An 897,886-nucleotide genomic window follows, 5' to 3' on the forward strand; every position below is an offset into this window, starting at 1 on the left:
TATATTTAATTGTATTCCATTAGCCATTTTTCCCTTGTCAGATGAAGCTAAAAGTGGTTCTGGGAAGAGAAGATTATAGTGACTTCAGTTTTTTTAAAAGCTTAGTAAATTTGGTGATTTATTAACATGCTATCTTACTATTAGTGTACTAGTATTTTCAGACTCAATGAAAAATGGTTTCACAACTTATTTTATGATAACAGATGCTAGCATTTCAATGCCAATCTTTCTCACACAGTGTTGGATCACATAATAGATGTGTAATAACTAGAAATGACTCTGGGTAGAGGAATTTAAGAAAAACCAAAAATGCTCGTGAATACTTGAAGAAGACGATGAACAAATATACACAACTTCTGTGCCCTGCTACTCCCTTTTGAATTTAAGTTCAGTTTGGCGATTTTTGTTTTTGACCCAGATTGAATGGAGCTGGTCTAATGAGTAGAAGAAAACGGATTCAGTCATCTCGGTAAGTCAGGGAGATATATGTAGACTCCTTGTACTGGGTGTATATTCTAGTTAATTTCTAAAAGGAAAGTGTTTCGAAAATAAATTTGGTTAAAAGCATATGTAGTTATATACTTAAAATATTTGTCCTAGAAAGGTCTTTTACTATCATCATGTAAAATTTACCAGGTTTCAAGGAGATGCACAGATAAACTAGAAGCAATAGTGTAAAGTTTAAAGAATCTAACTCAGGTTTTCAATGCTGTATCTCCTTTCCTCCTTCTTATCTCCTACCATCTGGTCCTCGGGCAGTAACCCGGCAGTGTAAACCTCCGTTGACACCATAAACTACAAACTACCTGCTGCTGAGGCATTGAGGCTCCAGTGTCCTGGAATCCACAGGCACCGAATTTATAATCTCTATTCCTAAAATCTGAGGCAAATAGTAGCTCTTCTCACAAAGCCACATCAGTCTGGGAAAAGAAAACCAAATCATCTTGGTGTCTGATGTCCAAAGTCAGTGGGATTCATAGGATACTATTTTCAGCAGGTTAGGATTTAGGGCATTTCCCTAGAGTAGGGATGGGGTGGTGGGCGTTTCCAGCAAGTTCCCAGGTGATGCTACCGCTGCTGCTGCCCAGAAGACCTCACTTTGAAAACCACCAGTCCATCAGTAAACTCCGTTCTTCCCGTCATCCCTACCCACATGGCCGTTTGTTTCCAGGCATGATGAAATTACGCAGAATGCCAGGGCTTCACGTCTGCAGGGACAGACTCTTAACATGGTGGCACAGCACCTAAAATAACTTCCCATATTTATTTTGATAATATTACAGTATCATTCCTCAAATGTCACTAATTTTTCTCTATGAAGATTAACTTTTGAAATTAGAGGTGACAGACTGAACAGACTTATAATTATAAATTTATTCTTATTAATGATGCTATTTCACTCTTGTTTTCTCTCTGCCCCTCACTCCTAATTCTGCCTCTTTGTAAAATGTCTCAGTGGGAATAATGGAGCAGCTTTTCCATTCTCATGGACTTCCCCTTGCTCCAAAGACATCTGAATAAAGAAGAACAACGTGAATGGTAATTCTGGCCTAGTTATATCTCATATGCTTGGCCAAGAATTCACACACCACAATATTGGAATATTCTCTATAGGGCACTGTCTGACTAATACAAATTTCCATTTGTTTCCATTCTGTGCATCTAAAACATGAGCTCAGATTCCTAATTTTTATATTAATTCAAGAGCATATGTAAAAACAGTTTTGAAAGTTAATGATATTATGTAATTGTTCTGGTCAAGACTCTTGGTTGCAAGGAGAGCAACCAACTCAAGCTAACTCAGATAGAGCCATTTGTATACATCTGGAGTTTCAGGAGAAGTGGGTCTCTGATTCAGGGGAATGTCAAGGAAGCATAGTTGGGCCCTAATTAACTAACAGCTGGGAAATGGTATGTAGAGCGGCCAGGGACTCTCTCCACCCTCTTTCTCCCAGCCCCCAACCTGACTTCTCTCATAAATGATGCATTTTCCCTCAATTTCTCTAACTCCACTAACTTGATCCCCTCCCCCCGTCCCACCCCATTCCAGCCAAACACACACTCTACACGGCCTTTCATCTTGACTCCCCACACCTTAACTGTTCCAGTTTCTCAAGGTCCAACCCATAACTTTACAGGAGAAAAAATGGCCCCAGTAATTTCAGCTCCCCCCGCCCCCAGTCTGGATTTTTCTTCCTCAGCAGTGGGGGCTAGTCACCCATAAGAAGCCTGTTAGCCTAGGCCTACTCTTTCACAGGAAAAGTGGGAGCAAGACCAATGAAGGAGGAGAAAGGAAGCAGGATCGTGTAGAGAGATAAGTAAAACCTGACACAAGGCTACCAACAGCCTCGGTCAGCTCATGGCAACCGTCCAGAGTTGATCCAAGCTGGGGCAAGATCCAGGAACAATATGCCCCTTCATTGACAGTCACTGGATACGGGCTACCCCTGAAAAGAGGCGTAACCTTGGGTGAGTCACTTTACTTCAGCTGAAGCAACCCTCAAAGAGGGCTGACAGCCGAGGACTGTCTTCCAGCAGCTCTCCCAGCAGCTGGAGACTGTCCTTCATCCCTGAAAGACATCTGGGCAGTACATCACACCATACACTGCAGCCTACCCTTGCACCGTATGAATCCACTTCTTTCTCTAGGTTCTGGGAGCAACTCCTCCAGGATTCTGGTAGACTTCTCTTCCTGGCGGAAGCTTAGGAGAAGACTAGTGAGAAGAGCCAGATCCTCCTGGATATGGAGCTGGTCTTAGTGCCACAACTGATGCTCATTTTCTCCCTCCTCTACCACCCAGTATAGATTCCTCTCACCCGCAGCCAACACATCCTCTGGTCACCATTATTTACCTGATGGTGTAACTCAGAGCCTCCCTGGAATCTCATCACTATGACCTTCTCTTATTGGGGTTGCTGTACTTGTCTATTTACAGTCAATGTAGGGCAAAGGAGCACCACGACGTATCCAAGTGAATCACGTTGGGGCAAGATGTATTCCTCCATGTTCCCACGTGTTCCAGCAGCCCTACACCCTCCTGATCAGGATCAGTGATCTCTGCCAAAAAGGAAATTCATCTTCTTGCCTGCTGTTCTTTGGCACAAGAAGCCTGAAGTACCTAGACAGCAGCTGTAGCTTGTGGTTCAAGGGGGGTTTTGCTGTGTCCCCTGATGAAAGTGATGCCTCTTTGAGAAAAACAATCTCTAAACTCACAGGAATGGGAAGTGCAAATTTCCTAAGTGGGTCGATGGGAGTTATGGCTAGTGGGATCACTCCTGTTTCCTCCACACCTGGTTCCTGAACTATATGTTCTACCTATTGGAGACCCAGCACCATTGAAAAGTCTTTGATTTAAGGTATTTTGCATCCTAGAGGATGGAGTCTTATCCTGGCAAAGTATTATTTTTGAGTTAGCTATTCAGCTGGGATTTCAACCGTCTGCTCCTTTATTCTATCAAGCTGGCAACTACTGGATGATGCAGTATGCATTACACAGTGAATTCTATGGTCATTGACACCCACCTGTACCTCCTGTTCAGGTGTCTGTGTGTCTGTTGGCCTGATGTATAGGGATCCCTGCTTAGGGACTGAACACTCTGAAAGCCCCATGAGAGTGGTGTTGGCTGAAGCCCTCTAGGCAAGAAGAGCAAACCACCCATACCTGGGATATGTGTCCTTCCTGCAAAATTGAATTACTGCTCCTTCCAGGATAGAAGGGCTCAAGTGTAGTCAGCATGCCTCCAAGTAGATGCTGGTCTTCCCAAGGGATGGTGCTGTATTTGTGGCTCATTCTTTGTCTCTGCCACTGGTATTGTGGACATGAATTGTCAGCTCAATTAGCCTTCTTAAGTGCTGTTGCGCTCATGTAGAACTCCATCTCTGCAATCATGGCTACTCATTTCATGCATGTATGTCAGCACTGGAGTAAATGAAGAGAGAATTTGGCTGATTTTAACACTCTATTTTGTTGTTCAGTGCCTCTTCCATGGTGGGTATTAATATGCAATAGAAAGATCTTCACACTTTGTCTTCATGCTACTTGCCCACCTATGTGCCTCTCCCCCAGATCTCCATGTCCCCAATCTTCTAATCTTTCTTCCTCTAGACCAGCCAACCAAGACATTCACTACTGCCCATGTGTTTTATGTTTCATCCTTGAGCCACAAAGTAAAAGACCAGATGCACTGCCTGAAGCTCTACCCATTGGGAGGGCTTTTTATCACCACCTTTTTTCAAGAATATGTCTGAATGGTACTATAGTGCAACCACTGTTCATTTTCAGCTACTCTTATTAACAATGCTTAGAATTTTTCCTCTTCCATCAGCTGTTATAAAGGATGACCCATGTTACCACAGATGCAGACTGAAAGGGAGCCACTAGGACAATAGTGGTAGAGAAAGGGGGTATCTGCCCTACATGCTGGTTCAGATTGCTTGTGCCCCTATTTCTGTTTATGATCCCAGATGAATATCTTCCATCCTGTGAATGGTTAGTTGATGTACCTGACCTTACCATATAGTGGGTCTGATAAAATCCAGCTCATATGGACAGTTCTGCCCAAATGAGCACTTGGTGTCCCATGGTCAGGTGTTCTGTCTCTCCTAAGGCCAGTAATATGCCAGGAGCTATCTTTTAAAAGATGTATAATTCTCTGCTTCAAATGGCATAGTCTTTCTCCAATACCCTGTGGACCTGTGTTGTGTTTTTTCCCAGTAAGGACTTACCATAAATTCCACATGATACGTTTTTCCACCACAACTATTTATTACACCACTATATGACCTGATAGATCACATACCTCAAGTGGCAAGGCACTCGCACTGCAGCCGGGACTTGCTGAAAGACTTCCTTGCCCTGGGCCTAACTCAAAGCTGGCAGCCTTTTGTGTCACCCAATACATAGATCAGAGTATTATTCCCAAGTGTGGAATATGCTGTGTCTAAAACTTAAAAAGGCTACCAAACACTGGATTTTCTTCTTTATGGTAGAAGTTGCAAAATAAATAATCTGTCCTTTACTTTGGAGGAGGTGCACTGATGTGGAGGATGTGAAGAGTCCCTGAATGTTTAGTCCCCATTCTCTACAGCACATGTGCCCTTACCACATTCTCCAACATACTAGCCATTTCTTGCTTATCCATGCTGTTTTACATGATATTATCAATATAGCAGACCAGTGTAATGTTCTATAGGATGTTCATCTAGTCCATATTATGACAGCTGAAGAGAGAGTTGACATAACACTGGAAAAAATGGTAAATACTACTGTCCAAAGTGAATACAAACTGTTTCTCTTTTTGAAAAGAGATAGAAAATAATGTTAAGGAAGAATTCCTAAGGAATACTGATGGCTAAGGGTCATTTTCTGTTAGCCCTTCCATCATCTGGGAATAAGTACTCTAGTCCTAGAGAAGGATTCTGGGCAGGACCACAAGATATGCGTACTACACAAAAATCAATATTCTAAGAATTAGTATTATTAAAACTAATTTTTAATAAAATAATGTGACTATAGGACACTTTACTATTCGTGAAGTATTTTGAAAAATTACATTTTTCTTTACAACAACTCTGTGAGGTTAACAGTTTGGGTATTATTATCTTTAATTTACACATTTTTAAAACCCTGAGGCTCAGAGAATTTAAATTAATTCCTTATGTTAGAAAAACTATCACTCACCTGATGTTTGACGTTTCCACAAATATCAAACATTTGATATTAGTATAATTATCAAATGATTAAAAAAACCCACACAACCTGACTTCAGATTAAGAGGCTTTCCACTCTCCCACTGAGGATTTCTGTATGATAAATAAGACCAAAGATTCAATAATAAGAGTATAACATCAAGTTTCCCCTCTAGAATATGTGAGTGAATTTTTAAAAACTTTTCATTACAGCTCTGCTCTTTTACACTAAGAAATAATTATAAGGATTGACACTCAAGAAACAGGTCAATCAGTGAATTTAAAAAAAGGATTATTTTTTAAAGTAAGAGTGCTTGACAATTCTCGTGGGCTGGAGGGAGGCACCTCTTCAGACTCTGAAATAAAATAAATATCTTCTCTGAAAGTTAAAAAAAAGTCAATGCTTAAAGGATTAGAAAAGAATTAAGCAAATTTCATCTGTGAAAGAAAGACATACCTAGATCCACAAATTTCAACTATAATCAGAATGAAAATACAGTTAAATCTAAAGAACTATAGTAAGCCATATTAAAGGGGCTTAGTTATCCATGGAGGGAAAGAACGAGTAGCTCCAGTGGCAATACTGGCATTATCAAGTCAACCCTATCCCTATTAGAGTGTGTGCAGCCCAAGAACTGACGGCCCAGGCCCAGTGGGAGGCAGATTCAAAAGATGAAGATGGATGTATAAGGCCATCTTCGCTTGAACTCACCAAACATCTTTATGAAAATAAACCCTATGCTGACGTTGGCAATGATGGTGTTAAAAACCAAGTGTTAGTAAAATTCCACTACTATAATTCTACTGTCAGGGCTCCTTGTGCCCATCTTCCCCATCACCCCCCCCCCCAAAAAAAAAGGTCATCAAGCCTTCATGCCTTTCTTGCATGGCAGCCAGAACATTTGGTGGAAACTCCCCAGCCACTGAAATGTTTACTCTCCTAATTTTTCACTCAGTTTGTTTTCTTGGCACCTACAGAAGAGGAGCAATAACTATCATAAGACCCATATGGCAGGAGAAGGCCATTGGCTTTGCACAGACTGATAGATGTGCTTATTCCAGAAAGCTGCAATTTCCAGGAGGAATGACAAACCAAAATCCATATGTTTTCTCTTCTGAGGCAGCCAGGATTTCTTCAGCAGTGCCCAACCATCACAAAAACCCTATAGTAGGAAGATCACGTGCTCGCCATGGGACTGGACTTAGGAAGAGTAAGTTCACAGAAAAGTCTCTCCCTCAGAAGGTTCTCCTTTCATTGCAGCCCTGCCAGTGATGCTCCTAAGTAGAATCATAACTGTACAACATCCTAACTGCACAGTTCCTCCTCGAACTCAGCCTCCAGTCACAGATCATGCTCTATAATCAGCCAGGTGCTGGCAAGGAGTACTCTCTCTACAAGCTACTTCAGTGTCATGTGGTGATAGACATCCTGGTGGCTATAATGTTCTTTACTGCTTTGTAGATGTAGGTTAAAGAGTGTCAGGGGCTGTGCTCCAGAATTAGCAGCTCCATCTAACGATGATTGAACACCATCTACATTCCTTGGTTTCCTCAGCTACAAGTGAACACAAGTCTCCCAAGGAATCCTCAGGCTACTCCAACTTTCTTCACCAAAAGTGAAGCAAAGTGATACCATAAAATAAGCCAGTCGAGGAAAAAAAGGAAATATCTATTACTCCCTTTTTTCTGCATTAGATGGCTTTGCATATATTAGTGTATGATAATTATATGTTTAATACTGTCTCTCCCCACAAGGCTGTGAGTTCCTTGAGGAGCTGTGGAAATAAACAATTCCAACCAAATGAAAAAAAGCAAAGGTTATATCCATTCAGAGCTCGCTATAGCAAGGGAGTCAGCAACCATCACTTGTATTTGGTAGAAACTCAAATGCAGGCAAGGGAAGAGAGAAAGCTTTATAATGCCAAAAATGGAAGGGTTCAGGTAGGCTCTGATTGGAACTTGTTGGCATGAGGAAGCAGAGGTGGGCAAAACAGAAGCGGTGCATCTTATGTGATGACTTTGGAGAACATGTTTGTTCTTTCTGGTTGGTCCTGATTTGGAAACAGAGGTAAAAAATAGGGAAGCTGGCACTCATAGGCTAAATCCTGACCATTCTTGGCTGATTGTTACAGACCGTGGGTCAGAATTCTTTTGTCATATATAGTCTGATCATTGTCCGTTTGTATATCAGTCTCTCAGTATCCCCATTTTATCACTGACTCTCTTGCAGAAAGTTGACCAATTCAGGAAAGGTAGATATCAAGATCTTTACCTTCACTGCCTGAGGATTCTTCAGCTGTCTCCATGGTCAATAGTATTACAAAATCTTTTTGACCTTTTTGTTGTTATATCATCATGAAAATCATATGAGTAGGTTGTACAGAGCATTTAAGACTCTGGATAAATTACAACAAACCAGCATCACAACCACTATGACAAAAACAAGAATAATGAATAGTCCCTGTAAGATGATTCAGAATCAGGAACCCTAGTTGCCTAACCAAGGTCAGGAGAATAAATCCTATACGCTATGAAGATCAGCCTTAGAGAGCCAAGATTTTTCCTTAAGGCTTTTTCCTTAAGCCTGTTCTACCTTCCTTGTACCCATTTCATTGATCCAAGTATAGCAAGAAATATTAGCAGTGTCACAGATGCCACCAGAACTAGCCAACAAGAAACAGCAATAGAAGCGTGCATCACTCCTCATGCCAACTGATCTGATTCCCATTTAAGGCAGAGGTGGTATTGTTAATAACATCTGACTATTTGTCTATTTGTCTGGTTTCCACTACTGTGAATACTGCTCTGTTTGCATAAACAATGAGTCAGTAATTCTTCCAGGTAGAGTATTTGAATAATTATGAGTACCCTCATTTAGGAACTCACATCTGATTTATGGAATTGTAAGTAATATAAGATTTTATTATTTATAGATTTGTAATAATAATATATCTTCTCTCCAGCCTTGGTGACTTAGAGAATTAAGCTCTCTATGTACAGAAAATTCTCAGAATACCTTTCCTGAGGTGAATGAGATGTTAATGTGACACAAACAGGACCAGTGTGTCAGCCACAAAGGAACTAGTATCCTATAGGGGCACGTGGAGATCCAGGGAAAAAGGAGTCATTTATGACATAAAGTTGGAACCAAGCCATTACATTATCTGGTTACATATTTGGATCTCTATTATTCTTTTCCAAATAATAAGTGTTTGGTCATTGCCCTTCAGAGGTTGTTGAATTAAAATTTAGAATTATCTAGGATCTGATCAAGAGATTATAATAATTGGTCCTTTTCCTGGAAAAGAAGGACATTAGCAAAGTCACAGGTTGATTTTTTTTAAGGTGATCTGTTCATGTAGATGTAAGTGGAAATATCACCAGCTGTAATTCCCTATGGTCTCATTTGATGAGACCAGAATTGCCCAGAGGTTTTTATGACAGAGATCTGGAAATAGCTGGCATTTCTAGCAATCAGTGAGATTGAGGGGAGTGGATAGCATTTAGGATAATCTAAGAATGGCATTAGAGTATACAGTGACTAACAACTATTATTATGAAGGAATAAAAAAAGAAAAAGAGCTGCAGGTAGTCAAAAATCAGTGTTCTTTAGAAACTGAGAAAAAGAGTGAATATACACAAGCAAATCAAAAACAAAGCAATAATTAGGCAGGTGTTTTGGTCCAATGTCTTGGGGGAATCTATACATTATCTGAGGTCATCTGTTTGTTTTAAAGTTCTTGAGCTAGTGCCTACTTCTGAAAATAGAGCCGTTCTAAAGGATTTCTGAGAATCCTCAGTTTGAGGTCCCCTATTCGAGTAGTCTTCCAATTATGTGGAATTTTGAATTGCCTCTTTAGTTGTGAAATGTGAGTGCAAAGATTGACCCCCTCGAGGTTCACTGCTGTGTTTGTTGTTAACACTACCAGATACGGTTACTTCCAGGGAGGTTCAAGGGCAGTTTTTCTTTGATATCTCTTCCAATATATGAAACCTCCAGGTTGAATATCATACAGAGGTTCTTTGGGAAGATGTTGTAGGAAGTTGGCTTTCATCTGTTGGTGATAGGGAATGGGTATAGTACCTGAGCCCCTTGCAATATTTTGTCCTATCTGCATGCAGTAGGGAAGAGTTGAGTATTGAAGATGAAATCACTAAATGCATGAGACTTCCAGTTACCAATGTGTCCCTCAGGGAGTGGACCGTATGACCATAAGAACTAATGAGAATACTTTGGCAAAGGGAGCTCAAGGGTTTCTGAAGGTTCTCCTAATTTTAATTTAAGGAAGCCTTTTGTTCTTTTAACCTTTCCAGAAGATTATATGTGGTAAGGACAGTAAAGGTTTTGAGAAAAGGGTAACACTTTACAGAGTTCTTTTTTTTTTTTTTCCCATATAGTGTGTGTTTTGGCCACTGACATAAAAGTTGATATGCTACAGGTTGGAAACATAAATTCAAGCAGATTTTCAGCAACTGTAGGGGCTATAATTTTTCAGCAAGGAAATGCTCCAACCTGTTCTGAAAATAGATGTGCAATAACTAAAACATAGTCAAATCCCATGGAGGTGGAAGCAGGATAAAGTGTATTTGAGAGTGTTCAAAAAGCCCTTGAGGCTTTGGTTTCTGGCCATGTCCTACCTTTATAATTTTTCCAGCATTATGCCATTAACATGTGGCATATGACCCCAAAATAACCTCAGCTGTGTTTTTTAAATTTCCCCACCAATGTTGATTTAAGATAGTAACCAATTTGTCTGTACAATAACAAACAGTTTCAGGCCAATGAATAGTTTCAGCATCTGAGGGAAGCGTGCAACCAGATTTTTCCCATTCTTCCCTTTACAAACCAGGGGCCAAATGTTGGTAATTTATAATGGCCTCTTTGAATCCCTCCAGGACTTATCCTTTCAGGGATTAGATAGGATAATAACCTGCTTGTTTGACATACTGATCTGCTAGAGCATTTCCTTTAGTTTCCATACTATGTCTTTTTGCATAAGTCTCAACTTTTATAGTAGTCACCTCTCTAGGAAAGTAGGAGTGTGTCTAAAAGTTCCTTAACTTGCTTTTCATTTCTAATGGGGGTTCTAGCAGAAGTGAGAGTCTCCTTTTGTTTCCAAGGCACACCAAAGCCATTACTATGCCAAAAGCATATCTGCTATATGTATATATGTTTACTCTCTGGTCTTTGGTAAATTGACAAGGTCTAGTAAGTGCAGTAAGTTCTCCATTTAGGCTTATTTTACATATGGTAGAGGACTATATCTACCTATGGAAGAGGACTATATTCTAAAGGGGAGCTTAAATTAGTGATATCATATCCTGTTTGATAATCTTCAGCCTCTGTTTTGAGGTATGATCCATCAATAAATAATCAGGTCAGAGTTCTCAATGGGAGTCTCCAGTAAACCTGGGCAGAGTACAGAGAGTTTCCTAACAGAGGTATGACAATCATGAGGCTCCCCTTCCAGCAAGAATGGGAGAGTGGTAGGATTCAGGGTAGTGCAATGGAGAATAATAATGTGAGAGGGAAAGTGAAAGAATTTCATAAAAATTAACTGGCTGGCTGAAAAGTGTTGTGTGTTCTCCACCAGCAGTAATATCTATACTGCATGAGAAGCCATGAGGTCAAGCAGGGAACCCAGATCTAGTTCAACAGAAGCACCCACAAGTTTTACAGCAACAGCTGTCACATTAGGAGTAAGGTTACAGTATGCAAATAGTTTTTGGTGGTTCCCATGAAATTGAGTTACAATGGCAAAATCTTGTCCAGATTGCACAAATAGACAGAAGGGTTTTTTGCAGTTAGTGGTGTCGAAGTAAGGTTGCTGAAGAGCCCTCTTCAGGTTATGGAAGGCCTGTTAATGTTTGGGCTCTCTGAAGAGAGAGTTTCGTACCGTAGACTCAGTCAACTCCTAAGAGGGCATCGTAATTTCGGTAAAATTTGGCACCCATTGACTATTATATCCAGTTAAACTTAGAGATTCTCTTAATAGTTATTTTCTGAAGTGTCTAGGATAAGTTTAGATTGTTTTTAGTCTATCCAGAGAGAGTGCTTTTCCCTCATTTATATAGGTCATACCCTAAATAATGAACCATATTTTAGCAAAAGTTGTCTTTTGAAACTGTATGTCCCTTTTCTGCTAAAGCTGAGAGAATGTAAACTGAATACTTTTTTATGAGTTTCCTTGTTCTCTGAATAAAGTAGGAGATCATCCACATATTTTTCACAATTGAATCACAAGGGAAATTTAATCTTTAAGTATTGATGTGAGGAAAAAACCCTGTGGTGTGATTGTCCAGGTGTATTGTTGTCTTATTCAGGTAACGGCAAAAAGATATTGCCTATTCTGTTCTAAAGCCACACTGAAAAAGACAGAGCAACGATCCAATAGAGTAAAGCAAGTGGCTACAGGCAGAGTTAATGACAGGATGGTATTTACATTAGGTACTATCCGGAACCAAAGGATAACAATTTTGCTGATGGCCCTAAGGTCTGAACAAATTGATATCTTCATCTGTCTAGTCTCTTTACTGGCAGGACAGAAGTGTTACAAAGGCTATTGCGTTGTATAAGACCTTTGTATACAAAGCTTTTAACTATAGGTTTGAACCCTTCTTTTGCTTCTGGCTTCAAGAGATATTGGGGAAGTTTGGATAATAGTTTGGTAGGATCCACCTGAATTTTGCTAGGTTTCTGCTTCTATTATTTTTCCTATGTCAGCTGATATTTTAGCTCATAGTGTCAGGTATGATGTAAAGAACTTTATCTGGGCCACGTATCAAATATAATGGAGAAGACAAAGGACTATCCAAAGAAGAAACAACTTGATTACAAATAAGGGTATCCTCAGGAAACAGTCCTTCTGGTGTGTATTTCATATTACAGTCTTGTTTGCAGAGTAAATCCTTCCCTATTAAGTTTGCAGGGGTGGTATCATAGAACAGGAAGGAATGTTTTCAGTTAAGGGCCCAAGGGTCACAGTTAAGGGCTGGGAGACAGGGAACATCTGTGATTATTTGAAATACCTACCATCTGAGTGGTATGTTTACTCTCAGGAAGAGGTTGAGCAAATATGGCAAAGCCTAATGTAGAAAGAGGATTGTCTATGTCTACCAGTAATTGATGAGGTTGACCATCTATATTTGTATTTAATTCACCCTGAATATTTAAACTTAAGGAAAATATTGAGCTCTTTTTCCTTCCCTGAAGCATCCCTCATTCATCCGAACTAAAGAATTTTTCTTTGCCTTGGTTTTTCTTTGGTTAGATGGGACTGCCTTTTTTTCCAGTGTCATTTCTATTTATCAATATCTACAAGTGTCCTTGTCAATAGGTGGTTAGTTGGGAAGTGTGCCACCTAACTATTTGATCTATAGGACCTTAAGGCTATTTGGAGTTTCATCTTGGTTTTGGTTCTAAAGCCCTTTCAGAATGTTCTGTCAGGTGTAATTCAGGTAAAGGAACCATTTACCATTCCAATTTCATCTTTGAATTAGATCTCCAATTTCATGTTTAACTCCATTGTCAAAATGAGAGGAAAGGACTGCCCCTTCTTTAGCTCCCAAATATTTTTGGAAGGATTTTCTAATCTTCCTAAAAACCTCTTATTATTTTATTACTTTTCTGTTTGCATGATTAAACTATGGTTCAACCAAATTTTAAAATGTTTTAATTTTTTTAAATTTTAAATTGTGGTTAAGAAACACATAACATAAAACTTAATCTCCTTATCATTTTTAAGTGTTCAGTTTAGTAGTGTTAACTACATTCACATGATTATGCAACAGATCTTCAACTGATTTTTATTGGAAATGTTTTGGGTATGACTTTTAGGAGACTGCTCTGTTGCAGGGAGGTACATTTTTTGACTCTCAGGTTTATTGTGGAAGGAAGGATCCTTATAGTTGCCTTTCTGGATCAGTCCAATCACCTTTTGCAATTCAGAATTTAGCATCTGAGGTTTCAACCAACATGTGTACAACTTAATATAGATCAGGTAACCATGGGTCTAATTAACCCCAAGGAATTTTAAATTCTTCTATGAATATTTGCTGGTCTTTCTGGGTTTAGGGAAATCCTAGTTATAGCTCTTGATTTAATTTGGTTCCAAAGTTTAAATTCTACAGTTGCTTACACACTTGACTCATGGTAGGGATGGATTTTAGAGGAAATTGGAGTTTGGATTCTTAAAACAATTAGGTGATCTGGACAAGACAAAGAAAGGGAGGAGTCAAAAGAGGTATAAAAGGAGAGATCAGAAGGGAAAAAAGAAGAGGAATATTTGGTTAGTGGGGGCAACTGGAGGTCAAGGATGGGGAGGATTTACCTGGGAAATGACTCTTATGTTTTGTTATATGAGTTTGTCAAGTTGCTCGTTAGCATTGGCAAAAAAATCTTCTAGTAAAGAAATCATTGATGAGAATTTTATTTGGAGGCCTCTGCTACCAATAAGAATGCTGCCCATTGGGCCTGAAAAATATTATTCTCTTTCTTTCTAAGGTGTCTCTCAAATGAACAATTGGAGATTGGAGACAAGATGGCAGAGTAGCAGGACCTTGAACTCACCTCCTCTCATGAGAACACCAAAATCACAACTAACTGCCAAACCACCATCTACAAAGAAGACTGGAACCTAACAAAAAATATATTCCACATCCAAAGACATAAAGAAGAAACCCAGCGAGAAAGCAGGAGGGGCACACTTGTGACATAGTAAAATCCCAGACGCCCTGGTGGGTGACCCACAAACTGAAGAATAATTATATCTCAGAAGTTCTCCCACAGGAGTGAGAGTTCTGAGCCCCATGTCAGGTTCCCCAGCCTGAAGGTCTGGAGGAGGAGCCCCCAGAGCATTTGGCTTTGAAGACCAGTGGAGCTTGATTGCAGGAGCTCCACAGGACTGGGGGAAACAGAGACTCCACTCTTAGAGGGTACATACAAGGTCTCGTGTGCACCAGGACCCAGGGCAAAAGCAGTGACTTCATAGGATCTTGGGCCAGACTTACCTGCTGGTCTTGGAGGGTCTTCTGGGGAGGGAGGAGGTGGGGGTGTGTGGCTGTGGCTCTCTCTGGGTCATAAAAGTTGGTGGCATAAATATCAAGTGAACAATTTTGTTCAAGTCAAATGTTCCCCAGAGTGGCCACTGAAAGCCAAATCATCTTCAGTGACTATGCCATTAGAAAAATAGGTACAAGACTTGAGAGCATCTAAAAGCAGCAGAAATTTTTCCAACAAAAAGAGATGATTTAGTCTTAGACAACCCCATAGCAATGGTCGCTAAAAAGTGATGATTGTGCACCTCATGCCTTGGGCCTCAACTAATACTTATCTGCCTCCAACCACAGACCGGACAGTCTGCACCCCCAACAGGCAGAAAACTCTCAGAACTTTCAAAGCCAAGCTCTCAAATCAGAAATTAAAGATGGAAGGAGAACCTTATCTAGTTTTGTTGCTGACACACAACAACATTTTTCCAAACGGACACTAGCTTGATGAGAAACCATAAACTCAAAGGTCGGTGAAGCTGGCTTTTGAACAACAGGCTTATTATACCCTGTAAAGCTCTATGACTATGATCTGTTTGGTGAGTCTCCTTTTGATTTCAACACTTTTAGACGCACAACAAAAAATGGAAGCACAAAACAGAACAAAAGAGGATGAAAAGGAAAGGCTTGATTCCACCAAGGATGCCAAACAAATGGGCACCAATAACAAAACCCTGGTACCAAACTGAGAATAAATAGCCAAGTTATACAAAAAGAGCCCAGTTTAGGCCTAGTGCTGACTTACCACTGGGGCAGGGATTCAACAGGCCTCAGGCAGCAAAACACAGGGGCGTCCATTGAGTATCACACATCTAAGTGACAGGCTGTGCAGAGTGGATCTCAGTGAAACCTCCAGGAAAACTGTGGAAATAAACAAAGACCATCCAAATGAGAACAAACAGGCCTACTTACTCAGAGCTTTCTATAGCAAGGGAGTCAGTCACCATCACTTGCGCTTGACAGAAACTCAAAGGCAGGCAAGGGAGTGGAAAATTTTACAGTGCAAAAAAGGAAGATTCCAAGTCTGCTGTGACTGGAGGTTTGCTGACACGGGGAGCTAACTGGAAGCAAGATATCTTTTTTTTTTTTTTTTTTTTTTTTTTTTTTTGCCGTATGCGGGCCTCTCACTGTTGTGGGCTCTCCCATTGCGGAGCACAGGCTCCGGACGCGCAGGCTCAGCGGCCATGGCTCATGGGACCAGCTGCTCCGCGGCATGTGGGATCCTCCCAGACCGGGGCACGAACCCATGTCCCCTCCATCGTCAGGCGGACTCTCAGCCACTGCACCACCAGGGAAGCCCAAGATATCTTATGTGATTTGTTTAGGGAGCATATTTGGCTTTCTCTCATTGGTCCTGAGTTGGAAGCAGGGACAAAAAAATAGAGAAGCTGGCACTCATAGACCAAGTCCTGACTGTTCCTGCCTGATTGCTGCAGAAGTGTTGGTTTGACTTTCCAGGCTGGTTGCTGCAGAGATTATGGGTCAGAGTTCCACTGTTATATATAGTCAATCCATTGCCCATTTGCATATTTAGTGTCTCAAGGAAAACCCTATGACTTGTTTAAATTTTTCTCAATGGGTTCTAGCCCCAACCCTGGTAAAGAACAGAAGCTCAATAAATATTTGAGAAGAAGAAAGAGAATAAGAGAGAGAAATAAAAGGCCCAAACAGCAGTGAACCCTAATTAAGTATGATAAGCTAAAGGAAGTGTCCATGCGATGAAGCCATTCGAGAGGTCATAGGAGGCATGCCTTCAGGTGGCATTGCTTAGCTGTGACCCACAGGAACAGCAGTACATAACCTTTCAACATGTATGCAACAGTCCAAAAAGATGTCACTTAATCAGAGAAAAGCTATAGGACACCATGCGAAAATGAAGAGTCACAATGACTGGTAAAAAATATTACCCTCCCAGGCAAAAGGGATGGTCTTTGAGGTAATGTCTTGTGGGACTACCTATTCAAGTGTCTTTTCAATCACTTGCTTCTGAGGAGTGAGCACTGTCAGAAACTTCTGAAATTTGGTAATAAATAAGAAGTGGCTGTTTACTTCCAGATGAAACTTTATATTGCTCTCATAGGTACCTGAGCTAGACAGGACATTACAGGACATTAGTCCAATGCCGCTGCTTTGCACATACACCTGCATATGTGTACACTGCCCAGGCCCCCCACCCTCTCATACACACAAGAGACAGAGAGAATTTAAATAGATTCCAACATCACCTGGAGAAAAATAGTCATGGGCTCTTTAAAAAGGAAGTAAATCAGTGCCAAAGGTGTTTGTGAGAGGCCAAGTTAAGAAGCTGGAAGTAAACCAGGGGAAGTTAGCAAAAAATAAATTGTATGTTAATTTGAAATTAGCATTTACACTGGTTCCAGGCTTCAAAGGGCAAGGATCTGAGGAAGTATTCAGAGGAGGAAAATTATTCATCCTAATTGAAAAAGGACAGTCTTGAGGGATTTACACTAGGGAGGCAGGCTCTTGGGATTATTGTAATCTGTCCCCTGTTTTTAGCTGAGCTGTGTGGAACAAAAAGCCAGCTCCCCTGGGCAAAAAACTGAAAAGCTGGGTAGCCCTTCAAAACAAGTGATGGGCAGCCGGGGGAAGATGGCGGAAGAGTAAGACGCGGAGATCACCTTCCTCCCCACAGATATATCAGAAATTCATCTACACGTGAAACAACTCCTACAGAACACCTACTGAACGCTGACAGAAGACCTCAGACCTCCCAAAAGGCAAGAAACTCCCCACATACCTGGGTAGGGCAAAAGAAACAAGAATAAACAGAGACAAAAGAATAGGGACGGGACCTCCACCAGTGGGAGGGAGCCGTGAAGGAGGAATGGTTTCCACACACTAGGAGCCCCTCCGCGGGCAGAGACTGCGGGTGCCGGAGGGGGAAAGCTTCGGAGCCGCGGAGGAGAGCGCAGCAACAGGGGTGCGGAGGGCAAAGCGGAGAGATTCCCGCACAGAAGATCGGTGCCGACCGGCACTCACCAGCCCGAGAGGCTTGTCTGCTCGGCCGCCGGGGCGGGCGGGGCTGGGAGCTGAGGCTCGGGTTTCGGGTTTCAGTCAGAGCGCAGGGAGAGGACTGGGGCTGGAGGCGGGAAGAGAGCCTGAAGGGGTTAGTGCACCACGGCTAGCCGGGAGGGAGTCCGGGAAAAAGTCTGGAGCTGCCGAAGAGGCAAGCGACTTTTTCTTCCCTCTTTGTTTCCTGGTGCGCGAGGAGAGGGGATTAAGAGCACTGCTTAAAGGAGCTCCAGAGACGGGCGTGGGGCGCGGCTAAAGGCGCGGACCCCAGAGACGGGCGTGGGACGCTAAGGCTGCTGCTGCTGCCGCCAAGAGGCCTCTGTGCGAGCGCAGGTCACTGTCCACGCCCCCCCCCCTCCGGGGAGCCTGTGCAGCCCACCACTGCCGGGGTCCCGGGACCCAAGGACAGCTCCCCCGGGAGAGCGCACGGCGCGCCTCGGGCTGGTGCAACGTCACGCCGGCCTCTGCCGCCGTAGGCTCGCCCCGCACTCCGTACCCCTCCCTCGCCCCGGCCTGAGTGAGCCAGAGCCCCGAAGCAGCTGCTCCTTTAACCCCATCCTGTCTGAGCAAAGAAGAGACGCCCTCCAGCGACCTACAGGCAGAGGTGGGGCCAAATCCAAAGCTGAGACCCGGGAGCTGTGAGAACAAAGAAGAGAAAGGGAAATCTCTCCCAGCAGCCTCAGGAGCAGCGGATTAAAGCTCCACAATCAACTTGATGTACCCTGCATCTGTGGAATACATGAATAGACAACGAATCATCCCAAATTGAGGAGGTGGACTTTGAGAACACGATTTAAGATTTTTTCCCCTTTTCCTCTTTTTACAACGAATTATCCCAAATTGAGGAGGTGGACTTTGAGAGCAAGATTTACGATTTTTTTCCCCTTGTTCTCTTTTTGTGAATGTGTATGTGTATGCTTCTGTGTGAGATTTTCTCTGTATAGCTTTGCTTCCACCATTTGTCCCAGGGTTCTATCCGTCTGTTTTTTTGTTTGTTTTGTTTTGTTTTTAATTTTTTTAATAATTACTTTTTTATCTTAATAAAGCTATTATATTTTATCATACTTTATTCTATTTTACTTTATCTTCTCTCTTTCTCTTTTTCCTACCTTCCCTCCTTCCTCCCTCCCTCCCCTCTCCGTCCTTTTCTTTCTTTCTTTCTTTCTTTCTTTCTTTCTTTCTTTCTTTCTTTCTTCTACTAAATCTTTCTTTCTACTTTATCTCCCTTTTATTCTGAGCTGGGTGGATGAAAGGCTCTTGGTGCTGCAGCCAGGAGTCACTGCTGTGCCGCTGAGGTGGGAGAGCCAACTTCAGGACACTGGTCCACAAGAGACCTCCCAGCTCCACATAATATCAAATGGCGAAAATCTCCCAGAGATCTACATCTCAACACCAGCACCCAGCTTCACTCAACGACCAGCAAGCTACACCTTATGCCAAGCAACTAGCAAGACAGGAACACAACACCACCCATTAGCAGAGAGGCTGCCTAAAAACATAATAAGGCCACAGACATCCGAAAACACACCACCAGACGTGGACCTGTCCACCAGAAAGACAAGATCCAGCCTCATCCACCAGAACACAGGCACTAGTCCCCTCCACCAGGAAGCCTACACAACCCACTGAAACAACCTTAGCCACTGGGGACAGACACCAAAAACAACGGGAACTACGAACCTGCAGCCTGCAAAAAGGAGACGCCAAACACAGTAAGATAAGCAAAATGAGAAGACAGAAAAACACACAGCAGGTGAAGGAGCAAGATAAAAACCCACCAGACCTAACAAATGAAGAGGAAATAGGCAGTCCACCTGAAAAAGAATTCAGAATAATGATAGTAAAGATGATCCAAAATCTTGTAAATAGAATAGACAAAATGCAAGAAACAGTTAACAAGGACATATAAGAACTAAAGATGAATCAAGCAATGATTAAAAACACAATAAATGAAATGAAAAATACTCTAGATGGGATCAATAGCAGAATAACTGAGGCAGAAGAATGGATAAGTGACGTGGAAGATAAAATAGTGGAAATAACTTCTGCAGAGCAAAATAAAGAAAAAAGAATGAAAAGAACTGAGGACAGTCTCAGAGACCTCTGGGACAACATTAAATGCACCAACATTCGAATTACAGGGGTTCCAGAAGAAGAAGAGAAAAAGAAAGGGACTGAGAAAATATTTGAAGAGATTATAGATGAAAATTTCCTTAATATGGGAAAGGAAATAGTTAGTCCAGTCCAGGAGGCACAGAGAGTCCCATACAGAATAAATCCAAGGAGAAATACACCAAGATACATATTAATCAAACTGTCAAAAATTAAAACACAAAGAAAACATATTAAAAGCAGCAAGGGAAAAACAACAAATAACACACAAGGGAATCCCCATCAGGTTAACAGCTGATCTCTCAGCAGAAACTCTGCAAGCCAAAAGGGAGTGGCAGGACATATTTAAAGTGATGAAGGAGAAAAACCTGCAACCAAGATTACTCTACCCAGCAAGGATCTCATTCAGATTTGATGGAGAAATTAAAACGTTTACAGACAAGCAAAAGCTGAAAGAGTTCAGCACCACCAAACCAGCTTTACAACAAATGCTAAAGGAATTTCTCTAGGCAAGAAACACAATAGAAGGAAAATACCTACAATAACGAACCCAAAACAATTAAGGAAATGGTAATAGGAACATACATATCGATAATTACCTTAAATGTAAATGGACTAAATGCTCCCACCAAAAGACACAGAGTGGCTGAATGGATACAAGACCCAAAAAGAAGACCCATATATATGCTGTCTACAAGAGACCCACTTCAGACCTAGAGACACATACAGATTGAAAGTAAGGGGATGGAAAAAGATATTTCATGCAAATGGAAATCAAAAGAAAGCTGGAGTAGCAATTCTTATATCAGACAAAATAGACTTTAAAATAAAGACTATTAGAAGAGACAAAGAACGACACTACATAATGATAAAGGGATTGATCCAAGAAGAAGACATAACAATTGTAAATATTTACGCACCCAACATAGGAGCACCTCAATACATAAGGCAAATACTAACAGCCATAAAAGGGGAAATCGACAGTAACACACTCATAGTAGGGGACTTCAACACCCCACTTCCACCAATGGACAGATCATACAAAATGAAAATAAATAAGGAAACACAAGCTTTAAATGATACATTAAACAAGAGGGACTTAATTGAAATTTATAGGACATTCCATCCAAAAACAACAGAATACACATTTTTCTCAAGTGCTCATGGAACATTCTCCAGGATAGATCATATCTTGGGTCACAAATCAAGCCTTGGTAAATTGAAGAAAATGGAAATTGTATCAAGTATCTTTTCCGACCATAATGCTATGAGACTAGACATCAATTAGAGGAAAAGATCTGTAAAAAATACAAACACATGGAGGTTAAACAATACACTACTTAATAACGAAATGATCACTGAAGAAATCAAAGAGGAAATAAAAAAATACCTAGAAACAAATGACAATGGAGACACGACGACCCAAAACCTATGGGATGCAGCAAAAGCAGTTCTAAGAGAGAAGTTTATAGCAATACAATCCCACCTTAAGAAACAGGAAACATCTCGAGTAAACAACCTGAGCCTGCACCTAAAGCAATTAGAGAAAGAAGAACAAAAATCCCCCAAAGTTAGCAGAAGTAAAGAAATCATGAAGATCAATAAAACTAAAAGCTGGTTCTTTCAGAAGATAAACAAAATTAATAAACCATTAGCCAGACTCATCAAGAAAAAAAGGGAGAAGACTCAAATCAATAGAATTAGAAATGAAAAAGAAGAAGTAACAACTGACACTGCAGAAATACAAAAGATCATGAGAGATTACTACAAGCAACTCTATGCCAATAAATTGGACAACCTGGAAGAAATAGACACATTCTTAGAAATGCACAACCTGCCAAGACTGAATCAGGAAGAAATAGAAAATATGAATAGACCAATCACAAGCACTGAAATTGAAACTGTGATTAAAAGTCTTCCAACAAACAAAAGCCCAGGACCAGATGGCTTCACAGGTGAATTCTATCAAACATTTAGAGAGGGCTTCCTTGGTGGCGCGGTGGTTGGGAGTCCGCCTGCCGATGCAGGGGACGCAGGTTCGTACCCTGGTCCTGGAGAGTCCCGCATGCTGCAGAGCGGCTGGGCACGTGGGCCATGGCCGCTAGGCCTGCGCGTCCGGAGCCTGTGCTCCGCAGCAGGAGAGGCCGCAGCGGTGAGAGGCCTGCATACTGCAAAAAAAAAAAAAAAAAAAAAAAAAAAATTTAGAGAAAAGCTAACACCTATCCTTCTCAAACTCTTCCAAAATATAGCAGAGGGAGGAACACTCCCAACATTCACTCCCATAGAATGTTCACTCATTCTACAAGGCCACCATCACCTTGATACCAAAACCAGGCAAGGATGTCACAAAGAAAGAAAACTACAGGCCAATATCACTGATGAACATAGATGCAAAAATTCTCAACAAAATACTAGCAAACAGAATCCAGCAGCACTTTAAAAGGATCATACACCATGATCAAGTGGGGTTTATTCCAGGAATGCAAGGATTCTTCAATATACGCAAATCAATCAACGTGATACACCATATTAACAAATTGAAGGAGAAAAACCATATGATCATCTCAATAGATGCAGAGAAAGCTTTCGACAAAATTCAACACCCATTTATGATAAAAACCCTGCAGAAAGTAGGCATAGAGCGAACTTTCCTCAACATAATAAAGGCCATATATGACAAACCCACAGCCAACATCGTCCTCAGTGGTGAAAAATTGAAACCATTTCCAAGAAGATCAGGAACAAAACAAGGCTGCCCACTCTCATCCTCTTATTCAACATAGTTTTGGAAGTTTTAGCCATAGCAATCAGAGAAGAAAAGGAATCCAAATTGGAAAAGAAGAAGTAAAGCTGTCACTGTTTGCAGATGACATGACACTATACATAGAGAATCCTAAAGATTCTACCAGAAAACTACTAGAGCTAATCAATGAATTTGGTAAAGTAGCAGGATACAAAATTAATACACAGAAATCTCTGGCATTCCTGTACACTAATGATGAAAAATCTGAAAGTGAAATCAAGAAAACACTCCCATTTACCATTGCAATGAAAAGAATAAAATATCTAGGAATAAACCTACCTAAGGAGACAAAAGACCTGTATGCAGAAAATTATAAGACACTGATGAAAGAAATTAAAGATGATACAAATAGATGGAGAGATATACCATGTTCCTGGATTGGAAGAATCAATATTGTGAAAATGACTCTACTACCCAAAGCAATCTACAGATTCAATGCAATCCCTATCAAACTACCACTGGCATTTTTCACAGAACTAGAACAAAAAATTTCAAAATTTGTTTGGAAAACTAAAGACCCCGAATAGCCAAAGCAATCTTGAGAACGAAAAACGGAGCTGGAGGAATCAGGCTCCCTGACTTCAGACTATACTACAAAGCTACAGTAATCAAGACAGTGTGGTACTGGCACAAAAACAGAAAGATAGATCAATGGAACAGTACAGAAAGCCCAGAGATAAACCCACGCACATATGGTCAACTTATCTTTGATAAAGGAGGCAGGAATGTACAGTGGAGAAAGGACAGCCTCTTCAATAAGTGGTGCTGGGAAAACTGGACAGGGACATGTAAAAGTATGAGATTAGATCACTCCCTAACACCATACACAAAAATAAGCTCAAAATCGATTAAAGACCTAAATGTAAGGCCAGAAACTATCAAACTCTTAGAGGAAAACATAGGCAGAACACTCTATGACATAAATCACAGCAAGATCCTTTTGGACCCACCCCCTAGAGAAATGGAAATAAAAACAAAGATAAACAAATGGGACCTAATGAAACTTCAAAGCTTTTGCACAGCAAAGGAAACCATAAACAAGACCAAAAGACAACCCTCAGAATGGGAGAAAATATTTGCCAATGAAGCAACTGACAAAGGATTAATCTCCAAAATTTATAAGCAGCTCATGCAGCTCAATAGCAAAAAAACAAACAACCCAATCCAAAAATGGGCAGAAGACCTAAACAGACATTTCTCCAAAGAAGATATACAGACTGTCAACAAACACATGAAAGAATGCTCAACATCATTAATCATTAATCATTAGAGAAATGCAAATCAAAACTACAATGAGATATCATCTCACACCAGTCAGAATGGCCATCATCAAAAAATCTAGAAACAATAAATGCTGGAGAGAGTGTGGAGAAAAGGGAACACTCTTGCACTGCTGGTGGGAATGTGAATTTGTACAGCCTCTATGGAGAACAGTATGGAAGTTCCTTAAAAAACTATAAATAGAACTACCGTATGACCCAGCAATCCCACTACTAGGCATATACCCTGAGAAAACCGTAATTCAAAAAGAGACATGTACCAAAATGTTCATTGCAGCTCTCTTCACAATAGCCCGGAGATGGAAACAACCTAAGTGTCCATCATCGGATGAATGGATAAAGAAGATGTGGCACATATATACAATGGAATATTACTCAGCCATAAAAAGAAACGAAATTGAGCTATTTGTAATGAGGTGGATAGACCTAGAGTCTGTCATACAGAGTGAAGTAAGTCAGAAAGAGAAAGACAAATACCGTATGCCAACACATATATATGGAATTTAAGAAAAAAAATGTCATGAAGAACCTAGGGGTAAAACAGGAATAAAGACACAGACCTACTTGAGAATGGACTTGAGGATATGGGGAGGGGGAAGTGTAAGCTGTGACAAAGCGAGAGAGAGGCATGGACATATGTACACTACCAAATGTAAAATAGATAGCTAGTGGGAAGCAGCCGCATAGCACAGGGAGATCAGCTAGGTGCTTTGTGACCACCTGGAAGGGTGGGATAGGGAGGGTGGGACGGAGGGAGACGCAAGAGGGAAGGGATTTGGGAACAGATGTATATGTATGACTGATTCACTTTGTTATAAAGCAGAAACTAATAAAAAAAAAGTGATGGTCAAGGGCATCAAGAGATATTAGGTTTTAAGTCAGAGCTAAAAGAAAAACAAGGAAATTTTAATAGCTTGAATAGCCAAGAGCTATCTTAAGGTGTTGGAGCTATAGAGATAACTATAAAAGTCTAAAATGATATGGGAAGGAGAAGAGGAAAAATAATTTTCCCTATCCTCTTCTAAATCCTTGGCTGAGACCCGTGTAATAATAGAGATTAGCAAGAGAAAAACAAGCAAGTTTATTCATATGTATATCTAATGTATGCATGGGAGATACCCAAGGAAAACTTAGTAACTCAAAAGTGAAGGCTTAAAACTCCAGCTGATACATAGCATCTTCAACAAAGAACAATAAATTCATGGAGAAATGATAAGAGAAAAGAAAGCAGTTTTTGACTTCCAAGGATGGCAAACTGTGGGAAGGTAGATCTATGGGAGAAAACTAGGAGTAGATAAAGGCTAGTTAGTAAAGTTTGTTATGTAGATTCCTCTGGCGCCTTCTACAAGCTGATAAGGTCTAAAGTTGTTTTGGGGGATTAACTTTTGTCCTTCCTGGTAGAGAGGAGAAGAGGGACACATTTACGTGCTACAAAATTTATTTAGGCAAATAGGGGGAGGGCAGGGAGCTTTCCTTGTATTTGCTTCTTCTCAGTTGCCTCAGCTCAAAACAATTCTTATGCTAAAGTGGCATATTTGAGGTGGCATATTCTACTACCCTTCTGGGGTGAAGGATTCTTTATTCCTTATACTGGGTTAAATAGTGACCCCCCAAATTCATGTCTACCCAGGACCTTTGAATGTGACCTTATTTGAAAATAGATTCTTCTCAGATATATTCAAGTTAAGATGAAGTCATACTGAATAAGGGTGGGTCTTAATCCAATGACTGGTATCCTACTAAGAAGGAATCTGACACAGGCATAGGGGAGTAGGACAGAGGCAGAGACTCTAGTCATACAAGCAAAGGAATAACAAGGATTGCCAGCAAGCACCAGAAGCTAGGAACTCTCTGAGACAGTATGGCCCCCACCAACAACTTGATTTTGGACATCTAGCCTCCGGAACTATGAGAAAATAATTTTCTGTTGTTTTAAGCCACCCAGTCTGTAGTAACTTGTTACAGCAGCCCTAGAAAACTAACATAGGCCAGAGGAAAAAATTGGATGAAAAGTCCAAAAATGGATGTTACATAAATTCAATACATATTTATTATGCATTAACTATGCCCCAAATTGGGGCTGTAGAGAATACAAAGATACTTATGAACAGATCCTGCATTGGAGGAGCTTAGCATCGAAACTGCCACTGACTTTCACAGAAGAAAAAAAAAAAGATTTTCTTTTCCTTTCAGTGACGCTGTCAGGTTAGCAACATAGTGGAAGACTGATATAAGAGAATCAAAGTTGTGAGTACTCGGCAGGTGGGCCATATTGTGAAATGGCTTGCAAACCACTACAAAGAAAAAAATATATAACTTCAGGACAAAAAAGTACAATGCAAATCAACTGTTTTCTTAAGCAGCTCTGTAGAGAAAAGTAAACTTTCTGAACTACTTTTTCTCCCCCTTCCCCCAGGATTCCTTTCTTTTCCATAATAAAGAAGCCAACATGAAGCAGCAGGAAGCAAAGTGTTGGTGGGGAGGTAATTACTAATAGCAACCTCAGTGCTGACACTTGCTGGAAAAAAACCTTTGGCATTTTTACCTATAACAAACCTGTCATCAGTGAAGGCACTTAAGAAACGTGCCTTGCTAGTCTTCTGAACACTAGAAAAATAATTACGGTAATGTAAGGCATTTAACAAACATTTCATGAGTGAAAAAGGAGTGATTCTTCTTTTGCCCAATTCCTTCCCAAATTATTAGTTCATAGGGATGGAAATTGACTTCTCTTTTCCCCCAAATGATCAAATTAGAACAATTCTATCTAGTTTTAATCCCTGAAATTAAAAAAAAATTAACTTATAAAGCCTGGAACTGACTATTCCTGGGTTCTTCATGTGACCCTCCACGTCTTCTTATGTAGATCTCTTTCCAACATCACGTGGGTTTGGGATACATCAAAGAAAAATTGCACTGCATGGAGTTAAACAGGTAAGGGGGACTTTATTCAAGACCATCTCAGTAGAGGTCAAGACTACTGCAATAGGGGATGGAGACTGAACGTAACTCTGAATACCACCAATGGCATCTGGGTATTTGTAGCCAATGGGCAAGGTGAGGGAGTAGATAGTTATTAAGAGGAACTTGGTTTGGTATCAAGGATAGAGGGACTCCTGCTAAACTGGCTTGGCAGGATTCCTGCTGAACTAGACTGGCAGGCCAAAGGTAAGACCTAATAGAGAAGAGGGCTCAGAGCAACCTGACTAATGTTCAGTCAAAGAGCGAGAGTCCTTGTCAGATGATACACCCAAGTAGCCTTTGCACTAACAGAGGTGTGTTAGTCCAAGGTCCAAGAAACGGACCAGATTTACCCACATGTTTGATTGTCTTTGTTTTATTTTCTTTTGGTTTATTGGCCAACTATTCAAATAATTTAGAAATCACCCAAGTAATTTTTACTAATTGGTATTTGTGAATTTATAGAATGGCGACAATTCAAATAACTCGTATGCTTATATCAATAAAAACAAAACTATTAAAAATTGCTTTCATGGTAAGTTTGCTTTGTTTCTTATTGTTCAATGGTTGTGACACATAAAGGATAAAAGGAAGACAAAGAGTAGACATGAATCAGGAACAGGGTCTCACCAGATGCACAGCTACCTCCTGAGGGTCTCCCAATTCCTCCCATTAGGAGAGCTTCAGACCCATTGGCTGACTTACTCAAAGTCAAATGGAGAAGTCAGGATTTTAAGCCAGATCTGTATGACTCCAAGATAAGATTCTTTCCATTATACCAGCAGTTCCCAAACACCAGGTCTTGGACCTGGACCAGCTCAAAATTAAGTTATAAGCTGTCAGAGCAAAATGAAAAATACAAAGACAATGTAGTGAGCTTTTTTTTTTAAAACAAAATGAATTCAATTTAAAGCACTATTCTTTTTCTGAGATTATGGCCCACTTCTGGTGTTTAACATGTTCTTTCTCTTATGAAATGATAGTGGTTATGATGGTAATTATTTGCTTTTGTTTTTCAGTGTCCTTTGTTTTGTTTTTGTTTTTCAATGTCCTTACCAGACAAAATTTAAAACTTGGCCAAGCTATAAATAACACCTGAATGTTTTTGATATTTTGGTCACTCATGGAATTCCAGAACCCAAAAATCAAGACTGCCAAAAGGTAAGTGCCCATGAAACACAGAGGAAATAGGCAGCTTGGCATGTTCATTCAGTGACTTCCTCACCTCCATGTTCACTTCAACCTCTGAAATTTAGAGAAAAGTCACTCTGATTAAAAGAAAAGTTAACATCTCTAATTGTATTAGAGAACAAGGACAGACACCAAGGCACAGCTAGAGAGGATGAGAATCAAGATGATTCTAAGGAGTAGAAGAAAATCAGCCACTGGAGGGTCTAATGGCAGGAGGAGAAAACAAAGGATATTGCTCAGACTGAGAAGAAATATGTACACTATTGATTCTGCAGAGAGGACAAACAGAATCATCCTCTGTGGAATCCATCTTGTTTTTTTACCTCTCCAGGGTTTTACCCACTGGAGGGATGCTTGCTTTCACCAAAGAGGTTGATTTTCCTTAGTGAAGAGGCAGGAGAAGTACAGGCAGATCAGCATTCCTGTATGTGCAGGAAGGTTTCTCATTTTCAAAGGTTACTATTTTTAAGTGACCACTTTTAAAGATGACCAGACATCTCTGACATAATAGGAGGTGTTCTATTTTTCACTTCTGTCCACTTGCTTACTTGAAGTAATAGGAAAAAGAAGAAGAAGAAGAAGAAGAAGAAAAAGGTCTTGTTTCCTACCTAACCAAAAGAGACAGTGTGTCATGTTTAAGAGGCTTACAGTCAAGAAAACCAGGTGTGTAATGGCCCACGTTCAGTGGGTAATTCAGGATGGCTCTCTGAACTCGTGGTGCCTCTGTTTCCTTGCTAATAAAATGTGACTAATAATATTCCCCACTCAATAGAGTTGCTGTGAGAATTGAAAAATGTATGTTCAACACTACATGTACCTCCAGGTATATACAATAATGTTAGCTAATATTATGTGGACTATATTTACGGTAAGTAGGATAGCTGAGCATGTCCCAACTCAGAATAAATAATAAGCATATATTACTAAAGAGAGCCTATTGACTAAACTTGAAGTAAAAAATTAAAAATTATTGTTCACTACACCAGCAACACACCGAGGGCCGAACAAGCACATCTAGCTGTTGTTCTGACTCTCCCACTGATTGGCAGCTACAGAGGACTAGGAAGGATGCCCACCCCACAGCCATTCCTCCTCATTCCAGAGACTCGACCTTTAACACAGTCCCCTAGGTTTCCGCATTGGAATGGGCAGGGTTAGCTGTCTGCCTCAAGAACTCTTAAGGATGTTGGTCCACTCTAGCCAGTAAAAAGCACTGTCCTAAAGTCAATAACTCTGTCCTTAGATTGACTCAGACTCTGAGAGAGGCAATACCATGACAGGGCTAGGGCACAGGTATTATTCCTGAGACTGGTTAGCTACTTCAATCCTTGTCCTAAGTTTTGGTTGGACTCTTTTGAGGGAATCCATTTTCCAAAGCTCTTTCAAATTCTGGATAGCTCTTCCAAGTTTATTTCTAAGTATCAGTGTCCTTTCTTATTACTTCTGGATTATCTCATACACAACCTTTATTTTTTTAAGAAGTCATCAGAGTTCATTTTAAGCCAAGATTTCTTTTTCGTATTAATTTTTTTCTCTCATTGTAAAGTTGATAATCTTTGTGCTAAGAGATTTATGAAACAAAGTTGGATTACTCCTGGAGGCCATCTAAAGCCAGATTCCTGAAGTCAGGGGTCGCTAAACTACGACCAGCTGGCCAAATGTGCCCGCAGCCTGATTTTGTAAATACACTTTTATCTGAACACGGTCACACCCATTCATTTACATATTCTCTATTGTTGCTTTCACGCTACAAGGGCAGAGTTAAATAACTGGGACAGAGATTGTACAGCCTGCAAAGCTGAAAATATTTACCATCTGGCCCTTAACAGAAAGATTTACTGTTTCCCTGCCTTATGAAGTCAGAATGCTATAAGAAAAGCTGGTCAACTCTGAGAAAAGTTAGTTGGCTACCATCCTGATAATTAAGTAGCCACTTTTGTCCAAAATTTTCCAAGATTGCAACATGTCATAAGGAGATCTGACACTTGAAAACATTTTCTATTTTGATGGTTCAAAATGGGACCAAAATTACCATCTTCCAATGGGAATTACCCAGGTTCTTCTATATGAAGCATCCTCTCCCAGAAACTACTTCAGGTTAATTAGAGTTGAATAACTAAAAAGCCACACTGGGGGTAATTTTGGTGGGAAAATAAGAGGATGTGACAGTCATAAGTCTAGATTACAATTAGTGACTGGGAAAAAAACCCTCCAAATTTGAAAATCTTTGGAAGAAAATTTAAAGAACAGTTTAGTTAAAAATTAGTAAAGTTCCTGTCTCTTTTCTCCTCACAAGAAGCCAACTGTACATCACAGGGGCACCAACACCAATATTTCTGAGCCAAATCTGAAAACAAATAACAAGCACTGGGTATTAATTTGCATTAATAAAAGAAGCATATTCTTGATGGGTTGCTCCTTTTGCTGAATATGAGACAAAGTTTGGGAACATGAGGTGGAAGGCCAGAGGAGCTACTTCTGGCTCCTTATGCAAAGACATGCTTTTAAGCTTTAAAATAAGTAAGATATCCTTCAATTAAAGAACAAGAGACAATCATATTCTATTAAAAATGAAGCTTTCTAATACAATTTTTATTTGTTGATTTGGCCACATGTTCCATGCATTTCTCCTTTTTTGTGTGTGGGTTGTGTACAGCTGGGTCACATACATTCTGGATGATGTCTAGTTTCAATGACTTTCCTTAATTCAGTCACCAGTGAAATCTGCCACCCATTTAAAATTGTCACATCCCTTGTGGAAAGCAATTTGGAAAAACATTTTAAGAGACACAGAATGTTCACAGCCTTTGACTTAGTTATCCCACTGCTGGGAATTTATCTTTAACTAAACAATTATTTATAATGGCACACACATAAAAAAACCTTTACATCCAAAAATAAGAGAATAATTGAATTAAGATACATCAACTAGAAGAACTGTTAGTTACACAGCCATTAAAATAATTATGGAAATCTTGTAACAATACAGAAAGTATTTATGGAATAATGTTAAGGGAGAAAAGTAGAATGTAAAATTGTATCTGCATTATGATTACAATATGAAAAATGATGTCTGCCTAAGAACTAGGACTGGAAGGAACACAAAAACGATTTTTTGATGAACTGAAATATAGGATTACTTAGGGTGGTGGTATGGAGTCTATATTTCTTTAATAAATGTTTATTTTTATGATGCTGTTTATAAGCTTAAAAACAGAGAAGAGAAGAACATCTCACTTTTCCCCCTTCTCTTTAATATTTAAAATAATTTAAGAACTATATCAGTCATGGTCCAGTTACGAAGAAAAGAAACCATTCCAACTAGATTAAGCCGGATGGCGTTTATTCCCGGATCAAGGCAATGGCTGAGGAAACAGACTCTAGGTTGAGTTTCCAGAAATAATTCTCAAGACTCTAACTGGGCACCCCAAAGAGCTGCTTCTCCTGCCATGACCAGGAAGCAGCTTGCAAAACTAGAAAGCTCTGCTTACATCTGTTAGCTCCCAGAGAACACTGCCTCTGTATGATCTGCACCAAGGCGATAGAGTTTCACGCTTTCTTCTCTTACTGTGTAACCCAGTTCTGAATTTAAGTTTTGGACAAGTACAACAGATCGACAATACTTAAATCACATGCAAAATGCTTTACAGCTTCCACGGTACAGGGAGGCACTAAAAGGAGGCTGACTAGGTGGTAAACAAGCCAGTTTCTAGTATCTGCCCAAAGAATTGCCAGATAAAATACAAGGCACCCAGTTAAATTAGAACTTCAGATAAACAACAAATAATTCTCAGAATTTCCCAAATATTGCACGGGACAGACTGACACTAAAAAAGTATTCATTGCTTACCTGAAATTCAGACTTCTTTGAGCATCCTGCATTTTTATTTTTTAAATATTGCAATCCTACTGTCATGGAAACCAATAGAAATTGAAATCATTCCCAATTCATACAAAGCTTTGGTGATATTTATTCTCAGATACGGATTCTTGCAATAGAGTAGCCACAAATTTCTAATGGAAGCATTTTCTTTTTTTAAACTAATAAATATTCTCTCGATTCTTTATAATTTCTCCAAAGTAGGGAGCAAAGAGGTGTTTACATGCTGGTTAGACTCTCATAACCAATCAGAAGGTATCAGTGCTGGATGGCCCCCCTAGAGAGAATGTATTCCTTAGAGGTAATTTTTTCTCTACTGCTTTCTTTTAACAGACAAGAAGTTAAGTTAGAACAGAGTCAGAGTTAGCGCCCAGGACTCCCAGACTTGACTCTTTCAGTCAGGTGCCTCTGAAAAGAATAAATGCCTTTATCAGTTGTGATATAATCAAACATAAGTGTCTAAGACAAAAACATAGAGTCCTGATTAACCTCTCATAATTACTGAATGCCAGGGAAAGCATGAGTTTCCACTCAAGAACTGTGGTAGGAAAATCTCTGGACCAGGAGGGCCTGGATTTTAGCCCTGAATATATTACCACCCTGCTTGGTAAGCTTGAGAATGTGATAATTCTTCTGAGTCACAGTTACCTCATCCTTGAAATGAGGTCATTAATACTTTTCCTGTTTCCTTTACACACAGTCATAAGGATCAGGTATGTTCACATTTGTAAAATTTTATGAAATGTAAGAATTTCCATATAAGAAACTTTACAGTCTCATGATTGAAAATTACTAAAGTTTAAAATATTTAATATTCCAAAGATTATCCATCTGTGGATGGGCTTGTTATATGCAATACTTTCAATTCTTGCTTACTTTACCCTTGAGTAAAGTAGATTTAAGTAGTGACAGAAGTCCCAAAGTAGAAATGGTCTAAACAAGATAAACAATTATTTCTTGCTGAAGTAAATGAACTCTGAAGGTAAATGGGACTTAATTATTCTTAGGGACTCTGGTTTCTTCTATTTTGTTCTTCTGTCATTCTCATCATACAGATTCCACCTAATTGCCCAAGATGCTGATCAACTCCAGCCATCACATTTGCATTACAGCCATTAGAAGGGGAAAAGTTTTGAAGAAGGCATACACACACCTTCCTTTTGTGTTGAACATGCTTCCTTGAGTGTAAACACCATTTTCACTTATATTCTGTTGCCATAATTTCATCAAGTGGTCACACCTAATTATAGCAAGCTGTAATTTCAGACAGCCACATGCTCATCTATAAATCAAGACCTCTATAGCTAAGTCAGACAATATTCTTTGCCACCGCAGGTAAAAACCAAATATCTTTCCACATGAATTAGAGAGTCTTAGTTTGGGCTGCTATAACAAAGTACCATAGACTGGGTGGTAACAAAAATTTATTTCTCACAGTTCTGGAGGCCAAAGTCCAAGATCAGGGTGCATCATGGTCTGGTTCTGGTAAGAGTCCTCTTTCAGGTTGCAGACTGCCTTCTTCGTGTTGTATTCTTCCATAATGGAAAGAAACTGAAAGAGTTCTCTGGGGTCCCTTTTATAAGGGCACTAATCCCATTCACGAGGGCTCCACCCTTATGACCTAATTACTTCCCAAAGGCCCCACCTCCTAATGGCATTGCATTGGGAGTTAGGATTTCAACAAATGAATTTGGGTGTTTGGGGTGGGGGGGGGGGCAGATAATGACATTCAGTTCATTGCAGAGAGGAATTCAATTACAGATTAGAATCTTTTTTTTAATGCAGACATAGAGTGGAAAAGCCAAACAATAGTTGCTTTAATCATATAATTAAATTACTGTCTAAATAGATTATAAGCTCCATGTAACAACAGTAAGGTGTCTGACACATATCTGATCATTTATAAATATTTGAAGAAAAAACAGCTGTTAGAGACAAAGAGGAAGGAATCACAAATTTTATCTCTGCAGAATCAAGGCTGCCAAATATGAAATTATTAAATTATTGAGAAAGTGAAACAGAAAAACAACTTGCAAAACTGTCTTCTAACTCACAAAACAGGTAAACTATAACAAACTGTGACATGCAAGCAAATTATTGAAGATCAAATTTCTCACTTCATTCAGACCCATATGTTCCAAGACAAAACTACTTAACTTTGCCTGAATTCATAAAATCTCTAACTGGAAAACTCACCAGTTTACAAATTCTGACCAGTTCCTGAGAAGCCCAGCCATACGATCAACTCCAGCCTGCAAGTACATTTCCCTGACTCCCTCTTTTTCAAAACACTCTATAGTTACCTTGGTATGTATCAATAATAATATTAATGAATTTAACTTTGATACAGGTTGTATTTCTAATGTTCTTTGCTCAGTAGTGATAGACCACGTTTTATTAAATGTCACACTTATTGTTAATGTCTCACAGATTTTTCTTGAGCAGTAGACATGTCAGTGTATTAATATGGATAGATAACCAGTGTGAGAACTAAAGAAATTTTTTCTACACAAATTGTATGTTATTTAAATTCTCCCTGGTAAAAGAGAGAAGAAATGAGCTGAGACATGGGATCTGTTCAAATAGACAAGGTCAGGTACAGGGAAGAAATATTTTGGAATCACTAAATGAGTCAACAAATATCAGTACAGAAGTGAGATAATATATCAAATATCAACCAACAAATATCAGTACAGAAGTGAGATATATCTTTTTGAAAAGTATTGTACTCCAATGAATTTGGTCTTTTCTGCAAGCCTTAAAGTCTCATAACTTTAACACCAGGTTTACACTCAGAATAAATATATGAGCACAAAATTTTATTTTGTTTCTTATAATATATGACTTGGGGCATATATTATCTGAGTTTTAATTATCTTGTTTGTAAAGTAGAGATATTATATTACATTTAACTTAGGATATTCAACCAAATGGCCCTCTTTTACATAATTAAAAACACTATAAAATTATATGTTATATCTGCATACTTCATTATATATAATCATACTGCAGACACTATATACTGGTGATATTCTCTTTACTATGTATCATTGTATACACAAAATCATGTTTATTACACTTTATGAGCAATTCAAACAATTTTTCTCATATAGTTTTGACTATATACAGTATTTGCCTGATGTGCTGATTCTAAAAATGAATCATCAAGTAACTTTTTATTCCACTGCAATACCTACAACACAGATGGGTTGATATGAACACATCAAAAGAAAAAAATGGTAAAACTGTCAGCATGCAGTCAGTTTTCCATTTTGTTGGCCAAATCTGAATTTTTATTCCTGAAGCCTAAAACAAGCATATTTAAATGATATAAATGGTAATAAAGTAATCTCTATAGCAAAGAAAATGACTATGTTAATGAGAGTCACATAACTACACTGAAGGCCACCAGAAGGTGGCAGTCTTATTTCTTTAAGGAATAGGATGACTCTGAGACAAACGGTTGGGATATGAGATGACAGATAGCGTGGAAGATGAAATCGTTCAGGTCACTGCTGGCTACTGCCTGTCGGCGTAATTCCTTCCCCAGGTAAGGCCAATGAACTCTTTCTGCAGGAAGTGCCAGAAACTAAAAAGCCTGACTTTTAATGCTATGGATTACACCACGAACGATTACATAAGGAGAGAAAGAGTTCACAAGTCATGGGAAACTTTTTCACCACTGTTTTTTTCTCATCTTTCTTGGCATGTTCCTCTTTCATGCTGTGTCAGCACACGTGAATGCTGAGATAAAACCTAGGGTATTCCTCTGATGTTTTCTCTAGACTCACTGATGGAAAGAGAAAACAGATTTACTGTGGTCAGGAAGAGACACTGAGGCCGATTATCTAGTCATATCCACATCCTTCAAAGAAGGTATCCGAACCTGAAATACATCTAAATCCAAAATATATATATATATTGATTAACCTCCTTCTCAGCCTCAAGGAATTAGGCATTAAGGCAGCAGATTGGGCCTTCATGCTGTGTGTCTTCAAAAACCCTCTCACTGATTTTTGTGACTTTCAGATGCACCACCATGAGCAATAGGCTGAGCACAAAGAAATCAAAAATTCTAAATTGAAGTTCTATAATAGTTACCCTGCTCTTTTATTTCCTGCCTTTTTGATAAGCTGCTTCTCCCCAACCTATGCATATAGAACAGAAACAATTTGGTTTGCCCTTGAAGAATACCTCCCCCACCAAAAAAGAACACTGGCCTTATTCACATTTTCCCTATATGGATTCATGTAATGCCATTTTTTCAGCTCCGTTTTGAAGGCTTGGAGAATGGTGAAAGCTCACATTAATAAGCATAACCATTTAATTTCCAAAATTAATGAGTAGAACTCAACAGATTGAGTGCATTGTATTGGAATATCTGATTTCTTAGGAATTGCTCTGAAACTCAGAGAGGGTATGATGACCAAATGGTGTTAGACTAATGATCTTTTCATATTACGATATGAAAAGAAATAAACAAATATTGTAGCATGCATAGCAATATTGTTTCAATTTGCTGATGACAAAACACATTTCATCTCAATTAACAAGTAGACTTTGTTATGAAGTGCTAGCCAGATTGCTAATAATTAAAGACTTAATGTGTCTTCTGTCATTATAATAGGACAGTGATGAGAGGCTGTAAAAAGTGTTTGAATTCTGTTTGCTCTATTTATTTGGGGAAAGGGAAAAAATCCCTATCTTCATAAAGATGAATTAAGAAATAATGCATATGATTATTCTGGGTCTTTGGGAAAAGTTAAGATATCATCTCTCAGTGCTTGCCAATGATGATACCCCAGTATAGAAATGGTCCTCAGAGGATCCCAGGCCAGTTCAGGTACCCTTCTGCAAACAAGTAACTCCCTGGCCCTTGTTCCAAGTTCCTGTCTCCCCCATATCTTTATAATAGACTCACTTTTTAAAAAATTAATAATTGAGAGCTTAATATACGTATGCTTTCCCATACTTGTTATACTCTCGGGTAACTGGCCTAAATGACCAGTTTTAATGTTTGTTTTGATTTGGGCAATCTAATTGTTTTAGCATCTTGTGTTGAGATTACGTTAGTCACTCATTTCTTTCTTTTCCTGCAATTTAGGCATGTGGGCATGGTTCCATGCATTCAAATTATCACCAGCATCAATTTTTTAAACCCAAATCAGTTTAAGATGTCTGTTTCCAATATATTTTATGCTGAAGCCAATTGGTAATGACCCTCAGTATTTATTGAGGACCTTTTTCCCCCTAAGATTTTTAAATGATGAGCTTTTGCCCTACAGCAATATTTGCCACTTCAAAGTCCATGTCGTGGTGTGGCTTCTTCATATCTTCTGAATCGGCTTTTATTCACCATTATCACTGTAACAAAGAAAATGGATCGACCTACACATGTTGCCTACCATGCCAAGTGCTGTACACAAAAAGTCAAAGGAAGTGCTCTTTGGCCCTTCAGGGCTTTCTTCTCTGATCAAAAAAATGAAGAGATCAGCAAACGTTACGGATACTTTTTTACCAGAGTTAGACAGCCATTGTATTTAACCTTCTTTCACATATACATACTGCATTTCCCATTTAATCCCAAACACACAGAAAATTTGCCCATGTGTGACTCTAATTGACAAGTATGGCAAGACTGGGTTTTCTATACTCATGCTGGTATTTAATACAATTGGGTAAAGAAATGATTCAGATCATAAAATTGAAAACTATGATAATCACAGTTCAATTCATATGGAGTTTCATTTAAAGGGTCAAAAGTATATTCCTATGTTCTAGTTTATTTATTTTTTTCAATCTCCTAGAATTGCAGAAAAGAAAATGTAATTGATTTTGATTTGTGTTTCTCTCACTGGCCTCGTGTGGTGTAATTTAGTTTAGTTGTCTTGCGAAGGTCATTCATTCACAACAGAGATTCGATCAATATTTATTGAGCACTTACTTCATGCCAGGGACTGTGCTACATGCTGGGGATAGAACACTAAACAGAACAGACAGTCCCTACTCCTGAGGAGCTTTCAGATACTTTTATAGCCAACTAGAAATAAACTCTAGATATTCAATTCCTTAATTTTCTGATCATTTCTTTATCCAGTAAGATACGATTACCCAATAGATTTAATTATTGAATATCTGATATTTCCTCAACTCTCAGTAGGGTGTCTTGGCAGAAATTTTTCAGGTATCATTAATTCAGTAGCAAAAATGCTATGAACTATGATCATGTTCTGAAAGTAGAATTCTTAATCTTAGTTACAGAACTTTGTGATTTTTTATTGTATCTTAACAAATAAAAATGAGAAATTTTTAATTTTCTTACAGGAAAATTAAGAAACTACCTTTGGCTCAAAAACATTTTTTTTAACGTGGAGATGTCTTTTAAGAAATATCTTGCACATTATAGTCAGTTAGCGAATGGCTTTTTGAATGAATGTAAGATCTTTGACAACAGAGACTTTGCCACCTTCCTTTACTTATCTGTTTCCAGCACATAAAACTGAGTGTCTACTATGTGCTGGAAATAAAGAAGTGAATTTATTTATATTTAATGAATGAATATGGCCTCATTGATATGAAAAGACGAATTCTTACTATTTAACTGGAAAAGGAAAAAAAAATCACATGAAATTCCTCAGTGAAGAAAATTGTTGTGATAGCTTTAGTCTACTAAATTTTATTATAAATACTGATTTATTTGGATTTATTTCAACCAGTTAATTTGAGCTCTCCATTCTGTTTTTAGGTTCCAAGCATTTTTCCCGCTTTTGTTGTTGCTGAGAAATCTGTTGTCAGTATAAGAGTAGCTTCATTGTAAGTAACCTGTTTTTTCTTTCTGGCAGCTTTTAAGGTCTTTGGTGTTCTACAGTTTCATTACAATGTGTTTACGTGAGGATTTCTTTTTTTAAAAAATGTATCCTGCTTAGCACTATCTTTATTTTGTAGATTCATATCCCTCCTCAATTCTGGAAAATTCTCACTCATTATCTCATTGAATATTGCTTCTCACTTTTTCTATTTTCTCTATCTGGATGCAAGTTAAATGTATGTGAGAGCTTCTCATTCTCTTCTCCGTCTTTTAATCTCCCTCTCAGTTTATCTTTTTATCTCTTTTTGCTGTTTCCTGATGAATTTCACTATGCCTAGCTTTTAGTTCACAAATTCTTTCTTCACTGTGTCTAATCTACTCTTCAGCCTATTAAATGATTCATTACAACAGTTGTATTTTTCATTATCAGAAATTGTATTTTGGTTCTTTTCTAAACCTGCCTGCTTTATTCTAACAGCCTATTAATTTATCACATTTTTATTTCATCTCTTTTTTTATAACAATTTGCAGTACACCTTTAAAGAAAATAATATGAATCTCGATTTCCCATTATTTTAAGTTCTTGGGGGTCCCAAATTTGCTTTGTGTTACTTCCAATGACAGTTGCTCTTATCCTGTGCAGAGAGCATGGCCCTACAGAAAGGATTCATACATTAGTTTAGTGTGCCCTGGGGACTATGCTAATATGCATTATCACTGCAAATGTTCAAGAGGTAAACGTTATCTTTTCAAAACTAAATGAAATGTGGCCAGACCTAGGTTACGAATTCTCAGTGGTGACATTTTTTTTTTCCTTCTATCCACCACCAAGGCCAACACAGACACTTTTTCTCAAAGTCTACCTCTGCTGACACATATATACTTTTTCTTAACCCATTCTTTCACCAACTGTTAGGATACTGGTTTTATATGAAGTTAAAGTTAATTGATTTCCCATCTTTCAGAGCACAAGCTGTCTCCCACTCCAAGGGGCAATTAAAACCTGGTCACTAAATCCAGCAAGTGCCCCTAAGACAGCTCATCTCCTTGATTTTCACCTTCCTCTCATGAGGGTTTTCTCTTTCTATCTTTAACACTCAGCCATGCAATCAAAATGTCTTGTTAAATTTTGCCTAGCAAAGTTTTGGGGGCAGTGAAATACCTGGTGGGTCATACTGCTAGAAAGAAAAGTTTTACAAGCTATTTTTAACTCTCCTTTGTTATTTTACTTTTGGTCCCGACACACATTAATTGAAAGCGACCATTTTCATCTGCGTCAAAGGTAAAGAAAAGATGATAGGTAAACTTTTCCCAGGTGCTGGGACATCCATACTACTGCCAGAAAAGATGTCAACTTCCAGACTCCCCTCCTAATGGCACTGCCTGTATTGCAGGGTATGAAGGAAGCGAAGACTCTACGCACGTATAGATTAACAGTGCTGATCAATCCATGCGAATGTTACTGAATCTTTATTTCTTCTCTTGTTAACATTTCTGTCTTCCGTTCTGGTATCCCCTTGACTTGCAATCCTCTTTGAATCGAGGACTTTTTTCTTGAGAAAAAGAATCAGATCTCATCCAATCTGAGTAGCATAGAAACACACATTACAGGACCATCCATACCCACAGACTAGGAGGAGAGACTCCTAAGTCATTCAAAGAGAGATAATACATTCCTGTTTTCAAGCACCTATTTTTCCTCCAACCAATTTCCAGTTAAAGAGCATGTTTTTGTTGTTTAAAAGGAAGCTATGTGCTTTAAAGATAGGAATAGCAGTGAAAAGTAGAAAAAAACAGTCCTTAAAAACAGCTTCCTCAGTGGAAGGCATTGAGGAAGTCATTCAGTGATCCTGACAAGCTAAATCAGTGGCCTAATTATTTTTGCAGAGGAAAGGTGACTCAGAAAGAATAGGAAGAATGCTTACAGGAATCTGCATATTTATCTTCTTCTTAAAGATACTCTTTTCAACTCCTACTCTCACATATATGGACAAAGGAAAGGGTGAAAAAAGAATTTAAAAGCTCACATGATGTGCAGGCTGATTAAAAGTGAAAGCCAGATCTGCTGACAATTGACAAAAAATCAGGTAGTCATTTATTTAATTGGACCCCAAGTGACAAGAAGGTGAGATGATTACCAAAGGGATGAATCCTTTGTTCCAGCCTCACAGTTTAAGTCATTTCAAATGGAAAGGGAACTCCTTCAATTTCTCTAGGACACCAGCCTGAAGAGGTTTTTCAATATTAATGCAGGTAATCAGGATCAAGAATACTATTTGCCTCTCTCACAGAAAGAAAAGATTATGAGCCACTGAAACGGATGGGCTAGGAATGCTGCAGGTATTACCTCAGCTGCATGTCAGTGAGATAAGGGAAGTCTGTGCAGTTTGGTTCTTACAGTTTTGTTCAGTGGCATAAAAATATGGTTCAAAAGAGAAACCCCCAACTTCCTCCCTATCTTCAGTGATCTACAGAAGAATTTAATTTCCACTTTACAATTGCTAGAGTTCTGACCCAGGAGCATTAAGGTTCTGATACAGAAAAACTGGATACTGGAAGCAAGAATACAAATACATTTTCATCCTCTTTGTACTAGATTTATGAGAGAGAAAAGAATTAAAACTTACTGAGTACCCAAGATGCACCCAAGATGTGCCAAGTAATGTGCAACACACATTATATATTTTATTACATTCTCACAATAACCCTACCATAAGAAGAAAATATCTCAGTACTTCATAGGGCTAAAAATACTTTGAAAACACTATTATTCATGTCTCCAATACTTTGGGGTTCAATTTAAAGGTAAAAAATAGAGCCAACTCCAACTCAGAGTGATGCAATGGTCTCTGTTTAAAGCTCAAGTACTGGTCACTCTGAACAAAAACAGCTGCCCTCAAGAGAATGTTGAACATCTACAAGGCAGACTGCATCCCTAGCAATTCTTAACAGCTAAGGGCCACCTTCAGAAAAGGGGAAGCAGTGACCCATACTGTAATCCTCTCATGACAGATGACATGGCAGCATCCCACCATGCTAGATGTATTCATTTCCACAATATAGGTTTGGAATACATCTGGATAGGTTAGATCAGAATGGAAGCAAAAAAGATTTGGAAGAGTGTTGCTACTGTCAAATTAAATTTTAGTTACAAGTAACACATGAATACAGGCCACTCTAGAAAGCTGGGTGAAGACGTTATCATCAGTCTTTGGGAGATAAGAGTGGCATTGCACAGGCTGAATGGAAGTGGCTGGAGCCGGGAAGCCTCCCTTCCATTCACCAGCTCTTCTGTTCCAAATGAACATAGCTCTGAGAAGATATGGGTCCCACAAGGTTAACCCAGGAGACCCATGTCACCAGGAGAGGGGAAATTACCAGATGGTGGCCACACTGAGGCAAAGGCAGGAAGGACCTCTTTTTCCTCTTCTTTATAAGTTGCCTATTGGACCACATGCAGAAGGAGAGGGTCAGATGACCCTCACCAGAGGTCTGTATCTCTATCACTGCAGAGGGTCTTATGTTTAGACCTATAAAGTGAGATCATCCAGTGGACAGGGACATAAACTCTGAGTATGAATTGTCTAGATGATGGGAGAACATCTTTACCTCTTGATCTTAAAATATCTCTTGCTAGGCAGTGTACTAATATAGGATTCCTGTAGGGCAGGGATAAGACCAGTAAGCTACTTTCAAGAAAAAAAAATAGCAAGTGTGGTGTAAGGATTTTCGAGGAGATAAAATTCTCAACAGGCTGAATTGTAAAGAACACAGAACAACAGCCTTAGGGGTACAGCATTGGCAACAGCTCAACAAGGATCAGGGTAGGAAGTTGATGGATCATTTCTCTATTCCCTCCCAGGGTGCAGAAGTCTTTGCTGTGACTAGGAAGTAGCTTTACATAAAAGTCTATCAGTCCCAAAAGGATGGAGGCACAACCTATCTAGTCAATTCATGTCCCCGTGTCTTCCTGAAGCCATCTTTGAATCAGACCCAGCCATGTTCACTGCTAAACTAGATTGCAAAGCTCTGGGATCTGTCACCTAATAGGTCCCAACTCCTAACAGAGTAAGCAAGCATTTCTCAAACTATACCCCATGGAGCTACAGATATAGTTATTGATATATAGATATAGATATACTGAGAATTCCAAGGGACTCAGGTTATGTTTATTTAAGTCAATGATTGCCAAACTTATTCAATCATAGGACTCTTTAAAAAATAACAAATAAATCTCTTGGGACTTCATTGATCATATTTAATAGACAGTGGTCAAGTGGTAAGAGTATCATTTATCTTCTCTAGGACAACTGGAAATTCAACCTTACCTCATTATCTTATGAGTTTTGCTCATCCATTTTTCATTGAAAATTTATTCAGAGCAAATTCTATGTCCACATAATAATAGTTGCTGCCTAATACATAGGGAAATAAAACAGACCTGGGTTCTGTCATTTGGGAATAAAAAACAGGCAATAAAAAATATCAAATGATTAGTAATAGTATCTAGTGCTATGATGAAAATAATCAGGACATAAAGAAATATGGTCAGAAAAGGACTGGAATAGGCCAAATCCTTAAAGAATGAGATGGAGCCAACCATGAGAAAGCTAGGAGCAAAGGTATATAGCAAAACAACTAAAACCAGATGAGCCTGAGTGAGATGCTATTTTTATTTTCCATACTGAAATAATAAAATCATATTTCTGTATATTGCAAAGAACTTCCATCAATGAAAGAAATTTCCAAATTCTAGAAACTGTCTTCTTGTTATTCTATAATTCTGGAAGTAAAAGTTGGGATATTACCTTTAAGTTTCTTACATTATCTTGTGTTTCTTTTCAAATTAGTCATCAAATTTATTTCTCGTTCCATATCCACCTACTTTGATGGATTCTATGTTAAAGAGAGTAAAGATCATGTCTGTCTTATCACTTGCTATATCATAGATGTTCAAATATCATTTGTTAGGTTGCTAAAACAATTTATTTTTATGAATAAGTATCTTGGTCCTCAGGAGTCCGGGAAAAACACTACAGCATCTGCTACAAATATCGTCCTTTTGGTCGATGTAATCTTCATATCCAGGGTATTTGTTTTACATCGTTTTTAACTATGAACCATTTATATGTCATTGATTTGGGACACATAGGTTAAATAGATACAAACACAATTTTCAAATTATTCAATATCTAACAATATTCTTTAAAACTGAAGTAATAAAGCCCATGGGTATATTCCTTTCTTCAATTAGAAAAATATTTAAAGTGATTAATGTGCCTCAACGATCTTCAGTGTAGGATTATAGTGGCATATGTGTTATGAGCTGTGTTTTCTATAAAAATATATAATTTTTCAAAGAATGACCAATGACTGAATAAACATCACTTACATTTCAGAGTGAAAGGATGGATGACATAAAAATATCATAAGTCTGGCTGATTTAAAAATTACTATTTCAAGGGAAACAAAGACAAAAAAGAACAATAGAGGAGGAAATTTAATAATGATAGAAAACTTTAAGCTAGGAAAGCTCCAACTAGACTCTTTGTACAATGGATCCCTGTTAGAATAAGTGCTCTGAGCCACGGTCAAACTATGCAGTACCATTGTTGAACAAAACATTTTTAAAGACACATTTGCTTGATCTACAGTTCATAGAGAGTAGTCCTCTCAGATCCTCTGGATAAAAGAAACCTGAGAAAGTCTTTTTGATTCCCTTAAAGAGAGTGCCATCTCCCCAGAATGGTGTTCTTTAACACAACTGTAGCCTCCAAATCTTCAACAGCCTCCTGGGTGAGACAGCTTTGGGAAAACCAGGCCAACAAGCAATGCATTTAAGGATGGTTCCAACTGGACTCTTAACAGGAGAGGCTGAGGACGTTTGGTGCATTTGGTGTTTTTGTCATTGGTGCCTTCTTTTCAGATTTCCACAAAATTCACTGTAACTCACAAGGTAGGAAAGCAAACAGGGATTTGGGGCCATGAATAAAGTATATGCAAATGGCTACACCTAAGCATGAGCAGATGATAGGATGCGACAGAGACATGGTCAAGGGCGAGGGAAACAACAGTGTTCATGTTGCCTTAAAAACTAAGCTAAGAAATTCACAGCCAATTATTGTGACATTATTTCTCAGCCAAGTAACCAAGTGAATAATAAGACAATGAATGAACACTTAGGGGCAAAGATTTCTAATAATTAATAAGCCAATCTGCCATATTAGAATTAAACTGTATCAACTGATTAAAAATACTGTCATTTTGTAAAATCAAACAAAAGTAAAGCAAATAGATTTGGGATTTTCAAAATTGCCATAAAATAAACAGAAATAATTCTGACGAATATCCTAGGTATGGAGCTTACTTTTTTGACGATGTGTGTGTGCGCCTGCATGTGAATGTATGTATGTGTACATGAACATACATATGTGCGTGTGTGTACATACATATATACAAACTATATATATATGTGTGTTTTATGTGTATGTGTATATATATAGATATAGATATAGATATTTTTTACAATCTCTCAGTTGCTATCGTGGTATTCCATGTGGCCAAATGAACATATGATCTGTATACACTTTTGCCACCACTTTATCCCTTAATCTTATGAGATGCACAGTGTTAGTTAGAATTCAGAGGTGGAATTTCAAATGCATTTATGTCCTGGGAACACAGAAATGCCTGAGTACTTGCTTAACAGTAATGTGTTCTCCCTACATACCTCTTTAGAGGGGTATATATAAGAAAATGAATCTGACTCACAGTATGACTCATCCATTCCAGCAGTTAAGTTTAAAACTCCCAGTAGTTGAATAATATCCCCACAGCAAGGCTGCCTGTTTAAAACACTGTGTTGAGCACAAAGCTCAGGCTTGAGGACCAAGTGTGATCTTTTACTCTCTCCAAGTGTGACTCTTAAAGTTACCAAGTTCATTTATTTCTAGAAAGAGAGAGAATGGCCAGCCTACCCAAGGTGAACCTGGCCCTGAATAGTCCTCTAACCTCTTGAAGAGAGGAAGTGGGAGGTACAGGCCCTGGAGAGAACCAGAAAACCTTCATGTATTTTTTTAACACATAATCACTCTGATTGCTAGTTAAAAGGTGGTTTAGAATGCTAGCCTTTGGCATACCTAATGCTTTTCTCCATTAGGAAAGACAGTAAAATGCATGTGCTTACACAGAAAAAGAACCGAAAAGATTTACGAATAAAATATTAAAAGTGGTTCTCTCTTGGGGGTGAGAGAACCACTCTCACCACTAAGTATTATATTTACATTTTATATTTTTTGTGCTCTTCTGTATTTTTCCCAGTGGAACTACATCATTTCTATAATCAGGAAAAATATTTTTAATTATGCTTTTTCCTATTAGCTTTGACTTTTAGTTTATGGTCATGTTAGAATGATATTCTATGTATCTTATGAAAGGCATTATGGCTTTTTAATTGCAGGTTTTATTTTTGATGGGGCAGGGAAACAAAGACATGAATCCTTTAGTTCCATTTTGTTTTTGTTTTTTAAAGTCTTTACTGAATTTGTTACAATATTGCTTCTGTTTTTTTATGTTTTGGTTTTTTGGCTGCAAGGCATGTGGGATCTTAGCTGCCCGCCCAGGGATCGAACCCACACCCCCTGCATCGGAAGGCAAAGTCTTAACCACTGGACCACCAGGGAAGTCCCTAATTCCATATTGTTAATATAAATCTTTCATAGGTGCAGGAGTTCTGATTTTTCAGTATTGTCAGCAGTCTCTGGTTACATTAACCAAAATAGTCTATTTAAAAAAAAATTTCTTGGAAAGAAGGAAAAGTATTCAAAATTCATTATTTCATTTATTCCATTATTGAATTCATTTATTGACTGCTACACATTGGGTTTATAGAAATGAACAAAATATAGCTCCCGACCTCAAAGAATTCACAATCTAGTGGGAGAGGCTAATAAATTGACAATCATAAACAATTATATACATATACATATGCAACTGAAGCAGGTTCATCTTGCCCAACACACAGCAAGCCAAAAAGCTGAGACATCGAGGTTTGTAGCAAAGAGAAGTTTTCTTCGCAATATAGCCAAGCAAGAAGACAGGAGAACAAATCTCAAATCCACCTTCCTGAAGGCAAAGGGCTCAGAATATTTATGTGATGAATAAAGAAGCAGGGCGGTCTGAGGTGTGGGAGGTGTGGGGAGCCTGGGGAAAAATTAGTGGAAAAAGGTGTGCAGGCATAACTAAACTACAGGTCTCTGCACATTGGAAAAGTCACAGAGTGGACCCTTGCACAAGGCCCAGTTGAAGGGTAGGTGGCCCCATCCAGTCTTAACCAGCTCAGCTGGAACTAGATGCAGCTGACTCCAGGTTTCTGGAAAACGACTCAGGCAAACATCTTATTGCTTAGACTGCATGCCACTTGGAGGACATGCAAATCCTAAGACAACCCTGGTTAGTAAGGCAGGTGAAATGGATTTGACTAATTACCCATGGTTTCATATACAATACACCTATATACATATATAGATGTATATGTATGTGTGTATGTATGTACACACACACACTATACACACACACACACACAAATATAAAGAACTCTAAGAGTTAACTTGGCATTCTAGAAGGAAGTAGAGGGAAAGATCTGTGCAGCAAAAATAACAGTATTTGCAAAGCTATCAATCTATGAAATACTTTGGGACATTCAGGAAATTTCCACAAATTCAGAATGGTTGAAACAAGGAGCATATGTGAAAATGATGGAAGATGAGCCTGGAATTAGATCACAAAGATTTTATAAATCCATTTTGAAGAAATTTGATTAAACTCTTTGGCAATGGAAGGCCATTAAACACTTTTAAATTTAGAAATCTCTATATCACTTTAAATTCAATGAACCCAAACTCAATACATATAGTTTCCCTCCAAGACTAGCTCTCATCTGGTATTCCACTTTCCAGTGAAAGTCACCATCATCTGTGCTGTTTCATAAGCCAGAGAAATATGCAGCATCCTTCATACTAAACCTCTTCATCCTCATTTTCATCCTGTCACCAAACCACTACTAAAATGTCTCTCTAATCCATCAATTTATCTCCTCATCCACTGTTGCCACCCTAATCAAAGTTACCACTATCTCTCATCTGGACTATGGTGGTAAAGAACTATCCAGTCTCCCCAGTTGATTTTCCTGCAATCTGATACTCACATCAAAGCCAGATCTGTTCAAAATGCAAATCTAATCTCATCTTTATCACGTTTAAAACCTTCATAATACTCTTATGATGAAAAGGGCCTATAAGAACCTGCATGGTTAAGCTCTTGCTACCTTTCCCAACTCATCTCACCTCACTCTCTCTGACCTCCAGCCATTCCAGCTTCCCTCAGTTCTTCAAACAGAGCATGTTCCCCCTCCCCCAACTCCTGCTGCAAGCGCTGTTTCCTTGTTCTAGATTAACCTCCTTTTCCTCCTCTCTGCTTCACATGTCTCTCCCCCATCTCAGGATGTAACTCACTTTCCTGACATCCCTGTGTAGGTCATATGTTCTTTAGTGTGATTACTTCATTATATGTCTTTCCCATTGAACTTTTCAGTCAGTACTGTATTTCTGGCATCTAATATAGGGTCTGACAAATAGTCGATGCTCAACAAATCTTTTTTAACAAACGAATGGATAACATTAACAATTTGTGATTTTAAAGTTTATTCTGATAGCAATACAAAAAAAGTTGCATGAATAAGATTAAAGGTAAGGATAGGGTTAAGAAATAAGTTTCATAATCAGACTGGAGATGGTAGTTGTTTGAGCCACACACGGCAGTGAGAATGGAGAGGAGAGGGCAAATCTGAGCCCTATCAAGAAGTTAGAATCATCCTATGTGGCTAAGATTTCACTTTGAAACCAGGAAATACCTGTAAGCTTACAGGAATTGCTAGATGGCTGTCATAGAAATATTTAGATGCTTCTAGGTCTTTGGATCAGGAATATTTCCTCAAAGCAGAAAGCATGATTCACTATTAATGAATAAATTTCTTTTAACAATGACAAGAATTATCCTAAAGTAAATTTAAGTTGGTGGTATTTTGGGAGGGATGCAGTGGGGAAAGAAGAGAGATTTCAGAGCATGTGTATTTCAAAGGGTTTCTCATGTGATATTGATATAACCCACCCCTACTTCCACTTCTATTTATTGGCCTCTGATAAGCAATTTGGCTTGAATCCATTGGGGGTCAGAGATGACTATTACCAGAATGCTACCTGTAGCTTCACGAACATGTCAACTCTGAGGAACTAGTGTTTTTTTAATATGGTAAAGAGCTTATTTTAAATGAATAGAATAATATCCTGTTTAATTTATGTTTCAGATATCTCAGGCAAGACTAAGCCACCATAGTGTAGTCTTAGGCCACAATGAATTCCTAAGAAAACCTGGGACTATAGTCATCTATTTCAAAGGACTTAGAACAAATCTAAAGACCTGACTATGACAGCTCCATGTTCTTGCTCTCAACTACTAAAACACAAAATTCAGTCAAGTAAATTTGAAGATAGGATTGGCTTCGTTCAGTGATTCATGAATCAGGCAGCATCCCATTTAGCAACTAGAAGCGTGTTCCCAGGGGATGTATTGATACAAATGGGAAGTTTTTTAGGAAGAAGAATGGAGCAAGGGAGCAATTAGCAAAAGAAAAAAAGGATTATTTTTAGGCCCAGACATCTTTTCGGGTTGGGGGGGTGGGAATGGCAAGGGTTATATCATGCAGATTACCTCTTCTTCCTCTGGAGGAGCGGGGAATGGAGAGGATCCACATGACATTACTTTACTTGTGCTTACCAGAGAATTCCAGACTAGTTGATTAATATTACATTTCTGGTGAAGGTCGAAACTGCAGTCAGGTCAGTTTTTACACCTAGCTTCGGTATTATGAGTTTTAGCACAAGTGACGTCATTTTGAGCCTGTGGTTTTTTTCCCTGAACACAACCAACCACAAGCATCGATTCAGCTCCTATACATACATCTCTAGGAGTTTTCAGTGTGCTTTGTAACCCATGAATGTGCCTATTACGAACCATTAGCAGAAATTTCTCTTTCAGTTAGAGTGCTTCTCTGTGAATGGGCTCATCTTCTTAAACATGGAAAAAGATTAAGAGCCATTCAAAGAGATCTGCAAGATGTCTAGTAGGGATGCAAATGTGCAGGATATGGACAAAACGAGTAGCTCCACTTGTGAAACATTTGGATTACGGGAATTTAACTTAGAAAGCACTGCTACTTTCCACTTGAGAAAAGGTTTTTAATTTTCATTTCTTCATATCCTGACTCCATTTCCTCTCTTATTCCCAGATGTGGTTACGCATTTAGTTCTCGGCATTCTAATTTCCTTGTTCTACACTGTGTATCTCAGAGCTCTCAATTCACAATTCACTTTCTTAGCCTCACTCTCAACTCTTTCCTTTTGACTTCAAATTTACATCTGCTTCTCAGAGATTTAGTCCAACATCTCCAAAAGCACACTGGACATTTTCAACTCAAACTTAAGATGTCATGTATACACCAAGCACAACATTTTTCACCTACTCCCATCCAGAGAAACATTTTCTATCAGTGGTAGTAAACTTGGTGTCAGCCTTCACTTAACCCTTTCTATGTTGCCTCATTCAGATGGGTAATCAAGTGCTACTGACTTTCCCACCGCAGCCTACTACTTCTCAAACCTACCCTATCCACCAGCATTCCCTTAACCTTGCTCACCAATCCCTTTCTCTGCTGACACCCTGGTCATGGATTTCTTGCTCCCTAACCTTCATCAGTCTCTCAGAAATGTTTATCAATATCCCACCTCCCTCACTCTCAACAGACGTCCAGGCTGTCTATCACAAGCTCCTTAAGTTTCTCTATTCTCCATCTCCAAATCTGTTTCTCTACCTAAGCGAAAAATAAGTATTTTACATTTTCACTAGTGTATCCACTTCCTTGTGTCCTGAACCCTGTTTTTGCTCACTTTTCCCAGCATTTAATTCTATCATTTATCCTCTGTAGTTCCTTCATTTTCATTCATTCAATATCCATTGGTATTTTTTCCTTCATTTACAAATTTGCCTAGATTTTAAATTTCCTAAAAAAAAAAAAAAAACTATTATACCCCTTCTAGCTACTGTTCTAGTTCTGTGTTTCATTTCTGAAAAAAGTTCTACAATCAAATTATCTCTGTATACTTTAACCTCAATTTTTTCTTCATCTAAATAACCATTTGTCAATACGTGATCAGCCATTACATTACTAATGAAAACACACCTTCAAAATCATTAATAACCTCCTAATCACCAAATTCAATAAACTTTTTCAGTCTCCCTTTTCCCTGACTACCCTGTATTATGTACCATTTTACTATTTTTTCCCTCTTTTACCTGGTTTCCATGACATCACTGTCACTGCTAAGCAGATCTTTCCCTTTGACTAATCTTTCTAATCCTTTATTGGTTCCCTAAAGTCTGTCTCCATAGCTACTTAAGTTTTTCTCCATGACCTTTTATTTTCCTTCATCTTCTCCACATTCTCGCTTGTTTTTTTTTTGGTTTTTTTCGGTTTTTTTTTTGTTTTTTTCGTATTGCTTCTACTTCAGGACTCATTTCTATGGAAGCAGATCCCAAGTTTTGTGTACCCAGTCCCAACCCTCTTCCCATACTACAGCCAATGATTTGTTATCACCACATTTTCCCAAATTCTACATGCCTAAACCCAAATTTACTATCTTCATCAAATGTCTCCATGTTTGTACTGGACCCAGGATGTTTCCAGTTCCTCATTTACTAAGTGTATTTATTCAACAAACATTTACTAAGCTCATACTCTGTCATTTGAAGATCCAAACAAAAAACCAGAAACCACTCAAAATGTTCTATACAGAGAGAACTTAATACAGAAGATTTGTTACACAAGTGATGGAAGCCAAACAGGGGATGATGAAGTAACACATAGATTAGCAAAAGCTAATCTTGACTAGAATAATAAGGAGAGGAGGTTTTGGTAGAAGGTTCAAGATTTAAGATCACCCAGAAGCTGCAACCATGGCAAAAGCTACAGCAACAACAACAAAAAAGATGCAGCTGTTGCCAGAGACGCTGCTCAAGCAGGAAGAGAGTGAGAAATACCCTGGATTCTCACTTCTTCTTGTCCTCCAGTGTCCACTAGTGCCTCTTTCTGGACAAACCAATCCAGAAGCCAGTGGTCATTATAACCTAGAAAATGCAATCCACAGAAGTTACCCCTCTCCCCACAACTCCAGTGGAGGTTACACAGAGCAGAGTCAAAGAAGAGTGAAGAATGGATCTGAGAGCAAAACAAGCCAAAGATGGATCACGTTGAATCTATTCTTGCCTTTCTACCATATTTAATTCTCATACAGCACCAGCAAGCTTCCACCTAATATGGTGCAACTCTTCTTTACGGAAAGTTGTTCTCATACTCTCCTCACAGAAAGGAGACATAAAGATCCATCCGTCATTATTTTTATCTCAATAATTCATGAACTTCGGGTGATATGCAGTCATTCACATCTATTTTGGATGTGGCTTCTTAATGGTCTAGTGACTTGTGAACTAAATTGTGAAGTTTAGCACCACCAAACTCCCTTTACAAAAAGAGTATAAAAAGGAAAAGGGAAAGGGGAGAGAGAATATCCATAGCTCCTGCAGTCCCCATTTCAGTAACTGGTGCCAAGACCATAGCTGATTTTTTTAAATAGCAGTTTTATTGAGATATAATTCACATACTATACAATTCACCCATTGGAAATGTATAATTAAATGGCTTTTAATACAGTCGCAGATAACATGCAACTGTCAGCACAATCAGTTTTAGAACATTTGCACCCTCCCCCCAAAAGAAACCCTATATTCATTAACAATCACTCCCTATCTCCTCCCACCCCTTGTTGAAGATCCCCCCATTTCTTTGAAGATCAGTTTAAAATCCAGTCACCCCAGCTTTCAGGCCCTACTCCAGACTCTGAAATTGGAAACATTTACTGTCTGGCCTATTCACTTGGATTCCCCATAGCGCTAATCATCTTTTTTATGTATATGCTCTGTTTCCCCAATTAGATTATAAGTCTCTTAAGAACAAGACTCTTGTCTTACTTGAAGAGATGGAAAACATATTTAGAAATGTAGATGCCTCACTGAATTTAATCCTCTTTTATTTGTTTTTTGATTAACTCATATTACTGAGAACTTTTCCCCTAAGAGAGATTTTCTTCCTTAATCATTTCCCCCAAGAAAATAATTCAAAACTGATGGAATAGATTTAACCAGCAAATTTAAGGAGTGTGTTAAAACATGAAAATGGAACAGTTAAGAAAAACATATCAGAAATTATTTGTGATTCTCATCTATTGCCAATATGCATTTAAGATGTGCTGGAAACGCTGATGTTTCTTTTGTTCCAGCATTACAACAGTGTCCCTTCACTGCGGTATATAACAAAGTGTGATACTAACACAAGGCGGGGAATAAAACAGTTTCATTTCCTCTAATATATTTTGAATTTACATCTTAAATATGGTGTTAGATGTAGTACACTTTTAATCAATTCTTTCAAATGTATAAATATTTATATGTGGTTTTAAATATGTAAAGACATCTTTCAGTCTGTTTCCTGAAATGAAACACTTGAATAATTAACACTTTTTTTAAATTTCTTTTTTTTTTAAATAAATATCTGGGTATTGGATAAGTAAACTTTCCTTTCTATACTTATCTTTTCCTTTCTCTTCCTCCCCTTCCTTCATTCTTTTCTTTTCTTTTTCTTTTTTTTTTTTTTGCCACACCACAAGGCATATGGGATCTTAGTTCCCCAACCTGGGATCAAACCCACACCCCATGCACTGGAAGCACAGAGGCTTAACCACTGGACCACCAGGGAAGTCCCTTCTCTCATCTGTTCTTACTTCCCTCTCACTCCTTTCATTCCCCTTAGGAAGACATTAGGACAACTTATATTTGTTAGGAACAATCTTGAAAAGCTAAGAGAATTAAATTAACTGTGGAAGAAGAAAGTTCATATAAAATTAGTATCAGGTTCTCCTCATCTCTACATCTTATGGTTATCATGAAAATAATAAAAGGTCATATATCCAGCTTTATATGAAGCTCTGAAATAAATCCTTACCTTGAACAGTATTTTGAAATATATAACAACTTCCAAATTAGGCAACATCAGGTAACGTTTCTATGGTAGTTACTTTGTGGCTAGAATTGTATAAATGTTGGGGATGTTTCACAGTCTGGTAGAGAAAGAAACATAAATGAAATAATTGCAACACAGTGATAAAAGTGTGGTCTAAAGTACCATGGGAGCACTGAGCACTGTCATTCATTTCACTAGTATTTCTGAATGCCATGTTTGTGCCAGGTACTATTCTAGATGCTGGGAATACAAAGTTATTTTCCCTCAAGCAAATCATGGTTAATACAAAATTACCCTACAGTGTAATAATCAATTGCCAAGTTAAAGCTGAATACAGAATGTCGTGGAAACCAGAGGATGGAACTAGAACAGAGGAGGAGATTTCGGGAATGTCACAAAAACTCTGGAAAAGAGTTCACTGCAGAGTGGAATCTTAAACGATGAGTAGGAGTAGAACGTACTTGATCTCATAAGAAAAAGGGTGTGTGGAAATAGGAAGGATAAGAAAAGACCATACCATGCAGAAAAGACCATACCATGCAGAAAAGATCTTTATAGAGAAGTAAACAATGTGCTGCCTTAAAGGACCAAAAATTGGCATCTCTGAATTTCAATGGGCTCCTGAAGAGATAAGACTGCAAGTAAGACTGAGAAGCAAGGAAGAATCAGGTCATGAAAACCTTCTGTGCCGTGCTTAAGGACCATAGATTTTATCTTGAAGACAACAGGGAGGCACTGAAGAATTAAAAGAGGAATAATATGATCAGCTCTATTTTTTAGAAGAATCAGTCTACGTCTACAGTGACAGGCTGTATTGGTGGATTGAGGGTTGTGGGAAAGGTAAGGGAGATAGAGGGAGACCCACAAAGAGTCTTTCTTGCCGCTCCCCAGGTGAGAAATGTTAAGTGCCTGAATTAAGGCAGTGACAATGGGTATTGAGAAGAAAGTAAGAAGGCTAGAGCGAATTTAGAAACAATTGTGCTTGTTTCTAATTGTGTAAAAAGGGTACAAAAGAGGGAAAACTTAAGGATAATTAGATGCCTGGCTTGTGCAACATGTACGGAATTGGGCAGAGGAATAATTGGGGTGGGAGGGAGAGAAATGACTTAAATTTTTATTTTATATTTTTATATCTTTATTGGAGTATAATAGCTTTACAATGTTGATAGTTTCTGTTGTACCACAAAGTGAATCAGCTATAAGTATACACATATCCCCATATCCCCTCCCTCTTGAGCCTCACTCCCACCCTTCCCATCCCACTCCTCTAGGTCATCACAAAGCACCGAGCTGATCTCCCTGTGCTATGCAGCAGCTTCCCACTAGCCATCCATTTTATATTTGGTAGTGTATATATGAGAAATGACTTAAATTTTGCACATACTATGCTTAACATTTAGAAAGGGGTTGGTGCTGGATATGTGTGTGATAAGGTATGGATGAGACCACTAAGACAAGCAGAGAGGATCTATAGAGTAAGGAAAGAGGAGACTTGAACCAAAACAAGAGGCCAAGATTCCTGCAGAGGAAGAAAGAACTGATAAAGGGCAGATAAGCAGTTAGATAGAAAACTAGAGAGGATGTTAGAACCACATGAGTAGTCTCAAGAAAGGGTAAGTGAACATGGCAAATTCCACAAGGGGATATGTATTTATTCCTTTTTACTTTTCTGTTTTCTACATTTTTTCTACCTCCAGCTTATATGTTAATATATAAAAACTCTCATATATAACCACCAGCACTCCATCTTTATCCTATCCTGCAAATTATTTTATTAGAAAATAATCTATTTTTAAAGCCATGTGGGATGACAAAACTTGTGCTTTAGAAGGTCAGTCTGAGAGCAGTTTGGAGGCTCTAATAATAGTCCCAGAGATGATAGAGAGAAGGGAATGGATTCAGTAAATATCATGCTTATTGAATTGATAGAATTTTATATTTAAATTAGAGGTAAAGAGTGAAGGAAATGAAAGAGCCACAGATATTTAGAGATATCAGGCTTGAGTATCTGGAGAAGTGAGATCTGAAAAACAACGTAGGCATTGGGCTGGGGAGGGGAAAGGCAGACGACAGTGAAAGGCAATCCAGTCTGTTCTCCTAAGTGTATTCTATTTGCTTTTCACCCCAGACATAGTCTGGTAGTAATGGGTGCTACTCATCAAATATTGCTGGCTCTCCACCTCCATGGCATATGGTAGAAATGTGCTTCTTTCCAGTACTTATGGATGAGTGCACCTCGTGATAAGATTTACCCAATCAGTTGCGAGCAAAAGGAACCAGAGCACTTTCTTGCTTATGTGAGACTCTCCAGAGCTCCTTTCCTTCTCTCACTACAACTGTCCACGTTTGAGCTGGCAACTATTCAGGCAGCCTGAGTACTTGAATAATAACAATGAGCTTCTAACCCACAATAGACACATATCATGAATGAGAACTAAAATTTGTTGCTTAAAGCCACTAAGTCTTGGGGATACCTCAGCATAACCTAGCCTATCCTGACAGACACATACTCCCTGGGTGATTTCATAAACTCCCATATCTTCAGCTGTCACTGTGCACTGATGAAATCAGGTCCACAACTTTAGCTTTCAGTCTTGAAATCCAGACCCTTATTTCTAGCTGCCTGTAGGATGTGACAAGCATTTCAAATTGACCATTCTAAAACCGAACTCATTAATAGTGACTATTTTTTTCCAAGCACTTACTCTATCCCAAGTGCTTGTCATACCTTTTACATAAATTGTACCATTTCATTCATATAATAAATCCAAGGGCAACATACCATTATATCCCAGCTTTAGACTGTAAATCCTAAGAAGAACAGGAAGTGGTAAAGGAGATGAAGTACATGCTCTTAGAGCAGTAGAAGAACCAAGAGAGTCAAAAGAAAAGGGAGGGCTTCCCTGGTGGCGCAGTGGTTGAGAGTCCGCCTGCCGATGCAGGGGACGCGGGTTCATGCCCCGGTCCGGGAAGATCCCACATGCCGCGGAGCGGCTGGGCCCGTGAGCCATGGCCGCTGAGCCTGCGCGTCCGGAGCCTGTGCTCCGCAACGGGAGAGGCCACAACAGTGAGAGGCCCGCGTACCACAAAAAGAAAAAAAAAAAAAAAAAAAAAAAAGAAAAGGGAGTGATAACTAATGAGAAATATCACAGATAAGTCAAAGGATGTAGAAATAAAGTGATTCCAATGCTTTGCAATTAGGAACTTACTGGTAACTTTCAAAGGAACACTGAGGTAAGGAGTAAAGGAGATATGAGGCGGCGGAGAGAGTGAATACAGAAAACTCAAGAATTTTGATGATATCTAAGGGAACAGAGTAGATAAGGTATCAGCTGGAAAAGGTTGGAAGGTTTAATTTGGGGATTGTTTATAAAGAGATGCAGGCATATTTATAGGCTAAGATGAGAATTTAAACATATAGGAGAGAGAATGAGAGAATAGTTGATGATGCAAACTTCAGGAAGAACTAGACAGAAATGGTACCATGAGCACAGATGAAGGATTTAGAGTTAGGCAGGAAGAGGAATTTCTATTCTTCTGAAGTTAAGTAAGAAAGGGTACAGGCAGCTTTGAGGGGAGGAGTCAGGGTTTAAAACAGTTCATGCTGATGGTCTCCAGAATCCTTGTTAATGTGGCAAGGCCAGCTGCTCAGAGATCCAGGAGGAACGAGCAGAGGGTTCACTTAAAATATTTATTTGAACTTAGAAAAATAATGAGGTTAAAAATAAAACATTAAAGATGTTTTGGAAAACATCTTTAAAAAAATGGAAAAACACTTTTTTAGAAAATAGTGAACCCCATAATGAGTGAAGAGTGAGTGCTGATTCTTTGTCATAACCACCTTCTATTTAATCATTCATGAAGCTATGTATCGCAGGATGATTGGAGCTTACAAGTAATCTTGAACTTCACTCTTGCCAATAGTTTTAATTTCCTCTAGGAATAAGCTTTTTGTTAGAGCTTACTGATTTGTCCCTGATGTGTGATTTACATGGTTTCTCAAAGTGGGAAGAAGACCAGTCAGGTAGAAAGATCATTGAACAGAGACTTAGCAGATCTCACCCCCAAGCCTAGTTCTACCACCAGCTAGTCATTGTCTCCTGAAAACTGACTCACTTCTCCATCCACAAGACCATTCCAGTTCTAACTACTTACTTCTACTCTACCACCTCACCTACCCATCTCCATGTATAGCAAAAGGGCTCTTGACCTTTTAAAAAATATGACTCAAGAGAGCAAAGCATTTCTGGATAAATTCCAAACTGCAACATCGGTCTTTGCTAATCAAGAACTTCTCCTAACTGTAAATATGCCCTCAATGGTCCAAAGAGGTCATGGACCCAGCGACTTTCTGGCACATGTGCTGGCATAGCACAGAAGACAAAGAGTTTCCCAATAAAGTGTAAGAAAGTGTGTATGATCCTGTCAGAATGGCTATCATCAAAAAGAACACAAATAACAAATATGGAGAAAAGGGAACCCTCAAACACTGTTAGTGTAAATGTAAACTGGTGCAGCCATTGTGGACAACAGTATGGAGGTTTCTCAAAAAACTAAAAACAGAGCTACCATATGACCCAGCAATTCCACTCCTGGGTATATATCTGAAAAAAACCAAAAACATTAATTCAAAAAGATACATGCACCCCAATGTTCTTAGCAGAATTATTTACAGATGCCAAGATGTGGAAGCAACCTAAGTGTCCATAAACAGATGAATGGATAAAGAAGATGTGGTTTATATATACAATGGAATACTACTCAGCCATAAAAAAGAATGAAATTTTGCCATTTTCAGCAACATGGATAGACCTGGAGGGCATTATGCTAAGTGAAATAAGTCAGACAGAGAAAGGCAAATACTGTATGATATCATTTATATGTGGAATCTAAAAAATACAACAAACTAGTGAATATAGTAAAGAAGTCTCATAGATATAGAGAACAAACTAGTAGTTACCAGTGGGGAGAGAGAAGGGTAGAGGGGCAATAGAGGGGTAGGGGATTAGGAGGTATAAACTATTAGGTATAAAATAAGCTACAAGGATATATTGTACAACATGGGGAATATAGCCAATATTTTTAATAACTAAATGGAATATGACCTTTATAATAGCTATGAAATTGTGAATCACTATGTTATACACCTGTAACTTATATAAAATTGTACAGCAACTATACTTCAATAAAAAAAAGAAAGTGTGTGTGTATGTGGCTGTGAGTAGTATGTGTTTGTGCATGTGTGTATATGTGATATATACATTAGTATGATACAAAATGCTATAATAAATAAATCCTATTATGTAGTAGTTTAATGTAAAAGTCATTTCTTCTCTCTCATGTAACAACCCAATGCAGGTGTGGCTGGTTGGTGAATGTTTTTCCCTTGTGGAGTAGGTGGTCCAGAGACCCTCAGACCTAACATCCTGTGGCTCTATCATACCCTAAGTTCTCAGAGTTCATTGCATCCCGGAAGAAAGGGAAAGAGAGGGTAGAGCAGGCATTTCTTAAATGAGGAATGATACACATCACTTCCTTGCTGAAGTACTGATCATACGGCCTCACCTTGAAGGAAGTGAGGCTGGTAACGGTGGCTCTTAGCAAGGCACCATTTCCCAACAATAATATGCAAGGTGAAGCATAAATATTGATGAACAGTGAGCCATCTCTGCAGAGCCAGTCCCTCTACTACACCCTTCTTCCCACACATAAAACACACTCACTGCCTCCCCAAAGAAGTCAACCCAAAGTCCCATCCAGTCACTGTATCTGGGACAACGTCCAAATCCCTTTATGATGTATGGTGTTCTCCATCAGGGACAGGTGTGTCTCCTTGTGGGTCGTGACCCACAGTCCAATTAAGGTTTCCTTTGTGTAAAGGGGAGAATGGTGATACTTGGCAGCCATGGTCCACAGCAATAAGGAATCTTTCCAGGAAGAAATAATAAAGACCCTCCGCCTTCGCAAGGGAAGAAGTTACATGCTTTGACTCTGTTTCTGCTTTTTCTGAGAAACTCCCTTGTCCATAGCTCTCCAAAGCCCCTGGTTCTGTTCCCTGGGAGTTTCTTTTTGTCTATTGTCCTCCATGGTCACCTTTGAACTGGGCACTGGGAAGTGTTCCCTCCTTGGAGGCTATGGCTTCTTCAGCGCATGTCCTGATGGTAGCTTCAGGCTGATTTATAAGCACAGGACTTTTTAGTCCAGGCTTGTGATGACTTTGACATTTCAATTGTTTTAGGCTTCTGATACAATTGTTTCTATTCAGCTCCATGTGCCAAGAGCCTGTGACATTATTACTCAACATTGCTTAATTTTATGGTTTTCTCGCTCCCAAGTCTTTCATCGTAATGGTAGTTTCTTTGAGGCCACCTAAAAAATAGACTTGGGTGAGAAAGAAACATCCTTAAGTTCTTTGTTGCAAGAGGAAGGTTTCTGTTTAACTACAAAAATCCTAATATGTCTTTGTTCAAACTTCTATTCATTCTTATTACTTAGTGTTTCGAGTCCAAAACCATTAGATTTTCCAATCCTGAAAGTTCCAAATTTTGAGAAACTTCCCTATTATTTCTGCTCAAAGTCTCCAATTCTTGCCTATGCTCACCTTCTAGCTTTTGATGGCTGTGGCATTCCTTGGCTTGTGGTCACAGCACTCCAGTCTCGGTCTCTCGAGTCACATTGCTTCCTCCTCTTCTGTGTGTGTGTGTGTGTGTATGTGTAAGAGTTCTTGTAGCCTCCCCTCAGCATTTCTTTCACTTTCATCATGACAAACATTAGACAACAAAACCCTACCCAATCCAGATTTGGTCACAACTGAAACTCACAACTTAATAAAAGGAGGAGCATATTCAGGGCTTCCAGTTATGAGGCTCTCAATCCCAGAATCCTTATTAATTAAGCACAGTTTCCTATTTTCTTATGCTGCAGACGAGATCTTTCTACCCCTCCATGCCTCGATGTCTCCTTGAGGGCTTGGGAATTTATCAGATAAAATTGGTCAGCCTGGCCTCCTACTAAGAACTCAGAGTGAGAGGTGTTATGGGCAGAACTCTGAGCCGTGTCCTTGAGTGAAAGAGTCAATGTCATCTCAACCCTACAGTTGCCTTATTAAAGAGGTCAAAAAAGTGAAGGAGTGGGTTGGGGCTCTGAGAGGAGGAGGAATGAAGAGAACACCTGCTTCGTGCTCTGTTGTCTCTGGTAAAACAAACAAAAGCCCAAGATTTTCATATACATGAGGTTGCCTTTGTTGCAATATCTTGTCAAATAAATTGAGTCTTTAATGTGCAGTATGTTTCCCGCCCCCTCCCAAACTTTCACTATCAAGAAGATGCAGTATCAAAGGACTGCACACACTCAATTTCACGAACCAATAAGCACAGCTTTTGCATTAATTGTCATTTCGGCTCCTTGGAAAAGAATGACAAGAGTTATCAGGAAGATGTTCATTATTGCCAGGCTTTATCTGATGGTAATGGAAATCTGGCCAGTCACAAATTGAAGATTCCCAAATGAGGACCAGCTCTCAATTGAGAGAATGGGACTGGCTGCTCCCAGATAGTTCCTTGCACATTTTATTAGCAAGAACAGCTACAGGTAAGATTTCTCCTTCATGCAGCTTTCCCTCCTTTGGCTTCCTGGCTCAACAGAAGGCCAGTATTTCTGGTTCTGACCCCAATACCTAGTTCAGATATCTTGTGGTCATGACCATATTCTGTGACCTGTGCCCTGGGCCATCACTGGAAGATCCAGGCAAGGGCTCAGTCTTGCCCAGACTGAATCAGTCATTAGGCTGTCCTCTATGCCTAATAGTGAGGCCTGGGGACTGACATTTACTGGAGCTGAGGGGATGGCAAGAGTTGAAGACAGAAAGGACATTAATTTCTGCTTCTGAGACTCCAGAACTGCACTAAGATCTTCTCTTCCAAACTCCAGGATGTTCAACTTTTTCTTTAATTTCTTGAGCTTCCCTAATATCTCTCCAATGAATTTCTCTTTTTCTTCAAGCTAGAAAGGATTGGTTTCTGATTCTTGCAACTTAAAGGAATCAAATTAATATTTCCTTTGGGGTGTAGCTTAGAAACCACGAAGCTCATTATATTTTCAGCATATTGCTGAAAATGACTTCTAAATCCTCCTGGAGAAGGGCCTCAACATTTTCAGTATATATATTACCTTCCTTACTCTCTCCTCATTTCCCCTGAATCTTAAAAACAAATTTCAGGAGACTTGAAAATTTATCACTCTTCCTAGAGACTTGACCTGTTCCATATCAGAGTGCAGTTGGAGTCGGGGATACCCAGCAGAAGACAGAATATTAACTGGAGTACAGGTTTAGAGAGAATCCTGTGTTCTGGATGCTTACCCAGAAACTTCTCCTGACACTCGCACCCCACCCCCACGTACCGCCCCAGGCAGTTTCACAACAAATTCCCCTTGAACCACAGACAGTGGATTTCCAGCAAAAGCCACAAGCATGGCACCACAGTGACTTCTATGCCATCCAGTGAGCCACAGTCATGCCCTCTCCAATGAGGTCTGGATCTTAGTTCTGGAAGGGTCCTTTTCCTGGGGCTCTAACAGCCCTCAGGAGAGTGGCTGATCCTTATCTTTACTATTCTTGTACTCTAAGGTTTACTTCTTTCCTATTAATCAATCTCTCATTATATCCATCTTCTGTTATAGTTTACCATTTTTATACTAAACTTCTCTTTTAATAATCTCTGTGTAGTTTTTGTCTCCTAGTTGGAAACTGACTGGCTGATATAGTTAATATCATATATTAATATGATGGTTAATATTATGTGTCAACTTGACTGAGCCGTAAGGTTCCCAGATATCTGGTTAAACATTATTTCTGAGTGTGTCCGTGAGGGTGTTTCCAAAAGAGATTAGCTTTTACATTGTTAAACTGATTAAAGCAGATGGCACTCCCCAGTGTCGGCAGGCACCACCAAATCTGTTGAGGGCTTGAACAAATCAAAAATGCAAAGGAAGTTTGAATTCACTCTATATCTACCCTTGGCACTCCTGTCTCAGACTTTCAGACTCAAGCTGGAATCTACATCATTCGCTGGTTCTCAGGCCTTCAAACTACACCATCGGATTCCTGGGACTCCAGCTTGTAGATGGCAGACCATGGGACTTATCAGCCTGAATAATCATGTGAGCCAATTCCTCATAATAAATTTTATTACATCTAGATATAGACATAAACCTCTATCTATCTCAAATAGATATAGATACATAATAAATATCATAATAAAAATAAATATATCTGTTGCTTTTGTATCTCGGGAGAACATTGACTAATATACCCCATTTTAGAGATGAAGAACTGAGGCTCAAATAAGGTAAATAAGACACCTATGGTCACACAACTAATAAGTGGAAGAGACAGAATTAGAATACCAATTCTGTCTGACTATCAAGGCTGTCCTCCATGACCTGAAAATTCCCACAGCCCACATAATTCTGTACACATTCAGTAATTTAATGGAGCAATTGCAGATAATGACTTTAGGCTTAATGTCTTCGAAACCAGTGCTCCTCAGGGTTGTTTATGGACCTATGCCAGTTTACAAACTGTTTGCTACCAATGTGCAAAGAGATAAGTACAAAAATCGAGTCTAAGCATGTAGAACATTTCATACTGCTACAACATCCAAGTCCATTTGTATTGTATTTTACAAAAGTATTAGGTCCACAACAAGGTAATAATTTTAAAAACTAGCTAAGTCCTTTCCCGTAGATAGTTTTCTAAATCTTGGGCTCAATATTAAGTCTAAATGTGCTTTTGTAGCTGCTCTTTGAATCATATGTTGAAAACCTCTTATCAGGGTGGGGATACAAGATGATTATAGCTGGTGTAACCGTCACAGAATATAGATGTGTAATAAAGCACATATGAGATTAATCATCTTTGCATAGTGTTTAAAAGTAGACAGAGCTACAGAGGACTTATAGAACTTTTTTTGGACTTCACAATGTTTATCCATATTTGTATAAGCTCTAATGTATTCCCTGACTTCTCTATCAATAATCAGTTAAGGAAATTTCAAGTAAACAGTCTAGATAAAACATTAAGTAGATATATTAAGCCATATTAAATTATTTTGAGTCAAGGTGTGATATAAATATATAAATATATTCAAATATAATAATTTGAATATTATGTATGTCCCTAATTCTCAATATATTTCTTCTTAAACTTAGATTTTAATATATTAACTGGTCATCATATATTTACTGAGTGACAGCTTATATGCACGGACTGAGCTAGTCTTTGTAGTGACACAGAAGTGATAGGAGATAGCCTTGTGTAGTTTCTAATCTGACCCAAACTCAGAGAGTAAAATGGAAAAGCAGCAATGGAAGTTAGCAGTTAACAAAGGATTAAGTTCTGTGGAATAAATGACAAATACTCCAGAAGGTCAGAAAACACAGGAATCAGTAAGTGCTGAGATGATGAGGCCATGGAAAAGGAGGCTTTGAGTTGGTCCCTGACCATATGCTGTGGATAAAATGACCTGGCATGATTTGAGAAATAGCAAAAGCAGCACAAAAATACCCAGATGTAGAAATACTGTAAACCCATATAATGTTTCAGAAATTACCATAGGGCAGCTCATGCAGAGTGCAATTTAGAAGATGAATACTAGAGTCCAGTTGATCACCACCCATAGCACAGAAATCTTACCTTTCCTTTAGATTCTAATGGATATCACCATGGAAAGGAGAATGAGGGTTCTAGGTTTTCTTCTGCAGAAAATATAAAAGGCTTATGGCTTTGGTCTGGTAACTTTTTCTCTGGCTGACTCTCCTTGACTACTAAATAGAGGCATGATTTTAAGGGGGCAGGAAAAGATTTTTTTGGAGAGGGTTGGGATAAATTCACTTATAATTCTGCCTCTCTAACAAACATGTTGCATTTAACAGAATTCCCTGGCTGAAGGAATGAACTACCCCTATAATGACAACTTCCCCTTAAATTTCTTCTTAAACATGCTTAAAAGAAAAAAAAATATTTAAACACATTACACATACTCCTGTTGTCTTAATTAAAAGGCATTAAATATAATGTTACTTTGAGCGGGGACAGAATCAAAGAGCACGAAGACTATGCCCCTATACTCAGTGGAATGGATTGGAATTTTTTATGTTTAAAAAAACTTTTTCATGTTTAGATTTAGAATATTTGTCATTCTTGCTGTCAGCCTCTATTTTTTTTCTTAAATTATAATTAGTGCCTTTGCTTTTGCAACTGCAAGTTCTCTACCCTTTGTTATTTACTCCTTTTCCACTGAAACAACCTAATAAAACAAGTAACCAAACACATTAGAATTGTGCCCAGAATAAGGGCAAATAGGTTTTGAATGAAAATTTGAATTACTCCTCAAGAAGTTTAGGTCTTTGACATACATTACTTGACTTTTTATTTGGAAAAACATACTAACACTCTCTCAGAGATTATAAAAAAGTTTATTTTTTATCACAGAAAATTGAAAACATCAAAATAGAAAGTTTAAATGGTCATAATGCCACTTCCTGGAGACAATTTCATTTCTAGATCCCAAAGAAGCTGAGCTGGACTTCCGGGGTCGTATCATCATCCAGAGTCTGTCTGTTACTGCTCACCCGAGATAGGTCTTAAAAAGACTCTGATTCCCAGGAAATGTGACTCTTCATTCCTGCCATCTATAATTTGATGTCTTCAAAAACATTCTACCCCACTCATCAGTCTCCCAACCCCACAGAGTCCAAGTTTATAAAAACAATCATAAAGTAGAAAGGTACACCCTTTCAATCTGCTGTTCCCATACTGATTTGCTGTCCTTCAAATGCTGGCACTTTTCAAAACTACAAAATCATCCTCATTTTAGATAAATGTATCATATTCTATAAAAAGAAATGTTGTTACTTTCGATCTTAAGAAATCAGTTGGATTTTAGCCACTCTTTGATCAGTGGTTCCTAAAGAAATAAAACCATTAAGAAAAAAAATTGTCCAGCCTTGGTTAAAATTAAGAGAAAATGTAGCACCCAACTGTATCTAATAAGCCTTAGGAGAAAGCATCCTGCTGACATAAGTCTATTATAGTTGTGTGCTGGAAAGATAAAGTACAAAAGGTAAAAAAAATAGTAACATTCCTTGAAAATAGGATCATAGTGAACAAAGGGCACTGATAAAAGATGATCCTGGTGAATAAAAGGTCTCTCAATTTATACCCTTACAGGTCCTGTCTCATTATCTCTACTGAGTGCCAGAAGAGTGCTCCTAAGATATTTAACTGTTAACCATTAAGTTTCTGCTTAAACTCTCAGTAATATAACCTTCAACCACAAAGCATATAAATATCACAAAGCTCATAAAAAATTTTGATTTATGAAATAAAATTCATTCCCATAATTTACAGAAGAGCACTCCAAGCATTGTTCTTTTTTTTTTTTTTTTGCGGTACGCTGACCTCTCACCGTTGTGACCTCTCCCGCTGCGGAGCACAGGCTCCGGACGCGCAGGCCCAGCGGCCATGGCTCACGGGCCCAGCCGCTCCGCGGCATGTGGGATCTTCCCGGACCGGGGCACGAACCCGCGTCCCCTGCATTGGCAGGCGGACTCTCAACCACTGCGCCACCAGGGAAGCCCATCAAGCGTTGTTCTTGATAACCCTTTTTATTTGAATATCGCTCCCTACCTTCTGCTAATCAGATACATCTTTGCATCTAATTTTCTCTGCAGATTCTAATCTAAGTGCACAACCAGAAGGCCGTTTTCTTCCACATTCCTTAAAACTAGTCTGCAGAGTTTCACTGGTCTGCATATTCATTAAGCAAATAACTATCAAACACCTATTTTGTGCCAGGTAAACATAGTCAGCTCTTTTCCCCAACACTAAATTTATTTAAATTTATAGACTATCTATCCTGATATTATGTTCTTCCTCCTGTTTAGGGATTGAAATATGGTGATACAAAATGAAATTGCCTCTTTTTAACATCCTTACTTGGCAAAATAAAATGCTAACAACCCAGTGCCACTCTCCAAATTTGTATTTGCAATATTATTGCTCCATGAAATCCAAAACAGCTACAACAACTGATCTTGCTACTTCCCATCACCCCCGGACTATGTCTATTTATTGCTATATTTTCAGCATCCAAACCTGTGACTTCCAATTTATGTTTATTGAATACATGATTCCTGGATGGAAGGATGGATGTATCCATTTCTTTGAGCCAGACAAATTACTGATTAAAAAGACCCAAAGTTGGACTAAACCAGGGAACCAAGATGTGCCAGATGTGTCTAAATGGACAACCATCCATTAACAATAATAATAATAGTTATCATCATTAACTGCTTAGCATATGCTGTACTGCTCTAAGTACTTTGTGTATGCTAACTCATTTAGACTCCAAAATGAATCTAAAGAAAATAGTTTTATAACCCCATTTCACAGAGAAGAAAAATTGAATTCACGGAGAAGATAAGAAATATGTTTAAGTGGAGGAGTCCCAGATTCCACTCTTAATGGCTACACTATGCTGCCTCCCCTTAACAAGAAAACAGTAAGAAAATAAAACAGAAAAGAGTACGGAAAATTCACCAGCGACCTCCCATCCAGTCCTCATTAAGCTCACTCTCATGTGGCATGAGCTGCAAATTCTAACTTATGGCAATGCTACTCTATATTAATCATAACATCAAGCAGCATTTTTATTTATTTGCAAATGTTATGAGTCATAACATCAAGCAACACTTATTTCCAAATTTTCTGCTGCATTTTTTTAGATGCATCCCTCAGAATCTATTCTATCCTTCACAGGGCCTAGCACTATGTCATGTTCATAGTAGGCACTCAAAAATACTTTTTGGATTTGACTAAATTATTTTGGAGTTGCTAAGATTCGAATCTCACAGGTGCATTCTGCAAACCCACACAACTGAAGGAGTAAGATTAAAGCACAGAGAAGCAGAGGGACAATTCCTGACATAATGGAACAACTTGAGGGATTAAAACAAACATGTATAGGAATCACCTGAGGCTCTGAAAACCTGATTAATTATTTCAGGCAAACCAGGAAAATACACCAACCCCGACAAAGCTTTGAGCAAAAGCTTCATTATGCGGTACTTGGTACATTGAAAGTACACCATTAAGAGTACTTCTTAACCAACGGCTGCTCAATGTTACATAAATTATTGTCATGACAACTATTCCTTCAACAATAAAACTATGAAAACCACAATTTCCCTGAAAGATTAACAAAGTCTTATCATTTGCTATTCACAATGAGTTTAATGTTTACCCCTCAGCAGTCATCACAGACAAGGCAACTGTGTAGCAGTGCAGATGCTCCCCAACTTAGAAACTAGGTGCTCCAAAAGAACATGGGAAGTGGGCTGTTTGAACTCCAGGAGGCTTTGTCCCCTAGAGGCAAACACATAGATGTGGGCTGGAGTTCTACACGTGTCCACAAACACCTAAATTACTCATGATTTGGTTAAAGTGCACAATATTGGGAGAGGGGGAGAAAATATCATGTCTATATTCATAAGTAAACAACAGGAAAGGTAATAGGACTGAGGAAAGAAACTCAGCCTGAAAAAGAACCCGTGGACAGTGTCAAGGGCTTCAAGGCTGAACACACTGCTTTGTTACTTCACTCTGTTAATGAACTTCATTTCCAGCCCTCTCTGCTCCTGTCTCACAGACTTTTCTCTCTTCCTCAATCTTTCCAGGCTCCTCTGAGCCCAGGATCTCTGACCTGCTGCTGCTTCCGTCTCTGAAGCTCTTCTCCTCCACCCACCTTCCCCACATCACCTGGCTACCCCTTACTCACCTTCAGGTCTCAGACTAAGGGGCCACCCAGCCGAGATCTGGCCCTTCTAAGAACACAGCATAGCATCCTGGGCTGAGAATTTATGCATTTAATCTCTATCATAATTATTAGAATTAGGACAGTTACTTGTTCTGAGTATTTCTTTAACCCTGTCTCCCCAACTAGAGACAAGCTCCATGATATCAGGGACACTGCCTGTCCTTGTCACCTCTATGCCCACATTACATAGCACAGGCCATGCTCAATAAATATTATTTGTTGTGTTCATGTATTTTTAAAGCAATCCTCACTTTTCTTGATAAAAACATAATATTCACATGATTCTTACACCATGATACAGTTTGAGGATTTTGTCTTAGAAATGCAACGCAGGAAGAGAAAATGAATCTTCCTTAGAGGGCTGAAAAGAAGGAAGATTAGATTCTTTTTTAAAGTGGAATAAGCATTGGAGAAAACAGTCAAAAGAAATCAGCTAATATATCCTCTGAATGCTCTCATTTCAGAGGGAGGAAGCAATTGGTAGGGAAGAAATCATTGCATTATACAGTTTCTAGAACTGACCAGAAGAAGTTATCATGCAGATAGCCTAAGGCTGTCTGAATCAGGGAGAGGGTTTACAGGGTAGAATGAAGGCAAGACACATCTGGCAATTCATGTGTTTAGTACAAACACAAATTAAAGGTTTGTAGGTCAGGAAATGGCTTTTCAGGGAAGTATTCTTTTGACTTGGCAAATATAGTTTAGCTTAGCTTATCTATTTTTTAAAATATCTTTACTGGAGTATAATTGCTTTACATTGTTGTGTTAGTTTCTGCTGTATAACACAGTGAATCAGCTATACATATACATATATCCCCTCCCTCTGTGTCTCCCTCCCACCCTCCCTATCCCACCCTGCTAGGTGGTCACAAAGCACGGAGGTGATCTCCCTGTGCTATGCGGCTGCTTCCCACTAGCTAGCTATTTTACATTTGGTAGTGTATATATGTCCATGCCACTCTCTCACTTTGTCCCAGCTTACCCTTCCCACTCCCCGTGTCCTCAAGTCCATTCTCTAGTAGGTCTGTGTCTTTATTCCTATCCCGCCCCTAGGTTCATCAGAACCTTTTTTTTTTTTTTAGATTCCATATATATGTGTTAGCATACGGTATTGGTTTTTCTCTTTCTGACCTACTTCAGTCTGTATGACAGACTCTAGGTCCATCCACCTCAATACAAATAACTCAATTTCATTTCTTTTTATGGATGAGTACTATTCCATTGTATATATGTGCCACATCTTCTTAATCCATTCATCTGTCGATGGACACCTAGGTTGCTTCCATGTCCTGGCTATTGTAAATAGTGCTGCAATGAACATTGTGATACATGACTCCTTTTGAATTATGGTTTTCTCAGGGTATATGCCCAGTAGTGGGATTGCTGGGTCATATGGTAATTCTATTTTCAGTTTTTTAAGGCACCTCCATACTGTTCTCCATAGTGGCTGTATCAATCTACATTCCCACCAACAGTGCAAGAAGGTTCCCTTTTCTCCACACCCTCTCCAGCCTTTATTGTTTGTAGATTTTTTGATGATGGCCATTCTGACCAGTGTGAGGTGATACCTCATTGAGGTTTTGATTTGCATTTCTCTAATGATTAGTGATGTTGAGCATCCTTTCATGTGATTGTTGGCGATCTGTAAATCTTCTTTGGAGAAACATCTATTTAGATCTTCTGCAATTCTTGGATTGGGTTGTTTGTTTTTTTGATATTGAGCTTTAGCTTATTTTTTAACTTTTCTTCATTCATTTAATATTTTTTTTTCCCAAGCACCTGCTATATTACCAAATCCTGAGTTAGGTCTCAAAGGTACACGATTTCCTTTGCCAGAAGGAAAGGGAAAATGTGAACCGGGTCAAGAAAGCTGCCACTGGGCAGAGGTGACTTTTTTTTTTTTTTTTTTAATTTTTTGCCTTATAACAAATTTAATCAGTTATACATATACATATGTTTCCATATCCCCTCCCTTTTGCATCTCCCTCCCACCCTCCCTATCCCACCCCTCCAGGCGGTCACAAAGCACCAAGCTGATCTCCCTGTGCTATGCGGCTGCTTCCCACTAGCTATCTACCTTACGTTTGGTAGTGTATATATGTCCATGCCGCTCTTTCACTTTGTCACAGCTTGCCCTTCCCCCTCCCCATATCCTCAAGTCAATTCTCTAGTAGGTCTGTGTCTTTATTCCTGTCTTACCCCTATGTTCTTCATGACATTTTTTTTTCTTAAATTCCATATATATGTGTTAGCATACAGTATTTGTCTTTCTCTTTCTGACTTACTTCACTCTGTATGACAGACTCTAGGTCTATCCACCTCATTACAAATAGCTCAATTTCATTTCTTTTTATGGCTGAGTAATATTCCATTGTATATATGTGCCACATCTTCTTTATCCATTCATCCGATGATGGACACTTAGGTTGTTTCCAGCTCCGGGCTATTGTAAATAGGGCTGCTATGAACATTTTGGTACATGTCTCTTTTTGAATTATGGTTTTCTCGGGGTATATGCCCAGTAGTGGGATTGCTGGGTCATATGGTAGTTCTATTTATAGTTTTTTAAGGAACCTCCATACCGTTCTCCATAGCGGCTGTACCAATTCACATTCCCACCAGCAGTGCAAGAGTGTTCCCTTTTTTCCACACCCTCTCCAGCATTTATTGTGTCTAGATTTTTTGATGATGGCCATTCTGACTGGTGTGAGATGATATCTCATTGTAGTTTTGATTTGCATTTCTCTAATGAGTAAAGATGTTGAGCATCCTTTCATGTGTTTGTTGGCAGTCTGTATATCTTCTGTGGAGAAATGTCTATTTAGGTCTTCTGTCCATTTTTGGATTGGGTTGTTTGTTTTTTTGTTATTGAGCTGCATGAGCTGCTTATAAATTTTGGAGATTAATCCTTTGTCAGTTGCTTCATTTGCAAATATTTTCTCCCATTCTGAGGGTTGTCTTTTGGTCTTGTTTATGGTTTCCTTTGCTGTGCAAAAGCTTTGAAGTTTCATTAGGTCCCATGTGTTTATTTTTGTCTTTATTTCCATTTCTCTAGGAGGTGGGTCAAAAAGGATCTTGCTGTGATTTATGTCATAGAGTGTTCTGCCTATGTTTTCCTCTAAGAGTTTGATAGTGTCTGGCCTTACATTTAGGTCTTTAATCCATTTTGAGCTTATTTTTGTGTATGGTGTTAGGGAGTGATCTAATCTCATACTTTTACATGTCCCTATCCAGTTTTCCCAGCACCACTTATTGAAGAGACTGTCCTTTCTCCACTGTACATTCCTGCCTCCTTTATCAAAGATAAGGTGACCATATGTCCGTGGGTTTAACTCTGGGCTTTCTATCCTGTTCCATTGATCTATCTTTCTGTTTTTGTGCCAGTACCATACTGTCTTGATTACTGTAGCTTTGTAGTATAGTCTGAAGTCAGGGAGCCTGATTCCTCCAGCTCCATTTTTCGTTCTCAAGATTGCTTTGGCTATTCGGGGTCTTTTGTGTTTCCATACAAATTGTGAAATTTTTTGTTCTAGTTCTGTGAAAAATGCCAGTGGTAGTTTGATAGGGATTGCATTGAATCTGTAGATTGCTTTGGGTAGTAGAGTCATTTTCACAATGTTGATTCTTCCAATCCAAGAACATGGTACATCTCTCCATCTATTTGTATCATCTTTAATTTCTTTCATCAGTGTCTTATAATTTTCTGCATACAGGTCTTTTGTCTCCTTAGGTAGGTTTATTCCTAGATATTTTATTCTTTTTGTTGCAATGGTAAATGGGAGTGTTTCCTTGATTTCACTTTCAGATTTTTCATCATTAGTATATAGGAATGCCAGAGATTTCTGTGCATTAATTTTGTATCCTGCAACTTGACCAAATTCATTGATTAACTCTAGTAGTTTTCTGGTAGCATCTTTAGGATTCTCTATGTATAGTATCATGTCATCTGCAAACAGTGACAGCTTTACTTCTTCTTTTCCGATTTGGATTCCTTTTATTTCCTTTTCTTCTCTGATTGCTGTGGCTAAAACTTCCAAAACTATGTTGAATAAGAGTGGTGAGAGTGGGCAACCTTGTCTTGTTCCTGATCTTAGTGGAAATGGTTTCAGTTTTTCACCATTGAGGACGATGCTGGCTGTGGGTTTGTCATATATGGCCTTTATTATGTTGAGGAAAGTTCCCTCTATGCCTACTTTCTGCAGGGTTTTTATCATAAATGGGTGTTGAATTTTGTCGAAAGCTTTCTCTGCATCGATTGAGATGATCATATGGTTTTTCTCCTTCAATTTGTTAATATGGTGTATCACGTTGATTGATTTGCATATATTGAAGAATCCTTGCATTCCTGGGATAAACCCCACTTGATCATGGTGTATGATCCTTTTAATGTGCTGTTGGATTCTGTTTGCTAGTATTTTGTTGAGGATTTTTGCATCTATGTTCATCAGTGATATTGGCCTGTAGTTTTCTTTCTTTGTGACATCCTTGCCTGGTTTTGGTATCAAGGTGATGGTGGCCTCGTAGAATGAGTTTGGGAGTGTTCCTCCCTCTGCTATATTTTGGAAGAGTTTGAGAAGGATAGGTGTTAGCTCTTCTCTAAATGCTTGATAGAATTCGCCTGTGAAGCCATCTGGTCCTGGGCTTTTGTTTGTTGGAAGATTTTTTATCACAGTCTCAATTTCAGTGCTTGTGATTGGTCTATTCATATTTTCTATTTCTTCCTGATTCAGTCTTGGCAGGTTGTGCATTTCTAAGAATTTGTCCATTTCTTCCAGGTTGTCCATTTTATTGGCATAGAGTTGCTTATAGTAATCTCTCATGATCTTTTGTATTTCTGCAGTGTCAGTTGTTACTTCTCCTTTTTCATTTCTAATTCTATTGATTTGAGTCTTCTCCCTTTTTTTCTTGATGAGTCTGGCTAATGGTTTATCAATTTTGTTGATCTTCTCAAAGAACCAGCTTTTAGTTTTGTTGATCTTTGCTATCGTTTCCTTCATTTCTTTTTCATTTATTTCTGATCTGATTTTTATGATTTCTTTCCTTCTGCTAACTTTGGGATGTTTTTGTTCTTCTTTCTCTAATTGCTTTAGGTGCAAGGTTAGGTTGTTTATTCGAGATGTTTCCTGTTTCTTAAGGTGGGATTGTATTGCTATAAACTTCCCTCTTAGAACTGCTTTTGCTGCATCCCATAGGTTTTGGGTCGTCGTGTCTCCATTGTCATTTGTTTCTAGGTATTTTTTAATTTCCTCTTTGATTTCTTCAGTGATCACTTCGTTATTAAGTAGTGTATTGTTTAGCCTCCATGTGTTTGTATTTTTTACAGATCTTTTCCTGTAATTGATATCTAGTCTCATAGTATTGTGGTCAGAAAAGATACTTGATACAATTTCAATTTTCTTAAATTTACCAAGGCTTCATTTGTGACCCAAGATATGATCTATCCTGGAGAATGTTCCATGAGCACTTGAGAAAAATGTGTATTCTGTTGTTTTTGGATGGAATGTCCTATAAATATCAATTAAGTCCATCTTGTTTAATGTATCATTTAAAGCTTGTGTTTCCTTATTTATTTTCATTTTGGATGATCTGTCCATTGGTGAAAGTGGGGTGTTAAAGTCCCCTACTATGAGTGTGTTACTGTCTATTTCTCCTTTTATGGCTGTTAGTATTTGCCTTATGTATTGAGGTGCTCCTATGTTGGGTGCATAAATATTTACAATTGTTATATCTTCTTCTTGGATCGATCCCTTGATCATTATGTAGTGTCCTTCTTTATCTCTTCTAGTAGTCTTTATTTTAAAGTCTATTTTGTCTGATATGAGAATTGCTACTCCAGCTTTCTTTTGGTTTCCATTTGCATGGAATATCTTTTTCCATCCCCTTACTTTCAGTCTGTATGTGTCTCTAGGTCTGAAGTGGGTCTCTTGTAGACAGCATATATATGGGTCTTGTGTTTGTATCCATTCAGCCAATCTGTGTCTTTTGGTGGGAGCATTTAGTCCATTTACATTTAAGGTAATTATCGATATGTATGTTCCTGTTCCCATTTTCTTAATTGTTTTGGGTTCGTTATTGTAGGTCTTTTACTTCTGTTGTGTTTCTTGCCTAGAGAAGTTCCTTTAGCATTTGTTGTAAAGCTGGTTTGGTGGTGCTGAACTCTCTCAGCTTTTGCTTGTCTGTAAACGTTTTAATTTCTCCATCAAATCTGAATGAGATCCTTGCTGGGTAGAGTAATCTTGGTTGCAGGTTTTTCTCCTTCATCACTTTAATTATGTCCTGCCACTCCCTTCTGGCTTGTAGAGTTTCTGCTGAGAGATCAGCTGTTATCCTGATGGGGATTCCCTTGTGTGTTATTTGTTGTTTTTGCCTTGCTGCTTTTAATATGATTTCTTTGTGTTTAATTTTTGACAGTTTGATTAATATGTGTCTTGGTGTATTTCTCCTTGGATTTATTCTGTATGGGACTCTCTGTGCCTCCTGGACTTGATTAACTATTTCCTTTCCCATATTAGGGAAGTTTTCAACTATAATCTCTTCAAATATTTTCTCAGTCCCTTTCTTTTTCTCTTCTTCTTCTGGAACCCCTATAATTCGAATGTTGGTGCGTTTAATGTTGTCCCAGAGGTCTCTGAGACTGTCCTCTGTTCGTTTCATTCTTTTTTCTTTATTTTGCTCTGCAGCAGTTATTTCCACTATTTTATCTTCCACCTCACTTATCCGTTCTTCTGCCTCAGTTATTCTGCTATTGATCCCATCTAGAGTATTTTTTATTTCATGTATTGTGTTTTTAATCGATGCTTGATTCATCTTTAGTTCTTCTAGGTCCTTGTTAACTGTTTCTTGCATTTTGTCTATTCTATTTCCAAGATTTTGGATCTGGGAAATAGAATCTTGGATCATCTTTACCATCATTATTCTGAATTCTTTTTCAGGTAGACTGCCTATTACCTCTTCATTTGTTAGATCTGGTGGGTTTTTATCTTGCTCCTTCTCCTGCTGTGTGTTTTTCTGTCTTCCCATTTTGCTTATGTTACTGTGTTTGGGGTCTCCTTTTTGCAGGCTGCAGGTTCGTAGTTCCTGTTGTTTTTGGTGTCTGTCCCCAGTGGCTAAGGTTGGTTTAGTGGGTTGTGTAGGCTTCCTGGTGGAGGGGACTAGTGCCTGTGTTCTGGTGGATGAGGCTGGATCTTGTCTTTCTGGTGGGCAGGTCCACGTCTGGTGGTGTGTTTTGGGGTGTCTGCAGACTTTTTATGAGTTTAGGCCACCTCTCTGCTAATGGGTGGCGTTGTGTTCCTGTCTTGCTAGTTGTTTGGCTTAGGGTGTCCAGCACTGTAGCTTGTTGGTCGTTGAGTGAAGCTGGGTGCTGGTGTTGAGATGGAGATCTCTGGAAGATTTTTGCCGTTTGATATTATGTGGAGCTGGGAGGTCTCTTGTGGACCAGTGTCCTGAAGTTGGCTCTCCCACCTCAGAGGCACAGCACTGACTCCGGGCTCCTCAATTTGGGATGATGTGTTGTCTATTCATGTATTCCACAGATGCAGGGTACATCAAGTTGATTGTGGAGCTTTAATCCGCTGCTTCTGAGGCTGCTGGGAGAGGTTTCCCTTTCTCTTCTTTGTTCTCACAGCTCCTGGGTCTCAGCTTTGGATTTGGCCCCGCCTCTGCGTGTAGGTCGCCGGAGGGCGTCTGTTCTTCGCTCAGGCAGGACAGGGTTAAAGGAGCAGCCTCTTCGGGGACTCTGGCTCACTCAGGCCGGGCGGGAGGGAGGGGCACGGAGTGCGGGGCGAGCCTGCAGCGGCAAAGTTCGGCGTGACGTTGCACCAGCCCGAGGCGCGCCGTGCGTTCTCCCAGGGAAGCCGCCCCTGGATCCCGGGACCCCGGCAGTGGCGGGCTGCACAGGCTCCCGGAAGGGCGCTGTGGGCAGTGACCTGCGCTCGCACACAGGCTTCTTGGCGGCGGCAGCAGCAGCCCCAGCGTCCCACGCCCGTCTCTGGGCTCCGCGCTTTCAGTCGCGACTCGCGCCCGTCTGTGGAGCCCTTTTAAGCAGCGCTCTTAATCCCCTCTCCTCGCGCACCAGGAAACCAAGAGGGAAGAAAAAGTCTCTTGCCTCTTCGGCAGCTCCAGAGTTTTCCCGGACTCCCTGCCGGCTAGCTGTGGCACATTAGCCCCCTTCAGGCTGAGTTCTCGCCGCCAGCCCCAGTCCTCTCCCTGCGCTCTGACCGAAGCCCGAGCCTCAGCTTCCAGCGCTGCGCGCCCCGGCGGGCGAGCAGACAAGCCTCTCGGGCTGGTGAGTGCCGCTCGGCACTGATCCTCTGTGTGGGGATCTCTCCGCTTTGCCCTACCCAGGTATGTGGGGAGTTCCTTGCCTTTTGGGAGGTCTGGGGTCTTCTGCCAGCGTTCAGTAGGTGTTCTGTAGGAGTTGTTCCACGTGTAGCTGTATTTCTGGTGTATCCGTGGGGAGGAAGGTGATCGGCAGAGGTGACTTTTAAGCTGAGGCTGAGTGAAAGGAGTTTGCCTCTCCAACAGAGAAGGAAAGGTGTTCCTGGATGAGGGAGAGAAGAGCGCGTGCAAGGCACGGAGAGAGCCTTTGGCATGTTTGAGAAAGGAGCAGTGATTCTCTGTGGCTGGAATAGAGAATGCATATTGTGGGGAAGCAATGAGCTTAGACAAGAAGGGCTAGATCTCGAGGAGTCTTGTAAGTCATGAGCTTAAAATTCCCTCACGACTAATGATATTCAAAATCCTCCTAAACACAGACACATTCTCTGAGAAAATCTTATACCAAAGTCCAGCCTATAAAGTAGAAAAGAACATAGCTGTCCTGGGCTGCTGAGCGGCCACCTGACCCCTCACCTCCAACCTCCACACACAGCCTAAGGTCCCTCCTTGAAGACCCCAGACTTTTGAACACTCCTGCTGTGGACAGTGCAGAGTTGTTTGGGCAGGGCAGGTGCTCAATAAATAAATCAGCTAGAGTCACATGATCAAATGAGGCTTTCACTTGTCACTCTAATTTTTGCTTTTGAGATTACTCTGACTGCAGTGGGGAATGAACAGGAGATGAGAGGCTGGCACAGCAAGGGGAAGGCATGTCAATTAGCAATCCAAGTGTGGCAGGATGCGAGATGGTGGTAGAGTCTTGTTTCAACCTCACAATATTTTCCCCACCCTCCCTGACATTACCCCTCTCTGTGGGGCTCTAGGGTTGCAAGGGAGAAATATGTGATTGCTCCTACAGCAGAAGCTGCCTTCTGACTTCCTCAGCTAAAGTGTAAACCACAGCTGGTTCCAGGAAGAAGAGAGGTCTGAAGAGGCAGAAAGAAGAGACCTTCCCAAACTGGAAGGAAGCCTAAGATGAGTACAGACCAAAGGTTTCATGGGTCTGAAGCTTAAACAATTGGAGAGATCTTCTAAAAAAAATGAAGTTATGAACACAAACTTAGATTTTAAAATAAATTAAGGAGAAATCACACAAATTACAGATTTTAAAGGCATTAAAAACAGAAAACATCACAAATCCATTAATATAATATTTTTATTGATGAACTGCCCTACACACCCATTTGATACTGCTTTTGCTTACACTTTCCAGCTGCATACTCTTCAATGATTTCTTCATATAACAATTGTGTATTTTCTACAGAAAATGTAGATAATTCAGCATTTCTTCTAGCATGGTCAGTTGCATTTTGCTATATTATTATCTTTGGTTATTTATTTAAAATTTAGAAAATTTTCTTTCTGTTTACTCTTTTTGGTAATATCATGTAAATTTTGAGAATTGTTGTCAAATTCAGGAAACCTGTATCAAGTCTCTTTTATGCGTGAGCTGGAAGACTTCAGGTCATTTCAAGTTTTCTTTTGCTGTGACAAATCTTACTCTTTTGATTGATGACACCCAGTGACCAGTTTGTCACATTGTTGTCTTCACTGTAGTACTGCATTATGCATTTATAATATGATCAATGAAGTCACTATTTTATGTCAAAACAGCAAGAAATTTAGATTGTTTTCCAGTGTGTTCGTATGAGTCATTCCTCTTCATTAACTGGATTATTAAGCAATCCAAAGGCATGTTCATTATCTCTGTGTATCACTTCCTCTCACACAGAGAAAAGTTTTGGCTGGCAAAAGAATTAAAAGTTATTCATAGGGTTTCAGTGTGAAGAGTAGCATACATAATAGCCAACCAATAACATTTGGTGAAGAAATGACAATAAAGAAGTAATATTTGGCATCTGTTTTACTTACCTAACACTTCATTTTTACATATTTTCCCATTATTTGATTCTGAGAAAATGATTTGGTATAACTGAGTCACGTTTACTTTTTCATTTTGACTCTTTTCAATGTGCTCATACAAAACTGAATCAAATATAGTGATTTGTTCAATAATTCTCATGATTTCAGTAATTATCATTATTTAAAGAACACCACTTTTCATTGTACCCTCTGAAGGGCAAATCCCATTCACTTAAAAATTTAATAGGCATAAGTACTCTTTTAAATGCTTAAAAATAATACTAAACATTGTCAAAAAAAGGGTTCTCTCTTCTCGGTTCTTTAAGGTGTTCATCTACTACACTTGTATTTGACTGACGTGTAATTCAAGTACCTTCTTGTCTGTGGAGTCCTCCTGACTTTCAGGAAGTTAAGTCTAACTTATTGGAAACACTTTATAAATTATACAATATATTCAATGTCTTACCTTGGACTCACTAGCTGGAATCTTATAACAGTTGGAATATTGTTCTTTTTGTTGTTGTTCGTAATATCTACTTGAAAAATATTTCTAATGTCTGTTGTATGTTCTGCTTAATTCTCTGTAAATATTACCGGCATCATGATTTTGGAAAACAACAACAAAAACAACAGCTTTCTTTTATTAAACAGTGCTATCAGGACAAACATGATACATATCAAAGTCAATGAATTTTCCCAATAAAGGTGTTATTGAAAACCCTGCATGCTCTGGTGGTCATACAAATTTTTAGTTTCAGTTGCAATAAGAGAGTTCTTGGCATGCCAAATTCTGTCTTTTTGTGTCAAATTGTCTTTTGCCAAAACAGACCGTTACATTTTTTGGCTTCCAGTAGAATACTCTCTTCCCATAGTACCTGAATTTATGTGTAATTAATAATTCTGGGTAACAATGTATTTAATTTATCTGAAGTTAAGGCATATAAAAAATTCAAATTTATCTTTAGTCTGCTTCCACACTGTAGGGACCTACATAGTTGTATAATATTTCTCTAATATAAAATATATTAACATATCAATGAATATGTGTAGGAGCTCTGTCACTGGACCACTTGTTTCCTGAGGATGTTTGGCTATGTTGGTGGTAATTTTGCATGCCAATGCATCTGCAACCCCCAGATGACTTCAGGGCAACATGCCTCAAATACACTAAGATGTGAGCTAATGTGTTGGGATGAAAAAAAACGTGATTTCACACATAGAAATACTTCACATTTAAAGTACTGCTATAGATTTATGTTCTACAAATACAGAAATTTTGACAATGTTTTTTATGATTTTCATTTTAAAAAGAAAATGAATGTCACATTTATAATGGTATATAATGTATCAACAAGTATATTTCCTTATGCAGAATTCTAACTAAACATTAGTAGGAATTGCTTCAACACTAGCAGCTGATGACTGGAAGAATTTCCCATAAAATAGCTGCTGGCTCCAAACTTTTCAAACCTCGTTTTTTCTCCACTGCCCACATATTTCCAGTGCCTTAGGATATATTTATATCCCAACCAACCTGTGGTCCTGCACCATTGTTTCACGAAGCTGAATGAGTCCTGGGAGGATTCCTGGAAGCCAGTCCTATACTACACCTACCGCTAGCAATAACATAATCACACACAGAAGGCCCTAAACATGATCTAAACAAATTAAACATTTCCTCCACTCAACTTCCATATAGTGTGATTTCCAAAATGCCAGTAAACACCAAAGCCACCTAACATGAGATGGAATCAGAGTGCAGATAGTAGTCCTCACTGATCATGGTTAAAATACATGATCATATGAATACACTGCCAGGGTCCTTCTGATAACCTCAGAAGGGCCCCTTGAAAGTGAGGCTCCTTGAAGCAAGTTTTCATTAGCTTTATAGTAAATCCACCTCCTGTCACAGGAATAGAACATCAGGGTCAGAAAGCAAAGGGAGCATGCCCTGCCCAATGAGCACCTCCAAGGAGAAGGACTAAGAAGTGTCCCTGACGAGGCTGCATTATTGGCATCAAAACATTCCCTTGCCAAAATGAGACGTGGAAGCCACACAGTCACTGACTTTTAAGGACCTCAGAAGCTTGAAGAGCTGCATTCTTACAAAAAAACTAGAGGGGACACTTTGAAGTTCGGTTTTTTGCTGTTGTTATTCTTGTCATTTCTATTGCCACTGTTGCTGTTTTCTAATAAACTGGAAACTCCCTAGTCCCCAGTAATGATCAGCTTCTCACCAGTCTAACAGGACATGGCCTCAGAATATACTTTATTTGACAATAAAGAAATATAACACATCTTGCATGCCCAAGTTGAGATTATGGTTGCAAATCCATGCCCATTCTTGTCTCATTATTTCATGTGAGATACTTATTATTTCTACCATCTCAGTAATCAGAGAGGTTAAAACAAATGTATATCATTATAGTAGAGGTATGACACTAGCTGAGGAAAGTATTAAGGCATTATTTTCATTGACAATAATTTCAAAGGACAGTTTGTGACACCCTAAAGATATTTATTCACATTCTCATTTTCCGAAGCAGTGTAAAAAGCGACTGCCTTTCAATTCCGTAGTTATATGTTTTCTTAATTGTTTAGGACAAAAATTAAGGTAAAAATATTTCACTGAAAAAAAACAAACAGTCTTCTGCCTTGCACTTGGGCTTTTCCACAATCCCCTGCTGCATGGTAATGAGAGACCTTAATGTGGTCTTGCACCTCCATGAAAATTTCTGGATAGAATCGCCATGTATACAAAGCTTCGCTGGTTTCCGACCAACATTCAGAAAACAGTGAGCACTGCATTCATGGCTTCTGCAAAGAATACTGTGAACTACTGTTACAGAAACTGATGCCTGACAGATAATCAGTTCCCTGAAAATGACCTCATTTAGTTGAGTTCCTAGCACTGAATAAAATGAGATTATGCTTTTGCCGGCCAATCTGAAATGTGAAATATGTTGAGTTATTCCAGTGTGTGACATGCAAAATCCTTTCAATCTGTGACTGGTATGATACTGTGAATGTGTAAGATGGGGTGAGAACTCAGAGAAGGGAAAAGGGGGCGACATACACACCGCCACTCCAACTTCTTGGAGGGAAAATAAATTGCAAGTGTCAGAATCAAAATAAACTGGGCATAGAATAGGACGTCAGAGATGTTTATTTTGAAACATAAGTCTCAGTTCTATTCTGCCACAGGGTACAAATGTGTTGTTTTTCATTCAAATTAAAAGGAACTGAGCACCACTTCTGTGCCAAGTGCTATCCTGGGCACTGGGGGTACAGCAATGGGCAAGAAAGACACAGCCCTCGCTCTCCTACCACAAAAAGCCAACTCAGGGCTTGTCTGAGCAGGACAAGCTCTTGACGTGGTGTGTGTTCTTCTCCTAGTCATAAAGAAATCCATAGGGAGACTGAAACGGCAATCATCAGAAACAAACATCCACCTGAAATTATTTAGAACAAAATAGAGCAAACAGCTCTATGGATTTTTTAACACTGAAACCCATACTTCAAATAAATAAATAAATTCGGCTTCTGAGGTCTTGAGACATTTCTTCAGGAGTTCGCATTACAAGGTAAGGTCCCTGTGTCCATGTACTCCTCTCCCACACGCTTCAGAAGCCCCACTAACATGCGGCAGACCAGGATACCTTTAAACATCCCGTTCATTAAAACTCCAGATTCTGGGTCCATGCTCTTCATTGTCACTCACTTTCCCATGAGGCTTCGCTACAGATGGAGAATTCACTCCTCACACAGACCTGAATGTGGCGGGCAGCACAATCAAATGAAATTTCTCATCCCAAATTAATAAGTTACCATTTTATTTCTTAAATGTGGACATCACTCCCTCACTCAACAAATTTTACTGAGTTCCTACAATGTACCAGGTGATGCCGTAGATGTTGAAGCAGTAAGAGTGAACAAAGCAGACGAATTTTAAGTCCTCTAGCAGCCTACATTTTGAGCATCAAAATAGCAGTTTCTCTACCCTTCAAGGCATTATGGGACTCAGACAATGGTATGAAAAAATCCACACTGGAACAATGAATTGTCCTATTTCATCAATTCTAAGATGCACATTTTTTCACCTGTTAACACCTCTGAAACCAAAGTGCATCCTACAGTGAGCAGATTCTCACAGTCACTGCCATTATAGTGACATAGTGTGTGAGGGAATAAAAAGATCCCTTGATTATTCTGATAAGATCAAGAAAGCACCAGTACACAAACAATAACTAATAATAATAGCAGGCAAACCTCAAATTTCACTGACTAAAGATAATAAAAGATTACTTCTCTCTCAGTCCAATGCTAGCATCCCATTTTGGATAGCTCTCCTCCAAGCACTAATTTAGAAACCAGATTCACAGTGAACGCTCTCCAGTCCAGGACTCTCAGTGTTTCCCTGTGGGTCTTTACCATCTGGCCGGGCAGAAGGGAAAGAGTATGGAAGTCCACATGTGGGAGATCATGTGTGGGCCAGGAAGCAGCCTGTGTCACATCTGCCAGTATTCCATTGGGCAGAACCCAATCACATGGACATGCTAACCTGCCTTCTCACTGAGTCGCCTGGGCCCTGACAGAAAGTACAGCAACTGCGCCCAAGAGCAAAAATCAGGCTCAGCCATGGGAATCTACAGATCCTGGATCTTGCTAACCCCAGGGCAGAAGTATGAAAAATAAGAAGCTCATCAAATATGTTTCACTTGCTTAGTATACTGGGTTTTTTAAAGCTCTTTCATGTTTTCACTCTCACTCCTCAAAATAAATTTTTGGGATTGGTATTTTTAGGCAAATGAGGGATGAAGACACAAAATGGTTACTTATTTGCCTGATTCTACATGGTATAAATAGAGTGAACATATCATTTATCTTTTAAACCAGGACACTTTGGAGAAGGAAAGGGAGCACTCTTAATAACTGCACCGGAGAACAGATATAAATTGGGACAATCCTGGGCAAACTGAGATGTATTGTCCTCTACTTACCAGGGGCAGAGTAAGGGCTTGAGCATAGAGCTCCAGACCCTGAGTCTGCTGTTCTTTCCTCTACACTCTATCTGGTCTTGCAGTCTAATTGAATCTAGGAAATTCTTATGGAAAACAGTACTTAGTCCATTCTAGGGAACTATGTTATAATTGAGCCTTTAATGATTGCAAATAATATGTTTGCAAAATTTAAACCAAGCCCAAAAGATGCAGTAAAAGTCACAGGTGTTTAATCCATACAAATTAAACAAACTGGGCTTTAATTGGTTTTACAGTAAAAACCAAGGGGAATATAGATTTAATGGATTCTGTTTTATGCATGATGAAACAAATTGGACACAAGATTCCATGCTGTGGCCAGTGATTCATGTGAACAAAGGGAATCTGCCACCAAGTGTATGTGTGTGTGGTGGAGAGATTTTCCCCTGGACTTGTGAGTAGAGTGATCATATAATTTATCATCCAAATCACAACACTTTTAAGAGTGAAATGGGATTCTAATAATAATTATGTCAGGGGAACAGACATAAATTTGGGCTGGCCAGGGCAAACTGGGATACATGGTCATCCCTTAAAAGAGGAGGGGGCTTTCTCCTCTCAGGATTTCCTCCCTCATTCAGCCTGGACAGGCTCTAAACAGGGTTGCAGGGGAGACAATAAAAGTCATTGCTACTTCACTGGTCCACCTTTCTTTTTAGAAAAAAAAAATTGTAGTTAATGAGGGTTTCCACAGAAAATGCAATATTTTCTTTTCCTTAATTAACATACTGACCAGAAACCTCTCTGATTTCTGTAATTATAGGAAGAACTCTAGATGGTAAGGCAATCACAATTCCTGAAAATGCTTTTGATTGCAGATAATGCAAATGTTTATTTACTGTTTAATGTTTGTTTACTTGTACTAATAATAGGTCTGCACTAAATTGTAACAATGTTGCATAAAAATAACTATTTCATCCAATAACAGTGCCTGAATGATTCTTAGGAAATAAGCTACCAAATATTGAGGGAAATGACCAATTGTTGGATTGAACAAGTAGGCCTATTTAACCCAAAAATTAATCCAAACAACTTACTTGCATATAACAATGCCCAGATCAGTACCTACTTTCTTTGTCTTTTAGTTCTTAAAAAAGTAATATTTCACCCAGAAGCCATTCAATAAAATATCAACAGGAAACTGTATGTAAAAAAGACAATTAATTTTGATATTGATACAACTGCAGAAACTGGGCATTCTTTCCACATTTTTTTTCAATGTGCAGTTCACTTGGAAGTCTGGAAATAGAAACCCGCCATCCTCAGAACAATTTTCAGTCATAGCTTGCCTGGGTCTGATCATGCCAGGAACCAGAGCAAGGGTCCTTTGGGTCTTACCAATCGTACTCCTAGCGGCCTCTGGGAAGAAAACAGAGATGTGAGCCATTTGACCCTGTATTTGATTTGGGCCAGGGTACGATCATCACCTGTGCTTCACGCTGCCACTGGACACACAGATGCTACTCTGAATTCTTGCAACCATTATGCACCCAAAACACTCATGGACTCAAGTGTAAATAGAATAAGATATAGAAACAGCCCCCGAACACTATGTACCCAAAACACTCAAAGATTCTAATGCACATAGAATAGGATATGCATTGCAGTGAAAACAGATGTCTAGCATCATTATTATAGGGATTACAATATTAATAGGGCCCATCCTTATTCCTCAGTTGTGCTGATGTTTCTTCTATCAACTTTAACTTTAAATGTTAGGTCACTGCTGGTTTCTTAGAAGCTAATGAAAGGACGTGCACTCATGGAACCTCCACTTCTCCAGGAGCCAACGACCTAGGGAACTCTTCCTTCTGAATGCACACAGCAACGATGTGATAGTGATTTTTGCCTGTGCCAGATGCACGCTAAAGTTTATGTTTATGTTTGTGGAGATGCTTCTTTGGTATGTGTTCCAGTTACCTTTGCAGCGAAACAGACGATCATTAATTTAGTAACATAAAACAATGACCATTTTATTATGCTTACAGATTCTGTAGGTCAAGATTTAGGAAAAGGCTCAGTTGGGACTGTTTTTCTCTGCCCAACAATGTCTGGGGACTCAATCTGAAAGACCTGCATGGCTGAGGGGAGGCATAGCTGGGGCAAGAGGATGCTTCCAAGGTGGATTCTTCACTCACATATTTGGTGCCTGGGCTGAGCTGACTTAAAGACTGGTTCAACTAGAACTGTTGAACAGAGCATCTACAAGTCGTTCTCCATATGGTTTGAGTTTCTGGTAGCATGGAGACTGGGTTCTGAGTGGAATTTCCTAGAAAGAGAGAGTTCTAATCCCAGGTAGAAACTGCACCAGCCTCAGATATCACCAGCAAACCTGTAACTGTTGTGATAAATGCACCCAAATTTACATGGAAAGGACCCAGACTCCACCTCAGAATTTAGAGACCATGTTTTAAAACTGCGATGTATGATACAGCAAGTGTGTCTCTTTTTCCTTCATTATTATGAGACTTGCATTTGGGGCTAGCCAGTCAAACCACCACAGTAACAGCTACAAATTAAGCTTTATTTTTAAATATTAAGCAAGCTAAGAGATGACTCGTGTCGTAGAAGAAGTATCGTTGCCAGTGGTTTTGCCACTTTGAAGATTGTAAGTAGAGCTGAGTATACACAGAGTCGAGAAAATACTGAATCCAAATCACCAACTCAGGACAATGACGGGACAGACCCATGCAAGACCTGCCATGGGCCACTGTTAGACAAATGTTTTGCCCACTTTCTCCTGTCTACTCCACTAATAGCAGAAATTCAGTCGCAGCCCAGCCCACTGAGACATGACTCCATAACCAAAGATGGATACCACCACTGCTTCTTAATTAACCCCTATCCCTATCTTCAGTCTGACAGTCTCAGCACTCATTTGCCTCTGTTCTTAGACTAGTTTTGGGGTAAAAATAATGTTCTATGATGACAAATAGTTAAGTGGTAACAGGAGCTTAAAATGAGGGAACTATCATTACAGTCTTCATTCTTAGTGTCTAGGATGCTGGAATTTGATAATCCTTTGGTTATTCATAGTACTTTGTTATTACTGGTGGTGGTGATGGTGGTATTTGACCGGGGTTTTAATGGTGACCGAAATAACTGGGTTGGTCCCCTTTTTCATTCTGGTCATAGAAAAGTATTCCAGAGAACAGAGAACAGCACTCTTCCTCTCCTCCTCCTTGCTTTTCTATCCCATCTAACAAGTAAAACACAACCCTGTTCTTCTTGGACCCAATCCATGGGAAACTGATGGAGAAATTCAAAGGACTGTGTACGTTCATGATTCAAAGGTTTGTGTTTTCTGTGAGTTCCAGCTCTGCCCTTTACTATCTGTATTACCTTATGCAACTATCTCAACCAGTTTCCCTGTCTGAAGAAACGATGAGAAAAGTAATATGTACTTTATATGGTTGTGGTGAGGTTATGCATGTAAAGCACTTAGCATATCATAAATGTGCAGTAACCCAGGCAGGGTAACTGTTCTTAGCTACTATGTCTCTAGTCCCAGCTGGAGCTGATGATTCTGTTCCCTCCTCCAGGCTGCATGATCACAACTTTGAAACTTCATTTCTCTCCAAAACTTTATCATTTCCATGCTTACTCTCAACTAATTACTTCTGAATGTACAGAGGAAATCTTCCTCCTGGGGGGACCCAGACATTCCCAAGGGCCCAGACTGCCCTAGGGTTTAGAGTCCTGGGTGGGAGATGCAAATTCCTACCATCTCCATTTTTCTCTGCCCCGCCTTCCCCACACATACATGTACATAACACGGAGTATGGCAAAGAGACACAGAAGTTGGCCTGGCCCTCGTCAAGAGCTGCCATTCCCCTGCCAAGCTTCCCCTTGAAAAGGGCCAGCTTATGCCAAAGATGCTTTCTCAGTGATTCAAACTGCCAGGAATGTGGGAACCAGATCAGAACTTACTCTGTTGATAGTTTCCTACACAAACCACAAAATGTCTGAGTCCACACTTACCAGGGACAATGGACGGGCTGCATTCCAGCTCTAATTTCCCATCATTATAATGTTTTAATACTTCTGAGCTGTGGCCAGGGGTGTTTTGGAGCCTACTTATGCCGGCTCACAAGCGCTGATTAATAACTTTTCAGGAATTTTGTGAGCAGTTGTCATACATAGGCATTATTTAAAATTACTTTATGTAAGCCTACATATTAAAGGAGTCATATTAAAAATAAAAACAAATACTCAAAATGCACCACATCCTAATTATTAAACTACATTTTTCTGTTATCTATGCCTTTGAGGTTATTTATGCCTATTCTATCTGTATGTTAGAAAGAATTTATGATGATGTGCTAGTGCGTATCACTTGTAGCTTTAAATTGATCATGGTGGCTACCAATCAGAGTTTGATTTTTTTTTTGGTGTTGTTGATTGTCTTGACATGAGAAGTAATGGAGAAAATGTTAATAATGCAGATTAAACTCATAAGTGTCTGTAGCCATTACAATGTGAGTAGCACAAAAAATTGAGGACTATTGTCCCAGTATATGGAGCAAAGAAGTTGCTCAATCACTGACACACTAATGAAGTTCTGATAAACAACTTCATTGGTTCACTTTTATTTCAGTCTTACTTATTAATATAAATAAAAATATCAACCAACATTCATATCAGAACTGTACTCATTCATCAATTACAACCTTAGGTTGGCTATATACAAATAGAGTTCAGCAGAAATCAACTACAGCATTCCGAATTGGCTATATGGCATTAACAATAAAGAGTATTTTATGTTTTATTATTATTTGTCAATTGTGTGCTACACATCCTTTATATCAGTAAAAATTTATAATGTACTTATGTACATATACGTGTACACATATTTTTTTTCCAAAAGATAGTTGTTAAACATTTACTAGCACACTACTGGCGCTGTGACTGTTTCTATTAATTCCTTATAGGAGGGTCAGACAGAGCTCAGAGAATTCGAATCTGTTTTCACATGCCACACGTACGGGTTTCCAGGATTCTCACAGCATTGATCTTTATTTCTTCAAATATTCATGATGGCCTCTTTGCCTTATTCACAGCATGAGGAACTTGCAAGATGAATGATGCTTTCACATGAGTATGTTTATTATAATTTTATGCCAATAGATTATACAAATATGTAGGCTAATATTGAAAATTTAACTTTCTTTCATAGATTTATTGCATCTGTGATCGTATTTTTCCTAAGAAGTTTGCTTGCATAACAGTAATAGAAACTTGCATTTCTCCGCTTTGTATTTCTCATGATAACAAGCTCATCATGTATGATTTCACTAAGTCACTTAACTGGGAGTACAGATTACATTTCACCATAGTTGTTTGAGTTACAGAGTGTTAGATTTTTACCTACTAACCACACAACTTAATAGGAACACCCTATTTAATGACACTCCAGGGGAATCTGAAAAGGGTATGTCTCTCTCTAAGCTTTTTTTTGCAAATAGGTCCGTTGTTCCCAAATGGAAATGAGCAAAATGTTTGATGGTTTTTAAATAGTTGGTTATAAATAAGCCTCTTGATTTTCATTTTGAATGTCAAGTTATCATAAAATTCTTTAGGAAAAGGAGTTCAGTTTGAAAACATTTAAACCTAGGTTCTAATTTAAATTAAAGTGAAAGATTTGTCTGATGCTCTGGAAACCCACAAGTGAAAGGCAAAGTAAGAGGAGGCCAGCACTTCACAGACATCTGTACACCCCAAATTGAAATGTTTGGTGAAATATGGGAATACGGGGAATACAGTTAAGAGTGTTGAATGGATTTCTAGAGCCCAGTCATTTTCTCTCTGTGACATATATCCCAAAATCAAAATCGGGGTACTGCCTTTGCTATATAACTAGTCCAAGAGACTCCACACTCTCAGCAATCCTTATTTAAATGTTTTATTTGGTCCAATCTAAATTTTAGGTGCTACATATATTTTATACTTAATATTTTGGCTTTACCCATATGAGATATGAAAAGAAAGAAGACACAAATTAGCTTTCACTTACACTTTTCTTCCTATATTTGGAGATCACCAATCTAATCTCTTCTGGAGAGGAAAATCATCTAATTCTTGGCAATTGCATGGGATAAGCCTAGTATTCTCAGAGCGTGCACTTCATGACGTTTCCATTGGTTTTACAGAGGTCCTAAGGTTTCGTTGCTTGGGGGCTTAACTGAGCACACGTGTCAATACATTTTGTCTCTATAGGCTAGAGCTATGGACCATCTGAGAACCAGCCCCCAGACAGCAAATACCAAAATTCTTTTATAACTGCAAGAAACTGAATATCCATCCCCAGAAAATTATTCAACTCATCACAGTAAAATTTTCTCTATGCCCATGTGTGTTACCTACACTCGGGCACATGGCCAGGCCAAAGTTTAGCTAGATTAAGAGACCACTGCACATGATCCAAGGTAACACATGAAATAAATAGTTCTCCTGAATTCTTATTCAAAGGAAGATAATGAACTTTATAGTTCCCAAGAAGGCGTAATAGTGCATAAAGTACGATTCCAGCAAGGACCAAGGCGGTGAGCCAAGATCTGAATTGCTCCAAGCTATACTTCCAGTCTCAGAGCGCATTTGTATTTGAAAAACTGCCTAACCGAAAAGAGTTCATGAACATCTTGAGCAAATGCTAGGAAAGCTTGTAGTGGGTTTTCAAATCTTTATTATACAACAATCCCTTCCCACCCAAGTCATTTAGAATCCGTTTTGTTCATTTTAGCTTAATGTGCTAAAGGGAGTCTGGCCCCAGGGGCTTCTCATCAGAAGGGACATAAATAGATGTCGAGTTTTGCCAAACATTTATTGATAGAACATATAACGGATCTATTGAACAAGTCGGGCACAGTAGAGTGTGAAGATAAAGAAAGAAATCTTTATTCTTTCTCATGTATACCTTTTCTTTTCTTCTCTGGGCAATTTCTTAGACCTCATAGCTTCTCCAGTGCCTTTCATATAATAATAAACGGTACCATCTTTAGGTATAAAAAAGCCTAGCCCTGTCTAATATCAAGTTTCACTCTCTCAACTGATTTAAAGTTTTTCTGACTCCTCTGACCTGAGCCTAACTCAGGCTCAAAACCCAAAGAAAGGCAGGAGCAGGCTCTGCCTGGTCCCTGTTTCTTCATCTTCCTCGTTCACTCTTCCTCCCTCTCACTGCTCTGCACTTGATTTGGGGAAGTGCAGTGGCGGAGGGCCTTCAGAAGGGGAAAGGGTAAAAAGGCTCCTGACTGTAGAGTGGCAATCTGTCACCTCAGTCCTCTCTTCTAATGTTGCTTCGTTCTTTCACAGGACAGCTCTGAAGAACCTCTCTCCCCCTTCCCCACAGAGATTACCCCCCCATAAACAGCCCCTTTTCTGGCCTATGAAATCTCTGGCTGGACACTGAGAAGCACCCCTCAGTCTTGCTCACAGTGCTGCTGTCCCTGCTGGGTTCTTTCTGGTGACAGGCAGCCCTTCGGAGTGGGACCCTTTTCAAGATGAAAAGCCTGGCCCTTGCTTCCTGCTTGTTCTGGCTCTCTGCAAAATACTCAGCACCTTTCCCTGCCAAACCTGGAAGTGTAGGTGGCCCTTCCTCTCTGTGTTGCCATCAGGGCAATGTCAGCCAGCTTCTTGCCTTTGGACCTTCCAGGTGAGGACCAGATGCAGTCTCTGAAGCTCCAAAGCCTAGGGGGCACAGGTCAAGTTCTCCAAGAACTTTCTGTCCATCTTTGCTCCCATCCAGGGTCGTCCCTCAATGACACAGGACCACAAATTTCCTTAATGTTCATGTCATGAGAACGGCATAGAAATGGCAGCCTCCTTCCTGACAGACATCCCTGCCAACTTTGAGAGGTTTCCTTGAGGTCCTCAGGTTCTCCTCGATATACTGGGAAGTAATCCTCTCCTCTCCCCAGCAGAAAGAGAAGGCCCCTGCACAGTCATCCATTTATTTACCTCAAGGAAACCCTCATCTTCTGGGAATGATAGAGCATCCTTTTCAGAATGTGGGGAACTTGCCACCAACTGTTCTTAGCTCTGAGGCCTCAGCTATGAGTGAAACAGCAAGAATCTTACTGAACATCCTGTTACACACATATGCTCTATTCCGGACCCATTCTATAAAGGTCTCTGTGGGCTTATCTGCCTTCCCTTGTCCATCCCATCCAGGTATCTACTCAGGGTCTGCATTCTTGCAATGCTGCTCACCTTGCTCTACAATTACTTGGACGGAAACTAATACCTCTGAATGCCAGTCTCTCGTGGCTACTGGAAAGACCACGGGTCATACCCAGCCTGCGGCACACCCACCAATCTTTAAAAAGGAGCCCATTACCCTTAGTGTGAAAACATGGCTTCTTTCCTTGAAAATCTGGAAATATGTCCCAGGGGTGCTTAGGCTGCTAGCAGAGGTGAGAAAACAAATTCCCAGCACATAAAATGGTTGTTAAGACAAATATAATCAGCATTTACCACAGGAAAGTCCACTTTCTGTGGGTGTATATTAAATACAGGAGAGAGATATCGAGAGAGAGCACAATTTGTTGGGGGACTGCGGTGTGGCAGACTGTGTGATGGTGAAATGAGAGGGAGGGAGGTAAAGTGATGAAGAGTTTGTTTCGGTTCGGTTTGGTTTTTGGGGTTGTTTGTTTTTGAAACTCAGTGGTCTTTAGGATTGATCAGAAAAGCTGAGTGAGGAAGGGAGAGGCACATCTCCTCAGACGAGGCACTGCTTAGAAAATAATGAGCCAGAATTTTTTCTGCCACGATTGGTACTCCTCAAAAGTAAAGAGGAAAATAGGGGTTTCCCTGGTGGTCCAGCGGTTAAGACTCCACACCTCCACTTCAGGGGGCGTGGGTTGCATCCCTGGTTGGGGAACTAAGATCCCACATGCCGTATGGTGCAGCCAAAAAAATAAAGAGAAAAATGTTTTCTAGACCTTTCCATTTTGGTAAACACATTAACTTTCATATAATTTTATTTAAAAAAAATAATCTCAATGGCAGAGCAGAACTATTTGGTAGAGAAGTCACCCAGCATGAATATTACTGGCAAGGGTCCAGCTTCTGGGATGATGTTATTTCAACATTCTCAATAATATCATACTTAGAATTTTAACAGAGATTTTGTTGAATTCCTACTATGTGCAAGGCATAGTGTTGGTAGAAGAGATAATCATATAGAATATATATGCTATGAGCATTCACTCTGGGGGAGCTATAAAGAAGTAATTACATAAAGAAAACTTACCCTTTACCTTAGTATCTTCAGAAATTTCCACTTTTCCAATTTAAGAGACAAAACTTTACCTCTTGATCATTCTAAATCAAGAGTTTTGAATATATTTAACACTTTTTTTTTAAGAGGGCACTGGTAAGGAAATGTAGAAAATGAGATCAACAAATAGATTCAATAATTTACCACCAGAAGTTTCCTCAGAGCTGCCAGTAAATCTCTTACAGAGTACATAATTAATATTTATGAGTGAAACACTGTAGGGCCTACATCTGCCATTGCTTGGTAATTCACTTAATTTCTCTAAGGTTCCATTTTCTTAGCACTGTGGTAGAATCAACTGACCCCATTCCCTTGGGCAAGAGGGACTGGGTTTGGTGTGGAAGAAGAAAAAATTTGAAACTTTAGAAAATTAATCAGAGGCAGGTCATCTTTCTTGGATGGCAAAACGAAACAGGTTTGTACCTGGAAGAAGCTCTGGTAACTTGATCCAAGTCCAGGAAAGAGTCAAAGGCCCTCACAATAATGCCAGAGTTTATTGTTCTCAAGAGGCAGGGTGACTATTTTTTCTGCCTCAGATATTTGACTGTATTATCACAGAGAAAGTAAGTTGGACTGTGATAATATGTGCCAGCATCCCAGGTAAACTTGTGAGGAAATTTACGTGGTTCATCTCTGGTGAGGAGACTGAAGTGATCTGAAGTTCCTATCTCCATCAGCACTGGCAGGACCACGGCCCACAGTCTCGCCTCTGAATAATTCATGACTGTGCAGACAAGAGCCTCTTGAATTAATAATTGGGCTAAGGTTTAGGAAGGTAGAAAGGGTGGTGGAGAGTAACGGAGATTCTCAAGGAAAGGTGTAGGAGATTGCAGAAAAGACTGACGGGGGAGGCAACAGAGATGAAAGAGATCAGGAAAGAGAGAGTTTTGCATGGTTCACCCTTCTTTTAAAGGCAAAGTCCTTAGACAGAGATACATTCTCCTCTGAAATCTGAGCCATTAGAAATCTTCAACCTCCATGAGAGCTGGGTGTGTGATGGGTTGGAGAAGACTGGCAGGATGGTGGCAAGAAGGAGGGTGATGCCCAGGGGGAAATGACCACTTGCCCCCTCATTTGCAAAGGCTTGATCACAGATGGAACTGAGGAGGAACTCCTCCATCCCCACCCCATCCCACCCACATCCTGGCGTTTTCTAAGGAGGGCCACCAGTGACCTACAGAGTGGAGAGTCCCACAGAACTGCAGCAGCAGAGAAGGTACGACTGGCCCACGTGGCTACCTGCCACAGTTTAGTAAGGAGCAGTCTTCAAGACCAGAATAATAAATCTTTGGAGGTACACTGTGAGTATCAAATGAGACCATTTAAGTGAAAATGCCTGTCACTCTTAAAGTGCTACACAAAGATATTATTTTCAATTATGTACTCGTCATACAATCACATACATCTTGCTACAAAGTTACTGGTTTGACCTTCTATCTCTAATTCCAAAGGAATCTTTTTTAATGCCTACATATTATGATTCTGAGTTGAAAGCCACCTGGATTAGGTATATACTCTTTTTCTTTTCTTTCTTTTTTTTTAGGTATATATTCTTTATTAACCAGTTGGCTTGTTCCCAAGATAAACTAGGACAGACATCTGAAGCCCAGAGCATAAATAGGAAGGAACTGTGTTCATTTACTGAGCTGTTTTGGAGCATCTACTTTGTCCCAGACAGCGTGAGACGTACCAGAGACAAAAAAATAAATGAACAATTTGTACTCTCAGGAGACCTCAGTCTGGGGGAGGAGACATAACCATTCAGCTGAGCTTAGGACAGGCTGTGTTAGGACAGAGGATTCCTTTTCTTAGGAGCAGGTCAGAGAGAAACACTGTGTGCCAAGGAGCTGGCCTGCTTGTGTGGACAGCAGGGTCAGCATAACACCCATGCCTATGAAAAGGGAATTAGAATTGGTTGCCTAGTGATTGAGACTGGCAGGTCTGCTGTTGCCAAGAACTAGATTACATAATTAGGAACTCTGGGTTCAAGAAACAGAAACCTTGCCTAGAATATGGTGTGTGGGGAGTGAGCAGCAAAATATTAATAAACATGAGAATAAAGAAAACAAATCTCAACCATGCAGAGTGGTACTGTATGGTCGATTAGAGTGTGGGCTTTAAATCAGGCCACCGACACTTGAATTCCAAGTTCTGTTCCTACTCACTGTGTGACGTTGGGCAAGCTATTTAACCTTTCTAGCCTCGCTCTTCTCATTTTTAAAATGGGGTTAACGAAAGTACCTACTTCAAAGAATTGTTTTGTGGATTAAAGAGAAAATCCTTGAAAAACTTTTTAAACAGTTTGGGCAAAAAGTGGGAGCTCAGTAAATGTTATCATTCATCAGTGTTATGTTTCTCTGCTTCAGGGAAAGCTAAATGGTAAGAATTCTTGCGAAGGAAAATCCATCTCAGTCAGGCAGGCCTCATGAAGTTTGGAATATTATGAACTGGTAAGTCACGGAGAATCTGAGTAGTGCTAAAGACAAAGTTATTTTGTTTCCCCTGCCCAACCTAACCCCACCTCAGCTATGGATCTATTTGTTTTCACCCGTCTTCACCACTAATATGACTCAACTTTCCTCCCTGAACCTGCATCTATTGCTTCTTTCCTTGACTTTATTTCTCCTGCCTTACCAGCTTCTGCTTGTTTATGACGTCCCCATGCTGCTTTCTCTCTGTGTGACACTTCTGCCCCCAATACCCACTCCCAGTTCTCTCTGTATTTTACGTTCAGATTTCCTAAGAGAGGGTCAAATTAGTCACTAATATCCCTGTCAGGCAAGACAGTCCAATCAGCCACTTAGTAGGTGTCTGGCAAGTCAAGTGGGCTTGCGTGAGTTGGGCATATGCTCCTGGTGCATTCAGTAGTGGCCAGGATGAGGGCACTGGGTAGAGCAGGGTATGTTCACCTGAGTATAAGGATACACTTAGGTCTGCTTCCCACTGGAGGGCTTACGCCAGAACCTCCCAGAAGTGGGCACTGGCTCCCTTAAGGAATGTGAGGCTGAACTCCAGTTCACCAGTACCTCCAACCACCGTCTGTCCGGAAAAGGTAACCAAACACTTTTTTAAGTGCACAGAACACAAAATAAAACACCAGTATCTTCTGAATTTCAAACACAATAATTAACATGGTTGAAGTCATTCTTAGCCATCGTATCTCCTGTATTATAGAACTTGTGTTCTCTTTTATCCAAGAATCCAAAACGCTGTTAAATTTTTGTCTAAATTTTAGTCTCCAAAGGGTGTAATTTTCCTTCTCTGTAAAATGAGATGATTGCACAATATTGATCTAGACAATGATGCTCTGACATTCTATAATCTATGACTCTCTGTAGCATGTCCTGCACTGCAGCCTGCATCTAACATCTGTGGGGTCCAGAGCGAGAGTACAAATGGAGTTCCACATACATAACACAGCGTAATATCATAGCACAAAAGTTCTATAAATAAAGGGAAAAAAACCTCTAAAGGATGGCTCCCCGAGCAAGGGCCACTCTTACCTATGTCTCAGAGGGGTACTACACTGCCCATAACTCCCTGGCCCACACTTACCAAATTAAGGCAAATAAGCTACCAGGTAACTGTTTTGTCCCTAATTCATTTTTCTGACCTTGAAATTCTATGCAACTAACCTAATAAAGGGATAAATAGAAACATTTTAGGGAATAATGGGTTTATTTGGTAAACTTCTGTTTGCATTCTACTGTGTTCAAAGCTGCCAGAAAGAAACTTCCTTTGTCTCTACAGTGATAAGGACTCTTCCCAATTCAATTCCCCTGAAGTGTGACCTTCTAGATTTCATGAGGAATCCTGATTTTATAAATTTCTGAATTACAAATTTCACAAATTCAGAACAATGAGACAAAAAGAGGTGACATGGTTTGACCACAGTAGTTTGGAAGTGGCCACACAGGATTCAAGCCAACTCTGGCCAACTCCAAAGTCCAGATCCATAACTATTCTCAATTCTCATGAGATGAAATATGTTCAAACGACCCCTGGCCACATTTCACCTTACTGGCATAAGTCAAATCATCTGAAAAAATTTTGATTTTGCAAAGTAATATGTTTTATGCACAACTGAATTCCTGTGTCATGCATGAATGCAAAATGAAAAGAAGTATGTCTTTAAATTCAAATCAGTGGAGACCGCCCAAGGACAATAAATCTATTTATTATAGAGCAAAGTGAAAATTAGTAGAGCCAAGAGAGTAAATAAAGTCTGTTCTCTCTCAGCACAACCTTAAAATCCAGCTGAGTCCAACCAAACATACATACACCCATAGACACACACACACTCACACACACACACACACACACACACACAGAGGCAGAGTACTTTTATCCCTCATGGTGCAGGCTGTTATTGAATTTCTATTCTCTGCACTAAATAATGGAAGTTCTACTTTCTAAAAAAATATGGAAGAAAAAGAAACTGCCTGTTAAAAGAGAAAAATTTGCATTCACTAATACCACCCCTGAATAAAGAAAAACAAATTTTTTTCCTAATTGCCAGAATTACTGTAATTTTGAAATTCTAGAGACGTCCTGAAATGGCAAGCTTGCTTTGCTTTCTGGGTGAGGTTACAGATGAGCCCTGTCTTTGCCTGGCTATAAGCCCACTCAACTCAGCAAGCCTTCTGCAAGGTCTCCTTGCCAGTGAGCTTGGTTCCCCCTACAGGAAATGCTTGTCCTCTCCTTTGACGACAGTAATTCAAACCCTTAATTTGTGGACTTATGAGAGACGTTTGTTCAAATGTATTTGATAAATATTTATTGTGTGCCTACCTTGTGATCAGCGCTATTCTGGCTCTGAGAATAAAGCAATGAACAAAACAGACAAAAACCTTACCCTCATGGAGCTTACATTCTAGTGATGGGACACAGAGAATAATAAAATAAGATAGATAAGTGGTAGATGGTGAGAAGTGCTATGAAGAGACTAAAGCAGGGAAGGGGGAAGCAAGTATACAAAGTGGCAGGTTACACTTCTATGCAGGGTACCAGGGAAGACCTCACTGAGAAGATCATACTTGTGTAAAGACCTGTGTGAAATTAGTAAGAAAATGAGACCTGTGTGTATTTGTGGAAAGAGTATTATGGGCAGAGAGATCAGCAAGTGCAAATGTCCTCGGGTGACTGTGTGTATTAGTTTGCTAGGATGGCCATAATAAACTACCACACGCTGGTGGCTTAAACAACAGAAACTCATTTTATTACAGTTCTAGAGGCTATAAGTCCAAAATCAAGATGTCAGCAGGCTTGGTTTCTTCTGAAGCCTCTCTCTTTGGTTTACAAACGGCTGCCCTCATGCTGCTTCTTTACACGGTTGTCCCTCTGTGTCCTCATGCCCCTGGTATCCCTCTGTATCCTAGTCTCTTTTTATAAGGACACCAGTCCGATTGGATGGGGGCACCCTAATCCATTTTAACTATTTAACTTAATCAGCTTTTTAAAGGCCCTGTCTCCAAATATAGTCACATTCTGAGGCAGGGGTGCCCAACTCTCAGGCCACAGACTGGTACTGGTCCGTGACCTGATAGGGACTGGGCTGCACAGCAGAAGGTGACAGGTGGGTGGGTGAGTGAGCGAAGCTTCATCTGTATTTACAGCTGCTCCCCATCACTTGCATTACCACCTGAGCCCTCCTCCTGTCAGATCATGGGCGGCATTAGATTCTCAAACGAGCGCAAACCCTACTATGAACTGCACACGTGAGGGATTTAGGTTGCGCGCTCCTTATGAGAATCTAATGCCTGATAATCTGAAGTGGAGCTGAGGAGGTGATGCTAGCACTGGGGAGCAGCTGCAAATATAGATTATCATCAGCAGAGAGGTTTGGCTGCACAAAGACCATAACAAATCAATTGCTTGCAGACTCCTGTCAAAACCCTATCAGTAAGTGGCAAGTGACAATTAAGCTGCACCTGGTGGCAGACTTTATAGTGGCAAGTGAGTTGATATACTTCAATTGTACAGCTGCATCTGGTGGCAGGTTTTAAGTTAGAATCTGACACTTATTTTAGTCTGCACATGGCCCACCCATTATTTTATTTACCACTTCTGTCTGCGCCTCTTCCCTGCACTGTGCACTTGCCTCAGTCACAGTTTTGGTAAGCCCACAAGCTAACTCTAGCCAAAATGAGTAAAAAACAAATGTCGCTGGAGAGCTTCTTTGAAAAGGGGGAAAGACCCACTGATGAGACAGCAGAAGACTCTAAGACTGCCAACAAAAAAAATACTGTAAATGTAAATTGATACAATCATTATGGAGAACAGTATGGGGAGGTTCCTTAAAAAACTAAAAATAGAACTACCATATGACACAGCAAACCACTACTGGGCATATACCCTGAGAAAACCATAATTCAAAAAAGACAAATGCACCCCAATGCTCATTGCAGCACTATTTACAATAGCCAAGACATGGAACCAACCTAAATGTCCATCAACAGATGAATGGATAAAGAAGATGTAGCATATATATAAAATGGAATATTACTCAGCCATAAAAAGAAACGAAACTGAGTTATTTGTAGTGAGGTGGATGGACCTAGAGTCTGTCATACAGAATGAAGTAAGTCAGAAAGAGAAAAACAAATACCGTATGCTAACACACATATATGGAATCTAAAAAAAAAGGGAAAAAATGGTACTGATGAACCTAGTGGCAGGGCAGGAATAAAGACATAGACATAGAGAATGGACTTGAGGACATGGGGGTTGGTGGAAGGGGAAGCTGGGGTGAAGTGAGAGTAACATTGACATGTATACACTACCAAATGTAAAATAATTAGCTAGTGGGAAGCAGCCGCATAGCACAGGGAGATCAGGTCAGTGCTTTGCGATGACCTAGAGGGGTGGGAGAGGGAGGGTGGGAGGGAGGCTCAAGAGGAAGGGGATATGGGGATATATGTATGCATATGTCTGATTCACTTTGTTATACAACAGACACTAACACAATACTGTGAAGCAATTACACTCCCATAAAGATCTATTTAAAAAATACCAAGAGTGCTACTTAAATTACAGGTTCATTGCAACAGGGGATTCACATTCTCTAAACCCACTTTGTATAATATGTGGTGACCGGCTATCCAATGAAGCCATGAAAGCTTCAAAACTGCTTTGCCACATGGAGACAAAGCACCCTGCATTAAAAGACAGGCCTTTGGAGATTTCCAAGAGAAAAAAACATGAACACGAAGAACAGAAGCAATTATTGAAGGCCACCACTTCATCAAATGGGTCTGTACCGAGAGCATCATTCTTAGTGGATAACCGCATGGCTAAAGCTAAGAAGCCCTTTACTGTTGGTGAAGAATTGATCCTGCCTGCTACTAAAGACATCTGTCATGAACTTTTAGGAGAGGCTACAGTTCAAAAGGTGGCATATGTTCCTCTTTTGGCTAGCACCATAACTAGACAAATTGATGAAATAGCAGAGGAGGCACAACCGTTAGAATGGATTAATTGCATGGTACGCAATCCAGGTTGACAAGTCCGCCAATGTTGACAACAAGGCAACAGTGTTCGTTTTTGTGCAATATATTTTTCAGGAGAATGTGCATGAGGAAGTGTTATGTAGACTTTTGTTGCCAACCAACACCACAGCTGCAGAACTATTCAAGTCTTTGAATGATTACATATCAGGAAAACTGAATTGGTCATTTTGTGTCGGTATATGCACGGACAGAGTGGCTGCCGTGACTGGACAGTTTTCTGGTTTCACTACTCGGGTCAAAGAGGTCGTTTCTGAACGTGAGTCTACGTGCTGTGTCATCCATAGAGAAATGTTGGCTACCCAAAAAATGTCACCTGAACTTAACAACGTTTTGCAGGATGTGATTAAAATTATCAACCACATTAAAGTACATGCCTTTAACTCACATCTGTTCCTGCCGATCTGTGAGGAACTGGACGCAGAGCACACACATCTTCTCTTATACACAGAAGTGAGATGGCCGTCTAAAGGTAGATCAATGGCCAGTTTTTGAGTTACGAGAGCTGCCCCAGAGATTTCTTTTAGAACAGTCACCACTGGCAGCACGTTTTAGTGAAACAGAATGGGTCGCAAAACTTGCTTACTTGTGTGACATATTCAGCCTGCTCAACGAACTCAAACTGTCACTTCAGGGGAGAATGACAATTGTGTTCAAGTCAGCAGATAAAATGGTTGCATTCAAAGCCAAACTGGAATTGGGGGGGAGGGGGGGTGACGAGTGAACACTGGGATTTTTGAGCTGTTTCAAACATTAGCAGAGATTTTGAAAGAGACTGAGCCAGGGCCTTCTTTCTCCCAGCTGGTGCATGATCACCTATCTCAGCTTTCAAAAGAGTTTGAGCATTACTTCCCAACCATAAAAGACCCCCAGGGCTTCCCTGGTGGCGCAGTGGTTGAGAGTCCGCCTGCCGATGCAGGGGACGCGGGTTCGTGCCCCGGTCCAGGACGACCCCACATGCCGCGGAGCAGCTGGGCCCGTGAGCCATGGCTGCTGAGCCTGTGCGTCCGGAGCCTGTGCTCCGCAACGGGAGAGGCCACAACAGTGAGAGGCCCGCATACCGCAAAAAAAAAAAAAGATCCCCAAACTGGGAAGGAAAGGATCCGTGACCCATTTGTGAATAAGCCAGGTGAATCGACTTTGTCTGTGCTAGAAGAGATCAACTGCTTGAGAGCACAAATGACGGTGGCCTTAAAAGTATGTTTGAGACAACTTCAGATCTCCATAAATTCTGGATTAAAAAGACAAGGCAGAATATCCTGAGATTGCCACAAAAGCACTGAAAAACCTGCTTCTATTTCCAACATCCTATCTTTGTGAAGCAGGGTTTTCTGCAGTGACAGCAACCAAAACGAGATTATGGAGTAGACTGGACATAAGCAACACACTTTTGGTGTCACTGTCTCCCGTCACCCCCAGATGGGACCATCTGGTTTCAGGAAAACAAGCTTAGGGCTCCCCCTGATTCTGCATTATGGTGAGTTGTATAATTATTTCATTATATATTACAATGTAATAATAATAGAAATAAAGTGCACAATAAATGTAATGTGCTTGAATCATCCTGAAACCATCCCCCCCACCAGTCCATGGAAAAATTGTCTTCCATGAAACCAGTCCCTGGTGCCAAAAATGTTGGGGATCACTGTTCTGAAGTACTGCAGGTTAGGGCTGCAACATAAGAATTTGAAGAGGTGGAAGACACAATTCAGTCCGACTTGTCTCACTCTTTCTGTTTCTTTCTCTCTTTTTTCCTCCTTACATCTCTTCTTTCAAATCTTTTTTTTTCATTTTCTCACTCCTATAAATTCTCTCTACTTCTTTGAAAATTATACTCTCTATACGCTAGGTCTTTTAACATGCCTACTCACTACTTTTAAGGTCAAGGTTTTCCAGTTTCCTGGAGAATACCAGGTTCTTTGAATGCTTGAACTCTAGTCATCTCTTCCCAATTTATATGTTGTTTCTGTCCAACATTTTAGTTTCATCTTGTTTTATAACCCCAATTAGAAGTTATTAACATTGTTTTTTGAAGTCAGAGTTTGTTAGATTCACCTTATATTTACTACTTTCATGTATAGAGTAGACCTCCCATCTGGGATTATTTGGTTTCTACCTAAAGTACATCCTTTAGAAATTCCCTCAGTGAAAGTCTACTGTAATTAACACTTTCAATTTTCAACTTGACTGAAAACATCTGTATTACTCCCTTGTTATTGAAAGGTAGTTTCTTTGAATGTAGAATGCTAAGTTTACAGGGTTTGTTTTTTTTATTCTCAGCATATTGAAGATAATATTCCTCTGCATTTTAACTTTTTTGTTGCTGTTGAGATATTAACCTTCTGTCTAACTGTTTTCATATGAGGTGATTGATCTTTTCTCTCTCCATGTATTTAAGAACTAGAGTATCATTGATACTCTCCACTATGATGTGTCTTTTTATTTGCCCCACTGGTAATTATGGATTTGAGGTTTGAGGTCTTTTAACAGTTCTTAAAAGTCTCAGTCATCATCTCTTCAAATATTTCTTCTTCTTTATTCCTATTTATTCCTCTCTATTATCTCCTTCTGGGATTAGGTACATAATAGAAATTCTCCCTGTATGTTCCAAATTCATTAACTGCTTTTGTTTTCTCTCTGGTTTGACATATGGAAATTTTCTTCAAAACCACATTCTATTTTCTTGATTCTATCTTTAGCTGTTTCTAAACTTCTAATTAACTCATCAACTCTCTAAGTTCAGTTATAATGTTTTTAATTTGTAGAAATTTGTTGTTTGACAAATCTTTTTAGTCATTTTTATACTTTCTTGATATTTGCTGATATTTTAAGAGTATATTTTAAATCTTAAATAATGTTAAATATATTTATTTTATATTTTCAGTCTGATAATTGCAATACCTGAAATTTTTATGTTTGTTCTACTGACTGTTGGTTGTCCTTGTTCTCACTGATGGTGAATTGCTTCTTTGTATATTTTGTGATTTTTTTAAAAGTTTATTTACTTATTTATTTTTGTCTAAGGGTCAAATCTAAGACTACTTTAAATAAAATTTTTGGTTTGAGGTTTTCAAACACATCTATGGGCAGACTTGTGATTATGAACTCTCAGGAGGGGTTTATATTTTTTTCTTCACCCTGAATCAAGATTTAGGCAGGCATTTTCCCTTGCTGTTTTATGCTGGAATATACTCAAAATCTAATTATTTTTATGTGATGTGTGATTATTACCATAGGAAAACCATAAATTTGGAGTGTGAGAGATCTGATGTGAATTACCTATTAATTAGGTATGCTATGACTAGCAACCTAACATCTATGAATGTGGATAATAACATTTACCTCACAAGTCTACTTTAAAGACTGAATGAAGTATGTGTGTGTGTAATATCAGGCATAGAGTAGACCCACATGTTAGCTTCCTTATTTAGGGAATGCTCATGTTTCACACATGTCATTATTTTTGCAAATGTCACCTGCAAACAAATCTTCCTTTGCCAGTTGGGAAATAGGAAAAATAATCTCAGTCCCTCTTCTCTTTTTCAATCTTTATTCATGCAACTTCCCATCTGCTGACAATGCTCTAGTTACAAGCTACAATAGAACAGTTTTATCTTCCTAGAAGTACAATTCCTACATCAGGGTAGGTAGCCAATAAAAGTAAAGTATTACTAAAATAAAAGTTATTCTTCCATAGGGAGCTGTTCGGGATGAGAGAATAACACACACACACACACACACACACTTATTTCAACTTGGCTCTCAAACTCTGTAAAAACTCTTGATTCCTAGGCATCAAAAAATCAGGTGAATTTAGTTTGGGGGTTTTTGTCTCCTAAGTTTAGACCAAACAAACTTCATCTCTGTGGAATACTGTAGGAGACAGGGTTAAAGATTTAGAAATTATTACATCTCTTAAATTTATGACAAGTATTCCAACAAATAGAACTCCTCAAATTGGATAACTTACTCAGTTGGAATTTTTTTGGCATTTAACTTTAGAGGGAAGATACAAGAGAAAATTAACTCATACTAGTAATTAAGGGTCCAAAAAATGAAATTTTCAGATAATGTTCTTGGGTTTGTAAAAATTTATTCCAGTCTTTCACAGTTTCTGTATTTGTGACTATAATTCTAGGAAATAAGAACTAATATTCATGTCATAAAGGCATGGGAAAATCCCCCAATGTTTAAGGGAAATAGGATTAGTGTTTACACAGTATTAAATTTACTAAATATGTAGAATGTACATTCATATTAGAAAGAGCTCACCTAATGTTGATACATTAACAAACACTAATATGTATATATTTATAAGCATATAATATATCATAATCTGTATCATGTCTCTTCATTCAAACTCAAGTCTAAGAAGACCTATTCTTAAATATTGTACAGGTCCTGAATTCTAAGATGGTAAGAGAGTTCTCTCCCTCTTGATTAAAAGGAAACTTGAATCTCTGAGCAGTGAGATAGCAGAACATCTCTGAGACCTTCTCTTTCTGGAGTTGGAACAGTTCTGTCTTTATTGAATTTAGTAACAGATGCTCTTCTACTCAGAATTCTAAAAGGCTAGGCAACCATAGCACTAGGTATGAACCTAAACGAATTAACCTTGCCACAAGCATCCTTCAATTATCAGGAGTACTAGGCCCAAACCTTCTTTGAGAAAGTGGTACCTCTTAGACATTTGCCTTTCATACTGTATTGTGGACACAGAACAGCCCTGCTTTGGGAATATTCTGATGCTCTGCCCTTTGTAGTGTCACTGAGCAATATATCAGACCACATCCAAGATCATTCAGAGGAAGAAAAGTGAAATCATAAAGAAGTCTGCCAACTGCAATAACCTGATGGATAAGGCAAGAGGGAAAAACCTTTCAACTTACCCTGAAATGGTGACTGGTTTACTCTCTACAGCATGAGGACTGAACTCCTTGCAATATTATTTCCACTAGAATTCTGCTGTTGCCTTTTTACATCAAGAAAAAAAAGTTCCCTTTGTTAAGCTTAAAATATTTGTCTTAAAAGAATTTTCCAGCAATGCAGGTTCATTATACAAGAATCCCAGCGTGAGGCTAAAATGATTAAGGTCATAGTTATAAATTATTCAATCTTCAGAAAGTAATTCTTGACCACTTACTTTGTGCCAGACCCTGCACAAGGAATTGAATACAGCAGTGTCTGGGGTGGAAACAGATCCTAATGTCATGGAGTCTGCAGTCTAATAAAGAGGGAGATAGCTGAATAATTACAACTAAAATGATGGTTATAAAAAATGTATAAGGTACAATAATAACAAAATCTCAGGCACCCTATCTTTGGAGATATCAGGCAAGATGTTTACTCCCAAAGTGACATTTAAGCTGAAATCTGAAGAAGGAGTGGAAACTGGTCACATGAGTATGCAGGGAGAGGTGTTTCAGGGAGAGAAATTCCAGAAAGAGGGATGACTAGCTTGTGCAATTCAAAGACCATTGAGAAGGTCACTGTGCCTGGAGCACTATGAGCAAAGTGTGGTGGCAGAAAATGACCAGTGAACACAAGTCAGACTCTTTATGACCTTGGAGGCTCTTAAAATGTTGATTGTTACTTTAGGGGCACTGTGAAGCTTTGAAGGTTTTAAGCAGGAGAATTAAATGACCAGATTTTAATATTTTAAAAGAGTGCTCTGTGTTCAGTCTGAGGTTTGTCCTCAATGTGTAGAAAGAATACACAAGTCTCTTCTCTGGGCAGAAAATGTAGGACAAATGCCAGCCTACAAGGATAGACTGGGCAAATGTGCTTATTGCAGGGCGACCCACCCTCACTGTTAGGAACAACATCCAAACATGTTCTTCTATGACCGCACACAGACTCATAGCCTGCCACACCTCAGTTTCTCACAAGAACAGAAATATTACTTGCCCTTCATTGACACTGACCAGTACTATGGTATAATAATATTCTCCTTGGAGCTTTTTTTTAAATTTTATTTATTTATTTATTTATGGCTGTGTTGGGTCTTCATTTCTATGCGAGGGCTTTCTCTAGTTGTGGCAAGCGGGGGCCACTCTTCATTGCAGTGTGCGGGGCCTCTCACTATCACGGCCTCTCTTGTTGCAGAGCACAGGCTCCAGACGCGCAGGCTCAGTAATTGTGGCTCACGGGCCCAGTTGCTCCGCGGCATGTGGGATCTTCCCAGACCAGGGCTCGAACCCGTGTCCCCTGCATTGGCAGGCAGACTCTCAACCACTGCGCCACCAGGGAAGCCCATCCTTGGAGCTTTTAATGGCCTGTTCTGTAACTCAGGTCATAGCCCAACTTGCAGATAACTTTCTGTCAAAAATCAGACACCAATATATCATCAAAGAGACTGTATTCCTCTGCCTCAATATTTGTGCCTGGAAATCAGTTGATCTTTGGTTGATATCCCAATATAGGGTTGTTGATTTCTTCCAACTTCAGAGGTTGGTGTTTGATTCTAGCATTAATTACGAAGTGTATTTGGGAAGATCATGTTGGGCTATTTAGTACACTGCCTAAGGAAGGACAAGATATTCTTTTCCTTCCTTTGACCACCAGCATCCTCTCTCACCCTTTCTTCTGGATTCAGTAGTTTAGGAAACGGTCTCAGGTTATTCCAGGTTTGGTAACTATCCCCATGCTCAATCACAATCATCAGTCTCAAATGTGTGGCTCTCAATCTACACTGGCCACATTTGAGCATCTTGGATTCCATCTACAACCAACCAGCACATCTTCCAAAACACCTGAGAACAAAGGGCTGTGCTGTGTCTTCAGAAGCATAAATGTCCTAAAAGAGTTGTTCACCAAGCATGAGTTCTATGTGTCTCTTGGATCCTGAGATCAGGATGATGAGACAGAGGTTGGCTGAGCTCTGAGTTCAAGGAGTCTACCTCTGTATTATCAAGGCCCAGCAGGAGACCAAGTCTAAAGTCTTTTCTTGCTCCAGGATTCAGCTAGCCTCCTACTTAATACATTTTTATGTTATCAGATAAGAGAGAACTTTGAGTGGTTGGGTTTTGAGACAGCAGAGCTTCCAGACTGATCTTCATCAGAGTTTCACATGTCTGAACAGTGAGAAGGCCAATGCATGTGAAGAGGAGTGAACAGAGAGAAGAATAGTAGGATTTGAAGAGAAATTTAGTGAGCAGCCAGATTATCCAGACCTTGGAAGCCATTATAAGGACTTCAGCTATTACTGAAAATAAGGAGTCATTGCAGGCACTTGAGCAAAGGAGTGACATGACCAGGATTATGTTAAAATCTGCCACTTGTGGAGGATAGACTGAAAGGGGCAAAGGAAAGAGGTAAAAAACAATTAGAAACAATTGAAATAATCATGGTGAGAATGGATGGTGACATAGCTCAGAGAAATGGTTGTGAAGGTAATGAGAAATGTCTGATTACTTTTCAGTAATTCTGTGTCTGTCAATCCAGTGTAGCTATTACCTCATGTTAACAAATAATAAAATAAAATAAAACAAAATAAGATAAAATAGAATAACAAAAAATTTTCTGATAGCCCTAGGCCATGATGATGTACAAATTCTGGATAACATAGTCAAAGGCTCACTTCAGAGGGTATCTAAGATTCCAAACTCAATAGCATGATCACCTGACAGATCCTTTGACCCTCTCAGTTAGGGAAGTAAGAGTTTGGGGAGATTGGGTTTGACCTCAAAGGGCAACAGAGAAAGAGAGAGACGGATATACAAACAGACAGGCAGACACAAAGACTGTGGAAGTTGTGAGACTTCAGTGCAGGTATGTATATGGCCATTTGCCTCCCACAATTTGATTGTCTTTTGGGGTCACCAGAGCTCTCTTGCTCCACAGTGATGTTATTGCTCTACATGTAAGTCAGAGACAGGGCAAAGGATAGAGACACAATGTAGGTACCATTAATTTGGACCTAGACATCCTCCACATGGCGTCTGGAATCCTGGGAGAAAATGTAAGATTAGGAAAACCCAGTACCTTATTCTACTCCCTAGAAGAGTGCATTCTCTGGCTCCCTAGAAGAGCCAAGCACATTGTTTTTCAATTCTTTCCCCTTAGTATGACAAAGGCCTCTGCTCTCTGTGGAGTCAATTTTCTGTATGCTTCATTTTCCTGGAAAACCTAATGCTTTAATCATTCCCAGTTTCAAAAAGTCTCTTCTAAAAGTCAAAAGGGTATTTTTCTCGTCTAGCTCAGACACAGAGTTTACACACTGCAGCTCTGACAAGATGGGAGGACTTTCTCCCATGTGCTGGGTCACCGAACACCCTCCCTGGTGGACTTAATCTAATCCAGTCCACCGAGGCCCCTAAACTGGCCAATTGGTTGTCATCACTAATTAAAGAGAACATTTTAAAGTCATTTCATGAATGATTCACAGACATATCTCAGTGTCCTTTGTATTTGCGATGGCATTCACAGAAGAGAATGTACTTGAAAAATGTCCCACAGCTCCCAGGAGCTATTTCAATCAATATTTGCTTTTTTTGCTTGTCCTTGGCCCTATCAGGTCACCTTATCCTTGAATTCTGGAAGATTTTTGCTCCCATTTCCCACAAATTACTTCTAAGTTAATCTTCTCTTCACCAGTTTTTCCCTAAATCCCATGATTTCTGTTCTATTATTTTTATGCTCCTGAATCTTATGGCACATCATTCTAAACCATTTACCTGAGATAACCATGTCATAATTTGCCCTCATTAATGTCTTTTACAAAATGATCTCCAAAAATATTTTTAAATTCCCATCACCAACTCTAATGGCAATGAACCAAGCCCATGAGAAGTTATTAAGCAACTGAAGAGACATTCCTGAAAACCATTACCAACTGGGGTCCCACAAATTTTTCACAGCCATAATTCAGAAGGCAAAACATTTGGCATCATTTGGCATCAAGGTTAACATTTTATTACTGCACTTTCTCCTAAGGATTGTCTCAAGATTCCAGCCCGCTCATTTTAAAGGCTGGAAGACAGTAGCTGTTAGAAAGAAGCTTACATTGCCTGCTTAGCATGCCTCCCAATAGGCAGCTCTACAATGTGAAGAAGAGTGCCATCAGCTCCTTTTGTGATATTTCCTCTTGACTCACCCCTGCTTGGGCTGACAGAGGGATCACTGCCTTTTTCACTGACCTGGTTTTCCCTGCTGCTGCAAAGAAATAGCACAGGATTTTGGTACCCCAACTGTACCTCAAATAAAGGGAAATATGTGCTTCAAGAATTAAGTTTTTCTGGTTTGCCTCTTGATGTTTGGGGTAGATGCCAAGGCCCAGTACAGAACAGTCCATGCAAGGGAAGCTCAAATACTTTGCTAAGCAGCTGTACCTTATCAGCATCATGTGTGTTGTGGTTATAGAATGTGTGTCTTGACGGTTTTGAAAGCATGGTGGGATAAGCAAGAAAGGAATGAACACATGGAAAGGACTTTACCTTTAGAAGGCTGTTTTATTAATGTGCATTAAATACAGAAACCGTCTTGAATTGTCTGTTCTTAAACAGAATATCTGACATTCCTACTTTAGGTTATACTTATGACAAATCTACAAAGTCAGTAAGATAGAACAGAATAATAATAAATGGCTTTTTCCCCACGTCAGCCAGGGATTTTCTGTCCCAGAATTAGATCTTTAGAATTCTAGAGCTTTGGGCTATGGCTTTATCAACGATACCAATGAGATTTCCAGGTTCTAAAGAAGGAGCAGGTAGAAAATAGCCTACTAATAGTTTGTGAAAAATAGGCACCAGATAAAAGGCATGGGTTACAGGAGGACAGCCACTAGAGAAAGAGGCAATGGAGGCAAACAAGTGAGGATGGGAAGAATGTAATTAAGGAAGGCAATTTCTTCTTCCATCACTGAGCCAAGAAGACACATCAAGTTTATTTTAAAAAAAAATCAATGGATCCTTGTCCACAAGTTACACATCTTTTGGCCTTGCTCACCATTCTGACCAATCCCCTTTTCCTGCACTCTACTTCATGTGGAACTGAAGTCTGGAAACTATGTCTTTATGCTGTGGCACCACTGGTCTATGGATTACAGTGCACATGTGTCCAGTTAAAGAACGAATCTTTAGGGCAAGAATCAATCATGTCTCTTTATACTCCCTCTAAATGCATTCTACTGCTGAGAAACTTAAGGGGGTTTAGTAATTGGTCCAAGATCACACAGCTGCTAGGCAGAAGGGTGAGATGTAAGACCAGCTCTAGATGGTTGCAAGTCTCAAATGCAGCACCATGTCTCATGTAAAAGGTGATCAGCCAGTACCCTCTGATGGACTGCATGGTTAGAGAGTAAATAAAGTTAAAAAAAGAAAAAAAGAATTTGGGGGGACCTCCCTGGTAGTGCAGTGGATACAAATCCGCCTGCCAATTCAGGGAACACGGGTTTGATCCCTGGTCTGCCCAGATCCCATATGCCATGGAGCAACTAAGCCCATGAGCCACAACTACTGAGCCTGTGCTCTAGAGCCCATGAGCCACAACTACTGAAGCCCACGTGCCTAGAGCCCGTCCTCCCCAACAAGAGAAGCCACCGCAATGAGAAGTCCGCACACAGCAATGAAGAGTAGCCCCCGCTCACCACAACTAGAGAAAGCCCGCGCACAGCAACAAAGACACAATGCAGCCAAAAGAATTAAAATTAAATTTTAAAATAAAGAATTTAAATCTAAAACACTACCAATTTGAGAAGAATATTTCCATAACATCCAATTTCATTTTCTAGTTTTCTTAAAAGGACATAGGAAGGGGTCCAGGACGTGATATAAGAGGAGCATTTCTTTCTAATTCATCAAAAACTTAGAAATCTCCTTTAGTAAGTCATTGAACCTCACATGCTTTTGTTTCTCTGAAAAAATGAAGATACAATACTAAACATTAGTTTATGTTTCCCAATTAGTTTAGAACCTTAGATGATTACACTGTACCAAACATGAGAATAGTAACTAGAATTTTAGGGCATGTATTCCAAAATTCTTGATTATTTATTTTAAAAATAGACAAATAAATACGAAAAAAAACCATGGGTGTAACCCCTCCCACTTGACCTGACTGCCTTGGGATTCACTGAAGGGTCTCAGCATAAAGATCCAGAGAAAGAGCTAACAGCCCACCTACAGCCTGCTTCTCCCTCAGTTTCCTCAAGAGATGACATTAGGGCTTATTTAAGTGTGAGCTGACAATCCTGACCCCCACACAAAATCTGAGAGACTAAGGCTGGTAAAAGGAAGAAGTGTGCTCTCTAGACACTGGGCAATTTATTATCATTAAGTCAATTATACTGAAGAAACACTGATTGATTGCCAACTATGTTCCAGGCACTCTGCTCTGTGTTCTGTATACAATAATGAAAACGATGAGGTTCTGTCCTCAAGAACATTTCAGAAAACCTAACTGAATCCCAAGATGACACAATGGTGTTTTTATAGAATAGAGTGAGGGCAGAAATAAGGGAGGAATCAATGCTACTAGAGAAAAAGAGAGTTCTGAGACTTGAAAGGTGAGTAGCAAGTAGGAAAAAGGCATAGAGCAGTGGGGAGAGCATGCACAAAAGGACACTGGCATGAAACACACACACAGTAGATGTGAGTAAGAACAAAATAATTTAGGGAAGATAAAAAGAGCTGGGTAGTGCTGGAGAGGAAGGGAACATGGTAGTGTCTGGGAAGGAGGCAGAGGTTATATCATAAGAGACCTATACACCTGATAAGAAATTTAGGTTTTAACTTGAAAGCTATGGAGAATAAAGAGAGTTAAGCAGGAAAGTGTATTTTAAAACACTTAGTCTGGTGGAGCTGTAGAAGTAAAGAGAGTATAGGAATAATCCATGAGAGTTTTGAGGACCTAGACTGAGACTTTAATAGAAGAGGTTGAAAAGTATAGGCTAGATATCACGGTGGCAAAATTTACATGATTTGAAAATCAATTCAATGTTTGTAGATAGGGATTTCCCTGGTGGTCCAGTGGTGAAGACTCTGCACTTCCAATGCAGGGATGCAGGGGACGCAGGTTTGATCCCTGGTCGGGGTACTGAATCCCATGTGGCATGGCCAAAATGTGTGTGTGTGTGTGTGTGTGTGTGTGTGTGTGTGTGTGTGTGTGTGTGTGTAGATAGAAGTAAATTAAATAGGTGAGAATTTAACTCAGATGTCTGGTTTGGATAGCAAAATGATAGGTGATGCCACTCACCATAGTAGGCAAGATATGTGTAATGGGATAAGGTTAATAAAATGAGTGTTCCATACGTTAAGTTTATGGTATCTGGGGAAGGGAAATCTGAGCGAAGTTGTCCAAGGTCTTGAACAGACAGAGATTCGAACCAGGGATCCAGATTATCATGGGTACACAGTTAAAACTTTGAGATCAGATGTCATCATTTAGGGACAAAAGTATAAAGTAAAACAATAAGAATCTGAGGACAGAACTCTCAGAAATAGAGAAGGAAAGGGCAGAGGGAATGAAGCATCAGGGAGGAAGGAAGATAACCACGGGAGAGTGAGGTCCTAGAAGTCAAGGAAGGAGAGGGGTCTGCAGGAGGAGGGGGTCATCAACAGTATCAAATCTCACAGGGCAGATGAGAAAATAGCATTATATTTGTCAGACAGAAGATATAAATACCCATTTCTAAGAGCATAGTGAATGGGTTCTGAAAAAGTGAAGATAGAAAATAGAGACTACTTTTCAGTATGCCTGGTTGTAAAGGGTGCCCTGATATAGGGCTCTAAGAGAAGGAATACAAGGGGCTGACAGCGGGGTTAATTTCTAAGTGAGAATAACTTTAGCATGTTTCCAAGGTGTTGAGAAGCTAGTGAAGAGGATAAGTTTAAAAATACAGAAGAGGGGTAAATATAGAAGAGATGAGAGAGGATGAATGAGCTTAAGATCAGCTGTAAATAGAAGCTTCTTTCCCTAAGGCTGGAGGGTAAGAAGTGAAGATGTGAGTGAGCATGAAGTTTATCCCACTTCAACTTCAATTATCTTTGGGATGCAGACAGCAGCTTTACCAGCTAGAAGGGAAAAGGGCAAGTGCAGAAAAAGGGGCTTCAACAGAGTAGTCAAAATCTGTGATAAACATGTGGTGACTGGGAGAGGAAACTGACCAGAGGCAGACAAAAGTCTTGATGAGTAGTGTAAATGGTCCATCTGAGGCTGGAGACTATTAAATGATCCTGGTACCAAGAACTCAAATGTGTGATTTTCTCTAAAGGTTAGAATGATTACAAGATTTGTATGATGGAAAAACAGGGGTAATCATTAAACACACGGGGAAGAATTTGGTTAAAGCAACAAATTGTGGGGTCTGTTCAGAATTGATAAGAATGCTAAATCATAAGAATGAACAGGGAGGAAAAAACTGAAAGGGCTGAGGGACTAGAAATCTCAGTGCTGGTAAAGAACAGGCAAGTGGGGACTTCCCTGGTGGTACAGTGGTTAAGAATCCGCCTGCCAATGTAGGGGACACGGGTTTGAGCCCTGGTCCAGGAAGATCCCACATGCCGCGGAGCAACTAAGTCCATGCACCACAACTACTGAGCCCACGTGCCACAACTATTGAAGCCCGTGCATCTAGAGCCTGTGCTCTGCAACAAGAGAAGCCACCACAATGAGAAGCCCGCGCACTGCCACAAAGAGTAGCCCCTGCTCTTCACAACTAGAGAAAGCCCGCGTGCAGCAACAAAGACCCAAAGCAGCCAAAAATAAATAAAGAAAGAAATTTATATTTTAAAAAAAGAACAAGCAAGTGTACTAGATATTTAACATGCAGGAAGGATGGGATGAATTCATAAAGGAATGTTACTTTTGGCCTCCACTTCTCCTTTAAACCTGTCAGGTAGGGGCATGGGGTAGAATGTCCTCTGCTCCTAGAAAAGCAGGCTCTCAACTCTTCTGGCCTCTCTTAGGTAGTGAAAAGTTCTACAGATCCTTTAATTCACAAACATTCCAGTAATCAAAAATGTCCATTTCAATATCAATCCACAATTCAATTCTCATTGAAAGATGAGGCTTATCCCCTTCCTCACCTTGAATTAGGGTTAGTTATAGGTGAGCTGTCCACCACTTGGGAAGGTAAGTTTGTGGTTGGCTTCTTCTCTCTTTCTCCCCACTGACTAAGCTATTTCAACTCTTGGCAGAATGAAAGCAGAGCCAGGATGAGGGAGAATAAGGGGGACTGGAAGGATCTTATTTGACTATGTCTGTTTAAAGAAAGCTTCATGCTCTCTGAATCCAGCAAGTATTTAAAGCTTATTCTTCTCCCAAGTCACGTTTGTGCCTTCTTCACAGATGTCCCTCCTGGGCCCCCCGACAGCAATTATCATCATGGACATAATCCTCTCCTTCAGCCAACTACTTCTGATTCCCTCTGAATTTCTGTCCTGGCTTTTTACTGCTTGACGCCTCACCTGGCAAGGCAACATCTTTATAGAAGAAGAGAGGGAGAAATAAATAAATAAATACACACACACACACACACACACACACACACACACAATCTTATACATACTCACATATTTATTTCATTTCTTCCTGTGAATTTAAATTACTGTCTGATGTTACTTCATTTCAACCTGAAGGAGTTCCTTTAGTATTTCTAGCAGGACAGGTCTGCCAGCAACAAATTCCCCCAGTTTTTGCTTATCTGGGAATATCTTTATTTCATCTTCACTTTTGAAAGAGAAGGTCACTGTATATAAGACTCTTGATGAACAGTTATTTCTTTTTTTGTGTGCTTTCTACAAATGTAATTTTTTCTTAATTTATTAGTTTTTTAATACACAAAATCAGTTGGAATGGTAAATTTTCACAAACTATGTACAATTAATTATAATCATCAATAATTAAAATAACACAAGTTCACAGACATATACATGGACACTCACACTTGTTCTAGATTGGATTCCTCAATACATAGGGTTCTCCTGAACCCAAACTTTTCTTGCCAAATTCCAGGTTGAGAGTTCACCTTTTCCAATTTCACATTTTCTCAATTCTTCTTGGAATCCTGTGGGTATTAGTTTCCCCTTAGACCAGGATTGTGGGGTCTTTAAAAACTAGAAACCCTAAGAGATTTGTTACTGCTGAAGCACCAGCAGATTTTGTGGTGTGACGTGATGGACACAGAAGAAACCCAGGAGGGTTCTTGGTAATGTAGATAGACTGGAAACGTTTTTTTAAAAAGATGAGAAATAAGAGACCTGTTTCTTCTCATCTTCCTCCCTGAGTGGACAGCAAGAGCCAGGAATAAGTGCATTTGAGGCTTTTTTTAAATTAATTTTTATTGGAGTATAGTTGATTTACAATGTTGTGTTAGTTTCAGGTATACAGCAAAGTGAATCAGTTATACATATATGTATATCCACTCTTTTTTAGATTCTATTCCCACATAGGTCATTACAGGGTATTGAGTAGAGTTCTCTGTGCTATACAGTAGGTTCTTATTAGTTATATATTTTATATATAGTAGTATATATGTCAATCCCAATCTCCAATTTATCCCTCTTAGCCACCCCTCCTTTCTCCCTTGGTAACCATAAGTTTTTGTTTTCTACACCTGTGACTCTATTTCTGTTTTGTAAATAGGTTCATTTGTACCATTTCCTTAAGATAATGGAGAGTTATTTCTTTCTTTCAACATTTTGAGTATATCATTCCACTGCCTTCTGGACTCCATTGTTTTGGGTGAGAAGTCAACCATTCATTGTATTGACATTCCCCTATTGTAAATGAGTCACTTTTTTCTTGCTGCTTTCAATATTTTCTCCTTGTTTTTGGATTTCATCAGTTTCACTATGATGGCCTAGAAGGGAGTCTTTTGTTTATATCATAATTGGTGTCTATTGAGCTTCTTGGATTTGTAAATTAATGTTTTCATCAAATTTGGGAATTTTTCAGCCATTATTTTCTTAAGCATTTTTTCTGCCCTTTTTCCTCTTTCCTCTCCTTCTGGGAGTTCCATTACATGTATATTGCTACACTGATGTTATCCCATAGGACTCTGAGACTCTGCTTATTTTTCTTCTATCTTTTTTCTCTATGTTCTTAAGACTTCTGTAACTTCAAGTTCACTGATTATTTCTTTTGCCATCTCAAATCTTTTGAGCCCATCTATAGATTTTCTCATTACAATTTTTAATTTTTTTTTTAATTCAAGAGGGACATGCAGGAAGGATGGGATGAATTCATAAAGGAATGTTACTTTTGGCCTCCAGTTCTCCTTTAAACTTGTCAGGTAGGGGCATGGGGTAGAATGTCCTTTTTTTAATTCAAGAATTTTTAATTCAAGAATTTTATTTGGTTCTTTCTTAGAGTCTATTCTCTCTTAAGTTTCCCTATTTGTTGAGTCATTGTCAAAATATTTTTCTTTACTTTTTTGAACACATTTATAATAGCTACTTTAAGTCTTAGTCTACTAAAGCCTACACTTGAACCTACTCAGAGTCAGTTTCTATTAATTGGTTTCTCCCTTGAGTATAGTGTCATACTTTCCTATTTCTGTGCATGTCTCATAATTTTTAGTTGAAAAACTGACATTTTATATAACTTATTATAGCAACTATGAATTCTGTTTTATTTTTCTGAGAGTTGCTTTCATTTGCCTGGACATAAACTTCAATGTTTATCTGCCCACAATGTGCTCTGAACAGAACAGATGTCTCTGTTCAGTTTTCTTATTCTTATTATTATATTATAGTCTGTCTTTTTAGGGGTCATCCTTGTGGCTACATAGCTTTGTGGTCAGCCAATAATTTGTGTTGAGACCTTCTGCCTATTGATCTGTATAAGGACCAGGAAGTACATTCCAAGTTGCAGCAAATTCTCAAGTCTCCCTTGACTTATAATTTATGCTGCAAAAAAAAAAAAAACTGGGATAAATGTAGTTTCCCAGTAGGCCAAGGGTTATGGAGAGCTTATCTACTCAGGTCTTTTAGAGTTCTCTCTTTGCCAGGACCACCTCCTCATTAAATTTCTTGCTAGTCCACTGCTCACCCTAACCAGGACCACAAACTTGGGCAAGCAAAGCTACAAGTTTTCCCCATTTATTTCCTACCAAGTTCTTCACTTTTAGTTGACAGGGTTATAGATTTTTGCCTCCTTGCCCAAATTGATTCTGCCCACTCTGGCAATAATGCTACTAAATTTTGCAGCCAGCTCTAAGCTGGTAAAACTATACTTCTTTCCAGTTGTGCTGGGGTGGGAGAGAGGCTGAGAGCAGTCCAAGCAAAAAGGCGTTAGACTCCTGCTGTTCTTACCCAAAGCACTCTAGTTTTTTAAAGAATATTTGCTTCTCAAATTGTGGTCTACACGATATGGACTCTGTGGTCCAGAGTCCTGAAATATTTTTTCTTTTTAAAATTTTGCCAGTTTGTCAGAAGATTCACCAACTTCTTCATACTACCCTAATGGAAGTCCCTCTAGGCTGGTCTCTTAAAATTACGTCAAGCTGACATTACCTGTTTGGTTATGACATTTATGTCAGTTTATGCGCTGTGATAAATATTCATTTATCCAAACAACACTAGACTTCATTCAAGTAAATTAGCTGGGCTCATCAAACAGTTTCCTCTTAAATTCCAAATCCAAGCCTCTGGTGTGTTCAACAATCCCAATCTGGACTGACACTGAAAAGCCTGCCTTAAACTAGACCTTCCAAAACTCATCAATATCCCACCTTTTCCCTCCCTATCCAAGGCACATCTAAGACTGTCATGGCAGTGCTCTTCCTTTCAGCACTGAAATCACAGTAGTAACTGACTCATCTTTGCTTTATCAGCAGGTTATTTTGATGATTTGGGAGAGGAGCTGGCACTTGACTCTGCCCACCTTCCTTCTACTTATCCTGTTTAATTTGTATTCATATCATTTATTACTAACAGGTACATATACAATCATTTATTTGTTGCTCATTTATTACCTTTTTCCTGGAATAGAACATAAGATCCATAATGGCAGGGATATTTTTTGCCTTATCCTTGGCAAAATTCCTGGAAACTAGGACACTTCCTGGCACATAGTAGGTTCTCAGTAAAACTGTTAATAAATGAGTGAGCTCTGTAGGTTGGCAGAGTCAGGATTAAGAAGACAAGGCAGATATAGAAGCCTCTTCATATTCAGAGAGATGAACTGCATTTCTGGGCCCCTGGAAAGATTATAGAGGCTACAGACTCTCCCTTTGATCCCTTTGATCCTGCACAGCACTGAATCACCAGGGCACAGGTTCCACAAGGCTGGTCTCCTGGGGATTCTGTCCATTCTAGTATCCCTGCCTCACCTGAGAAAATACAATCATCACCATTGTTCTGCTCTGCTTTCCTCTTATCTTTATTCTAACTCTTTCCTTCCATCCAAGGAAAGAGGGACATGACAAAATAGAACATCTAGAAATATTTCTGGCACCCTTTCTCCTGAAGTTTGAGCCCTATATAAAACCTGGCCAGAGTGAGGCTGTGTAAGAAACATATTTACATATTGGGAGAAGCGTATATACGAGGACTGCTAGATAAAATTCAGGATGCCAACTTAATTTTGAATTTCAGGTAAACAATGAATCACATTTTAGCATATCAAAACCAATATTGCATGGGATATACTTACACAAAAAATTAATTTGTTGGACTTCCCTGGTGGCACAGTGGTTAAGAATCCGCCTGCCAATGCAGGGCACATGGGTTCAAGCCCTGGTCCGGGAAGATCCCACATGCCACGGAGCAACTAAGCCTGTGTGCCACAACTACTGAGCCTGCGTGCCCAGAGCCTGTGCTCCACAACGAGAGAAGCCACCGCAATGAGAAGCCTGTACACCACAACGAAGAGTAGCCCCTGCTTGCCGCAACTAGAGAAAGCCCACATGCAGCAACGAAGACCCAATGCAGCCAAAAATAAATAAATTTATTTTTAAAAAAAATTAATTTGTTGTTTATCCGAAATTCAAATTTAACTGGTTGTCCTATGTTTTTGTTTGCTAACTCTGGCAACCCTAATCTATTCACTTATAAATGGACACAGGTAATAAATATAAGCAGACAATTGAAAGCATGTCCCCATATGCTAAGGATGATTGGGGCTTTTGTCAATTATTTTGTAAAATATAAATCCCTATGAAACAGTGATTTCCCATTAAAATACCATGAAAGTATAGCACTAAGGAACACATGCCAAGCCAATTAAGGCATGGTCATCTCTAACCCTTTAGCTTTTCTTGATGTTCATACAGGAATAAATTAAGACACATAAATAAATGCTATGGAGAAATAAAGACCACCCAAATGAGAAAAAGGAAAGCCTATATTCAGAGTTTCTATAGCACAGGAGTCAGCCACCATCACTTACATTTTGGCAGAGACTCAAATGCAGGCAGCGGAGTGGGAAAGCTTTATAGTGGAAGGAAGGGAAGGCTTCGGGTATGTCCTAATTGTAGGCTGTTGGCACAAAAAAGCTGTAGGAGGCTAACCAGAAGCTGGGCATCCTATGTGATTAGCTAGGAATATATATTTGGCTTTCTCCAGTTGGTCCTAAGTTGGAAACAGGGTCAAAGATTAGTGAAGTTGTCAGTTATTAATCAAGTCCTGGCCATTTGAGGCTGAATGTTAGGGGTGACTGTTTGGCTTCCTAGTTGTTACCAGACGTAGTAGTCTGGCTTCCTACAAATCTGAGGTATAGTAGGCTGGCCTCCTGGGTTGGTTTCCTGGGCAGCTTACTGCAGGTTGTGGGTTAAGAGTTGTATTTTTTTGTGTGTGGTATGGCCACTGTCTGTTTGTATATTCAGTCTCTCAGTATGAGGCTGCACTATCCAATATGGTAGCCACTAGCCACATGTGGCTATTTAAATTTAAATTAATTAAAACATAAAATTTTAAATTCAGTTGCTCAGTCACATTAGCTACATTTCAAGCTTTCCATAGCATATGTGGCTGATGGACTACCAAATTGGACTGTGCAGATATAGAACATTTCTGTCACTGCAGAAAGTTTAACAGAATAGATGACAAAACACTTTTATAACTTTGTTCATTAGACTTCCAAACCCCTCTAGGAAAATGCAAGCACCATTATCATCCTACTGGAAAATTTCCACCTTCTCCCTTCTCCCTCTGAGTCTCATTTATTCTGGTTTTCCACAACTTCACATTCTCCATTCTGTTTCTTAATTACCAGACTGTGCCTCTGCCCTCTTTTATGCTTTCCCAGTTTGCTGGGTTGATGCTTTCCTTTATTCACAAATCATTTTGAAAAGTTACTCTAGTGAGTACTTACTGAATTACCTCACTAACTCTACTTTTCTAGAAATTTACCTCCTTCTTCACTGGCCACAAGGTTATTCCAGAAGCTGCCACGTTCCTACAGCATGTCACCCCACACCCACATCCTCTGGTCTCATTGATTGGGTACCTGATACAGCTGGGCAGTCAGTCTCTTCCCTGGGAATTGGAAAGCAATTCCTTAGCCAGAGCGAGCAAGAGATCTGTTTTCTACTAGGTTACCAGTCTGCAATAAGTAACTGTTACTTGGGAGCAGGTGGTACCAGCCACTTTCTACCAGGCCATGCAGCTAATAAGAAAACAGTGAGAGAGAGGGTAATGAAACAGATGTACACAGAGAGAGAGGCAGAAAGGAGAGATGGAGAGAGGGCTTTCTGGGTTCCCTGCAGCATGGCAATCTATTGTTCCTAAGGTTCGGCTGCTTCATTGCCCTCAAACTCAATGACATAGTCCATTATCCCTCCAACAAGTTTTCTTTTTTGCTTAGAGTAGTCTGGATTGATTTTCTGTTATTTGCAAGCAAAGAGTCCTAATCAATATAAACTGTAATCAAGGGAATTTGGAACTTGCCTATTTAGACCCTTTTTCCTTCTCAAAGCATCACACATGATCATCAAGCCCTCCTTTACTGCAAGCTGGTACAGGATGTGTATGGCTAATCTCTTGAGAAGAAATAAAGGAACACAGTCCCTAAAATGCAAAGTAGGATAGGTTTATTTTTAGAATAAAGTAGCTCAATTAGTAATGCTTACTTTACAAGTCCTGTCAGTAAAAAAAATGGAAAAGGGAAGGAAGAGATGGGCATTTTCTATAATTTTATTTAAATCATTAAAATTCCATAATCATTTTTTGAAAATAGAAAGAAAGTAAATTCTTACCTTTTATTAATTTATTGTTTATTTATTCAATAAATATTTATTGAATATCTTTTATGTAGTGGGTACTATGAATGACACTGAGATTCCTAAAGTATAATTTTCAAAAAGCTAAAGTTCTTACTTTGTATAATTATAAAATGAATGCATGTCAAAGATTTTACTCAACTCATTAATGAAGGAACTGTTGGAAGGCAATCCTTCCTCTATTACTCTGTATTCCTACACAGGGTGTGCCTCTGGAGCACTGAAACTGACTCGCTAGGATGATAGGCAATGTCTCCTTCCCCCCCAGGACCATCTGCTCTTCACATTTAAGGGTATTCCACATGAAGCTGCTTGCCTCCTTCATGGCAGAGGCATCTGCTCCCGTTCAATGATTAATAATATCATTCCTATCTCTCCCGGAACCAAATGTGTACTTTCCAGGGTAGAGATCTTCCCCTCCTTCCAGAGAGGACTTGTTCACATTCTGAGTAAAAAATAATCTCTCTTTCCCTAGAAGGGGGAGGGGCGGGTGTTCCAGCTCCCATGTCAGTTCTGAGATTCATAATTTGGGGGTTTCTCTCCCGTGGTACAACCTCCTATATGCACAGGTGTAACCATCTGTCTCTCATCACATCACCTAGTAAGGTGTTGGGCTTGAGGAACCAGTGCTACACTGTTATTGCCGTGAATAATAAAGGTGTAACATCCTATTCAGAGTCTGGTGTTTCTGCAAGCAAAGGAACATCTCAGATACTTCACAGTTTCTGACTTAATAGGAAGTAGTAAAATGTTAAAAATGGTTCAAAGAAGAATTTGAAGAATGAATATAAATATATATTCATTAGGTATATTATTATTCATTATATGTATACAATAAGAATCAAGAATGCTGAAATTAATTGACTAATAACAGATGTAAAACTGGTTAATATCCTATATGGCAATAAAATGTAATGTCTGAGGTATTATCATTTCAATAAGGCATAAGCTATCAGACAAATTCTTTGCATTCCTATAGATGAGAATCATTTGCATAACTATCAATCATCTGTAACTTGTACGTACAGAGTTCTAAAATAACTTAGTCAATAGAAAAATGAAGATGTAGACCCGTAGAGAGTCAGATAATCTTTGGAGTTTCCATCTAGACAACAAAAGGACATCCAGCAACCTCTTTGCCCATGTTCAAGTCTTAGACAATTTTCCCAATAGTTTAAAAGAGCAAAAACAGAAATGGTCCTCACTTTCTGAAGCTTAGTCTTGTGAAAGATTGACATTAATCAACTAATGAAAAAATAGTTGAATAACTGCAAATTGATGAATAAATTAAAGATATACAGTGACATGAGAACATATCATGGGTAACCTGATATGGTTGAGGGTCAGAAAACGGCCCTTAGTAAAAAATACTGTCATGGACCAAGGTTTTATATAAAACAATTACTTTTTAATTGTGGTTAGATTCAGGTGGCACAAATCAAATGTACTGAGGATATAAGATGAAGAATAATTCTCTCTCCCACTCCTAACCCCCAATCACCCTGTTTCTCTCTGGAAAGAACTAGTGTCAACAGTTTCTGGTGCATTCTTCCATTCTACTCTAAACATATACATATATATATATAAATGTATGCAAGTATATTTACATACATTTTTACACTAAAAACTATATACCAGATGTTCTGTCTTGCTTTTTTTAATTTAACAATTAAGTTATTTTATATCAGTACATATAGAGTGCCTTATTCTTTTTAACAACTGTAAAACTGTCCATTGAAAGGCTGTACCATCATTTATTTAACCAATTGGATAAGTTTTTAGTTGAAGAAAAATATTTATGAGTATGATCATTTTAACTAGAATGTATGCAGTGTAACTCATTTCATATGTAAGTTTCATTTTTTGCCAGGTTTTAATTGCCCATCAAGTTTGTGAAAAGACTACTGTGTTCCTTTGAATAAATATCATCCCCAGTCTTGGCTCTGTTAATTGCTAGGTGCAAGATTTTGGGCAAATTGCTTAAATTCATTTACTCAGAAAATGTGAATTAAAAACGCCTGCACAAAATCTGGTTTGAAGGGTTGAGGTAATAATATGCACCAGTGGTTCTGAAATTTGACTCTTGCAGTCCTAGGAGGCAGAAATCTTCCTACTCTGAGACACACCTTCCCTCCCACGTCCTCCACCACACACGCGTTAACCAGAGCCTCTCAGCCGTTTAATCTGGTTATTTATTTTAAGCTTCTAAGTAATATTTGAAGACAGAAGGGAAAAAATTTTTGAATTTGAAAAGAACCCTGGAAAATTATTAAATATAAAACAATGCATAAATATAAGGTATTATTGTTATTATCTTTTCAGGATTGAAAAGGAATCATAAAGGAAATGGGCAATGCAATTAGGACACCAGCAAATCCACAGGTGCCGCAGGGATAGGGCAAGTGGTGCAGCAAAACCAGCTCTCCTGCAGTATCCCTCCCTGAGATTAAGTCAGCCTGTCAAAGGCAATCTTCCGAAAATGATAATTTACGGAAGAAAGCAGGAGTGGGAAACTCAATGCTGGCTTGATTACTTGAGAACAAGAGCTTGAGAGCAGAAGGCTCCAAATGGATAAGTACGCAATTCACAACCAAAGTGTTGAGGGCCTACAGAATCCTGAATGGATGTATTTTCAGTAGCTTGGGGGCCTGATGTTATTTTGAAGTACCACCCTACTCAGCCTTTTCCTGAGAAAAGCGCATTTCATCACAAATATAAACAGAGTGCCCTTGGCTTAAAGCTTCTGTAGTCTCTTTTGAGTGGTATAAATTATCTTATTTTTAAGATACAATATTATTATGTGCTATAAATATTATAATATCAACCTTCCATATATGTTTCCACCACACACACACACACACACACACACCATTTTCAATCTTTAGTGTCAGGTGACCAAGGACGTTAAAAAATTATATAAAAACATATACATGGCAAGTCTTTCTCTTCCAAGTGGCAGCCATTCAACACAGAGAGATGTACTGTGCCCTCTCCTTCATGGCAAACACACATGGCATTAGGCACCGAAGATACAGAGGTGAATAAGACACAGTCAGACCTGAAGGGAGCTCAGTGTTTGGCAGAGTAACCCAGCAGATGACTAGGAAGGGCATTCCAATCAGAAGGATCATCTGGTGAGAATTATTAGAATTAACAGGACTAAACTGCTTCAAAAGCAAGAGTCTAGAACATAGACTAATAGCTAACTAAGTAATTGAAAACATTACAGTGTTTGACTCCACTCTCTTCTGGTTCCACTTTCCTCTTATGGTGAAGTTCATCTTTTTAAATGCTCAGCCTAGCCAATACTTTAGCTCATGAAAAGGACTTACATATTTTTTATAGTTTTAAAACCAGTGTTACTTTTCCTAATACATTTTTCATTTATTAATGGTGTAGTGAAACGTTATTAAATTTTGTATAACATTGAGCTCTCTTTTAGCCTAAAGAGTTTGCCCATTTAGCCTCTCCATCTGTTTAAGAGATGATAATATTCTCAAGCAATGACAGTTCTACCTTTTTCTTTCTGATCTTTATATCTTTCATTTCTTTTTCTTATTAGAAGGACCAGGACCTACACTTTGATGGTAATCAATAGTAGGAAGAGCAGGCATCCTGTTTTATTCATGAATTTAACGGGAATACATTCTAACAGCTGATCATGAAACATCATGTTTACTTCTGATATTTTATATCCTGAGTTAAGAAAAGTCCCTTCTGCTCTTAGTTTGCTAAGAGTTTTTATTGCTAACAGATTTATCATTAGTTGATGCTGAATTTTATCAAATGATTTTTTTCTGCATATGGTTCTTCTTTATTAATCTCCAAGTAATGTGGAGCTTTATATTGGTAGATATTCTAATTCTGAACTATCATTTCATCCTGCAATAGAGCAACTTGGTTATTATGGTTATTTGTAATATGCTGTTAGATTCAAGTTCCTGGCCTACGATTTTATTTTCTTGTACTGTCTTTTTCCAGTTTTTATATCAAGGTAATAAAAATGAGTCAGATAGCTTTAGTTCTTTTTATATTTTCAGATATATTTTTTATAAGATATTGCTTAACTACTCTTAGAAAATTTGCAAAAATTTGCCTATAAACTTGGCCTCGTGTATTTTTTGATTGAATAGGTAAGAAAATAATTTTTATTAGAATTTTATTTCTCTAACGGTTATTAGTTTATGCAAGTTTTTTGTTTCTTTTAAGTCAAGTGTGCTAATTTATCATTTTCCTTAAAAGATGTCCAGTCATTTCATCTGTTTTCAATTTTTTTCATAAATATTCTTTCTCTTGACTATAATAAATCTGATGCTTTCTTAATGTTTTGCTCTCAAGCTCTTAGCAGATATTAAACTTTGACAACTAACCTGTCCAGTTTTCTCCTTGCCTAGGCCCAATATTAATCAGTCTGTGTTTACTGCCCCCCCCCAGGTGGTATGACACACTGGCTCCTTCCAAGACTACCAGTGAATGTTGCATAACCCAACTGTTGTCCCGTGACTTGTGACTATAAAACAGAGCTTCTTTAAGGAGATTGTTAGCGTCCCAACTACTTAAAGAAGTAATGCAGCTTCAGCCCAAAGAAAAAATTATTTCTCCCTACTTCAACATTTTGCATTTGCAATGGCTTATTCATTCTTACAAAGCAGGTCAAAGTCACACACTTTACAAATGACAGAAAGATATGCAGCTAGATTATGCCATATATGCCTTATTTTGAATTTTAGTTCGAATTTTATGAAGAACAGGGAGCTCTTAACTACTTTTCAGGAGCTATTTGGGGTCACAAGAAGAGCACTCCTTTGTTATGACACAGTTAAAAGAATTGTGACCCTGAAGAAAATGTAATCAACAAGGAGACAGTGTAAAAGTTCTAAATGGACCCAGAGAGATGTATTTCATTTATTTTTTTTAATTGGGGTATAGTTGTTTTACAATGTTGTGTTAGTTTCTACTGTACAGCGAACAGTAGAGATGCATTTCATTTAGAATGTTTAGTTAATGGAAGCATTCGACCAAGAACAAACAATAAATGTTTGTTGTCTAGATGTTTTCAGGCTACAATTTCTTTTTTCTTCTTGGAAACAAAAAACAAAACACAAAACTCCACCTGCTTCCTTGAACTGCATGTCAGCTGACTTCAAAATCCTTCATTACTCCCATTTGCTTCAAATATGGTCCCTTAATCATTCTCCCTTACTCACCAATGGCTTTAGCAACTGCTTTGCTAACTGTCCACGATATGCCCTGACATAATTTATTGTGATTTCAACATCCACTTTTGACATTTCTCAGGTTCTTGATGTTTTTAGCTCCAATTATTCTTAAGCTCTCAACCCCACCTGAGCCATGCAATTGATGGCCATACCTGTCAAGATGAAAGACTGCACTGAACTATTGAAACAGGAGGGAAGGGGGCAGGACACAACTTTTTAAAGAATGACATAGCCTGAGGACATGACATAAACTGAGTAGAACCAAATGGGTCCAAGATGGCAGACAAGTCAACTTCCACTAGACCTTGAGCTTCAGTATACACTCACTGTAACACATCAGCAAGCTAAATGACACACCCACAGGTGCCATGACAGTTCCAAGACAGACCATAAGGATCAAAAAGTGGGTGGTGGGCTTCCCTGGTGGCACAGTGGTTGAGGGTCCGCCTGCCGATGCAGGGGACACGGGTTCGTGCCCCTATCCCGGAGGATCCCACATGCCGCGCAGCGGCTGGGCCCGTGAGCCATGGCCGCGGAGCCTGTGTGTCCGGAGCCTGTGCTCCGTGACGGGAGAGGCCACAGCAGTGAGAGGCCCGCGTGCAGCAAAAAAAAAAAAAAAAAAAGTGGGTGGTGGCCCAATTCCTGGAAACCCCCACCCCTTCCCAAAATACCTAGAATACTCCTCCCACTCATTAGCCTACGAAATTACCCACCCCTATAAAAACTGACAACCCCATACCCTGGTGCATTTCTTACCTTCTGAGATGGCCCACATGCTGTCTGTGGAGTGTGTTTCTCCTAAGGCCATTCTTGCCTTCTGAGGCAGCCCACAATCTGTCTGTGGAGTATGTTTTTCTCAAAATAAATCCACTTCTTACCTATCACTTTGTCTCTCACTGAATTCTTTCTGCGATGAGACATCAAGAACCTGAGCTTCATTAAGTCCTGAAACCAGGTATGTGATCTCAGTTGGAAGACTGTGAGTTTTGGCTGGGTTCGAGTCCCGGCTGCATGGGTTCAAGTCCCAATCTGGGTTTAGGCTGGGTTCCAGTCCCGGCACGTGGGCTCAAGTCCAAATCTGAGGTGCATGGTTTCACTATCATTTTTTAACTTCCCTCTTTCTGATTCTCAGGTTTTGTGTTCCAGTGTACTCTTAAAAACTCCATTCCAGTAATATACTGACCCTTGCTGAGACCTCCAATAATACTACGTTTTCAGTAAATAATATGACATTAATGTCCTCACTTCTCCTTGTAGCTGTTTAGGATTCAATGTAGAGCAAACACTTTTAACGTCCTTTCCCCTCCCTCCCTCCTCTGAACTCCCTCAGCAACGCCCAACTCTGGTAGTTCTCTTTACTCCTCACCTGCACCAAATCAGCTGAATGAGCCTGGCGAAAACCACACAGCTGTGCTGAATGGACTCACCTTAATTAGGTGAGTTAATTTAATTTAAATTTAAAATATTTTTAAGTTTAATTTAATTAATCAAATTTTATTTTACCACAATTTATAAGTGGACAATTAATCCGGCAAAACAGTGCTACTATATATCCTTAGTAAACTTTATCTCCCCCACTTTAAAATAATTAGAAAGACCCTGTGGGGCCTTCCCAGGTACACATCCTTTCCATGTCCCCCATTTCTTGTTCATAGGAAACAGGCTTCATTTAGCCTCCTTGACCTTCCCTGAGGTCCTAAGGACAGATTCACACAGCTGCTTATCAGGGAGGGGAGGGAATGCAGAAACTAAGGAGGAGCCGTCAAGAAACAATAGTGCAGCAGTGGGGCAGGGTCCTGGTTCCTCCTCAAGGAGTATACAGAGCCATACTTTTGAGTTCTGTAGAAATTAAGGCCCCACCCAGCTGGAGGATGGTAACTTCAGACTGAGCACAAGATTCCTGGAACACTACCCTGTTACCTCACCACCAACCAGTCAGAAGAAAGTCTGCACAGAGTGGAAGATAATGAAGACTCTGCCCCCCTCTCCAAATGATTCTCCCTTTGAAGCATTTCATGGTCAAGCAGAATCTTTGCTGTTGGTTTTTGGACACAAGTCTGACTTCTCCCCAGGTTGCTGGCCTTCCGGCCTCTATTTTGAGAGAATTACCCCTCCTCTAGCTAACACTATCCCTCCACTTAGCATATACACTCACACTTTCTCAGGGATGTCACTTGTCAATTTACTTTTGTCCTTTATTATTAATATTCAGTATATTCTTCTCCACTGTATTATTCCAATTGACATATAAACACGCTTTAATATCACCCAATTTAAAAAAAAAAAGAAAACCTCCATGACTTCAGGTCCCCCTCCAGCTACTATTTATCTCTCTGCTCCCCTTCATGGCAAAATTCTCAAAAGGGTTTCTGACCTCACTGTTTCCAACTCCTCCTTTTCACTCTTCCATCTACTCTAGCAAAGGCTTCTATCTTCATCACTCTCCTCAAGCAGCCCTTCTTAAAGTCAGCAATGACTTACCTCTTGCCAAAGCCAAGGCAAGGTCTGCACTTTGTTCCCACTGAAGTGTCATCCATCAAAACATAAATTTCTGTTTTGCATATTATTCTGTTCTGTGGCCACTTGGGGCTTGACATAGCAACAATGCTTCATCAATATTTACATTTGAAAAATGAAATAGAAATTAGGGAATGAATTTAATGTCCTTTATTAAGAATCGCATACAGAATATTATAAAATTTCTTGAGTGTGATAAAAGTTATGTTACTGAACTGAGGTTTGGCTGCTCACCATTCAAAAGCCAATACTTGAGAGACAAGTGTTGGTTGGAAAGGAAAGTTTATTCAGGAGGCCAGCAATCTGGGGAAAAGGTGGACTTGTGTTCAAAACACAACTGCAAAGATTCTGCTTGATCAAGAAAGTTTTTAAAGGGTGAATCATTTGGAGATGGGGGCAGAGTCTTCTCATCTTCCACTGTGTGCAGACCTTCTTCTGATTGGTTGGTGGTGAGGTAACAGGGTGGTGTTCCAGGAGTCCTGTGCTAAGCCTGAAGTTACCATCCTCCACTTGGGTGGGGGCCTTAGTTCCAGCAGAAGAACTCAAAAGTATTGTTTGGTATATTCCTTGAGGAGGAATCAGGACCCTGCTCCACTGCTGCACTGTTGTTTCTTGACTGCTCTTTCTTAGTTTCTGTATTTTTCTCTCATAAGCAGCTGTTTGAATCTGCCCTTAGGAACTCAGGGAAGGTCAAGGAGGCTGAATGAAGCCTATTTCCTGTAAACAAGACACATGGGACATGGAAAAGACTTGTACCTGGGAGGGCCCCATAGGCTCCTGTTCTGTTTCAGTTATATCAGAGAATATTCCTCTTTTTAGGAGATACATGCTAAAGAATTTAGAAATTACTTTCAAATAGCTCATTAAAACACACCCTGTGTGTGTGTGTCTGTATATGTAGGGGAGAGAAAAAAATATTTTGCCTCTTCTATGAAATAATAGAAAATAAATATATATGGGTCTCTACCCCAGTTCCTGGCACAAAGGTCCTAAACCCCTTGGAATTTTCGAAGTGATAAGAGCACCAGGAGCATCTTTTGCCTAAAATTTGGTCTTTGACTCTGGTTCCTGACACAAGCTCCTTAAATCCCTTGGAATTTCCTGGGTAACAAAGTGTCTTTTGTTCTAATGAGGTGACTCCTGGTGGGCTCCTTGATAAAGGCTGGTCACCAGAAAGACCAAGCCATGATTAGAAGCTTGAAACTTTCAGCCCCACCCCACTCTCCTATTCTCCAGAGAAAAGAGAAGAGCTAGAAAAGGAGTTAATGGCTGATCACACCCATGTGATGAAGCCTCCATAAGAATCTCAAATACAGGGTTCAGAGAGCTTCTGATAGGGATAGAATAGGATAGTTATACAGGTAGTTGTAGCAGTCCCAGTAGGGGATTATAGATAGAGATGGAAACACAGGGAACTATGGGAGACCACTTCAAGTTAATGATCACTCAAGAAACATTGTGGAATGAAGCAGGCTTGCTTAACTATAAAGCATGAGATACTCCCCAGGTCATTAAGTGAAAGAAAAATGTTACCACCGTTCTGCTGATTTGAATAAGCGCTATGACAGTCCTACTTTGACCTCATACGGTCAGACACTCTCCTGCCAGATATGGAGGAGGAGCTAGTGACGTAAGCCTGACGTCTACTCGAAGAATGAGGTCTTTTCCCTCTCCCCCACTTTCCTTTGATTATAAAAATGTAGCCCACTTAATCCTCAGGGCAGAGCCCCCTTGCCTGCCTGCTTGCATCTCTCACAAGGGTCCTATGTTAATAAATCTACTTCTTGCCTATCACTTTGCCTCTCGCTGAATTCCTTCTGCACTGAGACACAAAGAACCTGAGCCTCAGTAAGTGCAGACACCAGGTGAGTGATTCTAATTAAAAGACCATGGGTTCAAGTTGCAATCTGGGTTTAGGTCGGGTTCGAGTCCCGGCACATATGGGTTTAAGTCCCAATCAGAGGTGAGTGGTTTCACTTGCAGGTTGCTGAACATGGGAGATGCTGGGAGAGTGGGGCACCCACAGAGAACGCAGGAGTTCCATGCCCCTTCCCACATACCTTGCCTATGCATCTCTTCCATCTGGATGTTCATCTGTATTCTCTATCATATCCTTTCATTTTTATTATTATATAAGTTTCAGGTGTACAGCATTATAGTCCAACATCTGTATATATCACATCCTTTTATAATAAATTGGTTCACTGTAAGTAAACTGTTTTCCTGAGTTCTGTGAGCCACTCTAGCAAATTAATTGTATCCGAGAAAGGGTGTTGTGGAACCTCCTATTCATAACCTATTGGTCAGAAGCACAGGTAACAACCTGGACTAACAATTGGCAACTGAAGTGGGGGATTGGAGGCAGTCTTGTGGGACTGAGCCCTTAACCTCTGAGATCAGAATTGAGTTAAACTGTAGGACACACAGCTAGTGTTGCAGAATTACTTGCTGTTGGAAAAAAACCCTACACATCTAGTGTCAGAAGTGTTGTGACTCCTGTGAGTGTGAGAGTAAAAGAGAAACACATAGGAGAAGTGTAGGTTTTCTTTAAAGTAAGTTTTCTTTAAACCTACCCATCTTGTGTTCTCTGGCTAGGGCCTTGTGAATTAAACTAACAAACTAAAGATTAACAAGAGAAAAACAAACAGAAGTTTATTAACACGTGCATCATCAATGCACATAGGAGCCCTCAGCAATGGGTAGCTCAAAGGGGTGGTTAGAACTTGGGCTTACATAGCATCTTAACAAAAGAACAATAAATTTTTAGAAAAGTGACAAGACAAAGGAAAAGGACTCTGAGCTTCTAGCAGTGGCAAATTGTGGGAAGGCAAATATATGAGGAAACTAACAATAGATAAGGGCTATGTGATACTGTGATTTATAATAAGAAATAGATATTTGGTCTTTGTCCCCCTTTCTGGAAAAGAGTGCCCAAAACCCTTGGAATTTCCTTAGCAATAAGAGCAACGGGAGCATTTTTTGTTATATTGTTTGGTTTCTTGCCCTCAGTTCCTGAAATCACTTCAGAGCCATAAAGGTAAAATGGGTGTCTTGTTATTCATTACAAGTCCCTTCCAAACACAACTCAGTTTATATTAATGAGGTGACTTTTGGAAATTCCCTAAAGATGGAGGTGGGGTTTGGGAAGTGGGGGTGGGGGAGACGGGGGAATACTGGTTGCCAGGGGAGCCAACCATGTGACTAGAGGGTTGGGACTTTTAGTTTCCCCTCCCAATTCCAGGGAGGGGAAGGGGCTGGAGGTTGAATCAATCAGCAATGGCCAATGATTTAATCAATTCCAGCTATGTAATGGAGCCTCCATAAAAACCCAAAAGAAAAGGTTCAGAAAGCTTTCAGGTTGGTGAACACATGGAGATTGGGGGAGAATGGCATGCTTGAAGATGGCATGGAAGACCTATGCCCTTTCCCCATATCTTGCCCTATGCATTTCTTGCATCTGACTGCTCCTGAGTTACATTCTTTTATAATAAGCCAAAGATGTAGTAAGTAAAATGCTTCTCTAAGTTTTGTGAACAGCTCTAACAAATTAATGGAACCCAAAGTGAAGGTGATTGGAATCTTGAATCTATAGCCAGTTGGTCAGAAGTACAGGTGATAACCTGGGCTTGCAAATGGTGTCTGAAGTTGGGGGAGGAGGGGGAGGGCAGCCTTGCAGGGTTGAATCCTTAACCTGTGGGATCTGATGCCATCTCCAGGTAGACAGTGTTAGAATTGATTTAAATTGTAGGACACCCAGCTAGTGTCTACAGCATTGCTTTGTGGTGTTGGGAAAACCCAGCTCCCCACATGCTGGAATTGGGTACCCAGAACCCTTAGGCTAGTTTAAGAAAGGTTTGTTGTGTAGATTCCTCTGGTGCTCTCTCTGGACTAATCAGAGTCTAGAATTATCTCCAGTGATTAACTTCTCTCCTTCCTAATAGAGAGAGGAGAGGGAACCACCTTTAAAATTTTATGTCTTGCTTGTAGACAAATAGGGATAAGGGCAGAAAGCTTTTCTTGAATCTGCTTATTCTCAAATACCTTCAGCTCAAAATAATCCTATGCCAAAGTAGCGTATTTTGGGATGACATACTCTGCTACCCATCACTCGTGCATGTATGTGTCTGTGTGTGCACACAAAGGGAAATGTATAGACATTAAATATGGCAAAAAGTTAACAAATGTGGTTGGAAGATATATGGTTGCTCACTGAACTATTTCTTTTTACTACAAGGTTTAAAATTTTTCATAATAAAAAGTTGGGGGAATATATCATGATCGGTTTAGATTCATCCCAGAAATAAAAATAGAGTTTAACTTCAGAAAAACTGTCAATATGAGTCTCAAAATCCAGAGATTAATGGAGGAAAAAAAATAATGATTTTACCACATGCAGGAAGAGCATGTAATAAATTCAAATCCATTTATGAGTAAAATCAAAAAACTCTTAAGAAATTGGTGTTAGAAGAGAACTTTCTTCATTTGATTAAAGATCTCTACCTGAAATCTATAGCCAGTATCATTCTGAATATTGAAATTACCAAGACTGAAGGTCCTGGCAAATTAAACAAGGAGGAAGAAATACATATTCTTTAAAGGAAGAAATAAAATGGTCATTTGATGCAGAATACGACTATCTACATAGAAAACCCAATAGACATATCAGTTTCTGGCAATGCAGTGTGCTACCAATAACTAGAAACATTCTCTTCTTTTAAAAATAGCACTAGAAATTCTTGAAAATATAATAAACATATCTCAAGAACTATAAATTCCTAAGGGTCAAAACAAAGAGGAGAATTAAAGACAAGCAATAGCAGAAGTTGATGCTGTAGCTGTATGGAGTGGAGGTACATTTCCTGACTATCAAGCAGCTTGGGATCTAACAGACAGGGAAAAGATTTGAGGCCTTGAGCTCATATGAGGGAAAAGGTTAGAACTAACAACCTTCTCTTAATGAGCTATAACCTCCATAAAAGGGAGAATTAGAAAAACATCATTGATCACCCCAGGGAGATGACAGGTCTTTTGTCTTCCTAAGGCTAGCATCTAGGTGAAAAAATAATTTTCCCCAGGGAGCTCAGGTCTGTGTTCACACAAGTATGGTGTTTGAATTTACACTATCTATGTCATCTGAGAACCACGAGGGTGAGAAACCAACATAAAAATTGTCCCAAGATGGTGGTAGTCCTTACATAAAGAAATGCATATATGGTCCGGAAGAAGATACCTTCTTCAAAATACACAGGGTTCTACAAATCATGCCCTGCCAAACAGGAGCTTACCCACAGGAAAAGAATTCTTCATAAGCAGAAGCCAGCAGGCACAACTAAAATCAAACTTAATGCCCTAAAAACTTGAGATAATAGAATTATCAAATATAGGTTCAAAAGTAAAATGATTAAATACTTATAGGAGGAATTTATATTGATTTATAAAATTAAAATCTCAGTTGACAAATTAACAGTAATTAGGCACCAATAAAGAGATCTTTAATAAAATGGAAGATTGAGCTCAAGAAATTAACCCAAATTCATCAAAAGAATTAAGTAGTTAGAAAAGAAAGAGAAGTAATGAGACAGAAAAGATAGAGCAAGAAGATGCAACATACATCTTTTTCATTTAAACATTGTTTTGAAAAGGAAGATTAGAGTGATTGGGAAGAGCTGAGAATTTTCCAGAATTGATAAAAAGATATGAGTCACCAGAATATAGATCTTTGGATTCATCAATCCAAGGCAAGATAAGTAAAAAGAAATCCACAACTAGCATAATGAATATGTGGAATACCAAAAACCTTAAAAGAAAACAGAAGGAAAATACTGTGTTTTAACACAGAATTAGAGTAACTACAGATATATCAATGTCAACAATTGAAAGCAGAAAAGAATTGAATAATATCTTCAGATCCAGCAAAAAATGAAGGTGAACAAAAAATCATTCAGATAGACATAATCCAAATGAGTTTACTATTAACACTCCAGAAAAAAAATAGAAAGCAAACCTAGGAGCAAGTCTTGAGACACACAAAAGAATTATGAGCAAAATCTCAGGCAAATGCAGACCAATCTACATAAAGATTAACTACATAAACTAATAGTATTAATTATTTTGGCAATGATGAATTTTAATGGTAGAATTAAAATTGTGAAAAATGACATGTAAGACAGAAAAGAAAATTATCAGAATTAAAAAGCTCTATCACTTATAATTCACAGGAGAGTTAAGAATATTAACTTTAGACTCTAAGTAAATATACACATAAAATTTTTGAAGGAAACATCAAAAATAACTTCTAGTAAACCAATTTCTGAAGCACATTTTTTAAATGTTTTTAGCCTAAGAGTGTAATGATGGTTCAACATTAGAAAAAATTATTTTTATAGCTCTCCACCTTAGCAGATTTAAGGCAAATAATGTCATTTCAATAGATGCAAAAAAATATTCACTAGCCGCTCATTAATTTTTTAAAAACAGAACAAATTATACCTTTCAGTAAATTTAGGAGTTCCTCAAGCACCTAAAAGGGTATCTACCAAAAACCTGCATAAACATAATTAATGGTGAGATGACATAAGAATTCTTATTAAAGTCAAGAAAAAAATAAATCATTTCTGCTATTATTGTTTCATTCAACATCGGCCTAAAAATTCTAATCAGCTCAGGAAGGCAACTTTTTTAAAAAAGCAAATATAGAGTAAAAAGGACACAAAAGTATCATTATTTATAGATAATGTAAATAAATCTCAAGATAAGGATAATTAAAATAAAGAAAACACAAACAATGAAAGAAAAAGTTAATGAAATAAACACATCAAAATTTAAAACTTTCATACAGTAAAAATGTAAAAGGAAGGCAGGCAGGAAGGGAGGAAGGGGAAGGGGGAGGGAGGGAGGAAGGAAGGAAGAGAGAGAAAGAACGTTAAAAGGCAAGTGGGAGAAGCTTCTTCAAACATATACATCAAATAATTAAGACTCAGAATACATAAATCCTACAACCACTCTACCAATCTAATTTTTAAAATGAGTAACAACTGTGATCAAATTACAATAGAATAATTTCAAACGATCATAAAAGAAATGATGCTGAATTTCATTAGTAATCAAAGGAATTCAAATGAAAACAAGATCCATTTCAGAGTCACCAGAATACAAAATTTCAACAGTCTGACACTTCCAAAGGTGGGAAAGACATGGAGATAAAGGAAACATTTGGAAAGCAACTTACTAGTATGTAATAAAATAAAAAATGAACATAACCTGTGATGAGCAATTCTACTTCTGGTATATAATCGGGAGAAACTTTTATGAATGTGCACAAGGATAACTGCAAGGGTGTATAGTATAGAATGGCTTGTACAAGCCAAAATTTGAAAACACACAAGTGAGAATGGTGTTGGAACTCCATACAACGGAGAACTATAGAGATGTTAATTAGAATGCAATAGACATGACATATTCTCACAGATAAATCTCAGAATACTATGTGGAGTAATAAAATCAACATATGGGTCAACACATACCATATTATGGCATTTATCCAAATTAAAATAAATGTTCACAAGTATATTATATTTGGAAATATATAATAGTAGCAATTGGTTCTGTAGTATATGAGGGGAAAGGGGACAATGGAGCAGGGGCCATTTAAAAAGACCTTAGCTTGGGCTTCCCTGGTGGCGCAGTGGTTGAGAGTCTGCCTGCTAGTGCAGGGGACATGGGTTCGAGCCCTGGTCTGGGAGGATCCCACATGCCGCGGAGCAACTAGGCCCGTGAGCCACAACTACTGAGCCTGCGCGTCTGGAGCCTGTGCTCCGCAATAGGAAAGGCCGCGATAGAGGCTCGCGCACCGCGATGAAGAGTGGCCCCCACTTGCCACAACTAGAGAAAGCCCTCGCACAGAAATGAAGACTCAACACAGCAAAAATAAATAAATTAATTAATTAAAAAACTCCTACCCCCAACATCTTCTAAAAAAACCCAACTTCTTTCTCTTTAAAAAAAAAAAAAAAAAAAGACCTTAGCTGTATCTGTAATGCTTTTTTGCCTTTTTTTTTTTTAAAAAAAAGGAAACAAATATAATTAAATGCTAACCACTGTTAATTCAGGATGGTAGGAATATGGGTATTTGCTGTATTCCTTTTACTGTTCTAAATTTTTAAATTTCTCAGATTCATTTAAATATATATATATAAAGCAAGGATGGAGCATCCTCAATACACTCATCAGAATCTCCCACTGTGAAGCTGATAATGTATCTTTGTGAAAAATCTAGGAAATGATGTATTTTGAACATTCATTCACTTACTTAAATATACATTACATATGCCTACTATTTGCCAGACATACTGCCAGACTCTACACGAGAGGCAGAGGTAACTAATACCATGGCCTTGCCTAAAGGAGCTTAAATATGGTAGGAAGATGAAAGTAGCACACAGATAACAATCATTTTACAATTGTATTTTTAAATGCCTGATAATGGCAAAATTAGATAAGCAAAAGAAATGACAAAGAAACCATTATTACTTGTGTGTTTATTGTTAGAAGTATTAATGTATATAATTTTAAAATTTGGTTCATTGTCTCTGGTCAAAATATAACTTGTTAGTCCCAGAAAATCGGTGATGAATTATGAAAATGAAGCACTGTTGCCATTAAGAGACTGCTAGTAATAACTCAGTGTGCCTTTTTTTATAGGAAGGAAAACAAGTGCATCTTTTTATTTTCAGGCATTTTTGTAAGATAACTGGAGACAAACCATTGACAAATTCCAGGAGCTTATAATACTGTCAATTGGAAAATTAAGAAGAAAAATGCATTTTTTGAATAGGGGCTCCAAATCTCATACTGCAAGTGATTTTCAGACAGACCTAAATTGTTTTCTGTACCTGGAAAGATTTCTTTCAATCCTAGACTATTGAAAATATTTTCCAACTACACCTTACTATTCTCACATCATATTTCAAGTAATAGGCAAAGGGAAATAATAAGATTTTATTACCCTTAGGATAGCTACACAAATGTAGGCTTGTAGAGAGGTTTATTTAATTTTTATATTAACAAAAGACATGTATTTTGGATGTTAAATATAATTTTAGTGAATGTGATTATTGACCCGAGTATTTTAAAATTTGAGTGTAGCCATGTGAATAATACATATACCATCCAAGCTGAAGCTGCAATCTCCACTGTTCTACAATGATGAATCTCTGCTATTCCTGTAAGTCATTTTGTCATATTTCATATTGTCGTAAGTCATACTGTCATTGCTAAGGAGAGATAACACTAGCATGGAGGCCTTAGAGAAGTATTTGGGATCTGAACAAGATGAGCCTCAGAAGGCATAAAGGAAACTACTCTAAGCCTTGGTGTGAGAATCCTATCAGAGCCTTTAGTAATAGAATCAAGTAGAGGTATCTGTCAGGTAAGAAACTGTTGCTGAGAGAAGAGTGAAGGCCATTCCTCCACAAAATGCAAAGTAGGAAATAAACAAGAGACCATGGCTTTGCTCCTTTTCCAGAATTTGACGGTATCAATACAATGTAGAGGAACAAACAAGGTTTCCTAGTTTATCTGATAGAAGTTTTAATCCTAGCTCTGTCTGTCACATAGCCTGGGACCTTGAAAGTACTTTATCTCACTGGGCACAGTTCCTGCCTTAGTCAAATGATGATTAGACTCTCTCCCTTTTAGAATGGTTACAAGGATTAGAAATATTACATATAAAGTACTATCACATACTAGTCATACAATATATGGTAGTTGTGATAACTAATTTTTGTTGATACGGTCTTTCCAGTCCCTTTGAAATTGTAAACTCCTCTTTCATTTTGCACTCTATGTGCTAAATCAAATTACATATGGTGCTCCTTAGACAAACAGATACATGAAATATGAGTAGGAGAAATACAATGATGGCTATTGAGGGTTTCCTGTTGGCAATGGTGGTGTCTCTTAGAATACTTGGGGCCAGCACTTGCTCCCTGCAGGCAGGTGGTAAGGAGGTCAATGTGTTGTCAAGAGGACTAACCTACAAGTGAGAGAAGTTCATCCTATCCTACATTTTCAAGACTTAGACCCTCAGACTGGTAATTGGATCTTTGCATTTATTCAGTGCAGTTGTTTAGTCCAAACACCATCTACTTCCTGTTTGAAATCTCCAGAGTCATGAAGACAGATCTTCTGATTTATCAATCAATTTCAGAGTCAAGTAACCATTTGGAGACATCTATATTAAGGTAATCAGTTAAAAGTTGAAGCCTAACTATCACTCAGGCACTAAATGAAAAAAAAGAAACAAGGGACTTCTGCTTCTGGACATGATGCTATAACAAATACCCAAAGTTCTGACCATGTTAAACAACTTAAAAACTGGACAAAATATATGAAATAATTACCTCCAAGCACTAGACGGTAGGCCGTACCAGACTGTGATCCCTGAGAAAAGGAATCAAACAAGGTGAGCGTTTACTTGCTCAGGATTTCTGCTTGGAAAGCACTTTCTGAAGCATAGGCAGAGAAAACGGAGAATAATGCAGTAACTTGCTGTTTGAGAAGATTAAATGCTGTTGAAAATATCAGTGACTTGGAAACAACAATAGAGACTGTGCAAACTAAAGCACAGAGAGAAAAAAGACAAAATAATTTTAAAAGACAGCTTCTTAGTGACTTCTGAGACAATGTCTTAGTCTGATATATTGTAATTGAGGTCCCAGAGGAAGGAAATGGCTACAGAAAAACATATGAATAAATGATGGACAAAGCTTTCCATTTGTAATGGAAATTATAAATTCACATTCAAGAAAATTAACAAACCTCAAGCAGAAGAAAGAAAAACTACATCAAGGCACATCATAATAAAACTGCTAAAAGCCACTGATAAAGAAAAATTTAAAACAACCAGAGAAAAAGGAATTAGTAAAGACTTCATGTCAGAAAAATGAAGCTAGAAAATAATATATAAACTTTTCAATTTCTGAAGGAAAACACTGCCAATCTAGAATACTATATTCAACAAAAATATCCTTCAAAAGTGAAGGTGAATTATGAGGGATTTATCTCAGAAATGCAAGAGTGGTTCAGTATAAAAAATCAATGTAATACATTACACATTAATAAAATGAAGGGGGATAAAACCACATGATCATCTCAAGTGATGCACAAAAAACATTGACACATGATAAAAGCACTAAACAAACTGAGAATAAAAGGGAACCTCCTCAACTTGATAAAAGACATCTGGGAAAAACCCATAGGTGACATCACAACCAATGATGAAAAACTGAAAGCTTTCTTCCTAATATCAGGAATAAGACAAGCATGCCCACTTTCACCACTTATGTTCAACATTTTACTAGAAGTTTTATAAAACTACAGAACATTTTTGAAAGAAACTAAGGAATACCTAGGTAAATGGAAAGACGTCTGGATTGAAATACTTAATACTGTTAAGATGACAATACTCCCCAAAGCTATCTATAGATTTAATCAATGCAATCCCTATCAAAATGCCAGTGGCTTTTTTTAGCCATTTTAAGTGCAAATCAAAAATACAATGAGATACCACTTCATACCCACTAGAATGGCTATAATTTTTTTTAAAAAAGGAAACAGGTAGCAAGGCTGTGGAAAAATTAGAACCCTCCTGCATTCCTAGTGGGAATATAAAATTGTGCAACCACTATGGAAAACAGTTTGGTGGTTCCTCAAAAGATTAAACATAGTATTAGCATACGATCCAGCAATTCACTCATAGGTATATATTCAAAAGAATTGAAAATAGGGACTCAGTCAAATACTTGGACATGAATGTTCATAGCAGCACTATTTACAGTAGCCAAAAGGTGGAAACAACCCAAGTTTCCATCAATGGATGCATGAATAAATAAATTCTGATATATCCATACAATACAATAGTATTCAGCTATAAAAAAGAATGATGTACTGATGTTTGCCACAACATGATTAGCCTCAAAAATGTCATGCTAAGTGGAAGAAGTCAAATACAGAAGGTCACATATTATATGATTCCATTTATATGAAGTATTCAGAATAGGTAAGTCTGTGGACACAGACTAGTGGTTGCTAGGGGCTAGGACAATAGGGAATGAGGAGTTACTGCTTAATGGGTACAGAGTCTCCTCTGGGGGAGATGAAAATGTTTTGGAACCAGATAGAGGAGATGGTTGGATAACACTGTGACTATACTAAATGCTACTGAACTGTATACTTTTAAATGGTTAATTTTATGTTATGTGAGGTTTACCTCAATAAAGACAAATAAATTAAACTGATTTTCTCCAATTGCAAAAAAGGTGAGAATTTTATCAAACAAAAGCTGAGAGAATTTACATCATTATAAAAACTCTCAGTAACTAGTAATGGAAAACCTGCTCAACCTGATGAAGAGTGTGTGTTTGTGTGTGTGTGTGTGTGTGTGTGTGTCAAAAAACCCTACAACTAGTGTCATACTTAAGAGAAAAAGCTTAAACCCTTTGCACTTAAAATCAGAAATGAAGTAAGGCTTCTACTCTCCCCACTTTTAATTCAACATAGTTCTGAAGGGTCTACTAAGTGGAATAAGATAAAAACAATAAGTATATAAAAGAAATAAAAAGCATACGGATTGGAAAAAGAAACTTTTATTTGCAGATATGTAATCATGTATGTAGAAAATCCTAAAGAAACCACAAGTTACAAAAACTAGTAAGTGAATTGAGGAAGGTCCTAGGATATAGGATAAATCCATTATATTTATAAGTACTAACAAACTACAAAAAATTAATTATATTTCTAAATACTAACAAAAAACAACTGGGAAATGAAACTTTTTAAATATCAAAGTTTACTTCAGAAAAGTATCAATAACATGAAATAGTTGTGAATAAATTTAACCAACTATGTGAAGGTCCTGTACAATAAAATATCAGAACACTGCTGAGAAAAAAATAATGAAAAATGTAGAGAGATATACCATGCTTATGAATTGGAAGACTCAATATTAAGATATCGATTCTCCCCAAATTAATCTTCAGTATATCACAACCTCATTCAAAACCCCAGCAACCTTTTTGTAGAAATTGAAAAAATGTATTCTAAAGTTTTATAGAAATGCAAAAGGATTAAGCAAAATAATTCTAAAATGTAAGAACAAAGTTATAGAATTTACCCTACTTGGTTTTTAAGACATTGTAATACAAAAGTCAGCAAGACAATATTGGTGTAAGAATAGAAATATAAATCAAAGTGATAGAATAAAGTCCAGAAATAGGCACACATACACAGTCAATCGATTTTTTTAAAATGCCAACTAAGAAAGGTCTTTACAACAAATGGTGTTTGTACAACAGGACAACCATATTTTAAAAAGTAAAAAAAGAACTGCACCCCTTATCTTACACCACATACAAAACTAGGTTGAAGTGTTAACCTAAACATAAAAGCTAAATTATAATATTGCTAAAAGAAAGGCTAAAACTTTTAGAAAAAAATACAGGAACCTCAGGTTCCTACTCTTGGGTTAGGCAAAAATTTCTTAGATAGAACACAAAAAACACAAGCATAAAGGAAAAATTGGTAAACTGGACTTCCTCAAAATTTAAAACTTCTGCTGTTTGAAAGATAACATTAAGAAAAAGAAAAGGTAGGGTACACTCTAGGAGAAAAGATTTGCAATACATACATCTGACCAAGGACTTATATGCAGAATTTATAAAGAAATTTTACAATGTAATTATAAGCCAACCTAATAAAAATGGGCAAAATATTTTAGCAGACTAATGATGTTATTAAACACATGACTAATAAGCACATAAATGACTAATAACATGAAAATGTACTCAAATGACTTAAAAATAATTAATAAGCACATGAAAAGATGCTCAACATCATTAGTCATCAGGAAAAATAAGATTTAAAACTAGAGATAACACTGGAAACTCACAACCACTAAAATTAAAAAGACTGACAATACAAAGTGTTGGTAAGGATATGGAACAACTGGAACTCTCATTCACTGCTGATGGGGATGTAATATGGTGCAATCACTTTGGAAAATAGTTTGCAGTTTCTTACAAAGTTAACTTACTCTTAACATACAACCTAGTAATTCCACTCCTCAGTATTAACCCAAGAAAAAAGAAAACAGAGACTTGTATATAACATATTTATTCCATTCATTAAAAAGAGATTGTTTTCTGCACTGCTTTCTGTAGTACCAATTATAATAAGTCTGAGTGTGTGCATAAAGTATATAATATACAAATAAAAATTTAAATAAATAAAATATTGAAAAAAAAATCTTTATTCAAAATTGCCCCAAACTGAAAACAACCCAAATATTTATTAACATATAAATGGGTAAGAAGATGGTGGTAATATATACATATACAATGTACTATTACTCCATAATAAAAAGCAATGAACTTTTGTTACGTATAATATCATGGATGAATCACAAATTTAAAACAAAAATGCTGAGTGAAAGAAACAAGGCACAAGAGTACATGCTGTTAAGGGATGTGGGAACAGATGTATATGTATGACTGATTCACTTTGTTATAAAGCAGAAACTAATAAAAAAAAAGTTAAAATGCAAAAAAAAAAAGAGTACATGCTGTTTAATTCTACTTACATGAAGTTCTAAAACAGGCAAAACTATAATTACAGAGAGCAGATTCGTTTCTTGAGGCTAGTGCTGGGTATGGAGATTAATTACAAAGGCCAAGAAGAAATCTGGAAGATAACAGAAGGACTCCCTAATTTTACTTTCATGAAGGTTACACAGGTCTACACATTTGTCTAAACTCATTAAACTCTTCCCTTAAAATTGCGTATTTTACCTTATGTAAAGTATGCTTCCACAAAGTTGTTTTTAGAAAATAACAAAAACAAAGGACATACATATTTAACACTATTTATGGAGTTAGGGTCCCCAAGAATGAGTGAGTACTTAACAAAACTGTAGGGGATTTTTTTTTTCCATCCAGTTTTTGCCATTTCAGAAAATCCAGGGCACACTTCTTCCTGACAGACAATCAGGAGCAAGAGGGAGGGAGGCATTCCTTGTCATAAAACCTGACATCACCTGACTCCCAATTACCTCATCGATTAGGAGGAACTTTCAGGAAACCCCCAAGAGCGGAGATCAAAATCAAATCCAAGAGAAACTTCTAATTCATCATGAAAGAAAACCTCAAAATCGATTTAGCTGTGCACAAAACAAGGTGCACAGGGCCCTACAGCTTTTAATAATCAGACATACTCAGAGTATCTTTTTTGAACACTACAAATCAAAGGCGAGGGCTGTGGCATTTCAGAAAGAAAACCTCTGAATCACCTGAGGAAATAAGAGACTCTTACAACAAGCTTTGACTTTTACCAAGCCTCAGAAACCTCAATGACTGAACCCCAAGGGGCTTAAAGGACACCACTGGGTCAACAGAATCCTAACTACATCAGGATAAAAAAAGAATTCCTCCTTTACACTTTTTCTTCAAGGAGGTGAGGAATTTTTGTCACCAGAAAAATTAGAAATTATTTGGTCACCAACTGACAAATTATTTGATTTAATAGACTTAGGGTGATGTGCCTACTTATTTAGAGTATGTTTTTTAAGGTCTGATGAAAGTCTTGAGGATTCTAAGCAGAGATGCTAGTCATTTCAATTGGTTCCACTCACTGACTGAGGTCTGCATGGGGTAAAAAAGGGCAGGGCTGGACTTGAGTCAGAGGTCAGAATGATGGCTCTGTTGCATGCTGGAGGATGACCTTGAGGGAGGCACGTGACCTCTTGTATTTCATTTTTCTCATTTGCAAAGCAAGTCTTATTGGACCAGGGTCTGTAGAAAAGGAACTAGAACCTGCAGGCCTCAGAATGCACAGCATATAGGAGGGTTGGGTGTGTGGAACCTGAGGTCATGGATGACAGTTAGGGCTGCAGTACCAGAGGGGTGAAGTGAGGGGTGAAGTAAGGGGTGTAGCTCAGAAACAAAGTCCATTGCCAGGAAATTTCCAAAGACAATCCTGTGAGTAATCTATAGATGGGTGTGGCTGGCTTAAAGGATCTGACCAGGTAGACAATCAATACGACTATTCAAGATCATGGTGAGGACTCAACAAGAGCATAAGTGCCTACCACAGTGGCTGGCACAAAAGAGCACTCAGAAAAAATCCTTAGGTGTTTGTTATGGGTTGAACTGTGTCCTTCCACCCTCACTCCCCGAATTCATACGTTGAAGCCCTAACCCTCGTACCTCAGAATATGACTGCTTTTGGCGATTAGGCCTTTAAAGGGGTATTTAAGTTAAAATGAGACCATTAGGGTGGGCCCTAATCTAATCTGAGTGTGTCCTGAAAAGAAAAGAGAATTTGAACACACAGAAACACCAAGGATTTGCATACACAAAGGAAAGGCCACATAAGGACACCAGGAGAAGGCAGCTGTACACAAGCCAAGGAGAGAGGCTTCAGAAGAACCAAACCTGCTGAAACCTTGATCTTGGACTTCTCAGCCTCTAGAACTATGAGAAAGTTAATTTCTTTGTTCAAGCCATCCAGTTTGTGGTATTTTGTTATGAGAGCTCTAGCAAACTAATGCAGTATTCAATATGAATTGAGTCAAAAAAGATGAGCTACAGGGGCTTCCCTGGTGGCGCAGTGGTTGAGAGTCTGCCTGCCGATGCAGGGGACACGGGTTCGTGCCCCGGTCTGGGAAGATCCCACATGCCGTGGAGCGTCTGGGCCCGTGAGCCATGGCCGCTGAGCCTGCGCGTCCGGAGCCTGTGCTCCACAACGGGAGAGGCCACAGCAGTGAGAGGCCCGCGTACCGCAAAAAAAAAAAAAAAAAAAAAAAAGATGAGCTACATGTTCAAATAATGGGGAATATGTATTTGCAAGAAATGTGAGGCACCAAAAAAGCCACCTTCTCATTGGCATTGTGGGTTCTGTAACAACCAAAAAAAAAGAATGTTTGCTGATATTCCTATCAATAATATGCTAAATGACACATAAAATATCATTCTTTAGAGTGTTTACAATAATACTTTAAAGTTTGCCTTCTAGGGAGTAGTCTAAGGCACAGAAGAAGGGAGGATGAACTCCAAATATGTCTTCATGAAAAACTCATGATGTTCTAGAACTCTCTAGGAGTCAGGGTGCGAGCACATCCCTAGCCAAACCCCTACGTCCCCCCACTGTGCCCCCACTGCTCTGTGCAGGTTTGTGTAGTAGCCCAAAGATACATGCTAGATGGCTTTAGGGGGTAATCTGAAGGTCCTTTTCAGCTTAATCAACGGAACAATGAATACAGGTTGTTCTGCCTGACAAATCAAGAAAAAAGAAGGTGGTATCAGAAGAACACAAACCAACAAATGTCCTGCTTTTATTTAGAAGAAAAAGGTGAATTTTGGAATTCAAAAGTGGGTAGATTTCATGTTGGCAGCATCCTAAACAGCATTCTTTCTGCTTTGAATGCCAGGCTTTTAAAAGGGAACAGGCAAAGAAAATGGGACAATTAGGCAGAGAAAGACCCCGCTGAGAAAAGTGAAGATAACCAGCTGGCAGCCTCCTTGCTCCAAGGTTGCAACTCCATCAGGTTTCTCTCCAGGGAGGGTGGGGAGTGGAGAGGACGTCGCAGATTGTCCCAGTGCAATGGCAGTCCTGGGTCGCTTGAGACAGCTCTCTTGGGGGAGACATGTCTGCTTCTTGTGCTCCTGCTCTGACCATGCCTCGGCTCTCTAATCATGCGCATCAATAGCACAGGCGGAACAACAAAGGCATCTGGCATTTTCCAAACCGAGTGGAGCCAGTGAAAAAGCCACCTATCCATCATCCGTCCAGCCTGCGGGATAACTAATTTCTGTGAACCTGAGGGATGTTCCTTCAGAGTAGCGCAGGTGACAGAAGAATACAAATGACCTGTTTACAGATGTCAGTGCCAAGTAGAGCAGCCGGCTCCGCGGACAGCAAGAAACGTTGGCGGATTTTAATATCTTGCTGTCTAGCCATGGGAGTGTGTACATTGACTCACAGACTCACCCACGACCTTGGAGGGGTATCTTCTTTGTTTCTCAGTCTTTAAACAAAATAAACTTTAGTCTAGCTATGTAGAATAGCATTTATCTATCATTTATTTTTTCATTCTTCCCTTCAATAAATGTTTGTGGAGAGGCAACCGTGCCAAGCACTGGGCTAGGTGCAAAGGAGTCAATCATGAATAATTCCAGCTACTCCCCCTACTCTCCCCGCTGAGATGGCTAAGAAACAAGCCAACATACTTGATGACCATAGGGTCTTAGAGATACAGTAGGAACATCTTCCCTTGTCTAGGAGGAGAGTGGGTCAGGTTTAATGGATGAGACATTCTAGAAAGGGAGAAATTGTATAATCAAGAATACTACAAAAGTCACATTGTCTGGGAGGAATAATACATTTCCTTTCATTCTCTTTTCAGTGGGGCAATCCTCAGATTCAAAAACATCCTGTCATTTGTTGTACCTTGTAACAGGCACTGTATTTCCCTTATTGGTAAACCAACGCATCTTTCTTCTCACCTCATCCACCAGAATAGTCCCCGGGCAAGGAGGAGCCCAAGGATGGGGGATCAGGCTGATATAGGGGGAGGCTCATCATTTCTAGCCCTACAGGACAGCACGGGGACAGTGGTGAAACAGAAGAATGTCCCTGCTCCAGGCTCTGTCCAAGAGAGCAGAAGTTGGTACAGATAAACTGAGGGGGAATGACGTGAGCCACAGGCTTTTGCATTGGTTCACATTTGGATTCTGGAACAGACCATTTTGGAGCTGCCCTCACTTCATGGACAGGTAGCAGATATTCTCCTCCACCCCAGCTTTACCAAAGTATAATTGACAAATAAAATTGTATATATTTAAAGTGTAATACATGGTGATTTGATATATGTATCTTTTATGAAATGATTGCTACAAGCTGGTTAATTAACACATCTATTACCTCACATAGTTATCTCTGTTGGGGAGTGAGAATGCTTAAGATCTACTCTCTTAGAAAATTTGAAGTATACAATATTATTAAATATAGTCACCATGCTGTATTAGATCCCCAGAACTTATTGCTGTCCTCAAGTGGCCTATGAAAATAGCTCAGCTGGGTATCAATGGGCCTGCCACAGGCAGGGAGCAAGGTAGACAAACAGAGGATATGTCAGAGGCTCAGAGGGGTCCACATTCCCAGCAGGAGCTGAGGTGAAACCAGTTAAAGCAAGGGCCCTGACCCAACCATGGAAGATGGAGCCATGAATTACAACAGCCTCCAACTTCAAACTACAAATGGCAGCAGAGACTGTGGGCAAAAAATAGTGCTATAGAGACCAGAGGAGCCAGAAATAAAGAGCCTTTCACTCTGCTGGTGGGAAGTTACAGGGAGCCTCTTACCCAGATGCCATCCTGGGAAAGAGGAGGGAAGGGAGGAGATCTGAAAGACCAAGCATTCAACCCAAAGGGACTGCTTAAATTACTGAATCAGCCAAAGGATGGTCACCAACATGTTTAGGGTTGGCAGAATTTCAAGATTTTCCCTTCCTTCTTTACTTTTATATTCTGTTTGGATTTTCTACAATGGGCTTGAATTATTTATCTAATCAGAAAAATGTGCTGTGTTTATCATCCTAAAATTACTGGGCTGGACTAATCAATTCTCTCCCCTCACACATACACACAGCTTATCTCTCCTGCTTTCTCAAAATGATCAGTAACACAGGGAGAATAAAAGTTACATTTTCCTTGAAGTCTCAATTTAGGGTCAATAACTTTGCCACCACTGTCTGCATCCCAGAGCCACACCTGGAACTCCAGATCCTGTGCTGTTTCTTTGTTGAGTCACCACACCCTTTGTCCCTCAGAGACAAACTAAAGAGGTGGAGCAAATTAAACAAAGAGGGTCCAATTTAACGGTCTCTCCATAGACGCAATGGCAGCAGTAAGTCAACCCCCTAAATTGAGTGAAATGATCAGGAGAAAGGAACAAAGTTTAAATAGATCAAAGAGAGTTCTCAAAGTACAAGTAACAAAAGAAGAAATGGAAGAAAAAGATGAAATTTTTCCCCTGGGGAGGCAGGCTGGAGTGGGGGGATTAGCCCCTGAAAGCTAATCTTCATTCTTCAGGCAAATTTCTGAATTATATTTTTGAATTATTTGATGTCTATATCTTCCTATACTATAGAAAACACTATTGTCATCCCTTGTATACCTTCATTTAATTGTGTATTACCTTCCAAAGCAACATTTCCACTGGACTGATTCTTGCACACTAAGACATCCAGCGAGGTGGTGTAGCACCGTGTCTTTGAGCTTCAGTTCTGGAGTGACACAAATTTGGATTCAGCATTTTGCCAGTCAATCTCCTCTTCAGTTGTGGTGACAGAAACTCAGACTATCTTAAACCTAAATAGGGAATTGTCTGGCTTCTTTATTTGGGAAGTCCAAGCTTCAGAAATGGCTTACTGGCTTCAGAAATGGCTGGATCTGAGGATTCAAACAATGTCTCCGTTTATTTTCCCTTTCCCTGCTTTCTTCTGTGGACTTTGTTTAAACCAAGACTCTCTCTCCATGCAGCAAAGACGACCCTCCAAACCTCTGCACCAGGCAGTCGTGGTCCATACCTGTGGCCTCTTTGTCCCAGCATCGGAAACACTACAGAGGTCTCTATGTAGCCTCAGCTGGCAGAGGAGTTGGGTGCTCCGTCATTCGTTAGGCTTTTCACAATCACATGGGGTGGGGAAAGGGGAGCTTAACCAAAGAAAGCATTCAGAAGCAGAGCAAATATTAACAACCCATCCAATTGGATAAGATTTGACATACATGTCTCTATTTATATTTATATACACACACACACACACACACATACATATAGTGAAACTATCACTACAATCAAGATAATGAACATATCCTTTCTCTCTAAAGAAGTTTCCTGGTGTCCCTTTGTAACCTCCTGTCTCACCTCTTCCCACTTGACTACATCCCTCTCCCCAGGCAAGAAATAATCAGACTTCTGTCACTATAGATTAGTTCCCAATTTCTAAATTTTAAATAAATTGAATTATACAGTATGCCTTCTCTTCTGTCTGGCTTCTTTCATTCAGCATAATTATTTTGAAATTCATCCATACCATGGTGTACATGAATGGTTCATTCCTTTTTATAACTAGTGGTATTCCACTGTAAGGATATCCTATGATTTGTTTATCCATTCCCTTTTGATAGAAATTTTGTTTTTGTTTTTTTTAGTTTGGGGCTGTAGTGGATTAAATTGTGTCTCCCCAAAGGTATGCTCAGGTACTAAGCCCCAGTACATGTGAATGTGACCTTGTTTGGAAATAGGGTCTTTGCAGATGTAATCAAGCCAAGGATTTTGGAATGTCATCTTCCTGAATTTAGAGTGGATCCTAAATCCAATGACTGGTGTCATAAGAGAAAAGATATTTGAGATATACAGAAATACAGGGAAGAAGGTCATGTAAAGATAGAAGTAGAGAACGGAGTTATGCAGCTACAAGTCAAGGAATGTCAGGAGTCACCAGAAGCTGGAAGAGGCAAGAAAGGATTCTCCTCTAGAGCCTTTAGAGGAAGTGTAGCTCTGCTGACACCTTGATTTCAGACTTCTGGCCTCCAGGATTGTGAGAGAATGCATTTCTGTTGTTTTTAGCCACCAAGTTTCTTGTAATTTGTTGCGGCAGCCCTAGGAAACTAATATGGGGCTATTACAAAGAAAGCTGCTAAAATTCTTGTACAATTTTTCATCATTACATGTTTTCATTTCTCTTGGATAAATACCTAGGAGTTGAATGCTAGGCGATATGGTAAGTATATGTTTAACATTCTAAGAAACTACCAAGCTGTTTTCCAAAGTGGGTATATCATTCTACATTCTCCTCAATAGCATATAAGAGTTTCAGTTGCTCCATATCCCTAAAGATACTTGGTATGGTTAGTCTTTTTAATTTTAGTCATTTGAATAGGTTCATAATGTTATCTCATTGTGGTTTTGATTTGCATTGCCCTAATAATTAATGATATTTAGTGTCTTCTCATGGACTTTTATCCATGCCACACTTTTTTTGATGAAGTGCTGTTTCAAATCTTCTGCCCATTTTTATTGGACGTTTTTATGTTCTTAGGGTTCTTTATATATCTATGCACAAGTCCTTTACCAGATAGGTGACTTACAAATATTGTGTTCCACTTTGTGGCTACTCTTTTTATCCTCCACAGTGTGTTTATATGAGCAGTAGATCCTAAATTTGATAAAGTTTAAATTCCCAATATTTTATTTTATGGATTGTGTTATTGGTGTCATGTCTAAAAGAAATTTCCCTAACTCAATGTTGCAAATATTCCTTTCTTGCCTACTTTCTTCTAGAAGTTTTCTAGTTTATGGTTTTAGATTCAGAACTATAACTCATTACGTGCTAATTTTTTAATACAGTTCAGGGTTCATTTGTTTTGCATATGTATATCCAATTTTCCCCACACCAGGTGTTGCAAACCTATCCTTTCACCAGTGAATTTTAAATTGACCACATATGTAGGAGTCTATTTCTAGATTCTATACAGTTTCATTGATCTATTGGTCTATCATTATGTAATATCACATTGTCTTGATTATTATACATTTTAATAAGATTTGGAGTCAAGAAGAAGCTCTCTTTCTTTTTCAAAGTGAATTTTACAATAGAATCAGCTTGTCAATTTCTATAGAAAAATTTTGCTGATATTTTGATTGAGATTGCATTGAACCTATAGATTAATTTAAGGAGGATGGCCACCTAAATTATTTGCATCTTTTGATTCATAAACATGGTATATCTCCCAATTTGTTTAGATCTTCTTTAATTTCTCTCAGTGATGTCTTGTAGTTTCCCATGCACAGATCTTACACAACCTTAGTCAATTTTGATCCCTAAGCATTTTATATTTGTTATGCAATGTTGAATGGTATTTTTTAATTTTAATTTCCAATTTTTTGTTATTTAGTGATAGAAATACAATTGATTTCTGTAACTTGATCTTAGATTGTACAACCTTGCTAAACTCACTATTTCTAGTAGCTTTTTTGTAGATTTCATATTTTCCTTATAGAATATCATGCCATCTGTGAATAAAGACAGTTCTCATGTGGTGGTTTAACTGGGAAAGAATTTGCTTTCAAGCACACTCGGGCTGTTGGAAGAACTCATTTAGAGGTCACTTTCAGCTGCAAGAGATCACTTCTAATTCTTTACTTCTTGGGCTTCCTCAACATAGTTTCTCACTTCACCAGTCCCAAAATGAGAACACCTATAATGAGTCTTCTTGGAAAAGACGCTTACATAATGTAACATAACCACAAGAGTGACATCCTGCAACCTCTGTTAAAGTCAAGTAGTTAGAAACAAGTCACAGGTCCTGCCACACTCAGGGGGAGAAGATTACATAAAAATGTAAACACTAGAAAGTGGGGATCATTGAGGATCATTTAGGGTCTGTCTACCACAGGTTGTGACATGGGGCAATAGTTTCCTGGCTTCTAAGTGTTTTGTGCTTAGGCATAGGAGCAGGTGTGTGTGTGTCTGTGTGTATTTGTTCCTTTCTTTCTTAAGTATAGGGAGAATGATCAGGCCCTCTGGGCTACAGTCATTTCCATTTACAATGTTCACCTCCCTGCTTTGTCAGTCAACATATGCAATGGTCAGTTTTGTGGGTCAACTTGGCTAGGCTAAGCAAACTCATTCTAGGAGGCCACCATCAACCTGATACCACAACCAGATAAAGATGTCACAAAGAAAACTACAGGCCAATATCACTGATGAACATAGATGCAAAAATACTAGCAAACAGAATCCAACAGCACATTAACAGGATCATACACCATGATCAAGTGGGGTTTATCCCAGGGATACAAAGATTCTTCAATATACGCAAATCAATCAATGTGATAAACCATATTAACAAATTGAAGGAGAAAAACCATATGATGATCTCAATAGATGCAAAAAAAGCTTTTGACAAAATTCAACATCCATTTATGATAAAAGCCCTCCAGAAAGTAGGCATAGAGGGAACTTACCTCAACATAATAAAGGCCATTTATGACAAACCCACGGCCAACCTCGTCCTCAATGGTGAAAAACTGAAACCATTTCCTCTAAGATCAGGAACAAAACAAGGTTGTCCACTCTCACCACTATTATTCAACATAATTTTGGAAGTTTTAGCCACAGCAGTCAGAGCAGAAAAAGAAATAAAAGGAATCCAAATCAGAAAAGAAGAAGTAAAGAGTCACTGTTTGCAGATGACATGATACTATACATAGAGAATACTAAAAATGCTACGAAAAACTTCTAGAGCTAATCAATGAATTTGGTAAAGTAGCAGGATACAAAATTAATGCACAGAAATCTCATGCATTTTTATATACTAATGATGAAAAATCTGAACAAGAAATTAAGAAAACACTCTCACTTACCACTGCAACAAAAAGAATAAAATACCTAGGGATAAAAATACCTAAGGAGACAAAAGACCTATATGCAGAAAACTATAAGACACTGCTGAAAGAAATTAAAGATGATACAAACAGTTGGAGAGATATACCATATCTTGGACTGGAAGAATCAACATTGTGAAAATGACTCTACTACCCAAAGCAATCTACAGGTTCAATGCAATCCCTATCAAACTACCAATGGCATTTTTCACAGACTAGAACAAAAAATTTTACAATTTGTATGGAAATGCAAAAGACCCCGAATAGCCAAAGCAATCTTGAGAAAGAAAAACAGAGCTGGAGGAATCAGGCTCCCTGACTTCAGACTATACTACAAAGCTACAGTAATTAAGAAAATATGGTACTGGCACAAAAACAGAAATATAGATCAGTGGAATAGGATAGCAATCCCAGAGATAAACCCATGCACATATGGTCACCTTATCTTTGACAAAGGAGACAAGAATATACAATGGAAAAAAGACAGCCTCTTCAATAAGTGGTGTTGGGAAAACTGGACAGCTACATGTAAAAGAATGAAATTAGAACACTTCCTAACACCATACATAAAAATAAACTCAAAATGGATTAAAGACCTAAATGTAAGGCCAGACACTATAAAATTCTTAGAGGAAAACATAGGCAGAACACTCTATGACATAAATCACAGCAAGATCCTTTTTGACCCCCCCTGCTAGAAAAATGGGAATAAAAACAAAAATAAACAAATAGGACCTAATGAAACTTAAAAGCTTTTGAGTAAACCATAAACAAGACGAAAAGACAACCCTCAGAATGGGAGAAAGTATTTGCAAATGAAGCAATTTACCAAGAATTAATCTCCAAAATTTACAAGCAGCTCATGCAGCTCAATATCAAAAAAACAAACAACCCAATCCAAAACTGGGCAGAAGACCTACATAGATATTTCTCCAAAGAAGATATACAGGGCTTCCCTGGTGGTGCAGTGGTTGAGAGTCCGCCTGCCGGTGCAGGGGACACGGGTTTGAGCTCTGGTCTGGGAGGATCCCACATGCCGCAGAGTGGCTGGGCCCGTGAGCCATGGCCGCTGAGCCTGCGTGTCCGGAGCCTGTGCTCCGCAATGGGAGAGGCCACAACAGTGGGAGGCCCGCATACCACAAAAAAAAAAAAAAAAAAAAAAGAAGATATACAGATTGCCAACAAACATATGAAAGGATGCTCAACATCATTAATCATTAGAGAAATGCAAATCAGAGCTACAATGAGGTATCACCTCACACCAGTCAGAATGGCTATCATCAAAAAATCTACAAACAGTATGGGGCTTCCCTGGTGGTACAGTGGTTGAGAATCTGCCTGCCAATGCAGGGGACATGGGTTCGATCCCTGGTCCGGGAAGATCCCACATGCCATGGAGCAACTAAGCCCGTGAGCCACAACTACTGAGCCCACATGCCGCAACTATTGAAGCCCATGTGCCTAAAGCCTGTGCTCCACAATGAGAAGCCACCGTAATGAGAAGCCCACACATTGCAACGAAGAGTAGCCCCCGCTTGCCGCAACTAGGGAAAGCCCGCATGCAGCAGCAAAGACCCAACACAGCCAAAAATAAATAAATACCTACATTTATTTTTAAAAAAAAGAAAAAATCTACAAACAATAAATGCTGGAGAGGGTGTGGAGAAAAGGGAACCCTCTTGCACTGTTGGTGGGAATGTAAATTGATACAGCCACTATAGAGTACAGTATGGAGAGTCCTTAAAAAACTACAAATAGAACTACCATACAGCCCAGCAATCCCACTACTGGGTATATACCCTGAGAAAACCATAATCCAAAAAGAGTTGCAGCTCTATTTACAATACCCAGGACATGGAAGCAACCTGAGTATCCATCAACAGATGAATGGATAAAGAAGATGTGGCGCATATATACAGTGGAATATTACTCATCCATAAAAAGAAACAAAATTGAGTTATTTGTATTGAGGTGGATGGACCTAGAGTCTGTCATACAGAGTGAAGTAAGTCAGAAACAGAAAAACAAATACCATATGCTAACACATATATATGGAATCTTAGGAAAAAAATGGATCTGAAGAACCTAGGGGCGGGACAGGAATAAAGATGCAGATGTAGAGAATGGACTTGAGGACACGGGGAGGGGGAAGGGTAAGCTGGAAATAAGTGAGAGAGTGGCATGGACATATATACACTACCAAATGTAAAACAGATAGCTAGTGGGAAGCAGTCGCATAGCACAGATTAGCTCCATGCTTTGTGACCTAGAGGGGTGGGATAGGGAGGGTGGTAGGGAGATGCAAGAGGGAAGGGATATGGGGATATATATCAGCTATATATGTATAGCTGATTCACTTTGTTATAAAGCAGAAACTAACCCAACATTGTAAAGCAATTATACTCCAATAAAGATGTTAAAAAAAATAGATGTTAATAAACAAATAAATAAATAAAAATAACAGCAAACTTCCAGGTAGTTGTAAGGATTGAAAAAAAAAAAAAAGATTATGACATTCGACTTCTATTTGGACCATAACATCCTTTTCTCTTTTGGTATTACCACATTTAAGAAAATTTAAATACAGACCTGCTCTTGGAGTTTAAAAGAGAAAGGTATGATGACTACACTGAATATGGCAATATTCCTGCTGTGGCTCAAGATCTGTGGTGATGGAACCAAAGATAGACCCCTGGCCTAAGGGCAACCTGGTTGTAGGCTAGGCATGCCCAGGACAGCTGTCAAGAGCAAAGGGTTCTACCGGGCAGGCCACACAAACTGTCTCTGAATGGAATCTGGATAGGGAAATAAGAAAGATAGCCAGTGGGTGGGCACTGAAAGGAACAGAAATAAAATATAAGAAGACAAGCAGAGACCAAAATAAGCAGCATAGTCACAGGTGTTAGCTGGATTATGGAGTGGCTGTGAATCTTCAAGCGCAGCTATTCTGTGTTCCTTGGATAGTTCACTCTCTCTTCATGCCACTGATCTCATCATAGCTCCATTGCTGGAGGTGGCTGTAATATCCTTATCAGCACAGAGCTTACACCAATACACCCGTTCTATTACCATTCATTGCTGTGCTTGACTCCCAGTCTGATGAAAACTTAGAAGTAGAGTGCTGTGCAGTGGATATTGTTAGTCTATACTTGACATCTATTCCCACTTGAAGCCTTCTTTATTTATAGAAAACCAAAATTTGAAAGGGAATTGTCCAGGGAGGCTCCTGAGGAGTTTTCTGGTTTCCTAAGAAAAAGCTAAAGGAAAATACACTCTTCTTTTCTTCTGGTTGCTGGCATGTCTGAGAATGAAGTTGACACTGAGGGAAGTAAAGAGAGAGGGTGGACAGACTGGGTCCCTGGCGACATACCTAAGCCATTAAATCAGTGTGAAGCCAACTCTCCTCCTGGACTTGCCAATACTCAAGATAAGAAAGTCTTTTATGTTTAAAACCCTTTTGAGTTGGGTTCCTATTACCATACAAAACCTGTAGCTGGAGTTTGGCATTTCTCCTTTTCAGTTGAAGATTTCTTAAAAATAAGATGATGGGAAAATTGGGATGGCGGTGGGGAGGGCAACACTGGAGTTTTCCTATGATAGGGGAAAATTCCAAACAGGGACCCTGGCATCCTACCTCAGGGCCTGGCACTTTATCCCCACTGTGCCAAGGAACAAAATTCAGCTTTCTGGTCCATATCTTGTCCTTTGGCCTGAGGCTCCAGGGCAAGCACCAGAGTTGGAGGCCTAATGCACAGGGAACCCTCAGGGAGGACCAATGTACACCCACATCCCTCCTGGTACCTGGCCATCTACCTAGATCTCCAATCCTGAGACTTACGGTAGGGACCATGTTAAATTCAAATGACATGAGAGCCCAGAGAAAGGGAACATTTCAAGGTCTCTTTGTCATTTACACTTTAGTTTGAATGATTTTGAGATGTTTTCTTTAAATTGAGTTTTCATATGGGAGAGAGGAAACCAAAAAGGAGAAGGGGAAGGAAACAAAGTTTCTGATAAAGGGGATGTATTAGTCTACTAGGGCTGCCATAACCAAATACCCAGATTGAGTGGCTTAAACATCTTAAATTTAATTTCTCACAGTTCTAGAGGCAAGAAGTCCAAGATCAAGATGTCAGGAGGTTTGGTTCCTTGTGAGGCTTCTCTCCTGGGCTTGCAGATAGCTGCCTTTTTCCTGTGTCTGCACATGGCCGTTCCTCTGTGCATGTGCTCCTCCTGTCTCTTTATGTATCCAAATTTCCTCTTCCTCCAAGGACTCCAATCACATTAGATCAGGGGCCACTCTAGGGACCTCATTTTAATTTACTTGCTACTTTAAAGGTCCAGTCTCCAAATACAGTCACATTCTGACACTGTGGAAGTTAGAGCTTCAACATATGAATGGGGGACAAGGGGTGGGAACCAGACATAATTCAGCCCATAACAGGGAAAGAAGGGATTTGTGGCACCAGTGAAAAAAAAGTCCTTCCTGGGCACGAAGAGACCACTGGGTCCCTGCAACATTTAGGAAATCCAAGCCCATCTGGTAGGTGAGAGCCCAGGAGAGCTGGCCTGAGGACCTTCAGTGGTGGCCCTGCCCAAGCCAAGCTCAAAGGGCTGAGCTCTTCTCACAGTCTGTGCTGTTTCCTGCGTGCTCAGTCTCCCTAATCCTTCCAAAGTGGAATCAGCCTCTTGGTTCAGAACCACACAAGTTACTATAAATTCATGATTTTTAATGACAGCCACAGACAGGCTTCCTGGATTTCCACACATGTTTAAAATGCATGGGCTTATTCCCTGACTGGCCAGAAGGTTGAACTCCATTAAAAATATCAGAGTCTGAGGACTCCCACATGGTCAAAGTCAACCAGGTTTTATCTCCACATGCTGGGCAGTGCTGCTTCCCTGAATATTTATCAAAGCAGATGAGCCACATTCAACCACATGTCTCATTTGAAAGTCACTGTCTTTTGTGTCAGCTAATAAGCGGGATTTCTAACCAAGGATTCCTCCAGCACAACAAGCTAACCTTGAACTCCATGAGTTTTAGGAAAGCATGTGGTGTTTCTTGTTGGCCAACCAGAGTAAACATTTCCAAGACCTGTCACCATCTATCACACTGAGACTCCAGGTGCTGTTTCACGGAAAACGGATAATTAGTCCTATATGAAAACAGTGTAGGAGGAGAGCTGTGTTTCTAGTGATTATTTTCCAATTTCTGACCACTTAATGTTGTTTCATCCATATTATATTTGCTATGCCGTATTTTTCCTCTTGTGTTTCCAAGACAGTGTGCATTTCCTAGCATGACTGGGCTTGGGACACCCAGGAATTCTCTGCCTGTCAGTCTCAGGTGGTAGAGAAGAGCAGACGCCCTCAAGAGCAGCAGGGAGCAGGGCTCAAGGGCAGGCAGCCATTGGTGGGCTTCCTCCAGTCTCTGTCTTCCTCTTCTCCGACTGCCTCAGCCAGTCCTTCGGCAGGTCCCTCTGACACTATGCCTGTGAGCCACACACACAGCCCCCTGCCAATTCCCCCCAGCCGGTCCCCCACTGCCACAACCCCGGCTTCTTTACCATCATGAGATGTTTGAGAGCCTGGTGACAAATTTACCATGAAACTCGGCTTTCAAAATGACCCACAGCTTCATTAGAAAGGAACCCGTTTTCAGAATGTTTCTTTCTGGCTAGCTCCACATTAACGCCTCCAGAGGTTTCTACATATGTTCCCATTGCAGGCACTGGCAGAGAAGATAAAGCCTGAATGTATCGATTTGCCTCCAGGGAAGCATTCTGTCTCCCTCAGCCCCTCCATCTTTCCATGAGTGGACGATGGGATAAGGATGTTCCAGGTGATGGCCCTAGACGGGAAGAAAGAACATCCTCATCCCCATAATGTAAATCCTAATTTCCAATTAAGCAAATTCAGTAAAGAGTGGAGGTGAGAATGTAGCAAAACAAGGAGACTCCCTGGGTACCTCTTGTCCACTGAATCTGAATCGTAACACTTCTATGGCAATGAACCTGAATTGCTTGACATTCAGTTCTGTCACAACTAGCCTTGGGTTTCTGCCTCCAAGGGAATGTGTTCATTAGTTATGAGAAATGTGAAACAGGGGAGGGGAAGTGACATTCTTATTCAACCCCATGTTTTGCTCCATCAAGTTTTCACTTTTTTTTCCCCACATCTGATTTTTATGGAAAACTGATAAGAGCTATAATTACTACTAGAAAGAAATAGGTCAGAACCATTCTTTTGCTGGCAGAGAGGGCCTCGGAAGCGAAGGAGAGGCACCTGAACAGAGACACTGTTTGCCACTCTGTCTTCCTTTTATGGATTAAAACCTGGTCAGTACCATTCACCAAGAGAAGGCATAAAAAACGAAATTGACCCCTTACCTGTCAGGAGGCAGAGATAGAGAGTCTATCCTTGTTGGTGGCTCAATGCAAAACTGTCAGTCCAACACCCTCTCAATCCTTTCTAATTCTATTTTCCCAAAATCTAAAATGATGCAACCATTTTAAATGTATGCCATATTATATAGAGGAAGAAGCTGAGCTCAAGCCTCAGAAAATTGCTGCTAGCAAAGAAATGAAGGGAAGGTAGAACTATCCAGGAAAATGATGTATCATCTCAGACTCCAGCCAGTCAGCTCCCCATGTGTCTGAAAATGCTGCATGATTACATGCTCACCACAACCGTGGGGCAGAGGGAAGAATTCATCTGCTTGCCACTGAGGAACAGTTAGAACTTCAAGAGTGTATCTGGGGCTTCCCTGGTGATGCAGTGGTTGAGAGTCCGCCTGCCGATGCAGGGGACACAGGTTCGTGCCCCGGTCCGGGAACATCCCACATGCTGCGGAGCGGCTGGGCCCGTGAGCCATGGCCGCTGGGCCTGCGCGTCTGGAGCCTGTGCTCCACAATGGGAGAGGCCACAGCAGTGAGAGGCCCACGTAACGCAAAAAAAAAAAAAAAGAGTGTATCTGACCTGCCGAATGATGCTCACCCCAGCCTAGCTCAACAGCTGCCTCTTGCAACTTAGGCTTCCTGTGCACCATTTTCAGTCTCTCTGTGACTCTTACCTTCCCTTTCTGCAGCCTGATGTGGCTCTTGTTCCTCATTTCGCATCTTCCTGGCAAAGCCAGCTCAGTGGAAGTCTGAGTCTGAGGGTGCTGCAGTTGAGATATTTTGGTAGACACATTCCTCCAAACTCCATCCAGGCGTTCAAAAGATTCATGGCAACTTGGCTTTCTCCTTCTATTTATGTGGTTTCAATGTCCATCAGGGTTGTGTAGGTCAGTCTGACTCAAATACTCAATTTTAAGGCCTGTAGGAACCTAGAACCTCCACATGATGTCTCCTGATCCTTGACGGTTAGCTTGCTCAGTGTGCCTTCTCTCTCCAGCCTGTGTCCATCTGAGCTGCCTCAGTCACTGCCAAGGCACAGCTTCACCTTTCACCTGAGTCCATAACAGATACAGCCACATCATGTACGGATATATTAACTTGACTGGAGATGGGAGGAATCTTAGAGGATAGTCCTATCACATGGCAGGCAGCCTTCGGCAGAACCTCTCTCTCACTGACCCCAGTGGTGTTCTTCTTCTGTCTCCTCCCTCAACAGCCCTCTTCCAGAATGATAGACACGTTTTCTCCCTTTGTCTTCTGAGAACAGTTGTATTCCTTCCAGGAGACCTGAGATGTCACTGGCTACCCCCAAGCTCTGCCAAGGTATTTCCCAAACACGAAAATAGTTCTCGGGCTTCCCTGGTGGTGCAGTGGTTGAGGGTCCGCCTGCCGATGCAGGGGATACAGGTTCGTGCCCCGGTCCGGGAGGATCCCGCATGCTGCAGAGCAGCTGGGCCCGTGAGCCATGGCCGCTGAGCCTGTGCGTCTGGAGCCTGTGCTCCGCAACACGAGAGGCCACAGCAATGAGAGGCCCGCATACCACAAAAAACAAAACAAAACAAAACAAAAATAGTTCTCTTTTTAAGGGGAATTCTCATGCCAGATGTTTATCTAATAACATTGGCTCTTTTTTATCAGTTATATTGGTCACCCCAGAAATGACTGAGTCCACGAATGCTAAAGGGGGGACTGAACAAAGAGGCATCAAAAAAGGAAAAAATAAATTAATTTAACTACCTGCTACCCAGCCAAACTTTTCTGAGATCTTAGGATTTCCTGTTCTAGGTGTTAGAGAGCAACAAGTGGATTGTCCAGAAATTCATGTTACTCTGTTGCGACACACCCTAGGAGGAACAATCGTAGCATCACTGGGTCTTACGAGTGATCCTCTCTAATGGATGCGTTACCAAGAGGTTGCTGCAGTCACCTAGGGCAGCCCTGATTTTGTGATTCTTCTTCAAAAGCACCACGTAGCACATATTAAAGAAAATGCAGATTAACTCCAAATTGAATTATGTTATCAGCCCAGGGTGTCAGAAACATTCCAGCATTGGAATCCACCTTTAAAGTCGCTTTCTCTGCATCCAAATCATACACGGCAGAGGAATGCCTGCGTATTAGTCTACTCAGGCTGCCATAACAAAATACCACAGACTGGGTGGCTTAAATGATAGAAATTTATTTTCTCACAGTTCTAGAGGCCAGAAGTCCAAGATCAAGGTTCTGTCAGGGTTGGTTTCTGGTGAGCCCTCTCTTCCCAGCTTCTCTCTCTATCCTTACCTGGCCTCTTCTCTGTGCATGTGTGGGGAAAGAGAGTTCTCTAGTGTCTCTTACTCTTCTTAGGAGGACAGGAGCCCTAGCGGATTGAAGCCCCACCCTTATGACCTCATTTAACTTTATTATCTCCTTATAGGCCCTATCTCCAAATATAGTCACATTGGAAGTTAGGGCTTCAACATAGGAATTTGGAGAGAACACACTTCAGTCCATAACAGCTTGGAATCAGATTTCTCCTACATGAGGCAACTTCAAAAAGTGGCCTTATCAAAACAGCCACAACTTTTCATAGCACAGATGATTTCTGAGATAAGACCATACATGTGAGCTTTATAGCTTAAAAATGTCTTTAGAATCATTATCTTATTAGGTTCCTAAAACCCTGAGAAAGAGGCAAGTCAGGTAGCCTCATCCTCACTTCGAGATGAAGGAACAGGCTCGCAGAGGAGAGCTGGCCTTGGAAATGTCTTTGGCTGGGGAGGGGCAGAGTTGGGACTGGAGTCTGCAGTCTCTGCCTTAGTGGTAGGGGGAGTAGAAAGGGGGGTGGATAATGGTGATAAAAGGGAATAATCAGAGAGATAAAAACAGGAGAGGGATCTGGCACCAAGCAGGGCAATAGTGTGACTTGAACTAGAGGCTATGATTAGTTCAGCCCTCTGCACCTGTCAAACAAAAGAAAGAAGTGGCTCAATGCCCAGAATGTCTCTGATGTAAGGGAGATGGAGATAGCACTAGAAACACCCGACCTGGCTTATCTAAGCTATCATCTTGTAATCCACATGAAGGAAAACTTGGAGTTCTACTAAAAAAGTTGTCATTCCCAAACCTTACTTCATGACATTCTTGCCTCACTGGAGTTTTAACCTGACTGATGTTGAATTATCTGTGGCACTCCTGCTCTTTCAAGTGGCTGGTTTTTGAGGTAAGAACACAGCTTTGGAGTGGGGCATATCTGGGTTCAAAGCCCAGGCCTTCCTGTTACCTGTTGAGGAAGCCGCCTTGCTGAACAGCTTCTCTCATCTGTAAGATGGGACCAAATTACCCATCTTCACAGTGCTATGAGGACTGGAGCAATGTCCGTGATCCCTGAAGAAAACACCTAGTTCTTGTTAATCACAGAGAAAATGGTGACCTCAAACTGAGAAATGGTCTATCCTGCACTGCTCAGTGGTGTCTTACTAGTTTTAAAATGGATAAATAGGAAAGTTTCCTGTTCAAAGGATCACAAAGTGTTCCTTGTTGGAAACAGAAAAACTCCTTCCTTCCTATATGTAAAGCAAAATCACTTTCTCAGCAAAAAAAAAAAAAAAAATCACTTTCTCAGTGTTAGAAATCATCATTTGTTCCTCCTGTTTTCCATGAGGACCAAATTGGGATGATTACAGACAAATGAGCATTGTAATTTTATGTGGAGGGTTTTTTTTTTTTTTTTTTTTTGGTTTGTTGTTGTTTTTTTTTTCCTGGGGTCAATTAGAGAATTAGATCCCCTTTGCCTTTGAATTTTGAGTGTGTGTGTTTGTGTGTGTGTGTGTGTGTGTGTGTGAGAGAGAGAGAGAGAGAGAGAGAAAGACAGACTATTACTAGTAGAATGGATATAGGTTAACTCTACTAAAGAGAAGATCTAGGTCCCCAAAGTGAAGTTTCAAAGATGCTTCCCTGTTAACTGCAAAATAAGCAGATACAGAACTTTGTTAAATTCATACTCTTCTTGGGTATCATTAGATGAACTGAAAGAGAACACACTAAGATTACAGATGCAGTCTCTCTTGCTGTGAGTTTAGCTCCTTCTCCCTTGTCTTGGCACTTCGCCCTGGCAGACCAACACCCTCTGAAACGGAGATCCCATCTTAAGGAAAAGTTATGTGTCTCGGTTGCTACTCTATGCTTCATGTTATATTTCTCGTTCCCTTTTACAGTTACACTTCTTAAATGAGTTAATACAGATCATTTCCGATGATCCCCTTATTCAGTTAGTCATAATTGGATGACCCCCCTGTGATCTGCATATACATTCAGTACCCTACTAAAAATGTACTCTTAAAGTTTCTAATGATCTCCCAATCAATTGTCACATCTTTTCTTGATCTGTAAGTTCTTTAAATGTATTGGATATCTACTCTTTCATATCTATACTTTCTCCTTCAAAAAATTTGTGTACCCACGTATTTCTCAGCTACAAATCCCTAGTCTTAACCTTGTTGCTTTTGCTTCAGTTTGAAATATTCAACTGCACCGTTTTAATATCTTTGGTTCTCTTGTTGATTTAGTGAGTTACATGGAATTTTTGAAATGTGTTCATTTCGTATGAGAGTCATGATTTTAACTTTTTAATAAAATTAAAACAATTGTTTTCTAACTCTATGGGCCCTCAGAGAGCTCTAAAAACATCTATAAACTATAACTGTTAATATTACTATATTTGATATAATTTGTTAATATAACTCTCACAGCCTCAGTTGACTTTACTAAAGAAGTTCCAAGGTAATATTTGGGGCCCCAAACGTTCAGAAGAAACGTGGTCATCTGTGTTTCAGTGCGATTTGACTCTGTCCTACAGTAGGGGCTGTCAAACTTGAACCTGTATCAGAATCATTATTAGGGCTTGTTGAAACAAGATTTCCAGGCCCAATCCCAGAGCTTTGAGTCACTAGGTCTGAAGTGGGGCCCAAGGATTTGTGTTCTAACAAGTTCCCAGGGACAGTGATGCTGATGGTCCAGGGACAACACCTGGAGAACCACTATCTGAAAGTAAGCCTAAATTTATTGATTACATTGCTTAGAAAGATCATCTAATATTGGTCTAAAGATTCCACTTAATCAGTAATAGCTCTTTTCTTTCCCATAAATTTGACAACCATTTTCTCATTTAATTAAAGTTTACTGGGACTTCTCCTAAATATCCCACCTCCTTCACTAAAATTTTTTATATCCAAAAGTAAGTCAAACATATTTGTGCATTTTGTTTTTAGTTTGATTTGGTAAAATAAGACTACCCTTCTTACTCCTCACCCCACGTCTCACCCCTGGCAAAATAAATTACCTATTTTGTTTCTTTCCCTTAACATGAGGCTTTCTTGGACTCAAAATATAAAAATCACAGCGTAATTTTCAATAAATGTTTGTATGATGTGTAAGATAAAGATAGAATGAAGATGTTTACTTAAACCCGATGAACTGTATGCTCACTGGTTGATTTTAATATTGATATGGCTAAGTTTGCAGTCCATTTTTATCAATAATATGACAATTGCATATGCAATTGGGGTACTGACATTTTGTGTATATGCAATATTCTGAGAAGTATGAAAATATATCTACATAATCTATGCCTGCACAGCTGTTTCTGTTAATGTTATTTTACTGTTAGGCCGTCTTCACTAACATAACTTTAGCATTTCACTGTCTTTATCAACATGCTTTTGCTATTCCAAGAATCTCTTGCCCAGGAAGATAAAAGTTGCAAATAACTTCATTGTTTATTCCAGGAACTTCCCAAACACCATTTAAATGAATATCAAACTGTTCAAATCTTCAATAAATAGCATCAAACATCTGTTTACTCCTCACAGCTCTTTAAAACCCTTGCCTTAAAATCCTTTCCTTGTTGGGTCTACAAATCCTTAACTATTATATCATGATATTGATACTTATCCAATCCTAATCAAACACCTGTATTAAAAGATCTACCTTAAACCTGACTCCAAACGCTTATATATATCCCCATCCAAGACTCTATTAAGCAGTGCTCTCTTTCACCATAGTAAAAATAAATTCAGCTTTGTCTTATCAATAGGTTATTTTAGTGTTTGTTTGTTTGTTTTTTCCAGGGAGCCAGTGTTTGACAGTCTTGGAGTTCCTACCAACATCCATTCTAGATCTCCTTACTGTAGTAGCCCAAGACCCTTGACTAGGGCACTGCTACTATGAGTCCCCTTGACCTCCTGCCAGGGAAACTTGTTAGAAATGCACATTCTTAACCCTGCCCCACCCCCAAAACTACTCAATCAAAAAACTCTGGTGGTGAGCTTCCAAAATGCTGAGATTAACTTCTAGGAAAAAGGAACCCATTTTAGGAATTCTTTATTGTCTGCTCATATTTGAAATATATATATATATTCTTGGTGCAAACTGCAACTACTTGTTATTACAACTACTTGTTTCTATCTGTCCTTGCCATTTTGGTTGTACATCTATAAGAGGAAAGTTCATAGAAAAAGGAGGAACATAACGGTATTTGTCTTTCTCTTTCTGACTTCACTCTGTATGAGAGACTCTAGGTCCATCCACCTCATTACAAATAGCTCAATTTTGTGTCTTTTTATAGCTGAGAAATATTCCATTGTATATATGTGCCACATCTTCTTTATCCATTTCAGAAAAAAAAATGTCATGAAGAACCTAGGGGTAAGACAGGAATAAAGACACAGACCTACTAGAGAATGGACTTGAGGATATGGGGAGGGGGAAGGGTAAGCTAGGACAAAGCAAGAGAGTAGCATGGACATATATACACTACCAAACGTAAGGTAGACAGCTAGTGGGAAGCAGCCGCATAGCACAGGGAGATCAGCTCGGTGCTTTGTGACCACCTAGAGGGGTGGGATAGAGAGGGTGAGAGGGAGGGAGATGCAAGAGGGAAGAGATATGGGAACATATGTATAACTGATTTACTTTCTTATAAAGCAGAAACTAACACACCATTGTAAAGCAATTATACTCCAATCAAGATTTTAAAAAAAAAGGAGGAAAAGAGGTCCCAATAACTCCCTTCATCAAACTGGCCCTAAGAAACTGAGAAGTTCAGTGGTTTCTTACCAGAACTCATCCTTTGAACAAACTGTCCTGGTCCCTTACCAAATGTAGGAGGACTTTCCTCAGTCTTCATTTGTTTTGCCCATGGGAGTCCAGTTTGGGAAAGATTTCTCCAAGCTCTTCCATCCTCTGTGATTAATCAGAGATGGCCTGGCCATTAGGCTGTGGGGCTAGAGTCATGAGGTTCACAAACCACCCTCTCTGACTAACCATTCCCAGACTCCTATGGGTTTATCTCCATCCATATATATACCTGCGTTCCCTCTGGGTCAGTTATCTCATTCTCATATTTTTACCACTACAACTGCAAATCATGAGCTTAGCTTTCTAAATGACATAATTTGCCAAGGATAATTTAGAATTACAGTAATCACTCCAGGGACGCTTTCTGATATAATCGAAAGCATTCATTTGAGAGTCACCTTCAAACCAAAAAGGGAACAAAATTTCAAATATCCAATTTTTGCAAATTTTGATTAGCATAAGGAAGTGCTTAAAAGAAATTCAGATCCAAAGTTGTTTCCTTAAAAAAATTCTCCACCAAAGAAAAAGAAAATGTGAAAAACACAAAACTATCTCCCTTTTTGATTCCCTCAAATTACAAAATGAATCTACTAGTCTTTATCCTATGATTCTTTTCTACCATACTACACACCTTCACTTCTCTCTACTCTTCCTCGCTCTCTGGCACTCTCTCCTTCCTGCCTAGCTGGACAGAAACCCCCAAAGATCAATTAACTCTTTAAACTGCCCTCAGAACAGGAAAAACCTCTTGTGGTTGGTTTTAAGCTAAGGTCTCACTATGAGTTGAAAGCCACTGTCAAATAGTTTCCAAAGTCTATATAAGATAGAAAGAAATTTGCAGAGAAATGTAGGATAACTTTAGAAACCAATAATCCAGGACTTCCCGATATACAACAATTAATTAAGGCATTATGGAAACTCAGGTGCAGAAAATTAAGAGAACAAGGCAGAATGGGAAGATCACAAGGGTAACTGAATAGAGTTCCAATTAAAAAGGGATCTAGAGAGGTTTAGAAGAGCTTGAAGTATTGAGCACAGTCTTTTGGTGGCTATCCCCACAGACTTTCCTATGAAAATAGACTGGACTATGATATAGTCTTGTAGCAAAGCACAGATAAGTTCATTTGATATTTCAAGGACAGGCTCTCTACTATTTAAGCAGAATTTAGGAGTAGATCCTGAGGCAGATGTGACCCCAGCTTTCTTCTCACCTCTTATCAATAGTCTTAAGCTACAAAGAGGGAATTTAATATGAAAGCAAAAACTAGAATGGGAAATAGCCTTTTACCAGGCCTCAAATACCTTGCTGAATATTTTGAAAAAGGCTTGAAACAGAAACAGAGTAAGCCTCAGGATACATTTATTCCTTTACAGAAAACAAAACAAAACAAAAAACCCAGCTAGATACTTCTGCCTCAGTCATTCTATATGGGAAAAGGCCATCTTCTGATGAAGTCATGAGTAGTTACTGTAAACAAAAATGCATTGGAAAAACAATTATCTTGTGTTAGCCAAGAAACTACAGGAACAAAATGAAGTGAAAAGTCAGTAAAGGTGCTCCAAGGGGGAACTGAGCACCCAATTTCCTGTTTTACTTTTAAACTTACAAGTAGAAATTTCTCTAAATATTAAAGGGAAAACTTGCAAAATTTTTATTGATACAGGTAATGCAATATCCACCTGAAATTCTACCACTGTTATACAACCTCACTTCTGGAATGCACTTTTAGAATATATTAAAACGGAGCACAGAACTATTAGAATACTCAGTGGTGGGCGTCTCTAACAATCCTGGCACGCCTTATGTCCCAGCCATAACCATCACCCTCGGATCTTTAACCGAGTAACATGTTTTCCTCCTTAATGATCACACACCTGGTAACTCATATGCAGTGGTTTACTGTGCAAATTGAATTGCCAAACTAAATATGCTAATAGTTCCTTTCTTCCCTGAGAGCCTTCTATTCATCACAATGGCAGAGCTAATTTGGACAGTGACTTACCAATGTCAGTATACCTAAACCAAGCTCACATTGCAAATCTCAGAGGCGCCAGACTTCTCGTGGGCAACATATTCTAATAAGCTTACCGGGGCTGGGCCCATCAAGGTTAAGACGGCCCCACCTAAGCATCAACTCAAATTTTCACAACAGCCTCTTAGAGTTAAAGACGGACTACAAACAACAGCCAAAATAGAGAAAGGACTCATCATACCTTGCAGCAGCCCGGTTAACACTCGTATCGTCCCTGTTAACAATCCACCGGAAACGATACGGGTCCCGCCTAGGCTAGTTCCGCCTAGATCGGCTCCGCCCAAGTGCGGGTTCCGCCTAGCCAAGGCTCTGCCTAGCCCTGGTCAAAAATATTTGGAAAAAAAAAAAAAGTCCATAAAGCTCCAAAATCTGAAACTTGAATTTATCACGTACTGGCAACTATTTATACAGCATTTACATTGCCTAAGTATTGTCATAATCTAAAGATGATTTAAAGTAACAGGAATATAGTATTTGCAAGCACTATACCATTTTGTGTAAGACACTTGAGCATCCCTGGATTTTGGTATCCACGGGGTCCCGCAGGATTACTCAGTGACAACTGTACGTACTTGTCCAGGACACGAGGATAGCTATTCCCTGCTTCCCTGTAGTACCAAGGCCAAATATTATTTTCTTTTTGGTGGCTCCTGAAGCTAAAATTCTACAGTAGTAAATCCGTGTTCTGCTTCTTTTAGTGGTCCTTTAGGTCAAAATAATCAATATTTGTTTACGTTCTCCTGGAAAAATCAACAATATACTTGGACTACTATGGCCAAAAGTGTTATTGAAGTACCCTTCTATTCTTCATAAATTTTCAACCACAACCTCAAGGATCTAAACTTCCTTGTGATTCTATTCTTATCTAGTATGTGGATGACCTTTTGTTGTGTTCTTAAGATGGGGCATACACCGTGAGAAAACCATAATTCAAAAAGAGACATGTACCATAATGTTCATTGCAGCACTATGTACAATAACCAGGACATGGAAGCAACCTAAGTGTCCATCGACAGATGAGTGGATAAAGAAGAGGTGGCACATATATACAATGGAATATTACTCAGCCATAAAAAGAAACAAAATTGAGTTATTTGCAGTGAGGTGGATGGACCTAGAGTCTCTCATACAGAGTGAAGTAAGTCAGAAAGAGAAAAACAAATACGATATGCTAACGCATATATATGGAATCTATAAAAAGAAAATGGTACTGATGAACCTAGTGGCAGGGCAGGAATAAAGACGTAGACATAGAGAAGGGACTTGAGGACACGGAGGGGGAGGGGGAAGCTGGGGAGAAGTGAGAGTAGCATCGACATATATACACTGCCAAATGTAAAATAGCTAGCTAGTGGGAAGAAGCAGCATAGCACAGGGAGATCAGCTTGGTGCTTTGCAAAGACCTAGAGGGGTGGGATAGGGAGGGTGGGAGGGAGGTTCAAGAGGGAGGAGATATGGGGCCATATGTATGCATATGGCTGATTCACTTTGTCATACAACAGAGAAACTAACAGAGTATTATGATGCAATTATATACCAATAAAGATCTATTAAAAAAAAAAGATGGGGTGAGCTCTAAGATTGATTCCATCTATCTACTTACTGTTTTAGCTCAGAGAGGGCACGAGGTCTTCAAGAAGTTACAATTTTGTCAAAGTAACAAACTAGGTTTCATGTAGATAACAAACATAGAACATGACTTATCCCAAGGAGGTAAATTTATTTCCCTTATCAGATTTGGCTTTTCAAAACTTTATCAGGCTATTAGTTGAGAGACATATAAGAGAATTCCTGGATCTGACTAGCACTGCAGTTCCTACTTTTTCGCAGTCTCCATGTCACTGTACGACTGTGCTCTACAGCAGGTTCCCACTAGCTATCTCTTTTACACGTGGTAGTGTAGTGTATGTCAATCTCAATCTCCCAATTCACCCCCACCTCCCCTCCCCCCACAGTGTCCACACATCCATTCTCTACATCTGCATCTCTATTCCTGCCCTGCAAATAGGTTCATCTGTACCATTTTTCTAGATTCCACATATATGTGTTAATATACAATATTTATTTTTCTCTTTATGACTTACTTCACTCTGTATGACAGACTCTAGGTCCATCCATGTCTCTACAAATGACCCAATTTCGTTCCTTTTTATGGCAGAATAATATTCTATTATATATATGTACCACAACTTCTTTATCCATTCCTCTGTTGATGGACACTTAGGTTGCTTCCATGTCTTGGCTATTGTAAATAGTGCTGCAATGCACATTGGGGTGCATGTGTCTTTTTGAATTATGGTTTTCTCTGGGTTACCTTGTTTTTTAGGGTCTCATTTAAACTTGATGGTCCCTCATGTTGCACATTCTTTGTTACTTATTGAAAATAAAAAGTACCTCTCTGCAAGTAGACTTCCCTTCTAGGAAATCCTATATTTTTCTCTCTCACATATTTCTGTGCATCACTGTAATGCTTTGAATCCTGCTACTCTTCTTCCATCATCTTTAAGAAGGAGGCACTTATGACTGTCTAACCTTTGCAAACTATCTAGGCCCTTCAATAGATAGGCTAGAAACTAGTTTAGAAAATCAAGACTTAGTTTTGATCGTTGATACTACATATCTTAACACTGAAACAGGAAAATATCAGGTGGTTCAAAATAGAGCTGCCATGTAATATGGTCCTCTAAAAGGAACAGGGGCTATTTTAGAAAAAGGGTGTTGCAATTACATCTCTCTAGACCTCTCTAGTATCTAAAATATTACTGAGATCCAGTATGCAAACAAAGAAATTATGAATTTGAAGACTTTTGCTAATAACCCCATAGCTAACTCTGCAGGCTCTTCAGATGGGTGATTGTATTTATTCTCTTGGTTTAGTTTGGGTACTTGTGGCTCCTGAGAAGTGGAATGCAAACTCTGATTTGTCTGCGTTGCAGTGTTCAGATCTGTGATCCCCAGAGTTCTGCATACTGTGTGTAGCTGCTGTCACATGTAATGATCCAACAAATGTCTCCAACAAAAAGAACAGGAAAGCCTGACACTCATGGCAGTTGAAAAACCACCCCAGAAACATGATACTTGATTGTAATAAATTGACGTGAAGTTGTGGCTTGATCGTGCTTCCAGATATTAATGGTCTCTCCTTCAGCTCAGGCTGAAGAAGCTGAGAACAGAGAGCATATACACTCACTCAACTTTGTCTACAATGTAATGAATTGAAAATTCTATTGTCCTCACTAACATAGCTTTGGTATTCCTCTGTCTTCATCATCGTTACTTTATTATAACTTCATTGTTCCAGAAACTTCCTGAAAAACCCATGTATATGCACATCATACTGTTCAGTTCTTTCTTCAACAGATCGTATCAGACAACTCCCATTCACATTCACAGCACTCATTTCCAAAAATTGCTATCTACAACTCCTTGGTTTGTTATCAATAGTATGTGGGAAATGAATTTAATAATCAGTACATGTCTCAAAACACTGAAGAAATAGATTAGAGAATAATTCAAACAGATTGTGACAATCTAGAACGTTGTTTTGCTATTTAAAAAAATATGAATAGGGCTTCCCTGGTGGCACAGTGGTTGGGAGTCTGCCTGACGATGCAGGGGACGCGGGTTCATGCCCCGGTCCGGGAAGATCCCACATGCCGCAGAGTGGCTGGGCCTGTGAGCCATGGCCGCTGGGCCTGCACGTCTGGAGCCTGTACTCTGCAATGGGAGAGGCCACAACAGTGGGAGGCCCACATACCGCAAAAAAAAAAAAAAAAAAAAAAAAAAAATAGATCTGGAGGAAAATATGATGGAGTTTTTACCTGCGTGCAAAAGAGCCAGATTGCAAAAGAAAGGGGCTTTTGGAAGAGAGAAAATATATGGTATTTATAGCTCCATTTAACATGGTAATCATATTGTTTTGTTTGTTTGTTTGCTTTGTTTTTGGTCATGTGGTATGTGGGATCTTAGTACCCCAACCAGGGATTGAACCAGTGCCCCCTGCAATGGAAACATGGAGTCTTAACCACTGGACCACCAGGGAAGTCCCAGCAATCATATTATGATTGGATAATGTTTGGGTCAGTTTTAGCAGACACCAGGAATTCCTATTATTAATTAAGCAAAGAAGTAAAAAAAAATTGGGATCTCAGGAACAATTTTTGGATATCCCAGCCATTCCTAGATCCTGTGGTTTTTGTAATACATGCCTGGTTTAGTAATGCCTGCTATGCATGGCTTGTTTAGGAAGACATGGATTTTAGAAATAGAAATTACTTTCCTCTGGAAATAAAAATGTTTCCTGAACGGAGAACAGAGGGCAAACTGTCTTGACTCTTACCCATGCTTTAGCGTATCTCTTTAATTATAGAAATATATTGGTTGTCACACAAGATTACTTCCTGTTTTAAAATCCTGAATTAATACTTATAATTGTTTTACTTTTCACTTGTCACTTTTCTAGACTTCATGGGCTCACCACCTATATATATTTGCAAGATTAAAACCAATGACTAATTCAGCACCTCAAGTGTACATTACAGAATGTTTACAGGTAAGTGGCAAAAGAGTTCTGTTGCTGAATGCTTTAGAAATGCAGAGTGATACACAGTTAGGTAGGTTTCTTTACTTCAGGATTTCTCAAAGCTTTTATTATGTTCATGTGCATTGCGAATCTCCAAAGGGCCTTAGAGCATGCACTGTTTCTCAAAATTATTTAGTCAAGGAACCCTTTTAGTGGCGAAATCCTGCTACATCCATTGCATTTTTATTGATCATCATGATGTCTTCTTTGGATTCTGACATCACAAACAAGCACATTGAAACATCACAGTGAAATTATTGGGATATGGTTCTATAGGTGGTGGTTAATTCTCACATTTTTTTCTTGAGCTGTATCCCTATATTTGGATATACATCCTGTGGGGATCTAGAGTGCACTACAAGTTCTTTTTCTAAATAAATTTATTTATTTATTTGTTTATTTATTTATTTTTGGCTACATTGGGTCTTCGTTACTGTGCTTGGGCTTTTCTCTAGTTGTGGCGAGCGGCGGCTACTCTTCGTTGCGGTACGCAGGCTTATTGCTGTGGCTTCTCTTGTTGCAGAGCATGGGCTCCAGGTGGACGGGCTTCAGTACTTGAGGCACGTGGGCTCAGTAGTTGTGGCTTGCGGACTCTAGAGCGCAGGCTCAGTACTTGTGGCGCACGGACTTAGTTGCTCTGCAGCATGTGGGATCTTCCCGGACCAGAGCTCGAACCCGTGTCTCCTGCATTGGCAGGCAGATTCTTAACCACTGTGCTACCAGGGAAGCCCTACAAGTTCTTATAAGGACCTGCTAATCTTCCTTCCAGATCCCATTACTATTATCATACCCTCTTGCTTATCATTGGGCTGAACCATTAGATTAGGCAGGTAGGGATTTGTTCCCTAACTAACTCTGTTTTCTGCAACTTGAACAATACCTTGCCTGCCACTTGGATATTTTGTTTCTAATTCAGTTATAGCCACTAAATTTCAAGTCAAGGCAGAATTTTGATCTGTGGTTAACATCCTCCAGTTAATCACAAGAGTCCTCTTTACTTTTAAAATTTTATTATTTCATTAATGACATTTTGGGGATATAGCATCCAGCATGCGTTTTGTTTTGTACTAAGCAGCCTCTTATATTGGATATCATTACCAATATCAACCTGCATGGTCGGGGTGGGAGTGGGGAGAGAACAGGATACACGAGGACGATTTGGGGAAGGGTTGAGCTTTTGAAACTGCCCTCACAGACATCCCAAGCAGCATAAATAGTTGTCCTCAGTTTGCTAAGGGGTAAACATGGCTCATGAGATTCATGGAGTGTAATGAACAAGACTATTCTAGATTTTGATAGGCTCACTGGGGTCAGATTTATGCCAGAATGGCTCAATTCTTTCTAACAGTTTTATAATGTCATTTTATTTTACTTTATCTAAATTAAAAGAAAAAAATTGATTTGAAGTAAAAAGTTAAAAATCAGTATTTTAATACTTTCAAAAAATGTTTCTTAAGAAAGTATAATCAGGAACTAATTGTAATTACATTCCATGGCAGCCTGGGACCTCTTCTCATTTAATTACAAATTCAACATTTGTGGTTTCTGGACTGACAACAGAGCAAGGTGTGGGCAAATTGTCAATTAACTTTTCCTAATTACTCACGTACAAAATTCAAAACAGTACCAAAAAAATAAGCTATCTGTAAAAGAATAGCTGAACCCAAGCATACACTGAAAATATTCCCAAATTATGAAAACTACGTCACCAATTGGAATGCCTTCAAAATGCAAGATTAGTGCCAAGTTGGTAAGTTTAAACAAAGTGCAAATAAGTTGCGTGTTTCTAGACAAATGCTTGCCAGGGTATGATATCACACGTATCTACTTATTTGGTCAATGTGAAGAACCTCCTGTGTATTGTGTATTCTTCCAGCTAACAATTTAAACAAAACTTCTGAGCAGTTTATAATAATATCCCTTTTATTCTCTCACCTATGCTTTTTTCTTTCTTTATTCTTTGTTTTTATTTTTTCTAATTTTTATTGTTTTATTTTAATAACTGTTTTATTTTTTCTAATTTTTTCTAATTTTAGTACCAGTCCTTTTCTATCAGGAGGTCTTCTGCTTTTCCTAGGATTTGGGGCAAAGACATGGTAAGTTTTCCTACTTGTGTTTCCTTCTGAAATTGGATTGATAGCTTGGGGAGGAGGGGCTGATCTTCTTGATCTTTGTTTTAAAAGAAGGCCTCATAAAAAGGCTGCTTCCTTCCCACTCCATTGAGGCAGTGGACATCATGCCCAAGGAAATGGACATGTTAGTATTCTGGCCCATGTCCTCTGCTTTCCTCCCTCTAAGTTTATAAGGTGAAACCTGATGGCTCCTCCCCTTAGCTACACCCTTTGTCCGTGACTCCGCAGTTTGTCTCACAAAAGAGGTGGAATCTACTCCCCATACCTAGCCTTATAGCTTGCTTTGACCAACAGAATTCAGTAGAAGTGATGATGCACTAGTTCTCAGCAGAGCCCATCTGCAGTCCCACAAGTCTGTCATTGCACAAAAACACACCCAGTTAGTTAGGTTGCTAGTGGATGAAAGAACCCCGCCTAGGTGCCACAGTCATCTGAGTCTAGCCATCCCAACAGCCGGTCAACTCGACACGTGAGCAAGTCCAGCTGGGATCAGAAGAGTCCTGCCCAGATCAGCTGAACCTCACATCCCATGAGCTAAATAAATGATTATGAGGTTTTATGGCTGCTGTGTCACATTATAGTGGCAATAAATAACTAATACCACAGGTAGTGAATGTAATACGATTGTGATTGGCTCCTGGCCTCCATCGAAGTCTCACTCTTGTCACTTAATTAACCTCACAAAAACACAAGCTGGTATCGTGTCAATGAACTGTGGGGAGCCTGCTTACAGTGTTAGGTGGTGTGGTATTAGTGGTTTCAACAAATTCTCAACGAGTGAATTAAGAAAGGCCCTTGAAAAAGTTGGTCTACTGAAACAGTTGAATGGTGGTGGTCCAGAGGGGTGGGGAATATCCAAAAGCAAACTACATTCTTTAAATATATATAGGGCTTCCCTGGTGGCGCAGTGGTTGGGAGTCCGCCTGCCAATGCAGGGGTCACGGGCTCGCGCCCCGGTCCGGGAGGATACCACATGCCATGGAGCGGCTGGGCCCGTGAGCCATGGCCACTGGGCCTGCGTGTCCGGAGCCTGTGCTCTGCAGCGGGAGAGGCCACACAGTGAGAGGTCCGCGTATCTCAAAAAAAAAAAAAAAAAAAAAAATATATATATATATATATACACATTCTCAATGATAGAAGTAACAAGCTGAAGGCTTAGGCTTCGTATAAAAACAAAACTTTTTCATTTGTTCTCAGCTCCATTTTCAACTACCTACTCAACAGGTTGCTGGAAACCAACAATTGGTTCTTTAGGAATGCTTAATGTGGATATTACTTTGAGGTAGACAGGATGTTTTAAATGTATGTTTATTGAAATGGATCGATTTTCTTTTTTTTTTTTAATTTTATTTATTTACTTTGGCTGCATTGGGCCTTCGTTGCTGTGCGGGGGTCCTTCTCAAGTTGAGGCCAGCGGGGTTACTCTTCGTTGCAGTGCATGGGCTTCTCATTGCGGTGGCTTCTTTTGCTGTGCAGCACGGGCTAGGCCCGCAGGCTTCAGTAGTCGTGGCGCACAAGCTCAGTAGTTGTGGCTCACGGGCTCTAGAGCACAGGTTCAATAGTTGCGGCGCACAGGTTTAGTTGCTCCGCGGCATGTGGGATCTTCCCGGACCAGGGCTCGAACCCAGGTCCCCTGCATTGGCAGGTGATTCTTAACCACTGCACCATCAGGGAAGCCTGATCGATTTTCTTTAACAAATTATATGTTTGGGGTTTTTTCTGTTCCACAGATAGCTTTTACTTTTAGAATCAAGTAACATGATTCTCAATGCTATTTCCCCTGGGGTAGCTTCCGAAATGTACTAAATCTCCTACCAGAGTGGTAAAATCCAGTGCATATACAAAACGTGCATTATTTAAGAGCATGAGGTTAAAAGTGGGTTTGGAAGGGTAACCAATAAATACCAATAGCACCTAAGCTATTAAAACAAAAGCTCAGACAGTCCTCGCGGAGAGTCGCCGCGGTTTCCTGCTTCAACAGTGCAGGGATGGAAGCAGCGCTCACCCGCCGCTCCGGCCGCCCCAAGGTCCCCACCGCCTCTCCTCGGCCTCCCACCATGACAACCGCGTCCCCCTCGCAGGTGCGCCAGCACTACCACCAGGGCTCGGAGGCTGCCATCAGCCGCCAGATCGACCTGGAGCTCTACGCCTCCTGCGTCCACCTGTCCGTGTCATACTATTTGGACCGCGATGATGTGGCTTTGAAGAACTTTGCCAAATACTTTCTTCACTAATCTCATGAGGAGAGGGAACATGCTGAGAAATTGACGAAGCTGCAGAACCAACGGCGTGGCCGAATCTTCCTTCAGGATATCAAGAAGCCAGACCGTGATGACTGGGAGAATGGGCTGAATGCAATGGAATGTGAGCTACACTTGGAAAAAAGTGTGAATCCGTCACTACTGGAACTGCACAAACTGGCCACTGACAAAAATGACACCTATTTGTGTAACTTCATTGGGACTCATTACCTGCATGAGCAGGTGAAATCCACTAAAGAATTGGGTGGCCACGTAACCAACTTGTACAAGATGGGGGCCCCCGAATCTGGCATGGCAGAGTATCTCTTTGACAAGCACACCCTGGGAAATAGTGATAATGAGAGCTAAGCCTTAGGCTGGCTTCCTGTAGCCACTGGGATGACTTCCCTGCATCAAGGCAGTGCACGCGTGTTTGGGTTACCTTTACCTTTTCTATAAGTTGTACCAAAACATCTACAAAGTTCTTTCCTTAGTACCATACCTTCAAATAAAGTAATTTGGTACCCCCCCAAAAAAATGAAAAACAAAAGCTCAATAGGTTTCATGTACATGTTTTTAACATCCAACATTATTTACTCCCTATCAATAAGCCTTCTATCTGTAAAGGAAATTGAGAATTATATATATAAGAGAGAAGAGAGGAACACAGAGAAAGAGAGAGTGAGACAGTGAGAGTAAGAGAGAATGTATTTTAGTGTGTATGAGAGAAACTGCAGGAACACATGTAGATTTATCAGGATATAGGGTCTCTTTATATTTTATTTACATAAATGTACATTTGAAGTTCAGAGTCTACCAGTGAACACCGCTGAAGAATATCAAAGTCATCTTGTGTTAAAATTACTTTTATTCAGGATGAAAAATACATATATAACCAGATTAGATGATAGCCTATGATTAGTTCTTTACCACATATTTCAAAAGAACTACATACTTATTTCCCCTTGTTGTTACTGCAATATATTTCTTATATTTATTATCCCTTAGAAGGTTACAATGTAGTGTTTTATGTAGCTTTTCCTTAATAGCAGATAGAGAACGTGTTGCACACAATTACAGGCAGAAAAAAATTAATACGTAACTTTTCAAAGTAAGGACAAGGAAGACACCAAATCTACAACTTGTAGTTCAGAGTTCAGGGAATTTTTTTTTCTTTAAATAGGTACTTTTACTGGGTATGACATGGTCTGATAAAAAGCTTTAGATTTTTCAGACTGCAGTAGCATAAAGCTATTTCCAACACGATGGATGAAGACGGATCTGAGGTAGAAAGGTGGTCATGGCTTTCCTCTTATATAAAACAATTTTCTTCTTCTCAAAATATCTCTGCTGCAAATAGACACCCTTGCCCCCCAACCCACCCAACCTATTCTAAAAGAGTAGGAATTTCTAACTTTAAGCCTCCTTCTGGCCAAATCCCAGTTAAAGAGAACTCAAGGTTAAAATGTCCTGATGTTTTAAAAGCATATATGCTTGAATCAACACACATTATTTTCACTTTTTTTGGTTTCTCTACATTTGGTAAATCACATAACATGTTTAAACTGAATCAAATACATGTTAAATCAGAAGCCGAACCAAATACCCAACTGAATGCACTCAAAGGTATAAGCCAGGGTGCCAGCATGTAAGCATTAATTTCATTCTTCTATAGAAGCAGTGATGTAGGCTTTTGATGAACATTGTTCCCAAGTGTATTGATCAAATGAAGGGTAATAAAATGGCTGTTCATTCACTCAAAAGGTAAAATGAGACATTCATTAAATTTGTGTCTGCTTTCAGAAGGAAAATAACTGGGGGCTTCAAGAGTCATAGAGGGTTTGAGTATACATAAACAACTGTAAAACTTTCTTCAAAGGGAACCAAAGACAGCCATGTGTTTTGGTATCACAATTAGGTAAATGTCTGCTGTGTTACTGAATGATGAAAATCAAGACCTGGGAACTAGGAAAAGTTGGACCAAGTTTTGTTTCTGCGTCAAAATGAAAATATGCTTAAATGGGCAACCTTTGGTAAAATGATCTTTGAGATTATTATAATCCTGTCATATAGATTGGAACATGAAATAAATAAAGAAATCAAGACCTACTGATACAGAGCAGGGAAATAAAATGCAGGAAAAAAAAATCCCAATAGAAATGCCAGTTAGGCCCACAGGATTTTTATTGTGGTTATCCAAGTGACTGCTAAAGAAATAAGTGTATGATGTCAAATCAAGTTAAACCGTATACACAGAGATGTAGTCTAATCCATAAACATAAAATATTTGATTGAAATATATGAGCTTATTAATTTGGCCATATCATGGAAACAAATAAAGAAAATCTATTTGGTCATGTGGCTGATGAATTATAAATAACCAAAACATAATGGTAAAAGAGTCAAAGAAACAAATGAAGTTATTGTACAAGGTTAATATGAAGGAATGTAAAAATGTAAAATTGTCTTCTAATTCTTACGCAATTTTTATGGTTATTAAAAAGAAGGTGTCATATTAGAAAGCTCGCACCCACTTTCCCAATACTGTATACAGTATACAAATCAGTGACAAGTGTATTACCACTTCCAAATACCACTCTGTTCATTAATTTACAGTTGCATAGAAAGGGAAGAAGAAAACAATAATATATGATTATTATAAAAACAAAATATCCTTTTCTCTTTGGATAGTCAGTGTTTTACTCCTTCAGTAGAACACACAGCGCTCAACAGCATGATTCAAAGAGTCATGGAGCTTCTGATTAAATGGAACTTGAAATTGGCATTTGCTGAAAAGGGCAATACTGTAAGTTAAGAAATGTTGGTTGGCTAGATGAATACGTCACATTGCCTGTGGGAAGGGAAAATAGCACTGTCAGAACAACATTTACAGAAAACATTACAGGTAGCAGAGATCTGTCAACTCTTAAAAAAAAATTAAAGTGCTTTTTTTCAGAACTAGACAAGCCCTATTTTGCTTTGTTCAATGGGGACTCTACTCCCATGTGACTTTTGTTCCTGGGATGAGGTCCTTTGCTCTCATCCTGAAGTTACTTAGTCTGCTTTTTATCCACTCAGCTGATATAGGGGAAGTCTGGAAGACTTTTATTTTGCCCAGGCTGGAAACCAAGTTAAAATTGATAAGACTGGTCTTTTTTTTTTTTTGCAGGAAGGTACCAATGTTTAGTGAATTAGGCTGGTGTAAGCACCCTGTCTCTCCCTGAGGGTCTGTGGGAAGTCTCCTGCAGAGGCGGTACCCTTGACCATTCCAACTGGTCTCAGTCCCCAGCTGGGGTCCAGACAACAAGAACTCAAGACAGGAATTACAGTCCAAGGGTGTGCAGTGGTTCCAGTTAAAGGCTCAGGGCCAATGTACATAGGCAAGGGAGGATAGAAATCCAGACCACACTCAGGGTAGTGGCATCAACCTTTCGAAGAGAAGGTCAGACAGTTCGGTCCGTCATCACTAAAACCCATGTCCTCAAATTCTTCTCTGAATGCATCTTTCACTTGCATGCTCTAATGGATATCTGGATCTCCCCTGAAGACACAGCTTCAACACAGGACTGCTTTTCATCCCTCACACTCCTCAGATATTGGATAGGTCCATACTGTTTTTCATAGCACTTTCTCCCTCTCCTTCCTAAAAAATACCCAGCTTTGACTCTCTTGTCATCAGACTATACCACCCACTATGCAGTCATCTTCTGGCCCCTTGGTTCATGTCCCCTTACCTCTTGAAGAAAAAATGGCTCACTGTCACTCACTATTTTTAAATGTTCATGATTTCAGTGCTCACATAGACAATGCTTCCAAACTTCTGGCCTCTTAGTTCCTTGAGCTACTCTCCTCTGAGAATCCATCCTCACCCTTCTCAGCCACTCAAAGTTGCAAATCTAGACCATCACCAATACCTGCATCCCCCCCAACATTTCAATTTCAATCATCCCACTTTCTGACAACCCACCTGTACCTTTCCAGCTGACTTCCACTAGGACCCCAACTTCACCCATCCTTTGGTGCTACAACCCATTGATATTTGGTCTCCCACACCTAATGCATCCTCACTTCTTTTCCTACCAAACTCAGGTGCTTGTTCAATCATTATCATCAACCCTTTGCCTCTTCCCTTGAACTGCTGTACTCTCTTGGCCAAACCACAGCTTCAACTTTGGTTAAATGCAATACTTGGCCTACTCTGGTACTGTGCTCATGAACTTGAAGGTTGCTGAAGGGCCAAGCATAGCCCTGCAGAGAAGCCTCAGGTTAAATTTATGAGCGAGAAATTGGTGGCCATTAATGCTGCCTGGTAGTCAGTCTCTTTCTCTATCCATGTGCTCTCCTGAGCTCCAAGCAGCTACTACACATCCTCCAGTCTCTCCTCACACCTCCGATGCTTCCTCCCCGTCCACACTCTCTGCCGAAGCCCCTGCTTCTGACTCACTAAGACAACAGAAGCAGTCAGAGGGCTTTTACTCTCTGGGGTGAGGTTCCTCCTTCTCATGAGCTCTCACACCGCATCCAGTAATCTGCTTCATATGCCTTTGCTGTCCCTCCAGTTACTGAAGATGAACCACCTGTGCTTCTCCTTAAGCTCTCAGCCCCTCTTGCCATTAAGGCGGTGGTAACACAATCAGAGGGTTCACTGTTTCAAAAAGATTCACAAACAAGTTCATGAGAGAAAGTGTCCTCCAAAGATTTACTGTGGTCTTGGGACACATTGTTTCTAAGAGCACCTGATAAAGAACATACTGAAAGGCACATGCCTATAGCTGCCAACAGTTCTCAGCAGAATTTTAAATGAAAAATCAAAACCTTTTCCCCTCAAAGGAACAAAACCACCTTTGTGCACCGCTCCAGTCATTGCTTTTAAGTCCATGTTCTGTGATAGCTGCCTTAAGTAGACACCTGGGAGAACAGTGGCAGTCAAATCTATCCAGGGTAACTTTATATAGTACATAGGAGGCCTTTAAAAAGCTGTTTGAATACAAAAGGTCAAGCACTTGGCATTTTGGGCATTTGGAAGGACTGGTTTGGGAGGGGTCCCCCTCCCTGGACTGACAAACTGTTGTATTCAATCAATTAACATGTCAAGCAAGTTTACTTATTTACATGGGGAATAAAGTAGCACTAAAATCGGTGGTAGCTAATCACTTACTCTAGGTTATAATCTATAACACCTAAACCAATCAACCCATTAACTCTTACCTGTGGCCTGCTGGGGAGATTTGCTGAAAGAGAAAACAAAAGTAATCAACTGAAGGTGGTACTGTGGTTCCCCCTTTCAGGCATGCAAAAGCGTGGACTGTACCATTCCCAGCTGTTAAGTGGATGTTAATAAGAGAAGAAGAACAGGTTTGGGGATTTTTTTTTTTTTTTTTTTTTTGCTCAGATGCTTTAAAAGGGCTAGTTTCCCTAGTTAGCTTCTCATATCTCATGTGCTGTAAGATACAAAAATTCCACCCAAATATGCAAAAGATATGCCAGCTCTCTCAAATAAGTACACACTAAAGCATTCAGTGAGTAATTAGTTTTGCAAAAAAATCTTAAAATTTCCTGCTGAAATCACGCCATATATTTAGTTTATGTATTAGAACAGAGCAAATTCTGTACATTCTACTGAATAGTACAGATTCTGACCAAGAGGTCATTGGGGAAATGAAGGAGCCTGAATCTTTAGTTTCTGCCACCCTTACCCCAAAGGCTAGGAAGATGGTGGCGATGTGTCTGCATCAAGGAAAGGTCTGGCCTAGTCCTCAGCACTCAGAAGTCTTCTAGGAACTTGGGCTAATTGTACCTTCCATGGGCTCAGTTAAGAGCATGAGAGAACTTAGAATATGGTGTCTAATTTGCCTTTGCATCTGAGCAGTTCAATTCCTTCTTGGTTACAGAGGCCATGGGACAGTGTAGCTGATCCAGTGGGACCTGGGAGGGCAGGCACTAGCAAGTCTCTTCTTTAACACCCCTGCTTTTTCATCTCTCCCTTTTACTGTGCCATCTCAAAATTATTGGACTTATACCCAACCCTGGGGACAGACGGAGCTCCACCCCCAGTGATGGTAACATCTTTTCTGGGTCAAATAAGAATTGTCCCTAATCAAACAGCATGTTACTCCTTTCATCTCTCATTTTTCTTTGCTGAGGGAAAAAAAAGACATCTGTGACCACACAGTGGGTGTTTTGTGAGAAAGAAAGCAAGAACGGCCACTTTCTTATGATGCCTGGAGGGAAAGTGTGAGCCCCAGCAATACTGGGGGGAATGATCAGGTTAAAAAAGCCTAGTCCTACCAGGTATGTCAATTATATCAGGAGAAAAAGAGTGGATCTCCTTACACATATGAGAACTACACCATCCTGAGGGAAAGCTTAGTTGCATTAGCATGAAGTACTCCATAGGCAGAGTTATGCTTCTCTTCTAAGTAACAAATACCCAAATCCAAACAGAAATCAAATCCATTTTGCTCCAAATCAACATTTTAACCCTATAGTCTTGTAAGTCATACTGAACAAATCATACAAGTATATTTTTAAAAGAAATCAGGAAAACATTGCACTGTAGTAGGTCTTGAGATTTTGATGAATGTCAGTCAAGCTCAATAAATATAGGCAGAAGGAGACCTTCAAGATGGCGGAGGAGTAAGACGTGGAGATCACCTTCCTACACACAAATACATCAAAAATACATCTACATGTGAACAACTCCTAGAGGACACCCACTGAATGCTGGCAGAAGACCTCAGACTTCCCAAAAGGCAAGAAACTCCCCACGTACCTGGGTAGAGCAAAAGAGAAGAGAAAAAACAAACACAAAAGAATAGGGACAGGACCTACACCTCCGAGAGGGAGCTGTGAAGGAGGAAAAGTTTCCACACACTAGGAAGCCCGTTCACTGGCAGAGAACGGGGTGGGCTGGGGGGAAGCTTTGGAGCCACAGAGGAGAGTGCAGGAACAGGGGTGCAGAGGGCAAAGAGGAGAGATTCCCGCACAGAGGATCAGTGCCAACCAGCACTCACCAGCCCGAGAGGCTTGTCTGCTCAACCGCCCGGGCAGGCAGGGGCTGGGAGCTGAGGCTCGGGCTTTGGAGGTTGGATCCCCCGGAGAGGACTGGGGCTGGCTGCGTGAACACAGCCTGAAGGGGCTAGGGCGCCACAGCTAGCCGGGAGGGAGTCTAGGGAAAAGTCTGGAGCTGCTGAAGAGGCAAGAGACCTTCGTTTCGGGGTGTGCGAGGAGAGGGGATTCCTCTCCAGTGTGCCCACCGAAGGCAGAGCACCGCCTAAGTGAGCTCCCGAGACGGGTGCAAGCCACGGCTATCAGCTCGGAACCCAGAGACGGGCATGAACGGCTAATGCTGCTGCCGCTGCCACCAAGAATCCTGTGTGCAAGCACAGGTCACTATCCACACCTCCCCTCCCGGGAGCCTGTGCAGCCCGCCACTGCCAGGGTCCCGTGATCCAAGGACAACTTCCCCGGGAGAACGCCTCAGGGTGCTGCAACGTCACACTGGCCTCTGCTGCTGCAGGCTCGCCCTGCATTCCAATTATGACTATCGTATCCCTCCCTCACCCCCAGCCTGAGTATGGAAGAGAGCCCTAATCAGCTGCTGCTTTAACCCCCTCCTGTCTGGGCAGGTAACAGACTCCTGAGGGTGGTCTACACACAGAGGCGGGGCCAAAACCAAAGCTGAACCCTAGGAGCTGTGGGAACAAGAAAAGAAAGGAAAATTTCTCTGTGCAGTCTCAGGAGCAGCAGATTAAATCCTCACAGTCAACTGGATGTACCCTGCATATGTGGAATACCTGAAGAGACAACAAATGTTCCCAAAATTGAGGCGGTGGACTTTGGAAGCAACTGTAGACTTGGGGTTGGTTTTCTGTGTCTGATTTGATGTTTATTTTAGTTTAGTATTTACTGCTTCTTATCATTGGTGGATTTGATTATTGGTTTGGTTGCTCTCTTCCTTTTATATATATATATATATTTTCCTTTTTCTCTTTTTGTTAGTGTGTATGTCTATGCTTCTTTGTGTGATTTTCTCTGTATAGGTTTGCTTTTACCATTTGTCCTGGGGTTCTGTCTATCGGTTTTTTTGTTTTTGTTTTTGCTTTTCTCTCTTCCTTTTCTTCTGAGCCGTGTGGCTGACAAGGTCTTGGTGCTCCGGCTGGGTGTCAGGCCTGAGCCTCTGAGATGGGAGGGCCGAGGCCAGGACATTGGACTACCAGAAACCTCCAAGCCCCACGTAATATCAATTGGTGAGAGCTCTCCCAGAGATCTTCCTCTCAACACTAAGATCCAGCTCCACCCAACGGCCAGCATGCTCCAGTGTAGCATGCCCCATGCCAAATAACTAGCAAGACAGGAACACAACCCCACCCATTAGCAGAGAGGCTGCCTAAAGTCACACTAAGTTCACAGACACTCCAAAACACACCATCAGACACGGCCCTGCCCACCAGAAGGACAAGATACAGGCCCACCTACCAGAATACAGGCACCAGTCCCTGCCACCAGGAGGCCTACACAAGCCACTGAAACAACTGCACCCACTGGCGGCAGATACAAAAAATAACGGGAAATACGAACCTGCAGGCTGCAAAAAGGAGACCCCAAACACAGTAAGTTAAACAAAATGAGAAGACAGAGAAATATGCAGCAGATGAAGGAGCAAGGTAAAAGCCCAAATAAATGAAGAGGAAATAGGCAGTCTACCTGAAAAAGAATCCAGAGTACTGACAGTAAATATGTTTCAAAGTCTTGGAAATAGAATGGAGAAAATACAAGAAATGTTTAACAAGGACCTAGAAGAACTAAAGAGCAAACAATGATGAACAACACAATAAATGAAATTAAAAATACTCTAGAAGGAATCAATAGCAGAATAACTGAGGCAGAAGAACAGATAAGTGACCTGGAATATAAAATAGTGGAAATGACTACCACAGAGCAGAATAAAGAAAAAAGAATGAAAAGAATTGAAGACAGTCTCAGAGACCTCTGGGACAGTATTAAATGCATCAACATTCGAATTACAGGGGTCCCAGAAGAGGAAGAGAGAAAGAAGAGTCTGAGAAAATATGTGAAGAGATTATAGTTGAAAACTTCCCTAACATGGTGAAGGAAATAGTTAATCAAGTCCAGGAAGCACAGAGAGTCCCATACAGGATAAATCCAAGTAGAAACATTCCAAGACACATATTAATCAAACTATGAAAAATTCAATACAAAGAAAAAATATTAAAGGAAGCAAGGGGAAAACAACAAATAACATACAAAGGAATACCCATAAGGTTAACAGCTGATCTTTCAGCAGAAACTCTGCAAGCCAGAAGGGAGTGGCAGGACATATTTAAAGTGATGAAAAGGAAAAACCTACAACCAAAATTACTCTACCCAGCAAGGATCTCATCTAGGTTTGACAGAGAAATTAAAACCTTCACAGACAAGCAAAAGGTAAGAGAATTCAGCATCACCAAACCAGCTTTACAACAAATGCTAAAGGAACTTCTCTAGGCAGGAAACACAAGAGAAGGAAAAGACCTACAATAACAAACCCAAAACAATTAAGAAAATGGTAACGGGAACATACATATTGATAATTACCTTAAATGTAAATGGATTAAATGCTCCAACCAAAAGACACAGACTGGCTGAAGGGATACAAAGACAAGACCCATACCTATGCTGTCTACAAGAGACCTACATCAGACCTAGGGACATATACAGACACAAAGTGAGGGGATGGAAAAAGATATTCCATGCAAATGGAAATCAAAAGAAAGCTGGAGTAGCAATACTCCTATCAGAAAAAATAGACTTTAAAATAAAGACTATTACAAGAGACAAAGAAGGACACCACATAATGATCAAGGGATCAATCCAAGAAGAAAATATAACAATTGTAAATATTTATGCACCCAACATAGGAGCACCTTAATATATAAGACAAATGCTAACAGCCATAAAAGGGGAAATCAACAGTAACACAATCTTAGTAGGGGGCTTTAACACCCCACTTTCACCAATGCACAGGTCATCCAAAAAGAAAATAAATAAGGAAACACAAGCTTTAAAAGACACATTAGACCAGATAGACTTAATTGATATTTATAGAACATTCCATCCAAAAATAACAGAATACACTTTCTTCTCAAGTGCTCATGGAACATTCTCCAGGATAGATCATATCTTGGGTCACAAATCAAGCCTCGGTAAATTTAAGAAAATTGAAATTATATCAAGTACCTTTTCCAACCACAACGCTATGAGACTAGATGTCAATTACAGGGGAAAAAATGTAAAAAATACAAACACATGGAGGCTAAATAATATGCTACTAAATGACCAAGAGATCACTGAAGAAATCAAAGAGGAAATCAAAAAATACCTAGAAACAAATGACAGTGAAAACACGACGACCCAAAACCTATGGGATACAGCAAAAACAGTTCTAAGAGGGAAGTTTACTGCCATACAATCCTACCTCAAGAAACAAGAAACATCTCAAATAAACAACCTAACCTTGCACCTAAAGCAATTAGAGAAAGAAGAACAAAGGAACCCCCAAGGTTAGCAGAACCATAAAGATCAGATCTGAAATAAATGAAACTGAAAGAGAACTTAAGGAAGCAATCTCACTTACCATAGCAAGAAAAAGAATAAAATACCTAGGAGTAAAGCTTCCTAAGGAGACAAAAGACCTGTATGCAGAAGACTATGAGACACTGTTGAAAGAAATTAAAGATGACACAAACAGATGGAGAGATATACCACGTCCTTGGATTGGAAGAATCAACGTTGTGAAAATGACTATACTACCCAAAGCAATCTACAGATTCAATGCAATCCCTATCAAATTACCAAAGGCATTTTTTACAGAACTAGAATGAAAAATTTTACAATTTGTATGGAAACACAAAAGACCCTGAATAGCCAAAGCAGTCTTGAGAAAGAAAAACGGAGTTGGAAGAATCAGGCTCCTGGACTTCAGACTATAATACAAAGCTACAGTAATCAAGAAAATACGGTACTGGCACAAAAACAGAAATATAGATCAATGGAACAGGATAGAAAGCCCAGAGATAAACCCATGCACATATGGTCACCTATCTTTGACAAAGGAGGCAAGAATATACAATGGAGAAAATACAGCCTCTTCAATAAATTTTGCTGGGAAACTGGACAGCTACATGTAAAAGAATGAAATTAGAACATTTCTTAACACCATACACAAAAATAAACTCAAAATGCATCAAAGACCTAAATGTAAGACCAGACACTATAAAACTCTTAGAGGAAAACATAGACAGAACACTCTATGACATAAATCACAGCAAGATCCTTTTTGACCCACCTCCCAGAGGAATGGAAAAAAACCCAAAAATAAACAAATGGGACCTAATGAAGTTTAAGAGCTTTTGCACAGCAAAGGAAACCATAAACAAGACAAAAAGACAACCCTCAGAATGGGAGAAAATATTTGCAAATGAGCAAACTGACAAAGCATTCATCTCCAAAACATACAAACAGCTCATGCAACTCAATATCAAAAAAACAAACAACCCAATCCAAAAATGGGAAGAAGACCTAAATAGACATTTCTCCAAAGAAGACATACAGGTGGCCAAGAGGCACATGAAAAGTTGCTCAACATCACCAATTGTTAGAGAAATGCAAATCAAAACTACAGTGAGGTATCACCTCACACCAGTTAGAATGGGCATCATCAGAAAATCTACAAACAACATATCCTGGAAAGGGTGTGGAGAAAAGGGAACCCTCCTGCACTGTTGGTGGGAATGTAAATTGATACAGCCACTGTGGAGAACAGTATGGAGGTGCCTTAAAAAACTAAAACTAGAGCTACCACATGACCCAGCAATCCCACTACTGGGTATATACTGTGAGAAAACGATAATTCAAAGAGTCATGTACCACCATGTTCATTGAAGCACTATTTACAATAGCCAGGACATGGAAGTAACCTAAGTGTCCATCGACAGTTGAATGGATAAAGAAGACGTGGCACATATATATAATGTAATATTACTCAGCCATAAAAAGAAACAAAATTGAGTTATTTGTGGTGAGGTGGATGGACCTAGAGTCTGTCATACAGATTGAAGTAAGTCAGAAAGAGAAAAACAAATATTGTATATTAATGCATATATGTGGAATCTAAAAAAAATAAATAAATGGTTCTGAAGAACCTAGGTGCAAGACAGGAATAAAGACGCAGACGTAGAGAATGGACTTGAGGACACAGGGTGGGAGAAGGGTAAGCTGGGATGAAGTGAGAGAGTGATATGGACATATATACACTACCAAATGTAAAACAGATAGCTAGTGGGAAGCAGCCACATAGCACAGGGAGATCAGCTCGGTGCTCTGTGACCACCTAGAGGGGTTGGATAGGGAGGGTGGGAGGGAGGCACAAGAGGGAGGGTATATGGGGATATATGTATACGTATAGCTGATTCACTGTTATACAGCAGAAACTAACACAACATGGTAAAGCAATTATACTCCAATAAAGAGGTTATAAATAAATAAATAAATATAGGCAATTCACAGTGAAAATATGCTTGTAGATAAAAAAATTGAAAAAGCATTTATTGGTCTATTAGTAAAAAATAATATTCAGCTTACTACTAGTATCATATATATTTGGATGATACAAATGAAAAAACCAACAAAAGATTTTACACTAAGAAAATTAGTTACAGCAGTCAGTGGAAATTTTACTATGTTGGTTTATAGGCAACACATTTAAATTCCCTTCATTAACTTCTTGCCAGGAAGGGGTGGAAATACTTGCCTCTCTGCTCTGAAATTCAATGTAAATAATGAAAAGAAAATTTTAAAAGGCCATAATTCAAGGATGCTATCAGGACCAAGTGGGATATTAATCCAAGACAGAGGAATTCTAAAGTGTTACGTGCAACAATATACAGACACAGTACGAAAAAAAAAAGTCATGTTTAAGTAGGCAATTCATGCAATTAGGATTTAAGAATACAATTTCTTTTTAATTCCTAGACTTCCAGGAGTGGAAATTCACTTGTGACCATGCTAATTTTTAATTCACAAAGGATCAAAAGTCAAGGTTAACATGCAGATCTCAATTCATTGTATGCTGGTGACAAGCAATTTTAAAGTTCTTGTTAGTTACGGGGGCTCAAGGGATTGGTTTGCCATTAGGAGGATGCCAATCTGATTTGCTTTCAAAAAATCCTCCAAAGGTGGTCAGTAAGTTTCGGGAATGCGAAGGCTTATTAAAATATTTGCTAGCTTGAGCAACTTAAAAGGGGCAACAAAGCTAAGGAATCCTACAGAATCTTCTAAGTACTATCTGGGGGAAACTTAAACAACTAAACTTTCCTTCCCAGTGGGAATATGTAATCATTCATTCATTCATTCAATTCAGAAATGTATTGAGCACCAAATCTATGGCAGGTGCTTATTTCTATTCTGCATCCATTTTCTTAAAGGGTTTAATAACTTTAGGCAGAACTTTAAAAATATATATCAATTTTACAAATAAATCAGTTACACCTTTATTTTTCTGGAAAGCTGTCCCTATCTTGGAGATTTTTATATTATCAAAGCAAAGTATAATATATAAATACCAAGAAGAGCAATCTAAACCCAAATTAATAGCAGAACCTCGGAAACAAAAAATAATAAGATCTAAATTTAAAAGGATTTCTAAAATAATACTATCATCATTTCCTATGTGGGATGTATTTGAGCTCTTCAAAATAACATATGACTAGTAATACTCACCCACAGAAAACTATAAATATTACAAATATTTGTGAATGTGTAAACTTTGACTGTAAGAACACAGGGTCACATACTGTTAAGGAATCTTGGGTTTCTGCAACTCACCCTCACAATAGAGAATTGCACAGGTGAGAAGGCACCAATGCAAAGTGGGAGTTTAACCTGTCATGTGGATCCCACTGAAGATATATACTGTTCTCAGGAACCAATAATAGCTATTAATGGCTAATAAGATACCAACCAATGGGAATTTTACACTTGCCTTTAAGGGAAGCCAGAAAATGAAATGAATGCACCCCTCCCTTAAGATTTATTTTTGCCCTATACTTATGTTATTATTTATTTTTAATTATATTCTCTTGTAAAATATGACATAGATTAGCTTTATACAATATCTCCATATAAGAATATACTGTGAAAAAGATTTAAAAGTAACTGCTTTAAAAAAATTAAACTTTTAAAATGGACCATGAATTCTTGTATAAAAATTTTAATATGGAAATTATACATTTTATATCCACTAGAAAGCATATATTTAAATATATTTCCCATGCTAGCTCTCACTGCCAATTGACTTTTAACTTGAAAATATCCATTATGATAGCTGAATAAAAACTTCTAAACAGGTTTGACTTACAGAATTTGTTCTTAACTAATTATTAATGTATTTGGATTTAAGCTAAACTAAAAAGTAATTTAATTTTGAAACTCTGGCTTATAAAGACTATGATGAGGTTTCATGTAGCCATTAAGTAAAATATAATGTGGAACCAAAATCTCTATTAAATTTAACCTTGAATTATAATTAAAACAAAGATTTAATCTGTTCATCTATCATGGCTGTTATAGAGCCTAGTAAATAAGTAACAATCTGATAGCATATGGGCTTCACCTGACCCTCTGAAGCTTCTGTGATACTCTACAGGGCCAAAAACCTCTGTGTGTGTGTGTGTGTGTGTGTATGCACATGCTTTTTGGGTGGGTGAGCACGAAGATTGATATATGGTACATATGATTCTGCAAACTTTGAGAAATGAAATTACAAATAATAACCTGGGAAACTATATGCTCCCCAATATAAATATATTTATGGACTTATGGAAACTGCCATATGTCCTTTGGGCAATTACTTCTGAAAATTCAGAGAAGATTATATTTCAAATAGCTGTTTCCACTTCCCACTAAGGTTGGCATTTTGTAAACTGTAGAGTGGTATAAATTGAAGCATACTTTTTAAACGAAGTCAACATATCATGTTTACCTACACTCCTGATAATGTCTTTTCCCTCATTTAAAATATTTTCCAAGAAGATGGAAAAGGGTGTGATGAGAAGCTGTTTTATATATATATATATATATATATATATATATATATATATATACACTACATATACAGGATATATTATATATAACAGTATATGTATATACTAAAATCTTAGTCTAATAGCTGACTAGATTTAATCACCCCCAAAATTATAAATGTATTTATAAATAATCATAGTTATTTAAAAGATTATTTAAAATATAATTGTAGCACTATATACTATGTATATACAGTAAACTGTTTGAAACAGCAGAAATGTTTTCTTTGAGGACTCAGCAGAAACTGCAAGGTAGCAAGGTACTGAAAACAAAATGTTTGGGAAAAAAAATCAATAAATAGAAATCATTATATAATTTCCTCTGGGACTTGAACTGTTTTTATTTGGTTGTTTTCTGGCTCTTAGTTTTCATATGGAAAATTGACAGGGTCATAATCTGTGATGCCTTAAATAGTTTGGCCTTTATACAGTGACTATTTTATTCCATGAGAAAAGAACTCCAAAACCAAAAAAAAAAAAATAAACCCAAACCAAAACAAAAAAAAAAAGGAGGGAAAAAAAAGGAAAATTTTAAAATAATCCCTTTCTACACCTGAATTTGATGACATCAGAAGACAAGGTCTGAAGAGAGGGAATTACATTAGAAAAAGCCATTTCCAGACCTTGTTTGGTATGTCAGTAAAAGCTCTCTTTCGAAGTAATACATGTTTCTTACTATAGCCTGCATTGAAGAGGATAATTTCTCCTTAAAGACAGGCTTGTTTTATTTGCCTCATGTTATCACTCAGAAGGCAGACCAAAGAATCCCAAAGAGCAGGTTCTCACTGGCCCTGCACCCAGTGATGTGATGGTATATAGGCTGGGCTTCATTTGCTTTGCCGACATAAGGAATGTTTGATTTATCTTCAAATAATTTGCAGTCTTGTTTCTAATATTGGTTTTTGTTATCTTACCAAAGAAGACAAAGGGCCCCACTCAGGAAAAAGAAATGGAAGGAAAAAGTGTAGCAGTCATGTTATGATCTTTCATACTCACGGCAGCAAGATGGAAATGTACTGTTGATCTGCTCCATAACCTCTGTGAGGTCTGTGCTGGTGTCATGAGGGGGGGCCAGCAGGTCCTCTGCCGCTGTGACAGCAGATAGAAAGAACAAGAGACACTCTGAAATTAATGTCTGGCCTTCCACCAAAACGCAACTTCAGGGAGAAAATACTAGTACTGGCCTCTAAACATCAAGGTGAAAACAGTTCTCCTTATAAAGGATAATTTTAGGGGAAAATTCCAAAACCATTTTTGTATTTTTTTGTGGTAACAGAGTTTTACATAATTCAAATTTATTAGATGTTTCTAAAGGAAGAATCCACATGTCAGGGGAAAATTCACGAGTGAAAAATAATAGTCATATTATTGCAATTTATTAGTCAGAATTCCACTATTGTGCATTACAAGTATTTTTTCATATGAGAAAGATATTCCATTAATTTCTTTTTCCTTCCTTCTTTTTGGAGACGTCAGCATAGGCTAGCTTATACTGCCACAAAATTAGAGGTAGTTTTTTTTTTTTTGGCCATGCTGCGGGGCATGTGGGATCTTAGTTTCCCGACCAGGAATCGAACCCATGCCCGCTGCAGTGGAAGTGCAGAGTCCTAACCAGTGGACCACCAGGGAACTCCCACTAGAGGTATTTTATAATATATTTTTTACTTTGATGTTTTTTAGTCTATAATTGATAGCAAAATAGTCCTCTTATTTAAAAATTAAAATAATATTAATATTTTAGGTTTTCTACAGATTAATGCAGCAAAAGATAAACAAATTAATTTGCTTAAAGTATGTGGTCCTCAGTAGAATCTTAGAACTTAATTTCATCAATAACAAAATGTCATTCCAGAATGCCTGGTTGACAGGGCCCTTCCTAGCAGTAGTGACAGGTCCCCATTGTGACCAATGAGAGGCTGGGTGGGACTTCAGCCTCAAATGGGGGTGGGAGGGGCGGAAATGTCTGTAGGAGCTAGGATGGAGAAAGCAGAACACTGAGTCTCCAGCCCTGGGCAAAGAAAACTATGTTTGGTGTAATATTCTTTAGTATTTTATTCTGAATGTGTACAAGTATGAAATTTTAGAGACAGGAAATTTACTGAAACAAAGAATTGTTCCTAAGGCAAAGAAAAAAATAAATTGTGCTCATCCCAAAAGGAAAGAGCTCTTTTTCATCTTTCATCAAAATTCAGTCCACTACTACACCTTATATAAACAAGTGCATTATAGTTTATTATTCTAAAATGTTTGCTTTTTTGGTATAGTTAAAATGGCTTTGTACTCAGCTGAGACCACAGAGAATACAAATTCCTTTATGCCCTAAGGCACCCATGTGTAAGAATGTTATTTAAAATGAAAAGCCAACAAATGGCTAAGCCCAGAGTAGACCAGGGGAGGGAGTAGCCAAGTCTTGGGGACGCGGACCTGCTTGATGGAACTGTGGGCCGGGGTCTGGATCCAGCGAGTAGTTCAGTGCGGATTGCTGAGGTGAAGCCCAGGGGGAGACGCCATTGATTTGGGAATCCGATTCAGGCTGGAATCACATTCAGAGGTTAGAACAGAGGAAAGATTCAAATAACGATTAAAGAAAACATTTCCGTTTCTAACTTCCCCTCCCCAACTACAGATAATTAAATCACATAACATTCTTCACCCTCAGTCATTTTCAAATACATTTTAGCATCAGTTGGTGGGCTCACCAGTATTCACCTGAGGACCAAGTGGTCCTTTCCTTTTGATTTGGGCACCTTGAAGAACTTACTTGGTTGTATGGCAAGCTTTACCTATCAATATCAGTGTCATTCCTCAATTGTTCCATTATTTTTATGTCAACCAAGTGAATTTGGAAACATGTTTCATTCATCTTTTAAAAAATTAACACTGTTTCTCATATAGTAAATTTATCTAATTTCAAAATTAGCTCCTTTTTTATTCAAATCAATATTTAACAGCAATACTGGAGAGTGGTGAAGAGCACGATTCTGGATTTAGCTGTTCGGATACAAACTCAGTCACTCGGAGCTGAGTAATTTGGAGGAAATTTTTTTCTCTTTTTTTTTTTTTTTTTTTTTGTGGATGCACTACACTGTGGCATGTGGGATATTTGTTCCCCAACTAGGGATAGAACCCACACCCCAGGCAGTGGAAGCATGGAGTCTTAACCACTGGACCACCAGGGAAGTCCCTCTGAGGAAATTTTATGATCATCTGCTTTTTATTTATAAAACTGAATTTTTTATTTATAAACTAGTGGTAAGAGTGCCTGTGTCAGAGGGTTTTGTGAAGGAGGTGATCAATTAGTATTTCTAAAGCAATTAGAACAGAATCTGACACCTAATAAATACTTCACAAAGGCAGAAAGTTTGAAATGGACAAGTACATGGTCAAATTAGAAAAGTGTGATCCACTGTAAAGGGAATGCAGAAGTTACAATGGTTTTTTCTTTTAAATATATTTTTAATAAATTATTTATTTATGGCTGCATTGGGTCTTCATTGTTGGGTCTTCATTGCTGCACACGGGCTTTCTCTAGTTGTGGTGAGTGGGGGCTACTCTTCATTGCGGTGCGTGGGCTTCTCATTGCAGTGGCTTCTCTTGTTTCAGAGCTCGGGCTCTAGGCATGTGGGCTTCAGTACTTGTGGCACACGGGCTCAGTAGTTGTGGCTTGCAGGCTCTAGAGCACAGGCTCAGTAGTTGTGGCACACAGGCTTAGCTGCTCCGTGGCATGTGGGATCTTCCTGGATCAGGGCTCAAACCCACGTCCCCTGCATTGGCAGGCAGATTCTCAACCACTGAGCCACCAGGGAAGTCCCAGTTACAAGGTTTTTGATGCTGATTTTTCCATTACATCTATATTAGCTGAAGTCTGGTAGTTTTGCTAGTTTTTACTATCAGAGTTGAATTTTCCATCAACTTCTGGCATTCATGCTAAGTCATTAAGAAGGGATAAGAGTTCCACAGTCTGGAATACACAGAGCCATTTAGATATCCGATTTCTCGAAAAGCATTACTGTGCAATTCTGAAGGCTCACGAGCCATTAGGCAGCTCTGTCTAACAGGAGGAAGCTAGTAGGGGGAGGTGAGGGTGAGCAGAAGAGCCTTCGGCTCTCTTAAGAGCATCAACAGACTACAGCAAACAAAGCTTTCAAGCACAGCTTCCTTCTACAACAATTCTACCTATGCAGTAAATCCTTAATACTCACACTTCATATTCTAAATAAGAGAGTTCCAGAGAAGAGTCATCCCTTAACCAGGTACCATTCAGAAACATCAAATTCACATTACTAACAATGTAGCTTTTCCAATGTATACGAGTGGCACCAAGATAAGCTTCAAACATTCAAAGTACTTAGAGAAAACCAGCCAGGTCTTGGGGAAGGTCTAATGATGCACAGTTCCAAAGTAAACCTTCCCCCAAGCAGTCTCACAAAAAGGCTGAAACAGTGACAGACATTCAGAAAGTATAAGGGGTATTCTGTGGCCCACTGTGCAGGTAATGCAAAAATTACACTGTTTTGAATGATTCCGACATGTTAAAAGATACTGATAGCAACGGCAAAAAGATGGTTTTCTAAAATTTGAGAAAATCACTGGAGAGAGAGTTGTTTCTGCCTTTGACTCAATAAATCATTCCTGGAGAAAGTCATTCCTATTCACTGTGTAGGGGCCCCATACTGCATAGGCCAGAGAAAAAGGCAAAAGATGACATGAATTCTCATGTCAGGGATTCTTCAAGAGAGAAAAGTTCCAGGTCCATTTGCTGGGATTCTATACAATAGACACCTGCTGCAAAGACATCTTCACTACCAGTTCTGTGACATGACACCTATTCTTTAACTGCTAGATGTAATCAGGTACTTGATTCTCTATAGTGTGTTGTGTCTTTATAGGTGATACTACCTTATATATCATACTATTTTGTTATGGTCTCTAACAAGATCGAAGGTAAAAAGGCAGAAGCTGTATCTGATGCTTCTTTTATATCCCAAAGAACAGTGTTTTTCAAAACTGCAGGCTATTATCCATTGATGAGTTATAAAACCAGCACTAAGAAAGAAAGACAGAAGAAAAATAAGAGGTAGGGAGGGAGGGAGGAAGGAAGGAAGGGAAGAAGGAAAGAAGGAAGGAAAAAAATAGAAAGTAAGAGGCAGCATTTTTTAATAACAGCAATTAGCATTTTGTATTCATCATACATGTATGCATTCATCATAATGCAAATTGTATTTTTTATTGTCAAGAAAGTCTGCAAACAACTGCCATAAAACATGCTATGGTAGGAAATAATAGCTATGTTAGGAAATAATAACTGCAAATTAATAAACATCTGTTACTTAATTTCTTGAAAATAGCTCATTGGAAGGAGGTTTTACCATGAAGAGTTCACGTCACTTCCTTTCCCTTAATGCCCACAGATGTTTCCCAAATGTAATTTATGTAGATATATGTTATAGGATCTTTTGCCTTAAACTATTCAGAGCTGAGATAGATTTCAGTGTTAAAGAAGAATGCGCAATTCCATCTTAAGCTGGGAAAACACATTTTTTGGTGCCAGTGAGCATTTAATGCTTATGTTTGAAGAGGGATTTCTAACACAGTCTAAATCCACTATGGAGAGGAGAAACCGGAAGTGAACCTCTCTACCAACTCTGGGACTGAGTCCCATGGGACACGGGACTGGGGCAGATGGGGTGGGGACAGGTGACATCAAGTTCTGCATACGCTACCTGCTCTAGCAGCTGCCGAAGTCGGTGGAGCTGAGATTCCAGCTGCTTGTTGTGATCTTCCAAAATTTGCATCCTAGCCTCCAACCGACCTTTATGCTGCCTGAGGAGTTTTGCTTCTGCTATAAGTTCTGAATCCTCCGATGTGTGATGAGGAGATACAACAGAGTCTGGAGGGGAGCCAACAGGGAGGCCCCTTCTCAAGTGTTGGTCTTTCAGCTGCTCGTATTCCACTTGCAGATTTCTAGTGTAGAGAAGGGAAAACTGGAATTAGTATTGTATACCTCACCTTCTCACCAAAATTTTCCATGAGCTCCAAATGTAGCCCGTGCTACTAACTTCCTCATAGGTAAAAACACGTACAACAATGATATAAGCAAGCATGAATAAAAGTGTGCTTTTAAATAAACAAGTGCTCTAACAGACACCATCCCTGAACCCTGAAATGCAGCTGTAATCTGCAGCCAGCTGCCCAGCGTGAATGTCCTCTTAAAACTTTGCCTCCACTGTACTTCCTGGACAATAGTCCTGAAAAAAGAATGGGTAAGGCTCATGTTGAAGTGAATATGAAAGAATTCCCCATCAGAAGTTTCCCCAGGGTGACACATCTTCTCCTCCCAGGTCTAGCACACCTTTGTTCTTCCTCAAGGTCAGCAATGATCCGCTCCAGTTCTCCGCGTTCTTCCCTCTCTACCGACTTCAGGATCTGAGCGGGACTCTGGGGCTGGCTCACAGGGGACTCCCCTCCGAGCGTCTGGCAGTACTGCTGGATGAGGGCATGCTCGTCCTCCCTATGGAGACAAAGGAGACACACAAAAAGGCTCACATCGGGACATGGATGTCTGGAGGTAAAGGAAGTAGAAACAATGATGGTCAGGATGGCTACTGAGCCATGACTGCCTTAGAGCTCAGTGTCCCAATGACCTCACTTTAAAACTCTGGGAAGATATTTTACCTAATAGTGTATGCATACTATACACACATACCAACATTTCATGCTTTGTCTTGGTCTAACATGTATATCTCACAAACCTTAGAAGAGATATTTTACTCAGCAGAGGATAAAAAGTACAACACTTAAATAGTTAATATGAAAGACTGTACAGGTAAAATCAATAACTGAATGCCAAAAGAGTAGGTTAAAAGACTGCTAATTAAAAATAAACTGTTATAGGGCTTCCCTGGTGGCGCAGTGGTTGAAAGTCCGCCTGCCGATGCAGGGGACATGGGTTTGTGTCCCGGTCCGGGAAGATCCCACATGCCGTGGAGCGGCTGGGCCCGTGAGCCATGGCCGCTGAGCCTGTGCGTCCAGAGCCTGTGCTCCACAATGGGAGAGGCCACAACAGTGAGAGGCCCGCATACCACAAAATTAAAAAAAAATAAAAAAATAAATAAATAAACTGCTATAGACTGTTTCCCCTCCCCGAAATTATGTTGAAACCTAATCCCCAGTGTAAAGGTGTGTGGAGGTAGAGTCTTTGGGAGGTGATTAGGTCATGAGAGTGGAGCCTCTAAGATTAGGATTAGTGCCCTTATGAAAGAGGCCCCAGAGAGCTCCCTTCCTGCTTCTGCCATGTGAGGGAACTACAAAATGACAGCTATGAACCAGGAAGGGGTCCTCATCAGGTACTAAATCCGCTGGCTCCTTGATCTTGGACTTCCCCGTCTCCAGAACTATGAGAAAAAAGTGTTAGTCATTTATAAGCCACCTAGTTTGTAGTCTTTTGCTACAGCAGTTCCAATCAACTAGTTGATTTCACTGTCTTTAGCATGTGGTTAAAAGCAATTTTATAATGCTTTGTAACCCAAAGCATGGGAGAAGCAAATCCTTATATTCTTTCATTTAAATAACTTAGCATAAATTGTAATTGTAGATATTTATAAAATAGCTACAGATATCTTACTTGATATTATCAGCATGTCACTTCTAGGATCAATCATTCTGCATTAAACAAGGAACTCCATTTAACTGACTTGGGTTCTCCCACTTTTCTAACTACTTGTCTAATGAACTAGACATATTAATAATGTGGTCAAATCTAATGATTGACAGAAACAGAAGTATAACAAAGTAGACAAAGTTGATATGTTTATGTGAAGGAAACGTTTATCAGCAAAACTGGAATCCCTTCCCTTCTTTTACCAGAGATCCAGTCAGATCTCCTTGTAAATGTGCAAATGACAGACTTCCTGGCTAATACTAGCAGGAGAGTCCTGCTATAGAATACCTTTGGCAGACTGTACCTGATCTGTTTTGATGGCTTTTGGTAAACAAATCCTGGAATCTATGGATTTATAGGATAGGGCTTCAGAAAAATATCTTGTAAGTTATGTAGCTATCAGAGTATAAAATGGAGCTATTCCATGACTGAACCAGCTCCCTACTGTGTAAGTGATGTGACTGCAAATATCCCTTAAAGACCTCATCTTTTACCCTGCGGTCAGAGCACATCCTAACGCAGCCAGAAGTAACCTGGTGAGTGGCACGGGCAGTCCTGGACCTTTTGCTTATGAGTAATGCTTGATACTAGGTGAGATCTTTGATTCTGTGAGTCAAATTTGAAAATCCAACCCTGTGTTATCACACTTTACTCTGATAAAGAGGGGACATGAAATTGCATCTGAGAGGTAGTGAGTTCTTAGAAAAGGTATCTCCTGAGCACTGAGATCAGAGCGATATAAAGAAGGAACTGAAAATAATGACTGTTAGGCCTGCAAAACAGCCAAAGCACAGGTTCAAATGAGCCACTTGCTGATTTACTTTGCTTCCTTTATCAGTAAACCTCCCTAATCTCACCACCTTTCTACTATCAAATGAATAAAAAAGGAGTGGGACTCTGTCAACACAGTTAGAAACTGGAAATAAGAAACATAGATGGGAAGGACTAAAATAAGCTATGGCATCATCTTTTGATTACCTGTCCTGCGAAAACACCATATCACTGTGAAATAAATAAGGGAGCCTCTCAGAAGAATCTCATGCTTGCTTCTAAATTTAGAAGGGTGAGGATAAGAGGAGAGTATGGGTTCTGCACCAATGCAGAGCAGCAGTGTTTGAAAGCAGAATCCAGGGACTTCCCTGGTGGTACAGTGGTTAAGCCTCTGCACTTGCACTGCAGGGGGCATGGGTTTGATCCCTGGTCAGGGAACTAAGATCCCACAAGCTATGCAGTGCGGTCAAAAAAATAAATTAAAAAAGAAAGAAAGAAAGCAGAACCCAAAGCTCCTAGGATGCCCATGTAGCAAAATCAAACAAACCTGGCAAGGAGGTATGTGTGTGTGTGTTTGGAGGTGGGGGAGGGTATTTTCCTGAGAGGGAGTAAATGGGTAATTTATTATTATACCCTAAACATAACTGTATCACGAAGGAGCAGAAAAGGCTGTGAGGCTAATGTATCAACACCACAGGGATACCAATTACCTGCTAAGGATGACAAGACTCTAAGTCAGTGATGCCTGGAGGCACTTCACTCAATTTAAGTGAAGAGAGAGGCCATAATAAGAGAGGATTAAAAAGTATAGGTCTAATAAATGGACAGGACAAATGGACAAAGCATAAAAATACAGTGCATATAAACTAAATAATAAAATGAAAAAATAAAGTAATAAAAAAGTAAGAGTAGAGGAGAACATTTGTAAATATTTCTCAGGCGAAAAAGAGGAGTATAGAAACTAAAAAGACTGAGTATGGAAAAAAGAAATAATAACAAAAGAAAAATGGTCATATATATCCCAGTGAAAATGTTATCTATTCAGGATAAAGCATCTCAAGAAATCAGCCAGAAATCAAAACAAAACAGGAAATCATTTGTTTGTAAAGAAAGAAAAATGTTTAGCCTCCAACTCTCATAATATCCAATGTCCAAAGTTAACGGACAAGGTCTAGAGTCCTAACCTAGCCATTCATATGACCAACCAGGTCAAGTAAATGTACAGCAAAGGGCTTTGTCCGCAGTTTCCTTCCTTTAAAGATTTTTTTTCTGTTCCAGGCTTCAGAGTTGCAAACAGCAATGCCTGTGCCAATCAGGCCAGCCCCCCAATTTGATACTTCCACATACAACAGTGTCGCTCAAGGGCAGATGGCAGATGGAGTGAGACATCCTGATGGCAACGGTCTAAGGAGATGTCCTTGAGTTCCAGCTACTCAGATTCCCCAGGACTATGCTGAGTCCTGTCTCTTTTTGAGACACGGTTGCTCAATTCCTCCTTGAAAGAAATTTAGTATCCTTAAAATTAATGCCTTTAAATTGTCCACAGTCAGACTTTCAGGAGAAAAGGGAATATTGAGAATTGAGTTTATGTGGGAGTAAAAAGCCACGAGATTGATTCAGGTCTAGGCTGGGGAGGTAGCAGCCCATGATGCATGGAGGTACCATGACTAATTAACCAGCTTCACAGAAGATGAACATTGATAGGAGCCAGGGAGCTGGTTTCATAGACCAGTTTGAAGGACAGAGAAAGGCTCAAACTGCAGATACAAATGGTGAAAGGGCCTTGGGTAACTTAGAGAGAATTACAAGTTCAAGTCTCAAAATTCCCATCTCAAAGGCATAGGGCTTTCTTTTATTGCCTATGGCTGAGATCACCCAAAACCAAATTTGGGAGATTGGGCCCAGCAGATGTTGAATTACAAATTTATTATTGTAATACTTATTCATCTTGTCAAGTCAATAGTACTGATTAAAATGAAAATATTTTAAAGGCAAATATTATACATTTAAGGGAGAAAAAAATGACCATTCTATGTCAAACCACTGGATTTTAGGTCCAGAGTAGGGTTTCGAGGGTTGAGTCCTTGTCAGCGTTCTCACTTGATGGAACCCCTGCATGTTCCCAGGAAAAGAACCCCAGAATACTCAGTAGTTCAAACCGTGAAAGAGCAAAGAAATTCCAGATTGGCTTTATCAAAGTAAGATTTATTAACATATTCATTAAGAAAATATTAATGTACCAGTAACTGGAAAACAATTTCTCCTTAGTGATTTATACATTCTTACACTATTAATTTAATCTCCCATAGAAGGGAGAATTTGGTTCCTTGCCTTTTGCAGCACCTCGAGGCCACCACATTCCTCCATTTTCAAAGCCAGCAGTGTAGCACCTGTAAAATCTCTGTATCTTACCTCTGCTTCTACCGTTACCTCCCCTTCCATAACTGACTCTCCTCCCTCTTTCAAAGACCCTTGCAACTACACTGGACCCACCTAGATAATCCAAGGATAATCTTCCCATCTCAAGATCCTTAATTTAATCACTTGTGCAAAGTCCCTTTTGCCATATAAAGGGACACATTCATAGGTTTCAGGGATTAGGATGTTGACTTCTTTGGGGGCCCATTATTTTGTCTACTTCAAATGCCCTCACCATGTTCCTACCCTGTGGGAACACGTATCCATCTCCCCTCTAGCCTGTAAGATTCCCGAAGACAGGTCGACCTTTATGTATACAGTATTGGACACATGGCAGTGGTGTGCTGCTAAATGTTCACCAGCAGGTTCTCTACAAGGTAAGTACATAAAAAGGCCCCGATTTGTAGCATTTTTTTTTTTTTTTTTTTTTTTTTGCGGTATGCGGGCCTCTCACTGTTGTGGCCTCTCCCGTTGCGGAGCACAGGCTCCGGATGCGCAGGCCCAGCGGCCATGGCTCACGGGCCCAGCCGCTCCGCGGCATATGGGATCCTCCCAGACCGGGGCACGAACCCGTATCCCCTGCATCGGCAGGCGGACTCTCAACCACTGCGCCACCAGGGAGGCCCAGCATTTTTAATTCTATGGTTTAAATACCTTCCTCACGGCCAATTTAAGCTAATGACTTCACAGAATGTAGAGCTGAGAAAAGATACACAGTTGCAGCACACCACCTGACACCCCAAGAGCATAGATAATAGTAAAGTGAAGTAAAATAATTAGGATGTGATGAGTTTTGAGTATTACTTTTGTTTTTATTTTAACCTAATCTATTGAACTGCAAGTGTATACAAATGAACTTGAATAACGGCTCTGTTTAACAAGAAGCTTACAAACTTCTTGAAAATTTAACAACCAGCTCTCACAATTGCCTCCAGCACGCTACTGCAAGGTAGGGTTACAATAAATATTTGCTGGATGGAAGAATGAGTTAAGATATCTGCTGATAGTATATTAAAATGTATTCAGCTGTTAGTCATCTGATTATTGTCTTTTCTCAGGCATTGGTGCTAAATTTAAAAATAAATAGTGCTTATTCTAATTTGAAAATAGGAGAAACTAAATTTGAACATTGCCTTTACTCTGTTCACAAGATGCAAAAAACACATTTTAAAGAATTTAAGTTTGGTTTTAATTATTTTGGTTTTAATGATTATTTTTTAATTTTGTTTAATTCTTTAGCTATTTGTCAAATGTGGTGGAAGTCATGTGGATTTAGGATATTCAAGATACTTAACTACTTTATAAGAAATACATACTAGGAGGTTAAATATGAAACAAGCATTATGAATATGCTATTATCTTGCTTTGGGAATTGTTCCAAACTCACAGTACATTAATAATAAGGTAAATCACTACTGTATTATTATATAGTATTAACTTGCTAATCTTTGAAATTTAAAATTGAACAATCTCCTGAGAGCTTTTATTTATAAGCTTAATGATAGTAAAACAATTTTTTAAAAATATTGACCAGGGCCTCCCTGGTGGCGCAGTGGTTGAGAGTCCACCTGCCGATGCAGGGGACATGGGTTTGTGCCCCGGTCCAGGAAGATCCCACATGCCGCGGAGCGGCTGGGCCCGTGAGCCATGGCCTCTGAGCCTGAGCGTCCAGAGCCTGTGCTCTGCAACGGGAGAGGCCACAACAGTGAGAGGCCCGCGTATCGCCAAAAAAAAAAAAAAATATATATATATATATATTGACCAGAAGACATTCCATGTTAGAGTGCCCTAAGGTATTTCAACTTGGCTCTCTCCATGATCTTTTTTAGTATAAAACACCTAAGAACCATGTTCTACAACTTTCCTGGCTACCTTACATCTTCCCACCAGATCCAGACCACAATGAATCTGTGTGAGTCAAGTAAGCTTGACACTATTGAAATCTTTTAGACATCATTCAGAATTTAAAATGTTAATTCCAAGGTGGTGGAGGGTGGGAAAAGTTCTAAAAGCAAGATGGCACACAACAGTGGGATAATCAGAGATAAAATATCTGTCTAGAAAGGTTTTTAAAAAGTATTCTAAGTTAAGGAGGCTTTTCCTAGTTGCTAATAAAATCAGATATTGGCAGAGTAGTTAACACTTTTCAATGAAGGGTGGGGAAGAGATGTCCAAGCCTGTGTGGGTTATAATTATTAAATGGCAGAGATTATGGAGAAAATGTGAGCACACAGAAGGAAGAGAATTTTACAGAATATAGCACATATTCTGTAGAATTACATTTGTTAAATTAACAAAAAAATCAGACAAATGGAATGAATATCTATACCTGTATTTATAAATAAAACAATCTGATTTTCATGAGGCAGATGAGTGGCCAAATGTAGGATTTTTTTCAGTAACTTATATGAAACTAACTAAATAAACATATCCAATTTATACTATCATGGCTTGAAAGCATAAAATCTATGTAGACATTTTTATAATCACACTTATCAATTTTGATTGGGATCAAAATTCAGGGCTGCAATCAATGAAGATTATATCCGACAGCCATAATACAAGAATTAGCTTTCCCAGGCAGCACTAATTTCATGATTTACTTACACACTTCCTGTGGTAGAGCTGCTATCAGTGAGGAAAGACCCATTAGTCCTTTCCATCTGGGCCAGTCTGAAAAATAAAAATAAGGAGGTTAGAGAATGTGGTCATATAGGGTATAGGATGTCGACTGGTACATCCTCAGTGCTCCTTAAACTGTCCTAATTCTCACAAAATACAGAACGGCCCAAATCCCCCAGCAAGACTTTGAAATTAAAACAACCTCTAATGTTGAGCTCTATTTCTATCACCACTGCCTTAAGGCCTGGAGACCTTTATTTTATTTATATCATGTTACTTAGTCTCCTAATAGACCTAGTCTCAGAATTGACCTAACAGACCCTTAAGTCAGTCTTCATTCTCACACAAATCTGATTATGTTCCTCTCGTGTTTAAAGACTCTCCACGACTCCCCTTTACCAAAGGACAGAATCCTACTCCTTAGCAAGTGGGCCCCCCATTATTGGACTTCAGCTTCTGTTCCTTCATTCCTTCTCATCCTTTCCCCTTTCTCTACCTGCAATCCTTTAAATAAACCATGTTCTTTCCTAGCTCAATGCTTTTGAGTATGTTTTTCCAATGGTCCAAGCCTGACTTTCTCCCAAAATTTCTACTTGGCCTAGACTCAGTTCAAATGTTACTGTGTCATGGTGCTTGAACTAACCTCTTAAGGCATAGGTAGTAACTAGCACTGCCGATGCTTAGTGTATATTTTTTTCCTGAAAGTTTGTACATACCATCAAGACCAGCCTCTACTCTATATTGTTTGGGGACTCTAAAATAAACCCCTATAATAAAGCTTTAGCATACATTTAATTACATATTTTAATTCATATGTGCACCCTCTCCTGAGAACACTTTCAATCCCTACTTTCATTCACTGAAAACTGGGTTACATTATCTAAACCTTGCTTGTACAGTGTTTGGATTCTCATGAGCTCAGTAACCACCTCCCATGGAGATTTAGTCCATAGAATGTATAGCAGGTGTTTGGTAAAGTGCAAATTACAACATGGAGAAATGAAAGCCCAGCTTTCAAATACAATGGAATCACGACTTCTGCAAAACTACCTCCCTTAAATCAAGGCATGTTAATAATATAAGATTAATACAGAAAGAGATACATTCTGGGTGGCAGTGCAGTGAAGTGCTCCTATCAAAGTTTCTTACCGTGTAGCATACTGTTCTATTCTTGAATGGGTATCATCATGAAACAGCTGAGGAGACTGTGAAGGGCTATAAGAGAGAAAGCAAACAAACAGTTTTACACACAAACGTTGATAGATGTTACTTTAGGAATGTTACCTTAGTTAAATAATGAATTTGACATGCAAACACACCACTAGGATTGTTACCCAGGAGGCAGAACTATTATTTTAGAACAAGAGTTTAGTAACCACCCCATGCTAATAAAGCTGATCAGAACATCAGTCTCGTGCATATGGAGCTGTGAATACTCACTCATAGTGCTCTGGCCACATACTGATGAGTGTGATAGGACTGCAAAGAGGGCAGAGGGAGACAAAAGTCATAGAACAAACACTTTAGAGCAATTTAAGACAAAAGCAGTGGGGCGTAGGGGTGGGGGACATTCTCAATTGTCTTCTACTCCCAAGTTTGGTTGCCCTGAGGTCCACCGTGACAAAATCAAAACTAACAGAAATGACTGTTTATTCTAGAAAAGATACTGTGTATTCAAGTGCCTGCAGGGGCCTTTTCACAAATATCACAGGATATTTGTTATAGATAGCAAACACATCTTTAAATAATCTTATTGAAAAAAGAAACAGAACGCTCTAAAATACCTCAAAATTATGGAATAATTTAAACAATAATGTTCCATAACATACCGAAGGGAGATGCAATCATATTTTTGTTTTTCCTGGAGAAGAAACTTGATCAGAATGGTAAAGTTAAATACCAAAGACTACATTGTATACTGACGGCAGAGTTGCGATAAGATGAGAATGTTCTGAATCTTTGCTCAATTTTAAAGGTAAAAATCCAAATCCAGGTGTACACAAAGTATCTCAACCTCACAGATTCACTGAAAAAAGATACAACCTAGATGCGACGCTTTCCTCTACACCCGGCCAAAATTCTCAATTATCCATAAAACTGAATGCAACTTTTCTAGATCATGAGACACTCACTCTCTTCAAACAAAATTTTATCCAGAAGTTCTATCTAAGAAACTGACAAAAGGAACATTGCTTGAATCAGGGCTTGAGACTGGAACTTGATTATTCAGTATCCCTCCTAAACCTGGGGGTACACTCCAACCTCCCAGCACTGCCTAGACATCCTGAAGTCTCCATGTATCCTTTGAAAACAAATGATCCTAATTAAAAGCTAGTTCACACCCTAACCTTTTTTACTGGAGGGGAAGGAAGAGGAGGGAATACTGATGAATGTGGAAATTTAAAATTCTAAAGAAAATTAGTTTTCTAATTAAGTAAAGTCTCCTGCAAAAGCTAATGCTGATTGAAACAAAGAGGAAGGAAAGTTTAAATTATTCTAGATCTACTTGATTTTCCTATTTCTATTACAGATACATACTCAAGAAAAAGTTAATCATCTCATTATCTCCTACTGGGAAGCAAAAGTTGATGTCTGCATAGCAAAGGTTAAAAGAAGATGGAAGGTCATCTTATTGGGATGGAAAACTGAGACTCTTTGGACCTACTTTCAAAAACAGGCATTTATCCAGTCTGTGTTTGTTAGAGCATCTATACTGTAAATAGGCTTAATTACCCATGTATAAAATAGATACAACAACAATGAAACAAAACAGTATTATTTAATAGTCTTTTTACATCACTTTTCATTAACTCTGAAATATGTACGGTAAGTGTCAGGTAAATGATTTGCTATACACTTTCTAAAAAATAGGAACTGCTTGAGAGACCATTTCTAAAATTCAAGTGTACCACAACATTCACTGTGAGCTTTAAATGTAAGAAACATATGTATTTTTTGATGTTAATTGAACTCAGAAAAGCTTTGTGAAACTGCTTAACTGGTTCTTGTAAGGTTAATTCAGTTAGCACAACAGTGATTCACTGAACTAAGATAAGAATGGCAGAAGCAAAAACCTGAATTGAAGTTTCTCAAGAGAGTTTTTTATATATTGTGAAAATTTCTAAGAAAAGAAATAAAGGTTAAAAACCCCCCAAAAGTTTAGGCTTTATTTACTTCAAAGTATCTCGATTTGCAGAAAAAAAATATTAAGTGATAAGCTTTTTCATTTAATTCTAGAAGAGGAAAACTGGACAATATTCTCCCTGCATTGTTAGAATCTATGATTAAAGGGGGTTAACAGTAAGACCAATCTATGTGTTAGCCCAGACTTCATAATGCGGCCTATCCCTGCTTTCCAGAGTGGTGTCTGAACAGAGTTTGGTTAATCACACACTAATATGGAAGGAATCTGACTCTACTAAATATACGTAATGTTATATGAAATATAACCCAGACTTTCTTTGAAGAACTTCATGACTCCTTTGGTGCCTTAAATTCTCAGCAGACCGTTCCTCATGCTTCCAATCTTTTTGCCTTCTGAAGTCCATTTCTCCCCAAGCAGAGTAAGTGTAGTCCCAGTGTGCTCTAACATACAAATCTACAATGGCTCCCCACGGCTCTCAAGTAACCTACAAACACCGTGGCATGGCTTACAAGGTCCTTCATTATCTGGTTCTTGCTTTTCTCTCCATTTTCATTACTTGTCACGATTTCCAGCTTCCCATCCCAGTTTCTGAAACAATCTTGTCTTCAGGCTTTTGAAAATGTTTGCCTTGGCTTGAAACTCTCCCTCTCCTCCCCAGGCACCAAACACTGAGTGTTTGGCCCTATTACTCTTTCAGTTCTCCAGGTTAGCTGTCACTTCCTGCCAGTGCAATGCCCCCACAACCATAATTCTACTTACTATGAGTTGGTTCTTGCTACAGTAAGAACTTAAAGAAACATGAAACTCATCTACTCACCTTAACCAATACCAGGGAGAGGTGTCTATTTTACTCCTTTTAATCTTCAGGGAAACCTTTTTGGCCAGTAAATCTCACTCAGTTCTCAAATTTCTTTGTCACTCTTTGAGCCTGTTTCTCAGGTTTATTTTCAACGGTAACTCTTTCATCAAGCTCTACTCATTTATTTTGATTTATTTTTTGAAAAAAAAATCTTGCATAGTTATAAAATTAATCGAATTAGCCTAATCATGGATTTGTTTACCTTCTTTCACTAATTTTCCCATAAATCCCCTCCACACATGCACATATAATTACTGGATAGGGAATAAGACCTTACATTTTGCAGAGATGAAAGAGAAAGAAGCAAAAGAAAATTCTAGTCAGCTTCATATATAACTTCAACGCATTTACCACTTTGCTGGTTTTTCTCCAATGTTCTCTTCCCGCAAATAGGAGAATAAATGAAATCAAATTTTTTACTACCCACTCATGTAAATTGTTACACCAGAAGATTAAGTGGCCCTGTACTGGAAAGGGCTCAGTAGAAAAATGAACTATACCGACCCCAAGAATGCATCCTAGGAGTGAAAAAAGAAGAAAACCTGCCCAATGTATCCAGTAACTCATAAATCTTTTCCAAAAACGATCTTGTGACATCTGACTTAATCTTACACTCCTTTTCTTTCTCTTATTTTCCTCTCACTGACAATGCTGGTAAATTTATGTTAGCTAAATGAAGCATCTTCAGAGTTACAGCCAAAAATCATAGCGCAAAATTATTTGGCACACTTTTCTGTTCTTTTTTACTTTCACTGAGTCACCCAGAATAGAATGATTGATGTCAGTGATTACTTTGACAGTGAAAGGCAAATTATCAAAATTGCTTAAAAGGAGTTTAAAAGATCTATCTATCTGTATGATTCATATAAAGGATGCAGATATCTGGGACATAAATGGTCCCAAATGGTTTATCCAAAGAGTGAAAGGCACATCACTATTTCAAACCTATCAAAGTATCCTATAAATAAAAGCACTGTGTGATAATTCTATGCTTCAGGCAGCTACTCCAAAGGTTATTTAGATCTGATACCAAGATAAGTAAAATTTTGTCTTTATTAGAAGGTGTTCAGCATAGTTAAGCTATATATTGGATACTAAAACAAATAAGAATGTATTATCATATACTTTTGAAAAAAAAGAAAAAAAATCTACCCACAAAACAAAGGACCAAAAATATACCTTTCCTTATGGATTTTAAGTATTTGAGTAGTGTCCTTTAAATTGAAATCGTTTCAATAAGCTTTCTTCTAAAATGTACTGTGGAAAAAATGACTGGGAGGCATATATCTTAATTGTACAAAATTTGAAATCAAGCAAAGTTATCAAAAAGTTTGAATTTCTTGGTATGCTTTAAATGAGTATGTGGTATTTTTATCTACATATACAGCTTATTTATATTTCTTTCTGCTGCATACCCATAATGTTACCTATGGAGGGATAAAAATACCTACTATGCTTTGGCTGTGGTCTTTCTTCTACTTCTTAGCAGTTCAACAAATTAAAAAAAAAAAAAAACTGCACATAAATGTAGCAAAGTCCCTGGTCTATAGGGTTTTATATGGGAAAAAAAAGTTGGACTAAATTGTCTGTCCCTCTATTTTGACATCTTTAAAACATGGACTGTCATAATACACTGGACGATTACTATTCTCTGATTATCTCTCATATACACAATAAAATGAATTATGAGTTTTGAAGGTTAAATGTCAACACATTTTTATATGTCTTATTACAATTTTCTCTACTATATAATGAAGGAAACTCCACACTTCACACTTCGGAGCTTCTCTTCTGTAGTTATTTGAGAGGGCATATTTCTGTAACTAGAACTTCACTATTCTTTACGACTAGGCACTCTGCTGATGATTAGCAATAAAAGTTAATTTCCCCCAATATTCAAGCACAAGAAAATTGCCTTGGCAGGCATATTTATGCTGATATTTTAAAAAAGTGATTCAAAGATTTAAAATCATATTTATTTTGATCTTGATGTATAACTGTTTAGTAATTTAAAATTTGCTCTTGCATTTCTTCTGGCTCACTTTAAAATTTCTTTTTCTTTTCATTTCAGGCTATAAATTGCTATTCTCTGCTTTATAATCCCAAAGTAATTTTGTTACTTGAAGTTTTGTTTCACTTATGTTTGTAAACTCAAATTATATACTTTTAAGAAATTTTGTCTATTTCATGTTTAGGAACACAGGCAAAATTAAACCTGGAAGTTTTGCTGTGCCATCAAAAGCAAACAGTCAAAATTCATGTTGTGAAGACTGATTCCAAGTTTATTTTACCTCTTTTAAAATGAAACATTTTACCAAAACACAGATTCTTTTTTGGTATCACATTTCTCTTTTGTCACTAACATAAAAGTAGCAGATATAAGAGCATATACAAATACAAGTTTTAATAGTAAAATTAAACTTACGTCTCTAAGTTGTCACCTTCAAGAACTGTCTGGACAGGCAGGTAGCCAAGCCGAGGATGTTTGGCAAAGTATTTCTTCGATCTGAACTTATTCTTCAGCACCTTTGTGAAGTCCCGTACATCTTCCCCAGATGTTGTCTATGAGATTGAAAAAATTACACTTTTCTCATTAAAATGGAAGGAGACAACTATCTACAATCAAATTAGAGTTGATGTAAACTGATGCAATTACATGACCACAGTTTCAGTCGCTTTATGTATTTTTGGAATAGCGCACAAGGTCAAAACACATGGCAATCAGGACTCATCATTAAATATATCCAGCAATTAGTTTACAATTTTAAATTTTCTGTTGAGCATAAACCATAAGTAGATAATTTCCCCAATATGTTAAAAATTGGGCCTAAAAGTAAAATGAGTTTTGGCAATGTTATTGGTTGATTCCTTTCACTAAAAAAGCTGCAATATGTTATTAAACATTTGGTGATGCCGAAGTATTCTGGATATTATATGGTTTTAAATAAGGTGAATAAATCAGGCTGAGCTGAGCTATATATACAGCCTGTACAAGTCAACATAAATTGTAATCTGGAAAAAGAGAAATACACAAGAGAGAAAGAACAGGGCCATACTGGTTCTCTATATTGCAAGAAATACTGTCAGATTCTTTGTTCTTTTCCAACCATACAAACATATAATTATTTGACACAGACTAAATTACTAATGGCGACATAAAATGTGACTTTTTAAAGAAGCATTTCAAGATGATTAGTTACTAATCATTTAGGGTGAGGTGGGCTGGAATCTACCCTAACTCCCAAGCCCTCATCCACTCAATGAACTGTTCTCTGAGCCCCAGTTTTCTACTCTGTATCATCAATTCTAGTTTTTTTTTGGAATATGTTAAACAGACATCAACTTTAGTCCTTTTGAAAGTGTATTTAAAATATTGATGTGTGCAGAACTGAACTGAAACCTTGGTCATCTGACTCCTAGTTGGCTATCCCTTCTACAACTAGACAGACCTCATGCCAACCTCTTTACAAAGCGAAACCAGAGGACTTTTCTATAATAACAAACTGAGTACTAAATATATTGACTTACCGGCCACCTGCTTCCCTCCAGGCCTTGCCCCCTCCCCAGTCTGTCTTTTCCCTCATGACAAGCATGCCCAAGACTCATACAAACTTGTTTTGCAAACAGAAGTTTAACAAAACGTAATTATTTTTTAAAACAACTGAATTGAGTCAACCCTTATGTGGTTTTGTTACTTTCTATTTGCTCCCATTTCACCTAAATATGTCTTCTTCTAGTAAACAGTTAAGGAAACTTTTGATTCTCTAAGTTTGCAGAGCAGAGAGAAAACATAAATCAGCCCAAGCTATTCATACATCAATTTTTACTTTATTTAAAAGGATATGTATAGCAAGCAAAGCCCACATTATCAGTAGGCCTTGCTACCAGACCCACAATATCAAATCTTTTTCCTGAATAACAAAGAAAAAACTATATAATACCTGCAGTTATATAGATACAGACCCTCCCAAATATAAAGTGTAGAAAATGAGCTATTAATGGGGAAAAAAAAAATCCAAGGCACTCTGTAGAGAAAAAAGGGTTGCTATAAGATGATGGTTTGGGGGTATTAAAATCTAACCAGGCAGAACAGGAGAGAGAAGCAGAACACAGTTGGGAGTAAAGAAGGAAATATTTAGAGACACAATGCCTGGTACAGAGAATAAAGTCAAAAGGATATATCACTACTATAAAGGACATTTGGACTTTTAGCAATGGGTATCACAACCACAGATCATTAAGTTTATACATATGTTTATCCTGAATGTTTTGGTAGAGAGAAAAAAAAGGAAGAAGCTTTCCATGATAGAAATACAAAAAGAAGGCCCCATGCAATAAGCGTTTATGACCCAATTTATTTCTATGTCTGCTCTTAACACACTATTAATACACAAGGAGATAAAGAAGTAATGGCCTCCAGCTTTTACTTGGTCCATTTCCATCTGGCAATAAGAAGGTTTTTATTGCTCGGGCCAGTGATTTTCAAGCCATATCCAGGTCTTTAACTCAGGCAGCCCTGAGTGGGGTGGCTGGGAGAAAAGGCCAGGTGGGCAAGGCACTGGGCCACTTCCCCAGTCTGCCTCAGCCAGGACAGTGTAAAATACAGTGCCCTTTAGTATATTCATGGCGTTGTGCAACCATCACCACAATCTAATTCTAGAACATCATCATCACCTCAAAAAGAAAGAAAGCCTGTACCGATTAGCAATCATTCCCACCCCTCTCCCCAACCCCATCTCCTCCCCTCAGCCTCTGGCAACCACTAATCTACTTTCTGTTTCTGTGGATTTGTCTATTCTGGACATTTCTTATAAATGGAATCATATAACATGTGGTCTTTTGTGACTGGCTTCTTCTACTTAGTATAATGTTCTTCTAGCTTATCTCTATTTTGGTTTCATTGTGAACTCTTGCTTGGGAAAAAAATGACACATCATTAAAAGTACAAGTCCAATTCCGCATCACACATTCTTTAACTAAATACATTCAGGACATCAAAGAACAAAGCAAAACCAACCAACCAACAGAAAACCCTTCTCTCTCCCACAAAAAACAAACAAAAAACACCTACCTGCCTCCCAAAAAGTTATAGCAGGGGTTTCAGATAATGCTCAAATTTGATACTTAGAAAAAATGAGTGCATTCTCATATACAGTGCTAATGAGGAAAAAAAACTACCACCAGCAGTTGTAATTTAAGGGCACTAAATTCACTAACGCTATAAACTTTATGCAATATTAAAAGGAAAAGTGAAAAGTAATTCATCCCACAGGAATGTGATTCTTTAGCTGGGATAGAGCCAAGAAAGTGAATTATGCCTATTTTCTCACCAAAAAAGGTTAAAATAGGGTATTCCCTGGCAGTCCAGTGGTGAGGACACTACACTTCCAATATTGGAGGTGCAGGTTCAATACCTGGTCAGGGAACTAAGATACTGCATGCCACGTGGCGTGGCCAAAAAAAAAAAGGCTTAAATATATTTGTACATATTTGATCTAATTTCCTATCTAATAACAGTACTTAATATTTCTCTGTTTGAAGGTGCTAGAGCAACAGTTTGGTAAAAAACTAAACAGAGGACCACCCACCTAGCATAATGAATATCATCAAACTCAACTCTGTCTCCATGCTAGTATGCAGACAGAGTTATTCTTGTTCTTTTTAAAGCAAACAACTATTGATATTATGATATGAAGATGAAATCGAAAGGATCATTCATTACTACAGAAATTATCCAGCATTAAGTTATCCATGCATTTCTCGAAAGACTAGGTTTTCACTTATTGCTGTAAGAAAAGAAATAAAATGAACAAAAGACTTTGTAGATCTCATTAGATGTAACGAGGGTAATATATTAGCACAGAAGTCTCACCTTATAAATAGCTTTCCTTCAATCTTTTTTTTTTTTACTATCAAGGGCAGTGAGAGCATCATCACTATTTTGACCCAAAAGGAAACTGACACTAAGGCTTTCAGGGATTCAGATTGACAAGGTCAGTAAGGTAAGAGCTGCTCTTGCAAACCCGGGTCTTTTCATCATACCAGAGCTATATCACCTCTCCATGAAAAACGGAGCAGTCTTAAGTCTTGTAAGAAAAAGAAGCCATAGCCATTGACTAAACTATTATTATAGTCTGAATTTTGCCTTTATTTTAAATAAAGTACTACTAAGATACCCTGTGGCTGATTTTTACAAAATTTATATTGAAATGTCATTTTATAACTTTTAACTTGCATATATAAGAAATGTTCAGTGCAAGCACAATTAGAAAAAAAATACACATGGAAGAGAAAAATTAAAATTGCCAGCTCTTCTGTCACCCAGAGATAACCACTCTTAAAATGGTTGTAATTGGACTGTTTTATATTTTAATCCTTTTTATTGCAAAATAAAACACAGATGTATAAAACTATATACAACAGGCACCTGGTTTAATAAAATAAATTATATGGTGAATACCATCCAGTCAGGAAATTGAACTTTGTTGGACATTTCAGAAGCCTCATTCCAGTCATAACCCCTTCCCCCCTCTCTAAAACCAGCATCCTCATTTTTATAATAATAATTTCCTTGTGTTTTAAAAATAGTTTCATCACTCCAATGTCTGTCTCTAGATACTATAGTTTAGTCTAGCTCATTTTTAAAAATCTGATATATTTTAAGTCACTTTTAATCTACCAGATTTCTTCTTCATACTTGCCATTTCATTACAATTTATCTATTGGAAACTCAGGCAATTCAACCTGTAAAGTTTTCAAGAGTAGGATTTTGCTGGTTGCATATTTTTGGTGCAGTTTAGCATTTTCCTTTGGATATCCTGCAAATTGGCAGCTGGATCTAGAGAATGCATGAGACTCAATGAGACTCAGGTTTGTTCTTTTGGCAAGATTATTGGTGGTGTTTGGTAGGATTATAGGAGACACATGATGTGTGGTCATCTCTCTTACATAATCCTAGTAGCTTTCATGCTAAATGCCTATATCCATCCAATGAGGGCTTTAAAATGGTGATATTCTAATTCTACCATTCATTTTTAGTTGAAAAAAAAATTTAAGGACATCCCCCTCCATTTAGTCACTCAATAGTACAGTTCATTCAGGAAAGCCAGGATTACATGTTTGATTTTTCTCTTTTATTGACCAATTTTCCCTGTAATGAATTGGTTTCCTACCGTCTTCCAAAGAAGGCCAATTTTAAATTATTTTAAAATATCATTATGAATTCATAGATTAACATATTTGATGAGTTTTGATCTACTGCAATTACTGTTGACCCTTGAACACCATGGGTTTGAATGACGTGGGTCCACTCATACACAGATTTTTTTCACTAAATATGTACTACAGCACCACACAAACTGTGGATGTGGAGGGCCCACTGTAAAGGTTACATGGATTTTCCACTCTCCAGGGGGTTGCTCCTCCTAACCCCCGAGTTGTTCAAGGGTCAACTATATTATCATTATTGAAGCTCAAACTGTCCCATCTTTGGCCAGTAGGAGCCTCTTCCTTGTTGTCCCATTTAGTTTAAGTTCTACTGGTAACAATATAGTTAATGCTCTCCATCAGTCCGTAGGATGTTATATCTCTAGTTACTTTGGTTGTCTAAGCCTGGTCTCTAAAAAATTCCCCAAGAAGTGCTCATAGGACCAATATTACCTGAGCTCGTACATGTTGATGATGCTTTTCCTGTGTCCTTTGCTAGTTACTAGAAAGTTGGTTTTGCTGGATATGAAATCTTTAGTTCATATATTTTTCCCTTGAGTTTCTTAAGTATGTTCCTCCATTTTCTTTTGGTATAAAGTATTGCAGTTGAAAAGTCTGATGGTTATTTAATTTTCTTTCCTTTTTAAGTCATTTTTTCCTTTTGTTTAAATGACCAAAGGATTTTTTTTAAGTCCATTAATTTTACCAGAATATGCCATAGTGTTGATCATTCTGAGTTAGTGTTCTCAGGCATAATATACTCTTTCAGTATACAGATTCACTTTTTCTTGTTCTTCTGGGTTTTTTTTTTTTTTTTTTTTTTTTGAGGGAGGAAAGATTTTCTTCAAAAAAAATTTTTGGGAAGTAGAGTTGATTAATTTTCCTTCTTTTTAAATTTTATTTTATTTTATTTTATTGTTTTATTTTTTACCTTTGACCCCCCCCCCCCCCCACCATGAGGCATGCAGGATCTTAGTTCCCCAACCAGAGATCAAACCCATGCCCCCTGCAGTGGAAGCATGGAGTCTTAGCCACTGGACCTCCAGGGAAGTCCCTTTAATTTTTATTTTTAGTGTTTGTTCTACCTTATCTTGGGTTTCTTCTTCAGGGACTCATATTATCCATACTTCCAGTCCTTTTTTTTTTCTTGGCCTGTCTTCAGTATTTGTCATTTTCTCTTGAATCTCTTATATTGCTTTCTTCACTTCTTTTTAAGTTTTAAGGTTTGCCTCTTATTCACCTTCTATTTCTTTTATGGTATTTATCTGCTCTGTTTATTAAGACTAAAATTAATTAGTCTTAATTTCTGAAATTATTTTTCTTTTATTTCTAACTCTTTCCTATGTTCTGTCACCCCAAAATATGCCAAAGGGGTGTATTGATTAGTTTAAATTAAAGTTAATTGAGAAACAGCCAGGGCAAGAACAGTCTGACCCTATGCTTTGTCCCCCTGAAAGCAGGAAATAATCTCCCATGTAAAAGGTACCCTCCCTGCACCAGGACACAGAGAAACATCCTTATGGCTAGAAATAGGGAATTCAAGGCTGAGAAAGCTGTGGGAACCATCTGCTTAGATTCTTCAGTAATTGTTAGCCAAGCCTAAGTTTCTTTGTCTTGTCGGTTCTTCACAAAGTTATTGGTTTGTTTTTTTTTTTTGCCTAAAAGGTACAAAACTGCCTGCTCTGGTCACTTCTTTGAGTCTCTCATATGCACAAAATTAAAACTTTGATTTTCTCTTGTTAGTCTGTCTCACGTCAATTTAATTATTACACCAGTCAGAAGAACCTAGACGGGTAGAGGTAAATTTTTTCCTCCCCAACAGTATGTTGCAAGTTTTGTGACTGGTGGTGGTTTGTTACCACCTAGATTTATTTGGGGGATATCCCATTACCTAGTTTTGTTGTAAGTGTTATCCAGAGGTTTGGTTTTGCTGTCTAGATCTCTGTCCCTTTTTATGTAACTACTTTACAAATGGGAAGAACATGGCAAAGGCAAAAGAGATTGAAAATTCTGAAGCCACTGCTACCACCATCTCCCCCAAATCCTTCTGGACTCATTTTTAACAAGCACATAAGAACTCTCATATCTAAATGAGGACTGTCCTTCAAATTGTCATTTTTGGAAATCTAATGAAGGTGACTCACAGTGAAAACCATTTAAAAACTGAACCTACACAGACAAGTGGGTATGTGAACACTTTAAAATATACTTTCCTCTGTTATGCTGCTATTAAGAAGCAGTGAGATAATAACGAAAACTTATTTGGATAATGCTAAGTAGTTAGTTCTTGACTTGCTCCCCACCAACTAGTACAAATCAATTATTTAAAAAGTGTTGCTGAATTATAAAATGTAGCCTGGGGTAAGTCTGTCCATGTAACTCTCTACCCAAATCCCAAAAAATCCTGTGTAAGCTGGTATGAGATGATTTTTCACTCTTGAGTTCTATTTTGCCAACCAAAGTTGGGGGCATTTTGAATTTTCCTCTGTTTTACTCCTTGACTGGGAACAAATATAGACTTCATATAGAGCAAAATTTAGAGTTAGAGAACTACAAATTAAAAAAAACATATTCATTTTAAATCTCCTCAAAATTTCTTTGGTCAATTCATGACTTGGGATGGCACTATTACCTAATTTCTTAACAAATACTCCCAACATTAGACTTTTAACTTAACTACAAATATGCATAAGTTATAGACAGAGGAAAACAAGGAAGAACAAGGAGGAAAACCAAGATTACATAAGAAACAACACAGTCTTTGGCACATGAGTAGAATAATTATTATTATTTGGATCATGCACAAATATAAAAATCATTGTTGAACAATACCCTCATTAGCAGGAATTACATCTTACATATAGAAGTCAATAGTCCCAAACGATACATGTATACTTCTAAAGAGAACATTTCATTATCATAGGGCTTATCTTAAAGACATTCCAATAGTTTTTTAAAAATAGCAAAACAACCTCTCAGTTTTGCTTTAAGTTTCCTAGATTTCAACAAGTTGAAATTCAGACACACTGAATTCTATAGGTAGGATGAAATTAGTAAGATAAGCTCAGAGTCTTTCCAGTTCTAATGGAAAAATATGAAACTAAAATATTAGCATTAACAGAATCATCAAAGGGTCAAGAATAAGTAATGAGTCAACTAAAGTAAAATGGATTTTGCTCAAATGTCACCTTAAAAGCTAACAACAGGGCTTCCCTGGTGGCACAGTGGTTAAGAATCCACCTGCCAATGCCAGGGACACGGGTTCGAGCCCTGGTCCGGGAAGATCCCACATGCCACAGAGCAACTAAGCCCATGCGCCACAACCACTCAGCCTGCACTCTAGAGCCCGTGAGCCATAACTATGAAGCCTGTGTGCCACAACTACTAAAGCCCGCGTGCCTAGAGCCCGTGCTCCACAACAAGAGAAGCCACTGTAATGAAAAGCCTGTGCACCACAACGAAGAGTAGCCCCCACTTGCCGCAACCAGAGAAAAAAGACCCTGCGCAGCATCGAAGAACCAATACAGCCAAAAATAATAAAATTAAATTTAAAAAGTAAAAAAAAAAAAGCTAACAACAATGTAAATGCACTCAACTTACTGGGAAAATAATGTAAGTGGGCAAGAACCGAAAACCCACCTTAGGATGCTGAGATCAGAGAAAGAGCAATGAGGCTGTGCTTTCAGCATATTGGCAAACATCCCAAGTCTCATCTGAAGAAGTAAGAAACAAACTACAATAACTCAATGGAGAGCTTTCCAAAGAATGATCAGCATTTTCTATATGTGATGTTTATAGTCTTATTAATACATTGATGCTGGCAGGGGTGGAGAGGGTTGGGCAAAACAACTATTTCTAGTTTTTTCCTTTGTTCTTTTTGTTTTTGTTTGTTTCTTGCCAACCATATACAGTTGTAAAGAAAAGATGTTATTTCACTTTTAACTTTAAAAAGAAAACTTTTTCTATTTTTTAGTAGAAAACTGATTTTTCTACATTTTCTAAAAATACTGAAAATATGAAATCTTGGGGTTTTTCTATTTTATTTCTTTTTTTATACAGCAGGTTCTTATTCGTTATCTATTTTATACATATTAGTGTATATATACCAATCCCAATCTCCCAATTCATCCTACCACCCTCCTCCCCCAGCTTTCCCCCGTTGGTGCCATACATTTGTTCTCTACAAATGTGTCTCTATTTCTGCCTTACAAACCGATTCATCTGTACCATTTTTCTAAATTCCACATACATGCTTTAATGTATGATATTGTTTTTCTCTTTCTGGCTTACTTCACTCTGTATGACAGTCTCTAGGTCCATCCACATCTCTGCAAATGACCCAATTTCGTTCCTTTTTATGGCTGAGTAATATTCCATTGTGTGTGTACATATATATATATATATATATATATATATATATATATATATATGTACACACACTCCACATCTTCTTTATCCATTTGTCTTTCAATGGGCATTTAGGTTGCTTCCATGATCTGGCTATTGTAAATAGTGTTCAATGAACATTGGGGTACATGTGTCTTTGAAATATGGTTTTCTCAGGGTATACGCCCAATAGTGGGATTGCTGGGTCATGCGGTAATTCTATTTTTAGTTTTTTAAGGAACCTCCATACTGTTCTCCATAGTGGCTGTATCAATTTACATTCCCACCAACAGTGCAAGAGGTTCCCTTTTCTCCACACCCTCTCCAGGATTTGTTGCTTGTAGATTTTCTGATGATGCTCATTCTAACCTGTGTGAGGTGATACCTCATTGTAGTTTTGATTTGCATTCCTCTAATAATTAGTGATGTTGAGCAGGTTTTCAGGTGCCTCTTGGCCATCTGTAAGTCTTCTTTGCAGAAATGTCTGTTTAGGTCTTCTGCCCATTTTTTGATTGGGTTGTTTGTTTTTTAAATATTGAGCTGCATGAGTTGTTTATATATTTTGGAGATTAATCCTTTGTCCATTGATTCATTTGCAAATATTTTCTCCCATTCTGAGGGCTGTCTTTTCATCTTGTTTATAGTTTCCTCTGCTGTGCAAAAGCTTTTAAGTTTCATTAGGTCCCATTTGTTTATTTTTGTTTTTATTTCCATTACTCTAGGAGGTGGCTCAGAAAAGATCTTGCTGTGATTTATGTCACAGAGTGTTCTTCCTATGTTTTCCTCTAAGAGTTTTATAGTGTCTGGCCTTACATTTAGGTCTTTAATGCATTTTGAGTTTACTTTTGTGTATGGTGTTAGGGAGTGTTCTAATTTCATTCTTTTACATGTAGCTGCCCAGTTTTCCCAGCACCACTTATTGAAGAGAGTGTCTATTCTCCATATATCCTTTCCTCCTTTGTCATAGATTAGTTGACCATAGGTGTGTGGGTTTATCTCTGGGCTTTCTATCCTGTTCCGTTGATCTATATTTCTGTGTTTGTGCCAGTACCATATTGTCTTGATTATTGTAGCTTTGTAGTATAGTCTGAAATCAGGGAGTTTGATTCTTCCAGCTCCATTTTTTCCCCTCAAGATTGTTTTGGCTATTTGGGGTCTTTTGTTTCTCTGTACAAATTTTAAGATTTTTTGTTCTAGTTCTGTAAAAAATGCCTTTGGTAATTTGATAGGGATTGAATTGAATCTGTAGATTGCTTTGGGTAGTATAGCCATTTTCACAATATTGATTGTTCCAATCCAAGAGCATGGTATATCTCCCCATCTGTTTGTGTCGTCTTTGATTTCTTTCATCCATGTCTTATAGTTTTCTGGTCTTTTACCTCCTTAGGTAGGTTTATTCCTAGGTATTTTATTTTTTTTGTTGCAATGGTGAATGGGATTGTTTCCTTAATTTCTCCTTCTGATATTTCGTTGTTAGTGTAGAGGAATGCAAGAGATTTCTGTGCATTAATTCTGTATCCTGCAACTTTACCAAATTCACTGATTAGCTCTAGTAGTTTTCTGGTGGCATTTTTAGGATTATCTATGTATAGTATCATGTCATCCACAGTGAGTTTTACTTCTTCTTTTCCAATCTGTATTCCTTTTATCTCTTTTCCTTCTCTTATTGCCGTGGTTAGGACTTCCAAAACTATGTTGAATAATAGTGGTGAGAATGGACACCCCTGTTTTGTTCCTGATCTTAGAAGAAATGCTTTCAGTTTTTCACCACTGAGAATGTTGTTTGCTGTGGTTGGTCATATATGGCCTTTATTATGTTGAGGTAGGTTCCCTCTATGGCCACTTTCTGGAGAGTTTTTATCATAAGTCAGTGTTGAATTTTGTCAAAAGCTTTTTCTGCATCTGTTGAGATGATCATATGGTTTTTATTCTTTAATTTGTTAATATGGTGTATCACATTGATTGACTTGTATATATTGAAGAATCCTTGCATCCCTGGGATAAATCCCACTTGATCATGGTGTATGACCCTTTTAATGTGTTGTTGGATTGTGTTTGTTAGTATTTTCTTGAGTATTTTTGCATCTATATTCATCAGTGATATTGGTCTGTAATTTTCCTTTTTTGTAGTATCTTTGGTTTTGTATCAGGGTGATTGTGGCCTCGTAGAATGAGTTTGGGAGTGTTCCTTCCTCTGCAATTTTTTGGAAGAGTTTGAGAAGGACGGGTGTTAGCTCTTCTCTAAATGTTTGATAGAATTCAACCGTGAAGCCATCTGGTCCTTGACTTTTGTTTGTTGGAAGATAGTTAATCAGTTTCAATTTCATTACTTGTGATTGGTCTGTTCATATTTTCTATTTCTTCCTGGTTCAGTCTTGGAAGGTTATACCTTTCTAAGAATTCATCCATTTCTTCCAGGTTGTCCATTTTTTTGGCATAGAGTTGATTGTAGTAGTCTCTTATGATGCTTTGTATTTCTGCGGTATCCAGTGTAACTTCTTTTTCATTTCTAATTTTAGTTTTATTGCTCTTTGCTATTGTTTTCTTTGTTTCTGTTTCATTTATTTCTGCTCTAATCTTTATGATTTCTTTCCTTCTACTATGGGTTTTGTTTTTTCTTCTTTCTCTAGTTCCTTTAGGTGTTAGGTTAGATTGTTTATTTTAGATTTTTCTTGTTTCTTGAGGGAGGATTGTATTGCTATAAACCTCCCTCCTAAAACTGCTTTTGCTGCATCCCATAGGTTTTGGATTATCGTGTTTCTGTTGTCATTTGTCTGTAGGTGTTTTCTGATTTCCTTTTTGATTTCTTCAGTGATCTCTTGGTTATTTAGTAACGTATTGTTTAGCCTCCATGTGTTTATGTTTTTTACTTTTTTTTTCCTTGTAATTGATTTCTAATCTCATAGTGTTGTGGTCAGAAAAGATGCTTGATATGATTTCAATTTTCTTAAATTTACTGAGGCTTGACTTGTGACCCAAGATGTGATCTATCCTGGAGAGTGTTCCATGTGCACTTGAGAAGAAAGTGTAATCTCCTGTTTTTGGATGGAATGTTCTATAAATATCAATTAAATCTCTCTGGTCTATTGTGTCATTTAAAGCTTGTGTTTCCTTATTAATTTTCTGTCTGGATGATCTGTCCATTGGTGTAAGTGAGGTGTTAAATTCTCCCACTATTACTGTGTTACTGTTGATTTTCTCTTTTATAGCTGTTAGCAGTTGCGTTATGTATTGAGGTGCTCCTATGTTGGATGCATATATGTTTATAATTGTTATATCTTCTTCTTGGATTGACCCCTTGATCATTATGTAGTGTCCTTCCTTGTCTCTTGTAACATTCTTCATTTTAAAGTCTATTTTTTCTGATATGCGTATCGTTACTCCAGCTTTCTTTTGATTTCCATTTGCATGGAATATCTTTTTCCATCCCCTCACTTTCAGTCTGTATGTGTCCCTAGGTCTGAAGTGGGTCTCTTGTAGAAAGCATATATATGGGTCTTGATTTTGTATCCATGCAGCAAGCCTGTGTCTTTTGGATGGAGCATTTAATCCATTCACATTTAAGGTAGTTATTGATATGTATGTTCCTATGACCGTTTTCTTAATTGTTTTGGGTTTGTTTTTGTAGGTCCTTTTCTTCTTTTGTGTTTCCCACTTAGAGAAGTTCCTTTAGCATTTGTTGTAGGGCTGGTTTGGTGGTGCTGAATTCTCTTAGCTTTTGCTTGTCTGTAAAGCTTTTGGTTTCTCCATCGAATCTGAATGAGATCCTTGCCAGGTAGAGTAATCTTGGTTGTAGGTTCTTCCCTTTCATCACTTTAGGTATATCATGCCACTTCCTTCTTGCTTGTAGAGCTTTTGCTGAGAAATCAGCTGTTAACCTTATGGGAGTTCCCTTGTAAGATATTTGTTGTTTTTCCCTTGTTGTTTTTAATAATTTTTCTTTGTCTTTAATTTTTGTCAATTTGATTACTATGTGTCTTGACGTGTTTCTCCTTGGGTTTATCCTGTATGGGACTCTCTGTGTTTCCTGGACTTGGGTGGCTATTTCCTTTCCCATGTTAGGGAAGTTTCTGACTATAATCTTTTCAAATATTTTCTTGGGTCCTTTCTCTCTCTCTTCTCTTTCTGGGACCCCTATAATGCGAATGTTGATGCATTTCATGTCCCAGAAGTTGAAATTTTGTTTTATATCCCTATATATTAACCAATATTGACAGGAACATACTTGAACCTGTTACTTTAAAAGTAACATGTACTTGTTAAAAACCACAAAAATGTAATACAATCTGTTTTAAGTGTTGTTAACTTTTAATAAGCTGTTTCCGGTCCTCCTCTCTTCTCACCAAAATCTCAACAAAACTCTCAGAACAAACTAGTCCTGTCCAAACTCAGTTCATAAGCAGAGAATTTTGCAATGATTCCATCCCTAACAATTTGAATGCTGGGAGTAGCTGATGTTGCTGACCCTTATAGCAATAAAATTTTACAAATATCTCATCCCTTCTACCTGAGTTAACATGACTCTCAAACCATCTTCTTATGTGGGCTAATGCTTCAGTTCCTGATAGCTATATTTACCAGTGGGTAAGTACTCTCTCTATTGACTTTCCCCACTTCCCCACTTTTCTTACGTGGATTGGGCCACTGCCCCACAGCAGATGCATACAGCCTCTAATTACTTTTCTTTCCTGTTAGCTGTTAGCATGACTCTGTGTTCTACTTATGAACACATTCCCCTACATATTGTTCATAACTGTAATTTCATATTGCAGTTATGAACGAGATGAGGACTGTTGCTCCCATGATAACACCATCTCCCCTACAATCCTCTCCATCATGGGCTGTAAAATCAAAGGCCAAGAATAAAGGAGGTTTACACTATTTCCCCCTTAGCCTCAGCTTTAATATCTACTAAAATCGATATGCCTATCCATTCCCCTTTGACAGCACTTGGCCAGACACCACTATCATCTGTCACTTCTAAAGATAAACTGATGATCTTCTAAACACCATCTCATCTCCAAAACCTCCTATGTCCTACTTCTATCACATACTGGGGTCTGCCCACACGTCAAGCTTCATCATAACTCAAAACATCTTTCAATCCTAAATCTTTAACTTGGAAAAACCTTTCACTAACTCAAACCTTCTGACTCTTACTCCTAATTCTTGCCCCCACCATCTTGATCTCTAGCCCCTCAACCCCCTTTGGTTTCTTCAACATGAGGATAGCCCAAATCAATCCCAGTATCATTAACATCTTTGAATCGTGCAGCCCGTGGCCTTCAATCTTACCTACCATCTTTTAATTTCAAAGCCGTTGAGCAATGATGGAGTCACGGACTGCAAATCCTTGCCAACCAACCTCAGCTGCACTCTTGTGGCAATGGAGCAGTCAATTTACTCACCTCTTGGTGACTCATGCTTGCCCCCAGTAGCATTTCCAAGTGGTTCCCCTTTTCATTCATATTTAACCCTATCCAGCTCTCTCTCACTGTCAGCAATTGCATGAACTCTTATAAGTCATATGTGAAATTCATCACCCTCGCTCTCTAATTTAAAGAGCTATCTACTTTATGCCCTACCATATAAAAATGCTTCGAATTTTAATTAAATTTGGTTATTTACAACAGAGAATATAGACTTTAAAAAAATCCAATTATGGTAATTTTCACTGTGAAATTAAATGATCATAAACTCTTATTCCAATAAAAAGAAACTTAAAATTTGAATATCTTTAATATAAAATGTAATTATTTTTAGAATAAATGTTAATCCCAGAATTCAAACATACAGTGCACAGGTAACAAGAAAAAATTTTGAATATTATCTTGCTCCATAAGCTTACTTATTCTTCAAAAAATATATATAGTGCTGTTGAATCTGTCCACATAAAGACCTCTTTTTCTCTTTCATTATATTTTTTCTGTATCTCTAGTCCCCAGCAAAATGCCTGGTATATAACAGGTACTCAACAAATATAATATTCCAGCAAGCATACAGAAAATTCCCCAAATGGAGTTAAACCACTAAATCCATGCCACTAACTTTGAACAAATCCTTACCTTCTCTAAGATTTTATCTTTTTTTAAAAAAAATAAGGATGAGTTAATTTCTTAGACTCTTTCCAGCTTTAATATTCTATAAATAGTATTTATAATGTCAGATATGAACACATTTAGCTTTTATGTACCAGAATTAACTAAGCATAGTAAGAAAAGTATGAGTCATCCTTGTCCCAAGGAATTAAAAAAAAAGTTGAGGAGGCAAAAACACCAACACAGAAAACAATACAAGATAACACAGAATCAAATACTAACTGGTAAAGTAGGGGCTACTGTTAGAGGCCACAGAATGATGTGTTTTGGTGAGGGGAAGCTGGAAGAATTTGGGAAGATTTCACACACAAAGTAAGAGTCAAGCAGTTTTTGTGAAAAAGTGGGATTTGAACGAATGGAGAAATAATGGTAGCAAGCACTAAATACAGTCTATGTCGGGCTTCCCTGGTGGCACAGTGGTTGAGAGTCTGCCTGCCGATGCAGAGGACACAGGTTCGTGCCCCGGTCCGGGAAGATCCCACATGCCGCGGAGCGGCTGGGCCCGTGAGCCATGGCCGCTGAGCCTGCGTGTCCAGAGCCTGTGCTCCGCAATGGGAGAGGCCACAACAGTGAGAGGCCCGCGTAGCGCAAAAAAAAAAAAAAAAAAAAAGGGTTTGCTACCAAGAATGCTACGTTTAATATTAAAATACAGATATAAATAAAATTTAATAAATTATTTTTTCTGAAAAAAGTATAATTGTTTTGTGCTAATAAATTCAACATAATGTATTTGCTTAAAAGAAAACAAAGCAACAAAAAATATATGGTTAAGTTATCTTGAAAGGGATTTTTTTTCCAAGTAAAGTTAAGTCTAAATAAACTGAATACTTTTAGACACTAGCTAATTCAAAAGCAATACGTTAAAGCAAAACCAAATAAACGAACACTGGCTCGGTACTCACAGGTATACAATATTCCACCATTGGGTAATGTAATTTGTGACCTTTTGCTGTTCGACCCGAAAAAAAGCAACTCTGGCAGACATCATAGTTAAAATGCTTTAGGCTTCTATACCTAGAGAGAAGAAAGGAAAATTCATTGGCTTGAAAGCCTATTATATAGTCCAAAACACTCACTTGTGGTAAGGAATTTCATTCATCCAAATCACCATGAAAATAAAAGTTATATTGGCTACAAATGTGGAATTTGCTTATTTAGTATTTTAGCTCCAAATTAGAAGAATGAGAATCTTAAATTTCACAAAGGAAATTAAGGAAACCATCTCCCAACTGAGAAAAAAAGCAAATTTTTGTAGTTGAAGTCTCTAAAACATGTTTTCATCTGTTTCAACATAATGAGAAGACAAATATCCATGTCAGAAGATTTTCTGTAATGTTTGAACGTGAATACAAAACAAAAGAAGAAAAAAGAGTCATGTTTATTAGCTTGACACATCAAAATTTAAAATATCACTTATACCATCAATAAAAAATGAGTTTCAAAATTCCCTGACAAAGGCTTCTTGTGTGAAAGTCGGGTTAATGTAGTTCATGCCAAACTTGGCCGAAGTAACATGAAGTCATTTGATTACTTCTCAGTTAGTATTTAAATGCTAAACTCCTGCTTACCATGTTTGACCCCAAAGTCTTAGAAAATCACCAAATTCCATCAGGGTCATATATGTATAATGAGTCATGCAATTATTATTCATGAACACTTCTGTAACCTATGTAAATAGAAACTCAGAAAGATCTCTGGTTCTGGAGCAAAACACTATAAATAACAATAATAAAATAAGCTTCACGTATTGGCTCTTTGAGGGAATGCCATTTTCAGTTGGACTGAATGTGCTAAAAGCATCCCATTTCTTCAGGAGGCAAACCCCCAAATGGGAATAAGTGGGAAGGAATGATGGACATACACTGAAACTATACAAACAGAACAGAAAATAGCCTCCTACCACCACTGGTAGTAAATCAGCCTACCTGAATCCAACAATTGGACATTCTTTACAGATGTTGCATTTGGCCTGATGTTTTGCAGTCTCAGCTGCTGCCACTCGATGTAGAACCGGCAGCCAAACCATGGACTGTGGTTCCAGACGCATCCAGTCTACAAACTCTTTCACACTTATCTCTGGCTTGTTGTTATTCTGGTGAAGAAACAAAAATGTTAAAAGTGAAGAAAATGTCTTCATTTAAATTGCAACAGGTGTTCCTGCTTCAAAATCTTCTGAAAATCTGTATAAAAGTAAAAAGAGAGTTTATACAACTCTTTCTAGGTCAGTTAAATCACTAAATATTTAAGGTTCTTCAAGGAAAAAAAATTCTAAAATTTAAAAAGAGAAAAAGAAGAAATTGTCATTATGAAGAAGAAAAAAATCGCAATACCTTAGTAGACTTAGATTTTAAAAAAAGAATCAAAACCCACACAGTTCTAGGTACTCTTCACATAGATATTTTAAAACTATAAAACTCATTCATCTAAAACAGTAAACATCTGAGAAAGTAAAGACTCACTGATAACTTCCTAAACTTGAAGGCCATTATAAACGCCAATAAAAACTGTTATCTCATTGTCCTGCTCCAGCCCTGTTACATCATACCAGGAGCACATTACGATGAATATACTTTGCAGGATTTCCAAATGTATCAATGATAAATTGTATGAAATGTCTTGGTTTCTCTTTAAATCTTAATACTAAGTAATTTTCACTTGTGCAAAGTTAAATTCGTACCAATGTCCTACTCCTGCTGTTGTCAAGGTCATTCTATGAACCAGAACATATAAGAATCATATTTAGAACTTTCACTTGGTAATTTTTGTATCTCTAAAACAAGAAAAAGGGCCATTATAAAATGTAATAAACCATAACATCAATTCTTCTTAAAGAGATGGTGTGAGCATTTTTCTCCTCAGCAATGATAAATCACTAGACATGCCTTGGCAAAATATCTGTAGGCTTGTATTTTATGCATACTTATAACATTGGTAGAAGCATTTCTAAAATGCTTCTCTATACAGTAAGCATCCAAAAAGAAACTAACGTGCTTTTCCAGTTTAATATCAGTAACTGAGATCAGTATAAAACTTGTGTACATCATTCTCCTTTTGTACATATGTTCTCAAAGAAAAGAGTGCAATTTCAATAACATCTTTAATTTACATTACATTTAGAAAAATCTTGCCTACAAGGAGGTCAGGTCATTTTTATTCATTTATTTAGCAAACATCTATTAAGCAGCTATGATGTTCAAGGCACTGTACATAGGGATACAATAGTAAAAGGAAAGAAACAGTCCTTGTTCATGGAGCTTAGGTTTATATAAAAGAAAAAAACCACTAAACAAGTAAGTATATAATTCTGTATGTTTTGATTATCAATTTTAATGAGCATGATAAGAAGGCAGAGGAGATTCAGGTGAATAGAGTAGGGACACATAACCTCATCTGAAGGAGTCAGAGAAGGATTTTCAGCAGATGTGAGATTTAAGGGAAGATCTAAAGAATGAATAAGGATTAGCAATGTCAAGGGAGTTTGTGGGTGGAGGGTAAGGAAGAACATTCTAAACAGAGGGCACATGTCCAAAGGCACTAGGGCCGGAATGAAGGAACTAAAACAGCACGGCTGGAAAGCTCAAGGGGACCAGTGGTATAAGATGAGGCTGGGGCAAAAGCAGGGCCAAATCACAGCAATCTAATGGCACATGTTAAAGATTTGAGCTTTTAACCCTTGAGGAACAGTAAGTCTCCTTGAGGGGGTTGCTGTTCCTTGAATCAAATGTGCTTTAAGAAATAAAATAAACTTACTGGGATGGTACCAGCATCTTCCACCACCTGGTTCCAGCCCAAGTCCCCTGTTCCATTTCTCAGAATATCCTCAATACCATTCCCCACACATTCTATACACCAGTGATCCTTCAGGAACATTTACCTGTTGGAAGCAGCTGCGAACACTGGGTTCAATATTACTGCCCCCAAAAGCTGCTACTTCCCCCAGTTGCCGAGGGATCTGGATGGCATCATGAAGTAACAGGCCAAGCTGTCTCTGGTCACACATTTCTGTGGGTCCAGCCACTTCCTTAAAGAGATCTACAAGGAGGAGAGGCAAGAGGTTAACCTCCATCTGCCTGTTCTGGAATTTTAAGTAAAATATACCTTTGGTTATGTGGAATGAACGACATAGATTAAAAAAAAAACTTATGGCGACATGAATTACATTAGTTGTCGCCTGAATTCTGGTAAGCTTAACATTCTGCATATTTGTAATCAGGAACTGGTTAACTACATGTTTCCTAAAACGATCTACTGCAGTGTGTAAATACATATAAACAGACCAATAAATACAAATTTCCTTTTTAAATGGTCCAGTGTATGCATGCGGGTTCGTTCAGTGGTCTCTATAAGGTTTCCCTTCCGATTGAAAAAGACAGACAGCTAAAAAGAAGCTTTCTTTATGACTTGTTAAAGGAATGAATGTATCTTAAGTAGCAAATTTTAAGATTTGTTTATCAACTTTTTGTATTCACTCCTAAATTCAATATTCATTGAACATATATATTTTAATTTCTTTTAAAGATTTCTATACTCAAATCTATTTTGCATAAGAAACATTAAACAGTATAAGGAGGTGTCTTTTATTTTTAGCGGTTATTTTTTTAGGCCCAATCAGTCTCTCATTCCTTATTAGCGATAAAAATGATTTTTTACATCATTTCATGTAATAAATACATTAATTCAAATGTAAAGGACTTAATGAAAACTCATGCATACTTTCACACAGTTCTAAGGCTTTTCTATTCATTAAAAAAAAAGATGTTTTAAAAAGTTTTTGATTCAGTAAAATAAAAACTCTTTTCCTCCTTCTAGAATTGGCTTATCTTCTTTTCATCACTTACAGTATTTTGAAGATGAAAATTATTACCATATTTCCAGCAACAAAGCTAATATATTCAAATAAGTTACTTTCGGAGTAGGGAGAAATTTCATGTAAAAACAATCCACTTCATTATAGAAACTAATACTTTTTGGAAAGAAATTTCTAAGTTCTAAAAATTCAAAATCACACAAATTCTAAATGGTTTTCATGTGAAGTTTTCAAAGAAAAAAAGAATGGGGAGTAAATATTTATTGGATCCTAAAAACCATTTTCAAACAATACCTGATAAATGAATATCAGATCAAAAGGTATCATTCCCTTTTTTAAAGGAAATAAGGCTAGATCTAACACTGTCAACAGTAAATTTTCAAACAACTAAACAAAGCTCAGTGATACTGACACAGTAATTATAATGAAATATGACTTTAATTATAAGCATACATAGGGAAAGCAAATTCAATAAAAAATACATTTAATTTTTGTTATCATTTGTTCTCTTAGGTGGTTAGAGTTCTACTTGCTTCTTTTCATTTGTCGAAAATAAGACTATCATAGCCAGAAAGTATTTATCCAGGATTCTTATTATGATTCTCATTGTAAACCCGTTCCTGAGAAGAGGCCTCCTAAGTCAATACAAAGTTGATGCATATGAATAATAATAATCTGTAGAGAGAAGTGTACATATTCAGCAACATCAATCATGCCCAGCTTTCCTCTTTTGAGGAAGATAGCTATACTACTATGCCACTATTTAGGTAAAACTACACACAAAACATAAGAGAAAAGACTCCTTAACATTCTGACATATTTCTGAATTCTTATGAAAGTTCACATGTTGATGTTACAGTTGATACGAAAAGGAGTATCAGGATGTGGGGATGGATCAGAGGAATGTTCCAATCTAAAACCCAAGTTCCAATAAGTAATCACAGAAGAGATGCAAAAAGCCATTCAAAAGGATCTCTGTAAATGTGTTGCTGATGAGGCAAGGAAGCCACTGAGTTACAAGCAGGAAGGCCAGAGTGTTGTTAGAACCTAATCAAGGGCCATTCTCAAAAAGGCACGAAGAGAAAAGAAGGTGTCACCGGGGTAAAGACACTGAGGTAAGCCATTGCAAAATCAGCGTTCAGTTGGATACCAACTGACCCAGAATAGCACCTCTGCCATTGAGTTTGGAGTGCAAAGTGTCTTGAATATTAACTCCAACAAAGAAAGTAATAATGAGGAAGTGTTCTGATACCACTAGGGAAAATCAAAACTGGAATCAGAGTTGCTAAGGACCTCCAAGTAAAAAACAAAACAAAACCCCAGAATATTTCCAGAGTCTCAGTACTCTGAGGAAAGATTTAAAGATTTCAACCCAAAGATTTCTTATTTAATTAAGTTCTAAATGGCATACTTCATGGATTAAATTAAATATCAGAAATTTTCATTGCAGGGCTTCTGCTTCCCCTGCTATAATCTGAAAATTCAATGTGGAATTATACAAGATTTGTTTCCCGACATTTGTAGAAAGAGTGTCCACTGTAGTACGAGTGTATGAGTACATGTACGCTGAAATACCTCTTCATTTGAAAAATTATATGCTTCAGAAATACGTGTGAAGGTATGTGTGTTGATAAAAGACATTTTTTATATATTGCATAGAATTTGGTTTTTGCTCTAGAACTTTAGCCATCATGTTGTAACTCTTTTGGCCTCAGATTACTCCAATAATCAGCTTGAAAAATACAGGGAGGAGGCATCGTTGATCTAGAAAAACAGATCACCCTTGCATTTTAATAAGATTCATGATAAACTTTGAGGTTGGATTTGCACTCTTTTCAGAGTAAGTTGAGCACCGTAACATAATTGCTACTTTCAGAGAACCCTAAATTCTTTTAGGAACACATGAAAACCCCAAATCACAGTTGATTTTTTTTAAAGTCCTTTTCTAATTTGATACACTGACGTTTTCATTAACATTTTTCTTTCCCACTCATTATAGAAATAACTTTTTTAGCTTTGAAAATTATATCTTTTGACAATTATAATGCTGAAGACAATTTAAATTCTAGATAAAGTGCCACCAAACAGAAGCCTGTGCAAAGCTTTTTTCTGCATGGCTTACTAGGTTCTGACTCCATCAAGGCACCTTGCCTCCTGATCCTACAATCAGCTTTTCATTTCATTTTCACTGACATTCTTGTCAAACTATCTAAAAAAAAACAAGCCACCATGATCTAGCCCTGGAATTCAAAAACAAATTGCTTCACAGCCATCCCAGAAAATAAAAGTATTTTAAAATGTATGTATGTTCACAGAAGATGAAGAACCTAAAATTTATAGGATCTGGGATCAAATATTTTCCTGTTTTTGGTATCTCTCTATTCATGAAATATCCCTCTCCCTCTCCCTCGAAGGTATGGATATATCTGTACAGAATCATATGAGGCTATGCATGGCAGGATCAATTTACTCACATTTTATAGATAAAATTAAATTTAAAAAATTTACAGTAATTAAGTGTTCGGAGACATAGCAGCAATTGCTACCATTTATTCAACAACTGCTATTTCTAGGTACTTTTCACATATGATCTCTAGTTGCTTTCAAAGCAAGAATTACTAGCATCATTCTTTGTTGAAGAAAATTCACTAAATTTCAGCTCCCTGGAATGTGAAATGGAAATCTTATTACTACCTCTTAGCTGTCGGTATTCAGTGGAATCATGTAACCTGCCCAGAGTCATCCAGCAGCCACTAAATTGTAGAGCTGAGATTTGAAGGCAGGTCTCCCTGGCTCTCGAACCTGTCCCTTTCCAAATGTCAAGATGCCCTGCATTAACTGACAGCTAAAAGGTCACCACTGATTTATTTGGTGAATAAGAACAAATATAACGAAATTTAAAAAATATATCACTTTACTTTCTTCTACTATAAAATATAATTATTTGTCTCACTGTGACTATAACAGTTCTAGTCCATGCTGATTTTCTTAAGCATTGGAAGTATAGGGAAATAGAAAAGGTTTGGGCTTTAGAGTCAGAAATATCTGCGATCTAATTCTAGCCCCAAGATTCACTGTCTCTACAGCCTTGACTAGATTTCTAACCCCTCCCAAGAATTATTTTTTTCAGCTGGAAAATGGAAATCACAATGCCTACATTATGGGGCATTTATGAATTAAATGAGATACAATCTGCAGTCAGTTCTTACTCCATCAATGCACCTCACATCTTGATCCTATAATCAGCTTTCCATTTCACACAAATTCACATCACTTTGCACTGACACCCTTTGTCTAGCCTCGTACATGTATGATCAGGGTTAAAAAAAAAAGAGCTATTATTACTAGCAAATCATATAAAGTAAGTCTCTAATAAGTTGTTATTATCATTATTATTACTAAAAACATTATTGGTATAAGAAAGGTCTTACATACATCTGTATTTTTCTTCTAAGAGACCTTTGGAGAGAGAGATCAATCCAATCTTCAGGCTCTGCACTCTTATTTTTCCAGTCCGACCCCTGAAATTATAAGAATCTCAGTGTGTTAGATGCATTTAAAACTGTATACAGTATGCTAATTATTTCTGAATATCTATTTCCTTGAGGCTAAATGGAAAAAAAACTGCATCTTAAAAATGCAACTTTCTTTTCACTTTTATTAATTAATGTTAAACCCATACCATAAGTTTATGACGTATTTTAATAGTATATTTGACTTAGTCTGCAAGAATATACAGCCTGAAGTCACTTTACATACAACATATGAACTAGGAAGAATAAAAGAAAGTAAAATTAAAATGCTAACTATAAAGCTAAAAATATTTCATTTTTATAAACACTATGAATTAAAATCTGTTAATAATTATAAATGCAAGATTCAAAATAATAGCTAGAGATATATATAATATGCATGTGATAATACAGCAAGAAAGGTATAATGATATATCTAAAAACAGATGTAAGAAAACTGAGTGGAAAATTAACTATATGTTGAGGGCTATAACTTGTTGAATACTTAAAAACTTCTCGTCTTCATTGATTTTGATCTCTGTCAATGCAGTTTCTTTAAATTACTACTGCAATTATAATAGTCAATGATCTTAAACACACAGGTGTGCAATCTTTATTTGGGGAAGTATCAAATTATAATTAAATACAAAATGTATTAATTAATTAACACTAGAAAATAGCTTCATATTATGCCAATGAGAGACCATTTCAATTTCACTTATAATTTGACTGGAAGATTAATTTTATCTGTAAAAGCATAGAGTTATATTTACTCTGTCTTTTATCAAAGAATAAATGAGTTGTTTACCAAATGTCACACTGTACTAGATCCTGGAGCTGGGGAAAGGGAAATGCAGAAGCTACAAAAGTTAATCCATGATCCTTGCTATGAAATAACACATAGTCCAGAAAAAAATCAAGATATAGAGATTTCTATCTTTATTATTTCATATAAACAGGATCACAGTTTTCAGTTTCAGTTTTTACTGTTAATTTTCTTATGATATGTTTTCAATACGCAAGTACAACACATTCAAAAGCTATAACTAAATGTTTACATAATTACATGAATACTTAAAATTTAGTAATTCATGCTATTTAAAAACATAAATATTTGTACCATGTAACTTTAATTTTAAGCATCCTTATTGTCAAACTGTATTTAAGTCTGGCTTGTTGATATTTTTACTATTACTACTAACTGATATCTTTCATTCTCAAGTTATAAATACTCAAGTTTCTGTAAACATACAATGACATATAAAGTATGAAATAAATAAAAAAGGAAAACATGCTTAGGGATTGGTAAAATGTATTTTCAAAATAGTCCCTCAGGGCTTCCCTGGTGGTGCAGTGGTTGAGAGTCCGCCTGCCGATGCAGGGGACACGGGTTCATGCCCCGGTCCAGGAAGATCCCACATGCCGTGGAGTGGCTGGGCCCGTGAGCCGTGGCCGCTGAGCCTGCGCGTCCGGAGCCTGTGCTCCGCAACGGGAGAAGCCACAACAGTGAGAGGCCCGCGAACCGCAAAAAAAAAAAAAAAAAAAAAGTCCCTCAATAGCCTAGTGTTTACAATCTATACTAAATCATACGCAACATATTGAACCCTTGCTATGTATGTGTACAACATTCAGAATTGACCTATAAAATAACTAATACTTAAATTTTAAAATAAATATAGTCATTATAAGCAGAAACCTAAGGTTTATATACTCATTTCAGTTTCCCACAATTATAGAAATACTAGTTCCAAATTAACCTTAAACTGAGCCATGTTATGAAGTGTGTTTGTATTTCATATTTTTTAGGTGTTTCCTAATTATCACACGAAAATAGACTATGTCTGTTTTCTTCCCTCCAAAAATCAGGAAATTTTATTCTCTGTACACAGTCAGACAATAGACTTGAAGAAAATAACAAAAGGCTGTGCAAATAGACTAGTACATGACTGTGGCTAAGGACAAAGTAATCCCTTAAGGGAAAAAAAGATCAAACTGGTACGTATTGGAGGCTGATCTCCAGTCTTTGGTGACAACACCAGAAGGGAACATCATCAGGAAGACTACTGAAAATGTCAACCATCCATTCATGGCACCATCAACGATTATGAAGGTTTACTGTGATCCCAGCATTGTTCTATGTTCCATAGGACCAAGAGAAAAGTGTAAGACATGATTCCTACCCATGACTAGCTGGAGAGGTGAGACAAGGAAACAACTAGAGAATCATAAGGAAATATTAGACCAATCTTATGCATGGAAATAAATGAGATAATTGTGGCTGACTAGTCATTAATGATTGGTGGTTAGTCTGAGTAGTTATTAGTCTCACAACATTTGATAGAGAAGATAAGTCTAAAATCAGACACTGAAGGCATGACACAGCTGGACTGTCCTGACTAGGAGAAAGTAGATTATCATAGGAAAAGCCTGGACAAGGGGACAGAGAAAGGGGATGTGAGCACCAGAGGCAGGATTCATCAGGTACAGTGAGAACTTGCATCAAGAGTAAATGGTTGATAAAGTTGTCCAGGTTATATGGAGCCAGAGGATAGAGGGCTTTGATGTTAAATAAGATATCAGAATTTGAAAGGTAACAGGGAGTCATTTATTGTGAGTGACATAACACAATATTTAAGTATTTGATTCCCTGATAGTTTTCATAAGTAACTCCTGAAATTAATTCAACCAGAAAGATATGTACCCTATAAATAAAATTATATCCACCTTGAAATAGTGGGAAAAATGACTTAACACTGCATCAAATGAGGTTAATATTCTCTGCAGGGACAAAAATATTTAAACCAAGAAATCCAGACTACTGCTTTAAATCTTGATTTAAACAAATTTAATTTCCACTAAATTTAGAAGGGAGATTGTGGAATTAAGACTTTTTAGCCCAGGAAGATGAAGACTGAGAGAGGTTGTGAACTCATAAATGGAATCAGTTTTATCTTTATAGTTTATAAAGTCCTTTCTATATATATATTAGTTCATTTGCCCTTCACAATCACTTATGTATGTGAAGCAGAGCAGATATTTTTATCTCAATTTTTCAGATGAGAAATTGAGATGCCAAAAGTTAAGCGGCTGTCAAGTTTTAAAGCAACCAGAACCAAAAATGTGGATTCTTTTCCTCTACAACAGAAGAAAATAGACTCTTTTTTCAGACAATTCAGAATATTAGGAGTTGGGTACATGTTAAAAGCTGAAAGAAACAGTAAACAATATAATTTATAAAGTACTATCTTTCTTAGATATGGCAGTATGGTAGGAATAATCAAGTGATTATCAAAAAAGCTGAATATAGTTCCATATCTACTACTAATATGCAGTAGGTGGCTATGGATAAACTGTCTTATCTCACTGGGTCAGTTTCTCAATCAGTAAAATGAGGAGGGCAGAATGGAAGATCATCAAAGTCCTTCTGCTTCTAGAATTCTAGGATCTCCTGTGTGTGCATCACTCATTATTTCAAGAGCTGGTTGAATATATTTCAAGGGCTGAAAATACCAGGTCTGGCTGCAGCCAAAGCAGTGCAATAAAAAATATATGGTTAATAGATGAATGTCAGATTGACTGAATGAATGGACGGGTTAGATCATGTTACCATTTCCAAGGTTCAGAGACTTCTTAGGGGTCCATAACGTCCTGGTGCATTGGATGGAGTAGATCATAATTCCATCAGATTCTCAAAGGAAACTAATGACTTGAAAACAGTTAATAACTCTTGTTTGGATAAAGGAATAAGTCATAGTTGCTAGAGAAATTTAGGTAATCAACTCTGGCCATCTGAGACTACCATCATATGAGTAACTGTACTTTTTCCTTAGGTTAATTCATGATATTCCTCTCCAAGGTGGAAAACTCGACTGAATGGACACTGTTCTAACCTAGCATGGTTTTTGCTATATTTCTTTGGCATGGAAGGGAGATAAATCCTAAAAGCTTTTTGTCCTTTGAAAAGGAAAATTTCAAGATACTGTCTTTCTAAATAAGAAACATTATCTCTGTGTTGCATTTCTCATTTGTTCACATTTGACAGTAGAAAGTGAAAATATGCCAACATTTAACTCCCTAGAGTATGAATTACGATGTTTCACATACTGCTTCCTTCCCAACTAAGTGGCACTATTCCCTTTGGGCTGTCCAGTGAAAACAGCATATATATGTGTTATGGGCTGAGTTACATCCACCTAAAATTCCTGTGTTGAAGTCCTAACTCCCAGTACCTCAGGATGCAACTATATATGGAGAAAGTCTTTATAAATAGGTAATTAAGTTGAAATGAAGTCATGAGAGTGGGGACTAATCCAATATGACTGTTGTTCTTACAGAACATTAGGACACAGACACACACAGAAGAAAGACCATGTGGGAACACAGGGAGAAGACAGCCATCTATAAGCCAAGGAGAGAGGCCTCAGAAGAAACCAACCCTGCTGACATCTTGACTTTGGACTTCCAGTCTCCAGGACTATGAGAAATAAATTTCTGTTGTTTAAGCTAACTAGTCTGTGATACTTTGTTAAGGCAGCCCAAGTAGAGTGTTAGAGCCACAGATGATGCTGAAGCAGGGTGATTTAACATCTTCTCCAGTTCTTCCCTAAAACATGTCTCAAAATACACACCTCTGGCTCTACCATACTCCATAGAGCTTAATGAAGTCCTTAACTAAGTATCCCATGACTTCCCATTCTTCCTGGGACATAAAATTAAGTTATAGGCTTTGTAGTTAAAACACCTAATTGACCAGTCATTTTAGTGAATTTACTATAGAAAATGTCTCTTAGAGGTTTAAAAAATTGAAGATCAACTTAACAGTGAATTAATGTTAACAGTCATATTTTACCCTAGGAGTATAAAAATTTGCATTAAAATGAAATGTACTGAAAGATATCACACAGGGAGATAGTAAAGCCCACATTCATCATGGTAACAGAGATCCATGCTATCTGTTCTTCAGTGAGTTTATTAAGAGCTTCAAGCACACAATGGCTGTTTGATTATTTTAAAAAAAGACATTGTTATGATATTTGTCAGTATTGAAAGATAAAAGATTTTTCTAATCAAAAGAATAAATGAAATTTTAATTAATTGAAAGCTCTTGAAAGCTCTTGTATCTATCATTTGCTTCTTATACAGAATCAATCAGCTGCTAAACCATGCGTGCATTTATGAACTATCATCTATCTTCTTTCTCTCTAAATCAAATAAAAAACTGATAAGCACAAATTTTCATACAGCTACTTAACAGAAAATAAAATTTAGAGTCTGAGAGAAAAACAACAGTTCTAGTTTTCTTATTTCATCTTTGCATACTTTAACCCCCTACCAGAAGAATGAATAATTCTCAATGTTTCAGAAATTTCAGCCCACAGCAGGTCTTTCTAGAATTGATTATTTTACAAATGCATTGTCACATTTAAAAAAGCCAAATTAATGGCAAATGAGTTATGCTGAAAGCTGGGAGTGCTCTTTATGTAACAGTGAACATCTAATTAAATTACAGATATTGGAGTGTCCTATAGTATAAATTATTTAAAACACCATATATACACATAACCACCACTGCAATAAAAAAAGCTAATACCAAAAGAGAAATTAAATCCTTTTAACTGCCAAATTGCTCTTAAGTTGTCATACAAGAAATGCAGAGTGGATTATTATGAGCCAACAAATTTTAAAATTCATAACAATAACTACAAAATTTTGTCTTTTGAAAAAAGAAATACTATAAAACATTATGTAGGAAGGAAATCGGACTTCTTCCCATTAGGTTTCCCCTAGCACAGTGACTAAAAATGCTACAAATTTGACAGCCTTTATAAATTGAAGCAAAATCTTAAAAATCATAGATAGACATTCTTTTTTGTTCTATTGTTGGTTAAGAGCTCAATTTTTGGAAAGTCATTTCTTTTCAACAATTAACATAAATATTTCCACTGGGAAAAGGACTCTGAAAGAAAATATCTTCTTAAAAATTCACTTTAAAAATGTAGACATTTTGTACTATCAACATATTTCACCCACTGACTGTATTTTAATGGGAAAAAATGCACTTACGTATCATATACATTGAGTAGCCAGTTGAGACACATATCCACACAGAGAGGAACGTTGACCAGATTTTTATGCATTTGTTCAAGGCCATCATAAATTGTTGTCAGACAGTTGATGACATCTGGAACACTAAGAAGCTGATCGTTTTGGTTCAGCTTGTGCTGTTTGAAAACTTCATTTGTTGTATTCAACTCTAAGAGATCCACTAATTAGGTGAGAAAAAGGAATATGCACAGTCATTACATTATAGAACAACGCTGAAACAAAACCACTGCCAGTCTTGAGTTTTTAGCTTGATTCTTCAATTTAAGAATCTATCCTTTTTCTCTAATTTCAATTTTTAAAGAAATAAATAGCATTTCCATTCTTACATCTCTAAACTCTTTTATCCACATCGCTTATGTTTATGCTTTTGAATCTAAACTCTGCCACTTTTCAATATGACCTCACTTTTCACTCTTTGGAATGTAAATTTTTCCACCTTTACTTTTCTGGCTTTCCTCTCTTCAGCTTCTTTGTACTTCTGAATGTAGGAAAGCATAAATCTCTAAGTCTAATCCCAATGGTAGAACAGCTAAAATATGACATTGCTCTTTCTCCTCACTTTTGAGAATAGCCAGTTCACCTCTCATTCATCCTTTATATCACTGTGTAACTGATCATTCTTAAACAGTTTCTCCACATGCACATCATGAGATACAAAGTTCACTGAAGTTATTCCATTAATAAAACAGGTTTGAAGAAAAATAATAGTTCTCCACTGCCTACTGAATCAAGCCTGATCTGTAAGGCCCTCAAAATCTGGCTCTAACCTGGGTTGCTTCCCATGATCCTTTGGCACATAGGCAACTTGTAGCTAGGTAGGATTAGAGGAGGTTCACAGTACAGGTCCACCCATCCACGGCTCTTCATGTATTTGTTCCCATTCCTTGCCCTTCATGGACAGAACCTCTACAGTGGGCATGGCTGGTGCTAGACTATGCAGGGTGGGCACATAAGGATAAAGTGGAGCCCTGCTCTCAAAGATGGCCAGTCTGAGAAGGAGGATAAGCATACTGATAACTTCACTAAAAGGGGTGGAAATGCCCTAAAAGAAGAAGACATAAGTTTCCACGAGAGCTATTACCGCTAGGGGAGTGGAAGCAGCCGAGAAAAAGCTCCCTGGAAAGGTGGGATTTGAAATGGACCTTAAAAAGTAGCTAAGATAGGGCTTCCCTGGTGGCGCAGTGGTTGAGAGTCCGCCTGCCGATGCAGGGGACACGGGTTCGTGCCCCGGTCCGGGAGGATACTGCATGCCACGGAATGGCTGGGCCCGTGAGCCATGGCCGCTGAGCCTGCGCATCCAGAGCCTGTGCTCCACAACGGGAGAGGCCACAGCAGTGAGAGGCCCGCGTACCACAAAAAAAAAAAAAAAAAAAAAAGCTAAAATACAAGAGATCCATATAAAGCAAGGAAAGAATCCCAGGAAGAGAGAACTGCTTGAAAAAAGACAAGAATTCAAGGAAGTCTGGGCAGCTCTGGGAACCGATGATGGCAGTGTGGATGGTGTATGGTCACACGTGGGTGGCACATAGTTACCGTGAGGTAGACGCACCGAGCTCAGGGGGCAGGCCATGTTGGCCTAGGGGGCGCCCTCCAAGGTCAGGAGGAAGAGTTTAGACAAAGAGAAGAACATTACATAATCTTTCCTTTCAATCAACTTTGAGTCATTCATTAGCTAATTGAAAACAGGAAAACATATTAGATTATCAAATTGCCATGTATTTATACATTTACTGAGTGTGGAGATGACTCTTCTAAATCTAAACATGTAGGTTTGGAAAATTACAGAACCACATGAACTTAAGGTCTGCTCATGGAAATTACTGCTTTATAAAATTCTTCCCCATCTACATACTTAACTTTTTAACGTTAAAAAAATAAACTTGGGAAAACTTTTTTTAATATATAAACAACTACTTTCTCTTTGCATGATACACAACTGTTCCCTCAAAAGCATGACACATTTTGACAGTTAAGTAAAATGAACAAATAGCTTCCTTTGTATTTTAACCATTGAATAACCACTAATTTTGATTTTTTTTTTAAAATAAATTTATTTATTTATTTTTGGCTGCATTGGGTCTTTGTTGTGTGTGGGCTTTCTCTAGTTGCAGTGTGCGGGCTTCTCATTGCAGTGGCTTCTCTTGTTGAGGAGCACAGGCTCTAGTCGTGTGCACTTCAGTAGTTGTGGCACACAGGCTCAGTAGTTGTGGTGCACGGGCTTAGTTGCTCTGTGGCATGTGGGATCTTCCCGGACCAGGACTTGAACCTTTGTCCCTTGCATTGGCAGGCAGATTCTTAACCACTGAGCAACCAGGGAAGCCCTAACTTTGAATTTTTTAAAGACATTTATGAAATGTGTCTACTCTAGCTGCTTAAATACCATAGAATGATTTTTTCCCCAAATTATCTACAATGGAAAAGAACTGCTTTAAAATTATGCAGATTAAAATTATTTTTAAAACAACTCAACAGAGAGGCCACTTTTTTTTAAAAGAGAGAAACACACAAATATAGAACACACAAGTCTGGACAAAAGATCAGTCCATTTCCTCTAGATGTCAAATACATCACTGGTAAAATTTCAGCTAATTACAAAAGTAACCTGTGTAAGCTCCACATGAGTTCGAGATGGTGTCAGAAAAAAAAAAAAAAGAACCATCTGGAATTTTCATTGTCATTTTTACCTCATTTCTTGGCACTGTACACTATTTTCAATTATAAACTTCCAGAGGGCAGGAGTAAAATTCAAATTCATTCTTCACAGTACTTGACAAAGAGAGTGCTTAATAAATGACAGTGGCCACAGAACTGTAATTCCTCACAGATATAAAGAAACATATTCAAATACTACCAAAATGCTCTAAGTTTTCTGAATTTCAACACTAATTATGCCAGCAACACAGCACTGCTATTACATCCCTACATGGCCTAAAGGTGAAAAAAAGACCAAATTCCAAAAAGACCACTTCCTGAATCAGGTTGTCCTTGTATTTCTTCTGGAAAAGCCTCCTTTGTGATACACTCTGTAGCTGTGACAGTAATTTGCCACATCCCACAGACTATCATGTCTTCAATTTTTAGTGATTTACTCTGACACTTTGCCTTCATGCTTAAGCCAGGAATACATCTCCCTGAAGTGTGTCACATTTAGGTACCTTTAAAGACTGACTACATTTAAGTCACAGAAAATTATGATTTTCTCTTTTCAGAGGGAGACAAATGACAGCTCAGTCATGCAGCAAATGAAACAAATAGCAGAATCACTTTCTACCAACTTTCAGGCTTTTCTTTAAGCCCACAATGAGGCAAAGGGGGTTGAATGGAATTGGATCATCATTCTCCTGTTCTGCAAAAACACACACTGTTTAGCATCCGACCTGGGGCTTCTATGACTCTCCTCCTCTCTGTTTGACTGTCCTTTCTTAGCACCCCCCGGACAGCTCAGAAATGTCAGTGGCACTCAAGGTCTCATGTCTGCACTTTCCCTCTACAAGCCTGATGCTCTCATTCACTTTCATTGCTACAGTTATTACTTCTCTCTGGATGACTCCAGGTTCTGTTTTCTCATCCTGATCTCCTGCTTGAATACCTGATCCACATTCCCACTGCTTTGTTCCCAACCAGAGCTATATTATCGTCTTCCAGGAATCTCCACCTTAATATGTCCAAATAAAGGTCTTGCTTTTTTGTTATGCAGAAATCCAGTAATGCTGTTACTACACAGACCATGAGTCTGCAAATCCCAAGATATCCTACCACTCTCCTTCTTGCACACTCTGCAATCTATTAAGTACCAAATCCTCCCAATTATTAGCTCTCCTCCCTCCTTACAAATCCATGCCCTCCCACCTTAAGAAACAGGAAACATTTCGAGTAAACAACCCGACCCTGCACCTAAAGCAATTAGAGAAAGAAGAACAAAAAACCCCCAAAGTTAGCAGAAGGAAAGAAATCATAAAGATCAGATCAGAAATAAATGAAAAAGAAATGAAGGAAACGATAGCAAAGATCAACCAAACTAAAAGCTGGTTCTTTGAGAAGATAAACAAAATTGACAAACCATTAGCCAGACTCATCAAGAAAAGAAGGGAGAAGACTCAAATCAATAGAAGTAGAAATGAAAAAGGAGAAGTAACAACTGACACTGCAGAAATACAAAAGATCATGAGAGATTACTATAAGCAACTCTATGCCAATAAAATGGACAACCTGGAAGAAATGGATAAATTCTTAGAAATGCACAACCTGCCAAGACTGAATCAGGAAGAAATAGAAAATATGAATAGACCAATCACAAGCACTGAAATTGAAACTGTGATTAAAAATCTTCATTCAAACAAAAGCCCAGGACCAGATGGCTTCACAGGCGAATTCTATCAAACATTTAGAGAAGAGCTAACACCCATCCTTCTCAAACTCTTCCAAACAATATCAGAGGAAGGAACACTCCCAAACTCATTCTACAAGGCCACCATCACCTTGATACCAAAACCAGGCAAGGATGTCACAAAGAAAGAAAACTACAGGCCAATATCACTGATGAACATAGATGCAAAAATCCTCAACAAAATACTAGCAAACAGAATCCAACAGCACATTAAAAGGATCATACACCATGATCAAGTGGGGTTTATTCCAGGAATGCAAGGATTCTTCAATATACACAAATCAATCAATGTGATACACCATATTAACAAGTTGAAGGAGAAAAACCATATGATCATCTCAATAGATGCAGAGAAAGCTTTCGACAAAATTCAACACCCATTTATGATAAAAACCCTGCAGAAAGTAGGCATAGAGGGAACTTTCCTCAACATAATAAAGGCCATATATGACAAACCCACAGCCAACATTGTCCTCAATGGTGAAAAACTGAAACCATTTCCACTAAGATCAGGAACAAGACAAGGCTGCCCACTCTCACCACTCTTATTCAACATAGTTTTGGAAGTTTTAGCCACAGCAATCAGAGAAGAAAAGGAAATAAAAGGAATCCAAATTGGAAAAGAAGAAGTAAAGCTGTCACTGTTTGCAGATGACATGATACTATACATAGAGAATCCTAAAGATGCTACCGAAAAACTACTAGAGCTAATCAAGGAATTTGGTAAAGTAGCAGGATACAAAATTAATGTACAGAAATCTCTGGCATTCCTGTACACTAATGATGAAAAATCTGAAAATGAAATCAAGAAAACACTCCCATTTACCATTGCAACAAAAAGAATAAAATATCTAGGAATAAACCTACCTAAGGAGACAAAAGACCTGTATGCAGAAAATTATAAGACACTGATGAAAGAAATTAAAGATGATACAAATAGATGGAGAGATATACCATGTTCCTGGATTGGAAGAATCAATATTGTGAAAATGACTCTACTACCCAAAGCAATCTACAGATTCAATGCAATCCCTATCAAACTACCACTGGCATTTTTCACAGAACTAGAACAAAGCATTTCAAAATTTGTTTGGAAAAACAAAAGACCCCGAATAGCCAAAGCAATCTTGAGAACGAAAAACGGAGCTGGAGGAATCAGGCTCCCTGACTTCAGACTATACTACAAAGCTACAGTAATTAAGACAGTGTGGTACTGGCATAAAAACAGAAAGATAGATCAGTGGATCAGGATAGAAAGCCCAGAGATAAACCCACGCACATATGGCCAACTTATCTTTGATAAAGGAGGCAGGAATGTACAGTGGAGAAAGGACAGCCTCTTCAATAAGTGGTGCTGGGAAAACTGGACAGGGACATGTAAAAGTTTGAGATTAGATCATTCCCTCACACCATACACAAAAATAAGCTCAAAATGGATTAAAGACTTAAATGTAAGGCCAGAAACTATCAAACTCTTAGAGGAAAACATAGGTAGAACACTCTATGACATAAATCACAGCAAGATCCTTTTGGACCCACCTCCTAGAGAAATGGAAATAAAAACAAAGATAAACAAATGGGACCTAATGAAACTTCAAAGCTTTTGCACAGCAAAGGAAACCATAAACAAGACCAAAAGACAACCCTCAGAATGGGAGAAAATATTTGCAAATGAAGTAACTGACAAAGGATTAATCTCCAAAATTTATAAACAGCTCATGCAGCTCAATAGCAAAAAAACAAACAACCCAATCCAAAAATGGGCAGAAGACTTAAATAGGCATTTCTCCAAAGAAGATATACAGATTGCCAACAAACACATGAAAGAATGCTCAACATCATTAATCATTAGAGAAATGCAAATCAAAACTACAATGAGATATCATCTCACACCAGTCAGAATGGCCATCATCAAGAAATCTAGAAACAATAAATGCTGGAGAGGGTGTGGAGAAAAGGGAACACTCTTGCACTGCTGGTGGGAATGTGAATTGGTACAGCCACTATGGAGAACAGTATGGAGGTTCCTTAAAAAACTACAAATAGAACTACCATATGACCCAGCAATCCCACTACTAGGCATATACCCTGAGAAAACCATAATTCAAAAAGAGACATGTACCAAAATATTCATTGCGGCTCTATTCACAATAGCCCGGAGCTGGAAACAACCTAAGTGTCCATCATCGGATGAATGGATAAAGAAGATGTGGCACATATATACAATGGAATATTACTCAGCCATAAAAAGAAACGAAACTGAGCTATTTGTAATGAGGTGGATAGACCTAGAGTCTGTCATACAGAGTGAAGTAAGTCAGAAAGAGAAAGACAAATACCGTATGCTAACACATATATACGGAATTAAAAAAAAAATGTCATGAAGAACCTAGGGGTAAAACGGGAATAAAGACACAGACCTACTTGAGAATGGACTTGAGGATATGGGGAGGGGGAAGGGGAAGCTGTGACAAAGCGAAAGAGAGGCATGGACATATATACACTACCAAACGTAAGGTAGATAGATAGTGGGAAGCAGCCGCAGAGCACAGGGAGATCAGCTCGGTGCTTTGTGACCGCCTGGAGGGGTGGGATGCGGAGGGTGGGAGGGAGGGAGATGCATGAGGGAAGGGATGTGGGAACAGATGTATATGTATGACTGATTCACTTTGTTATAAAGCAGAAACTAATAAACAAACAAACAAACAAACAAACAAATCCATGCCCTCATCTCCCCTCCTATGCTCAGCCTCCATCACCTTTCACCTGAACTCTTTACTTGTCCTCTCTTCCCTTGGTCCTTTGATCTTAGATATTGTCTAACGCCTACATCCACGACTGGCCGTATGTCCTAACTTACACAAAACAGAAAACTGTTCTATAGCACCCCAATCTGTAAAGAAAATATCCAAACATTAAACACAACATTGTGAGAGCTTGAGGAACAAAAAACTAAGGGAATCAGAGAAGATTTTGTTAAAAATGACCTTGAAACTGGACCTAAACTGATTTTAAGGACATTTCAGAATACTGGACAAACTAGCTCATAAGCTACTCCATTTAGACACCATTATTACATGATGTTCCCTGAACTCCATCTAAGCCTTTGATTCTTATGAATATAACTCCCTTCCTTCTTACCCTTGATTACAGCCGTGTGCCTAAATCCTATGTGGCTTTTAGATCCTGGCTGATATACTTCCTACTCAAGGAAGCTTTGCCTTACACTTCACAATGAAGGGAATCTCTGTCAGTATTTCCCTTTGGCTTTCTGTTGCTGCCTAGCACATAAAGTTTTAAAATCAAAACACAAAGGAATATGTATAATACATATGTGTGGTCTAAAGAAAAATAATAGAACAAGCTCCCATTAATTCATTACACAGCTATAGAAATAGGCTATCACTGTATGTTGGAAGCTGGTTGGAAAAATCTCCTTAATTACATCCCCTCACAATCACAGGGAGAACCACTAATCATTGAATTTCACTTTTTTTTTTTTTTTGCAGTACGTGGGCCTCTCACCATCGTGGCCTCTCTCGCTGTGGAGCACAGGCTCCGGACACGCAGGCTCAGCGGCCATGGCTCACGGGCCCAGCCGCTCCGTGGCATGTGGGATCCTCCCGGACCAGGGCACAAACACGTGTCCCCTGCATCGGCAGGTGGACTCTCAACCACTGCGCCTCCAGGGAAGCCCTGTATTTCACTTTTAATTTCTGAAAGTATATATGTGTCCCTAAATAACAGAGCACTTAGTTCTGCCTGGTTTTGAACTATATAAATAAATGGAATCAAACTGTACAAATTTCTTCTGCTACTTGATTTTTTTCATGCAACTTTATAATTCTAAGATTCAACCATGTTGATGCTGATTACTAGTTTATTTATTTTTGCTGCTGTATATCATATTTATGAATATGCCAAAATGAAACAAATGTTACTATTAATAAGTGCTGCTATAAATCCTATACATATTTCCTGGAGTACTCCGATAATTTTCCAACTCAAAGCATTCACCCATGGGGACTTCCCTGGTGGCGCAGTTGTTAAGAATCCTCCTGCCAATGCAGGGGACATGGGTTCGATCCCTGGTCCAGAAGGATCCCACATGCTGCAGGGCAACTAAGCCCGTGCGCCACAACTACTAAGCCTGTGCTCTAAAGGCCGCAAGCCTTAACTACTGAGCCTGCATGCCACAACTACTGAAGCCCGTGCGCCTAGAGCCCTTGCTCCACAAAAAAGAGAAGGCACCGCAATGAGAAGCCTGTGCACTGCAACAAAGAGTAGCCCCCGCTTGCTGCAACTAGAGAGAGCCCGTGCGTAGCAACGAAGACCCAACGCAGCCAAAAAATAAATAAATGCATAAATAAATTTATAAAAAAAAATCATTCACTTGTGTCCTAGGAGACTGCTCTGTGCCAGAGATTGTATGAGGCCTGAAGTGGAGAAGAAAGCAGACTCACCCCTCACATAAAAGGTTAGTTCATTTGGAGAGACAGACGGTAGGTAAGTAAATACATAGAGTAGCAAATATTATGACAAGTGCCACATAAGGAAAGAAACGGAACCTATGACATGGAAAATCAGGAGTGACCTAGTTTGGAGCAGAGTAGCCAAGAAAGACTCATTAGAGACGGGTGGGTTAAACTAGGACCTAAAAAGGAAAAGAACGCACCAGCCACAAAGAGCTAAGACAGGAGCTCTTCAGGCAAGAGGAACAAAATACAGAGGTCACCATTTCAATGTCCACTAGAACTGTGAGAGCCCGCTGTGGGCTGTGGTGAACGAGGCTAATGGAGAGACCGGCCAAGGCAAAGGCCGTTCTGTGCTGAGGGCAGCAGGATCTGTTGTAAGCAGGGGGGTTTTGTCCACGTGTAACGTGCTATCTCCGAATTTACGTTCCTTGAGCGTGGGAACCAAGTCTTTTTATTTGTTTTATCTCTTGCACAGTCTTGGAGCCCGATAAATGAATGAACAATGACAGTAACAACAGTGTGCCCTCTTTGTTAGGACACTGTGCTGGGTGGAGATTGACATGAAATGAGAGGCAACCGTTGACCTAAAGCAGGTGTCAACACAGATGGGGCAATCCTCCTCACATCATCTGTCACACAAAGCCACGTGAGAGGGGCTGATGGGAGCAAAAGTCGTTACAGGCCATCATAAAGTTCTGGAAAAACTGGAGGCAGGTGGGATTAGCTTGTAAATGTTTCCAAAAGAAGTAAATTTTTAACAGAATTTGGGAGGACCAAAGGGTTACAGACGATTGCAGAGGAAGAAGGGTCAGGGCATTTCGAGTAAACAGAAAGGATGGCAGAGGAAGAAGCAGATTAATCATAAACAGGTAGCTGGGTCAGCCGGGTCAGTGGTGCCAAGGCCCCGCTAGAAGGCAGCGGGGAAAGTGGCAGCCAGGTGGCCCTAAGGATATCACCTCGAATGTTTACAATCGAACCCAACCCAGCATGTTTCTAAGTGTGCGTTACTAAATGTCGTTTAGTTTAGAGGTGGGAGGCATCTCTCTTCTGCTTCTCTCTGGTTTGGAGGGATGAGCTGATGGATGGAGTTTTTTCTTTAGGACTCAAAAGAACCCACAGAAGAAAACACCAAATGCGTTAATATGTTTATCTGCCCAGAAGTATTAGTAAAAACTGGGCCCATGTTCACAGTGATACAAAGCAGTCTCCCATCAATGGAGATTTTGGGCTGAGTCATGTGTCCTCATTTTCTAGCTCATCAGGCCTGAGAAGCCCTTCCAGGTCTGTCAGCTGGATTCTGGACACGCAGCTGAGCCTCTTTCAAAACTGCTGTCACCCTGGCCCGACTGAGCTCACTGATATCCCTTCTGAGTGCTCCTAATTCACTTCCTATTCCCTTATGGGTCAACATACAGATCACTAGCCAGAGTGTGCTGGCTTTATATTTTGAGACTGGTTATCCTGCCATACTTGCTGTGACCACTACAACCTGCCAATGATCTTTGGCACTCCAAGGATTACGGGCTTCCAGGCCATCTCAGCCTCTCGTCCATCACCTAATCTGGAGGTGTTTTTCAGCCCTTCAGACAGCTCTTCCACACGTAGCCTGTTTTTCTTATTCTAAAGCTTTGTGTTACCATATTTTCTCAGAATGATTCTACGCATCTCTTTCCTCAGCTCGCCTCATGTAACCAGCTTAAAATGTATTTCTAATTTCTACTGACTTACAGAGCAGGTTTTTAACCTTAATATATTATTTTTCTAAGGGTATTCTGCAAAGCTTCACTGAACAGCCTAGACATACAACTGTTAACAAAAGGCAGCAAACAAGACTATTCGGAATTATTCAAATTATGCTGTTGTAAACGTATAGGCAAATGTTACTTTCCATATTAACTAACTGACAAAGCCTAAATGTTCTCTGAATAGACTCAATCATTAAAACTGCAACCACAAATAGAATCCAGACAGCTTAAATCTATACTCTATTACAAGCATTCATATATATACTTAAATTTAGGTTGTGGGGAAAGGAATCATCCTTTAGTAAAACTATCACAGACTATCACTCTGAACATACTCTCTACAGGTTAAAGTTCATGTTGATAACATTAAATGTCTCAAGACATGTTTAAATGAACACAGAGCCCTTTATCTAATATTCTAGGTACCAGTTCAAATTTGGATCAGGAATGCCATTTTCCAGTGTTTCTTTATTATATGATTGCACTGAATCAAACTGTTTGGAATCCTACACTTCCAAATGAATCCAAAGTACTAAAAAGGCAATGATCTACTACTTTGATTCCTTGATTTAATCCTTATAAATTGGGTGGCAGCATAATTTTTGAAAAAGCTTTTAATGTGACTCCTGTATTTTGGTTAATTTCATTCTCCAACTGAGAATGGCATATGTTCACTGGTTTTACTACTGCACGCATGCTGATGGGGTGAATAATAAAGCATTCACAGAAACACAGCCAACTCCTTGAGTGAGGTACACTGAAAATCAGATTAACTCCACAAACACATCACCCTCTTCATTTATCTTTGTCTTAAAAAAAAAAAAAACGAACAAGAAAGGCAATCCAAATAACAGAGTGATTAACTTTGGCAGAATAAACTCACAACATAGTGCTTTTTGTAGTCTTCGGATTTTGATGGCTGTACGGTAGGCAGAGAAACGTACATTATTCAGGTCAGCTGAAATGGAAAACGGGACACATTCAAAAGCATGCTTATGATTTAACTTACATTGAACGGCAAGAATATATTTGTTTACTTCAGTGGTGGAAACGTATTATGTCTGTTCACATGAAAAGGTCTATTCCTAAAGTCTACAACATTTAAGAAAATAATTAAATGTTCATTAGCACCATGGTGAGATACTTTCCAAAGCAGTGCTACACGGATTTCAAGAAAGCATTTTCAAAAAGGAAACGGAGGGAAATGAGGAAAAGGAAACACAGCCTGTTGACTTTCCATGGCCTAATAAATACATCTCACTGTAGGCTGAGGGCCCTGCCTTCTCTACTGCTAAGAGGGATCCTCCTCCAGGGCATTTTCCCCAAGGACAATCAGTTTTCTGTCAACTAGGCTGTCCATCTCATTACTCACAAAGCTAGTCTTATTTCTATGCTCCTTCTGTCCTGATCTTTTTGCTTCCTCTGCCCTTTTATCAATCTGGGTAAAATTATACTATAATCAATACTCAAATCTTTAGAAACAATAGATTAACTCCAGTTAATAATATTGTATTGTATTTTTAAAAGTTGCTAAAAGAGTAGATCTTAAAAGTTCTCATCACAAGAAAAAAATTATGTAACTATGTTTGATGATGGATGTTAATTAGACTTAACTGTGGTGATCATTTCACATATATACAAATAGCGAATAATTACGTTGTACACCTGAAACTAATATAATGTTATATGTCAATTTTATCCTAATTTTTAAAAAAATCTTAAAGATTTAGCATCAAGTTGAGAAAGAAAAGACACTGGAATTTCTTTCTTTGTCTCCTTAAAGACAGAGTATCCATATGAGAGACTAGAAGAGTTAGAAGAAAACTCAGAAATCATCAACATTGGCCTCTTCGTTTTACCAACTAAACAATCCAGTGGCTTCTCTCTTGCTTGATCAACCTTTGCAGCTGTCCTCACCTACCCAAACAGAAGCTCACACAGAAGCCTGATATTTAAAGAGATAAAAAGGAGTGCCCCCTCCTTGCTGAAATGGGAGTGGGCATGAGAGCTTTGGGGTGCCACTCTCCCTCTCCAGCAGCACCTTAGCTCCCCCCAAAAGAAAACTCTTTCAAAGCCACTGGAATGACCTAAGGGAAGCAGCTAAATAATCAGTTCAAAGTCACATTCTACTAGAAATCTACAAGGTCATAATTCTCATCTCACGTGTTTTCATGCATTTTTATATTAAAATGAATTTAGCTTTTAATGACAGCTTAGACAAAATGAAACTAGGCAAGCTAATTTAATAATATTTACTAAATAAAAAGTGAGTGAAAAGCAAATTTAAATCAGTGGATTAGAGGCTGCTGTACTCTAATTGTTTTTGTTTTCACTCAAAGCTGAAGTTTAAGATGACTCAATATGAGAGAGGTAAAACAAATTACACTCCTTTTAAAATCAACCTTCTTTGGCTCATACCATTTCAAACCCTGCATTCTCTTAAGAAGAAAGGTAAACTCTGTTTATTGCATTGACCTTAGAAATTCAACTGCTTTCACATGCCCATGACATGATCCTTTAAACATAACATGCCATGTAAGGAAAGATGGTGACTACTGTCCATTTAAGAATATACAACTCTCAGTTGTTCAGGTTAATTCATTACTATTAACTAAAATAACACTCACCAAGAGATTGAAAGAGTTCAGTCATTTTAGGATGATCCCAAGATGTTGTCTGTGTCTGATGACTGGAAAAAAATAGTAATATATTTAAATAAAAGAATGTATAAAATAATAACTGTCACACAGAAAATATGCAAATAGGATTTTTTTTAATTCAAATGTTTAAGAATACATGCAAAATTATCCCCCGATGGATCACTCAGAAACCTGATGCCCAGTTATTACTTAATATATGAAACAATAGATTTTTATTTGAGGATTATATAATGAAACTATACATGAAATAATTTGCTTTATCTATTTCAAAAAGCAACTATTTACATCTAAATTACAATTACAACTAAAGATTAAAACCTAGATATAAAATGTGACTGTCATGGACCCTGGAGCCTCAGCCTTGATGTAGCCAGGTCAGTGTAGGCTCCAGAATAATTCTACTCACGTTCGGTAGATATAGATTCTCATTCAGAATAAATCCTCTGAGAGCAGAAGTGCTCTGAAGAGTTGCTAAACTTTAGAAGTCCTAATCAGATTTCCAAAGAACAGAGAAATAGTTTAACTGTGAATAACATCTCCACCTCACAATCTACTGAGTCTTCCCCCTCTTTAACCTTGAGTCTTTCTTTCTTCAGTGTAAATGTGCCCTTTTTCCCCGTGGAGACTCACTCAGAAACCTAGAGTTGGTACAAAGCTTATCTTAAGCGAGTCAACAAATGCAGAAAGAAGCCTTGCCAGAGCTTCCTTTATCTGACTTAAAAGTAGCATCTTCTTGAAATGAGGCTACCATAAAAATCCTCTCAGGAGAGTTTCAGGGCTATGAAGAAGACAGAAAAACCACTAGCACCTGCACAAACAAACATTATCACAAACTTTCTTATCTCATGTTTGTTCTCCTAAAGAAACCTACTGGTTCTTCTCATAGGAGCCTTTTCTCCCCAATTCCTTTCCCCTACTAAATTGAATATATAAGCCCCAAATTCCAACCTCCTTTTTGAGTTACTCATCACTGTATGCAGATTTCATCCATAAATAAACTCTTTTCTCTTGCTAATTTGCCTTTTGTCAGTTTAATTCAGAAGTCACCAGAAATTGAACCTAAGAGGGTAGAGAAAAAAAATTCTTTCTCCTCCCTGATATGCTCTTCGTGAGTATCTGGATTCTCCACTCCCCTTATATATGTGTTTCTCTTTTGTCATTTTAACTTCACACTCCTCTCTCAGGTCTCAGACTCCCCTGGTTAACCAGTTTTTTTTTTTTGTTTTTTTTTTGTTTTGTTTTTTTGTGGTACGCGGGCCTCTCACTGCCGTAGCCTCTCCCGTTGTGGAGCACAGGCTCTGGACGCGGAGGCTCAGCGGCCATGGCTCACGGGCCTAGCCGCTCCATGGCACGTGGGATCTTCCCAGACCGGAGCACGAACCCATGTCCCCTGCATTGGCAGGCGGACTCTCAATCACTGCGCCACCAGGGAAGCCCAACCAGTATTTTTTATAGGTATTGGAACAGTTTTCTTCATGATCCTTATTCTTCACTTTAGAAGCAAGTTTTTATACTTTCTCTTTTTCTGTAAATTCCAAAACTAATTAGAAGTTTTGGGGAATAAGGTAAGGGTAATAATACAGATCAATGTAGTGCTTACATTAGGTTCCTTCTTTGTGTGTGTGTGTGTGTGTGTGTGTGTGTGTGTGTGTGTGTGAGAGCAGCTCTTCAGTGGGTCAGTGGCCTTATTTAAAAATAGTTTACTGTCCATTATCTAGGTCAGAATAGAGTAATAACATTTAATAGTACTCCAAAGACTTCTTGGATGACACTCAGTTTTTATAAAACTGTTTAGTAAGCTAAGTGAAATTGCACAGTACACAAGAGACAGTGATATTAAAATATTCATACAATCAAATTTCAGGGAAATTAATGTTTAAAACCTTTGGAATATATCAAGAAGTGGGGCATGTAACTGCGAAAAGAACATAATCGATGTTATTGTACACAGGTAACAGAACCCCCAAACAACTCATAATTTGCTTTGAAAAATACTTCAAGTTTAGATTTGAAGAATCTAAACTTTAGGTATGTAAAATGTCCTGGAAATTCCAAAATCTCAAACAAAATAACATATGTTCAATGTGAAGGTCTGTCTCTGCAAGAGTTGGAAAGTTGTCTGATTCCTCCACCGGGTTCCTGACACCAATGCGAAGGCAAATATTTCCAAATATTTTGCTACCGAACACCAACCAAGTCATCATTCTACCCTTTGACTATCTAAATTGCTCCCAAAACCACAGAGAAAGCACCAAAGCTGTGTGCCCTGATATTTTTACTGTTCATAGTGTGGCCCAAAGCTTGACAGAAATGCAGAATCTCAGACCCCTAACTGTATGGAACCAGAATCTTCATTTCATCAAAATCTCAAGTGATTCATATGCACATTCAAGTTTGAGAAGTACTGACCTAAAAGGCTCCTAATATATGAGTGAAAGTACAAAATAAAAATAGAAAAGACATCTCCAAATTTTGCTAATAAAACAACCTCTTCCCTACTATTTATAAGAATTAAAGAAGAAAAAAAAGAATTAAAGAAGGATTTGCTGAAAATACAGTATAATTGAAAGAAATTCATCACAGGCTCCCAGTTTTAAGAGAGCCTACCAGTATTCACTTGATCTCGTCTCTCCTCTGGAGTAATTTCAATCCCCATGGCAACACTACTGCTCAGAGATAGACATCCCATCGTGAAGGACCAAACCAGGCTCAAGGACCAAACCAAGGCTCCAGAACCAAACTAAAACTATGAGTAATGCAGAGCCAATCTTTATACTGAAACAACAAATATAAGTACACTTTCTCTAGAGTCACAAGTGTTGTGCTTTGGCAAACAACCTCTATGGTACCACAAGGGACAAACACCACCAAGCAGTCAGACAGAGGACTGAGAATTCAATGAGAACACCCTCTTGCTAATGGCTCTTTTTAGTGAAACCAGCACTAGGAGCTGAGGGAACACACACACATTTGGCAAACAGATGGAAGGAGGGAAACGGCACCTCCCTTTGTGAATTCAATGCCAGTTGATTCATTAGGCAGAACTGCCAACGCTGAAAATAAACACAGCCTCTTGTTACAAAAGTACAACTGCAGCTTACCAAACAGCAGTTAAAAAAAAAAAAGTAGTAGATGCAGTTGGCTGTTGGATTTTCTTTCTTTTTTTTAAGTTGGGGGAGGGTTTTAAAGCAAAATCCACACTCAATCCAAAGGCTCAAAGTATTTGAACAGCTGCAGATTGGTCAGCTCATCCTGCCAAAATGCTCCCAGTCCTCCCAGAGGAGGCAACCAAAACAGAATAAAAGAAGCATTTTCCCCCCAAAATAACAACAGTTTAGGTTCTGGCCAATCTCAAATATGAAAGAGGAGTAGCACTCAATATTGTACAGCTTGATAAACAATAAAATAAAGTTGCAATTTTGTTCCTAAAGATCCTCTTTGAAAGAGGGAACAGACACAGGAATCTGTCCAAGAATAAAGCGAAAAATTAAAAAATCGAACCAAGCATCAATTAGGAGTTGAGTCCAAATCATATGAGGAAAACAACAGAGAGAATATGTAACATATAACTAACTAGGGTGCCCAGCCAGACCAGTTTTGCTTGAGTGAGGAAAAATGGTGACACCTTTGATGTGGGCCAGAAGTTAGTGAGTGATACACCTGTGTAGCTGAGATTACCTTTGGGCTATTTTCAACTCTGCAAAATGAAGAAAACTGATAGTAATGCAAATGGTATTTTGTCCACAAAAAATGCAAATTGTGTCCAGTCAAATGCAATTGATTATTGTCCTGATGGATACTGGCCAATCTGTCAGCTTTGCATCCATCCTTAATTCATTTTAGCATCCTTAACTTGACTATGAAGACTAGTACTTAGTATTCTCCTTGGAACCTGTTATAACTTCTTACCCATTCCCTTATTAATTAGTGAGTTGAACTGAAATCTTTGACATATGCTCTTTTTATATTTGTACAAGTCAAGATTTTACCTAGTTTAAATTTTATTAAAATTTTTAAAATTTTTATTTTTAATTGAGATACAATTGGCATATAACATTGTGTAAGTGTAAGGCGTACAACATGTTGGTTTGATATATTTGTATATTGCAATATGATCACCACTGCAGCATTAGCTAACACCCCTATCACATCACATAATCATCATTTCCTTTTTTGTGGTAAGAACATTTAAGGTCTAGTCTCTTAGCAACTTTGAAGTTTATCATACAGCATTGGTGTCTATGAATCACTGTTCTGTGCATTAGATCTCCATTACCTAATTTTTAAAATTATCCTTCAACACCTGGGACAGTTCTGGTTTATACCTGCTGTCACATATAATTATTAAAGTGCCCCTGTACTCTTAAGTGTCCCAGTTGGGATAACACATGACCCTAGAGTTTATGGACTTTGAGGAAATATTAAACCAGTAAGGTTAATAAGTAGCATATGCTTCTACCTATTATTATTCATAATGTATTCTCACAAGCCACAGAAAGTTAAACACAAATAAGATTGTACACCAATGAATAGAACACAAAGAATGTTGTGTCACAACACTGCCCAGTATATAAGACAATGAACCAACAGCAATTTACATGTAACGTTGATAAGATACTAATGTCTGGGCAAAGACTGCTCTGGGGAAGGTACTTTTAAAACGCATTTGTTCTCATTAGAGTGGTCTCATTTTTTCCATTAAAAGATGTTGAGATGGGATCCTGGTTATCCAAAAACTGACACTTTACCAAACACACTTACTTGTTACTTATCTCTCCAATTTTATGTTTGAAACTGGATTTTGTGGGTTTTGCCATTTATCATTCCATTCCAATTTTAAAGGTGTATAAGACAAAAAAATTGTAGGTGAGTGAGTTAATTAAAAATACAAGTGTGAGAAAAAGGATACGTATAATGCTCTGGATAAGACAATCACAGAAAGAGAAATATTTCTTCTTTGCTGTACCTAGTGAACGAGGACACACTAGGTGAGGATGTATAACATTAATTACAGTAATAGCCTATTATTTGAGCGCTCAATTTGTACCAGGTACTCTTCTAAACTCTTTCTATGTGTAACCTCAAATCCAAACAATAATTCTGAGTTTGGTGCCAATATTATCCCCACTTTACAAATGAAGAAAACTAGGACAAACTTAGATAACCTGCTCAAGGTCACAGTTAGTAAATAGTGGAAATGGAATCTGAACACAGATGGTCTGATTTAAAGCCTGAGTCCTTAATATGGAAGTGTACTTGCACGATTGTGGTTTTAAAGTATTTCTGATGAATCTGTCTAAATTTGAGTCTGAGGTCCATCATTATAATCATTACAAACAACCTCATCTCTCTTGCTTCTCTCACTCCTGGCAAAACCCAAGCATGGATCAGCTCAATTACTTGCCTTCTCTGGACGGGAGCAGCTGTGCATGAATACAGCTGGAGAAAATCATTCAACAGACAGACTGATTTTACTTTAAGTATTTGACTTCAAACCTCAAATGTCCAAGTGCTGGCAAATGAACTACATTCCCTAATAAATGTGCCTCCAGAGACCAAAACAACAATTTACTACAGCCATTTCTTTCTGCAAACCTAAGTATGTTTCCCGGCCTGCCTAAGTATCATTTAACTGGATCTCACACTTCATTGTAAAAACTAAAAACCATCAGACTAGAATTCCTTCATCTTCCCACCACTAAATCAATAAACTTCCCTCCATCTGCCAGATTGTCTTTTTCCCCTTTTTAAAATGAGGAGTGATCCCCTCTCCTATCAAAGGTTCTTCCCAAAGACTTCGAAACAACTCTTGTGCAGTTAATCCACTAGTCTCAATAAGACTGGTCTCAGAATGTAAATGTTGAAGGGTCTGCCATCCTTAATCTCTCTCTCTCTCTCTCCCCACCCCCCGACAACAACACACCCCCTATCTTGCATCTATATTTCCTGCTAGCTAGCACCCCTTTTCTCGTCTTTACAGACAAAATTCTCAAATGAAGAGTCCACATCCTCATGTCTCATTCAGGACTCAACCCACTTCTATCTGATTTCTAACCTCACTCCTCCACCCAAACTGGTCCTGTCAAAATTATCAGTAAACTCCATGTTGTCAAGTGGAATGCCTGCTTTTCTGTCTTCAGCTCGCTAGACCTCTCCTCACAAGTGGGGGGAAATAAGGAAGAGACAATAAACTTCACAAGTAAGTTACACAGTATAGTGGAAGCTGAGAGGTGCTGTGTAAAAAATAGAATCTCCAGAATGAAGTTCACACAGGCGAAATGTAGGCTCTTTGAACACCCTCTTTACATATACTTATACAAGTTATATATAGGAATCAAGCAGGGCTCTCAAGTAATCAAATTTGCATTCAGGTGACTAAAGCATAAAGACTGAAAACACATTCTGGCAACCTGATGTGATGTCATTTATCTGAGTAATATCTTTTTAAAGACCTAAGAGGTAACATTTTGGAATTTTTAATCCCCTCAACCTTGGTTTCATCATGCATGAATATATGAAGAATATGGAATACTCCTATCAGTAATATTGATTCTTTCTCTGTGTGTGTGCTTGTGTGTTTGTGTGTGCTTGTGTGTGTGACTAGGGTTGAGGGGCCTCTGGGGAGGGGACGGGGTAGCACATGAGGATGCTGTGTGAGGGTAAACGCATATGTTCCTCAGGTTATATGTAACATCTTGAACCCTCACAAACACTTTCTACCATTCTCTAGTCTTTTAAAGGCAGAAAATCCAAGGTTATACTTTTGGAAACATAAGAATAAATCTAAGGGAAAACTTAAAGTTTGAATGTCAACATTTCAAGAAAAAAAAAAAAACCTTCTGTTCAAGATCCAAATAAGATAGATGATCCCACTTGACAACGGATATCATAAAAGCACAACATCTTCCTTAAGAAAATGCCATTAGTTTGCCATCAAAATGAAGACACAAATCAGGAAGACTAAATTGTGAACAATGGATAATTCCAAATCTGATGGATTCAATTATAAAATTGCTGTTAAAAAGAAACAATAAGCCCAAAATGGAGTCAATTGTGCTACACCCCATGGAGACTTAATACCTAACCTCACTGCAGTTTCAGCCTCTCCCAGGAGTGGAATAAACCAGTCAGGAATGTCCTGGTCAGCACTAGTGAGGGAATCTATATAAGAAGACTATTGCATTCCCTTTCCCACAAAAGAAGATGACCTGGCCTGAACCAGTCTTTTCTTTTATTTTGCTAATAACCTTCTTGTTATCAGCCTCAGCCCCCCAGTTTCTACAAAAGCCTTCCATTTTGTACAATTCCTTGAAGCTCCTTTTTTCTCTTTACTAGATGGGCTTCTGTCCAATTCATAGATCGTTGAATAAAGCCAATGAGATCTTTAAGTTTTCTCAGTTGAATTTTGCTTTTTAACAATGTACTTAAAATTATTTCACATGTAGGATACAAAATAGAAATTGTATCTATTTCAAAGATACAATCATGTAAAGGGCTATAAAGAAACACAGGCTACAGCACACCCCAAAATACAAGTGTCAATACCCCAGGCATGAATGATAGAACAAGACAAGGTTTGTTTGAGTCTGTTTTTAAGTAGTAGGATTAACGACCAAAGTGGATATGCCTGCGTGTGAGAGGAGATTCAGGTGACACTTGTTTTGAAGGCAATGGAAGACTGTCTGGAAGAATAAACACTTAATAAATGCTGGGGAGCCTCTCCTCTGGTAATATCTCTACATGGACCCAGAACTCAGAGGGAGTCCCAATCTCACCCAACTCTACCCTCCTGTCTCTTTAAACCCTCAAACTTGGGAGAATCAGACCATCAACCAACACTGCTGCAGGCCGTCTGTTGTTGCACTGGGGAGCCCTGTACACTCCTGCCTGGGGGTGTTAACCCCAGGATTATGTTCCCACCAGAGTTCAGTTTATCATTGTATCCTTAAAGTTTGTTTTCAAAGCTGAATTTATATCATTTAGGTTTTTTTAAATTTAACTACTTTATCTATTTCACTTTTTTTTTTTTTTTTGCGGTATGTGGGCCTCTCACTGTTGTGGCCTCTCCCGTTGTGGAGCACAGGCTCCAGATGCGCAGGCTCAGCGGCCATGGCTCACGGGCCCAGCCGCTCCACAGCACGTGGGATCTTCCCAGACCGGGGCACGAACCCGTGTCCCCTGCATCGGCAGGCGGACTCTCAACCACTGCACCACCAGGGAAGCCCCACATATATTTTTAAATGAGAAATTAATTCTAATTTTTTCTATAGAGTTGTATTGAATCTTCTACTGTGTCATTTCAGCTAATAATCAGTACAGAAAAAATATTCTATTTATTTCACAATTTTCACATTATTACTTCTGTACTGTTGCTAATTGTAATGACTATTTAAAAATTTAATCAGTACAAATTCAAGTACAGATATCTTTTATTTCTCCTTCCCTTAATGACCCCTCAGTGATCTTCCCTGTACCGTATGGTAGACCTTTATCAATTGCATCCCTGACTCTAAAAATCACACTGTGTAGTAAGCCTGATGCTGCTGTTATAATTCAATGTAACTGAGTAATCTAGAAGATTCCAAGCCAAAATTCCACTTCATAGTTATAATAACTCCGGCACCAGCAACGTATGGATGAATGGCAGGAAAGATGGTATCTTCTTAAGTCCTGAACTAGTCAATGTATTTCTAAGACAGTGTCAACTTCACCTAAATTACCTCAACAAACTAGGACACTGGTAAATACTCTAGTAGTTGCCCATTTGGGGCTGCTGCGCAGCAGGCGGTCTCCTGCTTAGTTTTCTAGTTAGCCAAGGTATGCTCCTCGTTTGTCTGAAGCTGCCTCCACCTCCAGAAGGTTGAGTGATCCCAAGGCGCTTACATTCATAAAGCAATTTTATTCTTACCTCCTCATCAGCAGAGTTGGCCCAGTGAGTTTTAAACATTTATTTTCAAGAAAAATAAAGTCACAGACCATTTCTTGGAAAAAGAGACTCTCCAGTCCATTCTCTTATATTTCTATTTCATTTATTTATTTATCACTAAAACCAAAAACACAAGCCCCATTTCTGGAAAGAGACTCAAAGTGTGTCCCAAGATGTCTCCACTTAAAATTCTGGAACTGAAAAGATGCCCTCTCCCATCATGATTAAGGAAGATGAGAGTGATGAAGGCTGCTATAGGAAGCCTTTCAGAAAGAACTATCTTCCATTATTAGGAATATCTTTGTTATGGATTTATTTTGTTTTGGGATGAGTTTCCTTAACATTTAAAGATAAAATGCTTTATGTTAATTTCTCTTTTGGTGTTGTTATACCTATACATTTGTTAGCTCTGATTTTCCAGTGAGGCTGGATATTTGAATTTCCCATTACTGCCCCTCCTCTCTGCTCTTATTTAGGGAAGAAATATTTCACCTACATCATCTAAGCAGGGTTCGCAATTCCTCTAAAGAAATAAGCATTAATTCTCTCCTTTAGACTGTGCATACATGAGACAAGTATATGCAGTTTATGCAAATAAACTGCATGACTGCTATAAAGAACAACTACTTGCTCTCCAAGATTTCATTTATAACTATAAACTACATTTTTTTTCTAGCAACTGATGGATTAGGGCAATAGAGGGTACCCTTGGGTGGCAAGACAGGGGTCTAAAACAGTACTGCAGGATTACCCATTATGAACACAAGGACAGAAAAGGAAATATAAAAGAGATGTGATAAATTGAGGGAAATCTTGATTTAGACTTATTCATAAGGGGGAGTTAGAACAAGGTAGAGACTGCAAGGTAGCGGTATTTGTAGATACAGATTAGTTTATTCTGGTTAATACATTGTAATATTGAGGGATGTCAGTTGTAGAGAATGTGATAGGTATTATCTATATAATCAGAGATGACTAAAGTGTTCATGTTAAAGCTGGGTGTGTGTGACTGCATTATAAAGAATTAAGCTTTGTACTTCAGATTCTAGTGGGAAAAACAAAGCTATAGAACTGGTGAGCTGTGAGCTTGAGCAGAATCATCATTTGTACCAAGACAAAGTCATGCGCTTGGGGTTTAGAGAAGACACTGTAGAGGGAGAGAGGAAAACCATATTTCCTAATTATCCTTTACTAAATTCTATGAAGCAGGATGGCTTACTAACAGGCTGAATAAGGCAGAGAATCACCTATGCTAAAAGTCCCTATTAGGGGACCTATAAGAAAGCTTTGTTGGCCAGGAGCCTCTCAGATGGAAATCTCCCCAGTGCCAGAAAACTCCAGACCTTGTGAACGAGCAAAGGTAGAGGAGGACCAGAGAGTTTGCTCTCCCACCCCAGAACTCCTGTCATGATCCCACTGGCAGGACTGTGGAGAATGACATTTGCTATCGATAGAAAAGAACCTTTGTCCATCATCAGACCACAGTGTGAACCTTCCTTAATCATATATTTGGCCTACAGTAATTGGCTTATCATGAATCCTACAGAAAAGGCAGTGTGCAGCACTGGAGAAAGCATGGTCTTGCTCTTAGACAGCTCTGCACTTAAGTGTTGGCACATAGCAGGTACACAGTAAATGGTAACCAGTCTATAGTGTGAAAGAAAGGATGTCTGCTCATACTTTCTCCACCTGACTGCACTTTCCTAAATATAATCCTTTACCCCACCCCAATTTTCCATGGGACTAAAAATTTCTGTCCTCTACCTCCTCTAACACAGAGAACAGGAGGCAGTAGGTGCATGGTGGTCAAGGGTTCAGGCACTGGAGTCAGTCCCTGGGTTTGAATGCCAGCTCTTAGATTTCCTGGCTGTGTAATCTCAAGCAAGCTGTATGTGTTCTTATTACCTAAGCCTTGCCTATAAATGGGGGTAATGATAGTACCTATACTTCACTGGGCTACTGTGAGAATTAAAAGAGAAAAGCCCTGCACAGGATTAGCACAGTGGCTGGCAAATGAATATTCAAAACATATAATTTATTACAATGACCATTATTATCACCCACTATGACTATTTATTATTTTTTTATTATTATTATTTTTGGATCAAAAAGAGAAGCAATGAGATTTCTATGACTAATATGACATATTAAGAAAATTCAACCCAACTTCCCTGGTGGCACAGTGGTTAAGAATCCGCCTGCCAATGCAGGGGACACAGGTTCCAGCCCTGGTCTGGGAAGATCCCACATGCCACGGAGCAACTAAGCCCATGAGCCACAGCTACTGAGCCTGTGCTCTAGAGCCCGCGTGCCACAACCACTGAGCCTGTGCTCTAGAGCCACAACTACTGCAGCCCATGCGCCTAGAGCCCGTGCTCCACAACAAGAGAAGCCACCGCAATGAGAAACCCACGCACCCCAACAAAGAGTAGCCCCCGCTCGTCGCAACTAGAGAAAGCACGCACACAGCAATGAAGACCCACGCAGCCAAAAAATAAATGAAATTAAAAAAAGAAAAGAAAAGAAAAGAAAATTCAACCCAAGGCTTTTATTCATCATTCCCTTTACACCTGAAATTCCCTGGATGTTAAGTTTTAGTTGAGGAAATGCACAACCTGTAGAAAGCACAACACATGACCAAAAATTTACAGAGAAAGAGACCGTGCTTTTACAGTAGATTTTTGTACATTGTGAAGGCAGCAAGAGCCATTTCAAATTTTCTTAAATTGATGGAACAATGAGCTGTCATTGGACTATACTAGAAAAGAAAAATAATTAGATCAGCTTCGGAAAGTCTACCTTAGATGCAGCAAATATCATTTAAAGATATGAGTTTCAACTTAAGATATTAACATAGAGGGATTTACACTACATAGACTCTTATGGTTCAGATCTATATTGTATCATTTTCTAGAAACAAATGAGTCATGGAGCCATGGCAGTACACCTCAAAATATTAATAATGAATTACCTAGAGAGAAAGAAGTACACTGGGGAGCCATCCAAGTATGTTTTAACTATCCTATAAAATTAAAATACAAAATAAAAACGATTTGTCCTTGCCATTCTCTGCCATATTTCTTGCTATATTCTGGCATTAGAGTATATAAAACTATATACTTAAATATTGAAAATATCTAATATTTCTATCTGAAGATTATTTTTTTGTTGGCCAAATTAATACATCCTAATATGCTCCAGGAAACTCTAGTTGCATGACAATCATGCGAAATTTGTTTCTAACATTTTTCTTCTACTTACTTGTGCAGCCATGCAAAGGGAAGTGTATACTAAAAGACTTTTCATTCATCATTTACTTGCTTATTAATTTATTTGGGAATTAAATTTTGTTTTCATAATGATTTTTCATCTGGAAATACTGGCCTGTATAATCTTATCTCTAGTGACTGATGTTCCTTCTTTATGAGGAAATAAACTGTTAGGTTACACAACAGAGCAAATAATGAAAGAATCTGGTTAAAATAAGTTTTCTAAAAATAAGAGATTCACTCTATATACAGGGGCAGATTTCTAAATATTTGACAATCCTAAGGCATTTAACACTAAAATTTTAAAATATTTAAGAAAATCCAATCTTTCACTAATGATGTTGAAAATATTTCAGGATGCTACAATCCTATAGGTCACATTAAAAATATTGGTCATCAATGTATTATATATATTTTGAAATGCTGATTATAGTGCTCTAGCCAATAAGATGCCAGATAACCCAGCTTTCACTCTACCTGTCTGCCCCATAAGAACCTTGTAGACTGAGCAAGGATACAATTCTGCTAGATCCTCTCAAAATTATAAAAACACTGAATTAGTGAAATTCTAACTTAGACAATGTAATTCTCAGTCATGTATAACTGACCTGGACATTAGAAATTCCTTTTAATAGTAATGTTGAAATGACAGATGGATTTTTTTTTTTCTTTTTTTTTGTGGTATGCGGGGCTCTCACTGTTGTGGCCTCTCCCGTTGCGGAGCACAGGCTCCGGACGCGCAGGCTCAGTGGCCATGGCTCATGGGCCTAGCCGCTCCGCGGCATGTGGGACCTTCCCAGACCGGGGCACGAACCCATGTCCCCTGCATCGGCAGGCGGACTCTCAACCACTGCGCCACCAGGGAAGCCCCAACAGATGGATTTTTTAAAGTGCCAAATCAAATAGATAACCACTGCATAAACATAATCAAGCAACAGATTTAAAATTTGTTTTTCTTTTTTTTTGGCCGTACCACACAGCTTGTGGGATTTTTGTTCCCCAACCAGGGATCAAACCCGCGCCCTCCACAGTGATGGCAAGGAGTCCTAAGCACTGGACCGCCAGGGAATTCCCGAATTTAGTATTTTCTTTACCTAGTAAGAGCAAAAATATGCCTCTTGGATCCAATTTACATTTTTTAAAAATCAGATGATAAAGAAGTCTGGGTCAATTCAGTAAATTAATTAATTTGCATGGACTTCTAGATTTTGTATAATACATATATCAGTTTTCTATTGCTGCTGTAACAAATTACCACAAAATAAATGTCTCCCTGAGCTAAAAACAAGGTTTGCAGGGCTGTGTTTCTTTCTGGAGGTTCCAAGAGCACATCCCTTTTCCTTGCTTTTTCCAGCGTCTAGAGGCTGTCTGCATTCCCTGGCTCATATCCCAGTCTGCAACTTCATATAACCTAATCTATCCACATCCAAGGGTCAGGATGTGGACATCTTTGTATGGCCAGATTCTGCCTATTGCAGCACATCAGATTTATACTAAAACCTGTAATATTCAAGTCAATATTCACCCAGCAAATTGAAACTCTCCAATACTATAACTATTATTATTATGTAGAATATAAATTAAAATGTTTTAAATTTGGATCAGAGGATCGCATCTTTTCTTAATAAAGACGTCAATTTGCTGAGCCTCTGACTTCTTTCCCTTCATGCCTGCGCGAGTTTGATACTAATCAACTGCTTTGCTACCTTATACCTAAATTTATCACAACTCAGTACATGGTAGATTATACACTGATAAAAGTATTAAATTCTCTTAAAACAATGTAACATATATTGCTTATTATATTTATTATGTATTATGGCAAAATTATTATTTTTTTAATCTAAGGATACATTTCAGACCACAATAAAACCTTCATAGGAAAATACTATTTCTAAACATTTTGATTTCACACACAAAGAGGGATACTGGAAGAGCAGATTATTAGTGTTGGCATGGATTTTGGAGATACCACATGCCATTTTAGGAAGGATATATAGGAAACTTGGCCCCGAGATCTTCACTTGACTCGTGCGAGGTCACAGGACTAATCTGAAATAGCACTGACTCCTGGTAACAGCGAACATTCTTCTCATAACTAGGCCACCGTTCAACTTATACATAAAATAGATCCAGCTACAACTCTTATTACCTTTATCACATTGTAAATCAATAATTTACATCTCAAGGGATTTCACAAGATGAATTTTATCATTCTGCCAATGACAACACACAGACTAAGCCAAGGATCAAATCCTATGCAGACCTTATGTAAATTATACAAAATTTATAAAATGTTACATAATAAGGAGAAACTTACTATGTAAAAAAGAAGAAACTGTCAAGTTGACAACAAAAATGTTGGATAATAAAACTAATGTTGTAGATAATTTTCATAAGTCTAAAAGAACTTGAAAATATTGAACTTTTTAATGGTAAAATATTTTGTTTTTGGTGGATTAAAATGAGAAGTGTCCAAGTACTTTTTAAATGCATTTTCTGGGAGACACAAAAATGGCTTAGAATCAATACAGTTTGATAAACATCATTATGTCAAGAATATTTAGGAATTTTGTCATTTTCCCCAAATATTTTAATACCTGCTTTATAAAAATATCAGCTAAATATACCTATAGCCTCATCTAATGAATTACAAATATCACTCTGAGTTTTAAACTAATTTCTTTCAAATATTAAATATATATTCTTTATATCTTTATAAACATAGATATATAATTTCCTTAATATAATAGGACTGAAATCTATTTTTTAAAGTTACTTCATAACTTTGATACTTAACAACTGTTGATAACTTAAAGCCTCTTAAGTTATCAACATAACTTTATTTTCTTGGTATTGTAAAGGAGAATTAAAATCAACTTACTTGATGTAATAGGGCACTTTATTTTGTGAAATGGATCTTTGCCATGGCAGCTGGACTGAAGCTGAAGAAACAAAGGGAGGTTATTGGAAACACTGCTAACCCAAAAGCCTTATGCCTTAATTCAAAACAACTGAACACGTTTTGCAGCAAATTCAATGAGAACTGCTGGATTCCTATAATTATGAAATCTGCTAGGCCAAACAAAGAGTGGCTTTAAAGATTCATTTGAAGCAAGGAAAGAAACAATACAGTCTCAATTTCTAATGCCAACTCTAATTGAATCTGTTGATACAAATATTTTTAAATATCAAGTTTTATTGTTTACAACAACCAAAAATTAAAATTTAGTGCTATCTGGAAATTGCACTCTGTATATACTTTGATTAAGCTAAAACCAAAATTAATTTTACCTGGTATACCCAGATTGTAAACTAGATTTCCTAAGACCGAATTTTCCAGATCATTAATAACACTCTTCACTTCACTTCATAGTCACAGGAATAACTATTTAGGACAAATGGCATTTAAAGAAACTCAATTATATGAATTTTAAAAAGGGAAAATTAAAATAAACATAGGCAAAGCGTTGTAAAGAACCAAGGCAATTATCTAGATAGAAGAATTCCAAATACTTATTTTCACCTGAAATGCACAGAAAATATAGTTCCCTACTTTTACACTAGACATCACTATGACTGAGATTTTATGTTTTGTTTTATTGAGGTACTAACTTTTTACAAATCCATTTACTCCTTTTTTATAGAAATATTCTTTTCCTACATTAAACCAATTATTTTAAGACTTATTAAGAAGAATTGTACAAATGTATCTAGAACTATTAAGGAATTTTGGTAAATGAACTAATAAACAAGCAAATTGAAATAAAACTTTGCAAATATCACTAGATTCTCATATAACCAGTTGTCACCAATTTTTCTTTCCTGAATATGGTATCATAATACCGTCTTACTAATGTGTAGCATTCTAAACTTTGTAAAGCATTTTCAGATACATCTATTGATAAGGAAGTCAACTATGAGGAACTAAATATTAGAGGTGTAATTACTTGCCCAATAAATAAATGGCTGAGCCAAGACGTGATTTCAGGATTTCTGACCACTAGTTCAGCAATATTTCTATTCAACAATTCTTCCTCTCTTTATAAAGTATGAGCGTTCCCTTCTCCAACTATGTCCGTGAAAGTATAAAAGGCGGATCAAAATGTGGAACTAGGTATATTAAATTTCTCATTAGAGCCAACCTCGTTTCAGCACTGGCACCAGGCTAATAGGTCAGTTTTTATTTTGTGCCTAACTAAACAGCCTCCTTTTATAACCATGGCTAATATCCAAGAAATATAATAAAGCCAAAGATTCTGAGCAGCAATGGATAACAATTATTAAATTTATTAATTGGGATTTTGTTTACACGTCTCCATTCATTTTAATAATTGTTTTGATTTGAATAACTTTGACCTCCTTGGACTGCCAGTGCTAGGCAATGAAAGGCAATGTGCTTGAGTTTCACAATTTTTACAAGTTTCATTTCCTAATGAACAAGAGTTTGATTCAGTTTTATCAATACTAATACATATGCCTTAGAACTATAGAATCTCAATTATTTGTTAAATTTCTCTTTAATTTGGTCTTAGCATATCGCTTTACATTCTATAAAATTAAGTGTGAGCAATCTGGAGTTAATTCATACCTAATGAGTATTCTGCAAGCCCATTTATTTCATCAACATTGATAGTATCCAAATGGAAATGCATCCTGGCACCCAGGTAGACAGTACATTCCAGGAAGGACTAAACATCACTCAAAGATAGGCTACCTAAGAGCTCAGGGGTGTGAAACAGGTGTGTGTGTGTGTGTGTGTGTGTGTGTGTGAGCGGGGGGGTGGAGTAAGGGAGGGTGAAGGGGAGAGAGGGAGAGAGAGAGAGACAGAGACAGAGAGACAGAGGAAGAAACACTAGCGAGAGCTACTTTGAGCACTAGAGAGGCACAGGACAGAAAAGTCAGGAAATGACTGATTAGGATTCTTGAAATTGTGAGAGTAAGAAAAGCCTGACCTTGAATTGAGGTAAAGCAGATTACCAACCATGACAAAGATTAAGAGAAAATATAAATGTAAGCAATTTAGTTAGAAGACACGATATTATTACTTCAGTTTTCTCTATGGCTATAGATACAAAGGTACCATAATTGGGAAAATAAGCTTTGCATTAAGTTTCAACCTTCACTTAAATTGAATTAAACCAAGTGCTTGCTTACATATGTTTGCCAGAGAAAAGGAAAGGAAAGGAATTAACAGTTAGTGAAAGCATTTGTGCGAAGAACTGTGTTAGGTGCTTTGTGTAACTTGATCTGTTTTCTTATTTAAACCTCGAGGAAATCAGAGGAAATAAGTATTATTATAGTAATTTTAAGATAAAGAAATTCACTTTCAGGGATTCACAGGCCTGGTAAAAGGCAGAATTAATATTTTAATCTCAATCTGAGTGACTCTGAATTCTACATTCTTTAGTTTCCTTAGCAGTGAGTGATAAACAAAGTAGGAGCTCAAATTACTTATTTAAGATCTCATGAACAGTCCATAAAATGAAACATTTCAGTTGGAGACTACTGCCTAAAAATCTACATATGTGGGTTTGGCTAAATCTGCAATATTTAACCAGAAGAAAAGCCAAGTATGATTGCAGTGAGCCTAATAAACCAAAATCTTCTCAAAGATTTGTGGGAAGTAATTTTTTTTTTTTTTTTTTTTACTTTTTAAAGCTCCAGGTGCATTTTAAACAAATATGCACTTTTTAAGGAGGAAAATTAATTTAAAATTTTAAAATATAAAAATGATTTCTTTATTGTGAAAAAGTTCATAATCTTTGCATATGGCATAGCAATGATATGATACTATATAAGTTATTATAACAGATGGTCCAGTGAAAAACCCTAGCTAAGACGAATTAATTTTTGCTTCACTTCAAAGACTTACAATGACCAGATTATAGAAACAATAACCAATAAGCAATCTTGTCATTGATGTGGATATCTTCTTTTATATATTCATCTGATAAATATATTTATAGCAAAGAATATAGCTTCTTGAGTGAGAGTGAAATAATATGCTCATTCATTCAATTAATGAGATCAGTCAAATTTATTGGTACTTACTAGAGAGAAAATGCTGGGAGGATGGTCCAAAATCCCTATGGGCTTCCTGAAGCTGTTTAAGGCGATCATCCACAGAAACCTGCACATACACAAACAAGAAATAATTTTATTTCAAAACAATAACCTTAATAATATCATTGATTTAAGTATTATAATAAATGATGCTACTGCCCAAGATATGATTGCTGGTACAGACTCCTTTGTATCTGGAATCAAAATATTGGTAAGAAAATAGACTCCTTCTGACATCAAGTAACAGTAAATAATGCCAGGTACTCTTCCAAGTAGTTTAAATGAATTAATTCTTTTAACCCTCACAAAAATCATATTGGTATTACTCATTATTATCATTGTTTTATAGATGAAGATATTGAGATAGAAAGAGGTGTCCAAGGACATAAAGTTAGTATGTGGCAATGCTAGTATTCATACCCAGCCCATCTGTTGCCAGAATCTATGCCTTAGTCAAGGCATAGATTGTTATTAGTCAAGGCAAGTTAAGTTATTCTACACTTAACTCAAAAGCAGTAACATTCTAAAGTATCTAAAGTCAGGATGTGGTCATGGGGTCAGTGGCTACTCATCTCTCTTTTGTAAGGAAGGTGGTAAAAAAGGGTTAAGGGGAGCAAATGAAAAAGAAGTCTAAAATATTCCATGGGAAAAACCAGACAGATGAATAGATAGATGATAATGATGATGATGATGAAGATAGACAGACAGATAGATAAATAGATAGATAGATAAATAGATAGAGATGGAAAGTGAAAGGACATATGAATATGGAATGTCTTATTTTCCTCCAAATTCATGTCCATCATCTTGATTTGGAAGTATTCAAGTAGATACCAGCTGAATAATATACTCTATATATTTTTTAACCACATTCTTAGCTCTCTATATTTTGAAAAGGCAGAGTTGGTACCCTGAGAAACTAATTGCAAATCAATAACAATTGCACACAGCCTTACTGACATTTCCGTTTCCTTTTCCTGGTCTTTGTCTGGTAATGCTAGTCAGGTGTTTTGCTTAGATTGCCAATCTTATTTTCAGCTGCCTTTAAATGGAACGTGTGTCTGGCTCACTGGGCACCTCTAGTTTCTCCTGGTTAGCTATTTAAATTACATTAGCAGGTACTTTGTTTGTTATGGCCAAAAAGCATTCAAACACCACACTTTTACATTCCAGAGGAGAACACAAGATGCTGCTCTTGAAATTTAACACTGTTGTCTGCCAGCATAAATTGGGCTCCTCTTGTTCAATCAGCAGCTAACATCTGAGCTCGAGTGGTTACCAAGCTCAGAGATCAGGATGAAGGAATACACATCCTTTTTCACACATAACGTATTCCCTGACTTCCAATCTTTGCAGATAGTAATAACAGAAGCAGAGTGGGAAGGGAATCAAGATGGACCACAGGAATACGTACATGAAGATAATGGATTAGAGAAAGGGAGCAGAAGAAATAAGGAGTACAAATCAAATGCTTTTCTGTTCTACTCACTAGAAAAGCATGTATGAGTTTAACAGATCCTGCTTTACTAATCCCAGATTCTTAATATTCTTTTCAAAGACAGAAAAGACTGTCTAATACTATACACTCATTTATTACCTCTTCAATTTCATGAAGAAAATATATAAACCATTGGGTGGTTCAACATTTGAATTAATTCAGGACCTATCAGGCTATAAAATATTATACCTTTAAAATAAAATGATTTTATGTGCTACCTCAAAATTACATATTTATCTTGTTATATATCACATCATTTTAGGTACAAAATATAGAGAAAGAATAGTAAGAATTATTTTTTCAATCTTCCACTTAAACTATCCCACTACTTTTCAGGGGGAAAAAATAATTATTATGACTCCTAGAAACTGGTCACTAAATGTGACAAAGCTCCACAAAGACTGAGCCAAAAACTACTGACTGGCACATGTGGTGACTTGCAAATGCTGATACTTAGTAACACTCAGGAGAACTCTTCTTGGTTTGGCTTTTTAAAATCTGAGATGCACAAGTTAGGCCTAGTCATTAGAACAACTGCATTAGAGCAACTAAGATCTAAGGGCTAAAGGTAAACACCCCTACAGTAAAGTATGCTAGCTGGAAAAAATGAGCAAGATACCTAAATAGCAGGCAGAGGAAGAAGAAGGATGGGGACTTTCTTAACTTTTCAAAAGAAAAAATAAAAAATACATGATTAAAGTAAGAAAAATGACTCCTTTATGAGCCATTATGGAAAAAATGTTTCTGTGACCTACTATAGGTTTCAATTTCTGTGATTTATTTGACCTTTTGCAATTTTCTAAAAATATCATATGAAGAGAACATCATAAAATTACATTAAAATCTATATTCATAAATAAATGAGGGCTTTGGGTTCAAGATACTGAAAGACAACTGATGTCATCACAGGCTAGAAATCCATTATCGAATGCAACCCATAAAGAAAGAGAAAAGGATCACAGGTGGTAGAACAGAGAGGTAGGGCTTAAAGTCCAAAGTGTAAGCCTGCATTATGAAGAGGAATCAGCTGACACCTGCAAAAGTTTCCATCGCATATTAAGGTCATCCAACTGGCGAGACATCTTTAGAGATGGGTGCAGGTCAAGTGGAGACAACTGACTGGATAAATCATTCACTGTTTTAACTTTTAAGTTGATTGGTGCAATTTCTTCTCTAAATGCCTGGAAGCAAAGGACAAGAATAATGTCATCAGAAAAGAATATAACAAAAGCTAGTATTCCATATTTCCTTAAAAAAAAAAAAAAAAACAAGACCAGCTAAGGCCATCAACTATAGCTGCCCACTCAGTAACAGCTGACTCAACTCAGGTCTTGAGCAACCAGGACCACCAGCCAAGGAATCACCCTTTATAAGCTAGAGAATCTAAATAGATGCACGAAGAGAAAAATTATAATGCAAACTCATTTAAATGATTATGTATTTCCTTTAAATTTTTCATGATATGCAATTTAATCTGGAAAATGTTTGCCACTTTTATCCATTTTACTAATTTCTAGTCTTGATTTTATCTTTAATTTTCTTTCATATTTTCCTTTTTTAATGTGGATACCTTAATATTTTTTCACCTGATGCAGCAACTTGATTTGAACTCTTTCCATTTAAAATTAAGTTAGAAAGTGGCCAGTAAAACAAACCTTTCCTAACCACAAAATCTATGCACATTATATACTCATAGATTTATATATTTATATATCTCTTTCAAAGTCATTTATGACCTCTCTTTGCAGTTAAAGGTAGGCCAGGAAGAGCAGGGTCTATCAGAAAAGAGGTAAATGAAGCTTAGAACTGACAAATTATGGTTCTGAGAACAGTAAGAGAGCTGTTATAAGTGCGGATTGATGGGGTATATGTGAAGAGGGGGAAAAAAACAAAAAATATTTCAGGTCAATGACAGTGATATGTCCTGTGAGAATGAACAACAAAATAATGAAAACACTAAGTTTTCTCTTTTCTCCACATAATTCCAACCCCCTCTATTTTCATGTATCCTTTTCCCCACAAAGTCTTTGCTTAGATCTGACCCATCCCTTAAAAAACTCACTGAAGTGCCCGACCCATTGGGAAGATTTCCCAGAGGTCTTTCCCTCCCCAGCCCTAGCTGCAGGCCCCGCCCATGTGCTCCCCAGCATTCTACCTGCCATCTCCAACCTAGCCAGGATTTCCAGGCTGCACATCTCTGGACACACAAATCAGGTTTTACGGTGGGAGACATTCTTGATTGTTTGGTGCCATATGAACCACTTGTTATAGATTTTAAACATCATGTCTTATCAGAGCTCTTAGTTCGTGGTATTGTAAGCATTCATATTTTAATGCCCTCCCACCCCCCACAGAATGGAAGCTTCTTGAGAATGGACAATCTCCAGTACTCAGCACAAAGTTTGCAATACAAGTGGGGCAGAATTCATTTCTAATGATGAAGTCTCCAAAAATGGTACTTGAGGCAAGATTAAGCCAATATGGAATTGGGAACAGAACTGGGGTATTAAAAGAGAACAGCATAGTTTTAACTCTTTGGTGTGTCAAAAATTAATCATGTACCAAACTTACAGGTATCAGGTGTTATCAACATACTATTAGCATCAGCTCTCAAATTTCATCATTTCTATAATCTCCACCCCTTAAGAGACTAGGCCTATGTCTATGAGCTCCCTTTCTTCTCCTCTCTCATCACTCCAAGTTTAGCTAATGAATAATAAGTATCAAAGTGCTTTGAAGGCTATAAAGTTTTATTAATACACTACAATATTAATTTGACTTCCTCCTTATGCTTATAAAAAGAAAACCTCTCTAACCACTTCCCAGTTACCCCTTTTATAACATGTAAAGGCTAGAAATAATCATTATGGTTGGTAAACATCAAAAGAATATTAAGAATATGACCTTATTTTTAAAAAGAAAATTAATTTTAGGTAAATCTGAGAATACATTTCAGCATTTCAAAATTCTTGAATATGTCCAAAAACCACAAGGAAGGTCAAGCTGGAGAGTCAGAAGAACAGATCTGGAGCCCAGAGACAGAGTGAAAGATACGGACTTTGGGGGTAACTGTGTAAATGACACCCAAAACAGTGAGCGTGGAAGTCAATGTACAGAAAGAAATATCACTAGAACCCTGAAGACACCAGCATTTCAAAGTCAGGCCTGGAGATGGACATTTGGGATTCAGCTGTAAATAAATGATGCCTGAGGTTGCAGGATTAGGTAAATTACTCTGTAATACAGCATAAAGAAAAAAAATTAAGAATCAGGTAGAAGAAGGGAAGCTCATGAAGATGTGAAAATTGCTGCAGCATGGAAGGAATTCAGAGCTGTGATAGTTTTTCTCCATGACTGCAGACACTGGTCTTTCATGGATGACAGAATTTATACAAATAAATGGATTCACAAATACAGTTCAATGAGAAAAGCAGATATATGATAACAGAGACATTATAGGTCTAAAGAATTCATAATTAATATAGAAGCATGGGACAGAGAGAGGGGTGGGAAAAGAGAATTTTTCAGTCTGGACTTTGAAAAGACCTGAATGCCCTCAGATTCAGTTTGAGAACAATTACAGAACTCAAATCTTTCAAGGTTTCTTCAGTTTTGACTTTACATCATACACTAGTAATCAGCTTTTTGAATCAATATCTTTGTATTTTGAAGGTCTTAATGATTAAAAATGAAATGCTAGGGGCTTCCCTGGTGGCGCAGGGGTTGAGAGTCCACCTGCCGATGCAGGGGACATGGGTTCGTGCCCCGGTCCGGGAAGATCCCACATGTCGCGGAGCGGCTAGGCCCGTGAGCCATGGCCGCTGAGCCTGCGCATCGGAAGCCTTGCTCTGCAATGGGAGAGGCCACAACAGTGAGAGGCCCGTGTACCGCAAAAAATAATAATAATAAATAAATTTAAAAAATGAAATGCTAGAAAATATTCTCAGATTTATATAATTTTAAATAATAACCAGTTTTATTTCAAAAGATGGTGACAGTTTTTTAAAAATTATAACTTCAAGATAGATTTTTTTAAATCTTATAGAAGAAACTTATTCCCCCTCTATAAAAGTAATGCTTTTTCTCTTACAAGCCACAGGTAAAACCATTAAAAGTCCTTAGACAGGGCTTCCCTGGTGGGTCAGTGATTAAGAATCTGCCTGCCAATGCAGGGGACACGGGATAGAGCCCTGGTCCGGGAAGATCCCACATGCCGCACAGCAACTAAGCCCGTGCGCCACAACTACTGAGCCTGCGCTCTAGAGCCTGCGAGCCACAACTACTGAAGCCCGCACGCCCAGAGCCTGCGCTCTGCAACAAGAGAAGCCACTGCAATGAGAAGCCCGCGCAGGGCAACGAAGAGTAGCCCTCACTCATTGCAACCAGAGAAAAGCCCGTGTGCAGCAACGAAGACCCAATGCAGGCAAAAATAAAATAAATAAATAAGAAAATAAAATAAAAGTCCTTAGACAAACAGTGCATTTTAGGTTTAATTTTGTTTTTGTGGTCCAATATTTTATGGTAACAAGGAATCTTTCTATTAAGAAAATTTATCTTTTGGTTTTTAAGAGCTCCAAATTAAGGGGCTTTCTAAAATAAAGCAAATTTTTAAATGGTTTCAGATCTGTTGTATGTATGTAATATAAAGAACCAATTTATCATGTTTTGGCTGTACTTTCCTATAAGAGAATAAAAATCTATGTGGTTTTCTTTGCTATAAAAACAGAAGCATCTGTTAGTGTTAAAGGTGCTGACTGGCAGCCCGTTGACAGATGTGAATCCCAGCCCTTCTCCTGTCAGAGGTGTGTATTCTGCAAATAAGAACGATTAAGGATAATTTTAGGAAGTTAAAATTATTCGATTACCCTAAAAGATTTTGTTTTCCAGTTGCTTTGGCATATTTAATAATATTTGGCAATAATCAGAACTTATTTTTACCTGCCTATAGCTTCACTGGGATTGGGGTATACTTAAGAGCACATGTAAAACACCTCGGACTTTGCGTCAATTTTACTTGGTTTAAAGAGACTTGTGTTTTATTTTCTTTTTTCCTAATAAGATGTTAAAATATCTTAATCCACAGTTTATTACTTTGTCTTAAATATTAGCTGTATTTTTCCTAGCTTTCCCACATAAGCAGAAATTTAAACAGAAGGATTTGAATGCAGAGATGGGTAATTTCTTCAATCAAATGGGATTAACAACTGCCAAATTTTTAGTCCAGATATAACTTCATTTTTCCCTCAACACTAGTCATCCTGTACTAAAAACTGATGCTTTCAAATTCAAATGGGTAAATTCTTGCTCCAACCAAGAGGCATTTTTGCAAACCAATAAAACATACTTTTTGTAAACCATTGGCTTAAAGACTATCAGTGTTTAAAAATCATCTTTTAAAATACAAGAAGTGTGCAACTTCCAAAGAACCTATCCTAAAAGGATAGGTTTATATTTGGTTTGTTATTTTAACTCAGATTCAATTATGGAAAAGTGTTTTGGATACTACAGTCAAGGAAGAAGCCTACTTAATTCACAGGGTCACTGGAAACATGTGATTCAAGATTTAATCAATTTAAAGATTCAAATTCAAGTAGTTGATCAAAGTTAAGCTTAATTACATTATTATGAATGAGGTCTCTACAGTGAAAGAGAAGAGCAAGAAAGAAATCATGAAAACTCCACCACTTCCTAGCTGTGTGGGCTTGAGCAACATCTGCAATGTCATCATTTGTAAAATGGACATAATAATAATACTTATCTTGTTGGGTTGCTGGGAGAATTAAAAGAGATACCAATGTGAACTGACTAGGAACAGTTCTTGGCACATAGTAAACATCAGTAAATGCTATCTATTATTATTATTCCTATGTCTACACATATATTTATTTACTCATGTAATTTGCCTGAGTAGGATTCAGTTAATTTCCTAGACCTTTCTTCTCTTTCCTATTCAGCCACATGTGAAACAAAGGGATAGTATTATCCAATATCTGTGCACAAAAGATGTATATCTTTTGCAATAAAAATTCCATTCATGATATTGATATTGTCAGTCTGGTTTTTCATCCGTTTATCCTTTGATTTGATTCATGACTACCTAGTATACTACCTAGTTTACTATGCTACTAAAAACCTAATACATTCTAAATCTGTTATTTGTGTCTTTTATTGCCTAAATTCCATTAACTGCTTTTGTGGATATGTTCTCCAATACGGGAGCCAAAGGGAATCTAGACCAGAGGTCTAACATCCTTAACTTTGGGCAATACCTGATTACAAACAGAATCTATAGCTAAACTAATTCTTCATTACATACTCAGACAATAAGATATAATTAGCAGATAAGAACTCCCAGGAAAACAGTATACTTTTGATTAAACTTCTAAATCCAACCACCGATTTAAAAAGGAGCCTGACAGACTACACCATGTGGATGCCATTCTGTAAGATCAGGCTGTGAGAAACACTGTCAAAGAAACAATTCAGTTTCTTCAACAAATACATTGCAAAGAAAACAAACAAAAGATAAATGGGAAATCTGGAGATTAAAAGGGACTTTAAAATATTCTTACAGGGACTTCCCTGGTGGCACAGTGATTAAGAATCTGCCTGCCAATGCAGGGGACACAGGTTCAAGCCCTGGTCCGGGAAGATCCCACATGCCACGGAGCAACTAAGCCCCTGTGCAACAACTACTGGGCCTGCGTTCTAGAGCCCACGAGCCACAACTACTGAGCCCGTGCACCACACCTACTTAAGCCCACGCACCCAGACCCCGTGCTCCGCAACAAGAGAAGCCATTGCAACGAGAAGCATGCACAATGCAAGGAAGAGTAGCCCCCCCTTGCCACAACTAGAGAAAGCCCGCGAGCAGCAACAAAGACCCAACGCAGCCAAAAAAAAAAAAAAAAAAAAAAGACCCAACCTCAGTAATATAATTAAAGGTCCTCGGCTGTATTATTAAAAAAAAAAAAAAACTCAACAAAAACAGGTAAAACTAACCTATATCATTTAGGGATGCACAGCTGGGTGAAAACGTATAAAGAAAAGTAAAAGTAAATTATTGTAAAAGTCACCTTAGTCGTTATTTTGGCGGGCAGGGGGGTTCTGATGGTGAGAGGCATATGGAAAACATATATTATGTCTGGAAAAGTTCTATATTCTAATGCCAACAGTTTTGGCAATATAACAATCCCTCATAACAGTTTATATATGTGGCTAGCCTTATTTGTGTTATATTTAACAATAAAGGATTTCTTAAATCCTTTATCTGAGGTAGGGATGCTGACCATGGTTTTCTCAATGTGGTCTTGCAGCGAGTCGATGAGCAAGTCTCCCACAGGCTTCCAGCCATTCCGCACGGCCTCCGCCTCCTTCAGGTCAGCATCCAGGTCATCCATCGCTCCCTGTAGGTCTCTGAGCTTCTCCAACGCCTTGTCCACTTGCTTTTGCCAATTGCTAGTAACAGCGTTTAGACTTTCCCACTTCTCTTTGACTTCAGAAGACTGCTTACGCATGGCTTTGGCAATCTTTTGGGCTCTCTCCTCAGGAGTCAGTTCTGTGATTAAAAAAAAGAGAAAGAATATTTGGATGGTTGATCAACTCTACATTCTTAGAGCCAAGTGTGAATCACCTTTTGAAGGGTTGCTACTAGCGTACGCTAGCCAGGGTAAGAAAAACTGTTTCCATACTTACTCCACTAATCCCTACTACTTCTCCAAAGAAGAAAAGAGCTACTCAGAGTAAAAGTGGCCCAGTGGTTTTGGTAACTTCTGAATTTTAATGTATTTGCAAACCTTGAAATGTAACAAGATAACTGAAGAAATAAAACAATTTTTCTTTAACATAAATTAATTACATAAAATCCAAAGACAGCTTTTCATTAGTTTTTCTTTGTCCTCAGAGAAATGGGAATGATAATTGGGAGAGAAATAGCTTTAAGTCATGAGGAAAAACTCTGAAAAAGTAAGATTAATTTATCGTGTTACAAAAAATTACAACTGAAGACAAGTAACATATCTTAGATACTTCATCATCGCTGAATCTTTAATACGAGGCATTCTTGGTAGCCCAGAAGTGTAGCACGTCCACAAATATTTCAACAAGAAGACGGCAAGGCTTCAAGGACCACCCTAAATATTTAACAGAGCAAGAGGGCTTCCAGAATGTCTGAAATAAAGTAGACTTTTCAGACAGGAAAGGGCAGGCATAATGCAAGATGCTGCCACAGCACAGGGGCAGGAAGAAAGAGTAAGAGTCTAGAAGACAAACAAAGGGAACGGACAGAAGTCAAAGTCAAGTTGAAAGCCAAGGGTCAGAAATATAGTGATGAGAAGCTGGCAAGTCAAGGGCAGGGGAACTTAATGGTCATAGAGCAGACACTCTCAAAACAGGTTAAATAGATCCCCAGCTAAACACTCCTGGGCCTCACTACCCTCAACACCCCAGGATGCCTCCTTTCCTCTCTAGCTGGTTTGATGGTTGTCCTAAGTGTCCCCTGGACAACAGAGAGGCAAGTCAGAAACATACAATCAAGGTAAACTGTACATTAATTTAAGATAGAAGTGCATATTCTTCTTTGAGATAACATCCCATCTTTTAGTATCAATCACATTAGCAACATCCACTTCCCCTCAAAACATTCCAAGCCATTCATAAAATGCACTGAAGTTCATCAAACTTCTGGTAAGATGAACCAAAGCAAGCTCTCCTAAACTGTAACTTTCCTACCCAACATAAATTTGTCTGCCTGTCTTTATTTAAATATTATTTAAAAGTCAAAGGGACAGAACATTTATTTTTATCTAAATTTCCAGAAATTTCGAGACCTCAATATTTAGATGAAAGCAGCTATAATAAATCCCTGGGAACTACATGGATGATGACGAGTTTAGCAACCACAGAACTCTGAGTGTGCTGCTGAAAGGCTGTGAGAATACACAGAAACATGACCAATCCCCTGTCAGCTGAATTGATTACAAGAAGAGACAATGTTATGATAAGTAGATACCAGTAAAAGATAAATAAGGAAAATAAGTGAGTTAGAGACCCAGCTTCAAGGAATGTTTAGGCTCAGATACAGTCCAGTACAAGGGTGATGGGAGGCAGTCGAGAATCCTGGAAAAAAGCCCTAAAACTTATAATATGTCAGGATTTCAAGTTTAGGAAACTTAGAAAAAGCTTTGTAAGGAAAGGTACATCATTAAAAGGGCAACTTTGTTTAAATCCTTAAGCCTTCAAGATTCTTTTATAAAATGAAAAATATGTAATATTAATACGATCTATATTTTATATACATATACCATGCTCTGTGTAAGGTGAAAAAAATCATCCTTAACCTGATGAGAAAGGGAGTTGATAATTTTTATGATGGTAACCCCTGTGTTTGTTAATAAGTCACTTCGGCTTTTTCAAAGATATATTTTGAGCATTCATGTTTTACTGACTTTTGTAAAAAAAAATACAGTGCCAATTTCAGAAGAGACAACTTAATTATGATGATTTTCCTCTGGATAAAGTAAAAACTGTTTCTAAGTTAGTCACTGAATAACCTGGCAGGGAGACATACGGCTTCTTTGTCCTGTGACAAAATACCCAACACCGGCTGTGACTTTTTGTCTTCACTTAATGTAAAATCTTTTGATTGAGCAGTCTTTTTGGACTATTTATAATATAATCCCCACTCAAGCAGCTACTCAGAAGAAAAGTTCTACGTTCAATTCACCATCTGTTTGCCAGAAAGGAAGCATATTAACTAATCACTGAGTCAGAATAAAAGTGCTTCCTGTTGCAGCAGCAATCTCAGTTTAACGCATACTTTAAACCAAGAACAGAGCAAAGTAAAAAGCCAAACAAAAACTTTCCAGGATGTTTGTGAAACAGGTAATAAGAAGCAACATGTGAAATCCCAAGTTATGACAGTTTGGGGTAAGAAAATAGAAAAAACAAGTTAAAACAGCAAGAGAGCATGAAAGATGAAAATAATAAAGGGATATCCCAACATTAAAAAGAAATCCTCGTGTTACTTGAAAATCAAAGGACAAAGTTTGCTTCAAATTTTCTGAATGGATACTTCGCAGTAAATTTTAAGACCCTCACACAAGAGTGGAGAATCTTCCGGACCAGTGGTTCTGAATTCTGGTGACATATTAGAAACCACCTTGACAGTTTGTCTGTTTGCTTGCTTGTTTGTTTTTAAATGCTGATCCCCAAGGACGAAGTATTAAAAGATTCTGGTTTAGTTGGTCAAGGGTGAAGGGTGGCATGGATAAATTTTTAAAAGCTCCCCAGGTGACTGTAACGTGTTGCCAGAACAGAACACCGCCAGCCTACTGGCTTATGAATTGATTTCTCTGGTCACTGCTGTTGAAGCTGGACAGTGTTTCCAATCCAGTGAGCTGCTCTGTCATTCCCATGCAGAGCAGGGCACTAACTACTGAAGGTGGGAGAGCAAATGAAGCTCAGTGATAAGAGGGTAATCGAATTTGCATTTGAAAAGGCAGTAATAGAGGCTAATCAAGAGACAGAGGAAACAGCAGGATAAAACCAAGTAAATTTAGTGACAGTTCACAGACCAGAAGCCCTTTTCCTAGGTCACTTTCCTACTCCCTGTGTGTGTGTGTGTGTGTGTGTGTGTGTGTGTGTGTGTGTGTCTGGGGATGTTTTTGAGAGACAGTACTTTGTTTCACTCTTCATTCTCCCATTCTTCTCCCTTCACACCTTCTCATTTATTTGGACAAAACCTGAGGATGGAATTGTATTTAATTTTTATATTTATATTACATAGTATATATAGTATAATGTGATATGATGTATTACAAATATTAACATATTTACTTTATATTTATATACTTAAAACAGCAATTTTTTTATTGTGTTACAAAACATTTAAGGAAGAGTAGATAATTATCTTTAGGAAGAAGGAAGAAGAAAGAGGAAAAAAGAATGACCAATCCTGAAGTTTTCTTTCTTGTCCAGTGGTTTTTATTCTTCAAATATGCAAATTAATTGCATGGCATTTACACCACTCTCTCCTTTCTACCCTGGGGAGAAAGACTCACATGTTCACTGGAATACAGGTGGAACACGAACCTGGACCAGAAGCAGAGACTGAGACTTGCAATCAGCACTGCTCCCATCCTGCCCTTGGCTCCTAGGTGAGCTAGATGACCTGCTCATCCCAGCTTTATCAAGTGGGAACCCTATTTTCTCATCTGGGGAAACATTTTACACTAAGGGCCTTTTTTACCTCTGAAATTCAATTATATAAGAAAGGCAAAGCCGCTGTATGTCTCCAAGAAATCTTACCGTAGAGGAAAAAAAAAACCTCCTTTTGTGTGCCTATAATTTGCTTATTTTTTTACATGTATCTATAATCTTATTGTATTTCACCAAGAGAGGAAGAGGAGATATTAAGACAAACAAGTATAGGAAAAAATTCTCCAGAGTAGCATTTTCACCCCATGGACAATTTGGTGCAAGGAAAGGTTTGTTCATAGGCCAATTTCAATACTAACTAATTATATAATCATAGATATATTGCTTATCTCCTTGAACTTCAGTAAATACCTATAAAGCTACCGATACATGCCTGGCACACAGAAAAGCTTCAACAGAGGTTAATTTCTTTCATTTTTAAAATGATTTTGTTACTAAGTCTGGGAGGTTTAGATATCTCTAGAGGTTTTCACATAAGCAAACCAAGGTGATTAGCCAACAAGAATTCACAGGAAAAAACAAAGCATTCCTGTAGATCTAGAGACTAGACCTGACCTACTCTCACTCTCCGTCTTCATCCCCATGCCATTTTTCTCTCTCTTCTTCATGACCAAAAGATGCTCTTGATTCAGACAATGCAAAACATATTCTCCTCAAATTTTCTGATTACATGGTTAAGATCAACTTAATCTGTCTGAAATGATCAGTGTTGAAGAGGACCCTGCCCACTTCCTATACTGTATGATAACTGGTGACAATTCATTAGGAACCAGATTAAAAGTACACCATCAAGTGCAATCAGCTGATTACTAAAATATTTCTAATTATTTTCATCTAATAAATTATAAAGATGACAATAGTAAGAGGCTAACCAAAGTAGATTAACCTGATAATGTGTAGCCTAAATCTTTCAGTAGGAATATGATAAAGATGATAAGGATCCATCCATGCTGCCAACGAACTTGTCAAACCCTTAAGGGAAAAAAAAAGATCGTGGACAGATACATTTAGGGAAAAGCAAGAACTCCAAAGTAAAGAGATTTAGGGAACATCTTCCACAAATACCAAAATATAAGGTATTAATGGGGGTTATGGGTGGAGGTGGGACGGATGGAGAGAATAGGAATATAGACCACACCATGGAGAGAGATAACCAGCACTTCTGACCAGAAGTCAATCAAGGTTGAGCTAGAGTCTGAATACTTTAATGTTTTACTCTTCCTATAAAGTGGGCCAAAGTAAATAAACCCAGAATTGGGCTAAGGATGAAGCATGAAGAGACCATTAAGAAGGTTAACCTCCAAGGAAAAAGGTAGGAACAGCAGAAAGGCCCTGGAAGAGAACTAGCTAAGCCACATGAGATCCAGTTTCTGTAATGGAATATTCTCTGAATTTCCTCACACTAGTGGCAGTTTTATAATTTATTCAAGTCAGTTTTGAGTGCTGGACAGCATCAGATAGGTCACTGGTGGTTCTGAGAGAGGAGAATAGAAGTTGGGAATGTAAGTACCAGGTGGGCAAGGATATGTTTTGTTCACTGCTGTCTCCCCATATCTAGAATACTACCTGGCACATGGTAGGCATTCAATAAGTACTGGTCAAATGAATAAATAGATCTATGTTCAATATCTTTGTTTTGATTTAAAAAAATTCACCTTTAAGATCAAAGGACAGGGCTCTTCAATTAAAAGTCTCACATTTCTGGCCACACCACTGCCCATCTCTCCCCAGGCTGCTTCCCTGAGGCACATAGCCGCTAATGATCCATCAACGTACAAAAGAAATCCTGGGCCTTCTATTCAAGCTTAGCCATTCTTATGAAAGAAGTTAGGCATGTCTTAGGTTTAGGTACTGCCAAAATAAGTGAGAAGTTTAAAGTGGAGAATTTATGCCTTGGCTAGGATTATACTTTTTAAAAGATAGCAAACCCTCCAATTCATGCGTGAAGACTCCAGCTCTCAAGAGAAACAGCAACAACAGGAAAAGAGGAACACACCACACTGAAAGTGTTTAGTCTCCTCCTGTGCTTTACGGTTAAAGCAGAGTGACACTCCAGATGTTGATTTCAATAACATACATACAGGTAAATTACTGTCATCTTTTTTTACGAGGCACATGTGATTTAAGGATGGCTGTAATGGTGATTAGAGACGGTAACAGATGGTAAACAATTAATTTAAAATGCTGTGTCCATCAAACTAACCTTTGTTATCATATAATTCTTCATCAAGAATGTTGATTTATTTAAATTGAATTGCACTATGATGGTATTCATTAGCATGCAAACAAGTTTTGGAAATTTTTATCCAATACGCTTACTCAGCCGGCTCATTATATTTTAGGAAAGTTGAAGACTGGATTCATTACATCCATTCATACATTATGGAACCTTAAAATGGGAAGGATCACACTGGATCTCTGTAGTTAACACTGGAAATGAAAGTAACATTATATTTTTCTGTGTCTTTTCATGCATTATAACTTTACTAATCTAATTTGGACTTACGAAGCTAATTAAATTATTGCCCTGGTCTATAGGCCTGAAAGCAATTATTATTCCTTCAAGTTTTTTAATGAAAATTAAAAAGACAAAGTATAATATTGCCTAAACACCTTCTCCCTTGGTGCTAGGAAATCAGTGAACTGGCATGTCATTCTATTAAGCAGCCCACTATTTCAGAAAAGGAAAAGTAAGAATGAAGGGAAAAACATATTAATTATTGCGTGAAATTTTTATAAGTAGAAGAATATAGAAAGCAAAATCTTATTTTTACTGATTATCTAGAAGTGCTTTGATTATTGGGGTAGTTAAGATAGTATGCTATGATGGTTCAGGGCATCAGGGGTTGTGACAAGCATGAGTTGGTGTTTCAGCTCTGTCACATGGGTGACATTAGGCATCCAAACATCTCAAAGTCCCAGTTTCCTCATCTATCAAATGGGTGGCAACAGTACTCATACCTCAAAGAGTTGTTATGAGAATTAAAGGAAACGGTGCCTGGAACGCTGTAGGACCCTGATAAATGTTGATTTGTTGTGAACATCTATGCTGACTACCATTTCTCTCCTCTCCCTTCCTTTTTGGGCACTGATTCCTCCTCCATCTAACATGATGCTTATAAAGGGGGTCTGCCAATCCCAGAAGACCCTGAGCTCCATGTTACTCAAGCTGAGTGAGTTGTTGCTCTCTTTTGGAATGTGCTGGATCTAAAGAAGGGTTTTCCCTCCCTGGTATGTGGTTGTGAGGTATAAATAAGGTCATAGGAAAGCAAAGAAAATGAAAACTTGTGGAGAGAGGCAGAAAGGAAGACATGGAGAAAGGCTCTGACTGCCATTTAGATTCCTGTGGCCAGCTGTGTCCTTGCCCTCACTGTAATTTGGTTATGGGGGCCAATACATTCACCCATGTGCCTACACTTATGGAAGCTGGCTGTCTGTCGTTTACAATGAATGGGGTTCTAATTAATAAAGTGGTTACTAGGAAAACAAAAAATGCCCTGGAGAAAAACACCCATGAGTTTTACTACCTAATTACTTAGGTAAGGTTATGTGTAATTTGGCCTCATTTTATGAGATGCAAGGAAATAATTATTGCCATCTTTTTTATGTAACCTTATGTTATACTGAGAATCAATATAAAAGTAATTTCTAGGGGCTTCCCTGGTGGCGCAGGGGTTAAGAGTCCGCCTGCCGATGCAGGGGACATGGGTTCGTGCCCCGGTCCGGGAAGATCCCACATGCCGTGGAGCGGCTGGGCCCGTGAGTCATGGCCGCTGAGCCTGCGCGTCCGGAGCCTGTGCTCCGCAACAGGAGAGGCCACAACAGTGAGAGGCCCGCATACTGAAAAAAAAAAAAAAAAAAAAAAAAAAATCCCATCCTGATTTCAAGGAGAAAGAAAAAAAAATATATATAAAAGTAATTTCTAAACTCTATGATAATTTCACCTTTTCACTCATTTAATGATCATGAAATTTTATTTGCACAAGTTTGCTAATACTGGCACAAAATGGACTGACATAGTAGACTGAAAAATGTCATTTAATACTTCTTTGTTGTATCATAAAATACATGAGATTTCACATAGGTGAAAAATACTCCTAACTGGCTTTCTAAAATATTATGAAGAATTTAATAATTAAAAGAAAACAGTATATTCTGAGTTAAAATATTAACTACTACTAAATACACACACAGCTGTCAAAGACCAAAGAGGAAGAACACTAATCCATACATACTTTTTTATCTGAAATGTTTATTATTAGCCATTAGTCACAGGTACTATCGTATACAACCATAAAAAGCTGTGTATGAATAAACAATACACATACACAACTATAGACACTACATACAACTATGAACACACTAAAGCAATAGCTGCTTTTTCCCCCTCTATCATTTAAATGAAACAAAATAAATTAAGTAACTTCACCGGGCTGAAAAAGAAATAATGTTCAGACAGTCTGCAGTAAAATAATAGTTGTAGTAATAGTAACACCTTGACTGGAATAAATTTTAAAGAAGACTCAAGGGGAAATTTATGAACAAAAAAAATGCAATCTTTTTTTGTCTTAAAATTAAAACCTGAGCAGAGAAAAATAGCTTTTCTACACCCACATATACAATCATTTGTATAATTTTCTAAACACTGTTAGAGATGCCATATCCTATTAAAGTGTTAATTTAGTAATCGATACCATAGCCTCAACTCATAAAATGTGTGTGTGTGCATGCACATCTGCATACACACCTGCCTGCATCTGTGTGTGTGGTAGAGAGGGGGACGTAGACATAAGGCTCTAACTCCCCTGTACAATTTTGACTTTTAACTTAAGCTGCAGGTAACGAACATGTGAGAAGGCACGTGTATTCCCTGACTACCTCAAGAGGTGTTCGGGCTGTCTTGCACATCTACTTTCACTATGCAACGGTGTGGTTTTCAAAGGAATTCAAATCTGGGACTGAGAACAGCAGGGAGGTTGGGTGAACAAGGAAGAAGCCAAGAAACATTTGTGCAGGGTTAAGAGGCTCTAGACACTGAAAGTCAAGAAGGAGCTAGGAGGTCAGTGGCCAGTGAGCAGAGAGAAAGAGAGAGGAGATAAAACTGAAGGGATGAGTCGAAAGCCAGCCAAAACAACAGGGGTTAAGGAGAATCACCACCATAGAAGCTTAGTGCTCTGTCCCTTGATCTACCCTACATTAGCTGATGACCTTGGTCGGCACCACAATATTTTCGTAGCCTTTGTATTTTTACTTAATTTTTTTTTTATAAAGGCATACTGTATGATCTGCTCAACTCATTGAGATAGTTAGGAGAATAAAAAAGTGGTTTGAGAAGTACAAATACAAAGAACAATGTGAATAATGGGACATTTGTTGTTCCACTGTTCTACTTTTTAACAGATATAAACCACGTGGTTAAAATCAAAGGAGAAACCATTCAACTTCACTAAGAGGAAATATTATACACTGACATGACACAATTGAAATCCAATTAAGTAGTTCCATATCACTCAAGATAAGGGAGCTATTGACAAAGTTGTGAACTTTGTAAAATTTCTGTAATTATTCAGGTAATTTTAGTCCGATTAAAAATTATACTGACTTAATAACCATTTATAAGCAGAATGAGTAATTCTGGGTAGCTGAGTGGTCCAGAGAGCTACATTTCATTCATTTAACCTGATTTTTTTTTTTTTTACGGTTGCCATTTTGGAAGGGAATTCACTAAAATATAGTATAAACTCCTACGCCTTCTCTTAACTGATTTATATTCTGTCTTCAAAAATAAACAAACTACAATTCATAGCTTCAGCTTTTCTTTTATTGTAAAAGGCCCCAAAGACTACTGTTTTGTTTTATTTTAGAATCTCCATGTAACCTTTTTATAATTTTCTTTCTCCTCATTGCTGTTAAGACTTCTTGAAGTCATTTCTCACTGTCACCCTTTTCCCCTGTCCTGTCATTTCCATCTTGCTACATACCCATAATTCACTGGAAAACAAGTTAAACTACTTACAACCGTATCTAAAGTAAGAGTTAATACCTCCCAGAGGGTGGTTTTTCTAAGAGCTAATAAGATCTTCACTATATTTTCTACATAATATCTATCTTGGCTGCTCAGATAATTGTTCACATTCTTTCAGATTCTCAGTGACTGAGAAAGGTCATTAAGCAAGGGCAGGGCTGAGCTTCAGATACAGATATTAATAATATAGTCAGAGAGATGACAGGGTACCAGGGAGGCAAGGAGGAGAGCTGGGAGAGGAATCGGTCCAGTAAGAAACAAAGCCTGCAGTGAGTGGGACAGAATGAGCAGGGGCTGGGCAGGCAAAGGAGGAAGGAGTTGGAGATCAGGTAGGAGGGACCTATGGGCAGAAAAAAACCAGAATAGACAACAGAATAAAGTTAAGAAGACAATGGTCTTCTGCAGAACACCATGAGAAGCTGGTGGGTGTCAAACGGACATTAGTTTGGAGCAGAGAGAGGCATGAGATGCTGCCACACTGGAAAACTGAGGCCAAATCACTGTGCAGCCTTGTATGACAGGTAAAGGAGCTCAGATCCCATTTAAGCGACTACCAGTGGTTTTTAGATGCCAGTTTTGTGTTCTAGATGTATCACTGTAGCATCTATTTATGTTGATGCAGGGATACTAATTAAGAAAGTACTGTGAAGCAACCTAAATGCCCATTGACAGATGAATGGATAAAGAAGATGTGGCACATATATGCAATGGAATATTACTCAGCCATAAAAAGGAATGAAACTGGGCCATTTGTAGAGATGTGGATGGACCTAGAGACTGTCATACAGAGTGAAGTAAGTCAGAAAGAGAAAAACAAATATCGTATATTAACGCATATATGTGGAACCTAAAAAAATGGTACAGATGAACCGGTTTGCAGAGCAGAAATAGAGACACAGATGTAGAGAACAAATGTATGGACACCAAGGGGGGAAAGTCAGGGGGATGAATTGGGAGATTGGGATTGACATGTATACACTACTACGTATAAAATGGATAACTAATAACCTGCTGTATAAAAAAGTAAACAAAATTAAATTTTTTTTTAAAAAATGTACACACACACACACACACACACACACACACAAAAGTACTGCGGGAATTCCCTGACGGTCCAGTGGTTAGGACTCCACACTTTCACTGCCAAGGGCGTGAGTTCAATCACTAGTCAGGGAACTAAGATCCCACAAGTCACACAGAGTGGCCAAAAAAAAAAAAAAGAAAGTACCGAAAAGTCCTAGCAAAAGATGGTAAGGGGCTGAAATAGGGCAGTTAATATTAGTAATGATTTTTAAATGTTTAAAATATACATACTTGAAAGTTGCTAGGAGAGTAGATCTTAAAAGTTCTCATCACAAGGAAAAAAAAATGTAATTATGTGAGGTGATAGATGTTAACTAGACTTACTGTGGTGATCATTTCACAATATATACAAATATCAAATTATTATGTTGTACACCTTAAACTTGTACAATGTTATGTCAATTATATCTCAATAAAACTGGGGGAAAAAAGACAATATATAGCAGAGCATACCTGATAAAATTCTTTGTCAGCAACTGATCACTTGGTTGAAATAATTAGTTTGCTTGTTTTCAACAGCATTTATCAATTAAAAGATGCCTGAGAGCAACTCATCCTGTGCTACGCAAAACTCCATAAGCTATCATAAAATGCATATATACACATATGACACTATAAGATAATTGATAACAGAACAAAAAAGGAGCCAGGAGAAAAGGCTTTGGGAGAGAAAAATCATGGCAAGAAGTATTTTCTGGAATAGTTACTTAAAAACAAAGAGATGCAGAAGATAACACACCATTGTAAAGCAATTATACTCCAATAAAGATGTAAAAAAACAAAAAACAAACAAACAAACAAAAAAAGAGATGGACTCACCTTGGTGTGTCCTTTGGCACATTACACGTAGCATACTCAATAAATGCTTATTAAATAGAACCAAAAAATCATTATACAATTTCTCCCTGCTCTAGTCCCTCCAACACTGAGTACTTTGAGTAGCATCACACAAGATAACTGATGTTCAAACACTATTACTGATAGCAGTTGTTCGTAAGCCATGGTAAACAACAAAGTATAAAAGCTATTACGGATAACTTTCTTTTATTTACTTTTAACAACAGGTAAAGTCAGCAACATTACACAAAATAATATCAGGAAAGGAGAAAGCGTGAAAATGGCTAATTGTAAAACAAACAAACAAAAAAAACACTCCAAAACAAAAAAAATCATAAAGTTAAATTGACATGATTTTTTTTCTTGTCTCCCAAATATAGTATGTGAAAATAGGTCCTGATGTAACAGCAAAATAAGGACTCAAAAGCAATATGTTTTTACCCTTTAAACTGACTAACCACTAAGGAAGAAAATTTATAGCTAAGTGAAACTCTAGTGATATAACATTTTTTTACTGCTATGAAATAGCTTATTATAAAAGCATTTCCTCTATTCTCTGAAAAGCAAGGACATGAGACAAGCAGATTTAAGGTAGACTTTAAATTGGATAAGGCGAGACAAGTAAACTTATTTTTCTTTCAAGCTTAAAAAAAAAAAACAGTGAAATAGTGCCTTCTTCTTGCTGTATTTAAGTCGAAATGCTCTGTCCAACTTTCCAGGGCCTTGTAATCTGCACCATACAGCATGTACAAGCCCCTCACTCCTACCCCCTGTCCAGGCACAGCCCCTGCCCCCAACTGCCTTGCCCCCAGTCTGCTGACTTCCCCTGACACACAGCCGCTCTGCCCCTCTCTCTGGGCTGCTACTTCCAGTGATCCTGTCCCAGCCTAATGACCCCCTACCCACACCCGAGTGTGCTCAGCATACAAGTCATTCAACCACCTACTATGTAGCTGTGTGCATGTTGTGTGCATACGTATGTCCGTGTGTGTATATAATACATGTATAATTCAGAAGGCATAAGTCTCCAAAGATAGAAGTAACAATCATGAGTGATTTGCAGACTGAGAGGCGGAGACTCAACAATGACTTAGGTCCCCGGTAGGCTGACTAGAAAAACGGTGATACTGCCAGCAGAAAATAAAAACCAACGCTGGAAGAGATGATAAGTATGCTGTGTGTATCTCTGTATACACGCACACACACACACACAAAGGGTCAAGAAAATCATGATCCTGATGGGAAACTTATTCCGATTGAAGTAGAGCTTCCCTGAGAAAGGCTGAGGAGGAAAATGGCTACTTTCCAAATGTCTGATCCAGTTCCAGCTACAGTCAAAGCATTTTCCAACTGTACTTCCCTTACAAGTAATAAATGCTCATGAATTACACTGCTGGACATAGCATGAGGCAGTCTTTCAGGTCTGCTTTTACTATGGAAAGTGAATGATGAGAAAATATTTTGAATGGCATGTTTATTTTTTAAAATGCATCAGAATGCTTTTATGCCAAAAGTGAAAAATCAAAATAAAGATATATGTTGGCCCCCAAATTCATCTCTTAAACCTACTATGTGATTTATTACTATCTGCTAGTAAGGTAGATACTGTTTCAGCTTTAAGCCAAAGTACATAAATAATATAGGTTGTTATGTTTAAATTAAAGAACTTCTGTTGTCTGCTTGTAAAAGAAAGGGGCTTTGGTGTCTTATTTAAAACAGTAATCTTGAAAAAGAGAAGTTAAATAATCTTACCTTCTAGATATTTAAATAATTTATGTTTACTCTTGTATTTTAAATATCATTCTTCTACTTATAATTATTTATCATGTAGTTTAAATATAAGAAATATAAATTTCTATTTCTTAAAGAAATTATTTTTAGTTATACTATGCTTTTTAACAAAGTATTTTTCTGCAGTTAATTTCCCTTTAAAATAATGATACTGAAGTATACAGCCATTTTATTTTTAATTTAAGAATCTAAATATTTGTTAAAAATGACATATTTGACTAAAGTAATACTTAGAAGAAAAATTTTAATACTAGATCCTGAAATTCTGTAAGACATTTAAAAATTTCAGGTCCTGATATGCTGTAAGAAAATTCTCTTGTTGATTCTGGTGTTTTGTTCTCCTCACATGTGTTTTTATGATGTACTAAAGAAATCAGTCTCACCTGTTTTTGATTGTAGGTTTCTTCTTGGTTCTTCAGGGGCCTCAATCGGTTGATCAGCCAGGAAAACTCGAGCTTGGTCTATAGCATTCAGGACAGAATACTCTTTCTCCTTTAACTCACGTCTCAGTGCCTTTGCAAAGAGAAGCAAAAGTTGAATTTGTAACCTAATGTGTTCAAGTCATGGAACATCTTCAATTAGACCACTTCTGATCACACTTGTCAAGGGAATGTCTAATCACCAGCATGTTAGCGAGGTTAGCAGTAAAAATGTAAATTTTACACATATGAATGATGAAACATGAATAAAAGCAAAAAGATGATTCCTGTAGAACTTATATGAAAAAAAAAAAAAACCCATCAGAACCTCCAAAATTTACAATATTCCCTAAGGGAATTTGCTACAGTATGTTTGATCTTACACAAAATGTACTTTTAGGGTTATCACTACCATAAGACTGCTAAATCTAAGATACTTTTTTCTTATAAGACTGACTGACCAAAAAAATTACATCCAGTGGTAGAGATAGAGGCGATTTCACAAGTAGTAATGAGATCCTCAGAAGTGTTTTACATTCTTTGGAATATATTAAGAAAAAAATTAAGAGATAGAAACAAATTAAAGTACTTGAAATCAAAACTAAAGCAAAGAGAACACATAAAAGACAGTCTCCAATTATCTTAAAATATATTCCATCTCTCATGCTGAGGCAATTACTATTTTTCCCTTGTGACGTTTTTCATGCAAATCTATAAGTCTCGGAATAGTTTGTTTTTAGTACTTCTGTGGTTTTTTTTTTTTTTTTTTTTTTTTCAGTACGCGGGCCTCTCACTGTTGTGGCCTCTCCCGTTGTGGAGCACAGGCTCCGGACGCGCAGGTCCAGCGGCCATGGCTCACGGGCCTAGCCGCTCCGCGGCATGTGGGATCTTCCCGGACCGGGGCACGAACCCATGTCCCCTGCATCGGCAGGCGGACTCTCAACCACTGCGCCACCAGGGAAGCCCCACTTCTGTGGTTTTAAGTAGGGTCAAACTTTCACCTCTTCTCCTATAAAATGTTTGGTGATTAAGACTTAATTGACTAGGGTTTAAAAACAACAAAACTCGTCCAGTGACTACTGCAAGATAAGAGTAAATGAAGACTTTCTCGTGCTATTTTAATACTGTAGCTAAATCAAAATTGCTCTTAATATTGTTACCTCTTAAATTATGTACATAAACACCTACTGGCTCTAATATTTTGCTTTTAATACAGTTTCTCAGCAATGCATTATGAAAACTCAACTTTTCATTTTCTAAAATATTACACTCTGATAGTACTTTAGAATCAACAAAGTCCTTCTGAACATAAGTACTTTTTAAACAGCATTTGATATATGTTGGGATGACGGGGTATTTGGAGGCTATACCCTCATCTTCCACAGTAAATAAAAAGCAAAAATTTTTAATTTCCAGAAATAACAGAATAATCTTACATAAAAAAACTGAAACTGAACAATAGAAAAACACTGGTAATGAAGTTGAAAGAGACCATCACAGGTGGGGAGGGATGGGAAGAGCAGGCAAGGAGTAGAGAGAAATGGCGTGACAGTGACTGTGTCCCACGCACCTGAGACTTAACAAATACTGGGTGCTGGAAAGTCACTGAAGAGCTGGACAAGACGGTGGTGATGGTGGGGGGCTGTCAGATATGTATTTTTGTTTGTTTATAGTATCATTGTCAGGTCTCTGATAGTCATTAAAAAAACAAGCCTGGGGACTTCCCCAGCGGTCTAGTGATTGGAACTCAGAGCGTCCACTGCAGCGGTCAAAGGTTCGAACCCTGGTCAGGGAACTAAGATCCTGCATGCCACGCGGCATGGCCACAAAGAAAGTCTGAGTCTGAGAGAAAGCCCCACAGGTCTGGAGAACCTATTTTCCTTCCTGACCACACTAAACCCCAGCGCTGCATAAAACAATCCTCTCTGCACACGGTGTTGGCAGGGGAATGTCTCCTGAACTCCTTGGAGATGCCAAGGTAGGGAAGTAGAGGAAGCAAGTGTGGGCAGGTGGGAACTATGCAGAGGAAGTAAAAATATGGGGTCGAGCTCTAATGCCAACTCACCACCCAAATATCCCAGAGGACAGCATACATTTAATATCTGTTCATACTCTATTTTGCAAAATTTTGTTATTCAATTTGTTCTATTTCAATTATATTTAATTGCATGTCAGAAATGGGTTTAACTTTCAACAGCACTACACATATAATCATTTCACTGCCCTTTACCTCTCAATTAGATATAAAAGAAAACCAGCATTTCCTAACCACCTGGTGAACATTAATGATAAGATAATTAGACTCCAACAGAGTTGTTTTGTACACAGAGCTACAAAGTGTCATTCAGATTTAGGTTCTAATATGACATGACTTATATTTGGGGGGTCTTAAATGTAATTGGAATTTTTTCTATTTTAATGACTTTATATTTTCATTCAAAACAATTCTGTTCTCAGGCAATAACAAGTATTGGCAAGGATGTGAAGAAGTTGGAACCTTCATACACCGTTGTTGGAATGCTTAAAATGGTGCATCCACTTTGAAAAACAATTTGGAAATGCCTAAAAATGTTATACATAGCTATCATATGACCCAGCAATACCACTCTTAGGTATATATCTAAGAGAACGAAAAGCATATGTTCACATAAAAACTTGTACATGAATGTTCATAGCAATATTATTCATAACAGCCAAAATGTGGACACAACCCAAACACATCCGTCAACTGGTCAGTGGGGACTTCCCTGGTGGTCCAGTGGTTAAGACTCTATGCTTCCATTGCAGGGGGCATGGGTTCCATCCCTGATCAGGGAACTAAGATCCCTCATGCCACACAGTGCGGCCAAAAAAAAAAAAAAAAAAAAGTCACCATCAACTGGTGAATGGATAAACAAAATGTTGTATATCCACACAATGGGATCTTACTCAGCAACAAAAATGAATGAAATAGTGATACATGTTACAACATGGTTGAATCTTGAAAACATTATGCTAAGTGAAAGAAGCCACACACAAAAACCCATTACTATGAAATGTCCAAATAGGTAAGTGTCTAGAGACAGAAAGTAGATTGGTGACTGCTCAGGGATGGGAGGTTGAGGGAAGAATGGGTACGTGCTCATGGGTCAGGCTTCTCTGGGGGGTAATGAAAATGTTCCAAAACTATCATAGATAGTGATGATGGTGGTACAACTCTGAATATGCTAAAAGCCACTGGACTGATCACTTTAATATAGTGAATTTCATGTTATGTGAATAATATCTCAATAAAGTTATTAAAATAAAATAATTCTGCTCTTTTTCCCAAAAGTGTCCTCTAGGCACTCTGTTTATTTACTAACCTCTATCCCCCCTCATCTGCAAGGTAAAAGCTTATCTCGTATATTTAGTATGTTCCCACCTCAGTGTTCCCAGAGCACATCCTATTCCTTTAACACAGCTCATCCTGCTATATTGTGACCATGCCTCTGTCCCCTCCATTATACTGTCAGTTCTTCCAGGGGAGGCTCACCTCTTAATCATTCAAAATTCTCAGTGCCTGTCTAGACATATACAGAAAGTACTCAATAAACGCTTGAGGAACCATGAATAAAAGAAGACATGCTTTCAGAATTAAATACTATTTATGATTTTAAATTATGACCAAGCAAAATATACCAAAGTCCCCCAAATCTGATTACCCTAAAATGGAATAATTATTGGATTCCAGTTAGCTCTGGATTATTTGAACTAGTTTGAAAATTATTGGTAAATAATTTTTGATGCAAAGTTAATTTTCTCCTATCATCTAACTCAGCTGGGAAGTACTAAGTATTTCAGTTTGCTGTGGGTCATTATTTTATTAATAGCAAATATCCTTTTCTCTCCCTAAACAAGGAACTGATCTCACTGAAATGGGTGATACTTCATCTTCCCTCGTTTTTCCATATCCTAATTCATGAGGTAACTGCACTGGGCATAGTTTCAAAATGAATGCAGTCATTAGATTGAAGGTGGTAACTGTTATTACTATTGTGTCAAAGCCATCTAAAACATATTGGCTTAAAACAATGACAATTTATTTTTCATGATTCTGTGGACTGGCAATTTGACCAGCTCTTCTGCCACTGCCATGGGGGATTACTCCTAAGGCTGTAATCATCTGTGACTTGAATGGGAATAGAAGTCCAAGATGGTCTCACTCACATGTCTGGAAATTACTGCTGGCTATTAGCTAGAGCACCTCGGTTTCCCTCTATATGGTCTCGACTTGTTCAATAGGCTGGACTGGGCTTCTTCAACATGATGATTGGTGTTCCCAGAGGGAAGAGTGAAAACTGCAAGATCTTTTAAGGCATCAGCTCTACAACAGCTCTGTCCAAAAAAAACTTTCTAATGATGGAAGTGTTCTACAACTATGCAGGTCATTATGGCAACACTAGTGTGTGGCTATTTGGTATGTACCTGAAATACGGCTGGTACAACTAAGGAACTGAATTTTAAATTTTATCTAATTGTAATTGATTAAGTAGAAATGGTCACATGTGGCAAGGGTTCCCATATTAGACAGCACAGCTCTAGAATCTGCACGTCACTTCCATCACATTCTATCATTTGAAGCAAGTCATAAGGCTAGCACAGATTCAAGAGAATGGAAAAATATAGTTCATCTCTTGATGAAGGGAACCACAATGTCCCTTTGCATGGAGTTTTGGACATAGAGAGCAAGTTTCATTATTTTAGCAATCGGCCACGCAGGATAAGCGGGAAAGGGAGGGTTGGGTGGGTAATATTGCCCCATGGACTTGGTAATATTTTATAGAAGTTCTCATGAAGGCATCTCAAAACAGTGATCTTTGAAGAAAGATCTGAAGGAAGTGAGGGAGCCAGCCATAAGAGGGAGGGTGACAAAAGAGTGATCCGGGCAAAGGGAGCTATAATTGCACAGGTCCTGAGGGAAGTGTTTGCCAGGCTTAGCAGGCTGGCACTGTCAGAGCTGAATGAGTGGATGATAAGGGTAACTACTTCTGTAAAAATATTCTATATCATGAAAGTTAGAGGGGAAAAAATGCTTTATGGTTGTTAGGAGAGGTACCTGGTAACCACATACTTCTTCATACAGCAGATATCTGGCTACCTTGCTGACTCAAGCTTGGCCATCAACCTAAGAGTTCTCCGTGTGGCAACCTGTCACAAAGCTTATGCATTTTCTATTCTACTACATAGGTGGAAAGATCCTAATCCCCCTCCCAGACAGACACACATAAATGAAGCTTGGGCCTAAAAGACCCACGATCAGCTGTAACAAGAAAAAGATACAGAATAATTTCAAAAAACAAAATTGAAAATTGTATCTTAAAAGTTGTGTGCTCTAAGGTGTTTAATATAAAGGGATAGAGACTCAGCTACCTCAAGAGTCAAGAATAATAAATGAGGGCACAATGATTGTCCCATGGCCATAATATTTGACTTTCCTGCCATCCCAAGGTGGCATGAGAGTGTATAACAGAATTTTCCAACAAATGTTTCCACCAAAATTAGAATTTCAAAACTCATATTAAATTCATACAGTCTATAAAGAAATAGGCCAGGCACAAGAGAAGACAGCAATTAATAAGCCTATTATTCGAACTCTTAAGGAACTTATAAAGAGAGAGAATAGTGCTAGTGAGAACATGGTAAGTGCCACCTGTCTTTGAGAGCCGTATAAATAGGGCACTGAGGAAACACACAGAGGAGGGAGGGAGGTGGAGGGGATAGCAAGCAACCTCTCAAAAATATGTAAAGCGTGTTTTGAAAAAGAACTTGGAATCAGATTAAAGGTAATTAGGGGAAAAGCAATTCGAGAAAACAGAATAACAGGTAAGGTAATTTAGTCCCTCATTGTTTTCCCTGTTAGGTAGCTTCTGCGTGCTCATTTAAATGAAATGAAGCCCCGGAATGTCAGACTGATGAAGACCTGATGCGCATATCAGAATTTAACTAGTAAAACCACAGAGTTCTCATTCTCAATCGTTTCTATGAACCCAACAAGCCCTTCAGCAGAGCCCGCTTTCCCTCCACTTCTCTTCAGTGGCTCCTGCTGTTCCCATGCGTGCCAGGCAGCAGAGTAAACTGCTTCTGAGTCAACTTCAAATGCCTAAAGGGAGATTCTCAGGGATCCTCCTGAATGGTCGGGGAACGTTTCTCCCCACCGGCTATTAGTTCATGGGAAGGCAGGGGATTAAGGGATACGGCGGTATAAAGAAGTGACCGGCGTGGCTTAAGTAAGAGAGTCTTAGCAGTCAATCGGCTCCTCTTCATTTGCATCGTGAACGTGACATCGCTCACTGTGATGGCTGAATTGCTGCCAAGGAGACAGCAATACTATCTATCGGCTGCTCCTTGCAGCACTGACATGGAGATGCACAGGATCCTGCAAGCCCCTGAGTATGAACACAGGGTCTGAGAGAACCTGGAGGGAGCAGGGGAATCCCTGCCATGCCCTCTGCCCTCAGCTGGCAACTTGTCCCACTGGACTGAGATAGGGGGAGAGGAATGACCAACACGTGGGTGTGCACTAAATCCCGGTGTCATCCCCTCTGCTTTAAATCACAACTGTCCCCTCTCCTCTCTTTAATCTAAAGCCATTATCCGCATTGTCTGTATATCAAGTGGCAAAGGTCACTGGGATGCACTTTTCTTTAAACTTTCTAGATCATATTAAAATTATATGATCTTTTTGTTAAATTAGATCTTTTTGCTCTTCTGCTAAAAACCCTCCAATGGCTTCCTGCTGCACTTAGAAAAAAATCTCGACTTCCTACCAAGATCCAGAGCTTCCCTACTCTCTGAACCTCAACTACTAATACACCCTAATTTCCAGTCTCAAAGTCTTTACTTCTGTTCCTAGAATATGTCAAGCTTTTCCCACATCGTGGCCTTTGCAATCCAGAAAGCTTTTGCTTCACAGCTCCAAAGACTGGCTCCTTCTCATTATTTAATCTCCGCATTTGGTATGTCTGTCGGGTGAATGAATAAAGAAATGAGTAAACTGACATGAAGGAAAATGTGGGATTCAAGGAAGGAAGACTCCTGGGAAATGGGAGTAGCTCATACAAAGTTGGTCTGTGGAAAAAAAAGCAGAGCAGTGGGGGAGGAAAGCAGTCATCTCCTTAGAGCTCTTCACAGAAAAAGTTATTTCTCAAGACATAATATCTGTGGGCTTTCTTAGCAATCTCACTGATCCTCACTGGTCAAAGTCAAAGAGATCCACAAGGGTCGCCCTTCCTGACCCTTTAGGGACCCAGCTCTAATACCAAACTCACCATCAGTATAAACATCGCCTGCCCAACAGAGCCAGCCCACTTTCCTCTTTGCCACTACAGTGCTTGGCATCCACTTTGCTGGAGCGTTCACCATGCATTTCTGTCCTGGCTTCTTTGCAGACCTGACTCCTACACCAGAATGTTCTGAAGGTTCACGTCTATGTCCCAGAGGACAGAGTAGAAACTCAATGTATTTGTGTATGAAAGAATCAAGAGGCATTTTTAAAAAGTGTTTTGTGGTGTAGTAAAACCAGATAGAGATTTGCAGCCAACAGCCTTGTGTCAACAGTCCAGTGCACACCATCTAGGCACACCTTTACCCACCACGAGCCCTTGAATTTGTCCCGTAACTTCTCTGCAGGTTAATAACAAAATCATTCTACTAACTTCACAGGTGAGATACTGAATGCGAACATACCCTGAAACTATTCAGTGCTGGAGAATAACTAGTTACTACAAAAATGATGCTAATCGAAAGTCTTACCATCAGTCTCAGCACTTCTCCGAGACCGAGTTTCTTTCCTCAGACTTTATTCACTGTTATTTGTGGGGAAAGTTCTAGCTGTTTTATCTACAGCTTTGGATGAACAAAACCAGTACCCAAACCTCCATTAGCAGGAACAATTGAATTTAACTTTTCTAAGGGGTAAATTATTTAATTATGAGCAAAGCAGAATTATGTGGTCCTCCAAGATTAAGTCAAAATGTTTGGTAAGCATAAAACTGTGTTGTAAGACTATTAAGTCACTTCAGTTTCTTAGAAGGCAAACAAATAAATGTAGTGTCTTTTTGTGAACCACTCTGTTCTAGAATAAAATGTCAATGTAAACCTCTGTGGTGGTAAAAATGGTTAGCCAGATTACATCACTCACACTAATTTGGTATAAATATCAAATTTCTTCAACTGATCAGTCCAACAAACAGTGGTCTTTTTCCCTATCCTTCTAGGCACAACTAAATCAAACACAGCCACCCATTTTCCCTCTTTCTTCTTTTTGGGAGAGAACTTAAACTGGGCATCCTAACACTGTTTTCTAAACTCCCATGCTGACATGGAATACTGGCGTTTTAATGCTAATAAATACAAGGTCCACAGGAAAAAGGGACAAAAATGAGAAATCGTAAGCAAGGTTGCAGTGAAACTTTACTTTCATGCATTGGTGGAAGCAGAAAACTGGTTCAATCATTTGGGAAAGTAAGTTGGCAGTATACCAAGAGTCATTACTATGTTCATATTGTGTGAAACAAGAATTTCGCCTTTGGGATTATGTCCTAAGAAAATGATCCAAAAAGAGCTACAAACACAGAAGTTTTCATTATAACATTACTTATGATTTAAAAAATGAAAGCAATAGCATTAAACATCTAACACCTGGAAAATATTTAGGTTCACTACAATACAGTTACACTAGGGATCATTAAATAACCTTGAAAAATTATTGTGAAAATGACTGCATAGCAACATGAAGAAATAGATATGACATGTATCTAAGTGGAAAAGAAAGGAAAAAAACTATGCACCCTATTAAAACTGTGTGAAAGGTGAATATGCAAAAAGAAAATAACCCAAAATGAAAATGGATGTTTTAGAGTGGTAAAATTATGGCTAATATTTTGCTCTTTATTTTATAAAATCTGTAATAAGTTATTTTCACAATTAAAAGTTATGCTTTTAAAAAAAGAATGCCAAATGGAATCAAGTTCATTTATAATTGAACAAATTACTACTTTTAAAGAACAGCATTATTAAGAATTACAAATGTGTTTTAGAAGCATACTTTTTATAACAATCATAAAACTTTTGCATTATGTTTTACTTCAATGACCTCTCTGAAGTTAGATTTATTTATAAATGTAATACATGACAACGTAGTTACTAAATGAGAGACTCCATATGTTTAAGTCACTCCCTATGTTTGTTAGGGATCTTAACTCATCTAGCTTTTAAGGTGTCAAATTTAGACACAAGAGGGAATCTCAAACACTGGGAGAATCTGGTGGTACTCAGCACAAGAGGGTAGAATAATAAGCTATATTTTAAAAGCTACCTCAACAATCAAAAATATGCCAATTCTTTTCCCCCATAAAAAAATCCTTCCAACTCTAGTTTTGAATAATTTAGGCAGTATTAAGACAGGAAAAAGGTAACCTCCTGGGTAACCTCTTACCTGACTACAATATTAAGGCATAAAGCATAATGGTGTTGATAAATTTTCTTACAACTTCAAGTACGTTATTTCTAGCTCTTGGGGAAAGATTGCTGCTTACATTTCTGCCAGCTATTATCTTTATTAAAGATTCAGCTAGGGCTTCCCTGGTGGCACAGTGGTTGAGAGTCCGCCTGCCGATGCAGGGGACACGGGTTCGTGCCCCGGTCCGGGAAGATCCCACATGCCGCGGAGCGGCTGGGCCCGTGAGCATTGGCCGCTGAGCCTGCGCGTCCGGAGCCTGTGCTCCGCAACAGGAGAGGCCACAGCAGTGAGAGGCCCGCGTACAGCAAAAAAAAAAAAAAAAAAAAAAAAAAAGATTCAGCTATTTAAAAGTAGAAATATTTTCAAAATGTAATATTTTTTTGTACAAATAAAAAAGGATTATAGAGAGACAAAGAGGAAAAAGGAACATTCATACCAAAGGACCTGTTATCTCTGGGTATATTTCATTCACTCAACGTTCAACAAATATTAACTGAGCCTCTAGAATGCCAGAAGTAGACAAAGATACGATAGAAAATAATTATCTTAGATGATGATAAATGCTATGGAAGAAAGAGAACAGGAGAAGAAAATAAGAGAGCTTAGGAGTACTGGGATGGGAATTACAATTCAAGTAGAGAAGTCTAGGTAGGCTTCACTAGGAAGGTATCACAGAGCAAACATTTGAAAGTAATGGATAGTTATCCATGTGGATACCAGGGAAAGAGCACTCCAGGCATAGAAGACAGCATGGTACTGTTACTGAAGGCACAGTGTGGCTGAAACAAGCATATAAGAGAGAAAATAGTAAGAATAAGATGAGCAAGGTGTCACTGGGAGGTAGGTCAGATGATGTAGGTTTTGCAGACCATTGTGAGAACTGTAGCTTTTATTCTGAATTACATAGGAAGTCACTATAGACTTCTGATTTATCTGAATAGGGACACTCTGGCTGTTGTGCCGAGAATAACAGAGACGTAACTGTAGCTCTGAACACCTGGTAAGAGGTAGACAGATTCAAATTCTATGTTCTGAATGTAGAACCAAGAAGATTTCCTAACAGACTGAATACGCAAGAAAGACAAGATTGAAGGTGATTATTTTTTACCTAGCAATCAGAGTAGGATTCTATCAGTTGAAATGAGGGAGACTGGGGAGAACAAGTTTTGAGGGGCAGGTTCAGGAATTTAGTTCAGACGTATACTAAGCTGGAGATTCCCAGGTGGAGATGGTATGTAAACATATAAATTTGGGAGTGATTGACATTTAGATGACATGTAAAACTCATCAGGAGGTCAGATGAGTTCAGGAAGGAATAAGTACAATATAGAGAATTTGGCATGGCCTGACCCCTGAGGCATCCCAATTTCAGGAGGCTGAGGAAAGAAGGAGGAACTAACAAAGGAAACCGAGAAGGAGCTACCAGTGAGGTGAGAAGAAAATCGGGATGGAGCAGTATCCCAGAAGTCAGGTAAAGAGACAGAGCAGAAGTACACTTAGTGAGTCAACAGGAAAGGGAGGACAAATAATGGTCACAACTCAGCCAACATCAACAGAGACATGACAAGTTACAATGAGGGACATATAACTCAGAGTGGGGACTCAGGACAGCTTACTTATTTGAGGAGAAAAGAGATGCTTGCACTAAGTTTTAAGAGGCTTTTGCTATTGTAAAAGTGTTGCTTTATGTATGTCAAAACATACATTAATGTTTTTCTTTTTGATGCAAGCAGCTCTGGCTATATAACTTGCAGAACGCTGTGCAAAGTGAAATTGCAGGGCCCCTTGTCCAAATATTACTAAGAATTTCAAGATGGCGGCAGTAGAGCATTAAATCAAGTGCAGTGCCCTTCAAAGAACAGAACCTTGTGTGATCGTGACTGCATGGGATGCACACCCATTATGCAAGGCATCTGAACTGTAACAAATAGGTATTGCTGGTACAGCAGGATTTCTTAGCTTCTGGTTTCAAAAAGGCACTTATCTGATTATTGGAGAATGCAAGCAGAAAAAAGAAATGATACAAACATAAGGAGAATATGTCAGAATGTAATTTACTTTTTTTCCCAACTTGCTTGCAAGGCTAAATCAGCATATACAGATCTGAAGTCATTATAGTATGACAGCAAAAAAAGGGCAGCAGAGTCGTTAAATTTGATAGCACTAATAAAGCTACATGAAAAAAGGGAAAGAAAACAGGCTTACTTTCCATTGGTATGCAGACAAAATTTTTAAAATCTCCATAGTGTTTTTAAAGTTTTGGTTAATGCCCCTGAATGAACATTTAATATATAAATTCATTTTGGTTCCACCCCATTGACATAAAAAATGATGCCTGAACCAAAATACTAAGTATGAATGCTAAAACTAAGATAGGAATCCTCTGGCTTCTCACAGTAATAAAATGGTATTCTTCCCTACACTTTAAAAAATATGTGCCCACATAAATGTATTCCTTCATCTAGCAAATATATTCAGTGTTTACAATCATCAGGCACTGTATTAGCTCCTGAACTTATATTTTCTTTTTCTTTCAGCCTTGTTCTACATATAAACAAAGAGGGAGGGAAGAAACATCTCTTGCTCTACTGCATACTCCAAGTCACGCCATGGCTAATTTGGAGCCATGGCTACTTTGGAGGATTTTCCCTCCAGGAGTTTTGAAAACACTCTTTAGTGAATTCTTATTCCAAGGTCTCTTCCCAGCTAGAAGGCTACATACCTGCACTATGGAGCTTTTCCAACCTTCCCAAGTACAAACAATCATGATTTATCTGTGTCTCCCTGGCTGTGTGTTCATACTCACATTACAGTGCTTTTGATATCTACTTTAGTCACTTGTTTTCGAGCCTGTCTCTGCCATTAGATGGTGAAATCTGTGACAACAAAAACAATCTTAGGAACTGATGTATACTCAGCCCCTAGCAAAGTAGGTAGCAAACATCAGGTGCAACTCAAAAGTTTCTTGAATGAATTAAAAAACTGTTAGATAAATGAAACTGTCTCTGGGGTAAATATGTCCAGAGGCAGTTCATTAGCAAGGGGCTGTATTGCTTGGTTTTACAGACCTCTACTTGCCTACATCTGTTGTCTACTCTTTAATTTCACCACTAGGGACCGACAGTTATTAGGATGCCTTGCCTCTTCCTCTAAACTCGGATATTCTATGACCCTTTGGGGTGAGGTTCCAATTACCCACATCAGGCTTGGGAGACAAATGCAGTTAACCGAATGGGGTGTGGCAGGTAGGTGCAGGCTCACATAGAGAACTGCTGCTTCAGGTCTTCACACAGACTTTGCTAACACACCTTAGGGGGCTGTGCTTTTAGTAAGAAGGCAGTCAACATAGGTGGCAGAGGCTGAAGGGGAACTTGGGAAACAATCAATTTTAGAAGAAGGCCAATTTTTCATTAGGTAACTTCATAACACAGCAAGACACTGAAATTTCAGGTTTGCAGACAGAGGGTCAGATTACTTTAGTAGGGAGAAAAACCACACACACACACACACACAGAAACTAAATTTAATGGCGGAGTGTTGCTGTTTTAAAGACAATGTTATTTTAATGAGTAAGCTTGCAAATGTATCTTGGCAATTCAGTTTAAGGCCCAAATGTCCTGATTCTTATATAATGAGGTTTGAATATAGGAATTAAATTGGGTTAAGCAAAGGACAGAATAGCCCTGAAGGAATGGAAAAGCCCCTAAGATATTGTACCTGAATCATACACTTTCAATTATTCTTGGTGATTTCCTTTTCTAAAGGCAAACGTGTATTATACAGCAGAAAGGGTGTTAGAGCTCTGATAACTGCTCCTACCTAAGCTAATAGGTACATTGTTATGAAAATGAAGTGCAAATTGAATAGCAAAAACTGAATCTGCAATTTTCTCCAATCTACAAGTATCTGACAAGTAAATTCATAACATTACAAATGAACGCTACATACATTATAGGTGCTTTCTAAGTAATTGTTGATTGAATGATAATCTCACACTTTTGAAAGTGAAGCTACATATATGTGGCCTCACTTTCCAAAACACTTTTTAAATGATACTACAAATTTAAGTCATTAAGTGGGAAAATTCAACTTTATCAATTTATTCTAGAAGTCATTAGAATTATATATTTTAAAGTAGTAATTTATTTTGACATTTGACGGGATGAAATTTGTACCTATGTGAGAAAAAAAATAATATGATTGTGTTGTTTACCAAACAGATACCTAAAAGTTTGGAAGGTGATTCCTGTTTAATTTAACAGGTTGACCCTAGATTGTAATGGGGGGCTAGTTTTGCTGGACAGTAAATAGCAGATGTTAATATGGTTTTGTTTAATTAAAACAACCCATATAGCCTAGACAGTTTTAAACAAAACAAAAATGATCAAAACTGTCAAGAAAAATTCTCAGCAATTATGTGAGATGAGATTAGCCACCACTTACTGAGTATTTACTGTGGACCAGGTCTCACGCCAAACAACCATCAAGGCACTTTGACTTATGATTATGATTATGATTTAACAAGTCTGCCTATGTGATGGGTTGTTAAAACATTGAACAAAGTATTTATTATGGTTCTTGCTGAAAATCTGTTAATGTTCTGAGTCACTGGTTTAAATATCCAAGAAAGTAGAGGTATTTAATTAAGGGTCCAAAATATATTGATGTTTCATAATATCAGTTCCTGGAACATTTACATAACAGAAGGGAAAGATGCCAATCCGTGAGTCACCCACTTCACTGTATAACATAGATTTTTGAGCTGAGCCTTTGCTGTGGGGCTTTCTGCTTGCTCATTGCCTAGGACTGCTACATTTTTCAAGAAGCGTCAACCCTACTAACTACTTAGCTTTTCTGATTTGTTTCTGGTCTATGGAATGTTTGTTGTACTTTGGAGCCCAATTTTGCCATGCTTGATTTTCTGTTTTTTACATTTTATCTATAATTATTAGGTGTTTGAGCAGATGAGGTGCTTTGAAGTATGACCTTACAGTACCTCTGACCTTGAAGTCTCAGAGCCATCACCTAAACATTTAAATGTATAATATTCCTTCTAGATACAGTCACAAGCATAGAGCGTTTAGGTATAGGAATGACTAAAATATGTCACTGGAGTAGAGGCTGTGCCTTATTGCCCTCGGTATATTCAGCATCAATTCAACATATATGTCATTCCGTGAATAGTGGGGGTGGATGGATGGATGGATGGATGGATGGATGATGAAGTGACTTGCACTGCCATTATCAAAGAAAGGTTATGAAAAAGTGTCATTAAATCACTGATGTACATATAAAGGACTAGAGTATAGAAATATATGTGGGACTCAGAAAGCTTTGAGAATATATGAGTTCCCATAAACCAACCCCTTTGTATCTGAGGTGACTGAACACCTATATCTGAGATACCAGAGTCTCTGAACCACCTGTAGATGGTGTAAGCAGACTGGATCCAGGGTAAAGAGATGCAAATGTAAGACAATGTATACTATTTGTGTTCTTTTACTTATAAACACTCAAATATTGCCTTTCAAGGTAATTAGATTCATGATTAAACATATATAATTTGCCTATTAGCCACTAATAAGTTAACTAAAGGCAGTGCATGCAGAAGTGTCTCATGGGTTTGGCATTTCCATGATAAGCTGTTTTCTTTTATTAAGAACAAGAAATAAATCACCTTCCAGTCTCTAGGCTCATATATTATCCCATATAAATTCTCAAAAATATTGTTGCTTCAATGGTTTCATCCAATTATTTGAGGAGTCTACATTTTTTTAAGGCACCGATAGGCTAACACAACAAGTGTATGTTATGATGTCAAAACTTATAGTGCCCAAACATAGTGAATCTAAGGAAAAATACAAAATGCAGACACAGAGCAACTAAAATTTAAAATATACTATAAAATAAGTCCTAGTTTAAAGAATAACTCCAAACAGCTATTGCTTATTGAACACTTACTATTTGTACTCTGCTAAGTGGTTTATACATAGTGATGGTCAGAAACAGGATACCAGAGATTGGAGAATATGCCCCAAAGCCTAGTTTATAGGGCTAGTGTGTGGAGGGGGGGTGGGAATTGAAATCAGATCTACCTAAGCCCATGTGCTAGGTTCAATCACTCTGTACAGACAGGGCCAACATAAGGTGCCTAGAATACAGAATAATACACCACTATCCAAGTAAGAAGAGCCAAAGAAAAGTTTTCAGTGAAGTTGAAAGCAAACACTGCTGAGGATATGCGTTAAATAGTCAGATGTCTACTTATAATTATTTTCTTCAAATTCTTCATATGACTCCTTGACATCAGATTTTGACATCACTGGAAGCAACTTCTGAGTCACCTAACAGTTTTCCAGCATGTAGTAACTAACCCCACATCCACCTAATGTTCTGAGACATAGACTTGTTTTTTAGTTTGTATATAACAACATCACTGAAAATTTTAATGTAAAACTTAAGCATTAATTAAGTGTAACATCAGCACAGGTGGTTTTCAGCTGTATCTGGTAGATGTGCATTTGTCTTGTCCATAGCAGAAGAACATATGGTATCTCTTTCTAAATTGATCTTTACAAGATTTGTGTACAACGATATTCAAGACTTGCATTTATGTGATCATATCTCCTGGAATAATTAACAAATCAGAGTTAAACTTCTTTGCCTCGTATTTAAAAAGAAATCCATCTAGTAATCTCAAGCTATTCTAATTGAGCTTGGAGAGATTATGTCAAATTAATTCAACTTCCCTAAATAGTGGTGTGTGGTTCAAAATAAAGTAAGTCAGACAGCCACCTGTAAAATGAGAGAATGAGTTTGAAATCAAATACAAGGTCCCCTCTTTCTATGGGAAAATTTTAGAGAACAAAATATCTTGCCTAATATCAGTATCAAACCACTTAAGGGTTGATTTTGATTGTTCTAACTATGTATATACTTTTAAGTCATAAGGCAAGCATTCTTTGAAGTTAAAAAGATTTTTAAAAATTTATTATGACAGAGACTTAAATACCAAGAAGTCAGAAAAAAATTACAAAGTTTGTAATAAAAGAAAAAATGAAAAGAAAAAGACTAAATGCTACATTTAGTGCTAAACATATCTGTGAAAAAATTAGTTTAAAAATTATTTTATGTTCTGTTTAAAGCTACATCATAATGTTATAATTGAAGAGAATTCTACAATCCCTTAAGGAAAAAAGATTGGTAATAAATGTGCACACGAACTGAAAACATGCCTGAATTATAACCAACGGACCAAAGTAGGGGATTAGAGAAATGGGTGGTTAGGCAGACAACCAGAGATTTGGGACAGCAATGTGCAGTTCACAGCTCAGCCACAAACTTTGTTGGCAATGATTTCTCATAGCACAGAGAAGACATAGGAACTGTAAGTTTGAGAGCTACAAACATAGGCTCTCCCTGACTGGAAGCTCCATGCGGACAGGGACTGTGTCTGTTTTCTGTATCTGTGTCCTTCTGGTGTCTTAGAAACTGCCAGACACACTAAGTAAATGGTAAGTATTCGCTGGAAGTGAAGGAAGGAGGAAGGAAAACTCAGATATCATTAAATCATACGCCTCTCATTTGCTTCCACTATAAATAAGGGGATTGGACTGAATTATTTCTTGGGTTTCTTTCAATCCTAATAATTGACAATTCTAAGCTGTACACACTCATTCACACACACACAGACACACACAAGACTTTCCCTGATAAAAAAAATCGGAAGACCAGGGGAAAAGATATCTCCAAGAACATGGGAAAGAAAAATCTTGCCTGAAACATAGAGCTACCACATGTACACCCAAATGGATTTTGATTTTAAGAAAAGATTGAGGATAAATTAGAGAATTAGGTTAGAACATAAGCAAGGCTGAGGTTCCACTACAGTTAGACTATACAATGCCTATAGCTGGCGAAGTTCAGTAAGAAAGGTAAACTACTACAGGTAGGTGTCACATCTTTAAATATTACCCTAATTGTACTAACTATAGTGATTCGCCCTCCTTGTAATAATTTATAGCAATTAGAAACATTACTCTTGGCAGTTGGGAAAGAAGGTTACTTTTGACAGAATGTGACTGTATTTGGAGATAGGGTTTTTAAAGAGGTAATCAAGTTAAAATGAGGACATTCATTAGGGTGGGCCCTAATCCGATATGACTGGGGTCCTAATAAAAAGAGGGTACTTTGAGCAGTTTTAAGACACAGATACCCACACAGGGTACACCATGTGAAGACACAGGAAGAAGACGGCCATCTACAAGCCAAGGAGAGGGCCCTTACAAGAAACCAACTCTGCTTACATCTTGATTTCAAACTTTTAGCCTCCAGAATTATGAGAAAATAAATTTCTGTTGTTTGAACCACCTGTTTATGAGCTTTATTATGGTGGCCTTAGGAAACTAATACACATCTCCACAAACTTACTCTGAACACTATTCCATAATTTATATCTCCTAGCATCTTAGCCTGCTTAGTTCTCAGAGTTAAAGATGAAGCTTTTGGCAAACATTAATAATATATAATATTAAGAACACTTATAGTTTTGGATCATTGATAAATTGGAAGGCAGACTATGATAAGATATGTTCTAGAATCTAGAATCAACACAAACCTCTACAAAGGACTATTTCCAGTGAGGATATAACAGTGAGTGAGAACACATACTCAGAAAATCTGGGCTATTCATATAAACCATCTAATACATAACTCAGAAAGTTAAAGAAGTACAGACTGTTAAATGGAAACTCTTGACTTACTGATAAGAAAAGTCCCTCAATGGTAGTCTGGATCATGCACAATGTGCTAAATGATAGCTATTGTGATAAAGAAGTAACCTGAGAAAGTCTAGAACCAGGCACCAAGAAATCTAGAAAGCAGGGACAATCTATATCCAACTTACACTATTCCCTTCCTCCATCCCCAACCAAGGGGATTTTGAGTAGTTTTAAGACTCAAAGGATTAATGGAATATGGAAACATCATCTTTATATTAGAATTCTAAACTATATCACCATTACCCCTCCTTCTTTCACCATCATTTTGACATCTGGCTCTCTCTCATGGTTATGGTGATTTTATTATCCACATAGACAATCCTTCCACTACCCAGCCTCTCAGCTCCTCAACCTGCTCTCCTCTAAGACCTTATTCTCCACCCAACTCGTACAGCTCATTTTAGCAAAAAGACACTGGATGTTGTCATAAACCATAAATGCACCCCTCCATAAATTCGACTTTAGCGTCCCTACTCTGACCACGACCTGTTTTCTTTATAGAACGTGCTCCCAGTTTCCCATTGAACAACTCTTCAGTCCCCCGAAGCGCTGACTTTGAACACTGCTTTACTGCCCCTCATATCTCCCATATCCTCACAACTCCCCTTAGCCAGCTTCAATCCCATGAGCACTCATTATACAACTCCCTTGTATTTCTGTAACTCCCTGGCCCCTCTCTTACTCCATCACATTTGCTTGTTCCAGTTCAGCTCTCCAATTAATTCCTCACCTTCACTGGAGCAACTAAACATGGATGAAGAAAAACATTCACACTGGCTGTTCTCACCTTAAGCTCATGAGCAGTGACTCCAGATCAGCCTGTTATGCTGCCCTGCAGTCTTGGTATATTTCCTAGTTTACTGATGCACCCACTTTTACACTACATTTTCTACCTCCTCTCTCCTCAGATGTCCACATCTTCTTCCCTCTTCTTATATTCAGTTGTTATATTCAGTTGTTGACCTTTAATCTTATTTCACTGAGAAAACAGAGACAATAGAAAGAGAACATCTATATGTTCCCACACCCACATGTACCAATCTACCTTCATCTGTACCCATATATTCCACATTTCTTCCTGTTAAACTGGATGAGCTCTTCTACCTAATACAAATGGTTCCACTTGTGCACTAGATCCCACCCTATCACCCATGTAGGGTTCCTACATGGTACCCTCCCTCTTGCGTCACTGATTTTTCCTGCTTTACAGGATCATTCCCATCATCATAGAAACATGTTGAATTATTCTCCATCTTTACAAAACCATTACTTGACCTCACGTTCTCCCTCCAGCTACTGTTTCATTTCTTTGTTTCCTTTGTTGTAAAAATCCTTGAAAGGGCTCTCTATACTTCTTCTATTCGTATTCTTTCTTGAATCTATACCAATCAGGTTTCCAACTTCACCACACCACTGAAATGACTCTTGTCAAGGTCAGCAAGACTGTCTACAGATGGTCACTTTTCTGTTCTCATCTTATTCTGCCTCTCAGCAATATTTGATCCCTGTGATTACACCTGCCTTTATGAAACACTTTCTGCCTTTGGTATCCTAGACTCTGTTCTCTCTTGGCTCTTATATCCTCTGGCTCTGCCTTCTCAGTCTCCTCATCTTCCTAACCTTTAAAGGTAGGGTGTCTCAGGGCTGATGTCTTGGAATTCTTGACTCCCTGGATCATCTCATCCAATTCCACGGCTAATATATATGCTGATAATTCTGATTTGTTGACCTTTCTCTCAACATCAGACTTGTATATCTAACTGCCTAATAAGCATCGTAAGCTTAAAACGTCAAAAAACAAACTCTTGGGCTTCCCTGGTGGCGCAGTGGTTGAGAGTCCGCCTGCTGATGCAGGGGATACGGGTTCGTGCCCCGGTCTGGGAAGATCCCACATGCCATGGAGCGGCTGGGCCCGTGAGCCATGGCCGCTGAGCCTGCGCATCCGGAGCCTGTGCTCTGCAGCGGGAGAGGCCACAACAGTGAGAGGTGCGCGTACCGCAAAAAAACAAACAAACAAACAAAAAAAACAAACAAAAAAACTCTTAAATTTCCTCCCCAGACTGCTCATCCAGCAGTTTCCCACATCTCTCTGAATGATACTTCCATTCTTCCATCTGCTTTGTCCAAAAACCTTTGACTCCTGACACTACGTCTCTCCTCTTTTTTCTCCCAGCCCATGCATCTAATCTATAAGCAAATCCTGTTGTTATTTCCAAATATATTCAGGAACCAGTTACTTCTTACTATCTCCACTGAGATATCCTTGTCCAAGTCATTACCACCCCCACTTGGATTACTGAACTACATTCCTGAACTCCTGAACTTCAGGTATCTATTTGAAAATCATCCCACTTATGGCACTTTCCTAAGCTTCTCCACATAAAATAACACTTCTGCTGCCTATACTATCCCCTCCCTCTCTCCCTCCTTGACCTTGCTTTACTTTTTTCATGGCACTTACTACCATGGGACATATTATATATTTATTGCTTATTGGTCTGATGTCTGTATCGCTCAGAACCAGGCAAGAACTTATGTTCATTTGTTGATTCACCAGTGCCTAGAATAGTGCCTGATGCATATTAGGCACTCAGATACTTGCTGAATAAATGAACTGACATTATCATCAGCAACATTATCAATATTATCTTTATTATCTAAATGCCTGGGTCCAGAGGGTTGAAGCAGAGCAACTGCACCCTAAGACAGAACAAAACACAATCTAAAACAGGGTAACCTTGGTGGAAGCAGGAGTTAGAACATGGCCAGCACATACTGGAAATGTCGATGCGCACTTTACTTGTTAAAGCTAGAAGTGGACAATCATTTCCTACCTCAAGATTTCAGTTTTAATCAAAATGGTAGCATACGGTCACAAGCGCATTTTATTCCTTAACAAAGCACTTCTATTAGAAGAGCTTTGTATTATTCTACTTCATCACTAATACCTGAATCCTCAAAAAGGGTATATAATAATTAATAGAAGGGAAAACTAAAAAAAGTAAGGAGAAATTGATTTTCTTAAATCAGTAATTTTAAATCTTCTATCATCATTATTATTTTTTGCATATTACATACCAACAGTGTCTTTCTTTTTTATTTTAATCTTAGAGCTATTCCTCTATCATATTCTCTTTCCAAGTACAAAGAGAAAACTTACCCAAATGGTAACTTGAATAACCTGGTCACAAGCCTTCAAAATAAGATAAATTTCAAGGTCTTATCATTCTGTATTGAAGCAACTTATAATATAGAGGATGTCTTCCTTTAGAGGAAGCATGTGTTAGCATTTGTCATTTTTTAAATGAGAACAGAGTTCTAACATCACATTAAAATGTACAGATTTAGAATAAGAACTTGCACTGCATTTGAAGAGGAAAAATATAACAAAACAAGGTGATATATGATATATGAGAAAATGGGCATGAAGATATATTATATAAATGAATGTAAAGTTAATGAGGCAAAGAATTTAAATAATACAAGGTTATAAGAATTAACATGTCAGTTGATAACTTCAGTATATCTGCTTTTCAGAGTAAAAGTACAAATTTGCACAGAGATAGATATTTGAGCAGAATAAAAATGTGACAAAAAAGGGTCTAAGTTCAGACAAAAACCCCCAAAACCCATAGAATGATCTTAAATACAACAGTCTTCATTTGCTTTCAGAGTTATATCTATTCTATTTTCTTACTACTACAAGTCCTTATTTTTTCTACTTTCATTTAATAAAATAAGATAGTATATAATTCTTTATGACTCTATAACTTCTGAATTTAAGATTAACTTACAGTAAAATTTCCCCCAATATAATATATTAATATTTTAAAATCTATTAGAAATAGATAAATTTCATGATCAGCTAAAAGCAATCTAGTGCTTTAGATACCTGCAATGTTTGAAAAAACCTTCAGTTAAATATGAAGAGAAAACTTTATTTGAAAAAAAAGGGAGCGACCCATGCAATTTGAATAAAATGCCTAAATACTGATAATTAGGAACAGAGGAGGAAAAAAACCTGTCATAATTGGTTCCACTCACATATTTATTTTATTTTGAGTACTTACTTCACCAAAATCAAAATGAATGAAAGAAAGGAACCCACCGTATGTGATCAACTTACTTTACAATGATCATACTGGAGTTGTAAGGCTGGGACATCCCCTCCAATAGGCATTTGTTTTCTAAGCTCTTCATCTTTCATATTCAGCCATTTGATCAGCTCTTCTAAAGACGTCAGCAACCTGTTCCACTTCTCAGCACTGGCCTCCAAATGAGCCCTGTGAAGAGATAATGCTGACCACATTTAGACATTTGAAATTCATCCAAAAAATTATGTACCTTCCTTTAGCCTAATAATCATGCACAACCAACTAATGCTCACGTTTAAGAAGGAGGCTGAAACTTTGTAAAAAGAATATATACTTCCTGTAAGAAACAGTTATTTTGAATAAGCTAGAATATTAAGGATATGTTGGTAATATCTGTCAAAAGTTAAAACATACACCTCCACACCACAAAGGCATCAATATGAGGTTCTCAAGAAGAATGTCCATGATATAATGTAAAATTATTTAAGCAAGTTTCAGTAGTTTATGTATAGTGTATATGCACATTCAAATGTAACTTTTTTCTCATTTCATCTATATATACAAAAAGAGGGATAGAGAGAAGAAATCATATGCATATAAAATTTTTAGAAAGATACATACCAGATGCAGTTACTACTGAGAACACCATAAATGCTTAATTTTTATATATTTTTGTACTAATTGAGTATATGCAACAGGCTCGTATGATTTTTCTTTCCAAAAAAGCTAATTTGAGGGGGGAAAATTACTAATGTCTTGATTTCTCTTGTATTCAAATAAATTACTGAGAGCAGAACAGCACCAACATTTATCTCAAAAAGTTGAAAAACAATAAAAGATTACTTGGACAGAACACTATTTCGTTTATGGCTGACTGATGTCCAGTGACAAATGTTATGAATAGAAAACAACTGAGCAGAAATCACTGCAGTACTTTATACTCTGATTCAAAGATGAGGTCTTTGTTTCAATAATAATTTCTGTTTTTAGTACAGAAAAGTATCTTCAGGTTCTTAAATTATGAACTTCATAATTAGGGAACTATGTTTAGGAAAAACATTTTTTTTCTGCTTTATAACAAATTTAATCAGTTATACATATACATAAGTTCCCATATCCCCTCCCTTTTGCGTCTCCCTCCCACTCTCCTTATCCCACCCCTCCAGGCAGTCACAAAGCACCGAGCTGATCTCCCTGTGCTATGCAGCTGCTTCCCACTAGCTATCTACCTTATGTTTGGTAGTGTATATATGTCCATGCCTCTCTTTTGCTTTGTCACAGCTTACCCTTCCCCCTCCCCATATCCTCAAGTCCATTCTCTAGTAGGTCTGTGTCTTTATTCCTGTCTTACCCCTATGTTCTTCATGACATTAGGAAAAACATTTTTTATGTGATGAAGGCTTCAATAAGAATAAAGCCTTTGCAAATAGAAAAGTAAATAAAAGACAAATTTGCTAGTTGCTCCTGCTAGAGCCTTGGAGAAAGCCCAAAGCCTTGGAGAAAGCCCTGCCTCAAGCCCACACCACATGAGTTGGATTTAAAAAGATAAGTAAGTCAAAAACAACTCGAGAGACTCAAGGAATCAGTGTTTCCTCAATCTTGCATCACCCCAGTGGACAGACCATGAATGTGGACTTAAATGCTAAACTGCATGAAATGGAATTATCTTGACTGTCCATGACCTTTCAGAATGAAAGGGGCAAGGCTAATGGAGACAGACATAAGCCTTGTTACACAACAGCTTCCAAAGACTAAAGATTTATGATAGCAAAAGATGACTCATTTGGGGCAACCCCAGGTACAAGAAATCTCTGTTGACCATGTTTCACATCCTCTCATACCACAACGTTCACCTTAACATTGGCTTATGAGCCCCACTTCCACAAAATTGCTCCTTTACTGAGTGATATGAAACAAGTCAACCAAGCACAGCAACTACTGACCCTTAGACCTATTAGTAATTTCCTTTTTGGACATCTGACCTACTTGAATCTTTGTCTCAAAGCTAATAGCTCTGCTATGGGCTTCCCTGGTGGCGCAGTGGTTGAGGGTACGCCTGCCAATGCAGGGGACGCGGGTTCGTGCCCCGGTCCGGGAAGATCCCGCGTGCCGCGGAGCGGCTGGGCCCGTGAGCCATGGCCGCTGAGCCGGCGCGTCCGGGGCCTGTGCTCCGCGATGGGAGAGGCCGCGGCAGTGAGAGGCCCGCGTACCGCAAAAAAAAAAAAAAAAAGCTAATAGCTCTGCTATAGTTCATTCAAACAAATATTTCCCCATTGATCACATTAGGTGGTATTTCCAGCAGTGGATATTCAACAATATCATAAGTCTTGTTTAAAATTTCCTAATGTTTTTCAGAAGAACAACTATGTATCTCTGATCTCTAGTTCATCTCTAATTCCTAAAACAATGACCATAGTCTATCAGCCAATATTCTTGGCTAAAAGAAAAAAATGGGAGTTCTGCATATCTCTAAAATACCATGAACCTGAATTCTGTCACACACAAAAGACCAACTTTCCAGCAATTTATTTATAGTTCCATTGTCAGCTGGTTAATATAAAACAAACTATTCAAACTATAAAATTCTATGTCTTATTCAAAAAATCTAGGTATGAAATAATTTTTTAAAAGTTAGGAGTACAGGGGCTTCTCTGGTGGCACAGTGGTTGAGAGTCCACCTGCCGATGCAGGGGACACGGGTTCGTGCCCCGGTCTGGAAAGATCCCACATGCCGTGGAGCAGATGGGCCCGTGAGCCATGGCCGCTGAGCCTGCGCGTCCGGAGCCTGTGCTCCACAACGGGAGAGGCCACAACAGTGAGAGGCACACGTACCGCAAAAAAAGAAAAAAAAAAGAAGTTAGGAGTACAGAAAAAAGTTTGAGGTATCATAATTATAATTTGAAATTCTATTTTATTCTCTTGTATTTACAGTCTTTTCTGTTCATTCTACAGGTGCTATGATTGACCTCACATTACAAACTTATGCTTTAATGAGATCCTGATTCTGTTTGAGGGCCAGCTTTTCTGTGTTCATACTGATTAACTTTAGGCCAAATATGTCCCTGATAAACAATACTTTTACTTGGCAAAGAACAGAACTAAATAATTTCAAGTATATTAACTGAAAATTCTCTCTTCCAGTTACAAAGCATTTTGTCCTCAGTATATTTAACTGAGTTGGTGCAATTTCTTTCCAGTATTTTTGAATCCAAAAAATAAATCCTGGACTTCCCAGGTGGCGCAGTGGTTAAGAATCCGCCTGCCAATGCAGGGGACACGGGTTCAATCCCTGGTCTGGGAAGATCCCACATGCCGTGCAGCAACTAAGCCTGTGCACCACAACTACTGAAGCCTGTACCCCTAGAGCCTGTGCTCTGCAACAAGAGAAGCCACCACAATGAAAAGCCTGCACACCGCAATGAAAAGTAGACCCCAATCGCCGCAACCAGAGAAAAGTACACATGCAGCAACAAAGACCCAACACAGCCAATAAATAAATAAGTAAGTAAATAAATAAATAAATATTTTAAAATAATAAATATTGATAAATAAATAAATAACAGCTAGAAATCAGAAGTTCTTAGTCAATCAAGAAGTGCTTGAGTGTCTTTGTGTGCAAAACACTTATGCACACACCCTGACCTCTTATTTCAGATTATTTGATCCTGCATCTTCAATGTCTATAGTTTAACTCTTTAATCAATAACCAAACCAGACATTACATTCCTATGACATCTAGTTACACACTCATTGTATTGAAGAACATGATAATGTCTTTTCCAATGCAGTTTACTTTTTGACTGCACAGAAATAATGAAATTGATCACTGAAATCTATGGCATTGAGCATTGAAGAACTATTTATAAAGATGAAGGCAATACTCTTTTAAGCGAGATACTAAACTGACTTTGAAATAAAAAAGATAACATTGGTCTATGTGCTTCTCTATATCTTTCTTTTTCCATAGTAAAAAGCAAACTGAGGTGACAGAATCTCTGACTGGAAAATCTGTTCTGGTTATTCTCTGATAGATTATAAATATGTGTTTGGTGGATTACTACCATATGCCCAAATAAAAGCATGCTTCTGTAGTAGCCTTCAGTGTCCTAGTTTCAATTTAATTCTTTCATCTTTCAAGATGAAAGCCTTTTCTTGGGCACTGGGTTGAATGCTTTGCAAAAAGAAACCTTACATTTGTGCTTGGTATAGTTGTACTTCTTCAGTTTTACTTGAAACATTCTGAGGCTTATATTTCCCCAAGATTACAGTTAACCAGTCATCAATCATGCTTTCAGAATCTTCGCTTAAAACGTTTCTTTATCTAACACATATCTGTGGGCACTTACATTTTGGATAAGAGACTTTATTATCCTCTCATCTGCTTCAGTTCATTCTTTGGGTACCCGACATGTGCAAAGCAGTAGATGCTTTCATTGCATGTATTAGCAACTCAGGGTGATGTCTACGTCAGAAAATGCTTCACACAAGTTAATTCTTTTTAGATTGAGTCATCTATTTTACAACTCTCTAAACATTTTTAAATGACCAGTTATTTTTAAAACTATAATATGAAAACTTTTTTGAACATAAACATCCATAAAAATGGCACCTCATCATTTAAATATTGTAGAAAAGGAACTATGGAGAAAACTATGTATTAATATTAATATCTATTTTAAATCACCAAAAGCCTCTACCTTTCATGTTTCTTCAAAGAAGTTTTTATCCCTTCTCCCAAAGTACAGATACAAAAAAAAAAGAGAGCAAACAGTGTGAATGAGTAGGAGGAGCATTTATTAAAATAAAATACAGTTTTTCATGTTTTCAATAAAGTCAAACATCTATGGAGCACCCACTCTGATATCAGACACTACACTGGTTCAGAAATAGAAGGTTCCAGGGTCAAGTTAGGAGGAAGACAAGTAAACCAAATATACTCTGAGATAGGAAACCTCACAACAACTCTCTGAGGCAACTACAGCTCAGAGAAGGAAGAAACTTGCTCAGGAAGCCATGGTGAGAATCTGGAATCCACACTAAATTCTAATCTCTTTCCACTATGTTGCTTTCATCATGGACAGCACTTAAGAGGGCAGACAGAAATTGCCAAGGTATATTTGTAGACAAGTAAAGATACATTTGAAAAGTAGTAGGTCTGGTCTTCCCTGGTGGCGCAGTGGTTGGGAGTCTGCCTGCCGATGCAGGGGACACGGGTTCGTGCCCCGGTCCGGGAAGATCCCACATGCCGCGGAGCGGCTGGGCCCGTGAGCCATGGCCGCTGAGCCTGCGCGTCCGGAGCCTGTGCTCTGCAACGGGAGAGGCCACAACAGTGAGAGGCCCGCATACCCACCCCCCCAAAAAAAGAGATATACTATCCCCTATTGTGTAAGGAAGAAATGCACAGAATTAAATACCCACGTTTGCATTCTTACTACAAAGAAACTTTTATTTTATGGTAAAACCCATAGATTACAAATTGAGTTATAGTGAAAGAAAATACCTTCATTAGTGCAAGAATAACCAGTAACATTAAAAGGGGATTATTTCTGCTCCCAGAAAAGGAATTAAGACTGACTAGGAGAAAAAAGTGGAGTCCTCAGAATTCAGTCTGTTCTGAAAAGAACACCAAAGCTGTGCTTCCAATATTGTAGCCACCAGCAATATGTGCCTATTTCAATTTAAAGCTTCAGTTAACTAAAAGAAGTAAAATGGGAAATTCAGTTCACCGGTTGCACTAGCCACCTTTCAACTGCTCAACATGCTAGTGGTTACTGTAGCGAACAGTGCAGATACAGAACATTTCCATCACTGTAGAAAGTTCTACCGAAAAGCACTGAGCCAGAGGAAAATAAGAAGGAAAGCTGCAGAATTTTCCTCTGTGAGATCTGAGAAAAAAAATGTTAGAAGTTTTACAATATGGTTAGCAAAATCGACTACCTAAAGTTAAAAGTGGTGTCAATGACATTGTAAAAGTGTGATAACGTTAGATGTAATGATGATGTTAAAGGTTAATCTCCTCTAAGGGCCTCTAAAAAGGTGCTCTGAATCTTTAAGAGGCTCATAAAAGAAAGGGAAGATAGAATTTTATCTTTGAACCCTGTTTTCATTAGATTTGAGAATTTCACTGGCCTTTGAAACCGTAAGTTAATAAGGATCCATATTAAACATTAAGCTGATAAGTGGATATTTAATTAACATAATCCTAAATTATACAAATTTAACATATAAGTTTAAGCATGGCCTTCACATTACTGAATTTATTAGTAATTTCCAATTCACATTTTTCCAGGAAGTAAAAAACATTGTTAAAAGTTCCTAAGAGCCTATCTTCTAGCTCAGGTTTCAAATCTATCTTTGCTTATATTGATCTAAGTGGAATACAGACTTGTATGTATTGTTTTTTGATTGCAAAAGAATAGTTGGTAAATTAGATTTCCGTATTTTAAAAGTGTGATCAAAGTTATACGAAAAGGGACTTCGCCGCTGGTCCAGCAGTAAAGAATCTGCCTTCCAATGCAGGGGACACAGGTTCGATCCCTGGTCAGGGAACTGGGATCCCACATGCCGCGGGGCAACTAAGCCCGCGTGCCATAGCTACTGAGCTCACACACCTTAACGAGAGAGCCTGTGTGCTCTGGAACCCTTGCGCCACAACTACAGAGCCTGCATGCCACAACTAGAGAGAAGCCCACGTGCCACAGCGAAAGATCCCACAAGCCTCAACGAAAATCCTGCGTGCTGCAACTAAGACCCAACGCAGCCAAAAATATAGATAAATAAAAAATAAAAACGTTAACCGAAAAGACTGGAAAATAGTACTTAAGATATTAACCCAAGGCCTTGAGTCACATGTAATTCCGCAGTTCCAATGATCACGCTGTGGTCAATGGAGGTAACGTCAAGCATTTCATGTAGACACAGTGAATGTTCAATAAATATTAGCTGTTATTATGATCTTTGACAGATAGTCTCTTTTCTAAAAATGATGATAAATTGCAGCAAATATTTCCGGCCATGACAATACTGATTTTAGCACAATGAAAGCACAATTTGAAATACAGAATGCACAGAAGGGACATCTATCTGATGGCCTTATTCTCAGAAAAGAATGAAGCAAGGCTGAATGCAGAGAGGGAGATTTCGAGAGGTTTTGGGAGCCAATGAGGAATCGAAATCTTTAAAAGTTAGGGATAGTGGTGATTATGATAGAAAATCATTCAGAATTGCAACAGCAATTCTAAGTAGAAACTGTCAAGTCTCAGGTGAAGAAATGTTATCATTTTTCACTTTCCAGTGCAACACTAGGAAGCCCAGAATTTAGATCAGGGGATAGGGAGGGTATGGTTATCAGAGCATCAGCAATTGGAAAAGCAGACAGGAATTTTAAGGGTGAGAAGAATTTCAAGGTCCTGACATTACTGAAATGGTTTATAATGAAATCCAAGCTGGGTAGATGGGGTTGATGAAGTCTAAAAAGTGGAAAGGTTTAAGCAACTAAAGATAAGGAGAAAGATGTGTAGGTTCGGGAAGATAAAGGAAAAATAAAAAGAAAGCTAGGAATTCCTCAGTTGAAAATATTAGAGGATGTGCATTTTTAAACAATCTAGTTAGAATATTGTAGACAAATTATATATACAGAATAAAACTACAAAGTTAGGGGATAGTATATAGGTGGTCCCGGTACATATGAAGCTAATGAAGGAAGGTCCTCTTCATAAGATCCATAACTTTAATGTGAAGGAGAGTTGTTTCACTGATGATGTTCTAAGCAATCCTGATTTGCTACAACAGAGGGCTCTTCTCCAACTAACATGGCAAAATCAATGGCACACAGATGTGCATGGCCAGGCGGGTTGTAAAAAAATAAAATGTGTGCTCTGAAAACAATTTGCCCCTGGTCTCCTGAGACTGATCATCCCAGGGATGCCAAGATAACATGGGATGTCAACCAAGTCCTAGGCCTGGGCAGATCTATAGGGCTTAGAAACAAAATAGGGATAAAAGCATTTAGACAGCTTCCCTGGTGGCGCAGTGGTTGAGAGTCCGCCTGCTGATGCAGGGGACACGGGTTCGTGCCCTGGTCCAGGAAGATCCCACATGCCGCAGAGCGGCTGGGCCCATGAGCCATGGCCGCTGGGCCTGCACGTCCGGAGCCTGTGCTCCATGACAGGAGAGGCCACAGCAGTGAGAGGCCCGCGTACTGCAAAAAGAAAAGCATTTAGAGATAAAGTAAGAAGAAACTGAGAAGTCAAAATATACAGAGTTATCAGTAGAGATATCGACACCAAGGATGATAAGTGAGGAAAAGATGCAAAATAAAAAGTCAGAAGCTCAAATCAATGAGTCAAGTCGAAGAGTGTCCTATACATCAGGAGGAAGCAGGAATAAGATGATGAGAGGGTAAAATAATAGATGTATCCACTTCTAATGACAAGTTGTTGAGAGATGGAGCAGCAATGCTCAAGAAATAGCAATGAGGCTGCCGACTTTCCCTCTTATCCCTGTGCACAGGGCTGCTGTTCAGCCAGTGTCTGCTGGTGCCATACTGGGAGTTTATGGCTAGCATTCTACTTGGTGTCCGTAGTAGTTGTTAAATAGTCAGAATGTTCCTGTTGACTGCCAGGTGAGGAAAATAGGAAAACTGAACTCTATTAAAGAGTGTTTCAAGTAAAGCAGGCAATTAAGGGGACAGTCAACTTTCAATTACAGAGAAGAGTGATGGGAGAGTTTAAACAAATATTAAAGACATAGGAGAATTTGTTCACAATTGAAGCCAGTGCAAGTGTAGACTATACTTTAAAGGAATGAGACGAAATAACAGAGGAACAGGAATTCATAGTGCACTCAGCAAGCAACATTTTCAGTAAGGACTGAAGGAGGCAGCTGGCTGTGGGGGAAGTTACTCCACATTTTCGTTAAAGAGAACACCTCCACACCCCAGCTCCTTGGGAAGGGGTTTTCTCACTAAGTACATTCCTGGCCTCTTCTCCACCCTTTCACTCTCTCTGTCCCTGCAGAGGTAGAGTGAGGAATCTGATTTGTAGATTTGGGGAATAACTGGATCTGCTTAGCTCAGCCCACTCTTCCCTTTTGAGAACAAGCCTGCAGAGACGGAGTTCTTTTCTACTCTTCCATGAAGGGTTTCCCACATGGGAGGCCACATTGTCCAGTGACTGCTGGGGAAATTCTGCCTGCTTCTGGAGTCCGGTTAAAGTCCCATTTAGCTCTCACTCTAAGCACCTCCTCCAGCCTAGCCTCTGTCAGTAGTTAACATGACACTGTTGTTCTCACTTGTCCTTACTTTTGTTTTCTATTTCTTCTGAATCCAGCCAGGAAAGAGGGATGCTACTTGTTGGGGACCTTCTCAGAAATTCCCAATAATAGTGACTATGAAACAAGACAGGGTAGTGAGAATTGCTATGTCTTTTGAACTAATTAGTTCCAAACATAATGGTAATCAATGAGAGTAATAATAATAGTTAATTATTTAGTGCTTACCATGTGCCACTGTTTTAGGTACTTTATAAAGGCTAATTAAATCAACTATTCATGATGACTCTATAAGGAAGTTACTCCTATTATCCCTATTTTGCACAGGAGGAAATACGTATTGGCCAAGTAACCTCCCCACAGTGTCACAGCTGCCAAGGAACAAAACTAGTGTTTAAACTTACTAGGCAGTCTAGCTCCAGAGTATTAAATGCATCCTGTACCACTTCTCTCTGAGGTGTGCTTACTATATGGGGGCCCATTACTAAGAATAATAAACCATTTTATCTTTTCTTTAATTGCAATATAATTGACATATAACATTAGTGTCAGGTGTACAACATAGTGATTCAATATTTTTATTGATTACACTCCATAGAGTTATTATAAAATATTGACTATATTCCCCGTTCTGTACATTGCATCCTTTAAACTTTTTGTTTTATACCTTAATTCCCTTCACTTATGTTGCCCCTCCCCTACTCCCCTCTGATAACTGCTAGTTTGTTCTCTGTATCTGTGAGTCTGTTTCTGTTTTGTTATATTTGTTCAATTGTTTAATTTTCTAGATTCCACATGTAAGTGAAAACATACAGTATTTGTCTTTGTCTTACTTATTTCAGTAACTATAATACCCTCCAGGTCCATCCATGCTGTCAGAAATGGTAAAATGTCATTTTTTATGGCTGAATAATATTCCATTATATATATATATATATATATATATATATATATATATACACACACATACACACACACATATATATATACAAACACATATATATACATATATATGCATATATATAAATATTCCATTGTATGTGTATATATACACATATATATATAAAATCTTCTTTATGCATTCAACTGTTGATGAACAGTTGCAGGCTGTTTCCATGTCATGGCTATTGTAAATAATGGTGCTATGAACACTGGGATGCATATATCTTTTCAAAGCAGTGTTTTCATTTTCTTTGTCTCAATACCCAAAGCAACTGTAATCAAAATAGTATGGCACTGGCACAGAAACAGAAGCATAGATCAATGGAACAGAATAGAGAGCCTAGAAATAAGCCCATGCACATATGGTCAATTAAATCTACAATAAACGAGGGAAGACTACACAATGGGGAAAAGACAGTCTCTTCAATAAGTAGTGTTGGGAAAACTGGACAGCTACAAGTGAAAAAATGAAACAACCATTTTCTCACACCGTATACGAAAATAAACTCAAAATGGATTAAAGACTTAAATGTAAGACCTGAAAACATAAAACTCCTAGAAGAAAATATCTATGCAGTACACTCTTTGTTGGTCTTAGCAATATTTTTTTTTTTTTTGTATTTGTCTCCTTAGGCAAAGGCAACAAAAGCAAAAATAAAGGAATGGGATCTAATCAAACTAAAAAATTTTTGCACAGAGAAGGAAACCATCAACAAAATGAAAAGGTAATCTACTGAATGGGAAAAGATATTTGCCTATGATATGTCCCATAAGGGGTTAATACCCCAAATATATAAAGAACTCATACAACTCAATACAAAAACAAACAATCCAATTAAAAAGTGGGCAGAGAACCTGATAGGCATTTTTCCAAAGAAGACATACAGATGTCCAACAGACACATGAAAATATGCTCAACATAGAGGAAAATCATCAGGAAAATGCAAATCAAATCCACAATGAGATATCATCCACAACTTTCAGAATAGCTTTGGTCAAAAAGACAAGAAATAACAAGTGTTGGTGAGGACATGGAGAAAAGGGAATCCTTGTATACTGTTGGTGGGAATGTAAATAGTTGCAGCGACTATGGAAAATAGTTTAACGGTACTTCAAAAAATTAAAAATAGAACTATCATACGATCCAGCAATTCCACTCTTGGGTATTTCTCTGAAAGGGTCTCTTCACAGCTCTCTTTGTCTTTAGAACTTTGCTCATCTAATAATGCACTCTCCATAGTTGTGTGGGAGGGATATTTCCAAAGCTTAAGTCTAATCATGCCACCTAAAAATTTTCAAATTCCATTACCAGTGGAATGGAGCATGGTGCACACAGGTGTTCCATGATTTGTGTCTTACCTCCCTCCTCACCTTTTTCGCTAGTCACAGTCTTTCCCCTCTACATCATCAGCAAATTCTGTTCTCAGTCAGACTGAACTTCTTAACTGCTCCATGAAAACACAGTGTTATTTCTGGCCTCCTGCTTAGCTATCTTTCTCCAGCTCTCATCCAGTCCATCTGGGGAAAACTATACATCTTTCAAGGCTCAGCTTAGTAATCATCTCTTTCATGAAGCCTTTGATGATCATCTGAAGTGAAAGTAACCACTTCCTCCTTTGGACCCATCTTAGCCTGAAGAGAACTGTGAACCCCCTAGGGGTAGGGGCCATATCGTATTTCTGATTCACAATGCCTTAAACCTAGAAGTAAGTTCTTATTAAATGCTTGAATCTCCAGAAATGAGTAATCAGGCTAAAAATTATTTTAATTTATTATCACATTACTAACACATTTTACTGGAATGTATGATTTGTCTTGATCCAGAAGCCCATTGGCAAAAGCTTATTCCTCCGTCTTCTAAAAATAACTTTATTTATTAGATAGTACTCCAACTATAGTTTACAAGTTCTTTCTTTCCAGGTTAGAAAACAAAATGTGACTTGACAGGCTTAGGCAATAAAGGCCATGAAAGGTCAAAGATTTTTTTTGTCTTCATTAAATTCTCCTTCCTGAAGAACGCATCCTCCAAACTCTCAAAATTCCAGCACCATGTACACAGTCTTCACCAGGGCCAGGCCTGTGGCTTTTAGCTTGTTACACTAGTTGGTTTTCTTAGAACCTCAGTGAATGTTTTCTACTATGTTAACACTTTAAATCTTTTTATTTATTTATATTTATGGAGAACAGAAAGGTGAAACCCAATGGGGTCTGGCCAGTTGAAAATTCAATTTTAAGCAATCACAAGTATATTCTCTCACTATACAGTACTCCCTAATTTTCCTCTCTAACTAAAAAAGAGTAGTTGGTTGATAACGTCCAACAGGATCTTTACACAGAGGTTTCTGTAGTCACGCTACATTACCCCCTTCTTTAAGTGTAAAAAGAAGTGCAAATATCCCTTTATGAGCCCCAGAAGAATAAAAACCTTTCAGGATTTCTCTTCAGAAGGAATTTTTTTTTTAAATTCATTCACAGTAAATAAATAATCCGTGAAAGATTTCTGCTCTCCATGAAGTAGTCAATAAAATGCAGAAACCAGTTGAAGCAGATCCACTGAACCCCTTTATGTAAGAAAAAATAAACCAGATGCTACATTAGACAGAAATTACATAGACTAAGGAACTATCAGATTACCCCATTCAATCTTCACAGCAATCATGTGGGTTAAATATTTATATTTTGAGTTTGTAAATGAGAAAACCAAGGCTCAGAGAGAATAAGTGACTTGCCCAAGGTCAGTAAGTAAATAGTAAAGTCAGAGTCAAATTCAAGACCATTTGGTTTAAGGTTGTACATTTTTCAATAAATCATACCATTTCTGAACTTTAAGATTTAAAAAACTGACCTAGATGCAAGATCCAAGTCTTTCTACCAACATTCATGTTCTTAGTCAGTTTCCACTAAACTCATATCCAGTTACGTATTATCCACCATCTAGTAAACATAATTCTACAATTTTCTTAACTCCTAGTAATAATATTAATAGCTGTCACAGTAGGTCTTTTTTCAATGTCCTTTCTTAGTCAAATTCTGGTCCTCAAATTCATCCTTATTTACTTTTTACTTTCTCCAAATGGAGACATGAATCATCAGTTATCCATTTTAGTGTCCATAAGTGATATCTAATTTCTAAAAGTACATCTTCAAATTGGACATACAAATTGCATGACGAAGAAAAACACGTTCATTGCCAAGAGTCAGAAGGATCTAGATTCAAATCCTCGTGTGGCACTTGTTAGCTCAAGATCTTGTCAAGTTCTTTATATTCATGAAGGCTCTGTCACCTCATGTAAGAAAGGATTTTACTATTCACCTCACTAGGATTTTTTGAATACTAAATAAAGAAATGTTTGTAAAGATCCTAACACAATACTTGGTTAAGGTAAACACTCAACAACTAGCAGGTATTGGTAAAATCGTTAGTATTATTAGGTTTAAAATACAATATGCAAATTTGTAACTAGTCAGGAACAGTTGACAGAGGGCACTGGACATAAATGGAGCTAAAACTGTAACTTAAAAAAAAATAATCTTTGCATTTAAATCTTAAACTATTTCTTAAGAAGTAGCATGCTGGCAAGGCTTCCTGTTCTCCTCCTGATATACAAAAATCATGAAAATACTCCTCCCCCATTATTTTTATTTTGATACTGACAATGCTGACCTGATACTGGCAGATTTTGCTTTTAAGTCGTTCCATCTTTGGTTCATATCATCCAGTCGATGCTGAAGCATAGTAGCCTCTTCAGAATTTCCCAAAGCTTTTACCATCTTCTGCCTGTTTCCATCGAGGCTTTTAAATATGTCACTGTGGGCATCAATTTCTGCCTGGATGTCCTGAACAGAAAAAGGCAAAGAGATAATGCAAATATTAGGTATTAGTGTCAACATTACTTGGGATTGCTATACAAACTTTACTTTTTTCATATTCCACAAATGAGTTTTTTAAAAGCAAAATAGTTAATTTTAGCTTAAATGATAACAAATTAAGTGTTTTCACAATTTCTACATTGAAAATAATAGTTTTAAAATCTTTAATAAGACACTGATTTCCCCCATTCTTAAAAACAGAATGTATCAATATTATAATCTAAATTTCATGTATCAGCTAGTTAGATGTTCAAATTCAATGAGAAATTTTTGAAATTTTGTACAATTGTGGCTGCCAAATCACTCAACTTTGCTTAATACCCAAATAAATTCTTTCTCCCCTTTCCACATAGGCAAAACTTCCCTCAAAATATGTAGTTTTAGAGGTCACTAAGATATTACATAATTAAACTTTTTTTTAACATTTAGACAAACTTACTAATAGTTCATCCTTTTAATCTAATAAAATTTATTTCTAAAATTAAAAAAAGCATTCTCATAAAAATGTTTATCCTCATTAAGAAACAAAAATAATGACAAAATAATATTTCTCCTGTTAAAAAGGAAAATATTTTGTTCACTTCTATAAAGTAAATTTGAGGGCTTCCCTGGTGGCACAGTGGTTGAGAGTCCGCCTGCCAATGCAGGGGACACGGGTTTGTGCCCCGGTCCAGGAAGATCCCACATGCCGCGGAGCGGCTGGGCCCGTGAGCCGTGGCCGCTGAGCCTGTGCGTCTGGAGCCTGTGCTCCGCAGCAGGAGAGGCCACAACAGTGAGAGACCCGCGTACCACACACACACAAAAAAAGTAAATTTGAGTGTAGTTTAAGTAAAATAAGAATTAATATAAATTAATAATAAAAATTGGTTCAGACTTTGAGGAAGCATTTTGGCAATTTGTATCAAAAGCCTTAAAACTGTTGAAATTACCTATCCTAAGAAGATTTACATATAAACACATTTATCACATTGATTGTTTTTAAAATAAAAAAGTAAAAACTTTCATAATACACATTAATGCTAGTTTATTATTAGGTTTTAAAATGGAGGATAAAAAACTATATATTGTGATGTTAATTTAATTTTTAAAGTAGGTATTTAAATTAGCCTATGTATTTGTAAATCATTGCACACACATACATTAGAAGACTATAAGAAATAAATCAAAATAGCGCGATCTCCATATAAGAGGATTAAAGGTGATTTTAGTTTTCTTCTTTACACCTCTCTGAGTTTCCAAGTTTCTATAAAAAACAGGGTTTCTTTTTGTAATTAAACAAATACAACAAATTTAAACTTTAAAATACAGAGGGTCTTATCAATTGTTTAGTACTCTCCTGTTATAAGGTTGTCAACACAATTTTCTATATTAATTTGGCAATCACCTTTTCTTCATGAATAAATGGGATGTGTAGCTAACTCTAGTGTGACAGCCACTACTATCCAACAACTGAGTATGAACTTACAAACAGAAAAGCAGACACCAGAAGGGGCCATGAAGGTGTGGGGTGAGTCTCCATGGCATTAATTGGTAAGGAATATTAAGGCAACATATTGCAGAAATAAAAATTATATTTCTGGTAATGAATCAGAGTTAGTAAAAGAAGAGCTAACTCAAACACTATAATTTTGTTACACTTCTCATCTTCAACTTTCCTTTATAATCATCATTCTTCTTTAGTTTCTCCAACTCTAAATGGGCATGGTAAAAATTTAAACAGAAATTCTTCAAATACTCAGAATGCTATTATTAATTTAGAACTTACTCCTGATAAGCAATCCATGTATTCCATTAAGAACCAAGGCTTAGCAGCCAGCGTTGAAGTAACTATTCTTCAAGTATCTACAGACCTACACAAACCAGGACACAGGGAAAAGCCTTGTACAACTCACTACTCCAATCAGCATGGTAAAAAGGTGTCACACGAGGTTAAGGGGCAGAACTGCTGTATTATAATTTCTGGGAAGATTTGTGACATCTAAGATGACATTAATAGGGTCATATTTGAGAGAGGTGAACACAAAGTTTGATGGACGGGGCTTCCCTGGTGGCGCAGTGGTTGAGAATCTGCCTGCTAATGCAGGGGACACGGGTTCGAGCCCTGGTCTGGGAGGATCCCACATGCCGCGGAGCACTAAGCCCGTGAGCCACAACTACTGAGTCTGAGCGTCTGGAGCCTGTGCTCCGCAACAAGAGAGGCCACGATAGTGAGAGGCCCGTGTACTGCGATGAAGAGTGGCCCCCACTTGCCACAACTAGAGAAAGCCCTCGCACAGAAACGAAGACCCAACACAGCCATAAGTAAATAAATAAATTTAAAAAAAAAAGTTTGATGGACGGCTTCTGCAAAATTTATGCTCTAAATTTGCAAGCCCATTGGTCTCTGGGTTATCTAACAACAAAGCCAAATCAGGTCTTCCTGTGAAGTGTAATCTGAGTACACCCAGCATTAGGGTTAACCACTGAACAAAAACTCTAACATTGTTGACTCTTCTGCACTTTACTAGCACCTCCGTCTCAGAGAGTACACAGCAGACACTGATGGGGAAGCAGGGAAACACAGCCAGATACTGATTCAAGGTTCTCAGGCTGCGCAACAGTATGCATGTAAATGGCAATCTGGTTATAAATTTAACTTGGGAGGTTTCAAATAGAAATTCTCAGTAAAAAAGAAAAAGAAAAGGAAACTTCTGCTAAAAGATTCTTTGATGACATCTCCTGAACAACATAGTCCTATTCTTTAGAATAGAACTGTTTTATTTTTGAATCCTGAAATGCATTTTAAGACATCCAAAGAGATATATCAAAAGCCCAGTTTTAAACTTCGGCTGTAAATATGTATGATAGCCATCTTTCTCAAAAAGCTCAGTGACAGAGTACATAAGCAAGGCCTCCCTTTGCTCTGTATTGTCAAGGAGAATTTGGCCTCTAATTTCCTGTGCAGATTCCTAAACATCATTATCAGTGGACCACACCTAAAATCACAAGGCAACTTCAAACCACAACTTCCTGTAGCAGCCTGACCTATTTGCTTCTTTTCATATTCAAGAGACATAGAAAGACAGAAGCACATCAAGATTCATAAATAGTTTCCTCAGTTTCACAGGGGCATTCCACAACATGAGGAAATTTGGATACAAAAGCACGAAGCAAATTTGGCTCTTCACTTCAGATCAGGTGATGCCTGTTCCAATCCAGCCACAATGACAGATGGAGTAAAACAGAAGTGCATCACTGGCCCAGTCAGTGATCGTAAGTATTTCCATAACGTTTTGGTTAAGAGCACCACCAGTGATCATATATTCCTGTTGCAACATAAGTTTCAATATGTGGAAAACCCTTCCACACAGGAGCCTCATCAAGAATTAGGAAGAAAATCAACAACCAGAAAACGATCAAAGAAAAGGAAATCAGCATACATTGTTTTTTTAATTTAACATTTGGTGGCATATTTATTTGGCCAAATATATCAAGAGCTCCTAAAGACAGAAAATCATCTTAATATTTCTTCTGTATCCTTCAGAGTCTCTGTTACACAGAGTAAGTCTAATGAAAAATAGACGTATATGGATAGACAGATACACAGATACATACATAGATAGATGGGTGCAAAATTGCATAAATGAATGTATGAATAAGTTCATCTTGATAGACTGGCATATAAGCCACTGTAATGCCAAGAGAAATCAGACAAATAATTAGAAGGAAATGTAGTAATCATTTTGTTTAATCTCTTCGTTCAAAAAATTTAACAGGGAGAGATTATTATTTAGAAGCCTGCACTGCAAAGCCTTGCCTAAGCTCTTCGCTGGAAATTTAGAATTACCCGCAGTTAATGAATCATGCTCCTTCATAGATCCCTGTGTAATGATGCACTGATTTTAAAATCAAGATGCCAGCATGGGAGTCTGTCAAATCATGACCCTGATGTAACATCAAATGCTAAAATAAATTAAAGTTCTATGAAAGAGGGTTAACTCCCACTGCACAGCTGGGAGACTTGCCCTACTAATGCTTACCTCTGTCACCTGGAAGCCTTTCTGACAATTAAATAAACATTAAAGCACAAAACGGTTATTGATAATTAGTTATGGGAATGTAATCCAGCTAGAAGCACAAAGCAATGCTCTTCCAACCATTTAACATAAGCCAGTCATGTGCAAAGAGGGACCCCAGCAAAGTATTCAAGCAGTTAAACTAACATTTGAAAACAGAAGAAATACTTTAAGAATTCACTTTAAAGGCTTGCAGTGTACTTTCAAACAATGTAAGCATAATGTAGAAGGTTAAGAAAAGCTAAGGGTTAGAATAAAGAGACTACATATTTTCCTCTAAGTAAAATACCATCAAAAGCCTAAGAGGCACACTTTCAGAAGAACCTTGCAGAAGACAGCTACAAAAGCTCACAGAGGTTCACTGATCAACAATTAGTCCTTTTTTATACAACACCCACTACCCAGGTCAAAATAAACTGCACAAATAAAGCAAAACATTTATTCATTTACTTATTTAATAATTGATATTTTAATACCAGTTTTGCCCTAACTGGACATTTCTTCAATGATATAACCCATAGAGATATTATATGCAAACACTTTATAATGTAAATCACATACATTTTATTTCTTTATAATGTTCTATAATCAAGTAGTGGCTGCAGCTGTGTAAGCAAAAATATTTCCTTAGGGCTTCCCTGGTGGCGCAGTGGTTGAGAGTCCGCCTGCCGATGCAGGGGACACGCGTTTGTGCCCCGATCCGGGAAGATCCCACATGCCGCGGAGTGGCTGGGCCCGTGAGCCATGGCCGCTGGGCCTGCGCGTCCGGAGCCTGTGCTCCACAAGAGGAGAGGCCCGCGAACCACCCCCCCCCAAAAAATATATATATATATATTTCCTTAGATTATTATAAACAGAACTGCTTGAACCCTCTTATAAGAAACAGAGATTTAGAATAGTGCCACTAAGAAGTCTTCAACAACTAAGTTGGTATTAGAATAGATTCATCCTCTTTGGGCCTTGCTGACATAATTTTCGTTTATTTTTGCATGGCATATTTACCTAACCCTACATGGCCACAGAAGTGTTTTCTCTGAAGGAATCCTGACCCCTTTTCTGAAAGTGAAGAAGTGAGGTTAGCAACAACTTCCCAACTATATCCCAAGGCTCAGGCTAAATCAACAAAGTTAACCATTAGGGGAAAAGAAATCCACTGTTCCTTTCAAAAGTGAGACCGGCATTCAGAGACAGTTTAGGATTGATTGTCAAGAGCTCAGTAGGATCACTGCCTGAGTTTCAGGTTTAGAAAATGAGGGATCATACCTTTTAAAAAATAGTTAGATACCACCTAAAAAAAATACAACCTAATAATATCCTCAAAGGTCATTATGTGCTATGTAAATATGCTTTGAGACAGCTTGTGAGACTTCTGGGACAGTGAGTGATTGCAATTAACTAATCAATTATTACAATTAACTTGCTGATGTCAATAAATTATTCAATTAATTATTTATAAATTATATTTTCTTTCAACAACTAATCTCATAAATTTTAACCACTCTGTTAATAATTATAGAATCACATTTTGACAGATAAAAGAGTGGTATCACCTGGTCGACAGCAGTATTTAAAAAGTAAGAAATCGGACTTCCCTGGTGGTGCAGTGGTTAAGAATCCTCCTGCCAATGCAGGGAGCACGGGTTCGAGTCCTGGTCCGGGAAGATCCCACATGCTCCAGAGCAACTAAGCCCGTGCGCCACAACTACTGATTCTGCGCTCTAGAGTCCGCTAGCTGCAACTACTGAGCCCGCGTGCCACAACTACTGAAGCTTGTGTGCCTAGAGCCCATGCTCCGCAATAAGAGAAGCCACCACAATGAGAAGCCCACGCACTGCAACGAAGAGTAGCTCCGCTTGCCGCAACTAGAGAAAGCCCGTGCTAAGCAACCAAGACCCAACGCAGACAAAAAAAAAAAAAAAAAGTAAGAAATCAATACCAGTAATGTTCTTTTCCCATTATCTGTGATTATAAATATATGTTAGACAATAGAGTAGGAAAAAAGTTAAATTACTAAGTGGAACAAATTTACAATTAACTGCACTTTCAAGATAATTTGAATAAGCCAACTTGAAATGATAAAAAATTAAGAAACAAAGTACATTTTAAATTCCAACATAGCAAACACTGCTATTAAGAAAAATATTTTTCACAACAAAGTAAAGTGTTCAAAATCCTTGACTCTATACCAATTGTTACTAAAACATACTAACATCCTAGTGAGTTAAAATACAGTGGCTTTCCTTTTGAGGTGCACTTTATATAAGCAGGTTTGATCTGCACATGAACTGGAGTTTAAGAACAGTTATTAACAAATGTTTTCAAGTTATCAAACTATTGCCCCACCCTAATTCCTAAAATCAGATTGTATAAATGAAACTGAACAAGTTTGAAAACCCAGTCAAAGGTTTTTGTATTTTAAATGTTTTAAACAACAGTCCTGGGGCACCCAACTCTTCAACTCCTGACCTGTGAAAAAGCAGTTCCTATTGCCCAGAAAGCTCTCATTTTCTTCCCCAACACACATCTCCCACATATAAGCCCACAATCTCAGTTCCTTCCTTAATTTTAAAGTCATCTTAAGTCCCAGTTTAAATATCATTTCTCCAGGAGAAACTTCACTGCACTCAGGTTAGATTATGTCTACCTGTCGCTCTTACAGCTACCTCCTTTTGCTCAGTCACAGGCTTACAGAATACAGACTTGTTTAAGGTCTGTATCCTCCTACTAGGCTGTAAACTCAAAGAGTGGGGGTCTACCCTGTTATCCACGCCATCATTGAATTCAGCCCAGTGTCTGGTACATACTGTGTACTTCATAAATATTTACTAAATATTAAAGCAAGAGTAGACCTTGAAATTGGAAGTTGACTGTGTCTTTCCAGGATAAAATTTTTAAAAATTAGATATTGCAAATTGAGCAGCAAAGTATAGCTTCAAATTATAATTTTAAATATTGGTCATCCTAAAGGATGTCAATATCATAAAGGAAATTTAGCATTGAGTGGTTTCTCTCTGTGTTGTCACTATGGGAAGCATCTTTCCCAAAGGATTCACCAAGAGAGTGGTGCTACTCAGACTCCCTCTCTCTCTCTCACACACACACACCCTTAGAGAACTACCATTACCATTAATCATCTAGTAGCAGAACTGCATAAATTAATAAAAGGCAACAGTCACTCAAAATGTCACTAAGCTAAAGTTGTCCATTATTCTATCCTCTGTGACTACTAAATAAATGGAACAGACAGTACACAGTGCAGATGGCCAAGTATACCAATATATTAACAGCCACTGAGTCCATCAGATACTTCCATTATGAAGTACTTTCAAGGAGAAAATCAATTCATTAAAATCAAGGTGGCAATAAAACCAACTCATAAGCTGGATTTCAGAAAGGTATTTTGGTGGATCAGCTTTCTGTGTCAAGTCAACTGTGAGTCTGAAGTCTCTGTAGAGTCACCCTGGTCACAACTGCTCTCCCCTCATCACCTGGTTGGGTAATTAGGATCTGCTTGCTGGCTGGCACTTTTTGCCATAACGTCATCCTCTCTTGGCGAGAAGTTCCTGTTTCAATCTCCTCTTTAAGACCACTCTGGGGAACACGTGGTTCCCTTCAATCAGGGCTTCCTGATCCTTGGTGAGCTGTCACCTTGAGGAAACAGTAGAGAATGTTTCCGGTCCCCTGGATCCCCAGGAACTCTGAGTCCCAAGTGCAATTTGCCCATCCTGCTAATGCTGGAAAACCACAATTCTAGCGTCACACATTTTGGGACTAGATAACCAGATTACAGGCCCAACGACATGCCAAACATCCATGTATGAACAGATACCCAAATATAAGTCACAAACCACTAGATTTCTTTAAAATTCAAAAAATATCAACTAGATATCCCCTTTCAATTTATCTCACAAACAAACTGCTGTCTTGAAGTTATGCTGAAGGTCTGCTGTCATCTGGAAATTTCAGTTATCTGACCAGTCTTCAACTTTTCAGATTAACATTATTGGAAGACCCACAACTATCCCAACCTTGTACTCTAGTTTTCTTAAAGCCTGAAATGGTTTCAGGAATCCAGCAAAACACCTTTTGCTCTGGGAACTTAAACATCAGCTTGAACTATTATAATTACTGATAAGAAAAGTGTTAAATCACCAAGTGTTAAATCACTGTGTGATCTGCTCTAGAAGCAGATCACTAATATTGAGGAAAAGATAAGACTAAGGAAACTGAAAATAAAGGGACTATGGGAAGACCATTAGCTTCCAAAGGTATCATGTGGCTTTTGCATTGGAGCAGTAAGCCTTGGTCATTCCCTAGAACTGGCATTTTTGCTTTCAGAGTTGGGGGAAGGTAGTTGTATTTGAGGTGTGAGGTAGTGGTACCTTTCCATAATACAGCTTTCCTGGCAATGAATCAATGTAGCATAGGCTAAGTATATGAGACAGCTTTTGTGAAAATACACAAAGGATTTTTTTTTTAATTGAGTTGGAGAAAAATACATTCATGTATGACAACTTCCTACAAATGAAATATGGCAAAGAGATTAACTTTCACATAGATTTTTATAAAGGCGTCTAACACAAAAATAAACATATATGGAGAACTTCAGAATGTGAATGGCAGCAAGATTGTTTCTCTGAATTTGCTCTTTGTCTCAAAAAAAAAAAAAAAATCCCAAATCAAGCTTTTGACAGGACTAAGCCTGTAGGCTTCTTTTACTGTCAGTTTAACTACTAAAAGAAAAAATAAGAAATATGCAGACACTAAGGATTAGGAATTAAAGGAGGAAACTAATATGACCAGAACTGGTAACTTTGTCAATAAAATAGCCAAAAAGCTGAGGCAGGTTACTAACCTCTGGTATCTGACCTAGGATTTCAAGACTAATAGCAGCAATTATAATACAAAAGGCCAGCTATTGACCACAATTACTGCCTCTCAGGGGATCTAAGTAATGAATTATTCATGTAACGTATGCCCTATATACCTTTTTAGGAAGAAACAGACAAATCTATACAAACCAAGCTAACAGACAGGTCATAAAGTTTGTCACCTGCTGTTACCAGCTGCCATAAAGAAAGTTTCTCTAACCTCCTCCACCTCTTCTAAACGGTGAGCAAGTTGACTAGGAACCATCCTTTACCCTCAGGAATGTAGGTGCTTAATAACATATTAAAGGGAGAGGTCATAACATATTAAAGGGAGAGGTCAAAGTGAACCCTGTGTTACAGTCCTTACTATGACAGTTGGGGTGCAGGGAGAGAACCAGGAAGGAGGGAGCATTCAGCCAGGAGAAGCGAATTCTTCTTTCTCCACCCTCTTCCCACTGCACTGTTTCTACCATCAGGAGACAAGCAATGACTGCAATTGTTTTGGAAAAGCTTTCAAACTTTTCAAGTGACACGGTTTTACGCCTTTCCCCCCCGGGCAATTGTGGTTTTGTAAGAAAAAGTGCATTATTCTGTAAGTGACTCAATACAGTCCTGCTTATATTTGTACTTGCAAAGAACCATAGGGTATTTGTGGTGAGAGCCACAGAGTACATCTTTAACAATAATGATAAGTAATTGATTTATGCACAGAGAGTACTTCATCCCTTTCCTTTTCTTTAAAGATGGTAAGTTGAAAGAACATAGGTGTTTGGCATCCAAAGGCTAAGGAAGGCAGAAGCCCATGAGCAGCACATGGAGGTTTTCTGTTTTGTTTAACTGTAAATGTAAGGTAGCCTTTGGCGGGCTAGACTCAGTCCTAGAGTGTGCCAAGAACTTTCCCATGGAAAAAAGAACTAAATGCAAAAATAATGATCCAAGCATTAAAGCTCTACAGTGCACACAAGCACTACACATTTAAGACAGACAGAACCAGAAAGAAAAAGGAGAAGTCTGAGGTCAGGTGTGCCATCGTCACTATGAGGCATCCTCTCCTGCCTCTCAGAACTGAATCTTCAGAAAGGAGGCTGGAAAAGTCAGTGCTCGGCCACTGCAGGGAGATAAACCTGAGGGGTATGGAAAACAGAACCCAGGCCTGATGAAGTCAGACTTTGGCATGAAAACCCAGTGTTGTTGCTGGTTGTTTTTTTGTTTTTTTGTTTTTTTCCAAAATAACTTTCAATTAAATTACCAGCCGACTTGAGTACAAAGGATCTCTTCTGATGTGAAATTCTAAAACTGACAGGCATCATGAGAAGCCCTCCTGACCAAAGGAAAGATTGCTAACTTGATCTTTAGTTGAAAAAAAATTTTTTAAAGAGGATATCAAATCAAATGGCTTAGAAGTTATATTAAATAATCAGAATCAATAGACTATCTGCCATCTAAATGCATAGTAAAAAAAAAAAAAAGACAAGAAAAGGAAGAAAGAAAAAAGTACATTGATGAAGTCTGCTTTCTGCATACCTTTTCAAATTTTGTCAGCAATTCCCGTAAGCTGAAGTTCAGACCAATCATCGTCCAGTAGCCCTTGAAGCCTACATCTTTCCGGCAAACTTCCTTCAGACAACAGCGTTTAACTTCTAAAAACCGTATCTTTTCTGGCTATACTTTAAAATCCTTTGTAAAATCCTTTACAAGCCTTGCCCTTGAGCTATGGTCCATGAGCAGCAGCAGCTTGCGCTGGGACATTTTAGCCACCCCACCGTGGGTCCAGGATTTCATGGACTTCAGAGTTCACAAGGAATAGACCTGCTTGTATGTTCTCTGGTAGCCGCGTTCCACGAGGCTGGCATGGTCTCCTTTTTCTCTGGAAAGCCCAGGATTCCCTTCTGTTCACCTCACTAATGACCTGCAGCCCATAACTTTTCTCTCCTGGGCCCCAAGCTTAGAGTTTGTTCTCAATTACACAAAGCAAAAAAGAAGCTATATCCTGGAAACTTGCATGAGAGAAGGCAAAAAAAAAAAAAAAGAAAAAGAAAAGAAAAAAAAAGAAGAAAAAAAAAAGAGCCAAGTATTACCAACTTCCTCCATTCAGACTAGTTTCAAGAAGAAAAAGAAAAAAAAATCCTGGGTAAGGAGCCAGTTTTCAAAAAGCATGACTTATGTAGAGTTCGAACAGCAAGGAGGGCACTCTTGTCTGAAGAAACACCCAAACATGGGACAAGAGACCACCGGCTTGCACTCTCCCAGACCCTGGCAGCCTGCGTTGCTATGGTAACCACCAAGCTACTTTCAATCCAGTTCCCTAAATCAAGCTATGCCTAAGGGATGCTGTGTCAGTGCAACAGAGCTAAATTATTTAAAAAGCTGTTCTAGGCACCGGGAGAAAAGTTTAAGCAGCAGGTCTCATGGTCCCCTTTGCAGAGTTTGCGGCAGGGAGGGCGCCTCATCAGCTTTGGCTCGCCGATCTGACAGGAGTGTGGTAATGCACTTCTCTTTCCAGCAGTTGTTTATTATTTTAATCAGCATCCTCCCTTCCACCACCCCTCACACACAGTTTAAAGTGAAGCTCACTCCCACTTCCTGGAGGCCTCCCCGCCCCAAACGGCAGTACAGTATCTCTCAAATTATCTCAACCCTGAATGATCACAGGATCCATATTCCACTTTGGAGCCCACCCAAGAAAATAAAAGGGGCTGGGTGCACAGAAAAATACAAATCATCAAACAAAACATGTGTGGTCAATTGTATTATTTCTAAAAAGGTTTTGACAGTAAAGTGGATGGGGAAAATCCTTTTAAAGGAAAGTTGCTTTTTTTTTTTTAATCTCATTGACTGTTTTCATGTGGGGAATATACTTGTTTCCAAAATAAAACTTAATAAGAGAAACTACTCAAAATGTGAGTAATAACCAGTTATTTTTAAATGTGCCCTCCATTTTGATATTAAATTATTACTGGCACCGAGAGAAAAACTATCTTCTACAAAGTGTTAAGAGCTTAAATGTTTTCAAAGAAAAAGTTGAATCCACTGCTATTATGGACATTTGCACTGCTACTATGGACATCATTCCAAGGCAAAAATGTGGTTTTGTTTTTGTATTATATAGTTATTTAGTATAACAATAAAAGGATGACAGATATGTTCATATGAAACATATTTCTCTAGTTGTGTGCAGAATTTCATCATAAATATGTAATGCTCATAAAAGTGACACTCTCACACAAATGGAATGATGTTAATCTTAATATAACTAAGTTTGTTTTTTGCATCAGGGCATAGAGGAAAGGAAAAAAATAACCCTGATGTTAGAATGTATATCTTCTAAAAGGCTATTTGAATTACTTAAATATCAAAATTGTTAGCACTCATGTTGAGAAAGAGATTCTATTAACAACAGAAAAAAACAAAATGCTATCAGGGAACAGTATACAGTATAGTTATTATTTTTGGGATTTGCAAACCATTTTTCTTTCCATGTCATTCTCAACTTATTCATATCAGTATTTAAATAGCATGTGTTTTACATATGCGGATCTGTACAAAATTTAACAAGCTTTCATAAATATTTTCATCATTTATTCATAAAAACCAACATGTCTCCAGAGGCAAGTTGGCTTTATGAGATTTCTAGCAGAATGTGTTTCACCTCAAAGTGCCCAATTCAGATTTATAGACAGACACTACTAATTTCAAAAACAAGTTTGGTAAACTGATTGTTCAGAAATTTATAAATAAAATTAATCTGTGCAGTTTATATCCAGAAAGAAAGCACTGACATCAGCAGGAAGACGAATCATCAGAAACAGAGAGAAGAAACTTATACGGAAATTGACCAGGCCAACCCAGATCTGTGAGGGCTCTGGGGCCACATGCCGAGATCTTTCAGCAGCAACAAATAAACTTTTTACATAAATACAAGACAAAAGGAACCACCAGCACCAATACCACCTCCAGCACCACCATCACAAAAAAATAAATAAAGGAGAGAGAGAGAAAGAACAATCTTTCTCAGCTGGGCAAACTTCCAACTACCACCCAGGGTGCTGGATGACTGCGATCAGAGACATGTGCAAACATTCAACCCGCCATGCACATATCAGAAGAGTGAATTAAATAAAAACTCTCTGTAACAACAGAGAATACCACAGTCTTTCTCTTAAAAAGCCTTATGTCTAGAGGGTTTTTATACCAAGACAAGAATGGTATCATTAGAGCCCCGAATATCTTGTATCCTTAGACAAGGCGAATCTTTATCAGGGAAAAGAAGGAGTGTAATTAGGGAATCTTCCCAAAAGACAAGAGCAGGGGAAACTTTATCAGCATGATTGGCACTTCAGTTCTAGAAGAGATAAAGACAGCATAAAGAAAGAGAGGAAAAGTATGTTCTCACATGGAATTCTAGAGTAGAGTGTCTAGAAGTCAGAGCCTCCACCAGCCACTCACTTCCCTGATGCTCCCTGCAAATGCTCGATACCCACTCTCAGAACTGACACCCTCTGCTTGGGGAGAAAAGGGAATACTTAAATAAAGCTCCCGGGCTTCCCTGGTGGTGCAGGGGTTGAGAATCCGCCTGCCGATGGAGGGGACACGGGTTCGTACCCCGGTCTGGGAAGATCCCCCATGCCGCGGAGCGGCTGGGCCCGTGAGCCATGGCCGCCGAGCCTGCGCGTCTGGAGCCTGTGCTCCGCAACGGGAGAGGCCGCAACAGTGAGAGGCCCGTGTACCACAAAAATAAATAAATAAATAAATAAATAAATAAATAATAATAAAGCTCCCTACTCACAGTTATAAAATATCAAAAACTAGGAAGATACAGATGAACCTAGCTATGATGACACCCTTTTCAGGAGGAAAAGACTCAGTGGATCCACATGGAATCATTCCAAAGAAAAAAATTTTTAATGCTCACGTAATTTTAATAAGAGGGTGACTATATCCTCACTAAAACACTGGAAAGCAACTAAAAATGTTATTTTTTTAAATTGAGGTATAACTGACATTAACAACAGACAACTGGGCTTCCCTGGTGGCGCAGTGGTTGAGAGTCCGCCTGCCGATGCAGGGGACACGGGTTCGTGCCCCGGTCCGGGAAGATCCCACGTGCCGCGGAGTGGCTGGGCCCGTGAGCCATGGCCGCTGGGTCCGCGCGTCTGGAGCCTGTGCTCCGTAACGGGAGAGGCCACAATAGTGAGAGGCCCGCATACCGCGAAAAAAGAAAAACAAAACAAAACAATAGACAACTTATTTATGTAAAAGTCCAAAGATATTCCATAAAATTCAAATAGCTAAACATTTAATATATTATTCAAAAGTACTGTGCTCTTTGATAACTGAGTGACACATTAGAAGAAAGACTTGTAAAATGTAAATGTGAATTGTTTTTATAACTGTGAGCACATTTTATTATGTATTTGTGTTTGGTATCTATAAATAGGAATACTTTCTCAGTTTAAACTCTGTATACAAAATAACTTCTTGGTAATATTCCTTACATCTCCATAGCCCTTTCTTTTTTTAAAACCAGGTACCTCTTCGATAAATTATCTCCTGTAATCCTGTAATCATTAAAACAAAAACTACAGGCCCCCAATGAAAGCAGTGCATCACTAGAGAGACTTAGTAAATTGGATGATGAAATTTGAAGTAGTTGACATTTTGCCAGTCTAAACTAGTGTGCAAATAAATTGTGCACTAAACCTTCGAGAAGTGGAATAAACATAATATAGTACTATCAATCTGTTTGTAGCAGATCAACAAACACTGACTATCCTAAGATTCTCCAGTTAAATAAGCCATGCCTCAAACATAGACAACACAGTTCCATGAGAAAGAGGTTACAGAACCAGAGAGAAGCACAGGAAAACTCAATAAAGGAATCAGTAAAATCTAAACCTAAATTACTTAATAAAAACCACATTCCACTGCCAAAATGAAGAGACCTAAATGTACATACAGCTTTGGCAAAAACTTTGAAAGGCTAGGCTAATTTAAAAACTTTTTACACTTAACAACTATATTTCATTTAATTTGTTAAAAGATGACTTACTTATTCAGCAATTTCATCAAGGCAAGAAGACATTCTTTAGGGTTCAGTCAAATATAAGCAAAAAGAGAAGTCTAAATGCTTTGCTGGAAAACAATTTATGCCTTACCCATACAGTGGATCCTAAAGTACCCTTCTCACCAAACATAAACTTCACATTTATAAACACTGTAAAGACAAAGTATGTTTTCTATGCAAAACCTAACAGGTTTCTCTTTATATTGGTCAAGAAAAAGAACAAAAAGAAAAGAAAAGAAAGGCTTCTTGGGAGCCTCTAAAGCAAAGCATATGGAGGTCAATAGGTGAGTACAAATAAATCAGTACATCATGGCTTTATTCAAAATGAAGAGCTTCAGGCATGGGTAGAAAAATTTACTTATTATAAACCCATTCAGACTTGAGGAAAGATCCAGATTATAATGACTTTGAAAGGAATATACACAATTATCTTTTCCATAACTTTTCTAACTTGGGGTTTACTTTAAAACCAACATAGACACCCCAATCATGATCTGAGATTTCAATTCATTGTCTACTGCCACTGTGGTTCTATTAAGGGGAGACTACATTACAGCTTTCTAGTTAACATCAGCCAGCAACCAAGTCTGTCAGCTGGTAGCTATTTAAAGTAATATACAGCCCTAAAGGGCAGAAGGTTCAATCAAAAATGGAGGCCTGAGCCCCCTGATGAAAGGCGGAACTTTCCTTTTATCCCAGGAAGTTCAGGCAATATGCTTTGTACCCAAGGAGTTATTTTTAATGTTCATCTCTTCAATAATGTCATGTATTCTGATAATTATGCAGGTAGCAATTGGGAAATAAAAATTATAATTCATAAGAAAAAGATTCTATAAGTATTTCCATAACCTACAGCCAGAAGACTCTACTAGACATTTTTAAAGGCACAAAGAGCTTTTTTTTCTTAAGGGGAGTGGATGGGTGCGGTGGGGATTGAGGAAGAAAAATGCCAGCTGATCTGCTTCTGAATTAGCCAAGCAGGTGCAGGGGTCAGCCTTGAGCAACCTTCTAAATATTTAATGATTCAGACAGCACTTTATTAGGTGACTAAAAATAATGCCAAGATATGTTAATGTTTCAAAACCATATCCTTCCTAAAAATATGCAGCATCAGACAAGACTGAAACCATCTCACACAGCCGAGCCTCACAATTCCAGATGTGTACTGACAGCACAAGCCTGTGGGATACACAACCAAATTGCACAGGGCTTTGGAGAAGATCCTTAAAGATTTTCTAAGGGTTTTCCAACTTTCCTCAGCTCCCCAGATTGAGAAAATTAAAGCCAAAATTGAAATACAAATTTTATTAATAACAACTAATGTGTCAAGATAAATCAAAATTGAAGGTGCTGTTTTCACTCCTAAGTAACACATTGGTACTCTTCCCAGGAGGGCAGTGTTTCTACAATCTGAATATGTATTTAAAAAGCTGGACATTCAGTGAACCCCGAAGAAGTTCAGACTCACTCAGTGAGATCAGCTATGCTTATGTGTATAGTAAAAGAAGCAGGGCTTTTGTGATGCTTGCAGGCCAATCCATTCAGAGCTGAGTTACTGCTTCAACTCTGATCCATGTTCCTGCCATCTTCCTGCTTAGCATCCCATTTGGAATTCTCTGCAAAATCACACCCCAAACCTACTTCGACTCCTTAATCATGATTCACCCTCACTAGTTTCAACAATAACCAGTCAATACACTTATCACATGAACCATTTATACTTACAAATATGGCCCCCCTCAAAGTCATAGAGTATAATCATCCTTTGCTCCCCCCCGAGAATCTTTAATTTTATTTACTTTCTGTACCTTTATCTCCATTCCCTCATATATTTACACTAAGCAACGAGTTCTCCATTATGTCTTTGTTTCTGTCCCAAAAAATTTCCAAAAAGTACTCTATAGAGAGTGAACCCAGACAATGCATTATGCAGCTCATAATAAAATCTGTAGGCTGACTAGAGAATGAGGAATTCCTATGTTTGATAGCATTAAGTTAAGCCATTACATTTCCTGGAGATTATTAACAGCAGCAGAGTTGACTTTTAAAAATCCGCCTAACTGGGGCTGGGGATCATTTAGCAATATTCATCAAACAGTAAAATGCATATAAACTTTGAGTCAGAAATTCTATCTCTAGGAATTTAATTTGCAAGCATGTGTATATACATATGTACAAGGGTGCTCAGTAAGTCATATCTGATGTAGCAAAAAGCTGAAAACAATCTAAATGTCCATCAGTAGGTAACCATGTCAATAAATTATGATGGAGTCCCACAAAGGAATGCTGTACAGCTATGGGAAAGAGGGTGATGGTAGTTATGTGCTGATTAGAAGTAATCTCTAATATATGTGTGTGTGTGTGTGTGTGTACATATATATATATATTGAGATTGATGTAGTTATGTAAAGGTACAGTATATAACATACAGACAATATTTCTGGACTGAGATAAGAAAATAGCAATGATGGTTACCTCTGAGAGAAGGATTGGAAATACCAGTGCCTAGAATGGGACCCTTTCTTTTGTCTTTTCTACTGTGCGAAAATTTTACCATGGGCACATGGTACGTTTTCCACAGAAAATTAAGTCAAGAAATAGGTGGAAAATTCCCAAGGAAAACACATTTATCTTTCTAGGTAGATAGCTATTAAAAAACGGTGGTCTCATTAGATCTGAAAGTAAATGCCACCAGAGACAATCATTTTTGTCTCTGAAAGCTTCAGAAGCTTTGAGGTGCCAGATGGTCTGACATTCTAGGAAATCAGCCCTCAATAGAAACAAGCCTTCAGCAGCAGTGGGCTGGTCAATGGTAAACTTTTCTAAAAGAGACAGAGACAAAGCCTCTTTGTTCTCATAAGTTACTCTATAACTAGTAACTCCAGCTTATTTAAGTAATAACTTTGTGTCTAAATAAGCATTATACAATTCAAGCTATTCTCTTCCTAAGGAAACCAGTACTCCTATTGTCATCTAATACTGTGATATTTTAATGGTACAAAAAATTGGGGAAGGATTATAAAACCCATTGATATACACCCAAAAAAGATTTAGCCTGATTTGTTCAAGGCAGTTGAAGTATGGCTTCATCTTTCAAACTGGGCTAAGTGATCCAACCTAGTAGGCTGGCAGAGAGATTTGAGTATCAGGGTTCACTAATGGTTTAAGAGATGCTGCAAATAGAAACAGCAATTTCTTTCATGGATCTAAGTCACAGTAGTGAGAGAGAAAAGACCGTGGACCCTGCCCTGCTCGTTGCATCTGGAGAAGGCATTCTTGATGTTCTAACAAAATACCGCAGGAAATGGACCAGTACAGGTTAAGCAACACTGGGATACCAAGATCTGGCAACTTCTTGTTTAAGGCTATATCAAATAGTTGAAGGAGGTTTATAATCTCTAGCTCCATATTAAATATTGTCAAGCCAAGGGTTTAGAGCACAATTTAAACCCAAAATTTGATCTGGCAGGTGTTTTAACTTTAAAATAAAACTACGAGACAATTGTAGTAATAGAGCCTTTGAAAGCATGACACCGGATCTAGTATTTATGCTTATAAAAGGAGTCCTGGCATCAAAATTATAACCTTGGGAGGCTAAACAAATACCCAAGTGATGTTGCTACTGCACAAAACCTTTTTGGAATATTGCTTCCGAGATGCCTTTATAATTAACAAGAAAGCCAAATAATAAAATTGATCTCCTTGTTTTCAAACATACTGCCACTTTTACCAAAAGTTCTTGATACTATCGTATCGGCCCTTCTATCTTTATTTAATGGCTCTCCAAATCCCAACCCCCAAATATCTAAACTGTAATGTAGCACTTTTCAATAGAACTTTCTGCAATGGTGGAAATATTCTCTATCTTCGATGTCCAAAAAAGTAGTATGGCTATCAAATACTTGAAATGTGGCTAATGTGACTGAGGAACTACATTTTGATTTTGTTTAATTTTAGTTAATTTTAATTTAACTGTAAACAGTCACATGTGGCTAGTGGCCTTGCTATACCTTCCAGGTGTTATTTCCTCACAATATTCTCAAGGATGTGCTTTTCTAACTTTCTCTAATACATACTTGCCTTTTTCTCTGTTGATAGGATGCTTTTCTCTTAAATAATAGCCTCCTTTTTTTCTATCTGTCCAAATTTTATCCAGCCATCAAGTTCCAATTCAATTTCCACCCTCTACTCAAAGCCCTGTACTATAGCTTTAACTCAATAACTTCCTTTCCACATTGGCTATCTCCATTATGCTGCACTATTATCCTGTACTTTACTTACACATAGCTTGTTTTGTTTAGAGATTATTTTGTGAATTTGTTTTACCTTTCCTTTCACCTCATTAGGGAGTAAGCTCTTTGAGAGAAGGAGAAAAAGTTAATTTGTGCCTCAAGTGACCTGTAGACTGCTTAACTTATGGCCACTGTTCAATAAATAGTTTTTAATTGACAAGAGTAAAACAAATAGAATTTACTAAAATGATACACCCTTAATGTGATTTTATAATTGAAGAGAAAGTCATGATCTTGGTAGACTCTTATACAATTACAAAGTTACTAAAGGAGTTCATCTAATTCAACTTTCAAGTAAAAAATTCTACGGGTTGCTTTAATCCATCTTTCCATTTTCAGAAAGGATCCCAAGTTACTCTAAAATTTTGTACTTATCTGACTCATAAATTTCCCCAAAGAAAGAGAGGTGCTAGTCCTTCTGTAAACCACTCAAGTTTAACTTCAAGATAGAAAAAGTTAATTTGACTTTATTTCTTGAGTCATACTTTAAATTTTAAAAGAAAGTGCTGCCCTCTTGTGAAATGAGGTAGAAGATTTATCATTTTACTGACAGTTGAGTAAATACTGCAACGGGATAAAAAGTTAAATTTTAACATTAAAACAAAATAGAGCTTATCTCCAAATTGTATGTATTTCCCCCTCTGAAGTCTCTCCCTCCTGGTCTTGGTGAATTTTCCAAACAAATGAGGAATGGATCGTCATAGTGAACTACTTACACTTGTACTATAACTGCAAAATAATGAATGAATGAATGACTGGTATAGTTTCACAATAATTCGAATAAAAGATTGTAGTTTTTTAATTTGTATTACTGAAGGGAGAATGGGAGGAAGAGCCAGTGAATGGTACATGAGTCAATGACAACATGGCAAGTCTAAAGTCAACTCGCTGTATGACACTGGGCAACAGTGGTCTTCAAGTCCACTTATTTCCATATAAGGTGAGTATTCTAATAATAACCCAACTGCATAGATTTGTGTTGAGATTAAGTGAAACAGCAGAGGTAAAATAAAGTCTAACAATTGCAATATATTTTGTCCTTTATTCAGGCAGCTATTATGTGGTACTAGGTACAAGGTACAAGGTACAGGTAATTGGTACCATTAAAAAAAAAAAAGCCATGAAAGTATTACTTTGAAAGATCTCACATTCAGAGCTATCCATGAAAATACATGGAAAATCCTCCCACAATTTCATGAAAAACAAATGTGAGCAAATTCACAATTCACAGAAATGACTGCTAGAAATCCTATGGGCTTTAAGGATCCAACTAAATAGATCAATTTACTAAAAACTTCCTTGAGTGACAAATATAGATTATTTCAATCTAAGGGTACTAAGAACTAGAATAGGAAGGAAAAAAAAAAAACAAATTTAGTGTTATTTAATAGTCTCCTCGGGCTTCCCTGGTGGCGCAGTGGTTGAGAGTCCGCCTGCCGATGTAGGGGACGTGGGTTTGTGCCCCGGTCCGGGAAGATCCCACATGCCACGGAGCGGCTAGGCCCGTGAGCCATGGCCACTGAGCCTGTGCATCCGGAGCCTGTGCTCTGCAACGGGAGAGGCCACAACAGTGAGAGGCCCGTGTACCGCAAAAAAAAAAAAAAAAAAATAGTCTCCTCTTTTTCCACAGAGTATGCTTCTTAGAGTGAGATTTCACTTGCCATCCCACCCACTCCTCTGGGAGTGAGATGAAAGGATGAGAGGTTAGCTGCACAAAGAGTAAAATAGTACACAGCAAGAGTAGACTATTTTTCTTGACTATTTTTTGACTTTTTTCCAACATTAGCATCTAGACTATTTGACTTTTTTTGACTATTTTTCCATCATTAGCAATTCACCAGTTTTCATTTACCCCTCACACTGGGACACACATGTAAATAGCTTCCATTTACACATGAATATTAGGAACAGGTGTGCCTATAAAAGAACATGTTTAAAACTTGGAACATTCTTTGATTTGATTCTCAGCACTCCAAGGGAGTTGTCTATTTAACGTACGTAATCTTCAGGAAATTCTTTTGTAATGTAGAAGATCTTCTGTTAAATTAAAAGCCACCCCCTGATATATTTGTTTTAGCAGTTTGAATTTTTATGCATGAGAGTTTTTTTTTTTAACTTGGTAAAACAATTGACTTCTTGACGTATTATGATAGAGAATGAAGGAGTGTCTAGATAGTGAGGTGAAAAAGTGCCTCAAGGAAGAGTATGGATCTTATATTTAGTAATATATATATTTTTGGCACAGATTGCTTTAAAAAATCCCTAAAAAAAACCTATAAAAATGCAGGAATGACAATCATGCTGTTCTATTATTCTAATTAGTTGCCTCTCTCTTCAAATACCAGAGAGCCACAGAGGAACCTAGAAATATTTTGGTGAGCTAACTGAGAAAAAAGATCTCCAATTAAATGTTAAGAAGAGAACATTAACATGCACATGATTTATAACATTTTAAATTAAATAATGCTTTGATTTTACTGGATTTAGGCAAAAAAAAATGTTGACTCATCATACACTTCAGGGAATGCTTCTAACAAATAAATGATGGTTAAGAAGGTGGGAAAATATATGCCTCAGTAACTTTCAAGCTGAATAAATTACATTTCACTAATTTTCTTAATCTTGTAGAGGGGGTAGAAATTTGACAAAGTGAACTGTTAAGTATGTTCGGTAAAATAGAAGTCAACCTAAGCCTTGTTACCGTTTATTTAATCAGGTAAAACAGAATCTGTTCAATGAGCCATATTAAAGATCAACAAGAAAAGGTTTTCAAGTTCAAAGAATAAGAGAAATGTGCCCCCCTACCGTGTGCTAAATAATGTTTTCAATAAAGGTGTGTTGATTCAATGTGATGGACCAATGAACACCAGTTTGACATACATTTTTTTAAAGAGGTGCTTTCTCCCTCCTCCTCTCTCTAGCAGTCAACCTATGGGTATCTCCCACTTGCTGCCAGTCAGGACCATGCTCCCAGCAGCTCAGAACACTGACCAACACAGCTTTCTACATGTCACCCTCCCCCCCATTTTTTTTCCTTAATCCCCAACATCCCCTCTATTCAGCACGAATTTGTTAATTACCAACTTTAAGGCTGCTTTCTCTGGTTCATTTTATTTTATTTTCTTCAGACTCATACTTATTTGCTCTAACCCTTAATATTTTATCTCCTGTTATTAATCAAAGAGCGAGGGTCAACCTACCTTGTTGACTTGTATTAACTACCTTGTTAATACTGCAAAGCACCATGTACCACGTGGATCATATTTGCGTCATTTACCTAAATCCTTGTGTTTTCTCTATTTTCAAATTGAACTAGGTGCAAGGTCTAAGGTGGAATACAAAAGTTGTCTTTGGAGCCATTAAATTTAAACACGTCTTCAAACCAAATGCTTTATAATGAAACAGTATCTAAGTTCTATAACTACTTATTTAAATTAAACTATAATCCTATTGCACGAGATGAACAAAATTATGCATAATAATTAGGACAAACAAAATAATTCTTTATAGTGTCCTCAAGAAAAAAAATTACATGAGAATAAGAATTCAGTTTAAGCACTGGTATGGATATATTTCCAAGACTTCAGAGAATCTATGTCAACTAGATTTGAATTCATTATCACTATTTACAAGAAATGAGATAAATCTGTTTTGTCTGATAAACTAAGAGTTATGAAATGCTAGTTATTTTTTTAAAAAACACTATGGAAAAATATAACTAAAAAACTGCTAGGGAAAAAATAAATTAGGCGTCTAAAAATAAATGTATGATCAAATATATAATTAAACATATACCTAGCTATCATAATTTTCTCTTTATTTTATTTTATTATTTATTTTTTTATTTTTTGCGGTACACGGGCCTCTCACTGTTGTGGCCTCTTGCGTTGTGGAGCACAGGCTCCGGACGCACAGGCTCAGCGGCTATGGCTCACGGGCCCAGCCGCTCCGCTGCACGTGGGATCTTCCCGGACCGGGGCACAAACCCGTGTCCCCTGCATCGGCAGGCGGACTCTCAACCACTGCACCACCAGGGAAGCCCTTTTCTCTTTATTTTAAAGCTCTTAGAATTATTATTAGGATATTAACAGTTTATAAAACTAAATCATATCACGTGTTATGAATTTTCTTCTTTTAATTCTTAATCACTCAGATAAGCAGTCATTATACCCTGAATACTGTGGTATTTTATACCAAAAGCCTAATTCAGTCTAGAAAATTATTGTACCTATGTATGAAACCCTGTATTTTGGATCTCTGGATCGAAAATGACATAAACATCAGCCATTGGAACTAGTCAGAGAGACTTTTTCAATACTAATTTTAGAGTTCATTTAAAACAGCATAAGAGGATGATAAAGATAATACGTATTTGGGACCCACAAAATGGAGGTCATCCAGTGGCCCAACCCAGGTCACAAACCTGAACCTAAGTCAGCCTGCACTTATGGGAAACACCTTATGTCAAGGAAACAGCATACACCAATCACAATCAGCCACAGCTAGCTTACTTTACTCTAGAAAACGGGACCTTTTAGCCTTATAAGAAAATCCCGACCTCCTAGCTAACCATGCCCTTGTTTCCACACTGCCTCTTCTAAATGCAATACAACTCACTTTTGCCACAAATCCCTCAGGAGGAGCGTCCCATTGCTTGTGAGGCACTGTACTCCCCTAATCCATGGACTGCTCCCTTGAATAAAGGACATCAAACTTACTAAATGGTATTATTTTTGTCATTTGACAAGGATGAAGATTAAGAATTTTTTCTTAATAAACACTGAGTTTTGTACATGATTCTATAGGGTTTTGCTTTTCCTACATGGTACTGATTTACTTCAGCAATTATGGAGCCATGCTTTTATTCACATATATCCCTCTTATGCAAATGTAAAAATAAATTATAGTCATATGTGACACCATATTAAAGAGAAAAGTTTCCTACTTATTTTTCTCTTTTCAGGAAGATGATGAAAATAATTAACTAAACCACAAACACGGCAAGCCACAGATACTAGAAACTCAATGGGACAGCAAAACGTAATTTTGAAAAGTGTACACATGCATGTATGTATAAGTATACAGCAGTACAATTTCTGATCCAGTCTCAGGACAGCTTCAGCAAAATTAACATAAATCTTTAATAAAACCCAGTTATTTATAAAATAAATGGAAACTTGCATATTTCCAGCAAAACTATCCAATTCAACCTACTCATCACTGGACAAAGTTAAACTCATTTTCTTCCTGTTTTTCCTGCATGCAATACTTTAACTTGAAACTAGACCTTGGGGAGTTCCCTTAAAACATATTATTTTCCAGTTCTTTCTGATAAATCAAAATTTAAACTTCCACTTTTAAAGTCCCCTCCTCATTTCTTCCATGAAACTCTCTAATTCTAAAATGGTGACCACTCATTTTACTTTCTAGACCTCATCATTCTCTGAGAGAAACAAGAGTCTTTGATGACACAGTACCTTTAACTTTTGCCTTATACTTTACCTCCATGCATCAGCCAATTTTCCAGGACAATGCGCTATGATCTTCACTAAAGCCGTATGATTATGTTGGATGGAAGAGCTACTGAAAAAGAGTGCTTTGGGTTCTGACAGACTCCATGGGGAAATCAAAAGTTAGTCTATGTAAATTGAGGAGCAAAACTTATTAAATTAGGCTCAGAGTCAAAATGTTCTTGATTACAGAACATCTATTTAAGAAGCACATCCCATAATACATCACACAGTTGTAAATGTAATTTATGCAGGGAAGTCAGTATAATAAAATCATACCAATATTTATTCCCCTAATTCTAAAGGTGACTACCCTTTATACTCAGAATAAACAACTGCCCTATTAGAAAAAGATCTCCTTTGTGGGTTGGGGATATTGTATCAGTGTCCTTAAAATTTTCTAAAAACAAAGAAATAATTTCCAGTTAAAAGATAAGAAAATGGGAAGTTCTGGAGTTCCTTGAGAGGGTGGAGGAAGTGGGTAGATTTGTGACATTTTACCTCTAAACTGACCTTCTGTCACCTACTTCATAAAACAGTTGGGACTGAGCCATAAGCACTGCAACTTATCTGAGAGGGAGGACAGCAAACACAGAACACAGAAATTTAAAAACATTCCTCCCAAATACCTCAAAATATATTTTACCTCCTGGGATTAGGGTTAAAAAAACAAAAGATTGCATGAAAAAAAGAAATTGATTATGGCGAAAATGATATCAGATTAGCAGGAAGTTAAAGAGAAATGACTAGAAGGAAGATCTAAACATGACTAGGCCAACTAAGAAAAAAAACCTGAAGCTTTATACAATATTTAAACCTCTGTGGACCCACACTACAAATTATATCCACACCTGTGAAATTTCCTGGCTCCTAATACAGGGTATTTGTACAAGTAGTATAAATTTAAAGGAAAATTAGCTATGATTAAAAAAGAAGTTCAAACCATGCTTTTGCAGGTTTTTAACTAAGTCAAAATTGGCTAACCCACACACAGACACTCATTAAGAAAATATCATCTTTTCAAAAAGGGACATACACTCTATGCCTTGTTTGAGATCTCATTAACTTGGAATAAGTTCCAGTCAAAGGCAAACAGGTTTTACATACCGTACTAGATTTTAATTACAGCTAAGTACAGTTGCTAATTTTGTATTCATGTAAACACCTGCATTGCCTGTGTCAAGATTCCTGAGCAATAAATTTCTGTGAACCTAAAGGCATAAAATGGACCAATCACAAATTAATTACCTTATTCATGGAAATATTATTCAGATCTTGAGTATTTTTTCCTTATGAACTGAGTTCTGCTTAACTGAATTTACTGAAGGCAAGACAAGCTCAAACTCTAAAATTAGTAATTTGTTATATCACTTAGTATAATATCCAGAATCTAGGACTAACTTAGGACCAATGAATAATTTCAATAATGTGTTATTATCATTGGTGAGAATGTGTTAGGATCACTAAGATACTAACATTTAAGGATGTAATTTTTATTAATTCACCCTCCTCTGTTCCAGAAAAAAAAATTCTCTTATTTTACTTTACTTATTAGTCTGAAATAGAAAGTCTTTGTCCAAGAACTTTTGGTCTTTAAATAAAAAAGAGGGAAAAAACTGGCAATACAAACTGCATTAAATGAAAATAACTCCAGTACATTTTGGATTGCAAAAATAACAAAGATCACAGTTGAGAAGCAGCTCTTTTAAAAACATTTTGATCTATAATATAAATATTGGGACCATGTTGGCAGACTTTCATACAAACCCCTAATAATAACAGTTGTTAAAACAAGTATTCATATAGCAATTTTCATGAGACCAGAGCTTTGAACAAATAAATATGAACTGTGCTCATGATTATATGTCTCCCTGCCTCAAATCTGGATGCTGCAAGATACTCTTTAAGGAATATAAAAATAAAGTAAGTCATTCTTTTTCTGGCAATTTCTCAGGAAATCGTAAGCTAATAATCTTAGTTGAGAATAAATATATAAATTTCATTTATGATACCTGTTCAGAAAGTAGGTGTAAAAGAAAGTTTAGACTTTGTCTATTAAGTAGTCTATTCTTGCAAATACTTTCAAGCTTAACAGTAAACCATAAAGTTTCTGAGGTTCTTTAGTAATATAGCAAAGGATGTTTGCAGTGGATTTTAGAGGGCTCTGTCATCTACGTTTATATAATGATTCAGTTAATACAATGATTTACCATAATTATATTATTAGTAGTATGATCATTATAATAATCAGTATTATGATTCCACCTAAAATAAACTTGATAAGTATTTCCCAATTTCTATATGAACCTGTGACACAATGAAGAACTGCCTCTCAATGCGCCAGATTCCAAAATTTCTTCTTTACATTAAAGAGGGGAAAAAAAGTGCCTCGTGATATGTCTTACCTTCCCCTTCTGCTGATATCACAGAACAAACTCACATTTTCAAAAGATGATCCTTCCTCTATTTGAATGTAATGATCATGACTCTTTTAGTTTTCTCTTCTTTTTTTTTAACCTAAAATAGTTTCTTTTCTAAACTGCTTTCCCTAATCTCCTTTTTAGTGTTAGATTTTATAGCTTTATCTTAATGTTGCCCACATAATTTCTGGCACATGCTGGAGTCTTTCCTGGAAATGGTCCCTCTTTTTCATTTGCCTGATAATGCCTCATGCCCCTTTGGCCAGGTTAATGCCAACACATTTTTCTTTCTACAGATGGTAACTTCTAGAAAGTATGCTTTGACATCTCAAGACTTGGTTAAGTGCCCCCTCCCTCTATCTAGCAACTCCCATAGCGGCTTCCTGCAGACAGCCCTAATACAACACCTGCCACTGTACCTTGCCTGTTTACATGGCTTTGTGATTCAAGAAATACTGGCAGTAAAAGCAATAAGACAAGAAAAAAAAGTAAGAAGCAATAGGACTTGGTATTAGATTGCCTGCATGTGGCAAATGATGGAAAGGAAGTCTTCAAGAAGGATGCCTAAATTTCTGTCTTGGGTAACCGGGCAAGATTAAGCAAACAAAGGAATACAGTAAGAGACATGCATTTGGGTTTTTAAAGGGTCTGTGAAATCACCAACTGAAATATCTAGTAAGCAGTTAGACATAAGAATTTAGAGCTAAAGAAAGACAAATGCTGGAGATAAAGATTTGGGAGTCATCAGCAAATGGACAGTTATAGAGGCCAGGGAAGAGGGCATCAAGTGAAAATGAAGTAAGTTTGAGGATAGAACTCTGAAAAATTAGCTCAATACTGAACAAAGGAAAGAAAGCCACCAAAGATTAAAGAGAAGAGAAAGCCAACTACAGTAATAAAATTAAGAATATGTGATACATCAAGAGATGAGAACACCTGGAGACTACTGTCAGTATAAAATGGTACAGAAAGACAAAATTAGGTAAGATCTGGGAAGATGTAAGCAATAAAGTCATTGATGATCATGGCAATGGCAACGCTGTGCTTGAAGCAAAAGCTAGATTGCATTATATTGAGGGCAAATGGAAGTGAAGATGTCAAAACAATGTGAGTCGAAACTGTTTTAAGATGTCTGACTGTGAAAGAAATGATGAATGAATGAATGTTACAGAACAGCTTATCCTGATGATTCATTAAACACTGAAAAACAAGGTTGGCTGAACTAACCACTAACAGATGCAAGAATGTATGAAGAGTAATAATTCTAGTCCTAGTTCTTTTAATTACATAACTGGAATCCTAGCACTAAAGTCACTTGATAGTGATTGTCCAGTTCATCTCATTGACCTCTAGAAAAGGATCACAACCAACAGCCACAGTTTAATACATGGGCATTCAATCAAACAAGAAAAAGACAATGAACAACACACACACAACTTCCAAAAATAATTTTAATACTATTGTTAGTCTGAAGCATGAATTAGTAACTCTGATTAATTGAAAATCAATTATAATCTAATTTTCTAAACATATATCCTAGGCCTAATTTCCTTGCTAAGAAAATGGATACTGTGTTACTAAGGATTCTACATAAAAAGGCAAACAAGGATAGACCTATGTGAAATGACTTCTCTCATTGCTAAGCAAAAATTCTAGTGATTTACCACCTGTGAATGCATGTTCAAGGGCAGCATCTAGGGTCCAGAGATAAGCAGTCCCAAAGGGTATAAAATCAATATTTACCACATTCAAAATATAACACTGCAGACTCAGAGAACAGCAAAAATCCATGAAATATATTTTCTATTTAAATATGTTGCCGAAGAATAAAAACAGTGCAACTATATCAACACGGATGATAACAGATGCACAAGAGCTTATCTTAAGCTTTCATCTTAAGGATGAAATGGTCACTACATTTAAAAAACAATTACGCTGCATTTCACGTTTGTTTAAAATGTTTCAACTAGAAAATCATTAGTGTTTTTAAAATAGTGCTCTCATTTGATAAAAAGCTTTCCTGAGTTTGTGAACTACATTAACCATTTGGAGTACTTCAGCACCAACACCTGTACTGAAAAAGCAATTTCCTGAATGTTATCTTGATGCTTAGAGCTTCCAAAGTCCTAAAATTGTACAGAGTGGCGTCTAACAATAACTGGTGCATAAGGTCAAATAGATCTCTTTTATTAATAATAATTTTCCAAATCTCCTAATTTACTAAAATTGTTTAAATGGCTCATGTAAAGAAAACATAATAACTCTCCCCCCTCAAAAAAAAAGATTTTAAAAAAAGAGAAGACAAATTAAACCAGAAAACTGAAGCTATAGTAGGCAACTGTAATTAAACAGAGGGCTTTTGGCAATTGTACATGAGTCCAGAGCTCCCTGACTGCCAAGGCAAACATAAGAGCAGAGATCAGTTATATCACTCCCCAATATGAATTATAGATGGGGGGGGAGGCAAGATGTTGAAACATATGTAATGTATAGAATAACACCATTTCTTTTTCAGAAAAACATGTATGTGAATATAAGTGCGTGTATGTACATTAACATTTTCTAGAAGGCCACGTACAAAACTGGTTGTTCTGGGTTGTAGTACTTGGGAGATAAAAAATCACAGTGTGGGAGATATTTATAATTTATATGCTACTATATTCATGTTTTTCTTAAAAGAAATGCATTATTTTATAATTTCAAAATCTAATATAATTAAGTGCAAAATAATAAAGAAGATAGTGGATATCAGTATAACCTAAGGACCAAATGACAGCTTTAGATTCTAAACATGATAATATGATAAAAATAAATAAGTATGATTTCAACCACATGATTACAAAACAATTACCATTAAAAAACTCAATGTTATTCTATTACTGTGTGGAATCAAATTTAAAGAAGCTCAAAGCAGAAATCTAATCATGTTATTTCACAAGACCAGTGAGAGATGGAGTGAAAGGGAGTATGAGAGAGGAAGAGAGAGAGAATGAATGAATAGGGAAAAAAAAAAAGCAAGGAAGAGTTATTCTCAGAATGACTCACAAGGAAAAAATAAAAATTCAGATACATAAAATTCTATACTGTAAACAACTATAATCCCAAGTTATGGTCCTGGAGTAAACTATAAAGATGACTATGAAAATGTCTGGAAAAACTGAGAAAAGAATATTTCTGTTGCTCTAGTCTATCTTTATTATCCTCATCATTAATGGAAAACCTTGCTGGAGAATCCAGTTAAAAATGAGTAATCTCATTACAAGCATAATGAAGTCACAAATCAAATCATGAAAATTTCCATTTCAATGCAAGGGAACTATTTATTAACAACTTGCAACGTATTATATCTTAGAATTTTCTATTTTAAAAATACCATCATACATATATTATAATTTTTAAGATACTTAAAATTCATACATGTAAAGTATAAGCAAGAACCCCTATATGGTGCCAAAAGTCAACACATTCTTATAACAAAGAAACAAAATAATTGTCTAAGAGATCACAAGCCAAAGAAATTGAGAATAGGCTTAAATATTTTAAAAATTTGGACAGAAAAGAAGGGCTGGCTACTGTCAATTCAGAAAACACGATTGTACTAAAAGGAAAATATAAAAAGCTTTTTAATGGCAACCACGAATAACTGGAGGTTTTATGTTGTTGATAAAACATTTCACACTAGCTTATAATGGCCCCAAATACATATAAAAAATTAAAAACATATTAACCAGCCTAGCAATTCTACTCATACATGGAATATTCAAAATAAATTAAAACATATGTTCACACACAAAAAATTGTGCAGGAATGTTCACAGCAGCATTGTCCATAATAGCCAAAAAGAGGAAATAATGCAAATATCTATCAACTGATTAATGAATGAATAAAATGTGGTACATGCATACAATGGAATATCATTTAGCAATAAAAAGGAAAATACCGATAATAGCTACACCATGGACAATTCTTGAAAATATGATGTCTAGTGCAAAAAACCAGTTGTAAAGTTCCACAAACTGTATGATTCCATTTGTATGAAATATGCAGAATGGCAAACCTATAGAAATGGAAAGTAGATTTGAGGTTGCCAGGGGCTGGTGAAATGTGGAGATTAGAAAATACTGGCAAGGGGGTATGGGATTTCCTTTTGGAGTGATAAAAAATGGTTTAAAATAGACTGTGGTGATGGGTGTGCAACTTCATGAATACACTAAATACCACTGAATTGTATAATTTAAAAGGGTTAAGTTACATTGTATGAGAATTACATCTCAATAAAGCTGTTAAAATTTTTTTAAAAAAACCCTCCCCCATTGTATTCATTGATCTCAACCGTATAAACCCTATTTCTGAGACAACCCTGCCAGAGGCAGAAAGAATCTAAACCATCCCTGTCATGCATCTGTGCAGAATTACTGTAAAGTCTTCTAGTTGTCACCCACATGGTGGCTCTAACCACGGATGACCAGCAGACTCCTTCAACGGACACTTAGAAATTGAAAGCACCTGTTATCAGCCTCCCAACGTATAACAGGACTTCTATGCCCAAATTCCTCGAACTTCCTGGTGCCCTAGCTGTCAGGATGTTTTCTAAACCCTAGTTCTCACGGCCTATTTACCCTACTTAAGAGGACTAAATTCCAGAGTTCTTGACCACTGGAAAGACTGCACATCCACAAATCCCATGCCTGGATCTGTCCTCCTTCTGCTTCACCCACCAGCTTGCACACTGGGCTACTGGAGCATGATCCTATCTGGATGAGGCTGACAGTGAGAATTCCCTTGTGCAGCCTAATCTGACTGCCAGGTTGTACAGCTGGACATCTATGGCTAACAGAATACCTATCACTGCTCATCAAACCCCAGAACCTTAAACCTCCTAAGCAGTTACTATACAGACAACATGTGAGATTACAAGAAAGTCAAGAATTGATGAAACGTTCTCTGAGAAAGTGCAAAATAAGATTTTTTCCATTTATTTTCAGTTTCCTGGGGTTGAATAAAACCATTTGGAAAGAATTTATCATACTGAAGGGAAGAAAAAGAGTGAAAATTATCCTAACAGATCACTAAAAATATCGTCAATTTCTCAAACGGAACTCAATAGAATATTTGTGTAGTACGGCACTTTAAATTGTATGGCTTTTCCTTTTGATAATTATTCTCGTGACTCTCTGAAAGAAATTGTGTGTTCACTGAGATAATGTCCTCACTACAAAACAATGGATAATTCAATACCACACTTCTGAGGAAAAAATATTTTTGTTTTCAAAATGGAGAACCAGGAGATTGTATTTCAAGTTTCTTTACTCCTTAAGAAATACATTATCTGGCCGAATAGGTGAAAGAATTATACATAGACATTCCCAATTCATTCTGTCAAATGCCTCTTTTTTTTTACAATCTTTATTGGAGTAAAATTGCTTTACAGGGTTCTGTTAGTTTCTGTTGTATAACAAAGTGAATCAGCTATACATATACATATATGCCCATATTCTCTCCCTCTTGTATATCCCTCCCTCCCTCCCTGTCCCATCCCTCTAGGTGGTCACAAAGCACCGAGCTGATCTCCCTGAGCTGATCTCCCTGTGCTATGCGGCTGCTTCCCACTAGCTATCTATTTTATATTTGGTAGTTTATATATGTCCATGCCACTCTCTCACTTCGTCCCAGCTTACCCTTCCCCCTCCCCATGTGCTCAAGTCCATTCTCTATGTCTGCATCTTTATTCCTGTCCTGCCCCTAGGTCCTTCAGAACCATTTTTTTTTAACATTCCATATATATGTGTTAGCATACGGTATTTGTTTTTCTCTTTCTGACATACTTCACTCTGTGTGACAGACTCTAGGTCCACCCACCTCAACACAAATAGCTCAATTTCATTTCTTTTTATGGCTGAGTAATATTCCATTGTATATATGTGCCACATCTTCTTTATCCATTCATCTGTCGATGGACACTTAGGTTGCTTCCATGTACTGGCTATTGTAAATAGTGCTGCAATGAACATTGTGGTACATGACTCGTCTTGAATTATAGCTTTCTCCAGGTATATGCCCAACAGTGGGATTGCTAGGTCGTATGGTAGTTCTATTTTTAGTTTTTTAAGGAACCTCCATACTGTTCTCCATAATGGCTGTATCAATTTACATTCCCACCAACAGTGCAAGAGGGTTCCCTTTTCTCCACACCCTCTCCAGCATTTATTGTATGTAGACTTTTTAATGATGGCCATTCTGAACGGTGTGAGGTGATATCTCATTGTAGTTTTGATTTGCATTTCTCTAATAATTAGTGATGTTGAGCTTCCTTTCATGTGGTTGTTGGCAATCTGTATATCTTCTTTGGAGAAACGTGAATTTAGGTCTTCTGCCCAAGTTTGGATTGGGTTGTTTTTTTTGATATTGAGCTGCACGAGCTGCTTGTATATTTTGCAGATTAATCTTCTGTCAGTTGCTTTGTTTGCAAATATCTTCTCCCATTCTGAGGGATGTCTTTTCATCTTGCTTATGGTTTCCTTTGCTGTGCAAATTCTTTGAAGTTTCATTAGGTCCCATTTGTTTGTTTTTGTTTTTATTTCCATTCCTCTAGGAGGTGGGTCAAAAAGGATCTTGCTATGATTTATGCCATGGAGTGTTCTGCCTATGTTTTCCTCTAAGAGTTTTCTAGTGTCCGGTCTTATATTAGGTCTCTAATGCATTTTGAGTTTACTTTTAGATACGGTGTTAGGGAGTGTTCTAATTTCATTCTTTTACATGTAGCTGTCCAGTTTTCCCAGCATCACTTATTGAAGAGGCTGTCTTTTCTCCATTGTACATTGTTGCCTCCTTTATAGAAGATAAGGTGACTATATGTGTGTGGGTTTATCTCTGGGCTTTCTATCCTGTTCCATTGATCTATCTTTCTGTTTTTGTGCTAGGACTATAGTCTCTTGATTACTGTAGCTTTGTAGTATAGTCTGAAGTCAGGGAGCCTGATTCCTCCAGCTCTGTTTTTCTTTCTCAAGATTGCTTTGGCTATATGGGGTCTTTTGTGTTTCCATACAAATTGTGAAATTTTTTGTTCTAGTCTGTGAAAAATGCCACTGGTAGTTTGATAGGGATTGCATTGAATCTGTAGATTGCTTTGGGTAGTATATTCATTTTCACAGTGTTGATTCTTCCAATCCAAGAATATGGTATATCTCTCCAACTGTTTGTATGACCTTTAATTTCTTTCAGCAGTGTCTTATAGTTTTTTTGCATACAGATCTTTTGTCTCCTTAGGTAGGCTTATTCTTAGGTATTTTATTCTTTTTGTTGCAATGGTAACTGCAAGTGTTTCCTTAATTTCTCTTTCAGATTTTTCATCATTAGTGAATAGAAATGCAAGAGATTTCTTTGCATTAATTTTGTAACCTGCTACTTTACCAAATTCACTGATTAGCTCTAGTAGTTTTCTGGTAGCATCTTTAGGATTCTCTATGTATAGTATCATGTCATATGCAAGCAGTGACAGTTTTACTTCTTCTTTTCCAAGTTGGATTCCTTTTATTTCTTTTTCTTCTCTTACTGCTGTGGCTAAAACTTCCAAAAATATGTTGAATAATAGTGGTGAGAGGGGGAAACCATGACTTTTTCCTGATCTTAGTGGAAATTGCTTCAGTTTTTCACTATTGAGAATGATGTTGGCTGTGGGTTTGTCATATATGGCCTTTATTATGTTGAGGTAAGTTCCCTCTATGCCTACTTTCTGGAGGGTTTTTTATCAAAAATGGGTGTTGAATTCTGTCAAAAGCTTTTTCTGAATGTATTGAGATGATCATATGGTCTTTCTCCTTCAATTTGTTAATATGGTTTATCACATTGATTGATTTGCATATATTGAAGAATCCTTGCATTCCTGGGATAAACCCCACTTGATCATGGTGTGTGATGCTTTTAATGTGCTGTTGGAGTCTGTTTGCTGGTATTTTGTTGAGGATTTTTGCATCTATGTTCATCAGTAATATTGGCCTGTAGTTTTCTGTTTTTGTGACATCTTTGTCTGGTTTTGGTATCAGGGTGATGGTGGCCTCGTAGAATGAGCTTGGGAGTGTTCTTCCCTCTGCTATATTTTCGAAGAATTTGAGGATAGGTGTTAGCTCTTCTCTAAATGTTTGATAGAATTTGCCTGTGAAGCCATCTGGTACTGGGCTTCTGTTTGTTGGAAGAATTTTAATCACAGTTTCAATTTCAGCGCTTGTGATTGTTCTGGTTATATTTTCTATTTCTTCCTGGTTCAGTCTCAGAAGGTTGTGCTTTTCTAAGAATTCACCCATTTCTTCCAGGTTGTCCATTTTATTGGCATAGAGTTGCTTGTAGTAATATCTTATGATCCTTTGTATTTCTGCAGTGTCAGTTGTTACTTTTCCTTTTGCATTTCTAAATCTATTGATTTGAGTCTTTTCCCTTTTTTTCTTGATGAGTCTGGCTAATGGTTTATCAATTTTGTTTATCTTCTCAAAGAACCAGCTTTTAGTTTTTTTGATCTTTGCTATTGTTTCCTTCATTTCTTTTTCATTTATTTCTGATCTGATTTTTATGATTTCTTTCCTTCTGCTAACTTTGGGGTTTTTTTGTTGTTCTTTCTCTAATTGCTTTAGGTGCAAGGTTCGGTTGTTTATTTGAGACTTTTCTTGTTTCTTGACGTAGGATTGTATTGCTATAAACTTCCCTCTTAGAACTGTTTTTGCTGCATCCCACAGGTTTTGGGTTGTCGGGTTTTCATTGTCATTTGTTTCTAGGTATTTTTTGATTTCCTCTTTGATTTCTTAAGTGATCTCTTGGTTATTTAGTAGTATATTGTTTAGCCTACCTCTGTTTGTAATTTTTACAGTTTTTTTTTTCCTGTAATTGATATCTAGTCTCATAGCATTGTGGTCAGAAAAGATACTTGATAGGATTTCAGTTTTCTTAAATTTACCAAGGCTTGATCTGTGACCCAAGATATGATCTATCCTGGAGAACGTTCCGTGAGCACTTGAGAAGAAAGTGTATTCTGTTGTTTTTGGATGGAATGTCCTATAAATATCAATTAATCCATCTTGTTTAATGTGTCATTTAAAGCTTGTGTTTCCTTATTTAATTTCATTTTGGATGATCTGTCCATTGGTGAAAGTGGGGTGTTAAAACTCCCCTACTATGAGCGTGTTACTGTCGATTTCCCCTTTTATGGCTGTTAGCATTTGCCTTATGCATTGAGGTGCTCCTATGTTTGGTGCATAAATATTTACAATTGTTATATCTTCTTCTTTGATTGATCCCTTGATCATTATGTAGTGTCCTTCTTTGCCTCTTATAATAGTCTTATTTTAAAGTCTGTTTTGTCTGATATAAGAATTGCTACTTCAGCTTTCTTTTGATTTCCGTTTGCATGGAATATCTTTTTCCATCCCCTCACTTTCAGTCTGTATGTGTCCCTAGGTCTGAAGTGGGTCTCCTGTATACAGCATATATATGGGTCTTGTTTTTGTATCCATTCAGCGACCCTGTGTCTTTTGGTTGGAGCACTTAATCCATTTACTTTTAAGGTAATTATCCATATGTACATTCCTATTACCATTTTATTAATTGTTTTGGGTTTGTTATTGTAGGTCTTTTCCTTCTCTTCTGTTTCCTGCCTAGAGAAGTTCCTTTAGCATTTGTTGTAAAGCTCGTTTGGTGGTGCTGAATTCTCTTAGCTTTTGCTTGTCTGTAAAGGTTTTAATTTTTCTGTCAAATCTGAATGAGATCCTTGCTGGGTAAAGTAATCGTGGTTGTAGGTTTTTGCCTTGCATCACTTTAAATATGTCCTGCCACACCCTTCTGCCTTGCAGAGTTTCTGCTGAAAGATCACCTGGTAACCTTATAGGGATTCCCTTGTATGTTATTTGTTGCTTTTCCTTTGCTGCTTTTAATATGTTTTCTTTGTATTTAATTCTTGATAATTTGATTGATATGTGTCTTGGCATGTTTCTCCTTGGAGTTATCCTGTATGCAATTCTCTGTGCTTCCTGCACTCAACTGACTATTTCCTTTCCCATATTAGGGAAGTTTTCAACTATAATCTTTTCAAATATTTTCTCAGTCCCTTTCTTTTTCTCTTCTTCTTCTGGGACCCCTATAATTTGAATGTTGATGCATTTAATGTTGTCCCAGAGGTCTCTGAGACTGTCTTCAATTCTTTTCATTCTTTTTTCTTTATTCTGCTTTGCAGTAGTTATTTCCACTATTTTATCTCCCAGGTCACTTATCCGTTCTTCTGCCTCAGTTATTCTGCTATTGATTCCTTCTAGAGAATTTTTAATTTCATTTATTGTGTTGTTTATCATTGTTTATTTGCTCTTTAATTCTTCTAGGTCCTTGTTAAATGTTTCTCGTATTTTCTTCAATCTATTTCCAAGATTTTGGATCATCTTTACCATCATTACTCTGAATTCTTTTTCAGGTAGACTGCCTATTTCCTCTTCATTTGTTAGGTCTGGTGGGTTTTTACCTTGCTCCTTCATCTGCTGTGTACTTCTCTGTCTTCTCATTTTGCTTAACTTACTGGGTTTGGGGTCTCCTTTTCACAGGCTGCTGGTTCATAGTTCCTCTTGTTTTTGGTGTCTACACCCAGTGGGTAAGGTCAGTTCAATGGATTGTGTAGGCTTCCTGGTGGAGGCGACTGGTGCCTGTGTTCTGGTGGATGAGGCTGGATTTTGTCTTTCTGGTGGGCAGGACCGCGTCTGGTGGTATATTTTGGAGTGTTTGTGAACTTATGATTTTAGGTAGCCTCTCTGCTAATGGGTGGGTTTGTGTTCCTGTCTTGCTAGTTGTTTGGCATGGGGTTTCCAGCACTGGAGCTTGCTGGTCGTTGAGTGGAGCTGGGTCTTAGTGTTGAGATGGAGATCTCTAGGAAAGCTCTCACTGATTTATATTACGAAGGGCCCGAAGGTCTCTGGTGGACCAATGTCCTGAACTCGGCTCTCCCACCTCAGAGGCTCAGGCCTGACACCCGGCCAGAGCACCAAGACCCTGTTAGGCACATGGCTCTGTTAGAGGGCTTCCTTGACAGCAGTTGGATGAGTGAGGCTGATGGTGAGAGAAGAAGCAGGAGAAGCGATAAGAAGGCGCTTCCAGCAGTTCCCAGAGAAGCGACGGATGTGTGTTCTACGGTAAAGGCAATGGCTCCGATGGCATAGCTGCTTAGAAATGAGCTTTAAAGGAATTCGTCTTTGAACCTCCAGGCCACCTGACGATCCAGAACTCTGAGTGCGTGGTAGCCCATTGTCAGCATCATTGGGATCCGTGTTTGGCTATCTCAAATGCCTCTTTGCAAATATGCAATGAAGTATTGACAAAGTACTAAATTATGCCATATATTGTTTAAAAGCACACTGTAAAATGGTAAAGGTTTAGAATATAAAATGATGTATATTCTTACACAGCATCTCAAACATCTGTGAAAGATAATCATTGGTATGTTCTCATTATTATCATAGGGTGAAAATAAACACGTAAATCTAAATGTTAGCTGCCATTAGAGATGTGCATTTCTGTGGCTCAATACTGAAAACAATATTTTATAAAACTGCATATCCCTGCTGTTAAGAAAGACCATTTAAAGGTCTGAGGACATGGAAGCCATGTTTTCTATTATTTCAGTCCTCATATTTCTGGAATTTCCCAGGGAAAAATAGTTAAGATAAAAACCATACCTTAATCTGTCTATAAGTTTCTCTTACAGTCAGCCGTCCATATCCGTGGCCTCTGCATCCTCAGATTCAACCAACCTCAAATCAAAAATACTAAAAAAAAAAAAAATTCTACAATGTCCCACAAAGCAAAAGTTGAACTTGCTGTGTGCTAGCAACTGATTACATAGCATTTACATGGTATTAGGTATTTTAAGAAATCTAGATTTGACTTAATGTATACAGGAGGATGTGCACAGGTCATATGCGAATATTAAGCTATTTTATATATAAGCATCCTTGGGTTTTGGTATTTACAGGAAGTCCTGGAGACAGTCCTCTGCAGACACCTAGGGACAACTGTACTTCCTGGATCTTATATTTGGGGAGATGTCTATCTCTTACTGAGACTCTGTAACTGTATCCATAAATGTTTCTCAACTCGATTTCCTTTTCTGTTTCAGTATATTTAGAAAAGATTTCTTTAACTGATGGATACAGCTATCATGCAGAATACAGACAGCATGAATAATCAAAAATTAAAAAGAAGAAAAGATGTTTCATTTTCATATCCTTTAGAGAGGCTGAGACTTAAGTTTTCTGACAGGACTGAGTTAAGAGGAAATTGAGTTTTCTCACTACAACTTTCTCTCTCAAGATACTCTGAAGGCTGGTTGATCCTCAGGGAACTCAGAAAGCTTACAAAGATGCAGGTTCTAATAAATTTCTTTTTGTTTTGATGTACCCTGTAGCCTCCTCAGGTCCCTCAGAAGCCAAGGCATCTGAAAGACTTTTCCTTTAACATCTGAATGTCAGTCCTCCAGGATTACTCAGAAAAGTTCAGAATTACTTCACCATGGAAAATTTAGCTTTTGTTCCTCTGAATTCTTTTCCTTCCTTTTCTTTCTTTTCAAAGTATTAGTATGCCATAGTGAAGTACAAGACATTATTGCCTTCCCAATGTCAACTGGAATATAATTTTAAACAAAATAAATGACTTTTTTATAAAAGGAGAAAAGATAGAACTCAAAGTTCTCACAAACAAGAAATGGGAGAAGAAGCAAACTGGAGAACTGACCCACAGTCGACAAAATGAAAGAAAATATTCTATATTTCCTTGAAATCATTACAAGCACTGTTCTCAACATCTTTGATTACCTGCTAAATTACCATGGTTTTCCAGTACCTACACCAAGCTATCTGTTCTGCCTGCTCCTCCTTTCCAACACAAAACCTTTTTTCTTTAATTACTTGTTTCCACAAATTACCCTGTCATTTCTGAAACTTAAAGAATGACGAATCATGAACCATGAATATTTTACAAGTTCTGTGAAAGGAAATTTTTTTACAAGCTTCTCTTTGCTCCAACATTTGGAATATGAGCTGTGTGGTAAAATATCCAAGGATCAGCATAGTTGGAGTTTGCCACATGAAATGAGTTAATTCTAGACAGGAAGTTACTCAGGAATAGTCCCTGGACATCTTAAAATGAATAGTTATAAATGCACAAATACACTTTGGTTTTTACTACTAGTAAAGAAATCTTAAAAACGTGCCCTAGGGCTTCCCTGGTGGCGCAGTGGTTGGGAGTCCGCCTGCCAATGCAGGGAACACGGGTTCATGCCCTGGTCCGGGAAGATCGCATATGCTGTGGAGCGGCTGGGCCTGTGGGCCATGGCCGCTGAGCCTGCGTGTCTGGAGCCTGTGCCCCGCAACGGGAGAGGCCACGACAGTGAGAGGCCCGCATACCGCAACAAAAAAAAAAAAAAAAAAAAAGTGCCCTACATTCTCATCTTGGGAGAGGGTGTTAGTTATCAGGCTCAGCAACAGACCAGGATTGAGAAGTCTTTTCAGTGTAGCTGATCTGACAGCCTCTGCTCCATCACTACCAGTGTCAGGGGACATCACTGCTAATACAACTACAGGGACAAAGGGAAGAGAGAACCAAAACTGAAATAATAAAAGTATCTTCTCTTCTTCTTTCTTTTCTCACTCAGATCAAAAGAAACCTGAAAATTCTCCTTAGGATGCTTATTGTAAAAGATAGGGAGCTGGGCTTCCCTGGTGGCGCAGTGGTTGAGAGTCCGCCTGCCGATGCAGAAGACACGGGTTCGTGCCCCGGTCTGGGAAGATCCCACATGCTGCGGAGAGGCTGGGCCCGTGAGCCATGGCCGCTGAGACTGAGCATCCGGAGCCTGTGCTCCGCAACGGGAGAGGCCACAGCAGTGAGAGGCCCGCATATGGCAAAAAAAAAAAAAAAAAAAAAGATAGGGAGCTGAGTGAGGGACAAGGAAGGGTGACAACTGCAGCACAGGACAGAGTCAGGTAGATAAATACTGACCTCAAGCCATCAAAAAGAGGAAAAAGTATTAGTGGTATGCAGAAAGACTTAGGAATACATACGACAAATGAACAGTTCAGGTCAGTACTATTCAATAAACATTAATTAATAACCTGTTATGTATAAGCACCCTGAAGGCCACCAAAATGAACAAGACTCAGCTCTCTTTTTGAATGTTAATCCTTCCCACAATAAAAATTTACTAATTCCCAGATGTCCTTTTTGAATGTTGTAAAATTTTAAAAATTATCTTCCATTTTCCAAATCTCCATTCTGCATTAGCAGGTGTGCAATATGCCTAAAATAACGTGAATATATTAAATTTTGAAGTGCTCTTATAGGTGGAATTACTTTTCAAATATCTAAATCATGTCATGGCTAAAGGAGTAGCAGAGTTTCAGCTCAGATGAGGAGCACTGTGATTACATGGAAACATCTGCAATTTAGTTTAAAAATATGATGAAGAATTCATCAGTGTTTTAAAGACTCAGTCTCTACATTTAAATGATGTATGTAACAAGGGCATTTATGATTCAGTGTCCCTGCTTCCTTGCTGGACACAGAGAATGGTTATCATGAAAGTCAGAATTATGGTTACTTTTTTTAAAATTTTTATTTTTTTTATTAGTTTCTGCTTTATAACAAAGTGAATCAGTTATACATATACATCTGTTCCCATAGCCCTTCCCTCTTGCATCTCCCTCCCTCCCACCCTCCCTATCCCACCCCTCCAGGCGGTCACAAAGCACCAAGCTGATCTCCCTGTGCTATGCGGCTGCTTCCCACTAGCTATCTACCTTATGTTTGGTAGTGTATATATGTCCATGCCTCTCTCTCGCTTTGTCACAGCTTACCCTTCCCCCTCCCCATATCCTCAAGTCCATTCTCAAGTAGGTCTGTGTCATTATTCCTGTTTTATATGGTTACTTCTTGAGAGAAGAGAGGAGGGTCCAACCAGGGAGGCACACACAGGCAGCTTCGAAGGACTAGCAACAACTTTTTCCTAAGGGCTTTTATTCTAATTCTTTATACTGTACATATATGTTTTATATACCATTCTGTGTATATGCTGTATTGTACAATAAAAGGACTACATCAAGTATCCCTAGAACACACAAGAACACACAAGAAACAGGAGGAAAATGTTCACTACACATCCTTTCCACTTTTTTAAAAAACTAAATATATGTAGCACTTTTTGAAAAATTAGTAAAAGCCAACAAATAAGTAAATATGTTAAAACTTCACCTATACATCACAATAAAATTGAGCGTAGGTAATGAAGATTTGCCCTCATAGTTAAAGGGAAAGATCTCAAATATAGGAGTAAGTGTTCCTAATGCCCACACTCAGCATAAAAGAAAATTTCAACAACAAAAAAAAAGAGCTGCAAATGTAGTAACCAATTTTCCATACACATGGTAATCATTCATCAAATTTAACAGTTGTAGAGCCTTATTTCTACAGCCCCAAAATTCATGATATATTACAGGTACAGGTTAAGTGGCCTGATTAGTTAAACCAGTCCTACCCCAGATCCTCCTGTCTCCCAGGGCAGGTTGCTCTTCTCTACAATGACAGCTGATGTATCCCAAGAAGATAAGTGTTGTGAATTATCCAATCTATAACCCTCAGCCTCAGAGTGCTCAAAGTGGGAAATTAGATTCATAGAATTAGAAGCTCTCTGTCTCAACACACCAACAAAAATAAAATCAACTGGATGTTTCCATGTCCTCTAATTAGATGACTCAATTTAGATAATGAGTAAGCTAGAAAATCCAGTTCAGACAGCAATCAATAAATGAATGAGCTTTATCTAAGGAAAATCTACTAGAGAAAAAGTCAAAGAAAAGCTACAAATATTAGAAGTTCTAAAGAAGCATGGTTTCAGCAGAGCTTCCAAAGAGCAGAGCTTCAGTGCAATTCTTGTGGGATAGGAACCAATGGTTTCAGATGGAAGTTTCAAGCACTGGAGTTCTCTACACATTTCAAAGAAAGGGGCTACCACACGCCTCCCAGGAATACAATAATGAAAGTATAGTATATGCATTTAGATATCAACAGAAATATACATTGGGACAAGAACTATGAGAGATGAATCAAATGCCTGATTAAAAAGTCATGTTTATATATACCCAAAAGAATTGAAAATAGGGACTCAAGTACTGTACACCCATGTTCACAGCAGCATTATTCATAAAACCAAATGCTGAAAGCAACCCAAGTGTTGACCACCAAAAAATGGATAATCAAAATGTGTTATCCAACATACAATGGAATAGGATTCACCCTTAAAGAGGAAGGAAACTCTGACACATGCTATAGCATGGATGAATCTTGAGGACATTATGCTAAGCAAAATAAGCCAGTCATCAAAATAAATATACAGTATGATTCTACTTTTGTGAGGTACCCAGGATATTCAAAATCAGAGACACAAAGTAGAACAGTGGTTGCCAGGGTCTGAGGGAAAGAGGGACTGAAAGTTATTGTATAATAGGTAGAGTTTCAGTTTTGCAAAAAGGAAAAGAGTTCTGGAGATGGATGGCGATTATGGTTGCACAACAATGGAAATGTACTTAACATTGAACTGTATACTTAAAAACTGTTAAGATGGTATTACATGTATTATACCACAATTTTTAAAAAAGAAAAAAATCAGTGAATATGTTGCCAAGACAATTATTTTATAGCATACCTGTTACTAAAATTACATCTATATATATAATTTCATACATTTATATACATATAAAATCTATAATGGCTCAAAATAGGCTTATTTTCTCTGGTGGCTATGTGCAAAATAAATATTAACATATACTGTGTTTATGTAAAAAAAGGGAATGAAATTTTGATGCATAATACATTGATGAACCTTGAAAACATTATGCTAAGTGAAATAAGTCAGACACAGAGAGACAAGCATTGTATAATTCCATTTATAGGAGGTGCCTAGAGAGTCAAATTCACAGAGACAAAAGTAGAACTATCAGGGTGCAGGGAATGGGGAGTTATTGATTCATGGCACAGAGATTCAGCTTGAGATAGTGCAAGGGTTCTGGAGATGGATAATGGTGAGGTTTGCATGACACTGTGAATGTACTTAATGCTATTGAGCTGTACACTTAAAAATGGTTAAAACTGTTACCAAAAGAGGCCTGATCTGCTCAGACATAAGCTATTCACCAGAGCTGCAAACTGAAATATAGGTACCATAAATGCACGAAGTGAACTGTGTGTAAGGAAAATAATGGCACAAACTTGATGTCAGACAGGTGACAACCTCAATGTTGCAGAAAACACAGCGACAGTAGGGCTACTGGGTAGAAACAGAGCAGGGGAACATCTGCTCACTTCCAGACAGTTGCTGTCTTGTACAAGTCCACTGCTATCACAACGACCAATTCTTCAAGAGAAGTTATTTTGAACTAATGGAAATGAAGCTTCTCATAAATTATAGCTCTGGGATTGTGTCTTGAAGGTGGAGTAGAATTGTAAAATGAGAGCCGATGACATGTTTGAGGGGAAACCATATCAGGTATTTATAAAACCTGGTCCTTAACCTAGTAGAAGATCTAGCGTTAGAAAAAAAGGTACTTTAAACTCACTGCAATTTTTGCAACTTGTCTGTAAGTCTAAAATCATCTCAAAATAAAAAGTTTTTTTAAATTAAAAAAGGAAAGGAAAAGAGGTACTTTGTGAACAGAAAATCCGCAGATGTTTCTGAAAGCCATGCTAAGAATTATGGACTGTTTATTACTGATGCATAAGCAAGAGTTTTTCAGATTTATTGAAATAATTTTTGTAGTATCATGGAAAACCAATGGAAAAGGCGAGAGATAATAGGAAGACTGGTTTAAAAATGTAAATCAGGGGGCTTCCCTGGTGGCGCAGTGGTTGAGAGTCCGCCTGCCGATGCAGGGGACATGGGTTCGTGCTCCGGTCCGGGAAGATCTCACATGCCGCGGAGCGGCTGGGCCCGTGAGCCATGGCCGCTGAGCCTATGCGTCCGGAGCCTGTGCTCCGCAACGGGAGAGGCCACAACAGTGAGAGGCCCGCGTACCGCAAAAAAAAAAAAAAAAAAAGTAAATCAGGGGTCTCACTAATTCTCTAAATAAACACCCATCACTTAACATATTTCTTTTCATTGAGGTATAGCTGATTTACAACACTGTATTAATTTCAGGTGTACAGCATACTAATTTGTTTTTGGTTTTTTGCAGATTATATTCCACAGTCGGTTATTACAAGATATTGGATCTAATCCCCTGTGCTATACAGTAAATTCTTGTTGCTTATCTACATATATTTTAATCAAGAACTTTCCAAATCCGCATTTGCTTTCTTTAAAAGTTTGAGGTAGTGAAAATGAATTATTTGCTGGCCACTGTCAGGCTTTAATATCTGTGAAGCAGCTACTGAAATACTGTCTCAGAAGAAAACTATTTACTTGACCCAGGGTAAACAGAAAGATTTTCAGCTGGAAATTGATTTTTTTCCCCGTTTCAGTTTCAGAACTAAGCTTTATAAATCTCCAATTTTGTTTCTATTTTCAAAATAATTAAGCATCATTCAATGTTTCCCAATCATTTTTGTCATATATACATGCGTAAAGGAAGGTGAAATATATTCAACTGATCCAAAGAAATAATTTATATTTTGTTCCATGTTGCCTAGAATTGATTCTAGTAAGTAACAGAAGACTAAAGGGAGCTAGGGAAAATATTCAGAGTAAATCATTTCATAAGCATTTTTATTATTACATTTCCTCATAAATTTGGTAGCTTTTCACTGAACAAAGTACACCAATTTTTTCTCTTGAATCCTCAAGCTTTTCAACCACCTCCTTTGAAAAATCTAAGTGAATTCTAATGATAGTGATTTTATGTCAGGTATTATTTACAAGCCAAAAATAGACAAAATGCTTTCATAACAAAATTCAAGTTTTTAATTCTGAAAACTAACAAAGTTGATAAGTCACAGGTATCAAATATACACAGGAATTAAATATACAAATAAACACCTTACCAACAAATGATCCTATCAAATTTCTCCATGGAATGCAAACACCATAAAAACACAACTCAAAATGTGTAAGAACATAGTTTTTCACACTCCAGGTAGCCTGTATGGGTATCTGAAATATTTGATGAAGGTAGAAGAGAAATTTTGGTAAGAAATCTATCCGGTATTAATTAATTCATTGCTGACCTAGTATTATGGAAGTTCACTGTGTCTGCTCTGTATTTGAAACTCAGTCTGCTTGTGTGCTCAAGCTGAGTTATATCCACTGGTTTCTTTCCAGTAGCATCTCATCAATTCTTCCATGTATATCATCTAACTGGGTACAAATCTCTCAGCCCCATTACTCCCTCAACCTAAATGATGGCATTTGGCTTATTTCCACTGCCAAAAAAATAACTATACTCATTGCCTCATGAAGTATATACTTCTAATCTAAGTTCCTAGAGCTACTTACTCAAATGCTTTCCCAAAGGTCTGACTTCCTACAGTAACTTAGTACTGTATGGCCAGAAGCCTGCTGGACATCTCTAGCTGGAGAGCTGAAATGTATGTAAAAGTCTTAATGCATTTAGAACCTAACTCTACATCCCTTCCCATTGTCCCCTCTGCCCAGCCTCAATCAACCTTAGCCTCGCTTCACTCTTCCTCGTAATGGTCCTCCCAACCATGCCTTCTGGTCCTCTCAGCTGAAATCTTGGGAAACATCTCCAACTCTTCCCTCTCCCTCTCTCATACACCCCTGATAACCAGATACTGGTGACTACTTTCTACTAATTCTAACTGCCCAAATCAACTACTGCTTGTTGATTTTCACTGACATTTCTATTCTTCAGTTGTTATTGTTTTGCTAAAGTATTAATAACATCAACATACCTGGTTCTCCCCCTTCTTCCATCTATTACCTCTATGTTATAGACTGTAGCCAGATTAATCTTTCTAACACACACTGATGCACTCCCTTGTTCAAAAACCTTTAATAACTTCCTTGAATCTAGAAAGCATCAAGTTCAAAATTTTTACAAGAAATCCAAATTCTCTGTAATCTGACGTAATTCTACCTTTCTCCTATTAGTAAGTACTACTTGGCAATGCTGGCTTAATCCCATTCCCAAACTGCTACTCAAACTGTCCCTTCTGTCCCCAGGGCCCTTGTCCCCTTTTCCACCACTCTCACCTTGAGAAACATTGACCAGTTTGCCAGTTTTCCCAACTAGAAGTAATGTCTCCCAAGTCTGAATTACTGTAACACTTTGTGCCTCTCTTTCAATAATAACTTCATTCTACTTGTTTTCTTTTATTGCTCCAGTGATACAGTTTTATCTGCCCTCCAAAATTCCAGAGTTTTCTCTTAAAGGCATCACTATCTTTCATCTTTGTATCTTGCCTTCCCCTACAAATGCAGGTTAATTTCCCTAAGATGTGCACTGTAACCTGTTGTTGAATGAAGGGAACAAATTTCATAAATATTCATTAAAAAAGAAAAAAGCCTTGAAATCTGTAAAGCACTGACATAGCGAAGAATGCATTGGGAATATTGAAGCAAATATATTTCCTGTTTCTATAGCTTGCAGGGCCCTAGGACCTTTTACACCAAGAATTTCAAACAGCTGACTTAGTAATTTACCCCAAAGGGGGCTATCCTTTTTCTTCACTAAATTCTGTGTGCCATAATGAAATTAAAAGAAAACTTCCCCAGTGTCCTAAACGAGATCCATTTCCATTTATGAATGAAATAAAAATACAACACTCTGTAAGGAATTTCAAAGGTGCATTTTATATCTAAGTTCCTTAAATGATTGAAATGACTTCATAGGCTCAAGCTTTACTGACGTCACTAGTGTTTCTATTAAGATTCGTAAAATGCAGTGCTAAGTCAATTATTTCAACCTTTCTCATCTTACAGACAAAGAAACTGAAGGTCAGAGAACTTAAATGACTCAACTCATGCCGCTAATAAAGTTGCAAAGTCAGGACCCACACTGCATTCAGACCTCAAGTCAACAGAGCTACTCCTTTGAGTGATAAAATACGACCAGTAAGAAAGTAAGTTTATATGAGAGATTCTTCTATAATTTTCTGGGAAAAAAAACCCGGTTGATTGGGAGCACTGTCATGGCATTTCTTTATAATGCCTCTCATACAGTCAGCTCTCTGCAGCCACAGGTTCCATATCCACTGATTCAACCAACCTCAGATCAAAAGTATTCAAGAAAAAGAAAATTCCAGAAAGTTCCAAAAAGCAAAACTTGAATTTGCCACACACTCAACAATTATTTACATAGCATTTACATTGTATTTACAATGATTTACATGGTATTTACATTGTATTAGGTATTATAATTAATCCAGAGATGGTTTAAAGTATACCGGAGGATATGCATCGGTTACTATATGCAAATACTAAGCCATTTTATATGGGACTTGAGCATCTTCAGATTTTGGTATCCTGGGAAGGGGGGCAGGGGAGGGCAGATTTGAAACCAATCCCCCATGGATACCAAGGGACAACTCTTACTTTGTGTTCCAAACATAACTCACCAGTACTGTCTTTATACTAGTATTTATGAAGTTGCTAATAATCTCACCCTTATATTAATTAGTCTTCTCTAATTTTTAAACAGAAGTGATTCAGAATGAAATAGATATCATTTGCAACAATCATTCGCCCAATATGAGAAGAAAAGTCACTTTCCAAAGCAGATGGGAGTTTCTACAATCCTTTCCTGTTTTCTAGAGTGAAATTTCCTTTGTGAGGAAACATATCTAAAAGATGCATTTATAAATAAAATCCTATAAATGTTCATGCTTTATTTCCCCTTGGATTAGATGACACAGCATTATAATACAGATGATTTCTAAAGTAGCTGTAAAGATATCAGAAAAAAACACATATTATTAATCCATTTAAGAATAATAAACCAGTATATATCTCTTATCAGCTGATCCCACAAATTTGTATATGGCTATTGTTCTTAAATTTGGTGTCATAATTGTACTATATTTTTTCTTAATTATAGAACACCACCTGTTGTAAGATAAAACAATTAACAGATTGGGGTGGATATTGTGTTTATATAAATAGTTAATACACAGAAAATATTCAACTGGTTATTAATTAAAATTTCATGAAAATGTGATAAAATACTTCATAAATATGATGAAAATCTACTTATACCAAGACTAAGTAAATCTCTAAATGGATGAGCAAAAATAAACAGGAGCTTTAAATAAATTAACTGTACCCATAAAAAGAAGTAGGGGTAAAGAAGGAAGAGGAAAAACGGGGAAAAAGAAAAGAAGATGGAAAAGGAGAAAAGGAGGAGGAAGAAACAAAATGAACATTTCTTTTCCATAACCATCCAGATCAGCTTACCAGTTCCCTTGAGCATTTCCTGGGAAATGAAGCAGATGTTTATTACACTCTCAAAATGGGATTTCATATGCAGGGTAAAAGGCATGGCAGTGTCTCAGGTATGAAGAGACCTTCACACAGGTATGAAGTGTTACCTGTGAACACTAGAAGAATCTTATACCTTTCCTAATCAAGTAGCAGTGACATCCACCTGTTTCATATACACAGACTGTACATGTTGATTATTAAAATTATTAAAATTATAAGACTCTGCATTTTCCAGTAAGAAGGGAATACACAAATGTAAGAAGATAGCCTCATTATAATAAGTACCATATTAAAGATATTAAATTTATAGGCACCATGGGAGCCCCTGGGAGGAGATAAACTAATTCTCCCTGAAGGCATTCAGAGAGAATTCCCTGAGAAGATGGCATCTGAGATGAGCCCTGAAGGATCAGTAAATGTTTCTAGAAAGAAGGCAAAGGAGAGGCACAAAATCAGAAAAATGCATGATTCCTTCGAAGACCCACGAAAAATTTGATGTACAGTATGGTCTATCCATATTAGCAATAAAAAAACTATTTCTCTCTAAAATGGAACTCAGATTGCTATTCCCACTCCTACAAATAATAATTATTAAATAAGACTATTATAATTAAATAAGCATTTTCTATGCACTTTGTCTATAGTAGCTCATTTAATCCTCACAACAACCCTAAGAGGTAAGCACTACTATTACTATCCCCATTTTACAGATGAAGATACTGAGGCCCAGAGAGGTTAACTAATTTGCTCAAAGCCACACAGTATGGCTTCAGGATGGCCTTAGATCCATGCTGTAACCCATGTACTGCAACATCAACCCTAATTATAATGCACCAGGGCAGCCCTTACTATACAAGCATCTCGTCAGGCCTGTCTCATTTAATATACTCTGTACAAAAAGAAGAGCGATCCCAGACCTCAGACTCACCTCCTGCCTCTAGTTAGAATCCTTTTCCACTCCTCTCCTCTTCCTTCTTTCCTCTCATTGTTTCAGACCGCAAAACTGCCATTTCACTCTCTGTGAATCCCTTATTCCCTCTTCATTCTCATGGTAATGTCACCAACAGGGCAGTAGGATTAAAAGAAGAGTACAGCGTCTGTGTGAGACAGACAGGGAAATCCCCAGAGCTGTGTGTCCCCAGCTCACCAAGCCTCTACTAGAGAAGGCAGATTTTCATGAAATACAGAAACAAGGATGCACAATGGATGAAAAAAAGTAGTGAAAAAAAAATAGGAAAGTATTGTTTTGGATGCTATTTCTCATTCATTACCATTCAGCAGATCAACAGCAGAAATTGAATACCTCCCATATATTACACTTCAAAGTGCCATGGTTCTTCTTGCCCTTTACAAACTATGCTTTTTCAAGTCGATTTTTAAAATAGAAAGGGCTATATGTCAACCAATTAAGCAGATAGTACCTTTATTAGAACAAGAACAGAAGTTAAAAGGGCAACAGCACAGACACCCAGATTAATTTACCTACGTATAAGAGGTAAATACATAGGAACCAAAATTGGACCAAAAACATATTAGCCAATAAAATTAAAATGGAGAGTTTAGCAGCACAGGTGGGTACTTAAAAATGATTTAAATGAACTGGCACGTAGTAGTGACATTTTCCATTCTGCAGTCGTGGCCATCACAATGTGTTATGATCTCATTAAATTCACAAGCTAACCCCAAATAAGCCAGGCTCAATAGAAGCAGACGGTAAGCAAAGTAAACTAATGATACAAAAGGAATACAATATATGACATTCCTTTTGCCTTCTCAGCAAAAAGGAGAATGAAAGGGAGACAGACAGACAAGACGCATTCTTATGTGCATACAGGATATCTGGCTTGGGGCGCTGGCTCAAGAGAAGTCCACACTTAACCAATATATGTGGTGAGCTATTCCAGGGTTAAAGACCTTTTTTTTTTTTTTTTTAAGACACCAAGTGCCCTTTCTGGGTCGTCTAGGCTTTAATCACCCACACGATTTTAAAATGCTTCCTTATTACTAACTCAATTGTAATATAAACATTAATTCACAAAAATCACATGCTCAGAATTGGGAGAGATACTAAGAGATCACTTAAATTCTCTTCTTTCCTATTGAGTCAGTCTAACTTTGCCTTCTCCTGATTATGTGCTACAAGTCATAGAGGTAGGATACTTTACGTTTTTGGTACACTGACAAACTCAACCAAATTCCAGGGCAACTTCACACAGATTAAAGGAACTCTCCAGAAATAAATCATGTAGAACAACAAATGTATTCACCACCGTGTACTTCTTGAAAAATTTCACAAGGCACATTAACACCTTCTTCCATGCAGACACCAAAAGGTTTTAAGAGTAAACTGGACTTCTTTCATATTCGGGTTTAAGAGGTTGTAAAGCTGTATTCTGCTTCATTAGCTAATTATTCTACTTCATCCCATAATGGGTTGCATTTCTAGACTGGCCAAATTGATAGGCAGAGTTCTCAAATGATAACAGCATCATTTAAATTAGAAAGCACTGCTTAAGTGCCAAATATTCCTAATGGCTTAAAAAGCAGTTGTGCTTGATTAATGAATATGAAATTGTGGTCATACTTCTACCTACTGATTGAAAAAATTAATAACTTAAAAGCCAGCTAGTCTACTGGCACAATAATAAAACATGTATTGACCAATTTGATATGAATTTGCTGTGCTCATTTAGTCACACAGATAGCAAATTCATAATATGCTACTAAAACTTTGAGGGGTCATTAATGATTTTAAACTTACTATGATCACAGAGCAATTATATCTAATATAATGGGCTATTTGCTAAGCATCACAATGAAATGGTTCCATTTAAAAAGACTAAATAGTTTAATTTCATCAAGAATTGCATGTGGTCAATTTAATTCTCCTCTTACAAATAGTTCTTCTTGAAAAAATACAAATTCTGATGGAACATGAAACTTATTAAACATTACATAAATAAAACATATTTGGTGCATCCTGACTTTGTTTGGCTGTTATGACTGTGTTTGGTGACACAGCATCATGCATAGCTCTAACTAATAAAGCATGTAACCATAAAGTATTTTAATCTCCAAAAATTAATTATGACCAAGAAAAAGAAGTGAGCAAAGGTTTTCATAGTGCCAGGTACATAGTAAGCACAAATAAATATTTGTCAAACAAATGAATGAATAGCTGGACAGATAAATAAAATCGAAATGGACTTCATTTTTAAAAATTTCATGGTTAACTACTGAGCACTAAAATTATTTGAAGCAAATAGATTTTGAAAATCAACTCTAACGTTTTTTAGTCTGTAACTAAAATGAAGTTATCAACTTCCTATTTTGTACTTACCTAATTTATACTGAGGTATAAATTCAAATTTCAAATAGAAGATTGGCTGTGGCAGAGTATTCATATAAATTGAAGAAATAATTATTAAGGAACATCATATTTAAGAAGACATTGTGCCCAGCAGTATCAAGAATTAAAAAGTAAGTATAATTTAAAAACTGAAAAAATAGTCAACCAAATATATTTTCAAGTTTTGAAGTAGTGTGACATTACAGAGGAGGGGGGGAGAAGCTCAAATTGATGCCCCAACACTTTTCTTTTCCAACATATGACAGTGACATTAAAATTATTATCCTAATTATAACTTTCAAATAGTGACAGATGACTTCTCTGAATGGTCGCTATACCTTTTAATTTAGTCTGCAAAAAAATCCATCTTCTGAATTACAATGTAAGTGCATTAACACTCACATGTATTCTCTTTTTAAAACACCAAGGTGCAGGGCTTAAAAAACCACCAAGGTGCAATTTAATCAAAGCAAGCTTTTAGGGAGCCAACACAATACAAAGTAAGGGACTTCCCAAAGGCCTGCTAAATCTGGGGATAGATTTTGATGATCTGGAGGAATGACTGGATGGCATATTTCAGGTAGTCCTTCCTAAATTATCAGGCAAGTGCTGAATGATCCTGAGTGGGTGGCAATCAATTTGAGATTATGCTCCCTGCAAGTCTACTTCCCAGTAGAATAGTAACTCTATCTATGTAGCTTATTAAATGCAAAGTGATTATGCTTCAACAATCAGGGCTGACGGACATTTATAAGGAGCCAAGTAAAAAGAACACATTTCTAAAGAGAAGTCCAACTCAACTCTCCTAAGATGACCTGAAGAAATGCAGGGGGCTAAGATCGCTCTAATGCAAACCCAAGGGCAATCAAATTCCTACAGTTCATCCACAGAGAATGGTCACAGTGACTTTAAACTGGAGTATGTTCAAAGCAAATATAACTCAACACTCACAGCCTTAGCCTTCATAAACATAACTTCAGCAGGCCTAGCTTTAAAACATGTGCTCCCCTGATGCTGTTAGAAGGAATTAGTTGCCAAATACAAGCCTGGGTACCAAATTGATGCAACCTGCTTTTTCAGACTTATAATCATACTATTTTAAATTCAGGGAATATCAAATGAGAACACAATGATGGTTTTAGGATAATGAACTGATGGAAAGGATTAGATAGCTGAATCAATGGGTGATTTAAAATATTCTTAGTTCCTGTTACTAAACACGTTATCTGCATTCTAGAGAATGCTTCTCTTTCTATTCACCAGAGTAAGGTTGTAGTGAATCTAACTCATCCAAACCTGGTATTAAATCATTAAGAACTTAAAATGTGGGGTCAGATGGAAAACGAGAACACGCTCGTGTCTAATATCAATGAAAACCGCCCTCTGATTTCTCAAGAGATCTTTTTTTTTTTTTTTTTTTTTTTTTTGCGGTACACGGGCCTCTCACCGCTGTGTGGCCTCTCCCGCCGCGGAGCACAGGCTCCTGACGCGCAGGCTCAGCGGCCATGGCTCACGGGCCCAGCCGTTCCGCGGCTCGTGGGATCCTCCCAGACAGGGGCACGAACACGTGTCCCCTGCATCGGCAGGCGGACTCCCAACCACTGCGCCACCAGGGAAGCCCCAAGAGATCATTTCTATTGACCCTGAATGTAACCAACAGCATAACAATATTATGACACTAGCTTTGCTTGAAAATCAATAATGCAGGGTCTGAACTGAATTCATGGTGCTTTATTCAATAGTGGATTTCTGCTCACAGATTCAAAGGCAAAGGAATAGTCAATAAAAGTCACAAACAGTCCTCTCATACTCCTGACAGATTTCTTCACCAGGTGGTAGAGTGCCATGGCAGGTTGTCTGTGTTGCAGCCCACCTGCGCCTGGAGCAGAACCTGGCACAAGAAATGCAGGCTCGCAATTCACAAGAGCAGAACTGGCATAGATTTCAGAGAGACCATCCAATGAGCCAGTGGGTATATGATTTGGGGAGACGAAAGAATTCTTTTCAAACACTGGAAAAACATTCTGGGTCTTTTTAGAAAATACTAAGTACCTGTAGTAATATAGATGAAAAGCAGTGTTTAAAGTCTATCAAAGATGTTCACTTTGGTCAATTTTATGTTATGTGAAATTCACCTCAATTTTTCAAATCCAAAAATAAAAAGGCTATCAAAGAAAAATCTGTTAGAGAAAATGCAAAGTTCCAAAGCAACCACTGATTCATGACTGAATAAAAACAAATATAACTGATTCACAATCATGATCAGTATCACAAAGCTTGCTGCTGCAAATTATTATGGCTTGTGGCTTAATCCAAAGAGATTTGCTAACAGCTATTTCCTCTCATCTGTGTGAGTCATTTTTATTATTTGAAGATAACTAATAAATTCTCTTCAAATTCCAACCACAAGCCTCGCTTTATTAAGTAGTTCTTAAGTAACAAGGCTAATTATAGCTAACTGTGAGAATTATTTAAGTGATAGTTCAGAGTCAGTAATTTCTTAAATGGTTCAAGATTTCACCTTCATATACTGTATGGTCCACTATTTATCTAGTTCAGAATAACTGAATGAAGCCCAGGATTAAATGGTGTATATCCATAGGGCCAAATGCTGCTACTAATGAGGAATTACCACATGGAGATCCATGAAAACTGTTTCAGGATAAGGGAACAGTGGTGCAAAGGTCTTGTGGTAGGAATGAGTTTGGTGTGCAAGAAAAGAGGTCAATGTGGCTCAAATGTATTGGGTTGGCCAGGGGGACAGGAGTGATTTTTTTTTTTTTTAAATAATAAGGCCAGAAAGACAAATGGAAGCCTGATCATGCAGGATCTTGTAGGGCAGGTTAAAGGGTTTGAATTTTACTCTAAGTGTGATGGGAAGCCTTTAGTGTTTTAAGCAGAGACCTGACATGACTTGATTTATGTTGCTAAAAGATCACTGGGGCTGCTTATTTTACTGCAGGAGAGTATGACAGAAGCAGAAAGAACACTTAGATGGCCACTACATTTGTCCAGTTAAAATGGTGTGGCTTTGATTGATTAACTGCGAAGATGGAGAGAAATGGTCTGATTGAGAATGTGCTTTGGAGACAGACAAATGTGCTCCCTGATGTGGACCAAATAGGAATGGATCATGAGATTGGTAAAAAATGAGCAATTAAGCATTATTTACAGGGTTTTAGTTTGAGATAAAAAATTCAGAAACTAATCAGGATGAAAATAACAAGGTGGGAAAGGGTACCACATGAGTACAGAGAAACTCCTAGGCCAGGTGTCTGAAGGGGGAAGCAGTCGGATGGGCTTTCCAGAAATAATATCCAATTTAACACCAGAAGGAATTTGATAGGAGACTCCTAAAGAGAATACTTTACATAGTCAGAATGAATAATACTTATGAAGGCTCAGAATTAAAAGATTAGGTCCATACATTTCAGAAACTGAATAACAGACGAATAATAAAGGAAAAGACTTTTGGAAGTGAGCGGTTGAGAAGTGTGTAATTTTATATGATATACATACTGATTCTTCCCTGAAACTATAGATAGACCAGTTTGGGACATTGTGTCAATAAAAGTATTTCTGAACAATCATAAGTTTTTCATACACTAAAACACTATGATCGATTTGTAACAATATTTTAAACAATTTAGTACTTTTTTTCTGATCTTAAATTCTCTATCAATATTTTAACACCCTGTAAATGAACACCACGAAAGAGGCACCTCCTATGTATACTACCCAAGGTGAAGCTTTTGATAAAGGAAATGAAGTGCTCTAATTTGGAACGCCTTTGGAATACTTAGGGTTTCTTAAAGACTCATACATTGAAAGATAGAAGTTATTTTTGTTTAATATCAGAATTGCTTCTAAACTCTTGTAATTATCATGTAAATTCTTCACTGGGAAGGAAACAATTTAGCAAAAGGTTATATTTCTAACCTTATACAGAATCCATAGCTCAAAGTATGAAAGGAATTTATCCTTCCTCACATTTCACACCACTGTGCACAACATTCAACTACTTCTTTTCAAGTTAAATGTAACTAACTGACCTGCTGCTGGTAATGGAAGCACCACAGGTCAAAGGAAGCTGACAACCAGGCTCCTTTTATTCAGTCATTTGTTCATTTTGCTTGCAGAATATGCAACTGACACAGAATTCATATTATATATCTGAGAAAATAATATAATGTTTCTTACGTAATTTGTATTTTTTCACTCATTTTTCTCCTTCAGCTGCTCTTCCTAGAATCTGCTGAATCTTTCCTCCGTGCTTTACTGTTTTTGTTTTAAGGTAACATTTGGATTTATGTTCTTGTTTACCACCAAGAATCTCACTCGACACATTTGAAAACAGCACGTTTTGGAAGCAGGCAGAAAGTATTAAACACCAGCATTGTACTGCATAATCTATTATATATATTCTTTTCCATTAAAAAATTAATGATGGACAAACCAGATTGCCGAGAGCATTTCTAGTGCTAAGAAGTTATTGAAAATTAAGAAAAAAAGAAAAAGGCTATGGTTCCTAATAAGAGAATCCATCCATTCCTTCCTACAGTAACGAGGTGAGGGAAAGGCAGGAGAAGCTAGTAACAGTCTGACAGATGCTTTTTTTTTTTTTTTTTTTTGGCAGTACGTGGGCCTGTCACTGCTGTGGCCTCTCCCGTTGCGGAGCACAGGCTCCGGACGCGCAGGCTCAGTGGCCATGGCTCACAGGCCCAGCCGCTCCGCGGCATGTGGGATCTTCCCAGACCGGGGCACGAACCCGTTGTCTCCTGCATTGGCAGGCGGACTGTCAACCACTGTGCCACCAGGGAAGCCCTGACAGATGCTTTTAATAGCAGTGGTCAGAATAAAGAAAACAGTATTTTTAAAAAATATATATGTATGTATATGCATACATTTTAATATGTATGTATACATATTTTATATTTTACAAAATATAATTAAATCTTAGCACAATTTTTTTAAAGCTCCTTTCTCAGTTTTCTGCCTCTTATGCTCCATCAAGGACCCCAAAGCTCATAAGTAATCCACAAACTCAAACGCACTATTATATCAACATATACAACGTTTAGGTGAAAAAAACATAGCTATGGACTTAACTGTGGAAAATATATGTTATCCTCATTTATTCTTTAAACCTTTCAAAAGTGTCACTAATGGTGGTGTTACTCTGTTTTTTGGGGGGTTTTTTAGCTTAAATTTACTCTCTATGCTTTCCATAGAGACCTTTCAATCAATTTACTGTCCACTAGGGAAAAGGATAGTATATAAAGCAGAAGGAAGTCAATCTTGGTACTATTTTGACTACAAAAATGCCATTTCTAAACATTCAAGACTGCCCTCACAACTTTAAAGGAGCTCTCATCTTATGAATATTTTTTGTAAAGTTCCAATGATACTTTGGTGAAAATTCTCTTCAAACCTACATCCTTTATTCAGTATTCATAATACATGAGAAACTGATGTGGCTCTAGCCCATATGGAGGGCAAAGATAGCTCCCAAAGCAGTTGTTGCTCTTTTTGCAAACATAGCTGAGGTTAACCAGAATGAACTAATGGTGAACTATGCAAGTATGAAAGATCTGTCCTCCCAGGACTCACGAATGGAGCTCCCCTGCCCATCGCAGCCCTAACCCCCCCACTAGAATGTGAGGACCAGGAGGGTAGGTTGAATTTGTCCATTGCCGTATCCCCAGCCACAAAACGTTGCCTGCCCATAGCAGGTACCTGATCGATGGTTTGCAAATGAGTCTGGGAATGGATGAATAAATAAGTGAAAGAAAAAATGCATCTGCCACCCTCATGCGGATCAACCCAGAGACGCCTTAATAAATTAGGGCTGTTTACTAATATTAACTTTTCAAAACCATTTTTATTTTCTTTTCCTACAAATAATCCAGCCTAATTGCCCTGAAGTGTTGTTATGAAACACAAGAGAGTCATGTCAAGCGCACCCCAGTAACATCATTCTCAAATTCTCCTCTCCCTCAAAAAATGTGTATATGTCTGCCTGTCTACTGACCTGTCTTTCCTAGAGGGCGAGGAAACCCAAATTTTGACCTTTAGAAGCACAGCAATATTCCTCTCCTTGGATGTGGGGAGGGAAGAGAAAAGGATGAGGCTCCACTGAAAAGGCAGCACTGTCTTCATTTTCCGTCAATAAAGCCAAAATAGAAAAAGTTAAATATTTTCTCAAAACTTCTGTATTACAGTATGTTCTATGGACTCTCTTCAATTGAAATGACCAACAATGAATGAGTTTCTACTATTCCATAATTCTGCACTTCATTTTTTTTTTTAAGAGTGCAGGAATTTACTTAAATCTTCACTGACTTGAATCTCACTGGGATTGAATAAGGTTTGGAATTCCAGCAGACCACTGCTATCTTTGACTGTTGTCTTCCCCATGCAATGTAATTGCCCTTTTCAGCTTCATGTCCTTCGGAACTGAAACAGCTTGGATATTTGGGCTTATTAGTTACAAAAGAAAAAGAGATGTTTAAGCAAAAAATAATAATAATAATAATGAGTTCAATTACAAGATGGCTTGGATTCTGACAAAGAAAATATTTGAGAGTAAAACTGATTAAACACCAGGACAGGATGTCAAACAGAGCTGCAGAATCATTCTCCCTGAACATTGTTTAAAAAAAAACAAAATAAAACTTTAAAAGTTACTGTCTTCCTTCTTTGTGAGACCCTGACCTTGTAGGATGTCTCCTAAAGCTAGAGTCTATAACAACATATTGAGTATCATGATGGATAACAATTAAACATCACAAATCCTTCTCTGTAGGCAAAATCTGGTTACTTTCACTGTTGTGGACTTTCAGTATTAAAAAACTGGTACACATTTGTGACAAAAGAGATTGTTCCCAGGAAAACGGCCCTCAAAGTAAAATTAATTAAATTGGTACCGTAATAAGAAGAAAGTGAGTTCCTGTCCTTGGGTCTGGTGGAAGTGAGGGTAGCTTAATCAAGTTTACTAATATGTCTAAGAAAACAAATGTCTCAGGAAAAAAATGGTGGACAACATAGAAAAGCACAGAGCAGAAGAACAAAATCTGGTAATGTAACAAATCCTTAACAAGGTTCTCCAGAAAAAACAGAAATATATATATATATATATATATATATACACACACACACACATCGAGAGAGAGAGAGATGATTGAGAGGCTTAGTAAGTCAAAAACCCACAGGATAAGCCATCAGGCTGGAACCCAGGGAAGTGTTGCTGTTCAAGTCTGAAGGCAGTCTGCTGGCCTTCAACTGATTAAATGAGGCCCACCCACATTATGGAAGGTAATGTGCTCTACTAAAAGTCTACTGTTAAATGGTAATCTCATTTTAAAAAGAATATTTCATAGAAACATCTAGAATAATGTTTGACCAAATAACTGGGTACTATGGCCTAGCCAAGTTGACACATAAAATTAACCATCACAACTTGTGAGAGAAGAGAAAAATGAACTGTGGGGAAAACAAGAAGCCACTGCAAATGTGTTTTGTGCTACAAATCATCCTTGTTTGTCAGGGACTGACAGGTATATCGGGCAAACGGACTTCAGTGCTAAAACTGGGAAAGTCCAAAGCAAGACCAGACAAGGTCATCCTACAGGGAGAGATATTTCATCAGCCTTTATCCTCATCTAAATCTTACCAATAATTCTTCCAGTTTGGCTCTGACCTTCTACGTTACATTTATATAGGTTCATGGGCACACCAGTCCTTGGAAAAGACATCCTCCAATATAAATGAATAAATTCATTGTGGTTTATACAGCTGCTTCTTGTGAATTTTGATATTGAGTATCCATCTCCAAGTGTATGGATAAAATCCAGGAGCCAGCCATGAAAATGTTATTAGAATCACAAACAGCCAAAAAGCCTGTTAAAAGTCAGATAACCAGCCTTTACCTAGAAGCCCTTTCTGCAACCTTCAACAAACATGAATGGCAGTGAAACTTTGGAATGACTGAAACAGTATCTCCTAAACTGGTTTCCCTGATAAGAACTGGCTCAAGGGGGGAAAAAATGTTTGAAAAACCCTGAGATGAACAAAATAAAATATGTTTCTTTACTACAGGACTTTTCATTGCCTTGAATATATAATGTGCATTGCGTGGTACCAAAGGAAGACATAATTTGCAGAATTTTCCAAACTAATTGGACCACAGAAAGCATGTTCACAGTAGACATTTTAATATCTTCCAGAACAGGGTTTAACAGATAGCCAGTTTGTTAAACACAGGCCTAACAAGATATGTCAATACATGGGAAACACTTCAGTACATCAAAATATTTCCAGAAACATAACTTCTGGGTCTTCTTCTGCTTATTGATGCTCATAAGCAATTACATAGACTCCAAATTTGTTTTGTATCTTAGTATATGATTCAAATGTTGATTCACTGATGAGTTTCACCTTTAAAGAGAGCATAGATTACTTTTCTTTTTTCACTTTGCCATACTCCCAAACCAGCAAACCAGTATTCAGCAAAGACTGTGCAAGGAGATCAAGGGCACCACGTGGTGCAGCAGGAGCCCCTCACTTTCTGTCTCCTTAAGGGGCTCACCTGAGGCTTGGTGGGCAACACATCCCTCTACCAGTCAAAATTCACAGGTCGGGAGTCAATAGGATACCTGTCAAATTAATCTGATTGACTTAATAAGCTCCACTAAATTTTTAAAGTTTATATTGACACTTAAACCTCAAATAGGAACTGAAGGATGAAGTATCAAGGTAAGAGAATAAGATTTGGGGGAAATTGTGTGTTGCAGGTTTGCGGGGGGGATTTCTAACCGGGAGGGGATCTAAATCGAGTAGGATCAAACACACAAAGATCCAGTTCAAGGATGCTGGATAACGTATGTTTATGACAATTTGGATCGAAGCTAGTTTGACCCACTGGATATACAAGATTTAGCATCAGATCAATTTGGAGAGAAGGTCTGAAGACTACTTTAAATATAATACAAGGTATTCATACAAACTCAAAAACACGGATTTATTGAAATGAGAAAATAGAAAACTAGTAAAAATATTGAAAATGTCACTACATTGCATGGCACTTAAACTGAGCATTAGCTAATTTTAAATGATTGCTTTCTCCTCCAATGCTGTCAATATTGCCAGCAACAGATGTTGTTACTGCAAATGCTAATTATTATATGTCCTAGCCACCATCTAGCTCTTGTGCACACACACTCCCTCTCTCTCTCTCTCACTCTCTCTCTTTTGGTTTGTATTACCAACTACATCTGTGCATGTATAAACTGCATATGATTTGAAATTGTGCTTTGTGTAGGATGATGTCACCATACCAAAATAACAAAGAGATCATTATTTTATTCCCCAATGTTAAACACTGTTTTATAAATAGTACTGAATAAAATGAAGTTCATCTATGATCTCTGACCATTGTCACATTTCAGGTTGATGGGGTACAATCAGAATTTATTTCTGTTAGGTTCTAATAAAGAAATACCCTCAAAATAAAATGTTAAGACATGGAAAAAAGTCACAGAATATATTCCATGTTAAGTTTCCAAGAAAGAGTCACTGCAGTGTGAACTTAAATACCATTAAAACAGGTATACAACTTGAAAATTATTCTTTTTAGCAACTCACAAAGGTAAAAATTTACAAAGAAAAGGGAGATCCAAAAGGAGAATAGAAAGCTGTCTGAAATCCTCAAAATAATTTCTTCTGATTAATTTCTAAATATCCTAGATATCAGAAAACTTACTTTACCTGCATTTATACTAATGAAATCTGAAAATGAAAATTTATTCATACCTAGTATTAAGTTCAGTTGTTAGATATAAAAGATGAAGGTTAAAAAAAATGGTGCACACACTAAAGTTAAAGAATTCTGAGATTAGTTGCAAGAAACATGGGCCTGTAGCCTTTTAAAGTAGAGGTGACACAATAAATAGAATATTCATTTCTAAGTAACTTTCTACAAGTAATTGACAGGTCATCTCTTGCCGAAGTTATGCTAAGGGAAAAGTTATTCAGTCATAATGAAAGAAGAGTGGGAACAGATCTGGAATTTAAGTTTAACAATGAAATTGCAGGGGAAGTTCTATTATCAATGCTTGCCTAGCAACTGATATTCTATCCTAATTCATTTCATCAAATGCTTTTGAACATCTGTTATGTGCCAGTGCTGGATATCAAGGCTGTGATTTTCAGTATATAGCAAACCTTTGACAGATGTGCTATAGAATTTTGATGCATAGAAAAATCTATTTTTGTTACAAATTTTGTACCTTGCTGTTTTGAATATAACTGTCAGAAATAAGTGATGAATTGAGTAGGTCCTGTGAGGTGGTACAAAGGCAATACAATCAAGTCTAAAACCCAAGAGGTAATATCAAGCTAGTGCCAAAGAGAGATCTTGTGTTCACTGGGAACCTGGAAAAACTTTTTCAGGGCAGTAGAATTTTACTCAATAGCAACAGAGCTGTAGGGGAGCCAAGGATAGACAATGATGAGTGTATCCTTCCATAAACACTACAAGAGACTAGGCTCAGATCAAATATTGGCAGACTTTTTTTTTTTTTTTTTTTTTTTTTTTGATGCACTGCACGGCTTGTGGGATCTTAGTTTCCTGACCAGCAACTGAACCTGGGCCCTCAGCAGTGAAAGCACGGAGTCCTAACCACTGGATCTCCAGGGAATTCCCCAGTTTTCATTTTTTAAAGCCTTCAAACATGCTACCAAACTGCAATATTTAGAATCAAGCAACAATTACAAAATGTCCTATCCCTTATACTAAGGAGACAGATGATGGAAGAAGGATGGGTCCTTATGAAGCACCTATCTTTAGTGGAATAATAATAAGTCACTTGTAATACAGTATGATCTCACTTATCTGTGGAATCTAAAAATACTGAGCTCTTAGAAACAGAAAGTACAGTGGTGGTTGCCAGGGGTTGAGGAGTACGGGTATGGGGAGATGTTGGTCAGAGGGTATAAGCTTTCAGTTACAAGCAGAATAAATTCCAGGATCTATGGTACAGCACAGTGACTGAAGTTAACAATACCTTATTAATGTTATATGTCAATCATACCTGCACATCAGCCTATAATTTTATGAAGTGTTAAAATAACACTCAATTTTTAATTATTTAAACTCTTAAAATCAGGTCATTGATTTCTTAAGACTAGATCATTCATAATTAGGTAGAAGTCACACCTACTTCCCAGTCTTCTTTTTCTCTCATAATCCCATTTGGCCTTTCTGAAGACCATTAGGGGAGGTACAGCTACAACATTTTTGGGAGACCTGCTACATTTGTGTGTTATGTAGGTCCTTGCCATGCAGAGTCTGTCTCATGCACAACTCTCAGAGATATGAATTACCATGACTACCACATAGATGTGGAAACAGGGTTCATACAGCTTGAAAGTGACAAAACAGTGCGATCAAAAATCAAAGGCTCTGGTATTATATGGCAACAGAACTAGAGATGCAGGGGTAGACATAATTCATATTCTGGAAGGTCTTACATTTCAATTATATCTAAAATCATTTAATTCAAACATTTTATTTATTTAAATCTTAGGAAAATATGAATATTGATACACTACTCCTGTGTCAGGAGTGGACTAGACCCTTTTAGAATTAATTAAAAAGGTATGTGGGGCTTCCCTGGTGGCTCAGTGGTTGACAGTCCGCCTGCCCATGCAGAGGACATGGGTTCGTGCCCTGGTCCGGGAAGATCCCACATGCCGTGGAGCAGCTGGGCCCGTGAGCCATGGCCGCTGAGCCTGCGCGTCCGGAGCCTGTGCTCCGCAACGGGAGAGGCCACAACAGTGAGAGGCCCGCGTACCGGAAAAAAAAAAAAAAAAAAAAAAATATATATATATATATATATATATATATGAATTCCCAAGAAAATATTAATTGTTTAAATAATGCTACCACTATGCCTGTAACTTCTGCTTTTATTTTGAGGACTAACAGATATATCTGTGAATCAACATCTTTTAGAAATCATTGGAATATCTGATTTTTTTCATAAGATGTCAGAACCTTTTACTGTAGGAACTGAGATTTGCTCTCAAATACTTAGGAAACTATTTACTTCATAACTTCAATGATGGAACTGCTTCCTAAGAAATTTGAACTCTGTAACATCAAATAGATGTTGGCCAAGTGTGGAAATATCAAACAGTTGTAAAACAGCTCAAAGGAAATTGAAATTTTGTCATAGACAAAGGACCAATAAATATAAGGAAAAATTGTTACAAGTAATCAGTGATTGCAATGTAAAACCATTTATCAAATTGGCAAATATTTTAAAATTATAAAAGTCTTGGCTAACAATAGTATGATGAAACCAATATTCTCATACATTATAGGAGTATATTTGGGGACAGCCACCTGACAGTGTACAGCTTTTGATCCAGCAGAGACACTTATATGAACTCATCCTAACAAAAAAATCACAATCCATTACAGTCAAAGGTTTATACAGAAAGAATCCATTGCAGCATTGTAAGGTCAAAATTAGAAAAAAGTCATTTGTCCAGTTCACATAGTACAATGGAATATCTAACACTACCATGAAAAAAATCATGATTTTTCAATATAAAGAAATATAAAAATGCTTATAAAATACTATTATGAAAGGAAAAATCAATATTCAAAAATGCAAAAGGCATGATATAAATATGATTCCAAATTTGTATAAATATGCTTTATACAAATACATTTATACAAAGAAAAGAAAAGTAAAATGAAATAGAGGAAGATGTTAATAACATTCCCTCCTGAGCAGTTGAATTAACTGGTAAGTTTTATTTTCTTCCTCCTTTCTTTCTGCACTTTACAAGAAGAGCACTTTTTTTTAAAATATATCCAGGAGTAAAAATGTAAATGCTATCTTTAAAACTAATGAAATCTTCTTCAATTTGCCAAACAAAATTAAAGGTGGTTTGTTATACGTGCACATGCATGTTTAAAAGCTGACTATCATTACTGTCTTTGACAACAGTATAATTCACAGCTTTTTCTAAAAAACAATTTTTATATCAATTGCAAGATAAAAAACCAAGGCTTAGCAATGTAAGTGACATACCCATTTCATTCAATACAGTTTTTATGTACAGAAAGATAACTCCCTCACTCGCCCTTCAGGGCTCCCTCCACTATCCCTCAGTGTTTCAGAAGTAAAGTCGAGGCTCAGTACCTGGCGGGTGATTGGTTCCAGGACCATCAGAGATAGCAAAATCCATGGATGCTCAAGTCCCTTATATAAAATAGCATAGTATTTGCATATAACCTATGCACATTCTCCCATCATCCCACATACTTCAAATCATCTCTAGATTACTTATAATATCTAATACCACGTAAATGCTACGTAAATACTTGTAAATACACTCTAAATACGATGTCAATAGTTGCTGCATGCACCACAAATTCAAGTTTTGCTTTCTGGAAATTTCTGGAATTTCTCTTTTCAAAGATTTTTGAGCTTTGGCTACATGGATACAGAACCCGTGGGTAATGAGGGTCAACTATACCTTAATTCTTTATTTAATCTCCCAAAAGATAATATAACATGGAGAAATATTTAAATGAGTACCCTTCCTCAATTCCTTCCAGCCCTAACCTACCACCCCATTTCCTGATACACACTTCTTCTAATTAGGTATATATCAGGAAATGGGGTGGTGGATTCCCAGTCTTCAATTTTTGGCTTTTATTAAAGGAAACATTCTACTGTTTTACACAGTGCTTTGAGCCTCAAATGAGGTTTCTCCCAGATTGCAATAAATATTTGTTAATTTTGATTTAATTTAAAGAGCAGGGAGGTTAATCAAGAGCAATTAAGAACACAAACATGTTATAAATAAATATGTTTTGAAATCTCCCAACTCTTCCAGTTATTTATAGGTTCAGAATATGCCATTCCAATTCAGACTTAGAACACAGTATAAAATGTGTTCCACACAATTTTCAGTAAATAAGGAGCAACTCTAGGTATCAAATATTAAATTCCTATCATTCTTTCACAAGATGAGAAACTTCAGTTTATCTGGCAATGTGAAAAGTGTTATGTATATTGAGGTATCAAAGACAAAAAGCTTAAAGATAATAGCATGTGTCCTGAAAGAACCACACCACATGTGATTAAGTCAAATTATAAAGCAGCAGCTTTAGACAGCAACTCAGAAGAAATGCGAAAATTAAAACAAAAAGATGGAAATATGAATGGTCTTTGTAATAACCTATTAGGAGTAAATCGCTTTTGTGATAAAAGTTTATGCGTCTTTCCCAAGCAGGATTAAGAAATTAAGAATTTCATCTTGATAAACTTCTACCAACCTCGACAAATGTGAAAGTCAAAGACATTATGTCAACACCCAAAATGAAAAGGCCCCATTCATTTCAACAAAAGTTACCAGCTCCAAATAGGATTTGGAAAATCTTGTTAAATAGGGGTGCAAACCAAACTCTCCTATTAGACTGAATTTTAAAGAATGAATGCTTTCATAGAGGAAAATATTCTTTCTAATCTCTATAGGAATTAGTAAACTGTAATAAATGAGGGTATCAAGACTACATATTTCCTGCCTTGTGAAGTCACAAACGTTTGCAAGTAGGCATATGCAGCTTTTGTAAAAGGAAAAATGAGAGTTTCAAAATGCCTTTCATTCAAATTGAAATGAGCTAAAAGAATGAAAAGCTACAGAGCAAATATTTATCATCAGGTAAATCAAGGAGATCAGCTCGGTGCTTTTGTGACTGACTGGAGGGGTGGGATAGGGAGGGTGGGAGGGAGGGAGACGCAAGAGGGAAGGGATATGGGAACAGATGTATATGTATAACTGATTCACATTGTTATAAAGCAGAAACTAATACACCATTGTGAAGCAATTATACTCCAATAAACTTGTAAAAAAATTTTATAACCATTTTACAATATGCCTTTTCTACTAAGTGTTATATCATAAACAACTTTCTATTAAAATAAATGTACTTTTGCATTATTTTTTTAAACAGACACTTTTAAACTATTTTGTATTTGTCACAGTCTGAAGTTAACAAAATGTGAAAAATGCACAGAGAGCAACTGATTTTTTTAAAACCTCAACAGTTAAGTCTGCAGAACTTCAAGTAATCTTTTCAACCATTATCATAGTAGAGTTGCTGCTGCTTTTGAAACATTTTATCATGAAAATATTAAAGCATAGATGATAGTTGAAAGAATAGTAAGTAAAATAAACATTCATATACTGACAACAAGATTTCACAACTGGTAAGATGTTACCATATGTGTTTTACCTAAGGAGATATATATTTATTCATTTATTTATTGGGAATCATCTTCAGGTAAATCATTCATACCAACTACTTGATTCATTTGCTGTCAGTCCATCTCAAGAACCTATAAAATATACTTTTATAATATAGGCCCATAAAATCCAAAAATAGAATATACCCTTATCAAAACAATTCAACCATCGCCACTATTAATATGTCCTAAGACAAATCACTTAACCTCTCTAAGCCTGTCTTGTCACCTTTAAAAAAGGAGGCACTAAACTTGAAAATATCCAATGTCACCATTGGTTTCAAGGCTTTATCATTTCAATACCCACAAGGAAACTTCTCTCACTGGCTTATTCAATCTGCATATGAAATTCAGAGGAACCTTAAAACCCCTAAAAGGTGCAAGACAACTGGTCAGAAGCAGCCCTCTACCCCAACGCTCAGTCCTAAGGATGCACTTCTAGAAATCACTCCAGATTTAAAGTGAGGGTGACATTTGGCACAAGTAAATTATTGAACTATTTAATTGTCATAAAGTGTTGATTCTCAACCACATGAGACTTCCTGAGATTTTGGTTTACATTATAATTTCTCCAATCTTTCAATAGCTTCCTACCAAGATTTGCTGCTCAGCTTTTATAAATAAGCATATTAGGTCATTAGGCTTCCATTAGAAGCAATTACTTCAAAAAGAGCAAATGTTGCCCTCTGTTTACCACCATACCACGTATCTCCCACAATGACAAGCTATGTAATGAAGAACCTAGGATTTGTTTCAAATATTAATGCAAAATAGCACTCAGTCATTAATTCAAGTTATTCATTACCTATCAAAACCTCACTCTCAAAATAGAGATTAGGCAAAAATCATCTGAGAATCATCAGAAAGTTTAATTATTGAAATTCAAGAAAGATCTTCCTCAAGCCTCCCCAAATCTTACCTGTGCCCACCAGCATCTGAGATAATGTGTAGATTATAAAAATAATGGCTGCCCTAATTCTGGATTAAATAGAAATTTCAGAAAATTTCTTTTGACTAGATAACTGCTGCCTCAGGGGCCACTAGTCCTGCTCAGAAGACATGGTCCCTTTCATGTCCAATGTGAATCTAAGTTGGAAATAGTATGACTTTGCTGGCAGAGAACGTATCTTAATATGGAAGCTGGCTTGGTGCCCTAGAAAGGAAGAAAAATGAAATGACCCTGCAGTGCAGAAAGATATGTGGTGGTTGGTATTCAACATTCTGCCGCCTAAGTTGAGACAAACAGAAGCTTTTTTTTTTTTTACATGTTACCAAGATTTTATGTAATACAGAAAAGTACAAAAATGAAAGTGAAAAAAAATCATCAAATTCAGTCATTAAGAAATAACGCAGTAGTAAACCTTACTTAAAACATATTTCAGTTAAAATAAGGAGGAAGAGTGAAAGATAAACTTCTCTACAAGTGAGGTAATATAACCCTATTTCTAAATACAAGTTTTATTTTTTAAGATCTTTATTGGAGTAAAATTGCTTTACAATGGTGTGTTAGTTTCTGCTTTATAACTAAGTGAATCAGTTATACATATACATATGTTCCCATATCTCTTCCCTCTTGCGTCTCCCTCCCTCCCACTCCTCTAGGAGGTCACAAACCACTGAGCTGATCTCCCTGTGCTATGCGGCTGCTTCCCACTAGCTATCTATTTTACATTTGCTAGTGTATATATGTCCATGCCGCTCTCTCACTTTGTCACAGCTTACCCTTCTCCCTCCCCATATCCTCAAGTCCATTCTCTAGTAGGTCTGTGTCTTTATTCCCGTCTTACCCCTAGGTTCTTCATGACCTTTTTTTTTTCTTTTCTCAGATTCCATATATATGTGTTAGCATACGGTATTTGTTTCTCTTTCTGACTTACTTCACTCGTATGACAGACGCTAGGTCCATCCACCTCACTACAAATATCTAAATTTTGTTTCATTTTATGGCTGAGTAATATTCCATTTTATATATGGCCACATCCTCTTTATCCATTCATCTGATGATGGACACTTAGGTTGCTTCCATGTCCGGGCTATTGTAAATAGAGCTGCAATGAACATTTTGGTACATGACGCTTTTTGAATTATGGTTTCTCAGGGTATATGTCCAGTAGTGGGATTGTTGGGTCGTATGGTAGTTCTATTTTTAGTCTTTTAAGGAACCTCCATACTGTACTCCATAGTGGCTGTATCAATTTACATTCCCACCAAGAGTGCAAGGCTGTTCCCTTTCTTCCACACCCTCTCCAGCCTTTATTGTTTGTAGATTTTTTGATGATGGCCATTCTGACCAGTGTGAGATGATATCTCATTGTAGTTTTGATTTGCATTTCTCTAATGATTAATGATGTTGAGCATCCTTTCATGTGTTTGTTGGCAGTCTGTATATCTTCTTTGGAGAAATGTCTATTTAGGTCTTCTCCCCAGTTCTTGATTGGGTTGTTTGTTTTTTTGTTATTGAGCTTCATGAGCTGCTTGTAAATCTTGGAGATTAATCCTTTGTCAGTTGCTTCATTTGCAAATATTTTCTCCCATTCTAAGGGTTGTCTTTTGGTCTTGTTTATGGTTTCCTTTGCTGTGCAAAAGCTTTTAAGTTTCATTAGGTCCCATTTCTTTAATTTTGGTTTTATTTCCATTTCTCTAGGAGATGGGTCAAAAAGGATCTTGCTATGATTTATGTCATAGAGTGTTCTGCCTATGTTTTCCTCTAAGAGTTTGATAGTGTCTGGCCTTACATTTAGGTCTTTAGTCCATTTTGAGTTTATTTTTGTGTACGGTGTTAGGAAGTGTTCTAATTTCTTTCTTTTACATGTAGCTGTCCAGTTTTCCCAACACCACTTATTGAAGAGGCTGTCTTTTCTCCACTGTATATTCTTGCCTCCTTTAACAAAGATAAGGTGACCATATGTGCGTGGGTTTATCTCTGGGCTTTCTATCCTGTTCTATTGATCTGTATTTCTGTTTTTGTGCCAGTACCATACTGTCTTCATTACTGTAGCTTTGTAGTATAGTCTGAAGTCAGGGAGCCTGATTCCTCCAGCTCCGTTTTTCATTCTCAAGATTGCTTTGGCTATTTGGGGTCTTTTGTGTTTCCATACAAATTGTGAAATTTTTGTTTTAGTTCTGTGGAAAATGCCATTGGTAGTTTGATAGGGATTGCACCGAATCTGTAGATTGCTTTGGGTAGTAGAGTCATTTTCACAATGTTGATTCTCCCAATCCAAGAACATGGTATATCTCTCCATCTATTTGTATCATCTTTAATTTCTTTCATCAGTGTCTTATAATTTTCTGCATACAGATCTTTTGTCTCCTTAGGTAGGTTTATTCCTAGATATTTTATTCTTTTTGTTGCAATGGTAAATGGGAGTGTTTTCTTAATTTCACGTTCATATTTTTCACCATTAGTGTATAGGAATGCCAGAGATTTCTGTGCATTAATTTTGTATCCTGCTACTTTACCAAATTCATTGATTAGCTCTAGTAGTTTTCTGGTAGCATCTTTAGGATTCTCTATGTAGAGTATCATGTCATCTGCAAACAGTGACAGCTTTACGTCTTCTTTCCTGATTTGGATTCCTTTTATTTCTTTTTCTTCTCTGATTGCTGTGGCTAAAACTTCCAAAAATATGTTGAATAATAGTGGTGAGACTGAGCAACCTTGTCTTGTTCCTGATCTCAGTGGAAATGGTTTCAGTTTTTCACCATTGAGGAAGATGTTGGCTGTGGGTTTGTCATATATGGCCTTCATTCTGTTGAGGAAAGTTCCCTCTATGCCTACTTTCTGCAGGGTTTTTATCATAAATGCGTGTTGAATTTTGTCGAAAATTTTCTCTGCATCTATTGAGATGATCATATGGTTTTTCTCCTTCAATTTGTTAATATGGTGTATCACGTTGATTGATTTGCATATATTGAAGAATCCTTGGATTCCTGGAATAAACCCCAATTGTTCATGGTGTATGATCCTTTTAATGTGCTGTTGGGTTCAGTTTGCTAGTATTTTGTTGAGGATTTTTGCATCTATGTTCATCAGTGATATTGGCCTGTAGTTTTCTTTCTTTGTGACATCTTTGTCTGGTTTTGGTATCAGGGTGATGGTGGCCTCATAGGATGAGTTTGGGAGTGTTCCTCCTTCTGCTATATTTTGGAAGAGTTTGAGAAGGATAGGCGTTAGCTCTTCTCTAAGTGTTTGATAGAATTCGCCTGTGAAGCCATCTTGGCCTGGGCTTTTGTTTGTTGGAAGATTTTTAATGACAGTTTCAATTTCAGTGCTTGTGATTGGTCTGTTCATATTTTCTATTTCTTCCTGGTACAATCTCGGCAGGTTGTGCATTTCTAAGAATTTGTCCATTTCTTCCAGGTTGTCCATTTTTGGCATAGAGTTGCTTGTAGTTATCTCTCACGATCCTTTGTTTTTCTGCAGTGTCAGTTGTTACTCTTCCTTTTTGATTTCTAATTCTATTGATTTGAGTCCTCTCCATTTTTTTCTTGATGAGTCTGGCTAATGGTTTATCAATTTTGTTTATCTTCTCAAAGAACCAGCTTTTAGTTATATTGATCTTTGTTATCATTTCCTTCATTTCTTTTTCATTTATTTCTGATCTGATCTTTATGATTTCTTTCCTTCTGCTAACTTTGGGGATTTTTTGCTCTTCTTTCTCTAATTGCTTTAGGTGCAAGGTTAGGTTGTTTATTTGAGATGTTTCCTGTTTCTTAAGGTAGGACTGTATTGCTATAAACTTCCCTCTTAGAACTGCTTTTGCTGTATGCCATAGGTTTTGGGTCATCATGTCTCCATTATCATTTGTTTCTAGGTATTTTTTGATTTCCTCTTTGATTTCTTCAGTGAGCACTTGGTTATTAAGTAGTGTATTGTTTAGCCTCCATGCGTTTGTACTTTTTACAGATCTTCTCCTGTAATTGATATCTAGTCTCACAGCATTGTGGTCAGAAAAGATACTTGATACAATTTCAATTTTCTTAAATTTACCAAGGCTTGATTTGTGACCCAAGATATGATCTATCCTGGAGAATGTTCCATGAGCACTTGAGAAAAATATGTATTCTGTTGTTCTTGGATGGAATGTCCTATAAATATCGATTAAGTCCATCTTGTTTAATGTATCATTTAAAGCTTGTGTTTCCTTATTTATTTTCATTTTGGATGATCTGTCCATTGGTGAAAGTGGGGTGTTAAGGTCCCCTACTATGAATGTGTTACTGTCGATTTCCCCTTTTATGGCTGTTAGTATTTGCCTTATGTATTGAGGTGCTCCTATGTTGGGTGCATAAATATTAACAATTGTTATATCTTCTTCTTGGATCGACCCCTTGATCATTATGTAGTGTCCTTCTTTGTCTCTTCTAATAGTCTTTATTTTAAAGTCCATTTTGTCTGATATGAGAATTGCTACTCCAGCTTTCTTTTGATTTCCATTTGCATGGAATATCTTTTTCCATTCCCTCACTTTCAGTCTGTATGGGTCCCTAGGTCTGAAGTGGGTCTCTTGTAGACAGCATATATATGGGTCTTGTTTTTGTATCCATTCAGCCAGTCTTTGTCTTTTGGTGGGAGCATTTAATCCATTAACATTTAAGTTAATTATCAATATGTATGTTCCTATTCCCATTTTGTTAATTATTTTGGGTTTGGTATTGTAGGTCTTTTCTTTCTGTTGTGTTTCTCGCCTAGAGAAGATCCTTTAGCATTTGTTGCAAAGCTGGTTTGGTGGTGCTCAACACTCTCAGCTTTTGCTTGTCTGTAAAGGTTTTAATTTCTCCATCAAATCTGAATGAGATCCTTGCTGGGTAGAGTAATCTTGGTTGCAGGTTTTTCTCCTTCATCACTTTAAATATGTCCTGCCACTCCCTTCTGGCTTGCAGAGTTTCTGCTGAAAGATCAGCTGTTAACCTTATGGGGATCCGCTTGTGTGTTATTTGTTGTTTCCCCCTTGCTGTTTTTAATATGTTTTCTTTGTATTTAATTTTTGATAGTTTGATTAATATGTTTCTTGGCATGTTTCTCCTTAGATTTATCCTGAATGGGACTCTCTGTGCTTCCTGAACTTGATTAACTATTTCCTTTCCCATATTAGGGAAGTTTTCAACTATAATCTCTTCAAATATTTTCTCAGTCCCTTTCTTTTTCTCTTCTTCTTCTGGAACCCCTATAATTCGAATGTTTGTGTGTGTAATGTTGTCTGAGAGGTCTCTGAGACTGTCCTCAGTTCTTTTCATTCTTTTTTCTTTATTCTGCTCTGCAGTGGTTATTTCCACTATTTTATCTTACAGGTTACTTATCTATTCTTCTGCCTCACTTATTCTGCTATTGATCCCTTCTAGAGTATTTTTTATTTCATTTATTGTGTTCTTCATCGTTGCTTGTTTCCTCTTTAGTTCTTCTAGGTCCTTGTGAAATGTTTCTTGCATTTTCTCTATTCTATTTCCAAGATTTTGGATCATCTTTACTATCATTATTCTGAATTCTTTTTCAGGTAGACTGCCTATTTCCTCTTCATTTGTTAGGTCTGGTGAGTTTTACCTTGCTCCTTCACCTGCTGTGTTTTTTTCTGTCTTCTCATTTTGCTTATCTTACTGTGTTTGGGTTCTCCTTTTTGCAGGCTGAAGGTTTGTAGTTCCCGTTGTTTTTGGTGTCTGCTGACAGTGGCTAAGGTTGGTTCAGTGGGTTGTGTAGGCTTCCTGGTGGAGGGGACTAGTGCCTGTGTTCTGGTGGATGAGGCTGGATCTTGTCTTTCTGGTGGGCAGGTCCACGTCTGGTGTTGTGTTTTGGGGTGTCTGTGGCCTTATTATGATTTTAGGCAGCCTCTCTGCTAATGGGTAGGGTTGTGTTCCTGTTTCGGTAGTTTTTTGGCATAGGGTGTCCAGCGCTGTAGCTTGCTGGTCGTTGAGTGAAGCTGGGTCTTGGTGTTGAGATGGAGATCTCTGGGAGATTTTCACCATTTGATATTACGTGGACCTGGGAGGTCTCTTGTGGACCAGTGTCCTGAAGTTGGCTCTGCCACCTCAGAGGCACAGCACTGACTCCTGGCTGGAGCACCAAGAGCCTTTCATCCACACGAGTGCTAGTGTTGGAGGGTCTCCTGCAGAGGTGGGGTGAGGCTGTGTCTCACCGAGACAACAAGGACACTGGCAGCAGAATTTCTGGGAAGTACTCCTTGGCGTGAGCCCTCCCAGAGTCTCCAAACAGAAGTTTTTATCTAGCATTGTTCTTTCACTATTTCAAAAATGATTCCAGCAGTCAACAGTAGTGAAGCATGTGAATAAATACTGTCACTGCTTTTGTTTGCTTACAGAATAAGAAATTACAGAAATTTTAATATTTCCGTTTAGTAATACTCTAGCCCTGTATAGCAAATTCATAAACATTAACTTATCGATCCTATACTACCTTTCTAAAGTAAATGGAATGTATATTATTCCCACTGTCTAGGGACTGAGGACTGATACAGCACTCGAGCATCACAATAGATCAAACAGCAAATAAAACAATCAAACTGAGGTCTTCTGATTCCAAATTCAGCATTTTTGTCATGATACTTCACTTCTACTGTACTCTAAAGAACTAACATGAAAGACAAATTACACATTTTATAGTTCACAAATTAAAGTTTACAAATTATTTAACAAAAAGTGCTATAAAGTTTACAAATTATTTAACAAAAGCTGTCTTAATTATTATCAATAATTAACACTCCCCAAACTATCAAATTCTGTAAGATAAAGCAGTAAATTTATAATGAATTTGAAATATTTTTCCACCCTTTTTACCTAACATTTATGTTTTCAAACTCTTACTCCCAATCTAATGTTAAAAAGCAGTAAAGACAGCAAGTAGATTAGTGGTTGCCTAGGGTTGGGAGAATGGAGGGGAGGAAATAAAGAATTCTCATGGGTAGGGGGTTTCTTTTTTGGGGGGAGGACAAAAATGTTCTAAAATTTCATTGCAGTTATAGTTGCACAACCCTGTGAGTATGCTAAAAAACACTGAATTGTACACTTTGAGTGCATTATATGTGAATTACTGTACATCTCAGTAAAGCTATTTTTAAAAAAAGGAGACAAAGTATAGCATTTTTACTTATCATCATAACATTGTAAATCTAAGGAAAAATTGAAATTTGGGTTATTTATTCAACATTTATAAATACTTGCTCTGTTCAAAACACTCTTTTAAAATAAGATATGGCCCCAAATTCAAGAAATTGGCAGTAATTCAGAAGGTGAAACAGAGAAATACACAGTGAATTTTAATACCAGGCAAAGTTAAATATAAATTCTATAAAAATAAGAACTCATAAAATGTAATGGACACTAGAGTAATCTCCTGGAAACTTAAATATGTAGCCAAGTATCACTTGGCTGTGTGACCTTGTGCAGCATAAAATATTAAAGCACATTAAGAATAAAGCTCTACATAAATATTAAGGCATTGTTTCCTCATACATAAAATGAGAAAACAAGTTAAATAATTTCTACAATTTCTATGTACTCTAAAGTTTTTTAAATCTATAATTTAGATTAATACTAGATAGAGAGCTACTGTGAATTATTTTCATTTTTGCTTGAAAAATTGTGCCATTCTCTCATCAGTTGAGTTACAAGTAAAAGTGTAACTTTTTTTGTCACTATCATACCAAAATGACTTACATCCAAAGCAAGGTTGTTCCATTTAAAGAAGACATTCAAAAGAACTATGTTCTTATTTCAAAGATATGAGTATTATATAATTTTTCATTTTAGAATTCTTTCTTGGAAATGCTCTCCATGTTTGAATATCTCCAATATTCACAAATATTTTTTCATTAAAACTGGTCTAAATGTGGAAACAGTCAAAAGTCAGTGATCTGACATACACAGTTGGCAATCAAAAGAGTAATGTTTTTTTTATTGAGATGAAAATGTTAATGAGTGATTTTCATAGCCACTTCTGGTAAACAAGTACCCAGTGTTCACGGAATACAAAGAGCACCCTTCTGTGCCCTATGTCTTTGCTCACTGAGTTGTCTATTCCCAGAATTCTCTAGTCTATTCAACTCTCCCTACTCTCAAGATCCCTATTAGGTATTACCTTTTCTATAAACTCTTCTCTTACATTTTCAAGTTAAAATATACTCTCTTTCTCTGTGTTCAAACAGCTTTTAGCTTTATTATATGATATTTCTCACATCCTATTTTAGACGTTACAGTGTTTGGGTTCCCAGCCCAGTATCTGGAATTCAGAGAGTTTGAAATAGACTACTTGTTCCCACAATTCAGCAGATCAGTTAACATCACTATATTTTAGTTTATATTCTACAACATGGTTTCATTTTTCCTCTAACAATTTCATAAAATATTTTTAATTGATATCACATATTTTCTGGGAAGATACAGGAAATTAGCATTCAAGCTGCTAGTGGGCATGTAAATACCTATTACCTTGCAAGAGGGAAATCTGGCAATATATAGCAAACATCATTAAATGCCCAACTGATCCAGTTATTCTATTCTAAAAACATATCCAGGAGATAATCAGGATGGTCTTAATGATTTATGACAATGTTCATCACAGAATTATTTATCATGAGAACATTGGTAATAAGCTAATTATCTAACCATAATGAATCCCTTAAATAAATTATCCTGCAGCCATTCAATAGAATTTTTATTTACACTATTTAAAAAATCACAATATAACAAAATGTTTAATGGCATGGAAAAACATCAATGGTGTGTAAAGTTTAAAAGGAAGGCTATAGAATTCCAAAGGAAACCTAATTTCAAACAATACTTCCCGTGCTTCCATATCACAATCATACTGGCATGAGAGATGTAAGTAGGTGCACACACATCTTGGTCTTTTAAAATTCTGAACCTTGAGTAAATATGATCTTAGATAATGTTTTTTCCACCAAATATATACACTACCAAACGTAAGGTAGATAGCTAGTGGGAAGCAGCCGCATAGCACAGGGAGATCAGCTCGGTGCTTTGTGACCGCCTGGAGGGGTGGGATAGGGAGGGTGGGAGGGAGACGCAAAAGGGAGGGGATATGGAAACATATGTATATGTATAACTGATTAAATTTGTTATAAGGCAAAAAATTAAAAAAAAAAAATTCCCTTTCCCTCTAACTCTTTAAACTCTTGCAAAGAGTGCCCTGAGAAAAGTAAAACAACTTATCCTCCATTGTTTTTTATCCAAGTATCAAGAGCTTTACATAAAAGGTTACAACTAATAGTACACCTATACCAAGAATAGTAAATTCAGATGTTTGGGGGGTAAACTTAGATTCAAAATTGAAGGCATCAAAATAATTCTTAAAAGTGTTGAGAATACATTTATTTAAGAGTCTCTGTATTTCTTTCCATTCTCTTCTAATCAAACATGTTGTTTCCTTCTGTATCAGTCACAGTAAAGATAACCTTTCCTTTGCTTTGTTCAGTTTACAGGAATGGAACAGGACATCTTTTTAATATAATGTTTTATGGAAATTAGGATTACAACTGTGTGCTAACTAGATTTTTAGCTGCCGTCTAGGAGTCTAATCAATAATCTAGAAGAGCCCTCATAAACTGGGGAATACTCATCCTATAAGTTTCTGTCACAAGCTTATTGGTCAAGGGAAGCTTCTTCTTGCACTTCTTCAAGATGAATCTCAAACAGAGAAAATAACACCAGAAAAATGTCAGATTTTTTTCCTACCCCATTGTTAAAAGCAGGGATGGCCCAAGTTGCACCTCAGACCCAGCAAGTCAAAACCTATGGAGCATGAAGCTTTTGGAAAAGTTCCCTGGACAACTGCAATGTGAACCTCTTTGTTAAGGTCTAAAGGTTCCTTCAACGATAAGGATAACAAGGATGATGATAACACCCCAATGCCCAGAGACATTAGGAAATCTCTATGTTCAAGGCACTATGCTGGGTACATCACATGGGTCATCTCGTTTGGTCCACACACCATCAACGCGTGGGAACAATCATGGTAATAGTGATAATAACCAACTCTGAGTAACCAACACACATGGTATTTATTATGTGCCAGGCTCTCTTTTAACATTTTATGAATGATAACACTTTTAAGTTTTAAAATTCTCACAACCACCCTTTGAAAGAGAGAGACTAATTACAACTCCATTTTCTGAAAAGGAAGCTGAGACACAGAGATGCTAAGTGACTTGCCCAATGTCACCTCATTGGTAAGCAGTAAAGCCAGGATTATGTGAATTCACACAGTCTAATTCTAGACTAGCATCAACTCTTTTAACCATTAAAATGCTTCAGAACAAGTTATTTGAATTCCTTGTTTTTCATGGAAAGTGCAACATTGTGTTTCTGTTTATGCTGCTTACCATGTACCTGTGGCACATGACAGCCATTCAGTTCATGATCTTTGAGTTGAATTGCAAAAAAATATATATATTTTATTAGAAAAATCCAGTCTAGAAAATTAGTTGGCTTTTTAATTTAATCTTTAAGGAGCTATTATGCCCTTTTAAACATAATAATTTAAAAAAACTATATTTGAGTATAGAAAAGTAGGTTCAGTGAATACGTAATTCAATACTTTTGGTACAGAAACTCTAAATTATGAATCAAAAACTAAAACTAACTATGCTAAAATTTGCATTTAAATGAACGAATCCATCTTCTCAAATCTACAGAATGAGCCCATTAAAAAAGCATCCAATGTACAAATTTAAACTAGAACAAAGTCTTTGTTCTCTTAAAATTATATAGCCAGAACTGAAATATCAAAATAGTTTTGAAAAGAACATATTTCATTTTGCTTAAACTTCTAGGAGAAAACAAGTATATCCCCACCTCACAAAACTAGCAGCAATAATATCCATTATATATGATCTGTTTCCTCATCTGTAAAATGAAATGGATGCATCAAATGGTTTCTAACATCTCTTGCTCCAGGATTCTACAGCTCATGACTCTAAAGGATACTGTTAGAAATTTACATAAAGATAATTGAAAATGAAATGTACATAAAGATAATTTAGAATTAAACACCTACTACTTAATTTCTCTTTCTATACCTTCGATAAATGCATAGCTCATTTTAGTCCAGTATATAATTCCTAAAACTATCTGAAATTAAGTATAAAGAGACATTGAATGGAATCCAAAAACCTATGTTTAGTTCAAGTTGTGCCACATACTAGCTGAGCAATTACTGACGTATTTCTTAACCTGCCAATTTACAAAATCTGCTTCTCCACTTGTTAAATGGGAATATTGACAAATTTCTTTCCTACCTAGCTCTTAAGGATAATCATGTAATTATTAACTAATACCATATGTGTTGATGATAAAATACATGAGAAAATACTCTGTAAATTCTAAAACACTCTAAAACTAAAAAGAAATTACATCAGCAGTAACAAGACTTTTTTCAGTCACAGAAGCTTGCAGCTATTTTATTGCTGTGTTTAACCACTTCTCTTTCAATTTTCTTAAAGCAAAAGTAAAATACTCTATTGTGGAAACAGTTCAGTGTGTTCTTCCATTTGATGTTTTTCCAAAATTCTTGCTTAAGCTTTATCTAGATCTACTTTCATATCAGCCTATTATTTATTAAGCATTAAAAGGTTCTGTCTGCTTTTATAAGTGAGCTTTTTTATAAATTAATCTAGAATTCCACAGAACTGAACAAACTAGAGGAAGAAAAATGAAAAGAAACCCTCTGATGCACTTCATATGCTTTCCGATTTTAATTATTTGGACTCATTTACCTTGCCCAGAAATGAATAAACTTTGTGAAACTGAGAAAGCTACCATAGCATGAAATTTTCTATATTTTCCTATCTCTATGATAGGAGTTCTACTAATTGCTTATTTTAAAGGGCTAAAAATAAACTAGCAAATATACTGAGAGAAGCTGGAAGTGCTCACAGTCACTAGTAAAGGGAGTGGATAATGTCTGTACATTTAAAACCTAGCAGTGCATCCCACTTGGAAATTTCCTCTTGAAATTTAATAAACATTAACCCTACATAAACAAAAGTCATCAATATTTCAGTCACAAATTATCAAATTTAGATACTCTAAAAGTAAAGGAGACCTTTTATCCATATCCATAATGCTATTCCAACACTGTCAGAATGACTGTCCCTGATTTGTAGATTACATATCTAGACTTACACAAATAATGATATCTTGGCTCTTCAAAAGCTATTTAAAATGCAATCCTGTAGAATGGTTTCAATTTTTTTTAGTTAATTGGAAAACCATTACATCATATCTGATGATACTGCTTTTAGCTAAAAGTCACTGATAGCATGAGTTTTCTGATTAACAAAACGTTAATTTGATATCTTTTAAAAAATAATTTTAAGATACACATTGACTTGGGGAGCTGTGGCAAAACAGAGATCAGGGAGTCATGTAAAGAGTGCTGCTGCTTTTGGAAGTCACAGGAAAACATCTGATGACAAGTAGGGATGTAGGTACTGTCTCTCTTGACCTGCCTCACTTTCAACTGTAATCTCAACCCGTTGAAAAAGCACAGAAACAGAGTGAAAGTAAGGGAAGTAATCTGCCCAGGTGTCCATACAGCCCTGAGGCAACATACCCAGGACATCGATGGAGGTGGGTGAGATGTAGGCAAATCCTTCCACATTTGGTACTTTTTTTCCATTAAATACCTCAGGCTTCACAAATGTTTTGAACTAACCAAACTGTTTCTCACACAACCGAGAAGAGACAGTGCTCATGTGATCAACTGGAGTTCTACCTTCAGGTGAGAGACCTCTGACCTTTCCTATGGTTCAAACAATATGTGTGTGATTTGATTACGGAAAAAAACTGAGGGAATCTGAGAGTTGACCTTCAAATATATACATCTCAATACTCAGAACATGACAAAGTAAAGTTCCATTGCCCTAGAACACTCGAGGATTTAATTATTCAAGGAATGCAGAATATTCCAAGAAAAAAACAGGGAGGGAAAGTGGGGGAGGAAGCATAAAATTTAACTATACGGGGTGTAAATCATTTGAAGAACACCATTCCACTCTGTGTCTTCTTTAAAAACACATAATCAACCTTAACTACCTCTAAATAAAGGGGACCCACACACGTAGGTGAAAAGTGGTATGTAAACATACTTCTTCAGTGAATCTGAAAATCTGTTCAGAGATGATGTGCCTTTGTCATCATATACCTTTGCTTTTCGGCACCATAAGCCTCCACATAGCTCTCTGTTGTCTACATGCGGGGACACACACACACACACACACACACACACACACAGCAAGACTTCTGTAGACATCACCCGTCAATCAGATTGCTGGGTAGAATCTTCTGGTCTCTGTTCACAGAGTGCTCAGAGGCAGCTGCTCTGATACCACAGGAGACATGGTCTTTCAGGGATGACTTTGAGATCAGCACTGTTCTGAAAGCCCGAGTGCTCCAGAAGACTAGGTTAAGAATAGTCAGAGTTTCACTGTACGGATGAATCAGTAGCACCAAAATGTGTGTATATACCACATAGAGAGAAAAAGACTACCAATTGGGGTGCAAGAAGAGAAGAGTAGAAAGTAAGAACAAAATTACACTCTACTAATATTTAACATGGAATCTTACCATGGCATATATGTATAACTTTTATATGAATATATATATGTATACACACACATATATTTAAAGTATTTTTACTGATAGGACTACTTGATCAAAAGGTTTGGAGGTGATCAAAACCATGTAAGCTAAAGTGAGTTATGTACATATATATGCAGGCAAATAGAAGTTATATTACTTAAATCAAAAATTTTTAAATGCTTAAATCATGAGGAATTCAATTTATAACACTAGTTTTATATTTTTCTCATTTTTCTATAATGGCTCATATCTCAATCTACTTTACAAAAAGCTGCTTTTACCATGTTCTCAATTAATAAATATTTTATGAAAATTGGCACTAAGGAATAGAATGGCACTTATAAAACATAAATTTATTCAGCTTTTACTGCAAAGATTTAGTGATCTTTATTTTTTAATCATTTACATTCACCTTTGCTTTTACTGTGCTCTATTAGAAGAAAAATTATTTTTATAGCATTAATATTTTAAAGGAACTAAGCAATCAACACCATATCTGGAAAAATTAGCACCCAACATAAGGTGATTTTAGGTCATCAGGGCAATTTCAATGCTGCTAATTATATCTTCAAGTAAGCAGCACTTATGTTTCAGTACCCTGTCAAATTTTATGGGATGTATGACCAGGAAGAAATATTTTTAAATGCAAAAAATACAAGTGAAAGTGTAAATAGGTTAAGAGAAGGGGAAAAGGATATTTTAACTCCAAGAGCTATAAATTCCAAGCGTCTCTTTTCATTCCTCCCTAATCTTCAAAACGTACAGGAAAAAAACACAAAATGAGAATATTCAACACAAATTTCCAATTGTGTCATACATAAGCTATTTTCCTATAGACGAAAGATGTATGAACATAAGCAAAGAAAGATAAGGTATCACAGAGGAAAAAGTCTGATGAAAGACTGAATTTCCATATAATATGTAAAAGCAGAGATCCTATAAGAGGAATAAAAAAGGGGATAAAATATTAACAGACACTGGATTTCAAAACACAAATATGAATTTAAAATAGTCATGCCTCCTAACACTTTTTCCCATTCATTTCAGTCTGTAAATGTATTTACAATAGACTGCTCTACCTTTTTATGAAGAAACACTGAACCTTTAGCATTTCCTTTCTAAGAAACTAAATTTAGAGAATGTAGAAGGTATATAGAGAGATAAAGTCATGATAGCATTTAAAATTTAAGGGGAAAAGAATTTATAGTGTCTTAAAGTAAATGAATAGCAAACTTATTTAAACTTTTAAGTATTACACATAGACTACTGATAATTAAAATACAGTTAAATACTTTCAGTTGGTATAGATACTTTACCCATGTCAGTATTTGAGACGGCAACTGTTAATTAATATGCAATTCTGCAACTAAAACTTTTATTCATGTTATATGACCTAATATAGTTCAGTAATTAAGATCAGTTTTCAAAATATAACCAAGCAAATACAATATATTTATTTCATAGTAATTTTGCCACTTCCTATTTTAAATTTCTGGTTCTTCAGCCAAATTTCATGTATCACTGCCTTATATTGACACCTGCTGGAAAGAACTGGAATTATAGATCTCTCACTTCGTTATCTGGATAGTTGTAAATCTTGCTTTTGAGAAAAGAAATGTGAAAGATAACATCTTAACTGAGAATAATACAAATTTTAATTTTCTAAGAGAAAAAAGTAACATTTAATTCCAAACATTTAAATTTAATGGTTTCTGTAGGAAATTATAAATCTCAAGAAGTCTGCCCAAAGAGTATTTCTGTTGGGAATTAACTTATCCGATGACTTCATTAACTTAACTTGTGCTAATTTGGGGTATGATTATGAAACTAATTAAGCAACCTTCTCCAGTATTTTAACTCCCGCTTTTCACCTTAAACTATCTTAATACCTTGGTCACATGAGTTGAGGAAAATACCTAATTTTGTGAAAGCATGCATACAAATGGATCAGAAAAATGATCCAGCTAATAAAACAGGATGTTTTATATATTCATACCTGTAGATTAAAAGGATAAAATAACATGCATTAGTGAATGAGCTTTTCTTCTCTATTATCAAAACTGCTTGTTCATGAACTACATAAACATTTTACCAGAATAAATTTATTCTCTAAAGTGCACCAAAACACAACATATTAAAATAAATAATTTATGAATTCTTACAAATGAATAAATTAAGTTGTATTAAGTTTTAATTAACTTCTTATGCAAATGAAAACACTTCTAAGTATCTCTGTAAAGAATGCCCACTACTTTAATCTGTCTCCTAAAACTTTTCAGAAAAAAAAAAGATTCCAGACAGAAATACATTTAATTGACCAAACTGTAAGAAATAAGAATATATGATACAGTTAATAAAATTCTGCTTTTCCCCTCTAATCCACTACCATATAATAAGCAGGATCTAGGTGCTCAGACATGTCCTATTTTATAACATCAGAAAAATAACATTGTCCTAGAGACAGTTGTTCCAATTACAAATGAGTTTGGGCAGCTAATAGGGCAACAAGATACATTCTTGTGAATGGTACTAACATGAAATGAAGCAAGAATATTGTACTGCAGTGCTGGGTAAATTGCTTTAGCATTCCGGTTATAATTCCTCCCTTCCCTTCTTAAATCACTGCAAATTCAGACAAAAGTAATGAGATAGTATGAACCTAGTTTAAATAAAACAAAACAATGATCAAAAATATAATAGCTAACTTTTAAAAAAAATATAGGAGCTCATTCAATGTTTTATGTTTAGGATGACGTAGTATTTGAAATTTGTAACTGTCAAACAAGTTGCCTTCTGAAAGTGTACTTAATCCACCTGTCCAAATAAAATTCAGTTCTTCATGTTTGACTACAGTATATGAAGATTCAAGAATATGGGGAATATTTTACCATAAGATGAAGTCCAGTAGTTTCTAAAATGTGTTTTAATTTTTTTAATTGATAAACAATTAACTATAGAGAGATGAACAGTTTTTGAGTAACCTACTCAAAGATTATTTTAAACTCTTTAAAAATTTACTGACATTTACTTAAGATTAATTTGCCATTTACTATTAAGACCACAAGTTATCTCAGAGGTAACAGGTCTTAATGAATGTAGTTTTGCTGTATTTTCTCTGAACAGTTCACTAGCCCTTCTCAAAAACCAAGATTTTGTCAATTGCAAAATAAAGTATGCACTAAAATAGTACTTGTTCCTGATTCTTAAACAAAATTTAATTAAGCAATTCACTTTAATGGCTTTCACAGTCAGTCACTAAGAAAAGGAATCTTTCCTTGATAAGAACCCTGAAAGATTAGATTTTAGATCCTGAGAAGCAGCAGAATTGTCTGACACTAGAGATCCTCATTTCCAATCACTCAGTTACCTTACAGAGCTTCTGATATCGAGGAGAAGAAACTGCCATCCTTTGTAAACGATGTAACAAAACCACAACTTTCTGCAGAGACGTTCTCACCACAGCCATCATTTTAAGTTTACCACACTTCTGCAGACACCTCAGAATTTGCATTATAAATGAAGAGCAATGATCATTTCCTCCCGGTCACTGGACAATGATTTGCCAGTTCTCTGAGCATGCTCGTTTCCAGGAAAGCACTTGAAAAATACAGGGGACTTAGGTGCTAGGCAAATGAAGGCTGGTATTCCTTCAACTTCTTCTCAATTTAAAAAACATACACAAACGCCACCCAGAAAGCCCCCAGCAGATGCTCACAGCCAGTACTTGCTCAGCCAGACAATGAAGCAAGTTGTTGGGCAGCCAAAACGCTGCCTGCTGCGGGCGAGGAGTGCGCTCAGTAGCCAAAAAGGATATTAAGTGAAACATTAAAGCTGCAGATACAAAGCAGACATCCCCTGGGAGCAGAGATTCAACACATCACCGAGATGCATGCCTTGTAGCGGGCTTATATTAAGCGATCGAGTGGCATTCACTCTCTCACTCTAAAGAGGGATGCGTTCGTTCCCTGACTAAATGCAGCTCTGGCTGTGTTCTGTGGGATGAGTGAATAGAGCCCATTACAAATCTTGAGCAGAACAGAAGGGTACTGGACTCTAATGATATCAGCCCAGATGCTGAGTGCTAATAAATCACCTCCACACAGGTCTCAGAACAAGATCATCTAAAACAAAAGAAAAAAACCCTGCAGGGGTATGTGGCTTTACCTAAGATACCCTAAAATCAGAGTCATCTACAGGCTCTCAGATGCCTGCTTAGGAGGAAAGCCATCAGAAATCAAATTTCCAATGTTAGGTTAAGACTCCTCTAATTAAACAGTAAGGTTAAAAAAAAACAACAAAGTCTGTAATTGACTACTAACATTCCAAATTATCACATTTCCCCTTAGACGGAATCTTCATCTCATTTTATTTGCCATAAAGCTGTTTTACTTTTATGAGTAAGAAATATAAGACAGTATATATATATATATATATATATATATAGAGAGAGAGAGAGAGAGAGAGAGAGAGAGAGAGAGAGATCATATAGATAGAAAAACTCAGTACAGAATTTTGGGGTTTTATGTTTATATGTATACATTTCAGATAATATTTTCTACTTCAGCTTGAATACCATCATAAATATCAATTGGGGTAAAGTACTGTTAGAAAATAAGCAAAATAAACCAGAATGATTAAATGACTGGGCCAAAGGGCAAAGCCAGAAATAGAACCCAGAGGTTTCCCATTATAAGTGTCCTGCTCAAATTAATAACCTGGGTAAGTCTGCATTTTCACCTTTCTCTACTATTGTCATGATTCTTTAAAAGAAATGCAGCATTTAAAAATATTTGTTTCTCTTCTTTACTTTTCCTGCCTTCTCAGTCCTTCAATTTTAGCATGACTTAAAGCCCTAAATTGGGTCTTATAGGGTTGTGTTTATCAAGCAGTGTTTTTGTGGGCTTCTGCTTGTCTACAAATTCCCTGCAGCTCTGTACTGAGAACCTATACTGCCTCCCTTTGGATAGGCTAACGATGTCAAACTATCTACATAAAGCCAAAATCAGAAGAGGTTATCAATGAATGATGTAATTAAAAATAGCAATTTCGGACTTCCCTGGTGGCGCAGTGGTTGTGAGTCTGCCTGCCAATGCAGGGGACACGGGTTCGTGCCCCGGTCCAGGAGGATCCCACATGTCGCGGAGCGGCTGGGCCTGTGAGCCACGGCTGCTGAGCCTGCGCGTCCGGAGCCTGTGCTCCGCAACGGGAGAGGCCACAACAGTGAGAGGCCCGCGTACCGCAAAAAAAAAAAAAAAAAAAAAAAAAAGCAATTTATTCGGCAAATGTATAGAAACAGGAAGTAGATCAGTGATTATTTAGGGATTGGAGAACTGGCAATAGGGGATTGATAGCCAAGAGGTACAGGGTTTCTTCTTGAAGTGACAAAAATGTTCTAATTTGATTATGGTGATGGTTGCACTACCTTGAGAATATAGTAAAAACTCAATTGTACAACTTAAACGGATGGATTGTATGGTATGTGAAATTCCAATAAAGCTGTTATCAAAAAAAAAAAAAATGAAGTTGTAATTCCTGTCTCTAAACCCGCAGGTGAAGTTTCCACAGTACAGGTAATACCTCCCAAACACTATGCTGGGTATGGAGCTGGGTACGGGGGAAAATCTGAAACGATCTAAATAATAAAGTCTGCACCTATGGAAAAGAGAATAAAAAGGCTGAAAGAGAACACAGGAGATGAAAACATAATAATCCCAAAGCAGAGAGCAAAAACAGCAACCCTAGAAAGGCAACAGGGCAACAGAATTTTACCCAGGAAAGAATAGAAGTATGTTAATTAACTGGCACTGATAAAATGTAAAGCTTGTATTTTGAAATATAATTAAAATGATAATAATATCTTAGAATATGGGCATGAAAATTCAGAATAAATGCATTTGAATTAATAGATAAAGTGACTGGGAAGTCAATAATAGACTTTCATTCAAAAGCAAAAAAAAAAAAAAAGTTTCTGCATCTTTGGCCAAATTCTCTCATCTGAATCAGATCCACAGTGACAAGTGCATAGCAGGCATCTCCTCCTGGATGTTACTCAGATGCCTCATTTCATCATAGTCAAAATGGAATTTACCATCACATCACACTCCGCACTAACGTGCACTGCTACCCTGACTTCTTTTCCTATATTCCCAATCTCAGATTCTAACACCACCTGGCAGTCTTCTTTGTTAGTACCCCTTCTCCCGCCCTTAGTCTGCCCACTATCAAGTCATTAGGTGTATTCCCCCTGTCACTGCCTCATTTCTAGTCATTATCACCTCTGACCAGATGGCTAGAGTGTCCTAACGGACTGCTCGGCTGTCAGTCTTGCCCAGTTCAAACCCACTCTCCATAAAGCCATTGGCTAGATTCCTATAAAATACAAATCCCACTGCAACACTCCCTTGCTTAATATGCTTCAAGGACTTTTCCCCATTGCCACCAGGTTAAAATATGAAATACTTAGCAAGTCATACAAGATCCTCTATGATCTGGACTGCTCAGCTCTCCAGGAGCTTTTGTCTCCAAAAGGTCAGGTTTTCTCTTGCCAACAGTCCTCTGCTGAGGAGAAAAACCTAAGTGCCTTGCAGCAGGGCAGTGAAACATAAACCCGTAAATCCAAGTGATCATCCATCCTTACCAGAAATGGCATGTATCACAGCATACTCTCAGAAATTAATCTTCATCTTCCATTGTGCTTCCAAACTATGCTTTATCAAAATGTACCAAAATTCACCTTAAACCAAATACAGAATAAACTTCTTCACTTTCATGAAACATTACCATGGCCCTGCATCCAGCTGTGTTGAGACACAAAGCAAGTACAATCAGAGAATGTGTTGTGTAAGCAGTTCTACACACACCCCTTGCACACAGAGCACACACTTGCCAGGGTCCATCGTTCTCACACACACATGTCTACCCCCACCGCCATGCCACCAGAACATTTATTTTATAATTTCAGGTGCTTTTCCACATTCATTTTCTTCAACAAATATCTTTCCATTTCCAAATAAGTTTTCATTTTAACTGTTCACTCACACAAAAGGAGAGACATTAATACAAAAACCCAAAGGAAAATTAAAATTCTTTTGCCTCAGAAATACTCAGCAAATGGTACTAAGTCTCTTAAAATTATCTACCTATATGGTGCCCAAAACAAAGCCAAGGATTTTTTTTAACAAAGTGAAGAGAACGTTTTAAAATTAACAGCATGTAACAAAGGAGCAAGGGAGTGAAAAATCATGCGAACTACCATAATGTGAAACATCCAAAACATAAACAAATGCATGTGTTTATCTTTAGATAGATTTTAATAGGCTCTTAATAAATGCCCTCTTTAATATTTCTTATGAGACAAAATGGATTATTTTAGCAACACTAAATTAGTTTTGAGAAGCATTTATCATTCGTGTTATAATGTATTTTAGTCAGCAACCTTTCTTTCTTGATGCTGGTTGCCATAAGACAAGTAATCCTGTGCTTAGTTATTTTTATTCAGAAAGATTTTAAACATCTCTATGTACATGTATTTCTTCCACAATTTGAATATTCATTAAATATTGAGAAGAGTTTTTTGGCTATGTAAGAATATATCCCAGAATAAAATGTATTGGAAGACATTATTAAACTCTAAAACAGGTTTGTTTTAGACCTGCTAAAACAAGGCTCATTTCAGGCCTCCTTTGCTCTTTGTCTAAAATTGTTACCTTCTCGAGTGCATAGCCTGGGTGTGTTTTGAGTTTAACATCATTACATAAATTGAGTATCTGTGAACATTAATAGGTCAGGCTTATCGTTGTTTAAGTCATAAAAAATAATATATTCTAGCACATACCCACATTTAGAACCCTGTATAACCCTCTAAAAATGAGATGATAGCTAAAAATTTTATCAATTAACATTTATGGTGACCTCATAAGACACCAGAGGGTAAGAGAAAAAAGACAAAAAAGAGCAGATTGATCCTTGCTACCTGCCTGCTCACTCTCATTATCAAGTCACAAATGTATTATGTAATGAATCAATGAATAAGAAATAAGAAGTAATGTATAAGTAAACATAGATTTTTGTTAAATTAATCTTGAGAATTCAACCATAAAACACCCTAACAGTCTTTATGCATGGGAATAAGTTATTAATAATTCTACTCCAAAAGGGTCTTTGTTTAAAATTCATAACTTTTTAAGGATAATAATTTCAAACTTAAGAGAAAATTTGTAAGAATAATTCCAAGAAAGCTTCTGTACCCTTCAACCAGACCCACACACATATTTGTGAACATTCTGATGTTTCAAGGGAAAAGATTTCCTAAGAAAGGGTTCAGAAAAATCATCATACTGAATTTCATAATGGTGAAGTTTTAGGGTCCAAGGGCAGTGGTCAGTATTTATTTAGAATGTCCACACAGAGCTCTGCATAGGCAACAATATGGAATAATGCAATCTCTGCCCTTGAAGAACCATGTGATCAACTAGAAGAGGAGACAGGCATCAGATGACAATGGATCATGAGTTCACAAGCATATCAGAAATAATAACTGTCAAAATGCTGTGAGAATGGCACAGCATAAAGAAGTAATCAGATGTAAAACTGTGGTAAACAAGGAGTCTTCTCCATGGAAATAGGTTTAAAACCAAGTTCTAAGTGAGAAGGCCTGTGATGGGCAAGAGTAGGTCATTCTGCACATAGAAAATGGGAAATTCAAGGGCACTGAAGCAGGTGTACTTGGGGGCAGAAAAAAAGATTCAGATATGCTTCATTAGGTTCCTCAAATATTTTTTTAAAGGAAAGACTTTGTGTTATCACATTTCATGTAGAAGAAAATTTGAACCTCAGACTGCATTCACAATCATAGTTATCAAGCTAAAGACATAAAAGTAATACCCTCAAGCCTAATATTCTTGGTTGTATACTAAGCCACAAAGCCTTTGCAGCTTTTATATTAAGTATTTATAATAATGGAGAAAGAAACAACTTCCTGTTAAGAGGAAGTGCCCTTAACATTCAGGTTTCAATAAGGCTAACTGTAATAGGGCTTAAAATAACAGAAAAATAGAATAGTTATGAGCCTGTAAGTCTAAATAAGAAACTATTACTCCCATAAAACAAGGTGTTTTTTCCTCAATTATTAAGTAAAAGTACTTTATAGATCTTATTTCCAGAAACCAGTTATTCATAGCAGAACATGGATTTTATACCAATATAAGGTGACAACCTCACCTTTGAAAGGTAATAAATTTTGCATGTAGATGGATCAAAAGAGCACAGCAAAAATTAAAATACAAGGCGCAGTTTCCCGTGCACTTGCCTGCATCTGCTGTGTGAGCTCCCTGGCCAGGATAGTGTCCTGAAGAGCATTCTCCCGCTGAGAGGCATCCGCAAGCACATTAACTGTGGTTTCTGCTTCTTGTATCCACTTTAGGAAGTTCTCCAGATCCCTGCGAGAGGCCTGCACTGTCCTCAGCTCACCCTCCAAGGCACTCTGTCTGTCAGCAATGCTGCAAGGAACAACACGACAGGCACGTCTCCGTTACTTACAGTGTGACAGTCCACATCATGCACACTCTAAAGAAAAATTAACAGATGGCCTCGAAGCAACCTTTATTTATTTAAGTACCTAATGTAACTGGGAGATTTGTTTATATGTGTGTCTTGAATAATCCTTAATGGAGGGGTAATGTGAATTTTGAGAAGAGGGAGAGGGAGAGAGATATAAATATTAACAAAATCACATCTCTAGCATAAAATAATTATAACATTTTACAGTTCGTAATTGTATGTTGTTATTCCCCATACATCTTATTTCAGTACCTTAGCATCATTCCTGACACTCAAAAGGCAATATCAATAAATATTCATACAAGTGACTAAATGAATTCTAGGAAGAAGTAAAATCTGAAGAAGTGTTTAAGATACAATCAAATAATTTAAAGGGCTTACTTTATATATTTTAAACACTTCAGATCAATGCAAATTGGCTCTTCAAGCTGATATAATAATATTATATTCGGAAGACACTGGACAATCAAGTTTTTATAAAGCTTTCATTAAATCTACATCAAAATTAAAGTATATAACTATCCTGGAGTTGCATGATTTAACAGATACACACACCTGTAAATCCAACCTTTAAAACTTCATATATCTCAAAGCTCCATATAAAGAAAATAAACAACTTAATTTGCGAATGGGCACCAACAATTTCACTCCTAGGTATTTAAACCCAAGAGAACTGAAAACATATGTCCACACAAAAACTTATACAAAAATGTTTATAGCAGCATTATTTAGAAGAGCCAAACAGCAAAATCACCCCAAATATCCATCAATTGGGAGGGGAATTACTAAAAAAAATGTAGTATATTCACCCACGAAATATTACTCAGCCATAAAAAGGAATGAAGTGCTGATACATGCTCAGCATGGATGGACCTTGAAAACATTATGCCAAGTGAAAGAAACCAGACACAGAAGGCCACATATTGTGTGATTCCATTTATATGAAATACTTAAAAGAAGTAAATCCATAGAAGGAGAAAGTAGATTAGTTGCTGACTAGGACTGGAAGGTAGAGGGAAATAGGGACGGACTGCTAATGGGTGGTGGGTTTCTTTTCAGGGTGATAAACTGTTCTGAAATTAAGAGTGTGGTGATGGCTGCACAACAGAGAAAATATACTAAAAACTATCAAGTTGTACACTTTCAAAGGGTGAATTTCATGGTATATGAACTGTTATCACAATTTAAAAATCAACACATGTAATATGATCTTATTTACATATTTTTTCTATCTGTCCATCCACTCATCGATCCATTTATCATCATCCATCCATCTTTCTATCTGTATACGTAGAGAGATAGAACGAGAAATGTCTGGAACACTAACCTAATATTAAAATAGTTCCAGGTGCTGGGATTTGATGTGGTTTACTTTCCTATTTGTACTTTTCTGCATTCTTTGAATTTATAATAAACACGTATCTTTTTTATATATCAATAAACACATTCCTTTTAAAAAATGGGTAAAAGATTTAAACAGACATATCATCATAGAAGATATATGGATAGGAAAAAGCACATGAAAAGCTACTCAACATCAGTAATTATCAGAAAAATGTAAATTCAATCCACAATGAGATATCACTACATATTAGAATGGCTTTAAGAAAATGACCAAACCAAGTGCTGATAAGAATGTAAAGTAACTGCAACTCTCATACACTGCAGGTAGGAGTGTAAAATGGTACGGCCATTTTGAAAAACAGTTTGGCAGTTTTTTATAAAGTTAACCATGCACTTAAGATACAAGCCAGCAACCCTATTCCTAGGTATTCACCCAAGAGAAATGAAAACATATGTCTACACAAAACCTGTATGCAAATGCTCATAGCAGCTTTATTCATAATGGTCCAAAACTCATAATAACCCAAATGTCATCAACTAGTAAATAGATAAACTGGCATACATGCATATAATTGAATACTACTGAGCAATAAAAATCTAAAAACTAATGATGGATACATCAACATGAATGGAACCTCAAATGCATTTTGCTAAGTGAAAGAAGCCAGACATAAAAGTTACACACTACAATCCCATTTATATGACATTCTGGAATGTCATCAACTTCAACTCAGCATTTACGTACTGAAAAACTGCCAACAGTGCTTGGCTGCCTACGGAACAAATTCAAATTGCTTCTGCTGGAACTCAATGTCCTCCATAATCTATCACTAACTTACTTTTCCAGCTTTACCTCCCTAGTTATTTCCAATAGTTCAGATCAAAGTGGTATGTTCCTTTTTCTCTGGAATATTCTTAATACTATGTCCATAATTTTATACCCACATAAAAAATGTCCTTCTGACAATCTTCACCGATCAAAGTCCTTCCAATCCTTTAAGGGTTAAAGCTACCTCCTTCAGAACATCTCAGCCCAATTAGGTTTCCTTGTCCTGAGTTCATAAAAGGTCAAAACTCCTCTTCATTCAGAAATTCATCATATGTATCCTGGAAAAGCCCTTAGATTGTGATCTTATTTCACCCTTAAATTTTACTTTATCTATATCATAGAGATTTCTTGTCTGTCTCCCTGTTCCATAAACTCACTATGGGCAGAAGCAGTCTTCTGTATCTCCATATTCCTCAGAGTCTTTATTATAGCATTATGATAGTTTTATAGAATAATGAAAATCTTTTTATAATGTGCCTTTAAAATTACCTCCCAAACTCCACTTTTCAAGAAGCTACTGACAGAAGTCCTCTACAATACCTAGTTTGTAAATCCAGAAAGAAGACAATATAAGAAGCTTAAAAACAAGAAATCCAACAGGCTCTCATGCTCATGGTGAAAGGAGATCTCAGAAAAGAGGGCAATGCACCAAACTGGATCAGATGAGGGCTGTCTTCACCGTTCCAACTGTTATGTTTCTTGTTTTAATTTGACAAAATTAACAAAGGAGACACTCTGACAAAACAATAACTCAAAAGAGGACAAAAACAAACAAACTCCATGAGATCCTAGGAGGAAAGCACAGAAAATCCCCAGGATAATGGCTGTGCAGCAGGCCTGGAAAGCTGTGTCCAGAAGAAATGTCTACAAGAAAAAATATTAGAAGTGATAGACTGCTTAATGTGATTGATCTTGTCAATCACTGTCAGGCCATTGGAAAATGTGGGAAGAATTAGCAATAGGTGCAAAGAAAACTAAGCATATAAAAACAAGGCAATTATTAATTTCAGGTAAAATAAACAGAGAAGAAGCAAAATTATAGTAAACTTTAGTGCCTGGCTGTTAATGATGTTTAGACAGGCATAATAATGTCAACACTGAATATCTACTTCTCTAAAAATTCAATGATAAGATGGTACAGCCACTATGGAAAACAATATGGCAGTTCCTCAAAAACATAAAAATAGAATTAACATGATCAAGCAAGGAGAAGAAAAAAGCTGCCACTAGGGAGAGGGACTGTAGTGAGTAGTGAGAGTACCACTATACTCTATTATAAATCTTTCAGTATTTTAAATATTTTTGTAATCATATTCATATATTTAATTTTTTATCTTTAGAAGTTATCCACCAGAATTTGGGTGGTTGGTGGTGATGGTGTTTAATCTTCCACCTAAGCCTGCCCATATTTTCAATTATTAAAATATCAACTGAAGAAAATATTAAGAATAGCCAAATAAAGACTGTGCCAAAATAGTACTAGAATTAAAGGAGTATACAGGCACAATTAATCAACCATGAACAGATGATTCTAATTTTAAGAACACTCATATAAAATTTAGTAATTATAAAATTTAGTAGACTATTCTTATTTTAAGAACACATAAAATTTAGTAATTATAAAATTTAGCAAAGTCAAACACATTCAGCTTACATAATCAATATCCTTTATTCTTAAGACTATTCACACGTACATAACAGGTTATGTGGCAAACAGCTAATGTAGAAACACATCATTATGAATTAGCTCTATTAAACCCTAAGAATGCCCAGATTAGGGAAAAGGATGCAAATGTCTAAGAACCTCATGGGTGAAGGCAGAGATTCCCTCTACTTGAGAGACACTTTACACTTAACAAGCATGAAGGAAGGACCAGGCTAGCAGGGGAGGGGGAAAGCCTAAAGTGATGCTTCAGAGGAAAAGGGAGCTAAGAGAATCATGAGCACTTGACCTTAGACAATGTTGGTTCCACTGGGTTGGGTAATACCAGCAGCATATTTTGGTGACCAGTGAAACAACCTGAATCCAGAAGCTAGGGCATTTATTGTAAAACTGTCAAATTATCTACTAGTCGTCAGTGGGAAAAGAGATTCTCCTTTAAAAGTATTCACTTTGTAGGAAACTGCTAAAAACTAACTTTTAGACAATGGTTAAGAGATGTCTACTTTATTGGTTACTAAAGCAAAGGAATACAGGTTTTGGATCAAGGCAGACATGGCTCCACCACTGACTAGCTGTGAAACCTGGGGCAGTTGTCCACCTCCTCACGCATCATTTTCATCATCCCTCAACTCCACTTGCCACACAAGGTTCTCCATGGTCTGAGTCTTGCTTACCTTTCCAAGTATCATCTCATTACTCCAAGCCTCATGCTACCTACAAAAATGAACCAATTACTAACCCTCAAAGTGGTCACTGTTTCACATCCAGAGCTTTACTTTTTATTTCTTTTACTTTAAATATCCTTCCTCACCCCTCCATCCCCCCACTAAACTTTTCCCTTTCCACCTGGTTAATTTCTACTTACCCTACAGAACTTGGTGCAGATACTTTCCAAATCTATAGTATCTCATTCCATAGCATCCCATAATTTCTCTTATGGTGCCTATTAGCAGGCCATTACTGCTGTAACAACAAATCACCACAAACATAGTGGCTTATAACATTTTTCCCTAACCTTGTATATGAATTTGGTGAAATACTGGGAAAGTAATTTTATTTATAGGATACAAATGTGCAAGTTAATAATAAATGTCCTAGGGAATTTTTTAAAATTCACAAATATCTGGTGTCATAGTTTTTTTATCATGATCATAATCAACAACTAAAAATAATGAACATACTGAAAACTAAACTCTATTTATAGCAGTCTGAATTGTCTTCATGTTATTATAATAAATATACATTTTTAAGTGTATAAGCATAGTATTTATACTAATTTATAATCTGATTTTTGAAATTAATATAATTTCATATGAAATCTGTAACAGAATATAGCTAAAAGGTATCAGCTCTCCACATCATTCATTTTACTCTTTTTTTTAAAAGGCTAGAGTATGGTATACTGGACACGACAAGACACTACAAGAATCTTTTATTTATTTTTAAGGAATTTCACATGATTTATCATAATACCATAAGGCAAAAAAATCACTAAAATTAGATGCTCAGAAGTATGTACACACACTTTATGACACAGGCTAATTACTTTTAATGCCATTTATACACTGCTCTCAGAAGGAAACCACCTAATTTTACCACCTCTGCCATTTACTAGCTATATGCCTTGGGGTAAACCACTTCAAATCTCCAATTTTCTTTTTCCATCCTTAAAATAAAGAGCTTGGACTAGTTGAGTAAAGGGCCCATGTCAGAATCTCTAGGGGTCCTTTTAAAACTACATATTCCATCATAGAGATTATAAAACCTACTGGAAGAGTTCCTCCATTCTCACTCCATCCCTAGCTTCAAATTCAGCTTCATTAAGATCACTGCATGTAGGGACTTCCCTCATGGTCCAGTGGGTAAGACTCCACGCTCCCAGTGCAGGGGATCCAAGTTCAATCCCTGGCTGGGGAACTAGATCCCACATCCATGCCTCAACTAAGAAGTACACATGCCACACTAAAGATCCTGCATGCTGCAACTAAGACCCAGGGCAGCCTAAATAACAAATAAATAAATATTTAAAAAGAAATCCTTCCCCTAATTAAAAAAAAAAAAAAAGGATCACTGCATGTAAATGAAACATTACTGATGGGAATAGATGCATGGTATGCAGATAACAAAGAGGTTGGGAAGCACTAATGTGGAAGATTCATTCCTAAGATCACATCCAGCACTGAACTTACACTAGTCTACGATTCTCAGTGCAGAGTTTCTATCTGGCAGTTCTGGTTGCTACATCTCAAGATCAGAACAAAGCTGGAGGAAGTTCTGAGAAATGCAAATGAGAGAGTATAACGGAGGAACACTAGCAAAGAAAAAGAAATGATTTTAAGTTCAGGAAATTATGGCTACTAGACAAAGGCAGAGAAGATTTTTTTTAAAAAAATCTTGTAAAACCCACAAATCATAAAGAATAAAGATAGGCTGAAAACCTAAAAGTCAGAACTTTTGAAGTTTAGAAGGATAATTCTAGCAAGAAATGTTTTTTACTTCAAACAGAAGTAGCAGACTATAGAATTCTTTAATGCAAGAAATGGTGCAGACTGAAAGTATAAATAACTTCTCATAAAAGATTTAAAGAATGATGTGTGGCAGATTTATAATAGTTTATATTAAAGGGAACTTGGATTTTTAAAATGTAAACTCTTAGCTTTTAAAGAGATTTCTGTTATAAAAGCAACTATGATAGGCTACAAAATAGCTTATAGTCATTTTGTAGCATTACAAAACATGGCCACCCATATAACTGAGTTTTTTAAAATGTTATTTTAAATGTTAAATAATGCTTCATTTTTAAGCTACAAGATATAATATTGTTTAATCAAATGTGCATGTGCTTATAATTGGTCAAAAGAGTGTCTGAACACAAGTAGATATGTCTTTTTTTTAAGACTTCAATGGAAAAGTGTCTTAGCAAACCCACAGATATGTGTTGCTAAATTTTGGTATACTTTAAAGGTGACGTTTACAGTTACAAGAGATTTAAATATATTTATCTCTTCTAGAGTGGAAAATAGTAGCATCAGTAGTTTGAGTGGCATGTAAAAAACTTACAATGAAACAATTCTTTAAGCTTCCCATTGAGTACCTTCACAAGGTAATTTGTCCTTTGGTGTATAAAGTATCATTTACTAGGAAATATATTAAAGCACACTTTAATGCAGTGGATTTAATGAAGAATTGGTCACTGGAGATATCCCCAACCATCTATGGTATTTTGTGACCAATCTCTGTTGCATAGAGATTGGATTATCATCAAGCACTTAAAAATTCACTCCATGGAACTCAAGGAGACTGTTCTAAGCTGCTAATACCACACCACTTGGGAAGCTTAAGAGAGGTACCCGCAACCCCACTATTCAAGACAGAACTATTCCTGTGTGAGGATTTATCACACCACATCCTATTTCCCTTTCAACTAAGTCACTACCAAATATTTGGTCTTAGCCAACCAATACCGGACCATAACCCCAATACTGCTCCATACCTTCCCCAATCTACCCCCAAAACCCTTCTTCCATTAAGCCTGGAAGCCTATTCTATGATTGGGAGATTACTCAGATCAATCCTTTTACCCTGTCTTAAGTGAAATTGGTTACCCTAGTGCCATCAATTTGCAGATTTTTAACGAAAATTTTTTCTTTTTTCTCTCAGACCCTATATGCTTCGTGATGAACAACTGTTGGAATGAAGGTCCGCCTCCTTCGAATTGCTACTTTCAAGCCGCTGTTCTCCCATCTTCCAGGCAAAATCCTACTCCTTCAAAGCAGAAGACGTTTTCCATTATGCTCATATACTGACCTCCAGGTCCATGGTAACTGCACATAGGCTGCTCACTGCCTCAACAGGTAAGTGGAGTCTGAAATCCAACTCAAGATCTGCTTGCCAAGCCATAGGCTCCAGTGAGGGACTGCACCTCCCAGAGAAAGGGACATGATAGACACCATTATGCACTAGTGCATCCCAGTCTCCACTACTTTACAAATACCTTCCTCTCCCCTGCTCCCTCTCCGTCTGACTTTCATCTGCATTCTTTCTACTTGCCTCTGAGTAGAAACACATTGCTAAAGAACACCACAACAGGGCTATCTTTCCTTTACATTATTATAATAAATCACAAATAGGCACCCATCACTGCCCAGCACTAAAGTTCCCCTAGGAAGCTCTCTGTCCCACCCACTTAGATTCTACAACTGATCCTCTTTCTTCAAACTTCTCTCAGTTGCACCTCCAGCCTCACTGAGAGCACGCCTCATGGATCATAAAGAAAGCAGAAGTCATTGCACTGAGAATATGTCATTTCCCACTACTAAGGCTCCAATCCACATGCATCTATACTCATCTTCTCACTGTTCTTCCTGTCATAATGGAAAAAGCATCCCAGCTCTTACCAAACTCAATTCTACAGATCTCACCTTATCAACAGGACTTCTTTCCTCTTCCTTTGTCACCTCAGTCTGACATCACTCTACTAGATCATTCCCATGGGCATACACACATGCTTTATTTCTCATGTCCCATTTTAAAGAAAAGTCATTCACCTCTCTTTAACCTTCACTGCTTTCCAGGTACTACCTAATCTCTTTGCCCCTCTTTACAACAAACTTCTCTGGTGATCTCTCCACAAATCATTTCTATTTCCCCAACTTGATCTCATTCTCTACTTTCTACCCCATTACTCCCTTGAAATTGCTCTTTTCAAAATCACCAGAATCTCCAAAATGTGGAATTCCAGGAATGGTGTTGTGTCATCTCTTCGAATTTCTCAGCCTAATTAAACACAATGGATCGTTCCCTCTTAGAAATATTATCCTCTCTCCATTCCCTCTTAAAAATATTCTCTTCCCTATACTTCTGAACACCTGGATTTTGTTTCTACTTCATTCGAAGATTTTTCTGAGCCTTTTCTTTTCTCTTTTCCTTTTTTTGCTCCATCACCAAACCCTAGACGCTATGGACTCAATCCATCTCCCTCTTCTCCATCTTTATTCTTTTCCCAGTGATCTCATCCAATCCCACAGATTTAACCTCGACTGTAGATGCTTGGAACTCCCCAATTCCTATCTGAGCTCTGGAATGTTTGAGTTCCAGATTCACGTATCCAATTATCTATTTGACCTATACACTTGGATATCTAATAGGCATCTCAAATGAGCATGTCAAAATCCAGTTCTTGAATTTTTTCTCCCAGAAACTCCCACAGCCTTTTCCAGTGAATGGTACCCACTCATCCTTTCACAAAGCGCCACCTTAGATTGTTTCCACCCCCCAAATTACATATCTAATCCATCAAACATCTTTTCTACTTCTGAAGTACATCTCAAAGCCGTGACCTTCTTTCCACCATTGCTGGCAGACAATATCCCAGGATACCTACCATCTCTCACCTGGACCACAACAATCACTTCTTTACTGGCTGTCCCAATTATTCTCTTACATCCCTAAAATATATCCTCCTCATAAGACTAAGCAAGATTCAATTGAATATTATAAATTAGATAGTGTCATCCCTTGCTTACTGATTCCAATAGCTTTCCATTGTACTTAACAATATCCAAACCCTTTCCCATGTCTTATAAAGTTCAGCATGATGTTGCCTCTGCCTCCCTCTTCTACCACTTCTCAAGTCCCCTTATTCATTATATTTCAACCACATTCTATGCTGTTTCCTGCCTCATGACTTTTACCTTTTTTGTTGACCCTAGAATTTTTTTCAGATGCTTCTTCTTAACCTGAATCAGCTCAAATGCTGCCTTCTGCATTATGCTTTCTAAATTTAGCCAAGCTAAATAATTCCCTCTTTTACGTAGCATCTCTTTAGTTTCTTTTGCCTCCAAAATCATCATCTATAATTATGTATTATTTTCTTTTTACTACCTGGCTCTTCCTATGAAAGGTAAGCTTCCTGGGGCTTCAGGGCTGATCACAGAGCTTGACAAAGATAAGGTTAAATAAATAAATAAATAAATAAACATTTAATTAACTAACTCATGGGAAAAAAGAACAAATGAAAGCAAAGACAAAGGCTACAGGCACTGGTCCTTTAGGTTGTTTATTATGGAGTTAAATGCATTAAGAAAATAACTGCTTGCTTGAGCTTGATATGTACAAAATGAAAACATTAGTATTGTTAGGTATGTACCACAAAGATATTATTGGTAAATTTTTTTCAAAGGCAATAAAACAGTAATTGAAATATTAAAACAATATAACAAAATAGGAAAATAAAGAAGAGTATAATTTTTACACTTTTCTTCTTTACCAGTTTCCTTCCCAGCTCAGAAGGGAAAACTAAAAACGAAATGCTAGCAATGAAAATAAAAGAAACAGGTTGGAAAATAAAGGTAACATTCAGGGAAAGAAGTAAGCTTCGGAGAGGATAAATCAAACTGACTGACCCAAATCTCTGAACCTCATACCAGCGTAGACTCAAAGGATACGGCTACCAGGACTTTTCACCTAAACTCATTAATTTGGGAGTGACAGCTGCTACAACATTCATTTTAAGAGTGCAAAGGATGGGCCAGGTTGATGTCAGGCCATAGGACACAATCCCCATATGAATATCTCCACTGACCACAGTTCAAAGAAATTGGCCAAATCAAACAATGGATAAATGCTGAAGAAGAACATTTCATTTTTATTAGTCAGTTGGGACAATAAACAATCACTGCTGAAAAAGTAATAACAGAAATAATGAAAGTTTCAAAAATATACAATAAAAATAACTGGGAAAGCAATCAAAGGCAAATTCAAATTTTTGGAATGTAATGTTTTCAAAATAATCAAGGGCTTCACAAATTCAGTCTTTAGTATACACAATATTTATATAACCCCTTGTAAACTATGTGCATTCTACATGTCCAGCAGGACGTTATTAACAAGTTAATGAACATTAATTAGAAAGACAGTGTCATTTCTAAAGAAGAAAGTGCCCTCACTAGATAAATCTGTATTTGTGGCTCTCACATGAAATAAACTTTTAAAAATACTACACCCTTTCTTTCCAGGATGGTTAGACTTCTGCTTAGGCAGAAAACACTTAAATGCAACGTAAATTCAGCAACTGTGATGCTTTTACTAACTGCTATGGTCTGAATGTATCTGTCCTCCTCAAATTCCTATGTTGAAATCTTAATGCCCAATGCGATGGTATTAGGAGGTCGGTCGGCCTTTGGGAGATGATTAGGTCTTGAGGGCAAAGCCACCATAAATGAGGTTAATGACCTTATAAAAGAGGCCTGAGAAAGCTCTCTTACCCCTTCTGCCACATAGGGAAAGGAGAAGTCTGCTACCTGGAAAAGGGTCTTCACCCAACCATGCTGGCACCCTGATCTTGGACTTCTAGCCTCCAGAAATTTGAGAAGTACATTTCTGTAGTTTCTAAGCCACCCAGTCTGTGGAGTTTGTTACAGAAGACTGAGCAGACTAAGACACTAACAAGAAAATTGCATTTTCTAAAGTTTCATCTGGTAATAAACATTTAGAATATTTATACTGCACTCAGTAAATCAGATAACCAATTATTTTCTCATTAATATAAATAGAGACTATTCAAAATGACTACAGACAAACAAATGACGATGACTAAACCTTCCGCTAATTTAACTATAGACAGTACTGTACAACAGACCAAAGGGCAATGTATTTATAAGGAAGACACAATATGACAGAGCAGCTGATGATAATTTGGGGTAAACTTTTGTTGAGCACATACCATGTATGAGGAACTTTTATACCTAATTCTTGACCCTAACAATAATCTTACCCATTAGATATGTTCTCTGCTTTACAACCAAGAAATTGAGATTCAGTGAGTTGAAATAACTTGGTCAAAGTTCACACAGGTGGTAAGTGAATAAGCTGGGATGTTAATCAAGGACTGCCAGATACCACAGCCAGTATGCTTTTCGTCCTGCCTGTACAAACCCAGAAATGCCTTAAAGTAGGCAGCAAAAGATGGCTTCCCGGGGATGGAGGGCAAAGAGAAAAATACATAATAATTAATGATCTATAGGATATTCTTTATAACATAAAGTTAGATTGTCTCATTTCCTTCATAATATTTCAGCATAAATAACTATGTGTGTGTATATGTGTGGGTGCAAGTATGTGTGTATGTGTATATACATACACATATACATGAACATATGCACTCCAGGGTTAAAATAACATTTCAGATCCACATGAGGCATCTACACTCTGAAAGTTACTATAAGCCCATTTCAATTATCTTTATCTCAATTTGCACTACAAAATTTGTTAATTGGCATCAAGAGATGTAAGAAAAAAATTTCACCGGCAAAAAGAATAGTGGTCAAGATATGTCAATTAGTTTAAAATGTTAGAGACAGACCTGTTGTTTACAGAATCCAAAATATGGGGAGCCAGTTATGTTTAAGAATTAATCATTTCTTGTACATTAGAAAACTATTATTATGAATGTATCTAAACCACATGTTAGCCCCAACTACGCCCTGAGGCAGCAAACACATTAATATTTCTGCAGCAGGAACAAGGCTATTCACACTAAGCAGGATAAATAAAGACCATGATAAATAGCCTCATGTCAATTCAAAGCTTTCTGTTATCAGTGAGTATTGGATTTCGGTGTGGTAGATAAGGGATCGTGAATGGCCAAATGACTTAGTCCAATTGCAATTCAGACAAAACATTTCCTCTGAATGCTGATATTAAATTTCATATATTATACCGCAATAATAGTGTTCCATGTGCAATATAATAACCCTTCACCCCTCCAGAATTTGGCTGACTACAATGTACATTCAGAATACGGCTGGGAGATGAGAGAAAAGCCATGGTGTAAAGGTGCTCCAGGGCCACTACAGCAGGCACAATGGCCACGTACTGGAGAGACGTACATTTATTCGTAGCAGAGGCCCCCATATCTTTAATCAGATCTGGTTTCTAAACTCAACACAGATAAGAACCAGGAAGTAGAATCACAAAGATCTGAGAGGTGGGTACACAGAACCGTCATTAGCAATAGCTGAAGTTCTGACAGCAAAGAAGAAAGATAAAGCGATTTTTAAAGAAAGATAAAAGCCCAACTGCACAGTCAAAAAAAGCTTGGATTCCAATCTCAGCTCTGCCCGTATGAGCTGTGTGATCTCGGGTGTTCCTTAACTTCTCTCTACTTCAGTTTGTTCATCGATATAATGTTGATAAAAATTCTTCCTATCTCCTTTGGGTGTTGAGAGGATTAAATAAAATAATGCAAGTGAAGAGCTTAGCACAGGGCCTGACAATTAGGAGATGCCCAATAAAATTCATATGCTAAAAACGAAGCACAAAATCTCACAAAGCATAGCAGCCTGAAAAAATTCACCACCAATTCTTCAGATTGTGGAGAGCATTGTCATAATTTAGTAAAGAAAAATATCATCTTGGCTCTGCCATGTGCCTTTGAACGTGACATTTAACTTGTCTGAGGGAGCATTAGAGTAAGCCAAGCATTCTCGATGGAAGAGATACATGGTTCTCAGCGGAGGGGAGTGGGAAAAATCTACTCTTTTTACGTATAAAGCATAACTATAAAGTATAACTATATATAACTATAAAGTACAGAAACAGATACACAGGATACCCATGGTATTAAAATGTCCTGTGGGCAAGTATCTGAAAAGGCTCCTTAGGCGGGGTGGATAATGTAAAAAAGGTCGAGAAACACTTGTTTAAATGAACTGTAAGGTCAGGCACAGCTCTTATAGTTCCTTAATTCTCTCTTCATAACAATAATGCCAAGAATTCAAAAAATGTTTAATATAGGTTCATGTACTTTGCTAAAGAAGACAAGGAAAGATTTGTACATTTCAGAAAGATCTTCAACTAAACAGTTAAAAATTGTAAATATCATTGTATTTAAAAGAGAAAATCCTGGCAATACATAGGAAACTCAGCTATCACTATGATGGGATCCCGTGAGCCACAATTTTGTTGTATTTTCTCTGCTTTATAGATAGTAATATACCTAAACCATGTCTAAATATTAACATGTTTACTTATTTCCCCTAAAACGCAGAAAGAAAATAGAATAAAGACAATGACTTGTAACTACCATAAAACTGGAACACGGTGGTTATCTTAGCTATGATAAATGAAAGATCACCCTGGAATATAATTCATCTTTAATTGCCTCTTCCATCTAATCTAACCACTGCTGTAGGCTGTCTTAAAATATTTACAAAGTAAAAGCAAAAAAAGAACTGGAGTTGCTAAATAAAGCTGGCCACACATTCCTAAGTGATCAATTTTTCTGGTATTGTTTACAATAAAAACAAAGTCATAATTCTTACAGTAGATGGAATTTGTGGAAATACAAAGATAAAGTATGCTTAAGGACGATCTCTCAATGTTAAGGCTGGGTTTTTTAACTGAGATATAATTGACATACAACACTGTATTAGCTTTAGGTATATAACAATGATTTGATATATGTATATATTGCAAAATGATCAGCACAGTAAATTTAGTTAACATCCATCATTACACATGGTTACACGTTTTTCTTGTGATAACTTTTAAGATTTAGTGACTTTCAAATACACAATACAGTATTGTTAACTATAATCACCGTGCTGTATCTTACATCCCCAAAACTTATCTAGTAACTAGAAATTTGTACTTTAAAGCTGTTTTTAATTCCTCCTCTTCCCTGCCTTAGTTTTGGGATTCTTACTATATCCAAATTACCTGTTACAACAAGAGAAAAGCAGCTGTACTAAAATGCTAGAAAGACCAATATTATAACTATATTCTGTTTTAAACATTAGAAGTTTTGTATTTGCTATCCTTGTCTTTATTTTCTCCAGAATCCTAGGGATATGCAGCAACACATTCATGTTCACATACTGACTCATAATTCTTTTCTTTCAGTTTCCCAAAATTTACATTAAAGATTCTAACTAAAAATGACATTCTAAAAATACCTCCATATCAAACCGTTACTAAATGCTTGTCCATACATTATTACCAGTAATATATATCATAAAGTGTTCTGATATTATCCATTTTATTCACTGCAAAATAAATGTGGTTTTGATATCAAGTTAGCTTTCAGGCAGTTGCATCTGAATATTCAAGATGTGTGAAACCATAATTTCATTTCAACACAGGTATTCACAGTACTATGCAGGAAGCAAACACTTTTTTACTGATGATGAATATAAATATGCAATCTTAAAGAGATGCTAACCATTGCTTACAGTGCCTCAAATTCTAGATGCTCAAGTGACAGAAAAATTTTTCTTATAAACACGTATGCTATTTTAGACTGTTCCAAATATACTGACGAGATGGAGTAATGAAAGAAAAGATAAGTTAGTTGAAGCCCAACATACACTTAGTATACTTCAACTTCAGGAGTCTAGTGTGGATCCATGTGTTCTCAGCCAAAACCGAGGATGACCTGACCAAACAGCATACTGTTTTAATTACCGTTAGGGATAATATTACCCTGATGCCTCTGTAATACCTAAGTGTTCCTTACCATCAGAGTACTACAAAATGTACTCTAGGCAATGCCAAGAGGCGTAAGAAAATCAGAACACATAACATGATCACAGGCAAGGTTTAGACTCATTCAAGGAAAAATTCCATTGCAGAAATTCAAGTACCTAATGTATAAATATACACTCTGTACTAAGTGTGGTAATACTAACTCAGTACAGCAAAAAAATTTAAAAATAATAATAAAATATGTGACCTGTTCCACACACTTCCATGAGAAAGCCAAAGCAATCAAATTCTCAACTTGACAACATACATACATACACCTGCCAGGGCCTTAGCATTACCTTTGTTTTAGATTGATCCATGATGTTTTTAAGTACTCCGTGGTTTCTTTCACATTCCTCGTGTCATCACTGCCATATTCCTCCAGCAGTTTCTGCAGGACGTTATCGAATGCCATAACGATACCAGCACCAGGAGCCAGTTCTTGAAGCAACATCTAAGGTGTAATTTCAGATGTAGCTGTTAGACTGGATCACTCAATAACAAGTATGACCAAAACACTGGTCCTTCCAGTAGGTTTTAATATGTTTTTGACACAGATATCAAAAGAAGGAAACAAATTATAAAACAAACTCTTGCATGTAAGCTCAAACAAAAATAATTCTGGAAGTGAAAAGTGATCAGATACATAGCAGATAACATTAAAAGATTACTGTCTTTTCTCCTTTGATATGTTTTACTTCCTCAAACCAGTTGTCTTCTTTCATTCCTACTGCTATATCTGATCCTTACAGGAACATGTATCTTATAGGAATGAACTTACTATAGAGTTAGTTCCTCTATAGGTGCTTGAAGATATGGAAAGAGCAACAACATGGAAGTCTTCTTGTCCCTGGATCACTGTGTATCACTGTTTACAAAGTTAACTGCTTGGGTGGATCCAGTAGCTAAGCAAGGTTTACTGAGAGTTGCTTGAATAAACTAAATTGATGCTGTATGTCCATAGGCACTGGTTCCTTGATAAATTTTTTTCCACTTCTGAGAGCTCTTGTATCAAGATACTCCCCAGGAAATCTAAATGACAAATGAATGTTCTTAAAATGATTTTTGTAGCGACTAGCAGAAAAATCCACCCTAAAGTTCCAGAATAGAACTACGCTGCTGATTAGAAAAGAATATTCTTTTTGAATTATGGTTTTCTCCAGGTATATGTCCAGTAGTGGGATTGCTGGGTCATATGGTAGCTCTATTTTTAGTTTTTTAAGGAACCTCCATACTGTTTTCCACAGTGGTTGTATCAATTTACATTCCCACCAACAGTGCAGGAGTGTTCCCTTTTCTCCACACCCTTTCCAGCATTTGTTTCTAGATGTTTTGACAATGGCCATTCTGACCCATGTGAGGTGATACCTCAGATGAACGGATAAAGAAAATGTGGTACATATATACAATGGAATATTATTCAGCCATAGAAATAAATGAAATTGAGTTATTTGTAATGAGGTGGATGGACCTAGAGTCTGTCATACAGAGTGAAGTAAGTCAGAAAGAGAAAAACAAATACCGTATGCTAATGCATACATATGAAATCTAAAAAAAATGGTACAGGGCTTCCCTGGTGGTGCAGTTGTTAAGATTCCGCCTGCCAATGCAGGGGACATGGGTTCGAGCACTGGTCCGGGAAGATCGCACATGTCACGGAGCAACTAAGCCCGTGTGCCACAACTACTGAGCCTGCACCCTAGAGCCCGTGAGCCACAACTACTGAAGCCCGCGCACCTAGAGCCTGTGCTCCGCAACAATAGAAGCCACCGCAATGAGAAGCCCACGCACCGCAACGAAGAGTAGCCCCCGCTCGCCGCAACTAGAGAAAGCTCACGTGCATCAATGAAGACCCAACGCAGCCCAAAGTTAATTAATTAATTAATTTTTTTTAAATGGTACTGATGAACCTAGTGTTAGGGCAGGAATAAAGACGTAGACATAGAGAATGGACTTGAGGACGCGGAGGGGGAAGCTGGGGCGAAGTGAGAGTAGCATCGACATGTATACACTATCAAATGTAAAATAGATAGCTAGTGGGAAGCAGCCGCATAGCACAGGGAGATCAGCTCGGTGCTTTGTGACCACCTAGAGGGGTGGGATAGGGAGGGTGGGAGGGAGACGCAGGAGGAAGGGGATATGGGTATATATCTATGCATATGGCTGATTCACTTTGTTGTACAACAGAAACTAACACAGTATGGTGAAGCAATTATACTCCAATAAGGATGTATTAAAAAAAAGAAAAGAATATTCTGAATATGATGATTGAAACATTAATATCACTTTTAACTGTATTCCTCTGGTTAAGTGTCCAGGGGCTTTGCTGATTATTACTTTTGAGTCATTTGGTGAAGACAAATCAGCAGATAGCATAAACACAGAGAATGATCCAGGAAACCAGGATACCTGGCCACTTGCTTTTTAAGTTGTAACCATGGAAAGTCTACACGTCTGAAGAATAAAAACATACTCTCATGTCTGAGATTTTTCCCATATATCTTTTATTATATTCTTCACAAGCGTACACTTTCATTTAGGCTATCTGAAGGGTAAATAAATGTTACACCAAAGTATAACCTAACAACCATAACCTCCGACTCAAGAATATTTTCTATGATTGTAGAGATTTAAAATAGCACTTTAAAAATACCATAGGTGTTCAATATCATCAACTCTATAATCAAACTAATCACAAAAAAGGTACCTGCTATGATGATATTGATTAAATGGTTTGGTTATAAAGGTATTAGAAGAAGCTAAACTTACTTAATACTTGATTTGTTCAAATGAAAGTCTCAGGAGATTTCATAAATAAAAAAATATCTTCAGGGTAGATATGGAAGGGAACAAAAGGAGGGTTCCTGGGATCCTGAAAATGTTTTCTTTCTAGATGCTGGTTCATGGGTAAGTTCCATTTGCAAAGAGTCAGTGAGCTATAAATCTAAGATACATGTACATTTCTATCTGTTATGCCTCCAGAAATTTTTCAAAAACCTTCCTGGTCAAATTCTTTATATAAGTTTCAGTGTACATTCTAAGCACTTGGGAAAACATTATGACAAGGGTCCTAAAAATTACAGTTAGCAACAGAACAAAAAAAGCACATCCCACAAATTGATAATGCCAGAAGGTATCTAATGAGTCTTACTTGATTATCAGAAATTTGTTTGATAAGTGGATCCCTTCGAGCTTGTTGAAGAATATAGAGGCGAGCCTCATATTTTCTCATGAGCTCCTCCGTCTCTTCCCTGTGGTCATCCCACTGAAGACTGTCAATAATCATGTCCTCCAGCTGCTGCTGTCTTAACTCCACACCATGCTGGGTGCTATCCCACTGGTTCTTGACCTTTTCCACTGGAGGAGGCATTATATATATTTTTAAAAATCCCAGAAAGTAACTATCAGGAAAGGGAAAAAATACCTGATACCAAATTCATCACAAATAAGGTTATATATAGAAAAGAGAAAGGAGGCAAAATGGTACATACATTTTAAAGTAATTTTATTATGTCTGACACACTGTATGACTGATATATTTCTGAAACCATCCTTGAAGAAAAAATCTGGAATTAAACTCTATTTTAAATGCATTAAAATATCTCACAATAAAGATATTGACTATTATAAACTGACAAACCAAAAAGTATAAAGAAAATAAATTCCTACCTAATTTATATTTACAGAACCTGGTTTGAAGAAGGTAGATTTTAACAGTACATTATGATAGAACTTTATGACCAAAGATATAGTCACTTGTCATCCTCTAAGGAAATGCTCTAACGTAGTATTGATTTTAAAAGAAAATAAAATACTTAAGAATAATTTTCACATTTGTTTTACTCTAGCATGAAACCTCTCTAAAAGGAAGTGTTTTTATATATTCAAGAGATGCGCTAAAAGTAAATTAGATTCAAGTTCTAGGTACCCAGCAGTTTTTTATTATAAAAAATCCATATTGGCTCTTTTCCTCTCTCTTTTTTATTGTTTCTATTTATCTTTCTTTCATTCTCTCTTTCTGTCTCTTTCTCTTTTCCTTTTCTCTCCCCTACTTTCTTTCCTCTTGTATTTTTAACATGTGTCAAGGAAAAAGAGATCTAAGGAAACTTAAACTTTTGATTAATTACTTCAGGGGCAATTCATGATTTGAACTGAAGTACTAGTAAGCAATAACTTTAAATATCTTCAACAACCATTCGTAATAAGTAAGTAGAAAGTTAGAAACAAACTTCTAGAAGATGTCTTGTATGCCAGAAAGACTGAAGGGCTATAGTTAAGCACCAGGCCAAGAAGAACTTAACTAAAAAATAACATTGCAGCTAAGTCATAATGAGACCTTTTGGTAAAATTCTTCAAACAATACTGGGTTAGAGTAAACCATAAGAGCTATCAGTAAGACTGTTCAGAAAAAATGTAAATTATACTTATGTATAATAATTCTAAAAAATTGTTCAGTGAGATTATTTTATGTGGTCTTATCCAACAGTTTAAATAAATTGCTTACGTTTTAACTTAGGGAGAGGGAAAATTTATTGTAATGGTTTACTTGTCAGTTACAAAGTTACATAAAGTACTATAACTAATAGAATCTTTAACACTGAACAAATAAAACTAAAGATATCAAGTGACAGCAAGTATCAGAGGTTTATCATAAAAGATAAGCAAATTATCCTATTCATTGGAAATAAGTGCAAAAAGCAAGTTACTATTGGTAGTACCCTCTGGCTGAGGGTGGTTTTTCATATAATGAATGGTGATATGGACCATGCAGCCTCTATACCAGAAAAAATTGAGAGAAAACAAAAAGAGGGAGTTAAATTGAAAAAGGAAGATATTCGGGAGAAGAAAACCTTAAAGCAAACTTTGGACAGAGAGGAGGGGTGGAGGAAAAAACAAAAGATGGTAGAAAAAGCAAAGTGGAGAAGCCTTTGTAAATAGTTTGGTGTCACCAAAGCTGAGAAGCTCCTTTGCCATGTGATGGGAAACAGGGTCACTCCAGAGTTCGACAGGCAGAAGCAATCCACCAGTTAATTAAAAAAAAAAAAAAAAAAAAAAAAAAAACGGGGGAAAGAAAATGGCTTACTTAGTAAAAATAAACCAATATTGTGACACACTAAAAGTTCTCTGCTAATTCATCTCTTATAATAACCTTGTTGCTGCAACATTTATTTTGAAATCAAAACAGTTTTTATAGGGGGAATAGTTGACTTTCCTTCAGAAATATTAGACTAGGTAATAAAATACCTTCCAGTTTATATTCTGCCACAAATAAATATTTATTAAGTAACTAATTGGTACTGGGCCACGGGGGAGGCCTCAGGGCCAAAAAGGGGAGTATTTACAGTCTATGGAGGGGAGAGAGAATTAACTGTGAGATCTACAACGAAATTATGGGAGGAAAGGTCACAGCAGGAACTAAAGATGGAAAATATAGTTCACCAGAGACTAAAAGAGGGTGGGAGAGACTTGACAAAGGAGGTGACATTTTAGCTGCTGAGTAGAATTTCACCTGGGGAGAGGCCAAGAAGAAAAAAATAATGTGAATAAAGGTAAGGAGACTAAGAAATGTCAGGGCATGTTAAAGAATAGATACAATACAGAATAGTTACAGACAGTGCTGAGGGCTAAAGAGAGAAAGGGAGTGATGGAAGCAGACTGATTGCCCCTATGTGACATGCTTGAGAATTTTGACTTTGTTTTGTATATCATACAGATTTAATGGATGCTTTTAAGCCAGAAAGCAAATTTGAAACAGGGAACTTTGTTGTTGCTGTTTTGTATTTAATTTTTGGTTTGTTTTATTTTGTGTTTAACTAAAGTATGCCCAACTTCATGCCAGGCACACAGGTGTATAGTAACTGCTCAATAAATATTTTTGGAATGACTTTTGAGAAGATGAGTTAAGAGACACAGTAAGATTTGGTTTCAGTGAATATAACAGAAGAATGGATTTGCATTCCTATGGGTTTCTCTAACTTTTGGGTTTTTTTGGTTCCTTTAAAAGAAATTCTAACTTAAAAGAAAAAACTTCAATGTATCAGTAATTACTTAAAAGTAATGATATTAATACTTTAAGGAATTCATAAGGGAATTATGACAATGTTCACAAAAAATAAAAAACAAGGGAAAGCTATTTTATTAATAGAGTATCAAATTATCAAATAATAGTAATTTCTGGTTGAATAATCTTCAAAAATGTATGTGTGTATGTGTATGTGTTACCATTTTCAGGGAAAGTGAATGACGATATATAATTTTTTTAAGAACCTACATTTTTCTGTGATTGCTGTTCTCACATCTGAACTGGAAGCTTTATTTTTCAAATTCTGTGCCAATGTAAAAACATAATCAAGCTGAGGATGGCGCTGTTCTAAGTCAGCCTTTGTGATCTGTTAAGACAAAATGATTGTTAAAATAGGTTAATAAGCCATATGATAAAATAGTAACAAAGCAAAATTGGTGTGCTGACATAAAACTTGTTGTTTTCCTCCTATGAGAGATAGTGATGTAGCAGAGAAAGTGCAGGAATTGAAGTCAGAGGTCCTAGCTTCAAGTCTCAGCTCTCCCACTTATCACCTGGATCACCAGGCAAGGCACTTTACCTCTCTGTGTTTTTATTTTCACAAAAAGAAATAATAAAATGCTTGCAGTTCAGCTATATCAACTCTGAGGAAATTAAATGAAGAAAATCTCTTTGAAAACTAAAAAGTGCTTTCAAAACATCAGTAGTGATTTCTGCAGCTGAGGCTTTGCATATCTGTCCTACATCAGATACGAACATAAACTAATGGCATCTACAGGGATGGAGGTAAAGTATTAGAAAAACCCTAATTGGAATCACTGCAAATTAAATAATCTTAGACATGAAAAACTGCTGCTCTAGAAAGTTTGTGTCTCTTAGTACTAATAAATATGGGAGAAAAGTTAGCAATATCCAGAAAATGGTGTGTTTTAAGTATAGAACTAATAGCCATAAAGATTAGAAAACACAATTTCCAAAGATTCTCTCCCAGCTCTTCCTCTGTGAATTCACTAATTTTTCAGATTTCAATTATTCCTACAGTGTCAAATATTATTTCTAAATGGCTTATTCACAACTTCTAATCCTGAGTCGCAAAGACACAGTTCAATGAATGCTGATCATTTCCTTCTAAATGGCATAAGGGCCTCTCAGCACAACATATTTGAAACTAAATCAATCAAACCCTCATCCACATTCCATTTCTTCTGTTCCTGATTTCTGCTAATTGCAACAGCATCATCTCAGCCCCTCAGCAAGGGCTTTTCTCCTTGTTTTAAGCATCTCTTGCACAATTCCCAGTCTTCTTACTCAAGCAGAGCATTGGTATCATCAGTCTCCAGTCACAATTTAAAAAAGAAAAAGGGGGGCTTCCCTGGTGGCGCAGTGGTTGAGAATCCGCCTGCTAATGCAGGGGACACGGGTTCGAGTCCTGGTCTGGGAGGATCCCACATGCCGCGGAGCAACTAGGCCTGTGAGCCACAACTGCTGAGTCTGCGCGTCTGGAGCCTGTGCTCCGCAACAAGAGAGGCCGCGATTGTGAGAGGCCCGCGCGCCGCGATGAAGACTGGCCCCCGCTTGCCACAACTAGAGAAAGCCCTCGCACAGAAACGAAGACCCAACACAGCAAAAATAAATAAATAAATTACTAAACTCCTACCCCCAACATCTTACAAAAAGAAAAAAAAAAAAAACAAGGGAAAATCAAGATGCTTGGCAACTGCTTACAGACTAAACGTCCAAAGACCTTTGCGTGGTCTACAAGCTCCTGCACGATGTGAACTTGAGCTACCTTTGCTCTCTTACTTCCCACTACACCTCTTTCCTGCACAGTTCTTGACCCAATATGCTTCATGCTCCCCACCTCATGTCTTTATTCACCCTGGTCCCCATACCAGGAATGCCATTTACTTTGTCTCTAAATGTCAAAATCCCATGTAGTCTGCCTTCCTTCACTGTGGATGTAATCCCTTTCCTCATTCTGGCTTCCCCTTACAGGTGGCGTGTACCTGTCCTGCAGCTTTTATTAGACTGTGCCTGGTCACACATGTTTTTAATATGGGAATAAAACTGATACCTACCTCACAAGATTATTAAAGTGAATGAAATAATATAGGTAAAATACTCAGAAAAATACCTAGCATACATTAAGCACTTAATAAGAGTTAGCAAGAGCTGTTATTATTTCATGGTTCATTCCCAGTTTCTATCTGGTATATTCTTTTCCATATCCCTAGACACACACAGCCCAGTACCAAAAACACACTGAATGTGGAAAAAAGAACTTTACAAATTGATATTAGATGGCATATGTATAGAAATAAAATTATAGTCAGGAGATTCTCACTTAACGATGTCAGCAATTAAACAAATAAGCTCATTGTGAAATATAAATTGAAAAGGCGCTTCAACAAATTATTCTCCATGACACTAGTCATTAAATGTAACACCAGTTTACATTTATAGTGATGTGGCTGGATTTATGATACCAGTCTTAGATCATAAAAATACAGTGACTCTACAGCTCACATTGTTAAACGTGTTCTTACAAAAACAGCACAAATGCAAGAAAAGCTTTACTCATCAGAGCTAGCCCAGGATGGCTGCTTGACAGGTCAAGAATTTTTTAAAGCTCATCCTCCCAGAGTTTAAGATAAACAAAAGTGATCCAAACAGATCTTGGTGTTTCCATGACAAGCCTTTACACTAGTACCTACTTTCATTCGGGAGATTGTCTTATTGATCTCTTCTACATCCCCGACAGTGACAATGTTGGACTTCAGCATCTGGTCGATCAACACCAGCCAGTCGGCCAGTTCTGTTATCGTTTTATCCAGATCAGCAGGAACTGAAATTTCTGAAGTACGAGGAGACTGAACAGGAATATCTAATGCAGATGATGCTAGCACCACCTTTTGGACACTGGGATGAGCTGAAATAAAAAACACAGCAAAGTATCAATAACACAGCAGGATAATCTGACTGTGGTGATGTAATGGTGGCATGTATGTGTATTTATGTAAAATTTAGTTTAAGTAAAACAATTGAAAGAGGTTTTTATTTTTATTTATTTATTTATTTATTTTTTTGTGGCACGTGGGCCTCTCACCGCTGCGGCCTCTCCTGTTGGGGAGCACAGGCTCCGGATGCGCAGGCTCAGCGGCCATGGCTCACGGGCCCAGCCGCTCTGTGGCACGCGGGATCCTCCTGGACCAGGGCACAAACCCGTGTCCCCTGCATCAGAAGGCGGACTCTCAACCACTGCGTCACCAGGGAAGCCCGGTTTTTATTTTTTAATACTGAAATGGCAATGGTATTTCCTGAAGTATCTATATGTTTTTGGTTGCCATAATGGCAATTAAACACACAGTCTCACCACATTCTAGGGCAGCAATAACTCAGAAGTAACTAATGCTGATATCAAGAGGAAATAAAATAAAAAGTACATCAACCATGAGAAAATTAGGAGTGTTATTTTATTTTGTCAAGATGTTTTTGCTTTAATTGTAAAGCCATTTTATTTGTAATTTTCTGTTCTTTTTCACTTCCCTTTACAACATGAGCATTAGTCACTTTTAATAAACATCACTGTGAATACCTATGTAATAATCTATGTATATAGTCTCTAACTTTTAGTTACCTCTTTTCCTACAGCTGGATACTTAGACTACCTCTGAACTTTTACTTTAAAAAAGAGCTTGCATACGGTCAACTAACATTTGATAAAGGAGCCAAGAACATACAATGGAGAAAAGATAGTCTTTTCAATAAATGGTGCTAAGATAATTGAACATTCACACATAAAACAGTAAATTTGGACCCATGTCTTACACCACTCGCAAAAAACTAACTCAAAATGGATTAAAGACTTAAATGTAAGACCCAAAACCATGAAACTCCTAGAGGAAAACATAGGAATAAAGCTCCTTGACCTGGGTCATGGTGTTGACTCTTTGAATACGCAACAAAATCAAAACTGAACAAGTGGGACTACAACAAACTAAAAAGCTGCTACACAGCAAAAGAAGCCATCAATACAACAAAGTGAAAAGACAACCTACACAGAATGGGAAAAAAAATATGAGCAAACCATATATCTGATAAGGGGTTAGTATTGAAATGTATACATATAATTCAGACATAAGAATGAGAAAATCCTATCATTTTAGACACCATGGATGGACCTTGAAGGCATTATGCTAAGTAAAGTAAGTCAGACAGAGAAAGACAAATATGTATGATCTCATATATGGTATCTAAAAAGAAAAAAAATTCATAGGAAAAGAGATCATTCAGACCTGTGGTTACCAGCGGTGAAGGGTGGGAGGAGAGGAAATTGGAGAAAGGTGGTCAAAAGGTACGAACTTCCAGTTACAAGATAAACAAGTACCAAGGATGTAATGTACAACATGAAGACTACAGTTAACACTGCTGTATGATATATAGGACAGTTGTTGAGAGTAAATCCTATGAGTTCTCATCATAAGGAGAAATTTTTTTTCCTTTTTTTTTTTTTAATTGTATCTATATGAGAAGATCCATTTATGGTAATCACTTCACAATACATGTAAATCAAACCATCATGCTGTATGCCTTAAACTTATACAGTGATGTATGTCAATTATTTCTCAATAAAACTAGAAAAAAACTGGGTGTAAAGAAGCATAGAACTTAACACAGGTGCAGCTATAGCCATCTGTCAAGGATATTTAAATTCCTATCACAACAGTGCATCAGAGAACATAAAGAATAATATTAAGGAAATTCAACAAAAGTGCTTTTGCTCTTAGGCTTTGCCTACTTATCATCTTCTAAATGAGGTCTCTTGATATTCTTTTTAAAATTTCAATATCCTCTCAGCACACCTGATTTCCTCATGTGCTCCATGGCCAACATCAGTGGTACAGTCTCTCTTACACTTCTCTATTTTTCTTCCAATATACCATGTATTCCACTTATTTATTATGTGTATTTACTGATGAAACCCTGACACCTAGAACTATACCTGGCACATAGTAGGTGCTCAATAAATATTTGTTGAATTAAAAAGAAAACTTGCAAAAAAACCCAACAAAAACCAGGAAAAAAAAGAACTTGCAAGAAGTATCTTTTTGTGTATTCTTTATAGCTCTGACTGACATCTTAGTAGAAATTTCCCAAAACAGAATTACTAGGTTAAAAAAATATGAAAAAACTTAATGTATCTACTATTGATTGCCAAACTGTTTTCCTTAAAAGTTGGAAATATAGACTTCCAGCAGTGTGTGGAACTGATGAACATCCTGCATCCACACAAACAAAATTCTATCTCTACGGATAAACACACATCTTTCACCATTGCTTCATTTCATGTCTTTTTGGTTACCAGTGAGGATAAATATTCTTCATGTTTGGTAATCAAATATGGTATAATTTATAACTGTATGTGTTCTTTATCTGCTTCCTTATCAATTTGGATGAACTCTTTTGCAGAGCACAGGCTCTGGACGTGCAGGCTCAGCAGCCATGGCTCACAGGCCCAGCTGCTCTGCGGCATGTGGGATCTTCCCGGACCGGGGCAAGAACCCATGTCCCCTGCATCGGCAGGCAGACTCTCAACAACTGCGCCACCAGAGAAGCCCTGGAGGAACTCTTTATGCAAGAAAGATAAACCCCGTCACATTGCTGAAAACAATGTTTCTATTTTAGTATTTAATTTGTTTTCTTTTTATCATATAGATGTTAACATAGTTCAGTTGAGCAAATCCATAAATCTGTCTTGGGGGACTGTTTTCTCAGAACTTACTCTTGTCTTCTCCAAAGACTTGACATATATTTTCTCTATATTTTCTGTTTGTATGTTTTTGTCTTACTTTGAACAGTGGGAGACTGGTAATTGTTTTTCTTTAGTTTTTACACAAGAGGTGGTTGAATTAATTATTAGATCTATCTAGACCCACTTTAGCATAAGGTATATTAAATGAGGCTTAAATAATTTTCTAAAAAATGTAGTCAATCTGTAAATTCAGCACAATATAAAAAAAATCCCAACAGGTTTGTGTGTAACTTGACCAAATTATACATTCAAATTTTGATTTTAAAATTAACATAGGAAAGAAAAGGGCCAAGAACAGTCAAAACATTTTATATTTGATAGAGGGTCATGCCCTACCCGATATTTAGTTGTATTACTCAGCTAATAATGAATGATTAACCTCGTGTATTACAGATCCAGACATTCAAACAGACCACTAGAAGAGAACAGCCACAGTGCATAGGTGGCAGAGAAGCCTGACCTTGGCAGAGACTACATTATAGATCAATGAGGAGGAATTTACTGGTCAATAAATGATGCTGGGAAAAGTGGTGACCCATGGCTGCAGCGGGAAGATGATGGGACAGATTTTTTTTTTTTTTTTTGGGGGGGGGGTATCTTTAACTTTACTAGATATTTACAAATTCCTAACTAAGTAGCTGAACTAATTTGTTTTCCCATCAGTCCCCAGAGGAATTTTAATGGCCCAAATATCTAGTGGGTCTGGGACAAAATACTTGTTTGGAGCCTCACCAGGGGTGTCATATGGTACATGGGAGCCATTCTGCTGAGAGCAGTGAGTAGAGAAGAAGCCCACTTGCTAAATTTTGCTCAAGTATCGTGACCAAGAAAAGATCAATACTCCCCAAAGTTTCTTCCAAGCTAGAGATTTCACAAGGCCTGTGAGAACGGGAGCTACACTCCCTTGTGTAGAGTGAGAGGAAAATGACATAGGAGCGGTGAGTGGGCGTAGGAGCCCTATCTCTAGAGCATGGGGTAGTGGGAACTCCTGCCCAAATCTCTGGTCTGGGTAATACACTTGATAGCTCTCACTTTTGCCCTAGACCAGTGGTTTCTACATCTTCCCCAGAACCCTGAAGATTTTATGGGTTCTCTTTAGGGACTGTTTGAGAAAGTTGAAGGAGGGCAGAACCCTGGTTCCTTTCCACCTCCCACCTCACTTCAACCAGGATAATTCTGAGTTTATTAGCTTTTCATATTGGACTTTAGTGTCAGTTTTATTCAAAGAAACGTAACTTCAGCTGAAAAATGCTGATCTCTGATAATCCTTTTCATAGGAGAGTAGGCAAGTCTTAACTATATGTGCCCAGTTCCTGAAGTGGAAGCTGCCCCAAGAAGTGTACTGCAGAGATCCCTGGTACATCAACCCTAGTGAAGCTGGAACAATCTGCAGATTCTTTTTTTTTTTTTTTTTTTGCCTTATAACAAATTTAATCAGTTATACATATACATATGTTTCCATATCCCCTCCCTTTTGCGTCTCCCTCCCACCCTCCCTATCCCACCCCTCCAGGCGGTCACAAAGCACCGAGCTGATCTCCCTGTGCTATGCGGCTGCTTCCCACTAGCTATCTATCTTACGTTTGGTAGTGTATATATGTCCATGCCGCTCTTTCACTTTGTCACAGCTTACCCTTCCCCCTCCCCATATCCTCAAGTCCATTCTCTAGTAGGGATGGGACAGATTTTGACCTCACGTGCACCTTAGGAAAATTAATTTTCAGTGGAATTAAGGACCTGCATATGAAAACTAAAACTGTAAAATATAGAAGAATATCTTTATGACTTCAGAGTAATAGAGGATTTCTAAAATAAATCACAAAAAGGAAAGCTATTAATAGATCATTAATGTTTAAGAATTCTGAAAATAGTACCACAAATAAAAATTTTAAAAGCCACAGATTAAGGGAGAAGGTATTTGCAATGCACATTCCAGACAAGGAATTAGTAACAAAAGTAGCTTTTTCAAACTCAAAAAACATAAACCAACAATCCACAGAAGAGGAAATAAGAAAGACAATAAACATATTTTTTAAAGGCTCAAGCACACAGGTAATTAAGGAAATGCAAATTAAAATGAAGTGTCTTATCTCCACAGGTCATAGGTTCCACATGTGATGTCCGGGGAGCTCTGGGTCCCTAGAGACCCTTCCAAGGGGTGTGGATGCCAAAACTACGCTCATCATCATAGTAAGTTATTTGCCTCTTCCTGCTCATTCCTTCTCAAATGTAGAGTGGCGTTTTACTCAAGGCTACATGACATATGATATCACAATAGAGCGAATGAAGAAGCAGATACAAGAATCCAGGTGTCTTCTCTTATGGCAGAAATTTAAAGATTTTCAAAAATGTAATGTCATATCACTTTTCTATTTTTTTGTTGTTTTGGAAAATATGCTTTCTTATGTTAATATCTTATAAAATATATTATTTTATTAACAGAATTTTTTTATTATTGTTATTTTAACAAGTTGACAAACATAACTTGAAATTTCTCAGTTTTACTTTCTAATTAGGTAAATATTGATAGACATAACTCACACAAACAAAAGGCCTTTGGGGGTAATCAGTAATGTTAAAAAGCACACAGCAGTCCTGGGAATAAAATGTTGGAGCGCTGGAAACAACGTAGAACAATGAGAAGCCTCACATTCAGCTGGTGGAAGGGTAACCTGGAACAACTAGTCTAGGCAGCAGCTAGCAAAGTAAAGTTGCCCGTACTCACCACGATCACCCCAATGATTCACCACCACATACCCTAGAGAATGCCTCATACATCATTCTGACCAATCCTCACTGTCACGTTTTGTACTTTAAAAAAATTGAAAACAACCTAAATATTCATTCATTGTTTCATCAAATATCTATTAAGAACCTACAATGTGCAAGGCACTTGACTAGATGCTACAGGTATGGGAATGTGTAAGACAAAGGCCTTGACCTCACAGAGTTTGCATTCTGGTGGGGGTGCATGGATATACGTCACGAAGTAAAACCAATGCAAGAAGTTGGAGAGAAACAGGATGTATCTTGGAGAGAGACAGGATGTATCTGACATAGGGTGGTCAGGTCAGGAAAGGTTCATCTAAGAAGGGAATATTTGAGAAGAGAACTGAACGAACTGAGTGTGTGAAACACGCAATATCTGAGGGAAGGACATTTGGGTAAGAAAGAAAGAAGAAACAGCGAGCACAAAGACCATAAATGGAAATGTTCATGGCATGTTAGAAACAGCAAGAAGACTAGTGTGTTTGAGGCAGAATGAAGAAAGGAAAAAGTGATAAGAAATGGGATTACAGAGACAGGTAGCAGACAGATCACACATGGTCTTCTGGACCATGGTAAGACTGTAGAACTCACTTATGTATGATGGAAGTGATTAAGAGACTGAAATCAAAGGAGTGACATCAAACCTGTTTCTAAAGCATCACTTAGCTGCTATCAGAAGAATAGATTATCGAGGAGTGGTAAGATAAGAACAGAATCAGGACAGCGAGTTAGGAGAATTGTTCACTTCAAAATGTCCCAAGAAAACTATTTTTCAGTGTCCTCACCTTGCCTCTTCCCTTGCCTCCAGCAGCATCTGGTTCTACTCTGGTCCCAGGAAAGGCTAAAAGTCTCACCTCCCATGAGAGGGAATGCCTTGCACGCACTGGGCAGTGAAATATGTCTTGTGTTTAGAGAAGATGTTCTTTTCAAATGATTGAAAGCAGAATAAGAAATCACCACTGCATTGTGTTTTTAAATAAGTTTTTCTAATTCACATACAATGCTCGTAATCATAAAATTTTGCTATGTATAAAAAAATTTGTAAAGAAATAAACTGTATCTTACCAGCAATTCTTGTCTGAGAAACAGAACAGGGTTCCTGGATGCGTTCCTTCAGCACACTAGGCACTTCTCTGCATATCTAGAGCATCAGGCCAAACAGAAAGAGAAGGATAGTATATAAATAAAGACGGTTATGTTTTCTGAAAAGGAAGCGTCCTTCTAAATGATAATGCCGCCACTTTCCTCCCCCTCAGTGCCTAAGCTTCTGTGTCCACTTTCACTAACCACTATCCACTGCAGTCTTGCTTGACCCTCAACTCCACTAGCATCAAGAACGTCATCCAGTCCTTAACTGCCTTTTGCCCCTTTGCAATATTTAATGCTGCCACTCCCTCTCCCTTGCATTTTGTTAGTATTCTACAATCTTGATTTTACTCCCACCTCTCTGACTGATCTTCTAAGTGTCCTTCCCCGGCTCATTTTCCTCTGCCCATCCACCAAATACCAACATTCTACAGGGTAGGTTTTTTGGTCTTCTAACCCGCGATACTGGCCTCTCTCCCTGGGTCCTGGTTTCTAATGGTTTCACTTATCATGCGGAGTTTTAAGAGGCTGAAGACTCCCCAAAACGTATCTTCAGTCCAGCTTTCCCTGTCAACTGTACATTCAGACGTGTCCAAATATGGATTCATCATCTGCCTCCTTGACACTCTCTTCACAAAGTTGTCTAATGACTCTAACTATTTTTCCAGATCAGTTACCCTGATCTGGATGGTGGGCTTTGCTCAGAGGAGTTACTTGATGTATAACCCAAGCATAACCATCCTTGGGTTCACTCCATCCATCTCTGTGGTGCAGCTATAGTCATCTTTCAAAATGTAACTTGTTTAAAACCCACCAACAGTTTCCCACTGCTTTCAAGGTGGTGAAATAGCCTCAAGACGGAACTCGAATTCCTTGTGATGCATGGTGAGGCCCCTAGGTCTCTGCAAGCATCTCTTGTCCTTCCAATTCATATTGAGCTACTTCCAGGACCCAGATTCACTCTCTGTCCCCTCTAGACCATTTCACTTACTGCTTCTTTTCCCTGCAATGCCTTTTCCTCCATTCTCCATCTGACCAATACCCATTCATCTTTTATTATCTTAGCTTGGATATGATCTCCACAAAATCTTCCACGGTTATCACCCAAAGCCAGGTAGGTGCCCTACCTTTATGTCCCCATGGATACCTCTTTGTTATAATTGTTTATCTACTTGTCTTACCCACAATAAGCTCTTTGGGTTAGAAGCATTTTCATGCTCTTTGCTGTATTCCTAGCTCTTAAAATGGTGCCTGGTATAAAAGGAGAGTCTGGTAAAAAACCTATTAAGTGAATGAATAAAAGCATGAATGAATGAAATATCTCAGATTAGTATTTCTTAAAATGTGTTTGTTGAAATTCTCTACAGAGTAAGCATTGCTTGGTCTTAGACATTCGTAATTCACATAATTAGTGTAAAATCTATGTGAAGTCCTGTGATAAAGGAAGGTTTGGCTCTATCTAACATCGTGCTCCCAAAGTGACCACGATACCCTATTCTACACAATACCCATTGACATCCTCTGTGTTAAATAAATACATGTGCTCTGACTGAATATGCACAAGCTGAGTCTGGCATGTTTGACACGGGGCCAACAAGTCTGGAAAGCAGCACAGGGAGAGAGAGTAGCAGATGAAGTCAGAGAGATAACAGGAAGCCAGAACATGATGAACCTAATAAGTCACAGTAAGGACTTTGGCCTTTCCTCTGAATGTCATGGAATACCATTAGTGGGCTTTGTTCAGGGGAGTTACTTAAACTGAGTTATGTTTTAACAAATACTTTGGCTGCTTTCTTGAGAAGAGACTGACAAAGGGAAAAGGAGGAAACAGGAAGACTAGTGAAGTGGCCATTGTAGGAATCATACAAGAGATGACGGTGGCTTGAAACAACTTAGTGGCCACAGGGTAGTGAGAAATGGTCAAATTTATGAAATTTTGCAAACCTAAGAAAAGCCGAAAGAATTGCCCAGGGAACACCCATGTGCCACTCAATATGTACAATTGTTAAAATTTTGCTGTATTTGCCTTATCATGTATCTAGTCATCTAGCCATCCATTCAAACCGTCCCATCAAAGAGACAGGTATTTTGAAGGAGAAGCTGATGATAGTGACTCCAAGGTTTACGTGTTTGTTTGTTTTTAATTGAGATATAATTCACATGTCATAAGACTGAGTCCAGGGTTTTTGGCATAAAACACAAGAAGGATGTAATTACCACTAACTGAGGTGGGAGAAGTATACTAAGGCACAGGAGGGAGGTGGAGATCAGGAGTTTGACTTTGTATGTTAGTCTGAGATACCTATTAGACACTGAAGTGGAGATGCTGAGCAGGCAGCTGTGATGAAGTCTAGAGTAATGAGAGAGTCCAGGCCAGAGATACAGATGTGTGAGTCATCAGTAACGGTAACTCATCAAGACGGTATTTCTCAAGCAGAGAGGCTAGATCAATAAAGCACCCAAATCATTAGATATAGAATGAGTGCTATCATTTTAAAAGGATAGAGAGGGAGGAAAATGACTGATATGGGACCTATCCAAACCAGGGCAGAAACATATCCATTCAATGTCCCAGACAGACCTCACACTCTGTTATGGTATGTACCCAAGCCAAAATATATAGAAATCTATTACTTTATCTACCTCTGTTTCAGCTGCAAAAAAAGTAACAGTATGAGAGAAAGGACTTTATCTTAGTCATATTTATAGCCACATACCATTACATCCCACGTGGAACCTAGTAAATACATGTTGAATGAATAAAATCATTAAAAATAAATCTACGTATGTGAAAAGTCACATGCAACATCACAAAGTTATTTTAATGCTTTCATTTTCAGAGTATAATTATTAGCATTTTATTGCCTAATTCTAATATATACTCATTATTTAATATAGTATATAATGTATAAATCTCCTAGGCCAAAAAAATTCCATGTAAAATAAGTATTCTTTGAGAACACATGCTTCTATCCATGAGAGATGAAAAAAAATATAATTATCAATATTAGCAAGCATTAATAAAATGTGGCCATATTTGGGTATACTTAAAAGTAAAACAGTTGCCTGATTCCACTTCTTTAACAACAAAATCAGTAAACATGAGAAAGGTGTCGCAGTAATTCTTAACACACACCTTATTCCATGTCGAATTTACAGTTCTTAAGCTTTCTGAAATTTTTTCTCTTTCATGTAAACTCAGACTTTTATCTGAAAGCATTTCTAATTCAGTTCTATTCAGCCATTTGAGTTTTTCAGCTTGATCATCCATCTCCTGGATTAAGTCCTAAAGGAGTCAGAAGAGAGGTATGGTTAAAAGGTTGTCATACCAGAAAAAGATCAAGAACTGTATTAGGAATCTCTTTGGAAATACAGTAAGTCCCCTACATATGAACCTTCAAGTTGCGAACTTTCAAAGATGCAAACGTGTGTGCAAGCCCCTGTATGCCAGCTGTTGTACTGTACTACTGTACTTTTCAAGGTACTGTACTATAAAGATTAAAAATGTTTTCTTTATTTTTTGTGTTTGTTTTTTATGTACATATTATCTTTGTGAAAAGTATTATAAACCTATTACAGTACAGTATTATATAGCCAATTGTGCTAGTTGGGTACCTAGGCTAACTTTGTTGGACTTACAAACAAATTGGACTTACAAATGCGCTCTCAGAACAGAACTCCTTTGTATGTCAGCAACTTACTGTACTCCTATAAATGTGGACTTTTAATTTCTTAAATGGAAAATAAACTTCTAAGAAGCCTGAACTTATCTTAACAAACTGTAACTAATTTGGGAATGACCTCCCACCTTCAGTGTGCATTGTGTGTACATGAACTACTACCCCTGACCCCCTGTCTCTTAACAGGGTCATATTATATCATATTTACATCGACAACTTAACATTCTGTTCTTTGCTAATAAAATGTCTATTCTAATGAAAGGCCAAAAAAAAAAACGCAGAAAAAACAGGAGCATTTTATGCATGCATCTCTACCTTATCTCTACCTACCCTAATATACTGTCCCATCCCCTGTGACTGCCCCCAAATTGCTTACAAAAGGCATATTCTAAGAAAACTATTGAAATTTTTAGATAAGACAGGAGCAAGTTTGTTAGATATTTGTCACATTTTGAAAAGAAAACTTAATAATTGTTTGCCATGTATTTTTCATCAATATTAAAAGTTTCTCTCCCACAATACCTCAATCATACTCCTTTAGAAAAAATCTCTTATCAGATTAGTGGGTATCCTTTTAGGTATACTTTGTTGCACACAGATGTGTGTATCCACACTCACACACAATTTCTTTTTGTTTAGTAAAAATGTGAGCACATTATGCTTATTGTTCTACTACAAGTACTTTAATTCTTAGCACAAAAATATAAAATTTGTGGATATAAAAATGTATGGATATTTGGGTATATTAACATATCTATATATATTTATGTATTTTTATATGTTGTATACCTATACAACTATAAACAATTCTTGTTGGTTGCAGATCAACAAAGAAAATTTGATTAATACAACCATGATGCTAAGTCCATAGTAAGCTGCAGTGAGTTACTCTCAACTCACTTTGAGTCTTCTTATAGGACTCAGTTTTATAGATAGTAATCAGTAATTATCTTCTAAGTCCAAAAGCAAAAAACTATACTTCACAGCATTATTATATTCTAAAATGATGACGTCTGCTTGAAATATTCCAGAAAACTTTGGTCCAATACTGAGACCACATGACTTATTACTTTTATGTGTGTGAAGCCTTACCACTGCAAGAATAAAATGACAGCTGCTCTTTAAAATTAAAAAAAAAAAAAAGATATTCCTCTTTAAAGTTCACCACATTTACCAAAAAGGACAAAGTTTCTTCCCCTTTTCTTCTTCAGTCATGCAGTATCTTATTTGCAGTGAAAATATTCATGCATCAAAAAGCACTGGCAAATATAGAGACAAATGAACCACTTACTGTTAATTCTTGCAGGTTTTCTTCCAGCTCAGTGGTTGATCCTTCTTGCACAGCATTCTCGGCCTTTGTTAACCAACAGATAATCTCATCTAGTCTTTTTCTATAATCCATCACCTGCTTACTTTCTCCTTTTAACCTAAAAGATTATATTATTGAAAAATACTGAGAAAAAATATCCAATTAACTAGAACATTATATATTTGCATTAGATATTCTGACTAAATATGTCACACACACAAAATAATTATTTAATATGTATTATTTTAATATGTATTTGTAAATGAGTGTTAATAGTAATACATACATTCTGCAATACCAAAGATTATTTGCAAACATAATAAGATTTCTTCCTTCATTAAATTAAAAAACATTAAAACTAAATAATGTTGTCTTCTCTCATCATGAAAAACTATATAGAAATTTAATACAAAGGACTTATTTTAAGCTAGATACCACTGTACAACATAATGGAGGTTTTAAAAAGAAAACATGAAAAATGTCTTTATCTAAAATAATTAAGGAAAAATACATAATTCTTTATGAGTACTCCATGGATATAGAAAAGTATCATTATATGACATATTACTCACATTAGGTTGCAACTATTACTCTACTTTATTCATAGTAAAGAAAGAACAAGAACAAGGCAAGATACTGAGAATGGGAAATTTTTACAAATATTAAGAAAGACAAGAAAAAATAGAAATTTGATTAGCTCATTAAAATAGTATTATATTTGAATATAGCACCAAGTTATAAAAAAAATCTAGAAAAAATAAAGTCAAAGTTTTAAAGGCTATAAGGAAACAGTCATATGAATATAAAAAAAAACTGCCTCAATTACATCTTTTTAATGTTATAAGAATAACATTTATAATTATATAAACCATCTGTCAAAAGATATATGACTAGAACTCATATGACAAACAAGATTATGTATTTTTAAGAAAGAGTTTGAAGCTATTTAGAGCTTGGTGGTGGTATCATTTTTATAGCTGCTGCTATTAGCTGCTGGTTTAAAAATAGAAAGCGATTTTTTAAATGAATTACATTATGTCATCCCTAATAAGGATTTACATTTTTTATGTCTATGACTTTTTCTTTTTAATCACAAATAAACTATTTTAATGTTTAAAAAACTGATAAGGGAAAGGGGGGAGGAATAAATTAGGAGTTTGGGATTAACATATACACAATACTATATACAAAATAGATAACCAACAAGGACCTATTGTATAGCACAGGGAACTATGCTTAATATTTTGTAATAGCCTGTAAGGGAAAAGAATCTATCGATAAAAAAGAATATATATATATATATATATATATATATATATATATATATATATAAACTGAATCACTTTGTGGCATACCTGAGACTCACACATACAACATTGTAAATAAACGATTCTTCAATTTAAAAAATTAATGACAATCACTAAAAAATCACAAGTTTTCATTTTTAAGTATCCATCAGGAGAGAACACTGCTTCAAGTTTTAAAAAAATAAATAAATAAAGCAATAGTACAAATTGTTTAGACTACCAGTACCAAAACAGGTAATTTACCCTCTGTATTGAAGAGTCTTTAAATAACAACTTTGGAAACAACTCAAATACTACTATAGACCTTGCGTTTCAAAAAAAAAAAAAGTTGTAATTTAAATTTCCAATGTTTCATAATCATGACTAATTTAGTATTTTGAAAATATATCTATGAAGAAAGCTAACATTATCAAGTAATTTCAGTAAGACATATTTGAGTCACACAAAATTTTCATCTGCAAACTAGCTAAATATAATCTACATTTTAAATGTTATCACTAAGTAAAAACAAGTTATAAATTCATGTTCAAACAGTAGGTAACAATTGCTCATTAAGGAATAACACCATAAGTTGCTGAACTGTGTAAATATTTAATGACTGGCACTCAATACAAAAATAAATTGAGCTGTGTGCTGTTTCTCAACGACTGATAACAGTACACATAATAAGCCCATAAAATTGCAAGGTGGCCCCAATTTGAGATAAATTACAACCTGAAGTAAAGTTAAACAGGAATTTATGAAAACAAATATTGTTTTAGTTAAAATACAAGATGCTGGAGAAGAGATTCATTATTCTTTTCTCTTCCAAAAAAATGAGCAAAACATTTATTAGCTTCACCTTGTTAGTCCCAGGAGCAATAATTACCACGTTCCACAGAGAGCCATTTGAAACTGATTAAGGGAACTCCTGCAGTTATTGTTAATACTATGCCAGCAGGTACATCTTTTTCCTTAAGAAGACCTGAGAGATAGATCATTTTCAAGCTAGAAGGACTCTCCCTGCCGACTCACTACCATGGCACATAAATCCTATGGGACCTCAGCTTCCAATCCTGCCCCTGGTCCCCTGAAGCCTCCTCACCATCCAACCTTCACAGATTTCTTACCTGGCCATACTATTTAATGCCTCCCACCTTGTCTGTTCTGTGCCTTTTCCCTACAAGACCATCCGTAAGGGGAATTTATGGAAAATTGCTGTAAATGCTTCAAAACCAGCTTCAGGATACCTCCCCTGAGATGCCTCAATTCCACAATCCATCACCCCAGTGTCTGTGACAACACTCTACCTTCTTAATAATGTGTCATTTAACCACATCAGATCATTTTTTCCTTTAAACATTTTCTTCATCTTAGTCTCTCTGAGTTCCTTAGTCGTTCGTGTTTACTATGAATAGGCAGAGAATAATACTTTTTACAAGCACCGTCTCCTTTAGTCTTTGTGACACTCTAAGAAGATATCCTAGTTTTCATTCAAAGGGGAGGAAACTTGGCCAGCGAACTCTGAGGTCTTCCCAAGTTTTACAGGCGTAGTATTTAAGAGCATAAGTTAGAACTGTCACTAATTTTCTGTGAGACCCTAGACAAGTTACTTAACCTCTCCTCTCTGAGCCTCAGTTTCCAAAGCTGTACAATGGGTCTAAATAGTCCCCTCAGAGAGTAGTTGTGACGATTAAATGAGGCCAAACCCTGTCTCTTCCACATGGCAACCTCTCAACCAAGACACACAAACTATGATTTGACTCCTACCAAAACACACAAAATAACAGATGATGTTATTTTATAAAAAGCAGCCATAAGCCAAATATTCAAAGTTCAATATTTTATGTCATACTATATACTTGATAAAGTATTAGATTAGCCTTTAACATAACAATAGCTTATCAGTAAAATAATACATCATCTACAGAGTTAAAATTAGCAGGAAAAAAATTACCTGGGACTTTTTAACCCAAAACTATCATTAACCCGCTCCCCCCAAAAAAAGCCATTAATGAGATGAAATGTATTAAGTAGGAATCATCCATTAAAACTTGATTGTCTCAAAACATAACTTCAAATAACTGTACAGTAATATCTAAAATAATATGTGTAATGTTGAGTATTATATTCACTGGTAATCAAACGTGTTTGTAATCAGAAGACACCCTAATAAAATCTGGGGCATTGTAACATAATCTGACATAAAAACACACAATAATACATTATATTTATTATGTCACATCAATGAGGAACTGTACTATGTACTCAGCACTGACATATAAGGATATAGGACACCCTTAGACACCAAGAACTACCGAGTGAGAGGGATTACTCATGAAGACCCCGAGGCCCGGTCAGGATACGAGTGAGGGAGAGGCCTGACTCTGAATCCAGATCTTCAGACTGGGAGTCCAGAGTGTTCCTCCACCTACTTCAAGTTTCTGCCACATAGTCACATATCATAATAAAAAGGAAAAAGAGAAATAAAGGTTTTTTTGACATGTAAATTATCATGGCTAAATCACCTTGGCCGCCGATCCTTCACTTCTGCAGCGATTGCACCCCAGCGTTGGTTTAAACCTGCCAACTTGTCCTTCAAGAAGCTTCCATCTGTCGGGGAGAGTTTCTGTACAATCCCATCCCCAGTTCTGTTTAGTGCTGCAAAACTGGGCTGGTGGCTGCCGATGCCCTCCTCGAGCTCCTGTGACAGAGAACAACTCAAGATTACCTCCACTTCTAAACTAAACTGTTCTGTAATGAATCCACCCAGGTACCATTGGTGTGGTGTCAATTTAAGTGTTAGAGAAACAAAGCCCTGGAAGGATATTTTACGTATATGAAAAAGCCATTTTTAACACTTCAATTACATTTCATTGAACACATTAAATGAAATCTATTTTGAAATCTAACCCACTCTCATGAATGTCATGAATGTCATCAGGCAAAATAGAGTGGAAGAGGACAGCCTAATAACATAAAATAAACCACTGCTGTTTACATTGACGCATAAGCATCAATCATGTTTGATTGAAGTGAATTGCCTATCTTCTATACACGTGCTTGAAAGTGTCTCTTAAAAAAATGTTAAACCATCTACCCCTATATACCATTACGTCCTACCATATATAAGTAACCCTCAATGTGCATTTTACTGAGACATTGCTTCACTGGTCTGTAAATTTTTAAGCAACGGATTAAGAAAGGATATTTTAAAGTCAAATTTAAGCACTTCTCTATAACTCTAAAAATAAGAAAAAATGCATTAACATATTTATGAGAAAAATAAAAGCATTTTCTAACTCCTCAGAAGCCTTCTACATAAAATATATTTTAAAAATTTAATAAAAGAGAAAATATCTTCAACAATGGTAAAATGAAATTTTGCTTGCTTTCAACCATTATTTTTAACGACCCATTATTATCAGTAGAACTGATTTAGCTATTGTGTTATATTTTCCCAAGACTGAATTAGACTTACATGAGCAGCTGTCCTGATATAGCTCAAGAATAATTTACTTTTATGATAATGATCAATGATACAAAGAAACATAAGATGCCTAACTGTTTAAGTATAGAAAATAGAGGTGAGGTATGCAGATATCGTTCTGGCCTTGATGTAGTCTTGAGTACAAAATTTTACAAGTGTTATTATAAACATAAAATTTTTTAAATAAAATTGTTTTTCACATATTCCACTAAAGAGTATTTTTTTATTTAAATTTCTTTAAAATCCTTATTAAAAACCGAAATAACCATTTTCTCTTAAACCTTTAAAACTAGAAACTAGAACTTGAACAAAAATTACAGATTGTCTATATACTCCTGAAAAATTAATATAGTGAGCCCCTACTTTCGAAATCTGTCTTAAATGGCGCATACTAAATAAATATGCCACCTTTTTTAGCAGATCCTCATCCTCTGACAGAAAGCACTCACCTGCTGATGTATCCTGGCTTTCTCTAAGTCCAGGCCACCATCTGGAGCAAAAGTATCAGCCAGCAACTCTTCAGCTTCCGTTATCCACTGTGTGAGGTCGTTGAGGTCACAATGGAACTGTCTCCATTCTTCCACAGCCCTATCGAAATAACTAGAGGACAACAAACAAAATAAAATAGGTTTCCCAACTTTCCAGGACCGTCTAGAAGCAATTTTCTAAAATGAAAATTCAAACCTCATTTAAACTGAAAGCCTCAAAATGAGTGAATTCACAGCTCACTGCTCTGTAAGACCAGTTTCCGTAGTGGATTACAGTTAATGATTCCTCTTAGAGAAACATGCATCATACCAAGAGCAAAGCAATCTGCATACACCACACCACCCCCCATATTCATGCACACATACACACACACTAGGCAGCGTTTTAACTGAAAAGAAGCCTTCTCTGGCTTGGAAAATCAAGAGAGATTAGCTGCAGGCATGTTAACCCACCCAAATTTAAACACTTAACATTTCAAACACCATGAAGTGTAAAATATGATTAATTACTCTATTCCCTTAGGAAAAAAATAGCGTGTTTTACTTCCAGAACACTTAGTTCCCAGCTAGAACAAAACCCCAAAGGCCAAAACACTTCAAAATTTCCTTGCAGTATACTGTTGGTGGGAATGTAAATTGATACAGCCACTATGGAGAACAGTATGGAGGGTCCTTAAAAAACTAAAAATAGAGCTACCATACGACCCAGCAATCCCACTACTGGGCATATACCTGAAGAAAACCATAATTCAAAAAGAGTCATGTACCACCATGTTCATTGCACCTCTATTTACAATAGCCAGTACATGGAAGCAACCTAAGTGTCCATCGACAGATGAATGGATAAAGAAGATGTGCCACATATATACAATGGAATATTACTCAGCCATAAAAAGAAATGAAATTGAGTTATTTGTATTGAGGTGGATGGACCTAGAGTCTGTCACACAGAGTGAAGTAAGTCAGAAAGAGAAAAATACCAAATGCTAACACATATACATGGAATCTAAAAAAAAAAAAAAAAAAGTTTCTGAAGAACCTAGGGGCAGGACAGGAATAAAGACGCAGATGTAGAGAATGGACTTGAGGACACGGGGAGGGGGAAGGGTAAGCTGGGACGAAGTGAGAGAGTGGCATGGACATATATACATTACCAAATGTAAAATAGCTAGCTAGTGGGAAGCAGCTGCATAGCACAGGGAGATCAGCTCGGTGCTTTGTGACCACCTAGAGGGGTGGGATAGGGAGGGTGGGAGGGAAATGCAAGAGGGAGGAGATATGGGGATATATGTATAGCTGATTCACTTGATATAAAGCAGAAACCAGCACATCATTGTAAAGCAATTATACTCCAATAAAGATGTTTAAAAAAAAATTTCCTTGCAGTCTATTATCTCTGTGTTATGCATGGAATTGCATCCCCCAAAATTCATATGTTGAAGCCCTAACCCCCAACATGACTATATTGGGGACAGGGTGTTTAGGGAGGTAATTAAGGTTAAATGAGGTCATGTGGGTCATTAATCCCATAGGACTGCTGTCCTAATAAGAGGGAGAGACCAGAGATATCTATGTCTGCCTCTTTCTGCCTCTCTCTCTCTGTCTCTTTCTCTCTCTTTTCAAGAGCACAGAGGAAAGGCCATGTAAGGTAAGGATACAGTGAGAAGGTGGCCATCTGCAGGCCAGTAAGAGAAGCCTCACCGGAAACTAACTCTTCTGGTACCAGCCTCCAGAACTGACAGAAAATAAATGTCTGTTGTTTAAGCCACCTTGACTGTGGTATCTTATTATAGCTGCCCTAGCAGACTAACATACTCTGTGCGGGGACTAATCCAGTGTGTTCCATTGACCTGAACACAGCACAGGATGGGAGTGCCTGCAAAGCTCAGGTTAGGCAATGAAACAAAGACTATCAAGACTTCTATTCAAACATAACTCCTTTAGAAATGAGATAAAGCCAAACTCCAGTGCTTGTCATATTTGGAACATATAAGTGTAAAAAAGAAAAGCTCTGTTGGATTGGAATCCTAAAGAATTTCCCTCTGCCTCTTTGTTTAGAGTAGTGGTACTAGGAGAAGTTTAGAAGAGATCTCTGAAACTTTAATGATTCTACTAAAATGTTTATATAATAAAAAGGTAATATTATTATTTTCTAAAATAATAAAATGGTCCCTGACATCGCTAACTCCTAAATAATCTTTATGTTTCCTTCTTCCATGAAAATCACTGAATAAAAATTCCATTAATATTTGTTGAGTGCCCACAGGGAAGCAATGTTCTATTGGGCGTAATGAAAATAAAAGCACTTCAAACAAAACACTAAGAGAATACATTAAGACAATCTTCATTAGTCGGCACCCAATAAATATTCATTAAATGAATGGTGCACGGATAGATAGGTATAGGTATACATAGGTAGGTGGATAGGTGAAGTCTTCTATGACGAAACTGAGTTTTAAACACTTTTTAAATGATGGAAAAAGAATGACTGATTAAATTAAGAAGGAAAACTATTCCTGGTAAAAGATGGAATTCTGAGTAAGAATCAGAAAGCTGGGAAGGTAAAGAAGGTAAAGGAAATTTTAATCAAGTTTATGTGAAATAAGTGAAGAAAACTTGTTTTTGAGCAGTACGTATAAGGTATTAGAAATTAGGCCAACTGGAGAACACTGTTAAAAAGCTTCTAAGGTCAAGATAAGGAGTCTGAACTTTGTCCACACAGCAGTGAGAGGCACAAAGAAGATACAGAGGATAAATATCTGGGAAGACATTCTTAGGAGAGAAGATACACAAAGATCCAAGGATCTAAGATGAGAAGGAAGAAATAACTGGCTTATTTCTCCACTGTTCCACTGTTTGTCTAAGATGGTCCTAAAATTACTTATTAAGGAAAAATATGAAAGCTAATGCCATGAACCATTACAAAGGAGGCAGAAGGGACTTCTCAAAGAAAGATACCTGTTTATTTTCATGGTATTTATCTTTTACCACAGGCCAACAATACTTTAAAAATTTTATAAGCAAAACAGCACAGAGACCTGGCATAGACAAATGACTTGGTGGTCACCCAGGTGTCATGACCGATAACGGTTATGAAACCATGAAAGCACAGGATATTTGCCATTGCCTCCATGTTCTATGAAAAGAATAGAAAGGAGTGCTCACTTATTGCTTGTAAAAGTGGGCACATAGGAATGGGGAAAAATAAACATTTTAGGATAGGTTACCAAGGTTGGAAGACAAAAACTAAATAAAAATTAGGAATAAGAATAAGAACATAATCAACTAATGCATCCAAGTGCTGGGCTAAAGAAAATAAGAGAGACAACCTCCTAGCAAGTGAAATCTAGTAAACACAGAAAACAAAATAATAAAATAAAAATGTGATAGAGAAGACTTTCCTAACATAAGAGAATACTGTTCTGTGCTCAGTTAAAAAAAACTATGGAATAAAGTATTTTCTAAAAAGTTAAAATTTTTATAATCAAGTAAATGGCATGAATATCTGCAATCAACGTTACTAATCATAACGTTCTTGAAATTCTGCCACATTAGCCAGATGCATATATGCAAATAGGATAATTGAAAAAAAGAAGAAAAGTTATCATTATACACAAATGGTCAGTATACTAAGAAAGGCCAAGAAAATCAAATTTATACCCATACTCACAGGCATACACTCACACGTGCATGCACGCACTCACACACACACACGCACAAACACACGCAGGGCAGAAAATGCAGAAATAAGCTACCATACATCAACTTTACACTAACCAACAATAAGAAAAGCACAAAACTACCAAGTAATAGTCCTGGGGAGAAAGATGCAGACAAATCTTCAAAACCTTACTGAGGACACAGAAAAGGACCCAGATGAGTGAAAGACTACATTTCAAATTCACCATTTTTTCAAAAATTGATGACTAAAATTCTACTGGAAGAATAAATATAGAAAAAGAATATGAATTTTAATGTTAGAATAATTAGAGAAAATTTACTGTGCTGGATGAAAAAATTAATAATGCTTTAAAAATGAAAATGTTATGTATTAGACTAAAACTAATGGTGTGAGAAGGCAGAATTAGCAAAATTAAATAAATATGAAGTTGAAATGCCTTTAAGTTTATGGTAAAGGAAGTATCACCAACAATAATGGAGAGTTAAATTATTCAGCAAAAAATATAGAGAAAATTGGTTGTTTATTTAAGAAAAACACAGCAAAATAGAACAGGTTAGTGTTTCTTAATTCAGGCTGCATAAAAAAGTGAGCTGGGGAGTGTTTAAAAAGTAGGGATGCATGGCCCCTACTCTTGGTACTAAAGAGTTGCTATTTACAGACATAGAGAACAGACTTGTGGTTGTCAAGGGGGAAGGGGGGAGGGACGGATTGAGAGTTTGGGATTAGCAGATGCAAACAATTATATATAGAATGGATAAACAACAAGGTACTACTTTATAGCACAGGGAACTATATTGCTAATGAAAAAGAATTTTAAAAAAAGAGTTGGGGGCCTCCCTGGTGGCGCAGTGGTTGAGAGTCCGCCTGCCGATGCAGGGGAAACGGGTTCGTGCCCCGGTCTGGGAGGATCCCACATGCCGCGGAGCGGCTGGGCCCGTGAGCCATGGCCGCTGGGCCTGTGCGTCCGGAGCCTGTGCTCCGCAACGGGAGAGGCCACAACAGTGAGAGGCCCACATACCGCAAAAAAAAAAAAAAAAAAAAAAAAAAAAAAAGAGTTGGTGTATAGAACCACCAAACTGGAGCCTTAAAACAAAATACATATCAAAATAAAATTCAGATGGTTTAGTTTTTACATGTAAATTTTAAATCAAGCAAAATTGTTTTAAATATATATAAATATTTAATTACTCTCACAATGAAAAGGTAATTTATATGCATAAAAACAAAATGAAATTACAAAGGAAAAGACATAAGATATAATTATAGAAAATTAAAATTTCTATATGTCAAAAAACACCATTAACACAGACAAAGGGTACATGGAAAGCTGTGAGTAATTAAGCAATGAACAAAAAATATGAATGGTTAATATTCTTAATATCGAAAAAAGCTTTTGCAAATTAAGAAGTAAATAATAATACTATGATAGAAAAATAAGCACAGAACATGACCTACCCATTAACACAAGAAATAACACTGGTACCAATAAACATATGTAAAAATATTGGAATTTTGCTGATAATCAAAGAAATGAAAATCATATTGAGATGTAATCCATCACTATACAATTGGCAAAGGTCTAAAAAAAAATCTGTCAGTGTTAACAAGGGTTCAGTAAGAAGGACACTTTCACATATGTTGTTGGCAGAGTTACAATGACCAGTACTGTGATGCAATCTAGAGCCTTAAAATGTTATTATTTTTTAACAAGTTAGTCTTCATCTAATAATCAAGTCTAATTAAAGTCAGAAGTATGCATAAAGCTGTATGTAAGAGGATATTCTTTAAATGTACAGAGAAGTTTTTAAAAATTGATACAAAGAAATACACCAAAAGATTATTAAACGTTACCTTTCCAAGGATTGTATAATCATGTGAAATATGTAAGCTAAAACAAAATAAAAGAAGATGAAGAACACCATGCCTATTTTTGTGTGTATGTCTCTAAGGTTTTCTGGTATATTTTTCTGTGTTAACATTACTCTTACACTGTAATTTATATTGAGCTATTTCACATCATACTTGACTTTCCATACATACACAGCTACCATCAAAAGTCTTACCAATTTTTGTTTCTACCTGTTAATAGGCCTGGTCAAAGACTAGAAAGAAGGAGGCTCAAAAACATTCTATTAAACAGAAGGTTATTTTTTTTTAAAAAGGCTTTGGGGTTACATATGGATTCCAATTACCTGTAGCTGTCTCTGCTCTTCACTCACATTAATCATCAAGTGTGTGGAGAAATTGAACGTTACTGAAAATCCTTTTCAAGATTTTTAAAGAAAATGGACACTATTCAGATACTAAAAATTAAAGGTGCTTCCTTTTCTCCATTGTATATGTTTGCTTTCTTTGTCGTAGATTAATTGTATGTGCGTGGGTTTATTTCTGGGCTCTCTATTCCATACCATTGATCTAAATGTCTTTTTCTGCCAGTACCATACTGTAATGATTACTATAGCTTTGTAATATAGTTTGAGGTCAGAGACCATGATACCTCCAGCTTTGTTCTTCTTTCACAAGACTGCTTTGGCTATTTGGGGTCTTTTGTGGTTCCATACAAATATTAGCATTATGTGTTCTAGTTCTGTGAAAAATAACATGGGTGTTTTGACAGGGATTGCACCAAATCTGTAGATTGCTATGGGTAGTATGGACATTTAACAGTATTAATTCTTCCAATCCATGAACACAGTATACCATTCCATTTATTTGTGTTGTCTTCACTTCCTTTTATCAATGTCATATAGTTGCCAGAGTACAGGTCTTTCACCTCCTTGGTTAAATTTATTCTTAGGTATTTCATTCTTTTAGATGCAAAAGGATTGCAAATGGGATTTTTTTCTTAAAGTTCTCTTTCTGATAGTTTGTTATTAGGGTATAGAAATGCAACCGATTTCTGTACATTAATTTTGTATACTGCAACTTTATTAAATTCATTTATTAGTTCTAGTAGTTTTTGGTGGAGTCTTTAGAATTTTCTATATATACTATCAATCTCTTCAATAAGCACTGTTGTGGAAACTGGACAGGTACATGTAAAAAAAATGAAGCTCGACCATTTTCTCACACCATATATGAAAGTAAACTCAAAATGGATTAAAGACTTAAGTGTAAGACCTGAAGCCATAAAACTCCTAGAAGAAAATACGAGCAGTATGCTTTTTGACATAGGTCTTAGCAATATTTTGGGGGATATATCTCCTCAGGCAAGGGCAACAAAAGCAAAAATATACAAATAGGACTACATCAAACTAAAAAGCTTTTGCACAGCAAAGGAAACCATCAACAAAATTAAAAGGCAACCTACCAAATGGGAGGAGATACTTGCAAACAATATGTCTGACAAGGGGTTAATATCAAAAATATATAAAGAACTCACACAACTCAATATCAAAAAATCAAATAATCCAATTAAAAAATGGGCAGAGGACCTGAAAAGACATTTCTCCAAAGAACATATACGAAAGGCCAATGGGCACATGAAAAGATGCTCAACATCACTAGTCATTAGGGAAATGCAAATTAAAACCACAATGAAACATTACCTCGTACCTGTTACAATGATCTTCATCAAAAAGACAAGAGATAACAAGTGCTAGTGTGGATGTGGAGAAAAGGGAACCCTTGTACACTGTTGGGGGAATGTAAATTGGTATTACCACTATGGAAAACAGTATAAAAGATCCTCAAAAAATTAAAAATATAACTACCCTCTGGTCCAACAATTCCACCTCTGGCAATAGATCCAAAGGAAACAAAAACACTAACTTGAAAAGATATCTGCACCCTCATTTTCATAGCAGCTTTATTTACAATAGCCAAGATATGGAAGCAACTTAAATGTCCATCGACACATGAATGGATAAAGAAGATATATATAAGAATATTACTCAGGCATAAAGAGAATGAAACCTTGCCATTTGCAACAGCATGGAGAGACCAAGAGGGTATATGCTAAGTGAAACAGGTCAGACAGAGAAAGACAAATACTGTATGTTTTCACTTATACGCAGAGCCTAAAAAACAAAAGAAACAAATATAACAAAACAGAAAAATACTCACAGATACAGAGAACAAACTAGTGATTGCCAGAGGGGAGGCGGTAGGGGGAATGGGCAACATATGTGAAGAAGGATTGAGGGGTACAAACTACTAGTATAAAATAAATATGTCACAGGGTCGTAATGTACAGCACAGGGAATATAGTCAATAATATTGTAATAACTTCGTATGGTGCATAAAATGTAAAAATATTGAATCACTATGCTGTTCACCTGAAACTAATATTGTAAGTCAACTATACTTCAATAAAAACAAATAAATAAAAGTGCTTCCTTAATTGTTAAAATATTGTATATTACATTGCAAATGATCATGTATATGTGAGCTGATCTTTTTTAAGGAACTACATCACAATTTATTAAACAGGGCCTATTACAAGAATTTGAAACATATCCTCACTAACCTTAATGTACATATGAACTTATAGACCTTTTTGAAAAATTAAATATTCATTTAAACATACCCTTTACGATCATTGTACATTCTATTAATTCTGTCCCATTTTGCATTCAACTGAGTAAGTGTATCCCGGATCTGAATGGCTTCAGGTCCAGAAGCTTCGAGGATAACATCTGGTTGTTTTTCATGAATGATTGCAATCTGCTCTCCAAGTTTGTCCAGTTGGTCTTTGATAGTCTATGAATATATTGTCATACATTAACAAAATCCAGCAAAGAGATAAAAGAATGGAATCACAGGAGGCCAAAAATTTATATTGAATAAGTTACTTAAAAATAATGAGACATCATAATTGTTGCTTATCAAAACTGGAAACTTTTTTAAAAAATAAGACCCTGTATTGGCCAAAGCATGAGGAATGTTACATAATATCCTAATGGTGGGAAAAAAAATCCTCACAGATGTTCAAAGTGGCATTTGTACAGGACATATAAAAAGCTTCAATAACATTCCATAAAGGTAATGAAGTGTTTGAAGCTAGAAATTATTTATATTTTCAAATACCTAATAATACTAATTTAAATGACAGAAATGAGCTATCAAACATATCAGCTCTATCAGCAATTTTATTGTGACTTGATACATAAATGCAATCAAATTATATGAAAGTCTTGATATTAGTTTTGTGAATTAACTGAAAACTTTCAGATCCCTAGTTAACTTACAATCAACATGTCATTCCATACCCAAGCACTAGCCAATCTTAAATCGTTATAGGTGGCTAGATAAATGTCAACATTTTACATCAAATGACAATCAAGTTTACGAGAAAGGAATATGGTTTGTGCACGTGTTTGATTTTAAAAAGTCTCTGATGTTGCAAAGCATTAATAACTGTGCATACTTAAAAATCCATATCTACTTTTAATAAATTAAATTTTTTGACAGTATTTCATTGGTGGATATAGGAAAAGTTTATTTTTCATACATATTATTAATTCCTTGGCACAAATGTAAAAGGTTATGGATAATCTAAGTAGGCACAATGACAAATTCCTTGCTTTATTTCTACGTCAACTGCAGCTATTCAAATGCAGTGTCTGGATATTTACCTTCAGAGAATCTTCCTGAAAAGAGAAGTCTTCATAGACAACAGAGCTTAGTTCTGGAGTATTAAGTGATAATTCAACATCATCCATGGAAAGTAAAACTTTGTTAATTTCAACCAGATAATCTGTGGGGAGAGGTGGTGAGCTAATTCCAGAAGCGAGCTGACCTGTTCTCTGTTGAATAGGGATTGCCTGTAAAGACATGAATAATAATAACACACATCTTTTAAATTATTCCCACAATGAATAGCAGCAAATTGAAAACACAAAAAACAAAGAAAAAATACTATTTTGTGGAGAAATTCAATACCATGAGAAAAAACTTAAAAACTTGTTTTAATTTTTAAAAATTTGCCCTGCACTGCTATAGAAACCATTAACAATCTCTATTTTCATTTTCATCTGTAGCCTGTTGTTAAAAGGTTTAAATAAGCTGTTAATGCTTGAAAGGTTTTTTTTAAGACTTAAGCCACCTAAACTCATTTGGCAAACAGGAAAACATAACGACTCCTTTCCTAAGTTACTGAAGAAATGAGAATATGCTGCAAATCATAAAATTCTGTATGAAGTAAAAATTTTAATACCAATATTATTTCGCCTTTTTAAAAAAAATCTCACAATTAGATTAAACACTTCTGGGCCTCACTGGTGAAAAAGTAAATAAGTGAAACATGTATTTGTAACGCAACATAACAAATGCAGTAGGGGGTTTAATTAAAATAATATCCAGGCAATTCAGTATATAATCTTAACCTTTGAGAACAATATTACAAAACATGAATATCCTACATAAGATGATAGATCCTACCATGCTAAGTTCAGGCAGATTCTAAATTGAGTGGATAACTTATTTACCCTAGCATAGTATCTCCTGTATCCTCTAATCAGAGCTTTCTAAACAATAAAGTACTCTCTGGGATGGGCCACTCATCCCTGGGTTCACATCCTTTACGCCTTGATGGCTACCATTTAATAATTGCTGCCTACTGCTTGCAAATGGCCAAAGTACATCCTCTCATGAATTAAGTGGATTTCCTTGACACTTTCACCATATTCCTATATTGAACTTTTGAAAAATGATATTCCTCTGTAAACTCAGATGACAGTGAATATGATCTTAAGTACATGTTCACTGAGTTACTGATCCTGAAAATGGTTACAATTCCTAAATGAAACCAATACCCAAGATTAACAACACTGAGTGAATAATATGTTGTTGAATCTTGAGGTTTGCATTTCTTTGTCTCCTAGAATTTGATAAACTATGACTTTCACCAAATGATGGGCAGTCCTGGATAGCCAGGTGAGAAGCAAGCCTATTGATTTCCTGACTTTATCCACAGGCTTGTTTATACTTGACACTAATAATTTTATTATCCTAATGCCACACATTCAAATTTTAGTCAGAAAACATTTCTAGGTATTTAACTATATATCTAAGAAGGCAAACTATATGCTATATTTTAAGCAAATATAAAAGAATGCTGAAATAAATAATGTGTTCACCCAGGAACCAGTTTTAATAAAAAGATATGAAGTATTTCTTAATAAAAATTTTTTTAAAATTTTTTTCAGATTTTAATTTTAAATAGCCCAATTTTTTGGCAGATCACAAAGGGAAGCTCAATTGTTCCTCTTCTTAACTTTAAGGAAAAAGACACAAAGAAAGTATTTACAGGTTGAGAATTCATGTCAAAGGAGTAAAAAAACTGGGACCTGTTCTACTTTGCTTTCTCATTTATCAGCCAGGGTCTTCTCAGACAGCCTCTGTTTTTCCAAGACCAAAAGGGACTCTAGGCCTCCAGCTATTTGATATGTGCTTGTAGGACATTCAACTTTATAGTACTTTCCTCATTAGCATCACTAAACATCATACACCAGGTTTTTTGGGTTTTTTTAATCTGCTCTGCCTGCTTACTGGTGAGAGCCACTTCTATACCATAACAACCACTACAAGGCCAGGAATTTTGTGCTGCTTCTTCAGTTACACAACAGAGTGTCATTCTGCAAGGTCACATGTATCTGAGTCTTTAGGGTGAACTGGGGAGGTCAGTAGGTATTGTAAATAGAAAGTCCCAATGTTTTTTTTTTTAAAAATCACGTTCATTAATACTGTATTTTTCTATTAATACTATACACATAATCTAGGCTTCCTGAGCCTCCATACTCTTGCTGAAGCAGCAAGTCCATTCAAGATTCAAATATGTGCTTTCTATATTCCCAAAATAGATTTCATCCCAAGACAGTGATCAATCAAAATGCCCTAGGAGGAAAAAAACAAAAGGTCCTCAAGATCTGACCCAGACTTTACTTCTGGATAATTTTATTTTTAAAGAATTCAGCTAGGAAACAAAGATACAGATATACTACAAGGTAGCATTAAATGTTACATGATGCACCTCATGTCATACAGCAACCTAAATTCCAGATAGATTAAAAAATTGATTTTAAATGACACTTTACAAAAATGTTCTAAGTTTTGTTTTTATCAAACCATAGGGAAAACTTGGAACAAAACTGAGTTGAACATCGTCAACTCTCTGGAGGATGAGGACTTTTTAAGAAAAGCACAAAGGAAAGACCTAGCCATGTGTGGCTAAACAAAAATTTTAAATGGCTGTATATTAAAGGTAAAATAATTAGAAGATAAAAATCAATAAGATGATACTTTTTATAGCAAATATGACAAGAGGTTAATATCTTTATTTATGAAGAGCTTGCGCATATTTTAAAATAGTTAATACCCTAGTAAACAAATGAGAAAGGGTCATTCAATATATATTTCAAATAAGAAAATGAGTCCTTTTTTTAGTTTAAATAAATTCATAATTTTTAAAAAGCCACCTATATCACTTTGTAGGAGAAACCATGTGAAAGGCAGTCAATGAAAAGGAAAATGATATGCATGAGCCCTTCTGTACCCTCAGGGGAGGCTCTGGAGGTACTTGACCTGAGGAACTATTTACATCACTGGTCCACAACCTTTTTGGCACCAGGGACCAGTTTCGTGGAAGACAATTTTTCCACGGAATCGGGGGTGGGGGGGATGGCTCAGGCGGTAATGCGAGTGATGGGGAGCAATGGGGAGCGGCAGATGAAGCTTCGCTCACTCGCTCGCCGCTCACCTCCTGCTGTGCGGCCCGGTTCCTAACAAGCCAAGGACCACTACAGGTCTGCAGCCTGGAGGTTGGGAACCCCTGATTTACATGATAAATATGGGACTGAAGAGGAGGCACTGAGGATGGATGTGATTTTGACTGAAACAAATGTAACGTCCCTGCCCTAACGTAAACTAGGGACTTTGATTATGATGTGTCAACATAGGCTCATCAGTTGTAACAAATATATCTCCCTGGTGCAGGACATTGATATCATGGAGGAGGCTATGTGTGTATTGGGGGTGAGGGGACAAGGGGTATGTGGGAACTCTTTGCTGTGAACCTAAAGCTGCTCTAAAAAATAAAGTCTGTTTTTAAAGAGCAAAAACAAAAATAAACAAGAAATTTCATGTCCCTTCTCAATAGTCTTTGGTTACCCACTGCCTGTCACCACCTTCCATTTTCTCTCTCTTCACCAATCTCCACCATTTCTCCTCTCTCACTCATTTTCTCATTTCTAACCTGAATTCATAAGGAGGTTAATCCAAATGAAAACTAACTGAGGGGCTTATGAAAGAATTTTTTCAGCTAAAAACCTTCTCATGCTTTTTGTCAGTGCACACACCACCCAATCCTTCCTATGCCCTTCCCCATCTCCTCCCATCCACATAAATTTTCTCAAATCATTCAACAGGGATAAAATATTGCTCATAGCATGCAGGAGCTCATTGCTCACCTAAAAGAGAAGAAAAGAAAGGAAAGGAAAGGGAAGGGAAGGGAGGGGAGGGGAGGGGAGGGGAGGGGAGGGGAGGGGAGGAGTTCCGTAAACTGCTGGTCATCAATGCTGACTGCACATTAGAATCTTCTACAAAGTTTTTTTTTTTTTCAAGCACCCACACCTAGGCACAACCTGAGAGATTTTGATTTAACTGGTTTGAGGCTCGATTTCTTTTTAAGCTCTTCAAGGGATTCTAATGTTCACAGTTAAAAAACAGTTTTAAAAACTACAGATTTGAAGAAGTATATGTGTTAATAAAATAAGGACAAAAATTTTTTTAATATTTTAAAATAATTTTAATTACAATAACTAATGCTAGTGAAATCCAAATGAAACAAGCCTATAATAGTATATGTTGGTACTTTTGAAAAACAAATTTGTTTATCTATTAAAAGTTTAAAAATTATTTCTATTTTGGACCATTAATGATTTCTGATTTGGGAACCAAAGACGAAGAAGTTCCAGAGAAGAAAAATACTTTTAAAAGTAACAATTAAACAAAGAACTATAATATAATCTGAAAGATGTTAGAAATAAAAATGGAACCGAGTCTTAAAAGACAACACATTTTTCAGGTAAAATAAGAAGATAAAACCCACACCAGGGAATAACAATGAAATTAGCAAGATTCCAGAGGTGCTAAGGCACCAGTATGTTGACATAAGGTAGAGAAAACCAGTATAGCTATACTGCATGGTGAATGACAGTGAATCAAAGAGGTAGCCAGAGGTCAAACCAAAGCCTCTATATACCATTATTGTGACAAACCTTGCACTTAAAGCTTTTCCTGCATTTTGCAATCTTTTTCTGAACAAGTTCTTAGGGAAAGGAATCATATGATCAGCCATGACTTTTGGGGGAATAATGCTGAGAAAAACATGCTGAGAAGATGGGCCAGAGTTAAGAAAAACTGGACTTAAAAACCAACTTGGGGAATAACTAGTGGGTGAAAATCATAAGAGTCTGAATTATGGAAAGGTTAGTAGACTGAGGAAGTTAAGTTACTCTCTCAGGGTCATATACAAGTAACTGGTAGAGCCGTATCTAACTTCAGGTTCAGACCTGTATCTACTTCATTTGGACCTAATGGTTCTAATCCTTCCTCAATGTGGTGTAAGGAACAGGAAATGACTGATAAGACTGTGAAGTTTCCACCTTGAGAACTGGGTAGTTTTTATAAGTAATAACTAAGATAGGGAATAAAGCAGGAAACAGGTTGGAGGAGGGGAGAGAGGGCTAGTTCAGCTTGGGACCTGTTACAAGGCTGCAGTACAAACAGAGACAGCCAACAGGCATCAAGCTGAGAAACCTGAATCTTCTAGTAGATTCCAACATCATCAACTAAAACTGGTTCTAGAAGGATTACCTAAGTACAGACCTCTGGGGAACACCAGCACATTTACAATACAGCTGTAAAGATGGCTATTGAAAAGGGAGCTGGTGGTGAATCTTTTCCTAGACTATAAATCATATTTTATCAATTTCACAAATTTAGTTATTTGCAAACTAGAAATTTTTTTAATGTGGTCAAGACCTCCACACATAAAATACAGAACTGAAGGAGAAAGTCACTCCCCAAAGGTTTAAAACATTATCAGAAATCCAAAAGAGATGTCCAATAATAAGGTTTTATGTTTCTATTTTCTGTGAGTCTCACCTCATCCAAAAATATAAACATATCTAGCAATACACACGAGAAAGGAGAAGGAGATGCCATTCCAACTGGTTTGTTTTGAGATGTCATTGAATGCAACATCACATTTCTCAATGGCAAGAGCTGAAAAAGTTACTTAAGTGGAACAGAGACTCCCCCATGACCATACCTTAGTTTTGTTGTATCTTGTGTGCAAAAGTAGTAACTGCAAACGGATCTTTTCTTTTTTATTATCCTCCATAGGTTGATGTAACATTTGTTCTCCTCTTTGTAGAACTTCCTCAATCTGGGCTCTCTCCTCATCCAGCTGAATGTTTAAAAGATAAAAATTACTCAAAAGAAAAATGCACAGGGTCACTTACAATCAGTTCCCAAGCAGGAGAACTAACCTACAAAGTATAGTATAAGTCAACATATGTTTATCTGAATGATATACAACAAAAGTTTATGTTTTTCTTAAAATATTTCATATAGGAAGTTAAAATAACTCATAAGGAATGCTAGTTTAGCAGAAGTTAAATAGCACTAAGATAACACCACCTTTATAGTCAGAAAGTATGTCTATTTTTTAAGCATTATGTAAATCACGTGACAAATCTTACACTGACACTCACCAGAAAGTCACATTTAAATCTGTTCTATCATGTTTGGCAGATATTTGGGTAAACATCATTAATGTAAAAATATAATTAACAGAGAAGAAAAGTGAGAACACCACAGTTTTGAAAATCTGCTTGAGCCAACCTTTTCATCTTCATCATTGGATTCCAAGCGCTTTTCTGTAACTTTTAACATATTTTCTATATCATTTTCTAATTTTTCCAAGTCAGAGAAAGGCACACCAGCTTCAAATGCTTCAGTGGTGACCAGATATTGGTATGATAATGGTTCCTGGCCAATCAGCAACTGTAGAAGGAAAAATGTTCTTTGAAAAGATATTCTTGATTGTAGATTTTTGCTGGAGAGCGTGTGGAGAAAAGGGAACCCTCTTGCACTGTTGGTGGGAATGTAAACTGATACAGCCACTATGCAGAACAGTATGGAGGTTCCTTAAAAAACTAAAAATAGAACTGCCATATGACCCAGCAATCCCACTACTGGACATATACCTGGAGAAAACCATAAATCAAAAAGAGTCATGTACCACAATGTTCATTGCAGCACTATTTACAATAGCCAGGACATGGAAGCAACCTACATGTCCACTGACAGATGAATGGATAAAGAAGATGTGGCACATATATACAAGGGAATATTACTCAGCCATAAAAAGAAATGAAATTGAGTTATTTGTATTGAGGTGGATGGACCTAGAGTCTGTCACACAAAGTGAAGTAAGTCAGAAAGAGAAAAACAAATACCGTATGCTAACACATATATATGGAATCCAAAAAAAAAAAAAAAGGTTCTGAAGAACCTAGGGGCAGGACAGGAATAAAGACGCAGATGTAGAGAATGGACTTGAGGACACGGGGAGGGGGAAGGGTAAGCTGTGACAAAGTGAGAGAGTGGCATGGACATATACATACACCACCAAATGTAAAATAGATAGCTAGTGGGAAGCAGCTGCATAGCACAGGGAGATCAGCTCGGTGCTTTGTGACCACCTAGGGGGTGGGATAGGGAGGGTGGGAGGGAGACCCAAGAGGGAGGAGATATGGGGATATATGTATGCATATATTTGATTCACTTTGTTATAAAGCAGCAACTAACATACCATTGTAAAGCAATTATACTCCAATAAAGATGTTTAAAAAAAAGATATTCTTAACTTGACCTTTCACCATTTAATCAGTGTCAAGAAAGAACTCGCATTTATTTGAATTGACTTTAATTTCATTCATTTCCACAGCAATAATTTTACCAACTTGGGCTTCTCTGATTACCCATGTTCTCCGAACTCCAGCGAGGGATGCGAACTGGTGTTCAAGTGAGTGTGGCTGCCTGGAGTGGGAGGCGGGTTCGGGGACCACAGGCGAGAACAGCAGGAAACAGTGCCATGATCCGGAAGCCATCCCTGCCATGGCCACAGAGAGGAAGAAAGGCCACTACCCAGTATAGGGACGTCCCAAAGAATGCCTCCCAGTTAACTTTCTCCAGTACAACGCCCCTTGGATTTTGATACCGAAACTTGGAAAAAGTACATGCTTCTCAATGCAGTATTTTCAGACAGTATCTATATAGAAAGCCTTCACATCAATATTTATGTGCCTAAAATCAATGTAACAAATTCAATAAAACTAAATACAGGAAAATAACATGAAGTGTTGGCTGAGCATGGGGAAGCTAGCAATCTCACACTCTGGTTATGAACGTATAAACTGGCACAAACTTATGGTAGGAATCTTTGGAAAAATCTATTTAACAGCATTTATAGGTACAACTTTCACAACAATATCAAGGAATTCTAAGAAGTGATCCTAAGGGCATACTAAGAAATGAACAAAAAGACATGCATAAAAGAATTTTAACAATACAATATTTATAAAAGCACAATAAAAGTGGAAAATTGACTTAGAATATTGTAACAGATCATTTAATTGAACAGCTGTTAAAAACCTTGTCAGAAGAGAATATACAAAACAATATAAAATTTTTGATATTTCAATATCACATACACGAGTAAGAGTGGATATGTATGCCAAAACGTTAACAGAAATTATTTATGGGGACAACAATAATTTTCTTTGTACTTTCTCTCACTCCATCTCCTATGTCTCCTGCATTACTCTTTAACATATGTAGGAAAAATCTCCCATAGATCTATTGAAAAGAATAAGTGAGCTTAGGTCAGAAGGTAAGGAAGTAGGGTCAAGGCTAAGGAAGACAAAAGTTAAAGCAAGATTTTTGTTGTTTTCTTTAAGTTGCAAATAATCTAAGTATATTCATAGGCTATGAAAGATTGCTTGGCCTATTATATCAAGTACTTCAAAACAAAGCAAAGTTAGAAAATATTTACTTCCTGCAAAAAAGATGATCCTTCCTCTCATAATTTCAATACTTTGAAACCTTTTCTCTAATGGGTTATTTTCTTTAATAGTAATTTCTTATATTCTCTCCTTCATATGCATGATCAAAATAAATAAGAACAAATGCTCCAAGGTGATAAAATCATTTTAATTAAAAAATTCTTGATATATATACCATATAATTATCACATAGCTACATATCTATAAGAAAAATAGTTTTATATAAAAACATAATTGCTTACTTTGGCACTTTTGATGTGTTGAGAAACCTTTTCAAAGTTTCTATTCAGTTCAGCTAATTTTGGTTCTACAAGCTCCTTGCTTGAGCCTCCACGTGCATTCATCAGAACAACTGCTTGATCACGGACATTTTCTACTTGGAGATTAGCATCATCCAGCTCAGAGAGTAAACGCTAATTGTAAGAAAAACAAAATTATCACGTGAGAAAAATCAAAACTAAACATGGGTGTAATGCTAACTCGGAAGTAAAGGTAGTTTAAATAAATGTCTGAGATTCCTAGTAAGAGATTTCAGCACCATCAATTTGAATAAGAGCTTTTCATACATTACGACTCATTCATGTTACATGGGAAGCATTTTCGATCACTACTAGATTGGATAATTTATTTTATGATTGAATAGTCTATAAGATTTATTGTGTCATTTCTTCAACCGTTTTATTCTAAGAGTTGCAAAGCCTCTTGAGGCTGAATAAAGGAATAAGTGGCAAGGAGTAGACTGTGACTTCTTTTCCCCCTAGAAATACTATTTACCACCATCTGCCTTTCCTTGGTGAAGGTGAACTGATTTGGAAATTAGTCGAATATTATCATCTAGTTTTTAACTAAAATATGCAACAACATTATGCAGTTTCCTCAAGCTAATTTCACAACAGTCATTAAATTCATTCTCAGGGCTAAGAAAGGAATGCACATACCTGCCTTAATTTCTACTTCACTGGTAAGTTTCTGAAGAGTGTTGAAATTCTCTCAAGAGTATGTATGGCTGTAAGTAGATTTTGAATGAAGTCTTAAAAATAAGCTAGCTAATCTGTATGCATCTATAAATTCTGCAGATGTTTTCCTGGTGATTTACGAGAATGACTGATCCAGCAATGTACCCAATCAGCTAATACATGGAGCTTAACCCACTGTTGTGAAGAATTTGTGCTTACTTGTTATGGTGGCTGAGAGAAAATAAGTAGTTTGAGGAACTGTTTTTAAATCAGTGTATATAGATAGAAACAGGAGAACATCAGCTTAACTATGGAATTTTTAGAACGTGTTCTCTTACATATAAATCTGATTGTAATGAAAAAAAAAAACAGCCGTTGCTTGTCTCAAATTTTGCTAGCTGTATAGTGATTCTTGAAATTTTCTTTAAGAAAAATCAAGTGGAAAGAAATAAGCACTTTGTAAATAAGGCTTGGCTTTCATGAAAAACTGTTTAAAGTTTATGTTAAAAGGATTTAATAAGTTCACTAAAAGTGTAATCGTGGAAATGTGGAAAATGTGGTGAGTAAAGGAAACTACCTCATTCTTCGAAGGTTTTATAGAAGCACAATTAAACACTCTAAAATGGCTTTGTGTATGAACCATCTGCTGTGAAAGAACTCTATTTGTAACATCTAAAGGACCTGGAATAATTGTATTTTGCTGGCAACAGACACATGCTTTATTGTTTGCAGGTTCCTCATCAAATCTTTAATTATGCACTGTTTCTGTCATCAATAAACAACTTAAAGGGAAAAAAAAGATTCATTCAAGGATGTCTGCAAAATGTTGAGAAAGTACATTTGTAACCTAGAATTCAATTGTTCATCCATGCCTGACATGACAAAGGGTTTAAAGGAAGGACTGGTGGGGCCTGAGTGGTAAAAAGAACAGACTCCCAAAGAGGAATTCTTAAAAGCTACATCTGACCTTCAACTTTGAAACTAAATGTAGAAACACAGGAATGAATAAGGGGTACTCTGGGCACTTTTCTGAGACCCTGGAGCCCCCGAGACAACTTCTTCTTTGCTTAACACTACTGAGTAAGGGTATCAAGAGGCTGAGCAAAGTGAAGAGAGAAGTCTGCCAGACTTTGTGCTTCTGAAAAAGTATACTATCTTTTTCATACAGCTGATTCCTCTGCAAAGCTGGGTCAGGGGGCAATATGCAGCAAGAAATGAAAGCCAAATACTCATTGTGAAGTCAGTTTTGCTTTGGCTTTCTATACTGCCACGAAATTTTGCAAGTCATTAAAAAAATAACTAAGAATGACCTTTTGCAGTGAACTAATGACCCAGCACTCAACTACCCTGTATGACAAAATGGAGAAGTTTTTTTTATAGCTTCTTAAATTGCAATGGAAAAATTTTATTAACAATCACATAATGTGGTATTTTTAGATGCTAATTCTTACAAGAAAGGAACAGAACAAAAAATAAGCTAAGACAAAATACAAAGAACAAACAAAAAAGACTCAGTTTATCCCACCAACATAAAAGCTAATGAATCTACTGCATGGGAAGCATGTGTGCACAAGTAGCTTGGAGTAATCCTCGAGAGAAAGAGAACAGCAAAACCTTGCATTCCCAGAAGCGTTACTGATCCTCTACATTTGCTACCTTCACAATTTCTTCCCGTTTACTTGCTGGCTTTTTTTCTATCTCATCCAATAGTGCTTCAGCTTGATAAAGCCAGGTGCTTATGTGAGCAACATTTCCATCAAATATTTCCAACTGGTTTTGGTGGTTCTAGAAAGGAATTAATAAAATGCTGATACAATCATATGAAATATTTAAGACAATAATCTTAGAAGACATTTAAAAGACCTTCAAAGTGCTAACTGTACACTGAATTTCAAGAAGAATTTCCACCTTCCTACAAAGCTCTTCCCCAATGGATAAATCTCATTCCTAAAAATGCACACTGTGACTGAGCACTTTTTAATTTTAATTTAGATCTCAATACAATGAAAAGTTGAAGAAGAATAAAAGGTGAAAGTTTCTTTTTTAATTTCATTTTGTTTTAATCCCTATCCCTCATTCTTATATTACAAATAATCTCACTGGCCCCTCCTTGATCATATTTGTTAAAAACTCATTTAAGGAAGTAATAATATTAAAAAATGATTCAACTTTTGCCTGCTCAATGGACTGTAAGTACTTAGAGGCAGGGCCCCTGTTGTTTCACCTCAGTACCGACAGCACTTAACATTACACTTGGAACAGATCTCAGTGATACTTCCTGAAGCAAGGTATAACATGTGATTGAGAGAATACATTTGAAAACGGTTAAGTCAGTTAAAACTAGGCAAAACTGCTGAGGCTAAGGCAAGAATTTAGAACTTGATGAAAAAGAGTGGGGGAGCCTTATGATGAAACCAAAAACTTTTAGGAACTATATTTTATAGGATGAAGGAAACTAGAAGAAACTTCAAAGAAAAGTGTTTAAAAACAAGGAAACAAATTATTAATCTGTAATATGGAAGAATTATTGAAAAAATAAAATGAGAACCAATAAATCATATGAGCAAAGTTTTGACAGTGGTCTGGATTCTAAGTAAGAAGAATTTATAAACACCATACTTATTTACCTTGATAAGATAAAAGCAGATAAATCAAATGTTCTAATAGGAGTAGAAAGATATTATTTGAAAGGAGAATTTAGAAGGTACAGACTGCAGAAGGCAGAAATAAGGGCCATGAGCATGCGGAATAAAACTAGTTACAATAAAAATGAATATATAAAATATTTAATGAACATATTTTATGAGCCAAGAATTTCACATTTGTTATTCAACATTTAACAACTCTGTTAGATATGTTCTTTTAATCCCATTTTATATACAGGGAAATTAAAGCTAAGTGACATTAAGTAATTTACCCAAGGTTATGAAGGTAGTAAGTCGCGGATGAACTCTGGATATGAATCTGACAGATCAAGACGTAAACCCACCAACTTCAATGCCCTACACATTCTGGTTGATCTCAATAAATATCCAAACACACAATAATTTTTTTTTCTCTGTTCATATCCATTACCCAGTAATTCTATGAATTTGGAAAGAGTCCTATCTCAGATATATCAGAACAAATAATAATTTAGAGATGAGAACTTTTTTTAAGGGAAGAGAAGGTACGGTTGCCATATATTCATTGTTATTATAAAAGGGACAGAAAAACACTATGAAATTAAATGGTCACTATTTCCAGGAAATACTGGTTAACAGAATAGTAGTATTGTTATAACCAAAGACTAAAAACTTATAGCATTTAACAATTACCATAATCATCACAATATCTAAAATTGGTTGTTTTAAATATAGTTTTATAAGAGCCCTACATGTTTTATGTCATAATCACAAAAACTGTATGAGGTAGAAATTATAATAATGTCCATTTTACAAATGAGAAAACTGAGACTTAGAGAGCATTTAAGTGTTGGGTTGCCAAAAAAGTTTGTTTGGGTTTTCCATAAGATGTTATGGAAAAACCCAAATTAATTTTTTGGCCAACCCATAACTTGACCAATGTCAATCAGTTTGTAGTCAAAACTTTAACTTAGGCCATCAGATGCTAGAACTGGTGCCCTTAACTAGAACACCAGTATTAGAACATTACAAATATTATATATATAGTTTATAATAGTATGAAAATTAAATACAATATTAAGTCATTAAAATGTAGCAAATAAGGTGTATTTACTAAGATATTAAAGTACACATTTCTATGTATATCACAGATGGTTTACGACTTAATAGAGACATTTAAACTCTTTCTAGTTATTATCTTTTCAAAGGAAAAGATAAAATGTAGTCTAATGAAGTTAATTCACAAGCAAAACATTATTGTGACAAACAGAAAATAGGATTTGGAATCCTAATCAAAACAGTATTCATTTATACATAATTAAAGGAGAGAAGATTTCACAATGAAATTCTTCCTGAAACATACCATCAAGGTGTTGCACCAATCCTCGGTCCAGGTGCGAACCCGGCTCCACCCAGCATTAAGGACACAGAGCTTCTCTTCTAAAACAGGCTCACTGCCCTCAATCAAGTTCTGCAGGGCAGCACTACTCTCTGTGATGGTATTTAAATCAGCTTTTCTCTTTTCCAGATCTTTCAGTATATTCTAGAAAATAAAAGTTCCCAGACCTACTTGATCTTTCAGAACATTATAAAAGTTTATACAACCTTCATTTTTTTAAAACTTTTCTTTCACGTATACATGACTCCCTAGGTAATTTACACATGTCAAAGGTTCACAAGATTCCACAACTTACTAACATGATGAGAGTTTTTAAGTTTCAAATAAAAATTAAATATTTAATTATGCAAACACCAAAGAATGTAACAAATTTAGATGTGGAAAGGTAATTATTTCATTTATTTTAAGTATAAATTCCATTCCTTACACACCAGCACCAATTATCTTCATCAAAACTCTAGAAATAATGAATCAGTTCCATTTTCAGTAACTACAAGTGGGCAAAGCAGGACTATCCCAGAACTCAAAAATTCTAAGATGACTTAACATATTGTCTGTTTATAAGCATTACAAAAAACATTTCATCTTGTACTATACATCATAGGAGAACTAGAACATCTAAGCTTTGGTTTTACACTTGTCTTAATATGTAAAGCTAATACTCTAGATGGTATTAGGATTACTTGATTTTCACATTCATAAGTTTGACCAGGGAAGGTGTGCAGTCAGAGAATTATAAAGAGAATGGTGGGTTCCAAAATTAAAACTACAAAATTCTTTCAATCAAAAAGTAACATGCATATATCTACCCTACTGCTGTTGTACCTTTTTAGAAAAATATTTAAACAAATCATTTCAATAAGCTCAAATCTACATTTAATCTCACATCATTAAATCACATTTTGAAAGGCATAAAAACTACAAATTCACAAGTGAGTCAAGGTATAAGGACTCATTTGGCCACATCAATTACTGGTATTTTTATAAAGACATTGAAATATTTCTCTCAAGTGTTCTCCAGCAGGGTGGGGAAAAAACAAAAACAAAACAGAATACCCACAGCCATGCTCTCTGCAGTTAATAACTTTCTGCATTCCTTCAGTGGCTATGGACTGATTGACTACAGTAGTCTTTAAAAACTATAAGAAATAATTAACTACAAGCAAATAAATGTAAACAGTACACACACTATGTTAATAGATTTTATTGTAAAGAAAATGGCTACGTTGAAAATAATTATTTTTAAGCTATGGAATAAAAACACTAAGTTCCAGAATGCAGATGCTATTTAAATTTTGCATTGAAAATAATTTTACATAATATTATAGTGGAAATACATTAAAATGTTTTGAAATATGCATGTCTCTTAAATCTGACAACACAACATTGAAAAAATGGTGATTATGTTACATACTGATGTTTCATTTGGTTTACTCTAGTGAAGAGAATGTGCTATGAATTCATGATTTGTATATACCATCTTCATTATTTCAAATCTGAAATAAGATTAAATGGGAATTTAAGAGTGAGTAGTTCCAGAAGAAACAAACTTATCATATTTACTGTCTTTACCTTAAAAATGACGAGAATCAACTGAAAAGCTAATTGAATTTATGTGAGTGCACAGATTGATGATTAAAAATTAAATATGCAAAAATTGGTATTGCTTATGTACCAGCCATAAGAAATTGTAAAAACAAAAAGGAAAAAAAAGAAAAGCATACTTCATACATACCAATAAAATAAAATAAATATGTAAGTATAAAGTTTTTTGCATACATGATAACGTTTACAAAGAAAAAAACCAAGGCATTATGTAGGGATGTAAGGGAATTTGGGGGGGAAATGAGACATTCCATGTTACTAAAAAGACAAATATAACAAAGATGTCAATTCCCTTCAAAACAAATTTATAAATTCAAGGCAATTCAAATCAAAATTTCTAACATTTTTTCTAAGAATTTGAGAGTAATAATTCTAAAATTCATATGAGTATATACAAAAGAAGAAGCATAAAGTCAGTAAATCCTGTCTTTAACTACATGTTAAAATATATTATAAAGCCACACATAGTTAAACAGTTGAAGAACATTTCAGAGGGTCAGATCAGTGAAGCAGAAAACAAAGCAAAGTAACAGGTAAAAAGAATATATGAACTGAGCATGTCAAATCAGTGGGGAAAGGATAATTACACAATAAATAGTGTTGAGATAACTGGTAAACTATTTGAAATAAAAGGTTAGAGCCTTACCTCATTATATACACCAAACTAAATTCCAGAAGGATTAAAGCATTAAAGGTAAAAAGATGAAACTATAAAAGAGCTAGAAGAAAATATAAGTAAATAATTATATAACTTTCGAGTAGAGTTGGCCTTTCTAAGCACTAAAGGCAGAAATAATTTTTTAAGAAAGCATCTTATTCTTTAAAAAAGATATAATAAGTTTTTAAAAAACATACAAAACAGAAAGAAAACTACAGTGGCAAAAAAAAACCAAAATAATTTTGTACCAATACACAACACACTAAGCATTAAGAATTGTAACAGGTAAAGAGCTCTAAATTAAAAGACCAAGCTGTGATAGAAGCTACAAATGGCCTATAAACTAATGGAAAATGTTCTAATTAAATAACCAAAACATGTTTTTTGCCTACCGTTGTCAAAAGTGTAGTTAAAACAAGCAAGTAGGAATTCTCACTCATAGCTGCTGGGTACATTTCTGAAGGACAATTTCATAACAGGTATAAGATGTTAAAATGGATATATCCCTTGACCCAATATTTTTAGAGCTAAGAATTTATCCTCAGGAAATAATTACGAATGTATGCTATGATTCAGCCACAAGTATTTTTATTCATCACAGCACTTTTTACAATAGTGAAAATTGGTAATAATTTAAATGGACATGAATGGAGGAATGGGACAATAAAAAATAAAATATACAATGAAATACTATTCCTATCTCCAATGTGTGACACAAAAACACTTGTAGGTAAAGGAAAATGTTAAAGATATAAGGCTTTTCAAGAAGGTCATGAAACACTAGATACAATTCCATTTTAAATATATGCTTGTGCCTGCATGTCTATATGTGCCTATAAAAAACTGAAATGATAACAGGGTATTCTTCTATTAGAGATGATTTTTGCTCCTGTCTTTTTTTTGTACTACACTATGCAAATGTTATTCAATTTGCTTATGTGACTTATGGTGCTATAAGAAAATAATGGCTTTCAAAGTGTATTGTAGAAAGAAGATGATATTTCCTTGAAAAACTTAAATGTAACAAAAATAAAGTTTGGTGCCTTTGGTTGGCATTCATCCACCATAACTCATGAATTCCAGTGTTTTTCACTTCCTTTATACATTTCTTTTCACTTCACACAGCCCATGGCAATTACACTTTTCATGAGCTATTTTCTAAACTGAGAACATTCTTCCTAGTGATTAATATCTTGACTTTCTTACAACAATTATCTCCAAAGAAGCATTCAAATTAAGGAGCTGTATTATCCCACGACCTCATAGCACCTCCTCTTCACTCCCCATAAATTGACACCTGTAGAGAATGTTAAAACTGATACCTGCAGCTTTATATAAAGTTCTGTCACAGGATTAATCATTTATTTTCAGCACTTATCTCTAGTATACGTGCTTCTTTCTTAGAAAATAAATTCAGGAAAAGAATGCTTCAGTAAAAAAAAAAGAAAAACTATCAATACTTTGTGTTTCATTCAAGTCTTTTTCCACATCAAAAGATAGAACTAGCAAATCAACTCTCTGATCTCTGATTTCTAAGTAACTATAGGGCTAGAGAAAACTCTTGGATCTTTTACTGATTTTTTTGAAAATTCTGTTCCTATGCTCTTTACACCAGTTAGTTGGCAATAGGAAGATTAGTTACTGGTACAAAAGTTACTATAGAAGAATTAATAAATAAATTCAGCACAAATACTTTGTGAAGAATGAATACTCAAAAAATGTCACTGCTTTTGAAGGTGATAATTATAAGATTTTCAAGTACCACCTAAGCATAATGACTACAAAGCCCCCGTTGATGAGCCATGTGAGTTTAACTCTTTCAGAATCAAGATAAAAATATCTTCTGAAGACAGTTGTTTTTAAAATATTCTTATTCATTCTTAGAACAGAGACATGGAAAAAAGATAGGACTATATTTTATATGAAATGGAGAGAAATGACATCTACCCAGATTTCCCTGATCAAAATGCCACAAATTACATTGGCATAATATTGGTGGTTCACCTGAACTACAACTTACTTTAGCCCAGGAAATTTCTGTATCCAAGTCACCAAGCAAACTTTCTGAAGTGGATTTCTGTACCAATTCAGTTTCAGTAACAGAAAGCCATTCAGAGAGAGAAGCGGCCTCTTTCTTCATTTTCCGAGCCAACTGTGATGCTCTTTCTAGATCCTGTTTTCCCTCTGTCACCTTAAAAAAAAAAGAGAGAGAGCACAAGAGAGATCAACATAGTGGGAATGAATCAGAGCATTAACTAAAGACCCAAACAGATTCATATTTAACCCCCAAGACAGACCTAGCCTTTATCTCTGGCACCTAGAATCACACCATTCTTACTTTTCTGCAGGGGGACAATATACTGTATTAGTTACATGTCAGGCAACCCTGAGTTTTCACCTTAGCTCTCCACTTACTTCCTAAGAGATCTTGGTGGAGGTTCAGCCCTCAAAAGGTTGCTATGAGTTTTCAGTGAAAAAAAATACATACACAAAGGGCATGACCCAGTCCCTGCAGCAAAGTTAAGAAAGTTAAGAAATCAATGAATAGTTCCTTTTATTATTTTGAACAGAAGATGCCTTAAAATCCTCTCAATGAGGGATTCTATTTAAAAAACACACTTAAAATATTCTAGCAATGTGAGGGGGAAATAGCAAGATTTTTTACAATCATATGTTTTACAATTAACCACTTAACGTAAAATACAGTAAATGGCTATGCAACATAAACTTTATTATTTTGCTCTTACTGCTGTTGACGGGAAGCAAAATGAACTGAACTAACATTTACCAGGCTCTTGATACAGCTCTCGTATTGTGCTAACAAATCTACACATGTTATACAATAAAATCCTGTGAAAGGCACAATGTTTTCCATTTAACAGAACAGGACAGTGAAGCTTAAAAAGGTTAAGGCCATAACCAGGGCGGCATGATCATCAGATTGAGGCTGGTCTGACCCTTTGCATTACATTATGGTACTCTCAAACTAAAGTCATTCACAACCTAACACTGAGTTGACACTTTAAAGGATGTCACAACACAATACATACAAAAAACATGTTCTTCCTTTCATGTGTACATATGTATAGATGATAACATTACCTAAGTAGTACAGTGATAAGTCATGTATGGGAAGAAATTTTTTTAGATGATACAAAATTTCTTAGATATAAAAACCAAATTTTCTTAATAAGTAAAATGGGATTACATTTCTTTTTTACTGGTCCCATAGGTTCAGTTTTACTCTTTCATGCCTCAAGGATTGATTATTATTAAATTCCTTCTTAAAAGTGAAATATTTTTCTATGGAGGTTAATTAAAATTCATGACTCTAAATTAATAGTACTTCAGTGCAGACTTTAGAAGACTAATACTTGAATTCTTTTAAAAGATACTATGATATTTATCTGACTTTGACATGCCCAGGCAGCTACACAATTATCATAAAACTTAATGCTACCAAAGATTTCTGTAAACCAGGAAGAAGATAATTTAAGTTTCAACTTATAACAATTTACACTCTTCTCAGCCTAATCAATACATTTTAAGATGTACTGCATATTGAATTAGGCCATATCAAGTTGTAAATCTTTTTTTTTTTTTTTTTTGGCCATGGGCATGTGGGATCCTAGCTCCCTGATCAGGAATCAGGGATCAAACCCACGCCCCCTGCAGTGGAAGTGCAGTCTTAACCTCTGGACCACCATGGAAGTCCCTCAAGTTGTAAACTTCTACGTAACCATTTATCCTTTCTCCCTCTTGGATATGCAACCATTCCCTCTCAATAGGGTCATTCCCACCAGGTATGAAACATACTCAAATGATGTCTGTCTCTCCGTTTCTCTCTCTCTCTCTCTCTCTCACACACACACACACACACACACACACACACACACACACACACACTACAAATTCTCAAAACCATCTCTCACCTCCCACACATACTTCAAGCCATGACATTCTGGCTTCTATCCCCATCACTCCACAGAAATTGTCTTTCCTAAGTTCAGTAATGACCCCAATGGCAACAGATCTAATGGACATTTTTAAGTGGATGTCATAGTTAACTTTCAATAATATTCAAAACAGGAGCCTACACTCATTCTCATAATGCCCTCCTTCCTTTGGCTTCCCAGACCTAGCACTTTCCTGGCATGTTACCACTTCTTGCTACTTCCTGTGGTTCTGTATATATATATGTAAAATATATGGTTGCACAATGTGAATTTTTAAGGTGCATAATATGATCATTTGATACACATACATTGTGAAATGAGCACCACAGTCAAGTTAATTAACACATCCACCATCTCACAGAGTTATCTTTTTTTTTTGTGGTGAGAACACTTAAGATCTACTTTCTTAGCAGATGTCAAGTTTACGATTACAGAAAACAGCATGGCGGTCCCTCAAAAAATTTAAAAAAGAACTACCATATGATCCAGCAATTCTACTTCTGGGTATATAACAAAGGAAATGAAATCATTATTTTAAAGAGATATCTGTACTCCCATATTCATTGCAGCATTATTCACAATAGCCATTGATAAATGAATGGATAAAGAAAATGTGGTATACATATGTATATAAATATATATATGTGTGTGTGTATACACACACACACACACATATATATACACACACATACATATATACTTTAGTTTTTTTTACAAGCTCATCTTCCTCAAATTTCCTCCTAAATGAGGTAATCCCTCAAGACTGAATTCAGGCCCTTTTCTTTTTCACTATATCCTCTCCCTAAACAATTTCATCATCACTGAAAACTTAACCACCTCTATGCAGATGACTCATAAAATTTATATCTTCAGAGAGCCCAGATATATTCTCCAGACTTGAATAACTTTGTGAATATCTGACATATGCAATTAACTCCCTCAAAGACACTTAAAATATTGACATGTCCAATACTTGCTTATGATTTCTCCACGCTTCTGCCTTTCCTTCCAGTGCCCCGTCCCAGTGATGGCACCATGATTTTCCACATAATCAAGCCAGAAACCCAGGAGTCATCCTTCATCTCTCACTCCTGCATCCCCACATCAAATCCTTTACCAAGTCCTGCTCATTTCACTTCCTAAATATGTCTTTAAAAAATCAGCTCATACCATCTCCACTGCTCCAAACTAGTTCAAACACCATCATCTCTCACAAAGAGCATAACAATGACTTCCTAACTGGTCTTCTCACATCCATTCTTGCCTCTCTGCAGTCCACCCTCCAAACTGCAGTGGGTGATCTTTAAAAAAACATATATCTGAGCATGTTATCACCCTGCTAAAACCCTGCCATAATTTCTCACTGCTCTTAACACAGAGATTAAAACCTTTACCACAAATTCTAAGACACTGGTCGGATCTGGGCTCATCCCCTCTCTCCAACACCATGTTCCCACACTTGCTGTCTCTGCTTTAACCACACAAACGTACCATGCTGCCTCTTGCCACAGGGCCTTTACACATGCTGTTCCATCAGCCTCGGAAGCTTCTCCACTGGTTTCACCCAGGCTACTCCTATTCATCCTTCAGATCTCAGCTTATGCACCACTTCCTCTAACCCAGACTGGACCAAATCCCCCTTTACATATACTCCTAAAGCACTACATACATTCCTTCATTACATTTCGGGCTGATAATCTGACATTACTTTGCATGGCTACTTGATTAATGTTTTCTTCTTTTATTTCTCTCAGTTCCATTAGGCAGAGAGGTAATTTATGTTTTTGCTTACCTCCGTATCTCTGACTGCCTGTATAACGCCTCACACACAGTAAAGTCTCAATTGTGTTGAATGAGAAAATGACTTAACTCCAAAACCATAATTACAGTTAGAGATCTGTTGTAAAAACCAACCACACCATTCCCATTTATAAAATGCCCAATTAATATATACAATAATATTTCACAAATAACTTCAGTTGTATAATATACAAAGAGGTTCTAACATATGTGTTCCAGATGTGCAGTGTATCAAAATGATACACAATGTATCACACCAGTAATCTAATCCTGCAGAAGTGTGGTCCAAATTGCCCAGGAAATGTAGGACTGTTGTTTCTTACTAATCTGAAAGTGATCACAAAATTTCAGCTAGTATTCGCTGGGCTTGTGTAGAAACTTCATTAATATTTAATAACCAAAGAAGGGTCTAATGTATTACCTAATACAGCTTTTCAATATTTGTGAGGTTTCACTTCCACACATTTTTTATTTGTTTCTTTTTTTGTTTTATTTTGTTTTTGCTTCTCTGGTTTCAGGGCAGAGAGTCTCAATAAGAGAAGATGTTAAGCCTATTGGATCCAGTTGGTCACTCACAGTAAAGGGCCTAACAACTTCCCCATGAATTCACTAAAATGCCCGAATTATAGATGTTTCTTGAAAGGATTTTAAATCCTGATAGATTCATGTGAACTTCCTGTCACTATTTATTAGAGTCCTAAAGTTTTTAACATTTCTCAGTAGATTATTCAATCTAGAAATCCAAGGACCAATAACTTGAGTTTATACAGGCTATTATTTGTAGAGTTTCCTTAGAATAACTTATGAAAAGTCAGTAGCCATTGAAAATACAGAAATTAACCTGGATTAAATATTAAAAAACTATTCATCATTGTAATAGTAACACATATATTTAAAGAAATATAAAAATTATTGGCATAAATGAAAACATATATTATTAATGCCATAAAATTCAAATATGCTTTCTCCCAGAAGTGAAATGTTAAAATACATAAATGAGAGAGACAGAGGCAGGCAGTGCACTTGCTCTACTCACCTGGGCACCCAGGTCATTGTAGAGAACCTTCAGAGAAGTCAGCTGCTCATCCATCCCCTTGGGGTTGTCAGTTTGCTGCTTCTGGACAATGTGCCTTCCTGTTTTGATTACAGTCTCCACTTCAAGCTTGACTTCACTCAAAATTTTATAGAGTTTCTTAAAAATAAATATGACAAATTTTACATATTAGTGAAAACATGCCAGCTGGAACCATTTCAGAACATGGCTTACAAAGATTGACAGCTAAGAACTAACTATGGAGATCAAAGGGCTTTATCTTTCCCAGATCTGGATCAAAGGATGAGTAAAATGAAATCAAGGCTGTAATGACTTTTTAAAATCAGATAAGAAAACACACTCATAGAGGTTATACTTGTTTTATTAAAAAAGAAAAAAACTCAAACATGTATCTTAAAGGTTTATGAAAGTACTTGATAATATGAACATATTTCCTACATAAAATGGGAAGATATTAGGACAAAAAACTGAATGTCTAACATTTTTTAAAGTACATTTTTTAAAATCCTAAATGTTATTACAAGAAAAAGGCCAACACTGGCTATTTCTGGCTGTTGGCATTTGGAAGTATTAAGATTCATTTTTTTTCTTACAATTCTCTGAAGTACCATGTCTACCACAATGAGTACATATTAATTATACAATGAAAAGACATACAAAAACTAAATACATCAAGGTGTATATGACCATAGGAAGTCGAAGTTATGTAGGTCAAATTCAGAGCTGCCCTCATCCTTGTTACTTTAAAACTAAAAAGCTGTATTCTGGGCAGGTTCTCTTATCTCCATGCATCATAATCTTGACCTGAAACACCTCATGTGGCACTGTCACATAATAACAGACCATTGGATTAAGTTACACAAAGTCAAGGACAGTGCTTGCTCTGTTGATCTCTATATCTCAGTAAATAAATATTTACATTCATACTTGCACATGTGCACATATTATATATAAAAATTCATCCTATTTTTTCATTCTTCCACCCATTCAAGCTTTCAAGTAATCAAACAACCTTCAGTATGCAACAGACATGTGGAGACTGCAATTTTGAAAAGCACAAAGAACTCTTCCCAGACTTTTCTTAGCTTAACTTGTGTCATCTTCAGTTTTTTCATGATTCTTCCCAAGCAGAACACTAGTTCTACGATTGTGCATGCTTGGCCACATTATTTTTAAATTTCTATGCAATTGAATTTTAAAGTTCAAGACTAAAACAGTAATAAGGCCTTTTAAATAATTTCTTCTTTTACATCTTAGGTTTAAACTTTGATTTAAAACTTTACTTTCCTAGAGAATGATTTTTTTATGCTATCATATTCCTGACATCCATTCTAAGTATAATTTCTTCTTTCACACTTCAGGTTTAAACTTTATAAATCAAAATTTAAAATTTTACTTTCCTTGCGAACACATTTGTCGTACATTGCAATATTCCTGACATTCATTCTAAGTATGGTTCTTCTAGCTAACTCAAATCTATCCTTTAAAATTTAGCTTATTAGGCACATTCTGCCAAAGCCCTCCCTATCTTCATCCTGTGATTAAGATGTATTTTCTTCTTTTTTTTGTAATCATGTTATATACATGTTTATTCTAGTTTCCTTATCTCATTACACTGTACTAATTGATTTTACTCTCTGCAGGCTCTCTCTCTCCTATCTCTTCTAAATTCCTGGGAGGAAAGGACCACACTTCTAATTTTTTAACCTGTTTTTCATCATTTATTCCTATTCTTAGCACAATTTAGACTGACAATTATTGAACAAACCATGTACATAAGCGCTAGATGAAGCCATATCACCGACGGGAAAACCCACTGGACACATTAACCACCCAATGGCCTCACCATACACTTGTCCAGGTGGGTCTGTATGACATCAGGGTCCACATCCTTCACATCCAGAACATGAAGTTCTGCTTTCACACCATCCAACACACGCTTGCAGTCAAGCATGCGCTGTTCAAAGTTAGCAGGCTTCTGGAAAAGCTGGAACTTTGTGGACACCTCTCGAAGTTTCCTCTGTTTGCAGAAATGAAAATAATAAGCAATTCACATCAGAATGATAATCTTTCTCAGCAGACAATATTAGCATAACACATACTGCTAGAAGGCTGTAAAATAAAACAACAATAAAAACATTCTTTAAAGGAACTTAGTGAGGTCGCCCGATCACCTTGGGGGACTGCACAGCCCAGTGTCCTGAATTACTTGACACTCAGTGTCTCAGTCTGAGATATAATGAAAGGGTAAGCTAGCCTTGCTGGAATTAAAACTGCATTAATCTTCTTACCTGTTTGTAAAACACAATTCAAGAACCTAGAACTCACAATGCCCTTCATCACAAGGTCAGAGTGAAGGTCAGTCTGCATCCCCTATTGAGGGGCTAAGCGGTACTGCGTCCCATGCACTCAGCCTGCCCAGTGTACCAGCCATACCAGTACAGATGGAGGCTCTGCGTCAAGGAAAACCTATACAAAGCAAACATCTAAATCTAGATTGCTCTCTCTTCTCAACTCAACTAGAAAGCTCAGATCCAATAGTTTCCAGTGCACCTTCAACACATCACTCCCATCCAACTCTTTACATCACAGAGAAGACCAAAGGCATCCAAGTCGCCAGCTCTTTCTCATTTTCTTTTCATGCCCAACAGGCTGAAAAGTAAAAGGAAGCTGCTCTTCCCCTTCACCTGCAGCACATCCATCTGACTTCCTCCTCTGGCAGTCCGGCCTTCTGGGGAGGTCGGTGGCTGAGAACGTGTGTTTCTTCTCAGCTCCTCTAGGGTTAGCTCGTGGGCTGAGATCTCCGCTTGGATTTTCTACAAAGAGATTAGAAAAGGGAGAGAATGTCTGGTTTTTTTCTTTTAAGTTTCATAGAGTCATACAACAGATAAGAATATATTGACCCCTATCCATGCTTTAATAAGTGTGCGTATAATAATAATATGGGCCACCTGTATCGTAGGACTGCTGCGTGCTGTGCACAAAGATCTTTGTATTTGTCACTTCAAATGTTCGCCACTTATTTATAAAGAGGGAATTTCCCCAGTTTCATAGCTAAGAAAATTATAATTTTTAAGTGGTGATCATTTGCCATTATCTCATATAAAAACCCTGAGAACCCCCAAACCCACATGCTGCCCCGTAAGTAAGGCCAGCCTTTCTCACTGACTCTCGGTTGGGATGGCAGGAGGAGCTGGTGCCCTTGAAGGTGAGGAGACGATTACATATGCTCTCTTTACAACTACAACACCCTCACATCCATGGCAATACCTGGGCTTCCTGAGGAACTTGGAAGGCATCTATCCTGTCGGTCAAGTACGTTGTGAGCTGCTTGTCCAACTCCCCTAGGCTCTCCTGCAAGACCTGAAGCATGTGGTCAGTTTCATGCAGGACCTGGAGTTGCTTTTCCAGAGAAATCTGCTTGCTCTCTGCCTACAGGGGGAAAAATGTACCCATTAGTCGCCCAGCACAAATATAAAGAGCTGAATATAAGAAAACCCTTATGTTCTAACCACCAAGAAAAGGGACATATTATAAAAGCACTACTTTAAGACTTTGGCCTGCATTATAAATAAATAATAATTAGCAATGATAACAGTGAAAAGGTCCTTCTAGTATCTTATGCATCTTGCAGGAAATTACTCATTTTTACTTCTTTCTATAGAAAATGACAAAATACAAAAATGCCCTTAAGGGCACTATTTTAAGTGAAATAAGAGAGAAGGACAAATGCTGTATGACCTCACTTATATGTGGAATCTAAAAAAATCACAAAAACAAAATATGTTATATTACATATAACATATAATATAATGTTATATTTCAATTATACTTCAATAAAAAGGGGAAAATGTAAAGATTTCCTACGTACCATATTAAAATAAAGGAGAGAATAAAAATATGCCATTTATTACAAATTTAGGGTATTTTTAGGGCTCAGCAATAAACCTATAAACAAGAATATAAAATATAACAGAAACGTCTATGAGTAGAGCAAACATGGAAATCTCTCTTTTTGCAAAGTTTAAAGAAGTTCTACAGATGTGCATAGTGTTGAGCCACTATTTATTGAACTTTTGGGTTAAGTCTGATGCTATTCATGATCTAAACATCAATAGTTATTTTTTAATATGTGTTCGAAAGCTTCTAATATCCACCCAACTCTCCTATAAAAACAATCTCCTTTCTTTACTTACTGATATGGACATGCATGTTGTGATACATTCTGAGTATGTATCTAAGAGACTATGGTATTTTATAATAGCAGCTTATATCAAATTCTGATGGCTCTAATATTTACTAAGATAATATGAGTCATTATTCTTATATACACCTATAAGATGTTCCTTAAAGGAAATTAAATAGTTCATAAGTAGAAACAATCTGAAAGACAAATTTTTAAATCATCGAGTTCTGCCTGCATTATAATATAAGTGTAAGGTCTGCTCTTCCTCACCTAGTATTTCAATGCCCTCAACACCCCCATTGGTTACTAACTTTTCCCCTCGGTATAAGTTCCTGAGGTCCGCTCCATATCATAAACATCTATTCGACACTCACGCACAGCCCAGTTCTTACCAGGTGACTCAGCTCTTCATATCGACTGTTGAACACCTCCAGTTTCTCACTGATGATATCATCGAGGATCCCTCCGTCGATCAGAGTCTGGCCAAGTTCCCGAATCTGGGTACGATTGTCCGCTGGATGTCGCAGAACAGATTCTAGAGACTGAACAGGGACAGGGGCAAAAAATAATGCATTTACCAAGGCAAAGTGAATCAAGGATTCTAAAAATGTTCGTTTTATTTAAAACCAGTAATTCCATTTTCTAGAAATCTACTTAAGGAACAAGATCAAAAATGATTAATTCAGGGACTTCCCTGGTGGCGCAGTGGTTAAGAATCCACCTGCCAATGCAGGGGACACGGGTTCGAGCCCTGGTCCAGGAAGATCCCACATGCCGCAGAGCAACTAAGCCCGTGCACCACAACTACTGAGCCCTCGTGCCACAATTACTGAAGCCCGCGTGCCTAGAGCCCATGCTCCGCAACAAGAGAAGCCACCACAGTGAGAAGCCCATGCACTGCAACGAAGAGTAGCTCCACTCGCCGCAACTAGAGAAAGCCCGCACGCAGCAACGAAGACCCAATGCAGCCAATAAATAAATAAATAAATAAAATAAATTTACTTAAAAAAAGATTATTTCACAAAAATGCCCCTCATGGTACTAATAACCACATAAAATTGAGAACTCAGCATGAATGATGATATATGACAATTCCATAAAAATAATTTCAATCATTATTAATTACATGGGAAAATGTTCATGGTATGATACAAAGTTTAAAAGCGAAAAACAATACTATACAAATAAAAGAATTTCAAACTGTTATTGATTATATTACTAAAAAGTTTCCATAGCATATATAAAATTCAAGGCACTGTTTTATATACACACTTTATATATACATAAATTTAATCATATGGCTACATATTATTCCCATATTACAGATAGGAAAACTGAAGCTCAGAGAAGTTAAGTAACTTGCCAACACACACACAGTAAAAAGAAGAGCTAAGATTCTAACTTGGCTCCAAAGACTTGGTGATTCCAAAGCCTTTGATCCAGTTACTATAAAGTACTACCTCCTAGCATATATACCTAAAAATAATAATTCGGAAGAAGTACACTAAAATGTTTTAAAGTGTTATCTTACACTTTATGCTTTTCTCCATTTTCCATATTTCTAGAATGCACATGTATTAACTCTCATGTTAGGAAAGTATGTGTTTTTAAAATAATCTTTCAAAACATTTTTTAATACTCTGAATCTCTCACTCTGCTATTTCATTTGAGAAATGACATCTTTTCTCCAGAAGAGCATCTGGCTCCTGGAATTTAGGTACCATATTTGACTTATTTCTGACCTTTAATCCAGTCATCTACTTAATTACTACATCCTATTCTTACAGTTTTAAAAGCACTGCTACCATCTTCCTCTTCTTTTTTTTTTTTTAAGAAAATCTATTCTTTTCACACTTTAATCCACTTAAGAAACAGTTATTAAGTTATCATGTGCCACAGGCTGTGCTGGGGAACTAACTGGGGAACAACAAAAAATTCAGGCACATTTCTTGGCCTCAAGGAACTCAAGTTCAGGCTTGGGGACAGGATCCCAGGCCTCCAACACTGCCTTCCCCAGCCTGTCCTCCAATTTTCACATCTGAAGACAACAGAATAGAAGCCACTGTAAACACAGTCCTTGCCGTGTTTAATGAGCAAAAATAACTTTATGAAGAAACAGGAGAGCATTGTCCTAATAACATAAGGCAGAGTTTTATCCAGGGACTGGTAAAAACAATCTGGAAAATCACTAGAGCGCTTTATGAAGTCTAAAATGTACTAATTAGCAAACAACTAACCACCTCATAAGGCTGAGTTTAGTGGGTCACCAATAATCTAAATATACATGATGTTATAAATACTTCAGGCAATGGAAGAAAACACAAGTTACACTGAAAACCACCAAGGAAGTGAAAGTATTTGCTGGCATAAGGCATTATGTTCCTTGTTTGAATACTCATTCAGCCTCATTGCAACAAAAAGAACCACCCAGCACGCGGGCTCCCACCTCCAGGGCTTCGCTGACAGCATCTGTCTTCTCAGGCAGGGCCTCTGTGCTCTTCATCCGCTCTTCCAAAGTGTTTAGCCAGGTGGTCTCAAGATCCAAATAGTGAAGCAGTTCAATCCAACAAGACCATACCTCCTAAATAGGCAGGGAAAAGTTAGACAAGATAAGAAGCCATTTAGAGATACAATGCATCTCTACTGCTGCACATTCTGTCTAATCAAGAATAATTTCATTTAGATACAAGTATAAACGGGCGTTTAGAAACTGATGAAGCTGGTATTTCAAATAAGTGAAATAAAATCGAATTCTTCGATTAACTGTATTAGACCAACTGGAGGGAGGTAGAAGGCTGCTTCACTAAGATAAATTCCAAGGCTCTGTTTAAATGTCGGAAATAAAACTATATAATTAGTAGAAGAAATCAGGAGGGAAACATTATTAGTTTGTTTTTAAATAGAAAGGTTAAAAAAATACTCAGACTTGCAACACTTTTTAACAGCTATACAGGAAATTGGTTCCCTGGGTCCACTCTATTCCAACTCAGAGCTAATGGGTATAACCATTTGATGTAGACTCTTTCCAACTTTTTTCTAAATTCATATGAACATGTCTATATACAAACAGAGCAACTTTTTACCCAAACTGGAATTTTACTATAATTGCTGCATTAGTTGTAGTCACTTGTTCCTCATTCCTGTGGGGAGTTGGGGGCTGGGGTATGATTCATCCTCCAATTCCTAGGAGCAAAATTATGGGAGAAACAAACCCCATGGGAGGAGCCTATTTGACGGACAAATTTAGAAGACAGAGTTCAGCATGGAGCCTACTGGGTTGGTCCTCTTGCAGATCCACTGACTCAGAGAGGACACATTCTAGTAGCATACACCCCATATGAGGAATACTTACCTGGTCAGGGGTCAGCAATTTTTCCTATAAAAGGCCAGATAGTAAATATTTTAGGTTTTACAGGCCACATCTGATCTCTGTCACAGATTCTTCTTTGTTTATTTTTTCTGTGTGTGGCTTTGTTTTCAACAACTCTTTAAAAATTAAAAATATACAAACAATTTTTAGCTCCTGGGCCATATAGAAACAGGCCACAAAACAGATTTGACCCACAGGCTGTAATTTGCCAACTCCTGGCTAAGACTAAAAGGGAAAAGAGGTGTCTGGTCCCCCAAATTTCTATAGGCAGAAAGCAGGCTGAGAAATCTACTCAGCTGCAAGCAGAGCCCTATTTCTTATCGGAAGGAAGGGATGGCTTACAGAGAAGTTCTCACAAGAAGCAGCACCAGCAATAATCAAGCAACAGTCCCTGGCCCCAAAGTAGGAGCCCTGACTACACGTGCCTGGCTAGATTTCAGAACTACTTAGCATTAGATTTCAGAGTCCCTAATACCAGTGCCTGCTCTTTTTACCTTCCACTGCCCCAACTTTTTTGAATGGGAGTGTCCACTGAGGTTTTCCTGTACCTATCTCACCACTGTGTTGGGTATATGAGGTTCAGATAACTTATCTTTTTAGTGCCCGGGTCGCCAGATGGAGAGGTGCCACACCCACACACCTGCACCTGAAGAAAACTGTTCCAAGGAGCCACATTTGCATTTGTACCTGATGTAGATTGCATGATACTGAATTTTGAGCTTGATGCTGTACTGGATGAGACCTTAGGAGTCCCTGGGAGAGTGTAAGAGTATTTTGCATGTGGAAGGACTGTAACTAACTTATGACCAGAGAGTGAACTATGCTGGATTAACAATGGCCACAAATTTATTACAGCTACTCCCATGAAGTGGTGAAACTGTCTTCTCCTCCCCTGAATGTGGGCTGGTCTTGTGACTTGCTTAGAGCAAAAGAGGCTACAAAGATGATGCTGTGTCAAAGTGCAGACCTAGCCTTTAAGAGAACTGGCAGCTTCTGCTTTCTCCCTCTTCAAAGCCAGCAGCCATGTTGTAGAGAAGCCATAAACCTGAGAGGCCACGTGGAAGGGGACTTCCCCTTTCAAAGGCATCAAGGTGTCTTATGTTTTCTTACACTTTTCCTTTTCTTCTCTCAAACTAATTCCAAAATAGTTCTAAAAGTAATTCTGCAAGCAATACTAAAACCTTGAAATATGTCATTCCTCATTCTCAAACTGCCACCTCTGGGTCATAAAGACAGTGTAAAGAAATGACACAGAATTCATGGTGGTCTCTTGTTAGCTTGGGATAACCTGGGGAACTCCATTATTTAAAAATATTATGAGTAGTTACTTTGGCTAATAATAGACAAGAAAATAAACAAACCAAAAAAAAGCAAAATCATGGGTGATTAAGGCAGAGAAGAAAACATGGACAAGACTGTAGTAGAATTCAATTCCAGGATCATCTACTGGGACTTAAGATTAGCCATACATAATGTTACATATTATGTTCACAGAATGTTAAATTCTCAAATGAGTAACCTCAGGTGTTTTAAGTTAGGCAATATCTTAATATTAAAGAATGAGGCTTTGTTGACTTGTAGCTTTCTTATTAACTAATCCAAATTACACTTATTTTATAGATTCAGAACAAGTGAGTAATAAGTGAATTTAGTTTAAATACTGCAGTTATGATTACCATTTTAGGATTCATCACAATGCCATCATTTGTTTTAGGTTAGACCGAATTTAAATTGCTATAAACTGAAGAGCTTCTTAAGTCTTTTCAATAAGATGTGACAAATGTCACACTAATATAAAAGCAAACAATCAAAAACTTAATTTTATTTCAAAAAATCATAGAATCATCTACACCTTAAATCCTGTGGCCAGGGTAGGGGAAATGGTCCAGCAAAATACCAGCACATTCAAGTTAGTCTTTCTTTCACTCTAAATAAAACCTATAATTTTAGACACCACTCTAAAACAGAAACCTCAATTCATCTCTGTGCGCTAACCAGGCCAAAAAAAAAAAAAAAAAAGGAGGTACTCACAGTATATGTCTTAGAATTTTAGGACTGGAACAGACTCTACAGATCATCTGTAATATAAAAACCTTGAAAACCTTGATTTCATGTGTAATAAATGTCTAAAGCTAAGAAACTACTTTTCCAAGAAACTTCCACTAACTGAAGGCAGATCTTGCTCTCCAGTTTTCTTTTCTCTGTTTCATTTTTATCAACCTATTACCTAAATTATTATCTAATAATTACTACTACTGTTATTATTATCTCAATCATGAAAGAACTACTTTTCTTTTATGATCTAGTATTTGAAAAGAAAAATGGAGGTTTTTTCCCAAGATATGGAAGCAGCCAGTACATTACAGAGTGTGAATCTCAGAAATGCATCAGGGAAAAAACATCATACCTCCAGCGTGTGGCACTTTCCGCGAATTCTATTACAGAGAAGTTGGTAATTCTCCAGCACAACATTCAGCTCAGACGTCAATTCCTGGCCACCAGAGGGCACTTTTGAAGCTAATAACTTGATGTTGTCCTTGAGAATCTTCACCCTCACCTCCTTCTGCAGCACATCCTCTTTCGCCCTCTGTTCCAAGACAGAATGAACTCGAAAACTGGCTCCCTGTCTCAGGAACCAATTTCTTTCTTTTTCAAAAAATAACTGAGCCAAAATTAAAACATCCAGATGATTCTAACTACCTAATCTGAACATTATTAGGTAATCCCCACAGAGAGTGCCTGCAAAATAAGAATGCTAACTACAAAATTTCACGCATTATATATCCCAGTGTACACAGCCCCCATGCAGACATTTTCATTTAGTAACAGCACTGTTGACACCTAAGTTATCCCAAATTATGTTTACTGACAGGAAGTATTTTCAAAGTCTGGGTCCATAATAAGAATTAAGTGTATTAATTTTAATTGATCACTGGAAGTCAAGCAAAAATGGAAGTGCACCATGGTAGAAGTATTCTTTAAAAATAATATAAACATATTTTCTTCTGATAATTAACAGCATTTCAAAGATGACAAAGTTATACTGGGAAGATCTGATCTAAAAGTAGCTTCCTGCCTGACCCCTTCTGTGCTTCATAGAAGTCTCATACTCAGGAAAATCAAACTAAAACAGCCTTCCACTTTCTCTTGTAGCTTTCTTTACTACTTAATGGTTTTAAATTTCTCTAGGTTGGGATAAAATAATTAAGTGTAGTGGTTTTCTTAAAATCCTAATGGTTGTTTGGCAGAATTAAATGTTGCCCAATAAAGAGTTTTAATCTCATTTTTTAAAAATTCTCATTCATAGTGACCTTAAAAACAAAAACAAAAACCCATCGAACTACAATGTCAGTAGTGCGAATAAGATGGTTGTTAACATGGTAGGCTACCTTTAAAATACCTTATATACTGAATATTTTTAAAGTTTCAAGGAAAGCTACACTAAAAAAAAGTGTTTCTGTGAAAATACTACAATAAAAGTCATTTTTATTTACTTTGACTCATACACAATAATGCATTGGTGAAAAACAATCCTTTTAAAAATATCTGCATAGATTTTTGCTTTTGTTATACTTGTAGGCAAGCTGCAACTCTTATTTTTTTTTAAGTAGCTTTTGGTCGTGCCCTCCATCTGCTTCACTGGGTGGGGTGCTGTGTCAGGACCTTGCTTCAGAGAGGACATTCAAAGGTGTCTTGGCTTTGAAAAGAAGATTCATTGCATGGGGAAGCAGAGAGAGGAAGGAGCCATTGAAAGTTATCAAAAAATACTTGATATGGGGCTGGGGGAAGATGGCGGAAGAGTAAGAGGTGGAGATCACCTTCCTCCCCAAAGATACAACAGAAATTCATCTACACATGGAACAACTCCTACAGAACACCTACTGAACGCTGACAGAAGACCTCAGACCCCCCAAAAGGCAAGAAACTCCCCACGTACCTGGGTAGGGCAAAAGAAACAAGAATAAACAGAGGCAAAAGGATAGGGACAGGACCTGCACCAGTGGGAGGGAGCCGTGAAGGAGGAAAGGTTTCCACACACTAGGAGCCCCTTCGCGGGCGGAGACTGCGGGTGGCGGAAGGGGAAAGCTTCGGAGTAGCGGAGGAGAGCACAGCAACAGGGGTGCGGAGGGCAAAGCGGAGAGATTCCCGCACAGAGGATCGGTGCCGACCGGCACTCACCAGCCCGAGTGGCTTGTCTGCTTGGCCGCCGGGGCGGGCGGGGCTGTGAACTGAGGCTCGGGTATCGGGTTTCAGTCGGAGCGCTGGGGAGAGGACTGGGGCTGGCGGAGGGAAGAGAGCCTGAAGGGGTTAGTGCACCACGGCTAGCCGGGAGGGAGTCCGGGGAAAAGTCTGGAGCTGCCGAAGAGGCAAGAGACTTTTTCTTCCCTCTTTCTTTCCTGGTGCACGAGGAGGAGATTAAGAGCGCTGCTTAAAGGAGCTCCAGAGACGGGCGCGAGCCGCAGCTAAAAGCGTGGACCCCAGAGACGGGCGTGGGATGCTGGGGCTGCTGCCGCCGCCAAGAGGCCTGTGTGCCAGCGCAGGTCACTGTCCACGCCCCCTTTCCGGGGAGCCTGTGCAGCCCGCCACTGCCGGGGTCCCGGGATCCAGGGACAGCTGCCCCGGGAGAGCGCACGGCGCGCCTCGGGCTGGTGCAACGTCACGCCGGCCTCTGCCGCCGCAGGTTCGCCCCGTACTCCGTACCGTTCCCTCCCCCCGGCCTGAGTGAGCCAGAGCCCCCGAATCAGCGGCTCCTTTAAACCTGTCCTGTCTGAGCGAAGAACAGACGCCCTCCGGCGACCTACACGCAGAGGCGGGGCCAAATCCAAAGCTGAGACCCGGGAGCTATGAGAATAAAGAAGAGAAAGGGAAATCTCTCCCAGCAGCCTCAGAAGCAGCAGATTAAAGCTGCACAATCAACTTGATGTAACCTACATCTGTGGAATACATGAATAGACAACGAATCATCCCAAATTGAGGAGGTGGACTTTGAGAGCAAGATTTCAGACTTTTCCACCTTTTCCTCTTTTTACAACGAATTATCCCAAATTGAGGAGGTGGACTTTGAGAGCAAGATTTACGATTTTTTTCCCCTGGTTCTCTTTTTGTGAAACTGTATGTGTAGGCTTCTGTGTGAGATTTTGTCTATATAGCTTTGCTTCCACCATTTGTCCCAGGGTTGTATCCGTCCGTTATTTTTTCTTGTTTTTTGTTTGTTTGTTTTGTTTTGTTTTTAATTTTTTTAATAATCACTTTTTAATTTTAATAATGCTATTATATTTTATCATACTTTATTCTATTTTACGTTATCTTCTCTCTTTTTCCTACTTTCCATCCTTCCTCCCTCCCTCCTTCCTCCCTCCTTTCCTTTCTTTTTCTTTCTTTCTTTTCTTTCCTCCCTCCCTTCTTTCTTTCTTTCTTTCTTTCTTTCTTTCTTTCTTTCTTTCTTCTACTAATTCTTACTTTCTGCTTTTTCTCCCTTTTGTTTTGAGGTGGGTGGATGAAAGGCTCTTGGTGCTGCAGCCAGGAGTCAGTGCTGCGCCTCTGAAGTGTGAGAGCCAACTTCAGGACACTGGTCCAAAAGAGACCTCCCAGCTCCACATAATATCAAACGGCGAAAATCACCCAGAGATCTCCATCTCAACACCAGCACCCAGCTTCACTCAATGACCAGCAAGCTACAGTGCTGGTCACCCTATGCCAAGCAACTAGCAAGATAGGAACACAACCCCACCCATTAGCAAAGAGGCTGCCTAAAAACATGATAAGGCCACAGAAACCCCCAAAACACACCACCAGACGTGGACCTGTCCACCAGAAAGACAAGATTGAGCCTCATCCATCAGAACACGGGCACTAGTCCCCTCCACCAGGAAGCATACACAACCCACTGAAACAACCTTAGCCACTGGGGACAGACACCAAAAACAACGGGAACTACGAACCTGCAGCCTGCAAAAAGGAGACCCCAAACACGGTAAGATAAGCAAAATGAGAAGACAGAAAAACACACAGCAGGTGAAGGAGCAAGATAAAAACCCACCAGACCTAACAAATGAAGAGGAAATAGGCAGTCTACCTGAAAAAGAATTCAGAATAATGATAGTAAAGTTGATCCAGAATCTTGGAAATAGAATACAAAAAATGCAAGAAACAGTTAACAAGGACCTAGAAGAATTAAAGATGAATCAAGCAATGATTAAAAACACAATAAATGAAATGAAAAATACTCTAGATGGGATCAATAGAAGAATAACTGAGGCAGAAGAATGGATAAGTGACGTGGAAGATAAAATAGTGGAAATAACTTCTGCAGAGCAGAATAAAGAAAAAAGAATGAAAAGAACTGAGGACAGTCTCAGAGGCCTCTGGGACATTAAATGCACCAACATTCGAATTATAGGGGTTCCAGAAGAAGAAGAGAAAAAGAAAGGGACTGAGAAAATATTTGAAGAGATTATAGTTGAAAACTTCCCTAATATGGGAAAGGAAATAGTTAATCAAGTCCACGAGGCACAGAGAGTCCCATACAGAATAAACCCAAGGAGAAATCAGCCAAGACACATATTAATCAAACTGTCAAAAATTAAACACAAAGAAAACATATTAAAAGCAGCAAGGGAAAAACAACAAATAACACACAAGGGAATCCCCATCAGGTTAACAGCTGGTCTCTCAGCAGAAACTCTACAAGCCAGAAGGGAGTGGCAGGACATATCTAAAGTGATGAAGGAGAGAAACCTGCAACCAAGATTACTCTACCCAGCAAGGATCTCATTCAGATTTGATGGAGAAATTAAAACCTTTACAGACAAGCAAAAGCTGAGAGAGTTCAGCACCACCAAACCAGCTTTACAACAAATGCTAAAGGAACTTCTCTAGGCAAGAAACACAACAGAAGGAAAAGACCTACAATAACAAACCCAAAACAATTAAGGAAATGGGAATAGGAACATACATATCGATAATTACCTTATATGTAAATGGATTAAATAAACCCACCAAAAGACAAAGATTGGCTGAATGGATACAAAAACAAGACCCATATGTATGCTGTCTACAAGAGACCCACTTCAGACCTAGAGACACATACAGATTGAAAGTAAGGGGAGGGAAAGAGATATTCCATGCAAATGCAAATCAAAAGAAAGTTGGAGTAGCAATTCTTATATCAGACAAAATAGACTTTAAAATAAAGACTATTAGAAGAGACAAAGAAGGACACTACATAATGATCAAGGGATTGATCCAAGAAGAAGATATAACAATTGTAAATATTTATGCACCTGACAAAGGAGCACCTCAATACATAAGGCAAATACTAACAGCCATAAAAGGGGAAATCGACAATAACACATTCATAGTAGGGGACTTCAACACCCCACTTTCACAAATGGACAAATCATCCAAAATGAAAATAAATAAGGAAACACAAGCTTTAAATGATACATTAAACAAGAGGGACTTAATTGATATTTATAGGACATTCCATCCAAAAACAACAGAATACACATTTTTCTCAAGTGCTCATGGAACATTCTCCAGGATAGATCATATCTTGTGTCACAAATCAAGCCTTGGTAAATTTAAGAAAATTGAAATTGTATCAAGTATCTTTTCTGACCACAATGCTATGAGACTAGACATCAATTACAGGAAAAGATCTGTAAAAAATACAAACACATGGAGGCTAAACAATACACTACTTAATAACGAAGTGATCACTGTAGAAATCAAAGAGGAAATCAAAAAATACCTAGAAACAAATGACAATCGAGACCCGACGACCCAAAACCTATGGGACACAGCGAAAGCAGTTCTAAGGGGTAAGTTTATAGCAATACAATCCCACCTTAAGAAACAGGAAACATCTCGAGTAAACAACCTGACCCTGCACCGAAAGCAATTAGAGAAAGAAGAACAAAAATCCCCCAAAGTTAGCAGAAGGAAAGAAATCATAAAGATCAGATCAGAAATAAATGAAAAAGAAATGAAGGAAACGATAGCAAAGATCAATAAAACTAAAAGCTGGTTCTTTGAGAAGATAAACAAAATTGACAAACCATTAGCCAGACTCATCAAGAAAAAAAGGGAGAAGACTCAAATCAATAGAATTAGAAATGAAAAAGGAGAAGTAACAACTGACACTGCAGAAATACAAAAGATCAACAGAGATTACTACAAGCAACTCTATGCCAATAAAATGGACAACCTGGAAGAAATGGACACATTCTTAGAAATGCACAACCTGCCAAGACTGAATCAGGAAGAAACAGAAAATATGAACAGACCAATCACAAGCACTGAAATTGAAACTCTGTTTAAAACTCTTCCAACAAACAAAAGCCCAGGACCAGATGGTTTCACAGGCGAATTCTATCAAACATTTAGAGAAAAGCTAACACCTATCCTTCTCAAACTCTTCCAAAACATAGCAGAGGGAGGAACACTCCCAAACTCATTCTACAAGGCCACCATCACCTTGATATCAAAACCAGGCAAGGATGTCACAAAGAAAGAAAACTACAGGCCAATATCACTGATGAACATAGATGCAAAAATCCTCAACAAAATACTAGCAAACAGAATCCAGCAGCAAATTAAAAGGATCATACAACATGATCAAGTGGGGTTTATTCCAGGAATGCAAGGATTCTTCAGTATATGCAAATCAATCAACGTGATACACCATATTAACAAATTGAAGGAGAAAAACCATATGATCATCTCAATAGATGCAGAGAAAGCTTTCGACAAAATTCAACACCCATTTATGATAAAAACCCTGCAGAAAGTAGGCATACAGGGAACTTTCCTCAACATAATAAAGACCATATATGACAAACCCACAGCCAACATCATCCTCAGTGGTGAAAAACTGAAAACATTTCCACTAAGATCAGGAACAAGACAAGGCTGCCCACTCTCACCACTCTTATTCAACCTAGTTTTGGAAGTTTTAGCCACAGCAATCAGAGAAGAAAAGGAAATAAAAGGAATCCAAATTGGAAAAGAAGAAGTAAAGCTGTCACTGTTTGCAGATGACATGATACTCTACATAGAGAATCCTAAAGATGCTACCAGAAAACTACTAGAGCTAATCAATGAATTTGGTAAAGTAGCAGGATACACAATTAATGCACAGAAATCTCTGGCATTTCTGTACACTAATGATGAAAAATCTGAAAGTGAAATCAAGAAAACACTCCCATTTACCATTGCAACAAAAAGAATAAAATATCTAGGAATAAACCTACCTAAGGAGACAAAAGACCTGTATGCAGAAAATTATAAGACACTGATGAAAGAAATTAAAGATGATACAAATAGATGGAGAGATATACCATGTTCCTGGATTGGAAGAATCAATATTGTGAAAATGACTCTACTACCCAAAGCAATCTACACATTCAATGTAATCCCTATCAAACTACAACTGGCATTTTTCACAGAACTAGAACAAAATTTTTCAAAATTTGTTTGGAAACACAAAAGACCCCGAATAGCCAAAGCAATCTTGAGAACGAAAAACGGAGCTGGAGGAATCAGGCTCCCTGACTTCAGACTATACTACAAAGCTACAGTAATCAAGGGAGTGTGGTACTGGCACAAAAACAGAAAGATAGATCAATGGAACAGGATAGAAAGCCCAGAGATAAACCCACGCACATATGGTCAACTTATCTTTGATAAAGGAGGCAGGAATGTACAGTGGAGAAAGGACAGCCTCTTCAATAAGTGGTGCTGGGAAAACTGGACAGGGACATGTAAAAGTATGAGATTAGATCACTCCCTAACACCATACACAAAAATAAGCTCAAAATGGATTAAAGACCTAAATGTAAGGCCAGAAACTATCAAACTCTTAGAAAAAAACATAGGCAGAACACTCTATGACATAAATCACAGCAAGATCCTTTTGGACCCACCTCCTAGAGAAATGGAAATAAAAACAAAAATAAACAAATGGAACTTAATGAAACTTCCAAGTTTTTACACAGCAAAGGAAACCATAAACAAGACCAAAAGACAACCCTCAGAATGGGAGAAAATATTTGCAAATGAAGCAACTAACAAAGGATTAATCTCCAAAATTTATAAGCAGCTCATGCAGCTGAATACCAAAAAAACAAACAACCCAATCCAAAAATGGGCAGAAGACCTAAATAGACATTTCTCTAAAGAAGATATACAGACTGCCAGCAAACACATGAAAGAATGCTCAACATCATTAATCATTAGAGAAATGCAAATCAAAACTACAATGTGGCACTTCAAGATGGCGGAAGAGTAAGACGTGGAGATCACCTTCCTCCCCACGGATACACCAGAAATACAGCTACGTGGAACAACTCCTACAGAACACCTACTGAACGCTGGCAGAAGACCCCAGACCTCCCAAAAGGCAAGAAACTCCCCACATACCTGGGTAGGGCAAAGCGGAGAGATCCCTACACAGAGGATCGGTGCCGAGCGGCACTCACCAGCCCGAGAGGCTTGTCTGCTCGCCCGCCGGGGCAGTCGGCACTGGGAGCTGAGGCGCGGGCTTCGGTCAGAGCGCAGGGAGAGGACTGGGGCAGGCGGCGAGAACTCAGCCTGAAGGGGGCTAATGTGCCACAGCTAGCCGGGAGGGAGTCCGGGAAAACTCTGGAGCTGCCGAAGAGGCAAGAGACTTTTTCTTCCCTCTTGGTTTCCTGGTGCGCGAGGAGAGGGGATTAAGAGCGCTGCTTAAAGGGGCTCCACAGACGGGCGCGAGTCGCGACTGAAAGCGCGGAGCCCAGTGACAGGCGTGGGACGCTGGGGCTGCTGCTGCCGCCGCCAAGAAGCCTGTGTGCGAGTGCAGGTCACTGCCCACACCGCCCTTCCGGGAGCCTGTGCAGCCCGCCACTGCCGGGGTCCCGGGATCCAGGGGCGGCTTCCCTGGGAGAACGCACGGCGCGCCTCGCGCTGGTGCAACGTCACGCCGACCTCTGCCGCTGCAGGCCCGCCCCGCACTCCGTGCCCCTCCCTCCCTCCCGGCCTGAGTGAGCCAGAGTCCCCGAAGAGGCTGCTCCTTTAACCCTGTCCTGTCTGAGCGAAGAACAGACGCCCTCCGGCGACCTACATGCAGAGGCGGGGCCAAATCCAAAGCTGAGACCCAGGAGCTGTGAGAACAAAGAAGAGAAAGGGAAACCTCTCCCAGCAGCCTCAGAAGCAGCGGATTAAAGCTCCACAATCAACTTGATGTACCCTGCATCTGTGGAATACATGAATAGACAACACATCATCCCAAATTGAGGAGCCCGGAGTCAGTGCTGTGCTTCTGAGGTGGGAGAGCCAACTTCAGGACACTGGTCCACAAGAGACCTCCCAGCTCCACATAATATCAAACGGCGAAAATCTTCCAGAGATCTCCATCTCAACACCAGCACCCAGCTTCACTCAACGACCAGCAAGCTACAGTGCTGGACACCCTAAGCCAAACAACTAGCAAGACAGGAACAAAACGCCACCCATTAGCAGAGAGGTGGCCTAAAATCATAAAAAGTCCACAGACACCCCAAAACACACCACCAGACGTGGACCTGCCCACCAGAAAGACAAGATCCAGCCTCATCCACCAGAACACAGGCACTAGTCCCCTCTACCAGGAAGCCTACACATCCCACTAAACCAACCTTAGCCACTGGGGACAGACACCAAAAACAACAGGAACTACGAACCTGCAGCCTGCAAAAAGGAGACCCCAAACACAGTAACATAAGCAAAATGAGAAGACAGAAAAACACACAGCAGGAGAAGGAGCAAGATAAAAACCCACCAGACCTAACAAATGAAGAGGTAATAGGCACTCTACCTGAAAAAGAATTCAGAATAATGATGGTAAAGATGATCCAAGATTCTATTTCCCAGATCCAAAATCTTGGAAATAGAATAGACAAAATGCAAGAAACAGTTAACAAGGACCTAGAAGAACTAAAGATGAATCAAGCATCGATTAAAAACACAATACATGAAATAAAAAATACTCTAGACGGGATCAATAGCAGAATAACTGAGGCAGAAGAACGGATAAGTGAGGTGGAAGATAAAATAGTGGAAATAACTGCTGCAGAGCAAAATAAAGAAAAAAGAATGAAAAGAACAGAGGACAGTCTCAGAGACCTCTGGGACAACATTAAACGCACCAACATTCGAATTATAGGGGTTCCAGAAGAAGAAGAGAAAAATAAAGGGACTGAGAAAATATTTGAAGAGATTATAGTTGAAAACTTCCCTAATATGGGAAAGGAAATAGTTAATCAAGTCCAGGAGGCACAGAGAGTCCCATACAGAATAAATCCAAGGAGAAACACGCCAAGACACATATTAATCAAACTGTCAAAAATTAAACACAAAGAAATCATATTAAAAGCAGCAAGGCAAAAACAACAAATAACACACAAGGGAATCCCCATCAGGATAACAGCTGATCTCTCAGCAGAAACTCTACAAGCCAGAATGGAGTGGCAGGACATAATTAAAGTGATGAAGGAGAAAAACCTGCAACCAAGATTACTCTACCCAGCAAGGATCTCATTCAGATTTGATGGAGAAATTAAAACCTTTACAGACAAGCAAAAGCTGAGAGAGTTCAGCACCACCAAACCAGCTTTACAACAAATGCTAAAGGAACTTCTCTAGGCAAGAAACACAACAGAAGGAAAAGACCTACAATAACGAACCCAAAACAATTAAGAAAATGGGAATAGGAACATACATATCGATAATTACCTTAAATGTAAATGGACTAAATGCTCCCACCAAAAGACACAGAGTGGCTGAATGGATACAAAAACAAGACCCATATATATGCTGTCTACAAGAGACCCACTTCAGACCTAGAGACACATACAGACTGAAAGTAAGGGGATGGAAAAAGATATTCCATGCAAATGGAAACCAAAAGAAAGCTGGAGTAGCAATTCTCATATCAGACAAAATAGACTTTAAAATAAAGACTACTAGAAGAGATAAAGAAGGACACTACATAATGATCAAGGGATCGATCCAAGAAGAAGATATAACAATTGTAAATATTTATGCACCCAACATAGGAGCACCTCAATACATAAGGAAAATACTAACAGCCATAAAAGGAGAAATCGACAGTAACACACTCATAGTAGGGGACTTTAACACCCCACTTTCACCAATGGACAGATCATCCAAAATGAAAATAAATAAGGAAACACAAGCTTTAAATGATACATTAAACAAGATGGATTTAGTTGATATTTATAGGACATTCCATCCAAAAACAACAGAATACACATTTTTCTCAAGTGCTCATGGAACATTCTCCAGGATAGATCATATCTTGGGTCACAAATCAAGCCTTGGTAAATTTAAGAAAATTGAAATTGTATCAAGTATCTTTTCCGACCACAATGCTATGAGACTAGATATCAATTACAGGAAAAGAGCTGTAAAAAATACAAACACATGGAGGCTAAAGAATACACTACTCAATAACGAAGTGATCACTGAAGAAATCAAAGAGGAAATTAAAAAATACCTAGAAACAAATGACAATGGAGACACGAGACCCAAAACCTATGGGACGCAGCAAAAGCAGTTCTAAGGGGGAAGTTTATAGCAACACAATCCCACCTTAAGAAACAGGAAACATCTCGAGTAAACAACCTGACCCTGCACCTAAAGCAATTAGAGAAAGAAGAACAAAAAAACCCCAAAGTTAGCAGAAGGAAAGAAATCATAAAAATCAGATCAGAAATAAATGAAAAAGAAATGAAGGAAACGATAGCAAAGATCAATAAAACTAAAAGCTGGTTCTTTGAGAAGATAAACAAAATTGATAAACCATTAGCCAGACACATCAAGAAAAAAAGGGAGAAGACTCAAATCAATAGAATTAGAAATGAAAAAGGAGAAGTAACAACGGACACTGCAGAAATACAAAAGATCATAAGAGATTACTATAAGCAACTCTATGCCAATAAAATGGACAACCTGGAAGAAATGGACACATTCTTAGAAATGCACAACCTGCCAAGACTGAATCAGGAAGAAATAGAAAATATGAACAGACCAATCACAAGCACTGAAATTGAAACTGTGATAAAAAATCTTCCAACAAACAAAAGCCCAGGACCAGATGGCTTCACAGGCGAATTCTATCAAGCATTTAGAGAAGAGCTAACACCCATCCTTCTGAAACTCTTCCAAAATATAGCAGAGGGAGGAACACTCCCAAATTCATTCTACGAGGCCACCATCACCTTGATACCAAAACCAGACAAGGATGTCACAAAGAAAGAAAACTACAGGCCAATATCACTGATGAACATAGATGCAAAAATCCTCAACAAAATACTAGCAAACAGAATCCAACAGCACATTAAAAGGATCATACACCATGATCAAGTGGGGTTTATTCCAGGAATGCAAGGATTCTTCAATATACGCAAATCAATCAACGTGATACACCATATTAACAAATTGAAGGAGAAAAACCATATGATCATCTCAATAGATGCAGAGAAAGCTTTCGACAAAATTCAACACCCATTTATGATAAAAACCCTGCAGAAAGTAGGCATAGAGGGAACTTTCCTCAACATAATAAAGGCCATATATGACAAACCCACAGCCAGCATCGTCCTCAATGGTGAAAAACTGAAACCATTTCCACTAAGATCAGGAACAAGACAAGGTTGCCCACTCTCACCACTCTTATTCAACCTAGTTTTGGAAGTTTTAGCCACAGCAATCAGAGAAGAAAAGGAAATAAAAGGAATCCAAATTGGAAAAGAAGAAGTAAAGCTGTCACTATTTGCAGATGACATGATTCTATACATAGAGAATCCTAAAGATGCTACCAGAAAACTACTAGAGCTAATCAATGAATTTGGTAAAGTTGCAAGATACAAAATTAATGCACAGAAATCTCTGGCATTCCTATATACTGATGATGAAAAATCTGAAAGTGAAATCAAGGAAACACTCCCATTTACCATTGCAACAAAAAGAATAAAATATCTAGGAATAAACCTACCTAAGGAGACAAAAGACCTGTATGCAGAAAATTATAAGACACTGATGAAAGAAATTAAAGATGATACAAATAGATGGAGAGATGTACCATGTTCTTGGATTGGAAGAATCAACATTGTGAAAATGACTCTACTACCCAAAGCAATCTACAGGTTCAATGCAATCCCTATCAAACTACCACTGGCATTTTTCACAGAACTAGAACAAAAACTTTCACAATTTGTATGGAAACACAAAAGACCCCGAATAGCCAAAGCAATCTTGAGAACGAAAAATGGAGCTGGAGGAATCAGGCTCCCTGACTTCAGACTATACTACAAAGCTACAGTAATCAAGACAGTATGGTACTGGCACAAAAACAGAAAGATAGATCAATGGAACAGGATAGAAAGCCCAGAGTTAAACCCACGGACATATGGTCACCTTATCTTTGATAAAGGAGGCAGGAATGTACAGTGGAGAAAGGACAGTCTCTTCAATAAGTTGTGCTGGGAAAACTGGATAGGGACATGTAAAAGTATGAGATTAGATCACTCCCTAACACCATACACAAAAATAAGCTCAAAATGGATTAAAGACCTAAATGTAAGGCCAGACACTATCAAACTCTTAGAGGAAAACATAGGCAGAACACTCTATGACATAAATCACAGCAAGATCCTTTTTGACCCACCTCCTAGAGAAATGGAAATAAAGACAAAAATAAACACATGGGACCTAATGAAACTTAAAAGCTTTTGCACAGCAAAGGAAACCATAAACAAGACCAAAAGACAACCCTCAGAATGGGAGAAAATATTTGCAAATGAAGCAACTGACAAAGGATTAATCTCCAAAATTTATAAGCAGCTCATGCAGCTCAATAACAAAAAAACAAACAACCCAATCCAAAAATGGGCAGAAGACCTAAATAGACATTTCTCCACAGAAGATATACAGACTGCCAACAAACACATGAAAGGATGCTCAACATCTTTACTCATTAGAGAAATGCAAATCAAAACTACCATGAGATATCATCTCACACCAGTCAGAATGGCCATCATCAAAAAATCTAGAAACAATAAATGCTGGAGAGGGTGTGGAAAAAAGGGAACACTCTTGCACTGCTGGTGGGAATGTGAATTGGTACAGCCGCTATGGAGAATGGTATGGAGGTTCCTTAAAAAACTACAAATAGAACTACCATATGACCCAGCAATCCCACTACTGGGCATATACCCTGAGGAAACCATAATTCAAAAAGAGACATGTACCAAAATGTTCATAGCAGCCCTATTTACAATAGCCCGGAGATGGAAACAACCTAAGTGTCCATCATCGGATGAATGGATAAAGAAGATGTGGCACATATATACAATGGAATATTACTCAGCCATAAAAAGAAATGAAATTGAGCTATTTGTAATGAGGTGGATAGACCTAGAGTCTGTCATACAGAGTGAAGTAAGTCAGAAAGAGAAAGACAAATACTGTATGCTAACACATATATATGGAATTTAAGAAAAAAAAATGTCATGAAGAACATAGGGGTAAGACAGGAATAAAGACACAGACCTACTAGAGAATGGACTTGCGGATATGGGGAGGGGGAAGGGTAAGCTGTGACAAAGTGAAAGAGCGGCATGGACATATATACACTACCAAACGTGAGGTAGATAGCTAGTGGGAAGCAGCCGCATAGCACAGGGAGATCAGCTTGATACTTTGTGACTGCCTGGAGGGGTGGGATAGGGAGGGTGGGAGGGAGACGCAAAAGGGAGGGGATATGGAAACATATGTATATGTATAACTGATTAAATTTGTTATAAAGCAAAAAAATAAAATAAAATAAAATTAAAAAAAAAAAAAAAAACTACAATGTGATATCATCTCACACCAGTCAGAATGGCCATCATCAAAAAATCTAGAAACAATAAATGCTGGAGAGGGTGTGGAGAAAAGGGAACACTCTTGCACTGCTGGTGGGAATGTGAACTGGTACAGCCACTATGGAGAACAGTATGGAGGTTCCTTAAAAAACTACAAATAGAACTACCATATGACCCAGCAATCCCACTACTAGGCATGTACCCTGAGAAAACCATAATTCAAAAAGAGACATGTACCAAAATGTTCATTGCAGCTCTATTCACAATAGCCCAGAGATGGAAACAACCTAAGTGTCCATCATCAGATGAATGGATAAAGAAGATGTGGCACATATATACAATGGAATATTACTCGGCCATAAAAAGAAATGAAATTGAGCTATTTGTAATGAGGTGGATAGACCTAGAGTCTGTCATACAGAGTGAAGTAAGTCAGAAAGAGAAAGACAAATACCGTATGCTAACACGTATATATGGAATTTAAGAAAAAAATGTCATGAAGAACCTAAGGGTAAAACAGGAATAAAGACACAGACCTACTTGAGAATGGACTTGAGGATATGGGGAGGGGGAAGGGTAAGCTGTGACAAAGCGAAAGAGAGGCATGGACATATATACACTTCCAAACGTAAGGTAGATAGATAGTGGGAAGCAGCCGCAGAGCACAGGGAGATCAGCTCGGTGCTTTGTGACCGCCTGGAGGGGTGGGATAGGGAGGGTGGGAGGGAGGGAGATGCAAGAGGGAAGGGATATGGGAACAGATGTATATGTATGACTCATTCACTTTGTTATAAAGCAGAAACTAATAAAAAATAAGTTAAAAAGTAGCTTTTAAGACACTATCTCCTTTGGCTTCAACACTGAAGGACACTTGAAGGAGTGTTGGAAAAGTGGGATTGATGTCCAGTTCTTTTATTATATACAAAAAGAGAGTGTGCAAGACTACTGACACAGAAGTATAAGTTTACAGGAAATACATCCTGTGGACCCAACTGATATTAAATCTCTTGACAACATTCCTAATGCTTGTCTCACCTGCTCCAAAAAAATTTTGGTATTCATGTGTGTGCCCCATGTATTACCTGGAAGAATACAACTGGTGAAATAAAGATAAACCCCAATCTATTTGGGAAGTCTCTCTTGTTCTTTACAAAAAATAATTTTTCCTGAAAATTTCTGGAAGTAGATAGTGGTGATGGTTGCACAACATTGTGAATATAATTGATGCCACAAAATTTTTGAGTCATTCACTGTGGCTCACCAAGGTTCTAATGTAAGACATTTTCGCAGGGGCCCTCAAGACACAATTCATGGGCCAAGTTAACACGTGGACTCTCAGCTTCCTATCCCTGCTAAAATCATGGCAGCTGACCCTCCTTTTTTTGTTGTTGTTTTTTTTGTAACTTGAAATCTTACTGTGAAAGACTGTATGTACATTATCAGGCCTTACCGCTAGGTAGATGATTGACTGATTGATTGATTTTAAAGGGAGGAGGGGAGATATAAAGCCTCTTGACCCTGACTGTCCAGCCTCACCTTCATTTCCTCCACAGCACTCTCAAGTTCTTCTGGTGACTTGTATTCAAAATCCCTCTCCAGGTAGTCTTCTTCTGCTTGGGTCATCCATTCCTGCATCTCTGCCAAGTCTTTTTTCAGGTTCACCACTTTTTCCTGACTTTCAGACAACCTATTTTTTTGAATAGTAATCTAGGAAGGAAAAGCCATTCACGCGAATAAACAAATCCTGATATATTAAATGTCAGCTTCTAGTTTCTAATATCAAAAGACACAGTAATAACTTTCCACAAAGAGTCTTAAGGTTTAAAATTCAGATGAAACTCTTTATACATCTTGTGCTGATGCTGTGGAATATAAGCAATAATGAAAACAATAATTATAACTGGGGTTTGGTATCACATTTTGGACATTAATCTGGAAACATCTATTATAATTTTGAAAATGCGTAACTGTTGACAGAGTAATACTCAACTGAAGGACTCTAACCGACGTCCATAAAAGCATACATTTCAAGGAAATCTACTATAACATTATTTATGGGGAAAAAAAAACCTGAAGCAACCAAAATGTCCATTTTTTCCTTTTCAACAGGATTCCCCATTAAGACTGCATTTTTTAAAAGCAGAGAAGAGTAGATTGCTATCAAAGATGTTGATACAACACTGCTTTACAAAATTTTGGTTTTGATAATCTACTGTACTTGTATATTCCACACAGATACAAAAAAGTTACATTAGAAAATAGGTATTTGTCTGAATCTGGTTCAATAGCTTTTTTAACTATATAAAGAAGCCTAAAAATATCTTTCAGAAAGATCCCTCTAACCACACACTGACTTCTGTGGGAGAAGATATCATACCACACAGATCATCCACGGCTCACTTCACTATTCAACCTCCCACTCAAATGAAATCTCGCAGTAGTGGTCACCCTGCCAGGGCTTGCTTGGCTGTGACAATGATGGTGACAAAAGGGCAGTTCAGGAATAGGATGGCTCTCTCGAGAGTAAGGGGGAATACTTAGTGGCCCTCCTGTTCCACTCTCCAAACAGGATCAGTCATAAAAATAGACAGGCACTAAATAGGAGCTTAGATTTCACTGCCCCACATGGCACTCAGAGAGTCTACTGCCAGCAATATACACAGCCCTGCTTCCCAAGTCTTGTTGATCTAGTGAACTTTTTTTAAAAATACAGATTTCAGGGCCCCACTTCCCCAAAATTCTTTTTACTAGTAGTTTCCAAACACTAGTCAGTTATATAATATTCATGGATCCACAGAGAAGTGAGAAAAATAAAGACACTGTAGCAAACTTTTCAAAACAAGAAAAGCTTAAAATTATCATTAATTATCTGAGATTATATACTTTCTACATTTTGGCATTAAGATGTTTTTCCTTTCACGATATCATGCATATAATAGACTGTTTTTATTTGTTGATTTTATATATCTATCCTTTCTTAGAAAAATAAAAATTTGGCAACACTATGTCCAAAATTTCTTCAACCTTTTACTACTCAGTGATCTACAATAGTCTAGAACTGCTTTAGATAATTACATAGCAGGTGGCTGCCTCCTTGCTGAAGACACTTAAAATTTTCCCATGGAGATCAGCTCGGTGCTTTGTGACCGCCTGGAGGGGTGGGATAGGGAGGGTGGGAGGGAGACGCAAAAGGGAGGGGATATGGGAACATATGTATATGTATAACTGATTAAATTTGTTATAAAGCAGAAAAAAAATAATTAATTAATTTTAAAAAAAATTTCCCATGTATTTATCCCCATACTTTGAAACAATAATAATCCACAATTAATTCTATGTTGTCATATGTGTATGTATGTATATATGTAGATAAATAGATACACAGATCTAAATATCTACATGTACCTAAGCATCTATCTATCTACCCATCTAGCTATTGTCTTCCTTGCTCTTCACTGTCACTTCCAAACCAGTTTCCTTATTTACTTCCTAAAAAAACCCCAGCTCCTTCAAGCACATGTCATCAAATTATAGCATAGTTAAAGGAGTTTGAATTTGGCTAGAATATAAGATGATATTATGAAAGTATTTTCTTAACTATGACAACGACACTGCAGTTTTGTAGAAGATTGTCCTCATTCATGGAAGAAGCAAGCTGAAGTATTTAGGAGTGAAATGTCATAATATTTTCGACTTCCTATCAAAACTACATATATAACAACAACAACAAAAAGGTATGTGTGTGTGTGCCTGTGTGTATGTATGTATGTAAAGAGAGAAAAGGCAAATGTGACAAAACATTAACAGCTGGCAAATTTAGGAATGGCTTATGGCCGTTCTCTCGACCATTATTTCAACTTTTCTTTAAATTTGAACTTGTTCAAAATAAGGAATTTGGGGGGAAACAAAATAAAATACTCGGGGATGCAAATATAAAATTTTCGTGTATAAACATTAAACAAAAACCATTGTATTAAGAGATATGTACTATCTACACAACTGTCTGTGGGGTATTCCTGCATTTCACATTTCCTCCTCTTGTTTTTTACCCCTTTCTCACTCACTTCAGCTGTATGCAACCTCACTATTACTTCACTAACAAAACAGGAGCAATCAGAAGAGAACTACATCATATTCCTACTGTACACATAGTTGCCTTCCCTTCATTACCACAGAGGGACTACCTAATAGCAATTCTTTCACTTAGAGGATGGACCTCATCCCTCTTGCCTAATCACAGACTTTGCTTCAGCAATTATCTTCTCTCAATCTCTTCTGCATCATTTTCTCTTTCTAAGTGAAGTCCTTTTTGGCATGCAAACTTCCAGTAATACCCCTTATTTTTAAAAATTACAAAAACAGCTCTTTGGATCCCCACGTCCCTTCCAGCACTATTTCCCGGCTCCCTTGAATAGAGAAATTCTCAAAGTTGGTTACACTTGCCCCAGGACTTCATTTGCTTTCCTCTCCTCAACATTCTCCAATGTGACTTTCTTTCCCACCACGCCACTGGAACCACTTTTCTCAAAGTCCATAAAAGCGATCATCTTGTCAAGTCTAAAGCTTGCTTTCCAGTTCTGATTAGTCTCAGCAGTCCTCAGCATTGAGCACTGTGAAAAGCTTTCTCCACTTGGCCACTGGGGCCTCACGCTCTCCTGGCATTTCCCCTCTGGCTGACCTTTCCTTCTTAGCATCCTTGGCCAGTGGTAAGTGCTAGAGACCCCATTTGCATGTCTCGTAATCTTGAATTTAATCCTTCCAGTATGGAAAGCATCACTTCACCTGCTCCCACAAAAGCTTCTCCTTGAGTCTTCACCATTTCAGTAAATAGCACCACAATTCACACAAAGTGGAAGCTTTGCAAAAATCCTGGGCTGTCGTTAACTATTCACTTTTCCTCATATCACATATGTAATCCATTACTAGACTCCCAGCTCCACTCTCCCTAGTCCAAGGGGCCATCCTCTCTCTCCAAGGCTGCAATAACCTTTAAGTATTCTCCCCATTTTTATTCTTGCTTTCCCAGAGCAAATTATCCACATGGAAGCCAGGGTGATCTTAAAAGATCTATCATGTATCAATTCCTTGCTCAAAACACTCTGCCTTCTATGTAAAATCATACTTGAAATAAAAGTCAAAATCTATGCTTCAAAGGCCATATACAGTCCATCTCTACCTACCTTCTGACCTCAAATCTTCCCATTCTCCAACCTGCTAACTCCTTCCTTCATTCCATTTCAGCTACAACAAATTTCTTGTTCTTTATTGAATATGTCAAGCTCATTCCCACCCAGGGGCCAAAGGTACAATAGCACCCTCCCTTCATTAAAAAAACATGACCCAATTCTGGCCCCAGCCTGCCACCCATGCTGTAGTTATTCTAGACCTCAGTTTTTCAGACTGGATGGGCTATAACATCAGTTTACTCTGTCAAGAGAAGCCACTATCTACCTCTTGAAAACCACAGGCAGTGAAGTTTAAAAACTCACCTCTTTGCTACATTTCTCCAGTTGTGTTTGGTAGTCAGCTAGTTTTGTTTGCATCCAGGTTTTGATTCCAGCAACTGGAGAGCTTCGAAGGTTAGCTTCTATTTCTTTCATGTCTTTCAGAGATGATTCAATTGTTTCTATTTCATTAACAAATGCCTGAAAACATAACATAAGCCCTTGTTGAGTTCATGCCTGTATAAGTAGATGCCATTATTACAGTTTGTCTGCCTGTATCCCTGCAAACATTTTAAGAACAGACTGCTTGGGAGTCAGGACTTTTAACTACTTACGAAATATTGTCTTAAGAAATTCATTTCACCTGGATGTTTCATATAGCCATCTGCCAAATTAGATTGGAAATACTTGACTCTCAGCAGGGAATAGTACTTTTAATTAATTTAGAGAAGCCTAATGATTTCAACAAATATAAAATGCAAGAAGTGTTACTGGCAAACTTCATTTGTAAAATATGTTTCTCTTAAAGCCTCACCATGTGGCACAATAAGAGCGATATACAACTGGTAATTATGACACTAAGATTGTCACCGTACATAAAACAGCAGCTACTAATGAACTAAAATTGCTCTTATGTTCTCCACCCAAAATTTAATCTGAAGAACAGAGACATGTATATGTATAACTGAATCGCTTTGATGTACACCTGAAACTAACACAACATTGTTAATCAACTATGCTCCAATATGAAATAAAAATTTTTAAAAATTCTATAACCATGGCCGAAAACAGAAATATGAAATATCAGTCATTTGTTGACTAGCTATAAAGTCAAAAAAAGGTTTATGATGAAAGATATTTTATCTAGGTTTATTGTCATGTCATATTCTTACAATTTTAATAAAAGCAGCAAATAATAAAGCAGAGGGCTTCCCTGGTGACGCAGTGGTTGAGAGTCCACCTGCCGATGCAGGGGACACGAGTTCGTGCCCCGGTCTGGGAGGATCCCACATGCCGCAGAGCGGCTGGGCCCGTGAGCTGTGGCCGCTGAGCCTGCACGTCCGGAGACTATGCTCCGCAACCGGAGAGGCCACAGCAGTGAGAGGCCCGCGTACCGCAAAAAATAAAAAAATAAATAAATAATAAAGAAGAAGAAGAAAATGTTATTTAGTGCAGCAGGTTCCCTAGATCAGCAGAACTCACAGAGCACTGGTCAAGCTGTCTTTGCAGCCCTTCAGCATCTCCTTGGACAGCCTGCTCTTTCATTAAGAAGTCTTTCACACCATCCATCCACTTCTCAATGACTTTCGAATCAGCCTAAATCAAACACAATAACAAAGGGGGATATTACTCAGTGGCATTCAACCTACTACATCTCAAGATCTATTGCTACTGGGAAAAAGGCAACTTTTCAAAACTCTGATAGCATCATTTTCATTTATTTTATTTCTTTTTTAAACTTCCAACATTGAAAATAATTATTTTCTTCATTGTTGCCTGAAATCCTCATGAGATGATATCTTGGTGATGATTCTAAAAATTTCGAAACACTCTCCAGTGAACAAAGTTATTTTGCTTAACGTGAGCAATATCTGTGATTAAAAATTCAAATTAAAGGTAAAAAATGTTTTTCTGGGTATAATCAGCTTAAAAATCTTTCATTCTCATATAATTTAGAACAATTCTCTCCTTAAATTGGCTACTCAAAGCAGGAGTAAATAAATAGCACAGTGGAGGGAATACAACAGATTTTTCTTAGTTCTGTGGTTGGATGCCTTGTTATCTAAGAACCCAGTATGGTCCACTACCCAGCTCCATTCTTTCATCCAACATTTACTAAGCACCCACTGTAACCCAGTTACTGTGTGTGGTACTGGGGGAAATGAGAAAGGGAACATTCTGCAGAAAGAATGAGGCTTCAGACAGGTAGTAACACTGGAACTGGACCTTGAAGAATGCAAATAATTAGGTCCAACTTGAGCTCCACAACTAGAGTAAAATGATGGTCATTTCTTTCAAAGGTCCCCCATCCATCACTGGTTAGTCTGATTTGTTATTTTCCCTTGCATTGAGCTGAATTTGTTTCCTTATACTTTCCTCAATTATTTGCTTCTCATTCCTCCCTAGGAATGGAAATAAATTAACTATCTTATTCAAAAATAACCTTCAGATTGGAAGGCAGCCACTATGTCTTCCCTTAGTCTTTTAGTGATTAAACACTCCCAATTCTTTCCATGATGTCTCTAGTACATGATACCCAGATACTGCAATCAACACTGTGATCAACATGCTCTGAAAATTACATAAACTTTTTAATGTACTTAAAATATGCCACTGAGGAGAAAGGACAGTCTCTTCAATAAGTGGTGCTGGGAAAACTGGATAGGGACATGTAAAAGTATGAGATTAGATCACTCCCTAACACCATACACAAAAATAAGCTCAAAATGGATTAAAGACCTAAATGTAAGGCCAGACACTATCAAACTCTTAGAGGAAAACATAGGCAGAACACTCTATGACATAAATCACAGCAAGATCCTTTTTGACCCACCTCCTAGAGAAATGGAAATAAAGACAAAAATAAACACATGGGACCTAATGAAACTTAAAAGCTTTTGCACAGCAAAGGAAACCATAAACAAGACCAAAAGACAACCCTCAGAATGGGAGAAAATATTTGCCAATGAAGCAACTGACAAAGGATTAATCTCCAAAATTTATAAGCAGCTCATGCAGCTCAATAACAAAAAAACAAACAACCCAATCCAAAAATGGGCAGAAGATCTAAATAGACATTTCTCCAAAGAAGATATACAGACTGCCAACAAACACATGAAAGGATGCTCAACATCTTTACTCATTAGAGAAATGCAAATCAAAACTACAATGAGATATCATCTCACACCAGTCAGAATGGCCATCATCAAAAAATCTAGAAACAATAAATGCTGGAGAGGGTGTGGAAAAAAGGGAACCCTCTTGCACTGCTGGTGGGAATGTGAATTGGTACAGCCACTATGGAGAACGGTATGGAGGTTCCTTAAAAAACTACAAATAGAACTACCATATGACCCAGCAATCCCACTACTGGGCATATACCCTGAGAAAACCATAATTCAAAAAGAGACATGTACCAAAATGTTCATAGCAGCCCTATTTACAATAGCCCGGAGATGGAAACAACCTAAGTGTCCATCATCGGATGAATGGGTAAAGAAGATGTGGCACATATATACAATGGAATATTACTCAGCCATAAAAAGAAATGAAATTGAGCTATTTGTAATGAGGTGGATGGACCTAGAGTCTGTCATACAGAGTGAAGTAAGTCAGAAAGAGAAAGACAAATACTGTATGCTGACACATATACATGGAATTTAAGGAAAAAAATGTCATGAAGAACATAGGGGTAAGACAGGAATAAAGACACAGACCTACTAGAGAATGGACTTGCGGATATGGGGAGGGGGAAGGGTAAGCTGTGACAAAGCGAGAGAGAGGCATGGACATATATACACTACCAAACGTAAGGTAGATAGCTAGTGGGAAGCAGCCGCATAGCACAGGGAGATCAGCTCGGTGCTTTGTGACCGCCTGGAGGGGTGGGATAGGGAGGGTGGGAGAGAGACACAAAAGGGAGGGGATATGGGAACATATGTATATGTATAACTGATTAAATTTGTTATAAAGCAAATAATAAAAAAAATTAAAAATAAATAAATAAATAAATAAATAATGAAAACAAAAAACAAACAAAAAAAATATGCCACTGAGAACTAAGTACTCTTATCCTTAAAATGTTGCAATGAATGACGAAGATGGAACCTAACTGGTATTTCAGGTATGGATATTACATTCAGAAAATGCCATCTAAATTTTTTTTCAGTTTTATGTTTCTTATTGTAGAGTTGGGTTTTGTTTCCTTCATTTTTTAAATTTGTTTAGATATATATTATTCATAATATTATGGTTAGCTAAAACTCCAAAATTCGCACAACTACCTCAAAAGTACGTTTTCCCTATCCCATATTGTTTAATTGACTTCTGTAATAAATTCAGAACTTGATATTTATAAATATTAAATTTTGCCTTATTATGCTAACGATACTAGTTAACACTACAACAATAAAAAGCCAACAGAATGATTTGAATTTTTAGTCTCTCCACTTTCTTATCAGCTGTGCCTCCCAGCTTTCTCTTATCTGCAAATCTGACAGTGAGCTATCCTTTTTCTGTTGGGTTTTCTTGGGTTGGGTTTTGGGTTTTTTTCCAGATGAAAAATAAGGCCAACTACAGTGCCTACCTGAGCATTACCCCATGAGGACACCATCTCATTCATTAACCAACAAACTTTCAGCTTCGTTTTCAAACCATGGGAATCAACGTAATTCTAACATCTAAGTAGCTTTCCATTTCCTTCTGGTAAGGTTATAAGAGATTTTCTCAAATACTTTGCTGATATCAAGACTTACCCAAAATGATAGTTTGTCAGCATTGTTTGAACTAAATGAGCACACATGAAATGTGAGACTATGAATCTGTATTATCTAATAATCTAGTATCCTTCCTCCAAAAAAATAAATAAAAGCAACCAGTACTTAGGAAATGAGTTCAGACAAGGCTTATGAGTGGTATCCATGCTGATTCCTGGTGACCACCACATTCTTTCCTAAGCACATACAAGATCTCTGGTTGATCATTCATCTACAGCTTTGCCAGGAACTGACATCAAGCTTACTTCAGGTCTTTAGCTTCTAGAAAATAATGTTCCCCCTTATTTAGGACATTCACCCATCTCCACTTTTTTCTGCTAATTTCCTCACAAGTTGCATAATCCGACCTTGAGATCATGGGTAAAATCCCACGCTACTCAGGATGTAGATTTAGGCATCTGAAGGACTGTGTCATTTTTCCATCTAACTCATAATTCAGGCTCTAATGCACCCTCAATAATGACCATTCTCCACTTTCTAGTTTGCAGGATCATTCTCTGATGAAGATGGGAAGCAAAAAGTGCCTATATAGCTGGGCCTTTCTGTCTATTCTATTCATGTTATACCACCTGTGCAAGCACTTCCTCATTCCCCTTCTCCCAAGCAAGCTTTGAAAGCCCTTTCAGTCACACTGTGCACTTTCCCCAAGCTTCCTTTCCCTCTGTTTTTCAGCTTGTCTGTCACTATTCTCATACACCCACACTACTCATATATTTTCAACTGGTGACATATCTCTTCTTCTGGGTTTGCTCCAGCATTCTCAGATCTTATCCTAGAAGACTGCTTAGGAAGACATGATCAGGGCAGGGTGGAGTGGGGTGTGTAAAAGATAAAAGTGCAAAAACAGAGAAAGTATGAATATATCTGTAGAGTTCATAAAGGGCCTTTTTAACTGTCCATTTAACTTGTTACCACTTCTTGCACTGTTAATCTCCAGTCTGAACTTGCAGCATTACTGCTGTGTAACTGGGCAATTCATTAAATCTAGTTTGGAATAAGGAAAATTGATAGTCTCCCGGGCCGAGAATTTTTGAACTTTATATGGAAGCATTACATTCCAAAAAGGTTTTAACCACAATCAGCCTTGACTGAAGCAAGCAGCCTCAGGGATCCCCATCACTGGCACAGGGGAGGAAATTTTATGGCATCAACCCCCTTCCTCCCTCCTTCAGACACACACAGACCCTTGTGAGCACACACAATTCACACACACCTGCTCCTCCTCTTACAGTGAAACATGAGAAGAAAGAAAGAGGGAAGCAACAGACATAGACAAGCCACGTAGACCAACTGATCATCCCAACAGGAACAAAGGGAACAGAGAGGAATCTGAAAAGTGTTTTCATGACTAAAAATTCCGCAGGTAATCCTGACCACACTGAGTTCTAGGACAGGCAGTGTGCCCCATGAAAAGAAAGACCAAGGTCTGAATACCTAGTTCAGCACCTTACCAGCCATGAGGCCTTGAGAAACTAATTTCTCAATTTCTCTTCAGGGAGCTTCCATAGCTCACCTATAAAACAGGAATAATAACAACTGCCTCGCCTGATTGTTTTGAAAAACAGAGATGGTACAGAGCAGGTATGCAGTAAATGGTAGCTAGTATTACTCAGATCTACAAAATCAAGTGCTTTACTACTAAGATTAACCCCATGAAAGAATTACCACTTCAGGGGCTTCCTTGGTGGCGCAGTGGTTAAGAGTCCGCCTGCCAATGCAGGGGACACGGGTTCGAGCCCTGGTCCAGGAGGATCCCACATGCCGAGGAGCAACAAAGCCCGTGAGCCACAACTACTGAGCCCACGTGCCACAACTACTGAAGCCTGTGCGCCTGGAGTCCGTGCTCTGCAACAAGAGAAGCCACCACGGTGAGAAGCCTGCGCACCGCAACAGAGAATGGCCCCTGCTCGCTGCAACTAGAGAAAAGCCCACACGCAGCAAGGAAGAACCAACACAGCCAATACAGTAAGTAAATAAATAAATAAACAAACAAATAAATAAATAAATAAATAAGAAAGAAAGAAAGAATTACCACTTCAAGTTCTGGTGTCTATTCCTAACAGACACTTCATAGGAATTAGTAGCCAGGGTGAGTACATATTTGCATAAGCATCCGTTTAATGTGTTTAAATGCTGCCAACGTTAATGCTTCTTCCATCATATAACTGTTCAAAAGTGGCTGTTTGAAAGAACTACTGCTTATGACAGTTCTGACTAGACCCGGCTAAATTCAGCTCAGCAGAAGGAAGCCAAGTACATGAGGAAAGGCCCAAACTCTAGAAATGCCTGATAACAGAAGCTTCACAAGGCATCCCTACCCTGTGGCTACACAGTGTGGGAAAAGTTTTTAGATCACTAAGGTCACTGCTAGCAGCCATTTGTGTGCAGGTGAATGCAGGAGATAGACAGCTCTGCTGTGCCCTCTAGTACCTCTTCCTTCCCTAGAAGGAAAATATTATCTCAATCCACTTGCAGCAGATGTTTCCTGTGCTTTTAAAAAAAAACAGAATCTGCTCATCTTTAGGTCAATTGTACAGCAAAGAAGTTACAAAGAAAGTGAAGGAGCTCACATGAAGTGTTCCTCTGCCCATTTAAAAATCACTCAGCTGATGCACTTATGAGTTTCTAATGCACAATAATGAGTATTTAATTTTTTCACCATCTACATCAACTTGCAGAATGAATATAGAAATACGGATATATGAAGATATTTAAATTGGGTAATTTCTAACTTTCTATCTTCTCTGGGGAGACTTCAGTTCTTTTAGAGCAATACGAAAAACTGTAAAATACTAGTAAATTTTTAAAATAAGTGTCTCTTATTATTTCACATGCAACAACAAACTGTAAGTACTAATCTAGGGTAAGCATTTCTCATTCCTATTTATACTCATAAATTCTCAAAGAAATATAAAATGACTAAATGGTAGTTTTGAAAACCAAAGTATGGAATACTCTCGTTTGGAGGGGTCAAAATGCTACATTAACCATCACTGCTCAAAAGCGCTGATTTGTAAGCACTTTGGATGAGCAACACCTGCTGCTGGGTCACAGAAAAGGAATGTGAGGTCATTAAAACAATTCCTTTAACCCCACACACCCCATCTCCTAGCCCCCAGCCCCTGAGCCAGGGATAGAGGAAATCTGAAGCCTGGTAACTCTGGATTCAATACAATAAGATTCCAAGGTACACAACTTCCTCCCAGGATTTTATTTACAGCTAAATTCTTGGCATTTTATTTTGCTCCTCCCCCATCTGTTGGAATGTCCACAGCTTTTTAAGCAGCCAATATCTAACCTAAGATATAGGCAAAAGAACTGTGAAAACGAATTAAAACAGTATTTTAAGGCAGTAGGGTTTTTTGTTTGTTTTATAATGTTCATTAATCTCAAAACACCCTAAAAAGTGTTCCATTGCTTAGTAGGGAAGGCGAACAGTGACTGTGCTACTACATTTATTTAGCAGAAACCACCAGAGTTCTTAAATTTAAGGTTCAGAAAGCACCAATATTCCCTTTATTAAAGTAAAATGCATTCAGAATGAGAAAAAAAAAACTCTTATGAGATCATTCTATCAGTTATATGTTACCTAGAAAGAATTAAATCAGCTATACTGCATATTTTTGTTAGAAAATATTTACCATTGGGTTTTTACCCTGACATGTGTTCCAAAGTAATTTCTACACCCGGTTCTGCATGTCTCAGAGCTCCAGCACGTCCCCTTCCCCATTCTGCATGAGAACACAGAGTGTTCAGTGTGTGTCTTTGCTCAGCAACAGAAGGAAGAGGTATGACTACATGGGTGTCCTGCCAAGGACAACTGGGCATTTAGATTTTATAGATCCAACCTGATTAGACGGGACGAGTATGTACGATGTCTGTAGGCACCTGCAAGGCAGAGCCTTTCACATCCACTCACCTGCAGTACACCAGACAAGGCTCCTGTGCTCAAAGAGCTCACACCTCGGGGGAGGACAGACAGGCAGGTCTCAGCCACAATAAAAGCTGGCCTGAGACCGGGTTTTTGTGAACGTGTAAACAACGTGTAGAAGAAAAGGGAATAATTAGCTGCAGGTGTGATGGTGAGTAAGACCAAAGACTGCTTGTAGAAGCAGCTCACAGAGCCGAGGAGGCTGTGAATTCCTAGCAAGTAAATGACATTTCCAGAGAAAGGCAATTGTCCAATGTGTTCTTTGTGACCCACTGCACTGTCTCCCCACCCGAAGCAGTGCACAGGAGAAGATGCAGACAGGGCTCCAGGGCAAGGAAAGGGCAGGAGCTATGAGATGTTCATGAGAGCACTTTGTACTATTATGGCAAAGACAACCAGATCCTTTCCAGAAATACCACTGGCATCAGTGAAGACAGTGAATGCAAGAGAGGAGAGGTTGCAAGCAGGAGTCAGATTTAAAGGGTAATGGGATTATCAGGGCAAGAGATGACACGAAAGTCTGCAAACAGAAGACGGGGCTAAAGAGGCGATCCAAAGAGGAGGGAGCATTGGTAAATACCAATATAAGGGAGTTTTGTGCGGGCCTTGAGGACAGTTTCACAATTTCATGGTTATACCACCCTGCAGGGGACACTGAATACAGGAAAGGAAATAATATGAAATACCCTTGCAGCCCCTGAATTCAAAAATATTATTGCTGGTGATAAGTAGCGTCTTAGGATTTTATAATATTTAATCCCCATAATTCATAAGAAAGTCATGTCAGTAAAATCAACAGTGAAAATATTACCTTTTTTGTGTATTTTTAAATATTTTGCTTCCTGGAAGGAGTGGTAGGTCTTTCCATGAGTTTTTAAAAGCACCAATTAACATTTTAATTCTTAAGTACAGGAAGTGAGGTCATTAATTTGGCATGGAATAGATAAAAAAAGAAGAATTTAAGAACATATTTGAGCATGACACTGTAAATAACAATGCTGGCCCAACCTCCACCTGTACAAAAGAAACCAGCCATGTAGATAAAGAAAATGCAGGCACATAAGGAAAACACTATTTGTCAACAAATAACAGAAAACTAAAACTTGCACATAAACAGATAACAAGATAACCTGACAAGTATTGTAGGATGGGAGGAAAAAAGTAACTGCATAGCTATGAAAATACTTTCAAAGTTTAAATGTGCTGTGTCAATGAAAAGCATTATTATTTTGAGTAGTGGGATTGATACTCCAATCCATACTCATGCATTTGTGTACCGTCTATTTACATATCCCTCATGGAGTTCCAGTATCATCTGGTTCTGCCAGTGTGGAAAAAATGATTAGAATTAGTAATATTCAGGAACTTTTCTTCCTGACTTTGAATATGTTGACCTCAGCAAGGATCACTGTTAATGTTAGCTGCCTCCAGGAAAGGAAATGGTACTGGGGAAGAAAGGGAACTCTAAATGCTCACTCTCAATACTTCTCGATTATTCAATGTCTTCAGTGAGCAGTATTTATGTATTTCTTATATAATTTAAAATGCACTTTAAAAATAAACAAGTCAACCACTTTGTTCCTAAGAAACATCAGCATAAATTGGCACTGAATCAAAAACCTACTGTACTTCATGCTTTAAAGACAAGTAGAACCTGAATGCCTAAAAAAATAGATACCAGGTGGCTGAAAAAGGAAAAACAATTTTAACCTGTAAATGAATATTTACTGCAATTATCTCTAGGGGAAAAAGTAAAAGTTTTTCTAAGTGAATTGTGAGTAATTAAGTAACAAGCAATTCCTTCAAAGCAAATAAAAGAGCAAAAATGTTCTTTAGAAATAACCATTTCAATAAAGAAGTTGAATTAGGGAATACTGACATCTCAACAATCTTGTAGTTAGGAAACAAAAAAATCAATTAAAAATTTGTAATTTACATTCCAAATCTGTTACTGTAATAAAAGCAATAAAAAAAACCCCTAAATATCCAGACACAGGTGCTTAAAGGGAGATATTTTTAATGGAAATAAATGTGGCATATGCTCCAAATAGCCACTTTAAGTGCCTGGATTTGCTACATTAGTAACCACCCAGTAAAGCCTAAATCTGGATTACTATCACCACAGGACTCTATTTTGTGTTTTGGAGGAATGTTTATTCTCTTTAAATTCCATATTAAAATATTGGCATGCATTTAGCTAACCCTAAAATAAATACACTTTTAAGAGTCAAAGGAGATTAACCATTAGATTAATATTCACCTGTAAATTTCCTGAACTACATCTCTGATTTAAATATGAAAACAAAGCAATGATCTTTTGAATTTGATCAAAAAAGAACTGTGAAAAACTCATGAAAAAAGAATAAGTATAATCCAAAAATTCACAGCTACATGAGCTGTGTGGGAAACTTAATCCAGCATTGCTCAACCTTGACACGACTGAATTTGGGCCAGAAAATTCCTCCATTGTGGCAGTTGTCCTGTGCATTCGCTGTAACCTTGGCCTCTCCCCACTAAGGTGCCAATAGCACCCTCCCTTCCCCACAGGTGTGACAACTAAAAATGTCTCCAAACATTAATAAATGTCCTTCTGGGAGGAAAATGACCCCTGGTGAGAACCACTGACAATCCAATGCTTGGATCATAACCAAAAATTTTAAATTTTGAATAAGGGTAATTTGGGTTTTTAAAGTTGGAAAGAATTACAATTGAAGACAGACAAGGGGAAGTGGAACCACTCACAAAATTAAATGAGCCAAAAATACTGAACCACAAAAAAACACCCTCCTCTTCAAAATTAATGGTTTGTTCTAATGAGATCTCACTGTAAAACTGCAGCTTAAACTTAGAGAAAACCACTTCCTTCCACTACCACCACACACACACACACACACAGAGCCCTTGCCATCTTTATTCTCCTGGTCATGAGTTGGAATTGTCCATTGACTCCTGTGTCAAAGAGCTTCCCTCAAAGTTCAGTGATCACCACACTTGCTGGTCTTTCTGGATCTCTTCACACTGATCTGTATAGTCTACCAGCTTCTACCACATGTTCTCTGATTTTGATTTTTAAAACATCATTTTCATAAATTTTGTCTCATATATATTCATAAATTTAATCTCATATATATTCTCTTGGGACCTAAATCCAAATATATATATATATGTAAAATCTTCAAATCCATATATATACATATGTAAAATCTTCAAATTCAAATATATATATATATGTAAAATCTTCAAATCCAAATATATAACGTATATATATACACACACACATATATATATCCCCAAATCTAAATCTCCTATTACTAATCTCATTTTATTCACTGAAAAATATTATTGAGTGTCTTCTCTGTGCCAGGCACTGCATGAGAAGTATACCCTGGGATACATCAGTGGAGGAAAAAAACCACAAAAGACCAAGGTAAAGAGGCACTGGGGGGGGGGCGGTAGGGAAGAGGGTGCAATTGGTTCATTCTTCATCCAGACCTTTTCTATTAGAAAACCAGGTGATTTGGAAACTTCACTACTTCACCTCTCCATCTTCCTCACAGGTGAAATGTTAAAATTCTGACTATTCCATCTGACATGGACTTTGACCACTTTCTCCTACATCCTCACATTTATCCTTTCCTCTGGAACTCTTCATCCAGTTGATCTCTACCAAGAAGCCTTTTTGCAAGGCCAAAGAAGATAAATGTGTTCCCCAGCACATTAAAAGTATATCTTTGGTTGGGATTTATACATGCCAACTTAAGTACGAAATAAACATGGGGCCAGAAAGAATGCAAAATACTCAAATAATAGTTAGTTACTGATAATTACTATTTTACTCTGTAATAAACTTAAACTCCTAATGGCCTTTAGATTTACCTCAAAAGTTCTGAGTTTGGGGGTAATTTCTTCAAGCAAATGCAGATCTTTGGAAACCTTGACCTTTAGTCTGTTCCACTTTCCTTGAACATCATCAAATTCTTGCTTATACAGTTTTTCTACATCTGGAGAAACATTTTTCTCCAAAGCCTTTGTTTCTTCTGCAAGTTTATGCAGTATAGGTTTTTGATTCTCTAGGATTTCATCAAGGGCCTGGAAAACAGTTTTCAAGATTAAAAATACACATAATAATTTGTCTGTGCAGTGTAATAATACTGGCTATAAACAGTCAAAGTCACTTTTTAAAAAGAATTTGATCAAAAAAGAATTGTGAAAAACTCATGAAAAAGGAATAAGTGTAATCAAAAAAGTCACAGCTACATGAGTTGTGTGTTGTTTAGACACAATGTATCCTCTGCACTAAAAACCAGCGGAACAACAGGCCCAGTGTGCTGGGCTCCATGGTGGATCTGTTGCATCTGATGAAATAGTGCAGAGGCACATATCTTAAATGACCAGGGAAGCATTTTCATTCAATACAGTAAAAGAACAACACAATCGATTGTCTTCATTTCATTAAAGATACTTTATATGGTTGAGAATTTTAAGTTAGTCACAACAGAAGGAGAAAAGATGCTTTTATTCTATTAAAAATATTTAATAACTATCTTTTAGCTGAGGTCCTACATTATAGTGATTAACCTTCAAATTACAAGAAATATAAGAAATGTTTGACTAATTTTGACCAAAACTGATATATTTTTTAAATAGCTGAAAAAATATTTCAAAATATGTGATATGAGATACTAGAAATGAGACTAAACTTCTTAGGTCTATAGGTCTTAGGACCTATACTATATATTACCTTTTCTTCCTGTAGGGCCTTCTCCACCTTTGCAAGATCATTCAAGACATTCAAAGACGTCTGGGCCTTATTTTCGGAATCATTTAGCAGATCTGTCAGCGTTCTCAATGTTTCCAAATACGCACGTCCAGGTCGGCCCTTCAGTTCTGTTTATTGAAAAATACTTACTTTGAGAAAATAATGGCAGGAAACTAATATTGTTACACATACTGTTAATCTTCCTATTTAATAAGTGAATTCTAATACATAAGAAGTTAAACTCTGTAATTAAGATTAAAAACGGTCTCTGTTAGAGACACAATGAATCACTCCATTGGCATTTCTGAGAGTCATATAGTGACTTCATTCCTGCGGATGTTGATGTTTGAAATATTAAGTAACCCACCATCATTTTTCTTCATTTCATCATGATGAAATGACTCTCTGAAGATGGTACTACAATGTTCCTTTTGTCTCATATAATCTCCTTTTCCCCAGTAGCTACACAAAGAGTAAAAGGAGACAAAGATCCCCTCAACCAGTCTTCCTCTAAGTTCAGGCGTGTAGACAAACTGCCATCCACAGAGGGGTGGACATTACACTGAACACCACAGCCAGGCCGCACAGGTACCCTGAGAAATAATGGCTGCACAAGGCAGCTGGAGTGATGTCTACTTCAGCCACTGATGTCAAATTTACAGACAAGCAACACCTGTGTGGAGAGGAAGCCAGCTCATTTGAAGCACAAAGAGGTGAAACCAAGTAGCAGCAAAAGTCACAACAGCCAAAGGGTGGAAACAACCCAAATGCCCATCTACAAATGAATGGATAAACAAAATATGGTGTACACATACAATGCAATACTACTCAGCCTTAAAAAGGAAGGAAATTCCGACACATGCAACCCACACAAAAGAACTTTGAGGATAAGTGAAATAAGCCAATCACAAACAAATAAAAAATGTATGATCCCACTTAGGTGAGGTATATAGACTAGTCAAACTCATAGAAACAGAAAGTAAAATGGTGGTTGCCAGGGGCTGGAGGGAGGAAGGAATGAAGAGCTGCTGTTTAACGGGTACAGAGTTTTGGTTTTACAAGACAAAAAATTTCTGGGGATGGGTTGTACAACAATATGAATATATTTTCCACTACTGAACTCTACATTTTAAAATGGTTAAAATGGTAAATTTTATGTTATGTATATTTTACCACAATTAAAAACAACAACAACAAAAAATTTACCAATTGTTTTAAAGTTAAGAAACTGAACATTTAAAATGCTTTGTCAAAAATGAAAGCATATTTTGTAACAGCAAATTGAAAAGGAGGTACTCTCAAACGCTTCACAGTCTAAGTTAACTGAATTCAATAAACAAAGAGTATGGTGGCCAAATGCCTTTCCAGAAGAAAGGAAACATGATACATTTGCTTACCATGCACATACAGAGTCTTACAAGTCATTACATAACCTACGATTGCTGCAAGGAAGGGTATGGTTAAGTGTGTAGCTGTTTAGCATGCACTCCCCATAATGTTACATAATGCAGCACAATTCCTGGCTTAAAAGCCAAGGAGAAAAAAATATAATATATGAAGGATGAGCTTTCAAAACCTTTAACAGTTAACTTTCCCAAACCAGGCTTATGTCAGAAGTAAAAACTCTTGAAATTTTTTCAGACTTTGAAAGAGGAACACGATTTCTTTGAAAAGAGGAGATGGCATTGCTAAAACTTTAACCATTTTGAGCAAACAGAAGCAAATGATCATTCTTTTTAGGCCTGCTGGTAATGATCATCAGTTGGCCTCCTTCAGTGAAAAGGAGAAACAACATCCCTAAAAAAACTCTTTAAAAATCATCATGTCCTATTAACCCAATTTTAATAGCACATGAAAGCTGTCTGCATTTTTACAAACAAGGGTGAATCCAGGAAATAGTCTGAGTATACTTTAAGAACTGGAACAGTACCAGGCACACAGGAAAACAGAGTGAGGCTGGTGCAAAACAGGCAAGTATACTAAAGGTCTAAATATTGGGAGTAATTTTTAAGTTAAGGCAAACTGAGAAAGGAGATGGTGGATTGTCTAATAAAAAAAATGCAACAGAATGGGTTTACCGTTCTCGAGCTGTTGGTGACGCTCCTCTAAATCCTGTTGCACAGCTTGGTAACGGCTCACAAAGCTCTCAAAATCCCGCTGGACAAAATCTGGGGCAGAAGGCTGAGACTTCAGGGCTGAGCAGCTTGCACGCAGCATTTCAATTTGGGGGTGGTGGCTACGGAGGTCTGTTAATTCTTGCTATGAAGAGAAAATATGACCACATGATTCGCTGAAGATGAACATCCTCACAGAAAGTTAATCAGAGCAGAATTAACCTAAAGTTCATGACACAAGGAGCATCTTCTTTAAACACAGGACTGGACATAGAAATCTTTCATGCTCTGGATGGTTGTGTCTTTACCTGACAGGAATCCTTCAAGCTTGGCAAGGACTGCTGGGGAGATTCTGAAAAGGGCGTGTGTTTTACCCACTCCTCTTTTGCCTTTATGGTCTTTTCAAGCTCATCAAGGTGCTTAAAATAAGCATTTATATCTTCCTGTAGCTGAATCTTTCTTGCTAGATCTCCCAAACGCTGGGATATATTCTTCCATTCTGATAATACTTTCTCCAGAACATTTTTTATTTCTTCAGTAGGAAGACCTTCTACGCAGACATGAAAAATAAGCAGATACTTAATAAATTATTACAAAACTTGTTTGGATTTGTTATAAACATTCTAACCTATTCAAAATAATGAGGCAATGTCATACATAATGACCACTCCCTTAAGTCCCGTTTAACACACAACATTGTAATGATGCACTTAAAAATAACTATGTTTAGGGCCTCCCTGGTGGCGCAGTGGTTGAGAGTCCGCCTGCCGATGCAGGGGATACGGGTTCGTGCCCCGGTCTGGGAGGATCCCATATGCCGCGGAGCGGCTGGGCCCGTGAGCCATGGCCGCTGGGCCTGCGCATCCGGAGCCTGTGCTCCGCAACGGGAGAGGCCACAACAGTGAGAGGCCCGCATACCGCAAAAAAAAAAAAAAAACAAAAAAAACTATGTTTAATTCCTTGATAAAAACGGGAGAGGGGGAGCTTAAAATAGCAGTTAGGAGGGGGATGGCCAACAGAAAAAGCACATCAGTCGAGTGAGTGTCAGCCACTGCCTTTTCCACAGAACATGTGTCTCCATCCTTGGCAACCTCCTGTTCTACTAGTTTCCAGTCTGAGCACGAGAAATAAAATGAACTGTCTGGACTTGTCTGGGGCTCTGACGTCAGAAGGTAGACCCTCTGTCATCAAGAAAAACATCCGACTAGAAAAAGGAGGAGGCAGCTTGAGACTTGTGATCAGACCACAGGTCATAGGAATTGCAAAACAAACGGCTGGAACTCCTAGTGCTGGGAGCAATCTGGTGAGTGCAGGAATACTACACCAGTAGCCAGGCCCAAGAAGCATCAGCAAGCCTACTGGGAATGCTACACACAGACCAGTAAATGCCAAAAGATCAATGCAGTGCTAAGATTATCTACTTTAGAAACACATCAGGAAAAAAAATGCCATTATGTTTATTACTGACATCTCATAATTTTGTCTCATATTTTTGAGAGGCAGAGAACGTTCATAGAAATAATAGTTACATATAATAATAGGTTTTATCATAGTCCTTCTCTTAATATAAAATACCATTGAATCATTGAAAATTACTATGAAAAGGTATGGGAAATCTACAAAGGAATCTTTATGTCCTGAGGAAAGCATGCACGTTGAAAAAATGGGTTTAACATCTTTATTATTTGAGCAGAAGCAATAAAACTTTGTAAATATAATAGCAATCAAAATCCAGGGTAACGAGAGCTCTAAAGGGAAAAAAAAGGCATGTAAAACAAAAGGTCACTTAGGATCCACAGGTGATGCAATTTTGAAAATTTCTGTAACACACCGTATCCGCTGAAAATTAGAAATGCAAACGTGACACTACATAATCTGAATATATCACCCATGTCAATTGCTGAAATAAACTGTCCACCATCACACAAGTAATAGAATATCACACCTAGACAAAACATTCACACCACAGTCCAAGTTCAAGTATCGCTGTTAATGGAGGTCATAAACTAACTAAATTACCACTTTTCTTTTTTTTTTTAATTAACTAATTTATTTATTTATTTATTTTTAGCTGCGTTGGGTTTTTGTTGCTGCGCATGGGCTTTCTCTACTTGTGGCGGGCGGGGGCTACTCTTCGTTGCAGTGCGCAAGCTTCTCATTGCGGTGGCTTCTCTTGTTGCACAGCACGGGCTCTAGGCGCGTGGGCTTCAGTAGTTGTGGCACGCAGGCTCAGTAGTTGTGGTGCACGGGCTCTAGAGCACAGGCTCAGTAGTTGTGGCACCCGGGCTTAGTTGCTCCGCAGCATGTGGGATCTTCCTGGACCAGGGCTCGAACCCGTGTCCTCTGCATTGGCAGGTGGGTTCTTAACCGCTGCACCACCAGGGAAGTCCTAAATTACCACTTTTCTGACAATCTGAGCAATGGAGATCTAGGCTGTGCGTCTGCCAGGTCATTTCTATTTTAAGTGGGCAAAGGAATAATATCAGCCACTTCATTTACATGTGAGAACAATTTATGATAAACAAGAAAGAAAATTAAGCTGGCAAATAAAAATTTGAGATGGAAAATTATCACCACTAATCCAGAAAATAGGTAAGAGGTACGCACTTTAGGTATTAGGGAAGCTGAAGAAACTTCTTCCATAGTTTTTTTTAATTCACTGACAATATTTCACTATCCATTCACTTTACCCTTTCAAACCAATTTTCAAAATTTAAATCTCCCTCCTCTAAGCTTGATATAGTTTGGACCAGTGTCAAGTAATAAATAAAGCACAATTTACATCTATAAAAAGGCAAACTGTATATTGTCTTTTAAAATAATTGTTTTATTCCCAGAGATCCAAAGTTGTAGCTTTTTCTATTTCTACAGAACATCCAACTCTTAGATGACTAATCGAAAGCCAAAATCAATATCCCAACCTTTTATTAATTTTCTAAAAGGGATAACATATAACATATTCCTGTCACTCTCACTTGACTTGAGCCTTTCAATCTATCACTATTAAAATCAAGGGAAATGTTTACAAAACATAGGATCATCATCAAATTCCATAGGCTTATATGTTGATATATTGGGAATTCTTTTTGCAGGGAGGTGGTTAAAGAAAATTTTACTTCGGCAGCATTGGGGAAATGTAGTTACATTAAGGTAAATTCATTGAGATTATTTGATTTTTTTTTTTTTTCGGTACGCGGGCCTCCCACTGTTGTGGCCGCTCCTGTTGCAGAGCACAGGCTCCGGACGCACAGGCTCAGCGGCCATGGCTCACGGGCCTAGCCCCTCTGCGGCATGTGGGATGTGGAATCTTCCCAGACTGGGGCACGAACCCGTGTCCCCTGCATCGGCAGGCAGACTCTCAACCACTGCGCCACCAGGGAAGCCCGAGATTATTTGAATTTTGATCACTTTTGGTGCATTATATTGATTTATGACAGGTATATTTTAGTAGTTATATTTGATAAGGTGTTTGTTTGTTTGTTTTTGCGGTACGCGGGCCTCTCACTGCTGTGGCCCCTCCCGTTGCGGAGCACAGGCTCCGGACGCACAGGCTCAGTGGCCATGGCTCACGGGCCCAGCCGCTCCACGGCATGCGGGATCTTCCCAGACCGGGACATGAACCCATGTTCCCTGCATCGGCAGGCGGACTCTCAACCACTGCACCACCAGGGAAGCCCGATAAGGTGTTATTTATATTTGAAATTTTTACCTGCATTAAAGAACGTTTTCTCCCACACACACCCAGTGGCTCAGGGGAATGTAAAGATTAATATTTTTGCCAAGCAGTTTTACATATGATTCTTTTTCTCGCCTTGCTTTGAAAGGCTTTTCTTATTTACCCTATTCCTTACTCCAACATTAAGTGCTTTGGAGGTCTGCTGAAACTCTCCTTGACAAAAGCCACAGACACTCACGGCAGAATTAGGAATATTCGTTTGACGAGAATCTTCTAAAATGTAGCTTTTAATCTTTATATTTTTTGACTTTTTATTATAGAAAATGGAAATATATACAAATAAATAGAAGAGTAGAATGAACGTCCTGTACCAATTACCCAGCTTCAGTAATTAATGACATTCTACCATTCTTGAATTATCTATATACCCCTACTCACTGCTCACCCATTTAATCATTATTATTTTCACATTTCTTAAAGTAAAATTTACTTACATTGAAATACATGAAACTGTGCTGTTCTGAGAAACCTACACACACTTACCAATACATAGAATATTTCCACCTCTCCAGAAAGTTTCCTGGAGTCCCTAATGGATCAATCACCCTCCTCCACCCCAGAAAACCACATTTTAAAAAAAGCTTGGATTATTTTTCCCTCTGCCTTTTGAAAAATATGTTGATTTATTTTGTATATATACTGGGGTCACACACACATACATACACAAAAGTATGGATGTGCCCAGTATATGTTCATTTATTTAGAAATTATGGAAATGTACCACTGTCATAGATTATTTGTACAGCTTAATTTCTTCCTTCCTTCCTCCGTCTCTCCCTCCCACCCTTTCTTCCCTTCCTCCTTCTTTCTTTCCAAACAGAATAGTATTTTCATTCAAACTCCACCCTAGCTAGGTGTCTTACTACTGGGTGTGGACACCCCACTTGGAGATTACTTTTTCAAGTATTTACTTGAAGGGACCTAGAGACAGAGCGAGAATATAATTTCCCTTGAGATACTTCAATAATTACAATAAATTGTGTGTTAAATTTATGTTAGTTACAATCATAGATTCTTCACTTCTATATCGACACTGTAACTTGGAAACCAGACTTTATCTGGGTGATGTGGGGTAATTTCATGAGTCTATGAACTGAATTAAATTCATGTCTGTGTCAGCTTTTAGTGGGTGTGGCAGAATTAGAGTGCAGAGATTCATTTATTTTAAAAAATCTCTTATTAAAAATTTTTAGGATGGGGTGGGAAGCTTAGAAATTGGGACACTGGTCTGAATAGGGTCCGTATGTCCGGTTTAATTTTCTCATTTTTGGGGAGCGTCTGCCTTTTGTTAGTGAGAGTAAAAGTGGTTTTTAACATTTCCCACTGTCGTTCCACTTTCTCCATTATTCTAATTTTACAGTACTGTATTTTATTTCTCTACATGTGGTTAGTGCTGTTAATCCTACTGCTGCTTTAAAACCAGAAATGTTGAACCGAAATGAAAGCACGACTGGGTGATTCTCCCGGCCTTTCCTTCTCTTCAATACATTTGAAATAAATCCTAGGCCATGGATAATTAATGTAGAAGAAGTTTCTTTACAGAGTGTAATTTGCCCAGAGTCTGCTTATGCAAGGATGCAGATATATGATTCAGTTCAGTTAGAAAAGCATATCAAATTCTTTAGTAAAACAGATGTTTGAATAATTACATCACTGGTTTTCTCAAACTAGTTTCATCAAAAAATTCCAGCACGGTGAAGTCTGGTAGGACCTTTCTACCTAATGCATGTGAATTAAGTTTTGTGACTTCTCTTGTAGCACAGAAATGTTTATAAAAAATGAAATTATCTGTTTTCATTTGACTTTCACGACTGCTGTACCAAACCTGGTTTCTTGGTTTAGCTTATTTTGTTCCTAAAGATCATCAACTACTATAACAGAGTAATGGGGCACTTGGATGATGTAGCTTTAAGAATTGACTCCTATATGTCTGGCAAAGTATTGATTAAAAAAAAAAAATCAAGGTTCTCACCTTTTCCCATTTGCTCCAAAAGGATTTGTCCGGTTTGGTTTAATTCATCTAGTCTGGAACTTCTTTCCGTCTGTTCCTTTTCTAATCCCTGAAAATAAAGTCCCAATATAAGAATAGTGCAGACTTTCTTCTCAATATAGTATTAATGCTTACTGAAGTTTTTATATTTAATGTCCCTCCCACATTCTCTTAGGTGTTACAGTCAAAGTTTACCTAAGAAAATACCAAGATAAAACTATGCCATTTCAAGCTGCCCTCCAGAACGCTAGAGATGATTAAATTTCAAAAGGTAAATTCAAACAAACAATATAAAACTTTGGTTTCCTTTAAAATGGTCTACATCAAAACAAAAATCTTTAGAAGTCTTTACTGAATTTGTTACAATACTGCCCCTGTTTTATGTTTCGGTTTTTTGGCCGCGAGGCATGTGGGATCTTAGCTCCCCGACCAGGGATCGAACCTTCACCTTCTGCACTGGAAGGCGAAGTCCTAACCACTGGACTTCAGGGAAGTCCCTGGTTTCTTTTATACGAAGAAAAAATTTTACACTACATACATGAGTTCCTATCAGGAGGAGGTAATTAAAATTAGTATTTTAGACCCAGAATATTTATTCACATACATGGCCTCAGTATACTCCACACCATAAAAATAACAGTTTGACTGAAATGAACTGAATGCACTATGAAGACAGAGATCACTGAACAAAAATAAATTAATTAATACGAAAGACAGAAATAATTTGAGCCCAGTATCATTTGTTGGTGTTACATTAAGCGTTCAACTACCAGCATAATTTATACATAATTTTTTAACAATAACAATATGCTTTAGGACCCAAACCAAAGTATTTTATCCTTTATATTCAAAGAATGGCTCTTAATTTTAATATTTATGTCTCTACGATTTTATATTCTCAATGTCCCTATATCTCAGAGACAGGGGAAGACAAAATCTTCCAGAATTAGTTAGGAAGGGCTGAGCAAAACCATGGACACACATACACACACACGTGTTGTATACACAGTCAGTATTTGAAATTTCTCCATTTGATAATTATCTAACCACTCAAATAGTGTCCAAAATAGCACAATCAAAGCATCCAGGCAGCCCATATTACTTCAACCAGACAACCTAGAGAAGAATCCCACTTGTAGGGTCTATGAATATAAGCACTCTCAAATAAATTTAACTCTCCTATTTTGATCCACACAAACCTTAATGTGACCAAGTAAAACAACCATTTTTATAGTCAAAGATCAAGAAAGAACAAGAGATTCTACAAAACACCACTAATTTTTGTTAAACTAACTATCAATGTAAAAAGTCACCGTCAAACTGGAGAAAAATTAATACCTGCTTTATACAAACTGATTTTTGGCTACTCTTTTATGATGGTGGTAGATTAGACTAGGGATTCTCCACCCAGGTATTGCCTCAGTTGGAACAAGTTGTTCTTTCACTAAAATAAAATTAAGTTGATATTTCCCAAATTTGCAAGAAAAATTAGCAATTAAAGCAATGGTTAAATTTTCTTTATTGTACATTTTTCTCAGATCTTTGGCATGTACTACTTCTTGTCTAAAACAACAAAATAAATGAACTTATAAATAAAGGAAAAACACAGGAACACAACAAAATAAATGAACTTATAAATAAAGGAAAAACACAGGAACTGCCAATCATGCCTTACATAAACATACACAATTGTTACTTGTATCCCCTCAAATATTATAGTAACAATTTCTGGAAGTAAAATTGTTCCTGGATCACAGGATGGAATTTAGCTTATCAGTGTTTTGTGGGACTTGTTCCATAAAGATCACTGTAGCTTCCAAATTCTCTGCCACTTTACTGCCTTTGAGAATTGGGTTGTTGAATGATCATTAATATCATCTACTGGTCTTTCAGAAGCATATGAAATGATGGAACATAGCCCTCATGCCTGGCTCTCTTGAACCCCTGTGCAGAGGGCTCTGATAACAGTGCTTCCACATTCCCCCTGTCCAAAGTCATCATGGTCTCCTTCCATGAGCCAAGAACTTTATAGAGTGCTGAAAATACAGGTTTCAAGGGAAAATCATCCACACTTTCTAAGCAGTGGCAGCAGGCATATAAACAAATAATGACATAAATGCAATAAGGGCTTTCACAGAGGTATGGCCAAAGCAATATGGAATCTGCCTAATGAGGCTAAAGGAGGCTTTCTGAAGTAGGAGGCATTTCAGCCACACAGCAAAGGCTTAATAAAGGGCCATTCAGAGCCCGGAAAGCAACACATGGGGAAGGCAGGATATTGAGAAAAGCGTAGGAGTCAGGAGGGCTGGAGCTCTGACGAGTGAATGAAAGGTGCTGAGTTTCTGCTTAGAGGTAGGGAAGAGAGCTGTCTGGAAGTGCCTTGTAAGGGCACTGTGGCCTTTACATTTTATCCCCACAGCAATGGCAAGTCATTCATTAATTGCAAGCGCTGGAGCTGTATAATCAAATTTATATCTTAGAACTCATCAAGAGTGAGATGATATTATTAGTAACAATAACATTAAATAATAACAGTAATTTCATAAATGTGTATTTTAATGAGAATTATTTTAATAGTTCACTGTTAAGTAAAATGTTGGCTGATGGTTTGAACTGGACATCTTAAAGCTATGTTAAGATGTACTACTATTGAGATGATTATCTTTTAAAATTTATTTGATTTGAATTTAAACCTACTAATGCTGTATATTAATAGATTTTCTAATTTTAGACTATTTGTGGATTCCTATAAAAAACATACTGTTTGATTATAAGTAAAAGATTGCCTTTTCCTATATTATTGAGTTCTAGTTGCTAGCATTTTAAGTTTAAAAAAATATCCTTTTTAAACGGCATGTAAAAAGGGAAGGTAAACGGTGGCAAATGCTGCAAAGAAAGGAAGTCTGATGAGAATAGAAATCTATCCTTTGGATTTTGAAAGCAGTCGTCAATGGTGACCTCTAAATAAGAACAATTACAGTGGAATGATAAGGCAAACATCATTCTCAACTTCTCATCCAAACATTAAAAGTCGGCCAGGGTCTGGTCCTAAACCACCTCTCTAGCCTTAACTCTCTACTACTTTTACACATACGCCTAGCACAAAACAAAACGAATTCTTTGTTCCAAGCATCACAACACGCTTGCCCCCCACTGAGCCTCTGCTCACGGGTGCCGCCTGCCTGGTGTGCCCTTCTGACCAGCTCCAAGCCCCCTCCTTCAGTGTCACTTTGCCTTCTGGACTTCACCAGTGTATAGAGACAGCTGTAAACCTGGCCTCCTCTCAATTCCCTCAGTACCTACCACTTTCTAACTCACATCATTGATATCTACACATACGTCTTATTTTTTAAACATTCTCCAAACTCCTTATAAATGCCATTGCTGATGCAGATGGTGATACAGACTTGCTCTAGGTGCCTAAATAATTCATGCAAGGATGTACAGAGACTTAATGAACCCCAAAGACATAAATCACTGCAATCTCCTGTTGCAATTTACAGTAACACACATGTGGTACAAAGTAGCAGAGCTACAATCCCATAGATTTTATAGTGTTTATTTGTTTTAAATACGTCTCTCCTCCAAAAAGAATGTATATAGAAGAAATCTTGAGATTTGAAATAGTTTCTTGCATTCAGAACGAAAAACATTTTCAGCATACACACATGTACTATTAGGTACCAGATTAAGATAGATCTAATGAAGCTAAAAATTAGTAATGACAACTGGATCACCTTAGCAAGTGTCCCTTCCTGCACATCTCAATTAACCAGTTAAGGAAGGAGGAAAAAAACTCCTCCTCCACACAGGGATCTGATGCCAGCCAGCTTGAAGAGATTCAAAATGTACTAGAGTGTTCTAAAAAGTATCTTACGGCTACATTTTGGAAGACTTTGGATCCTATCACATCTTTATGCCCACAGCAAATCCATCCTGATGAAATATTTTATTCACTGCAATATTTTTGTTTTATGTTTTACCTTCAACTTCTTTTTCATTTCTGATGTTTCTTGCATCTTCTTATACTCTTTTATCTCTGTGGCCTGAATGGCAGTCTTTGATTTCAAGATCCAGTTCAACAGCTCAGCACTTAGAGCATCAAACCTGATTTGAGATTCAGATGTTACCAAATGTCAGTCATTTTTTCTTCTATTGTTTCACTTGGCTCAAGAAAGAGGCATGTGTTTTTAAGCACTCCTCAAAACTAAGGCAACCCAGAAATACAGTAACCATACAAAATAAGATCATACATTTACAATTAAAAGTATGAAAAACAGGAACAAAATTGTAGTGTCAATAAATAAAGAAAATAATTAAATAAAAATTTTAAACATTATAAGAAACCACTTATACTTTCATACACCCTCTGTAGATCATGAAAAACAGATTTGGTTAGATAACAGCAGAAAAGAACAAGTACAGACATTCCTAAGTTAATGCCTTCTTTAATTCAACATGTAATTACTGAGTCTCCTATATGCCAGGCACTGGACTGGGCTCTTAATATGAAAGTAAACCAACACAGTCCCAGGAATTCACAGGATGCCTCCTAACCCAATGGGGAGGGAATGGCTTCCTGGGGAACAACAGCATTATGCCCAGGAGTTTTCCGCATAAAGGGAGAACAAAGACAGGGAGGAACACACTTTGCACACTATAAGTAGTTAGGTGTGGCTGGAATAGCAAGCAGTAGTCAGGGGGGGACAATTGACAGTGTGGCAGAGAGCCACAGGGACCAGAAACTGGAAAGCCCTGCAGAATAGATTAAGGAGTTGGACCTTACCCAAAAGACAGCTGAGAGCCAGTGAGGGGTTTAAAGCATGGGACGGACATGATTGTATTTACCCTTTTGTGTTCACTGAGGAGAAAGAATAAAGAGAGGCAAGTCCAGAGAACAGGCTGTGGTAGTATCGGAAGCCGCACCAAGTGACAGCGGGAAAGGAGAAAAGGGGACAGACTTTAGAGGCGTTGAGAAAGTCAGTCAAAACCACAGTGAGGGGGCTTCCCTGGTGGCGCAGTGGTTGGGAGTCCGCCTGCCGACGCAGGGGACACGGGTTCGTGCCCCGGTCTGGGAAGATCCCATATGCCGCGGAGCGGCTGGGCCCATGAGCTGTGGCCGCTGAGCCTGCGCATCCGGAGCCTGTGCTCCGCAACGGGAGAGGCCACAACAGTGAGAAGCCCGCGTACGGCAAAAAAAAAAAAAAAACCACAGTGAGGAGGAACAAGAGGAGGAACAGTCACTGGTTGCTGGCCATAGGCCAGGCCCTTCTCTAAATGGTTTATGTGCATTATTAAGTCAAGGAATCCTCACAACAACCCTGTGAGTATACACTATTATTATCCTTTCTAATGATGCAGGAATTGAGCTCGCAGAGGTTTTAAATAACTACTCCAGGCAGCAAAGCTAACAAAAGGTAGAGCTGGGATTCAAGCTGAGGAGTCTGTCCTCTTTTTTTTTTTTTTTTACATCTTTATTGGAGTATAATTGTTTTACAATGGTGTGCTAGTTTCTGCTTTATAACAAAGTGAATCAGTTATATATACACATATGTTCCCATCTCTCTTCCCTCTTGCGTCTCCCTCCCTCCCACCCTCCCTGTCCCACCCCTCTACGTGGTCACAAAGCATCGAGCTGATCTCCCTGTGCTATGCGGCTGCTTCCCACTAGCTATCTACCCTACGTTTGGTAGTGTATATATGTCCATGCCACTCTCTCGCTTTGTCACAGCTTACCCTTCCCCTTCCCCATATCCTCAAGTCCATTCTCTAGTAGGTCTGTGGCTTTATTCCTGTCTTACCCCTAGGTTCTTCATGACATTTTTTTTTCTTAAATTCCATACATACGTGTTAGCATACAGTATTTGTCTTTCTCTTTCTGACTTACTTCACTCTGTACGACAGACTCTAGGTCCATCCACCTCACTACAAATAGCTCAGTTTCGTTTCTTTTTATGGCTGAGTAATAGTCCATTGTATATATGTGCCACATCTTCTTTATCCATTCATCCGATGATGGACCTGGAATCTGTCCTCTTATCCAGGGCTTTGCCCCAGGGTTTCTCAAAGCAAGATCTGGGTATTTTCAGAGACATTCAGGTAAGCACAGGTTGTCCTTGCTGATCCTTTTGGGAAACTTGGCTCAAAGTGTTTCTAGTGAATTATGAAAATTCGTCTTTGAATCAAGATAAATTTTTCTGGTACTTTGAATGGGATTTTGTGACACTCTAGGTAAATAACCAGGGGTCACAGTATCACTCAAACAATGGTACGTGCCTCCTGTCATCTTAAGAGCAGATTTCTATTTAATCTTTCAGAGAAGAGGAGCACAAACCAACGATCATATGTCTTAAATGACCTTGGAGACTTACTCCAGCTCTGCCCTCAGTATGAGCCAGAGCAATGTGAACGCCTTAGAGGCCCAGTGATCTCAGGTCATATTAACAGAAATGTATCTAGATTATAGGAAATGACCATCCCTACGGTGATTGAAAAAACAAACAAACAAACAAAAATAAAAACCCAGCCACGGGCTTCCCTGGTGGCGCAGTGGTTGAGAGTCCGCCTGCCGATGCAGGGGAAACGGGTTCGTGCCCCGGTCTGGGAAGATCCCACATGCCGCGGAGCGGCTGGGCCCGTGAGCCATGGCCGCTGGGCCTGTGCGTCCGGAGCCTGTGCTCCGCAACGGGAGAGGCCACAACAGTGAGAGGCCCACATACCGCAAAAAAAAAAAAAAAAAAAAAAAAAAAAAAAAAAAACCCAGCCACTAGCAGCACCAGGAGAAGAGAAGGGGAAATAAACCATCATTTTTGAAGCATGTATTATAAGCTGCGCTAAGCAGTTATTCAAGGTTCACATCTGCTCGGACAGCCCATTTTAAGACAAGCTAATAGTGGTTTCTACATCAGACTAAAAACATTAAAGGATCTGGAAACCATGTCACATAAGGATGCTTAAGAATACTTAGACTTTAGGACAATGTAAATTAGAATATGAAACCTATCCTTAAATTCTGAAGGGGTACCATATTGAAGGGGGGTGATGTAGCTCTATATCACTCCAAGATGCAAAAGTAGCACACATGAATAGACTTAAGAGGGGCAAACTTTGGGCAAAATTTCTAATAATGAAACCTCACTGCCATCTATTATAATGAACTGGATGTACTCAAGCCTCCATTTGCCCAGGAATGAACTGAAGGCATTTCTGCATCAATCAAATCATGGATAAAAGACTGTGGAATTCACAACTAGTTGCCCACCCAATAGACACCTCCCTCCCCACACTTCTTCCTTGCTGCCCCAGTACCCCAGAACACAGCTATAGAGACTGAAAAGGCAGGACAGTTTCAACCTCCCAGGAACCCAGGGTGTGGGCAAGTGACTGAGTCCTGGCCAGTGAGACAAGGGTGCGGGAGTTAGCTGATATCTTCCAGGAAAGGTTTTTCTCCCTGATTAAAAAATTTTAAACTAAACAAATAAGGAAAAACTGCTCTACCTGCCTATAAAGCAGGTTATACAAGGATGTTATGCCCAGTGCTACAGCAGCATCTTGGGACCATGAGAAGCCAAGGGAAAAGCCAACATGCTGAGGAGGGCAGAGACAAGGTGCCAGGATGCTGACCCACACCATCCCATTAAAACTGCCCCACTTCCGGACTTCTTGTAATGTGAGATAATCAATGACCTCATCGGTTAAGTCACTTTGGGTACAGTATTCTGTTTCTTGCAGCAGAATTCACCCTATATAACATGGTCGTGTTTAAGATTTTATAGTTATGCACTGTGATATTGTGATTTATAGTAAGAAATATATATTTGGTCTTTGTCCCTATTTCTGGCACAGTGTTCCCCAAACCCTTGGAATTTCCAGTGATGACAGAAACAAAGGTGTCATTTGTTATGTTAGTCAGATGACTTTTGGATCCCACCTAAAAAGGTGGGCTGGTTGTCAGGAGACCCAACCCTGTGATTAGAGGGTTGGAACTTTTGGTCTCACCCCCCTGACCTCAGGGGAGAGGAGACGGGATGGAGGTTGAATCAATCGCCAAAGGTCAATGATTTAATCAATCATGACTATGTAATGAAGCCTCCCTAAAAATCCAAAAGGATGGGGTTCAGAGAGCTTCGGGTTGGTGAACACATGGATATTCAGAGAGAGTGGGGCACCTGGAGAGGGCATGGGAGCTCCGCACCCTTTCCCCATGACTTGCCCTGTGCATCTCTTCAGTCTGGCTGTTCCTGGGTGGCATTCCTTTTATAATAAACAGATAATCTGTTAAGTAAAATGTTTCTCTGAGTTCTATAAGCTGCTCTAGCAAATTAACTGAACCAGAGGAGGTGGTGTTAGAAACCTCTGAATTATAACCAGTTGGTCAGAATATAGGTAACAACCTGGATTTGCGACTAGCGTCTCAAGTCCAAGAAGGAGGTCGTGGAAACCTCCAACCTGTAGCCAGTCGGTAAGAAACACAGGTAACCTGGGCTTGTAACTGGCATCTGGTCTGGGGCAGGGGAGGAGGAAGAGAGAAAGCAGTCTTGTAGGACTAAACCTGTGAAGTCAGAAATGGTACCAGAACCTATTTATGTGCCCTAGTCTTTTACAACCTTCCCAGCTTCCAAGTGCACATAGTCGGCACTAGAGAGACACTTTGACAGAAACACTGGCAGAATATAAACACTCAGGAAAGGAAAGGTCTATGGTGATATCAACATCAGAAGCATCTCCCTCATCTGCTACCTTGGCTCCAGAAGTAAAAGTTCCACAGCCGCTGCTTGCAACTCAGAGGTCCACTGGTCCTGCAAGGAGATGCTCTTAGGAGGCAGGAACACAGCCTTATTATCAAAATGAAAGTCATCAGATAAAATTACTATCCTGCTTTGTCTAACAAAAGCTAAACTGGGGAAATCATATCATTTTTATTCAGGCAAAAATAACAGCCCATTTACCCAAGCACTGGGATTCTACTGTCAAAGGCCAAGAATGATAGCTCTGCTTGAGGGCTGCTCTGAGACTACCTGCTCCAGTGCCTGTGAGGAACAGCACCTTGCCCACAGGAGGGCTCTACCGAGGATCTGACACTAGTAAAAGCTCACTATATGCCAGCCATGGCTATTCCTCCTATAAGGAGCCTGAGTTTCTTTTGAGTCAGAAATGAAAAGATATTTTACCTAAGATGGATTTTAAAGCCCAACATGAAGAATCTGTTAATAAATATGACAAAGGAATTAACAAAGAAAGAAGACATGAAAAAAGAAAGCAGGGGGAAAAGGAAACTAAAAATGAATTACTTCCCCGAAGTAAGTTTTTTTAAAGGTGAGAAGAGGAAGGAGAGTCACAAAGAATAAGGAGATGGATCTAAAGCAAAATTGTAGGAAGTGTGATAGAGAAAGAAAGACTAAATGAGGGATCATGGACAATCATATCCACCCAAGGTAACTGATGGGAAAGGAAGAAGGGTTCTGTCACACAGTTCTCCCAATTGAACCCAAGATAAATAAAATCATCCAGATGATTTAGATGCTTAGCGGTGTAAAGTGAAATATTCAGAAGACCCAGAGGTAGTGAGTGGTTCAGTCGTTGAATGTCCATTACAATAATTATGTCTAAATTTGCATATGATTAGCGATCAGTACAAAATAAGTTCGGAGTACAAAATACATTATGTGCAGGATTGGGTTTGGAAAATAGTCTCTATCTGTTCTCACCTTTTCTTCATTTCCAAATCCACAGGGATCTGTCTCTTCTTTGGGGGAGGGGGAGGAGGCAGCTCTTGCTTAGACCTTTTTGTAGTTACTTGTTCTCTTAGGCGAACCGTCTCCAAAAGATCCTTCTGAGGAATCTGGGACATTCCCAGCTTTGCGACAGCCTGAGTCACCTGAAATAAAAATCATCCAGTTTTAATGTTTTATAACAGCTTTATTGGGACATAATTCACATGCCATAAAATTCTCCCCTTGGAAATGTACGGTCCAATGGTTATTAATAGATTCAGAGTTGTGCAACCATGCCCACTTTCTAATTCCAGAATAGTTTTATCATTTCAAAACGAAACCCTAAAGTCTCTGTCACAATTACTCAACTCTGTTATTGTGGAAGGAAAAAAGCCATAGACGATATGTATTGATAAATTAATGGGCATGACTGTGTTCCAATAAAACTTTATTCACAAATACAAGGAGCTGATTAGATTTAGTCCACAAGGCCTGTAGTTTGCACACCCCTGCTCCAGACCTCAGGAACAACTACTTATCAATAACGTACAGCAATATATTCAAATATATATACTAATCTTGTATCCTGCAAGCTCGTTGCATGTTTATCAGTCTAATGGTTTTGTGTGTGTGTGTGTGTGTGTGTGTGTGTATGGATTCCTTAGGATTTTCTATATAAAAGGTTATATCATGTGAGTACAGAGACAGTTTTATTTTTTTCCAATTCACATGAGTTTTATTTCTTTTTAATGACTAATCATCCTGTCTAGAAACTCTAGTACAAGGACATCTTTGTCCTGTTCCTTACATGAGGGAGAAAGTATTCAGTCTTTCATCACTGAGTGTGATGTTGGTCTTTGGTTTTTATGTAGAAGCTCTTTATTAGGTTGAGAAAGCTCCCATCTATTTCCAGTTTGGTGTGTGTTTTTATCATAAAAGGGTGTTAAATTTTGTCAAATGCCTTTTTTATACCTATTTAGATGATCACATGTTTTTGTCTTTTATTCTATTGATATGGTGTAATGCATTGATTGATATTTCAATCTTCCCTTCTAGGGATAACTCCCACTTGGTCACAACATATTATTCTTTTTATATGTTATTGGATTTGATTTTCTAGTATTTACTTGGGAAGTTTCACATCTATGTTCATAAGAGATATTTATACAAAATTTTCTTTTCTTGTGATATCTTTGTTTTGGCATAGGAGAATACACATTTCCTATAATTATTTGGGAAACATCCTCCCCACCTCTACTTTCTGGAAAAATATGTAAAAGATGATGGTGATGATGACAATGATTTTATTCCAATAAGGTTGGTAGTGACATCTCATGTTTCTGATTTGAGAAATTTGAGTCCTCTCTTTTGTGCTTAGTTGGTGTGGCTAAAGTTTTGTCAATTTTGTTCATTTTTCCAATGAATCAAATTTTGGTTTTATTTAATTTCTCAATTGTTTTTCTATTCTTTTCGTTAGATATTTGTACTCTAATATTTGTTAGTCTCTTTCTTCTACTTGGTTTAATATACTCTTTTTTCTAGTTCTTAATGGAGAAGTTTAGGATGTTGACATAAGATCTTCTTCTTTAACACAGGCATGTAAAGCTATCAATTTCATTCTGAACACTACTTTCACTGCAGTCATGAGTTTTGGTATGTTTTGGTTTTGTTTTTATTAATCTCAAATAATTTTCTAATTGTCCTTTTGATTTCTTCTTTTACTTCTTGGTTCTTTTTAAGTGTGGTTCCTAAATCTCCTTCTTCAGAGAACAACAACAACAAAAAAAGAAACCCTGTGCCCAAAACAGTCACTCCCCATCTTTCTCTCCCTCTTGGTCCCTGGCAACCACTAATCTACTTCCTGTCTCTCTGGATTTGCCTATTCTGGATACTTCATATTGATAGAATTATAGTGCATTAATCTTGTGACTGGCTACTTTTACTCAGCAGTGTTTTCAGGGTTCATCCGTGTTGTATCATGATCAGTACTTCATTTTATTATTGCCTAATAATTGCATGGATATACCACATTTTGTTTATCCACCCATCTATTGATGGATATTATCAGTTGTTTCACTTTTTGGCTATTATGAATAATGCTGCTATGAACATTCATGTACAAACCAAAGTGTTAATTTTGTTCAATTTGTTAAAATATTCTTTAAATTAATAAGATTAGTTAAGATTTAAAGATCATTTAATGGATTCATGTCTAAGTGTTATCATTACTAAGGGTTGAATGACTGGGTATCAGTAAATTTTTTGAAGGTCTACTAAAATTTACTTTAGAAAACTAAAGAAGAGATTCACATGTCAATTTTTCAATTTTATAGTAAAGCAGGTATAAGAAACCAACTTTTTAGTTTAGCTACTATTTTTATTTCACAAAAACTAAAACAAACCTGAATGTATAATTTCCACTTAATGGCACAACACATTACCCAAAGCAAAAGGTACCTGGTTGGAGGAATCTTCTAGTCTCTGAACCAAGGAATCCCATCTCTGAGTCAGTTCCTCTGAGTCACTGTTGATCTTCTTGGATGCCTTAGGATTATCAAGTAACTGACCCACATCCTGGCCAATCTCACTCAGCTGATCCAACGCTTGACGCTTCATTTCCATGTCTTCCTTCAAAATCTAGTATTTCAGATACTTATTAGATGACTCCCTTTTAACAGGACTTTATCTTCCTGTTCCCCAGTCAGGAAATGTAAACGTGTATATTTTATTGTAAAATTCACCTGCCTTGCAATTAATTCCCTCAAGCTAAAACATAAGACTCCTGGTTCTAGATCATTACATGGCAGCATTCCAGAGTTAGGTAATGAGTCTATTCACTAAATTGTATTAACCGTTGATATAAAACAGTAAGATATCACAGGCTTACAAGACAGATGCTGACAATGACATCACTTACAGCCAGTCGTCGAACACTGACACTTAGTTCCTTTTGGTCTTTGAAGTTGCTCGTCTGGACTTTATTTAAAGCCTCTCCTTTTTCAGTTAACCATGCTTTCAGCAAGCACTACAAATAATAATAAAAGTTAGAAATATATTTAGGGAATCATTTGGTAATTCAATTAAATCAAGTTCCAGATTCTCCAATTTTTACGTTACTAGAGGCTTATCCACATCTGGTATAAGAAGGACTTCAAACACCTAAGCCTGAGGCATAAATGACCCAGGAAGGCATCTTTCTTTAAGATATTACCCTTCTCAGATTTGCAACAGATCGACCTGAAATTAACCCCACTCCTGGATAACTAAACCTAATTCTCAGGGAAGTAGGTGGGTCTAAAAGGCTAAATCCAACTATCCAAGTCTCCAAAAGAATCACTTTATAACTCTCTAGATGCAGAGGGAAGGTCAGAGATTTTCTTGTCTCAGCCCCTCATTTTAGGGAAAACAGAGAGAAGCCAAATTATATGTCCAAGATCTCTTGGCTTGTTAACTGCAGAGCCAGGTCAAAGAACCACACCCTGAAGCCAATGGTTTTTTCATGCATCTTGCAGGACAACCACACCAATGCTCCAGATTTGACAGCAATTATGACTAGAGGACAAAGTTTGAGGATAGTCCAAAGTCAATATAAAGATCTTTAAACTTCATTGGCCAGTGATGCATGTCTTTTGGGCAGAAGATATTTAGTAAAGTAGGGAGATAAACATGAAGGAGGAGTAAAAACGACAAAAATGGCTGCATTGGGATAATTTTTCCCAAAATGCAGTATTTACCACAGAAACCTTTTTCTATAGAGTTGAGGGGGAAAATTCTTGGTTCTGTGTTTGGAATCAACTCTTTCTCTAGTTGTTTTATTTATCAGTTTGTTTAACAACCATTCTCTGCCTTTATATTCCACCAAAAAAAGGACAATTAGAAAATACAAGACAAACATGGATCCTGTCCTCAATGTAGTAAGAGTGATAAGATACGCACAAAAATAACTGTGCCACCAGTTAGAAAGTGCAGACACCACAAAGAGATTGCTTACAGTTCTGAAACAGTGGGGAGGGGGAGGGAGTTTATAGGTGACTTCGTGGTCCTAGATGGATATGTCACTGGCAAAGCTCACTGGGGTACCGGGAAAAATAAGGAGGAATCTAGGTGATAAATTCTAACCTCCTCTTTTGTGCTTAGTCTAGTTTCACTTGCCTATAGGGGGCCGTGTGCAGAGTCCTTGCACCTAACAAGGTGGATTGGTTCCCAGTGGAGACCCACCATGCCCAACATCTCAGCTCCGCAGCCGGTGTGCAGAAGTGCCGGGCACGACACCTCAGTCCAAGATGGCGGCAGCAGGCCATGTGCAGAGAGGCTGCACCCAGCACTGTAATCTGGAGCCATGAGCAACACACCTGCACCAGACCCGCGAGAACGCCACCCCCTCCCCGCCAAGAAGAACCCTCTAAAGCAGCCCCGCCAATGATTGCTGGGGAGAGCATGGACTCTAGAGCGCAAGCTCACTCCTCTCCATTCTTTCCTCGAAGAATAAAACTTTCAGAGTTCCCTGGTGGCGCAGTGGTTAAGAATCTGCCTGCCAATGCAGGGGACACGGGTTCAAGCCCTGGTCCGGGAAGACCCCACATGCCACGGAGCAGCTAAGCCCGTGCGCCACAACTACTGAGCCTGCGCTCTAGAGCCCGCGAGCCACAACTATGGAGCCCATGTGCCATAACTACTGAAGCCCGCGCGCCTAGAGCCCGTGCTCCACAACAAAAGAAGCCACTGCAATGAGAAGCCTGCACACTGCAACAAAGAGTAGCCCCCACTCGCCACAACTAGAGAAAGCCTGCATGCAGCAACGAAGACCCAACGCAGCCAAAAAAAAATTAAAAAAAAAAAAAAAAAGAATAAAACTTTCCTTTGCTTCTGAACCAAACTAGGTTTCATTCTATTGGCTCGAGCATCACTGGGCAAGAGGGCCCTTGTAGGAGCCGGACTCAAAAGGGTTGATAACAGGTGGGGAGAACTTAAAACTAAAGAGATGGGTAAAAAGGCATTCCGAGGAAGATGCCACACTTAAAAACACAGAGGCTAGAAAACCAGTTCGCTCTTCCAAAAACATGAAAACAATACAACAAAACCCATAAGCAACCTATGATGCACCATGCATTGGGAATAGAGAAGTGAAAAAGAACCAGCACTACTCTCGTGGCCTTGACAGTCTAGGAATGGGCTACAAACTGGGAATTCAGGATATGAGCACTGGGTACATGGAAGGACTGAGGGAAAGTTAAGTTTGGAAAGGTAGGTTAAAGTCAATCACAGAATACCTTGCTTGCCACACTTGGCTTATGCTGCAGAAATTTTGAACTAATTCTCAGAGCCCATTTCTATCTTAAAGCCTCTGCAACTGAGTGAACAATAATCCCTTGAAAGATTTTCTAATTCAGACACAGTTGATTGGTCTCATTCTCTTTAACAGCAAATTATCAATTAAGTACCAATGTTGGCTTCAGTTCTACATTTTAACACAATTTCTTCTTCCATATCACTAACAGAAGGCCATTCAAAGGTCATTTTTAAACCTAAGGTAATAAATGGCCAAAATCCCAGCCACTCTTTATTTTTAAATACTTTTAATTACCAAATTTTGATTCTTTCCAAATTTTAAATTATTTTACTTAGATGAGTAACACAATGGTTCCCTAGCAATCAATGTCTCCCACAATCATTAATGAAGTAAAATTTTAATTATTCTACGTGACTCATTGGCCTGAATAAAAGGACTAAGTAAATTTAAATCTTTGTAAAGCGAAATGTAAATATTTCAGAAATCAGAATCAGGTCCATTATGTGATTCTTAATAGGACAATTCTGGTCTTGGGGGCAGGTGGCAGTAACTTACAACTTCACTGGGACAAATTTTGCAACCTGCTTTTATTTTTATTTTTATTTTTTTGCAACAACCTGCTTTTTAAGATGTTCTCTCTGCCACCATATTTAGTAAATCACAAAACATCATACAGCTGTTTTTATTCCATGAAAAGAATATAGTCGCTTTTTGTGGATGGAAATGAAATGCATTTAAAAGACTCACAATGGACACTGAGAAGTGGGAACAGAGTATCTGCTTATTTTCTACACCACAACTCTTTGGCATTTTGAAGAAAAGTCTTGCTTATTTGTATTCTGTTTTGACGGTTGCTTTTCTGGAAGGATGAAGATGGGCAAAGGGCCACCACTCAGACTGAAAACTTAAAGTGGCAGCTTTGCACCAAAGGTTCATTTTCTATGTTAATCCTCAGTGAAAAAAAAAATTAACTAAGTGTTCAATCAATGGTGTTGCTAAATAATATTTTCTTATTAATTTCAGTAGTTATCCTGATGAAAAATCACGAAAAATTCTTGTGGTTTAAAGTTCACAAAGTATTGAATGGATTCATTTATCATTATGTACTGAGCACAAACCATATGCTAGGCTGTATGGATACAAGTTCAAATACATTACCCAACACAAATGCAGTAAAAATTATGTCAAGCAAATCCTAAAAGTAGCATATCTAAATACTAACATTCTCAGTAATGAACAAAGTCAAATTATTATCACAATGGAGCTAATATATAATGCAATCTCTATGAATAAACTGCATGATAAAATGGATACAAAGCTGACTTTTAACACAATAAATATTTGTAAATTTTCCTTTTGAAGAAAAATAAACAAGACTTTATTCTAATGCCATAATTAATGATGGGTTTACTTTCCACCACTTATTTTGCCCGTTATGGATAACAGCTACCTACCTGTTCTTCCAGTAATTCCTGCCACAGAATGTTGATTTCCTGTAACCTGTTCCAACGTTCTTCAGTCCATCGGCACACGGCTGTCCAACGTTCACCAAGTTTCTAGAAAAGGAAGAAACCATCCTTTGTCAACAAAGTCTTAAGAGATAATTAACACAATCCTTAAAGAAATTCTTGACATCCTTCGTTCTCTATTACGGAGTAGCAATTTATGAAAAAGATTTTTTATGAAAGCTGCTTTAAGTAATACAGATGAATCCTATAAATTTATAGATGAGAAAAACTAATTTCCATAGAATTTAATTATTTCACACTACATAGCTAGAAAGTGGCACAATTAGAACTCCATCCTGTAACTTCTGACCCCAAATTCCCGCTCTTTTCCATTTTATTGTGGTTTTTATATGAGAATTTGACAGTTTCACATATACCTTCGAAATAAAGCAAACATCTATTTTCAGTGCTTCCATTTTTTTCAGGCTATAATTATCTTTAAGACAAAATTCAGTGCGTCAATTGTTTTTTAACCACCTTTTACATGCCAAGACAATTTTCATCTGTAGTACCAAAATTATGGAAAAAAAATTTAATTTATAAAAACTATGTTTTGAATGAGAGAATTTCTGTGAAAAAAATACTTAATTGGGGCCTCCCTGGTGGCGCAGTGGTTGAGAGTCCGCCTGCCGATGCAGGGGATACGGGTTCGTGCCCCGGTCTGGGAGGATCCCATATGCCGCGGAGCGGCTGGGCCCGTGAGCCATGGCCGCTGGGCCTGCGCATCCGGAGCCTGTGCTCCGCAACGGGAGAGGCCACAACAGTGAGAGGCCCGCATACCGCAAAAAGAAAAAAAAAAAAAAAAAAAAAAAAATACTTAATTGATTTGTTCTGTTTACATTGCATGACCCATAGAAAATTCCACAAAACTTAGCAACAGAATATTACAAGTATTAGCAAAATTAACTAAATAAATTTGATTAGTTTCAAAAAATCGTTCTTCATGATGACTTTCCCAAAAATTATTTTATTACCGCTTTATAAATAATGATTAACAAATTGTAAATTTTATTTCTTCATTACTTACTTGGGAGCAATAATTATTTAATTACTATTATCTTATTTCAATGTTTAATACCAGAGTAAGCTTTGCATAGCTCAAAGGGTAGAGAATGCAGAGCCAGAAGACAGGTCTGTTGTCTCAGCATGAAAACTCATCGCCTACTTAAACCTCTGAATTTCCTCACTATTAAATAGGCAAGACATGAATGCCTACCTCTCAGATTACTGTAATAACTAAATACTACTGCACCAAAGGCTCAAAACCACTGGTTAATTTTATTTTATTTTTTTTTTTTTTATTTTTTTTTTTTTTTTTTTTTTTGCTGTATGCGGGCCTCTCACTGTTGTGGCCTCTCCCGTTGCGGAGCACAGGCTCCGGACGCACAGGCTCAGCGGCCATGGCTCACGGGCCCAGCCGCTCCGCGGCATATGGGATCCTCCCAGACCGGGGCACGAACCCGTATCCCCTGCATCGGCAGGCGGACTCTCAACCACTGCGCCACCAGGGAGGCCCTCTGGTTAATTTTAAATGATACAAAAGAAAAAGAATTTCATATGATAATTTATAGTCTGAAAGTTACTAAAAATCATCAGCTGGCAACATTATATCAGATAATCCAAGTATTGTTTAAGTAAAATACCCTTGAACAACAGGGGTTTGAGCTGAAGGTCCTCTCATACTTGGATTGTTTTCAATAAATACACTGGAAAAAATTTTGGAGATTTGTGACAATTTGAAATAAAGACGAAGCACATAACCTAGGGATATCGAAAAAATTAAGAAAAAGTTAGGTATTCATGAATGCATAAAACATCTGTAGATATGCATATAACACAAAATATTGGGTTGGCCAAAAAGTTCATTCAGTTGATAAATACGTTGTTCAATAAAGTTCTTGGTGAAAATGAAAAGTGTGTCTTTTATTTTTCCTTAAAACTGAACGAACTTTTTGGCCAACCCAATATGTCCTAATGGACTGTTTGTTACCAGTAACACCTCCAGTCAACAATAGGCTATTGGTAGTTAAGTTTGGGGGAAGTAAAAAGTTATACTTGGATTTTCAACCACTTGAGAGGTCAGTGCCCCTAACCCCAAGTTTTCAAGAGTTAACTGTCAACCAAAAACTCTCTTTATAAAGACTTGTAAAGATACACTATAGTCACTGAGCAAAAAGAAGCAAGGTTCCCAAAACTGGGGTTGACATTCACACATTGATCTACCAAAGAAACAGGGTTATTAAATCCCACACGGCTGAAATTCTCAAACTTTACATTTTTTTTTTATATATTCACTGGGCCCCACTCCCAGCGACTTAGGTCTGCGTAGAGCCCAGAAATATGCATCTTAACAAATTCGTCAAGTGATTCTGAGCAAGAAGTCTGTGGACCACTTGTTGAGATCAGTTCTTATGCTTCCACATCTTATTCATATGCCCAAGGTAGCTGTGGACCTCAAGCGGCCCCAACCATTCCCCGAGGGCTGAAGTAAAGGAATGATACCTAGGTTCTCCTGTAAACCCCCATGCTGTGGAATCTCAACTGGGAAGTACAACCTAAAGAAGATTGTTCTATGATTCTAAATAAGCAGTGAGACTGAACAGGAAGAATAGGGGCGATGTGCAACTGGGGCTCAGACCACAGGTCCCTTGGGAAAATCCTACTTTACAGGGTCCTTACCTGTAATTGATCTTCCAGAATAGCTGTAGCACTCTCGCCACTGTTTTCATCAACAATCACCACCATGTGAGTTAGAGAATTTACCTTCACCTGTTCAGCCTCAAGATCATTTTGCAAACTCTAGAGAAAAAATTAAGATAAAGCATTATGTCTACTCTTTCCCATTTACCTATTTAAAATCCACTCAGTTGTCAATAGTAATTAAGGACACCTAATGAGGCATTGTGTTTAAATCTCCAATCATCATTAGCCTAAGTGTTCTACTAATGAAACAAACCCATTATACATCTTTACATTTCATTATGAACCAAAGCAGTTTGAAAATGCAATGTCATAACAGATTGCAAATGGGATGTCATCACTTTTATTATTTTTATTCCAAGTTTTGGCCAAAAGAAAAAGAAAACAGGCGTCCCATAAACAAGTTGAGCGCCTATAGTAGGAATTAAGAATATAGAATCATTAAGTCAATAAAGTCCCAAACTTGAATACACATAGTCAGAGATTATTTTATCTAGTGCAACATGGTATAAAGTGACAGATAAGTCAAATGCTATTTGATAGTCAGAAGCTGTTCTGATTTGTTACCCAGGAAAGCAATTAGGGGTATACAGACGATTTCTCTTCCCACTTCTTCCATGGGAAGAGCATTGCAGGTCACAACACATATGTATATAGGTCATTTATTCAAACACTACCAATAGCGTCATCAGATGCCTTGAGTTTTTGTGTTTCATGTATCCCTAAAGCTTTATTTATCAGTTATCTAGATACTTCATTGAAAAATAAAATTCTTCAGTTCACAGACAGCCTATTTTACTCTACCTTTCCTTGACTATGAAAAGTTATCTCTTAAATTTGTGACCAAATTAAATCTCCCACCAAATTTTGAATCTTCACCTAGGAGAAGAAGCAATAGCCTTCCTGAAAGGATTAGGTACAGATCCATCTGAGGGTTTCCTTATTTCCCGACACACTGCATTCATGCAACACCCTAGGATTCTTAACCACTCATAGGTCCAAAAAAAAAAAAAAACCCTGAGAATCTTATGAACACTATGTACTTTCATAAGAAAACTACACATACCCACATAAAATTGTACCTGTGCTTTCATCCCTGGCTCAGAAAACTCACATCCCCATGCACTCTATCCTACAGGCTGCTGAATAAAAGAGCACACTGAAGAAGTATCCCATCTCTGCACTAATGATAGAAGCCATCGGCTCCTGAGAATGCTAAGTGCTGCTTTTTCATATTTGATAAGGTATAAAAGAAATATGAGCCAGATTTACTTTATGATCTTCTAGCAGCTTTTGTAGAGATTTTAAGTCATCATCTAGGGGGCAAGTTTCCATCTTCTGAATGCGTTCTTCTGTGAGTGTTAACCAGGCAGACAGCTGCTGTAGCTGCTTCCTTTGCAGTTCCATGAGCACATCGTGCAGCCTGTCCGAGGGGAACACAGCATTATTCCCACTCCTCCTTCCCTTTGCAACAGTAAATACACACTCCAGGCAGCAAAGAAATGGGGCAGGGAACACATTCTTCTCTAACCATTTAAAGTAGCATTTGGTCTTTAAATACAGAAACCAGCAAAAAAAAAAAAAAAATTACTTTCTTCCTAAATGGAGTCAATTAAATGCAGTCAAAGAATGCAAATAACAGCACCCACTATTTGTATCAGAATCATTGTTTCTTCAGTCAGGAATTCCTGCCCATTAAATAGGTGGAAATTGCCATGGAATGCAGTTTGCTCCTGAACGCACAATACACGAAACAAAACGAACCATGGGGGAAAAAATACTTTAAAAAATGTTACATGGGACGAAGTGAGAGAGTGGCATGGACTTATATACACTGCCAAATGTAAAATAGATAGCTAGTGGGAAGCAGCCACATAGCACAGGGAAATCAGCTCGGTGCTTTGTGACCACCTAGAGGGGTGGGATAGGGAGGGTGGGAGGGAGACCCAAGAGGGAAGAGATATGGGGATATATGTATGCATATAGCTGATCCGCTTTGTTATAAAGCAGAAACCAACACACCATTGTAAAGCAATTATACTCCAATAAAGATGTTTAAAAATAAATGTTAAAAAATAGAATTGGGGATAAATATAACATAGTCCTGTCTTCGTATCAGAATTAATGGTTAGCCAATTTTAATACTGCAAAGTCCATATTAAATGTCTTTGCTAATTTCTGTATTACAACTTTTACCTTTTCATTTGGTTAACATATCAGAGGGGACATAAAGATCATACAAAATCCCAGCAACACTACGTAAAGAAAAGAGTCAAAATTTTACAAGGCAAGTTCTCTGGTGATCTGGTTCTCACAGACATGCAGACTTCTACTTGTGCTAAACTGGGCAATGCAGTCTATGGCACAGTGTTCCTGTCTGAGCTTCCACTCACCGGGACTGTCTGTCCATACTTGCCACCCTTAGAGCCTCCCATCTGGCATTCAGCAGGGTCATCTGTTCCTGAATCTCAAACTCCTCTTCTTCTGACAGAGTTCCTTGTGTTATCAGCTGGTTTCCTGCCTGCAGGACATTGCCCACACTGCTCTGGTGTGCCGTCAGCTCCATCATAAAAGCCTGAGAAGGTACATCATTATGATTTGTGAGCTGCTCAGTGAAGAAGAAAAATCTTAATAAATTGTTAATGTCTAAATATTAATGCTGTGAGAAAAAGTAACCATGTAGAGTGCAAATAAATAAGACTTTGGTCCAATTTGTTAAGCTCTGAATATAGGGAATAAGCAACTGCCTGAAGGAAAAAGAATAGATCAAAGAGGACAATGTTACATGTGATAACACCAGCTATTTTTAAGTAAATGCTGATTATGCTACTGCTAGGTTGTGAACGTGGAATTATGAAAAGATATAGTAAATAAACCACCAGGCTCACCCAAGAGAAACTGCTTAAAGAAAATGACCATTTCTATTATTTTCAAACCAAAACAGCAAATCAGACCTGCCAATTAATATATCAACACCAAGAAACTACTTAATCAAAAGAATTCTTCACATAATCCAATCACTACACTGAAATATATCCCTGAAATAGTAGGGAATTTTCAATATATAAAATTACACAGGAATAGTGGATATGAGTTTTCTTAATCATACAATAAATAAAAATAATCACTTCCTGGGGAACATTCAAATCTAAAGATTTGGTGTATTAATTAGCCATTTTGTGTTTTAACTATAACAATACACTTCAGAAACAAGCAGTACTATGCACTGATTTTTTTGTCAGTGGCTTCACAGAATCTGCAAATTACGGTAAGATTAAAATCTGGAATCTAATTCCAGTGCACAGTTAAATCACCCACACCAATTCTGTAACAAAGCCCTTTTTAAATATCACAATTCTTAAAATATGCCATGACCTTTCTGTGGAGCAGAATTCAGTAAACAACAAACATCAGGGTTTAGCGCCTGATTAAGGCACAGGCACCATGGCACATATATCCTGCTCATCAGCTATAGATTATTTACTTCGTGGGTTGCAAACTGGTCTTTGACTTCTTCAACATCATCGGAAATGTCATCCTGCTCCTGGAAAGTGTCCTCGGCAGAAAGCAACCAGGTCAGCACTTCCTCCAGTGCTATCTGATAGCTGTCCAGATCCATGTCAACCTCGGTGACAGTGCTGGGGGTTTCAGCTCGGGGACCCTCTTGTTCCTCCTCTGGCGCTGAGCTCTATAAAAACACAGCCAAGAAAACTCACAAACGCTGTGAAGACCAGAAGGTGTTCAACAAAGACACACTGGATGGAGAAACTAAGGTAGGCACCACGTGTCTTAGGCATCCACCTGATTCTCAGAAACGCCGTGACATAGAATGCATTTATTAATGCTAGGATGGCAAAGAGTACAAAAGCTGCATCACTCATGGATTCTGTACTCAGGGACGTTCTAATATAGCTGGGAAGAGACAAATAACCCACATGAATCACTTCTGAACAAAAATAAAAAGGCTATTAACAAAGTTATAAATTCCATGAGTGCAAACAAGGAATGCTCTTTGAATTCACCAAGGGCTAAAATAGGAAAGTTTCATAGAGGATCTGGAACCTGTTGGGCCTTGAAGGATGGATGTCATTTAAAGAGACAGAGATTAGAATCCTGCTTTGACCCTAGTTAAATGCTTTTACTGAATTGCATTTTAGACACTGAAAGACAGCCACACATACAGGCTGTCGTACTGGTGATATTTTTTTGAGGCAGCTGCCCTCTAGTTTACTAGCTGGTCTTTTTTTTTGAAGAGCCCGTGGAATAAGTTATTCCAAGCTCCTTCTAGGCAGTGGAGTATTTTCTTATATACTTTAGAGTCATATAAGCAAACCTACCACCTCTCTCATTCATTTGTTCCCTTCCAGAGCAAAAATTCTTTAAAATTTGCCTACAGCCTGTCTCCACTTTATCACCTCTCATCCACAGTTTTTATGTACTATCTCAAACATACACAAACATATAGAGAACAACATAAGAAATGCTCATGTATTTAACAGCTACATTTGTTAACACTCCCTTTCATGTTGATTAGGCACTGGTCCCCACCACACACCTGGAAAAGCTTTTGCCAGTGTTACCAATAACCTTCTCATTGACAAATCCACTTTTCTAGCATCATCTTTAGGATGACCATGTAATTAACAAAAAAACCAGAGCATTTTTGATAATCAACAGTACTGGAACAACACACATAAACCAGAACTGTTCCAAGCAAACCCGGAGGTCCGGTCACCTTATGTTCCTTAAGCTTACAGTGGAATTCCCTACATCTGACCAGTCCCCACCCTCTTGAAGCTCTCCTTTCCCTGCTTCAAAATCACCATCTTGGCTTTCCTCCTAGTTCAACAGCATTTGCCAACATGTAAGTAATAAAGCTCCTCAAAATTAAGTCTAGGGCCCTTTTTTCTTCTATGTACTCTGCCTGCATGGTTTCATCCATTCCCACTGGATTTAAAGAACCATCTACATTCTGCAAACATTTACCTTTATATTTCTGGCCCCAAACTCCAAACTCCTATGTTCTACTTCCTTAACATCTCCACTTCAATGTCTCATAGGCACATCAAACATTGTCAGTATTTAAACCCTACTTTTCCCCCCCAAAGCTCTTCACGCTTCCCATTTCAGTAAATGCCTCCTCCATGCACTTGACCCCTCCAGCTAAAAATCAGGGAGCCAGCCTTGGTCTCTAGCTTTTACTGCCCACATTTGATATGTACATATAAGCAATTCCTACCTTCAAAATTCATCTCAAATCCATCCAGGGCTTTCCATCTTCACAACAACCATTTGTCCTCAGCACTGCAACAGCCTGCTACCAGTGTCTCTGCTTTCCCACTGCTCCCCAGACTGCTACGGCCACCACCCACTTCTCACAGAGCAGCCAGAATGATGTTTGGAAAATGTAATCACATCATAAGGCTTCCCTGCTTAAAATCTTTCACTGCTTTCTCAATGCTCTTAAGATACAATTTAAAATTCTTAACATAGTTTACAAAAATACTGTGACAGCAAGAAACAGAGTGTGTGTGTGTGTGTGTGTGTGTGTGTGTGTGTGTGTGTGTGTGTGTGTGTGTAGGGTTGGATTTCAATTAGGTTAATCAGGGAAGTCTTCTCTGAAAAAGTTCCATTGAAATTGAGGAAAGATGGGAAGCTTGCCATGCAAACAGTGGGTGGAGGTGCGTTTCACAGAAAGCAACCCACACGTACAAGAATCTTGGGGAAGGAGAGGAAGAAAGTCCACCACGACTGGCGTGCAGTGGCCTGAGATGAGTTGGGGCGGTGGGCTGGGCCTTGTAAACCACAAGAGGAGATGAGGTGTTTAATTAGTATGAGGGTTGGAATAGAAGGAAAACACACACCAAAGATATTCTGGAGGAAGAATCCAAATGGACCTGGTAAACAACATGCAGGAGTTAAAACCAATGAATCAGTGAGCCCACAGATGAAATGATGGATGATTAGGAGAGAGATGGTGCCAAAGACAGAGAAGGGAAAATGAGTTAAGTTCTGGACCTAAAACCCCAAAACTGGAAAGCCACAATAATCCTGGAGGTCATTTAGTACCAAACCTCAATATTCTAATGAGGAATCCTGAGAACTAGGAAAGTTAGTGACCAGCCAAAGGTCATTTAGACAGGCACTAGGATCTATGAGGTGGGAAGTGGAAGGCATTATCTAAATGCAGGTGTTCAGAAGGTATTCATTCACATACAAGAGGAGACTTTCAACTGAGAGATTAATCTAAAGAGAAATTCAGGAATTCTTTGCTGACCACCTAATGCTCTACAGCACATGTCTGTAGAAAGAGCAAGAGAGGAAGTCTGGCTATTAGTGTTCTCAGGAAAGTAGAGGATGGCAAGATATGTCAAACAGTAGATGATTACAACTTGACCACGTTTCATCTCTCCAATTAACTTAATTCAACCTGTAAGGCATTAATGAAAGCATTAATGAAAAGGTTAATATTAATACACCTGCTCTTTTTTTAAAAATAAATGTATTTATTTATTTATTTTTGGCTGTGTTGGGTCTTCGTTGCTGCACGTGGACCTTCTTTAGTTGCGGTGCGCAGGCTTCTCATTACGGTGGCCACCCTTGGTGCAGAGCAGAGGCCCCAGGTGCACAGGCTTCAGTAGTTGTGGCATGCGGGCTCAGTAGTTGTGGCTCATGGGCTCCAAAGTGCAGGCTCAGTAGCGGTGGCACACAGGGCTTAGTTGCTCTGCGGCATGTGGGATCTTCCCGGACCAGGGCTCGAACCCACTTCCCCTGCATTGGCTGGCAGATTCCCACCCACTGCGCCACCAGTGAAGTCCCAATACACTTGCTCTTAATCAAACAGCAAATGGCTTCTGCAATTCTTATCATGTCACCCCAAGCCCTAAACAGAAGTGATTATTTTATCTACATACCATGAAAGGCAAATGAAATCTCCCTTCTTTTTAAAAGAGAATAGGCTTCCCTGGTGGCGCAGTGGTTGAGAATCTGCCTGCCAATGCAGGGGACACGGGTTCGAGCTCTGGTCTGGGAAGATCCCGCATGCCACAGAGCAACTAGCCCCATGAGCCACAAATACTGAGCCTGCGCGTCTGGAGCCTGCGCTCCGCAACGAGAAGCCGCGATAGTGAGAGGCCCGCGCACCGCGATGAGGAGTGGCCCCCACTTGCCGCAACTAGAGAGAGCCCTCGCACAGAAACGAAGAGCCAACACAGCCATAAGTAAGTAAGTAAGTAAATAAATAAATAAAAGAGAACAGCCTTCACTATAAGAAGTAGAATATTCCATCTTTCTAACAAAAGGGACCCCGATCCAATGAAAAAATGATTCTAAAACCAAAAGGCAAACTCCGAAGATTATTTGAGCCACTGAAAAGGATGCATCATTAATGCAGCATAATAACTACACTACTAGAGACAAATGCTTCTCAGCAAACATTCAATGATAAAACATTAGGGCTTTTCCTCAATATCACTTGATCCTCAAAACTACTAAAAAGAGCCCTTGGTTCACGATCTGGCCCCATCTCTTGCCTTCTTTTCCTCTAAGCTTTTTTCTTTTTCTGTAAATCATAGTTTTTTGAAATGGAGAAAATAAAAGAAGTGGTACCTACTACCCAAAGAAAACCTGAAATAATAAGTCCTTTGAACCTTGGAGAAGAAAAAAGAAAATGCTATGCCAATTCAAGACCATTATCATTATCACTAACATTTGAAAAAAAATCTTGTTGAATAAAAATGAATGATAATACCTAAACAAAGTGAGAAGGAAAAATTATAATAATAATATCTGCTGCTTGCTGAGTGCTTATTAACATCATTTTAGATACTTCAAGCTTATTAACTTTATAAAGTGGGTGGTTTTACCCAGATTTTGCAGTAAAACTGAGGATGAGAGGGTAAGTAACCAACCCAAAACAAGAAGTAACAGGGATGGAATTTAAGCTTGAAAGCCCATGCTTTCTGCCTCTCTAAAATGTATTTCTTATCACCTTGAAATCCATGTGTATCTTTTGCCTGTTTTGTTGATAAATGTTAGACCAAATGACTTTTAAGGTCTCATCCCACTGTTAAGATTCTCTCATTTTATGAATTATGAGAACTGGTTAGACTAAAACAGAATAAGGTAAAATATGGATTGATTCAAGGCAGGATTATTCAGGAAGAAAATTTCATGACTTTATTTATATCTCCTGAAAAAAAAGGATCCTCATTTATATCCTGATGAATAAAACCACTGTCAGCCCTTAAGTGAAAAACTCACCAAGTAACATATTATCAATTATTCCTCCTAGGGCTTCCCTGTTGGCGCAGTGGTTGAGAGTCTGCCTGACAATGCAGGGGACGTGGGTTCGTGCCCGGGTCCGGGAGGATCCCACATGCCACGGAGCAGCTGGGCCCGTCAACCATGGCCGCTGAGCCTGCGCGTCCGGAGCCTGTGCTCCACAACAGGAGAGGCCAAAAGAGTGAGAGGCCCGCGTACCGCAAAAAAAAAAAAAAAAATTATTCCTCCTAAAAGAAAGGGAAAACCTTACATTTTGATGGCCCTTGTGAGAATATAATGGTACAAATCCACTTTTTAATGGCAAAATAATTTTAAAAATTAGTACTTAGAACAGAACTAAGCTGACATGAGAAAAACCACCTTCAGTATAGGACAAGAGTGATAAAAGATGACCAGATGATAGAAAGACATAGGTCCTTAAGCATGTTATGCAGAAGCATGATCACAATCCTAGACTCTAACTCTAGACTTGCTGTATGAAATAATATATTTTCCTTCTTAAAAAGTAAAATCAGGGCTTCCCTGGTGGCTCAATGGTTGAGAGTCCACCTGCCGATGCAGGGGACACGGGTTCGTGCCCCGGTCCGGGAAGATCCCACATGCGGCGGAGCAGCTGGGCCCATGAGCCATGGCCGCTGAGCCTGCACGTCCGGAGCCTATGCTCCGCAACGGGAGAGGCCACAACAGTGAGAGGCTAGCGTACCGCAAAAAAAAAAAAAAAAAAAAAAAAAAAAAAGTAAAATCAGTAAAGTTATGGTTCTCCATTACATGCAGGTGATGTGTGACAGCATGCCAACTGATAAACTGAACTTCTGATGCTGAGAAACCAAAACGTTCTCAGTCAAGAAAAAAAATGCTCTGAAAGTGTTTTTTTGTTTGTTTGTTTTGTTTTTTGCGGTACGCGGGCCTCTCGCTGTTGTGGCCTCTCCCGTTGCAGAGCACAGGCTCCGGACGCGCAGGCCCAGCAGCCATGGCTCACGGGCCCAGCCACTCCGTGGCACGTGGGATCCTCCCGGACCGGGGCACGAACCCGCATCCCCTGCATCGGCAGGCGGACTCTCAACCACTGCGCCACCAGGGAAGCCCCTGAAAGTGTTTTTATCTAGTACCTAAGAGAAAACAAATATGGCAAGTCAAACACATTAATAAAAATTTACCTGTACCTGCATGTTAATTTCTACTTCTTCACATTCTTTCTTATATTTCCTTGGAAGTGTCTCTACCTCACGGATGGCATCTATAGTGACTTGCTGAGGTAGCACCTCAAACAAAGATGTTAAATACATAATTATGGATTTCTTGTCAGGAAGCTGAACAGCAACATCTAAAAGTGGAAGAAAATAAGAACTAGCTTAAATTAGATGTCCAAAGTGTGTGAATTGCTCAATATTGGATATAAAATAACTGTCTTAGTACCCATAAACAATGCTAGTATATTATCTTTGCAATACCACAGCTCAGTAAATTTCTATTTCATATAATATATGAGTCAAAGGTAAAGATGATTACCTACTTTTTTTGGTTCAATATCCCATTTCTTAAAAATCTTCCCTAAAAGCTTCCCCCATAAGGCTCAAAGATAAGCTATCATCTAAGATAACGTCACAGATTTCATTCATAGTATGAAAATACGTCTAGAATTCAATCCTGCAACATTTGTAACTGAAGTTTTCACATCATATACAAGCTCACACAAAAACACATTTTAATGAAATAAATCAAATACTAAATTGTTTATCTAATAATTCTGTTTTCCTAAAACTTTAAATCTTATGCTCGTATTGATTAACTATTCTACAGTGATGTAATTGAATTTCCTCCTGAAGGATCCTAGAAATTGTTAAGCACAGAAGTATCATGTCTGTAATAAAATGGCTTGTACCACATTTCAAAAGGAAAAACACCTCAATTCTCACAATTCTTTCAAAAAAGCCGGGGTGGGGGGGAAGCACTGCTTTTCAAGTATTCAAAACTGTAAAGAAAAATCAAGGTTGTAATTAAACACTGAACAATACCTTCAGGATCTAATAGCTTTTCAATTCCTAAGTAAGTTTGAGCCTTGCTGAAGGCATGTTCAAGTCTCTCAATTGGGGACATGTTGACAACTCTATCCCAGCTGAAGAGATCGGGTCTGAAATCAGGATGCAAAAAAAATTCAGTGAAGATGAAATATGTGGAAACAAAGTTGTTATTGTTATAATCGAATACATTTCAGTTTTAGACTTTTTTATTTGTGAATATAAATTTAAAAGTTTATCTTTTATATCCCAAAGTCTTGTCAAATATATAATATTTTAAAGTAATCCATAAATATGAAAACAACAGGTAAAACATTCTAAGGTTTTTGTATTGGTTAAACATGTCTGTTAAAATTCTGGAGTAGCCACTGAAAGACTAGAAATGGTATATTTCCCAAATAGTGAAAGAAAAAAAAAAGGGAAGAAGAACCTACCAGTATAAAACAAGAAAGAAAAGAAGATATAGAAAAAAGTAAGAAAAATGAAAAGTTCAAAACAAGCGGTGAGAATGAACTTAAATACATCAATTATCGCAATAATGTTAATGGACTAAATTCTCCGATTAAAGACCAAGTTTAGCAGAATAGAAAATCCAGCTCTAATCTCTTCACAGGATACTCCTAAAGAAAAAGACCCTGAGAGAATTTCTGTCCACCCCTCTCCATATAGCTACTGTCTAGTATTTCATTTCTATCTTGATTTTCTTTTAATCCCACAAACTGGACATTATTGTTGCTCTGACTTACTCAAAAGTTGATCATTTTCTCTGCACTCTATCTGCTCTTGCATCTTGGACCCACCTGCACTTCTGGGATTTGCCTCTCTCGTCCCCACCCGCCCAGTTCCCTCTCTGACTCCACCTCTTATTATTCCCCTTATTCACACCACTGCACCTAGTGGCCTCCCACATGCCAGGTACCTCCTCCCCTCTTGCCTGACATAATTTTCTTCAGCAATATTTACCTTTTCTATATGCTACACAACTAACATTTTCATTTTTAAAAAACTGTCTACCTCCCTCTATTTGAACATTAATTCCAAGAAGGAGGACTGGGACTTTTGCTTGTTTTGTTCTCTGCTCTACATCCTGTGTCCAGCACATAGAAGGCACCCCACACATACTTGTTAAATCAATTAAGTAACAGATGGAAAAATGTTTAAGCTAAAATTCAAGTTTTATGATAGCATCTCTTAACCGACTAGAAACAGTGGGCAACCCACTTAAACTGATATACGAGAAGTAGAAGAAGATGGGGTATGGGTTTTTTTTTTTTAATCAGATAAAAGGTATATGAAAAAAAAAGCTAAAGCAAATAGCAGTCTTATGGTAAAACATTAAAACCACTCCCTTTGTTATCAAGAACAAAACATTCTGCTCACTACCACCAATGCAAACTGATATTGTATTAAGGACAAGGCACAAATGAAGGGGAAAGGGGAGAGGAGAGGAAAGGAGGGAAAGGGAGGGGAGGGGAGGGGAGGGGAGGGGAGGGGAGGACAAAAACGATTCTAATTCATGGTCATCTACCAAAAAAAAAAAAACTTAGAGTAACAAATTTTGGTAAGAATTTAACAAGTTTCCAGATATAAGATGTAGAAAAGTCAACTGCATTTTCATATATCAGCAAAGAACATACAGGAAATAAAACTTGAGACAATAAATAATTTACAAGAAGAATAAAACACATAACAAATTTTGCCTTTCACATTTAAACCTTTGATGCATCTGGAGTTTATCCAGGGTATGGTGAGGCAGGGATCCAATTCACTCATTTCCATTCGTTCCATACCATCTACTAATCTGCAACATCGGCTCAGTTGTAGATCAGGATGGAGCTATTTCTGATCTCTTTATTCCATTAGGCTGAACTATATGAAACTGCCATTTATATCAAAAACAGTCAAATACTGGCAATTTCATATGCTTCAGCCTATTATTATATTAGTGTTTTATTTATAGTACTATATAGTCTCAAATAATATAGCTTCATAATTAGTTTTGGTTTCTGTTCAGGAAGTACTTCAGCCTGTCTCTTCTTCTTCAGAAGAGTAGTGGCTCTTTTTGGTCCTTTGGTATTTTACTATATAATTAGAATCTGTTCACAGGTTTCATAAAAAGAATCATTTATCTATTTTTAATTGGGAGTTTTCCTGTAAAACTAAAGTAGGAGGCTGAAAACTGTCACAATTCTTTGTGCATATTACTGGTTAGTGCTGAATGAGTTAGTTCACATTGAACTATGTGAATTATTTTACATTTTTAACTTACAAATATGTAGAAGAAACCATGGACACTGCACTGTGGCATTTAAGTCCTATGGAAACAAAGACGTGATGGGTAGTTTTTTTTCCACAATATTTCTATTCTTTATGTTTTCTTAGAGCGTGTACAGAGGAGAGAGGCGGTAGTGGGAAGGGCCTTTAGGAATTAGTAAGTAAGGGAGGGACAGAGAGGAGGTACAAATCTGTACAAATCTGCACATCCAAGAAGAGTCACATCTCACTTATGTCGGTGGAGCACGGCATTGAAGGCAAGCCCATCTGTCCAGCTGGTGGTGAAGTTGAGGACGTTGACCTGGTTGTACGGCCTGGTGGACTGGCGCACCCAGCTCAGCAGGATCTTCTCACTGTTGGTCTGCTGCAGGTCTGACATGATATCCTTCATGACATCTTTCACCTGTTCAAAAGAAACCATGGCTGCCAATAACCTCAAGCAGTCATTGGAATCCAGTCCTTGAATAAGGAATATTATATTCATGAACCGTTGGATCAGGCCACTGGTATTCATTTTATTTCAAAACTTTCCTTTAAACGCTGGAAATATAAATACATTTTAACAGTAATGATTTCGATTTAGAGGTGATTTTAACCTCACCTTTATATATTATGGCATTTTCTATATCTTAGCAATACTTAGATTACATTTGGCTACAGTGAACATTACTTTCATAGCCACAAAAAAGTAATATTTTAAAACTATACTTTACAAACATCTTTTAATAGGAAGAAAACTCAATTTTTATTTTCTACAGAAATGTGGAAGAAGGTAAGAACTTTTGGCTGACTGTAAAATCCAAGAATGAAGTGCATTTCCTGATGGCAGTAACAATTATAATCTAGAACTAATATTTTATATTATTATTCTAAATTAGTACATATATTTTAAGGAAGTGTTCAAAGAATGATGTGGACATATCAAAAAAAAACCCACAAGAGCCAACTTAAGGGGGCTTGAGAAATAATTAACAATAGTGAAAGATCAGAACCTATTAAATAAGTAAAAATCCATAAAATAAGTAAAAATCCACACAGATATATAAATGAATGGATAGATAGATAGATACAGAGAAATAAGAGACAAGGAAAAGCTCTTCCTCATAAGTGGAAAGACAATTAACAAATGTAGAAGAAATGATGAAATTAGAAAATCACTTTGCCAAGCATTATATTAATAACTGATCAGGTAAGAACTATGAATGGATCTTAAAATTAACAGACAAAAGTTTAATAAGTAGCTGAATATTTATACAGTCTCAAAGTATATCTCCACAAGATACTTTTTAATAACAAAGGGCAGTCACATTACAGTGGAGACACCTGCAGATTCCACCTCACCCAAATGATGAGAGTTAATACTGCCAGAAAAAAACTAATGGACAGCATATGCTTCCTGCTTTGGTGTATTAAGAAAAACTCAATATTGGGACTTCCCTGGTGGCACAGTGGTTAAGACTCCGCACTCCCAATGCAGAGGGCTCAGGTTCCATCCCTGGCCAGGGAACTAAATCCCACCTGCATGACACAACTAAGAGTTCACATGCCACAATGGAGGAGCCCTTGAGCTGCAACTAAGGAGCACACCTGCTACAACCAAGACCCAGTGCAACAAAATAAATATTTTTTTAAAAAAAGAAAAACTCAACGTCATTTTTGTGGCATTCCTCCCAAAAATGAATAACCTGAATCCAATCATGAGAAAATATTAGCCAAACCCACATGGAAGAACATTCTACGAAATAACTATTCAGTACTCTTCAAAAATGACAATATCATGAAATACAAAGAAAGACTCAGAAATTATGCCAGATTAAAAGATGACTAAAAAAACAGGACAAATGAATGTAATAAATGATCTTGTACTTTCCTTTTCTATAAAGGATATTATTGGGGCAATTGACAAAATCTCCATAAGAGCTATAGATTACATAACTGTATTGTTTCAATATTATTTTCCTGATTTTAATAATTACATGCTAATTGCTAGTGCATGATATAATAATTACCGCATGTATAATAATTAATACTAGCATTGTAAATATTATGTATTAGACATTTTATATTATATTAACATAATAATAATAATATTGTAGTTATGTAAGAGAACTCCTTGTTTTTAGAAAAATGATTTGTTTTTACAAAATACTCACAGATCTATTTAGTCAAAGAGAAAGAGGGGGAGAGAGAGAGAGAAAACACAGAAATACAGACAGCTGTTAACATTTGGAGAATCTGAGGGAAAGGTATCCAGGAATTCTTTGGGATATTTTTACAATTTTTTATAAGTATGATATTTTTAAAATCTAATGTTTTAAAAACAGATACTTTTTTTTCTATGCCAGGAAAATAGAGCAGTTTGTCAGGCTCTTTCACTCCAAATTATTATAAGTTGAATTGTGTCCCCTCCCCAAATTCATATGTTGAAGTGCTAACCCCCAGCACCTCATACTATGAATATATTTAGAAATAGGGTCCTTAAAGAAGTAGTTTAGGTAAAATGAGATCATATGGGTTGGCCCTAATCCAATATGACTGGTGTCTTAGAATAAGCAAAGGAGATTAGGACACAAACACACATACACACACACACACACACACACAAGACCACGTGAGGACACAGGAAGAAGGCAGCCATCTACAAACAAAGGAGAAGAAACCAACCTTGCTGACGCCTTGATCTCAGATTTCCAGCCTCCAAAATTGTTAGAAAATAAATTTCTATTGTTGAAGCCACCCAGTTTGTGTACTCTGTGGCAGTTCTAAGAAACTAATACACAAATGATACATTTCCAATTCCTATTAAGAAGTGATTGAAAATTTTCCCACCTGCCAGTGCAAAATGATGCTCCAAAGTAATCCTAAAGTCAGTTTGTGATTTCCATCTACAATGTCCGTTCCTCCTATATTCACTAAATCCACCTAGTAAAATGAAAAAAATAACTTTTAAGACAATTTTTCTATGGAAACCCAGGTTTTTGTTTTAGCTCGTTTGGACAGCAATATAAGTAAATGACAAGAAAAATTTCACTTTAGAGAATCAGGTGAACCTATATCTCAAAAATGTATTACTTATACAATAGATCAATAAAGTAATCACAAAAAGCACAACTATTCCTTCACTCACAGAACAGACTCAATACGTCTCATAAGAAAAATATTTCTAAAAATCAGTTGATGCCAATGTCCAGAGCAGGTGGTTGGTTGGTTTCAAAATAAATCATCCCGATGGCCTCAAAGGACCCCCCCCAAAGTCATATTACAAACTTACATTGTTCTGATGTAAAACCTGCAGCACTCTGTTAACATTATTTAAAGCGTGTACCCTTGTGGAGCCACGTTCCTTCGGCTGGAAAACAGAACACAAAATCGAATGAGACAGAGAGTCTCTCCATGTTGCTGTCAAACACTGACATTGAGATACACATGGAACAGCTGCTCAGCACACAAGAGTCCCTCTGTACCAGGAGCTCTGGCTGGGTTGGTTCTCAAGCCACCATGAAGGCTGGTGTTGACAGAATGCAAATTCTCCCACTAACAGCACCTTAAGATAGTAGTTCCTTAGCTTGCCTGAACACTGGAATCTCCTAGGGAGCTTCCAAGAATACCAGTGCCTGTGTTCAACAAAGACTGTGACTTAATGAGTCTGGAGTATAGTCTGGGTTTGGAATTTATAAAAGATTTCCCTGGTGATTCTAAGATGCAAACAAGTTTGGGAACCAATGCTCCACCAGGGACAAAGCTTCTTCTATCTCAGTTGGGCAGGATGAAGAAAGATTTAGAAGTTATGTCCCCTCCACCCTGCACTAGTGTAGACAGAGCAGAGAGGATTCAGAGGTGCTATCCCAGGTTCCAGGTAGGATTACAAGGGCCCACTGGGAAGACTGGAATTGCCACCCAGGGAAAGATGATCTGGGAGGCTTCTTTCTGCCTCATTGGCCAGGGAATCTTATCTGACAAAGGGATCAATCTCTCCAATAGGTGCCTACCCACCATCTGGAAGGCAAAAGGTAAAGTGTAACACCACACACTTCGGCAAGAAAGAAATTCATCTTCAGAAGTGCATCTCTCTATATCTTTTATAGTAATTCTACCTCTAGTGTTAAAGGTTGTACCCATAAAATACACCGTCTTCATTGGCAGAGTTATTTCTGTGTGAGTATTGGGTACCTCACACATAAAGCAATAGAGTTGGATTTGATGACGGAACGAACATGAAGATAATACTGAAAATCTGAATAAAAATAAATGCCATCAGTTTTCAAAACTTTTTTTTACTATTTGTTAAATAACATTTAAATGTATTTGTCTCTACTTTCTACTATTCAAAATATTATGCCCTCTTTACATATCCACTCTTCTTTGTAATTCTCTACTGTCTGAGAGCAGTAAACACATAAAGTATTTTTTTGATAAAAATAGAGCCCTCAATAAAGCCTAAATATCACTCAATCAAAAAATTCATTAAAACCCCTTTTTAACGTTCCTATTTCAGCCTTTACATTGTAAGGACCCCCAAGAGGGTCTTCAAGTATCAGTAATGATGAGAGATATGCCGTTAGCCTGGTTCTTGAACATGGCATCCCTCACCAGTGAGGTTCCTGTGAGGCCTTCTAGAAGATCCAGTAGCTTCCTTCCATCTTTGAGGTCTGTGAACATATCAGTGATGGGTGGTTTTCCACTCTATAAAAGAAAAGGTACAATTTCAGCAGCAGAAATTTCATACATAAGTGGCAAATAAATGATAGTTTCATTTCTTCCAATTAAAAGTCTGGATGATTACCAGACTATACAAGTTTGCCTTGTATGGAAAACTTTGAAATCTATAACAAATGTTTTGAGCTGAAAGATATAAATTGCATTATTTCTTAGAAAGGGAGCAAATAAAACTGTGATTAATGTCAGTATGCCTTGTATGTACAGTTGACCCTTGAACAACATGGGTTTGAACTGTGCAGGTCCACTTACAGATGGATTTTTTTTCAGTAGTAAACACTAGAGTATTACATGAGTATTACATGATTCGTGGTTGGTTGAAACCGCTGAGGTGGAACTGGGATAGGAGGGAGCTGACTAAATTATTCATGGCTTTTCAGTTCTACCGAGTCAGCACCCCTAATCCCCCATGTTGTTCGAGGGTCCATTGTATTCCTGAGAGAGAAGATGTGTTAAAAATATACATGAGCATACAGCACCTGGAGGCCAAAGAGGCCTCCAGAGGCCAAAGAAAAGTGTGCAGATTCTTATTCCAGCTCTGCACTTTACATTCACAGTATAAGCATGGCTTTTGGTATTTCCATTATGGAAGCAGGTCACATCATCATCAATTTCAGCTCTCCACTTCAATTTCAGCTCTCAGGCACTAGGTCTGTATTTCTAGGTCCCAATTTCTTAATGATTAGGACACTTTTGGCTCTGTGTCTAAATCCAGTTTCCATCCTGTATTTTGAATGACAAAACCTATAGAATTTCTAAACTCTTGCTTCTGACTAATAAACAGCATCAACTTCCCCTGATAAACATATTCTAGCGTCCATGCCAGAAAAATCCTACCCCATTCACAGGTGGACCTTGCCTGTCTGTGTGTGATATCACGGTTGTATGCAAAGGACAATTACTGCACAGAAAATTAGGACGCCTCAGTTTTAATCTGTCTGACCGTTAACTAACTGGTGAACCTAAATCAGCTACTTACTACTATTTACCTTTTTCTAAATCACAGGTATTGTAAAGATCAAATAAAGAATATTATGTGAAAATGTCCAGATAGCTATAAAGCACAGTGTAATAAATGTTGTTTGATTATGTTGAATCAAATAATTCCCTTCTAATATGAAATCCCCAGAGATTAACAGTTTTACTTCCTGTCAATAATAAAGATAGTTTATAACCAATAATTATTGTATATTCTTTATTCTTCACTTTAAAACATATATATATAAAGTCATATGAAACAAAATTTTACTCTGAGCTTGAAATGGGCAAGGGGAAGGAAGGAAGCCATCCTAAAGTTTCCTAAAACTTGGCATTTTCCCTTTTTTCCTCTCTTCCTGATTTCTTACATTTTTAATTATGTGTAATGTATAGCAAACTAGTGATTTCTATCATGTGGCTTTTCCATAGTTCATGTACTCTAAATGAGAGGAAGTATGGTAAAGTCTTCACCTTAGAATCAGTAAAGAAAGAATAAACTATGACTTATTTATATCTGAAACAAAGCTGCTTTTCTATTTCCAGCTGCCACTATGTGAGCAGTGACGATGTCAGAGATACATGGATTATCTCCATCGATCACAATGATAAACAGATTTGAGTGATGCAAGAGACCAGATCCAGAGGCAATACTTCAAGAGGCAGAGCAGGGAAGTTTTTTGCACATTAAAGATTTCCTATCCGCTCTCAGTAAAAGCAAAGGGCAGAAGTAGCCCTGGTCATCTGCTACCTCTTACCTTCCTCCTCTCAAAACCCACCCAAGTACACTTCAGCCAACGAGCCACCAAATACCCAGATTCCCTTTCAGGAAGACGTGAACAACTCTGGTCTCAGAGCAAAGAGACAACAACATAAGTAAAGTTCATGGGAGAAACAAATAAGGGTATCTAGGCACAGAAAGGACCTTAGGAATTACTGATGACAAGCACAGCTAAATAATGTCTGGGCGGCATTTAACCCTTCTCAAATCCACTACAGTATCCATTTTCCAAAAAAGAAACGAAGTAACACAAATCAGCATAGACTAAAATAAAGTAAATATAAATATTAGTCCATATTACAAATAGTTATGAACGCCCACTGATGACCTCATTGTAGACAAGCCTCCTACCAGCCGTGTAACTCTGGAAAAGTGGCCTTTCTACATCTATTGGCTCATCTGTTAAACACTAAGATGACAGATGTTCAGTAAATGGTTGATATTATCATTCAGTACATTATCATATCATTACAGTAGTAATGTTTCCTACTGTCATAAAAGTGCCATAAAATTTCAACAGTAGATGAAAGAATGGATAAAACAAGTAAGCACTTCATCTTAGGCAGGAATGTAAAAGCAGATTCTGAACCTGAGTGCATGTAAGTGTCACTTCACAGAGAAAGATCTTCCAAGTCCCGAATTCACTAATACGATGATCTGTAGGGATATATCCTATTCGAAACTAATGAACATGATGATACAAGAGCACACCTGTGCTTTAGGTATGCACTGTGAGACAAGCATGACTCAGCAGTAAGCCCAATGGATTCTTCCCTAGGCTCCACTGCTGCTCAGTGGTAAAGTGGGAGGCATTCATTAAGAGGCAGCATTAGGGCTTCCCTGGTGGCGCAGTGGTTGAGAGTGTCCGCCTGCCAATGCAGGGGACACGGGTTCGTGCCCCGGTACGGGAGGATCCCACATGCCACGGAGCGGCTGGGCCCGTGAGCCATGGCCGCTGAGCCTGCGCGTCTGGAGCCTGTGCTCTGCAACGGGAGAGGCCACAACAGTGAGACGCCCGCATACCACAAAAAAAAAAAAAAAAAAAAAAGAGGCAGCATTAATTTCTCCACATGAGACACTCTTTTCCTCTCTCTTGTCCGGGTCATTCATTTGTTTACTGAGGAACAAATCTGGAGAAAGACTCCTTGTGAAGCATTCTCTTGAAACAAAGGTAACTGAGACAGAGTTCTGTCCTTCTAGAAGTCAATCACTTATACTAGGGAAACCAATGCCTTTATATTCTTTAAAAAAAAAAACCCGACAGTAACAGCAATGCAATTTCTTTATTCTTTTTCCAAATTTCAGATAAATATTGATGGCGATCAGTAAGAAATAAGTTTTGTGCTGTGTGCCTATTCTCCTAACACTCCGCCACCCCACCCCCAGTGATGGCATGGTTGGTGTGCACTCCCATCTGGTACCTTCAGAAGAGCCACGTACACCTGCAGGAGGGAATATAGAGCCTGTGGATCTCTTCACTGGACAATGAAGGAAGGTACCAGGGCTCTTACAAATCTAAAACTGTGGTTCAAAACTTACATATAAAACACACACCCACACTCCCCACACACATAGCCAATCACTACAAAATACTACCTATTCCTGACAAATGCAATTTAGGAACGTCCCATAGGCAGATGGAAAGAACCAAACTATACCAAAGAGCCCAGTCCACCTACCACCTAGGAGAGTAACACCTATAAGTACGGTGATTCAGTGCTTTGTGCCTTACAATGGAGGTCAGAAAATGTCTTTCGTAAAGGTCCAGATAGCACTTAGTTTAGGCTTTGCTGGCCAGGTGGTCTCTATTGAAACTTCTCAACCCTGTTGTCAAGATGTGAAAGCAGCCCAGACAATGTATAAACAGATGAGACGATGGGAATGGTGACTGTGTTCCAACAAAACATGATTTGTAGACGTGGAAATCTGAATTTCATATAATGTCCACATGTCATGAAATATTCTTCTTTTTTTGACTTTTTGCAAGCACCTAAAAATGTGAAAACCATTCTTAGCTCGTGGGCCATACAAAAACAGAAAACGCAAACATGAAATGTCCCTAGACATAATAATAGTATGACTTACTATGTATCAGATATGCTCTAAGAGATTTACAGAGATGTAGATGCATTCTTTGTTTCTTTATGATAGAACTTTAAGGTAAGAAAACTGAGACACAGAAGTGACATGATGAGCTAGAGGCAGAACTAGGATGTGATACCACAGATCTGACTCCAAATCCAGGTTCTCAAAGTCCACACTAAGCTGCTACTAAAATTATGAGGGCACAGGGTCATGACATATAGGGAAGGAAACAGTTAATCAGTGGTGCAGCGGAGGAGGTACATTTAATGACTTCCCAAAGAGGGCACAAGATATATACCACATTTAAATGAACTCAGAATGAAATTTTTTCCAAGCTCATGGCTTTAAAGCATCTCTGCTACTTCTGAATCACAGACTCTAAACATAGGATCCACCCTGGGAAACAGTTGGGAAATGTCAGAAGTCATGGTTTAATAAAAATAAAACCTGATTCAGCCTGACAGTTAAAGTCTTATTTAGATTTTTAACTCTTTGCAAAGACTTATTTGCAGAAACTTCTCTGACAGGCAGAATACAGTTTAATAATTCAATTGGACAAATATCTGGTGAATACCTCCTTTGTGCCTGGCCCTGCAGAAATGCCAAGTTCAGGTCACCCTCCCCATTTACAAGCAAGGGTTTCCACAGTTTTCCAATAAACACAAAATAGTACAAATGAATAATCTTGAACTTGGAAGACAGATAAGCCTTGCATCGCATTTAACCTTAAAAAAAAATTAAAAAGGCCACACGATAGGAATCCAAATGACAGATGTCACAGGTGACTCCCTTTGGCTGTCTCCTCTCATCCCCTGGTCCCCTATACTTCTTTGAACTCTCTTAACACCAGTTCTAACACTATTTTGACTCCAAGAGGGACCAGCGTTAATACCTACAGCTGAGACACTGAAGCTCCTGAATCGAAAATGTCAGAGGACAGAAGCAAACTGTCATCACAATGCAGGAGGGATAAGCTGGGGTCTGAGGGAGGGCAAGGCTGCAAATACAGTCATGGATACGTGATGGTTCAGTTGAATGTGGCCAACCTGATGGGCCCATCACACCTGGTGAATCAGCCAGCCCTAAAGGCTGAAAGAGCCAGTGCTCAGTTTCAGCCAGCAGCGGCCATTTGAGAATCCCAGCCCACTGTTGGTAGGACTTCTGGTTTCTCAAAAGAGCTGGAAATCTGAATTTATGTGTATAATCTCCTGATATTTGTAATGTCCTAAAACACTGTGCCGGATCAACAAATCTTGTCTACAGGCATACTGGATCCTAGGATGACTGGTAATCTCTCTCATAGGGCATAACCACATACAGGGGAAATACAAGATTAGTCAACAGTGAGTCCTCTGAGGAACTGAGAAACTCTGTGGAAAGGACACACACACACACGCACACCACCATCCACAGACTAGGGAAAATGATTGATTGAAAAATACCAGGAGTCATTATACTTGTGCAGACCAAAAAAACAAAGGAGTCACACCAGATTCTTCTCCTTTCACTCATTCCTCATCTCTAATCCATAACAACCCTGTCATTTCTACCTCTGAAAACACATTCCGAAGGTGACCACCACTTCTTAATGGCCCCACTCGCATCCATGTCTCCAATACCAGGTCAACCAACCTCTTTACTTCTGCATAAGAGTCAGAATAACTCTAATTTTAAGGTGCAGATCACATCATGTCATGTCTCTGCTTTAACCTAATGGACTCCCATCACGGGGAAATACAATTCAAACTCCAAATAAGAGATCCCATGTGATCTGCTCTCCACCCTCGCTCTAATCTAATAATCTAATACTGTATTATTCTCCCCTTTCTTCAATAATCGCAAATCATAATTATTTCCATCGTAGGTCAAGTTTTTCAGCAGCAGCAGTAGTAGTAATGGGAAAAAAATCTATAAAAGATTGAATAAGAAAGCAAAATTTTGGAGGTGCAGTTTGGAGTTCTTAAAAGGGTGAACTGTTAATGCTTTGTAAAGACAACAAACCAGTAGTAGAACTGGGACTTAGATTTGGGGTTCAGAAGACGGCCTCCTTTACGTGGTGTGCCCTGCTGACACTAACAAGTGAGGGATGACAAATGCAGTCTGTACCTTTGTGGCACTCAGAATCTAAACAGAGTAAACAAAATCTGTACCAACAGCATGGGGAGCACAGCAAAAGGGATTTATGAGCTAGCTTGATTCTGCCAAATTTGTACCAAATAAGAAATATAGTACAGAGTCTATCCTGTGATTTACCTAATCCCACTATAAATAATGAAGTTATTAACTGTGTATAATATGGAGAAGAGTGAAAAGATAACAGTTTTTAAATGCCACCTTGTGCTTTTGCATTCAGCCCATGTGACCCCACCATCTCCACCTTCGGAGGTGGGCTCTGATTGGTGCGTGGATGAGTAGGTCTAGGTCACTGTGGGCCAGTGAGTTATAAAGAGAGGATTGTTGAAGAGGTGGTGGTTTGGGGGGAAAGAAGCTCTTTCTGTTAAAGAGGACTAGGAGACCCTGGGACCATTTTCAACTGTACTAGGAAGATTTTAGCTCCAAGAGCTACTGTTAGGCACCCTCCAAGCATGGCTAATCATGAGGGGAGCCAGACTGGGTGGGAAGTGGAGTTATCTGACACTGTTATTTTTATTTTATTTTATTTTATTTATTTATTTTTAATTTTTTTGCGGTACGCGGGCCTCTCACTGTTGTGGCCTCTCCCGTTGCGGAGCACAGGCTCCGGACGTGCAGGCTCAGCGCCCATGGCTCACGGGCCCAGCTGCTCCGCGGCATGTGGGATCCTCCCGGACCAGGGCACGAACCCATGTTCCCTGCATCAGCAGGCTGACTCTCAACCACTGCACCACCAGGGAAGCCCTGTTATTTTTATTTTTACAATCTGTTGGGGAAATAAAAAATCCTCTCACAAAAGATCTTTATTCGACGTAGAAAACAGAGAAAACACTTTGTTATTGAATACTCATATCAGATGAGGTGCATGCAGGCAGTTGGTAGAAGACCAGAAAGTCTGGACAGAATTTCACACAAACATACAGTAAAGTAGAATAAAGAACAATGAGTGTGTACCTCCTGGGGAGACAAATGGATGGTCCTCGTGCTGGTCTCCTGTCAACCTCCAGAGAGACTTTTGAGTTAACTTTGAGGTCTTTGTTATTTTGCACTGGAAAGTTGGAGATGGGTTTATCTACTTCCTGACCAAAAAATTGGGCCTATTATGTTTTTAAGGAGACACCCTAAGGAGAAGGAAGGGACAAGGCAGCTGCCTCTCCTTTATTAAACAAAGGAAATGTTCTCTTTTCCTTTACACTATCATTATCAATGCCCTAACTAATGCCTCACCCTGGTCCCATGGAAGCCTATCTTTTGAGGAACTGCTTTCTTCAAACATTTCCAGTGCTTTGCCAGTTGTACATATATGGAATGAGCTGTATGGTTTATTGAGTCGGCCTGCAGACCTTGCCTGATGGGCATATGGAGTTGGGGTTTATTCAGCCTGCAGACCTCGCCTGGTTACTTGCCCATGGAGTGTGCAAGTGGCCCTGCCCCTGGCCGCCAGGCGTGGGTGGCTCTGCTCTCCCCTCTCTAGGTGAAGGGTGAAAAGGAATTTCTTCTCAGCAGATCAATACCAAAATTGATCATCAATTACAAAGACACAGCATATACTACCAAATTTCCAAATTTGTTTTAACGATTACAAATACTAATAGGCTCAATCAAAATCATTTAAGTCCTCAGTATGTACAAACACAGCATGTTAAATAATATTTAGGTATAGTTTCTTTAATTTAACCACAGTAACTAAGTGAAAGTCACTCTACAAGTATAGTGTTTGGAAGCAAAACAATCAAACTGAATGAAAACAAACAACAGCAAAAAAAAAACCAAACATATTTACATAATATAGCTAAAACATGTCTGGAAGCTGTTTAGGAATATGAAGTGCATTTTATTGTTTGCTTTAGGGGTATTGCTGAACAGACATAAATTGAAACTTAAGGAACCACTTGAATATTTATGGTCCCCTAAAACAATGAGTTGAGTCGCCATACACATATTCATGAAAATAAATCAATAGTAGACCCAGTGTGTAACTCCAGCTCAAATCTCTACTATAGATGTTATTTATCATCACACAAGGAAGCCTGTACAGTCTCCTTCACGATACTAAAAAGAGGACTAAACATCTACAGACTGCTTTTGTTGCACCCACCTACACATCCTTTCCCACGTCTATTTTTGTGGCCAACCACTTCCCACGTGAACAAAGTTGCAAACAATCGGACACTGAAAGCAATGTCCCACTGTCTCAAATGGAACACACTGGAATCGCTCTTCACACTGAAACCTGTAAAAAATGCTTCACAGATTTCCTCTCTTAAGTCCTATCAATTTAAAGTTCAAGTGTGCAATAGTAACTAAATGAAAACTTGGCTCATCTTTGTCTTCGAAAAAGAAAAAGCAGAAATCTGCCCAAAGTGAAGTTCAGCATTTTTAAGTTGGCCTGTTCTCTACCTAACCTTTATTTTCAAACTTCCTTTGAGAACCACCTCAGCAAACTGAGAAAAGTGCTTCTGCAATTTGTACGTCTCTGCTCTGACAGATGAGCAGCTCTGCAAGTCAGCCAGAGAAAATGCAGGCTCAAAGTCAGAACAAATTTCCCAACACTGGGACAGTGAGGCCTTCGCTGCCTCCCTTGGGAAAACAGCTCACTAACAAATGAGGCTCTTAGAATCAGAGTGAACAGAACCCTCAACCTTTACCCACCAGACAGTGGAATAAAGTGGGCTTAATGAGCCAATGCTATTTTCTGCTTCTGGTTTAAAATATATGAATAGCACAGATCAGGGATACCACAAGTTTGGGAGGGGGTAGTCCCTGACAGAGTTTTAATTTAGCATTCCTAAGTAATTATAATCTCCTATAATGTTTCACAATAATGCCTCAATATTTCTTAGCAACATGAGGCAAGCTATTACGCTCAAGTGTGTTTTATAGCTAAAGGAATAAAAATCAAGTGACCTGAAAAAAATTGGCTAGTAATTTGCCCAAGGTCACAAATAAATGTGCAGCATATCCAGGAATAAGTATTTAATTTCCTAATTCTCATCTCCTTTAGATAATCATTTTCTCCCGAGCTCTTCATAACTTCTCAAAACCCAACAATCATAAGTTATCCTACACTGTGTTACTTCTCAGGATACCCAGACTCCAAAGTGGTGTGTATTCTGTGACATAGTAACAAGGACTTGCAGCAAAAAAAAGAATATACATTTATAGTGAATGCTATCTTAGCTATCAAAATATTATTCAGTATTCTCAAGCTGTTTGCCAAATCCCTTATCAAGGAATGAATTGAGCTGATTTTAAGTTTTAAATCTCATTTTTCATCACCATGAATTTAGTAGATGGATCCTATTCGAAGAATCCTATCCCATCAATAAGAGAATCATATGTATTAAATCCAAATGATAATTTAACAATCTCTCCAGCCCATCTCCAAGAAACCATGTAAATGCAGAAATTTTGCATAGCTGGATTTGTTTTTGTGAATAAATGGAGCAAAAGCCCCGATGCATTTGTTTCCATGAAATAACACAATTTATGCCATTTTGCACTCAATGCCACACTCTACTCCCATCTAATTCCAATACAACCACTTCCAACCAGTCTATGGATATATACAGTATTAGGTATTTAAATGTATGTTTCTGTCACTGCCATTCATTTATTTAGTAAGCCTACAAACACTCACTGGGTGCTTTCTAAATGCCAGAAGCCCTGCACCCATGGAGCGTACCACTGTCTAGGAAAGGAGAGACAAATATTTTGAGATGCAATTATTTAAAAGACAATTATGATAAGTGCTTCAAAAGCTAACACTTTAAGAATATAGAGCATCGGGCTTCCCTGGTGGCGCAGTGGTTGGGGGTCCGCCTGCCGATGCAGGGGATGCGGGTTCGTGCCTCGGTCCGGGAAGATCCCACATGCCGCGCAGTGGCTGGGCCCGTGAGCCATGGCCGCTGAGCCTGCGCGTCCAGAGCCTGTGCTTCACAATGGGAGAGGCCACAACAGTGAGAGGCCCGCGTACCGCAAAAAAAAAAAAAAAGCCAATATACAGCATATCTACCCTAGTCTGGGAGCTCAGAAAAAGTGTCCTTGGGAAAGTGACATTTAAGCTCAGGCATTGAGGAGGAGTAGGAGTTGCCCCAAAAAGTTGGAGGAAGGAGCATGTGTAAAAGCCATGAGAAGGCCCACTGCGGTGGCCGGAGTATAATGAGGAGCTAAAGTGAAGTGAAATTAGGAGTAGATTGGAGGGGGCAACTACTTAGGGTCTTAAAAGCCGAATAAGAACAAGGGGCAGCCATTGAAAGATTTTACTGAAGAGAAAAGAGGCATTTAGACTTACACTTTAAGGTACACTCCAGCTATTCTGTCAAAAATGGAAGGAAGGTTCCAAGGTTCAGGTGAACCATGGAAAGGAAGAACCAGTATTAGATTATGACAGTGGCCCCCTTGTTCAGGAATAATTTTCGAAAAACGATAAAGTCATGATTCTCATACAAATGTAATATTAAAGCATGTTAAAGACTTCAACTCATTAAGTAATCAGGGAACCAGTAGAGTGTTACAATCGGTTCAAAGAAAAATTCAAAAAACCACATGTTTGTATGCAATAAAGGAAAGTTGAAATAAATTTACAACAGATGCAAAAACAAATCTATCCAAGGGGAAATAATCAATTGCATTCCAGCTACTTTGCATTTTTATGGAAAAGAATCATTTGCGTTACTATCTGTTTTCTACAACTCACTGAGTTGTACAGTAGCTCAAAGATGATGGAAAGCAGATAACCCAGATGGCTGAGCTGACAGGACTCCCACTAATTTTTCTGCTCATTGTAAAGTCTTTCGCAATTATTCCTAACTCAGATAATAAAGACTTGGCAAAGGGGGGTGTCAGAAAAGATGGAGAAAAATGGACAATGTTAATGTTGAATGTATATGGTTCTAGAATCAATAAGATTTGGCATTTGAGACTTTGGCTGGGGGCAGGGGGGTGGGGGTGTGCCTCAAGAAGGAGATGTCCAGGGGAGGAATTTAAAACAAATTCCTAAATGGCAGAAGATGCCATCAGGGGCTGTTTGGATTTCTCAGCACAGGGGCACTACTGCTCTGTAGAGGGACTCATACTGCACAGAAGAAGCGGACTCAGTCAATAATTATATTTTAAAGTCCACCACAATATACCAAAGGCCATGGATAAAAAAGAAATGAAATAAAATCTGTTCCCCTCAATAGGATTTTTTTTTTCTCTTGCTAGCCTCTGGATTACTTAGTGACACCATGCCCAAATACAACCTTATCCCAACTCAGCAAAAGTCTGTGGGGAGTTTATGGAAATCTCTCGGTTTTAGAACTATTATTCCCTTTCCCAATCACCAGCATGGAAATAGCCAGACTTATGGAATTAAAACAGTCAGAGGAAAGGAAAAAAAGTGGCTGAAGTTTAGTGTGACTGCTATGGGCTCTCCTTTTTTTATATATCCAAATAGTCATAATTCCTTTGATAAATGTGTTCTAGACCCATCCTAATTTCCTTCTAGACTTTGATTTCTTACTAGAAGTAATCTGAAAGGAAATGTTTCCAGGGTCAGCTCTACTTTGACATTTTTCTCCAAACAAAACAAGCTTTTAATAGTGGCCTTAATAAAAAATTGTTCTTGAAAAAAAATATAATAGTGGCCTTAATAAAAATTGGTCTTGAAAAACAACAACAAGCTTTTAGCTTCCATGTCAGTTTACATAACTGGACCTGTTACTAAAAATGATAACATTACCTGGTCTTTTCACTGTCTTGGTAATAATTACAAGCTTCCTGGGGCAAAGAATTTACATGGGACTTAAAGACCTCATTTAATACTACAAAATAACACATACATTATAAATGTATAAATTTAAATATCAAGTTCACTAAATAAACTATTCTAGTACTACTGGACTTTGTGTTCAGGTCTTTTTAAAGTTATCAATGACCCGTGACAAATACTGAGATACTTCCTGAAAGAATTCAGTTGGGTACATGACCCAAATGGTCAACAGATACTGAGAACAGTTCAGTGGAAAAGAAGTCACAGGACAGTAACTGCAGTGAGGATATTTTTAAAGCTCAGAGTGAAGGAGTACTTGGGCAGCACTGAGTTCAAGGTTCTAACTTTGCAATGTATCAATAACGGCTGTGGACCTGGAAATGACGTGGATCTGCTGGGCGCTGCCCCAGTTCAAAAGTCTATCACGTGCTGTCCAGGTAATGTCTTGTCTGAGCCAAATTCGTGGCAATAATGATAAGGTTAAACATTTTCAATTATTCTTTCTCAATTGTCTAAAATCTCAATTGTCTAAAAACCTCTATTCTCCTACTTTCCCCCTTTTTGTGTCCTATCATACTGTCTACCTCTCTCTAGTCTCATAGAAGAGGAACAAAAGTAATTCACCTAGTTTCAAATGCTCCCTAAATGTAGGTCTACCAAGACTATGAAGCTTTCAAATCGGTCTTCAAAATCAGTTTTAAGGTAATTCTTCCCCAGTGACTCAAATAAGCTCTAAAAACTAGGTCTGCTTAACTTGCTCTATCTAGAAAATGACCATATTATCCTCAGTAATAGTCAAGATGGATAATCTTACACAACTGAGCACTCATGAAACCCTTGGGATAAAATATCTCATATCCAGACCCTTTTAGTTCCTAAAATTATGTTGCCCAGAATCTGGTCACACGAAGATAGATACTTCAAAAGTTTTGAATAATGTTGAATCTAAAGCACCCAGATGTTACCTGTGCCTCCTGAACAAAACAAATAAAAATTTACCAAAAAACACCTATGTCTGCTTTGGAATAATCCTACACATAAAACCACCAATTAAGAGAGTAATTCTTCTGCTTGACCCTCTGTCAAAGTCAGGCAGTTTTCACATTCCTTACATTCTCAGAAGCAAGATAAAATAGCCCTCAACAAAAACTTGCAAAACCTAAAAATACATTGCAATCAGATACCAATTGTAAATAGTGGGATGTGGAACAAATTTTAAACTGCACTGTTACTCAAAGCAATCCTAAAACATTCTCATTTTGCCTCAAAGAAATACCAATGTTTATTTTCCTGGCCTTTGCAACCTTCTCAAATAGAAAAATATGAAATTTTTGAACTTAAAGCCCCATAACAGGTCTCTCTTTATTTTATCTTGCTATAGTGTAGTCCTATAATCCATTAACCTGAAAATTCTCCTCCCATCTCAGATTTAGAGGACAAAATTCCAACTCCAATAACCAGTGGATAATTATATTAGAACAAGTTTAAAAATAGCACTATCAATTTCTCTCTTCAGGATTCTCTGTCCCTAAAAAATACTGATCAAAACATTGATTATGTTCCAGGTGGGTTAGAAATGCTGAGATAGAACAGATTTGGGGGAAATAAGTGAGGAAGTTCACAAAAAAAGAAACACAGGGCAGCTAAGCATTATGAGCCATAACCATGAGTATGACAATCCCTAAACATTTCTACATGAGGTAGAAAGGCCACCTGAATGATACCAACTTGCTTTTAACCAGGCAAAAAATGAAATCATCATCTTTTTAGCTAAGTTAACACAAAATTTCCCCAATAAGATATTATTTCCTAAATGTACCAAGAATTCACAGAGTCCAAAGCAGCACACTGTCACCTTGGTATCTAGAGAATGGTAGGTAAAAATAAAGAGCTGTTCACACCATGAATGTTTGTACCATGAACTGTTTACACCAGAATTTCCATTTAAACATATTATAGAGAGAATAAAGGAAAAATAAATGTATCTGCATACTCAGAAGATTTCTGTCTGGTCATATTTCATGGGGAAAACTCACTGCACCTCCAACCAAACTCCATCAACCAGAATGAGACATCTGAATCATCAAAGTTTTTGAAATACTCTGTTACCTTTGAAAATCGAGCATTTATCCATTTGGTAAAAGTTTTCTTCTGCACGTCATTGTGTTCATCTGTGGGAGGGAAAAGGAGAGAGAGGGAAACGTATGAGAGTTTGTACCTTTACTCAGGGTGCTAAATAAGATTATCTCCACCTTGGAGAGTTTTAAATGGTCTATTAGTAGAGTTCATGAGGCACAGTGATCCACAGCTAATGAAGAAGGGATGGCTGACGAGGTCAGCATGTACGGAGCCTGCTAACGAACGCCTGTAGCAGAGGGAGACCCGGGCATCTTCCCAGGAAGCTGGCCTTCTCACTCCACACCTCGGCATATCACCACCGGCCATTAAACCCACATTCGTGAGGAAAGAATCAGGACTTTAGTTTCAAAGTATTATACGCAATACTTTCTGTTGCATTTTGTTTAAGTGCAGTTTCAGCATGATAAAAATGTTGTAGAACATTCAACACAAAAATCAAAGCTATCCTTTAAAAACTAAGAAACTCGTGATTTCCCTCCTTTTCATACAAGTCCTACACCCTCCAAAACAAACACTACTATAAGGTTTATAGCCAATTCCATAACCTGTTTTCCTGTAGTAAGACTGACAGGACAAAGTTTCAACGATCTATAAAAGCAATCTACACATTTTACAAGCAGAGAAATCAGAGTAGTTTTTTTTAAAAAAATGACCAACTTTGGTCTGGATTACAAATTCATTTTCCAGGCCACACAGATAAAAACTGACCTTAAAAAACGAAAGCATCCTGAACTTCTTGGAGATGGGCAGAGTTAGGCATAAGGAAGCCACGTAAAATGGGAATAAGTAATGCTTACAAGGGCATTGCGAGGATTTGCGGATATAAGTGGAAAACACTTGGGAAAGAGCTGGCATTGAGCTTTGTTGTCGTTCTAGTTATAATTATTATTATAGTATATGTGTGAACAAGGCAGATAAATATCCATATTACCCTTTCTGTTACTTCTAATCATATCCTCTTCAACGGCTCCCCAGTTCTCTGTTAAAACTAGCAGAGTCATTGTTGGCTTAAATCCTACAAAGCAGCACGTTAACAGTCCCCGAGTAGTTCTGAAAGCTGCGTAAGGAATATTTGGAAGGGCGCAGAAAGCTGTGGTTCTGTCTGTATATATACACACTGCTTGTTCCACGACCGTGCCTACTGCCAAGCTGCTTCCCACGTGATAACAGCAAAATAATAAGAGAGAAGGCTCGAGTGTGCTCTGCCCTCAACGCATCAGTTTCAAAGGGCTGCCTTCAACCCAGATCTCCTCACGCATCCCAAATAGCATAATTCGACGTTGACTCACTACTTCACTAAGTTAGTGGTATTTTGGGGCCTGACTCCGTTCTGGAAGGAGAGTTTGTAATTAAAAGGTCCCTCCTGGAATAAGTATAGCAGCAGCGTCAGAAAAGAGTGCACTTCTACAGATCCATAAAGGTAACTGGAGACCGACTCTGAGACACAAAGGGGGCAAGTGGATGAAAACCAAAACGGCTCTCTAAGAAATGCATGTTGCTAATTGTGCTAAGAGGTGGCCTTCCTTCCAGAAAGGACAAGACAGTCAACATCAGCCTCGATTTCAGGCTTTCTACCCTCTGATCAATGCCACATATAAGCCACTTATTAACCAAGAGGATTTGTTGACACACTCCGAATGTCTCGGCCTTGACCGTCACACCCGAGGGAGACAGAGCTGAGATTATATGCAGTATATACAGCAGGAAGACACATCAACCTGCAGAGTGCTACAGTAGCCCCACCAATATGAATTTAATATTAAATATCAGTGTTCAGAGCACTTGGAAACTCCAATAATTTTGCTATGAACAAAAATATATATAAAGGTCATAAATATTAAAATCTCTTAATTCTGTAAAATTCATACACTTTACTAATGTTTACCATAAAATGGGGGAAATTTTGAAAAATAAATTTTATGTTACATTTTATATTTATTTTTCTACATTTCTGCATTTTATTTTTTCTTAACCTCTTTTCCAAGCATTCAACCTTCTTATTTTCAAAAACATATTAAAATATCTAATACTGGGTTCCTCTGTAGAGATAGTGTGAACCAAGAAATGAGTACCTGTCACCTTAGCAAATGATAACTAAGAACCTTCAATTTTATCACATATAGAATGAGATCAAATTTTAAAAATAGGTTCCCATGATACAGAGATGTTTATAAAAATTAAAAGGTAGGGCTTCCCTGGTGCCGCAGTGGTTGAGAGTCTGCCTGCCGAAACAGGGGACACGGGTTTGTGCCCTGGTCTGGGAAGATCCCACATGCCACGGAGCAGCTGGGCCCGTGAGCCATGGCCGCTGAGCCTGCGTGTCCAGAGCCTGTGCTCCGCAACGGGAGAGGCCACAATGGTGAGAGGCCCGCGTACCGCCAAAAAAAAAAAAAATTAAAAGGTAATGTTTCTATGATAGTCTTTATCTTAGGGTCAAAGTCTGAATATGAGTCTAAGTAAATGATATGAAATAAAGTGTTGGCTTGTAAAAGATAAATTGTCTTGCATTCAAACTTTTCAAAAGTACTCCAAAATATATAAACACTCTGCATTATTCATTTTCCTGGTACAGTTAAAGGGGGGAAAAGGGATTTATATCTCAATAAGCCTTTAGTTCACATTTCCCTTTTTTCAGACACACACACACACACACTCCCCTCCTATCTTCTACCAGACAGGAATTCAGTAAAAGACAGGAATTAGCCTGCAGCTTTTCAATTACGAGATTTTTTAAATGTAACAAATCTGAACACTTACTGGTATAGAACTGCCCTCCACACCACAAAAAATTATGCTAACAACCTTGGCCCAGGTCTCTGTTTCAGGGAGGCAAAAATTTGCTAGCAAAGTGATAGCAGGACAACTAAAATCCTAAATCCCGCTATTCTGATCAATCATTTTGCCCTCCCAGAAATTTATACCAAATTTCAAGTCTCAAATTTGTTCAACTCTCCATTATCAAATCAATTAGTTATTTTGATGTTTCCAAAATAAAAATGTATAAGCAGACAATACAAATTTATATATAACTGGATTATTTACATATGTATTAAGTAAGTATAACTTACATGCTAAATATATTCTTTCAGGATTCCAAACAAGTGTTTTCTTTAGATTTGGATTTTTTTAAAAAACATTTTGTTTCTAAAAGCCTTTCTTGCCTTAGTAAATCTTACCCATAAATGACCTTTCTCCATTAGGGGGACAAACACGGGACTGAATTAGGAGAAGAAAAATGTGTTAAATCCCTTAAGGCTGATTTTCCAAATTCTTCCTCTAAATATTTTGCTCTTCTTAAAACGCTTCTGACAAGCTCACACAGATCCAAGGGCCACTGCCCAGCCTGGAATTTTATTTCTGTGATGGGTAAGAGAAGTGAAGCAAGAAACATCAACAAAACCGCCTGATAAAATCTTCAAGGAAACTAGTTTAAATTGTTTTTTCACTTCACCAGCTCAAATGCACATCAAAAATTCTTTTAGCAGAACCTAGCAACAAATGTCAATTTAAATCTTAATCTGGAAATGTGGCAGGGAAATTAGGAGTTGTTTCCCCTATGGAAACACACAAGTCTCAGGAACATGTATACCACCATTAAGACTCTACTACAATTAGAGATAAAGAAGGATCCTTGAAGCACATCTTTTTTTTTGAGGGCCTCTCACTGTTGTGGCCTCTCCCGCTGCGGAGCACAGGCTCCGGACGCGCAGGCTCAGCGGCCATGGCTCACTGGTCCAGCCTCTCCACGGCATGTGGGATGTTCCCGGACCGGGGCACGAACCCGCGGCCCCTGCATCGGCAGGCAGACTCTCAACCACTGCTCCACCAGGGAAGCCCAAAGCACATCTTTTAAAGCAACTGAAGAGTGTCTAACTGGCTGGTGATAACCTGAGTTCAAAAAAATGCAACTATTCGGAAAAGAAATCCTTAGACTTTAGGCCAAAAAAGAAATATCTTGTTGGATGGTTTCAAACTTAGATTGACCTTATTTGAAGCCTCTCTCACACAATTTAACACACCCTGGAAAGCCAGTTTCTCATTAACAAAAGAGATTATTTCAGAAGCAATGAAAATATCACAGACCGTACTCCCACTTATTTTTCTGGGTACTCTACGTGAATCAACCCCAAGACACATCTCCCACTAGGGCGTAGTCATGTCATTTTCCTCCCTTGTTTTCTCACCCCCAATCTGTGCTCTCTGAACATCACCAATTCATTTATTCAAACAATACGCATCAAAATGTCATATGGAAACATATAAATATTTGTAATAATCTGTAAAATATTATAAGCAGGTAGAGAAAGAAACAGAGATGAGACAGACTGCTCTCAAGCCAAGGGCTTAAAGTCCTGAATCTGTTTTGAAATCTGACATCCTCTAACACAATATTGTACATCAACTATACTCCAATCAATCAGTCACTTGTTAAACTAATCCTACCAGAAACAAAAAACTCCTTTCGTTTTTAAACAATAAAATTCAATTCAAAAAAAATTTATTTTAATTTTTAAATTTTTAAAAAATGTTTTTGGTCTGACATTCTCAGAAGACCTGAGGAAAACCTTAAAATTAAAAACGTGCTTTTCAAAACTGTCAAAACTACCTAAATGTATGAGAAGTTCAGATAATTAATATTGCAAATGATCTTTCTGTAAGTTTATTGCATTTATATGTTGAAGTGATTAAAGCTAAAAACTGCATTTAAAATAGACTTTCACCAAGGGATGACTATATAGCTTTAAAAACTCAGCTATTTTTTTTTAATTTGAGTCATTTCTATTAGAAGTTAAGTAAACAAACATAAGTAAACAAAAATAAATGTTTAGGACATCTTCAAAATATCAGTAAATAAATAAATAAATAAATAATGGCTTTTGCTTCACTCTAAAAGCAAAATACAAGCTGATGGGTCTCTTCAGGAGAAATGGAGATGGATGGAGTGAGAAGGAAAGGAAAACAATTCCACTTATCAAATGAGAAGGCTGAGACCCAGGGACAAAAGTTAAATGAATCATCCAGCATCACTCACCCAAGAAGTGGCAAAGTCACAAACAGAACTAGTGTGACCGACTCCTGAGCCTGTGTTCAATGCACTGCCAAGTGACCAAAGAGGTCAACGAGAGTTTCATGGGGGAAAGGGGGCATTTAAAATATGTTCTGAAGAACAGATGAAATCTGCTTCATAAGATGGGAAGAAGGGCATTCTAGACACAATAAGACGTGATAGAATACTACACTGCCCTCAGACCCAATACCTGACAAAAAAGAGCATATTTAATCAAAACATAATTGTGTATCTATGAGAAAACACAGAGGGCTGTAACACATAATGATATCAAAGTAACGTTCTAAAATAAACCAAACTTCGGAAAGTTTTCAATCCTGAAAACTGTTTACACAGTAGAGTTAGAAATATATGCTCAAAAAACATTCTCGTAAGAAAACACAGATTCTTTGAAAATCAACCTCTTTAAGCCAACACATGTTCTGCTAATATGCAACCCACCCACTCTGCTCCCAAACTCATCACAATTCTGGAGCCCTTGGGTTCCAGAAAGTCCACAGTCCCACCAGGACTGTGGAGAGTATTTCCATCATTTTCAGCACTGGGGGAAAATGTTTGTTCCAGCTGAGAACCAACCTAAACAACGGAAACTACCCACCTCAGTGTCACAGAATCAGAGTGTAAAAGAACGGGATGGTATAAAGGGGTACCTGATCCAGCGAACCCCATCCTGAGACCAGAAATGTCAGAAGCAGTTAGTTGGTACCATAAATCAAGTCAGGATCCATGTCTCCTAATCTAATACTCCTCCTGCTCTCAAGACTACCTTCTTTTATTTTAACATCTTTATTCAGATATAATTCACATGCCAAACAAGTCAGCCATTTAAAGTATGCACTTCAATGTTTTGATATATTAAATTATTAATGTTTTAAATTGTTGTAAAATGTATATAACATAAAATTTGCTATTTTAACCATATTAAAGTGTATAATTCAATAGCATTTATTTCATTTACCATGTTGTGCAACAATTGCCGCTATCTAGTTCCAAAACTTTTTCATCCACCAAAACAGAAACTCTGTAACCGTTAAGCAATAGCTCTCCCATTCCCTCACTTCCCCAAGCCCTGGTTACCTCTAATCTATTTTCTATCTCTATGTATTTGCCCCTTCCGAATATTTCATACAAGTGAAGTCACACAATATCTGTCCTTTTGTGTCTGGCTTATTTCACTTAGCATAATGTTTTCAAGGTTCATCCATGTTGTAGAATGTGTCAGAATTTCATTCTTTTTTTGCAGCTAATAGTCCATTGTATGTATATGCCACATTTTATTTATCCATTCATCTGTTGATGGACACTTGGGTTGTCTCTATCTCTTGGCTATTGTGAATAATGCTACAATAAACTGGTATACTAGTGTCTGTTCCAGTCCCTGCTTTTCAGTTGCTTTGGATACACCTAGGAGTGGAATTGCTAGGTCATAGGGTATTTCTATGTTTAGATTTCTGAAGAACTGCTAAACTGTTTTCCATAGCAGGTGCACTATTTTACACTCATACCAGCAATGTATATGGGTTTCAAATTCTCCACATCCTCACTAACATTTACTTTCCTTTTTAAAATTATTATTATGATAGCCATCCTCATAAGTGTGAAGTGGTACGTCATGGTTTGTATTTGCATTTCTCTAATGACTTAATGATGCTGACCATAAGACTACATTTTAGAAATGCAAACTACCAAGCAAAATAGTACCCAGTAAAATCCCCAAACTTTTTATCCTGAAAACTTTCTGAACTAGCCCAAGTTCAAAAGCATGCTACTACAAAGTGGCTGGGATTCAGAGACAGCTCTTTTGCATTTAATCCACACAATATTACAGAATGATTAATTTATTCCTCAAAGAATTATTTTCAGAATTAGATATAACCATTAATTCCTGCCCATCTTCTAATTTTAGAGTTTATTTACCTCGTACCAATTTTCTCCTTCATGAGCTCCTCATGCTTTTTAAATGAATGCACAGCAATACAGGAGGGAATGTTTTCCTACTTTCACTTTTTAGAGCTGCTAAACTTAACTGAAAAATATCTGTAAGGCTTATAGGCATCTGACATTGTTTGAAACCTTCTCTGTGGAAATATCTTTTAGAAAAACTCAATATCCTAGATATAACCATATTATATGTGTTGCAAATGCAGAGGAATGAGGATTTAGTTTATGGGGACAGAAATGGTAAACTTTACATACAAACACTTCACTTTGGAGTTTTGTCCTGAGAGCAAGAGAGTTTTATTAAAAGCACTGGAAATATCATAGAATAAGGAGACATTATTTAGGAGGAGCTGAGTGAGTCACAAAGATGATGAGTCACTGTCATGAAAAGCCGATAGAAACTAATTTTTTGTTAGCGACTGACAAAAGTTAGACCTATTGAAGAATTCTCTGTGAATTTGATTCTTCACTTTATTCAAGTTAAATAAAGATCTATTATGTTCTAAACACTGTCTATAGAAACCTCAAGAAAAACTGACTGTTTCATAAACATATATCTCTAGATGTAGAAAATCCATGCAAATGAGTTTCCATGAGAAAAATGTTTTTGAATATAAAAAACATTCCAGTGATCTGATCTCAGACAAGTTCTTTGTCATTAGTTCTACTTTCCAAAATAGGAGCAAAAATGTGTCTTTTCAAGATAGTTAAATATTCATATTTTTGATTTTTAATTACCTTTTTCCTCATATTATGAGGAATCTCAAAGATTCCTCATAAATCCATACGATAAAACAATAAAAAATCCAAGAAATGTACTTCCCAAACAAAAAACTTAAAGACAAATACTCCAAGAAAAATAAAATAGTTTCAGGTACACAAATGGCTCCCTGCACTCCTATGTGGGAATGCTATTATTTTATAGAAAGCTTTATATAAAGGTTTGTAGAAAACTTTTAACTGTATACCATACAGTTATAATCACGACTACAATCGTGACTCTGGGTCATCACCTAGATAACAATATACGTACACTGAAAAACAGGGAGCAATGACTAATCACTGAATGAGCATTGGAGACGCCAGCGATAACATTCTGAAGCCAACAACTCCAGTGAGTTAAAAGGCAATACGGTTTGGCTACCCTCCCTATAACTACTTCAATTTAGTTCTCTGTGTGTCAGGATCCATACAAACTCCTTGAGACAGATGAAGACCCAGAGAATAACAAACCATGCAAACACGAGTGCTGCCATTCGATCTGGCTAAGCAGAAAAGTGCCCAGGTAGCCCCCAAAAGCAATGCAACCGCAAGGAACTCAAGGATAAAAGAAAAAGAATCTCCTGCTCATCAAGACTGGACACTTGCAAAAGTCTAGACAACCTTAGGGGCCAGAATGAACATTCCTGCAAACAGAGCTGCCAGCTTGTTGACTACACCCCGTCATCTGGAGAATCACGGGGCTGGGACTCTTCTCCTCTTTCCCTCCTCTTCATGTTTATTACTTACCTCCTTCTTCTGCCTGCCTCGTGCTTTGAACATCCAAACCTTGCTACATCCTGCCTCCCTGAATATTCTTTTCCACCACCCTTCCCTGGACCTGTGGTAGCCTAGGTTACCATTTTGGAATTCTCAGCCATGAAGCCCACCTGGCTGCACGGGTCCTGGTCGCCCTGAGGCAATCCAAACACCATTTGAGTCTGTCTCTTTTTACCATTTCTCTTCTGAAGTGTCTGGATGCATCTTTTCTTTCTCTTCTTAAAACTTCCTGTATAATGACTATAATATACTTTTAAAGATTTCAACATAGGAAGTGTGATGTTACATTTGTGTTAAAGTCAGAGGCTTCAAATATTTTTTACTCATGAACCTCTAAAAGAATTTCCAGGCACATTTTTAAGTTGACAACTAATATTTATAGTAAATTTATTTTTTAAATTAATTAATTATTTATTTATATTTGGCTGCATTGGGTCTTCATTGCTACAACCAGGCTTTCTCTAGTTGCAGCGGGTGGGGACTACTCTTCGTTGCGGTGTGCGGGCTTCTCATTGCAGTGGCTTCTCTTGTGGAGCACGGGCTCTAGGCGCGTGGGCTTCAGTAGTTGTAGCACGTAGGCTCAGTAGTTGTGGCTCACAGGCTCTAGAGCGCAGGCTCAGTAGTTGTGGTGCACAGGCTTAGCTGCTCTGCAGCATGTGGGATCTTCCCAGACCAGGGCTCGAACCGGTGTCCCCTGCCATTGGCAGGCAGATTCTTAACCACTGTGCCACCAGGGAAGCCCTATAGTAAATTTAAATTCTTAAAAAGATGTAACTCCGGGCTTCCCTGGTGGCGCAGTGGTTGAGAGTCCGCCTGCCGATACAGGGGACACGGGTTCGTGCCCCGGTCTGGGAAGATCCCACATGCTGTGGAGCGGCTGGGCCCGTGAGCCATGGCCGCTGAGCCTGCGCGTCCGGAGCCTGTGCTCCGCAACAGGAGAGGCCACACAGTGAGAGGCCCGTGTACCGAAAAAAAAAAAAAAAAAAAGATATAACTCCCAGCACATTGTTAAGGAGCTGCAAATCTAGATCATTTGATTAACAGAAAATGTCTCCTCTATTCCCTAATTGGCAAAACTAGTCCTCACTGTCAAACTAATCCGCTAAATTAGACATAATTTCTGACATGGGAAGTCTGACTTTAGTTTTCTTATTTAAAAACCGAGTTCAGATTTTAAATAGTCCATAATAAAGAAACTACAATTTAAAAAATTAAAATAAAATTAAAACCATGTTCAGGGAATTCCCTGGCGGTCCAGTGGTTAGGAGGTTAGGGCTCGGCGCTTTCACTGCCAGGGCCCAGGTTCAACCCCTAGTCGGGGAACTAAGATCCTGCAAGCAGCAACGTGCAGCCAAATAAATAAATTAATTAAAATTTTAAAAATTAAAAAAAAATTAAAACTACATTCATAGGTACTCCAGGGCAAAAGCTCACTTTAGAATTCTCATTCTAAGGTAGGTGGGTGGATAGATAGATGGATGGATGGACGGACAGACGGAAGGGGGACACAAAGCCTTGCCCCGGATGTAGTAAGGCACTGACTATTTTAATAATCCTTAAGGAAGTGTTCTTTGCTTTACATTTTGAAACTGCCCCCTTGTTTGGTGCCTCAAAGTAATGCAGCACAGTAAGATTTGGGGAGGGTGAGAAGTGTGTCTTTCTCTTGTAAACTGCAGGAGGGGAATCCTGAAAGGAAAGATGGGAAAGCAGAAGGCTGGTACCTAAGATGCCTCCTCAAGTTCCTTAAACAACCTGGAGAAGCAGGCCACAAGGGGACACACATATTCCAGTGTGCAAACCACTCTAGGGGCTCATAGTTGTCCCAACCCAAGAAAACACTCCAGAGATGGTGAGCTGTAATTTAATTAGAAAGGCTAAACTCCAGAGGTGGCCACTACAAAGGCATCAATTATCTGTGCCACCATTAACACCAGAGCCTTTGCTAATTAATTTAATGAATGTGAGAAATGTGCTTTTACTGTGGCTTGAGAACTGGCATAATTAGAAGATTAGAAACAATCTCCCACTGGTGAATTTAGTGTTATTCAATGCATGTGAATAGGCCAAAATATTTTATAGACATGTCCCAGCATCGTTAAACAATAAAATCTAGCAAGTCTAGGAGGCTAGATCCCTTAAGGCCTTGTGTTCAGCCATTAGCTGGGAAGATTCTAGTTACCCGATGCTGTCTATAAGTCTAACTAAATCTTTTCTCTAAAACAGCATTGTCCAATAGAAATATACATAACTTTAAATTTTCTAGTAGCCACATTAAAATGAGGTAAAAATAATTTTAGTAATATGTGTTATTTAACCCAAATATCAAAATATTACCATTTCAACATATACTCAATTTACTTTAAACTATTGATATCTTACATTCTTTTTTTCTTACTGTCTTTGAAATCCAGTGTGTATTTCACATTTATAGCACATCTTAGCTTGGACTAGTCACAGCAGCCTTCATACTGCATTGTACAGCTCTAGAATATTGCTGCATTTCCTGCAACTAAAACCTTCATGTCTTCCAAAAGGACAGAGAGCCTTGGCTTTCCAAGCTCATGAAACAGGCTGCATGAAATTTTTTTTGAGCCTGCTTGCTAATAATGATTGTTTAATGAATGCTAATATACACAGCAGGTTTGGTCTGAAAGTTGCCTTCATTATAACCCTGATAGTAGGACAATGGATACCCTTCACACCCCACTTTTAAGCACTGGGGACTAATATTACTGAGCAAAACTATAGCAAAAATTAATGGTTGTGCATAACCAAATTGGTTTTGTCCATTTTATGACTTTCAGCCCAATACATAGACAATAAGAATAGGAAATATTTCTAAGTCTTTCTTATATTCATCATTTAAGTTTTATACTTCCTACTCTTTTAATGAAAATTAGTTGTTCATCTATTTTGTAGAAAACACTGTGCAAAGAAACAGATGGTGACATTTACTGAGCATCAGACCAACTATATTGGTCCCAAAGGAGATCCAAGTGCTGCCTTCAAAAAGCTATCAAGCGGGGGCTTCCCTGGTGGTGCAGTGGTTGAGAGTCCGCCTGCCGATGCAGGGGACACGGGTTCGTGCCCCGGTCCGGGAGGATCCCGCATGCCGTGCAGCAGCTGGGCCCCTGAGCCATGGCCGCTGAGCTTGCGCGTCCGGAGCCTGTGCTCCACAACAGGAGAGACCATAAGTGAGATGCCCGCGTACCGCAAAAAAAAAGAGCTATCAAGGGGAGGTGTGTGAAGGATTTTGGGAGAAGGATGTGAGACAAGTACATAAATAACAGATGGACAACTATAGCTAATATATTAGGTACAGATATATTTATAAATTCAGAGGAAAAATGTTTCTTCTTGATGGAAGTGAAGAGATCAGAGAAGAATTCAAGGAATAAATTGCATTTGAATTAGGCTTTGAATTGATATGTTAAAGGCATATAAAAATTGTTAAAAGGGGCATTTATGGAAGAGAACAGCTGAAGCAAAGTCCTAAAGGCATGAAAAGAACAGGACAGGCAAACAAAAATGTGAGTCGTTTCTCTGGCTGGATGGCTTTAGATCAGAGTTGCAATTCCACTGAATTTTGGAAATAGACTGCAGCTAGACTGTGGAGGATTTTGAATATCAAGCTGAGGGTTTAAACAAGCAAGCAATGTTGGCCACTGACTTTTACTGAGCAAAGGAGTGACACAATCAGAAGTGTCCTGTAGTTGAGTTTAACATGAAAAATAGATTTAGTAGGAAGGGAGGCTGGAAGAAAGGAAGCTAGTTTGAGGTATATTATAATCTCCCATACTAGATATCTGAAAGCCTGAAGTAGTGGACTAGCAATGAGATTAGAAAAAAAGGGATGGATGCAACAAGTACAGAGTTTTAGAGGTAAGGTTGCCAGGACTTGACTACCAACTTATTGCAAGGGTAATGAAGGAGAGAGAGAGTCAAAAAGATTCCCAGGCTTTTAGGTTAACTTGAAGGATGACAGTGCTTCTCTACTTTAAAAAAAAAAAAAAAAAAAAAAAAAAAAAAAACATAAGAACAGCACAGGAAGAGACATGGATTAGGAAAGGAAGTTCTCCTTTGCACCTAATGAATTAGAGATTAGCAGGATATTTGGGTAAAGATACCAAGCAGGACTAGAGCAAATGAGAGGTCTTCACGTGGAGGAGACCACCCCAGAAGCTCAAGTTTTCAGAAGAAAGACATAGTCCACAGCTTGCTTGAAAGCAAGCTACTGGAGGATCTGGGGGAAAATGAGCCCTGAAAAAAGAAAAGTGAACTTAACCCCTAAGACCCAGATGGCATGCGATGTTGTGAGGGAACAGCGAAGCTGGCTTTGGGCTGGAAGACGTGTAAATTATTACAAGTTTCCTGGGACAATATAACTACACTGATGTTAACATACTTTTTGTTTGTTTGTTTTGTTTGTTTTTTTTTTTGTTTTTGCGGTACGCGGGCCTCTCACTGTTGTGGCCTCTCCCGTTGCGGAGCACAGGCTCCGGACGCGCAGGCTCAGCGGCCATGGCTCACGGGCCCAGCCGCTCCGCGGCATGTGGGATCTTCCCGGACCGGGGCACGAACCCGTGTCCCCTGCATCGGCAGGCGGACTCTCAACCACTGCACCACCAGGGAAGCCCCATACTTTTAAATTATATAACCATTGACCCAGAAATTCTGGAACTTTATCTTAAGGAAATCATTAGATACACAAATATTTAGATATCTTTAAAAGGATGGGCTTCAAAGCACACTTGATAATTGAAAAAAATTGCTAATCTAAATGTCCATCCTTGGGGATTATTTAGAAGCATATTTTCATACATAAATACAACCGTCAAAAATGATACTAGAGAAGAAAATAAAGATATGGAAGGATTTTTCATAATATATTAAGGTATAAAAATGCAGGTCATCAAAGAGTACACACGGTGCTTCATTTACACAATGTGTACATATCTGACCAGAAAGGTAAGAACCAAAATATTAGCACTGTTTATTTCTCAGAAGGTCCTGAGAGATTCTTATATTCTATTTTTATTAGCTATATTTGCTAATTTCTGAAATGAGTGTATAACACTCTGTACCATTCTTTTCTTTAAAACACCCATCCTGCAAAAGTTGTAGTTTTCTCCACTTTAATGTGGACAAGTAGGAAGGTTAGAGAATTTGGCAGCTATAAAAATAAACTGAGCTGAGAGGAGGTCTGTCTGCCTGTCTCGTCTGCCTTGGAGCGGGATGGTGAGAATAGGAGACTTCCATGTATCTGTAATTACATGCAGACAGGAAGGATCTAGGAGGGAGGGAGAGATGTTAGATGCCAACACTGAGTATCCAAGAAGGGCTCCATTATGAAGCCAAACCCCAGAGGATGAGTGAGAGAAATGTATCAGGATCCATACTCCTAAATTAGATGCAGTTAAGGGCACGTATTTCTAAAAATGAAACTCTCCAGGTTAAGTTGCTTTTACTTATATCTGTCTTTCCAGTGAATTTTCCACTTCAGCCTGAAGAGATAATTGGCTATATGTAAAATAACTGTGCCTAAGTCGGCCGATCTCTCCCCATCTTCTAGTCCATTCACTATGGAAACACTGATGAAGAGGGAGTTGCATCACTTAAAATACACCTTTTGCAATAAAGTATTCCTAGGCAAAATGATCAGCGCACTGATCAGTTATTAAGACGAGAAGACAAAAGAGAAGATTAATGCAAAACATAAAGTTATTGACAGATTACACAAGCTACCTAGACTTTCTCAAAACCTTGTATTTTACTGACTTTCAGAAAAAGAACACATATCTGGGAGAAAAATGAGGAGTATCTGTCCTTTGTTCATGTACTTTAATGAAATACCATGCCATATAAATGCAATTTTTAAATAAGAAAAACAGAGTATTTCAGAAGTAGTTTTTTAAACTTTTTTCTCTATTTTAGAATGTTTTAACATTGAGCCACAAGTTAAAACCAAGACAAGATAATTTTTAAAAAATGAAGTCATTTTAATAAATTTTCAAAATTGCAAGTCCATTAAAATGCAATCCTTTGGCCAAGATATTTATAATAAGCAGGAAGAACATGACAGAAAGGAACACTATGTTTCCCCTTAAAAACTCAGGGGTAGGACTTCCCTGGTGGTGCAGTGGTTAGGAATCCGCCTGCCAATGCTGGGGACACGGGTTCAATCCCTGGTCCGGGAAGATCCCACATGCCGTGGAGCAACTGAGCCCGTGCACCACAGCTAGTGAGCCTGCGCTCAAGAGTCCGCATGCCACAACTACTGAAGCCCGCATGCCTAGAGCCTGTGCTCCGCAGCAAGAGAGGCCACTGTGATAAGAAGCCCGGGCACTGCAACGAAGAGTAGCCCCCACTCCCTGCAACTAGAGAAAGCCCGCGCGTAGCAACGAAGACTCAACACAGCTAAAAATTAATTAATTAATTTTAAAAAAAGAAGAAATCAGCCCATGAAGCATAGCACTCTTTGCTTAAAAGTGTACAAACTGAAAGTTAATGAGTAAAATAATTTAAATATAGCCTTATATTAAAAAATGCATACTCCCTCATTTTCAACTTACATAACTATATAAAAAGTTCACAAGAGTTATTAATAATTTTTATTGAAAAGCTTATTCAGGTAGAGTTGGATAAGGGAGATAAAAGATGAAATCCACAGTATGAACAAAAATGCAAGAAACCACTCCCCCAGCACACTAATGTTATCCTCTATGATCATTTATCCTCTAAGTCACTTTTTTTTTTTAATTTTTGGCCACACTGTGCAGGATGTGGGATCTTAGTTCCCCGACCAGGGATCAAACTCGCGCCCCCTGCATTGGAAGTGCGGAGACTTAACCACTGGCCCGCCTGGAAAGTCCCCATGTCACTGTTGAAAATTAGGATCCTGCCTCAAATCAGCACTATCTTTATTTAATAGTCTCTACTGTGGGTCTGATATTTACTTGCCTTTTTTTGAAAATTTGTAAATTCAATCTATACCATCTCTGGGAATAGCAAAACTTGGTAATTCTTTTCTATATATAATAGATCTTCCTTTCCTTTGTCTTAAATGTACCTCATTAAAGCATCAAAAAGTCTAGATTAATTAAACTTAGTTGAAGATTAATTAATTTAGTTGAAGATTCGAAGAACAATTCTTGTTTGCTCTTCTGAAACAAATGATTTTATAGCCAGTGATTACATCTTCTCTCCACTTCCATCATTTTAGACTGAAGAGTCTTAATCATTTTAGTCAGTTTTATAAAAACACCAAAAGCATTTGCTCCAAGACTTAGGTTTCCTTACTAGACTTCTCTCACTGTAAAATCATTTCTTAAGTAGGAGACTAGAATCTCAGAGAGTAATCCATGTGCACAGTCAACACAGCTTTGCATAGAAAGGATATGTTCTCTGTTTTCTTTCATATTTCCTTTCTAATGACACCCTAAAAACTAGAGTTCTTTTACATTGCAGCAAACCAATGGCCAGTGTCTTCTGAGATTCTACAGTTGCCCTTTCTCTTCCATCACCCTAGACGTAAAATATAATTCATGATGACAAAGTTTTCTTGAAGTGAGCAAGAGAGTGAATCAAACAAAAAGATTTGGACAGATTATCTTTCTTCAAAGCATTAGCACTTCCCTCAGGACAAGGGTAAACTAGCAAACCTGACTGAACCTGAGTTAAAAGCACACGCAATAATATGCCCCAAAGAATTGAAAGCAGGATCTTGAAGAAACATCTGCACACCCATATTCATAGCAGTATTATTCACAATAGCTAAAAAGTGGAAGCAACCCCAGTGTCCACCTATGGATGAATGGACAAACAAAATATGGCATATACTGACAATGGAATAATATTAGCCTTTTAAAAAGGAAGAAAATTCTGATACACTGTACCACATGGATAAACCTTGAGGACATTTTGCCAAATGAAATAAGCCAGTCACAAAAAGAGAAATACTGCATGATTCCATTTATATGAGGTGCCTACAGTAGTCAGATTTATAAAGACAGAAAGTAGAATGGTGTTTTCCAGAAACTGGGGAAAGACTGGAATTGGGAGTCATTGTTTAATAGGTACAGACTTTCCATTCTGCAAAATAAAATGAGTTATGGAGGTGGATGGTGGTCATAGTTACACAACAATGTAAATGTACTTAATACCACTGTTTATTTAGAAATGGTTATGATGGTAAATTTTATGTTATATGTATTGCTCCACAAAAAAAAAAAAAATTAGGGAAAAAAAGCACATGCAATAAACATTTTTCGTTTCCATTTCAACCCGATTTTCAAAGAAGAAATATTTAGTATGTCTCAACTCATACATTCCCCAATAAGACAAATGAGGAAATTTTACTTGGTTCCAATTTCATCTTTTTTTTTTTAACATCTTTATTGGAGTATAATTGCTCTACAATGGTGTGTTAGTTTCTGCTTTATAACAAAGTGAATCAGCCATACATATAAAGAATATGGAACGCTTCATGAATTTGCATGTCATCCTTGCACAGGGACCGTGCTAATCTCCTCTGTATCATTCCAATTTTAGTATATGTGCTGCCAAAGCGAGCACCCAATTTCATCTTTTAAAACTCATATTTTTAACATATTCCTTTGGAATATAAAGTCAGATATTCTGAATTCTAGAATCAGAATTGTTTTCACTATGACCATGCCTCTAGTTATCTCACTCCAGAGGAAAGTATTTGTTCAAACTCATTGTGGTAGATACTGCTGTTTACCTACTCAATCATCCTTTTTCCCTTTCTTGCTTACAAATCTGACCTCATTTTTTTTTCCCCCTTGAAGCAAGATAGCCAGTTATAATACTCACGTCCTCTTGAAACTAAGGATAACCATATGGCCCAGTTGGGGCCGATGATGAGCCAAAAGCCATGTGCATAACTCATTTTGGGATCAGATCCTCCAGCCTCAGCCAAGCCTGCAGCCCTGGTCAACAACTTGACAGCAACCTCATGAGAGTCCCTTGGCCAGAATCACCTAGCAAAGCCACTCCCAAATTCCTGACCCAGAAAACCTCATGAGACAGTAAGTATTTGTTGTTTTAAGCTGCTAAAGCTTGGGGTAATTTGTTATACAGCAATGGATAACTAATACAGATCTGATGCTAAGTTTCAGAGCAATCTGTTATGCAGCAAGAGACAAATAACACAGCATGTATCCAACCGTCAATCTGACACCTGCACTGAGATATCTCACAGACTCATTTCACACTTAACACATCTGAAACTGAACTGTTGGTATTCTCTCAAATCAATTCTGTCTCCAGTCTTTCTTAACTCAGTACACAACACTTTAAACCACCCTCTTGTTCATGCCAGGACCCTGAAACCAATCCTTGGCATTCCACAATCTATCTAATACCACAATCTATCACCAATTTCTGTTGGTCCCAAATTCCTAAATATACTTTAACTCCACCCACAACTCTTCATCTCCCAGTCATCCCCCAGTCTGAGTTACTGTTATCTCCTGCTTGGAATCCACTAACCTAATGCCAATAACCTGACACCATCTCCTAATGTCTGTTCTTGTTCCTTTTCAATTCACTTTCTAAATGCTGGCCAGCTTGACAATGAACTCTGCAACAATTAAATTAACATGGTTTACAAAGCTCTGAATCATCTGACCCCTGCCTATGCCAAGTCTAATCTTGCCGCTCTCCCCTCCTCTCAGCAGCTCCAGCCACACTGGCTTTTGTGTTACTCAGATGCACCCAGCCCTTTCCTGCCCCAGGATATTTGCTCATGCTGCTCTGCCTGCTTATAGCCCATTGTCAACCTGCTTAACACCTATGGCTATTTCAGATCTAATTTTAAACATCTTTTCTTCTGGACCTCCCCAGTCTCTCAAAGTACCCTGTTTTCTTTTCCTTTGCACCTTATACCTATCTCAATTTGATTACCTATTGATTTGTGTAAGTCCATGAGAGCAAGAAAAGTCTACTTTGATTGCCATAGTATATGCAGCTCCCAATACACGTTGTCAATTTTAAAAATTATTGAATGAATGTATTTAATATGTTCATTAAGTCCAAACAAACTGTATATTGACTATAATTCAATCTAGACTTATAAATTGTCCACTTCAATAAAAGAACATGATTCTATTATATCTATGGCCTTTTCATCCATCTGCAAAATTTTAAAACCACGATCACTGAGATAACCGAGATTTTCTTTCTCATTTCCTCTTTTCCACGTGTCTAAAGATCATTTTATTATGAGCAGAGAGTGAAAATGTGACTTCTAGAAACACTGAAAAGAAGAAAAGCTAGAATTAAAATAGTGCCTAAAGGCAGACAAGAAAAGCAATTCTAAAGCTCATTAGAAAATTAAATTGACCCCTGGTTCATCTAAATAAGAACATTTTATCCCAGTGTTTAGAGTTTTGATGATCATTTCCCTTTCTAAAGCCTGGCTGATTTGTAAAGGCAGAAGGATCATGACTGCACAAGATTATTTTTTGATGAAGAAATCAGAGACCTGCTGATGGGAGAACCAAGAAATACTAATAAGGGCAAGCTGGAGCACAGCGTAAAGCAACCATACCCACTTACTCTCTTCCAGTAAATATTATACTACGCTGACTTGCAACAGGAGAAGGAGTAGGTCTGGAAGCAGACAGCGTGGGTTCTGAGGCCAAGCCACACACAGGGAGCAGCCCCACAATAATGTCGGTAGCAGCTAACCAGAAAAGAAACTGTGCAGGGCCCTCACGGTGGAAAGAAATAGAAACCACACATGAGTCTTTCCCCCTACATTCATACACACAGACAGTCAGCCCAGCACCAAGACTAACTTCCAAGATCGCATGGGTTTATGTACAAACACATAATTGTGCCAAACTTTGATAAACGGCACATATTTTAACTTAATAGATTTATGTGAATACATACTAGGAAACTACAATCTCAATTATACATATAAATACATGTTATATTACACACATACACACAGAAATTATGGTAAGTTTTTTACCTCACTAAAAGTGCCATTTTAATAAAAGAATTTAACCAAAGACATCTATGGCAGTTGTACACATAATTCTTTAATGTATAAATTACCAGAACTCACTGTTTATTTTTTTTCTAAATAAGAATATAAATAATATAAATATTTAGGACAACATTATTATAGAAATTTTCAAAGCAAAACAGTAACCATATATAATGTATTCATATATACATAAATAAGATTTTAGTATTAATACTCATGTTAAACATACAATTTAAAAAATGGCTGCTACCCCTGTGTGGCACGAAAAAAAGTCATGCCATAAAACTGCCATGCAGAAGGTGGCAACTGTCAGAGACAAGCCTGTGCTCTAGAACAGAAAACAGGTGCCTCACACAGCACCTAGGCAGGAACTAGGAAACAAGAATACCAGGGGTTTTTTTTCCTCTCCTTTTTTTTTTTAACATCTTTATTGGAGTATAACTGCTCTACAATGGTGTGTTAGTTTCTGCTGTATAACAAAGTGAATCAGCTATACATATACATATATCCCCATATCCCCTCCCTCTTGAGTCTCCCTCCCACCCTCCCTATTCCACCCCTCTAGGTGGTCACAAAGCACCGAGCTGATCTCCCTGTGCTATGCAGCTGCTTCCCACTAGCTAGCTATTTTACATTTGGTAGTGTATATATGTCCATGTCACTCTCTCACTTCGTCCCACCTTACCCTTTCCCCTCCCTGTGTCCTCAAGTCCATTCTCTATGTCTGCTTCTTTATTCCTGTCCTGCCCCTAGGTTCTTCAGAACTTTTTTTTTTTAAGATTCCATATATATGTGTTAGCATACAAAGAATACCAGCTTTCAGGCCATCAAGGGACACACTCCAACCAGCAAGCAAGACCAAAGCATCTAACTCGCAGGGCAACCAGGTGGGTCGCCACTAGGAAAGAGTCAGTGTAACAGCTTTATCAAAGGTCAAAGTGAAGTAGTAAATCAATAGCCAGGCAAATCAGACTAAGTAGAGATATATAATAATCAAAGACAAGTCAAACAAGGTCACACATTCAAAGAAAGAGCCTGGCCAAAAAAAAAAAAAGTCACCGTGACACCCAGCTACAAGGAAACTGAAGTGATCTTCTGTTGATATTGATAGTAACAAAATCAGAACACCCTGTAAGCTTGAGGGAGTAAATCTAGAAACACAGCTCAGATCAATTTTAGATCCTAAAATAGGCAGATAGTGTGCAATTCCCTAGCCATAATCAAATATTCTAACATGTTATAAACTAGAATGTATTAAAGTTTGTATACTTGCATAAATACCACTTAATCCTGAAAACCATGAAATGCTCCCAAGTCTCATCTATTAATAGTTCTAAAAGGATCAGTGTGGAGGATACCATAGACATATTTAGCAAAGTCCAAATGTTATTCCAGATAACTGACTACGTAAAGACTCGATTTTGACATATATTTTACACAAAATGTTGTCAAAAAACATCCAAGTGTGTTTATGTTAACACGTTGTACTACTGTAAGTCCCATACTATGTAGCTACTGCCCAGAAGGAGAAAAATTCCTAGTTTAACAGTGGGAAGAAAAATATTAAAAGATTTCATCAAGATTGAGGAATTCCTCTAGATTATCCTATTCTTGGTTTCTCTGCTTTCTCTTCATCATAAGAGTTGAGTGTAGCCAATCAGATAAATCAAATGAAAGAGAGTAAAAAGAAAAAAAAATCTATAAATGCCATATGACCTGCCAAGAAGTACTTTATTTTATACTAAGAAGGTGCAGTGCAAGCAAATGGAAAAAACACACTCACAATAACTCAAAGGCTTTCCATCACAGAACCTGTTTACAACTGCAGATCTTGAAAAACATTTTACAAGCACCAAACTGCTAACATTTGTGTAATTTGAAGAAAAGAACTAGAAATAATATAAGCACATTACAAGAAATTATCCTTTTATAGTAATAATGAAAATAGCGATAGCAGTAGCAGAAGTAGTTAATAGGTGCAGAGTTCTTACCATATGAAGGTATGGTACCACTCCCCCTGCATTATCTCATTTTTTTGTCAATTGAGATATAGTTCACATGCCACAAAATCCATGCGTTTGAAGTGTACAATTCAGCAGTTTTTAGTATATTTGCAAAGTTATGCAACAATCATCGCTATCTAATTCCAGAACATTTTCATTATCCCCCATACCCTGTACCCATTATCAGTCATTCCCCATTACCTCCCCTCCCCCAGCCCTAGGCAACCACTCATCTACTTTCTATGGATTTTCCTATTCTAGACATTTCACATAAATAGATTATATGATATGTGGCCTTTTGTGCCAGGCTTCCTTCACTTAGCATTATGTTTCCAAGGTTCATGCTTGTATCAATACTACATTGCTTTTTATGGCTAAGTAATGTTCCCTTGTATGGAGAGACCACATTTTGTTGATCCATTCATCAGCTGATGGGCGTTCTGGTTGTTTCCACCTTTTGTCTATTATGAAAAATGCTGCTATGAACATCTGTGAACAAGTTTTTCCATGGACATGTTTTCAATTCTCTTGGGGATATAACTTAGAGTGGAATTGCTGAGTTAGATAATGCAACACTTAACTTTTTGAGGAACCAGCAAACTGTTTTCCAAAGATACTATACCCATTCGACATTTCCACCAGCAGTGCACGAGAGTCCACATCCTCATCAACACTTCTTTTCTGTATTTTTTATTATACTCATCCTAGTAGAATCTCATTGTGGTTTTGATTTGCCTTTCCCTAAAGACTAATGATGTTGAACATATTTTTCACAAGCTTATTGGCCACTTGTATATCTTTGGAGAAATGTCTATTCAAAAATTAGCCCACTTTTCAACTGGGCTATTTGTCTTTTTATTGTTGAGTTATAAGAATTCTTTATATATTCTGGATCCTAGATCCTTATCAGAAATACAATTTGCAAATATTTTCTTCCATTCCCTGGATTGTCTTTTCATTTGCGTTATCTTATTTAAACCTCGTAACAACCATGAATTTGTCCTATGAGTATCCCCCATTTTATTGATGAGGAAACAGTTACTAAACTTATCCGAGGCTTCATAGCTAATAAGAGTTGAAGAAGAGATTCCAACACAGGCAGTCTGCCTCCACTCATTAGTAGGATGTACTGTCAGAAACACTGAGCTCATTAGGTGTTCTAGCGTTAGGCACTAAATAAATAAGCAGGATTAAAAATAATTAACTTAAAAAGAAACAGTATTACTGATGCTTTGCATAGAAATTACCAGAGGGCCCTCCTCTTGTTTATACCAGTCTTCTTGAGAAGAAAGAGTAGCTTAAAATAAAGCACATTCAGCCTTACAAGGCAAAACTTGGCCTCTAAACAGTGCCTATTCTTTTCAATTGTAGGAAACTTTCTTATTGAGTTATGTAGTTGAAACAAAGGAATTCAGAATACAAGTGGTATTTTTGCTGAGATTTAAACATTGTAAATCATCACAGTGGGTATTGTGTTAGGGGGAGGCCAATTTCTTGGTCAACAACCTCCTCTGTTCAAAATGTATGCCTTCTCCAGCTCTACACAACCACTCTCTGAGAAGATGAACAAAGCAGAGTTTGAGCAACGACGAAGTCATTCCGACCAGTCAGTCGCTCCTTACTCTCCTCTTATTTCCGCCACCAGCCATGTTCAATATAAAAGTCAATCTACAAATAATTTTAGTATGTCTGTAGAATTATGTTCATGCTAAATAAAGGGTGAAGTAGTGGTTTTAAAGGAATATGTTAGATCTACCAATACTGGCATGGAAAGGGATTCAATATGTATAGCTAAAGCAGAAACAAAAAACAAAACAAAAAAACCTGTAAAACAATATGATTTTATATTTATTAAAAATAGGCATTATGACTATATATTATAATACATCTGCTAGCATATGCGCACAAACCAAAAAAAAATCATCTAATGATGGAGTAGGGCATAATTTTTATGTGATGAAATGGTTGACTTTTTTTTTTTTCCGGTACGCGGGCCTCTCACTGTTGTGGCCTCTCCCGCTGTGGAGCACAGGCTCCGGATGCACAGGCTCAGCGGCATGGCTCACGGGCCTAGCCGCTCCACGGCATGTGGGATCTTCCCGGACCGGGGCATGAACCCGTGTCCCCTGCATCGGCAGGCGGACTCTCAACCACTGTGCCACCAGGGAAGCCCGAAATGGTTGACTTTTTAAACACATATACATAATATTTTGTTTTTTAAAACAAGGGTAGCATTCTCTCCAAAAATCTTACAAACCTTAAAAGCCATGGAAGTGAATGACCACATATGAATAAAATGAACAAATGAACAAAAGGTTATATTTTGTTCTATATCTGGAGAAGTTTTAGTGACTTTACAAACTTCTTAAAGTTGTGAGAAAAATTGTGTCCTTGCAAATGTGATTTGGAGTGGTGGCAGAAATTCCATAGTTCCTAAAAATTTTTAAATGACTCCCTGACCCAGAAAATAGTTTAAGAACTTTATCTCAAAAGATTATTATAAGGTCTCATTTTATAAAAGGTCAAGACAGATAACAAATCTTTGTTTTATCAGATAACAAAGCAAAATCTCTTAAGCCAAATACAGTAGAGACATCTAAATCATGAAAAAATAGTCACTAGATCTCTTTTAGGTCCTCCTCTGTAATTCTTAGGATGACCCTAAGCCAATCGTATTTTTAAGCTTATAATTTACAGTTCTTTCTAAACGCTAAAAAAATGTGTCTCTTTCCTTTGGATACAACACAAACACCTTTCCCAAAGCAAAAAGAGAGGGAGGGAGAGAGAGAGAGAGAAAGTCCACCCTATGAAAACTAACTTTAACCACATACACAAACAAATTATTTGGTTCCTTCCTTTAAATATTGTTTATTGAGCATCTACTACAAGTCAGACCCACTGTTCTCTAGTTAATGTCATTCTTATTTGTTATATAGCCCAAGGTTTTTCCTTCTTTCTTTTACTTGATGCAAAATACAAAAACTGAAGGAATGAATGTCCAGCACCAGGCCATCTTAAATGTCCATGTGATCATTCTCAACTGCCTGTACAAAGGCTCTTTATGGGAAATGAAAAGGAAGAGTAGTGATAAACTTACAGGACTTCAATCCTTAGATCATTAAGGATTATCAGTAATAATAGAAACACAAACTTCCCGTTATAAGGGGGCTTAACATTCCTAGACTTTTTCTCTTGGCCTTCATCCAGCAAATAATTATCTCCTTGAAGATAAGTTTCTCCTTCAAAGTAAAGGGTAATCAAATTTATCATAGGAAAACAAAAGACTTAGGCAGTGTCTAAGCTAGTAAGTTATTAAACTGACATCTACTTGTCTACGACAAAACCCTTCTTCCATTCTAACAGTAAACTGAGTATTTCTGAAATGTATACTTTCTAAAAATTATTCTAAATATTATTATTCTAAAAGTTCTAAATATTATTCAATGACAATTGCCTTATCTATATAATGATGACTGGGATGGAGGTCAGAAAAGAATCATATGTATAAAATTATCAAGGAAAGGGCTTCCCTGGTGGCGCAGTGGTTGAGAGTCCGCCTGCCGATGCAGGGGATGCAGGTTCATGCCCCAGTCCGGGAAGATCCCACATGCCGCGGAGCGGCTGGGCCCGTGAGCCATGGCCGCTGAGCCTGCACGTCTGGAGCCTGTGCTCCGCAATGGGAGAGGCCACAACAGTGAGAGACCAGCATACCACAAAAAAAAAAAAAAAAAAAAAAAAAATCAAGGAAGAAGTCATGTGTCTAAGTGACATCTATTATTGTCTTGGAAGTATTTTCTTAATAAATTCTTGACTCATATGTAAGTCCTTAAGAACATAAGTAGAGATTTCCTGGAAGTGACATCTCCCATAGGTATGCTCCTTAGTTCAAACTAAATTAACATAAATTTTACTACTATAGCACATCAACTTTTATATTCATATGATAATTATAATGTCCAAGTTCTTATGCCAACAGTAGAATACAATGAACATAAAATCTCTAGCACCTGCCTTAATAATACTGATTGACCTAAAATAAATCTCTTCCAAAGGTCATACTATCACTGGATTCTCAGATGAACAAAGAAGCACCTTGTTAACTAACCTCTGACCTTCACTTTTCATAAAATGAGTCATTTAATTTGGCTACTCACTTGTTTTGTTCCCAAATACACTTCAACATCATGTTTCTCCTTTAATAACATCCTGCCAAATGACACTTTGAGAGAAAACCATTAGATCACATTAACTGAAGTATATGGCTTCAGAATAAAGTGTAAAAAGTGGAGAATCATGAGTGGTTTACATGTTTTTGTCACAGCAAAGTTAAGTCTACTCTTTATGATCCATTCCAGAACTGCAATCCCGTGCTGTCTTTCCAGCTGAAAGCACATGGGTCATTCCTTCCCTTTTCCCCATCATCAGGTAAACATACAGATCATAATATAATACACACACACACACACACACACACACACACACACACACTTCTTCCAGCGTTTTTAAAAGTTAATTATAAGTCAGCTGCCAAAAGAAAGTGACAAAATTTATTTCGGACAAGGAGGAATGATTGGGGAATTAACCACCATGCCAGATTCTTTGTGCAGAGGTTCTTTTCTTTAAAAAAAGAAAAGAAAAAGAAAGAAAGAAAGAAAAAGAAAAGAAAATGCAAATCAAGACTTATCCACCACAACGTGAGAAGGACTTGACCCACCATTGCTGGTTTTGAAGATGGAAGGGGGCTGTGAGCCAAGGAACATGGGCAGCCTCTTGTAGCTGGAAAAGACGAGGAAACTGATTCTCCCTTAGGGCTTCCAGGAGGAATACAAGCCTGCCAACACCCTGATTTTGGTACAGTGAGACCAGTGTCTAACTTCTGACCTCCAGAACTGTAAGATAATAAATTTCTATTGGTTTAAGCCATCAAATTCATACTAATTTGCTACAGCAGCAATAGGAAACAAACACACCCACTCATCTGCACTATTTCTCAGTCATTCATCCTTGCCTGTGAATCACAAACTTGGAAATATAAAATCAGAAGTAGTAACACAAAGCAGGGAGAGCAAAGCTGTAGATATCCAAGCTTCTATACAGATCAGCACCTACTAACAAAGCCTACACAGGGTGTAATCCCACACGAGCTAAACCAAAAGAATGAAATTTGGCCTAAGAGCCTCCTTTTATCTTTCAAGGGAAAAATAACTAGGAAAAAAAAAGAAAACACACAAAAGAGACAGCAAGGGAGAAGCAGGTCACAATCAGAAGCAATTTCTGCAGGTATCAGCTGAGCTCCTAAACTAGAAACTGACACTGCAAATGCAACAACAGGGAAGAATCATTCACACACAAGTTCTCTCAATCACAGCTACACCCAGGAGAAGAGTTAGCTCAGCTTTTGGCAGCAGAATCCTAAATATTGAAAACCATGAAGTGAGCTTTGCCATAACTCAATTTAAAATTCTTCAACAGAACCAAGATATTCCCAAGCTACCAACCCCAATGTCCAGGTCCCCAATCCTTCCCTTGATGTACTACAATAACCTTCTATACTATCCACCCTCCTATTTGCATCCTAAAGACCTTTGAAAGATTAACCTCTTATGATCACAAAGTTCTGCACACACAAAATCTCCAAACATCCCCCAATGCCTTCAAAATCATTTATAGCTATCTATATGATACAGCGTGAAGTAACCTACTTAGAATGGCATTCAGCACACTTTCCTATAGTCATCCCCTACTAATCTGTGCCCTCTGCCTGGAATTCTCTTCCAGCCCCAATACCCCTATCAGTTTCCATATCAAATGGTACCCTCTCTTTCATGAAGTCTTTAGATAGATTTACTCCCCTGATCCAACTCTAAATACCCACTCCACCCCCAACTTTTAAATTCACATCATATTTTGTTCCTTACTTATAACAAAATATTTGGGGGATTTTGAAAGTTAATAATATATCAGTATGTCTCCATGCCCATGTTGATCTCCCCTCCTAATGAGATTCTTAATTCCCTGAAGGAAGAAACTGTCTTATTCCTTGGCCTCTTTCACATAGCTCCTTACACACCATAAGTATACAATAAATATTTCCTGAATTAGCAAAGAAATAACCCTACATACCCTTAGGGAAAAGAGAAAAATCCTGATCATTACAAAGAAATTAAGAGTTAGCCATGTAACAAAACTTCTTTAACAGGGGTAATTCAACTCCAACAAAATTATAATGTTTGGGGTGGGGGGGTGTTTTGTCTTGTTTTGTTTTGTTTGCTTGCTTTAAGCAGGGGGAAATTGTTATGGGAACTGTTCAGTAAGTAGTTTCTGTCTCTCCCCACCTGCAGTTATTCCTACCACACAAAATCAAATTCCTACCAGCTGACTTAGGGCCTAGAAGCTGTCCTGAAAGAGGAGATTTAAGACCCAGCTGGAAAGCAAGCAAGTAACAACAGGAGGAACAAGATGCAACCAAGTCCACTCACTTCTCAACCATTTTACATCACACCAGTCCTGGGAAAGCCAGGATCTCAGTGCATTGTTTTCTAAATGAATCTATCCTTAGAATATAAGTTATAGCTACTAGGTCTTGTGGCAATTCACCATACCAATGGACATGTGTACATAAATATATAACTAGGAGCTGGGGCACTTCCATCTCCAATGGGACAAGTAAAGATGGACAGACTAGAAGTTAATCTTTTCCTAACTTCTGACTCAAAAGCCTAGAAAACACATAGAAAAGAAGATAAGCACAAAATATAGTTCCGAAAGATACTGGGTTTCATATCATAATATCTTGTCTCTCTATTTGTCTCTCTGTTTTTAAATTTAAGTAGTAAATTATTATGTGCTACTCTTAAATCATTATGTGTTATTCTTAAATTCCTCTGAAAACATGAAATTCAAAGTGCTAAGTACTAAGAAACTTAATTCAAAAGCATATTTCAAATAGCAAACCAATATGATATCAAACTTAAAAATCAAGCTATTAATAAAGTAGACATACCTATAACTAACTCTTCACCACATTTCTATTCTGGACAAAGATCCTCAAATACACCTTTATTTCAAAGTGTTACTCACAGTGCAAACTCAGCCTCATAGGTCATCATCTATCCTGAAGATACAATTATCATTTCACTCAATTAAAATCAACTCTCACATCATATAAAGAATGACATTTAATGTGGTTTTTTTTTCCTTTTTTCTCTGCCTTGCTTCAAACACTATCCAGGTGTTAACGCAGACCTCTTCTCCGTATCTTGGCAAAGTTTACTTTGAACAGGCAGTTAGTTTCTCATGACCTTCAAGTCTGCGTTCAACAATGAAATCATTTGGCTCGATATCCTATTCAGTTATTAATCACAAACAACAAAGGAAGAACTTTCACATGAAAAATGTAAAACCCATGTGGGCCAGCATTCACTGTGGGTCACTCTGGGTCATGTTCACAGCTAAGGTCATTGAGGCCCTTGGAATGACCTCCGCTTTTTAGAACCTACATTTAACATTGTGCTGGAGAGGAAACATCACAGCTCTGTGACTTTTAGATAAGTGCTCCTGGAGGTTTGTACTCAGAAGAGGGTATACTGACAGACAGCAGCTGGGTGATGGGGAGATGGGAGGGTGCCGGGAGGGCCAGGGATACAGGTGCCTCTGTGTGTGCTGATCACATCCCTTCCTTGGTGGGCTCTTTCAGTGAGCGCCTCAGGGGGAAATTTCTACCCTGTCTAGGGTGACCACACCAGGACCTCAGCATTTTGACTCCACCCATTTAAAGAAATGTAGCTGTTACATTCTAGCCAAATTTTACTTTTTAAAAATCAGCACCAATGAGTTGATTTTTTTAATTAGCAAGGCAAATATTTTACTCATTTTCTTTGTTTCCATTACTATTATTATAACTATTATTAATGTGGCCTTCGTTTTTATTCTTTAAATTTTAGTAAGGCAGTGGCAGCATAATGAAAAAATCGCTGGAATCAACGTGTGTAGAGACACGTTTAAAAGGCACTTCTTTCCTAATCAGCCATCCCTTTTAGGATCCAGAAATAAACCCATCTGGTCTCCCCCTCAATTCCTGGATGCTTTTAACTCAAACACAGCCGTCTAGACTAAGCCCAAAATTGAAATATTTTATAATATTATAAGTAGTTTATTTTGGAGGTGATCCCAGGAAACACTGGTGGGGAGTGAAGCATTGAGACAGGAAAGAAAAGGTAGCCAGCAAAAGGGCCATTTTCAGTTAAGTTATCACTGAATCTTAATTCAACAGGGAACTTGGGAGAACCAGTGTAAAATGCTCACCTCAAAGGTATCTTACCTGAGATGCAAGAGAGCTGGGGATTTATACTATAGCAGTCACTGGCAGTGGGTTGCTGGGGGCTGGCACTTCCTGCCAAGCCTGGGTGTGAGCTTTTCCAGCCAAGCAAAAGAATGCAGGCGCCTGAATTGGCAGTCCCCGTGCACCAAAGTGCTCAAAGCAGGGGTTACGGTTAGGGCACCAACAGCCTTTGCTACAGCTAGGATCGGGATTATTTTCAAAAGGATAAAACAGAAGCAACCACGTTAGATGACACATATAACAGAATACAGGGTTGAGCGCCTTTCCACAAAAATATCCTTCAAAAAAGAGGATGTCACCTTATATTTAAATCCTGAAAGGTCTCATATTATGGGACACTGTCAATTACTGTGTCTTAATCTGAAACAGCAAAGGAGTGTTTGCGGAAAACCCAGTAATCTGAAAGGACCTCAACCATGTTCAACTTGGATGCTATTAAAGGTCAAGCAAAGAGATTTAATACAGACTTGGTTATTGAGGGTATGACTTTTCAACTTCAAGTGGTCGATGGTGGCAAAGCAGCTCAAAAAAAAAAGTGTGTGGGAGGTGGATAAGCCAGAATCCTCAGATATGACAATACAAATAAAGAAACATAGGAAATGCTTGTCTTGACTAGTTAATTATGGGGAGTGAAACTAAAACAACATGTGGTACTCACAATTGGATACTGGCTGGAGCTCAGAGATATTGACATATTTATATACAACTGATGGCATTAAACTTAACACAGTCCTTCTGGAGAACATTTAGTCATACATGTCAGAAACCCTAAAACTAAACCTCTTGTCCCAGAAATTCTATTTCTAGGAACATATCAGAAATAAGTAACTGAAATGAAGAATGGTAGCAAACATCAATAATAGTAATAACAAATATTTAGACAGCACACACTAGAGCAGTGCCTGGCTGCTCTAAGTGTTTTATATCAGGGTTCCCGACTGAGAGCGAGTCTGACTTCTAGGAGACACTTGGAGATGTCTGGAGACATTTTTCTATATCAAAACTGGTGGGCAGGGCTTCTCTGGTGGCGCAGTGGTTGAGAGTCTGCCTACCGATGCAGGGGACACGGGTTCGTGCCCCGGTCCGGGAAGATCCCACATGCTGTGGAGCAGCTGGGCCCGTGAGCCATGGCCGCTGAGCCTGCGCGTCCGGAGCCTGTGCTCCACAACGGGAGAGGCCACAACAGTGAGAGGCCCGCGAACGGAAAAAAACAAAACAAAACTGGTGGGCAGCGAGGGATGCTGTTAAACATCTACAATGTATAGGACAGCTCTCACATGGTTGAGAAACCCTGCTTTACATCCATTCACTCATATAATCCTTGACAATCCTATGGTATTTTTATTATCTCCATTTTACAGATCAATAAAGGTAATTTTTCCATGCACTGTTATACATAATTTTGAAAAACTAGGAATAAACTAAATACCGAAAAACGAGGAGTTAATAAATTATGTGAAGCTACCCAATGGAAGCATGAAAATTACTTATTTGAAATATAATAAAACTAAAATACCAGAACAAAGAATTAGAAGTTTTATATAATTACAATTATTTTAAGATATGAATATAAAGACTAAATGGGAAAATAAGACATGAAAGTTACTATTCTGTTAAGATGACAGAAATAGTAATGGATATTTTTTCCTTTCTAACATTCATATTACTGTAATTTTTAAAAGAAAAAACACTCAACAATGGAGATAAGAAATTTGGAATTTTCCTTAAAGCATGAAAGTTCTTATGAAATAAGGAATATCTTATTTTAACAACACAAGAGTTAACAAGCTAAGAAGACAGTTAATATCAAGACATTTAGGAAGAAGGATTTCCATGGAATAGCACCAAATGTTAGTGTTTTAAATTCTGAAGTCATAGTATTCCTGTTCAGGGTAAGAATGAATTAGCTAGATTTTATAACTACTTCTCTATCGTTTACTTATTTCATGGTTCACTATCACCTAAAGATAATGGGCAAAAAGAATCAAATTTCAATTCAGCTAAGTTTGATTCATAATAGCATCTCTATTATATAAGGTAATTTAAACTGTTATTTTAAATGTATTAATAATAGTAATAATATTAGTATTAGTAACATTATTATTGTTGCTATTATTAGCAACGTGTATTGAATGCTTCCTACATGGCTACTGTGTAATCTAATCCCCACAACATCCATATGAGGTAAATGCTTTTATGGACCCCATTTTTCAGCAAAGCTCACAGACATTTAAAATTAAGGAATTTGGGACTTCCCTGGTGGCTCAGTCTGCCTGCCAATGCAGGGGACACGGGTTCGTGCCCCGGTCCAGGAGGATCCCACATGTTGCGGAGCGGCTGGGCCTGTGAGCCACGGCCGCTGAGCCTGCGCGTCTGGAGCCTGTGCTCCGCAACGGGAGAGGCCACAACAGTGAGAGGCCCGCGTACCGCAAAAAAAAAAAAAAAAAAAAGATGAGAAATTTTAGAAAATTACAGGGAAATATGATAAGAATGGTTCGTCGTAAAACACCAGGCAACTATTACCTACTGGATGACTTCCAAATTATGGGAAGTAACTGTCAATTCTTTATTACAGTAATCAAGAGGGAGATTTACCTTCAGCACCATTCCTTTTTATTTAGATTTTATTACTTAGAGAAATTCTGCAGCATAAGGCCTAGCAACAAATTCAGTAAATACACAGAATGCAATCTCAAGCACTTTTTTAAAATGGTGCTCTGTTCATTTAGCCACAGACAAAAATTCTCATCATAAAACATAGGATTCTTCTTGTAACAGCAAAAGAAATGGGTAGGAAGGAGGTGGATGGATAAGAAGGATCTAGTGAGAAAATGAGAACTGCTTCCTCAACCCATTTGCAAAATATCTGTAATTTCCCAGCTTAAAACTCCATCACTATGAAATCCACCATGATTTTTTAAATGCATAGGAGCAAAGATAGAAGGTAATCATTATTTTAAAGAATTCACATGGTCAGAGATAAAACATAGTAAGAATTTCATTTCATGATTTCTTTTTTCCTCCATATGTCCCATAAATCACTGGCCCCGCAAAAACTCACAAACTATACTTTTCCTTTGCCTGCTGTAACACTAGTTATTCAGAGTTGGACAATAAATATTTGTTAACAACTAACTAAACAGTTCTCAGAGTACTGTCAGATACCAGACTGCATGGGTGGGTCGGAGTTATGGAGGGAGAAAATTAATCTGCTGGGGAAAACTGTCAAATTTCTTCTGTCAAACACAGTCCAGGCGCTTCTAACACCATAAAGGGAGTTCTTGCCTAAGAGTCGAAGCAGAAGGTAAACGCACAGAATCCAGGAGTCGAACAAGAAAACAGGCCAGGTCAAAAGCCTGGAGATTCATTCTGGCAGCAGGTTCCTAGCTAGGACAGAAGAAAAGGGTCAGTGTTGGGATGACAGGCAGAGCTGTTTCTCAGAAGGCCAAGTGCATGGCTATCAGATGAGGCATTCCCATTGACGATATGCAAGTGACCTAGAAGAATCTGTGCAAGATGCCTATCTTACAACTGCTGTGTAGCCCAGCCTCTAACAGTATCTGGATCAATGGCACTAAACTGAAATCTATCGTGTTTCCAGACCAGTATGACGGTTTTCCTCTATTTGGAGAAATAGTCCTCTCTGCCGACTAAATAAAGCTTTTTACATAAGGCACCAAAAGGCAAACAGGTCACACAGTACAGAATCTTATGGGAGGCTGTGTGCCCTTTCCCTTTGCTTGCTTTGCTTGCTTGCAAACAATAAAAACCTTTCTGAACAAATGAAAGTGAACTTTGAAACCAGCAAAACATTTCAGGCATCCTGCCACAAAGATATTCTCCAAGCAACTGCAGCCTGTTTGCTGTCCTGTATAGCTCTAAATTTCTTGCCACTTATGGGATGTGTGGTTAAATGAACCCAGCAGAGAATTACAGCTTTGATGTTTTGATGTTAAAAATCACTAACAGATCTCGATCAAAGGGTGAGAAAAAACTGGCAAATTTTCGCTATGATGGTGCACGTGGGGCCTCATTCAAGCCAATGTTTTATCTTCATTTAATATCTACACCGTATTTTTTTCTGTTATTAACTTAAAAAACTCTACTAACAGAAACAGCCAGCATTTATTATAATCCTTCCTGCAATTTGCCAAGCAGTGCGCAAGGGATTTTATACCTTTAAAGACTTAGAACAGCCCCATTATCTCCATTTTGCAAGAGAGGAAACTGAGACTCAGGATGCAGAAGAGCTGGGACTCCACCGTGTAAGTCTAAGTCGAGAGCCTTTCTGCTAACACTAACATGTTCTACAAATTACACAGAAAATGGGTTATTCTAAAAATAATACTGGGGGACTTCCCTGGTGGCGCACTGGTTAAGAATCCGCCTGCCAATGCAGGCAACACAGGTTCGAGCCCTGGTCCAGGCAGATCCTACGGGACGCAACTAAGCCCGTGCACCACATCTACTGAGCTCGCACTCTAGACCCCGCAAGCCACAACTAGTGAGCCCACGCACCTAGAGCCTGTGCTCTTCAACAAGAGAAGCCACCGCAATGAGAAGCCCGTGCAACGCAACGGAGAGTAGCCCCCGCTCGCGGCAACTAGAGAAAGCCTGTGTGCAGAAACGAAGACCCAATGCAGCCATAAATAAATAAATATTTTAAAAACTAATACTGGGAATCACCATCCCTATGAACATAAGTTATCGGGACATGAAAATGTAATAAAATAGTGAGGGCACCTAAGTAATTACCTGTCTTGAGGGCACCTAAATAATTACCAGCCTCAGCACAGTTTGGGATGATGACAGCTTCCACAGACAAAAGAGAAAGTGAGTATATAGAGTCCAAATCCAAAGACTCAACCCTCTGTCCCAGAGATCCAGAAATCAGGCCTGTCTTTTAAGTTGGAAGTTAACCATCTTAAAACTCAAAATTCAAGTAAGTCATGCAAAATCTGCCATTTTGCATGAATTCCCTTCAGAATCAGTAGGGGTTTAAAAGTCAGAGATCCAAACAACAGGGGGGAAAAGAAAAAAGGGCAATGTATGAAAAGGCAATCCATTGAAGAATTTGTCCAAAAGCCGAAAAACATATGCAGAGAAGTTCAATTTCACACACACACACATACAAAAATGCAAGTTCAGACAATTATTTACTACTTTTCATCTCTCTGCCCTTTGTGGATAGCAGTTTAACAGTAAAAGTATATTGGCCCCAGAAGTTACCCAAATGAACTAAAATATATGTACACAGGTCATTTTTTATTTTTTTATTTTTTATTTATTTATTTATTTTTTTTTTTTTGCGGTATGCGGGCCTCTCACTGTTGTGGCCTCTCCCGTTGCGGAGCACAGGCTCCGGATGCGCAGGCCCAGCGGCCATGGCTCACGGGCCCAGCCGCTCCGCGGCATATGGGATCCTCCCAGACCGGGGCACGAACCCGTATCCCCTGCATCGGCAGGCGGACTCTCAACCACTGCGCCACCAGGGAGGCCCATTTTTTTATATTTTTTAAATGGGATGCACTATGACAGGATGGTTTCATCTTTAGTTTAAAAAGAAAAACTGTGCTTGTGGGAATTTAGATGTAAAGCTGTACATTTATATATTCATAGAAGAAAGTGTGGCAGGACAAACAAAACTAGTAACAATGATCATAGAGGGGGAGAGGAACTGACAATTTGCCACTTTGTATAATTTTAATTTTGCATTAAAATTTTTAAGAAGGAGGCTGATTATTTAAATATATTACTAAAAATTAGATTTAGCATCAAAATGTAATGCAATAAAATGCTTCATTAACTTGAGAACCCCACAGAGAGGTTCCCACTAATTCCCACCTAGCTCACAATCCAAGTTTCAATATTTTGTGGTTTACACAGAAAGTTTTTGACCTGGGTTCCTTTAGCCCTGGACTAAAATTTCACTTTGTCACAGTGGTAGGACTGGGCTATGACTCATCTTCCTCTGCCAAACAATTAAAGTTCTAGTTCAGCGGGAAAAAACTACTTGAGCTGCCAGTTCACTGAACTGTTCAAATCAAGGTCAAAATATTGGGGCAGGGGCAAGGGAGTCACTGAGTCCAGATCCTATCTAATTCTCACACCAGTCCTTTCGGTGGCCTTCCAACCAAACCCTGAATTTGCAAATGATCAGAATAGAAAGCACCTGGTGCCCTCTAACTAGGGTCAAAGAACCCAAGTGAAACATGAAACCAGGATCCGTGTCACAATCATACCTTTCAAGTAATGCCAAGGAAAAACACAACTAAAAAGATGACAGAGTGCACAGCTTCAGCTTAAATATATTTTAAATATACTTAATATACTTAAATATATTTTAAGTACCACACAAACATCATATTTGATTACCCATTCCTGCACTGCAGGCAAAGCTCTTTATCAACTGACTATATTTTTATAATTTTTACAGAACTTATTATTCCTTTTATTTACCTGGAACTCTTACTATTGCTTGCAAGGTGCTTTAAAATATGTTACATCATTCATCCTGACCACAATCCCCTCAGGGGTACGACTGGTTGGGAGACCAGTCTCAGAAGTTCAGTGTCTTACACAGTCAGTAGTAGGGGGAACTGGGACCCAGGTCCCCCCCCCCCGCAGACACTTCTTCAGTACCATGTTAATCACACTTCTCATTTCCCTGGCCCAAAATTCTTCTGTTTCAAACAAGCCACTCCGTCTACCCTTCGCCCAACTGAACAATTTTTTTTTCTCTCAAGCCTCTGCAAATTACATTCCACCTGGTCTGCCTAAGCACCAACTCATTTTCTTTATAAACATTAAGATCAGCTAAAAATTCACAAGCCCTGAGAAATTCTCCCAGACAAACCTCCCTGCACTCTGATCACTCTAAATGACGTGTTCCTTTATTCTCATAGAGTCAACAGGCGGGTGAGGCAGCCACTAATATCTGGCAAAGATAATCACACCCCTTCCTTTCAAACTAACTTTGGCACCAAGAACCTTTGGAGCAACCTCTCTGCAGTGTCCCCAACTGACCCCACCTCCACATTCACACACACTGACACCTCAGCCCCTGAGGAAATTCTTATTCCGTAGTTCTCCACCTGCCTTGCTTCATGAAGACGCCACCAACCAGGAGCCCTGTCTCTTCAGAGAGGTCTGCTCAGCGTGCCCTGAGCCAGCCTACTCCCCTGTGATCTCTTCCAAGAGCTTCTTCCTGATGACAGCTCATCTTCAGACGCGCCACCGTCTCATATAACGCACGCCCCTCCGTCAGCGCAAACCGGAAACGAGCAGGTCCAGCCCTCATCCAGCCTCGTGCTGCTCAGGGGAACCTGTTCATCTAACCATTCCGCAAGCAGAGACGGAGACTCCGCTGCTAACAGGCACGGGTTCGGTGCTGAGGTACAGCGCTGACAAAGCTTCCTTCTTGCCCCTCCTCTGGAGCTCTCAGTCCGGTAGGGAACCACTAACTCTCCCCTGCGCACCTCCATCTTGCATCCATGTCACAATCACTTGGATGGTTTCTTTAACAGCTACAAAGTCAAGGCCTCGGTTTATTTATGTCAGGCTTCTGAGTGTGGGGCTCCAGCACACTGGTGATGCTACCGTGGAACCGAGGTTGAGGATATTTGAACCCGTTTATCTATAAAGGAAACAGCTGCCACAGAGTCCTGTCAGCCCGACAAGAAAGCAGGAAAGATGGCAAGAAAAGCAAGGCCTCCCAGATGTGGCTTCCTGAGCAGGGCAATTTCTAGACCTAAATCATCTGTGCATTAGTAGATGGATACAACTCCAAATAATTTTTTATTTCAAACTTGCAAGCCTTTTTTTTTTTTTTCCGGTACACGGGCCTCTCAATGTCGTGGCCTCTCCCGTTGCGGAGCACAGGCTCCGGACGCGCAGGCTCAGCGGCCATGGTTCACGGGCCCAGCCACTCCGCGACATGTGGGATCTTTCCGGACCGGGGCACGAACCCGTGTCCCCTGCATTGGCAGGAGGACTCTCAACCACTGCGCCACCAGGGAAGCCCAAGCCTTTTTTTTTTTAAACTTTGTTCTCCTTCAATTAGATTATTTGTAACATTTGGTCATTTGTACACAGATATCAAGATTAAGTAAAGGAAAAGTAAATATTTTAAAATATAAAGATTCTATATCAAAGATAGATAGATATAGATACTCAGATTTCAGTTTTCCCTTGTTATATCTCAACGGATAGCTGAGAGGCAAATGTGCTAAATTAGAGTTCCACATTTTAGAAGACAACAAAGGGCAAAAGGATGGTCCATTTCAAAAAATAACACTGAAAGGCTAATTTTGAACAAATACGTATTTTAATTTATTCCATTTTATTACTTGTTTTATTATTCCCGTTAGGTTCTGCAACAGTCATTTGAAACATCAACCCCTGTATGGTCAAGAGTTTAATGCAAAACACTTATGGTTTCACTCTTTCCAGCTTACTTGAGGTCTGTAAATAAAGGATTCACCCCAAAGTTTAATCTATTATGGAGACTGCTTTGAAGACCAAAAAAGGCCATTGTTGTAATGGAATATGCCATCCATAAACATGTACTCTTTTTTATATCTTTATAACAAGATCACTAAAGAGATCTACCCTGCAGATACAAGAAAATAGTAACTTAATAACAGCCAATAAGAAGAGCATCTAGGCCCTTGTAGAATCTGAAATCATGTAATACTGACTTTCTATTTTTATTAAAATAGAATGCCCTGAAATATTTATTTTTTTAAATGCTTTCTAAAAAAAAAATTTTTTTTTTAAATTTTTTAATGCTTTCTATTTTCTTAAAGCCATTGGACTGATCACAGGGCAGGAAAGAATGCTATCTGAATGAACCAGAATTCATATTTAAAGCTGCAGTCTACTCACTTAAAAGTGTGCTTAATATTTAAAGGTTTGTTTGTATTTTTTTTCTTCTAATTATCTTCTGACTCCAACCACTATAGTTACCTGAGACCCTCTGTAGCAAGACAGTAACATGCAGACTGGCAGACGAAGAAGACTATTCATGCCGGGGAAAGAAAGAGGATTAAGTGAGAGTCAAGAGACCTTTGAAAGGCCACAGGCTGCAATGCTGCTCCTGCACGTGGGGTTTTAATTCAGTTCCTGAGAGGTATTTTAATTCTCTGTTGAGACCACATTGATCTTTAAATAAGAAAGAAAAGTAATAGCCAAAAAAGAGAATTAGAGCACACTGATTTCCTATGACACTTGGCCAAGAAACCAAATTTGCAAAGAAAATATGGGCTGCTCGCTCCAAGCATTTTAGTTGAAATGTGCTCCAGAGAGAGGATGCCTACCAGCATTTACCACATCGTTCATATGGAGTTAGGAAGGAAAACATTAAGAGGGAAAGAGTAATTCCAAAGGAAAGAAAACTATTTTTAAAAAATTCTAACCAGCCTAAAAGTTGTCCCATAGTAACAACATTCAAGCATGATACATAAGGTCAAATATTACGTATCACTTGAGTTTTTTTTTTCCTTCAGAAAACTTACATGGCCAGTACACAAACATATAGATTAAACAAGATATGGACATCTGAACCCATTAGAAAAACTAGGTCACCCTGGAAGTAAACTCCAGTGACAATGACCAATCCAACGTGAAGTTCTGTGTCTGCATTTCTTCCGAACAAGACTGCCTTAAAGCAAAACTCCTCCATTTTACAGCCCCCTCAAAAGTACAAATGTCTGATCCTCCCCTTAATCAGCTCCAAACTATTTTTAAAAGTAAAATACATTTTTAGTCAGCACAGTAAGTCAAGCACAGTAAGCTATCATCATACAACAGCATAAAGGAAACTTTCTCTACAGGACAGTAAACAGTCAATACACAATAAGCTAGTTTGAAAATACATGAAGGACATTTGTCTCAACAAAGGTATGGCCCCTTGAGTGCTTTTTCCTAAGAAGCCAAGAACTGGAAAACAATCGCATGCTGAAGCGAAGGATGAAGCCCACAGCGCTGGCCTCGACTATTCAGAGTCTACAACAGATGTGGCGTCAGGAAGAAAAGGCCGGGCTGTTCCCATCACCGGCTGGCCGTTACTTAACACACTGGCTTCAGTAAGTGACTGAGAGAGCCCTGTCTTTGCTGATGTCCTCTTTTCATAACCTCACGGGCGGGAGGGCTGGGAGTCATGCAAGTTGACAAACTTACCTGGTAGATGTTTGCTGGCCTGGCGAGCTACTTGCCATGGCAAATCAAATCTGCACTTTTTCCAACGAAATGCGGTGGCCGCCGGGCCACTCATCACCTACATTTGCTTAAGTGAGGAGGAAAAAGATGCAGAGGAAGTGGATTTTAACAAAAGCAGCCTGCGAACTGCACACTGGGATGTCCTGTTTTGGGGTGGCTTTTATTTTTCCCATGAGAGGATCTGACTAAACCTAACTGAATCTCCTCTAAATACCAGACAGGAAGTCACACTTAGCAGTTAGTGAAAATTCCTTACGTCATTTTTTGTTGTTGTTTTCTTAATTGTCACAGCTAAGAGCCTTTGAAGGTTTCTGATCTACTACAAAGAGATTATAACTTTGCTTCCTGTTTTTGACAGTGTCAGCTGGTAAAGGGCACCTCCACCCACCTCCTTACCCACTATGAATATAAACAGAGGCGTTTGCCCTGAGTAGACAACTGGGCTGAAGAGTTTCGTTACATATTAACTATACTTCAAAGAATAAATCAGACTTGTTATTTCACTTTAATATGCATATACACCTTGGGAAAAGTGAAATTCAAAAGGATTTCTTCTTCATTCCTTAGAGATTGCTATTATGGAAAAAATAAACTCAACCACACAGAATAATAAGATGAGAGGTAACAGTTTTGATTCATATTTTCCAGCCTATTCTATCTTGTGTATTTGCCTTGCTCTTTTGCTATATCATTTATGCAGATGTCATCCACACACATACAACAAGCAAGGAAAATCATTACCCACATTGCCTCATCTGCTTTCTTATTCCTGTTTAACTCTATTTTCTCTCTTGCTTTGAAATAGAAACTTTCTACTTATAAGCAAAGATTTTCATAAAATATGTACCCTTTTCAGGATACACACAGATTTAAATCAGAAGGCATCTCTCTTCCTGCTACTGGCTGAGATACAGAAAAGAGAACCAGTCAGTACTCGCCCCACTCTCCTCCTCCTTATCTCGGTATTTTTCTAGACTAGAAGCTATATGAATGGCAAAATACTCTCTCTAAGCCTCAATCTCCAAATCTGTAAAATGGGAGTAGGGACCTCACCTGTCTCTGGGATTGTTGTGAAGACAGAGACAATGAAAAGCACAGTGATACAGATTATAGCACATAGTCAAAGCCCAATTCTTTTTTCTTTGTAACAGCTTTGTTGAGATATAATTCACATAGTATGCAATTAACACATTTAAGGTGTATAATTCAGTGGTTATTAGTATATTTTCAGAGTTGTGTTTCCATCACCACAATCAATTTTAGAACATTTTCATCACCCCAAAAAGCACTCATTCTTCATTTTCTCTCCCTACCCGCCAGCCTTAGTCAACCATGAAAATTTAATTTCAGTCTCTATAGATTTGCCTGTCCTGAGCACATCACATAAATGAAATCGTAGAATATGTGGTCTTTTATGACTGACTTCTTTCACTTAGCATAATGTTTTCAAAGTTTCATTCATGTTGTCGTATGTCAGTATGTCATTTCTTTTTAGGCTGAATAATCTTGCATTGAATGAATATGCTACATTTTATTTATTCACTTATCAGTTGATGGACATTTGGGTTGTTTCTACCTTTTGGCTAATATGAATAATGCCACTATGAGCATTCATGTACAAGTTTTTATGTTGACCTATGTTTTCATTTCTCTGGAGTATATATACCCAGGAGTAGCATTGCTGGATCATATAATAACTGTGGTTAACCTTTGGAAAAACTGCCAAAGTGGCTGCACCATCTTACATTCCCACTAGCAATTCATGAAGGTTCCAATTCTCTCCATCCTCACCAACTCATATTGTTATCTGTTTTTTTATTATAGCCACCCAAGTAGGTATGAAGTGACATCTCATTGTGGTTTGATATACATTTCCCTGATGGTTATCAAAGCCCAATTTGCATCAGTATCCCCAAAATGTCTCCATTTACATAGGCAGGGCTAAATACTCAAAATACACAACAACCAGTAAGACATGGGTACCACTTAATCCAAATGGATACTGGCTACAGTGCTGAAGCAAGATCTTGAAGGTATCTAGTTTTACCAGTGGCAATTTTCCAATAGGTGTGAAAGAATTTCAACATTTTAATCTGGTATAATATACCCGCTAAATACTGCTGGCCTTCAGATTATATCTCTAGCAAGAGGCTGCTAAAGCAGTTGGCTCTTCTTCCCCAACCCAAGGTCTGCTTATGAAAACTTACAAGACAATTAAATTCTCAATGAAAATATGACACTTTAATAATTTATAAATCGGTGGTTTCCACCTGTCTTTCTGTATTTGTCTTCTTCCTAAATAGAAACAGTCTCAATTAAAGCAGCCTTTTATAAGTGAATAACCATAATTATTTACAGGAAGAAATTTTAGACCAGATTTAATTTAAGATTGAGGATATCGCAAAATTTTAAGGAAGCCAAGAGGGACATGTCAGGATCTAGACACTAGCAACATTTTCCCCTTTTCTCTAAAAAGTGTGATATTGGGAGAAGGATAGTAACTATTCTCTAATTCAAAGGGATTATCTAATTCAAAGGGATTATCCAATAAAATTCAAAGAGATTATCTAATTTGAAATTCAAAAAATCTAATCCAATCTAACTCATATTAACATATTTTCTAATTCAAAGGGATTATCTATTCTAACTCAATCTAATTTCTCATTTTTCAACCACCACCACCACCCCACCCCGTGTTTGAACAAATTCATGTACAATGATGTTAATTATCTCTTTCCTAAAACATTCTATTTTAGGATTTTAATTTTTTAATCCCTTAAAAAAATTAAACAGAATAAAATCTACATAAAGCATAGGAAAGAAAATACAAAAAGGCTACACGCTTTAAAAAACAACTTTTTCCATCTACAAACAATAAATGCTAGAGAGGGTGTGGAGAAAAGGGAACCCTCTTGCATGCACTGTTGGTGGGAATGTAAATTGATACAGCCACTATGAAGAACAGTATGGAGGTTCCTCAAAAAACTAAAAACAGAACTACCATATGACCCAGCAATCCCGCTACTGAGCATAAACCCTGAGAAAACCATAATTCAAAAAGAGTCATGTACCAAAATGTTCATTGCAGCTCTATTTACAATAGCCAGGACATGGAAGCAACCTAAGTGTCCATCGAAAGATGAGTGGATAAAGAAGATGTGACACATATATACAATGGAATAATACTCAGCCATAAAAAGAAACAAAACTGAGTTATTTGTAGTGAGGTGGATGGACCTAGAGACTGTCGTACAGAGTGAAGTAAGTCAGAAAGAGAAAAACGAATACCGTTTGCTAACACATACATATAGAATCTAAAAAAAAAAAAAGGTTCTGAAGAACCTAGGGGCAGGACAATAATAAAGATTCAGACATAGAGAATGAACTTGAGGACACAGGGAGGGGGAAGGGTAAGCTGGGACGAAGTGAGAGAGTGGCATGGACATATATACACTACCAAATGTAAAATCCATAGCTAGTGGGAAGCAACTACATGGCACAGGGAGATCGGCTTGGTGCTTTGTGACCACCTAGAGGGGTGGGATAGGGAGGGTGGAAGGGAGACGCAAGAGGGTGGGGATATGGGGATATATGTATACGCACAGCTGATTCACTTTGTTATACAGCAGAAACTAACACACCAGTGTAAAGCAATTATACTCCAATAAAGACATTAAAAACGAATAATAACTTTTTCCCTTGTTTTTCAATATAAGGCCTGAGGCCTTACAAGCTGTATTAATAATATGATCATTCATCTTCTAAGAAATTTTCCATGTCCCAAGGCTGCACTGTATAATCCATTGTTTTCGTTATTTCTTGGCATACAGCTGACTATGAAACTGACCGCTGAACCTTCCTATGTCAAATAGAACTTTCCACTGTGGGAAATTTCTAAAACATTCATATTAAGCTAAGTGGAAATGTCATCATAGTTCAGGAGCAAATATGGTGTGTATCACCCAGTACAATTTCTAAACTAGATTCTACACAGGAAAGGCAAACCACTGAACAAAAACAAGTACCAAGCCTACAATGGAGTTCCTGCAAACACTGGACTTGAAGAAAATCAGAAGCAACAATCAGTTTATCAAAGTTATCTGAAAGTTCTTCCAAAAAGATCTAAAAGAAGCGCACTTTTAAAAACTACTCTGTAACGCCTATCCACTGACCCCTTCTTCTGCTAGATTACATAGTGGCCTCATTTCTAGTTCTTGTGAAATCAATAGACCATTTAAGTTGCAAGTATCTGTCTAGGGTACGCACTTTCTTATTCAATCTGGTGTTGACAGAAGTAATCAAATTTTGTACATACCACTAGCTCTATTATAGCTCAACAGCAACTGGCTGCCAGCCTAGGTTTACTCTCATCCAAAAGGGAAGAAAGGAGTGGACTGCAGAATTACAGAACAAATCAGCTGAAACTACAGGAGGTGGTGTGGAAGTGAGAGAGTGAAGCAGAGGCATTCAAGACTAATCCTCCTTCCACTGGGGAGACATACACCGGGCACATCAGCACAGCCAAGCCCAGGTCAGCCAACCTTGACCATTAAAGGCAGACATTTTCTTCATTCCCTCTATTATCTGCAAACCCTCTGGGCTTTGAACATCTTATTACAACTGTCCGTCCTAACTACTGAACCTACACCTAAACCTGCAGAGCAGCAGACAAAAGCCAGAGATAAACCACACCCTCCAACACCAGAGAAACCAAATATGAGGGAATACAAGTTACAACACTTCCCATGAACTGTCCAGACACAACTGGCTTCATGTTGTAACTCTTCTGTATGCACATAAGCTAGGATCAAGCCTTTTTCTTGGATCAAAATGTTTTCAATTAATCTTCTGTAAAAACAAGGTCGTCCTTAAAAAAAATTGGGAAGGGGGTAGAGACCTGACTCTGAAAGTCTACTCAACTTGCATTTTTAGAGTTCAAAATTTCTAAGAAAACTATATTCCTGCTAACAGATATTCTCTACTTAAAGGGAGCATGGATGATACCACTTCTTGGTTTGACAAGCAACTTTCTCCCTCATTTTTTAAAACTTGAAATAATTTTAGATTTACCCAAAAAGTTGTAAAAATAGTACACAGAGTTTTCATATTCCCTTCACCCAGCTTCCCCAAATGTTATCATCTTACATGACCAGAATACCATTATCGAAACCAAAAAATTAGCACTGATGCAGTACAATGAACTACTCTAGAGATCTTATTCAAATTTCTCCAATTGTTCCCTTTTTCTGGTTCGTGATTCAATCCCAGATCCTGCACACAAGCAACACTTCAAAAATGTATCCTTTCATTCACTATCTAATGAATGTTTCTGATCCCCCCAAAAGAGCTGTTTTCTTTAATGTTGATGAGGTAGTTTCATCATTAACCATTGAGTCTTCCAGGCTAGAAATGTTTATTTCCTCCACAATGCTCTTCATACCTAACCTGTGAGTCTTATCTTGTAAACACAGGTCAAATGGAGTTTCACAATCCCTTGTACAAAACCCTTAGACCAGATGTGTTGCCAAGTCAGAACTTCTCCCGTTTGAGAAAAGTTACACTGCACATAGGCTATTCATTACATTAAAACAAAAACAGCGAGATCCAGGGCAATTTCCCCTAGTCAAACACACTAATACTTCTGCAGTAAATATGTGTATTTTATGAGGTGAGTGGGATAAGTAAAGATTTTAAAAGCATCCCAACCCTTCAGGTCCAATTTTGCCATCAAATGAGCTCGGGTCAAGCTCAGGTTTTACTATCAAGTGAATTACAAAGAAAATACCTTTCAGTTTTTAGAGCTGTTTTTAGCTATTACAACTGCAGATGAGGGAGTGTAGACCTGTACCTATGAAATCCGTGGCCTCATGCACCTCCCACCCACCTTCACACCACATCCTCTTTCACCTCCTATGTTGCCTCTGCCTCCAGGCTCTCTTTACTCCAATTCACCCTCCCACAGAGCCTCCGGATTGATCTTTCTAAAGTACTTGCAACTCTCTAGCTTCAAAATCCTTAAAGATTTCCCATGCAAGGAAGGAGGTTGGAGTCTAATCTTCTTCATGAAGCTCACAAAGCTTCCACCAACTGAGCCAACTCCTCTGACTCTAACAGTGCTACACCCAAGAAGAATACAAAGGTGAAAAAGGCATAGTCTCTGTCCTCAAGAAGCTGCCATTTAATTCAATCTCTTGAATCTTTTCACCTAAGTAAAACTATAGAATATAGCTTCTCCAATCATCAAAGAACGTATTGGGATTTTTTTTCAACTCATTCTTTTCTAGTTAAGAAATTCTACCTTAGTTCTTGATCACGTTAAAGATTACTAACAAAAGCCAACATGTTGGCATGAAAAAGATTTTTCACATGATTCTAACAAAACATGTCTAAAAATACTTGCTATGCTACTGTTGCAATTACAAAGAGCAAAAGCCAGGAAAACTTTTCTAAAAACAAGCAAACCCAAAAAAGTAACATCAAAGATGGTATTTAATGGGCTGAATGATTTCTCATGAGACTGTTTTTCCAAAGCACAAAGATATAAATAAAATCTGAAACCATGCCTTTGTTTCCATATTAGTATACTAATGGAATTAAGTGACATTATAACCAACAAAATTATGTTAGAGTGAGCTGCACAAAAATCCCCACCATCAGAGAGTTTAGAATTTACCCCAACCACACAAAGGCTGATCTCCAATGCAGACATTAAGGAGCATGCCAATGAAAGAGGAAAGAAATCATATTTTCAGTATTTTAGTTTTGTTTGCTAAGGTGCAAAGACACTTACTTGGAATGATGAATTAAAAGAAAAGTTCCTAGACATTGTATTTCAAGATAAAATTATAACCTTTCTTACAATTATCTCAGGAAAAGTGCAAAAAAGCAGTGAGAGTAAGAGGTAAAGAACACCACCACCAAATCCCATAATGAGGGGGGTAGAGAGAGGTAGTAGGTATACCTGTGCTCTTCCTACACCAAGAGAGGGGAGGAGGGTTCCCTCCCAGGGTGGCCCTCCTCTCACAACAGAGTGTGTGAGTGAGTGTGTGTGTGTGTGTGTGTGTGTGTGTGTGCGCGCGCATGCACGTGCACACATGGCAGGTTTCTCACTGGCAGTGTTGCTTCCAAACAGAAGTGACAACTGCCTGGAACCGACAGAGGTGAGGTATCCGGTGGCGGACAGCAATCGTGGTAGAACAAGCCAACACTGCATGGATGCCGAGTGATGCCACTGTTCTGAAAAAGCCAGTATCCAATCTGCCGGGGCCCTGGAACCCTGCAGTGCCTACTGCTTAAGACAGGGGTCCCTGGGACAGCCACTCAGGTCGCAAACACCTCACTCTAGCAGAAGGAAGGAAGGTTATCACCATGGTTCTTCAGGGAGCAGGAATAGTTGTTTAAGGAGACATCAAAAGAGATGAATAAAACTCAGATGCTTTACAAAGAAAGAGAATTTTAAAAACATTACCAAAAAGGAAAGAGAAAGGGAGTAATTTTCCTGAATTTTCTAAATGTTCTGTTTTTATCAATCAGGTGAAAAATAAGTGTTGTCATTTCTCATTTACCTTTGTATTGTCATCCTTTAGCATGGAGCCTGGAACACTGTAAGGACTTAAGGAGCATTTACTGAAAGAAGAGACACGAGCTGATGTGGAAGACATCAGAGTAAAAGTAAGAGTGGACCAGGACAGTGAGAGGAACCCTGGGCGTCTCTCACACCCAAAGAGCTTACACAACAAGTCCGCCTGATGCAGAAAGGAGGTGCCACGGTCTATGATACAACCAAAATCAAAAATAGCAGTTCTGGGGACTTCCCTGGCAGTGCAGTGGTTAAGAATCTGCCTGCCAATGCAGGGGACACGGGTTCAGGCCCTGGTCTGGGAAGATCCGACATGCTGTGGAGCAACTAAGCCCACGTGCCACAACTACTGAGCCTGCGCTCTAGAGCCCACGAGCCACAACTACTGAGCCCGCATGCCACAACTACTGAAGCCCATGCACCTAGAGCCCGTGCTCCACAACAAAGAGAAGCCACTGCAATGAGAAGCCCATGCACCGCAATGAAGAGAAGCCCCTGCTCGCCGCAACTAGAGAAAGCCCACGCACAGCAACAAAAACCCAGCGCAGCCAAAAATAAATAAATTAATTAGATTAAAAAATAGCAGTTCTGGGGCAGACTGCAGCATTGCAGAAAGGGACTAGAGAGCTCTGACCAAGTGAGAAGGGTGCTTTTGGGAATGTAAAAGAAGGATTAATTTGGAAATGGAAGTGCTGTAAAAGTAGAGGCAATCTCATTGGCAAGCTGCAGGGCTGTGGAGCAAAGATCAGCCAGTGAGTTTTCTTGAAGTACACCTGCTGCCATTGTGAGGGAAACTTCTCTAGTTCCTAGAAGGTTCCAGAACACTCAAGCTTCATGGGAAGGTGTGAAGAAAAGAAACATGGGGACTATTCTTTGCTGTTAGCAGTAAAAACAGCTAGTGGGAGAACTGACCTAGGAGTCCCATAGGGCACAACAGCCTATGAATCCAGATGTGCCATCCATAACACTTTGTTCCTTGGTCACCTGCAGTGACAGTCTCAATTCAATGTTTCCTGTGGCGCTCTTAGGCCCTTATGCAAATCTGAAGGTGTTGGCCACTCATTAGTTATGGGTATTAACTTGCGTGAGTCATCTGTATTTCAGCCTGCAGCTGAAACCACACAAAGATAGTCCTGCCTACTGACGGGCACACCCACCCCACTCCCATGTGTCATGGCCAAGGGAATGAGACATAATCATCTACTTGTGACAGCTGAGGACTGGGAATAGGGAGAAAATGAAGGATCCAGGCAATAACGAGGCAGAACCAATGCCAAGGAGATGACCTCGAGTATTTCAGTTCCAGGATTTCTAGGAGGAAACAGTTTCCAAGCAATAACCAGGGGAGGAACAGAGAATGCAAGTAAGGGTTATCGGTCAAGAATTTATGAGCCATGCAACTTAGGAACACGATTCCTGGGCTTTGGGTCTGTGGGAGCCAGTCAGCTAACTGATTTGCTTACTGAGCGCCTACTCTGTTCCATTCAGTGCAGACGAGAACCAGTCCCCAGGCCAGCAGAGTGAGGCAACGCCAGTGCTGCAGAGGGTGTGTGTGGTGCTCACTGTCACTGCCTCAGGGATCAGCCCCTGAGATAGGCTGGGGCCTGCAAAAGGGGAAAGGAGAGGGCAGCGGCTACCAAACAAGGGGGGGCCGAACACGGCAAAGGCAAGAAATGCACCAACAGCCTGTTATTAACATATTCTAAGAAGTGACAGAGAACAGGGAGGAAGGTGGGACGGTGGAACTTGGAAAGAGTACCAGAAGGTACAAAAGTGAAAACAACGGTGATCCAGAAAGAAGAGGAGAAGAAAGCCAGGCCCTTATTCCAGGGCCGTGCCTGATGGTAAGCAAGCTATTCCACAGTTTGCAGGTCGGGACCATTTATGTACCATTTCACACAAAGCTCCACTTTCCATAAAATCTTTCTCCTCCAGAGAACGTCCATGAGTAAATCTGTCTATCTATAAAAGATTTATAAACAGAGCCAATAGAACAAACTTGGTTTTAAATTAGGAACACCGCACTAAAAATGACTTCCCAGAGGTTGCCAAGTTCCAGCAGAGGGCTGGAACTACCAGTGTTTCTATTGGAACCTCAGTATGTAATTTGGTCAGTAAAAACTGACCAATTTTAGGGACCTCTGAACTTTAAAGTTCTTTCACATTTATTTTCATGGATGCCTGCAAACGTCTTACAAGTTAAGCTGCGTCGATACCTCAAGTCCTGTTTGAAACGTGAGGTAACTAAGGTTTCATGACACCAAATAAAACACCATATTCATGCCGTGGGTGTTCTGAACCTCTGAACCAACTCCCTGCCCCAAGGTCTTTCCTCCCATCCCATTGTGGGCCTTCTAGAAGCAGCTTGCTGGCTGTCAACAGCACTGCCTGAACCAACGTGAAGCCCAGAGGTTTCAAAGTTATTTTTCTGAGAGTAAACAATACTATATAATACTTCCTCTCTTCCTCACAGTCATAGCCAAAAACCATATGAAAGCAAGAGGAAGTACATGTTCCTCAACAGCAATCAGCTTCCAGGTATCAAGTAGCCAAAGCAGCTGCACCCCACCCCAGTCCCAACCTCTGGCACAAACACAAGCGTCAGGATCTTGAGGCCACTCATATGTCTTTCCACAACAGAATGACAAAAGGCCCTGACACTTCCACTCCCGAGGGCATTAAAACCATAGCCCCGAAGGAACAAGGTGGTTACTTTTCATATGAGTTACTAAACTGAGCCCCTCCACGCCGGAAAGAGGGGGCAGGAAAAGGAAATGAAAGCAAATGACTCTAGGTTCTGGATTTCACATGCAAGACTAGCCAGCAACAGGTGCAGCGTTCCGGTGAAATTAAGACTCTCCAAACGCCTCTCGCCTCCGCAGCACAAAGGGCGCAAGCACAGCAAGCCAACGTTAGCAGTGCTGTCAGAAGTGGAAGCCATCATCATTTCCTAGCCAGTAGCAATTTTGAAAAAAATAGAAATTTACCAGACAGTACACAAAATATTTCTCTGCTGACACGAGACTTCTTTCACACTGTCCTCGCCTTAAAACACTTTACTCGAAAATAATTTAAATGTTGGTCATAATAAAATATTTTTTAGTGCTAGTGAGTAGCATAGTGCCTCATATGGAGTAGGTGGGCAATAAACATTTATTGGATGAACGAATGAAACAAGCAGGTAAATTAAAAGTTGCCTTCACAAATAAAGATAACCAAAATCTTACCCTCAAAAGAGTATGTAAGTGTATTTTTCCCCATTTCTCCAAGAAGGGAACAAAAGGCTGGAATCAGAAGCCAAGAGCAAGAGCGATCGCAAATAGAAACATATCAGGATTGTGAAAATGACTATACTACCCAAAGGAATCTACGGTTTCAATGCAATCCCTATCAAATTACCAATGGCATTTTTTACAGAACTAGAACAAAAAATATTAAAATTTGTATGGAGACACAAAACACCCCAAATAGCCAAAGCAGTCTTGAGGGAAAAAAACGGAGCTGGAGGAATCAGACTCCTTGACTTCAGATTATACTACAAAGCTACAGTAATCAAGACAATATGGTATTGGCACAAAAACAGAAATATAGATCAATGGAAGAGGATAGAAAGCCCAAAGGTAAACCCACCCACCTATGGTCAACTAATCTATGACAAAGGAGGCAAGGGTATACAATGGAGAAAAGACAGTCTCTTCAATAAGTGGTGCTGGGAAAACTGGACAGCTACATGTAAAAGAATGAAATTAGAACACTCCCTAACACCATACACAAAAATAAACTCAAAATGGATTAAACACCTAAATATAAAGCCAGACACTACAAAACTCTTAGAGGAAAACATAGGTAGAACTCTGTATGACATAAATCACAGCAAGATTCTTTTTGACTCACCTCCTAGAGAAATGAAAATTAAAAACAAAAATAAACAAATGGGACCTAATGAAACTTAAAAGCTTTTGCACAGCAAAGGAAACTATAAACAAAATGAAAAGACAACCCTCAGAATGGGAGAAAATATTTGCAAACAAATCAACGGATGAAGGATTAATCTCCAAAATATATAAACAGCCCATGCAGCTCAATATTAAAAAAACAAGCAACCCCATCCAAAAATGGGCAGAAGACCTAGACAAACATTTCTCCAAAGAAGACATGCAGATGGCCAAGAAGCACATGAAAAGCTGCTCAACATCACTAATTATTAGAGAAATGCAAATCAAAACTACAATGAGGTATCACCTCACAACCGGTTAGAACGGGCACCATCAGAAAATCTACAAACAACAAATGCTGGAGAGGGTGTGGAGAAAAGGGAACCCTCTTGCACTGTTGGTGGGAATGTAAACTGATACAGCCACTATGGAGAACAGTATGGAGGTCCCTTAAAAAACTAAAAATAGAATTACCATATGACCCAGCAATCCCACTACCGGGCATATACCCAGAGAAAACCATAATTCAAAAAGACACATGCACCCCAATGTTCACTGCAGCACTATTTACAATAGCCAGGTCATGGAAGCAACCTAAATGCCCAACGACAGATGAATGGATAAAGAAGATGTGGTACATGTATACAAAAAGGAACGAAATTGGATCTTAGTAGAGACATGGATGGACCGAGAGACTGTCATACAGAGTGAAGTAAGTCAGAAAGAGAAAATCAAATGTCGTATATTAACGCATATATGTGGAACCTAGAAAATTGGTACAGATGAACCACTTGGCAGGGCAGAAATAGAGACACAGATGTAGAGAACACCGGGGGGGGGAGTGGTGGGGAGTGTTGGTGGTGGTGTGATGAACTGGGAGATTGGGATTGACATGTATATACTAATATATATATAATAGATAACTAATAAGAACCTGCTGTATAAAAAATAAATTTAAAAAAAAAGAAAGAAACATATCAGGAAGTGCCAACCACCCATCCCCTGGCTAAAGCTGAGAAACCCTGTCTGCCATCCCTTAGGATTAACAGATCTACACAGGGAATTCTCATTTGGAGAAGACCAAATGGGGAAAAACAATCATAATCATTTGAGCAATCAACTTTTGGATTTTCCTTTCATTCAATATGCCATTTCACCTAACAGTTTCCACCTGCCATCACTACAGAATTTACAAAATAAATTTTGTTGTATAATCTTTCAAATGAAAATAATCTGCTGACAATATGTTATGGAAAATATCTTGTGCTATATGTGACCTGTATAAGAAAAATATGAATGTGGGTAAGATGAACCAGAAATGAAGCCATTTTATGAGCAATAAAAACTGACAGAAAAAGTAGAGGAAAATGGCAATAAAATTGAGTCCACAGATGGAGAACGTTATATGAATACTGTATTAAATAAAAAGAATAATTATCAGTATGAGAACATCACTGATTTATATAAGGGGCTTAAACAATGATAATGATATTAATTATAAAAATAAGGTTTCAGGGCTTCCCTGGTGGCACACTGGTTGAGAGTCCGCCTACCGATGCAGGGGACACGGGTTTGTGTCCCGGTCCGGGAAGATCCCACATGCTGCGGAGCGGCTGGGCCCGTGAGCCATGGTCACTGAGCCTGCGCGTCCGGAGCCTGTGCTCCGCACTGTTGTGGGAGAGGCCACAACAGTGAGAGGCCCGCGTACCGAAAAAAAAAAAGAAAAGAAAAGAAAAAGGTTTCAGAGCACAGATAAGAATAAATCATCAAAATTATCAGGACATATCAGAGAACAAAGCAGTACAAATAAAAATGTAGTGTAATAAATAATTTTATAAAATGACTATAAAGTATGACTTGATTTAATGACACATTTCATTCAATTTTCTTTAAATTCATGAATTTCTCTTTTGTTTACAGCTTAAGTATTCTGAGTAGAATTTCTCTCATCCCTGTATATTCAATTTAAAGAATCCTTAGATTTTTCGAGTCACTCCTTCCAAGATCCTGAGTAAACTCCCGATTTCTTTTACCTCAAGGTAACAAACACCCAAAGGTCTCGAATGAAATTCTTCACTGAGATCCTAAGTGCCTAGTTAAGAATTACCTCAAACTTCAAGGAATAAACTGGAATAGGAAGTCAATTACAAATATCATTGGTTTTCAAGTGAGGCCTTTTCAGTCATTCATTCATCCATTCATTCATCTGCAAGGGTCTATCATCCCTACAGGTCAGGTGTTGTGCAAAGCACTATGGGCACACTGGTGAAAATCCTGGTCCCTGCCCTGAGTCTGGGGACCTCTTAGCAACAAATTAAACAAAGCAATTAGCGTTGTAACAAGTGTGCTGAAGCAAGCAGCAGGACGGCTGGTAGGAATAACAGGACGAATCTACTTCAGATTGGTAGTCAGGGCAGACACCTCAGAAGAGGTGCAATTTAATCCGATGCCCAATTGTAGTAGACGGGGCTAGCCAAGAGCTAGGGGAGGTATTCCAGGCAGAGGAAGAGTCTGCGAAGAGGTGGTCTGCGGAGCAGCACGCTGGCCACTGCCGAGGCGATGGGCAACGATAGAGGAGGCTAAGTTATAAACACGGACGCGAAGCGGCATCTCACCAAGCAATTTGCCCAACATGCCTTTTCCCTGACACACACTTTCCCCTCGGCCTGGAATCCCTCCCTTACACACTCTCCTCTGCCATCTCGCAGGTTCCTCCTCTGGGAAACATGCCTTGACTCTCCAGGGAAGAATAAAACTCCAGAAATGAATTCCTCCTAATCCGTGATCTCACCACACCTAGTACTTGCCACTATTACACCCCCTAACACCCGGCACTGAATCGCTTGTTCAAAAGCCGCTAAGCAGAGGTCTTGCTTTATTTGTCTCTGTTTCCCAGTAGTCTATCCCGGAATTCGGCACCAGCAGACACGCAATAAATAACAAGTGAGTGAGGGAACAAACCGAGACAGAAATGGACAAATGAACACAGAAGGGCCACCAATGCCAACTCATTACTCAGCCTAGGAGGTTTGGAACAGCACCACCGTTACAGCTGATTAACCCATTTATAGTCTGGGGGGGAGGGCAAGACGATTTCTAACCCCATATGATTTCCATACAACAAACACTTTGGGACAAATCTTCCAGCATCACAGAGAAGTGATGGAATAATTTTCAGAGTGCCATTAGATATGGGCTCCAATCCATTCACAATCCATAAGCATGCGTGAAGTGCCAGGCCAGGTATTAGGCCCAAAGGCTGACAGTGGCTCTGTCCTGTTCCGGAAGATCTACAACTAGCAAGCGGAGCAGATCCTATTTCCAAAATATCGCTAATGACTCACACTGTAAGATTCTTTATACGGAACTAACTTCTTTCATAATATTTTTACAAGAAAGTGTTTTTTTAAAAATGCCAAGGTCACCCATAGGACAAAATTATTTAGAATCTGTTGCTCAGTAATTTTCACACTAATTCTTGGCTCACTGAGTCATTCTGAGGTTTCCTTTCTACGACCAATGCACAAAAGTTTAAGGAACCATAACATTCTAAGTGAGCCTTCTTTACCTGCCTGTGACCCTTTGCCGTCCCCATGTGTAGACATGGTTGTCACTTCCATTTCTTGCTGGCTCAGCACGTCCTCCAAAGGTAGTTCAGGTTCACAAACCAGCCGTGCATGCCTTCTGAAGTCACAAAGATATGTGTACCCCTCGGCTGGAGAGTGTGCTTTGCTGGAGTCAAATTTTAATACAGGGCCAAACAGTGTGGGAATCGTGGTGAGAGGAGTCCCTCCCCAACTGGCCCGACCAGAATGGTTGCATTCCTGCCCTGTAACACAGCCCAATCCCCTTCTATGCCATCTGAGCCTCTGCCAGGCTGTGGAGCCTGTCGCCTTAAAATCCAGACGTGCGACAACACTTACCTACTTAGGAATAGCCAGGTAAGGAAGGTATATGCATTTCTACAAACACAGAAGAGCCTAGCGCTTCTTAGTTTTTTCTTACATTTGTGCCAAATGAAAACGTGGGTGAGGAATAATGTTTAGGAATTAAACGAGAAAAAATGTCCTTAAGTGTCCAGCTCTTGCAAGAGAGCTTGTTCTCATAAATTTTACAATCAATTTTTCAACCTATATACTCTAAACTAATCTCTAAAGCTTTTAGAGATCTAGCCATTAATACACTAAATAATACATGCTGTCAAGCTAAAAGGTAAACTCTGCTTCTTCAATCAGGAGTAAAAACACTACCGAGTGAAATACAAACTGCGTCTTTTTGCCAACCTCAACGCACAGCCCTCTGCTCATTTCATTCCCAGTCACTGCCCTCATTCAGGTTTCCCGTAGGCCAAGCTCCACCCTCAGCCAACACCCGAGTGTTGACTTAAATCTGGCTTCCTTAAGGAGGCCTTCCCTCACCACTAGAGCCCAGCCCAGGCCTCGTGAAGCACCCTCATGACGCACTATCACAGCACTGCAGGACATTTATCCCCTAAGCTATGAAACAACTCTTTGTATATTCTGCAGTTTGGTATCTGTTTCTTCTACTAGTCTACACACTGCAGAGGCCGGCCACCAACACTGAGTGTTCATCAGTTTTGTTGACCATGCCCAGTACAGTGCCTGGCCTGGGGGCGGGGGGGGGGGGGGGCACACAACAAAGAGTTATTTCCACTTCAAGTTGTCGTCTCTGTAAAATTACTCTTAACCCAAATATCATATCATATCACTTATATGTGGAATCTAAAAAAATTGTACAAATGAACTTATTTACAAAACAGAAACAGAGTCACAGATGTAGAAAACAAACTTATGGTTACCAGGGGGGAAATAAGGGAGGGAATAAACTGGGAGATTGGGATTGATATATACACACTATTATATATAAAATAGATAACTAATAAGGACCTACTGTATAGCACAGGGAACTCCTCTGAATACTCTGTAATGGCCTATATGGGAAAAGAATCTAAAAATGAGTGGATATATGTATATGTATAACTGATTTACTTTGTTGTACAACTGAAACTAACACAACATTGTAAATCAACTATATTCCAATAGGGACTTCCCTGGTGGTGCAGTGGTTAAGAATCCACCTGCCAATGCACTTCCCTGGTGGTGCAGTGGTTAAGAATCCACCTGCCAATGCAGGGGACACAGGTTCGAGCCCTGGTCCGGGAAGATCCCACATACCACAGAGCAACTAAGCCCAGTGCACCACAACTACTGGGCCTGCACTCTAGAGCCCGTGAGCCACAACTACTGAGCCCACGTGCGGTAACTACTGAAGCCCGCGGGCCTAGAGCCCATGATCCGCAACAAAGAGAAGCCACCGCAATGAGAAGCCCACGCACCACAAAGAGTAGACCCCACTTGCCGCAACTAGAAAAAGCCCGCGCGCGGCAATAAAGACCCAACGCAGCAAAAAATTAATTAATTTTTTTAAAAAAGAAATATAACGTGAAACCCATATGCGCTTTAAAAAGAAAAAAAACTATACTCCAATTTTTAAAAATTCCCAAAATTAAAAACTAAAAAAAAAATTTGTCTGGATTCACCAAACTACCAACGGGGGTCCATGGGCAAAAAAGGAAGGGATGTGATGATAAAGAATAAAAACCCTAATCTACACCCTCATCATAAGATATAAACATTTCATGAATCAAGGAAAACATATTCTGTTTTTAATGAGTTGAACTTATTTTTACTCACCGGGAGAATGAATAAAACACTTCTAAAGAAAAGATGATTTAAAATAAACAGAATTGGCACTTCCCTGGTGGCTCAGTGGTTGAGAGTCCGCCTGCCGATGCAGGGGACACGGGTTTGTGCCCTGGTCTGGGAAGATCCCACATGCCGCAGAGCGGCTGGGACCGTGAGCCATGGCCGCTGAGCCTGCGCATCTGGAGCCTGTGCTCCGCAATGGGAGAGGCCACAATAGTGAGAGGCCCGTGTACCGCAAAAAATAAAAAATAAAAATAAACAGAATTATTAAATTAAGAAGTTTTTTATAATAAATAAAAATATGTATTTCAGTAGTTTTTGTATAAAACAACTTTTAAAGAAGAAATTCTCAAGGGACGTTCACAAGTTTAATAGTTACTGTACGGTTCAACTAACAGATATCCTTGACATATTCTTTTTTTTGAGATGTAATCGACATTAACATTAACATTACATTAACATTACATTAGTTTTAAGTGTACACACAAATAATTGATATATGTATGTACTACAAATGATTACCACAATAAAAAGTTGAGTTACCATCCATCACCACACACACTTACAATTTTTTTTCTTGTGATAAGAATTTCAAGATCTACTCTCTTATCAACTTTCAAATACACAATACAGTACTGATAACTAGAGTCACCATGCTGTGCGTTAAATCTCCGGGATTTATTTTTGTAGCTTTTGACCACCTTCATCCATCTACCCCACCCCCAACACCCTGCCCCTATAATCACCAATCTGTTCTCTGTATCTTTGAGTTCAGGTGGGGTTTTTTTTCTTTCTTTTTTTTTTAGATTCCACATATAAGTGAGATCACACAGTATTTGTCCCCCTCTGTCTGACTTATTTCACTTAGCATAATGCCCTCAAGGTTTACCCATGTTGTCACAAATGGCAGGATTTCCTTCCTTTTTATGGCTGAATAACATTCATATATATATATATATATATATATATATATATATATATATATCTCCCATCTTCTTTATTTATGTGTCAGTAGACATTTAGGTTGTTTCTGTGTCTTGGCTATTGTCAAAAATGCTACAAAGAACATGGGGGTGCAGATATCTCTTGGAGATACTGATTTCATTTCCTTTGGATATATTCTCATACGTGGAATTGCTAGATCATATGGCAGTTCTGTTTTTAATTTTGGGGGGAACCTCCATACTGTTTTCCATAGTGGCTGCATCAATTTACATTCCCACCAATAGTGCACAAGGGTTCTCTTTTCTCCACATCGTCACCAACAGTTATTATTTCTTGTCTTTATGATAACAGCCATTCTAACAGGTTTGAGATGATATCTCACTGTGGTTTCGATCTGCATTTCCCTGATAATTAGTGATGTTGAGCACCATTTCGACGTATTCTTGATAGTGATGAAACTTCTCCAACTTTCTTCCAGAAAGACTCATCTTTGAGCCACTAAGCCCCTGGGGTTTGCAAAGTAAGGACACTAGGCAGGTAGGATTACAAAACATATCACACTCCAACTTCTACCAGGTATTTCCATAGTTACAACCTACCAATTGAAGGTTCACCTCATCTTATTTCTATAACAGCTCTGTGAGAATATGCACATACCCTCCAGAAGAAGTAACTGAGTAATCATTAACACACTTACAGTGAGTTGCTTTAATCAGCCAACCATTAATACCCACAACACTCCAATAAAAAAAGGACCTCTGGAAGAGGGCAGGCCTGGATGGAGTCAGAAGGCCCATGAACAACATCTAAGGGCTGGGTCAGTGGAAAAAGGTTCAGAGAAGGTACAAAAGTCCAATTTTGCATGAACCTTAATGGTAGCCAGCATGTCCCAGCTGCACTGTAAAGACTACTCTGGAAGACTGAACACCACAGCTCTTCTTTCACACAAATTACTTCTCAGTCTCCCCCACCAAAAGGAAAATAACAGGAAAGAACGGTCCTTGCACCCCTGCCCTGTTGTTCCTTCTCCTGTTTCCCCTCTCTCTCACCCTCTCCCTGTTTATGCTAAAACTGAAGACTTCAAGCCCAAGATCTGCCTGTTTTAGTCCACAAGCATATGTCACATCTCTTTCAGGAAATTAACAAAACCCCCTAACACAGTAAATATAAACCTAAAATCCTTCAAGAAGTCCACACACCCCACCCTTCCCACCAGAATATTTCCTGGAAATCTGTCTCTTTTCAGACACAAATCCATCAGACAACCATCAACAACGAAATGAGATTTGAAGGAAAGTGAGTAAGACATTTCCCTGAAGTCCAGGTAGCCCAGAGAAGCAGAAAGAACAGAGTCTGGGGCCGTTGTGTAATCCTGGGAAAGTCATTTCCCCCCACGGCTCCTTGAATGAATTTTGTCAATTATCAGGCAACAGAAGTGGACTAGATGGTCCCTCAAAGCATCTTCCAGCTCTAAAATTCTGTAAAGGTCCATGTCACCACAACAGCCATCCATGGTTATAAGGGAGAGGGAAGGGCCGAAGGAGGCGACTTACCTCTAAAAATGATTTCTAAGTCAGGAAATGCTGCAAAGAGACCATTTCAGCTTGAAGGTCTGCGTGCTCTTAGTGTTCATTTAAAACTTCCCGTTTTGGGGCTTCCCTGGTGGCACAGTGGTTGAGAGTCCTCCTGCCGATGCAGGGGACATGGGTTCGTGACCCGGTCCGGGAAGACTCCACGTGCCACGGAGCGGCTGGGCCCGTGAGCCATGGCCGCTGAGCCTGCGCGTGCGGAGCCTGTGCTCCGCAACGGGAGAGGCCACAGCAGTGAGAGGCCCGCGTACCGCAAAAAATAAATAAATAAATAAATAAATAAAACGTCCCGTTCCTTACATTTGTGTTCCATTACAACCACAACCTGTGCAAGGTCTAACAGAAAATCTTCCCATAATCACTAGCAACACGGAAAGTACGTGGTTGTAATGTGAGGAGTTTGTCTCAAAATAATCTGGATATTTGCAATTCACATGCACGATAAATGATTTCGAAAGCCACGAAGCTTGTCAGGCCTGGCAGAAGCTATACAAAATGTTGGGATAACCATACCTAACTGCAGCAAGAAATCGAGTGCTGAGAAAAGACAGCTACTAAAAAAATTTAGGGGACCATACTACTTCTGGGATTGCCAAAGAGTAATATTGTGTCGCATCTTCTAGCCTGTCAATAAATTTTTTCAACAAAATGATTTCCAAAGTAAATCTCTCGTGACGTACTTATCAATTTTTACCAAAGTAATAAAAATGCACATCGTTTTTTAAATCAGATAAGACTACAACAAAATGCAGTAGTCCTGCTTCAGTCTTGCTTTCAAGTGGCTGTCCCCTTTCAACTGTTATCTATTTATTCTGACATTCATTTATACACTTCTAAATAGTAAGTTTACACTGCTCTTTTCTGATTGTCAGACATTATTTACAGAATGCTTATTATAGTGAATAAGAACTTAACTCTCTTATATTCAGTCTTTCAGTTTCTGATATCATACTTTTAATTTCCAAGATAATCTCTTATTCTCTGAATCTGATTTTTATAGCATTTTCTTGTTTCAAAGATGCAATTATTTTCCCACATCTCTGATAGATATAATATTATGTATCATTTTTCTCTGTTTCCCCTAAGTTCCTTTTTCCTGTTGTTTGGGTGTGGCTTTAATGACAGAGGCTTTCCCCCAACATCTGACTCCTGGCAGCCCCTCACATTTCAAAATGAGGCAAATACTCAAGTTCTATGAGCTTGGGTGTCACCTGCCAACTGCTGAGCTCAAAGTAGGTCATCAAATTCCATGCTGTGACTCTATTATACTCCCAAGAAAAGCATCCACTGATTGGGGCTGGGGTAAGCTTCAGGAATTCTGATGTCCCTTCGTCTTCCTGCTGTCAAACCAGAACCTCACCATCCTCCCTGGGACAGGGATCCCAAGGCAGGGTTCAATTTGTCCAGAGAATGTATAAATCTCTGTTCTCCTGTGCAGGAGAGGATGAAGGGGAAAGATCTGGGAGTCAAAGTACACAGTTTACAGTTTTTAGCTCCAAACTTATTCCACTTCCCCGACCCAAACTCAGACAGTGCTGGTGACTCGAAGTCAGGGTGCTTTCCAAGTCTGGTAGGTGCATCAGGAGGCCTCTGGCTGCCACCCCCTGCTCTGGTCCCCTCAGCAGTCACCACTCTACCATCATCCTCCGACATGTGATGCCTCAACCACACACAGCTACCTTGTCTCCACTTCCCCTTGGCCACGTAAGTTTATTCATTTTTTGTCTTTTGTGGTAACTCTAATGCTATTACTGCAGTAGCAAGGATAAATACATATGTACTCTTTCACTTCTAACTACAAGTTCTGCTCTCTTCAATTTATCCTTAGGAACAATCCTAAAATGGTCTTATTACAATGAGCTGGGCACTGGTTGCACATGGCAGTAGGGTGCAGGAAAGACCTGTCTCTTGCAATCTCGAATTCCAAAATACAATCTTGCTGAATATTTTAAAGTCAAACCACACTTTGTACAGTAGTATCTGTAACATCAGATGTAACTGTCAGTTAATCATTCTCTTCATGATTGGGCCCAATTTGCAATTGGAATTCAGTATTTACAATGCAATACAGTAACTTCATATGTAATGAAATTTTATAGTTATAGTATAAAATTACTTTTTACTTAATCTTCAAATGCGAAATTTTACTTTACACTTAGTAATTCAATCCAGCCAAATTACAGCTGCTATTTGGGGACCTCAGTGCAGACTGACTGTGTGTATTGAAAATACTAAATTGCCTTAAAACTTCTTCTAAAATTCAAATGAGGGCTTCCCTGGTGGCGCAGTGGTTGAGAATCCACCTGCCGATGCAGGGGACACGGGTTCGTGCCCCGGTCCGGGAAGATCCCACATGCCGCAGAGAGGCTCAGCCCGTGAGCCATGGCCGCGGAGCCTGCGCGTCTGTAGCCTGTGCTCCGCAACGGGAGAGGCCACAACAGTGAGAGGCCCACGTACCGCAAAAAAAAAAAAAAAAAAAAAAAAAAAGAATTCAAATGAATTTTATCTCTGAAAATGTATGCTAAAATAAACACAGAAACTCAAAGTTCGTATTTATTTTAAAAAAAATCTATAACTGTACTAAGTATATCATTAATTATGAAAGAAAAAACACCCAGTGTAGATGTTCCTATAACCCAAATGCTCAGGGCCTCACAGAACTGCAAATATGCTTTAGAACACAGAAGGCAATTCCCATAATAGTAACATGCTGAAATACAGAAATAAGTACTCAGAGGCCCGCATACCGCAAAAAAAAAAAAAAAAAAAAAAAAAGTATTTCCTTGCTCTTTTCTATCCCATCATTAGAGTGGGAGGATCTTTCTGCTCTCATTCAAACGATAATAATTGTGTCAATTATAATAATCAATTACTCTTGATAAGAGGAATGGAGATGAATGATACTAAAATATTTACAAATAATATTTACAGTATTTAATCCATAATTTACCTGGTGGTTATGACAATTTAATGGCCTACTGAAGTAAGTATAATCAACCCAATCACTAAATTTAAAAACTACTAAGGTTCCTTCTTTCCATCTTTGTTCTATAAATGTGGGAATTAGTCCTTGAGTTCCTAGGCAAGCCAAAATAGTGCCACTCTCTACATCTTAGCAGAATTTACCTTCTAAAACAGTCAAAATCAAATACTCCCTACACATTTTCCTACATCCTAAATCTAAGGTATTCTACTTGTTAATCCTTTATACGGGTATTCAGTCCCTATGTGTCAAGCATCCTTCAAGGCAGTGACGTAAAATGGCCCATGAAATCCTGTTTCTTTTTCTCCGGCACCAAGATATCAGTCTCATTTAATGAGTTCCTGTGTGGAAAACATTTCCAAGTTAGTTTCTTTCATTTCCAATACCTAATAAGGAAAGATAAAAGCCCTACATGATGAATCACAACAATGAGCTCGGTGGTTGAAATAAATTCCTGGACCACAAAGTTACTTGCAGGGCCACTCACAGACTTTTGGGGATTGATACAGGTTCCCAGATGAGGAACAGTAAATCCAGTGGACACACTTGCTGGATACTCACTAATGCAGGATGAAATGCCGGGAGTCACAAAGATGTTTGTCGCATAAAACATCCAGACAACTAAACTGTCTACTTAACAAACAGAAACAGCCAAATCCCAAACAAAGGCCCATATATGCTATGAAACACAAACCAGACTCCATTTTTTAAAGTACAGTTGACCCCTGAACAAGGTAGGGGTTAATCCAAGTATAATTTACAGCCACCTGCCATGTCCATGGTTCCTCCGCATCTGGGGATTCAACCAACCACCCAGTCGTGTAGCACTGCAGTATTTTCTATTAGAAATATCCATGTATAAGTAACCCCAGGCAGTTCAAACCAGCACTGTCCAAAGGTCAACTGTATATTGTTCTTAGATTTTCCTGTAATAAGATAATTTTGGACTTCTTTACCATGGTTATCATTTGTTTGGCGTTAAGGACTACGCACTGAGAAGTACTACAGAGTAGTGATTTAGACTGTGGCACAGCTACTTGGGTTTAGATTCTAGCTCTGCCACTCACTACCTGTGCTATGTTGGGTAAATTACTTATCCTCTCTGTGCCTTGGTTTCCTCACTGTAAAATGGGAATGATAACAGAAGTGCCACTTTCATAGTGCTGTTTTGAGAATTAAATAAATTCATGTGTGTGTGTCCATATGTATGTACACATATGTGTGTGTACAAACATATATACACACATATGGGTGTTTGCATAAATAAGTAATATTAAAACAGTTAAACAGTAGCTGGCCTAGGAAGCAGGCAAAAAGCCATTAAGCTACTCTCCTTGTTACTGCAATGCTTCTTATACACCAAATTTTTTCACATGCTATTTCAGATTAAAGTTAGGCAAACACTAAACATGTGCAAATGTATTTAATATGATGAGACAGAGATTATTTAAAATTATCAGCTGACTCCAAACATCTGTGCGCATACAGCCGTCCATACACGGTAAGCTTATCTGAGTGCTTTCAACCAGCACCTTCCCCCGCTCCACCCCCATCAGCAGAAAAAGGCCATAAGAGAATACGGTAAACAAAGCACAAGGAGCGTCTCGGAGTTGAGAAAGTACTCAACAGATTTTAAAAAGCTGACTCGGGTGAATGTTCCCAGTAGTAAATGAGGCTTAGGCGAGTCCATCATCAACCTGGATGCTAATATTTCACACCCGGACTGAAAGGAAGGGCTGAAAAACAAAGTGAGTGGCACTAATTGTTTTGATTAATGTTTGTACACTAATTCATTTTGATTAACGTTTTTACACTAATTCGTTTTGATTAATGTTTTTGTCTCAGTAACCCCACCTATGAGAAACTGTCCTTGGCTCCAGAAAGCCCCCTCTCGCCTTAGTTTATATACTTCCTTGCTGTCCTGCTTCTCCCCTTACTCCCTACATTGTGAAACCCAACCAGAATGTCACACTGTGTGAGCATCAGGCATGTGCCAACCAATACAGCGGCAATATGGGCCGGAAACTTGGGTGGGAATCCATTCAGCCAGACCTGGTAACTTGGAGCAAGAGAGGTAGCCGCTGTCTCACTCAACAGCCTGCAGCACATCAAGAGCAACGATGCAAAGGTGAAAAGGAGGACGGGAATGAAGGCAGAAAATAACAAGTATAATAATCACAACAGGAAAAGCAAGAGCCTCCAACAGTATTCACTGAACACCCTTAACTCATTTAATCCTCACGGCAACTCTACAAATCTATTAAAATGTAGTAGAATCCTTCTTTCCCTTCTACTTAGTCCCCAGATTTCACATTTTTTAAATGTAAAATTTTACATAACTTGGGACAAAAACTGAAGGCAAATACAATGCCTCAAATAAATCTCATGGAGAATAAAATTCTACAGAAAAACCTACCAGACTCCCTTATTTACAGAAATGATGACGAGAAAACAAGAAGCAGAAGGATACTAGGGACCCAAGTTACTCTTTTTTTTTTAATATAAATCTATTTATTTATTCATTTATTTAATTTTTGACTGCATTGGGTCTTCGCTGCTGCACGCGGGTTTTCTCTAGTTGCTGAGAGCGGGGGCTACTCTTCGTTGTGGTGAGCGGGCTTCTCATTGCGGTGGCTTCTCTTGTTGCGGAGCACGGGCTCTAGGCGCGTGGGCTTCAGTAGCTGTGGCACACAGGCTTCAGTAGTTGTGGCTTGCGGGCTCTAGAGCACAGGCTCAGTAGTTGTGGCGCACAGGCTTAGTTGCTCCGCGGCATGTGGGATCCTCCCAGACCAGGGCTCAAACCCATGTCCCCTGCATCGGCAGGCGGACTCTCAACCACTGCACCAGCAGGGAAGCCCCCCAAGTTAGTCTTGAGAACAACCATCTTAATCTCAAGGACCAAGTGAATGTCTCATAAAACAAACAATTGAAAGCATTTTATCAACAAATCCTTAAGTATCAAGGAAGAGAACACGTAGGTACAGAAACTCTGTCATACCCAAAACCAGCACTCCCGAGGAAAGGACGTTATGGACAGAAACACTACCTTGGGCCATGACATTATATGGGTGAAAGGCATGTGGCTTTATTTAGAACGCTACAAAAGAATAATGAGAAAAAAAAGCCTAATTAAATATTATACAAATCTACCTTAATTCAAAAAAATATCAAGCAAGTTTGTCTTTTTTACTATTTTTTCAATAGAGGTGATACAGGAATTAAACTAAGCAACCATGTAGTTCTTGCTATCTTCTAAATAAACCTAAAGGAGTAAGAAAGAAGGAATATACTGAAGGAAGATTATTCCTCAAAGAACTGGGAGTGAGTGCCACAGAAGTCCAGGGCACAGCATCATTAGCAGAATTATTGTGCAGCCTCAAAACAGTTGCCAAGCATTTTCAGTATATATTACAGAGTAATAAAATTCCAAAAGCAGAGTACCTAAGCCAAAAATGAAACTTAGAAAAAAAGATAATAGGTCAAAAAAAAATGGTAAAACATAAGGACTTGAGGTTTGGAAAAAAAAAAAAAATTCCCATCTGGAAGCTATTTCCAGGAAAGGAAGAAAGAACAAAACCCAGAAAGAAAGCTTATGTTAAGAATTACTGACTTTCAGAGCAGAAATGTACACATAACTATGGAAAAAGTACCATGAGATATGATCAAATATCACAGGGTTTCTTGACAGGAAAGTCTGAGGACCACTTTTTTAAAAATTAATTTACGAAAAGAAAGGTAAGAGTAGGTGTTATCCTCATATTACAATTTGATAACTGACCAAGATAACAGGATCTTTTACATTTGTTGCTGATTTAAGGCAAATCACCAGAGAACTTCTTCCCATATCTATTTTTTTAATGACTTTATAAATCTGTACCTGGCTTACAATAAAGGATGTCACAAGTCAGAGTCTGTTAGTCTAGATACCACAAAAAGCTGAGGAGATAGCTTTCTCCGTATCATTATGAGGTACCAGAGAAAACGTTTTTGGGGGCTCAGGGCTATGGAAGAAAACTGTTTCACATTAGTAAATGTCTTCTTGAAAATGTATGGGTAATACCAACTAACCATTTCTCTCTTTGCATTGCCTAATAGACACTCAAACAAATGTGCATCCAAAGTTTAATAATGGGACAGGGCATTTTATGTAAAGCAAGCAGAATGCCTGTGGACTAACTCCTCTTGGCCTTATCTTACTAATCAACTCATTTGTTCTCCTCTCTGCACCTTTGTTGATTTCTTTTTTTCCAAATTCTACTTCATATGTGACTTTCTGTAGGAATCTGGAATCAGATGGGGCATAAGTCTTTTAAATATTACATAAAACTTACTGTAAGACCCAACTAATAACTCAGATGTTTCCCGGTCTGCAAAACAATTATATCTTCCCCTACAGAATCAATGTAGGGAGTAAAAGAAATAATGTATGTGAAAAGTCCCAGCACATAAGCTGACCTCTCTGCCTCCTTCTCTTTTAGGAAATACTTTCTCAACTTAAAATTAATTTTCCTCATGTTCTCTGGATTTAGCAAGCAATCAATTAGGTCACACATTGCTAGCTTTTACGGTGTAACTAACCAGTTACAATTCTAAAAGGTTAATGTATATCCAGATACTTCCCGTAAAAAAAAATGGACTTTGGCTAAGATTCCTGGACCCATACATTACATGAAGTAAAAGTTTAACAAATTACGTGGAATTTTAAATGAAGTTCGTGTAAATGAAGACACTGTAACAAAGGGATCCGTATATTAATATATTTTTGCAAACCTTCTAATTTTTGACGTTTTCTTTTAACATAACTGCATTTCCCCACTCAGTGGCACAGCAATGAGCCCACTGTAACCCAATCTACGGGAGTGAGAGCTATGAGGTCGCTCAAAGCCAACAATGGACACTTTCTCCAAATAATCATCAATATCGGTCTACCGTTTTTTTTTGTTTTGTTTTTGTTTTTGTTTTTTGCGGTACGCGGGCCTCCCACTGCCGCGGCCTCTCCCGTTGCGGAGCACAGGCTCCAGACACGCAGGCTCAGCGGCCATGGCTCACGGGCCCAGCCGCTCCACGGCATGTGGGATCTTCCTGGACCAGGGCACAAACCCGTGTCCCCCGCATCAGCAGGCGGACTCGCAACCACTGCGCCATCAGGGAAGCCCAGGGTCTACCGTTTTTAATACAATAATGAAAGAGTAGTGAAAGATGAAACATTGGGGAAAACAGATGCTGTAATCCCAAAGCTGCATCCTCCATTTGGGAGGAGGGAGTGGGCAGAAAATAGCCCTGACCAGGACGCCAGGGAGCCAGGAGTCACAAACTCTTAAGCAGCGCCCAGGGCCACTGCACTCTCAGCTGTCAAGTGGTAGTCACATCTATTCTCTGGATCATTATAAAACAATGGACAAAGCGCTAGGATTCTAACATGGACAAAGTGCTTTTCAGGCAGATCCTTACTAATGCCAAGTTGCCACATTCAGGTATGAAGTCTGTATACTGCATGAAGGCACCAGGCCAGGGGGCAGAGAGGCTGAAAGCCAGCCAGCACAGGGACTCTGAGAAGGAACACCTTTTTCTTTGCGCAAAGGCACAGCCCACTAAGTAAGTGTGTCCAGCAGACTGTGTGCATCTCTCCAGAGGGGATGCCTTCGCCCAACTGCCCACCTAGAGGGACTGCTTTGACCTAACATTCATAAAGACAAAACATCGCCAAGCAGCATCCCTAACAGACCCACAGAACTCACCGCCTCTCCGATACCTCCTTCTGCAGCGCCCATGGCAACCGCTATGGGAACAGGAACAAGAGTCTGGATCTGGGCCCTGACCAAGTAGTGTCAGAATCTCAGCCCACTTCCCCTTCCCTGACCTCTTCTATCACACCAAACACCCAAACCCTCCCCTCTCTGCCCTGCATTTTACCCTCGTCCCGCCCACACTCCCATCAGCCCTGGAAGAGTGCCCTGACCCACTACCCCTGCCAGGCTTGGAGAAGGAGCCATAACGATCAGCTACAGACAAGCCCAGTCCCCCGACCCTGCTCCTTGCCCTTCTGGGTGAACTAAGAAGCATTTTATCAAGAAACAATGTGATAAAGGATGATTATTTTTTTTTGTACATATTTATTGGAGTATAATTGCTTTACAATGGTGTGTTAGTTTCTGCTTTATAACAAAGTGAATCAGTTATACATATACATATGTCCCCATCTCTCTTCCCTCTTGCGTCTCCCTCCCTCCCACCCTCCCTATCCCACCCATCCACATGGTCACAAAGCACCGAGCTGATCTGCTCTGCGGCTGCTTCCCACTAGCTATCTACCTTACGTTTGGTAGTGTATATATGTCCATGCCACTCTCTCGCTTTGTCACAGCTTACCCTTCCCCCTCCCCATATCCTCAAGTCCATTCTCAAGTAGGTCTGTGTCTTTATTCCTGTTTTATCCCTAGGTTCTTCATGACATTTTTTTTCCTTAAATTCCATATATATGTGTTAGCATACGGTATTTGTCTTTCTCTTTCTGACTTACTTCACTCTGTATGACAGACTCTAGGTCCATCCACCTCATTACAAATAGCTCAATTTCGTTTCTTTTTATGGCTGAGTAATATTCCATTGTATATATGTGCCACATCTTCTCTATCCATTCATCCGATGATGGACACTTAGGTTGCTTCCATCTCCAGGCTATTGTGAATAGAGCTGCAATGACCATTTGGGTACATGACTCTTTTTGAATTATGGTTTTCTAATGGCACTGTTAATGTTATCCTGTCTTTCAGCTACCATTAAACGTGACATAAGATTCTGCGGGCAAACTTGTAGTTTAGAGTTTCAAACAAGCAAATCAGAAACTTTTCACAGCACAGTAAGTCCCAGACCAGGGATCCGAGCCCCTCCTCTTGACCTCAAGCAAGTCACTCAGCCTCACTAAACCTCAGTTTCCTTATCTGTAAAAAGAAAGAAAGAATGAGAGACGGAGACAGAGGAAGGAGGGAGGGGGCAGGGGAAAGAAAGAGAGGGAGAAAGAGAAAGAAGAAAGGATAATAAAATACCTTCCTCCCAGCTCTGTTGTGAGCACTACAAAACGCAATACACGGCAGTGTCTGACACAGAGTAAACACAGAAAATAGTGACCATCAGAGGTGCACAATCCCTCACCCACGAGGCCAGCATCCAAAAAGCTCTGAAAACCAAAGGTTTTCTCATAACCCATCTGGCAGCAAAACACAACCTGAACTGACCTGACGCTATTTACAACCTCGTTTGTGTTCCATTTGTGTGAATTTTCATACATGTTAATGCAGAAATATTAATCTATTTAATTACAGGGTGCTGTCCCAAACTCCCCCAGAGATGTTACATCATATATGGTATATGTCCCAGAAGCTCTCTGAAACCAAAAAATAATCATGAATTCTGAAACACATCTGGTTCCAAGGGTTTTGGATAAGGGATTGAGAGTGTATCATAACCCATCCCTAAACTGAAGGAGATGGTGGTTTGTTGAATCAACCCAACGGCAGTTTCATATGCTGGATTTCAACTACGTTTCCCATCAGCAAGTTGTCACACTGTCAGCACAGCAGGGGCTCAGCCCTGGGGCAGGGCAGGATCCATGTCCTGGGTCTGAGCTGGCCAGGCACAGGGTCAGAGGCTGAAAAGCTGAAGGGGTGAGCAGAGAGGGGATTTGGAAGTCAAGCCTGCCGCAGTACCTCACTTACTCTCAGAGGACACAAGCCATCCAGCACATTCTTATAACTTGTTTAGTCACTTTTTTTTTCTAAAATTTCAAAGTGAATCTAGTTTTCATTCCCAACACTGGCTCCCTCGAGTCTGGGCAAACTGCCATGGAATCACAAGGGCCACTCAAAGGGGGTTTTTTTAAGCTGTTGAAAACATTAAGCTAAATAAGTGAACATTCTCCAGCCTCCTTCACTGGGTCCTTCCCCACACTTACCATCCATTAAAATGACACTCCATTCATTCCAAAGATACTCCACTCTTAGCGGATTAAATATACAATATGCATACTATAAATGTTATCATTTATTATGAGTAAAATGAAGCATAAAAATGAGCAGTAGACGGGGAAAGTGGAGAACTTTAAGAACGAAATCAAGTTAATGTTTCCCTTTATAGTACCGCCCTCTGACCTAGACAAGAAGGGCCCTGCCTTCAACACTGCCCTTTTGGGGGGCTCTATTCTGGCCTCTTCCTGCCTCATTCCTCCCCATGGGATGGAGAGAACACAGGGCCAAGGGGACATGTGCACCCAGAGCCCATGCAACCTCTTCTGCCCAAATGAGCCCTCAGCTCACTTCCCAAGGGTTAGCCACACCACAGTTTGCAAGTGGGAGAGAGACCATGGAGGTTTGGCCAGGGTGACCACCAAGTTGTGCACAAGGCCCTTCTCAGTGCAGAATGGAACAGACATGGGAAAACAAGGGGAAAGGCTAGCTCTCCCGCCCACCATGTTTTGGCATAGAACTCTTAGGAGGTAGAGGGTTTTTTTTTTTTGCGGTATGCGGGCCTCTCACTGTTGTGGCCTCTCCCGTTGCGGAGCACAGGCTCTGGACGCGCAGGCTCAGCAGCCATGGCTCACGGGCCCAGCCACTGCGCGGCATGTGGGATCTTCCCGGACCGGGGCACGAACCCGTGTCCCCTTCATCAGCAGGCGGACTCTCAACCACTGAGCCACCAGGGAAGCCCCCCTTCTTCTTTTTGATATCAGACACCCAGCCCTCTCCCTGTTCTCCTGCAATTTTTAGCTCAGCACATGGCCACCCACCACAAATCACACTTTTCAACCTCCCCTGCCACTGGAAGAGACCACATGACCAAGCTGCAGCCAACAGGACAGCAAAAGGAATCTTGGATGCGATCTCTGGGTCACATCCTTCAAAACAGAAATTGCTTATTTTTTACTCCTTCTCTTTCCCCTTTCCTTAGACTAGAACTTGGACAGAGTGTCGAGGGGCAGCCGCAAGCAAGAAGGTGAGACAGCACTGCAGGATGACCGAACAACAGGGAAGAAGGAACCAGGATCCCTGAGAGACCAAATGGAGCAGAGACACCAAGGCACCTACCAACTCTGAGCTGGAAGGTGAGGGGGAAAAGCTTTGCTCTGGTTTCAGCCACTGAATTTGGGGTTTCTTTGGTTTCACCTCTTTCTAAGTAACATATCTGCAAATGATCTAAATAAACTGGTTATAAATTAGAGACTTGTCAGTAGGCATTCAATATAAGTCAACTATAGTGATCCCAGACAAAAGACTATAGGACCAAGCCTTAGCAAGAAAAAAAAAAAAATGCAGAAAGGGAGGAGGGATTTTGTATGCATGCAGTATTATTTTTTTCAAAAATCCTACCAGAAAAATGTATAAAATATAAAGTTAAACACACAAGAAAAAATAAATAAAAGAGCTCCAAATGAGAATCATAGCACATCAAAAAGTCTATAGAAGGACCTGAAAATGCTCAGTCTATCCTAGAATGTTTTCTTATTGAATATAAAAAAGCAAAATTTTAGATATACTTAAAAAATAAAGACACAAATTTTGCTCACATGGTATGACTAAAGCTATTGTTACATGCTTCTTTAAAACGATTGGAAAGAATACAACCACAACTATAATAAGTACTCGTATGGTAGTAATAGCTAACACTTATTGAGTGCTTCTATGTACCAAAGTACTTTTACATATATTAATTTAATTTTTACAACAAAAGGAGGAAGGAGGTACTATTACTATGCCCACTTTTTTGATAAGGAAACTGAGGCACAGAGCAGCTAAGCAATTTGTCCAGGTTTACACAGCCAATGGCTGGCCATGTTTAGATTCAAAACCACAGCTTCTGATATAGTATCACTCACTATAGTATCACTACAAGAGAGTGCTGATAAAATGTTTAAATATTGTAGGATTTTCTTATTCTGCTTTTCAAATATTGTATGAAATAATATCACATTATACTTGATCCCTAACCCAATTGAGAGATAAAATGCTTATCCCAAATGCTATCATATAATCCTTTCTATAATCCTAACAACAATATGGCTTGTACGAATCCACGTGTATAGAATATTTGGGACAGTCACAAGGTCAATGCAAACAAAACTGAAATTATAGCAATGAGGAAGAAGGTAACAAGACACAACCCTGCCCTAACACAGCTTTGACAATTAAACGCTAACAATTTGGTTCTCTGGAGCTTCTAAAGCCATCAGCGTTAGATCATCTAGCCCACACTCCTTACCCTACAAACAAATCAATTAACTGCACAGAGAAACTGACTAATTATTTCAAGGTCACAAATCTGGTTATTTGAAGAACAAAAATAGAACCTAACTCTCTGAGACTAAGGTAAGTTCTTTCTTTTTAATAGGGTGTCCAGGTTTTCTACAATTGATCAACTGAAGCAGTGATTTTCATTTAGGTTCCAAAAACCATGAAGGACCCTCAGGGGCCTGAGGTGGGCTTCCTGCCACTCCCATCCCTTAAAAGCTACCCCATTTGTCAGCCTGTGTTAAAGAGAACAGCAATGCATTGTCCCATTCCTAAAACGGGCCTCCAGCTAAGACTTGTTTTCAGAAAGACTTCTAAGGCAAAAGAAAGGAAAGAAAGAAGAAAGAAAAGAAAGAAGAAGGGAGGGAGGGAGGGAAGGAGGAAGGAAAGCAGGGAGGAAGGGAAGAAAGGGAAGGAGGAAGGAAGGGAGAGAGGGAGGAAAGACAACAAAGCAAAGTATTAGCATCCTTACCGTCAAGAGCCCTATACCTGGGTCCTTTTGGAGTGCTTAATCTAAAGATAGCTTCCTACTGCCAGAATTCATCTCATAGAAAAATTATCACCATCATTTCATTAAACGGTCATTTTTGTGCCAAATAAAAAGTTAACATAGTCTCTGAATAAAGGACAATCTTGGAAAACAAAAGGCAGTTGACAACCTTACACTGACATGTATCTACATTATATTGGCCTTAGTCTTCTCATTTCATGTCTGAGTGTTGAAAAGATCAAGTGGTCTGTCAACCAGCACTTGGGAAACGGTCATAGGCTAACACGGAGCTAATCAATCAGTACAATAAAGATATAATAAAGATGAAACTGGTATTTGTTTCAGGGATTACACGTTTATTGAAAGCAACAAAAAAACATATATTTATGGAACACATACCATGTGCCAGGTACTGTTGTAGATACTAGCAATTCAATTCATACAAAAGATCTGCCCTCATGGAGTTTACATTCTACTGGAAAGAGGCGAACATCAGCAACCCAACAAGTAAATTGTAGAGTAGCTAGTGGGTGAGAAGTGTTATGGGAAAAAATTAAGCCGGGTAAAGTGGGTGGAGAGTGCTGAAGAAAGGAGGGTTTACACTTTTAATCAGGTGGTCACCCATACAGTTACCTGAGGGAAGAGTGCTCCAGGCAGGGGCCACCAGGGCAAAGGCCCTGAACAGGGAGGGAGGGCTGGCTGTGTACAAGGAGCAAGAGGGCAAGGGGAGATAAAGCCAGATCACCAAGGGCCTGTGGGTCACTGTCAGGTCTTTAGCTTTTATTATAAGTAAAATGGGAAGTGGCTGCAGAATTGTGGACCTAGAATGACAAAATCTACTTGTTTTTAATAGGCTCACTCTGCTGCTGGTTCAGACCAGCCTTAGTGGGACAAGGCGGAAAGTGGGGAGACCAGTGAGGAGTGACTGCAGAAATTCAGGCAAGTGTATGGTGGCCTAGACCACGGCAGTGGCAGTGGAGATGGTAAACTATGACAAGATTCTGTATAAATAGTATTTGGAAAATAGAGCCAACAGGATTTGCTGAGGGACTGGATGTGGTTATAAGAGAAAGAAAGCCCTACAAGGATGACTCCAAATTGTTCATCCTTCAACCTGAGCAACTGGAAGAATCAGACTGCCTTTAGGAGAGATGGGCAAGACTGTGGGATCAGGTTTGGCCTGGGGGGGAGGTCAGGAGTTCAAATTTTAACATACAAGTAGAGATGCCAAGCGGGCAGTTGGATATACAAGTATGCAGCTCAGGGGGAGAGGTCTGGGCCAGAGATAGAAATGTGAGTCCAGTGTTCAGATGGCACTTAAGACCATGAAACTGGGGAGATGACAAAGAGAGCAAGTGGTGATAACTAAGAGGTCCAAGGACTATACCCTGGATCCCCCAATGTTGGGAAGAAGAATCAGCAAAGAAGAACGAGAGGGAAACTGGGAGAATGTAGTATATCCCGGAAGCCAAGTGAAGGAAGTGTTTCATGGAGGTATGAATGCTGGACTGTGTTGATACTGCTGAGAGATCAAGCAAAAGGAGGACTGGGAACTGACCCCTGGATTTAGCAATAGGGTAGTCTCTAGTAACTTTGCTAAGAGCAGTTTTAGTTGAATGGTAGGGGCTATGCCCTGAAGTGCCATTAAAGTGGTTTCAAGAGAGAATGAAGGGAGAGGAATTGCAACTATGTATATAAAACTCTTCTGAGGAAGTCTTTCAAAAAGGGGAACAGAGAGGGCTTCCCCAGTAGCACAGTGGTTGAGAGTCCGCCTGCCGAAGCAGGGGACGTGGGTGCGTGCCCCCAGTCCGGGAAGATCCCACATGCCGCTGAGTGGCTGGGCCCGTGAGCCGTGGCCGCTGAGCCTGCGCATCCGCAGCCTGTGCTCCGCAATGGGAGAGGCCACGGTGGTGAGAGGCCCGCGTACCGCAAAAAAAAAAAAAAAAAAAAAAAAAAAACCTACTTCTTATTCCTCAACTTCCACTGCCATAATCTACCATCTCTTGAATTACCCTTTCTCCAGATGCTTATTCCAGGGTCAGTCAGAAATCTCACAAAATACAGGGTTAGCCAAAAAGTTCATTTGGATTTCTCTGTAAAAAGCCCGAACGAACTTTTTGGCCAACACAATATGAAGAGAAATAAAACAGTTCTTGATGAAATTTTGAGAAATTTTAAGGATATATTTAAGAGAGTTCTACAGATACTGAAGAAAACAGTCAAGATTCCAGCTGCCAGTTTTCAAGGATGTGATCCCAGTCCAGGCCACTCTCTTGGGAGATACAGATAACAGGTAGGTAGATAGATAGATACATAGATACACGGAAAGAAAGAATACATCCCTTTACTCATCTCCGTCCCCCCAAAACCTTAACAGAAAGGCTTCGCCTGCCAGGTGTTGAAGGCACAAAGCAGAGTTCTTCCCTACCACTCTGTCCCATCAAGGCTCTCTCCTACCTAAAGCTTTCCAACTCTCCCCTCTTCTCCATCCCAACCACCACTCCGTAGTTCAGGCCAACAATACCCCTCCCCCTTCAACTGTGATGGTCACACAGTGGTCCTCCAAGCCTCTAGCCTTGCCCCATCCACTGCCCCAACCCAAGTCATCTATTCTAAAGAGTACACCTGGGGCTTCCCTGGTGGCGCAGTGGTTGAGAGTCTGCCTGCCGATGCAGGGGACACAGGTTCGTGCCCCGGTCCGGGAAGATCCCACATGCCGCGGAGCGGCTAAGCCCGTGGGCCATGGCCGCTGAGCCTGTGCGTCCGGAGCCTGTGCTCCACAACGGGAGAGGCCACAGCAGTGAGAGGCCCGTGTACCACAAAGAAAAAAAAAAAAAAAGAGTATACCTGATCAGATCAGCCATCTGTTTAAAACGTCTCAGAGGCAGCAAAACCTTCTAAAACCAGTAGTGAGAGAGAGGAGGGCATCTCCAATTGCCAGAGAAAAACAAATAGTAAGTATGTGACCAGATATTTGAATTGGGGTTTGTGTTATGGTGTGTGTGTGTGTGTGTGTGTGTGTGTGTGCGTGTGTGTGTGCTGGAGGAGTAGTTTGAGAAGCACCTAGAAATTGGAGGATTTCTTTTTAATGCTGCGGTTTGAAAAATTATGAAACATTTCAAACCTGCAAACAGACACTAGTAAGATGGCACAACGTATATCGTTGTAAGGGATTCTACGGTGCACTACGCAGAAGGCAATGCATACACTCGTTCCGCCAGCAGCTGAAAATGCTGGCAGCTGAGGGCTCATAGCTGCACATCACTCCAGGAAGGGCAGGTGGTTGAAGGTAGTTGGCTTGGCCAAACTTTCACCTCATCTCCTTCCCAGGGTCAGCCTAAAGTCAGTATACAGGTCAAAACATGAGTCCCAAGACCAAACACCATAGTCTTACTTGGGGAAACCTCTGAAGAACCATCCCAGCTCCACGGCTCCCTATGGAATGAGATGGTGCCCCTGTTGTAACTGAATTGCAGTTCAGTTTTTCCCTCCACCCAAACCTTCTTCCCTTGTTTATTTTAGGAACTGTTCTCAAGGGCACACAAATCTCTGTCTCAAATTCTACTTCCAAACAACTGAAACTAAGGCAACCATCACTCAGCTTTACAAATTAGCATTATTGCATATTTGCTTCAGATATTATTTTTATTTTCATTGAGGAATTACAGACACAATTGAAGACCCTCCTCTCCCATTATCTCTAGAGAAGTCCACAATCTTTAATTCAGTGTTTATAATTTCCATGAACATTTTTGTATTTTTGAATGTATTTATGAATACATAAACATTATATCATAATTTCTGAGGATATTTGGACTTTATATATGGTACCATTCAATATATTCTGCAGCTTGTTTATACTTAAAATTATTTTTAATATTTATCAATGTTTTTATAATTAGGTCTTTAACATATGCTCTAAAGCAAATGTGTCAAAATATTAATAGCTGATACATTTCAAATGAGGGCACACATATCTGGTATATCATTTCCTCTACGTCAATATTTACTTATATTGACTGCTTCAATATTTTTTTAAATAATGTTAAATTTTAAATTTAAAAAAATCCTTTCAGGGTTACTTTTAGAGTACAATCCAAACTCCTAACCGTGGCTTACAAGACTCTTCATTAATTGGTCTTAGCTTAACTTTCCAGCCTTTATCTTTACTTCTCACATCCCACTTCAGCCACACTGAGCGATTTGCAGTTCTTACCTCCAAACCTCTTACATGTCATTGATTCCCTCGATCTTAATAGCCCTCCTCACCTTCACCTCCCAACTTTTTCTCTCACTTGTATTCATTCTTCTGATCTTAGTTTAGATACCCATTCTCCCTAGGTGGCTTTCCTGAAGCCCATAGACATCAGCTAACCCTCCCAGGAGCTCACACAGCATCCTGTGTTGTTTCACTTTTTAAAATTCTAACTGCCTGTTCAGTCTGTTTACTTAAAAGCTTGTGCAACTGCGCTCTCTAGGTGAAAGATAACTGACCCCTGGAATTGTGTCTTAGTCACCCTGTGCCAGTCCAAGTGCTTGCCATATAGTAGCAGCAAGGCAACAACATGCTATTCAAAATGTCTTTTACGGATAGGATGGATTGCTGGATGGCTGGATGGCTGGATGGATCGATAGACAGACAGACAGATAGATAGGTAGATATAGACAAATAAGTTCTTCCCTAACAATCTCCATAACATAAAATAAAGCTGAATCTTAAAGCCATATTCACAGCCTAGAGAGACAATTAAATTGGCCAAATCAAAACCTTAGGAACCACAATGCACAACCCAACAATGCAGAATTTTCAGATAAGCCCTTCTGTTTTTCCTTAAAGGTCAAGGGAACCACCATTCTGAAATACCAGCTTCTATATTGGAATTTAAAGTTAGCCCACTGAGGCTGGGGGAAGATGGCGGAAGAGTAAGACGCGGAGATCACCTTCCTCCCCACAGATACATCAGAAATTCATCTACACGTGGAACAACTCCTACAGAACACCTACTGAACGCTGACAGAAGACCTCAGCCCCCCAAAAGGAAAGAAACTCCCCCACGTACCTGGGTAGGGCAAAAGAAACAAGAATAAACAGAGACAAAACGATAGGGATGGGACCCGCACCAGTGGGAGGGAGCCGTGAAGGAGGAAAGGTTTCCACACACTACAAGCCCCTTCGTGGGCGGAGACTGCGGGTGGCGGAGGGGGAAAGCTTCGGAATAGCGGAGGAGAGCACAGCAACAGGGGTGCGGAGGGCAAAGCGGAGAGATCCCCGCACAGAGGATCGGTGCCCTCAGGCATTCACCAGCCCGAGAGGCTTGTCTGCTCACCCGCCGGGGAGGACAGGGCTGGGAGCTGAGGCTCGGGTTTCGGGTTTCAGTCGGAGCGCAGGGCTGGCGGCGGGAAGGGAGCCTGAAGGGGTTAGTGCACCACGGCTAGCCGGGAGGGAGTCCGGGGAAAAGTCTGGAGCTGCCGAAGAGGCAAGAGACTTTTTCTTCCCTCTTTGCTTCCTGGTGGGCAAGGAGAGGGGATTAAGAGCGCTGCTTTAAGGAGCTCCAGAGACGGGCGCGGGCCGCGGCTAACAGCACGGACCCCAGAGATGGGCGTGGGACGCTGGGGCTGCTGCTGCCGCCGCCAAGAGGCCTGTGTGCGAGCGCAGGTCACTGTCCACGCCCCCGTTCCGGGGAGCCTGTGCAGCCCGCCACTGCCGGGGTCCCGGGATCCAGGGACAGCTGCCCCAGGAGAGCGCACGGTGCGCCTTGGGCTGGTGCAATGTCACGCCGGCCTCTGCCGCCGCAGGCTCGCCCCCCACTCCGTGCCCCTCCCTCGCCCCGGCCTGAGTGAGCCGGAGCCCCCGAATCAGCGGCTCCTTTAACCCCGTCCTGTCTGAGCGAAGAACAGACGCCCTCCAGCGACCTACACGCAGAGGCGGGGCCAAATCCAAAGCTGAGACCCGGGAGCTGTGAGAATAAAGAGAAAGGGAAATCTCTCCCAGCAGCCTCAGAAGCAGCGGATTAAGACTCCACAATCAACTTGGGGTACCCTGCATCTGTGGAATACATGAATAGACAACGAATCATCCCAAATTGAGGAGGTGGACTTTGAGAACAAGATATATGATTTTTTTCCCCTTTTCCTCTTTTTACAACAAATTAACCCAAATTGAGGAGGTGGACTTTGAGAGCAAGACTTACGATTTTTCCCCATTGTTCTCTTTTTGTGAAAGTGTATGTGTATGCTTCTGTGTGAGATTTTGTCTATATAGTTTTGCTTCCACCATTTATCCCAGGGTTCTATCCGTCCGTTTTTTGTTTTCTTTTGTTTTGTTTGTTTGTTTTGTTTTGTTTTTAATTTTTAATTTTTTTAATAATTCCTTTTTATTTTAATAATGCTATTATATTTTATCATACTTTATTCTATTTTACTTTATCTTCTCTTTCTCTTTTTCCTACCTTCCCTCCTTCCTCCCTCACTCCCTCCCCCTCCCTCCTTTCTTTCTTTCTTTCTTTCTTTCTTTCTTTCTTTCCTCCCTCCCTCGCTCCCTCCATTCTTTCTTTCTTTCTTTCTTTCTTTCTTTCTTTCTTTCTTTCTTCTACTAATTCTTTCTTTCTACTTTTTCTCCCTTTTATTCTGAGCCGGGTGGATGAAAGGCTCTTGGTGCTGCAGCCAGGAGTCAGTGCTGTGCCTCTGAGGTGGGAGAGCCAACTTCAGGACACTGGTCCACAAGAGACCTCCCAGCTCCACATAATATCAAACGGCGAAAATCTCCCAGAGATCTCCATCTCAACACCAGCACCCAGCTTCACTCAATGACCAGCAAGCTACAGTGCTGGCCACCCTATGCCAAGAAACTAGCAAGACAGGAACACAACCCCACCCATTAGCAGAGAGGCTGCCTAAAAACATAATAAGGCCACAGACACCCCAAAACACACCACCAGACGTGGACCTGTCCACCAGAAAGACAAGATCGAGCCTCATCCACCAGAACACAGGCACTAGTCCCCTCCACCAGGAAGCCTACACAACCCACTGAAACAGCCTTAGCCACTGGAGAAAGACACCAAAAACAACGGGAACTACGAACCTGCAGCCTGCAAAAAGGAGACCCCAAACACAGTAAGATAAGCAAAATGAGAAGACAGGAAAACACACAGCAGGTGAAGGAGAAAGATAAAAACCCACCAGACCTAACAAATGAAGAGGAAATAGGCAGTCTACCTGAAAAAGAATTCAGAATAATGATAGTAAAGATGATCCAAAATCTTGGACATAGAATAGATAAAATGCAAGAAACAGTTAACAAGGACCTAGAAGAACTAAAGATGAATCAAGCATCGATTAAAAACACAACAAATGAAATGAAAAATACTCTAGATGGGATCAATAGAAAAATAACTGAGGCAGAAGAACGGATAAGTGACGTGGAGGATAAAATAGTGGAAATAACTGCTGCAGAGCAAAATAAAGAAAAAAGAATGAAGAGGACTGAGGACAGTCTCAGAGACCTCTGGGACAACATTAAATGCACCAACATTCGAATTATAGGGGTTCCAGAAGAAGAAGAGAAAAAGAAAGGGACTGAGAAAATATTTGAAGAGATTATAGTTGAAAACTTCCCTAATATGGGAAAGGAAATAGTTAATCAAGTCCAGGAGGCACAGAGAGTCCCATACAGAATAAATCCAAGGAGAAATACACCAAGACACATATTAATCAAACTGTCAAAAATTAAACACAAAGAAATCATATTAAAAGCAGCAAGGGAAAAACAACAAAAAACACACAAGGGAATCCAAATCAGGTTAACAGCTGATCTCTCAGCAGAAACTCTACAAGCCAGAAGGGAGTGGCAGGACATATTTAAAGTGATGAAGGAGAAAAACCTGCAACCAAGATTACTCTACCCAGCAAGGATCTCATTCAGATTTGATGGAGAAATTGAAAACTTTACAGACAAGCAAAAGCTGAGAGAGTTCAGCACCACCAAACCAGCTTTACAACAAATGCTAAAGGAACTTCTCTAGGCAAGAAACACAACAGAAGGAAAAGACCTACAATAACAAACCCAAAACAATTAAGGAAATGGGAATAGGAACATACATATCGATAATTACCTTAAATGTATGGACTAAATGCTCCCACCAAAAGACACAGATTGGCTGAATGGATACAAAAACAAGACCCATATGTATGCTGTCTACAAGAGACCCACTTCAGACCTAGAGACACATACAGATTGAAAGTCAGGGGATGGAAAAAGATATTCCATGCAAATGGAAATCAAAAGAAAGTTGGAGTAGCAATTCTTATATCAGACAAAAGAGACTTTAAAATAAAGACTATTAGAAGAGACAAAGAAGGACACTACATAATGATCAAGGGATCGATCCAAGAAGAAGATATAACAACTGTAATATTTATGCACCCAACATAGGAGTACCTCAATACATACAGCAAATACTAACAGCCATAAAAGGGGAAATCGACAGTAACACACTCATAGTAGGGGACTTCAACACCCCACTTTCACCAATGGACAGATCATCCAAAATGAAAATAAATAAGGAAACAGAAGCTTTAAATGATACATTAAACAAGATGGACTTAATTGATACTTATAGGCATTCCATCCAAAAACAACAGTATACACATTTTTCTCAAGTGCTCATGGAACATTCTCCAGGATAGATCATATCTTGGGTCACAAATCAAGCCTTGGTAAATTGAAGAAAATGGAAATTGTATCAAGTATCTTTTCCGACCACAATGCTATGAGAGTAGACATCAATTACAGGAAAAGATCTGTAAAAAATACAAACACATGGAGGCTAAACAATACACTACTTAATAACAAAGTGATCACTGAAGAAATCAAAGAGGAAATTAAAAAATACCTAGAAACAAATGACAATGGAGACACGACGACCCAAAACCTATGGGACGCAGCAAAAGCAGTTCTAAGGGGGAAGTTTATAGCAATACAATCCCACCTTAAGAAACAGGAAACATCTCGAGTAAACAACCTGACCCTACACCTAAAGCAATTAGAGAAAGAAGAACAAAAATCCTCCAAAGTTCACAGAAGGAAAGAAATCATAAAGATCAGATCAGAAATAAATGAAAAAGAAATGAAGGAAACGATAGCAAAGATCAATAAAACTAAAAGCTGGTTCTTTGAGAAGATAAACAAAATTGACAAACAATTAGCCAGACTCATCAAGAAAAAAAGGAAGAAGACTCAAATCAATAGAATTAGAAATGAAAAAGGAGAAGTAACAACTGACACTGCAGAAATACAAAAGATCATGAGAGATTACTACAAGCAACTCTATGCCAATAAAATGGACAACCTGGAAGAAATGGACAAATTCTTAGAAATGCACAACCTGCCAAGACTGACTCAGGAAGAAATAGAAAATATGAATAGACCAATCACAAGCACTGAAATTGAAACTGTGATTAAAAATCTTCCATCAAACAAAAGCCCAGGACCAGATGGCTTCACAGGCGAAGTCTATCAAACATTTAGAGAAGAGCTAACACCTATCCTTCTCAAACTCTTCCAAAATATAGCAGAGGGAGGAACACTCCCAAACTCATTCTACGAGGCCACCATCACCTTGATACCAAAACCGGTCAAGGATGTCACAAAGAAAGAAAACTACAGGCCAATATCACTGATGAACATAGATGCAAAAATCCTCAACAAAATACTAGCAAACAGAATCCAGCAGCACATTAAAAGGATCATACACGATGATCAAGTGGGGTTTATCCCAGGAATGCAAGGATTCGTCAATATACGCAAATCAGTCAACGTGATACACCATATTAACAAATTGAAGGAGAAAAACCATATGATCATCTCAATACATGCAGAGAAAGCTTTTGACAAAATTCAACACCCATTTATGATAAAAACCCTGCAGAAAGTAGGCATACAGGGAACTTTCCTCAACATAATAAAGGCCATATATGACAAACCCACAGCCAACATCGTCCTCAATGGTGAAAAACTGAAACCATTTCCACTAAGATCAGGAACAAGACAAGGCTGCCCACTCTCACCACTCTTATTCAACATAGTTTTGGAAGTTTTAGCCACAGCAATCAGAGAAGAAAAAGAAATAAAAGGAATCCAAATTGGAAAAGAAGAAGTAAAGCTGTCACTGTTTGCAGATGACATGATACTCTACATAGAGAATCCTAAAGATGCTACCAGAAAACTACTAGAGCTAATCAATGAATTTGGTAAAGTAGCAGGATACAAAATTAATGCACAGAAATCTCTGGCATTCCTGTACATTAATGATGAAAAATCTGAAAGTGAAATCAAGAAAACACTCCCATTTACCATTGCAACAAAAAGAATAAAATATCTAGGAATAAACCTACCTAAGGAGACAAAAGACCTGTATGCAGAAAATTATAAGACACTGATGAAAGAAATTAAAGATGATACAAATAGATGGAGAGATATACCATGTTCCTGGATTGGAAGAATCAATATTGTGAAAATGACTCTACTACCCAAAGCAATCTACAGATTCAATGCAATCCCTATCAAACTACCACTGGCATTTTTCACAGAACTAGAACAAAAAATTTCAAAATTTGTTTGGAAAAACAAAAGACCCCGAATAGCCAAAGCAATCTTGAGAACAAAAAACGGAGCTGGAGGAATCAGGCTCCCTGACTTCAGACTATACCACAAAGCTACAGTAATCAAGGGAGTGTGGTATTGGCACAAAAACAGAAAGATAGATCAATGGAACAGGATAGAAAGCCCAGAGATAAAACCACACACATATGGTCAACTTATCTTTGATAAAGGGGGCAGGAATGTACAGTGGAGAAAGGACAGCCTCTTCAATAAGTGGTGCTAGGAAAACTGGACAGGGACATGTAAAAGTATGAGATTAGATCACTCCCTAACACCATACAGAAAAATAAGCTCAAAATGGACTAAAGACCTAAATGTAAGGCCAGAAACTATCAAACTCTTAGAAAAAAACATAGGCAGAACACTCTATGACATAAATCACAGCAAGATCCTTTTGGACCCACCTCCTAGAGAAATGGAAATTAAAAACAAAGATAAACAAATGGGACCTAATGAAACTTCAAAGCTTTTGCACAGCAAAGGAAACCATAAACAAGACCAAAAGACAACCCTCAGAATGGGAGAAAATATTTGCCAATGAAGCAACTGACAAAGGATTAATCTCCAAAATTTATAAGCAGCTCATGCAGCTCAATAGCAAAAAAACAAACAACCCAATCCAAAAATGGGCAGAAGACCTAAATAGACATTTCTCTAAAGAAGATATACAGACTGCCAACAAACACATGAAAGAATGCTCAACATCGTTAATCATTAGAGAAATGCAAATCAAAACTACAATGAGATACCATCTCACACCAGTCAGAATGGCCATCATCAAAAAATCTAGAAACAATAAATGCTGGAGAGGGTGTGGAGAAAAGGGAACACTCTTGCACTGCTGGTGGGAATGTGAATTGGTACAGCCACTATGGAGAACAGTATGGAGGTTCCTTAAAAAACTACAAATAGAACTACCATATGACCCAGCAATCCCACTACTAGGCATATACCCTGAGAGAACCATAATTCAAAAAGAGACATGTACCAAAATGTTCATTGCAGCTCTATTCACAATAGCCCAGAGATGGAAACAACCTAAGTGTCCATCATCGGATGAATGGATAGAGAAGATGTGGCACATATATACAATGGAATATTACTCAGCCATGAAAAGAAACGAAACTGAGCTATTTGTAATGAGGTGGATAGACCTAGAGTCTGTCATACACAGTGAAGTAAGTCAGAAAGAGAAAGACAAATACCGTATGCTAACACATATATATGGAATTTAAAAAAAAAATGTCATGAAGAACCTAGGGGTAAAACAGGAATAAAGACACAGACCTACTTGAGAATGGACTTGAGGATATGGGGAGGGGGAAGGGTAAGCTGTGACAAAGCAAAAGAGAGGCATGGACATATATACACTACCAAACGTAAGGTAGATAGATAGTGGGAAGCAGCCGCATAGCACAGGGAGATCAGCTCGGTGCTTTGTGACCGCCTGGAGGGGTGGGATAGGGAGGGTGGGAGGGAGGGAGACACAAGAGGGAAGGGATATGGGAACAGATGTATATGTATGACTGATTCACTTTGTTATAAAGCAGAAACTAATAAAAAAAAAGTAAAAGCCAAAAATAAAGTAAAATAAAATAACGTTAGCCCACTGAATACAGTAAGTGCCTACATACGAACAAGTTCCGTTCCAAGGGTGCGTTCGTAAGTCCAATTTGTTTGTAAGTCCAAAAAAGTTAGGCTAGGTACCCAACTAACACAATTGGCTATATAGTACTGTACTGTAATAGGTTTATAATACTTTTCACACAAATAATACATAAAAAACAAACAAAAAATATAGAAAACATTTTAAATATTACTGTACAGTACCTTGAAAAGTACTGTAGTACAGTACAACAGCTGGCATACAGGGGCTGGCATCAAGTGAATATCCTGGGCTTGAAATAAAGATACTGTACTACGTGTACTCTATACAGTACTGTACAGTAACGTACACAAAAGCACAACCACTTGTAGAGGATGCACAAATGTGACAATGTACACCAGACACGTGAACTAACTTACATGATTGGACATGTGAACACACATTTGCATCTTTGAAAGTTCACAACTTGAAGGTTCGTATGTAGGGGACTTACTGTATTAGGATTTGAAAGATAGAACTCAAAAGAAAAACAACATGACAATAATAACCTCTTCTTTTTTCTACTCCTCAAACCTCCCCGGCGGAGCGTCACATTAAGAAAAGCATTTGTTACCTGAATAATTATGATTTCTGAGCATCCCCGCTTTATTGACTTAACTCCAATCACCTTTCCACCACTTAATTATTCCCTAAATGGAAGGTATTTCTCAACATCTGTTCTTAATTTATTTTCAATTTGCATTTACTCTATTCTATCTGTTGAGGCTGAAATTAGTATTACAGGATGACATTATCCTCACATGAAACATCCTATTCTTCAATTAAAGTTCCTCTGAAATAGTTTTCCAGGCTCTTTTCACATGTAGATTTTCTTTTAGCTGTCCAAGATTATTATTTTCCCTTTAAGATGAGATTAATATTACCTTTCTTTGCTACCTTTACAAAGAACTTTTATATTATACTAAATAAATATGAATAAACTTTTTTTTCTCATTTTAATTAACCTACTTCTTTTCTGCAGCATGACCTTTCTTTCAGAATATACATATGGAAAAAATTACAAATGCTATTGAAACAATTCAATTCAGTTACCTAAACAAACTGACCAGGAGGCAATACTTTAGGAAAACAGTAGTAGTCAATGTAACTAAGGAGTAAAAAACTACCTTTAAAATGTAGAAATTAATCAAGTCAAGAATATTAATTCTGGGGACTTCCCTAGAGGTCCAGTGGTTAAGACTCCATGCTCCCAAAGCAGGGGGGCATGGGTTCGATCCCCGGTCAGCGAACTAAGATCCTGCATGCCGCACGGCGCGGCAAAAAAAAGAAAAGAATATTAATTCTGGTGGAAGAGCTAATACCGAAAGGGCTATAACATGACATAATTTTATTTTATTTTTTTGCGGTACGCGGGTCTCTCACTGCCGTGGCCTCTCCCGTTGCGGAGCACAGGCTCCGGACGCGCAGGCTCAGCGGCCATGGCTCACGGGCCCAGCCGCTCCGCGACATGCAGGATCCTCCCGGATCGGGGCATGATCCCGCATCCCCTGCATCGGCAGGCGGACTCTCAACCACTGCGCCACCAGGGAAGCCCAGACTTATAATTTTTTAAACTGTACATCTGATTGAAAAATATATCTATGAATTATAATTTGAAAAGCTATTCATCGGATTGAAAACTATAAAACAAATCCCATGAAGTGAAGTTTACATTGTGGCTCTATACATGTTGTTACTAACTACCAAGGAGGTTTCCGATCCTCTGCCCTACTCCTCCTCCACCCGTACCACGCTGGTCCGAGCCCCATGATCTCTAACCTTAGTTATTTTCACAACTCTTACCTGCCCCCTGCCCCCCTTCAGCTCTGCTCCCTCCTAAATTTATCTTTCATGCTGCCGACTGAGTTATCTTTTTGATAAACAATACTGAGCCCGTTCGACATTAACCCACTTAAAATCCTGTAGTGGCTCCCTACAGGGAAAAGATCAAACCACTTAGCATGCTTCAAAAGAGCTTTCAAGGGCTTCCCTGGTGGCGCAGTGGTTGAGAGTCCGCCTGCCGATGCGGGGGACGCGGGATCGTGCCCGGTCTGGGAAGATCCCACGTGCCGCGGAGCGGCTGGGCCCGTGAGCCATGGCCGCTGAGCCTGCGCGTCCGGAGCCTGTGCTCCGCAACGGGAGAGGCCACAACAGTGAGAGGCCCGCGTACCGCAAAAACAAAAAAAAAAGAAAGAAAAGAAATAAAGAGTGAACAAGAGGGAAGGAGATGGATTGTGGCTCTGTGATCCATCGAAGACTGATGCTTGAAAGATGGGGGTTTCAAAACTAAGGGGTGGGGAGGGAAGAAGAATCAAGCACAGAAAACAAAGTAAGCCATGTCCCAAAGGCAAGAAAAGGACGACTGGCCTCCCTCACAGGGTATTTTGCAGGCGGTGGAGGGTTGGGGGCAGCTAGAAAGATAGGACAGCATCAGACTTCCCTAAATGTTTCATTGAAACATACATGCAAATGAGTTCCCCTCTCTGAGCAATCTGCCTTGATGCCAGGTCCCTAGAATAAGATCTGTGCTACATCAAATTCTCAGTAAGGCCAGGCCCAGACAGAGGGCAAGCATGTGTGTGCGTTCTCCAAATACCAACACTCTTCTAACAGGCTACATCTCTTGAAAAAGCACACGTAGGTTAAAATAATTCAAGTCACTCTGATAATTTTTTACAGACAAAGCATTAAAATGGGATTTAACATATGAGCAAGGGTCTGTTATATTATAGAACTGGCCACTGATACCACATGTAAAACTACAAAAATAAATACCTTTACATCCTTCAGTATAACATTTTCTAAGCACCTATGAAGGGACTATATACGGTAAAAAAGTAAACTAGAGCATACATGGAGTTTTATCTCAGAGCCCCCCGAGAAGGTGGCTTTTGGATAAGGCCAGGAGCCTTCAACACCAAATAGGATGCAGATTCACTCTCCCAACTCTGAGTCATACTTGTACTTTAAATTTTAAAAGACAGTATAATGCAAATCATATACCTGATAAGGGGTCATGTTGGTTGCAACCTTTAGAGCTCCCTGAGTAAAATCTGAAATTGGCCCCCATACACAAAGGGCAAGGAGAGATGGAAGAAAGAGGCAGACCACTCCTCATTGGTAGGTGACAGGTTTAATAAGCAAGGGAACTTACATAGGAGGCTTATCTTCGGTGACAGCAAGATGAGTAGATCTCTGCCTGGCCAAATTCTTAAGCGTTTATATGGAGTCCTTAAGGGATTTAGTAATATATATGATCCAGATGGTCTCAATAACACATTACTCTCTCAAGGCTACATCCCTGAAGTAGCTCCTAGTGTAGGAAGAGTGAGTGGAACATATATTCCAAGGATGGGGAGGGGGTGAGGAGGCTCTGATTGCCTGGATGGATCCTCCTTGCAGGTCAACCAGCAGTCACATCCCCTCGATGACCTCCTCCAACAGGTTAATATCCAAAATATATAAAGAACTAATACAATTCAATAGCAAAAACAAACAATCTAATTTAAAAATGGGCAAAAGATCTGAACAGACATTTTCCAAAAGAAGACATACAGATGACCAACAAACAGGTACATGAAAAGGTGCTCCACATCACTAATCATCATGGAATTGCAAATCAAAACCACAATGAGATAGCACCAGACACCTGTTAGAATAGCTGTTATCAAAAAGACAAGAAATAACAAGTGTTGGTGAGGGTGTAGAAAAAAGGTAATTCTTGTGCACTGTTGGTGGGATTATAAATTGGTGTAGCCACTGTGGAAAACAGTATAGAAGTTCCCCCCAAAAAATAAAAACAGAACTACCATATGATCCAGGAATTCTACTTGTGGGTATTTACACAAAGAAAATGAAAACACTAAGTCGAAAAGATATATGCACCCCCAGGTTCACTGAACCATTATTTACAATAGCCAAGATATGGAAGTAACCTAAGTGTCCATCAACGGATGAATAAAGAAAATGTACATTGGAATATTTTTCAACCATAACAAAGATAGAATTCTTGCCCCTTGCAACAACATGAATAAACCTTGAGGGCATTATGCTAAGTGAAATAAGTCAACAGAAAAGGAAAAATAACCTCATGATCTCACTTATATGTGGAATCTTAAAAAAAAACATCTCAAAGACACAGAGAACAGATTGGTGGTTACCAGAGGCAGGGGTTGGGGATGGGCATGAGTGAGGCGGGGGTCAAAAGGTACAAACCTCCAGTTATAAAATAAATAAGTCCTGGGGCTATAAAATACAGCATGGTGACTATAGGTAATAATACCGTACTGCATATTTAAAAGTTGTTAAGAGTAGATTTTAAAAGCTCTCATCACAAGAAAATAAAATGCTACAACTATGGTGCTAGAACATATGTTAACTAGACTCATTGTGGTGAGTATGTTTCACAATATACACAAATATTGAATCATTATGTTGTATACTTGAAGCTCATATAATATTATTTGTCAATTATATCTCAATTTTCAAAAGACAGTATAATTTTTAAACTGGCAATATAACAATTCACTTTGAGAAATGGATCATTGACGACCTAGAACCAAATTTGGTTTTTAAGTCTATCTGTTTTGGGGTGGATTTTGGTTTTATTTTGTGGTCTATTTGTTTCAAATATATCTGAAAAGCCTTCCTCCTAAGGATGACAGGGGCCAGGGGCTGAGGGAGGGGGAAGAGGAGTTAGTGTTTAATGAAGACAGAGTTTCAGTTTGGGAAGATGAAAAAATTCTGGAAATGGATGGTGATGATGACTGCACAACAATATGAATGTACCTTAATGCCACTGAACTGTATACTTGAGAATGTTTTAAAAGGTAAATTTTATGTTATGTATATTTTGCCATAAAAAAAAACATTATCCAAAAAAAAAAAAATCACACACAAAAAATTTACCCACCCTTTGGTCAAAAGGGACAAACTTCCAGTGACAAGATAAAGTACTAGGGATGTAATGTACAACATGACAAATGTAATTAACAATGCTGTATGTTATATATGAAAGTTGTGAAGAGAGTGAATCCTGAGTTCTCATAACAGAAAAAAATCTTTTTTCTACTTTTTAAATTTTGATTTTTTTTTTTTTTTTTTTTTTTTTTTGCGGTCTGCGGGCCTATCACTGTTATGGCCTCTCCCGCTGCGGAGCACAGGCTCCGGACGCGCAGGCTCAGCGGCCATGGCTCACGGGCCTAGCTGCTCCGTGGCATGTGGGATCTTCCCAGACTGGGGCACGAACCCGTGTCCCCTGCATCAGCAGGCGGACTCTCAACCACTGCGCCACCAGGGAAGTCCTAAATTTTGATTTTATATGAGATGATGGATGTTCACTAAACTTACTATGATAATCATTTCATGCTGTATGTAAGTCATATCATTATCCCTTAGGTATATACTGGACGCTTTAAACTTACACAGTGCTGTATGTCAATTATATCTCAGTAAAACTGAAGGAAAAAGTATTTATTCACACTTGCACAACCTCTGCACAAAAGTCTCTGTTCAAATAGAAATCATCAATCCCACTCAGGCCTCACCAGGTTGTCTCTTTGTAAGCCTCAATCTTAAAACTGCCTCAGGGATAGATCTCATCAAATTCTGAGACTGATCTCAAATTCCACACAATGACTTACAGAAAAGCAATTATGTATCTCAAACCACCCTGGAGGTTATTTAATCAATGAAGAAATGAATATTCCCTTCTGCATCTTCAAAGAGGTTAAAGATTAGAGCTCAAAGACTTTACTGCAAATAACTCAAGGACTATAGAGATTGGGGGTTTGGTGTTTGGTTAGGTTTGGTTAAATGAATATAAGAACATCCCAAGACCTCTGGGGTGTATTTATAGATCCTTAGGGAACTTGCTGTGGTGGTCCATACATCACTTAACTCCTAATTCATCATTGACAAAAAAATCATTATTCATCTTTTAAAATTCACTCATTTTTAAATTACTTTATAGCAAAAAGAAAGTATAGTTATATTAAATGTAAGTACTAGATTTCACCTATTTAAAATTACAAAAACAAGGAGGCAAATACATATGTAACACCTTAACCTTAAAGATAAAACTAGCATAGGGCTTCCCTAGTGGCGCAGTGGTTGAGAGTCCGCCTGCCAATGGAGGGGACACGGGACACGGGTTCGTGCCCCGGTCCGGGAAGATCCCACATGCCGCGGAGCGGCTGGGGCCGTGAGCCATGGCCGCGAAGCCTGCGCGTCCGGAGCCTGTGCTCCGCAACGGGAGAGGCCACAGCAGTGAGGGGCCCGCGTACCACAAAAAAAAAAGAAATGCACCAAGTTTCATCACTCTTCTGACTCACTTTACACAGTTTTACCTTTGCTCAACATGACCAAAACCCTTCAGAATACAAGGCAAAAGAAAAAAATGTCCAATACCAAGAAATCCATTACCTCTTTACATTATTTAAAAAGAAGATTTTGTAAGTAGAAATAATCTTCAACATTTGACTATAGTTCTCCCTGCTCCTTTGAAATGCACAGACCACTTTCACTTTGGTTCCAAGAGTCTTAAGCCTGCCTCCTTTGTCCATAAATCAATGGCACTAAACAGAATAACCCTGCCGAGCTTGTTAAAACTCCAGATGCCGGGACCCCACCCCACTAACAGAATCGGAATCCCCAGGGGTCAATCTGACATGCAGGCTGAGTTAGGAACCGGATAGAGGCTGAACCCAAAACCGGACTTTCAAAATAAAAGCATATGTTTACATCTATGTAATTACTGAACTAATATTAAATCACAAGACTCACATAGCTGATGAGTAGCAAGAGAAGCAATCAATCAGTATTAACCTCAAAATGCTATTCTCCACCCCCAGGTCTTCTTCACGAAAATGCCCTACACCAAAATCTTAATTAGAACATGGCATGGAAGAAATGTGCAAATATTAAAACTATGGAATTAGAGAAGATGATCTAAGCAGATATTTTTTCAACCACGGCATTTTTCAAAGTTGTGCCACTTTCAAGACAATAAAGTCATATTTTTTATTGGATTTCTCTGCTACATCAGAAATGCCATTATGTGCTTTCTTCTGCTCTTTGGGGAAAAAAATGTTATATAATTCAATGCTAAGATTATTGAACTGGACAGAAATCATAATTAGCCAACCACCCACCTACCAAAAAAAGTTCATTTGAAAATATTCACCTATGAAATGTTATTCTCCTGCTCTATATCACGAGCTCAATGGCTGTGACAAAACGGATTTTTTTTTTTTTTTTAGTAAATTGAGTTTTCAAAACCAATGTGAGGTTGTACCACTCCAAACCTTAATCTTAGCTGCCAGATGAGCCCACGCACAAACAGTTCCCCGTATTAGCTGGGCTAGGAGACCAAGCTTCTGACAGAGAAGGCCCACGGAATATAAAGAAATCTCAGGTGTTTGGTTGTGAAAAGGCATCAGCACCAAGGCCGGAGAGCTACGGGGGAGCCGGGCCCACCTGCCTCCCACGCTTGACGGGTGGTAATCGAGGAGCTGAGGAAGGAAAAGTGAAAGGACTGGATCCGGCTTAGACTCTTCAGTCCACAGCCAACATTTCGAAGGTAAATATATATTAAAAACTCACACTGACTCACCTTTCAAATACTAACCTGACTGTATTCATTATTAAACACTTACGGCGTACCAAAAAAATAGAAAGAGTAATACAGGAAGCACCTCTGCCTCCACAAAAACAGCTCAAGGAGAAAAAAAAATCTAACCAATACATGTGAAAGCCCCTGAGTAATCTTTCGCAATAAAATTTTAAGTAATTTTTACAACCATCAACGATATTGCATGTTCCCTTGTTCCCAGAAAATCAACGGTCTTGCATGTTCCCTTGTTCCCAGAAAATCATCCTGTTGGCATCTAGCTCAAATCTGGACTCAAATAAGGCTCAATAAAACTGAGTTTTCCGTTCTGTCTATATAATAAAGTGCTTCCACTGTTTAGAACATTGTCCACAATTCATGTTTTTCTCTCAGGAACAGATCACCGACACAGCTTTCACAACCCTAGTAACAGGTGATGAGAATCACATGAATACAGAAATCTTTTCTATGATGGCACTACTTCTGCATAATGAGGTATCAACACAGAGAATATTTTTATGCGCATAACAAGGATAGCTGCTCTCCTCTGCCGGGGTTGAATTTCCACCAGGGTCACTGTCCCTCACCACAAATCCCCAGGGCTCATGGAAAAAAACCAAATCTGCTCAAAGACTCCCTTCAAAGCACAGGTATTCCAGCCAAGTAAAGCTTCAGAAAAAAAAGAAGAAGAACAAGAACAAGAACAAGAACAAGAAGAAGAACTATTTTTCACAGTCCCTTAAACTCTTTAGGAAAATCTCCTCACAGATGTTTCTTTAAACGAAAGAGAAAGAGGTAGACCAATGGGAAATACAACGTAACCACTGTCTTTCCTAAAGAAAGGCCTCCAAAAGATAAACAAACAAGGTAACTTTCCTCATAGTTTCATAAAACCCCATCTTGTTAAGCAAGTTTACTTTATTGCAAACAAAGCATCTTTTTAGGCCTGCTATAAATGTAACCTGGTATATATAATATTCCATATTAAATAATTTGTTTTATTTTTATTTCACTGGCCTCTCTTTTCTTCTCTCTCCCTCCCCCTACCCCTACCGGCTCTTTCAACGCCAGATACCCATCTGGGCATCAGACCAGGACTTAAAACTGTGCCATATCGCAGTGCATCTGAAATCCACTACCTTTTTTTCACCCGTCAGTTAAAAGCCTTGAGCAGCAGGCAGGGGAAAAGAGAAAAGGGAATTCATGTCAGAAACAGATTATCAATTTTTCTACCTTCCACCCAGAGGACTGCTAACTCTTATTTTCCCCTTTGCTAACTCTTAACAGAGAACGACAGAGAACAGAGACAATCATCAGGGCCAGGAGCAGCACGCTGTCTCCTGCAATTGGCCCTCCTTTAGCAGGGCTGGGATGCCAGCCGGAGGCCTGGAGCACCTCTGTCTCACAGCCCAGGGTCCCAATCTTGTAACTACGAAGGAAGAGGATATATAAATACAACTGATACTCTGCAACTTTTCTAAGAGATAGATTTAGGTACAAAATAAAAAAGAACGTTCTGGCAGCAACAGCAACCTGGTAAATTAGGAAACTGGGCACTCTACAGAGGTCAAATGAGGGTTTCTAGAGTCAGATCACCTGAGTTCTCACCCCAGCTCTGGTACTTTCTAGTTCTGTAGCCTTTTTCATTGAATAGACATTCATTGCTCACCTACTGTGAGCTAGACACTGGGCTTGGTCCCAGGGACATATGGGTCCCTACTCTTGTAGAATTAAATTTTAGTAGGAAGGACATTAACAAGCACAAAAAATAAGAAAAGTACCAGATAGTGATAGAGCATATGGGGAACTCAGATATAGTGAGACAGTCAAGAATAACTGGCAGAGCTACTTTCTAAAGTCAGCAGGGAAGTTCTCTCAGAGGTGACACTGAAGCCTAGCTATAAATGACAAGAAAGAGCCAATCAGGCAAAGGCAGGGGAAGAGGCGTGTGCAAAGGCCCTGAGGTAGGCGTGACTGGGCCTTTGGAGAAATAGAAAGAAGGCCAGTGTGGCAAATTATTATACTTCTGTGTGGCTCATGTCTGTCATCTGTGAAGCAGTGGTTGTGAGGATTAAACTCTGAGCACCACAGCTGCACACTGTATGTGTTCAGTAAATGTAAGTTGCTAGAATTATTATCATCAGTAAATGTAAATTGCTAGAATTATCATCATCATCATCAGTGAGATCCCGTCACTGGAGGTGTGCAAGCAGAGGCTGGGTAACCACCGCCCAGGCACGGCCAGGTGATCGGGCCTGTAAGGTTCCCTCAACAATTAGATCCCAGGATTACACAAGAATAGAAAAGGTGAAGAAAGAAATGATAAAACTGTTACACTCAGGCTTCCTGCCTAAAGGTTTTGAAAGAATGCTTTCAATCATACAGTGATGTGGAGTTTACCGACTAATTCATTCAACAAATGTTCCTATCTGAGAATCTCTGCTTCTAATCCCTAAACAGTCAAAATCCCCACTTGGAGCTAGTTGGCACAGTCTTTAGCCCTGAAGTCTACCCTCTTTAGGGGGCTTTGAGCTAAAACTTACCACACCAGCACTGAGAAGAACAGAAAAGGTTGACTTATTCTATGTTACCGGCATTAGTGTCAGCTATTGACAGAATAAAATAGCGGAGAGGATATTCTTTGATTTTATACATATCTCAAACCATTTTATTATTTCATGCTTAAAATGTTCCAAGCAGAAGTTTATGCATCACAGACTCCATTGACAACATATTTCACTTAAAAAAAATTCTTACTCTTGGCCTACTCTCAAAATACTTAATAAATTGTTAAACTTTCTGAAGCCCACTAATTCAGGCTGTCAAAGATGCACTCGATGGATGAATTTGACTTGCATGTTTTAAGTTAGGGAAAGATCTACTTTTACCCAAGCCCAGGCCCTGAATCATTAAAGGTCATATTCTTTCAAGCTCTTTTCTAAAAGTAATTCAAATCCAAGGCAAATGTATTACAACCATAAAGAAATGTATGACTTTTATATTCATGAAACTATTACCTCACCTACTCTTGATATTTCAGATTTCTGCTTAGATGGTGAAAATGACTTTAAAAAATTATTAAACCTCATACACTGCATAAAGCAAATTAATATTGAATATGGTCAATATAAACAATCCTAATACCTTAACATAAAATGCACCAATATTTTTATGATGCCAGGCTTTTAGACTGTCCAAACTCAAGGATTTGGAGAGGAAGAGGAATCTTCATAAACCAAGAGATAAATTTACCAGTATAATCTCAACATCACTTCTCTTTTCCACCCTGATCTCTATCCCCTCCCCCATGGCTAGTCCCTCAAAAGGAAGAAACATAGAGAAACACATTTGAATCAAAATTCTCCTATAGGACAACATTCCCTTAAAAAAATGAAAAAGCAAAAATTCAGCATAGAACGCATCCAAGGAGGATCTTTAAAAATATGCATTATAGCTGAGTAATATTCCATTTATATATGTGCCACATCTTCTTTATCCACTCATCTGTCGATGGACACGTAGGTTGCTTCCATGTCCTGGCTATTGTAAATAGTGCTGCAATGAACATTGTGGTACATGACTCTTTTTGAATTATGGGATGGACCTAGAGTCTGTCATACAGAGTGAAGTAAGTCAGAAAGAGAAAAACAAATACTGTACACTAACACATATATATGGAATCTAAAAAAAATGATGAACCTAGGCGTAGGACAGGAAAAAAGACGCAGATGTACAGAATGGACTTGAGGACACGGGGAGGGGGAAGGGTAAGCTGGGAGGAAGTGAGAGAGTAGCATTGACATATATACACTACCAAATGTAAAACAGATAGCTAGTGGGAAGAAGCTGCATGGCACAGGGAGATCAGCTTGGTGCTCTGTGACCACCTAGAGGGGTGGGATAAGGAGGGTGGGAGGGAGACACAAGAAGGAGGGGATATGGGGATATACATATGCATATAGCTGATTCAATCTGTTGTACAAGAGAAACTAGTACAACACTGTAAAGCAATTATACTCCAATAAAGATGTTAAAAAATATATGCATCATATGTAGATGATTCCTTTGACTTAATCTGAACTAAAGATCCCTGTTCAACATGTAGATTTTAGAGTACCATGAGAACTGACCACTGAGTTAATATTTACCTTAAAAGAATCCAAAAAGTGCCTTCCAGAAAGCAAGGTTGGAACTAATAGGCCCATTCATATCCAAATTTATCTACTGGTTTTTGCAACATAATCCAGCCAAAAGAATGTGATTCAGATCTCAGCTATGCAACTGCTAACTTTTCAATGTTTTTTGAAGTAGGAGCCATCAAAAAAAAAAGAAAAAAAAAGTAATAGTCATCACCTTGGCATTAAAACACTCGAAGCAATTTGAGATTTTTAAGAATACTTTAAAAATACTTTAAAAATTTAAGAAGTAATACAGTCTCATTGAAAAGCTTTAGAAAGTACATATGAGCAAAAAGAGAAAAATTATAATCCCCAAATGCCAAGATGACCACTATTAACATTTTAGTATACACTATGCTAAACTTTTTTGAAAAAAAAATATTTTTCACATAAATGACATCATATTGCACTTTGGCCTCTCACTGTTCTGGCTTCTCCCGTTGCGGAGCACAGGCTCCGGACACGCAGGCTCAGCGGCCATGGCTCATGGGCCCAGCCGCTCCGCGGCATGTGGGATCTTCCTGGACCAGGGCACGAATCCGTGTCCCCTGCATTCGCAGGCGGACTCTCAACCACTGCGCCACCAGGGAAGCCCCTTGCACGTACTTTTTATGTAACATCAAGAACATATTTCTATGGTCATATACATACACATACATTTTTATGAATACATAATCTTCTACTTTATGAATACATGCTAATTTAATTAGCTCCACTGAGTCTCTATATGATTTATTCAAGTGCCCTACACTAAAAGGAACAGACTAGGTTAACCATTGTTTCCTAAAATTATTTTGCCTATTTTGCCTTATTTGAATTACACATTAGAACTTATGCTGCTTTCAAAATACTTTGGGAAATTATGCTTTCATCAATCCTCAATATTGGATTTTTATGGTGTTTATAATTTTTTTCTGTGACCAAATTTTTGCTTGTATATTTCTGTGTGTTCCCTAGGAACAAAACTCCAAAAATAGAGTTACTGGGCCAACTGGTATGCATATGTTAAAAACATATAATAGGGCTTCCCTGGTGGTGCACTGGTTGGGAGTCCCCTGCCCATGGGTTTGAGCCCTGGTCCGGGAAGATCCCACATGCCATGGAGCAACTAAGCCTGTGTGCCACAACTACTGAGCCTGCACTCTAAAGCCCACGAGCCACAACTACTGAAGCCCGGGCGCCTAGAGCCCGTGCTCTGCAACAAGAGAAACCACCGCAATGAGAAGCCCACGTGCCACCACAAAGAGTAGCCCCCGCTCGCCACAACTAGAGAAAACCCGTGTGCAGCAGTGAAGACCCAATGCAGCTAAAAAATTAACTAAATGAATAAATAAAATTAAATTAAAAAACATGTCATAATTTTTGCCCAACTATCCCCCAATAGTGTATGAGAATAGTAAGTCTTTTGAAATAATCATTTTTAATTTTAAGAATAGTTTGAAAGTTATGGGTACTCATCATATATACCTAGTATTTTTAAACTTATATAATTACTTTTTTATGAACATGGCTAAAGTACATAGTTATAAATATCAAAGGTCTTACTGTAATGGAGGTTGACTCAGGAAACTATTTAAGAACATAACATAACTCCTCACAATTTATAGAACATGACAAGCATGGATACATTAAATTGTCTCACGTTCATTTTCCTCCTTGTTACATTTATATATTTCTGGATATACATTCTATACTCTTAAGAAGATATTAGTAATCCCTTATATCGACATAGTACTCTATACTACTAAAGCATTTAAATCAAAAATAATTTGGAGGCAATAAAACATTCTCAGAGCATACTTTAAAATAAGATATTAAGCTGTACCCCCCAAAATATCCTTCAAGCTACACAACAGCACTTACATATTTAAAGCCAAGACTGTAATAACCAAAATCTTTACCAATCAACCAACAATAGTGTCATAGAGGGAAATGTATCTTAAATGTATATCTCTATTAATTTAGAGCTTATTTTCAGTGCATATTTCTCCAGATTCATACAATAAGAAATAACTTCCTAACATAAGTAAAGATGGTGCACACAGCAAAAACAGACTTTAGGTTCCTTTTATGGTTTTAAAGTGACACTGGATGTAAGTTTATAGCCCAAAGTAACTCTCAAAGTTACTTAAGTATAGTGTTCACACCCAGTTCTGTGCAATTTTCAAAACTCAGAAAGGTCCTGCCTGCTCAAAAATATCTCCCCATAGAGTCTATCTTAGAACTGTATTTGAAGCTTTTTAAAAATACAGAAATTTTTATTCAATAGCTCTGTAGTGGAGACAATGTATCTGCATTTTTTTTTAAACTCCCCAGTTGATTCATTTGTACAGCCAGAGTCAAAAAGCACTCAGTTATATAAAAAAATTGGGGGAGGGAGTGGTATCCTTAAGTCCCCAATTTAAATGTTCATATGAAAACCATTAATCTGTCTTAGTCTAGTTTATTATATTACCTAAGTGGAAACTGTGCCTCGAGAAGGTTCATAAGAAGTTTCAAAATGGGAAGCACAGGTAGGAAGACACCTGTTGGCCTAGAAATGGTCACCAAATGGGATGGAGGAAAGGCGGTATGGAAGCAAAACTCAAGAGGATCCATCCCAGCAGAAACCACAGTACTTCCTACTTTAAGCATCATTTTTTTTAAGCTGCATTTTGTGTTCAACGGGTTTCTTACAAATGAACAGCAATCAACTAACAGGTGGCAGTTTCACCAAGCAATGCCAAGCAACATTCCAGGAGACCAAGTTGGGTTGAGAAGTTAAGATAGGATACACAGAGATATTATATTACCATTTACAATGTAATAGTCATTTGTCAGAATTATGTTTCTCAAAAGAGGTCTGTCTCACAAGAACAGTACAAAACAAGCCAATAAAAACCTGTGTCTTCTAAGTAGTTTATGCATAAAAATCATTCGTTTTCTTAAGCTTCCATTACTTACCAGATCTGGACTTAATGATGTCACTGAACTCGTTCTGCCCATCGTCAGCCCTGGCCTCGTGTTCTCCATACTTGGCCATCTTAGCTGAGTTTCAATATAATCCAAAGACTTTACAAGGTCCTCTTTTTAAGACTTTCAGTTTTCTATAATGATCAACATCAATACCTAAAGAGAAATGGGAAAGTATTGATTTGAAAAATATATATATATATGACTATAATATATATGTTGACATAGATATTAATATATATAACATATTACATATATTGCTATAATATACAGCTATAATATGTATAATGACTATATAATATATATGACTATAAATATCAAACTATACACATACATTATATATATATATAGTCATATAGAGTTATATAAAGTTATATATAGTAACCATTCATTCAGCAAATATTCATTCAGAGACTCTGTGTAAGGCACTGATCTGGGCAATGGAAATATGACTATCAAAAAGAGACACGGCCTGTACTATCTTGAAATTCATACACACCAAGCAATTAATTATATAATGAATTATTTCATTATAATACTAATATGTTACAAATGTATAAACAAGAAGCATAGAGTAGTATGAGCATACAGAAGAAGAATCTGATTTGCTCTGGGCAATTAAAGAAGGCTTTCTTGAAGAGGTGACATTTGAGCCAAGCCTTCAAGGATGAGATGAATTTAATTAGCCAAAAAGAGAGGTGGGAAGAGAATCTCCCATGTTAAGTGGCAGGAAGAATCACGGAGCATTCATGAATCTGAGCAAAGGCCAGTGCTTTTGGAGAGAACAGCCAAGAGGAGAGAGATCTGTTGAACTAGGTGAGGTAGACAGGACCAGGGACAGGGCCTTAGAGACCATGTCAAGGCTTTCCTAAAGAGCAGTGGGGGGACTTTCCTGGTGGCACAGTGGTTAAGAATCCGCCTGCCATTGCAGGGGAACACAGGTTCGATCCCTGGTCCAGGAAGATCCCACACGCCGTGGAACAACTAAGCCTGTACACCATAACTACTGAAGCCCGTGCGCCCTAAAGCCCATGCTCCACAACAAGAGAAGCCACCGCAATGAGAAGCCCGTGCACCACAACGAAGAATAGAAGAGCAGACCCTGCTCTCGGCAACTAGAGAAGGCCTGCGCGCAGCAACGAAGACCCAACGCAGCCAAAAAAAAAGAGCAATGGGAATCCAGTAGATGGTTTTAAGCTGGGAAGCAACATGATTGTGGCCTAAATAAGGGTAAATGGAAAGAAGTGCGTGGACTTGTGGTATATTAGATATTAAGTAAAGGTCAATAGGATTTGGAAACTGATTGGATATGAGATGCCCAGGATACTGAGGTGCAAAATGACTGCCCAATTTCGGCTTGGGCAATTGAGTCATTTACTGGGCTGGGGAACACTGGAGGATGAGCCTCTAAAGGAAGAAATAATGAGTGTGATTTGGATTTACTGAGTTTGAGATGCCTCTGAGATATACAAGTGGAGATAACAAAAAAGTCTGATCTCAGGAATGGTCTGGATTATATATAAATCTGGATGGTTACATGTTATATCCATTGACACAGATTGTATTCTGGAAAATACATCATGAAAATTCTGCTGAAAATACATATCACTCAAAATAATTTTAATCTTTAGCAATTAATTAGTCAGAGGCACCTTTAAAATTTAAAGAATTGAGGATTCTATCCTGCAGTACCACTTTTTTTTAAGAATGTCAATAATAATAGCTCTAGTACTTTCTGGAACACAATGCCCAAACAATCCAAACAGAATCAGAATTCAAGTTTAAGTTCAGCAACTTGACTATATCCTAACATCCCCTATGAGCACCCCAAATGCCAATTAAATAAATTAATCATTTAATTGGGAATATAACAGTCAACACATCCAAATATTAATCTACAAGCAACAGACATTAATTCACATATTACAATAGATATCACAACCAAAGTTTACGTCTAACTAGGATTAGACAACTCAGTTCTTTATTTCAAGGATACACCATGTGGCATTATTATTTTGTAATATATTTCATTTCACATATTTATGAAATAATTAGAAGTTTTACATATTACAATGTTTTATGACATAACATTCAAGAAAACACCATATTATTTTATAATATATAAATATATAAAATATATTATTTTTTCCTTACCAGTTAGGAAAAAGGTGTGTTCTAATAATAAAGAGATCAAAATTACCTTAGAAAAATGTTTTAAGTATTAAAGTGTTTGACATACATGAAAACTGTGGTGGGTTGCTAAAGCTTTAGGAACAATTTCCTCTCTAGTAGGGAGGAATACATGGATTGGATCGTCAGCCTGCCAGATTTTGTGAGGGTATAAAAAACATTTTTCATTTTTTATATCGTCCACTACTGTTATACTTTATGGATTATTATGTAATTAAGTTCTTTTGGGGGGGGTACATAACTGCAAAAGATTTGCTGAATTCTTAAGTGTATTTTATTATATTCAAGAACCAAAAACTTTGTTCAGAAGAATGCACATAAAATTTCATTATGGAAAATCAGTTTTGCCCCCCAAAAATTCTCTTTATTAGAAGCAACTAATTATTCCCTTTGAAAGATATTTCTAATGCTCTCCTTCATAAGTGGTCTTAGTCAAAGGTCTTCAACACTTTCCAAAGACTTTTCCCAGTCCCTAGAAGATAAGTAAACTGTTCACACAGAACTTTATTTCATTTGCACATTAATATTCCTTCATCATAATATTTTATTTTGCCACTACTTAAGATAAACTCTCAAATTTTCTCTTCTTTATATGCTACAAAGATAGAGCAGTAAGGGGGATCAGAGGACAAGGAAAGAATGGGAAGGTGGGAGAAGCACAGAAGACCATTTTAACAGTAACAGATACCCACTGACTGACGCTTGGTGCCACTAATGGGCAGGGGTCTCCAAGCTGAGTAACATATGGCAGCAATTCATTATTGGTTGTCAGAAGACAGATCAAACTTTCATCACTAACAATGTGCCTCCGTGTGACCCTCCACTTCTACATCAATAATATGGAAGCAAGGCCATTTTCCACACCAAGCTAGGTGAGAAACAGAATAAATGAATGGGATATTGCTTTACAAGCTTTAAACCCTCTACAGCTGTAATTTATTGTTACCTCTGCTCTAGGTTCTGTTGCCTCGTAATGATGTTCTGCACAGTTTAGTCAGCTCTTTCTCACTGAAACCAATACACTCTATATTCACCAGCTTTCTTCAGAACGTCTCTGGCTGTCATATGGACCAGAAGCCGTGAGAGTGTGACAATAAACCCGGGTTGAAAGTATGGGGTTTGGCCTTATGGGCAAATCTAATGTTTTAATTTTTTTTTAATTTGGAAATTACAAAATGTAAGAATACAAACATGTCTAACAATGTGCAGTTATGATGGAAATATGGTGTGGGTCCTTAGGCAAAAACTGTTCATTCATTTACACCGGGAACCAAAACCTAAGAATGCTAGAGAGAGTGGAAAAGGAAGCCCAGAGGGCCAGAGTTTGCGGCTCCGCGTGAAACTTAGTAAAAGACACCGCCCAGTGCCAAGAACTGCCATTCATTCTCGGAAGCGCTCCAAGGGAAGGTTCATGCTGTTGTGGTTAATGCTGTTAACAGGGGCAATCAATTGTAGGTAAACACCTGAAGGAGAGTTAAAGAGCTGTCTCATCGGTCCCATAAATGCGGGTCCAGGGGGCGGGGAATGACTCTGCGTAAACCTTGGCCCTCGCCGCCCGGCCCTGTGGAAGCCAATGCACCCAGGAGCTTCGCATTCCAGCAGCTCTCGCCTGACTCGCGGCGCTATCGGCAGGCTGCGTGCCCCGGGCCCACTAGCAACCAGTCCGGAGGGGCCCACCCGACTTCCTGAGGCCCATGCAAGTTACAAAGGAATGGATGAGGCTACTGCCGGGGGTCCATGAGGCCGCGAGCTCCCGCCCGAACCCCGGGAATCGGGGCTTCGCCGAACTCGGTTCACGCCCGCTACGGCAACTGACCGTCCCAAGGGGAGTTCCATGAAGAACCGACCCGCGAGGCCCTGGTGACCCAGGTGACCTGGAGGTTGGTAAAGAGGAGGCTCTCCCCGGGGCATCCCTGTGAGAGGGGCTGTTAAACCCAGGTAAGACCCGGGCTCCCCAGTTAAGCGTAAAACAAAGTGAGAGTTCCCTGGCTCTTCGAAGTCGGACACGTTTTCTCCTCCCCTTGAAACAACCCTGGCACGAGTCCCTTTGGTAATCTGGGGCTTGGCGAAAAAGTTCACTTTTAACAGCGTGCCTTCTAAAAGTTGCACAGCCTAAAATTAGTGCTGTCTTGGTTTTTAAGGGGCCTTGGGCAACCAGAGCCTCGGACCCGGAGCCACAAAGGGACATGAATTACCTTACCACTTGCAGCAAGAGATGCCAAGGGTCCGGGAAACCAGAAGAGGCGACCGCTCGGGACTACGCACCGACCGAGCGCCCCTCGTCACCTCTCCAAAGCCCCACCCTCGGGAGCAGCAACGGCCCGGAGGTCGAGCACGTTTCCTGCCAGGCGGATAGCTGGGAACCTCTCCCCACCCTGTCCTTGCGGACACCTCCGGGGCCCCGCCTTCCCGGGGCTGGGGTGTGTGTGACAGGCCCTCTAGGAAGCCACGTCCCCTCTTGGAGATCACTGGCCCGGCGCGCAAGGAGGCGCGACCCTCTCACCCTAGCCGGGAGGAAGACTGGGGGAGTCAAGACGGAGCCCGGAACCAGTAGGAGGAGTTTGGGTCGTTCGCTACTACACGGATTCCGAGGACCTTCTCGCCCGAGCTCTCTCCACGTTTCTGGCATTCTCTGTCCCGCCGCGGGGAGCTGAACTGGGGTTCCAAGGAAAGTGCAAGCAAAAGTTGGTTATGTCTTAGGCTCAGCCTTGAGAAGGAGCTCGGGACGCTGATCCTGGGCGCGGGAGCCGCAGTAAAGTCCATCCTCCCCGCAGCCTACGCCCCGTTTCCCCGGGGCTGCGGTCACATTACCCGGCCCGAGGCTCAATAATGCATGGACTTACCTGCTCCCGTGACCCGCGGGCCCTCCTCGCCTGCCCGCCGCCGCCGCCGCGTCCTGAGCGGGCCGAGGGCTCCTCTGCTGTGTTTGAGGCGTAGTAATCGCGGGGGTGTGTGCGAACGTGAGCTCTGTGATGCGGTATGTTTTAAAAAGGAGCTATGGAAAACCAGACAAGATCCGAAAGAAAAAAAAATTTTTTTTGACACCCGACTGAAAACGCCCCTAACTTGTGCAATCTTCCTGCCCCGTAGTTCCGCCAAAAACAAAAACAAAACAGTCCAAGTGCAAACCTGGAATGGGCGCGCAGGCACCAAGTTTGCCAAACACTAGAGAGTTTTCCGTCTGCTGAAATGACCCTCAAGGAGGGGGGCACCGCTCCCCGAGATTCCCCAATCGGCTTCGGGAGCCGGAGGCTCCTCCTCGCCCCTCGGCGGGAGAAAGCCCGCTGCAGGCTGCGGCTGCCCACTCCCCTCCTCAGAGGAAAGGCGACTCCACAACTTTGTGCGCGAGCGGCTCTTTCCTCCGGCTCCGCCTCCTCCCTCCCCGCCCCCCCGCGGGCCTGCCCCTTTGTTGGCGAAGGGAGAGGAGCGCCGGAGGCCCTGGGGGCAGGGGAGGGCGCAGGACCGCCGGGGTTCGCGTGGCCGCCCTCCTGGGAACTGACTCTTGTCCGGGCACTCGGGGTTCGCTCTCCCGAGGAGGAGGGGGCCGAGCAGGTCCGGCCAGCCGCTCCCCTCCCCCTCGGCTCTGCAGCCCCGCTACCGCAGGGCCGGCAACTTTGTTCCGGGAGATCAGCTCCTCTCGGCTCCGGGTTCGGCCCCGGCCCGGCCCAGGCGGCCACCGCAGGCTGGGCTCCGGGAACGTGGCGCCCGGGGTCACCTGACCGCGCGCCCCGTCAATCAGCACCCGCCCCGCGCGCCCTCCCCGGCTGCAGCAGCCGGGCTGGCGCTCGGCTGGCCTGGGGCGGCGCACCCGGAGTGGACTGTGAGTGCCGAGAGCCCAGAGCTAGCATGGATGCCTCGTGCTGACACGATCCCCTTTATTCAGATTATCCGAAAATGTGAGTCACACCCACCCCAGGCAAACCTGGTCTTTAGTCAGGGTGGTTTTCTTTCTCCCATCTCAGTGTGCTGATGTTGCTGAATTTGGGGTCCTAGTTCCAAGGGTATATTTATTTTATATAATTTTCTTGGTGTCATTTTTAATGTTAAGAAAAACTTGAAATTTTGTTTTACATTCGTTCATACGTACAAATACTGTTTGCGCTGACCTTGTTTTTCTATTTTTCCAATATACATACACACAAACATCTATTACAGAGCCTGTTGCAAGGCTGAGGTGACGGCAAAATATGAGTTTGTGCTGTGTGTGAATTTTTCTTACTTACGTATGTCATTCTCAGTGTGTTCCTGTGATTCTTTTACATGATCATCACACTTGGGAGGCGGAAAAAAAAACAGCAACCTAAATTCCTAGTTCATATAAACAATGAGGAAAGGATGATTGATAAGGGAGCTCTGGTTTATTGCTGGTTTAATATTTGAGAGTTAACAATTTTCGAGGTAGTAAAGATAAACCACTAGGGGCCTTAAACAAATTTTTCAGAAAGAACTCACTAGTCTTTTATTAATTATAAAGTACAAGTTTCCCCAGTCCATTGGGGGGTGGGGGGAGGTTCTGAAAGATAGTGTTCCTTATAAAGTCTCTAGCTTAGCCTCCTTCCTTTGGGGGGATTTTCTTCACCTAAGCCAAATAAAATCCAGAAGATTAATAGGAAGTGGGTATAATTTATTCATCCACTTTCATTCATTCATTCATTTTACAAACACCAGTTTGTGGCCTGCCAGTTCCACTGGCGCTGTGAATAATGCAAAGATAAATCTGAGATGTTGCCTTAAAGAACTTCAAATCCAGTAAGTGAGATAAAGCAAGTAAGTAAGGAAATGCAAGATCCGCGATAAGTGCTGTAAGAAAAGGACAGATCAAGTGCTTTTTGAGTCTGGCTGTATCAAGGGAGACTGAGGTTTCTTTTAACTGATAATTCTACAGACCCTTAAAGCTGCTCATCATGCCCTGTATCCCGGTGGAGTTGATGGAAACTCAGATTGCTTCCTTTAACATAAAACCACACTGGAGCGTCTGGGGATTTCATTACTTAAAATTATTTAAGTGAAGAGCACTTTGTAAATTGCAAAGTGATACACAAATATTTATTTAACCCAAAATTTTGGAAAAACACAGTCGTTTGGGGACATAGAATTTCTGAGTTTTCAAGCTCTGAGGGGATGTTTAGCTAAGCTTCCTGGAAAACCTAAGGAAAGGGACACATGGGACAACAGCCTCCATCTCTATGATACTGACTCCAGCCATGCTGGAGCCCAGCTTCAGGGGTTTATGGGTGCCTTACCTGGGAACCTGTGCCTTACCTGTTTCTAGCCCTTCTCCCCTCACTCAGAGACTGATATTCTCTGTAGGCCATGAGCTAAATGAGCCAAAGAACTTCCTACTGCTAGGATAACCAAGCGTCCCACTCTGGTCCTGCTCCCTGTTTGCTTTGTAAGTAAGGAAACCACATTTAATGGGAGATTTTGACCTCGGAGGAGTACGTTTCCATAGAGCAGACAGTGTGACCTTCCTTCACAGCCTGAGAATAGAGCTGAGGGGAAAGTGGAGACAGACTATAAGGATGTGGGTAGCAGTTACTGCCCCTGCGACCAACATTCCAGCTGCAGTCCATGTGCCTGTGATGAGGTTTTGTCTGCCCACCTCGAAGATGGATGTAGAACATTCAGAGAAAGTGATAGGAATGTGGCCTGGATCTGCCATTAATCCAAACTCTGAATTGCCTCACAGTCACCAGAGAACAGTGAAAATTCAAGAAAACTGAACTGATAATCTCTGGGATAAAGCCCTTGACATAGGAGAAAATATGATGATATGAGTATCGATTTCTATATAAAGATATAGGCATGTGTAGGTATACATAATATACAGAGACGTGATTCTACATAGATACGGTTCGTATACAGGAAACTGCATCCTAACATAAGAGCCAAAAAGAAAACTTTATGACTAAACTTTTATGCAAAATTATAAAAACAGTTTCTCTCTAAACGATAGAAAACTGGGGAAATGCACAAAGCAAGGCACTCCTTCAGCTTTACCGTTGGTGTTGACTGTGAATAAATACCCCACATGGAAGCATTTAAAAGAGGGACATAAGCTGGAGAATTTACCTCATCTTTTTCAGGTCAAGAAAGTATAGCTCTGTGGCTTATGTATAATAAAACTATAATATTTGCTGAATATTGTTGCTAAATTCTTCAGTCAAATGTCTAATACTTGTGCAAGTTGAAGAAACCTATAAATAAAATTCATTGATATAATTAAAGAAGCAAAGAGATAATAATATATGAAATTTTTAGAGGATAATTAGCACAAAGGCAGAGTTTCTTACAATTTAGTGAACTTAAGAATCACCAAGGAGCATATTTTAAATTCAGATTGCCTGCCAGCTCCAAGAAATTCTGATTTACTAGGTCTGGTGAGGCCCAGGAAGCTGCAGTTTTAACAAGCAACACGTGAGGTTAGATCAGGATGGTTGGGGAATTGCACTTTGAGCCACTGTTCCCTAAGGGGCTGGCCTCAAATAGGCCACTATGGTTGATTGGATGGGTCTAGAAATTGCCCTAGGAGAAAAAAAAAAATCCATACTGGATCCATCATACTTTCAAACTACCCACAATTAGCCTTAGCTCTTTGCATTCAAGTGTTTCATTCAGTTGTGGATCACCCTTGAGATTACCAGAGGTCATTCACACCTCAGGAGCCTTCTGGGCAATTCAGCCTGCTCGGTGGTACAAAGCCTGCCCGGATGCTCTGCAGGGAAGGTCTGATGGCAGGAGGCCAAGGAGGAGAGGACTGTGGAGGGTATGAGAGCTGAAATGCAGGGTCCAGAGAAGCTAAGGACAAAGTACAAGGACTAAGCTGTTGGGGAGAAAAGAGCAACTGATACAAAAGGAGACAATAAAGGAGGCTCTGAAACAGAAGAAAGAGGAGCAGAGAGTAGAGAGTGTAAACCCAGAACAGCTCCTTCAGGTGTGCCTGCCCACTGGCAACCAGAAAACTGGCGTTAGCATCCGTGTTACTTTTACTTGGTTTCATGTACTTTGCATAATTTTATCACGTTGGTAGTCGCAGGGATTTTACAGAGTCTCTCCTTCAACCCTCTAATTTTGTGGGTAAAGAAACAAATGAAAGATGCAAAACTGACTAAGGAGTGCATTTAGGTAAAAAACAACCTATTGGCAGAAAATGTCCAAATTACTAAGAAGGGAAAAGAGCATCGCTATGTTATGTAAGTTCATTCTTAACCTGAAGGAGGAGGAGGGCAGAAGATAATGTAGCTGAAAGATAACAGGCTGGATTTAAGTTACCTAAGTGCTAATTATTATATTGATAGTTCTCAGCTATATGACCTTGTGGACCTTAACCTTTAACTTCCTGTCTGTGAAGTAGAAAGAATATCTCCCTCAAATGCTGTTGTGAAAATCAAATGAATTACTTAATAAAAACTATTTATCACAAAGTTTCGCACTTTTAAACTTTTATTTTATTCCCACCTCTTTCTCTTAATTTAAGAAGATTTGGAGCCATCTTGTAATCATCTTCATTTATTATTTTTTTTGAAAACATTCCTGGAGCTCCCATTATCTGCTGAGGGGCTGGGTGTACCAATGGGAATAAGCCACAGTAGCTCTCTTCAAAAAGCTCCTGTCTAGTGAGAGAGACCAACACATAGATGGACAACTATAAATTAATATGGGTGCACCAGTGCAGCCAAGATGTAACATGAGCCTGGAGAGGAACATGTAACCCAATAGGAGGAGACAGGGACAGAGGGGTATCAAGAAGTGACACCTGAGCTGAGCCTTAAGAGATCACAGGGGTCATAAAGGACATCTATTGTCTTGCCTCTGCCCAGCATCTTTTCTATTCTTTTGGAAGGAATGTTACCTCTTCCTTTAGGTAATTGCTCTTCTCCTGCACCAATCCAATTTTGTGGGGCTGTCAATCACTTCTCCATCTTGCCTTGGGGTGGGCTTATGACTTGGAAACAGCCAATCATAGGCCTCAACCCCAGTGATAGTGATTAACCTGAAGAGAGGATGGGAGATCCAGGCTAGGCCCATCTGAGTCCTTCCAGGGGAGTTTTCATAGTGACACAGGAAGGGAAACTTCTCTTTTTTTTCTCTTTGGAATTAGTGAACTGGAGTAGCATAAGATGGAATCCCTCCACACCCATCTCCTGCTCCTACGGCTAGCTAGAGTTCTGTACCTACAGAGGAGAAAATGAAAGCATCACACCAGGAGCTGAATAAATACGGAAAAAGAGACTTGAGGATGTAAGAGTCCCTGGAAGGCAGTGCCCTTTTTATAGCTCCCTTTTTTCTGAATGTTAACCTATGTTGGAATTCTATCACTTATGACTGAACGAGCCCAGTGTAATATAAAAATTAATCAGGTAGGGCTTCCCTGGTGGCGCAGTGGTTGAGAATCTGCCTGCTAATGCAGGGGACGCGGGTTCAAGCCCTGGTCTGGGAGGATCCCACATGCCGTGGAACAACTAGGCCCGTGAGCCACAATTACTGAGCCTGCGCGTCTGGAGCCTGTGCTCCGCAACAAGAGAGGCCGCAATAGTGAGAGGCCCGCGCACCGCAATGAAGAGTGCCCCCACCTTGCTACAACTAGATAAAGCCCTCGCACAGAAACGAAGACGCAACACAGCAAAAATAAATAAATTAATTAATAAACTCCTACCCCCAGCATCTTCTTTAAAAAAACAAAAAAAGGGCTCCCCTCGTGGCGCAGTGGTTGAGAGTCCGCCTGCCGATGCAGGGGACGCGGGTTCGTGCCCCGGTCCGGGAGGATCCCACATGCCGCGGAGCGGCTGGGCCCGTGAGCCATGGCCGCTGAGCCTGCGCGTCCGGAGCCTGTGCTCCGCGACGGGAAAGGCCACAAGAGTGAGAGGCCCGCTTACCGCAAAAAATAAAAAATAAAAAAAAATAACCAGGTAAAGAGGAGACCTAAGTGAAGGCCTGAGGGTAAGAAAGCGTAGGATGTGCGTGTGTGGTGGTAGGTTGCAGGAGGCACGCTTCCTTGTGTTGAAGTCCTGCTTAACCCCCTCAGTTGTCTGTGGACAACGCTAGACATGCCAAACCAGATACATCCACTGCCTTAGCCTGGTAAGGATGGGGATCACCATCTAGATTTCCAGGCCGTGGTCGTACATTTTATTTGCCTACATTGTGCATTCGTTCCCCCACCTTAAACTCCAGTTGGATATTGCAGCTGGAATGTGTCCTACATCAGCCTGTCTGGCAAGAGCCCTAACCCTCAGCCTAGCTCTGCCTGCTTCCTTGCCCAGGGCCAGAGTTCAGGTTCCTGGATGTACCCTTGGGTCCACTTACAAATAGATACACCCCTCTGGCATTGAGAATCCAGCCTGGGCTGTGCTCCTCCGGTTCCAATGCAACAGGAAGGCTTGATGAGGTGAGGTCTGTGTTCCTGATGCCCCTCTCGGGGGCAAACGTTAAAGTGCACAGCTGACTGATTCAAAAGGGACCTGCTTTACAGCCCAAGCTGTCTCCACGGCCCTTCTTTCCAAGACTCCTCCCTCTGGGCAACGGCCTGTCTGTATTGTGGGAAGACTTAAACCCGAGCCTGACCAAGTTATGATGTTAACCAACTGGCCCTCCTTTATTAACCATTTTTTTGCATCTTGAAAACTCTCTTAAAGTTTTCAAGTGGTTACCAAATTCTTCTGTGTTCTCACCCTGCTTTTAAAAGACATATTACTGCATCAGTTTCCCCATCCTGTGTTATGTGCGCCTGGAAGTCAGCGGACTTCTCCCTCTGGAGAACTAGCAGGGGCCGCAGATGCACAGATCAGTGCCTCCTTGGTGATTATTGCGCATTTCCGGCCATGTGAACCTGAAGAAGGACTCAAAGACCCAATCACTGTAACAGGGTAAAATATTTGGGCAGTTTATAGGTAATGTGCAGACAATTTTAAGTATTGATTATTTTAATAAACTATTTTACAAAATTAGGACAAACTGGTTTTTAGTGTAGTTACAGTCACCACAGATCTCAAACTAGTGGCTGCCTGCACTAGAATGAAATTATGTCACCACATCAACTGTATCTGTCCTCCAATAAGCATCTTTATTCATGTGTCTGTTCTTTGCAAAGAAAAGCAATTCTACTCAGGTATGCACTGTGCCCCTGCTTTGACACAGTAGTCACCTCCACCAAGGAGGCGTCCCAGAGATCTAAGGACCTAAAGGGGTCATTGGCCAACTCACATGTGCAGGCAGAGCCTTCTTTAGAGAATGCTTCTAAATTAAAATAAGGGCCAAGTTTTTGTTCACATTTATGATCCACTTGGCATCATGAAGTACTATTTTATTTGTTAGAGACTAATATATAAAGAACAGATGCAGGCTCAATAGGTCAAGGTTACATTCTTGCTAAATGATGCCTATATGATAACAAATCTTGCTATCTGAAAAAAAGGTTTCCCTGTATTTCAAATTAAGAGAAATGGGCAAATTTGTTTCTCACACAATACATGGTAGTATGTGGATGGTGGACATAGAGATAAGTGCCATATTTATATTTAGAGTTGCAATTTATTTCCACTAAAATGACCTTACATTAAATTTATGTCATTAATTTGAATTAAATATGTGACTTTCTTGTATTAAGTTAGGGGTGGTGTTTTTTGTTTGGTTTTTTGGGTTTTTTGCTTAAATAAATGTGCAAGAGCTGTAAGCATAAATTGTCTATATTTACATTTAAATACACATTTAAGTAATATTATAATTAAAATAATGTAGCTCAGTGCCAGAGTCTATAGATTGTATTTTTCCTTAAATAGGATTAGAACATTACTCAAGCTTGAAAAACATTGGGCTAACACATAACTGTGTTGACTGCTCAGTACAATCGTACATTTTTATAAAGTATTATCAGAGGGGGGCTTCCCTGGTGGCGCAGTGGTTGAGAGTCCGCCTGCCGATGCAGGGGATACGGGTTCGTGCCCCGGTCTGGGAGGATCCCATATGCCGCGGAGCGGCTGGGCCCGTGAGCCATGGCCGCGGAGCCTGCGCATCCGGAGCCTGTGCTCCGCAACGGGGGAGGCCACAACAGTGAGAGGCCCGCGTACCGCAAAAAAAAAAAAAAAAAAAAAAAGTATTATCAGAAACATCATATGTCACTGTGCTTGTATAATGCTGAATACTTCAATCTCTATATAGTCAAAAACTCAGTTTCAGTGGCTTCCAGATAAAGATGGAGATTAAAAACATCATCTAATCTTGCTTCTTCCAAAACTCCACTGAAACTAAACCTAAGAGACATATTTTAAGGCATAAGACTACAAGATAAAGATGACCATGACGACAACAATTTTGAAGCAAGAAAGTAGATGGTCAAGTGGAAACTGACTTTGCAGGCCTGAAAAAGACTAATTAAGTCAGCAGTGGAGGGAGGCTGAGAATAAATCTAATTTCCACTGAAATGTCAGCCCCACACCCAGGAAGTGATGGCACCAGGTACCCTAAAAGAGGAAAGTGATGGGGAGAAAATAAAAAGGATTTGTTGTAAGAAGAAGTTAGATCCCTCAGTTCCTCAGCCCTCCCTAAACAGCTGGGCAACTGCCTCTCCCCAACCCCAGCAGAAGATCAGAATGTATTCTCTGGATCAGGGAAACCAAGCCAAAGGTAAGGGAACTATACTCAAAGAAGGGAGGATTGAGTATGCATACTCGAAGCTTATATTTCCAGCCTCTGCTCCCAGTGCAGCTCTCAGAATACAGGCAGCGGGTCTATATTCTCCACATGGGGATATAGATCATGTAAGTACATTCTATGGGGAATCTGAACACCCAAGAAGAATCACTTAAAAGCAGACAATAGAAGTTCCAAAACAAACAGACAACCCACATCACCTACCTACAGAAAAAAATGAAAGTCATCCATGAACTGGGAGTTTCACTCAGCTTTTTATTAGAACATCCTTAATCATGCACCAACAAACAATTTAGAATTATCAGACATCTGAGGATAACCTGTCACATAAATATCGGAATAAAATATATAAATAGAAAAAGGCAACTTGAAGTAAACAATGACTGGCTGGCAAGGAAAAATATTTTTTATTACTATTAATATCTACAGAAGAGAGTAGAAGTTTCTGAATTAATGAAACAAGAATAGGAAGCTCCAAAAAAACAGAGTCACAGAGAACAACAAAAAATTTAAACATTGTTCTAAAAATGAAAACTCAGTAGGTATATTGGAATAGAATGTAGAAGAAATCTTGCAATAAGAAAACAAAAAGAAAAAAACTTGAAAAATAGGAGGGAAAACATAAGCAAATTAAAGGACAAGTCCAGAAGTTCCTCGAAGAGAGACTAGAGAAAACAATTATTTCATCAATGAAATAATTTAAGGTTTCTGAAAATTGCTGAATATATATTTCTAGCATGAAAGGGCTTACTGAGTGTCCAGCAATGAAAAGAGGCCCCCACCAAGATACATCATAGAGATATTTCAGAGCACAGAAGACAGGGAGAAGATCCTACAAGTTTCCAGAGAGAAGGGAGTGGGGGCAAGGTCACATACAAAGTAACAGGAACCAAAATGACTCTCAACTTCTCAACAGCAACACAGGAAGTTAGAAGAAAATGGAGGAATGCATTCCAAATTCCAAAGGGAAATGATTTTTAGCTAATATTAAATGTCTAGCCAGCTTTTCAACTAAGTTGTGAGGAAAAAAATCTTTCACTGAAAAACTTTACCTTCATTACACACACACATACTTTTTCTCAGAGAGTTACTGAAGGATATGTACAACCCAAACAACGGAGTAAATCAAGAAAAAAGAAGACATGCTTTTCAGAATAAATGAGATCCAACACAGGATGAATGCAAAGGAGTTCTCATATTTACCCAGAATCATGCACCAAGCATGGGGGCAACCCATCTGGACTCATACAAGCCCAAATGCTCCAGAAGAAACTTAAGAAAATAAAATTGATATAATACTCAACCCAAAGAAATGTACTGAGAAGATATTTAAACATCTGGTAGACACGTATACCGAGAAATGGTAAGTATGTACCTAGAACATTAGGTAAATGAGAAGATGACAATTCTTAACTGAGGGAAAACTACAAGTTGTGCAGTAAAGGAAAAGTAATCATAGATGTTTACTAGATGACTCAATACCGAATAGCATCCAGAGTCATAATAAGGTTAACCCTGAACATTGAGTGAATTAAAATTACAGCAAATCTCAATCAGGAAGATGAACAGCAGAGAAGTGTTTATGACTGGGTTCAGGAAGAGGGGAGGAGACAAGATATTTAAATCTTCATCTTCATGATAGGAAGTCCATAGATAATATCTAAACCTGAAAAAAATAAGAAGGAATATTACAAGCGTGTGACAGAGATTTGGAGGTAATATCAGAAGAGTAGCTTTAAAAGTTCAAAGTAGATGCTTCTGAGAAAGGGGATATGGAGAAAAGCAGTTGGAGACTGACATTTGTCTTTGCAAGCTTTGTAGAACTAACTGATTCTTTAAATTATGGACATATTTAACTTTAATAAAAAGAGAATAACGGGCTGACAGAATTCATAAGTGCATGCAGAATAGTATGAAAAGCAATGGTTTATGGTTAGACCAGAGACCCAGATCCAAGTACAGTAGGCAGGCGACAGTATGATTTTCGTGGGCCCCTCCCACTATAATATCAATATTTTAAATTATTTTCGATGTAATTTATATACTTTGACTTTTTTTTCTTCTTAGACAAAATTTAATAAAATTTCATGAGCTTTTTACAAATATCATGGGCCCTAAGCACTGTGCCTGCTGGTTAAATCCACCCTACAGAAGAAAGAAAGGAGAAAAATACAGATTTCTGTTTACTCTGTAGTTAACAATGCTCTCTCTGCTAGGGATCAAAATTTCTAGGTCAGAATGATGGCAAATTAAACAATTTTATAAACAAAACTTTTTTTGCTCTGATCCAAACACTGTTAGTACAAAACTGTTTTACACAGTATTTTCTCTTGATTTTTCCAAATTTATTTCACAGCAGTAACATCATGTTGAAAGGCTTGAAACTAGCTGCTTAATGTAAACCAATATTAAAGTTTTGGGATGTATTTTCAATTTTCCATAGGGTTATTCTCAACTGAATACAATATTAAAAGGCTTTTCTGTCTCCAGTTCTTTCTCCATTATTATAAAGTGAACCTGACATTTGCTGTTGTTACAGTCTTTATACGTCTGTATGAAGATTATATCATACATTGTGATCAGCTTAATCACTCCCATTTCAGTTGGTTAAGTTGAAGAGATCAAGACTTTGTGCCCAAAGATGCAGGTGAAAATTTAAAGAATTTCTTTAAAATTTGTTTGAATAACAGTACCTTGCAAGTATGCAACTCTATACATTTGTCTCAGTACTTTCTCTTTTCTACTTGGATGTCTTTCTGTTGTTTCCATTTCAGCATATCTAAAACTGAACTTCCCTTTAATGTTATCTCCCTCTCTTGACTTACTCAATCCATTCAATTGGTAACACAATTCTGGTCACTCTAGCTTGAACCTAGGATTCTTGCCTCTCATCCCCATCTAACTAATTAACAAGCTCTGCTGATTCTTCCTTCGCAATATTTCACATATCTATGGTACCAGATCCCAACCTTACCACCCCTTCTCTTCTCTGTACTTGAACTTTTTTAATGGCCTCCTAATTGGCCTCACTCATCCAGCTCTTTCTCCTTCAGTCTATCCTACACTTTTCATTACATAGTGCTGTTATAATCATGTTGTTCAAGAGTCTTCAACGGCTCCCAATTGCCTCCTGGATAAAATTGGCCATTTGAGTCTGGTAGCAAACTACTCTTCTGCTATTCTCAGACCTTTTAATTCACTTTTTTCTTTTTTTTTTTCTTTTTTTTTTTTTTTGCGGTACGCGGGCCTCTCACTGTTGTGGCCTCTCCCGTCGCAGAGCACAGGCTCCGGACGCGCAGGCTCAGCGGCCATGGCTCACGGGCCCAGCCGCTCCGCAGCATGTGGGATCTTCCCAGACCGGGGCAGGAACCCGTGTTCCTTTCATCGGCAGGCGGACTCTCAACCACCGCGCCACCAGGGAAGCCCTTTAATTCACTTTTCGTCAAAAAATCTTTTACAGCGCACCCCCATACCTTTGGTCCCTCTGTTCTTTCTTCTGGAGTGTCTCCTTGTGACTTCTCCCTTTTTATTAATGTGGCTCAACTCCATCTTCTCTTTGAAGCTTTTCTTGACTACTGATCCCATAATGATTCGGGTTCTTTGGATTCTAAACTCTTATTGTCAGTACATTCATTTAAAATGTATCATAATGCCTTTTGGAGTTCCCTGGTGGTCTTGTAGTTAGGATTCAGCACTTTCACTGCCATGGCCTGGGTTCAATTCCTGGTCAGGGAACTGAGATCCCACAATATATGCAGCCAAAAAAAAAAAAGCATCACACTGCCTTTTATGTTTAGTTATAGCCTCTTATTTACACATCTTGTTGCCTAAATAAATTTTAAGCTCCTGAAGACCCAGAGTGTGTCCGATCCTAACATGGTATTGGTCACGTAGTATGTGTCCATTCAATAATTGATTGATAAAGGAAAAATATTTTTGGCTGAGCTTTTCCATTTCCATGTAGATACCTGGCGTTATAATATATATATATGAATGTGAATGTACTTAATACCATTGAACTGTACACTTAAAAATGGTTAAGATAAAAATTTTGTTATTTATATTTTATGACAATTAAAATTATTCTATATATACTATACCAAAGTCCATGTTTTATATATCTTCAAATTATATCTGACAATTTTGATGTATTGATACTCTCTACTTGGTTTATGAAATATGAATGAGTTGGAAGAAAACACTGGGTCTGAGTCCTTGCTCTATCAGAGAACAACTATATGATGACCTTGGACAAATTGCTTAACACTTTGCGCCTCCACTGCCCGTTCTGTAAAATGAGTGGACAGATTCACTGGATGATCTCCAAAGGCCCAGTTGTATGAGTCTGAAACTTTGCGTCTCTGGAGAGCACACATCATCTCCAGCATCATGGGAGAAAACTCTTATCTGGCTCCCTTCCCAGATTTGCAAACCAAACCATACTGAGCATATAACGTATTCCACTCCCAGCCCTGTGGATTCTAAAAACTGTTTGGGAAACTGACAGCAGCTATGAATTTGGAGACCTGTGCTTCTGCCCCACCCTGGCTGTGCCTCTTTTTTGGGAATTCCAGGCAGGCTTGTACTCAACCGGCATGCTGTCCCAGTAGCACTCATTGTACCCAGGCCCACTGGGAAGGGATAAACCCCTCCCTTTGGTGGCCTCTTACCAGGCCTCTTGCTCCAGTTCTTCCTTCAGGGTGTTGCGGGGGTGGGGAAAGGCACTTCTTCCCTCAACTACAACAGGAAGGGCTCGGGAAACAGGTCTCATTCATTAGTTTAGCAAGATTTCTGGAGTTTATTAACCTCACATTTTATTTATTTATTTATGTCTGTGTTGGGTCTTTGTTGCTGTGCACGGGCTTTCTCTAGTTGTGGCAAGCGGCGGCTACTCTTCATTGTGGTGCGCGGGCTTCTCCCTGCGTGGCTTCTCTTGTTGTGGAGCACGGGCTCTGGGTACGCGGGCTTCAGTAGTTGTGGTTCGCGGGCTCTAGAGCAAAGGCTCAGTAGTTGTGGCGCACGGGCTTAGTTGCTCCGCAGCATGGGGGATCTTCCCGGACCAGGGCTCAAACCCATGTCCACTGCATTGGCAGGCGGATTCTTAACCACTGTGCCACCAGGGAAGCCCTCAACTCACATTTTAAGTGGAGGGACTTTTGTCTGTTTTGCGGTTGCAAAATCCTTTAAAATATATGTTTTTTAAAATTTCCCACTTTGGGGGAAAGAATATTGTTCTGATGGTTGTCCTTTGAAAGTAATTACGGAAACTGAGTTGTTTGCTTTTTTTTTTTCAAAATAATACTAGGTTTTGTTTGAATTTGCACAAATCTCTACTTCATCTTTTAGCTCAGATTAGTTACAGTAACTACAAATCTGTCAACCAAAAAGGCAATTATATTAACAGTTTTTCAGAGTGCTAGCACATTGTAAAATCCCAAAGTTTCAGTTTCTACATGCAAAGCGTGGGGCAAAAGAGGAGGGAGGGGGAATTGTCATCTTAATTGTAGATCAATAGCCCACCCCAGCTTTCCAGGAGCCCTGAACAAAGGGTAAAGCCAAATACTTTAGGTCTGAGACCACTGGACTCTCAATTTTTGTTTAAAAAATAGAGGAGAGAGAGAGAAATTTCTTGCGGTCATTGTCTTACTAAGTATTTAATTAATTAGTGATCTGCTGATTCTCCATGGGATTTAAGGTTATTTATATAACGATTAAATAAAATTGAAACTAAATGGCCAAGGAAAGCTGGACCAAATTAAAATTATAGATTGGAAAGATAAGGTCAGGAGCAAGGTTAAGACACAAAAACACATGGATAAATTTTTGATTACTTCTTGGTGTTGTGCCACAATTATTGTGAATAACAATGCTTGTTTAATTATCACAAAATGTCAATACCAGGCCATCACTCATAGACCCTTCTCCAAGAGCTATTCCCTTAAGTGGCTCAGTGCAGCTGTGCCAGAGCCCTACATATTTTGCTTATCTCCCTTCAGATAATGGTATGGTCTGTCCAATATTAACTGAGGGGTAGTTCCATCAACAGAGCCAGGATTCCTGGGGTTAACTTCTTTAAATTCTAGAAGTCTCATTGTTCATTTTTCTGTCTTTGTGATTGATTAACTGTCTTGTGCTGACTGGATGAATAGTGCGGTTTCTCTGTGGCACCTCCTTGGACTTGACCTCCACCTCTCCAGTGGTTACCTTAAGTAGCCGGGTGTTTGGATTCTGTCAAATAGAGTTTCAGTGGTTATATCCATTTTTCCAGTTATGTTGGAAAAGAGGCTTTTCTGTCAGTACTATTGTTTCTAACACCAGTTGTGTGGTTTTGTGATTACAATGCAGTTTCTTCAGAAATTTTCACTACTATATATTTTTTTCCAAAAATTTCACAACCAACACATTTTAAAAATATTAAAATAATACTGCTTTCTTTTTTTAATCTAGAAAATTTTTCCTAAAAAGGAAACTCAATCCCAGTTTGTTTATCATCTCCCCTGAAAAGGAAGCTTTTCTATCTTTAACCGAGATGTTCAGCCTACAGGCTGGGCTGGAGGTGAAAAAGTCACAGAAGAATTATTCCAAAGGAGAGAGTATTAAATGTTTCTGCACTTCACTGGTGAATCAGAAATCAGAGAACTAAGGGCTGGATGACAGCTCATACACTAAAGAATTCTAGAGCTAGAAAAGAATGTTGCCCTTAGGCTAATGATTTCAGAGCTATATTTTCTCCCTTTGAAGTTGGCCTTGGGTAACAGATGTCAAGAGTAGAGGGTGGACAGGGGCAAAGCAGAGACTATGGCCCCTAGATTCTTTTTTAGCCATTTTGCTCCGCTGTAAGATCATGTCTCTTGACTGGGGAGGGGCAGGGGGAGGTACGATTGACACACAAAAAAGCTGTACATATTTAATGAACACATTTTTGTGAGTTTGAAATAAGGTATACACACATGAGACCGTCACTGTAAGCAATGCCAAAACCATAACCATCACCTCTCAGCTTCCTTCCTCCCTTTTTTTTTAAGAACATTTAACCATAAGATCTCCTCTCCTAACAAAGTTTTAAGTACACAGTATATTATTATCACCTATATGCACTATGCTGTGCAATAGATCTCTAGGACTTACTCATCTTGTAAAACTGAAATTGTGTATTCTTTGACCAATATCTACCTGATTCCTCCTCCCCATGTATCCTGATTTTCAGTCTGCAAATGAGGTCATCATAAAGAAGAAAGAACTGAATTCTCTCCTTCTGAGGCTCATAGTAAACATTTCTTGTAACCTCAGAACTCTTAGGTCCTAAAAATATCCATTTAGATTTATTTCACGAAAATTTTAAATAAGGAATTTCACATATTTCTGTCTAAACAGAAGAGGCACTCAGAGCACACCATGTGGTTACATCCCCCGCTCTGCCACTCACGAGCTGTGACTTCAGCAAAATGTTTTACCTCTCAGTTTCCTCATCTATAAAATAGTGATAATAACATTTACCTCGTAAGGGTGTTATGAAGGATTCAATGAGTACAATGCACAAATGCAGTTTAGAAAACATGGTATACAATAAATGGTAATTACTCTCTAGATTTTAGTCAACAGAGCCTGATATGTAGTCAATAAAATTTTTGAAAGTTTTACTTTGGTTTTATTATGAGACTGAGCTATGGCCTTATAAAAATTTTATTTCATTTTATTTTCAAACCTTACAAATAGCTGTGATATATATTTTGCAGATTAAAAAAATTGAAACTTCGTGCTATGGACTGAATGTTGTGTCTTCTCAAAGTCCTATGTTGAAGCTTGAACCCCCAATGTGATAGTATTTGAAGGGGGTACTTTTGGGAGATAATTAGGTTTGGATGAAGTCATGAGGGTGGAGCCCCCATGATGGGATTAGTGCCCATATAAGAAGAGGGAAAGATCAGAGCTCTCTTTCTCTGAGCCATGTGAGGGTACAGCAAGAAGATGGCCTTCTGCAAACCAGGAAGAGGCCTCTCAAATTGGCTGGCACCTTGATCTCAGATTTCCCAGTCTTTAGATCTGTGAGAAATAAATGTCTGTTGTTTAAGCCACCCAGGCTATGGTATTTTAGTAAGGTCACTCGAGACCACACAAGCAATGAGTAATTGCACCAGAATTTGAATAAGTGCTTGACACCAAAGCCTTGGCTTTTTCCATAAAACCATGCTGCCCCCAAATGTTACAGGGAAGCTACTTGGGTTTCTCCAGACAGAAAGTTCCTCTGAGCCATCCTGAATCCAACTGGTCCATTTTGCTATCTGTGTTACCATATGTAAGTTACTTGACTTCTCTGTGCCTTGGTTTCTTCATTTGTCAAATGGGATAATAGTAATACTCTGTCTCACAGGGTTGTTGAGATAACTGTATGAAGACCTATGAAGTAGTTAGGACAGTGTCTGGCATGCAATAAATTTTAATATTACTATTACTGTTATTGTTACTACTACTACTTATAACTCTGGGGTCAACTCAGATTAGTCTTTGTGAGATGGGAGGAAACAGCACCAAATATTGTCTTTCAGCACAGACTGTAATACTTTACATAGTACAATACTAGTGTGTTCCTTGTGGAATATTAACTTTGTGGTTTTCTGAAATCATCCCTGAAAAATTTACAACAGAATTTGACTGGCCACCCAGCAGAATTACCAGCAGAGCTTTTAGAGAACAGATTTCAATCCACACTCCCATCCCTAGCCCAACTCCTATCTCCCACCCCCATCCTCATGCCAGACCACTTATCAGAATCTGCAAGGATGGGCCAGAAATACCTACATTTAACAAGTATCCCGAGTGAGTCAGATGTGCAGTCTTCTAATCTAGCCCATCTTAAAACAAGGAAAAAATAAGACCCAGAGAGGTTACGTGATTTTCCCAAGGTTCAGGGCTCTTTCCACCATAAGGTGCTAATATTCACGCAGATGTGCTGCCTGATTATTCTAGGTCTATTGCCAGCACATTTTTTGTCCTTGTCAGCCAGAAGGATTATAGGCTCAATCAAAATGCTGAACTAGTCTCACAGATCCACCCCTGCACACCAGGGATGTTAGGAAGCTGAGGGCTGGGGGAAGACTTGAGTGGCAGGTACCCAAACTCCTCTCCCCTCCTCTGTGAACTGGGATGTGGGGTGACAAACATGGAGAGAAAGCAACTCACTTAAGCAGGCCTGGACTCTGGGTCTGCATGAATACAATAGGGTTTTGCATGCAAACTTGTAATTTATCTTCTATTTGGTTTAACCCTGGTTGAAAGATAATCCTAGGTTAGCCTTTTTGAAAAGCATCTTATCTCTCTTTTGTATTTTTAACCAGGTGTGACTCTCTTTTTCTGTTGTTTTGGCTGCTGTTGACATTGGGGTTGAATTTGGACCCACTGATCTTTCAGAAGATGCCTAAGTTGTTCATTTACTTACTCTCTGACAAGCTTACCTGTGCTTGTAGAGCCACCAAATGGTTTTCATAGTAAAAATGTTTCTGAGCTGTTGACTTGTAAACATAGCCTTAAAGTCAATAAAGTCTTTTCTCTGAGAGCTCCCAGGTATGTCAAGAAATCTAAGACAAAAGAAAACAAAAAACTCTCCTTAAGGCTCTCATGAAACCAATTTGTAGATATGGCCTAACAACTCTCTGAACTATTGTTTAAAAACATAGGAACGCGATCTTTTGTTGAGGGTGTTTCTAAGTATCTCCCAGACAGGGATAGCTTATAAAATATGGGGGACAGCTGTAGCCACCAAGAGAAAACTAGGAGAATTTTTATAAATACCTAGTCTTGCTCAGCCAGCAGTTAAGCCGGAAGAATGCCTCTTGTTAGGAAGCATGCTTCTACTTTCCTAAAAAGGAAAAAAAAAAAAATTAGTCATAGGGGCTTGTTTCTACTTCTTGACATGATATTCCCTATGTGGAATCTTTCCTTTGGGTTGCCAGGAGCAGGGAGTTGGAAGGAATACATGCTCATTTTTAACCTAGTGGTTTTGCCCCCTGAAGCCCAGAGGAAAAAGGAATGTTCCCATAGCAAACATTCTGTACTTCCTTTATAGTTACACTCATCAATCTTATAATTGCTTGTTCAATATCTGTCTTCCAATTAGACCATAAGTTCCGTGAGAGTGATTATGTTTTTCCTTATTCACTACCATGTATCTGGTATAGAGCCCTGGCACGTAGTTTGACGTTCAATAAATATCTTTTGAATAAAATGCTGAATTAATTACTTTGAAGCCATAGCCTTCAACAGGGGTGATTGGAGCCAGTATATTTAAATTGCAGATGAAACCACTAGGTGAATTTGGAGTTGCTGTAGGTGTACAAGGTGGTGGAGTATATAATGGAATCAATTAGATGAAAAAGTGGGAATTTCTAGTTTTGAAGGCAAAAACAGGGAAGAATCTTGTGATTACGTTGAACCTGGTATGATTACATTGGTAATAATTAAGAATCAAAGAGAAAAATGCCAAATTGCCCATAGGTCTGCCTGTCGTAAAACATCTTTCATATATTATAGAGCACATATTAGTATTTTAGGTTCAGTTGCTTTAACAAACCTCTTTGTAGATTTTTCAAAGTACTAGTGTAAAAGTAGTCACATCTGTGACAAACTGTACAATTTCAGCAACACAGCATCTTAAAGCCATCTGGGGTAGTGTAACATCATTGCTGGCTTTATTGTTGATAAATAAATCTCTTGAAAAATAAATCTCCAAGGTAAATAAATATATGAAGTGTCTGCAATAGTGTCATAAACACTATCTGCTTTTAAAAATTAAGAGAACAAGATCATTTCATAGATACAAGCTTCTCTGAGGGGATGAATATCTATCTGAAAATACGATGATGAAAGAGTCTAATTGAAAAATGGTTGCGAGCATGTCTCTGTTGAACTTCAGTCCCTTGATAGTGCTGCCTCTACCGAAGGAAACTGAGAGTGACGGGATCAGAATTGAACAGCAGATCAGGATCACAACTGTAGAACCAGGAACACGCAAAGTGCAAGAGACAAATACTATCAAATAGTGACTTTTAAGTGAAGGAATTTTGAATAGACTACACTTAGAAAAAAAATCACTTGGAATAACGTATGCCTGCAAATTTAAATATTTGACTTGTTTTGAGAAATCTGCAACTTGATAGCTTTATTAAGGTATAATTACATACAATAAACTATATGTATGTAAAATGTACAATTTGATGAGTTTTGACATATGTTTATATTTGTGAAACCATCACCACAATCAAGAAAATCCATCAATCTCTAAAAGTTTTCTCAGGACCCTTCTCCTCACTCTTGTTCCTTCCCCTAGGGAAATTCATCTCTTTTTAAAAAAATGTTTAAAAATTTTAAAATTATGATAAAAACATAACATAAAATTACTATCTTATGGATATAACAAAGATTAGAGCAGAAATTAATGAAACTGAGAATAGAAAAAAATAGAAAAAGTCAATAAAGCTAAGGGTTGCTTTTTTTTTAAAGATCAGTAAAATTGAGAAACCCTTAGTTAAAGAAAAAAAAGAACTAAAGTCAGAAATGATTTCAACCAATGCTACCGAAATAAAAAGGATTATGAAAGAATAGTATGAACAATTGTATGCCAACAAATTGGGTAACCTAGAAGAAATGGAAAAATTCCTAGAAACACACAACCTGCCAAAACTAAAACACGAAGAAAAGGAAAATCTGAACAGACCAATAACCAGTAAGGAGATTGAATCAGTAAACAAAAACCTCCCAGCAGATCTCCCAGCTCTCTGATGTCAGGTCTAGAGCATGAGGAAAGACTAAAGATTGTAAGAAAAAAATAGAAGCCATGTTTCAAAAACCTGTATTACAGGTATTTCATCAGTTTAAGATGAGTCTCAAATAGCTAGCAGTTTGGTTCTCAAAAGATCTCTGTGCACTCACTAGGGCAAGTGGGTCAGGACTCTGTCATGAGACAGCTGGAAAGGAAAAATCCAGCAACAGTATTTTCTCTAGCAGTAAATGAGATGTGGTGATCAGGGGAAAGTAAGGTATACCAAATGGGCAACGTCAGCCAAGACAACATGGCACAGAATATCTGTATTCTGGCCAGGTCACAGAGACTTGGCATAATAGTATGTGAAAAAAGGGTCTTGAATTTATATGGAAGAGAAAGTAGATGCAAGTGAATGCACAAGTAAAAAATAATTCGAAGAGACAAGCAACAAACACTATAGCCAATAATATATCAAATAAATCTACAAACAATAAATGCTGGAGAGAGTGTAGAGAAAAGGGAACCCTCTTGCACTGTTGGTGGGAATGAAAATTGATACAGCCACTATGTAGAACAGTATGGAGGTTCCTTAAGAAACTAAAAATAGAACTCCCAGACGACCCAGCAATCCCACTACTGGGCATATACCCTGAGAAAACCATAATTCAAAAAGAGTCAAGTACCACAATGTTCATTGCAGCTCTATTTACAATAGCCAGGACATGGAAGCAGCCTAAGTGTCCATTGACAGATGAATGGATAAAGAAGATGTGGCACATATATACAATGGAATATTACTCAGCCATAAAAAGAAATTGAGTTATTTGTAGTGAGGTGGATGGACCTAGAGACTGTCATACAGAGTGAAGTAAATCAGAAAGAGAAAAACAAATACCCTATGCTAACACATATATATGGAATCTAAAAAAAAAAAATGGTTCTAAAGAACCTAGGGGCTGTGACAAAGTGAGAGAGAGGCATGGACATATATACACTACCAAACGTAAGGTAGATAGCTAGTGGGAAGCAGCTGCATAGCACAGGGAGATCAGCTTGGTGCTTTGTGTCCACCTAGAGGGGTGGGATAGGGAGGGTGGGAGGGAGATGCAAGAGGGAGGAGATATGGAGATATATGTATATTTATAGCTGATTTACTTTGTTATAAAGCAGAAACTAACACACCATTGTAAAGCAATTATACTCCAATAAAGATGTTAAAAAAAATTTCTCTTGTTCAAGCCACTCAAAATGTGTACTTTGTTACAGTGCCTTAGCAAACTAATATAAGATGGGAAGGGAATTCTGTTCTCTTTAATTTTTTTTCTCTTTAGTGTTACACTAATGTTAGGGCTCTTCTGCAACTTGATTTTTTTTAGTTTAAAGATACAGGGAGGGACTTCCCTGGTGGTCCAGTGGTAAAGAATCCACCTTACAATGCAGGGGACGCAGGTTCAATCCCTTAGTTCCCTTAGTCAGGGAACTAAGATCCCACATGCTGTGGGGCAGCTAAGCCTGTGTGCCACAACTACTGAGCTCGCATGCCTCAGCTAGAGCCCATGTGCCACAAAGTACAGAGCCCATGCACCCTGGAGCCTGCACACCACAACTAGAGAGAGAAAAGCCGCATGCCACAACTAGAGAGAAGCCCAGGCACCACAACCAAGAGCCCACGTGCCTCAATGAAAGATCCCACATGCCTCAGCAAAGATCCTGCATGCCACAAGTAAGACCTGAAGCAGCCAAAAATAAATAAATTAAATAAATAAATAATAAACATTTTAAAATAAATAAATAAATAAAGATACAGGGAATTCCCTGGCTGTCCAGTGGTTAGGACTCCATGTTCTCACTGCTGAGGGCCCCGAGTTAAATCCCTGGTCAGGGAACTAAGATTCCACAAGCCATGAGGCATAGCAAAAAACAAAAAAGATACAGAGATAAAATAGTCATGTCCTTCATGGTGCTTAAGATCTGCTACAGGAGATAAAACAGACCAACTGGGAGGGCATACTTTGAATCTCACCTCTGTCACTTATTTGTTGTGTGACTTTGGGCAAATTACTTAGCTTCTCCAAGTTTCAGTTTCTTTACCTGTAATATGGAAATAACAAGATCACCCGCCAGTGTTGTTGAGTAATTTGAGATAATGTATGCAATCTAGTAAAGCACCCTCACAAAATACAGCTATTATTATCTCAAAACAACTACAATTTAAGGCAGAATATGAAGACAAGATCAGAGGTATAACTGGTGCTTTAGGAGCTCAGAGGGGTGAGGTATCACATATGGCTGGGGGAACCTGGATGAAGGCAGTGGCATTTAGATTGCTCTTTAATTAATTGGCAGATAGGATTAGTGAGATGACACTCATGGTGGAAAAAACAGCATGAACAAAGGCAATGTGTCTGCAAAAACCAGGTACAGTCAGCAAGCACTGAGGTATAGGCTGGAGGGTTCGATAAGAATATTAGCTTAACCGTCTTCCTTAGAGAACACCCCTGACAACTTTGGCTTAAATGGTTTCCCACCTCTGCATCTCATCACCCTATTTATTTCCTTCTTAGCGTGTATCACAAATTGTAATTATCCTGTTTATTTACCTGTTTACTTGTCTATTGTCTGTAAGGGTAGAGTCTGTCTCTCTTATTCAGATATAAATCCCAAAGACATGTGAAACAACTATTTGTTGGGAAGAAGGAAGGGAGAGAAAGAGAGGGATAGAAAGGAAGGAAGGGTGGGAGGAAGATGAATGAATGGAAGGTAGAGGAGTATCAGCAGGTCAGGTCAAGAAGTCGTTTGGAACCAGAGCATGAAGACGTTTCGGAAACGGAGGACTAAAGTCCCAAAGCAGACCTCTGAACCACTGTTCCCAGGGAAAGATTTGGTATTTTGTCTATACAACAGCCACTTCTGATGAGCCTTAACTTCAGGCCAATATGGGAAATACTATATACCAATAGTTCTCAAACTATGGTGCCAAGACCAGCAGCATCGGTGTCATCGAGGAATTTGTTAGAAAGACAATTTCTCAGTCCCTACTCCAGACCTACTGACTCAGAATCTGCATTTTAACAAGGTCCTCAGATGACTGAAAAGCACTGAGAATCAAAATCCTGTCTTGTTGTAACATCCAGTCTTAATCCATTTGGGCTACGACAACAAAAATACCATGAACCGGGTGGCTTAAATAGAAAGCATTTATTTCTTACAGTCCTGGAGGCTGGAAAGTCTAAGATCACGGCGCCAGCAAATTTGATGTCTGGTTTATAAACAGTTGTCTTTTGGCTGTGTCTTCACAGGGCAGAAGGGGAAGGGAGTTCTCTGGGGTCTTTTGTTATAAGGGCACTAATCCTATTCATAAGAGCTCCACCTTCATGACCTAATTAACTCCCAAAGACCCCACCTCCAAATACCATCACACTGGGGATTAGGTTTCAACATATGAATTTGGGGGGACATAAAACATTCAGTCTATAGGTGTCCATTTATTACTTTGCATCTTCCAGGCCTGAGAAGAGAATTGGGCTAAATGTACTTTGAAGTAATGGGACTCTTAGTGCAGAAATCAAAGGTATAAATATTCCCACTCTATTTGGTGCCTGTAGATAGATCTCGGCCTCAATCATAAGAGTTCCTTAATACTGCAATACACAAGTAGTCTTTTAAACAGCAGTTATTCCAGGACATTCCAGTCTGAAGCCAAAAATGATCTCCCACCCAAAAAAGGAACTCAAAAGAAAAATACCAGTGACAGTAAACCACCACAATTAGAAAAAAAAAAAAGACAAAGCAAAAACAAAACAAAACAAACCCCCACACAAATAAACTCAGAGAAATAAATCTGTCCATTTAGGAAAATGCTGAAGTCTGTTTGTGGGGAAATATTTAGGATAAAGGCAGAGGACTAAAGGAGTAGAAACAGACCAAAATCCTTTAGTGAATCATGGAATCTGTAAACTGGTATCAGATGTTCACCAGTCATAGAGCCACAGGGAGCCTTAGCAACATTTCAAATTCTTCCAAATAAGGTAACCCCAGCCAAAAGCTATGCTCTTAAAGACAGCGATTTCCTCTTACCTGCTCATCTACTTGGTTTAGAATGAACCAATTGTTTTCAGAACTATAGTGTATTTACACATGTAAGATTAGAAGGATTGTAAAAAAGGTTTAGTTACACACTCACACCACATTTTTACTGAGTCAGACTTTCCAAGGTATCAGTTGGAGAAAAGGATTTATAATCCTATTTATAGCCCAAGAAGAGAAGCTGTCTGTGGTTTCATTTGGTGGTTAGGGAGTAGGGAGGATTTGTTTTCCCATTGTAACATAGCAACTTGATTTCAGTGCTGCTCCTCTGTCATATGTACAAAGGGAGATGCCAAATACTCCAAGAGAGAATATTCCAGAAGGTGCAGAGATGGGCTTTAGTCAGCCTATGAGTTCACAGACATACATACAAAAAGTAACTACTTCAAGCTGAAGGTTTGGATTCCAGAAACTTAGAGAGTGAGTTGTATAGAATTATAGGCTTCTAGCAAAAACTCTTAATAGAATGTTAACTGGAAGAAGTAGTTGTGTGTCAATATATCCATCTCCTCTGCCCCAGGTGGGCTGGGAGTGGGGTGCTGCCTGAGCTGGAGTCTGCTCCCTTGGGCCCATTGTCCCTGCCAGGTGATAAGCAGCTGCCTTCGTCTACCCCAGTGTGCCACACAGTAGCGTTCTCTGTGTGTGACAAGTTGTAAAAAAGATTGGAAAACACTGGTGTGAATTACACCCATGCTGTAGGCTTTCCAGGAGTGTAAATAGATTCATGATTTTAAGTGGCACACAGGTATGACATTAAAAACATTGAATTGCTTAGTGAGAAAAAAAATTTCCCATTCAATTTTCTTTCAATCCTTCTAACAGGAGGAAGAGAAATGATCAGGTGGGTGTTACCATATCTCCAACCAATTAATTTTCCTTTTAACAAACAGAGACCAGATCACAGGCACAGAGATTTTTTCTTTTGTAGTGATTTGAAGTTTCATTTAAAAATAAACGTATTTAGACAAAAAAAGGAGTTGATGCAAAGAAAACATTGAGCAAAAAATGGTACAAATTGCACCTTCCCATATGGCAAAATTGTGAAGACTATATTCAAATAACTGAAGTTCAGAAAACACCATCTATTGAATTTACTCCACAATATCTCTGATAAGTGATTTAAAATGCTTCTAGACTTAGCAAGCGTGTTATCAACACAATTTATTTAATTTTCAGACACATTAAATTGTTAAAACTTTAACACTTTGCATTGAAATTTGTTTCTCAGGTTCTTCCTATCATGAATTCTAATTAAATATTTGAAGATATTTCTCTTTCTTTAGTATCCTCTCCCATACTTTATAACATCCGTCTTTTCCTGGGACACATACACACCAGGCCATCTTTCCACAAGCCAAATTCTCTTCGATTTCTCCCCCTTTGACGTAGTTCCGGTCACACTCACCCCACTGGCAATTCTTCTCTGGGCTTAGTCTAATTTATCAGTGTCTCTCTTAAAATGAAATAGTAAAAACTATTTTGGTTGCATATGGCAGAAAACCCAGTTTAACCTAGCTTAGGCAAAAAGGAGATTTTACTGGCTCACATAATTTAAAACTCCAGAATAAGTTTCATTAAAGACATGGTTTGAAACAGAGGCTCATAGAAGATCCCCAGAATAAGGATTCGCTGCTTCTCTCATCTCCCAGCTCCATTTCTCTAAGAAAGAAATTCAATCAGCCTTTTCCCTCAGGATAGCAAGACAGTTAAAGAATTCCAGTCTCACCTTCTTACAATCTCACGTCTAGTAGAGAAGAGTGGGAATCTTTCAGGAATTCCAGAAAAAGTCTCATTGCATATTAGTAGCTATGAATGTGTCGAATGCTTTCCCTTGAGCTAACCCCTGTCACCAAAAGAACACAATATGCTGATTGGTCAGGAGTTAGTAATAAAGACATCTTTATTGGAAATGCATGGCCTTAGATGGGGAAACAGTTGGTGTCCCAGAGGGAAAGCAAGCTGTGTTTACTAGAAGAGCTTGTGATGTCCCAATATGAACTCAGTACCCTGGGTGAGGTAAGTCCAGAGAATACAGCAGGACTATCACCTTCTTTATACTGAAATTTATATATCAATATAGGAGTGATTGAGAGCATGTTCTCCATTCTGAAACTATACCAGTGGTTGTTATTTTCCAGTCCTCTCTCTATGTTGGTAACTTATGCATGATGTGAGAAATAGAAAGCATTACATCAACATAAGACAGTGTTCTTTGGTTTCCAGACCTAAGTATATGATTAAGATGAGCTGGTGAAAAAAAGAAGGAAGAAGAGGAGGAGGAGGAGGAGGAAGAGGAGAAGAGGGAGGAGAAGAAAAGAAAAAGGGAGTCCTAGTATTGGATACCCTGATAGCAACCAGGTATGGGAACTGATAGCAAGAAAGGAAATAGAAAAAACATACCAAGTGGTGACTACTGTTCAAAAAGCAGAGTAGAACTGCCAAAAAGAAAAACAAAGTTACCAGTTTCAAAACTCCATATAAAACTACAGCAATCAAGACAGCGTGGCATTGATATTTTTTAAAAAACCATATAAATCAATAAAACAGAATTTGTAGCTCAGAAGCATTTATGGTCATTAGATTTTTGAAAAGGGGGGCAAGAAAATGCAATGTGACTTGTCTTTTCAACAAGTGATATTAGAATAATTAAATACCCACATGCACAAAGATGAATTTAGATCCTTACCTCATATTATACTCCAGAAAAATTCAGAATAGATCTTAGAGCAAGGTATAAACCATGCTAAATTAGACTTCATCAAAATTAAAACATTTTGTGCTTCAAAGGACACCATCAAGAAAATGAAAAGATAAGTTGTAGAAAAAGAAAAAAATTTACAAATTATATGTCTGATTAATTACTAGTATCTAGAATATATAAAGAATTCTTTCAAATCAATAATAAGAAAACAACTGGATTTTAGAAATAGACAAAAGGCTTGATGCACATTTCACCAAAGACTATATACAAGTGGCTAATAAGCACATGAAATCATGTCCAACATCACTAGTTATTAGGAAAATGCAAGTTAAAACCATAATGAGATACTGCTTCACACTCACTAGAATAACTACAGCCAAGAAATCAGGCAGTACCAAGTGTTGGCAATGATATGAAAAAACTGGAAACTTAATACATGGCTGACCAGAATTTTAAATGGTGCAACCACTTTAGAAAAGAGTTTGACAGTTTCTTAAAATGTTAAACATAAATTTACCACATAGTGCAGCAATTTCACTTCTAGGTATCTACCCAAGAGGAAGGAAAACATTAAGTCCACACCAAGACTCACATATAAATCTTCACAGCATCATTATTTATAATAGCCAAAAAGTGGAAACTATCCAAATTTCTATCAAGTAGTGAATGGTTAAATAAGATGTGCTATAAACATAATGGAAGACTATTCTGCAATAAAAAAAGGAACAGTACATGCTACAACATGGATGAACCTCAAAAATATTATGCTAAGTGGAAGAGGCCCGTAACAAAAGATCAAATATTATATGACCCATTTCTATGAAATGTCCAGATAGGCAAACCTATAGATGGAAGTGGATTAGTGGTTGCTGGAGCTGCAGGTATGAGTGGGGCTCCAGCAAATGGGCATGAGGGATCAATTCGAGCAGATGGAAATGTTCTAAAATTGGATCGTGATGGTGGTTGCATAGCTCCATAGATTTACAAACAATCATTGAACTGTACACTTAAAATGAGTGAATTTTAATGTAAATTTTATATCAATAGAGCTGAAAGAGAATACTCACAGTAATGCAGAAACAAACTTTGTAAGTAAAAAAAATATATATGTTTCAACCAGATGGTGGAATTATGAGTTATTTTTATATATTTCTGAATTTTCCAATGAAAAGTGCATTTTTAAATCAGAAGAAAACAATAAAGATAATTTTAAAAAATTATCCTCTGAGAGTCAAAATAAAATCACTATGTGATGGACCAGAGGAGAGTTAGGTAAAGTCACCTTGATAAAGAGACAGAATGGCTCTCAGGCCCGCAAGATTTGACAGTAACCTGACTAAAGTTAACAACACATTTAAAGAAAGAAGAATCAATCAGCAGAGAACACTGATCAATAAAGAAAGCAAAGAAAAGGGACAGTCATAGAGGCAAGTATTGTGGGGCCTTACCTGTGCCACACAGAGAGCCTAAAGGCTGGTCACAGAGCAGGTATGCACAGCCCCATGGTAGAGATGGATGCCGTACATCTCATAGAGCTTTGGGCCATTAGGCACTCTAAATACACTGCATGCTCACCATAAAACATTTTTCTAACCTTTTTTTCCCAAGCAGCTTTATGTGTAGAGAAATCCTAGTCATATTGTTGTATTAGGAATTAACACGTATTCTGGTTTATATACTTCAGACTCCTGATGTTTACACAGTGTGAGTTGGCTTGTCCAAGTTGAATCAACTCTACAGTGGTGGCAAGATGGAAATTATGCATCTGGACAGCTAAGAGAGACTGTGGAGTGTGATAAATGCATTAATGTAAATGTCTACCTGTGAGACCACTTGGAAGCCAGCCAGTCAGTTCATCTTTCTCAGTGACAACCCAACCTTGACAAGAGCTTCTCATTCAGACTTCAAATATCAAGATATCCAAGACACCAAGACATATTGAAATTATTGTATGCTCAGCATACTTTTTTTTTTCTGGCCGCGTGGCATGACATGCAGGATCTTTGATCCCTGACCAGGGATTGAACCCACGGCCCTTGCAGTGGAAGCACGGAGTCTTAACCACTGGATCACCAGGGAAGTCCCAGCATACCTTTTTAAGAAGCCATTTATGGGAAGGATTTTAATTATTTAAATCGTGTACTTACTGACTCTCGATACATCCAGCCATAGCAATGATAACTCCAGCACGTGCTAGTTCCATTCCACCCTAGTCATAAAATGAGTCCTGTTTAAATGGAGGGCTTCCTTCCAATCACTTCTGGTGGTGGTGATGTTGGAAAGAGCCTGTGGCTTTGTACCCTCTGCCTATGGGGACGATGGAGCTCATTTTTTTGAGCACTAAGCTACAACACATGGGCACTTTGCAACACTGACCTTTTGTCCTGGTTCATAATACCTACTCTCATTCCCATAAGGGATTTTAAGGCCAAGCCCTTGTATCTCATTCCTGCCTGTCCTCCACCTCCTTCCATACTCACACTCTCATCCTAGTTGGACCCTGATAGTGCCCCTGCCTTGACCTGGATGGATGATTTGATTCTGGCCCTCAATGCTCTGAACCACCATTTCCTGGAATAGTGGTTCTCAGCGTGGTTGCTGCCATACTACAATTCAATTCTGATGTTAAACACCTACAGTTAGCATGAGACAGTTAGCATGAGGTTTAAAGGAAATCCCCAACAAGTCTGCCTTTACTGCAGGCACCAGGTGCAAGTTTGGGGGTCTCCAGGCTACCTGCCCTTCTGATCAACTGGTTGCAAATTTCGGGAGTTTCTACTACCCCTTCAGGTTTGATAATTTGCTAGAATGACTTACAGAAGTCAGGAAAGTGCTATACTTATGATTACAGTTTTATTGTAAAGGATACAAATCCTTTGTATCCAAAGACCAGCCAAGTGAAGAATACATAGGGGGAGATCTGGGAGGGTCTACATGCCTTCTTGCCATGGAATCAGGACACGTCCCCCTCCCAGCACATCAATGTGTTCACCAACCAGGAAGCTCCCCCAAGCCTCAGTGTCCAGAGTTTAACTGAGGTTTCATTATATAGGCAAGATTGATTGAATCACTGGCCACATGACTGAACTCAATCTCCAGCCCTCCTCCCTTCCTGGAGGTTGAAAGCATGTACTAATATCATTGTGCCTCAAAGACTCAACTCTGGGACCCCATGGTTGGTCCTTTGGGCCTGAGCAGCCCCCATGATGAGTCATCTCCTGAGTATGAACAGAGGTGTGGGGTCTTCTCTGGCAGTCCAGTGGTTAAGACTCCCCACTTCCACTGCAGGGGGCATGGGTTCAATCCCTGGTCGGGGAACTAAGATCCCGCATGCCATGCGGTGCAGCCCAATAAATAAATAAATAAATACATAAATAAATAAAAAATAACCAACCACTTCTTAAAAAACAAAAGCAAACAACAAAAAAAACCACCACAGGTGTGATCCAAGGGCCCACCATGAATAACAAAGACACTGCTGTCACTGGGGGAATTCCAAGAATTTGGAGTGTCCCCTCCAGGAACTAGGGACAGATGCCAGTCAGATTCTTTACTATACAACAGTTGCATATTGCAATTGCCTAGTAACCTTTTTAAAAATTGTCCATTCCTGGATTCCACCAAGAGATTCTCATTTAATTGGTCTGGGGTACAGCCTGGATATAAGCATTTTAAAAATCTCTGCCAGATGATTCTATCATATCATACAAGTTGTGCTAATGGCCCTGCTTTATCCCCTTAGTTTGAACTTCTAGGACATGTATGCTCCTCCAAATTAGACTGGAATTGCTGGTTTGTTTCATGGAGCTCCCAACATGCCACTTGGCTGGGACCAGACCACTTAGGATCTAGCTCAGGTCTGGAGTCTCTGTGTTACACAACTCTAAGTGGCCCCATTCATTTCATAGCCTATGTGAATTGTGCCCTGGATTTATGCAGTGTACACACTACACAGGGCAGCCGTGTCTTGATCTGGTCACCACACATCAAGCTTTCATCAAAATTTGCCAAATGACCAACTTAGCAGGTTTATTGATTTTACATATTTACCAGCTTGAATAGGAATATGTTCACATTTCTAACAGCTTTAACTTTAAATTTCAAATGTAAAACTGTCTAAAATAAATCAAAATTTATCTAAAACAAACTTGTATATTAAGAAAAAAGTAAGAGAGCTTCCTTGGTGGCGCAGTGGTTGAGAATCTGCCTGCTAATGCAGGGGACACGGGTTCGAGCCCTGGTCTGGAAGGATCCCACATGCCGCGGAGCAACTAGGCCCGTGAGCCACAATTACTGAGCCTGCACATCTGGAGTCTGTGCTCCGCAACAAGAGAGGCAGCGATAGTGAGAGGCCTGCACACCGCGATGAAGAGTGGCCCCCGCTTGCCACAACTAGAGAAAGCCGTCGCACAGAAATGAAGACGCAACACAGCAAAAATAAATAAATTAATTTTTTTTAAAAAAATAAAAAAGTAAGAGCTGAAAGATTCCCATATGAAATGCTGACATTTTGCTAAATTGAACATTCTGTAAAAGAAAATAGTGAATTTTTAAAATTCATATAATTTGACATGTTAGTCTACAAATTAGCTTTTAAAACACTGACCTTCAATGAATTGGAATCTGCATATTATTTTCTTGGCTTCTGCTATGATTAGCTTTCATCATCTAAAAATTTTGCTTATATGAAAATGGGTTAAACCCATTTTCCACCAAGATTTCTTTGGGCAGCATGTGATTAAGAGATTACATTTTTAAAGTGTTTAAAATAAAAAGGCAAGAGTAGGGAAAAGGAAAACATGAACCACTTCTGACCCATCACGGTTTTTCCCAAAGGCCTGGGAAGTACTCTTCAGTAATGAACCAAGAAATTTTTGCAACAGAAAATAATATTTTTTTAAGCAGCACTTGGCAACTGTGTTGGGATAAGAGGCTGTATTTGACATTAAGGCCCTGACACTGGTACATTTCCTGAAGAAAACAGTGATCACCTTTATGCATGTTATCCTTACAAAGCCAGTTCAAGGTACTTACGTGGGCCACTTTTCTGACCATCCATCTAGAGAAAAAATTGTCCAGAAAACTTGTCTTTCTGCCTCAGACTGGAATAGGAAATAATTTTTTTTTTTTTTTTTTTTTTTTTTTGCTGTACGCGGGCCTCTCACTGTTGTGGCCTCTCCCGTTGCGGAGCACAGGCTCCGGACGCACAGGCTCAGCGGCCATGGCTCACGGGCCCAGCCGCTCCGCGGCATATGGGATCCTCCCAGACCGGGGCACGAACCCGTATCCCCCTGCATCGGCAGGCGGACTCTCAACCACTGCGCCACCAGGGAGGCCCTAGGAAATAATTTTTAATAAACTTCTTTTTCTGCCACCAGGAAGGGAAGGGGATTGGAGTTTGTGATTATGATTGCATTTTAAGTTACCTAAGAAAATTGCTAGTGAGAAAAAAATTGCCTTCTAAAAAATAAACCAAAGCAACCAAAGAAAAACTTCCCTAGCCCTAGCTTTGAAAGCTCATCCTGAATTCCAGACCTCTAGTTTTCAGTTTATTTCTGAGTTTTTGATGAATTTACCAGCCCTAAGAGCTGACACTGTTGGACTCAATAAAAATCCTAATAAATATGTAGCTGTGGTTGGTAGTCTTTGAAAAATAGGTAAAATTTCCCAACTTGTTCCACAAACCTCAATTATCTCAGACTATTAGAGCACTTGGAACTAGGGAGCCAAAAGTTAAGGGTTCAGAGCAATCGGGTTGCAGAGTTTCATTTGGGTGGGCTAAAGGTGCCTATTAGTTTGGCTTTTCCACCTCCTGCTCCTTCTCAAGAGAATAAATAATTACAGTGATTTGTCTTTGAAATGTGCAGCTTGGAGTTGGATGTGGAGAAGTCACATAATGGTGTTGGCACTTCAGCCCGAAGTAAATAAAATGGTGAAATATATTTAGCACACGATAAGGCTAGGCACTGAGAAAGAGAGATAAAAAGAAGAAACTGGCTCTACATGATTAGAGAACTTTACAAAATACCAAGCTTTTGCAAAAAGAAAATAATTATAAAAAGTACAAACAGTGGGAAAAAAGACAGGAAGTCTTCCAAGTTCCAAATTTCCATCCTAATTCTGGCTCCCAAAAGACCAGTCAGTTTCTCAGGCTCTTGGCCTGGTTTCTTCTCTTCCAGTTTTCAGCCTCCCTCCCTGTGGTAATTGCCCAGTTTTGGACACAGCGGAGCAGTTGCTCAGATCTCTAATGCCTTTCGAGGCTGATGTGAAGATTCAACCTAGTCGTGGCCATTAGTGCTTCCCTGCCTTTTCCAGAAGCCCCAACCAGGCACTTTGGCAGCACTATGGTGCCTGCCATAAAAAAAGATCTGCCCTCCAGAAAAGCTGCTTTCCAGTTCTCTTTTTCCTCCAACAAAGATTGAGTCTGCACACAAATTTTAATTTGCTTTCAAGTACTTGAAAAGTCCAATAAGTCAAGCAACTGATTGGGACTTCCCTGATGATCCAGCGGTTAAGACTCCACACTTCTAATGCAGGGGGCCCAGGTTCCATCCCTGGTCAGGGAACTAGATAGATCCCACATGCTGCAACTGAAGATCCCACGTGCCGCAACTAAGACCTGGTGCAGCCAAATAAATAAATATTTTTAAAAAATCAAACAACTGACTTTGCCATTAAGCACAATAGTGTGTGTGTTGGATGTAGCCTTGGATACGTCTATGCACAGAATCTCATCCCCCTCCTGCCTGAACCTCTCTCCACCCCCATTCCTGCCACCTGCAACTGCTCTTTCCACCAGTCCTCACTGATGACCTCCTAGTTGCTACATCCAAGTAACCATCTATCCATTCCTATCTTATTTCCCAGATCACAAGAAGCTGACACTGTTCACCAGTTAATCAACAAAAAGACATGGATAATGTCCTTTCTGTTTTGTTTGTTTTTCCTTCAGAATCTCTGACCACTTCTTCACGGTCTTCACTGTTGCGTTCCCTTTCTCTACCCATTACTTAAATGTGAACTTTCTGCAGAACTTCATCAGAGACCCTCTTTTCACTTATCTCTTTATTCTTGAATAATTGGATTCAGCCCTTTGCTTTCATTGTCACCTATGTGTTGATGACTCTCATCTAATATCTCTAGCCTGCCTCTCTCCTGAGTTTTGATCTCATATATCTGAGGGTCCTTGGGGAAGCAGAGAATGGGAGGATCCAGAGAGGAGGGACACATTAATGGGACCAGAGCTTTCACTTTCAGAGACTCTTTTACTCCTTTATTGTCCTAAAGAAACTTAAAATATGCAAAGGATGCTGTCTGCTTTGCCTGACACCTTAATATATCGTAATTTTACTTAGAAGTAAAAAAAAATTAAGCATGTATTTCTCTTCTAAGTCAATACTCAGGTAGACAAGTTGAAAATTTAACAATTCCTTTAGACTGTATGTCATTATTTCAGACCAGGATTAAGAAGAGATGTGATAAAAAGAAAAAGCTATAGTGTTATTATGGGGAGATGGTCAGTGATGTCTTTCTTATATTTCTTATACTAATATTAATGTTTATACTAATTTGTACTAATACCAGGTAGGACTAGCACTGGCTACAGATCAAAGAAACCTTCTCCAAATAACAGCTTATTTCAGTCTTCATGGATGTCTGAAGGTTCGTAGTCCAGAGTTGGGATGGAGACTCGACTAAGTCTTCAGGAAAAAAGCACTAGCTGACTTCTCTCCCAATCCTGGGCTGTGACCTCCATCTTCATGGTCCAATATGATGGTTGAAGCATCAAATTAATGTTCCCAAGAGCAGGCAAAGGGCATGCTTACACAATCTTTTAAGTATGTTTTCCTGGAAGCTTTCCAGTAACACTTCTAATTATAAGTCACTGGCCAATTATTCACATTGCTGCTTGCAGTTAAGAGAGAAGCTAGACAATGTGGTCTTTATTCCAGGCAGTTCTGTGTCCATCAAACATTGCGCTTCAATTACTGTGGATGATGTGAAGAATATGTGTGGGGAGGGGTACAACATGCAGCGTCAGCAATACTGTTTTCTGAACAGTGAATAAAACCTTGAGAAAATACCTAGATTTATTTGATCATGACAGGGAATGGAAATGTTCCTTTGTATAAAGATTTTGTGTAGAAAAAAGATATTTGTATGGATAAAATCAGTGAGCTCATAGGATTCTTTTCAAGGGTCCTCATGCTCGCTCAGTTTCAGGTGCAACACAGCATTGTGAGAATCCCTTGCACTAGAAGGACTTAAAGGCTCACAGGCCATTTTTCTGAGAAGCAGTAGGCAGGGACCCATTACACAGAAGCTGAGAGAGCCATAGAGCCATAAGTGCCTCTGGTCCTGCTGGGTAGACTTGTCCGAGAAGCTGGCAGCTTGGGATGGTTCCCCACAGAAGGGTCTCTGTTATTTTGTGCAGTTCATCTCTGAGTATTCCAGTGAGGACTCCCACCATTTCTCTTGAATTTACAGGCTCCACTGTGGGGATTTTTCTCCCCGTGAGTCAACTTAAATCTTCCTTTGTTCAGAATCTTTCCTCTTCCTCTGTTCTTACCCCTTCAACACGACCACAACCTCAAGAATGTGATCTTTACACACAACATTCTACCATATCCAGCAAAAAGCCTCAATAGACCACTCCTAGTACTTAAGGAGATGTTTGTTTGTTACTCTTTTTTTATTTTGTCAGGCAAAGCCACCTTCTTCAAGTACATGGGTATGGGTATGTCTGTGGCTTTTGTGGCATTTCTAAGCTGTAGTGAGCCTTTCTAAGCTGTGAGCCTTAGATTAAAGGTGTTATAAAGGAAGGAAAACACAACCAAAAAATTCTTAACTTTCTTGAACTAAAAAGCTACATAGAGACCTATATTTGAAATACTGATATTCTGAGAGAGAAAATAATGTTGAGTAAACATTTCACATGTGCAAATAATTCAGTTTCACAATTGTGTTTTAGAAATGCTTGGCTTTTAATCAAAGAGACACACACCTGCTTTTCTAAGTTAGGTTTCAATCTATACATCAAATGGGAAGTTCAGTAGGACGTCTTGGGAAGGGATTCAAAAAGCTGTAAATAATAGCTGCCTGTATACTCACCAGGGACCTGAGACAGTGGTTATAACTCCTGGGTCCTACATTAACCCTTGTCTTGCCACTGGGCATGCCTATGGGCCAATACTTGTACCCTGGCAATCTCATTAAAGTAGCATAATGTAAAAGCAGAAAGAGGAAGTCCTTTCCCCATCTCCATGTAAACTAATGGAGATGTTGTGAAAAGAGCAAGGCTTTAGAGATACACCAGCCTGGATTCAAATTCCAGGACTTCATTTAGTAGCAATACTTTGAGCAAGTTACTTAACCCCTCTGATGAGAAAGCAATGAGCAGTAGAAGCCAGCATGGGTTCATTAATAACATCTTACATCAAACTAACATAATTTCTATCTTTTATGAGGTCACTACTATGCATAGACAGAGTGCATTTTAATTTTGGCACACCATTAGAAAAAAATATCTCAAGATATTCTTGTGGTCGCAATGAATAAATGTAAACTGGATAATCATTAAAAGTAAGTTTGGAGCTGGTTGAACAATGACATACACAGATGTATATTAATGTATCAATTCCCCCTGGCAAGGATATCTCTAATAGCAGGAAAGTCTCGCTCTGTTATATTCAAGATTTTATCAACAACTTGAATATAAAATGTATTAAATGCTTGGGTGGCTCAAAAGTAGGAGGGACAGTGAATGCACTGGATGACAGAATCAAAATTCAATATGATCTCAATAACCTAAAAAAAATAGCTGAAATAAAGGTTATTAAAAGAGCTGTGTCAAGTTCATCATTTAGATTCATAGCTGCTTGGGATATGGGTATGGGCCAGGGTTGGCAAGGGTGTCAGGTCAACATGACCAGAGCAAGCAGACTGGGTCCACTTGGCTGGCAGGTATGGAGAGAGTCAGGGAGAAGAAACCAACAGGATGGGGCTCCCACTGGCCAAATCTTAAAAAATTTGAACAGTAAAATTTTAGTATTGATTGTATGGATTATGAGTAATTGAATAAAATAGGAATCCATGAGCCCATACTGATAATAAATAAATAAATGAATTAATATGTGAGGGAGAAGAAAAAAGTCTATCTTAGAGTAGAATGCCAACTAAGAAATATAGAAGGACTGATGGACATAGGAAAAGATCATAGTAATAGTTTTTTCAAACAAAATCATCAATGGAGGCTAATACTAGGGGACGAAAGTATAAAATACTCAGTAATTAATTTTACAGTGAAGAAGCTGTCCAAAACCATCTTATCCAAGTTGTAAAAGTGAACATCGGGCTTCCCTGGTGGCACAGTGGTTGAGAGTCCGCCTGCCGATGCAGGGAACACGGGTTCGTGCCCTGGTCCGGGAAGATGCCACATGCCGCGGAGCGGCTGGGCCTGTGAGCCATGGCCGCTGAGCCTGCACGTCCGAAGCCTGTGCTCTGCAACGGGAGAGGCCACAACAGTGAGAGGACCGCGTACCGAAAAAAAAAAAAAAAAAAAAAAGTGAACATCACCAGAAAGGCCTATCTTGATGAGTGAAAAGGTTGAAGACTTCTGGTTCTAAATTATACCTCAATACATAAGGGCTAGAGCGTGACTATAGAAGACAGAGCCCATTGAGTCATGAGGAGTACAACAGCTACAAACGCATGCTGATGCAGGTGTGTTGAATCAGTGACTCAAATACCACCAGTGCTTTTGCTGTGAGTGATGTGAGTTTTCCAAAAGGGAAACTAACTCTTGAAGAAATTCTGAATAAAACAAAATACAATGTTCCCTTGATTTACATGTAATGGTGTACTTGGAAAATGCACTGTATATTGAAAGCTTGCAAAAACATTTTATGTTTAATAAGAAAAATGGATTTAGGTTGTGGGTTCAGGTAAACAGGCTTTTAACCTAAAGGGATAGCCTGCTGGATATTCCAAAATCTTGCAGGATGAAGGATAATTCTTTATTGTGTGGAACACCCATACATTGCAGCATGCCCAACCCCCCGGTCCCTCCCTAATGGCAGTAGACCCTACAAAATTATTATGACAACCCACAAGTGCCCTACTTTCTTCCAGAATGTCCCCCAGGACCATTGGTATCAGTGTTAAGGACCACTGGTTTAGAGACAAGTTTACATCTGCCAGGAGCAGTCAGTGGGTTATTTCTGCCTCATTGAAAGCTTTGTTTAAGTAAATCCCTTCGAACTCTAATATTCAACAAGTCCACGATTAAATCTCATGAAGCCATTACTTGTTCACCTTCTGAAATATTATAATTTTTTGCTTCTTTGATATTCAAAAAGATACTCAATTTATACCAATACTTAAAAGTTATGTTAGTCAGAACTCTTTTAGCTTCAGATAACAAGAAACCAACACAAACTTGTGTACGTCCATACGCAAAAGAGGAATTTACTGTCTTAACTTGGAAACACGAGTATGGAGCTGATTCCGAAACAACTGGATGCAAGAATTCAAGTGAGGTCTTGGGTACCTTTATCCTTCCTCCTTTCTTCCTTTCCCCTTTTCCCTTCCTTCCTTTCTCTCTCCCCCCCACCCCCAATTCTTTTCCCTCCCTCTCTCCCTCTTTTCTCTCTCTTTCTTTTTCTTTCTTTCTGTGGGCTGAATCCAGGCTCTCTCCTGGTGATGGGCAGATGGCTATGGGCCATCCTCCATTCACATTCTATCTGCTCTCTGAAAGGTCTCTGCTTTTCCTCTCCTACTCTGAACTGTGCCCCACAGTTCAAGAAGGAAACTGTGACTGTGAAAAAAATCAATGTTGTAATTAGTTGTTTAATGCCTGTGTTTCCTAATAAAATGTAAGCTCTATGAGGTCAGGACCTTGTCTTTCTTATTCATTGCTGTATCCCAGCAGCCAGCATAGCATTGCTCATTCTAGTCATTTAAAAAATACTTATAGAATGAATGAATTGTTCTGTTGGAACTAGAGGTTGCCCTGCTTCCAGTGCTGATATTTCTCCATAAGAATTTCCTAGACATTTTGAAAACATGGGCAAAAGGCAGCAGTAGCTGTGTATTCTATAAGCAGGCATTGGGATGGCTTATGGTACTGAGATGTAGAAGCAGAATAGAGAAATCCAATGGGAGGGATCCTCTTCACCCAAGATTCACCTAAAGGGCTTCTCCATCCAGAATTATCCAAGTTCATCCCCATCTCACTTTTGTCTGAGAATTACTCACAGGAGACTAAAATCAGCATGAAAGAAATTGACTAATTGATTCAATTAGTACATTACTGAGGTAATTTGAATTCATTAGGCCACTTTAAAATTTCATTTTATGTACGCTTTTACATATTGTTCTTTGTAATGCACCAATAAAATTAGGCATTACACTGAATCACTGTAAAAGAGTTCTCCTGCATAGTAATAGACTTGAATGCCAGGCTATACTGTATGAAGCACTTTTCCACACTTAAAAGCATTACATTATATATTATTTTGCATATGTTCCAAGTGACAGGGGCTTCTTATTTTTCTTATGTGGAATAAAAAAATTTTTTTTGTCAGGTTGCTCTTAAAATTGTAGCTGAACTGGGTGAGTCAGAATTGCTAGTGTTTAAACAATGTGAACAACATCCTTAATATAGCTATTTGTGACTAATCCAGTGAGTGTGACACTCAAGGGAAAACAATAAACTTGTTTAGTATGAATTTGAAAACTTAGAGTTTAGAACTCTGTGCTATTTTTTAACATACAAATTATTAAAGGAATTTTGGAAATTTTGTTTGTAAAGAGATGCTGATGATGGAAAATTAGGCATTTGAAGATTTAAATGGAAAAATGAAGTTTAATGAACAAATCAGAAGAATGCAATCTAAGCCCTTCTCCCAAATTTCATGTCTTTTAAAAATTGTGTCTTTTGCTGTAATTTCTATGTCAAATACAATGTATTTCCTACAGCAGAATCAATTCCATAAACGGCTTCTACCTTTTAAACAAAACTGGTCTCATAGTCAATCCATAAGTACATTTTGTAAGAATCACTAAAGTATAACAATGGATTAATCTCTTGATCATTCTACATGCCATGTACTTCCTAAGCACCTTATGAACATCACACTTAATTCTCACAACAAATCATTTGATAGGTACTTTTGTTGTCACCCCATTTTATAGGTGAGAAAACAAAGACTTGGAGATGCTAAATAACCAGTCCAAAGTCACACAGCTAATAAGGTTTGGAGCTGGGATTATAACTTGGAATGGCCATGGCCAGGCCTTGCAGCCAGTCCAGGGTCCAGCCCAGTCCATCAGCATGCCACAGCAGTAGCTACACCCCAACACAACAGGAGGGTGTATGCAGCCCATATAGGGGGCACCCCTTGAGCACCTGGCTCTTGTGGCCAGGTGGGATTGTGCCTCTGAGCCCCACAGAACATCTCCTAAATAAGGCTACTCCTTTGAGACTGGGAGAGCTGATTTACCTAATATATAGAAACAAACACAGAAAATTAGGCAAAATAAGGACACAAAAGAATATGTTCCAATCAAAAGAACAAGACAAAAAACTCAGAAAAAGAACTAAATGAAACAGAGATAGGCAAACTACATGATAAAGAGTTCAAAGTAGTGGTCATAAAAATGCTCACTGAACTCAGGAGAAGAATGGATGAACACAGTGAGAACTTCAACAAAGAGATAAAAAAAACATAAGAAAGGACCAAACAAAAGTTATAATTGAACTGAAAAATACATTAGAGGGGTTCAGTAGCAGACTGGATGAGGTAGAAGAACGAATCAATGAGCTGGAAGACAAAGCAACAGAACTCACCCAGACAGGGCAGCAAAATTTAAAAAGAATTAAGAAAGGTAAATATACTTTCAGGGACCTTTGGGACAACATGAAGAAGAATAACATTCACATTACAGGGGGTAAAAGATAAAGCTTTGGAATGTGTTCAAATTATAGTCGCTGCCAACTTAAAACAGGCTACTATTTGCATAGTATGTTGTATGTGAACCTCACGGTAACCACAAGGAGAAAACCTATAGTAAATAAGCAAAAGAAAATGAGAAAGGAATAGAAACATAACACTAAAGAAAACCACCAAAACATAAAGGAAGAGAGAAAGAGAAGAAAGGTACAGAGAGGAACTACAAAAACAGTCAGAAAACTATTAATGAAATTAACATACATATCAATAAGAACTTTATGAAAATGGACTAAATTTGACAATCAAAAGACATAGTGGCTGAATGGATTAAAAAAAAAAAAACAAGACCCATCTATGTGCTGCATACAAGAGACTCACTTCAGAAGAAAGGACACACACAGACTGAAAGTGAAGGGATGGAGAAATATATTCATGTGTATGAAAATGAAAAGAAAGCTGGAGTAGCTATAGTCATATCAGACAAAATAAACTTTAAAACAAAGACTAATAAAAGATGAATAAGGGCGTTACATAATAATAAACAGGTCAATCAAGCAAGAAGATATAACATTTATAAATGTACATGCACCCAACAGAGGAGGCCAACATATATAAAGCAAATATTAATGGATTTAAAGGGAAAAAATGAAAGCAATACAACAAAGGTATGTAACTTTAACACTCCACTTACATCAGTGGATAGTTCAACCAGACAGAAAATCAATAAAGCTCAGACTTAAATAACACATTAGATCAGAAGAACTTAATAGATATGCACAGAACATTCCATCCTAAAGCAGCAGATATACATTCTTCTCAAGTGCACATGGAACATTCTCCAGGACAGATCATATGTTAGGTCAAAAAATAAATCTCAATAAATTCAAGAAGATTGAAATCATATCAAGCATCTTCTCCAACCACTATGGTACAAAACTAGAAGTCAATCACAAGAAAAAAATGGGAAAAACCACGAAAACATGGATATTAAACAACATGCTACTGAACATCTAATGGGTCATTGAAGAAATCAAAGGAGAAATTTAAAAATACCTGGAGACAAATGAAAACAGAAAAACAACATACCAAAATCTATAGGATGCAGCAAAAGCAGTTCTAAAAGGGAAGTTCATAGCAATATAGGCTTACCTCAAGAAACAATAAAAACCCCAAATAAACAATCTAACTTTTCACCTAAAGAAACTAGAAAAAGAAGAACAAACAAAGCCCAAAATTAGTAGAAGGAAGGAAATAGTAAAGATCAGAGCAGAAATAAATTAGAGACTAAGAAAACAACAGGAAAGATCAATGAAACTGAGAGGTAGTTCTTTGAAAAGATAAACAAAATCGACAAACCTTTAGCTAGACTTACCAAGAAAGAGAGAGAGGACTCAGATAAATAAAATCAGAAATGAAAGAGAAGTTACAATTGATACAACAGAAATACAAAGGACCATAAGAGACTGCTATGAACAACTATACAGCAGCAGATTGAACAACCTAGAAAACATGGATAAATCCCTAGAAATATACAATCTTCCAAGACTGAATTATGAAGAAATAGAAAATCTGAACCGACAAATTACTAGTAAGGAGATGAAACAGTAATAAAACATCTGGATCTGATTCCAAAGGCAAGGGAAACAAAAGCAAAAATAAACAAATGGGACTACATCAAACTAAAATGCTTCTGCACAGCAAAGGAAACCATTATCAAAATGAAAAGGCAACCTACTGAATGGGAGAAAATATTTGCAAATCATAGATCCAATAAGGGGTTAATATCCAAAATATATAAAGAACTCATATAACTCAACAACAACAACAACAAAAACCTTGATTTTAAAATGGGCAGAGGATCTGAATAGACATTTTTCCCAAAGAAGACATACAGATGGCCAACAGGCACATGAAAAGATGCTCAACATCACTAATTGCTAGGGAAATGAAAATCAAAACCACATTGAGAAATCACCCCACACCTGTTAGAATGGCTGTAATAGAAAAGATAAGAAATAGCAAATGTTGGAGAGGATGTGGAGAAAAGAGAACCCTCGTACACTGTTGGTGGAACTGTAAATTGCTTCAGGCACTATGGAAAACAGCATGGAGATTCCTCAAAAAATTAAAAATAGAACTATCATATGATCCAGCAATTCCACATCTGGGTATTTAACCAAAGAACACAAAAACACTAATTCAAAAAGATATATGCAAAAAAAAAAAAAAGAAGAAAAGATATATGCAACCGTACGTTCATTGCAGCAATTTTTACAATAGGCAAGATATGGAAACAACCTAAGTTTCCAATGATGGATGAATTAAAAAGCTATGGTATCTACATCTATATCTATATCTTTATCTACATCTCTATATACAATGGAATATTATTCAGCCATTAAAAAAAGAACAAAATTCTACCCTTGCAACAACATGGATGGACCTTGGAGGCATTATGCTAAATGAAATGTCAGAAGAAAGACAAATACTGTATGATTTCACATATATGTGGAATCAAAAAACAAAACAAACAAACAAAATAAAACAAAGACAAACTCATAGATACAGAGATCAGATTAGGGTTACCAGAGAGGAAGGGGCATGGCGGGTGGTGGGCAAAACAGATGAAGGGGGTCAACTGCATGGTGATGGATGGTAACTACACATGTGGTGGGGATCATTTCATAGTGCACACGTATGTCAAATTATAATGGTGTACGCCTGAAACTTGTATATTAAAAAAACAACTTGGGCCATCTGACTCCTAATCGCAGTTCTATGTTGCCACTTAGGACCTACACTGCATATTTTACAAATACACATACTCCTATGTTTATATTTAAAAGAGACTGTGGAATTGAGATGAATAGGCAACACTCTTTTTAGTAGTCCATCTTTCCAATGCAATTTTAAAAGTTACCTTATTCAGAACTTCTAGCCTCATTACACTATAGTAATGAATAAAATGACGGAAAATACAACCTAAACCCAAAGATAAATTTGAGACTTGAATTGCACAGGTATATTACATAGTTTATCCAGATAGAAATGATTCAAAAACTACTTAAGTGTTTGTCTCTTTGGGCTTCTGAATCTTGATTCTCCTAATGAGTAAGGTCTACCTTAGCTGAAGAAGGAGGAAGAGAAGGAAAAAAGAAGTGTGAGCATGCCTGAACCCATACCATACTAACTATACTTTCTTACTTTCTATATTCTTGATGCTCTGGCATCTGGGGCCTTGCTGACCCAAGGGAGGGACTGCTTCTTCCAGGGTTAGATAATTCCTAGAAATACCAGATAACTCAGGGCAGCCCCTATACTCCAGAGTCCGCTGAAATGATTCAAAGTAGCCAATCCTAAGACTGGTTACCCTGCTTTGCCCATTCCTTCCTGTGAAAACCACAATAAAACTTCTTGCCCATGCTTTCTCCTTGCTCCCTCTGCCTCCTGACTGACCCTAATTCTTCCCTATGTGGCCCTGCATGGTATGCCGTGGCTCTTGTTTCCAGGGAATCTGTGAGTATAAAAAAATTCTTCCTTCATGACAGTCATTTCTGTATCTGAGTGTCTTACCATACCTGATTAAAACAAATCCTGAGTACATTTTAAAACACATATCCTAAATGAAGAGTAATGTGTGTACAATAAATAGAATGAGCTGTGAAATATACTCAGTGGACTTCAACGTTGTTCATTTATTCAACAAGTATTTATATAGTGCGTACAATGTATAGAGACACTCTGCTAGGCAGTTTCCATCTCACTTCAGTAAGGACCCAGTGCAATCATTGCTTCTCTGCCAAGCACTCTGATAAGTTGTTCAGAGACATCAAAACCTGTGTGGATAAAAATGAAACCAGGTGGTTCACAAATGAACCGGGTGATTCACAATGGGTCTCTATCCAGTAATAGAGTGGATGCAAAGGACCTGGAATTATGTTCCTGATTCTTACATGGCATCTTTGTAACTGAACACACTCATTAAAACTCGGGGCATTATCATTTATATCATTTGAACAATTAGCAAGTGTGTGACATGCAATTAATTTGTTCATTAAATAGCTGCAGTTGTATTTAAAAGCAAAATGTGAAACAAAGGGAATAATTAAGATCTCCAAATTCCAACTTGCTACTAAGGACAAAGAAAGCTTCTTGTTCAAGATTTCTAAAACTGGACATGACTTCTGTAAAGCTGATGACTAATCCAAATCCTATTTCTCTTCAACTTCATAGTGAGTTTTGGAGTTTGAATAAAATATATTATATTGAAAGAAACAAAGATGATGGCTATGAGATAAAAGCCCTATTCATACAATTAAAATAACAGCTCACGCAAGTGCCGTCAGTGATCTGAGATTCTTTTCAATGGCAGATTTATCATTAATGACTGAAAGAGAGAAAACAAAGGTCAACTTACTGGCTGGATTACACATAGCCTTAATGTGCTCCTAAACACAGTAACTGTGGAATAACCATCAGGATTTTACAGTCAGAATAAGGCAGACAGAATTTAGCAAACAAATTTGCCTCAATTTAACCAGTAGGTGTCACTATTTAAATGTATTGGCAATACTTTTCCTACAGAGTTCTGCATGAAGTCCCACAGAAAAAATCCATTTTGAATAACTTAAAATATGCTTATAAATCCACACTCTTATTTATAGATCAATTTAGGGACTTAATTTATTATTGTTAAGATAATCATTGGAAAATCTTTCTAAGCTTAGTGGTGGTATACCTACAAATGATTCAAATTTAAATTCAAAATATTTTAAGAATGAAAAAAAAGGGTCTAATATAACAGGTCTACTTCTCAAGGAAAAGAAAAACTTCTGCTACATTTTAGGACAGGGTTTCCATTTTTAAGAACTACTGATATCCTCTAGCTCTATCTATGTAATTTTGGATGAAAGAAAACATGACTCTTTAAATTTATTAAGGAAAATTGTGCCTAATTGTACCTACCACCTAGGTACAATGGGTTTGGGTGTATGATATTGTCTGTCAAAGGAGGATACGAATGTAAAAGTGTTTTGGAAAACTGCAAAGTGGTCTAGACATGCAAGGTAGGATTTCTTCCTACTTGCACAGTGTAGTTCTACTGTACTTCCCACAAATGATGGCTCCCGAAAAGGCAAGGGAACTCAGTTACGAAACACCCACTTTTGTGAGAAGAGTATTACAGCCTCACAACCACTTTGTGGAGGTAAATTTTATTTTCCTATTTACAAATGAAGAAAGAAGGCTGATAACCTGGGAAAGTTGATAAGTCTGTCTGACCCCAAAGCCTGGGTTCTTCCTACTGAGTGACCTTGTGACATGTACTTCGTAAACTGAATCATATTCTTAAAGTTTGCTGCACTAAATTGAAATTCACTTACAGAATCCTGCTAGTCAGAGGAAAGCAATGACAGAACACTTTATAGAGTAGGATATAGTAAAGCAAAAGATTCCTTCTAAATTGGCATGTGAAGATTGCAGTTAAATAGGCCATACATATTGATCCATCAAAAACTTGTGATTCAGTGCCCTAGGATCCATCTGATAGATTTTCTTGTTTCCAGACCAGCAGCTTTCGGACATCATTTCAGCCCTCTTTGTGGCATCTCAGTGATCTGTGTGTCAGAATTTTAACAAGCACAAGAATACTAGCTGGTCTTTTGCCATCTCTGTTATAGCACAGTAGCTGGTTATTACTGACTAGACGCTTGATTTACAATATAGTTTTAAAGGAACAAAGTAAAAATCTAACTATTCTGCCTATTTTTGGAAGTATTGTTCCGTATTTGCACTTGAACATATTAATACAAATAAATTAGCAAGAGCCCCTGCGTTCAGACTGGGAAAGCTTCAATATTGTTGAAGTCAATATTGTTCTTGTATTGGCAATATTTTTCCTACAGAGTTCTGCATGAAGTCCAACAGAAGAAATCCATTTTGAATAACTTAAAATATGCTTATAAATCCACACTCTTATTTATAGATCAATTTAGGGACTTAATTTATTATTAAGTCAATAGTGTTCTTCCCCTTGCTCAGCTTTTAAGGAGGAAGAGAGACATAGACTGAGCTCAGTCTAACTGGCTGTTGACTGAATTAAACAATTTTCCCCTAAAAAATATTTCCTGCCAATTCAGCATGCCCCCACCCCCACCCCCGTCCTGAGCATATATGGACGGACCGAGTTTCTACATCAATAGATATCCTTTCAAATGTAACACTAATCACGTTGCTTCTTGTTTCGGATCCTTCAGTGGACTCCAGGCACCATACTTAGCATGGTTTCAAGATGTTCTCCCCCACCTGTATCCCTCTCCCTCTCTTCCCTGCCTCTCCCTGAACCCTACTCCTCTTCCTTCAGTTCTCAACCACAGCTGACTCTCTGGGAAAGAGTTAGGGCTTTTGGAACTTCTCCTTTAGCACCTTGGGCATAATTTATATTTCCTCATTATAAATATGGTTTACTAAAATCTCTGTCTCTCACCATCTAAGCTCCTTGAAGGAGAGGCTGGCTTCTTTATCTGCACATCTCAAATGTCTAACAGCGAGTGACGCATAGCCAGTTCTCAGCGCTGGCAGGATGCTTATTTCTAAACAGTTTAGACACTCTCTCTTTTCCTCTTCCCTTCTTCTTGAACAATTCAATTCTAAATCCGTTAGATGGGCCCAAGCAAGGTAGATGTTACACTGGGGCAGGGGACGGGGGGCAATTTTGAGAATTACAAATATGGATAGAAAAACCAGAACAAAATTTATAGTGTTGGATCAGAATATTGGTAGGAACTCCCAAATCTAAATAGATACATATAGATAGATAGATAAATATAGGTGTGGACACACACACAGACACATATACTCCCTTATTCTGTCTACTGAGAGGGCCTGGGAACAGTAACACATCAAAACCAATGAGCACACCTAGTACTGAGATCTTGCTTCCTAACTAGCATTCTCCACTAAAGGAAACTGGGGTTCTTTTCAAAATGTCTGATTCTACACTGTCTGGGTCAGGAGGCGTACAGGTAAGCATGGAATATCTTGGACTAGGAAGTAAGGAAGTGCTAAAAAATGATGAAGACATGTCAAACGTCAGCCTTGAATAGACTCCCACTGACCGAATCTGGGACACTTTCAGCATGAAAAGTAATCATTATAAAATGGATTGTAACCATTAATTAAAATAGGACACCATGGGTGCATACTTACATACCTTATTCCATAATAATTGAATAAAATGGAAAGTTTGATGAGTAATGGGATATTTACATAACTTCAAAGCACTTCCCCTCAAAATATGCATTAATCACAAAGGGTTAACTATAGTGGAGAAAACTGGCAGAAAAGCCTTATCAAGTGAACTAAGTTAAGATCAGTTAGCAGGACAGACCAAAACCATGCCACCTGAGAGACTACAATGCAAACACAGTGTCACTTCCAGGATAGCCCTGCTTTATTTATAAGCATAACCTGAATCTAATCAAGAGGAAACATTAGACAAACCCAAAGTGACAAACAGATGTTCTACAAAATGACGAGCCTGTCATCTTCAGAAGATTCAAGATCACGAAAGTCAGGAGAGACTGAGGAATCGTGCTAGATTGCAGAAGCTTAAGGCAATGTGACAAGTAAATGCAATGCATTATTCTGAACAGGAGACTTTTACTTTAAAGGACCGCTGGTGATTAAATGGGGCCTGGGGATTAGATGGTAGTAAATTATCAACGTTAATTCCCTGATTTTAATGGTTGTACTGGAGTATCTATTTGGTACCTTACTCTCCAATGATTTGAAAAAAAAAATTCTTTCCACTGTACTTGCAACGTCCCCCCCCTCTAGATTTTAGATTACTCTCACTTTTTAAAAGTATTTAAAAAACAAAAAGCAGACCGCGCCATTCGTATCTTAAAATTCTTAGCCAATTACCAGTTACAGTCCATTTTGTAGCTATGATGCATACTGTCTCCGCCTTCATGGATTTAACGGAAGAATTGTGTGCATACAATTAATTTTGGCGAAAAACTAGGAAAAGGTAGAGATGAACTTTTGACTTTTCTGCACAGGCACTTTTCTAACTACGATGCTGTATCACAAGCGCCCTTCCTGCCCAGCTGGCTGCCTCCCTGCAAGCGAGGGAACTGATCCCCGCGGCGCGGGCTGCCGCCGGAGTCCCAACCCCACCTGAGCCCCTCGAAGCCGTTGACCGGCAGCGACACCCACCCCACCGCCCGTCCTGGCCCGGGAAACAGCCCCCGCGCCCCACGCCCAGCCCTCTCGCTGAGTCACCTCTGGCCTGTGGGCGGCGGGGCCGCGTGTTGTCGCGGTTGCGCCTCTCTCAACCAGGAGACAGAATTCCTGAGTCCAAAACATGGTGTGCTCGGTGAAATTACATTTTAAAAATAAATTAATTTTTTAATGAGAGAAGAGGAAAACTATCTACCAGGAGTGGGGTTCGAACCCACGCGGACATATGTCCATTGGATCTTAAGTCCAACGCCTTAACCACTCGGCCATCCTGGTGAAGGCGCACAATCCTCTATTCGCTCTTCCTACAAGTCGTACTCCACCGTTCTCCTCGCGCCCGCCCTTGAGAAGGCCGAGGGCCCTTCGCCGCCGCTCCCTTAGTTTTCCCAGCCCGAGATGGAGCTGCCTGCCAGCCGGAGCCTCCTTTTAACGCCGCCGCAGCTCACTGTTGCCCCTAGCCCGCCGCGGCCGCCAGGGCAACTGCAGCCGAGCTCGGCGCGCTTTCGGCGGCTTCGGCGGCGACCCTCCGGTCGCTTAGGCGGAACTCGGGCCCAGCCACTCTGCTTTCGGTTTCGAGGTGCGCGGGCGCGGGAAACAAACACGCTCGTAAACCTTTGGATTCCTAGCAGCACGTTTTAGGAGGCGCCCGGGACTGGTGGCGGTGCTGGGACGGAGCCCAGAGAGTGGCGTTTAGTTTGTTTTTTGGTTTGTTTCATTCCAGGTAGAATAAACTACAAGGAACGAGTTGCATGGGCAGCAACAGAGTTCTTGGACGCCCGGCCCTATGGGCCGCTTTTCTTCTCAACAAGTCACACGGGCAGGTAGTGTTGTAGCGACCCGTGACTATACTGCGGCGCCACGTGCTGGGAGCGCGGCACAATTCGCCCTCCCGACTGGCTTCGGGCACGCTTCAGACGCAGTGCCGGGGACCTCCTCTCTGTTCCCAGACCCTCCCTTGCACCTACATGTTTATGTTCTCGTATCTTAACTGTTCTGCAGTGCCCTCCTTCCTGCCTGTGCACAAGAGATTTCAGTTCGTCCTCTCAGTTGACTTCCTTTTCCAGGGCTTTCGCTCCATTCTCCACCACACAGGACCTGGAAGCCACCACAGAGCCAAGGCTTCTGTGTTCTGGAGCGTCAGGGAGCCTGGGGACTGAGCCACCATCGGGCAGCCACGCCCTTGTTGAGACAGTGCAGGCAGCTTTGACCGAGAACTTAGGTCACCCAGGAGACTACGCATTCACGTCACCAACTGGCTCGTCACCCACTGGGTCACACTGTGAGAAACCCATTGCCCTGCCACCTCCTGGACGCCTGTGATCCCTGGGAACACTGCCCTGACCTGTGGAGGCCTTCGCCCAGCCTGCTGCTCTGGTTCTCTGAGTTCCATCCAAGAACATGACCGCCCCTGAGGGAGCTACCCCGGATAGTAGTGGATGGAATTGTCCCCTACCCGCTTTGCCACTTAACATAGTGAGGGATCAGTGGCCTGCGTCTACATTCCGGCCTCAACACTATCCCTCCCGCTGAACATGAGGCCTGGCCCTCCAGGAGCGTGCAGTCAAGAACAGCGATAGAACATTTCCTCCGGCCTGGCCCTGCCCTGCTGAGAGAAGAAGGGGAACTTGGACTCTTGCCAGGGTCTAGAGACGTTGGTGTGATGATGACATAGGATCACCACCCACTAACTCACCATCTCCATCTCGGAGGCTAAGTTCTGGCTTGTGCCTTAGGAAGCAGGCCTCAAAATGGAGGAAATTCCCCAAACGTCAGAAGAGTATTCAAAAGACGCTGGCAACTGCAAGGCATGACAAATATCCACTTGCATGTTAGAACAAAATGTGAAAGGCAGGGTGCAATGACACTTGTTATAAGTGACAATATTAGAGAGCAAATGACAATATTAAGATAGATTTTATAACACTGGAATTTCAGGAAATTGCATTTGACATACTTCTCATGGGGAAATGCTTCCCTCTATTTAAACTATTTTTCACTGTGTGTGTGTGTTTATTTGAGCCATGATATTCTTTATGCATTCTATAGTGGTTTAAAAAATATGTCTAGGGCTTCCCTGGTGGCGCAGTGGTTGAGAGTCCACCTGCCGATGCAGGCGACACAGGTTCGTGCCCCGGTCCGGGAAGATCCCACATGCCGCGGAGCAGCTGGGCCCGTGAGCCATGGCTGCTGAGCCTGCGCGTCCGGAGCCTGTGCTCCGCAACGGGAGAGGCCACAACAGTGAGAGGCCCGCGGACCGCAAAAAAAAAAAAAAAAAAAAAAAAGTCTATAACTGCTTTGATACTCCTCCCTTCAAGGCATAGAGCCTAATTCCCTTCTCCTTCAATGTGGGCTGGATCTTGTTTCTAAGGAGTAGAATAAAACAGAAGAGATAGTATGCAACCTCGGAGAGTAGGTCATCAAAAGGCACTGCTGCTACCAACTTGGTTTCTCTCTGTTGGATGATTCCCTCTGGAGGAAACCAGCTGCCATGTCCGGAGCAACCTTTTGAGAGCCCCACGTGGGGAAGAGCAGCCAGCAAGGAACTGAAGTCTCAGCCCAGTCAAGCCTTCGGATGACTATAGCCCTGGCCAATATCTTGACTACAACTTCTTGAGAGACCGTGAATCAGAACCACCTAGCGAAACCTTGATTTCCTGACCCTCAGAAACTACATAAGGTAAATATTTTTGTGTTATTTTTTGTTTTCTTTTGTTTTTTTTTTTGCAGTACGCGGGCCTCTCACTGTTGTGGCCTCTCCCGTTGCGGAGCACAGGCTCCCGATGCGCAGGCTCAGCGGCCATGGCTCACGGGCCCAGCCGCTCCGCGGCATGTGGGATCTTCCCAGACCGGGGCACGAACCCGCGTCCCCTGCATCGGCAGGCGGACTCTCAACCACTGCGCCACCAGGGAAGCCCTTTTTGTGTTATTTTTATGCAGCTATAGATAACTAATAGACAAACTAGCCAGAGTTAGTATCTCTAGCTTTGACAATGTATTCACAGGCATATATTTTGTTTCCATACATGTATCTTAAAAGACCCTGCTGATGGCAACACCAATTGCCTAAGATAATTGGGGACAAACTAGATCACTTTTACATGATTGGTAGGAGTGTAAAATGGTATGACCACTCTGCACAAAATTTGGCATTTCTTAAAAGAAACAAACATACAACTACCATAGGTCCCAGCAATTGCACTCATGAGCATTTATCCCAGAGAAACGAAAACTTACACACATACACACAGACATTTGTTGCACTTTAATCAATTCATGATAGCCCAAAACAAAGACTCTGCTGACCCTTTTGCTAACATTGAACTTTTCTTCTTCGATTTGTTTCCAAACTCTTGAATGGAGTTGCCCAAACTTTCCAAGTCCACTCATTTACTTTCACTTTTTCCCAGAATCCTCTGCTGTGTGGCTTCTACTTTTCTCTCTCTTTATCTTTTCACAATGAAAATATCTTTACTAAAAGACATTCAAACTGTGAAAGTTGTATGAAGTTCAAACAATACAGAAGTGAATAAAGTAGAATGCATAACCCCTTTCCACAACCCCTGTCATTCCAGTTATACTGAATTGGGACCCCTTGTCCCTTAGAGATGCAAAGCCATTTTCTGTCTCTCTCCTCGTGATTCTTTCTGCCCAACTCTCCTCCAAGGCCCGGCATAAACCCTACCTTCCCACCACACATAGAACTGTAAAGTGAAATGAGTATGAAGTTACACTTACCTGCAAATATGAGTGTACAAAACTTAGGAAGGGGCTTCCCTGGTGGCGCAGTGGTTGAGAGTCCGCCTGCCGATTCAGGGAACGCGGGTTTGTGCCTGGGTTTGGGAGGATCCCACATGCCGCGGAGCGGCTGGGCCCGTGAGCCATGGCCGCTGAGCCTGCGCGTCCGGAGCCTGTGCTCCGCAACGGGAGAGGCCACAACAGTGAGAGGCCCGCGTGCCGCAAAAAAAAAAAACTTAGGAAGTTCCAAATTACACTACAGAAGCATCCTTATCACTGATCTTATTTATTATAATAATTAAGGTATGTGATAACATTAGGATAACATTAAGGTATGTGATAACATTATTTTCAGTGACAATTTTCTAAGTTATAGAATTTAAAATTTTGTCTCAAATCTCATGAAATGTAGAATACACATTTCCTATATATTAAGCAGCATATAAATTAGTCTTTTTGTCCATACTTAAGGGTTGTTGTTATGACAACAATGATTTTTTCTACAGAGGAAACAAGAGGCAGAGGATGTCATAATGTAAAGATGGTATTTAGGCTGCGGAGTCAATAGATCTAGTTCAAATTCTAATTTTTTTCCAAGCTGTGAGACAATATACTTAACGTCTTCAAGTCTCAGTTTCCTCATCTGTAAAGTGGGAATAATAACACCTACCTCAGAGAAATGTGACAATTAAGTGAAAAAAATATATGTAAAGTATCTAGCAGGGTGCTTGGCTGGAGGTGGGCTCCTGTGATAGTCGGTGTTTGTTGCTTTTGCCACAGCTATTCCCAGTTTGATTTCGAGAAAGGTAGACTCCTCCCCCTGCCCCGGGGTGGGGGGGGTGAATTATTATTGGCCTTTTGCCAATAATTGGCCTGGGGCAAGGATAAGGGGGAGAGTGGGCCAGTGATCCAGTTCTGGCTAATGAGAGATAAGGAAAGTTGGCTGGGGCTTCTGAGAAAGATATTCTTTCAGAATTAAAAAAAGAAAAAAAAGAGTCTTGGGAAGTGAAAGCTTGTGCTATTCCTTCCCTTTGTCTTCCTGCCTTCAATGAGCTGGTGTGAAATGAACTTCTTGGAGCTGTGTTAGCGTCCTGTGACTACAAGGGGACAAGCCAATGGATAACACCCAAAGATGCCAGAAGGATGGGCTTGAAGGAAACTGCCCTTAGAGACCGTTATGAGCCAGAGCTAGCCAGAGACTATCTACCTCCAATCTGCCTGAGGTATGGGATAATTAACGTCTTGAAATACATGCCAGTGGTTCTCAAAGCATCCGGATCACCTGGGAACTTGTTGGAAATGCAAATTCTCAGGCCCTACCCCAACTTCCTGAATCTGTGTCTCAGAATTGGGTGATTGTGAGGCATGCTCGGGTTTTAATGGCCCTGTTTTCACCGTAGGTTTCTGAGGAAACATTTCCTAAGGGCTCAGACAGTATGTGTAGAGTGGATGAAGGGTTCTACAGTATTCCGCAAAGGTTGCTTCCTTGACTGATTCCCCATTACTGGCTTGATTTCTTATCATTTACCTTTTTTTCCCCTAAGTGAGCTTACCTCCTGAGGGTGCACTTGCTGTCTTTCTGTATTTAAATAAATATACAAATGATTGTGTGGAACCCTGAAGCAGCCTTCTCCTCAGGTGTGTCTTGTCTTTGATAGACTCTTCACTTTCACTTTACCAGAAATCTCTCACTTCCTAATTTCATCCTAACACCCTTTTATTTCAACATCAGTGAAACCCTTCAACTTCAAAACTTTACTTTTAAACCCCCTCCTTATCTCAACACTGAAGAAATATGGCCGTATCATAGATTTTCAGAGTATCATTGAGACAGGCTGGCACCTGGGACCTGGGACCCTTTGCTGCAGTGGTTGCACCTGGACAAACATCTCCTTGAGGAACAGGATACAAAGAAACTATAAGGGACTTGAAATAACTGCATTCATGCGCAGCTGGGGCAAATTATGAACAACAAGATACAAAAAGACCAAAAACCCAACTGCCACTATTGAAGAGCCGGGAGCAAAAGCAGGGTACTGCGCATGATCCCTGCACACAGCACCGCCAAGGGGGTGGGCAGACCACCTAAGTCACCCCCCAACCTAACCCCGGGGCCCACCCCTATCCTCCCATATAAGGAACCAGTTTACCACGCCCCCTCAGCGAGTGAGCAAGGGAACCTGTTACTTGTTTTCTCTCCCTCCTGCTGCAGCATGAGTCCCAGTAAAGCCTTGCCTGAATGTCTTGTCTGGCCTCTTACCAGTTTCTATTGATTAAAGAGTCCAAGGTCGGTATCATGATCACTAAGCAGCATCAATACTAGGACATATTTTCTCATCTGAAGGTGAAAACAAGAAGCATTCTGTTACTTACATTGGGGATTACGAAATACTTTGCAGGCACTTTCAGATACCTGAGTGTGCAATTCTTCTGGGTTCCAAAGAACAGAGTTGATGGCTGAGCAAGTGTGAGGTCAACCAACCCTGACTCTGCTGAAATTGTGGTGAGGCTCTTTCAGACAGCTCTGGGCCGGAGATACCACAAAGGGATGCAGGGTTGCTGGGACATGGGACAAGGGTCGGGCGACGGAGGTTTGTATTGCCTGGTGCCTTCCATCTCCCAGCAATTCAGGGCTCAACTACAGAGAGGTCCGGTGGGAATTTTGCAAAGGACTCCTAGCCTGCTTTCAAAAGGGCTCTTTACTCTCTCCTCCCTTCCCCCTCATCTTTCGTTTTCCAATTTCACTAAAGACAAATTTTATTTTATAGAGCAGTGTGTTAGCATCACTTCACCGTAAGAAGCACTTTACATGTGTTACCTCATTTTATTCATTTAACCTAATTTTCCCCATTTCTGTTTTGGTTCTTTATTCTTTAAGTGTTCTGCCTCTATCTTGTTTTCCTTACTTTGTCTTTATTTGCATTGCCTTTAAAAGTATTATTACTTTACATCCAACTGAAGTTATATTTATTCCTCGTTAAGTTTAGATTTTTTCTTAATCTGTATGTTTTGATTTTATTTTACATATTGTAGCTTTTAATTTTTATTTTATAATTAAATCTGGTTATTTTATCTTGTAATAGTTCACTTTTCATGACATTTCTATTTTAACCCTTATATTTTAATTTTAACTGTTTAGTTTTTCTTAATTTTCTCTCTTCCTTGTATTATTATACTTAATTTTTTTTCAGGGATATTTATTTTACTTTGGGTTTTCGGCAAGTAAGAAATATGGCCCCAGGATGTGGCAGTGAAGAAAGGCCACATCTCTGTCCCCACAGTTTCCACAACAAGGAGAGGGACAATCTAACAAAAGGTAGGGTCTTCCTGCAGCCACTCAGGGTGGAGAGTCAGATTCAGTTGGCTAGATATTAAAGGGCAGGGTGAACTTAGAAAATGTCATACAAGGGGACACCCAAATTAAATATCATATATATGTTGGGTGACTATACAGTTTATCATCCAAACTCAGACACTTGTGAAAGTGAAAGGAGAAGCTATTAAAAGTTATGCTGGGACAACAGGTCTGCAAGAAGCTGGTTCCAAGGCAACTTATGTATGTAAAAGAAATATGTATGCAAGTTTGGACCAGAGTTAAGTAATATCAGCTCTGCCCTTAATAGATGTTTATTGAATGAACAACCACACTGAAGATTATATAAACTTAAATGTAAATCAAAACGTAATTCCTGATGTGTGAAGCTTTCTCATTGGGTCAATTAGGAAAATCCAGACAGAAAATTGTAACTGCCTTTACAGCCCAAGTATCTGGTGTGCATTTTGGATTACATTATTAACCACACAATAGCCCACAAATATTCATCTTTTTTTTAAAGTATAAACAGCAATTCTTTAATTTCATTTGGTTGTGGACAGAGAGGAGGATAGAACTGAATGAAGGTGATTCACATGTTTTGCCTCTAGCTATCTGGGAGGGTAATGATTCCATTAACTGAAGGAGGTCCATCAGAGGAAGAACAGAATGCTGAGTTTGAGGAACCTATAGGACATTCAGGAAGAGAGGTCAAGTAGACAGTAGGATATAAAAGTATGCAGTTCAGGTGACAAATCTAGGCTAAAGATGTAGATTATTGAGTGAATGGCTCAGGCAAACATCTGATGTCCCACGGTGCAGGCGGAACAACAGGTGGGGGAGGGGCAGCCCCAGGATGATGCTGTGTCGTGTCTAGTGATCCCAGGATATGCTTGGGCAGTACCCAGCTGAATTCATCATGAGCTCACCCCTGCTACTCAAAAACAATATTTTTCAAAGGTGAGAATAAGAGGAGTCTGGCAAGCAGAAGAAAAAGAGTCTAGCTTGGGTGCCACCTGCTCAGGGAGGTTGCCCACTTACGCTGACAGCACCTGGGTACCTTGGGTACAGTGGAGACTGTATGTTTCCTCCTTATCAGGCAAACTAAAGAGAGCTGCTGGGGTCATCAGTGACCAATCTTCTCTCCACAAAGGTTTGGAAATTATCACCATAGGGTAGCAAAGCCATGGGATGGATGAGATCAACCACAAAGGAGGTACAGAGAAGAAAGAGTCAAGGGTAGACTCCTTGGCCATTTCACGTGACAGTGTGTGGGCTAACTTATCTGACCCAATGCTCTGAAAAATAGATGAGGTACCTCTGTGTTTTTGTGCTACCAAGCACTGGGGAGCAGTCATTTCCCTCCCCTTTTTTCTTAGTTGCCTTAACCATATCTGATGATTTATTATAGCTGTGTAGTATGCAGGTGTAGCTATAGAGAAGGCAAATACTGTCAACTAAGCCCACACAGGGTATGTGGACATTGGCAAATCACAGCCTCTTTCTCCTGTCAAATAAATCAGAGGAGTTGGTAATATAAATCTGAATGCATGAATATTTCCTTTTGTTTTGTTTTGTTTTGGCAATATACTTTAAGGAGGTAATTCAGTTGTTCACTTGCTACACGGTGTACCTTTAATTCCAGCAGTTTTTGTTTGAGGTGTAAACTGTAGTATCTATTTTTTTTTTTTTTTTTTTTTTTGCGGTATGCGGGCCTCTCACTGTTGTGGCCTCCCCCGTTGCGGAGCACAGGCTCCGGACGCGCAGGCCCAGCGGCCATGGCTCACGGGCCCAGCCGCTCCGCGGCATATGGGATCCTCCCAGACCGGGGCACGAACCCGTATCCCCTGCATCGGCAGGCGGACTCTCAACCACTGCGCCACCAGGGAGGCCCTTCTATTTTGTTTTTAAGTCTTTGTGAAAATTTTGAAAATGGAAATATATATATATATAATTTATATATTATACATTTCATCATATATATGCATATAAATTTTCTTCTGAATAAAAAAGCAGACCAAGCAAAGAAACAATAGACTAAATGGAATTAATAGCATCAGTCTCGGGGCTTCTCTGGTGGCGCAGTGGTTGAGAGTCCGCCTGCCGATGCCAGGAACACGGGTACATGACCCGGTCCGAGAAGATCCCACATGCCGCGGAGCGGCTGGGCCCGTGAGCCATGGCCACTGAGCCTGCGTGTCCGGAGCCTGTGCTCCACAGCAGGAGAGGCCACAACGGTGAGAAGCCCGCGTAATGCAAAAAAAAAAAAAATAAAATAAAAAAAGCATCAGTCTCTCCCAGTTTTATTAACTGTTAAAGAATAATGCAATAGTTGGATGAAGAGAGGGGTGGTAATTATATTTTATCAACCCATGAGGCACAATTTTTTCATTTTTTCTTTTTTACAAAAAAAGTAAAAGGAAAATAAATGAATATGCAAGTGAATATAAAGGGTCTGAGTTATCAGAAATCTATACAGGCCTTTAGGTGTTAGGAGAAATTTCCAAAATTCTCACCCCACTTACTACATTGAATTTAAGCCCAAACAAAATTATATTATAGAATATCATAGTACATAATTTAACCAAATTATACTCACAGCACATACACAGAGGGAAAAAAAAGGTAACCTACCAACTTCTAGTTGAAACCATTGTCCCTGTTGACATGTCAGCCAAGTAAGTCGTTTGCTCACAATTTCTACTGTCAGTGCACAGATGAAAATCAACTGGGTTAGTTCACAGGAAAGTTTACTTTCAGTATTTTCAGCTTCATGTCCCCTGATCCCACTCTGCTCTTTTGGGTGTCCACAGTTACCTTACTGTCTGACCTTAGGATGGTCATCCTTCCTTCTTCCTTTCTCTCTTCTTATTTTAACTCTCAAATTCATTCACACCACTGGATGATTCCTTCCAAAAATATTTATTTTAAGCCTCTTGTCTCTTATCAAGAAGGAAAGGATTTCTCTTCACCATTTTTATATTCCCCAGTGAGTTCTGCCAGTCATTTTTTTTTTTTTAATTTTTATTTATTTATTTATTTTTTTGCGGTACGCGGGCTTCTCACTGTTGTGGCCTCTCCCGTTGTGGAGCACAGGCTCCGGACGCACAGGCTCAGTGGCCATGGCTCACGGGCCCAGCCTCTCCGCAGCACGTGGGATCTTCCTGGACCGGGGTACGAACCTGTGTCCCCTGCATCGGCAGGCGGACTCTCAACCACTGCGCCACCAGGGAAGCCCTCTGCCAGTCATTTTTAATGTAACACTGAAACTCTTATCAGTGAGAAGGGATGCTAATAAAGCTATGGTTTCCTTTTGGAAATGAGCACTTGTTGCAAAGTTATTTCATATATTGATAACCCCCAAGGCAGGATGCCAAACACAAGAAACTTCCCTACTGATGAGTCCCAGCATTGAAAGAACAGGCACTTTCTTTCATTTCCCAGACAGATTTACTTTCTCCTGGGTCTGTGCATGTTTTAACATCTTGCCACTCAGTAACATTTCTCGTTTGACAGATTTCTTCCATGAACCAGGTTACCAAGTGTGATGAAGATCGTGAAGAGAGGCTGTTACCTCATCTATGCCCTTTTAAGGGTGCTTTAGACCAGGGGAAACCACAGGGCAGGGCAAAAGAATAAACTAGTTAAACATTCCTAGCCACAAGAGAAATTCCTGTTTTGTCACATGCAGGCTAAATAATTTCTTTTTATCGAAGGGTGACATTCCTTGTATGTCCTCTCTACCCCCTGGAGATTCTCTTCTTGATTTGGTCCAAAACCGTCTTTTGAAAGAGTTGGAGCACCAGCTGCTGGCAGCTGGGAGGCACATAACAGTAGGTCTGCCAGGACGACTTCAACAGGGAGAGAGTGAGGCCTTGCAGCCCAGCCGAGCTCAGAGCTCAAAGAAAGGGCAGTTTGGGGTCCTCCAATCTCTCCTTGATCTTCAACTCCTGCAGCAGAAGGAATGGCCTTTGCCAGTTATTTCTCTGCACGGTATACCTGCAGTTGAACATTTTTGTATTGAGTATTATGGATCCCTAAGGAGTCTGTATGTGTGTGGGGGGTGAGGGGATGCCCCGACATACTCAGGAAAATGGACTGAGGCATCTCAGGGGAGCCTCATAAAAAGAGACCTCAGTGATTGAGGACAGTTTAGGACTGTTGCTCAAAGCCACCACCCTGAAACACAGCCTTTTAGGACTAGAAGCAGGGAGCTAAGTATTTTGCATAAATTACCCCACTAGATGCCGCGTGAGAGAGGAATATGTACAGCTGAAACCCAAGCCAACACATTTTGTCCACAATTTTTAAAATAATCAGTTTTATTTGAGTGGAAGAATAAAAAGGAAAAATATCCCTTCTTTTTTTTTTTTTTTTTTTGCGGTACGCAGGTCTCTCACTGTTGTGGCCTCTCCCGCCGTGGAGCACAGGCTCCGGAAGCACAGGCTCAGCGGCCATGGCTCACGGGCCTAAGCCGCTCCGCAGCATGTGGGATCTTCCCGGACCGGGGCATGAACCCGTGTCCCCTGCATTGGCAGGCGGACTCTCAACCACTGCGCCACCAGGGAAGCCCCCCCAAAAAAATCCCTTCTTAAAAAGTCTTACAGGGCCTCCCTGGTGGCGCAGTGGTTGAGAGTCCGCCTGCCGATGCAGGGGATACGGGTTCGTGCCCCGGTCTGGGAGGATCCCACATGCCGCAGAGCGGCTGGGCCCGTGAGCCACGGCCGCTGGGCCTGCGCATCCGGAGCCTGTGCTCTGCAACGGGAGAGGCCACAACAGTGAGAGGCCCGCATACCGCAAAAAGAAAAAAAGAAAAAAAAAAAAAAAAAAAAGTCTTACAACTTCCTTTGCATCCCACCTTGGTCTGTACCTTTAATAAGGTACAGAGTCTTCCTGGTCTTACCTCGTGCAGCCAATCCTGGTCTCGATTTGCCCCCAGTTCTGCCCACTTCAGTCCCTATGACTCAGATCTTCATTCTCTCTCTGTGCAACCTTTTCAGACTGACCATTCCCTTGGACGATCTGCTTCTCCCCAAGTAGCTTTTTCTCCAATCCCGGTTCTCTTCCTCTCACCAAGACTTTACCCTGCTCCCAGGACACTGCCCCCTACTCTGGGCCCAGCACCCAGCACAGGACTGCATTCTTAGCTTCCACTTCTTAGAAAAAATAAGATGGTAATATTACTTCACAGAATTGTCATAAAAATATGAAATCAAAGCATCTTGTAGGGGAGTTCCCTGGTGGGCTAGTGGTTAGGATTACAGGCTTTCACTGCCAGGGCCGGGTTCGATCCCTGGTCGGGGAACTGAGATCCCACCAGCTGGTGGCGAGGCCAAAAAAAAAGAAAAGTGTTATACCAACAGGTATTGTTATGTTGGGTGAACATGTTTGCTGTGGGAAGACTATTGAGCAAAGTGTGGTCAGATCCAGATTGGTGCCCACACAGTACACAAACCGAAGAAACAGAGAGGGCATGAGTGTAGAACAGATAAGAGGTATCATCTATCTCCAAGAAAACTTAGAAAACTGAGGCACTGCTCAGTGTCAGCCAGTGAGCTTTGGTACATGTGGATATGTATTCGTTCCCTCTTTCATTCTTTTCCTACCTTGTTCCATAATAGATTTATGGTGGCTTAGAACAAATCTCCAAGTGTGGGTACCCTACGCAGGTAAAAGGGGCATATAAGTGGAGACCACATCAATGGGGAAGTATAAAGATCCTGACATAGAAACACATTCAGTACATGCATGTTCCTGTTAAATGGCTTTAGGTGCATCTCTGTTTGGGATAGCGAGACTGAGCACATGCAAATAGCTGGGCCTATCTGAAAACAGAGAGATAAGGATATATATTATTAATATATATACATATGTATTTATATATATGTATGTATATGTGTAATTTGTATGCTCTGTTCTTTTTACCCACTGTAGAATGTTATGGGATGCTGGGAAACTGAGAGAGGGCTATGTCTAAAGAGTTCGCTATAGGACCATGAAAATTTATCTATATATCTATAGATTAGGAAAAACAGGAAAGGTCCAAGAAGTGGCTAGGGATGTTGCAATTAAATTGGGGTATAAAATACTTAAAAAATAAATATCAAGAATTTAAAAATGACAGTTTTGGGGACTTGTCTCTCACTCCTCATTTTTTAGGATATCACTAGTATTAAAGCATCCTGTGCAGTCCCACTCAGATCATCCGTTCAGAAAGTCTTCTTTCTCACCAGTATATATATATATAATCTTTACAACAAAGCTTCTAGTGTATGAGGACATCTTGTCCATTCTTTATAACACATGTAGATAATAAAGATGCTCAATATTCATATGATGGTGAAGTTATTACACTCTAGATCCAGTTCATTTTCCATTTCTAATAGTCCTATTTTATTAATTCCAGTGATTTTCAATTCTGCTATCAAAAGCAAGTCAACTGTTACTCTGATTACAAATGGATGTTTCAAACTATTACAAATGAGTGACTTGCATGCTGCAGTTCGAGATACCTTGCATATTTTGAAGAGAGGAGTCTGATGGTATAAAACAGAATGGCAGGATTTATACAGAGAATCCAAGACTACCATTACCCTATTTTATTATTTTTAAGTTATGCATAACATTCAGTAGTTTCCTGTCAAGATAGGAAGTTTATACTTGTAGAGCCTGACAAATATTTGCATATGACATTTAACTATAAAGCATTGGTACAAGAAGAACCCTGTTCTCTTTACAAGTTGTTATCTTGAAAGGCCATAAACTTACTCTTGTGATGTCACAGTTCAAACATTTTCATATTATTGATCGGCTTTTTATTTATTTATTTATTTATTTATTTATTTATGGCTGAGTTGGGTCTTTGTTGCTGTGCGCGGGCTTTCCCTAGTTGCAGTGAGCAGGGGCTACTCTTTGTTGTAGTGCATGGGCTTCTCATTGTGGTGGCTTCTCTTGTTGTGGAGCACGGGCTCTAGGCGCGTGGGCTTCAGTAGCTGTGGCACGTGGGCTCAGTAGTTGTGGCTCGTGGGCTCTAGAGAGTAGGCTCAGTAGTTGTGGCACACGGGCGTAGCTGCTCCACGTGGCCTGTGGGACCTTCCTGGCCCAGGGCTTGAACCCAGGTCCCCTGCATTGGCAGGAGGATTCTTAACCACTGTGCCCATGGAAGTCCCCTGATCAGCTTTTTATAAATTCTAACTCTTATTATCCTGGACAACAATGCATCCTAGGTGAGCATCTTTCCTATTTTTGATATTTCTGGAGTTGTCACCACCTATAGTCTGTGGCTGCGACTGCAGGGTTTGGCATTTGGCTAGTTAAGAGTCACTGCATATGTTAAAATAGCTTTAAAAGATTTCCACCTTCAGCCCCTGAAGGATCTATTGTTCTTTGTGATTGGTTCTTTCATTTTGTACATAAGTGACATTAGCGTATGAAATTTGCAGATTTGCCACAAAGTCTTCTTCTTACCCAGAGTCAACTTGCAGAGTTTGCCAAATGAGCATCACAGGATCAGGTAAACCCAATTCTACAGCACCTCTTGGTGGCACTGGAGCACCCTTTCCTAAGGAAAAAGCCAGCATTTCACCCACTTCTTGGCACCACAGTCAGAGCTAGGAAGGGCTTCTGGGAAACAGGGCAGGATATGGGAAAAGCCAACTGATCCCTTTCCTTTAGTCTATTGTGACCTGGCCTCCACAGCTGAACTTCTTCTGGGACTTTTTGACTCATAGCTTAGAAAGAATTAGGGGAAAACACTTGCCAAATTGAGCAGAACAGCTGCTTCCTGATTATTTTTTGAGTGGAACATCCAATTTCATCTTCATAACATGCTTGGATATAAGGAATGAAATGCCACTGTGAAAACAACTCTTTCACTGTAAAAAAATTTTAAAACCCTAATATTCAAAGAAGATAGGGTCTTGGGTTTTTTAATTCTATTTTATTAAAGACTATTAACAGAAGAATATTTACTTTTCCTTAGAAGTTAATAACTATTAATTTAATTAGTAGCAGCTCTCTCAGTCTGCAAGAAAGTTATGCAATAATGAACATAGCACTTAGCATGTGCCAGGCACTGTCCTAAGTGCTTTTACATATTTAGTCATTTACTTCTTTCAACAACTCTATGAGGTAGGTCCTATTATATCCATTTTACAGATGAGGAAACTGAGGCACAGGGAGGTTAAGTAACGTGCCCAAATTATATAGTTGGTATATGGCAAAGTCATGTTTTGAACCCAGAGAGTAGGGTCCTGAATCTGTGTTCTTAACCACTATGCCACACCCAGACAGTTACTAAAAACCAGGAAGAAGAATTCTTGCCTTTTCAATAAGCAACAGTACACTAATCTCTTAGTATACTAAAGTGAAGTTTTTACCTAATTCTCCAATGTTAAATGTGGGGAATTAAAAAATACATAGAGCCAGCAAACTCCCTTTTATGAATGATTCCAAAAAACGAAGAAACTGCTTTATGGGTTGAATTCATGAACTATTCTCTCTTATGGAAACTAGCTGGTGGCCTGTATTTCCAATATCTCTTCACTACCATGAAAGACATAGCAATGGAGCTGTGTGAAGACTTTTTTTTTTTAAGAGAAAGTTAATTAGGTCATAGGTGAAACCTATCCCTGGAGCTAGCTGAGAAAGAATTGGGAGAAATCTGAGAAGAGCCCAGTGGGACTTGGTTTCCACGATTCTCATATTTAACCATGAAATTAAAATTAGGAGCAGGGCTAGATGTCACGGTCATAAGCAGATTAGTCAGTGAGTTCCAAAGAGTTCACATACTCTTCTTTTTACTCCTTTTAAAAGTTCACTGTCTGAAGGACCCGAGAATAATGACCACTGAATAAACTCTCTCTTTTATTAAATAAGTAGAAAAAGTTAATAGTTGACTCAAAAGAAAGACAGGAAACATGGTAAGTGCGGGTAAGGGCATTACAAAGCTTGCAAATGAAACCAAATCTCCAAAACATGATGATTTTGCTAAACTATTACAAATAACTCAGGAGAGAAAGCAACATACCCCATGTGAATTATTTGTCATCCCCCCCCCATTCAGAGTTCCATCCAGTTGTTGAAGCCTCAAGCAGGTAGTAGAAAAATTTTTAAAAGAGTAATTGAAAACGCAGACTAAGATTTAAATGGTCAACACACAAATGCATAAACAGAATGTTTATAATGTAATGTTTGTTAAACTAATGTGACCAGAATTATTTTAAGTTACTACATTTCCATGCATGAAAAGAATGGGCCACAGTAAAACAAAAGTAATTATTTCTAAGACCGTTTTTTAATATTTCTAGTTCTGTATGCATTTTCAGCATTTGACACCTGTTCTTTACCATTGTAACCAACACAGAGTTGTTCAAAATAAAGTTTTGACCCAAAGTGGACTATGGAGATGCAGATCGGAGTGAGATAAACTCATAACAAGCAAACCAACACCAACAACCAGTAAAAATGTTTCATCGATATTTATATACCATATTTACAAAAGTAAAGTTAAACCAACTGGTCATTATGTACATGCATTAGTAAATATTGGTAGTTTACATTTACATATATGTGCATTTGTAATAATCAAGTACAAAGATAAATTTTAAATTATTTTTATTTATGAAAAATATATATAATGTGACATACATACTTCAATTTGAGTGCCTGTTCAATACTCAGTGCTTAAAAATCTTTGGGGAAAAAAATCCCAAAATACATTCTGATGGAAGATATTAAAAGTAAGAGGTAAAGAAATAATAGTAAGTGTTAAATGTAATTTTAATAAGTAGAGGAGGTGAGCAGAAAGAAGATATACATCCAGGCGGGAATCACATAGCATAAACCAGATGAAGAATAAGAAATGGCAGACGTGCAGTTTTTCCCAAGATCGGTTCACTCGAAAATGAACACAACAGAGGTACTTTCAGGATGGGGTAAATGAAGCCTTGGTAACGAGTTCATGCTGTGAGCCGATGCAGAACTGACTTCCTCCTAGAGATCCATGTACAAACATGCCTTGGACATCAACCGTAGAGTACGCTACCACATCAGTTCCTTATTTGGCTTCCTTTAAGAGGCAAGGGTGCTACGTGCCATATAATGACCTCACAAAACTTCAGTAGGCATCTGTCCTTACAGATGAAACAGCGGGTGGGAACAACTCTCATTCCAAGTATGAGCTGGACTGGAATTCTGGGACCTCGAGTTTTTTCCTTCTCCAAAGACTGAGGTCCCTAGGGATTAGGGCAACTCACCCCAGTGCAGACAGCCTCAAAATCTTTCCCAGTGTGCTTCCCCTCCCATTCCGGTTGGGGATGGGGTGTGGCGGCCTGGGCCCCCTGCTAGTTTTGGCAGGGGCAGCAGAAGCAGCAGACGGTCCGGCAGGGGTTCTTCTTCTTGTACTGCACGGCCTTGCTCACCTGCACCTTGGCCTGGCCGGTGTAGTCGAGGGTCTTCTGCACGTTGAACTCGATGACGTCCAGGGTGTCAGCCTGCTGCTCCACCAGCATGGCCATCTGCAAGAAGAGGTCGTGCAGGTCGCGGATGCGGCTCTCCAGCCGCAGCATCTCGCGGTGGCGGCTCTCGATCTCGTTGAGGGCTGCCCGCGCGCCCTTCACGTCAGCCAGCAGGTTCTCTGAGAACACGTCCCACTTGCCTTGTTCGAACATGTCCTCGATCTGGTCGCCCGACACGTCCTTGCCCATGATCTCCAGCTGGCGCTGGATACGGATCTTGCAGTTTTCGCGCTGCTTCATCTCAGCCTGGTTGTACTCGTGCATGGCGGCCTGGAACGGGCGGGTGAGAGCACTGTACTGGGCACGCGCGATGCGCGCCACGGCCGAGTGCGCGCCGTGCTGGGCCTCGGCGACCTCGCTCAGCGCCTTCATGGCGCTCAGCTTGCGGTGGATGTTCTCGCCCCGGGCCTTGATGTCCTTGGCAATCGAGTTGGTGTCCCGCTTGATGCTGCTGAGGCGCCGCATGGACGTGAGGAAGCGAGTGTTCTGCTTTCCCAGCCGCTTAACGTCGACAGTCAGCTGCTGGTTTTCATCCTGAAGGTCCTGGATGTCTCGGTACAAGGATTCCAGGATGTGGTCCGTCTCGAACACGATATCCTCGGGGGGCGAGTCAAATTCATTGTCCTTGTCTGGGAACTGCTGTTCATACCGTTTGGTTAACTCCACAAGTTCTACTAGTCGGTCCTTCATTATGCCTGTAAATAGAGATACTGAGGTTAAATTCCTCAGAATTTAATTTATCGAGAGTCAGATATTTGCATTGAGGGAATTAAAGATTGAAATAAAGAAACCTTCGGCTCACTGCTCAGCACTCCCAATTCTTTACTCCTGGGTGTAGGTAAGAAATGCACTAAAGGAGCTAAATGTTTCATAACATTTTGCTTATGAGTAATGGACTAATGTGACTGAGAGTCACGAACACACCTTTTTTTTTTTTCTTTGCGGTACACGGGCCTCTCACTGTTGTGGCCTCTCCCGTTGCGGAGCACAGGCTCCAGACGCGCAGGCTCAGCGACCATGTCTCACGGGCCCAGCCACTCGGCGGCACGCAGGATCCTCCCGGACCGGGGCACGAACCCGCGTCCCCTGCATCAGCAGGCGGACCCCCAACCACCGCACCACCAGAGAAGCCCCACACTTGTATTTTATAGCTTGTAGTATCTCAGTGCAATAGAGAAGGTGCCCGGAACTCAATCAGCAATTTCAAATTTTAGATTGCATTGGGAATCCATCTCTTTTTCTTGCTTTACTGTTCTCCAATAATTGCAAATCAAAGCACACCAGAGAAAAGAAAAATAAGAATAAAAGACTTGCAAGGATAATGATTGTTAATTAAGGCCAGTCAATTTACAAGGCTTTGGGGCCACCTCTAAGTGTTGTCTATCCTGTGTCTATTTCAGCACTGGTGAGCATCCTGTACATCATAAGAATATTTTTTTAATGATAGAAATCATGGTTTAATTTTTTATCTTAAAAATATTATAAGAATAAAACATGCTTAAAGTAAAACAACAACAAAATGAACAAAGACAAAAATCTAAAAAGGAAGCATAAAATTTGGAAGTTGAAATCTCCTTGCTCTTCTGCCTAATATCACCTGTACACACTTCAGAGTTTGAATGTCTGTTTGATACTCAGTGCTTAAAAATATTTGGGGGGAAAACCCCAAAATATATTCTACTGGAAAATATTAAGAGTAAAAGAGATAGAGAAATAGTTAAGTGTTTTATGTGATTTTAGTAAGTAGGAGAGGTGAGCAGAAAGAAGATATTTATCTAGGTGGGAATCACATAGCACAAGCCAGATGAAGAATCAGAAGTGAAAGATGTTCAGCTTTTCCTGAGGCCCCTAGTAGTGTATCATTAACAAAACTTAAAAAAAAAAAGTTTTATATAGAAAATTTCAATTGTACACAAGCCTTGTAGCAGTAATGTAACTCCCATTTATCCATCACAGAGCAGCAATATTTGCCCTTTTTTTTCTTTTTTTTTTTTTTGCGGTACGCGGGCCTCTCACTGTTGTGGCCTCTCCCGTTGCGGAGCACAGGCTCCAGACGCACAGGCTCAGCGGCCATGGCTCACGGGCCCAGCCACTCCATGGCATGTGGGATCCTCCCGGACCAGGGCACGAACCCGCGTCCCCCGCATCGGCAGGCAGACTCTCAACGACCGCGCCACCAGGGAAGCCCTATTTGCCCATTTTTAATGGCTTCTTGAAACAAGTTGGCAGCTCAAACAGAATTTCCATGTTTTTATAAGGGTGGTTCTGATCAGTTCCCTGCTTAGCAAGGCACAACAGTGTTCTTTATGTCCATATTTTTTCCAATGAAGTAAAAACTTTTAATAGCATGTATAGATGCCAAAATAATAAACATTTTGCCCTTTTATATAAGATTTTGTGGCTAGAAAGGTTTCTTTCTACTATATAATTTGCAGAAAAGAGAGGGAAAATGTCAACAGCAGCATTTAATGGCTACTCAATCTATCAGGGATCTTGCTCTCAAATTAGAAGCTTCTCTCAAGTTGAAGTAATTAATTTTACCGCCCCACTAATGGAATGCTGACAAGTTGGATTTAGTGATAAATGGAAAATGGTGAAATACTAACCACGGGTTGTCTGCCATGGTCATTATTTACATAAATTAAGCAAAGTTTTATTACATAGTGGTGATTTTTAATACAAGTTATCCTGCTTAAAATGCCATTTCTGCTTTCTAGTGACAAAAATCAATACTGGACTTCCTCAGTGATGGGGAAGGTGACTCCTAGAAGCACAACTGAGAGGCAGAAAAAAGACCCAGGCTGGACCAAAACTATGCCTTCCCTGGCCTGAACTGCCTGATATCCAAATATTTCCTCATTTTGAACAAAATTTAAAGACACACAACAAGCTGGGGGGGGGGGTTCAATATATGGCAGGTAATGGTTAACGTACTTAATGTATCAATATTAAAAACTCCTGCCTCCCCAAAACAAAAAGACCACTTGCCCAAACAAAGACGATGAAAAGGCAATTCATAAAAGAAGAACTATAAATGCCAGCGAACACAGGGATAGTTAATATGTATCAGGTACTTACTGTAATGCCAGTAAACATGTTCTAAGCCCTTTTCATGTGCTACCCTCTTTAATCTTCGTACGGACTTCATGAAGTAGGTGTTGTCATTATTAGAGTTGGTAAGTGAGTTTAAGGAGGTTAAGGAATGTACCCAAGGTCCCCGGTAAGTGAAGAGTCCGGCTCTAGAGTAGCCCCACTTAACCACTACAGTCAACTATCTCCAGCAGGTGTATAAAGGTGAGCATGAGGGGGCTTCCCTGGTGGCGCAGTGGTTGAGAGTGCGCCTGCCGATGCAGGGGACACGGGTTCGTGCCCCGGTCTGAGAAGATCCCATATGCCGCAGAGCAGCTGGGCCCGTGAGCCATGGCCGCTGAGCCTGCGTGTCCGGAGCCTGTGCTCCGCGAAGGGAGAGGCCACAACAGTGAGAGGCCCGCGTACCGCAAAAAAAAAAAAAAAAAAAAAAAAAAGGTGAGCATGAGGGACTTCACTATCAAAACAAGGAAATGCAAATTAAACCACTGAGATTTCTTTTTGCCCCATAAGCTGGCAGGAACTTTTTTAGATAATGATTTAAAAGAGAATTCTGGGGCTTCCCTGGTGGCGCAGTGGTTGGGAGTCCACCTGCCGATGCAGGGGACACGGGTTCGTGCCCCGGTCTGGGAGGATCCCACATACCGTGGAGCGGCTGGGCCCATGAGCCATGGCCGCTGAGCCTGCGCGTCCGGAGCCTGTGCTCCACAACGGGAGAGGCCACAACGGGAGAGGCCACAACAATGAGAGGCCCGCGTACCGCAAAAAAAACAAAAAACAAAAAAGTAAAAATAGAACTCCCATACGACCCAGCAATCCCAATACTGGGAATATACCCTGAGAAAACCATAATTCAAAGAGTCATGTACCACAATGTTCATTGCAGTTCTATTTACAATAGCCAGGACATGGAAGCAACCTAAGTTAAGTGTTCATCGACTGATGAATGGATAAAGAAGATGCAGCACATATATACAATGGAATATTACTCAGCCATAAAAGGAAACAAAATTGAGTTATTTGTAGTGAGGTGGATGGCCCTAGAGACTTTCATACAAAGTGAAGTAAGTCAGAAAGAGAAAAATAAATACCGTATGCTAACACATATATATGGAATCTAAAAAAAAAAAAGGTTATGAAGAACCTAGGGGCAGGACAGGAAGAAAGACGCAGACGTAGAGAATGGACTTGAGGATATGGGGAGGGGGAAGGGTAAGCTGGGACGAAGTGAGAGAGTGGCATGGACTTATATATACTGCCAAATGTAAAATAGATAGTGGGAAGCAGCCACATGGCACAGGGAGATCAGCTCGGTGCTTTGTGACCACCTAGAGGGGTGGGATAGGGAGGGTAGGAGGGAGACACAAGAGGGAGGAGATATGGGGATATATGTATATGTATAGCTGATTCACTTTGTTATAAAGCAAAAACTAACAGACCATTGTAAAGCAATTATACTCCAATAAAGATGTTAAAAAAAAGATTAAAATGTACTCCTTACTGTAGTTATACCAAAATATAGAAGTAGGCATAGAAAGAACATTAAAATAAGCTACACACTCAAGAGCTTAGTTCTATACTGTGATATCTGAAAAAGGGAACTATGGTAAATAAGAAAGAAAAGTCAAACAATTCTGTTGACTTTCCTGTCTCATTATGATAAAGGATAATGTAATAAACTTTGGTAAACTGTATTCATAAAGTTGTTAAAATAAACCCTGCTTTGATTCACATGGAGATGAAGAATTCAAAAGAAAATTTACAACCAGCTACCAGAAATCTGCTTCTGTTTTCTAATTTTCTTTTCAGGCACGCATGTCATCTGTCCTGAGACCTGAATCCCATAGGGAAGTTGGGGAAATTGTGTAAGCCTTCTTTCGTTGGGCAATATGATTTGATGTAAGAGAAAATAAAGAGACAGATGATGGTAGCTCAGTGACTCTCAGACTTTAGGAGGCAACAGCAACTTTTGGAGAGCCACAAACATTACAGCTGCCTGAGACCATGGAGGTTCTGATTCAGAGGGTCTAGGATGACCTATGGGTGATTTTAATGCACATTCAAATTTGTGACCCATTCCATAGATACTTACCATAGCAGCTTTTTATTCATAAACATCATGCAATACTGAATGACTTATAATAGTCCCCAGGTTGGGGCAGTTTTGATAAGCAAACAACTGATAGGGAAGGATCCAGAAAGATAGGGAAAGGAAGATTCAGAAAATAGGTTTCTACCTACCTCAGAAGATCAATGAGTGGGAGTTATAACTACCTAAACAACGCAACATGCTGGGTGCTACAAGGAATAACCAATGAAAGCATTATTCCGTACTTGCTTCTAAGGGAACCAGTTATAAACAACAACACATAGTCATATCTCTGATCATAAAAGAGAGGCTTTGTGCCGACTTATTTTAAGGAGAACAAGAAAAAAACTGTTCGTGCATAGTTTCGGGCTAAGTTGCCCCCAGCCCCCTCCTGTCCACCAGAAATTCATATGTTGAAGCCCTAATCCCAGTACTTCAGAATATAATTCTATTTGGAGATAAGGTCTTTAAAGAGAGAATTAAGTTCAAAAGAGATCTTTATATAATACATATATTGTAATACCTTAAGCAATACATATATTGAGTAAATTTTGCCTACTACCAGGAAAAAATAAAAACCTATCCCTGTTTCGCAGCAATATGTGAGAAACTTCAGACACAGGGAGATACAATGCGGAGCAGCGGATGTACAAATCATAAGAGGTTTATTATGGAGATCAATTTATAGATTACAGGAGGGGAAGGAATCCAAAAGCATGGAAGAGCTTTCCTTTCTGTATTTACAATGACGAGATGTTTTAGAGACTACTCCTATGTAATGTGAGTCCAGAAAGTTTAGGATTCTTGTTTCAACAGAAACTGAAGTACACATTTAGACACACACATACCCACACACATAAACACACAGAGGATTCAATTACTAGTAAAACTAAAAAGATCCTGCCCCCAAACATATGCTCCAAATGAGCACTTTCAAGCAGTGACTTGAAACGTAGCACCCAGGGACTTCCCTGGCGGTCCAGTGATTAAGGCTCCGTGCTTCCACTGCAGGGGTCACAGGTTCAATCCCTGGTTGGGGACTAAGATCCTGCATGCCTCAGGGTGTGGCCAAAAAAAAAAAAAATCCCACAAAAAACAAGAAATGTAGCACCCACATTTTGATTTTCAGATTTTATAATCTCTATCTCCTATATCCTGATTTTATACCAATTTTAAAAATCTTGTTAAAAGAAAATGATGATTACAAATCAGAATGTATCTTTATGCCTAGGTCCACCACTGGTCCATATGGTGCCTTGATGAGCCCTTGTGTAGGGACCATATGACATCTGCCATATGACATCTCTGGGTGGATGCAGCCCTCCTCCAGGGCACAGGGACTGATAATCTGGCATGGGACAGGTTTCCAGCCCCCCTCATCCTTGTGCTGACCACAACTTGCAAAGCCCTATGGGATCACCCTGAAAACACCTTTCTCGACCACCTTACCCAGTCCCTCCTACCCATCACCACCACAGACTGCAGTAGGGGCCAGGAAATCCCATAGGTCCTGTGTCACAGTAATTTAGCAGTTACTTTTTAAGACACACCATAGTAACACGACCCTTAAAGGGCAAGGAGTGTACTTTCCCAGCCAGGTTGATTCAGATCCATAAATAATAATTGCACTCAAATAAGTAAAACCTGGTGTTTTAAGCAACTTGCCTAAAGTCACACAGTTAATAAATATGGAACTGAGATCTGAATCCAGAAAATCTGACTTGAGAGCCCTTCTGTAAACCACAAAGCTACACTAGCTTCTTTTTCCTGAGCCTCGCCCTAAAAAGGTTTCTGAAATCATTAATCTTATAGGGAACTTACTCCCTGTCTTAGTCCATCTGAGTTGCTGTAACAACATACTACATACTGGATGGCTTATAAGCAACAGAAATTTGCTTGTAAACAACGGAAATTTATTTCTCACAGTTCTGGAGGCTGGAAGTCTGGAATCAGGGTGCCAGCATGGTCAGGTTCTGTGTCTGGTAAAGGCCTGCTTCCTCGGCCTTCTTCTCACTGTAACCTCACATGGCAGAAGTGGCAAGCAAGCTCTCTGGGGTCTCTTTTATGGGGCCACTAATCCCATTAATGAGGGCTCCACCCTCATGACCTAGTCACTTCCCAAAGGCCTCACCTCCCAATACCATCACCTTGGGAGTTAGGATTTCAACATATCAATTTTGGGGGGAACACAAGCATCCAGATTGTAGCATTCCCTAATTGAGGTTTTATATTTGGAGGAATTATTAGCTTCTAATAACCTAGATCTGGATGAACACATGAAAATCTTTCCACTATTACAACCATTACCTTCTCTCCCACAATAATCTCTTCATATCAGTTTCCCCAACACTGTAATGTTTCAGTTATTAGAGCACTCAATCAGGTAGTCACTCATCACAACTGTCCAAAAGCCCACAAAAGTATTAGCAATCACAGATAATTCTCTTCTAATAAAGATTCACTGTGGTTATGACTGACCCAAGACTGTTGAAATACCAAAGCACTGATACTTGGAGGTAGAAGTTTTACAGTCAGGGGCATAGAATTGACAACTGAGGGAATGCTGGCAGATGGCCTTGCTAAGGGAGAAAGTAAAGAAAGGAGCGCTCCAGGTTCAAGGGTCAAATCATCCATGCGAGTTCTTCCACTGTCATCTGTATCAGCATTTACAAACAAACACAGTTGTTGTTGTATCTTACATCTGATTTGGCTTTGGCCTTGGAATGTGAAGCAAACTTTTGTCTGGAAAATCCAGAGGAAATCTATGTAGAAAGAAAAAAATGATGGGGAATAAATCAGTGAGTCTAGTTTAATTAAACTTTATATTTCATAAAAATATAAAGTTTTTTATGGAGTATTTTAAAAAAGAGAAGTCAATAGAGTTTTCAGAATCATTAATGACTTTTATTTTCCAACTCATAATACTAGGACAATCCCACAGAATTTTTACATTTCCTTTCCTGTTCCTCTTCCTCTTCAAGTCCTATAAGCCACTGATCCTAATCCTGTTGGCTGGTTACTCCTCTTTAACCCTCCAAGGAAACAAATTATTATTTTCAGCTGGCATTTTTTTACACGACTGCAGAAAAATCTCAGTTATCCAACATCATCAGTGCATGAGGTTTTCTCGTGTAAGCGACTTTTACCTAACCAAAGTTTCTCCCTTCAAATGTGAAAAGTATTCACTCCTTTTTGTTGGAAATCCTCTTCTAAACTGCAATGACATATTTCATTCCTTTCTTAAAGAGAGAACATGGGATACAATTTATTGGTGACTCCGATTATCATTACTAACATCTTTGAACGATGTGATGATGCACTTTTGTTTTGAAATGTTTCTCTTTCCTCACGGCTACAAGGTCAAACCTTACCACAGTCATCTCCATATACTGCTGTTGACATTCCTCTCTCTCCCCATACAGGTTGTATCAGACCAAGAAATTATATAAAAACCAAGCATTTAACAATGGTAAGCTATAAGTGGGTCAGCAACACTCTAGAGTCGAAACTAAGTAAAGCAAGGAAAGAAAAACTAACTCAGTCAGTGGCAAACTGAGTGCCCAACGTGAGCCTGCCTTTTTACTGGACAACTGATATATAACCAACCCATCAACAATCTTCACAATAACTATGAAAGCATCAAATTGTTAGATTATTTCCATGATGTGATGACCATCAATTCATAACCTACTTTCTTGACCTGACTTCCTATGTGGCCCATTCTTTCCCCCCCAAATATGTACACACTCTTTGTGAACAGTTGAAAAAAATTTTTCAACCAACATTCTTTCCATGTCCTCCAATCAAGAGGTATAGACTATTTCTCAACTCCTTGAATTTGGAGTGTGGCCATTAGACTGGAACTTGCTTTGGCTAATGAGATGTTAGTAAATATAATGCAAGCAGAGGCTTGAAAAGCACTTGTGCAAAAGAGCTTATTACTCTTGTAACAGACCCCTGATACAACCATATGAAGAAGCCTGGGCTAGCCTGCAGGAGGATGAGACCCAGGGGTTTTAGTAATCCCGGCTGAACCCAGCCCCCAGCTAACCCACTAACTGACTGTAGCTACATGAATGAGCCAGGAGACACCAACAGAAGATGGATCAGCCAATCGAAAGAATTGTGAGAAATAATTAATCATTGCTGTTGAAGCCATTAAGATTTGTAGCAGTTTCTTTTTCTTTTCTTTTTTTTTTGTGGTACGCGGGCCTCTCACTGCTGTGGCCTCTCCCATTGCAGGGCACAGGCTCCAGACGCGCAGGCTCAGTGGCCATGGCTCACGGGCCTAGTCGCTCCGCGGCATGTGGGATCCTCCCGGACCGGGGCACGAACCCATGTCCCCTGCATAGGCAGGCGGACTCTCAACCACTGCGCCATCAGGGAAGCCCCTGTAGCAGTTTCTTAAGCCACAAAAACTAACATACAGAAATTGGTACCTAGAAGTAGCATGTTGCCATAATAAAAACCTAAAATATTCAGTATCAGCTTTGGGACCAGACAGCAGGTGGAAAGTAGTGAGTTAACTATTAGCAAAACCCAGAAAAATAGCATGCAAACTGTTGGTGGAGACTGGAGAAGTGACGAGGAAACTGTACAGCAGTCAGGGAAAAAGGCAACCCACATTCTGCTGCAGCAAAACAACTGGCAAAAGTGATGTCTGTGGCAGCATGAAAGATACACAACGAACTTTGAAGTTAGCTGCAAAGATCTCCAGGAAGAATGTTGGAATAGTTCAGAGTGTTTCTAGCTGCATATAAGGTTCTGCAAAAGAGGAATGAGCTGAAACACGAATTATCTAGCTAATAAGCATTATTTAGAGAAAATAGAGAAGAACCAGAACTCATGTGACTGGAAAAGAAAATCTTTTACCTCTCCAGTCTCTTCAGCTGGAGGACAAGAATTTTAGAGCAAGAAATGGCCTCAGAGTGAAGACCTTTGTAAAATTTAACGTGGTGCCTCATAGCGCTTCTCAGCTGGACAAAAGGGCCTCTAAGACTCCCTGAGGCACTGTCTCATAGCACCCTGATGCTCAGCCCAGAGGAGAGAAAGATATGTCTGACTTGAAAAAAAATTCTGGCTGTGGGTTTCAGGGGCCTGAATCCTACGGGAGTCTTAGGAAATGCACAAAGTTTTTAAGAGAGTTTTACTGACAAGCACAAAAGTATGACCTAAAAGAGACAGAGACCATTCAAAGAAAAAGAGGCCTCTGGATGCTCGATTTTTTACAGTAAGAACTAGGCTAAGGAAATTATTTAGAAGCAAAAATAAGCCATTTCTTATGGAAAAGGAAGAATGTTTCAGAGGGGAGAGCCAAGAGCAGTAGAGAAATAGACACCAGTGACCCATTCCCGAGGAAGAGAACTGGGTCCTCATCAAGGAACCTCCCCTTGCTCAGGAGTGGGGGGAAACCTAGCAGCACGGACCTGGATAGAGCTGCTGTGGAGTGCTGATGCTATTTATATTCTGTTTCTGTAGTTTTGGGGGGGTTATCTTTTCCCTGTTTCACCATGATACGTTGGGTGTGTATGGGGAAGTAACTTGTTTATGATAACTAAAAACTATGATAACTAGATAACTAAAATATATAGTTATGTTATATATAGAGTATATATATCATATCTATATGCTATATAGATATGATTGTTATCTATGATAACTAGATAACTAAAAAGTTCATTGTCTCAGGATCAAGAGGATCCACATCTGAAGGGCTGTATCTGAGGGGTCTCATCTGTATCCAGAAGTGATGCAGATCATGAATAAGCCTCTGGACTTAGAGGCTGATGCCTTAATGGGATGAAGCTTCTGAAAATCCTACGATGGGGGGAGCGTATCTTTCTTGCAGGAGAAATGTGAGTCCTTTTTACCAAAGGCAGACTATATTTGATTGCCAAACAAACAAACAAACAAACAAACCAGCCACAAATTCTTAGCAGTACCCCTGATCAACAAGTGGTGTTGATGGAAAACACATGCCCTGTTAATAGAAGCTCTTAACCTTGGGCATTTTGGGAGAGCGAGGCGAAGCTTCATTGGCAGTAATCTGCTGCCTTCTCAGCAGTCAGTGTATGGCAACTCACAGGGAGGGCAAAGGGCTAGGAAAGTCACAGCTCTGGAAATAAGTGGGGTACCCCTAGAAGAGAAGGTGCAACAGAATCTGGGGAGCACATGGAAGAAAAGGCGACCAGCCTGTGTTGAGCAGTGGTCAACATATTAACTGGTTCTGTCTGGCAAAGTGTTTTTGGTTTGTTTTTTTTGTTTGTTTGTTTGTTTTTGCGGTATGCGGGCCTCTCACTGTTGTGGCCTCTCCCGTTGCAGAGCACAGGCTCCGGACGGGCAGGCTCAGCAGCCACGGCTCACGGGCCCAGCCGCTCCGCGGCATGTGGGATCTTCCCAGACCAGGGCACGAACCCGTGTCCCCTGCATCGGCAGGTGGACTCTCAAGCACTGCGCCACCAGGGAAGCCCTGGCAAAGTGTTTTTAATAGTTCTTCAGTTGAGGGGGAAAAGCTAACTGTCAATCTATATACTTATATGAATGCAGGCTTACATTATTTGTATTAAAACAAAAAGTATAATTCTCAAAAAAAAAAAGTAGCATCAATTTCTCTACTCTTCCAATCTGGGTTTGGCTGTGAGACTTTCTCTGACAGAGAGGACAACAGAAAACATGCTGCAAGCAGAGGCTTGAATAAGCACTAGCATACTGGGGCTTGTCCCCTCTTACTGCTAAGAGCACTGAAACCTCTATGTGTGGAAGCTCAGGCTAGCCTCCGGGAGGATGATGACCATATGGAAAGAGAGGCCAGCCCCCAGGTGACCCACCGCTCCATCTGTATGACTGAGCCCAAGTGAGGCCACTGGAGGAAGCACTCAGTATTTACTTCCTGCCAGGTGCTGTTGTAGAAATTTTACATAGATTATCTCATTTAACCCTCATAACCATAAGAGATAACAAATCGTGATTTGGTGATGGTTTGTCACCCTGACAAAGCAAACTGATACACTCCTCTTTCGGTTTCTCTATACCCCAAGATGTGTGTTCTTCTTAAACAGGACCTAGGAGGATGATGAGACTCATGGATAAATCGTAATTTTTGGAAAGTAAATGCTGTTGCATTCATTGCAATGAACAGAGTTCATTGCCACAATTTAAAAATACAAACATAATAATTGTCCTGTTGATATATGACACCTACTTGATGATCATGGCCTAAGAACACACCTGGATTTTGATTCAGTATACATTTACAATTTTCTATTCATATTGTATACAAACGTTAATGTAAAGCATACACATAAAAGGAGCATGTGTTTCTTAACAAGTCTGAGGACAGTTTTCCTTTCCTTTTGAGGACTATGGTCATTAGCATGGTGAGGAGAAAAAAAAATGATGCTAAAAAAAGATTATCTCATACACAAGCAAGATTCTGCAGAAGCTGTTTGATAATGCAGTATGCTAAATCGGGGTTCTTGAGCAGTGGGGGCAGGACAGCACAGAGATACTAGGCAGTTCTAACCTTGGCTGAGTCTCAGTCTGATAAGAGATTCTGAGAACTTGAAAAGCCAGTTTTGAAATGGAGGTAGATAGTTAAGTGTATCACAAGTCTATTGTTCAGATCACTAAAGTAAAGAACACCAGTCAGGCAAAATACAACTTCCAAACATGACTCTCCTGCCATATTCCAAACCTCCCTTTGTCATCCAAGACTGAACCAGAGACAATTCTTGCTAACAAACGAAAAAGAATAAAAATTAGTGTAATGTGTACTAGGTTCCTAAGGAACATTAGAAGTGGATTAAGACCCTACTCGTCTTTCAGAGTGTTTAAGGCAATCAGGATACTGCTTCTCAGTTGTAGAATCTGGTTAGAATTCCACATCCACTCAGGGCAGTGGAAGAGAGTGGCTAAGTGTCCAGCCTGAGGAGACAAACTCTGCCACCCCTGGGACTAACCTGGGCTCTCTCACTGGTTTCAGGGTTCCCAGCAGTAAGAGAGGGCGATTCCTAATAGATAAGTGCTTTTCAAATGTCTGCTGATGTCACATTTCCTTGCAGTCACCTTCTCTCTGCCTTATCTTCTACATGTATAAATACCGACTGACTGCGTAAGATGAGGAAGAGAATTAAATGAGATAATCCAGGTAAAGCTCTTAGAAGAGCGCCCAGCAGACAGTAAGCACTCTGTATATGCGCCCGATTATCGTCTATTCTGTGATTTTAATTTACTCAAAAAACGAATGCAGATTCAGTAACTATTAGTATAAATACTGCATTTGTTGATATGCTGCTAACAGTTTATTACTAACAGTTTGTTACTCATCTCATAATCATAAGTGAACACTAATACCTGTGGGTCACCAGATTGTTTAAGGTTTTCAATAACTTTTTTTTTCCAACTCTTTTTTTGTAAAAATTTCTTTTTTTCTGAGAATGAATGCAACCCTTGCTCTTTGAAAAGAAGAAGAAATAATCCAATGACAGAATTGTTTTACATGGAAAGTAAACATTTCTCATCATTTAATACCACTATATATAATAACTATAAAATAACCAATGGTAAAAGGCTAATACATATTTTTCCAGACTCTTCTCTAATCTAGAAAGTTGTGAACTCTTAAGAGACAGCATCCAGAAGAACTGACCCTGATACTGTGAACTATGGAACATTTTTCCCGTAAACTGCAAAAGTTCTCTGGGTTTCCTCCTGCCAGGGGCCCCCTCAGGGATGCAGGGCTCTAGGGCAGGTACCACCATACTTTGCACCACCAACATTTTCGTGCAGGTGGTATCAGGTAAAAAGGAACACCGAGGGCAACCTGGAAAGGGAAAGGAAATTCTTTAAAAAAGAGAGAGAATCCTCATGTTTTACTTTCACACTTAAGAATCCCAAAGCGATTACTCCAACTCCACACATTTGGGAGACCGAGTCTTGAAGTGCCTAAGCCAGTCTGAGGACTGGTATGTTCAGGACTCAGGGTTTGTAAAGTCAGTGGCTAGGCTTTCTTGTGGGAACAGATGAACAAATTTAATTCAGTAAACATCCTTCGAACATCTCCCTCATAAACGTCTCACAAAGGTAAGCCCCATTCCCCACCCCACGAGGTTTTGTTGCTAGTGGGGGAGCGGTGTTTGTTTTGCTTTCCAGGAACATACTGGGAAGAAGTCCTGCTCATCAGCTAACTGACTTGAGTCCTGAAAACAAATGTGGCGCGTGTGAGAAAAAGCGCTCCCCTGGGTGTCAGAGGACTGCTCCCCGTTTCCTTCTCTAGCTGTATAAAGTAGAGCGAGACATTTCATATCTCTGAGTGTCAGTTTCTCCATCTGTAAATTGGTAATGACACTGTCTATCTCATAAGGGTTTCTTTTTTGGTCAGTAAATGATGTAGATCATGTATATAAAAGCACTCTGTAAATTTAAACATCGTTTACAAACATGGCGTTAGGAGTTATTATTTTGCACAGTTGCCACTCATAATCAGTTTATTTCACCAGGTAGTTTATTTAAAATACTACAAGTACTACTCCTTAAGAAACATGTGCAGACCAAGTGATTTAAAATGATCCTGTAAAACCCAACAACTATTCTAACATCAGTTTCTATATTATTCCTTAACTCAAGTGGCAGAATATTAATGCCCTATATTCACTCAGAACCTCAGCAAAGTATGAGTTAAATGCCTTGCAGTTACTGTATACAAGATGTCCAAGGAAACAAACTCATTTATCATAATGAAATTTAAAGGGAATATCTCACATTACACTTATCAAAGAAGACAAATAACAACTTTTTGAAAACAAAACTAACAAACTAAAAAGCAGGAGCTGACCAAATTTCTTATACATTTACCCCAATATAAACTGTTCCACATAGCAGTTGTGTTGTTTATTACTAATATAGAATCAACACCAAAAATATAATCTTACAGATCTTTTAATATTAACAGAATTTTAAATTTCCCTTATATCCGAGCTTCTATTCTGTATTAAAGAGATGCTGCATCTTTGCAGTGGTAATTGGTAACGTTCATAATTGGAATCAGGGGATAACCTCCTATCCGACCAAAACTGCAGAAAATTCTATAGCTAAAGAATAACTTTATTTGTTCTCTCATGAACAAACTATCAATATCCGTGTAGAATAATTACCAGCAATCATGAAACACATACAATTTTAAATATCATACCTTTCACTTTTCTGTTGAGCATTCATTATACTGTAATCAGATTTTAACATTATATTTTTAAAAAATCTCAATTGTATTAACTAAAATATATTAAGAGTGTAGAAATCATGGCATCTTGTTAGATAAACCAAGTTGGGCACTGTGTTAACTAGCTTCTAAGTAATATTCATGAAATAGACTATGTGATTTAATGCTCTTGTGCACATCTTCAGGACACATATGCCTGCACAAGCTACTGGGACAGACACTTTCATGTGTTTATTCAACAGGTATTTTGTGAGTATCTATTGTTCTATGTGCCAGGAAACAAGAGGGGTTCAGGTTAACTCAGTGAGCAAAAGAGTCATGGTCTCAGTCCTTTAAAAAAATATTTTTTAGGGCTTCCCTGGTGGCGCAGTGGTTGAGAGTCCGCCTGCCGATGCAGGGGACACGGGTTCGTGCCCCGGTCTGTGAAGATCCCACATGCTGCAGAGCGGCTAGGCCCGTGAGCCATGGCTGCTGAACCTGCGTGTCCGGAGCCTGTGCTCCACAACGGGAGAGGCCACAACAGTGAGAGGCCCGCGTACCGCAAAAAAAAAAAAAAAAATAAAATAAATATATATATATATACACATATATATATATTTTAGATAAGCAAAAAATGTTTATAGAAAGCATTTTTAAAGAAATAAATGAAAATTTCAAAAATGTGAAATAAGACTTTTGAAATATTTAAAATACAGGTATAGCTGAAACTAAACTTATGCAACTTGCTCATTCTCAACAATTTAAAGACATAACTATGAAGATAATGAAGGAAATACATCTTCAGTTTTCTGTGTAATTACAAAATTTTTCTTAATTTCAATAACTGGTGTCATCTATGACATGAAGATATAACAGCTTAGAATCTAAATCATGCTGCAAAGTCAAATAAACCTGCAATGGATTCCCAGCTCTAAGCAAATTGGAAAAACACTATCAATCTCCAGAGGTTCTCAGTAAGGTGCCTGAGACACAGTTAGTGAATTCTCAACAAAGGCAAGTATTTTCTCACATGATACTTATGGTTTTACTCATGTTGGTAAACATACACACTCTCCATAACTATCAACAGGAACATTTGTAAATGAGAGCTACTCACTTTTAACTTCACTGCCCTTAGTATGTCCTGGCCCAAAGAAACTCCACTATGGCCACGTCATCCTGCCCTGCAACCAGAGATACCTCACCCCTCCCAATCCCTGTCCAAATTCAAAACTTGCCCACTTAGGGACTTCCCTGGTGGTCCAGTGGCTCAGAATCCAAGCTCCCAATGCAGGGCACCCGGGTTCAATCCCTGGTCAGGGAACTAGATCCTGCATGCCACAACTAAAAGATTCCGCATGCTGCAACTAAGACCCAGCGCAGCCAAATAAATAAATACATATTAAAAAAACAAAAAAACAAAAAACTTGGGACTTCCCTGGTGGCGCAGTGGTTAAGAATCCGCCTGCCAGTGCAGGGGACAAGGGCTCGAGCCCTGGTCTGGGAAGATCTCACATGCTGCAGAGTAACTAAGCCCATGAGCCACAACTACTGAGCCTGCACTCTAGAGCCTGTGCTCCGAAACAAGAGAAGCCACTGTAACGAGAAGCTCACGTACCACGACGAAGAGTAGCCCTTGCTCGACGCAACTAGAGAAAGCCTGTGCGCAGCAACGAAGACCTAACACAGCCAAAAAATTAATAAAAAAAAAAAATTAAAGGAAAAGCTTGCCTACTTAAACATCCCAATCCTATGTTCCATTCTCTATTTTTTTAAGGCAGTAAATAGCTATTTTGATGAATGTATCTGTTCTTACGTGCTAGTAGCTTAACATACTACTCAATCCAGAAAACACACTTGTATGTTTAAAGAAGACCTATATTCTGGATAAAATGGCAAATTAAACATTACTTTTGTTCCCTTCCAAAATTCCACTAAAGGAACTTTTGAAAAGGCATACGCCAATGAGGTAAAAAACAACATAGAAGAGAGCAGCAACAAAATTTTGGAAGTCGTAAAGCAAATGGGCAGTGACAATTAGCCCAGCAGATACAAGAAAGTTGAATCCTAAGCAAAGAGTGGAGAAGGCCAAGAAATGATTACACCATAAATAAGTACTCAAAGGCTCAGGAACCAGAATTGAAGGCTGAGTACTTATGGAAAATGAGGTGATGGTGGCGGGGTAACATCAAATATATTTGGTTAGAAGCCTTTTTTTTTTTTTTTTTTTTGCATTACGCGGGCCTCTCACTGTTGTGGCCTCTCCCGTTGCGGAGCACAGGCTCCGGACGCGCAGGCTCAGCGGCCATGGCTCACGGGTCCAGCCGCTCCGCGGCATGTGGGATCCTCCCGGACTGGGTCACGAACCCGTGTCCCTGCATCGGCAGGCGGACCCTCAACCACTGCACCACCAGGGAAGCCCTAGAAGCCTTTTTAACAAGTGAGTGTATCCACCATCCCCTGTCCTACCCTGGCAGGAAAGCAGCAAGGCTAGACTCTGAATCTAGACTGGGTTAGAGATACCCACCTGGAGAGAGGAGGATTAAGTGAATGTTTTTATAGGGAATGTTGGACCTCCAAGCCCTCTGTTCACCTACCATCCAGCACACTGACCTATGTCCTATAGGCAGGAGAATGGAAGACCGTTTTCCATAAAGTAGAAAGAAAGAAAAAGAAGTAAAAAATAACAGAAAAGTTGAGGAATTTAGGTGTCCAATCCTTTAAGTTCAAATTCCAAATAATAGGAATTGCAGAGAGAGGACATTATACAAGGAGAGAGAGAGAGAGAGAGAGAGAGAAAAAGATCACCTACAAAACATTAAAGGTCAAAACACTTAAAACTAATGAAACATGGGACCTCCCTGGTGGCACGGTGGTTAAGAATCCGCCTGCCAATTCAGGGGACACAGGTTCGAGCCCTGGTCCGGGAGGATCCCACATGCCACGGAGCAGCTGGGCCCGTGTGCCACAACTACTGAGCCTGCGCTCTAGAGCCCACAAGCCACAGCTGCTGAGCCTGCGAGCCACAACTACTGAAGCCTGCATGCCTAGAGCCAGTGCTCTGCAACAAGAGAAGCCACCGCAATAAGTCCACGCACCACGACAAAGAGTAGCCCCCACTTGCCGCAACTAGAGAAAGCCCAGGCTCAGCAATGAAGACCCAACACAGCCAAAAATAAAAATAAATAAAAATTTATTTTAAAAAAAGCTAATGGAACAATGTCTTTTAAACTTTTGAGGAAGATGTATTTTCAACCCAGAATTCAGTCAAACCATCTATCAAATGTGAGAGTAGAATAAAGACATTTTCAGATTTACAAAGTCTCAAAATTTTTTATATCCTATGTTCTCTTTCTCAGGAAATAAGGAAGTAAAGCAGAGAAGATACAAAATAAAGAATCCTAACATGAGTTCTAACACAGGAGAGAGGCAAAGGCATTCCAGGATGATGGCAAAGGGAAACTCTAAGATGATAGCTATGAACCTGGCTGAAAAGATGTCTGTCTAGATTAGGTGAGTAGGCGGCAGGAGAGATTTCTTCAGAAAAATGAAACTGATAGAATTTCCGATGGGTCAAAATATCTGGAGCAGAGATTTAGACAATTTGGGGCTGAGTAGGTTGTGAGTGTAAATGAAACTAACAACAACAATAAAAACCAATTAAGTTCCAGAAAAAAACATTATGTAGTTACAGGCAAGTAATCATGATATAATACATGGCTCAGCTGTGATTAGCATTTTCATAATCATAAAAATACAATCGTGGAATACTGATCTAACAAATTATAATGGAATTGTGTTGGGAGGATGGGAGGAGGGGAGAGAAAGGGTGCGTGTCTGGGGAAAAGACGTGTGAAAATGAGCTAAAACACCATCGTCCATACAGAGCAGTCAATAGGTCATGCCTAAAACAAAACAAAAAACAATCAAGAAATAGTAACAGAAGAGTGTTATTTAGAGACATGAATATAAATTCTAAAAGAAACAGCAAAAATAGTCAAAAGTAGCTGCCTTTCGGAAGGGGGATATTAAACAGACTTTTTGTCATTAGACTTTTATTTTTCATTAAATGTTTTACGGAACTAGTTGACTCTAATTATGTATGAGTAAGTTTGATGAAACTAAAAACTAGAGACCAAGAGGAAAGAAGGAGGGCAGGAAGGGACGCAGAAAAGGAGGGTGGGAGGGAAGAAAGCAGGAAGGGAGAAAAAAGGCTTTCTAGATATCCAAAACAGTAATCCAAAGGGCAATGGTGTGAATTTATGAGTTTGGCTTGGCGCTAAGCAGGAACTCTAGGAATCCTCCATCTTGTGTGCTCACTTCTTTCTCTCTCTCTTTCTCATGTAAACATCTCTTTACAGGTTCTGCTTTAGAATTAACACTTACACACATTTATAAGTGGAATCTGAAACTCTCCTCAAGTTAATATTTTGACTGAACTAAATCCAAAATTCCTGCCAGGGTTAAAAAAAAAAATCTGAAAAAGAAAGTGATCCTAAAATAAAGCTCAAATAATAAATAATTAATTTTTTTAGAAATTGAAAAGAACACAGACAGCACTGGTGAAGCGGGGGAAGCCCTAGCAGATATTAACACCTATTATAAGACAATAATTAAAAGCGTGATACTTTTGCCAACCTGAAAATTAGATAAATGGACACAAATAAAACATGGAGAAATATACCAATTATATATAAAATGTTAGTGTATGAAGAAGCAGCCATCAAAAAATAATAGGGGGGCTTCCCTGGTGGTGCAGTGGTTGAGAGTCCGCCTGCCGATGCAGGGGACACGGGTTCGTGCCCCGGTCCGGGAAGATCCCACATGCCGCGGAGCGGCTAGGCCCGTGAGCGATGGCCGCTGAGCCTGCGCGTCCGGAGCCTGTGCTCTGCAACGGGAGAGGCCACAACAGTGAGAGGCCCGTGTACCAAAATAAATAAATAAATAAATAATAATAATAATAGTAATAATAGGGGAGGAAACAATTTAAGCAACTAGAGTGATGTAATTGACTAGCAAGAATGTATTTCTCTCTAATCCTTATCAAAGACCCCATAATATACCTCAAGAACATCAAAGAATTAAAAATGCAAACATCAGTAACAGAAGTATTAATAGAAAATAAAGTGGAATATTTATCAGTACTCTGGGATAATAACTTTCTATGGGATTTGAGGTTGTGGAAGAACTCTCAAGGAAAAAGACAACCAAATCTGATTATATAAAATTTGAAATCTCTATGCAACAAAAAAGGATAATAAATACTAAAAATTAAAGCAAGAGACTGGAAGAAGATATTTGCACAAAACATAATAGACATTAGGTAGGTACACAAAATTATGTGAATAGACAACCTCAACTGATAAGAAAATAACATGACAAAATGTATTGAGGAAAATATACAGAAAGACAATCACAGGAGATAAAATATTCTCAATAAAAACATGAAATGATAGTATCTGCTCTTTAGCAAATAAATACAAATTAAAAATAAGATACTAATTTAGACTTAGACAAAAATGAGGGGGAAAAATCACAATACAATGTTTATCGATGCTTTAGTTACTAGATGGGAAGAATAAAATTGAAAACACTTATTGTGTATTTATGCTGCTGTCAGTGGTAGGTGTAGGTATCTAGATGTCAACAGAAAGGAGAAAATGTTCGTGGCGCTCTACGTTTCAGGAAAGGGCAATTAATACCTTGAGAAATTTTCTAATTAAACAACAACAAAATTATGCTGACTACATGGAATTTTCTTCTACAAACTGTTAATCTTTTCAGAGGAGTTGACACTACTATAGTTTTGACTCTTTAAGGGATAAGCTTCATCCTCTAAAGAGTTCTACATTTCCAAAAGGAGAAAAATATTACAGTTCACCACCATAGCTTTTTATTAAAAAATTCTCATTCTCAATGAAAACATAAAAGTTGACATAATTTACAAAAGTATTCAATTGGATTCACAGTGGTTAAACTCATCACCCACCTACACTGCAGCAATAAACCAAGCTCGAACTATGCAAAATAGAAAGTGTTTAGAATTATTTCCTCACCATTCATATACTCCCTATATACAATATTTATAGTAAAAGCAAGAAAAAAATTAGAACATAAATTGAGTATTACTTGCAATACCAAGGAATATGCCAAAGCATGGAAGTAAAGATGTGAGAAAACATTGCAAATGGTCATCATAGGACATCACATGTCCATTCACTTAAAAATCACACTTCCAGTCTGAGTTCTATTTTCACTTGCACTGTAGTCTTTAATTCCAGTTTTTAGTATCAACGTTGTTTTGAGATGCTGGATGGTGTAGATATGTTTACGTTGACTTAAATGAGATACAGCAGAGCATTCTACACCTCCATCTACATCTAGTAAATGCTGCCCCATGATGACTTAATCCTCCCTTCTCTGCAATCAGCCAAATGGATGGTATTCTTTTTTTCTTTTTTTGAACCAGGGACTGAACCTGGGCTTTGGCAGTGAAAGTGCCAAGTCCTAAACACTGGACTGCCAGGGAATTCCCCAATGGATGGTCTTAGCATCCACTGGGGAATTAGCATGAGTTGAGCTGCTAAACCAGGCAGAGGCTACCAACTGCAATACAAGTGCTGCATCCTCTCTCAGCAGAGTTGAGAGAGTGAAGTGGAAAGATGAGAGGTCAGAGCAGACACTGACCTCTAAGCAAAGGTTCTCCAACCTTGGTCTATGATGAGACCCAAAGGCAAATCTGTCAAGCACCCTCCTAGGCCATAATCATCAGATTCTTCAAATTAACTCTTAAAAAGCTGTAATATAAACTCATGATTTTCAGAGCTTTAAGTTTACATCATTTTACTGTATATTACGTATTAAAATATTAACAAATTAGCTTCTAGCAATGGCACATTGAAAGAGACACACAGAAACTTCCTTCTCTGTTCCTTAGCATCTATTTTATTCAATAAACGAAGGAGTCATTTTCTTGTTCTCTCTTTGCCAGTGTGTGCACTCACATACTGTAAACACACACCACACACACATACACACACACACACACACACACGCATGTGAAGGATTGGTCAGTTTTGAACTAGAGAGACCAAAAGATCTTCCTTTGTTTAAAAAGAGGTCCCTTGTCTTATAATGAAAGCCAGGCTCATAGCTTCTATTTTTATATAAATTGTGTTTCCTAAGAGTGGGACACTTTCTCTGACCTTAGATTAAGCTGCGTTCCTGACTCCATGATCTCACACTTTCTTATACCCCCCCTTTCCTAATATTCATCATATTCTATTGTTAACTGTTTCATTGCTTGTCTTCTTTGCTTGCCAATAAGCTCCATGGGGTCAAGGGCTGTACTTACTATGTTTGCCATGCACCCCAAAATGTCCAGCTAATAGAAGAGCCTCAATAAATATCTGTTGAATAACTATGCTTGCTAGACTGATTATTTCTTTCAATCATTTTTGATGAGGCTAGGTGTCTTGTACACCAAGATGAAGAAGACAGTCATTGCCTTCAAGGTGCTCACAGGCTGGTAGGGAGGATAATGATAAAAAATGTAATAATAGGGGGATATATGGGTTTACTTTCTGAGCTCAGTAGAAAATGGTGAACTCAACTGGATAAGGGGAAGGGAAGGCTTCCTAGAGAAGGTGATGTCTGAGCTGATTCTAAACGGTTTAACAGGGGTTAGCTGGGCAAGGAGAAGGGGAAGGGACCAGGCAGAGACAACCTGAGCAAAGGCATAAAGCATTGAAGGTATAGGAACTAGAGCAATTCTGTGCTGCAGGAGTGAACCAAACATATCAATACGTGCTAGGAGTTTTACCAGATTATTCTTTAGGTGACTAACATTTCCTACAATGACCTGACTCAAATTCAGTGCCTTTCCTTTTGAAGAAAAATAATTATTCCCCATTTCAGTGAATCAGATAATATATTCCCCTGACATAGTTACCTGTCTCATCCTATTAGATAGTCATTTAAAGCTTTAAGACAGCACCTCAAAGTTTCAACTGGTGTAAGATTTTTCTGGAAAATCTTATTCTCCTAGAAAGTTTACTGATTCCTATAAATTCACTGATTCCCCCCCCACACTTTTATCTACAACTATTCCAGGAATTTGGCATCTCTCCCCCAGTTATCAAGATAGTAAAAAGCCAAGCCAGAAACACCTCTCTCTCTCTCCAGCAATCCTGGTCGGAAGCCAGCCAAGGAATTTGGGCCAGGCTCTCCATTGGCCACACCAGGAATATGCTATGAAAGACAAGGGGTGAATATCACTATAACAAGCCTGCTGGGATTAAGGCTCAGGTGCTCTTCCGTTCCACAGTTCCCTTGGCTTCTTGCTAATCTGAAAAATTCCCATAGGCTTGGTCACCCTCAAGGGTATAATGGTTCAGGGCAATGGTTCTTAAAACCATAGATAGCATGGATCAAAATCATCTGGGGAAAATGTGTTGAAAATGTCAATTCATGGGCTCCACTTTTAAAGATTCTGTTCTAGTAGATCTTGAATGGTGGCCTGGACTTCCCTTTCTGTTTTCTTTTTGTTGTTGTTTGTTTGTTCATAGCGGATGTTTTAAAATATCTCAGGCAATTCTGATCTTATAACCTACAGGCTACATACTGAGATTCACTGGACCAGTTTGGGGCCTGTCAAAGGCTTATAAAAAAGGGAAAGGGGAGGATGGAGAGAAGAGAGAGAAAAGGTAGCTTCATATCACAAAACTGTTTACCATTTAACAAGGGTAAAGCCTTGGATTGCAGCAAAGACCAGCACTTCTGTCGGTGGTCTGGACAGCCTGGGTGTTTGGTTAGCGTTCTCTACTGTGCACCCCACTCCACTCATCCTAGCCAAGCCTCACTTGGCTCTTCTGCGACTAATCTTCCCAGGATTAAGGCTACTCTTGCTCTCTGGTTAGCTATTTGAAATCCTTAAGGGTCTTGGACAAAATGCCAGCTTCCTGGGCTTCACTCATCAGGGCAATGATCTGGCTTAGAAATAAACGGCAAGGCCCTCGCAGCGGAGAACACTTTCTTCCAGAGAAATGTAGTGGATGATGTGATACTCAGATCCCTTCACGACCAAGGCCCTTGTTCCCCGGGTGCCAGGAACATTGGTTGCGGAAGGCTCACAGCTCCAGGAATTGCCCTTGACTAAAGGGAGTTGCTTTGTCCAAGATTACACTTTCTGCCTGAACGCAGCCCACGTGATTTTGGGGATACAGTGACCCTTGCTTCATGGTGGCAGAACGATTCTGAAGGGCCATCCCACCTCCAAAGTTCCCCACTGTTGAGACCACCCTTGTACATGCATTGCAGTTAATTCTTCCCTCTGCATAATCCTGCTGTCCTCCCTCCCTGCCAAGTGTTATTCCCAGGGCACCTCCCCGTAAATTTCTTGTGTGCAAATCTCAGAGTTTGTTTCCAGAAAACCTGACCTAAGGTACTGGACTTGCCTCTTTTAGTCAAGTAGTGAGAGCACAGCGTACTGGGCCTCTGCACCTTACTTCTTGGGTAACGTTGGGGGGTCCCTTCATCTCTCCCAGGGTCTCCTTCCTCATCTATAGAATTTGAATACAGATAACGATAGCAATAATACTTATTATAACTGTTTTGCCAGGCTTTTATGAGAATTAAAGGAGAAAATATCCACGAGAGTACTTTGTAAGTAATGAAGAACTGTACAGTCTTGTCAGCTGACATCACTATATGTTGGTTTACCATGTGATAATCAGGGAAGCGGGGGGGAAGAAGTGGGATATCTACTAATATTATACAATTCAGCTTACACACCGTGCCCGACTTTATCTGAAATTAAAAGATCTGCGTCACTAATCAATACACCCAGGCATATAATAGAAAATTAAAAAAAAAAAAAACCCAGGAGGTTAGACACGCATTGCTGCAACCCTGAAACTGAAACAGAAGTGAGAACAATCCTTGTTCACTCTTTTTCCATATGAAGATAGCAGTAGAGTTATTTCCACTACTCTGAAAAGTCAGAATTCACATGATTACCCAAAAAGTTATGCAATGAGCAATGAAATGTCATTTTATATCTTTGAACAGAGAAACAAGTATAACAATTGGGTATACAAAAGGGGGAACACTTTTCTAAGCAACTTCTTATTTCTGGATTACCTTGATACTGTATCCACTAAAAAGAAAAAAAAAAGTACATTAACTGAAAACATTTAATTAGCTTAAGAAAGATAACTGGAAATTACCAATCCTAAAACTTCTCCCTACTAAAAATTACCAAATTATTGAGCCTTACAAAGAACTTGAATGAGATACACAGATAATGTCTGGTATCCACAGACTCAGAAGGACTGACCAGCAAATGACTTACCCTGACAGACGGTTTCATTATCAGCAAAAGTCACAGAATGGTTAGCACTCGGAGGCTTAGAGACCTACCAGAGCCCCTAACTCTGGCAATTCTCCGCTCTCAGGGAAACCACAGTCAAAATGAGGAGGCCAGACAAACCCACATGAAATATTAACCAAAACCCTTCCCTTTATTGTTCTCTGAGCACTGAATGAATTACAGGCAGGCACAGAGGAATTTAGACCAAGGGGTAAACATGTGGGCTGGATCATCCTGGAAGGCTTCATGTCAGTCTCATATAATGAGAAACTATAAATATCTAGATTTCCTGGTAAAGCTAAAGAAATGCTGAATGAAACATTTTGTTTGTACGTGGAGAAAACATTTCAAAACTTCAAGTTTTAGATACTTGAACATTTTAAAACTTCAAACTTTCAGTGAGTTTGCTGATTCGGTTAGGTACAACATTAATTCAATGTCTATAATCCTTACATGGTCCAAAGTAGAGGCCCCTGAGGAAAAAGAGAATGAGACCGTGCTTGCTGAAGAAAACTCAGAGAATTATTCCATGCCAAGGTAGGCTGAATCATGAAATGATAATAGTGAAGAGTTGGGGTCATATTTTTTTTAGGGGGGGAGGTGGGGTTGTTAGTCAAAAAATATCTTTGTCAGGACCAAAGGAATCGACCTGAAAATAGAAATGAAGGCCCGAACCAGGAAACCTGAATCATTTTGCTCAGCAAAAATCAAGAAAACAGGGGATACAGCAGCGCCAGCTTCACTTACCAAGATTCTGGAAGTTAGAAGCAGGAGAGGCTGGTAAGTACCTGCTTCGGGGTAAAACCAGAACAAAATAGGCCCCAGAAGGCAGATTATGAACCAGGAGTATAAGGTCTGGAGTTGTTATGGACCTGCCTGCATCTATTAGTAAAGCTTCTACCACCAGACTCTGCTCTGCAGATGAATACCCCCTGGCCACCCTTTCTGCTTCCCCATGGGAGCGATACTACAGATCTTAGCAACAAAATATTGAGTGCATCTAAGAAACACAAAGCGCTAAACTGAGGCAACTCTGAGGACAATTGTGTGGAAGCTGTGGGAACCTTCAGTCACTCCATTAAAATGTTTTAAATTCCCAGGAGAAAGGTTCTGATTATTCTAGGTTTATTCCTAGACCAACCAGGTATTTCTTGGGGTGAAGGTGGTGGGGGAGGGGTGCCACAGCACAATAGGACCAGAGGCAGCCCCATCTCATGTATTGATTGGGCTATTCCTGGTTGAGGGAGAATTGTCAGGATCAGGAGAGTGACTCTACTTTGAGTTCACCACAGTGTCCAAAACATCATTCATTCATTCATTCATTCACTAGTTCGTTCATAAAGACACTGTATCAGAGCAGAGTGGTTAAGAATGCAAGGTCTGCAAAGGGGAAAGGTGAGGAGGAGGGATAAATTGGGAGTTTGGGATTAACATATACACACTACTATATATAAAATAGATAATCAACAAGGACCTACTGTGTAGCACAGGGAACTCTACTCAATATTATGTAATGACCTATATGGGAAAAGAACCTGAAAAAGAATCGATATATGTATATGTATAACTGAATCACTCTGCTGTACACCTGAAACTAACACAAAATTGTAAATCAACTCTAATATAAAATAAAAATCATATCAAAAAATTTTTTTAAAGAAAGCAAGGTCTGGAGCCTGATGCTTGGGATCAATTTCCTGGCTCTGACAATTACTAACACTGCACTTCCTTCACCAGTGAAAAGTAGTTAACTATCATACCTATCTCACAGAATTGCAATAAGGAGTAAAAGACTTGATTCACGTAATGAGCCTAGAATAGTGCCTAGAACATAATACGCACTCAATAAATTTTAGCTATTATTAGTATTCATTCAAAAATGTCTCACGAGTACTGACTATATGCCAAACGCTGTGTGAGCTCCTCATCGTCCTTGAAACCGAACCAACTCTTCCATTTATGTTCCTACCTTAGTCGTTAACTAGAAACGCGGGAGTCATCCTAACCTCCTCCCTCTCCCTCATTGCCCACTTCTGGGTTCTGTGGCCAGGTTCCACCTACTGAACATCTGTCAGCTCCTTCCCTCTTTTCCATTCCTCACTGTCACTACTTGACTCAAGCCTTCTTTAATTTCTCATCTTGAATATTACAACGATCTCCTCTGTGTCTCCCTAAGGCCAGTGCCACTCTCATCCAATCTCTTCTCTCTCTTGATTCTAAGTTGTCTTTTTAAAACAGGTATCTGACAATATCATTCGATTGACTAAAGTCCTTTACAGGATAAACTCAGAGCTCCTACATGACATACGGACCTTCGTGACCTGGCCCAGCCTGTCTCTCCAGGCCCCTCCCCAGCTGGTGTCCACCCCCAAACAGGCTGATCCTTCTGCTGGGTGGTCTAGCCCTCCATCTGCTGATGACTCCTCCTCTTACATTAAGGTTCACTATTTAATTAATACTTACTTCCTAACACTTATCATGACTGAAGCCTGTGCCAAGTTCAGGCAGTACAATGATGAAGATCACACTCAACCCTTTCTCATAGAAAAAGTAATTTTGAGGCTCTTGAGAGAGAAATAAAGTATGGAGATTAAGGTAAAGTTGTCTCCAATTTACCACTGTTTCCCTCACTAGCTGGATATCTTATGGAATTGGAGAAATTGAATATATTCTGGTATCAGGTCCAAAAGCACCTCAGCAGATTCCAGTCCCAACAGTGGATTTACTCATTTTGAGTCATACAGCTATAATGCGTTAGAAAAGGTTGATTGGAACTATAAAAAACAGTGATCGGAAAGTTGCTTCAATATGGAGTTATAACGTTTTTATGCCATTAATCGGTCACTTAAAAATGCCTGTGATTGGGCTTCCCTGGTGGCACAGTGGTTGAGAGTCCGCCTGCCGATGCAAAGGACACGGGTTCGTGCCCCAGTCCGCGAAGATCCCACATGCTGCGGAGCGGCTGGGCCTGTGGGCCATGGCCGCTGAGCCTGCGCGTCCGGAGCCTGTGCTCTGCAGCGGGAGAGGCCACAACAGTGAGAGGCCTGCATACCGCAAAAAAAAAAAAAAAAAAAAAAAATGCCTGTGATTGTCTAGGGGTAATAACAGGCTAGACTTATTTTTACATGGTTATTAGATAATATGAAATACAGTCAATTCAGAATCTCTAAAAATCATGCCTTTCTAATTAATATATTTTTAAATCACTTATTGAATGAAACACTGACAAATAAGCTCAACAGGCTGCCTACAAAGACAAGTAGATGATTAAACCCAAAACCTTCCTCGTTCTTCCAGAAATGATGACGCACTTCACTGAAAATCCCAGATCTGCAAGAACTTCAGTCATATTGGGATATATTGGGCTCTACTGTGGGCACAGATTTGTCATTGCACTCACCTCCTTCTACTAGATTTTCCAGTGGATTTGCCAGCCTTCTACACCAGCCTTTAGGGCTCTTGTCAGCAAGATCCTGTCTTATTCTCAGCTGTATAACCAGAGCTCGGTAAAGAGACTGGCACAGAGAAGGTGCCCAATGACTGTCTGCTGGGCTGAATTCAGCTCAACTCAGCTCCAACAGTGATGCTGTCCACTTCTCTACTGTGTCCCTTCCTAAGAGCGGCTAACCTGCTGCAACAGACCTATCAGCTTCAACATTTTAATTTCTTAGCTCCAACTGGTATCCACCATCTTCACAACTTTTCATGTGGCATTAATTTACTAAAGACAAACTGTCTAAAATATCTTGATTCAGAGTGGCATACAATCACCAGGTAATGTGACATACTTCTATAACACCATCCCAATGAAAGTAATAACAAACCAGTTATTGAATAATGAAATTAATTTTCTCTTGGGCCTCTGTGGCAAAGCACATGATTTTAATGGTTATCTTACATCAGTCTAGTGACCCTAGCTGGTATGCTGTACCATCAGGTGCTCTTGCAAACAAAACTTTAAACGGTTACTTCCTATACCACCAGCCCCAGTTTAGCAGCGCCTGCATTTCACATCTTAATCTTATTTTAAATACAGCCAGAGCAAACCTCACTTTTCAAAAGTTCATTAACAAAGTCTTACAATTAAGAGAGCAGCGCTGTGACTCATTTTTGGATACCCGTGTGGAAATAACAACTCCTCCCTTTGCTGAGAAACGGCTTAATCAAGTGCGCGAGAACCACAGGAAGTAACACAGACCTCGGCTACTATGAGCCGAGTCTAGATAGAATTCCCTCTCGGGACGGTGTGGTGCTTCTACGCGCTGCCACTACCTGTTGTCCCCATTCTTCTGAAAAGAAAACAGTTTTATGTGGGCTTGGAAGGAACTATTTCAAGGCGGTATCAACTTCTCCGTATTTCTTGGCTCCTGAGTCATACTGCCAAGTTCAAGTCAAGAAGTCCCCATTCTGGTATTTTTGAGAAAGTGCAACCTAATAGGAAGTGAAGAGATGATCAAACCGAAGTAATGCCTCCACTAATTTAAAAAAAAAAAATCAGCCTTTCGACTCAAAAAAAAAAGTAGTCTTGGGTGGATACTGTATAAGGTAAGCCTACAACAGGTGATCTCTGAAATAATTTCTATGAAGCCCTAAATGCGCAGTCCCTTGTCCACTAGGAGAAAAAGCAATCACTGCGCTCGGTATTAGGAACCCAAATGCCGTGTTCCCCGACATGCCCCCAAAGGCATCCCTCGTGTCCCCGACCAAGCGAGTCGCTCCACAGCTCTCAGCGCACAGCCTAGCGGGGCGCGTCCTCGCTCCTAGGGGCGGTGAACGAGAGAAAAAGAGACCCAAGGGAAGAAACACAAACCAGGAACGGGACACCGCGTGCGAACCGAGAAGCCCTCTCCAGTGGGCGCCCGTGCCACGCCGGGCGCCGGGCGGGGATGGAAACCTGTGGCGCGACTCCTGGCGAATGGGCTCCCGGCGCCTCCAGCGGCTCCACTGCGACCTCCCCAGCTCCGCGCCGCTGCCGCCGCCGCATCTGGGCGTCGGCCCGGCCCCCCGAGCGTCGGAAGCTCCTACAGTACGGGACCAGGCCCCGCCCCCGGACGGCGGCGCCGGATCCCCGCGCGCCCCGCCCCGCCCCGCCCCTCCAGCAGCCAGGGCGCTCCGGACCACTGGGACTCCGGTGGACCCTCTCCCGCTTCCTCCCCCTCCTGTGCGCCCCCGGATGCTCTGGGCGGAGGAGCTGAGAGCCGCGGAGTGCGCCGCCCGAGGTACGTCACCCCGTTTCCTAGCCCCCTTCTCCTTGGCGACCCCCAGCGCCGGGGGCGTGGCCCAAAGGCGCGGGACTTTCCGCCGGGATCCCCCCTGCGCTGGTGACGTTTGCGGGCCGTGCCGGTGCGTTTCCCGCACGGTTCTGAGTGCTGGGGTGACTGCGAGGGGCTGCGGCCGGCTGTGCACCTGCTGCGCGACCCTGTCGGCGGCCGGCGAGGAGGCTGCGGGTCCCCCCGAGGCTGAGCACCGCCCTCCCAGAACCCACCCGGATTCAGCCCTTTCCAGTGAGCTTTAAAAGCCAGCCCGGTTCACTCATTCTTTCGTTCGTTCGATACTAACCTAGCGTCCACACAAGTGCTGAGGATACTGCGTGGCCAAAAGCACCGCCAAGCCATTGCCCTCAAGGACCCGGCATTTCCAGTGAGGAAAGATGAACAGATAAAGTGTTTATCATGTGAGGTTAGTGGTATCTTGAAAAATAAGGCGGAGGCTTAAAAAGTTAGAAAGTGCTCAAAAAGGGGGGTGATAAAAAGACCTACACTGATGGGGAATGTCAAAGAAATGCAGGAGCCAACAGAAAGAGCTCCCAAAGCCAAAGGAGGAGCAACTTGAACAACAAAATGAAGTAGTATTAGATCACAACCTGAAGTAAAAACCAACAAACAACCCCAAAACAACCTCCCCCGCCATGAGTCATAGCAATAAATGGTTGGATACGTAAGTGGTGAAGAGATAGGCTCTCCTTCAGAAGAATTCCTAGTAACTTGTGCGGATACGCCACCCTCAAGGAGTAGAAGCCTAACTTCCCACTCCTTAAGTACAAGCTGCTCATAGTGACTTTCTCCCCAGAAGTACAATATGGAAAAGGCGGAAAAAGAGTAGCTTTACAATGGGGACATCTGAAAAACACTACCTCAGCCAGGTGATCAAGGTGGATGTTAACAGTCATGAATCGTATTGATAGTATGTGCTCCTGATATGATGTGATGAAAATGGCACTTTACCTCTGTGATCTTCCTCCCAAAACCCCATAACCCCAGTCTTGTCATAAGAAAAACATCAGGCAAATTCCAGTAGTGGGACATCCTACAAAATACCTGACCGATATTTCTCAAAGCTGTGAGTGTCATAACAAAACAAGGAAAGTGAAAAACTGCCACAGCCTAGTGGATCCTAAGGAAACCTGACAACTAAATGTATGTGGTGTCCTGGATGGGATCCTGGGACAGAAAGGGGCCTCTAAGTAAAAACTAAGGAAATCTGAATAAAGTATGGACTTTCGTTAGTAATAAAGTATCAAGACTGGTTCATGGGTTGTGATGATGTACCATACTAATTGTACAATGGTGATAATAGGGAAACATGGGAAAGAGGGTTATGGAAACTCCCTATATTATCTTTGTAATTTTTCTGTAAATCTAAAACCATTCTAAAAAATAAAGTTTATTTTCAAAGTAAAGCAAAGTAAGAGAGATCAAGGGGTACTATAATAAACTGAAGAAAATAGGTTTATTGCAAAGGCCTCTAAGATAAAACCGTTGAGGGGGGAAGCAATGTGGATATTTGGGTTAAGACCATTTCAAGCCAAGGGATCTGCAGATGTAAAGGCCCTGAGGCAGGAGCATGCTTGGCTTCTTGGAGTAATAGCAGTGTGGGTGGAACAGCATGAATGAGGGAAGAGTGCTAGGTGGTGGAACTGGGGTGGGAAATAGAGCATGTAAGGCCTTGGTGGTCATGATAGTTTTTAAATTTTACTTTTATTGAGAAGGGAAGACATTGAAAAAATTTTAACAGAGGTATGACCTGATGTGGCTTTTTTTTTCCAGCCCACTGTTGTGTTGAGGATAGATTAAGGGACAAGAATGGAAGTAGGCCAGCCAGTTAGGAAGCTGTGATGGTTAATTTTACATGTCACCTTGACTAGGCCTGGGTTGCCCAGGTATTTGGTTAAATATTATTCTGGGTATGTTTGTGAGGGTGTTTCTAGATGAGATTAGCATTTGAATCCACAGACTGAGTAAAGCAGATTGTCCTCCCCAGTGTGGGTGGGCCTTATCTCATCTGTTGAAGGCCTGAATAGAACAAAAGGCAGGATAAGGGAGAATTTGTTCTCCCTAGGCCTGACTGTCTTCGAGCTAGGACATCAGTTTTCTCCTGACTTCAGACTTGACCTCAAACTGGAACTCAGGCCATTTACCCTCCTGCTTCTCAGGCCCTCAGACTCAGGCTGGACTTATACCACCAACTTTTCTGGGTCTCCAGCTTGCCACCTGCAGACCTTGGGACTTCTCAGACTCCATAATTACACGAGCCAGCTCCTTACAATACAGTTCAATTTCTCGATATAGATATAGATATATCTCCTATTTGTTCTCTTTCTCTGGAAAACCCTGACTGACACAACGCCATGACAGTGGAGCTGGTGAGAATGGGCAGGCTCCGGATCTGTTCCCAAGGAGGGGCTGACAGGACTGGCTGACTAATTGGGTGGGGTGAGAGAGGAGTCAAAGATGAGTCCAGGTTTTTCCTTGGAGCAACGAGAAGAAAAGAGGTTCCTTATGCTGAGGTGGGGAAGACTGCCTAGGAAGCAAGTTGTGGAGGTTGAGGGAGGGGAGGGGAGGTTTGTGGGGAACTAAAGAGTTCCATTTTGGACACTTGAAGTTTGGAGTTGTTAAGCTGTCAAGAAGGCAGTTGGATCGGTGAGTTTGGGATAATGGGTTCAATCTGGAAGTCTTCAGCACGTACATGATGTGCAGACAGAATTTAGATGTCTGAAGTCTGAGTCCTGGGGCACTCCAAAGTTCAGAGGCCAGGAAGATGAAGAACAAGAAAGGAGAATGAGAAGGTATAATCAGTGAGATAAGAGGTAAACTGACAAAGAATGTTCCAGAAGCCAAATGAAAAAATGTTTCAAGAATGGTCAACTCTATCAAATGGTGCTAAAATGGGTAAAACTAGGATCAGAAACTAAATATGGAGGTCAATGGTGAACTTGATGAGAAGAGTTTGGTGGTGTGTGGTGACCAAAGACTCCTTGGAGCCCAGAGAGAATAAAAGGAGAGTAAGTGGAGACAGAGGAATGAGGCAGTACTGGAAGGAAATGTACAGTCAAGGGAGAATTTTTTTCTTAATTAGAAGATATACATACTTGTGTGCTCATGGGTATGAGCCTGAAGGGAAGGAAAAAGTGACAATGCAGAAGAGAAAAGAGATAATTGCCAGAGCAATGCTCTTGAGTAGATGAGCAGAGATGGGATCCAGTGCACAGGTGGAAAGCTGGGGTTTATTGGGGAAGATAGAGTCCTTCCCTGATGGCAGAGGGGGAGGCAGAATGTATGGGCACAGAAGCTGGTAAATGTGGAGACGGGAATATGTATCATCAATGAAGAAGCAAGACCATCGGCTGAGAATGAAGCGTAAGAGGAAGTTTGAGAAGAGAGGAGAAAGTAGGAAGTAGCATCTCGGGACAGGGAGAGAGTAAATGGACTTTGAAAACATAGTCAGATTGTTGAATAGTACTAAGGGTTCATTTGAAGTCCGGGATCATGAATATAAAGGGAGGCCAGTTGGTATAGTTGTGTGTTTTCACGAGCCTCATTTGCCTGCTTGGGCGCATAAAACTAGACAGAGGTCCAGATAGAACCAGAGTTTGGAGCTGCCAGGTGAATATGATAGAGGAGACAGGGACAAGAGTGTTGAGTGTCTATGCAAGGGAATGATTATAATGAAGGACCACGGCATCTAAACCGACTGACGAGAGAAGAGAGGACATGAATGATAGTGATGAGGCCAAATAAAAAGATATTAGGTTAATGGATTGGAAGTTCCAGGGTGCGAAGACATTGCTGCAGTTAGCAGGTTAGAGAGATTCAGTTGGTAAAAAATACAAGTTGGGTTTGAGACAGTGGACTATGCAGGGGTGCACCTATGGCTAATGGCGCGTTCTAGGGGTTCTCTGCAATTGACCTGACCCCCCCAGCCAGGCCCCCTGCTAGGTCTTCTGTGTTTTAGATATTTTTCTGGAGATGTTGGCTCTCACCTCCAGTCTAGATTTTTTGAGCTGTGAGTACTTTAGGGCAAAACCCAGATAAAGCAGGGCCAGCGCTTGAAGAGGGACATAGCTGCCACATCAAGGCTCATCCCCTGGATGCTGTGGACATCACCTTGTGTACTACTGCCGTCCCTCATTTGAAGGGCTCATAAACACATTGAATCTTGGGGTTGGAAGGTCATCTATGAATAGTCATTGTATATCCCTACACCATGTTTTCATCACCAACTGCCATTTCTCTTTGCTGTGCTAGTTTTCAAGTTACTTGAGGACACGTGTTTAACCTATCTTTTAAAAATTGTGATTAAAATACACATACGACATAAAATTTACCATTGTAGCCATTTTAAAATGTGAAGTTCAGTTGCATTAAGTACATTCACATCCTTGTGCAACCATCACCGTCCATTTCCAGAACTTTTTCATCTTCCCAGCTGACAATTCTGTACCCATTAAACACTAACTCCTCATTCCCTCTCTCCCCAGCCCCTGGCGACCACCATTCTACTTTCTGTCTCTGTGAATTTGACTACTCTAGATAGCTCAAATAAGTAGAATCATACAATATTTGTCCACTTATAACTGGCTTACTTCCCTCAGCCTAATGGCTTCAAAGTTTATTCATGTTATAGCATGTGTCAGAATCTTCTTCCTTTTTAAGACTGAATAATAGTCCTCTTTCAGTGTCTGCTCTCCTTTTTTGGGGGTATATACCCAGAAATGGAACTGCTGGATTGTATGGTAATTCTATTTTTTTGTGGGATCATTATACTATTTTTCACAGCAGCTGCGCTGCTTTACATTCATACAGCAATGCACAGGGGTTCCAAGTTTTCCACTTCTTTGTTAGCACTTGCTATTTTCATATAAGCTCTTTTTTATTCCCTCTCTATTTGATACCCTGCTGGGCACATGATGCTGTATGAGTAAATAAAGAACTGTTATTAACCCTGTAGAAAAGGGAAGTGAGCTTAAATGAATCAACTTGTACTCAGCAAGCCCCACCTCACACACCTTGTTGTCTTACTGTACCCACATGTGGCTAATTAAATTAATTAAAATTAAGCAAATTTTTAAATTCGGTTCATCAGCTCATTAGTGACATTTCACCATAATAACTAGTGCTTATTAGTATCCAATATATTGGACAGTGCAGAATAGAACATTTCCATTATTGCAGACAGTTCTTTGGCTACTATATTGGACAACACTTCCTTTTTTTTCTTCTTTTTGGACAGCACTTTCTAGATCCTGGTAGCCACTTCTTCTTTGTTTCACAAATCATATTTGGATAAGCTTTTCCAGAACTGGACAGCCAAAATTTAAGATAAAAATCCTTCTTTTAGAAGGGAGGAAATATGCAGCCTAAAATGTCTATGGCTCTTTGGCACATAAATGGCTGCTCTGTGAATTCTCAAAATTTTTATCTTTGAATATTAATTTGGACTTTTAGTGATCATGTGTTTCTGTTGCACTTGATAATTACCTTTATGAACACAGACTTATAAACTATTTAAGTCTTTCTTTACATCCTTTGAAACACTTACCTACTAAACCATAAGTTTTGAAAAACATTCTCAGAATCACAGTGGAGGCTGTGTCTATTCTACTTACTACTGTTTACTCAAAGCCTAGCACAATACCTCAGACATTGGAAACTCTCAATAAATATTTGTTAGATGATGAGTGAGTGAATGACCAAAGTAAGCCCCAAGCAGAACCTGGGGAAGCTCAGGGTACTGAGAGAGCATTTTTAGAGGGTGGCAGGCAGGCATAACAAGATTTAGGAATATGTCTCTAGCACTGATATAGCTTAAAAAGACTTTTCTTTTTTAAACAGAACATGGAATTTAGGCTATGTTCTTTTATCCCACTGTTGAAAAAGTAGCTTTAAAATTCCTGTAAGGTTCTTGTCTATTGCATGTCTATAAAACTTCAACTCTGTTTTATGAATACTTGCCACCAATGAATATAACAAGAAAAAATGAATTCTAGATTTTATAATGTCAGCATGTGCGCAGATATCTTCTGTTTGCCCCTTCAGATCCACTTTCTACTACCGTCTATCCTGCTCTCAACCCTGGGAGGTTGATCTGAAAGGATTATTCTAACAGGCTCTTGTGCTCTTTGCTTCCCTTGGGTTTGGCCAATAGGACACTCTTGCAGGAGAGCAGAAGCAGGGGATGAGGTCAGGGAATTTATTCCAAACAGAAGGGATCTCTGTGTCCCTCAGCATAAGCTCACCGTTCCTCTAAGGTGATCTGTTCTTCGTGATTCCCTCTTCCTTCGTTCCAGATACCACTCTCTACTCATGATTCTCAGGGCTGGGTTATGACAGCCCAGAGGTCCCTACAGTTCCCACTCTGCCTACACCTTTATAATAGTACCTTTATTTATAAACCTTCCTTGAATTGCGGGCCTCTCACTGTTGTGGCCTCTCCTGTTGCAGAGCACAGGCTCCAGATGCGCAGGCTCAGCGGCCATGGCTCACGGGCCCAGCCGCTCCGCGGCATGTGGAATCCTCCCAGACGGGGGCACGAACCCGTGTCCCCTGCATCAGCAGGCGGACTCTCAACCACTGCGCCACCAGGGAAGCCCCGATACAGCATTCTTAAATGGTAGCTAGAACGTAGTGTCCAAATCCCTGCTTTGTTATGTTTATACGTACAGTCTACGAAAATGTTCCCTGATGATATTTTCATCTTCTTATTTAAATCCACTGGTTAGCTTTTTGAAGAAACAATGTTGTATGTCATATGATATAAATTTTTCTCTAGTATACTCAGACTAGAAAAATATTCTCAGATTCACAGACAAATCTTTTTGTATATAGCTTCTCTACATAAAATGTAATTTATGAAAATATAGAAATAAGATTTTATAAAGTAAATAGGTAAATTTTTAACATTTCAGATATCCCAGTATCTAATAAGCTCTTTAAAGGTATGTGAGGAAATCGTACCTCAGTACTTCAAACAAGCCATCGTTACTCAATATACACAGCTTACCAGGGAACACAGTTTCTAACCCTTTCTATACACTGAATGTTTCCCTGAAATTCATATGTTAGAACCTAATCCCAATGTGATAGTATTGGGAGGTGGAACCTTGGGAGTTGATTAAGTCATGAAGATGGAGCACTCAAGAATGTGATTAGTGCCCTCATAAAAGAGGCCCCAGAGAGCTCTCTTGCCCCTTCTGCTGTGTGAGGACATAGAAAGAAGATAGCCGTCTATGCACCAAGAAGTGGGCTCTCACCAAATACCAAATCTGTCGGTACCGTGATCTTAGACTTCCCAGCCTCCAAAACTGTGAGAAATAAAATAAATTTCTGTTGCTTATAAGCCACCTAGTCTATTTTTGTATAGCATATAGCCCGAACAGATTGACACCTTTTTTTTTTTTTTTCTTTTTTTTTTTTTAAGCAGTACATGGGCCTCTCACTGTTGTGGCCTCTCCCGTTGCGGAGCACAGGCTCCGGACGCACAGGCTCAGCGCCCATGGCTCACGGGCCCAGCTGCTCCACGGCATGTGGGATCTTCCCGGACCGGGGCACGAACCCATGTCCCCTGCATCGGCAGGCTGAGTCTTAACCACTGCGCCACCAGGGAAGGGAAGCCCCTAGATTGACACCTTTGAAGCTTGAGATTTAAATGTACGATTAATTATTAGCAAACAACAGATCATTAAAAATAATAAACCCCATAATGCTAATACCTATATCAAAGATAACCAACACTTATCATTTGCATCACAAATGTATGAGGTACGCACAACTCAACCCCATTTGACAGAGAAGGAAATGAGCCTTCAAATCTGCCGTCCAGAGCTTCCCTGGCGGCGCAGTAGTTAAGAATCCGCCTGCCAATGCGGGGGACACGGGTTTGCGCCCTGGTCCGGGAAGATCCCACACGCCACCAAGCAACTAAGCCCATGCGCCACAACTACTGAGCCTGCGCTCTAGAGCCCACGAGCCACAACTACTGAAGCCCGCGTGCCTAGAGACTGTGCTCCGCAACAAGAGAAGCCACCGTGATGAGAAGCCCACACACCGCAACGAAAGTAGCCCCCACTCGCCACAACTAGAGAAAGCCCGCGCAGCAACGAAGACCCAACGTAGCCAAAAGTAAGTAAATAAATAAATAAATTTATATGTATATATATATATTTTAAAAAAAAGAAGTCTCCTGTCTACTGTCCCAGCACCAGCAAGCAAAGGACCCTAGATTCAAATCCTAGTGTCCAACACAAAAGTCTATGTTCTTAACTACCAGTAAAGCATCCAACAGCAATTCAAAGACCACAAAAAACCCAAAAAATAAGAACTTTCCAAAGCAAATAATTTATTTCATCCTGTTTCCTGCATTCAAAGAACAATGTCAAAATCTAAGTAAGCTTAGAAAAATTACCAAAAAAAGAAAAGAAAAAATGCAACAGATAGCTCTCATAGAGAAGTAAATCTCTTGTTTAGTAAGCTTATTTTTCTGTGCATGGTACACAAGAGGGGGTAGAAAATGAGAGTGGAAATTGTACTATTTTGGTATTAGTTACATTTTACAGTTCCTGAAATGACACCATTGTATTTTTATTTTAATGCAAATTGCAATTAAATGAAAACTTCCCTCTGCTACATTGGCATACTTGTTGTAAGAGGCCTGACATTTAGCATGTATTGGCTACTCTATGCATACAAATAGAACATTCTCTGTGAAAGAGAACAGGCTAAACAAATCTCGACTGCAGATAGCATAATTGATCTGTTTAATAGCTCAATAATTTTTCTGCAACTGATTTTGCATAACAACTTGCAAAAGTATTTTAAGATGAGACTGTTGCTCAATACTCACTTCTGGTAAATCCCTTTTTGCACCACAGTCCTGTCCTGCAGAACTGATAAAAGTGAAACAAAAAAAGTGTAAGCAAAATGTAACAAATAAGCCATGCCTTTTACAGATAATATTTAGTCATAAGCCTTTAAATACTGGTTTTGAATTTGAGTAATTAAATTAGTTCTCAAAAGTGTAGCTTTCACAGACTAAATATTTTTACATCCATATTTTGTTCATTTAGAAGAATTTGTGCTATCCATTTAGAAACTACATGTTTCTACAGCAAAAAGCCTTACTTAATTTCTGCTATCCATTTAGAAACTACATGTTTCTACAGCAAAAAGATGTGGTTTTCTTCTCTTTTTCCTCTTCATCCATTTTGTCCCCTTGCTGCAGCTCCATGTCTTTATTTGTCTTATTTTTCCCTTTAACACACTCTTCAGATGGACTGATTCCTTCCTCAAAGATGGTTTATAATTTCTGTGAGTTCATGGACCACAACCAGCATTCTTTCATGACCCTAAAGAAAATGTAAAAGTACAATATTGGTACCACAAAAAACAGAAGTGTTTCAAAAGATGAGTATTTTTAAGACGAACTTAGTAAAAAGTGATACAATGAAAATAGCTTGAAGTCTGAGCAGTGAACTCATAGATTCAATGAACAGTCTTTCCTTGAGGATACCTGCTCTTGGGATGATGATCTTGTTGAGAAGACTTTGGAGAGGCTGACAGATGTTCCTCTCAGGTCCACAGCTCCTTACCTTACTTACATGTCCTAGTGTGAGCAGGAATCCTTGGTAGGAGCTGACTTGGTCCTGCATCACTAGCTCTGGGTGTTGAAAGCGGGCCACTCCATCTGACTTCTTGAAACCCTATTTTCTATAAGTTGATAATGGCAAAGGTCAATTATGAAACAGGAACTTTTGACACAACTCAGCATCCCTAGTCACAAAGAAACATTTACAAAACACATGCCCCCGTGCAAGTCAAAATTCATAATTAATTACAATGCAGATATAAGTGCTGGGCATAATCTATTCACGCCTTATTTCTTTCATGGTCATAGTACATCATTTCTCCAGCTTAAGTAATGAGTACACTCCTCTTCAAGGAAAAAGAATATATGGCACCCAATGTTGGCAAATTACCCAAATATAATATAAATGCAATGTAACTTATATAAACATGGTACAAATTCCTTATGACTACAGACTCTTTAAAAAACTATAAAATCCAAACCAACCCACACATTACAAGTATAAAGTTAATAATATTAAAATAAACAGCATTGATTTAATGTACTTATTTGTATATTTTTTAATATTTGGCTGCGTTGGGTCTTCATTGCTGTGCGTGGGCTTTCTCTAGTTGCTGCAAGCGGGGGCTGCTCTTCATTGCGGTGCACAGGCTTCTCATCGTGGTGGCTTCTTCTGTGGAGCATGGGCTCTAGGCGCACGGGCTTCAGTAGCTGTGGCACGTGTGCTCAGTAGTTGTGGCTCGCGGTCTGTAGAGTGCAGGCTCAGTAGTTGTGGTGTACAGGCTCAGCCACTCTCAACCACTGCGCCACCAGGGAAGCCCCAGTGTATAACCTTTTACCAGACTTTCCTTATTTCCCCCAACCTGCAGGTTCTGACAACCACTTTTCTAATCTCTTTTTCTATGTTCGACTTTTCTTTTTTTAAATTAAAAAAATTTGGTTTTGGCTGTGCTGGGTCTTTGTTGCTGTGCATGGGCTTTCTCTAGTTGCGGCGAGCAGGGGCTACTTTTCGTTGTGGTGCGCAGGCTTCTCATTGCGGTGGCTTCTCTTGTTGTAGAGCACGGGCTCTAGGCGCGCAGGTTTCAGTAGTTGCAGCACGTGGGCCCAGTAGTTGCGGCGCGGGCTCTAGGGTATGCAGGCTTCAGTAGTTGCGGCACACAGGTTCAGTTGCTCTGCAGCATGTGGGATCTTCCCAGACCAGGGATAGAACCCATGTCCTTTGCATTGGCAGGTGGATTCTTAACCACTGTGCCACCAGGGAAGTCCCATATGTTTTATTTTTTTTTAAAGATTCCACATATAAGTGATATGATGAAGTAATTGCATTTCTGTGTCTGACTTACTTCACTTAGCATAATACCCTCAAGGTCCATCCATGTTGTTGCAAGTGGCAGGATTTCTTTCTTTCTCATGGCTAACTCATATTACATATGTACTTTATGTATTGTTTATACTTATTATATAAATATAGATAGGTAGGTAGGTAGATAGATAGGTATTTATATATAACATATATTCCTTATCCATTTTTCTGTTGATGGGCACTTAGGTTGTTTCCATATCCTGATCATTGTGAATAATACTGCAGTGAACATGGGAGTGAAGATATATCTTTGATATCTTGTTTTCATTTCCTTTGGATTTATATCCAGAATTGGGATTGCTGGGTCATACAGTAGTTCTGTTTAATTTGGGACGGAACTTCCATACTGTCTTCCACAGTGGCTGCACCAATTTATATTCCCACCAACAGTGCACAAGAGTACTCTTTTCTCCACATTCTCACCAACAGTTTTTATCTCTTGTCTTTTTGATGATAGCCATTCTAACAGGTGAGGTGATAACTCATTTTGGTTTTGATTTGCATTTCCCTGATGATTAGTGATGTTGAGCACTTTTTCATGTACTGTTGACCATTTGTATATCTTCTTTGGAGAAATGTCTATTCAGTTCCTCTGCCCATTTAAAAATCTGATTGGTTTTTTGCTTTTGAGTTATATGAGTCCTTTACATATTTTGGACATTAACCCCTTATCTAGATATATGATTTGCAAATATATTCTCTCATTCGGTAAATTAACTTTTCATTTTGATGATGGGTTCCTTTGCTGTGCAGAAGCTTTTTATTTGGTGTAGTCCCATTGGTTTATTTCTACCTTTGTTGCCTTTGCTTTGGTGTCCAATCCAAAAAATCATTGCCAATGTCAAGGAGTTTACCCCTATGTTTTCTTCTAGGACTCATATGGTTTCAGGTCTTATGGTCAAGTATTTAATCCATTTTGAGTTGATTTTTGTGTATGGTGTAGGATAGAGGTCCAGTTTCATTCTCTTGCATTTGGCTGTCCAGTTTTCCTAACACCATTTATTAAGGAGACTGTCCTTTTCCCATTGTATATTCTTGGCTCCTTTGTGGAAAATTAATTGACCATATATGCATGAGTTTATTTCTGGGCTCTCTATTCTATTCCATTGATCTATGTGTCTGTATTTATGTCCAGTACCATACTGTTTCTGTGAAAATGCCATTGGAATTTTGATAGAGATTGCATTGAATGCCTATCAAACTGCTTTGGGTAGTATGGATATTTTAACAACATTGATTCTTCTAGTTCATGAGCACAGAATACCTTTTCATTTATTTATGTCTTCTTCAATTTCTTTCAATTTTCAATTGATTGAAAATCAATCAGTCAGAACTGGCAAAAGTGTTAGGATTGGCCAACAGGTATATTCACCTCCTTGGTTAAATTATTTCCTAGGTATATTATTCTTTTTGATGCAGTTGTTAATAGGATTGTTTTCCTAATTTCTCTTTTTAATAGTTTGTTCTTAGTGTATAGGAACACAACTGATTTTTGTATATTAATTTTGTATCCTCTACCTTTACTGAATTCATTTGTTAGCTCTAACAGTTTTTTTGATGGCGTATTTATAGTTTTCTATTTATAACATATCATCCACAAGTAGAGAAAATTTTACTTCTTCATTTCTGATTTGGATGACTTTTATTTCTTTTTCTTGCCCAGTTTCTCTGGCTAGGACTTCCAGTAGTATATCAAATAAAAGTGACAAGAGTGGGCATCTTTGTCCTGTTCCTGATCTTAGAGGAAGAGCTTTCAGCTTTTCACCATTGAGCATGATGTCAGCTGTCAACTTGTTGTATGTGGCTTTTATTATGTTGAGGTACATTTCCTCTATACCCAGTTTGTTGAGAGATTTTATCATGAATGGATGTTGAATTTTGTCAAATGCTTTTTCTGCATCTACTGAAATGATTATATGATTTTTATCCTTCATTTTGTTATTGTAATGTATCACATTGATTGATTTACAGATGTTGAACGATCCTTGCATCCCTGGAATAAATCCCACTTGATTGTGTATGATCCTTTTACTGTATTAGTGAATTCGGTTTGCTAATATTTGTTGAGGATTTTTGCATCTATGTTTATCAGGAATATTGGCCTGTAATTTTCTTTTCTTGTAGTGTTTTTGCCTGTATTTCGTATTAGGGTAATGCTGGCCTCATAAGATGAGTTTGGAAGTGTTCCCTCCTCTTCTAGTTTTTGGAAGAGTTAGAGAGGATTGGTATTAATTCTTCTTTAAATATTTGGTAGAACTCACCGGTGAAGCCATCTGGGTCTGGGCTTTTGTTTGTTGGGAAGTTTTTAAATTACTAATCCAATCTCCTTATTAGTAATGGAACAGTTCAGATTTTCTATTTCTTCATGATTCAGTCTTAGTAAGTTGTATGTTTCTAGGAATTTTCCATTTCTCCTAGGTTGTCCAATTTGTTCATATATAATAGTTCCTAGTGACCTCTTATAATCCTTGGTATTTCTATGGTATCAGTTGTAATGTCTCCTCTTTCATTTCTAATTTTATTTGTTTGAGTCCTCTCTCTCTTTTTTTTCTCTTGGTGGGTTTAGATAAAAGTTTGTCAGTTTTGTTTCTCTTTATTAAAAAAGAAAAAAAACAGCTCTTAGATTCACTGATTTTTTCTACTGTCATTATTCTCTATTTCTTTTATTTCCATTCTGATATTTCATATTTCCTTCTGGTAACTTTGGGCTTATTGTGTTCTTCTTTTTCTAGTTCCTTGATGTGTAGAGGAAGGTTGTTTATCTGAGTCTTTATTTATTCTTAATATAGTCATTTATTGCTGTGGACTTCCCTGTTAGAACTGCTTTGCTGTATTTTATAAGTTTGGGGATGTTGTGCTTCCATTTTCATTTATCTCAAGATATTTTAAATTTTGTCTTTTGATTTCTTCTTTGACCCATTAGTTGTTCAGTGGCATTGTTCAATCTCCACATATTTGTGAATTTTCCAGTTTTCTTCTTGTAGTCAATTTCTAGTTTCATACCATTGTAGTAAAAAAATATGCTTGATATGATCTAAATCTTAAATTTAGTAAGGGATGTTTTGTGGCCTAATATATGATCTATCCTGGAGAAAGTTCCATGTGTACTGGAGAAAGTGTTTATTCTGCTGTTGAATGGAATGTTCTATAAATATCTGTTAAGCCCATCTGGTCTAACATGCAGACTAAATCCAATTTTTCCTTATTGATTTTCTGCCTGGGTGAATCTATTCATTGTTGAAAGTGTCAAAGCAAGCTCTGCTTTGCATTTATAGTCATCTGGAAGAGAAGAATATGTAGATTTATAACAAACACAGTATAAAGCTCCATTTTGAATTAGAAATAAATGTTTCAAGATAGTTCTGTTTGATATTACCTATTTTATTGCTGCTGCTGCCATAAAGAATCAAGATGCTTATCAGATGGAGTGGAAAAAATGTTGATAGAGACTGCTTTTACAATCTGCTTCTAGTCACACCAATTCTCATCCCCTGACAGCTCCTCATTGAAAGCCCGCCATCTTGTCTCAATCTGGGTCTTACCTCTATCTAAACGTGACACAAGATGTGGGGAGGAAAAAAATCCCCCCTGAGAATTTGCATAAAGTTGATAGTCATAGAAATGTGAAGTCTGAATTCACATTACCTATGTGGGACAAAGAGCCTCAAGGAGACATTTTAATTTATAGTGGAATTGGTTTGGTGATGCCACCAGACTGGCTGAAGCAAAGTCACACCCTCTCTGAAATTTTATGCCATTTTAGCTTCCCTAGTGCAGTCTTGAGACTGTCATCCTCTCTCCTCTTCCTTCAGACTCCTCCAGCGGCTTCCAATTCTTTATGCAGCGATCCCTCCAGCCTGCCATTTAAAACATTCAACAAACTAGCCTTAACTTACCTGATCATACCTCCCCCTGCATTCCCCTCGTGCAGCCCAAGACTAAGTCGCTGCCAATTTATGCAACTTGCTGTTCTCTGAATGCATCTTCAGCCTTTCCAATTTCTTTATGTAATTTCCAGTTTCTTTATATAATTATTTATATAACTGTCCACCTAAATTCCCTTTTCTTTATCTTTGCTTATTGAAATTCAAGACTCCTTGATGTAACCTGTTCTTCTTACCCCACCTACTCTAAAAGAATCTTTTCTTTTTCTGACCTTTCTGAACCCCTGTTTGTATATTCTTTCACCCTTATTTCCTTCCTTCCTTCCTTCCTACCTTCCTTCCTTCCTGTCATTCATCAATCACTCAATAAATTTTGCTGAGCGTTTATAGTACTGAGAACTCTACTAGAACAGATGGCTTCTGTTCTGGAAGAAGGTCACAGGTGGATGGGAGTACATCTAAGTGGGACCTGATGAAGGCCTGGGCTGGAGGGCAGTAAGATGCAGAGTATAAGAGTCAGACCACCTGGGCTTTGCCAGTACTAGCTGGACCAAGTTACTCACATCCCTCTGCTTGCTGCGTTATTTGTAAAATCAAGATTATAAGGGCACCTACCTCACAGGATCCATATGATGATTAAGTGAGTTTACTATGTAAAGATCTGAGAAGAATGTTTGGCAAGTAGTGAGTACTCAATAAATACTATTAGTATTATATTGTGAATGGAGAGAAAGTGGTGAATGAGAGTAGATTTTCCTGAAAATATGTGTCTGAGAAACCCTACCCTCTACTCTGCATTCTCCACTCCTTGTTGAAGATTAAATAGACAAACAGACTTTCGGCAAGACACCTCTTTCGAGTTGATTTAGGAGCTGGTTATGTATGTTTCAGGTGCATGTTGTGACTTCTGTTCCTATAGCCAAGTTATTATCTCTTGACCTAGAGTGGCTTTTAAAGGTCACTATTCACACTTGAATTTTTTTAAGAAAGTCACTGTAGAGCTGATAAGTTTACAAAGAGGTTTTAAAAAAATTTTTTAAGCTTTTCTGTAAGGCTATATTAACACAGCCCTCTAGCAAAGCAGGGCGATCATAAGAGTGAAGCTAGAAGACTGATTTTTAAGATGACAGGTCACAGAAAGTATAGGTTACAGAGTCAGCAGGCAGGTAAATGGTGTTTTAAAATATTACAAAGTATTTTAATTAAAGTAGGGAGTTTGGGGAAGCAGATTATCTGCTTTCAATTTTGGGTTGTACCTTCCCTAGCTAGATACAGGGGGCAAGTTATTCGAAGTTCCTGGGCTTCAGTTTTATCATCTACATTATGGGATAATGCCTCTATTCAGGATTAAATAAGACAGTGTACATAAATGTGCTTGAAAACAGAGACAGAGGGAAGAGAGGGAAGGAGGGAAGAAAGGAGGAAGGGAGGAAGGAAGAAAGGGTGAGTGCCAATTATATTCCAGAGAAAGAGCCAGAGAGTTATGCTTGACTTTCTAAACTTATACTTAAGGTTAGAGTGTACTTGAGAAGTGTTTTGTTATGGCATTGACTTTATGAGTTAAATCCACCACTTTTCAAACTAAGTGCATAGAGTGCTTTGACTTTATTGAGCTGCTTGCTTTCTTATGTTATTACTTGAATGACGTATTAACCCATTATACACTTTCATCTTGGTAATAGTTGAATTGCATTTCAATGCCTGACCATGAGTTACTGTGGCTCAGAACACTTAAGAAAGTTGACTGCATGCAGAAAATTTGAGTAGCCAAGTGAGAACATGGCAGATTTCCATAAATCACTTTTATTGAGAGTTGAGTCCCTCTTTCCTATGAAAATGATTTATAGGGCAACGTTCCATTTGAGGGAAAATGAAAATTAATGGCATTTGTCAAGATGATGATGAATATGTTTCAACACCAGTGGAAAAGAACGAGTTTTACAGAAAATGTAAACTCTATACTATATTATTTACCATTATAACTATTTCAGGCTCTTTGGTAAAACGTTAGGAAGTTTGGCTGAATTAGAGATCGTTCACTGTGTTAGCTATTCTCTGTGTGTCCTCCCAGGTTCATTTTCAGCCATTCTATCTGCTTCTTTAATCCCCAGGAGTTCCAAAGGCAGGATGAGACTAGACAGAATATTTCTTTCCCACTCCCTTCCAGGTGACACCGAGGTTCTGGCAGTAACAGTGTCCCTGATCACTGTAGCTCCCGTGGAGCCTGGGGCCTGCTTGCAGCTCCGGAGAAGGAAAGCCTTCCTGCCGGTTCTGGATGCCTCAGGTTTCCTTCCTGGTTCTCTTCACCTATCTTCACTTATGTAAACTTAATAGATTCTCATCTAAATCCTGCCTGGAAGGAACTTGTTTTTTGCTGGGACCTAGCCGGATATATTCTCCATTAAACAAAGTGTTTAAAACCCTTCTGGGGCATGTTCTGGGGTACTTGCTCTTACTCTCCCTCACTTTATGCCCATATTCCTTTCCTGTCTGCCTATCTGGACTTCAGTCTCCAGTATCAGCCTTGCAGAGTCTGCTTAACCAGCAATCCAACTGTGTAAGGTCGACCCCCTGTATGTATAGGTATACACACATATTCATATATATATTCATGAAATTAAAATATCAATAATTCCTTTTGTACCTTCTCTTTCAGCACTTTAAAGTCTATATTTAATGTACATTTTTTCTAAGTTCCTTTTAAGGTTTTCTTCTATATCACTAACTTTCAATAGGTTCATTATTATGTGCTTTTTGTTTTTGTATATTCTTTGGAGCAGGGCTAGCTAGGCAAGTTCTTAGACATAACACCAGAAGTATGATCATTAAGGAGGACATTAATAAATTTCCAGAATTTAAAACTTTTGGGGCTTCCCTGGGCACAGTAGTTGAGAATCTGCCTGCCAATACAGGGTACAAGGGTTCGATCCCTGGTCCGGGAAGATCCCACATGCCGCGGAGCAACTAAGCCCATGTGCCACGACTACTGAGCCTGTGCTCTAGAGCCCACGAGCCACAACTACTGAGCCTGAATGCTGCAACTACTGAAGCCCATGCGCCTAGAGCCCATGCTTTGCAACAAGAGAAGCCACCACAGTAAGAAGCCGCACACTGCAACGAAGAGTACCTCTGCTCACCGCAACTAGAGAAAGCCTGCATGCAGCAACAAAGACCAAACACAGCCAAAAATAAAATAAATAAATTTTAAAAAAAAGAAAAACTTTTGTGCTATGGAAGACCTTGCAAAGAGGATGAAAAGACAAACTGCAAACTTGGAGAGGATTTGCAAGCCATATACAGTATCTAGCAAAGGCCTTATACCTAGAATATCTAAAAAACTCTCAAAACTCAATAGTAAATAATCCAGTTATAGAGCAAACAAAAAGCATGAAAAAATATTTCACCAAAAAGAAATAAGGATGGCCAATAAGCACGTGAAAAGATGTTCGACATCATTAGCCATTAAGGAAATACAAATTAAAACTACAATTAGATACACTACACACCTATTAGAACTACTAAAATTAAAAATAGTGTTACCACAAAAGACCACATATTGATTCCATTTATATGAAGTGTCTAGAATAGGCAAGTCTATAGAGACACAAAGTAGACTGGTGGTTGCCAGGGGCTGGGGGGAGGGGTGGGGAGTGGGGAATAACTGCTAATGGGCGCAGGGGTTCTTTCAGGTATGATTAAAATGTTCTGGCATGGGCTTCTCTGGTGGCGCAGTGGTTGAGAGTCCGCCTGCCGAGGCAGGGGACACGGGTTCGTGCCCCGGTCCGGGAAGATCCCACATGCCGTGGAGCGGCTGGGCCCGTGAGCCATGGCCACTGAGCCTGTGCGTCTGGAGCCTGTGCTCCGCAACGGGAGAGGCCACAAGAGTGAGAGGCCCACATACGGCGAAAAACAACAACAACAAAAAAAATGTTCTGGCATTAGATAGTGGTGATGGTGCATATGTGAAAACCCACTGAATTGTATGCTTTAAGAGGGTGATTTTTATGGTATGTGAATTGTATCGCAATTTTTCAAAAAACGGAAAAAATAGTGATAATGCTAAATGCTAGCAAGGATACAGAGAAACTGACTTTCTCCTACATTGCTGGTGGGAATGTAAAATGGTATAGGTACTCTGGAAAATCATTTGGCAATTTTTTACAAAACAAAATATGCACTTACCATATAATCGAGCGGTCACACTCTTTTATCCCAGAGAAATGAAAACTTATAGTCATACAAAAATCTATATGTGGATGTTCATAGCAGCTTTATTCATAATATAACAAAATACTACAAACCACCCAGATGTTCTTCAGCGGATGAATGGTTGAACAAACTTACATCCATACAATGTAATACTACTTGGTAATAAAAAGAAACGAACTGTTGATACAGGCAGCCACCTGTATAGACCTCAAGGGCATTATGCTCAGTGAAACATGGTACTGCTAAAATGTTACGTACAGTGTGATTCCATTTATAAGGCATTCTCAAAATGATGAGATGATAGAGGTGGAGACATTAGTGGTTGCTAGGGGACAGGGATGAGAATGGTGGGGTGGGGGAAGGCGAGAGGTGGGTGCAAATACCAAGAGTTTGTTCATGGAATCACTCTGTATCCTGATTGTGGCAGTGGTAGCATGAATCTATATACAGAATAAAATTGCATAGAACTACAGACGCACACATACCAACAGTGCCTGAAATTCTTTTAAATGGTGAAAAATCAAATAAGTATAGTTAACAGTAAGTTACCAACATCAATTTCCTGGTGTTGATGTTGTGCAGTGATGTAAGATGTCACCAAAGGGGGGAGGGTACATGGGACTCTGTGCTATCTGTGCAACTTCCTGTGAGTCTATAATTATTTCAAAACAAAAGCTAAAAGAAAAACACAATTACAGGGTCATCCCCAGGAATAAGTACTAAATTTGAGTGTACAAAGTCAAGATAAACACACACATATATGAAATTCTTTTACGAGGAATTTTTTTAATGTGCTATTTCAAATCAGAGAGGGAAATATGTACCTCAGCAAGTGGTATTAGAGTAACTGACTAGTCTATGGTAAAATAATATGAAATGAAACTGTGTTGTTTTTTATTTCCTTCACCAAAATAAACTGTAGAATATAAATTCCAAAGTAGGTACTCAATAAATGTTTGTTGAGTCACTGGATCAGTGGGCGTAGAGTTTATTTGTTGTTGAGGAATTGTATCTAATACAGAAAGCAGAAGACAATAGGTGTTGACCACTCTGACATTCTCTTTTCTGGGAGCTTCCATCTCTAGGGACAGCCATCTCCCCAGAGGCCTCCTGAAAAGCTCCAGGGCAGAAACAACACATCCCCTTGTGTATATAGGATAAGCAGGAGAGAGAGGTTGCTTTGCGGGGAATCTTGGAGTGTTCTTAGAGACAGGCTATTCTACTCGTAGAGATGTACTGAGGATTCACTGAGATCATGCATATAAAGGGCTTAATACACTGCCTGGCACATAGTAAACACTCCATGATTGCCAGCTCCTGGAGAGCCTTGTCTGCAAGGCTAAGGAGTTTCAACAAGAAAGAGTTTGAAAGAGCACTATTAGCATGAACAAATAAATAAGCAGGCAAACTTTTATGGAAAAATAAAACTCTACTTGAGAATGTTGAAGACAATGTCATGGGACTAGGTCTTGAAGGTGAAGTCTTTCTAATCCGAAGGCATAGCAAGAGCAAAAATGTGGGAGCTGTGAGAGGGCTGTGGGCATATTCAGGGAATGACATCACATTTAGCCTTTCATTCCCGCTAACCCACTGTTGTCCAGGTCCATCTCAGCCCAGATTTGCTGACGTAGCCTTCCAAGGTGTGTCTCTGCCCGGAGTTTTTCATCTCTCCAGTTCTTCCAAGATATGGTGAGCAATCTTCTACAGTAGATTATATTCATAATTTCATTCCTCTGCTTAAAACTTTTTGTGGCTCTTCACAGCTCATGGATGGGGTGCTGTATTTAGGATTATGGCCAGCTATGAATGACAGAAAGCCCCAATAACAATGGCTAAAACAAGACAGAAGTTTATTTCTCTCATATGAAGTTCCAGAGATAAGTATTCCAGTTCTCATGTGTAGAGCCAGGATGTCAGGCACTCGAGTTCCTTCTATCTTGTTGCTCTACCATGCTTGGCTTCCACGTTTGAGCTTACCTCATGGTCCAAGAGCATGACTGCTCCAGTTCTAGTCATTATGTTCCTATGTCTTATTCTGTTCAGGCTGCTGTAACAAAAGTACCATAGACTGGGTGGCTTATAAACAACAGAACTCTATTTCTCATGGTTCTGGAGGCTGGGAAGTCCAAGATTAAGGTGCTGGCAGATTTCCTGTCTGGTGAAAGCCTGATTTCTAATTCATAGATGTTTGTCCTTTCTCTATGTCTTTACATAGCAGAGGGGTCAAGAGATCTCTCTTGTGTCTCTTTTATAAGCTCACTAATCCCATACACTAGGGCTCCACCCTCATGACCTAATCACCTTGCAAAGGCCCCGCCTCCAAATACTATCACACTGGGAGTTAAGATTTGACAAATGAATTTGGGGGTGGGAGGGCAAAGACAAACATTCAGTACACTATATTCTAACCATCAGGAAGGAGAAAAGATGAATATGAAACCTCTTCCTTTAATATCATTCCACAGAAGTTATACAGGCTGTTTCCACTTACATCCATTTGCCAGACCTTAGACACATGACCCATCTAACTTCAAGGGAGGCAGGGATTAATCTCTATTCCAAATGGACATGTGTCTGACTAAAATGGGGGGATTTATAAGTACAGGAAGAAGAGGGAAACGGACCTAGGGGAAAACAAGATGTCCTGGACTCAGGCGCCTAACATTTCAAGGGTCTCCAAAATTTGACCTCCCGCCTAGATTATAATCACACCACCTCACTAGTCTATCTGCTTCCACTTTCAGATTCTTTTAGGTCACTGTCATTAGTCATAAATTTAAAGCACAGGTTTACCATATGATCCAGCAATTCCCACTCCCAGGCATATATCCGGAGAAAACTATAATTTGAAAAGATACATGCACCCCAATGTTCACTGCAGCACTATTTACGATAACTAGGACATGGAAACAACCTAAATGTTCATGGACAGAGGAATGGATAAAAAAGATGTAGTACATATACATACAGTGGAATATTACTCAGCCATAAAAAAGAACAAAATAATGCCATTTGCAGTGACATGGATGGACATAGATTGTCAGACTGAGTGAAGTAAGTCAGAGAAAGACAAATATCATATGATATTGCTTATATGTGGAATCTAAAAAGGGGTACAAATGAACTTATTTACAAAACACAAATAGTCACAGATGGAGAAAACAAACTTATGGTTACCAAGGGGGAAAAGGGTGGGGGTAGGGATAAATTGGGAGATTGGGATTGACATATACACACTACTATATATTAAATAGATAACTAATAAGGACCTACTGTATAGCACAGGGAACTCTACTCAATACTTTGTAATGACCTATATGGGAAAAGAATCTAAAAAAGAGTCGATATATGTATAACTGATTTACTTTGCTGTACAGCAGAAACTAACACAACATTGTAAATCAACTATACTCCAATAAAAATTAAAAATTAAGGGGCTTCCCTGGTGGCGCAGTGGTTGAGAGTTCACCTGCCGATGCAGGGGACACGGGTTCGTGACCCAGTCCAGGAAGATCCCACATGCCGCGGAGCGGCGACACCCATGAGCCATGGCCGCTGAGCCTGTGCGACCGGAGCCTGTGCTCCGCAACGGGAGAGGCCACAACAATGAGAGGCCCGCGTACCCTCCCCCCCAAAAAAATTAAAAAATAAGAAAGATTTAATTAAATTATTGTCCCATAATCTTCAGTGGGTCCCTATTACTTACATATTAGGTCCAAATGCTTTTACTGAACACAATATTAAAATCCTTCATAATACCATTTCAACTTGTTCTCCCTCTCCTTCCCTACCCTACTTTACCCCTTTCAACTGGCCATTCTCTGAATATACCATGACCTTTCCATTCTCCATGGTTTTTCCCATGACAGACCTTCCACTAGAATGATCTCCTAAAAGCCCAGCACCAACTTTTGAAATGCTGCCCAGACATCCAAACCTCTCCCAAATGATATTTCTTTATAAAGTCATTTTTCACCACTTCTACTAAAAATAACCTACCAGTTCTCTGAATAGTTGCTGTTTTTATGCTGCATTCCTTTATAATAAATTGTAAAATGTTCATATTCATAGCAACAATTATATTGTAAATTACATAGTACCCACTACATGTTACTCACCTTTGTAGTACTGGGAACACCTAATCTCTGGATTTTTACCTGAGAGCTGCATAATACATATTCATTAAATGAGATTGGTATATAAGCACTAAATTTATAGAAAGAAGGAGAAAAACCTCAAGCCAGCTCACTTTGGATGAGGCACTCATTCAAATTGGATTAAAGGCTTTATCAACAATCTAGTATTACTTATTACATAATTCTGTCTAAGTCTATATGTGGTCATTTGGAATTGTTTTGAGTGATTTGTGTTAATAATACAAAGCTGAATATGGATTTGCATCAGGAAGAACAACAGTAAGAGCTATTTTCAGCTCTAACAGGGAAGTGACAGTTTTTCAATTTTTAGCATAAGTGTTATAACTTATCTCAGTCAAACACTTGCTAGGTCATTTAGTAGGTCACTTATGTTACTTAACTTTCTATTTTAATCTCTCACGCCTATTCAGAAGTAGGAAGAAAAGAAAATTATAGTTTTGACTGCTAATTTTTTTGTGACAGAGTTGAAATGAAAATAGTTTCAACGTTGAATTGTCTGTGTGTTAAAATAGGACTACAAATTCTATTTCATATTAATCATTTGTCCATGTTGGCCATGTTGGCTCTTTAATAGGTTAAGACAGGAAAAATATGGCTATATTTGTTGAAATAAACAAACTCCAAATTTAAGATTAATAAATTATTTGAAAATAACCCCCACATTGGCTTTATAAGGACACCTCTTCCTAAGAAATGGGATTTCATATTAACCCTTTTGTAATTTTATGTTATTTGTCCCTCTGTCTATCCCACATCTGACTTCTTTTTGTGGCCATAGTTCTTGTTTCTGATCTGATTAAAACTACTTCATGCACTTGTATTAACCTTGGTTTTAAGGAAGGACTGGGACACCCATCAGAGCTCAGGATTACACATCACTCCAGCAGAATCCTAAGCTAGAAAAGAAGGCTTAGGTTAAGTATATGGATGGAATGAAAATAAACCATAAGGCTAATATTTTTAGCCCTAATTCTATCCAATGTTGAGTCATTTTTTGATACAAGGAAAGTCAGTTATCTTTCTAGGGCAGGGGAAAACAAAAGAAAAGACAAATCATTCAGCCAGTGACTCATGGAATCATCTAGGTACAAAACAAAGCATAACAAAAACAACAAACCTGTATCTTTTTGCAAAGCTTAGTTTTGAACACTAGATACTCTAGGTTTTTGGTTCCTCTACTCACTTTGAATAAATGGTTGCCATTTTGGAATTTAATTAAAAAAAAAACAGATATTGACAGAGAGTTTATCATTAAATGAAAGAATTTGGGAGGGTGTGTCTGGGAGCTAGAGTGTTCCTTAAACTGACAGTAATTAAAATGTGTATTTAGGGTGCCTCCTTGGTGACATAGGGGCTCAAGTTTACGACACTGAATTGGGGAGGATGAATGGAATAATGGGTGGAATAATGGGAGTAAAGCTTTGCACACCCAGCTGAATGTTCTCGACAGGCTAGAGCTGTAACCAAGCTTCCCCAGGTTTCATCAGCCTGAAGCTGAGGAGGGGGCCTGGAGAATTTCTGAGAGTTCCCAGAGGGTTCACACATGTACTCACGAATGTCCACACCTGTCACCTGCTGCCACAGTCCTGCAGAGTCACAGTGCTATCTATTGACAAGTCTTCCCAGCACAGTTGTCTACCATCACACTGGAGGCAGTGAAGCCCTTAAGATGACAAAGCTGTTGATGTTCTGCTGTGAAGTGGGAAGTAGCTGCCCTGATCCCCACCCCCATTCACATGCAAGACTTTGTTAGATGAGTTCCTAAGTTGTGCTCCTTGTTTCCAGTATATTAGAGATTTTAGTAAAATACCCGTTTGTTTTTCCTTATTGCCCTCAGTCTTTGCAGGTCTCCGACTTGGGCAGGCTCATCATGCCTGATTCATGTCCCAGTGCTTCTTAGCTCCAAGACAGAGAGGAAAGGACTTACGATGGGCCACCTCCCCAACTTCCACACATTTAAACCAGTCAGAACATCCACAGCCTAGCAGAGTGCTGACCCATGAATGAAGAGCCCTAAATGTTTGTCAGGGAGTAAATGACCAAGTGAATCTTAATAACAATCACAATTTGAATCTTCTCCCACAATGCTCTTTAATCTACATGCAAACAGGCTACTGGCAGACTCAGTCAACCCTTTTCCCCAGACATCCTGGCTTGTCCAAATTCCACTTAGATTCAAGCTGCCTATCATTTAATTTCATTTTATTTCCCAAATCCGTGAACTAAGTATTGATATCCCTATTTTATAGATAAAGGAAACTAATGCGCAGAAGTTTCAGGATCTGCCCCACCCAGATCACTTTGATCACATCCTTGTACCCATCCCCCAGCTGCTCTAGGCATTGGCTGCTATCAACTTTTGAAGAAGTGCTTTCTTCTCCAGGGAATTGCCCCGTATTGAATAGGAGCCGCCTTGCCCTTGGTGCAGACCACAGCTACTGACTAACACTGGGATACTAAATACTGAGCTCCTTGTCTCAGGAAGGGACCAACTCTCACGTGCAATTAATGCTCCAGAGTTCCCACTGAATCAGTGTCATTAAGAAGTTCAGGGGCTTCCCTGGTGGCGCAGTGGTTGAGAGTCCGCCTGCCGATGAAGGGGGTACGGGTTCGTGTCCCGGTCCGGGAAGATCCCACATGCCGTGGAGCGGCTGGGCCCGTGAGCCATGGCCGCTGAGCCTGCGCGTCCCGAGCCTGTGCTCCGCAACGGGAGAGGCCACGACAGTGAGAGGCTCGCGTACCGCAAAAAAAAAAAAAAAAGTTCAGTGGTGGCTCTCTTCTGTAGGCTGGAATTGATGAAAGGTTCTGTTATAGAACTAGGATCCCTAATAGCCATGGAGATGATAGGATTCCCAGAAGAGCAGAAGCCATATGGTAGCACTTTACCACCAAAATCAACATGGGTATAATGTTCTTCATGGGCAGCAAGTTTGGAATGGAGTGGATAGGGGGCTGATCTCTAGGAATCTATGGAGATATTTAATAGAAGAAGGTGTTCTAAGGAGTGAGATAGATGTGCAACCACCAAGGATATTGCTTAATATATATAATCAAAAGAGACCAAGAATAGATGAGCAGAAGCCTATGATCAGCTCCCTCAATGGATAGTCATGATTCCTTGCCCGTTTTTCAAGCCTGAGCCAATATTCAAACCCACCACAGAACGTCTCCATTGTCTGAAAAAGAGGCTAGATCCCCATGAAGAAGGACCCTGCAACACCGTGGCAAGTGTATATAATACTCATTCTCCCAGTTCTTCCCCAAAGGGTCTTATGGCTGTGCACTAGGGTAGCCATGCACTAGAGACAGGGGAATACATGGCTCTTTTAAGGACTATTAGATACAGAGTCTGAGTTGATGTTAATATCCAGAGACCCAAAGCACCTTCTGACACCCTTGTTAGAGTAGGAGTATGTGAGGGTCAAGGTATTAATAGAGACCTAGCCAGGTATACATGTCTACTCATCCACAGATCTACACAGAGATCATTTCCCCAGTGTTTGAAAGTATAATTGGACCAGACATTAGGATTTTACAGAACCTTCATATTAGTTCCTTGACTTGTAGAATAAGAGTTATTGTACTAGGAAAGGCAAGTAGAAGTCCCTGAAACTACACCCTCACCTCTCAGCCAAGACTGTAAATCAAAAACAATATTACATCTCAGGAGTGGAGTGGCAGAGTTTAGTGTCACCCTCAAGAATTCAAAGGATGCAGGGGTGATGGGTCTCATTATATCCTCCATTTAATTCATCATTCTGGCCGAACTAAACCAGGTGAATTGTCTTTCTTCTCTGCATATGACCTTGATTTTTAATAATAAAGAAAATAAAGGCTCTCATGTATGAATAAACTTCAAATCCTCCTACTTTACCCCCTCAGTGACATTTCTGCATTCCTTCTCTAGTCTTCAACAAAGGAGCACCTCTTTTCTCCTCAGATAACACCCTCCCATTTAGATTTTATCTGATCTTTAACTTATTCCATCAAATTGTGCTCTTTTCTTTTAACTTCATCTTTTCCCTTGACTTGTTCTCAATCCTCAGTATATAAAGATGCTTCAGTTAGTCCGAAGTTAAAAATGAATTTACCATTCTACTAGTAATGGACATTTGGGTGGTTTCCATTTGGGAATCTGCTATGAACTTTCTGTTTTTGTGTTGTTCTGTATACATGTACAGAATAATCTCTAAGTCAGTGGTTCTCAAATTTAGTTTTCATCAGAATCATCTAGAGGACATGTTAAAACAGATTTCTGGGGCTTCCCTGGTGGCGCAGTGGTTGGGAGACCGCCTGCCGGTGCAGGGGACGCGGGTTCGTGCCCCGGTCTGGGAGGATCCCGCATGCCGCGGAGCGGCTGGGCCCGTGGGCCATGGCTGCTGGGCCTGCGCGTCCGGGGCCTGTGCTCCGCAGCAGTGAGAAGCCCACGTAATGCAAAAAAAAACAAAAAACAAAAAAACAAAAAAAAAACAGATTTCTGGGCCCCATCTCCCAAGTTTTTGATTCAGTAGATCTGATGTAGGGCCCAAGAATTTGCATTGCTAACATGTTCCCAGGTGATGCTGATGCTGCTTGATCCAGGGACCCTACTTTGAAAACCACTTCTATACATCCCGTAGTGGAACTGCTTGAACATAGGGTATGGATATCCTCAATTTAGATAATACCAAACTGTTTTCCAAAGTGGCTGTATAATTTACAGTACATTCCCACCAAAAATTAGAATACCTCACCAATATGTGGTATTATAAAACTTCTGATAGTTTGCTAATAATGGTGGGCATATAGTGCTATCTCATTGTTCTAATTAACATATCTCTGTTTACTAATTATGTTAAAAACACTTTTTAAAAAAAAATGTTGGGGACCACTGTTTTTTTATGTATATTTATTTTTGGCTGTTTTGGGTCTTCGTTTCTGTGTGGGGGCTTTCTCCAGTTGCGGCAAGCGGGGGCCACTCTTCATCACGGTGCGCGGGCTTCTCACTATCACGGCCTCTCTTGTTGTGGAGCACAGGCTCCAGACGCGCAGGCTCAGTAGTTGTGGCTCACGGGCCCAGTTGCTCCGTGGCATGTGGGATCTTCCTGGACCAGGGCTCGAACCCGTCTACCCTGCATTGGCAGGCGGATTCTTAACCACTGCGCCACCAGGGAAGACCCTATTTTTATTTTTTAATGGTAATCTTTGTTAAGCAGAAGTGCTTTCTTTTAATGTAATTAATGTACTAATCTTTGCTTTTAAAAAAAATACATGAGGGCCTCCCTGGTGGCGCAGTGGTTGAGAGTCCGCCTGCCGATGCAGGGGATACGGGTTCGTGCCCCGGTCTGGGAGGATCCCATATGCTGCGGAGCGGCTGGGCCCGTGAGCCATGGCCGCTGGGCCTGCGCATCCGGAGCCTGTGCTCCGCAACGGGAGAGGCCACAACAGTGAGAGGCCCGCATACCGCAAAAAGAAAAAAAAAAAAAAAAAAAAAAAACATGATTGCTAAGTTTAATTTAACTGCTCTACCCAATCCTGCCTTATGAAAATAACAAAATGTTCCTATCAAAATTACATTGTGGGCTTCCCTGGTGGCGCAGTGATTAAGAATCCACCTGCCAATACAGGGGACATGGGTTTGAGCCCTAGTCCAGGAAGATCCCACATCCCGCGGAGTAACAAAGCCCGTGTGCCACAACTACTGAGCCCCTGTGCCACAACTACTGAAGCCCGCGCACCTAGAGCCCGTGCTCTGCAACAAGAGAAGCCACTGCAATGAGAAGCCCACGCACCACAACAAAGAGTAGCCCCTGCTGGCCTCAACTAGAGAAAGCCCACATGCAGCAATGAAGACCCAATACAGCCAAAAATAAATTAAATAAATAAATAAATAAAATTACATTGCAATGTCAGTACAGGTTTGATGTTTTGTTTTTGATACAACTCTATAAAGTTTGGCACCAAATGCACTTTTAGAAAGTTTTAAGGCTTAATAGAGACTAATAATTTCTCAATGCAGCCTAGAAGTTGAGAAAAGAATACTAAGAATTCTTGAATCTTCCAAATACAGGGAGTCCCCAATGCATAGAATTTCTTGCAAATACAAATGACCACCCCCATCAGGCTCACATGTATAGAAACACCTCTTCTGCTTCTCCCAGTGACCAGACTACCCAGGCATTGTAAACCCATGCTAACGGCCTCACGGAGGAAAAGAAGGGGGGAAAGATGAGAAGAAAGTAAGGCAGAGAGTTCTGTCACTGCTGCCAAGAGGCTTTTGCTATAGTTCACGTTTTACTCTTTCCCCCAGGCCTGTATTCCCACCTCCTGTTTCCCCCATCTCCACTCCAGAAATCCCTGCCTTTGGGTAGAGCTAAGAGATTTTCCTCTCATTTGGCCGACAGCAGTGAGTGGCTTGAGAGGGGTGGACCACAAGGGCCAGCGCCACAACTTCAGGTTTCTTCTTGGCAGTCCAATTTGGAATTCACAAACAATTTTCTTCTGTATTAAAAAGAAAAAACCACAGTTATAAATGGTAGTTCATTTCTACAACTAGAACATTACACTCTAAGTTAAACAAGTTAGTATGTTTGGGCTTAAAAAGCTAATCACCACTTACGACATTTTTTTAATGGGAGAAAAAATGCTCTGAATTCCAAACAACTTTCTTATAATGACTTTTGAACCACAAACCATTTAAAGGATGGAGACAGGAAGTACTCAATAGAGTCACATGGAATGAGTTTCTTGGCTCCAAAGTCAGGGGGGCAATTGAAAGAGGGAAAACTATCTGGTTGACAAAGCCGCATGCAAATCCCTGCAACGTGCCAAGTATAAGAAGTGGAGTTTGGCAGGTAGCTCTTGCAGGCACTTAAGCAGCTAGACTGTTGGGAATATGACTAAACACAGTTACTGCTTTTCTAAATTTTTATAAGGATGAAGATATTTCTAGCACCTGCTTTGATGGCACTCATACCAATAGCTCCACCACCCTCTCTCCTTTGTTAACAGTTGGTCCAACAGGAGTGAAGGGTGGGAATTGAGACTGTAGCCCTTTAGGCACTGACGGAGAAACTTTTCACCTGACAGATTAAAGCAACATGACCCTTGCCATTACCTTTGGGCAAATATCATGGATTTGGCAGGCTGAAACTTTGCCGCCAAACTGCTTAACTTCCTGGCCTAAGGTCTCCAAGTCTCTTCTGGAAATTGTTTGTAAATATGGTCCAGAGGTTCTGCAAAACTTTATAAAGTGGTCTAAGCGAAATTTTCTTCCCCTTTGGTGTACCTGAATAGCTGACTTTTTTCTGGAAAAGTATCAGAAACAGACCAGAGTCAGTAGTCATTTATGTGAAGCATAAATTGCTTTTTAGATATTATTAAAGAATTCAAATCTCAGAGCCCAAGGTTCTTGAGCAACTTCCCACCATTAACAGGAAGAAAGACCTATGAAGGTTTTAAATAACCCCATTGCCTGAATATATCTGGATAGATTTAAAATCTTGCAGAAGTCGGTGGGCCCAGAGAGAGGAAGAACGGTAGCTTTGGAAGGGAAATGTCTGTGTCATTGGGAAAGAATAAAGGCCAAGACTTAAGGCTGGTGAGAGAATCAAAGGAACAATTCACAAGCAAAACCGCCTGTAAAGAGACCAAAATCAGTCCCTTGTGAACCAAAGGCAGGCATTCCTGTGTAAGACCTGGGGAAGGTTTTCCATGGCAGAAACAGGGCACCTCAGAAGATGAGGGTACAAAATCTTTCCATAAAGCATAAGACCAAGAGCAACTTTTTGGTTTTTGTTGACAGCTACCGAGGAAAAGCAATCAAGATGTTCCAAGAAAAGACCGCAGAACAATAACCGGGGATGAAATAAAAAGGATGCATTGGGGTTTAGCAGCGGCAGTCTCAGGAGTGGAGACAGAATCCCTGAAGTGTAGATGGCATTTGGACCTAAGTGCAGTATCCAGAGACTCCTCACAACCTTTAGTGTTACTGCTTATGCCTTCCTTCTCTATCCCACAGCAATGGACAGATTGTTTCTTTGTTTTTTTTCAATGGCTTTAAACTCTGCTACTGTTTTAGTCATTTCTAGATACCCAGTTAGCTGACAGATCGCTGGTGCAACAAGGATGCGGAAGGTCCCACTTCATCAAGCCTCACTGTGGCCTTGCACCCTACACCCCCCTCCCCAGCCCTTCTTACACTTCCCCTCGTAGGGAATGACAAATGAGCATCACTGGGGAGTCACGCTGGGCAGTCTGGAAGGCAGAGCCCTCTGTGCAGCTCTCAGGAGACTTCAAATACACAAGCCCTCTTCGCACCCCACTCCTTTGGGCTAAGAGACACATTCATATTTGACACCCTATCCCTCGAGTTTCTTGCTTGGCTACGAGGAAGCAAGCTGCTTCTCTTAATGGAAGAAGTTGCTGGATTTGCCTCCCAGTAGGGTGAGGGCTTTGTTGTGAGGGCTCCTGGCTGTGAGTCTGCGGTGTGGGCTCAGGCTCCTTGGCCTGATCTGCCTCCCTCCTGCCACCTTTCTGGTTTGGCTCTTCTCTGGGGAAGACGGTCGTTGCAGTTTAAGGTCTGATTTGGGGTCTCCTCCTTCACATCGGAAAACGTGACCCTTGGGTTTGTTTAGGTGTGCCAGGGTGACGTGGCAGTAATTGGGGACCCGAAAACATCACTGGTCTTCCCACCAGGTGGGTTCAGATGCCATCCACTCGTCCAAGATACCACTTCCTCTCCTCCTGTTGGGCGGGGGGTAGTCCTTTTAAGTGTGTTCTGAGGTTCTTCCGTTGATCCAAAATTTTACGTGCCATCCTATTGAGCCTACTTGGAGAAACAGCTTCCTCTGGACTTACAAAAGGACTACTTGATCCTCCTCCCAGAGGCTTCATGACCCGGAGCTGGCTGGCCGCCCTCTCTGGACCTGTTGCCTTCAGCTCAGAGCCTCCTGCAACCCTCCTAATCTTTACATTACGGTTAGTGTATTTGTGTCTCATTTAAGAAACCCTTCTCTACCTCAAGATTGTGAAGATATATTAATCATTGAATGACTTTATAATTTGTGTCATATTAGATCTCATATCCACCTGGGGTTGACTTTTATGTATGGTGTGAATTGAATCCAATTTCATTTTTTTCCCACACGGTACACAAAAGTCTGAGCTTCACTTATTGGAAAGATTGTCCTTTCTCTCACTTCCCTGCAGTACACCTATGTCATTTATCAAGTATCTTTTTTTATGGGGGCCATTTCAGTTTTTTTTTTTTTTTTGCTGCTGGAATATAGAAATATTATTACTTCTTTATATTGATTTTGTATCCAGCAACCTCCCTTAAATATTTTAAACTACATTAATAGATTTAATATGTTCAAATTACTTCTAAGCATTTTGAATGCCTGACCAAGCAAACCCATGCTCCTTGTAAGAAAAACCTTCCAAAGCATTTCAAAGGCTCTGAAAATCTAATTTCACTTATAAATTTGGTAAATCCATTTCTCTTAAATATTAGAATACCACTTACAAACTTGCTCACATTCTTACTTCTTTTAATTTGAAATTATAAATCAATTACATGTTTTAAGTAGATAGAACCGTATTTATCTAGCAGATAGTCTAAAAGGCAAAAGTCTCTTAAGTATTACAAATACTTTTTTTATTATTATTATTTTTTTTTTCATGTTTCTCACCGCCTCTTTGATCAGGTCTTTATTCAAAATTAGCTGTCCAAAATGATTTGACCTTTACTGAATAAACAAATTTAAGTTTATGCAGAAGCCTTCTTTTCCTCTGTGGTGGGTTTCTTTTCTGTGGGCTTCTTTTTTTAGCGGGCTTCTTTTCAGCTGCTGGTTTCTTGGTCACTGCAGCCTTTTTTTCCACCAAAGCCTTCTTTGGCTTCTTCAGCTTCTTAACGCAAGCAGCCTCCTTTCCTTTCTTTCCCACCACAGGCTTCTTGCCTGGAATCCCCTTCTCATCTGATTTGGCTTCTAGTGCTGCTGCTGCCCTATCCATCCGGATTTTGTGGTTCTTGGCCTGGCAAAGAATGGTGTTCTGGTGCATGGTCTTTGCATATGGGTTTAGCTTCAACATGATTCTCAGGTTTTTCAGTGGATTCTTCTTCAGGACTCTGCGATGAATCTTCTTGCGTGGTGCTCGGAGGGCTCTTTGGATCTCTGGGCTTTTCAAGATTCTGCTAAGGTCTGTATTGAGCATCTTGTGCACGGGGAGGTTGTATCAATAGTTAGTCTGGAGGGAGGCAGCTTTACGCCAAGTGCCATACAGCTCATCTAACTTGCGGAAAGCACTTTCAGTCCAAATGCAGAAACGTGCCACATGCCCACCAGGAACAAGTTTCAAAATGTTCAGTTTGCTTATATTAAGCAGAGTAATTCCAGGGATGTTTCTGAAGGCCCTGATGATACCGTTGTCCTCATTATAGATGATGCAGTGTCCCCTGCGCTGGATACGGTGACAGTTTCTCATTTTGCCTTTGCCAGCTCTCATTCACTGTGAGGCGTAGACCTTTTTGATATCATTCCAGGCCTTAAGTTTCTTCAAAAGCAAAACAGCCTCCTGGGTCTTCTTGTAGCCTTCACCTTTATCTTCAACCACCAAAGGAAGTTCAGGAACTTCCTCTATGTGATGACCTTTAGACATGACCAGCGCTGATAAAGCCGAGGCAGCCAACGCAGAGCAGATGGTATGTTGCTTCTGCATTGTATTCACTCTGCGGTGCCAACATCGCCAGGGCTTGGTTGGCGCAAACATGCGGGCCCCGTGACACATATTTCCAAATCATCCGGACCAGAACGGTGAGCGCCGCCACCTCGAACCCTGGGAATTCGAGCCACAGCTCTGCCAGTTGCCCAAGACTCAGCACTGGTTTGATGACCTGCTAATTCACTGACAGCATAGGGCTGTCTGTTGTTTTTGCGCAAGTTGGTGTGCACAAAGTTAACAATATCTGGTCGAATGGGAGCCTTGAACACAGCAGGCAAAGTGACATTTTTGCCAGATGACTCTCCCCCTTTTCAGAGTACACTGATATCAGTGGACGAGCACACGCCATGGCGGGAGAGGAGAAGGCCATGCTCCCCTCAACCTGGCGGCTACCACAGGAAAAGCTACAAATACTTTAAATAACATACATAAACGGATTATTCTTAAACCTAACATGAAAGTGTTAATACTAATGGTATGATTTCATTTATCACCTTTGCATTTAATTATAAATCTTCCTCCGGTTAAAAAGTCATTCATCTGGGCTTCCCTGGTGGCGCAGTGGTTGAGAGTCCGCCTGCCGACGCAGGGGACACGGGTTCGTGCCCCGGTCCGAGAGGATCTCACATGCCGTGGAGTGGCTGGGCCCGTGAGCCATGGCCACTGAGCCTGTGCGTCCGGAGCCTGTGCTCCGCAACGGGAGAGGCCACAACAGTGAGAGGCCAGCGTACCGCAAAAAAAAAAAAAAAAAAAAAAAAAAAGTCATTCATCTACTAAATGAAGCAGTAGTTTTAAAATTGAAGATGATCAGAGAGGTTCTATTTCAGGAGAACTGAAGTTACCGCCTGGAGCAAGTCATTGTTACTAATTATGCAATTTATAACCAGAAGATTACTTACCAGTAAGAAATTTGAGACTGGGAAGAGGACCTGGGGGAAATTTAGGTTCAGGATAATCTTTTCTGAACTACAGGTGGACACGTGGGTCCTAAAAACCATCTCTAAGAGTGGCTTCCAAGCCCAAACCCCTCAAGTGGAATTTCTCAACCTGCCTCTTTGAGTTCATAAAGTAAATAACCCAGCCGATAGCCATTCCTTGAGCCCTCTGCAGGCCCAAGGGTGTGCACACCATCAGCAAGTGAGCCTTTGGGAGGACAGGCCAGGGAAGAAGACTGCACAAGCCCTGTGATTCTTGGAATTTGTGTTTCGAAGTTTGGTTTGTGTGTGTTTGAGCCAGGGGTTAAGGGAGTATCAGCAGGGATGGGTACATCCCCTTGACCCATGGACTTTTCAGCTCTTGGGAGGGTGCAGCTAGAGGGGAGCCATAGCAGGACCTTCTAAAGTGAGGGGGGCCCAACACCAGGTCCACTCTTGCCTTGATCTAGGGGCAGAACTGCACCTAAACTAGGACAAAACTTCAGGTGCTTTTCTGACTTTTTAAAGTAAAGCTACTAAGCCAAATATAAAGATTATCCTAACAAATCAAGGGACTCAAAAGTAGAGACGAAAGCCTATACCAACAGCATTTTGCTCTCCCGAGGGCCCCATAGAATAAGATGGTGACTGAACATATTTTTGTATTTCTATAGAACAAATCAGTTCCTCAGATAACTGAAACTGTTAACTCACTAAAACTTTATTATTAGAGCAGTCCTCAGTAGCTGTAATGCAAGAATTCCTTTATAAGAGAGGGTTAGAGGCAGATATCTAGTTGCAAGTGGGGAGACTTGAAACTGCATTTGCAGAGTGGTTTACATAAGCTGAAGAAAATGTGAAAGGAACAGGTGGGGAAAGGGCACCATTGGTACTTTGCCATGACTGTGTGTGCCAGTCTGTTCCATCCCCCAAATTCCTTTTTGGCTTTAAGCTACCATAAATAAATTAACAGCATTAAAAATATTAGGCTTGCTTCTGTGTCATTTTCTTTTTGGGCCACTGTACACAGCATATTAACACAGATCCTTTGGGGAATGCTAAGTTAAACACTCATAGGTGACAAATGAAGGAGAAGTAATACAAATGAACAAAATCACAAAAATACACATACAGATTTTGAAATATGTTTCTGTTTTATGAAAATAAGTGGAACTTGTGAAAAGTGAAAGAAACCATACTTTGATAAGGCCAAAGGCTTCTCTTCTATGCACATACTTGTTCTAAAAATTCAAGATGAAACAACTTCCCTGTGTTGAATCAAAACTGCCAGGCATTAAACTTCTCCTAGGAACTAGACAAATCTTATACTTTCTCAATTCAAATCAGAAGAAAGGTATAAACTCAGCTCCTATCCTCCAGGTTAACCTGTGACTTTTACTCTATGTAGACCATAATGAATCACATTTAATTAGATACCTGAAATGTTGCATAGAAGGTCATTCCTATCCAATTCACTTTTTTAAATAGTAGGTCCTTGTTGGTTATCTATCTTAATATGGCAGTGTATACAGGTCAATCCCCAATTCCCAATCTATCCCTCCTCCCCAATCCATTTCACTTCTTGTTCTCAGATTCCGTATGCTAATTTGTGATTACTGATGTTCAAGGACTTCAGCTGAACTGACTCAGCTATGAAAAACTATTCCTTGCAATCTATATAGATAACTGATTGAAGCAACTCTAAAACAGTTAACATTTAATATATTCATAATTTTGTAAAGCCTTGTCATGGGTCTTTGTTTACTGACATTAACTCCATAGAAAAAATTGTTCCCCCCAAATCCACATCTTTTAGGCTTAGAGTAAAGGATGGTCATGACTTTGAGGTGGATAGTCCCAACTCCTGGGGGATGCTTTGAGATTTGGGGGCATATCCATGCTTAATCCAGTGTGTTAATCTATTCAATGAGTATTTATTGAGTGCCGACAATGGGTAAATCACTATGCTAATATAATGGAGAAAAGAGTTACATATTTCAAAGGAACTTATGTTCAAATGAGATATGCCATATGTACCCAGTTTACAGCATGATTTATGTAATTATTCCTTTACTGTTGTCACCAAAAGTGTTTCCAATCTTTTGTTGTCATTTAAGATGCTGTCGTGAACATTCATCATTCATTCATTTTTTCACTGAATATTGATTCAGTACCTATGATATGTCAATCATTAATCTTAGTGCTGCAAGATTTCATATTACTGCAACAAATGGAACATGTACATAATACTTCAAAGTTCCTTTGTGAAATTTCTCCTGTGAGAAACTTTTGTTCAGAAATTACACCAGCTTGTGATTGAATGTTATCACTAAACGGAGAAGGACCAGCCTATAAAACCTCAAGTGAAAAGTTATTGAATACATGCCCATGCCAATCATATCTGCTCTAGGAGAATTTTAAAAGTATAGAACACTTTATCCTTTTGAAGTATAGGCCCAATTAGAGATAAAACCCTCCAAAAATTGAGAGTTCTAGGTCTGCTCAGATATATGAAACCCATGGTAGCTGGGAAAAGAAAAGCTGAAGCTAAAGACATTTTTGACCACAGCAAAATAGGATCATGTCCAGCAAATTTCTTTTTAAAAATTCCCTAGATTCCATATCACCTAAATTCCACATCATCACTTAATCCAGCTAAATATAAAAACCCAAAGTAAAATATGTATGACGGTAAGGGAAAGATTGCTTGCTTTTCTCCTAAATTATCAGTATAGTTGCATTTGAAAACACAGCAAACCAAAGTTTTGTCTTCAGCATTTCAGTCACAATGTAACTTTCCTGCTTACCATGGTTGAGAAACTCAAGGTGCCTAATTATAAAATGTTCTCTATCACTGGTCTGTTTGTTGGCCTTAAATACTGTTTTGGCGACCCCTAGTGTGAAACATGATATCAACACCTGTACGTATAGAAAATCCTTTTATGACTTTAAAACTTGCTTACAGAAAAAGGGTATCTAAAATAATTTTTCACCAAATGAGATGTGATTTTTGTTCATTTCAATTTGAACTTTGTATTTTTCTGCAATAGTAATAAAATTTAAATATAATTTCTGGATACACAAGATCTTTGACAATCAATAAGAGGGTAGTTATTTAGAGTATAATACACCCATACAGTGGAATAGTATGCAGCTTTAAAACAAGACAAAAAAACCAAAATGAATAAGGAAGATTTTTATGTACTCATATGAGATGATCACCATGATATGTCAAAGAAAATAAAACAAAAAGCAAACAAAAAGGTCAAAGTAGAGAACTATGGTGAGCATTTTGCTACCATCTAAATTTTAAAAGGGGTAAAATATCATATATATCTGTATATACTTAAATAAATATATCATATATATTTGTGTTTTCATTTTAAAAATCTCTGGAAGGATAAATAAGATATGTATGGCAATGGTTACTTACTGAGGATGGGCGTGGGAAGTGAGCACATGTTGGGAACTGCATTCCTTTGTATACATTCTTGGTTTTGAACAATGTCTTGACCATTCAAAATATTAAGTGACTTTAAAAAAATTTTAAAGCCCACAGCTTTAAAGATAGACCAAGAAAAGATGAAAAGAGAAAAATGTTACCTCAAATTTGCAGACTTAAAAAATAGACAAAATGTAACTTTCTATCTAAAAACATATATTTTTTCTTTTCCTTATACATTTTTTTATTTTATATCCTTTCCGCTGGCATCTTGTCTTGCTTATTTTCCTTACTCAAATGCCAAATTGTACGATGGCATTTGATAGTTACATTGAAGCAACCTAACAGGCAGGATCCACTTGAGGTAGTATCTTGGGACTGGAAATAGTAACAGCTCTCCTGGCATGTCTTGCCAACAAGGCCACTGGTTCCAAACCAAAAGTCTTTATTGACAAGAAGTGTAAGAAAATGTGATATTCTTTACTAGGTGACAATTTCAGACTCATAAGGAACATCTTTAAATATATATAGCAGATATAGCAGATACCCAGGAATAAATCTAATAGAAGATGTGAAAGATCCATATGGAGAAAATTATATAAGCTTTATTTAAAGTCAAAAAAGTAGACTTACATAAATGGAAATATTTACTATGTGCATAGATGAAAAAATTCAATATAGTTAAGATGACAATTCTCCCCAAATCTATAAATTCAGTGTAACTACAATTAAATGTGAAGCAGGGTTTCTGTGTTATCTGTAAGCTGATCTTGATACTTGGAAGGTTTTTTTGATGACTTTGAGAGTCATTTGGGGGACTAAGAGTACAAAATACTATTCAGAGATTTATTTAGATTTTAAAAGTTAATGTTCAATTTATTAAAGTTATAAATTGAAAAACTGCCTCTTTCCTTAAGCATTTAAGCTCAGCAAAAAATCCTAAACTATTTATTAGCTTAGTAAATTTCACAATCACTTTTTTTGTTGTTGTTGTAGTTTTTGTTTTGCGGTACGCGGGCCTCTCACTGCTGTGGCCTCTCCCGTTGCGGAGCGCAGGCTCCAGATGCGCAGGCTCAGCGGCCATGGCTCACGGGCCCAGCTGCTCCGCGGCATGTGGGATCCTCCCGGACCGGGGCATGAACCCGTGTCCCCTGCATCAGCAGGCGGACTCTCAACCACTGCGCCACCAGGGAAGCCCTATTTTCATTTTTTTAAACCAAATGCAAAAAGCACAAACCATAAAGGAAGGCTGATACATCTGACTACTTTAAACTTAACTTCAGTGTAACAAGAGATACCCTCTCTTTCCATAAAGAAAGGGTAAAGATGATCCCCAGACTGGAAAAAAAAAATATTTTCATTGCAAATAACTGGCAAGCGAAGTATCCTGATTATTTAAAGATCTCCTTAAAAATTAGTAACACAAAGACAAACATCCCAATAAGAAAATGAGCAAAGGATATGAATATGCAATTCACAGAAGCAGGAATATAATAGGCCAATAAACATTTTTTAAAAAGCTAGATAAAACATATAGCTAAAGCTACATATATCAACAGGGATACTGATGAGGAAAAAAACAACTTTCATAACAATACATACATAGTGTCATTTATATGATGCTTTTATTTTTTTTTTTTTTATTTTTTTTTTTTTTGCGGTATGCGGGCCTCTCACTGCTGTGGCCTCCCCCGCTGCGGAGCACAGGCTCCGGACGCGCAGGCCCAGCGGCCATGGCTCACGGGCCCAGCCGCTCCGCGGCATATGGGATCCTCCCAGACCGGGGCACGAACCCGTATCCCCTGCATCGGCAGGCGGACTCTCAACCACTGCGCCACCAGGGAGGCCCTATATGATGCTTTTAAACATGCATAACAAAACATCTATTGTTTATGGATATACAAACTTTCAGCAATCAAAAACACAGGATCAGGATAATTAATTCTAGATTCAAGACAAGATCCTGAAGTGAATAACTTAGGGAGGGGAATACAAAGAAATTTTCAAGTTCATTTGTACAGTTATTTCTTTAAAAAACAAAACCAAAACAAAGTAACAAAGTTGGGAACAAAAATGGCAAAATGGCAAGGTTTGATATATCTGGATGGTAAATCCACAGGCATGCCTTATAATAGTCTCTACGTTTTAGGAATGATACATTTATAACAAAGATTAAACTGAAGGGGCAACTTTTTTTTTCATTTTTGATACTGGCATTTATTTGATCCCATAAGGAATATTTTTGTAATTAAAAAATTTTTTAAATAAAGTTGAATGTATTTAAGGAGTGCAACATGATTTGATACACATATACGCGGTGAAACGGTACTACAGTCAAGCTAATTAACATATTCATCTCCTCCCATAGTTACGTGTGTGTTGAGAACACCTGAAATATACCCTCTTCGGAAATTTTCAGTATGCAACACAGTATTAACTATAGTCATCATGCTGTACATTAGATCTCTAGACTTACTGGTCCTACATAACTGCAACTTTGTACCAGAATAAAAATATTTTAAAGTTATCTTTCACCTAGTAAAGAGTTCTATTTGGCTGTCATGCAGTTGTTTATCCATTCATCAAACGTTTTTTGAGAAACAATCTCTGCCAGCCTATGAGGATATAAAAGAAGCTTATGGGGCTTCCCTGGTGGCGCAGTGGTTGAGAGTCCGCCTGCCGATGCAGGGGACACGGGTTCGTGCCCCGGTCCGGGAAGATCCCACATGCCGCGGAGCGGCTGGGCCCGTGAGCCATGGCCAATAGGCCTGCGCGTCCGGAGCCTGTGCTCCGCAACGGGAGAGGCCACAACAGTGAGAGGCCCGCGTACCACACACAAAAAAAGAAGCTTATGATACAAGACATCATTGAAGAAAGTAAACTATTTTTTCAAGTAGTTTGTATTCCCGTGAGGAAGTTGTTAAACCAAATATTGGTTATAAAGTGATAATAACAAAGAGACGTACAGGATAAAAAGAGGAAGAATTTACATCTGTCTGGAGTAGCCAAAGGCAATTTCAAGGAGATACTTTCGAGCTGACTTAAAGGGAGAAATGTTTGCCAGGGGAACAAAAGCATTCCAAGCGGTGGGAACACTTCCTACGGAGAAATGGAGAGGCGAGCCGCACGGAAAGATGAGAAAGAAGTATAGGCTGAGGGCGTGTAGGGTGGGGTGAGAAGTTAGAGGGAGGATGTCAAAATTAGAAGCTCAAGAGGAAGGAGGGGCTTGATGTGGGCGCCGGAACGTGTCGGAACTGGTGCTGTACTTTTGTCACCAGGCAGGAAACGGCGGCCCTACAAGCGTTGAAATAACTTTCCACACAACTTGTAAGATACTTGGTTGGCACCAGAACTCGCGTCTCCTGACTTCAGCGTGGTCCACCCCTGGTCGTGAAGGGGCTACTGTGCCTCGTTAGCTTCAAAAGCGGAATTACACCAAGAGTTCATTTGCCCAGGTGCTTATAGCCCTGTCCTATTAGAGTTTCTCATTTCCACTCAGCCCCAAACCGCCGGAGGATGCTTCACACCTCCCAGACACCGCGCTCCATTAAGCCGCCCACTGTCTTTCAAACATCACTCAGGGGTCCCAAGAAGCCTGCGCTCACCACCTCTCGGAGACCACAAGTCCCAGCATGCAAAGCTCCTGTTAGAAAAGGGCCACTAACTAGACCAGGATGCAACGCTCTGCGAAGGGGGCGGAGCTCTCTATAGGGGCGGCCCAGTGGTAGCGTCGCCTGGGCAACTCCAATTCGGTGACAGAATACACTTCCGCTTCCGCCTCTGAGCCCTGGGACCGGGAGTCTGCACGACTTCGTAGTGTGACGTCGTCCGTCTGCGACCGCGCGGCTCCGGAGGTTACGCCGGGTGGCCTCTCCGGTTTGAAGCCCCAGAGCGGTTCCTTGTCGTCTGCGGCCTCTGATCTGGGAGCAAAGGGAAAAGCGGCGAGATGACAGACCGCTACACCATCCACAGCCAGCTAGAGCATCTGCAGTCCAAGTACATCGGCACCGGCCACGCCGACACCACCAAGTGGGAGTGGCTGGTGAACCAGCACCGTGACTCCTACTGCTCCTACATGGGCCACTTCGACCTTCTCAACTACTTCGCCATTGCCGAGAATGAGAGCAAAGCGCGAGTCCGCTTCAACTTGATGGAGAAGATGCTGCAGCCATGCGGCCCGCCAGCCGACAAGCCGGAGGAGAACTGAGACCCCGCCGTGTCACCGCTGTACGTGAGCATCTCTCCCTGAGTTCCGCCGGTTTGCCGTCATTCCCGCGTGTTCCTCCCCCAAGGGGACTGATTTTCCATGGCTCTGCTGCTCGTGCTTTACTTGTGCAGAGGTGCTTACTGGGGGCGTCCCACCTGACCTGCCTTCCTGTGGACCCTGTTTTCTTGTGGAACACAGCGTTGGGAGACCGTCAGGACCCCTGAGAACTGTTACCGGACCGTGGAGAGAGCCTAATGCCAGCAAACGTTAGAGAAGACGGCACTGGAGTGAGACGGGATTTAGAGGCTCGTTTTCAGCTAGTTGATTGTCGTTGTTGTTTTTTCTATAAAGTTTGGAAATGTTTCAGTCTCTTGGTGTGGACTACTTGTGTTCTGGTGGAGGGGTCCAGGGACGGCTCTGGAACTGTGGTTTCAGGGGAGGCGGGAGGATGGGGGCGGATAAATAAGGGGAGGGTTGCGGAGGGGTTGGGCGGTAGTGCAGGACCAATGTTCATTGCCGGACACTTAAATGCGTCCTGCACAACGTTTAGAATGTTCCCCAACCCCGACTTTTCCCAAGAGCTTTTTTCAGGCCCATAACGCTTTCAGTATTGAGGTTTGTGATCATTGTATCCCTTCTTTTTCTTTCATTCAAAAATATCTTTGCTGGCATTGCCCTCTCTCTGTAAATTGCATCCTCTCTTTCTTTTGGGACTTTGTGGACGTGTTTCGAGAATTGACAACCTGTCAAAACGAGTTATTTCATTAATTCACCATTCAACAAATATCTGTTGAGTGCTATGTGGCAGGCATTTCCCAAGCTTTAGGGGCTTGTATTACACTAGATGGGGGAGCAGGAGGCCCCACGAACTGCAGACATAAGTAAGCAAATGTTAGAAGGTGCTGTGGAGAATGGGACTAGAAGTAGGGTTGCAGTTTTAAACAGGACGCTCATGTTAGACTATTGAGAAGGTGACATTTGAGCAGAAGCTTTAAGGAAGTGAGGGAAATAGCCATGCAAAAACTAAGGATATTACTTTCCAGGCAGAGGGAACTTCCAGTGCAACGTTCCTAACACAGGATTGTATCTGACTTGTTGGAGGAACAGCAAAGAAACAAGTATGACTGAAGGGAGTGAGCAAAGGGAAGAGTACAGGGGTAGATTATGGAGAGGGAACAGGTAAGAGTAGAGCCTGGTGGTCCAGTGTAGACTTGTGGCTTTTACCCTAAAAAGGTGGGGAGCCATTGGAAGATTATTAAATTATACGATCTGACATATTTCAGATCAGTGGGTCTCAAACATTTTGGCCTTGGAACACCATTACATTCTTAAAAATTCTTGAAGACCCCACAGAGCTTTTGTTTTAGAAGGTTATAGCTGTTGCTGGTCACCAAATTAGAAATCAAAACTGAGAAAAATTTTAAATACCTGTAATTCATTTTTAAATAACAATAATAAAACCATTACATGTTAACAAAAACATTTTTTATGAAAAATAACTATTTTCCAAAACAAATAATTTCGCGAGAAAAATGGTGCTTTTTTTTTTTAAAAAAAACAATTTTGCAGTTGTCTTCAGTATCTGGCTTAGGATAAAACAGCTGGATTCTTGTATCTGCTTTTGCATTCAAACTATTGGGATATGAAGTTTTGGTTGAAGTATTTTAAAAACCACTTCACATAAATATGTAGTAAGGGAGAAATCTTTTTTAAATTTATTTAATTTATTTATTTTTGGCTGTGTTGGGTCTTTGTTGCTGTGTGTGGGCTTTTCTCTAGTTGCGGAGAGTGGGGGCTACTCTTCATTGTGGCGTGCAGGCTCCTCATTGCAGTGGCTTCTCGTCGTGGAGCATGGGCTCTGGTGTGTGGGCTTCAGTAGTTGTGGCACGCGGGCTCAGTAGGTGTGGCACACGGGCTCAGTAGGTGTGGCTCGCGGGCTCTAGAGCACAGGCTCAGTAGTTGTGGCGCATGGGCTTAGTTGCTTCGAGGGCTGTGAGATCTTGCCGGACCAGGGCTCAAGCCCGGGTCCCCTGCACTGGCAGGCGGATTCTTAACCACTGCGCCACCAGGGAAGCCCCAGGGAGAAATATTTTAATAGCCTTTTCAAATAATTGTGGATATTCTTTGACACTCTAGCAAAACCCAACAAGTGGTAGTTTCTTAGAAATTAGTTACAACATGGGGGCTGGTCAATCAACTTTTCATTCTCTATTACATTAAAATTCATTAATCTGTCTTGAACTTTGTGGATCTTTTACCCATATGTGATTTTGAAATATCTTGCATTGCTCATTTGGAAAGTGTTGGCTCACTGAGTTACACAGGCCCTCTAAGTGTTGACACATTTCATTGTGTCAACATATCAAAATATGTACTTCGTACATATTATTAGTATCACCACTGATCTCATCAGGAAAGTCTTATAGTATATGAAAGCTGAAAAACTAACAACGGTGGTATAAGTTTTCCACAATTTGGAGTTTTTACTTGATAGCTTAAATTTGGTCACTGATAGCAAATACTGTCTGTTGTTTTCCTTGAAGTGACAGGCCCGTTTGGTTCCTTTTCAAGAAAATATCTGTCAAATACCCTGAGTAACTGCAGTTCATCAATCTTTCAAGTAAAAATGATGTTCCTTAAGAAAAAAAAGCCAGTTGAGTTTGTAACTCAATAGCAAGTGCTTTTTCTTGAGAAAACCGTTGTGCTTTGGTGGCAGCAGAAATGCTTTATGCATACTACCAATTTTGTCATGAGAAATATTTTAAAAGATGTGTCCTCATGGGCTAAGAGTTCCTAAAATCAGTACATTTTATTGCTTCATCAAGGACATTCTGAAGTGAAACTGAGTTGATTTTTTAATTTTGTTTTTATTGAGAGTACATGGCAGTGGAGAATACAATGACTACCAGTAGTTCGGTGCCACTATCTTTTTTTTTTTTTTTTTTTTTTTTTTTTTTTTTTTTGCGGTACGCGGGCCTCTCACCGTTGTGCCCTCTGCCCTCTCCCGTTGCGGAGCACAGGCTCCAGACGCGCAGGCCCAGTAGTCGTGGCTCACGGGCCCAGTCGCTCCGCGGCACGTGGGATCCTCCCGGACCAGGGCTTGAACCCGCGTCCCCTGCATCGGCAGGCAGACTCCCAACCACTGCGCCACCAGGGAAGCCCGGTGCCACTATCTTGATTGATGCTAAGTGCTAGTAGTTTTACTCACTGTTGCTTTTGTACCATCTGTACAAATGTTAACACAGTGAAAATGGCGAATAAAATCTTAGTATTATTAAGAAAATAGTGTTGACTTCACAGATCTCTGAAGTTCCTTTCCTACCATTTTCACTTGAAAATAAAACTAAGAGACTGACAGATTAAACTATAGTTATTTAGACTTGAGTATTTAGCAGATATTTTCTCCATAAATGAATGAGATGGGCCATCACTTCAAGGAAAACAACTGAACTGCTGTTTCAGGGGATCTTTCTGGCTGCTGTGTTGAGAACAGATAATAGGTAATGTAATAGAGAAGAGATTGTAATTGTCAGCAACTAAATAAAAGTATCAATACTAATGCTTTTCCCCCCATAAAGAGTAGGAGAGAGTCAAACTGTAAATTCCCATCCTTACAAAATTGGCATGAGAGTGAGCCCTTGTCCCTCATTGGAGTCTGTAGCAGTAGACCAAGAGAGATGACAACCTGAATTGGAAGTAGAGAAGAAGGCACTGGATATTTAGTATGGGGTAGCTTATATAAAGAATCAAATGAGGACTTCCCTGGTGGTGCAGTGGTTAAGAATCCGCCTGCCAATGCAGGGGACATGGGCTCAATCCCTGGTCCGGGAAGATCCCACATGCCGTGGAGCAGTTAAGCCCATGGGCCGCAACTACTGAGCCTGCGTTCCAGAGTCCACGAGCCACAACTACTGAGCCCACGAGCTGCAACTACTGAAGCCCACGTGTCTAGAGCCCGCGCTCTGCAACAAGAGAAGCCACTGCAACGAGAAGCCCGCGCACCACAACGAGGAGTAGCCCCCGCTCGCTGCAACTAGAGAAAGCCTGTGGGCAGCAATGAAGACCCAACGCAGCCCTAAATAAATAAATAAATAAATAAGAATCAAATGAGTAATGTGGAAAATAAAGAGCTGCAAGAATTTAGAAGAAAGTTAGTAACCTAAAGACCCCATGAACTGGCTTGGTTTATATTGTTAGGATTCATAGGTACAAGGGTTTTGGTCTGTTTTATTACCTGATATAGCTCAAGTGTCTAGAATTGTGCTGGCACATCACAAGTGTTCAATAAATGTTGAGTGGTGAATGTGGAAAGATAGGGCTTCATCTAGACAATACTCTAATTTATGTTTTAGGCAGTCTTCAAGTTCACCGAAGTAGGTCATACCAAAGAAAAGAGATATTTGAAAACATGCTTCTTAGATAGTAATAATAGCTAACATATTGGTAGCTTTCATGGTGTACCAAGTGTTCTATCTTATGTGATCTCTGGGAGGTATTATCTTTGTTTTACAGATGAAACAGCTTCAGAAAAGCTATTTGCCCAAGGTCACACAATTACTATGTGGCTAAGCCAGGATTTAAACCAAGTCTTTCTAGTTGCAAAGTACAAAGTCTTAAATATACTGTTGCCCATGGAGGTCTAGTATATGAAAATCATATTAGAATAATTTGAAATAAGTTACTGTCTCAGATGAAAAATGGAAATATTAAAAGTTTAGTAGGTTCTAATGAAGGAATATCAGACCAGTGTGAAAGTTCTTATATAACTCTAAGTAAAAAAATGTAATTTGAAATATATTGCATAAAGATAATTTTAATGGGAATAATTTATGTGGAAAAAATCCATTGAAAGATTTGAAAGTAAACAAAATGCAGTTCAAATAAATTTACTTGAACCTGTTACTCTTTTTTCTGTACTGGTATAAAATAATATTTGTATCAAACACAGGAGGGCAGCAGATGATACTCTGGTAGAAATTGCTTTTGGAAAGAGCTCTAAACTTGTAGATTTCTGCTAATGGGAGAAAATCAATTCTTTTTATATTATTTTCAGTGATGTCATTAGAAAGCCACTTCGTGAACTATAAAGTGATAAACATGTTTATCTTTGACAAATATGTAGTGAATACTACAGATCACGGTATTATACTTACAAGGATGGGACAAGGTAAGGACCCTACCCTTAAAAGGATACTAGTTAGGGAAATGGATACAGCACCACATAAATAACTCTGATCTGTAATGGCAAGAGGTGAGTGCTAAAGAAAGATAGAAAAAAGGTGATAGAGTTTACAAGAAGAATTTTCAAACTGCCTGTGAGAGAGTGAGTGGATGAAGACATTGTTGAGAAAGAGGCTTTTAAGCAGGACCTTGAGTGATAAGTAAGATTTATTTTATTTTTATTTTTTTATAAATTTATTCATTTTATTTTTGGCTGCTTTTGGTCTTTGTTGCTGCACGGGGGCTTTCTCTAGTTGTGGCGAGTGGGGGCTACTCTTTGTTGCAGTGCGCAGGCTTCTCATGGCAGTGGCTTCTCCTGTTTCAGAGCACGGGCTTCAGTAGTTGTGGCACGTGGGCTCAGTAGTTATGGTTCACGGGGCTCAGTTGCTCCATGGCATGCGGGATCCTCCCGGACCAGGGCTCGAACTCGTGTCCCCTGCATTGGCAGGAGGACTCCCAACAACTGCACCACCAGGGAAGTCCCGATAAGTAGGATTTATATTTGCTAAAACAAGGGCAAGCCATGAGGAGCCTCTGGAGATATGACCAAGCTGCCCTAGCAAGGCCAGGAGAATTCAAACTGCTTATTCCTATTTAAAACCCTTCCATTACTTCCAATAACTTATGGCTTATAGGGCCCTTCACTCTTTGGTTCCCGCTCTCTTCAGAAGGCTGGAAAAGCAAGTTAAGGTCTAAATCCTAGGATAAAAATGTTATCTCAATTAATCTTCACAACAACGCTGAAAAGGTTATTATCTCATTCTACAATTAGCAAACAGAAATAGGAAAAATTAAGTTGTTTGCATAATATCACTCAGCCAGTAAGCAGTTGAGCAGGGACTTACACCCAGGTCTGATTTTAGCATCCACGTTTTTCATAGGGTAGGTCAAGGTTTTCAAACTATGTCTCACAGAATTCTAATTGCATGAAAAGTTATAGATGGTTTCTTTTCTGGGGGGTGGGCGGGTGGATAAGGAGAAGGGAGTATTTTGGTTAAATAAGTTTCAGAATTGCTCCACACGATGGAGGTTCATGCTTCAGATTAATTTTTTAAAGTTCTGCAGTTAGAAATTTTGCTTATCATTTCCTAAACTTATTTGAACTTGGAGTTCCTTTTCTTAAGAAATACCAAGATAATTTTGAGAAATTTTGGGGAGGGATACTGCTTTTGTCAATGAAAGAAATTTGAATAGAGAAATGGTGTGTTCAACCCTGGGCTTGAGAAAATGAATTTGCTGGCAGTGTGTGGGTGGAACTCATAACCACAGATAACTTTCCTTTCCTTCTTAGATTATTCTAATTCCTTCAGCTGAAAATAAGTACATTTGTGAGTGAAGAGTTCTCTGTTCTCAGCTCTGATGCGTTTCATGTCTCCATAGCTAGTGACTTAAAGACATTAGAAACAAAAGAGACTTAATTATATTGCACAAATTAGTTATGAAGCTATCTAGGGTCCATTCTCCATGGCAAGGATGTGAAAACAGCAATGTTATTGAGGAATTTGGACATTTTTGTTTACTCATTTTATTAGTGTCTGGAAGATGTATACTGAACAAAGCATCGGCAGTGAATAATCTGACAGCCAACAGTTGGTCTACTTCAGAGAGATGACAATTTGCTCTTATTTTTTAAATTTATTTATTTTATTATTTTTTAAATTTATTTTTGGCTGCATTGGGTCTTTGCTGTGCGTTGGCTTTGTCTATTTGTGGCGAGCAGGGACTACTCTTTGTTGCAGTGCGCGGGCTTCTTATTGCAGTGGCTTCTCTTGTTGTGGAGCACAGGCTCTAGGTGCGCAGGCTTCAGTAGTTGTGGCACGCAGGCTCAGTAGTTGTGGCTCGCGGGCTCTAGAGTGCAGGCTCAGTAGTTGTGGTGCACAGGCTTAGCTGCTCCGTGGCATGTGGGATCTTCCTGGACCAGGACTCGGACCCGTGTCGCCTGCATTGGCAGGCGGATTCTTAACCACTGCGCCACCAGGGAAGTCCAACAATTTGTTCTTAATTTAACTGACTTTTTATCTCACATCGCACATTCCTTCCAGGCTCCCCATGTCCTTCATTTTCCTTACCTGCAATACACACATCACACATACCTGCCCACTCAATCACTTAGCATGGAAATAGTGATTAATTAATAGTGATTAATAGTGGGAAGGGGTAAGAGGTGCTAGGAGGAAATCAAGACATGGAAGAATCCATCTCACCTTTCACTGGGTGCAAATGGCCTGCTACAAATGGCCATTTACCTCCAGATCCTTCCTTTCCTCCACTTCCCTCATTTCCTATCCACTGTTCTCAGTTGTTATCTTGTCCCCCAGCCTTACCTCTCGTCACTCTATCCTCCAGCTTTAGCAAACCTTATCCTTTCTTCCTCCATGTTGCCTCATGAAAGCAGTAGACTTCAAAACAGAAATGTCTTCATACCATTAAAAATGGGGAAGAAATGTAGTAGGCAATTTTAGGGGTTGTGGCATACAGCATTGAAGCGTGTTCACCTTCTCAGCCTCCCTTTCCAATCCAAGCCCTCTACTAAGCAGACCAGAGCACTAGTCCTGGTTCTGGTCTACCACTGTCTATTTCAGAATTCTACCCTTTATAATAAAGATAATATCATGGTCCTATCTCCTTCACCAATTTTGATATGGATCAAGTGATATTGTACTTTTTAGAAAAATTTGTCTTTTCCTAATTAATAAGAAAGGTGTAAAGAACAGTATAACATGGATATACCTTCTTCCTCAAATTGACAACTGTTGATGTTCTGTCAAATGTACTTCTCTCTTTCCTATTTTTAAAATAATTTTGCAAATAATGTATGTAAATGTGGCCCTTCTAAAAAATGAAAGGAAGCACTACAGATAAAACTAATGTTTCCTTTGACCACTCCTAGCCTAGTTTTTTCTCTCTCCTCATATCAATCCCTACCACCAAATGATCTCTATGAGTATACTTTCAGTATATCCATTAGACCAAACATATGTCTCTATCTATCTATCTATCTATCTAGTATAGAAGTATTTTGTGTTTTAAAAAATACACAAATGAAACTATTTGTCAGTTCCTTAAACAAGCTAAACATATAATTACCATACAATTCAGCAGCTCCATTCCTAGGTACATACCCAAAGAAATTGAAAGCAAGGACTCGAACAGTTATTTGCATGCCAATGTTCAGTGCAGCATTATAGCCAAAAGTGGAAACAATCCAAGTGCCCATCAACAGATGAATGAATAAACAAAGTATGGTATATACATATAATAGAATATTATTCAGCCATAAAAAGTATTGAAGTTCTGATACAAGATTCATAGATGAATCTTGAAGATATTATATTACATGAAATAAGCAAGACACAAAAAGACAGATATTGTATGATTCCATTTATATAAGGTACATAGAATAGGTAAACTCACAGAGACTGGAAGTTACTTAGTGATTATTAGGGGTTGTGGGGAGGCACAGGGGTAATTATTACTTAATAGTTATAGAATTTTTGTTTAGGGAGCAAAAAAGTTTTGGAAAAGATAGTGGTGATGGGTGCACATTGTGAAAATAATTAATGGCATTGAATTTTGTAATAACCTATATGGGAAATGAATCTGAAAAAGAATGGATATATGTACGTGTTTAACTGAATCGCTTTGCTCTATACCTGAAACTAACACAACATTGTAAATCAACTATACACCAATATAAAATAAGTTAAATTTAAAAAAATTAATGCCATTGAATTTTATACTTAAAAATTATTAAAATGGTAAATTTTATGCTACATATATTTTACCACAATTTTTTAAAATTAATAAGAATATATCAAAACCATTGAATAGTATACTTTATTTTTTTATTATTATTTTTTTTTTGCGATACGCGGGCCTCTCACTGTTGTGGCCTCTCCCGTTGCGGAGCACAGGCTCCGGACGCGCAGGTTCAGCGGCCATGGCTCACGGGCTCAGCCGCTCCGCGGCATGTGGGATCTTCCCGGACCGGGGCACGAACCCATGTCCCCTGCATCGGCAGGCAGACTCTCAACCACTGCGCCACCAGGGAAGCCCTGAATAGTATACTTTACATGAATGAATTATATGGTGTGTGAATTGTCTCAATAAAGCTGTGTTTATATATATATTATATATAGTATATTGTACATGTAATTCCATGCTTTTTTACATATTATATATATAATTGAATTATAATTGACATACAATATTATGTTAATTTCAGGTGTTCATCATAGTGATTCCATATTTTTATACATTACGAAATGATCACACGCATTATATTTTTAAGATCTATCCTGTTTGAGAGATATGGACATGTAGTTTATTTCTTTTAATGCTGCACCCTGAGAATATACCACAATTTATATATCCATTCCCTAATTAAGGGCACAGAGATTGCTCCCAACATTTCACTATTTCAAACAGCGATGTACTGAACAGCCTCATCCACGTCTCCTTAGGTGTGGGCAAGGTGTTCTATCAGGATACAGATGTGTATCGTGTGTTTTGAAAGGTGTAAAGCATCGTATAAATGTAGGGTTCTTACTTTCAGAACCTTTACTCTTGGCCATTCATTTAATGAATGTTTATTGAACCTGCACCAAGGCAAACAGGGTCACGGGCTTTGTGGATCTTACAGTCTTTGGGGAAGCAGACGAGTAATCAATTGACTAGAATCAGAGGTGACAAACTCATGAACACTTCGGTCTCTCCAAGGCAGTTCCTTCTGCTCTGTAGTTTTCATCTGGACCCACCTCAGCTTCTCATTCTTCCTTCCCTCCACTTGCCCCCTTTCCCTCCCACTGTTTCCATTTGTTATTTAACCCCCTAGGCAGCATTTTAATCATCCCAACCTCTTTTCCAAGAGTCCTTCCTTTATCCTTACTTACTTGCAAAACAAGTAGAAGCCTTGGAAGAAATTTTTCAGAAAGTGAGTTTAAAAGGGCACAATGGACATTTTCCCATGAAATTTAGGGCTTAAACATCCTTATCTTGTCTTTCTGCTAGGTTAACTCTTAACATTAGATGGTAAAGAATTATTAAGCAACGACAATGATTTTAGCTGATACCATTCATCATGTAGCTTAGCATCCAACACACCACAGATGCTTTAAAAATATTTATGACCAACAGCACTAGTAGATTCTATCATCAGACCACGTAAAGCACAGTCCTAGGCACCGAAGCGATACAAAGATGATAAAAATAAGGAAATAGTTAATGGGGAAAACAGTACACAAATGCATCTCCTGATTCTAGAATAGTGGACACTCATTAACTTCATTTGTTGAATTGTGAATAAGTGAATGAACAAATGGATAAAATAGATAAGAAGCAATGGGGATTGGATAAAGATGAGATGGGTATTGAAAATGCTTAACATAGGGGCTTCCCTGGTGGCACAGTGGTTAAGAATCCGCCTGCCAATGCAGGGGGCACAGGTTCAAGCCCTGGTGCGGGAAGATCCCACATGCCACGGAGCAACTAAGCCCGTGCACCACAACTACTGAGCCTGCGCTGTAGAGCCCGCGAGCCACAACTACTGAAGCCCACATGCCACAACTACTGAAGTCTGTGCACCTAGAGCCCGTGCTCCGCAACAAGAGAAGCCACTGCAATGAGAAGCCTGTGCACTGCAATGAAGAGTAACCCCTGCTCGCTGCAACTAGAGAAAGCCCGCGTGCAGCAAGGAAGACCCACGCAGCCAAAAAATAAATGAAATTTAAAAAAAAAAGAAAGAAAAGAAATTGCTGAACATAGATTGCCTATCACTTGGCATATGAAGAAGCAATGTGAAAAATATCAAATACCCAACTTGACAATTGCACATAAATGAAAACCTTAAGCTAAGTAAATCTCAAAATTTTTGATTTAATAAGCAATTTCACAATATCCATTTTTATAGGATCACATGAGAATTCTTTTTCTTAATTTCTTGGGGAAAGGATATTTTGCTGAACACAGACATCTCCCATAGGTGGTAGAAAATAATTATCAATTTATGGAAAATAAAATCTAGGATACATACATCTCAGTAAGGACCCACTTTGGGGATGATGAGTATAATATGGCAGCACAGGACTAAATATGCACCTTGTTTTCCAGTTAATTTAAATAGGCCTGTAATTATTAGAGTCTGAATTGTGAAAATATATTTATACTCGTAAGGTTGTCAGCTGATATGGCATTCCTTTTTTTCTGTGTTTTTAGTATTCCCTCTGGTTTTTGTTTTATCTCCCTCCTCACTTATCTCTTCTTGATTCTTGTTGTTCTGTCATAAGAAACTTAACAGATAGTTAGTGTAATGGTGCCAATAAATCTTTAACCTTTTCTCCCAGCCCTAAAACTTCTTTAGGATTCACATATTAAGACGTGTAGTGCTAATTTCACATACTCTGAAGTTCATGTCATAGAGACATGAAATTCTAAGGTAGCAAATAAGACATATTTGTGTGAAGGATTCCGTAGTTTGATAGCACACATTTATTTTTATAAATGAGCATTATTAATGGGAGATTGAATGCTAAATAATATTTATATATCTTTAAGAGTGGGTACAGTAGAAGGAGGTTGTCAGGGTTATTCATTTGTATTAGGAGCACTTGAGTATGTTTAATGTACTAATTATATTTGAGCTGGTTGTTCATGCTTCTGTATCAAATTTCTTTTTAAAAAATTTAAGGGTGATGAATTTAACAGAAGTATTTTTTGAATAAGACCATAAACGTGGGTTTATTCACTATTTAAGCCAATAATTTTGCTCACTACAAACTCTATGATGAGATAAAAACTACAACCCTACCTAGGCCAGGACTCTTGGAAATGTTTCTAGTGAGAAGGTAGAGGAAACTGCCTGGATGCTGCTACCTGAGAGCCAACCAAAGGGCATGTATTGCCCAGAGCGTCATGTGTACTGTAAAAGGCCAGTGTTGCCTCCTAATAGTGCTCTTTAAAGAGTCAGAGTTTTGGGCTTCCCTGGTGGCAGAGTCGTTGAGAGTCCACCTGCTGATGCAGGGGACACGGGTTCGTGCCCCGGGCGGGAAGATCCCACATGCCGCGGAGTGGCTGGGCCTGTGAGCCATGGCCGCTGAGCCTGTGCGTTCGGAGCCTGTGCTCCGCAAAGAAAGAGTCAGAGTTTGGACAGTGGTTATTGATTTTGTATTTATGGAAGGAGTATTTTAATTTTTAGAATATATATATATATTTCTAGATATATAGAAAGAAATAGATATAGATATATAGAAATAGATATCACCATACAGAAAATCTCTTTGATATTCAAAGCCTGTAAAATTACTCATACTTGTTCTTTGTCAGATTAGGGCTGCCTCATGCCTTTATGAAAATCATATTTGTATGTATTCAATTGACTCTTCCTCTATAAATGAGGAGTTTGCCCTATATCTAGGTAATTTTACAGATCATTAAGGTCCCTTTCCATTCTAATGTATCATTACTAATTTATGTGAAAGCCCACTTTTGCCTCCAACACAAGGTCCTGGGCAATTAACAGGGTAAAATTTGGCTCTCACTGTGTGTGATGTCCTTTTTTAAGTTTTAGATAATAATGTCATACATGTACAGATTTCTACTGAAACCCTGTGTTTCCGCTTAGCCTTTGATTTTTAAAATTCCAATTAGTATTAATAATAACTGGCTCATTTTTTCAAGTATGCATGTAATAATACTGATTTTTATGAGCTTTTTATGAGCTTTATGACTAGGTCTAATTTGCTGAAATCTTTCATTGTCAGACTATTTGTGGGAATGCTAAAATGCAATTTTATATGCCCAGCATGTTAGTAGTCAGCATCAGTTGGCTTATCTGTCAATTAAGCATTGAAGTGAATATGGCATTGATTTGTACACCAAGTACTGTACCCAGGATGGCACCTCTTTTCTTTGTTCTTCTGCCTAATCTGCTGAATATTTTCTGTTCCAGATTTCCACCAAGTAACTGAACCTTAAATATCAGAAGTGCACAGCACATAAACCTAAAAAGGATTTAATTCAAACTACCCTCTAATTTCTATATGGTATCTTTAGTAACAGCTTCCTTGAAAGAGCACTGCTGCTTTTAAGAGATAATGTTAAATCTACGTTCTAAATTGGTGTCATGGCTTAATTTTTTGTAATGAGAGATTATGGTTTTCTAAAAGGATAGAGTTTACCACAAATATGTGGTTAATAAAAGTCCAAACTGTATCCGTTACAGTACTACTTCTAGAAATTCCTCCCGATGCAGCCACTTACATGAAATTTGTATTTATCCCGTTTAGGGTGTACAGAGGAGTTGAGGTAGAATGCCAAACTGACCTGGGAAAATCTGGTGAAGGATTTGTCCTTTCTACCTAAAAGGAACTTGAATGGAGAGACAATTTTACTCATTTTTATATACTCATTAACTATATACAGTGCTGGGATACAGTAGACACACAATAAATATTTGTTGAATGTGTCTTTATGCCTAGGGATTTGTCTTCTCTATTCTAAATCAGGATTATTTTAGTTGCAAAAAAGGGTATTGAGATCCACACTGCTTGAAGTAAAAAGGGAACTTAGTGGCTCATGTTACTAACCAGTCCAAGTGCTTCTGTCTTGGTGCATCATGATCCAGGATTCAAACATAATACATGGTCAGAACTTTGTTTTTCTCTGTCTTAATTTCTTATTTCTGATTCCTCAGTGTTGCCTCCATTTCCTGAAAGTTGCCAATAGCTCCAGGGACTATATACTTCCAGGTTCAAGCCCCAGACTTTTCCTGAACCAATCATTTTGGTCAGGGGTATTAATATATTGACTAATTTAGCCTTGGGCATGTGTTCCACCCCTGGATTCCAAGTGGAGTCAATGCCTCCAGAGGTGCCTGATCCCACAGTAGGCAAGGGTGTAGACCCATTGAGAGAAATAGGGCAACAGTTATCAGAAGAAGATTGAATGGACACTAGAAAAAAAATAAACCATAGTTATTGCCTGTAAATACTTACACTTTGTCAAATATTTAGTCAGTCAGATACATGCTACATATTTCATTTCACTTATTTGAAAATGCATATTCTTTCCCCCCCCTTTTTTATATCTCTGAAATTGGGTTGCATCATGTAAGCAGGGACTCTCTTCTGAAAGAAGTGGGTATTGAACTTGGCATTTTATCAATAGTAGGCATGTGACTCAGATAAACAAAGATGAAGATGAGAGAGGTGTTCTAGAAGGAATAGAACAGATGGTAAGGAAAAAATGGAGGTACAAATATGTACCTTAGGAAGAAAGATGCCCCTGGCCAGAATGAGTGGTTCAGGGAATGTCAGGAGTGGAAAGTTTTTAAGGAAATCTATGCTGGAGGCCAGATTGTGAAAGATCTCCAAATGCCCAATGAAGGAGAATGAAGGAGTCTGGACTCAATGTTATGAGTCTTGGGGTAATGGGGATATCCAAGCAGAAATTTACTTGTTCAAAATTATGCTGTTAGAAGATTAAGCTGGAATCAATATGAAGAAAGTATTAGAGACGGAAGAGTGAAGGAGGTAGAAGAGACAGGGTACAGAATGAAGAAGAAGAAAGTTCTGTCATCTGTCATTGAAGAATGAAGGCAGAGCAAATAATCTGAGAAAGAAATAGAAATGAAAATAATAGAAGGCGAGCAGATCCATTCTAATATGTGATTCAGGAGGGTTCCGAGCTCATGGCCTCCCACAGACACACCAAATCTACAGCTACATATGGAACAGTTTCCTCTGGAAAAAACCCAGAAACTAGCTGAGCGACTCCTACAGATTGGGTGAATGAGAAAAAAGCCACATTGAAGCAGGTGGGAGAGGCTGAGAATCAATTTTACCATTAACTCCAACCCCAGTGCACCAACCACAATAAGAAGGAAGCTCAGACTCCATGGCTTCTCCTTGAGGAGTGAAGGATTTGACCCATATCTGGTACCCCAACTTTTAAGACCTGCCCCGGATAGTGAGCCCCCAAAACATCTAGCTTTGAAAGCCAATGGGGCTTGCATTCATGAGATCCATAAGACTATAGTGAACTGAGAAACAGTTCTTTAAGGGCTCTCACAGACTCACCCAGGCCGGGGCTTGGCACAGAAGCAGCAGACTGAAAAGCAGCCAAACTTTCTCTGAGAGAGGCTTATTTGTTTATCTTAAAGCACCCGCCTGAGGGGGAGGCATCTAATCGAACACACATCTAGGGTCCCACTGAAATATTCTTCAAAGATGGAGGCCAGTGAGTGCCATCTTTCTCTGCCTCACTGCAACTCACCGGTATCTACTAAAAAGAAGCTTATGTACTCAGCTGGTACCCTGATTATTGCAGCTGTCTCCCAGAAGATACCTCTAGATCGCTGAGCTCTAGTGGCGGGCAGGGTTTATGCTCACAGGTCCCCCAGGACTGTAAAAAACCTGAGAAAGAGTTCTTAGCTACCAACCCTAGGACACAGCAGAGGCAACAGATGTAGGGACCCAGTCTTTCTGTGAAAGAAGCCCATTAACTTATCGTCATAGCTGTGGCCTGAAGGGCAGGCTTCTAATTCAGCCCACACGTAGTACTGATTACAATCCAGTCCAGAGAACAGGGAGGCTGGTGGGTGCCATCATCATGCTATCTCTCTGCTGCTCCAGCTCATTGTTGTCCCAAAGAAAGAGCTTGTACACATTCAGCACCCTGAGTTTTGTGTCTGCCACCCAGAGGACACATCCCGTGATAGCCTGGCTCTGGTGCAAGTGGGACTCGTGATCAGTAGCAAAGAAAGAAACACTTCTTAACTGGCTGTTACCCCAGGGCTCAGTGCAGAGGGAGCAGGCAGAAACACTATTCTCCCAGTCTTCCCCTGAAAGATGAATATTCGCGTACTTTAAAAGCTGCTGGCTGAGGGTCCGGATTCCAGTCATCCTGAATCTACGTACTGAGTGAGATCCTCACTTTTGAGACACTGACAGTTCTTGGCATGCCCTTAACTACTGGGAACCACTAAAAAATAAAGTAGGCTGCTTCAACAATCACAAAGATTTGAAAGACAACCAAGAACTAGGACAAGGTTAAATGAAAAGTTTCAACTCCTACATGAGGCCACTCCTTCAAGACTGTGAAAGGTGGCTGTTTTATCTAATGCATAGAAACCAACAAATAGAGTCAAAGACAATGAAGAAACAGAGGAACATGTTCCAAATGAAAGAACAAGATAAAACTCCAGAAAAAGACCTGATAGTTCAAATAACAGTCATAAAGACGTTCACCAAGCTAAGGAGAAGAGCGGATGAACAAAGTGAGAATTTCAACAGAGATAGAAAATATAAGAAAGTACCAAATAGAAGTCACAGATTTGAAGAATATAATAACTGAACCGAAAAAATACAGTAGAGGGAATCAACATTTTTCAAGTGGAAGAAGCAATCAGTAAACTCAAAGATAGACAGTGGAACTCACCCAATCAGAGCAGCAAAATGAAAAAAGAATGAAAGACAGTGAAGATAGCTGAAGCAACTTATGGGATAACATCAAGCAGACCAACATTCTCATTATAGGGGTGCCAGAAAGAGAAGAAAGAGGGGGGCAAGCCGAAAATTTATTTAAAGAAATAATGGCTGAGAACTTCCCTAACCTGGGGAAGGAAACAGACATCCAGATCTAGGAAATCCAAAGAGTTCCAAATAAGATGAACCCAAAGAGACTCACACCAAGACACATTATAATTAACGTGTCAAAAGTTAAAGACAAGGAGAGAATCTCAAAAGCAGCAAGAGAAAAACAACTTGTTTTGTACAGGGAAACCTTCATAAGACCAACAGCAGACTTTTCACCACAAATGTTGCTGGCCAGAAGGAAGTGGCATGCATTCAAAGTGTTGATAAGAATAACAAAACACAAAACAAAAACAAAAACAAACAAAAAAACCCCTGCCAAACAAAAATAATCTATCTGGCAAAGTTGTCATTCAAACTGAAGGAGAGATAGAGAGTTTTCCAGACAAATAAAAGCTAAAGGAGTTCATCACCACTAGATTGGCCTCATAAGAAATGTTAAAGGGACTTCTATATGCTGAAATGAAAGGACACTGATTAATAAGAGGAAAAGATGAATTATAAATCCCACTGGTAAAAGTAAATATACAGTAAAATTCAAAATAATCTCATTTTGTAAAGGTGGTAGGCTAATCACTTACATAAAGCTAGTATGAAGGTTAAAAGACAAAAATAGTTTTAAAAAAACCTATAACTACAATAATTTGTTAAGGGATACACAAGATAAAAATATATAAATCATGATATCAAAAACATAAAACATGGGGGAGGGAATGAAAATATAAAACTTTAGAACATATTCAAACTTAAGTTGTTATCAACTTTTTAAAAACTGTTATAAATATAAGTTGTTTTATGTAAGCTTCATGGTGACCACAAAGCAAAAGCCTATAGTAGATATACAAAAGGGAAAGCAAAAGGAATCTAAGCAGACCAGTACAGAAAATCATCAAATCACAAAGGAAGAGAGCAAGAGAGAAAAATCAACAAAGGAATTACAAACAGCCAGAAAACAATTAACAAGTTGGCAATAAGCACACACCAGTCAATAACAGCTTTATGGAAATTGGCTAAATTCTCCAATTAAAAGACATAGAGTAGCTGAATGGGTAAAAAAAATAAAAAGACACTCTATATGCTGCCTACAAGAGACTCACTTCAGCTTTAAGGACACACACAGACTGAAAGTGAAGGGATGGAAAAAGATATTCCAAGCAAATGGAAGCTAAAACAAAGTTGGGGTGGTTATATCAGACAAAATAGACTTTAAAACAAAGACTGTAATAAGAGACAAATAAGGTCATTATATAATACTAATAGTGTCAATCCAACAAGAGTATATAATATTTGTTAATAGGAACACCTAAATATATAAAGCAAATATTAACAGATCTAAAGAAAGAAATAGAAAGCAATACAATAGTGGTAGAGTTTCTATCAACAGACAGATCATTGAGAAAGAAAATCAATAAGGAAACATTGAAAAAAAAAATAAGGAAACATCGGCCTTAAATGAAATATTAGACAAGATGGACTCAAGAGACATATGCAGAACATTCCAACCAAAAGTAACAGGATACTCATTTTTCTCAAGTGCGTAAGGAACATTCTCCAGGATGGTAGAGTTTCTATCAACAGAGAGATCATTGAGAAAGAAAATCAATAAGGAAACATTGAAAAAAAAATAAGGAAACATTGGCCTTAAATGAAATATTAGACAAGATGGACTCAAGAGACATATGCGGAACATTCCAACCAAAAGTAACAGGATACTCATTTTTCTCAAGTGCATAAGGAACATTCTCCAGGATAGATTGTATGTTAAGCTACAAAACAAGTTTTAATAAATTTAAGAAGATTGAATCATATCAAGCATCTTTTCTAACCACAATGGTATGACACTAGAAATCAATTACAAGAAGAAAACTGTAAAATTCACAAATATGTGGAGATTAAACAATGCTACTGAACAATCAGTGGGTCAAAAAAGAAATCAAAAGAGATTTAAAAAAATATCTTGAGATAAATGAAAATGGAAGCACAACATCCCCAAATGTACATAGTACAGCAAAGCAGTTCTAAGAAGGAATTCCATAGCAATAAATGCCTACAGTAAGAAAAAAGAAAGACTCAAAACACAACATTACTCTGCACCTCAAAGAACCAGAAAAAAAAAAAAAGAGCAAATGAAGTGCAAAGTTAGTAGGAGGAAGGAAATAACAAAAATCAGAGAGAAAATGAATGTCATAGAGACTAAAAAGACAATAGAAAAGATAAATGAAACTAAGAGCTGATTTTTGGCAGGGGGGGGGCTGTGTCACAGCATGTGGGATCTTAGTTCACTGACCAGGGATTGAACCCATGCCCACTGCAGTGGAAGCATGGATTCCTAACCACTGAACCACTAGGGAATTCCCAGGAGCTGATTTTTTTTTAAATAAACAAAAATTGACAAACCTTCAGCTATACTTAGCAAGAAAAAAAGAGAGTATATGAAATCAAATATATGAAATCAAAAATGAAAGAGGAGACATTATAACTGATACCACAGAAATGCAAAGGAGCATAAGAAACTATGATGAACAATTATACACCAAAAAAATTGAACAACCTAGAAGAAATGGAAAATTTCTAGAAACATACAACCTACCAAGACTGACTCATGAAGAAACAGAAAACCTGAACAGAGCAACTATTACTAAGGAGATTGAATCCATAATTAAAAACTTCCCAACAACAACAAAAACGTCTAGGACCAGATGGCTTCACTGGTGAATGCTACCAAACATTTAAAGAAGAATTAATACCAATCCTTCTCAAATTCTTCCAAAAAATAGAAGAGGAGGGAACACTTCCAAAACCATTTTATGAGGCCAGCATTGCCCTCATACCAAATCCAGACAAGGACATGACAAGAAAAGAAAATTTCAGACCAATATTCCTGATAAATATAGATGGCAATATCCTCAATGAAATATTAGCTGGTGGAATTCAAAAATAAATTAGAAGGATCATTTACCATGATCAAGTGGGATTTATTCCTGGGATGCAAAGATGTTTCAACATCTGCAAGCTAGTCAATGTGATTCATCAACAAAATGAAGGATAAAAGTCATATGATCAACTTGATGCGGAAAAAGCATTTGACAAAATTCAATATTCATTTATGATAAACACTCTCAAAAAAGTGGGTATAGGGCTTCCCTGGTGGCGCAGTGGTTGAGAGTCCGCCTGCCGATGCAGGGGACACGGGTTCGTGCCCCGGTCTGGGAAGATCCCACGTGCTGCGGAGCAGCTGGGCCCATGAGCCATGGCTGCTGAGCCTGGGCGTCCGGAGCCTGTGCTCCACAACGGGAGAGGCCACAGCGGTGAGAGGCCCGCGTACCGCAAAAAAAAAAAAAAAAAAAAAAGTGGGTATAGAGAGAACATGCCTCAACATAATAAAGGCTATATATGGGGCTTCCCTGGTGGCTCAGTGGTTGAGAGTCCGCCTGCCGATGCAGGGGACACAGGTTTGTGCCCCGGTCCGGGAAGATCCCACATGCCGCGGAACAGCTGGGTCCGTGAGCCATGGCCGCTGAGCCTGTGCGTCCAGAGCCTGTGCTCCGCAAGGGGAGAGGCCACAACAGTGAGAGGCCTGCGTACTGCAAAAAAAAAAAAAAAAAAAAAAAAAAAAGCCATATATGACAATCCCACAGCTAACATCACACTCAACAGTAAAAAGCTGAAAGTTTTTTCCTCTAAGATCAGAAACAAGACAATGATCGCCACTTTTATCAACATAGTATTGGAAGTCCTATCCACAGCAACTAGGCAAGGAAAAGAAAGAAAATATGTGTACAAATTAAAAAGGAAGAAGTAGAACTGTCACTATTTGCAGATGACATGATATTTTATATCTAGAAAACCCTAAAGACTGTACTAGAAACTGTTAGAATATATGAAGTCAGTAAATTGTTGGTTACAAAATCAATATACAAAAATCTGTTGCATTTTTATACACTAATAACGAACTACCAGAATGAGAAACTAAGAAGATAATGCCATTTACAACTGCATCAGAAAGAATAAAATACCTAGGAATAAATTTGACCAAAGAAGTGAGAGACTTGTACACTGAAAACTGTATGACATTGATGAGAGAAATTGAAGACTCAAATAAATAGAAAGCTATTCCATGCTCATGGATTGGAAGAATTAATATTGTTAAAATGTCCATATTATCCAAAGCAATCTACAGATTCAATGCAATCCCTATCAGAATCCCAATGGCATTTTTCACAGAAATAGAACAAACAATTCTAAAATTTTTATGAACCACAATAAACCCCAAACAGCCGAAGTAATCTTGAGAAAGAAGAAAAGTGGTGCTATCACAATTCCTGATTTCCAACCACACTACAAAACTTTAGTAATCAAAACAGTATGGTATTAACATAAAAACAGACACATAGGTCAATAAACCAGAATAGAGAGCCCAGGAATAAATCCACATGGATATAGTCAGCTAATTTATGATAAAGGAGCCAAAAAATACAATGGAAAAAGAACAGTCCTTCAAAAAATGATGTTGGGGAAACTGAACAGCCACATGCAAAAGAATAAAACTGGACCACTATCTTATACCTTACACATGGATTAAAGACTTGAACATAAGACCTGAAACCATAAAATTCAAACTCCTAGAAGAAAACATAGGTGGTAAGCTCCTTGACTTTTGTCTTTTCAAGGACTTTTTCAATTTGACACCAAGGCAAAGGCAACAAAAACAAAAATAAACTAGTGAGACTATATCAAATAAAAAGCTTCTGCACAGCAAAGTAAACCATCAACAGAATGAAAAGGCAACCTGCAGAATGGGAGAAAAGATTTGCAAATCATATATATGATTCAGGATTAATATTCAAAATATATGAAGAATTCATAAAACTCAATAGCAAAAAACCAAGCAATCTGTTTTAAACATGGGCAGAGGGTCTAAATAGACATTTCTCCAAAGACATACAGATAGCAAGCAGGTACATGAAAAGATGGTCAACATCATTAATCATCAGGGAAATGCAAATCACAATCACAATAAGATACCTCACACCTGTTAGAACAGCTATTATCAAAAAGACAAGAAATAACAAGTGTTGGTAAGGATGTGGAGAAAAGAGAACGCTTGTGCATTGTTGGTGGGAACGTAAATTTGTACAGCCACTATGGAAAACATTATGGCAATTCTTCAAAAAATTAAGAATAGAAAAATTTTTGTTGTGTAGGCTACTCAGTTTGTGGTACTTTGTTACAGCAGCCCTAAGAAACTAATACGTATAGTTTTAACAACAATTTTCCAGGTGGTACAATTAGTTTCAGATACATAGAGGGATTTTTACAATAAAACAGAAGAAAGCCCAACCAGACCAATTGCAACCTTAACACAGTGTCTTTTTATTGTAGGCAGGCTTTCTTTGCAGTAGTCTTTGAAGATCTAAAGTGAAGTATTCAGCATGAAGGATAAAAAGGCATGTGTGACAAGCAACTTGTCACCAAGTCAGTTCCCTCAGAACTAATCTTCAAAACGAAAACTCCACTGTCTGTCCTCAGTGTTCTTGGAAGGTATGGTGGATCTAGGCAATGCAGCCTTACACAGACTAGATCCATACTCCTCCAAAGGCACTTACATCCACTTCTTTCTTGACCTGCTGCAGTCTCTATAAACTAACTTTGACTAGTTCTGTCAGAAGAGACAGGAAAGGAAATAGCTAGATTCTTAGAGGTCTCTCAATGGCTGGGGCTTTCCACTGCTCTTCAGCACTATTCTCAGATCCATCCCACACTGCCTTATTTGGATGGGGATTCCCTGAATCCCCTTTGAAACTGGAGAAGTCCCCCGGAGCCACGGGGGAAGTGGGCACTGGCCTGCACAGGCTGAGAACTAATTAGTGACTTCCGCCTGCCTCCCTGCTTAGACCACTTTAATACAGGCTTTGCACAGCATAGAAATTAAGGATCTAAGGCTCAGGATCAGGCCTCTAAGGATCAGGGGGTTAAGCTGCCTAGATTCAAATCTTGTCTCTGCTACTTACCGGCTGTAAGAAAAAACGTGGAACCTAATTGGTTTGTGACTCTAATTCCTCACCCATTAAATCGGAATAATTCTAGAACCTATTTTTAGGTATATTATGAAATTTAAATGCTTTATTACATATAAAGAGTGTAAACTAATACCTGCAACATTGTAGGTACCTAATAAATGTAAGTAATCATAATTGTGCCATATCCTTTATGAAATTTCCATAACACTGAGAAATTATCAAGTCTAAAGAAAATATTTAGAAACTACATCCTTATGAGAAAGTTATATATATATGATAAAATATATAACTATAATATCTATATATACTTGGGAAAGACACTTCATCTTATTGAGTTCCAGTTTATAAGCTATAAACACAAGATTCTGCATGTACACTGCCAAGAATAGCGTGTCTGCACACACATAAGCTAAATTCCTCCAGTATTTAAAAATAATTGCCTCTATACATCTAAAAGCTTCAAAATCCAGCCCTCTTAATCAAGAAAGGTAATTGGTGTGTGGGAGTATTTTATTTCTTTTTAAATGGGTAAATTTTTAAAGAGAGAATATTCTTACAGTAGAGCATACTGAATCAAAGAACATAGTCATATAAAACAATGATAATCATTTCCTGAATTTCTTCTAGAATAATTTTGACTTATGTTTATGTGTCTTCAGATTCTACACTATGTCATCATTCTACTCTTAGGGAAACCGTAAGAATATGACTAATTCGTCACAATTGGTACCTATTAAAAGATTAAGAACCAACGGAGATGAATTCAGAAAAAAAAAGGCATCACTGAAAGACATGTTTTTATGAGTGACCCATAAGGCAGAGGGAAAAAAACAAAATGTAAAAAAAAAAACAAGTAGCATAAGTTTACAGGAAATATGGGGCTATAGCCTTCCCTGGTGGCGCAGTGGTTGGGAGTCCGTCTGCCGATGTAGGGGACACGGTTTCGTGCCGCGGTCCGGGAGGATCCCACATGCCGCGGAGCAGCTGAGCCCGTGACGAGCCATGGCCGCTGGGCCTGCGCGTCCGGAGCCTGTGCTCCGCAACGGGAGAGGCCACAGCAGTGAGAGGCCCGCGAACCGCAAAAAAAAAAAAAATAAATAAATAAAAAAATATGGGGCTAGAGGAACAAGTACCACAGGCATGAAGTAAACAGACAAATGCAGAATGTGGGACATTAAGACATTATGGACCTGGTTTCTTTCATAAATCAATGGCATAGAAAATAAAAAACATTAAAAAGAACTTAGGAGACATAGCAATCAAATGCACTGGGAGGAACTAGTGTGGATCTTGATTGAAACAAAACAAAACAATACAAAAAACAGTTGTAAAAACACATTTTTAGACAATTGAGAGTTTGAATATGGACTAGGTTTTATACAATTCCAAGTTATTGTTAATTTTGTTAGTGTGATAATGGCTTTGATGTTGTATAAGAGGTGCAGCATGAAGTAAGGAGGGGTGAAATAAGCTGATGTCTGGGGTTTGCTTTAAATACTTCAGCAAAGGAAGAAAAATATATGATATACATGTGACAAAATCTTGGTATAGTTGTCCCTCAGTATCCATAGGGGGTTGGTTCTAGGACCCCTCAGATACCAAAATCTGTGGATGCTCAAAAACCTTATATAAAATGGCATAATATTTGCATATAACCTACGTACATCCTCCCATTATAAGTAATTTAAATCATCTCTAAATTACTTATAATACCTAATACAATGTAAATGCTATGTAAATAGTTGTGAATACAATGTAAATGGTATGTAAATAGCTGTCCACACTTGGCAAATTTCAAGTTTTGCTTTTTGGAACTTTCTGGAATTTAAAATATATATATATTTTCAAACCAAGGATACAGAACCTGCAGATATGAAGGGTCGATTGTAATTATTAAATTTGAGAAGTGGTTATATGGGGTCTCATTTTACTATTTTTTCTTCTTTGTATATTTAGATTTTTCATAATGTATTAGTCTGCTAGGGCTGCCATAACAAAAAAATCACAGACAGGGTCGCTTAAACAACAGACATTTATTTTCTCACTGTTCTGGAGGCTGGCAATCTAAGATCAAGGTGCCAACAGGACGGTTTTCTGGTGGAGGATCTCTTCCTGGCTTGCAGATGGTTGCTTCTTCCCTTCCCTGTGTCATCACGAGTCCTTTTCTCTGTGCATGTGCATCTCTGGTACCTCTTCCTTTTCTTATAAGGACACCAGCCATATTGGGTCCCCATCCTTATTACTTCATTTTACTTTAATTACTTCTTTAAAGGCCCTATCTCCAAATACAGTCATTTTGAGGGTTAAGGCCTCAGCATGTGAATGTGGGGGGAACATAATTCCGTCCATAACACATAATAAAGTTAAATTACGTTTTCAAAATATATAGTTTTAAAATATTACTAGTTTTTTCTAGTAGGTAAAAATATAACTGCATGTAATTTTAGCTTATTAAAATTTAAAGGTAGAGATTGAGTTTTACATCTTGTCCTTGCCATAAATAACATTTTTACAGAGTGAATAATAATATTAAGTATCTAAATAGTACCATTTAAATTTCCTTTACAGATTTTTTTCTCTTAACATTGTCACATATTGTAATTCAAGACAAGGTAAGACAGGTATCATAAGAATATACATGCCAAGCATATTCCCAGCACACTTGTGATAAAATTTGGGACGTAGGATATGGGAGAAAAGGGACAGAAAAAAAACCCCCAAAAGGCACTAAGTTTTCAAGTTGGGTGTCTAGGAGAATGGCGGAGCTGGTGGAATTATGTAAACTGAAATACGAAGCTAGTTATAGTGACAAGATACTGAGTTCAGGCTGGAATATTGAGTTAATAGGGCAGGTAGGAAGCCCAGGGGAAAATGACTCACGATCTCTCAGGGCTAGAGATTCACAATGTGTGTGCCTGCAAGTGATTCAGAATAAACTTATTAAGGACATGAGTGGAAAGGAGAATGAGAGAAGACAGAAGAGGGAGAAGGTTTGAAGCTGGAACACTGAAGAACCACCCACGTTTAGGAAAGGGGAAGAGGAAGGTATGGAGATAGAAAGCGTCTGAGTGTTGGAAGAACTGGGAGATACAGAATCACAAAAGCTAAGTGAGGAATTGTTTGCTGCCAGAGCTGACATTATTTCCTCAATTCAGAGATAATAGCTTTGAATGGACAGATAATTTCATGTAGGATTTCCTTTAGCTTCTTGATAATTGCTTGCCTCTGCTTAGAGATGTTAGATATTTCCTTGAGGCTCTTTCCAACCCTTTCTCCCTCTCCCCAGCAAGTGTACAGGTAGAAAATATTGAAAGACTATATAAAATGTAGGTATGTGAAATCTACATAATTTTGGATTATTGATGTATGACATGGGATGCCCAGGAATCTGGCTTGTTTTGAAGTGTTCAAACTGATGGATTACCAAAGGAACTTCCAATTAGGGTAATATCAGTAGATGTCGTGTAGCCAATTTTTAAAAATCCATTAATTTTCCTTTAAAAAAAGAAAAAGCCCTGGGAGGAGTGTGCAAAGGAGGGGCAGGTCAACCTGGTAAATGGTTCAGAGAAGTCAACGATGCTGAAGACTGAGCCCAGTGTATCCGCAATTAGGACATGACTATTGATTGCGAAGGAAGGAGGTAAACTAGAATGGTTGGGAAGCCCAGATTCCAAAGGGGTGGATTCTAAGATGTTCTGTAGAGAGTAAGGGCCAGAATTTGAAGCAATGGTGATAGATACTCACTGACAAAGCTTGATGGTAAGGGAACATTAGCTATAGGTAAATAGTTGGAGGGAATGGCAGAGCTGTTAGACAATTTTATATTAATATTAATAATTTTTAATTTAAAGAATAGTAGAGGCCTTGGCTTGAATGTAGAAACCCAAGAGCCAACAAAGGGGAGGACTTTGAAAACACAAATAAGAGATGACAATTGATAGAGTCTAATCCCGGAGCAGTTGGGGGTTTGAGGTTTAAGGCACAAGGATTAGCTTTTTCTGGGAGGAGCAGTTTCTCAGAGAGGAGAAGGAAGAAAGATAGATAATGGGAAGATGAAAAGATATTTGTGGAAACTCCAGGGGGAAGGAAGTACTTCTACTTGAAGTAGAAGGTAGCTCCATCCATTGAGAGTGAGGAGAGGCATCAGTTGAGGTCTTGGATGGAAAAGGTTTAGAATTGTGGAGATAGAACATGCAATGGAGAGAGGGTGAAAAGGATACTAAAAAGTGGTAAATGCTCTTCTGAGATTATATGAATTCACAGTGGATCCAATTAACGTATTCCTCTGGTGTTCCAGCAACACGAAACAATTTGGGAAAGTAGCAGTAAAAGTAGATGGGAGGAGATTCCTGACCCGGAATGGAGGGAGGTCTAGGGAATGAAGAGTTTCATGGTGGTAAGGAAATACATGCATTAGAAAAAAAAACAAAAAAAAACCCCAATAAACTGACCTATACTGGGTAGGGAGATAAGGGAAGTCAGAATGGAGGTAATGGACTGAGAAAATAGGAAGGAGTTCTAGGGATTAAAGGTCATAGAGACATTTTTTTTAGAATAGGAAACAAAACAAACCAAGGCAGAACGAGAGGCTGCGGTGTGAGATGAGAATTCTGTAACCTTGGAGTAATGTATTCACTAAGTCAGTGCCTTACATGGGTAACTAATGAGTTCCCGGAAATGTGTTCAAAAGGCAAATGTATAAGGAAAGAAAACCCATAAATGTTATAAATGGTTCTCATTACTACAACAAATAAATGATTACAAAATTCCTCATTACGGTTTCTGCCAGCTCTGGCTCCTTCAGGCTTGAGCCAACTGGGGAGCAAGTAAGAGTTATAGCCTCCCTGCCCCCACCCTTGAACCCCAAGCAGGAAGATAGACAGTGGCTGGCACCCCTGACCCAGGCACCTAGAGAGATTAAACCTGGCTTCCAGGGTCAGGCCAGGCTGTCTAGTTGGAACAGGGGAGGGGACAGGGATTGAAGCTGTCATTAAGGGGTAGAGGCTGTCTGCCAGAACCATCATGAACTACCCCACCACCCACTGGGTGGAACACGGTCTAGACTCTGGGACGTGACCCCCCCCCCAGCCTCCTTCCAGATGCCATCTGTGGGGCAGCAGAGGTTGAAGAACACTGTCATTTGGTCTGGAGCACTGGGTATTGGGGCCATAAGCCACCAGCAGTACTCAGGCTCCCCTAGGAGCCTGACCTGTTGGTGAGCAGCTGATAGCAGCACGCATTACTCAGCAGCTCGTGTCATCTCTCAGCAGATGATGACCCAGATGGAATTTGGTGTATGAAAGGTAGCTGGGGTATGGGGGTGGGTCTTAACGTAGAGTGTACAACTGTGCAGTCTGTTCACAACTAAGATACTGCATTTGCAAGTTGAGGTCCACTGGATGTGCCAGTGAAATTTGGATATGAGGGTTGTCCTAACTAGATATGTAACTAAGGAGAACTGTATTCTCAATCTGGGACTGGGGAATGAATTTGCTTTATTTTATTTTTAGATATGTCTGGTAGATCAAGCTTGTTATTTATGTTTTTCAAACTTCCTATATCCTTACTATTTTTGTCTGCTGAACCCAACAGTAATGTAGAGAGATTCTGTTGAAATCTCCTGCTATAGTAGTTTTGGTTCTTAAACTGGCCCCTGTACACAGAGGCAGACCACTCCAGATTGGTAGGTGACAGGTTTAATAAGCAAAGGAACTCACACATGAAGCTTGTCTTGGGTGGCTAAAAGGTGAGTAGAACTCTGCACCTACCAATCTTAAAAGTTTATATAGAGGCCTTAACTGGGTTCAGTCACGTACACAGTCCAGATGGTCTCAGCAACACCTTTCTCTCTCAAGGCTATGTCCTTGAACATGGCTTGCACTGTGGGAAGGGTGGGTACAGCAGATATTCCAAGGACGGGGGTGTGGTGGGGGGTTAAGGACCTCTGATTGCCCAGGTCCAGCTCTCGAGTTTACCAGTGGTCACGTCCTCTCGATGACCTCCTCCAACAAGTAGTGGATTTGTCAACGTTTCCTTGCATTTCCACCATTCTTTGCATTTTATATTTTGATATAATTTTCATAGAGTTGTTCCATAACTTTGCTGCAACAAAACAGTTATAATACTTCAGGATATACTGTCTTATAACCTTACTCTTGAAATCTGTGAGTAGAGACAAGCATCCTTTTTAATCATTGTATTAATTTTTTTATTGGTAATACATTTATTTTTTGGTCTTGTTACAGAATTATACCATAAGTGATTTGCTATTCATCTATTAAAAATTCAGAAGGGGGGCTCCCCTGGTGGCGCAGTGGTTGAGAGTCCGCCTGCCGATGCAGGGGACATGGGTTCATGGTCCGGAAAGATCCCACATGCCGTGGAGCGGCTAGGCCCGTGAGCCATGGCCGCTGTGCCTGCGCGTCCGGAGCCTGTGCTCCGCAACGGGAGAGGCCACAACAGTGAGAGGCCTGCGTACCGCAAAAAAAAAAAAAAAAAAAAATACAGAAGGATAATTGAAAAATTATATTTCAATTGCTGAGCATCAAAGCTGATCTTGTGCTCAATGAAAAAAATGCAGAGTGGAAGTTATTTTGTCTCAATATGCTTAACTTTATGTTTATTCATTCATGAGCTATATGTATACATTGTGATAAAAAAATACAAGGCTAAAAATACTAAATATTTATTGAATGAAAGTTGAATGAGTAAAGTCAATTCTGTGTTCTTGTTTTTTCTAAGAGGTGACTCAGATTGCCGTTTGGCCAACATACTCATTCATTTAACACACGTGTTTTTGTTTTTGACCTTTTGATCCCCTTCACCCATTTCTTTAAACTTTGCTTTAAATTTAGGCTCAAGAACCTCACATCTTCTGCGGGTCATTTAAGAAAGCACCTAGAGCTCCTTTCCCCCTCCTTTTCTACTCTCCAGCCTGCCGTATCTACATCAGATGGTCTAACGTGCTCTACTTGGAAGTGCTTAACTGCATGGGCTAAAGAGCATGGACTCTGAGTCAGCTTGCCTGGGTAAACATTAAAATGTTAACTGTGATTCCCTTCATTAGAGCCACCATTTCATCCCCTCCTCAGAATTTCTGAAAAAATCACCTATTCCTTGAAAGTTGCATGTATGCCCCCTCTCTCACTTCCTTTATTGAATTTGTTTTTGAAAGTCTTTGAAAGTTCACTTCCTGCATGAATGCTTCCCTGCCTGAGGGAGAGTTAGTGAACTTGCCTTTTTTATCTAAACTTGTACCTCCCATCCCCCAACCCATCCAGAGCCACAAGGTGATTAACTAGTTGGGGGCGGGGGGGGGCACCAACGGATTGCTTAGAGGCAGGTATTTTATTTTCTGTCTTAACAAAATATTGCTGCTTTTTTTTTACACAAATACAATAAAAACAAAACCATGGCTTCAGTCTCACAATTTACAGGATTTAACGTCCTTTAGAATTTTTTTTCATATTTCTTGGATATAAAATCTTTTCCCTCTGAGAAACAGGCAAGAAAAAGGATGTCCCTCCTCATTGTTCCCCCTTGCTTATGGTCCTTTTATTCTTTGTTCTCTCCTTTTTCCTTTTGCTCCCTCTTAATTTGATTTGCACATTTTATTGGTCAATAGTGACTCAAGAGTGGAGACAGCCGAGAAAAAATAGAGGGGGAAGAAAAAGCTCTTTGCTGTGGTGTCATTTTACAAGAATCAACACCCATTGACTTAATAAGCACCACCAAGTACCACTTCATTAATTCTTTTATGAATTCATTCATTCAACAAATATACTGTTATGTGCCTGGCATTACACTAGGCACTTTTTCTCATTCTACAAAAGCAAGTTGTGGGTCTAAGCTTTACGTTTTGTTCTTCTGCTATAGAAACTTAAAATAACTACTAGAATGGATATCTTCTTTTCTCCCACTTTGCAAGACACGTGACTTTGTGTGTTTTTGTTAGTTTCTTCTCTTCTCACTGAAGTGTAGGAAAAAGAGCCAAGGTTTAGAATTCAAGCAAAACTGGGTTCAAATCCCGGCTATCTGTGTGAAAAGAGACACATTTACAGTTTTGAGATTTCATCTGTTAACGGAGGGTAACTACAACTAGAACAAAGAGATGTGGAGATTCAGTGAGATTCAAAAGTATGTAATTTTTTATACTCTAAGTGCCTTATACAAGGAGACTTCCTTTCATTATGCTATTGTTTGTCTTAGTTTATAAGCCCTTTGGGGATAGTTTATAAACCCATTAATCTGAATTGCTGTAGTATTAATAATCGATAGAAAAAGTAAACACATAATGCTAGCCGAGCAAGCAAATGTGTAACCTGAACACATTTAAGTAAAGCCATTTATTGATTTTGCAGCAGGGTACTTCACATGCAGGCCGTGTAGTTTCAAGGGCAATCCATTTGCTGCTGTACTTAGCTGGGGAAATTCTGCAATGAAAATTCAGAAATACAGGTATTTCTGAGGCACTTCGTTCCCTCATGGGGGGAATTTCTTCTTTTCTTGCTCAAACAATAAAGTTATAGTGATATATTTACACATCAACATTTGTGAGGTGGAATTGTGGAAAAACCGGGTAGTTGCAATGTGACCGAATTGGGTTGTGTGCGACCGTGGGCCACGAGGTTACATGGCTTCTCTACGCCTGAGATTTTTGAGCTGTAAAATTGGCGTAACGTTTGTGCATGAATTATGTGTACTTAAAACATCTGTCACATAATTGACAATCAGTGTCATTTCCTCCCCTCTCAGGTCCACCTGACCGGTTACAGGGAAATCATCCCGATAAACAACACCTGTTGAGTGTGCCAGGCCCCATTCCAGACGTTTCTCACCGTTCGCCTCATTTAATTCTCGCAACAACCTGACGGAGAGCATTTCACACATAAAGCTAATGAGGCTTCAGCAGCAGGCCCCCTTACTTACACGAGTCCCCCCCGAAGTCCTGCATCTAATTTCCTATCTTCCCTTGAAGGACACCCCTCCCCCCATTGTTTACGTTTCAGGCCCCACAAAATCTCAATTCGTCCCAGATGGGTACTATTCTTTTCCTAATTTTGCAAAGACGGGTGAAGTAAATTGCGTAAGGTAACACACTTGTTAAGCAGTGGAGCAAGATTTGAACCGAAGCGGCCTGACCCCAGAGCCCGAGACTCTTGGCCGCTGGAGGTGATGCCAACGGGAGAGAGGCAGAGCGGCCAACGCCGGGGCGGAAAACCAGCGCACGAGTCCCCCGGAGCAGCTACGGCGGGCAGGCTGGGGTCGGAGGGGATCACCCCTCCGAGGCTCCCCGCCCCTTCCTCCCCTTCCCCTTCTCCTTTTCCGCGCCGCCGAGCCGGAGCCGGAGCCGCGCCGCTCGCCCCGCGGCCGCCTGGCCCGGCCCGCTTCCCTCCGACTGCCGGCGCCAGGCCGCGGGGTCTGGCTCTGGAACTTTGCAGGGAAGAGAAACTTGGCGGCGAGTCGGGAGGATGAGAAAGTGAGGCGCGCGGCGGGGCCGGGCGGCCGCCGGAGCCGGGCGCGGGGGCGCGGCGCTCAGGTGGGCTCGAGGGGCCGGGTGGGCGCGTGGGCGGCTGCGGGGCGGCAGGTGCCCCGCGCGCGGCCGCCGCGGGGTGCAGGCCGCCCGGCGAGGCCGCTCGGGCGTGCTGCGGGGCGTCCGGGCCGCCTTTGTGCGGCTCGGGGCGTGCTTCCCCTTTCTCTCCAGCCCGCGGCTGCTCGCTCCTGAGCGGGGCGGGGCGGGGCGGGTGACGGTGACGAGGAGCGGAGGCGCTGCCACCTCCCGCTCGCCCAGCCGTCTCCCGCGGGGGGCGTGTTTTGCCTGATCCAAGTTCAGGGCGCACAGAAGCGGAGGGGGCGGAGGGGGCAGGAGGTCTGCGTTACCAAAGGGTAATCATTTCTGAACCACCCCAAAGAACCTCAAGTTCAAGCGTAGCCCGTCCCCAGAGAGACTGAGTTGATGGGAAGAAAATGACAGAGTGGAGGCGAGGGAAGTCCCCACAGACTTCGGGAGAAAAGGGACCGGGGGCCGTGGCACCCCGGGGACCCTAGGCGACGCACAGCAGAATGACGGGGGCGGGGTGTCCTTGTTGGGTGAAGGTAGTCGGGGTAGCGTTTGCAGGTGCGCAGCTGTGTTGTTTTGGTATCAGCGAAGGCGCCCGTGCGTGTGTGTGTGTGTGTGTGTGTGTGTGTGTGTGTGTGTGTGTTGGTGGGGGAGGGTTGCCAAGGGAAAACGACCCCCGGTACTAGTTTCATTTACCAAGTGTGAGGAGGTCCACAGGAGCCCCTTGTTCTATTGAGAAAGATGAGTCAAGTGACAACTATTGCAGCTACCTCAATATCGTAGTCTTGAGCATCTCTGAAAGAAAGGAGAAATGACTCCGAAGTGTACATGGAGTACATAATGACACACAAGATTTATGTTGTTTGGTGCGGGGGTGCCTAACCTGAGGCACCGCTGGTAAGCACCTGGAGAGTTTTTCAAATGAGCCCCATTGGGCCCACCCCAAAGGTCCTGAATCACAGGTGGTGGGGCTGAAACCCTGACCTGGGCATTTTTGTAAAAGTTTCCTGGGGATTTTGCTGGGGTTGCCTGGTTAGGAAGCAGGAGGTAGGAGAACTGGATTCTACTGCGTGGCACTGAGCAAATTTTAAGCTCAGTGTTTCCTCATCTGTAAAGTGGCCCCTAAGAATTTGTTCTCAAGATCAGATAGTATGGGATGTGTGGTAGTGTGCCAAAAAGGGAGAAATCGGAATAATGATACAAAATTCTGGTGCAGTGGCAACAAAGGATGCATGCATTTGTTCTGCAAGTGATGTGTAGACTAAGGGGAGGCGAGAGGAAGAATCCCCATGCCTGGAAAGGAAAGGAGGGGGCTTGTTTTCAGGTGATCAGATCTGTAACCGTGTTGGTGTAAACTGTAACCCAGAAAATCAGTATCATCCAGATGAAAAGCAGGCAAGCTCCAGCCTGCCCCATCTGTGGATGATGGTTTGAAAAATGCACGTGTATATTTCCTCTTCTCAAAAACCAGAGGCTTTATATTATTTTCATTTAGGCAAATCAAGAGCCACTAATCACCAATGTGTCCTGCCTTGTGATAACCCCAGTCTGCCTGAGGTTGCATGTTTTTCTACTACATGTGGGTTTTTGTTCCATTATTCACCAAATTTGTGCTGAGGGCCTTGATGTAAGCATGCTCAAAATACAAAGATGAGTAAAATGCTGTTTTTTGCCCTAGCCATGTCTGTCTAGTGGAGGCGACTGATGTGAAGATGCCAGTCATAACCTGGTTATGATGATAATACAGGTAGAGAATGAACAAAGTGCCATGTGGCCCAGAGGAAAGAGAAGCTCCATCAGGTTTGGGGGAAGGGCATCCATAAGAGGCAACACTGGAATGGGAAAATAGCGCCCTTCTGCAGAAGCTTGGAGAATTTAGGATTCTGTGTATAGTCAAATCTGTGTTCTTATTTTTCAGTCTGATTAAATTCTCGTGTACTTATATGCTGACAGTCAAGTAGAAATGACTTTGGTTTCATGATGACTCTTAAAAATTTACTAGGCTTTCTGTCATTTTACCTTTGTAAAAGTCTCAGCTGTGTCTAAAGTTAATCCAAGAAAGAGGTTGTTAAACAAACAAAAAGAAAAAATGTAAATGTGTCCTACATTTTTTCCCCTACATTCTTCCTAAATATTTAGTTCCACTTAGTAATATTTAGGTAAGTTCTTTTAATTACATGCACTTTTAAAGGTTATACTTTTTTTGGTGGTTCTCATAGTGTTAATTAGGAAAGCTTAAAATGATTTAATAGAGGAGAGGGACATAAAAGGAAAACTAAGGAATAAAAAGGGAATAACTAGAAGAAAGAGTTCAGGAGGAGAAAGGAGTTTGACAAAATTGGTGGAAGAAAGGAGAAGTAGTAAGCACTTACTGGGAAAAGAGTCAAAAAGAAATGGGTGAATCAAATATGGCCGCCAGCTTCTTTGGGGATCTGTTGTCTTACATTTCGATTGAACATGTTTATAGACTCTTAGTTTTCAATGTTATTTCAAAAACAGAGAGAGGCAGTATAATGTGGTAGTTAAAGCATAGGCTAAAGAGCCCCGAGTTTGAATAATTTACTAGCTAGTGACCTTGGGCAAGGGCCTTAACTAGCTGTGTCTGCTCATTTGTAAAACGAAGATGTTAATGTGAGCTACAGGAGGCTTGTGAGGCTTAACAGCTATGATGCTGTAAATCTGGACACCTGGCTGTGATAAAGCCTCAATCAGGAGTGGCCTCTGCTCTTGTTTTTCTTCTCTAACCTAACTGGATCCTAGTGGAAGCACTGGTAAACTGGGCAGATGGCGTTGTGCTTCTTTCCAGCTGAAGAAACTGGAATTGGGAGAGGCTGACTTGCTAAACTTTAGCAGCTAAAGTCATATAAGCTAATGGGTAGATGAACTGAAGTGAGAAGCTATGTCTTCTGCAATTTAGTCCTGTGCCTTTCTCCTGCTTCATGCTGTTGCTGATTCGACTATGGCTGAGGTTGACTCTCCCTGGAGTTTAAAGGCGCAGAGTCTGTAATCATGGGCATCTGTTACCACTGTCCACACACACTGTCGCCCAGTGACTTTCCACTTATTGTTGATTTCTACATAAGTTACATTTTTCTTTGAGGTTTATTAGGTGAGAGTCAATTCCTACAGGGTGTAGGGGAAGACAGTGGGAAAGCCATAAGGAAGTCACACATGGAAGAGCTTTCGAAGGCGGAACCCCTCTCTCCAACTTCCAGTAATGTGTTGTAATATTACTAGAAAAAATAGTCAGCTTTATTGCTCAGCGACTTAACTGCTTTCATCTGCAGCTGGTGGTTCTGGTGCAGAAATAATATTTCCTAGCATATCCCCTTTCACATACATGTGTCTGGTCCCTGAAGAGGCGGGGGGGGGTGGTGGTGGTGGTGGTGAAGGGATCATGGCTCCGTACAGAGAGCTCCTAGATGTGGGTCAGCTTTTAATTAGGATGTTAATTGGTAATTTGCAGTGGAAAAGTATGACCAAGAATCTCTTTATTGTACAAAGATACAGAAATGTATAAAGGAATAATGTTTTTGAGTAGCCCCTCATCGTTGGTTCATTTTTTCTCATGAAGAAGTATACTTAATCTTCATAGATGACCTTTCTACTTTCAGGTGCAGATGGCCCCCAATTTCATATCTTTCAATTCATCATTTTTGACCTTCTCAATCAAGCAATTAAAAATGTATGTGCCCAGGATAGTGTTGGATGCTATAGGTGATACTGGAAGGTAGAAAGTCAGCATTTAGCCTAAGGTGCAATTAATGTAAATGCTAAATAGGTGTGGCACGGTCTCCTGAAAAGAAGAGATCAGAGGGCTCTCAAAGAGTTTGAGAAAGCTTCCTGGAGGAGGAGAAGGGATGTGTCCTTGCTGCAGGGTGAGAATGGCCTTTCAAATCCCCATCACCTGGGGATGCAGGAACAGTGGGTGGCATTAGGGATAGAGAGATAAAAGAGTAAAGGTACAAATAACTGAGATCTCGAGGCTGATGCCCCAGAACCACCCCAGGTATCCCTGAAGACTAAAGCATGTTTACTTGCTGGGAAGCCTTCAGGATGGAAGAATATTAGTGGCAAGACAAAGCTTCCTCTGACAGGCTCCCGGAAATTCACAAGGCATGAGAGAAGATTTCTTGAGTGTCTATGATAGGCAGTATCTATTTGTTGAATACATTTGCTAAATATATCAAAAATATCTGGGAAAGTTAGGGTTCGAATTAGGGCTAGGGGTGTGAGTAGTTTTATCAAAGTATAGGTGATTCTTCTCTGTTATTGGGAACAGGGGTTAGAGATGAGGAAGTCACAGGATCTCTGGGAAAGGGAACTGGAGGGGAGGTATCGGGAGAGGACTTTGATTGGGACCTTCATTATTAGACACAAAGGCTCTTGAGTCTTGCCCGGATGTTGGATGCACCTTAGCAGGACCTGTGGGTTTGTGTCGCACTAAGTTAACTCGTAAGAATCTAACACATCCCATTTTCAGATTATTAAGTTATATCTGAAAGATGAAAGTGCCTAGCAGACCCATTTACTTTTTCTCAGCCAGGTTTAGGCATTTTCCTCATGGCAGGGGAAAACAGTTAAAGGCTGGAGGGCTACTTGCTGAGAAAAGAGCACAAAAGAGTGGACTGATTCAGTGCCGGTGTCACAAGGCCATGGAAGCCTATGATATGCCCTTCACCTGTTCATGAACAAGGACTTCTTTGCTGGCAGGCTGGCCGGCCTGCCTCCCCCTTGCACATGATTGCACGTGGTAGAGACGCCTCGCCGGATGAAATGCTCTTCTTCAAGTCTCCTTTCCTAGACTCCCAGATATCACCACCAGCCTTTACTTATATTTGTCAACCACATGTCAGATGTTTATGATTTTGATTTATTTAGTTATGATCATCTCGCCCAAATTGGAGGTCATTTCTCTTTGGAGAAAGACTAGTACTTTTGAGTACTATTTTGGCAACTACACCAATTTTAGCTTCAGTAGAGGTGTGTGAACTTGGAGTCACTCTTATCAGAGACAGTCAAATATTGGCTCGGCCTCAACTTGGATCAACATCTGGCTGAAGGTACAACTGCAATAATAATAGGTTCCTCAAGCATCAATTTGTGTGAGTCCACGAACCTGAGGACTTTGAGCTGAGGAAGAGAGAAGAAGCATCTAGAGGTAAGAGAGATGGAGGGGAGTGGTGTTGGGGGGGGATGGGATAGGATGGTATTTGGCAACTGCCCACCCCTAACAACCTCTTACCCCAGGAGCACAATTACCTAGCCTGGGCTTTTGGGGAGAGGCGCTAAAAGCATGAGCTGATAATGCTAATTTTTGTGGGGGTTTTTTGGAGGAGGATCAAAGGGAATATAGTGTCTTTAGCAGTTTGAAGGTTTGGAATTTTGGGGGTGTGTTGGGAGATGGCACCAGAGGCATGGAAGGGTACGGTTCTCTGGGCAGCATGCCTGAGCAACTGGTGCTGGGGCATGCCCTCCTCCTGCCGTGGATGAAATAGTCCTTGGCCAGGGATACATGTGGGGTGCATTTGTGATCAGAAAAAAATGGCTTTCAATATACATATTATCCAATACAGAAGAAGGTATTTATAAATAGTTCATTAATGTTTGGGGAAAATAAGAGCGTGAAGTTTTTAACCACCAGATAAATAGAACACTTTCCATTATTGTCAATTTACAGTGTTTTCACACAGGTCATTTACCCTGTCTTATATAGGTGTTGACATTGCTTAATAAAGGTGAATGTGTCAAAATATATAAAGTAGTGGTTCTCAAACTTGTTCTCTGGAACTGTAGATTCCTCAGGAGTGCTCAAAGGTGGATGTGGATTGGGAGAAGAGATGAGGGAAAAGTAAAGCAAATCGTCTTTTACCGTGTTGCTCCTTCAACTCATCTGTTGAATTTTTATCTGTTTTCTATGTTGAGCTTCTGATATGATATCGTTATGAAAAAGGGTGTATCTGTTTTCAAAAGTAAGAGCGCCGCTATTATGTGAGCTTTCAAAGGTTAAATTTTATCCCGAATTATAGGGCTGCCCTGTATTTGGAAAGTAAATCTCCCTGTAAATATCGTACTCGAGTCAGGACATTGGCTGTGTAATTGTGGGGATCGGATTCTCTCTCCCAGGCCTGGTTATCATTAATAATAGAAACGTACCTTTGGCTTTCCTAAAGCTACCTTGACTTATGATTTCTCTCTCTGACAGTTGTGGCTCCCAATCTGGAGATGAGCACATCCACATTTCCCATTTTTGAGCCTCAAGACTTTGCTAAGGATGAATGTAGGGCAGGGTTCTGGGCAGAGGGGAGATGAACCGACAGGAGGGCTGCTAATGGAAGAGAGTGGAGAATCCAGCTTGGATCAGAGGAGAAAGAATTGCAGGCTCGGGGTGGCTAGGGGTCCTGAGATAGAGGCATCCAGGATGCTAAGAAGTGAGATTTGGAAACAAAGGCAATTGTGTTTAAACCGTATATGTATTTTAAGAAAACCCTCATCTATATAATACAATTCCTCACGTTAAAGAATGCCGAGGCAGCGCGGTTTTGTACAGCAAGCACAGCAAGAGGCCGTGGGTTGCGGTTCTGGTGCTGCCTCTGTTCTTGGCTTTGTGACCTTTGAGTCTGCTTCCTTATATATAAAATGAAAGTGTTAAACTAAGCGCTCAGCAAGCTTCCTTCTCTGCTGAACAACCTGTGCTTTAGGGCAAGTGTTTTCATGAATATCTATGGATGTGCCTCTCCGTGCACATTTCTCATATTTCACGTTTCTCATATAAACACAAATTAGATATTTCTTTTTCAATCTATGTGGTACCACCATCTGTTCAGGATGTTTTTCAATTGAACGTTCCATTTTTTTGAGCTTTAACAAGATTTGGGTGGAATCTTTCATTATGAAATATGAAACATGTATTTGGAACATCTTTCATGTTGAAAAAGCACTGGGTTAATGCATTTTTCCCGTGTTTCGTTTTGACACTAAGCTATGTTAGATATAAAATAAAATAGCATTACAATAAAATTAAATGGCTTTAAAATTTGCATTATCAGTCATCTATTATTTAAATACTGTATTTCATTTATAAATTTTAAATTTGCCAGAAATATTTTGGTAAACTAGTATAGCTCACATATGAATACACACACACACACATTTTATTTTTCCTTTTGTAAATATAAAAGAAGTTTGAAGGATATACACCAAACTTAATTGTGGCCACCTCTGGGGAGTGGACTATTAGAAGGGCCAGTAAACTTGGAATTTCTATTTTAGGTGCTTTTGTATTGTTTGTTACAATGAACACATTAGTTTTTATAATTTCATTCATGTGATTTGTTAAGGAATGAGCCTTTATGATAAAGTATCTTATTTTATTGGATTTATAGATACAATCACCATTTGACATAAGCAATTTAAGACCTAAAGTAAACTAGTATCATTTTGTTAGACCATGTAGAGAAATGAATACCTCTTCTTTGATGGATTTAGGAGTTGATGGTGTTCTTTTGGGTGTGTACTTGGACAGGGTTCATGTGTTAGATAATGTAAGCAAAGACTTTTCTCCAACCCTTACGAGGCTTGAGCCCAGAGATGAAAAATAAATTTCATCATACTTGATTGTGGCTAGAGTGATGTGTTGGGAAAGATTCTGAGATCATATCTAAGTTCCAATAATTGGCCTGACATGGATACTAGAGGATGAAGAAAATGGCTAATCATTTGCCATCTTGGGCCGTCCCTGAAGTCAGGACTTTTAGGTGATAAATTTCTTTATGAAGGTAAACATTTCTTTTTGTCCAAATCTCTTAAGGACTCTAGTATATAGATTATACTTAATCAGGTAATATTTTATGTAGTTAGTGGACAGTTTCATGATAAATCATGTGAAGACTGCAAGGACTGGCATCTTTTGTGTTCCTCATAGAAGCTGGCATGATGCTGTACTTTTAAAAGAACTCAAGAATTAATGACTAATGAAATAAATGACTGATTTGTTTGGGCAATGTGAGGTTATCGATAATAAGGATAATCCAATCTGATTGAGCATCAATTAAAATAAATAATTTCATCCTCCTTTAGAGAAATATTTACCAGATTGATGTTAAGTTGAAAAAGTGAGTACTGTGACTTATAATTTCTTTCTGTGACCCTTTTCAATCATCTCAATTTTTGACACCAAGAGAGAGTTAAATGGCTTACATGCATGAAGGTGGGTAGCTCAATTTTTACATTTGTGGTTTAAAAGGGCACCAATGTTACACATATACTGGATGTAGAGAGAGGGTTACACATACTGCTTACATTCATATGGAGTAGCTGGCAGAGAAGGAAAAATCCAGAAGGAAAGTCCTGTCCCCCCCAACCCACCCCCACCTTTTTTTCCTGGAAAAAAAGAGGAAAGCACTTAATCAATCACGGAGTAATGTGAAGCTGCCAGCATACTGTTTCTCCAATTATTTCAGACTGAATTTAGAAACAGAATCCCGTATTTGGATGACATCCTGCTTACAACCATATGAACAAGACACTTACTCATCCATCCATTCATTTAACAGTATCTGTTGAGCACCTACTGCCTGGCCAAACACTGTTCTAGACTCTGGGAATAGAGTCGTGGGCACAAGACTGCGCCCCTGCCCCATGTTATTCATTACAGATGAGAAAATTAAAGCTCTCCAAAGTGTCTTGCCCAACGTGGTAGAACTGGGACTCGATCCTCAGTTCAGTGTTCTAACCTCTACACCACACTATCTCACGTAATTTTGGAGGACGCTGGTTGATGATCAGCAGGATGGTTCTGTCTGCCTTTTCTTTACTCTCCCCTTGTTTGTGGTCCACTCTTTCCCATCCTATGCAGAATTGTATGGATGCAGAGAGATACGCTGTCTGTGAGAGTGTCCTAGGGCAAATCATATTCAGTTTCTGAATAGTAACCTAAGATCATGCTACTAAAAATGATATGTGAGTAAAATAAAGGAACTGGAACAGTATTTTTCCAAAATCTTGAGTTTTAATTTGGTAGAATGGAACCAGCATTAAAAAAAAAAATTAAAAAATCTTAGAGTGCATCAAAGCTAGTAAGGTAAATATTATGTAACACTTTTATTCCATGATTATATGTTTATATTAGGTTGCAACATGAAATTTTTTCTTTGCTATTGGTCGTGGTCAAAAACATTTGAAACACATTGGTTTAAAGGGCATCAGGTAAGATAGTGTTTGTGACAAAAATAGAGGTGTATGATTATCCTTAGCTATCATTTGAGTGTGTGTATTGTTTACCTAAAGCATTCATAGCAATAAAGTAGAATTTGTGTGATGAAAGTACTGGTAGAAGTTATCTGACGTCTGAATATAGGCCTGAACAGATTTTTTTTTTCTTTAAACACACACACGTTGCAGTTACTGGTTTCCCTGTGTCCTATACTTTTATTGCGGTTTCCTGTATTGAGTGGTTTCGTTATTTTTTGAAACATATTTATTTTGTAATTTAATTGCATGGCATATAGAGAAACTTGGGGAAATAAAGTAACTAATTGAGGCAATGTCCTATACATTATCTGATTATGATAAAGTCTACAGCTGATTATAATAGAGTTGTTAAATATTACATACTAACTTACTTTAAAACTGATTTAATATTTTATTTTTCTCATTTAGTTTCTAAATGTTAGTGGATTTTGCCTGAAGATATTTATATTAAAAAAAGAGTAACAGATACAGTTCCCTAAATTGGGGTTTTTCATAAATTATAGGAAAAATCACTAATTTGGAATTTGTGATAATTTGGGCAGGGATTGGACTGACTGATACTTTGGAAAGATAAGAGCTTGATGCTTAAAAAAACTGTGTAAATAGATTTTTAGAGTTTTAAATATGTGCCTAAATACATCTTTGGAAGCACATAAGGAAAAAAAATCTACCTTTCTATGTTGTAATTTATTTCAGAGATATGTGTAGAGTCTCAATTATTGAGATGACCAGGACAGAGATGTATTTAAATATTATGTGCTTATTCTTTGTAAGGCATGAACTTATTCCCTAGAGTAAGCTTATAATCTAATTATGGAGACAGAAACATAGAAGAAATGCTAACCTTAAAAGGGTGTAGAGATGTTTTTCTCTCCTCAGGCAGAGGACAGGAGAACAACATACAAAAGAAAATTTCCTTGAGAAGGGTCTGGGCAGGAAAGCTGACTGAGCTCTGGTTGCTGGTATCAAATACCTTCCAGTGGGATTGCATTATGGGCACGTTTACTGTACTTGAGTTCAACTAGTCAAGGTCAAGAGAAAGAAAGAGCAGAACTAAGTAATAATTAGTGCAGGAGGTTGTACCTAGCATTTCACACAATGGGTTTATATTCTGGAATAGTATAGCACGGGGATGTGAATCTCTTCTTCCTTTAGCTGGTCTTAATTCTGCTCAGCTCTTACCAGATACATAAATATTTTTAGTTCAGCACAACTGTACCCCACTTACTCTCAGCAAACAACCTGACATCCTACCTCATTAAAAAAAAAAAAAAGAGGCTATAAATTGTGAACTGCTTCCTTCCCATTCATCCTTCCCCACCCCTGCTGTTTATTGTTCTCTTCTCCAGCCTCAGATGTATCTCTCTTAGTTAAGACCCGTCTTCTCTCCTTCAAGACTTTGCTCCCTCAGTTATACCCTCTCCTTCATAATCAAAGGCTCAGCATACAGAGGATAAAAATCCTGGCTCTGGAGCCAAAGTATGCCAGGTTGGAATACGATTTTGTACTTTCTGAATGTGTGACCATGGGCATATTGCTTAACCTCTTTGTGCTTCAATTTTTTCATTTGAAAAATGGGACTAGAAATAGTGCTTACCTTGTAGTGTTGTGAGCACACCATGAGCTAAGGCAGGCTAAGGGGCTTGGAACAGTCTCTAGTACAAGCTCTCAGTGAATTGTTAGTTTCCACCATTCCTCTTCCTCCTACCACCATTATATAAAAACGGTGGTAATCTCTAAATCTCTATGGTTTTCACCCCTTAGCCCATGTTTGCTGAACCATTTCCTATTCTGGAAAAGAATAAAGCCAAACATTCTCTTGACCCCGGTCCCTTTTTAACTACTATATTCTCTTTCCTCTTCCTTCCCAAGCGTTTTACAGACAATTCAAGGTTAGCTGTCTCTACTTCTCCCTCTTCTATTAGATTTTATTTTCTTTTTAGAGATTTTTTTTAAATGGGATATTGACTAGATACAAAAATTATAAACTATTTTCTGTTTTGACTACTCTGAAACCCTATGTATTTAGTACTTTTAACTTGAGTTCCCTGGGTCCCTCCCTAAATCCTTCCCTCCCCATTCCTCTCTCAGTGTTTTACTTTCTTCATAGATTTACTTAATATTTGTGCATATTTATGAATACTTCTGTATATTGTTGAACTTTATAAGAGGAATTATACAATATAAATTATTCTGAGGCCTCTTTTTTGAACAAAACTATAATTTCATCTATTTTTATTGACATAAAGAATGTCATATGCCAAAATTTATTCATTTTCCTGTTGATGGACATTTGGACCTTTTGCTCTTCTAAATGGGTTTGCTATGAACATTCTTGTATGTGTATCCTGGCATACATATACACAAGTTTTTCTAGGATTCATACCTAGGAATGGAATTTCTGGGACATTTAGTATATAGCCCTTTGTATCATTGAATATTACAAATTGTTGGTAAGGTGGTTATGCTATTTGATAAACCCATCACAAGTGTAAACATTCTTGTTAGACTTTTAAATTTGGGGATGTGAAATGGTATCTAACATTTGATTTGATTTGATTTCTATTTACTTATTGGTGCTGCACAGCTTGTGGGACCTTAATTCCCTGACCAGGAATTGGACCTGAGCCATGGCAGTGAAAGCACTGAGTCCTAATCACTGGACCACCAGGGAATTCCCAGCATCTGATATTTTAAATTATGTTATCAGATTACTGATGAAGTCAACCATCTTTTCATTTGTTTCTTGACCACTCTGGTTTATTTCTCAGTGAGATGCCCATTTAAAAAATGTTTTGCCCAGTTTTCTTTTGGATTGTTTATCTCATTTATTTATAGTAGTCCTTTATAATTCTGAGATAATAAGCCTATCTCCAAATTGGTGGTTTGTCTTTTCATTTTCTTTATGTCCTTTCCTCCTCCTCTAGCTGCTTTTGAAAAATTTTTGTCACTGATTTCCAGCAATTTGATTATGATGTGTCTTACTGTGGTTTTCTTTTTCTTTTTTTAAAAAAACAACTTAGATATAATTTATGTGCCATACAATTCACTCATTTAAGATGTACAGTTTTCGACTTTTGGTATTTTCATAGGGTTGTACATCTATCACCATAATCAATTCTAAAACATTTCGATACCTAAAAAAGAAACCTCATACCCCTTAGTCATCACCTTCAATCCTTCCATCTACCCTGGCCCTAGGCAATTACTAATCTGCTTTCTGTCTCTCTATACTTACCTATTCTAGGAATTTCATATAAATGGAGCCATACAAGATGTAGGTTTTGTGACTGCTTTTTTTTTTCACACAGCATAATGTTTTCAAAGGTCATCCATGCTGTAGCATGTATCAGTACTTCATTTTTTTATTGCCAAATAAAATTTCTTTGTATGGGTATATTATATTTTATTTATCCATTTGTTGAAAAGACTCATTTTTTCCCCATTGAATTGACTTGGCACTCTTGTAAAAAATCAACTGGCCATAGACATATGGGTTTATTTTTGGACCCTCAGTTCTATTCTGTTGATCTGTATCTAGTCTTCTGCAAGTACCACATTGTCTTAATTACTGTAGCTTTATAGTAAGTTTTGAAATTGGGAAGGGTGAGCCCTCCAACTTTGATCTTGTTTTGCAAGATTGTTTTGATAATTCTGGTTCCCTGGAATTTCCATATGAATTTTAGGAACTGCTTCTCAGTTTCTACATAGAAGTTAGCTGGGATTTTGATAGATTGTGTTGTACTTATAGATCAATTTCAGGTGTTGCTTTCTTTATTTCTAGTAACGTGTTCCTCATTTCCTTCCGAGTCCTCACTGGTAGCACCATTCATGCCCATATTCTTACTAACAGTCTAAGGCTATCTAGGCTTTTTCTATCATGTTTCTCAAAATTCTTCCAGCGTCCACCCACTGCCCGATTCCAGGGCTATTCCGTATCTTTAGGTATTTGATGTAGCAGCATACCACTTCCAGGCACGAAAGTCTCTATTAGTTTTCTATTGCTGCCATAACAAATTCATATAAACCTAGTGGCTTAAAACATTTATTACCTCACAGTTCTATAGGTCACAAGTCTGGGCTGACCCTTCAATAGCTCTTTAGCATTATCTCTCACCAGTCTTTGTGTAATTTAGGCTTTAGTGATAACAAGCTGCTGGTAGTTCCCTGTAGATATCATGTCGTTTACATATCTCTGCACTTCTTATGGTGCTCTCTTTACCTAATGTATTAGTGTGGGCTGTTGTAACAGATTACCATAGACTGGGTGGCTTAAACAGTAAACATTTATTTTTCACAGTTCTGGAGGCTGGAGGTCCAAGATCAGAGTGCCAGCATGGTTGTGTTTTTGATGAGGACCCTCTTGTTGGTTATGTCCTCACTTAGCCTCTCCTTAGTATTTGTACCCAGAGTGTGAGTTGCGGTCTCATTATCCCCTTATAATTTTTTGATAATCCCATCATAAGTACTCTACCCTCATGACCCCATTGAAACCTAATTATCTCCCCAAAACCCCACCTCCAAATATCACATTTGGGGGTTAGGCCTTCAACATACAAATTTTGGGAGGACACAGACATTCAGTCCATAGCATTCTGCCCCTATCCGCCTCAAATTCATACCCTTCTCACATGCAAAATACATTTATTCAATCCCAACAGCTTCAGAAGTCTTAACCTATTTTAGCATCAACTCTAAAGTCCAGAATCTCATCTAAGTATCATCTAGATCAGCTATGGGTGAGACCTGAAGTATGATTCAGCCTGAGGCAAAATTCTTTTCCAGCTATGAGCCTATGAAACCAACTAGTGATGTGCCCCCAAACTACCATGATGGGACAGATATAAGATATACATTCCCATCCCCAAAGGGAGAAGTAAGAAAGAAGGAAGGGTTGGTGGGTCTCAAGTAAGTCCATAACCTAGCAAAGCATACTCCATTAGACCTTAAGGTTTGAGAAGAATCTTCTTTGGCTGGCTGTTGTTATCTTCTGGACCTACTGGGGCAATAGTCCTGACTCTGCAGCTGTGCCAGGCTGGGGTCGTGTCCCTACCACTCTGGGTGGGCCTCACCCACACAGCTCTGTTAGGCAGTGGTCCCACCCTTTGAAACCTAGGTTGGGGCAGCCTTGCCCTCTCTGGGCCCATGTACTCTGGGTCTGTGGTGGGAATGGCAGCCTGATAATCTCTGAATCTTCTTGAAGTGTCGTTCTTTCTCTTGTCTTGAAGAATAGTGTATGATCACAACCGAATAACTCTATGGTCAGGTCTTGTAGGATCTGAGAAGTCTGACAGCCTGCCTTCATTTTGTCCCATCTCTTCCCCCTTCAGTTCAAACTGGCAGTGTTCCTGCTGGGGTGGCTGATTAGGTCAGGTCCATGGTCCACACCCATACTAATCTCCTTATCAAACAGTCAGTCAGACACAGTGTTCTCTCTAAACATATTTCTCATTTTTTTGCAATATGGATAAGCTGAGACTCTTCCCAATCTTTAAGTTCTTGGTTCCTTTTTGCTTAACAATTTTTTCTTCAATTCCTTTTTCTCTTTTCATGTTTTACTATAAGCCATCAGGAGTAACCAATCAGCTCCTCCAAAACTTTGCTTAGAAATCTTTTCAGCTAAATATCCAATTTCATCACTTGCAAATTCTACCTTCTGCAAAACACAGAAACATGAACACAATTCAGCCAAGTTCTTTCTCACTTTATAACAAGGATTGCCTTTCTCCATGGCCCAGTAGTGAGTTCGTCATCTCCATCTGAGATCTCATCAGAAAAGCTTTTACCATCTATATTTCTACCAGCATCCGTACATGATTACTTATGTATTTTCTAAGAAGCTAGACGCTTTCTCTATAGCTCTTCTCTTTGCTTTCTGAGTTCTCACCAGAATCTTCTTTAAAAGTCTCTTCACAGCAATGTTGGCTTTTTTCTAGCATGCACCTCAGAACTTTTCCAGCCCCTGTCCATTACCCAGTTCCAAAGCCCCTTCCATATTTTTAGGTATTTGTTATAACAGCACCCCACTTCTCGGTACCAGTTTCCATCTTAGCTGGTTTGGGCTGCTTTTACAGATTACTATAGACTGGGTGGCCTAAACAACAAACAGTTATTTCTCACAGTTCCGGAGACTGGAAGTCTAAGATCAGGGTGCCAGAATGGTTGGCTTATTGGTGAGGGCCCTCTTCCTGGTTTTATCCTCACATAGCCTTTCCTTAGTGTGTGCATGCAGAGAGAGCGAGCTCTGGTCTCACCATCCTCTTACAAGAGCCCATCACTGGGAGGTCTACCTTCATGACCTCATCTAAACCTAAGTCTGTCCCCAAAGCCCCACCTCCAAATACCATCATATTGGGGGTTAGGACTTCAACATGTGAATTTGGGGTGGGGACACAAACATTCAGTCCATAGCACCTATCATGCTCATCCCACTGTATTAGCTGATGTCTTTATTTTCTACATTAATCTATAGAGTAATCTCTTCTAGAAAATTGGATTCTGCTGCTGAGTGGAGCTAAGTGGCTCAACTCTGTGTTCCCATAATAACATGAGGTTCTTCAGCTTCACTTACTATGTTGTATCAGAGTTGTCTTTCCCATGTTGGTCATTCATGGATGTGTGGAAATTTATATCTTGTATTATTGGACTTTTGCTATTGTAAACATTGCTTTATTGCCTAACCTTGTTCGTATGTCATATAGCACATTAATCTAGCTCCAGGATATATTCTTAAAACTGGAATTGTGAGATCAAAGGGTACACACATTTATACTTTTGATAGATGTTGTCCAATTGCTGGGATATACCAATTTATACTCTCACAAGCAATACACAAGGAATGACAGTGCCTTTCTCCAAACCCTTGACAACACTGTATGTGTTAAAATCTTGGAATCTTTACCAATCTGATAAGTGAAAAATCTCAGCATAGTTTTAATTTACATTTCTCTTGTGATGAGGAGCATCTTTTAATAGATTTAAAAGCTATCTCTATATTCTTCACTAAATGAACTGTGTCTGTTCATATGTTTTGCTCATTTTTCTATTGAGTTGTTGGTCTTTTCCTTACTGATCTGTAGAAGCTCTCTCTATATTAAGGAAATCAGCCCTTTGTCATGACTCACAGAACCCTCCCTCCCCCCAACCCCGCTCCAGCTTGTTGTCTTTTAACTCTGCTTATAGTGTGTTTTCTCATGCAGAAAATTTGATTTTGTTACATGGTTGAATTTATCAATTTCTTTTTCATGGCTTTAGGAGTTTGTGTCAAACTTAGGAAGGCTTTCCTTAGCACAGGAAGTAATTTCAAGTATGTTGAAAGCTTACATTTATTGCATTCTTTGTAATTTAAAAAGTTGATAACAATATAGAAGTTCAATAATTGGAGAATGATTGCTTTAATTGTGATTATCGCTATAGAATGGGTTATTATGCAACGTGTATAAATAAGGTTTAGAGGAAGTTGCTCACATGTTTACAAATGAATGTCATGGGAAGATGTTTGTGTTCAGGTTGAGACCAGAATCAAGACCGTTTCTATTCCAGATCATCTCCATGACATAAAAAAATGGAAAGGAATAAGTGGAAGGCAAATTAATCACTGTAATTGGGTGGTGAGATTATTTTATTATTATTATTTAAAATGTCTTCTGGTTCTTTGTCAACTTCTAAAAGAGCGTGTCTTTTTATAGTAAGGAAAAATACCACATGGATGGCCCTGCAATTCTGTGTGCATCGTATACTGTGTGCTTTGTAGGATCCACTTGCTTCAGCTACTTGACATTCTCCACACCCTCAGCAGCCCAGCAATGGGACAAAGAAAACCGATAATTGTTTGTCCAGAATAGAGCTAGTTTATCCAGATTTTCTTCTTTTCTTTTTCTATTGTCAGATATCAGGATCTCAGGGAACATTCTCCTTTATGTATTTCACTGTAGAATAAGTGCAGCTCAAATTACAATGGTACCCTAAAGTCAGTGTGTAATAGTGATTTTTTTAAAAAAATTCTCTTTGAAATTCTTAATAGTGGTCTGTCTTTCGTTTAAAATTAAGCCTTTCCCCCCCCTTTTTTGCTCTCTACACCCTCATAACACTTGGTAGAGTATTTCTTCTGGGCTCTGTTGAGTTATAATTTCCAAACAATAAAATGCAGCCAATCTCAATGCTTGAATTTTGACAAATGTGTTTATCCTTAGAGCTGCCACCACAATTAAGATAGAACATTTGCATCAGGAGACTACAGAGGCCTGACTTTAAAATATATATAATTTAAAAGATATAATTATTTTAGACTAATATACTCTGGAACACCTACAAGGGTGACAGTTAGCTTTAGGTAGAGTTTTCAAAAGAGGTATAAATGTTTGAAAAGTTAATGGCTTATACAGTAACTGTATATAGTTAAATAATTAACTTCACAAAGGAACTCTGCTTTGGTTATAGCATAAAATTGTAATAAGTAAACACGATAAAGAGCCATATGAGCCATTAGCTGAATTCTTTGAGGTGCTGAGACTTCAAAGGGACAGTCTTATGCATTTTGGGTGTTTTGATTCCTTTACATTTCCTAGTCATCTTTTTTTCTTAATCCTGCAAGGCATTTGTTTATGCTCATATCAAAATGAATGATACTCTG

At 38.7% G+C, this 897,886-nt stretch overlaps 3 protein-coding genes and 2 pseudogenes across 14 annotated transcripts; 2 read left to right on the plus strand and 3 right to left on the minus strand.

Moving 5' to 3' along the window:
- Nucleotides 1–178,637: 178,637 nt before the first annotated feature.
- LOC309811103 (ferritin heavy chain-like) lies at nt 178,638–179,228 on the plus strand (annotated as a pseudogene). The gene has a single exon. The product of its transcript is annotated as a ferritin heavy chain-like (transcript).
- A 445-nt stretch (nt 179,229–179,673) lies between these two features.
- UTRN (utrophin) lies at nt 179,674–707,501 on the minus strand. Of its 9 annotated transcripts, XM_082634331.1 has the most exons (75): nt 707,031–707,501; nt 701,989–702,153; nt 601,264–601,325; nt 587,300–587,392; nt 585,981–586,058; nt 585,539–585,631; nt 582,940–583,112; nt 580,433–580,548; nt 579,575–579,741; nt 573,619–573,822; nt 572,528–572,709; nt 571,407–571,557; nt 570,114–570,233; nt 567,381–567,482; nt 563,554–563,661; nt 563,094–563,273; nt 560,631–560,800; nt 554,907–555,030; nt 550,906–550,993; nt 545,506–545,747; nt 545,162–545,342; nt 543,066–543,211; nt 542,201–542,413; nt 531,101–531,214; nt 529,943–530,098; nt 525,990–526,160; nt 509,957–510,136; nt 506,626–506,760; nt 504,572–504,721; nt 503,264–503,425; nt 502,681–502,809; nt 501,840–502,013; nt 499,976–500,131; nt 495,204–495,374; nt 490,885–491,064; nt 488,554–488,682; nt 486,184–486,354; nt 483,717–483,878; nt 483,142–483,279; nt 477,446–477,634; nt 476,398–476,570; nt 468,149–468,299; nt 466,738–466,913; nt 462,906–463,041; nt 461,071–461,220; nt 457,914–457,989; nt 450,982–451,196; nt 448,517–448,634; nt 445,397–445,602; nt 442,545–442,699; nt 426,636–426,825; nt 334,182–334,354; nt 320,338–320,494; nt 297,915–298,044; nt 283,868–284,136; nt 277,613–277,759; nt 275,069–275,147; nt 271,899–271,959; nt 256,787–256,848; nt 255,043–255,117; nt 243,511–243,712; nt 237,371–237,456; nt 233,003–233,160; nt 231,054–231,220; nt 230,031–230,142; nt 213,864–214,000; nt 208,875–208,913; nt 208,584–208,649; nt 207,420–207,485; nt 200,316–200,474; nt 199,687–199,927; nt 196,388–196,496; nt 194,960–195,052; nt 184,032–184,054; nt 179,674–181,674 (listed from the first exon to the last, which is right to left on the minus strand). In XM_082634331.1, exons 2-75 carry the CDS (start codon nt 702,065–702,067, stop codon nt 181,666–181,668), a joined length of 10,305 nt encoding a protein of 3,434 aa, XP_082490457.1. In that variant the 5' UTR covers nt 702,068–702,153; nt 707,031–707,501; the 3' UTR covers nt 179,674–181,665. The 9 variants fall into 9 exon arrangements, with proteins under 9 accessions (XP_082490457.1, XP_082490458.1, XP_082490454.1 ...); XM_082634328.1 differs by lacking the exon at nt 179,674–181,674 and having other exon boundaries at nt 183,963–184,054; nt 579,581–579,741; XM_082634325.1 differs by lacking the exon at nt 179,674–181,674 and having other exon boundaries at nt 183,963–184,054.
- Nucleotides 707,502–772,474: 64,973 nt separating this feature from the next.
- Nucleotides 772,475–804,887, minus strand: STX11 (syntaxin 11). 2 transcript variants are annotated; one of them, XM_082634073.1, is made up of 2 exons: nt 804,715–804,887; nt 772,475–774,834 (listed from the first exon to the last, which is right to left on the minus strand). In XM_082634073.1, the coding sequence occupies exon 2, from the start codon at nt 774,827–774,829 to the stop codon at nt 773,966–773,968; it is 864 nt and encodes a 287-aa protein (XP_082490199.1). In that variant the 5' UTR covers nt 774,830–774,834; nt 804,715–804,887; the 3' UTR covers nt 772,475–773,965. The 2 variants fall into 2 exon arrangements, with proteins under 2 accessions (XP_082490199.1, XP_082490198.1); XM_082634072.1 differs by having other exon boundaries at nt 804,690–804,887.
- Nucleotides 804,888–837,935: 33,048 nt separating this feature from the next.
- On the minus strand, nt 837,936–840,843 carry LOC309811104 (large ribosomal subunit protein uL4-like; annotated as a pseudogene). Its single transcript has one exon. The product of its transcript is annotated as a large ribosomal subunit protein uL4-like (transcript).
- Nucleotides 840,844–847,202: 6,359 nt separating this feature from the next.
- Nucleotides 847,203–847,981, plus strand: SF3B5 (splicing factor 3b subunit 5). Its single transcript, XM_082633964.1, has 2 exons — nt 847,203–847,635; nt 847,747–847,981. Exon 1 carries the CDS (start codon nt 847,355–847,357, stop codon nt 847,613–847,615), a length of 261 nt encoding a protein of 86 aa, XP_082490090.1. The 5' UTR covers nt 847,203–847,354; the 3' UTR covers nt 847,616–847,635; nt 847,747–847,981.
- Nucleotides 847,982–897,886: the final 49,905 nt, after the last annotated feature.

This window comes from Mesoplodon mirus (assembly GCF_964341445.2).
Source record: "Mesoplodon mirus genome assembly, chromosome: 10".
NCBI lineage: Eukaryota > Metazoa > Chordata > Mammalia > Artiodactyla > Ziphiidae > Mesoplodon > Mesoplodon mirus.

Coding starts and splice junctions, on each gene's coding strand:
- UTRN (XM_082634332.1), bottom strand. CDS start 641,478: ATGAGTGGCCCGGCGGCCACCGCATTTCGTTGGAAAAAGTGCAGATTT. Junction 583,113..585,538: donor GCATCATTTTGCACTGGCAG/GTGGGAAAATTT, acceptor TCTTTTGAACAG/GTGAAAGATGTCATGAAGGA. Junction 181,675..194,959: donor TACATTTCCATCTTGCTGCC/GTGAGTATGAAA, acceptor CCCTTCCCACAG/GCAATGTGACGTATTCATCT.
- STX11 (XM_082634073.1), bottom strand. CDS start 774,829: ATGAAGGACCGACTAGTAGAACTTGTGGAGTTAACCAAACGGTATGAA.
- SF3B5 (XM_082633964.1), top strand. CDS start 847,355: ATGACAGACCGCTACACCATCCACAGCCAGCTAGAGCATCTGCAGTCC.